We start from the raw sequence: 1,153,433 nt of genomic DNA, 5'->3' as shown, positions 1-1,153,433 counted from the left end.
ACCTTTGCAAAGAGCCGTGTGCTGAAATGCTGATTGACAACTATAACATAACGCTAAGAAGCTGTGACCTAAAGAAGCCCCGACAAGACATGCCGGCATTGGCGTACATCGCTGGCTACTGTGCCTATAGGCTGCTTTGAAGCACCAGCATTGCAATTACTGCTGCGATTTATTCACAGTTACTGAGAGAGAGCTTGAACGCAGTGGGCATGTGCTGATTCATAATATGAGCAGAAGCCGCTTGAAATTTCCACAGCTGTGTGTCGTTCATGTGGTGCTGTGCACCAAGATTGTGCTAGAACATATTACAGGCAAAGAATATGAGAATATGTTTCATGCAGAGAGTAATCAGAGAGTTGCACTTCTAGATGTGATGAAGTATTTGCTCTGTGACAGTGAAGACTGACACTAGTGCAACTGGTCACAGTCAAGAGTCATTGTTAAACAACTTCCTTAATCCAACAGTAAACACTCTGCTGAAGAATTGCGCAGCCTTCAAAAACGACGAGATAAACAAAGAAAAGAATAATGGGAAAAAGGGAAAGCTGATAACCCTCAAGTGAAAATGATGTGTGCTGTTTCCGCGAATTTGTATGCTACAATACATACAATATATAAACTGTGTGTTAAGTTGTCTTGACTTCTCTTGAAATTTTCAAAATTATTCAGCATTGTGAAGTTCAGCAGATTTTTCGTATTAAGCTAGTGAGATTGATTTATGTCATATTTTATTGATGTGAGTGTTGTGTGTCATTCTGTGATATCATTCTGTTATAGTGGAAACCAATGCCAAATAAAATTTGCGATATCAACTGTACAGCTGTCTGTGACAGACTGAAAAAAACTAAAATTTTTAACGGCGCATCGTCTTTCGAGACCCAAATTCTGTAGTGCATTCTGTCTTATGGGGGCCATTGTCAGCTTTGCTCCAAATTCCGAAGTTTACGGGGAAATGACTTGTCTTAGTTCTTTAAATAACGCCAGTGCTCCATTTATACTGCATGCAAATAAATTCCGGAGGCATACCCTCGAACGTACATGCTGCAGTATTGTGCTTTTTTATTTCTTTCGGTGGTACCTCAATTGGAGGCGGACGGGCTGAGTGTGGTGACGTCACGGGAGGAGTGCCTAGGCCTTCTCCTAGTCTAGGTGGTTCTGAGCCAGCACGGTTAACTGACCATGCACCTCCTTCGGAGAACCGCCGACGCCAGAAAGGTTAACTAACCATGCGCCTCCTTCGGAGAACCGGCGGCGCCAGCAAGGGTCAAACTCCTGTCTACGAAGACCCTCTCCACTTGGTGTGTGCTGTGAATCCAATGTGCAGATGTGAGTGTGGACCCTCCCCCTCAAAGGCGGATCGACTACGCCTCCAACCACTGTGGACGCTCCGATTAGACGGCAGTTTTCCCTCACCTAGGGATTTAAGGAGGACAGAGGGTTTTTGAGCAGCCGTTAATCGGCTGCTCGGTGTGCATCGTGCTTCGTCTCTCGTGCTTCGTCTCTCGTGCTCCATTTGCTAGAATGCTAGACTGTTGAAATGTACCTCCTGTCTTAATGTAAATATTGTAAATAAATCCCGTAGTCCTCGTTCTCGATGTCAACAAGTCCCTCCCTTCAACAACGTCCTTAGCGTGGATGAGTTGAACGATGGCATGGGCCAGCTATCACTTATTTCATACCCGACCCCTACTCTTACACCGAGCGCGAAAAAGGACCGTCGTAATAAGACAAACAGCTTCGTGCAACTTTTCTTTCCAGCAGATGGGCCATATGAGTAAGATAAACTCTCCTAACCGGAGCATCATGCACGCTCAGCGTGCTGACCTTGTCGGCAGCCGTGGATCTCTCGAGCCGGTAGGCCTGGGTCCCGATTGTCGAAGCAGCAGCCGACGACGCTTGAAATAAAAGCGCAGGGAGTCATAAAGCGTTTATATTCGTGAGAATTTAGCGTCTGGACCATTATGTCGTGGTTAAATGAAAACAGAGTTGGTTCTCTCTGTACTCTCTCGGCAGCAAAGATAAAAAGGCGAGCCGCCTTGCGCAATAGTCGCTGCGCGCGGCCAGTCTGCGAAACCAAGTGTGGACACTTGGCGACACATCGTCAGTGTGTTTCGATGAGGTGCACTCTGCTCTTTGTTGATCGAGTGCATGTCGCTCGCATCAGTCCCGTGCTGATATCAGCAGCCTCCCAATATACGATATTTTTAACGTAATCTTCCTTCAGTGCTGAACCTCGATGAGCCTAGCGAATAGTGGCAGTTATAGAAAGCAGACATTGCCCCACGTGATCCGTTTCAATGGTACGCTTCGAGAAGTCAGAGGTCCATGACATGTATGAAAACTGAAACGGAGTGATGGCGTCTGCAATTATATTTGACGCAGTGAACACATGTGGTTGCCGCGGCAGAGGCCGGGCAGCAGCCGAGAAAGGAAACTCGCTTTCCGACATCATACTCTCGCACACAGAGCGCTGCAGATTTGCCTGTTGTGCGCTAGATATCGCTCACTACTTTGCAAACCGTCCATTTCGGCCAGCGTGCCAAAGCAAGTCCGCTGTGGCTCTTAGGATAGGTGGGAGCAAACGCTGGCGCAGCGAGGAGAACCCTTTTCCATTACGGAAGCTTTCAGGTCGAAAACACCGGAGGAGACTGGGAGACTGAAAGGCGTGCCCCCTATTGAGTAGCGCTCAGAGGACCAAGGAACGATTCCCGAGGCAGCTGCGTGCAGTGACGAGTCAGACGTGTTAGTAACCGGAAGCAAGGAGAAGGCGGTAGAGATGGGCGGATTTCCCGCACAAGAAACGGAGGACCCGTTAGGCCAAGTGTGCAAGGAGGTTGTGTTAGGACTTTGCCACCGCTGCACCACTATTACGACTTTGTGGTCTCGTAGCGCTCGTCACCCGTTTCGTGACAGAGCGTTGGTAGCGAAGACTCCGAGCCAGGCGTCGATGAGAATAACAAAAGGGACTTTATACACTATATACAGGTCATTATACAGGATATGAACGGGTCGGCACTGGGGCCGAGATCTCACAGCAAACGCGACTGTTCCCGCACGGCGACGTCCGGCGAAAACGCGTGACACATCTCACCCCAGTCGAGAGCGGCACTGTCTCCCGGTGGGCCGGCGGATCCGGTTTTTCAGGCGGCGCGTCGCGTCTTTTATAATCCCCGAGGAACCATTGTCACTCAAACGGCCCAATACAAAGTCAGCACTCGGCGGTCGTCCGAGAGGTCCAACCAGCAACCGCGCTGGCCACCCGGTTCAAAGTTCGCGCGCGCGGTGACCTCCATGCAAAAGGAGGTGCGGCGCCGGGCTGTCTGGCACTCGCTGACACGTCTGAACATGCTGCTCGCCGAGGCTTCTCCCGCAGGACACCGCTGCCTGACGGCTCAGCATCTTGACTTTTCAAGGGAGATTTTGGGCGCTCGCAGGATAAATTCTGCATCTTGCAGATTCGGAATCCGGGCTTTTGGTAATGGCACAACAGCATCCCCGCCCTCAGATAAGGCGCCGGGAAAACGAGCTGCCTCCACGTGGCTCGGATGCCAGGCGCGCACGTTCGTCAGGCTCGTCCAAGTTCACGTCCAGTGTCGGGACGCCAGGTAACTTCACGTGCCCAGGTCCGACTCGCCAGGACAGGAGCTCTGCTTACCGCGTTGTCGCCAAGGCACCTCGACCAGCTCCGCTCGGGTCGTTCCTAAGCCCTTGCTTCTCGCCACTGGTCCCGGTTGGTCGTTCTGCAGCTTGCAAAACCGACCGGCAAAAGGCAACACCCAACACGAACAAGTGCCCTCTGTCTCCCGTCAAACACCAGACAAGGCCATAATTCAAATCAATCTAACTAAATTGCTATCCCTCTTTTTGCTCTCACTGCAACAAGAGGCAGGTGTACGATCTGGTACACAAGGCTCAAACAACCAGTTTTCAAATTAACAACACACCAAAATATCAGGAACAATTAATAATCAACAATAATAATGACAAATGGAATGGTCCCCTTGAAATCACTTGGACCGACAACATACTACTGAGGAAGCAAGTGAGGTCATTCATTTTTCCCGGTGATATTTTCGCAGAATCAGAAGCTGCTTATATTTGCGACCCTGCTTATCCGTATAGCGGCGGTACAATAAGCCAGATTCCTTGCAAAATGAAACCCTCTTTTTCTTCACTCCCCGTTTGACGCTCTTCCTCAGATCGGCTAATGAACAGTCTTCCTGTTGCTCGCGAATCAGACTTTCTCTTTCAATTGCAGCCAGCTTCTGCCAGCTGGCGGAAACCGGAGCGAGTGTGGAGCCCGCGTCGCCTAATTGCGGCGTCGCGTCTATATCGCGGCTAGCACTGCACGCGTCACTCCCACTCACTTCCAGGACCCGCTCGCCTAGGCCAGCCTCCGAGCTCTGCCTCTCCCGCGACTGCTCGCCGCTCAAGTTACCTTGATCGTTCCGTGTGCCGCACCGCCTTTCGCTCACCGACGCAAAGTTCCCTCGACAGCGGGCGCGCTTTGGATCGCGTGAGCGCCATGTACGCCACGTCGGCAAAGAATGATTTGCCCTGATCCTTCAGCAGCTGCTCCGAGTTATTTAAGAAGAGGTAGGAAAAGTGCTCCGGGAGGGTGGCTGACACAGCGGCTTCGGTGTTAAGTTTCCCAAACTCTCCTTCAATGATAACCGTTGCGATCGGTAAACAGACACTCTCCTCCTCGGCCACTTGCCGTATCCTAGCACACTCTCCCGTAAAATCACTCGAGGAGACGAAAGACGGGTGAACAACGTCCACAGTTGCTGCAGAGTCCCGAAGTGCACGGCACTTCTTACCGTTTACCTTAATTTCCTGCACATAGGGCTCCAATAGACGTATGTTTTTGTGAGTTTCCTGTATTGTTGCAAAAGCAATTCTCTCTGGGCAGCTCGCAGCGATGTGCCCTTGCTTTTTGCAATTGTAGCAGGTTAACGGTTTCCATTTTTCAAAAGAACGCATCGTATCGTTTCGCTGTTTCGGACCATCGTCATCATTCTGAGATGCATTCTGTCCTTCCCTTACAGTTTCTTTGGGAAGGGACTCGTCTTCCCGAAACTCGCGACGCGTGATTTGCTTCCGTTCGTCGGGCTTCCCGGAAAACCCATCTCTCCTATCTGCCTTTTCTACGCGCACTGCCTTGCTGTGCAAGCTGCGGCGGGTGTGATACTCTTCCGCTAACTCTGCTGCCTTGTTTAGCTTAACCTCCTTTAGCCTATCTTGCAAACAGAGCCTGACATCCTCATCAATGCAACGGTAGAACTGCTCCAACGCGATGCATTCGACAATTTTGTCGCGGTCGTCGTAAACCTCTTCGCCCTTCAGCCACACCAAGTCGGCTTTTAGACGAAACACGAAGTCAACATTCGACTCCTTGCCCTTTTTTGCATACCGGAACCTCTGCCGGAAAGCTACGGGCGACAATTTGTACTTCCGCAGTAGCGCTTCCTTCACATCACTGTAGCTCTCAAACGCCTCTTTCGATAAGCAAGTTATTACGTCTGATGCCTCCCCAGGAAGCAAGGCTAACAGATTCTGTGCCCAGAGGGATCGCTCAATGCTATTCCGTTCGCACACGTGCTCAAATTTCACGAGGTATTTGGCCATATCCTCTCCGACGACAAAGGGTGGAAGTTGATCGCGTATTCTTGGACCGTTAGAAGTGAGACTAGGCGCTGGCGAGCTATTTCGGGTCTCCAACTCTTTCATTTTAAGCTCGTGCTCACGAATCTTTCTCCTTTCCTCCTTTTCCTCCTCGCGACGTTCCTTTTCTTTCCTTTCCTCCTCGCAACGTTCCTTCTCCCTCTTTTCCTCCTCGCGACGTTCCTTTTCTTTCCTTTCCTCCCTTTCCCGACGTTCATTGATATCCGCCCAGGCCTCTGCGGCTTCCTCAGCCGTTACATCCCCAGTCCTCATGACCTCAAGGATCGCATTCTTTCTTTTGGTTGAGCCCAACTCAATGCCCAACTCCTCACAAATTTCGAGAAGTTCCTTCACCTTGTACTTCTCCATCGTTCACACTGTCCTCCTGATGTTTACCCTTTTTGAATATACCAGCCGTACGCTACTATAACACTACTAGTAAGGCATATGCAAGTATTTCACACACTGCCCCGTTTACCCCCTCAGCATCCCCTGGTTTTCAAAACACTCTTACTAGGCTTGAAACACACAAGGTTATCACAATGCAACACCAAATCCTTCCCTAAGCTACTATAACCTGTGTCAGAGAAAGTCTGGTGTTTGAGGTAAACTGCAGGCACTCACCGCGCCGAGGTAGCTGATGCCGGTCAATCCCGTAGCTGCCATCCACTGTTACGACTTTTCACCGCTGCACCACTATTACGACTTTGTGGTCCCGTAGCGCTCGTCACCCGTTTCGTGACAGAGCGTTGGTAGCGAAGACTCCGAGCCAGGCGTCGATGAGAATAACAAAAGGTACTTTATACACTATATACAGGTCATTACACAGGACATGAACGGGTCGGCACTGGGGCCGAGATCTCACAGCAAACGCGACTGTTCCCGCACGGCGACGTCCGGCGAAAACGCGTGACACATCTCACCCCAGTCGAGAGCGGCACTGTCTCCCGGTGGGTCGGCGGATCCGGTTTTTCAGGCGGCGCGTCGCGTCTTTTATGATCCCCGAGGAACCATTGTCACTCAAACGGCCCAATACAAAGTCAGCACTCGGCGGTCGTCCGAGAGGTCCAACCAGCGACCGCGCTGGCCACCCGGTTCAAAGTTCGCGCGCGCGGTGACCTCCATGCAAAAGGAGGTGCGGCGCCGGGCTGTCTGGCACTCGCTGACACGTCTGAACATGCTGCTCGCCGAGGCTTCTCCCGCAGGACACCGCTGCCTGACGGCTCAGCATCTTGACTTTTCAAGAGAGAATTTGGGCGCTCGCAGGATAAATTCTGCATCTTGCAGATTCGGGATCCGGGCTTGTGGTAACGGCACAACAGTGGCAAGTGCGGCCAGCCTGGCAAAACGAGCACAGGAAACAGAGAGCCCGTTAAGATAAGTTTGTACGGAAGCGGCAAGTTCGGCCGGCCTGGCGAAATATGTCACCTATGGCTGTTCGGATAGGTCAGAACAGATGGTGAAGAGAAGGCGTAGGCACAAGAGGAGAAAGGCGGACGCGGTCAAGGCGTCTAGAATCAAACGGGCGAAGCACCAGGGCGATAGAGGCAAATACTCGAAAGTCAAGATCAAGCCGCAGACTGTGAAAATGCGAAGGACGGTAAAGCTTAGGCGTTTGCAGAGATTGGTGATCGGCGTGACGCACGTCGCGAAAAAGAGAGTTTCGCCAAGATTCAGGTGTAGAAATCGTTGCCTAACCGCATGTAGGACGTCTCCTTGCAGGCAGAGGGACAATTGGAAGCGTCCTGTAGGCTGCTACAAGCGCTAGTCACTCGCGAGGGCAAAAAAAGGCAGCTGCCTGGCATCTAGGGGAACAGTGCGCGCGGGTCTGTGAATGTACCATTATAGTACGCGGAGGCTGTTATTCTAAAGTCGCAGCGTGTGAGGAATCAGCAGCTTTGACCTTCTTCGCGTCCACACTTTGCGAGAACCCCGGACGGTGCGACCCTCTCGAGCTCGTCTGAAAGGATTTGTTAAGGCCTGAAAAAGAAATAACGAAGAAGCGTTGCAAATTCTTTTGTTCCTTTGTATTCATTTTGAAGGAGATTAGAGAATGAGTAAGGAATACCACAATCTTTTTTAGGTTGTTAGCATTTTCGGCTGAGGTTAGTTCCGCAGTTTGAAGTGGAAAGTTTACGTCACGACACGTGTAGAACTGCAAGGCAAACAAGTTCAGTGTTGCATACAGTTTGGAAGGTCACGTGCAAGTTGTGCAAGTTGATAAGGTATGCTTTAGCGGGAGTTTATAATGAGTCATGTTTGATTTGGCACGAGTGCTTTTGGAGGCACGTTTTGTAGATTGTGTTCATGAGCTTTAATTTCGTTGATGTCAAAAATATTTAGGAACGTTTAAGTTTGGGGAACTTTTGTTAGAAGGCATCGTGGGTCTCTCCTGCTCGTGGTATGGCAATTTTTATTATTAGTTTGTTTACTTCCATGAAAATGTGACAGCTGAACGCTGGAGAAGGGAAAACGTCAGTGTTTATAGTTTCTTTTCTTACACGGAGATGAAGGCTCAAGATAAGGAGCCTAAATGTAAGTTTAGTTGCGACTTGTTTTGGATAATCCGCTCAAATGTTTTTGAAGTTTTCTTATTATTGGTTGGATTTAGTGATTTATTATAATCACGCTGCGTCGTATTAGCATCATTTAGAAGTGCGCTACAAGGAAAGCGGAAACAGTGAGGGCTTATGAGCCAATTTGGGAACGTGATAAGGTTTTCAGATGGTTTTCTCTTTTGTTGAGTGTACAATTTTACGTTATGTTCGTTATGTAATGATCATGTAGCTATCTGGGGCTAAGTGACGGACATAAGGTAATGTAGGTCAGTTCTCCCTTCGCCTTCCTGACTTGAGGAAGCTCTAAGTCATGATTACTTAGCTTGATTACATAAACCCGTTTGCGTCTATTTGAGAGGACACATAGTTGGTAGTTTCTGAGTGCTTGTCCAAATCATCGTGGACCTTGTCTTCCAGGATTTTCTTTTCGGTACATTCGTTCGGGACACACTCCTTGATAATATAATACTGCTACCGCCTTTGATTCTACCACGAAAGCGGCGGAAACGTAAAACGGCGAGTTTTACGCGATTTTTATTTTGCCCTTAATAACCCATACACTTCAAAATTTGCCTGTTCATCACCCCCAGCATGTCGTTTACTTCATTAAAATATCAAACCAGTGAATGGTCTAGTTTTCGGGGGCACCATAAATGTATGCATATGATATGCTCAAGCACTTCTAGTAGCACTAGAAGTTTCAGTTATTCCGCGATTACTGACATCTGCAACAGTGAAGAGCCTTTACGGGTGACTGCTCCTGGAGTTATCGGTCCGGCGATTGCCGAACAATCAGCTAGCGGCCCAGCGACTACTCCGCTATGCCTAACCCATATCGCGCAAAATCATTTTAGCAAACGAAGAAGCCGACGGCAACCGATGTCAATGACGTGACAAACAGCACCCAATAATTGTATTATACATGTTCGTGCGCTCATTGCGATCAAACAAGGAAGACACCCGTGACTACGTGAGGCATCTGTGCTCTTGTTACCGGTCCTTGGCGAGTCTTTCACTTTCGCTATATGAAAGTGCTCGCTTGAAGTGAAGAATTTTATTCTTTTTAGACTGCGCATTATTCAAAGCTCGCAGTTTTGAAATGCCCACGCGAAACCGTTGGCATGATGCACACATTCGATTCCAATCGATTACCATGCTTCGACGACATACCCACATCAGCGCGTCCGCAACCAATCACGGACGCGTTATGCGAACCACCCCCTCCCCCCCACCCCCCCCCCACCCCCACCGAAGAAATATTGCCCCGAGTTAGCAAAGGGGACTTTTTGCTGTTCAAAATTATGTTGCAGAGGAGAGCGTCGTGAAGAAGACATTTGTGACTTGGTTCTACACAAGGTAGGAGGCTACACAAGGCTCCGTCTGTGCTTGAGACGCCTCTCTTTTATGAGTTTCTGGACCGTATATTAATACCTTCTTTAGATACATACGTTCATTCACCGCATAGACTTTCATCACAGCATGCTTAAAGACTCACAGCCAACGGTGCCTCTCCACCGTATCGTAGATGCAGTGTCGGATGCTCCGCGTCAAGCTGTTTGTCTTGGAGCTGTCCAAGCGCTCGACGAGTGCGGCTGCAGCGTACCCGAGCCCAATTAAGTAGACGACGCCGGTGAGAACCACGAGGAATTTGACGTCGTGGCAGTAGTCCGGAGCACTGGCCCACCGCATTCTGACTCCCACCGCAAGGTAAACGTGGTAAAGCGCGGCGGCGGCCAGCTTGGCGAACAAGCACAGATACCTTCTCGTCCACGCAGGCTTTGCCTCAGCGCTGGCTGCTGTCGCGGCGGCACCATACTGCAATCCAGGTGGCAGCGGCATTAGCATCAACAGCTGACAACTCACACGCGGAATTGACAATCACAACTGCACGCAGCCAAATACGCCATAGAAAAGACACTTCTGGACAACCGAAAACATGCGTATACCACCAAAGTTCATTTTGCTCGCATTTACAGCAAAGCTGTATACCTCCAACCATCAAAAAGCCTTGAAAAAGACAAGTTCACTTGTCGAAACGCTGGCTCGTGCTTTTACCTTGTTCTCACTTTGCTCATCGTCTACATCCCAATATATTTGTCGCATCCGTGAACAAAAACTGAGCCAGTCACAGCGGGAGACGTGAGCCGCTTCCACCGCTAGCTTCGTTGCAGCACCACCAAGTGACGCTCACCACCACGCATCCTCTAGGGGGGCCCTCTGCCCCACTGCTGTTTATGATTTACATGGTAAGGATGAAAAGGCCGCTAAAACGACGCAATATTGGGTTTAATCTCTCATACAAACCGAGAGCTACAATACTAGAGCAGCAGCTTCCAGGTTTGTTTTATGCGGACGACTTTGTGCTGGTAGCCAACAAGCAAACTGATATGCAACTCTGGCTAATGTCTGTGGACAGGAAGGTGAGAATTTAGGTCTGAAATGTAGCGTTTTATGGTATTCGACGAAAACAGTGAACAGGCAGCGTCAATACAGGGCCAGCAAACAGGCTGGGTAAAATATAAATACCTTCCTATATGCTTAAACGAAGGCCTTAGATATATGGAAACACAGCAAAAAGAAACAGCAACAGCAAAGGGGAAGAGAGAGAGAAATAAACTTTATTGCTAGACCAGGCTTCTTGAGCCTAAAGGTGGCTGGCCTTCTCAGTCCAGGTAGCCATGGCTCGCTGCCGCCACCCGAACCCTGTTCACCAACTGTAGCTGGTTGTCAGGGTCTTGCGTCACCCGCAGAGCCGGTGACTCAAGACCCTGACCGGTGACTGGTCTTCCGATTCTTCCTCTGAATTCGCTTCTTCCTGAATGTTATCGCCTAGTGGTAATAATGACGGTGGTACTTCTCGGTTATTCCTGCACCCCAGCCCCATATGGTGCAAGGTGTTGGGCGTGTCCGGCGGGCAGAACTTGCAGTCTCGCCTGTAGGTGCCCGGATACATGGCGTGCCGCAGTGTTCCATGCGGGTAGGTTCGGGCCTGGAGTTCCACTTGTATACGTGGAGTTCCACGTTACCGCTTGTTCCCTACACATCGTCTTATGCGCGGGTGTGTAGCGACGCATCTGCTTCCTGTAGTGCGCCAAGATATCCGAGTACTTTTTGGATATCCGTTCATCCACTCTCCTCTTCAGCCAATCTGCTCTTTCCAATGTAACATCGGGAGTCCCTCAGGGCGCCGGCCTGTCACCACTACTATTCCTAATTTACATTGATGACCTCCCTTGCAATATAAAATCGGAATTACGGCTTTTTGCCGATGATTGCGTCATATACAGAGTGATTAGGGCAACCATCGATTCATCTTTTCTTCAGTCCGATCTTGACACTGCCTCCTCTTGGTGCGATAAATCCCTCCTCTCCTTAAACATTAACAAATGCAAATCCATGCCTTTCACCAGAAAACGCACCGTGAATCTGCACCAATACAGTATTGGCTCATTTTCCATTGATTCCGCATTATCCTACAGATATCTTGGCCTCCATCTAACGCCATCGCTATCATGGGTAACTCACGTTCAAAACATCTGCGCTACAGCCTCTCGCACACTCGGATACCTGCGCCGTAACTTGAAGGCCGCATCCCCCGACATAAAAAAGCTAGCATATATAACATTCATTCGCCCAAAACTAGAATATGCCTCATCCATTTGGCACCCATCACAAGTGTACAGTCGCCCAAATCTTTAGCTGGTGTGCGGGAGCGGCGACTTTTCCGGGCGTCAGCGCCGTATGACGCGGCGAGGCTGGAAACAGCCTAGTAGACGATGGGCCCAGCTGAGCGCGCTTTGTCCGCATGCGCTTAGCCTCAGACTGTTTCCAGCCTCGCCCCGTCAAACGGCGCTGACGCACGGAAAAGTCGTCGCTCCCGCACACCAGCTAAAGATTTGGGCGACTGTACCTCGCCGCTGACCTTGAAGCCGTGCAGAATCGCGCCGTCCGATTTATACCATCATACTATTCAAGAAAAACCAGTATTACCGTGCTGAAACACTCCCTGGCCATCCCACCACTCGAGTCACGCCGCATTATATCTCGCCTCTGTCTTCTTCATCATTTCTACTATCACCCACGCACGAGACACGAAAAGCTGCAAACCCCGCACAGGACGTCTAGCCGCCTAAGCCATGACCATAGCATCGCACGCATCAATTCCGGACGCGATAGCACTATGGAATGGCCTGCCAAATACCATCGCATCATGCTCTAACCGCAAATCATTCCGGGATAAACTAAATGACCATTTTTCATGAGGGCAAAAGGTTCCTGTCATATTCAATTCGGCACTCTGAACAGCTGATTATTTTTTATTTTTACTTGTTTCCCGTGTGATACCTTTTTCACTGTATTTTTCTCGTGTATTATTTGAGTGTTTCATATTTATATCTATATTTTTTTTTCTTTTTTTCTCGTGCTTCAATCCCGTGAATTTTGCTTTGCATTGTATACGCGTGACAAGAACATTTAACTGTTACATACTCTTTTTTTGTTATTGTTCTCTTTTGCCAATTTATTCTTTCTCTTTGACCTTGATTTTGCTCCCCCCTTATGTAATGCCTTCGGGCCTTTAAGGGAAAAATAAATAAATGAAAAAAATGAAATCATCCTCGTCAGAGTCGTTGGTCCGTGCTCTCTGCGTGTCGGAGATGGCTCGGCATGCATGATCTCGAGCCGTGGCGTGTGCCGCTTGGTTCCCCGCGAGAGACTCGTGTCACGGCGTCCAGAGGATTTGTGCTGCTTCTATCTCGGTGTTCTTCAAGACCTGAAGTGCTGCCTTTCCGATCCTTCCGCTCACATACCTTCTGCATGCTTCTTGCGATTCCGTCACCACGGTAACTAGGGTCTTCTTGCACGTTGCAATGACCAGGGCTATGCCCAGCTCTTCCGCTGTTCTCGCGTCCTTGGTACGTATGGATGTGGCTGTAAGTTGCTCGCCCTTCTCGTCGACCACGCTTAGTGTATCTCATTTTCTTTTTGCTGTTGGTACGTTCGAGTATGTGCTTGAGCGCTTGTATTCTCGCCTGTCTCCTTTCCTTGTCGTACTCGAGATGCATGTTTCTGGGAATGGTACTTATGTGCAGCTTGTCTCTGACCTCGTGTGGGATACGCTGAGGTAGGTGCCTCTCATCCTCAATTTGGTAGCCCAGATCTTGGAGCAGGGTTCTTCCCGTCTTTGTCAGCTTTAGTCTCTCCAGTTGGTTGACGTTATGCACTTCCACGAGCTCTACCCACGTGCTGTGGACTCCCACATTGAGTAGTTTCGCTATGGACATGGAGGGGGACAGGCCGAAGGCAATTTTGTAGAATTTTTTGATGAGGGCGTTTGCTCTGTCTCGCTGACTGCTCTTCGTGTCGACGTATGGGGTCCCGTACGTGACGATGCTCGTGAGCAGCGCTTGTATCATTCTCGTGCAGTCTTCTTCCTTGAGTCCGTGACTTTTGCTCGTTACTCTTTTGATAAGGTGTGTTATTTGGTACACTGTTCTCTGAATTTTTGAATCAGGAGTCCGAGGGTGCGGAGCATCGTAAGCTCTGAAATCAAGATGTCTCCCACCTTTACTTCCGGGTCCGGTATCTGCTGCGGTTGTGGGCCTCTTTTGCGCTTTCATAGCACCAAGAGCTCCTACTTTTCTGGTGCGCACGTCAATCCACATGCTTCCAAGTACTTTTCCGTTGTGTCAACCGCTTTTTGCAGAACGTCTTGCTGTTTACCTGTCGACCCTCCCGTAGTCCAGATGGTGAGGTCGTCAGCATATATTGCGGGACCAATTCCTTCCATTTGCTTCAGTTGTTTGGGTAGCGAGTTCATCGCCAGATTGAATAGCATCGGCGAAATGACGGAGCCTTGTGGCCTTCCCTTTCGCGGCATGTCAAATTTCGCAGAGCCTAAGTTGATTATCCCCACTGTGGCTGCCCGTTATTTCAGAAAAGCTTTGATGTAATTATATACATTTTTCACCGCAGTTATATAGGTTGAGGTGTTGCAGTATGGCTTCGTGTAACACGTTATCGAAAGCCCCTTTCACGTCAAGTACGAGGATGGCTCTTTTGCTGTGCGTGTCCAGTTTGTCGATGACTTTTTCTTTAATCTGCAGTAACATGCATTGCGTGGACAGGTGAGCTCTAAATCCGAACATGGTGTTTGGGACGTGTCCGGTGCCTCCGAGATGTTCGATCATGTGGTAGTGCACCATGTGCTCGTAGAGTTTTCCAGCACACGAGGTGAGGGATATAGGTCGAACGTTCTGCATGCAGATGGCCTTGTTGGGTTTAGGTATCACGGTTACCTCGGCATGTTCGCATTCCGGTGGTACTTGACCGCATTCCCACAAAGGGCGAGAGAAATGCGGTAATAATAAAACACAGCGCTATGAGGATACGATAGGTACGAGGTGCTCTGGGGTATGTGCAAAGGAGTAATGGTTCCAGGACCTAAACTTGGAAATGCAGTTTCCTTCAAATCAGGGTTACACTCAGGACTCGATGGCAACCAAAGGTCAGTGGGACGCCTTGTATTGTGCGCTCACGGGAAGACGACAAATGAAGCTGTGCAGGGTGTAAGGGTTGCACAAATATTGAAGTGAGGAAAGCTCAGAGTAAAATTAATTATAAAGAACGACTGGGGAATACGGAAAGTAAATGGGCTGCGAGAGCGTTCAGATATTTCTACAGGAAAAACATTGATTCACAGTGGAGGAAAAAAAGTAGGAAGCTTACCAGCAAGTTTGCGACCCGTATGATGAGTAACATGGCAACAAAGAGCGTCAAGCGCAATGTCAGAGAGGCTGCGAAAATCTTATGTGTGGCGCCAATGGAAAAGAAACCTGCTATGATTAACGACTTAAGAGGAAAAAAGCAAAATAAGGCAAGAAACAATTCACGACAACTAAAAGGGAAGCTGTTTACATTTTGAAGCGAGATCAGGATACCTCAGAAGACGCATTTATAAATCGAGATACAACGGTAAATATAGCGGTAAAGCTGGGGAAACGATGGAGTATGTTTTATTAGAATGTGAAGGTTTCTGCCCAGTGGTGGGTTTAGGTACTTCGAGCCTGCTTGAAGACCTTGGGTTCAGCAAGAGTTGCGCGAAAGCACACATATCCGCAATACAGATTAGTAAGAGGCGTTTGGAAGATTGGTGGAAGAAAAGTAGGGAAACGACAAACAACGAAGGCGTACAAAAACAAAGTTCTCAAAAAGGGTTTAGAAAGTTTGGTGACGGGAATTCTTCGTGTCTTCTTTTTAATATATGTAGTACATTAGGCAATATTGTCACGTGGTAGTGACGGCGAAGAAAGAAGCAGTACGGTGGAATACAAAATTAGCTTTTATTGGGCGAACCTGTGCCCACAAAACAGGCCACACTTATAGCACAACGAAAGCGGCGAACACAGTCGGCGATCGTCGAAAATCTGATCAGCGGGTCAAGCGCGTCGGCTTTTATAGATCAGTCGTCGAATGTTCCAGATTAACTGATGGGACCCGCGTGTCTTCCACAAAGTTCTACATCATTCGTGTCACGCGATGAAATCTGATAACACAAGGTTCGGCGACAACAGACACGCGGATAGAAGAGTCGATAAAGGTGCATTCACACGACCGGACGGAGGAGGAATTTTCGCAGCGGATGGCGCATCACGTGACGCGCGCGTCATCAAAACTTGCCGCCCTCGCCTTGTCCGGCCTCCTCCGCTCGCGGTCCGGATTGAAAATGCTCGCCGGTATTTCCATCCGTCCGTTTGGCGGTCGTCTGGCCTCAATTTAACGTAGTCAGCGTCAAATCTGCCAACATTGGACGGGTTGGCGTGGCTACGATGGCGTGTTGTCGGCTTGATGCATCCGTGGCTTGATGCCACGTGTGTTTTTGTTGTGCAGGAGTGACCGCATGTGCTTTTGTTGTGGTGCAGCGGGAAAGGCGAGTCGTGGTTGCGCGCGCATTTCTATTTAGACCGCGCAGCCTGCGCGACCTCAACATGAGTGAGGTGCACAAGAAAATGCAAAGTGACGAAGCAACCGGTACTTTTTTTGCTCTTGTTGATGGATTCGCAGCGCTATTGAATATAGAGCTCGCCGATTATGCAAGCGCGCAGCTGCGTAACAGGCTATGGCAAGAGATCGCTCTCGAAATGGCTCAGAGGCATGCAGAATCAGCGCCTTACTCTGTCGGTGTGTATTATTAGCTATAGCTTCATTTTTGGGATAATGACGTGCTGCGTAACTAAAAAATAAAGAAAGAGAGAGGGCAGGGCGCTGTCATTTCGGCGCTCAGCCCTGTCTCTCTTTTTTTTTTTCTTTCGTGCTCAGCAGCAGCTTACCAATTCAATATGAACCATGTAGCCGAAACATTTACTTCATTTTTGGGAATGCTCTTCTAGATTTGAACCATTTCGTTTTCTTCATCTGATTGAACCTCTGCAGAGTTTCTAAAAACGGTTTTCGTGAACAAACGCTGCACCTTCAGGAATTTTCACCCAGAGGAAAAGCATCATCTCCTACAATAACCGGGGGCATTTCAAGATCCGGCGAACCTGCCACTTTTACAGTTTTGGGCAGTCCCGCATTTTATTTCATCAATTGCTTTCGCAGAGGTGTTGACTGCCAAATTCCGCCATCACCTTGTGAACCAGGGGCACCAATGTCCAAATAGCGAAACCTATAGTTCGCATCAACAAGCTCAAATAGCACTATGCTGAAGGTTTTATTGTAGTGGAAATACAAAGAGCCTGAATATTTGGCTTGATGATGCACACATGCTTTCCATCTATCGCACCAATAGAATTGGGGAACTGCCATTTTTCTTTGATGTCTTGCATGGCTCTGGACCACTCTCCGTAAGTCTTGGGGGTCTTCAAGAATTCGTCTTTCAGCTCCAGGTAGATTGCCACACATGTCTCTTTTATGAGCTGGTTGACAGTTGAGTGTCCTCCCTGAACTGTCAGCTTAAGGAGTAGTGCGTTTCTCCTATTAAAAAAGGAAAAACAAGAAATTGTTGGTTACGCTAAAAATTAACAAAGAAAGACAGAACTCCGCATTCGAATAAAATATGCACATCTGATATTCACACTGGAATCTGTGTAAAGCGAATCTCTTATAAAGCGGCTATTTTCATGCTATGAAACTAAATTCCATACACACAGTTGTTTTTATTTCACCATATTTCCAACATTCTTATGCAACATGCGTATACGATGTTCATGCGCCGTGGCGGTCAAAACAATTTAGTACTGTTGATGCGCCGTAGCATTTGCTATATCTACACCGAAATACACGAACTGTTCATTGCGAGAGGTAAGGGCGGTCACGTCACAACGAAGATGTATTTGTCATTGTACACACTGCACAGAGATGTAGAACGCTAAAGAGTGGTTTGGTTCTTTTTTTTTCGTTCCATTCCTGCGTCCACGGGCTAACGGAAATAAGTGCACGCGCACATTACACGCGACGTGAAGCGCGCACTTCCCAAGAGAGCGGCAGCAGTCACAGTGGAGAAAGCTGGGGCATGCCTTCGCTTTAAAAGTCAGCGCGCCTCATGAAAAGTGACACTTGATACTTCAAATTGAAGCAAACGCTAGTGCTTACCTGCGGCGAGAAAGCGAAGAGTGATTTGAAGCCGTGTCTTCGCTGGCACAGATGGTCTCACGATGGTTTCTTGCCGCTCGATTATATGTTGAACGCGGGCGAGAAGTTCGAAAAACTGCGTGCTGCTGACGCGCAGTAGGCGCTTGTATTCGGCCGGATCACACTCGAGCAGATCTTCACAAAGCAAGCTCTGAACACAAAGCGTATTCTTCGACATCCGTGGTTTCTTCCAGCATAATCGAGTTGAACAGCCAACGCGGACAAACGCCGCCTCCGATAGCTGTCTATCTTGGAATGCGCACTCGTACCCAGCAATTTGGCAACGTGCGTGGCGTTGGCGTCGAGAGTAAGCACGCGGATTCCGCAAACGGCGCTCCGGCTGTGGGAATGCGACCTAACTCGGCTGCACGGATTCAAGTGATGACGTCACTATTTTGTCCGCGGAGCAGGCGGGATTTTGCCCTCGCGTGTGTATCCACCTTAAGGGTGCATTCACACGAACGGACGGAGGAGGAATTTTCGCAGCGGATGGCGCATCACGTGACGCGCGCGTCATCAAAACTTGCCGCCCTCGCCTTGTCCGGCCTCCTCCGCTCGCGGTCCGGATTGAAAATGCTCGCCGGTATTTCCATCCGTCCGTTTGGCGGTCGTCTGGCCTCAATTTAACGTAGTCAGCGTCAAATCTGCCAACATTAGACGGGTTGGCGTGGCTACGATGGCATGTTGTCGGCTTGATGCATCCGTGGCTTGATGCCACATGTGTTTTTGTTGTGCAGGAGTGACCGCATGTGCTTTTGTTGTGGTGCAGCGGGAAAGGCGAGTCGTGGTTGCACGCGCATTCCTATTTAGACCGCGTAGCCTGCGTGACCGGCACTTTTTTTGCTCTTGATGATGGATTCGAAGTGCTATTTAATATAGAGCACGCCGATTATGCAAGCGTGCAGCTGCGTTACAGGCTATGGCAAGAGATGGCTCTCGAAACGGCTCAGCGGCATGCAGAATCAGCGCCTTACTCTGTCGGTTTGTATTATTTGCTATAACTTCATTTTGGGGATAATGTCGTGCTGCGTAACCAAAAAAATAAAGAGAGAGGGCAGGCCGCTCAGCCCTGTCTCTCTTTTTCTGTTTTGTGGTCAGCAGCATGTTACCAGTTCAATATGAACCATGTAGCCGAAACATTTACTTCATTTTTGGGAATGCTCTTCTAGATTTGAACCATTATGTTTTCTTCATCTGATTGAACCTCTGCAGAGTTTCTAAAAACGGTTTTCCCGAACAAACGCCGCACCTTCAGGAATTTTCACCCAGAGGAAAAGCATCATCTCCTACAATAACCGGGGGCATTTCAAGATCCGGCGAACCTGCCACTTTTACAGTTTTGGGCAGTCCCGCATTTTATTTCATCAATTGCTTTTCGCAGAGGTGTTGACTGCCAAATTCCGCCATCACCTTGTGAACCAGGGGCACCAATGTCCAAATAGCGAAACCTATAGTTCGCATCAACAAGCTCAAATAGCACTATGCTGAAGGTTTTATTGTAGTGGAAATACAAAGAGCCTGAATATTTGGCTTGATGATGCACACATGCTTTCCATCTATCGCACCAATAGAATTGGGGAACTGCCATTTTTCTTTGATGTCTTGCATGGCTCTGGACCACTCTCCGTAAGTCTTGGGGGTCTTCAAGAATTCGTCTTTCAGCTCCAGGTAGATTGCCACACATGTCTCTTTTATGAGCTGGTTGACAGTTGAGTGTCCTCCCTGAACTGTCAGCTTAAGGAGTAGTGCGTTTCTCCTATTAAAAAAGGAAAAACAAGAAATTGTTGGTTACGCTAAAAATTAACAAAGAAAGACAGAACTCCGCATTCGAATAAAATATGCACATCTGATATTCACACTGGAATCTGTGTAAAGCGAATCTCTTATAAAGCGGCTATTTTCATGCTATGAAACTAAATTCCATACACACAGTTGTTTTTATTTCACCATATTTCCAACATTCTTATGCAACATGCGTATACGATGTTCATGAGCCGTGGCGGTCAAAACAATTTAGTACTGTTGATGCGCCGTAGCATTTGCTATATCTACACCGAAATACACGAACTGTTCATTGCGAGAGGTAAGGGCGGTCACGTCACAACGAAGATGTATTTGTCATTGTACACACTGCACAGAGATGTAGAACGCTAAAGAGTGGTTTGGTTCTTTTTTTTTCGTTCCATTCCTGCGTCCACGGGCTAACGGAAATAAGTGCACGCGCACATTACACGCGACGTGAAGCGCGCACTTCCCAAGAGAGCGGCAGCAGTCACAGTGGAGAAAGCTGGGGCATGCCTTCGCTTTAAAAGTCAGCGCGCCTCATGAAAAGTGACACTTGATACTTCAAATTGAAGCAAACGCTAGTGCTTACCTGCGGCGAGAAAGCGAAGAGTGATTTGAAGCCGTGTCTCCGCTGGCACAGATGGTCTCACGATGGTTTCTTGCCGCTCGATTATAATATAATCCGCGTTCAACATATTATGTTGAACGCGGGCGAGAAGTTCGAAAAACTGCGTGCTGCTGACGCGCAGTAGGCGCTTGTATTCGGCCGGATCACACTCGAGCAGATCTTCACAAAGCAAGCTCTGAACACAAAGCGTATTCTTCGATATCCGTGGTTTCCTCCAGCATAATCGTTCTCTTTTTACAGCCTTCACCTAGCCGTCGTCACTCACTTCGAGTAGAACAGCCAACGCGGACAAACGCCGCCTCTGATAGCTGTCTATCTTGGAATGCGCACTCGTACCCAGCAATTTGGCAACGTGCGTGGCGTTGGCGCCGAGAGTAAGCACGCGGATTCCGCTAACGGCGCTCCGGCTGTGGGAATTCGACCTAACTCGTCTGCGCCGGATTCAAGTGATGACGTCACTATTTTGTCCGCGGAGCAGGCGGGATTTTGCCCTCCCGTGTGTATCCACCTTAACTTTCCAGAAACTTCGGATACATGCAAGCGCGTCCCGCGCTGCGCGATAAGATTTGTTAGGCGGTGAAACCTGTTCGCCCGATAAATATAAATACACGTGTCAATACCCCCCTCTTAAAAAGCATCGTCCCGATGCTACAAAGAGAGCGAAACACAAAGGGACTCTTATTAAACATAAGTAACAAAACAACGAAAAGAAATAAAGTCCAAAGGTCAGTTACGCGAAGTCCCAAAGTTCGTCAACGCTGGTGGTACGGCTTGAGCCGCACAACGTGGACAATTTCAGGTCGTGAGCGGCGCCGCTGTGACAGCGAAATGCCGTCTGGCACGACCTCGTAGTCCAGTGCACCAATACGTCGGATGATCTTGTACGGTCCAAAATAGCGACGCAAAAGCTTCTCGCTCAGTCCTCGTCGGCGTATAGGGGTCCATACCCAAACACGGTCGCCGGGCTGGTACTCGACGAAGCGTCGTCGGAGATTGTAGTGTCGGCTGTCGGTCCTCTGCTGGTTCTTGATTCGCAGGCGGGCGAGCTGTCGGGCTTCTTCGGCGCGCTGGAGATAGGTAGCGACGTCAAGATTCTCTTCGTCCGTTACGTGCGGCAGCATGGCGTCGAGCGTCGTCGTCGGGTTCCTGCCGTAAACCAACTTGAACGGCGTGATCTGTGTTGTTTCTTGCACTGCCGTGTTATAAGCGAATGTTACGTACGGCAGGACGGCATCCCAGGTCTTGTGTTCGACGTCGACGTACATCGCTAGCATGTCGGCGAGGGTCTTATTCAGCCGCTCCGTAAGACCATTCGTCTGCGGGTGGTAAGCCGTTGTCCTCCTGTGCCTTGTCTGACTGTATTTCAGAATGGCTTGGGTGAGCTCCGCTGTAAAGGCCGTTCCTCGGTCGGTGATGAGGACTTCTGGGGCGCCATGTCGCAGCAGGATGTTTTCGACAAAGAATTTCGCCACTTCGGCTGCGCTACCTTTCGGCAGTGCTTTTGTTTCAGCGAAGCGGGTGAGGTAGTCCGCCGCCACGACGATCCACTTATTTCCGGTTATTGACGTCGGAAAGGGTCCCAGCAAGTCCATCCCGATCTGCTGGAATGGTCGGCAAGGAGGCTCGATTGGCTGTAGTAATCCGGCTGGCCTTGTCGGCGGTGTCTTGCGTCGCTGACAGTCTCGGCATGTTCTGACATAACGGGCGACGTCGGCGGTCCGGCGCGGCCAATAATACTTTTCTTGTATCCTCGATAGTGTCCGGGAAAATCCGAGGTGTCCAGCGGTCGGATCGTCATGTAGGGCATGCAATACTTCTGGACGAAGTCCTGACGGGACAACAAGAAGGTAATTGGCGCGGACTGGCGAGAAGTTCTTCTTCACGAGTAGACTGTCTTGAAGCGTGAAGGAAGATAATCCGCGCTTAAATGCCCTGGGGACAACGTCGGTGTGCCCTTCCAAATAATCGACGAGGCCTTTAAGTTCCGGGTCCGCTCGTTGTTGTTCGGCGAAGTCTTCCGCGCTTATTATTCCAAGGAAGGCGTCGTCATCCTCGTCATCTTGCGGCGGCGGGTCAATGGGGGCGCGGGATAGGCAATCGGCGTCTGAGTGTTTTCGTCCGGACTTGTATGTTACGGTGATGTCGTATTCTTGTAGTCTGAGGCTCCACCGTGCCAGCCGTCCTGAGGGATCCTTTAAATTCGCTAGCCAACACAAGGCGTGATGGTCGCTGACGACTTTGAATGGCCTGCCATATAGGTAAGGGCGAAACTTCGCTGTAGCCCAAACGATGGCGAGGCATTCCTTTTCGGTTGTAGAATAATTGCCTTCCGCTTTTGACAACGACCGGCTAGCGTAAGCTATCACGTGTTCATGTCCATCTTTTCTCTGGACCAGGACGGCGCCGAGGCCTAGGCTACTGGCGTCAGTGTGGATTTCGGTATCGGCGTGATCGTCGAAGTGCGCAAGTACGGGCGGCGACTGCATGCGTCGTTTGAGTTCTTGAAATGCCTCGGCCTGCTGCGTTTCCCACTTGAACTCGACGTCGCATTTAGTTAGCTGCGTCAGCGGCTCAGCGATGCGTGAAAAGTTATTGACAAATCGCCTGTAGTAGGCACACATGCCAAGAAATCTACGCACTGCCTTCTTGTCGATGGGCTGTGGGAACTTTGCTATGGCAGCTGTCTTCTGCGGGTCGGGGCGGACTCCAGATTTGCTGATGACGTGGCCTAAAAATAGAAGCTCCTCGTAAGCGAAGCGGCACTTTTCCGGCTTCAGAGTAAGTCCTGATGACCTGATGGCCTCTAGTACTGTTGCCAGCCGCCTAAGGTGAACGTCGAAATTTCCGGCGAAGACGACGACGTCATCCAAGTATACGAGACAGGTCTGCCACTTCAATCCTGCTAAAACCGTGTCCATCACGCACTGGAACGTTGCAGGTGCCGAGCATAGTCCGAATGGCATAACCTTGAACTCGTAGAGGCCGTCTGGGGTGATGAAGGCGGTCTTTTCGCGATCTCTTTCGTCGACTTCTATTTGCCAATAGCCAGACTTTAGGTCCATGGACGAGAAGTATTTAGCGTTGCAGAGTCGATCCAATGCGTCGTCTATCCGTGGGAGGGGGTATACGTCCTTCTTCGTGATCTTGTTCAGACGACGATAATCGACGCAGAAACGTAGGGTTCCGTCCTTTTTCTTTACCAGAACAACAGGGGATGCCCACGGGCTTTTCGACGGCTGGATGATGTCGTCGCGCAGCATTTCGTCGACTTGTTCTCTTATAGCTTCACGTTCTCGCGCCGAAACTCGGTAAGGGCTCTGACGGAGTGGGCGAGCGCATTCCTCGGTGATTATGCGATGCTTGGCGACTGGTGTTTGTCGAATCCTCGATGACGTCGAAAAGCAGCCTTTGTATCGTCGGAGCAGACTTCTGAGCTGCTGTTGCTTAATCATAGGGAGATTTGGATTAATGTCGTAGTCTGGTTCGGGAACCATGGTCGTCGGGGTAGATGCGGCGGAATCCGAGAGGACAAGCGCATTACTTGTTTCCAGAATTCCCTCGATGTACGCGATCGTCGTGCCCTTGTTGATGTGCTTGAACTCCTGGCTGAAGTTTGTCAGCAACACTTCAGTTTTCCCTCCATGCAGTCGAGCGATCCCTCTTGCGACGCAAATTTCATGGTCTAGCAGTAGACGTTGGTCGCCTTCAATGACGCCTTCTACGTCAGCGGGTGTTTCGGTGCTGACCGAAATAACGATGCTGCAGCGAGGCGGGACGCTCACTTGATCTTCGACCACACTCAAGGCGTGGTGACTACGAGGGCTCTCCGGCGCCATTGCTTTATCTTCCGACAGCGTTACTGACTTCGACTTCAGGTTGATGATTGCGCCGTGTTGGTCCAGGAAGTCCATACCGAGAATGACGTCTCGTGAACACTGTTGGAGGATAACGAAGGTGGCAGGGTAAGTCCGGTCATGAATGGTTATTCTTGCCGTGCAGATCCCAGTCGGCGTGATGAGGTGTCCTCCAGCGGTGCGAATCTGAGGGCCTTCCCATGCGGTCTTAACTTTCTTCAACTGGGTGGCGATGTGTCCACTCATTACGGAGTAATCGGCCCCTGTGTCGACTAAGGCAGTGACTGCGTGGCCGTCGAGAAGCACGTCGAGGTCGGTTGTTCTTTGTCTGGCATTGCAGTTAGGTCTTGGCGTTGGATCACGGCTGCGTCGTGTTGAACTGAGGTTGGAACGTCGCGTCGTCAAGTCGTCTTTCGTCGGTGTAGTTTTGGCTTCCAGAGTTCGTCGGGACGGCGGCGTGTCGTTATGTCGTCGAGATGGTCTCTTCGTCGTCTTCGTCGGCGGCGGAGGATCTTCGTCAGTTCGACGAACAGCAACCGCACCTCCATCGGTTGCTGCTTTTAGTTTTCCGGGTATGGGCTCGCAGAGCGGCCCCGGGCTGGGCCAGTGTATGGACGGCGCTGCGGCGACAGGTAGCGGCCTGGTGACGGCGAACGGGACGGTCGTCGAGAGTTCCACTGAGTGGCGGCTAGATAATCGGCAATGTCACGTGGGCGCTCCCCAAGCTGTGGACGCGGCGCGTTGACGGCGAACCCTCTCAGTCCCATGTCGCGGTATGGGCATCGGCGGTACACATGGCCGGCTTCTCCGCAGTGATAGCAGAGCGGGCGGTGGTCGGGGGCTCGCCAAATATCCGTCTTCCTCGTATAGGTGCGCTGGGCGACGGGTGGGCGCGCTGGCGGCGGCGGCGGTGGACGACGGAATTGCGGTGTTGCAGGACCTTGGCGCGGTCGCGCAGGGGGGCCTTGACGGCGGGCGACGGCGGCGGCGTAGGTCATTGCTTCCGGCTGCGGTGGTTCTGGTTGCACCTCAGGAACTCCAAGGGATCGGTGCACCTCTTCCTTCACGATGTCAGCGATAGAGGCCACTTGAGGCTGCGACGAAGGCAGGACCTTGCGCAGTTCTTCGCGCACAATGGCCCTGATGGTCTCTTGAAGGTCGTCCGAACCTAGTCCTTGGATGGCATACTGCGGCGTGTGCCCCTGGCGGTTATATTGCCGGGTGCGCATCTCCAGAGTTTTCTCGATCGTCGATGCCTCTGCAGAAAACTCAGCCACAGTTTTCGGTGGGCTACGAATAAGTCCGGCGAAAAGGTCTTGCTTGACGCCGCGCATCAGGAAGCGAACTTTTTTCTCCTCCGACATTTCCGGGTCGGTGTGCCGGAAAAGACGGGCCATCTCCTCCGTGAAGATTGCGATCGTCTCGTTTGGCAGCTGCACTCTGGTTTCTAGTAGAGCTTGGTCTCGCTCTTTACGCACGACGCTTGTAAACATGTGCAAGAAGCCGCTTCGGAAAAGGTCCCACGTCGTTAAGGTGGCTTCCCGATTCTCGAACCACGTCCTGGCGGCGTCTTCCAATGCGAAATAGACATGCCGCAGCTTGTCGTCGTTGTCCCAACTATTAAACTTAGCGACCCTCTCATACGTTTCGAGCCAGGTTTCCGGGTCCTCGAATGTTGATCCGCGGAACGTCGGAGGTTCCCTGGGCTGCTGCAGCACGATGGGGGATGCTGGGGCTGCCATTGGGGTTGCCTTGTCCACAATCTTCTTGGTCTTCTCAGGTAGAAGTCCGTGCTCCGGGGGCAGCTGTTGAAGACGGCGGCTTGCTCGATGTTCCGGGACGGCGCTGGTGTTGTCTTTGCGGTCCGGGCTTGTATTACGGCTTGTCGGGGGCGTCCGGTACATGGACGTAAAGCACCTCCACCAGATGTCACGTGGTAGTGACGGCGAAGAAAGAAGCAGTACGGTGGAATACAAAACTAGCTTTTATTGGGCGAACCTGTGCCCACAAAACAGGCCACACTTATAGCACAACGAAAGCGGCGAACACAGTCGGCGATCGTCGAAAATCTGATCAGCGGGTCAAGCGCGTCGGCTTTTATAGATCAGTCGTCGAATGTTCCAGATTAACTGATGGGACCCGCGTGTCTTCCACAAAGTTCTACATCATTCGTGTCACGCGATGAAATCTGATAACACAAGGTTCGGCGACAACAGACACGCGGATAGAAGCGTCGATAACTTTCCAGAAACTTCGGATACATGCAAGCGCGTCCCGCGCTGCGCGATAAGATTTGTTAGGCGGTGAAACCTGGTCGCCCGATAAATATAAATACACGTGTCAATATAATAGCAATACCTTAGTGGCGCATCCCACCGCCCCGGATGGATAGCTTCCATCCATCCATCAGCGGCAGAGGCTGCCGGCCATGTGGGGGTGAGACAAAAGTCGCACGAAAGCCGAATCATCGATAGCGATAGCAAATTACTCGACTGCTATACGAAGTAAGGGTAATAGTTTTATCGGTCATATAAACTTGGAGACATATACATGCTAACTAACTGGCATGGTGACAAGCGAACATGAACGCATCTAACTCGATGACCGCGTAAACTCACTTTCAAAACGCTCAATTGATGAAGCGCAGCAGCGAGCGAATTGGCCGTAGTGCTGCGTCTCGCGTCAACGCGAACTAAGCCGCGAAAACACAGCGGGCGGCGGACTCTGTTCCCGTCGCAGATTGCTTTCGAGATACAGCGGCCCTTGGCGTCCGAGATAGAACGCGCGCCCCCGCCCGGAGCTTTCGGCACGACGGAAGACGGCGCGCTTCCTCTCCGCTTTCCTCACCTAAGTGCGCTTGGTTGAGCCGCGATCACCGGTTCAAGCTCGCACGCTTTCATTCGCACATACAGCATGATACGCGCGACGATTTTATCGCCCTTGGACTTCATGCGGAAACTCACGGTGACGCTGTCAGCGAGGGCAGAGATGCACCTGAATGTCCATATAATTGCCATGGCAATAAAATAATCGGCAGCATGTTAGATTCCTGTAACACGTGATAGCGAAAGAATGCTGGATATGTGATAATGTATTAAGTTATTCGATTGAAGGGCACCCTTCCGAGGAAGGGCAGTTATCCGACTTGTTGCAAGGCATGACGAGCTGCAGGTTGATCTCGTCAACGACACATACGAGCACGAAATACACTATCTAAAGGTTTTTTTGTTCTTTCTGTCTTTCTTTCTTCCTTCCTTTCTTTCTTCGTTCTTTCTTTCCTTCATTCATATTCGGCCATTGCATCTTTGCTTGCCTACTGGTGTACGAGCAATTCATGTTGTGGGCTTGGAGGCACGACCAAGGATGGCATACTCACGCACACTCTTCTTCGTAATGCAGTTCCTATTAATGCGGCTGGGTCCCCCGGATGGCTCAGCTTTTCAGCAGACTGACGAGACAACCGCCTACTCCTCGGCTCTAGAAACGACTGCAGATCTTCCAGCCTATCCGTCCACCCACACAGATGAATTTGATTCAAGGCGAATGAAGCTGGCGAGCGGACTTATTTCCATACAACTACGCAAGCACGACTTTGAGTTATCGACATGATTGAAAAAGCTAAAAGCCGCGCTAAATTTCTTCAGTGGGCTTGGAGGCACGAAGAAGACGGGATACTCACACACTCTATTATTAGTGATGCAGTTAAATAATTTTAATAAATTGCCTCGTGAGTGTTTTAAATCAAGTAACCCCTGTATTATCGTGCTTCCGAGCCCCCGAGCGCTCTTTGCGCCATTTTATTCTTTGCTGTTAATGCTCTGCGGTGACGTCGAGATGAATTGCTGACCTAAGACTAATTAAAGACTGAGCAGCACACCATTAGTGATGTTGTAGCCAACATTAAGGAAAGGCTAGAGATGGGGGAAAGCTGCGCTCGATCAACGGTAAACAGGTGTTCGTGCGCTAGAACAGTCACTGAACTGTGCTGGAAAAGAAATAGCAATGCTTCATTCGAGACTAGATGACGCGGAGGACCGCGCTCATCGCAACAACCTCGTGTTCTTCGGCATATCTGATGTGGCAACAGAAAATCTCTAGTGCTGATAACTTTCAATAAACCAACATAACTTTAATATCTTAAAACTGATTTTCTACCAACAAATAGTTAGGGGGCGCTATAACGTAAAGCTGTTCCAAAGTGTTTCTATTCCATTTCTGTAATCAGCCCTCCACGATTGGTCAGATATTTTTCGGGCCACCTCGCTTTGATTGTCTGTCACGCAACGTCATAAAATCTGCTAAATCTACCCATCTGATATTGTCACGATAGCAAAGAAACAGAAAGAAGAAAAACGAATTAAGGGATACGAGCAGCAACCACGCTCCTGTTTGACAAAAAAGACGAAGTTGGGCCGTTATCTCTTGTGGCCTCTGAATACAGAGCTGTTTCTAGCATGCTCGTCCTGCGTCCTGTGTTTTTGACGTCGCGACACTGGTGAGGTGCTGTACTTCAACACCGCATGCTCCGGACTCCTCTGCGGAACGGTACATCCAGTTCGAACCCACAACCAGTTCCGGCCGTGGATACTCCTGTCCACCTCTACAGTCGCCGACAGCGAGGTCTTAGCCCTGAGGTAATTCCTTTGGAACTCCTCCAGCCAAGGAGTCCTCCGTCTGAAGGAATGGCAACGCCTGGCGCTCCACAGGTGACTGTTGAGCACTCTCGGATTCCCGAGACCTTCCACAGTGATGTTTTTGAGGTCGTCGAGGATTGGATCAAATAATATGAGAGAGTCGCCAAGGCGAATCGTTTGACCTCGGAACAGAAACTCTCGCACGTGTGCTTCGCCCTGGCGGACAGCGCTCGTACATGGTACGGGAAGGCACACTGTCTTCCTGGGATGAATTTCGGCAGTAACTTTTGGATACCTTCGTCAACAATGATCGTCGCGATTCGGCTCAGCAACTCATCGAATCGCGTGTACAAAAGCCGAATGAGAGCGCCGCCATGTCTGCGGAGGACATGACCCGCCTCTTTTGCCGAGCTGACCCCGCGATGCCTGAAATGAAGAAAATCCGACATTTCATGCGAGGCGTGAAGGAGCAACTGTTCGCCGGTCTTCTTCGCAGCCCGCCGACAACTGTTGCGGACTTCATCAAGGAGGATACTACGATCCAGCGAGCACTTCAACAACGGTGCCGCCAGTACGATCGACCGAGCAACGCCTCGATCAGCGCCTCTGCACTGGCTGCCGGCAGTGAGTGTTCCCTGCGTGAGTTCATCCGCAAGGTCCTTCGAGAGGAGTTTCGCAACCTTCCGGTGACGCTGCAAAAACCTGTGGTAGCTTCTTTTGTAGAAGTTATACAGCAGGAAATCAGGCAAGCGTTTTCCTTCCCCGAATTGCTACCAGACCAGCGGTGCATGAACTACACGTCGGCCGTCCACCATCCAACCCCCACGCCGCACAACTAGTCGTCCCTGCCTCTTCTTTACAACGAGTCGTTAACACCTCCGTACCCCACGCCGCCGTCGCCGACCCCGCAGCTTAATGTGCCCGTGGAAACGCCGTCCTAGTTCCTACGCCGACTACCCCTACTTCGTCGCAAAGGCCGCTCATCAATCGACTAGTTGTTCGCAAGATGGACTTGTGATGCTCCGTCGACCGACGCCCACTTTGCTTCCGTTGCGGAGAAGCCGGCCATATCTACCCTTTCTTCCAGTGTCATGATACCACACCTTTCCAAGCACCTTCCCTCGCGCTCGTTGGGACTAAGTATGGACAGCTGGACTAGTTGGTTGTGATTAGCATTATGAAACATCGTTCCAGCGCACAATTGAACACGGACGAGAAAAGAAAGACAACACGAACGCCGGACTTCAACTGAATTTTATTCGTGGAAAACAGGGCTTTATGTACACAGGGGGATGGGGGGGGGGGGGCTGTTAGTGCGCAGGACTACCCAAAAATATTTCCTTGGTCCAGGCAACAGTCCTCAGAAGTGTCAAACCAAAAGACGAAAGGAATAATAAAAAAAAGGTGAAAAACCATTCCCTCTCTTTTCTTCCCCTCCTTTTTGCATCACTCACCACAATCTTGTTCATCTCCCGCCCTACCTAGCTGATTCGACACACCCGTTTGCCCTGAGATAATCAAGTTCTTTTCTCCCGAGTACAACAGAAGGAGCACTGACACAGTAATCGTTTTTATTGGAGATACAAAATGCTTCAAAAAATTTCCCGGCTCCTCTAATTGCTATATTGGCCAAACCGGGCGCTGTCTGAATGAACGACTGCTAGAGCATTGCAGGAATGCTACTTCACAAAGTGGCGCTGGTCATTTAGCCGACCACATTCGTCGTTGCTCGCACAAGCCAGCGTGCAAGGCGTTTTTCGAACGAACACGTGTGTTGCGCAAATATAGCAATCAGAGAAGCTGGGAAATTTTTGAAGCATTTTATATCTCCAATGAAAACGATTACTGTGTCAGTGCTCCTTCTGTTGTACTCGGGAAAAAAGAACTTGATTATCTCAGGGCAAACAGGTGTGTAGAATCAGCTTGGTAGGGCGGGAGATGAGCAAGATTGTACTGAGTGATGTAAAAAAGAGGGGAAGAAAAGAGAGGGGACGGTTTTTCACCTCTTTTTTATTATTCCTTTCGTCTTTTGGTTTGACACTTTTGATGACGGTTGCCTGGACCAAGGAAATATTTTTGGGTGGTCCTACCCACTAGCAGCCCCGCCCCCTCCCCCTGTGTACATAAATCCCTGTTTTCCACGAATAAAATTCAGTTGATGTTCGGCGTTCGTGTTGTCTTTCTCTTGTCGGCCGTGTTCAATTGTGCGCTGGAACTATGTTTCATAATGCTCGTTGGGACAACCGACGCGACACCAGCGACGGTTGGTTACAACCGACGCGACGTCAGCACAGCCATTCGCTCCACCGTATCGCCGACCCCGCTCTCCGTCACCTACACCGACCACTTCATCGCACCGTCGAAGCTACGCGGATGTAGTCCGGGGCGCGCATTTACATTGGCTCTCCAGTGCAGCCGGTCGGCTGCAGCGCCGCCCCCGCGGCACCAACGGGAACCATATATCTAGGTAACTTTTCGCCCTAGGGGAGCGTAGGTCCCTAGGTGTCGTGTAAAAAACGCACCTAGCTCCTGAAACGCCCCAGTCCCCATGCGCGCGCGCGCGCGGGGCCCATAGAAATATACCATAGCGCAGATCAGTGGTAGAATTGTGTGTGCCAACTCGCCGGAGTAGCAGGGTAGGCGGATATTGTGCGTGCACGCAAGCAGCACGACCACGAACGAAGCGATACAAGGTGGAACAGCGCGTTTTACGGCAGTTGAAGTTGCGCGTGTGTGCGTGGCGCGTTTGTGGTGTGCAAAGAGCACGACGACGATCGTCTTCTAACTGCGCCAGAGCAAACCGATTGTTGGATTCTACATAGGTATTGAGCGGGCGTTAAACCTAGAGAAACACGGGATTGCGACGCAACTAGCCGCGATGTATAGCTCTGTACGTACGTAAGTTTACAGCACCGACTTTTAATTCGGAGTGAATAAGGGGCACGCCACGAGTGATTTGTATGTGGAGGTTAACTTATACGTGCATTAGTTGGCGGCAGTATAGAAAAAAAAAGGGGGACGGAGGGTGGCGGGGATTGCTGAGACAGGTGCTCGAAAGCGTTTCCACGCATGTTTTGTCGGTGTACTCGATGAACTAAATGCCGCTTTGAAGAAATTGTGACGAAATGTTGGCATGTGCGTAGTGGCACAGTTTGAAATGTGTCGCAGAGTAAAACCGAAAAGAACCGAAGCGTACCATGTCTCAAAAATGTGTGAAAACTACAGCTGCAAGCTTATGTTATGCAGCATTGACCGATATCGAGATATTGTTCTCATGAATGTAGCATCCACGACCTACTGGAACTCCAGACCTGCACAGATATCCGGCTTCTATGGGAGCAGCTTGCGCCCACTTTCGTTCAACCGACTGCCGTAGGTGGCGCTTTTTATAACCTGTTCGTCTGCTACGCGGTGGGCGGTTGTGCGGCGTTGTAAGTAGTACTGCAGCTGTTGTGTTACGATGAACTGCTTCTCTAGTTGACGATTTTTGCTAACACAGCGACAGAGATGTCACAAGGCTTTGATCGGTCACTTGGGTCCAAAAGTTGACTCCCCGAACCTAAAAAATGTCGGAGAGTGTAGTCCGCTGCTCTCTAAAATAGCGTTAAATAGCCGCTCCCATTGCCTTTTTCAAGAAGATTATTATAAATCACATTGTGTATAGAGTTCGCAAAGTACACAACAGTTTTATTCTGCACGTTGTAAAATTCGCTTCTGCGCTCTTTAGAAACTTGAAACCACCGTAATGTTCGACGACAGAATGATTACCACTCATTTTAACTCTTAGAAGTTGTCCGTGAATGCGTCGTGAGTTCAAAAAGTGAATTACGCACACAGCTTCACTGCGTACGTATCTTCAGCACCACCGTTATGCTGCCGCCGTACTACGCGGAAAAGCTAGCTTTACAGTTTGAAAAGAGTTCCGTGACACGATTTTTAAGGCCTGCACTGCAGCACGTTTTAAAGCACTGGGATCGCTTAATTTTTTGCAAGCTTTCTACTGAGCTAGACATCCAACGATATTAAAAACAAGATATACTCACCTTCCCTTGAAACAGAATCGATCAGACTATTGCACATATCGGGTGGAGGACTTACTAGTGAATACTTTTACTATACTTTTACCAGATCATCTTCCTTTCACTACGGCACACAGTAGTAAATCCTAATGTCATCTACGACATTAGGCTGTCTATAATCAACTAAAGAAACCTAGATTATCCTATGAATCTTTTTAAACAATTTTTCCAGTCTCTTAAGGAGGCTAGGAAAGGGAAATTTATGCCGTTGATCTAGCATTGCAGCGGCCACCTATGCTCGTTGATTACATTTCTTGCACCGCTCATCCTCTTCTAGTTTCGCTATTCAAACGCAAAGCATTCGCAAATATGTCTTCTTTTGTATATTTGTGAATTTATTCATTTACCGCCAAAACAAGCGCTTTGTGCCTGCCGAAATGGCAAGACCAGCGCTGAACAGATCGCAGAAGCAGACGACAGCGAACAGGTTATGACTAGCGCCACTCTGTTCGTACGTTCTTTCCCTAGCGGCAAAAGGGGCGAACTAGACCAGGCGTGCTGGAGGAGGGAGATCTGTGCAGGTCTGTAGTTCAGTAGGTCGTGGTAGCATCCATCGCCTTTGTACGCATGTGCTGGCTTCGGCGCACTATCATCGAGGCAGGAATTTTAGAATAGGGGCCCCTATAGTTTGGGGCCCCAAAGAGCTTTGCGGGTGTTAGCGTTGGGGCACGTAGGAGTGAAGAGTTTTAGAATATGGTTTTACGTTTGCGGATAGCGCCTTGCGTTGACAGCGCCACTACGGCGTCAAAGAAAAGCTATTAGAAATAATTAAATAAAGTATACCATTGTATGATAGGAATAATAATTTTGACTTGCGTGTATTCGCATTTAATTACAATTTAGAGGCTTTTCTGTAAGTAGCAAACAATTAGTTGCGTTTAGTTTTGAGCAAACCAACTTTACTAGCCTTCACCAGCCAAGCTTAGCCGTGTTAGGTCTACGAGCCATAAAATCCACAATCGAATTCAAAATCAGCGGCGTCTAATGAGTCAATCTTCATAACATACGCTAGTTGAGAGAAAGCGATAACCGCAGTCACTTCTCCTATCTTGCGAACTTGACGCGTTACCGCGAATCGAACCCAGTTTGGTGCTAGGTTAGAGCCGTCGCTTTGTTGGGTGCTGCCATGTTTGCCGACGCAAAACTTTTGGGGCCGCTATTTGGGCTCCCGCTAAATCGGGAAATAGCGTTCCCAACGCAAAACCCAAAGGCAGTTTGCGTCTAGCGCATGCGCAGTGACTTCGACGCTATTTCTTTGAGGCCCCAAAACGTTTGGGGCCCATATTCTAAAACTTTTCAAGGTTGATAAAATTGTACCCGCAACGAACCCGTCGTCCTGGTTTCGGTTTCGGTTCTCGCTGCTCTTTGTGATAATAAACAGTTTGTAAATTGTGCTTTTTGTTGGCGATTCTCTGGACAAGAAATGAAAACGAAAACTGGCAAGAAAAATAAGCATCACGTAGAATATTTTAAACGAAAAACTGTTTCGACATTCTTTAATGCTAAGCGCCACCTATTTCCGGTAGTCAAAATGTGCCATGGCGGCTTCCTGTCAATAGGATGTGTGCGTACCATGGGAGCTTCAATGGTACATCTCAGCTTTTTTGGTTATCCCCAGCTGTTCCTTATATTTCCGCGTAATCACTCTTTCTTGTACCCAATACAATACCGAATAGGGATCGTATTGAAGCTCAGAGGCTGCACCTGTCATTCACATAGACAGGTAAGGTAGCTGTTCGCGACCACTTTCAACTCGTCTGGGACGTACACAATTTTTTTGTGTAATTTATGCATGCTTAGGCATCATTTTTCACGCCGCCTGAAGTTCTCGCTAATGCACTGCACGCCTTAAATTGACACCCATCTGCAACGTGTTTGAGCCGTTATTTATAGCCCATATCTTGCGGACTACGATTTTAACCTCATGCGCACTACCGCCCGTTTGTTCTGTTGCGCTCGCGATATCAATGATTTTAGATACACAAAGCTGCTTCCGCATGAAAAAAGAGACTCGCCGTGTTAGATTGTACACATGGAAAGCGAACGCTGTGACACGTTCTTTAAATTGGCCCACTGTTGCAAGCGGTGGCATCATTGCCGTCGTCGAAGTGTATATACAGGCACACTATAATAGAGACATACGCATTTACAGTGCCAAATGAACAATTTGGTGTTTCGTCCCTTGGCGCTCTCCTGCTCGGCCTGATAGGCAGGTGTCACGCAGTGCGTTGCACTGAAAGCGCATGAGCATACCGCGAAATCTACGCGAGCGTTTTTATTGACAAATGCTCGAAGATTTCTATCACCAGCTGCCACTTGAAAGTGCGTTTAGCTAGCAAGCCAGCAGTAGTGTCTGCGCTTTCAAGCATACACTTGATCATACGAAGATAATGAGACAAAGTGTAAACACATGAATGACAGATTCAATATTTCTTGACACTCGTAAATCTTCAAACCTGCCAGTTGTTCGTTAGTGCGTGAAAAAGTGGAATTTTGTGATGTTTAAAAGCAGACATTGGTTCATCCAAACGTGGCTTTGCCTAGGCCGTCGCATTGTATGAATGAGTTATCAAATGCATGGGCATTGGAGCAATGAGGTGATGTAGCTGAAAAATGCACCTTTGTTCTCTTTTCACTTTGCCTCATGGTATTCTGTCTTAAGTTTAGCCATTGTCAAAGCAGCAATTTCGACTGGCACAGCAACGCTCATCTGAACGGCATCTGTCAATGTCGTAAGTTGTCATTGCTTCTTTCAGCACATATGTTACATGGTCTTTGATATCTTCAGTACGACCTAAATGTGTTTCACAGCTGTGATTGCCTCAGTGCATATAGAAGCAACGAAGTGATCCCAAATACTTTTGCAGAATAACTGAAATGTGGGCAAGTTCATTCGGATTCATGATTATGGCAGATTTGAACCCAACACTGTGTAACACTACTACACAGACTGGCGTTTCGGGTAGTCGAGACAATATTCTTATTAAAACCTCGTTGAGATTTGACAAACTGTTAGCTAGGTGGGATAAAGTAATTGTGATTCAGAATGGTAGCCTCAACATTGAGCACTAGGCAAGAGGTGAGTTTTTTATTGTGATAATTTTTTACAAGCATGCACATTAGCGTTACAGTAGTACGAGCATCTTTGTAGCACATCCTTCCCTGTATAAAAAGGGTCATGTTGCTTACTGCTTAGCTGGTGTTATGCATTGTCCACTTCTATGGTGTTGGTGCCCAGGATCTCTACAAAACGGAACCTCTTTGGTGCAGTCGTGTAGCTGCTTGTGTTCTTCTCCCCTAGCCAGAGGCATGAAGGGGGGTTCACGGTCACTGACCAAGTCTGATGTATAACCCGACGTTTCGGAACTACACATGGGTTCCTCGTTCACTGAGTTGGACAGGAAATTGTCGTCACCTATGTAGCCAGCATGTGACGTAATGAACATGCGTAAATGGCAGGCATAGTCCCTGGTGTCCGGTTCATCGTAGCTGGCGTCAATTGAACGATTAGCGATTCTAGCAGCCGCCGGGATGACATGTTCTTTTCTTTGGCAACAATAGTGGCATTGTCCCAGTCAATTTTGTGGCTATGTTCCTGCGCATGCTCGGCAAATAATAGTCGTGTGACTATTATTTCTTAGGTCACGTTTTTTTTTCGTTTCCATGCCTGACCAGCCGAACTTTCATCGAATCCTTGGTTATGCAGCCAGAGGCAGTGGCACTCGTTGTGTCCTGTTTGAGATGAATGGTCTTTTTGTCCGTGTCTATCCACTATCACCTGGGCTTATCTCCTGGCTGCTGAAGTGTGTCTGCATTTTCCAGGTCAACTACTCGGACATTAATGTCTGGATACAAATTGGGTAGATCTTGTATGCCATGCCCAACATCAGAGTAAGTTTTCTGTTTCTGCCAGCACTTTTGCTCATGCACTTTCATTTTCCTCCGGTCCGGGAGTTGTGGAAAGAAGCTGTCTGCAGTAGCTGGAAGTGTAGTCCCAAGCATTTGGCTCGTAAGCATTTGCACTAGCGAGGAGCTATTTTTCAGAAGGCTCAGTCTATAATCATGTGTCTTGTAGGCATCACCTGACGTCTCAAGGGAGTTCTTGGATAAGTTTACGGTGGCTTCTGTGAGATCATTGCGCTGTTGGTAGCGTGGACTGCACGCCATTTGTTGGAATTCTTATGAATTCTGCAAACAGCGAGCTGCGCCCTTTTGCAAGCTACAGTTTGTTGCGGTTCACGACCACTACACTATTGCACGCCTTGTGAAAATAAAGAGGCATTGAGTCACAACCACAGGTCCTGTCAAACTAGCCAGTACTAGCTCAGGATACCCTTACTAGTATTTTGTGACGAGCCGCCACACCCGTCCAATAGAAAATATGTCCATAGTGAACTTCTGTAACAGCTTTTCTCAGAATCCCAATTGCAGGAGTGTCACCCTTCTCTTAACCCTGTGGTGCTAGCATGTACGACATGACTTGAAGACATTTGCTGTTTGTATGTATTTATGATGCAGTACTTTGCCGTCTTGCTAGGCATTTATTGATTCCAAAGTGGCCTTCAAGTGAGAAGTGCTGGGTGGGTAAGCTCCTGTAGCTTCTTGGGCGCGATGGTTTTATTGCCAAAATATCAACATGTCTTGGACTACATTGTCCTTGTAAAGCCAGAATTCTCTCAGAGTTTGCAACACCTTGTCCAGCTCTTTCGAGTGAAAATGCAAAGTTGGCAGCAGCATTAATCTAGCACTTGTTCTTTCTTCAGTTTTTGTAAAGAAGGTGGGGAGAGGCAGCATGCATAGCCTTCAATCTTGGTAGGCCCTTGTGGTGCCTGTTATTCTTCACATGAGAACTTCACAGTGTATCAGCTGCAGGAAAGTCTTTGCCTAAGATGTACATTATGCCTCATAATGCATCAATCATGTGCACACTTTATAAATTGGGAAACAGATTGTTGCCCCATTTATAGAATTTATCTCGAGCTTGCAAGAAAGAAAGCACTTCTTTCTATATCTGGGCATAGCCAGGCATTCTGTCTCTGCAAAATATCTTGAGGCGTATCTAGTAACATGTTGCCCATCGTCTTGCTTTTGGCTGAGCACTGCAACTAGACCACAGCACAAAGCATCAGCTGTGATTAGCAGCTGGTCTCTCATTTTGAGGAGCACCAGCCAAGCACTGGATCTGAAGAAAGTATTTCTTTCCATTTTGAGAATTCTGGAACCTGTGTGGGTTCCAGACAAACCATGCTTTGAAAACAGCATGCTGAACAATGGGTGTAGTGTTTGTCATGTTAGGAGCGAATAAACCTAGATAGGTGGTCATGCCCATTAGTAGTAGTAGGTGTGGGGTACGTGCTACCACTCCCAGATCGAACACCGTCTACAAGCCGAGTACGAAGTCCGGTCAAGCTGACTCCTGTGCAGGTACGGAAAGCTGCCGACTTCAAGGACTGCTGCCTGAGCACGAGCCTCTACGCAATCAAGTCAGAAGGATGAATACATTGGTTCCACCTTCTTTCTCGACCGCCCTGACCGAGGTCGTCCTGAACCAGCCGCGAATCCCCACGTCCTTCCATGGGGACACCTTTGAGCATGTAGAGGACTGCCTCGATCACTTTGAGCGTGTCGCAGAATTCAACGGCTGGACTACAGAGCACAAGCTACGCAACGCCTACTTTGCCCTCAAGGACTATGCACGGACCTGGTTTGAGAACCGTGAGGCAGGGCCCTATCGACATGGGACGAATTTCGACGGCAGCTAATCGGCACATACGCCAGCCTCGATCACAAGGAGCGAGCTGAATCTGCAATTCAGGCGAGTGTACAGAGGCCGAATGAAAGCGTCGCAATGTTTCTCAAAGATATGTGCCGACTTTTCCGACGCGCGGATCCATCCATGCCGGAAGAAAAGAAGCTAAGGAATTTGATGCGCAGTGTCGAGCTAGAGTTATTCGGTGCCCTAATACGCAACCCACCAAATATTGTTGCAGAGTTTCTCGCGGAAGCCGTATAGATGGAAAAGGCACTGCAGCAGCGAACAAGGCAGAACCGCGACGTGTCGACCCTATCGCGTGACTCTCTCGCTATATCCCTGGACAATATCAATGCCTTGTGGGAGCTCATTAGGCTTATCGTTTGGGAAGAGCTTCAAAAGCTTCATGTGGCTCCAGCATCGGTACAGCGACCTGCTCTGGCTGAGGTCGTCCGAGAGGAAATCAGGCAGGCAGTCCAAGTCCCAGAGCGAAGCGAAACATCACAGCACAAGGTACGGCAGCCACAACCTCGCATGTCGTATACGGAAGCTGCACGAAGTTCGTTGTCCCCGATTTTTTGCGATGTGAGCAACGTCCTGGACCTTCTTGGTGTGCGCACCGTTGAACAAGCCACTCGCCTCGTTGCACGCCATTCATGGCTGAAACACACCCACCTCGCAAGAGCGACGTATGGCGCTCCGCAGACCGGAGGCCCTTGTGTTTTCATTCCGGTGAAGCCGATCACCTCTACAGGGCGTGTCCCGACCAACGAGCTGGGCTCCTTGAATTTTCACTGAATGCGCCGTGCCCGCGCAATGGTGAATGCGCCCTGGAGATTGAAGCATACCTCGCAGATGCCTGGACCTCGTTTGCCCCACGATTCCATGAACCCCGGTCACCGTCACCTGCCCGAAACAGGTCTTCCAGCCCCTATTCAAGCTGAGACCAACGAGACGTCGCTCACTCAGCCCAGCCTCCCGGGAAAACTGAGTCCAGCGACCTGTAGAGGTGAGGTCGCTGATGTTGCGAACGCTGAAGATCCTCCACTGCAACGACCGCTATATGACGTAATTTAGACGCAGAGAAAGCAGTGTAGTTCCGTGTCAGTATCCTGCGACGTACCACTTACCACAGATGACCATGAGGTCATGGCGTTAATCGACACGGGTGCGGACACGTCTGTTATGAGCCAGAATCTCGCGCGTATACTGAACAAAGTTTGAACGCAGTGGACCGAAACTCAGATTCGTACTGCAGGAGGGCATCTCATAACTCCAATGGGCCGGTGCACGGCACGAGTCAACATTCGGGGCTTCGCGTACATTGGCGACTTCGTCAGTCTTCCTGAATGTTCAAAGGACCTTATACTCGGCATGGATTTCCTTCAGGCGAACGGTGCCATTACCGACCTGCAAGAGTCTAGAGTCAGCTTCACTACTACGCAAGCCATAGTGAACAGTAATGACAAAGACCGTGACGTCGCGCTTCGCGTAACTGACGATCACATCATGTTGCCACCCAAGAGCAGCGTGCTTACCCTTGTCCAATGCGATATGGAGGACGCCGCCGAAGGAATTGCTGTGGCAAACATGCCCCTGCTTCTTGAGCACCACATTTGTATAGCCAGAGGGCTTCTTCAGGTGCAAAACAAATGTTCAGTTGTTTTGCTAACAAACTTTAGCAACAACTATTGGCATGTACCGCGAGGAACGACATAGGTGAACTGAGCTCATTTCTTCACGAAATCACTAACATTACTGACATTGCCACATTGGAAACCGCATCGTCTCAGCAATCTGGGTTCCCCAGCCTAAAAGCACGGATTCACGTTAACGCCGCTCTGCCAGACCATCAGAAAGACCGTCTACTGAGTCTCGCGAATGAATTTGTGGACCGTTTTTCAACGTCATCCAAAGTGCGGCGCAAGTCCATCACAAAGCACTGCATTATTACGGACGAGTCTGCAAGTCCTGTTCGTCAGCATCCTTACAGAGGGTCTCCAGTGGAAAGGGAAGCGATCAAGCATCAGGTGAAAGAGATGCTCCAAAACGACGTGATCTAGCCATCCGCCAGCCCGTGGGCCTCCCTTGTAGTGTTATAAAGAAAGACAACACACTATGCTTCTGTGGAGATTACAGAAAGTTGAACCGTGTCACCAAGCGTGATGTTTATTCATTGCCACGCATCGTTGACGCATTGGATCGTCTACAACATACCCAGTTTTTTTCTTCGTTGGATCTTAAATCAGGATATTGGCAAATTGAAGTTGATGAACAGGGTCGTGAAAAAACAGCATTTGTGACACCTGGTGGGCTTTATGAGTTCAAAGTTCTCCCCTTCGGTCTCTGTTTCGCACCTGCCACCTTTCAGCGGACGATGGATACCGTGCTTGCTGAACTCAAATGGCAAACCTGCCTCGCATACTTGGACGATGTCCTTGTGTTCTCGAGCACGTTTGACGAACATTTCGCATGACTCGAGGGTGTCCTCACTGCGATCCATACTGCCGGCCTCACCATCAAGCCTGAAAAATGCTACTTCGGGTTCCAAGAGCTCAAGTTAGCTGCCGTCGCTGAGTTTTCACCACCCACAGACAAGAAGGCTGTCCAACGCTTCCTTAGTTTGTGCGCACATTATGAGCGCTTTATCAAGGGCTTCTCGAGAATTGCTGAGCCTCTGACAGGGCTTACATGCGATGATGTGCCTTTCATTTGGGCAGACGAGCAGCAGCAGTCGTTCAATGAATTGCGCAAGCGTTTGCAAGAGGCCCCGATACTTGCTCATTTCAACGAAGACGCTGACACTGAAATCTATACTGATGCCAGCAATGCGAGTCTCGGCGCTTGTGCAGTGGCAAGCTGGTGCGGAATGCCCCGTTGCTTATGCAAACCGCAGTCTCACTCTCACCGAGGCTGAGAAAAACTACTCAACCACTGAAAAAGAATGCTTAGCGGTTGTGTGGGCAATTGGTAAATTCCTACCCTACTTGTACGGTAGACCCTCTAATGCTGTCAGCGATCAACCACGCCCTGTGCTGGCTTGCCAACCTCAAGGATCCTTCAGGCAAACTAGCCCATTGGAGCCTTCGCTTACAAGAGTATGATATTACAGTTGTCTACCGATCTGGCAGGAAGCACAGTGACGCTGACTGTTTGTCACGTGCACCACTCCCTACGACCTCGTTGGACCCTGACCATGACTTGCCATTTGTCGCCGCATTAGTTATTGACGCCATAAAGATGGCTGAGCACCAGCGCACTGACGCTGAGCTGCTGCCGCGGATCCAACACCTCCAAGGAGTTGAAGGTGTTTTACCCTGCTTGCTCATGCGCGGCTTATCATCATACTACTTGCACAACAACGTCCTTTACAGGAAAAATGGCGGAAGCGGCCCCAATACGTACCTCCTTGTCGTGCCATCGACGCTACGCCACAACATTTTGCGAGCCTGCCATCATGAGCCATGCGCGGCACACCTGGGATTCGCCAAGACTTTAGGCAAGGATACGACAGAAGTATTACTGGCCCCGGCTTTATTCTTCTGTGCAACGGTACATGAAGACCTGCCATGATTGTCAGCGCCGCAAGAAAGCACCAGTTAAACCGACTGGCTTTCTCCATCCTGTGGACCTTCCTCAAGCACTGTTCCAACAAATAGGAATTGATCTACTTGGGCCATTCCCAGTGACCTCTTCGCACAACAGATGGATAGTCGTCGCTACCGACTACTTAACCTGGTACACCGAAACCGAAGCTATTTCGCAAGTAAATTTATATGAAGTGGCCAAGTTCTTTGTACGCCACATCGTCCTACGACATAGTGCACCGTCTGTTCTCATCACTGACCGCGGTACAGAATTTACAGCGGAACTTATGCAGGATGTTCTGCAGCTGATGCATAGCTCTCACCGCAAGAACACTGCATATCACCCCCAAACCAATGGATTAATGGAACGTCTGAACAGAACACTGGCTGATATGCTCTCCACGTATATCGACGTAGAGCACAAGACGTGGGACGCGATCTTACCCTATGTGACTTTCGGGTATAACGCTGCTGTACAGGAGACTACACAGTTTACGCTGTTCGAACTTGTATATGGGCGCCACTTCAGGTCAACACTTGACGCCATGCTACCTATGGCTGATAATAGCCCGACCAGCGAACACGTAGAAGAATTCGTACAAAGAGCCGAAGAGGCACATCAGCTTGCTCGGCATCGTATCCGGAGCCAACAGCATACCGCCACCCTTCGATACAACCAAGGTCGACGCGACATCCATTAGAATACCGGCGGCTGTGTGTGGGTCTGGACGCCCGTCTGCCACCGTGGACTCTCAGAAAAGTTGATCCGCCGGTATTTTGGTCCCTACAAGGTTACACGCCGCCTCAGTGACGTGACCTATGAAGTGGTCCCCTGCAGTTCTGACCCCAGTTCACTCCGTCGTCGTCCTCCCGCTGAAGGTGTTCGTGTAGTGCGCATGAAACCATACTATGTGCATACCTGAATGCTGAGATGCACCTGAGGAGCTCCATTTCTTATGTAGCTGAAAGAACTTTTTGACGCAACTGAGACGGTCGCTCTTCTCACGAGAGGCAATTGACACAAAGATGTGGGGCTCCCGCACCGCAGGACGGCGCGTGCAAAGGTCGGTGCCACTAAAGACGGTGAAGTGCGTAAGCTGCACGCACTTGTTCTGGCCTGCCATTAAAGAGAAGCGTATATTTTGCAAGACTCTGTCTCCAATCTACGTTACAATGTAGTCGTTGTCGGGTGTACAATTAAGCTTTATATTGCATGTTTTACACATTACTCATCTGATGCCTTAGCAGCGAAGGTTTTTCCTCTGCCTTTATTGTAAAAAAATGTTTGGGAAGTGCCCACGTGCATCTGCTTTTTTTTTGTGCATGGCACATGTGCTGTTGGCCTGGAACTGATTCACAATAGTATTAACAGCCATAGCGTTCAGGGCCCCGTGTCGCTGAAAATCCAGCAGTGGTGTTGGTGACCTTTTCCATATGAGAAAATTAATTTCGAACCATGCATCCCGATTCTTGCAGGCCCTCCACGTGGCATATAGGCATTACTGAACTAATTAAAATTCTTAAAGTAGGATGTGTCAAAAATTCATAAAATGTGACTTGCACACAACTTTGAGACATGATAGCGTTGGATTGTAATTTGAATATGCGAGAAAACATAATTCTGTTGCGCGGAAACTCAAACACAAACCCCTTTTCCAGCTGCCATTTCAGGTCTGTCTTAGGAGTGCCACGCCCCAGAAAGCTCGCCTTCGTGCATAGCGTTTGTCACCAGCATTTCCAGGGAAACATTACAGAAGCATAAGCTGCAGCTGCCCGGAAGCGTGAGAAGCAGCCAGGGCTCTTTTAATGCTATCGTGTTCCACTCTTAAAGGCGCAGCCTAAGTGTCCTCCAACCTTTTTTTTTTCACTGTTTGGGGACTGCCTTCTTGAAGGTGTTGCTTCGTTTCCTTTCTACTGTAGGGCGAATGCAATATCTGCTTTGAACAACAGCAAAGCCGCGTTTTGATTGCACTTGATGCTGGCCGCACTAGCGCGGCATCTCTCCTGAACACTATCCAGCAGTTCCCTATGATGTTATCACCGAAATAGAATACACAGGACACCTTCGTGTACCACTTCATCTACCTCGAAGTAATATGCCACAGCTCTATGATCATATCCTTAACATCCACTACTTTCTTGGATTCATTTCAGATAGCTGGAATGTACAGACTAAAAAAGCTCGGAAGCGCTTGCACTCTTTGGAGAATTTTGTATGAGCATTTTTAGGCTGTTCAGGAGACACTAAAAAATACTGGCTCTCCTGTAATCGAGAGTAGATGTAAGCATGAAATGGCTGCCGACAAAGGAGATTGATTGTAGATGATACTAGCCACAATCTTAAAATGGGTGTAGCGCACATTCGCAACGGCACACCCCACCCCACTGCATCACGCAGCTGTACACTGGTCCATATGGAAGCAAGTTTCCTGTCCAAGACAGAACCCCACTGCAAGTCTCGTCTTGGTCCACCATATGTGCCGTGAACCTCACGGACTGCTGGCATTGAAAAGAGCACAAGCAACTGTGTCTCGGTGCGAAAAAATGACAATCAAGTGTACAGTGCCTTGTATCTGCCTTTGAACGTCGCTATTGGAAGTGACAACTTCAGCGTACTAGAAGTTACAGCTTGAGTGATATTGTGAGCAAATATTTAGAACTCAGAAGCAATATTTTTTGTAATATGTTTAGGAAGTAACTAGCATATGTATTGCAGTCTTGACTGTTTGCCCGGATGAGCTGGTTTGAGTGCCAGGATAATGGCTCTGGCTTTTGGTTCATTGAAGGTGGCTGACAACAGGAGCTAAAAGCATTTCGTGCTTAAAATGTCTGCAGCAGCGCCACTGTTCGGTTAGTCAAGGACCTCATTTCATGGCCCTCATTCTGACACCTTCGAACACTGTTTCTGCCTTTGTAACGCTTCCTAGAATTTATCCTTCAAATTCTTATGTGAAAGAACCATGCATCAATTTTGGTGTATTTCTCAAACTGTACGAGCAGAATTGCTGATTTCATAAATACAACCTGTAAATCAATGCAGCAGAATTGTTAGTTGAAATATGTAATCCAAATCAAGGAGCCATTCTCAAGACGATGTTCCCGCTGGCACTGATGCGTGTCATTCCTGGCATTGGTGAATCTTTATTCTACATTATAAAGCATGAAACATTCACACGTGCTCTTCTTTCCTTCTTTTTTGAGCTTTGCCCTTTGAGTGGCAGCAGCCTGATTGACATAACTTCTGACTCGCGTATTTAACATTTTCGCACAGATTGGTCAAGGAGTAGCCAGATTTTGAGAAGTACATCTTTAGCAGAGTTTATAGGTGCTGGCTTTTGGTGTGGAGAGACAAGCAGCTTCATAGCTTCCCTCCTGTCTCTTGTCATTGTGTCAGCAAACTGAAATGAAAACTCTCGAAACAGTATATTTGTTAATGAGGAATCTTTGCAAGGTACATTGTGAAGCACATGCCGATGAATTGCTTCAACCTTTTACATTAAACAAATTATGCCATGTGCTGTCGAGAGGCAAATAAAGCTGTTCGCTTTAAATATTAACAATAATGCATGTGAGCTTTGTCATCTTCATGGTGTAATGTAATCTTTTCAGGTAGGGGATAAAGAATGTGTGGCAACATGAAATGGCCTTTGACGACAGAGGCGAGTAGTGGATGCCACACTTCAGTTCTAAATAAAGTTACATCAGCACAGAGCATGTATGCTACGACCAAGTTGGGTCCATACTTTGGATTACCATGTACAGTGTCACTCTCTTCTGCATTCCAGAAGATGGAAGCCAGTGTTTCTTTGCTGTTGCCATTTCAATTTAGTATATTTTCATGTTTTCATGCTCTGCAAAATACAGCCAGAGGTTGCACGGTCTTGAAATGAAGACTACTTTTTGTGTTTTCAAGATAAAATTTTAGCTATAATAAACGGAATTTCCAAAAAAAAAACAAATTTTATGTTTGGCCTGCCTTCTTTTGGGTGATCAGACATGGGAGCTATTGAGGCATCATGGCTCATACGTGCTGCCTTTATGCTTGAGAGGTGTGTGCACAATGCTCCTTGCATGCTGAAAAAAAAAATGGAGACCATCCATAATTGGTCTTGGTTTGCTTTCTTAGCCACAAGTGTTATCTGAAAATATAGCTGCTTTTTGTTACTCTTTCTGGCAGTGCGTTTTAGATACATAAACATTATGATGGACGTGCATGTTCAGTGTGATTGCAGGAACGAGAAACTTTACTGGAAGATCCTTTGCAAGAGATGCAAGTGCTTGCCCATTTCATGAAAAAGAAAAGGCCTTGTTTTCATTGTATACAGTAATCTAAGGGTCAGGCAGACTTGATCACAAAAGCAAAGAGAGAAATTAGTTGACAGAGAAATCCAAAGCCTGCTGACCACATCGTAACTGTCTAGCGCTTAGACACCTGCACGTTGGCCAACAGCATGGGAAAGGAGAAGGGATGGAAAGATGAAAGAGATTGTCATGAAGCACATGTGGTGAAAAGGAGAATGAAGCAGAAATTGGTAGCATTCAGAAAAAGCTAGATATTCTTGATGAGAAAACTGAAACATTGGACAAATAATTAATAGCAACCTTTATCAAGTCTTACCGCCGTATTCAGCAATACATCTTGAAGCTCACGCTTGACTTGATATAAATGACGCATGGTGTGAACGCGCCCAAGATGCTCATTGCGTTTCTTTTGGTGTGTTCACGACAGGCATCATTTAAATCGAGTCAAGCATGGGCTTCAAGTTAAGATGCATTTATGAATACGGGGGTTCGTGTTATGGCATGGTGAGGCCTGGCTCTCTGGAATGAAGACTTCATGAACTAGAGAATAGATGGGCCCAAGAGAACCTACTTTTACGTCTTATCGCAGACATCTGAATCACAGGAGCAGTCTGAAGCATGTGGTAGGTTTGTGAAAACTTTCCGAGAAACCTGCATGGGTTTTCTCTGTAACAGTTTGCTACAGTCGGGTGTATGACTCATTTTACATTTCCTGATCACCTTGCATATTTCCGCACAATGCTTTCGTCATTACTGTTCAGTGGCCAGTATTGCCTTTTCAGTGGCACTGAAAAGGCAATACAGGCATGAATGTCAAAAGAGGCACTTGTAGGCAGGATAAATGCAAGATTACCTTGTTTACATGTCCATAGTTAGTGCTTACAAAGAAGGCAAAAGAAGGATGCCAGGAAAAAATAAGCATTTCGTCTGAGGTTCCTCTCATTATGAAGCTGTTTACAATGATGAAAGCTAAATACAAAAAGTGTGGTCCTAATGAATGGACATGTTCTCCCAGTTGCAATTCATAGTTTAAGATATTGAGGGACTTCAATCGCACCTCAAAAAGAAGTCCATGATCAATAAACAGTGCAGGAAGCCAGTATAACAGTTTTCATTGACAGTGAGTTGGCCCTAGGATATGATCCAGTTTGCATCTTCAATAAAATGGCTATTGATTGGCTACTATTGATCTTTACAATAAGCGCAGCACGCATACAGACCAGCACGCAGTCCCATTTATGCCTTGGGCCTCACTTATACCATGTTAAAATTGTGGAAATACAACAGATTCATAAAACCAGCTCTCTTTATCACCTTGTCTTAGGGAGGGACTTGTCAATGTTACAGTGCAGAGCACGAACATTTCCTTAGGAGAAGCCTTCCAGTTATTTATGAATTATGTGGTAGAGGTTCATTACCTCTTTAAAACTGTTCTGCATAACACTCGTGCTTCTTCACACATCTATCATGATCCGTCAAATACGGGATAAGTTGGGTGCTGCAGATAAATGGTTCCTGCAGAGCCTAAAGCTACAGCATCAATAGGTAGCTAAATTTTCATTCTAGATGTTTGGTCTAGTTCTCTGAAACATACGCATAGAACTGAAACTGTTCAATCTGAGTACCAATATTAAATGTGTTATTTTGGGGCTTCAATGATTTGCTGACCTTGATGGAAAGTGAAGGACTGTATAGAAAAAATGGCTGTAAGGTCAACTATCGTCTTCTGCGCATAACCTTTCAGATACTGCACTAAATATAATCTAAAACACATGAAAAGTTTTTATAGAACAATGTACAGCCACACTGGATCACACTAGCATCATTATCATATGTCACTGGTGTGGCACTTCAACACAACGTGGGAACTACCATGGCTCGTACAATGCTCCGAAGGATACATTGCATTAGCGCAACTATGCTCAATGGCATTTGAACTGTTTTTTGCAATTTACAACTTCTAGCCATGCACTTATTCATTTATGACTTGGATGGTCGTGAAGCCTAAGTGCTTTTCTACCTAGCAATACTGCAAGCTTGTCTGCTGACACTAGCTGCACAAAAGAGCAACAGTAGCTTGTGCTCCAGCAGAACTTGAGGGCGGATTACAAGTTCTTGCCACACTATAGATGAGAAATATGAACGTACTCCCAAGCTTCAATATCTTAGCCAGTGTAAAGCTGCAATACAGGTACTGCACTCCCTTAATTGCACTGCTTACAGCTGTCAAACTATACCTCTGGTGCTATGCACATTTTGGGGATGGCAAGAAGTTTCACTAGACAAGGTATCAACCATACAGGCATTTAAAACATTGAGTTAAGGGTGTTTAAGACTGACTAAACACAATTTGCCCCTTGGCTTGGTTCTCGATTCCTTTCCCCTCTAGTGTCATTGACTGTAGAGCCACAACAGGAGTAGAGTAGCAATGCTTTGTTGTCTTGCCTGTTTACTAATAGCAAGAAACTACGCTCTAGCACTGTAGCATAATCAAAGAACAAAAGGTCAAGTTTATTGAGCAAGCTTGATCAACCAGCTCTCCAGTAGTCTGGGCCCCACGTCAGAGGGTATCGTCGTATGGTGTCATGATTACAATAGTGCATGAAGAATACTAGAGGTTGCAGTTTCAGTAGAAGGTAGGGGATAACCCCTAATTAAGGGTAAGCCTTTGCTTTTGACAATGATCGGCCAAATTTAATCATGATTTCCCACTTCTCCGCCGGTGCATTACAAAAACGTACGTAGCGCACGTACAGTCCTATACACTGCGGCTGGTCGCGTCGCAATCCCGTGTTTCTCTAGTTTTACCGCCCGCGCAATACGTATGAAGTACTCGACAATCGGTTTGCTCTGGCGCAGTTTTAGAAGACTATCGTCGTCGTGCTGTTTGCGCATCACAAACGCGTCACACACGCACACACACAACTCGATTGTGCAACACGCGCTGTTCCACCTTGCATCGCTTCGTTCGTGGCCGTGCTGTTTGCTCGAAAAAACGCGTCGCACGCACAACTCGATTGCTCTGCGCACACCAAACGCCAAAATGCGATGTTCCACCTCCGTTCGTGGTCGTGCTATTTTGCGCATACGCATTCGTCACACACGCAACTAAATTGCTCTTTGCACACACCAAGCGCGTCACACACACACAACTTCAATTGCCGTAAAACGCGCTGTTCCACCTTGTATCGCTTCGTTCGTGGTCGTGCTGCTTGCGTGCACAATGAACCGCCTACCCTGCTACTCCGGCGAGTTGGCACACACAATTCTATGGGCCCCGCGCGCGCGCGCATGGGGACTAGGGCGTTTCAGGAGCTAGGTGCGTTTTTTACACGACACCTAGGGACCTACGCTCCCCTAGGGCGAAAAGTTACCTAGATATATAGTTCCCGTTGGTGCCGCGGGGGCGGCGCTGCAGTCGACTGGCTGCACTGGAGAGCGAATGTAAATGCGCGTCCGGGGCAGGTCCGCTAGGCCTTGTCAGGGAAACTAGAAGCAGCGACTGTTACGAACTTCCAACCGGTGCCACCAGTGTTACGAACTTGTACCGCTGCACCACGATTACGGCTTTGTGGTCCCGTAGCGCTCGTCACCCGTTTCGTGACAGAGCGTTGGTAGCGAAGACTCCGAGCCTGGCGTCGATGAGAATAACAAAAGGGACTTTATACATTATATACAGGTTATCATACAGGACATGAACGGGTCGGCACTGGGGCCGAGTGCTCACAACAAACGCGACTGTTCTCGCACGACGACGTCCGGCGAAAACGCGTGACACATCTCACCCCAGTCGGGAGCGACACTGTCTCCCGGTGGGTCGGCGGATCCTGTTTTTCAGGCAGCGCGTTGCTGCTTTTATAATCCCCGAGGATCCATTGTCACTCAAACGGCCCAATACAAAGTCAGCACACGACGGTCGTCCGAGGGGTCCAACCAGCGACCGCGCTGGCCACCCGGTTCAAAGTTCGCGCGCGCGGTGACCTCCAGGCAAAGGGAGGTGCGGCGCCGGGCTGTCTGGCACACGCGGACACGTCCAAACATGCGGCTCGCCGAGGCTTCTCCCGCAGCAGGACACCGCTGCCTGACGGCTCAGCATCTTGACTTGTGAAGGGAGAATTAGGGCGCTCGCAGGATAGATTCCGCATCTTGCAGATTCGGAATCCGGGCTTGTGGTAATGGCACAACAGCATCCCCGCCCTCAGATAAGGCGCCGGGAAGACGAGCTGCCTCCACGTGGCTCGGATGCCGGGCGCGCACGTTCGTCAGGCTCGTCCAAGTTCACGTTCAGTGTCGGGACGCCAGGTAACTTCACGTGCCCAGGTCCGACTCGCCAGGACAGGAGCTCTGCTCACCGCGTCGTCGCCAAGGCACCTTGACCAGCTCCGCTCGGGTCGTTCCTAAGACCTTGCTTCTCGCCACTGGTCCCGCTTGGTCGTTCTGCAGCTTGCAAAACCGACCGGCAAAAGGCAACACCCAACACGAACAAGTGCCCTCTGTCTCCCGTCAAACACCAGACAAGGCCATAATTCCAATCAACCTAACTAAATCGCTATCCCCTTTTGCTCCCGCTGCAACAAGAGGCAGGTGTACGATCTAGCACACAAGGCTCAAACAATCAGTGTTCAAATTAACAACACACCAAAATAGAAACAATTAATAATCAGCAATAATAATGACAAATAGAATGGTCCCCTTGAAATCGCTTGGACCGAAAACGTACTTCTGAGGAAGCAAATGATGTCATTCATTTTTCCCGGCGATATTTTCGCGGAATCCGAAGCTGCTTATATTTGCGACCCTGCTTATCCGTGTAGCGGCGGTACAATAAGCCAGATTCCTTGCCAAATGAAACCCTCTTTTTTTTCACTCCCCGTTTGACGCTCTTCCTCAGATCGGCTAATGAACAGCCTTCCTGTTGCTCGCGAATCAGACTTTCTCTTTCAACTGCAGCCTGCTCCTGCCGGCTGGCGGAAACCGGAGCGAGTGTGGAGCCCGCGTCGCCTAATTGCGGCGTCGAGTCTATATCGCGGCTAGCACTGCACGCGTCACTCCCACTCACTTCCAGGACCCGCTCGTCTAGGCCAGCCTCCGAGCTCTGCCTCTCCCGTGACTGCTCGCCACTCAAGTTACCGTGATCGGTCCGTGTGCCGCACCGCCTTTCGCTCACCGACGCTAAGTCAAGTTCCCTCGACAGCGGGCGCGCTTTGGATCGCGTGGGGGCCATGTACGCCACGTCGGCAAAGAATGATTTGCCCTGATCCCTCAGCAGCTGCTCCGAGCTATTTGAGAAGAGGTAGGAAAATTGCTCCGGGAGGGCGGCTGACACCGCGGCTTCGGTGTTAAGTTTCCCAAACTCTCCTTCAATGATAACCGTTGCGATCGGTAAACAGACACTCTCCTTCTCGGCCACTTGCCGTATCCTAACGCACTCTCCAGTAAAATCACTCGAGGAGACGAAAGACGGGTGAACAACGTCCATAGTTGCTGCAGAGTCCCGCAGTGCTCGGCACTTCTTGCCGTTTACCTTAATTTCCTGCACATAGGGCTCCAATAGACGTATGTTCTTGTGAGTTTCCTGTATCGTTGCAAAAGCAATTCTCTCTGGGCATCTTGCAGCGATGTGCCCTTGCTTTTTGCAATTGTAGCAGGTTAACGGTTTCCGTTTTTCAAAAGAACGCGTCATTTCGTTTCGCTGTTTCGGACCATCGTCATCATTCTGAGATGCATTCTGTCCTTCCCTTACAGTTTCTTTGGTAAGGGATTCGTCGTCCCGAAACTCGCGACGCGTGATTTGCTTCCGTTCGTCGGGCTTCCCGGAAAACCAATCTCTCCTATCAGCTTTTTCTACGCGCACTGCCTTGCTGTGCAAGCTGCGGCGGGTGTAATACTCTTCCGCTAACTCTGCTGCCTTGTTTAGCTTAACCTCCTTTAGCCTATCTTGCAGCCAGAGCCGGACATCCTCATCAATGCAACGGTAGAACTGCTCCAACGCGATGCATTCGACAATTTTGTCGCGGTCGTCGTAAACCTCTTCGCCCTTCAGCCATTCCACCAGGTCGGCTTTTAGACGAAACGCGAAGTCAACATTCGACTCCTTACCCTTTTTTGCATACCGGAACCTCTGCCGGAAAGCTTCGGGCGACAATTTGTACTTCCGCAGTAGCGCTTCCTTCACATCACTGTAGCTCTCAAACGCCTCTTTCGATAAGCAAGTTATTACGTCTGATGCCTCCCCAGGAAGCAAGGCTAACAGATTCTGTGCCCAAAGGGATCGCTCAATGCTATTCCGTTCACACACGTGCTCAAATTTCACGAGGTATTTGGCCATATCCTCTCCGACGACAAAGGGTGGAAGTTGATCGCGTATTCTGGGAACATTAGAAGTGAGACTAGGCGCCGGCGAGTTATTTCGGGTCTCCAACTCTTTCATTTTAAGCTCGTGCTCGCGTCGTTCCCTCTCTCTCCTTTCCTCCTTTTCCTCCTCGCGGCGTTCCTTTTCTCTCCTTTCCTCCCTTTCCCGACGTTCATTGATTTCCGCCCAGGCCTCTGCGGCTTCCTCAGCCGTTACGTCCCCAGTCCTCATGACCTCAAGGATCGCATTCTTTCTTTTGGTTGAGCCCAACTCAATGCCCAACTCCTCACAAATTTCGAGAAGTTCCTTCACCTTGTACTTCTCCATCGTTCACACTGTCCTCCTGCTGTTTACCCTTTTTGAATATACCTGCCGTACGCTACTATAACTCTACTAGTAAGACATATGCAAGTATTTCACACACTGCCCTGTTTACCCCCTCAGCATCCCCTGGTTTTCAAAACACTCTTACTAGGCTTGAAACACCCAAGGTTATCACAATGCAACACCAAATCCTTCCCTAAGCTACTATAACCTGTGTCAGAGAAAGTCTGGTGTTTGAGGTAAACTTCAGGCACTCACCGCGCCGAGGTAGCTGATGCCGGTCAATCCCGTAGCTGCCATCCAGTGTTACGAACTTCCAACCGGTGCCACCAGTGTTACGAACTTGTACCGCTGCACCACGATTACGGCTTTGTGGTCCCGTAGCGCTCGTCACCCGTTTCGTGACAGAGCGTTGGTAGCGAAGACTCCGAGCCTGGCGTCGATGAGAATAACAAAAGGGACTTTATACATTATATACAGGTTATCATACAGGACATGAACGGGTCGGCACTGGGGCCGAGTGCTCACAACAAACGCGACTGTTCTCGCACGACGACGTCCGGCGAAAACGCGTGACACATCTCACCCCAGTCGGGAGCGACACTGTCTCCCGGTGGGTCGGCGGATCCTGTTTTTCAGGCAGCGCGTTGCTGCTTTTATAATCCCCGAGGATCCATTGTCACTCAAACGGCCCAATACAAAGTCAGCACACGACGGTCGTCCGAGGGGTCCAACCAGCGACCGCGCTGGCCACCCGGTTCAAAGTTCGCGCGCGCGGTGACCTCCAGGCAAAGGGAGGTGCGGCGCCGGGCTGTCTGGCACACGCGGACACGTCCAAACATGCGGCTCGCCGAGGCTTCTCCCGCAGCAGGACACCGCTGCCTGACGGCTCAGCATCTTGACTTGTGAAGGGAGAATTAGGGCGCTCGCAGGATAGATTCCGCATCTTGCAGATTCGGAATCCGGGCTTGTGGTAATGGCACAACACGACCTCTGGGAAGAAGGTTGCAGCCGGTCGAGATGCTCCAATACACCCAACGTCATCAGTACAACCGGATGATACGACGTCACCGACTCCACTGGAAATTGTTAGCGCCGACTTCGCGGTTTACATAGATGGACGGCCAGTGGCAGCGCTGGTAGATACTGGCGCGGACTTCTCAATGATAAGCCAAAAACTCGCTGATTGCCTTAAGAAGGTCAAGGCTTCATGGACGGGTCCCCACATAAAAACTGCAGGAAGCCAGTTGAGGACGCCCGCAGGCAAAACTAGAAATAATATTGGTGCGTCGGTCGTCGTTGCTACTTTTGTTGTTTTGCCGGAGTGCTGCAAAGACCTGATCTTGGGTATGGATTTTCGGCGTGAATACAGCGCCGTTATAAACATTCCAAACCGGTCGGTCCCGTTTAGCATGGGCCCAGGTGCAGTTGTACTCTACAGATCAATGACCCAGAACTTTACGCGTCGCCGATGATGACGTGACTATCCCACCACACTCATGCTCCCTTCTGTAGGTGGCATGCGACATACCGAGCAACTCCGACGCTGTCGCCGAACAAATTCAGGCGCTGCTATTCAACCGTGGTATATCCATTGCAAGAGGCGCCGTCAACATTAATTGTGGACACACAGAAAGTCTCGTAACAAACTTTAGCTATGAGAGCCGGCATATTCCAAGAGGTATGACAGATGAGTACGTCGAAGAGTTCACTCAGGTCACCGAGTGTTTCACTGTAGATCAAGGAGGTTCCACCAGCCTGCTTCCCATGCCTCGAGATCTAACCATCGATGTTGGCCCGAGCTTACTCTCTGCACAGAAACAAAGCCTCGTGGAGCTTGTACATCAGATTCATGACTGCTTCTCGTCGACGTCGAGGGTTGGTTAAACGCCGTTGACCAAACATCGAATTATCACTGAGGATGCAGCCAGGCCCATACGGCAGAAACCGTATCGGGTGGCCCCACGGGAACGCGAAGCCATCGAAAGTCAGGTCAAAAGAATGTTGGAGGACAGCGTTATTCAGCCGTCGAAGAGTCCTTGGACGTCGCCAGTGGCATTATACAAAAAGTATGGCAGCTTACGTTTCTGGGTTGATTGCCGCAGCTCAATCCGGTCACAAAGAAAGACGTTTACCCGCTCTCTCGTATAGACGGTTCCATCGGTAGACTGTGACATCCCCGTTATTTCTCGTCAAGGTGTAAAAGAGTGGGTATTGGCAAACTAAAGTTGACGAGAGAGACCGAGAAAAAGCTGCATTCGTGACACCTGACGGCCTCTATGAATTTAAGATACTTTCCTTCGGCTTGTGCTCCGCGCCGGCAGTTTCAGCGGCTAAGGAACACAGTACTCACAGGGCTCAAATGCCAAACGTGTTTAGTATACTTAGAAGATGTGATTGTATTTTCTGCAACTTTTGACGAGCAACTGAGGCGACTACATGTGGTTTTTCAAGCCATCCGATCTGCCGGTCTCACGCTGAAGCCACAAAAATGCCACCTTGGCTTTGAAGAGCTTCTCTTCTTTGGTCAAGTGGTCAGCAATGAAGGTGTACGGCCTGATCCCGACAAATAGCTGCCGTCGCAAATTTTCCAGCGCCATTGGACAAAAAACGCAGTTAGACGATTTTTAAGACTGTACGCCTATTACTGACGCTTCATTCGAAACTTTTCACGCATTGCGTCACCGCTGACACGACTCACTAGGGAAGACGTCTCATTCGTATGGAGTGAAGAACAGCAACAAGCGTTCAACGAGCTGCGGCAGTGCCTCCAAAAGCCCCCAGTCCTCAGATTCTTTGACGAAGACGCCCTGACAGCAGTTCACACCGATACCAGCAATGTCAGCTTAGGAGCAGTACTCGTGCAATGGCAAGACGGCGCTGAACGAGTAACAGCTTATGCAAGCAGAACCCTTTCCCGAACGGAAGCGAATTATTCCACCATGTAAAAGAGTGCCTTGCGTTGATGTGGGCCGTTAGAAATTTCGCCCTTATTTGTACGGCCGCTGCTTCAATGCTGTCAGTGACCATGACTGCCTTTGTTGGCTAATGAACTTAAAGGATCCATCAGGACGATTGGCGCGCTGCAGCCCTAAGCTTCAAGAATTTGACATGGTTATTGTCTATAAATCGGGAAAGCGACATGCGGATGCTGATTTCCTTTCTCGCGTCCCATTCGAATCTGCCAATGAGGAAGAGGACGACGATGCAGCCTTTGTAGGAGTTGTCAACACAGGTACACTCGCACAACAGCAAAGCCACGAGCCGGAATTACAACCCATTATAAGTTTCTTGGAGGGTCACACTTCCGTTGTCCCAAGCCTTTTTGCGAGAGGACTACCATCATTTTTCTTGCGTACAGACGTCCTGTATAAGGCAAACTTCTCTCCGAACGGAAACACCTATTTACTCGTAGCCCCAACACCTTTCAGGAGTGAAGTATTACTAGCATGCCATGACGAAGCGACATCCGGTCATTTGGGCTACACACAAATGCTGTGTAGGGTGACGCAAAAATATTATTGGCCGAGACTCACGGCGACCCTTCAACAATACGTCCGGATATGCCTTGAATGCCCACGGAGAAATGTGCTAGCAGTCAGACCAGTGGCTTCCTCCATCCTGTTGAAGTGCCCGAAACTCCATTTGCTCAAGTCGGAAGGGCTCTTCTAGGCCCATTCGCAACTTCAGCTGTGGGTCACAGATGGATTATCGTATCAACAGACCACCTTACTCGCTACGCCGAAACTAAGGCTCTGGAGTGTAGCACGGCAAATGAAGTCAGTCAGTCAAGAACTTTATTGAAGTCCTGAGGAGTTTCAATCCGTTGGAGATCCCACGCGGGGAACTCCTCCGGCAGAAACCGTAGGCGACACCCAAGTCGGGACGGGAACGTGGTGACGCTCCGCCAGTTCTTGGGCCCTCTGGACGGCCTTGAGTTGGAGTTTGAGGTCCGGGCTTTTGAGGGCTTCTTCCCATTCGGGCTCACTGGAGAGAGGGCCCTTTGGTAACGCGGTACATTGCCATAGCATGTGCGAGAGTGAGCAATAAAGTTCTGGGCAGTCTGGGCAATTTGCCGGGATTTCTGAGTCATAGTGACTTAGAAGGCCTCGTGACGGATACGAGTCCGTTTGTAGCATTCGAAACGCGGCCGCCTGCGCGCGTTCGAGATTGGCGTGTGGGAGCGGGAATTTGGTTCTGCCTTTCCGATAGTGGGAGGTGATCTCTTGGTAAGTGAGCAGCGGGTCATTAAACTGAATGTCCAGCCCCTCGTAGGCCGTGGGACCGTCGCGGCGGGCAAGTTCTCGCGCACGGTCGTGGGCCGTTTCATTGAGGTTAGCTTTTTGCGGGTGAATGTTGTGGGCTCACAGTACGTCTCCGCGCACGGCGTCGCCAAGTGGCCCCCGAGAAGTGGAGCCTCACGACGCGGCACGACGGCGCACGGCGATAGACCCACCGCAGGTTCGAGCACCGAGCCGAAAGACCTGGACGGCTCTGGCTGTACGCATGGGCGCTCTCCCAGGAACACACGGCGTCCAGGACAGTTAAGGCGTTTATTGATCACCAATGGCCAACATGTACCAGACTGCACCCAAACACACGGAGTACACTCGGCGCCCGCGGTTCCCGATGGCGAGGAAGGCGGGTTACACGCCGCGTCGAACAATGGTTTACGCGCGCGGGCCGAAATGCGTTCGCAAACGCTACCTAGCGCTTCCCGTCACCGACAATGGTCTGCGACGGTTCGGACACGCAAAATGTGACACATTGAGCGCCTGCGACTACCGCAAGGGCGGAACGCAAAGCCACTCAGCAAGTCACACTTACGCAAGCTAACAAAGCACGTGAACGTCCCCAGGCCGGGGCGTTGGGGACACAAATAGCTGGTCGTTCACGTACCTTGCAGCTTGCCTCTCGTGACCGGCGCTCGTCCCTCTCGCAGCACGACTCCTCCGCGCACCGCGATCGTCCCCAGTCGGGGCTTCTTCCCTACGTCACGCCCCACGACCCAATCGCAGGGCCGCGTAGCATGACGTCGCGGGACGCGGCCGCGGCGCCCGGGGAAAACGGCGCGCGGGTCGAGGGGCAGGCATTTGGGAGAGGTTTTCCTCGCAATGGCGAATAAGTCCGGAGCCTTAGGCACAGCAACGACTGCGCCCCGGTAAACCGAAGGAACTCCCACAATGTCTTTCCCCATGTGAGCGGGGAACCAGGAGAGGCACCGTTTGCTCTCCTTTGAGCTCGCTAGTAGTATACGCGCTGCTTCTTTAGATACGTTGCCGCATTCGTAGGCCCGAATTGCGGCACGCGAGTCCGTGAAGACATAAGTAAATGTGGGGTCTGCCATGGCAATGGCTACGGCTATTTGTTCCGCTTTAGCGCTGGTGCTCGTTTTAACCGATGCGGATGATCGTAGCGTTCCGTTGCCGTCCACGACCGCAATTGCGAAAGTGGATGTGCTGCCGTACTGGGCCGCGTCCACAAATGCGGTGGCTTCACGATCCGCGTCGATGCGGTCGAGAATCGCGCGGGCGCGGGCCCGGCGCCTACCCACGTTGTGTTGTGGGTGGACGTTTCTGGGAAACGGTGAGACTTTGTATTTGTCTCTAATTTCGCTCGGTAGGGTAACCGCGTGCTCGAGATAGGGAGACGGGGAGACATTGGCGTCATTTAGGATTAGCCTACCGGCTTTGGACGAGGATAGGCGGAGTATTTGAGCCATAGTCTGAGCCTCGATCACTTCGTCGATGTTATTGTGCATACCTAGCTGGTCAACCTTTGCTGTACTTGCTCTTTGTGGAATTCCCAAGACCTGTTTGATGCTTTTGCGCATGAGTGTGTTTAGCTTCGTCTTTTCTAGTTTCGTCCAGTTGTGGGCAGAGGCGACGTAATTAATGTGACTCATAAGGAACGCGTGGTATACGCGCAGAAGGTTATCTTCGCGGAGACCCTTCCTGCGCCCCGAGACTCTGTGGATGAGTCTGATCATGTTTTCGGTTTTGGCGGTTAAGTGTTTGATCGTGAGTCCGTGGCATCCGGTGGATTCGATTAGGAGCCCAAGAATGCGTATGTGGTTGACTCGCGGAATCTGTTGTCCGTCTCTTGTGTGTAGTGCGAGCGGAAGTTCGTCTAGAGGTGTTAGGTGGCGGACTCCTTGGCAAGACTTGCGAAATAGTAATAGTTCCGATTTCTTTGAGGATAGTTTCATTCCTGTGTTTAGAAGGTACTCTTCCGTGGCATCAAGGGCAGACTGTAATGCCTGCTCCATGTCTCCCAGGGAGCCTCCCGGGCTCCAGATGGTAATGTCATCTGCGTATAGTGCGCAGTTTACGTTTGGGATGTGTCGTAGTTTGTCTGCAAGTCCCTTCATCACTATGTTAAATAGTAATGGAGAGATGACTGAGCCTTGTGGTGTTCCGACGGAGCCCAGCGCGTAGGGGTCCGACTTAAGGTGCGAGACTCGCAGTCGGGCTTCTCTGTCTTTTAGGAAGGAGCGTACGTACTCCTGAAATCTCTGGCCGAGGCCGAGGCCTGCCACAGACTCGAGTACGAAGCGGTGCGAGACGGTATCGAATGCTTTCGTGAGATCGAGGGCGAGGATGCCTCGAACGTCTCTTGTTTTAACGTCGAAGATCTGTCTCTTTAGGAGTAACATCACGTCTTGGGTGGATAGGTGGGGTCGAAACCCTACCATGTTGTGTGGTAGGAGTTCGTGTTCTTCAATGTAGCGTGACACTCGGTTTTGAATTACGTGCTCGGCTACTTTACCCACGCATGACGTAAGAGAGATGGGTCGTAAGTTGTCGAGGTTAAGTGGTTTGCCGGGTTTTGGTATGAGGACCACCGTGGCAGTGCGCCATTGCGTTGGTACCTCTCCTGTTTCCCACACGTGGTTGATGTCTTTCGTCAGTAATGTAACGGCTTGGTCGTCTAGGTTACGCAACAGTCGGTTGGTTACACCGTCGGGTCCTGAAGCAGACCTGCTGTTTAGATTGTGTAGCGCCTCTCGGACTTCTGCTTCCGTGAAGGCAGCGTCTAGTTCGGGAGTGGTTTCGCACTTTATGATCGGGTAATCATTGGGGTGAGCGACGCCTAGCGGAAGATACCGTTTGGCAATTTCTTCCAAGAAGGACTCTTCCGTTCCCCCTTTCCCTTTATGTGAGTGTAGAAGTCGGTCTAGCGCGTGACTTTGATTATCCTTCGTATGGCTGTCGTCTAACATGCGTTTCAGGAGGTTCCACTTACCTCCTGTCCGCATGCGGCCGTCTACTGCCGAACAGAGTTCGTGCCATTGGAGTCTTGTGAGCTCCGTAGAGTATTCGTCTATGTCTCGGTTGAGGATCGCGATGCGTTTGCGCAGGCGTCTGTTGAGACGCTGCTTTCTCCATCGCGCAAGTATCGAAGCCTTGGCCTCGAGTAAGTGTGCGAGGTGAGGGTCAACCCTTGGGACTTCCAGTTCCGTCTCTATGGTTTTCGTGGCTCTGGTAACGTCGCCCTTTATCGCAGAGAGGAGTTCCGCGAAGGAGTCATACGTATTCGTATCTTCCTTCCGTAACTTACGGAAGGTATCCCAGTCTGTGAGGGTGAAAGATCGGGGTGGGGCCGTCGTGTTCGGTATTTGTGTGCGTATGACGAAGTGATCGCTGCCCAGGTTCTCTTGCGTGTTCGTCCATATGTAGTTTGCAACATTTCGGAGTAACGTGAGGTCTGGCGTAGTATCGCGCTGCGTCGACGTACCCAATCTGGTGGGGAACCTGTGGTCCGTCACCAGGGTGAGGGACAGGTCGTCTATTGCGCGCGAGAGGTTGTTGCCGCTAGGCTTGATTATGGGGTAACCCCACGACGTGTGGGGGGCGTTGAAATAACCTGCTATAATGAGCGGTGAGTTTCGTGCCAATGACATGGCTTTAGTGAGGATCGCGTGGAAGGATTGGTTGTAGTGCGCGGGGGAACTATAGACGTTTAGTACAAAGACACTTTGTTTTAAGAATCGGTTAGGGACGAGCTCGATTAGGATCGCCTCGATGCGACTGTTTTTTGGTGGGACGTCGTGAACGATGTGCGCGAGCTTTCTACTAACGAGCGTGGCGATGCCTCTCCTGGCGTCCCCTTCTCTTTTTGAGACGGTGCAGCACCCTGAGAGCGTGAGGGTTTCGCATAGGGTTTCCTGTAATAGTATTACGTGCGGTCTTTGGGGTTGAATTTTGAGGTACTGTTGCAGCGAGGATTTGCGTTTCGCGTAGCTAGCGCAATTCCACTGCCAAATTTCTAAAGTATCCCGTGTCGTGTTAGCCATGATGGTTTTGTGAGGAATTTATTGGCGCCGAAGGCTGCGTAGTCGTGTCCATTTGTTGTGGCTGGCTAGCTTTGTTTTTAATTTTTATGGCGACTTTGTTTTCGACAACCTCTACACGATTTGCTAGGGTACGAATACTTTGTAGGTTCTCTCGCGTGAGGCGCAGAATTTCATCTAGGGTGTCTTGCGGTACATTACACTCTTCTTCCGTCTCTGGGAGCGGAGGTGGTTTGCGTTTCGCTGTGCTTACTTTTACATTTGTCTCCGGGGGTGGTGCTTGTTTGGGAGATTTAAGGTTTTGAATCTCCTGTTTCGCGTCATTAAGCTGCGCTGTAAGCACTTGTATGGTCGCTCGGAGACCCGCTAGTTCCTGTCGTAGGGCTGTGACTATTTCGCTCTCATGCTCGGGCAATGAAGACCGCGTTACCTGTTTCATAGATGAGGCGTCCTGTTGCTGCTGCTGCTGGTGTTTCCCTCGCACTGGGTCGGCACACGTCAGTTCGGTGTGGCCGGATGTAGGGCGCCCCCTGGAGCCGGAGCGGCTGTTGCGTCGTCCCCTGGAGCGGGAGCGGCTGCTGCGGAGGGCGCTGCGGCGCTCGGGTATCGACGTGACTGAGCGACTCCTTGTGGTCGCTACGGGAATTCCCGAGGTGGCGCTCGAATCGCGGTGACTGGCACCGCTCGGTCCTCGGGAGCCGTTGCGGCCGCGTTGGTTGCGTCTGCGGCGGCGTCTCTGTCGCACGATGTAAGGGACTTGAAACTTGCGTTTGCAGTCCTTGTCGGCGGTGGGGTGTGGTCCACCACACACGGCAAATGAAGCAGCCAGTTTTTTTATAGACAATGTTGTACTGAGGCACGGCGCTCCAGCAGTACTCTTAACCGACAGGGGAAGTGCATTTGCAGCCGAGTTGTTGGACACAGTATTAAGACTAAGTGGAACAACTCACCGGCGAACAATGGCGTACCACCCGCAAAGGAACGGACTGACAGACGCCTAAATAAGACGCTCGCTGATATGCTCTGAATGCACGTGGATGTGGAGCCCAAGAACTGGGATGAAATCTTGCCGTATGTCACCTTCGCGTGCAACACGGCTCAGCAAGAGACAACACGAATGACACCGTTCCGTCTCCTACATGGTCGTGAAGTCACAACTATGTTACATACGTTGCTGCCACATGAATGCGATGACATCGAAACGGATGCTGAAGACATCGCGCTTCTTCAGAACGCTGAGTGAAAATTTGCTTGCATACGTGTTCATAGGCAGCAGGATTAACACTCGAGACGCGATAACCTTTGTCACCGATCAATCTCCTACGAGCCCGGAGAGAGTTTGGGTTTGGACTGCCATTCACCGTCGCGGCTTTTCGCAGAAACTGTTAAAGCGCTACGTCTGGCAGTATAAAGTTATTCGGCGGCTGACTGATGTCAACTGTAAGGTTGCTCCCGCTAGTCCGCATTGCTCAAGGCGTCTACGGCACCTACCGGAGGTTGTGCTTGTGGTGCGGATGAAGCCCTATTTGTCCGAGTGAATTCAGCGCACCGCAAGCGTGTCCGAGTCCTGTTTTCTCGACGATAAAGCATCAGGAGGGTGCTTTCTAGGAAGAGAGGCTAATGTCACGATAGCAAAGAAACAGAAGAAAACGATGTGAGGGACACGAGCAGCAACCACGCTCCTTTTTTGGAAAGAAGACGAAGTTGGCGCGTTAGCGCTTGTCGTCTCTGAATACAGAGCTGGTTTTGTTTCCCGCATCCTCATCCTGCGCCCTGTGTTTTTGACGTCGTGAGAATATGACGCGTGCACACTGATTATGCATGACTATGCCGAACAAAACAAAAATAATTATTTCCGATTCTACAGCTTTCTTGTCATTAGCCCTCCGCTATTGGTCAAAAGTTTTCGGGCTGCACCCATTTCGCCTGTCTGTGGCGCGACATCACAAAACTGCACGAACTCATCCCGTCAAAGCGATGTGTGCGCATTAGAGGAGCAATAATGTGCCGAACAAAATTGATTTTATTTTAATAGCCGGAGAGTGCCCCGTTCCGAAAGGCATAGAAGATGTCTGCCTGCCGATCATTCGGACACTGGCTGCTCGGAGCTGTCGGGGTCCATGGATTTGTTTGCGTATGATAAATATTTTCGCTTGGCAGAATAATTTTGTCGGGCCCTTTCGTTACGTATGCGACATTGATCCGCCAACTCTTCTTCGCTGAGGATTACTTATAGGGCATTCTTAACCTTCCGTTGCCCCCCGTCGTGATTTTCGACCAGCCAATTCAAGCTAAGCAAGGGGAAGCGGCCAATCGCAGACGCCGGCAACACCCTCCTCTTCCGGTTATTTACTTGCACTGCTCTGGCTCCACCTTACTGAAACCCTCGCCACTGCTGCTTGGTCCTCGCCTCTTGTCAGTCAATTAGATAAGAAAAAACCTGTCAAGATAAGCAACGCTATTCGTTTTGAAAAGAGGCCAAAGCGACCTCCTATAAATGAGGAGAACGTGTGATTGGTTGGTTCAAACAATGCTACGGATTACCGCCCAATAGTTGCGGCAGCAGTTACGTAAATTTTACGGCAGGAGTTCGGAATAAAAACAGATTGGAATAAATTTGCTTTATAGGGCCCTTAGCCTCATTGCTACGGGTCGTTTGAAAATGTTGCCATTTCATGATGTCAAGATAACGTTTGGGACATGTCCAGTATTTTGAGGAGAGCTTTAGAATTAAATAAGGGCTGGGCGTCGAATAAGCAGTTTTACCCACCACCGACCCGAATTGTCGAATAATTTTAATCTAATAGATGTTGAATTATTTTGAGTTCAGAATACATGAACTTAGCCAAAAAGCAATAATAATGTCCCTTGATGCACATAAACTTTGCCAAAAATAGAAACCCTGCAATTTGAATAGAAAATTGCCTGTCTGCGACGCTTTTCCCGATAGGATATATGAAGCTTAACAAGTTCATTTGAATGCAATTGAACGTCCGGTTGCTAAGTTGAATAGCTTTCTTAACATCCCCTTGATGAGTTCCTACAGATATTAGCAATCATGCGTGCTACACTGAAGAGGAGATTCCATGGCGTCCGAATCTCCTTCATTTGAATGCGATGGGCAGCTCGCATGGGGGGATTTTTTCCGCGAAAACCCTCGGTGCCATTTTCGTCGCTGCACGAATGATCAACCTCTCGTTCTCTTTATTTCTGCTGATAAATCAAAGTTGGGGCTGCTGCAGCCATGCTTGCCTGATTTTCCTTGAGACATCAGCTGCTTAATCGCGTTGAACCAAATAATCGCAATGAGAGCATCATTCGTCATCGAATGGTTATTCGCTCCAGCCGTTTTTTTGTTTCTCAATCTACACAGTTGCTAGGGCTTCTCGTTTCACACCCAAGAAGCATTTTGTAACGTTTTTGCAATTCAGAACGTACGTGTCGGCACTCCTCAAAGATTCCCGCAAAGAAAAAAATGACAACCATTCCATTTTGTGACGATGGAATGGCAGCATCTTCACAGAGTGAAGATGCTGCCATTCACATCTGCGCCGCCGCAATTTACCCGTATGGGTTTGTTAGAAATCGCTAAGTCCGTCTCTGTTGCTGGACGCCGAAAAAACTACGACAGGTTCGACATATACAGCTTTCGCTGTGAAACACCCGAAATTGAATAACCTCCGGGAAAACCTGTCGGATTATTCAACTCGCCGCGGTGGTTTAGCGGCTATAGTGTTGCGCTGCTAATCACGAGGTCGCGCAATCAAATCCCGGCCGCAGCGGTGGTATTTCAGTGAGGGTGAAAGTCCAAAACGCCTGTGTCGCGTACATTCAAGCATGAACCAACTAGCCCAACCAAGAGTACACTGGGGGCGCGTTAATGATTCCCTGATGGTCAAAATTCGGAGTTGCCCACTGAGGCATGCCTGATAATCAAATAGTGGTTTGGGCACGTAAAACCCGAGAAATCAATTCAATCCTCGGAGTAGCCATTATTGAAAAAACATGCAGCACTCCCAGTTGCCAACTGTGCGTGGGAAAAAGTCTGCTTACGTTTTCAATGACGCAGGTACTCTGGACGTTTTCTTCTTTGTGGTCTGCCTGGAAGACGGGGTTCTCGGCGTTCGGAATCAGGGTGAGGGCTGTTGTCTTTATTTGTCTTGATGGCGATGACGAGAAAACTTGGTTAGGCGCTGGCCCCGAAGGCATCGTGGATTTCGTTGCTTGCATGGGGCTAACCATATGGCCGGACGCTTGTTTGTTCTTCGTGGAGTCTTGGCTGACCGAGCTGAGGTTCTCATGGGAAGACATTCTGATGATGCTGCTGTTGTTGACCTGAGTGGTTGTGGCGCATACCCACAGTGGGGGATTGGCCATAAATGATGATTCCCTCTCACCGAGCTGCAAAACGATGATGATGATTAAACACATACAAATTTGGACTCTGCCAAACCGACTATCACGATAGAACGTTCCAGCTCGGCCTCATCCTTACAGAATTTGTCGAGGGATCAAATACATGAATAATAACTGCATTCTCATTGCCAAAGATGCTGCAAACGATTTCTTCGGTGCTACGTACGCACTGTCCGAACAAGTAAAATATGTGTTTTCTCATAAAAGAATATATTCGTATGCCCCCAAAGTTTGCCAAAAATAAATTATATCAATGCTTCTGCATTTTTTTGCCTATTTCATAAATAAAGAACACATCACACGAACTTTAGGACTATATCAGATCGAAACCAGCAAAGCAGTGCATGCCACTGATATGAAACACGTAAAGGCCATGAAATGAACAAGTTCAACACAAATAATTTTAATGAAGCTGTGTCATTCAAAAACCCTTGTTTACATTTTTGTAATGGTCAGGGAGAAATCTCAATGACGCTCTCCTTCGTGTTTATATTTGAATTATCAACTGTACCCACCCCTTATGTAATACCCCTAGCAAAGGGGTCTTTAAGGAAATAAAACTGAACTGAACTTCGTTGCAGTGTATTGCGAAGGAACAGCTGTCACCAGTCGTGTGTTGTCAGCACTCACACGGAAATTATAGTCTCAACGGAGAGCACATATAAAAAGCAGCAGTTCTGCAAAATATACATTGGAAGTGCGAATATACAATGGAATATACAAATGCGAAGGTACAGCTTGATAAAGGGCAAAAAAGTGTCACTGGAAACAAAGTTCACTGTATGTATAGACAAAACCTCGCAACAAGATATTTAACTATACGTATAAGTCTCCAATAAATCAGCCTATCTAAGCAAAAGTCACTGTATATAATGCGTCCAATAAGGTAAATAAACATGTTGCGCAATCGCAGATTGACAGCTCCCACAATCCTGAAGCGCCCCCCCCCCCCTTCCCCCCTCGATGAATGGTGCGCGACGAAAGGCGGCGGGCACCTTGCGCACACAACACAGGGCTAGCATCTTCGGCTCACTCATTCCCGCCCCCCATTCCTACGCTTTCACTCGCACATAGAGCATGCCGCGCGCTGCGACGATGTTATCGCACTTGGAATATATACGGAACATGTTGCCGGCGGCGACGAAAGGAACGCTCCTGATGTGTCCGTATAGAGAGAGAGAAAGAAGTTTAATGACACGAAATGCCGAGAGGTCGGCCTGAGGTATATTCCTCTAGCCAGCTACTCGGCATTGCGGGAAGGGGAAGAGGGAAAGAAAGAGGGAAGAAAGAGGTGCATGATGGGTGACGATGACGATAGAAGGAAGATGTAGAACATGTGGCAAGCAATTTGGCATGCTCAAAGTCTGTAATCCAGGCCCGTAATTTTTAAAAAGTTCATTAATGCCTTGATGGCCTTGAAACTCGACTGAGCGTCTGGCCAAGGGCCTAAAATAACGTCCTCCGACAACGGTGCGCTGTCGAGACGCGTAAGGTCCTTGACCAACCTATCACGCTCTTCCACAAACTTACGGCAGTCACAAAGCACATGACCTATAGTCTCAGTCACATTGCACACCTCGCAGTGTGGAGACTCGGTGCGTTGCATGAGGTGCACGTATCCGCGCGTAAACGCTACCCCCAGCTTTAGTCTGTGCAGAAGACTGGCACAGCTTCATTGAATTTTCGGTGGTAGCCTAAAATTCATGGTGGGGTCCAATCTCTGGAGTCGTCTGTGGCGATTATCCGGATTGTCCCAGTGCTTTGCTGTCAATTTTCGGATGACACTGGAGAGGAGACAGTTGGCGTCCGCTCTTGAAAAAGGAATTGAAAGCAGTGACTCTCGTTCTTCGAGTGCTTTCTTCGCTTCGGCGTCGGCCAGTTCGTTGCCCTGTATACCACAGTGACTAGGAATCCACTGAAATGTGATCTGGTGGCCGTTTTCTTGCGCTAAAGTGTAGAGCTCGGCAGTTTGAAGAGCCAACACTCTGTAAGCGCTTTCTTTCAACACCACTCTAATTAGTTGAAGAGCCGATTTTGTGTCACTGAAAACTGCTGTCGCAACAATATAATAAGATGATCCGGCGACTGAAGCGTCCCGTAGCCTGTTACGGTTGGCGTGTACCACACCGGGCAATAAGGACGCTCGAAAGACCGTGTTCAACCAAAACGTAAGATGGATTCCTAATTTGCTCTAGTTGTCTCGTGAGGATGCCGGTCTGGCAGGCGCACCGCAGTGATGACAGCCCCTTTGTGTGTGCGACCAAGGGGAGAACGCTTTCCGCGAACCAACGCGGCCTACGATCCCCGACGCACGTGTAGCCTCCAGCGGAGGGAAGCACGTGCAAACGTCACCTTGGAAAAGGGCTCAGCCACCTACGATGCCCGACGCACGTGTGGCCGCCAGCGGAGAGACACACGTGTGAATATAGTGTACTAGAATAATGTACGTGTGAACGTCACCTGGGACATAGATCGCCAGCCCATCCACAACCAGCTCAGTGCCTGTCACGTGACGTTGATTTTACGATTTTAGGGGTCCTATTTAAGGGGTCCCGCAATGTACTTTTGAGTTCATTCATTTTCTTCATCTTATCCTTCACCAACCATTGAATAAACAGTGCAAGTTTCGCACTAGAAATCGTCTCGTCATTGCCTGGTCGCCATGATCTACTGCACGCCTGCAGCCTGCCGACAACGCCACGCTACCCAATAGTAACGTCAGTCGAGCTGCGAGAAACGGCGTCGCGACAAGTGCTCGGCTGCGGTGGGGTACGCTACCCTGGACAAAGCAACAACTGGTTTGCAGCGACGGGATACGCTACCCTGGAGACTCCAACTTTCGACAACATCGAAGAGTTCGTCTCCTCTCCGTCCTGGTGACAACGCTCGGAAGGAAGGTGTCAGGATTCATGACGGCATATAGTGAGTGCACGGTTTTTCTCCACTGAGATATCACTTGGCATTGCGTCTTTTTGGGGAAGTACAGAGCAGTGGTTTTTCTTTAACCGTTGACAGAAGTTTTGAGTACGTCGACGTTGTTATAGAGTGAAGATTGAGCAGCATTATGGGCAGCCATGAATTTGAAGGCGCTAAAGACGCCGGAATTGTTTAGCTTGGCCAGAAAGTTGGGCCCCCAAATTGCCGAATCAATGAGAAAGCCGGAGATCATTGAGGCGATCGAAGCAATCGAGGCAGAGGACAATGAATTCAAAGAATTGTTAGAAAGCGTTGCGGATAAGGAAGAAAAGAAAGAGCGCAAGCGCCTAGACACCAAAGAAGAGCGCGAACTCAAAATGAGGCGCCTAGGATAGGATAGGAATAACTTTAATAAAGTGCTCGCAACCGACGGTTTAACTCGTCGTGACGCTGGCCAAGTGTCCACCCGGGCTTATATCCTACTCTGCACTACCACAGTTGGGCCTGTTTGTAGGGGGTCATGAGGCTTGTGCTTTTCGAGCGCACCCCGGGCCTGCAGGACGGCCCATAGTTGTGTGTCCTTGTGTGCAGACTGCAGTGCACCTTGGAGATTTTTTTTTATTCAGATACCCTAAAGGCCCTTACGGGCATTACTTAAGGGGGGGGGGGGGGGGGGTGTTAACAACAGGCTATTTCAAACACAGGGGGGAAAGGCAATATAGAACACCGTACTAAAGATCACCATGGTGTTAGGAGTTCGGGTGGGTAAGTCGTGGAGGTAGCTGCCGTCGGGAATCTGGCACAGTCCGACATGATGTGACATTGGTCCACCGGACCCGCTGCACAAACACGGCACATCCCACTCGGATAGAGCTCTGGGTGAAGCACGTGCAGCATTGCGGAAGCGAGGAGTGACGCGGTCTGTATTTGCCTTAGGATTACGGCCTTTTCCCGACTGAGTGCCGGGTAGGGAGGCGGCATTGTCCGTCGAGCTAAGCGATAACACTTGGTTACTTCGGCATAATTGATCAGTCTGTCCTTGGTTTCGAACCACCACACGAAACGGTCACTCTCGGGGGCGCGGAAGATAAGCGCTCGCGCCGCCGAATGGGCCGTCTCGTTGTGGTTCGGTGAGGATGCACACTCGCTGGCGTGCGCCTAGATATCGAGTTTCTGAAAGCTCAATATACTGAAAGACCTAGCACAGTGGCACGAGAAAGCGAGCGCAGAATGACAATGACAGACTTGATAGTACTATACACAGTAGGAGGATACATAGGTCTTTTTCTGGTGCAGTTTGAGGGCGTGTGTGAGAAGGCAAAATTCGCAAGAGACACGTGATCGTAACGCTTGCTTACGTTACTGCCACGTGAGGTACCTGATACCATTCCGCGCATGGGGCAAGAAGAAGCAGAGGACTTCAATAAATTCAAAGTGAGACTGCTTAAAAAGTGTAGGTTATCAGCAGAAGCGTCCAGGCGAAAATTCAGGGAGGTCGAGAAGACCAAAAGTAAGTCATACTCAGGTTTCGCATACACCTTGGAGGTAAACCTGAAAGAATGGCTCAGAGAAGAGGGCGCACTCGGCGATACCGAAAAGACAATGCAGTACGTTGCTTTAGAACAGTTCTACCACCGCCTGCTAGAAAACATCAACTATTGGGTTCAGGATAGGCCATGCGTGGACACTATCAAGAGAGCGGCCGATCTCGCTGAGTACGTAACTCGCCGTGCGTTTAAGGCAACGAAGCTCTTAAGAAGGAGATCAATAAATACAGAGCCGGCAAGCCAGACCGGTGGTCAAAGTCGAGTCAGTATAAATCCAAGGAAAGGTCAGAGTCGGTGAAAATTGTGGACGAGAACAGCAAGGGAAAGGAGGAGCCACCCGAACAGGGGGCAGAAAGGCAAAAGAAAAAGGCTTTCGAGGCAAAGAAACGAGTAGTTTGCTATAACTGCCAGCAAACAGGGAATATAATAATATTTGGGGTTTTACGTGCCAAAGCCACTTTCTGATTATGAGGCACGCCGTAGTGGAGGACTCCGGAAATTTAGACCACCTGGGGTTCTTTAACATGCACCTAAATCTAAGCACACGGGTGTTTTCGCATTTCGCCCCCATCGAAATGCGGCCGCCGTGGCCGGGATTCGATCCCACGACCTCGTGCTCAGCAGCCCAACACCATAGCCACTGAGCAACCACGGCGGGTCAAACAGGGAATATCTCCGTGGCGTCAAAAAAAATCCCAAACTAGTGTTGACGTCACTAACTAGTAACGAGGAAAATCTGAAATTGCTAGAACCATACATTCGAGACCTCGTGGTAAACGGACAACCGTGTCAGGTGCTCCGCGACCCGGCAGCCACAATGGACGTGGTGCACCCGTCGTACGTAGTGGAAGGCCAGTTCACCGGAGAATGTGCTTGGATAAGGCAAGCCGTAGAGGCCTCCAGTGTTTGTCTCCCTGTTGCAAAGAATCGCGTCGAAGGCACTTTTGCAGTGCCGGACACTGAAGCCGCCGCCGTCTCGGCACATCTCCCGCCGCAGTATCCGTACTTATTTTCTGAAAAATCTGAGGATTTGCCGCGACGCAGCAGAATCTGGTTTGGTGAGGGAATAGTGCAAGCCCTAACTCGTTCCAAGGCAAGAGAGATCGCGGCCAAAGCAGTGTACAAATATCCAGTGGTGGAGCGAACAGGTTTGACGGAAGATTCGTCAACCAGCACCAAACAGGACAGCCCTATACGGAATATGGTGGAAAGTACGCTAGCTAAGGAAGAGGTTAGAAAAGCACCGGAGCCCGAAATATCTCCTGAGGCAGAATGCAGAAGAAAGATATTGAATGTAAGCCCTGCCACGTTGATTGCTGCACAGGGAAAAGATCCCAAACCTGCGTAGCCTAAGGCCAGACGCGAAAGAAGGTGTTACCAAACAGAATGTAAAATTCCTGAAGAGGGCAGGCGTCCCCTGTAGAAAGTACACCAGTCGAAATGGCGTGCAATTTGACCAACTCGTGGTGCCACATACCTATCGCGAGCAGCGCCTGCACCTGGTTCACGGGGGCTTTTGGACAGGGCATCTGGGCATTTGTTACACAACGGACCGCTTACTGCAGCAATTTTACTGGCCTGGCTGCTTTCGAGAAGTAGAAGCATTCGTAAGAAGCTGCGACACATGTCAACGCATAGGCAAACCCGGAGATAAGGCTAAAGCACCGATGAAGCTTGTTCCCATTATCATGGAGCCGTTTGGCAGGCTCATAATAAACACAGTGGGACCAATTCCTGCAACGCAGCCTGGCTATCGGCATATGCTCACTGTACTATGCCCCGCAACGAAATTCCCAGAGGCGGTGCCCCTCTAAGAACTAAGCTTGGTGGAGATCGTCAACGCGCTTTCGTTTATCTTCGCGCGAGTACGGTTTCTCGCAGAAATCCAGTCAGATCACTGATCCGTCTTTACGACCGCATTGAGCCCGACGTTTCTGGAAACATGCGGTATGAAGAGGAAGCTTTAGCTCGGGCCCAACTCAGACGCGGCCTATTCAAATACACGTAAAACGCAAAAAGGCTTTTCTGAAATAACCCCTGGACCGATTTTAATGAAATTTGCTGCACTTGAGAGGGAAAGTTAAATTCTAGTGACTGTTGGAAGTGGAACTTAGATTTAGAGCCCGAATCGTGCAGAAAGGATTTTAAAATCTTGAAAGCTTGAAAAATACAGATGCACGAAGTTTATAAATTAATAGCTCTGCATCAAGAACAGCTAGATATCGCAGTTCTGTAAACATCATTCATTAGATCATTCAAATCGGACAAATTCTATTTGTCAATTGTGTACAAAGGTTCTGCAAAATCTGTGTTTCCATATTACTCAACTTTTTGAGATTCATGTGTAACATATAAATTTTGTCCGCCTTAGATGTACTATCAGATGCAATTCACAGAATTGTAATATCATTTTTCCTTGGTGAGTACGAGAGTTGTAAACTTCATAATTTCTTTTTCTGATAATTATCGAAATTTGCCAATTTTTAATAAAAATTGACGACCCAGAATTGTCACTACATTTTCAGTTTTCCTTTAAATGCAACAAACCTCGCCAAATTTGGTGCAGTGGTCGCCGAGAAAAACAAATTCTCCTTTCACATCTATTTAGATAGGAGCACTTGAGCTAAAGCTTCCTCTTAAAGTCATTCATAGCTCAATGTGCCACTTGCAGTCAAACGCGGTAGAGAAAGTCCACTCAGTCATGAAACGGCTGTTGCGAACCCTTTGTTATGAGCACAAAGCCGATTGGGAGGTTTGCTTGCCTGCAGCAATGTTCGCCTTTGGAATAGCACAGCACGAGTGAACAGGGTTTTCACTTTCAGAGCTCATTTACGGTCGCTGCCTTTCGTACCCTCTTCGCAGTGTTCGAGGAGCCTGGGAAGGCCGGGTGGACGACCCTTCGTTTGTGCCTTATGTGCAAGGGCTGTTAGACCTACTGCACACACCTCAAGCATTATTAGGGCAGGAAATGCGTAAGGCACAAAGCAATGCTAAGCATTACTACGACAGGACGGTTCGAAATCGACGCTTTGAAGTTGAGGAGAACGTAATGATTCTGAAATTATCTCATCATCATCATTTATTTTTCCTTAAGGACCCCTGTCGGGGTATTACATAAGGGGGGAGGGTTACAGAAGATAAGGATAGAAACAAAGATATGGTTACAATTTCTTACAAGACTCAGCCTGTGGATTCGCATTAAAACAAACAAACAAAAAAAAGTCAAGAGGCACACTGAATAGAATGAAAACAAACTGAAACAAACTACGTAATCACGGTACCGGAAAAGCGTAGGACACCACAAGTGTACCACAGCAATATACTTAAACCCTACCGGCAGAGGGAGGCCATTGTGAACATATTCCTTAACCAACATGTGGAGAAGCCTGTCGACTTTCCGGAATTAACAACAATAACGGGGTCAAGAGACATTCAGAGACCATTGACAAGCTAGTAGATCAGGCGGAGTAGAATCCCAATTAAAGGCCGCCCTGAGGGAACTCATGTTTGAATTCAAAAACATATTTGCAGACACCTGGCAGAACCATTGCGATTGTTCACAATATCAAGTTAACCTTATCGGACCCAGTTCGTTCGAAAGCTTATCGCATTTCACCTCGTCAACGTCAAGTCATGGCCGTTGAAGTGAACACGATGTTAGAGCTAGGTGCAATCGAGCCAGGAGAGAGTGATTGTACCTCAGCTCTTATCTTGGTTAAGGTCCCAGAAAGGGAGCCGCGACCGTGTATCGACTACCATCGGCTAAACTTGATCACGAAGGACCAGACCTGCCCAATACCGCATATCGAGGAAAGGCTTGAGAAAGTGAGCAGTGCTAATTTTATCTCTACACTCGATTTAGTCAGAGGGTACTGGCAGGTTCCGTTGAACCACAGGGCAAGCAGGCTTGCGGCGTTTATTTCACCGATGGGAGCCATTCGGCCGAAGATCCTGAGCTTTGGATTGAAGAATGCTCCATATTGTTTCTCCAGCCTTATGTACCAGGTGCTACGGGGAATGGAGGACTTAGCACTTCCGTATCTCGATGACATAGCAATCTTTTCTTCATTATGGGCTGAGCATATGCAACACTTGCGAACCGTGTTCTGTCGTCTACGAGATGCCAACTTAACTGTCAAAGCTCCCAAATGCCAATTAGGACGCGCGGAGGTAGCTTATCTAGGTCACGTGATAGGACAAAGCCATCGTCGGCCTTCCGAGGTTAAACTGACCGCAATAGACAACTTCCCGCAACCACGGACGAAGCGGGACATCGGGTCATTCCTTGGCTTGGCGGGTTATTGCCAAAGATATATCCCGCGTTGTTCCGTGATTGCAAGTTCATTAACAGATGCTCTCCGAAAAACAACCGCAAACGGTAAAGTGGGATGATGCAAAAGAAAAGGCTTTTAGTATGCCGAAGAAAGCGCTAACGAGTCAGCCAGTGTTGAACGCGCCCAACTACTCTAAGCCATTCGTTCTTCAGTGTCGTGCCAGCGACATAGGTAGGGAGGTGGCGCTTTGACAAAAGAAAGATGACGAAAACGAACACCCCGTACTGTACGCAGGTAGAGGGCTTCCAAATCGGGCGGAAGCATATCGTGCATCAGAAAAGGAATGCGCCTGCGTAGTATGGGCGCTGTAGAACCTAGCTTTATTAGCGGCGAGAATTAGGAGTGGCGCCCTCTCGCGAGTGACGTCACGGCCAGGACTCGGCTCGCTCGGCTCGCTCAGCTGCCGCGCGCGCTCGTTCCCTTCGTGTATGCTTGGGGTATGGGTGGCTCGAGCCGTGCTTATTGAACGATATGTCGGCTTCTTTCTGCTGCCGTGGCTGAATCACAGTTCCTTCTCCTAAAGCGCGTAAGTCAATAAAATTTGCGGCCTGGATATCGCAAGCTAAGTAGCGTTGAAGGAGTCTACTGGCATTGCAATGAATATATGAGCCGTGTCTGTCCACAAACTTTGCGTAAAAGTAATGTCTGCAAATTCAACACGCGAAGTTGTGTATGATGCCTCGCTAAACACTTAACACTCCGTTAGTATTTAGCTATGAGAGACATTACATTTTACATGGAAGAAAAATCTTGGTAATTGGCGTCAGGATGTTATCCGTGTAAGAAAGACACTGCCCAGCGAAGCTGTCATCACGATTCTTATTACTTTGGGGTGTTGTTCCATTCAAATATGGCCTTTCATTAATGCGTAAAAAAATTGTTAGGCGCGCATTTCTTATGATAAAGTTTCCTGCTACATTCATCCCCCTCTGAAACAGGCCTCCAAAAAACGAATTTCTCATGGCTGCTAACACGACGGCGCGTCATGTAGAGTATTTACATAGTTAATTCACAAACACCATAGTAGCAATCACCTGAGAGAAGGTTTCGTTGTTAAGATCGAGAGCCAATCAATTTCAAGTGATGAATTGTTTCATAGTGGCCCTCAGTAGCCTTTATCGACAATATGGCACACCCCTGATCACGTAGCGGTAGCAACCGACTGTCGGTATTGCGAGGCACGCTATGTTCGCGAAACCCATCAGTTGACTATAACTTCGAATTGAAACCATAAAGGTTTTTTTTTTATTTTACAGCGCCAACTGGAATGACTAAAGTATTCTCGAGCTACTACAGCGCAGCTTAGATTGCCTAGAAAACGAAAATTCAAGCACCTCTGTCTCACCAGGTCTCGATCCAGCGTTTAATTGTACAAACGGATAACTATTCGCTTCGTCGGTACATAAAAGAGAACTTTGCCCAACTGCAGGCTAAATAAAGTTTGCTCCAATCCAATCGCAAACATTCATAGAGAAAGCACCGCAAGCCTTGCATATACTTTCGCTTGATTTCTGACCCTCCACCGGGGTGCATTTTGATATCTTCAATATGTCCCATACTACTAATGATTCACGCTTCGGCTTCTTTCTAGCTGCAGCCATGCGGTCCAACAGGCATATTTCACTAAAAAATTTGGTCCGAGCAGCCCGTGTCAGTTCGCCAAAAAGATTCCTCATGTATATTCCTCAAGCAACAAGCACCAGTAAATTTCTCAAGTGAGTTGAACGTATAGCACGGAAAAGGGAATATATATATATATATATATATATATATATATATATATATATATATATATATATATATATATATATATATATATATTGGTACATTCCTATTTGCAGTCTGTAAATAGCTGTAAACCTTCATTAATTTTACTTCAAATTTCCGCCGCTTAAAATAAACACGTGAAGAACCGCCTAATGTTGACAAGCAATTAAAGAAGAAAGTGGTGCTTGTAGAATCTGAACTGCAGTATTAGTTGAGCCCCGTGTTACTGCCGAGCGTTTCTGCGAAGAAATGCAAAAATTCGGTATTTTATCATGAACTACTCGTCGTGAGCAAACCTGTTTTAGCGGATTAAAATCAACGTAACTGTTGTAGAAGTCATATATAGCCAGCGTTTGTGACATACTTGTTGCACCGCGGCAGGTATGGTATCATAACTGGATTCTTATATGCTATGTTTTGCGATTGTCCATTTGGGCAAAAAAATCCCGCAATGGGCTGGTCTGCGCTCCTTCGGCTGGCACTGTAGCGTTGTCTTTGAGAGCTGCATTGTTGTCTAAGAAATTAGGTCTCTGAATAAATGTTCGCAAAGCAAGGCGTCGTAAAATATATATTTGAGACGACCACCATAAGTTTACAAGCAGAGAGAACGAGGGCGAACAAACGAAAACACCGCTGAAAGCGCCCGGACAACGGCCGAACTGTAGCAGACGACAGGCGCGAGTACTTGCCCTGACGTCACGCGAGCGGCGCTCGCAGCGCCTCTGTAGTTCGTTCTCGGGGCTAATAGCGCCAGCGCCCACCTCTGAGGCTTTGCGCGCGCTTTGATTGGTAAGCACGCACGTTGGCGGCACTGTAGCTTGTAATACACTTTCGAACCTCCAGAGCAGTGATCTCCGTCAGCCTTTGTACGTCATAGCTGATACGCCCCGCGAATTCACGTGCTAAGGGCGGCGCGGATCCTTTAGGCTGAGGGCTTGCTGGAAGCCACGAGGTTGTCATTCGATGGTAAACGTGTTATTTACAACCATTCGCAACAAGATCTTGCTACACGCCCTTGACAAATGTTGCGTACCTAACTGGAGGGCACGCGATACATTCGCAGTCGTCAACGCACAGCGTTAACACTTCTTCAAGTACCTTTTTAAGAAATAGTTATAAAAAAATGAAGCAAAAGCCGCCGTTACCGAATTTGCATAAGCATCCGACTAGAAATTCTATGCTGTACACGAAGTTACGCGAAGCTCGAAAGCCAACGTGAACGCTTAAAGAGCACTGCCTTGCTATGCGTGCATTCACTCTGCGAAAGGTCGTCTGCTGCGCTCGAGCATCGTAGGCGACGCCATGGTCGAGGAGGAAGCGTGAAAGAAAGGAGAAACGAGGAGTGAAGGCGGAGGAGGAGAGTGGCACTACTTTACGAATAGCGTCCTCGATCACCTGCACCGGGGCGCCTTGGTGCGCACTTTCATCCTCGATCAACTGCACCGGTGCGCACCGACCATCCTCGATCACGGGAAGCGCACCCTGTTGGAGCGGTTTTCCGTTGCCCCGTCTCGCACCGAGAAAATCGGCGGTGCGCCGGGGTGCAATCCCAGCAAGCACTGCGGGACGGGCGACGCGCGCGCGCACAGCTGACTGCAGAACCACAGACGCCCTGGCCCGATAGCTTGCTGCGGTTGCAACGGAGTTGGCGGAGTTAGCTAGTGGAGATGTCGGCAATGAGAAAGGAAGCGCCACTAGTTCCCGCAATGGATGAGCTTTCTTCAAGTTTGTCTGACAGCGAAGACGACGTACATGCTGATCGACCTCGTCCAAAAACAATGTGGTTCTGAAGAGCGACCGAAAGTGGACAGGTTCGTTGAACGGGTCGTCAGGATTAATTATAATATCCACTGGTGTTTGCTTGCAACCAGGTATGTCGGAGCACGCCGTTTGACAAAGTTCGAGCGCTTGCCGCGAATGCTCAGCACCTGCAAACAATATAATGTGCGCGCGCGCGTGTTCGCGCACGTTTTGCGCGCCAGGGGTAAAGTGGCGCTGCATGCAAGCACCCTGCACGGGGTGCAGTTTTGTCCTCGATGTTGACCCCCCGCAGTGCGCCACCACCGCGGTGCAAAGCACACCTTTTTGGTTTCGGGGCAATCCCGGGGCAAGGTGATCGAGGACGCTAGAAGTTTCAGGGGCTTTACTCTCCTGTTTCCTTCCTCCATGGTTGGAGCAATGGTTGGAGCCGAATGAGAGCAGCATTCCGGGCAAGTTGGTAATCCATTGCTTAAATGATATTGCGCGACATAAAAAACGACACGGACGTGAAAGAAGACGACACACCAAGCGCAAACTTTCAACTAAGTTTATTGTGCCACTGCGTCATTTTATACATGGCAGGCAACGTAGATCGCGCATGCGCTTACAAGGAAATGAAGTGCGAAATCATGTAACATGGTTACGTGTCGTGTGATGCCGCGTCCAAGTAACGTAATTCTTTTTCTGTGAGAGCCAGAGACGGGAAGCTGACACACGCATCACCCAATTTTGCGATCATCTGCGCTTCAGATATTTATTTATTTATTTATTTAAAAATACCTTACAGGCCTCAAAGTGAGGCATTGAGTAAGGGGGGCAGTACATAGAAAATACATTGAATACAAGGCATCTATAAACCGTGTCTTTTTACAACCTACAACCAAAGTACAACTGAGATGAAAAAAGAATTATTTAGATCACGATTCACAAGGGAAAAGAAGAAACATAAAAAAAACATAATATAATAACAAGGAATAAATCACACAGATTTTTCAGTGAAGTCGTGTAATTAATAACAACAGTAATGATGAAAAACAATGACAGAAAAGTTACGGACGCGACATTCCAACGAAACGGTACACATAGCGACATAACAGCAATAATGCGAAAATAAGCTGTAAATATAGTGCAAGTATAGAAAGCATTGTGCGACAAACGTAAAACTTCACTTTTCGTTAGTCATGTATTCAGTCAAGGCATCACGGAATGAATCGTGGTTAGATTGGCTTGCAATGCTGTCAGGGAGCGAATTCCATATTCTGATAGCACGAGGAAGAGCAGAGCAATGGAATGCCTTTGTAGACCCGTAAAGGCGGGCATAGCTGAAATGATTATGAAGCCTATGTGACGTGGAGTAGGGTCGTTTCAAGCATGCGGGTGTTCGAGTGGAGTGAAGGAATTTGTGGAACAGTGTTAAAAGGGCAATGTCTCGGCCAGTGCTCAAGGAGTGTAATGAAAGTTTAAGTTTTATTTGTGTAACACTAGACTGGTAGCTGTAATCGTTTATGATGAAGCGGCTTGCTCTATTCTGGATCCGTTCTAGCGTTTCAATTAGGTATTTCTGGTGAGGGGACCAAATGGGAGATGCATACTTGAGCTTGGGACGAACGAGAGTTAGGTAGGCTAGCTTGCGAACATTTGAAGGAACATTTCTTAAGTTGCGTCGCAAGTACCCCAACGATTGGGAGGCATTAGCTGAAATTGACGTGATATGGTCTGTCCAAGAAAGATTTGATGTGAATAGAACCCCTAGATACTTATATTGTGTAGCTGTTGTAACAGTGTAATTGTTAATATGGTAGGGATACTGTGAGGTTGCCGACTTCCGGGTAAAAGACATTACTTTGCATTTTGTAGTATTTAATGTCATTAGCCATTTATTGCACCAGTTATTGATTTGTTGAAGGTCTTGCTGAAGAATGAGATGATCATCTGAGTTTTTAATTGGGCGATAAATTATGCAGTCGTCGGCGAATATTCTGATGGTGGAGGACACATTTTGAGGTAAGTCGTTAATAAATATTAGAAAAAGCAAGGGACCGAGGACGCTACCCTGTGGTACACCAGAAGAAACGTCTGTTACGGAGGAAGAGTAGTTATTTGCAATAGTAAACTGCTGACGATTAGACAGGAAATTTCGGAGCCATGACAAGGTCAGACAGTCTAATTTAAGTGCGGAGAGTTTTGATATTAGGCGACAATGTGCTACACGGTCGAATGCCTTCGAAAAATCAAGGAACAAGCAATCAATTTGTAAGTTATAATTTAAGTTAGTGTGTAGGTCTGTTGTAAATTCAAATAATTGTGTATCGCACGAGAGGCCCTTCCTAAAGCCATGCTGATTATGAAAAAGGAAGTTGTTAGTCTCAAGATGTCTGTAAATATGCGAAGCGATAATGTGTTCAAGCAACTTGCAGGGAATGCATGTCAATGAAATGGGACGATAATTCTCACAGGAGTTCCTGTTGCCATTTTTAAATACAGGTATAACTTTCGCCATCTTCCAATCTGCGGGAAGGTGGCCTGTCGCAAGTGATTGTCTGAATATGTAAAAAAGAATTTTGCTAGATATTTCTACGGTATTCTTTAAAATCTTTGAGTTTATACCATCTATGCCACATGAAGAAGACATTTTAAGGTTATTTATGAGAGAAGAGAGGCCCTCCAAAGTGACTTCAATAGGTTCCATGTATTGGTAGCCTAATTCTGAAACAAAAGGTATATTTGAAGTGTTCTCTTGTGTAAATACAGAGCTGAAGAATGAATTAAAGACCTCCGAACATTCACTGGCTGGAATAGAAATATTGCTGCTGTTATGTAATGACAATTCATCTGATTCGTTCTTAGGCTTTATTATTTTCCAAAACTTGGCAGGATTGTTCTTAAGCAGCTCAGGAAGATCATTAGAAAAATATTTATCTTTAGCTTCGCCTAAAGCTGAGCAGTACGATTTCAGGTACGTTTTGTAATTCTGCCACGCTGCTGATGTGCGATCTCGATTAGCGATATTATACAAGCGTTTCTTCTTGTTCCTCATGCGATGAAGCTTTTTAGTAAACCAAGGGTGCAACTTATCGTTAGTTATATTAACGAGTGGAACATACTTGTCCACTAATGCGCACAGTGTATTTTTAAACATGAGCCAGTTTTCTTCAACGGATCTATCGTAAAATGATGGCCACATTGTGTTTTCAAAGAAAGTTTCAAATTCTGAGATTATTGTGTTATAATTGCCTTTATTGTAATCACGAATTTGTTTTGTCGTTTTGCCCGTAACCGGTGGCGTTGTGTTTATCGTTATTTGGAGCAAATGGTGGTCACTGAAACCATCCAAATATTCTATGTGACCTATTGTTTCAGGTGCTGTACTAAGAATGAGGTCTAGAACATTGGCACCACGTGTGGGTTTCGTGACAGCTTGAAATAGATTAAAGTCTAACGACAAGTTGATGAATTCAGACGATATATGACAAGGAGATGATAAATTCGTCCAATCGATTAGTGGATAATTGAAATCCCCAAGAAGATAAATTAAATCAGCCGGGAAGAGTTCAATGGCTTTGTTGATTGTGTCGCGGAGAGCATTAATGAAAGAATTGTTGGAATCTGGTGCACGGTAACAATTACCTATTAGTATTCTAGAAGATGACATCGTGCAGGCCACCCAAACAATCTCGAGATCAGAATTAGTGTTGACTAAAAATGACGTAATGGTTTTCTTTACACCAATCAAGACACCACCTCCTCTTTTAATAGTGCGGTCACACCTATATATGTCGTACATGTTTGAAGATGAAAAGATTTCATTATTTGTTATTGCAGAATGCAGCCATGTCTCTGTGAAAGCGATAATGTCCGATTTGCTGTCTTCCAAGAAGGAAGAGATGACATCGCGCATATCATCGCGCATATCTCACGGATGAGCTGCGTACTGCCACGGGAAACAATTGTACATTGATCCTCAAGAGGTTTGCACCCATGATCGCGACAGTGGATCGCCAAGAAACCGCCAGAGCCGTTTTTAACATTGTTGCTGTGCTCACGGAGCCGATCATTGAGGCAACGCCCAGTTTGTCCTATATATTTCTTCCCACATGAAAGCGGAAGGTTGTACACCACCCGGTGTACACACTCGACAAACTTTTTTCGGCTCCGTGAGCACAGCAACAATGTTAAAAACGGCTCTGGCGGTTTCTTGGCGATCCACTGTCGCGATCATGGGTGCAAACCTCTTGAGGATCAATGTACGATTGTTTCCCGTGGCAGTACGCAGCTCATCCGTGAGATATCTGAAGCGCAGATGATCGCAAAATTGGGTGATGCGTGTGTCAGCTTCCCGTCTCTGGCTCTCACAGAAAAAGAATTACGTTACTTGGACGCGGCATCACACGACACGTAACCATGTTACATGATTTCGCACTTCATTTCCTTGTAAGCGCATGCGCGATCTACACGTTGCCTGCCATGTATAAAATGACGCAGTGGCACAATAAACTTAGTTGAAAGTTTGCGCTTGGTGTGTCGTCTTCTTTCACGTCCGTGTCGTTTTTTATGTCGCGCAATATCATTTAAGCTAAGGTTGGAGCCGCGCTGCCGGGTTTTCCCGTCACCACGAGGGAAAGCCAACTTCTAGGGACACTTTTCCGCCGCTTGACATCCGATATATCGGGAGTCGCTGCTATTTCTGTTCGATGTAAGCGTAACTTTTGCTATATATACTCATTGTGACTACACCGTGTCCGCAAATTGTTTGATATATAGAATAATTCGATGTAAATGGGTTCGATATAGTCGGGTTCAACTGTAGAAATGATCGCCTGATAGAGCATGCTCTATCAATCAAGAATGGGACAGGCTCGCATTCGCCGTAACACTGCAAAAAGTGCACGTGGGAATCTTTGATGGAAAACACATGCATACTACGGAACAGTAAGGATACGTTGGCACGGGAAGTAGCAGAGGCAATATACATCAGAAAGTTTGGCGACAGGTGTATCAGCATTCGGTTGTCTCTTCACGAGAGTAAGTTTAGTTTTCTGGGATATGATTACAGTCGGATACAAATTTATAAAAAAGGGGAGGCCCCGCCTAAAGCCCCTCAAACTTCGTAAAGTAGTGCCACGCTTTGAAGAATGCCGCCTCCTCCTCCAGCGCTCTGGCCGAGGCCGACGCCGCGTCGCTATTGGCCTAATGGCATCACGTGGCCCCTTGCGCCGGCTTCGTTTGTTTACAGTCGCGCTTCAGTGCCATCTTTGCTCGAGACGCGGCGCTTGTTGGCGGCATTCCTTCCGTTCCTATTCTGTGTTTTGATCTTGCGAACGCCTTGAAGGATGTTTTGTGGCAAGTGCGACGTCGCTTCACGTAATTTTCTGTTACCATGACCTGCTGCGCGTTCGGATGCCAATATAGTTTTAGCAAAGGCAAGAATTTGTCCGCGATACCGTCCTGTAAGCGCAGCGGGTTAAGAAGAAAGACATGGCTTCACTAAATCGGGAGGGAGAACTTCCGACCAACTTCCTCCGCGCGACTATGTGATGTAAGTTGTGGCTCTCTCAGAATATTGTATGTGCCAGGCTTGCGTATTGTGCTGAGGGCAATAACGTAGTAGATATTGCACAGTTCACTGTGCATGTTGTCATTTGTACGCACGCTTTAACATGAATTTTACGCAACGTCTGCTTTGCTTATATGCGCACTGCGTGGTCGTGTTAGTCATATTTGGTGCGCTTAATCGTTTTGAACGCCAACCAGCGTGAGTTCGCGGGCACGCGACGTTGCGTCCGATAACGTGATTACGAAATTTTTAAGATTCAGCGCAGTCCTTTTGATAAAATTTCAGTCTCGATCATGAAAGCGCCTCAGGAGAGCGACTCTCTGCCTTTTGTGGTAACTTACTAGCCTTCTTTAGATAGACTAGCTTTGTTTGCCACATTTGTTCGTGTTCCTCGTTGGCGGTCGCCCGGTGGATTTGCGATACAGAGGCACCGATGAAAAGCGTGCGTGCTCTCCCGAAACCGTACGCGATGCGTTCATCGTCGAGCGACCGCATCATAGGTAATTGAGACGTATGTGCTAATTCGCGTGAGCTTTAAAGTGTGCGAGGCTTAAGATGCGGCGGTGGAGCACTCGCAAAGAAAACGTGCGGTCGCCCGCCCGTTCGCTGGCTGGATTAAGCCTGTTTCACATGATGCGATTTTCGTCGCACCGGAAGTGCGATTTCCGTCGTTTGCGATGAAAATCGCAGTCGCAGTGCCGACCCCCCGATTTTTGGCTGCGACCATAGAGTTTCTAAACAAATACCCTAGAGGGAAATGTGGCGCTAGTGTCTACGGGGGTTCTCATGAGCGTTGCCTCAACCTACATGGGAATGATGGGAAGTACAGGCTTCGGATTGACTTCGGTCTTTAGACTAGTGGCGTTTGCTTCTGGCGCAGTAAACAAAGCTATACTCAAATATTATCGCGTAAAATCTAATTCTATTTCTGCAGTATGTTATATAATGTACAACACGCTAGATAAACTTTGTATGACTTTGAGATGGAAGCATGGTTTACTGTGGTTTGTCATCAGGACACACCAGGGTATGCATACTTGTGTGATTCTGTTCCCAATTTAACGCCAAAGAATAATTATTTATTCATTTCTGCAACAGCAAAACAACCGTGCATGTACTTATATAAAAATACTCATCAAGTATTTCTGGAAATAAAAATGTTGTATTGTGACAAAGCGTTGCGCCCTTGATCGGAATGCTACAAGTGTCGTCTGCTACGACGCCTGCTCGCTGCAAACGCGAGACTTTTCTCGCAGACGATAGGCACTTGCGAACTCTCTCGCTATTTCGAAAGGTTGCGTCGGTTGTCACGATTGCTGAACGTCTTCAAGTACTTTTAAGCACATCTGCCGCAGTGCTAGCTAGGACGCTAGTGGCCTCCTACGAGTATGCTTCATCATATTTTATATTGGCGTACCGCTTCCGAAGCGTTACAGCGTGGCTTTGCGGGTGCCCATTGTGCGACACTAGACTACAGCTAGGAAGCAGCTATATTTTCTACCACAAGTAAGTTTGTGTTCTCAAAGTCCTAAAACACACATTTCGATGAGCACATACTGAAGCCCTCAATAAGATTTCATTGTCAAGCCACTAGAAGTACAACTGTATACGTCTTGTATGAGTAGTGCCTTCTTTGTCCTATTCTGAAGTTTCATAAAGCACGTAACGCTACAGTGCCAACCTAACAGACTTAACAAACAAAGGTGCAAACGCTCAAAACATGTTCTTTTAACGTTTACGATGCCGCCGCTTTCTCGTCACGGCTTCGACGCCACACCGCGACACAAGCATCGTCCCAGTCGCTGGCCCAGCGCGCTATGGCGCTATTGCCTCTCTGAGCAACATAAGAAAGGCAGAGAGCTTTTCGTTGCACTGTCCCACTGCAGGTTATAGCAATTGCGCTTGAAGCGAAACCAAAACTGCCAAAAAAATACTTGTAGGCTAGTTTGCCAGTCAATAGAATGCCAATCCGAAGCCTGTACTTCTCATCATTCCCATGATGGTTGAACGATCGCAGCGCCAGATTTGCCTCTAGGTATACTAATATGAAACTCTATGGCTGCGACCATAGAGTTTCTCGCTACATTACCTAGAGGGAAATCTGGCGCTGCTGCGCTGTGGTATGCATGGGAATGCCGGTATATTGTGGATTCGGATTGGCATCGTTCTCGTAGGGACAGGACACCTTGAAGACGCGCTTGGCAAGTACCGTTCCGTCTGTCACAATGATTCATTTTCTACTAGAACAGCACGCGAAAAGCTGTTTTAACTTTATTATTACGTGAAAACATGTTTTGTTTAACTATGAGAACTTGTTATTGTGTGTACGACTACATGTTACGTTAAAAGTGTCAGCGGGCCGCTAAAGTTGGAGGACAGACGACAAGGTTCGAGCTCGCTTTGAAACAGTTGGTCGTCTGTTCTTGCTTTTCTTCGCTTGGTCATGCATCGTGGGTGAGTAAAGATGTAATATGCGTGAATGGAAACATTTTATGAAGATTTTACTTTGAGAACGCGTTATTTGCGTAGCCATATCCACGTTTCAGACGAAGCCTCTTACAACACCAGCCAACACGAGCCTCGCAGACACATATACCGTCATTCCCATGCCGACACGGTGTCCCCTTAAGAAACTCCCATAGACGGTGGCGCCAGATTACCCTCTAGGTGTTATAGTGAGAAACTCTATGGCTGCGACCAACCGGTTGGTCGCACAGTCGCACCGATCGCTGCGATTTTCCGTCGAAATTGCGCGGAGAGCTGTCAACGGAGCTATTTCGCCGGTTTGTATGGGTTTGTTTTGGAAAATGGCGCTCACATGACAAGTGCAATGCGCGGAAACGTGGATCGTCGAATTCGGTACGTACAGTCGTGAGCACGCTTAGCGTAAACATGGGAGCGCGTGCCGCACGTAGAGTTACTGTATAGGCTATACCTGCGGTAGTATATACAGTAACTCTAGCCGCACGGTGCTATCAGCGACGCCTACCGATGCGAACGCGAAGTTCTGCACATATGCGCAGTACTTTTACGGCGTGGCTATTTTACCATGGCGCACATTGCGTCATCGGAGCGCACTGTCGTCGTCTGCTATGTTTTGCCTCTGCTGCTATCGTCGGACTTACAGCGATCTGCCAGTTAGCATCAATGAAACAAGAGCTGGCTAGGTCCGTGCGCCAGTACCGGCCTTCGATTTACTTTTAGCTTAGACTTTGCGTGTATGCAATACCAAAGAAACGCCCATTGAATGACGTTTTAAAACAATATTACTACGTTACTGCGTCTCTTACCTGCTTCTGAAGCTACTACCGTTCTTTCTTTTTCACTTTGTCCTTATTTCGGAGCGTTTGCTTGGGTTCCAGCTTTCGCCCTGCTTTGCGCAACGATTACTAACAACAAAACATGTAAATAGTAAAATATAGTCAGTACTAGTCTTCCAAATTACGTATCGTGTTATCGGATGTGACCGAAACATAATGCACGAGAATCTAGCCTTTTCATGTAAAAATTATAAAACGTTTATTTGCTTCAAACGCGCACGAGGAATTGCATGTCTCAACAACACCTCAAAAACACAATAAATAGTAGGTAAAGAAAGAGAAAACAGCAGCAGCACTTGAGTTTAGTAGCGAGTCATTTCACCATTCCCAGCAACGACAGCTGCCATTCGAGATGGTAGTGAGGCATACAGTGCTGGCACAAGTGATTGGTCAGCACGAAGGCACTCCCACTGCTGTCGAACTTCTTCCCACAAGACGTCTGCCGTTGTGGCGTAAAGAGGCTTCTTCGCAATGGCAGCTTTCATACGACCCCATACATTTTCTATTATATTCAGGTCGGCGCCTTTCGGACACCACTCTAGCACGGGGATCTGCTTCTCTGAGATATATTGTTTCACAATCCTGCCCGTGTGAACGGGTGCCTGGTCGTGCCGGAACAGAAAATTCCGGTCAGGAAACCAGTTTTTAATGTAAGGCAACAATACATCGTCCAGACTACAATACTTCACCGAGGTCAAAGTGCCGTGGATACGTTGCAATGGGCCGAGGCCATGTCGGGATATGAAGCCCCATATATTCACGCTTGTTCTTCTACTGGACAACACACTTCGCACGTTTTCAGCACCATATCTGAAACACAATGTCTTGTGAAAATTTACCTGGTAGATGATGAACAAACGTGCAAGTAAATCAGCCTTACCGGGTGCCTGAAAGTCGCCAAACACGCGCCCTCTGGTCCTGCCGCGTGGAAAAGGTAGACTCATCAGAAAAGATGACGTGACTCCAGTCCTCGCTTGTCCATGGAGCAAGCTGCAAAGCAAACTGCAGCCTTGCGTTCTTGTTCGCCGCTGTCAGTAATGGTTTCCGTGCTGCCACGCGACTGCGAAAACCTGCATCCTTCAGTCGACGGCGAACTGTAGAATCTGAAGCGTCGAGGTCTAAGGCTTCACGAATTGCTCTAGCGGAAAGGAAAGGATCCTGGACCACGGCTGCGATGATTAACGCATCTTCATCCTCCGTCGTAGATCTTGGTGGTGGCGCCCGGGGACATCACGGATGCGTCCTTCATGCTTAAAAGCCTGAATTATTCTATTCACGGTCTTCAATGGCCTGTTAACCAATACTGCGATTTGACGTTGGGTATACCCCTTATACGCAAGATGCACAATTTCACGCCTCTGCTCCTCGGGAACCCTGGTCATGGCAGTATGCCGTCACCTGTGGGACGTTCAGAAACAGCGTCTGTATTTATATATTTGCTCATGGTATGCTGGGTGGTGGCGTGATCTTTATAATAAAACGTGCGGCAGCCGGCGCGCAACATAGCAGACGATGAAGGCGCTTTCCGGTGACGCGATGCGTGCGGTGGTAAAATATTCAAGCCGCAAACGCACTGCGCATGTGCAGAACTTCGCGTTCGCACCGGCAGGATCGCTGACAGCACAGTGCGGCACGCGCTCCCGTGTTTACGCTAAGCGTGCTCACGACTGTACGCGAAGGGAGAATAAAAAACTTGTACTGCAGATTGCATTCTCCGATTGGTATGCGTTTGTTGACACGCTACACAGCAAATGAAGTGCATTTTCACGTTTGCTTCGTACGCCTTTGCGAGTTGTGAGTGCTAGGATGTGTTCGATCCCCAGCAGACGACGAGGTCGTCACAACTTTCTTTTGTTGAGTAGCATGCAAAAATCGCGCTTACGGAGCAGCTTGAATTATCTCAACCTCGGCAAGGGCAAATGACAAAACAGCAAAGTACCCGAAGTTTTAACGTTGCGCTGAACGCGGTACCGTTCAGTTGCATTTTCTTGTCGGTTTTCAAGCATGAATTTCCTGATGCATCTTGAAAGCTTATCTTGCCTCTTATTAAATTTGACACTGCAAAAGTGTAGGCTATCGTAATGAATTTGCTACGATAGCATTAAATCCGTGGCTTGAATAAAATATTACATGCACGTTAAGTTTCACCTCTTCTCTGGAGATTTTTTTTTTCTTGCACAGAAACCAATAAACATTGACTATGTTGCGGACTTTGTATCCTTACTGCATCTGTATGAACACTTGCTCTGCAAGGTAATTAACTGTACAGCTAGTAGATTAAATAAATTGCTTGCTATAGTGGCACAGTGACAACGTACCCTCCTGCACAATTATGTAGAACTCGTGCAACAATGCGAAAAGCAGGCAAACGGCCTGTTCTTGTGGGGATAAAACAATATAAAAGGACACGATGAAGAAAATTAAATCAAAACTGTGCAGTGAAGTCAGCCAGTACAAGCAGTTCTTGCACGTTCACAGCTGATCAAGTGTGCAGAAACATTCGTGCCTTACATGTTTCTAGCAAGTTTCTAATAAGCTTGCGATCACATATATTAGTGTGTAAACCCATATAACGATATCCGCTGCGATTACTATCCTTATAAGTAATGAATTACCATGCTACTTGCAAGAACATATCACCCGAGGATTTTAGAACAAATTTCTGCATTTCAACTATACACAATATGTGGTTTATTCAATCAAAGACCACAAACAGGGCTTTTTGCAATGACAAACTTATTCCAAACTTTACTTACATGCAGGCAAGAAAAAAAATTATAGACAGAAATATTGTTCTTCAATTTGTTCACCTGCCACTGTGGCTATAGCATTCTGCTGCTAACACAAGGCGAGGGGTTGATTTGCCAGCCATGGAAGTCGCATTTCGATGGGAGTTATAGGTGAGGAAGAAGCTCTTGCACTTAGATTTAGTTCATCACCTTTTATTGAACCCTTACACTTCAAAATACTATTGCATAGGGGGGCATGCTTATGCAAAATCTAACGCCAATAGAAAGCAAAGGGCAGAATTGTAAAACAACCATCTTTCATGATAATTTGAGTGTGTAAATATTCATTGCATCAATATGTATTGTTCAACAGCACTGCACAAATAAGCATGATCAGGTATAGCAAGTACTCTGTCAGGAAGCTGGTTCTACAGATGTATAAATGTCAAGGCATGAATGCTCATACTACGTCGCACACATAGCACAAACAAAACCTTTTTCAAGAGTTGTCCCTTCTGGCAGATATGAGTGGGCCATAAGCAGCAGAAACTTTATTGCAGGACATTATGTAATACTGCTTATGAAAAAATGAAGAGAGTGAAGAGGCTTTTAACAGCAGTACTGCCTCATGCTGCACTAATAGGAGGAACGATGAGCAAAAACATTTCTGGTAGAGCACTTAAACAGTAACTTTCTGAAAGACTGAAAATTCCAGGTGAGAGTTGCAGGTACATTTGGCCCACACACCAACAACACGGGCATACTACATGAAACACTACAGCCTATGGTGTATTACAGTCTATGGGAAAGCTATCTTATACAGAAATCAAGAATGATGCAACAAGCCCTCGACAACACTGCAGACTCTTTCTTGGCCAGTCTGGCCTATCGCTTTCTGATAAGTTAGCTCATATCAACGTCGGAAAAAAAAGAAAGACTAGAATCAAGAACTACCCCAGATTGCACATTGTGACCCACATAGCTGGACAAATATGCCCGCAAGTCAACATCCACAAATCCTCAGCTAGTGTAAGCCCATGACGGCAGAGCCAGCACGTGGGTGAAACAATTATGCAGTGCCTGGACGCAACTTCCACATCTGGTGAAAAGAATAATCTCGAAATTATGGGGGTGGACGAGTGGATACTATAGAAAATCGCAGATGCTGTGCTTGTGTCCAAGGTATCGTACGGTATGAATTACCAGCAGCACACAAAAAGACAACTCATCGAATACAGGCATCGGGTAGTAATAACAGGTCTTTCCAGCTATACCATGCTTGAAGACCTCTATGAGAAAGTAACGAACAAGCACCTAGACGGAGTAGAGTTGCAGCCTGCAGCACAAATTCTTTGTCTCAAGAGCTCAGAACCTCGTCCCAAGATACTATGCCAGCTAGCATATGAGATGCAAAGACGACTACCTCTCCCTTCAGAAACACAATGTCGGGAGTACCTGAACTTGAAACACAACAGGCCCATAGCGTGGAATATGGGGGCAAACAATTAGGCCAGAAGACTATATGCAACTGCAAAACACACAGAGGAGGTTGCTAATCATGAAGATGCAAGCAAACATAAGGCACATATAGTACACTGATCTGGCAATAGCAGTGTAACAGAAGTACGACACTACATAAACTAAACCCCATATAAGTGAGTACCATTCCAGGTCATCCTATACCTAGAAAAGCTGAACTGAAAGCAATCAAAGCAGCACTTGTAGTGCAGATTACACCCTGCACAACACCCTGCATGGATTCACCAGAAACTGTCTGTGCCTGCACATCACACAAGATTGTCAGGAAAATCAGGTGATTGACACGCGACTTGCAAGCACATGGCCAGAAATTAAATTACAGGATACGTAGCCATGCAGATATTCCAGGACACAAGCAGGCTTATAAGCCCGACATAATAACTGAAAACTAGATGAGTTTGTGTGTATTCATTATTAACTGAAGTGCAACAGATAGACAACAGACAAGAACGAAGCTCTCTGTGTGTTCATTTCGTTCCTGTCCATCACATTTCTGTTGCAATATAGTTAATGAATTCACGAGGCTAGTCTTTATCAGGTTTTATTGCATTACTACTTCGTGGTAACCTTTATAGATCACTGCATTTTCACAATAAACCTTTTAATCAGGAGTTAGCATACCCTGTTCTTACTGCTTCACACTGTACATTCTTGCTACATTGGCCAAATAAAAAATTTTGTAAGGTATCATGAGGGCCATTAAAGCGACTTGTTGCAGTCTAAAAAAAAACGAATAGCCTGGCTGCAAATGGCACCAGAGAACACATAGGACAAACAAGAAAACCGATATGATTTAACAACCAAAAGTTTAATGTACACACCGAGTAAATGCTCGCTGACAAGCAATAGACTGAACATACACAAAAAGGAGAAGCAAAAATTCAGGTGCGTTTCCTGACAGGAAATGCATCCATTTCTAACAGAGGCTGTGCTGACAAGATTAACCCAGCATTTTTAGATCTACAGCTTCCGTAACTTCTCTAGGCAGCCGATCTGCACAGAATGCTAGCCTCTTCCTCTACAATGCACGCTCAGATGTGGAGAGTGCATTGTAGAGGAAGAAGCTAGCATTCTGTGGAGATCGGCTGCCTAGAGAAATTATGGATGCTGTAGATGCAAATACAATGGAAGAATCTTGTGTCAGCATGGCCGCTGTTACACTTTCAGAGATGGATGCGTTTCCTGTTGGGATCTGTATTGACACGCATCAGATCTTGCTTCTGCTTTTTGTGTAAATTCGATTTATTGTTTGTCAAACAGCATTTACTCGACATGTTCAATAAACTTTCATTTGTTAATACACCTCATGATTGTCTCGGTCTCTAGCAGAAAGGTGTTCATTCTTTTTACAGTGAAGCTGTATATGCCTATGTGAAACACTCATGGTCCGATCCCAAAAACCTTAGTGTAGGGGTATGAGCCATTGTTTAAGGGGGTGTGAGCCATTGCATTCGTCTTGCATGATGGACGGAGACATTTCTTGTTGGGTAGACATAGAAATGCTTATGCATTTCAAACATACATTTATCTGCGTATTATTGCAGGGAAGGGACACAGAGGGGGATGGGGTTAAGACAAGATCATGATGTCATTATTATCTCGCAGCAAAGGTGTGGTGGGCCATTGGCTAGACTGATAGTGACGTCGTTTCTCTCTAGCAGCAGAGCACGCGTGCAGCAGTCTCTCTCAGACTTCCCAATAGGTTCGAAAATGTGTCCCTGTATTTAATTAAATGAAATGTGCAGCCCCGGTGTGTCACTTCATAACTACAGTGCATAACTAAGTCATAAACATTATGATTAACGCATTACAAAACACAAGTGCATAACAGCATTCAGAAAGACTTTGATGGACCCGCTGGATTAACACAATGAACCACTCATTGCACTTCCCATGATGGTGATCTTGCAAAGTGCAATGTGTGGCATTCCAAATAAACAATGTGATAAACCCAAGCCAAACATGTGCATAACCTCATTAAGAAACACAGACATAACCAATAATATAGAAAGACTTGAATAAACCATTGGAATTAACCCAGTGATAAACACTGGGGCTGCACATTTCAGCTTCGCTGGTTTACCGTCTGTACAGGGTGCATGGGCAGTAACTTTTTCTGTTATTGTTTGTTAAGCATTGTATAATGTTGTGCCAGTAAAATACGTTGGGCTAGTTGGTGTAATGTATTGGTACTGCTTTTTTTGCTGGTTTTTTTCTGAATGTTGTGCCCTTCTTCCTTATGTAACAACTTTTTTATTCCCCCTTGCATAATACTCCAACCTTGCAGCCTGCAAGGTATACAACTAAGTACATAAGCACGTCATTCATTCATCTGCATACACCTCGCACCATTCCTTGCTCAACAAACGTCACTGCATTGATGTCTCGCAGCGTGCATCTACATTAACTGCCATTTGCATTTCGGTATGGTTTGTGAACAGTGTAATGCATAAAGATTACATGACATTAAGGTTGTGACCTATGCGGTGCATAAGCAAACCTTGCAAAAGATGACATGTTGGATTGTTGAAAATAAGACAAATTGTATATATCGCAGTTACTTTAACAGCATTTAATTGACCACTTGACAGAAACTTCACTTCGCATAGATTCCAACACTTACACTGAATCTGCAGTTTTCTTTTTTGCTTATTAATGCAGTCGTTACTGCATGGCCACATGGTAGATTTGAAAACAAAGTGAAATAAATTAGTTTGTTGCAATATAACAATATGTGTAGATCACTGCGATTGTAACACGAGAACTTAATACAAACATGCACACTATAGTATGCAGACAAATGCTCAGGACAATCTCCAGAATGTTTGCATCCTGATACTTATGAAAGTGAACGGTTTCATTCCATGGCTGTCAATGAGAGCGAGAGAGAAAACTTTATTGTGTTCGTGGAACAAAAACGCATTGATAAACTTAGACATATAGTCATTGCTTAACACTTTCGAAATGAATAATTATAGCTTGCTATCGACATTGGAGCAGCCTTTCGACAGCAAGAAAAGGAATCAGTTTTTCCACCTCTGAACATTGAATTGCAGAAAATGCAAGCAGGCATAAAATTCTGCCAATATAATCTGTTTAGGAATACGAAATTGGAATAAATATTGAAGCTTGCATTTGTACTTTCTATGGCTGAGCAATCTAGTTTGAAATGACTCCCATAAGCATGTCATAACAATGTTGACCTAATACAGGTTAAATGCATGACTAGCTTAAGAAATCTGGATTGCTATAAATTACAGTGAAGAAACTATAATATCTAATAACATTAATAATGTAATAATAATATTTATTTCCACAAAACAGGCTAACCGTGAGAGGCGTGCGAGGCTGAGCAGAAAGCTGAAAAATTCTACGGCAAGTGCGCCTGCCGTGGGCCTACGATCCTGCATTATGAATAGCGCGTATTGATACGGTCTTCTTGTTAGAAGTTCCGCGTATACTACCAGCGCGAGACACGGGACAACAAAGTGGACGAGAAGCGTGTCTTTTAGAATGCTATATTACAACGTACAGGTTTCTACAAAAGCGACGGTAACTGCTCGAAACATTTGATGAGTCGGCTTTTGCGCCTTTAGAAATATTTAGAGAGGGCTCCCATATATGCATTCGCAGCGCAAGCACGGCGATGGACGAACCAGGCTAGCGCTAAGGTTGAATTTCACAACACAGTTTTCATTCCACGTCGTTATCACACTGATCGTTTGAGGCTTCGTTCAGGGGCACACGCGGGCGTTCGGGTTGGTGCTTCTTGTTGCGTTTGGCGTAAGAATATGGCTAGGAGCAGGCACCACATAAGCGCAATGACGGGCAATATACACGCATCGTTTCTCCAGAAGCTGACGCCGAGCACGGGTAGCGCGAGGATCTTGCTGGGCTGACACAACTTCGTGGCAGCCGAATTCCGAATACTGCATATACGGTGAGGGTAGCTATATGAACTTGTCGATAGGTCATATTGTAGATTGTTGTAGCGCAGGCAGAACGAAACGGTCATAGAATGTAGATAAGACAACACACAACGCTGAACCATAGAATAAAGAATCGCCTGAACATCGCCCCTGAGGGCTCCGCGGTCGCTACGCATGCGTGAGCTGAAAGAAGGTAAGAGAGGAGAACAAGGGCTCTATTCTGGACACGCATGGCGGCTGCACGGCCGCCATTAGCCGCCATGTTTACTCTCTGATTGGCTGTCGAAAGGTCACGTGTTTTGAAATTCGTGCCGGGAAGCGGAAGTATTGCAAAATGCAATTTTGCGTTTTCATCAAGATGACGAAACGTGACGTGGAGCTGCAAATATTATGGACTAATACATTTTTTTGGTCCTTGGCAGATATATTGTGATGTTAGCGCTTCAAAAAGAATGTGAGCGGTAGCGTGCAGAAGCCAGTGCAATGCATCTGCAATTGCGCGAATATGTGGTGGCGATTCAAGATATGCGCCATGCCAGCTTGCTGATTGGCTGAAGGAATATCTCATGAGGAGCGTCACAGGAAGGGCTGTTTCGTAAACGTCATTTTGACGATGCGTGACGTTGCGCAGGGCCGCCATTGCTGAGATTTTCCGCCATAATTTTTGCTGCGACGAGCCGCGCGAATTATGCTAATGGGCAGCCATATGCAATGGCAGCCGAGAGGAATGCGTATCGCCACATTTTCCCCGTCGTTTGGCGCCACGAAAATCTTTTGTTCATAACGCGTGCTCATAGTATTTGCATCGCTCTCGGGTGGTGTTGGCATTTGTGTTTTGGGCCATCGTTTTTTAAAAGAACGCGTAAATACGAAATAATATTGGTTGAATATAGCAAACTTTCAGCAATGTTGTCCACTTTTCACTGCTGCATTTGTATTGTAATCGAGATTAATGCCTTTTCGCACAATCAAAAGTTATGACAACGGCTTTTTTCTAACTTACAAAAAGAAATATACGCAAGGCGGCGCCTTGAAGTTTCCTCCCGCGGTGAGAGTAACCAGCGAAATGAACAAGAGATGGCAGCGCCGGCGCTTGCGTCGCTCTAGTGGATATCTCTGGCGCGCGCAACGCTATCGGTGATATTCGGCCGTTTCTAAGCCAGCCGAGTCGGGCTGAGTCACTTGCGTTTCACGAAATAGCGATAACGTGGCCTAGAACGTGCGCGCATCACCACTGGTAGTTCGCGTATGTTGTCTCAAGAAAGAAAACAAGCGCGTTGGCACGAACATGCGATGACTCATTCCATTTTCCAGGGACACGCATCCGAGCTACTGAAGCAGACGACGGCTTGTACGCAGCAGACGACGGAAGCGAGAAGCGTTTTCGACGGAATAATCATACGCTTTGAGATAGCTGCTTTATTTTTACTGCGGAGGAAAACTGTTTTGCTTTACCGATAACGCTACATTCAGTGCCTTCATTTCAGTTTCTTAGGCGAAACGTCAAGTTGGCGTCACGTTACGTAAGCAAAACCGGGCCACCAGCGCCATTTTGTTTGCGTCGCGCCTACGTCACGCTCCGAAGAAAATGGCGGAATGTCCAGAATAGCGCCCCAACTCTTTCTTGTAGGATGTGACGTCACATTGTTGCTTGTTTTTACTTTTTTGAAAAAGCTACTCTCGAACGTAGATTAGCCATTGCCGCCGTGTCGGCTGCAAGACGTTCTGCGCGCGCTTTTGTGCGTGTCGAAAGCGTATAACGTGCGCGATATTCGTGCGAGCGCAGTTTGACTTGAGCAATCGTGGGCTTGGACTCCGTGAGATTTGCTTTCGTCATATGCGAGTTAGGGGCTTGCCGACAGGTAAACCGCCGCTGTACTTAAGTGAATACCTTGTTTTTCGTGGTCCTGAAATAAATGGCGCGTCGCTGCGATGGCGACTTCAATCGAGTGCGGTAATTGCTGCGCATTACGGGCGATTTAATTGCACAATACGTTCTGCATTATCGGTGTAGGCAGAGAAAACTTATCCTGTGAGCCTTACTTCCGTCAGTCAGTCGGTTACATGTTTCGCTCTTTTCCAGCACGTGCACATTCCTTGATATCCACTAACGAGCTGCTTCAAATATCGAAGTGTCTATTCATCGTGCAGATGTTTTTTTATTACTATTATTAACACAACTGGCGACGAGCAGCAGAGTTACAGCCGTGAGTTTTCCTTTCGAGCAAACCTTTTCAAATTGAAGTTTTCGCTCATGTTCGCAAGATAGCAAATTTAAGTGTTATACTCGCCGCTGTATTTTTTGATTCCATGGGACCTAGATTTAAGCTGCCTCAGGTTGAGGTTGTATTAACGCGCACAGAGGCTTTTAGAAAAATAGTAATGCAGTGGGCCAGTTTATTTGAAATGGTGCTATTTGTGAAATTGATATTTCCCCTAGTCATGCTCAACAACTTACTGGTCAGATGCTTGAACTTCTGAAGAAGTATTTGCAATGTTTCCCTTCCAAATCAGCATTGTAACCAACGCTTTTCAGAAGTATGAGTGTGGTATTTGCCCCTGCAGCACTGCCATGAGTTCAAATTCAAATTGTGCCCACCGGCTGTCTATCCGTGTGCCACTAGAAAGTACAAAGAATTCATTTCTTAATTGTCGCAACATTTCTTTTTCATTCCATCTGTAAGGAATTTGTTTACTTCTTTTCCTGGTCATTGTGGACTTGCACACATTGAAGGTTGGGATAGTTTGGCAAAAGCATTGCATAGTGGGCCTGTAGGTTTTTTTTTTTTTGTATTTAGCGCATTGCCCTTCTGACTGGCCAAATTGTGACCCCTTCTGCCTGTTGGGCTTCAAATCTTGTAGAAAATGGTGTGAGCAGCCTGGAGTGCACCTGAAGAGTAATGCTAGTTTGTGCATGATCATGTTGTTGCTGCTGGGAAGATGACATCTTAGGCACATATTTTTCATACTATTAACACAAATGTTTCCATCTTAATTCCTTTGTGGCTCAATCGTAGTAGACCTGTACGTTTTTCAGTTACTTTGTTGTTTATTTTTGTTACATATCAGTATTATGTACTATCAAGTTAGTGGGAATATAAAGCTATTTGATGTTGTATTCATGGGGAATCCTAGCTGATCCCTCGTCATGGGTATGTGCCATATGTCACAGGCAACAGTCATTCTAGTCTCTGCTTGTGGTAAAAGTATCCCAAAGCCTATTTTGCACGCTTGCAGATGAGTTGAGATTTAGACATCAATGCCAGCTCACAAAGCATCTTATACGGCAATCAGCCAGCCACCTCCGCAGATGGAGAATTCTGCATTTTCCAATCGTATTGTTTCTGTTGTCCTTGGCAGAGATGTTGATTGTACACAGAGGGAATATCTTGTAGGACAATAAAAACTTGTGATTACAAGGGCCATATATGGTGGAAATTATAGTAGACTATGACCAGCATCAGTGCAAGCCCTGCGGTATCTAAAAAATTAGTAATGTGCTGGTTTTCATATGCTACAGCTGCTATGTGCATTAAGCTCACAACTCCCTTTTTGGCAACATCACCCAGGAATGCCCACTCCTAACACTGTCACATGCACTTTGACAGCATCTGCTTTGATCTACTTGATTGCATATCAGTAAAGATGGGTCTAGTTCACTAAAGACTGACAATGCTGCATTCGAATGGAACCAAACCGTTCTCAAAAAGTTCTTGAAACCAGCCAAACAGGTTTTCGAGAACTTTAATCTGGCAAAATGACAAAAAGAAAGTTATTTGAAATAAGTGATGCAATGCTGATGAAGTTTGGGCAAGCATTTCAAGGTGATTGGCCTTCATTATCTCTAGTAATAGTGAACCTGCCAAATTGGCAAAGATCTTGAATGAATTCTTCACAAGGCCCAACTATTTTGTTGCTGCCCTATATTGTCTCTATAGGAAGAGTGCATACCAAAAATCTTGTGGCTTCCTGTTATAACACCCTATAACTTCCTTAGATGTAGGGCCATTTGATATTCACCAATATATAATTACACAGGATTTAGATGATGCCTTTAAAGATGTGTCCCTCATGCTTACATGTAAAGGAGCACTGACATTAAACTTTTGGGCTGGACTTTTTTATATTAATCTGGTTCTACATAGCAACTTTTATGACCATACCATGCCACTGAAAGCTGCGTGTGCTTTGAGGGATTCTTAATGTGTGCTAAGACTTGCTTCACTAAATAAATTTTCTTATGACTCTTCTCAAACATCTAAATTAAAATTAATTTAATTCTAGTGTTCTATAAGTCACAACCACGATACGATTACGAGGCATGCCATAGTTGCGGACTCCGGCTTAACTTTAATCGCCTGAGGTTTTTAACATGCACCCACTCCACAGTGTGCACCAAGACAGAAAGGAAAGACCAATGTTGTGCTGCATAGTGGTCCTAACATGCTCAGTTTTCAATGACCTAATAATGGCATGGCTTACTTATGAACTGCAGCATGCATCATTTGTTTGTGACCTACCATGCAATGTTGTCACCAGGTTATGGGGCCACACTGCCTTTGGCACATGTTTAAATGTTTGCATTAAGGATATATTTGTTGCACATAGAAGGAATTTGAAGTTTCGTAGTGTAATTGACTGAATGACAGCTACACATGCATAAGAAAAAAAATTATGCCAGGACTAGTTAAACTCTGCAGTGTTTGAGCTTGACCAATTCTTGCGATTTTACACATTTTGGATGACTGCAGGTCATTCATTACAGTTATACCAGCTTTTGTACTTTCTAGACATGCTTTTTGCCCTGGTTTTATACAGTGATCATAGATAGCCACACCACACCATGTTGGTAGAAGAATTCAGAATTTTAGTAAAATGGGGTTGCTCCATGTTCAGGTGCACCAGCAAGCCAGAAGCAGCAGCATTTTAAGGTATTGTGCCGCACCATGTAAAGTCAGATTATTGTGCCCCACTTCACTCGCTGGCAGAACCTGCTGGTGAAGCATTCTGAGGAAGCTTTCGAGGTATGCTGCACTTTTTCCAAAACAGCGTCCGAGGCGGCCATCTATTTTGCCGACAGGACGAAAAGTCCCTGGCCAGGAGTGCATCAAAAATACGGAAATAGCTGTCAATTGCGCTGCTGAACTTCTAGATATTTATAGTTTTGCCCTCAGTTTGCAGAACACAGCAATGCTATAGCAAGCAGCGTGGAGAAAGCTGTTTCGGGGCTCAACCACGGCATAGCCAGCACTGCATGTGCATACTATACACAAACATGAGGTTTTAGCAGCAATACTTAAGAGGAAGCTTTAGCTCAGGTGCTCCTATCTAAATACATGTAAAAGGAGAATTGATTTTTCTCGGCAACCACTGCAATGAATTTGATGAGGTTTGTTGCATTTAAAAGAAAAGCTTGAAATCTAGTGAATGTTGGTTCCGAATTTTCGATATAGGTCATTAATTTTTTTATTAAATATTGGCAGAAATTGAAAATTTCCAAGATACGAAGCTATCAAGTTTACAACTCTAACTGACAATGATAAAGGATAATACAATTCTGTGAATTGCATCTAATAGTACATCTAAAGCGGACAAAATTGATGTACACATGAATATAAAAAATTTTAGTAATATGGAAATACAACTTTTGCAGAACCCTTGTAACCAACGTAACAAATTCACGTAAGATGTAAAATGACCTATCGAATTTGTCCGCTTTGAATGATCTAATGTATGCTGTTTACCGAACCGCGATGTCTGTTCTTGATGCAGACCTATGAATTTGTAAACATGCTTCTATTTTTTTTCAAACGGTCGAATATTTGAAAATCTTTTTAACAAAATTCAGGCCCTAAATCGAAATTCCACTTCCAACAGTCACTAGAATTTAACTTTCTTTCTCAAATGCAACAAATTTCATTAAAATCAGTCCAGGTGTAGTCTCAGAAAAATATTTTTGCGTTTTACATGTATTTGAATAGGCCGCGTCGGAGCTAAAGCTTCCTCTTAAAAGCAAATGGTATTTGTACTTCCCTCTGTCTAACATTGCCAGGCTTTAAAATAGATGAGGTCACTCTCTTTCATTTGATGTGTTTATACAAAAAAGTGTGTATGCATGGTAGGGGTTAAGGCTCCTTGGTCAAGCCAAAAAATCTTTCCTGACATGATGAAGTGAACCCTTGTGCATTTCAGTCTGCAGTCGCTCACTGCACTTTCAAAAGCGCAATCAGCGCAGAGAGCACAGGAAAACACACAAGCAATAGTTCAGCAATTTATTTGAAACAAATAAAACTTTCTTTTACAGAATGACCACATTCCAAAAAAGCAACCACATACTATGCAGATAATACAGCCAACTTATGTTAAGTAGACAGCTGTTAATGTGTCCTGCCTTTATATGTGCAAATGTTTCAAGTCTCAAAATGTGCCCCTACTTTGCAACTTGTCTTTGGAACGATGGATGATTTCAAATGCTAAATTTAGCACCATTGCCACACTGATAGAAGAAAACTACATATTAAAATGACAAGTCCTTGTAGAACAGAAAAGGGTGTACAGTAAACTTCCAATAATCCAACTCTCAATACTTTCATTTTTCAGTTAATTCAGTCCTGGCCGGTGCCCATGCATTTGTATGGGCCTAAACATTCAGTATTTTGATCCTAAAACTGGCATTCGCCATATAATGCGAACTTGACCAGACCCCAATAACGACCCCTTTTAGTGGCGTCTGCCTGAGCAGAGCTTAGGGGACAGTGAATGTGTTATACAAACGCTATCTCCTGCTTGAAATGCTTATTTTTGACCCAGCTGAGAAAGATTTTTAAGCTGTAACGGTAGCTGACAATGTCTGATTGTAGTACGTATCTGATTCTAACGAACAGTTTTTGTTTTCCAAGGACATTGAGCCGAAAATTGCCTAGCTGTACAATCAAGTGCGAAACTAAAACCATGTTTGCAGCATTCATATGCTTCACGTTAGAAGAGTTAACTGCTGGGCTAGTTGGTGATCTTGCATACTGAAATGATTTTGCGCCGAAAATCAACACACACATGAAAGACGACACCACAGGCGCCCATGGTGTCGTCTTTCTTGTGTGTGTTGTTCTTTGGCGCGAAATCTTTTCAGTATATGCTTTACCGCTTATCATGGCTGTAATACAGCGAAGCTGACTTTAGAAAGTTGGCTGGCATACTAAAAAATCAGGTATGCGTAGGTTTCCACTTTGGTTTGGAGTTGTCATTTCTACTTTAGTTTTATACTTTGGACAAATAGAAAGTTGATGCATGTTCGTTTCAGAGGCAAATTGCGCAAGCACATACTGCCAAATGAATCGACCGTGTTTCAGCAGGTTTTTGCATCTTAATTCGACCCGTCAGTCTCGTCAGGGTAGAATTAATGGAAGTTGACTGTAGAAATCGCGCGATGAAGCACAAAGAAAGTTACCTTACTCAGGTAGTGAAAAAGCAAAGAAAAAGTGCTTCACACAACATCCACCGATGTTCTGTTGCAGATGCAAAAGCTGCCTCCCTTATCTTGAACAGAATAAATTCCTTTCGAAGACAAAATATAGAAAACAGAAAGAGAAGTCATCAAGGCATTCCACATCTATCTTATTCAGTCTTTACAGTGTTGCTACATCACCATTTCCTGAGCCTCCTATGCCAAAAAAGGTTGTTGTCAAAAATAAAATGACCTGATTCCCATGTTTTTCAAAATCCAAGCAGTGTTTACTGTCAATTATTACTGCTTTTTGTAACCTCACCTGTGATTACTGTATGTTAACACTGAGCTATATGATAAGCTTAGTAAAAGTTGAAAAAGTATACTGAATGTTTATTTCTGTTTTTTAGACATAAGGAGGGGTGCTTAAAAGCGAGCCGCATTTGCAAAATGCTTGCGTAAACAGCAACTACCCCGGTCATGTCCTAATTGTGGCCATGTTGTCCCTGCAAACTTATTAATCTCATCCGCCCACCTAACTTGCTGCCGCCCCCTGCTACGCTTCCCCTCTCTTGGAATCCAGTCCATAAACCTTAATGACCATCGATTATCTTCCCTCCTCATTACGCGCCCTGCCCATTTTTCTTGATTTGAACTAAGATATCATTAACTCGCGTTTGTTCCCTCACCCAATCTGTTCTCATCTTATCCCCTTAATGTTACACCCATCATTCTTGTTCTTTCCATAGCTCGTTGCGCTGTCTTCAATTTAAGTAGAACCCGTTTCGTAAGCCTCCAGGTTTCTGCCCTGTACGTGAGTACTAGTAAGACACAGCTGTTTCACACTTTCCTCTTGAGGGATAATGGCAACCTGCTGTTCATGATCCGAGAATGCCTGCCAAACGCACCCCAGCCCATTCTTATTCTTCAAATTATTTCAGACTCATGATCCGGATCCGCAGTCACTACCTGCCCTAAGTAGATGTATTCCCCTTACCACTTCCAATGCCTCACTACCTATCGTAAACTGCTGTTCTCTTCCGAGACTGTTAAACATTATTTTAGTTTTCTGCAGACTAATTTTTAGACCCAACATTCTGCTTTGCCTCTCCAGGTCAGTGAGCATGCATTGCAATTGGTCCTCTGAGTTACTAAGCAAGGCAATATCATCAGCGAATCGCAAGTTACTAAGGTATTCTCCATTAACTCTTATCCCCAATTCTTCCCAATCCAGGTCTCTGAATACCTCCTGTAGACACGCCGTCAATAGCATAGGAGAGTTCGTATCTCCCTGCCTGACGCCCTTCTTTATTGGGATTTTGTTGCTTTCTTTATGGAGGACTATGGTGGCTGTGGAGCCGCTGTAGATATCTTGCAGTATTTTCACATAAGGCTCGTCTACACCCCGATTCCATAATGACTGCTGAGGTTTTTACTCAATCAAACGCTTTCTCGTAATCAATGAAAGCTATGTATAAGGGTTGGTTTCTTAATTAGGTCTTTCATCTCCTGCGATGACTTACCGGTATCCTGTCTAACGAAGTTACAACCGACTTCTATTGCACACTCCTTAATGATGCCCATAAGATTTTCGTTCATTGCTTCAACACTGAGGGTCTCTTCCCGAGTTAAAGCCCAATACCTCTTCCGCAGCCTGATCCGAAATTCCTCTACTTTCCCTCTTACCGCTAACTCATTGATCGGCTTCTTATGTACCAGTTTTTTCCATTCCCTCCTTTAGTCTAGGCTAATTCGAGATATTACTATCCTATGGTCACTGTAGCGCACCTTGCCGAGCACGTCCACATCTTGTATGATGCCAGGGTTAGCGCAGGGTATGAGGCCTACTTCATTTCTAGTCTCGCCATTCGGGCTCCTCCAAGTCCACTTTCGGTTATCCCACTTGCGGAAGAAGGTATTCATTGTCCGCAAATTATTCCATTCTGCAAACTCTACTATACTGATGGGCGACTTCAATGCCAGGGTAGGCAAGAAGCAGGCTGGAGAAAGGTATCTTGTTTTGACTTTATCCATCGCCGATTCCACGTCTTCATAGAAGCTTTCGACTTGCTGGTCACAGGATGTAGGCGGCTAGACATGTACGGCCTTCAATTTGTACCTCTTCTTAAGTTTTACAACAAGACCTGCTACCCTCTCGTTAATGCTATACAATTCCTGTATGTTACCAGCTATATCCTTATTAATCAGGAATCCAACTCCTGGTTCTCGTCTCTCCGCTAAGCCCCGGTGGCACAGGATGTGCCTGCTTTTTAGCGCTGTATATGCTTCATTTGTCCTCCCAACCTCACTGAGCTCTATTATATCCCGTTTAATGCCCGCTAATTCCTCCAATAGCACTGCTAGACTCGCCTCACTAGAGAACGTTTTAGCGTTAAACGTTGCCAGGTTCAGATTCCAATGGTGGCCTGTCCGGATCCAGAGATTATTAGCACCCTCTGCGGCGTCACAGGTCTGACCGCCGCTGTGGTCAGTTGCTTCGCAGCTGCTGGGGACCGAGGGCCGGGGTTTGATTGTTCTATTCATATAGGAGGTTGTGGCCAATCCTGCTCTGGTAAGGGAGTGCATTACCAGTTCTGGTCACTGGGGTCAGGCCACCAGGCCTGTTTATACAACTGTATCAACGTGGATTTTTTTTATCCGGTGGAAAATTGTGTGGCACCTGGAGAGAGAGAGAAAGAAGTTTAATGACATGAAATGCCGAGAGGTCGGCCTGAGGTATATTCCTCTAGCCAGCTACTCGGCATTGGGGGAAGGGGAAGAGGGAAAGAAAGAGGGAAGAAAGAGGTGCATGATGGGTGACGATGAGGATAGAAGGAAGATGTAGAACATATGGCAAGCAATTTGGCATGCTCAAAGTCTGCAATCCAGGCCCGTAATTTTTAAAAAGTTCAGTAATGCCTTGATCGCCTTGAAACTCGACTGAGCGTCTGGCCAAGGGCCTAAAATAACGTCCTCCGACAACGGTGCGCTGTCGAGACGCGTAAGGTCCTTGACCAACCTATCACGCTCTTCCACAAACTTAGGGCAGTCACAAAGCGCATGACCTATAGTCTCAGTCACATTGCACACCTCACAGTGTGGAGACTCGGTGCATCGCATGAGGTGCACGTATCCGCGCGTAAACGCTACCCCCAGCCTTAGTCTGTGCAGAAGACTGGCACAGCTTCGTTGAATTTTCGGTGGTAGCCTAAAATTCATGGTGGGGTCCAATCTCTGAAGTCGTCTGTGGCGATTATCCGGATTGTCCCAGTGCTTTGCTGTCAATTTTCGGATGACACTGGAGAGGAGACAGTTGGCGTCCGCTCTTGAAAAAGAAATTGAAAGCAGTGACTTTCGTTCTTCGAGTGCTTTCTTCGCTTCGGCGTCGGCCAGTTCGTTGCCCTGTATGCCGCAGCGACTAGGAATCCACTGAAATGTGATCTGGTGGCCGTTTTCTTGCGCTAAAGTGTAGAGCTCGGCAGTTTGAAGAGCCAACACTCTGTAAGCGCTTTCTTTCAACACCACTCTAAGTAGTTGAAGAGCCGATTTTGCGTCACTGAAAACTGTCCATATTTGAGGAGGCTGTCGTGCAATATATTGAACGGCCTCTCTTATTGCCACTAATTCCGTAGATGTTGTAGTCGTCTTGTTATGCAGACGAAACCGTCGAATGACTTGATGCGCAGGCACGACAAAAGCCGCACCAGACGCATACGACGAGACCGAGCCGTCTGTATACACGCTCACCGAGGAGTCATATTCTTTCGACATATATTCAAGTGTTAAATGTCTGAGGCCGACGGTAGGTATTCGCGATTTTTTAGAAATTTTGGGAATAGATAGACGTACCGGTATTTTGGACATTACCCATGGGGGCATATGTGGAAGGTCAGCCGGGGCAAAGTATGCTGGCACCTGGATTTGAACCACAGTCCTTCTGCACGTGAGGCGGATGCTCTACCTCTACGCTATCGCTGTATCGGGGCGCAAGTAGTAAGTAATTATACGGGAAGCGTTTTATTTACTGTAATTGGAGGATTGGAGTAGATTAGTTTGACCACTCAAACAGTGGGACTGGTCCAACTGTCAGAATTTTGACAAGTTATAACGACTGGAATCGCATAACCACAACTCTGAAGGAATGGAGTGGGAATAGAATGGAGCACCCCCACTCTGCAATTCTGCACCATGCCGTTAGATCCTGTTCTTGGGCAATGCCAGCACAGCTCTAGAATCACAAAGACGACCGCACTACCAGGGCGAAACACATAGAAGGCCCGTCAGCTGCCGCATGATCACGTGCTGCCAACGAGCAATCCTGCACATCCTATATATATATATATATATATATATATATATATATATACACAGTGCACAGACTGGTCCCCTGGGTAGGGGCTAGGACTCGCAAAAACTATAGTGTTCTCCACAACTGTGACGAGTACCAGGCCACCAAACTCCTTGCCCTGTACACGTTGCTGTCTATCTTCATGAGCCTAGATCCTGATGCAACCACTGGTGCCACACTGCTATTTTCAAAGGCCACCACTAGGTAAAGTGCCAGGGCCCGCCCAGGCCAGGGGTCATCAGCTTGGTCCAATACACAAAAGACAGTAAACTTCGAATTGACAGGACTACGAATTGGATTAGTAAATTTTTAACTAACGCGAACCAATTTGTAACTACTAATGAATTTTCTTCTCCATGATTGCTAGTAAGATCCGGTGTGCCACGAAGCTCTGTATTGGGACCAATTTTATTCCACCAAAAACATGGCTCCACACATTGTTTGAAAACATGTGAAGGCATATGCTTGTATCGGACAGCGAGAATAAGTAAGAGTCAGTAAGCAATGTCAAATACATGCAATCTGGCTTACAAAACAAAAGAAACTGGTCACTATTTAGTAATAGTTTTCTTTTGTGTGAAACAACTGCACCCTTGAAAAGTTCCTCATTCTACAAAAGTTTATATAGTGAAATATAGAAATATTTGGATGCATTTGAGTTGTCACCTGGCCCAGGGAACTTCTAGTGGCGGTCTGTCTCGATCTCTGAATTCCTGGCACTCCCCAATATTGTCACGTGGGCAGCAAAACTGTGATTAATGAAACGAGCGTTTTATTGGGCGAACTTGTGCCCTCAAAAACAGGCTACACTCAAAGAAGGAGGGTAGCGGCGAACACGATCGGCGGTCGTCGAAAATCTGATGAGCGGGTCAAGCGCGTCGGCTTTTATACATCTGTCGTCGCAGGTTCCAGAGCAATCGCTGGGACCCGCGTGCCTTTCACAAAGTTTCACATTATTCACGTCACGCACACATGCATTTAGATAACACAAGTTGCAGTGAAAGACAGTGGATGGAACCCATCGATAACTTCCAGAAACTTCTTTTACATGCAGGCACGTCCTGCGCAGCGCGATTACATTTGTTAGGTGGCGAGAAGTGGTCGCCCGATAAAGAAGTACACGTGTCAATATACAGCATGCCTGACTGCTGCAGTGGTCAAGTGCTCTGCAGCTGTAGGAAACCAAGGGATAAGGGTTGATTTCACAATTTATGGAATTTCCAGATTTTTTACTTAGTACGATCTCTACACTATGTCGACACTATGCCACTAGACCATTGCTGTGCTGCAGTCATCATAATATTAATTACTCATTGTATACACAAGCTATACAGCTGGTTAGGCAAAATTTTAAACTCCGCAAGGAAGACAGGACATGAACTGAAACATAGGCGCACACAAAGCACAGGCTTCACACTGGTTTTATTTCGTGAAAGCAGAGAATATATAAGGTATTTCAAATTAGCAAAACAAGGAGCAATTGCGAATAATTTGTGCATGAGGCAGTGATGAAAAATATCATGGCCATGTATGCATTAAGAGTGCAGGAGAGTCTTAATGTGCCCATCTGAGTAATTCTTTCCTTGAGAATCTCCTCTTGCAGTGCAGGAGCTGCGACAGCAAAAGCTGCCTGCCTCATCTGGAACAGAATAAATTCCTTTCGAAGGCAAGCTCAAAAGCAGAAAGAGAAGTCATCAAAGCATTCCACATCGCTAAAATTTGTGACAACTAAGTTAGCTCACCTTCTTGATACCTATCAAGGAAAGAAATAGAATTCTTAGATGGGCACCTTGGGACTCTACTGCACTCTTAATGCACAGGTGGCCTTGCTATTTTTCATATCTGCCTCTTGCACAATTTCTTTGCGAATGTTTTTTGTTTTGCCATTTTGAAGAACCTTATAAACCCTCTGCCTTCACCAAACAAAGCCAGTCGGAAGTCTATACTTTGCGCATGCATCTATGCTTTTGTTCATGTCCTGTCTTCCTCACACAGTTTAAAATTTTGCTGAAGCTACAAGCTGACTAGCCCAACAACATGCCTTACTTCAGTGTCCAGCTGGGCTTGTTGGTAAAGCTACACAATGCCAGCTCAAGTGACCACCATGTGTGTCTGCTCTTCCGTGTTCGCATGTGGCTCAGCCTTGATTGCATGTGTAGTTTCAATACTAGCTACTATATTTTAACTACTAATATAACTTCTATCTTCAACTTCCAGCTAGACAGAGTACCTCATACTACATTCTGAACATTGCTGCAGTCAAGAAGGATTTCTGTCTAATGCGCTGGCCTCTACCACCAAATGCCTGAAAAATTAAGAAACATTATGTAGATTCCAGACACAGTCGGGATTTATGTAGCAGGTAAATGGCTATGTAGCGTTGGTTTGGGTTCTTCCAAACATTGCAGTGTTGACCAATGTATTTGTGTATGGCGAGTGATTGCATATATGACACAAGCTTTGTGAGGAGAGTATGAATGCAAAGGCATGGTTTCTTTGCCTCTTTCCTAACACTGTGGTGGCAGCTGTTTTGATGAGTGGAAAACTTGGCTTATGTAGTATGCGCAAATGGGCACGTGCCTATTCTAGGCCCATCTCATAGAATGGGTATGTGTCCCTGCGACACAAGTATACAAGCCTTACATGTAGTATTAAGATAAGTGTCATATGTCTCTGTGCATACACCTCTTGTCAACGTTCTTCACTAAACAAGCACATGTCACCTTCATCCTCACTGCACAGAGAACAGCTATAGGTGATAAGGTGGCTTCCCTGCATAACATGCCTGTGACATCTGCTACTGCTAGCTTGCCAACGCAAATACGCTTTCCATCATTTGGATTGCAACAATGCATTAAATATGAATGTTTCATAGATTCTCATTAACCACTTTTAACATGTATGTTGGATCTACACAATTCCTTTTTGTACTCCAGTGAAGAAACATTACAGCATAAAGGTACAGTGTCCATGTTGTGCTAGCTGCTACAGTGAGGGGGACTTGGAAATGTGAGCGAATCCCGAAGGTGGTGCATTCTAACAAAGCACCTCGACGTCCAGCTACAAAGGAAGAATGGGAGAGACTGACATGCTCACAGTTTGATAAGCAACTTGTATATGCACACATGCTCTGACATGTATTATGCACTGTTATACATGTGCCACTATCCCATACACACAGCAATGCATTGGGGAGCAAGAAGTATGTGCACGACAGTGGTCAAATGGCTAGAGTGTCAGGTTGTTATGCTGGGAAACAGGTTCGGGGTCACTGTAACATATTTTTGTTTTCAATGCAGAAGACCGAAACGAGTCGGGACGTAAAATTGCCTACTGCAAAGTGCTTGGTATGAAAAAATAATTATTTGCATTAAAAATGCCCAAATCTAGCGCATGCAAGTGTGCATTCCCACATACCTGAAACGTTTTGAGGTGCAGCACATTGCAAGTGCAGTGGCTTTGCCACAAGGTTGACGTGTATAACAGTAAAGAGCATAGCAACAATGGTAGCTTTTCCACATAACCAAGGTGCATTGCGGTGCAGCACATTGCAACAGCTGTGGCTTCTACACAAAGCTAATGTGCATAATGCTACAGCATGATGGAGCATGTTTTTAACAGACACAACATAGAGGCTCTTTACATGTACATCAATGATTTTATGAGCAGCTAAAGTGGTTGTGAATGTTGCAACGATAATGTTTTTGTTTTCACTTTTCAGACTGCAGAATGCCGATTTCTACATTATACTAGGGCAAATAAGTAGCTTTTTTATTCTCAATGCCTTTTAAGCAGTGTGGTGTTATCGCGACCACAGTATATTAGAGAAAATATAAAAATTTAGTATAATACAACTAATAAGCTTTGCTTCTAGTATCACTGAAAATCATATCAAGAAGCTTGGAGAACTGTCTCCTACTGAGTGCACATAAAAAGCATTTCGAAATGGTGGGCTCAAAACACTGAAACTTCAGTCACAGGCTGCATTCTTAGTCTTCCCCCAAATATAGGTCATGACCCTGAGACAGCATACTTCAGATTCAGCTTGCAGTTGTGAAGTGGCTTGGGAAGTTCACAAATAGATCTGAAATTATTTTAAAGTTCAGGCTATAGCTTGTATGTGCAGTTGTGCCTGCTCATAGCACAACTGGTGCTGTATAGCATACTCGTGATAAAATCAGTTCCCCAACAGAAAGGCACTCCTTTTTGTGCAACTTCCGTGACTGTCTATTAGACAGTCACGAGAGCACGAAAAGGGTTTGAGACTTTTAAGACCAATTTCCTTGAGGCAAAGTTTAGCATGGAGCCAGTTTGGTCACAAGTTATTCCTACTCACACGTCTGTTTTCTTTTTTTTTTTCATTTAGTTTCAGGTCCACCTAAATTATTGCCGTCATGACAGTCTTCACATAATATGGTAGCATCAATTGTTGTATTAATCATTCGAGCATCGAAATCTAAAAGTTTGCAGCAGTGTAAAAGGACAGGAGGACAACGGAAAAGAGGAGAAGTATCACATTTTAACATTAGTGGGTTGCAGTGCAACAGAAATAGGCAAGCACTAATTGAGCAACGAGACCACTGGACACAGGAAATGCAGATTTAGTTGAAACACAGCAGCCTGTAAGGAAGAGATGGAACATTAATTCTTTGCGAAGCTTAGTCTGCATCACTATTTTGTATGCCATCGGTGATCATGAACATGCCAGAGGCAAAGCATACTGTTATGGGGATGTTGGAAGTATAGAAAGACTGTATTTACAATATAATGCCGCGAGAACTTGGTCACATTCACAACAGTGATGGAGAAAATCAACAACGTCTGTTGCACAACTATAGTCGGCAACACCTTTGTTATCGCGTAGCGTGTCGTGTAATCAGTAGCGACGGCAATCGACTTGTTAACTCTAGTCGTCGGAAAAGTGCCAGGCAAGTCAAGGCCTAAGCGAGACAACGGTTCGGAAGGAACTTCAACTGGATGGAGTCATCCGACATGTGGTCGGGGAGGTTTCTCTCGGTGCTGACACAATTCACAAGTTGCGACATAAGAGTGCAGTAAGCAGTAGAGACCCAGCCAGAAGAACCGGTGTCGTACGTGATTGTATGTACGCAAAACTCCAAGGTGTCCCGCCGTCGGTGCATCGTGACGTTCAAGAACAGATTGCAGATGACAAGGAGGGACAAGGAGCAACTCAGGGCCATCAGCGTTGATAGTGCGGTGGTAGAGGATGCCGTTGTGCGGCACGAACATGCGGCATGTGCCGTCAGTGCTGCTGGAGTGATTGTATTCCGGCGATGATGGGCTGTAAGGACTCGTCGCGTTGTTGTTCGCCGTGCATGTCAATCATGTCAGTGAACGCCATCACGCAGGTCATCGGATCATGCGTAGAAGGATTAAGTGGATCCACGGGGTGACGAGAGGCAGTCAGTGTCCTTTTGGAGGCATCCAGTCTTGTAAGCGACAATAAATGAAAATTCCTGGAGCCACAAAGCCCAGCGACCAAGCCGCCCTGTCGGGTCCCGGAGGGAAGACAGCTGGCAGAGTGCATGGTGGTCTGTAACGATCGAAAATGTGCAGCCGTACAAATATGGCCGGAACGTGACGATAGCCCAAACTAAAGCGAAGCACTCCCACTTGGTGATGGGGTAATTTCTCTCGGCAGGTGACAGCAGGCAGCTGGCATAAGCTATCACGCACTCGGTACCCTTGTGTTGTTGATCGAGAACAGCGCCGATGCCATGACCGCTTGCACCAGTGTGGACTTCGGTCAGTGCAGATGGATCAAAGTGGGCAAGTATGGGAGGGGTGGTCAGAAACCCGATGAGAGCGGCAAAAGCGTGAGCCTGCTCTGGGCCCCGTGAGAATGGCGTGTTCTCCTTTAGAAGATCTGTTAAAGGCTGAGCAATGTTGGCAAAGTTTTTGACGAAACGGCGAAAGTAAGAACACAGGCCGACGAAGCAGCGCACGTCAGAAGCAGAATGTGGCACAGGGAAACTGCGTATGGCACGAACTTTTTCCGAATCTGGTTGAACACCGGATGCGTCAATGAGGTGTGCCAACACTGTAATCTGACGACGCCCAGATTGACACTTCGTGGAATTCAGTTGGAAGTCTGCTTTTAAGAAGACCGCAATAATGGCAGCGAGTCGGGTAAGTCGGCTGCCGAACATGGGAGAAAAAACAACAGCTTCGTCAAGGTAACAAAGACAGGTGGTCCATATGTAGCCTCGCAGAAGAGAGTCCATCAGACGTTCAAATGTCGCTGGAGCATTGCATAGGCCAAAGGGCATGACTTTGAACTGATATAAGCCATCCGGCATGATGACGGCTGTCTTCTCCAACCATTTCATCAACTGAAATCTGCCAGTAGCTGGATCGAAGATCGATGGACGATAAGTATTTAGCACTGTGCAAGCAGTCCAAGGCGTCATCGATGCATGGTAGTGAGTAGACATCTTTTCGTGTGATCCCATTTAAGTGGCAATAATTGACGCAAAAATGCCAGGCACCATCTTTCTTTTTTCACACGGACGACAGGCGAAGCCCAAGGGCTGGCTGATGGCTCGATGACCCCCTTGCGGAGCGTTTTGCCCACCTCTGGTTGGATGACTCGATGTTCATGCGATGCACGATAGGGACGCCGACAAATAGGATTTGTGTCTCCAGTGTTTATACGATAGTGAACAACAGATATTCGGCCTAAAGGCCTGTAGCCGAAATCAAAGATGCCACTGTACAATTCAAGCAGGAGACGTATGTCTCCGGCCTGTGTAGAGGTGAGGTTAAGTGCAGTCATTTTTGCAAAGTCATCCGTTAAGGAACCAGAGCTGGGAGCTGCAACTGGCACTAATAAACCCTTCTCAGAATTCAGACTCTCGACATCAAATTCAGAACCACTAGAAACGCTGTCCAAGAAAATGCTGGCCGGAATCAGTTGAGGGCACAGGCTGAAATTCAGAAGAAGTAAAACGACGTCGTTATTAGTAACCGTGACTGATTCAAAGCACATCGATTACGGGGGCGAAGAACATATTCACCATCAGGAACCTGTGGCTGGGTGGTCAAAGTGACGTAAGTAACTGCATCGGGTGACAAACGCACATCGTGAAGTGAGCACAAGTGCGGGGAGGCGGTGCTTGGAGCATCGGCTAGTTGAGGCAGTTCTAACTGAAGAACGCCGGTCATTAAGTCGATGAGAGCAGAATGAGTGGATAAAAAGTCAAATCCAAGGATAACGTTATGAGGGAAGACGATCACAGCAAAGAGAACAGAACTAGGACGGCCAGCTATACTTGCAGTACACATTCCAAGAACAACCAGCATGCCACCGTCAGTCATATGAAGCACTCAGGCAGCTGCTGGGGTGAGGAACTTCTTTAAACGTCTACACGGGCTAGCACTCATCACAGATATGTGGGCTCCACTGTTGATGAGTGCTTGGACAGCTATGCTGTCTATTTTAACACCAATTACACTTATTCTTGTGGGCATAGACAGAGGATTTGCTGCAGCATTAGGCAATGCAGCACCACCTCCGAGGGCTGCATTTCTTAGTTTTATGAACGGGTGTGGCCAAATGCCACAGGGGACCAAAGGCGACATGGCTGCAGCGAACAGGAAGATGGGCAACATGTTTGCGGTGAACGAGACTGGTGTACGTGCGACGATGGTGAGCAACTGTACCACATGTTCCTAGCAGAGTTGGCGCTGTTAGATTCAGCGGTGGGCGAAACATTTTCATCAAAACGGCTCAGGTTGGTCGGCGTGCGAAGTGTTAAGGGTGACGAGCTGCGACAGTATCAGGCGACATGACCAATGCGGCGGCAGATGAAACATATCGGCTGGTCGTCTGCAGTTGTCCACTCAGTCGGGTTGCAATAACACGGAGAGAAGCGTCGGGATGGAGCAAAAATAGTAGAAGGGTATTTGTTAGCTCTGGTGTTGGCAAGAGCACAGACAGAACATAAACCAATGTTTTCAAGTTCCTGGTGAATGATAGCTTGTGAGAAGGGGACTGAAAATGTAGCATCAGGGATACGCGAACAGAAATGCAGGCGCCATCACATCCAGTTCATGTCAACGATTCACACCACGTCCTCCGATGGCGGTGCATGCTGCTGTGTGGGTTGATCTTCACACGTCTGCATTGCAGCAGTATTAGGAAGTCTGCAATACGCATCGGCTTTTGGCCTGCTGGAATTCTCAGCACTCTTTAAAGATAACATCAACTGTAGGGCAGCTTTTGCACATGAGCAGATTAAAGACGTCGTCAGCAATGCCCTTAAGCACATGCCCGACCTTCTCAGCTTCTGTTATGTTGTGATCGGGTTTGCTTTACGACAAAGTGCCAGCATGTCCTGGATGTACAAGAGACAGGACTCCATGGGGGATTGGGCACAGGAGGCCAGTTCCTGTTTTGCATCAATTTTATGGCCGGCTGGTTTGCCAAACAACTCTGTCAACTTCTCTTTGCATTGGTCCCAGCTTGTTAGCTCATCTTCGTGGTTTTCGTACCACACTTTTGCCATGCCTCTTAGGTAGAACAACAGGTTAACTAGCATATGCGTAGGGTCCCATCTGTTGATTCCACTCATGCGTTCGTACATAGCCACCGACTCTTGAACATCGGCGCCATCGGTACCGCAGAAAGTTCCAGGATCCTTATTTATCACCGCCGCTACTGCGTTGGGGTTATAAATAAGGATCCTGGAAGTTTCTGCGGTACCGATGGCGCCGATGTTGAAAAGTGGGTGGCTATGTACAAATGCATAAACTCGGACATGCGAGAAATCGTCAGCGCGTCTCTACGGGACTGCACGGTAGTCGAGGCTGAAGAAGCGGCCGTCGCTCTAGCGGCAGCGGAGGGCTATTGGACTAGGTGGTTTTTAACAATACTAACCAACTCCCAAACAGCATGCCGAAACTACATGTTAGGCAGAATAGGTCACAGAGCGCTCCACATACTTCGCTCTGAAGATCGCCACACACAAAACCCAGAAAAAGAACAACCAATTAGACACACAATAGTGTGGACGCCGGGTCACACGGACGTGGAAGGCAACCGTGAGGTTGACAGGGTAGCTCGAGAATACACAGCATACCGAGCACCCTCCACCAATGACCTCGAGGAAACTGAGCCAGTCCCCAGAGAATACTCGGCTATCCTAAACCACTATAAGGGCAGCAGGAAGCGGTACCCCCCACTGCATAGCTCTCTCACTAGAGAGGACTCCATAGCTTGGAGGCTGCTACAGACGGGTGCATATACGAACTTAAACACACTCAGTAAAATACAACCCACACAGTACACTGACAAATGCCCATGGTGCCAGGAAACACCCACGCTCTACCGTATAACGTGGGCCTGCCAGAAAACAAACGCGGCACCAAACCTGAGTGCGGAGCAATGGAAAGGAATGCTCTCTAGCGACTGTCAGGACATCCAACTAGGGCTGATCCGACGGGCCCAGCTGGCAGCGGCATTCAGCGGAGCCCTGGACTAGAGGCAGAGGGTTATTGCTAAAAAGATGGAAGACACCATCTGACTCCGCGAAATTCATTAAATTTTTCTAGAGCTCAATAAACGTTTTTGCTCCTTTTCCAGGATCCTTGGGTTGCACAACCACAACCTTGGCTATGCCCAATGACAAGGGACAGCAAGATGCTACTTTATGCCCAGATGTCACCTCTTATGACATTTCAAGGCAGCGAGGCTGAGACTGCACTGTATTCAGCGGCACTGACAACCATGATGTAGAGGGCTGACTTTCCCCCTATGTACAACACATCAGCAGAATAAGAACAAGGAAATGCCCCACACAGATGCGTGGCACTAAACTGGACGCACTACCTGCCGTATGCAAGAGAGAATTAGGAAGAATGAGCTTCCCATTACTCCTGAGCACCTACCTACAACTGTTTTTATGGGCACAGCATTGAAGCTGCAATTGAGGTAATGCCTAACACCACATGAAATACAAAGCACAATACGTCAACACAGAGAAACCAAAACAACTGCACACACAACTTCTCACCAAAATAGACACAACGTCTGCTTTATGTTGCATCTGAGCTGAAACGAGAGAATCCCAAACTCTGTGTCACATAACATCTGAAAGAATCAGCTGCTATGAGAGAACCAGTGAGATTAATCTGGCGCGCTATGCATGCATCTGTAGCCTAACGGGTAAAGAATTGGGCTGCTGCACTAAGGACCCAGACTAACGACCCACCATCAGGCACGTTACTATTATTGAGCCTATCTGACTGGATGTACGAAGAAGCCAGGAGACAGATCATGATAATGCTTTGCACAAGAGACAACGAAGCTGAACCCACGTTTTCTGCCTTGTGCTTGCAATGCTCTACCAAGTGAGCTTAAATGGCAGTTGTCCCGATGTCAATTTTCTTGAATAGCTGCGCATGTGTACTAAGCATAGCCCTAAGAGTGCTGGGCAGCAGCACTCACAGTCATGATGGCAGATGTTAAGCATCCTTTAAAACACCCATACTACAAAGTACATGATCTTAGAAGCTGGCAAGTGGCTAATAAACACTCGTTTTCTACCATGAGGAACCAAGGCAGCCGAAATCAAAACATTTGTAGCTTATGAGCGAGAAAAATCAGGGAAGTCACGCAGCTCAATTTTTTGTTTATAACAAGCATACGATGGCAACAGACTATGAAGCAACAATGACTATATAGAAAAATGGGTTAGGGCTGACGACAATCATTGGCAGCTCACACTATAATGCTTTCTCTACAATGTATTGTCTCAAGACATCTGGCAGCAAATCTTCTGGATTCTTCTGCTATGTCTTTTGCAACTGAAATTTTAAATGTGTGTAATACTTCACGGCAACTTAGAACACTTACATGGTTAAGCATCTCCATACCTTAAATTTGTGGACCACCTTTGTCACCTTTCTAGAACAATAACTCCCTGGTGTCATACATCACTCAAACCACTACTAATTAAATCTACCTTTAGATAAGCAGTACCTGCATTAGATGCAGCAGCATACCCTTTTAGCAAATGCATATACATACCACGCTCAGACTGAGCAAACCAAACAAACCAACAGCGACCAGTACTTGTGTCCATTTGTCTTCAACGAGGCAGAGACAGGCCAGGTCTCAATAAACACAACAAATATAAGGTGCAGGCAGAGGAAATAAGCAGAAGCTGTAAAGACAGCAGTAAAGCGAAACAAATTAGACAAATTTGCACACAGTCAGCGATCTGGGCCGAGGACAATTCACAACGTTACTGCCACAATTAGAAGCAAATGCTCCTCATGCAACAAGAAAAAACACGTTATCTGTAAACAGCACGAGTGCGTGGAGTTGGTTGATATTCTAAAAACAGCACAGACAACAATTAAAGCAGACACACTACTTGTGTCATCTGCCTTCTTGCTGTTTTTTAAATATCGGTCACAGTTGCAAAGCTACGCACATGATCTATGAACGAAAGCAACGGACGTGCATATAAAGCTTGGTGAGCCGATTCATACTCATATATGTTTAATTTTGAAAGTTCCAGTAAAAGCGATAGTAGCAGCAGCAGTAAAGTGGGTTCGTTTACCAGCTCGCTCACAACGTACGCATTGTATGATTTAACTCGACGGCTCGCAAAGGGGCTACTAAGAAGCTTTAAGTGAAGGAAATACGCTTTCGTTATCTCACTGCAACGAATGAAAGCCTCTGACGCCCATACCGCGGTCAGCAGTGAGAAAGTTAATGCAGCAATGCGCTGCATGGGTAAATAAGAAGGGCATAGCGTAGTCATCCTATAGAGATGGAGAAAAATAGACTTAAGAACGCGATAAACATCATAGGACGACATCCACGCTAGTCGAGTGCATGCATTTCTGGCGCGTGGAAGATGTCGCTGTTTTTTTGTTAATTTTTTTTACATCGGTGCAACGCGTAGGAACTGCAGTGTTGAAGGCACGAACGAATAAATTATACTGCGATCACTACGGGACCTGCGACAACCGTTTCGTGTTCCTTCGAATTTCGAGATCACATCGACCACAGCTCGAATGCGCAACCGGTTTTTTACGTGTCAGCAAGAGAACGGGTAATCGCACAACACTTACCGTTGCTCCAAGTACGTCGCGGTAGCACCAGCAGCTGGGCAACAAATGTCATCAAGCCCTGGCCCACCGCAGTGTCCGCAGCATTCGCCAAAAACTACCACAGCCATACGTACGCGCGCGAACGAGACGCAAGCCATGCGTCTGAGTTCGAGGGTAGTTATTTCGAAAAAGCAAAAACAAACAACAATGTGACGTCACATCCGGTAAAGTCAATTTGTCCTCCTTTCTCACCTTCTCTCAGCTAACGCATGCGCAGAGACCACGGAGCACTCGGGGGCGATGTTCCGGTGCTGTTTACGTGCGCGATGTCGCACTGAACTAACAAAACAGCAAACGAAAGGTGCCCGAAATGTCTACGTTCACCCATGACGTCACGTCCGCTATAACCCATGATGTCACATCCGTTCATTTTCGTGGCGTCCGTCTTACGGGACTGGTTGCGCTGCGAAGCGGTCCGTATTCCGTGCCCACTTACAGCGTGAGTAATTCATCTTTCCAAGCTATATGCGTGTAATAAAAGCGTGGGGCTGTGAGCTGTTTGATGCGCTACCGTTAGGTATCTTGCGCGCATATTTTGCCTCCTGGCCGCGTCAAATTGCAGCCGGCATGTGGAATGGGCCGTGGCATCTTACAAAGCTGCTATGTGAGTGGTATTGCCTCCGTCAGGATAGTCAGTGCGTGCACAGAACCATTCAGCAGTCTGATGCAGGGGAGGGTGCGCGTAAGAACGAGGACGCAAGAAAACACTGGCATGACGAGCTGTTCCGTCAGATCGCGTTACATCGCGCTTTTTTTCTAAGCTTATATAGACCATCTCGCTCGAGCGAGAGGATCTTAGAACACCATTACTACTGCTTTTTTACAGCTTTGCTGTGGCTCATTTAATCATCACCTGCATTCTTCTAATAATACAAATGGTATCGCTGCGCGGAAGAGCGTCTCTTGAAGTTTCCACACAAGAGCCAATGCCCCCGTGCCTGCTGCATACACGCTTACCTTTCCTAACGCAGCTACGACGCTGCACTAGCTCTGCTACTGCGTGATACAGGGTCACTGTGATAATAAAATTAAAAAGAACAAACGAAATTAATGCAGACAATGTCAAACGCTGCCAAGCGTGATAAACGGACCTGCCTCGCTAAATGAATTGAAGAAATCGGCGTCCTGAAGTCAGCTTCGCCGCAGTAGACCAGTGTTACGCGGTGAAGCATGTCAGAACTGTAGAGTGACCGCTTTCACCGACATATATAATACGTGTTCCTTAATGGTGTACGCGTGCACTTGCCGTCTCCTATTACATTACGCGCGCCGAGGCACCTAAGTGTACTGGCCGGCCTTCGGCGCTATTTCGGACGTGGCTGTGATGCTTTGAACCGTTGGTTTGTCGACCTCGTAAGCCAGTTAATGTTTACACGGCCATTTTTTTCTGAACTGTTGATTTCTTCCATCTTTGTTGTGTGTGAAAAGGTGACAGATACACAATATGGGGAGAACGCATGCACTTGCATATTTTCTCGCGCTCAAAAAAATCCGGAGGAATAAGGTTTCTTCACTGTGCCATAGAAACTATATGTTTGCTCTCAAAGGTAATTCTGATTCATTGGATATGTTCCTGTGCTGTGTTTATTTTCTTGAGTGTGCTTTAGTTTTTGCACGTTAATGTTTCAAACTCGTTTTTATTTTCACAGGCTGAACATCCCACGTCTTGGTTTGACTTCCTGGTACAGGATACTTGCACTTAGCATGGAGTGATGAAGCAGAGCAGTGTACTTTTATTAAATGTGCAGATTTTAGCAGTATAACAGCCGTTCATTAAAAAAACATGTGTGCTGAAAATAAAGTGTCCTTACCCACATTCCTCGTTGTATATCTATTTATTTATTAACACTGTCAACCCTCATAGAGGGTCATAACAGAGAGGAAAATACAATTACATAAATCAAATATGGACAATGTCAATGTATGTAAAGTTGCTTAACACTTGTCAATTCACAGTGAATAAGATGTTCACTTGAATGCTGTTCAGCACACTTCTGACATTTATCAAAATACGTACAATGAATATCAAGTAGCACATATCACTTGGCACTTCAAAACTAAATCGAAAACTCCCATAAATATGCCTCAGCAGCATTTTCAAAGTCGGTAACATCTTTTAGGCTAACAGTAGCGTTTGGCAAATGGTTCCACATTTCTATCGCATCCAGGAAAATTGAGTATCGATATGTATCACTGTTGGTATGGTCTGGCTTTATGACGAAGTCGTGGTTAGTTCGCGGGTATCTTTTGCCTGGAGCATGTAGATATTTGAGCTTATCAATCTAAAGTTGATCCTGCATTATTTGATAAAGCACCTTCAGCCTATATTTTTTCCTACGTACCTCAAGAAGATAGAAGTTGCAACGCTGTAACATAAGCGTGACCGATTCCTTCCTTCGGTATGTCGAACAAATAAAATGTGCTGCCAGACTCTGCATCCTTTCCAACTTCCTCTTAAGCGTCACTTGATGGGGACTCCAAACAACGGCTGAATATACTAGTATCATCCTAATGAAAGGCGGTGTATGCAATAAGTTTTACATTACGTGATGCATGTTCCAGCTTTTTTTTCTCAGATAATATAACTTTTGATAGGCAGTCATGCAGACGTTATCTATATGTTGGTTCCATGTCAATTTTGCTCGTAATCCTGTATTCTCATCAGCAAAACCACTTATATGGGGAACTGATCATGATAAGTGCTCATGAGCATTTTAAAGAACAGCCTTGAACCCTACTCATGCACTGGTAAAATGTATAGATGCAGTGAAATTGAAACAGAAGGCAAAATAGCAAACATGATGCAGTATTTGTCAGACAATTATGTCAGCAATTTTTGCATAAAACAATTTACTTAGAGCATACTAGCACTACAAAGTACCCATCTTTCTTGTTAGGCATACATTACCACAAGCTCTTTAAATGTGGTCACAAGAGAGATGCTGGCTTTAATGAGGAACTATAGAGGTTAAAGGCAGCCATGAAAATGTATTAAGAAATAATGCAATACATAGCATTTACTCAGTTCAGAGAGCTTCCAAGGTTGCCATAAGGCCTTGATAGCTGTGGGTGAGGGAACAGTTGTATTCCAATTGGAGTATGAGAAATGAACATTAAGATCGAAAGAAGTAACAACTCGTAATGCAATTAAAAAATCTTGCTATACCTTTAAAAAGACAGTGAAATGAAATTAGTGTGACAATTTCCTTTTCCTTTTACTTCATTTAGGTTCAACATACTTATTTTAGTAACACAAAAAAGCAGAGGCGTGAAGCACATAAGAAAGATGCTAGTCTGTGTTTATATTCTGCCTTCTCTAAATTCAAAGTTCAGTAAAGTTAACTTAGCAAGCTACAGTGAAGCCATTGCGTCTGCCTGTATGGTGCATAACAGCAGCAATTGCCAGCCTAACTGCTTGGATTTACAGTGCCTTATTTGTATTGTATACCTTTTAAGTGCTGATATTGGAAGGTTGATTAAGGTGGCCAACATGCTGAGCCAGTAGTTTACTGAGTAATATACATGGAGAAGGGTGGAAAGATAGGACAGAGCACAGGGGATGTATTCCGTATCCACCTAGTGGAAATGTCCATTTCATCCGCTGCTGAAGTTCTGATTTGCTGGGCTGGGGTATGCATGAGAAGGAGACATGCTCCCCCAGCTAATTCAACAGAAGAGGATATGGAAATGTCAACAAGATGAATACTTACAAAGCTATTTAATAAAGTGCTTCTGTAACCAATATGCCTGCTATGCCATCCTTGCTTTCAATGTCCGTCTTAGTAAAAGTGTGAAAGAACCAGGTTTGTACATGAAGTCTTCCTGAGGGTGTGTGCCTTGAAGCCCGTAGTGGTAATCACAGGAAACGGGGGTGGATCCAGAGTAGCACCAAAGGGCAAGCCTTCATCGAAACAAATATGGAGGGAAGTGACTGCATGCTCGAACTTGTCAGCTCACAAGTTTGCCAAGACAAGGTGATGTCAGAAGCTGATGAAGCCTACATGGTTAATGTATAACCGCTTAGGCCAAAATTATTTAGATACTTTTTATGAGGACTACATATTTACTGGAAATCTCAAAATAATTATGTTAGTGCAGAATACCTTCCACTAGGTGTGACGTCCTTGAAAGAATGAAAATGTTTGAGTTGTACTTGTGTGGTGCATGAAGTTAATTTTAAAAAAAAAACTCAGCAATGGAAACAAAATGCAAAGAGTAGTATTCGAAATAAATTGCCACCTCTTTAGGGCTAGATGAATTCAAATAATAATAATAATAATAATAAGCAAATGAAGATCGGGCATACAAGATAGATGCTTCGGCTCCCACTTGAAAGCTTTGTTTGCAAAGATTGTGAACAAAGCTCCAGTTGAACCAGTTCTTATTTTTCATTTTTATGGTTAGCATCTAATTTTAAACTACTTACTGTGCCTCTTTTGACCAAACCAGACAGGCTGCCGTCAAACTCTTCCCTACTTCAATGCAAATAATTGAAGGTTGGCAAATACATTTTTCTAATAGGAATAGTAGGTAACGAATAGTCAAACACTGATGCATACAGTAACAGCAGGCATATTTGTCATGGAATTAAGCACCATGCTTATATTGTCTAGTAAAAAAAGGACAGCTATCAAAGAAGATTAGGAATATTTTTAAGCAAAAGCAATTATCCCTCATATACTTGAAGCAGATGTAGTGCTTCTCAAGAATCACGTCCAAACTGCACACACTAAAACATTAAGCTGGGATATTCAAAAATACAAGTACATGTTTTGCTCGCCAAGTGACTTTTAATGTGCTCAATTATGTAAAGTGCTATTATATGATTAATATAATTTGCTAATGTAAAGAAAGAACAAGCCAAGATCTCTTGCTTCATATATATGTGCTGAATCAAGAAAGTAATTAAGGAAGAACACCAGAAATAAACACAAATATTTGTGTGCTTTCTGGCATAAAATAATTCTCATGTTAGCCACATAAAATGCTTTCCAAAGCATCCCCTACCTTAACTTACAGCTGCATCACATGAAGGTACTTTTTAAGAACACACATGCTTCAGTATCATTCACTGTGTTAGTGACTCCCACTGAAGTAGACTGAGAACATATCTGGGCATTACATTCAATAGCTGATGTAAAGTGAAAAGACTGCTGCTTGTAGGTATGAATGAACCAAGTGAATAAGAAATATAAGTTCTCAAACTTCTAGTACTAAGTGTGGCAGCACTTAAGAAGAACATATTGCAACTAAAAATTGCAACACATGATGAAATAACTGAAAGAGCTAGGGAGTGTTTAATAGACCAATAAACAGGAAACTGCAAATTCCTAACCACTGGCGTAGCAACAGGGGGGGCCGGGGGGCCGTGGGCCCCGGGTGCACGGGGCCAGCAGGGGGGGGTGTCATATACGTCTGAAGACACCCGAAAATTGTCGATATCCCCGCCTCCCTCGACTACACCCCGGGGGGGGGGAGGGGGGGAGGGGTGACAGAAGAGCTAAGGGCCCCGGGTGCCAGACGACCTAGCTACGCCACTGTTCCTAACATTTCTGAATACTTTTCTTCACATGTACTCACCTCATAAGTATGACTTCCCTTAATGCTCAAACCTCTGCCTTAATTTCATAATTCCCCATTCTCGCTGCTTTGCTCATGCTGATTGACATCTAACACAAAGGTTGGCAAAAGTAGCTGAGCATGTGCATGTGTTGTGAGGCAAGCTGCCCACATCTGGTAGCTGCATGCCAATTTCTCAGAGTAGATGAAAGGGAAGCCTTGAGGGTAAACCATAGAGAAGACGGATACCTTGGTTCAATGATAACTGAAAACACCAACATGGAAAATTTGGACAGCCCACAGAATCAGCAGAATTGACATAGTTTGGAAAAACTGAAAAGATGCATTATGATATCTATGTTACACAGGTTCCAGTCAAGTTGAAGATTTTCACTGTTTAATAAACTTATAAGAGAATACATGACCAGCAATACTGTATGGAACCTAAACAATTTTAATAAAGTCACCTAGAAATCAGGATGAAGATGTCACTGAATTGAGGATGCTAAAATGGTTGAGGTGGAGGCAGATTGTGAAGGCAGGTTTTAAAAAATTAACATTCAACACACACTTAAGTTGGCAAAGATTGGACTCAATGTTCAAGAAATTGACTAAGATAATTGATTGGTATACATACATGAGAGAGCAGCAACAATACAGCAGAGATAACTGTCATGCAAGAGGAAAGGATGTCAGTCTAAAAATTAACATTTGATCAGAAGAATGGTTATGCATGGGCTCAGGCTCCTGTACAATTCTGTATGGTACGCATGATGTCAGAGCTGCATTGCATAAGGAACTGTGGCCTTACATGCCTCGATTATGAAATGATGTGGGCCAATAGTGGAACAAGGATAGCATCAAGAGGGGGCTCCTCCAAAAGGAGAACGGTAGGGAAACAGGGCGAGAGAGATTTTCTACACAACAGATACAGAGTCATATGAGTCATAGTCATAGAAACCATGACCCAAGGAGCTGCACAACAAGGTATATAAATTCACATCTTCATACAGTTAAGCCTCAGTATAACGAAATTCTCGATATAGCGAAGTATTTAACTTTTCATAACCTCTTCTCCATTGAACACCATGCATTTAGAGCCTCAATGTAAAGAAGTGTGTATTGTGTGCAATTTCAATATAACGAAATTTCGCTTCTGCCGCAGAGGAGTGCCAAGACAATCAATGGTAACTTCCGCGGACGCAGATGGTCAAATGATTGTATTACAAGCTACTGCTTGCAAACGCACCTCTCAAACTGCGTGCAGCGCGACAAGAACAACAGCTTGGAGCCGCATCATGTTCCGTATAAATTAAGTCCAAGTGCGATCAGATCCTATCGCACCCCGCGCGTGCGAGTGAAAGTGTGCGAGGGTGAGATAAGAAAGATGGTGGCTTCATAAGTGCGGCCTTCCCACGCGAGCAATGGCAAAGTGGGGAAGGAAAGCGAGCTCGTGGTAACGCGATCAAGCGCGCGCGACGGGGCGGAGTAGGGGGGTAAGTTGGCGCGCGTCTCGGCCATGACTGCGCGCAGCTGTAAACGCGGCTGAGCGCATATGCAGCCGCGCACCCTGCTCTAGAGGTAATCTGCTGCGTGTGGAAAGAGCGGGCATGCCAAGACGGCGTGGCATCATGTAAGCTAGCTGTTTTCCCGCACGTTTAGTATTGAAGGTTGCGCAATCTCGAGTTTTGATGACCCGTTGGAACGAGAAGCAGACGAAGCATTCGCTCCTAGCTGCCGGCGCTTTTCATGATAGCGTCGTCGCAGTGCGACCGGGCGACGCTTTGGGGGCGGAGTGCACGCGAAAGCATATGGCGTCACTTAATTCGTGCCACTGATGTGAAGATATCAACGTGGCATGAAACCGCCGTATCATTCATCGCTGACACCTATATTCGTCAAAATAAAATGTTTTCTCATTCAAACTTGCTTTCTTTTATTGCCCAATAATTCAGAAAATTTGCATGGCCCCTTTCCGTGCAACGAAAAATTCGTCGGCGACTGTACTCATTTGCATAACAGATCGAATTTCAATACAAGGAAATTTCTATATAACGAAGCGAATTGCCGATTTTACCTACTTTGTTATATCAAAGTTTAAGTGTATAACGAAATTTCCTGTTCTCTACACGGGGGCGGCAATGTGGGCTTGTTCGTTGATCATCATGGAACAGCATGTAGTGTAGCACAGCAAAAACAAGAACACAAGAAGAAATGAAACACAGACACAAGCGCCTAATTATGTCTGTGTTTTGCTTTCTCTTGTGTCTTTGTTTTCGTTGCATTACACTACATGACGTTCAATATATACTTTCACTGTCACATTCATGAGCACTGAAAACCTAGAATCAACTATAATATCTTGCCTTATTTGCCATAATTAAAAAGAAAAATGTGGGTATAGTAGGCCTAATTGAGTTCTGGTGATTTTAGTATCACTGACATATAGCTTTTAAGAATGTTTAATCGTTTCTTCTGTTAAGGCAGAGTACATGCTCAACTGCTACAGCAAGTGTGAACGTAGGCAAAAACGACAATTTTGTCTCTTGCATCAATTTTATGGCATGTTGCGTGATCTAATCAAGTGGTTTCAATTTGACAAAGTTCTCGATTTAATAAAATAAAACCTCACATCCCAATAAAATTTATTAACTAGACTTACTGTACTTTATAACCAAAGTACTGTATAACTATAAGCAGCTACAGCTGCCATGAGTGGCGAGCAGAATTGAAATGAAATTGCTTTAGTCGAAACATGCCGAGCGCTGCTGCTAAAGTATGCGCCACATGCATTGGGCGACTGCGGGAACCGCGGTACCACACGCAGTTATTCAAAGCAGCACATAAAAGTGCCGCGGACTCAAATTGGTTAGTAAATGCATTCGGAACCAGTCTTTCGATTACTCAATTGATATATCAGCCACACACTCGCATAGCACGGCCACGTGGCAAACGCGGCCATGTGAACGCTTCACTATGCACGGATCGGCTGGTTGCAATATTGGGGCACTCTATGGGTGCATGTTTAAAGCACAGCGTTTTTTGCTTATCGCGTGATCGTTGCGGGTGCTCCATGGCTGAGTGTATTGCATGGTACAGAATTCACAGGTAGGGTGGTCCGTGTAGATGAAGCGTGAACGCGAGCTCAACATAACCACATCATCATTATTCTGTAGCGATTATTTATGCGAAAGCGTCAAATGGCCCATTGAGCAAAAAAGAAAAAAAGCCGGCGTCTGTCGTCTCAGCAAAACGGCACCTCAAATCCCAATGGCTGCGACCACGTCACGAGCGCACCTCGACGAAACAGAGCGGGTGAAAGGGTACACCTGCTGTCGCTATAGTGCACCATGCAGGTGTTGCATGAGGGGAGAGGGCGTCGCCGGGACGCCACGTCATCCTTGCTCTCGCAAGCCGCCGCCCGGTCCGTATCTCCCCCCTCCACTGGGCTTAACTGCTGCGTGTGCCTGCCGGCCTTGGTGGCCACTGCTGTTTCCTGGTCTCTGGTCATGCAGCACGTCGGTGGCATGTGGTGTTGGCACAGCAGGCTGCTGCTGCTTGCTAGCTCGGGCCCAATGTAGCTATAGGGTGCATCACTTGCAGCGTAGAACTCAGACTGCTCAGCGGCGTTCAATTGGGCATTAATGCTTTCGCAATCACAACTCAAACAAAACATGCTTAGCTGTTCTCGTATGTTTTTCTTTAGTTGCCAAGTGGACGCATCATTGTTCACCATTCACAGTCTTCAATCTGTCGTCATCATTGCATTGTCATTTCAAACTTGTTGTAATATCACGCCGTCAGATGCTGCCGCCTTCACGCTGTGTAGTAGATATGCAGTCATTGCCATGCATGCACTCATCATCCCAGAGTCGTTATGCCTCAATCGTGATGACTCTAGAATTGTCATCCCATCGTCGATCATGCCATCGTTGTCACCGCATCAGCATCATACTGTTGTCGGCATTCGACATATGCATTACACAGATTAGCATTACGTTTTCAGCTTCTAGAACAGAATGCACGTGGTGATCTACCGCAGTAATATTATGAGAGACACTTGGGCGGAACAATTGCTGGCCTCAATTGCCAAGCCTCCCTGTAGCATCATTTATTTCAATCTCCATAATAATCCTAAATTGTGTCCCAAAACTTCTACAACAAATGCCAACATGGTTTCCATAAGACCTTGTCTCTCATGAAAAACACAATTATATTGTCATGTTTACTAACTTGATCTCCTCCATTGAACTTAGTTCTTGCGTTGAATGGATGCTTTTAGCGTTTTAAATTCTGCTACTTTGTGCCACTGCCTCCTTCTCCTGAATAAGCTAACTTAATATTGATCCACATGCAATTACTAAAATTCACTGAATGCTTTCTTCATAACTAAACACAATTTTTATGTTAACAACTCCAATTCACAAATCTGTCTTTTGTCACTTCTGGCATGCCACAATGCTGAGTGTTTAGGCCCTTGATTTTTCTCATTTTAGATCTCGCAAAGAACTTAACGTAGAAAACTAAACTTTCTGTCGACTGTGTGTCTTGTCGTGAAACAACCAAACTCTGGCAGGTCCGTTTCTGTTCAAACAGACTAAACAAATGGCCCACTGAGTAAAAAAGGCAGCGTCTGTCGTCTCAGCGAAATGGAACCTCAAATACCATTGGTTGTGACCACATTGCGAGCGTGCCTCTACGGAGCAGAGCGGGTGAAAGGGTACATCTGCCGTCGCTCTAGCGCGCCAGGTGTTGCGTGAGGGGAGAGGGCGCCGCCGCAATGCCACGTCATCCTTGCTCTCGCAAGCGGGCGCAAAGTCCATATCTCACCCCCACTGGGCTTAGCTGCTGCACGTGCCCAGTGGGGCAATGTCTCCAGTAATGTCTCTCCGGAGTACCATCACTAGTTAAAAACCTAACATCAGTACCCTAGCGAAAAAAACTGATAGAAATTTCTATAGTCTCTTAGGAATATGTATAGGTTGTACGGGTCCTTCAAAGAGTGATATATATTCCTACCTGACCCATAGAACTCTTTACCAGACTGGCAGGCAGCAGATAGATCTCACTGTGCTGCCTACAAGCCCAAACAGCATGATGTACATATCAGTCTTTTAAACCCAGATAGAGATCATCATATGACATACAGAAATCTGATTGAGACACTGATAAAGCATGTTAGAAATAGCACACATGCCGGTGCCCACACGCCTGAAGAGACGTTTTTAAAATGAACTGAATATACAACCCTGAATGCATTGCCTGGCACGTGAACAGATTAACAAACACAGTTGGGATATTGGAGTATCAAATAAAAATTAAGTGTGTAAACTGTGCAATTATCAAAACTTTTTACAGCTTGTATGCAGATATATTATCCTAAACATGTTTCAACATAAATTAACGCACACATTTTCAAAGCACAGCAGTGTTACTTAGCCTATAAAACTACATTGGGGAAGTTGCATGAGAAAAGTATCAGTCCATCTTTGTAGCAGGCGTGCTCCAGTTCTTTTAATACAAAATTACATTTACAAATTTTGCGAGACGGATGTGCAACATTTAATGCATATCCAAAACAGGATTACTGTCATCATCATCATCTGCAGCAGCATCATTATTATATTTATGTCCACTGCAGGACGAAAGCCTCTCCCTGCAATCTCTAATTACCCCTGTCCTGCGCCAACCGATTCCAACTAGCACCCACAAATTTCCTAATTTTGGCGCACCACCTAGTCTTCTGCCATCCTCTACTGCACTTCCCTTCTCTTGGTACCCATTCTGTCACCCTAATGGTCCAACGGTTACCTAATCTGCGCATTACATGACCTGCCCAGCGCCATTTTTTTCTCTTAATGTCTATTAGAATATCATCTATACCCGTTTGCTCTCTTGTCCAAACTGCTCTCTTTCTGTCTCTTAATGTCATACTTAGCATTCTTCGTTCCATCCCTCTTTGCACGGCCCTTAACTTGTTCTCAAGCTTCTTTGTCAGTCTCCAAATCTCTGCGCCATATGTCAGCACCCATAAAATGCACTGATTGTATACTTTACTTTTCAATGATAATGGTAAGCTCCCAGTCAGGAGCTCACAATTTCTGCCTTATGCGATCCAGCCCATTTTTATTCTTCTGTGAATTTCCTTCTCATGGTCAGGGTTTCCTGTGATTAGTTGACCTGGGTAGACGTACACCTTCACAGACTCTAGAGGCTGACTAGCGATCTTGAACTCTTGTTCCTTTGCCCGGTTATTTATCATTATCTTTGTCTTCTGCATATTAATCTTCAGCCCCACTCTTACACTCTCCCTGTTAAGGTCCTCAATTATTTGTTGTAACTCGTCTGCAGTGTTCCTGAATAGAACAATGTCATCGGCAAACTGAATGTTGCTTAGGTGTTCGCCGTCGATCCCTACTCCTAAACCTTCCCAGTTTAATAGCTTGAATACTTCTTCCAAGCACGCAGTGAATAGCACTGCAGAGATTGTGTGTACTTGTCTGACTCCTTTCTTCATAGGTATCTTCCTACTTTTGTAATAAAGTTTATTTACAAAAGCAAAACAAAGCACTTTCAAGACTGTGGATACTAACTGTAGCTCTAACATGTCCGGCTGAGTTTGTGAATGCCATAAATTAGACACTACCAACGTGATTTCATTAAAGCTACTTTCTGGGCTAGTTAGTGCATACTTGATTTGAAAATTAAAACGACACTAATGCATCCATCCACAAAGGAACAAGGACAACACACAAGCAACGTGACTACAAACATGACTAGGGTTTATTTTACACTCCACTATCTAAAGAATAAGCAAGCAACTTTAGCCACATTTAAACAAACACATAAGAGGAAGAACACAGACTGAAGTACCAACTTCACCATGCCCATTTGTGCTCACAGATGCTGTATAGAACACCAGGTCTAATTGGCATATGCTTTTATAATATTACAACTTCATATGAAGCTATTTTCTCTAGACTATGCATTTTTGCATTCATCCCAAAAGTGTTGTGATATGTGACAGAACACAAGTTAGCTTGTGTAAAAAGAACAAACTGGCATGGCACACTGACAGGAAGCAAGGAAACAGGACAAGCATCGCTATTGGTACAAGATCTACAGCAATATATCAGAACATGACAATACAGCAATATTATTTAAGCAAAAGTGAGTGCAGATCTGAGAACTTATTCAAGTAAGAACATGGATTTACCATTTTTAAAACCACATAATCATGAACAAAAACAGCTAAACATCAGTGCACATATTGCAAAATCAGAAGACACAATTCTTCACTGGGTGCTAGTTCAACCACCGCACCTCGATAAGTGTAAAAGTAGTTTAACCTGTGTAGCCTTCAGCATGCGAAAGCAAAGAAGACTATCAGAACAGGCTTCATATATAGTGTTTGGAGTCTTTGATTCAAACCGTAATACATTGTTAAAATAAAATTTCAGAGTTTGCTTGTTTCATTCAGAAAAAAGATAGTGTCTTAGTCATGCTGCCACAGTTAACGGATAAACTTGCACCGGCTACATTGAGTCAAAGGAGTAATTAAAGTGAGGCAGACAGATGCATGGTGTGAAAATGATGCTGTTGTATCAAGTAGCATAACTGCTCACTTAACATTCAGCTGCTTTCCATGCCTCTGCATACAGACTGACAAGCTTTACCTCTTCACCATCTGCTAGTGAAGCACTGTTTGTTCACTGTGATCACCCACTCAAGGCAGTCACGTGGTTAAGTAGAGCCCTTCACTACATGTAAGGACACCGACCTGAAACTGTGCATAAGTCCTGTAAAATATTGTCATTTTTTGGCTACTGCAGCTGTTCATCAGCAGCTGCATCACTACTGCCAACATGCAGACCATGCAATTCCCCAAGCACTTAATCAACAAGAGTACAATAATGAAGAGTGGCAAATTGGGCTAGCTGGTTCATTAGGAAAACAAGAAGCTAGCACAAGAAAAAATAAACACTCTAGAATTTTGATGGCTCTGGCTTGGTTAATATATTCAAACTTCAAAAAGCTGATTATTACAGAATGCCATAAAGTGTGGTGCACTGTTACCAACTGTTTTTTTTTAAGCTATAACCTGTTATTACCAGACATTCATGTACCATGGCTGAAGACATACTGTTCATCGTTGCCATGTCTTGAGCATCGGAATTAGTCTCTTTCATAAAGGTTTCGTATTATCCATTTAAAGATATTGTTGTCTATTTCTATAAACACATAAAGGCGCATAACTTCGCTGGGTGTTACGTAAACTAGTGGCTCCTCTCTTCTGACGCAGACTGAAAGGTGCTTTGCATGGAGAATTTCAACAGGAAATAGTTTCTTGCATTTCAGAATTATACAAGAATTCACTCCAGTAAGAATTCTACAAATGAGAGAAAACGCACTTGAGAAGCTGACAAATGCACTGTTTTTAGTCTTTATAGTTCAAGTGTACTGGAGAGAGTGGAATGTTTGTTGGTTGATGACCATTCGTTAATATTCAGTGACACTTGTTGAGTCACAGCCACGGTTGTGGACTACAGCCTGTTTTTCACTTTCATCCAAGTTCAGGCACAGCTTTCCAGTGCTTAACAAAACTGTCTGCTGACCAGCTCTCCTCTCCTGTACACCAAAAAAACTCACTGCTTCTGGTGAAAGATTTAAACTAGCTTTAGCTGCCTGTAACTTTCGAGCAAGTACATAACATTCCAATATTTGTAAAGGAACATCATTAGCTCCGCTGACCAATTTCACAAGAAGTTCATTTATGCCTTCAAATACAAATGAAGAATGCGACCAATGAGGTCCTAGTTTAGCCTCACATTTAGGAAGATGCAGGATTTGGTGTACATTGTATGTCGTTGCACCCAATCCAAACAAAGACTGTGCTCTCACAACAAACTCGGAGAGAAGATCAGATGATCTCATCATGGTCATCTGAAGTGACGGTGTCTAGTAGAAGTATATAGACACTCTTCACAAGCAAACTGGAATGTCTGACATACTTATCTGGCAAAAAGCCATGAAGGCATGGTAATGAATAATGAAGAACCCACCACTTCCATTCACTAGCTCTCCAGATTGTGAAGTCTAACAATCTTTGTGGTGTACGTGTGAACCAATTCGGTGGCTTGATTGCCAATAACCTCTGGTTCAAAGAGGCTAAACTTTGTTGTGAACAAATCTAAACAGCTTTTCTCTTTTAAATGTGATCACATTTTTATTCTTTTTAAGCTGTTGTATGGTGTATATTTGTTCCAACAATCTTTCCTTTCTGAATCCTGGGCTTCATATTTGATTTATATGCATTGTCTTTTCTGATAATATAAATGCATTATTTATGACTCATTTTTTGGGCAAATGAGGAAGCTTGCTTCTCCTTGAAGCACATTACACCTATACAACACACATAGATACTGATAGACTATAGATCTGGCAAACTAATATGAATACACTATTACAATAATAAAAAGAATACACTAGTAGAGTTGTACAAGCAGAATAGCACAGATACGTCCAGAATAGAACTAAAAGTAATTTTATCAGTGTATCAGTTGTGTCGTTTCATAATGCAATAGAAACAAACTGATATAATTTTTATTAGGTTGCCCTATCAGATTTTTCGCTAGTGATCTTTCAGTGTAAATGCATATCAACTTTTTGACTAATGCTAATAACTGAACACATGGCTTTTTTTGCTGCAAGTTTTCTTGGACTCCTGCTTCCCTTAAACTTATGCTGTATAATATGCTTGCAAGATAAAAACTGGAGTATGCTTCATCAATCCGGGATACACCGACAAAACACACAACTCTCATATTTAGTTGAAGCCATACAAAACCAACCTGTACATTTTATTGTAGCTGCTTATTCCCATACCGCAAGCATATCAACAATTAAAACTTGCCTTGATTGGCCAGGCTTGTCAACAAAAAAACTTACCCATTTATTTCACAAATTCTCTATTGAAACATATGTTATTACCTCCTTGTATCTCATTGAGAATGAACTACAACCTCAAGGTACAGGAGCCAACTTGCCAAACCAATCTTTACTATTCCTGTAAAAGGCAGCCTCAGAACACACACACGCACATACATACACACACATATGTATCAATGAGCTACAAGGAGGTAATAAAAACATGTTTCAATTGAGAATTTGTGAAATAAACAGGCAAGTTTTCTTGTTGCCTAGCCAATCAAGGAAACTTTTAATTGTTAATATGCTTGTGGCATGGGAATAAGCAGCTACAATAAAATGTACAGGTTGGTTTTTTATGGCTTCAACTAAATATGAGAGCTGTGTTTTTCATAGGTATATCCCGGATTGATGAAGCATACTCCAGTTTTGATCTTACAAGCATATTACACAGTATAAGTTTAAAGGAAGCAGGAGTCCCAAGAAAACTGGCAGCACAAAAAGCCATGTGTTCAGTTATTAGCATTACTCAGAAAGTTGATATGCATTTGCATTGAAAGATTATTAGTAATATGATTACCTATGTACAAGGTGCTTAATAAGAACAGAGTGTTTAATTTTGTAGGTAAATGTGTTAAAAGGACTAGTCATGATGTGAAAATCTCATCAGTTTACTCTTACCACCTCACCTTACCACCACTTTACCTTTAAACACACACACACACATACATAAGATAGAAAATTGGGCAAGTTGTTGAAGCTTCATGGCAGCTACTGCATGACAGATGCCGTCAAAAGTAACAGAATGGGACAGGATACAGCACTATCAAATGAAGTTTATTGAAAGAAAACAACCAATATATAACACACATCACGTGACCAACACCCGGCCCCCTAGCATATGCAGATACATACCAAAACAACCTTCACATCACCGAATGCACATGTTTTGACGGCAACACACATGTCACGGCTGATTAATCAATGTAAAAAAACAATTACTAAGGCACAATGCAACTCAGTGGCTTTACTTAAGATCTAACACGGCAACCTCGCTATCTCACAGCGAGATGGATGGCTGGCTAACACATAGTGAGCCTTTCTTTCTAATGTGATAAGCCTCCATTAATTCATGTGAGAGCTTTTCACAGTGTGTGAACAGCAGAATAGTACTTTCAAAAACTGGATGATGCCCGATGCTGCAACAATGCACAGAAAGGTGTGGATGCGCAAAAACCCTTCAAAAAACTATGGTACTTCCTTAGTCGAATGTTTAAGCACCTTCCAGTCTGACTGATATATATTTTGTAGGCTTCAAGAAAAAGGAATCGAATAAACAACATTTCGTGTGCAAGAGACAAACTGTATGCTGTATTTCACTTTGCAGTCCTCCCTGCTCAGACACCCGTTGTGAAGAATGTGCTTGTTTATTGCTTCACATATTCCCTTCAGCTTATCTTTAAATTAAAACCCAATCCTCTCCTGGAACTTAGAAGCCACCTTTTTCTGCCTGTGCGACAATTAATAGAGGGGATAATGGCAACTTTGTTCCGCTCTTGCTCCTTAAGCTTCTACCATCCTGGTCGCACCTTAAGTTCCTTAATTAACGTGCTTCAAGATAAAAAACCACTGAAACTGAATAACCTGCCTCATTAAGCCTTGTCACCAGATTTCTTACACTTTCAAGGATAAGGTGAGGATAGCTCTTGGTTGAGGCATCTCCTATTGCGTGAGTGGCAATACTGTACTTAATAAGTTTTGAATGGCTAGACCTATAATCAAGAAGGAGCTTAGAAGTTCTCAACTGATATCCCCAGCATACGTGATCTCACATAAAAATAAGCCTGACATAAGAAGTTGCAGCACATTTTTTTTTTCTGGAACTTCTAAAGTGAAGTTGAAACCTTGCTATTGTTCTCTAAATAGCTTCAGTACTTCGATGACAGCTATGTGAAAGTTATCATTTGCTCATGAAAAACAAATAATCATCCACGTATCTGAAAAATTTTAAGAGCAAGCCCACTCAGGTTTTGATTATCTTCTGGTCAACATAACTTAAAATATTACTGAGCACTGGTGCAACACCGGAACCTATGCAGATGCCAGCATTCTGGACACATATTTTACTTTCCCACCAGACCAAAATTGACCTTAAATAGAAATCAAGAAGCTCCAGAAAGTTTGCAACAAGAATTTTACACCTTTCAGCAAATTCCAGCTAACCTGTTTGCTTGTGTATGCAGTCCTTAACAAACTGCAAGAGACGCGCCTGCGGTAAAGAATTGTATAAATCTTCTGCATCTATACTAAAGCCTGCCCATTTTCCCAGATTATGCTCCTGCAGGAAGTGTACAACAGTCCGAAAGCTGGCAGCAAGGAATTGGTCGTTGATTCCCAGCCTGTCAAGGTGTGTCTGCAGAAATTCTGAAACATGAAGCCATGATTTATATTCCGACACAATGGTTCTGAAATGGATTCCCTAAGCTTGTGTGTTTTGCACTGAAGAAGGCGCATAAAAGAAAACCTTTTTCCACCTTAACATAAATTGAGACTGTTGTCAAACCAAACTGATTCAACTTCGTGACAGCTCAACATTTTATGTCAGCTATATTGGTATAAATTTCATTAAAATTGATGTCAGTGGCTGACACACCCTCCTCCGGAAAAGTGCTTTCCAACATGACAACACAATGCCCTTTTTTGTCTCCAAGAAACCTCCAAGTTTCTGCCCCATACGTTAGCTCAGATAGAAGGCAATGATTCTATGCTTGATTGTACAAAATTATATATATATATATATATATATATATATATATATATATATATATATAACTTTGTATTCACCATCCAGGGCCAGGGAACAAGAGAAGCCAGACACCACTGACCAATTTCTGACTAAAAGAATTAATTTTTGACCTTATACATCTTGTTTTTACTGTACATGTCCCTCACCTCCATCCAGGTTCCCAACATTTATATCTAAAAAGCTTGTCTATCACCACATACAGGGTCTGTCCTGGAAGTAATGTCAGTAAACTTATTGTGATGTGACTGTATGTCAGAACGGTCTAACTGGTTGAAACTAGTAGTGACGGATTCTAGCTAAGCAGCGGTCCGTCAGTCAGTGTGCTCCGAACATCGGAGATTGTCGGACGGGCCCGTCCGTGAGCTGTTTTTTATTCTTGTGCAAGTGAAAATGCAGCGCTCATTAGAACAAAGATTTGCGATCAAGTTTTCTGTGAAACTTGGCAATACCGCTGCGGAAACTGTTACTATGCTCAAGACTGCTTATAAAGAACATGCCTGGTCAGATCGGCAAGTGTTTCGGTGGCACAAGGCCTTTTGGAAGGCCGGAAAGAGGGCGACGACAAGGACTGCGCTGGATGGCCATCCACGACCACTACGACTGACAATGTAACACGAGCGAGAGAACTGTTGAACTCAGACCAACAATTAAGTGTTCGTTTAATGGCCGACATGTTAAATGTTTCGAAAACTCAAGTTTACGAAATTCTTACAAACAATATCGGCATGCGGAAGGCGTGCACAAAAATGGTTCAAAAAGTGCTCACTGACAACGAAAAGTCACGCCGCATTGAAACATGCCAAGAAAATCTCAACATGTGCAAACATGAGCGAAAATTTTTTGACGTCATTGCAGAAGATGAGACTTGGGTATCTGAATATGACCTGGAGACCAAAAGGCAATCATCTGAGTGGCACACACACTCGTCCCCTCCCCAGAAGAAAGCCAGGATGAGCAAATCAAAGATCAAGATTATGCTCATTGTTTTTTTTTGACATCCACGGACTGGTTCATCATGAGTTTGAAGAACCTGGAACCACTGTGAACTCCAAATTTTATGTGGATGTCCTTGAAAGACTGAAACGCAGGGTTCAACATATCCGGCCGGACATTGCACACAACTGGAAGTTGCACCACAATAATGTGCTGGCCCACAGTGCCTTCATCGTCACCGACTACCTGGTTAATGCAGTGGGGCCAACGATTCCCCAGCTCCCGTACAGCTCGGGCTTGGCTCCCCCGTGACTTTTTTTCTGTTTCCATGCCTCAAAACACCCCTGAAAGGCAATCGTTTTGGGACAGCGGACGTGATTAAAGCAGCTAGCACCACAGCATTAAAGGCCATTCCGGAGGAGGACTACCACAACGCATTCGAGAGCTGGAAGTCTCGCTGGAGCCGATGTATTGACGCAAAAGGAGAGTATTTTGAAGATTTTAAAACTTTTTGTAACAACAAATTCAATAAATGATTTTTAATCGCCTTACTGACATTACTCTCAGGACAGACCCTGTACATGCACCTTGAAGGTATGTATGTGGAAAGCATTTCAACCTCTGCTTGCTTTTCTGGCATGGAATAAAACGGCCTTTGCCCCTAAACCACTTACTTTTAAACTATTCCGTTTGGTTCATTTTTCTAACTTCTGCAGAGTTGTATTCACAACTTTCATAGTTAACCGGCTCCGTTTTCATTCTTGCTTCCTAAAATATGCCCTCCTATCATGCATAATTTGGAAGGCCTTCTGTATTGTATTTCAAGACTATCAGTGCAATGTTGCATGAAGAAACCTATTCTTGGAGTGAATTATTGTTCAACTTGATATCATGATACTGCTGCATGGTCGTTATTTAACTCTGCAAGAGAATGGTCCTGCCATCCTACCAAGAGTGCATTTCATGGGTATCACTCTCTTTCTTTTGACATTAGTTTATGAGGCTCACAGATATGTATCTGTGTCAACAATAACAATTGACAACTAATTTTGTGCAACATGCACTACATTTAATCAGATAAAAGTTGCATGTTTTGTCTCTTGGACCAGTCTGCTCAGTGGTAGGAGGTCGAGACCACAAATGAGAATGGCTGGCCAAGATCTGTGGTGTATGTCCCGTGTTATGCATGTGACAAGATTTCATGGTGGCAAGAAGACATGTCGGACCTGATGTGATCTTTCTAATTAATGTGCACAGAGTTATCAGCATGATAATATCCTTAATGCTATAAAGAGTACCTCCAGCAAGCAGTCTATATGCTTATGCCTTTTTGTCGCTTATGGCAACAAAATCCAACATCCTTTGAAACATGCTCACTTGCTGTCTGATGCACAAAATGAAGATCGCTGCCTTCTCTAAATTTATTCGCAACAAGAAAGCCACTCTGGAAGCAATTATATACATACACAGCAACACACACTAAAACCTACAAAAGGGAGAAAAAGCACAAACTAGGCTAACAATAAAAGAAACCTGACACCCAACAAGTGTTACATGCATGTTACTCAAGTATGCACATTCAACCTGAGTTAGAGAGATAGATGGTCGACTCCCGCACTCCTATGCATGCATGTGGATATGTTAAGCCTCAGCTACTCTTTCTATATCATAACTGTCCCCATGTTTGTGAAATCTGGTGTACAACTGCAAGAACAATGATGGCTTGACAGGTGGTTTACCTTTCAGTGAGTTCTATAAGGAGGATGCATCAACTCTTCCAGCCAATGTACACATTACCACATGAAAGCAGCAGCTTATAAACAGCACAACACCATACAGCACAAATTATATATTCGCCACGTGTTATTAAACTTACATCACTAAAGTACATTAGAATTGGTGCGCTAAGGCTGGTGCACAATATATGCATATACTTTAAACAATCATAAATAATGCAGGAGCTTGGAATATGATTGGCTATTCTCGGAACTGCTTTGATAATACAAAAGTCAAGGCTTTGTTTTTGGCATCACCCACTCCAATTCGTTTTCTTTCTTTTTCCAATTGAAGCATTGGCAAGGTTTGTGCCATGCGCTTCGACCGTGATTTTTTCTTGTTCGCGCACGGCCATGACCATAATACAAGAAAATCGGCCCAACGCAGTGGTCCCTGCCTACTTTTTCATATACTTTACCGCAATACATTACGTATGCTTCACCGCATAACATGACTGTATTGCGGCAAAGCTGATTTTACGGAACTGACATTATGTAACGGACCTTTTGTTCTTCTGCTGCTCGCATGAGCATAAGCTCGAAAAACCACAAAATAAAGACTTGGCTTGCTGCTGGTTGATTTCTAGCTAACATTTCGAGACGTCCACGTTGTTAACAAAAACATCGGTGAAGTTTCTCGCGCTCGGACGCGCTTCAAAAGGCAGCGTGTGACCACCTATAATTAAGGCAGTCATAAGCGGCAACGAAATCCACACAAGGTACATCAACTTCCGCAAAGCTACTGGGCAACGCCATCAATAACTGGCACACGGGCCACCCAGGAGCTGGCAAACGCTGCGATGACATCCACACAAACCACGTCGGTTTTTCACAAAGCTATTGGGCAACACGATCAGTCACAGGCACAGGTGAAGTCCGCAAAACACTACATGAGCAGAACTACTACGGCCATACTCAATCACTTCGCCACAAGCTCTCACATACAACGACATCAAACAGCTACAATCACTTCTCCACAGCCACTGACCCAGGCGAAGACCGCACGGACGGAACGGAAGCACCGATTCTGGGCTCGATCGTCGCGTTCCACAAAGCTAGTAAAGCACACGAGCAGCCAGGGGCACGGCCGAAGTCCGCACGGGCAGAATGGAGCTCACGTCGCGTCCATCACTTTAGCAACACCTATTTAAAAATAATATACGGAGCCAAGCCAAATCATTATTTAGCGGCTATTTGGGTGAACCTAACGCTTTCGGGCCCCTAACCGTTCGTACGACCAGGGCACTATAACGGTTACCCCCCCCTTTCCACTCCTACGACCGGGTCGCAGGAGTGGCGGCCAATCTTAGCTAACGTTCTTAAATTAGTAAACGTACATATTATTTGCTTCTAATCAAGAGAAGTCAATAATATTATAGTGTAAACGTTTTATTCACTAAAATAAAAGAATTATGCACCGTGTGTCACGAAACTTGGCAGTAAGCAACCCTGGGCGTCGCACCAGTCGCATTGTTGAAATCATAGAGTTTCTCACTATGTAGTGAGAAACTCTATGGTTGAAATCATAGTTTCTCACTATATTAATATTATATTATATATATATATATATATATATATATATATATATATATATATATATATATATATATATATATATATATATATATATATATATTAAGTAATGTAGTGAGAAACTCTATGGTTGAAATCGCAATCATGTAAAATGAGCCCTCTAAAAATCGCATTGCGACGCGTGCGACAGCACCGATTTTCGTCGTTGCAGTCGCAGCATGTGAAACAGGCATTTAGTCGTCGTTCGTGCTTAGTCGTTTGCTCGTTCGTTCGCGCGCTCGTTTAGTCGTTTGCTCGCTCGTTTAGTTCGCGCGCTCATATAGTCGTTCGCTTGCTCGTCTATGCCACTATTAGTTTCTACAGTCACTATGCCTAATTGAGACGCGCTTGCTGTAGGACTCTTAGGGTGGTGCGTTTATTTCCGCAATGAGACAATAAATGGTGCACACGGACTTGTGACTGGAAAAGCAAATCTGTAATGCATCAATGCTGAAAATAAACTGTTAACTTGCAACTCGAATGCCGTTTCATATCATTTTAACCTATGGATAAAACATCATTTCACTTGTCGCAATTTCGGCCGCGTCATGGAGGGATTTCTCGCGCGATCATGACTTCACTAATAAAGTCATGTCTCGCAAATGTTACTTCGAAGGGAGTGCAACCGTCCTCAATGCATGCACCTCAGTGCAACTCGGTTCGCGACACTTACGTCACTTAGTAAACGGACGAACCAACCCACGATGAAGTGTTATTAGTGATAAGTCATTAACCTGAAAAAATTACTGAAGGCCACAGTGGTCTGGTTTGAGATTTAGCCAAGCATTGTTATCGCACTCCCGCTTCGCGCACGAATGCTAAAAACTCATTTTATTTTCTTGTGTACGCACAGTCCCGACTCGATGATCGGCACGCGGTATTTCTGTCGGCGTTGGGACACGAGAAACATAATAGCACCAGCGCCCACCTCTGGAGATTTGCGCGCGCTTAGATTGGCAAGCACGCACGTTGGCGGCACTGTAGCTTTTAATACACTTTCGAACCTCCAGAGCAGTGATCTCCGTCAGCCTTTGTACGTCATAGCTGATACGCGCCGCGAATTCACATGGTGAGGGCGGCGCGGATTCTTTAGGCTGAGGGCATGCTGGAAGCCAAGAGGTTGTCATTCGATGGTAAACGTGTTATTTACAACCATTCGCAACAACAACGTGCGACACGCCCTTGACAAATGCTGCGTACCTAATTGTATGGCACGCGATACATTCGCAGTCGTCAACGCACAGCGTGAACACTCCTTTAGGTACTTTTTAAAGAAATAGTTATCAAAAAATGAAACAAAAGCTGCCATTACCGAATTTGTATAAGCATCCGACTAGAAATTCTATGCTGTACACGAAGTTACGCGGAGCTGGAAAGCCAACGTGAACGCCTAAAGAGCACTGCCTTGCTATGCGTGCATTCACTGTGCCAAAGGTCGTCTGCTGCACTCGAGCATCGTATGCGGCGCCATGGTCGAGGAGGGATCGTGAAAGAGAGGAGAAACGAGGAGGAGTGAAGGCGGAGGAGGAGAGTGGCACTACTTTACGAAGTTTCAGGGGTTTTAGCCCCGCCCAGATGACCGAAGCACATCAGATTGCCTCCGCGACTAAAATAGTTCTGCTCGAAAAATCGTGCTCCTGAAACGCGCAATTCTCGGTATAAATAAAGACTTTTGTATTTTAATGACTGGTTTAGTAGAGCTCTCATGTGCTAAAGCACATGCCGGATAGCGACAGAAAGATAACCCCGTGCCTTCTACAACGCGGCCCGTCGTCTGCTCGTTAACTTCATTGCAAATGACAAAAGTAGAAAGAGCAGCTCTGCAAGGCTTTTGCGCTTGTTCACATGTACACTTCGTATCTACTACTCGTTTTCCAAGCTTAAAATGAATCAGTTGCTATTGAGACAGTACTTATATAAAACAATGCATTTATCGCAACCATTACAAACCTGGGGCGAGAATACGGTTGAGGCAGGAAGGTACAAAAATGCTTCATTCATCGTTTTAAATAGCCTAAAATTTATATTTTTTAGTTTTGTGCTTTCACAATTTTTTTTGCCTTTTTATGATTTTTTTTTTCAAGCCTGCAATCTTGCCAGTTGGCGCAAGGCATTGCGTGAGAGTTTTCCACCATGGAGCACAGCGAGCCGACTTCGGACTTTGCTGCCGAACGAGCCTTGTGTCACCTCGATGTCCACACCACCCAGGAGCCTTGACAAGAAGAACAAGAGTGGCCATATCTTGAATAGCGATTCACGCAACATGATCCTCCGCTGCTACATGTATTGGCATAACAGGGAGCCTGAATGCAGCGGGGAGGCCACGACCAAGTTTGTCGCCGAGATGCTCGGTGTCAGCGAAAGCATAGTGTTCCAAGGTGTGGAGGGAGGTCAAAGCGTCGCATATTTCGGGTGGCAAACTGTCGACGGCCTCGCGAAAGCGCTCACGAAATGCGGAGAAAAGAAGATGCAGGACGAAGTATGACAGCTTCCCGTTGTGCGCGCTGAGGTCATGTGTGCATGATTTCTTTCACCGCAACGATACCGACGGTCGAGCAGATAACTAACGAGTTCTCGAAGCGTATGGATCTCCCATCACTGAAGCGGTGTACTGTGCGTTGCCTGCTTGTCGAGATCGGATTCAAGCACGAAAAGAGCAGCCGCAAATTGCTTATCGACCGGGATGACATCGCTGAATGACGGAATCGCTATCTCCGCGACGTGGAGCGCTACCGAGCGGGAGGCCGAAAGATATTTCGCCTGGACGAGACATGGGTGACGGCGGGACACACACGGTCGTTCATGTGGACAGACACCGTGGTGCAGAAGCGCGGACGCCTGTACGCTCGAGCAAATGGCCTGTTGACGGGTCTGAAACAACCTTCTGAAAAAGGCCAGCGCCTGATTGTGAAGCACTTCGGCGGCGAGGATGGCTTCGTCGACGGCTGCTTAGGTGTATTCCGAGGCTAAAAAACACATGACTACCACAAAGAAATGGACAGCAATCGCTACAAGGGATGGTTCAATGACGTTCTGCAGAAGTTGCCAGCTGGTAGCGTTGTTGTTTTGGACAATGCACCTTACCATACCCGCGAGAGGAGAAATTGCCGACGACAGCTTGGAAGAAGGAAAAATACAGGAGTGGATCAAAAGCAAAAGCATCACCTACAGCAAAAAGATGGTGAAAAATCTGCTGTTTGAGTTGGCAGCACCTCTGTAAAGCCACACTTTCTGAGCTACATCGTACACAATGCAGCTGAAAGGGGGGGGGGGGGGTGCATTGTACTCAGGCTCCCACCGTACCACTGTGAATTTAATCCTATCAAGCTCGTGTGGGCAAAGGTGAAAATGGCATCGCTGCGGACAACAGAGACTTCAAGCTGTCCACGGTCGAACACGTCTTGAGGGGAAAATCAAACACTTGATGGCGGAAGACTGGAGAAAGAACATTCACCACGTGATGGTCCTGGAGGCAGAGTTCAGGCTTGACACGTGGAGTGACCACATCCAACCCATTGTCATCCAAGTGGGTGAAGATGACACTGAAAATAGTGACTCCAACTGCGAGCTGTCCAGCATTGAGCCACTTGACGAAGCATAACAGCTTCTTATTAACGAAATATCAGCCCTTATTAGGGCTACCAAAATTTTGCCAGTGGGTTCACAGCAGCCAACCATCCTCCCATGACCTCTCAAATAAATAAGCAGTTCATTTGGTGACATATTTCTTTTAATGGAAGCTCAATTCTGAAAAAGCAACGCCCTGCACAGATTGTGCTCAATATACGTAAGTACTGGCATGGAAACGTGTTCAATTGCAAATACAATTATTAACCCTGAATAACTATATGGGGCCCAAAATGCTCATTCGGGCAGCCACCGTCCAGCTTGACACGAAAAAGCAGTAGTCAAAGCGAAATTGACAACCACTGTTAGCAGCCTGCATGCAAAAGCCCATTCATGCGGTCGCGTTCTTTATTTTGGTTATCTGGCTCACGCAAGTAATGCAAATAAGAGAACAATTACCAAACATCATCAGCTTAGTGAGGCCCAAAATACTCATTCGGATAGCTATTAATAGCAGTAGCCGAGGGCATGCTTGAAAGGCACCAGTAGCAGTCCGTATGTCAAAGCGCAGTCAATGGCGTAGCCATTGTTGGTCAAACGGCAGTAATCAATGCGAAAATGACGGCCAGTGTTTGCAGCTTGCATGCAAAAGCACGTTCATGTTGTTGCATTGTTTATTTTGGTTATCTGGCCCAGGCAAGTAATGCAAATAAGAGAACAATTATCAAACATCATAAGCTAACTGAGGCCTCGAGAACTCATTTGGGTAGCTATTAATAGCAGTATTCAAGGACACACTTGAAAGGCACCGTTTGCAGTCCGCACTCCATATCACAGCTATGCCACAGCCATTGTTGTATTTGTTTATCTGACTGGGCAAAGTAACACGAATGCAAGCACAATTATTCACCCTGAATAGCTCTGCTAGCATTGTTTGAACCAGCAGAAGCTTGATGTGGGCGAGTTGGTTTTGCATACTTGAAGAGCGCTACGAAGACGCGGACTAAAAGAGGAACATGTATGACGGACAAGGCGACGGACGTGCTGTCCGTCGTACATGTTCCTCTTTTATTCTGCGTCTTCATAGCGCTCTTTTCTTCAACTAGCATTGTTTATATTAAAGAATGCTAAGTTGAATGTGTTTTATTGAGGCAATTTTTAATTCACAAGCCGTCGGCATAGCGACGACTTGTGTTCAGACAATGACATTGGTGAAGTAATAAATGGTGAAAGTTGCAAAAGCTCTCAGTGCACTGCTTTGCTGGGCTCCATTCACTGAAAAATGTCTTTGTAACGATGAAAGCGTCAGACAGGAAATGACACCACACTGCACAATGTTATTCGTGTTGAAAATTTGTACCAGCGTATATGATGGGCAGTGAAAATGTGTGTCTACTAAAACTGGAAGCGTGAAAAATGCAACAACATAGCAAGGTGCTGTTTCACAATATGGCAACCTTTCATGTGCACTTCTGGCGAGCTGCCGCATGCACTGATACATAAACATGAACAGAGGTAAGAGGCAAAGTTACTCTGCAACCCACATGACGCCTTTAAGAAAATGTATCTTTAAACCTTTCTGTCTTCATAAGTGATCAAAATCTGTTTTGAGTAAGTTGGTTAACCACATTGTGGCAACAACACAAAAAGCAAGGACAGAAAACACAGTGAGGAGGCAGATTGAGAACATGAGGTAGACCAGCGAGAAAGGCTTTAACGAGATGGAAGAGGCCAGCCCTGCAGTTTACAGGAGTTAGTGCTTTGAATGAGATGGGTTAATGAAAAAGTTAAAAACACTTTGCTGAAAGAAAACTAGCAAAAGCAAATGCTAATATAAAATAAAAGGAGAGAAATAGGAGTAAGTGCAACCATGCATGGAAGCAGGCGCATGTTAACACAAAACGAGTAAACTAAGAAAATCCCAAATATCAACAAATGTGGAAAATAAAAAAAAAATTAGACAAACACAATAAAACACACACGCATTTTCAAACAGACGTGGGCGCAGGTATTAGGAGCGGGTTCACAACCTGTTGTGCCTACCTTCTTGTACGCTTTTTTCTTTTTACCATTCTCTTAACACTGTCTTGGGAATATTTAATTGCAGCATATCACGAGAATCAAAAAGCAGCGTGGAGCTGTGTTGTGGGAAAGCTTATCAAGCGCTGGCAACACACCTTATGCTTGACTGTATCGCAGCACGCATTCTACAGCTTGCGCGTGCAGTGAGCACCTGGTGGACAGCAATCAATCGATGGTGCTACACAACGCTCGAACATTGTCGCTAGATGCTCGGCTATTTCACTGCTGACAATGATTGCTCACGCTAAGCTGACGGCAACAAATCTTTGTGTTGAAGGCTTCTTCTACAAATATTTTCTGTTGAGACACTCGTAGGTTTGTTTCATGCGCGCACACTTTTCTGATTTCTCCTGAGAATGATTTTGCTCCATCACTTCATCCCGTCGGACGAAAAATGCAGTGACACAGTACACGAACACACCCGCCGCTAACAGTAAGGCACCAGTCTTTGGAAAACTTTTCTCGTCGTAACTTCACTCGGGAGCGAAATAAAACAACATGGAACAAACACGCAGGATCCTGTTTTCAAGCAAAACATAGCGCAGCGCCAGCGATGCTCGCTGCAATGTCCCTTCGCCGGATCACGGCTCAGAATGAACGCACGTGGCACAAATACCGAATTGTAAGCGCAGTAATATTTCCGGCATGATAGACCACCACAAACAGTTCTGGAATTCACTCTGACGAGGGGCTGAAGCACACAGATGACGCGACCTCGCCCAGTTCGAAGCGCGGGCAGCCATCTTCTCCATCAGCGGGGTCACTGGCCGTCCGGCTCATGACGTTAGTCCAGAGTGCGAATGCTCGTGTGCCTCCGCCTCGGAGGAGTAAACGTCCCCTTTTTTCTAAAGTTGTATCCGACTATAGGTTTGGTTTCTATCTCATGTGAACTCACCTGTGTATGTTCCTGTTTGCATGCCTAAGGGTATGCATGCCTAAGGGTATATAAGTGAAGCATTAGGAAAAATAAAAATAAGTTGCAAGTGCGCGCCTGTCCATGTCTTTTATTTCGTTGTCTTATTCTCTGTGGCTAAAACCATTTCTAAAAGCCATGTACCAACTAGTCCGACAGCAGACGTTACTACGTGTAATGAGGATACGGCAGCCTACCAAGCTGTCATTCAATTAACCACCGGGATTAACCCAATGGTAAACACTGGGGCTGCACATTTCAGCTTCGCTGGTTATCCATCTGTACGGAGTGCTTGGGCGGTGATTTTTTTATTTCCTCCATGGCAGTAAGCACAATAATAACGGCTATAAAGGCAGAAATAGGCCCGAGTTGTTCTGGCATTTGTTGCTCGTGTACGGTTTCTGCTAATGACTGTCGGAAAGTGGACTCCGCCACTTCTTTTCGGAGGGACGCTAGCACCACATTCACTCTTTTGCATCGACCATTTCCAGTGCTCTGCCCTCATCACGTCCCAAGGGTTGTCTGAATTACTGTATCTTTCCACGTATAACCTGCATCCCCAATTACACCAGCTCTGAAATAAAAAAGAAAATGTGCACGTATAACCTGCAGGAATAAATGCAGACAATAGTGCTCACATCTTTGCAAAAACAACCTCCATTCGTGGATCCACGATCTGCCCATGTCGTAACTTCGGCCAAGGGCCTTGCTACAACCCCCCCCCCCTCCCCCTCTTTTTGGTGATGCTGGTAATCTACAGCTTCTGCTACGCTGTAAAGGATGGCCATTGATTGCAGCTCATCATAATATTAGTTCCAGCTCATATCACTGTGTGCACTTTGCAGAATACCAAACACAAAATTGTAACCTCTAAAGAGGAGGACAGTGGGCAACCATAAAAGTAAAGTCAACAGAGCTTCAAAAAGGGGGGGGTTCCCTAGCAAATAAAACTTTGAAGGGAGGAAATCATGCCTTGACGTTGGCTTCACAGCAGCGTGAACGATGCTGCCGTGAAGCCACACCTCAAAGCGAAATTCCCACATAACCCACAACCTGACTTTCAACACTCAGTTGTTAGTGTGCCTACGTGGTTGGCCCGTGTCGCCTTCCTTCGTCCATTGTTTTATATGGCACCTTCGTTGTAATCATGCATAACCAACTCACCGTCCAGCATGTGCTCACTGACTTTACAATTAAATATGTCAAACTTTTGGTGCAGCATATACAGGCAAAAATACGCTAACCAATTTGCGGCTAAATACGTCTAACTTAATGAGAGTTTGGTTCCATTAAATAATGCATACGCCTGCCAGGATCAGAGGATGCGTCTGTATTATCAGATTTCCCAAAGTAATGAGGCTCGAATTAACAAGGTTTTACTGTACTTGATACCACTAGGAAGAGCCAGGTTTTCAAATCTACTTTCCTGTAGCAATGCCAAATTCTGTATAGAACAGCAGCAACATTTAGGAATAATCAAAATGCAAGTGTTTTGCTCAAGGTGAGTGGCTTGGCTGCACGGTACAAATGCATCAAGTTCCTTGGCAAGAGAAGCCTCTGGCTCAGCTGCTCGCCAAAAGGGAAAGACTGGCCAAGCTTCTTATAACACTGTACAACCCTTTACATTCTACATTACAGAACTGTTTATTTGTGAAATTTGAGTTTAAAAGTCTAAAACATTACGCAATCACTGGCAGCATCACAGTTGGCACAGCGTTTTCAACATTTGTACTGAGTGCATAGAAAACAGGTCAATACAAAGAGATTTGCATCTTTCAAGGCAACATGTGACAACTATTCGTGCCTCAATCATTCCTTCAGTGGTGACACTACTGTGCACATGTGGCAATCAGAAAGAGAGCCTGACACACACAATGTTGCGAGCACTTCAGAGGCAATTCTGTGCAGATCTTGCTTATGGTTAGTCAACACACTTGCTGCTCAGGTGTCAGACGGTCTCCAGATGGCCTGAGCAGTGACGGCAACAAGTAATGGTGCTGCTTCGCAGGCCATTGGCCACGCATTCACTATTAGAGGTGATACTGGATTCCAGGGCACAGTGGGCGCTCGACGTGAATGAGCACTTCAGGGACTGCAAGAAAAACACAATTACTTGAAGCTCTCGATTATGTCTGCAAAAATGGTCAGATCACACCCATGTTCACCATCTCAACAATACAGTCAACAATCATTCAGGGGAGGTCCATCTCGATAAAATTCTGCAGGTAGTACTGCCAAAACAATGTGACAAGGCATCCCGTAAGGTTTCCTCAGGATGGAAACTACCTACACTGGGAACATTTCAATCAGCCATTCTCAGGTAACACTGACCAAAAGTCTGCTAAGGAATCTTACCATTGACAACAAATTTTCGGTTTATTTAACTTTGGTGCTTTGATGAGTTTATCTGTGTCTAATAATCACAGAATGAAACCATAAATGCTCATATGCAACGAAAAATTATTGTAATTGCTAATTGTAATGATCTCTGGGGCCACATCAATACGAGCACTAAAAACCACAGCAATTCGAGTGCCACACCTCTGCAGTCGCAAGTGACCGGACACGTGATGATGTGGTCTCACAAACTGGTGGTGTTTATAAGCGCACTTATTGAATCCCCAGCAGCAGAATTATTCCGCTAATCACTCACGCAGTAAACTATGTCATCACTGCCTAAATCGTGGTCATTCTCATCATAATGTGAGGCTGAAGATCTTGTGTGAGTCAGAATCGCTGCCATCGTGGATGTAACGAGCCACTTTCACATTGACGCCGTGCAGAGTAGCAGAATGCGAATTGAGAGGGCTGCAAGCAGCGATGAAGCTGATGTGGAAACGGGCACAGTGGCCACACTCAATGTTAGATTGTTCAATGCTTCTCTCCAAAATGTCATATTTACCCTCGTGACTTACCGTATTTGCTCGAATCTAACGTGCACCTTTTTTCCAATAAAATGGGTCCAAAAATGGCATGCACATTAGAATCCAGTGTGACCCTAAATCTGCATTACCATATCGCCATTGGCATTCGAAAAATGGCCGCCTCGTACGCGCTTCTAGCCTAGCTGCCGTAGCTTCCTTCATGTGCATACCTCCAGGCTGTACGTGTAACCAGGCACTGGTGTGACCTAGTCTACCACCTGTCTTCCCGTTTTCTGCATTTATTCAATCAGCATGGAAGCGCTGACTTTCAAAACACGCAGAGTACACCATGATGCCACATTTAAAAGGAAAGTTATGTGCAGAGACAGGCGAAAATTGGGCCGCATCACGGGCGTTCACAGTTCCCGAAACTTGCGTGCGGGACTAGTGCAAACAGAAGGAGAATATTTTCAACAAGGAAGGGTTTCAGCGGACCGAAGCGGGGCCGCTTCGCTGAAATAGAAGAGCTGCTCGCGGAATACGTGCAAGAGCAGTGAGCGGCACAGTGGCCTGTGACGACCCATATGCTCAAAGTACGGTGATGCAGTTAGCCCTACAGAAAGGGCTAATGCGAGTGACTTCAAAGAGAGCAGGTGCTGGCTATCAAATTTTATGAACAGAAGCTTTTCTCTTTGAAGGCGGACAGGGATATGCCAAAAATTGCCCGATGAATATGAAGAGAAATTGCACAGTTTTCAGCGGTACGTTTTTGAAGTTGCGCCATAGAAACGGCTACCACTTTGGACAGACTGGAAATGCCAATCAGACGCTACTCTACTTTGACATGCCTGCCATTACAACGATTGAAAAGAAGGGGGCAAAGCAAGTGCGCATTTTGTCTTCTGGCCACGAAAAAAATAGAGTCACTGCAATGCTTTGTTGCACTGCGGATGGGCACAAGCTGCCCCCATATCTTATCTTCAGACGGAAGAAGCTCCTGAAAGGAATTGAGTTTCCGAGTGACGTGATTGTGCGCGCAAATGAAAAAGGTTGGATGACCACGGACTTGGTCGCTGACTGGATTGATAACGTTTGACGGAAGAGACCCGGCGGCAGTTCGGGTCTGCGTGGGATGCTTGTGCTCGACCCGTTCAGGTGCCACCTTAACCAGCGCATCAAGGACAACCTGCCTGCATGCAATACCAACCTTGTCATGATACGCAGCGGCATAACATCGCAGCTCCAGCCACTCGATATTTGTTTGAACAAGCCACTGAAACATAGAATTCGGGTGCTCTACACCAAATGGCTTGTCAGTGGCTGCCATGAATTCACGCCCGCCAATAAAATGAAGCATGCCCTACTGCAGGACTTTGCTGGATGGGTGAAAGATGCATGGTGCACGATCCCGTCTGCCATGGTTAACAAGGCCTTTAAAAAGTGCGGGATTTCGAATGCCATGGATGGCACCGAGGATGAAATGCTTTGGTCTGTTGATAGCGATAAGGAGTTGTCTGATAGTGACAACGAGAGACATCTATTGCTCCACGTGACTCGTACCGGCGCAGTGAAAATCTTGGCGGCAAGGTATGCCGCTTCCATTTGTGTTTCTATTCATCGCAACTTTATTGTATTGGGAATAAATCTGTTTTTTCCAAATGAGAGAAAATAGTATTCCTATATAAAAGCACGAGGTGCTCTTCGTGCTCTTTTTTCTTCTTTTGGTCACAGAAAACGGGTGCTCATTACTATTGAGGGCGCTTTAAAATCGAGTAAATATGGTATGTATTTAAGGCGAAAGCCTTAGACGGCTCATGGGACAAAAAATCCGATGTCCAGCATTATGGCACCAAAATTCATAGGGAGTTGAACACTCAATCTTCGCTGGGAGTCGAACCCGCTACCTGTGGTGTTAAGGCAAATTTCATTAAGATACACAACCTTTGATGTTAATTAGGGCGAATTAAGCCATCAATTTCTTTGTAAGAAAGCGTGAAGCCAAGGCGAAGTGTCAGCACAACCTATGGTGTTGATTAAGATAGAGTTAATTAAGGCACTCAAACCCACGACCATTGGTGGGAGTCGAACCCACTTGGAGATATGGACATCCCAGCCATGTTTCTGATGGTCAAGAGGTCTGACGGTGAAGGTCAAGAGGTGAACCCACAACCTCTGGTGGGAGTCGAGCCCACAACCTTTGGTGTTAGTTAAGGCAGTTAATTAAGGCACTCGAACCCACGGCCATTAGTGGGAGTCAAACCCACTTGGAGATATGGACGAACCGGCCATATTTGTGAGACTGTGAAGGTAGAGAGGCAAACCCCCAACCTCTGGTGGGAGCCGAACTCTCGACCTATGGTGGGCGTTGAACCCACAACCTTTGGTGTTAAGGCAGTTAATTAAGGCATTGGAACCCACTACCTTTCGTGGGAGCCAAACCCACTCGGAGATACGGGCGAACCGGCGATATCTCCAAGTTCGATTCCAATTGCCATCGCAAATGTTGAGAGTTGAACCCACTTGACGATATGGACAAACCAGCCATATTTGTGACATTGTGAAGGTCAAGAGTCAAACCGACTACCTCTGGTGGGAGTCAAACCCACAACCTTAAGGCTTAGTTAAGGCATTTAATTAAGGCCCTCATACCCACAACCTTTGGTGGGAGCAAAACCCACTTGGAGATATTGGCGAACTGGCCATATCTCCAAGTTGGATTCCAAGGCACAGTTAATTAGGATAGAGTTACTTAAGACACTCGAACCCATGACCTTTGGTGGAAGTCTAACTTCCCTGGAGATATCGCTGGTTTACCCAAATCTCCAGGTTGGATTCCAGTTGACATCGTGAAGGTCAAGAGTCGAACCCACTACCTTTGGTGTTAAGGCGAAGTGGATTAAGGCACTCAAACCAATGACATTTGGTGGGAGTCGAACCCTCGACATTTGGTGGGAGTCAAATCCACTTGGAGATTTGGGCAAACCAGCAAAATGTCCAACTTGGATTTTAATTAACATTGTGATGTCGAGAGTTGAACCCACTACTTCGGTGTTAATTAGGGCATAGTTATAATTAATAATATTTGGGGTTTTACGTGCCAAAACCACTTTCTGATTATGAGGCACGCCGTAGTGGAGGACTCCGGAAATGTTGACCACCTGGGGTTCTTTAACGTGCGCCTAAATCTAAGCACACGGGTGTTTTCGCATTTCGCCCCCATCGAAACGCGGCCGCCGTGGCCGGGATTCGATCCCGTGACCTCGTGCTCAGCAGCCCAGCACCATAGCCACTGAGCAACCACGGCGGGTAGGGCATAGTTAGGATAGAGTTAAGGCAATCGAAGCCAAGACCTTTGGTGGGAGTCTAACCCTCTACCTTCGGTGAGAGTCAAACACACTTGGAGACATGGGCAAACCGGCCATATCTTTAAGTTGGATTCCAATTGACACCATGAGAGATGAGAGTCAAGCCTACAACTTTTGGTGTTAACTAAGGTCAAGTTATTTAAGGCACGGTTAGTTAAGATGGAGTTAAGGCACTTGAACCCACAACCTTTGGTGGGAGAAAACAAGCAATAAGATGTAACGATGCTTTAGAATGAAAATGTCAAGTAATGTAATGAATGTCTCATGAGTGGGCAAGCTTTAGTCTTCATCTTCTCTAGCGTATGCTAAAGTGATTGTCAACTTTGTCTTGATAGTGTCTGTTATTGTGCACTAAACATACGAACAAATTATTCTGCTTAGTGCTCGCCTTGTCATTATTATTGTCTCTGTTTTTCTTTCTAGCAGGTAAACATGTTTGTCACGTTACACCCTCTGTCTGGCAATTCGACATGCTAACACACCTTCGCTTCTTGCCGCACCCACCCGCCTTACACCCTTTCCCCTTTAGAATAACCCTACCTATATATACTGTGGCGAGGAAAGCATATGTCGCCTTGAAAAAGACAAGTCCACTTGTTGAAACGTTGGCTCCTGCTTTCACCTTGTTCTCGTTTTGCTCATCGTCTTGAATTTCCATCTCCCCCCTTCCCCGTGTTTACCCTCTGTCTTAGTGTGTTGTAAACATGGATGGGTACTCATGAACGGCATGCCAACACTAGATAATGCCACATTCTTTGTCTAGCAACAATGTTTGCATGCGTGGATGTTAGAGTGTGTTAGAATATTGTCATGTGTACTTGTTTATCTGTTTTTTGGGTGACCACTTTTTATCGTCTAACAAATTTTATCGCTCAGAGCAGGAAGCACCCGCATGTATCGGAAGTTTCTCAAATGTTATTGATGCTTCTAGCTGCTGGCTCTTGTCACCGAAGCTTGTGCAATCCGATGCATGTACGATGCGAATAGTGTAGAACTTTCTGGAAGACACGTGGGAAACAGCGATTACTCTGGAACCTTCGATGAATGACGTATTAAAGGCGACTGACACTTGACTGACAGGTTAGATTTACGCCAATCGCCGACTGTGTTCGCCACTGTTGTTCTTCAAGTGTAGTCTGTTTTTGAGGGCACAGGTTTGCCCAACAAAATGCTAGGTTCATCACTCACAGTTTTGTTGCTTGCTTCACTGTCACTACTACATGACAATATGGTCCAGTAAGCCGAATAGTGTTCACCCGCTGAGGCACTGCATAATGAATAATGGGCAGAGCACACAGGGTGTCTATCAAGTTGACATTTCAAAATTCCGTGAGTTTTCCAGGTTTTCCTTGAGTGCCTTTGCACAATTCCCTATGTGACCCAGAACTTTGTTTTATGTCAAGACGGGATGACACTATGTCGCCCAATGCTGTCACTCTTTAGCATGCATGTTAAAAAATAAAAAACTACGTAATCCAGTTTGAATAGTAATGAGTAGTGGTTATTTTATTCAAAAAGAGAACAGAAGGGGAGGGGTTAATAAAATGCAGAGGAGATAAAACTTCTTTGAGAAAAATAGTAAAAAAAAACATTGCAAATTGAGCGGAATAATTTCAAACACAAATAAAAAGGAGATGCATACAGAAGCAAATATTTTCGAATGTGAGCTATTCCTACCAACTGATTGCAAGCTCATTGGTATGAGGTCTGAACTTTGCCACCAGTGAGAGTCTGTCACCAGCTGGCGACTCAACATCAACTGTCCTGATATACTCTCAACCTGTGCACAATGCCTCAGTGTTGCTTTCCACTGCTTTAAAGAGCTTATTTTGGCTTGGATGAGGCACACCTGCACCTCGGCGTCTGCCAACACTGTTTTTTTAAGCTCAAGCTTCTTCAAAGACGGCACGCTTCCTTTTCTGTTCATTCCTTAATGTGCCTTAATTAATTAACATAATGCGCCTTAATTAACAACTTAATTGTTATGAAGAAAGTTTCCTGTATGCATTTTCATGACGCGGTCGAAGAAATTTTGAACCTGTTCATCAACTCATCGGGAGGACTTAAGTTCACGTATGAATTGCCAATTAACAACCATATTCAGTTTCTAGATATTAACCTCTGTTTTTCTTTGGACGAGCACGTATGCTGGGGATATCATCCCAGATCTAAGAAAACCTTGTTGCGTTACGACAGCGCACACTCTAAATTGATTAAGAGAGGCATAGCAACAACGTGCATTAAGGCAGCACTTAGTAAGTCATGTGAGCATGAGTGCGATTATAGTTTTTTAAATCAGATATCGCGACTACAGAACGCAGGCTTTCCCAGTTCTGTGATCACTTCAGTAAGCGAAGCCATTTTGCAGAAAGAGAAAAGAAGTTCCAATGCTTCCCAAGAAGAAAACAAAGACAAAAGACTAGCGCACGTGGTGCCATACCTACACAAGCTATCTCACAATCTGAAGAAAGTTTCCAATAGACATAATATTAATTTGGTTTTCAGTGCCCTGTGTAAGTTGTCCTCGATATGCAATCGCATGAACAAGCGCGAAAGGCACCTGTGCACCACTAATCATAAAACTCGTTTCACTGAGTGCAGGCGCAATGTCATCTATCAAATACCGCTAAGTTGTGGGAAATCTTATATAGGTCAAACGGGACAGTGCCTCAACGAAAGAGCTCGTCAGCACAGCACTAACCTAAAGAATGGCTATGGGAGTCATTTAGCTGGACACTGTAACAAGTGTCAATGCACCCCCATATTTGAAAAGGCTAAATTCATAGGGAAAGGAAAGAGTAAGAAGGAAAGGGAAATAGTAGAGGCCTTTCATATAAGAAAGGAAGGCGATAAATGCGTACGCACTCCCTCTCTTGCCTTGTCGGGAAAAGAAACAGCATTTTTGGAAGAAAGATTAAAATGATGATTTGCAGATGTTTTTGCGAATGATGTGCGCATGCCTATGCTGATGAAGGTATAAATGTCCGGTGATTTTCAAATAAACTTCCAGTTGGCAGTCAGCACTTGTCTGTGGTATTTGTTTCCTTGTGTCCTCGTCTTTTTCGCGCTGTTTCACCTCAGTTCCTGTTCTCGTCCTCCTTCCGCAGTTCGTACGCCCCACGGACCATTTGAAGCATCCTGTTGGTCAGCTGCACAGTCAACGTCCAATTTTTCGGACTTCCTAGAGGCTGCGAAAACGTCCAGAAAATCGGACAGTCCAAAAAATGAATGCCTGTTTTTTTGCTGCCTGCCAGCACACTAATTAGGCATATCGGTGCTCGTATGGTAACAAAAGCCAGCGGATGCACATGTGTATAATTAAGGAATATATTGTTATGCGCGAAAGAGACCGTTTATAACCCTTAGAAATGAAGGGGACCGTTTACTTTAGGTCGCAAAGGTGAGCGCAAGAGCGGCCAGCTGGTTGATCAACTCAGTGTCGTTCTCTTCTTCCTTCCTCCACCCGGGACCGCAAGAACGTTCATCGGTCTTCGTTTTCTTTATGTGTGACATTCCCCTCATCCCAGACGAAGCCCGCCGGGCGAGTCAATCCATTTGTCTTGATGTGAACAATTTCAAGCTGGTGACATGGACCACTTGTGTCTTGGCAGCTCTTCTCCCATTCGCCGTGAGGCGAGCTATGTTATACGTGACTTCTGTGAGTATGTTAATAATAACAAATGGTCCATCATAGGTGGCCAAAGGCTTTTGGCATAACCCACGTTTACTGGAGTCCACAGCCAGACTAAATCACCAGGGCGACAGGTTACCGGACGGTGGCGAATGTCGTAGTGTGCTTTTGATCTATCCTGCCATACCAAAGTGCGCAAACGAGCAATATGACGAGCTTCTTCGGCAAGGCAGAGAGTCTTGGCGACAGTGGGATTTTTGTGACTACAGAAAGGGAGAACAGTGTCGATTGTGTACCGGGGTGGCCATGCGTACAGAAGGAAAAAAGGGCTATAGCTGGTAGTCTCGTGCTTGGCGGTGTTGAACGCATACGTGATAAAAGGCAGTACGTCATCCCAGTTCTTGTGGTTGGATGAAAAATACATAGATAGCATGTTTACAATTGTTCGGTTGATGCGCTCCATAAGCCCATTTGTTTCTGGATGGTATGGTGTCGAGTGACGCAAGTGGGATTCACACAGACGAAGCAGCTCCTCAAAGACGTCCGCTGTGAATTGTCGTCCATGGTCGCTGATGATCACGCGAGGCGGACCATGTCGCAGGATCACATATTGCAGCAGGAATGTTGAAATGTCAGTGGCAGTTGCGGAGGGAACGGCCGCCATCTCGCAGTAGCGCGTGAGGTAGTCGACACAAACAACTATCCAATGGTTTCCCTTGGCTGATTTTGGAAATGGACCTACGAAATCAATGCCCACTTGTTGGAAAGGCGTGCTTAGAGGCGGGATCGGCTGCAGGAGACCAGCTGGAGCAGTAAATGGCCGTTTGTGGCGCTGACACTGCATGCAGCTGGCCACATACATCTCAACAGGCTGTCACATTCCAGGCCAATAAAAGCGTTCCTGAATCCGGTAGAGCGTCCTCGCCGAACCTAAATGGCCAGACGTAGGGTCGTCTTGCATAGCACTCAGAATCGCTGTGCGAAGGCTCTCCAGTACCACTAAGAGAAAACGTGCGCCAGTGCTGGAAAAGTTCTTCTTATACAGGGGTCCATCATGTACACAGAAATGATTTGCTGTCGTCGAGGCAGTCGTAGCGGTGAAGAGTGGTGTTAATTTATCGTCTTTTCGCTGTTCGGCTTTGAAGCAGTCGAAGTCTGGAAAACGCGGCGACACAGAAGCCACGAGGTGATCGAAGTCGTCGGCATCACAGTCCGTAGTGCTAACTGGCATACGTGAGAGGCAGTCCGCGACAGCGTGTTGTCGACCGCTCTTATAAGATATGCTGAAGCTGTATTCTTGCAGTCGGAGCGCCCAGCACACAAGGCGGCCACAAGGGTCACGAAGATTCACAAGCCAACAGAATGAGTGGTGGTCGGTGACCACTTTAGAGGGGCATCCATACAGGTAAGAACAAAACTGCTGAACCGCAAATATTACCGCGAGGCATTCTCGTTCCGTGACAGTGTAATTCTGCTCGGGCCTACTTAATGAGCGGCTTGCATATGTGATCACGTGTTCGCGGTCATTGTAGCGTTGAACTAGGACGGCACCAATACCTATGCCACTGGCATCCGTATGGAGTTCCGTCGGAGCTGAAGGACTGAAGTGTTGAAGAACCGGTCATGACGTCCGCAGAAGCTTCAACTGACGAAAAGAAGAGTCACACTCCAGGGTCCACTCAAAGGGGGTGTCCTTTCGTAGCAAGCATGCCAGCGGATACACGACGTCGGCGAATTTAGGAATAAATCGGCAGAAATAGGAACGAAGCCCCAGAAAACTACAGAGCTCCTTGACAGAGCGCGGTGCAGTGAACGCTTCAACGGCTGCTGTCTTCTGGGGATCAGGGCGGATGCCATCCTTGTCGATGAGGTGCCCAAGCACAAGGGTTTGGCGGTCACCGAAGTGGCATTTCTTAAGAGTTTAAAACTAGACCAGCGTTTCTGATGCAGTTCAGGACAATATCCAGACGCAAGTTGTGTTTTCTGAAGGTGCGGCCAAAGATGATGACATCGTCGAGGTAGAATATGCAGATGTTCCACTTCAAGCCGCACAGAACAGTATTCATAAATCTCTCGAAAGTTGTCGGAGCATTTCACAATCCAAATGGCATCACATTAAATTCTAAGAGCCCGTCAGGGGTTACAAAGGCAGTTTTCTCCTTGTCGTCAGGATGCATCGGAATTTGCCAATAGCCGGATCGTAAATCTACTGAGGAAAAGTCAGAGGCAGAATGAAGGCAGTCTATTGCGTCATCAATACGTGAGAGTGGGTACACGTCCTTTCTTGTTACAGCATTCAAACGGCGATAGTCGACACAAAATCTCCAAGATCCATCTTTTTTTTAACAAGAATCACTGGAGCTGCCCATGGACACGCTGGCTCTTGTATGACTCCTTTTTTCATCATTTCGTGCACTTGTTCGTTGATAATCTGGTGCTCCGATGGTGAAACACGATATGGCTTTTGTCTAATCGGATTTGCCGAACCCGTGTTGATGGTATGGCGCGTTCGAGATGCAGGGATTGCAGGTATTTTGTCCTTCTGCACAAAGTCGAATACCAAAACGTGCTTCGAAAGCACACCCTCTAACGTTCGGCATTCACTCGTTCTGAGCGATTTATTTACCACCGATAAAAGGGCAGTTTCCGAAATGTGGCCATCAGGTTCTTCCGGCACATCTGTAAGTTCAGCCACTGATAAGGACGCGTGTTCCCTGGCGAAGGCTAATTTCATCCCGTCTGGTAGTATAACGGGCTCCTTAGAACAGTTTACTGTCCATAAGCCAGTGCGTCCGCCTTTGATCGACACCACACAATGTGGCACCAACACATTCTTCTTCACACTGTTAAAGGGCATCGGTTCTACGGTAGCTTTGAAGCTGTCGGAATCGGCGCCGCAACAGACAACGGGAACGCAAACGGTAGATGATGCAGGTATCACCGTATCACCACAAACACACAGTGTAGTTTCCCGATCTCCAGGGTTCTCCAGGAGTCCTGATGGAATCCTACCACTTATGAATACCTTCCCTGTGCGGCAGTCGACTGTAGCACCACACTTCCGCAAAAAGTCCATGCCGAGAATAACATAATGGGTCGACCAAGGAATAATTACAAACTCTGTCGTAATAACATGGCCTCCCAAAAACACGTCAGCACTGCACATCCCAATAGGTCGCAACGGCTTGCCACTCACTCTACAGAACTTTCAATCTTCGTCCCATTTATACAAAACCTTTCGCCCAAACATGTGTGTAAAAGAGACTCATAACCGAAATTGTTGCACCTGTGTTCACCAGAGTCATCACAGGGACATTATCTACAAAAACACGCACTTTGTTTTTCAGCATCAACAAGGGAGGTATTTCTGTCAGTAGCACGTCTCCAGCGACCTCACCTCCATTGGCTGTGCTAGCTAGTTTTCCGGTGACAAAGGGGACGTGGTGCGACGCCGCGGTGAGGGAGAACGGGGAGTACGACGTTGCTGTGGGGGTGTCAAACTCCTGTCAGATGCCGGGGAGCGATTCCGGGAGCTGCTCAGCCAATACTCGTCACCAGATGATACGTGTGCTGGCCACTGGGCACCGTGTGGCCATTCAGAGGGCCGAGAAAACTCTGAGGGCTGGCCATACCACATGGTCATACGCTGGTTGCAGAACCGCGATATATGACCCAAACACTGCAGGAATAACACACCGAGAGAGGTCGAAACCTTGGTTGTTCGTCGATGAAGCGGATTTTATCATTTTCCCACGTATAGTGGGTTGGCTCGTGGCATGTGTCACGACAATACATCGGGCATCGAGAAGGCGTGCGCTGAGCGCGTTGCTCATAGTGTGGAGTCGGAGGGCGTGTTGTCATCCTCAACTGTGGGGCTGCGCCATACTCTACGGCCGCTGCGGTAACCATCGGTTGCCGAGAGGCCGAATGTGGCGCCTTCATAGCCTCACGAGACCTGTACACGCCATGATGATCAGCAGTTGTATGCAACAACTCCTCGCGGCGGGAAAGTTCCTTGCAGACAATCTGTCGGATGGTGGAAGGAAAGTCGAGGCAAAGACTCGTCTCCACACTGGCAACCGTTGTAACGTTTGCCAACCGACCAAACTTTGGTGCAATCTGACGCATCTTGAGGGTTTCAAAAGTTCTGCAGGGCCGAATGACGTCAGACACAGAACTGAGGCTCTCCTTTCCAATTAGGAAATTGTACACATCCTCAGCCACTCCTTTCAGCAAATGTCCAACTTTATCTTCTTCCGACATGCGAGCACTCACCACTTTGCACAGCTTTAACATTTCTTCGATATATGTTGTGCATGTCTCACCTGGTAGCTGTGCCCATTGTGACAGTGTCTGCTCCGCACGCTTCTTTTTGGCGACTGAGTCCCCAAAACACGCCTTTAGCTCGTCAACAAAAGGTTCCCACGTCGTAAGCACGTCCTCGTGGTTCTCGTACCACACGAGGGCAGTATCGGTCAGGGAGAACACCACATTGGTGAGCTGAGCGGTTGCATCCCACCCGTTGGACTTGCTACTCATCTGCATCTTCCCCTGCTTTACCTCCGAAGGTGGGTGGAACTCGGTAGTATGGCAGTGGACTGCTAGGCGCTGCCCTCGGAGCGGCTCCTTCTTCTGGCATATCGAAGGCGGTCACGGCTGATGGCGGGAGGCCGGAAAGTTGACGGCTTCGACGAAACTGCGGCAGTGACGGTTCCGTTGTTGTGAGCGGTACCCCGCACCTCCACCATTTTATTACGTGTGAAAGAGACCGTTTATAACCCTTACGAATGAAGGGGACCATTTACTTTAGGTCGCGAAGATGAGCGCAAGAGCGGACAGCTGGTTGATCAACTCAGCGTCGTTTTCTTCTTCCTTCCTCCAACCGGGACAGCAAGCACGTTCACCGGTCTTCATTTTCTTCATGCGTAACAATATGATGTGTCACGTGAAAGTTGCCCCCTTCCCACGCTTGTTAAGCTTAACCACAATACCTTGTATATGATTCACCTCATAACATTGCTGTATTGAGGCGATGCTGACTTTGGGAACTGCCATTATGCAATGCACAGTGCTTCCCGATCTTCGAAGCCAATTTCGAGGACTACAAAGGCGGAGCCATTGCTGTCAGCGGTGAATTCTTTCAATGAAACCACGGTGGCACTGAACGGCAAAAAGCTTAATAGCAAACATCGAAGCAGCTAGGCTTAGCGCTGAGGCCTACGCCTGCCAGCAGAGGGCGCCGTGCAAAATCACCGGTTCCAGGTGACAAGATAATCAAAATGGCAGCGGTGGTGGCTTTGATTAAAGGTACACTAAAAGCAAATAATAAGTCGTCGTGGACTGTTTAAATACCATTCCTGAAACCTGGAAAAGCTTGTTTCATGCCAAGATAGGACTTATTTTACAATGAAATTGCTTCTGAAGGGTCCAAATACTTTTTTCAAAATTCAAATCTCCCACCTCCCAACCGGGGGAGTGGTGACGTTGCATGCGCCATCAGCACCTTTTGCTGCCGTCGGTGAGTAAAACCCCCTTGACAGATGGCAGCACCGAGCCAAGTCAGAGCGGTGGATTCGCCACTGCAGTTGCTTTTTGGTCAAGTTGCGTAGACCGTTTAGGCATCCCGTGACATAGCATGGAAGTTGAATTCTCTGCTACATGCAGTTTGTCCCAAGTTTTGCGAGCCAGGAAAACCAGCGCAGCACTACGCGATTATGAAACTGCTGGAATGCGAAAGCGTGGGCAGCATGGAGTCGAGCGAAAACGAAACCTTTCGACCACCCGCATCTTGCCAAGAGTAACTTCAATGAGTTCTTTTTCTAAATATGAAATAGCACTGGATAAGTAGCATTTTATTTCGGCTTGTAATAAAACAATGTTATATTTTTTTGCAACTAGTGATTGAGTACTAATGACAGAATTTAACTGAGGACTGCTTTCGTCATCGGGCAGGTGCTTGAATATCCTGGGGGAGTCTAATCATGTCCTGCATTGACCTGTTTCTCGATTATTAAGACCTTGTTCGCGATAATATTGACAGCTCAGAGATTCTCAAGCGCTAATCTATCACTTTTGCTTGACTTAATATTTGCCTTTAGTGTCCCTTTAATGCTGTTTCGGACCTGTGGTCATGGAAGAAAGTCCAGGAAATAGACAACGAAGTGTTCTTGCGTACGAAATTTTAGATGTTCTATACATTGACTCCATAGGTTACGTGTTGGTGCCACGAAGTGGTCTGAATTATCAGGCATGGGTGAAAAATGGGGCGTTTAGAAAATCAGTCATTGACTGTACACTGGCATTTCCTCTAACCGACGACACGGCATCAAAGACCGTTAAGATTCCTTCCTGTTACTCGAGTCAGCATTAGCGCGACTTTCGTTCCCTTTCGATAAATTTAAAGCTAACTCTCCCTGATAGAAGCGCAAATTCCCTGAGTATTTCCAGACTATTGAAAATTCCTGAGAATTCCCGGTTTTCCCGGTAGGTAGACACTTGGAGGGTAGTGCAAGTGAACAGGACTGGGGTGGAGGCACATTCTGTGGCGTGATTAACATGCTTTAGGTTTGGCCGCCAAGTCCAATTGAGCTTGTATGCTCTTAATTTGGCATCTTACTCCAACAGAAAATTAATGCTGATGCCCCTTTTTGACACTGATATGCTTGAGACATCGATTACTCTGCACGACCTCTCAAAATTTTCTGCAAACGTAAGGAGCATTGTCTATAAGTAAGTGTAAGCCCATCGTGCAGACTCCTCATTAGCTTTCTATAAGCTAATTAGCGTACTTATTCGCATCTAGGCTGATAGTATTTTTTAAATAATCATATACCAAACTAGGGCGGCTTAGATTCGAGGATTTTTAAATAACTCGTCAGTGTTTAATTGAAATTGATAAATATGGTCCATGGCTACGCCATATAAACAAGTCAGTATCACAGCTGCTACTAGTTGCGCCAGTAAATACTTGAGCAACGTCCCCATTTTGACCTGTGTGCCTGTGTCATAACAGCGTGCGGCATGGTGTTATCGCAATGACACCAAACAGGCGATGCCACTGTAGTGCCGCTTTCAAATGACATTTGTGCTAGCCGCAGAGGCATCACCAAACATTCAAGCCGGCGTGGCGTTAATGGTACCAAACAGGCGGTGCCACTATAGTGCTGCTTTCAAATGACAGTTGTGCAAGCCGCAGATGCATCACCAAACGTTCAAGCCGGCATGCGTTTGTAGAGGTCACCACCTGTGTATATAAGGTGGCGCTACAATCTGAAAAAGACCTTGTATATAAGGGGCTTTGGGGAGTGGGAATAAAGATTGCTTTGGTTTCCGCCTTGCCGGTAGTTTGCCTCGTCCCTCGGCTCCTGTGCAGAACATGGTGTCAGAAGTGGGATTCCACCGTTAACGCTGACGTGCCTGACACGGAATCCACCCTCGCCGAGACCACCAAACCGAAAGTGCACATTGTTCCCACTGGTGCATCTGGTCTGCGCCCACCGGAGAACTTCACATTTTCAAACCCGGGAGAATGGCCAATGTGGATTTCCATGTTCAACGATTACGCTTTCGTGGCCGGCCTCCACAGTGTCAGGGACAAGGCCCAGGTACGGACACGTTACTGTATGGGACAGCAAGCCAGGACCATTCTTTCATCCTTGGGGGTGTCAACACCAGAAGCACTTTCTTTCATTGCCATCAAAGAAAAGTTGGATTCGCACTTCGTGCATCCAGTAAATGAGATATACAAAAGTCATCATTTCCACCGCCGCACTCAGCACCCGGGCGAATCTGTGGATGATTATTTTTCGCCATTATGCAACCTGGTAAAGCGCTGTAGCTGTAACAGCCCGCTCGTCGAAGACCGCCTTGTTTGCAACAGATTCGTCGTAGGCATACTTGACAAGAAACTGCCTGATCAATTGTGCCGTTGCACAAAACCTTCCCCTGAAGAAGCACTGTGCCAAGCCCGCATACACGAGGATGCAGAAAAAGAGCGGTTATCACACACTAGGTTGAATATGGATAACGTCTTGCTGAAACACTAAATATTGACTCGGCTCAGCGAAACGATACGCCCACCCCTTCGCTACGTTTCCGCGACCAGTCTGAGTACCCGGCTAGGTTATCGTGTGGCTTTTGTGGACAACAGCGTCACTCTCGAAAAGATTGCCCAGCCAGAAAATCAGTTTGCCACTACTGTAGAAAGCTAGGACATTTTGCCGAAGTGTGCATGAAGATGAACGCAAATGAGCGACTGGGTTCCATCGAACTTCACAACGTGGATTCACGACGAGCAAGGTACATAAACATACTAGTGAACGGGCACCCGGCCGAGTTTAAGATAGACTCTGGCGGGGAAGTCTCTGTTGTCTCGCCATCTTTCCAGGCCGACCGTAGTTGCTGGATGATGTTGAAAAAGAAGTCTTGGGCCCAGGAGAACAGAGTCTGCACCTTCTTGGTACCTTTAAAGCAACCTTACAGTGGGGTGATAAATGCAGACCTTGTACGTGGCTGAACACCAGCACACTCACCTGCTTGGGCTCCCTGCAATTGAAGCCCTTGGTGTTGTTCAGGTCCTGGATTCTGCCGAGTGCTTTCATTCCCCGCAGCCAAGATTTTTCAAGGGTTAGGAAAATTTCGGCAAGCAGAATATCGGATTTGCGTTAAACCCGGTGCTCGTCCATTTTCCCTGAGCGCTCCAAGGCAGATTCCAATTCCTTTAAATGACGTCAAGAAAGAGCTAGACGACCTGGAGTCGCAGGACGTCATAAGGAAGGTAGAGACCCCAACTGAGTGGTGCTTTGGGCTTGTAGTCGTGCCCAAATCATCAGGTAGCTACAGAATGTGCGTCGATCTGATGAAGCTGAATGAAGTCATCGAAAGGGGGTGCTTCATCTTGCCGACAGTGGAACAGATCATCAGCCAGTTGGGTGGAGTGTGAGTATTCTCCAAGTTGGATGCGCGGTCTAGTTTCCATCAGATGAAGCTTAGCGCCGACAGCCAGGAGCTCACGACATTTATAACGCCGTTCGGCCGGTACTGTTACAAGAGGCTCCCTTCTGGTGTAGCCACCGCACCAGAGTATTTGCAGCAGTTAATGTCGAGGGTTCTTGAGCGCTGGCCTGGAGTCGTGAACCTGATTGATGACATTCTAATCTTCGGGAAAGATCGTCAACAGCATGACGAGCATCTGGCTGCAGTCCTAGCTCGCCTTGAGGAGGAGGGTGTCACCCTTAAGGAAAAGAAGTGTGTTTCGGGTCAGTTCGGTCAAGTTCCTTGGAGTAGTGATTGGGGCGGATGGGATCTCACCAGACCCGGACAAGGTGAAAACTATCAGAGATCTGCCGCCACCGACCGACGTCAGCGGAGTACGACGATTGCTGGGAATGACGAATCACATCGCACGGTTCATACCTCACTTATCCGACGTTATGGAGCCCATTCGTTCCCTTCTAAACAACAACAGCACCTGGACTTGGGGTCCCAGTCAAGGAAAGGCCTTCTCGCGCCTCAAGTTGCTGTTGAGCTCTGACACGTGCATGGCAAAATACGATTCTTCCTACCACACTGTAGTATCCGCGGATGCAAGCTCCTATTGTCTGGGAGCTGTACTGCTACGGCACCACCCTGAAGGTACATGATAGGCTGTAGCGTATGGTTCGAGGGTGCTTACTCCGACGGAAGCACGTTATAGCCAAACAGAAAAGGAAGGTCTCAAGGTGACTTGGGCCATTTCACGGTAAGACCAGTTCCTTTGTGGCCTAAGCTTCGAGGTAGAGACAGATCACCTTCCTCCGGTCACCCTTTTGGGTAACAAGGACCTAGAACTCGTGCCGCCACGCATACAACGAATGCGGATAAAACTGATGCGATATCAGTATGTGGTGAAATATGTGCCTTCAAAGCACTTAGCTACAGCGGACACTTTGACACGAGCTCCCTCTGATTTGCCAGCTACTCGCATGGTAGACACCCTGGAGTTGTTTGTCAGTGAAGTGTTCAAGGAATTACTGCCTCTTGCAGCAAGACGGCTAGAAGATGTCCGCATACACCAAGCCCAAGATGGAGTCTGCTCTGCGGTCATAAAGTATCATGGTGTTTGCGCTGTAACGCTAAGTTCAGAATTATGTACCAACTAGGCCCAAATGAAGTTTTGCATGAAAGGATGGCCAGACAAAAACAAGGTGCCGCTGTAGATCGCTCCATTTTGGAAGGAGAGACAGATTGAGCATATACGATGGCATCCTTCTGCTGGACCGACGACTTGTCATTCCTTCAGCCTTGCGTCAGGACATTCTCGCCCTGTTACATGAAGGTCATCAAGGAGTGCGCCGCTGCCAAGAACGGACCAGGGAGTCTGTTTGGTGGCCTAACTGTAAAATGCATGTTGAGCATGTGGTGACCCAATGTGCCATATGTGCCGAAACTCGAGTTCCGCGTTCTGAGCCTATGTTGTCTACGGCGACACTCAACAGACCATGGCAGCACCTTGGCATCGATCTGTTTCAACTTAGAGGGCGCGATTACATCCTGATTGTTGAATATTATTCCAGGTTTCCTCAAGTAGTCTCCGTGGGGTCCACCACAGCACCAGCAGTCATCTCAGCGATCAAGAGCTGTATTGCCCGTTTTGGCATACCAGACATCGTCCGGACCGACAACGGACCGCAGTTTGTGCCCAACGAGTTCGCCGAGTTTGCATGGTCATACAGCTTCCGTCACGAGACCAGCAGCCCGAGGTACCCCCAGAGCAATGGAGAGGCAGAGCGCATGGTGCACACAGTGAAAGACTTGCTCTTCAAAGGTCCTGATCCCTACCTTGCCTTACTGTCGTACTAGGACACGCCCAGCCCCTACGGCATTTCCCCGGCTCAAGCACTAATGGGAAGGAAATTACAGGAGGAGAAACTTTATTATTGCAGAAACCGTTGCGCGGTTTATTCCTGGGTGGTTCCCTCTGACAGGGCTCCACTGGCGATCGCGGCTCGCCGGGCCTGGTCGAGGGTCACCTGTTCGCTTCTCAGGTCCAGTGTGGAGAGTCTCGCCTCCCAAGACCACGTAGTGAGTGTGTGTTGTGACTCGTGGCGAAATTGCGCCACCCGGACGGTCGGTGCATTCGTGTGTTATGTGCGCAAGTGTCGCTGTGTGAATGCTACACCAGGGACATGTCCAGGACGTATAACTGTCTGGGGAGATTGCGTGTAGACGAGACAAGTGTGGGTATGTGTTAGTTCGCAGGCGGCGCCAGTCCCTTGCCTGGAGTTTATTGAGAACTTTGTGTGGGGGAGCATATTGTGTTTTTCCGAGACGTTGGTCCTGTAGTATTTGTTGACTTGTCGTTAATAACTCGTGGGTCGCTTGTCGGTCTGTCGGGGGCTGAAGAACGGTGTGGTCTGCTGCTCGGCTAGTGAGACCTCGAGCTGCACAGTCTGCCTCTTCGTTGCCCCGCAGGCCTTCATGCCCGGGGCACCAGTTGATACCGTGGATCCATTCTAGTGAGCAAACCAGGATTCGAATGGCTTGTATAGGGAGTGTTCCATTCATGTATAAACAACACGCCGCTTGTGAGTCCGTAAGGATGTGGGCAGACTTTCCCTTGCTCTCGGCGTCACGAACTGCGAGAGCGATCGCTGCTGCTTCTGCTGCTGCACTGCATGTGGCGCAGATGGAGGCAAAGGCTACCAGGTTCCCCTGATTGACAACGGCGAGTGTGTATTTGGGCCCGCAACGTGGCGACGAGGGATACAGGCTAGCATCCGTGTAGTATGTATCTGGGTCTCTGAAACAGCGTTTGTGCAACACGCGGGCACACGCTGCTCTTCTCTCTTGATTGTGGGTGGGGTGCATGTTCTTGAGGATAGGCGAAATCCACGCTCCTCTGGCGATGAGTGATGCAATGCTTCTTATAACGTGATTTAATTTCTCTGAGGCAATCTTTATGCCGTTGTTACAATGTTCTCTCTAATGTGGTTAGGCAAGAGTTGTGTTTCTTCTTTGCAGTACTGAGGTGTCAGCGGGTACCCTAGCCGTTGAAGAAGGTGTCTTCCCTGTTGAGTCTTGTTGAGGCGCTCCCTCTGCGCTATGAGCGGGGCACTTGCTAGCTCCTCAGAGGTGTTGTATACGCCTAGCACTGGTAAGTTCTTTGTGCTTGTGCTTGACGGTAGCTGTAAGGCCGTTTTGTACGCCGTTCTTATAAGAGGGTCCATGCGCTCTGTCTCGCTTTTGCGCTTTACTTGATACGGGAGTGCGTACGTGACACGGCTGATGACGAGAGCTTGTACCAGTCTTAAGATTTCGTCCTCTGTGAAGCCATCTTTGCTGCGCGCTCCTCTGGCGATGAGTGATGCAATGCTTCTTATAACGTGATTTAATTTCTCTGAGGCAACCTTTATGCCGTTGTTCTCCTGGATGTGCATACCTAGTAAGCGTGCGGTCAGGACGCGCTTTATAGGTTGCTTGGCAATCTCGAGATGTATTGGCGGGGCTCAATGTTCCTTAGTTTGCTTGGGCCGGACTTGAAGGTATTCCAACTTGTGTGGGGCACACCTCATTCCTGCTGTGGTTAGGTATGACTCGATGTGTCCAATAGGTGTGAGTAATGTGTTTTCTCTGTCGCCGTATGAACCCTTGGTTGCCCATACGGTGATATCGTCGGCATAGAAGGCACCTCCGAGTTTTGGGATGTTTTCCAGTTGTAAAGCAAGTTTTCTAAGTTCGATGTTGAAGAGGAAAGGAGATATTATTGATCCTTGCAGAGTACCCTTCTGAGGTAGATCATACATGTCTGATTGTAGGCCTGCTATGCCGATGCGGGCTTTGCAGTGACTGAGAAAAGCCACGGTATAATGGTATACTCGCTCTCCGCATCCTATGGCGGCGAGGCCATCTAGGATGGTTTCGTGCGCTATATTATCAAATGCTTTTTCCACGTCGAGGGCTAGAAGTATGTTGTTGTTGCTGCCCGGTTGTAGGTTGAGGACCTCTTCCTTGAGGAGGAGGAAGACATCCTGTGCTGACATGCCTTTCTGAAGTTACAAACTCGTCTCCCGAAACTACCGGAACAACTAATGCCGTCGTTACCATGCCACACAAGTTTTAGGGAAAAGGACTCGTGGAACAAGGCGCGGCAAGCGATGAACTACAATCGCCGGCATGCTTCAAGTCAATTGGCCTCTCTGAGTCCTAGAGACTAGGTACGGGGTCACTGACACACGCTGCAATGATGATGTACTCTCGCAGGCTCAGCGTCCGCGGTCCTACCTTGTTCAGACCCCCAGAGGCATCTTTCAGCGAAGTCGTCGACACCTGGTGCTTCATTCATCGGAAGGGCTACCCCAGCACAACTGGCAGCGTCTCCGCCTGTCCCTCCCGAGATCATGCAGCCTGCAGCACCTCAAGAAAATCCAACGCCGCAGGAAACGGTGACACAAACTTGCAGCGGTCGTATAGTGAGACCACCGCGACGGTTGGACTTGTAGGGCTCTGTCTAATAAGAGGTGAAAAGGAGGGATGTAGAGGTCACCACCTGTGTATGTAAGGTGGCACTACAATCTGAAAAGACATTGTATATAAGGGGCTTTGGGGAGTGGGAATAAAGATTGCTTTGGTTTCCGCCTTGCCGGTAGTCCACCTCGTCCCTCGGCTCCTGTGCAGAGCAGCGTTATCGTAATGACACCGAACAGGCGATGCCACTATAGTGCCGCTTTCGAATGACAGTTGTGGAAGTTGCAGAGGCATCACCAAACATTCAAGCTAGCGTGGCATTATCATAATGGCACCAAATAGGCGATGCCACTATAGTGCCACTTTCAAATGAAACTTGTCCTAGCCGGCATGGTGTTATCGTAATGGCACCAAACAGGTGATGCCACTATAGTGCCGCTTTCAAATGAAAGTTAATTGTGCTAGCCGCAGAGGCATCATCAAATGTTCAAGCCATCGTGGCGTTATCATAATGGCACCACACAGGCAATGCCACTATAGCGCTGCTTCCAAATGAAAGTTGTGCTAGCAGCAGAGGCATTGCCAAACGTTCCTAGCTTTGTGGGACTCCAGCATCAATGAGAAAAGCATCAGTTGTTGGAGAAGGCCACGGGAGATGCTTCTCACATGCGCCGCATAGAGGATAGAATTCATCAGACCACAACAGCAATAATGACAAAGAATGAGCTCGCCATGTGGTTAAATAAATAAATAAGGTTTTCATTTTGTTAACGCTGTCCTCCCTTTTCTGTTCAGCCTACATTTAAGGCAAGGTTTGTTTTTTTCTGGCTTCAGACTTTCGTGTGTTGGCTTAGAATCAGGACTGGCCTAGATTTCGGTAAATATGGTATTTTGTTGCAAGAAAATCTGTACTGACATGTTAATATTAGGGGTAAGCGAATACCGACTAGTGGATTCCAAATCGAATATCATATCGAATGAAGAAAAAGAAATGTCGAATATCGAATTGAATATCAAATATCAGAAATTTTTTCACCAAATTTAATGCTTACCAGGGTGTCTTCCAAGCTGACATTTCCAAATTCCCTGAGTTTACCAGGTTTTCCCCGAGCACCTTTGCAAAATTCACTGAATGAGCCAGAACTTTGTTTTATGTCAAGACGGGCTGACACCATGTTGCCCGATGCTATCACTCTCTAGAAAGCATATTGAAACAAAAAATGATTTAATCCAGTTTGAATAGTAAGCAGTAATATCTATTTTATTCAAAAAGAGAACAGAAAGAAGGTGATAGTAAAATGCACAGCAGAAAAAATGGTAAAACCCATTCCGAATCGAGTTTAACATATTCAAATACGAATGAAAAGGAGATGCATACAGAAGTAAATATTTTCGAATATGAGCTATTTCTACCAACTGATAGGAAGATCATTGGTATGAGGCCTGAACTTTTGTCACAACTAAGATTCTCTCTCAGCAGCTGGGAAGTCAACCTCAACTGTCATGACATACTCTCAGCCCTCTGTACACAATATCTCAGTGTTGAGTTTCACTGCTTTAAAGAGTTTATTTTGGTTTGGATGAGGGACAGCTGCATCTTCGCGTCAGCCAACACTTTGTTTTCCTGAGCTCAAGCTCCTTCAAAGAGGCGGCAGCACGCTTCCTTTCTTGTTAATTCCTCAGTGCATCGGTCCTTTCTGTTTTCATCCTCCTTCCGCCACACATTTGCCCCATGGATCATTTGAAGCATCCTCTTCGTTAGTTGTACAGTCAACGTTTGATTTTTCGGACTACCTAGAGGCTGCGAAAACATAAGAAAAATCGGGCAGTCCGAAAAAAATTAATGCATGTCTTTAACTCTATTGCTACCACGCATATTAACATTGATCCCCAGTAATCAACACTTTAGATCACCGATTTTGAGATGTTGGAGCCGTTTTATCCACTTAAGGCCATCCAGTAGTTAGTACAGCCCTGAACTTTCAGAATCAGTTAAATTTTTCACGCTCCGATAATGCTGTGATTTTTGATGGACATTTTTGCGAATGAATGCGCATATGTTGTAGCGAAAAGTGACGCGGCTGTCATCTGCCGCGCTTAAAAAAAATTACATGTCGCTCGCGATTACACTGCACTAGCATCAAAGTTTTGTAATCAAATGGCTTCCAGTAAGTGCAGAATTAAATTATATCGCCGGCTTTACCGTCCGACAGTGCTGAGCAGTGATAATTAACCGAAAATGATGCCAGCTGTTCACTAATAAGCTTTGGTTTGGAGTCCGAGTAGTTTTATTCCATCAAAGTGTATTTCTGAAGGTCCGCCACATGTCTAGCATTTGGACCTGGCATTTTCAACCAGTTTCCAAGAGTATCAGTTTCGCTCCTGTCGTAAAATCCAGGCAAGGGGCGCTGCCGGTGTCACTGCACAGTTATTGAAAATGGCTCCCACGGCATCCTCCCACGCGGCTGCATCGCGCTTGTAACTATGCTGCACCCGCACTGCCATTTAATGATGAGGACTCGAGTTATGATTCCGAAGATGACAGAAAAGCTTATTCAAGCTCTGACGGCGACAATGTTTTGAGTCAGCATGGGACATTTACAACTGTTCACCGGTGAGTTTTCGTTATGGCCTTGAGCAGTCTCCCTACTTGTGCGCACTTATCTGCCAATCTTCTTGCACAACCTGAAAGCTCTCCTGATTATCTTCAAGGTGTATACTTTGCTTGGTTATGATGTGCTGCCATTGGCAGCAAAGAAACTTCCATTCATGCCAAGATGGCCACCCATAGCACATCTCGACCCAGCACTGCAGATCAGCGCAAGACATTTGCAACGGCGTGGGATTTCTTTCTACTCTTCTCTGCAGAAGTGATAAAGACAATCTGCAAAATATGCAAACAGATATGCTTGGATGCATAATCTTGTAGTTGCCCAGCTACACTGAGAGCGATTGGTTCTGAAAGAGGTGCATGACTCTAGACAAACTGGTGAAGTGCATTCCCTGGACTCCTCATCGGACCATCCTCAGAAGATGCCAAAAAGACGGAACTGCAAAATGTGTTACGAGAACCACAAAGATGAACAAATACCAGACATTTTATGGGGAAAATGCAGAGTGCACCTATGCTTCACAATATCCAGGAACTGCTTCATTGCATGCCATGAGCGATGAACTGGTCTTTGTCTTTTTTTTTTTGTATCCGAAGAATGGTGGTGTACTGAGCATTTATTTTTTCAGACACTATTCCTCGGTTATTTATCTTTGAAATGTATATTCGGAATTTCCTTTGATATTAATGTTTTAGCAGATATCGTTTTTTCATTGTTTTTATCAACTGGCAGCAAAAATGGTACCTAAAAATTTTTTGTTTGGCAATGTATGCTTTTGGGAAGAGAATTTCATTATGCCCTACACGCTATGTTGCAGGAATATTATTTGTAGTGGTAAATTTTTTTTTTCCCGAGACCTAAAAGAAACCACCATTTTCTCGCGGTAACAAAACAGTTAGGGGTTCAAATTGCCACAGGCACGTTCAAAAAAGCTCTTAAGGCCTGCCAGTACACTTATTGTGACCGGAGACGGGGGTGCACGTGTGTATAATTAAGGAATACATACTGTGTCCCGTGACAATTGCCCCTTCCTACACTTGTTATGCTTCACCGCGTAACATTTTTCTATTAAGACGAAGCTAACTTTCGGAGACTGGAATTGCGCAATGCACTGTACTTTGCAAGCTTCGAAGCCAATCGCAAGGATTACAAAGGCGGAGTCAGTGCCATTGCTGACTGCGGCGAATTCTTTCAATGAAAAACATGGCACCGCATGGCAAGAAGCTAGCGAATGTCGAAGCAGCTAGGCCTAACGTTGTGCGGTGGTGGCTACGGCTGCCAGCGGATCGGCGTGCGAGAGCACTGTTTCGAGGCGACAAGACAATCGAAATGCCGGCGGTGGTGGCTTTAATTCCATTTCAGACCTGCAGTCAGGGCAATATACATTGACTGTATGGAATACGTGGTGGTGCCACGAAGCCGTGCGAATTATCGGACATGTCCGAAAAATCAGGCTTCTGGAAAATTGGTCGTTAACGAGTCTGGCAACACATTGTGCCGATGGCACGGCATCAACGACGATTTGTTGCGATACATCTGTTACTGGAGCCAGCATTAACACAACCTTTCAATCAAAGTACAGCTAATTTTCCCTGATAGAAGCAAAAATTCCATGAGTTTTCCCTGAGTATTTCCAGACTATTCAAATTCCCTGAGAATTCCCGGTTTTCCCGTTTGGTAGACACCCTGCTTACAAATTTCGGGCGAGAAAATGCAGTGTTGCACATGCTCGGGAGTCCTCTAGCATTGCATAAGAACGTAACGAGCTATCAGTAATATAACTGCATAGAACTCAATATATATACAGTCGAATCTCGTTAATTTGAACACGCTTAATTTGAAAATTTGGTTTATTCGAACTGGCACCACGGTCCTGTCAAAGTTGCGTATTCCAAAGGGTGAAAACACCCAGAAATTCGAAAGCACAAGCATTTGCGACGGTTAATTTGAAGATACTGCCCTCCTACAATGCTCTCGGCAGCGCGCTAAATCACGCGGCGCCGCCTCCGACCAGCATTCCTCTGACCTCGCCATAGAGGAAGAGCTTAGGAGAGACTCCTCAAAGTCGCACGCAAAGAAAAAAAAAATGCCGTGGCGGACATTTGTGCACAAGCGTATGCAGGCGCACAACAACGATTACTTCTGTTAGTGATGGGTTAGTAACTTCTGTTAGTGTTGCGGCACCGCCATGTACCCCATAGTCAATGTATAAGAACGTCTGAAATTATGGATGCAAAAAACCTTCATCGTCCGACTTCCCCGACTTTCTTGCCATGACCGTAGGTCTGAAACGGCATTGCTTGAAGATAACACCACTGCCATATTGATTATCGCACAGCCTCGAGCCGGCACTCTCGCACACAGATCTGCTGGCAGCCATAGCCACACTGCGGCAACGCTAGGCCTAGCTACTTCGACATTCGCTACACTTCACTACCAAGCTTTTTGCTGTTCGGTGCCACATTTTTCATTGAAACAATTCACTGCTGTTAGCAATGACGCTGTGTCCACCTTTGTAATCCTCGTCAATGGTTTCGGAGCGAAGAAAGCGTGGCGCGTTGTATAATGTCGGTTCACACACACAAAAAAAACTTTGCCCCAATATAGCAGTCATAGGCGGTGAAGCATACCAGAAATTCGAAAGGGGCAATTGTCAAGGGACATGGTGTGTTTCCTTTGATTATACACACATGCAACCGCCATCTCCTATCACAATACGAGCAGCAATTCACCTAATCACTGACTGTAATTTGTAAATACGTGTGAATAAATCTTCTGGAGCTTCCCACTCAGGTGTTAGCTCAGTGCACGTGCGCCACTGCCCCCAGGTAAGTCCTCCATTCAATTACCTTTCTTTAATTCGAACTTCCTTTCAAACAAATTTTCGAGCCCCTTCGAGTTATCGAGATTCAGCTGTAGTACGTAGAGTCGGCTCTTATTAAAGGGAACACCAAATTAGTACGCCAGCACTGACTACAGCTCAGTTCTATAAGTGAAGGTCTGATAAATATTTTATTTTTATCAATAGAATTTCTGAATAGAATCAAGTGCCTTTTTTCCTCTTAATGAATTAGTGGCATTGTGTTGCATTGAATGCCAATTCATTTCTCGGCTTAATAGTGGACTGGTGTCTTGATGTAATGCTGTCCCCTTGTCATGCAACTATTTCATGCAATAATTACTAGAAGGCACTCTGGCGCTAGTGTCTACAAGCTGCAATGGTAGCGGTTGTACCAGCATGGGAATAATGGGAAGTACATGGATTTGCCTAAATTTCGTCCTTCTGGCTTCAAACGGCTTTGCGACTTTGTAAACTCATCATTTTCAACAACGCACTGTGTAATAAGTAATTACAGAAACATTAAAATTGTCCGACTTCAGGATTTGAACAAAGGAGCTCTAGCACAGAAGCTGGATATTGAAACCATTAAACCAATGTACCGACAAGCGATGTGACACGCCCTTATGAATTTATTGCGAGCATGAGACGCCTTGAGACACTTGGCGTGTTTCGATTTGGCCACCTCGATAAGCTCAATTGTTGCAATTAGTAGTGACTGTGCATGTTCAAGGCGTCATCTGCACCTCGAAGAGTATAGATTGCTCTGAAATTTACGACAATAAGATTTACATAGCGTAATATACAAAGCCACAAGAACGTCTGAATCCGCAAGCACGAAGATCAGACAAATCTATGTACTTCTCATCATTTGCATGGTAGGACAACGACTGGAGCATCAGTTCACTCTAGTATATTGTAGGAAACTCTATGCCCCTTGTCCTGTAAAACCAGGTCACATGCTCTCGCCTATCCTCTCGTCCCCTTCCTCTGCGTAGCGCCATTGCGGTGACTCTCGCCACTACCGTCCACTCCACCTTCACCACCCCTTCTCCCACTGTCACGGCTCAGCCGCAATGCCGGCAGCGGGCGCTCCTTGCCACCTCACACATGATTCACACGAGACATTCATATGAGGGATCGCCAGCCATTTGTGCGCAGGCGTAAGAGCGGGTGCGAGAGAAAAAATCTGCACGCTTTTGCTCCTTGAATGGATGACTCTGCCTAGGCACTACGTAAGAGGTTTCTTGTCGGCATTTGTCCCTAGGCATGCCGGCATTGCAGAGCGGGGTAAAGTTTGTTTACGCTCAAATGCTCACTGCCACTGCGGTAATATAGGTGAAGCAGCGGGCACTGATGCCCGATTTGGCCACCGCTGTGTCGGACAGACTGTCTTGCACTGTCCTATGTCCCCGTCTTTTTTGCGGTCAATATGATTTGTCTTGCACCTGCAGCGCTCGTGCTAAGTCAGTTGTGGCAGATCATAGCTTTCTCGCACCTTATGGCGATGTACCTTGTAAATGCATCACAGATGTTTCTGTGGGAGCAGTAACGACTGTAGTAGAGCCCGGGCTGCATATAGGGGAGAATCGCTGTGTGTGCTGCCCAATCCGAAACACAGAACCACCTCCGTTCGGCACTGCGTGTTCTGTATGTGGCTGCCTGTTGAAATAAGGCAGCAGCTGTGCTAAAAGATCGCATTACCAAGAAACGTAATTGTCAGCCAATTTTTTCAGAAATCTTTTACCGTATTTACTCGCATAATGATCGCACTTTTTTTGTCAGAAAAATTGAAGCAAATTCAGGGGTGCGATCATTACGCGGGTTAAATTTCCCGGGAAAAAAAAATTTTTTTTTTCGTCCGCGTTTGCTGCGGGATGCGAGATTGCGGGTGCGGGACACCAAAACAAAAATGGCGGCTAGCGGAGCGAGCCGAACGCGCCGAACGCGATTTTTTTTTTCTTCTCGTGAGTGCATTACGTGCATTGAAACAGTTTCTTCCGTATTAGTGATGAATAATATCGTTAATATCGGCAAGTTTGCGGCAATAACGTAGCCATGTCCACTTTGAGGGGACAGTAATAGGTGGGCGCGCTTAGCTGCCAGTGACAGAAACACATGACGGGCATGCTGCGGAAACTGCGGCATCTGTCTTCACTACTTTCCGCTAAGGGTGGGCGAATATCTTAGCTACAGTGTACTAGAATACTTTCCAGTGGCACGACCGCGCCTCTCCGCTGACGCGCGCGGTGGCACCTGCAGCGGCGGCGCTGCAATCGACCGCTCTTGAAAGCTCGTCCTGTTCCCCTCTGAAGCGTACGTGGCACACAAAAATAGAAAGCGTGTTTGGTTATGCACAGCCGCTGTTTTAACGCAATTCAGCTTGGGTTTTCAATTATTTTTTGGGTACTTTATGTGCGTAGAGGTGTTTGAGGTGGCCGTAAGATTTTGGGCGTGTCTTACTGAGCAAAGCCAGTAGCAGACGAAGGACAGTCGATGCGCTGCAATTTCTTTTTTCACGCTTAGTCGTCAACTCGGACTAGATGGCACTACCGGAATAATTTGCGAGTACCAAATTTTGCGAAGCAATTGTCATTTGCGGGACCAAATATTCGCATGATGTTCGCGATCGCAAAAGACACCTTACAGTGTCTGCTAGGGTGCACATGCACAGATATCCGTCAAATGAAGGCTACACGAGAAAGCACTTCATTTTTAAAGTACGTGCTGCACAAGACGAAATCTGACGCGCAGAAAAAAAGGGAGAACGACTTCGAAACTGATTTCTCTGTCCCATACGATTTTATTCCAGGCGCTCTGTAATAGCGCAAGAATCATCCCGAGAGCTTTATGTACTTAACAAGCAGCTTAGAAATTGGGCTAAGTCAGTCTGCTTAGCTTCAGGTGCTGTGCTGCCTTTCTTTTTGACAGCATATGTGCTTTATTCAAGCCTTTGATAAAAAAATGGAGCCGTGTGGTGACATAAAAGCTGACTATGCGAGGAGTCAGGCTTTCTGCATGATCTCTGCATCCCACCTTCAAGGGAGCGGCGCAATGAATCATATGCAGGATGTCCATTACGCTTTCCCGATGAACTTTTTGTGCACTAAAGCAATTAGTGAAAATGTCTTCAAGCCTTGTTATAAAGCGGAACAGTCCCACCGAGGGGTAGAGTAAACCTCCTTCATCATTATGGCGCACAAATTCTGCAGCATGCAAGCGGCGCCCTTCTTCTGTTGGAAGTAAGAGGCTGTCATTACACGCACAGCATTTGGTGGGCAGCACACACTTTTTGGCCACGTATCCGGAAATGTAATATATAAGCCTTGAGTCGCTCCTCTGGACATTGTACTCGTGTTCCACTGCTTCACTGCCATGTGAACTTGAAGGTACTGCTTGTTTTTCTGTGCAAAGCTTCATCTGGTCAATCAGCTGTTGCTTTGAAGTTTCTTCCCGGTCCCCAACATCAAGAAGAGAACTGATGACATCTCCCTCTGCATTCCCGCCTGCAACACTGTGCGCCAAGTTATAAAAAGAGAGACAGTTAACAGTTAGCAGAAACTGCTGTGGCGTTGGGTGTGAGTTGCAGCCAGATGAGAGTCTAACGATTCCAAAAAAGTTTTCCACTTTATCCTGGCTCAGCCGGGATGTCAACAAGTAGCTAAAGCCAACTTGGTGATGCAAATAGCGAAGAAGCTCAAGAGTACTTGTTAGAGTAACTCTTAAGCCTTCTGCAGTGGACTCGCTCAGAAATTTCTTCTTATCAGCATGGCGCTCCCAGACGTCCAGGAAACATAGCATTTCCTTAATGGTTTCTTCACCTGCAGAATGGAGTCTGAGAGCTTCGGCTGTGTACCTTGCAGTCATCACAGCAATCAGTGACTTCATTCTCATGAAGAACTTCTATGTCGCTTCAATTTTACCACAGCTCCTTTCCAACTGAGTACGGTAAAGAAAGAATGCCCTCAAAGGACCATGCCCAAACAACTGGAATGCATAACTTGCCCGCATTTTTTCGAAATTGTTGGGGAATACGTGGACGCTGGTTATTCCAGGCATTGCTTTCATAGTGACAGCATTGCTATCCAGTTTGAGAGCTTCTCTTGGAAACTGCATTGAAACTGCACCATCAGGGCTGTCAAAAGTCGTGGTGAGAAGCCTGTTTCGCACGTTTTTTACTAGGTGAGGAAAATCAGAGAGAAAATGTAAGAACCGACTGCTCTCAACAGGATGGGGCTTCTTGCAGACAACTTCCTTCAAAGATGCTCGAATGTTAAAGATGCGCCACATTTTCCTGTTCCAGGCCGCTGCATCGCAAGTTACGAAGTCCACAAACAGGCCAGCCCTTTCTGCTAAAATTGTGGACTCAAGCACAATTTTGGCCAACAGGTCCCCTTTCACATTCTCGTTGCTTCCGAAAACACCAATAACCTGAGTCCAGCTGCCAACCATTGGCACAAATATCACTACGAGGCCATGATTGCATGGCAATGTTTTTTCTTTTTCGGGTGTGTACGGGCCCAGGTCCACAAAACCTTCAATCTTCGCTCCTGTGGTCACTGACAAATGTTCAGCTAGCTTCATTTCATCCACGACTATTCCACCATGTCGGTGGAACACATCCAGGTGGGCAACCTTCTTTTCCAACACACTCAGCATTTTCTCATTGAACCCGTAGCCGCTTCTGTACTGAGCAGTGTATTTACGCAGGGTTGTTTCACTTGGGAGCACCAAAATGTTCTGCCTCCGCATATATCGATACAGCTTTGGGCTTCTCATTTTGAGCAAGATGCATTCGAGGATCCATTCTTTGTCGTACTTCATGCCCCGCGGACTCTTCCTTCTTGATGCCTCGAAGCACTGCCTGACAGCGAGCTGCTGCTTTGGTGACAAAAAGCTTAACTTTTCAGCAAGTACATCTTCAGCTGTTGCAGCACATTCGCTTTTGATTTTCTTGAGGTCCAAGGCGAGCTTGTCTACCTTCGATAAAAGCCGCTTGTTTTTACGGGTACATGCCTGCAGCTTCTTCGAAACACTGCCGTGCCACCGCGAGCTAGCATTATTGCAACTTTGGTTCTGACCTTGACGCCTTTCGAGGCGCCACTGCCGCCTAACAAGGGCTTTTCTGAGATACTTGCAAACGACGCAAGCTGTTCCTTCTTTTGTTGTCTTGCCTAGGCAGTTAGTGCTATAAGCTGCTCTTGCCTCGCGCCTAATTTGGCCTTGCAATCTCATTGTTAAGCTGGTAGTTAGGCAGCTTTCATTCCGTGACGCTGCGCCTTTGCAGAGGTGCATATCATGCGCTTCCAGCAGAGTGGTTATAGCATCTTGAATAGTTGCCACTGACGCGCCAGCCACCTGCTTACCCAGCACGAACGTCTTCGAGTTCATAGCACCGGCACTGTTTGCAGTGAAGAACACGGCCTTTTCCAGATTCACCTCACCTGAGAGCGAGTCGAGGGAACATGAAGTAAAACATACTCCGTCTGCGTCGTGAAGTTCATGTAGCGTCCAGCGCTTCCCAGGCACTTTTATTTTCGTCACCGCAGCGACAGTCGCGGCCACACAGACTTCGTTGTCAACCGTCGCACCCGTAGGTTCGTCAACCTCTGTCGTCTCTGCAAGCTGCCCTCGTGCCTTTTTTCGTGGTGGGACTTCGTCATCGCCTTTCCTTTTTCTTTCGTTCCTCTTGGGAGTAGGCTGCTTGCTCAGGTAAGCTGGCAGATTTGGCAAAATTGTGGGGACTGCGTCCGGAGTAAGCGTAGGCGTACCGCGTCGGATGCGAACTTCCTCCCCATTTATACGGTGCACATAGTCCCGAACAATGAAGCGCTGCTCAAAATGCAGCTCACATACCGCGCAGTCTGTGGTTAGCGGCTTGTCGGCTCTATGTAGGTTTCTCTCCCACGTGCACCTCCGTTCCGGGTCTGCAGGCGCCTTGAATAACGATAGCTTCTTCGCACTGTTAGTTCGGGCGTATCCTGTGCTACACCCTGGGGCGTAGCAATGGTTGAGACGTTGCTTTGCACTCATTGATGCAAGTGGCCGCATTCACAAGAGAACGCTTGCGACGCACAACCGCACAGAGCAAAAAGCCACCACCAAAACACACCGCTGAAATGCAATGGTATTGCGTGCCCAGACCTGTCGCCTTCAAGAGTGGTCGACGGCAGCGCCACCGCTTCGGGTGCCACCGCGGGTGACACACGCCGCAAGGCGCAGCCCCCTCCGCTCGTTGCACTGAATTGCTTCTAGTTCACTGTATCTTAGCTGTGTTACAAGCGTCGGCGTATGAATAGGGCACACTTTTAACGTATCAGAGTAAACGTGGCTACTATCATTGCCGTGCGCGATTTGTTGCGTGCTCACGAGTGCAAAAGCAGATGAAAAGAATCGAAATGCGCCTTTATTGTTTTTGTTGACATCAGCCATTATAAAGCCAACCCATAATAAAGGCAAGTTTGGTTGTACCTCATTTTGTCATGGAAGTGCGGAAAGTGATGAAAGTAATGAAATGAGGCATCTACTTAAGAATGTTTAGTGCGTGCAGGCCGCTTGGCTTGTCTTGAAGAGTCGTTCGCGTAGCATTCGACAGGTGGTAAGCGCGATCATTATTCGCTAGACTTAGCATACGACATATCGCTGCGGCAAGTTCGGGGTGCGATCATTACGCGGGAAATAAAAAAAATCGAATTTTGACGACAAATTTTAGGGGTGCGATCATTACGCGAGTGCGATCATTATGCGAGTAAATACGGTATTTACTGCACAGAAAGTTTTGCTTTCCCATTTTCCTCCAAAATGCAAAACAGTTATCCCAACTTTACGGCATGTGAGTTATCATAAGGGCAATCTGTGCGACGGATCTTTCGTCCATCATGCAGATTGTCGGTACTATCTACTGGGCAGACCGCGCGACCAGTGCTCTGTGCGTAGCTGGCGTTCGTCTCCACATTCAGTGCGGTTTGCCACCTATCCAAGAATCTGAAATCTGGAGGGTCATGGCAAGTATGCAACGCTCACTAGCCCCTCCTCCCCCTCCCCCCCAAGTCCTCGTTCAACCGCCCTCTCTCGCTTTCGTTTGCGAGACGGCTCATCAGCTTTCAGAGTGTTGCATGACTCCTGCAAACAGATATGCGTCGACTCGGCACCAAACCGTAACTTTAGTCACCAGCGGACGTGTATCCAACACGATCTGCGTGCCTATCGGCGGCTAACTGGCCCGATCTTTGCACATGCTTCTGCACCCTACAAAATATTAGCTGCTTTTGTCGCTGTTCCCTCTGTCCACGTCGCTTTATCATTTCGGTTCGTCCTATGGACCTGGACAAACCTTGTACCGACACAGCAGTCCCAGCCGACGTGGTGCCATTCTGCAAATTGCGGCGTTCGGGCGCTGTGTGCGCGATCACCACATCGGGTTGACGTTGGGGAGCGCTTGCATCGACAAAGTCCGGTTCCAGACGGTATGTATGCTGTGTGTGTCCCCGTTCAAATGGGGTGGTGGGTTGCGCTACTAAACTCTTGTTCTTATTTTGTCTAATGTCATACCTAGTTTTTTTTTTTAAAGCACACACACAAAGAATTCCCAGCATTAAGCTTTCTGAACCACTACTGCGAATTTTTTGTACGCCTCCATTGTTTGTGGTCTCCCTACTTTTCTGCCACCAAACCTCCAATCGCCTCTTGATAATCTTTATTGCGGACATATTTACTTTCCCCCTGCTATCCCTCAACCCAAGGGCTTCAAGAAGGCCAGAGGAGCCTAAGCCGCCAGCTGGGCAGATATCTTCACATTCCAACAAAACTTGTTCCACCATTTCCCTAGTTTTACCGCACCAAGCACATGCTTCTCCTTCCTTGCGGTGCCTGACTTTATAACTACGTGTTTTAAGGTATTCTGATGTCACTTCAAATAGTAAGGACCTTCCCTTTGAGCTATTTATACACATACCTCACAGGCTCCAAAATGGAGTATTGCATGAGGAGGGTAAGAGAAACATGTGGCGAAAACAGGAGAACGTAGCTAACAACAAATCAAACAATTGAAAAAAAAAGTGAATCGAAAGACGCCGATTAACATCAAGCAAACGAAGAACAACAACACTCTGTACGATCAGAAACGAACATGGCTCATCGAACTCCTGGCAAAGAACTGCAAACTCATGTATATTTATAAACTGCTTGCAAGGAGCGATAATGACGACCGCCAAGTCACATGGTACAAATGAAACGAACGTGTGTGCATAACTACAGAATCAATTTTTTAAATGTTTTTCTAAACAAGTCCAGATCATTCATTTCAACAATGTGGCTTGGAAGATCATTCCAAGCTGCTATTGCCAGAGGTAATGCAGATTTGTTAAATGCATTGGTGTGGCCAAATACACGTGTGAAACTGTGTGCATTATGTAAGCGGCGAGATGTGCGAAATGGGCAGGAAAGGGGTGATGTAGTTGCGTGTTGACTGTGAGTGATTTTGCGCAGTAAGCAAAGCAGAGCTATCGTCCTTCTAGATTCAAGAGATGGGAGTGATAGTGATTTCTTTATAGCAGTAACGCTAGAATGCCTACTGTAATCTTTCGCGATTAAACATGTGGCACGGTTTTGAACAGATTCGAGAGAATTTGTTAAATATTCCTGATGTGGCGACCAGAGGGCGGAAGCAAATTCGAGCTGAGGATGAACAAAGGTTCTGTACGCTATTTCATGAGTAGCTGAAGGGGCTTCACGTAGGTTTCGTTTTAGGCAACCAAGTGTGCTAGATGCTTTTGCTGTAACATGTTTTATATGCGCTTTCCATAATAAGTTTGTTGTAATATGAATACTGCAATATTTGTACAAGGGGGTGACAGTGACAGCACTGTTATTTAGCGAGTAAGTGTAAAGAGAGTTAGTTTTCTTGCGGCTGATGGTCATTAATTAGCATTTTTCTGTATTTAGTGACATTTGCCATAGCGTGCACCAGTTTGTAATTTTATCTACATCTTTTTGAAGAGCGATGTTGTCGTCGGGTGTCTTAATTTGGCGATAAACTATGCAATCGTCAGCAAATAATCTGACTGCTGATGTTATGTTGGATGGCAAATCATTTATGTAGATGAGAAACGATAGCGGACCCAGCACGCTACCTTGAGGTACACCAGATGACACATCGGCCAAGGAAGATGAATGATTGTCAGTAAATATAAACTGTTTGCAGGATGTGAGGAAGTTCCTTATCCATGATATTGTAAGGCTGTCTAAATGTAATGATGACAATTTGGCTATTTGTCTAGAGTGGGGAATGCGATGAAAGGCTTGGGCAAAGTCAATAAAGATACTATCAATCTGGAAACCATTGTCTATGTATGTGAATAGCTCGTTAGTGAATTCGATTAGTTGAGTCTCACAGGAAAGTCCTTTCCTAAAACCGTGTTGCTTTGGATAAAAAAAATTGTTAGCTTCTTTTCTAAGTGCTGCACAATATTAGATGCTATGACATGGTCTAGTAATTTACATGGAACGCTTGTTAATGATATGGGTCGGTGAATACTTATCTTACTTTTATCGCCAGACTTAAAGAAGGGAACGATTTTCTCGATTTTCCAGTCACATGGTAGTTCCCCTGTGGATAAGGATTGCTCAAAAATGTGTGATAGGATGGGGGCTGTACATGTGGATGTATGCTTTATAATTTTATTATTTATACCATCAACGCCGGCTGAGGTAGAGACCTTTAGTTTCTTAATTAGAGATGACATGCCGGAGGCATCAATGTTTATTGGTGCCATATACCTGTAGTTTACGTCTGCGATTGCAGGAATGGTAGAGTAATCCTCGCGTGTAAACACTGAGATAAAAAAATTATTAAAAGCAACTGAAGATTCTTCTGAAATAGGTGCTCCGGTATTGTCTTGGAGTGAAATTCGGCTCGAGTTTTTTGGAGGGGAAATCACTGCACAGAATTTTTGGGGGTTATCTTGTATCATGGATTGGTGGTCATGTGAAAAGAATTTGTGCTTAGCGCTACGAATGTTACAGCAATAATCTTTTTCGGACTCTTTATGTTTTAACCATGCCACTGCGATTCCTTGCCGCTTAGCAATTCTGAACAGGTGTTTCTTTTTATTTTTTATTGAGCGTAGCGTCCTGTGATACCATAGTTTTGAACAATTCACTCGGAAGTGAATTAGCGGAATATGAGCATGTGTAAGCTGCATTACTGTTTCCTTAAAGAGTTTCCAGTTTTCCTCAACAGGTCGGGAAACAAAATTATGTATGAACGAGCTGTAGAAATTCTCTAAACCTATGTTGATGGCAGTGAAATCAGCCTTTTTATAATTAAATGTGCACTTAGGTGTCGTAGTGCATTTGTATAAGGGTAGTTCTATTGTAAGGTTAACAAGTAGATGATCACTAAAACCAGGCATCAACAAAACTGATGCAACTGTATCAGGGATGGATGTGAAAACGAGGTCAAAAACATTATTGCCACAGGTGGGTTCCTGAATCATCTGCACTAGAGAAAAGTCTGGTGCAAGTGCTACGAAATCGTTGGAGTGTTGGCAGGGTGACGTTAGGTTAGCCCAGTCAATTTCGGGGCAATTAAGATCACCAAATAAGAATATGCTAGCTTTAGGAAATTTCGTAGTAATTTCGCAAAGATTTTCATACAGATAAGACGTGAACGTTTCTGTGCTGTCTGGTGGTTGATAACATATTCCAAATAGGTTCTTAGAATACGAAGATGGAACGCAGACCCAGGTTATTTCAAGTGGGCTTGCAATTTCAAGTGGAAAGGCACTAATGTTTTTTTTACGGTTATTAATACCCCACCGCCCCTTCTTGCGTCCCTGCCTTTACGATAGATGCTGTAGTCAACTGATGATTGTAGGACTTTGTCATCAGTGATACTGGAGTGGAGCCATGTTTCTGTGAGTAGTAGAATATTACAATTGTCGTTTTCTAGATGCAAGTAAACTTCGACACATTTTGGGAGTAAACTGCGCATATTCATGAAAGATATCAAAATCTGCGCTACAGCATTATGGACACTTGGATTACGAGGTGGATGACAATCTGATGAGACTGCTGGCCTTTGAAACTGCTATCTAGATGATTGAATAATGCTGTCAGTGTCAGCACAGTAAGTGAACACGGTATTCTTTATCTGCAGTTTATCAACGGCTAACTTAAACAACACATTTTTGGACTTTGCAAATTCTATTAACTTTCTTCTGGCTACTCGTGTTTGCAATGAAAAGTCTTTGCAAGAACAAAATTTGTATTTTTGAACTTATAACCTTATTCAATTACTCTTTGCTTATCCTTGAAGAAGGTGAATTTAGTAATAATCGGTGTACATTTACCCACTTGATATTTGCCAAGACGATTCGCACGGTCAACTTGCGAAGATTCAATTGCAATGCCAAGGTCTTTTGAACAAACATCAATGACTTCCGTCTTCTGACGCTGACCCTGTATCATTGGAATCATCGGGAATGCCAAAAAAGAGGAGATTACATCGCCTTATTCGATTTTCCATATCATCGCATCTTGATTCAATAGTTTTAATTTGCTCAGATATTGAATTAATAGCTTCAGACGAGCGGAGTGGCTTGCTTTTTTTTTCAGCGATGACGTGTCAACCTCAAGAACATGTCTTCTTGAAGATAGCTGTAGCAGTCCCACGTTCACAGATGCTTGCCAGTGCTTAAGTACATGTAAATCACTACGCATATCTGCCTGCCCGCTTTCAATCCTTGTTACGGTTTCTAAAACAGTAGTTAACAGTTCTTTGGTAGAAGGTCCTGGATTTGTCTCTACATCACCAGATAGAAGCAGAGCCATTATTTTAACACACATTGCTACACAGCTGCTACAATGCTTACATAAGTTAGAGAGCCCAGTGGGGCACAACACCACGAATAGGCAATTGTTGCTACTCCAAACGGAAAAACAATCAAGGTATCTAACCTGAAACATTATTAAGGGTGAGTGCACCATTCCTGCAGCAATATTGTGCCCCAGTGAAGTGCTTGCCAAGGAATCCTTATGCAGACTGCGGCCGAGGTTGATAGTGGAAGCGGTAGACGTAGTTCCAGGCGGCCAGCAAATGTGGGAAGTCCAGCCAAAAAGCACTGGTGGCGTCCAATAGTCGAATAGATCCGGGGGAGGCCAGCTGGTTGACGCGTCCACAGTGCATGCAGCAGCAGTCATTGAAGCTGCCGGGCACGCAGCCACGGGCAAGATCGTCAGCACGGCCACCTGAAACATTATTAAGGGCGAGTGCGCCATTCCTGCAGCGGTGTTGTGCCCCAGTGAAGTGCTTGCCGACGAATCTTTATGTAGACTGACGCCGAGATTGATAACAAAAGCGGTAGACATAGTTCCAGGTTGCCAGCAAATGTGGGAAGTCCAGCCAAAAAGCACTGGTGGCGTCCAATAGTCGAATAGATCCGGGGGAGGACAGCTTGTTGATGCATCCACAGTGCATGCAGCATCAGTCATTGAAGCTGCCGGGCATGCAGCCACGGGCACAATTGTCAGCACGGCCACCTGAAACATTATTAAGGGTGAGTGCGCCATTCCTGCAGTAGTGTTGTGCCCCAGTGAAGTGCTTGCCGAGGAATCCTTATGTAGACTGAGGCCGAGATTGATAACGGAAGCAATAGACGTAGTTCCAGGTTGCCAGCAAACATGGGAAGTCCAGCCAAAAAGCACTGGTGGCGTCCAATAGTCGAATAGATCCGGGGGAGGCCAGCTTGTTGACACATCCGCAGTGCATGCAGCAGCAGTCACTGAAGCTGCCAAGCACGCAGCCACGGGCACAATTGTTAGCATGGCTACCAGAAACATTACTCAGGGTGAGTGCACCATTCCTGTAGCGGTGTTGTGCCCCCTTCAAATTGTTTCTTTCCTGATTTCATTCTTTCTTTTCAGGTAGCTACTCATAGCAGGTTTTTTTCCATTAGCGCCACCCATGAGATTGTCTCAGCCTCATGGACATTGCGTTTGACATTCTCTGTTGCCATGTTGCTTACCATACCGGTCGCATACTTGCTGGTAAGCTTCCTAGTTCTTGTCCTCTACAATGAGTCAATCTTTTCATGCACAAATAACTGAACATGTTTGCAACACATTTACTTTCTTTCATATTCCCCAGTCGTTCAAAACCAATTTTACTCTGAGCTTCCCCGCCTTCAAAATTTGTCCAGCCCATATCACCCTGCACAACTTCACTTGTATTTTTCCTGTGAGCGCTCAATGCGAGGCATTCCACTGACCTTTGGTTGCCAACAAGTTCTGATTGTACCCCTGATTTCAAGCAAACAACTGCATTTCCAAATGTAAGTCCTGGAACCATTACACCTTTCCACATACTCCAGAGCAGTTCATACCTATTGTATCCCCATTGCGATCTGTGTTTCGTTATGGCTGCATTTCTCTTCCCCTTTGCCATTACTGTTTTTGCTATGTTTCCATATATCTATTGCCTTCACTTATTCATACACCAAGGAATTTGTATTTTTTCAACTAAGGTATTGCCTGGCCCTGTATTGGCACTGTCAACTGTTTTCATTGTATACCATAAAACCTTATCTTTTAACACTCAATTTTAATCTAAATTGTTACATTCCTGTTCAAAGACATTAGCCAGACATATCACTTTGCTAGTTAGCAACAAACACAATGTCGTCCGAACAAATAAAGTCTGGCAGCTGCTGCTCTATGACTGTGCCTGCCTGTTTGCATGAGAGATTAAACCCGATGATGATTCCTTCAAGCGCCCTTTTCATCTTTACCATGTACATCATAAACAGCAGCGAGGATAAAGGGCACCCCTGGCTCAGTCCCTTAGTGATATCAACTTTATCCTCGCTCCTGATGCCTTGCCATTCAACACAAATGGTATTTTCTAGGTAAATCTCCCTCAAAAGCTCTATTCAGTTGCTGCCTATGCCTTCCCCTTCCAGAATATCCTACAAAATGTTGAGGTCTATGTTGTCATACACTCCGGTAATGTCTAAAAAAAAAAGTCGCCTGTAATGGTCTCTTTTCTTCTCTGGCTTCTCTCACTTAGGAATTTTCCCTTCAGCTTTCTTCCAGTTCAAATTTCTCAGCACCAGCTCCTTTTCCATCTGGTTCTCGTTCATGCTTTTTTTCCCTCACCTCGCTATTGCCTTGAAATTATTTGGCTGTTATTTTTCAGATTTACTTTAATGCTGCATCTCCTTCCAGTTGGCTTCCATTTTCGTCTAGGATATGTTGTTCTATAGTTCCAGACTTCCTGCCTGCGTCCCATATGAGGCGCCCTCGACGATTCTTTTGTGCAGCAAATGAAGTGAAACGCTCGTTGGTTGGCATTGAGCACGACGGGAACCATAGCGCACGCAACATGTGGCACGGTGCGGGTCTCTACACCAAATATATTGAATATTCGAACAATCTAATAGCAGATATTCTATTCACGAATAAAATTATATGAACATTCACTATTCGATTAAGTGATATTCCATATTCACACACCCCTAGTTAATGTCTCTGATTAGCCTTACTGCATTTTTTATTCACTGCAGCATGCTCTGTACATGACTTCAGCGACACATAAGCTGATCAATATTTTTTTTACAATTCGACTCTGTAACAAGCTTTCTGGTGAGAAGATGTATTTCCTCATGGTATCTATAATGCTCTTTTTAAAAGCCAATATTGTTACGACACAACCAAGAGTGGTGCCAGTCATAAGGAGATTTGACGTGCAGAGGTGCAATCAGTCTCGACAGCCATCTTGTTTTTGCATTGTTGTCTCCCTTGTGAATATTGTAAATACATCTTTATATGTGCTGCAATGTAACAAATTGGCGGAGGTGCGAGGTACCAACAAGAAAAACAACAGAGCTCCGTAGTGGTCGTCACCTCTGACTGGACATAACGGATGAAACAGGACCCGACATGGCACAGCCCACATCAACGCCTACAACCCCGACAGTTGTGCTGGCTCTGCTGCAGGATCCAGGAACATTCTGCGGCACCGACCACCTTGACATGGAAGAGTGGATTGCCACGTATGAACGTGTAAGTGCCCACAACAAATGGGATCTAACCACGGCGAAGGTGTGATATGACAACCATGAGGAAGAGCTGAACTAGGACATGTGCAAACAGAATCTGAGGGATTTATTCAGGCGTCCCACCGGGCGGAGGAGTACCGCTAAGAAAGAACTAGAGACCCGTGCCCAGACGACCACAGAATGATACGTTTCTTACATTCAGGACATGCTGGCTCTGTGCCGTAAGGCCGACAGCGATATGGATGAGTCAGACAAGGTTGGGCATGTACTGAAGGGGATCGCTGATGATGCTTTCAACCTGCTCATGTGGAAAAGCTGTGAAATGGTACAGGACATCATAAAAGAGTATCAACGCTTTGAGCAGGCCAAGAGCTGCCGCGTTGCAATGCCATTCACACGTCTGCCGAACACATGTGCGACATCCACATCAGATGACCTGACACGGATAATGCGGTGACAACTTGAAGCCAGGGCTCCTGCAGCCCTCATTTTCCCATCCCACTGAACCGAACAATTTGCCTACAGAACCATTTGTGCAGGCAATAGGCCACGAAGAACTCACTAATCTTAGAGTTCATTCTGTATATGGCGCTGCCGCTTCACAGCTGTATCATGCTCCAGGTCTATCGACTGTTCTGCGGTGTCGTGCATACTACTGAAATCTAGCCGAGTGGCAAACCGCAACATCATCATCATCATCATAATCATCATCATCATCCTGGTTACGCCCACTGCAGGGCAAAGGCTTCTCCCATACTTCTCCAACAACCCCAGTCATGTACTAATTATGGCCATGTCATCCCTGCAAACTTCTTAATCTCATCTGCCCACCCAACTTTCTGCCGCCCTCTGCAATGCTTCCCTTCCCTTGGAATCCAGTCCGTAACCATTAATGACAATTGATTATCTTCCTTCCTCGTTACATGTCCTGCCCATGCCCATTTTTTTCTTTTTCTTGATTTCAACTAAGATGTCATTAACTCGCGTTTGTTCCCTCACCCAATCTGCTCTTTTCTTATCCCTTAACGTTACACCTATCATTTTTCTTTCCATAGCTCGTTGCGTCGTCCTCAATTTGAGTAGAACCCTTTTCGCAAGCCTCCAGGTTTCTGCCCCGTAGGTGAGTACTGGTAAGACACAGCTATTATACACTTTTCTCTTGAGGGATAATGGCAACCTGCTGTTCATGATCTGAGAATGCCTGCCAAACGCACCCCAGCCCATTTTTATTCTTCTGACTATTTCTGTCACATGATCCGGATCCGCAGTCACTACCTGCCCTAAGTAGATGTATTCCCTTACGACTTCCAGTGCCTCGCTGCCTATTGTAAACTGCTGTTCTCTTCAGAGACTGTTAAACATTACTTTAGTTTTCTGCAGATTAATTTTTAGACCCACTCTTCTGCTTTGCCTCTCCAGGTCAGTGAGCATGCATAGCAATTGGTCCCCTGAGTTACTAAGCAAGGCAATATCATCTGCGAATCGCAAGTTACTAAGGTGTTCTCCATGAACTTTTATCCCCAATTCTTACCAATCCAGTTCTCTGAATACCTCCTGTAAACACATTGTGAATAGCATTGGAGAGATCTATCTCCCTGCCTGACGCCTTTCTTTATTGAGATTTTGTTGCTTTCTTTATGGGGGACTACGGTGGCTGTGGAGCCACATAGATATCTCAGTATTTTTACATACGGCTCGTCTACACGCCGATTCCCTAACGCCCCCATGACTGCTGAGGTTTCGACAGAATCGAACGCTTTCTCGTAATCGATGAAAGCTATATATAAGGGTTGGTTATATTCTGCACATTTCTCTATCACCTGATTGATAGTGTGAATATGGTCTATTGTTGAGTAGCTTTTACGGAATCTTGCCTGGTCCTTTGCTTGACAGAAGACTAAGGTGTTCCTGATTCTATTTGCGATTACCTTAGTAAATAGTTTGTAGGCAACTGACAGTAAGCTAATCGGTCTATAATTTTTCAAGCCATTGGCGTCCCCTTTCTTATGGATTAAGATTATGTTAGCGTTCTTCCACGATTCCGGTACGCTCGAGGTCATGAAGCATTGCGTATACAGGGTGGCCAGTTTTTCTAGAACAATCTGCCCACCATCCTTCAACAATTCTGCTGTTACCTGATCCTCCCCAGCTGCCTTCCCCCTTTGCATAGCTCCCAAGGTTTTCTTTACTTCTTCCGGCATTACCTGTGGGATTTCGAATTCCTCTAGACTATTCTCTCTTCCATTATCGTCGTGTGCGCCACTGGCACTGTATAAATTTCTACAGAACTCCTCAGCCACTTGAACCATCTCATCCATATTAGTAATGATATTGCCAGCTTTGTCTCTTAACGCATACATCTGATTCTTGCCAATTCCTAGTTTCATCTTCACTGCTTTTAGGCTTCCTCTGTTCCTGAGAGCATGTTCAATTCTATCCATATTATACTTCCTTATGTCAGCTGTCTTATGCTTGTTGATTAACTTCGAAAGTTCTGCCAGTTCTATTCTAGCTGTAGGGTTAGAGGCTTTCATACATTGGCGTTTCTTGATCAGATCTTTCGTCTCCTGCGATAGCTTACTGGTATCCTGCCTAACGGAGTTATCACCGACTTCTATTGCACATTCCTTAATGATGCCCACAAGATTGTCGTTCATTGTTTCAACACTAAGGTCCTCTTCCTGAGTTAAAGCCGAATACCTGTTCTGTAGCTAGATCTGGAATTCCTCTATTTTCCCTCTTACCGCTTACTAATTGACCGGCTTCTTATGTACCAGTTTCTTCCGTTCCCTCCTCAGGTCTAGGCTGATTCGAGTTCTTACCATCCTATGGTCACTGCAGCGCACCTTGCTGGGCATGTCCACATCTTGTATGATGCCAGGGTTAGCGCAGAGTATGAGGTCTATTTTGTTTCTCGTCTCGCTGTTCGGGCTCCTCCACGTCCACTTTCGGCTATCCCACTTGCGGAAGAAGGTATTCATTATCCGCATATTATTCTGTTCCGCAAACTCTACTAATAACTCTCCCCTGCTATTCCTAGTGCCTATGCCATATTCCCCCACCGCCTTGTCTCCAGCCTGCTTCTTGCCTACCTTGGCATTGAAGTCACCCATCAGTACAGTGTATTTTGTTTTGACTTTACCCATCGCCGATTCCACATCTTCATAGAAGCTTTCAACTTCCTGATCATCATGACTGGATGTAGGGGCGTACGCCTGTACGACCTTCAATTTGTACCTCTTATTAAGTTTCACAAGAAGACCTGACACCCTCTCGTTAATGCTATAGAATTCCTGTATGTTACCAGCTATATTCTTATTAATCAGGAATCCGACTCCTAGTTCCCGTCTTTCCGCTAAGCCCCGGTAGCACAGGACGTGCCCGCTTTTTAGCACTGTATAAGCTTATTTTGGCCTCCTAACTTCACTGAGCCCTATTATATCCCATTTACTGCCCTCTAATTCCTCCAATAGCACTGCTAGACTCGCCTCACTAGATAACGTTCTAGCGTTAAACGTTCCCAGGTTCATATTCCAATGGCAGCCTGCCTGGAGCCAGGGATTCTTAGCACCTTCTTCTGCGTCACAGGTCTGCCCGCCGCTGTGGTCAGTTGCTTCACAGCTGCTGGGGACTGAGGGCCGGGGTTTGATTGATGTGTTCATATAGGAGGTTGTGGCCAAGTAATGCACCAGGGTGGCCAATCCTGCTCTGGTGAGGAAGTGCGTTACCAGTTCTGGTCACCGGGATCAGGCCACACTCCAGGCCTGTTTATGCAATTTTATCAACACGCAGATTTTTTTTTTTAAGTCCGGTGGAAAATTGCGCGGCCCCGGGATTCGAACCACGGACCTCTTGCACGCGGGGCGGGTGTTCTACCTCTATGCCACCGCTGTTCTACCTCTACATGAACTGCACACAATCAGCCAATCTATTTTCCCTACCGGCATAGTGTTCAAGTTGCTCAACATTGTAACAGCTGTACTGTTTCCTCCCTTCTGCGACTGCCATTTACACATTATCACCCCGAACAGAGCGAGCATCGTCACCAGCCTCCATTGGCACCGCAACAACCAAACAATGACACTCGTGCTCCTAGGAACAGTCTCTCAGCACCATTCCGATGCCACTAGCCCTGTTCACCACCAGCTCATCAACCATCGTCCCTATTGCCGCAAGCTTGTTGCCCACCGTCTTCAATACAGCCCTGACGCCCGTCTCTGGAAAACTAAAGCAATGCAGCTCCCCGAAGTGACGCTGCATTGATGACCCAACTGCAAATCACTTTGCCGACCAAACAGAACTTGATGGACATTTTAGTTGATAGTGTCAGTGCCTCAGCGCTCATTGACACTGGCGCGCATGTATCTGTTATGCGTGGCCAAGTGTGCCAATGCCTGAACAAAGTTCTCACACCTGCTGCATGACGCCCCTTCCACGTCGCAAAAGGAAGAAATCCCACCGTGCTTGGTATGTGCATCGCTTGCATTGGCATTGCGGGGCATGACTGTTTTGTTTGCATTTTGGAACAAAGCCCTTATGATGTTACACCGTATTTACTCATATAATGATCACACTTTTTTTTCTTTCTTTAAATTGACGCAAACTGAAGGGTGTGATTATTATGCAAGGTAAATTTTTTTTCATTCCACGTTTCCTGCGGGATGACAACAGGTCAACAAACAGGTGGCTGCCTCTGTAACAGTGCGGGACATCAAAACAAGAATGGCAGCCGGCAGAGCAAGCCGAACATGCCGAACGCTATTTCTTTTTCTTCTCCTGAACACATTACGTGCATTGAAACAGTTTCTTCAGGATCAGTAATGAATAACATCGTCAATATCGGCAAGTTTGCAGAACTAACGTAGCCATGGTCCACTTTGAGGGGACAGAAACAGTGATGGAAGCGCTCAGCTGCCAGTGACAGAAACACATGGCGGGCATGCTGCGAAAACTGTGGCGTTTGTCCTCACTACAATCCTAATACAGCACGTTTCCGCTAAGGGAGGGCGAATATCTTAGCTGTGTTACAAGCATCAGCATATGAATAGAGTACACTTCTAATGTATCAATGTAAGTGTGGATACTATCATTGCCACTCACGATTTGTTGTGTGCCCACGAGTGCAGACGAGAGACTTCTTCGACGAGAGTGCAGACGAGACTTCTTAATGAAGGGAAAGCCAACCAAGAATTACTTGAGAAACGTATTACAAGCATGAACGCCAGAGTAGCGTACGTAGAGCAGAAAATCGCTGCATTTGAAACTCAGCAAGAACCTGCTCATATCCGAGGCATTATTACCGAGGCCATGAAAAGTGAGAATGCATCGGTGCAATCTCGTCTGGACGATTTCGAGGACAGGTCAAGGAGAGATAACTTGATTTTCTATGGTGTCGCCAATGGTGCCTCTGAAACTTGGGCGGAAACAGAAAAAAAAGTTCGTGCACTCCTTGTGCAGTTTTTCGCGTTGCAATTAGCCAATGAAGGAATTGAGCATGCGCATCACTTAGGTTCCTTTATAAATAACAAATGTCGACCAGTGGTAGTGAAATTGGCATCATTTAAAGCAAAGGAAAACATATTAACACAAAAGAAGAAACTGAAAGGATCTGGGGTATCCATTCAAGAAGACTTCTGTCGGGCAACTAGAATGACCAGGAATAAGTTCATTGCATTTGGGAAGTCTTCCGATCAATTGTATCATCTCAGGTACAACAGACTGTTCATCAACAAAACGTGCTAGTACATGTATTGCTCTCAAACCGATACCGTTTATGAACTCCAGCAGAACAGTATTGCTACTGCCAGAAGTAATGTAGGCAGCAGCGGAATAAATTTCCCTGCGAATCCCCCGTCACCCGCTTCGAGTTAGCATCGCGCGGCCGTACAGAATAAGCATCGCAACAATTACTCTGTGCTGTTCACTAACATCCGCTCCATTATGAATAAGCGCGATGCCCTGTCTACGTTGATCGACACGTGTAATGCAGATGTTGTTTCAGTCGAGACCTGGCTTTCAGATAAAATTGAAAATTCAGAGCTTTTCGCCTGCAGTAAGGCTTACAATATTTATAGAAATGACCGAATCGGACGATGTGGCGGTGGGACCTTGATCGCTGTATCATCTGATATCACCTCTTTTGATATACACGTACCTTCGCAAATTGAGTTCTTGTGCTGTTGTGTTCACATAAATAACAAGGACGTGATATTTGCCGCTTGCTATCGACCACCCAATAGTACATCCACATTTTCCAATGATCTATTTGAGTGTCTTAACCAAATCGTTGTTAAATATCCAGCAGCACCAATATTCTTGCTCGGTGATTTCAATTTCACTGGCATTGACTGGGCTGTTGACTTCCCATCAGTGACTTTATCCTCATCCCAATGTTCAACCTTTCTTGATATATGTTCGACATTTGGCCTCACCCAGTTTGTTAAAGAGCCTACCCGTGTCACTGCAATTTCTGCCAACATCCTTGACCTTGTCTTTACCACATCCCCTGATTCAATTTCATCATTATCAATAATACCTGGTTTAAGCGATCATTGCGTGATTCATTTTGCAATCCCCTTACGCTTGCCACAGCGTCTAAAACGCCGCAAGAAAATTCATGACTACAGTCGAGCAGATTTTTTCTCGATCAATAACGAATTACAAAGTTTTGCCGATTTATTTTTTCCTAAGTTCTGGGAAAGAACTATTGCAGAAAACTGGCTCCTTTTCAAAAACAAGGTTCAAATGCTAACTGAAAAATATGTTCTAACTCGCCTATTATCTCCATGCAATCGGGCTTCTTGGTTTAACTTGAGTTTAAAACAGCTTCTTAACAAGAAAAAACGCATTTTTCGACGCTTCCAGCTATCTGGAAAAACCAAAACAAAAGCTGCCTACGCAGCTATCGCATCTGAATGTAAGATGGCCATTCGCTCAGCCAAGAATTACTTTTTTTCTGAAACACTACCTCATCTGCTCACAACTAATCCTAAGAAGTTTTGGAACATTATTAACTTACGCAAACCCACAGAAATCGTTCTGAAAACTGACGATGGATTTCCTGTTCCCTGTGAGCTTTGCTCAACGGTTTTTAACAACACATTCGCCAATCTTTTTCTGACCCTCTAATAGATACTTCACCGTCTGCACGTGCCTTTACGTACCCTGAGATGGAGCCGATTTCGATCGATTTAGATGGCATATACAATTTGATTAAGAAAGCTAAACTTTCTTCAACGGCAGGTGTTGATACCATAAATTACAAATTCCTTAAGAGTACAGTAGCGTATTCATCTGCTTTCTTGTCATATATTTTTACGCAGTCTTTGCAGAGTTCAACACTTCCGGACGACTGGAGGACGGCGAAGGTGATTCCAGTCCACAAATCCAGTGATACACATAACCCCTTAAACTACCGGCCAATCTCCTTAACTTCTATTCCATGCAAATTATTAGAGAACATAATCTACTGCAACCTGATTAGCTTTCCCAAGTCTAATAATTTTTTTGCGCCACAGCAGCATGGTTTTCGCAAAAATGATTCTTGTGAGACTCAACTATTAACCTTTAGTAATGATTTGTCTTCCACTTTAGATCAAGCTTCAGTTATTGACTGCATCTTCCTTGACTTCGCGAAAGCTTTCGATACCGTCTCACATCGACTACTATTACTGAAACTTAGCACACTCCATCTTGATTGTAACTTGCTTAAATGGATTGAATGTTTTTTGCAGAATAGAACACAGTACGTTTCTGTTAATGATCATGACTCTAAATCCCGCAATGTAACATCCGGTGTTCCTCAGGGGTCAGTCCTAGGGCCTCTTATTTTTTTTTCTAATATATATTAATGACCTGCCTGATTCTGTTACTTCTGACATAAGGCTCTTTGCAGACGACTGCGTTCTGTACCGCGTAATTTCTAATGAGTCTGACTTCTCTATTCTTCAATCTGACTTAAATAAAATTTCTTCTCGGTGTGATGCATGGCTTATGAAACTAAACGCTAACAAATGTAAAGCAATGAGGGTGTCTCGAAAGATTAACCAGTCCATTTCTCAGGGCTATGATCTTAACGGTTGCCCTCATCAGTTTGTCAACAGCTACAAGTATCTAGGCGTCTATATCACTAATACTCTATCATGGCAGAAGCATATCCACCATGTTATTAACAAAGCTAACAGTTCCCTTGGATTTCTTAGGCGGAATTTCCACCTTGCTCCTGTTCCGCTTAAACTACTACTATATAAAACACTCGTGCGTTCTAAACTCGAGTATGCTTCATCGATATGGGACCCGTACACTAGCTTGCTAACACAGTCCATAGAATCGGTTCAGAACCGCTCAGTTAGGTTTATCCTCTCTAACTACTATCGCTTAGCCAGCGCTTCTCACATGAAGCAAATGCTTGAACTACCTCTCCTTTCTACTAGACGTAGAATTTCCCGCTTCTGCCTGTTTCACAAAATATACTACACTAATAATAAGCTAAAAATGACACTTTTTTCACCACCGAGTCATTTATCTTTCCGTTTTGATCATCAAATGAAGGTTGGGGTGCCTCAGTGTAAAAGCAATGTATACCTCGAAGCCTTCATCCCGAAAACAAGTCAAGAATGGAATTGCCTTCCCACATTTATCGTCACTATCACAGACCATCATGTGTTCAAGTCGGCTATCTGTGACCATGTGCTGCCTCATTAGCTATTTTTTTTTTCTTTTTCTATTGCCACTCCTCTCTGTAATGCCTGTATGGCCTTGAGAGTAAATAAATGAAATGAAATGAAATGAGAGGAATCGAAAGGCATATATATTTTTTTTTGTTGTTGACCACAACCATTATAAAGCCTACATTTAATAAAGCCAAGGCAAGTTTGGTTGTCGATATTTTTTATAGGAAATGCAGAAAGTGATGAAAGGAATGAAACAGGGCATCTGCTTAAGAATCTGTTTTGTGCGTGCAGACTACTTGGTACGTCTTGAAAGGTCATTAGCGTAGCATTCGACGGATGGTAAGCACAACCATCCTCAGCTAGACTTGGCACACAACATATCGCTGCGCCAAGTTCAGGGTGTGATCACTACACGGGGGAAAAAAATCGAATTCTGACAACAAAATTCAAGAGTGCGATTGTTATGCAAGTGAATACGGTACTTGGCTTAGAGTTTTTTATTGTCTCATAGAGCCCTCTTTCGTCTAGTGCCATTCAGCTTGAACTGCCCTACAGCTGCTATAGTCCACCAGTCACACAACCACAATTATGCTCTCTCGAAGAGATCTACCTGTCACTTCAAGCCTCTACATACGTCACTCTACTGTCGTTTCCATCTGTTCCTGACGGCGTCCATGTACTATGTTTCACCACTGACATACTGCTTGAAAGAAATTTGGCTGTTCCCCATACCGTGCTCACTGTTACAGGTAATCAGACTTTGCTCCCTCTCCGTAATTTTAACTGCTCGACTCAGATTCTTCCCAGAGGCATGTCTTTGGGCAACATCTCGCCTGTTAAAGATTGCAAGATATCGGCTCTTGACGCCGAAATTCCGTCACCCTTTACAAGAACCTCCGATTCACCGACTCTCACAGACGAACTTAGCAAGATAATTGTACTTGATCTTCTTCCGGCACAAGCTGCTGACCTCTGCTGTCTCTTGGAAACTTACCACAACATTTTTTACCTGGACAACCACCCTTTAGCCCAGACATCGGTGCTCACCCATTGTATTTAAACCAGAGATGCCAATCAAATACACTGCCGGCCGTATCGTGTTTCCCATGCTGAACGACAAGTGATACAATGAGAAGTCAATAATATTGTTTTGTGGTGGGGGTCCTGGGTACTTCGACCAAGACGACGGAGCTGCTGCAGCAAGTGCCACGCCGGAGCCGACGAATCACTCGATTGCCTCCGACACCACTTGAGATACCAATGTCCCACGGCAGTGACCAACAGCCTTCTCTGGCTGCTCCAGTGCGAACAACTGGTGCCTGGATGCATCAGAGGGAGCCCTGCCCTTTCTCAAAAAAATTCGGCGAGGATGTGGAGGAATGGCTCACCCATTACAAGCGTGTGAGCAAGTACAATGGCTGGAACTCCATGGCTCATCTCGACAATGTTGTTCTGTTCCTCACAGACACTGCGCTAGTGTGGTCCAAGAACCATGAAGATACCTTCACAATGTGGGACAGCTTAGTTACTGACCTCACAGAGTGCTTCGGCGATTCCACCACGAAAAGGAAGCGGGCGGAGCAGAGATTGCTTCAGCGTACTCAAGTCCCAGGGGAGACCTGTACTACGTACATAGAGGAGATCCTGAAGCTTTGCAAAATGGTCAATCCTTGAATGTCCGAAGAGAACAAATTTGGACACCCTCTCAAAGGCATAGCCGAGGATGTTTACAATTATTTAATCGGAAAGGAGAGTCTCGCCTTGGTTGCCGACCTCATCAAGCATTGCCGCACATTTGAGGCCTTGAAGCTGGGCCGTATCACGCCAAAGTTTGGCAGGTTAACGAATGTCACAACGGTGGCAAGCGTCAATTTGACCTTGCAGCAACTATAAGGCAAATTGTCCGCGAAGAACTTCAACGACACACCAAAGGGGCAGATGTCGAACAGGTGGGTTGTGCTTTCAATCCATCTCAAGAACATGCATCTGCTGTGTCCGCATTGTCTGCCATGCCAGGCGCTGCAGGCTATCGAGTCGATCAGCTGCGACAGCACCGACGTTCCTTTCCTGACGACATGACACACGATCAACGCACTCATCGAGCTACCACCACGAATCGGAATTCAGAAGATTGCGTTTATTATTCGCAGCGTCCCGGGGTTGACGTTGACCCTGAGGCTTACAACGTCGGTTGCGCATCGCCTGTGTGTCACAACTGTGGCGCCTCAAGACACATTGCTCATTTTTGTCGCCGGCACCGACAGACAACATATGGTGCACCACCATCTTGGCCTAATTTTGAACGTGACAGTTATGACGACCGTTGGCCGACAAACCCTGATACTGCAAACACCAAAGTGCGCCACCCTGGAATACCTTCCGTCAATATAGTACAAGGAGTGGCTCGCCAGCTTCAGACCGTAGCCTGACGTCACCAATCAGTCGCCAACGCTGTTCGCCGTCACCATGGTGACGTGCTACGTCACCACCGCCATAGGGAAAGTGGCTGGCGCGGCCAATGGAGGTAAGGTCGCCAAACAGTCTGTGTCTGAGTGATACTCCTCTGCCTATATGATGGTGAAGAACAAAGTGCATGTGTTAATTGATAGTATACCTGCAACAGCATTAGTGGATACTGGTGCTACCGTTCCTGTCATGAGTGTGACTTTCAAAGAGAGGCTGGGTCGGAAAGTTATGCTCCTGTGGCATGATGGTGTGAGATTTTGTGGTGTCAGTGGAGAGCGCCTAGTTCCCCTTGGTATTTGTGTTGCAAGTGCTTTATTTGGAGGAGAAGATCTTAAAACAGAATTTCTCGTACTACTGCGGTGCACTCATGATGTGATTCTCAGGATTGACTTTCTTCGGGATTGCGACGCATCCGTTAACTGTGGCACAGGCAAAATTACTTTGAATAGCGTGCTTCTCGCCACCCTGGCCGACACATCCTTACCAGAGAACTATTGCGTTGTTTCGAATTATTTGCTGCTACCGCCTTGGTCGCTGTCACGCATCCCTGTCAATTTCGCTGCTGCCGACCTTTCATCGTTTGACACGCAAGTCCAGCCACTTACGTCGAGACTGTGCCAGCTAACGTCTTCCTCTTCTTCTCCTCGCCCGGCTCATGCCGTATCAATATGCTGACTACGGGCGTTATAGAGCCATCTGGCAGACCGTGGGTGTCCCCTGTTGTCCTTGTCGAGGATAAGGACGGCAGTTGGCACTTTTGTGCGGATTATAGACACCTTAACAAAATCACACGCAAGAATTTCTAGCCTTTGCCGCATATTGATGACGCCTTGGACTGCTTGCAAGGAGCCGAGTACTTTTCATCAATAGACCTCCGATCAGGCTATTGGCAAATCTTGGTAGATGACATGGACCGTGAGAAAACTGCCTTCGTAACACCTGACGGCCTCTACCAATTCAAGGTTATGCAGCTCAGCCTTTGTAATGCCTCGGCAACCTTCGAAAGAATGGTGGACTCCTTACTTCACCGCTGTAAATGGTCCACATGTCTGTGTTATCTAGATGATGTCATAGGCTTTTCACCAACTTTTACGACTCACATAACGCATCTACCGGCTATTGCTGTTTTCTGATGCGCCGGCCTGCAATCGAACTCATCCAAGTGCCACTTAGGATGTCGTCAAATAACCGTTCTTGGCCATCTTGTCAGTGCCGTTGGCGTTCAGTCCAACCCGGGCAAGGTTTACACCGTCCAGAACTTTCCTGTTCCGTCTTCCGCCGCAGACGTAAGACGCTTTGTTGGGCTATGCTCATACTTCTATCGTTTGATCAAGAATTTCGCCGAAACCACTCACCCACTCACCGACTCATTTAAAAAGGATGTTGCTTTCACATGGGGCCTTACACAAACCAAAGCCTTCTCTGCCCTCATACACTTCCTCACGGCTCCTCCATTGCTGGCTCATTATGATCCATCCGCCTCCACTGAACTTCACACGGATACAGGTGGCCATGGAATTGGGGCTGTACTTGTTCAATGGCAGCGTAATGCAGAGCACATAATAATTGCACACGCCCGTCACCTTCTGTCGCCCACTTAGAGGAATTTTTCAATTACCGAATGGGAGTGTCTGGCTTTAGTTTGGGCAGTTGCCAATTTCCGCCCCTACTTTTATGGCCACACATTTTCTGTGGTTACCAATCAATCCACCTTGAGCTGACTCTGCTCACTTAAAGATCCCGCTGGACTATTCATTATCATCATCATCATCATTTATTAGTCCTGTAAGGGCCCCATGTGGGATACTACATAAAGGGGGGGGGGGCAAAATAATAATACAAACACCGATGGAAAGGTCATGTACAAAGCAACAAAAAGCAACAACTGAAAAGACACTAAAAAAACAAAACAGGTTTTTGCATAATTACCTAGTTAAATTTCAAAGGGTTTCACTGTACAACAACGGATTCCGGGAGCGAGTTCCATTGTTCTATTGCAACGGGAAGGAAGGATTTGTTGAAAGCATTTGTAGAACCATGAAGGCGTTGGATACTTAAAGAATTGAATAGACGATGTGATGAGCGCATGGGTCGAAATAAAAGCGAGGAACGAAGGTCAGGAAAGTTATAGCACAATTTATGGAGAAGGCAGAGTTGCGAAATTATACGTCTTGATGCTAAAAGGGGTAGCCCAATAGATAATTTCAAGTTACTAACGCTGATAGTGTTGTCACAATTCGATAAGATAAAATGGGAGGCACGATTTTGAGTAGCTTCTAAAGTGCCAATCGTGTACTTTTGATGCGGATTCCAAATTGTAGGCGCATATTCTAATTTGGTACGGATGAAAATTTCATACGCTAGTTTACGAATCAACGGAGGAAACAAGTATAGGGATCTTTTAATATAGTTAAGGGATCTTGAGGCATTGGCTGTTATTTATAGACCATGGTTCGAACAATTTAGTTTGTTAGTGATAATAACGCCAAGGTAGTGGTAACTGTCGACCTCACATAAATTCCCAGAGCCTAAAGAGTATGGAAATTTGGATATAGAGCGTTTACGTGATACATGCATTAACTTGCATTTGCAGACATTTAGTTTCATCATCCAGGGTGAGCACCCCTTGTAAATAGAATTTAGATCATTTTGCAGAATTGATTGGTCAGTGTTAGTAGTGACACGACGGTAAATAACAGTTATCGGCGAATAGACGTAGATGATATGTCTTTAGGGAGGTCGTCAATGTATATTAGAAAAAGGAGTGGGCCGAGGAGGGATCCCTGTGGTACATCCGATATTACTTTGGTAGTATCTGAACAGCGACCGCCAACACAGGTGAACTAGAGGCGATCTGTCAGGAAGCAGACGATCCATGACAGGATTAGTGGGTCGAAGTGAAGGCATGAAAGTTTGGACACTAGTCGATGATGAGGGACGCGATCGAAAGCCTTTGAAAAATGGGTAAATGGCCACTACGGCTCCAAGAGTATTGATTTGATGTTTGATATAAGACAGGCCATTTGCACAAGGACGCTGACTGCCTTTCCTGTCATCCTGAATATGATGCCATTGACACCAACTTTTGCATCCTGGCCATTTCTGATCTGCACAACATCCGCATTGAATAATGACGTGATGACTGCTTACGTGTTCTCATCAATCATCTCAACTCTGAAAATTCAAAGCTCACACTGTGCATATTCATGCTTCGCGATGACGTTCGCTACGGTGGCAGCTTACGCCTTGAAGAACCAGAATTTTTACTCATTGTACCACGCCATCTCCGGATATCAGTTCTTGAGCAGTTGCATGACGACCCTACTGCAGGCCACCTCGGCGTTTTGCATACTTACACTCGCGTTCGGCGCTGCTTCTACTGGCCAGGCTTGTACTGCTCTGTGAACCGCAATGTTGTAGCATGTGTGCTCTGTCAGCGCTGCAAAAAAACCTGCTGTGCTGCCCGCTGGACGCCTTCACCCCTTCGATCTGCCCTCAGAACCATTCTTTCATGTCGGTCTTGATCTTCTTGGTCGTTTTCCTATGTCGAAATCTAGAAATAAGTGGGGCATAGTCGCGACTGATTACGGGACCCGGTATGCGATCACATGAGCTCTGCGCACAAGCTGTGCAACTAACGTGGCAGATTTCCTTTTACATGACATCATCCTCCATCCTGGTGCACCCCGGCAGCTCCTCACTGATCGCAGCACACCTTCTTGTCCTAAGTAGTTGAAGACCTACTTTGCTCCTGTTCTGCCAAGCAAAAGCTTTCCACTGCCTACCACCCACAGACAAACAGACTGACAGAGCAGTTTAATCGCACGTTGGTATAAATGCTGTCTATGTATGTTTCCGACAAACACAGTAACTGGGACAGCACGTTAGCCTTCGTGACCTTCGCCTATAATTCGTACCACCGCAAGATTACTGGCTTTTCACCTTTTTACCTTATGTACTGCCGCCATCCTTCTTTGTCCCTTTGACACACTGCTTCCTTCTTCGACGAATACTCCCACAGAGTACGCGCAAGATGTCTTCGTCTGGGTTTGCACGGCACACCAGATTGCCAGCTCCCGCTTCACTGATACTAAGGCCACGTAGAAGATCTGGTACGACAGCCAACATAGGAACGTTCGATTTCCTCCTGGATCCATTGTCCTCCTATGGACGCCATATCGCCTTGTCAGCTTGACTGAAAAGCTGCTGCCACGCTACACAGGGCCCTACATGATATTGCATCAGCTTGGTGGTGTTAACTATGAGACTGCTCCGCTGGACTCACGTGTACAGCCCTCTTGTTTATGCCTCGTTGTCTCTCTTGTAAATATTGTAAATACATTTTTTATGTGATTTCTGCAACGTCACAGTATAAAAGTACCCCAAGAATAGAACATGAATGAGTCGATATACAAGTATTTATCAGCAGTGGTACTTTAGGACTAAGGACCTTTTGTGTGGTAATTTACTCAGTTGTAATCATGCATTGCTATTGGTATTAGGCATGTAGTCATTAGGCAGTGTTATTTTATGCATCTATGTAACTTACACAGTACATGTACAACATAGTAGACGTGAACCTCAAAGTATTTGTGCATATTGGACACATGCTCTAGGTAGAATGCAGCAGAAGATAAGACAAGCAGTGGACACAAAGTTTATGACAACACCGACACTTGAGCAACGAGCTTCCACCTAAGAGCGGTAGAATGAGCAAGATTAATATCCATTGCAATGTACACATTAAGCAAATGCAGATGACAAGGAGGGCTGCTTGCCTCGTAGGCACGATCGGTGCGGCGGGCAAAGGTTTCGGCTGGCGTGGCACACACCACAGGTGATGGGCCTAGCCGCAGGTTGGCACTACCACCATGTGGTGCCGCCTGGTGACACAGGCTGCGTGCCATCCGCTGTGCCTGCGCACTCAGCTGCAGCACATCACAGGGTGCTGGCTCTTTGGGTGCCTCTCCTTGCAGCTTGGCCAACAGCCTGCAAACACAACATGAGGTATTGGCCACTGCAATAAGTACTCCCACTCACTTGTAAGAAAAAATTCAGAGCCCTTCCACCCTGTGAAGATGGAAGTACAGCAAAGCAGCACTATGGTTGGTTTGGTTGTTGCCTTGGCTCTCTCCCTTAGTAGATCGCTTGATTTCTCAACTCCTTGCGATTTTTGTTTCCAGTTGCCAATTTTGCATGAAAAGTGCTATAAATTAGGAAAAAACCAGACGAGGTAATGGGCGACAGTCATCTTGATTATGGGTTTGAGGGTTATTGCAGGTTTTCGTGATGGAGGCTGTTTCACATTATTTTATTTCTCACCTTATCTAATCCATATCACGTGTATATGATTCCGGGCATCTCCCAGCGTCGCGACGAGCTGTCATTCAAGGAAATAATGAATCAAAAGGAAAAGTTAAACGCAATTGGCGTTTTCTCCGACCGCACCTCGTTCCACGAGAGTACAGACCAGCTGACTAACAGCCGCATCCCTTTCCTGGTCCCAGGATGAGCCTAAACAAAGAAGGTTGAACTAACAAAAGCAACAGCTATGCGCGTGACAGTTGAATGGATGGTGATAAATGAACGCATCTCGAGTTAATCTCGCGGGCGCCGAATCTATGAGAAAACTGGCCTTCACATCCCAAGAGATGCTGATAACTACCGCCATCCAAAAGGAGTGAAAAGGGCAGCATAATGCTGACCGATGAATAGCTGCCAAGTCTCAACATTGATCTGGCAGCGCTTTAGGAATGTGTGAGGAGTGGTGGCGTTAGTGGGGAGGGGGGGGGAGGGGTATGCCATCTGATTTCGGGGGGGGGGGGGGCCGGGCCCCCCCGGCCCCCCCCCCCTGGGTACGTGCCTGCAACGATCAATGATTGAACGATAGTGGGCGCAAGTGGCTCCCACAGAAACCGGATATCTGTGCAGGTCTGGAGTTCCAGTAGGTCGTGGTTTCTGCCTGGCTCGATAGAGTGGCTCCACAGCAGTTCCGGTTTCAGCTTAGTAAGTCATGTCAAGACAATCCAGCAGCTGATTTGTTTCTTTGCACACGCTAGCCTAGCACGACGCTGCAAGTGGGCCACGTTTTTCGTTTGTGCGACTGGTGTCGGCATGGTGGTGTTTGCTTTGTGTGCTGTGTCGAGGTTCCGGTGATCCAGCGCGGCATACGGAAGCATCGCATCAAGTGTCTAATGGCGCCGAAAGTGCCTGCGCCGACTGCACTGGGGAATGCCGGAAAGCGGGTGCCGGGAGGCCTAAGATTTGTCGCCTTCTGATGTGCTCCCTACTGACGTGGAAAATGTTCTGCCGAGACCTGCGTAGTGATTGCATTGCGATTCCGGACACCGTCTCATTTGACAGTTTCACAGGTGCTGAAACTGCTGTACTGACATGCGCAGAACTCGACGAGGGCGAGATCATTTGTCAGGTTTCTGCTGTGACAGTCGATGACTCCGAGTCGGAAGATGATGCACCATGTGCTACGCTACCGTCGCATGTGGAGCGTGTACAAGCAGTGACTGCTTTCAGCCACCTATACTGACCGTACGACCCTCTCCGAGATTCAGGCTTATCTGACTGCGCGTAAACGGAACAGCGCGCAACGGCGCATTCACGATTTCCTCAAGCCCACTGCCGAGCCCGATAAGTGTGTGGAAATAAAGGATTTCATTTTTTTTCTTAATCTGCTTTTTCAGACACCTGTTTATTCGGACATTTCCGCAGTCCCCGTGAGGTCTGAATAAACGGTCGGCAATTGTAACTCCAAAAGTGAAAGCTGGGCAAAAAAGTGACAATTTCATAGGCGCCCGATATAGTTTATACGTTACTATAGTCAAGTGATCTCTATAGCGTTTTACTGCAGCAGCTCAATGTTCAGTGCAAGATGAAGAAAGTATTACAGTGAAACCTCATTAATTAACCTCTCACCGATTCGGAAGCTTGGATAATTCGAACTCGTCCTCTGTTGTCGCCAGACACCAGAGGACCAGGTATTATTTAAAGCAATCAAACTCTCATTAATTCGGACAACTCTCGGAGCTTGGCAAGCACAAAGTGGTGCAAAAGAGCTAAAACAAAGCTAGCATCCAACCAATATGAAGCAGTGGAGTCCACATTGCCATAGTCATCAGCGGAATCATACATGAACGACAGCAACGCTGGAATACTTCGTGCCTAATTGTGCCTTTAAAACTTTATTTTTGTGCGCACTGCCGAGGATAACACCGCATCGACCACGTGCCTTTGTAACTGCGTATTTACCACACATGATCGCGTCAATAGCGTCCATGATTTCATTCACAGCGGTTGCAGCAAACTAGTTTTATGTTTACTTGGTGTGCACGTCGGCCACGTGCTTTCAAAACAACATAGTTGACATCTATGATTGCGCCGATAGTGACTATATAGTGACTGCTGTTTCCCCAGCAGTTGTTGCAGTAAACGGTAGTTTCGTTTTGACTTGTTGCATGGGTCAGCCGCATGCCTTCAGAACTGCAAAGTCGGCGTCCATGATCACGTCAATAGCGGCCGTGGTTTTATCTGCAGCGATTGTAGCAAACAGTAGTTTCGTTTCGACTGAGTGCATGACGTGACGTGAACGTGAACACATGACGTGGACAGTTCAAGTAAATGAAACATTAAATAAACTTTCAAAAACTGTAGCGGTTTTGTGCAAATATCGCCACATCTTGCCTCAGAATATAAAATTGTTAATTTACAAATCCCTGTTTTTGTCGAAATTATCGTACTGCTATTTGGTCTGGGGCACGACAACACAAACAAACACTCAGAAACTACATAAACTCCAAAAGAAAGCCCTTCGCAACATCGTTAATGCTGCATACGACACACACACGGAACCAATCTTTAAGGCCCTAAATCTATCAGCAGTAAATGAGCTTTACGCTACAAATTGGAAGTGAAAAATAACAATTCATTTCTTACTGAATTGTCCGGACTACGCCGTCTTGAGCATGCCCGTACATTGAGAATGCGTGATCTTTGGAAGGTGCCTAGAACGCGTACAAAGTACAGCACTCATATGCTAAAATACCAGTTACCTGCGCTGCTTAACAATTCATAGTTTCAAATATAACACAATACCACACCTAATTGTCTTCTTTCCTTTACTGTGACGTTCTAATTATCGGTGCTTTTTGCTTTCGCAATAGAGTGTGTAATCTCATGCAGTATTCATGTACTCATGTTACCCTGTCGTGTGTTCAAGCGTCTTTCTTTCTTATTTTATTATTTGTTTCTACACAATGATTTGTTGTTATGCTTCTTTTACGAGTAATTCTGAAAATAGCAGCTGATTTAGGACCGTAAACGCACACACACCTGACTTCTCTACACTGTTCGGTTTCTTTATGTAGGCGTGCTGTATTTGTTACGCGCCTTGTCTGCCAATATTCGGGGGTGCAGACCTCTCAAGCCTGATGAATGACTTTTTGTCTGTACCCACCAAGTGTCTTTGACACTGAAATAAAATGATTGATTGATTGATTGATTGATTGATTGATTGATAGCTGTCGAGGATGAAGGGCCCCAGCTACATTGTGATGGACAGACAATCTGTTAGCCACCAGCTCACTGGTGAAAAAGTAATTGGGATGCATGCAGTAGCGAAAAGAGTGTCTGAGATGATACGCACCGCGACCAGGCTGTGAAGGAAGTCGCGAAGCCTTTAGTGCTACAAGATCTAACCAGTCAAGAGATGACGAGAATTGTAGCTCCACCTTGCTTTTGTGCAAAATAGAAACAAGGTTTGCCAATTCATTTAGTAAGTAAAAGTGGGTTGATGTAGTAAGCATTTGTTTATTATTTTCTTGATACCCTCGATAATTTGACATTCTGTTAATTCAAACATATTTCTTTTTTCAGTTCTGTGAAATCTAAATTAACGAAGTTTTACTATATTGCTATACAGAGGCGTGGGCTACCAAGTCCTTGATGTCAGGAAAGGCTGCGCGCAAAAAGCGAATTGTTACCACAAGCTGCTCCCTTCAGTTACTATCGCATCACAGCACAGTTGTTGGCAGTTTCAGCAGACAATCCCTCTCCACTTCCATGGTACTGCCATTGTGCAGGCCAGCAATGGGGAAATGGGACGATGCTCGACGTGGTATGCGACATGCAGGCCTTGGCAGTTTCAGAAGTGCTAGCGAAACCGCTGGTGGTTACAGTTCTCCACTTCTATCATAGCATCTTATGATAATGGCAATAAGTGCATGCTGCTTTGCATCACGTTTCAAAAATTAAATTGCGACTAGGCACACGAAATAACAAGAAGCATTTTGGTAGCTGAATATAAAAAAACCAGGGGTTACGCATGTCAAATTCAGGGAAATAAACATTGTATTATACTATATGCTGGCTTTTACGCTCCCTTTCAGCACATTTTGATGTCAGTAACACATAGCCCTGACACACAAATATGTTAAACCCTGGTGAAGTAGGCAAAGATGCGCACCGACAAGTGGCCGTCAGGTTCGCCTCCAGATGCTGGTGCTCGCTGACCATCCATTGCAATGCCTCCTGGAAGTCATCACACTGGCGCATGAGCCGGGCCTTGCAGCTAGCCAGCTCATCCACCAGCAGGCTGCAAGCATCAAGAGATAAAAGTGCATTTGCCTGTCATCCCCGTGTGCACATCCCTTTACATTTTTAAACAGACCAGGATACCTTGACAGATTTCCACTACACACATATGCGAGGATGATTGTGAAGAGGAAATTTATTCTGGGACACCGCATGTCTCAGCATTTGCAACATCAAATCTACACTATATTATAATGATTAAGCTGAAAATGTGCTCTAAGTGGCTAAAAAAAGGGCATTTTGTAAGCGTGTAAAATAAGAAAGGAGGCCTCAAGCAAAACCGAAGTTTATGAACCATCTCTCATCTTTACCACCACAAGAACTCTCAACGTTTTGCGACCCCTCATTTCTCAAAAATAAAGCACTGTCTTGCCTTTTGTGGTCTTCTGCAAAGGGGATTAAAACTTAGAATGTGATTTGCAGTGCAACATTTCAGTAATCTGTGCCAAGAGACATGGTCGCATTGCAATGAGCCCATGTCAGAGCTAATTAACCTAAACTTGGCAACTCAAATTACGAGTTCTAAGTTCCCCCCATCAGCAGTGATATGCATAATGGGAAAGTGATGTCGCACTAGTGCGTTGTCTGCAATGAATGGACCATCCGGCTACACTCAGCTGCTGACATGGCACACAAACATTTTTCCCGCTTCAGTACTGCTGCCGAGCATTACCAGCTGCAGGGCTCATAAAGAACATTTGACTCAAGATTAAAGGACAATTCAAGAATTTCAAGGATGTCGATGGCCGATTTTCAAGGAGAGGGAAAAAAAATCTCATTTGTACCAGAAGAACCAGAGTTTGGCCTAGTTGGTGTTTACTGCATATCACATTGACTGCTAATAAAGACGAGGACAGAGGAAGAGAACACAAAACGATGACATGGGTGGTAACTTTCCACTGATTTATTCCCAGCCACACGCAGCAATATATAGACAAATATAACATGCGCAGAACGCAGCAACAAGACCACTCATCAGCCTAGTGGGGCAACCACTAATAAATATCTCAGAGTGAAACAGCCTAATGGAAGTGCTATCACTGACAGTCTTGGCCTCTCTTTCTTATATGATATGCCTCTATCAGTTCATGTGCAGTCTGGTCCTGTCTTCTCCCTGGAATCTTTTATCTCCTTGAAACATAGTCTACAGGGGCAGGCATTACAGTACACAGGCAAGTGCACCAATTTGTCATAGGTTGTACCTTTCTCGACTGCATTTTGCTCAGTCGCATTCAAGACTTCTAGGAATTGCTCGAGGATCTGACAAAAAAGAAGTTTCAACAATTCACGATAATACAAAGCAAAACGACAGCATATGCAAGATCAAGCTTAGGCTCCAGGATGAGAGTTGGCCACATGCCTGTATCTCTTTGGAATGACGGCTGATTCCCCTGCATGGAAGCTTGATGTTGAGTGCATTAAAAACATTGTTCAGCATTCTTCTGAATGTCTCAAGTCCCTTCACTTTCAAGCAAGGGACATTTGCTTCCCTGTAAACATATATTCCAATTGATGTCCCACGGCTAAAAACCTGTCCAAAAGAAGAGAGAGAGAGAGAGAAATTGTATTTTTCAAATATACTGTTGCAGGAAGAAAGCAGGCCCACGAGTGTAAAATAACGTATATTTACAACTGGCGTATATGGCGTTCAGGCAACTGCCAGACTTCGTCGTCGTCTAGGCCAATCAAACTTCTTCGTTCCCTTCACCGTAACATCACCCTCTCGGTGGAGTAGCTCCGTCCTGGTGCAAATTATAGAGCCTCACTTAATGGGGGGACATAGGGCTTAAGCCTGGCGACGTGAACAACATCGCTGGTGACGTTGCGATGCACTGAAGGCTGACCGACTGGGGCGATCTCGTATGTCACGTCAGACAGTTGGCGTAAGATCTGGTAACGACCCGAATACCGGGAAAGTAGCTTTTCCGACAAGCCGACGCGACGTGAAGGCGTCCAGAGAAGGACAAGGGAACCAGGTGAAAAATGGTAGTCTTGGTGCCGAAGGTCGTAGCGTCGCTTTTGAGAAGCTTGCGAGACAGTGAGGCGATGACGGGCGACATCTCGGGCCTGGGCGGCTAAGTCAATAGCATCGCGAGCGTAACCAGTGCTGGGTGATTGTACTGCGGAAGGTAGCAACGTGTCAAAGGGCAAGGTGGGGTTGCGGCCATACAAAAGGTAAAATGGTGAAAATCCGGCAGTGTCGTGACGGGACGAGTTGTGTGCGAAAGTGATGTATGGTAAAGCGACGTCCCAGTCACGGTGATCGTCGGAAACGTACATGGCCAGCATTTCAGTTAGCGTGCGGTTGAGTCGCTCGGTGAGGCCGTTCGTTTGAGGATGGTATGCGGTAGCAACCTGGTGTTCTGTTGCACAGGAGCGGAGCAGGTCATCGACGACCTTCGATAAGAAGTAGCGGCCGCGATCCCTCAGCAACTGGCGAGGGGCGCCGTGGTACAGGATGACGTCGTATAGTAAGAAGTCGGCGACATCTGTAGCGCAGTTGGTTGGTAGCGCTCGCGCGATGGCATATCTCGTGGCATAATCGGTTGCTACAGCAATCCATTTGTTGGCTTTGATAGAAATTGGAAAAGGGCCCAGGAGGTCTAGGCCCACACGAAAGAAAGGCTCTGTGGGGATATCAATTGGTTGAAGCAAACCAGCGGGAGGCATAGCAGGCGTCTTCCGGCGCTGACACAGGTCGCAAGAAGTGACATAACGGCGCACAGAGCGATAAATGCCGGGCCAGAAGAAGCGGCGCCGCAGGCGGTCGTATGTACGAGTGATGCCCAGATGTCCAGCAGTAGGAGCGTCATGAAGTTGCTGGAGCTCGGCTAGTCGAAGGTGCTTGGGAACGACTAGGAGGAGCTCCGGGCTGTCAGGACGAATGCTACGACGGTATAAAGTTCCATCGCGCAAGGTGAACATGCGGAGGGACGGGTCATTGGGCGAGGAGCTTAGGCGTTCCATAAGTGTTCGAATAACAGGATCTTTGCGCTGCACGTCGCCAATATGGAGGAAGTCGGAGATGGATAGAACACTGATGTCTGAGTCTGCATCGGTATCGTCCGGATGATCCACGGGATTGCGGGACAGGCAGTCAGCGTCTTTATGCAGGCGCCCTGACTTATACATAATAGAAAATGTATATTCCTGTAGACGTAATGCCCAACGTGCAAGTCGTCCAGTTGGGTCCTTCAAAGAGGAGAGCCAGCAGAGGGCGTGATGATCGGTTACGACGCAGAAGCTCCGACCGAAAAGGTACGGCCGGAATTTTGCGACCGCCCATACGAGCGCGAGACATTCTCTCTCGGTAGTGGAGTAATTTCGCTCGGGTGTGGAAAGAAGGCGGCTAGCGTAAGCGATGACACGGTCTTGGCCCTGTTGACGCTGAGCGAGGACAGCGCCGATGCCATGACCACTCGCGTCAGTTCGTACTTCAGTGGGTGCAGAAGGGTCAAAATGTGACAGAATTGGGGAAGTTGTAAGCCGCTCAATCAGGGTAGAAAAGGCTTTCTCCTGCAAAAGTCCCCAAGAGAAAGAGACGTCTTTCTTAAGAAGGTCAGTGAGAGGGTGAGCGATGTCGGCAAAATTTCTCACAAATCGCCGGAAATAAGAGCATAAGCCCAGGAAACTACGGACACCGTTTGTTGAAGAATATACAGGAAAATTTCGCACGGCGTGAACTTTCTGTGGATCAGGTTGGATTCCGGCGGCGTTTACGAGATGGCCGAGCATGTTAATTTCACGGCGACCGAAATGGCACGTGGAGGAGTTTAGCTGAAGGCCAGCCCTGCGAAACACACGGAGAGTATGGTTGTGAGGCGCCGCAGGTGGTTCTCAAAGTTCGGCGAAAACACAAGCACATCGTCGAGGTAACAGAGGCATGTAGACCAGCCGCGCAAGAGAGAGTCCATCATGCGCTCGAATGTAGCTGGCGCATTGCATAATCCAAATGGCATGACTTTAAATTGGTATGGACCGTCCGGAGTGATGAAGGCTGTTTTCTCGCGGTCCATCTCATCGACGCTAATCTGCCAATAGCCGGAGCGGAGGTCACTTGATGAAAAGTATTGGGATCCGTGAAGGCAGTCAAGAGCATCATCAATGCGCGGCAGGGGATACACATCCTTCTTTGTTATCCTTTTGAGGTGACGGTAGTCAACGCAGAAGCGCCACGAGTTGTCTTTTTTCTTTACTAAGACAACCGGTGATGCCCACGGGCTACTGGAAGGTTCAATGATGTCCTTGTCCATCATCCTGTCTACTTCTTTCTGTATGATGGCCCTTTCTGTTGCGGAGACGCGATATGGCCGCCTATGAATGGGGCTGGCATCACCGGTGTTGATGCGATGCGTGACAACAGATGTCTGGCCAAGGGGACGGTCGTCCAAATCAAAGATGTCCCGAAAAGATGAAAGGAGCTGACGAAGAGCTGTTGTTTGTTCGGAAGGAAGGTCAGGGGTGATCATCTTAGAAACATCGTCCGCAGGCGTCAAGTACGGAGGAGTGGGTGACAAATGTCCGTTGGTACTGACGAAGGATTCAGATGTCAAAGAAGAAATCTCGCATTTTCCCAAAGGAGTGATATGCGCTATGGCGATACCGTGTGGCAGCACATGCGACGAAAATCCAAAATTGAGGATGGGCACGCGAGCGCAGTTTTCGCAGATCCGGATTAAGGTGCTCGGTAGGGCAATATTGCGCGACAAAACCACGTCAGTAAGCGGTGACACGACGTATTCGCCATCAGGTACGGGAGGACAGGACGTCAGGAGGACATTTGTAGCCGCTTGTGGAGACAGCCTTGCAAACTCAGCAGAACATAAGCGGTATGAAACACAAGTTGTTGCGTCGGCAGGAAGCGGGAGATCCAACTGTACAACACCTGCGCAGCAGTCAATTTGGGCAGAGTGTTTCGAAAGGAAGTCGAGGCCGAGAATTAGGTTGTGTGGACAGTGTTCAAGGACGATAAATAGAACAACGGTATAATGGCCCCCAATGGTCACATGTGCTGTGCACATTCCAAGGACAGGTGAAGTACTCCCATCGGCGACTCGCACAGTGCACGGTACGGCGGGTGTCAGAACCTTTTTGAGCCTTCGACAGAGAGCAGCGCTCATTACTGAAAGCTGCGCTCCTGTGTCAACGAGAGATCTAACAGGGACGCCATCAACTTCAATGTCCAGCAGGTTTCCACAGGTAGGCAGGGTCAACAGAGGATTTGTGGGCCGGGTCGGAGTTGCAGCATCACCTCCGGGAGTTGCACCGCCTAGTTTCCCGAAGCGAAGCAACCGGTTGCAGAAGGGGACGAAGAGCGGTGAACAAGAGGCGAACGGGACCTACGACCTTGCGGAGACGGGGAGCGGCTGGATCTTGGTGGAGCACTGTCGGCGTTGATGTTCCTAGACGGCGTATAGGGCGAGAAAGTACGATTCTCTGGTACTTGGCGGTAGTGACTCGGAGACGACCACCGAGGAGGCGACGACCAATGGTTACGGCAATGACGGGCGATGTGTCCAATACCGGAACAATTAAAGCAGATAGATGGGTTTATCATCCGCTGTGCGCCAGTCAGCTGGGTTGCGACGGCGTGGCAAAAAGCTTTGCGTCTGGGAGCGAGCGGCCAGAGAAATCTGGTAGGTGTTTGTATGGCGGACCGAGCAGAGAGATGGAATGCCCAAACTTGCTATTTCCTCCCGAACGACCGCTTGTATAAGGGAGATAGCGGGCACACTTTCCCAACAGTCGGGACGAACTGAAGCCGGAGTCAATTCATCGGCGGGGGCTGTCTGAGAAGCGCCTGCGAAGGTACTTCGGCCTGTATACAGTACTGCGCCGCATCAGCAATGTGAATTATGAAGTTGTCCCCCACAGCCATAACTGCTCCAAACGCTGGCAGCATCTGCCCGAGGTTGTGCACGTGCTTTGCATGAAGCCATAAATTTCCTCATGACCTCAACTTTGCACTGTCTGTGCACAGCCTTCGGACGTTCCTGCATCGGGACGATGCCTTCTTTTCAAAGGAGGGGCAAATGCCACATCCTCTATGGTCGCTGTGGGTATGTGCCAGGCGATGAAAACGAGGCTGAAGTAGCGCGCGAGTAGAAAAACAGAGACGACAACAACGCCACGCTGACTGCTCTGATAAAGTGCTTTTACACGTCCTCGACACCGGCTTTCCCATCTCCTGCTAGGCTGTGACAGTATGCACTTCACAATATGTGGAACATCACAAATGAAGGAGATAATCTGCGACGATTCCCAGAGATGCTCAATGAAGTGGCATGTCGCATCCATTTTTCCTAACACAACAAGCTGGCTCCACATAGATCTGTTGTTGCCAGCCCTATCACTGATCACAGTCAGCACTGAGCCATTGTTCTCATGCAGTTCCAGGATGCCACTTATTACCAGTTTTGCAAGAACTTTTCCAGGAGCTGTTCTTTTTGCAGTAAAGCTAACTATTGGCTGCACCCTGTCTTCAAACAATGGCACAAACATCAGCATCAATGCATGGTCAGCAAGATGAATTGCGTTTGGTGCCATGGCTTCACCATAGTTGATTGAGCCATCCATTTTGCATGAGGCCTTATTGAAGGAGACACCTTGCTTGAACTTTATCTCGTCAAGGAGCAATGCACCTAGCCATTGTAGGGTACTTTTGTTGCTGAAATGGCTTCTGATGCTGTACAATGCAACTTGGTTGAATCCATACTTGAATGGTATTCCTGCTATTATTCAGCGAAGCCGCGCCTTTTATGGCAGTGGTAGCAGCTGCAAATCAGCCATTAAAGTGTACTGTATTTACTCAATTCTAACGTGCCCTCGATTGCAACGCGCACTCTTTTACCGTGACCTAAAAAAAGAAAGAATAGTCCTTTACAGCACTGCACATCTCATTCTTTCATACAGAAATACAACTTCCTCTCATTTCCAAAATACAAGGATTCACTCCCAATGAACTGAAGTTGTGATAAAAGAAAAAGTCACAATTTCGCCCAAAAGGTGGAGCATCGATTACGAGAGCAAATTAGTAGACAACTATATGAAAAGTAAGGATAGCAGTTTTATCGGCCATATAAACTTTTAAACATTTGCTTACAAGCTAAGTTTACAAACATGGTGTCATGCATGCACAAGCAAACATGAACACGTCTCACTCAATGACCGCAGAAACTCTTTATCAAAACACTGGAGCGAGGAAGTGCGGCAGCAGGAGCGAAGGAATTGACTTTTATGCGGCCTCTCGCCCCAACGTGAACTAAGTGACAAGAACACAGCGCGGTGCGCCTAGATGCTTAGACTCTTCTCTCCGTCGCAGATCACTTTCAAGATAAAGGCCGCACGGCCACGCCGTATGCAGCAGCTGCCGGTGTGAAATGCCTGTCCTGTTTGCTCCATGCAAGTTTTGGGAACTCCAAAGGCCCTTGACACAGCACGATTTCCGTACGTCTCTGCATATGTGATCGCTTTTCTTTTAATTGTGGCATCGTGATGAACTCGGCATGTCTTTGCAGTCGGCACTTCCATGCTGGTAGAGCAAACGCACAAAACGGGAAGACGGACGGTGCACTAATCTAAGCCAAAGGAAGCATTGCCTAAGCACATGTACTGCAGCACACGAAGGAAGCTACGGCAGCTAGGCTCGAAGCGTGTACGAGGCGACCATTTTGAATTGCCAATGGCGATATGGTCACGCAGATTTAGGGTCATACTCGATTCTAACGCGCATCCAATTCTTGGACCCGCTTTATTGGAAAACAAGTTCGCATTAGATTCGAGTAAATAAGGTAAGCCTTAGGGCTTGAGATGTGCAGTAACAAAGATGTCCCAAGCTTTTCGTCATCTTATCGCCTCCGATTTTTTTACTTTGCTTTCGCAGCCATGAAAGCCATCTTGAAAGCTAGTTTCTGCCTGGCCAGAAGAATATGAAGTGAGCTGTGAATTGTCTCTTCTGTAATCGCAATAAGCTTTATCTTCATCAGAAGGACTTTTTCCTTCAGGTTTTCAAGCCTTGAGGTTGCATAAATGGCTTTAAAATGTAGCAACCTCAAGCGAGCAGCCTGGTTTTTCTCGCTATCCTTTTGCTGTTTCATTCAATGCAAGAAAAGCTTCTTGAGAGTCCGGCACTGAGCACATGTAGTATTAACACACAATAATGTGCATGTGCTGCGCCTCCACATTTCACCATGCTTTGATGCCACCACTGACAATATTTTGGGGTACTTCTTTGCAGGACAACCCTTACACAGCTTAAGCTTATAGCACAAACCATGTGAAGTCTTTCATATATTTCAACTCAGTGGCCTAACGTGCACACTGCACGGCACAATTCAACTATCTGTGCTGACAATTTAATTAAGGTTGTCTGACAATGCCACAGACATTTCTACAAGCAGGATATTTTTTCTTATTCCAAGCTCGTACAAAACGACTGTTGCATCAACAATGCCAAGAGACCAACCTCGAGTTTTTTGTGGTTTGTCCCCTTTCATCGTGCGACTGAACATGTGAAACATGTTCTCCACCGGCATGCTCTCATCTGTAGACAAGCTCGCTTCGTTGTAGGCAACTCCGACAGCAGCATTCACACACTCACCTTGTTTTTTCCGCCACTTTTGTTTTGCTGGTGATTGCCTGTAACCTGGTGCTTCGCGTTTCTGTGTGGGTTTCGAGAGGTAACTTGGGCAATTTGGAAACAGGCAAGACATGGTGTCTTCTTTCAGTGTTCATTTGTTGTATGGTATGACCAAAGTATCACCACAAATGTTGTATTCTAAGGCCTTGAAAATGTCATCATTGATGAAGTGGAGGTTGCAGACAGAACACAAGCTTGAAAGCTTTTCTTCCAGCATTTGTATGGCGAGCTCAAACTGTTTAAAATGCTCAGCATGCGAGGTGCCCTGAAAAAATGTCTCTCATCTTCCACAGATTGTACGGAGTTGTAGCCACTCTTACAGCCTGGCACGAAGCAGCGTGGCATAGCTCATGCAATTGGCAGCATGACACACAAACATGAGAAAATGATGACTACAGTGAAACCTCGTTACTACAAACACTACAATAACAAACTTTTCAGAAATCCCCTGCTGAATTCTTAGTTTCAATGCAAAAACATTTCAGTACTATGAACTTCAGTACACCGAACTGTTCAGAATAATGATTATTCAGTTTTTTTGTGACGTTAACAATGCCTCAGTACTATGAACTAATATTTCTAAGCCTGGGGGTTCTTATATTTCTGTGTATCTTTCACGGCAGCCAAAACAGTACACTCTAAAGAAAGTTGACACCCTTTGGAGTGTATATCTGCCACACAACAATAATCGTCATCTGCCTTGCTTGCGTTTCCTTTCTCAAAAACGCCTTGCCCGCTACTTTGCTGTTGGCAAAGTTATGTCATGCTGATAATGCGCATGCCGTTCGTCACTGGGAAGGCTAGGCTAGCAGACGACAAGGTGCAGAGGGCGGCCATCACGGCGCATGGGTTTGGAAAACCTGGGATGACGCCCAAGTAAAAAAAGAAAGTGGGCTAGTGGAGGCAACGATGCATGAGATTTTGTGAGCACATGCTCCGCCCAGAAAAGTGTCGCCTAGCAGCGGAGGCGCATCTCTTCTTCCTTTCACCCTTCTTTCTGCACACGCCTGTTTCGCATTGCTACGGCTGTACTAGCTGGTGCATGGTGAAATGTAACCTCCATACTTGTGGGGATGTCACACGGTTGCACTTTGCACTTTCCAGACGGTGTCGTTTGTGTGCGCCTGCGCTTTGACATAGTTCAGGTGTCAGCCTCCGGCAAGACATTAGCGGAATCCATGGCAAGAAATGTGAAAAACAAACGAAAAGCAAGAAACATTGCGCTTTAGAGGAGACATGGAGCTACATTTTTGTCGATAGTTTTCTCGGCGTCAGCAACTGTTTTGCAAACATCATTCTTACTATAAGGTGCTTAGGTGGTGCGCAGCGCAGAATCTATGCAAAATAGCAACAGCATGAGTGCTCTGAGCCAAAAGTGACATTTTCGTGAATAGCTCATATGGAATTGTTAATCTTGAGGCTTTGACTACAATTAAACCTGAATATAACAAAATTGACAAATGCTCTAAAATTTTTGTTACACAGATTTTTTCGTTATATGCAGTTTTAGCATGAAAATCCGGAAAAGAAATGCACAAATTAAGCAAACGGGGAACTGGAGATTGTGGGGAGCACTCGCCTCCATTTCCTCCCGCGTACCCGCGTCCTGTTCGCACGTGGCAGACCAGTCGAGCCGGCGTAGACAAGGGAGAGAGGCACTACGTGCCTTCCCTTTCTCCATCGCTCTTGTGACGCGCGTACCCCTCTCCCCCCCATGTGGCTCACGGGAAAGGGAAACGTATCTGGTGGGCGAGGAGGACTTCCCCTCCCAGAAAGGTAAAAAGGCATAAAAGCGCGCCACCGTGGGAGACTCTCTCTCTTGGGACGCCAACACCTAGACTGCCTGGACGAAAGCACCTGCCGCATCCCGTGAGTGATCTCGTTTGTCTGACCCACCCAGACAACGAGGCAAGCCTATTAACTACTATTACTGAGAGGACGTCCCTCTGCGAGTGTTCGCTATTGCTAATAGCAATAAACGTTATTACCGTTGACACCGCTGGTTGCCTTATTCGTTCGAACCCGGCGTTACCGCGATTCTCGCGCTACGGGTTGGGAGTACCACGAAGCGACTGCGTGGGGCTAGATCCGGAGCTTGCCTTCAGCCCTAGCCGCACGCAGAGTGGAACCCCCACAAGATACTCACCCAAAACACGGTTATTTAGCAGCAAAAAACTGTTATTTTGCTCTGTTGCTTGTTCGTGAGGGACGGCAACATTGAACGTTCATAAGACATCAAGGTCCACAACGCTGTTCCATCATCGTCTAGTGAGCTCGCGACGTGGTGCAAAACATCAATGGCACCCAGCACTTTTTTCGTGGAAGGCAAAGCACATGGTGAATCGACCTCCAAAGATCCGTCGTTGTCACTATGGTATTGGATACTTTCCACCAGTGCCTCATCCAAGATCTGTTCCGTAGTTACAGCGCAGTCATCCGCATACGAAAAAATCGCAAAGCTGCACGTCTTCCAGGGCTGCTCCATTCGAGCGAAGTGAAATCCAAGCTTCAGCAAGATTGGGTGGGTCTCAAAGCTTTTTCTCTCCTCGGTCAGTTTCTGCAGCCTGAACCTCTCTTGTGATCCGGGCCTTGCTGAAGCAGTTCATAATAATGTCTGCACTTGTTTCCTGCCAGGATGCTTCAAGCATGTGAACTGCTTGAAAAATGCCCACCTTTGTTTCCTGCTGAAGACGAATGCTTAGAAGCAGCCTTTGGATTAGTCTATAGCGGTAGGAACACTTCGCACCACAGGCGGAGAGTTTTCATTTTTCAAGGGTTGGGGGGGACCAGCTTTCCGAACCCCCCACACACACACATATATATATATAAAATTTCTTGTGCATGAAGAAACTTCGTGTGACCTCGGAGAGTTGTTCACTAAAGTGACGGCCTTATATGAAAATTTACAAGACCTCATAGTAGGAGACAGTTCAATTTCATAGCCTGAGTCCTCTCCCACCACCAAGAATCTGGCATGTCTCCATGGTGTACTCCTCCTTTGTGTAATTGTTGTATACTTCGTTATCACTAATAGAGCTTTGCCTTTCCGACGAAACTGCAGCCTCTCTCTGCCTTTCTTTTTTTTCTGTGAGTCCAAGTATAAGCGCTCCTGCGCATGACTGCTGTTGAGTCTGATTTCAAGTGAACCCGAATTGGCCTCACATCAGTTACTGAGTGAGTTATACAGGGTGCCCCAACTATTATGCACGAATACTTAAAAAAAAAGAGCAGTTGTGTTACTCAAAGAAAACCTAGTGCATAGTGTTTCCAGTCCACTGGAATAGCCGCCAGTAATTCTTTCGTTCCTGAAATTTAATTTGATAATTGCAATTAATTGTCTATTTCAAGAAGTACTATCCTAATTACCAAAGTGTCATTGAGGCATTTGTAGGCACACTCAAATGACATCTAACTGCTGTATTTTCAGCAACATACTAATTGCAATTTTTCCTGGCTGACAAACAAACCTAATTAAATATTAAAAATACCACGTGACTGCACCCAAACCCGCATCATAAAGCAGCGCCCTCAATAAGCTGATTGAAAGCAACTGCATTGCCTGTCGCAAACCCAAAGAGAAAGTGTGTCAGCTTCATAATGGTACAGAAGGAGCACCAACAGCAGGTTTCGCATGCTCTGCAGCTATTCTTTCCTCTCTACATCACACTTATTATTCGACTCTCAAGGCCGACTAATCCCACTGATAATAAAAGCCACTTGATAACGTGGCCGAAGCGCCAATCTGACCCCACACGAAAAGCGATGTAATAGGCATAGCATGTTTCAAAATCCCGGCTTTACCAATACCACATCGAAAGAGTGAGCACGCAGTTATATTTCATGCCAGAAACCCTAGAAACTTCCTTCGGGACCAAAGTCAAATTAAAGTGATGGTTTTCGTTTTCATGAAAGTATATATATACGTGCTGCAAAAACAGGTTCGTGCCATAAAATAAAAGCTAAATAAACAGATCAGGAAGCGACCCACGTGTTTCAAAAAGGTAAAACTGATGGGTTCAATAAAGTAAATAGCCACTTCTAAATGAGCCGAATTGGCATCGAAATGTCTGAACAAAAAAAAAAAAAACCTTCAGATCTCAGTGTGCCCTTATCTATGAATTCGTAAGCTCCGTTGAACACCAGCTGCTGCCTAGAGGCCATGTTTGAATAGATCTCCTTCTGCAGCTACGCAGTATTGAGTCTGCTTTATCACATCTTCAGTGGCTTTCTTACTGACCGACGTTCGAATTCTACAGCAGACATCCGTTATCATTGTCTTGAGCTAATCTGATGTCGGTCTTGATCATGTAACCATGATATTCCATATAACCCCAAAGAAAGAAATCGAGTGGAGAGAGGTCAGGTGAGCTAGCTGGCCAATTTACAGGCCCGTGCTTTCCAATCTATTGCGCATGAAAAGTAGCATCCAGCCAGTTTCGTGCTCGGCTGCTGCTGTCTGCTGGTGCTCCATCTTGCTGATACCATATAAGTGGAAGATCTAACAGCGGGAGTCCACTGAGAAACTCATCCACCACTCCTGCAAGGATTTTGTCCTCGTATTGCTGTCCAGTCAGTGTGTGATCAAAGAAGATGGGACAGATTATAGCACTGGAATAAACTCGCACCCCACATTGAACTATCCACTGGTACTGGTGCCAATTTCGCTTTGCCCAGTGTGCTTTGTAGTCACTCCAATAGTGTGCATTATGCAAATTTACCCAGGCATTTCTGTGAAAATTGGCTTCATCTGTGAACATGATGTTGCTCAAGAAGTCCGGTGACTCATTGGCTTTTGGTGCAGGATTGGTGCTGGTTAAAGTGGTACAAGTGAAATGTGGCCGTTTACAATCCTCCAAACTGATGACTTGCAAATTGGTATCAGAGCGGCCGTGCCCCTCACGTTAGCATGAGGGTTTGACGCCCTAAATGCTAGAACATCCTTGCATAGGCTAGGACTCAAGGATGGAGTCCTACGCCGCTGTTTCTTGAAGCTGCCAATTTGTCTGAGGTTTTTAGATGCACTTTCAAACATTTGCATTGATGTTGTGAATCCGAACGGGCCGCCACAGGAATATGAACCTGGCAACGTTTAACGCTAGAACATTATCTAGTGAGGTGAGTCTAGCAGTGCTATTGGAGGAACTAGAGGGCAGTAAATGGGATATAATAGAGCTCAGTGAAGTTAGGAGGCCAAAAGAAGCATATACAGTGCTAAAAAGCGGGCACGTCCTGTGCTACCGAGGCTTAGCGGAAAGACGGGAACTAGGAGTCGGATTCCTGATTAATAAGAATATAACTGGTAACATACAGGAATTCTATAGCATTAACGAGAGGGTGTCAGGTCTTCTTGTGAAACTTAATAGGAGGTCCAAATTGAAGGTCGTACAGGCTTACGCCCCTACATCCAGTCATGATGATCAGGAAGTTAAAAGCTTCTATGAAGACGTGGAATCGGTGATGGGTAAAGTCAAAACAAAACACACTGTAATGATGGGTGACTTCAATGCCAAGGTAGGCATAGGCACTAGGAATAGCAGGGGAGAGTTATTAGTAGAGTTTGCGGAACAGAGTAATATGCGGATAATGAATACCTTCTTCCGCAAGTGGGATAGCCAGAAGTGGACGTGGAGGAGCCCGAACAGCGAGACTAGAAATGAAATAGACTTCATACTCTGCGCTAACCCTGGCATCAACAAGATGTGGACATGCTCAGCAAGGTGCGCTGCAGTGACCATAGGATGGTAAGAACTCGAATCAGCCTAGACCTGAGGAGGGAACGGAAGAAACTGGTACATAAGAAGCCGGTCAATGAGTTAGTGGTAAGAGGGAAAATAGAGGAATTCCAGATCAAGCTACGGAACAGGTATTCGGCTTTAACTCAGGAAGAGGACCTTAGTGTTGAAGCAATGAATGACAATCTTGTGGGCATCATTAAGGAGTGTGCAATAGAAGTCGGTGGTAACTACGTTAGGCAGGATACCAGCAAACTATCGCAGGAGAGGAAAGATCTGATCAAGAAACGCCAATGTATGAAAGCCTCTAACCCTACAGCTAGAATAGAACTGGCAGAACTTTCGAAGTTGATCAACAAGTGTAAGACAGCTGACATAAGGAACTATAATATCGATAGAATTGAACATGCTCTCAGGAACAGAGGAAGCCTAAAAGCAGTGAAGAAGAAACTAGGAATTGGCAAGAATCAGATGTATGCGTTAAGAGACAAAGCCGGCAATATCATTACAAATATGGATGAGATGGTTCAAGTGGCTGAGGAGTTCTATAGAGACTTATACAGTACCAGTGGCACCCATGACGAATGATAGAGAGAATAGTCTAGAGGAATTTGAAATCCCACAGGTAACGCCAGAAGAAGTAAAGAAAACTTTGGGAGCTATGCAACGGGGGAAGGCAGCTGGGGAGGATCTGGTAACAGCAGATTTGTTGAAGGATGGTGGGCAGACTGTTCTAGAAAAACTGGCCACCCTGTATACGCAATGCCTCATGACCTCATGCGTACCAGAACCTTGGAAGAACGCTAACATAATCCTAATCCATAAGAAAGGGGACGCTAAAGACTTGAAAAATTATAGACCGATCAGCTTGCTGTCCGTTGCGTACAAAGTATTTACTAAGGTAATTGCAAATATGTAGAATCAGGAACACCTTAGACTTCTGTCAACCAAATGACCAGGCGGGATTCCGTAAAGGCCACTCAACAATAGACCATATTCACACTATCAATCAGGTGATAGAGAAACGTGCGGAATATAACCAACCCTTATATATAGCTTTCATTGATTACGAGAAAGCGTTTGATTCTGTCGAAACCTCAGCAGTCATGGAGGCATTATGGAATCAGGGTGTAGACGACCCGAATGTAAAAATACTGAAAGATATCTATAGCGGCTCTACAGCCACTGTAGTCCTCCATAAAGAAAGCAACAAAATCCCAATTAAGAAAGGCGTCAGGCAGGGAGATACGATCTATCCAACGTTATTCACAGTGTGTTTACAGGAGGTATTCAGAGACCTGGATTGGGAAGAATTGGGGATAAGAGTTAATGGAGAATACCTTAGTAACTTGTGACTCGCTGATGATATTGGCTTGCTTAGTAACTCAGGGGACCAACTGCAATGTATGCTCACTGACCTGGACAGGCAAAGCAGAAGGGAGGGTGAAAAAATTAATTTGCAGAAAACTAAAGTAATGTTTAACAGTCTCGGAAGAGAACAGCAGTTTACAATAGGTAGCGAGGCAATGGAAGTGGTAAGGGAATACATCTACTTAGGGCAGGTAGTGACCGCGAATCCGGATCATGAGACTGAAATAATCAGAAGAATAAGAATGGGCTGGGGTGCTTTTGGCAGACATTCTCAGATCATGAACAGCAGGTTACCATTATCCCTCAAGAGAAAAGTATATAACAGCTGTGTCTTACCAGTACTCACGTTCGGGGCAGAAACCTGGAGGCTTACGAAAAGGGTTCTACTTAAACTGAGGACGACGCAACGAGCTATGGAAAGAAGAATGATGGGTGTAACATTAAGGGATAAGAAAAGAGCAGATTGGGTGAGGGAACAAACGCGAGTTAATGACATCTTAGTTGAAATCAAGAAAAAGAAAAAATGGGCATGGGCAGGACATGTAATGAGGAAGGAAGATAATCGATGGTCATTAAGGGTTATGGACTGGATTCCAAGGGAAGGGAAGCGTAGCAGGGGGCGGCAGAAAGTTAGGTGGGCGGATGAGATTAGAAGTTTGCAAGGACGACATGGCCACAATTTGTACATGACCGAGGTAGTTGGAGAAGTATGGGAGAGGCCTTTGCCCTGCAGTGGGCTTAATGATGATGATGACAATCATGATGTGAATTCGCTTTTGTGGTGATAGGTTTTGCGGCAAAAGAAAAGCACCATCTGTGCACTTCACCTACGCTAAGAGAACAGCTATCACAGCTTGTTTGCAACTAATTCCAAACATGATGTGTTAATTCGGCCGAAGCGCAGCAGATAAGGCACTGGCTCGATCAAGATGTTTTACAACGAAGCTTTATATGGCTATCCGATTCGTCCGTCTGTCTGTCGCCTGTACGGCGAAACTACCCCCTGCCAACCCATGTGAATGCATGAAAAAAAGAAACGAAAGAGAGGCGCGCGATTGGCTGCGCCAGTAGTGATGTTGTTGCTTTCCATCACAGCCGAGCGGGCACCCAGCAGCTTCTTTCCAGCTCTGACACGAGTAGGAGCCGTGTCATACGTACTCCTGAGGAGCAGGCAGCTTTCAATCAGCAACGCCGCGAGCATAACTGTGAAGAAAGTCGTCTACGTCATCCTGATGCTGCAGCCCAGGCACAAGAACAAGCTCGTGCAGGCGAGCGCAAGCATCAACTGCGTACTGAGGATCCGGCAGCCTACTAAGCCGTCATTTAATGAACCGTCGGAATTACCCAGTGATAAACACCGGGGCCGCCCGTTTCCACTTCACTGGTTAACTATCTGTACGAAGTGCTTGGGCAGTGATTTTTGCTTTATTGCCTTCATTCTGTTCTAGCAAACTCAGAAGGAGCCGGTTCAAGGGCGCTGCTTTATGATGCGGGTGGGAGCACAGTCACGTGGTATTCACCACATTTCGCAGGGTTTATTTATCAATCAGAAAAAATTCTTAACAAAATAGTACGTTGCTCAAAATACTGCAGTTAGATGTCCCTTGCTTGTGCCTACAAATGCCTCACTGACACTTCGATAATTATGATAGTATGTCTTGAGTTAGATAATTACAATTACCTAACTAAATCTTCGCAACAAAAAATTACTGGCAGCTACACCAGTGTACTGGAAACAATATGCACTAGATTTTATTCGAGTAACTGATAGTTTTTCTTTTTTTTAATCTTGGAGAATGATAGTTAATTGGGACACGCTGTATATACTTATGACCTGTGCATGCAAGTGACAATGTTTCTATCCCTAATTACTGTTGTAAGTTATTAGAAGTGTTTTTTAATGAGTCCTTTGTTTTGCTTACTGGAAAGACAAGCAATACTGAGACACATATCATTCACATTCATTTAACACACTGTTGATAAAAGACTCTGCTGAAGGATTCACTAAAGTCTACAGGTTTTTGCAGGGTCAAAAAAGCACGCAAAGCATTTTGAAGCGAGTGAACATACAGCAACATATTCATTCTCTAGGCATAAGCTATCCATACCTTTAGAAATAATTGCTAATTGGCTGCCTCCTTTTCTTCAAAAATGTAATAAACTTTGTCCTGTCTATATAGTTAAATATATTATTTATGTGCATGGTGTTTACAGTGGAAATTTAAAACAATGTTGAAGTGAGAAAATACAGATGAGGCAGCCACTGCTGGTATTTCTAATGTGCTTGTTCACCTATGGTCCAGATTTGCAGAAATAAAGCAGAGTATTAATTAAAATCCGTGCACGTGCGCGCTAACAATGATGCAGTAAGCTATTAGCCACAATAAAATTTTAAGTGAAAAGGTCGAGGCAAGTCAAAAGAGATGTCAAATAATGTAGGTGACAAAACTATGGCAGTGACACGTTAGGTTTGGAGGGGGGGTAGCCTTCAGCATCGCCGAGGGCGGAGGCTCTGCACCCCCCCCCCCCCCCCCTCCGTATACCTCCAGAGAGGGCTCGGGCCCTGGAGCCCCCCGTAGTCGGTGCCTATGCTTCACACTGTTAATAATTACTCTCTCAAGGGGCTGAATGAGCGAGGTACAGTTCGCTGGTAAAAATTGGAGTTCAATGTTAGACAGCTCGAGGCCTTCAATATTCAACAGATGTCTACGAATACACAAATTCTGCGGTCTTGTTTCTTCATATCTTTGTTGAACTCTCTCAACCAGTCACTAAATACAGTCAAATCTCGTTACTACGAATCCCACATTAACAAATTTTTCAAATTTACGAATATCTTGAAAGATCCCTGCCAGATTCCCCATACTTTCAATGCAAAAATATTTCAGAACTATGACTTTCAATACAGTGCATATTTCAGTATAACGCACATAGTTTATTTTCCCCTTTATAACCGAGGAACATCAGTATTACGAATTTGACTAAAAATAACAGAGCCACAACTCTCGTGTGAAACAAACCGTGAGTTCAGTAGCTATCACCATCACCATGTCGTGGTAGCTATCATTATCACCAGGTCAAGTGCCAACTGCTTCACCACAAACTTCACCAAGAAGTTCATGACAAAGGCTTGGCGATGTTTGCACGAGATCCAACGATGAATGCAGCTAGCGACGGCGCTAAGAAGAAGTGAAAGCAGTTTTTGCTTCAGGACAAATTGGACGTATTGCAGGAAATTGACACAGGGAAAAAGCAAATCAACGTGTGCAGACCGCGTGGCATTGCCCCATTGATCGTTGCGACGGTTTTGAAAGACCCAGACAAGATTGTCAAGCTTCACTGGGAGTCGCAACTCGCTGCTAGACGAAACAGCTGCAACTGGGAAACTTTCAAAATGTGGACCAAGCTATTCTCACGTAGTTCAAAGACGCCAGACTGCAAAACGTTCCCATGTCTGGCTCAATGCTCCAAGAAAAAGCCCCTGAATTTGCCGATGCACTTGAAATAACTGGGTTCGAAGCCAGTGTGGGTTGGCTTTTTCGTTTCCGCCAAAGGAACGAAATATCTTGGCAGGTAGTCTCGGGCAAAGAAAAGGCTGCTGATAGAGAAGGTGCAGATTCCAGGCACAATGATCGTTTTCTAGTGGTGGCTGAATCGTACTATGACGATTATATTTTCAACGTGGATGAGACCGCATGTTTTTATCAGCTCCTTCCAGACCGAATGATGCACTTCATAGGGCAGCAGTGCAAAGGATGGAAGAAGTCGCATCTTCGCATGACAGTCCTGCTCTGCTGCATTGCAACAGGCACGAAGAAAATTAAACCACTATTTGACAAATCAATATTTGTCAGGCAGCGGAAATGCTCACAGGAGCTTGGTGGAACTTGAAGGCATCCCCCATTAGCAACTGTTGGCGAAAAGCAGAGCATGTAAAGTGCCTATGTAGCTTGAAGATGACCTGGAGGCAATCAACAACAACCCAGGAGACCTGTGGACCAAGGTTGTGGAACAGCTGCCCACCATCTCTTCCATTGACAACTATGTGGAGAGCGACAGCGCAGCACTAACGGCGGCGGACCTGGCAACTGAAGAGATTGTCAACTGCGTTCGCGACGTCTCAAATGACGATGACCTGAAGCAGGCACACACCCATGCGAGGGGGGGGGGGGGAACGAACCGCATACTCCTCCCATCCCCGCCCACACCATCCCTCCTCACACATTCCTAAAGCGCCGCCAAATCAATGCTTAGATTTGACAGCTACTCAGCGGTCAACATTGTGCTGACTTTTCCACTCCTTTTGGATGGCGGTAGTTATCGGCATCTCTTGGGGTGTGAAGGCCAGTTTTGTCATAGGTTCGGTGCCCGCGCGTTTAACTCGAGATGCGTTCAGTTGTCACCATCTATACAACGGTCGCACGAATTGCTCTTGCTTCATTAGTTCAACCTTCTTTGTTCGGACTGATCCAGGAACCAGGAAACGGATTCAGTTCTTAGTCAGCTGGTCTGTATGTTTGTAGAACGAGTTGCGGCCAGAGAAAACGCTACTTGCGTTTAACTTTTCCTTTTACTTCATTATTTCCTCGAGTGACGGCTCACCACTACGATGGTAGATGCCTGGAACCATATCCCCGCTATATGGGTTAGATAAGGTGGAAAATAAAACAATGCAAAACAGCGTTCATCATCAAACCTTGCACTATCCCTTAAACCCACAAACAATATGAACGCCACCTGTTACTTCGTCTGGTTTTTCCCTGATTGTACAGCACTTTTCGTGCAAAATTAGTCGCAAGGTGTTGAGAAATTAAGTGATCTACTATACGAGAGAGCCAAGGCAGTAGCCAAACACGAAGGAAAAGCGAAAATTAACAAACTTAACCATGGTTTATGAAAATGTTTATGGATTAACATCTTTTTGTTTAAATTAAAGAGCAAGTGGAGACAACGACGCTGGAAGTGGAGAACAATTCCATGTGTTTTGGATGAAGCTTCTACGTTTATTAGTCGAACCGCCTGACGTAGCCACTTCTCTGCTGTGCTTATGTGGGTGTTGTTCTAACCTTTCGCGGTGGGCGCAGTACATCTAGAACCGCAGCGCCTTGAGCTCTACCCAGCTGTACAGGACTGGCGTCCACGCATAGTTAAGCAACTTTCCAAGTAACAATACTAGTTGGTTTTGGCACTTGGTAGAGCAGTAAACGAGGGATCCAAAAGAACTGTGATTGTTCCGTGAATATATATTTCTCCGTAATTCTTCCAGAGCTAATTCTAAAAACACTGCTATAGTCGGATACAAACGACTTAATTCTGCAGTAAAGCTCTGCCCACACCCTCATAACCGCCAGCCACTGTTTTATGCAAAGCAAATTACTAGAGCTCAACCCAGCTCCTCAGGTGCGGCGGTGTCGCCTTCAATACCACGTGACACCGTGACGTCACGACAGAGGAGAAACGGGGCTCCAACTCGCGCTGTCGCTCGCGGCGTCACCTTCAAGGCTGACCACGTGACACCGTGACGTCACGACAGAGGAGAAACGGGGCTCCAACTCGCGCCGTCGCTCGCGGCGTCGCGGCGGTATATAAGCAGCTGCGCTTGCCTCTGCTAGACACTCACGAGGTGAGATGCCTCCTGGAGACAGAGCTGCTCGTTGGAATGAGAAGCGAGGGTTGCGGCGTGCTACAGAGACTGTTTCTAGGTGGCTTTGCTACGGCGCAGTGACTACGCGCCCTGCATCGGACGCGGTGAGCGTCGAGCAACGCAGCGTTCGGCGCGACAACAAAATGTTGCACCTGAGCAAGCGCCGCACACCTGAGCCGACGCCGACTACACCAGCTTTTCTGCGACACGAGCTCCTTAACGCTGTCGCGTTAAAATAAAGGCTAGTATGCTTCGCATCCTGGGCTTAAGCTCAGCTAAGCCACAGCCAGTTTTTTCCGCAAGGCTGCAAATAATTCATACTTCAAACTTTTCTTGTTACCCAAATAAGGCGGTAACCAAAAAAATAAAATTATTAGTGCGTAATTTTATACCCTTTCTTTCGCCTATTATAGTGGAATGGCGAAGGTATAATTCTTTATTGAACTGAAATAAAATGGTTCCTTCACTGAATCTATATATTGTCAATTTTTACTTCAGTTGGAAGTGCAGTTTCATAAGTAAAACGGGCTAAGCAGTTAAATGAACTGTACCGCAGACTTTTGAAGAGTGAAATGCTCAGACTCTAAACATTTCGACCATGTCTGCTGCACACCTCATTGCTTCCACCAATGAAAAAATTCTTCAAGAACAGCGGATGCTCCGGAGCTATCACGTACTACACCATTTTGAAAAAGCCGCATGACGATGATTTTGTTTGCTTCTGTGATTGGCTGGCGGAGTAACACAACCCCACACAGTCTGTCCGCACTTTCAACGCTCGGTGCAATGACATACGCGATGAGGTATTGCGCAAAGTGGAAGATGTAGGTAGATGCATTCCCAATCAGTCATGCATGCTGCACGCACCAGAAGAACATCACTGACTTTTTCAAATAAAGCGGCTTTGAAGTGACTGAAACATCTTTATTTGAGAGTATGCTTGTCTGCACATGCATCTACTACCAAGGCACGTCATTTTCATTTCTAGGTTTGCCCACTGGCTTATAACCTCAAGTTTTTTATTATAACGATATTTCAAAATAACGAACGATTTTTGGCAGTCCTGTGTGATTCGTTATATCGAGATTTGACTGTATGCCCTGTTTCATCCATGCTTTTGGATTTGCCACGTATTTCACAGGCATTCTGTGTGTCCGTTTAAAGCATCTGGGTTGCGCGCTTTTGCCGATAACCAGTGGGACTCACTTGTCACTTCAGTCCAAATTTACACAGAGCAAAACAGTCAAGCGACGTTTACTCTGCTTGCCGCTGTGGCAGACATCTTTTAGCGTAAGGGTGCGGTTTGGGATCAACTTGTAAAAAAGGGCCGTCTCGTCCTCGTTGTAGGTATCACACGCATTGTAACGCTCCAAAGTGCCTGGTAGCTTGTGCTCAATCGAAGAAATGGCACCATCGCAGTCCACCGACTCAATGCTGTTGTGCCATTACCACAAGCCCGGATTGCGAATCTGCAAGATGCAGAATCTATCCTGCGAGCGCCCTAATTCTCCCTTCACAAGTCAAGACGCTGAGCCGTCAGGCAGCGGTGTCCTGCGGGAGAAGCCTCGGCGAGCAGCATGTTTGGACGTGTCAGCGAGTACCAGACAGCCCGGCGCCGCACCTCCTCTTGCATGGAGGTCACCGCGCGCGCCAACTTTGAACCGGGTGGCCAGCGCGGTCGCTGGTTGGACCCCTCGGACGACCGTCGTGTGCTGACTTTGTATTGGGCCGTTTGAGTGACAATGGTTCCTCGGGGATTATAAAAGACGCGACACGCCGCCTGAAAAACAGGATCCGCCGACCCACAGGGAGGCAGTGTCGCTCCCGACTGGGGTGAGATGTGTCACGCGTTTTCGCCGGACGTCGCCGTGCGGGAACAGTCGCGTTCGTGTGAGCTCTTGGCCCCAGTGCCGATCCGATCTTGTCCTGTACAATGACCTGTATATAATGTATAAAATGCCTTTCGTTATTCTCATCGACGCCTGGCTCAGAGTCTTCGCTACCAACGCTCTGTCACGAAACGGGTGACGAGCGCTACGGGACCACAAAGCCGTAATCGTGGTGCAGCGGTGCAAAGTCCGTAACAGTGGATGGCAGCTACGGGATTGACCGGCATCAGCTACCTCGGCGCGGTGAGTGCCTGAAGTTTACCTCAAACACCAGACTTTCTCTGACACAGGTTATAGTAGCTTAGGGAAGGATTTGGTGTTGCATTGTGATAACCTTGTGTGTTTCAAGCCTAGTAAGAGTGTTTTGAAAACCAGGGGATGCTGAGGGGGTAAACAGGGCAGTGTGTGAAATACTTGCATATGTCTTACTAGTAGTGTTATAGTAGCGTACGGCAGGTATATTCAAAAAGGGTAAACAGCAGGAGGACAGTGTGAACGATGGAGAAGTGCAAGGTCAAGGAACTTCTCCAAATTTGTGAGGAGTTGAGCATTGAGTTGGGCTCAACCAAAAGAAAGAATGCGATCCTTGAGGTCATGAGGACTGAGCACGTAACGGCTGAGGAAGCCGAAGAGGCATTGGCGGGTATCAAGGAACGTCGCGAGGAGGAAACGGAGGAAATGAGAGAGAGACGTGAGCACGAGCTTAAAATGAAAGAGTTGGAGAACCGAAATAGCTCGCGGGCGCCTAGTCTCACTTCTAACGCTCCAAGAATACGCGATCAACTTCCACCCTTTGTCGTCGGAGAGGATATGGCCAAATACCTCGTGAAATTTGAGCACGTGTGCGAACGGAATAGCATTGAGCGATCCCTCTGGGCACAGAATCTGTTAGCCTTGCTTCCTGGGGAGGCATCAGACGTAATAACTTGCTTATCGAAAGAGGCGTTTGAGAGCTACAGTGATGTGAAGAAAGCGCTACTGCGGAAGTACAAATTGTCGCCCGAAGCTTTCCGGCAGAGGTTCCGGTATGCAAAAAAGGGCAAGGAGTCGAATCTTGACTTCGTGTTTCGTCTAAAAGCCGACCTGGAGGAATGGCTGAAGGGCGAAGAGGTTTACGACGACCGTGACAAAATCGTCGAATGCATCGCGTTGGAGCAGTTCTACCGTTGCATTGATGAGGATGTCAGGCTCTGGCTGCAAGATAGGCTAAAGGAGGTTAAGCTAAGCAAGGCAGCAGAGTTAGCGGAAGAGTATTACACCCGCCGCAGCTTGCACAGCAAGGCAGTGCGCGTAGAAAAAGCGGATAGGAGAGATTGGTTTTCCAGGGAGCCCGACGAACGGAAGGAAATCACGCGTCGCGAGTTTCGGGACGACGAATCCCTTACCAAAGAAACTGTAAGGGAAGGGCATTATGCATCTCAGAATGATAGCGATGGTCCCAAACAGCGAAACGATACGACGCGTTCTTTTGAAAAACGGAAACCATTAACCTGCTACAATTGCAAAAAGCAAGGGCACATCGCTGCAAGCTGCCTAGAGAGAATTGCTTTTGCAACGATACAGGAAACTCACAAAAACATACGTCTATTGGAGCCCTATGTGCAGGAAATTAAGGTAAACGGTAAGAAGTGCCGTGCACTTCGGGACTCTGCAGCAACTATGGACGTTGTTCACCCGTCTTTTGTCTCCTCGAGTGATTTTACGGGAGAGTGCGTTAGGATACGGCAAGTGGCCGTCGAGAGGAGTGTCTGTTTACCGATCGCAACGGTTGTCATTGAAGGAGAGTTTGGGAAACTTAACACAGAGGCCGCTGTGTCTGCCGCCCTCCCGGAGCACTTTTCCTACCTCTTCTCAAATAACTCTGAGCAGCTGCTGAAGGATCAGGGCAAATCATTCTTTGCCAACGGGGCGTACATGGCGCTCACGCGATCCAAAGCGCGCCCGCTGTCGAGGGAACTTGACTTTGCGTCGGTGAGCGAAAGGCGGTGCGGCACACGGAACGATCAAGGTAACTTGAGCGGCGAGCAGTCACGGGAGAGGCAGAGCTCGGAGGCTGGCCTAGACGAGCGGGTCCTGGAAGTGAGTGGGAGTGACGCGTGCAGTGCTAGCCGCGATATAGACGCAACGCCGCAATTAGGCAACGCGGGCTCCACACTCGCTCCGGTTTCCGCCAGCTGGCAGGAGCAGGCTGCAGTTGAAAGGGAAACTCGGATTCGCGAGCAACAGGAAGATTGTTCACTAGCCGATCTGAGGAAGAGCGTCAAACGGGGAGTGAAAAAAAAGAGGGTTTCATTTGGCAAAGAATCTGGCTTATTGTACCGCCGCTACACGGATAAGCAGGGTAGCAAATATAAGCAGCTTCGGATTCCGCGAAAATATCGCCGGGAAAAATGAATGACCTCATTTGCTTCCTCAGTAGTATGTTTTCGGTCCAAGTGATTCTAAGGGGACCATTCCATTTGTAATTATTATTGCTGATTAATAATTGTTTCTATTTTGTGTGTTGTTAATTTGAAAACTGGTTGTTTGATCCTTGTGTACCAGATCGTACACCTACCTCTTGTTACAGAGGGAGAAAAGGGGGGATAGCAATTTAGTTAGGTTGATTTGGATTATGGCCTTGTCTGGTGTTTGACGGGAGACAGAGGGCACTTGTTCGTGTTAGGTGTTGCCTTTTGCCGGTCGGTTGTGCAAGCTGCAGAACGACCAACCGGGACCAGTGGCGAGAAGCAAGGGCTTATGAACGACCCGAGCGGAGCTGGTCGAGGTGCCTTGGCGACAACGCGGTGAGCAGAGCTCCTGTCCTGGCGAGTCGGACCTGGGCACGTGAAGTTACCTGGCGTCCCGACACTGGACGTGAACTTGGACGAGCCTGACGAACGTGCGCGCCTGGCATCCGAGCCACGTGGAGGCAGCTCGTCTTCCCGGTGCCTTATCTGAGGGCGGGGATGCTGTTGTGCCATTACCACAAGCCCGGATTCCGAATCTGCAAGATGCAGAATCTATCCTGCGAGCGCCCTAATTCTCCCTTCACAAGTCAAGATGCTGAGCCGTCAGGCAGCAGTGTCCTGCGGGAGAAGCCTCGGCGAGCAGCATGTTTGGAGGTGTCAGCGAGTACCAGACAGCCCGGCGCCGCACCTCCTTTTGCATGGAGGTCACCGCGCGCGCGAACTTTGAACCGGGTGGCCAGCGCGGTCTCTGGTTGGACCCCTCGGACGACCGTCGTGTGCTGACTTTGTATTGGGCCGTTTGAGTGACAATGGTTCCTCGGGGATTATAAAAGACGCGACACGCCGCCTGAAAAACAGGATCCGCCGACCCACAGGGAGACAGTGTCGCTCCCGACTGGGGTGAGATGTGTCACGCGTTTTCGCTGGACGTCGCCGTGCGGGAACAGTCGCGTTCGTGTGAGCTCTCGGCCCCAGTGCCGATCCGATCTTGTTCTGTACAATGACCTGTATATAATGTACAAAATCCCTTTCGTTATTCTCATCGACGCCTGGCTCGGAGTCTTCGCTACCAACGCTCTGTCACGAAACGGGTGACGAGCGCTACGGGACCACAAAGCCGTAATCGTGGTGCAGCGGTGCAAAGTCGTAACACCGCTAATTAATTTGCTGACGATTCCATACCTGCTTTTGAAGCCCTGAAGCCACCTGTAACTTCCTTTTAAATAATTGCAGCTCAAGATACAAGCATAATGCCTTGCTTTTTGCTGCAAAACAGCACCCACTGATGGGAACATTTCGTGCTCTCATGTCCATGAACCAAGTAAACACTGCTTTGTTGACGTCGGCGTATGGTGTTGGCTTCAGCTTCTTCTTGCAGTCGGTACTTGATTCCACTGCACTGCAAATCGCATCTTTTGCGTTAAGAATTGCAGACAGAGAACCAGTTGGGTGCTAAATTTGGCAGCTACATCCTTTTTTTCGCCTCCAGAAACAGCGTCCAAGATGGCCATTTTGTCTTCAAGAGTCAATATTTTATGTTTCCTCATTTTGCCTGAAAGGCGAAGCATCGATTACGATAGCAAATTAGTAGGCAGTTTTACGAAAGGTAAGGACAGTAATTTTATCGGCCATATAAAATTCTAAACATTCACTTACTAGCTAAATTAACAAGCATGATGTCACATTGTGGGTTTCTCAACCGTGCTCTTGGGACAAAGGAACGACAACACAGTAGTGCAAACAATCACAAAGGCATTCATTGCACCTTTTATAGACTAATGCCTGCTAGCTGAGTTGCTATCCACAAAACATGCCGATGGACGCGTGAAAAATCATGAAAGTCCGACGTGAATGGTAGCGTGTTTGAACGATCATGTTCATCCATTCTGGGGAAGGCCTCGCGAGACAGTCTCGCAGAAGCATGGATCGGCACACGCGCAGAACGTCCGTGCCGCTTGCCAACCCCGAGCCAAAGGGGAAGAGCCTTCTCCTTTTTCCGCCCAAGTAACCCCGCCGTTACGTGGCGTTAGCAGAGCAACACTCGTGCCATCTCTTGTACTACCCTACAAACATATCGACCGCTGCAGTAAAGCTACGCGGCAAAGCCAGATTACAGGAGACGGGAGCTATGGGAAAAAACAACATATCAGAGTACGCGTGAGAGTCGCACATCCCCACAACGTGCACAAGCAAACATGAACATATCTCATCAATGACTGTGGAAACTCTTTATCAAAATTCTGGAGTGAGGAAATGCGGTAGCAGGAGCGAGGGAATTGACCTTTGTGCGGCTTCTCACTTCAATTCGAAATAAGTGACAAGAACACAGCACGGTGCGCCTAGATGCGTAGACTCTTGTCTCCGTCACAAACTTTCAAGATAGGGGCCGCACTGTACGTAGCAGCCGCCGGTATAGAACGCCTCTCCTGTTAGCGCCAGTCCCGCACATAAATTTGTGGAACTCGGAACGCCCGTGATGAGGCCCAATTTCCGTCCGTCTCTGCACATGTGATCGCTTTCCTTTTAATTGCGGCATCATGATGAACGCTGCATGTCTTTGCAGTCGGCACTTGCATGCTGATAGAGCAAACGCAGCAAACGGGAGGACAGATGGTGCACTAACCTAAGCCAAAGGAAGCAGTGCCTAAGCACTTGTATTGCAGCACATGGAGGAAGCTACGGCAGAGCATATGAGGCGGCCATTTTGAAATGCTGATGGCGATATGGTAACACAGATTTAGGGTCATACTCGATTCTAATGCGCACCCAATTTTTTGACCCATTTTATCAAAAAAAAGTACGCGTTAGATTTGAGTAAATATGGTATATGGTGAGGATGGCAAGGGAGCTAGAAGGAAATAATATCCAATTTAATCTCTCATGCAAACAGGCGGTTACAGTAGAAGAGCAGCAGCTTCCAGGTTTGTTTTATGTGAACGACACTGTGTTGCTAGCTAAATGGCAATGTGATATGCAACGTCTGGCTAATATCTGTAGACAGTTTAGTAACTTCTGTTGCCGAGCTAGTGGACACATGGCTTTTAGAAATGGTTTTAGGCACAGAAAATAGGACACGGACAACAGAATAAAAGACACAGACAGGTGCCTGTCCGTGTTTTTTATTCTGTTGTCCGTGTTTTATTTCTTGTGCCTAAAACCATTTATAAAAATCTGTGGACAGGAAGGCAAGAATTTAGGTCTGAAATTTAACGTTAATAAATCAGGTGTTACGGTATTCAATGAAAACAGTGAACAGACAATGTCAGTACTGGGCCAGAAAATACCTCGCGTAAAAGAATATACCGTATTTACTCACACAATGATCGCACTCGAGTAATAATCGCACCCCTGAATTTTGTCATTAAAATTCGATTTTTTAAATTTCCCGTGTAATGATCGCACCCCGAACTTGCAGCAGCGATATGTCATGTGCCAAGTCTAGCTAATAATGATTGCGCTTACCATCTGTGGAATGCTATGTGAACTACTCTTGAAGACAAACCAAGGGGTCTGCACGCATCAAACATTCTTAAGCAGATGCCCCATTTCATTCCTTTCATCATTTTCTGCACTTCCATGACAAAAAAAAAAGAAAAAGCTACAACCAAGCTTGCCTTTATTATGTGTAGGCTTTATAAGGGTTGTGGTCAACAACAACAAAAAAAGCTCCTTTCGATTCCTCTCGTCTGCACTCGTGGGCGCGCAACAAATCATAAGCGGCAACGATAGCAGCCACGTTTACACTGATACATTAGAAGTGTGCCCTATTCATATGCCGACGCTTGTAACACAGCTAAGATATTTGCCTACACTTAGCGGAAACGTGCCGTATTAGGATAGTAGTGAAGACAAATACCACAGTTTCCGCAGCATGCCCGCCATGTGTTTCTATGTCACTGGCAGCTAAGCGCACCCATCAGTTTCTGTCCCCTCAAAGTGGACATGGCTACATTATTGCCGCAAACTTGCCGATATTAACGACACTATTCATTACTGATACAGAAAAAACTGTTTCAATGCATGTAATGTGCTCACGAGAAGAAAAAAATCGCGTTCGGCACGTTTGGCTTGCTTCACCGGCCGCCATTTTTGTTTTGGTGTCCCGCACTACATAAGGCGGCAGCCACCTATTTGTTGACCTGTTGTCATCCCGCAGCAAACGCAGGATGAAAAAACTTTTCTTTTTGCGGGAAATTTAACCCACGTAATGATCGCACCCCTGAATTTGCATCAAGTTTTGGAGTAGGTTCTGTGGGGCCAGAGTAAAAGCAAACTTGCGAAATGCGTGTGGGGAATTTTAGAGATGCCTCCCATCTGCTCACTAATCCATTAGTCAATCACATACCTTGCAGCCAGGAACTTTGAGCGCCAAACGTCCGCATGGATGGCCAGCCGGTCAATCTCCTCCCGGCCCTGGCTCAATCGTTGTGCATAAGCTCGCACATCTGCAGCCAGCTGCGCCTTGTCCTCGCTGAGAAAGTGCACGCGTGCTTCTAGATCTTCCCCCACAGAAGCCACAAGAAGCTTTTTCAGCTCACGGTTCACCTGGTTGCAAGAGCACACAATCCCCGACTGGCGGTTGGATACCTTGCACTTGAGGCACACTCAACTTGGCCTAGGCAATACGCCCTTGGCTTTTTGTAATATTCAGCCACTTTCTGTAAACGCATTGCATGACTTCATTGCTGTATTAAGCTTTCTTGGAAGAGTAGCACGCAGCTACAACACAACAATGCTATTAGCACAGGAATGCACAGTCACGCAATGGGCCCATCCTGAAGCAGGCTCATGTGGTTAACAGCGCACACAGATGGCAACACAGAGAAGAATGGGACACAGTGCTAAACTGCAACTATGTAGTACCTTATTGGAAGAAGCAACACATATATAGGCTGAAACAGCCAATGAGAAGGCTAACAAAGCCAAACATAAAAAAGAAAAAAAAAAGAAATCGGACTCCCATCATATCGCCCTCTGCCCTTTACCAAAGCATCATCCAGATATTCAATTTCCTTTTTTGGGAGTGTCACTGCAGGTGTGCTTACACAATTCTGTTCATCACAATGGATTTCATATGCTTCGACCACTTCACGTGTCTGCTTGTCCTTCTCTTTCTTAATCCCTGTACACTCCCCGTAGATCTGATTACAAGTACAATTTATACAGTGTAGTAATGACAGGTGGCCCAGTATGAAAAGTCTTTCCAACCAGATTCTTGTGCTCCCTGAGCCTGTCGTTCACACACCTACCCAACTGGCCGATATGCCTTTTCCTGCAATTGCAAGGAACATGTAATTTACTCTCTCGAGGTCCAAACCCAAACACTGCTGCCAGGCTGCTATTCCACGTAGCGCCGTTGATGATTGTAGTGTCAGCTGTCGCTCCCTTGCTGGTTCTTGATGTCCAGGCAGGCGAGCTGTCGTCCTTCTTTTCCGCGTTGGAGATAGGCAGTGACGTCCACATTTTCTTTGTCGGTGACGTGCGGCAGCACGGTGTCCCATGTCTTGTGTTCGATGTCGACGTACATCGCTAACATGTTGGTGAGCAACTTGTTCAGTCATTCCGTTAGGTCATTCGTATGCGGGTGGTAGGCAGTGGTCCTGCGGTGACTTGTATGGCTGTACTGCAGGATGGCTTGAGAAAGCACCGGAGTAAAAGCCGTTCCTTTGTCAGTAATGAGGACTTCTGACGTACCATGTTGCAGCAGGATGCTCTTGATGATAAATTTGGCTACTATGGCCGCACTACCTTTAGGCAGAGCTTTCGTTTGGCGTAGCAGGTAAGGTAGTCTGTTGCCATGACAAACCACTTGTTTCCAGATGTAAATGTCGGAAAGGGCCCCAGGAAATCCATCCCGATCCGCTGAAATGGCCTGCAAGGAGGCTCGGTCGGCTGTAGTAATCCTGCCGGCTTTGTCGGTGGTGTCTTGAGTCGCTGGCAGTCTCAACATGTCTTGATGTGACGGGTGACGTCGGCGGTCAGGCGCAGCCAGTAATACCTTTCCTGTATCCTCGATAGCGGCCAGGAGAATCTGAAGTGCCCAGTGGCCGGATTGTCATGTAGGGCGTGCAGTACTTCTGGACGCAGTGCTGAGGGAACAACAAGGAGGTAGCTGGCATGGAGTGGTGCGAAGTTCTTTTTTACAGGTTGTTTTGAAGCAAAAACGAAGACAATCCTCGCTTAAACGGCCTAGGGACAACATCGGTGTTCCCTTCCAAATACTTGACCAGGCTTTTAGCTCCGAGTCTGCTCATTGTTGTTCAGTGAAATCTTCCAAGCTTATTACCGTATTTACACGATGATAAGTCTACCTATGTTTTTAAATTTGAAAATCTCAAGTTCGGGGGTCGACTTACAATCGAAACCAAAACATGGCACCGCAAAAAAAGCAAGACCAACGGGATATCAGAGGAGCTACAACGTAGTTACAATTTTATGTTTGCTCTACGGCCCCACCCGTAGCTTTCCGCTATCCCGCACATCTGCTCGCTTTTCGGAAGGGTTTTTCATTTTAGAGAGTTTTACAGTGCACACAGCTCCCATGGGGGAGTGTCGATAGTTCATGGAAGTGCCACTGTTCCATTTGCAGCGGCACCCTCAGAACAGCGGTGCTTGCGGGAAGTATCGATAGTTCATGGAAGAGCAGACACCGCTCGCATGCTTATCTTTCCCTGTAGCTATTTAGTTTCATGCATTCGATTTGACTGCCGGCCATGTGCTACTTCCGTGCTTCCTCGGTCGTCACGAGTACCCCGAGTCCACTAAACAGTCGGCTCTCGTTCACGGCAGTGTTGAAGGGGGCTGCCATCCTTTACACTGAAGAAACAAACTTGCGCAGCAGGCCGCAAGTTTGATGTTTCTTAATGGGTGGTGTGAGAATGGCTACGGCAGCGAAGCAAAATTTTCACCTGTGACGGCAAGCGAAAAGGTTTCCGCAAGCCGATGTCGGGACGTTTTCCGGAGCTGAAGGCCAAACATGCGGCGTATGTCGCCGAAATACATGATCAATCCCTGCCAGTGACGTGCGACATGGTCATGAGACAAGCCTGAATCTTTGCCTTTTAAGGACTTGCTCCGCCGAGAGTACGAGTGGCTGGCAGCAGAGTACCGCAAACTTACGCCAACCGGACATGTAAAAAGAACCTCCCTGACAGCTCTGTGTGGTTGGGTGCTTTCAGGGTGGACTTATGTATGCATGCAAATGCACTTATGTATGCAAGAAAATGTCAATTTCACTGGACGATGATGTGCTGTGGCACCGTAGCAGCAATGACGATGGCAGCACTAGTGAGGATGAGTAGTCGAGTGACCATTCCAGCTACTAATAAATTTTCATTATGGATTGCACCTGCGGGTCTGCTCTTTTTTTCTTTTTTTCTGTCACATGTGATATGAGGGGGGGGTCGACTTACAATCGTGTAAATACAGTATTCCAAGGAAGGCGTCGTCATCCTTGTTGTCTTGTGGCAGCGAGTCAATGGGGGCGCTTGATAGGCAGTCGGCATCAGAGTGTTTTTGTCCGGGCTTGCAGATTACAGTGATGTCATAATCTTACAGTCTGAGGCTCCACTGCGCCAGGCATCCTGAAGGGTCCTTGAAATTCCTTGGCTAACCCAACACGTGATGGTTGCTGATGACTTTGAATGGCCTGCCATGTAGGTAAGGGCGCAATTTCGCTGTAGCCCAAATGATGGCGAGGCATTCCTTCTCGGTCGTAGAACAATTGCCTTCCACTTTTGACGGCGACTGGCTATCACAAGCTATCACCCGTTCAAGTCCATCTTTCCTCTGGACTAGGGCGGCACCGAGGCCTAGGCTACTGGCGTTAGTGAGGATTTCTGTATCGGCGTCCTTGTCAAAGTGTGTAAGTACCGGTGGTGACTGCATACGTTGTTTGAGTTCTTAAAATGCGTCGGCCTGCGGCGTTTCCCACTTGAACTAGACATCACATTTAGACGTGTAAGTGGCTTGGCAATGCGTGAAAAGTCCTTGACAAAGCACCTGTGGTAGGAACACATGCTAAGGAATCTACACACTGCCTTCTTGTCGATGGGCTGCAATGACAGATGTCTTCTTCGGGTTGGGGCGGACTCCAGATTTGCTGATGATGTGGCCTAGGAACAGAAGCTTATCATTAGCGAAATGGCACTTTTCTGGCTTGAGAGTAAGCCCTGATAACTTGATGGCCTCCAGTACTGTCGTAAGGCGCCTGAGGTGATCGTCGAAATTTCCAGCGAAGACGACGACGTCATCCAAGACAACAAGACGGGTCTGCCACTTCAATCCTGCTAAAACCGTGTCCATCACACACTCAAACGTTGCAGGTGCCGAGCACAGTCCAAATGGCATGACCTTGAACTCATACAGGCCGTCTGGCGTGATGAAGGCGGTCTTTTCGTTATCTCTCTCGTCAATTTCTATTTTCCAGTAGCCAGACTTTAGATCCATCAACAAGTAGTAGTAAGTGTTGTAGAGCCGATCCAATGTGTCGTCTATTCATGGGAGGGGTATACGTCCTTCTTAGTGATCTTGTTCAGTCGACGATAATCAACACAGAAACGTAGAGTTCTGTCCTTTTTCTTCACCAAGACAACAGGAGAATTTGCCCACAGGCTTTTTGGCGGCTGGGTGATGTTGTCGTGCAGCATTTCAACTACTTGTTGTCTTATGGCTTGGTAAGTTGAAACTTGGTAAGGGCTCTGGTAGAGTGGTTGAGCATACTCTTCGATTATTATGCAATGCTTTGCAAATTGTGTTTGTCGAATCTTTGATGATGTCGAAAAGCAGTCTATTCCTGCTTGCCCATGGGAAGACTAGGATTTATGCCGAATTCTGCTTCGGGTACAATGGTCATCAGGGTAGATGCGGCAGAATCCAAGAGGACAAATGCATAGCTGGTATTTACCATTTCCTCGATATATGCGATCATCGTGTACTTCTTGACGTGCTTGAACTCCTGGCTGAAGTTGGTCAGCATCCCTTTCACTTTCCCTCCATTCAGTCTAGCAATCTCTCTTGAGACGCAAATTTCATGATCGAGCAGTAGACGCTTATCACCCTCGGTGACGCCTTCTACACCTACGGGTGTTTCGATGCCGGCAGGAATGCCAATGCTGGAACGAGGCGGGATGCTCACTTGATCTTTGAGCACATTCAAGGCTGGTGACTACAAGAGCTGTCCGGTGGTGTCTCTTGATCTTTCACAGGGTGTCTACCAAGTTGACATTTCCAAATTCCCCGAGTTTTCCAGGTTTTCCCTGAGTGCCATTGCAAATTTCCCTGAGTGATGCAGAACTATGTTTTATATCAACACGGGCTGAAACCATATCGCCTGATGCTGTCACTCTCTAGTAAGCACATGAAAAAAAAAAGCTACTTAATCCAATTTGAATACTAAGGAGCAGTGTTTATGTTATTCAAAAAGAGAATAGAAGGCAGGGGTTAGTAAAATGCACAGCAAATAAAGGGTCTTCGAAAACAATTGCAAATAGGGTCGGACATTATCAAATACGAATAAAAAGGAGATGCATACAAAGGCAAATATTTTCTAATATGAGCTATTTCTATCAACTGATAGCAACCTCAGTGGGATGAGACCTGAACTCTGTCACAATTGAGATTCTCTCTCAACAGCTCGTAAGTCAACCTCAACAGTCCTGACATACTCTCAGTCCGCGCACGACGCCCGAGTGTTGTGTTGCACTGCTTCAAAGAGTGTATTTTGGTTTGGATGAGGGACACCTGCATCTCGGCATCAGCCAAAACTTCACTTTTTGAGCTCAAGCTCTTTCAAAACGGCGGCAACAAGCTTCCTTTCTCGTTTATTCCTCAATGCATAGGTCACTTCTGTTCTTGTCCGCCTTCCGCCACTCGTTCGCCCCAAGGACCATTTGAAGCATCTTGATCAGTTGCACAGTCCACGACTGATTTTTCGAGCTCTCTAGGGGCCGCGAAAACGTCCGAAAAATCGGCCAGTTGGAAAAAAATAAATGCGTGTCATTTACTGCCCTTAGGGGCTCAAACCGCCACAGGCACGTTCGAAAACGCTCTGAAGGCCTGTCGGTACACATATTAGGCATACCTGTGCTCGTACTGTGACAGGAAATGCCGGGTGCCCGCGTGCATAATTAAGATATACATACTGTATTCCGTGGCAATAGCCCCTTCCCACCACGCTTGTTATGCTTTACTGCAATACTTTTCCATAAGCTTTACCGAGTAACATTTCTGTACAGAGGCGAAGCTGACTTTCACGAACCGGCATTATGCAACGCACCGTGTTTTCCAAGTTTTTAAGCCAATCGCGAGGACCACAAAGGTGGAGTCCGTGCCATTGCTGACAGCAGCGAATTATTTCAATAAAAAGTTCGGCACCCAATGGCAAGAAGCTTCATAGCGAACGTCGAAGCAGCTAGGCCTAGCGTTGCCGCAGTGGTGGCAACGGGTGCCAGAGGATCTGCCTGCGAGAGTGCCGGTTCGAGGCGGCGAAGTAATCAAAACGGCAGCAGTGGTGCTTTGATTAATGCAGTTTTGGAGCTGCGGTCGTGGCAAAACGTCCAGAAAATCGGACGGCAAGGAGTTCTTGTGTCGGAAATTTCACACATTCTGATACGTTGACACTATGGGGTACGAGGTGGCGCCGCGAAGCCGTCCAAATTATCGGGAATCCGGAAAGTCGCTCGTTGACTGTACACTGGCAACTCCTCCTGCCAACGACAAGGCGTCAAAGACGAGTCATTTCTGTCTTGAAATGTACGATTCCTGTCTGCTACTCGAGCCAGCATTACCACGACTTTCGACCCTTTCAATAATATTGCCGCTCATTTTCCCTGATAGAGGCCCAAATTCCCTGAGTTCTCCCTGACTTTTTCCAGACTACTCAAAATCCCTGAGAATTCCCGGTTTTCCCAGTTTTCCCGGTTGGTAGACACCCTGCTTTCAACAGTGTTATCAACTCTGACTTCAGATCAATGATTGCTCCGTGTTGGTTCAGGAAGTCCATGCTGAGAATGACCTCTCATGCACACTGTTGGAGGATAACAAAGGTTACAGGGTAAGTCTGGTCACGAACGCTGATCCTTGCCGTGCACATTCAAGTCGGCGTTATTAGGTGTCCTCCAGCGGTCTGAATCTGAAGGCCTTGCCATGCAGTCTTAACTTTTTTCAACTGGACGACAATGGGTCCACTCATGACGGTGTAGCCGTATCCTGTGTCCACTAAGGTGGTGACTGCGTGGCCGTCAAGGAGCCCATCGAGGTCGGTTGTTTTTTTTGCGAAAGCAATACTGCTCGCACTTTCGGCCCATCGGTGGTCGTGGCGCCTCCTTACACAGCTGCGCGTCACGTGACCGTGTGACGTCACGCCAGACCGAGAGACGGGGCCCCAGCTCGCGGCATCGATGGTGGAGGCGAAGCCTTGCACGCCGCTGCTGCGGTGCTACCGAGAGAGGGCGCTCGCTGGTGTGACGTCACGCCAGACCGAAAGACGGGGCCCCAGCTCGCGGCATCGATGGTGGAGCCGAAGCCTTGCACACCGCTACCGAGAGAGGGCGCTCGCTGGTGTGACGTCACGCTAGGAGGATAAATGGGGCTACAGCTCGGCTCCTCGCAGTGGTCGGCGTGCTGCCTTGCGCTATGTCGGATGATGTATAGCCATAAGTTTAATAAAGGGCAACCATGTCCACACCATCAGCCGAACCAAGGCGCAGCCAAGGCTATTGCTTACGCAATCTTTCATGCTTAACCAAGCTAAGCCTTCAGCCTTTTTTTTTTTTTTGCTTTCGACTCAGTTTTCTAGCAGACACGGGAGCCGATGTTAGCCTTGTTCCGCCCACGCCGGCATTCCCGAAGAATCGCCGATCTGCAGTTATGCTGCAAGCCGTCAACAAGACCTAAATTATGGCTTACATTAAACGCGGCCTCACACTAAACATCGGACTCTGCCGTCTTTTCCGATGGATTCTCGTAGCAGGTTCTCGACGCTTGTGGACGTGGCCCACAAGCATTTTGTCGATGCTACGGCACACCTAACGGTGCAAGGTATAGCATCAACAGCCGGCGTCAGCACAACCGGCGTCAGGCACCTCTATCGGTCTATGAGCACTTATTTGACGAGTTTCCACACTTGCTTCACCCGTCCAATTTCATGCGGCCTGTCAAGCACGATGTTTCCCACCATATTATCCCCACAGGGCCACCTGTGCAGAGTCTTTCACGACGCAACACACCCAATTAACTCAAGATTGCCAGAGCCGAATTCAACCATACGCTCAAGCGTCATCATCAAGTCCTGCAACATCTCCTATGCCCATAGTGTCCAAGTCCCCAGGTGACTGGCGGCCCTAGTAAGACTACTGCGCCTTGAACAACGCTACTATCCCGATCGCTACCCCCTGCCTAACATTGCGATTTTTCAGCACCACTACATGGAGAAACCATCTTTTGAAACAGAGTTCCCAAGACTGCCGTCATGACCCCTTTGGCCTCATTGAATACCTGGGCCTGCGCTTTAGTCTCTGCAATGCTCCTCACACCTTCCAGCGTGTGACGAACACAGTCACCCAATGTCTTCCCTTCTACTTTGCCAACATCGGTGACCTCTTCATCTTCAGCCATGATGCAGAGGATCACCTTTCACATGTTCGGCTACTTTTCCAACGCCTTGCCGACTACGGGCTAATTGTCAACAAAGTCAACAAAGCAACAAAGTCAGTGTATGTTCGGCGTGCCTAATCTTCTATTTCTTGGACACCACGTGGCCCGCCATGGCATTCGGCCGCTCCCTAACAAAGTGCAAGTTACTCGCAACTTTCTTCAGCCCACTTCCGTACGTAAACTACATGAGTTCCTGGGATTGGTAAATTTTTATCGGCCTTTCATCCCCCGCTGTGCTCACCTGATTTATCCACTTACTGATCTACTCCAAGGAAATAAGAACTGTGCTCCCATTACATGATCTTGGAATGCGCCCAGCTTTTTTGTCTTGCACTGCAGTTACGTCTTGCCGTCGGATCACGACTGCGTTGCGATGACCCAAAGTTGAAACATGTCGTCATCAGGTCACCTTTCATCGGCGTATTCTTTGCTTCCAGACTTTGTCGGGAAGGCGGCGTCTCACTGATATGTCGTCGAAACAGGTTTTCTAGCATCTTTGGCAGTGGCAGAGGATCTTCTTCAGTTCGTCAAACACCAACAGCACCTCCATTGGTTGCTGCTTTTAGTTTTCCGGGTATCGGCTTGCAGACCGGCCCCAGGCTGGGCCAGTGTATAGTTGGTGTTGCAGGGACAGGTAATGGCCGGGTGAAGGCGAACGGGACAGTTGTCATGGGCTCCACTGAGTGGCAGCTAGGTAGTTAGGGATATTGCGAAGCCGTTCACCTTGCTGTGGGCGTGACGTATTGACAACGAACCCTCGCAGTCCCAAGTCACTGTATGGGCATCGGCGGTAGACGTGGCCGACTTCTCCACAGTGATGGCACAGCAGGCAGTGGTAGAGGGTGCGCCATACATCTGTCTTCCTTGGGTAGTGGTGCATAGCGGCAGATGGGCGAGCTGGTGCTGGCAGCGGCCGACGACGGAATTGCGGTATTACAGGGTCCTGTCATGGGCACAAAGCGATGGAGGCGAGCGATGGAGGCGTAGGTCATCGCTTCCGGCACAGGAAGCAGCGATTCGGGTTGCACTTCGGAAATGCCCAGTGACTGTCGGGTGAAGATCGTCCTTGACCATGTCAATGACCGAAGACACCTGAAGTAGTGAAGAAGGTACTGTAACATCTTGCGCAGTTCTTCGTGTACAATGGCCCCGATGGTCTCATAGGGTAGTTTCCCTTGGGCTTCTAGCAGAACTATAGCCCTTTCTTTTCAGACAATGCTCGTTAAAGTCCTCGGAAAGTTACTGCGGAACACCCACATTGTGAGGGTGGACTCCTGGCTCTTGAACCATGTCCTCGCGGCATCTTTCAAGCAGAAGTGCACGTGGCGCTGGTTATCCTCAGAGGTCCAGTTGTTGAAGACTGAGAACCTTTCGAAAGTCTCAAGCCAGGTTTCGGGATCATACGACAAAGCTCCATCGAAGATGGGCAACTCCCTTGGTTGTTGAAGCGCAATGGGGCATGCTGGTGCTGCCATTGTGGTTGTTGACTTGGCAACGATTTTCCTGGTCACATCAGGCAAATGTCCTTGCTCCGGGGGTAGTTCTTGCAGCCTGCGGCTAGCTCGCTGGTCCTTGGCGACGTTCAAGTTGTGTTCGTGGTTCTGGCTTGGATCCCGGCTTTGCGGAGGCATTCGGTACATGAATACGCTAGCACCTCCACCAGATGTCACGTGGTAGTGACACTCAAGAAACACAGCAGCAAAACTGTCAATAGCTTGACTAACTTCTTATTGGGCGAACCTGTGCCCACAAAAGCAAGTTACACTCAAAGCACAACGATAGCGGCGAACACAGTTGGCGACCATCGAAAATTTCATCTGCTGGTCAAGCACATCGGCTTTTATACATGGGTCATCGAAGGTTCCAGAGTAATCGCTGGTGCCCGCATGTCTTCCAGAAAATTCTATGCACTTCTCGTCGCACATGCTATCAGATAACCCAAGCTTCTGTGACAACAGACAACGAGTAGAAACATCGATAACATTCAAGAAACTTCCGATACATGCGGGCGCGTTCTATGCTGAGCACTAACGTTTGTTAGACGGTGAAAAGCGGTCACCTAAAAAAGATGAACACTTACATGTGTCAATATGATGAGAGTCCGATTTCTTTTTTGTGTGTGTTTTGCTTTGTTAGCCTTTCCATTGGCTGTTTAAGCCTATATATGTGTTGCCTCTTCCAATAAAGTACCAGCTGTAGTTTAGCGCTGTGTCCTGATGTTCTCTCTCTGTTGCCGTCTGTGTGCGCTGCTAACCCTTTAAGATGCTTTACCAACTAACCCACCAAGCCTTCCTTGTGAACAAGCACAGCTGCCAGCCGAATTTTCTCGGCACTTCAACTTTGCTATAAATGGGTTCGAGTGTAATGGCCTTGGAGATTGCAGCAAAGCAGGCGTCTTCATTAACTTTTTTTTTCTTTTAATGGGGTTTTATGTGCCAAAACCACTTTCTGATTATGAGGCACGCCATAGTGGAGGACTCCGAAAATTTCGACCACCTGGGGTTCGGTAACGTGCACCTAAATCTGAGTACACGGGTGTTTTCGAATTTCGCCTCCATCGAAATGCGGCCGCCGTGGCCGGGATTCATTACCTCATTTTTCAGCGTGATAACCCAACAAGTTTCAAATGATGCCAATGCTTGTTCCATTCAGTATGACAGTCATTTTGAACATGCAGATGGCACCCTAAACCACAGTCTGGCTTGGTCTGTCTGGAATTAATGGGAGCTAATGGCCCATTCGTCTCGTCTTTTGAGACTGCTTTCAAAGTGCTCTGGTGGTAGAGTAAAATTACAAATAACCTGTATTACTGATACAAAAACTTGTATCATTGATAAAAAACACTTTAGTAGTATTATTCTGGATTTGTTAACGCTATAGGCACATGCTTATTGACATGATAAAGCTTAGTTACACTGTTAAACGACCTTTGAAGCTTCACAAAAATGCTCAGAAACGACTAGCCGAATGTGCCACAAGTTTTACACAAATCACAATGGGTGGGGTGCTTTTCTCAAAGCGGGACACTGCAGTGTGAACACGGTCTAATGGCAAATTCAGCTTATTCCTACTACGCTCCGAATCACTTTGCAACGATGCAGACGCCTCTCAGCATTGCAGCCAGAGAAAGCATGTTTGAGCTAATCGTTCAGTTGCTCCCAGAGCAATTGGAGAAGCCATGTACCATATAGACTCATGTAAGAGCCGCACCCAGGTAAGGGCCCCACCCCCAACTTGGCAGCTCAAAATCTTGAAAAAAAAAGATCCATTAGTGAAGCAATCACATTCTGTACCCCAATGCCGCACACATGCATCAGCAAATTTTCATGTGCTGTTCCCTTTCACATGCCTCTACTAGATGGTGAGAGCTGCATGTTACAGCTGCATGCAATGGTACATTCGGGGATCCAGGAGGTGCAGTGGTTGCCTGCTGCGCCGACACTATTTGGACCAAAAGGTTCGGTCCTGTGTAAAAGCTGCACCTCATTAAAACTGAGAAAAAAAGTGCGGCGCTTACACGAGTCTATACTGTAATACAAATTCTGTTGGATCTCAGTTGTGCTGCCAGCTCAAAGGGGAAGGCCCTCCTAGTGTTTCGAATGGATCAGTCTAATGTAAGCTGCACTGCTAAAGCACTTGAAAGTGAACAGTTCTATGTGCCTTTCTGGTGGATCCTCTGCAAATGTCATGGCTGTAACGCACCTCGACCTGGACACGCAGCTGCTCCTGCAGGTCCTGATTGCACTGGTGTGCCTCGCACAGCCGCTGCTCAAGGGGGGCCTCAGAAGGCGCCGGTGGCGTGCCCTCTGGCACCTCGCGTACCACTGCCAGCAGGGGTGGCTCCCCTGCCAGTGGATGGTGCAAGGGGAACGGGATCTCCAGTGCAGCCAGCTGGGTTCTGCACGGTGGTGTGCACACTGCAGTAGCATCTGTGCCAGCCTCACACACCACCTACCTGGGAGGCACCATGGGAGTTACCGCGGCCTTGTACGGCTCGTAGGGCACAAATTTTGGCTCGCGCCTCCTCACAGGGACTGGAATGTCTGGTGGCAGGGACTCCATGCCATCCCCCTCACAGCGAACACTCAGCTCTGCAGAAAATCACACACAACGGGCAAATATTCACTTGGTCAACATCGTATCATGTGCACCATCAGATCAACCTCACCACAATTTATTTGCTAGCACTCCAGCTTATTCTGCTAGACAGTTTTTAGCGCAAAAAATTTGACTCAGGCTAGTGTCAAGATTCTCAGAAATATACTAGCTTGCATGCCATACCACAGCAGACATCTATTCTGTGTGAATGATTAAAGTGTCTGAGTAGAATGCTCAATGTCCACCTGAGACTTCTTCCAGACCCTCATAGTAGCAGTGACTACCTTGAGCAAGTGCTCTCACAAGCACAACATATATTCCCTTACTGCAACTCACTGAGGAGGCCCACCACAAACTGCAAGAATTTTTCAGTCACCTTAAACACATAGATAAAAAATTTTACTTCGAAAGTTGAATTCCATTTCAGTCGAAATTTTCACAGCAGACTATCATTATTGCTCTCCGTTGCCAATGCTGCTGGCACCTACATGCACCTAATCAAAATTCAGAACAACATTCATTTGGGCTAGATGGTGCATAACCTAATCAAAAAATTTTGCTGACAGAAAAATACATAAAATTTAAATAATTCATTCTACAACAAGCACTGCGGGTACATTTGATGACCAGGCCAACCAAACATGCAACCATGACACAGATGCAACAGGAGCACCTTAGAAACACCTCCTGAATGCTTCATGTGTGCACCCAGTTCTTGGACAGGAAGTGACTGTAGTTTGCAAACGGACTATACTGCTGCATGCATGACACTTTTTGTGGCACAATCAAGAACTGATTTCATATTATTCAGAGCTCCTACAAACAATTACCACAAGTTTTTCACTTGCTTAATTTTTGAGTCGCACAACCAGTGCATTTGCTTGCAGGCACTCACATAGCATGCCTCACTTTCACTATGGCCAAACAAACTAACTGTTCCAAAACAATTTCAAATGTAAAAGTAAATTGTATACATTTTACTATATTTCCAACGAAAAACTATGTACTTCCACATGAAAATACATTAGCCCAAATAACCGTAAACCATTATTATTACATGATAACGACAATAACCGTATTCCCGACCCTAAAGTATCTGAAGTACTAAACTCTGTCTTCTCTTCCGTGTTCACTTCTGAATTTAACACTGACCTCCCTGACTGTGTTTACCTCAACAACCCAATGATGTCAGACATAACAATCGAGGCATATGGTATCAGAAAGCTAATTGAATCTCTCAAATTAACTTCCTCGGCCGGCATCGATGGAATCAATTACAATATGCTTAAGAACACTGCACACACCTCTAGTCTATTTTTGTGCCATACCTTTCAGCAATCATTTTCATCTGGAGTGGTGTCGCATGACTGGAAAATAGGTAAGATAATTCCAGTACTACCAAAAAAAGGATCATCGTCATCGTGCCACAATTACTGTCCAATTTCCCTCATCAGTGTTTGTTCCAAACTAATGGAGCATATAATTTACTCTCATATTGTAAACTATCTAACATCCGCTAATTTCTTTAATCCTAATCAACATAATTTTCAGAAAGGCATGTCCTGCGAGACTCAACTAACTCTTTTTGTTAATGACATCAGCTCATATTTTTATCAAAACATACCAATAGATGCCCTCTTCCTAGATTTCGAAAAGGCTTTCGACATGAAGGGCTCTTCCTAATACTATCGCGTCTTAATCTTAACCCTTGTGTTCTCCAATGGATAAGCAATTTCCTGACTAGCCATCAACAGTTCGTTTACACTAACCAATGCTCGTCTAATTTATCACCTGTTATCTCCAGCGTGCCACAAGGCACTCCTGGGGCCACTACTCTTCTTAAAATACATTAACGACTTACCGAGAGGTTGATCTTCCAAAATTTGTTTATTTGCTCATGATTGTGTAATATATCATCCTATTACTAATGACACTGATTCTCGTGCTCTCCAGTATGACCTTAACGTCATTGAGGCTTGGTGTAATAATTGGTTAATGTCCCTCAATGTAAAAAAAATGATGCTACCTACTTTCCATCGTCGCCAATCATTTATTTCAGCTAATTACGTTATCGCTGTTTCTGAAATATGTGCTGTGACTTCTGATAAGTACTTAGGTATTAACGTGTCCAATAACCTCAGTTGGTCCTCGCACATTTGCAGCATTAGCAATGATGCCAATCATGTACTATGCTACCTGCACCGTAATCTACGTCTTGTTCCACAAGAACTTCACTTTGGCCTAGTTGGTATTTACTACATATCATATTGACCACAAATAAAGACGGGGACAGAGGGAGACACACCCGTGCTGTTTATGTGTGTCTCCCTCTGTCCCCGTCTTTATTTGCGGTCAATATGATATGTACGTCTTGTTCCCCCCTCAGTCAAACTACTCGCATATTTAACAATCGTTCGACCCAACGCATGCTCAGTATGGGACCAACACTAATCTAACCTGGCAACAGCAGTGGAATCCATACAGAATCGTGCAGCAAGGTTCATTCATTCTGACTACTCTTACCACACTAGCGTTACTAAACTTAAGTCATCTCTGAACCTTCCAACCCTCGAGCACCGCCGCAAAACAGCAAGACTGTGCCTCTTTTACAAATTTTATCACTTGCTGCATCACCAGACCGACACATAGCACTTCATGCCGTCATAGCCATTCAAAGGCTGTTTATCCTCCTCCAGCTCGCACCACCACTCATCTTAGCTTTTTCTTCGTTCAAATGGCGAAAGACTGGAATCATTTACCTGCTGAAGCACTGCACCACTACAGTCATTCATCGTTCAAGGCATTCATTAAAAATATAATCTAAATATGTCCACACCTCATGTAAAAACCCAAATGGGGTATTTGAGGTACAAATGAATAAATAAACAAATAAACAAATACTGGTTACAACCAGAAGAAGCCAACAGACATTGAAGCCAGAGAAAGCATAGACAAAATTTACTCTGTCTTTTTTCCACTCAAACGTAGAAATGTTATGGTAACGGGAAATGAACGTGTACGAAATGATAACTTGCCATCATTGGGAGCTGAACCCAAATCTTTCGCATTACGTGTGTGACGCTCTACCAGCCACGGCAGCCATTTTTCCATCTGCTTTCTGGGGTATTTGTGCATGCATACAAGATTAGCCTTGCGGTTGTTAGCCAGCACCACCACTCATTCGCATGTCAAACATCATTTCGATGACATAGTATCCCAGCTTTGGAAAAGGTTTGGTTCCCATCAGTGGCAAGTTGTCTGTTTTTTGTTCACTTCTGCTTGTTTATCTTATGATTTCTACATTTCAATTAAAAAAACAGTTATTTCTCCTATGCTTTCCTTGAATTCATATGGTTGTGACTAAGAAAAATTGGGCCACTGGGTTTTCATTACTTCAATTGCTCAATATATATACTAAAAAATAATCCATGTCTCATACTCAAAAAAATTTGTTGGGTTAAATGTCACTTAGAAAAACTTTTCAAGCACTTATCTGCAATTTTAAAAATCTACATTTAAAATTGGGCTATGAAATAGATCGGTGCATTAGACAACAGTTTTCCTGTACAGAACGATCTTAACTGGACTGCACTTTTTAAGAGATGGAGACCTCAAAAGAGGTGCTACCCTTAGAATTTATGCTAAAAGCAATGCCAACGCATGGCCTAATGTGAAACATTTTAGAGGTAATTGTTATAATGACAGTAAAATGATAATTAACTATGATACAGGGAGCCAACATGGCTGCGCCCTGCTGCATCTCCCATGCCAAGCCCCCCAGCCGCCAGTGATGGTGCACTCTCTGAGAGTTCATCTGGTCTTCAGTGGTGGCATTAATTTCCGACACAACACCCCTTCTGTTCCAAGTTTGAGCTACAGTGAATACTTTTGCAGGGGTTGGCATGCCCTGGGCCTGTATTCTGAAATGTTTGCCTTCTGCAAAACTATCACCTTGACCACGCCTCCGCCAACGGCGAGCGCGGATTGGCTGTTTTAACAAAACCGGAAAATAAACTGCCATCTAGAGTGACTCACGGTTGGCCATTAGGGCACTTCAGTGTGGAGTGATCTCAGAACAGGCTTTTGGGCTGCTTCGTAAGGCAGGTCCGGATAGAATCAAGTATCACTTGCTTACTTGGTTCCCAGCCCACGTTGGGCACATGGCGGGTGTCCCCACGAACCTCAATGAGACGGCCCACGCTGCCGCGCGCGCACTGACTGACCGTGCTGGCGCTGTAACAGCCGAAGAGAGAGTTATGCATGGTAGGGACGCGCCTGCCACTTATAATGAACTTCTTAAACACTTCTATCTCTTGCGGCAACAATACCCTCCTCCTCACCCCAAGCTCACTAGGCCTCAGGCACTGACATTCAGACTGTTGCAGACAGAAACCTATCCCAACCTGTTCACGTTACATGCGATATATCCGGAGATTTACACTGATGACGCGTGCCCTGCTTGCGGGGATAGATCAACACTTTCGCACATGCTCTGGGGATGCATCTCTATAGCAAGCCCTGACCTCAGCTCAGCTAGGTGGGAGGCAGCCCTCCGCAACCCACTCCTGGCTGAGCAACGCTGGGCTGTCCAACAGGCCCACGATGCGGCTGGCAGGCTACGCCTGTCAGTCCCAACGTGGGAGCGGCCCGCGACGTGCTAATACGCGTTCTGCAGGACTGTAAAATAAAAGTTACTCAATCAATCAATCAATCTAGTAGTTCCAGCCTACATGATTTTAATGTCGTGGTGTCGATGGGTGCTCTCGACATGTATTGAATAGACGAACACGTCTTTTGGCATTCGGTTGGTGGTGGAGTGTAGTAGATATGAGAGGAGGTAGTTTATAGTAGTCTTTTTGGTGGCGTCTTACACGAGTTGTTCTGCGGCGATATTTGTTGATTCATTCAAAATAAAACATTTCACACTTCCTTTTGCAATTTATTTTATCTAAAGCGGCCGTAGCCAACCACAGTCAGTGCACAGAACCCGTACTGCGGCCACTGCACTCGAAAACAACACACCCTAGCCGCTCTGCACTCACACGGCACAGTCTCTCCTGTGATGTAAAGCATTCGAGAGTGCATGTTGGTAGTAAACGCTGACGTCACGGGTAAGCAGTCGCTTGATTTATTGAACGTGACTATCACGCCGGCGAAACTCTCGTGGAAGGCAAACATTTCAGAATACAGCCCCTGGTCGGCCGCCGAAGCAGCGGTGTCTAGGGAGCAGCTGGAATGCCAGCAGGACTGGTACTTCCATGGCCACTCTGTTGCGCCAGCCAGGGTGGCACACTTGTTTGCACGTCACATCTTAGAGCAGTGGAATGCACTGGCGTCGTCGCTTCTTTTTCGCCCAACAAGGCCTACGAGGCACTTGTGCCTACTGCTCGTTGCCGTTGTCCCCTAACGATGTGGGCCACTTTTCTGTGCCTCCGAAGTAGCACCGCAGGTGGTCTGCATGTCGGCTCCCCACTGTGCCATCTGCCAGCTGCACTTCAGTTGATGATGAACTGGTGGCCTATTTGACAACTGCAGGCACCCATCTGGGTCCTGACCTGAGGTTCCTTGCCCAGACAGTGTCACCAGCCTGGGGAACTGGTTCTCTTTTGGCTGCACAATCACTGCACACCTTCTGCTGTAGTTGTTGGAATCGGACCTGGCTTCAGCAAATCTAATGCTGTCTTCAGGCATCGACCCATCAATAGTTCGGCCTGGGAACGATTGGTGAGGGCATGAGGTGTGCTTCTGTATGCTAACAAGATTCTAGCAGCTCTACACTCAATATCCCCATGCTGCGTCTTGAGCTTGTCCTTTACAGTTTGTATGACTCTGTCAATGGCCCCGTTTGATGCAGGATGGTACGATGGAGTCAAGATAGGACGCACTCCACTATGAGCCAAGAATTACATGTAGGTAGCACTTGTAAAGGCAGGTCCATTGTTGCTCACTGTGACGTCTGGTAATTTATGGCTAGCAAAGATGATGCGGAGGTATGCAATTGTCACCTCTGCTGACGGTAATGCCACTCGGACCACTTCCACCCATTTAGAGTACGCATCCACAACTACTAATAAGTACACACCTTGAAACGGCCCACCGAAATCAATGTGTAGATGTGACCACGCTCTTTCTGGAAACGGCCATGGCACCTGCTGTATTGCCCTGGGAGCTTTCTGATGCATCTGGCAGAACGTGCACCTGCCACCTTCATAGCTATGGCCTCATCAGTGCCCAGCCACCACACGACTACGGGCCACCAACTTCATTTTTTCAACTCCAGGATGGCTCTTATGCAAAAAGTCCAACACTTTCACCCTTAGTGATACTGACAAAACCACCCAGCTCCCCTGTAGCACACACCCTTCCATCACCAAGAAATCCTCCATTCGCTTTGCAAAAGGCCACCACTCTTGCTCTGGTGGCAAGTGTTCTCCAGACCACAATGCCATACACAAGTACTTTGGCTTTGCTAGGCATGAGCCTGTGAGCGCCTAGAGCTGCACAGCCCACTTCACGCTGCCTGGTTTCGAGCGCTTGTCTTGTCGATGATGATGTACAGGTGATGGAGTTGCTGAAGGTGAGCCCAGGCACTGCCACTGCCTTGCAGAAAGTACGTATGGTCTCAAATCTGTTGCAAGACCATAAAGCCCGACTTCCCAGGAATAATGTTCTGCGGGTGGCACCTTTTGCTCGGAGTTCATATCTAAACAGGTAATTCTGCGTGGCTGCTATCTTTACTCCAAGGTACTTGTAGCTGTCGACCCATTCAACGGGGTCTCCCTGCAGATGGAGTGGTCCTGCGTGATTCTCATCTGCGCCAAAGCGCATTGCACCTGACTTCTGTGCATCAAAGCGTAGCCCGAGAAATTTGTCCCCTTCCAAGCAGACATCCAATATGGCTTGTAGGTCAGAGACACTACCTGCCAGTGCCACAATGTCATATGCGTACAACAGAGCTGGCATAATGCGTTTGTGATAGGTCCCTTCCTCCATGTAAGACAGGTCGAAGCCTCGGCTACATTCTGCCAGCCAACTCTCCATTTCAGAGATGGATAGCATGAAGAGCATTGGAGACACAGGGCAGCCGTCTCAGCCCCCTCCGTACCTCTATTGGCCATGTGTTGGGCAACGTTCTGACTGGTGTTGTATAGGTTGCGGGCCGCTTTTTTCATTGCGACAATATATTGGATTTTTTACAGGTACTGCTCCAGGAGGGCACATGCAACCGGCAAATGGAGGCCTCAGGAGAGAACCTGAGATTATAATAAAGGAAGCAGTGCAGGATCTCCAGGGCACCCAAGGGGTAGTGCAGGAATCAAAGGTGGAAGCTGGGTGGCCCGTGGGTTGGGGCCATGGAGGTTGAAGCATGCCAGGGGTGCTAGCACAAAAAATTGGCTGTCTGCTAATGCAGACAGCTGATCTTATACACCCCTGGCAAGCACAGGCCACAGCGAGCCCCAACCCACGGACGAGTCCGGGTTCTAGCTTTGATGTCCTCATTGCCGCTTTGGTGTCCTGGTGGAGCCACCAATAATGCGAAATAATGACACATTGTTACAACTAGTAAAAAACACGACTGAATAAATATAATTATGTCCAACCACTAACTTGAGACGCTAAGTTCAGCACTACCGCACCCCACGACTTCTGCAACATCAGTCAGAACTTTGCCATGCATTGACCCCTCCCCATTTATTACTGTGTGATTGTCTGTATATACAGCTTGCAGCATGTGGAGTATACTCCCAGGTATTGCTCATTCCTGTAGCTTCATCCATAGTACTTTGTGTTTAATGGAGTTGTATGCCCGAGCAGTGCACAGGAAGGCCATTACTATCTCTCTGCCCTCAGGTCTAGCAATCTCTATTAACTGATAAACAACGAAGAGGTTGTCCTCCAGACGTCAGCCAGACCTAAAACCATTCTGGAGTTCTCCTAGGACATTAGCCTCCTCAGCACTGCTGCAGACACGCACGGAGTAGGTGACCAAATAGCCTGTATGGAGCCGATGTCACTGTTAATGGGCTGTTACTCACGGGTAGGTCTTTGTCTGTGCCGTTCTTCAATACAAGTCTGATCCTGGATATTCTCCAGCTTTGTGGTATTGATCCACTGCACAGTATTGCATTAAATTCATCCTGTATTACTTGCCGCACCAGTTTTCCACATTTCTTCAACAGTAAGGGAGGTATGCCATTCAGTCTGGTGGCTGATTTTCCCACCATGCATTTCAGGGCTCTCCAGGTCCCCTTGCGGAATGGGCTCTAAAATCTCCTCTTTACCAAGTTGCGGTGAGGAGGCATCGAGCAAATAAGGGTGTGTGGGGGAGTGGGAGTTAAGCTTGTTAGTCATGAACTTTTCCAGAAAGTGCAGGCACTTGTCAACCTCAAAGTCAGTTGCAGTGGCTTTATCTCTACGCTTGTTTGTGTGTGAGCCAGCTGTAGGCTGAAGAAATTGAACATATCTCCAGAATTTCTTGCGTGCCTCTCTGCCTGCTGCCTTGAGTTCATTTAGGAACTTTTCATTGATCTCCCTCATCTTGAGTTGTACGAGCTGGGCCATTTGTTTCATTTTTCCCTGGTAATCGTTCCAAGAGTCAGAGATTTTCAGTGGGCCAGACCCTTCACGAATGGCCAGCTTGTGTTGACTGCACAGCTGTTTTCTTGCCTTTAAAGCTGTTGCAACCTCTATATTTCACCAACCCTTACATTTTCTGCTTCCATTTCCCATTGAGATCTGCAGGCAGGCTTGAAATCTCACAATGGCAGCCTGCCCAGGGAGGGAACCCAGGGTTGCCATGCTGCATGACAGCTGTATGACTTCTTTGTTTCCAATACTTCACGTTTTTTGCTTTGACTATGATATGCCCCGGTTGTTGTTCATTTTTGTTCTGCTTTGTTTAGTGTTCTGTTGTATAGCTTATCTACCTTATCCTTTGTATTTTGTTGAATATTGTTGCTTTTTTATTTTTGTGTAACTCGCAATGTATTTATGTCTGGAAAAGAAAGTGTTCATGCCCGTCTGCTAGGCTCTCGGCTGAGAGCGGCAGTATTGTAAAATAAAATAATAAAATAATTACATTTTCCACTGGTTGCATTGCATTCAGTGGCATACAGGATTGCGATACTGGGTCTGGGTCGCGTGCCGTGCCTTGTGAATTCTTCGAGGTAGGGTGGTGCTGGCCCTGGTTCTGCCACGATTCGGTGAGTCTCCTTCCAGGGGTGTTGTGGTCACGTTTACGCTTGTTTGCTTTCATCTTCAGTTCTAAAAAAGGGTGAACTAGTTCACCCACCCTTGCCGCGGCAATGTGCTGTCACAGCAAGAAAATGGATGTCATTGAGCGCTAGACTACCTTCTGCTTCCACCTTATCTCTCAAGTTGAGAAATTTCGTTTTCGGCATTGTGCTCAGCTTCTTCAGCTGAGCACAATGAGTGCTGGAGTGCTGCTCAAGCCTGTTTCTCTGTTCCTCTATTATGTCCCTCTGTCAGTGAGCACTTAACCAGGCCTTTCACACACTGTAGCACCTCTTGGTGAATGGTTTGCAATGAAGCATCTGGTTGGGCACCTTTGCTCCTGCCATTCAGTCCCCCATGAAATGGCACTAGTCGCCTGCAGTCATCGACGTTCTCCGCTGTCACAGTATCGTTGTAGCAGACACTGTGCCGAAGAGACTGTTGCTCCCTTCTTGAAGCGGGTTTTCACATTTACCTCGCCCTTCATTAAGTGTCTAGTGCTTTGGCAAAGTGCAGTGCAGTCTCATCACCACAGATGAGGATTTCTCTGTGGATGATGTGAAGCTTCTGTGACTTACGCTCCTTATAAGGATTCGTCTTGTTTATGGTGGCGTTACCTTAGAACTTGTTTTTGTGGCCATGTGCTGCATTCTGGGAGGTGCTCAGAGTTGAGACAGATTAAAGACAGTGCTATCTGTTGCAGGCTTCCTTTGCTTTAATTGCGTTTGAACAAGAAAAGAAGCAGGTGGTATAGTTGGCTCACATACATCTTTAATGCACACAGACCTGCTAGTAGACAACTAAGTTGCTGTGGCACATTAGCTAAATGTAGTAATGCACAAAATTTTGTCCGCCATCACAACTGCAATTCAAATTCGAGTCCCTGCAGCTTAGGATGCTAACCACTGTGCTATCGTGCAATCCTTGCGCCTGGTAATTTGTGTAAGGTATAGCGCTCCACACACACACTCCGAAAGTGGTGGTGTCTGCATTTCAAAGGTCACAACAGGCAATCCTGTAGCAGACAATAATGCATGCACTGCAAAAAAGTTCTTCTTGAGGCAGCAAATGTCTGCTGCCGTCATAGTTGGGAGGAACCATTGAAAACTGCTTATGTTCAACGAAACCCACAAGATGGAGGCACAAGTTAAGCATCATCAAAAAGAGAGTTGCTTTGTACTCATCAGAGCACAGAAATATAGGACGCTTTTATATAATTAAGAATGTATAAAAACTCTAAACACATTTTTAAATTTCTTTTTAGTTGTATTAGGTTTAACCGAACATTGGGAAAACCAAACATCTCATTAGCACTGTTCGCACACAGCTTCCTAATCTTGGTAAAATTTGTAGCATGTCCTTTGTGTTGGAAATTCATCATCACCCTAGGTAAAGGTGACAACAGGACAAAGACCTCCAATTGAAGACCCTAAGCAAGCGTATTGTGGGCACACTCACTCCATGCTATGTGAATGCATCCACCTAGTGAGTGCCACTCCACAGTGCACAAAGGGACGCCGTGGCTGCAACTGTCCGACTGAGAAGGGAGATCCCCAACAAATGCATTGACTCAAGACACGGTCACAAGCCCTCACAGGGACTGACCGAGTATGCACAGTCGCTGTGCTAGGTCCATTCTGCTTGATAAATCAGTGGGGCACCCCATGTTCTGCAGAACTCAGACTGATAAGCTCTGGGAGGCAGAAGCACAAGTTTCACCGGAAAGTGCACTAGCCAGGCTCCCAAAAACTGAGCTTCGCTGTCATGGGCTGAGGCCCTGCTCCCCAACCTGACCTGCCAAACTGCTACAGGCCAATCACAATATGCTCTGCAACCCCAATAACAAGCTTTACGTATTACGTATCATGTTGCCCATCCTAATGACCATATCTTGTAACACAGGGAAGCCACCATTTAGGGCACCAATAGAGAGTAACATTTCTTTTCCGCTCCTGCACTGCTTAGTTCCCGAGGAAATCTGCAAACAACGGGAGCCTCAGCCCAGGCTTTGGCAATGTTGGCCTCGTGCTTCTCTTTAATCTATGTGTAGGAGAAAAATGTGTGTAACCTTAGAAAGTAGCACAGGTGTGGCTGCACCCACTGTATAAAGTACAGCAATTACATCAGGTCCAGGTGTTCACAACGGTATTGCCTACCATGCCTATTTACATGGCCTCTTTAACAGCACACAATGCCCAGGCTGTGAGGTTTCTTGTTAATTCTTTTTTTTTTCGCGTCATAATTATAAAAATCACTTTTTTGTCAGGATAAAATCCATATTATAAAAGGTTCTTACATTTCCTTATCACCCCACAGTTCCTAAAGCAGAGGGTTTGACGAAAGGTTGTCTAGTCGTCATGGCAAAAGTGAAAAAACACAGAGCGCAGCAAAGGGTACTGTGGTGACTTGTGACAGTACAAACTTGCGTCAAATGCGTTTCTCAGCAACACTAACAAAATGGTCACTTATGAAGCACCCGCGTACTCATTTGTGGATACTCAAATGATCTCTTTAATGAAGCCTTCGTTTTGTAAAGGTCAGCTTGAATGCCCGGGAAACACAAAGTCCATGGAAAGAATGTAGGCGATTCCATCATTGTTCCACGCATACGGTGCAGCTACCGTGTCCAGAAATCGGGCTTGATGCATATGCCATCGACACAGCGTAGACTGCAGCTAACGTTAGCGACATATGGTAGGATATCACAAGACGAGTTATGAAGCCCAAGCAACTGCCATCAATGAACTGGTTCAGCGCTAAACGCTCTTGTCGCCTCAATTCTCATTGTTTGAGCTCGTGGCACTAAACTGTCATCCTTGACAAAATGACAAGCGTATAGCACAAGAACGTCATTAACCATGCACAGCCTACTCGCTCTCTGGACTCTACGCACCTGACTCCGACATCCAGGATCATCCAGGATTTCAACAGTTGCAAGCCTTTGTTAGCACGCCTCTAAGGCTGCTTCACTTTATATTTATTACATTCACTTTGTGCTCGTTTGCAAAAATTGTTGCCTTCCTTACAATGGCCTACTTCTTTTTCCGGGCATGCTGTATACGTCTGCTCTAAAGCAATGCCTCCTTTACTAGATGCCTGCCGCGTCGCTAGTCTTCCCATTGGAGCGGAGGTTCCCGTAGTTCAGGGTAGTCGCTGAGAGACGGCGCTCACAGCCGACCCACTTCCTGTTGCGGAGGAAATGACGATTACTAGGCTGGCGCGCGCTCGACCAATCGCTTGACGAGAGATTGTGGGTCCTGCCTCCGGGATCGCAACAGACGCCGCTAAAATCTCGGAGGCTGGGCTACATGATTTAGGTTTTCAGCGGCCACCGCAGCTAGCGCTCGCAGCCGACCCGGGTTAACCCGGGCGGGGAAGAGTAAAGAGGAGAGGGGCAGGAACCAGCTTCTCGGGTCACGCCATAGAGTTATGGGTCACGCGGCAGGCATCTAGTAAAGGAGGCATTGTCTAAAGTTAAAGGGTACGCCGCAGCGCCGTAGCTAAGATGACTAAGCGGCTAGCTTGATTAAAGCCAAAAAAAGCTAAAATACGTTCAAATAAAATAAAACTAGTATTTTTAAACTTAATTTTAGTGCATATTGTTGTACATTTTAGTACTTTGAGATGTTTATTTGTGTTAATTCAACACTTCGGCTAGATGTTGCGACGTCTATGTCGTTGTGTCGTTGCTGTTTACGTCAGTCGCGGTCATGATGGTCTGGTACTGGACTCCTTCGGCAACGGTGTGTAGTGGTATTTCAGAACGGCCGTGATTTATTTCGGTGCTACTGATACCACAGTGCTTGTTACCATCTGTCAAACGGTCACTCTTGATTGCAAAGGTGAGACACTTATTACTCACTGGTGCCTCCTTAGACGGGTAAAGGTCCCGCCTCACAACCTTCCCCGATGTCTTTCAAAGACTTTCTGTTGGTAAATACGCTTAGGCTTAGTATGTGCAGGAACCACAGGGAACTAGGCCTCAAGTGCACGCTCGAATCACGCCTAACAAAAGTACCAATGTCATTTTGTCGTGACCGGAGTTTGCAAAAGCGTCGCGCGGCTGCTGTCCCGAGCGGCTCCTGCACAGAGCTATTGTGTCCGGAATGCTGCAGCGGATCAGAACCGTCGGGAGGCCGCTCGACGGAGATAGGCCTTTCGGAAATCCGTCTCGTCTGCTACGAGCCGTTTCAGGGGCCATTCACGCGTTTCGTGCTGTGTGACGACGAAATTGGCCCGGCCTCAGGTCTTGTGCCTTTGCGGGGGGGAGGCTTTACGTTAACTTAGCATTATTTTTTTGACGCGCATCACAAGCCTCGCCTCTCAAACGGCAAAAGAAAAAAAACTTTACATCTGGACATCGCAGTTACTCGCTGTTTTCCACTGGTGTCAGTGCTGTACAGTCGCCCAAATCTTTAACTGGTGTGCGGGAGCGGCGACTTTTCCGGGCGTCAGCGCCGTATGACGCGGCGAGGCTGGAAACAGCCTAGTAGACGATGGGCCCAGCTGAGCGCGCTTTGTCCGCATGCGCTTAGCCTCAGACTGTTTCCAGCCTCGCCCCGTCAAACGGCGCTGACGCACGGAAAAGTCGCCGCTCCCGCACACCAGTTAAAGATTTGGGCGACTGTACATGCTTTAGTAAAGGATCTTGAATAGAATGGAGGCGTTTACGTGGAACGCGAGCCTCTATAAGCACAGGCTGATCGTTGAGCCAATATATATATATATATATATATATATATATATATATATATATATATATATATATATATATATATATATATATATATATATCTGCATGGATTCGCTTCGTCATGAGATAGAGGACGTTTAACGAGTGCCTCAAAAAACGTGCAAAAGACAGCTCTAAGTAAAAAATGCTCGATGACAACCATTATGCTACCAGATATTTATGTACATATACGTTAAAGTGCCTAGACAACAGGAGGGAAGATTTACAAACATAACTGACTCATCAGTGACTACTATGGAAGCTTAAAAAGAAATTAAACGACGACTTGCACAGGCTTTGGCCTTCTGAAGAACCAGTTGTACTCCCCATTTCATACCTTTGGCCTTTTTTATGATGAAGCATTGCTCGAATAGGAGTACAATCCATTTTCTGTGATGCCTTGCTGAGTGGCATGTGTGCTTCCACGTTTAAGCATCCCTTTAAAGTGAGTCTTTCTTTGCCCCTTCGTTCGATTTTCCCACTGCTGCTGCTGCGGCTGTCTTGCACTCGGCGTCGGGGGTGGTCCAGAGCGTATAGCGTATATATACATGGAAGGAGCGCGGCAGAGAAGAAAGGAGATATGAGAAAATTGTTTAGGCCTTTGCACCGCGTCACATATGCACAATGCCCCCTGGAACTCCCTCAGCGTCGCCACATTAGCCTCATGACGGCTGTAACTATCCTTGACCCCCCCTGCAAAAGCATTGCAGAAGCTGCTACCCTTACCTTTCCACTAACGTGGAAGTCCAGAGGGAGGCTAGATAGAATGGGAGAGGGGACAGAGAATTGGCAGAACTGCCGCACTTGAACCAAGAGAATACTAGCCTTGCCACTCTCACAGTTGTAGGGGGAGGGGGGTGTAGGGAAGAACTGATGAGAGAAGGCAAGGAAACAATACTACGGTATGCTTCTGCTATTTATTAAAAATAAACACCATGCAAATATGTCAAATGGACAACTCATGCAGGCATGCAGAAGCAGAGCTGCATTGAAGCACACCTGCAGAGGCTAGGGGACGTACTACGGAAGTAGTAGGGCACACGTCAAAGCAACATTTCTTTGCCCGCCGTGATAGCTTTGTACGTATGTCATTGCTCAAGTTCATGGATTTAATCCTCACCGCGGCAACCACATTTCAATGGTGCTGAAATCAAAACGCTCATGCACTTAGATTTAGGGACACATTAAATAATGCCACAGTATCAAAATTAATGTGGAGTGTGCACTACGCAAACAGCAGTGATGCACGCAAGGTAGCGTCAACATCAGTTCACCACTTGTGTTGGACTAGACGGTGAAGAAATTAAACATTCACTGTCAATATCACCACTAATTATTGCTAATAGAGGCAAGTAGCAATGATAGCTTTGCCTACATTGATACCCACAGTGTGTGGGATCCGCATAATTTTTTATTTCTTCTGTTTATCACAAACTTGCTATCCATAGTGCAAGATCATGCTGTGGTCGTGTGAAAAGGGCAGTGCAAGTAAACTGATACCCAGAAGTATGCTAAAACAGACGAGTACGGGTGTTGTAGCAATTGCATAGGTGTTAAGCATCCTGAGCCCTAGGAAATAATTCATTTGTCAACAGGTGTGCCTTCACATGTGTTGAATGATTCTTATGTTAAAATGTATTTTCGCGGGCAAATGAAATTCGCGAAGCATGTGCCTGAAGCATAACTGAAGGTACAGTGCACGCTGTCAGCCAGTCATCCTTGTCCATATGCACACACACGCACACGAGGTTTTCACGCAGTGTGTGGAGGTGGCTCTTTCTACTGCAATAATATAGCGTATAACAAGCACTGTACTTCGTTCAATACCCGCCGTGGTTGCTCAGTGGCTATGGTGTTGGGCTGCTGAGCACAAGGTCGCGGGATGGAATCCCGGCCACAGCGGCCGCATTTTGATGTGGGCGAAATGTGAAAACACCTGTGTGCTTAGATTTAGGTGCACGTTAAAGAACCCCAGGTGGTCGAAATTTCCGGAGTCCTCCACTACGGCGTGCCTCATAATCGGAAAGTGGTTTTGGCAGGTAAAACCCCATATTTTAATTTTTACTTCGTTCAATGCTTGTTCCCTCGCGACGCCAGCACTTGCCGCTCTAACGATACTGGCAATGTAGAAATGCCGCTGCAGCAGGCTGGGTGAGGCATAAAGCATGAAACAGTATTGGGGGCATGGACTTACGGAGTCGCCATCCGACGGAAGTGCTTCCCTTGCGTAATATGAGGGATCACGTGGCAAGCTCCTCATAGGTTTGACCTACGGCGCTTAGTAAAAACACCGTGCACCAGCCCTCCTGGACATTTCTGTAAGTACTCTCAAAATGGGGGAAGTTTCTTACTTTCGAAATAATAATCTTGGGCAAACTGAAAGCACAGAATCGTTTACAGAAGCTATCTCTTTGCCGAATACGTACAGTGAACGCCACTGCGCGCAATCGCTGCGATGGAGTCTCCCGAACCGGCTTCTTGCGTGAAAGGTTGGCACACGGTAAGAGCAAACAATGCGAAATATGTTCTTACAGTGGGCTGTCTGGATTACCAAATAGAGCATAACAGAATGAACCCTGAATGCAGCGATCGCACGGCTTCACAGTGACCGACTGGGCATCTGCATGCATGTCCGCGCAGAATATTTCGCTTTCGCTGCGAGTGCGTTGTCGCACCGTGCCGTGAGCTTTAGGCTGCAGAATATGAGCATTTGACAGTACACAAGCGACCATTTTTGAGTGGACGCTATTAAAGCTGTTAAAAATAATTTCGTTATAGAGACTTCGACGCCTACGGCGACTGTGATGTGCCATCGCGACGATTCAATCTTTTTTTTTTTTTCTAAATTCTTGCACGTTTCAATATTATTTCTCAAGTTGCGTCGCACTGAATATTTGCTGGTATTCTGCGGCGTGGGATTTCCCGCTGCGTCTGTATTGTAATCCAATGCATTAATTCATAGCACAAACATGACCACATGCCATGCTTCTTTTAGAGTGCTTCTTGCCGCACCTTTCCATTCCACTGAACATGCCAGTATCTAGCATCAACAAGTTCATAGACCAAACACCAAACTCTTACGAGATTAGCCGGGCAGTGAGCATGGGTGAGCGTTTTCTGCTGCTCACAGAACATGGCAGTCCAGGTGCCGTAGCAGAAATCTTCCTCGCGTCTGTGCTTGCTGCATGCCCAAGCTGTAGCCGATGGCTGTCTGCCGGTTCTAAGGTTCGCGAGCCAAGCTTCACTCAGCTTCTTGTCCTGCAGATACGTGTAAATAAGGCTGACACAAGGCTCTGTTGCGTACGTCTGGCACTGGGGCACCGAACAGTAGCCTACCATGCTGCACGGTTCGAAACGCAGCCACTACCAATTATAGTGCTTTCAAATGTTGTCAAGCAGACACTCAAGGCGGGAAAGCCTCACTACTTAATCAGAACTGCAGCGCAGGTGGGACTTTCGTTTTCAGCTTGCTTCGGCGCTTCTGAAGCAGGCGACGCGGCTGCTGTGCCCACGTGATCCCTCATGCCACGTCACGCCGATGGTGGCACCAGCTTTTCCAGTGGTGGAGCTCGCCCACAATAGTATAGGCAACATTATCACATTAGGTAAAGCAGCGTGAGAACCATATGTGTGTACACTGTACCTTATGCTTCAGGCACGCATTGTCCCCTGGTTTAGTCATGGACAAAATGAATGGATCCCTGCTAGCATGTGCCATCATCACGGCACCTATAGTGAGTGGCAACCTGAAGATTCAGTAGCAAGCACACCGCTGTCCATCTCGAGAGAAATTATTTAGATCCCACTCACGTTCGTTCATTTTCATGTCGTCACAGCAGCGGCAGACTTCAATTGTGGCTTCTCTTGGGAGTTGTGTTTCGGAGTTCAGAGCACAATATAGTTTTGTAGGTGCAGGTTGTACTGAAGTTTGCTGCGAAGTATAAAGCCATGACTTAAAGGGACACTAAAGCGAAACAATAAATCAGTTTAGACTAATGAAGCATTGTTTGAGAACCCTGTGGGCAGTCATTTCAAAAAAATAGTTTATTAGATGAGAAAATGAAGGTCCAAGTCACAGTATTTGAATTTCGCGCCAGTACATCAGCGTGACGTCAGGGATTCCAAAGTATGTTTTTGCATTTGGGCCGCATTGGCTGAGTAAAGGTTCCCGAAACTTGCCATGTTTAATATTTAGTTCCTTTAGAAAACAATGTAGTCAATCTGTACAGTTATATATAATTAGTAGGCCCTAAAAGATGCCATCAAAATCAAAGATGTCACAGCCCCCAGGTGCGGCAACTTAAGTAGGCGTCGCCACCTATATTTCGTTCTTGCGCTTTTTTTGGCTTACCAAACGTCTTATCGTTGCAAGAGTGGTGTTTTTGGTGTTGTAGAGCGGTAATTTACTGATGCAGAAGAAATCATTTTTCACTTTAGTGTCCCTTTAACTAGCATTGATAGCTGTGCGGTGCACATGACTTTGCTATATCAGTATTCGCATTGTTCAATTTTTTTTTTTTTGCTATCACCTCAAGTACTGTGTGAGCTGTTTTTTTTTTTTTTAATAATTGTGACATCTCTTGGGTCCAGCTTGAAATGATCAAGGCCATTGAACTAAACTGCATCTTAGCAAACGGCTGAGTACCAATTCACAGATGGCCAACATATGTTGTGAAGGTAAACAACGGCCTACACTTCAATTGTTGTGAACAGTAGTGCATACCTACCAATCTTTATATTTGTTATAGGGACACCAATAATTTTGTGATTTGTTTGCATCCAGTTTAGAACAAAGCTGATTTCAAAAGGAATATGAGTACAGTCATGTACCAAATTTTTAAGATGTGTTTTTTTGCCTTGTATTTGGCACCTGCTGCACCACCACCCACACAATGGAAACGTATTACAGTGAAGGAATTTCAGCCACCCTTACGTGAACATTTTATAAGCTTGAACATTTCGATTTTTCAGTGCCACAGATTATAGTAGCTGCAACTCCACAGCTTTGGTTGCACTCTGCTGCTGAGTACGAGGTTGTACGTTCAATTCCAAGTCTCATTTCGATTGGGGCAAAATGCAAGTACGCTCATGTGCCTCTTCAGGTTAATTTGAAAACATGCAACATAAAGGCAATGCACTCTAAAAAAGTTTACACCCATTGGGGCTTATCTTGTGTCCAAACAATAATCGTCATCTGCCTTGCTTGCGTTTCCTCTCTTGAAAACTTGGTGCTCACTACTTTCCTGTCGAGAATGCTGTGTCAAGCTGATAACACGCAAGCCGTCCATGACTAGAAAGTACTGGGCTTGCAGTGTTAAGAGAAAATAAATGTGGGCAAAACAGATTACAATTGTTTGGGGACAAAATTCAACCCAAAGGGTGTACACTTTTTTTAGAGTGTAGTACACATCATATTCAGGGGCGTGAAGGGGGGCACCCACGACAAGAGAGTTCCTTCAGGAGGGGGGGTGACTTATGCTTTGTTTTTTAACTGTTTAACTGGCCTAAAGGCCTTCTAACGCATCAGTGCGAATAAGCTATTCCAACATCGCAGTAAGATATAAATTAAACTTTAGCATATTTACACAGCAGTGCTTCTGCTAAGCAGCGCATACATAAAAACAGTATTAAAGGGACCCTGAAACGCTTTTGACGATTTTCTACAAACGTACTGAGTCATTAGAGCAGATCCTTCTGATCATTAATTGACATATCTAAGTGCCCCGCGTAAAGCGTGTAATTTATTATAAGGTTTTAAAAATGCACATAGCTGCCAATCGCAGCACACTGCTCAGCGGAATTTTAAGCCGCCCCTACCCATATGACCGAAATCACCCATACGACGTCAGTGGGGCGAGCTATCCGATTGGCTGACAAAGGCGCGTGATCGATAATTTTTCCAACTTTATGTAAACAAATGATCTTCGTAATAGTTGGAATGTTAGTTAATTTGTTTTTAAGAGAAGAAAATAACATAATGAGAATGCACAAGAATAATTTTTCAGTACACTTAAGCACTTCGGGCACACAGCAAGTGTGGTCTGCTTGTGTTACAACATACTCCATTTTGACGAGAGCTCCGCGGTCAGAGTCGGTCTGTCTTTTCGCGAGCACTATGACTCGACTTTGTTGCCTTGTGAACTGCAAACGTAGCGACTGGCAATATGTCTAGCTGCGACATCGTGTCCCTCTGCAAGGCAGCGTACGAGCGAACTGGCTGCTGCGCATCGGACTGCCGCTATCCGATCGGCACCAGGATTTGCGCGTTTGTAGCAGTCACTTTACACCGGAAGATTACTAACGCAATAGTGTTTCGCGGGTCCGGTATTAGGGCAAACGCAAGCGCAAGGGGACAGAGTCGGGCCGCTTAACTGTGCCATAACGGGATGAGCCATGAGATGAGCAAAAGGGCAAATGTGAATGGTCTGCACGGTGTAGCCACCTGGTGGCACAACGCTCAACCATACACAGTAGCAGCAACGAAATGTATTCTTCTTTGCTGCTGGTGTGTATTTTTCGCAGGAGTGTAATCATCAACACGTTGTTTTTATAAATGTTTAAAATGTTTTACAATTGGTTAGAGCATTATTAGTGCTTTGTTTGGCTGGTTAAGCGCTGCGCCAACCAGTGTATAGACCGTGCAGACCGATCAGGCCCCTCACGTACGTCTACGCTAAAGTTCCTTCATCAGCTTGAGTTTATGCCTCCAGTCATTTGCCGAAATGACCAGCTTGCCTGTGGTTACCGGAACACAAAACACGTTCGGCGCTACGACAGAATGCTCGCAACGCACGCTGCTTCGATAGCTCTCGCTTGGGGTCGACGGCCAAGCGGCTAGCGGAGAGGTCTCGCGCAGGCGGGGGCGGGCTCCAAAACAACCGGAAGTGGACGATGTGACGTCGCATCGTGACGCTAAACCAGTGAAGGGGGAGCTTAGCCTCGCTCGCTCGGCGAACGAGTTGAGAAGGAAAAGCATGGCTAGGGAGGAGGGTAACTTCTAATCGCTTGTAGCTCCATTAATACGTAACGCTTCACTTAAACTGTGGTGCGAATGGTCTACCTAAAGGGAAGCTGAAACACTTTTCGAAAAAAATGAGTTCTCTGCGGCATTCTACAGTTTTGAGTCCCCTGAACACGAATATCACGTTCAAAAAGGGCGGAAACAAGCGCAAGCGGCTGTTTTTTCATGAAAACGCGCACCAGCGCCTCAGGGTATCGCGCGAACGCCGCTGTTGCCCGTGATTAGTCGGAGCCGCTGTGACTTCAATGGCGGCAGTTGCCGGTCGGCGCCGCCGTTTCAGAGCGTAGCACGCTGTTCTGTTCTGGCTTCATAGCTGAGTTGTAAGCATTATGGAACGTTCTGGCTGTCTCGGACAGCTTGTATTTTCGCCGTACATGTTCGAACCGACAGCCGATACGGAAAACGATGGTGGCAACGACGATGTTGAGTGTGCCAAAAGCGAGAGCGATGTGTGCACCTTCTCGCGCATTGGAAATCTTAGCTGTTACGTATGCTTTTTTTTATGTAGCTGCACGTTCCAATGACGGGAGAAAAAATGCGCTAAAGTGTCACTGGGAACTTGCTGCTGGAAGAATGCCGAAGCACTAACTTCTCATTAGATTGTAAACACGGGTACAATTCCGCGATGTCAAGCACCTTGCCGCTGCTTGTCTAAAGTCCCGTGGTTTTCTGAGCGTTGATACACGATCGCGAACATAAGTGCCGCGTTTCAAATCGCGCACATGCAGTGCTGCGAGGTACAGTCATGGAAGTTGCTTATCATACACATCCAGATCGAGATGGCCAGGGGAATTATATGTGCAATATTCAGAATATGGTTCGACAACTTGGCGATTGTGGCTCGATCAAGAATCGGTATGCACGCTCCATGCTAGTGTTGTCATAAAGATATTAGGCAGTTTTAGCACCGCCGTGTGGTAAACATGATAACTGCAACCGTACGTCAAATACTCCATTTATACCTCAGGCCTTATTTATACCTCAGACCTTATGCCTATACTGCATTTCATACCTCAGGTGCAACGCTATGGAAGCTACGCACGAAGTCCGGTTACCAAAATGTATTACTGCGCGCGTTTCTGTCTATGCTTCGCAGCGTGCCAGCGGGCGTTTGCTCACGCGACTATGCACGTCAAGCTGCCGCGACGGGCTGCAGTTAAAGAATGCCGAAAAGAAAATTGATTTAAAAGAACGTGTTAGCAGCCGTATAAGTATACGGATTGTTTCTATGGGTAAATTCTTTTTTTTTCATTCAGAACTGAGCTTATATATGAAATGATTTCTCAAAACTCGGGTTAAGAAACACCGAACTTTTTCTAAGTGCGAATGCAGCCACTGTAAGAAGTATCTCAAGCCTCCACAGCGTTGCACCTGATGTATGAAACGGAGTATAGCAACGCTAGGAACAACGCGTTTCCGCATTTGTCGTAAGGCTATCCGGCTATCGCGGAAATGGTCCGAGCACAGCACAGTTGATTTCGTCGGCACGAACTTCTCTCCTCATTGCACTGCGCTGCAAGCTTCTTGTCCTTCGGGAACCTGTGAAACACCACATCGTCTCGCCCGCGTGTGTTCGCGCAGCCGAATGCTGCACAGAACGAGGGCATGTTGGGCGCCCTTGGCTGTAGGCACTCACGCAGCGCAGAAGGAAAGAACAGTTTACGAAAATCGTAAAACAAACGTGAGCGGCGGCGGCGGCAAATCTCTCGTAGCATCATTCAGTAAAGCGCAGGACAGAAAAAGGCATGCCAGCGCATGCCAGCACGCCGGTCCGGCAGCTCGGTCCCCGCCAGTGACGTCACTCTCGCCGGTTCTCTCCTCTGGCAACCACCTCACCCGGCGCTCTGGGAAGCGATGGGGGCATGTCCGCGGGGGTGATTTAGAAAGCGATTTCCGCCCCTTATATTAACAAAACGAAGAAAAAAGTTTCGGAACCGAAAATTATTAGGTCTGTTCATCCCAATCCCAGCAATTCACGGAAATTGAAAACCGTTTCAGCTTCCCTTTAAGCTGTACCCTACGTGTCTACAAAATTTGTCCGAACCGTTTCAGGGGCCCTTTAAATAAAGAAAAAAACAGGTACCCAGCATCAACAAAATAGCATTAGTTAAACAGATCACAGTATAGCTTCGAAAGAGTAATTTCACAACAGGAGAGAGCTAACACCACTACGAAATTTGAATATCAATTTTTATAAAGATGCACTAGACTACAAAAAAAATAAAAATTGATACACCCTTGTGGCACTGGCTGGTGATTTTAAATGTTAGAAATGGGAAAAAGAATAACAAATAAGTATATTGGAAAATAATAACAAAAAACAAATAGAAGAAAGGAAAGAACTGCAAAAATAGAGTACGGAATAGACAGTCAGTGTCGCATTTGGTCACACAGTACAGCAGGTTTCACAAGCTAGGCCACCGACATGGCTTCGGACAGCACCCTATATGGAGTCTCTTTCAAAGCAATGACAGGGGCAGAGGAGGAGGAGAAAAAACTTTATTTTGCCAAGGAATTTGGGACCTCCCAGGCCCTCTTGGTCCCCGCACAACCTCACTGCACTCAAACGTTCATGTTTAACATGTCCATGACGCTGGCAGCCCAGCTGGCGGCGATCTTCTGCCTTGCCGGGTCCATGGAGCGCAGTGAGATCTCCCAGTCCTCCCAGGTATGGAGGAAGGTTTCATCACAACCACAGATGCCAATGCCTGCGCTGAGACAGTACACGACAAAACACGGCCGGGATTTATTTGATGGTGAAGCAGGTGTTTCAATACCGGTATAGGTATCAGTTCTACGCCCGTGCCACACAATTTTTCCGTGAATGCACCACAGAGATACAATGGGATATCATTTTACTGGTATACTAGTGCAGACGTACATGTCAATCGCTGTGCGCAGCATCAAACGTGTCGACAACATGCTGAGGATCTATCTTATCGGCAAGAGATCACTCGACCACAAGTACGGCTAGGTCGCTCAGTCAGTTATTCGTCATCTTGCTGTGAAAAGTCTTCAATCTTCAGAGGCATGAAAACATGCGCTCGCAAAGTAATGACGACGTTGGTATCGTCATGGGGATACCAGTCACCAATTGACCGACGGTCACCAATTGACGAGATGGTCACCAATTGCAGCAGTGTCCCCATCTTGCACTTTCTTTCGGCTTCAGTGCACTGAAGAAGTTTTCTTATCACCTTCCACTCAACTTCAATGCTTTCAATGCCACCTGCACAGTGCTAGGCAAAAGGCTTGAGTAGGGAGATGTGCATAAAATTCTCCCTCCTGGGGTGGAGGGCGCTGACTCTGCAGAGTGCATCATTATTCTCCGCGAACCGCCTAGTCAGCTCCGCAATCGGGTGATCCAAAACGGGTAGAAAAACTTTGACTCTATATGTTTCCTTTGAATCTAGCGACTATTCTTCAATTGGCCGACCTTCGCTCGATACATACTATTCTAAATGAAGCGGAAGGCACGTCATTCTATGCTTTTCTCTTTGGGACACCCCGTTCTCAGAAATGCTGCAGGTTTGCACCCAGACAGTGTCAAATGTTTTCTGCGAATTTCTCATTTCGGAGAACTCTTCAATGGCTGTGCATGCCTGACTAATATTGCAGTCTCTACTTTGCAATAGGTCCAAAAGAACCTTAAGGTGGCTGAGTACCTTGGTAAAAAAGGCTTAAATGGAAAAGAAACGAGAAGTTCATTTGCTCAAGCAGACCCATAGCTTTGTTGCCCACCTGCTGTTTGTAGCGATAACTTCAGTGAGACATGCAAAGATCGCAGGAAAGCTTTTAATTGCCGCTGTGCAAACCGTTATCTGGCAGGCCCATCATGTATTGCTTAGACACTGCAGCTCTAACACTGGCAAAGACAACATTTTCTGCGTATCTACGTACAGAGAGTGGATTGCAGATCCACTCATGAAAACATAGAGGCATATTCTAAAAGAGAGAAAAAAATCTTTTATCGGTTTTATCACTTTGCAGACATCCACGATGACTAGATTGAGGGGGTGGTTCACGCAGTTGACGTGCACTGCCTGTGGCACTTCCTGCCTGAACAGTGCCTGGATGTCCCTTGAGGTGCTGCTCATGACACTCGCGCCATCATATGTTTGAGCAATGCACAGCTGAGCGTCAATGCCGCAGCTATTCAACGTTTCCCTTATGTAGCCCAGGAGTGACCTTGCAATCAAGTGCTCACCATTGTGGAATCCAAGAAACCGTTCAAAGGCAGTTCCACTAATGTAGTACCTTACTACAACTGATAATTGTTCGTTCTTGCTTAGGTCCTTGGTTTCATCGATCAAATGATGAACGTACTTTGCATTCCCCGTTCCACCATTCAGTTTCTTTCTGACAATATCGTCATATTTGCCAAACAAGTTCAAGAGCTCAAAGAAGTTTCCCTTGGAAAGCTTGTCGCACTCACTGTCCATTTGCACTGACGAGCATAGGCAAGCATCATCAGAAATGGTGCTGTACAGACTCTTCAAGCAGAATCAAAATGGTGCACTTAAAAGGGTTTTCTTGTTCATGGAGCGACTTCAAATGTCTCATTGTTGAAGCAGAAAGCTCCATGGGGATGCATTACTGCTTGGCCCGCTTGTTTGCAGTAAAAAAAGTCGGCAGGGGACCTTTTCTGCGGCATCCTGAGGCAACCTAAAGGTCCTGTGGCTTCTACCACGTTGGAGCCCCTTGCGGTGGCAAGATGGGTTGGCATTTCCTCTCCCCGACATGAGCACAGCTTGCAAAAGAGCAAACGAACTGACTGAAGTGGTTCGTGCCACCGCTACAGTAAACTAGAAGGCTAGAAGGGGTAAAGCAACAAGCGGAATGGCTGCGCCGCATCGCAAACGGTGTCCCCAGGGACGATCGTAGCTGCAGTGCTTTCGTCACTCACTACTGAAACTCCTTTACGTCTCAATACGGTGAAACCTCAGCAGTCATGGAGGCATTACGGAATCAGGGGGTAGATGAGCCATATGTAAAAATATTGGAAGATATCTATAGCGGCTCCACAGCCACCGTAGTCCTCCACAAAGAAAGCAACAAAATCCCAATAAAGAAAGGCGTCAGACAGGGAGATACGATCTCTCCAATGCTATTCACAGCATGTTTGCAGGAGGTATTCACAAACCTGGAGTGGGAAGAATTGGGGATAAAAGTTGATGGAGAATACTTTAGCAACTTGCGATTCGCTGATGATATTGCCTTGCTTAGTAACTCAGGAGACCAATTGCAATGCATGCTCACTGACCTGGAGAGGCAAAGCAGAAGGGTGGGTCTGAAAATTAATCTGCAGAAAACTAAAGCAATGTTTAACAGTCTCGGAAGAGTACAGCAGTTTATGATAGGTAGCGAGGCACCGGAAGTGGTAAGGGAATACATCTACTTAGGGCAGGTAGTGACCACGAATCCGGATCATGAGACTGAAATAACCAGAAGAATAAGAATGGGCTGGGGTGCGTTTGGCAGGCATTCTCAAATCATGAACAGCAGGTTGCCACTATCCCTCAAGAGGAAAGTGCATAACAGCTGTGTGTTACCAGTACTCACATATGGGGCAGAAACCTGGAGGCTTATGAAAAGGGTTCTGCTGAAATTGAGGATGACGCAATGAACTATGGAAAGAAGAATGATGGGTGTAACGTTAAGGGATAAGAAAAGAGCAGATTGGGTGAGGGAACAAACGCGGGTAAATGACATCTTAGTTGAAATCAAGAAAAAGAAATGGGCATGGGCCGGACATGTAATGAGGAGGGAAGATAACCGATGGTCATTAAGGGTTACGGACTGTATTGCAAGGGAAGGGAAGCGTAGCAGGGCGCGGCAGAAAGTTAGGTGGGCGGATGACATTAAGACGTTTGCAGGGACAACATGGCCACAATTAGTACATGCCGGGGTAGTTGGAGAAGTATGGGAGAGGCCTTTGCCCTGCAGTGGTCGTAACTAGACTGATGATGATGATGACGGTGAAGAGCATTTCTTAGACGTTTACCAGAGGCAGCCCGCCCCATTCATCAGTCTCCTGTCAAGAAGTCAACGCAGCTTTGATGCCGACTGTTGACGGGTCAAGAAAAGACCCTCCGGTACCTGAAAATGACAAGCTGAACTAATGGAGGAAAGGGGCCCAAGTTGACAACTACTGAAGAACAGCGCCGACCTTTAACCCTTTCGCTGTCGGACCTTTCTGGCCGTGACGCACCCCCAGTGTCGGCTTGGTTTCAGGGAACGAGCGTAACAGGGAATGAACATAGCAATTTATTTTTGATTATGATTGGTATACAAATAACATAGTCAATGCAATATGCACATTTCAGTGTTCTGCAGCTGTTGCTAGTAAACATCATCATCATCATCAGCCTGACTATAATATCCAGTCAACATCCGAATCTGACGATGCGGAACCCTCTTCCTCGCATGCGACTCCGTCCGAGTCCGAATCCGAGCTCAGCTCGTATTCTGAATCGGCATTCAGCCACCGCGGGACAAAGGTCCCGCGCACTCAGACATCCGAAAGTAACCGCGTGCAGGGAGGATGCGCTTTCAGTCGCCCGCACAACGGAGAGAAATGGGACGTTGCGTGATCAAGAAGACAGAGGGAGATGGAAAAAGGGCTTTACGTTTACTGCTGCAAGTCGGAAGCAAGGGTGCGGCGAGAGAGCGAAAGCAGCAATCGAGTCACCCTTTTCGGAGAGGCAACAGCACGGGCGCCTGAACTTGACGCGCCGTAGCAGGCACACCAACAGAATAAAAATAAAAACCTTAAGACCAGCGGAGATTGCAAAACAACCCTTAAACCTATAACCACAAGCGCGCGACGCATGATCCAGCGAACGCGGAGCCACCGCGCCAGTCAGCAAGGAGAAAGTGGGGAGTGGCAGTCGCACCGTACCCTTCAATACATTGACTAACACAGGTCGGGGCGAATATACGAACTTGTAGAAAGAGTCAACAGATTGCGTGGCCAATCCAGGAGCGCCAGCTTTGCGCTCAGGCGCGAAATTTTGAATGCACGATAGAGAATGTACCGGTGCGTCAGTGACACTGTGGGGGGGGGGGAGCGCGATGACGTACCGGTACGTCCGTGACAGCGAAAGGGTTAATTCATAGGTTGCTATACGGTCACATATTTCATACCATCAGAGGCAGAGTTCAGCAGAACTGCGTAATATTTTAGGCGCGGGATATTGCAACTGATTCAACGTTTAGGATTGGCTGCGTTAGAGTCATCAGATTCACTAGTGTAGTCGCCTAAGAAAGACAAGGGTATAAAAAGTGGAAACCTTTTGTTCAGAGAAACTGATGTGCCCTGATGAGGTGAGACGTTTAATATGCTCCTACATGGAGTGGGTATTTGTACCTGGAGCCAGCGTACATAATGTAAATCCTTTTAAAGTGAAGCTTTCCTTGCCTATTGCTTAGACTCCCAGTGCTGCTGCTGCTGCTGCTGTCTGGCACACCGTGTTGGGAGGTGGTTCAGAGCGTGTGTATACATGACAGGAGCGTGGCATAGAAAAATGACGACGCGAGAAAATCCGTGACCTCCACAAAAACTTTGCAGAAGCTGTACTGCTTATCTTTGTACTAATGTGCAAGACGAGAGGGTAGCTAGATAGAATGGTAGAAAGGAGGGGGAGAGGAAACAGAGATAGGGTAGAACAGATGCATTCGCTAAAGGAGTGGATAACAGCCCTGCCACTCTTCGCTCGCAGTTCCCATTTAACGGGAAGGGAGGAGGGGGACAGGGAAAAAGTGACACGAGAAGGCAACGAAACACTACTACTATAGATACGTTGCAGCTCGCCCTCCTCCTCATAGAATTTGTCGAGGAATCAAATGCATGAATAACTGCATTGCCATTACCAAAAATGCTGGAAACGAATTATTGAACGCTGCGCACTCTCACGACAAGGAAAATATGTATTTTTTTCATAAAAGAATATACTCGTATGTCTCAAAAGTTGTACCCAAAATAACTGATATTCATGCTTCCATATTTTTTTGTCTATTTAATAAGTAAAGAAAATATCACGCGAAATTTAGAACTACTATATATCAGTTCGAAACCAGCAAAGTAGTGCATGCTGCTGATATGAAAAATCTAAAGACCACGAAAGGAACAAGTTGAGGACAAATATTTTGATGAAACTTTGTCATTCAAGAAATTTCTTTACATTTTTGTACACATGCAACGGCCAGGAAGAATCTCAATGACACTCTACTTTATTACAGTGTATTGCACAGGAGCAGCTGTCACCAGTCGTGTATTGTGAGTTGCACCGAAATTAAAGTCACAACAGAGTGCACATATAAAAAGCAGGAGTTCTGCAACATATATGGGGGCAAGTCAAATGAAAGTGAGCCAATGCGAATATATGACAAACGGGGTACTTCATTTAAAAGTAGTCTCCATGAGCGTTTAGATGTTTCTCCCACTGACTAACGAGTTGCGTGGTTACAGTCTCACAAAACTCCTTAGGTTGCTGCTTTAAAAAGCCCGTAACTGACTCTCACGTTATCATCCGACAGGAATCTAGTTCCCTTGAGCTGCTGCTTTTTTTTTTTTTTTCTCTCTTAATTGCCCCTAAGTGAGGAAGTTGCAAGGCTACAGGTCTGGGCTTTATGGTAGATGTTGCAGCATTTTCCACTTGAACTTTTCCAGTTTTGTATTAACCACATCAGCGGCGTGGGCCCACTTGTCAAGATGACCCCACTTGTCAATTTTGCACGTCGTTTGTTCTTGATTGCGACATGCGGCCCATCCGGCGTTTCAAAATATCAAACGATTGATAGTCTCTTTAGGTTTAGTAAATTTGACTACCTAAAAAAAAAGTCAGCACCTTTCCCGCAGAAATGATGGCCTTTGCTTTCTTTGGGGGTGGTGAATTGGGATGTTTCCACTGTAAGCTTTGCTGTTGTGTTTCAGGCTCGTAGTAGTGGCACCATGATTCTTACCTGGTCAGAAGTCGTCAACCCTCATTGTGATACTGGATTAGATGAGTCAAGGCAGCGCCTAACTTCTCCATCTTCTGGCGGTGGTCCAAAATCTTGGGCAGCCATTGCACACACAAGAGCCCATAACCGAGATGTTCATGAATTATGGTGTGACCCGAACCGTGACTGATGCTCACACAACCTGCCAATTCATTGATGCTTATCCTGTGTTCTTGTCTAATCAGCTCATGAACCTTTGCAATTGTGTTGGGGGTGATTGCATAGTGGCTTTGGCCCAGTCTTGGATCATCTTTGCAGTCTTGGATCATCTTTGCAAATTTCACATCCTTCTTTAAACTGTTTGCTCCACCGCTTCACAGTGGCCAATAATATGCAATGTTCAACGTACACGGCAGCCATACGGCGGCTAATTTCTTTTTGCGAAACACCTTCAGCTGTCAAAAGCCTCACGACTCCATGCTGTTCAACCCAGTGTATGAGAGCAATAAAAACCTTTATCCTCACTCTTGCATGTGACTTTTGTAAATGAGAGATGTCTGTGTTCTACGCACATGCTTCGTACATAATGAACCGAACCATTATTGCGCGGCGTGGGTTAGCTCAATTTCTTTTGACTCGCCCTCGTACATTAGAAATTCTAGGATACAATGAAATATACAAATGCTAAGATACAGCTTGATAAAGGGTAAGAGTGTCACTGTAAACAAAGTTAACTTCACGTATACACAAAAACTCGCAGCAAGGTATTTAAATATACGTAAAGGTCTTCAATAATTCTACGTGTCTAAGAAAAAGTCGCCGTATATAATGTGTCAAACAAGGCAAATAAACATGTTGCACAACCACAGATTCACAGATCACAGCATCCCCTCTCTCCATTCCCTCTGATGTATCGCATGCGACCGGAGGCGGCGCGCTTCCTCCCTGCCTTTCTCCCTTGTGCACACAAAACTGAGCCACCATCGTCGGCTCACCCATGCCACCTCCCACCCGTGCCCCTTTACTTTCCGCAAAAGAAGTAACAAAATCGAATTTTCACCATGCAGCAATTTGCGGCACCGCAGCAATTTCTTTTTTTGTGAGGCGGGGGCACAAAAATAAACACGCAAAGGAAAGCATGTTGGCCACAATCAAATACCTGGTTGGGGCACCCAATGTGGCTACTGAAGAAATATAGAAAACGTGAGACACTTGGTCCACAGAGAACCATACGCATACTGCTCGTATCTTAAACTGATGAGACATTTTCCAGAGAGGTTGCGCTCAAGTGAACGCTTTGCAACCTGTCGACTCGCCGCAGTGATGGCGGCGAATGACCATTCTTTTCTTTTTCTCGTCTGCTTGCCAGAAAGTGTCCGAAACTATGCCAGGCGAAAATCCACTCGGCCTGAGAAAAATGAACGCGCATCGAAGTGCCCTGCGCAGTGGTCGGGACAACACGAGAAGAGCACATGTGCTCTGGCTGGCTCTGGCGGTCTGTGGGTAGTGAGAACAAAGTAATTGAAAAGGCTCAATGTGTCCTCGCAAATAAAAGTCAAAGAGGAAAATTAATAAAAATGCAGTTACCTTTCCTGGCTTTAGTGTCTTGACACGGATGCTTTGGCGCAGGTGAAAAATGAAGATGATCGTAATCTTTTCTGTGACATGACGACAAAAATCAACCACCGCATGTCTCATCGGACCTCGCTGTGTGCTTTATCAACTTGTCTGATAGTGTGTCCATATGGCTTGTCTAGTTGTATGGTCTGATGTACGATAAACAAGTCAATGTACCTTTGGCGTTAAATGTTTATAACAACATTAAACCCACAGAGTTCCGGAATTGAAAATATAAATAAAGCACGACTTTAGAAATGTCAGTGCCCCTTTCGCATCAAAAGTTTGAGAAATTTATACCCATAAAGTTTCGCAGTTGAAACCCATGTGCTCCGTTGATTTCGCGGCCTCCGCAAGATACTGCGACGAACCCACTCACCATCAAAAAACACCCTTGAAGTTTTGGTCAGGTGGGGCTCCTTGCATTATGTGAATCCCAGTGCATGGGCGCTGCTGTGAAATCCAGCCCGATTTTGTAATGTTCATGCTGAAATGTCTTTTCGAGCATGAACAAGACATTCTAGACAAAATCCAGCATGATTTCCAGCGCTGGGGGTTGTATTGGTCGGCGGTGAACGACAGCACAGAAAAATTTCAGGGGTGGGGGGCTGCTAAAGCCCCATAAGCCCCCCCCCCCCCCCCCCCCTTCCACTGGCTACACCCCTTGTACCATGTGAGGCAAGGACAATACTCAGCCCTCTCGGAGGCTATAAGATATGGTGTACAACAATGCCTCAAGCAAACATCTCTGCCTGTGTGTTCTGTGTATTACGCATGCAAGGAGCAGGAATGCATGCGAGGTATCGTTTGTGAACTCAGCAGGACGTTCGACTAAACATTGAAAAAATAAAACATTGGTTGTCAACATCACTGCTTATTATCGTCAATCAGAGCAAACAGCACAGAAAGCTACGCTTGCATCGATTCCCACAATGTGTGGGATCTGCATAACTTTTCCTTCATTCCTACTACCGGAGGTACTCGTCGGTGGGCTTGATGGATTCCGGGCCCAAACGCCACTTAGAGCTGCAACACCCCCAAGTGCGTCTGCATTACTTTACCGAGACTTTACCGACAGCCAATTAAGTTCGCGGAGCAGATGGCTTACTACAAGTGGTGGTGTCCTGCAAGGGTGGGTGGCTTACCAGGTCCTTTTAAGAGTAGGCAGTGTCGTCCTGACAGTTTTCTGTTAGAAAAGCTGCAGCTTAGAGGAGTCATGGCCTCTAAACTCGTTTGACCCCGCTTGCAATTGTGTGGCCGAGGCTGTTACTGTACATCCGAGGCACAAACTTGCTGGTTCACGCAAGCAGACTGAACAGCGAAGAAGTGTAGCCCATTTTAAATCAATTTAGAACGATTGGAACCGTATTTGTCATATTGCGGTAGCTCACATTGTATTTCAAGTGCCTATTCTGTCACAAATTGCTTGTGATCAGAAATTTTCTATAATAAATTGTTATGCTCAAACAAGGCCGTCCTTTGTAAGTGGTGCTGCACAGCATGGTGCCCAAAGCTTCGACAGACACGCCGGGGAAGATGCGCTTGAACAGTTTCCTGGCCATGACCAACACGCTGGCCCCTGTTCCAGCTACAAGGAAATGTGTTGCCCACAGACTTTGAGTCTGCATGTACAGCGGCACACACGACAGAACAAGGCCTGTGTGCCACATGTAGAAAATTGTTAGGTCCTCAGCCACAACATGGAGCCTGTCCGCGGGGGTACTTGAGCCTGCTGCTGCATGTTTCCACCGCGCACTCTTGCGACTGCTACCCTGTCTGCGGGCTTGAACCTGGACTTGATCCACGCTCCTGCTGCTGCTGTCCGCTCTTCATCCTCCCCTCTTGGCATACCATGCAAGGTGCCCAGTATTCTCACACATGAAACACTGTGAGGGGAAGTGTTCACCACCACAGCGACTGCAGCTACTGCCCTTTGTCACCATCTTTTTGACCGTTGCTTCCACCGACGGTGAGCCTGTCGCTCGTGCAATCTCGCTGGCGTCCTTGGCCCCAGTGTCCATCGCCAGCGCTGCCCTCACAGTGTTGTCCAGCGAGGGCTTGGGAAGCTCCAGGAGTCGTGTCTGCATGGCGGGGCTATTATACTGCAGATGAAACAGTCCCCGAGCAGCGAGTCCAGCTGCTCCCTGAAGGTGCAGGCACTGGCTAACCCTCGTAGTGCAGCGACGAAGTGCCAGGGGGTCTCTGCTTCCCGGCGGCTCCGGTTGTTGAAGTGGAACCGTTCCATTAATGTAGACAGTGCCGGGTTGAAATGCGAGCATAGTATGGTGAGCAGCTCACTCAGCGTCTTACCATGTGGTGTGGCCAGCTTGAGGAGGTCGAGCAGAAGACTGAAGACGTGAGTCCCTTAGCTGGCCAGGAAAACGTCCCACTGTTTGGCCTCAGGTGTGTCGCTTGCCCGAAAGAACATGTGGGCTTCCTTCTCATAGACTGGCTGTACGAACCCATATTCCTCAAACATGCTCGAGCCTTCTGTACAGCGACATGGTGGCAGGAACGGGGGGTGGGGGTCGCTGCTCACAGCGGCCTGGGTCGATACGTGGGCACTCATCTCCAGTGTCATGATCCGCCCAGGTTAGTGAACGAGGGGGGCTCAAGGCACCCTCCTTCAGAGTGACGCTTTGCAGTGTGGTGGTGGTGAACAATGACTGACCGCAAGCGGTTGTGCTCGTCAGTGTTTATTTGGTGCAGTGACCAAATGTAGCCCACAGAGCCTGGCAGGCGAAGAAGATTATGTCCATGGGGGCGTCACATGTTTGTCACAAACACCGTATGAATCAGTTGTTTCCTGGACAGTTAGGAAGATATCATCATGCGGTACAGAATAAAATAGTTCCTCAGTGTCCACAGATATTGCACAGTTTGCCCCCGGTACTCCCATCCTCAAAGTTTGCACAAGGCTGTCCAAATAATTGAGCACAAAGGGGTCCTTGGTTTGAGCATTTTGAGTTGACGCTGAAGAAAAACACTGACATTGCACTACCGACTATCTCTTTCTGTTATCATGGCTTGGATTTTTGTGGCAAACTATACCTTGAGGCCTTCGCCTTTGTATGTCTTGACCTGCTTGCACAGTGCATCCAGTTTCATGTCTTTCAGAAGAGTAGTTGCCCTAGCCTTGTCCTTCGCAGGTGTGATGTCCACTTCTTTGAATTTTTTTCTTATAGCTGCAGTGGCCTTCTCCTTGAACATATGCTTCGGGTGAACAACGAAACCTCCTTTCTTGTCGCTAAGCATTATTTCGAGGTCAGATTTCCTGAAAATAGTGTCGATGCGTCGTAGAACTGAAAGGCCATCTAAGGTGCCTAGCGGAGTGCATCGTAATATGTTAACGCTTTCGGAAAGACATTGATCCCTTTTGTCGCTGGGCGATTTGTTAGCAATCTTATGGACTGCCACCAGCAAATCCTGCTTGGGCATTGGCACCATCATGCAGATATATGTTGTCAGACCAACTAGCCCAACATCTTACTGTTCTAAAGCACATTTCTTTGTATGGCTAGCTTGCACTGTGCCAACATCTCGTGTACTGTGCCCTCTTGTTTACTCGTTTCGCACATGCTGGTTGCAAAGTACCAGAGTAACCGCATGTGCTGCATGGTCCATTGCAAATACCGAGTTGTCCAATACAAGGTAGGCCTCATTTTTTTCCTCCGTGATGCACAGCGAAAGAAGTAATAGGTGGTGAAGATTGGCACACCAATGCAGCAGTGCACATTGTGGGGGGGGCTTGACTGTGTCTATTCTTGGCGATCCAGTTCTATTTTTGGCAGTTATGAATAAGGTTTCTGTAACATGTTAAATGCTGAACACCTTCTTACCGTGCACCAGTCACCTATATTGAAGTGATAGATTATGTATCTCACTAAAAGTTTTAAATTTTTTTTATGACACCCTTGGAAGACCTTGAAGCAAAAGATTTTGACCAATACGGGACAGGTTTTTTTATTATTATTATTATTATTATTATTATTATTATTATTATTATTGTTATTATTATTATTATTAAATTTAGGACACACTGCTGTCGTGCACAGCACAATGCAAGCTATAGTGCTAAAAGCAAATGATATGGTGGGCATTTAATAGTACATCTTTGCCTTTTATTAAACAGTTTACTGTGTTCAGTTTCGATTTGGCCCATAATGTCACATAATGCAAATGGCTTCATGTATAACTCAAACGCATCTTTCATGAGCTTTCTCCTCCTTGCCATGCACCTTTGGACCTTGGTTTACTTCGTGTGCCACATATCAGTAGGTTCTGCATTTTCGGAGTTCTGCAAAAAATATAAGTTTGTCAGAGCTTACATTTATGGCACAATGAAATTTTGACACAGTTAGTCTTTTTGTGTTATTTACTGTTCAGCTTCTGTTATCCCCCCAAAACAGCCTTGATTGATAAAAAAAGAAGGTAGTCAAAATTTACAATAGCGGAAAGGTTAATCATTGTTAGAACCTTATTGCAATATATAAATACAAATTACTAACAATGAAGTTTGTCGTAGCAGCGGGTTCCATCTGGTTTACGAAACATTGAAAACGCCTTTTCAACGTGAATACAGGAAAAGCCTGTAGTTCCCCCAATGCATTATGTGAAATGATGTGCCAGTGCACCCTCCAGGAAACTAGGGGCTGAATGCTTTCTTCAGCTGCATTTGCCTGATATTTGCATTTAGGCGACTCGAAACAACACCCAAAGTACATTAACAAAATCACAGGAGGCAAGGAAAGCGACCCATGTAGGCTCTGTTCACGAACAGGGTCACTCACACGCATAATGTGGCAATACACCTCTCTCCCGTCTTCTCATCCTTCGGTCACCAGCGAGACTGACTAGACCACCTGGGTCAGGGCCGGGGACGTCGACCCACAGCCTGTACTGTTAGACTGGGCAGAGAAGGCCAAGCAGGCCCTGGGCACTACTTGAGCCCGATCCTTCAGCCACCTCCCCCTTCTCTCTCCCCCTTTCAATAAAGTTTATCACCACCACCACCTGAGAACTCCCTTCATGCCATAGTCATGAAAGGGCAGAAAACTGCTGCTCATATGTGTAAAATGCTGCTGTCAGTTCCACGTTTGCATTTGGGTTCAGTATCTGAGAACATGCATCAGGCAGCGTTGACTATCATGAAATTTCAAGCAGAATATTGAAGTGGGGAAGAGTTTGTCAATGATTGCCTTGCATCACCCTTGTTAAAAACAGCAGAGTTGCTTTCGGTCTTCACTTTCTAAGTTCCAAATTGTTTGAACATTTTAGTCCCCTCAGTGCCTGAAAATTGGTTGCCTATTTTATACATACACACTAAGTAAAGTTTGCACCCCTTGAAGTTTTTCTTGTGTTCAAACAATAATTGTTGTCTACCTTGCATGTCCCTCCCTTCTTTAACACCGTGTGCCCGGTACTTTTAAGGTCATGAATGACATGAATCCCCATATTCAGAGATGCGCCTTAACTTGAAGCTGCTTGACTTGGTCAAGATATTGTGTGGCGTGAATGTACGTAGTCAAGATGCTCATTCCCTTCCTTTGGGCATGTTCACGTCATGCGTTCACCAAGTCAAGCATGGGCTTCAAGTTAGGGTGCATTTCTGAATATGGTGGTAAATTACATTGTGATCTTGACAGAAAAGTAGCGAGTGCAGAATTTGAAATGAAATGCATGCAGTATTGATGATTATTGTTTGGAAACAAGGTAAGCCCCAAAGATTTGACTGTAGCAGTCTTGTGGCACTGTTCATGCTAGTTGTTCTTTTATTCTGTATTGCGGATTCCTTTAGCCTTGCTTCTTTCCTGCATCTAAATGAGGCATACATTTGGCCCATTGCTGACGCAGTAATTATACATTCAACTCGGTTTTCCTTGCTCCTTCTGCTAGGTGCAGTGCTGAATATTGTAGCATTCTGCTTTTTATATGGAAGGCACAGTTTTTAATGACAGTTTTGCTATGAGTGCAAGATATTTGTGTGCTAACCATTTTTTTTTTAATTATCAGTTCTGTGTTGAAATTATTGTTTTTCTAGCAGTGTAAGGGAGCCATGCTGTTGCATTAAAGTCAGTGTGCTAGAGATAATAGTTTGTGTTTGTTGTGTCTTGTTTGTTTTAGCATGTGACTGTTTTCTGCTCATGAAGTACTTATTCATGCAAGTCAGCATATAGTTTTGTTATGCAGTTTATGATTGCCCTTTCTGTGGCAATATTTGTAATTACCACACTAAGTTCAGGCTTTTTCTTGGGCTATGTTGTAAAAAAAAAAATGGAGGCAGCTGCCTAATCTAGGTCATTGCCACCACTCATTCATCATGTGGCACAGAATCAAGCAATACAGGCCCTGGTGCAGGTGGGCAGAGCAGGCACGTGCGGTGCCCGCTGCTGCCATGCCGCTGTTTGGCAAGTCCCAGAAGAGCCCCTACGAGCTGGTCAAGGTCCTGCGGGAGGCCGTGCTGGCATTGGAGCGGGGGGACAAGAAGGCCGAGAAGGTATGTCGCCACTGTTGTGCTGCTGCTGCCCCTCCCCCCCCCCTCCCCCTGCCCCTCTAATGATAACATGCTTTTCCTCTGCTTCTATGCAAGCTGCCCACAACTTTGGGAAAGGCGCTGCGTGTGAGTATGCCTGCAGTGGTCACCATAAGATCCATGGCTGCCGTCTTTGTCTAAATCTACTTTTAGGCTAGTCTGAGGACTATACAGGTTTAAAATAAGGGCCCTGCAATGCTTTTTGAACATGGTAAGTAAATAATATCAGACACAAGGTAATGCTGCCATGAACACTCCAAGCAAATATTACTTGCTCATAGCAGGGAGTGTATTACATTGCTTTGAATTATCTGCAGCTTTGTAATGCCCCCACCTTCTAAAATGCACATGACACAATGGTGCCCTCTTATGCTGAGTGGCTGGATTTTTAAAAACCTTGCGATCAGCCATGTCTTTTTGAAAGGCTAGATAATGTTATGACACCCAACCGGTGCCACCAGTGTTACGAACTTGCACCGCTGCACCACGAATACGGCTTTGTGGTCCCGTAGCGCTCGTCACCCGTTTCGTGACAGAGCGTTGGTAGCGAAGACTCCGAGCCTGGCGTCGATGAGAATAACAAAAGGGACTTTATACATTATATACAGGTTATCATACAGGACATGAACGGGTCGGCACTGGGGCCGAGTGCTCACAACAAACGCGACTGTGCTCGCACGACGACGTCCGGCGAAAACGCGTTACACATCTCACCCCAGTCGGGAGCGACACTCTCTCCCGGTGGGGTCGGCAGATCCTGTTTTCGAGCGGCGTGTCGCTGCTTTTATAATCCCCGAGGCCCATTGTCACTCAAACGGCCCAATACAAAGTCAGCACACGACGGTCGTCCGAGGGGTCCAACCAGCGACCGCGCTGGCCACCCGGTTCAAAGTTCGCGCGCGCGGTGACCTCCAGGCAAGGGAGGTGCGGCGCCGGGCCGTCTGGCACACGCGGACACGTCTAAACACGCTGCTCGCCGAGGCTTCTCCCGCACGACGGCGCAGCATCTTGTCTTGTGAAGGGAGAATTATGGCGCTCGCAGGATAGATTCCGCATCTTGCAGATTCGGAATCCGGGCTTGTGGTAATGGCACAACAGCATCCCCGCCCTCAGATAAGGCGCCGGGAAGACGAGCTGCCTCCACGTGGCTCGGATGCCAGGCGCGCACGTTCGTCAGGCTCGTCCAAGTTCACGTCCAGTGTCGGGACGCCAGGTAACATCACGTGCCCAGGTCCGACTCGCCAGGACAGGAGCTCTGCTCACCACGTCGTCGCCAAGGCACCTTGACCAGCTCCGCTCGGGTCGTTCCTAAGACCTTGCTTCTCGCCACTGGTCCCGCTTGGTCGTTCTGCAGCTTGCAAAACCGACCGGCAAAAGGCAACACCCAACACGAACAAGTGCCCTCTGTCTCCCGTCAAACACCAGACAAGGCCATAATTCAAATCAACCTAACTAAATAGCTATCCCCCTTTTGCTCCCGCTGCAACAGGAGGCAGGTGTACGATCCAGTACACAAGGCTCAAACAACCAGTTTTCAAATTATCAACGCAACAAAATAGAAACAATTATTAATCATCAATAATAATTACAAATAGAATGGTCCCCTTGAAATCACTTGGACCGAAAACATACTTCTGAGGAAGCAAATGAGGCCATTCATTTTTCCCGGCGATATTTTCGCGGAATCCGAAGCTGCTTATATTTGCGACCCTGCTTATCCGTGTAGCGGCGGTACAATAAGCCAGATTCCTTGCCAAATGAAACCTCCTTTTTTTTCACTCCCCGTTTGACGCTCTTCCTCAGATCGGCTAGTGAACAATCTTCCTGTTGTTCGCGAATCCGAGTTTCCCTTTCAACTGCAGCCTGCTCCTGCCAGCTGGCGGAAACCGGAGCGAGTGTGGAGCCCGCGTCGCCTAATTGCGGCGTCGAGTCTATATCGCGGCTAGCACTGCACGCGTCACTCCCACTCACTTCCAGGACCCGCTCGTCTAGGCCAGCCTCCGAGCTCTGCCTCTCCCGTGACTGCTCGCCACTCAAGTTACCCTGATCAGTCCGTGTGCCGCACCGCCTTTCGCTCACCGACGCTAAGTCAAGTTCCCTCGACAGCGGGCGCGCTTTGGATCGCGTGGGGGCCATGTACGCCACGTCGGCAAAGAATGATTTGCCCTGATCCCTCAGCAGCTGCTCCGAGCTATTTGAGAAGAGGTAGGAAAATTGCTCCGGGAGGGCGGCTGACACAGCGGCTTCGGTGTTAAGTTTCCCAAACTCTCCTTCAATGATAACCGTTGCGATCGGTAAACAGACACTCTTCTTCTCGGCCACTTGCCGTATCCTAACGCACTCTCCCGTAAAATCACTCGAGGAGACGAAAGACGGGTGAACAACGTCCATAGTTGCTGCAGAGTCCCGCAGTGCTCGGCACTTCTTGCCGTTTACCTTAATTTCCTGCACATAGGGCTCCAATAGACGTATGTTTTTGCGAGTTTCCTGTATCGTTGCAAAAGCAATTCTCTCTGGGCAGCTTGCAGCGATGTGCCCTTGCTTTTTGCAATTGTAGCAGGTTAACGGTTTCCGTTTTTTAAAAGAACGCGTCATTTCGTTTCGCTGTTTCGGACCATCGTCATCATTCTGAGATGCATTCTGTCCAACCCTTACAGTTTCTTTGGGAAGGGACTCGTCGTCCCGAAACTCGCCACGCGTGATTTCCTTCCGTTCGTCGGGCTTCCCGTAAAACCCATCTCTTCTATCTGCTTTTTCTATGCGCACTGCCTTGCTGTGCAAGCTGCGGCGGGTATAATACTCTTCCGCTAACTCTGCTGCCTTGTTTAGCTTAACCTCCTTTAGCCTATCTTGCAGCCAGAGCCGGACATCCTCATCAATGCAACGGTAGAACTGCTCCAACGCGATGCATTCGACAATTTTGTCGCGGTGGTCGAAAACCTCTTCGCCCTTCAGCCATTCCACCAGGTCGGCTTTTAGACGAAACGCGAAGTCAACATTCGACTCCTTACCCTTTTTTGCATACCGGAACCTCTGCCGGAAAGCTTCGGGCGACAATTTGTACTTCCGCAGTAGCGCTTCCTTCACATCACTGTAGCTCTCAAACGCCTCTTTCGATAAGCAAGTTATTACGTCTGATGCCTCCCCAGGAAGCAACGCTAACAGATTCTGTGCCCAGAGGGATCGCTCAATGCTATTCCGTTCGCACACGTGCTCAAATTTCACGAGGTATTTGGCCATATCCTCTCCGACGACAAAGGGTGGAAGTTGATCGCGTATTCTGGGAACATTAGAAGTGAGACTAGGCGCCGGCGAGTTATTTCGGTTCTCCAACTCTTTCATTTTAAGCTCGTGCTCACGAATCTCTCTCCTTTCCTCCTTTTCCTCCTCGCGACGTTGCTGTTCTCTCCTTTCCTGCTCGCAACGTTCCTTCTCCCTTTCCTCCCTTTCCCGACGTTCATTGATATCCGCCCAGGCCTCTGCGGCTTCCTCAGCCGTTACGTCCCCAGTCCTCATGACCTCAAGGATCGCATTCTTTCTTTTGGTTGAGCCCAACTCAATGCCCAACTCCTCACAAATTTCGAGAAGTTCCTTCACCTTGTACTTCTCCATCGTTCACACTGTCCTCCTGCTGTTTGCCCTTTTTGAATATACCTGCCGAACGCTACTATAATGCTACTAGTAAGACATATGCAAGTATTTCACACACTGCCCTGTTTACCCCCTCAGCATCCCCTGGTTTCCAAAACACTCTTACTAGGCTTGAAACACTCAAGGTTATCACAATGCAACACCAAATCCTTCCCTAAGCTACTATAACCTGTGTCAGAGAAAGTCTGGTGTTTGAGGTAAACTTCAGGCACTCACCGCGCCGAGGTAGCTGATGCCGGTCAATCCCGTAGCTGCCATCCAGTGTTATGACACCTAACCGGTGCCACCAGTGTTACGAACTTCCAACCGGTGCCACCAGTGTTACGGACATCCAACCGGTGCCAGCAGTGTTACGAACTTGCACCGCTGCACCACGAATACGGCTTTGTGGTCCCGTAGCGCTCGTCACCCGTTTCGTGACAGAGCGTTGGTAGCGAAGACTCCGAGCCTGGCGTCGATGAGAATAACAAAAGGGACTTTATACATTATATACAGGTTATCATACAGGACATGAACGGGTCGGCACTGGGGCCGAGTGCTCACAACAAACGCGACTGTGCTCGCACGACGACGTCCGGCGAAAACGCGTTGCACATCTCACCCCAGTCGGGAGCGACACTCTCTCCCGGTGGGGTCGGCAGATCCTGTTTTCGAGCGGCGTGTCGCTGCTTTTATAATCCCCGAGGCCCATTGTCACTCAAACGGCCCAATACAAAGTCAGCACACGACGGTCGTCCGAGGGGTCCAACCAGCGACCGCGCTGGCCACCCGGTTCAAAGTTCGCGCGCGCGGTGACCTCCAGGCAAGGGAGGTGCGGCGCCGGGCCGTCTGGCACACGCGGACACGTCTAAACACGCTGCTCGCCGAGGCTTCTCCCGCACGACGGCGCAGCATCTTGTCTTGTGAAGGGAGAATTATGGCGCTCGCAGGATAGATTCCGCATCTTGCAGATTCGGAATCCGGGCTTGTGGTAATGGCACAACAATAAGTGTCTCCAATGCTAACACTGTTCATATTACCAAGCATACTTAAGCGTTTCGAAATTCTACTGCATCCAAATCTTGAGATTAGAATTCTGTATCATCCTTCTGATATTCAGTGGCCATCATTTGCTTGAGTTATGCTGGCTCCTCCACACTGCAAAATCATGTCCTCGCTAAAGTTTAGCTGACCTCTATAGCAGTGGGTGACTTTGTGCTTAACAAAATCAGAAATCATTGCAAGGTTCGTAACAGTGCAACACAAAACACGGACAAAAGGAAGGTAAAAACTATGACATGGCACTGTGTCGTCATTTTTACCTTCCTTTTGTCGCTGTTTTGTGTTGCGTTGTTACGGACCTTACAATGAATCCTAACCAACTGGCCCAACTTGCCATCTTGATGCAAGCACAACGGTCATTATTCTTGAACTTCAGTCATTACAAGACGCAAAGCACCAGCGCTGAATCTCTAATGTTCACAATGCCTTTTAAAGTTGCGTGGAAGAGCTTCACAAAGCATGTTGCTCAAAATGAAAAGGAAACTGTGGCACCAATTGGCAGTTGGCTGGAAGAGGGGTACAGTGATATAAATTCACTGCATTAGTTAGCCCAAGATGCGCAGCTTCGATAGGCCTGTGTCGAGTGTGTCGGACTACTAACATCCCAGCAGAGAAAGGGCTTTGTGGTGGTGGTGGTGACTGAAGTGTTGTTCCGCAAAATGGTGCATTGACGTACAAGTTGAAGCCCTTGCCATCCATAAAGCTCTCTAGCAGTCATCTCAAAGCAGAGCTCGTCATCACAAAACTAAGACCAAGCCCATGCAGCCACTGGCATGACACAGTACATAAGTCAACCACAGAAAAAGGCCTACGCAGTTTCTTTGAGCACATACACACACCTAGAGCAATGACATAAACTCAACTGTAACTGGAGGGACAGTGTATGAATTTTGCGAGTCACACACCAAAACCAAAAGCAGTGATGTTCACATGAACGTCGAAAGTGAAAATTAAACTGCTCGCTATGGTGACCTGCAGTGGGTGGAGCATTAAGAATGCCATAGCCTCTGCCGTTGAAGGAGCACCGTAAAGGGAATGAAGGCAATCATTGATTCCTGACAACTCTACTTCTGTATAACACGTTAAAATAATGTTTTGCTATAAAATATTGAAAAGGGGCTGTGGAACACTTTTCTAAATAATCGAAGAAGAGTCTCGCTACCAAAGGACGTCGCCTCACGAATCTCCTGCTGTAAAAAATTTTCGTCCTTCCAGAATCGTTGCAGTTCCTTCATGACTTGCATGTTAACCTTGACAGTAACCTTCAGACTGATGCCATATTCCCGGATTTCGCAAAAGCATTTTACACAATTCCTTATAAACATTTGCTACTAAAATCATTTCAGTTAAATTTACACCCCAACATAGTAAAGTGAATTGAAGCATTCTTGACTACCTGCTGTGTTTGTTTTCGTTAATAACTATTACTCCAGCAGACTCCTTGTAACATCAGGCATCCTTCAGGAATCTGACACAGGGCTGTTTCTTTTTAAATTTATATTACCAATCTACCAACGCATGTGTCATTAACATTCGTGTGTTTGCAAATGATTGTGTAATCTACTGCCAAGTTACCAACACATTCGACCACACATTCATCCCGAATTACCTTAATAATGTACAAGAATAGTTTAATCGCTGGCTAATGAACCTAAAAACTAACAAATTTAAGCATGTGTCTTTCACTGTTCCAGTAGAATCAGTCCAGTCATTCGAATACCACGGTGTCACTGTATCTTGTGATCTGTCCTGGTGCTAGCACACTACTATCATCATCTCGGCTGCTAATGAATCACCGGGATTTCCTAGAAGACATCTACGTCATACTCCACAAGTAAAAGTGTTCGCCAATCAATCATTTTTAGTATGCAAATTTGAGTATGCATCTCCCATGAGAAACATACATATACTTGTATCATAAATGCACTCAAGTTGGTACAAAATCGTGCTACTAGGTTTGTACACTCTTCATATTCGTGCGATATCAGCATTTCATCATTGAAAGCAGAATCTGCAGGGTGTCTACCAACCAGGAAAACCAGGGATTCTCGGGGATTTTGAATAGTCTGGAAATACTCAGGGAAAACTCGGGGAATTTTTGCTTCAATCAGGGAAAATTGGCTGTCATTTTATTGAAAGGGAACGAAAGTCGCCCTACTGCTGGCTCGAGTGAGAGAGGAATCGTAACTAATTCTGTTTGATGCCGTGTTGTCGGCTGGAGGAGTAGCCAGTATACAGTCAACGACCAATTTGCCGGATGCCAGATTTTTGGAAAATGCACAATAATGCGAACGGCTTCGCAGCACCACTGCGTGCCCCATAAAGTCAGTGTATAAGAATGTCTGTAATTTCAGACGCAACAAGCCTTTGCCGTCCGATTTACTGGACTTTTTGCCGCGACTGCAGGTTCGAAACGGCATTAATCAAAGCCAACACGGCCTTTTTGATTATCTTGCCGCCTCGAACCGGCGCTCTTGCACGCAGATCCGCTGGCAGCTGTAGCCGCCACCGCGGCAACGCGAGGTCTAGCTGCTTCGATGTTCGCTGTTCAGGTTCTTGCCGTTCGGTGCCATGTCTCTCATTGAAAGAATTCGCCGCTCTCAGTAATGGCACCTACTCTGCCTCTAATCCTCGCGATTGACTTCGAAGCTTAGAAAGCATGGCGCGTTGCATAAAGCAGGTTCCCAAAAGTTGCCTTCGCCTCAATGCATAGATGTTACGCATTGAAATAATAATAATAATATTTGGGGTTTTACGTGCCAAAACCACTTTCTGATTATGAGGCACGCCGTAGTGGAGGACTCCGGAAATTTTGACCACCTGGGGTTCTTTAACGTGCACCTAAATCTAAGCACACGGGTGTTTTCGCATTTCGCCCCTATCGAAATGCGGCCGCCGTGGCCGGGATTCGATCCCGCGACCTCGTGCTCAGCAGCCGAACACCATAGCCACTGAGCAACCACGGCGGGTACGCATTGAAACTTGCGTAAAGTATTGCGGTGAAGCTTCACAAGCATGAGAAGGGGCAATTGTCACGGGACACAGTACACGTTCCATAATTATACACGTGTGCACCCGCCGTCTCCTGTCACAGTGCGAGCACTGATATGCCTAATAAGTGTACTAGCATGCCTTCAGAGCTTTTTCGGACGTGCCTGTGACGATCTAAGCCCTTAAGGGCAGTAAAAGACATGCATTCATTTTTTCTGACTGCCTGATTTGATATTGTGGACGTTTTCATGGCCCCTAGGAAGTCCGAAAAATCGGATGTTGACTGTACACGTGATCAAGAGGATGCTTCAAGTGGTCCACGGAGCAAACGCGCGTCGGACCGAAGACAAGCATTGAAATGACCGTTGCATTGAGGAATGATCGGGAAAGGAACCGTGCTGCCTCTTCTTTCAAGGAGCTTGTTAGCAAACAGGACGCTCGTCTGGTTGACCTCCCTGCCTTTCCTGTCTTTGCTGTCTCTCTCTCTCTCTCTCTCTCTCTTGAGCTAAAAAAGCAGTGTTGACTGCTGCCAAGATGAAGGTGTCCCTCAGCCAAACCAAAATATACTCTTTAAAGCAATGAAAGGCAACACTGAGACCTTGTGCGCGTGCTGAGAGTATGCGAGGACAGTTCAGGTTGACTTTCCAGTTGCTGAGAAAAGGTCACTTGTGACAAAGTTCGAACCTAATACCAATGACCTTGCTATCACTTCATATAAATAGCTCAGTTTCAAAAATATTTGTTTCTGTATGCATCTCCTTTTTATTCATATTTGAAAATGTTCGACTCGATTTGCAATGGGCTTTATAATATTTTTTCGCAGATATTCGCTGTGCATTTCACTGTCCCCTCACTTCAGCGTTATATTTTGAATAAAATAAACACTACTCCTTACCATTCAAACTGGATTAAGTTTTTTCTAATTTTTAAAAAAATGCTTACGACGTGGTGTCAGCATGTATTGACATAAAATAAAGTTCTGTCACTCGGGGAATACCTGGAAAACTCTGGGAATTCACGGACACAGCGCTGTGTCTGCGTCTTGCCTCTGTCTCTCGTCCCTTTTCGTGCACTAAAAACCTCAGTTATCTAAAAGGAAGAGACGTGTGAAACTGGTCAATCCTGGATATGCAGCAAAATCACAGTAATTTGATCTCAGTTTATTTAAAAATTTGGTTAATTCATATAATTTAGGCAGTTCGTAAGTTGCAATGCAAATTATACCGGATAACTTGAAAAACCCACCCACATCCATCTGGATAATTCTTAAGTTTGCAGTTGTGGCCTTTGAGATTGGCATGCTGCGACTTGCTTCCAGCTTTACATATCTTAGACAGAGTAAACTTTATTCATTTTCCTTTAAGGTTATCAAGTCATTTGAAGGTGATAATAGACGTTGATGAAGCGAGAGGCAAGGTGGAGGTAATAAATCTTGGAGATATATCACAGTGAAATATTTACGCAATCAAATGCAGAGTTTGCAGAAGAATGCTGATTAAGAAACACATAAGTAAACAGCGCCTTACTCTTCTACTTTTCCTTAGTTAGAGCCTAGGACAAATGTCTCTACACATGGCCAACCGAGGCTCACTGTTCGATCACGAAGTGGTTACAGCCCAGATTAGCGTTGGATCATATGGAGTCTTGCTGATCTATCAGTTTTGTGATTACAGCCTTGACTGAAAGAAATGACTTCCAGAAAGTCTTCGAATCCACTTCAGTAAACAATAAAAAGGGGAGGTGACAACTGCTGACCCGACTCAACATTACCCTGACCAATACAACAAAGTTGTTACACTTTAGGAAAGTGTTTGGCACTCCTTCCCATTTTGGCTCCCTCTCTCTCCTATTCCCATGCTCTTAGTGATTCCTCGATGCATCGGTGCCTCTAATTTCTTTGGTCCCATTTCGGCGTAATTTTTTTGCAGGCCCTCTCATAGAATACCAGAAGTGACATGCATACCGGCAGTTAATCACTTAAGCACCTCCAGGTAAAAGGCTGAGTTGACAGTTTCTCCCTGCAGTACAAATTCAAAATGGATGATTCCTTGGGTGTCAAAGAAGACAATGAGCACCATTTTGATGCGAGACTTGCTCATTCGCACTTTCTTGTGGCGGGGGGATGATTTTTTGTGCCAATTGCTGCTCTGCCTTTTCGATTCTGGGTCGTACTCGAACATCCATAATTCGTGTCCGGTTACAACAGAGTTAAGAAAGTCCGGCTCATATTAAATCAAATCCAACATCTCGACAGTGCAAAATTCGAAGTTCTTTCTAATCTTCCGTCAACACTTTCGGCACAAGCTTCGTGCAGACCTTGCGCATTTGCAGATCGTCGGTCACTAATGGTCACTCGGAGTAAACTGGCGACTGGCTGCGTTGACAGGGCAGAACCCTCGCCACATTTCCTGACCGGTTTTACCACACTGCCATAGATAGTTGCAGCATAATAAAATCGTGCGCATTACTTTCATAATGGATCCTGTATATGTCGAATTATTGACAATATTGAATACAGTCGAATAGATTTATAACGATCTCAGATATTACGAATTATTGGTTATAATGGCCACATTTCACTGCACTTGCGATTTTCCGACCCTGCCTGTAGAAACTGCGTCAAGATATAATGAACATTTTCAAAAGCGCAGTGCTGTTACAACTAACCCTTCAAACACCGGTCACGGTGAAAGGAGGACGCACCCTAAGTTGCAATGCACGGAAGCACGATTGAACTGGGCGCACGGCAGCGCGCCCCCCGCTCCATACTAATCACAATTAAGCTAAGACCAGTGAAATGAGTGCTACGTGCACATTTTAGAAATCGCTACGAATATCATTTCAACCACGCTAGGGTAACCCTACTTTCTAGGCACGTCTTCAGCGTGCTTCAGTGCAAGGCAGTACGGTGGACTCTGGAATAGCCTATGCAGTCTGCGAGGTCCACACGCTGACACTCTCGTTGCGCAGTTTTCTGTCTGGTATTGTGCGGTGCGGAAAATTTGGATCAACTGCCACTCGTGTGTTGCTATCTTAGCGTTACTGTCGATATTCATGCGAGCGTGAACACAACGCGACACGCCGCTGCCATGCAAAGTTTCAAATAGGCGGCAGTTACTATGCCATTATCGCGAGATCACGGTTCGCAAAAGCATTCTACCTTTTGAGCTTCATACTTTTTTGGCCAAAGTGGCTTGGAGAACGTAACTTCGCAGCTTTCGGCCTGCGTGTGTGGCTGGTGCTGTTGCAGTCATATTGGCAAGACCTCTGCAAAATACCAGCATGCCGCAGTAGCTTACGCTTCCAGCCAACTGAAATGCTTCAGTATCGTATGCAGAATCCACTTGTCTTCGAGAGCAAGCGATCGTCTCGCGGTGGTTTCGGAAGCCGCTGAGTAGGTCACGAGGGGTGGCGTGTTGTTAAGGCATGCATGCCACTTACAGCATAAACAGCATGGCGTGGGGCATGCGCCAGTGTTTGAGACTTTCGCAGAATAGCGGAATGCCGGCAGTAGTTTCCGAAGTTTACGTTTCCGGCCAACTAGAATGCTTCTCTCTTGTGCAGAATGCAGTCGTGTCCTCCTTGTAATAAAATATATCACAAGCTCTGGAATAAAAAGCGGCGGCTGCATTGCAGTTTCGAATTGACAGGTGATCGGAACTGGGTGCTGTTTTGAAAGAGCTATACAACACCGCATTCCATTCTGTGGATGAACGTTTCTAAGGGAAGCCTGCAGCTAGGTGTGGGAATGCACTGGGAACAAAAATGAGACCGGAAATCTGGTTTGCAGTGCAAAGTGCTGCCGAATTGTAACTGCTGAAGCCATCTTCAGTCCAGTTAATCTTTAAGCGTTTTGAGGGAGAGTCCATACAACTAACTACTGATATAACGACCACTTTTGACGTAACTATCGAGTTTCGTATAAGCAGGTTCAGCTGTATTGAACACTACAAGTGCATCTCTCCTGATGGGGACGCAATCACTTCTTGTGGCATTGGAAATATTTTATGCCAATGAATTCGAGATTGCGCTGTTTTTGGCAGCTATTGTCAACAGTGGTAAAACAACTGCACCCATTGTGTGAAGAGTCCTTTGTGCCAGATGAAGCAAAAGAATGCAAGCCTTGGTCCATTGCAGCTGCTTTGTTAGTAAAACTGAAAGCAAAACCCAAAACATCATTATCATTATTGTGCAAGTCAACGGAGCAGCTGCATTTATGGCTATACCAGGGTGTTTCATGTAGCTTGAGCCAAACTTTTAAAATATGCAAATGCCACATAGCTGGACCGAACCAAAGTATTTTTGTTTGCCGTCACTCGGAGATACTCAGATTTTTTTTGTTTTCTGCCTAATTATGTGATTAGTCTTATTTAATTAATCAGCTTCTCAATTGGATGAAAAGTCAATGAGAAAATTTAGAGCAGTATGAAAAACTCCCGATACTGCTTTCTGTTGCTCAATCTGTGCTACATAGGTGTTTCCAAGCATGAAAGAAGCCTGTGAATACGCGCAACATTGCCACGCGACTGGCTGCTCAAGGCACTTTGCATGTGTTCATGAACTTCTTTCACAAGGGCTTTCCACGAACATGATTTTATGGTTCCACGAGAAACAAATTTGACCCCAACCCACTTGTGAAGCCACTTGGACAGATTTTTTACATTACTGTTTGTATTTAACAAAACCAACACAAGCCTCATGCGCATTTGTGGAAAGACCATCGCGTGTGCCTTCCAGGCCCACAATCCATGCTAAACATGCTTAATTCGTTCTTGCTCGCAGGGTTACATGTGGGTGGTAATGTCGTGGGTGCTCTGCAAGCTGAAATGCACTTTAGTGGTGGCGTACACCAACACAGTCGCCGGTAGCTAAGGGTTGAGAATGAAGGAACCGGACTGTGGGGCAGCTGAGTGTCAAGTCTTGTTCATAATGTCTTACCTTTGGGGGCCAATTACGCCACAATCTGGCAGCATGTCATGCTGCTAGTAAACTCGTGTGATGCAGCTGTTGAAAGCTCCTGCGAGCTGTCGGTCATCTGGCTGCACTGCCAAGTTTCCACTGCTGCCATGTGTATATTCTGTGAACACAATAGTCTGCTCCTTGGTTGAAGGTCTTTATGCTGGTGGAAACACCATGGAAGGAAGGATGCACACCAGCAGGCCTCGGACCACGTTGTGTAACAATCCATCATCCATCGTGTTTTCTCTTTTTGTGTTTCCTTCATCAACAGCCCAGCTGTCACTTGGATCAGTCTCTCATAAGCATGACAAAGGATTATAATAAAGAAATGAATAGATCATTACAAAATTCAATCTCTCGTCCCCTGTTCATGGTGTCACTGGGCTTATCAGCGGTTCGTGAGTGTGCCGGTAGAGTGCCTGCAAGCGCTCTGAGCTTGTGAAGCACTGGCCGCCAGCTTAAAGAAATTAATTTAATTTTTCTGTTATTTTGAGGCATCCAGTTGTGTCCAGCAGCAAGCCAGAGGCTTGCTGCTGGACTGTTACAGGCTGTGACAGCACCCAAGGCTTGTAACAGTCTGCCAGCATGCTTGCAAAACATATTAAGGCCTAGGCAGCATGGAGTGAACTTGCACTTGGAAATTCGCGTGGCAGGTAAAGTCACACTGACATGACACGAATGTTCAGTGCCTTGCATTACACGGAGTGAAAAAGAGGCTGGCAGCATTAGACTTTGCTGCGAGTGTGACCTGCAAGTGTGATCTTAGGAGTTATCCAATCACAAAGCAGCTGTTCGTAGTATATTATATGGATGTGATAATAAGCCAGATAACATAAATATTTACCATGTATGTGTGCTTGTTTAAGGTTGTCTCTCTACATATCGCGTTCCCAACAGTATTGCTTGAAGCTGCTAGCTGAAAAAACAAGTGATGCCACCTCTACAGCTAACACACCTAGTTTGAAAGAATGGGATGAAAAATGCTGTTAACTTTTGTCCACTATAGCAGTGAAGGGAAGAGGGGCGAGGGGTAATTACAGGGGAAGGAAATTAAATTCACACTTTTCTCATGAGAAGCAAGGACTGTACTATTGCACTGAAGTCCACCGCAAGGTAACGTCTTCCTCACAGATTGTTTGACACGTGTAAATCATGTTCAATTATGTTTGCAACACCTTTTTTTGGATTTCAGCTTAAGATGTCTTTCTGCTGTCATTCCAAGCAAATTTGCATGCAAGGTTCATGCACCTCCTTGAAATCCTTGAAAACCTTTGAATTTGGAAAAAGAAATCCAAGGGCCCTTAAGATTGCTTGAAAATAAATTTGCTCCTTGAATTCCTTAAGTTGCGTTGGTGGGCGACAGCCCAACATTCAAAGTAACAAGCTCCACATAGGGGCTATGCCATGGACACTGTCTATCAGGAAACAATCCTAGATATAGTAGGCTTATGTTAATTCAACTTTGGTTACATTAATTTTTCAATCCTAAGCGAAGGTCTTCGACGACGCCCATACATTTCTATGGGACCAAGCTTTTATTTCAATCTTGAAATTAGCCTTTGCCGGTTGCTGGTCTTCACACACGTGGCTCCAACGGAGACCGCAGTGGTGACTCAACAGCGACAGTTAACCGTCTTGATGGTGCTTAGAGAAGCGTGAGTGCTCCAAACACATGTAATCTGCCGAAAACGGCCGTTTTCAGCCTGCCCCAGGAAGACATGAAAGTGAAAATGGTAGCCTACAGTGGAATATTACAGTATTTACCCGATTCTAATGCACACCTTTTTTTTTCCCCAAGAAAATCCCTCTAAAATTGCTTGGATAGTGCCATCCGATACGAAACCAAAACCGAAATTGCCTTCATAGCATTCGCAACAGCCTAACGCCAGAGCCAGCCTAACCAGTCTCATTGTCATTGCCATCAGTAGTGTGTCTGGTTTTTTTCTGCCTTTTATCTAATTTCGTCGGTCCCATTAGGGTTGAATTAATGGAGCTAAACTGTATTTTCTTTCGAGAGTATCAGTGTCCACAGCCACCAACTAGCTTGTTTAAATGACCGTTGCCATTGTGAAGCTAGACAAAGCCAGATTGAGTGACCAAGCTGTGCCAATATTTTGTTGTTTTGCTAGTTATTTCACATTGCAGCCAACATGGCTCCATTTTCGAGCCCTAGGCTCTAAACATGACTAGCAGAAAGTAAGTTTAAGCCATATGGCATTAACACAAGCATACTTGGCTGAAGTCGCACACTACTAACCATCATACCAGAAGGCAATTGACATCACTACAATGGGAAAATCGACTTATAAAGGCGACCTGAAATGCTTGAAGTGTGTGTCCAACTCAGCTGCTGCTTAGCTGCAAGAAATTACAGCTAAGGAAAAGGAGATATCGCAATTTTTCATTGTATGTGTATGAATAAGGTTTGTTTTTCCCTCCTTGAATTTGGGCTTCTGGCATACTTGAAATACTGGAATTGTCCTTGAATTTTCAGTTAAATGTTCCATACGAACTCTGTACACAGTACCCTGCTCTGACAAATGCAGTAACACAGGTACCATAAATGAGGTACGGCAACACAGGTACCGTAAATGATTGCTTCAGGGCATGACTGAATAAATTGTGATGGCCAATTTGCTGAGTAGTGTTAAAGTTGTCTGTACATTAGATGACTTTGTCTGTTTTTAATGTGTGCATCTATGCAGTATGCCAGTTACTTCACTCGAAGCTCTAGTTGCTGTAGTGTGGCACCCAGTACGTTTTTTTCTTCAGCCCAGCCTTAAGGCATGATCAGTGCTACTTGACAGCATTGACAGCTGTGCTAGAGAAAGCAGTCATGTCACTGATGAAAATTTACCAAAATATCTCTAGGTGCTCTGCGGTTGTGTAACGCAGGCTTTCCTACCAGCTTCTCTGCAGTCACCAAAATCTCACTGCAACACACCCAAATTCTGCAGGTTGTATCAGCTGCGAAGGCATCTTATAACGAATTTCATTTGCCCATTGAACTTCCTTATGGAGAGGTTTTACCATGCAGTTTGCACACTGGTGAGGTCTCGCAATTTGAGACTAGCTGTAAAAGTGGGTGCATTGCATGCAGGCCCAGGAAGATGTCTCCAAGCACCTGGTGATGATGAAGAACATGCTGTATGGCACGTGTGACACAGAGCCCCAGACAGACATTGTGGTGGCCCAGCTGGCACAGGAGCTGTACAACACCAACCTGCTGCTATTGCTGGTGCAGAACCTTTCCAAGATTGACTTCGAGGTACAGAAAATGTTGTACTCTCAGCTGCAGGGAGCCTTAAGAGCAAGGGTTTAATTGTGGAACTTTTCCGTAGCAGTACAAATGTTATTAAACTGGACTTCTCAGGGCTGGAAAGAATGTCTAAATAATTCAAGTTAAGTTATTCTAGTAAATTATATTAGTTAAAAATGTCATTTGTTTGCTGCCACATTGGATAATCTGATTACATTTGTTGAAGACATTTCTAACCTCGCAAGTTGCAGAACTTGCTTGCATTAATTTTCAGACAGAATGTATGTTGTATATCTTGATGGCAGGACTGATGGTAAGTGCATGGCAAACAAAAGAAATATCTGTGCTTCACAACTTCGAAACTTTCCTCGTAGTTTCTGGATGGCGGGTGCACAACATGACATCCACTTGCATGAGACTGCCATGATTTCTGGCAGGGCAATATTTGACAATGATGTAGGCAGAGTTCGTAAAGTCACGTTTTTGTGATGATGATGAATCTTACCATGGTACCGCTGAGTCATGAAACTATTTATTGTGTGAACTTGGGCCCAATAACTTGCGCTTGGGCAGAACGATAGTGGCGAGCATATGCATTTATCATCAAAAATCTTGTATGTGGTTCAAGCATTTCGGTGTTTACCATGGTACTGCTGAGTCATGAAACTATTTATTGTGCGAACTTGGTCCCAATAACTTGCGCTTGGGCAGAACGATAGTGACGAGCATATGCATTTATCGTCAAAAATCTTGTATGTGGTTCAAGCATTTTGGCTTTTTGTACTCGGCTTGTCAAAAATTCCAGCGTAATCGCTGGTGCTCGCATGCCTTCCAGAAGGTACAACATTATTCGTGTTGTGCATGCAATCTAATTACACAAGGTTTGGCTGTAACAATTGAGAATATTCTGATACATGCAGACGCATCTTGCGCTGGGCAGTAATGTTTAACATTTGTTGTCTCGTGATCGGATAAAGATAAGCAAGGACTTGCAGACTTGCCCTCTGTTGGACCTCGCTTGCGTAGATGAGAGATAATGCAGCACGCTCCTCATAGGTTTGGCTGTCAGGAACTCATAGGTTTGGCTGAAGGAACTTTTCAACTATCAAAATAATAATCTTGGGCGAACAGAAAACACAGAATGGTTTACAGGCAATATTTCTACAGTTGAGCCCGCTTATAACGAACCCGAGCGTCACGCGGAATTCATTTGTTCTATACAGAAGTTTGTGATATGTGGGCCACACACAAAAATTGACATCAATCAAAACAAAAATTTATTGAGAAAAAAAAAATCGGTGATCGTTGTCTGCCTCTTCAGAGCATATCCAATGACGGTGGTTTCAAGCTTGTTCAAAGCTGCGATGTGTTCGCCACCCAAGGCCTTAAAATAAACAAGATTTCTAAGCGCCTCGATATGATTCACTGCTGTGGTCGCGCTTATGGGTGCTGGCTCCAATGGATTGTTGTCGTCGTCCGTTGCTTCGGCGTCGCTTGATGCCCGCACTTCAAACCTACCGTCAAGCCCGAATAAGCGCGGGGAAATAAAGGATGTTCTTGTTTTAATCTGCTTTTTTGGACACCTGTTTATTTGGACATTTCCGCAGTCCCCGTGCGGTCTGAATAAACGATCGGCAACTGTATTGCTCTAACCAAGTGTAAAACGCTTTAAGGGGGGACATGGTGATTAAAAGTTATCATTATTTATTTATGAACCAAACTTGATAAAAATTGGCATGCTTATTTAGTTTCTTCTCCTGATTCTAAAAATGCAGCTATTTTTTCTGTAGGTTCATTATTTCATTACATAATTAAGAAAACAATGTATTTTACAATGTCTTTTTTCTTACTACAATAGAGAAATAACCGCTGCACAAAAATAGACAAATGACATATGGTCCAATAGAAGAAAGCACAAGCTTCCCAACATAGAAAGAACTTTTATGATTGGATCAATATTTCCTACCTTATAGTGCACTGAACTCCATTGTTCTGAACATGGCCATGCATTAGTCAGACAAAAGACAAATTTTAAAAACTTTAAACAAAGAAACTTGAAAAACTGCTTCCTATGTTTGGTGCTCCAAACATCTAGCTTCATGCTACAAAAAAAATTACTACTATATCTATGATAGCTACTGATATATCACAGTAAATGTCTTGCTGGGTGGGTAAAATTAGTATTTCGAGAAAATCAAGAAAACAAATAAATGTCACATTTAATTGTGAAGAGTCACAAATGTGTGCACATACACATTCCCAAAACATTAGTAGGCTCCTGGGGCATAGTCAGTTTGGGTATTTGTGCCTCTGTGGCGCTTTTTGAACAAGCACTGCACATTTTCTGCCGATGCACGCTTGTGTTCAGATGCGGCTGATCGGCGCCGGTCCTTTTCTTCCATGCGCTGCATACACTTTTCGCCAGGGTTCATTGAGAGTTCTTGCAAAATGCTTGCCGAGGTTCTCCTGCAGCCAGCATTGAACTTCATGACTGCTTCCGCCACTGCAGCCTCAACGCTGAAGAGTGATGCGTGCTGCTCCTTCGGTGCAAGAGCCCATATTAGCGAGTGCAGGCTTTCATTGTTCTGTGTTTTGCCTCGCTGGCAACGTTCAAGCAGCATCTTGTCAGAGAGCCGTTGGTAGATTGGCAGTAATGCCTTGCTTACATGAGCAGGTAAATTGTAGCGGTGCTTTGGCACAGGTTGGCCTTTGGCCTTTGCAGCATTTTGCCGGCACCAGGAATCAGGACCTTCTGGACAAAGGCTATGATTCGAGATGACGTCATTTGATGTTACGTGATAGTAGCTTGCCATCACGGCCTTCTCCATGGCTTCAATGTCACCAGTGTGGGACTTCAGAGCCCATCCATAATACGAGCTCAATTTGTTGACCAAATCTCCAGTCAACCTTCCTCTTCCACCAAGTGGCTCTGAGCCAGGCCCCTTGTGCTTTGACAGGGCATTACGTAGTGCTGTCCCCATCCTCTTATGGACATGGTTGACACAATCCTCTTTGTCAACTTCTATAAAGCCATATACTTTGGCCTCCTTTAGGGCCAAGAAAGTACGGCTGTCACCGTCCGACAGCACAGTTGTGTATCTTAGGCCGTACTTTTCCAGCGATCTTTTGAATAAAATGAGGCCAGCCTCCACCTCCATTTCACCAGCCTTCTTATCCGTATTTTTTTGACACTCATGACTGGCTTTCCATTCTTCGTATGAAGGGTCACCAACTTTAGGTCCACGCTGACAACCGGCACAAAAGTTGCTCAGCACTACGTAGTCCAGGACAAGTCCCGTAAAAAGTTCAATGACGGCGCCGACACCGATGTGCGAACTGTGCCCGCTAGTCATCCAAGACCTGTCGTACGATACAGCAACGTTGCCCGGATTGCCGAAGTTTAATTGGCTGTAAAGCTGCCGGACCGACTTCGCGCATTCTGTTGTAAGCGTCTCAGCTGCCCGGGTCGCGGCGGGCGTCAACTTCGTTTTGACGTACCCCTGCCACGTTTTCGTATGCAACCCGCGGTGCGATATATTCATTGTTGCGAAAATATCATTGAACGCAGTTTGCCGATTGCCGGTGCTTTGCATCGCGCGCGCAGCCAGAATATTGACGGTAAACGGATTCACTTTCTGAGTCCCATTCACACGCGGCGAGCTCCACGCTGACGCTTTGTCGCCGCATTTCGAGCATATGAGCACCAGACTTACTTCAAGGCCATATTCGCGCTCCTTCCGGATGATTTTCGCGCTACCGCCGCATGTATTACAGTTCATATGCTCCAGCAGTGCGTTCACCGATTCCAGGCACACCACGGTGAAAACTGTGTCGTCAAGCGGGCCGGCCGCGACATCGCCAGCGGACAAGATCTCCGACTTACGGCTCACTGCTGCGGTTGACGCGAGCTCTTGTAGTTTCTCGTCGGATCTCATGTCGATTACCTCTAAATCTGAAGGCGTCAGCATAACGGTGTCACGACGGACGCGGCTGGCGTTTTCGTCGCACCTACTCGTTGTCGCACCACCTAGGCCTAGCACTCGGTCGGCTCCATCAGTTCCGTCGCTTGACGCCGTTGGTGGCTCGTCCTCAACCACTTGCGACGCGGTAGGGCGTTTTTTGAAGTTGTTGAGCATGGACTTCTTCCTTTTCTTTCCATACTTGTGCTTGGAGTCAAACTTTCGGAGCGGAGGAGGCATCGTCGCGCGTACTCAAACAACGATCGTATCGAACATGGCGTCTCGCTTGCGCCTCTGCTGCGGCTAGCAGACAGCTCGGGAGTGCGCCCAGCCAATCACGTGGCGTTATCTCGTCACGTGCATGCGACAGCGAATGAGAACGCGCGTTTCACCTATTTTTGCCGCCGGTTTTTGTATTGAACCAGCAAGCCTAACGAAGCGGCAGCGCGCGATATTTGAAGCCGAAACCGCGTTCTTTCAAACGAGACCAAGATGGCTGCCCTCAAGGCACTAGTACGCGAGCGCGGCGTCATTGAATGTGTGTCGTTTTCGCGTCGACACACGCGAAAAATCAGGTGCCCTATCTGTTTTTAAATTGTTCGTATGGCTGAAATATGACCTTACGAGATTGGAAACTTGGCAGATAGGGAGAATAATAGATGTAGATTAGAGAAATGCTATTTTCCAAAATTCGTTTCTTTAATGATATTTTGGGTCTAAAGACCCGTGTCCCCCCTTAAACGTTTAGAAAAACGTGTTCAAGATTACGCTTCTGCCAAACATTTACACCAGCAGTAAGGTAGAGTACACTTCGTTACTGCTATATTAGTTCTGTGTTTGGTCGAGCTCTGTGCTACCAGGTAGCTGCACCGTGCGGACCGGTCATGTTTGTGCCTCTGCTCATCCCATAAAACGCCCAGGCCCAGTCCACAAGCAGGTGCATTTACTCGAATATCGGACACTCAAAACACTATTGGGGTAGTAATCCTCTGGCGTAAAGTGACGGCCACAAGCGTGCAAATCCTGGCACCGATCGGATATCGACAGTCCGATGTGCTGCAGCCACTCCATTTGTCTGCTGCCTTGCAGAGGAACACGATGTCGCAGCTTGGCATATTGCCAGTCACTACATTTGCAGCCCACAATGTAACAAGGGTTCACTAAGGTGGTTGCGAAAAGAAAGATTGAGACCAACACGGAGCATGTTGTAACACAAGCAGACGACACTTGCTTTGTACCGGAAGTCTTGAGTGCAGTGATAAGTTGTCCTTGTGTATTCTCTTTCTGTCACTTTCTTTTTAATAGAAACAAATCAACTAACATTCCATCTATTATGAACAACATTTGTAAGCCATAAAGCTGGAAACATTGATGCGCTCTGGGCAGCCAATTGGGATAGCTCACCCTTCTGGTGTCATATGGTCACCTCACATCACCTGGTCAGAAGCAGCATAGAACTCAGCCAAATGGCGTGCTGCAATCGATAGCAGTGTACACTTTTAAAACCTTATAATAAATTATATGCTTCACGCAGAGCACTTCGATGCCTCAATTAATGATCAAAAGGACCTACCCTTACAACTCGGTACGTTTGTTCAAAATCATTTTGGAGGCCCTTTAAAAATTTGGCCAGCTGTATGTATTCATCTTATTGAGGAGATGAAATGAGTAACGAAGTTAAGGACAGCTTGGCGGGAATTACCCCTTTATTAAAATGCAGAATTAACTGCAAATTAGGGTTAAGCATTTGTCTTCTTCTTGCATAATAATAATAGGAATAATAATAAAGAGGAAGCTAGCGGAAGGGCACAATGGCGATGCTATATCAAGCGGGTCCACGTCGTCTTCCTCCTCTTCAGTGCAGCCACACTGTGGTGGCTGTTTCGTAGCATCATTAATAATAATAAAATGGAACAATAAGTTGAAGAAAAATACTTTCATCTTAATATAATACAGATTGAATGCAATGTTTCAGAAAGTACTAACTTATAACCCATGTCACACGGTAAATCTAATGCCATTTCCAACGATTGACATTTCTTGCGGTTAATGTCATTATCACTGCACACTGACACATGGCGAAAACTAATGTAATTAAAAAATTATGACAATGATGATAGTAAAAAAAAACACGGGCAAGAATAGTGTCAAACCAACTTTATTATTAAGGATTATTTTCCTAGTATAGTAATTCCCATTGGAATACGTGATCCTACCTTTCACGCTATCCTTTTGGATCACTAACTTGTTGACACTGCCAACCAAGTTGTGTCAAGCCAAGCCAAAGATCAGACAAGCAACATGGTGGAAAGCACAAGAGGCACGCCTGCTACCTCTGCTGAAGAGGATCGAGAAAGGCAGTTGCTTGTGATCGTCATTCTGATGTACATGCGAGCTCCTAATATCATCGTCGGCGCATGCCTTAGAAAATTTGCTTGCATTTATTTATATAAGTGGGTAAATTTCTGCAGCCTGTTGCACTAAAGCAGCGAGAAGCTTGTGTTTGTCCTCTTGCAATCCTTTTTCCTTTGTCCTTTCTTTTACTTTTCTTTCCACACTTCAGTGCTTCACGCTGAAGAAATTTACACCATGGACTTAAGGCAACTCGCCCACATCACTATTCTTATTCATTTACGTCAAGTCAGTCGAAGTGGCTGCAGCCGTCCAGTGAGGACAAATGCGACTGCACAGCCAAAGCCATAGACGGTCGTCTAGTCACTGGATTGAGGATAGCTTTCTGTAGTTATGCGCTGTAATGCACTTAATGTCATTAAATGTAATAATTAGGTAATAAAATCAACAGAATAAGTTATTTTTTCTTTAACAACAAAGAAGCATGTACTGCTTGAGAGACTGATCAGCAGGCTCCAGGTGTCGAGGATACACATTTGGTGCCAAACAAATGCAAATGAGTTTGGCGAACTCCTTCGTTTGGAAATGCAAGCTTCAGCAAATATCATTACGTTTTACCGTGTGACAGCAAGCAAATGGCATTATGAGCGAATGTCATTCGTTGTAAATGACATTAGATTTGTCGTGTGACAGGGGTATTACACAGAGCTTCCTTTTTGCACCAGAGCAGTAAGTTGTTGCTCCATACAGTAAATTTTTGTGCTCCAAAAACTCGTCCCAAAGACCAAGTGCCACTTCCACGGCATTGTCTGTCAGCTGCTAATCAGCATAGTTTCTTGACATTCACACTTACCATGCAGGTCACTGATTGCATTGAAAAATCTCATGTTTGTTGCTGCTTTATTGCTTCTTAGGGCAAGAAAGATGTCGCCCAGATCTTCAACAACATCCTGCGACGGCAAATAGGCACACGGTCACCGACAGTAGACTACATTTGTACGAAGCCAGACATCCTCTTTACACTAATTCAAGGGTAAGTATGCGTGACGACATATGTGACGACATATGTCTTTTTGCAGGAAAATTAATTTTTAGGGGGTAGCTCAATTTGCGAATCTAATATCCTTCATTCATTGCATTCAGCAAAACACTTGTGCTCCATGAGGTACTTTGCACAGCATATAAACAGTAATCAGAGATTTATTTATTATGGAGATAGGACTGTGTGTTTTGCCTGCACTGCTCCAAAACACCAACTGCGACCATCCATGGCCTCCTTATTCCATTCATGTGTGATAGACCATATCCAGTATAGTTTCACAAACTCATGACCTATTAATCTTCATACTCATGCCATCAGATGCCAATGTGCTTTTAGTAGCATATGGCGTACAGTTCTGCGAATTCTGCCAATGGGGCAATTGACCTAACAAGCTCTCTTGAATCAGTCACACGGTGTCCAAAAATTAACTCTGTTCTTTAAAAATAGAGAGCTTTAGTTTAGGGGACGCAAGGCGTTAGGACCCCTAGCGCTTCGGTGCGTTTGCATAAGCAAGCGGAAACGCGTTATATGTTAGCGGCGCCAAATGCAAGCTGCACTGAGGTCGCATGCGCTCGCAGCGCCATCAGCGTCTGATGGTTGCTGCATTAGCATGTTCTTTTTTTTTTAATATCAAATCAAGCTTGGAAGTACAGTACCCATGGTAGAGTGTACAAGCGCGACTTGGACGAGGACGAAGAAAGAAACAGATACACAGACACAGCGCTTCACTTTCAACTATATATTTTATTTTCGCACGCATCGATAAATATATACCGTGCGAGCGGAAACAAACGTGACAGCAAAAAAGAACATTGAGTGGTACATTTCGTTGAACCGGACACGTGTGCAAGGCAAGGGAAAAAAAGGGGAAACAAACATCTACTACAATTGTCCCGAAGACAAGCAAAGGAATCGTATCTCCTTTTCCGAAAGTGATACCGAAGGTTTGCTTACGCACTTTTGCTGTAATTTTGCTATCTCGTGTGCCTCTACAATCTCCCTCGTCATCCTGCTATGAGCCTTATACAGAACGGAAGTGCTTTCAAACATGGGCTTGCAGGAACAATCTCGGCAATCTCATGTTTGAAAGCACTTCCGTTCTGTATAAGGCTCATAGCAGGATGACGAGGGAGATTGTAGAGGCACACGAGATAGCAAAATTACAGCAAAAGTGCGTAAGCAAACCTTCGGTATCACTTTCGGAAAAGGAGATACGATTCCTTTGCTTGTCTTCGGGACAATTGTAGTAGATGTTTGTTTCCCCTTTTTTTCCCTTGCCTTGCACACGTGTCCGGTTCAACGAAATGTACCACTCAATGTTCTTTTTTGCTGTCACGTTTGTTTCCGCTCGCACGGTATATATTTATCGATGCGTGCGAAAATAAAATATATAGTTGAAAGTGAAGCGCTGTGTCTGTGTATCTGTTTCTTTCTTCGTCCTCGTCCAAGTCGCGCTTGTACACTCTACCATGGATTCTAACCAACTAGCCCGCCAGCGTGTTTTAACCAAGTACAGTACATTAAACTGCTTTTATTAATCCTTTGAGGGTCTTTGTTTCTTTTTTTTTTCGCCATATGTGACCGCCCAGGGTCGATTTTTTTATTGCAGATTCCAATTCTTCTTGGGGACGTATTTCGAAAAAAAGAAAAGAACCGTAATTTTTCTAGGGTGGCCGTAAAGTGAGAAAAAAATATTTTGCGTTGGTATATAGGTACTCTTCATTCATGAATAACAACAATAAAATAGGAAATAAACTTATAAAAATTTAAAATTTAATGCATTGTTATACACATCGTTAAGGGGAGACGCGGGTCGAAAAACGGCGATTTTCGTCAAAAAAGTCAGTTTTATGTTTTTGACTGTTTCAGCAAGATTGATCGCTCCTCTTTCACATATAAAAAAAATCAGAGCCGTAAATGATTGGGAAATTATAAATAAACTCGGTGAAAGCACCCGAGGTGGCGAGAAAAGGTGCAAATCTGGCCCATTTTCCAGCGCGTGATGCGTCAAATCGCGGCGTCGCAAGCTATTGGGCTTGTGCAAGGCAGTAGGCCTACGCTTTTTCTCTCCGAGGTCGGCTTTCCCGCGTCACAGTCTCCCCGGGAAGTAATAATAAAAACATTTCACCGCCAAAACCGAGCGCTCTCGCTGGATTTCTAAATCACGTGGTGCGATTCCGGCCACGCCATTGGCTGTTAGCGCGCGCCGCGGCCATAGCTTGTCTGCTCTTCCTGCGACGCACAGCTCTCTCGACGCGTTCCCAGGCCTTCAAGCATTTTTTCTGCTCCTTGTTTCAATGGATCCCGTGAAGAAACGCGATTTTCGAGCTCGGGAGCATCGTTCGAGGCACAAGTTCAAGGGAACTCGCCGCAAAGTCAAGCGGCGTGCAACGGAGGCGTCTGCGGCAACTAAGCCTAACGTCGGTGACGGCGACGCTTTCGACGGTTCAGAGCCGGCCGGCCGCTCAAGATTCGTAGACAGCGTAGACGAATTTGTCAGCGCATCAGAGAAAAAGTTAAGGATCTTCGAGAATCAAGGTGGGAGCGGCGAGGAGACGGCAAGCACTTTTATCTGCGAGATAGGCGTCGTGAACACACTGGTGAGCGCCGCGGCATGTCCGGCGTGCGGACGGCGCGACCTTTTTGTCCATGAGTCGGCCAACAAACGGAAAGGACTCGCGTCGTTTTTGGAGTTGTGCTGTAATAATGCAGCGTGTAGCGCGTCCGTTATCTTGTCAACGTATTCGTCGCGGCATGCGTTTCCGGCAGACGACGCTAACGGTGGAGCGCGCCCTTCGGCCAGCCCAAGAGAGAGTTTCGCCGTGAATGTCAAGGCGGTGGTTGCGGCGCGCGCAATTGGAGTTGGGCACAATCAGCTTGTCCGCTTTTGTGCAATTCTTGGTTTGCCAAAACCGATGCACCATAAATCGTTCACCGCCATAACGAAGAAGGTGCACCTCGCTGCTACAAAAGCAGTGGCTGATAACTTGGAGTTGGCTAGGAATGCAACAGCACAGGAAGTGGGATCTGCCAATCTAGCTGTTATGTTTGATGGCACTTGGCAGAAAAGAGGCCACAAGAGCCATAATGATATGGCACAGCCATTTCTGTGGAAACGGGACTTTGCCTAGACTTTGAAGTTCTTTCCAACTATTGCCAGAGTTGCAGTACACGCAAGCCATTTGAAAGCGAAGAGGAGGAAGAAATATGGCAAGCTTTTCATATGCCAGTGTGCGAAAAAAATGCAGATTGCTCAGCACATGCCATGGAGACTAATGCTGCTTTGAGGATATGGAAGAGGACTGAGTCCTACACTACTCCACTGAGGTTTACAACCTTCCTCAGCGATGGCGGCAGCAAGGCTTATACAGCTGTGTCAGTGGCAAAAGTGTATGGAAGTGCGCCCATCACAAAAGAAGACTGCACCAACCATGTAGCCAAGCGGCTTGGGACTGCCCTGCGAAAACTGAAAATGCCACGAGGGCAGAAGCTTACAGATGCAGTCATTCAAAGCTACAGAGCTACTTTCAAGTAGCCATCACTGCCAACAGAGGAAGTGTGCGTGGAATGTATTGTGCAATCTGGGCATCATTCTTCCATTCATGCTCAACAGACACCGCCAAGAGCCACAAGTTTTGTCCAGAAGGAGAAGACTCCTGGTGCAAATTCAAGCGGGCAGAAGCATTGGGTCAGGCAGCCCCAACGCACACCCCTATTCTCACTAAGAGCCAAGGTGAGACAATGCTGCCTGTATACAAAAGGCTGACAGAAGAACAGCTACTCACTCGCTGTGTCAAGGGAAAAACTGAAAATGGAGCCGAATCGTTGAACAGCACGATTTGGCTGTTGTGCCCCAAGACAAGGTTTGCCTCGCGCACAGTCGTGGAGATGGCAACAGCACTTGCTGTCTTGTGGTATAACCAAGGGCACAAAAGCTATGAACAAGTTCTGCAGGAACTAGGAGTGCTTCCTTCCAGGGAACTAGTTGCGCTGAGCAAAGATTGTGACAGAAGAAGGATCTCCAGCATGTCGATGAAGCTGACAGCAGAGGCAAGGTCTCACCGTCGCCATCTGGCCATAAAAGGCTCGTCTTTAGCATGGTTCTTACAAGGACTCTGAGGGGACAACTTATGGCCCAGGTGAATTTTGAAGTTGTGCACTAGATCGAGATACCCTGGCCTGCATTGTGTGCAATTTTTATATAGATTTCAGTGCTACAACACAAATAAAGAACTTTTGTAACTTTCAATTGCGTTTTTCTAAGCTTCATATTTTTGGCCAAACATGGCTCTTGTGCATGACATTTGATGTACTTATTGTGGTCCAATCAAGACCAAATTTGGTGTGCATAATCTTTAAGATGTGTAGAATGCACCTGTATAGTATTTAATGCAATCCGTTTATTTCTAAGAATGGGAATGTTCAATACACTTGGGTACCAGCCATTGAAAATGAAGCACCAGATATGAAATTCTCTCAAAATGCTGCCTGTAAAGGAAAGTGCGTTATCTTGGTTATTAGCACTCACTGGAGTGTTAGGTACAAGAAAAGCCATTTTGCACTGCTATATCATGCCAACTGCTAGGTCCAGTAGCTGCACAAACATGCACTGTTTTTCACTTATACATGGCACTTAGGACATGAAAGCATCAAGCTATCCTAAATCTAAAAACAGATTTGGAATGTGAATATCAAGCTATATAAGTGGTACAATTTTTATTTGTCTAGCATTAATATTTTTAAAAAAATGTTTCTGAGAAGCGTCTCCCCTTAAAGGCTTTGAAAATGCGCACAGGAGAATATTTCGCAAGACTCGAATGTTCCGGCTCTTACACTAATATGTACGTCCATAGTGTAATAGAACTGCGTAGATGTGTGCACTCAAGAAAACTGTAGTTGTGTGCCCGTCAAAAAAGCAAGATGTGTGGAAACCTTCCGCTAATCTTCATCTTATCGCCTTCATCTTAAGCGTTTGATTGTGTAAGCCATGTAAAATTAGTTGCAAAACTGGAGGCTGCAATCGGAGGTGGTCAGATTACTGCATGGATAAAAAACTTCTTATCACATCGAACACAATATGTTATTATAGATAACACCCCTTCCAGGTCTGTAGCTGTCACCTCCGGTGTTCCCCAAGGGTCAGTACTGGGCCCATTGCTATTTTTGATCTTTATTAACGACATTGCTGCTAACATTGAATGTGACATTAAGCTCTTCGCGGACGATTGTATTATTTATAAAGAAATTCTCAGTTACGCAGACCACTTATTATTAAACAGGGCACTCGATTTGGTGTGCAATTGGTGTAAAGAGTGGCAAATGTCAATTAACACCACTAAATCTGTATGCATGTCCTTTACAACAAAAAAGAATCCTTCAGAATTTTCTTACGCCCTCGGTGGCACTTGCCTGAATAAAGCAAATAACCACAAATACCTAGGTTTGACATTCTCTTCTACCCTTTCTTGGAACTTACATATTGATAATATTACCTCAGTCGCACTACGCAAGCTTTTTTTCCTTAGACGATGTTTACGCCTTGCACCGAAACACACCAGACTACTAGCCTATACAACTTTTGTTCGCCCCGTCTTAGAATACGCTAACATCATCTGGTTTCCACACACATCAACTAACATATCAAAACTAGAAAAGGTGCAAAGAAAAGCTGTGAGGTTCATTTTTAACAAATACAGTCCCTATGACTCCCCTACAAGCCTCTTAGCTGATGCAGGTCTTAAAACACTATCTGTTAGGGCCAGACACGCCCGCTTAAAATTCATCTACCAACTAACGCACGACAGTTATAAGATAGACCGAACTAAGTACGTTACTTTGTCTACATCACGCCGGTCACGAAAAAATCACCCATTTACACTAAACCAGTACAGTATTCGCAATGACACGTTCAAGTTTTCACTTTTCCCACGTGCGATCCGAGAATGGAATCTCCTCCACTCAGACATAGTTTCCTCTCCGTCGCTTTCATCGTTCATCAACCTGCTGGAGACATCAAACAGAGAAGACGCCACTTAACAAACCCACATATCTTAATCTTAACCCACATATCTGTAATACTTATTTCTGTGCGTGAAATTTATGCATTTCAAACCCCAAACTCTCCGCTTCTGCGCGGTTGTCTGTTAGCTGTATAAGTTCTCTGATCTTACAAGTGTCATTCATTCGCTATTTTTTATATAAATTCTAGTAATACAATATTGTTATATTGTTATACTAACTACATTGTTATATTGTTATGGCCATATTGTTATACTAACCAAGAGTATTGTACTAATGGTGATTTCTGCAGTAGTTAAGGAAGTGTCTTTCCTTTTTTTTTCTTCTTTTATGTACCATGTAACATGACCTGTTTGTTTCTTTCTGTAAAATTGTGCCCACCTGCTTTGGTCTCAACTGAGACTGGCAGTATTACAAATAAATAAATAAATAAACCAGAGGGGATTAGTTCTTGCGAGTGTCAAAAAAAAAAGCAACGAAAACGCATGCACAGCGGCATCCTTTATATGCACACCCCTGTGAACACTGAACGAGCGAGAAACAAATGGTCGCCCTTTGAGCAATTAGTAACAAAATAGCCATCAGTTTTGCAAGTGCAACAAGCCGAAACCGCCTGCAGAACAAAACCTAAACCTCTGCCCGCCTGCGCGCGCGCCATTGCGCGAGCGGCAGTAGATAGACGCGCGGGAGCAAACTAGCTCTAAAACAAGCCATGCAACAAAAACCGAGGAAGGAAGGCACGTGAAAAAAATTCCTTGCATTCCCATATAGTGGCAGCACATGACAGAAAAGAAAAAGAAAAGGAAATTGGCACGCTTTTTAAACGTGGAGACGGCGCCGTAAATATGCAGCATTGACCATTTTTAGACTTGCTCACGGCACCGTATATTTGTCATTGACCCTCAAAGGGTTAAAAGCAGTTAATATCTATAAAAAATGTCTGTCGGCACTAGGCAAAAGATTTATAAGATTATCCTCGCAACTAGGTTACGACTGAGGCCGAGCCAAAGCAATCCAAACATATGTTTGGTAAACTGTACTTGGGCGTCTCGTGCAGCATAATCTGTTGTAGTCTTTGTTCTGCTTATTTAAAGCCTCTTGCAAATTTTTACATGTCGCCGTTGCGGCAACAGCGTGCCTGTGCACTCTGCGACTAGCTTCTTTACCACGTTGGCCGTGAAATGCACATGTGCACATATCCTCACCGGCGCAGCCATGTTCTCCGTCTGTGTGGCGCAGTGTGGCGGGAAGGGCGGCTTGTCTCAGCAGGTCTCACTTCTCATAAGTTCTCGTACACCGCGAGAGTCACGTGGGTAACACAACCTCTTAGAGGCAGTGATGTTTTCGGCCGCCCCAGCAACCCGAGGACGCAAGTAGACGTAGCGGTCTGGGCGTGCGCAGTACCGTCACCCCTAGTTCTTGCGTTCGCAAGCCACTTGCATCTCCTAAACTAAAACCCTCTAATAACTTTTCTTTCTTTCTTTATTCAATACTGCAAACCTTGTACAGGTCCAAGCAGGGTGGGTTAAATGGCAACAACAAACAATAATAACAAAGTTTTAAAAAAACATCAAAGTGTGGCGAAAGGCAAAAAGGAATCATTCCAGTCGGTTACAGTGCGAGGGAAAAATGAAAAGTTGAATAAATCTGTTCGCGCAAGATACGGCGTCAGGGAATTAGGATGATGGTAGCATGAATGCCTTGATGTTGAAAGTGACAGATATGGAGAAGGGTTAATAGCCAGATCTTGATTCCAAAGCAAGAAAAGAAATTGCAAACGTAAATTTTTTCTTCGTTGTTCAAGACATTCGATACCATTAATCTGCATTAATTTAGAGGGTGAGTCATACGGGGAAAATTTAGAGTGAATAAACCTTACAGCTTTTCTCTGTACCTTTTCTAGGCGGGTGATATTGTGTTTATTAACACTTTCCTGTCCGCGCCTATGCCCATCGACAGTATGTTGTCGATGGTTTCAACGTCGATTTTCTCCCGTTCGGAGCGCTTACGGACAGCTAGCGCCATCCAGAGCATAAAAGGACAACTATTTTTCAAGTTTCGCTTTTGTGTTTTCTTTTTTGGCCGCGGGAGGGATTTTTTAAAACGCCTTTTAATCACGCATGACGAGCGCGCTTAGTTTCGGATATGGCGTCGACGTCACGCGCAGCTGCTCCTCGGAAACGGCGAGTTTCGACGGATTCCGATGAGTCTGCATCAGAATTTTGTGATGGTGGTAGCAGCGGAGACTCGGGAGATGATTTTGACTCATCCGACTTCAGCACGGACGGTGAAAGTGCGTCAAGTAGCCCCGGAACGTCGACAGGTATCCGCCGGTAAGTTCCGTTTTCCACTCCGAGCCATTTTATCGTGGCCGCGATCAGATCTAAAGACATGCGGCGTGTTCTAAAGGCTACAGCTCTTATCTGCAGGGTGTCAACGTCGTTTGGACAGGACCACTTGTCGGTGGCGGCACAAAGAGTGGAGTTTTGCGCGTGAAGACGGCCGGGAGTCGACCTCGGCGCTGCGCTCCGCAGTGCCGCGCGGCGCTTCGCAAGAGCCGTCGACTTTTTCGCGCTGTTCTTCACGGCGGAAATAATCACCGAGATAGGCAACATGACAAATAAATATGCGTGGATGCATATTTTGGAGAAGCAATCATACAGTGAGAGAGACGGATCTTGGAAGGAAGTGACTCCCGATGAGATGAAGAAGTTTATCGGACTTCTCATTTACATGGGTATTGTACAAGTACCGCACTTGCACTGCTACTGGAACATGCGGAAATTATTTTCTGGTGTTCTTCCGCCTTCGGTAATGCCAAGAAATCGATTCAAAGCGTTGCTTGCATTCCTGAGTGTGTCCGACCCTGAGAAGACAACTGCCGCATCCCATGGCAAGCTGCATCGCGTAGCTTCGCTGCTGAAGCACATCAACGCCTCATCCGCCCAATTTTTCCAGCCTGATCGGAGCCTCTCCGTTGACGAGAGGATGGTAAAATCCAAAGGCAGATCCGGAATTAGACAGTACATGCGGGACAAAGTTAATAAATGGGGGTATAAATTGTGGGTTTTGGCGGACTCCAAATCTGGTTACACTGTTCAGTTCAGTATATTGGAGGTTGGAATGCGCAACAGTTTGACGATACACACAGAAGAGACACACACCACAGAGCGCTACTTGCAACTATCGTTTTATTCCCTTGTCAGTGGAATAAATACAGGAAGATACTCAGGGGGGAGGGCGGTAGCGACAAAACAAACAAACAAACAAAAAACTATTTACAAATATTGCCATCTACCAATGCCAAGCCGGCTTTGTCATGCGATCGTTTTTGCTGCACTCATCACAAAAAACCCCGGATACGAAATTTCCTATTAGCGCTTGAGGAAATCTAATTCCTTTGCACTTAGGGAAACTGAGGGCGTGCTCACGCACATACTACCCAAACGCGCAATCTCAGCAGCTTCGATTATCTCCCGCGTTATTTGGCTGCCATCTTTGCTCACAATCTTACAATTCTTGAATAATGGCCGACATCCGCAATCTCTACAATGTATCCCAAGGTGTCCGGTGACTGTTCTTGAAACGTTATAATCATGTTCCTTTAATCTTTCATTTAAACATCGTCCAGTCTGACCGATGTACTTTCTGCCGCACTGAAGTGGAATGGAATATACCACTCCCTCAGCGCAGTCAACGAACTTCTTTCTGTGTTGTGTTTCACAACCTCTTTCTGAGTGGCACCTGGGTTCACCTTTGCACACATGCTCAGCAATTTCTCCGGTGCGGAAAACACCACTTTTACCAAGGAAATCGGAACCAGGGCTCCGTTATCTGGGAAGGAGCCTTGCGGTCCAAGCACACGACAAAAAACAGTGGTGATGCCGTACATTCATTCGATCGCGCACCGAGTTAAGAAAATTGGTAAAAGATGCGAGGTAAAAGTGGTGTTTTCCTTCCATTGTAAATATAGTACGTCCTGGTCCCGTAGCCAGCGAACATCTCCTCTCTTTGCTTTTTTTTCCCATTGGGTGTCCTTTAGCTCGGCTGGAAAGCCCCGACGATCCTTGCGCGTTGTGCCACAAGCAAGTGTCTTGCGCTCCAACAAGTGTACGAACAAGGATGTCGACGTGTAAAAGTTGTCTAAATAAATGATGTACCCTTGATCTAGGTAGTCCTCTGCCAGTCGCGTCACAACATCGAATGCCAGCCCACGTGCGCTAGGTGCTTCACGCTTTCCTGTGTATACACTGAACTGAACTTGCCAAGGTTCACGACTGGGCTTGTTGGTATAGCATTGACGTTTTTGCGGAGTTTCCTCGTTTCTGTTACAAATTTTTTATTAAGTGATTTTTTTTTTTCAATTAATTGGTAATAAATGTTTGCTTTCAAACAACACCATTAAAAAGCACTTTCCCTCTTCTACAAATTGATACTAAACATTTTAATATCAAACAATTGGTGTAGCAGCAAAAAAAATGTTTACTAGACCACCCGAAAAGTGCTTATTTTCCCACGGACAGGAAAGTGTTAAATGGGTCCCAGACAATGCATGCATATTCAAGTTTTGGTCTAATTAGTGAATTGTAAGCAAGTAATTTTACGCTACGGGGAGAATTTCTAAGCTTATGTCTTAAAAAGTACAGTTTACGGAATGCGGAAGAACAGATGTTATCTATATGTAAATTCCATGATAAAGTATTAGTAAGTGTGACACCCAAATACTTATATTTAGTCTCTTCCAGCAAAGGTGGCGGACCTAGCCTGTAGTTAAAAGAAAGCGGAGCTTTTTTGCGAGAGAAGCGAAGAAAGACGGTCTTATCAGTGTTAAGTTTCATGTTCCACGTTTCACACCATTCAAATATCTTAGCAAGAGAGGAGTTAAGATGGATTTCGTCGTTTTTTTTTTTTTAAGTTATTTCTTGAAAAAGCACACAATCATCCACAAACAACCTGATTAGGACATTCGGATCAAGTTCAGCAGTAATGTCATTAATATATAATAAAAACAATAATGGCCCCAGCACACTTCCTTGGGGCACGCCAGAGCCGACCGGAAGGCAACCTGATTGCTGCTCATTAACTGCTACAAATTGGTAGCGACTGGTTAAATAGTTTGATATCCATATGATTAAAATTTCTGGGAGGCCAGTGCGTCTGAGTTTTAAAATTAGTTTGTCATGGGGAACTCTATCAGAAGCTTTACTGAAGTCAAGAAATATTGCATCAATCTGCCCGTTCTTATCGAGACATGAAGCGAGTGAATGTATTACTGTCACTAATTGTGTCATTGTTGAGTATCTGAGGTTTTTTAGCGCACGAAAAGGGACAAAGGACAGTGCTTCGCGGAATGAAACAATTGTTGGAAGTTAGCGCCGCTGTGTCCGCGTCTTGCCACTGTCCTTCGTCCCTTTTCGTGCGCTAAAAAACCTCAGTTATGAACCAACACGCCCTAACTTACGCTCTTTCATGTTGAGTATCCTTTTCTAAACCCGGGCTGAAAATTAGAGAGGATGGCATGTGCAAAATTCATTAATCTGGTTGGCAATAATATGTTCAATTAGTTTACAACATGATGATGTAAGTGATATCGGATGATAATTTTGTAATAATGTGCGGTCGCCTTTCCTGTGTATTGGCACAACCCTGGCTATCTTCCAGTCGCTCGGTAATTGTCCATAAAGTAAGGAAATACAAAATAAAATAACTAGAAACTTTGCAACAGATTCCGCATATCTCTTCAGAAACACGTTAGAAAGGTTGTCGGGACCACATGATGATATAGTGTTTAAATTTAGTAACATAGAAACTGTGCCAGGGTATGAAATAAAATTTACATCACAGGGGTGAAACACTGCGTCTTTGGATAGACAAGCAGCCTGCCCTACCGTGTCATCGCTGCCGTTTTCGCCGTCGTCATCTGATGCGAGCACATTCGCAATGATAATCTCATCGGTTAGAAGCACTTAGTTTCCAAATCCATGGCCGCGCACTTTCTTTTCACCGGCAACGGCGTGCATTGCCAATGATCAGGGGGCGGATCAGCCATCTTCCGTTTCGGCGGCGAGTGAAGCGAAGTTGAGAAACCGCATGGCCAGGAACGACTTCGACACAACCAATAAAAACGAGTGCGAGTGATTAAGCTGTTTGCAGAACTGCCCTGAATTAGAAGTCAGCGAGCAATCTGCTTGCGGCGCAGTTGGCATGGTCCATTTGTGTTTCGGGGGGTGGGGCGGCGTAGAGCTAAGGGCGCAGCCCTTTATTGTTCAGAGGGGTGGAAGGATGATGGGAGAAAGCCAGGCGACGGCTGTTGGAGCAGCAGCCCGCTGTGCAGCAGCTTGAATTTCTCTCTCTCTCTTTTTTTTTTGTTATTTTCAAGAAATTCGCATTTATTTGTTTGTTTACTGTACCTTCATGGCCTGAAGGCGTTATTAAAGGGAGTGGAACAAAATAAAGAGCATGAGCAGATAACAGGGTATAATAATTTTAAAAATTAGAAAGTGCAAATTAACAAAAGTACTCTTCAATAGTAGTTCTAAAAGTAGATCTATTGATTATGTTAACAATTGAGGCCGGCAGATGATTCCATACATTGGTAGTTTTAGGAATAAATGAATAAAAAGATAGGTTCGTGCAACAGTGTGGAACGCTCAATTTATGGCATTTCACTACCTTTTGGCTCGGGCATCGAGCAGCCAGACTTCATTGCTGTAACCAATAATGTTGCATCGTGTCATTGTAGTAAGCAGGTTATTTCACCATAGAAAACATACAAAAGTCGACGGTGCAGTAGCTTCTCATTGTTAAAACCGGTATCGTTATAAGTGGGTTCAACTGTGCTGTGTCTGAACAGGAAGCGCATAGCAAATGAAAGTGCAAAAGCCTTGAATGGGCTGCAAGCTACATGCAATGAAAATCATAGCTGTGCACGAATAATATTAATGTGATGCATTCTTCACCAACTCGAGGCACTTTGGATCTGTCTAGCCTCCTACGCTGCAGTGCTGGGGATGTCTGCCTACCAACTTCAGCAACTGTGTATATGCTCATGATCACGAAACTGTCATGGTCACGGCATTGTCTTCATTTGAGCTTCATCATCTCACTCTCACCTCTGCAGGGTGTCTACCAACCGGGAAAACCGGGAATTCTCAGGGATTTTGAGTACTCTGGAAAAACTCAGGGAAAACTCGGGGAATTTGTGCTTCTATCAGGGAAAATTAGCTGCAATTTTTTAGAGGGGCAAAAGTCGCGGTAATGCTGGCTCGAGAAACAGACAGGACTCGTAACGAATCGTCGTCGGCTGGAGGCCAGTGTACAGTCAACGACCGACTTTCCGGATTCCCGATAACTCGGACGGCTTCGCGGCACCACCACGTACCCCAAAGAGTCAATGTATCATAATGTCTGAAATTTCAGACGCAAGAACTCTTCGCCGTCCGATTTTCTAAACGTTTTGCGTGATTGCAGGTCCGAGACGGCATTAACGAAAAGCACCACCGCTGCTATTTTGATTACCTCGCCGCCTTGAACCGGTGCTCTCGCACGCAGATCCTCTGGCAGCCATAGCCACCACTGCGGCAACGCTAAGCCTAGCTGCTTCGACGTTCGCTGTTAAGCTTCGTGTCATTCGGTGCCGTGTTTCTTCATTTCTCCGCTGACAGCAATAATTTTGTCTTCGAAGCTCGGAAAGCACGGCGCATTGCATAATGCTCTTTCCCGAAAGTCTGCTTCGCCTCATTATAGTCGTGTAACGTGGTGAAGCGTAACAAACGTAGGAAGGAGCAATTGTCACGGGCACTGTATGTATTCCTTAATTTTACACGTGTGCATCCGCCCTCACCTGTCACAGTAGGAGCACCGATATGCCTAATAAGTGCACTGACAGGCATTCAGAGCTTTTTCAGACGTACATGTGTCGATTTTAGCCCTTAAGGGCAGTAAAAGGCATGAATTTATTTTTTCGGACTGCCTGGTTTTTCGGAAGTTTTCACGGCCCCTAGGGGGGTCCGAAAAATTGGACGTTGACTGTGAATTGACCAAGAGTATTCTTCAAATGGTCCGTGGCGCGAACGTGCGGCGAAAGGAGGACGAGAACAGAAAGGATCAACGCACTGAGGAATGAACCAGGGGATAAGTATGCGACCGCTTCTTTGAAGGAGCCTGCACTCAAAAAACAAATTGTTGGCTGATGCTGAGATGCAGGCGTCCCTCATCCAAACCAAAATAAACTCTTTAAAGCAGTGAAACACAACACTGAGGCGTCTTGCACGAGCTGAGTATGTCAGGACAGTTGCATGACACTGAGCATGCTATCAGTTGATAGAAATAGCTTATATTCGAAAATATTTGCTTCTGTATGCATCTCTTTTTTATTTGTACTAGAGAATGTCCAACTCGATTTGAAAATTTTTTCGGAGACATTTTATTTGCTGTGCATTTTAATAACCCCTGCCTTATAATCTTTTTTTTGAATAACATAAACACTACTGCTTAGTATTCAAATTGTATTAAGTTGGTTTTCTTTAAAAAATTTTTCATATGCTTACTAGAGAGTGACAGCATAGGGCGATATGGTTTCAGCGCGACTTTACATAAAACATAGTTCTGCATCACTCAGGGAATTTTGCAAAAGCACTCAGGGAAAACCTGGAAAACACGGGGAATTTAGAAATGTCAACTTGGTAGACACCCTGCTCTGATTCCCGTGTACTAGCTGTGCTTGAGCCTGGTGGCACATGTAAGAAAAACCAGGCATCTCGGCTGCAGAACACCGGGTAGTGGTTTCCTCCATATGAGTAGTGATTCATGTAGTATGTTTCCCACAAATGTTGATTTCCAATTGCTCTCTGCAGCAATTGCTTGCAGAGAGCAAGCAGCGTGCTGCCTTCTGCGTTTCTCTCCCCACACTCGCACCAAACTTTCTTGGCCCTTCACATCATACCAGGCAGCTTAATCATTAAGGCATGCTCAATTGTGCTGCACATGTAGTCCGAGTAATGACAATTCTGCATTGAACTCCAGCATGGCAGCAGGATCACATCGACTCAGACTGACTGACGGCCTGTGCACACCAACAGTCGCCCAACGCTCACAAAGAAGCTCTTGGAAAATCGCAGCTTCGCCCAAAAGTGCATCAACTTGGACTTTGTGTTCCTCAGGGGTTTACTTGAACAGCTCGAGGTGTACAATTGAGGTACTACTGGGCACAGAGGTAAAGAAACACGCTTGCAATGATGGATCAGCTAGACAAGCCCACACTCTTCCTGGCCCTCAACATGTCCAAGCTCCACAAGAAGCACCTGCTCAAACTTGTCGAGAGAATGAAAGAGCTGGTCGAGGGGTGCTGTAGCAGGGTTGACGTCAAAGTTGGCTGCCTGCAAAATGCTTTGCATAACTCTCAATTCCAATACTATGTAGCATTGGCGTATTTTCTTAGCCTACGGACAGTTGGGACAATGTTAATTGCACGTGCGGCAGATGGTTTGCACCAAGGCACCAGATTTAAGAGTGGTACATATGTTGTTGAGATAAATTTATTTCTTAATCAAATCTGATAAAACTGCTCATGCTCACTCAGTGCTTTGTGTTTATTTTAAATATCCAATATATTTTTCATATACATAGTAGTTTCCAAGATAATTAATAATTACCTTATATTGTTTGTTGAGGCAATTTCAATTTACCAGTTAAATGGAAAGTTGAAGATAACATATAGTTGGATACTACAGTGCACAAGGATAGCAACGTTGCAAGCAAATTCAAAATTGAACAATTATTTGCGACTTTACATTCCATTGAAGTTCTGTGTCCACAGGATCAACATAAGAGCAAATGTAAATAAAAATCTTGGAGCTGAAAATGAGAATATGTGCTCTCAGTGTTTCCTTCTGTGTCATATTCATGCTTTCATTTCATTTCATTTTCATTTTCATTTTATTTGTGCCCATTTACAAGCAAATGGAGGGGGCCAAGGTAAAAGCTGCTTATTGGCAGCTTGAGTGGTCCCTGGCCCCCCTTACATATTGGCAGAACGGTGGCAAAAAACACTTTCAGAAATGAAAAAAAAATAAAGAACAGTGGGTTACATCAAAATAGAAACATTTCTTTCATTGAATGCATATGGTTTTACGGAATCATGGCGATTTAAATGGTAGTTTTCACCAGACAGATGAGCTCCGATGCTGTCAAGGCATGGATGTCAATGCCGGCTTCTAGGTAATAATTTAATAGCCGTGGCAAGGTATTTGCGACCATTTGATGGCCGTAATTTGTCCTCGAGAAGGGTATGAGCCATTTTTCATGGCTGCGCGTCTCATATGTAGGTGTATTCTCTTTTAAGTTTGCTATATTTGTAATTAGGTTGCTTCTATTTTTTACCTGAAAGTAATAGGTGCGTAGGAGGGTTTGTTTGTAGAGATGATGACTTTTTGTTATGTTGTACTTGCTAAAAAGATTCTCGGTGTGTGAGTTGTATGGCACATTTGCGATAGCGCGTATTATCTTTTTTTGCATCAATAGTATTTTAGAGTGATTGGAAACTGATGTCGTGCCCCATACAAGATGGCAATAATTTACATGCGAGGCAAATAGTGCATTATAAATGATCAATTTAACTGACATTGGTAAAAGGTAGCGATTTCGATGTAGTAAACCTGTTACGCGGCTGAGTTTCTGCAGTACAAAATCCACGTGAGCGTCACAAACCACTTCATATGACACAAACCGTTACTAGGCTGGCGTCAGTGGCAGCAATTAAAATGGGAGGCAGGGCACAAAGGCGTCCAGCTGGCAAGCTCTCCCAAGTAACTAAGGACCTAATAAAGAAACAACGAATGAAAGTGTCCAACTCAAAAGATAAGATAAAATTCATGGAACCCTCAAAACTGGTCAACAAGGCGAAAAAAGTGATATTTGAAATTATAATTTGAGAAAGACTGATGAAGCCATTAAAATGGACACAGCCTGAAATCAGTGAGAAGGAAACTTCGGTATAGGACAAACCAAGATGTATGCCCTGAAAGATAAGCTGGCTAATATCATGAGCAATCTCGAAGATATGGTAAAAGCAGCAGAAGAATTCTATAATGACCTGTACAGTACCCAGAGGAGTGGGGATACCGCAATTGGAAACGGCAATGAAGAGGATACAGAAACTCCTCCAATAACTAGCGATGAGGTCAGAATGGCCTTGCAAGACATGAAGTGAGGTAGAGCAGCAAGAGAAGATGAAATAACAGTCGATTTAATCAAATATGGAGGAGACATAATGCTTGGAAAACTGGTGACTCTTTATACGAAGTGTCTAAACTGCAAGGGTCCCAGAAAACTGGAAGAATGCAAACATTATACTAATCCACAAAAAGGGAGAAGTTAAAGAATTGAAAAATTATAGGCCCATTAGCTTACTCCCAGTATTATACAAAATATTTACCAAAATAATCTCCCATAGAATAAGGGCAACACTGGACTTCAGTCAACCAAGTGGACAGGCTGGCTTCAGAAAGGGATACTCTAAAATGGATCGCATCCATGTCATTAATCAGGTTATCGAGAAATCCGCAGAGTACAATAAGCCTCTCTATATGGCTTTCACAGATTACGAAAGGCATTTGATTCAGTAGAGATACCAGCAGTCATAGAGGCAATACGTAATCAAGGAGTACAGATTGCTTACGTAAATACTTTGGAAGATATCTATAGAGGTTCCACAGCTACCTTAATTCTACACAAGCAGGAAGATACCTATAAAGAAAGGGGTCAGACAGAGAGAGACAATCTCTCCAATGGTATTCACTGCATGCTTGGAAGAAGTATTCAAGCTATTAAACTGGGTAGGCTTAGGTGTAAGGATCGACTGCGAATATCTCCGCAACCTTCGGTTTGCGGATAACATTGCTCTATTCAGCAGCAAATGCGGACTAATTATGACAAAAGATTGAGGCCCTTAACAGAGAGAGTGTGAGAGTGGGGTTGAAGATTAATATGCAGAAGACAAAGATAATGATGAATAGCCATGCAAGGGAACAAGAGTTCAAGATCGCCAGTCAGCCTCTAGAGTCTGTGAAGGATGTTTACCTAGGTCAATTACTCACAGGGAACCCTGATCATGAGGAGGATATTCATAAAAGAATAAAAATGGGTTGGATCGCGTACAGCAGACAGCAGACATACCATTATCATTGAAAGGGAAGGTGTACTACAATCAGTGCAGTTTACCAGTGCTGACATATGGAGCAGAGGCTTGGAGACTGACAAACAAGCTTGAGAACTAGTTAAATACCGTGCAAGGAGCGATAGAATGAAGATTGTTAGGCATAACGTTAAAAGACAGAAAGAGAGCAGTTTGGATCGGAGAGCAAATGGGTATAGCCAATATTCTAATTGACATTAAGATAAAGAAAATGGAGCTGAGCAAGTCATGTATGCGCAATTAAGATGACCGTTGGACCATTAGGGTTACAGAATGGGTACCGAGAGAAGGGAAACGCAGCCGAGGACGGCAGAAGACAAGTTGGAGCGACGAAATTAGGAAATTTGGGTGCGCTAGTTGGAATCAGTTGGCGCAGGACAGGGGTAATTGGAGATCGCAGGGAGAGGCCTTCGTCCTGCAGTGGGCATAAAATAGGCTGGTGGTGGTGGTGGTGGATGATAGTAACAATAGGGATGCACAGCTTTACCCTATTGTTGCGACATATTTCGTTAAAGAAATGAGTAGAGTCAAAAGCCGCCTTCTTTGCCTCGGGACAATCCAAGGAGAAGCAACGGGTCACAAGATTGCAAATCTGGTTCTGGACAAGATGAAGTCTCAGAATTTGCCTTTTGGAAACCTGTTGAGTATGTGTTCAGACAATGCCAATGTCATGATCGGCAAGAAAAAATGTTACTACTGTATCGAGAGAGGGTCAACCAGGTTGGATAGGGGTTGGTTGCCCGTGCCATCTCATCAACTTGGCCTCCCAAAAAGGAGCTTCATGTCTTCCTGTAAAGGTTGATGAGGCCTTGGTTGACTTTTTTTTTTAAACCTAGAGAAAAGCTCAAAATGGAAAGGTCGACTTAGAGTTCCAAAAAATGCATGACGCCGAGGTCAGAAATATGTTGAAGCATTCGCCGACACATTGGCTGTCATTGGGAAAGAGTTTGAAGAGGCTGCTCGACCAGTAGAAACCACTACTCAGCTTTTTTTTTTTTTATCTTAAACAAAGAAGTGCAACAACTAAGGTGGTTGCTTGGGCTAGTTGGTAATTCATAATAAAAAATGCCATACAGCACGAAGGACAAGGACTGCGAGAGGCGACATACACAGCGCTGTGTGTGTCGCTACACATCTTCACAAGACTCCTGCAGGCCCTGGGAAAAAAGGCACTGACAGCGATGAACTCTCGCTAAAGAGGAAAGGAGCTCATTCTGGACCTCAAGCAGAACTGAAAGGTCATACCAAGGATTCTGGGGAAGCCAGTTATGTGACCCATGAGGAGTGCCTGTGTTATTTTTTGTCATCGGAGCTAAACAGGGCATGCTAGCTTTTTCTGCAAAATGTTATATGGCTTTTTGGGAGGTAAACTGCCGTCTTCAGGGACAGGCTCTTCAGATTCATGTACTGAGAGACCTCTTGAACCGCCTTTTCGAGGATCTGCTGACTAGATTTGTGCGCCCAGGTGTTGTCAAGGCATGGCATTCATTGCTGGAAGTTAACTATGGAGCTGCAGAAAACCAGAAAGGTGATGAAGACATGGTCATTGGCAGCACAACCTACTTTGTGGTTGAGACACTGAGCTGCATTGAGAGAGAGCAGTTCTTCTTTGCTGTACATCTGTACTTAACGGTAGCATGCGATTACATTCACCACAAATTCCTGCTAGAAGACTTCACTCTCAAGATGGCTGAAGTTACTCAACTACAAGCTCTGGAAAGTGCTTCGTTCAACAGCATATGTCATTTTATTATGGCGTTCTCTGCTATCCTACCCCAGCAGACTGGCAAATCAAAAGAAGCAATCGACGCACTTGAAATCGAGTTTGTCGGCTTGCAATCATATCAAGTTCCAGCCGACATATTGAATGAGCCAAGGTGCGACTTGCTGTGGTCACAATTGAAAAGTGTCCGAAGTGTCGACGGATCACTCAGGTTCCACAGAATTTAAATGGTTATGCTAGGTATTCTCTCCGTTCCCCACAGCAGTGCTGAATGTGAGAGAATATTCAGCACTGTGAACAAAACTTGGAAGTTTTTGTCATCTCTGTGTGAGAAAACACTCGAAAGTCGGCTGATGGTCAAGGGGCACCAGAGTGGTACTTGCTTTGGGCAAACCTACACGGAGGAGTTTCTGAAGCAGGCAACTTCGGCAACAGCAAAATCATTGCAAAAATAAATTGTGCCCCAGTGGAGTGTTCACTCTTTGCTCTCCAAGACACGGATTTCACTTGCATTTGTGAAAACATGAGCAAGCGTATCGCAAAAGGTAAATTCCTTAAAGAAACAGTGCTGCCGTGCACCCCCCTTCCCTCCCCCCCCCCTCGCCACAATAGCTTTACGACTTTCCAAATCTTCAAGTTGGCAGGTATGCCTGAGATCATGCAGGAGCAGAAAAACAAATGCAGAAGTGGGACCTTTTGCCCTTTTTTTCTTTCTTACAGAGGTGATGACACATCGTTTTCTTGCTTGTTTTCTCAGTTCAAATGCTGTCAACTGTACCAGACATCTCCGTCTTGTTTATCTTTTGGTTTATTTTTTAAATGCATATTGGCATGCATGATTGCATCCATAGCAGCTGGGGTTCAATCCTGAGGTGACAAATTGCAGCATCTGCACTGCTTTTGTGCAAAACAGCAGGATTTGCTGATTCATTCAGTCAATAAAAGTGTGTTGACGTAGTAAGCATTTATTATTTTCTTGATAACCTCAATAATTCCACATACTATTAATATTTCCATATTTTTTTGGAACCCATGAAATCTGAATTTAAGAGGTTTTACTGCACATACATGTGTGTTTCTTTTGGACAATGTGCACAGGTGCCCCGACGAAGACGAACTGCTCCAGAGTTTCGAGCTGTCAGCTGAACTGGCCAACACTGCAGTTGTTTTTGTAAATATACATTGTAACTAGTGTTGTATTTAACCCTTTCGCTGTCGGACCTTTCTGACCGTGACGCACCCCCAGTGTCGGCTTGGTTTCAGGGAACGAGCATAACAGGGAATGAACATAGCAATTTATTTTTGATTATGATTGGTATACAAATAACATGGTCAATGCAATATACACATTTCAGTGTTCTGCAGCTGTTGTTAGTAAACATCATCATCAGCAGCAGCCTGACTACAAAATCCCTTCAACATCCGAATCTGACGATGCGGAACCCTCTTCCTCGCATGCGACTCTGTCCGAGTCCGAATCCGAGCTCGGCTCGTATTCTGAGTCCGAATTGAGCCACCGCTCCAATGAGCAGACGAAGGTCCCGCGCGCTGAGCCATCCGAAAGTAACCGCGGGCAGGGAGGATGCGCTTTCAGTGGCCCCCACAACGGAGATAAATGAGACGTTGTGTGATCAAGATGACAGAGAGAGATGGAAAAAGGCTAAACAAAGTTCGAAGGGCTTTACGTTTACTGCTGCAAGTTGAAAGCGAGGGTGCGGCGAGAGAGCGAAAGCAGCAACGAGTCACTCTTTTGGGAGAGGCAATGGCACGGGCACGCATGTGCGCCTGAACTTAACGCGCCGTAGCAGGCACACCAACAGAAGAAAAATGAAAACCTTCAAACCAGCGGAGATGGCAGAACAACCTTTGAACCCATAACCACACGCGCGCGACGCTTGATACAGCGAACACGGAGCCACTGCGCCACTCGGCAAAGAGAAAGTGGGGAGTGGCAGTCGCGCAGTACTCTTCAATACATGGAGTAACACAGGTCGGGGCGAATATACGAACTTGTAGAAAGGGTCAACAGATAGCGTGGCCAATCCAGGAGTGCCAGCTTTGCACTCTGGCGCGCAATTTTGAACGCACGATAGAGAACGTACCGGTACGTCAGTGACACTGTGGGGCGGGAGCGCGATGACGTACCGGTACATCCGTGACAGCGAAAGGGTTAATCCATCATTTGTGCAACATTTTGGTGGAGCAGTTATTTTTGTGAATATACATTGTAAATAGTCTTTTGTATTTAATTCATCATTCACATAATATTTTGGTGGAGGTTGGTGTTCCTTGTCCTCGCCAAGCAGCTCCACAGCGACCGCACCGTCGAGCTTTCCCACCATGGCTCCATGTGATGACACCTCACCTGCATCTACACCTGTGACTCAACAATGTACGTCATGGTTACCAATCCCTGCAACCTTGACATATTCTCCAAACTTGATATTGTTGACGTGGAGGACTGGCTCAGTGTGTATGATCATGTTAGCCAGAACAACCGCTGGGACCCTATTGTAATGCTAGCAAATGTAATATTTTCCTTGAGCGGAACACCACGTCTGGTTCCAGACTCACAAGGACGAGCTGTATCACTTGGATGCCTTCAAGGACAAGCTCCACAGCCTCTTTGGAAACCCGACTGTTCGCCAACTGGCTGCAAGAAAAGAGCTTGCTATCTGAGCACAGTCTTCCACTGAATCGTATGTCTCGCACATACAAGACATGCTCACTCTTTGTTGGAAAGTTGAGCAAATGGCCGAGGTTGACAAAGTAGCCCACATTCTCAAAGGGATCGCGGACGTGTTCAACTTGTTGATCTACAACAGTGTTTCCACCATCGACACCATTGTCAAGGAATGCCGCCGCTTCTAACTTGCCAAAAGCCACCGCGTCATTCTACAGTTCTCCCATCTCCTGAACACGACTGCGACATCATCCTTACCACTGCACTCCTTTCAAAGCAAATGCGACTTGTATCGTTCGCTGTCAGCTCGATGCTGCAAGTCCAGCCCTGTTCTATCCATGGCCACTTGACCACCCCACTGACCAATCAGCACCAGTGATCTCCCTCATTCAAGCAGCTCTGCGGCAAGAAATTTCCAACCTCTGTTTTCCTGCTGCCTGCTCTGTCTCCCGACCCGACACCAGACCGGTGCTGCCAGCTGTGCCTCACAGCGACCTGTATTTTTCTCCCAGATTTCTCAGCCCTACTAGTGAGGAACTCCGGATGACAAATCAATCTGTTTCCATTGCCACCAAACTGGCCATGTACAGTCGAACCTCGATATATCGAACAGCGCGGTGATCGCAAAATAATTCGATATATAAAATCTCGTAGAAAACGCGTCAAAAACTAGCACAAATCAATCTATGAACCAATCGTGGCGCAGTAGATACTCACATGAAGCTTCAAACAAAGTATTTATTTAGTTCGCTGAAAGTACTGAAGCAGCGTAGCCTGCTTCATATTGGCAACCGCGTGCTTGACCACGGCGTCCTCAACATAGTCCAAACAGTCCACAAGAGACGGTCCAGTGCCTTCTATTGCGCCGCAGTAGCGGCGTGCAACGGACAAACCAGCTACTGCCTCAGTTGCAGTCGGGAGCGGTGCAACATCAGCGCTTGCTGGATCAGCCTCGGCAGCGTCTTCGTTTGGCCGCTCAGCAGTCACTTCTGCCGCGATCTCAGGTCTGTTAACTCCGCCACTGTTTCGGTGCTGCCATCACCGCCAACGAAGTCCTCAATGCACATGCTGTGTGGCTCAGCACCGACAAAGCGCTCCAACTGGCTCCATGGCCGCCTCGATCACGCGCGCACGGCGGGGGCGCGGGCGCGCTTGATTGAGGCGGCCGTGCTGGCTCATGGCCGCCGGGTGTGTACGCCGCTACGTTCAAATGGCGCCCTCGGCACAACCGATGTGGGAGCTGTCGTACGCAGCAGTCTGGAATGCCCATCGCACCTCCGCTATCTTCGAGAGTGTTGCGGGAAAGCTCGCCTCCGGTCAACAGAGCGCACTTGGTCTGGGGCGGCGGAGTTCGATATATCCATTTTACATCCGGCCCCGTTCGAAATAAAAAATTAAAAATGCATGCGATTTTCCACGTGATATAGAAAGTGTTCGATATACGCAATAATTCGATATATCCGTGTTCGATATATCGAGGTTTGACTGTAGCTTGCCACTGCTGCACCTCCTGGACGTCCCCGGATTAGAGCTAATTTTCCCCGTCTTCTTGACCATATGCTGATCCTCGGCGCTGCTTGCCTCTCCGTATATTCTCTTACCTGTAACGTTCCTGTAGATGACACCCGTCCTGCTCACTCACTGTTACCTCAGCGCTGTTAGTGCCCATTGCCCTAGCCACGCTACTGTTCATCACTGACCAATTATGGACCCTCCCAGGCAGAAAACTAGACCGTGCAGCTCCTGGGGGTAAGGCTGCATTCATCATGTCGAAAGCTTCCATTGACGCTCTCAACTTATCAAGACTAACTTGATCTTCACGTCGACGGTGTCCCTACAATGGCAATAATTGATACTCGAGCCCAGATGTCTGTAGTGATTGCGAACTGAAAACTCTTGTCGCTAACCTGCGTCGTCGACTACACAAGCTGTACACGTCACCAATGGCAGCACTGTTCCAATTACTGGAATGTGTACTGCCCGTGCAAGCATCCCTGGCCGCCACTTTGCACTTCTTTAGAGTGCAGAATTTAATGGCCCATTCCAGCGGTGAGCGAAGGCGATGGAGTAACCGGGCAAATGAGCACAACAGCGAAAGATGAAAGAGCAAACACAGAGCTGCAAATAAAAAACGCAAGATGAAAATGGCGGAGACCAGTGAGAGTGGTCACTTCAGTGTTGTTTGCACGGTAAACCTAAAGCCCCTTAATCTCCCAAAGTAGCGCCAACCACTTCTCTCCTCCTCCGCTCAGCGCGGCATCGATGGTGGCACCGCCGATGCTGGACCTGATGTAGCAGACGACGGCTAACACGCTATGGGCGGAAATCCGCGGAAAAGTTCATTCAAGCCCTGCGGAGCAGTTTTTTCAATCGAGATATTGCATCATCAGTCTATAACTGGCCTTAAGAATGTAGTGTTTGAATTGCGGAAGAAATAGAGAAAAGGACCATTATTCAAGGCGTATTTAAGGCGTAAGGAGTGTGCACGTTGAGAGTTCGTGTTGCCGAAACACGACGCAAGCACGCGATGCGTTCAAATACACGCGTAATTACCAAAGTTTCAGGTTTTGACAGCGTGAAATTATGTGTAGGTGGTTTCGTAGGTTCATTTATGTACCTGCAGGATGCTTTTGTTCTGCCGGTGCATGAGAGATTCCGACTGTCTGCGATCAACAATGCCTGGCAACAGGGCCGCTTTTTTCATTGCGGGGTGCTTTGGTAATCGTGACACTAAATCATGACAATAGATTGCTTTTTTTTTTTTGCAAGTGCTGTTCCAGGAGGGCACATGTAACGGCTAACGGAGGCCTCTGAAGAACACGCAACATTACAATAAAGCAGGCAGCGCAGGGAGTGTTCGCATACAAAACTGGCTGTCCGCTATCGTGGACAGCCAATCTTATACCCCCTTGGCATGCACAGGCTTCAGCAAGCCCCATCCAGTCCTGGATCTAGCTTTGGTGCTCCCATTGCAGCTTTGGTGCCCTGGAGGCGCTGTCAATAATACGAAATAATGACGTTGTTACAACTAGTAAATACCGTATTTACTCGCATAGTGATCGCACTCGCGTAATTATCACACCCCTGAATTTTGTCGTCAAAATTAGATTTTTTTTATTTCCCGTGTAATGATCGCACCCTGAACTTGCCGCAGCGATATGTCGTGTGCCAAGACTAGATAATAATGATCACGCTTACCATCTGTCGAATGCTACGCGAACGACTCGTCTGCACGCACCAAACATTCTTAAGTAGATGCCTCATTTCATTACTTTCCGCACTTCCATGGCAAAAAGAGGTACACCCAAACTTGCCTTTATTATGGGTAGGCTTTATAATGGTTGTGGTCAACAAAAAAAAAAAGGCGCCTTTCGATTCTTTTCATCTGCACTCGTGAGCACGCAACAAATCGCGCGCGGCAATGATAGTAGCCACGTTTACACTGATACGTTAAAAGTGTACCCTATTCATACGCTGATGCTTGTAACACGGGATATTCGCCTACCCTTAGCGGAAGCGTTCCGTATTAGGATAGTAGTGAAGACAGATGCCGCAGTTTCTGCATCACGCCGGCCATGGGTTTCTGTCACTGGCAGCTAAGCGCACCCATCTGTTTCTGTCCCCTCAAATTGGACATGGCTACAATATTGCCGCAAACTTGCCGATAATAATGATATTATTCATCATTGATACGGAAGAAACTGTTTCAATGCACGTAATATACTCACGAGAAGAAAAAAAAAAGATCGCGTTCGGCTTGCTCCGCCGGCCACCATTTTTGTTTTGGTGTCTTGCACTCGCATCCCGCAGCAAACGCGGGACGAAAAACAAAATTTTTTTTTTCGCGGGAAATTTAACCCGCGTAAGGATCGCACCCCTGAATTTGCGTCAATTTTTCTGACAAAAAAGTGCGGTCATTATGCGAATAAATGCGGTAAAATCTATTGAAGAAATACAATCGCGCCGAGGCGCCAGCTAATAAAGCAGCGCTAGGGCGCCCGCGCGAAAATTATGAAACACCATCAAGGAATTTACCGGTCCACGTATGACTCTACGATCAAAGTGCACGTTAAACATCCCCTGGCGACCTAGATAAAGTTATCTGGAGCCATCCACTATGACCTCCATCATAGCTTTAGTCGCTTCGGGACGTTAAAAACGTTAATCACCACAAATCAAATCAATACATGCGGGTGTACATTCAAAGCTAAAGGCTGCATCCATAACTCACAGTGAGCCTCGCAAAAGCGTCGAGAATGTGCTAACTTCTGGTGGAGCTCAAAACACACCCTGAATGAAGTCGCTTCTATGTCACAGACCAGCTGCAGATGCTTGCACTTTCATCGCAAGACGAAACTACATGAGACAAAGAGAGCACATTCGGAAAAAGACAACTTCAACGCGCTAAAAACCACGCAGTGCATGAACGCATACACTTTTTCGAAGCGGAAGGCGTGAACAGGCTCAAAAGAAGAGGTTGTGAGGAGCTGTGGCACTTCACAAAGCCGTGCATTCCTTGCCACTTCCTCGAAGTCAATTCGCCCGATCCTGTGAATCCACACTTTTTCCTTTTGCGTTGCGCCCGCCGGATGGCAAAGCAAAAAGCTTTTTGCCATCATTGTGTCTGTTGCGGCAACCGAAGGCGCAGCAGCACGACATCCCAATTAAGTTCTCGGCCCTAACACTTATTCTATTGCGCTAATGCACTCCGTTAGTCCGCTGCCATACTTTTGTCGCACAGGCCGAACAGTGGAGGTCAGAGCACGCTAGAAAGAAACAATATACAAAAGCGCTGCGCCTGCTCCGCGCTGGAAAGAAAAAATATACAAAAGCGTGGCTCCTGCTTCCACGTGACGTAAATTGGCCAATGGGGGAGTGGAGGAGGCTGGGTTGTTAGGAATGGCCTGCCGAGGTGGCAACATGCAAGTTTTCTCAGCCAGCTGCAGCTACGAGCGTTGCGAGCTTCCCCGAAGAGAACCATGGAAGCCTACCACAATTGCTGCGGTGACTCATTTCATAGGGACCTCGAGGTGCCGCTTCAACACCCCTTCGGCGCCGTTATGGCTAAACACGATTGGCGGACCAACTATTGTGAATGAACCTGCCACTGCCAACCTGGTCTGCTGTGAGCAAGGGAGTTCCCGAAGGAATGTATCTGGCGGCAACATCGTACGCGCCTTTCTAGACGCAAGACAATGGAGAACCGGGGGCCACGCGGCGGGGTTCAGCTTGGTGAATAAGAGGTGCCTCCTTTAGTCAAGGAGTAAGCCCTCAATTCTGCGAAGCCCATCTGGCCTCGGTGGGGGCAGTGAAAGCTGTGCGTACGTGTGTGTGTAAGCCCTCCCGCTCAAGGGCTGCGATGACGTCGAACATTTTTGCCTCACCTAGGGATCTAGGAAACACGACGTGTTTATAAGGAGCTGTTTGTCGCTGCTTGTGTGTGCTCGTGCTCTGTGAGCGTACCCATGAGCTGTGTGCTCGTCAATATACTCGTCATCGTGCTCGTAAGCTGTGTGCTGTATGCTCGTCTTCCGTGCTCCATTTGGGAGCCACGCTAGACTGTCAAATGTATCTTTTGTTTAAAATGTAAATACTGTAAATAAACCCTGTACGCCCAGTCCCCCCAAGTTCCTCCCTACGACCTAAAACCCCTTCAGCTGCTGGCAGCAGCGAGATCAGCCGACAACTCTTACAGGGGCGACAGGAGGCTTGTTTAGAGGCGTGGAGGAGGAAGCGCCAGGCTGAATGAGGTGGCGGAAAGATCTAAGAACGGCGCTACTTTTGAAAAATTGAGGGGCTTTAGGTAAACCCGCCCAACTGCTCGATGCATGTTCGTATCTTGTCTCAGCCAAACCGCTCACTTCATACTACATGTATTGTCTTCTTGCGTCAGCTCTCGCTCGCGCTTGTTTGGTTTCGTCTCGTTCATTCTTCTTTCGATTGTCATGGTTTGTGATTGTCTTGTAATCTGATTGTATGCGCGACGGGGACTGTGTAGTGCCACGATCCACCCGGGTTTGTGAACAAGGGAGGACTCGAGGCACCCTCCGTTAGACGGACGCTCCGCAGCGTGGTGGTGCTGAAGGATGACTGACCGGCGAGCAGCCGTGCTCGTTAGTGTTCATTGCAGTGCGGTGACCAATGTTGCCTGCCGAGCTTCAGCAGGCCACCGAGCCTGGCAGCAAACGAATATTATGTCTGGGGGGCTTCACATGCTTGCTACACCCCCTTACCCCCAGCTTGTCTGTTAAAGAAAAAACAAACGTCCATGTTTTAAGTACGAGGCCCTGCCTCCATCCTAGCTGAGTCGACGCTGCCTGCTATCCAGATGAGTAACGGTCCGGTGGCCTCCGCCGTCGAGTACTCCACCTGAGCACCAGTGTTGATGGGTCAGGTGTGGCAACGCCGGATGCTGCCTGAGCCAGCCTCGCTCCAACCGGAGGGTCCTTAGTGGTCGGCCTCGTGAGTGATGCTGGGCTTGACACCGGTCCAACTGGTGCCGCACCACTGGCTACGGTTGCTGCCTCCGAGGTGGGTGGTGCTCCGCTGGAAGCGACTGGTGTTGCCGTTACTCCTCCTGCGGGCTGGAACTCAGTGGCAGTTGAGGGTGCTGGCCAGGTCCCGAGGCGAGGCATGACATGGTCGGGGTGTCTGTGCCAAATGGCCCCATCTGGCATGCGCACAAGCAGCGATGAGGCGCTGGCAGGAGACACCACCTGTCCGGCAGTCCAGGGTGGGTCAGGACGGAAGTTCCTGGCGAAAACTGGAGCTCCTGACTCTGGCAAAGGCTTGGGACGGCATCCTTGGTCAGCAGCCAGCTTCTGCTTCAGCTGCTTCAAGAGCACGGTGGATCAGAGGTCTGGATGCAAGACGTCCAAGGGTGTCGTCCAAGGGTGTCTGCTTCAGCAAGGCCAGGTACTCTGTGCTGGCGAAAGCAGGACCATTGTCGGACACGATGACATCCGGCAACCCCTGAGTGGCGAAGACCTGTCGTAGTGCTGCAATGGTCGCGCCTGCTGATGGAGTGGTGACAGGTAGAACCTCCACACACTTTGAAAAGGCATCGAGCACCGCCAGGAAGTAATGGCCCTTGAAGGGTCCCCCAAAATCCACATGTAGGCGGGACCAGGGGGTCTGTGGGAACGGCCAGGGGGTGATTTCCACATGACGCGAGACTCTGCCTCCGTCCTAGCCAGGTCGACAGTGCCTGCTACCCAGGCGAGTAACGGTCCGGTGGCCTCCGCCGATGCTCCTGGCAGATTTGGCAGCTCTGCACCAAGTGAGCGATGTCCTGGTCCAGGCCAGGCCACCAAACATGGGACCGGGCCACCATTTTGGTCTTTTCTATGCCAGGATGACCTGCGTGCAGCAACTGCAGAACCCTGGACCGAAGACTCTGTGGGATCACCACCCTCGAACCCCACAGTAGGCAGCCCTGCTGCAAGCTCAGCTCAGCAGCCTTGTGGCTATAGGCCTGCTGCACCAATTCCTCTCCACAGCCACCGCCTTGACCACCTGAGACAGGACTGGGTCCCGGCTGGTCGCTTGAGATACCCCAGATCTGGAGAGCACCTCCGGGTATGCCTGTTCCAGCATGAACACTTCAGCAGGTTCTGGAACAGCATCAGGCACCTCTGGCAGGGCCAGGCGGCTCAGGGCATCAGCAGGTCCCAGGTCCTTTCCCGGACGGTAAACCAGCTGGTAACTGTAAGCTGCCAGCCTCAAGGCCCAGCGTACCACTCGAGGTGATGCCTGCACAGGAACTGCCTTGTCAGGCTCCAGCAGCCCCAACAGCGGCCTGTGGTTCGTGACCGCCCCTAACTTCCGGCCCCACAGGTACTGGTGGAAGCGTTCGACACCGAACATGAGGGCCAAACCTTCCTTGTCCAGCTGGCTGTAACGTTGCTCTGCAGCATGAAGCCGTCGAGAAGCAAACGACACAGGGCATTCCTGGCCATCTTTGTCCCGGTATGCCAGGACGGCTCCCACACCGTACCGGCGACGCATCTACAGTAAGGACGGCAGGCTTGGCAGGATCGAAGTGCACCAGCACTGGAGCCTTGGTGATTAGGTCCTTGCTGCGCTGGAAGGCCCGGTCCTGCTCCTTCTTCCAGACCCATTGCTGACCATCTCGAAGCAGAAGATGGAGCGGCTGTAGATGCTGCGAAAGGTTCGGCAGAAAACTCCTGTAGAAGTTTATGAGGCCCAGGTAGCTCTGAAGCTCCTTCTTCTGGAGCTTAGGTGCTTTGAGCACCGCATCAACTTTGTGGGGAGCCGGGGCTAGGCCTGCTTGGGAAATGACATGTCCCAAGTACTCAACGCTGGGGCCTAGGAAAACACACTTTTCGAGCTTGAGCTTGAGGCCGGCGTCTTGTAGTCATGCCAAGACGTTGTGCAGGTTCTGCAGGTAGTCCCCGTCATCGCTGCCAGTAACCAGGGTGTCGTCCAAGTACACTGCCACGTGCCTCATGCCTCTGAAGAAGTTGTCCATCTCCCTCTGGAATATGGCTGGGGTCGAGGCCACGCCAAACGGTAAGCGCATGTACTGAAAGAGTCCCAAAGTTGTCGATATAGTGACATACTTCTGGGGGGCATCCTGGAGCACCAGCTGCTGGTAAGCATCTCTGAGGTCGAGCTTGGTAAACTTCTGTCCACAGGACAATGCTGACCACAGATCTTCAATCCAGGCAGCAGGCACTTCTCGACGGTACCGACGGGGTTGATGGTAACATTGAAATCCCCGCAGATCCTGACACTGCCATCTCGCTTGAGGACTGGCACGATGGGAGCGGCCCATTCAGATGTCTTGACAGGTACCAAGATGCCCTCTCGCTGTAACCGCTGCAGCTCCTGGGTGACCCCGTCCTTCTGGGCGAACGGCAGTGGGCGAGGTTTATTATGTACATGTGCATCGTCGGGCAGCCGGTGTTATTGCTGCAGTGGCTTGAAGAACTTGTTGATTGTTGTTTTGACGGCGTTCCGGTTCATATTCGCCTCGATCTGAGCAAGGGTCATGTCAGCACCGTACACCGATGAAAGAGTCAACAGTGCTCGCGTCAACTCGGCGCATGTAGGCAGCGCAGGCATTGGCTCCTCATTTTCAACATCGAAGTCTGCTGAATCCCCCACAACCTGACGGACTATTTCCTTGTCAGTCAGTTCTGCGCGGAAGTCGAGCTCGTTGTCAGCGTCAACAAACTGTTCAAAGTTATTTTCGTGGGTATGGAAACCCCAGCAGAGCGGAGGTCGTTGATCACGTCGTCCGACGGTACTGCTTTCCGCACTTCGATGCCATCGGCGAGGACGACGAAGGCGGAGTGGGCGCCGTCGAAGGCAAGCGAAATCCTCAAGTTGCGAACAGTGGAGTTCGCTGACGAGCATCGAAGCACCTAGGCCTAGCGTCGCAGAGCACACTTGACACAACAGCACAACCACACACCACGCTAGCCAAAACGTGGCCTGCGCAAACAAACAAAATGGTGCCGCTCCAGAAACTCCGCCGGAGTTTGATGTTTCGGTGTTTGATGGCTAGATTCGGCTAGTTGTGGTTCAAAGTGGTGATATGCTTCGGCTGCGAGTGGATTTCCTTCGCAAGGGCGCTGCGCGTGGAGCCAAAAGACCTTCCGTCCATCAAAAAGTCCGGAAAATTGGACGGCGGGGGGTTCGAACGTCCGAAACTTCAGATGTCCTTATACATTGAGTCTGTGGGGCTCGTGGCAGTGCCGCGAGGACGTCTGAAATATCAGGCATGTCCGAAAATTTGGGCGTCCGAAAATTCAGTCGTTGACTATATACGCAAACTAATAGTCTCACGGAGCATCTGAATTGAACACTGGCAGACATGCTTGCAAAGTATGTCCCGTCTGACCATACTGATGGGGACCCTCGCTTTACCCTGTCACATTTGCATATAATTCTTTGCGCCACGACACTGCCGATGTTCCCTGTTTTTTCTGTTCAGCTGAGAACCAACATTGCCACTAAACACATCTAATCGATCCGCTGCAGCAGAGGCCAGTGAATATGCTCTTGACGCCTTCACCAGGGCTGTGCAAGCATGACAAATTGCCCATGCTTACCTTCTGACTTCCCAGGGAAACCAACGGCGCTTGTACAATCAACAACACACAGATGTACACTTCTCGCCTGGATCTCTGGTACTGCTGTGGTCCCTGACCCGTCACATTGTGCTGTCAGAAGAGAATGCCCGTCTCGATTCACAGGCCCACACCGAGTGCTGCATGCCGCGACACCAGTTGCGTATGAAATTGCCCCAGTCAGTGCCAGTGCCTCTTCTGCATCGCATACCACTGATGTTGTGCATGTTGCAGGCCTCAAACTCTACTACTCTCCTGTCAACACCTATATGTAGGTGCACGGGATGGTGCTTCTACTGCCGAGGATAATGTTACCTACCGAGGATAATGTTACCTACATATGCATGTTTCTTTGGACAATGCACGCGGGCAACTGATGAAGAAGACAAACTGCTCCCAAGTCTTGGGCTGTCAGCTAAACTGGCCAGCACTGCAGTTGTTTTTGTTAATATACATTGTAAATAGCCTTTAGTGTTTGATCGATTGCTCGCGTAACGATATTGACACAGTGGCGCTAACTCGGTTTAAAGACAGGAGCTCAGAATGTGCCCTGTTGGGCCCATTGGAGCAAGAGCAGGCACAGCGGTTCACTCTCATTACTTAATAGGGCCATGGTCACTACTTGAAGTTTTGGCTCTGCTGTCACACAATACTTGTTGCAATATGCAAAATAGAAGTGAGGTGTGCAGACAGGACACAAGAGTAGAGAAGTGGACAACACGAACGCCGACTATCAACTGAAGGGGGCACTGAGGCGAAAAAAGAAAAGAGCGCCAGTTTTAATGCGCAGGTCCGGCGCCTATTAGAAGCAGGGTATCCTAGTGTAGCGGTGGCCACTATGGCTGAGCGCCTAAAGAAGTCGGTTTCGAGAGGGACGGAAATGATTACAGAAAGCAGTAATAGCAAAAAAAGAGTAGTGGCTATTCCGTATATTCATTTAATGTCGCACAGGCTTAAAAAAGTTGCTAGTAGATATGATGTTAATCTTGCTTTCACTGCTCCCAATAAGCTAGGTAAGATTTGCGCTGCCGTACAGAATAAAAAGGAGCGGGTAAAAGGCAAAAAACGAACAGATATTTGTCCAGTGAAGCACAATAAGAACAACTGTTTTACTGACTGTCGTGTGGGTGTGGTTTATAAAAATTCCCCTTAGCTGTGGCCAGTTCTACGTAGGACAAACGGGACGGTGTATCAATCAGAGGCTCATGGAACATAAAAGGTCGTTAACCGGTGGATCGCCATCTAATGTTTCGCTACATTGCCAAGATTGTAACTGCACGCCAGAGTTAGATGAATGTGCGATATTGTACAGGCATAAGAATGAAGATATGCGTCTTATGGTAGAGGCATGGCATATCTATGGTGGAAGTGCGTGCGTGAGTCAGCCTTCGATTACTTTACATAAGGAAGAGATTAAGTACCTTAACAGTTATCTCTCACGTAGGCCGGCACGTGTACCCGATTGACACGTGGTGTTACCATTCCTGAGCATGCGCAGATGAGTTTTGTGTCTTTTCTTTTTTCGCCTCAGTGCCCCCTTCAGTTGATAGTCGGCGTTCGTGTTGTCCACTTCTCTACTATTGTGTCTTGTCTGCACGCCTCACTTCTATTTTGCATAATGAATCCTTACCAATTAGCTCGGCTTTCTGTCGTTCTAAACTTGTTGCAATGCCCACCCAAATCGGAATACAATTGAAAGATTCCCAGTGGTTCAGCTCCAACAACCCAGAGAAATTGAAGCTTGATAAATCATACCACCAGAGCCAAATGCTTAACCATAGAAGCAGCATCATCACACCAAGTCTTCCACCATATCCATTCAGTTTCAAGCAGTAGTCATTCCCAAGTCGCCTCCGCCTGATTGGAGAAATAGTCCGTTGCCACATGGGAAGGTCTGTGAGGTCAATCCCACCGCTGCAGCCACCAGTTGTTGGATTTGGGAGTCATGGTCACACAGTCTGGCATCACACTGAGTGTGGCGCTCTAGCCTTCACCGCCGATATGTCTCAAAAAGATAGCTGACCTACGCCAGCAGGGTGTCACATGGAGGCTTAGCGGGCCCACGCCGTCATCTGTACTTTTCATGACTACAGTTGCTTACTTGTTGAGTATATGGTCGGGAGGTTGGAGGAAGAAAACAGGGGGTTTGTTCACATGGGAGAAATAGGACAAACTTATTTACAGCAAATTACGCTCATGCTGCCAGGAGCACGGAGTGCAGTACGTCAATCTAGGAGAGCACACACTGAGAAAGTCTCTTAGAAACTCTCCCTCTTCTCTAGATCACTTGCTAGGAAAACAGGTAATGTCCCAATCAACCAGTCTGGTGGTTCATATTGCCGCAACGCAGCAACTCTGACAGTCTTTCATTGACAACCAGGGAGACGTCAATCATTGAAGCTCGCCAGAAGGTGATGCCTCTCCTGGTGTTGGTGTCTTTCACTGAAGTTCTCGGAAGCCCTACATTGTTTTTTTCTCAGGCCGAACCCCACCAATAAATAGGCCATCACTGTCAGCATCCAAAGGTCCACGTTGACTCTCTGGAATTTCGTTTGACGTCAGTAGCACAGTGACGCCGACCTGCGCTCGTCGGCAGGTACACCAAAATTAACAGCCAGCAGGACGTCATGTGGCACGCCATTGCAGAAAGTATACTTGAACCTCATTATAATGAAGTTGAAGGGGGAGCCGAAATTACTTTGCTATATATGCGTTGCTTCGTTATATCCATTATTTTTCTGTTTTGATAGCCTTTCGCGTCCGCTTTCTGCTAAGCTCGTCGCGGTCTTGCAGCACGTGGCACACAACACAGTGCTTCACTGTGTGATCACGGAGGTAAGCGAACTTCGCCGTGCCAGCTTGGCTCGGCCGACTCCTGGCCTTCGAGATTACACTGATGCCAATGTGATCCCGGAGGCCTTGCCCTGCCCAGCTGACTGCCAGCTCATGCGGCACACCACCGTGAGAGGGAGCAGTGAATGGACGGCGTGGGCATGACCTCCGAGATTGCGCCAGGGAGATCGCTGAGGCCAGGCCCAGTAGAGAAAGAGAGAAGTGAATGCACTAATCTTTTGCACCATGTCACGTAGCTCTGCAGCATGGCACAATTCTCACAGGCTTGCGCGTGACCTCCGTGGTAGTCCCGCCGAGATCTCCGAGGCCAGCCCCAGCTGGACTTGCCTGCACGGCATGCCACGCAGAAGTGAATGCACTAATCTTTCACACTGCATCGTGTAACCGCGTGGCTCGCGCAGCCAGGCATGCGCAAGAGAGAGGCCAGTAGAAAAGTGCGATAGCGAGCTGCTCCTTGTGTACAGTTACGCCCAGTCATGAAAAAGACCAGTGTTGCTCAACGGCGTATTTGGTCCAGGGATGCAGGAGTTTTGAACTACCATGGCGAATGAGTGCTCAGCCCTGCGGGAAGCAATGTAATCAGCGCGCAATGGTTGGAAATGTTTTTTATTTCGGAGGCGAATCTAGTTCATTATATTCGTTACTACGACAATTTCACTTGATTAATATGAGGTTCTAAATATGTGGATCTCTAGGGGATCTCAAGGGGAATTTCATTTGCTTTATTATATTCATTATTTTGTTATATCCCATTTCATTATAACAAGGTTTGAGTGTAGGTTGTACTATACCAGCTAGACAAAATTTGCCCAAGAACTTGTCCATTGTGGCTGGTAGTCCATTAGAGCAGGGTCCATTAAAAGCACAAATGGTCACAATAATAGCATAGGCAGGCCAAACTAAGTGAGAAGAATGGTGAGAAAATGTGCTTTTTGCAGCATACGCCATATTTTTTTTTCTAAAGGAACTACTGCGCTCAATATTTTATGTAATACATAAATAAAAAGCAAAATGAATGCACTTTTCACTCATAAAAGTTTTATTAAGTAGATGTATGGCATAAAAAGATTTAAATTACCAGAATAGAGATTGTGGGATAAAATTAAACAAGGTTTGAAAAGACACGTTTATGTCTACTAAGAAAAAATATGTAACAAGTATTTTGATATGCAAAATGTATTGCCGTCTAATAGGCACTGTCTCCAAAAAATTCAGTTTTTCATTGAACAGGTATTCGACTTCAAAAATTTCAAATATTCCACATTTTCAAGCACTACACTTAGGTATGCTGGGCTGCAACAACAGATTTTCCGGGCTAGTTTGCGTCATCGTCACTCTCAGAGTCAAAACTCCAACGTAAAGGCAGCATCCTCAGATTCATTGCTGCTCAATCCACTGATTAAATCAGCCGCAGACGCAGCAGAGTCACGAGATCTGCTATCTTTATGAGTGCGTTCAAATATTACCGCCTGGCGAGAAAAAAAAATCTTAACTGCTTTGAAAACAAGAATATAGTTCTCATCCTTTATGTATGATGGTACAGTGTGTCCGTGGGCAGTGCGGAAGGTCTGAAAAGCGACGTTTCAAACCACTGGTAGAGAGTGGTCAGTTTTGCTTTGTACTTTGACGATTGCGAAACTTCAAATCGCATTCAAAAACCAAACCCTGGTGGGAAAAAAACCAACTGCTTAGAAAATAAAAATATAGTTCCTCTCCCTCACATCTGATAGCGTTACGTGTCTGTGAGCGGCACGGAAGGTGTCCAAAGCAGCGTTTCAAACCATTGTTAGCAGGCTAACCATGCCCAGTGGGCACAATACGGAGAGAGCTAAATGACCCTTTACTGCATAGTTAATAGAGTGTGGCAATTTTCAAATTCTCAAGTTAAATCACTTCAAATGCCTCACAAAACCAAGAAATTGATTTTTATTTGAAATTTCATTGCTTAACCCTTTAAGTGTTTTATTATTTCGACCAAAACTGACCTTGCCTTGCTTTTTTCTTTCTTTCCTTATTATTGTATAGCTTATTTTCAAACTTTACTCCATCGAAAACTTTTTAAAAGTTTTTTTAACCAATTCGCTTCATGTTTCAAGCGTGTAAATGTACAACTGTCGGGCCAAGTCAGTATCATCTTCATTTTCCAGATCATCACTTTGACAGTAATGATGAGAAAACTATCATCGTCCTCTTCGTTCAAAGGACAAAATTCTAGTGCGTCACTTTTATCGCACTTTCTCTGTCAGTTGAGCAACAGCTTTCTCTTGCACACGTGACTCGCCTGCAAACTCTGTTAGCTGACGCCATCGTTCCAAAGCTGCCAAAAAGTGCAACAAGCAGGGAATTTCAAGAAGGCAGTCTTTGAACACCGACTGAGTGCTGCTATCTATGCAGTACAAAACAAAAACTGCAATAAATGCACCCCTCCAGCATAGGCAAGATGGCTGCCGTCTGTGTTGTAGAACACAAAAGACTGAATCAACACAGCCTTGGAAACACTCATAACATGCTGACATCTATGTGGTAATTTAAAAAATGAGTGAAGTAACCACATAATTTAAACGCTAGCACTGTAGCCGTCTTTAAAGCAGAAGAACTAGATGAATGTGCCGAGTTCGTCCAAATCGCTTTACAACATGGGAGTATAGCCATTCAGTACACTTAAGGGATGAACTACTGCATATATCATTACGACTTTAGGATATTATAGACGTTATTAGGTCTAGTTTAATATTGTAGCAATAATTTGATAATATTGATTACTCTACTGCATTAGTTTGATAAATGCTGATAAGCAAAGCAATTGTTGAAAACATATGCGCTTTGTAATGATATTTTCATTGTCATTTGTCTTGCTAAGATGCTGTTTCAGGCAACAATGTCTGAACCTGTGTTGAAATGCAAAATTAATGAAAAACATCTCTTTGTTAAACAGTTCCTAGGTGCAATGAACTCTTACATATGCAGCTGTTCATTGTAACCACAATTAATGCAACACATAAGAAAGCATCCTTCCTACTACATGCCATGCACTCTTTTATATAGCATTGGTGATAGTGCACAAGCTTCGACGAGTGTGCACAGAGCATACAAAAGTACAGTACAGTATCTATCAAGGCAGCATGTTTAACAACAGCAGTTCACCAAGAGCTTTAGATGGTTTTGAACTGGTGCAGATACTGGAAGTGTCACATGCTGTCAGATTGTGGCCTAATTAGCACAAAACATGTTTATCATCTTTGATGTAGTGTTTTAGCACGGAACTTTTTCACATGGACACAGGAAGGGACACACACAGGTGCTAACTTTCAGCAGGATGTTTATTGGAAGCCAGATCACTATTTATATATGCTGTGCAACAACTGAGGCATGCACAAACAGAGATGCATCTAGATACAATTCTTTCCCTGTTAAAGATAGCAAAAGCGTGGTAACACTATTTTCCCCTAGCTCCTCAATAGTAGCAGTTTCAATTACCAATCTCGTTATTTCTTTTTGGTGGTTGCACACAGCAAAACATTCTTGGAAAACAGGCACGCAGCAACCACACATGCTGCAGTGGGCTGCTAATCAGCTATCACCACTTTTCTTTACATTGTTGTAGTGTTCTCTGAGCCTATAGTTTTGACATTGCCCAATTTGCTCGACTTGGTGTCTACCACACAATAGTGGTATCTTGTCTATGACTCCTTCTTTTGCAAGATACAAACTGTGTTCTTTGGTCTTTGTCACAGCCAACCCTTTAACAGCAACTGGGTTGTTGCTTTTGCATAGCTTTCTCAGCTTGTTCGAGGCCGTGAAAACCACACTAACGTTTGCCTGAGCACTCACCTTTTTTATGTTATGGGATATTTTGAGCAGCTATGACATAGTGGTAAACTTCCTTTGGCCATCGAAGACAGCTGTTTTGTAAAGCCTGACAGCTGGAAAGTCAGTAATTTCCTGAGTAGTACTTCCGCAACTGATACCAGAATGTAATTGGCATATCCCGCTTGCGTGACATGAGCCTTTTGGCTATCAAGGCTGATCCCTGCAATGAGGATAGCAATAGGGGCTTGTTGGTACGGCATATCTTATTTTGTTATAGCGCAAGCTTGACAAGGACAAAAGAAGGCACATCAGACACACACAGCGCTACTTTCAACAACAGGTTTATTTCTCGTTCTCGTCGCTATATATACACCCTCGACCCGTCATACACCACGTGTAACATTTTTGGAAAAATAAACAAAAGATATAAACTGGGAACCACACGTAGGCAGTTTTTTGATTCACATATTCAAAGACATGTACACATTCAACGCGAACAAAGATAATTTAGCTCTTTTGATGATAATGAAATGGAAGTTTTACTGACGCATGCATCGCCGAATGTTGCTATGTGTCTGGCTTCTATTATCAAGCGCGTCATTTCACACCTGCTTTTACTCATGATCACTGTTTCTTTAAATCTTGGTCTGCACTTGCATCTCTGGCAATGGATGGCAAGAAAGCCGTCAGCGGCCACGTTGTTAACTTTGTTACTATGTTCTCGTAGCCTGTTAACAATGTGGCCGCTGACGGCTTTCTTGCCATCCATTGCCAGAGATGCAAGTGCAGACCAAGATTTAAAGAAACAGTGATCATGAGTAAAAGCAGGTGTGAAATGACGTGCTTGATAATAGAAGCCAGACACATAGCAACATTCGGCAATGCATGCGTCAGTAAAACTTCCATTTCATTATCATCAAAAGAGCTGAATTATCTTTGTTCGTGTTGAACGTGTACATGTCTTTGAATATGTGAATCAAAAAACTGCCTACGTGTGGTTCCCAGTTTATATCTTTTGTTTATTTTTCCAAAAATGTTACACGTGGTGTATGACGGGTCGAGGGTGTATATATAGCGACGAGAACGAGAAATAAACCTGTTGTTGAAAGTAGCGCTGTGTGTGTCTGATGTGCCTTCTTTTGTCCTTGTCAAGCTTGCGCTATAACAAAATAAGGTGATCCCTGCAAGATGGGAACAGCATTCTTTAAGAGCATTATCAAGGCAGTGTCTGGTGATGCTCCTCTTAACCAACTTCAAGTGGAAGGAGCTAAATGGCAATAATTATTTCTTACCCCAAGGTTCATAAGACCAGCATGTGTGGCTTGCATGAGAATGAAACATATATCAAGGAACCTCATAGACCAATCGTCACCTCGAACTTCATGCGTGAGTTCCAGTGGCTGCAAACATTCTCAAACCAATGTTACAGTCAAACCCGGCTATATCGAACTCACAAAAAAACACCTGTCAGTTCGACATAGAGCATAATTCGATATAAGCCTGCTAAAGAATTGGATGTCATAAAAGCACATACCATTTATAAAATCACTTTATGATGAAACCAGATTAGTTTAGCATGAAATAGTCCTGTATTTTCTTCTGCTTGGGCAATTTCGCTGCCTGCAACGCACGCACTTCTCCACATTGTCTAAGAAGTCGGAGCAGCTGAGGCCGCAACCTTTCACATTAGCGCGGAAGCACCGGGCTAGTGCGAGTGCACCAATCACTTCGGAGGACGTGGGCAAAGGACCATCATGGCTTTCTGCATTGTGTGCACTTTCACTTGTGCTCGCTACGATGTCGGCAATGTAGTCTTAGTTTTAAAGAATACATCATTGCGCCAAAAAAGGAAAATAAAGACTTGGGAAGGAAGAGTACGAAATGACAGATTGAACGCTGAACTTCAACTGATTTTATTCTATTGCAGCAGGACAGGGAGAATGAACAAATGCGCATGCATACATCAGTGTTGCCTAGAGCAATTCCAGTGATGTTTTAACAGATGCAACTCGTTTTCAAACAGAAAAACAGACTTGTCACTAATACAACTCGTGCCTCTCTCTTTAATGTAATATGCCTCCAAAAGTTCTCTTGCTAACGTATCACCACTCCTCCCAAGTATCTTTATCTCACGCAGCAGTGGCTGGCATCTGCCTTTTAGGCAAACCGTGCAATGCGCAGGTAAATGCGCATTACCTTTATTGATTAGACAATTCATGCTCCCGGGCCCGGTCATTAGCACATCTCCCCGTTTGTCCAACGTAGGATTTCCCACATTTTAGCAGTATTTCATATATAACGCCCGTCACACATTTGACATACTGTCTAGTGTGCTTTTTCTGGCATCCTGACTTCTTGTCAACGCGGCTCATGTGCGGACACAGTCCAGCGCATAAGCCGCGTTGAGAAGAAGTCAGGATGCCAGAAAAAGCACACTAGACAGTACGTCAAATGTGTGACGGGCGTTCTGTGTCCGCGCATAAGCCGCGTTGACAAGAAGTCAGGATGCCAAAAAAAGCACACTAGACAGTACATCAAATGCGTGACGGGCGTTATATACGAAATACCGCTAAAATGTGGGAAATCCTACGTTGGACAAACGGGGAGATGTGTTAATGACCGGGCCCGGGAGCATGAATTGTCTGTAATCAATAAAGGTAATACACATTTACCTGCACATTGCACGGTTTGCCTAAAAGGCAGATGCCAGCCACTGCTGCGTGAGATAAAGATACTTGGCAGGAGTGGTGATACGTTAGCAAGAGAACTTTTGGAGGCATATTACATTAAAGAGAGAGGCACGAGTTGTATTAGTGACACGTCTGTTTTTCTGTTTGAAAACAAGTTGCAACTGCTAAAAACGTCACTGGAATCGCTCTAGGCAACTCTGATGTACGCATGCGCATTCGTTCATTCTCCCTGTCCTGCTGCAAGAATAAAAGCAGTTGAAGTACAGCACTCAATCTGTCGTTTCGTACTCTTCCTTCCCAAGTCTTTATTTTCCTTTTTTGGCGCAACGATGTATTCTTTAGATCCCAACCAACTCGCCTAGCAACAAGTTCTACTCAACTAGTCTTAGTTTTCTGGCTCTCTCGTGGTCGCGACACCATCATTTGCACTAATCATCTGACCTATTCATCAACAGCTTCTGGAAATTCTGACAGCTTGCTCCAAGCTTTCGGCAACACCAGCAACGGCTTCATTGCACTCGTCAGAATTTACAGTCATCACTGGGCATGTGGAAGTCGGCATGTCTGAAGCAATTTCGGGTGAACAGTTGTACACGGCTGTGCGTACGCCTTCGGTGCCACGGCCACCGGGTCGCATGTTTGTCAGCTTTAGTCGCTTTAGCCCTAATCTCCCCCTTATTCGCACTGAGATTGCCTCTTGGAATCTTGCACACTGCAGGGCATCCGACTTGTCACCGTGTTCGACCCGATTTGTGATTTTTAGCTTCACGGCAAAAGGCGAAATCTGCCGCTTCATCATGGCAACACTGCGGGAGAAGGCCCACAAGGCACAAACACGAACCCGATAAGCAGCGAGACAACTGACACTTAAGCCATCTTGCATGACTAGGGCACAAGAGCCTCTGATTGGCTCTCTGAGCAAGCACTGCGGTTGGGCCAGGATCTTTTTTGCTGGGCGGCGACGACGGCTTGCTTGACGCAGCACGGTCACGGTAGGGAGGGCGGTTTGATGGAGCCATGCCACCAAGTTTCCCTTCCACCGCAAGAGAAAGCCAACTTCTGGGGCCATTTTTCCGCAGCTTGACATTCTATATATCGGGAGTCGCTGCTATTTTTGTTTGGTGTAAGCGTAACTTTTGCTATATATACCCGTTGTAACTATACCGTGTTCAGAAATTGTTCGATATGAAGAATAATTCAATGTAAACGGGTTCGACTGTAGTAAGTTAGAGGCTTCAAATTCAAAGGAATCTTTCTTAAACTTGAGCAAAAGCAAGTAGTCATTCACGTATATGAAACACATGAAACCTTTTGTGCCCGTAATATTTTGTCAAAACTGGACAAAAACAATTTACTATGGATAGGCGCGATATAAGATCGAATTCAAATGCCTTTCTTCTAAATAAAGGGTTTCCTATCCCAATGGATATACATTGGGGTGAGGTACATGGTTAAATGTTCCAAGAGTATGCATTCAAGCAGTGCGTCATGGGCAAGTGAGTAGTAGAGGTCCTTTATATCCACAGAGAGGGCACAAAGACCTTTGTCAGACTGGGTGGACGTGATGTTCGACTTCTCGAGACTTTTTCACTAGGGAAGGGTCATCTACATCCAAAATATTTAGCTTATCTTGCAACAACGAGACCAGAAGTCAATCCTTGTTATGTTTATCGTGCATTAAATTGTCTATTCATCAAACTGAGAAGCAGTGTTTTACTAGCATTGAGTGTCCATTAAGGCGTACTATCTCTTGGACAGGTATGAGAAGCAGGACATTGCACTCAACTGTGGCACCATGCTGCGAGAGTGTGCCCGGTACGAAGCCCTGGCAAAGATCATCCTCTACTCGGACGAGTTCTACAACTTCTTCAAGTACGTCGAAGTGTCCACATTCGACATTGCCTCCGATGCATTTTCTACCTTCAAGGTCAGTCTGCCATTATTTTTTTGGCAAAGAATGCATGGGCAGACTAGCAGCCAGCTTGTGCACATTTGAATAGCAGAGCGTGTTTTCACTATTGAACTACAACATGAGTGATGGTTGCATGCCTAAGTGATTATGTGACTTCGCAATGCCACGATGTTAAAAGGGAGACATTAGTTTTGGTGATAAATTTATTTCTTGACCAAATTTGATAAACTGCACATACTCTTTTGTGTTTAATACAAATATTTTCAAGTTTTTCCTACATACCACATGTGACAATTGCTGCACGTTACTTTTTCTTCTTCCCCCCCTCCCCCCTCTTTATGTGGCTTACTTTACTGCTCGAGATGCACAGCATGTTCTTTTCGAGCATCCAGGTTGATTTTTTCGTTAGTGGTTTGTGCGTACACAACCACTCACGACCATTATCTTTCTTGAATATATTCACAATGATGTACAATGCTACAGTTAAACAGTATTTGACGGGCAGAAATTGTTCCCGGCCACGAACCATGCAGAATCATTATTGTTGACTGCTACAAAACCTACTCTAAATCTTTATTTTTGCTGCTAAAAAAAACCTGTTCCAAAATGCTCATAGTCATTCCCACCACTATATTATTGCTAATTTTGAGCTAAATCAATAAAAAATGAATAAACCTGCAATCTCATGTTATATTTAGCCGGTCCCTACCATGCTCTGACTGGGATTTCGATGATGACGTAGAGTGTGCTTCTGGTTGGAGCCAGAGGACACGACTGAAAGTGCAGCCTCTCGCCAGAGCACTCTGAAGCTGGGAAAGGAAACACGTCTGCATGTCTCCTCTTTTAAACAGGCAAGGCAAGCAGGCACTGACACCACCACAGCACATGCCATGCCAACAACGAAAGCTGCTGCAGCTACATGACTGGAACTCCTTAAGATCTCACTCACACTTCCAGGTCAAAGATGAAAGCACCTCCGAGCACTTGATTTCGACCAGCCGAGCCAAGTGTAATGCACGCCGCCAATGTGCTCTGGAATGCCCAAAAGTGACCAGTCGAATCTAATACTACAGTAAACCCTCGTTAACTCGAAGTTGTAAAATCCGGGAAAAATTTCGAGATAAGTAGAGTTTCGAGTTAAGCAAAATGCCGAAAATTTCAGTGACCGGGTCACTGAAAGAGCCAGTAACAACCAGCACTGCTAACAAACGCTCCACAGCACGAGGGGAGCTTTTGCAATAGACACAGAATTCCCAGGAAAAACTGAATTTTATTGTTTTGGAAAGAACTGGGTGATGCTTGCCTGCTTGGCGTTGGCATTCGGCGCGAGAAAAGCGTCCTCGAGCTGCTGAACGCACCGCATGAGCCGTTGTTCGCCGCCGCTGCATTCAACTTTGTTGCGGAGCAAACGTAGTAAGTTCCTTGTTTCTGCAGTTGTCGGCACTTCTCTGGGTGGTTCTTCGTCAGCGTGATCACCGTTGTTCACTGCCATTTCAACAATGTCGGCGTCGGACAACATTCCGGTAACGGGCACGTCCGACTCGTAGAGCGCGTACTCTTCAAAAGAGATTTCGCCGTCTTCGGCATCGCTGGCGCAGCCGGCAGCTTTGCGGTCTTCGTCGCAAAGTTCATCGCAATCACCGAACTCGTCAGTGTCTGGCTCGAGCGATTTCTCGGCGCGCGAAAATCCTGCGTGCGCGAAACAGTTGGCAATCGTCAATGGACGCACTTGTCGCCAGGCTTCGGCGATCAGGTGGACTGCACCCAGCAAATCTATTTCGTACTTCTTACCACTGTCGTAAGAGCACAAAATGCGGTGCAGGAGACTCTTCCTGTAAAACTTGCGAGCAACCTCAATGACTCCTTGGTCCATCGGCTGGAGCACGGACGTCATATTAGCAGGCAGGAACTCCAGCGTGACCGCCTCCAAGTTGTTGATTTTTCCGTGGCCGGGGCAGTTGTCCACGACGAACAACACTTTCTGGCCATCCCTTGCCATCTTGCGGTCAAGAGCACGTACATACTCTTCAAAGAGCGCTGCAGTCATCCAGGCCGTTTTATTGGCGCGGTAAGTCGCATCTCTCGGGAGCCGTGCATTTCGGAAGCACCTTGGATTGAGCGACTTACCGATAACAAGCAGCGGCAGTTTTTCATCGCCGGTGGAGTTGGCTCCGAAAAGTATCGTCACTCGGTCTTTGCGCTGCTTAGCGCCTGAGCACGCTTCTCCCTTCGGCGTGTATGTGCGGCTAGGCAGCATCTTATAGAACAGTGCTGCTTCGTCGAGGTTGAAAATGTCCTTGTCTGCGTAAGCCTTTTGCAGCTCAGCGAGGCGGTGGTTGCGCCAAGTGTCTGCAGCCCCTTCATCAACAGTGCCGCTTTCGCCGTGGATAGGCTTCGAGGCTACGTTATTTCTTTTTTTAAATCGTTCAAACCAGCCATTACTGCAACTGAAGTCTGTGTGGCCCATCTGCAACGCCAGAGCATCTGCCTTCTCCATCATCATTTGGGTTGTCACCGGAAGGTTGGCTGCCCTGATATTCCGGAGCCACAGCATGAGTGCTGCTTCGACGTCCGGGAATTTCGAGGCCCGAATCCGCTTCCGCTTGCTGGAAAAACTTTGCTCGAAGCCATCGAAGATCTTCTGCCGATTTTTTAAAACTGTCGATAGCGTCGACAAAGGGATGCCGAATTCTTTGGCGATGCTCGTTTTGGATCTTCCCGCTTTCTCCACTTCCTTGATTAACGCGACTTTTTTCTCCAGCGTCAGAGACTTGCACTGCTTGGGGCGGGACATCGTCGTCGTCGTCCGTTGACCACACACCACACACACATCAACACAAAAAATCGCAGTCAACGTATCGTGCGCACAGCGCGACGAAACAAAGAACAGAATCGCACACGCACAATTACGTCCGCACGTGCGAAATGCAGTGGCGCGACTACTCGATAAAACCCATGAGCCCCCGCGCGCAAGCGGCGCACACCACGTGACTGCTTCCAAGGTTACTTGACGTGGTTGACGGAAAACGGCTGCATCCGCGGGAATTTTGTATTCGCCCTTAGAACGCGACCGCGTTCGGCACTTAAGTAGGAACCAAGCGCTCGCTCGGAGCCTGTATAACCTTTTGGTAACGGCCTTTGCCTTCAGCTGTCCCGGTCGAAATTTCGAGATATCCGTATTACGCCCGAAAAATGCTTCGAGATAAACGGGTGCAAATACATAACACCTATGGGTGGGGAAGGCGCGGCGTGGAAAACTTTCGACTTAACCGATATTTCGAGATATGCGAGTTCGTGTTAACGAGGGTTTACTGTACCACATTGCTACTTTTGGTAGCAATGTCGGTTGTCTGCTCGAAGTTGTGCTTTCCCAGGCATTCCATGCTGTGTGGTAATCGTGAAGATTTTGGTGGTGTATGCTGTCGCATCAACTAGCTAAGCCCTTTTTCATTAACGACAGCTCCGACTGCATCGATTCAGCTGGCAAGACAAGTCGCCATCTGTATTCAGTTTCTCACACCCAAGATAAACCTGATGGCCCAATCTGATAATTGTGTGAGACGGCACCCGGCTGATGTGCACTTGCATGCTCTTTCACGCGGTACATGCTTCAGTCAAGACTCGGTACTGAGTGTAGGATCGTTACAACCCTATGACATTGTCAATTTGGAGATGTCTCCCTCCTGTGCCATTTTGCTGGGTGGTGAATCGACATAGGAATCAAAACCCATCTTGGCTGTCATTTGATCCACACAGAAAACTTAATATAATACATAATAAAATATAGAAGCTGTGGCCCATACGAGTACGGCATACCACAAATTTGCATTGAGCGATTGCCGTGTGCCAGAAGCAGCAATAGCGGCCAACACATCTTAAACAGAAGAAAAACATATACGTAAGCCTTTGACATGCAGCCGACTTTTGGGCAGAGCCTCGCGGCTGTTGCCCTCTTGTCATTCCATCATGTGTAGTTTCCAGTGAGCTAGTGGAAACAAGAGAGAAAGCCATGCAGCAATGTGAAGGCAACTTTGAACCATGTCTAACTCCAATGATACTTTAAGGATCTGAAAAATTCTGACAATTGGGGATTAACAAGGCAAAGCCTTCAGCAGTGAGGCGACATTATGATTTATTTATAAAGGTGTTTCATGTGCCCATTAGAAGTGGGCTATACTGTGCTTCGTGGCAATTGCTTAGCGAGTATTGCTTTCCAGGAAGGGTTTTCCCATTTTTATGGCAGGTGTGTGTCGTGGGTTATCAAAATATGGCATCACTGACAGATGTGAGTGCTTCTTTCGTATGATGCAGGAACTGCTGACACGCCACAAGATGGTCTGTGCGGAGTTTCTCGAGCAGAACTATGACAAGGTGTTCTCTCATTACCAGAACCTCCTCAACTCTGAAAATTACGTCACAAGGCGGCAATCCCTGAAGGTTGGAGCAGACTTTTTTCTTTTTCACTTTTTTTTCCCTTCATTTCCTTTTATGAAAATTGCGAAAGGTCATTTATTTAATAAATGCAGCATTAAGTTACAATTCTGCAACTGAGGAATCAATATCACAGTTCTGTAAATTGCTTCAATGTAGAGAAGACAGAACTCGTGTATTATGCACTGCTCTGAAATCACTTGTGAATGAAACTTTTGCTTAACTCACGTAAACAGCGTAATACATAAACTGTAATCTAATTTGCCCATGTTAAATGATCTAGTATAATGGTTCTCAAACTGGGTTCTACGTCCTGCACCTTAGGGTTTGAAACGAATCTGACCCCATCCTGTTTTTTCCCCATTCACTTGCACAATTTATTGATTTAGAGAAGTCATTTCGCATTGCATTTTGGGTTTAACAAAGCCGTCGTGCTAGATGCACTTTGGTAATCCACGAGCAGCAAGAGAACCACACGGCAGCATTGCACAATACTCATGTTGCAACTTGCAGGTTTTGCTAGTGACCGCTCTGAGCGCTTTTAATTCGTGCTCGTAAGCGCAGCGGGAATCAAACTAGTGGGAATCAACATGAAAGCCCTGCGAGCTGAGTCATATCATAAGAAGCCAACAAACACTGACATCAAGGACAACATGGGGAAATTACTTGTGCTTAATAAATTTATTTATTCATTTATTCAAAAATACCCCCAAAGGCCCTCATTACGGAGGTATTACATGGGGGGGGGATCACAGGGTCTGGTCATAGAATATACATCATGCTAAAAACGAGAATATAACAAAAGTAATAATAAAGGGAAACATAGGTTATGTACAAGAAAATTAAGTCACAATTACTACAGAGAACACATTAGTACATATTAGGAGAACATAAGGCAAGTGCAATGAAAAGCAAACAGCAACAAGCATTGAAAACACTGTTAAAATCCCAAAATTATAATGAGATTAGTTGACAAGTCGTGAGTGAATTAAATGTTGAAACTTAGTCAAGTCAGGTTCCATGGTAATGTCTGCAAAAAACAACTTGCTGCAGGCGGGGAACAATCCCACAACCTATGGTATGATATGACTAATAAAAATCGGACCGCTCAGTTGACCCTCTTCTAATTAATTACGTAACGAAGGTCTCGAATCCGGCAACATTGATGCCTTCAGGTAGCATGCGTGGGTTTATTGACAGGTTGCCTTCACCCAAAAAGATCATGTTCTCATGACGTCTGCGGCATAAAGGAGGTTCCACATCCGGCGCCAAGGTCTGTGAGTGGTGGCGCTGGCTAACACTCCCAGGGTTCTACCAGGAAACATAAATACCCAAGAAAGTGGATGGGGAAACAGTGCCGCGGTAACTTAATTGGTAGAGCATCGCACGCGAAATGCGAAGGTTGTGGGATCGTTCCCCACCTGCGGCAAGTTGTTTTTTCATCAACTTTCATTTCCAATAATTGATCATTTCTTTGTTTAATTTATTAAGCACAAGTAATTTCCCCTGTGTTGTCCTTAGTGTCGGTGCTTGTTTGCTTCTTATGATATGACTAATAAATATCAAGCCCCTTGGTTAACCCCTTTTCTTGTTCACTGCAAGCTGAGAGCCACTTGTCTGCCTGGTCGACTGTTGTTGCATACTATGACAATTTTCACTGTTGTCATATGTTGATATTGTCATACAGTGCAGTCCACTTAAAACAGTATCGAGAAAGACGAAAAATATGATCGTTATAACCGATGATCGCTATATCTGGACTGCAGTTATAAAAATTTTTTTTTAAATAAAAAATGCGGAACATATCTTTGCAGCTCCGAACTCGAATTCGCTACTTGCTCTAAGGAATAGATGATCTAGAAAGTTGGCTGTGAAAAACAAACTTTATTTCTAGCGCCAGTGACCATGTCAAGGGTTAGGCACGCCGAAATAGTCCGAAATCTTCACTTGTTTTTGCGGCAGCTTCAGCTTCACAACCGCGGTGTGCATGGATTCCAGCTGCTGCGCGAACACTGGCGGCAATCCTTTGGCATGCATAAAATCAATTAAGGAGTCGATCGACGACAGTGCACTTTGCGTGGACATCGTGGTCGGGGTCAAGGAGCCACTGCCAATCTCGTCACTGTCGCTGGTGCCGTCGCCACCGTCGCACAACTTTGCTGTCTGTCGAGACAGCACATCTTCGGCGATCACCTCGTCAGTGACCTCATCGCAGAGCGAGGCAGCACTGTCTGCAGTCAAAAACTCCTCCATCGACGCACCACCTGTGTCACCAGTAGGAACGAGCTCCCAGAGCACGGTTATGTCAGCGGCTTCCACCGTGTTGGTCTCAGTGGGTTGTGGAAGTTCGTCCTGATGCACAAAGCCCGCCTTTTTGAAGCAGTTGTATATGGTTGACTGCTTTACTTCATACCACACACCATAAACGAAGCGCACGGCTTTTAAAAGGCTGATCTTCAGGTCAGAGGGCCCGTCTGCATGACCGACGTGCCAGGAGCTGCGCGGTCAATGGCTAAAATTAGCCACTCCAGCATGCGCCGCCGATACAGGACTTTAACGTTGGCGATCACGCCGGCGTCCAACGGCTGAAGGCCTGCCCTAGTATTCGGAGGCAGAAACATCAATTCGACAGATGTTAGCTTCGGATTAACGCTGTGTGCGCTATAGTTGTCAAGTAGCAACACTACTTTTCTTCCTTGGCCTTCAATTAAACTGTCGAACTCGAGCAGCCATTCTTCGAACAGGTGGCGGGTCATCCGCGCCTTCTTGTTGCTGCGATAGCGAACCGGGATGTGCTGATTCTTAAAGCACGTTGGCTTCTTTGATCGCCCGATCATGAAAGGCTTGAAACGATGGCTCCCGTCCATGCTAACGCACAGCAACACGGTCACCCTAAGTTTCGAGTGCTTCCCGCCGAGGCATCGATCTCCTTTAAGAACGTGAGCCTGCGACAGCAACATTTGAAAAAACAGAGCACTTTCGTCGCAATTATATATGTCCTTCTCCGCGTAGCGCTCCAGCACGCCGGGCAGCTTTGTCTGCAGCCACTGCTGCTTTGCCTCTGTGTCTAAAGACACCGCTTCCCCTACCACGTTTTTGTAAACGATTCCGTGCCGCTCTTTAAAGCGCTGAATCCAGCCTCCCCCAGGCTCAAAATTTGGCAGTCCCAGAAGAAAAGCGAAGTTTTTCGCTTTGATGGCAAGTATTGGCCCACTAATAGGCACATTATGCACGCGGGTTGTGATGAACCACTGGTAAAGCGCCTCTTCAACATCGGCGTACAAAGGGTCTATAACCCTTTTCCACTGATCGGCATGGCCGCTGATAGCTCCTACCTTCACAATCGCGGTGCTTCCGGTTTTCAAGATGGTTGATATCGTAGACTGGGCGAGCTCATACTTCTTCACGAGGGCGCTCACCTTGAAGCCGCATCGAGAGTCCTGCAATACCGTATTTACTCGCATAATGATCGCACTCGCGTAATGATCGCACCCCTAAATTTTGTCGTCAAAATTCGATTTTTTTTATTCCCCGCGTAATGATCGCACCCCAAACTTGCCGCAGCGATACGTCGTGTGCTAAGTCTAGCTAATAATGATCGCGCTTACCATCTGTCGAATGCTACGCGAACGACTCTTCAAGACAAGCCAAGCGGCCTGCACGCACCAAACATTCTTAAGTAGATGCCTCATTTCATTACTTTCGTCACTTTCCGCACATCTATGACAAAATGAGGTACAACCAAACTTGCCTTTGTTATGGGTTGGCTTTATAGTGGTTGATCTCAACAAAAACAATAAAGGCGCATTTCGACTCTTTTCATCTGCTTTTGTACTCGTGAGCACGCAACAAATCGCGCGCGGCAATGATAGTAGCCACGTTTACTTGATACGATAAAAGTGCACCCTATTCATACGCCGACGCTTGTAACACAGCTAAGATATTCGCCCACCCTTAGCGGAAACGTGCCGTATTAGGATAGTAGTGAAGACAGATGTCGCAGTTTCCGCAGCACGTCACCCATGCATTTCTATGTCACTGGCAGCTAAGCGCGCCCACCTGTTTCTGTCCCCTCAAAGTGGACATGGCTACGTTACTGCCGCAAACTTGCCGATATTAACGATATTATTCATCACTGATACGGAAGAAACTGTTTCAATACACGTAATGTACTCACGAGAAGAAAAAAAAAATCGCGTTCGGCGCGCTCGGCTTGCTCCGCCGGCCGCCATTTTTGTTTTGGTGTCCCGCACCCGCAATCTCGCATCCCGCAGCAAACGCGGGGCGAAAAAAAAAAAATTTTTTTTCGCGGTAAATTTAACCCGCGTAATGATCGCACCCCTGAATTTGCGTCAATTTTTCTGACAAAAAAAGTGCGATCATTATGCGAGTAAATACGGTATATCCATCTTCGTGTCAAGCGACACAGCTTTACGCTTTGTCGGCGCCATCTTCGAACTGGGTTGTACTGTTGGTTGCACGCTGCTTCGGTGGCGTCGGCCTGCTATCGCGAGAGAGAGAGACTGGTTGCGGGACGGGCGCCACCGCGCCGCTTTGCTTGTTGCTTTTTATTTTTCTTTCTCTCTCTTTCGGACCGACTGTGGCCGACGCGCATGAAGCAGCTAGCGCCATCTTGTGGCGCGGGACGCGCAGCGTGGTAAGTGGCGGCAGATACGAACTTACGGAGGTAAACATCCCCTCGTCTCGACATCGTTCGTTTCAGGGAACTAAGCAATGCAAATGTTACGATTATTTTGCACGAAAAAAGCCATCTGGGCGGCAATATTTTGATCGTTATATCCGATATGCGGTGAATAACCTATCGTTGTAAATAGTTTTTTTTCCCCATAGACCTAATGCATAAAATGACACTCTCATGTCGACTCATCGTTATAACCGATATATCGTTATATGTGGTATCGTTATAAGTGGACTGCACTGTATTGGTTGATAGGCGCGGTTGTTGAAGAGCAGTCTCGCGGCAGCTTGGCTAACGTCGTTCTCTTCTTTCTTTCATCTGGTGTATGCGCGGCAGGCGTGGTTCTTGACAGCTTGTGACGTTTCCCCACTGGCAGACGAAGCCCGCCAGGCGAGTCAGTCATCTCGTGGGTTGTAACGCCTCAGACGCGCGATGTGTGTCACTTCAGCCTTGGCCGAGCGTCGTCCACTGCTCGTGAGGCGCGCAGTTCGGTAGTTTACTTCGCTGAGGCGCTCCAGAATAACGTAAGGGCCGACGTAGTGGGCAAGAAACTTCTGGCACAAGCCACGCTTCCGCAACAGCGTCCAGAGCCACACAAGGTCACCAGGATCGAAGTAAACGTGGCGGTGACGCCTGTCATAGCGTATCTTGGACTGGTCCTGCGATGCTACGGTGCGTAGCCTAGCGAGGCGTCGTGCTTCTTATGCTTGACATAGGATCTCATCAATTGATTCGTTGTCGTGAGCGAAGTAGGGAAGTATGGTGTCGAGGGTGTAGCACGGCGGACGAGCATACAGAAGGAAAAATGTTGAGTAACCAGTAGTCTCGTGTCTCGCAGTATTGAAGGCATACGTAATGAAAGGCAAGATACTGTCCCAATTCTTGTGTGCTGAATCGACGTACATGGACAGCATGTTGGCAAGTGTTCTGTTTGTGCGCTTGACCAGACCATTAGTTTGTGGATGGTAGAGCGTAGAATGGCGGAAGCTACATGAACACAGACGAAAGGTTTCTTCAACCACGTCCACGGTAACCTGTCACCCACGATCGCTGATTACTATGCGAGGAGGTCCATGTCGGAGTATAACGTTAGCCAGCAAAAAGATAGAAATTTCTGTAGCTGTGGCCGATGGCAATGCGGTGGTCTCACAATAGCGGGTAAGGGGATCTACGCAAACGATAACCCAACGATTACCCTTGGAGGATTGCGGGAAAGGGCCCAGAAGATCTATACCAACTTGCTCAAAGGGAACATAAGAAGGGGAAACTGGTTGAAGCAGGCCATGTGGCGCTTGTGGCGGACGCTTGTAGCGCTGGCATTGAGAGCAGCTGGCAACGTACCGTTCGATATCTTTCCACATCTTAGGCCAGTAAAAACATTCTTGAGCCCGGTAGAGTGTACGTGTGGAACCAAGATGACCGGAAGTTGGGTCATCGTGCATGGCGTGTAATACTTGGTGACGAAGGTTCTTGGGGACTACTAAAAGGTAGCGTGCACCGGTGGTCGAGTAGCTCTTCTTATACAGCGCGCCACCATCACGTAGGCGAAAGCGACTGCCTGCAGGTGACTCCTGTGCTGCCGCGAAGAGCGGTTGTAAGCTCTCGTCCTTGTGCTGCTCGGATATGACGGTACCCATATCCGGAAATTCCAGGGACACAAAAGCGATGTATTCATCAAAATTGACCGCATCACATTCAGTTCTTTGAAGTGGCATCCGAGAGAGACAATCAGCGTCAGCATGTCGCCGGCCACTTTTGTAGCAAATAAGGAAATCGTATTCCTGTAGACGGAGGGCCCAGCACGCTAATCGTCCTGAGGTATCCCGCAGATTCACAAGCCAGCATAGCGAATGATCTGTTATCACAGTGAAGGGGGTGCCCATAGAGATACGAACGGAACCGTTGCACGGCGAAGATGACTGCCAGACACTCTTGTTCCGTGACTGTGTAGTTGCGCTCGGAGCGGCTCAAGGACCGGCTAGCGTAAGAGATCACGTGCTCACTGTCGCCAACACGCTGAACTAGCACAGCACCGATGCCTACGCCGCTGGCATCGGTGTGAATCTCAGTTGGTGATGAAGGATCAAAGTGGCGAAGAATTGGTAGGGATGTCAACAGGAACTTGAGCTGGCGAAACGATGAGTCGCAATCTGCAGTCCACTCAAAGGGAACACCTTTTTGGAGAAGGCGTGTAGGGGATGAGCCATGTCAGCAAACCGGGGAATGAATCGGCGAAAATAGGAGCACAAGCCCAAGAAACTTCTTAAGGGGGGACGCGGGTCTTGAAATCGCGAAAAATGGTCAAAAATGGCAATTTTCAAAAATTGCGTTTTTGAAGTCTTTAATGTCCCAACTATGCCTCTACAAAATATTATGGCTCAATTCCTACTCGAAGTATAAAAAAAACGGCAATTTAGAAACGTCGGTGAGCCGAAATTGAACGCCAAGCGCGAAGATTTGCTTCATTTTCAAGCTGCCGTAGCTCCGCGCGACGCGAACCGATCGGCGCCATCTTGGTCTCGTTTGAAAGCTGGTTTCCCGCTCTCTATTCTGGCGCCCCTCGGCACGCTGTAGACCCTCGTGCAGCGGAGCGATCGGCACCCCAAGCACCCGTTCTCAAGAGCGAAATCGTCGCGAGACAGCCGCTGATTGGGTGAAGCGGGCGCCTCCCCGAGGCGCAGCCCTCTGATTGGCCGTGACGCATGCTTCGCCTGCCGCGGCCCCGCGGCCGCGTTGTTCGACTCCTTCGCGTCGTCTGCTTTCGCCGGCGCGCACGTCATTTTTCGCATTCCTCTTGTATTTTTCGTTCTGCCTTTTTCTTTATCGTTCTTGTAGATATTTTGGCTATTGAGTCGCCTCTTTTAACCACGAATTTCTTGCTTTTGCGTGCCTGGTGTCTTTGTTCCGCGTGTCACGATGGGGCGAGACGCGCGCTTGAAAGCAAGCACGCGAAAAGCAGTCAGCAAAAAGAGGCGCGCATGGAATAAGAGCGCTACATCGTCGAGAACTACAGCTTCGGTGATGCCGCAAGCTGCTGTGGCATAGAGATATGGCTGTGGCCTTGGTGGATGCGGCTGGAGTGAGCTCGCCAACAACAGCTTCGCCGGTGGACGCGGCCGGACAGTCCCGATCGGTGTCAACTTCGGTGTTACCGCAAGTCTCTGCAGTGCCGGTGGATGCGCCTGGACTAAGCCCGTCGAAAATGCTAACTTTTGAAACGCTGCAAGTCGCTTCGGATTCCGTGTCGTCGGAAGCGGCCGAGCCGGCTGACCTAAGCCTAACGTCGACTTCGGCGTTTCCGAACGCCGCTTCGGTGCCGACGGACGCGGCTGAACCGAGCTCGCGTGCTCAACGCTTCGACGCGGTGTTTTGCGCGGAGTGCGCGGGGCGTGAAAAGTACGCAGACAATAAAACTTCATTGGCGAAGAAGTCCGCGACTTCCCGCAAGTTCGAGCTAATGAACGTCGGCGCAGCAAGTAAAGACGACTTTCTGAGTTTTTTTTTTTTGCCAAGTACCAATGCAATACAGAGGTTTTCACAATCTTTACATGAACAGATTTCTTTGAGTTTGGTGTTATTGTGTTCAGTAATGACTGAGCTGCATGCTAAAGCATTAAATTTTTCCATGTGATAGGTAAACAAAAGTGGCAGAGTAAGCAAAACTTTGAATGCAATTTTCTCAGCTTTGCTTTTTCGATCAAATGCCTTTGCCTTACGGAACTTTTCATAATGTTTGCATCAACTGATTTTATTGAATTAGGTATCATTTTTTTCAGTAAAACCTCAACTACATCCTAAAGCTTTCCATTTTTCATTAAACCCATTAGACTAGCAATTAGGTCAGATGTAAGCTAATTACTCCCGCATTGTTTTTTTCTTCCTACTTTGTTATTCATTCATGACCTATATGATCACTTTTTAAAAATTTCTTTAGCTTTAGGATGTGCAATGGGCCCTTGGAAATGACAGCCATTCTTTGAAACTAGTTTTTCTAATTAAGAAATTATCATAACGGCCCGTAAGAAAAGACCTATGTGGGATGAATTATTTTGCAATATCTTCATTTATAGATGAGATATATAAAATCTGAATATATATTTGGGATCAGCATTCAAAGATATATCTGCATGCCAATTTTCAGGAAGATATGTTACGAAATAAAAAAAAAGTTTTCAAGACCCTCATCCCCCCTTAACTGCTTGACAGAGTTCGATACTCTAAATGCTTCTACGGCCGCAGTCTTTTGTGGATCTGGTCGGATGCCTTCTTTAGCGACCAGATGGCCTAGTGCAAAAGTTTGTCGTTCCCCAAAACGGCATTTTTTTTTAATTGAGCACGAGACCCGCTTTCTCCAAGCATTCAAGACCAAATCCAAATGTTTGTTGTGCTCACTAAACGTTCGCCCGAAGATCACAACGTCGTCTAAGTAGCACATGCAAACTTCCCATTTTAAGCCGCGTAATATCGTGTTCATGAACCTTTCGAACGTTGCGGGCGCGTTACACAATCCGAAAGGCATCACGTTAAACTCGAATAGTCCGTCGGGTGTTACAAATGCTGTCTTGCCTCTGTCGTCCTTGTGTATAGGAATTTGCCAGTAACCTGACCGTAAATCGATTGAGGAAAAGTAAGATGCCGCAAAGAGACAGGCGATGGCGTCGTGAATTCGGGGGAGTGGATATACATCTTTCTTAGTAACGGCGTTTAGGCGACGGTAATCAACACAGAACCGCCACATACCGTCTTTCTTCACCAATATCACGGGGGCTGCCCAAGGACTAGATGATTCTCGAATGACGCCTTTGCATAGCATTTCTCGGACCTGATCGCTGATTATCTTGCGTTCTGACGGGGATACACGTTAGGGTTTTTGTCGGATTGGCTGGGCGGCTCCTGTGTTGATGCGATGACGAGTTCTGGACGCAGGAATTGATGGCGGGCCATCGTGCTGCGCAAAGTCGAATACCGAGGTGTGTTTCGTAAACAGGGCCATCAAAACTTGACGCTCGTGATCGCTGAGTGACTTATCAATCATGGAAAGTATCTTCGAGCTCCCGAGGCTCGAGACACTGGTTGCTCCTCCATCGGGGAGCTCTGTAAGTACTGCCACCAATACGAGCGACTCTTCCTGAAACGTGGCAATCTTTAGGCCTTGAGGTAGCACTGCCGCTTCAGTGCAACAGTTTAGCGCCCACAGCCCCGCGCATCTATTGGTCACTGAGACCACACAGCACGGAACTAACACGTTTTTCATGAGGCAGTTGCAATGTACAGGTTCCACTGCAGCATCGAACGAGGTAGGAGTCGGAGGTGAACAGGCGACGGCAACACGCATCGCAGATAAGGCGGGCACAACTGTATCCTCAGACACGCACAACACACTCTCCGGGCAAGCTTCACCTTCAAAAAGCACAGGTGAAACACAGGTGTCGACACTGAGTTCTCCCGTCCAGCAGTCAACATTCGCACCACACAATTGCAAAAAGTCAATCCCCAGAATCACGTCATGCGAGGAGCGAGGAAGAACAGTAAACTCTGCATTAAAAACTTTCCCACCCAGAGACACATCCACGTTACACACACCAACCGGGTATAATGATTCACCACTGACTCCACGGAAACTTGTGCACTGGTCCCAACAAAACATAACCTTGCGTCCCAGAAGGCCTTTAAACCCCACACTCATGACCGAGACAGTTGCTCCTGTGTCGACTAAAGCCATTGTAGAGACCCCATCAATCAGTACATGAACCTTATTCTTTAGCATGAAAATGGAGGCAGTTGAGTCGGCAGCACACATTTTCCAGCTACTTCACCTCCATTGGCCGCGCTGGCTAATTTCCCGGCGGGGGCGACGCGGAACGGCGCCAAGGCGATAGTGACGTGAATCGCGGCCGAGGGGATGGTGATTGAGAGGCTCGGAAGGCTGGTGGTGGCGTCAGAGTACGGTCGGAGGCAGGGGAGCGGTAGCGGTTTCGTGTTCTTTCCTCTCCAAAGTAGGTCTCCTGGGCAGTGCATCGGTCCTCTTGAAAGTGGCTTCCTGAAGTGGAGTCTCCTGGCCACTGAGTGCGCAGTGTATGACCGCTAGACTGCATAGTCGGCGCTGACGATCCATAGTTTGATGCTCGGCGTTGGCTACAGTAGCTAGCTATATGGCCAGGCATGCCACAGCAGTAACACACTGGCGAAGGGCGAACTTCAGAATGTGGATTGAAGTATTCTGCTGAAGACATCGGTTGAGGGTAACGAGGCTCTTCCCCTTGAAAGCCGTAGGTAGCGGCGAGTCTTCGTGGACGAAAGTTGAGGGGGCGAATCATTGCATGGGGGTTCGGTCGTAATGTAATGCGGTTCGTCTCTGGAGCCGTTAAGATCCGCGACGTTCACCGAGTGGTTCCAAGTAGCCGAAGGGTGTTCCCAAAGAGTGTCTAGGAAAACGGAGGAGCTGCAACGTGGCGCCGCATAATGGGCCTGTTCGTCATGTTGCTGGAGCTCCTCGCGGACTATCTAGCGGATGGTGAACGAAAGGTCTGGGAGCAGAGGACTCGTGTCAACACTTGCTACAGTCGTTACATTGGCCAGCCATCCAAACTTTGGTGTAATTTGGCGAGTCTTCAGCGCCTCGAACTTACGGCAGTGCCATATCAGTTCTGATACAGTGTGCAAGTTCTCTTTACCAATGAGGAAGTTGTACACGTCTTCCGCTATTCCTTTTACCACGTGCCCCACTTTATCTTCCTTTGTCATTTGAGCGTTGACGGTTCGGCACAGCTTCAAAATTTCTTCGATATAGGCAGTGCAAGTCTCGCCGGGTACCTGAGCTCTCTGGGCTAATGCGAGTTCCGCACGTTTCCTCTTTGCGTCTGAGTCACCGAAACACTTTTTGATCTCCTCAACGAAGCGTGTCCATGTAGTTAGCATGTCCGCGTGGTTGTCATGCCATACCAACGCCGTGCCGGCCGAGAAGAAAACAATGTTCCTAAGCTGTATGGCAGCGTTCCAGTTATTGTATTGGCTTACCCTTTCGTAATGGGTTAGCCACTCATCCACATCTTCCTCTGCCTTCGCCGAGAACGTGCGTGGCTCTCGGTAGTGCTGGATAGGAACTGGGCTCGCCGAGGCACTGCTGCTGAGGGTAGTTTGCTCTGTGGCCATGATTGGGCGCGACAGCGAAAGTCTGGCGAAGCCACGGCTTCGGCGTAGCTATTGTGCTGGTGGCTTGGTTGTAGGCCATGGGAGTTACCCCGCACCTCCACCAAATGTTACACACGAGGTGTTTAATGCAGAACCAGATGAATCTGGTTGATAGGCGCGGTTGTTGAAGAGCGGTCTCGCGGCAGCTTGGCTAACGTCATTCTCTTCATTCTTTCATCTGGTTGTCTGCGCGGCAGGCATGGTTCATGACAGCTTGTGACAATATTTTTGCACATATAACCTGCGCCAAATTATCAAGAAGTTCAAAAATTTTGTCGGGACACTGAGGAGATGCCCATGTTGCTATGCCTTGGCACACCAAGCCCCGTGGTTGGCACATGCCTGCCCATCAACCGCAGCCTGGTACAAGCTCGAAGAAACAATAGACGACAATCGTGTATACACTCAAAAAGCATTTATTATGATTGCAACTAACACTTCGAACAGGCCAGCTAGGTATAGCTGACATCACTGAGGGTTCTCTCAAACAGATTAATATCTAGGTAAAGAAGAGCTTCCAACTTACCAAGTGGGGATATGGGCGGCTGCGGTGACTGTCATGGCAAAAACACAGTTGCCTAACCACGGGCGTGGCTGTGGAGAATTCCACACTCGCCACTTGCTGGTGACCGAATAGACTCAAGTGATGTTAGAGGGATCTCGCGTTACACAGCCGGTGGTGCTGACAGCGTTTGTGATTCCCTTGTGCCGCCTGCGAAAGGAATGTTTCCCTTCTCCCCAACCTGCTTGGCGTGTCTGTGCCCAACACGACGTTTGCTGCGCATGCGAAAGTCATGGGACCCAAGGATTCCCACATCTGGATAGTTAAAATCAAAGGAAAGAAAAGTGTTGTCATGTGGACAAGCGGTGCTGAGAACCAATGCTACACTGTTATGCTGTGCATCGCCACAGATGGGTGTAAGTTGCCTTCTTATGTTGTTGTCAAAAGGAAAAGAATACCTAATAAAGTTTCGCCCTAGGGAATTGTACTTCAAACCTAAGAAAAAGGCTGGGTGGTTGGTGAGCGTATGCTTGACTGGGTAAAAAACATTTGGCAGAATCGCCCAGGGGCCATGTTTGCCAAACGGTGGCTCCTTGTCTGGGACAGCTTCTGACCGCTGTGCTGTGTTCACGCAGAGGTAGCCATTATTCTGGGCAGCCTCACCGACATGCTGCAACCACTAGATGTCAGCGTGAATCGACCTATTATGTCACGCAGAGGTAGCCATTATTCTGGGCAGCCTCACCGACATGCTGCAACCACTGGATGTCAGTGTGAATCGGCCTACTATGGTTAAATTCTGAATTTGAAAAAATTTTAACACTTCAACCATTGTTTTTCTTTTTTCCGGTTCCCTGAAACATAGCTTCGTACTATTGTAATTACTGACAACCAATATTGAGACTTCAAGTAGATATCGGCATTCTACATACCTTCAAGAATATCTATACCAAATTTACTCAGTATGCACCAATTCTAAGTGTACAAAGGCTTCCCAGAAGACACGAAAATATCAAAAAATTTGAAAATGAGAAAAACAGGTTTGAAAGTTTCAAAACCTTCTATTCTTCAAAATGCAATTGTTTTTGCATGAATCTTGGTCACACTCAAGAGCAGCTTTACAGAAAGCGCACAAAGTTTCTAGAATGCTCCTGCGCTGTAGCTTGGCCCTTCCCAGCTCCTACGGTTGGTCTCCTCGGTGCGAGCCCTTTTCACTGCGCTCCGACAGTGCATCCTTGCCTCTGCGGTTCGCTTCAAGTTCATCTTCTTTATGCACATGTAATCAGAATGGCCGCTGCGTGTAACCAACTCTTTTGAGGGAAGTACTCCAATCTCTTGTAGGACTTCTTAGTTCGTCAAAGTCGGCGTAGCCTTTATTATACCACAGCACCATAAATAAATAAATAAATAAATAAAATATACCATATTATATTATTATTATTATATACCATATTTTACCAGGAATCTGGTGCATACATAGGCGTGCAGAACAGAAGAGATTCAGGGCAGTTAGGATTTTCGCAGTATAGCTCTAGGTACAACGAAAGTCCTTTGCGCTTCTCAGCAGCTTCTCGGACGGCGAGTTTCCGTTCGCGGCAAGTGGGGCATGCCGAACCTGCCACCAGTGCCGTCAATGTGCCGATCTCGCACAACACCGTGTTAGCAGCAGGGGCACCGTCCGACCTTGACTTAATTTGAAGAATTCCATCTTTTTCTGCGATGCACTGACAGAATCCACAACAGCGTCGATTTCACCACAGTCGCGGTGACCGGTGTCGGCAGTAGGCCTAACCGATGTCGGAGCATCGCGGGTGTCGTTCCCGGCTGTCTTTTTTTTTTTTCACTGTCTTACGCTGTTTCCCTCGGTACTTGTGCCGAGCTGGATACTTCCGGGCATGGAAACTCCACTTTTTCGGGCTAGTCTTCTCAAGAAAACGCGGAGAGAACACTGGAAACTGTGGGGCTAGCGAGAATGCGCAGTGGCGGTGGTTCGGCTTGACTACACAAAAGGAGCACCGCCGTCCAATGGCGGCGCCACACTGCAGGGCGCGCAATTCAAAACATGCGACAGTCTCGTCTTCTTTCTCGTTTTTCTTTTATTCTGCGTGAACACACAAGACTGAAAGCCATTGAACCTTGGAGGAAAGGGCTGATGCTGCAAGCCCCAATGATTGCAAATGGCAGGCGGTGAGGCTCGATTACCTGAGAAACCATGCAAACGGCGCAGACTTTCTAAACATTCGGTGGATTATAGAATTACCGCTGCTAACTTAGGTGCATTTTTTGATGGCTTCTCATGCGAATTTCCGCTTGATATTTACAGAAATAAAATTTTATGGACCAAAGATGACAATGCAACTTAAAACAAAAAAGTTATAATTTTTTTTAGAAAAACTGCCACTTTTCGACCCGAGTCTCCCCTTAAAATACTTCGATACATTTGCAAATTTCTTATTTTACATCTATATAATGTAGCAGCAAATGCGTATGCACAAAAAGGTTTGCTGGGAAATAGCTCAGCTCTGACCAACCTGGTTTCATTTGAATTAAATGCTTAAGAGCTTCCTTGCTCAAAGCATAATATTTTCATTCCAAAACAGTTTAGTGTGGTTGCTTTATTTATTTTCACATACTGTCAATCCCTCATGGGATTATAACAGGAAGGGCAAGTACATAGGGTAGTGTTTGCGAACAAAGAATATAAATAGATTATATAATCATAAGTGTGTTGTTGCAAAGGTTTTGGTTTCACTAAACAAAAGAAATAAGTAGTTCATCACAAATGCAATATTTGGGCACAATATACTATAACAAGGAAGAATCTGAGAAAACAAGAAACCAAACAAGAGAAAAAAAACACCTGAAAGCACATGTGATATACAATACCTAATGAACATGACAAACAGGATGCAGTCATGCGTATGATGCATCATACAAAAGGCACACTCATAGATTAAAGTGTTAGGCTATGAAGATCGGTAACAAACCTGGCTATGTGTCAGAGCTGTAAGCCAAGGAGGTGTTCTTCCACTGAATTAGCACATGTATCTAGTGAGGAGCTGTTACTAATGGATTCACTAAGTTTATTCCACTCTCTTATCGCTAAAGGAAAGAAGGAATTCTTAAAGCAATCGGTATGAAAAGAATGCTCATTGAGTGTTTGTGTGTTTTTATGCCGCGTCGGCCGTGTTTCATTTCTGGAGATATATCTAGAGGTATCGATATTAAGCTTCTTATGTAAAAGCTGGTACATAAGTTTAGAATGGGCTAGTACAGCTCGGTTTTGTACTGTTAGGATTCCGGCTTTGTTAAGTAGTTCGGTGGGCGAGTCTGTTAATTTATGTTTATTGTATATATACCGTAGAGCTTTCCTTTGTACACCTTCTAGTTTTTTAATTAGTTGTTTAGTGTGTGGAAACCAGATAACATTTGCGTACTCAAGGACTGACCTGACGAAAGTTTTGTAAGCCAGAAGTTTTGTATCGGGTGGTGCTAGTCTGAGGTGCCTTCCAAGAAAGAAAAGGCGTTTCATTGCAGTTGCTGTGACATTATTTATATGGGAGTTCCATCTGAAGTCATGTGTTAACGTTAATCCGAGGTACTTGTGTTCATGAACTCGTATTAGTGGCACGTCGTTAACGGTATACGTAAAGCTCGAGTTATTTTTTTATTTTTTTTTTCTGGTGATTGAAAGAACAGCAGATTTCTTAGTATTGATGGTCATCTGCCAGTGGGCACGCCAGTTAGACACAGCTTTCAAGTCGTTGTTTAATGTTATATGGTCATCATACGAGTTAATATGTCGATAAAGGATGCAGTCATCTGCAAACAGCCTAATGTTTCCTGTGATTTTTGCGGGTAGGTCATTAATAAAAATTAGAAATAAAACGGGAGCCAGAACGCTTCCTTGGGGGACTCCCGATGTTACCCGGGCTGTCTGGGAAATCTGTCCATTCACTTCCACAAACTGGGTACGGTTAGTAAGATAGTCGCAAATCCAGTCAGTTATGGGGCCTGTACCTAATGTAGCCTCAAGTTTCCTTATGAGCTTTTTGTGTGATACCCGATCAAACGCCTTCGAGAAATCGAGTAGGATGAGGTCTGTTTGTCTGTGTTGGTCGATATTAAATGATATGTCGTGGGTTAGTTCCAGTAGTTGAGTGATTGTAGAAAAGCTGCTTAACATGAAAGCTCTTTATATGCTGCACTTTCAGTGGTTTTTGCTTGTCGCTTTTGTAATTGATGGGAGTCGCTGCTTTGCATGTCAACCAGCCAGCGGGTCGCCATTTAATTACAAGAACATCAATCAGAAGTCTCTGCACGTTGGTGTAAATACCTCTGTGTAGTTTTAGCTTGCCTGTAAACATATTACCGGACAGGTGCACAGCAGCAAAAACTCTGGTAGCCATATTTTTGTGACGCATTGTGAATACAGAAAGCACATAAAGCTGCAATGACCTTTCATATTCTACTTATTAACTGTCATAAAGCTTTTGTTGGCGACATATTCATTAACATGCAATCCTGTTACTACTTTCCTTCTGCTAAAAAACTTCTGTAGCCCAAAAATGCTTCACATGCATTGTAGTTTTACGAAGTGTTGCAGGGTGCCGCTGCTATTCACACTACTGCCACTTATAACTCCGATTACCTGGTGATTTGTTACAGTAAGAAACTTAGAGTGAGCTTTAAAAAAAAGAAAAATGTCTAAGTAAAATAGAAAGGAAGTTCTGTATCACACAGTGATATAGGCAGCACCACTAGTAGCCATGACATTTAAGCAAGAAGTATTGTCAACTTTCCTGTTAAGGTCAGAGAATAGAAATTCAGTGCCTGTGGAAATTCAGGTGGCTTAGTGGCTGCAGTATCAGCTTGAGAAGCGGACTTCAGGAAAAGTTTACAGTGTTGCACAATAATGTTGGAACAGCAGTATCTTGTATCTTGAGACATGCGGTACGTTCTTCCATGTATCGGAAATACAGATACTGATACACGTGTGTATCTCCAGATGTAACATGACACAGATACAAAATAACCAAAGAGTAACCAAGACACATGTATCTTCAATACTGCCCAGCACTGTATGTAGGGAACAAAAGTGTGGCTCTTACACACATCTATGCGTTATTGTCGTAAAGCACAATGATATATGTAACATAGTAATGGGTCTAATGAAGTAATTTCAGCTCCCCTTTCCAACTTCGTTAAAATGAGGTTTTAGTGTAGCAGAAATTTAGCACTCCTTCACTCTGCATCCTCTTTTCTTTACTGTGTGCTGTGAGCACTATCAAGGTGCACTGTTAACAACTTTAGGGCACTGCACAGGCCTGATTTTTCAGCCCGGTCGTACGTCACCAAGCCCAGCCTGGGCCCGCCCCAGGCCCACGTTGCTAAGCTCTTGCCCAGCCCAGGCTCGTGTGTTCATTACTATGCTTAGCCAGGGCCTTCGTGTGCCTGACCAGGTCTGGCCTGTAAGTAAAATATATATATATATACCGTATTTGTTCGAATCTAATGTCCACTTTTTTTTCCTATAGAACAGGTTCAAAAATTTTATGCGCATTAGAATCGAGTATGGCCACAAATCTGCATTACAATACCACCATTGGCATTTCAATATGACCGCCTCATACGTGCTTCGAATCTAGCTGCCGTAGCTTCCGCCATGTGCTGCAGTACATTTGCTTAAGGGGGATGAGGGTCTTGAAAACTTTTTATTATTTCTTAGCATATCTTCCTGAAAATTGGCACGCAGATATATCTTTGAATGCTGGTCCCAAATATATATTCAGATTTTATATATCTCATCTAGAAATGAAGATATTGCAAAATAATTTATCCCACATAGGTCTTTTCTTACGGGCCCTTATGATAATTTCTTAATTAAAAAAAACTAGTTTCAAAGAATAGGTGTCATTTCCAAGCGCCCACTGCACATCCTAAAGCGAAAGAAATTTTTAAAAAGTGACCATATAGGTCATGAATGAATAACAAAGTAGGAAGAAAAAAACAATACAGGAGTAATTAGCTTACATCCGACCTAATTGCTAGTCTATTGGGTTTAATGAAAAATGGAAAGCTTTAGGATGTAGCTGAGGTTTTACTGAAAAAAATGATACCTAATTCAATAATACCAGTTGATGCAAACATTATGAAAAGGAGTAAAAAGCAGTTTCCCTTTATTCATTGCTTCTCTCCACCTTGCGGGTTTCCGCAGAACTACTACGTCAAACTCTTGCCTTTGCTTCGTGTTGTCGACAAATTCGACTTCGCCCTGCCATCTGCTAGCCGCCTGGTTAGCTCAGATGGTAGAGCGGCTGCCCCGGAAAGGCGGTGGTCCCGGGTTCGAGTCCCGGACCAGGACGAATTTTTCTTTAACTATGAGGCCTTTCTTTCGAGGAATCCGTATGGGTTCCCTTTGTAGCAATTGCATTGCTACGAACGGGTGGATGTCTGATTTTCATTATGAAAAGGTCTGTAAGGCAAAGGCATTTGATCGAAAAAGCAAAGCTGAGAAAATTGCATTCAAAGTTTTGCTTACTCTGCCACTTTTGTTTACCTATCACATGGAAAAATTTAATGCTTTAGCATGCGTGCATGCAGTCCTTACTGAACACAATAACACCAAACTCACAGAAATCATCTCATGTAAAGATTGCGAAAACATCTGTATTGCATTGGCACTCGACAAAACAAAACAAAAAAAAAAGCTCAGAAAGTCGTTTTCACTTGTTGTGCCGACGTTCATTAGCTCCAACTTGCGGGAAGTCGCGGACTTCTTCGCCAGTTAACTTTTAATGTTGTCTGCGTACTTTTCACGCCCCGCGCACTCCGCGCAAAACACCGTGTCGAAGCGTTGAGCACGCGAGCTCGCTTCAGCCGCGTCCGTCGGCACCGAAGCGGCATGCGGAAACGCCGAAGTCGATGTTAGGCTTAGGTCAGCCGGCTCGGCCGCTTCCGACGACACGGAATCCGAAGCGACTTGCAGCGTCTCAAAAGTTAGAATTTTCGACGGGCTTAGTCCAGGCGCATCCACCGGCACTGCAGAGACTTGCAGTAACACCGAAGTTCACACCGATCGGCACTGTCCAGCCGCATCCACCAAGGGCACAGCAGCTTGCGGCATCACCAAAGCTATAGTTCTCGACGATGTAGCGCTCTTATTCCATGCGCGCCTCTTTTTGCTGACTGCTTTTCACGTGCTTGCTTTCAAGTGCGCGTCTCGCGCCATCGTGACACGTGGAACAGCTACACCAGGCACGCAAAAGCAAGAAATTCGTGGTTAAAAGAAACGACTCAATAGCCAAAATATCTGCAAGAACGATAAAGAAAAAGGCAGAACGAAAAATACTAGGAGACAAAGAGGAATGCGAAAAATGACGTGCACGCCGGCGAAAGCAGACGACGTAAAGGAGTCGAATAACGCGGCCGCGGGGCCGCGGCAGGCGAAGCATGCGTCACGGCCAATCAGAGGGCTGTGCTTCGGGGAGGCGCCCGTTTCACCCAATCAGCGGCTGTCTCGCGGCAATTTCGCGTTTGAGAACGGGTGCCTGGGGTGCCGATTGCTCCTCTGCACGAGAGTCTACAACGTGCCGATAGGCGCAATAATGTAGAGCGGGAAACCAGCTTTCAAACGAGACCAAGATGGCGCCGATCGGTTCGCGTCGCGCGGAGCTACGGCAGCTTGAAAATGAGGCAAACCTTCGCGCTTGGCGTTCAATTTCGGCTCATCTACGTTTCTAAATTGCCGTTTTTTTTTTATACTTCGAGTAGGAATTGAGCCATAATATTTTGTAGAGGCATAGTTGGGACACTAAAGACTTCAAAAATGCATTTTTGAAAATTGCCATTTTTGACCATTTTTCGCGATTTCAAGACCCGCGTCCCCCCTTAAGCAATGCTTTTTTTGGATTAGGTTAGTGCACTGTCTCTCTTCTCGGTTTGTGCGTTTGCTCTATCAGCATGAAAGTGCTGACTGCAAAGGCATGCCGAATTCATCACGATGCCGCAAATAAAAGGAAAGCGATCACGCGTACGGAGACGGACAGAAATCAGGCCGCTCCCCATCACGGGCGTTTGTAATTCCCAAAACTAGCATGCGGGACTGGTGCAAACAGGGGAGGCATTCTACACTGGCGGCTGCTACGTACGGCATAGCCGTGCGGCCCTTATCTTGAAAGCGATCTGCAATGGAGACATGAGTCTACGCATTAGGCACACGGCGCCATGTTCTCGTCGCTTCATCATCATCATCATCAGACTATTTATGTCCACTGCAGGACGAAGGCCTCTTCCTGCGATCTCCAATTACCACTGTCCTGCACCAAGCGATTCCAAATAGCACCAGCAAATTTCCTAATTTCGTCACTCCATCTAGTCTTCTGCCGTCCTCTACTGCGCTTCCCTTCTCTTGGTACCAATTCTGTTACCTTAATGGTCCAACAGTTATCTCATAATGTCTATTAGAATATCGTCTATGCCTGTTTGCTCTCTGATCCAAACTGCTTTCTTTATGTCTCTTAAAATTATGCCTAGCATTCTTCGTTCCATCGCTCTTTGCGCGGTCCTTAACTTGTTCTCAAGCTTCTTTGTCAGCCACCAAGTCTGCGCCATATGTCAGCACTGGTAAAATTCACTGATTGTATACTTTCCTTTTCAATGATAACGGTAAGCTCCCATTCAGGAGCTCGCGACGTCTGCCATACGCGATCCAACCCATTTTTATTCTTCTGTGAAATCCCTTCTCATGTTCCACTTTCCCTGTGATTAGTTGACCTAGGTAGACGTACTCCTCCACAGTCTGTAGAGGCTGACTTGCGATCTTGAACTCCGGTGCCCTTGCCAGGTAATTTATCATTATCTTTGTCTTCTGCTTATTACTCTTCAGTCCCACTCTCCCTGTTAAGGTCCTGAATCATTTGTTGTAACTCGTCTGCATTGTTGCTGAATAGAACAATGTCATTGGCAAACCGAAGGTTGTTGAGGTATTCGCTGTTGATCTTTACTCCTAAGCCTTCCCAGTTTAATAGCTTGAATACTACTTTTAAGCATGCAGTGAATAGCATTGGAGAGATTGTCTCCTTGTCTGAACCCTTTCTTTATAGGTATCTCTCTACTTGTGTAGAATTAAGGTGGCTGTGGAATCCCTGTAGATATTTTCTAGGGTATTCACGTAAGCGGTCTGTACTCCTTGATTACGCAATGCCTCTATGACTGCTGGTGTCTCTATTGAATCAAATGCTTTTTCGTAGTCTATGAAAGCCATATAGAGAGGTCTATTGTACTCTGCGGATTTCTTGATAACCTGGTTAATGACATGGATGTGATCAATTGTAGAGTAACCTTTCCTGAAGCCAGCCTGCTCCCTTGGTTGACTAAATTCTAGTGTTGTCCTTTTTCTATTGTAGATTGTTTTGGTAAATATTTTATATAATACTGGGAGTAAGCTAATGGGCCTATAATTTTTTTAGTTCTTTAACGTCGCCCTTTTTGTGGATTATTATAATGTTTGCATTCTTTCAGTTTTCTGGGACCCTTGCAGTCGATAGACACTTCATATAGAGAGCCGCCAGTTTTCCTAGCATTATGTCTCCTCCTCCTTTGATTAAATCGACTGTTATTCCATCCTCTCCTGCTGCTTTTCCCCGTTTCATACCTTGCAACGCCTTTCTGAACTCATCTCTAGCTATAGGAGGAGTTTCTGTTTACTGTTCATTATTGTGTTGAATAGAGCGCTCCTGAGTCGTCTGAGTACTGTAAAGGTCAGTATAGAATTATTCTGCTGCTTTTACTGTATCTTCGAAATTGCTGATGATATTACCCTGCTTATCTTTTAGTGCATAGATCTTTGTTTGTCCTATGCAAAGTTTCCTTCTCACTGATTTCAGGCTGCGTCCATTTTTTACGGCCTCTTCAGTCTTTCTCACGTTATAGTTTCAAACGTCTCTTATTTTCGCCTTGTTGAACAGTTCCCGAATTCTATCTTACCTCTTAAGTTGGACACTTTCATTCTTTGTCATTTCTTTATTAGGTCCTTCGTTATTTGGGAGAGCTTGCCTACTGGTTGCCTTAGTGCCTTGCCTCCCACTTCAATTGCTGCCTCTGAAGCCAGCCTCGTTACGATTTCATTCATTACCTCTATGTCTTCATCATCATCATCTCTGTTCTAAGGCTGCATATTTGTTTGCAAGTACCAGCCTAAATGTGTCTGCCTTTACCCTTACTGCCTCTAAGTTGACCTTGAAGTAGTAAAGGCAAGGCGCAGAAGACCAGGACTTGGGAAGAACACAAACGACAGGACCGGCGCCACTCACAACTAAGTTTATTTTCGCAACAAGCCTGCCTTATGTAGGTCATTCACGCTGAGTCACACACAAAACTTTAGAAGTAAAAAACAGCAATCTATTGACCATTCAGGAATGTTATCTGGCACAGCTATCGAATGAGCAATTAAGAACCACACGTGGATCAGCACAGGAGGCAATTGATCTAGTATAGACTTTTTCCAAGCCAACGGGCACAAAAAACCAGACATAAAAAGTACCGTTTACACTTCACTACCAACCAATCTATCCACAACATAACACACTTCAAACGCCTAAGGCCCAGTCAGTGATAAAACCCGCATGACTATGGGAATAATGACCAACGAATAACACGGAAATAACATGAAAAATGCGTCTAAGTGCAGTGTCTGTGTCAAAACTAAAATCTCTCGTAGTCACTCACCTAAAAAACTGATTATATGTAACCGCGCGAAAAAAGAACCACGTGACAAACAATGAAATGGAAACAATGAAAGGAAATGAAATGAAACAATGAAATGGAAATGGAAACAATGAAAGTTGACCTGTTCTTTCTTGACCAATTTTACTGTTTCTCTGTTTAAATTGAGGTGGATCCTGGCCATCACTAACCTATGATCATTACATTTTACCCTACCTATTACTTGAACATCCTGCACTATGCTGGGATCGGCAGAAAGTACGAAATCAATTTAATTTCTTGTTTCACCATTTGGGCTTTTCCAGGTCCATTTTCTGTTGTTACGTTTCCTGAAAAAAGTGTTCATTATACTCAGCTGATTCCTTTCTGCGAATGCTACCAGCATCTCACATCTAGCGTTTCTAGTATTGACACTGTAGTTGCCAATTGCCTGTTCACCTGCCTGCTTTGTTCCCACTTTTGCATGGAAGTCTGCTGTATTTACTAGTGTATACCGCGCTTGCACTTTCCTTATCGCTACTTCAACATCTTCATAAAACTGATCTACTTCCTCATCGTTGTGACTGGACGTTGGAGCGTAGGTTTGTACTACCTTTAATCTATACCTTTTATTGAATTTGATTACGACTACTGCTACCCTCTCGTTGATGCTGTAGAATTCGTCAATGTTGCCCGCTATGTCTTTATGGATTACTAATCCTACCCCGTATTGCTTCTTATCCGGGAGACCTCTACAGCAGAGGACATGGCCGTTATTCAGCAATGTGTAAGCCTCACCAGGTCTTCTAATCTCACTAAGGCCGATAATATCCCAACCAATGTCTGATAGTTCTTCGAAGAGTCCTGCTAAGCTTGCCTCACTTGAGAGGGTTCGGGTGTTAAACGTTGCAAGGGTCAGTTTCCATTGGCGGCCTGTCTGGACCCAGATATTCTTAGCACCCTCTGCTGCGTTGCAAGTCGACCGCCGCCTTGGTCAGGTGCTCTGCAGCCACTGGGGACTGAGGGCCATGTCATTGAGATCATTTCATTAGGGAGGCTGTGGCCGAATACTGCACCAGGGAGGCCAGTTCCTGTTCTGGTGAGGGAGTGTCTTTGTTCAAGCTTAGCAGGCCTTCCTAGTTTGGTTGTACCTGGATTAGTATAGCCCCACTCGCTCTCGACATCTTCGCCAGTGTCAGACGCCACTCCAAGCCTGCAGATGTAGCGCACTGGGGGATGTCATTCGCAGGTACACCATTGTTTAAAAAAGAAGGAAAAGAAATGAGGAGGCGGATTTGAACTTCCGACTACCGCAACCGCGCATAAGACATAGCTCAGTAAAGGCGCGTCCACGTTACCGGCACGGCAAGTCGCCGGACGCCGTTTGCCGTTCGCGGTCCGCCGTGCGACGGCGGTTTTGCTCACGAACGGCGAGATTGTCTTGCCGTTCGGAGGATGGGACGAGGACCCATTTGTGCGGCTGCCGTACGGTGACGTGGCCAATCAGCGACCGAGGAGTGGTTGCCATGGCTACCGTCACCGCGCCGCCGCTTGAGTTCCCGCGCTTGGCACCGTCTGCTAGGGTCCATATTTGTGTGTGTGCGCTCACCGATCAACAGAAATGGAATTCCCGATCGAGAGATTTTTAGAAGTCGTGCGGCAGTACCCGTTTTTATATGATAAAACAAAGCCTGAATACAAAGACACGGAAGCAAAAATGAACAGGTGGCACCTAATCGGAAAGGAATTTGCTATAACAGGTAAGCATGCATGTAGCATCTCCTTCGCCCGCGCTGCGGAAGGACATACTGTGCGCGTGGGCTGAGACAATGCTACTATTTTCTTTAGGTCATCAGTTCGAGAGCAGTTTGCAAGCAGACGACAAACGACGGAGGTAAACTTCCGGGGAGGTGACCGCTTCCTGATTGGCTGCTCTCTCCGCCCCGCTCTCACAAATTTTGCATACTGCAACTTTGTGACGTGCCAGCAACTGAACAGAACCGGTTTGAACAAAATATCTCCGATCGCGCCCCAGCTGAGCAGCGCGCCGAACGCGCGAAAAGATGGGAAAGGCGCGCAATCTCGTCGGATCACGTTCGTGCTGCGAGCATCTGTGAGACTGGTTCGTGTCACGTGACTGCCGCACTGGCCAAACTGCCGTGCAGTTTGGACGACCCTTGCGCGGCCGACGTTCTACGGTGCCGGAAGCCGGCGCGCCGTTACGGCACGTTTGCCGGTAGCGTGGACGCGCCTTAAGATAATGCCGCAGGCGGCTAGGCTACCTTGTCGCCGACAAGTACGGCCCAGAGGGCCCTACATGCGGAAGAGATCTGCTAATTTGTCCTCCCTTTGCGGATTTTTGCTGATCGGTATAGGTTGCACGGCATACTGTCAATTCTCGGTTGCCCTAGCCTCTTGTTTCCTGCGTATTGCGCATGCACGCGGACTTGAGCGCGCCTAGGTACACGATACATTTTTGTTAAAATTTGAACAGCGCTTAACACTTGTGCGTAAAAATAAAAAGGGAAACGTTTTTCAGCACTTACCAAGAGGCCCCAATTGTCGTATGATCCGCTCATCATGTCTGCTTGTCTCTTGTCGTCCGAATGCTCGCGTTCCCATGAGCAGGCGACCTTGACGGCTCTCAGTGGTGTCTTCATGCTTTCTACAGCTTTGGACAGTGATTATACTAGAACTCTCGAGAAGAAGGGAATGGGGGACAAGGGGAGGTAATTGACCTCGTAGTTTTTCTGGGAACGCAGTCAGCCGAAGCACTAGGGAGATGGGAGTTGTATGCCTCATTTAGCTGTTGGTTTTCGCCATTTGGCAATGTCAGAAACTGAGCAGGGTGCCCTGGGAGATGTTGCAAAGGCTCTGGAAAAGCAACCTAGCACTATAAAAGAAGTTGTCAAGGTACTCACCGAGCTCGTAGTCAGGCTAGATGCATTCGCCACAGAAATAAAAAAAGATGTAGCGAAGGTTGATGCTTCAAGTACTGAAATCCACAATGAACTTGGTGGCATTCGTAGCTCCATTGGGTTTATGAATGATGGTTTTGAAGAATTTAAGAGGGATATTGAATGTTACAGGGAGGAACTTGCTGAAATGAAGGCTGAAGCTGCGGAATGCCGCGCGGCGAACGAAGAGCTGAGGGAGGAGCTTAAACAGGCAAGGAAGGAGATAATAGGGTTGAAACAATATAGTAGAAGCATGAACCTTGAAATTCAAGGACTTCCGGTTGCAGCTAATGAGGACCTAGGCAAGGCTGTTGCGGACATTGCAAAATGTCTCGGCACAAGTGTTACTGACGGTGACATTGATGTAGTTCATCGTGTGCCTTCGAAAGATGAGAAGAAACCTAATGTTGTGTTAACGTTCGTCTCAAGAACTGCTCGTGAAAAGTTGCTGTCAGCTGCTCGGAAGAAAACTCTCAAAGCAGATAGACTGGGATTTGACACAAGTGACCTTGTGTACATAAATGAGCATTTGTGTGTTGTGGGGATGTGCGACCCTCGCGCCTCCCCTGATGTTTTTCCCGCATAGCGCGTCTCCTGTAATCCCGCTTCGCCGCGTGGCCTGCGTGACGTCAGCGCGGTCGATGTGGTTGAAGCGCAGTCCGAGAGATGGCGCTAGTGTTGTGCTGCTGCGGGGTTACTTGGGTGCGGGAGAGACAAGGCGCTCCCTCTTGGGTTGGAGACAGCAAGCGGGACGGACGTGCCGGGCCGCACGTGCAGCGACCCTCTTTCCCGGCGGGTCGGCGCGCGGCATGGACGTCCCCCATGCTTCTGCGAGACCGCCTCGCGTGGCCGCCTTCGAACGCACCACGATTCGCGTGACCGTACACGCGAACGACCAGGCGCTGGGATCCAGCATGGGGCAAACATATTCGCTCGCGAGGTCGCGGTGAGTCGGACTTCTAGATTTGTCGCACGCCCATCGGCATGTTTTGTGGATAGCAACTCGGCTAGCTGGCACTGATCTATGAAAGGTGCAATAAATGCCCTTGTGATTGTTTGCACTACTGTGTCATCGTTCCTTTGTCTCAAGAGTACGGTGTGAGAATCCCACATCAGACCCCACAGTGTCGAGAACAAGATGCTGCTGGGTAAAGCTCAAAAGCTCAAAAAGAAGAAAAATTGGAAATACGTGTGGGTATCGAAAGGAAAGATTTTAATGCGCAAAAGTGAGAACTCTTCAGTCCTGCATGTTGCCTGTGAGGATGACCTGGCGAAGGTCGCTTAAGCGTTTTTCTTATCAGCACATGGACCACCAATATAGAATGGTACTTGGCAAGTATAACAACTGGAAACATATGAATATAACTTCTCTTGTTTGTGTACTTCGGTATAAATACTTTGACACTTTGCAATTTAAAACAGCTATTTACTGCTTCGTCATCTTAACCCTTGTTTCTGCCAGCGATGCTAGACTAACCAATACTGAGGTTTGTAAATACCTGTGTGATGACTGTACTAAAATAGTCTGTAGTGCCTTCTTCCTCGATGTAGATTTAAAATTTACTAACTCTTATGCCGTGCCCTGTAAAATGTACAACTTGTGCACAGACGTGGTGAAAAAAATTGTTTCTGTTACATGCTATAAGTATGCCCATTGCAGTTTACATTGGCACTTCTTTTTCAAAGCTTCGTTCCTTAAACTCTTTTGGCTTCTTCGTGTGGCCATCGTTAATAGACTGCAACATACCGCTTCTCCGAGATCATGGCTTCAGTGAACACTTCAAGTTATGATCTCTTGACACCTTACGAGTTGAGCACATGTTATCAGACAAAAAGCGGTAACATTTTGTTTCTGCATCTGAATGCTCGATCAGCGCGAAACAAAAGCGATGATATATGTGCCCTTCTTTCCAGCTTTAGCTTTACGTTTGACGTTGTCATGATCTCTGAGACATGGTACGAAAGCCACTCTGCTGTCCTTAATCTGCCTGAATACTCCACATTTTTCCTTAACCGGAGCTCTAAGAGAGGTGGGGGGGTTGCGATGCTGTCGAAAAAGTTTTTAAAATGCGAATTACTTGACAATTTCTGTGTTGTAACCGACGACTACGAGGTACTTACCCTAAAATCTAATTACTTGCTTTTTACTGTCACCTACCGCCCACCCAGGGGAAGCAGTAACAAATTTCTTCATTTTTTGGACGAGTACTTCAGCTGGGTAAATGATAATAAATACACACTCATATTAGGTGGCAACTTGAACATAAACTTGCTTGAAAAGTCAACACTTCAACAAGAGTTATATACTATACTAGAGACCAACGCATTTTTCAATATCATAAATCAACCAACACGCATTACACCCTAAATATCAACGTTACTAGACACCTTCATTACTAATGCATGTGATGAATTGTCAATATCCGGTGCACTGGCAGCTGATCTTAGTGATCACTTACCAATTTATTTAATTACAAATCACACAGTTCCCTCTAACAAACCTACAAGGTTTGCTATGCGTGTTCAAGACATAAACCAGACTACTTTACAAACGTTCTATGATAAACTGTCGCAAGTAAACTGGAGCAACGTCTATGGGGAAACCAATGTTGATGAAGCTTATGGTACTTTTATTTCCACCTACAAGCAGCTGTATTGTGAGACTTTTCCATACAAAACAAGAGTGCGAGCTTTGAAGGCGCGTAAGCCGTGGATAACCAAGGAATGCCTAAAGGCAGTACGAATTAAAAACATATTTTTTAAGCGCTTTCTAAAAACAAGATATTGACGATAGATATTGACGATTTGAAGAAGTTTAAGGCTGCGAGAAATAATGCTAACAGTATTAATCGGCAAGCCAAAAGGAACTATATGAGTAACCAATTTAACGACGAAGTAATAAAGCACTCCGATATTGTTTGGGGGAGGCTCAATAATTTGCTCAACTTAAAAAAGAAGACTGTAGTAGATGAAATAGTCACACATGGCACTCACTTATCCGGTTCTCAACTAGCAGATGCTTTCAATGATTTCTTCGTGTCCATCGCAGACGGCACGCAGCCCAACCAATACCTAAGCAGCATGAGTCAAAAGGTTAGCGAAACCGCGTTTTTAACCCCTGTTACAACTAACGAAGTTCTGTCGGTCCTACAATCGCTGAAAAACAATAAAAGTAAAGATATTGACGACCTCCAAATATTGCCAGTGAAGTACACATCGCACATGCACCGATATTAGAATACATAATCAACTTGGCATTTTCCTCAGGAACATTCCCGAAAAAGCTTCAGGTTGCCAAGATTACCATAATTTTTAAAGGAGGAGACGAAAATAATTTCTCCAACTACCGACCTATATCGATCTTACCAGTTTTTTCGAAATGTTTTGAAAAGCTTTTACTAGTGCGCATTACAAGCTTTATTAACAAACACAAAGTCATATCAGCTTCCCAGTTTGGTTTTGTCGCAGGAAAATCAACAGAAACAGCATTATTAACCATGAAGGAAATTATATTAGAGTCATTTGAAGGAAAAGAACTAACTCTCGGGGTTTTCGTGGATTTCTCCAAAGCATTCGACTCCATAAATCACAACGTATTATTCCTTAAACTTGAACACCATGGATTTCGCGGCACATTCCTTCAGCTTTTAATAACATATTTAGAGCACCGCCAGCAACAGGTTGTAATTAACAATTCTTCATCACACTTTAGATCCATTCATTCTGGGGTGCCACAAGGCAGTATTCTCGGACCTACACTCTTTAACATCTATATTAACGACATTGTGAATATTGACAACAGCGCTAAATGTATAATGTATGCAGGTGATGTCAGCATATTTTTTAGGGCTAAAACACTTAATGATTTGACATTAAACGCTAATGAAACTCTGCGCAAATTGGTCGAATGGAGTACTAAATCTTTATTGAAAATTAATGCTACCAAAACTAAAGCTGTACTTTTTAGACCTAAGAACAAACCACTAGAACACTTACCTACACTAACACTTGGTTTTCAAAGCATTGAAATACAGTCAAACCTCGATATGTCGAACACGGATATATCGAATTATTGCGTATATCGAACACTTTCTATATCACGTGGAAAATCGCATGCATTTTTAATTTTTTATTTCGAACGGGGCCGGATGTAAAATGGATATATCGAACTCTGCCGCCCCAGACCAAGTGCGCTCTGTTGACGGGAGGCGAGCTTTCCCGCAACACTCTCGAAGATAGCGGCGGCGCGATGGGCGTTCCGGACTGCTGCGTACGACAGCTGCCCACATCGGTTGCGCCGAGGGCGCCATTTGAACGTAGTGGCGTACACGCGCGGCGGCTTGGAGCCAGCACGGCCGCCTCCATAACGTCGATAACGCGCGCACGGCGGGGCTTGCCGTGCGTGCGTTATCGAGGCGGCCGTGGAGCCAGTTGGTGCGCTTTGTCGGTGCTGAGCCACACAGCATGTACATTGAGGACTTCGTTGGCGGCGACGGCAGCACCGGAACAGTGGCGGAGTTAAGGGCCGATTTGCTCGAGCCGCCCATCGCCGCAAGCCGCACCGCGCGCGTACGGTCGCGCGAAATATTGCACGTATCAAACACTTGTGCACAAATTTCGGTTTAAAATGTGTAAGGTATACATTGTGCACACAGTGTAAACCGAAATTTGTGCACAAGTGCTGGACACATGCAATCTTGCGCGCGACCGCAAGCGTGCGGTGCGGCTTGCGGCGATGGGCGGCTCGAGCGTAAATCGGCCCTAACAGACGTGAGATCGCGGCAGAAGTGACTGCTGAGCGACCAAACAAAGACGCTGCCGCGGCTGATCCAGCAAGCTCTGATGTTGCCCCGCTCCCGACTGCAACTCTTCTGGAATGTTTGGACTATGTTGAGGACGCCGTCGTCAAGCACGCGGTTGCCAATATGAAGCAGGCTACTCTGCTTCAGTACTTTGAGCGAACGAAATAAATACTTTGTTTGAAGCTTCATGTGAGTATCTATTGCGCCACGATTGGTTCATTGATTGATTTGTGCTAGTTTTTGACGCGTTTTCTACGTGATTTTATATATCGAATTCTGGCTATATCGAACTATTTTGCGATCACCGCGCTGTTCGATATATCGAGGTTCGACTGTAGCGGAGTCAGTAAAGTGTCTAGGTGTGACACTGCAGTGCAATCTTTCATGGGACATACACATCGACAATCTGGTTAAAAAACTTGCAAAATGCACAGGCATGTTATACAGAGTCCGCTCTCTACTACCTCTGAGTGTTAGACTTTTAGTTTATAATGCACTATTTTTATCTAACCTTTCATATTGTCATCTGGTGTGGGGTACAACAACATGGTCAAATACATATAGGTTACAGAAAATACAAAAAAAGGTCATTCGTATCATTGCGAATGCCCCGTTTACTGCTCACACTCAACCTCTTTTCGCATCATTAAAAGTAACGCCAATTAATGACCTATATAATTTATTGCTAAGTAAACGATATGAAAGAAAACGGAAAAATCATGACACATTCTTTGGTGACACAGCTAACTTACGGCCCAAAGCTAATTACTACACAACACGTAACAACGACGTCTGGCGTGTGCCATCCTTTCGTACTAATTACGGTCGTCAAATGCTCCTACATATAATTCCAACTCTTCTTAATCGGCGCAATGAGCACTGAAAACCTAACGATACGGGTGTTTTTTACTGCAAGTTTGCACCTCCTTCCTCTTTTTTTCTTCTCTTATTGTTATTCTTCGTTTTGCATTCTTTAGTGTTCCTGAGCGTTTCGTGTTAATTCTGCCGCCTTCATTTATTTGTTATTGCAAGAAGATGTTCACTAATATTTATTGAATATGATGTTTACCTATGCGTTGTAGTCTTTTTTATTACTATTGTTCTGTCCGTGTTCTGTTACTGCCGGTTTTTATGTACGGGGGTGCGCCCCTCTGTCAAGCCAGTCATAGGTTTTTTGGGGGCACCCCCTGTTGAAATAAAGGTATTTGTATTTGTACAGTGGTGCCTTCTTCAATTGGTCAAGGCCGACCAATCTGAGCTCGGTTAAACCGCACACATTGCACTCAACTGGAGAAACCAGGTAGTTTATAACCTGCACGCTAGTGGCCATTTTAAGAGGGTCCCCGTGTGGACGGTCGTGGCGAAGATATGTAATTGGCTGCTATAATGTATAATGATAAACTAGAAAAAAAGATACAAAAAATAAGGAAGAGAAAAGGAAGAAAATTGGGGATTTGAACTCGCGACCGCTGGATGTTGGCCGGAAAGATGGCTCAGTCAGTTGGTCTGCCAGGCCCCAGGTTACTTTGAAGCGGCATAGCTTCTGTCCAGATTTGAAGTAGTAGCTTAGCGCAAATAAAACCACAGACACAAGGAAGACAGACAAGGACAAGCGCTTGTCCGCTGTCCAGAGCCTCGTATTTACATGGAAAGAGCCTGATTTCGTCCGCGATGGTCGATTTTTGTTGATTCTCAGTGACTGGAAGGCATACTTTCTTGAAAAAATGGCCAGCCATCGATGAGAGGGAACTAGAGCGGCTCTAAAGACTAGGAAAAGCTTAAGCAGGTGCGAGGCGAGCGCCGCACGCTTAGCGCCTTAGCGTCGGAAACTCGCCCTAGTCACTATCCCAAGGAATGCTGTTCGCGAGAGCAAAATACCTTCGTCTAATTATGATAATCCTAACATGACTATTTTCGAAAAGAGAACGGCCCAGAGGGCTGTACTACGACTGTTATGACTGATAATTTCCTGTATTTTATAGCGACAGGCCGCACAAAGGTCAATTCCCTCACTCCTGCTACCGCACTTCCTCACTCCAGCATTTTGATAAAGAGTTTCCGCAGACATTGAGGGAAACGTATTCATGTTTGCTTGTGTGCGCCTGACACCATGCTTGTTAATTTAGCTAGTAAGCGAATGTTTAAAAGTTTATACAGCTGATAAAACTACTATCCTTACTTTTAGTATGGCTGTCTGCTAATTTGCTATTGTAATCTATGCTTCGCCTTTCGGGTGAAACTGCGACTTTTTTTATTTATTGCAACTTTACTGCATTGGAAGTAAATGTTAGTTTTTTTCCAAATGAGAGAAAGTTTTATTTCTGTATGAAAGAATGAGGTGCATGGTACTGTAAACTTTTCTTTCTTTAGGTCACAGCAAACAAGTGTGCGTTACAGTCGCGGGTGTTTCCCCCCCCCCCCCCCTTTTTTTCTATTTTGGTCATGGAAGACGGGTTCGTGTTACAATCGAGTGCACATTAGAATCAAGATTATTATTGTTTTTTTCTCCTTTTTTTACTTACAGGTTGTACCATATGCGTCAGCCTTACCTTCTCTGCGTCTAATCAACTGCAGTTTATAAGCAATAAAATATCGAAACCTTTGTTTCTCCCACGCGAACGTCAGGGATCTGGCCCATTGCCTGTGCTATTATTCTTCCGCTGGTGCGCATGCATTTATCTTGATCGTACTATTTGGTCCTAGGCGTTTAGTAAATATATATATTTATATGTATTACGTACACACAAACAGGCGAATTCACAAGCATACAGCATAAAATAAAGCACAAGTCAAAAGAGACCCCTTGTGTTAGTCTCGATAATCTCGATAATTCGAACTCGAAGGGGCTCGAAAATTTTGAAGTAAAAGGTACTTTGAAGTACTCCTGCACCATAGCACGATACACGAACGGTGCGAGTTGTGAAATATTGTCGTGCAAGCATACAGCGAGCAAGAACCATGAAACTGCCCGTACCGGCCCGCGCTCGCTTCCTGATAACGGCAGAAAACGAAACTTCAGTGAAATGGCTGAGCTGGTGCAAAGGTGAGCGCGCATGGAGACTATCCAAGGTGAGGGAGTTGAAAGGCTGGGTGAGGGGAGCGCAGTTGCAAAGACGGGCGGGGCGGAAGCGGATTTAGCTTTCCCACCAGCTTCCTGGATGGCGCTAATTATCTGTGCCACCTAAGCTCCCTTACTGCCACCTAACTGCCACGGCAGAGTTGCCGATGCTGGAATTTGCCTCCCTCGTTGCTTCCTTCTACGTGCTCACGTGCTTTTTCTTTCGTCTGCTGAGAGATTGGCGCTGTGTTTATGGTCTTCATCCTGCATTCTTAATGTGTCATGTCTTACGAAGATGACGAAGTCGTTGCCACTGATCATAAACATCTTAGTGTTCACTCTCCTGTTGCGGTGTCGCCACATGCAAATGATTAGGAGAATGAGGTACTGGGAGTCGCCTTCGTGTCCTTGTATTCAAGGTCCATCTCGTTCTGCAGAATCGGATGTGGCGCACTGTCTCCGGCAACCGTTCCATCGGGACGTCTTGGTTTAGGCACGTCATTGTAAAAAATAATGTCGCAGTTTCACTCGAAAGTCAAAGCATTGATTGCGATAGCAAATTATTGCACAGCTATACAAAGCAAAGATAGTAGTTTTATTGGCCGTATAAACTTGTAAACTGATATAAAAAGCATGGTGTGATGCGCACACAAGCAAACATGAACACAACTCACTCGATGACTGTGGAAACTCGCTTTGAAAATGCTGGCATGAGGAAATGTGGCAGCAGCAGCGAGCAAAGTGACATTCATGCTATCGCTTCAATGAAAAGTGAGTGCCGAGAACACTGTTGAATTCCAATGGCGGAGTCGGAGCAAGTTTTTCTGCTCGTTTCGGAGCAAGTTTGTTCCAATGACGGAGTGAGAGCGGGAGTAAGGTGTTCCAATGAAAGAGTCGGAGTGGATTCAGAGCGGGAGTCACTCCGTGGAGCAGAAAAAGATGCTCCGCCAAAATCGGCGGAGTGGACCGAAACTCTGCGTGACGTATTTCCTTTACCATGTTTGTCTTCTGGGAGGCGCCACCAGTCACGACTCGCGAATAAGCAAAAGCTGCTGCACGCTTGCCGAGATATCCATTCCGCACTTTTAAAAAAACGACAGGTTAACGGCGCTGAAGAGACAAGTGACCGGTGCGGCGGTGCTGGGAGCAAACAGCGGAAGGAAGTGACAACACGCAAGGTATCCTGGGTAACTCGGCGATACAAGTTCCGCTTCCGCCTTACTCCAGCGGCGCAGGTTGTGTTCCACTCGCGGATTTGGAGGCGTTGCTCTGCTCTAGAGTCGAGTGCTCGCTCGCGGAGTCCGTCGGCTGCTCCGACTCCGCCATTGGAATTCAACAAAAGCTATGAGCCGCTGACGCACCTAGACGTTGCCCCCCACGCAGATTGCTCTCAAGATACGGCCGTGCAACCGTGCTGTAGAACCCCCCACTTTACGCGAAAATAAGGTTCGTTTTTGTGGGAAAGAAAAAAAATTAAGACTTCAGCTGTTTTTCTATTTTCTTTGGTAATGTATACTAAGAGCCAGTTCTTTGCATGCATTAATTCAGCTTGGCACAGAATACCTTGGACAATGCATGCAACAAATAATGTTCGTGTGTGCTCGAAGGCACCACTTAGGCCCTTTAATGAGCAGACCCGAGTCCGGCTCGTGGCTTCAAGCCCGAGCATGGCTCGGGCCCACCAAAAAACGCTTCAGATGGCCTGGTCGGGCCCGGGCCTTTAGGTTGGCTCCAGCCTGTGCAGTGCTCTAACCAACTTACCTACGTTTCATCCCTAACATTTGACACCATTGTTCTGTTTGGTTACAGCTTCTAGGTGAGCTCCTGCTGGATAGGCACAACTTCAGCATTATGACACGCTACATCAGCAATCCAGAAAACCTGAAGCTCATGATGAACATGCTAAAGGAAAAGAGCCGCAACATTCAGTTTGAAGCGTTCCATGTATTCAAGGTGAGTGCACACTATAGTGCTATTTGATGTGCTTTCTGAGCTCAAATGGGGTTGCTTCCCATGCCCTAAACACCAGAAAGACTGGGAGGGGAGATGATGCCACGCCGTCTCAGCACGTCCACTCTTTGTACATGCACCACTTTAAAAGCATGGTGTGTGGCTGCGTATGCACTCAGCCGCGCTTACAGCTATGCGCAGCCACCGCCAAGACGCGTGCCATTAGCATGGCCCCTCCACCCCCTTGCGCACGCTTCATCGCGTTACCGCGAACTTGCTCCCCTCTCTCTCTTTATGCTCGCATGGGTAGGTGGCACTTATGAAGCCACCATCTTTCTTGTCTCACCCTCGCACACATTCTCTCGCACCTGAAGCACTTGGTACGTGGGGTGCTATAGGATCTTATCGCACTTGGACTTTATACGGAACATAATGCGGCTTCACTTCTGCAGCCGCTCTTGTTGCGCGGCGCATTGAGAGGTGCGTTTGCAAGCAACCACTTGTAAGTCAATCATTTGACTATCTGCATGTGCGGAAGTTTCCGTTTATTGCCTCGGCATTCCTTTGCAGTGACAGGGAAATTTCGTTGTATTGAAATTGCATACAAACACACTTAGTTACACAGTCGAACCAACTTATAACAATATTCAAGTGCCACGAAAATTCCATTGTAATAACCGATAATTTTTATAATCGGGTTGCAAGAAAAAGTCAAAATAGGGTAATGGCATAGTTGATGTGAGAAAACTAATGGTGGGGAGGCCAGTACCCCTCCCCAGCACCTTCCTCCATCTGACTGCTGATTGTGTTACTCGTTTAACTGTTTCCTGGACGCTAGAATCATGTCTAACAAGCCACAGCTGTCGGTGAAAGAATGGCACTGCTATAACAACTGCAAAGAAGGGTCACTAGTGGCAAGCGATATGCGAGCACCGCCGAGGCATCGCATTGGTGGTCCCAAAATGGGCCTTATAAAAATTGCAAGAAGGCTGCCGCGGTAATCTGTCAGCTTGAGAAATCCGGAAGAAACGATAAGGCAAGATTGTCACAAGCATCTCGACATGTGCTTCTCACTGGCTTGCACAAGAAAACTCTGTCTGTCAGCCTTCCATGCTTTAAGTGAAGCTTGCCGACATCCTTCTCCAAGGCATCCAGGTGCTCCACATAGTGCAGCGGAAAGTTCCTCGCGAGAACAAAGCTCCGAAGGGACTGAATCATCTGCCGGGCCTCCTGTGAGGACAACGTTGAGGCACCCTGCCCTACCGCGTCATCGCTGGTGGTGGCGCCACCGATATCTGATGCGAACATGTTCGCGACGGTCGCCTCGTCGGTTAAAAGCACTTAGTTCCCAAATCTATAGGCATGCACTTTCTTTTCCCCAGCAACGTCGTGCATTGCCAATGATCAGAACCAACTGTTGGTCAAACGAGGCTGAGAAACCGCGCGGCCATGAACAATTTCGACACAACCAACAAAGACGAACGCAAGTGATTACGCTGTTTGTAGATCTGCGCCATGACTACACTGAGCAATCTGCAAACAGCACAGTTGGCGTGGTCCATTCGTGTTTCGGAGGGTGTGGCGGCTTAGGGCTATGGGCATTCGTGTTCGGTGGTGGAAGGGCAACGGGAGAGAGGCGTGCCGAGAGGGCTGGAAAATGAGCGCATGGCGGCTGTTGGAGCAGTGGCCCATCATGCTGCGGCTCGAACTCCTCGTTTTCTTTTCTTTCTTTTTTTTTTTTTTTTTGATTTTGCATTTCACTAACTTTCGACTCGGACACCCAGCAGCCAGATTTTTTCGTTATAACCAACAATGCATTATCGGGGCATTGTAGTAAGCGGGTTATTTCACCATGGAAAACATACAGAAGTTGATGGTACAGCAGCTTCCCATTGTTATAACGAATATATTGTTAAAACCGGTATTGTTATAAGTGGGTTCGACTGTATTGAGGTTCTAAATACATGGTGTTCTATGGACAAGATGTTATGAAAAGTTAAATACCTCGTTGTATAAAAAATCTTGTTATATTGAAGTTTGTTATATTGAGGTTTAACTGCAGGTACTATTCGCAATGAGCTGAAAGAGGATGAAAGGGAAGGCGAGTCGTCATTCAACTCTTGCTGCACGTGCATCACTAACTTGAAACTGTACAAATCTAAAATGCATAATATAGACACAATACAAACTGATTAACTTCTAAGGAACTTAAGGGAGGACGCGGCAATGAAAACTTTTTTTTATTTGTGGGAATAAATTGGTGAAATGTAGCATGCAGGTGTGATTTGTTATGCTGATGCCATAATTGAAATTAGTTTTGTGCTATTATAGTTTTCGCGTTACAACAATTACTGCCTCTAATTGTCATCCCAAAATTAATTAATTTCACGTAAGTTCACCATGATTTTTGCATCCGCATATTCACAAAGGCCCATTCTGTGCAACAAAGCTATTGGTATATTTTTTAATTGCCAAAATGAACATAGCAACATTTTTTTAGCTTTCCCATGCATATTGTCTTACTAATGACCTTTGCAAAAAACCCATTATAAATTTTTTTGCGAGCTGCAGTTAAAAATGGAGAGCTTTATTGCACTTGTGGCGATGAGTGACCACGTAGACCGGTAAAGTCGCTGGCTCTCGCGGGAGAGGAAAAACCCGACACTCAATCTCTTAGCATAGCATTTTTTTTTTCCCCCTTTTGGAGCATGTCAGCCGCTCGTGTCTATGTAACCCTCATGAGACGCCGATGCTGCTGCCGCTAGATGTCTGTGAATAGACGTCTGTGAAGGGATGCCGGAATGTATGGTCTAGGTGTGTCGGTAGGAGTGTCGCAGACAACGGATGTACTATCTGGAGTCGCAAGGGCGTCCTCCAATTTCGGGGACGCTGACTCCGGAGTGTACGAAGTTTTTGACACCATTTCCTGGCGAGGTTCAGACGTCAATGTGGAAACGGCATTGACGCGACTCAGAATGTCGGCTGGAACATTGTCGGTGCCCTAGATGTGGCAGAACGTTGTTGCAAACTCTGAAATGTAGGAAAGGTGTCGAAACTTGCAGGGCGAGTAACAGGGCGCCGAATGGTTCGTTGCATGCGAAAGGGGCTTGTGGTCAGTCAAGACAGTAAATGCATCACCTTCTAGGAAATGGCGAAAATGTCTGATGGCCAGGTAAACGGCAAGTCATTCACGGCTGAGCATGGTGTAGTGGGACTGTGCAGGCTTCAGTTTCTTGGAGAAAAGGGCAAGTGGATGCCACGCATTGTCTATGAATCGCTGCAGAACAGCACCAACGGCAGTGCTGCTTGAAGCGTCTGTCATGATGGCAGTGGACGCGTCTGGCTTTGGGTGTCTAAGCAGTGTTGCGTCGGCAAGGGCAGACTTGACTCTTGTGAAAGGGTCAATGGCCTCTTCAGTCCACTGAAGCACTTGTTTACGTTATTTACCTGCAGAGTGTCTAGCAGAGCCATAAGTCGTACGCAATCGGGAATGAATTGGCGGTAGAAATTGACGAATCCGAAAAATTGGCAAAGCTTGGTGAGTGTGGTCGGTCAGGGAAGGTTTTCGATGACGCGAATCTTGGACGGCAGTGGTCAAAGGCTGTTAGCGTCGACTATATGATCGAGGAATTCGAGTTCAGGTTGACCGAATTCGCTCTTGGCGGCGTTCATGACAATTCCTTTACCGGCAAGGCATGAAAACAACAACCGCAAGTGGTAAAGATGTTCTTCTGCGAAAAGCTTGTGATGAGAAAGTCGTCAATGTATGCAAAAACGAAAGGCAAGCCTCTGGTGACGGAATTGATGAAGCGCTGAAAGGATTGACCCGTGTTCCGTAAGCCAAAAGGCATTCGGAGAAATTCAAAAAGACAGACTGAAGGGTGTGGTGATGGCAGTCTTGGGAATGTTTTCAGCGACTGGTAGTTGCGATGATAGGCGCAAATGAGATCGATCTTAGAAAAGATCATCGCACCGTCCAACGCTTCCATGAAGTCCTGAATGTTCAGTATAGGGTAGTGATCAGGAACTGTAATGTTGTTTAGTGTGCGGTAATCGCCACATGGGTGCCAGTCTCCCGTTTTCTTAGGCACCATGTGAAGTGGTGATGCCCAATTACTGTAGGAAGGGCAGATGATGCCAAGTTGCAGCATGTTTTCGAACTCCGTGCGAGCGATCTTGGGTTTCTCCGGGGACAAGTGCCGGGGTCAGAAATACACTGCTGGGCCGGAGGTGACAGTGTGATGGCACACGTCGTGTTGCACCGGTTGCGTCCATGACGGCAGGCGCGTCAAAGTGGGGAACTCTCGTAAGAGCGTGGTGAAAGGTTCGTCCAAGATGGCAGAAATTGGCGGGATCGGTGATGTGCCTGATGATGGGACACCGGGAACAGAAAGCTGGGTCACGGTGTCAATGAAACGGCGCCGTTGGACATCGACAAGAAGCCTGCTCCAATGACTGCACGACGGACATATGCAACCAGGAAAATCCAGCGGAACGCTCGTCGAAGGCCAAAGTTTAGGATGACGGAGCCTGGCAAGAAAACTGGAATCCTGGTGCCTTGACGGCTTGCAAAAAGACACAGGTGTTGCTTTTTGGTCGGAGTTGTGGGTGGGGAGAATGCTGACGTCGGCTCTTGTGTCAACTAAAAATCGTCCCGTAACTCTGTCCGTCACGTAGAAAAGGCGACTTGTGTGTTGGGCCAGACCACTCGTCGCCATTAGAGGTTGGCTAGCTTGTTTTCCTGCCAAGCACAGAGATGCCGACAGTGACGAGCGCTGCTTCCAAAACAATAGTGGTAGTAGCAAACGGCAGACGTAGTTGATGTTTCATTATGGGTACCCATTGTCTTGATTTGCTGAAACTACAGCTGTGTGGGCGACGAGATGACGTGTAGCGATGTTCCGCTCCACATGTGTTCCAGGCGCTCACACAAGGAGTTGAGCGGAGATTGCACTGCTGAAGAGCAGGGGAGGGTTTGCAGGGCAGTTGGACTGTCACCCGGAGACGATGCCGGGGCTGCGATGGTAGGGTGGCTACTTCCATGACTTTGTCGGCCAAAGTAGCAAGTCCGGTAAGGTCCATGGTAGAGGCTGTCGCCAGGACCATCTGCACATTAGCCAGGAGTTGCAAAAACAATTCACGCACCAGCACGTCCTTGATGGATCTCGCTTTGTTTCCGAGCAGCTGCCTCATTCAGCGAAGAAGTTGACTAGGGCATCAGTCACCGAGTTCTTCAGCTGACAGAAGCTGCTGGATGCGAGAACACTGTGAAGCTGCTGTGCGCTGTAGCAGGGCTGCCTTGAGACCGTCATAGGCGGCGGTAGACAATGGGGAGTTCAACAAATCTGCTACTTCGTCAGTGGCGGCGGGCAAGAGCGCTACAACGACATAACGAAACTTTGAGGCTTGAGAGCAGATATCAGCGACTTGAAATTGCGATGCAGCCTGAAGAAACCACGCCAAGGTCTGTTGGTCCCAGTACTGTGGGAGGTGGACAGCGATGGGCCAAACAGGAGGGCTCACTGTGTTTCTCGGAACGGTTCTGACCTTGAGTTTTCGTAGCGTTGGTCTGGGCCATGGTCGTCTCTTCCACAGGAGCGTATGGCAGTATCATGTCTGCGGTCGCTAAACTGCGGTGACGAGCGACCACGTAGGCCGGTAATGTTTCAGGCTCTTGTGGGAGAGGGAAAACCAACACTTGATCTCTTAGTATAGCATTTTTTCTTTTAATCCCTTTCGGAGCACTAGCCCGTGCCAGAGCGTGCCAGCCGCTCGTGTCTACGTAATTCTCATGCGACGCCGATGCTGCGGCCACTGCACGCATTGGCATTACCAGACTTCGTGACCAATGCGTTAGCATGCCGTCCTTGTTACTGACAAAAAAATAACTTGAGCTTTTGCATGTGCAACCACTAGCTTGAGTGCAAAAAAGAAAAAGTGCATGTTTCACATTATGTGCTATCACCTGACTGCGACACGTGGGGGCAATGGTTATAAGAAGCCGTGTTTCTTTCAAAATAAATGTTGAAAGTCGGCGCTTGTGGTGTGTTCTTGTCTTGTCTCTTGTCTACATTTTGCGCTGTTAACAGCAGGACATCGCAATGCAGCTGCTGACCGAGTGCGAACATCGCACCACGGCGATGATGACCAAAGGACAGAGGCAGACAAAGATGACCGACTTTTTTCAGAAATGAATGACGTTTTTGAATGTGTAGTCAAATCTGACAGTGTTTTGGGTCACATTTCGTCACAACGAAAACCGACCTTTGCCAAAAATACTGTAAAAACCGGAATATAGGTCGAACTTTTTTCAAAGACGGTTGCAAAAAGTCGACCCTCGTCTTATATACATTGGCGGAAAAACTACAGAAGTCTCGCAACAATGGGCGGATGAACTAAACAGCCGCCATCGCCATATATACATTGGCAGAAAAACTACGGAAGCCTCGCAACAATGGGCAGATGAACTAAACAGCCGCCATCGCCATCAGCAGCAGCGCGGCGTGGCGACATTGTAGCACCGCCATTTTGCGTTTCCAGTGTCACAAAGTTATATTAGTTATTGGCTGCTTTTTCACATTTTGTTTCAAAATGAGCGGAAACTGACTGCAATTCACCGTCGCCTTCAAGAAAAAGGCGACTGAGTACGTGGAAGCCCACGGAAACCTGGTGGCACAGCACGAATTTGGAGTATCCGAAAAGAGCATTCGGTACTGGCGGAAGCAGAAGCAGCGTATTAAAACTTGCAGCAACCAAAAGAAAATGTCATTTTGGGGCGGACTGCGGTGGACCGCAGGACTGGAAGACCAAGTGGCGGAGTTCGTCCAGGAGCTGCGTGTAAGATCGCTGCCTGTGACTGCCGAATGCATCCGTTTGAAAGCGGTCGAGATCGCGCGCCTCTGGACTGGGCAGCAAGAAGCACTCGTCATTCGACTCTAGTTCGGACGACTCTGATCCAAGGCGTTGCTCTGATTTGGAGTAGCGCTTGCACACTTCATGCCCTTCTGTGTACTGTACACCCAGCCAATTTTTAACAGTATCGCGCGCCCATCGACCCGCGTGTTTGTCAGCACCTTATCATCGCAGCACGGAGAGGTGAAATAGCGAAAGTAAGTGCATGTGTACACATGCGCATATCTCGTTTGTTTCACTGCTCAGCGCCGTAATAAGGTGCTGAAAAGCACGCGGGTCGACGGTCGCGCACTACTGTTAAAGAACTTGGCCAGGTGCACATGCAAGCAGCATTTAAATAAATACTGTCACTATTGTGCAACCGGCTAAGTCACATTTGTTTTAACCCTCTGAGGGTCGAATTATTTAGCAAAAAACTTTCCCAGGTGGTCAAATTGCTTTATTGCGGATCTTGAATGTACAAGATGTATAAAGTCAGGAATAAATAGTAAAAAATCATTAGGAACAGTATTTTGGTGTCGGCATCACTCAGAACTGCAAAATGTTGATTAGTATTTCTGAGCGTGGTACTCCTTGAAACACGGGTCTACGCACAGCGCCTTATCGCAATCTGCAAACCTAAAATGCGTGTCTGTTTGTTTGTTTGTTTGTTTGTTTGTTTGTTTATTTATTTATTTATTCAGTACCCACAGGCGCCAAAAGGCATTACAGTGGGGGGAAAGGTTTAACAGAACAGGTATAAACTTTCACAAAATATTTTTTTTTACCCGACGTGAGAAAAAACAACAAAAGTTCAACAGAACTTACAGAATTTTCAAAACACGGTAACTTATACATGGGCAAATTCAATCTAAAGGTAAAAAGAAATGGGCTAGTTGAGTCACTTCAACAGGGCAAAAAAATACATCATTTGACACGACGTTGACGACACTGGCAGGTAACCTATTCCATTCCTGTATAGTTCTTGGAAAAAATGTCTTCTTATACAGTTCTGTCTTGCATGGAACTTCTCGTACCTTTAGCGCATGATCCACGCGTCGTGATCGGTAATGAGGTGGCATTATGTATTTGTCCCTTTCTATACCAATTGTACCGTAGAATATGGCATGGAAAAGTTTCAGTCGCAGCCTTCTGCGTCGTACCTCCAAGGTATCCCATTTAAACTCTTCCTTAGCACTCGTAACGCTGAAATTAACTTTGTATCGACCTGACACATACCGCACACCTAAATTCTGTACCCTCTCAAGTTTATTAATGTCACGTGCCGTCGGAGGGTCCCAAACTACACAGCCGTACTCAAGGACGGACCTTACGTACGTCTTGTACAGCAGCTCTCGTGTAGACGTGCTGAATGCTCTGGAGGTCCTTTGAAGAAAACCTAACATTTTCCCTGCCTTAGCGGTTACATAGTTAACCTCTTTCTGCCATGATAATTCGGGGGTGTACCAAACACCTAGGTATTTAAACTGTGTTACTTTAGCTATTAAATTGTTATTCAAGGTGTAAGAGAAATTTATAGGGTTCTTCTTTCGAGTAAATGTCATGTTGACTGTTTTGGTTAGGTTTATCTGCATGCGCCACTTAATGCACCATTCACTAATTAGATTGAGGTCTTCCTGAATCAGACTGGCATCATCCATGTTGTTAGTCACCCTATATAACAAGCAGTCATCTGCAAAAAGCCTTAGCTGCGAAGTAAGGCCTTCGCCAATATCATTTATATACAATAAAAAAAGTAAAGGCCCCAGGACGGAGCCCTGGGGTACACCGGATGTAACTGCTTGCGGGCGCAACTGAACCCCGTTTACGACCACGACCTGCCGGCGCAGGGTACGATATTCTTTAACCCATGCGACAACCTGCGGGTGAATTTTATATTTATGCATTTTTTCTATGAGCAATGTATGGGGTACCGTGTCAAAAGCCTTTCTGAAATCGAGGAAGATACACTCAACTGAAAGCCTTTTATCCAAAGCAGAAGCAATATCATTTGTGAATTCTAACAACTGTGTAATACAAGAAAACCCCTTACGAAATCCGTGTTGGGAGGACGTAATCACAGAATTAGTATTCAAATGAGCTACAATGCTCGTGAATAGAATATGCTCTAGTATTTTACATGCGATGGATGTCAATGATATTGGACGATAGTTTGAAACGTCGCTTCTAGGGCCAGACTTATGAACAGGGACCACAATACCTGTTTTGCAGTCATCAGGCAGGGAGGCTTCGAGCAGCGACTTGTTAAAAATTAATTTCAAGTACAGTCGCCGACCGATTTTCCGGACTCCAAAAATTCGGACATGCCCGATTATTCGGTCAGCTTCGCGGCACCGCCATTCTCCCCATAGACCATAATGTATAACAACTGCCGAAAATTCGGACACCTTGCAACCTCTCGTCTGATTTTTCGGACACTCCTTGAGCCAACTCGGTCGAAAGCACCATGCACCGACTCTGACCGGGGGCGCTATTCTGAACATTCCGCCATTTTCTTCAGTGCGTGACGTAGGCGCGACGCAAACAAAATGGCGCTGGTGGCCCAGTTTTGCTTACGTAACGTGACGCCAACTTGACGTTTTGCCTAAGAAACTGAAATGAAGACACTGAATGTAGCGTTATCGGTAAAGCAAAACAGTTTTCCTCCGCAGTAAAAATAAAGCAGCTATCTCAAAGCGTATGATTGTTCCGTCGAAAACGCTTCGCGCTTCCGTCGTCTGCTGCGTACAAGCCGTCGTCTGCTTCAATAGCTAGGATGCGTGTCCCCGGAAAATGCAATGAGTCATCGCATGTTGGCGCCAACGCGCTTGTTTTCTTGCTTGAGACAACATACGCGACCTACCAGTGGTGATGCGCGCACGTTCTAGGCCACGTTATCGCTATTTCGTGAAACGTAAGTGACTCAGCCCGACTCGTCTGGCAGAGAAACGGCCGAATACCACTGATAGCGTTGCGGGCGCCAGAGGTAACCACTAGCGCGACGCAAGCGCCGGCGCTGCCATCTCTTGTTCATTTTGCTGGTTACTCGCACCGCGGGAGGAAACTTCAAGGCGCCGCCTTGCGTACATTTCTTTTTATAAATTAGAAAGAGGCGTTGTCATAACTTTTGATTGTGCGAAAAGGCATTAATGTTGATTACAATACAAATGCAGCAGTGAAAAGTGGACAATATAGCTGAAAGTTTGCTATGTTCAACCAATATTATTTTGTATAAACGCGTTCTTTAAAAAAATGATGGCCCCAAACACAAATGCCAACACCACCCGAGAGCGATGCAAATACTATGAGCACGCGTTATGAACAAAAGATTTTCGTGGCGCCAAACGATGGGGAAAATGTGGCGATACGCATTCCTCTCGGCTGCCATTGCATATGGCTGCTCATTAGCATAATTCGCGCGGCTCGTCGCAGCAAAAATTATGGCGGAAAATCTCGGCAATGGCGGCCCAGTGCAACGTCACGCATCGTCAAAATGACGATTACGAAACAGCCCTTCCTGTGACGCTCCTCACGAGGTATTCCTTCAGCCAATCAGCAAGCTGGCATGGCGCATATCTTGAATCGCCACCACATATTCGCGCAATCGCAGATGCATTGCACTGGCTTCTGCACGCTACCGCTCACATTCTTTTTGAAGCACTAACATCACAATATATCTGCCAAGGACCAAAAAAATGTATTAGTCCATAAAATTTGCAGCTCTACGTCACGTTTCGTCATCTTGATGAAAACGCAAAATGACATTTCGCAAAACTTCCGTTTCCCGGCAAAAATTTCTAGGCACGTGAGCTCGCCCAGCCAATAAGAGAGTAAACATGGCGGATAATGGCAGCTGTGCAGCCGCCATGCGTGTCCAGAATAGCGCCCTGGTGCATGGCTCGACTTGCTGAACGCCATTTTTGTTTTGAACTGAGCTTCCTTGCTGCCCCACGAAGTGGCGCTACTGGAAATCCCCGCTCATCATCATCGTTTCTGCCTGGTTAGATGGAGTGGCTCTGCAGCAGTTCCGGTTTCAGCTTAGTAAGCCATGTCAAGACAATCCAGCAGCTGATTTGTTTCTTCGCGCAAGACGCTGCGAGCAGACCGCGTTTTTCGTTTGTGCGACTGGTGTCGGCACGGTGGTGTTTGCTTTGTGTGCTGTGTCGAGGTTTCGGTGATCCAACGCGGCGTACGGAAACATCGCGTCAAGTGTCTAATGGCGCCGACAGTGCCCGCGCAGACTGCGCTGGGGAATGCCGGCAAGCGGGTGCCGGGAGGCCTAGAATTTGTCGCCTTCCGATGTGCTCCCTACTGACGCGGAAAATGTTCTGCAGAGACCTGCGCAGTGGTTGCATTGCGATTCCGGACACCGTCTCATTTGATAGTTTCATAGGTGCTGACACTGCTGTATTGACATGCGCAGATCTCGACGACGGCAAGATCATTCGTCAGGTTTCTGCTGCACCGCGGACGATGACTCTGAGTCGGAAGATGACGCACCATGTGCTGCGCTGCCGTCGCATGCAGAGCGTGTACAAGCAGTGACTGTGCTTTCAGCCTCTAATAGTGACCGTACGACCCTCTCCGAGATTCAGGCTTATCTGATTGCGCGTAAACGGAACAGCGTGCAACGGCGCACTCGCGATTTCTTCCAAGCCTACTGCCGAGCCCGAATAAGTGCGTGGAAATAAAGGATTTAATTTTTTTTTTTTCTTAATCTGCTTTTTCGGACACCTGTTTATTCGGACATTTTCGCAGTCCCCGTGAGGTCCGAATAAACGGTCGGCGACTGTACTTAGAAAGCGGTTCAGCGCATGATTTGAACAGGAAGTTTGGTAAGTCATCGGCACCACAGGCTTTAGAAGTGTCGAGCCCTCGAAGCAACGATTCGATGCCGCGCATATTGATTACAACATCATTCATGTCACTTGTTTCATGCAGCGTAAGCTCGTCCGCAGAAGGCATTGTTGCAGGAGTGAAAACGGAACAGAAGTAGGCGTTGAAGCATTCTGCTTTGTCAGTGTCGTCATGAACTGTGACATCACCGGACACGAGAGGGGGAATATTTACTACGTCCTTTCCGTTCTTTTTTACGTGTCTCCAAAATTCTTTTGGTTTATCTTTTAATCGTGATTGAATAGTTTTCGAATAACTGTCTTTAGCAGTGCGTGTTGCTTCTTTAACCTCTCGAGTTATTTCCTTCAGTTTTTCCTCCGTTTCTCTTGATGGTGTTCTGCAAAAGGCGCGATAAATTCTCTGCCTTTTTTGTGCAAGTTGGCGCAACCTTTTCGTAAACCAAGGTTTGTTTTTGCTTCTTCGCGTCGTCAGTACCCAAGATGGGACAAACCGCTCACGTAGTTCCAGTATCTTTTGCTTCAATAACCGCCACAACTGTTCCACATTCCTACAGTCGGCTTCTGTTTCAAATACAATAAAATAGGCGTCTAACGCTTGATTAATGCAATCTATATCTGCTTTTTTATAATTGTACACTCTTCTGTTAACATGGGTTGTATTTTTAACATAGGCTAGTGACATCGTCGACACGACAGCCTGGTGGTCACTTATACCAGGAATCACGAGTGTTGAATCCACAAGATCAGGTCGATTCGTTAGCAGCAGGTCCAGAATATTGTTTCCCCGCGTTGGCGAGAGGACCAGCTGGTGCAGTGCATACAGATTCACCATATCCATCATTTCTGTATTGCTTATTCCAGTAGCTGTGATAGTATTCAATGTATCCCATTTAATATCCAGTAAATTGAAGTCGCCCCCAATTACCATGGTATCCGTATGCACTGCATCAATTATGCCTTGAAAACACGTGAGAACGTCTGGTGATACATTTGGAGGACGATAAAAACTACATACTGTAATGATCATACAATTCGGAAGTTCAAGTGTACACAATATGGCTTTACATATGCCAACGTCCACTTGAATCTGAGAAGACTTTATACTGTTATCTATTAGTATAAATACACCTCCTCCATGATAATTTCTGTCCTTTCTGTAGCAGGTGTATCCTGTTGGAAACACCTCGTGATCACTAATGTGTGGTTCTAACCAGGATTCTGTGCCAAGAATGACTGAAGGCTTTACTGCGTCTATGAGTGCACATAGTTCATCTTTTTTATTTTTTATACTCCTACAGTTCAGTATAAGAAAAGTAAGGTTAACAGGGCTAGACCGGCGTCGTCACTTCTGTGAGGTTACCTGCATTGTTACATCATCGCAAACAAACTTCTGCCCGTTCAAAAGTAGGTAATCATACCTGAGGGTAGCCTTAACGCCGTCCCGTTTATGTACCTTTGCATAGTCCCATAAGATCTTTCTTTTCCTTCGCACTGCTTCCGAAAAGTCTTCAGAAATAGCAATAGCAGTACCCTTCAACTTTTTTGCGTTACTTAGCACGAGTTGTTTTTCTTTAAACGAGGCAAATTTTGCAATAATAGGTGTACTCTTCCCAGCGTGAAAGCGTCCTAACCGGTGAGCCCTTTCTATTTCAACAGTGGAAATTCCTAACTTCGAAGAACATATATCCAAGACCTGTCTCTCAGAGTCGACACTTGTCTCGTTAGCCTGCTGGTCGGGTATGCCATGAAAAATTAGATTGCCCCTTCTACTACGGTTCTCAAGATCGTCAACCTTTGACGTTAAGGATCTCAAAGCTCGACCCTGGGTCTCGTATTGTTGGGCACACTCCGTCACGGACGATTTTATTTCATCAACTTTGGTTAGCATTGCTTCAAGAGATTTGATACGACCAGCTAGTTCGTCTATAGCGAGCCTGTTTGCAGTCTGTGCAGATTCAATACTGTTTAATTTCTCCTTAAGGGGGGACGCGGGTCTTGAAACGGCAAAAAATCACAAAAAAGTCGATTTTCGGAAAAGTGCATTTTCGCTACGTTTATACATTCAAGAATCCCTCCGCGAAATCTAGAAGCTAAATTTAATCGGAAAATAATAAAAAATCGCGCTTAAAGGGGCCAGGGTGAACGCGAAATCAGCAAAATTTGGTCAAAAAATGTTCAAACTTCGCGCCGTCACCATTTGCGAACGCGGTGGCCGATGGCCGCCATCTTGCGCTTGTTTTGAAGCTGTTTTCTTTGTGCGCATTTTGCACCAATCCAAAATGGCGTCGGTGAAGGGAAACCGACGCTATCGCGTCATTTCTGGAGGATGCGTCCGTGCCGCCGATTGGCCAAAGCGAGCACACCCCCGCGCGCCTCGCTCCTATTGGTCCGGTGCTCGTCGGCGCGCGCTCGACCGCTCTCGCGTCTCGCTATGTTTGTTTATCTCTGGTTTCATCGCGCCGCTGTCTACGTTTGTTCAGCCGCTTGCTTCGCGACGTTTGATAAGATGCACATTTCGCTGCCCGGATGGCTGGAAAATATTGTCGTCTCAACGCTACTACCATACTACTACGCGTCAAGCGGCTGTGCAATGCGCGACGGAAGGCGGCTAGGCCTGTCATACTCGCGGAGTTGCCTGTTGCTGGTCTGCCTGGACATTCTACCGGATCGAGTTCCGAGCTGCAAAGTGGCGCGTCTAGCGTCAACACTTCGTCCGCCCACGCCACGCATGTTGGCACAGATCGTGCAGGCACCGTTTCCTTCACGACTGAAGAAAGTAGCGAGCGCCGGACCTTCGAAGTGCTAACTCCAGCAAGAAGCGAGAAGCCTCTGAGCGCAAGGAAGCTGGCCAAAAAGCGGCAAAAAGATGGGATGTATCGAGATTATGCCCCTAGTGAATTTCCTTGGTATGTTCTCAATAAAGATGTTGCAGAATGTTTTTTCTTGATTTCTCAAAACAACAATTCCGACAGACTTCCAATTTTGGAGGTAAAATAGCTTCTGTCCTATTTCAGCTATCAACATAATTTTTTTTTTGCCAGAAAGATAAATGTATGCAGTAAGCAATATGCACCTTTTCAAAGCAGCACTCTTCTCAAAAAGTTTTTGAAATGGGTCACATGCTTGACATGTCAAGATGGCATTTTTTTCTCACAACTTTGATGAGCTCTAACTCTTGCTCAGATTAGCCTAGAACATTGAAAAATACCTTATGGCACTCCCTGAACATCCTAGATAGTATTTATACTCAAATTACTGTGTTAGGGTTTTCTGTTTAGAAGCTAATTTTCCTCCAAACAAAGGACTCAGCGTATACAATGCTTTTGGAGTATATCAGAAACTACTTATCCTATGGCAAAATTAATTATATTTTTAGAATCTGCATATTAAAATACACAATGTGTGAAAGTTTCGTTGAGATCTGTCCACAAATAAAAAAGTTGTATTTCAAGTGTAGCCTCCCCCCTTAATCATATTCTGGCCTGCCAAGAGCTGCTGCAAGGTCCCATCAGATGAAGGTCCGGGATTCAGTTCAACGTCGCCACATAATATCAAAAGCAGCAAATAAAACGAGAAGCGGCGAAACAGGCGAAACTGTTTCCTTGAACGGTGTTGCGTACATGAGTGCGACAGAACACAGTGAAACAATTTCTGGGGTGAAACCGGCAAGCTAAACAACGGGAAAAAATAAGAGGATTCCTTATTACCAACCTGCATAAGCAGTAGAAACATCGTGAAGTGCACTGTTGCCGCCATGCCGGTTTCACGCCCCGTCAGTGCAATGAAGAGAGCTGCTTTATTTAGCAGACTGATACCGTCCAGCCGGTAATCACTCAATTGGTTGTTGGCAAGAATCGCACATGCGCCAAAATCCGGAACGTCAGGCGACGTCATCCCGCTGTCGTCATCAAGTGCCATTCCAGATTCAAGGGTTGTTGGCGCTCGTAGTCCTTGCAAAATGGCTCCCTCCAACGTTGGAAGAAACGCCGGTTTTTTCCTGGCACATTGTCGCGTAGAAGAAGCGCCAGCGACCTGCATAAGCAGTAGAAACATCGTGAAGTGCACTGTTGCCGCCATGCCAGTTTCACACCCCGTCGGTGCACTGAAGAGAGCTGCTTTATGTAGCAGACTGATACCGTCCAGCCGGTAATCACTCAATTGGTTGTTGGCAAGAATCGCACATGCGCCGAAATCCGGAACGTCAGGCGACGTCATCCCGCTGTCGTCATCAAGTGCCATTCCAGATTCAAGGGTTGTTGGCGCTCGTAGTCCTTGCGAAATGGCTCCCTCCAACGTTGGAAGAAACGCCAGTTTTTTCCTGGCACATTGTCGCGTAGAAGAAGCGCCAGCGACCTGCATAAGCAGTAGAAACATCGTGAAGTGCACTGTTGCCGCCATGCCGGTTTCACGCCCCGAGGAGTTGTGTTGGCACACACGACATCTCTGCATGTGTCTGCCTTGGGCAGAGGTCTGAGGCACTCTCTCGCGTAAACGCGTTGCCGCAGACAGCGAGAATACCTCGTGAGCGGTGGTGATAAACAACCTAAGAGCAGTGCCGATCAAGATAGAAATCAACTTCTGCCGCCCCTGCGAGTGCGTGCCGACAAAGAGAAAAACCACGTTTCGCGCGCCTCCGTTGCGATCACACGGCGGAACAGAAACCGCAAAAGCGCGTTGCCACTGAGAGCGAGAATACCTCGGGAATGGCGCTGATAAACACGCTAAGAGCAGCGACAATCAAGATAGAAATCAACTTCCACTGCCCTGCAAGAGAGTGTCGACAAAGAAAAAATTTACATTTCGCGTGCCTCCGTTGCGATCATGCGGCAAAACCGAAACCGCCAAAGGGGCGTTGTCGCAGTCTGAGCGACGCACTGAAACTAGCAATCAGCTCTGTCTATCTCCTTAAGAAGGTAGCACCAATTTCAAACGCATCTTGTAAGTGCTAAGAGGTGGCAGCACCTCCCGGTGAGCACATATATCATCATTATTGCGCGAAATTTCAAACAGAGGGTCGGAACCGTACCCGTACGGCAAGGACCTTGCGGGACAGAAAACTGCCGCCGTACATGTACGGCAAAAACCTTCAAAGGGTTAAGGTAAGGGTATCTTTCGGTACTTTTGCCATTGAAAAAGATTTTTTTTCATTTTTTCATTTTTAGAATTCTTTAGTTGGAGGATCGACCTATATTCCGGTCCGACCTATAGTCCGGTTTTTACAGTAAATGGTGTTTGTGAGCGTAGTCAAATTTGACAGTGTTCTGGGGCAAATTTTGCCACAACGAAATTTTCACTTCAACGAAATTTTTCGAGCATCCCGAGAGTTTCGTTGTAGCGAGGTTCGACTGTAGTTCAAGAAGCTCCATGCTGCCGAACACTCAAAAAAAGCCTGCAGGCCCGAAAAAGACCACGGGCACCACCGAGGCAGACGCAAGTGCTGTTAGTTGTAGCTACTTCAAGCCGACGTTGAAAGATGACAGCACACAAAAATGTTAACAACAAAGGTTGCACAGTTCCTGGCCACTGGCTTGCACTCTTATTCTATGGTTGAGGAACCAGGCTTTTTGTCTTTGATACACACCTCACTGCCAGAGTACAAGGTCCCATCGAGGACTACGTTTTCTCAGTCTCGTGCCAGAACTTAATGCCAAAGAAAAAGAAGGGGTCAAAAGCGAGCTGTGCAATCACTTCACCCACTGGATCCCATGCTACTCAGTGACGACCGACAGGTGGATGTCGAGGCCCGGGGATAGCTATAAGGGTGTCTACCAACCGGTAAGACTGGGAAGAATGGGAATACTCAGGGACTTTGAGTAGTCTGGAAAAAATCAGGGAATTTGTGCCTCTATCAGGGAAAATTTGCTGTAATTTTATTGAAAGGGTCGAAAGTCACGGTAATGCTGGCTCGAGTAAAAGACAGGAATCATAATGAATCGTCTTTGACACCCTGTCGTCGGCTGGAGGAGTTGCCAGTGTACAGTCAACGACCGAGTTTCCTGATGCCCCATAATTTGGACGACTTCACGGCACTACCACGTACCCCATAGAGTCAGTGTATCAGAACGTCTGAAATATCGAACGCAAGAACTCTTCGCCGACCGATATTTCGGACGTTTTGATGTGACTGCAGGTCTGAAATGGCATTAATCAAAGCCACCAGCGCTCTCACATGCAGATCTGCTGGCAGCCATAGCCACCACTGCGGCAACGCTAGACTTAGCTGCTTTGACGTTCGCTATTAAGCTTCTTGCCGTTGGCTGCCGTGCTTTTCATTAAAATAATTCGCTGCTGTCAGCAATGGCACCGATTCTGCCTTTGTGGTACTCACAATTGGTTTAGAAACTTGGAAAGTATGGTGCGTTGCATAATGGCCGGTTCCCGAAAGTCAGCTTCGCCTCTGTACAGAAATGTTACTTGGTGAAGCATATGCATAAGTACTGCAGTGAAGCATACCAACCATGGGAAGGGGCTATTGCCACGGGACACAGTATATATACCTTAATTATAGACGCGTGCACCCAGCATCTCCTGTCACAGTACGAGCAGCGATAATTCCACGCGCTTGGGCCACTTGCTCCCAGAAGGAGACGAGGACGGATTAGCTCACGATTTCGCGCTTTGTTCTTTTGGTCGGTGCGGTGCTGCCCCTTCAACGACTCGTACTTTAACAGCCTCTTTTAGAAGTCATCTATTAATTAAACATGACATTTTTCTGGTGGAGGTGCAGGGTAATCTCGACCCATGCAACAGACCCCTCTTGGCAGCAGGAACGCTAGAAAGATACTAGAGCTCACGCCAGTACACCGCGCCAGCCGAAGAATTCTACGATTGGCCCCCGAGTTTGGGCCTTTACCTGCGAGGACAACGGCCACGACGGCAGGTATGGATTCTACATCACCTACTACCACAACTAACCCTGTAACGGCTGCTCCGGTGCCACCTCATTACACGCTGAAAAAATCATGTGTGCCAAGTCCCTTCCATGGCGACCTTCTTGAAGACGTAGAAGATTGGCTGGCGGACTTTGAGTGCGTAGCGGAGTGGCATGGATGAGACGACGAATCGAAGCTCTGAAACGTCTACTTCAGCCTTTTGGATGGTGCTCGCACGTAGTTCCAGGACCGTGAATGTGTTTTGACATCATGGCGCGAGTTCTGTTGCAGCCTCTTGGACACCTATGCCAGCTCCGATCACCGGGAACGAGCAGAAGGGGCCTTCCAATCTCGCATTCAGAAACCCAGTGAGAGTGTGGCTGTGTACATGAAAGACATGGTGCGTCTCTTCAGATGAGCTAACCCTACCATGTCTGAAGGCAAGAAGCTGCGTCACTTTATGGGAGGTGCAAAAGAGTAGCTTTTTGGTGGACTCGTTCGTAGCTCGCCCAAAACGGTTGCAGAGTTTCTCACTGAAGCTGTCACCATGGAGAAGGCCCTGCACCAGGGCTCGCATCAGTACGATCGGCAAGTGAATCGCTCTTCTGCTACCAATGAATGGACTTACTAGGAGCCCTCACAACTGACATCGAGTCGCTACACGAGATTATTCGATCGATAGTCCGTGACGAGCTGCGACAGCTGCATCAGGTGCAGCAGCCTTCAGCCAACTTAGTAGCTAGTGTTGTGCGTGATGAAATGCAGCATGCGCTCGGCATACCATGTTATGAAGCATCACTTCAGGCAGCTCCACCACTTCAGGCGTTCATAACTTCAACTGAACCACGATGCACAACATACGCTGACGTTTTAAGAGGCACCGTCCTGTCGCCGGCAACACCACCTACCGTGATTGAATACCAGCATGAGACTTATGTTGACGCAGTCAAGCAGCCTATCCCTGCACCAGCGCCGCTATTTGCCGTCGCCCCTTATGCCATGCTTCAGTCAGCGCAGGCAGTTCCTTAATTTGGAGAGGTTTGATCAGCCATACTTAAATCGGACGTTTGGTGCATGCCCGACCGCCAACCGCTCTGTTACCACTGTGATGAAGTGGGTCATGTCTACCGAGAGGGCCAGTACCGCCGCCTTGGATTCCAGGGGTTTCCTGGTATTTCACCCAGACCCCATTTTGGACAACGGCCACCTGAGACAGAAGATTTTATCGGCCGACAGCGCGTGCCACCATCATTAAGGCGCCAGTCGGGATCGCTGTCACCACAACCATTCTATTTGAGAGATACAAGTCGGATGTCGCAAGGGCGATCTCCGAGCCCTCCCCTGGAAAACTAACGTCAGCGACATTCCGAGGTGAGGCCACTGACACTCGACATGGGCAAGACCTCCAAGCGACACGACCTCAGACCAATGGGAACTTGACACCGGTGTCTCAGGCTAGAGACAACTTTTCAATGGACGTACCTGTGCTGAAGAATGGCTGAAATTATACTGCTTTAATAGATACTTGCGCTGCCTACTCAATTATCAGCAGAAAACTGGCAAGCAGTTTAAAGAAAGTTGTTATCCCTTGGACAGGGGTGTATGTACGGACAGTTGGACAGCTGGCGGACATGTCATCAAACCACTTGGTGTGTGCACTTCTCGTGGACAAATTGTTCTCCTTGTTCTCCGAGAATGCTCCTGTGAATCAATATTTGGAATAGACTCTCTTCGAGAGTTTGGTGCCACCATCGACCTTCGCCTACGCTGTATATCGTTCTCGACAAAGAAAGCAACGACACGAGACGACAGCACCACAATACCAACTCGTGCTAATGTAATGATTCCGCTAACATCCGAGGCCACATGCGAAGGCGAAGTACTCGCAGAGTGCAACGTCTCCGTTCCTAGTTACTCTTGGAATTAGCATGGCTCGGGGAATCATTAACTTGGGGATGGCCAAGCTGACGTCTTGATCACCAACTTCACAAATGAACAGAGACAACTCTTCCGTGGCACTGCCATCACTTACACTGAAGCCTTGGAGGACATCATTGAGTGTTTCGCTTGTGAAAAAAACGGCAGCAATGAAGAAAGCGTTACAAATATCGACATCAACAACAAGCTGTCAGAAGACAATAAGTAGGCACTACGAGAAATGTGTGAATTTAAGGACTGCTTCGCTTGATCGTCTAAAGTCAGCAGGGTGTCTACCAACCGGAAAAACTGGGAATTCTCAGGGATTTTGAGTACTATAGAAAAACTCAGGGAAAACTCAGGGAATTTGTGCCTCTGTCAGGGAAAATTGGCTGTAATATTGTTGAAAGGGTCAAAAGTCGCGGTAATGCTGGCTTGAGTAACAGACAGGAATCGTAATGAATCGTCATTGATGCCTTGTCGTCGGCTGGAGGAGTTGCCAGTGTACATTCAATGACCGACTTTCCGGATTACCAATAATTTGGACGGCTTCGTGGCACCACCATGTACCTCATCGAGTAAATGTATCAGAACGTCAGAAATTCCGGACGCAAGAACTCTTCGCCATCCGATTTTCCCAAATTTTGCCAAGACCGCAGGTCCGAAATGACATTAATCGAAGCCACCACCATTGCCATTTTGATAATCTCGCCGCCTTGAACTGGTGCTCTCGCACGTAGATGCTCTGGCAGCCATAGCCACCACTGCGGCAACGCTAGGCCTAGCTGGTTCGACGTTCACTATGGAGCCTCTTGTCGTTGCGTGCCGTGTTTTTTATCTCCCGTCAGGAATGGCACGAACTCTGCCTTTGTGGTCCTCGCAATTGGCTTAAAAGCTTGGAAAGCACGGTGCACTGCATAATGCCGGTTCCCGAAAGTCAGCTTCGCCTCTGTACAGAAATGTTGCTTGGTGAAGCGTACGCAAAAGTATTGCAGTGAAACATGACAAGCATGGGAAGGGGCTATTGCTACGGGACACAGTATGTATTTCTTAATTATACACGCATGCACCCGGTATTTCCTGTCACAGTACGAGCACCAATATGCCTAATACCTGTACTGACAGGCCTTCGGAGCGTTTTCGAATGTGCCTGTGGCGGTTTGAGCCCTTAAGGGCAGTAAATGACTTGCATTATTTTTTCCAACTGGCCAATTTTTTTGAAGTTTTTGCGGCCCCTAGGGAGTTCAAAAAATGGACGGGGTCTGTGCAACTGACCAAGAAGATGCTTCAAATGGTCCATGGGGCGAATGAGTGGCGGAAGGAGGACAAGAACAGAAAGAACCTACGCATTGAAGAATGAGCGGGAAAGGAAGTGTGCTGCAGCCATTTTGAAGGAGCTTGAGCTCAAAAAACAATGTTGGCTGATGCTGAGGTGCAAATGTCCCCCATCCAAACCAAAATAAACCCTTTAAAGCAGTGAAACACGACACTGAGGCTTCGTGTGCGGGCTGAGAGTATGTCAGGACAGTTGTGGTTGACTTACGAGCTGTTGAGAGAGAATCTCAGTTGTGACCAAGTTCGGGCCTCATACCACTGAGCTGGCGATCAGTGAATAGAAATAGCTCACATTCGAAAATATTTGCTTCTGTATGCATCTCCTTTTTATTCGTATTTGAGAATGTTCAACTCCATTTGCAATTTTCCCGTAGACATTTTATTTGCTGTGCATTTTACTATCCCCTCCCTTCTACCGTATTTACTCGCATAATGATCGCACTCGCGTAATGATCGCACCCCTGAATTTTGTCGTCGAAATTCGATTTTTTTTATTTCCCGTGTAATGATCGCACCCCGAACTTGCCGCAGCGATATGTCGTGTGCCAAGTCTAGCTAATAATGATCGCGCTTACAATCTGTCGAATGCTACGCCAACAACTCGTCTGCACGCACCCAACATTCTTAAGCAGATGCCTCATTTCATTACTTTCATCACTTTCCGATCTTCCATGACAAAAAGAGGTACAACCAAACTTGCCTTTATTATGGGTAGGCTTTATAATGGTTGTGGTCAACAAAAGCAAAAGAGGCGCCTTTTGATTCTTTTCATCTGCACTCGTGAGCACGCAACAAATCGCACGCGGCAATGATAGTAGCCACGTTTACACGGATACGTTAAATGTGTACCCTATTCATACACCGACGCTTGTAACACAGCTAAGATATTCGCCCACCTTTAGCGGAAACGTGCCGTGTTAGGATAGTAGTGAAGACAGATGCCGCAGTTTCCGCAGCACACCGGCCATGCGTTTCTGTCACTGTCAGCTAAGTGCGCCCGTCTGTTTCTGTCCCCTCAAAGTAGACATGGCTACGTTATTGGCGCAGACTTGTTGATATTAACGATATTATTCATCACTGATACGGAAGAAACTGTTTCAAGGCACGTAATGTACTCACGAGAAGGGAAAAAAAATCGCGTTCGGCGCATTCGGCTTGCTCCGCCGGCCGCCATTTTTGTTTTGGTGTCCCGCACCCGCATCCCGCAGCAAACGCGGGACGAAAAAAAAATTTTTTTTTTTTTCGGGAAATTTAACCCGCGTAATGATCGCACCCCTGAATTTGCGTCAATTTTTCTGGCGAAAAAAGTGTGATCATTATGCGAGTAAATACGGTATTCTCTTTTTGAATAACATAAACACTACTCCTTAGAATTCAAATTGGATTGAGTCGTTCTTTTTTTTTTCTTCAAATTTTTTTTCATATGCTTACTAGAGAATAAGTAAGGGGCATGGGCAGGGCATGTAATGAGGAGGGAAGATAACCGATGGTCATTAAGGGTTACGGACTGGATTACAAGGGAAGGGAAGCAGCGTAGCAGGGGGCGGCAGAAAGTTAGGTGGGTGGATGAGATTAAGAAGTTTGCAGGCACGACATGGCCACAATTTGTACATGATCGGGGTAGTTGGAGAAGTATGGGAGAGGCCTTTGCCCTGCAGTGGGCTTAACCAGGCTGATGACGATGACTAGAGAGTGACAGCATCGGGCGATATGGTTTCAACCCGTCTTGACATAAAACATTGTTCTGCATCACTCAGGGAATTTTGCAAAGGCACTCAGGGAAGACCTGGAAAACTCAGGGAATTTGGAAATGTCAACTTGGTAGACACCCTGGTCAGTCAGGCGCCAATCACGCAGCACAGGATAATTACTTACAACAATGCACATCCTATTCACCAGCAGCCTTATCGTGTTTCGCAGAAAGAACGCAAAGCAATTCAACAACAAATCAAGGAGATGATTGACGATGGCGTCATCCAACCTTCAAACAGTCCGTGGTCGTCCCCGGTTGTCCTGGTAAAAGATGGCTCTCTCCGCTTCCATGTTGATTACAGAAAACTGAACGATGTTACAAGGAAAGACATCTATCCGTTGCTACGCAGGGATGACTCCCTCGACCGGCTAAGGCGAGCCAAGTATTTTTCTGCCCTTTACTTGAAAAGTGGGTACTGGCAGATTGAGGTAGACAAGCGCGACCAAGAGAAAACAGCCTTTGTCACCCTGGGTGGACTTTATAAGTTCCGAGTACTTCCGTTCGGGTTGTGCTCTGCTCCGGCAACTTTCCAACGGATGATGGACACTGTGCTAGCCGACCTAAAATGGCAAACCTGTCTCATCTACCTGGATGGTGCGGTCGTATTTTCAGACAGCTTCTCCGGGCATCTTAAAGGGAGGCTGAAACACTTTTCGAAAAAAATGAGTTCCCTGTGGCATTCTACAGTTTTGAGTCCACTGAACACGACGATCTCGTTTAAAAAGGGCAGAAACAAACGCAAGCGGCTGTTTTTGCAAGAAAATGCGCACCATCGCCTCAGGTAATCGCACGAACGCCGCTGTTGCCCTTGATTGGTCAGCGCCGCCCTTTCAGAGCATAGGGCGCTGTTCTGTTCTGGCTTCACAGCTGAGTTGTAAGCATTATGGAACATTCTCGCTGTCTCGGACAGCTTGTATTTTCGGCGTACATGTTCGCACCGACAGCCGATACAGAAAACGATGGCGGCAACGGGTACAACAACAATGTTGAATGTGCCAACAGCAAAAACGATGTGTGCACCTTCTCGCGCGTTGGAAATCTTAGCTGGTACATATGTCTTTTCGTGTAGCTGCACGTTCCAATGACGGGAGAAAAAACGCACTAAAGTGTCACTGGGAACTTGCTGCTGGAAGAATGCCGAAGCACTAACATCTCATTAGATTGTAAACACGGGTGCAATTCTGCGATATGTACCTTGCCGCTGCTTGTCTAAAGTTCCATGGTTTCTTGCGTGTTGATACACAATCGCGAACATAAGTGCCACGTTTGGCTACTTCAAGCTCTTCAACATTACGTGCCTTTGTCACACTGGCTGCTTCAAACTCTTCGATTGGTGATGGCAGTGGAACAGATTTATTAGGGGCTTGGTTCTCAAGGTACTCTGCTAGAATCTGAAAGAGTGCAAGGCACGGATGTCATGAATTTCAGCATATCATGCAGATCAGCAAACATGACAACAGTTTGATTACTTACAGTAACTGAAATACTTTTTCAGTTATTTATGCGATGGATTAGTTGTCTAGTGATTTAGTAATGTGAATTATTTGGTCTGTAATTTCATGGCTAAAGTAATTTATTAATTGCGTTAAATATGCACCAGTAAGCTGTGTACGGCGCCAGAACGTTGGTAGTGTCGTGGAGGCACATGGGGGGGAGGGCATGAAATGTTAGCAAGTGTATGCTATCTTGAAGAAAGGTTAGCGTCCCTTTATACTTTGCTTTTTGCTTCTTGTGTGCATGAAAGCCTTTTGGAAGCAATCGTAAAGTAATACCGTTACTTTCTTGAAAGCGGTAATTGGTACAGTAAAACCTCGTTAAACCGTACCCGCTTAAACAGTAGTTTCGGTTTAAAAGTAGTAAAGTCAATTCCCCGACTCAGCGGCCATTGAACATAATGTATTTTGTATCCGCATTAACCGTACCAGCTTATTGCATACGCATCGGTTAAAACGTAGCGTTTCCACTTTTCGTCGCGCAAACATGGCGGTGCGTCGTCTCCATCGGGCGGCCCGGCAGAACAACAAGCCTCAGAGATCGGTACAACGGCCTCCAAGCGCCCTGTGCGTTTGCATGTGAAGCCGCATCAACATCAACATCATTTCGACGCCGCATGGACGCCACGCCAGAGAGCGTTGTGGCGTCGTGCAAGCGGGGACTCGCGTCATGTCAAAGCTAGGATAAAAAAGACGCCGAGTGCTCAGCATAGAAGAAAAATTAGACATCGTCCGTGCTACCGAACGTGACACGAAGAAGCCGGCGCTGGCCTGCGATATGGATCTGCTGTTGACTACAGTGTGTGGCATTTGGAATGCGAAGTTGCTCGGCAGCGCTGCTGCGACCGCGAAGAGATGTCGGCTACGAGGTTCGACTTTTCACCATCGTTGCCGCTGTTGTTGCCGAAGTGTCAACTAGCGACAGTGATGAGGACGACACGGAAAGCGACAGCACGGGCTATTCAGGCCCGACAGTGGCAGAAGCTGCGCGTTACGGCAGCCTCGTGAATGCGATCGTCGCAAGAACAGGGGCGCGATAACGTAACTATTCCAAACGAAAAGTTTTCCGAACTCCGGCACCCGGCAATGAAAAAGGCGCCACGGGACTTATGCAGCACTACTGCGTGCGTGCACGGAGAATACGTAACGCCAACGAGGAATCTGTCGTGCCGTGCGAGTGTTTGCCGAGAAGAGGGGGCTGGCTGAGAAGCTGGCACGCAGCTTCAGTAAGTTTGAGGCCGCTGTCGTCGTGCTAGGCCGCCGCGACATCAAACGAAAATAACACTTACGTCCCGCGAAGTGAATAAATACTGCATGTTTTTTCCCCTTTCATTGCACTCTCTCTGAGTTCCGTTATCGACAGGCAAGTGGGCGATCTCATGTTATTTCGCTTAAACAGTACTACCGTTTAGTACGTACTTTTTCCGAGCTCCGGCCGACTACGGTTTAACGAGGTTTCACTGTAATGTAATTCAAATCAATGAGCATAGTAAGAAAGTAATGAGTAATGTATTATATTTACTTTCAAATAATAATTTTGCCATGTGTGATGCATAGCTTGTTAAAGGCAAGAAAACAGTTTTTGACCAACAGCGATGCCTGTATTGGGCTAGACCACGTCGAACGCTGACAAGTTCAGTACTTCACAACGTGACCTCATTATTTGAGCCCGTCAGCGATGCCTGTATTGGGCTAGACCACGTCGAACGCTGACAAGTTCAGTACTTCACAACGTGACCTCATTATTTGAGCCCGTTTGCTTGCCAGGGGCGCGGCTGTGCCGACACTCGTTTTTGCGGCATTTCGCTGCTGCTAGCAAGCTGTGCGTGCGAAATCTACGGAACAAAGTTTTTACACGACGAGTTCAACTACTCTAACGCGAGCATGAAAATATTACCGTATCAGCGATTTGAACCCAAATGCTGAGCAGCTAAACCTGCGGGCACCGCGTGGTAGGACGAATAGCAAATATCACTGAATGCGCAAGCGTACCTCCGGCCATTTATTTCACCGTACCAAAACAGCGCCGAACAAACAGCCGTAGTACAGTGTTCCGTGACAAAGCGCAGTGGAAAAACAGGATGAAAATGGCAAGCACTTTGCACGCATGTGCATATTTCCGGCTGTGCCTCCACCTCCCTTCATAGGCTGCTGTAAGGCGCTTTGTTCGACGCTCAGGTGTTCATCCGTTTAAAAAATTGCCCGTGTGCACATTAAAACTCTTACCTCACTCTTTCTCCTCTTGGCGAAGGCCGTCTTGGAAGTGGCGAGGTGTTTCTCTTGTGGGAGAATATAGACGGAACAGCGCCGGCCTTCAGTCGCGCCGATTTAATTGCAATACCGATTGCCCGCATCGTTGTCAAGCTCCGATGATAATCACTGTCGCGGAAATAGTCCGAACACAGCACAGTTGATTTTGTCGGCAAGAAATTATCTCTCCTCACTGCACGGACCCACTGCACTGCAAGTTTCTTGTCCTTCGGGAACATGTGAAACACCACATCGTCTCACCCGCCTGTGTTCGCACAGCAGTATGCTGCACAGAGCGAGGGCATGTTGGGTGCCCTTGGCTGTAGGCATTGACGCAGCACAGAAAGGAAGCACAGTTCATGAAAATCGCAAAAGAAAACAGATGTGAGCGGCGGCAGATCTTTCGTAGCGTCGTTTAGTAAAGCGCAGGACGGAAAGAAACATTCCAGCACATGCTGGCACACCGGTCCGGCAGTACGGTCTCTGGGAATGACTTCACTCTCGCCGGTTCTCTCCTCCTGCTGCCTCCTCACCCGGCGCTCCGGGAAGCAATGGGGACGTGTCCGCGAGGGGGAGGGGGGGATTTAGAAAGCGATTTCTGCCCCTTATATTGACAATACAAAGAAAAAATTTCAGAACCGTAAATTAATAGGTCTGTTCTTCCTAACCCCAGCAATTCATGGAAATTGAAAACCGTTTCAGCTTCCCTTTAAGGGGGACGCGGGGACCAGATTGCAAAAATTGAGAAAAAAAAGAATCTATTTTTGGCAACGACGTGTTCCGGTATCTGCAACGCCTAATCTATGTTGTATCAAAATGGTTGGACTGAAAGCGCATCAAAGGTGCCCGAAAAAAATTCATCAGCGTGGAGGGTGAGAAAACAGCTTTAAATCACGTAAAACCACGGCAGTTCGCGGAGCCCTAACTCGTCTTTCCCACCCCCGAACGCTGCCATCTTAGTATCGTTCGAAATCTCGAATTGTTTATTAATTCTTCGGTCGTCCCCATCTTGTAACAAACACAGAAGCGCGGGTCCGCTAGAGGTATTCACACGGGCCCTGCGATGAAAGCGGACCTCCAATTGGTTGCCGTGCTGAAAGGCGTCTCACCATTGGTTGCTGCTGCGGCAGTGGACCGCAGTTGTCTGCTTTGCAAACCACGCCAGCGTCTTTCTTCATTTGACACTCGCCGAATTCGGATTTCTGAAAGCTCCCAGGTCAGTGATGGATCATCGCTCTTACGAAAAAAAAATTTTCGACGAAGCAAGCCTTCAGAAAACAGAAGTGCAAGCCTCCTACGACGAGAAGACGGCAGCCAGTGGGAGAAGTGGAGCACCCAACTGAACATGCGGATAACTAGTCGCGTTATCTTGCACCGTGCGATTCCAGCAACAAAGCCGACAATCGCCTTATGCCATTGATACTGATAACCAAGCCCCCGGAAGACGTGCCAACGGAAGCTCTCATACCAGTGCGTAAGGCCGCGCAAGTCAGCAACCGTGATCACGTCGTTGGAGGCGACGTAGGTCGAAGGTCACCATTGCCGGCAGAGACGGTGTACCTTGTTTCCGACGCATCCTGCTACAGGGACACGCAGCCTGCAAGTGAGCCTCAACCGTCGACGAGCTACAGTAATGTGATTCAAGGTTCACTAGACGAATCGTCGCCCGAACGTCGCACAATTCAGATGCGCCTCGAGCCGCGTCTCGTGTCAGCGGTGACGGCAGAAGCGCAGGCATGCAGCGTTCGCGACTCCCTTCACACAGTGTCTGCAACTGAGCGGAAGTTCACTTTGATGGACCAGCAATGCCAAGAACAAATTTTGGCCCCTTGTGACAGTGAGTTCATTATTGTGCAGGTTTCCGCGACGAACTCTTTGATTGCTAAAACTCGGTGCCCAAGATGCCAACAGCATTCTGTATGTGTACACTGCAATACTAGGTTCGGTCTGGCAGTGAAAATGGTGCTGTCATGCATTACTTGTGGCCCTATTTAGTCCCAGTGGTCCTCTCAAAGGAAGGAAAGTGCAAGGGTGTTTGATGTGAACATTCGCTCAATGCAAGCTGTTCAAGCAATAAGGGAAGGGCAGACAGCTCTGAACGATTTCTAGGCCACAATGAATGTGTCCCATCGTGGTTTACACCACAAAACATTCCAGGACCACTTGAAGAGGCTGTTCAAGCCTGCTGCAAAGGAGGCTGCGAATAACGTCTTCATGGATGCTGTAGCTGCTGTGAAGGTGTACAGCAAGATGGAGGTTGGCTTCGCTAAAAATGTGACTGTTGTTTATAATGGCACTTCGCTCACGCTCAGTGATGGCTCCCACATTGGGGTTGGATGCATAACAGAATTCCACACAGGGCTTGTGCTGGACAGTCTTGTTCTGTCAAACTTCTGCCTTGGGTGTAGCCTAGGCCCAGCAGAGAGTGACCCCACACACCTTCAGTGGAGGCAGCAGCATCAGTGCCAAAGAAACACTGAAGTTGGCTCTGGGTGAATGGAAGTGGAGGCTGCATTGCAGCTTTTTGGCCACTAACTGGCCAAGAACGATTTGCGATATACTGCAATCGTCTCTGATGGAGACAGCCGTGTATTCCAGCCGTTGCGAGATGGGCAGCCATATGGGTTTATAGCAGTCACAAAAGAAGACTGTATATACCATGTGAAAAGAAGAATGAGCACTGGCCTTCACTCCATAGTGGGAGTACATACTAGTGTAGCGTCCCCTTGTTGGGCTTGGTGGTGGGCAGCTGGCATAGCTACCAAAATTGGTTACTTCTATGGCTTTATTGTCATCGAACATTGTTTAACTGCGCAAACAAACGGACCACAGAGACAGCATGGGACAAGGACGGGCGCAGTCCTCCTTGTTACCTCCGAGATGCCTTAGCAAAGATGAGGAACACCAAACCACAAGCTTTGGGTAATGTTATGCTGCTCGGAGAAGCTGCGGTGCCCGAAAGAATACTGTCCACCCTCAAGAAAGGGCCCAAGTACAGCATGGAAACTTCACTGGAAGCGCATGAATGGTATACCCTAAACCGGAGCCTGGCCAAGCAAGCGGAGGAAGAGGATCAAGAAAGGTGTTCATTGGATGGCGTGGACAGCCTAATCACCACAGTCAAGAAGAATGAAGAAAGGCCAAAGCGGAAGGACCCAACGTCAGGAATCGTCGGGTTTTTTTAGAAAGAATGACCTCAGACTGCTACAACAGGATAAAGAAGGAGGGTTTGTGGTAATGCCGTGGGGGCTTTTGTACGAGAAGGCAACGGCTGCTGTAAAAAAGAACTTCAAGCCTGTGCTAGTGAAAGCTGCAAGGAGAAAGCCGAAGGCCGTTTCTATGTGCAAGGAGATGGAACTGCACAAACTGGCTACCTCAGTCAACAAAAGCAAAGGTGATGGCTTGATCGTGTTTTTTATGGCCTAGACGCACAAAGAGGATATCCCTTTCCGGTCTATCGTGAGTGAAAGAGAAACTTGGCAGAACGAAGTAAGCAAGTTTTTGCAGAAATGCTTATCGCACCTGAAAGTGGACGACCCGTTTGAAACGAACTCGGAAGCTGTTACTAGGTTTTATAGGAAGCACATGCGCCCATCTTCCTCCGCGCCGTCGCGTCGAAAGCCAGCATAGACGGGAGAGGCGCACTATGCCCTCTCCTGATTTTCTCTCGCTCTCGCGACGCGTGCACGCCCTTCCTCCCCGACTCGCGGGCAGCTAGCTGACGGCCGAGGTGGACATTCCCCTTGCCCAGGTAAAAAGGTACAAAACAACGCGACCGGGGGAGACCCTCTCTCTCTGAGGCCGGACCCTTAACCTGCCGGACTGGAGTACCTGCCGCAACCCGTGAGCGACCACATTTGCCTGACTATCCTGGACAACGAGGCCAGCCTATTTATTACTATTACAGAGAGGACGTCCCTGTGCCAGTGTTATTTATTGTCAGTAGCAATAAACGTTTTTACAGTTGACGCCGCTGGTTGCCTTATTCGTTCGAACCCAACGTAGCTGCGATTCCCGAGCTACGGGTTGGGGAGTAACACAAAGCGACTGCGTGGGGCTAGATCCGGAGCTCGCCTTCAGCCCTAGCCACACGCAGAGTGGAACCCCCACAGTTTATAGAGTAGAATGACGAATATATATTGGCCATGCTTTTTCCATTGACATAGATTTGTTTTATTCTATCCCTCACGCTGCATTGTTTCAGGCTGTTCAGAAATGTATTGAAGTTAATGGCGAAGTGTCTTTTCAGAAATCTGCCAGGTTGACTGTTGATAGGTTTTTAGCGTTGCTTGAGTTTTACCTCAGCTCTACCTTCATCCAGTTTAATGAAGACTTTTACGTGTAGAAACAAGGTATATGTATAGGATCTTGCGTTGCTCCTGTCTTGTGCAATGTTTACTTATCGGAATTTGACAGAGTGGTAAACGAAAGGATCGATCGTGACCAGGTTGTTACTGTGTTTCGTTATGTTGACGATTTTCTTGTACTTTTAAAAAAGCAAGCCAGTTCCACGTATGACGACGCCATCACAGATGTACTACACATTTTTCAGCGCCTTGGCAAAGGTTTGACTTTCACCCATGAACTAACAAAGGACAATAATATTGTTTTTAGACAGCGCTATAAGCTTCTGTGACGACCATGTGTGCTGGAAATATAACGCAAGATCCGAAAAGAAATTGTTGCCCTACGATTCGGCTCATTCGAAAACGGTAAAGCGGGCAATAGCCACCCAGTGTATCATATCAGCCTTAAGAAAGTCCTGCACGCACAAAATACACGAAAACATTGACAAGCAGATTGTAAGGTTGGAAGAAGCAGGTTTGCCGCAATCAGTCATTTCAGCAGTAGTGGAGGCAGTGCTTAAGAAGATAAAGACGGAAGGCAATATTACTGAAGACGCAAGGGAGCCCAAAAATAAGAAACGTAAAGTTGTGCCTTATGTTCACAAGACTTCCCACAACTTAAGAAAGGTTGTGAAACAGTATGGAGTTGAGATAGCGTTCTCGGCTCCCGGCAAGCTCGCTGGGCTATGCTCGCGCATAGGAAGAAGTAAAGACAGCTTCCAAGGGTGCAGAACAAAGCACTACATTTTCCACGTAGATTGCAGTGTTGGAGTAGTTTATCAGATACCTCTATCATGCGGCAAAGTTTACATAGGCCAAACAGGAAGGTGTGTGAATATGCGCTTGCATAAGCATGAATTGTCAATTAGAAATAAAACGAATGGGCACCTGCCTGACCACTGCTTGGCGTGCACGTGCAAGCCGATCATGAAGGAAGTTAAGACTTTGTGCCGCTGCCGAGATAGCCGAGCCAGAGAGCTACTCGAGGCGTACCATATTAGAAAGAAGGGACAAGACTGTGTCAGTGACACCTCAGTTTATTTACACAACAGTGAGATGAGGTTTATTGATGAGCGTAGGTAGGTTGCATTTTACATATATAAGGTTTTTCTTTTATCTTTTCTTTTTTCGTGCATGCGCAGTGGTGTATGTCGGGGGTGTACTTATATGTGGTCGTTGTGGAATAAACATTAGTTGCAAGTCTGCACCCGTCGTTGCCCCATGCTGTCTCTGTGGTCCGTTTGTTCGTGCATTTAAACAATGTTCGTTAATATGTACCAACTCGCCCAACAACGTTTTTCTAAACTTTATTGTCATTCTCCGACTTTATGATCACCCTCAGAAAGCAGGGCGCAGCAAAAATGTTTTCCAATTTCTTGGCACCAAATCACAAAATTCCCTCCTATCACGTCATTCATTCTGAAAACCATGAAAAGACGATGAGGATGATCTCAGCCTTCCTTGTTTCAAAATGTCTCACCAGAGCTGTAGGTGAAGGATACAAAGCATTGAAAATGGCTAGTGGTGATCTCCTTTCGGAATTCTGCGACCCGAAAGAGCTTGAAAATCTTCTTAAAGTAGTGTCATTCGGACAAATCCCAGTGACAACATACCCACACTGAACTATGAACACCAGCCGTGGTGTTGTCTCCAACGATGACCTAATGGAGCTAATAGAAGCTGAACTGTTGGAAGGCTGGAGTGACCAAAACGTGATGATTGTTAAAAGAATTAGGCTAAGGCATGACGGCAAGGAGATAAAAACCAAGCATCTTGTACTCGCATTTTCCTCCAGCGTACTGCCTGAGACACTCAAGGCTGGCTATGTAAAGCTACGGGTCAGGCCGTATGTTCCAAATCGTCTTCAATGCTTCAAATGCCAGCGTTTCGGCCACAGTTCCCAGAACCGCCGCAGCCGGCAGACATGTGCAAAATGTAATTCCGGTGGCCATGCCTCTGAAACATGCGAAAATGCTCCACACTGCGTGAACTGTGATTATGAGCATGCCACGTACTTGCGGTCATGCCCGTCTTGGAAGAAAGAAAAAGAAATAGTCACAATCAAAGTAAAGGAAAATATAACGTTTAAAGAGGCTCGTAGGCGGCCATCATACCTGCCATCAACAGCTTTGCCGAAGTGGTGCTTCAAGGGGCGGTGCCACAATGGCTCCCAGTGGCTGTTCGGCGCACACACGTAGTGAGCCAATGAGGATGCCATGTGCCTCCTTGGCACCAGCAGCTAGCGCTGCTCCACCACCCTAGCAGAAGAGGCCATCGACCTGTGGGCTGGTCACCTCAAAGGTCTCTTCCAAAGTGTCGAGGCCCTCAGGTCAAACACAGCGCTCGCAAGAGCAGTGCGTGTCCAGTACCTTGCAAGACGCGATGGACACAACCACCAGCCAGACCGCATCACCTGCACCTAAAGAGTGGCGAGATTCTTACAATCACTCCAAAAAAGACAAAGCTCACGTCACGGCACCTGGAAAAGGCCCGCGAGCTAATCTCAGTCTCTTAAACACACAGCACAAGAATCTTTTATCATAATGGCGACACAAATACATCAACGGAATGTTAGAGGTCTCATTCCTAACCTCGATGATATTAGAGAACTCACACACATACATAATCCAGTGTTGCTGTGTGTTCTAGAGACGCATCTAAAATCTATGAACACAAATTTCCTTCAAAATTACACCATCTTCAGAAAAAAACTGCAATGAGGCTAACGCCTCCGGCAGTGTAGCAATAGTAGCCGACAAGTCTGAAGCTTGCAGACACGTCACCCTTCAGGCGCCCCTTGAGGCAGTGTTAGTTCGAGCCATTCTTTTTAAAAAGTTGGTCACTGTATGTTCCATTTATATACCGCCAACCATCATCGTGAAAGAACAGTCTTTTATAACCTCATTGATCAGCTTCCAGAGCCTTACATACTTGTGGGAGATTTTAACACTCATAACATTATGTGGGGAGACTCACGATGTGACGCGAGAGGTTCACTAATTGAAAACTTCCTTTTAAACTCCGGTGTGTACCTCTTCGATAAGAAGGAACCAACGTATTATAATCCTCACCATAATTCATACTCGTCATAGACCTGTCGATCGCATCCCGTTCTGTCTTCCCTGATTTACAATGGTGTGTAATTAAAAATCCATTTGGAAGTAATCACTTCCCAGTAAAGCTGAACTTAGTAACCCAACATGGTTCCCCTCCACATGTCCCATGCTGGAAACTGGCTTCAGCTGACAGGGGACCATTTAAGGAATCCACCTACTTGTGACCAGATTTTATAAGTAATTTTACTATAGATCATGCTGCATCATTCTTTACCGCTTTTATCATTGACATAGCCGAAAAGTGCATTCCTCAAACAAGTGGCACTTCAATCAAAAGACAGGTTCCCTGGTGGAATGGCGATTGCACACAGGCACGAAGGAGACAAAATAAAGCTTGGGGCAAACTATGTGAATGTCCTACAGCTGAAAATCTAATAGAATTTAAACAGGTTAAATCCCAGGGAGGAAGATCGCGATGACAGGCAAAGAGGGCAAGTTGGCAGAGGCTTCTTTCAGCTATAGATTCATATACTCAAGAGGGTAAAGTAGGGGAAGAGTTCAGAAGGCTAAAGGGACAGGAAATTAATCTATTGCCTCTAGTGAACATTGAAGGGAACAGCTTGGAAGATCAAGCTGACGCTCTTGGGGAACATTTCCAGTGCTAATCATTATTCCGAGGCATTCCTAAAGAATAAACAAATGACAGAACACGAGGTCATCAACCGCAAATGCAGACAGAATGAAGCCTATAACCTGCCGTTTAACATTGCCGAGTTGACAGCCTCTTTAGGTGCTTTCAGAACTGTGCACCTGGACCTGACAGGATCATGTATGACATGCTTAAACATCTTCACAGTGATACTCAAATAACGCTACTCGCACTTTTCAATGCTATATGGGCTGCCGGGTACCTTCCTACTGTATGGAAAGAATTCCTTGTCGTTTCAATTGTGAAACGACGCAAAGACCCTACATTAGTAACAATTACCACCCAATCTCCTTCACAAATTGCATTTGCTAACTTTTTGAAAAAATGATAAACCGTCGCCTTTTACACTTTGAGTCAAACAAACTTCTTGATCCATATCAGTGGGGTTTTAGATAAGGATGGTCTACAACTGACCATCTCGTGCGCATTGAAGCAGACATTCGCAGTTTGATCTTGACTTGGTGCATGCGACGGCCGCCTGCCTTCAGAACTACAAGGTCATCGTCCATGATCGCATTGATAGTGGCCGGTTTCACTGCAGATTTCACCTGCAGTGATTGCAGCAAAGTTTCGCTTCGACTCAAGGCGAAGCTGTCAAAGATGAAGAACACTTGCTATATCACGGTGGACGTACGATTTGTTGGTGACCAGCCCACTGGCAAAAAAATAATCGCTGTGCGCACCGTCTCCGATGAAGTTGTGAGGCCTTCACCCCTGTGAGCGCTATCAGTCGCAAGATGACACGAAGTGCAGCTGCTGCACTGCTCTTATGCAGAAAAGAAACATTATTTGCCAATTCATTCAACACGTAGAAGTTTGTTGACCTAGTAAGCATTTGTTCATTGTTTTCTTGATACCCTTGATAATTTGACATTTGGTTAATTCAGACATTCTTTTCTGGTCCTGCGAAACCCAAATTAACAAGGTTTCACTTGCTCAAGGTAGAGTCAGCACTAATGCTAAGACCTTCTGATTAAATAATATAAGTGTCCCCATGCGAAAAGCACTGCAAACTGTCATTCTTTCTCAGCATCCCATGGTTATGATGCTGTCTTTTCTTGGCTCATAATGATTGCACACTGTTTGGACCAGGTGGGTTGCACGTGGTCCTAACTCAACAGATAAGATAGAATTCGCGGAACTGTCAAAACTGATCAACAAGGCGAAAATAAGGGATATTCGAAATTATAACACCAGAAAGACTGAGGAAGCCGTAAAAAATAGACACAGCCTGAAATCGGTGAGAAGGAAACTCGGCATAGGACAAACCAAGATGTATGCGCTGTCCTTCACTTAATATTGTCAGTGTAAAACTACGTGCAATATAACCATGAACATTCACCAACTGGCCCCCTTCATTGCTTTACTAAACCTTTGGTTTGCCAATAACATTGTTCTATTCAGCAACAATGCAAAAGAGTGGCAACAAATGATTGAGGACCTTAACAGAAAGAGTGTAAGACTGAGGTTGAAGATTAATATGCAGAAGACAAAGATGATGAATAACCGGGCAAGGGAACAAGAATTCAAGATTACCTGTCAGCCTCTGGAGTTGGCTAAGGAGTATGTTTACCTATGTCAATTAATCACAGGGAACCCTGACCGTGAGAAGGAAATTCATAGAATAAAAATGGGTTGGATCGCATGCGGCAGACATTGTCCGCTCCTGGCTGGAAGCTTACCATTATCATAGGAAAGGAAGGTGTACAATCATTGCATTTTACCGGTGCTGATGTATGGGGCAGAGATGTAGAGGCTGACAAAGAAGCTTGAACAAGTTAAAGACGGCGCAAACAGCGATGGAATGAAGAATGCTAGGGATAACGTTAAGAGAAAGAAAGAGAGTGGTTTGGATCGGAGAGCAAATGGGTATAACCAATACTCTAATTGACATTAAGAAAAGAAAATAGCGCTGGGCCAATCATGTAATGCGCAGGTTTGATAACCGTTGGACCATTAGGGTTACAGAATGGGTACCAAGGGAAGGGAAGCGCAGTAATGGATGGTAGAAGACTAGGTGGAGCGATGACATTAGGAAATTTGCAGGCACTAGTTGGGATCAGTTGGTGCAGCACAGGGCTAATCGGAGATCGCAGGGTAAGGCCTTCGTCCTGCAGTGGGGCTAACATAAGCTGATGATGATTATGATTATGGTATATACTGGTTAGCTGGGGAACCAAGGGATAGGGCCTGCAGGAGTCTGTACTCAACTGTTTTTTTTATATTGTAGATCAGAACACGCATCTGCACGAGCCATTGCACAGTGACGGAACGGGTCATGTGCTCTGCCTCTTGCGCTGTAACATACCTGATGTATACAATGTACAATGAGTTGCAGCGGTGGCGTAGAGGTAGAACACCCGCCTCGCGTGCAAGAGGTCCGTGGTTCGAATCCCGGTGCCGGCAATTTTCCAGCGGATTAAAAAAAAAATCCGCGTGTTGATAAAATTGCATAAACAGGCCTGGAGTGTGGCCTGATCCCGGTGACCAGAACCGGTAACGCACTCCCTCACCAGAGCAGGATTGGCCACCCTGGTGCAGTACTTGGCCACAACCTCCTATATGAACAACACAATCAAACCCCGGCCCTCAGTCCCCAGCAGCTGCGAAGCAACTGACCACGGCGGCGGTCAGACCTGCGACGCTGCAGAGGGTGCTAAGAATAACTGGCTCCGGACAGGCCGCCATTGGAATTTGAACCTGGCAACGTTTAACGCTAGAACGTTATCAGTGAGGCGAGTCTAGCAGTGCTATTGGAGGAATTAGAGGGCAGTAAATGGGATATAATAGGGCTCAGCGAAGTTAGGAGGCCAAAAGAAGCATATACAGTGCTAAAAAGCGGGCACGTCCTGTGCTACCGGGGCTTAGAAGAGAGAAGGGAACTAGGCGTCGGATTCCTGATTAATAAGAATACAGCTGGTAACATACAGGAATTCTATAGCATTAACGAGAGGGTGGCAGGTCTTGTTGTGAAACTTAATAAGAGGTACAAAATGAAGATTGTACAGGTCTACGCCCCTACATCCAGTCATGATGACCAGGAAGTCGAAAGCTTCTACGAAGACGTGGAATCGGCGATGGGTAGAGTGAAAACTAAATACACTATACTAATGGGTGACTTTAATGCCAAGGTAGGCAAAAAGCAGGCTGGAGACAAGGCAGTGGGGGAATATGGCATAGGCACTAGGAATATCAGGGGGGAGTTATTGGTAGAGTTTGCGGAACAGAATAATATGAGGATAATGAATACCTTCTTCCGCAAACGGGATAGCCGAAAGTGGACGTGGAGGGGCCCGAACGGCGAGACTAGAAATGAAATAGACTTCATACTCTGCGCTAACTCTGGCATCATAAAAGATGTGGACGTGCTCGGCAAGGTGCGCTGCAGTGACCACAGGATGGCAAGAACTCGAATTAGCCTAGACCTGAGAAGGGAACGGAAGAAACTGGTACATAAGAAGCCGATCAATGAGTTAGCGGTAAGAGGGAACATAGAACAATTCCAGATTAAGCTACTGAACAGGTATTCGGCTTTAACTCAGGAAGAGGACCTTAGTGTTGAAGCAATGAACGACAATATTGTGGACATCATTAAGGAGTGTGCAATGGAAGTCGGTGGTAACTCCGTTAGGCAGGATACCAGTAAACTATCTCAGGAGACGAAAGATCTGATCAAGAAACGCCAATGTATGAAAGCCTCTAACCCTACAGCTAGAATAGAACTGGCAGAACTTTCGAAGTTAATCAACAAGCGTAAGACAGCTGACATAAGGAAGTATAATATGGATAGAATTGAATTCTCAGGAACGGAGGAAGCCTAAAAACAGTGAAGAAACTAGGAATTGGCAAGAATCAGATCTATGCGTTAAGAAACAAAGCCGGCAATATCATTACTAATATGGATGAGATAGTACAAGTGGCTGAGGAGTTCTATAGAGATTTGTACAGTACCAGTGCCACCCACGACGATAATGGAAGAGAAAATAGTCTAGAGGAATTCGAAATCCCACAGGTAACGCCGGAAGAAGTAAAGAAAGCCTTGGGAGATATGCAAAGGGGGAAGGCAGCTGGGGAGGATCAGGTAACAGCAGATTTGTTGAAGGATGGTGGGCAGATTGTTCTAGAGAAACTGGCCACCCTGTATACGCAATGCCTCATAACGTCGAGCGTACCGGAATCTTGGAAAAATGCTAACATAATCCTAATCCATAAGAAAGGGGACGCCAAAGACTTGAAAAATTATAGACCAATCAGCTTACAGTCCGTTGCCTACAAACTATTTACTAAGGTAATCGCAAATAGAATCAGGAACACCTTAGACTTCTGTCAAGCAAAGGACCAGGCAGGATTCCGTAAAGGCTACTCAACAATAGATCATATTCACACTATCAATCAGGTGATAGAGAAATGTGCGGAATATAACCAACCCTTATATATAGTTTTCATTGATTACGAGAAAGCATTTGATTCTGTCGAAACCTCGGCAGTCATGGAGGCATTACGGAATCAGGGTGTAGACGAGCCATATGTAAAAATACTGAAAAATATCTATAGCGGCTCCACAGCCACCATAGTCCTCCATAAAGAAAGCAACAAAATCCCAATAAAGAAAGGCGTCAGGCAGGGAGATACGATCTCTCCAATGCTATTCACAGCGTATTTACAGGAGGTATTCAGAGACCTGGATTGGGAAGAAATGGGGATAAAAGTTAATGGAGAATACCTTAGTAACTTGCGATTCGCTGATGATATTGCCTTGCTTAGTATAAACTCAGGGAACCAACTGCAATGCATGCTCACTGACCTGGAGAGGCAAAGCAGAAGAGTGGGTCTAAAAATTAATCTGCAGAAAACTAAAGTAATGTTTAACAGTCTCGGAAGAGAACAGCAGTTTACAATAGGCAGCGAGGCACTGGAAGTCGTAAGGGAATACATCTACTTAGGGCAGGTAGTGACTGCGGATCCGGATCATGAGACAGAAATAATCAGAAGAATAAAAATGGGCTGGGGTGCGTTTGGCAGGCATTCTCAGATCATGAACAGCAGGTTGCCATTATCCCTCAAGAGAAAAGTGTATAATAGCTGTGTCTTACCAGTACTCACCTACAGGGCAGAAACCTGGAGGCTTGCGAAAAGGGTTCTACTCAAATTGAGGACGACGCAACGAGCTATGGAAAGAAGAATGATAGGTGTAACGCTAAGGGATAAGAAAAGAGCAGATTGGGTGAGGGAACAAATGCGAGTTAATGACATCTTAGTTGAAATCAAGAAAACGAAATTGGCATGGGCAGGACATGTAATGAGGAGGGAAGATAACCGATGGTCATTAAGGGTTACGGACTGGATTCCAAGGGAAGGGAAGCGTAGCAGGGGACGGCAGAAAGTTAGGTGGGCCGATGAGATTAAGAAGTTTGCAGGGACGGCATGGCCACAATTAGTACATGACCGGGGTTGTTGGAGAAATATGGGAGAGGCCTTTGCCCTGCAGTGGGCGTAACCAGGCTGATGATGATGATGATGATGATGATACAATGTACAGGCGTTGCCAGGTTTTGGTGGCCACAATGTTGTTCTAGCAGATTTATTAGTTCTTTATTTGAAGGTTGGAAAAACACCTAGCTGACAGATTTATGCATGCAGCAGGGCCAACTGCAAGGTGTTTCGTGTCGCTTTCCGAGTCGTTTTCCCAACTTTTGGTGCACTCGCGAATAATCTAAATATCGAACAGTGAGTCAGTCAGTCAACAAACTTTATTAAGGTCCTAAGGAACTACTAAGTCGTTGTTGCGCGTTGCTCCCACGTTGGGGCCGGAAGACCATGGTCCTCCGCCCGTTTGCGGTCCCTTTGGACAGCCCTCAGTTTGTCCTGGGGATCGCCGCTTTTAAGGGCCTCTTCCCAGTCCTCTTGTTTATTAAAAAATGTTTTGTAACGCAGAGCATTGCCAGAGTATGTGTGCTAACAAGCAATACTCTTCATTGCACTCGGGGCAATGTGGGTCGACGTCCAGAGCAAAGCGGCTAAACCTTCCTCTCGAAGGGAAAGATCCCGTTTGTAACATTCTTAAAGGGACACTAAAGGTTACTATTAAGTCAACGTAGACTGTTGAAATACCATCACAGAAACCTCGAAACGCTTGTTTCGTGCCAAGGAGAGACTTATTTTAAGAGAAAATGCGTTCTGAAGCGTCCGCATACCTCTAGCGCAGTTCAAATCGCCCGCCCTCCGATCAAGGAGTACTGACATCATGGTCTCATAGTGACGTTGCGCCATCGGTGAGTTGAACGGCTTCCGCAGATGGCGCTATGGCTTTTCTGCGCAAAACGCAAACGCGCGGCCAGAAACAGAGCCAAGACATAGCCGACAGCAGAGCGAAAGCGGGAGTATGGTGGCTAGCGGAAGGAGAAACGAATTACGTCCCACATTATGTCCCACGGCACACAGAGAGTTCGTTTTTGTTAAACTATAGGCTGCGGCGAGCTCGCAGCGTGGTCGGCGTGGTCTGTGAGAAGTGACGAGCCTTTTCGCACTCACAACAGGGCATAAAAAAGTGCGAATCGACGCAAAACTCGGCCTAGAAACGTGCTTCGCCACAGCCAAGCTGGCATGACCCAGATGTCGTTTCCTGCACCGCCACCAGGTGCCGCTACTATACCTCAAACTCCAGCGCAAGACGCCCATAAGCTGGTACTTCATTCTATGACGCAAACTTCGACGCTCGTCGCAATGGACCCTGACACCGACAGATTGGCTCGCGATGGTGGGCTCAACTTCAGCGATTTGAGCACCGACGAGCGCGACCTGCTGCTGAGGGCTCGCACTGCCGGCGTCGTTGCGTACTACGACGGCGGCCTCGACACCGGCTCTCCGGAGCAGGAAAGCAACGAGGGCTTCCCACGACATCACATGGACGTGGCATTCTCGCTGCTTGTTCCAAATGAAAGTTTCGTGAGCCAGCAGAACCCTCACAGCACGACGCGATAACGAAAGTACTGAAACTCCAAAGCGTGCGCGGCGCAGAGTCGAGCGAAAACGAAACCTTTCGAACACCCATATTTCTGAAGGGTAACGTCAAAATGTTATTTTTTCTTAGAATCGAATAGACGTAGACAAGTAGCATTTTTTTCCGTCTTATAATCGAATGAAATGATATTTTTAATACGAGTAGTTGAGTATTAGTAACACAAATTATGAGGAGTCCTTTCGTCATCGGGCTAGTACCGGAATATCGCTGGGGGGTCTCAAATCGTGTCATGCATTTACCTCATTTTCTCGGTTACTAAAGCTCTGTTCGCGATTAAATTGACACCTTAGACGTTCTAGAACATTGCTCTACCACTTTAACTTGAATTTCTGGTAACCTTTAGTGTCCCTTTAATGTTGAAGATTGAGGTCTAGATAGCTGTGGGAATGGGAAGTGCCTGCGCCCAAGCTGATAGTGTTTAACTATTTCATTAAAAGAGAGTAGAGGGTCAGAGTTACTCACAATCGCGACTGCTTAGCGTATCAGGACCATTGCGGAATGTTAGACCTCGTGCCTGGTCATGCACTAGCTCATTCGGGTTGGGTTTGCTGGGATGTACATTGGTCCCCATGTGCGCCGGGAACCATGCGATAGCGTGAATAGCATCAGGCGGTCTTTGCTTGATTATAGCTGCCGCCTCTTTCGAGATTAGGCCAGATAGAAAGACTCGTATGGCTGATCTTGAGTCAGTGTAGATGCAAGGCCGCGAGGGGTCATTCATAGCTAGCATGATGGTAGCCTGTTCAGCTGCCACTACCTTGATGTGTCTTACTGAAGCTGCATTGAGGATTTTCCCTTGAGGATCAGCTGCAACAGCTACAAATGAATCTGTGCACCCATACTGGGCAGCATCTACAAAGGTAGTTAGTTGCAGGCTTTTGTGCGTAAAGTCAATGAGAGAGCGGGCTCGTGCCTTGCGTCTAGCTGCAATATATTGAGGGTGTACATTCCGAGGGAAAGGGCGAACTTGAAAGGTTGGCCTGATGGTGTGAGAGAGCATGATGGCATTGGCGTCGACGGCCAAGGGGGCCAGACCTGCGGACATTAATATGCTTCTGCCTGGCTTCGAAGACGAGAGACGGACGGTTTGTGCCGTTCTTTGTGCTTCGGTTACCTTCGTCAGGGTATTGTGAACCTCTAATTGTAGGAGCTTCTCCATGCTGGTGCTAGTGGGAATTCCCAGTATGCGTTTGATGCTTTTTCTCATCAGCACATCAATTTTGGCCTCCTCCGAGCAGGACCAGTTGAGCGCCAATGCTACATAGTTTATGTGACTCATGAGGAATGCATGATACAGCCTAACGAGATTGCTCTCACTGAGGTCACCTCTGCAGTTCGAGACTCTTAAGACTCTAGGGATCATCTGACCAGATTCTATGGATAGGTTAATAGGAATCTGGTCGAGAGGGGTAGAGTGTCTCTTGCCCCTGCGAATCGGTCTATAAAGCAGTCTTTGGTGGTGATAGACAGAGTCCAGTCTCTTTTAAGTACTCTTCCATAATATCCAAGGCCTCCTGAAGGGCACGCTCCACAGCCCCCTCGGACCCCCCACCGCTCCAAACGGTGATGTCGTCCACATAGAGCGCATGATTCACGCCCTCGACCTTAGCTAGCATTTCTGAGAGGCCTTTCATCACTATATTGAAAAGGAGGGGCAAGATTACTGCACCCTATGGAGTGCCCTTAGCCCCTAACTTGAACTCGTCAGATCTTAGTTGGCTGATTTTAATAGTGGCTTTACGCTCCCTTAAGAAAGAGCTGACGTAAGCATGAAAGCATTTCTCTAAGTTTAGGTGCGAGATGGATTCCAGAATGAATCTGTGTGTGATGGTGTCAAAGGCTTTGGCGAGATCTAACACTAAAATACATCTGCCATCCCTGGTCTTCACGTCGATTATCTGCCTTTTGATGAGAAGCATGACATCTTGGCCGGATAGAGAGGGCCTGAAGCCTACCATGTTATACGGGAACAGTTCTCGTTCCTCGATGTATCTCGTTACTCTGTCATGGAAGACGTGCTCAGCCGCGTTACCCACGCAGGACGTGAACGAGATTGGTCTAAGGTTCTCGGGTGTTAGTGTTTTAGCTGATTTCGGGATAAGGACCACTGAGGCCGTTTTCCAGTCCTCTGGGACCCAGCCAGTTTCCCACGTGCGGTTGATCTGCTCGGTAAGCTTCTCAATTGATTTCTCATCAAGGTTACGCATGAGTCTGTTGGAGATGCCATACGGCCCGGGTGCCGAGCGGCCATTTAGCTCATGTAGCACCTATCTGACTTCGCTTTAGTCACCGGGGCATCAAGCTCCTCTGTGGGTTCACCTGTATACTCTGGGCAGCCCTCATGCCCCGTGGGGCCTACGGGGAGGTACCTGTCTGCTAGGCTCTGAAGTATGTCTACATCTGTTAGCCCCTTTCCTTTAAGATCATGAATTATTCTATCAACAGGTAGGGCCTGATTGCTTTTCGATTGGGAGTCATCTAACAGTTGCTTCAGGAGGTTCCATTTGCCTCCTGTACGCATCTGACCATCAACTGCCGAGCAAACCTCGTTCCATTGCTGCTTGCTCAACTCTTGGTAATATGCTTCGATTTCACAATTTAACATGTCTACTTTCTTACGCAGCCTCCGATTGAGCCTCTGCGTTTGCCATCTGGCGAGTAAGGAGTAAGGAGTAAGGCGAGTAAGGCGCACCTGGCCTCTACCAGGTGCGCCAAGTGCACATCCATCCGGTTGGCTTTTAAGTCAGTTTCGACTGTTTTAGTAACAGCCTTGATGTCCTCTTTAAGTCTCTATAAGAGGTCTTCGAAGGACTCGTTCCAAGTTCTCTCCCCGGCGTTTACAGAAGGCATCCCAGTCTACTACGGTGAACGCCAAGGGGGGCTGCGGCATCTTCCAGTGAAATTTCCACAATAAAATGGTCACTTCTCAGGTTTTCTTGCTTATTGTGCCAACTAACAGAGGTGACATTCTTAACGAAGGCCAGGTACAACGTGGTGTCTTGTGAGACTGAATTGCCGATGTGTGTGGGAAACCGTGGGTCCGTAACTAGCTCTAATGAGCAGTTTGTAACCGCTTGAAGTAGATTATTCCTTTAGGGGAGCGTCTCACATAACCCCACGCCTTATGCGCTGTGTTAAAGTCTTCAGCTACCACAAGTGGAGCATCCCTTGCTTTTGCCGCTGCCTTGGCTATAATCGACAAGAATGCCTGGTGACAGTCTCTCGGGGAACTGTAAATGTTTAAAATGAAAACATTGTTTTTAAGCCAGCTGCTGGGAATGATTTCGATAAGCATTACCTCCGCCCTCGTGTTGCCCAACTGCAATTTGTGCTCTTGAAAGGAGCACTTCTTCTCAACTAGAACCACCAGACCGAGTCGATAGCTCGGTAACCAGGAAATGACGAAGTTTCAGTTCTAGTTTCCTGTAGTAAGATAACATGTGGTTTGTTCGACTGTGTCGCGATAAATTGCTGCAGTGCGGCCTTTCGCTTCTGAAAACTGGCGCAGTTCCACTGCCATATGATAAATTCTTTAGTGTGGCCAGCCATTGTTAAGGCTTGAGAGGGCCTCTAGGACGCTACCTGTAGTTTCCCTAGCTGCCGCTAGAGCGACTTCCATACTTACTGGTTCAGCGCGCTTAGTTTGCATGTTTTCTAGAACTTGGACTCTAAAGAGTAGCATTTGATTGCCCTTGATCAATTCATTCGTGGATTTTTGTAAACGGTCCAGTGAGCGTTGCATCGCTGCCTCCGTCATGGCAGTTTCTTCGGCTGCCTCCTGCGAGGACGTGGCCCTACATTTAGCAGTACGCGCCTGTGCTTCTCTGTTTGCCGAAGAGGACTCCTGCCTTTGTTGAAGGTTTGCTTGCCGAAACGCCTCGAAATCGGCCTTCGTCTTTTGGATTTCTGCCTTGAAGCTAGCATTTTCATGCAAGAGCTGTGTTACTCGGGGGTCTTCCCTATGCTCTGGCAATGTTACCTGCGTTACCTTTTATGGCGCCTTGTCCGTCTTGGGCTTGAATCGGTCCGCCCATAAGGGTCCTTCCTGGATGCGCGCCCGGGATTGGTGACGCTCCTTGGAGTGGGAAAGTCCTCTGGAGTGGGAAGGTCCTCTAGAGTGGGAGCAGCCCCTGAATCGAGACCGGGGGCACCCTCTGGAGAGGCTGCTTTGACGAGCCACTGGCATCAGCGAACATCCACGTCCAGGTGCGCTTGTCAGGCTGGAGTCACATGAACGAACGACCTGAGCAGCCTGTGACTTCTTGGCTCACCTGTGCCAGCGTCGTCTTTGTCTTACTATGTAGTGCAGCTGGAATCACTGCTTGCACTTGCGGTCCTCAGTGAGGTGAGGACCCCCGCAGATGGAACACTTTGGTGTGCACTGATGATCTTCGGCAGGGGAGGCTACACCGCATCCCCTGCATTTCTTCCTGCTTGAGTTTGGGCACACATCAGCTCGATGTCCCAAATTGCCACAGTTGTAACACACTTCCACTTTTCTTCTGCATAGCGTGCACGGCAGCATGCCCACGCCACACAACGTAGTTCGGCACTCTCGTACCTTTGAAGAGCACCACCACCTTCGTAGTAGTCTTGATGCGTCTCACCTCAAACGCTTTCAGGTTCCGTTGGCTAACAATCATTGTCCACAGCTGAGCATCGCTGAAGTCGGCGTCGACCCCACAAACGACTCCCTTGCATGTGTTGCCCGAGGCGGCTAAATAAGCTGCCACGTCGTACTTGCCTTCCCTGAGGTGTATCTGCTGAACGGACGCGTAGGCACACGTGTTCTTCCTCGCTGGCGTAGAAACGACGAGAATGTTTTAACAGCATTGGGGCAGATGATGTCTTCACCCACTTCATCTGGAGCAAAGGCCGCCGCCATGGCCAACGCTTGGCCTAGTCAAATTGTACTGACTTCCTTAACGTCGAGGCCTCCTCTTGGTCTGACGATGATGCGTATATAGTCCTGAGGCATTTTCGGGAGTCTTGAGACGTTCACGAGCTGCTTCGTCGTGCTCTGTCGGGTGGCCGTGCGGCGGCCACCTTTCCCGCCATTGTGCGTCTCCGTGCTGGTCGTCGACTTTGGAGTTCCCGGTCAAGCCTTCTTGTTTCTGCCTACTGCCGTGGTCCAGCCCAGGCAATTCACTTCGTCGGGGTCAATCTCGACCCCTTCCACCATCTCAACTTCAGGCGTTTCGCCCCACAACGCCAAGTAGGCCGTGGCTTACCACGGACGCCACGCCAACGCTACGCTGCGCCCGGTAGGGTGAGCCGACGAACACCGCGGGTCGGTAGTTCAAAGTCTCTCAAATTGTCGAAAAGCTCATCGATCGACAATAGTCCGGTATGGGCTGGTTTCTTGCTACATACTGCATCGAATGATGCACAGCTTTCCAGGATTTGGCAAAAAAAAATTCACCAAAATCATTTGAAGAAGCAGGAGCCGAAGTTTGCGCGTCCGCACTACTCGGCGCCCCCTGGCGTTCCGCCCCCCGAACAACTGTGGAATTCTTTTAAACTGAATATGTTTGAACTACGTGAAGCTTTTGTCCCATCACAAGTTATATCAAGTGGGATAGCTCGAGACAAACCATAGTTTGACAAAGTCACATTCCCTAATTCAAAGATGGCGATGAATCTATCAAAGGTACAAGGCGTCTAGTCTAATTCACCAGGGTGTTGGGCATTGCTGAAAGCAGTAAAAATTGAATTAGGCAAAAGTCTGACATCACTTGTATTTCTTTAATCTAGGACAAAGACTTGTCGGGTATACCGAAGAATTTTGGTGGTATGTGCAGCGTAATGGCAATGACAACCAGTTGATAGCTCTTTGAAAAATGATGAAACAGTCATTCATGATAACGAGTCTAAAGTTGAGATTTTTAGCCATTATGTCTCATCTGTGTTTTTACCATCTAGCTCACGTACTGTCTGTTTTTCATTACCTGTTGGGATAGACCGCTTGCTGCAAGTCACCTTTTGTGCCGATGGTATCCTTAAATTATTGAAAGATGTGAACCAGGCTAAGGCATATGGCCCTGATGACATCCCTGTCGCTATCATAAAAAATTGTACAGATGCATTATGCTTTTATTTCACCTAATTGTTCCAGAAGTCCCTCAATCAAATCTACATGCCTGCTGATTGGAAGTTAGTGCGAGTCCTGTCCATATGTAAGAGTGGCGTGCTAAACTCTGTTCAGAACTACAGACCCATCTCCTTAACTAGTACAACCTGTAAAATTATGGAGCATGTAATATATAGTTATGTTATGGCTTGTTTAACCAGACATGTAGTAAAACATCGTCAGTTTGAGTTTAACGGGACCCCAAAAATATAGCCAAATTAACTGAATGTCGAAATTATCAAGGGTATCAAGAAAACAAACAAATGCTTACTATGCCAAGAGACTTTTATTTACTGAATTAATCGGCAAATCCTGTTTCTATTTTGCACAAGAGCAGTTCAGAAGCTGCGATTCTCTTTATCTTGTGACTGATAAACGCTCGCTGTGGCAAAGGCATCGCGACTTCCTTCGCTGTGCGCATCTTCATTAGAGACGCACCATTCACTGCCTTTCACCATTCACCAATTATTTTTTTTTCGCTGTCGCCAGGTCGCTGTCCATCGCAATGTAGATGGTGTTCTTCATCCTCGACAGCTTTGCACAGAGTAAAAACGAAACTACTGCTTGCCACAGCCGTGGCTGCTGTGGACGGTATTATGAACAGCGACCTTGCGGTTACGAAGGCATGCAGTAAACGCGCATACTGAGTCAAAACAAAACTACTGTTTGCCGCGACCGCTGCAGACGAAACCGCAGCGGCTATTAACAAAATCTTGGATGACGACTATGCAGTCATGAAGGCACACAGCCGACGCGGTGCTATGTGCACCAGTAAATGAAAGAATAAATAAAGGCTTTGAAAGCACAAATAGGCACAAAGCGCTATGGCATTGCTCTCTTTCGCGTACGATCAGTACAATTTTCACTGATGACTATGGCAATGCAAACTCTGCTGCTTTGTTTCGGTGGTCGCGAACACCATTTTTTACTCTTTAGCATGGTGCATTTGCAGCGATCTGCGCTTGCTAAGCATAGAGAGTTGGCCGAAATGACCAACATGCGGCCAAATATGCCCGAATTGACGAGCGTTTCATTACGCTAAATAATGCATATGCCTGCCGAGACAAAAGGACGAGTCCGAATTATCCACTTTTTCGAATTAACGAGGGTCGAATTATAATCTATAAAGTGAACTATAATCTCCCGAGCCCCAGCCAACATGGTTCCAGGTGTGGTTTATCTTGCAACACATAGTTCGTAGAGTTTATTAACAATTTAGTCTGGGCAATTGAAAAGGTACAAGTTATGGGCTGCGTTGTCTTAGATTTCTGTAAAGCATTTGATGTAGCAAAGTCTCCTACTCTCCAAATTAAAAGCTTAAAACTTGGATAACTTATAACTTGCTTAAACGAAATAGCATGAGATTGCCCACTTACCTGTCAAAAACGACCTCAAAGAGAGTGCGATGAAAGAGGAGAAAAACAGGCCCTACTTATTCACGTCGCACAACAAAAGTGTTATTTTCATTGGATGTCACGGCGGCTTAGCAGCAACAGCAGCAGCCTGAAACAAACTAAAGCTGCGAGCCAGCTTCTTCGCCAGCCCCCTCCTCTTGGCAAACACACTCACGAGGCTGACGCAACGTGTAGCCTCAGCCACTGTAGGGCCTGAATCGCCTGTGTCATCACTTCTTGCGTCGGTCTCATCACTGTTGCTAGTAAACATTTAGGCGGTAACAGAGACAACGATGGCGAACAGTTGAACCTCAAAGTCAAACCTCGTAGCCAACATCTTTTCGCATTCGCAGCAGCACTGCTGCACAACTTCTTCACATTCCAAATGCCACACACAGTAGTCAGCAGTAGACCACTCTCGCATGCCAGCGCTGACTTCTTCATGCCATGTTCGATAGCACGAACAATGTCCAATTTTTCTTCTATGCTGAGCACCTGCTTTTTGTCCGATCTTTGGCATGACACGAGTCCTAGCTTGCATGACGCCACAACACCCTCTGGCATGGTGCCGAAGTTATGTTGACGCTGATGTAGCTTCACCTTTCCAAGCGTGCTCTGGGTTTGCGCTTGGAGGCCGTTTTGATCTCTGAGGCTTGTTGTTCTGTCAAGCTGACCTACCACCGTGATTGCGCAACAAAAAGTGAAAATATTATGTGTTAACTGATATGTACGCTATAACCTGACGTGGTTTATGCGGACCCGCCGTGGTTGCTCAGTGGCTATGGTGTTAGGCTGCTGAGCACGAGGTCGCGGGATCGAATCCTGGCCACGGCGGCCGCATTTCGATGGGGGCGAAATGCGAAAACACCCGTGTACTTAGATTTAGGTGCACATTAAAGAACCCCAGGTGGTCAAAATTTCTGGAGTCCCCCACTACGGCGTGCCTCATAATTAGAAAGTAGTTTTGGCATGTAAAACCCCATATATTAATTGGTTTATGCGGATACAAAGCGCATTATGTTCAATGGGCGCTGAGTGGGTGATTTGGCTTCACTACTTTTATTGAACGAAACTGCTCTTTAAGCAGATACGGTTTAATGAGAAATAGGGGGAAGCATTTCTAAAGTCCCCAACCAGAATGCCTCAAGACTTGCAGTAGCCATGCCTGCAAAGAAAAGGGGGGGGGGAGTCTTTTTCTTTCTTTTTTGTGGCTTTCATGGACCCCCATTTGAGAACCACTGTCCTAGTGGATCCTCCTTCTGGTGCCAAAGCTCCCTCTCCCCTCTTTCGTGGGTGCCCATTCTCATCCTCTTTTCAAATTGCGATTTTGCAGTTTCGCTGTGTTCGCAGTAGGCAAATAGGAAATAGGATAGAAATGTTGATAATACAATGGAAATATGTGCGCACGCTATCCTCGCCTCTAACATGGCTGCCGTTGCACATACACAGCCTGCGTGCACTGTCTTGAGGGTAATGCGGTGTCTTCCCACGTGTTAAGTGCTTGAGGTCACATTGAAGCAAGAGGCAGACTTAGTGTTCGCTCCCCTCTAGGCAACGCTTTTGATTATAGTGTTGTCCCACTGCGGGCAACACTATCAGTTGTGGCGGCGAAGTAGACAGAGAAGCTTTGCAGACTTAGCTTTGCATCGCCGATGTGACGTTATCATTGACACGGCATGAAATCGTATCCTTAATTGCCAACTCTCCAAATTCAGCAGAATTAACCTTTTTTTTTTTTCATTGAAATGTGTTTTTCTTTTCCCAGATTGCCCAATAATCCATAAGTTTTGACAACCTCTTTCATCTAAAAAAGTTCGGTCAGCAAATGTACTTATTTGCATAAAAGGTCAGATATTAATATAACAGTGTTGTAAAGTGCCTATTCTACCGACATCATTATATGTATGGAGGTTTAACTATCACAGGAGGGTGGCTTCGTGGCCCAAAGCGACTTCGTTATAACAAGGTTTAATTGTACGAGCAAAGTAAAATAAGACTGCATATGTGCTACTTATGGCACGCAAGCGAGCTAAGATGATGCTACATTCTGGTGCAGGTGTTTGTGGCGAACCCAAACAAGCCAAAGCCCATCCTGGACATCCTCCTGCGCAATAAGGACAAGCTGGTGGACTTCCTGAGCAAATTCCACACGGATCGGTCGGATGACGAGCAGTTCAATGACGAGAAGGCCTACCTCATCAAGCAGATTCGAGAGTTGAAGCCATTGGAAGGCGACCCTGTTACCACCACATGTCCCCAGGGGCACTGAGTCTCGGGGTTGTGTTGCTGCTTGCGCTGTGGGTTTACACCATTCCATGAACACGCCCCCACCCTCTCAAAAAAAAAAAGGAAGGAATTAACATTCGCTTGTAACTAGACTAGCTGCCGGTGCCATTGATGTTGTCAAGCCAACTGTGTGCAGAGGCACCTGAAAGCACACAGCAGCTTGGCCCGCCTGCTAGTGACCCTGTGCACTTTGGGCACCCCGTGTATCGTTTGTTGACGCTGCTGTTGTGCTCGGACTTGTGGTGCCTATGCATAGCCTTTATGCAAGCTGTCTGCCGTGGTGGAGGATGGCCTAATGTAATGCGGGCAGAATAAAAGGCTCGGGTTTCTCTCGCAGCATGCTTGGCACAAGTGTTTGGTGCCTACAGGAAAAAAAACATGTACAGGATTTTGTTGCCATATGGTCTGTTGTTGCTGGACTTCAGTAGACTGTGGCCACCTTTTCGTGCGGCATTTTTCAGAAGCTAGGAGAACGACAGTGAGACAATGCAGATTTTGAAGAAACTGCAAGTAATATTTATATCACTCATAGTTACAATATAAATAAAAGACCAAAACTGTGAGACCGTTCATTTTCGAGTCCTGCACGTGTTGTTACCAGCTCTGCAAAGCAATCAACTGGAACCGCAAAAGGATGGCACTTTTCACAAGGCATTTACGTAACGGTGCACTACACACAACAGAAGCTGAAATGCTTGCTTAACATGTGGGCATTCACAAATGTCTGATACCACCCATGAAACATGCTCTTGAGAACTTCTACTGTGGCTTAGTGTCAAACTGCTTCTGTTACTTCTCCAGTCATTTCCTCCTCCTCATTACTAAATGTGTTATTAGATACCCTGTCATACAGGAACAGCCATGCTGTTCAAGACTGTAATACATATTGTTATTGACAAAAGCTACGTGTTCCTTCAGGTGGATGGAAACCTGGTGTAATGATGATCCTCTGTCATGGCACAACAGGAGATTGGCCAATAATTAACCAGAAGCAGGGGGCTTCTTTTCTAAGAGATGCTGAAGAACAAAAATAGCGCTGAACTGATTGCTTAGACAGCGCAACAATTATACTTGTATCTATAGCCAAATGTTGAAGCACCACCCATAGTATACTTCAACAATACTTCATCCAAGTCTAATCTGGCAAAGTGGAGCTTCAAGTAACTTTATTCGCTTGATTTAATATCACAGCACGGTAAAAACAAGCCGGACCCGATCTATTTAAGCAAAAATTTTAATTGTTAGATGCAACTGTGCTTACCTGGTGTATGAAACGGAAAGGACACTATTGTTTATCCAGCTGAGGTGGATGTGTTGAAAATCTAAATTCAAGCAATAATTTCTTGTTACCACTTTGTAAAAAAAAAAAAAAAGTCACTCGCTTCACTTACAAAAGATGTATCAGCTAAAATAAAGATTGTAGGTTCTCTGAGAGATGTTCCAGCTATAAAATTTGTCTTTTGTTTATAAACCATGGCAGCCTGGTACCCACAGCAAATTAATATGTTGTGAACTTGCAGAGATTAAGTATTGGAACATGCTTAAGGGGGGGTGGTAGAGTAAGTGGGTCACTTTGGTTTCATCTTTCTATCTTAAACTACTGTGTATGTTAAGTGGAAGCTTTAGCTTGTGAGCTTCTATCTAAAACCATAGGAGCGGGGAAATCGTTCTCAGCATTCACTGCACCAAGTATGAAGAGGTTTGCCAAAATTAAAAATATTTTTTAAAGAAGTTCAAGTCTAGCAAGTGTAGAAAGCAGATATTAAACCATCAGTTATTGAACAAAAATTGGAAATTAAAGCAATAGTTTACAACTCTAACTCTGCAATTGAATGCGATATTGTTATTCTGTAAACTGAACCTATTGACATTTAGCGGAAACAAATGTATTTATATGCTACTCTAAAATACACCACTAACTCATGACTTCCTAAGTGACTTTTTAAATGGCCCTTCTAAATGTAACAAATTCAGATAAGCTGTGAACTTGTACAGAGTCGGTACCATTTCAGACTGCAGGTGTGAAATTGCATTAATTGAAGCCACCATTGTCATCGGCGTTCTCACATATCGAGTCGCTAGAACCTCTAGCCATTTGTGTTTGGTTACATGGTGCATTTGTTGTGTGGTTATTTTGTTTTGTCATGCACTCCACAACCAGTGTTGCTACAGCCATAGGTTGGCGAACCCACTCACGAGTCTACCCACCCAGACTTGGACCTATACATGAGCGAGTGCGAGTGAGCCAAGCTGAATATAATTCAGGTCAGTCTTGTCCTAGTGAACGCTAAGCAAGAAATATATTTTGTGAGTGATTCTGAGCGACTTCCATTTATTTTGCTGACCTCTGGCTACAGCTACTGATCTTTTCAAATTTTTACTGGTTCGGTGATGAGCCATCAAAACCTGCAGACTTCGGCATATTCTGGGACAGCAATAACGAAATCTACTGCTTCTACAATAATTTTCTAGTTTTCCTACTGCTGCATCAGTAGCCGATTGCTCAAGTGTGATCAACTTTTGCCCTGCCTTTTCCTTTCTTTTTTTCTCATTTATGGCCTTGAGCATATTCCAGTACACATTGAATGCCTCAGGCAGCAGATTTCCCCTGAGGCCCTTCCAAAACTAGGTTGAAGGTTGGCACAAGGCATCCATTTAATAGTTACGGTGTTAGAGCTTCCCCATGTACAGTGCTTTTTTCCAAACCAAGCACCATGCCAGGAATTTTGGCACTTATTGTGTTACTGTAAAACTACGGTAGAAGTAACTGAGCCAGGTGCACATTACTCTTCCAGCTAAACCACTGGCCAATCTCCGCTGAAATTTTGCACACAATTAACATTTTGTGTGAAGCTTAGTTTAATGCCACATTTTCAGGCGTTGCCAGTTTCAACCAAGATACCTGTACTCGCAGACAACTTTCTGTGGCAATGAAGGGAAAGGTACAGGGGCGAACTTTCTGCACATGGGTTAGCGCCCCAAATAGTCTGGCAGAGTTTGGTAGCACTATTGATTTCTCGGAACAGGCGTGGAAATGAGAAGCCACAAAGTAAGTCAACCTCAATGTTCAGTGGTGTGTTTTGGCTTGTCTGTTGTAAATAAGGAGTTTGTTTTTTCTACCCCAGCTTAAACCGATAATGGATGAAAAGGCGGGAATTATTTCGGAAGCGATTTCGCTTGTGCCCGCTATGTCTCCATAGCTTTCCTATGATTGCCACAGAAAGTTATTGCGAGTATAATGGTCCAAGCTAATGGACAACTCGGTTCACTGGGTATGTGCTTCGAGCAAAATATTTACTGCTACTGCCACTAGAGGGAGGAAATTTATAGGTAATGCGTAATTTAATGTGCTAGTTGCGAATGTGCAACAATTTTTTCTCTGCAGAATGAACATATTTTTTATAGAGCTTCTGTTCCAAATTTTTGTGATGACTGGAAGAAAATGTTTTGTAGTGAGCAAGCTAAAAGTTGTGTGAATATGTTCCTGAATACTCGGGAGTGCAATAGGCATTGTTTTATGTTTCCACCTCTATTCTATCAAAAGTTATGAAAGTTGTTATAACAACGTGTCAAGATGTGAACCAAAGTGAAAAAAACACCGACAGGAAAGAGTCACTTTGGTTCACATCTTACCTGCTGTGGTGGCTTAGTTGCTAAAGAGTCGCACTGCCAAGCACGCGCTCGCGGTATCAAATTCCGGGTGTGGTGGCCATACTTCAATGGTGGCAAAATGCAATAATGGCCATGTACTGTGCATTGGGTCCACATTAAAGAAGTTCAGGTGGTCAAAATGAATCCAGAGTCCCCCTTTATGGTGTGCATCACAATCGAATCAAGGTCTTGGCACGTAAATCCCCCGAATTTAATTTATTTGGTGTGCATCTTGACACGTTATAAAAGCTTGTAACTATTGATAGACGTAGAAACGTGAAATGATGCTTATTGCACTTCTCGAGTATTCAGAAACATGTTCACGCAACTTTTAGCTTTACGAACCAACTAACCCAGCAACAAGTAATGTTACGAAAGTTCGAAGTTGTAACTTGTTTTTATACCATCAAGATTTCATTAATGTTTCAGTTGTGAAAATGTTTCAGGGTGCAGAAGCATGGTACTACACAAGTACTCCTTGCAAGCCTAGCTGTCGCATAGAAAAGATTAAAATTGTACGATTAAAAGTGTCACTATATATATGAATATATATGTGTGTGTATGTATGTATGTATGTACCTTTCGTGAAATTGCAGACACACCATACAAAATTTTGAGAAAAGTAGCAAAAACTAATGACCATGTAAAAAAACATTCTATTCTGGATGCAGGAAATTCTGCAGGTGAGCAAGCCGGGAAGATGCACTTTCAAATAAAACCCGAGGCTCAATTCTCGACACGCATGGCGGCTGCATGGCCGCCATTATCCGCCATGTTGACTCTGGCTGTCGATAGCTTGCATGCCTTGAAATTTGTGCCGGGAAACGGAAGATTTGCAAAATTCAATTTTGCATTTTCATCAAGATGATGAAACGTGATGTAGGGCTACAAATTTTATCTACCTTTTTTTGTCCTTGCAGCCATATTGCGACAGCGCTTCAAAACGAAAGTGAGCGGTAGCGTACAGAAGCCATTGCAATGCATCTGAAATTTCGCGAATATGTGGTGGTGGTCAAAACTAGGCGCCATGTCGGCTTGCTGATTGGCTGAAGGAATATGCCGTGTGGAGCGTCACAGGAAGGGCGGTTCGTAAATGTCAATTTGACTTTGCGGGATGTTGCGCTGGGCCCTCATTGCGAAGATGTTCCGCCATAAATTGTGGTGCGACAAGCCGCGTGAATTATGCTAATGAGCAGCCATATTCAATGGCGGCTGAGAGGAATACGTATCGCCCAAGGAGGTTAAAGAATTGCTGAAGTGGAAACAATGTCCCGAAGGTGAAGCCGCAGAGGAGATCCTGCGCCGCCTGCTTTATTATTACCTCGGGTGATCTGCTGAGGCCTCCGTTTGCCAGTTACGTCTGCCCTCCTGGAACAGTGCTTGTAAAAAAAATCCAATCAATCATCACAACAACAAAAAAAAAACTCTATGCCCTTCCACTTTGTAAAGAAGGACGACCAACGAAGCTGTGTGTGTGGGCCCCTTAATGGCGAATGCACGTCCGCCGCGGGTGGGCCCGGCACTGCACTATTTTCGAGATCGGCCCACGTATGGGGAGTGTTTAATGCCTGCTTCACCTCCGCCTCGGGTCGGTCCGGCATTTCACTATCCGGGATCGGCCCATGTATGGGAATTCTTTTGCTTACCACAAGACACGAAAATTTCCTTGGACGGTAGAGGTATTCAAAGATGCGCATCGCAAGCTTTCGCTATGCTATAAAAGCCAGCCTTCGGTGTAGCGTCTGTTTTTCTTATTGTTGAATTTTGCGGCCAACATGCATTCTTTGATTGCTGCCATTTGACGTGCAAGGAGGTCCAACTTGCTCAATTTATGTTCAAGCGACTCGGTGCTTATGCTTTCCATTTGATTTCACGCTTGCCTAAGGCTTTCCATCACAGCTTTCAACCTCACTGTAAGACGATTTTTTTTTTTACCTTGTTAGAGCAGAGTTCACTCTTCTTAAATATAATAACTGCTGAGAATTTGGAACCAATGAAAACTGAGGCCTGCGTGTTCCAGCTGCGGATTTCCTGGCTAATAATCGGCTGTGAGAAGTCTCACTGTTTCAAGTAATGCAAGACACCTCGAACATGTCCCAGAATCAGGACGAACAACTAGCGGGCGCTGTTTGTGACGCCATCGAATCCCCCCAAGTCCATAAAGCCACTTGCGGACCCGCCCCTGAATAACATCAGCGTTTGGACCTCCTCGGCACAACGCTAACTCATCGACTCGTTTCAGCAAGGTAGTGATGTCTTCCACGCTCATGGTGTCACAAGGGAGTTGTAACCCAGGTAGCACAAAAGAGATACATAGTGTTTTTATATCATTTATCCGAGACGGAAGAAATGGTTTAAAGAAGAAGCGAGTAAGACAACTTCGTTAATAAAACGTATATGCCTACCAATGTCCGGCTTAATTACTTTTTTCAGACGATCTAGAACAGCTCTTCAAAACGTATTCGAAAAGCTGGTCTTGAAATAGGATTAGGAAAGACACAAATAATCCCTTTGCATGGGCTCTTCATATAAGATTTCTAAATGCTTTTAACACGTTATCTAAAAACTGGTCTAGAAGTAGTCTTGAAATGTTTGCGATAATCTGAAGCTCCTTTTCGCGGTTTCCAAATGAGCCGAAGCGACGGTGTCTGGTGCTACTGAGCTCCTGGCGCAGTGCCAAGCACTGTTGCCTATAGAGGCTGATGCATCCTCGACCAAGTCGCCTGAAAAGGCAACATGTCCACGAAAATGAATTCGCAATGCCGCCTTTGGTATACAGCTACAATGCTTATAACCAAAATGGGAATGACATCCCGCTAAGAAATGGGTGCGTTTGACGATCGGCCAGGCCAGGGCTCTTCTGCCAAGAGTACATGAAATGAGCATGTCGCAAAGCAACACTTTATTGCAAAAATAATACTTATAGGTTTGAGCAAAATATATGAGAAATTCAAAGTAAATTGAATTAAGAGCACATCAAGAATGAATAAAACTACCAGAAACAATTCTTAACTAGAAATTTATCACCAATGACTAGAACATGCATAAACGAAATTCGTAAGTATGCATACAATGGCGAACAGGAAGAACGCGAAGTGTGCTAAAGTTTTTATTTTACACAGTAAAGAGCTCATGCTATCAGATGAACAGACTAGAGTTATTTAGAAATTGATATTGCAGCAACTGCTAGAAGCAGAATGAAAATGCGACGTTTACTCGCATGGTATCTGCCTACAAGCTATGTTACCAATAATCTAGAAGCTTGAAAAGAACACAAAAAGGAATAACACATACCATCAAAAATCAATCCTTTAAAACAATCAAACAATGGAAACATGTTAAGCTCGAAAATATTGCCTGTACAGTACATCAAGTATAGAAATGGTGAGAGAACTAAAAGAACCATAAAACTAAAAAAACAATCTAGTGAATGATCCTAAAGAATACACAAACAAGGAAATCGCCGTAACAAGTGCGCGCTACTGTAATGCAGAGTACGATGACACAGTAACGCTATGCATAACTAAAACAGTCGTAGTACTCTAGTATGCGAGAAATGAATGTGCAAGCCTCATTATTAGGAAATTGTATAAACCTGGAAATTTGCTGGCCGTGGCGGCCGCGTTTCAATGGGGGCTAAATGAGAAAACACCCATGTACTTAGATTTAGGTGCACGTTACGGAGCCCCAGGTGGCCCAAATTATCGGAGCCCTCCACTAGTGGCTTTGGCACATAAAGCCCCATAATTGAATTTTTGAACCTGGAAATTGACTGCAATTCACAGGAAGATGCGCTTCGGTAACCAAGGAAGCAACAGTCATAATAATTCGAATCCGTTTATATAAGCAGCATTGTACAAAAGGCACATATGTACCACTTTTGCAAAAACAGACAAGGTCATAATGAATCATTTGCAAACCCACGAATACATTAGTGCACCTTGCACACATCTCCAGTCTCCTAAAGTAAATAACAGAAATTGGCTCTCCATGCCGGCCCTGCAAAAGTGGATGTCCAGCGAAGCTGTTTAATACCACCACAACTGCTGGGGGGGTATGCAGTGCTTTACTGCTTTAGAGTGATGGTAATTTTGACAGCACGCCGCCGCCCGTAGTGGGGCTGCAACAACACTAAAATCAGATGCTAGGCTGGTTATTCCATAAATGCAAGGCAAGGAACATCACTTCCCACGTCGCAAGTTGCCATTGCCGCAGCCGCTTGCGCAGCAATAATCGCTGTCGGGAAACGTATGCGGGAAGCGTTACGTGCTTCGCATTGTTACCAGGCGTACTTTATCAATTATGTCGCTCGGATACTTGTTTTGCACTTGTTCTTTATTGAAAGGTATGCTGTTCTATATGTTGCATCCATGCTTCCAAAATATGTATGCACTGTGCGCTTCGCTTTGCTGAAGCCTTTGTCTTACGGTGGTACGAACCATCGCTTCTGGCCCTGCACTGCCGCTGCGATCGGCCCACATTTTCGGTAACAGACACAAAAAAATGCCGAGCAACTAGAGGCTAACAGATTCGCTGTAAAAAGCACTCTTAATGACAAAAACCTTTCACACATATGTAGCCCCGAGCCAATGCTTTACCAGTTCACCCTCACTTTCACATCCAAAAATACTTGGCACAGATGCCAGGCAGAGTTCCATTGTTGAACAGCTTGGGAGCACACCATTTTGTACTCTACAGTTCTGCTGGCAATGGCACTGCCGTACATGCTGGTACTTGAAATGTTTTCAATGTAGACACACTTGCTACCCAGGACAGGCATGCCCAGATATTCGCACTGGTGCTCCATTTCGTCGAACTGGACACGACATTTTGCACTACGCTGGTAGTTGAAATGTTTTGAATGCAGATGCAGTGGCTTCACCAGGGCGACTTGCCCGCATACCATCTCTGACACATGTATGCGCTAACTCTTCACTTGGTGGCACTGAACTTTAAGTGTTCCCACTCAGTGTGCTTGCCAGATAAGTGGACAGGCCTCACACTCAAATTTTGCAGCTTCTAATGAAACATATAGCAGCACACTTAAGCTACAATGTGAAAGATATGCTAAATTTTATGACTTAAGAAAGTGGCATGAGCACGAAATATGGAACTACAACACTGTATCCAGACCATAAAAATGAACATGACCAATGCTAACTATAAAAATGTATTGCGGAAATTGTTTTGAACAGGCTGTTCAATGAAATGGGCACATAATATGTAGATTCCACATTACGTATACTAAGCATTTCAACTATGTAATGGCAATGTAAATTGCGTTGACATTGTAAATCGCCCTTCCTGTGCTAGCAATCTGATTGCTTGCATTTCTTAAACGATTTGGAGGACGTACTTAAAAGCAGATGAGGGAAGATGCCCCGATGTATATACACGTATTCTCCCGCCCTTTGACCAGGGGCCACTGTGTTGATGCCAGTGGTCTGAACGAGAACGATCAGTTGGCACATTGCAATGAAGCAAGAATTAAAGCCACTAGTATGTACGTAAGATACTATCACGTTTTATGTCACCTGTCATCTGCTTACTACCACTCGAGACACCACGCTAAATTACCAAGTGTTAGTCTCATATTGCTGCATTTATTGGCACACTGTCGCCTTGCAATCACATTTTCAACTAAGACCTCCAGGTAGGGACCAATTGATATATGCATTTAATTATGCACAAATCTATTCCGCAATATAAGGCTAAAATTGCTATGCAAATAACCCACATTGCCGAAGACTACTCTCCACGTACCAGTTACGAGCATTCTCGTGAGGTACCCTTCCAAGCGCCTCATCGCTAAAGCCCCTATAGGCACTGATCGCATCACCATTAGAAGAGCGCCAGCAACGGCTCGCGGATGGCGAGACAGCAGGTGTCTATTGTGCACGCGCACACGGCAGCACCCGAGTCCCCTCCCCCCCGTCCAATGAGAAGTCACGGCGTGGCTCCTGGTCTTCGGGGCGCGTGAAAGTGTCTTCGTTGTGGAGACGCGGTTCACTGTTGATAGGCCCCTGTTAACTCTGCTTGCAAATTGCGTGAAAATGCTTTAGGCTTGAGTTTTTGTGCACAAGCTTGCCAACAATAAACCAGTTTGTTTAGTGTGGTTCATTGAAGAGTGCTACAATTCTGGTGGAGGTGCGGGGTATGGTTTCAAGTCTCCAGTTCTTAAGAGAGCGGAGCACCGACCCTCGGTGATTGGAAGACAGAAAGGTCTGGGTCGTTGGAAGCTCCACTGTATCGCGAATGCAATCAGCACTCCTCGGAATAGTGCAGTATGACAGACGGGTGAAGGTCGAATGCATGCCAGGGGTGCGATTCGAAGCTGTGGCGGAGAGAGCCAAAAACAAACTGAATGAAAACAGGGAGGGAAAAAACCTGGTAATTTTGCACGCTGGGGTGAATGACGTCCTGCAGAATAGGGGGCGAATGCTGGACAGACAGATTCAACAGGGATTGGCGAAACTAAGGGCGACCTATGAGGCGGTGCACATTGCCCTGTGTACTGTCCCAGAGGTCAGGGGACAGGGCCCTTTCATTGAAGAACAGATAGTAGCGGCCGATGTAATGATTAGGGAGTTGGGGCGAGCCCTCAGGTGTGATGTGGTGGAGGTGAACAGAATGATCGGGGGAAAAAACTTCCCCCCTTTCGACCCGGATGGCATTCACTACACAACACCTGCGGGATGGCAGGTAGGAACGAGGGTGGGCCGTAGGGCTCAGGCTTTTTTGCAGGCACGCAGGGCAACCCTACATGCCAAAACATAAAAGATAAAAGGACAGGGGAGGGGGTGCAGGACAGGAGTACGGAGGCGGAAGAGGAAGAAGGCAGTAAATGTGGGGTTCATCAACATGCAGGGGGGAAGAAATCGCATCAAGTGGAACGAAATAGAACAAATACAAACGGAAAATTTTCAGGTATATGGAGTTGCCGAAACCCATTTAAGAGATGAGGAAGAGCCACCATTCATTGCAGGATACACCTGTGTAGGGTGCAACAGAAAAAGGAAAGAACGCTGACAGGACTGGGAAAAGGTAAAGGAGAGCTGCAGTGAGCACATGTTGCTCAAGGGCACATAGGGAATGTAGAGACAATCCTGGGAGTTGTGTATCTGAGAACGGGGAATGAGTCGAAAGAGGAGAATGCAAAACATTTCAAATGTATGGCCAAGGACATCAGGGAGATAGCTATGAAACGGGAGATAATCATCCTAGGGGACATGAATGCACATTTGGAATACTTTGACGGGGCGACAGATGCAACAGGGCAGATGGGTGTCGTAGATTTTTGTGAGGCCCATGATTTTGTAATAGTTAATACTGAAATTAAATGCGATGGGAAGATAACACGGGAAAGAAATAACTCTCACTCGACAATCGACTACTGCCTAATGTCCCACAAACTGTATGAACGGTTGGGAGGTATGGAAATTGATGAGGAAGGTACAAAAAGCCTGGGGAATGATCACAAATGAATCAAAATCAGTTTTGGAAGGACAGTACCACTGGTAGAAACTTAAGAAAGGAAAGGTAAGAGCAAACTGAATGACAGGCAGCTACAAGAAATGGCGAAAAACATTGAAAGCATGGTATCCAAGCAACCGCAAAGGGCATGGTCATACGACAAGTTCGTATTTTTAAACGAGAGCTAGAAAAGGGACAGATTAGGAAACTAGGAAGTAAGCAGGGAAAACAAACCTAAAAGCTGGTGGGACCGAGAAGTTAAGGAGGCCATAGAGCAACGCAAAGATGCATGCAGAAAACACAGAGCAGCAAATAAAGAGCGTAGCACTTCAGAAATTGGGTCTAGACATTTCAACTGCTGTAGACCTGCTAAGCTCTCTAGAAGGCTTTGTTAATTCTTTGCGACCTCTCTTTGATAGCTTTGAAGAGAGAGCACGCACGCTAAGTACCAATCAATGTTATCAGGATTCATTCATTCATTTATTGATACTGTCAGCCTTTCTCAGGCTATTACAGGAGTGGAAAACCTAATGAATTCACATTCTAAACAAGGTACATTTCACAACTGCGATATTGACACAAAAGACAAAGGAAAAATCAAACAGTAGATAAGAAAACGCATGCAAGTGCTGAGGCACAACTATTACATTGGTGTATTACGGTCCAGGTAAGATTTCAGGCATTCTAGAAAGGCATCGAGGGAGTTAATGTTTACAATGGAATCAGGCAGCATGTTCAATTCTTTAATAACACGAAAAAAACTACTTGAAACAATCGTTATAAGAACGCGGCACAGGAATGTACATGGAATGGCGATATGTCTCATTAGGGTGTATTGTAAAATATGGTGATGTGTTGATATTCAAGTGGCCATGAATTAAAAGGTAAAGAAACTTCAGCCTATCTACCTTAGTGCAGTATTCTAAACTTTTAAGGTTTGCTAATTTACATAATTCGTTTGGTGAATCAGTTCGGCGATATTTATTGAAAATAAAACGAGAAGCAAGTTTCTGAACTTTCTCATTAGACGCAGTGTAAGGATCCCAAACAATTTTGCCATATTCAATTACAGGTTTTACAAGGGTGTTATAAGTGAGTGTTTTTACATCGGGAGTTGCATTACGGATTTTGCGTCTTAGTGCCCAAATTGCTTTGCGTGCCTTGGAGCATACATTATCTAAGTGTGTATTCCAGTGTAGGTCAAAAGTGAAGGTTAAGCCGAGATACTTATGCTGATGGACTCTATTAACTGGTTTACCTGCAATGGAGTAAGGGTATATCATATTTTTTTTCTAGTAACAGACATAATTATGGATTAAGCACAATCTGCCACTTAGCGCACCAATGTTCTATTGCATGCAGATTAGCGTTCAGTTCTTCTTGATCAGTTGGGGCCCTAATTGTTTTGTATACGACACAGTCATCAGTGAAAAGTCTGATTGGGACCGTGATGGCTTTTGGGAGGTCATTTATGAAAACCAAAAATGAAAGGGGGCCCAAGACACTTCCCTGTGGAACACCTGAAACCACATGGGAAGAAGACGATTGAAAACCTTCGAGGTGTACAAACTGTTCACGGGAGGTGAGGTAGGAAGAAAACCAGTGTGTTATTTTGGAGTTCCTGAATATAGCAATAATCTTTAGCAGCAACTTTGGATGGGATACCTTATCGAATGCTTTTGAAAAGTCCAAGAATAATATGTCAGTTTGGCCACGGCTGTTTATTCCCTCGGAAAGACCGTGAACGGTTTCTATGAGCTGGGTAGAAAGGCCTTTTCGGAACCCATGTTGAGAAGGATGAAGTATGTTATTATTTTCAAGATATTCCATAAGGTGTTTAAATACAATATGCTCAAGCAATTTAGAACATGTACAAAGGAGAGAAATTGGTCGGAAATTGTTGACAACCGATGAAGAACCACTCTTATGGACCGGAATAACTTTGGCATATTTCCAAGCGGACGGGAAAGAACTCGAGGTAATGGATATTTGAAAAATTTTTGTGAGGTATTTGGCAACCCACTCTGCATATCTAAGCAGGAATTCATTGGGGATTCCATCAGGGCCTGGGCTTTTCTTTACAGACAATTGAAGCAGCAAGTTAAGCACTCCTTGTTCTGTGACTTCTAAGTCTTGAACTGGAGGGCAGCCAGGCGCGTCTGCTACTTTTGGTGACAAGCCGTCGTCAGAAGTGAAGACGGATGGAAAAAACGAGTTAAGGTTTTCAGCTCTTTCTGCATTATTTTTGTCTCCATTTTTTCGAGGCTTTGAAGGAATAACATAGCGCCAAAATTTGGTAGGTGCCTCTATTAAAAATTTTTTTAGTGTTACATTGTAGAACTTGTCCTTATAGCCACCTTGACAAGATGCTTGAGTTGCTTACTCATTTGGCTAATGGCACTGCTATCGCCAGGAACCGGCTTAATCCTGTTTGCCCTCCATTTTCTTTTTAATTTCCGTTTCATGTGTATGATTTCTCTTGTTATCCAGGGATTCTTCTACCTTGTACATTTTGAAAGCTTGGGAATAAAGTGCGTAATACAATGTTCCACCATGTTTAAAAAATAGGCCCATAATTTGTCTACGGTAGCACCATTATTGGCAAGATGCATAAAATCATCAAATGAACCCTCGAGGCATTCCAACACACCAACGTCGTCAGCGGCTGTAAAGTTTAGAAACGTCTTACGTTTACTATGCGAACGATCTGGCACCATATCTGAAACCAGTATTACAATTTTGGGATCAGATATACCTTCGCAGGGTTCGCAATCACAAAGATGTGGTAGCAGTTCTGAGAATATAAAGACTAAGTCTAGAAGTGATGATGTTGTTTCGCATACTCTGGTGTAACCTTCTACAACTTGAGTTAGGTTATAACAAGCTCAATTATTTCTTCACAGCTAGGCATATCCGTTGCACTAAAGGAGAGTGTATTCCAGTCAATTCCGGGCAAGTTAAAATCACCTAAAAGTAGGATTGAGTCGTCCTGTTTTAAATTCCTGTCCATGAAATTTCTTAAGCTAACAAGCATGTCTAAAGGGGAGTTTGGGGCTCTGTACACACCACCTACTATCACCGAGCGGTTATTTAACCTAACCTTTATCCATACTGATTCAATGTTACTTGGACCATCTAAAACAGAAAATACTATACCGCTTTTCACCGTTATTGCCACTCAACCCCCTCTTTCTATCCGATCTCTCCTTACTATTAAATAATTTGGCGGCGTGACTTCCTCGTCCGATACATCCTGATGAAGCCAAGTTTCAGTTATTACTAGTATATGTGGTTCGTGTTCCAAGATAATGCTTTCAATGGCGGTTGCTTTGCTTACAATGCTTCTGGCGTTTATATTTGTCACCTTAAAGCCTGCGTTGGGAGAATGATTGAGTCACACTTGATCGTTTTCTGCAGGGGTATGACACTTCACTCTCTGAGCGGTTACTTCATCCCAAATGTAAAGGTCGTCGCCAATTTTAATCTTATCGAAAAGTAATTTAACATTCAGGCCATTGCTCCTCTCCACATCTGACGAATTCCACAGCTTTTTGCGGATATCAACAACTCTTTTAGAATAGTCCTCTGATATGCTTGTTTGACTACCTTTGAGCTCGTGACAGTTCTGCATAATTTTCATCTTATCTCTAAAATTATTTAGCTTCAAAATAACAGGACGGTCCTTGCCCGGCGTTTTCTTTCCTATAGTTTATGAATTCTTTCGATAGAGTTAAGTTTGTGTCCGAGTTTTTCTCCAAATATATTGTCATTTACCTTCTTCAGCGAGATCTCGTCAGATTCGCGCCCTTCCTCTTTTACACCTCGAATTATGAGGTTGTTGCGACGAGATCGGTTTTCTAAATCGTCAAGCTGCCTGGAGATGAGGGCAAACGCATCGTTTTGAGTAAGCACCCGGACGGAAAACGCGATAGTGCGCTACAAAATCTAAAAAAGTTTTTCGTGGAGACCTACAATGTTGTACTGGACAGCCTAGGCTCTGCTTCGCGAGTGCGAAAGGCTGCCTACACTGAACTCTGCGAAAGGTTCGGATTCTTAAAATTGCTGACAGAAGTTGGGAGCGAGGCCTCTCTGGGACAGCAGGCTGAGAAGTTGGTGAAAATCTACAAAAATGATCTGGAGCTAGCATCTTGCGCTAAAATCATTCAGTTTGCGAACTTTCTGCACAACTATGTGTGCCAGGACACGAGTCCCCTGGGAATAATGAAGTTGCTGCACGAAAGAAACCTTATTGATGTGTTTCCGAACCTTTCTATTGCTTTGCGAATGCACTTAAGCATACGCGTGGCAAACTGTGAGACTGAACGATCGTTTTCCAAGTTGTCGCTGATAAAAGATGGCCTTCGTTCGAGCCTCCTTAACGACAAGGTGAACTCGCTTGCTATCGTGTCCATTGAAAGTGACCTCCTCCGCGATCTATCGTTCGAACAGACTATATCTGATTTCGCCAAAGCGAAGGCGCGAAAGATGCCATTTTAAAAGAGGACTGTTTGTGCTATACATGGATAGTTCCAATAAGTTTGTGCCGCCTCCCAGCCTCCACGTACGTTAAATGAAATGCTGAGCAGTGTAATTCAAGATATGCAAATCTTCGTTGTTCGTTTCTTGTTTGCTCTTGTGATATTTAGCATGCTTATAAAGAACTGTATTTTTGTTGTTTTTGCCACGTTTATTTGGTGTCGTCCTTGCTTGTCTTACCTTTAACGAAAATATTTTCAAATTATGTTTTGTAATTACAGTTGGCAATTTTCATCTGTATTCTAGTGCATTCTTATGGTGCATTTTCTGCTTAAGTATTGTATATATCTATTGCATATTTATGGAGTAACGTGTATAACTATTACTGCATTCTGAGATGCACGGGATTAAACTTAGTGATGCAAACAAAGCCTAGCTTCAGAAGGATCGACATTTGAGCAGTGTTGTCTTTTCTACGTTCTCGTTCGTCTTCAGGGCACTAAACTTTTCCTTAAAGCCTACCTTTTGCTGAAAACAGAATGCAGATTAATCACAAAGTGAACATATGTGTTGGTGTTTGCAACAGCACGCGTTTCAAGCATTTTTTGTTGTTTTCCTTATAATAATAACAATAATAATAACGCCGTTGATCGCACTTCGTTCTTTTTTAATTTGGTGGAATTAAAATGAAACATGGTTTATTTCCAGCAGCGTAGCAGGTGACAGGGGGAGGTTCAGTATAGGGAAAGGGGGCCTGCATGCGCATTAGCCCAGGGCCCCCATTTTTCTTAATCCGGCCCTGGAACTACCTGCTGCCCCGGATTGAAGATCTCTGGTCAGCGTTGTCCGGTGGACAGAAGTTTACCAAGCTTGACCTCAGAGATGCTTACCAGCAGCTGGTGCTCCAGGATGCCTCCCGGAAGTATGTCACAATATCGACAACTTTGGGGCTCTTCCGGTGCACGCGCTTACCGTTTGGCGTGTCCTCAGCCCCAGCCATATTTCAGAGGTAGATGGACAACCTCTTCAGGGGCATGAGGCACGTGCCGGTGTACTCGGATGACATCCTGGTTACTGGCAACGACGACGGGGACCACCTGCAGGACCTGCAAAATGTCCTGGCACGACTGCAGGACGCTGGCCTCAAGCTCAAGCTGGAAAAGTGCATTTTCCTGGCCCCCAGTGTTGAGTACTTGGGACATGTCATTTCCCAGCTCACCGCAGAGTTGATGCTGTGCTCAAGGCGCCTAAGCCCCAGGACAAGAAGGAGCTTCAGAGCTACCTCGGCCTCATCAACTTTACAGTAGTTTTCTGCCGAACTTGTCGCAGCATCTACAGCCGCTCCATCTTCTGCTTCGAGATGGTCAGCAATGGGTCTGGAAGAAGGAGCAGGACCGGGCCTTCCAAGGCTTCAATGCTGGTACATTTCAAACCTGCCAAGCCTGTCATTCTGACCGTAGATGCATCGCCGTACGGCGTGGGAGCCGTCCTGGCGCACCGGGCAAAGATGGCCAGGAACGCCCTGTGTCGTTTGCTTCTCGTCGGCTTCATGCTGCAGAGCAACGCTACAGCCAGCTGGACAACAAAGGCTTGGCCCTCATGTTCAGTGTCGAACGCTTCAACCAGTATCTGTGGGGCCGGAAGTTCGAGGCAGTCACGGACCACAAGCCGCTGTTGGGGCTGCTGGGGCCTGACAAGGCAGTTCCCGTGCAGGCATCACCTCGAGTGGTACGCTGGGCCTTGAGGCTGGCGAAGGTCAAAAGTGTGGCAGTTTGGGCGAGTTGGTATGTCATGACCGGTTTAGGCTTGTAGCGCAGCTCGGAAGAGCAAAAAAGGAAGGAGGTAGGGGTAATCAAAGGGAACGAAAAACAAAGTGAGCGCTCACTCTGTTTTCCGTTCCCTTTGATTACCCCTACCCAGTGGCGTAGCAACAGGGGGGGGCCGGGGGGCCGTGGGCCCCGGGTGCAAGGGTCCATAGGGGGGGGGGGGGGGTGTCATATACGTCTGAAGACACCCCTTTTTCCACCAGCTACACCCGGGGGGTGAAAGAAGACCTATGGGCCCCGGGTGCCAGACGAGCTATAGCTACGCCACTGCCCCTACCTCCTTCCTTTTTTGCTCTTCCGAGCTGCGCTACAAGCCTAAACCGGTCATGACATACCAACTCGCCCTAACTGCCACGTGTGTAGAGCTGCGATAGTATTTCATTCACGCGCATGAATGTTGACGGCCGAAGTTAGTGGAGATTATTGGTTTTAGTGCATTATGATCCAGTTGACTTATCAAGGGCAGCGACCTAGCATGCAAGTAAATAATGGGGCAAACTCGCTGACAAATATCCGCATTGCATTACGTGCGATAAAAAAATAAATTTCAGCAGCGAATTCTACTTCCACACTTTCCTGTGTTCGCGCGTTGTTAACTGCGCTTTACAATATGTCCAAAAAGTCATTTCCAACTGTGCATATCCTAATCGTGTTTTGTGCATTGCACATGTGAATAAATATATTCCTAAGTGCCTGCATTACTCTGCTTTTAAAAAAAATACTGCATAGCCAGTGCTACTGGCGATCAAATAATAAAGTGTGATAGTATAATACAATTTATCAAAGTACATTACATACAGCTGCGAGCTCGTTCCTTCCAAGTTTCTCTTACACTCGAAGAAGTTTCAGTAATCGGCGATGCCATTTTACTAATAAAAAACACACAACTGCAGATTAGCGTAAGAAAAACGCCAGAAGCGATACCCGGATCGCCAGCAAAACACAGTCAATCCGCGTGCGTTTCGTATAAGGGCGCTCTTACGGGGCTTTAGCGGTGCACGGAGGCGAAAAGGCATAAACAAAATAATAAGCGTCATGATTCAAGTTTACGTGGCGACGTCGCACGGTTCACGAGAACAGTCAACCGCATTCACACACGCGCACACACTACGATCTATGTTGGTGTGCCGCGACATTAGATCGCGCTGGCAGCCCGAACACGATCGAGCAGATTCGCCGACATGATCCATACCGCCGCTTTAGAATGTCACGACAGTTTGTAGTGCACACAAAAATGTCGCGGATAAGCCGCGGTGCTGCCAGCGCGGAACAGAGCCGACCGCAGTCGACCGTAGCCAGCCGACTTCCGATAGAGGGCCAGCGCACAAATAAAGACACGATAAAAATTAGTTGGCACCGAGACTCCAAGCCCCACGACTCGTCTCTGCTTTCCTCGCGCGTGCCAATAATTGGTGACCCGGACACTGACCCGGACGCGTATTTGGAATATCCAGAAAGTACAACGCATGGCAACCGCAGCACCACGCTATTGGCTTACGAGCCTGCGGGACACCGTGATGTCACTCCTAGTATGCTCCTAGCAACGGCGCCATGCGATTACTCTCGTTCCCAGTGCACTCCGTATAAAAATCCCTCACGTGACTTGATCATAGGTGTCTAGGACGAGACGGCTCGTGTGCCTAGGGACAGGATTATAGTGTACTAGAATAATGTCCTAGTGGCGCGAGCATGAGGGAGGGATAGCGTGCCGGCTGAAGCAAATGCCAGTAGCCGCCGTCGGTGGCGCTGCTGTGCTTTTTTCTAGCTGCTGGCGCGCGCATAGAGAAAGAAATTTCAATGGCGCGCGGTCGAGCCGGCTCAGACACGCTCTGCGGCTGTTTGCTCCGTGTGTTTTCCGAGCCGTGTTACGTTTAACGGGGCCATGCTTGTGAAAAACAGTGGATGATTTGAAAAAACAAGGCGTATCCCTGAATCTACTGCAGCACAGAAGGTTCGATGCGAAAAAGAAAGACGGACACCCATTGTTACGCTCCGGGCTGCCACAGCGATTAATCAGGGCGCTCCGAAAGCGTCGTTGTTTGCCGCACCAACGGAAAATGAATGTTGGAAAAAATGGGAGAGCGCAATCTACGAACAGCAGACAAGCATCTCAATGAACCTTCAGCGGTATTTCATAAAAACTTCTTTCTGGGCGAGTTGGTGCATACTTGACATAAAAATTGCATGCTTGTGTCTCGTCCTTGTTACTTTGTGGTTGCATGTGTTTGTGCTGTTAAAATTTTTCATGTTCAGTGGTATGTGAGCGCCACTTTGAGCCTCGATACATTTGGAGGGATTACGTCCTCATCATCAATAACACCGTAAGGCGACTTCCACGTGGGAAGCTGTCGCTGGCACCTGGCGCGGTGTCTACCCTTCTGCCCGACTGTACGTCCTATCTTTCTGTCGCACCTGTTGAAGAGAGGCCAGAAAGGAAGAGGCCAGCCGCAGAAAGTGCACCGATGGTAAGCACGAAGCCACGTAAGAGCGCACGGACCGCACAAAATGAAGAGCGGGAGATTGTCAGCTCCGCCGACCACTTCGCGCGATACTCGTCGAGGTTGCGTAAGATGAAAACGGACAGTTTGCGGAGAATGAACCATTCGCAATTACCTCGCTCCAAGTAATGAATGTTCTCCCCTCTGTACAAGTTTGTGATCAACTTGGACAAAGATTTCATGGTTTGTTTTAGTCTTCTTGAGTTGCAAGCAGACAGTGTTTTAGATGTTTTAGGTGCTGAGCCAGGCTGCAGCATCAACTTGGCTGTCCTGATCACTTCGAATCCCTCGCAGCAGAACTCACTGCTTTCTACATGACAACCAGGCTACATTTCTTCGCAAAAAGCGTGAATAAGTGTAATGAAAGAAGGCGCCAGGCATCGAAATATCTTAAGCTCAGTTGATGTTCCTAGAACTCCATGCCACATGGTGTTTTTGGTCATGTGCTTTAACAGTAATAGTTACATATAATGGGATTAGATGTTAGGGGTTTAGGGAAGGTACACTTTAGGGTTCCTTTATAGCTGTGCTAATTTCATTGTGAATAATTAAAAAGAAATACTAACCTGGATTTTTTTCGAGCGTCACTCTGACAGTATGTGCTGAAGACGCGGCGACTTTTTAGGAGCTAAAATTTCGGGAAAAATTGTGAGTTTGTATGTGCGCAATTGCATAGTCAAAAATGAATTCCTTCCGGGGTTTAATGTGTAAAACACACAAAGATCTAATTAGTAGGCACGCAGTAAAGTGTGGGAGGGACACTGAATAATTTTGACCAACTGGGGTTTTATGACCGGCAACACGGACATGTTTGCATTTTGGCACTATGCAAGTGCAGCCAACGAGTCCACTATTTAATCCTACGCCCTCGGGGTTAGCCGCGCAACGCCGAAGTCGCTACGCACTTTCCTGTCATTCGCGAGAAGCGCGAGATTTAAATGGAGTGGTAAATATACTAGTTCCATAGAAGCAACGCAGGCCCAGATATGTTGGCTTTAGAGCAGTAGATGAGCAACAAGAAGCTCGTTGAATATCCAGCTGGCACAGGCGATAATACGAGCGCAATAAAAGCGCCGGACTGTGCGAGAATACGCTAGCAGACGACATTGTCGATACTATAGTCTCGATGTGGCCTTCAAAATCTTCCTTTACACAATACTTTGTTAAATAAAATCCTTTTCTGTTATAATGAAAGAACCATGTCCGTAAAAAATGGCTGTGGCTTAGGTAAGGTTAAGCCCAGGATGCGAAGCATACTAGCCTTTATTTTAGTTGTTGAACCACTGTTTAGCCTGGTGAACTGCTGTTGCTTGGCAATATTTGGTTCGGCTAGACGAAGAAACAACTCATGCATTACTGCTTCGCCTTCAAGAGTGGAACGCGACAGCGTTCCCGTCGACCCGCCAAGGAAAAATTGTGTAGGGGCGTACCCTAAATCTAACTAAAACAATGGCAGACGCTATTAACCTCACCAGTCCGCTTCGTTTGGCGACATTAAACGTCAGAGGGTTGTCGCAGAGGCGAAGACAGTGTCAGATAAGTCGCATGTTACTAGAAAAAGACATTGATTTGATGGCTGTACAAGAAACAAAAATTGAATCTGAAGAAAAAACGGCTCGTTTGGTTGAAATTTTCAGAAATAAGTACAATGTATGCGTTTGCCACGCGAGTGGTACTTCTGGGGGCTGCCTTTTGTTTATTAGAAATAGCATTGGGATAATAGAGCAACAAGTTACTTCATGTGAAGGGGGGCGTTTGCTTATTTGTGATTTTTCTTTTTCTGGATTGCTGTGGCGGGCGGTTTGTGTATACGCCCCTAATAATGCTCGAGAACGTGAACAATTTTTCGTTTATCTGAGGTCTTTCTTGCGGTGTGAAAGACACGTCCTAATGTTTGGCGACTTCAATTGTGTATGCCGGCCGATAGATCGATCGAAAAAGCAACTTAGCCACGATAAAAGTGCCGCACTTCTGCATGAAATTTTGTGTGATGTTGATCTAGAGGATGTTGGGAGTGTTCTTGGTTCTTACAGTCATGTGCAATATACGCATTTTCAAGGAGACAGCCACTCAAGGTTAGACCGCATCTATGTTCCTGTTCACTTAGTTCCACTACTTTCTGAATATGGTGTGGAATGTGTCAGTTTCAGCGATCATTGTTTGGTAACGGTTACGATAGGTATGAAAAAGAAAGAACAGAAATTTAATTGGCACCTATGGAAACTTAATGACAACCTTATGCAAGATGAAGTATTTCTTAAAAGAATAAAAGAGAAATTAGACGCTGTTCTCCTTGAGGATGCAAAAAATGTTGTAGAAGCTTGGGAGATGTTCAAAACCGAAGCGAAAACAATTGCTTTAGAGAGAGCATGCGTGTTGCGGCAGAAACAAAAGCAAGAAGAAAAGCAACTGCAATGCACGTTGGCATACCTGTTGAACATGGAAAGCGGCGGGGCTGGTATATTTGCACATGATATTAAACAAATTAAAGCGAAACTTGAAGTGATTGATGAAGAGAGATATCGTGGCGCGGTTTTAAGAGCACGCGCTGAACGCGTATGGCTGGGTGAAACGCCCACCAAGCGAGCTTTAAGTGAAGAGAAGAGGTACGCTATGACCAAGGAAGTAAAAGAAATCGTTTTTCAAGGGCAGCTTACAAATGACGGGGAAATGATAGAACGTGCTTTCGTTGACTACTATAGCACGCTGCTAAGCAAGAGGACAAGCGAGATCTCTGCGTTTAAGAGTGAATATTTACCTCTTACGCCGAAAATTGATGGTCAACTCAGGGATGCCCTTGAGAGGCCGATTTCTGTAGCAGAAATTGAAAAGGCTATAGATGACCTTAGTGTAAGGAAATCGCCTGGACCGGATGGACTTGGGGCAGCGATATATAAAATTTTCAAGGTTGAAATGGCTGAGGCTCTGCACCGCGTCATAACCAAGTGTTACGAACAAAAATGGACGCCTCCTTCTTTCCGACAGACACACGTAGTACTGATACCTAAATCAACAGACCCCATTAAACTTCAATCCGTAGAGACCTACCGGCCAATAAGCTTAGCAAATATTGACTATAAAGTATTTATGAAGGTGCTCGCCCATCGCCTTCAAAGTGTAGTCAAATCCCTAGTAGGTACACATCAGACATGCGGTATAAAAGGCAGGACTATATTCACAAATATACATATAGCGCGAAGCATACTTGAATGTTGCGATACGATGGGAGATCATGTAGCTATGCTACAACTAGATTTGGCCAAAGCTTTTGACAGGGTGTCCCACGAAATCCTGTTTATACTTCTTGATTATGTTAATGTCGGATCAGTCATTTTGGACGGGGTAAAAATGATGTATGATGGTTGTACCACAAACTTAATCATTAACAACAAACTGAGCAGGCGGATTGCAGTAATGTCTAGCATAAAGCAAGGCTGTCCGACCTCAGCCTTGCTCTTTGCACTTTATTTAGAACCTTTCTGTTTAAAGTTACTACATAACCATAATATTCGCGGGTACACATTTTTTGGTAGAGAAATAAAAGTTTTAGCTTATGCCGACGACATAGCAGTGTTCTGTCGCGATAAACAGAGCATTGCAGAAGCTGTGAGGGAAGCCCAAGCTTTTTGCAAGGCTTCCGGTAGTGCCATAAGTTGGTCAAAATGTTTAGGGCTTTGGCACGGGAATTGGCCAGATGCACCAGAGGTCTTTTGCAAAATGCAATGGAGTGTATTACCCGGCACTTATCTTGGGGTTCCACTCAGTGCCTACCGTGAGCCAATCGAATACTGGACGAGCGAGAGAGACGGAATGAAAGAGCAAACTAACAAATGGGGAGGCCACAACTTTTCGATGTTTGCTAGGGCCAAAGTATGTAATATCTTTTTAGCAGCTAAAGTGTTCTACGTCCTGCAGGTGCTATGCATGAGCCGATCTTCAATTCAAAAAATACACAGAGTGTTTGCAGAGTTTATTTGGGGTTCGGTGTGGGAACGCACGAGCAGAAGTAATTTGTTTCACACATTGCGCAATGGGGGACTTGGTTTAACGCATTTGTTTTTCAAGCAACTTGTATCGAGGTTTGTTTTCTTCCGCGACCAAACCGATGGGTTTCTGCGGACGGTAATCCAAGTGAGATTGCGCGACGCTTTGCCCGATTTTGTTGTATCGTCGCACGCAATCAAACCGATGGCACTAAAGGGCTATCTGCGTGAAGTTTCCATGGCGATACGTCTTCTAAACGCTCGTTTTTCGAAAGACTACTTGTTTGCAGTGTCACGAAAACAGTTGTATAAGGATCTTGTTGAAGTGTTTATACCTACACCAGTGTATCGTTCTATGTATTACTTAGGGCCTGAACGAGATGTTTTCAAGCGAGTCAATAATATGCCTGTACGAGCTAACACAAAATCATTCTTTTTCAAACTGCATACCGGCACACTGCCTGTTAAGCCATGGCTAAGAAGCAAGGGCTTCTTTGTCCCAGGGTCAGACAACTGTCTTATATGTAACAAGGAAGAAACTGTCGAACATATTTTTCTTGACTGCCACGATGCCCGCTTTCTTTGGGACATCCTGCAAAGAACAATAAAAAAGGAGCTTCCTATCACTGCGTTCGGAATAAGGTTTTTGCCATGTGCTGAACCTGACGGTGTGCCGGTGGACATGTTGATGCTATTGTGTATGCAAAGTGTGTGGCGAACTCGTATGGCTGTACGCAATGCTGATGTTGATGCAAGGCCAGCAATGTATTATTTTACCGAGAATGTTAATTATACAAGCGAAGTGTTGAAACTGCTAAGTGATCCGCCAAATTGGCTTTCAGTGTTGGACAGTTTGGCTTCGATGAAGCCATTTTAACATGACACCTCAGTCTTAGTAAAGACTAGACGTTTTAACATTCGGATTCATTTGACAATATTTGTATGTACTTGCCAAGCCGGTAATAAAGAAAAAAAAATACTCGTGGCTCAGTGGTAGCGTCTCCGTCCCACACTCCGCAGACCCTGGTTCGATTCCCACCCAGCCCGTCTTGCAAGACTTTAGCCAAAGCCACTTCTCCTCTGTCGTGACGTCACGGTGTCACGTGATTTCATGGCGACACCGCCGCGCCTGAGGAGCTGGGTTGAGCTCTCGTAATATGCTTCGCATAAAAACACTTAGTAACACGGACCGCCTCAAAAGCAGCGAATATGAGAGCAGCCGGTCTGCTAGAAAAGGTCGCAGTGGCGACACCTGGTGGCGTCAACGGAAAGAGGCACGCGCGCCCCTTTCCGGTCGTGTCACTAGGACATTATTCTAGTACACTATAGACAGGATCGTTTAGGGATTTTTGAGAATGCATGATGGTAGCGCCGAGCAGCCGAGCGACCGTGGCGTCGCTTGGCGCCACCAACAGGGGATTTTGTGGCGGATGGACGTGCTTTTCGGGGCTCCGTGGCGACGATGAAATCATACGTTTTTGTGCATGCTTTGAGCTTGCTTCTGTTTTTATTTGGTGGTTTTTTTGCATTTAAATAGTAATTGGGCGTGCGGACGCTCCTGTGTCGAGGCTTGCAGCGACTTCGTTCGTAGCTAAGTAGTCTTTTTTCTTCTTATTAGCTGATTTTTTTTCAAGTGTTTTATTTTGCATGGAGCAAGAGCGCAAATTTTGAATTCGCGGTAAGCGTGGTAAACGTACCGGCTTTGTCTAGGTCTGGCGGTTTCCCTCGTTAGGCCTAGGTGCTGAGGCGGGACCTATTTGATAGGCCTATTTAACTATCTCAGCTAGCTCTTCGAAGTGATTTGGCGGACGTGCTTGTTGAGCCTAAGGACGTAGGCCTAGCGATGAAACCAAAGAAAGGGAAGGCCGCGGGGGACGCGGAGCAAGTGCAGTGCGACGAGTGCCTGCGCTGGTGCTCCCTCGACGAGACCAGTTTCCAGAGCTTAGCAGACGCGGAGGAGTCTAGCTTTACGTGCAGGCTGTGCGAAGGGGTCAGGGAAGCAGTCCAAAAACTGGAAGGAAATTGGACAGCCAAATTCGAGGAGCTGAAAGCAGACCTGAGGGAGGAGCGGGAGAGGCGGTTAGCTTTGCAGGCGAAAGTCGCCGAGTTGGTCAAGGTGGAAGCGGTGCAGGCCGCGCAATTAGTAAGAACCGTGGCCGAGCTTGGAGAAGAGAAGGAAAGGAGAGCAGAACTGCATAGGCGTCTCGATGCGCTTGAGACGCGCGCAGCGGAGAATGATGGGTCGGGACACCAAGCCGGGGGCAAAAGCACAGAAAGTAGGGTAGACCCTACATGCGAAGTCGGGGGCAGGGGGGCAGATCAAACGGTAGTCAGCTCGCCGCCGGTGAATCGGCGTAGTTATAGCGAAGCAGCGCAACACGCTCCGTGGGAGGCGACGCTGCAGCCACAGGGGCGCCAGCGAGCGCGAGGAGAGGAGGGGAACAAGCTAACCCCAAGAAATGCGCTCATAGCCAATGATAAGCACAACCTGGAAGTTAGGAGGGAGGGAAAGAATGCCCTAGTACTTATCGGTGGTGATTCAAATATGAGGAGGTGCAAAAGAGCTATAATGCAGCGTGCAAAGGGTGATAAGCGGGTAGCAGTCGGGACGTTCCCAGGCAGGACAATGGACGCAGTACTGAAAGAAACAAAAAGCGAGCTTTCTGAGAATGTTGCAGAGCGCAATTTGGTAGTGGTAGCGGCGGGGCTAAATGATGTGTTGAATGGTGAAGCTGCAAAAGTAGTGGAAAGATTAGCGGAGGGAGTTGACGATTTAAGGGCGATAGCACAGCAAGTCCAGATCGTGATATGCACAGTGCCGGAGGTGCAAGGAAGGGACGGAGCAATTGCCAAGGACGTTGTGGCTGTAAATTGTGAAATAAGAAAGCTAAGCCAGGATAAAGGATTTGAAGTGGCAGACATAAACAGAGAAGTGCATAGAGCAGGCTTTGGCGGAGGCTTTACACGAGATGGCATCCACTTTAATGGAAGGCTAGGAGCCGAGATCGGCTGGCGCCTGGCAGGTCGGGCAGTAGCTTTTTTAGGGGGTCCACTGCGCCTCAGGGCGTAGGGGTAGTTAGAAACAGTGTAGAAAGTGCAACAATAGAGGCTGACGCCAATAAAATGGCCACTAGGAGGTCCAGGAAGAAAACTACAAATAAATTTAACACCAGGATCAGGTACATAAACATGCAAGGCGGTAGAAAGAGAGCGAGATGGTTAGAAATAGAACAGCAGTTAAAGGACGAAGAAGTAGGTGTATACGCGCTATGCGAAACACACCTCAGGGATCTAGAAGACCCACCGCTTATTGAAGGCTACGTCTGGGAAGGGAGCAATAGAACAACAACGGAGAGGAAGGGAGGAGGAGTAGGTATGCTCATACACCAAGGAACAAATTGGCAAAGAATAAAGTTAACTTGCAAAGAACATGTCTGGGTATCAGGTACAATTGCCGGTAAAAAGGCATGGCTAGGAGTAGTTTATTTAGGGACAGGGGACAAATACAGGCAAGAGAACAAAGATCTAGTGAAGTGTCTCGATGACGATATAAAGCAGTTTGGAGAAGGTGCCGATATTTGTCTGATGGGTGACATGAATGGCCACATCGAGGATCTGGATGGATACACAGATTGTAATGGGAGGTTGATGCTAGACTTCTGTGAACGACACAACCTAGTTATAGTAAATAGAGAAACTAAGTGTGAGGGACAAATCACGTGGGAGTCCCGTAACAGACAAACGACCATTGACTACTGCTTAATGTCGCAGGGATTGTATAGCAAGCTAGCAATAATGGAAATAGCCGAAGAGGGGAAGTACAGCCACGGAAGTGATCATAAGCGTATTAGTCTACAGTTGGGAGCCCTACTCAAAAGAGAAATGCAGGGAAGCCAAAAAGAGTACGCAAAATTAAATGGCGCGCAAGTAGCGCAAATAGCGGCTGGCATAGAGGGAGCAATAAAGAAACATCCCATGGAAAGGTGGGTTTATAATCAGTTAGAAGTACTCATTAGTACAAAAATAAAAGGAGTAAAAGGAGTAAACCGCTGCAGAGGAAAGGGGAAGCCACGAAGTTCGTGAAATAAGGAAACGGTGGGCATCTCGGGAACACAGAGAAGCAAAGAGGGCGCAGTTATCTGAAGAGGAAATAGGCCAAAAATGGGAATATTATCGACTAAAGAAACAACAAGTGCAGGTCCTCGTCCAGGCTAAAATAAAGCAGTCCTCTGATCGCTGGCTGGCTGAAGTTCGCGATGCAACTAAAGGGGGGTCAAGAAAATTCTGGAACCATATAAGCTGGCTGGGTAAAGCTAATCATAGAAAAGAGGAACAGATTCACGATGTCGAAGGAAATTGTTTAGAGGGAGATGACGCTGTGAACTACATTGGTTCAGTTATAGCAGAGTCATTTAGGAAAGACAATAGGGTAATCGCCCCAAGTGAGGGAGCAACACAGAATAGCATAATAGAAAACAGCTTAGAATTGACCAATCTTAACTGGAAAAAGGCGGAAGCAAATGTTCCAAAATGCACGTCCGCGGGGATAGACGAAATTCCAATCAAGTTAATTAATGAACTTGGCCCAAGAAGCAAGGAAACGCTGATAAAAGCATTGGAGGCAGTCATAACAAATAAGCAAATTCCGCACAGCTGGAAACAGAGTAAAATGAATTTGATTTATAAAGGGAAAGGTGATAAGAACATAAAATCTTTCCGACCAGTTACGATAGCATCCGTTATAAATAGGCTGGCGATGCAGGCAGTGAAATTAAATATGCAGTCATGGGTAGAAAGGAACAGAATACTTGGAGAACTTCAGAACGGGTTCAGAAGTGGTAGGCGCTTAGATGGTAGCCTGTTCGTGCTTACCCAGTGCATAGAAATAGCTAAGGCGGAAAATAGACCTCTGTATTTGGCCTTCCTGGACATAAGTGGTGCATACGACAATGTGAACAGGGAACTCCTGTGGAACATATTAAAAGCTGAAGGTATCGGTAATGAGGTAATTGATTTTCTACAGGAACTATATCGAGAAAATAATGTTGAAATAACATGGGAAGGAATCAAGAGTACGACAACTGTCGAGGTTCACAAAGGATTAAGGCAAGGGTGTCCTCTATCACCGCTGCTGTTCTTGCTTTATATGATAAGCATGGAAAGAAGGTTACAACGAAGCAATCTAGGGTATAATCTGTCGTACAGATTAGGCGAAGAGGTTGTTGAGCAACGACTACCGGGTTTAATGTATGCGGACGATATTGTACAGTTAACAGATAGCCAGGAAGATTTGCAAACTCTGGTTAATTACTGTGGGGACGAAGGAGACAGTTTAGGTTTCAGGTTTAGTGCAGCTAAGTCCGGTGGGATGTTTTTCAACGATACAACTGATTAGGAGCTTACAATACAAGGCCACGAAATACCCCGAGTGGCCGAATACAAGTATCTCGGGGTATGGATAAACAAAGGGCAGATGTACACGGAAAAACACGAACAGTCTCTAATTGCAAAAGGGCGAAGAGATGCCGGGATAATGAAACATAAGGCATTGTGGGGTTACGACAGGTATGAGGTACTGAGAGGCATTTGGAAGGGAGTAATGGTGCCGGGGCTTACTTTCGGGAATGCGGTCCTGTGTTTAAGGGCACAGGTTCAGTCGAGACTAGAAGTAAATCAGAGAGCTGTGGGAAGGTTAGCAGTAGGTGCCCACGGGAAAACCACAAACGAAGCAGTACAGGGAGATATGGGCTGGGCATCATTCGAAGCACGGGAAGCTCAGAGTAAAATCCTATACGAAAAACGTCTGAGGAAATTGGATGATAACAGGTGGGAAGCTGAGGTGTTTAAATACCTATACAGAAAGAGCGTTGACTCACAATGGCGGAAAAGAACTAGGAAGCTAACCAGTAAGTATTCCAGACACGAGGACGAAAAAGGACAGAGCATTAAACGACAGGTTAAAAATGCGGAAGGCAAAAATTGGATAAATTCAATGGAAAAGAAGCATAGTGTAGAACTATATCGATACTGGAAACAGCAGATCAGGAAGGAAACGTTTTATGATAACTCAAGAGGCAGTGCCCTACTCTTTGAAGCTAGATCAGGTTGTCTTAGAACGAGGAGCTATAAAAAGAAATTTAACGAAGAAGAAGACACATGTACTGTGTGTGGTAAATATGTAGAAACAATGGAGCACCTCATACTAAAATGTGATGGTATCAATCCCGATGTCGATGCGGCCACAGTCACCCTTCCTGAGGCCCTAGGGTTCAGTGGTGGTGGTGGTGATAAACTTTATTGAAAGGGGGAAGGGTAAAGAGGGACGTGGCCGAGGGTTAGGGCTCAAGTAAGGCCCTGGACCTGCTTGGCCTTTTCCGCCCAGTCCACCAGTTCAAGTTGTCGGTCGACGTTCCCGGAATTGAGCCAGGCTGTCCAGTCAGTCTCGCTGCTGACGGGGGGATGAGAGAACGGGAGCGAGGTGCATTCCCACATTATGTGTGTGAGTGTTCCTGTTTCTGAACAGAGCCTACATTTGTCGCTTTCTCTGCCCCCTGTGATTTTGTTAATGTATTTTGGGTGTGGGTATGTATTTGTCTGAAGTCGCCGAAACGCGACCGCTTGCGTTTTGTCGAGTTGCTTGGCCGGTGGTGGGAGCGCGCGACGCCTCAAGCGATACCGATGGGCTATTTCATAATAAGTCTCGCAGGGTTCCTCGTGTCTCTCCTCCTCATTCACGCCGTCCGCATCCGCGGACGAGGCTCGGCGCACGAGATCTCGAGCCAAACTGTGAGCCGACGCGTTGCCGGCCACAGCCGCGTGAGCGGGGGTCCACACGAGGGTTGTCAAGCCGCTTAGGGGGCGTCGTGTGAGGACATGGTACGCCTGTTTGCAAATTCTACCACGGACGAAATTGCCGATGGCCTGCTTGCTGTCGCTGATGACGGTATTCGCTTCCGCATGCATGGCCATGGCAAGCGCAGTTTCCTCCGCTTCCACCACTCGGCCAGCCGTGATTGTTGTATGTTCTATCAGTCCTCCGTTGTAATCAGCTACCACCGCAGTCATGAGGTCGCCGCGAGAGTGTCTGGCTGCGTCTGTGTACACCACTCCATCTTGCGAGCCGTAGCGTCGCCAAATGGCTTGACTACGGGCCTGCCGATGGCCCTGATGGAACTCGGGGTCCATGTTTCGGGGTAGAGGTGGGGCATAAATATGCCCCCTGACCTTTCGCGGAATCGTAATGTACTCTGTAACCTCGGGGATAGCCTCGAGACTGAGCTTCCGGAAGACGGTGCGGCCAGCCGGGGTTAGCGAGAGACGACGGACTTGGGCTGTGTGGTGAGCGTCTAAGAGCTCCCCGATCGTGTTATGCATGCCTAAGGCCTCTAGCCTTGCGGTGGCCGCGTGGTCCGGAAGGCCCAAGGCTGCCTTTGTGCTTCGTCGGATCATGGTGTTTAATTTGGCTAAGTCCGTGGCTGCAAGTTTGACATATGGTGTCGAGTACATGGTTCTGCTAGTTATGTATGCTTGCACAAGTCGAAGCAGATCGCCCTCGCCCATGCCGTGGTGCCGATTAGCCACCCGGCGAATGAGCTGTAGTGTGTAGTTGGTCGCCCTCTGGAGTTTCTTTAACATGAGCCCGCAGCGCAGCGTGTTCTGAAAGTCTAGCCCCAATATTTTGATACTGGGGCGCTCCGGGATGGTAAGTTCTCCGACTTTAAGCTCAAGGAAGTGCCTTCTCCGTGGTAATCCCCTGGGACAGCTACTTCTGCCGGGCTTGATCAGGAGGTATTCGGATTTTTCCGGTGAGCACGTCAGGCCCCTTGACTCCGCATAAGCTTGTACGACGTCGATGCCGCGTTGCATGATCTCTTGAAGAGCTTGTGGATCATCCGCCGCTGCCCATAACGTCACGTCGTCAGTGTAGAGGCTGTGGTGAAGCCCAGGGATAGAGCACAGCAGTTGCGGGAGCCCGCGCATCGCCGCGTTAAAGAGAAAAGGGGAGATGACTGATCCCTGCGGCGTGCCTCGGCTCCCCAGCTCTATAAATTCAGTTTCATGTTCACCGACTTTGATCCGGCACTTCCGGTCGGTGAGAAAGTTTCGGACGTATTGGTACGCTCGGTTTCCGACACCCAATTGGGTCAGGCCCTCGAGCACCGCTGCGTGGGCGACATTGTCGAAGGCCTTCTTCAGGTCGAGGCCCAGGAGGCACTGGAATCGACGAGCGTCCGCCGGACTTTCGGGTTGCATCACCTGCCTTTTTACCTGAAGGAGCACATCTTGGGAGGACAGGTGTGGCCTGAAACCAAACATAGAGTGGGGGAACTCGTCCCCATCTTCTACGTGTTCATTGAGACGGTCTAGGACCACGTGCTCCATCAGTTTGCCGACGCATGATGTCAGTGAAATCGGCCTGAGGTTGTCCGCATTGAGGGGTTTGCCTGGTTTTGGTATGAAGACGATCGTTGACGTCTTCCACTCTTCCGGGATGGCGCGCGCCCGTCTTCCAACATTCGTTCATGACCTCTGTGAGCTGCTCCATTGCGGCCTCGTCCAGGTTGCGTAGAATCTTGTTGGTAACGCGGTCCGAACCCGGCGCCGAGTTCGTCCGCAGCTTGTAGGCGGCTGCCGACACCTCAGCGAACGCAATGTCTTCGTTTATGTGCGCGTTCGGCCGGCCCTGGTAGGCAGCAGGTAACGGTGTCTTGAGTTGCGGGCCGATGTATTTGTCGCGCATCTCTGCCAGGAACGTCCCCGGGTCCTGAGCATGCCTGTGGACTAACTTGGCCATGTTTCTTCTGCCTTCGACCCTGGTAGTGTCCGGGTCCAGGAGGTGGCGTAGGAGGTGCCACGTCCGGGCAGCGCTGAGGCGTCCCCTCATGCGATCACATATTTGGTACCATTGCTATCGGGTGACCTCGGTCGCGTGATCGGAGATCTCTGCGTCGAGTCGAGTGATTCTTTCTTTTAGGGCTTGGTTATCTTTCCCCTGCTGTTGCCAACGCCGGAGCATGCTCGATCTTGTCTGCCACATGTGGAGCAGACTGCTGTCGACGTTGGTGGTTTCCGGGGCGTGTTCCGGGTCAAGATGTTCCGTATGCTCTTCCACGTCGGCCAGGAGTTGGCTCGTCCAGGATGAGATATTGGCGATGGATCCCCCATTGGCTCGCATTCTTGTGGACTCGCGGAATTTGTCCCAGTTTGTAACCGAGAAGCGATGCTTCCGCCGACGCTTGCCGCGTGCATAGATTTCCGTGTGAAGGATGCAGTGGTCGCTTCCCAGAGTTTCGCCAGTGTTCGTCCAGGCGTAGTCTTGCGAGCGGACGACGAAAGTCAGGTCCGGGTTAGTGTCTACCTGACCTCGGCTGCCGATTCTGGTGCGGGTGGTAGTATCGTTGATTAGCGTGAGGCCCAGCTCTTGCGCGGCTTCTGCTAGATGTCTACCCTTGCGGGTGTCGCCCAGGTATCCCCACAGAGTATGACCGGCGTTGAAGTCCCCAACGATGAGCAGGGGGCAGTCGCGGCTGACTTTGAGGGCCGAGCGAAAAATCGCATCGAGCTTCGGGTCTGCATGCGGGGCGACGTATACGTTGAGGTTCAGAGATAATGATAGTCATGTAAATAAATGTGCGGTGGAAATTAGCAACAGGCGATTGGAGGATTGGTGGCTCAAAAGCAGAGGGGTGACATAAGGTTAAAAGGGTAGGAAGACGTTTTTAAAGAAAATCGAGAAATTCAATAACACACAACACAGATAAAAATAAAAGGCAAAATAAAAATCTGAGCATGGTGGCAACTGCCATCGCCCCGTTTCAAAGGGGACGCTCCTACCTTCCATCCATCCAGCGTGTTCGTTCTCGGCGTGATCGTTCTCCGGCTCGCGCGGACCGTGCGTTGTTCAACGTTGCTTATGTGATCGTGCTTGTGTTGCTTGTGTGTTGGTGTTAGGTTCTGTGTTACTTGGCGGAAAGCCGCGAGTAGTGGTGGTGCGGCAGTGTGACTTTCGCCTCGGTGAGCTCTGGCAGTACAGAATCTGCGTTGTGTGACCCGTGCTTCCTTGACAATTGAAATGTCGAACTGGCCTAGCGCCTCGGCAGCGAAGTTCTACGAACCGCGATGTGGCGTCGCCGTGTCCGACTTTGCTTAACGGACATCGAGGGATGTGCTGCTCGCTACATGTCATGTAAATGCGACTGCGTCGACCGCCCATGCACTGTTCAGCGCTGAATGTGTGTGAGGTGTGCTGTGCTTGAAACGAGTGGGGACGTTGCTCCCGGACACTCGTAGCGAGCGGTCGCATTCCCCCTCGCTCCGACGACCACGGCACCTGCTGCAGCCCTCGTTGTGAGAGTTTCTTTTTTTTTTAATCCCTAACCCTAGCTACTGGTTAACCTTCTCCCACGACAGCGCTCTTGAGCGTAGCCCTTTTTAGGGCTCCCAGGGGAGAAGGTATGAACCTGTAGCCGGCCGTTCCGGCCCTTGGTTGGACCCTGACATGGATGACACCCAGGTCACAGTGCCCGGGTTTCGTCTCGGCACGCCACAGCCTCGCTCGCGAGCACTGGGCTTACTACTTTTGGAGGCCCGCCGTATGCTAGGTTCGGAAGGGATGCCAAAGCGCCTGTCACCGACAACCCGTAAGAACGCCGGCCGCAAGAACGCCAGCCGCCACGCACGTGGCAACCGCCATCGCCGAGAAGCCGCCAACACCACTGCCGCCGCAGCATCTCTAGCCGAGATGGAAAGCGACAGCAATGCCTCAGCACCTACGTCTCCGAGTAGCAGCACGATCTCCTCCTCGCCGGCCACTAGCTCTGACAGCACGGAGTCGTCGCCATCGCTCAGCGCCTCGTGTAGCGGGTCACCAACCTCTAAATCCACGAGGTCTGATCGTTCGTCGTCTGCATCATTGCCCGCCTCACCGCCGACTCGCGTTGACAACGGAACTACGACCGCGGCCGCGACGGAAAGCAGCCCACCGCCATCTCTCGAAGCTCCGCAACATGGCGAACAACAGAAGCGTATCCCCGCAGGCCGGCTGTACCCGGTTTAGAGGCAAACCGGATGTGACGTGAACCAGTGCCGTACTCCTTGCCCCCAGATAGGTACTTGTACGCCTAGGGAAAGAAGCTACTAGGTGCTGCTGCTAAATCCCTGTGGTTTCTGCCGGCTCACGTAGGTTCGTTCGCGTGGTCCTGTTACGCCTCGCTGGATCGTGTTCAGTCATGCCGTCCTTGCGCGGCGTCATTGTCGGCGAGTCAGGTTAAATTCTTTAATAGGTCGCGCCTGCGCCTAATTGAGTCTATTAAAGACTGCACATTCAGTTTTGCTGGCTACAATTCAGTGTGGCTGGCGTGGGCTGTCTCCACGATGCGCTTCGAGCGTGTCGATTTCGCCGTTCTTTATGTTGGCGGAAATGACCGTGAAAGCAACATGGATCTACAAGAAATGTGCAACAACATCAAGGTAAGTCTACTGAAATCACAAAATTTGAAACAATAAGCGCTAATAGTTGTGTTTTCTTTTAAATTTTAGGCCTTGATTGTTCAGCGAGACGGCGCCCGTCGTGCTGGTATTCAAGGTGCTCTCTCGCTGGCTAGAAGATGCTGATGCGGAACAGAAAATGCAAAAACGTCGCTTGCTCAACCGCAAATTGACGGCTACGCCGTGTCTGCGGGATTTGAACCCCGAGGTATGGACCCCTTTTTTCCCGCGGCATGCCGTTTCATACCGTCAGGAACACGCTTGGCTTATTTCTGACTCGGTAAAAAAATGTTTCACTTTTTCTCGCTGCTCGCTGCTGAAGAAATGCAGACCGTTTGTCGTAGTTGTCTCCATTACAGGGTGGCATTACTGCGGCGAACAAAGCAAGTGTTGCCGTACATACTGTGCGCACTTCACCCTTTGTTGGGCGGTCGGAAAATATTCGTCCCACTATTCAGGGCAACTTCGCTACTCTGTAGCGGTGAAGTGTAATTTCTACCATTGAACGTTCCTGTGTAGACATGTTTCTGAATCACGTTAAGCACATTTTTTCGTCAATTTCTTTGTCAAACACGCGATAGAGCGGTTGCGCAGATTGTTTACTTCCCTTTCTACAATGTTTGGTTTATTCTGTCGCCGTCCTTCAAACCACCACAGCGGCAAATGGACTCTTTCGATCGAAATTCCGCGTTTTCATAATAGCTGAATTTTGGTGCGGTTAGGTGTCTAAATTTCTCGTGCCCACAGCTACCAAAACAGGTGATCAAATTATTAGCATCGCGAATAAGTCGCATTCCTACATATGCAAGCTGCTACATATTTTTGATTGATTGATTGAATAACTTTAATGAGCGGTTCTTAAAACGAAACCCTCTTTGCCTCTTCCTTCCTCAGTGGGTGGTGGCTGCTGCAGTCCTGCCAATATTGGTCACTGTGTATGGCACTGGATATGTGCTGCTTGGCATGTGTCCAAATGGCAACTTGGATTACCTGTTAAGTGCAGCTCAACATGTACCACTGGGTAGACACGTAGAACAAAAGGCAAGAAATTAAGTATACAACAGGAAATTTAAGAAGTCAGCCACAGAGAAGTCGGAAAGTCAGCATCGAAAGCAACCGAGTATGGACAAAAATGAACTAAACGAGACCAGGACATGCATTGTGTGGAGAGTTATAGAAGTGAACGAGTGGTTGCATTTTACTGAACATTACAAAGGCTTCACTTATAACCGATTTTCACATATGCATGGAATCTGCTAACTTTTCTGTGCAAAACTCTACCGGAAAGAATATATTGCATCCATCGGTGTTAGTATATTTCCTAGCATATTTTCTCTTTTTCAGCCAACATACACATCCCCGTTAAATCAAATAGATCACTGTAGATGGCTGCCACAAGCATATTACAAGAACTGTGAATTGGAAGCTGTTAGCTACCTGTGGCACGAAGTCATGCAAGGGTACATGTAGTCTTTGTGTGCACATTGACTTCATGTTTTACTCATTTGACTGGCTCCTATTGCACTCCGGCTGAATAGCAATAACACACAGGCCACTTTACGCTCGAGCTACTCGAAAGCCTGCGAAAGCTGCAGGTACATTCATAAAAGTTCATAAGTACATGGCATTAGTGAAAAAAATTAAAACCTTTTCTGGTACAGCCGTGCGTTGTCGGAAGTGTCTCAATGCATTGCAGTGATTAAACAGGCACATATTGGCTGTACCACTTGGATTTCAGCGTGCACGCGTTGGCTGGATAAAAAATTCTACCATATTTTAACTCCAAACATTTGCTCACGGGTGGAAAGCACTGTTTCTGTTGTAAATAGATGTGGCTTGCACACAAGGTATGCTGCATGAACAGAAGGTGCTGCAGCCACATAACCTGACCTTTGATCTTCATTATGCTCACAGACTGAAGGGATGGAACTAAGTGCGTGTGTTTTAAATGCTTGATTTCAGCCAGTTAAATTTGCCAACACGGGGGATTCAAGCCACTGGTGTCCATCTGCTGTTGGGCTGGATTCTCAATTTAGTGAGAATACTAACTACTGCGTTTATTGGTGCTGACAGATATCAAGTCAGTTGTAGCTCGGCATTTACTGTATTCCGTTTGTCACCAAAATGCTAGAGAACCACTCGAGATCCTTCGATGTCAGCATCCTCATAATCAGTGGGCGCCCCATAAGAAAAATAGGTCAATTTTGGATGGTATCCTTGCAAGTGTGAGAAGGCTAGGCCACAGAAACTCTCGTTTCTGATTTGTGCACTATTCAGCCACGTTAAAATGTGAGGAGCCTAGACATCTAAAAGACGAGGAGCAAGCAAATTGAATGTAGCTACCAAGCAAAAAAGTGGAAGCGTAAGCTGTTGATTTTTTACTCGAAAGGCACGTTCACACTGAAGACGGAGCGGCTAAACCGGGCAAAGCTCTTGGCCAGGCGGATAAAAGCAGGCGTTAAACGAGGCAGCAAGCCCGATCGCTCGCGGACCACTTTTTTTCCTGCCCGTCAGAGCTGTCCGCTTTGCTGCAGCCAATTGGAACACCAGACGACGCTGGCGTGTGCGTGATAAGGATGGACGACCGGTGCCACGAGACGGCGACAAGTGCACCACAAAAACGTAAGATACTCCGCCTCGGCGGTGCGGGCAGCCAGGCAAGCTGTCCAGTATACAGGGTGTTTTAGCTAACTTGTGCCGAGACTTTAAAAGAGAAAGACCGAAAGAAACTAGGCCTGCAGTACTCAAATGCAATCAATTCAGTAAACTACCCTTTTGAGCAACTTTAGTACTTACGGCTCATTGAGAGACATCTGCTTTATTTTTTCAAGACAAAAGAAAGTGCACAAAATCGAAAAAAAAGTACCATGCAACTATGCACTTTTTAGCAGTGATGAACAATGCGGCATGCAGACAGGATGTAAAAAATATGCAGTTCCGACACACTGTGAAAATTATGTAAGCAGCTTTCTTTGCTGCTTCTGTTCGTTGATGGCATTTGGCAGTGATGTTTTAAATGTTACCTTGCATGCACCACTTGTGTTTGTAGTACACAGAGCTCACAGGCAGACGTGCGCTCCGATGCTCAAGGTGGTGTTGTGCACCATCCATATCCTGTGAGAGTAGTGGCACTGTCATTCCCTCACATGGCGCATCGCATGGCGGGTGAGGTAGAGAAATCCGTTTATTGAATCCTTAGGAGAAATAGTTGCTGCCACGTCCTGTGCCCGACAGAGCAGTGCCTGCTGGCCACCCAGGCTTCTGTCACGCAGCATGGCCTCCCAGTGTTGCAGTGTAGGGACATTGAAGTTTTGATGCTGGACCACCACTTGCATACTGTCGTTTTGACGGCGTGGTGCTGTATTGCAGTTTTGCATCTGCTCATCCTGTGTCAATTGTTGGCATGGACACACTTGCCGTGTTTATTTTTTCAGAAATAGCATAAACATGCCATACCACACCTTGAACTATCATTATATTTTTAGTTTGCCCACAACTGTTACCATGTCTAGTTGTAGTGTTTTTCTTTTAAAGAGACTCCATACGAAAGATGCTTTCTGATGGCATCTTTACCTTCTCGTGTGATCATTCAGCGAGCACAAAGTACTGCAGCTTCTGCAATGCTTTTGTCTATTCCTTCCAGGCACACTACTCTCAATGTATCATTAGCGCTGAAATAGAATACCACCTGTTGCTCAAAGCAGCTTCAATATAGATTCTAATCGGAATAGGCAGACTTTTGGCAGTATAGAACTTTCTATAGCCATAAAAGGCAAGCTAGCATAGTGGGGCATCTCAATGCTCGTAAAAGCATTCAACTGCATGTATCTCCAAATAACTAAGCTCAAGCAGACACTGTCAAAATCTGTGCTTGTCACGGTGAGTTGGTGCGGGAACTTTAAGGTGTCGCTTTTCCTTCATTTTTTGTGTATCTTATGTTTTTGCTAAGGCTCTTGCCACAGCAAAGTTGCTCTTGTATTTTAGAAGGGTAATTTACTAATCACCTAGGCGATGTCATTTCCTACATTTGGTTGCACCGTGTGCATCAGTGCAATAAAATGGGTCAAACGGCTTAATACGAGATGTTGCCAGGCCTTTTTGGCACGACACTTGTGGATAACATTTTGGTGTGGCTTGGGCGAGACCGACAGAGAGAAATTTACACATACGAGCACAAAGGCCAGGCACTGTTCCCTTGTGGCCTGCACAACCACTAGAATAGCAGCTAGTCTTATCAATTCATACTGAGTATCACAAAGTGGAACATTGCAAGAACTGTAGCTTGGTTGAGACAAGGCACTTACAGCTGAAACATGTGGTGTGATCAACATGTACAAGGTTACATACTCTTCACCCTTTTTGTATTCAAGACTTTTTAAACTTTGCCCACAATTTGATTACAGCTTTCCAGAGTTCCTTGGAAAATCCTCCCATGCACCTGCCATGTACATTGCCCCCCCCCTCCTCGATGTGGCATGCAAGATGGCAGCAGCAGCTGTGGAACAGTTGAAGAGGCGAAGAAAGGTCCACATTATAATAGGTTGTATGTAAATAAAACTGATCGAACACAACCGATTCGGCTTCCACTTTTGTCAAGACAATTGTCAGCAAACAAATGGAGTAATTTCAGTAGGGCGATACTTATAGTGCATAGAAATTCTTGGAAGCCTCGTCAGCTTTCTTGCTGTTAACAGGCTGTGTTGGTGAGGTGGTTTAGGCAGGGAATGCCAATTCATGAGGGATGGTCATGGCCACCATGTTCAATGTATGTGCAGCATCAATCAGTTCTCTAGACCGAGTGCACTAATGTCATGGCAGGCCAGCACTTCGTCGCATGATATATTTTCAAACCTCGCATGCTTTCTTTGGGGCTCTGAGAAAATTAATGAAGCATGAAACTAAAATCGGCATGTTGCAGTTTTCAATACAGCCATCACTGCATTTGTCCATTCTTGAAACAAATTTTATTGTACCAAGTGCATACAGAATTGTGGAATATCTGAAGTACATTTTGCTTGTTTTGGTCAAGCAGCTGGCAGAACAAAACCACAAAGTTCCAAAGCAGGAAGGTAACATTTCTTTTGAAGTACACGAGTGCAACACTTGCCGCCAATTAAAAAAAAGAAGGGAGCTGCTACACACCATTTCTTGGTTCTTTGACCATTTATTTTTTCTTTTGTGGCTGATGTTTAAAAATCCTTGCTATAGCAAATGCAAAGACATCAAAAATCAACGCACGACAGATATTGGTACTATGGTGTAAAGTAATGAAGATATAATTTTGCATGCACATTATTTCGTCTGAAATAGAGGGATATAGCACAAACGTTGCTCTTCAATCCTAATAAAATATAAGGAACTCGTGGGCTACAAGAGGGCTACGGATGATTGTTGAGGGCCTCGGATTCTGTAATGTGCAGCTATACTTAAGTACACAAGCATTTTTGGAATCTGCCTCTACCTGGGTGCAGCTTTGTGACCTGGAATGAAAAGCCACAGCCATCGAGATCGAGCTGCTGCAGTGGCGACATCACAGTAAAAGGTAATAGCGAAAAATTAAAACAATAATATGGCCATGCAACTTGCAACAAATCAGATAGGTCACCTGAAGCTTCTATTTCCAATTTTTCTGGTGTTGCATAGAAGGGCAAAAATCTTGAAAAGTGACAGTGTACGACTTTCATGCATAAACAAGTGTGCATATCTACTTTTTTTTAACCATGCAGATATTTAGCAAAAAGTTTTGAGCACGGAGAGCCCGGCGTTTTTGCAAAGGAGTTTCTAGGTGAGGTGGACACACACACTGCTGCTAATAATGCGAGTTTCAGAAAATTAATTTTGAAAAATTCAGTCACTTTTTTATTAGTAACTTGGCGGCAGCCTTCTAAATGGCATATTTGGAGGCAGTCGCATGTGAACGCACACCCTTTCTTTTTCTAAATCTCGAAAATTGCACTTATTTTGAGATATTCATTATCGCGCTCAATTGAGTACAATCAAAACTTGGTGCATCCTCCTCCACATCAGGCGGCAGTGCCCTGTCAAGAAGTGTGGGACAAAGCTTAAATGATAGTCTGACATGGCACACTGACGCACATGCTTGCCAGGCAAAGTGTGTCATATCAGCAGCTACAATGACTGGCCAAGATGTTTCCATCTGATGAGATAGCGGGACCTTCTTTTCTGCACTCCCAGCACACTCAGTTCCAATATTGCCTCGATTTACCAGTGAAATTCAATGATGAATATCTTGAATTAGGTGCAACTTTCAAGATTTGTAAGAAATGAGAGTGCATTAGAGGAATTCCTCTGCAAGAATGCCACATTTTCCGCGCTCATAACTTGAAAACAAGAAAATCTGTATGGTAATAAAAGACCCTATACGTATACAGTGTGCATTGGAGCATTTCATGCAACCAATATTCAAGCACCTTCTGTCTACAAAGAATTCATAAAGCAAATTTATGCATTAATACTGGAATCAGTTACGAGCACTGGAAATGCAAACACTGTTACGAACCCTGGTCACATGCCAGGCATTGTGTTGCTGCTCTCTGCGTAGGGCCTATGAATAAAAACCACCTTCAACATCGCACAGTAAGCTACTAATTGCTATGTGTAGGAAGACTTACAGTTCTTCAAATGCAATTGTGACCTAGACATTCTAAAGCTTTTTAATAATGTACTTTTAGTGAACAAGTCCCCAAAACTTGGAACAACTCTGAAGCTATAATGCCATTATTATCTGAAAGGTGCACTACATTTTTTTAACGCAGTAAGGAAACATTCATAATCGACAATGCCACCATAGACATGAGTCATATAATATTGCACTGCGTGCAGCAAGGATAGCACAATCTCGCACAAAAGATTAGTCTCTCCCGCAGCCTTTGAGGCCCCCTTTATTATGTCTCGCTTATGATGCTGTAACATAGTACGAAACCATGATGACGTAACTTATGATCGTGAGTTACTCTTGAAAGAAAGCTTGTGCACACATGCATATTCCTGCATTGTAACTCTGGAGTGCACTTACAGTAAGGACACTGTAAAAAGAAGAAAAATAAGGCCAACAGCAAGAACCAGGCAGCGCAGTGCTATTTGCACCTTCTCGGCTGTTGTCGGTTTAAGTCACCTTTGCTGCAGCAGAGTCGTGTTATGCGGCGAAGCATATTTATCATCATGCAGTGAAGCATATCTGAAGTTAAAGGAGACACTGTCACGGGGCCCCTGCGGGTGCTTATGGTTACCCGACACTAGCTTAAATACCTATACTGTGACCTCTTCATGCATTTGGACAACACCAATCGCCATGTGAAAACCTCTGTGTTCACTGCTAATCTCGCCAAGAGCCTAAATTGTTCCAAACTACAAATTTCACCAAGTGGCAAACTTGGCAATGCTCTGGAACCTCATTCTAAAGTACTTTAATACTACCAGGATGCTTCAATGTCAAACTGGATTAACAACCTGGGATGAAATTGCGCCAGCTTCTAACTTTCTGAATGTTTGCTTCACCTCCTACATCGGTGAGTGGGCAGTGTTCAATTGGCGCTCCCGCTTCACCAAGCAGACGACCGCTGACGAAAGCACAGTGAAGGCGAATAATGAGAGCGCAAGCAAACATTCAGAATGCGAGATCTCGCCCTTGGATTTAGAGAAAGGAAGGGTAATTTCATCACCAAGGAACCGAAGTATGCATTCAACAACAAAAGCTTCTGAACGGGCCACTTCCACATCAGCACTGTGGAAAGACTCTGATGAGCTTATCAACCAGCAGAAATTTTCACTCGTGGCAGAAATTTTCACTACCACAATCGCAGGTTCAAAGATATTTGCATGATGACATTTTGGTCCAAAAAGAAGATCCGTTTGAGCGATGGTGTAAGCGTGGTGCCCACTGTTGGCTCGGCTTGCGAAGAGCGACCTGCTGATACCAGACACTTAAGCAGCTCTTTTTGATGTCTGAATCGATGGTGACATGCACTAGGTGTCACTGCTCTTCGAACATGTTGAGCTGTTGTCCTTGCTTCATGAAACATTAAGTAACTACAATTATGACATTGTCAAACAAAAGTGTTGTATTAGAGAATTTTGTTAACGACGAAGCATAATATCCCTGTACATTATTTGCTATGCAGTCTATGTAGTCTATGTATTTTGCACCTCTGGTTGGTGAAAAGAAAGATTTTTGCAATACCAATAGTATTCATATTCGAAAAATATTCGCTTCGCACTTAGGTTTCATTATTCGAATTAGCTTTGAAATTAAAAAATTGATATTTCCACACCCATAGTTTTTACTCAAATACCTGGAGCATAAGTCATTTGAGGACGTAACTTCAGGAATAGCAACAGTATGCCACCAAAGAGTCAACACAGTTCAAATTTTTTTTACATTCTTTTACAATTGTTTCCTAATGTACATTCATTAAAACCATCTTAAGCCTCAATAATTGACTAAACTAAGCTTTGATAACAGCTGCATGCTTGGAACGAACGGTGCCTGTTCCAGCCACTCTAAGGTAGCAGTTTAGGGTGAAAAATATCTGTTACTTAGGAATGCCACTTGGTGACCTTGTGCAGAGAAACCCCAGCTGGACTTTGCCATCTGAAGCTGCTGCGCACAATGGTTAATCACTGGCTTCTTTGGTCTTCTCGATGGCATCTACTTGCTTGAGAAGCTCGACCTCAATGACGTCTGACCACTGGCAGCACATATTTCTGTTTATCACAGATAAAAATTGCCTATGAGCTCTTATTTCGCCCAAAACACAGACTTTTGCCACATTTAAGAAAGTGGCACTCTCCAAGTCAGTGTGGTCAGCATGTCTGGCATGCACTTTCATCTCCTGCGTCAGAGTGGAGTTACTATCCTAAATTAATGTGCTACAGAGATGACAGAGAGGTTGGCAAAGAAGTTATGTGCCCATACAGAAAGAATGATAATATTTATGTCTACTGCAATTCAAAGCCATCTATTTGAGCACCTTGCACCACCAGAGAAATCCTAATGGCTTCCTTTTCTTCCATCTCATAATGTGGGCGGTAACACCCCATTAAATGGTCCCTAAGATGGTTTTTGTCAACCCTGAGGAAATCTCTCACAGAAAACTTGTAGACAGTCTTGATAAGTGTTGTCAGATTACTTTTCAATGTGTCCTTTATCATCACTGTGGTGATCGTAATTTCAATTCATATGCAGCACTCACACAGTGTGCACTCCTTGCAGACATCTGTAACTAGTGGCAGTTTACCAGCATACTTGAAGGGAGAAAAAAAGAGCATGGCCACACCAACCACATCACAGCATGCGCATACATCAGATGACATTGTGGAACCTAATTCTACGTCAGCAGGAAATGCATGGCTGCTGTCGCTATTTCGAGTGCAAATATTTGTCCCACGGGTACAGAGAAGTCATTATGGCAACCACATAATCCAGGCAGCTTAGTGCTGGGCAACTGCAATATTTATGAAGCAGCACACTGCATTCAAAGCCAGGCACTGTCACACTTGTCTGGGAAAATCGGTGCTTGTATACACAGGGGCTGGACCATTTCAAACCACAGTCACATTGGAACTCTGTCCACTCTCGTAGGGTGCATTTTCTGTGTAGTCACTGCCACTGCAGGAATAATTTTCTTCGAACTGCACAAACAGAAAATTGTAGCACTGTGCTCTGCAGTGCTTGGTGCAAAGGCAGAACAGCCATGAGCCTTCTCCCATCCACAATTCAGAAATCCGCCAATGCATAGATGGCTTACAGTGGCATCTCTACAGGCAGCACACACCACCTATATGCTGCCACTTAGATTGCAACACACTGAGGGTCTCCACGCCTTTATGTAAATGCTCAAATATACTACAGGACAGGATCTTTAGGGAATAAAGGTTGTTTCACGGTCCTCATATCTATGCTATGACAAAGCCAACTCCAACTGCACAGGTAGAAATTGCTGTGGAAAATTAAATTTTACAGTTCCATGTACCATATTTTCCATACAGTACTATAGTCTGCAGGATCTAATTTGGGCTGAAAAGCCCCTCTCATTAAGCATCATGGCAAATTTTAGTTATAGGTAGATTGGAAGTTGTAAGATGCCGTCAAGGGAGCATTTCCTCAAACAAATATTTCTAATTAGTTCATTATTAAAGGAAATGGAAGAAATTGAAATGTTGCATTTTCACGCTGCCAGGAGGCGAGTGCTAAAAGTGACGGCACTCAACCCCTTTGCCTCCAAGTGATCTTCCTTCTTCATCTTCCCCCATGACGGAGCCAAGGGTTCACGTCACACTCGCATGACGATCGTCTTTTCTTTCCTTTTTTTCTTCTCTTCCTTTTTTGCTGTGGGGCACACATCCAGGAATGGCATTTAACATTGGTTGGCTTACGAAAGTCACGTGCCATGGTTGGTGATATTGCAGGCAGCACGTTTTACATAGAGACATTTGTGCATGTAACCTTGACTCTGGCTGAAGCAGGGCTTCGTTGAGACCATGATGGCTTTTGTTTAAAATTTCAGTTGTTTTCCCACTGTGCATCATTTTGATAATTTGGAGACAGGATTGTTAGTGTGTGATCTATGCACTGCACTTGTCGGTTTGCAACTTCCAATCTTGGTGAGACGCCTTTCATATAACAAAGTACAACTGAACTTCCTGAAGGCATTTGCCTCCTATGTTCAAGGGAAGCAGCCCACATCCGCATACCTTATTCACAGATGTCAATTCTTTTTTTGCTGCTGCTCCATATTAAAGATGGGAACCCAAGACTGTGGAAGTAGCGTGGGCTTGGTGGTCTGGAGCTTACCATTGGTTGTCGGATCGTGCCGCTGACTGCACTTTGCAGCGGCTCATGAGTGCCGAGGGGGCCAGGCAGGAGATACGGCAACAATTCAACGAGTAGCAATGAATGTTTACTTCACATTGTTACGGAGTGGTCAACTCTGCAAGTTTCCCGATGGTGAGCGACAGACATGCTAGTTTGCTCAAAAACTGAAGGCTGAAGTCCATTAGCGAAGACGTCCTTTATAGTGTTTGGAATACCCTCGCTCAAGAAAAGGAGAGAGAAAACACTCTCCACTCTGGCGGCTGCCGCTCGATACATGGAAGTGTTCAACGAATTTTCTAACCCCCACTGGCTCAGTAGAAGGAAAGGCACTGACATGCGCATACACACACACACACGCACACAACGCTGGCATCTTCCCTGCCGAGGACGAAGAGAAAGAACGAATGCACACACGAAGCTTAATCGTCCCACTTGCTGAAGGGAGACAACACTGTGGAGACTAAGCAGACATCAGGGTGTTGTGCAAGCCATGGGTAAGAAGGCGAAAATGCCTGCACAAATGATAAGGTCTTATTGCTATTGGGGCCTCCTAGGCGTTTTCCAACGGTTGCAGGCGGCTCGGCGTATCTAAAGGGTCCAGCCTTTCGGTGTTGCTTTGGTGGCGCGACACAAATCGTTGACCACACAGGCCAGTCATAACATCAGTTAGACTAGTTCTTGTGCACGCTCAAGTACACTGAGCTTGAACGACGCCATGAATGCTCTGTCTTTTCAGTGCTATTAGAACTGTTCTTGTATTTTCTCTGTATACGAAGTCGATTATAAATCTCTTGTGCATTTTGCAACGTGGCCTTAAATATCCAAGCACTGAAACGCAGCCACCAGCATTCACTTGCATATCGTGAGTTGCCAGAATAAATTGAAAATATTGTGCTGCGACTATCATTACTGCATCATGAAGCAACCAGAAATGACAGTACCATGCTTCACAATGCGACTTTCATTTCTCCCCTGGTGCGCTTGTACTTCTCTGGTCCCCTTTCCACTGTGTAGAGCTCCCAGAAAAGCTTTTCTCAGGACAGGGGACCATACTGTGCGCTCAACCAGGTGGCACCCATCACCACAACATTGCCCCAATCAGTCTCACCTTGTCATCTCTTGTCCTGTCCAGTGACGTTCTTCACATTTCAAGGATGAAGGTTTAGCACTGTGCTTCCGATGACTCTTTAGAGCTCTGGGACAGTGCTTCCGCTGCCAGGGATAATGCTACAGAACAGCGAGTCTACTGACGCAGGTACGCGATGTTTGAAGAGAAAGATAAAACCTTGTGCAGGCTGTCCGACATGCATATACATCTTTTTCTGCGCCTCTTTCTAAGCAACAATGCTTTCACTGGTGAATAGGAAGGCAGCCTTTGTTTCTTTTTTTCATTATCGTTTCTCAGTTTTACAAGGCCATAAAAAAATAAGGAAAACAGAAAAGATTGCGAACCAGCCCTGCAATTTTCTTGAATTATTGGAAACGAATATGTGCGAACAGAGGATGCCAAATGAAATGAACAGCCAGGTGCAACAAGTGACATCATTCAGGTGGTGCAGGCGGTTTGGGAGGCCCATAAAATGCCTTAATAATGGGATTTATTTGAGCGTGAACATGGCGAGAAGGCTGCTTCTGCCTTGCAGTGTTGTAAAGACTGCTGCATGTCTGGAGGTTAAATGCTCATCATTCTATCATACATGGATGTATTCCGACTATTTAGTGGAGGCATGGGAAAGCCACTCAAGCCTACATTAGCAAAATGTGTGGTACTGATTACAGCGAACGCACTCCCTCCATGTTCATGCAACCGAATGTAAACATACTGAAAGCTGAGGTGTACCTAACGAGTGTAGCATTGTGATGCTTGCCAACAGCCCATAGGACAGGAAAGGCAAATCCCTGTGCACGCATAGTGAATTCGTCACTACTGTGCATGCTCATTTCGGCAAACTGGCATAACAGATGTATTGCGAGTGCAATATGTGACTGTAAAGCATGTGGCGCGTCTTTGTCACCATAGCTTGAGCTTGGTGAGAATCAAGTGGTTTGATAAATGTACAACAGAGTCAGCAATGGTGGGACAGTTCTTAGAAACTTCACAGCATGCCCGTCTGCCTCTACAATGTAAAAAAAAATGGCTTTGATCCAAGAGCCAGATCTTTCTGACTGGGCAACATTCATGCACCAGCTTTGTCAGTTTTTTTATGCTCCCACTACTTGTGCTGAGGTTGTGAGAAAGGCCTGGAGAGAGTATACAATTGGAGAATCATGTACCTCTTACATTGTGGATGTCCTGGAATTGTGCTAACGCATGAACACCACCACGTCTCAAAATGATCGAATGCGACATATTAAAGGCACAAGCACTGTTACCTTATACGCCCTTGGTATGCAGAACCCCAGCACCTTCACCACTTCTAAGGAACCGCTTTATTCTTGCCGAGCTAGAGCTATGGCGAGGAAGAAGCGACACACTACGTACGGATGAAGAAGATGAAGGAAAGCCACATTGCGCTCACAATATCGCTAACGTGGTAGTTTCCCAAAGGAAGCGGTCACACCACTGCGTATAAAGTGTATGCACAGGGATACTCATGTCTTCCCTGTCCAAGGGATTGGTGGCAAGCACCACAGAGCAGCACTGGTCAGGTGCATTCCAGTTAAATTCTTAAGAATTGAGAAAAGGCCGATTCCACACAAAGCAACGACCTGACACCCTTGCCAACAAATATGTTGAACTGGCATTGAGTTTCAGGTATTTGCGGCCACACATAGGTAAACCAATGGGCAAGATTCCGACTGTGTTGTAGAAGTCGCGGGGCGCTTTTTTCGTTGCGACGATAGATCGGATTCATTTACAAGTACTGCTCAAGGAGGGCACATGTAACCGGCAAACAGAGGCCTCAGGAGAGCATTAGATTATAATCAAGGAGGCGGCAGGGTACCCAAGGGGTAGCGGAGGGATCAAAACTGGAAGCAGGGCGGTCCCAAACTGGAAGCAGGTAATGTTGCCCCAACCCACGGACCACCCCGACTCCTGCTTTTTTTGTCCGCGAAAGCGGACAGCTGATCTTAAAATGCGTCAGAAAATTCGGGAAGTACGACTTACACACAGCCTACGGGCATCATAGATATACTACTATTACGCGCAGGCCTCGGCGAGCCCCAACCCATGGACCAGTCCGGGTTCTAGCTCTGGTGTCCCCGTTACCGATTTGGTGTCCTGGAAACGCCGCCAACAATATGAAATAGTGACACGTTGTTACTACTAAAAAAACACGATTTAAGCCGCTAACGCTACGTTCAGCACTGCCGCGCCCAACAACTTCTGCAACGCCTGTGAGAACTTCGCCAATCAATGGTTGTTCTTGGCAATACTTAGAACTTGTGAATTTTGTGTACCGTTCATGCTTAACTTTGTAGTGCACTGTGGCTTAATGAAGCACTACGCTTGCGTGTAGCATACGTACACATCTTACCTGATAGACGGTGAACGGGGTCTTGTACATATATCCGCTGAAGAAGAAAAGACTACACCTTCACATGTGTTAAAACACATGCCAAACTTGAAAAAACAGACGTACAATGAACCTCCACACGTTAAAATAGCAAAAGAATCACTTAAAAGGCGAAAACTATTGAAAACTTCGCAAGCGCCACGGCAAGCGCAAATCCGCCATTGCTGCTGATATTGATGTTGATCAGGCTGTCCCCTTGCGATCGAGTTGGCAAGCGCGCGGAAGCGCGTTTCTTTATTCTATGTAAAATAAGTAAAGAAAACTGTGCATCAACTCCAAATACACACACGCAAAAGAAAATAGTCGGGATTCTCTATAGCGATGTTTCCAACCCCTTGACTGATATTTCATACAGCTCGTTGCATTAATTAAAATACCTGCAGTGCATTGTTTTCATAACGCGCAAAAAAAAAAAATTCTGCGCTTAAGTTTACCCGCACAAACACGCGGCGCAAATTCGTAGAACGCCACCAGTGCAGCCCCCACCCTCCAAGAATATATATAAAAGACTAGTCAATAATAATAGCATATAATTATAACATGAGCGTCGGTGCAATCAATGGAGAATTCGATTTTATTTGTTATAGAAAATCAAATGCAATGCAGTAAACAATGGATAGAATTAAGCATACGGCTTCCTGGAGTCTAAAAAAAAATCTGCCTTGAAACTTGACATGGTGACGAGGCAAATTGTGGGTATACGATTGAAAATAATTGCTATAATGTGTTCGCGTATGAGTAAACTTCTCAAAAGGAGTTTCAAGTGTTTCCATGGTATGGCAAGCTTATATCTTGATTCATAAAGTTTTTTTTATTAATATTGGTCAATTATGTTTAAAAAGAGCATTGCAAATCCCAATGGTTTTGTCTTTTACCGGGGGAACACAGAGTTGAGCCACTGTTTTGAAACAAACTTTTATTTAAAGGCAGTTACAAGTAACGCCGACACCCTCACTCATGACAAAACAACTTTCACTTGCTGTGTCCAGACACTTGGTTCAAGTTGCATGTAATGCTTCATCTCCAAGCTTTGCGTGGTTTCTTAAAGGCATTGTGAAATCTACACGGTGTTTTTATTTTACACCTCCTCATCTCACAGCACAAGATCTGAAATGCGTGATTAAGAAGAATCAGGCCAGCACATATTCACAGAAACGAACTCTTCACAGTGGAGTTGACAAGTGCAAAAATTACAGCAGAAACTGTCAGTCACATGATATGAGCAAAACATAACTGTTCTTTTTGCGGGAAAGCCTCAGTCCCATGCCGACATTAACCCATATGGTGGTCATCACTGGCAATGTTTGAAAGATTTTCATAAATTAGAGACTGAATGTCTGGAGTATTTATCATAAGGGAAGTAGAAACTCACACGTCTTCTAAACAGCACTTTGCAGTGCTAAATGTATGCTGGCTATTGATAGTAATAAATAGTATGACTGTTACAACTGTTAAACAAGACAAAAGCTCACAGGAATATGAAGGCTTGAAGTGATAAACAGTGTTTGGAGGGGGAATGTAGCTGTAATGAACCTTTTGACAAAGATTTGTCTTCGTCAGTGCTGCAATTAAGTTCTGCACAGCAATCTTTATGCATGCTTACCTCACTTTCCCACACCATCAATGTAGGATGAAGAGGAGAATAAGATAGTGCGTAGAATGAAGTTGAAGTGTAGAAAAGAAATGGGGAGACAGTGAAAGAGAAGGTAGGAGCATTGTTGTAGATTATTCTTCCAAGGTTGCTCTTCCAAAAGAAAAAAAGAAAAATATTAAATGTGTAAGGAAGCATTGCCAATTATTATTCTGCCACCATAAGCACCATAAAGGATGGAATATAAAACTGATCTGATATGTAGAGTGGCCTAAAGCTTTCTGCATAGTCTTTACTATCATTATGACACTGTCTGCTGCAGCCAAATATGCAGAAGTTTTCATTGAGTGCTCATGACCAGAGCAACTTATCCAGACTGCACACAACACCACTGCATATACCCTCTATTTTGGTAATCTGAAAAATAAAAGTTTATTCAAATGGGCAATAAAGAACATCACATGGAACACAACATCTAGACTGAATTATGAGGCATGCCACAGTGCGGGACTCAGTATTATTTTGACCACCTTGGGTTCTGTGATACGCACTTGAATTCAACTACACCCCTTTTTTTTTCATTTCACCACCACTGAAATGCAGCCACCTTTGCTGGGATTGAACTCGCAGGCTTGAGCTCAGCAGTGCAACATCATGACTACTGCACTACTGAGTGTTTACACAAATTTATAAGTAGGAAAACACATTGGAGGCTTTTGCACACTGAAACACTACACACCGTCCAATGCGCTTCCTATGTACAGACATACTTACCAGCGGCTCATATGACAAGCATGGAGGCGTGCTCTAACACACTACTATCCAACAGCTGCCACATACCAGAGATAACCACTGGGTCTGTACCTATTTTCACAGAACACTTACCAGCAGCTCATACAACAAGCATGGAGGCATCTCTCGTGCTCTGACACACATACCATCCAGCTGTGACATATGGCTGCACACCACAGACAAAAACAGACGGGCTAATCATCAGAGACCACATGTCATGATTTGCTTCTATGCGAACCCTCAACCTGCTTCTATAAGGCACCACAGCACAGCACTACTGCACCACTTCTCTCTTCCTAACTGCACTGGAGGCTTGTTACCAGTAATCGTGCCCTGCTGATGTGGTTATCTCTTCAGTTTCTATGTTGCTGTCCCTAAGCTGTTATTTAAGGACTTCCTTTTGAGCTTCAGTGGGCCTTGAAAGGCTAGATGATGGCTGCGACAATCTAAGGTTTTTTGTAGAGTGAAATCTTCACAGGTGCACAACTTTTTTGTTGGTTGGTTCATTTGAATGGTCTGGCATCTTTCTTTTTGGGTCACTTTCACTTTCCACAAGCATGAAAACTGGCTAAAACAAATTGTTTGCCTTCTCAGCCACACCCTCAGAGACTTCACCATCTGATATTGCCTGTCTGACTGAGTCCATTTTTGCTCTTAAGAGTGTTGAGCTTGACACTGCTTTGGCTGCTTCCAGCTTTGTTATACTCTGTACAATGTGCAATGCCCGACTTGCCTCACATGCTTCTTTGGGTGAGCTCTCATGGGCCTTGTTGCTGCTAGTTGGATTAGCGATGACCACACAGTGACTGTGCTTGCACACACACTGCGCATTCCTTGCACCTCAAAGGACAGCAAGCACCATCTTTCACTTTTGACACTTTATATGAGAGCCCTTTAATAGACTGAAATGGCACAGTCCATATGCCATCTTCATTTATTTTGGCACAAGCTGCCATTTCACTGCCAGACCTGTGGTTCTTCTTAATTGTTCTCAGCTCCTTACCCTTTGCCCCTTTCATCATCTGGCTAGCCCTTTTCATTAAAAAATGATTTGTCAAGTCCATGAGGGCAGAAATTAGTCTGTCACCATGCTTATTCTGTTTTCTCTCCAGCATAGTATGCTTTAACGTCCTGTGCTTGCTCTCAAGGTGCATGTTAGTGTTGACAGCTGCTCTAGTCCTAAAGCGATAGGCCCACTCTTGCGGCCTAACTGCGTAGTGGTCTTTGAAGTACTTGAGGAAGTCCCTCAGTTTTTCTTCCTCACTAGAAAGGAATTGCTCAAAATATTCTTCAAATGCCTTTTCCGCGAGGAACTCTAAGAGTAGCCACACACTATGGTAAACATGTGGCCTTAGCTGTCTCTCTACACTCTCGAGTGTCTTCTTACGCCAATTGTTATCCACATGCCAGGCACAGAGAAGTTTCTGTTTTGCGGCACCCATGATCCTGGACCATGCTTTGTAGAATTGCGAGGCATCATCAGATATCAATGTACGTCTTAGCGGCCACTTTTTTGGCCATGGCCGACTCCAGATATTTGAAGAATGCTGTCAAAGTTTGCTCGTTCATCTGGTTGCAGATAAAATAAGCTATAGCTACAACTGATGCTACTTTATCTAGCACCAGAAGCGTGGTCAGCTCAAACAGGTACTCTATAGTTCCATGTGTGGAGTCAAGACATACAGTCCCTGCAGGGCCCAATTTTTCTAGTAGCTCCTTCTGAGGCTCTGTCATCAGAACAAGAGCAAAGTCTGCTGAAGAAAATGTACCACTTGGGTCCACTGCACCTTGTGCCTTGTACAGGCGGACAAGTGTTTCACCTTTTTCTTTCATCACAAGCACCCACATGTCTACACTGACAGCGTCATTAGTGTGACAACGTTCAGGAGCAGCAATGTTAAACTGCCGTATGATGTTATGCAGGGTTGAGCACTCTGCCAAGTGCACTGGCCTCAGCTTGGATGCCACAGATGTTCTTATTCGCTTTAGAATGGTTTTCATGGGCACACCCCTTTCTAGGTTCTCTGCTACGCTGGCCTTTTCCTTGTCACTCATTCCCAAGTGCTGAATTTCTGGTTTATGACCATAATGGTTTCTTTGATACCTGACTTTTATGGTGGTGCTTTCAGGTGTCGGACTCTGAGTGTTGTCCATTGTGATGGTAATAAATGAAAGACATATCTTACCAGACCTACAGCTCCCCTGACTTTTCTCCCGACGGTCACTATGACCTTCCTTTTTCCTTGCCTCGCCTGATCTATTACAGTAATAGTGGATCCTTGTCTCTCCACTGGCCAGCTTTTTGGGGTCCCTGGGCAAAATGAACCAGCAGTTTTGGCTACCCTCTTCTTCTGCTTTCCATTCATGAAATTCTGTAATGAAAGCACAAAATAGCATTAGATGGTGACAAGTACTTTGGGGAGAGAGATGCAAACAAAAATAATCACTTTGAAGGCTTTGGACACGGGCTAACGTAGCATTTATTTTACTCCCTCACCTTCAACTCGACTGTGTCATGAGGTCACCCTTGATATTGCTCAAATTTCTGTTAAAATTGAATTTCAAATATGCAATGCGCCATAACTTCAAAAAATTTATCATATTACTTTTGTTTTAATAAGAAACAAGTATGAAACTTAAGCATGATCTATGCTCACTCCTTCCTCAATATTGAATCAGACTGTACATTCACAGCAATGCTGTTACGATAAGACACAGACGAACTGAGAGCACATGGTGCGAGCTACGCCCCAGAACAGTGTGAATCCCTTCCCTCAGTTTCTTCTTGAAAAGCTCCTTCTTTTCAAGAAGAGGTTGAATTTTTACTGTAGATAGGGGCTTGGCGAGGGAGTGTTCCATGGTCACGCGGTTATGATGTGGCTTGGGCATGCGCCTGGTTTGAAGAGGCAGCATTATGTGTGATTTCAATAAACCAGTTGCTAGTCTGCGTTCGTCCTGTCTTCTTCCACGTTGGTGTCTTTTCCCAAGCGCAGTTTAAGTTCACAAAAAGATGTCTTACCAAGTAGCCTCCTAACACACTCTTCTTAAAGAAAAAAGGATTGCGCGTGCGTCAAATTTGGCTCTATTTTATGAAATCTACAACCAGAGTCCTTCAATTGAAGGACTGTGGTACTACTAAAGAATTTTCCCAAAGTACGCCGGGAGACCAAGCCGCTGACAGCCGCAATTGCAAGTGTATTGCGGTCGGCACTGAGGCGAAGACTGTACCACGCACGCAAGTAGCGCAAAGCAACGTGAGAACGCAGAGCAAATCCCTCCTCTCGTTTAAGAAAAAAAAAGAAGGGGGGGGGGGGGGGAGGGTGCGCGAGCGTCACATTTCGCTCTATTCTATGAAATGTACTACTAAAGAGTTTGCCAACAATACGCTGGGACACCATCCCGGCGACATCCGCAAATTCAAGTATGGTCCCGGTTCTGCGTCTCTGCCGCATTGCAACGTGCATTGAGGCGAAGACCAGGCCACGCACGCATGTGGCACAGAGCAACGTCAGAACGCAGAACAGCTTACTCCTGTCGCTTAAAAAAAAGAAAAAAAGATGTGCAAACGTCAAATTTCACTCCACTTGCTGGGCAGGAAAGCAGACCATGCCAAACGTATGTCATGTAGCGCATCGCTGGGAGCGCGCACACATGACTATACTATTATAGATGGATAAACAAACAAATTATATTTAACGAGGATACAAACTTCAACATACCCCAAGGAAATAAATTAGGCACGTGCGCAAAAGATACTCTTCGCGAAACAGATGGAGAAAGAAAAAACAAAGGCCCGCAAGGTATAAACAACTGCTTTTGGAAGCACACTGCGCAACAAGAAATTTAAAAAAGTCCGACATATAATATTGCGTTTAAACGTCATTTGCTTACGATGACTGAGAATAAACTTAATGAAACTGTTCCTCACCCTTATTGTTCCGGAACACAGGTGCACGTAGTCAGCCTCGAAGTTGTGCGCAGCGATCTGGTGCACCGAATACTTCTCCATTGTAGGCAGGGAAGTGCCACATACGTCGCATTTCATCAATTTCTTGACATCCACGGCCATTCTGTGAACGTTCCTGATGTGTTGCAGCATGTTCTTCCTCTGCATGAATAGTTGGCTGCAAAATTCGCAGCGACGATCGTCATCGCCGATGGCAGCTCGATCACAGACGTGCGCCATTCCGAAGAGGAGAGACGGCGTTTAGAAGCACGTGGTTTTGCGTCATTGCACGCGCTAGGATTGTTGTATATTCCGGCAGTAATACAGGGAAGAAACCTCCCCAATCACGTGACACACTAGGTATTCTGTGGCCTCATAGGGACATTTGGAAACCGACTTAGGGAACCAACATCCGGGAACGCAGGGTCACGTGGATGCTGCCTTCTATTGTTCACCGGCCTCAGCCGGCCTGCGGGGAAACGCATGTGCGAACAACAAGCGAACGACCCCCGCCGGCGCCATGACAGCCACCCGGCGTCACCTTCCCTAGCCCTCCACGTGGCAGCGGTTGCCGAGCATTCGCAGAACGGGCCAGCTCCCCAAGCAAGCGCCGACAAGTCGAACGTGGAACAACAAAAGCCCCCACCGGCCGAGCCACCCACTCGTCCGCGCCCGACAGAGCGAGAGAGAGAGGGTCAGTCTCCCTCTCCAATGACTCACGCCGGGGCCGCACCTGCGACAAGCTCGCAAGGTATGAGCAACGACAGCGCTGAAGTGAAAAAGGCAATGGGGGAAAAAGGAATGCATTCCTCAACCGACCCAGATAGCTCGGCGCACCCGCGCCCCAGCTGTGTTCTCGGGCCGCTCCAGCCGCTCGCTCCGCAAAGCAGCCAGCAGCAACAGCCCCACACCGAGACAGAACGTCGCCCAGCACTCATATCCGCCTCGGATTCAACCCAGCAGGCTAATCAACACAGCGCAAATGCCCCCTCACTACCCAAGAGGGCCGGGAAAAGGAGGCCGCGCTACAGGCCTCTCGAGATGATCCCACATACACCCTCGGTCGACGGCCCAGCTCCAGGAGAACGCGCTGACACGGTCCTGTTTCGTCCCAAGGGAAGAAAGGCAACTTCCTGAGACTGACGCAAGAATCTATCGCCGCACAGCTTTCAGCTATTCAGGGAGCACACCGCGTGCGGGTGAACTTTCGACGGAATGTCGTCGCTGTCGACGCGCTCCCGGGGGCAGAACTGTCACATCTCCTACAAGTCCGCACCGTCGGCGATGTGCCAGTGAGGGCGAAAGCTCTCACAAAAAACAGCTGTGCTGGCACCATCTTCGGTGTCGACCGCTCGTTCGACGCGGACACAATAAGAGACCACCTTGAAGCCTCCGTGACCGTCCTCTCATGCGAGCGCAGGGGCCACAACATAGCGGTGCGATTCGCCGGCAACGCCGTTCCAGCCGAAGTGCTCCTCTTCAAGCAGCGTCGCACGGTTCGTCCCAGACTCCCGCGGCCACTCCAGTGCGATCGATGCGGCTTGTTTGGTCACGCCGGCGCAACATGTTCGCGCGATGCCCGCTGCCTCCGTTGCGGAGAACCGCACGCCACCGCCGACTGCACCGCGCAGAGGCCGCGCTGTATTAACTGCAGCGGGAATCACGCAACCTCGGAGCCGCGCTGCCCCAACTGGCAAATGGAGAGGAAGGCTGCCGTACTGTTGTCACTGTCGCCCGAGCCTCTCACGCGACAGCAGGCGATCGCTAAAGCTCGCGCCTCATCAGACGCCATCCGACGGAAGCAAGGAGCAGCCACCCGTCCTTCCGCGGTCGTACAACCTGGGTTGTCATTCAGAGACGCGCTCAGCGGTCGCGGCGCCCAGCCAGCGGAGCAAGCGCAGACGCAACAGCCCACTACCTCCGCCACCTCCGATCCAAAGGATGCAGTTATTGCGGCCCTCGCAGCAGCACTGCGCGTCCTCATAGAGACAGCAGCGATGGACGACCCCACTCGGCAAATGTGCGTCGCGGCCCTTGCAGCCCAGCAAGCCCTGCCCCAGCATGGATAGGCGATCTCCGAAACGTCGGCCGCGCATCTTCCAGTGGAATGTCCGCTCGATGCGCTGCCGTCACGCTGAACTCGCCGAGCACCTCTCACTACACGAATACGACGTGCTCGCGCTACAAGAGACTTACGCGCGTCCCGGCGAGTTTAACCTCCCCGGATTTGAGGCCTATCACAGTGCCACCGAATGCCATGGAGTCGCAGACCTGCAACAAGACTCATTGCTGTGACCCGCTGCATTCGCCTGGACGGTCCCGCGCATCTCTGTATGTTCGCGCATGTCTCGCGCAAGCCGACGTAAATGTCACCGACATTGTGACCAGTGGAATCGAGTGCGTGGCCGTGACTGTGCGTGTTGGGGGTGCCGACACCTGTGTCGCCAGTGTTTATGTTCGGCCCGTGCGTCGGTGGGACAGCTCGTTCGTGGTTGCGCTTGTCGCTCGCATCGGAGGTGACTGTGTGGTGTTGGGTGACTTCAACAGTCACCACACAACATGGGGGTGCCCGCACACCGAGCCGCGAGGTAGGGACTTGCTGAACTCCATCCTCTCTGCGGGCCTCCTACTTCTCAACACCGGCAGTCCCACATTCGTGCGACGGGGTGCGCGGAAAAGCGCCATCGACTTGTCGCTTGTGAGCGAGGGTTGCCACTACGAGTGGCGACGCAGCCCCGACACTCAGGGCTCCGATCATTACCCGATCTCCCTCGAGCCGCACGCTACAGCCCATGGACCGCGCCGCTCCTACCGTGTTACCGACTGGACACAGTTTCGGAAACTCTGTGCCACGCCCCCTACTGCGAACATGGATTTCCTGACTCACGTGACACGTTGTGTCGATGCCGCCACGAAATGCTGTTCCGTGCCTGCGGGAACGCCGGTGCCCGACATCAAGCTGCTTAACCTTCGAGCTGTCCGGCGCCGCGCTGAACATCGAGCCATCAAGAGTGACAGGAGAGAGGATTGGACTCTCTACAATCGCCTTGATGCGGCGTGCCGCCGTCATGCCAGGCAGCGGCGCAATCAGAGCTGGAGCAGTTTGTGTGTGTCGCTCGACGATACGCGCAACAGATCGCGCCCATGGCGCATTCTCGGCGCTCTCCTTCGACCAAAGGTCCCTCGCTGTCCTGCGCTTTCCATCGCGGTCGCACAGGGCTTGAGCACAGAGCAGCTCGCGGACGCGTTCGCCGCCGCCGTCGCTTCCGCCGCCGCCGTCGCTTCCGCCGGATGGCCCAGTTTTTGAGCTTCCCGAGCTTCCTGAGCACAACAAAGCCGCTCTCCTCGCGCCGCTTCGCTACTTCCCGACGAACGGAATTCTCCAGCAGGTGAAGGCGCTGTGCACGGAGGACTTCACCTTGAGCGAGCTTCGCATCGTGCTCAACGCTCGTAGAGGACGTTCTGCGCCGGGCGCGGATGGAATCACCTACCAGACGTTGCGAAACATCGACGACGAGCAGCTCCCATCGCTGTTGGAGGTGTACAACCATGTCTGGCGCACCGGCGTCGTCCCTCCCGAGTGGAAAGAAGCAACCGTGGTACCTCTGCTCAAGAGTGGCAAACCGCGAAGCAGCGTGAGCTCCTACCGCCCAGTTTCACTCACGTCTGTCGCCGGTAAGACACTCGAAGCTATGGCACTTCGTCGTCTGGAGTGGATTGCGGCGGCACTCGACGCATTCGCTCCCGAGCAGAGCGGCTTCCGCCGGCTGCGCGCAACGGCTGACGCCCTGGCCGAGGTTGTCGCTACTCTCGAGCAGGCGGCGAGCCGTCACGAGGCCGGCTACCTCGTCCTGCTCGATGTACAGGGCGCCTTCGATGGGCTGCCGCATTCGACGATCGTCAGTGCGCTGCACGAGCTCGGCATCACCGACCGGCTACTCGACTACGTGCGAGCCTTCTTGTCTGATCGCACACTTCGGGTGCGGGTTGGAGGTGCACTCAGCCGGCCGCGCAGTGTGTTTTCTGGTGTTCCTCAGGGCAGTGTTTTGAGCCCCTTTTTGTTTAATCTTGCCCTGGCGCGACTTCCGGACTACATCCCAAAAGCGATGTCGCACGAAGTACGGGTGGCAATCTACGCCGACGACATCGCCCTCTTTGCGACTGGCCCTACTCAAGTCGGCTATCAGGTGCGTGCATCTGTCCAGACTGCAATTGACGCGGTGGACCAGTACATGGGAAGCATCGGCCTCCAGCTGTCGGTGACCAAAACAGAGGCACTGCTGGTGCACCCACGAGGCACGCGAGCACGTTCCGAAGCGCCACCGCTGACTCTGCGCCGTTGCCCTCTCCCGTGGCGCAAGAGCGTCCGTTACCTCGGCCTGCAGATCGACTGCCGCGTCAACTTCAATGCGGCCGTCTCCCACATCTGCAAGCAATCGAGGAAAGTCGCCAGCGCCGCGCGCTCTCTTCTCGCGCGTGGACACGGATGCACGCCGCAACTCGCACTGCGCGTTTACAACTCTGTGGCCACATCGAGGGCACTCTACGCCCTCCCCACCACCAACGCTCGATCGGCGAATTGGAATGCCATTGACATGGCGCACCGTACTGCGGTGCGAGAACTATACGGCCTCCCTCGCTCCTCCCAAGTAGGGGCGACACTCGCGGAAGTGGGCAACTGGCCGCCATCGCTTCGTGCACGAAAGCAGGCGCTCCACCACATTGAGCGCCTGCAGCGCTCACCACAGGGCCAGCGGCTCGTCTGCAGACTCCACTCCCTGCCGAACTCGGGAATGGGCAAGTGCGCCACCGAGTTCTCAAAGCTCATCGGGTCGTCTCCACAGTTCGTCTCCCTGCCGTACTACTCCAGTCTGCTCGACGTGAACATCGCGGTGCCTGGCGTCGCATCAAAGCGCCGAACTGCGGTGTGCGCCATGAGACAGGAGACCGCCTCCCTACTGCACGAGCGACTGGCAGGACGACTTCTCGTCTACACCGATGGCTCGGTGACGGCGGACGGGTCTGGTGCTGCGGCTTGCACGGCACCGGACATCTCGGAAACGCGCCAGTGCCGACTGTGCTTTGCCGCGTCATCGACAGTGGCCGAACTCGCCGCCATTGATCTCGCTGCCGACCTCCTATTGGAACATTCGAACATTGTGTCAGCGGCCATTCTCACTGACTCTCGTGCGGCGCTTTGCATGCTGGCCAGGGACTACGGCGGAGTGCCCCTTGTTGTTCGAGTTGGCTGCAAGCTGCGACATATCGTGAATCAAGGCTGCGACCTGGCGCTTCAGTGGATACCCGCTCATATCGGATTGCCAGGCAACGAGGAGGCTGACTCCCTCGCCAAGGCGGCGCACGGTGAGCGCTTTCCCCTCACCCACTTGGTGACCAGCTTCGACGTGGCCAAGACAGCTGTTCTGCGCAGCCTCACTGCGCAACATCCCGATCGGCGCGTCGCGGCGGGAACGCCCCCGCGCCTGCTCCCGCGTGCGGGCCTCTCTCGGGCTGACTGCGCCTTCCTTCTCCGCCTGCGTATCGGCTGCTACAAAACAGCGGCGCGCACACACAGGCTCACGGGAACCGGCAGCCCCGTGTGTGGTAACTGCGATGACGTGGAGACACTGGAACACCTTCTGCTTCACTGCCCGGCCTTCGGGACCGAGAGGGAGGCTCTGTACGCCTCCTACCGCCGATGTGGCTTGCCATCCACCACCCTGCAGAGCCTACTCTTCCCCAATGCTCACAGTTCCATTACTAAGCGTGCATTTTCGGCATTGATCGAATTCTGTGAAGCAACACACCTCAGAGCGCGGCTGTAGGCCCCGCAAACGCTTAGCTACATTGTCGTCTTTTCTTTTTTGCTATTCCGCTCTGTCTCTCCTTTTTACTTCCGGTCACTATCTCCATCTTTTTCTCCCCACACCCCTTTCCCCGTGCAGTGCTGTTGAGGTGTCCTCCTGTGAGAGACAGTTACGGCACTGCACTTATCTCTTCCATTTCTCTTTAAAAATCACTTCACACAAACGAGTGGTGCAGCCGTGCAGCGGGGGGTGGTGGAAGAGCAGAGTGGCTTAGGGGTCTCCATTTGCACGTTCACAGATATGTGCTCCCGTTTTGGTCTCATTAGCGGCTGTCGCGGGATTGTGGTGTGCTCCTTGCCTAGTATGAAGTTTACGATGCTAACACACAGCATGTTCACGTTTTTCCGTACTATATGTCATTTGCATGACGACCGAGTTGAAAACAAGGCATATGTCTGTATTGTTTTCATTTGTGTGTTGTAAATTACTTCCTACTGTGGAAGTTCTGGCAGTCTTATTACGCAAGGAGTACGAACGTAAACATATAAACATATTTCTGTGTGTCTGAAATTTTGAATTTCCCATAATAGCCTTTACGACTGATAAGCGGGCTACACAGCCTGTGTGAATCAGCTACCTTTTGTTGCGACCCTCTTCCATGTGGTAGACTGATGCATGGTGCGCGTTTATTTCTGTACTGTTGTAAAAACCATTTGTTTATTCTCCCAATACAAATGTACTGCTTCTTCGCCGCAGTACATTTTAGTTACGCGCTGAAGGATACTAAAAGTGGGAGGGGACCGCTATCACCCAGCATAGTATGTCCACTCAGGCGACCTGAGATGCGGCGGTTGCGCGAGTGTATAATTAAAAAACTCTTTTTATGTCCAATGCCAGTGGCCCCTTTCCACTTTTAGTATGCTTCACCGCAGTACATAGGTGTATCGCGAAAAAGGTAATCTTAAAAAGCTCAATTATGCAACGTTTCTTTCGTAGCTTGCTACACTGCAATACAGGGGTGTAGATCGTGCAGTAAAGCATACTAAGAGTGGGAAGGGCGCATAGGTTTACTCATTATTTTCAATTGTGATATAATTTGCAAGTGCATCTGTGCTCTTTGTAAGCTTTATTGACAATTCTTAGTACATTACAAATTCATATTGCCGGGAAGCTTACTAAGGCACATTCGCCATTTTGTAATGCATTATTCACCTTCAATGCAGGAGCACAATGCGAATTCATGCCTATGCTTCTGGCTGGACTGCACGTGCTCTTTGAGAATTGATTCGTTCATAAGTGCACTGGTACTTACTCTAAACTGGAGGGCTGAAGTTGATACGGAAGCACAATTTTTATTAAGGGGACAAGATGTTGCCAAGGTGGTTCTAGCACAGTTTTTTTTCTTCCAGGTACCTTTTCTACTAGAAGCTTCCATTTCAGTGTTTCGAGCCTCTTTGAGCTAGCACATAGTGTATATAAAAATCGGACACCGATTGGGAACATCACCTATGCTCTCTGCAGTAAGCTGCGCACAGGATAAGTTCATGCCTATCTATAGAAAACAATGTAGCATGACCAGACAAAATAAAAGGGGGTGGGCTTCAGCAATACTAAGTGTTAAATGGTGCCTTATCCTTTCTGTTGAGTTTTCTGTTTTGTGGTTTTTATTATGGATCCTCCACAGTAACCGTTAAATTGCCGAACGTGAGCTTGTTGGTCTCAGATCTCATGGTTGTTACTAACAAAACAGTGTGATAAATAAACAAGGGCTTCGAGGCATCCAGTCACCTTGCTTATCTCATGGTGTTGCTTCATGAGCACCGTGAGCCTCCAGACCAACTAGGAAGGGAAATTTGTTGCAATCACTTCAGAACTGTATTGCAACCAAACGAACAGTGCTCTCAATGACAACTTTTGGACAGTAGAATGCTTGCACCCAGCAAAGTCTAAGAAGGAAGCATTCAGGATGTGCAAGTGGGCCTTTTGAAGCTGGCATCATTGCTGAAGGGGCTTTGCCTGCTGCGCTCTCTATAGATACACAAAGATGATTTCTTCTTTGAGAGGGATTGTTTCAGATGTTAAATGCAACAGTGCTGGGTGTATTGTAGCAGAGAAACTTGTCTTTGCCCACTGTCAATAATATGTTCCTTTTCCAGTGCCCCTGTGCAAGTGCCTACTTTTTGGACACAAAGTGCTCTCCATGCATGCATGCATTTTTAGCTTGTAAAGATGTCTATTACCCTTTGCCTCAAGCTGGTCCTTGTTGATGTCACCCAAGAAGGCATTGCGGAGTATAGCGATGCGAACTTACATATCAGTGTTGATGCCAGTAAAACCAGATTAATAGAGCTGCCGTTTATTTCTGTCCACTCCATCTTCATCCAGTTACAATGAACAGTTCTTTGTCCAAACAGAAGGCATATGTAGTTGGTCTTGCATAGCCTGCGCACTAAGACTTGTTGGCGTGCCTGAGAACCTTAGCAGTGTCTATATGCAAAAACAGTCTGATGTGTTGATGACTTCCTTCTCTTTATCACACTTTGCCTGATGAAGCCAGCAACTTGGTCAATTATATGTTCAACAGGCTTCCCATTAGTTTTCCCAGCGTCTCCTTTACCAGGGTGCTGTTCATAGATATCTGTTTTCTTGACCTTGCACTGCACTTAAACCATGGCCACACCTGCTGAACATATAGTATGCGATCAGAAAAGTGCTATACATCACGTTGCTCCAAACTCATGACATCTGCTACAAGGCCTTGAGGAACACCCTCATTAATTTCCGCCTTCATCATACTGTATGAAGCTTCGCATGACAAGTGCGACAATTAACATCTGCTGGTTTTTCAGTGCTATTCCTGTCCAGCTTGCTGAAAGCTATCCCGAGTGTTTCAAAAGCAGGACTGCTGCCGGACAAGAAGTGCATAAAGCAAGGGCAGCTATAACCATATATGTCACACAAAATTAAGAAGGCCACTGAGTGTACAGGCGGTTTAATTCTTATCCAACAAGCTTGGTTCTCCCTTTGCAAGTGAGTAAACCTAACTTGCCCCAAAGACATGGCCTGTGACAAACTATGTGCCAGATGCTGTGTCCCCTGCAAAGCCGAAGATGTGTACAACATCCTGACACCCGCAGTGGCTTCTACACTGGGCAAACAGGCTACTATAAGAACGACCGCCTCTACTAATATGCTAATAACATGAAAATGTGCAGAAATTTGGCTATTCATTGGGCCCAACTGAAGGTGCAATCCACTCTTCCACCATATGTGTGTTGTTCACAGGAATTGGAGCTATACAAATGCAGACAAAAACAATGATGTTTGAAAGTAGTTGAGTTGAACTATATTCTGCACAAACAGTGCTACTTGCAGCGCTGGTACCTTGTAGCTACAATTCATGGCTGTTCCACCATGCAAAGGCACTATTCTTGAATTATTCACTTCTATTTATATTTATGGCGGCCATATATTGCAAGTACATATCCACATTGTGTGCAATATGGTTAAATGATGTCAACTATGATAGCCATTCCTAATTTGAGATGCAACAAAAGAACTAATATAGGCAACAAATTGTAATTCAAAAAGACAACCCGTGCACAGGATAAGTGACAGACTTCCTTTTATTGAACAAAAGTCACATGTGTCACACGTCACGAGCAGTGGGTAGCAAACTTGCAAGCTTGGGTGACAGAGGCAAAACTTAGCAAAATGCTACACTTATACTCAAATCTAAAACGGCCTATGACACAATAAACGACATTATATTGTACTGAATGAAAGGGCAAGACTCCATCCAAGAACATATTATGGCACTACATAATTGACATGGTGTAAAAGATGTTAACACGCCCTCCCCATAAAAAAGGAACACTGAAAACATGCCTTAAAAGGCAATGTGCAGCGTCTGAAAGCAAGAAAAAACAACCCAAAAAAGGTTTAGCTAAGTCTTTAAATGATTAAAATTGTCAAACTGTCTTGTCACTTCTTAATGAATCTGCATTGTGCACTAGGGTGTTCTGATAAGGCAGTTTCAGCAAGTGTATAGGAAAGCAGTGTTCCCAGTCTGTGTCCAATATTTCGAATTTAAAGAGGGTCAGGCTGCCTTTCAAAGATGTACATTTTAGTTTATAAAACAGGAAAAGGCAAGCAAAATTGCTGTGCTTTAGAAATTCACTTAAAGCAGTGCTCTTAAATTAAAGTATTAGCTTGCACAATGCCATTATAATAGCTTTCCACCTCTAACATTATTTATCCCAGTTGTAAAAAGATGGGAATTTCTTTTTGAACATAACTTTTTAAACTATATTTAACAGGCGAACCAAATACATCATAAAAGTGGCATTTCGCATCTGCAACAACTTCAATGTACTTGAAATTCAGCATATTGGGACATGGAGGAAGCCATAAAAATGCAATAACGGCCCGAGAGAGTTCTCTGCAATTAGGTGAAGAAATTGGCACATACCTGCAACATTCATTGATATCTAGAGTGAACTTTAACTTCCAACACAATATAGGCTCTTTCGGGACTGTTTATAACGTTTTATGCCAGCGCACATACGTTAAAAAACTATTCAGTGCTTTCACGCCGTGCCGATGTATGCAGAATTGCATTAACAGGATACCGAAGTTCGTCATTCGAGGCTCGACACCAATACCCTGCAGGATCTTTCAGCGTTCCTCATGGCCAGCGAATTGAGTTCACCGGCCATTCAGAACTTCCGCGGCGAGGACGAGCTGTTAGATGTGGCGCCGTTTCCTGAGGCTGCTTCGAGTTCCCCCGGACCACATCGAATCGCACCACATTCCAGAGGAGCGCTCGAGCCAACAAGTTCACGTGCAAACAAGTTCGTACGCCGCCGGTGGAGCTATTCAATGCTTGAGTTTTCCAGAAAACGAAGGGATAGCCCGGCATTGTTGCAAGGAAAGTGGGTCCCGAAACAAGACGGCTGCGATGTACCGGGAAGGCCTGGCAGCGTCGCCCCCACCTGGCTTTTGTGACGGCGATCAAGCAAGGGGGACCAAGCGGCGACTCTCCGCCTGGTGTGGTACCGCGGCACGGGCGCCAACCATTGGCCGAAAATGGCGTCATCTGAGCGGACTCTCCCATTGGTCAAACATGACGCGACTTCCAGTGCTCGAAGGGTTTATAAGAAGCATTCCAGGGAGACCAGAGCATTCCCTGATTCACCTCTCTCGAACTTCTTGCCACGGGCCGCAGCGTCCGAGTTGCTGCGGGCCCGTAATGACTGTACGACTGTTACTTGACTCTCACCTCTCTGTATATAATGTAAAATAAACCTCCCAAGTTTGGTTTTCATCCCGAAGTCCGTCCTCAACCCCTACATCTGGTTGGCAGCGGTGAGATCGCCTCCGAATGCATCAGCTGGTGGCAGCGCTACGGATCAACCTTCGTCGAGAGAGATCCTAAGGAACCGGGAAGAGCGAAGAAGAGAAAGCCTTCGTCGAAAGAGGTCCGAAGAAACTGGGAGTAGCGAAGAAGAGCGAGCCTTCGACCCAGGGAGGCCGGAAGAACCGGGAACAGCGGACAAATGAACCGGATGGCAGAGTGCTGCAACCGTAAGTGAGCGCGTGGTTTTTTCCTTTTGATTCGCCAGACTCAAATGTTGTGTGTTCATTTTGATAGTTCTGGGAATCGGGAGTTTGTTGCATTGTGTGTTTGCACAAATTAAAGAGAACAGTTCTAACCACCTGTCGGGGCAGCTGCCATGGATCTTAGAAGGTTGACGAGGTTAGACTTGTTGTTGGTGTGCGACGATTTGGGAGTTGAGGCGGACGAACGGATGAAAACGCCAGCTATCATAAAGGCGATTAACGATAGTGGCAATGATGAGAAAAACATTGAGCTTGCCTGGGAGGTGATACAGGAGCCACGGGAGCGTGAGCGTCGTGAACGTGTGTGACAGCGTCGTGAACGTGAGAGTGAGCGTAAGCGTCAAGAACGCGAGAATGAATGGAAGCATGAGCTTCAAGAACTCTTACTCTTAGGTGTGAGCGTCACGAACGTGAGAATAAACGCGAACGTGAGTATCAGGAACGTAAGCGTGAGCGTGAGCAAAAGTATGAGAGAGAGAAGGCAGCACTGATCAAAGAGATACAGCATTGTGATCAGTTATTGGCACAGAGACAACGGCTGTCTGAGAATTGTGTAAGTAGTACAGAGCGAAAGAATGGGGAAGTGTCTAGCGGATTTTCGCCAAAAGCCGACGAGAAGAGTAGTGCCTGTGAGATTGGCTGCCGATTCATAAGTGAAGGGAAATGGCTAGCCGCTAACGATGCCTTAGTGGCAACAGAGGCCGTTAAAGGCCGCAAGGAGAGCGACGAGGTGCTATGCCAACAGATGACTGTAGAGACAGCTAGGCCAGCTGCGAACAAATTGGCACAGTTACCGCGCGTGTGCGTCGCTGGTAATGTTAGCGAGGTTGCTAGCGAAGAAAAAGGGTACTGCTGATCCGACAGACGCGAGCACCCATGTAGAGCCAGATGTGCGTGCAGAAGTGAAGTGCGAACTGCACGATGCAGTTGAGAGTAGTTCTCGGAATGGCGAACTCCGTAGTCCACGTGAGAACAGCTGCATTGTCCAGGGATCGGTGCGGCTCTCCGCCAGTCTAGATAGCCTAGATAGGGATGGTTCAGTTATTAATCATTCGGGCTGTGCGCGTGAGACAGCGATCGATACCGACGGACTGTGTGTCGATGCACAGCGTGAGCTGGGCAATGTAGTAGAGGGCAGTTCGCAAGAGTGCGAGTTGTCTAACTCGAGTAAAGCCTGCTGCATTGTGCCAGAGTCGGTTGGGCTGTCCGCCAGTCGAGGCAGAGAGAATGTTGATTTAAATGAAAATCAATCAGACTGTGCGGGTAAGAGACCGATCTGGGCCGACGAGATGTGTAACGGCCAGCACGAGGCGCGAGATGACGGCATGAAAGAGAAGTCAAAGAGAAAGCGCCGCAGAAAGAAGTGCCAAAAAGTTCGGAATGCGGTGACTAATGTAGCGCCGCCAAAGACGGCGAGAGACCCAGAAGGGCAGGGTGCGGAGAAAAGACAGGTGCGGTCGTCACGGACGATGTTGACCCATCGAACAAGTTCGAGCCACCGGTCAAAGGGGGACCGAGAAGCATGTTCTGCACGGACGCGAACAAAGGGCACGGGGCGGTCGAATTCCTCGTCGTTCCGTCGTTCTCTTGGAAGCTCAGCCTGCAGTACAAAGAAGCGCAAGGTGGCAAGACGAGACCAGGTGGGGAGTAGCGACGCGGTCAGTCGAGGTCATGTTGAAAGCGGGGCGCGGGGACGCAAATTGGCAGGAGACCGTAACGTCTTGGGGGAGCTGATAGTGAGTCAGCCCTTTTGTTGTTCCTCCGTAGCCAGAGTAGCTTTTAAACCGTGACTACCTCGGGTCCGGCTGAAAGTATGAGTCAGTCGTAAGCAATAGGGAACGGGAAGCCAGGAGAGCTTCTGTAGAAGTGAAACGTGTTTTGTTTTATTTTTGAACATTTGCAAATTTTCGCGATTTGAGACTAGGATTTCTTTCAATATGTAAGATATGAGCTCTGTTTATGTTTTGTTTGAGAAGCTCGAGATTTGAAAGACGCGTTTAAAGTAAACCTGTAGTCTCGCGAGGTGTTCATTAATAAGTATATAGGCTTTCTTTTTTGTGTACGTGAGTAACCTGAACGTCAAGGTTATCGTTGAGAGGCCTATCGTAACGCGCGTGTGTGTTATTTAACCTTCTTTCTTTTTAAGTTTTTTTGAATTTTCTAAGGTTAAGCGCGTAGATTTTCAGTAAGTGCGTGATTTGCACTGAGAAGCGTTTTTAGTTCCATTAGCGCGTGTCCTGTGTGGACGGAAGGAAGCAGATTTATGACTGGGTTGCTCGTGTGTGTTGAGGGCAGCCATATTCTGACTTCTTTAATAAGTATGCGTGGAACTAGTTATTAAAAGACGCATTATTTTAAGGGTCCTGCGGTATGTGTAAATCCCGCAAGTTTAATTGTTCGTTTAAGTCACGTGTCCTGTAGGACTTTCAGGAAAGAAACGTGAGTAAGCGTAAATGAAAAGTTTGCCTACAACGCAAGTACGCGTTCTGTTTAGTGACCACAAGGCTAGTGCGCTTGTGATTACGTACTTGTGAGGTTGACCAGATTGTTCAGTGGCACCATTACGTGCGATAAGTACGCCACTGCGATAGATTGGAAACATGCTGTTCGTGTAGTTAAGCCACTTAAGGTATGTTCGGCTGTTTTCATTTGTTGTTTGCAACGTCAACGACCCTTTTGTTTTGCAACAACGATAGTATTCTGGTCTTGTCGGCATTCGGGGAGAAATGGATAGCTGTTTGGAAGGGTGGTTGGAACTGTTTAGTCAAAATTGGGGAAATAAAAGATCAGGGTTCATTTTGACTCAGTAATAGCCTGGCGAGTCAGGGGTGAAGAGCCTGCGCTGGCACGTGGTGCAGCGCTGCGTTGTTTTGTTTGTTTGACGTCTGTTCTCCAGGGCCCAGGATACCGAAGTTCGTCATTCGAGGCTCGACACCAATACCCTGCAGGATCTTTCAGCGTTCCTCATGGCCAGCGAATTGAGTTCACCGGCCATTCAGAACTTCCGGGGCGAGGACGAGCTGTGAGGTGTGGCGCCGTTTCCTGAGGCTACTTCGAGTTCCCCGGACCACATCGAATCGCAGCACATTCCAGAGGAGCGCTCGAGCCAACAAGTTCACGTGCAAACAAGTTCGTACGCCGCTGGTGGAGCTATTCAATGCTTGAGTTTTCCAGAAAACGAAGGGATAGCCCGGCATTGTTGCAAGGAAAGTGGGTCCCGAAACAAGACGGCTGCGATGTACCGGGAAGGCCTGGCAGCGTCGCCCCCACCTGGCTTTTGTGACGGCGATCAAGCAAGGGGGACCAAGCGGCGACTCTCTCCGCCTGGTGTGGCACCGCGGCACGGGCGCCAACCATTGGCCGAAAATGGCGTCATCTGAGCGGACTCTCCCATTGGTCAAACATGACGCGACTTCCAGTGCTCGAAGGGTTTATAAGAAGCATTCCAGAGAGACCAGAGCATTCCCTGATTCACCTCTCTCGAACTTCTTGCCACGGGCCGCAGCGTCCGAGTTGCTGCGGGCCCGTAATGACTGTACGACTGTTACTTGAGTCTCACCTTTCTGTATATAATGTAAAATAAACCTTCCCAAGTTTGGTTTTCATCCCGAAGTCCGTCCTTCAACCCCTACACCAGCCACGACAAAACGTTGGCCACGACCCACAACAAGCTATGCGAAACCGCTGGTGATGAGAGTACGTTGTTAGGCATGACGCCATGGCGCGTCCCCGCAGGCGACAGCCAATAGCGTGGCGCTGCGGTTGCCATGCGTTGTCCCTTCTGGATGTTCCAAATACGCGACCCGGACATGATCGCCATGAATCAGCCAAGCGACGCCGACAGCCCCACGGTAGCCGTACTTGATGTCAAGCTACCTCTGTTTTGGACTGGCGACCCGGAACTTTGGTTCGTGCAAGTTGAGTCGCAGTTCGCTACATGCCGCATCACTTCTGACAGCACCAAATACCACCACGTGGTGGACAACCTCCCGCCTGCGACGGCCAGCGAGGTGCGGGACCTACTGCTAACGCCACCCGCAGAGAACGCCTACCAGACGCTAAAAGAGACATTGATTCGCCGTGTCACACCGACAGAGCCCGAGCGTCTCCAACAGCTACTGCGGGAGGCCGAACTTGGCGACCACCGACCCAGCCAGTTGCTACGCCACATGCAACAACTGGCCGGCGACGCGACAGCAAGCGACGGTCGTTTGGTGCGGGAACTGTTCCTGCAAAGGCTTCCCACAAGTGTACGGATAGGCCTCACGGCGTCGGGCGAGACAGACCTTGCCAAGATGGCCGAGCTCGCCGACAAACTCATGGCGGTCGCCGTGCCCACAGTCGCGTCGGTGCACGCAGACGCACCGTCCGCCAATTCCTTGCAAGAGATGCGAGAGGAAATTTCTCGCCTCGCAGACACCGTCGCAGCGCTGCACCCTAGCGGAAACCAGCGACCACGACAGCGTACCGCATCACAACCACAACAACGTAGGGTGTGCTGGTACCACCGCAAATTCGGCAACGCTGCACGGAACTGTGTGTCACCCTGTGAAAATTCGGGAAACGCCCTGAGCCAGCACTGAGGGTGACCAATGCCCTCGCCCCGCCGGACAGTCGCCCATCGGTTTTCTTCCTGACCGATCGGGAAAGAGGTGCTCGTTTCCTAGTCGACACAGGGGCGGAAGTTAGTGTCGTGCCGGCGTCGCCAGCCGACCGCAAACGACCGTGCGCAGCACCGTTGCAAGCTGTCAACAATACGACGATACCGACGTACGGGCAACGCTCCCTCTCGCTGGACCTGGGCCTCAAGAGGACGTTACGGTGGATTTTCGTCGTGGCTGACGTAAAATTTGCCATCCTGGGTGCGGACGTTTTGCGCAACTTCGGACTGCTTGTCGATATCCGCAACCGGCGTTTACAGGACCCCATGTCACAAGCAGAAGTGCGCGGGAAGCCATCCAGGCATCCACCCCTCAGCCCCACGTTCGTAGCACCGCCTGGCGCTACACGATTCACCGGCATCCTCGGCGATTTCCCCGAACTGAGGCGGCCGCCACAGGCCAGCGCGGCCGTCAAGCACAATGTATGCCACCACATTGTCACCACAGGCCCACCAGTTTACGCACGCCCACGTCGCCTGTCCCCGCAAAAGCTGCAAGCAGCTCGACAGGAATTCGACCACATGCACGAGCTCGGCATAATCCGCCCGTCCGCTAGTTCGTGGGCGTCTCCACTGCACATGGTGCCGAAGTCTACACCAGGAGACTGGCGACCCTGCGGCGACTATCGAGCCCTCAATCAAGCAACCGTGCCCGACCGCTATCCGGTACCTCACATTCATGATGTCACATCCAGCCTACATGGTGCGGCGATTTTCTTCAAGGTCGACCTCGTGCGGGCGTACCATCAGATCCCCGTGGCTCCAGAGGATGTATCGAAGACGGCGATAACCACGCCCTTCGGCCTGTTCGAGTTGCTACGCATGCTGTTCGGCCTGCGAAACTCCGGACAGACATTCCAGCGTTTTATCAACGGCGTTTTGCATGGCCTCGACTTCTGCCATGCATACCTCGACGAGCTACTCATCGCAAGCACTTCACCGGACGAGCATGAGGTGCATCTGCGATCCGTGTTTCAGCGCCTGGCGGAGCATGGCATCCTGGTGAACACGGACAAGTGCGAGCTGGGTGCCGAGAAGCTGACTTTTCTTGGCCATGTTGTTTCAAGCTCTGGAATTTAACCTCATCCAGACAAGGTTAAAGCTGTCGAGAAGTTTACACGACCCACCACTAAACGCCAGCTCCGCGAGTTCCTTGGCCTTGTAAATTACTACCGACGTTTCGTACCTCGGTGCGCGGCCGTTGTTGTGCCATTACCACTGGCCCGGATTCCGAATCTGCAAGATGCAGAATTTATCCTGCGAGGGCCCAAATTCTCCCTTGACAAGTCAAGATGCTGAGCCGTCAGGCAGCGGTGCCCTGCGGAGGAGCATCGGCGGGCAACATGTTCGAACGTGTCACCGAGTGCCAGACAGCCCGGCGCCGCACCTCCTTTTGCCTGGAGGTCACCGCGCGCGCGAACTTTGAACCGGGTGGCCAGCGCGGTCGCTGGTTGGACCTCTCGGACGACCGTCGAGTGCTGACTTTATATTGGGCCGTTTGAGTGACAATGGTTCTCGGGGAGTATAAAGCTGCGAGGCGGCCGCCTCGAAAACCGGATCCGCCGACCCACCGGGAGCCAGTGCCGCTCTCGACTGGAATGAGATGTGTCACGCGTTTTCGCCGGACGTCGCCGTGCGGGAACAGTCGCGTTTGCTGTGAGCACTCGGCCCCAGTGCCGACCCGTTCATGTCCTGTATAATGACCTGTATATAGTGTATAAAGTCCCTTTTGTTATTCTCATCGACGCCTGGCTCGGAGTCTTCGCTACCAACGCTCTGTCACGAAACGGGTGACGAGCGCTACGGGACCACAAAGTCGTAATAGTGGTGCAGCGGTGCAAAGTCGTAACACCGTTCTACACCCTCTCCACCTCCTGCTGTCGACACACGAAGGTGCTGCTAGGGAGCTGCTCTGGACGGACGACGCCGAAGCGGCTTTTCAAGAGATCAAGAGACACCTCGCCGACGCCACACTTCTCGCCTACCCGCAACCGGGAGTCCCACAGTGCGTCATGGTCGACGCCTCGGGCGCAGCTGTGGGTGCTGTCCTTCAACAACTCAACAAAAGAGTATGGCAACCGATCGCTTTCTTTTCTCGGAAATTTACACCCACCGAGCAGCGTTACAGCACTTTCGGACGCGAGCTGTTGGCCGTCTACGCAGCAATCCGGCACTTTCGTCATTACTTAGAAGGGACGGAATTCTTTGTAATTACTGACTACAAGCCTCTCACCTACGCCTTACGCTCCCTCAAATCTGATGGCGGCACGCACACAGCCCGCGAGCTGCGGCAGATGTCCTACATATCGGAATTCACCACGGACATTCGCCACATAAAAGGAGTAGACAAAGCTGTCGCCGATGCTCTGTCGCGCAACCCAGTAAATGCCATCACTCACACGGGAATAGACCTCGCAAAAGTGGCGGCCGCTCAACGCGACGATGACGAACTGCGCCGTTTGCAGAAAACATCGACGTCACTCATCCTACAGTGGTTTCCTTTGCCCGGAGCAGGAGACATTTGTTGCGATACATCTACAAGTAGCCCTCGACCATTCGTGCCTGCTTGCCTCCGTCGGGAGGTATACGCTTCGTTACACGAGCTTTCACACCCAGGAATCCGGGCGACCCAGAAGCTGCTCACGGCACGTTTCGTATGACCTGGCATCAACCGCAATTCCTGACAGTGGACTCGCGAGTGTCTTAAGTGTCAACGGTCCAAGGTTCAGCGTCACACGGTGACACCGTTTGAGACTTTTCCAAGGCCAGATGCTCGATTCGACCACATCCATATGGACATAGTCGGATATTGACACCTTGCCAGGGCCAAACGTACTTGCTCACTTTGGTCGACCGTTTCACGCGGTGGGCAGGAGCTATCCCGATTCTCGACATGACAGCCGAAACTGTTGCTCGCGCTTTTATCAACCACTGGCTATGTCGTTTTGGTGCACCTTCCTCCATTACAACGGACAGAGGAAGCCAATTTGAGTCTGCGTTGTTCGCCAGTCTGACGAAACTCATCGGCGCCTCACGCATCAGGACTACGGCCTACCACCCGATGAGCAATGGAATGGTCGAGAGGTTTCACCGGCAGCTGAAAGCAGCACTTATGGCAAGTGAACATGACTCTTGGGTGGAAGCATATTGCCTATCGTGCTCTTGGGCATACGCACAGCGTGCAAGGCAGATATCGGCTGCAGCGCTGCGGAACTTGTCTACGGCACGACGCTACATCTGCTCGGTGATTTCGTCGCATCTGGCCAACAGCAAGCTCGCATTTCCGCCAGCGACTACGCATCTCGCCTCCGTGACATCATGAACAAGCTTCGAGCTACACCTCCGCGACAGCCCACAGAGCGGAGGATACACGTGAGCAACGAGCTTGAGTCATGTAGTCACGTCTTTCTGCGGAACGACGCTGTACGACGACCACTACAAGCACCGTACGATGGGCCATTCAAGGTTCTCCGTCGTGGGCGGAAGACGTTCACTATCGAAATGCGGGGGCGGCGGGAAGTTGTCTCGTTGGACAGACTTAAACCTGCGTACATGGAAACGCAGTCCATGACACCCACCTCCACCCCGTCGCCTGGGACCCATACAAAAGTGCCTCGTCCCAGGGCAGCGGTTTCCACCAGGGCGCAAAACGCAGCCACGCCCGATACTCGCACCTACCACACGCGCAGTGGCAGACGTCTAAATGCGCCGAATCGCCTCAACCTCTAATCACACGAGTGTTTTGTCATGTTGGTTCCATTCGTGTTCTCACTAGGGGGGGAGTGCTGTAGTGAACACAAAAATGCCGCGGATAAGCCGCGGTGCTGCCAGCGCGGAACAGAGCCGACCGCAGTCGACCGTAGCCAGCCGGCCGCTGATAGAGGGCCGGCGCACAAAGAATAAAGATCAGTTGGCGCCGAGACTCTGAGCGCCACGCCTAGTCTCTGCTTTCCTCGCGTGTGCCAATAAGTTGTACTGGCTCGTAGCACTGAACCACAAAACAGTCGTCGTGTAATCGCTACACGACAAACACACTCAGCGGCAAGAAGACTGTTGGCGCACTCGTTTCCACCCACATACAGGATGTTGTTTAGTTGCCGTGAGGGTCGCACGTTTCACCGACGTTATGTCTAAATTATTCGGTCCAAGCCACTGTCAGCCTTCTTTTTTTAGCCGAATTCTTCGTTCAAAGTAACCGCTATGTGTACGCAGCACACTTACGAGCAAAAAAATTCACAGAGCAAACAGGATTAAGCGCAAGCAATCACCAAGGCTCGCGCGGTGGTTGAGCGCAAACGAACGAAAGGTAAACATGCGGAATCGCGAGGCGATCAAGCACTCATTCCGCTCTCTTGAGCGTTTTGCTTTCAGCGCTCATTTGAAATTAAAGGACTAGATTTAGCAGTTCGGGCCCTTCTTTCGTTTTTCACCACAGTCAGGCACCAGTAGAGTTTTATTTCTGCGCGTGTGCAGATATTTTTTCACCTCACGAATGCCGCGGTTTAGCTTGGGCGCCGTCTGCTACAGGAACTTCCTAGGTGGCGCGCGCGGCAGATGTCGCTGCCTTGTTATAATAGAGTTAGTATAGTAACTCTATGCTTGTTATAGAGGGACCTTATTTTCACGAAACCTACAGCGCCGCCCTGGCGGTCAGGACGTTCACAACTCAGCCGCTCCCGCGGACGAAAATTGCTACTGGTAGTGGCGTTGCATGCGCTGAAAGTCGAAGGAAAACAAAAGGATGCCGACGGTACTGTTGCGTATACAAGTGCCACAACTACGTCAGGATGAGGGAGGATGTGTCCTTCTGCGTCTTTCCATCTAAACCCTACGAACAAGCAGTCAGGCGAGTGGAGTAAGTTCCTGTCTTGTCGCCCTGTCAAGCGGTGTCGGGCTGGTTTCTAAACCGAATTTCGCGCGTGTGCTTGGTTTATTCGATAGTGAAGACGGTCAGCTGTGGCAGCCAGTACCAAACAGCAGAATGTGCAGTCGGCATTTGGTCGGAAAGAAAATGAGCAATAGCATGCACCATCCGGCATATGTACCAACCATTTTTCCCTCGCAATACCACCGCCAAGCCCCTTCCAATGCCACCGCACGAAGCGAACGATACGAAAAGTAAATATTAGCCATTCATTGCCAAGAGTTATGTGGGAGGGAAGCTGCCTTGTAATACGAGTTGTGTGCGCATACTGCCGGCGCACGCGCGACTAAGCCGCCTATGTGTGTGTGTTTTTTTTAATGCGCATGCGGATGAGGACTCGGCGCTGAGATGCATCCGGTAAATTTATCTAATTAGTGCTAAATGTAGCCAGCGTTGTTACGGATCCCGCCGCGGAGCACTCAAACCCTTGCTTGCGCGAGTCAGCTGATGCGATAAAGCTTTTCTCCATTGGCTGCTGTGGCGAAGTAACATCAGGATTTTTTATGTCTAGCCAGAGAAATATGGAAAGTCTTCAGGCCAACTAATACTTCCGAAACCATAGCGCAGCACGACCGGAGCCATAGCTGCTATATTTGCGAGGCAGGCTGCCCCGCACGCATGGCAACGGCACACGCGCAACCATTAAAGAAATACACGTGCTCGTCGCGACACACTGTGAAAAATATATAAAGCTTAAAAAGCTTCTTTCGTCATTTCTTCACTTGATGGCGCTAGATTCTATTACGAAAACTGTCCACTTGAAGCGGCGCGAAAACACACGTACGGACTATACACCAGAACACCGTGAATTCAAAGGGCGCCGCCATATTGATGAGCGCCGGTCGCGCCATCTATCCCAAGCGCCGCGAAGTAGCAGGCCTGGGCTGCCACGCCGGGAGATGCGACCCGGCGCGAAAGCGAAACTTGGGCTTTTTAGCTGGGCGGAAGGCGTGTTTCGCGTTTTTTCTAACCTGTCATTTTCGCTTTCTGGATTCAATCAAACTTCAAGACCTCATGCAAGTCCGCAATGGCCACACTGCGTGCTGTGCAGACTGCAGAAGCGAATACATCGGGTAGGTACGCTATTACGTTTGTACAAACCGCGCGCTATATGCTAGAATACGTGTGAGCTTTTTGGCACGTAACCTGTGAAGGAATTTACAGCACTGTGTTGGTGCCATATATTATGAAAGCACACAGAACACTGTCATCTGCACTTTCAGTTTGGTCTTGTTTGTCATGGTCTCTACTGGGTTGGCCGCGTTTGGCAACCAAATGGCGAGGTCGTTTGACTGCCTGGTTAGCAGACGCCTGCCCTTCACCACCTGCACATTGAAAACAAAATAGATGTTATAGTAAGAACGGCTGTAGTTCTTTCCCATGCCATCACTGTTGCGAAGATATAAAGTCCTCTCAAAATGAAATAGAAAATACACCAGTCCAATTGTATCCTGCAACCACTTAAGAGTACAGCATTCAAAACAAAAGCCTACAGCACTCGAACAAGCAGCATATGATGCTAAACCTGCACTCATTGGAAAATGAGGTACTACAGTAATTATAATGTTCAACTACATGTGCATTCAGAGCCCGTATAACAGGGCGTGCATGACAGATGCAGGTGTTGTACAGTTGCACAAAGCATGACAGGGCACGTAAAATTACCATCCCTACTTAAAGCTGCATCATCAGGACCCCTTTGGTACAAGACAACAACCGCACCTGTATTCCAAGAAATTAGCCCCACCAACTGCAGCTACCTGGTACCAGACCTGTTTCGCTTGTGCGAGGCCATCGGATTGTTGGCGCTCCCTTAGAAAAGACAACAGTAAAAAAAAAAAAACTAGTGAGAACGATCAAAATTTTGTTACAAAATACAAGAATAATTAAGCACCTTATTTTCCTCGCCATATGAACGGAAATATTTTGCGCTTTGCCCCGCATAACAGCCCGCACGCAGTTTAAAGCTCAGGAGGCTCAAATGAATTCGTTACGAATGACACCTGCAACACCAGCTCGTAAAGGTAGGTGCGCTGCGAGAACACCTTCGGCGACGAGTAGTCGTCGTTTACGTTTTTGTGGACGCATGCTACGTGACGAGCAGACTTCGGTTTACTTTCATTAGCAATAACGCTCACCAGCAAGGCCTACAACTTGTCGTTCACGCTTAATGGTCATTCCGTGCACCAGCTGCAAGTATCCCTAACCGCAAACTCAACTGTTCCGCTTAACCGTCGGGAGCTCTGCCTGAATGAAAACACGAAAAGGCTTGCCTTTTTGTTATAGCCAAGGCGAAGCACCGGCGCGGGTTTCTGCTCTGTAGGCTTGTTGCCCAGAAAGTGCTCGGAGCAAACCTGCGTGTTACACGTATTACGTTCGTAGGGCGCAAAGTTGAACGTGGCACCAAAATATACACAGATCGAATACTCACTCGTGCATTTTCACTGGGTTGGTAGTTCTTCCTATTCACTGCAGCTATCCACCGGTGGCGCAGCTTGGCATTCTTCGTTGCGGATGGAAATCGGCGCAGGCTGAAAACACCGCACCGGCACGATTCCCTACGTGTGTTGTGCTCTTCGCAAACAGTGCTAAGCGACCTGCTCCTTTTCCGCTGGTTGTTTTGGCATCCAAACACGACGCAATGATGCCCAGATGACTTCTTCTACTTTGGATCCGTGTGAACGGGCACATTTCCGCACTTTGGAGCTCTAGAGCTGGCGCTTGCCATGACTACTGGTCGCCGGCGAACACACTTTGGCAGCCCAGTACAAAACGGCGCCGGTCGACCGGGCAACCCGGGTGCGAGAGTATGCGTTCGGTTAGTCTGGGTGCGAGACTAGCGTGTTCTGGTCTATAATACGGCCGCAAACGTGTGTGTCGTCTGGTCGAGCGGCTGGGATATGCCGCGTTTCGTCGCCAGGGCGGCGTGCAACGCACTCTTTTCGACGCGCCGCCTATGCAGCGCTGGTTCCCCATAGAGCACCATAGAGTGCGTGCGTCTAATAGCGTCTTCGATCACCTGCACCGGTGCGCACTTTCATCCTCGATCAACCGCACCGGTGCGCACCGACCATCCTCGATCACCGGAAGCGCACCCTGTTGGAGCGGTTTTCTGTTGCCCCGTCTCGCACCGAGAAAATCGGCGGTGCGCCGGGGTGCAATCCCAGCAAGCACTGCGGGACGCGCGACGCGCGTGCGCACAGCCGGCTGCAGAACCGCAGACGCTCTAGCCCGATAGCTGTGGTTGCAACGGAGTTAGTTGAGACGTCGGCAATGAGAAAGGAAGCGCTAGTAGTTGCGGCAATCGATGAGCTTTCTTCAAGTTCGTCTGACAGCGAAGACGACGTACATGCTGATCGACCTCGTCCAAAAACAATGTGCTGAAGAGCGACCGAAACTGGACAGTTTCGTTGAACGGGTCATCAGAAACGGGTCGTCAGGATTAATTATAATATCCGTTGGTGTTTGCTTGCAACCAGGTATGTCGGAGCACACCGTTTCACAAGGTTCGAGCGCTTGCCGCGGATGCTCAGCACCTGCAAACAATAAAATGTGCGCGCGTGCGTGTTCGCGCACGTTTTGCGCGCCAGGGGTAAAATGGCGCTGCATGCAAGCACCCTCTTTGATCGAGGTCATCTTTGCTCGCGAAGCGGCGCCTGTTGGCGGCACTCCTTCGGTCTTGTTGGCGGCGCTTGTTGGCGGACGCTCCTGTGTCGAGGCTTCAGCGACTTCGTTCGTAGCTAAGTACTCTTTTTTCTTCTTATTAGCTGATGTTTTTGAAGTGTTTTATTTTGCATGGAGCAGGAGCGCAAATTTTGAGTTCGTGGTAAGCGTGGTAAACGTACCGGCTTTGTCTAGGTCTGGCGGTTTCCTTCGTAAGGCCTAGGTGCTAGGCGGGACCTATTTGATAGGCCTATTTAACTATCTCAGCTAGCTCTTCGAAGTGATTTGGCGGACGCGCTCGTTGAGCCTAAGGACGTAGGCCTAGCGATGAAACCAAAGAAAGGGAAGGCCGCGGGGGACGCGGAGCAAGTGCAATGCGACGAGTGCCTGCGCTGGCGCTCTCTCGACGAGACCAGTTTCCAGAGCTTAGCAGACACGGAGGAGTCAAGCTTTACGTGCAGGCTGTGCGAAGGGGTCAGGGAAGCAGTCCAAAAACTGGAAGGAAATTGGACAGCCAAGTTCGAAGCTCTAGCTGAAAGCAGACCTGAGGGAGGAGCGGGAGAAGCGGGTAGCTTTGCAGGCGAAAGTCGCCGAGTTGGTCAAGGTGGAAGCGGTGCAGGCCGCGCAATTAGTAAGAACCGTGGCCGAGCTTGGAGAAGAGAAGGAAAGGAGAGCAGAACTGCATAGGCGTCTCGATGCGCTTGAGACGCGCGCAGCGGAGAATGATGGGTCGGGACACCAAGCCGGGGCCAAAAGCACAGAAAGTAGGGTAGACCCTACATGCGAAGTCGGGGGCAGGGTGGCAGAGCAAGCGGTAGTCGGCTCGCCGCCGGTGAATCGGCGTAGTTATAGCGAAGCAACGCAACACGCCCCGAGGGAGGCGACGCTGCAGCCACAGGGGCGCCAGCGAGCGCGAGGAGGGGAGGGGAACAAGCTAACCCCAAGGAATGAGCTCGTAGCCAATGATAAGCATAACCTGGAAGTTAGGAGGGAGGGAAAGAATGCCCTAGTATTTATCGGTGGTGATTCAAATTTGAGGAGGTGCAAAAGAGCTATAATGGAGCGTGCAAAGGGTGATAAGCGGGAAGCAGTCGGGACGTTCCCAGGCAGGACAATGGACGCAGTACTGAGAGAAACAAAAAGCGAGCTTTCTAAGAATGTTGCAGAGCGCAATTTAGTAGTGGTAGCGGCGGGGCTAAATGATGTGTTGAATGGTGAAGCTGCAAAAGTAGTGGAAAGATTAGCGGAGGCAGTTGACGATTTAAGGGCGATAGCACAGCAAGTCCAGATCGTGATATGCACAGTGCCGGAGGTGCAAGGAAGGAACGGAGAAATTGGCAAGGACGTTGTGGCTGTTAATTGTGAAATAAGAAAGCTAAGCCAGCAGAAAGGATTTGAAGTGGCAGACATAAACAGAGAAGTGCATAGAGCAGGCTTTGGGGCAGGCTTTACACGAGATGGCATCCATTTTAATGGAAGGCTAGAAGCCGCGATCGGCTGGCGCCTGGCAGGACGGGCAGTAGCTTTTTTAGGGGGTCCACTGCGCCTCAGGGCGTAGGGGTAGGTAGAAACAGTGAAGAAAGTGCATCAATAGAGGCTGACGCCAATAAAATGGCCACTAGGAGGTCCAGGAAGAAAACTACAAAGAAATTTAACACCAGGATCAGGTACATAAACATGCAAGGCGGTAGAAAGAGAGCGAGGCGGTTAGAAATAGAACAGCAGTTAAAGGACGAAGAAGTAGGTGTATACGCGCTATGCGAAACTCATCTCAGGGATCTAGAAGACCCAGCGTTTATTGAAGGCTGCGCCTGGGAAGGGAGCAATAGAACAACGGAGAGGAAGGGAGGAGGAGTAGGTATGCTCATACACCAAGGAACAAATTGGCAAATAATAAAGTTAACTTGCAAAGAACATGTCTGGGTATCAGGTACAATTGCCGGTAAAAAGGCATGGCTAGGAGTAGTTTATTTAGAGACAGGGGACAAATGCAGGCAAGAGAACAAAGATCTAGTGAAGTGTTTTGATGACGATATAAAGGAGTTTGGAGAAGGTGCCGAAATTTGTCTGCTGGGTGACATGAATGGCCACATCGAGAATCTGGATGGATACACAGATTGTAATGGGAAGTTGATGCTAGACTTCTGTGAGCGACACAACCTAGTTATAGTAAATAGAGAAACTAAGTGTGAGGGACAAATCACGTGGGAGTCCCGTGACAGACAAACGACCATTCACTACTGCTTAATGTCGCAGGGGTTGTATAACAAGCTCGCAATAATGGAAATAGACGAAGAGGGGAAGTACAGCCACGGAAGTGATCATAAGCGTATTAGTCTACAGTTGGGAGCCCTACTCAAAAGAGAAATGCAGGGAAGCCAAAAAGAGTACGCAAAATTAAATGGCGCGCAAGTAGCGCAAATAGTGGCTGGCATAGAGGGAGCAATAAAGAAACATCCCATGGAAAGGTGGGTTTATAATCAGTTAGAAGTACTCATTAGTACAAAAATAAAAGAAGTAAAAGGAGTAAACCGCTGCAGAGGAAAGGGGAAGCCACGAAGTTGGTGGAATAAGGAAATTAGAGTGGCCATCGAACAACGACGGTGGGCATCTCGGGAACACAGAGAAGCAAAGAGCGCGTAGTTATCTGAAGAGGAAATAGGCCAAAAATGGCAATATTATCGACAAAAGAAACATCAAGTGCAGGTCCTCGTCCAGGCTAAAGTAAAGCAGTCCTCTCATCGCTGGCTGGCTGAAGTTCGCGATGCAACTAAAAGGGGGTCAAGAAAATTCTGCAACCATATAAGCTGGCTGGGTAAAGCTAATCACGGAAAAGAGGAAAAGATTCACAATGCCGAGGGAAATCGTTTAGAGAGAGATGACGCTGTGAACTACATTGGTTCAGTTATATGCAGAGTCATTTAAGAAAGACGATAGGGTAATCGCCCCAAGTGAGGGAGAAACACAGAATAGCATAATAGAAAACAGCTTAGAACTTACCAATCTTAACTGGAAAAACGTGGAAGCAAATGTTCCAAAATGCACGTCCGCGGGAATAGACGAAATTCCAATCAAGTGAATTAATGAACTTGGCCCAAGAAGTAAGGAAACGCTGATAAAAGCATTGGAGGCAGTCATAACAAATAAGCAAATTCCGCACAGCTGGAAACAGAATAAAATGAATTTGATTTATAAAGGGAAAGGTGATAAGAACATAAAATCCTTCTGACCAATTACAATAACATCAATTATATATAGGCTGGCGATGCAGGCGGTGAAATTAAAGATGCAGTCATGGGTAGAAAGTAATAGCATACTCGGAGAACTTCATAACAGGTTCAGAAGTGGTAGGCGCTTAGATGATAGCCTGTTCGTGCTTACCCAGTGCATAGAAATAGCTAAGGCGGAAAATAGACCTCTGTATTTAGCCTTCCTAGACATAAGTGGTGCATACGACAATGCGAACAGGGAACTCCTGTGGAACCTATCAAAAGCTGAAGGTATCGGTAATAAAGAGTTTTAGAATAGGGGCCCCAAACGTTTTGGGGCCCCAAAGAAATAGCGTCGAAGCCACTGCGCATGCGCGAGACGCAAACTGCGTTTGGGTTTTGCGTTGGGAACGCTATTTCACCGATTTAGCGGGAGCTCAAATAGCGTTCCCAAAAGCTTTGCGTCAACAAACATGGCGGCACCCATCAAAGCGACGGCTCTGACCTAGCACCAAACTGGGTTCGATTCGCGGTAACGCGTGAAGTTCGCAAGCTAGGAGAAGTGACTGAAGTTATCGCTTTCTCTCAACTAGCGTATGTTATGAAGATTGATTCATTAGACGCCGCTGATTCCGAACTCGAGTGTGGATTTTATGGCTCGTAGGCCTAACACGGCTAAGCTTCGCTGGTGAAGGCACGTAAAGTTGGTTTTGTTGCTCAAAACTAAGCACAACTAATTGTTTGCTGCTTGAATAATAGCCTCTAAATTGTAATTAAACGCAAATACACGCAAGTCAAAATTACTATTCATATCATAAAATGGAATATTTTATTTAATTATTTTTAATCGTTTTTCTTAGACGCCGTAGCCGTAGTGGCGCTGTCAGCGCAAGACGCTATCCGCAAGCGCAAAGCCCTATTCTAAAGCTCTTCACTCCTGCGTGCCCCAACGCTAACACCCGCAAAGCTGTTAGGGGCCCCAAAATATTGGGGCCCCTATTCTAAAACTCCCTAATGAGGTAATAGATTTTCTACAGGAACTACATCGTGAAAATAATGTTGAAATAACATGGGAAGGAATTAAGAGTACGACAACTGTCGAGGTTCACAAAGGATTAAGGCAAGGTTGTCCTCTATCACCGCTGCTGTTCATGCTTTATATGATAAGCATGGAAAGAAGGTTACAACGAAGCAATCTAGGGTATAATCTGTTGTACAGATTAGGTGGAAAGGTTGTTGAGCAACGACTACCGGGTTTAATGTATGTGAACGATATTGTACTGTTAGCAGATAGCCAGGAAGATTTGCAAACTCTGGTTAATTACTGTGATGACAAAGGAGACAGTCTAGGTTTCAGTTTTAGTGCAGCTAAGTCCGGTGGGATGTTTTTCAACGATACAACTGATCAGGAGCTTATAATACAAGGCCATGAAATACCCCGAGTGGCCGAATACAAATATCTCGGGGTATGGATAAACAAAGGGCAGATGTACACGGAAAAGCACAGTCTCTCATAGCAAAAGGGCGAAGAGATGCCGGGATAATGAAACATAAGGCATTGTGGGGGTACAACAGGTATGAGCTCGTACTGAGAGGCATTTGGAAGGGAGTAATGGTGCCGGGGCTTACTTTCGGGAATGCGGTCCTGTGTTTAAGAGCAGAGGTTCAGTCGAAACTAGAAGTAAATCAGAGAGCTGTGGGAAGGTTAGCACTAGGCGCCCATGGGAAAACCACAAACGAAGCAGTACAGGGAGATATGGGCTGGGCATCGTTCGAAGCACGGGAAGCTCAGAGTAAAATCCTATACGAAAAACGTCTGAGGAAATTGGACGATAACAGGTGGGCAGCTAAGGTGTTTAAATACCTATACAGAAAGAGCGTTGACTCACAATGGCGGAAAAGAACTAGAAAGCTAACCAGTAAGTATGCCAGACACGAGGACGAAGAAAGACAGAGCATTAAACGACAGGTTAAAAATGCGGAAGGTAAAAATTGGATAAATTAAATGGAAAAGAAGCATAGTGTGGAACTATATCGATACTGGAAACGGCAGATCAGGAAGGAAGCGTTTTATGATAATTTAAAAGGCAGTGCCCTACTCTTTGAAGCTAGATCAGTATGTCTTAGAACGCGGAGCTATAAAAAGAAATTTAACGAAGAAGAAGACACATGTACTGTGTGTGGTAAATATGTAGAAACAATGGAACACCTCATACTAAAATGTGATGGTATCAATCCCAATGTCGATGCGGCCACAGTCACCCTTCCTGAGGCCCTAGGGTTCAGAGATAATGATAGTCATGTAAATAAATATGCGGTGGAAATTAGCAAAAGGCGATTGGAGGATTGTTGGCTCAAAAGCAGAGAAGTGACATAAGGTTAAAAGGGAAGGAAGACGTATTTAAAGAAAATCGAGAAATTCAATAACACACAACACAGATAAAAATAAAAGGCAAATAAAAATCTGAGCATGGTGGTAACTGCCATCGCTCCGTTTCAAAGGGGACGCTCCTACCTTCCATCCATCCATCCTGCACGGGGTGCAGTTTTGTTCTCGATGTGGTTGGATGGATGGATGTTATGAGCGTCCCCTTTGGAACGGGGTGGTGGGTTGCGTCACCAAGCTCTTGCTACTATGCTGCCTAATATCCTACCTAGGTCAACCAATGAAAAAAGAAAAGAAAAAAAAACACTATGAACTACCACGTCCAAATTTTCTGATCCCCTTTTGCGAACTGTGTTTTTGTACGTCTCCGTCTTTTGTCGTTTCCCGACTTTTCTTCCATTAATCCTCCAATCGCCTCTTACTAATGTCTATTGCGGACCTGTTTGCTTTACCACTGCTCCCGCTGAACCCAAGGGCTTCAAGGAGGCCAGTGGTGCCTAAAACGACCGCTGGGTAGACGTCTTCACATTCTAATAAAATATGCTCCGTCGTTTCCCTAGCTTTACCGCAGCAAGCACATGCTTCTTCTTCCTTCTTATATCTCGCTTTATAGGTGCGTGTTCTAAGGCATCCCGATCTCGCTTCGAGAAGTAATGAGCTTCCCTTTGAGTTATGATGAATGGTTTCTTTCTCGATTTCGTTTTTTCCTCTTAAGTAGTTACTCATAGCAGGTTTCTTTTCCATTGCCGCCACCCATGAGATTAATTCAGCCTCTCTGACTTTCCGCTTGACCTTCTTTGTTGCTGTGTTGCACACCCCATATGCCGCATACTTGCTGGTAAGCTTCCTAGTTCTTTTCCTCCACTGTGAATCAATGTTTTGCCTGTACAGTATAGGGGTATTACTCAGGCTCGCGCGTGCGCACCTGACCCTTCTCTGGATCGCACAGCGCCGGCAGAGCGGCAGTCGCTCCCTAGCACTTTCGCAGCAGCCCTAGCAGTCAGAGCTGTGACCCCTAACCCGCGGTTCGCAGTGAGTTGCGACCACGGTGGGTTCAGGCCAGTGGGGACAGGGTGAGTCTCGACCTAAGGTGTTTATTCACCTTAGAGTACAAGTATTCCAACAGACCACAACAGCCACAACACATACAAATACAACACAACACAAAACCTCAGCGGCGGAGCATTCCGCACGTCTGGGGTGAAACAAACCGCACAATGTGGTAACCACAAAAGAGGCTGATAAGAGTTCAGCTCACCCAAAGTGGATCCGCGCTCGGGCCCTGGGGCGGTGAGTCGCACACAAAGGCCGGGCGCAACAGGGGGACGGCGTGCGGCGGTCTCAGCGGCTGATTTGAGATGCGGCCTCTCGCAAGCTCTTCCGCCGTGAGACAAAGATGCATCGGGGGAATAGCGCTTCTCCCCGAGCGGCGGAGAGGAGTCTCCCCGGTTCCAAGAAAGGGAAAGGAGGGAACGGGGTGCCTTGGCTGCAGCGTCGCGGCCAGGCGCGAAGAGCAGCGGGAGCGGCGAAGGTGCCCTCTCCCCGCTTCCCTCCGCGAGCGAGCACGTGATTATCGCGTGATAACCGCGTGGCCGCTCCGGAGATATCGGGATGCGCGTGCGATCCCCACATCCCCCCCTCCTTAAAATAACCCTTTAGCCGCTAAGAGGCCGCCGTCACCTGAGGCTTTCCTGCGAGAGGGACATGCTACTCCGACAGCAACACGGTTTGAGTCCATGTTGCTGAGGGAGCAGCTGTGTAGGTGGTCACGAGCCAGGCCGGAACGTTGAAGGATGTCACGGAGCAGCTTGACAGTAACGGGACGCAGCAGGAGGCAAGAAGGCTGCTGGGTCCGGGTCACCTTGCGTCTCGGCGGCGTCACGTGCCCAGTCAGACGTGCCGGGTCCGTGGTGGCGAAAGGGTCCCTGGATTTCTTTTGGCTGCCTCGACCACACTGACGCGATCCCCGAACCAGCCTCGATATGGCGCAGGACAGCTCTTTTGATGTTCTCGGAGGTCGTTGCCCTTTGGTATGGTCGAACGCGTTTCTTCCGGTTCGTTCCGACACAGCTCTCTCTGTCATTGCGCACCCTCGCGGGTGTCGGCACGCAAGATCGGCAAAGGCGCGCCGACCCACCCCGACGATGGCTTGCACCTCGCTGCGCAGCAGGGGGTCCACTCTGTCCTTGCGGGAGAAGTCTACGCTCGGCCTTGAGGCTGGATGCTCGGTTGATGGGGCTCGCAACTCGGTCGCGGAGCTGTGCGGTTCGGCGAATTCTGCGCCGCTGCGACCATTCCGGACCGGAAGTCGCCCGCTGCACCTCTCACCTCGCTGTTAGCCGCCGGAGGATCTTTTCTCGCCGCCTGTTGCCTGCACTGCGCTGCTGACTGCTTGCGGCCTGCTCGTCCCCACCGGCAGTGGAGATGGTCTTTCCTTTTTGCTTGGTGGTTGTTTCACGGCTCCCGACGGGCGGTCTGCTGCTGCGACAATTCTGTTAGCCCCTCTCGCTTCTTCCATTGAGAAAGCGCGTGCTCGCTCTGGAAGCCTGCATGCTAGACATCGGAGGAGCATTCCGTCCGATATCACGCACAATAAGATAGCCTCCGCGAACCGGACAGAGTTAGTTCTGCTGAGATCGCAAGTTATAATGCCGCACCGGGCTCGAACGTCGAGCCGTGCCACCCGATGCCGCTGCCTGCGGGCGCGGGAGAGCATTCTCCTCGGGCCACTCGTTCCCTCTGTCATAGTAGGGTTTGAGATCGCAGACATGCACCGGTCGGCTGATCGGTCTTAGCTTCAAGTCCGCCAGCCTGTACACGAGCGAAGAGACAGTCTCTCGCACCCGGTACGGTCCTGTCCATTTCGGCGCCAGAGAAGCTGAGAATTTCTTACTGGCGTCGCTCAGGACGTGATTCCGTCTCAACACCAGGTCGCCCACTTTGTAGTGAACTTCCCGATGAGAGCGGTCGTACTGCGCTTTCTGCTCGGCACGTGCAGTGCTCAGGTTCCGTCGCGCTTTTCGTAAAGCCTCCGTTACCTTCGCGCGCAGCCCAGTCGCATAATCGGCGCGTGCCGACGAAACAACCAGTTCCGTGCTGCTTCGTTCCTGTAGAGTAAGTTCTACCGGATTCAACAGCTCCCTCCCAAGGTTGAGGGTGGCGGGTGCATACCCAGTCGATCGGTTCACTGTCGACCTGATCGCAAATCCAATTTCAGGAAGACAAGCGTCCCACTCATTGTGCGTCCCCGCAAATGCAACTAGCATGTGCTTGATGTTGCGGTTCACACGCTCAGTGGGATTCGCCTGGGCATGGTACGTGGTTGTTCTCCTGTGCTTAATGCCGAGAGCTGCACAAGAGTTCACGAAGAGTTTGGCAGTGAAGTAGGACGCATTGTCCGTTATCAGCTGCTCAGGATAGCCGAATCGTGTAAACACCTCGATCAGCTTTCCCATGATTACGCGTGCCGTCAGCTTTCGTAGGGGGAACAGTTCCACCCACTTGCTGAAATGGTCTGTGACTACGAGAAGGAATCGGTTCCCGCTCGGTGTCCTGGGGTAAGGCCCCATGACGTCACATGCCGCAATTTGCCACGGTGTTCGGCTATTGATCGGCTACATGAGCCCGGGTGGGCGTCCACCACGCGGCTTCACGCTTTGGCACACGTTGCAAGAGCGGGCGTAGCGCATCACATCCCGCTTCATTCCAGGCCAGGTAGCAAAGCGGCACAACTTCAGATAAGTCTTAGGGCCACTTGCATGCCCGGCGATGCACGTATCGTGAAAGTAGCGTAAAAGTGCTCCTCTCAGCGTGCGTGGAATCACCGCTTTGAAGAACTCGTGTGTATCCTTCTCCGCGGGAATGTATCTCAGCAGGACGCCGTCAGAGTCTAGCAGGTAGGAATCCAACGCGCTCACAGCATTACCAGCTGTTTCGGAGCGCCGCGCACCCACAGCAATACCAGCTGCGTCCATGTGCGCCGCGGCCGCGCCGCCGGGCTCCCGGAGCCCCTCAAACACTTTCTTACAAAATGGATCCTCCCGCTGTGCCTCTAACAGCTCCTTTCTGCCGAACACGCTCCCCACTGAACTGCCGCAGTCCAAGTGGTTCACGCTTTCGTCCTGAGAAGGGAGTTCTTCCGCCCTTCCTTCGGGACCAGCGCCGTCGAGCATTGTAGCAGTTACTCTGCTCTTAGGCTGAGTCACTGAGGAGTCACGATGGGTATTAATGTTACCCCTCCTGACAACCTCGATCGTCGCAGCGGTTAGTCCGCTCTCAAGCTCAGTTTTGGGCGAGGTGAGTTGAGTAGTAATATTACTCTTCTCACAGTCAACGGGAACGCGCGAAAGTGCGTCCGCCACAACGTTGTTCTTTCCTCTCCTGTAGCGAACGGTAAAATCGTATCGCTGCAGGAGAAGTGCCCATCGCGCGAGCCGGCCGCTCGGCTCTCCTAAGCGCCTAAGCCAAGTTAATGCCATATGATCGGTCTCAATTATGAATGGGACTCCATCAATATAGTAGTCAAACTTTTTGAGAGCGAAAATGATCGCCAGACATTCTTTTTCTGTCACGGAGCAATTTTTCTCTGCGGGAGTCAAAGAGCGGCTGGCAAAAGCTACCGGGCGCAAGCTACCTTCGTGCTATTGGAGCAAAACCGCTCCTACTAAGCCGAAAACGGGGAAAAGGGGACTAACGGCAGTCGTTGGACCATTGGATCAAGGGTTAATCCACCGTGCGTGCCGTGTGCAGAGGCAAAGTGTCGTGCGCAAATTTGTGGGACTAAATGTTCGTCCTTGCAAGGTAACGGTCGACGGTGGGCATCAACGGCACAATTTAGTCCTCTGACTTTAGTCCCTTTAGAGAGGGGGGCTCCGTGTCCTCCCTCTCCTCCCTGCCTGGACGGGGTGGCAGCGGGTCATAAAACACTGTCGCTCTGCTGTCATCCCGCCCACACGAAGGTCAACAGGCTTTCGCCGTTGGCTAACATTTTGGCGGGAATCGGGCCCTGCTTGCGTGCACTCCGGGTAAGCGCGCGCAAGTCGGGCCCCGGGGAGACCACATCGGGGCGTCTGAAGGTGCGTACGTGTTCCTCTCTGCCGGCGGCGGCCCCCTTTGTCCGCCGCCGGCCGATGGCTACTTCGGCTCCTCGGGGTCCCGGCGGGCGCGCGCGCACTCTTCCGTCGTCTCGATATCCTGAGGCAGCGTCTGCCGATCATGTCCCCGTCTGTTCATCTGTCATTTCTTTCTCGGCTTTTGTTCTCGATTGCCGCCAGGCGTTCATGCGCCGTCTGGGTCGGCAACCGGATACAAGAGGCCGAGACGAGGCATACGGTCGGTTTCTGAGGGAGCTCGCGCGTCCCTTTTCGCCTATAGGCATTCCAGGAGGAAGGCGACGGCATGTGTTCTGCTCGGGCTACGTGACCCTTTGAAGAAAAAGCCAACCTATTCGAACGCACTAGGCCGGAGTCACAAACAAGAAAAAAAACTGCAACATGTGCTGTGAACAAAGAGTACCGAGCGCCGTTCAGTCCCCTGCCCGGACCCATATGGGTGACAACACCCGATAGAAAACAAAATAAATAAATAAAATGACACGTGCAAACGATTTGCCTGCTTCGCATGGAGGGTTTGTCGAGAACAACGAGAGGGAGAGTGCGGCACCGTCGTAGACATCGCAAATTGTCAGTGCGTGTCGCCTGCTAGGAAAGTGTCGTCTGTTAGGAAAACAAGTTGTGGGGCTCGCGCGACGGCCGCGCGCCGCATTTGGTACGAAATTGCTGTTCTGTCAACAGGCTTTGACGCTGAAATGTCGCACTCACGTACGGTCTCCTCCCAAGAGAATGCACCGCAACGCAACACGGCAGCCCGTTTTAAAGAAGACGAAAGGAGCCTGCCGACGACACTCCTGAACGGCTACAAGCATATTGTGGAATGCAAGAAAACTTACGTCGCGTCGTTGACCAAGAAGAATCAGACATGGAAAGAAATAGCAAAACATTTGAATGCCAACCACGGGATTACGCGGCGCGATCACCTGCAACTGAAAAAATGCTGGACCAACCTGAAGCAAAAGCGGAAAGAGGAAGCTGCGGAAGAAAAGGGAAAGCGCCACAAAACTGGTAAGCGCACATGTTCTGCATGACTGACTTATTTGGGCTACTTTTTATTATGTGTGGTCACAGGAGATAAGAAAATACGCTCGCAATCAATCTTTCCGCGACTGCGGGAAGCGCACCAGTACCAGCGCGGGTGCTTCGCGATGAGCAGAGTCACCTTTCCTACTGCGCGGCACACTGTTGACTGAGGAATGCGGACCGGACCTCCGGTGACTGTTTGAAACGTGCCAGCGCCGTAAAACATCACAGCCATCAGCAACTGCAGCATAGGAGGCACACAGTCGGTCCTCTATTGTCCCAGCTTACCCGGATAGGCAACGTAGCGAGAAGTCGCACGGCGTTCTTCGTGAATCTGTAGCGACCGAGGAATTGTTCGTCGTCGTACAGCTCCATCGAATTCCCTCGGTCACGTAGGGTGGGTCGCGGAATTTTCGGCAAGGGCTGCGCCTCTGAAAATGCTGTATCCATGGCGTAGCAAGCAAACTCGAAAGCAGCTAACCTCCGCGCGACGTCCGTTCGGGAGGCTGCCATGTTGGAATAACACACGAAGTCAGTTTCAAGCTAGCCCGGGAGCAGACTTCAAACTTGAGCGGACTTCGACGCAGCCAAGTCGTTCCCAAGTCGTCCGCAAGATCAAGCACGATTTACGACGCACGGCGAAGCTGTCTTGAGACTGCCAGAAGTCAAGTTCGAGCCAAGTTAGATCTCTGCATTCGGGGGTTGTAGAGTGCTTCTAACTTATATTTGACTGTGACTGCTCCTGACTTAATTTCATTTTCATGATTTTACTCTGGCTATGACACGTTTCATCTGCTGTATACTTTGGAGTTGTTTTATTTTGTTTGAACTGCTGCATATTTTCAGTCAATTTTTTTATCTTCTGTATCTATATGTCATTACTGTATACCAAGGACTTGGCATTTGTATGCTAGTATTCCTTTTTTTGTTTTGTTAATTGTGGCTCAAGATGATGGTGGCAATATGTAATCAAAAATAAACATGGGTTACTTGAGTTCGATCATTGTTTTTGCTTGAAAAGCTATGGCAACCTGGAATAATTGGAAAAGTGATTTCGGACTAACTGGGAAGGACTAAAAGTTGCTCCTGCAGTTACTCCCTGTGGACTAACCTTAACAGACTAACTGTTGGTCCTCTAGGGACTAACTGGGAAGGACTAAAAGTTGCTCCTGTAGTTACTCCCTGTGGACTAACCTTAACAGACTAACTGTTGGTCCTCTAGGGACTAACTGGGAGGGACTAAAAGTTGCTCCTGCAGTTACTCCTGTAGGCTAACTTTAACAGACTAACCGTTGATCCTCTAGGGACTAACTGGGAGGGTCTAAAAGTTGCCCTCACTTTTAGTCTGCAGTAGTTGCTCCCCCAGTTAGGCCGCTGCATTTGCTCCCGCAGTTAGTCCAAAATTGGTTCAAAATCTGTGGCAGGTCATTTAGTCCCCCAAGAGACTAACAGCCATACCCGTTTTAGTCCTTTTTGGCTTAGAGTGTACGCCAAGGTCGCTGGCGTCCGTATGAATGACAAATTCTTTGTTGAAATCTGGTAGCCTTAACTCGGTGGTTTCCACGAGCGCGTTTACGATGTTGCGCAGTGCCTCCTCTTGCTCGGGACCCCACCTCCACTGCTCACCTTTCCTCAACAGCATTGTCAAGGGGGCTTGCAGTGCAGCGCAGTTTGGGATGAACTGTCGATAGAAGTTCGCCAGCCCCAAAAAGCGTCTCAGTCCGCCTATGTCTTCCGGTGACGGGTAGTTCAATAATGCCTGAACCTTGTCATCACACGGTAGAACGCGTCCGTTATCCAGTTCAAACCCCAGTAGCGTTACTCGGGTTGCTGCGATCTGGGTCTTGGTCGGGTTTAGCGTTATCCCCGCAGACCTCAGAGGCTCCAACACGTCCCTGAGATGGCGTATCATCATCATCATCATCATCAGCCTGGTTACGCCCACTGCAGGGCAAAGGCCTCTCCCATACTTCTCCAACAACCCCGGTCATGTACTAATTGTGGCCATGCCGTCCCTGCAAACTTCTTAATCTCATCCGCCCACCTAACTTTCTGCCGCCCCCTGCTACACTTCCCTTCCCTTGGGATCCAGTCCGTAACCCTTAATGACCATCGGTTATCCTCCCTCCTCATTACATGTCCTGCCCATGCCCATTTCTTTTTCTTGATTTCAACTAAGATGTCATTAACTCGCGTTTGTTCCCTCACCCAATCTGCTCTTTTCTTATCCCTTAACGTTACACCTATCATTCTTCTTTCCATAGCTCGTTGCGTCGTCCTCAATTTGAGTAGAACCCTTTTCGTAAGCCGCCAGGTTTCTGCCCCGTAGGTGAGTACTGGTAAGACGCAGCTATTATACACTTTCCTCTTGAGGGATAATGGCAACCTGCTGTTCATGATCTGAGAATGCCTGCCAAACGCACCCCAGCCCATTCTTATTCTTCTGATTATTTCTGTCTCATGATCCGGATCTGCCGTCACTACCTGCCCTAAGTAGATGTATTCCCTTACTACTTCCAGTGCCTCGCTGCCTATTGTAAATTGCTGTTCTTTTCCGAGACTGTTAAACATTACTTTAGTTTTCTGCAGATTAATTTTTAAACCCACTCTTCTGCTTTGCCTCTCCAGGTGAGTGAGCATGCATTGCAGTTGGTCCCCTGAGTTACTAAGCAAGGCAATATCATCAGCGAATCGCAAGTTACTAAGGTATTCTCCATCAACTTTTATCCCCAATTCTTCCCAATCCAGGTCTCTGAATACCTCCTGTAAGCACGCTGTGAATAGCATTGGAGAGATCGTATCTCCCTGTCTGACGCCTTTCTTTATTGGGATTTTGTTGCTTTCTTTATGGAGGACTACGGTGGCTGTGGAGCCGCTATAGCTATCTTTCAGTATTTTTACATACGGCTCGTCTACACCCTGATTCCGTAATGCCTCCATGACTGCTGAGGTTTCGACAGAATCAAACGCTTTCTCGTAATCAATGAAAGCTATATATAAGGGTTGGTTATATTCCGCACATTTCTCTATCACCTGATTGATAGTGTGAATATGATCTATTGTTGAGTAGCCTTTACGGAATCCTGCCTGGTCCTTTGCTTGACAGAAGTCTAAGGTGTTCCTGATTCTATTTGCGATTACCTTAGTGAATAGTTTGTAGGCAACGGACAGTAAGCTGATCGGTCTATAATTTTTCAAGTCTTTGGCGTCCCCTTTCTTATGGATTAGGATTATGTTAGCGTTCTTCCAAGATTCCGGTACGCTCGAGGTCATGAGGCATTGCGTATACAGGGTGGCCAGTTTCTCTAGAACAATCTGCCCACCATCCTTCAACAAATCTGCTGTTACCTGATCCTCCCCAGCTGCCTTCCCCCTCTGCATATCTCCTGAGGCTTTCTTTACTTCTTCCGGCGTTACCTTTGGAATTTCGAATTCCTCTAGACTACTTTCTCTTCCATTATCGTCGTGGGTGCCACTGGTACTGTATAAATCTCTATAGAACTCCTCAGCCACTTGAACTATCTCATCCATATTAGTTATGATATTGCCGGCTTTGTCTCTTAACGCATACATCTGATTATTGCCAATTCCTAGTTTCTTCTTCACTGTTTTTAGGCTTCCTCCTTTCCTGAGAGCATGTTCAATTCTATCCATATTATACTTCCTGATGTCAGCTTTCTTACGCTTGTTGATTAACTTCGAAAGTTCTGCCAGTTCTATTCTAGCTGTAGGGTTAGAGGCTTTCATACATTGGCGTTTCTTGATCAGATCTTTCGTCTCCTGTGATAGTTTACTGGTATCCTGCCTAACGGAGCTGCCACCGACTTCCATTGCACACTCCTTAATGATGCCCACAAGATTGTCGTTCATTGCTTCAACACTAAGGTCCTCTTCCTGAGTTAAAGCCGAGTACCTGTTCTGTAGCTTGATCTGGAATTCCTCTATTTTCCCTCTTACCGCTAACTCATTGATCGGCTTCTTATGTACCAGTTTCTTCCGTTCCCTTCTCAGGTCTAGGCTAATTCGAGTTCTTACCATCCTGTGGTCACTGCAGCGCACCTTGCCGAGCACATCCACATCTTGTATGATGCCAGGGTTAGCGCAGAGTATAAGGTCTATTTCATTTCTAGTCTCGCCGTTTGGGCTCCTCCACGTCCACTTTCGGCTATCCCGCTTGCGGAAGAAGGTATTCATTATCCTCATATTATTCTGTTCCGCAAACTCTACTAATAACTCTCCCCTGCTATTCCTAGTGCCTATGCCATATTCCCCCACTGCTTTGTCTCCAGCCTGCTTCTTGCCTACCTTGGCATTAAAGTCGCCCATTAGTATAGTGTATTTGGTTTTTACTCTACCCATCGCCGATTCCACGTCTCCATAGAAGCTTTCGACTTCATGGTCATCATGACTGGATGTAGGGGCGTAGACCTGTACAATCTTCATTTTGTACCTCTTATTAAGTTTCACAACAAGACCTGCCACCCTCTCGTTAATGCTATAGAATTCCTGTATGTTACCAGCTATATTCTTATTAATCAGGAATCCGACTCCTAGTTCTCTTCTCTCCGCTAAGCCCCGGTAGCACAGGACGTGCCCGCTTTTTAGCACTGTATATGCTTCTTTTGGCCTCCTAACTTCACTGAGCCCTATTATATCCCATTTACTGCCCTCTAATTCCTCCAATAGCACTGCTAGACTTGCTTCACTAGATAACGTTCTAGCGTTACACGTTGCCAGGTTCATATTCGAATGGCGGCCTGTCCGGAGCCAGTGATTCTTAGCAGCCTCTGCTGCGTCGCAGGTCTGACCGCCGCCGTGGTCAGTTGCTGCGCAGCCGCTGGGGACTGAGGGCCGGGGTTTGATTGTTGTGTTCATATAGGAGGTTGTGGCCAAGTACTGCACCAGGGTGGCCAATCCTGCTCTGGTGAGGGAGTGCGTTACCGGTTCTGGTCACCGGGATCAGGCCACACTCCAGGCCTGTTTGTGGAATTTTACCAACACGCGGATTTTTTTTTTTTAACCCGGTGGAAAATTGCCGGCACCGGGATTCGAACCACGGACCTCTTGCATGCGAGGCGGGTGTTCTACCTCTACGCCACCGCTGCAACTCGAGAGACCATGGCGTAAGTGCCCATCAAAGGTACGCGAGTATACCACAACATCGTCCAGGTAAGCAAGAGCGTGGTGCCACCTTGCGTCACCCAAGACACGGTCCATCAGGCGCTGGTAAGTCGCAGGCGCACCGACAAGTCCGAATGGCATACGGGTAAACTGGAAAAGTCCCCTGTGACAAGTGAAGGCAGTCTTCTCTCGGTCACAGGGATCTACCTCCACCTGAAAGTATCCTCTGCTTGCATCGAGCGTAGTGAAGTACTTCGCTCCGCCAACGTTGGATACGATCGAGGGAATGCTAGGAAGCGGATATGCGTCCTTGCGTGTCACCTCGTTCAGGCGGTGATAGTCAACACAAAGGCGGGGCGTCCCATCCTTTTTAGGAACCAACACCACAGGAAAACCCCACGGGCTGTCCGACCTTTCAACAACGCCTGTATCGAGCAGTTCGTCCAGAGCGCTGTCTAGTGCTTTCCTCTTAGCCAAACTCACCGGCCGAGGATTACACTTCCACGAAGAGGCGTCGCCTGTCTCAATTTTGTGCCTGTATTGGCGGCGAGGAGTTACGGAGTCGCCATCTAGCGGAAGCGCCTCGCTGGGGTAGTATGAGGGATCACGCGGCGCGCTCCTCATATAGGTTTTGCTGTCAGCGCTGACTGAAAACACCACGCGCGAGCTCTCCCGGACATTTCTGTAAACACTTTCGAAACGAGAGAAGTTTTTTACTGTCTAAATAATAATCTTGGGCAAACTGAAAGCACACAATCGTTTACAGACGCTATCTCTTTACCAGTGAACGCCACTGCGCGCGGTAGCTGCGATGGAGTCTCCCGAACCGGCTTCTTGCGTGAAAGGTAGGTAAACGCTGAGAGCAAGCTATGTGAATTAAGGTCTTATAGTGTTTGTATAACTAAATGACAGAAACGAAGCCTCAATGCAGTGATCACGTAGATTCGCAGCGACCCACTGCGCGTCCACATGCTTGTCCGCGCACTGTTTCGCTTTCTCCGCGCGCGCGTTTTCGCACCGTGCCATGAGCTTTAGGCCGCAGAATATGAGCATTTGACAGTAAACAAGCAACCATTGTTGCGTGGGCGCTATCAGAGCTGTTCAAAAATAATTTCATTGTAGAGACTTCGACGCCTACGGGGACTGTGATGTGCCGTCACGACGATTAAATCTTTTTTTTTTCTTCTAAATTCTTTGAACTTTCAATATTATTTCTCGAGTTGCGTCGCACTGTATGTTTATCGCTGTTCTCAGCGTGCAATTTCCCGCTGCTCCTTTTATGTAATCCAGTGCATTAATTCATAACACAAACATGACCATATGCCATGCTTTTTTTAAATGTGCTTCTTAACGTTGCCTTTCCACTCCACTGAACTTGCCAGTATCTATAGCATCGAGAAGTTCATAGACCAAACCGTCATGACATTAGTCGGGCAGCGGTCTCGGGCGAGCGTCTCAGTGCGCGTTTTCCGAACATTGCAGACCCGGCGCCGTAGCAGAAATCTTCCTCGCGTCTGTGCTTGCTGCATACCCGAGTTGTAGCCGATGACTGTTTGCCGGTTTTATGTTTCGCGAGCCAAGCTTCACGCAGCTTCTTGTCCTGCGGCTACGTGTGAATAAGGCTGACACCGGCCTCCGTTGCGTGCGTTCGGCCCTGCGGCACCGAGCAGTAGCCTACCATGTTGCGAGCCTTCAAAGGCAGCCACTACCTATTGTAGTGCTTTCAAGCGTTGTAAAGGGGACACTCGAAGCGGGAAAGTTTCGCCACTAAATGAGGACCGCAGCGTACGAGGGACAATCGGCCTCTGACTCGCATACACACACGATCCATTGGCCACCTTAGAGAGTCGAGTATGATAGAAAATAGCCCATCAGCTACGAGTGCAAGCTCTTCGTGCAGACATGTAGCGTATGTCGACGCTAGTGTGAGTGATGATCACGTCACCACGGCTATCGCTTGTCCTGAAATATTGTCAGACATCGCAACCTGCTCGTATGCTTGCTCCCCTGCCTGGCCGTCGACACAGGCGGAGCTCTTGGCAATCCGAGACGCAGTATCCATCCTCTGTCCGCTGCTTCCGCCGTCTAGGAGACACATTGATATCTTCACCGATTCCTCAGCTGCCATCCGTTGTCTGCGGCGTGTTCTGAATTCCGGCGTTTTGGCACAGGAGATTCAGGACACAGTGGAGAAATTGTCCGTTACAGTACGTGTACAATGGATACGTCGCAATGCGCATCCCACACAAGCCTTAGTGGATGCAGCGAGCCACAGCAAACCTTCGCGTCCACTTCAACTGGCCCCCATCTCTCCGGAGACAAAGCTCCTCGCAGAAAAAGAACACCTTCGGCGCGCCACGCGAGCACTTCTCCCACCGTGTGGCACCGACCTCCCTGGCGGCCTAGCGCGCTGGGAAGAGGTCTTGTTACGAAGGTTACGCCTCCGTGTCGCCCTCACCCCTGCGATAACCTGGTCGTGGTCGGCACAGTACCGTGCCTCCATGAGCGATTCCTGCCCCTTCTGTCCCGCTCCTGTCTGCGAGGTGGACACTGGGCACCTCCTCTGGACTTGCCCTTCTCTACATGCCCTCCGCCAGAAACACCTGCTTCGCTGTGGACCACCCCCAGGTCGGCCACCAGACGTAGAAAGTTGGATCTTGGGGCCCCACCACCGGACATTGCTGGACTTCCTCCACGAATCCGGAGTGTATTTACATGTTTAAACATTTCTTTATGCCACAAGGCACGCTGTCGCAATAAAAAAAAAAATTAAACTCGTTTTCAGCTCGCTTCGGCACTCCCGAAGCAGCCGACGCGGCCGCTATGTCCACGTGATCCCTCCTAGCACGTCACGCCGACGGTGGCGCCAGCTTTTCCAGTGGTGGAGCTCGAGGCCAATAGCGTAGTGCAACCAGGCCGCTCTGTGAATACGGCGTCATATTCAGTCAGAAGCGAGGAGAGGCGAGCCTTTTCTTCCCCCCGACAAACTGCTTGAGTCGTCCAGCAGCGGGTGGTATCGTTCGCCCCTCACTGCGGCACAGTCTGCCACCGCAGCGGGGGTTATGGGCTTTGCGGGAGGGGAGCAGTTCCCCTCCGCGCCTCTTTTCTCAGCGCGGTTGGCCGGACAACGTTGGGCCGGACGGCATTTCGACCCGGCCGCACCCGTTCTGAGGGACCTTTTCGGGCAATCGTTTGGTCGGTCTGCGCGCGAAGCATCATCGAACGAAGTTGTCTCTGACGCTTTTTGAAATGAAACGAAAGGTTTCAGGGTGCCACATGCTCGCTCCCTATATCCTCCGTTGCAGACGTCAATAACAATGCCCGTCTTGGCGAGGAAGTCTCTACCAAGAATTATAGGAACCGACAGGCCGGGAAGGTGAGCGAGGCGCTGTCGCCTCACCCGTTTCTCCCACCGCACCACAAGCCTAGCAGCACAGCTCGCGTGTGCCGTGCCGCTGGCCAGTCGGAAGGTCACATTACTCTCTCTCAGTCGGATAGCGTTCCGACGGAGATGTTCACCCACCTCGTCGCCAAATAGTGAAGCGCTTGCTCCTGTGTCTAACAGCGCAAAAATCCTGCGTCTATGAGCGGCGCTGGCGTGTCGCTGGGTAATCCAAAACGACAAGCCAGCGGGGCAAGGAGTTCATGTGTCTCACTTCGCACCGCTGTAAACGCCGCCGGCCATGCAGCATTGCTCACCGGCGGCCCCGCTCGTTTCCCGAAAGCGCGTGCTCTCGGTTCGCAGGCTGTCTGCAATCCCGGGCGAAGTGCCCTGGCTGGTTGCACCGATAACAGAGGAGAGCCGGCCTTTGCCGGGCTTGGCGTCCAGTGCCTCGCGCCGTTTGACCGTTGTTCCTCTGTATCGACTGCTCCCTTGCAGGCACGCTCTGCTCTCGCATCATCGAGCCGGCATGTCGACCACGATTCTGCATACCTCGGCCATCGGCTGCGCATGCTGCACGCATGGCATAAGTGTGCGGGTCGAGAGCCCGGTCAGATAAGCCCCAACCGTTTCTCAGTTGCCCGTCACTGAAAGCAACCGCACCACCTCCACCGGCACGAGTGCGAAAAGTGTCCCCGTTCCACGCGCATCGCGGCTCAAGTGCCCTCGACGCTGGGGGTGGAGGTCGGTATGAGCGCAAGGCGAGTATGTCCGCCTGTATGCGCTTTGCCTCCGAGGCCAGCTCATCCAAATCCCTGAACTTGCTGCCTCTTAGGTACGCTGCGAAGGTTGGATGAGCTTGTCGCGTGACTCTCTCCACCTTATCGCAGTTCGGAGCAGAAGGGTCAGCGGTACGATAAAGTTCGTCCATCGCCCTGACGTACTCGAGAAAGGATTCGTCCGGATGCTGAGTACGTAGCTCCAACTCGCGCCGCAGACGACGCTCGTAATCTGCGGGCAGGAATTCCTCGCGTAAGGCCGCTCGGAACTCGGCCAGCGTGCTAGACCGGTAGCCAGTAAGCCGGAACCAGCGGGCAGCGTGATCAGTCAACGACACTGGTACGACGCGTTCCAGCATCTCGTCATCGGACAGCCCCGTTGCGCGCTGGTAAGTCAGCACGCGATCGAGGTATTCGTTGACGCTAACTGAATCATGATACCCGCTGTAGGTGGGTAGGTCCACCCTCACTCTCGGTCTAGCAGCGGCGGCAGATGTCAGCAGTGTTCTGCACGGCACCTGTCAACCTCTCAATCAAGCGCATCGCATCCTGCAACAGCGCCTGTTGAGGCTCGCTCTGGCCAGTAATGCCTGGCACAGGAGCAGAACGCGTCGAGCAAGTATGCCGCAGTGGCTCCATGCTCTCCGCCAGGGGCGTAGCCAGGGGGGGGGGGGGGGGCTTATGGGGCTTGAGCCCCCCCCCCCCCGAAACTTTTCGCGCTGTCCATGCACCGCCGACCAAAGCAACCCCCGGCGCAGAAAATCATTCTGGATTTTGTCTAGAACGTATTTTTCATGCTCGAAAAGCCATCTCACCGCAAAAATTGCGAACTCGGGCTGGATTTCGCGGCAACGCCCATGCACCGGGAGTCACATAACGCAAGCAGCCCCATCCGCGCACTAAGTTTCAAGGACGTTTTGATGGCGAACTAAAGCCCCTTGATAATTTGAAAGTAGCGACACTCTCCTCCACTCCCGCGCTTTCCTCCTCGATTCTCCTCGCCCGCCGGCTGTGCGCGCTGCGCACGGCACGCTTCGCAGGCCATCGCGCGCTCGCCGGCCCGATGCATTAGCTGGCACCCGTGATCGCACCTAACTTCGGGATTTTTTTCTCGCTCTATTATTAAACGAAAGCACTAGAAAGGGATGCAGTGTGCTTGACTCTACCATGACCCACATTTATCACCTTCTCGTTTGAACAATGAGAGCGCTAAACGTGCGCGTTTGCGGCATGAATTAACAATCGCAGCGTCCTGTATATAGCCCACACTGGCTTTGATATCTTTATACTGGTCACTTCAACAGGGCAGAGCTTTAATTAGCACAGTATTTAATTTAAATTTGTACATTCTTTAATATTTTTCGACGCAGTGATGCTCCGTTAAATCCAATTTCAACTAGCGCTGCATTTTCGCGGAAGTACTTTTTATGACACTATCTTTTTGCAGTCGAGCCAGGCAGAGATTACGGTAATTTAGTAGGACGTCATTGCGTGCGTGAAGCTGCAGAAGCAGGGCAGTGGCCGCAAAAATGATGCGAAATTTGCTTTAACGTGATTATGGATTTTTTTAGGGGGGGGCATGGGGGGAGGGGTTCAGTCCTAAAAGGCTTGGGGCCTCGGTGTAATGCATATGCCGCGCATTTAATACCTGGGCTATAGAAATTTCATTCCTGCTTGAAAGAGAACAATTTTTTTCTAGTTTTTCGTGCTCTCAAGAGATATATATTTTTATTGACTACTGTAGAAGTGAGCGTAGCCAAGGGTTGGCTTGAAATTTATGAATGATTGCTGACGGCAACGGACGACTAGATTAAGAGATGGGAAGGTGATGCTGTCTTTGTGACTTATTCAGTGTAGCCCATCGAATGCATTCAATTAGTGCCTCAGACGCCCGTGGTGATGCAATATTCAGCGCTGTAAAGGACGATAAGAAAGGATTTAGCCATTCTGTGGCTGGGTCGGTTTCAAGGAAACAATTCGTACTATTTTAGAAACACAGAGCTTAAGAATCTGACGTTATTTTGATAGCATAACTAAATATAAATTGTAAAGATTGCACCTATGGCGAATGAAAGTCAGCCTTAAAAGGCATATCTGCTGACTCGCTCCTCACGTGCCGCTAGACCTCGGTATCGCGGTAGACTTTCACAGTCGCGGCGGTCACACGAAGCCCTTCAACGCTCTAAAGATCCATAGCAGGCAAGAAGATGCTCAAAGCTTATTTGCGCGAAGTTTTGGTCCTCCTTTGCACATTATTCTTCCAATCTGTGGCATTAATGACTCTCCCAGATGTCATTCCTTTTGCAATTTGCCAATAAAGCTGTTTCGTAAGAGCTGGAAAAGCTGCCAGCCGCAGCCATTACCATAGATGTGAGAGGGGGGCAGGGTTTTGCCAGTTTTTTCAGCTACTTACTGAAAACATCGCGCCACAACACAAACAACACAAATTTCAGACGCAGAGTACAGGTCTGGAGCATAGAATACACAGCCGCTGTGACACACCAGCACATATCTGGCGAGATGCAATTTTTATTGCAGGTGACTCTTGAAACGTTACACGGAAAACGCACAAAACATCCAGGATAGCACACACTTCGGAAAATATAAATATTATTATAAACCGCCGGTTACAAGTAGCATAAGCTCGAACCCAGTAACATGAAACATTGCATGGTGTTAGCCTCCAGACGATATGCGTGAAAAAGGAACAAATATTATTCAGAGTAGCGCACCAGATGCAACTAAAATTTTACAACATAACATAACTGAACGAAACGAAGCAGCTGGTTTGTATGGTATGGTATGGTATGGTAAAACTTTATTAATTAAAGTCCTGCAGATCGTATGCTCACAAAGTTTTGGGCAGGTGGTACAACAAAAAGCCGCGCGATAACACTCATGTACAGGAAATGAAATAAACAAGATTATCACGCAAAGAATTAGAATATATATACAAATGTACGACATATATTACTAGAATACATTCAGGCAACACAGAAAAGCATTCAAGTCTGTGAAGAAATGAAAGCGTCATATTAGAACTTGAGACTGACTCCAACCAAATAACTGAATTTTATTAGCCCGACGTTTCGGAGCCCATTCGGCTCCTTCTTCAGGGGGTTGTTCTTCGGGGGGTGGCGTTGTGCCTCTTTTAAAGCGTCTTTTTTGAAGAAAGGAGGGGGGGGAACACGGGAGGTGGGGAGACACTCCACAGACGGAAAGGTGGGGGGGGAACAAAAGGAAAGGGGGGTTTGTGTTGTTGACCGCTTCCAAGGAGCTGCGATGACCGGTGCTGGGTGGAGTGCTCACGAGGGTGCCCTTGATGGGCCGCGGGGGGGGGGGGGGGGAGGTTACAGGGTCGCGCCGACGTTCTGTGTTGGTGAAACGAGCGGGAGTCTATCTGGCTGTGCGTCCTTTTCTTCTTTTCGTCATGTCGCCAAGGCCATGGACATAGACCGAGGGTAGGTTGCCCTTCACACGGTTTATGTTATTCTCCGTATTCTGAATGTGCCATGACTCCAGTAGTAGTCTCTTTCGCCAGTTCGTTTCTGTTTGAAGGATTTCAGTTTCCTTGAAAGCAATTTTGTGGTCGGCGACTTCAGAGTGTTCCGCGACGGCGCTGCGAATACGGTTGAATGTCCTGACGTCGTTCTCGTGTTGTCTGATCCTTTCTTTTAGATTTTTGGTTTCCCCGATGTACGACGCCGGACAGTCAGCACAACTGATTTTGTAGACGACGCCTTGAGCTTTTTCTTTTGGTGGACGATCTTTTGGTTTAGGGAGGAGGATATTGAAAGTGTTTATTGGTTTGTGCGCCACTTTGAGGCCTTCTTTTTTTAATATTCGGCTGAGCGCTTCGCTGGTACCTCTGATGTACGGGATGGACACTCGCTTCTGGGGTTGGGGAGAAGTAAACGGCTGAAGGTCCCGCATTTTGTTTCTTCTTTTTTGTTGTCTGGTTGTCTTTCGAATGAAGTCATCTGTGTAGCAATTCCTCTTAAGTTCGTTGAGAACCGTTCTCTTTTCTTTCTTTAGATCCGATTCCGATGAGGAATGAGTTTCGGCTCGTTTGAATAAAGAATTTACAACAGACGCCTTGTGGTTTGCCGGATGGTCGGATTGGAAATGAAGATAGCGGCCTGTGTGGGTTGGTTTTCGGTAGACTGAAAATTTTAGAAGGCCGTCTTTTCGTGTAACTTGTACATCTAAGAATGGGAGTGATCCGTTCTGTTCGCGCTCATATGTGAACTGTATATCCGGGTCTATGGAGTTCAAGTGTTTCTGCAAGTTTTCGACTTGGCTCGTCTTCACGATGCAAAAACAATCATCCACGTACCTGAGGAAGACTTTTGGTTTCGGGAAAAAAGTATTTAAAGCTCTCTCCTCGATGCTCTCCATAGTCAAGTTAGCCATGGCAACGGAAATTGAGGCCCCCATAGGAGTTCCTTTGACCTGTTTGTAGTAGCTGCCTCGGAAGGTGAAATAGGTATTGGACAGGCACAGTTCGAGAAGGCGGCAGATCTCGTCTACACTCAAAGGGGTTCTCTCACTGAGCGTATCGTCACGTTCCAGTGCATCTCTAGTTGCGGAAACAGCCAACTTAATGGGTACTCTTGTGAACAGAGAGATTACATCAAAAGAGACCAGACATTCATCATCTTCGATACGGATTTTTGATGTGAGTTTGATGAAATTCTCGGAGTCGCGCACGTGCGATGCTGTCCTTCCGGTGAGTGGTGACAGCATCGCACGTGCGCGACTCCGAGAATTTCATCAAACTCACATCAAAAATCCGTATCGAAGATGATGAATGTCTGGTCTCTTTTGATGTAATCTCTCTGTTCACAAGAGTACCCATTAAGTTGGCTGTTTCCGCAACTAGAGATGCACTGGAACGTGACGATACGCTCAGTGAGAGAACCCCTTTGAGTGTAGACGAGATCTGCCGCCTTCTCGAACTGTGCCTGTCCAATACCTATTTCACCTTCCGAGGCAGCTACTACAAACAGGTCAAAGGAACTCCTATGGGGGCCTCAATTTCCGTTGCCATGGCTAACTTGACTATGGAGAGCATCGAGGAGAGAGCTTTAAATACTTTTTTCCCGAAACCAAAAGTCTTCCTCAGGTACGTGGATGATTGTTTTTGCATCGTGAAGACGAGCCAAGTCGAAAACTTGCAGAAACACTTGAACTCCATAGACCCGGATATACAGTTCACATATGAGCGCGAACAGAACGGATCACTCCCATTCTTAGATGTACAAGTTACACGAAAAGACGGCATTCTAAAATTTTCAGTCTACCGAAAACCAACCCACACAGGCCGCTATCTTCATTTCCAATCCGACCATCCGGCAAACCACAAGGCGTCTGTTGTAAATTCTTTATTCAAACGAGCCGAAACTCATTCCTCATCGGAATCGGATCTAAAGAAAGAAAAGAGAACGGTTCTCAACGAACTTAAGAGGAATGGCTACACAGATGACTTCATTCGAAAGACAACCAGACAACAAAAAAGAAGAAACAAAATGCGGGACCTTCAGCCGTTTACTTCTCCCCAACCCCAGAAGCGAGTGTCCATCCCGTACATCAGAGGTACCAGCGAAGCGCTCAGCCGAATATTAAAAAAAGAAGGCCTCAAAGTGGCGCACAAACCAATAAACACTTTCAATATCCTCCTCCCTAAACCAAAAGATCGTCCACCAAAAGAAAAAGCTCAAGGCGTCGTCTACAAAATCAGTTGTGCTGACTGTCCGGCGTCGTACATCGGGGAAACCAAAAATCTAAAAGAAAGGATCAGACAACACGAGAACGACGTCAGGACATTCAACCGTATTCGCAGCGCCGTCGCGGAACACTCTGAAGTCGCCGACCACAAAATTGCTTTCAAGGAAACTGAAATCCTTCAAACAGAAACGAACTGGCGAAAGAGACTACTACTGGAGTCATGGCACATTCAGAATACGGAGAATAACATAAACCGTGTGAAGGGCAACCTACCCTCGGTCTATGTCCATGGCCTTGGCGACATGACGAAAAGAAGAAAAGGACGCACAGCCAGATAGACTCCCGCTCGTTTCACCAACACAGAACGTCGGCGCGACCCTGTAACCTCCCCCCCCCCCCCCCCGCGGCCCATCAAGGGCACCCTCGTGAGCACTCCACCCAGCACCGGTCATCGCAGCTCCTTGGAAGCGGTCAACAACACAAACCCCCCTTTCCTTTTGTTCCCCCCCACCTTTCCGTCTGTGGAGTGTCTCCCCACCTCCCGTGTTCCCCCCCCCTCCTTTCTTCAAAAAAGACGCTTTAAAAGAGGCACAACGCCACCCCCCGAAGAACAACCCCCTGAAGAAGGAGCCGAATGGGCTCCGAAACGTCGGGCTAATAAAATTCAGTTATTTGGTTGGAGTCAGTCTCAAGTTCTAATCAATTTCCCAACCAGACAGGCAATTCTGTCGAAATGTTTAGCTTCAAAGCGTCATATGAATATAATATTAGGTCCCATAAAGTAGAAATGCTCGACCCGCGACAGAGGAACACGGCCTGCCCATGGCGCGGAAGAAAAACAACAACACAAGCAAAGCGACGCTTTCGCGCGCGTTTCCAAGGCGACGGCTGGGGCCGGCCGCAGCGGCCAATCATCGGCCAGAAAAGCGCCGAGTGGAGAGGCGGGCAAGGAGGATGTGCGAGGGTTGGCGGCGCGGCGGCAAAGTTCACAGAATGGCGCTACTTTCAAATTATCAAGGGGCTTTATGGCGAACAGGCTCGCCGCGGCATCTCGCGGAGGCTGCGGAATCTACACTCATAAGTTCTCAAATCAAAAGGTCTCATAAACTTTTGATCTGAAAGGTGCATTGACATTTCCAAACGTGTGCTTTAGATTTTCAATTGCGTAACTTTGTAAGTTTAATGTTCCCATAAATATTTGACGCCAAAGGCGCATTAACTTTTCCAAAGTCGCACATCGGACCATACAACGAGACTAGCCAAATCAACGCGCTATCAGACAAGTTGACATAGCCCGCAGCGAGGCCCGATGAGACGAAGCGTTGTGGTGGTTCATCCGTGCCGTCATGTCACATAAAAAACATCAATGTTTTTTTCACCGGAGTCAAAGCATCCAGTGAAGACACTAAGGCCAGCCAAGGTAACTACGTTCTTATTTATTTTTTCTACCATGACTTTTAAGCGCGAAGACCACGTTGAGCCTTTTCAATTTTGTTGTTCTCGCTCCCCTACCCGGGGGCTGCCAGAGCCAGCCAGAGCGCATGCGTTTTTCTCGTGTTGCCCCGACCACCACGCGGTGCACTTCTGTACGCCTTCGGTTTTCTCTGGCCGAGTGCATTTTCGCCTGGCAGAGTTTTTGGACGCTTTCTAGCTAGCAGACGAGAAAAATAAACAATGGTCGCTCGCCGGCATCAATGTGGGGACTCGACGGATTGCACCGCGTTCGCTTGAGCGCAACCTCTCCAGGAAGACTTGTCTCGCCAGTGGAGGATACTGAGCAGTATTCACATGGTTCTTGGTGAACCAAGCGTCTCGTGTTTTCTTCGATATTCCTTTAATAGCCACATTAGTTGCCCAAAGTAGGCATTCAATTGTCACCAACATACTTTCCTTTGCGCATTGTTTTTCGTTGCGGTTCCCCCGCCCCACAAAAGGAAAAAAAATGTTGCGGTGCAGCGAATTGTCGCATGGTGAAAGTTCTATTTCGTTACCTATTTTGTTACTTCTTTTGCGGAAAGTTATGGACCATGGGACGCTTCAGCTGCCGGATGCTGATTATATTATTGCGATAGCAATTATATGGAGACTCTAGGTGCATTCCTGCCGTCGCCGTCACCCTCACATTCCGCATAAAGTCTAAGGGTGATAACATCGTGACCGCGCGCCGCATGCTGTATGTGCGAGTGAAAGCCTGTGTGTGTGTGGGGGGGGAAATGGGTGAGCCGATGATGGTGGCTCAGTCTTGTGTGCGCAAAGAAGAAAAGCGGGGAGCAAGCGCGCCGCGCCTTCCGTCGCGCGTGATACATCGGGGGGAGTGGATGGAATTGGGGCGAGATCTAGGATTCTGTGAATCTGTGATTGCGCAACATGTTTATTTGCCTTGTTTGACCCATTATATACCATGACTTTTTCTTAGATACGTAGATTTATTGGAAACTTATACGTATGTTTAGATATCTTGTTGCGAGGTTTTGTTTATACGTGCAGTGAACTTTGTTTCCAGTAGCAATTTTTTGCCCTTTATCAAGCTGTATCTTAGCATTTGTATATTCCATTGTATCTTCGCATTTTTTAATGTACGAGGGCGAGTCAAGTGAAAGTGAGCCTACCCACCCCGCGCAATGATGGTTCTGTTCATTATCTGCAAGGCCTTCGCGTACCACGCAGGCATCTCTCATTTACAAAAGTGGTACGCAGGTGTGAGCACAAATGCTCTTTAATGCACTCATAAACTTGGTTGAACATGGTTGCGTGACGTAATGGACGTTCCAGAAGTTGAGCAGCGTGGTGCCGTGAGCTTTTTGACAGCTGAAGGTGTTTCCCGAAAAGAAATTACTCATCGTATGGCTGCGGTGTAGATTGAACATTGCATTTCATTGGCCACTGTGAAGCGTTAGAACAAATGGTTCAAAGAAGGACGTGAAAGTTGCAAAGACGATGCCAGACTGGGACAAAGCCATAGTGCAATCACCCCTAACAAAATTGCAGAGGTTGATGAGCTGATGACACAAGAACGGAGGATAAGCATCGATGAACTGACAGAGCGTGTGAACATCAGTCACGGTTCGGTTCACCGTCACCGTTGACGCCATAATTCATGAACATCTCGGTTATCGGCTCTTGTGTGCGCAATGGATGCCCAAGATTTTGAATCTTCACCAGAATACGGAGAAGTTCGGCGCTGCCTTTACTCATCTGATCCGGTATTACAATAAGGGTGACGATTTCTTGTCTGCAAGTGTGATCGAGGACGAACCATGGCGCCACGACTACGAGCCTGAAACACGACGGCAAAGCTTACAATGGAAACACTTGAATTCACCACCCCCCAAAGAAAGCAAAGGCCGCCATTTCCGCCGGAAAGGTGTTGTTGACTTTTATTTTTCTATCGTCAGGGGCCATTACTGATAGAATTTACTGAATCTTGAGAGTCTATCACTTGTTTACGATATTGTGAAACGCCGGATCGCTTGCGTGTCGCAGTCAAGAACAAACTACGTGAAAAATTGACGAATGGGTTCATCTTGTTCTACGACAATGCCCATCTCTAAGCCGCTGATGTGGTTAATATAAAACTGACGAAGTTCAAGTGGGAAATGCTGCAATATCCGCCATACAACTCAGATCTGTCGCCTTGCGACTTCCACATTTTGGGGCAACCGAAAAAACAGCTCATGGGAACCAGATTCGTCTCGGACGATGACGTGAAAGTCAGTTGCAGACGTTTATTTTGAAGCAGCAACCCAAGGAGCTTTATGAGACGGGAATTACGCGACTCGTTAGTCAATGAGAGAAATGTCTAAATGTCTAAATGCTCATGGAGGCTACTTTAAATAAAGTACCCCGTTTGTCATATATTTGCATGGGCTGACTTTCATTTGACTCGCCCTCGTATACTCCGCAGAACTCCTGCTTCTGATACGTGCTCTCTGCTGCTAGTATAATTTCGGTGCAATTACTCACGATACACGACCGGTGATAGATGTTTCTGCGTAATACATTGGAACAAATGGCAGCGTCATTGAGATTTTTTACTGGCCGTTGCATATGTACAAGGATGTAAACAAGGACCTTGAATGACAAAGTTTAATTAACATATTTGTCCTCAACTTCTTCATTTCATGGCCTTTACATTTTTCATATCAGCGACATGCACTGCTTTGCTGATTTCGAACTGATGTAGCTGTAAAGTTCATGTGATATTTTGTTTATTATTAAATAGACAAAAACATGGAAGCATTGACATCAGCTATGTTGGGCACGATTTTTGGCACATACGAATATAATATTTTATGACAAAATACGTATTTTACTGGTATTGACGGTGCGTAGCGTTGAAGAATTCGTTTGCAGCATCTTTGGCAATGGCAATGAGGTTATTATTCATGTATTTGATCCCTAGGCAAATTATTTAAGAGGAAGCTTAGCTTGGGCGCAACTCCGACGCGGCCTATTCAGATACATGTAAAACGCAGAAACGCCTTTCTGAGATAACTCCTGAATCGCTTTTAATGAAATTTGTTGCATTTGAGAGAGGAAGGTAAATTCTAGTGTCTGTTGGAAGCGGAATTTCGATTTAGGGCCGGAACTTTGTTTAAAATATTTTGAAAACTTCGAAAAAAATATAGGACGAAGTTTACAAATTAAGAGCTCTGCGTCAAGAACAGATATCGCGGTTCTGTACACGGCACCCACTACACCATTCAAAGCGGACAATTAGGATATGTCTATTTGTATCTTACATGAATTGGTTGGGTTATGTACAAGGGTTCTGCAAGAGCCGTATTTCCGTAATACTTAATTTTTTGAGACTCATGCGTAACATATCAATTTTGTCCGCTGTAGACGTGCTATTATATGTGCAATTCACGGCATTGTGATATCAATTTTCACTGCTGATTTACAGATTTAAAAACTTAATTGTTTCGTTTTCTGAAACTTTCCGATTTGTGCCACTTTTCAATAAAATATTGACGACATAAATCGAAAATTCGAAACAAACAGGTACTAGAATTTAAGTTTTTCTTTTAAATGCAACAAATATAATCAAATTTGGTGTAGTGGTTGCCGAGAAAAACGAATTTTCCTTCTACGTGTATTTAGATAGGAGCATCCGACCTTATTTTTCCTCTTAGGAGGAGGCCGAGCTGCAATGTGAGCCCCCCCCCCCCCCCCCCCCCCGAACGAAATTTCTGGCTACGCCACGGCTCTCCGCAAACACTGGCGAAGGGTTCGGCGTAATGTGCCTCACGCCTTCAAGGGTAAATCCTGCCGGAGAGAGCGCCTCGTGTGTAGCGCTACCCTCTTCGAAGCTTATCAAATTCCCAGGGCTAATGTTCGCCGCAGGGCATGACTGAGCGGTAGCAGTTACCGCCGCTTCGAATTGTTGCCGGTTGGTAGCAACCTGCGACAGCGTATACAACGGCTGTAAATCAGCCCAGTATGCTGCCATGGTTCGTTCGTGCAGTGGCAGTCACTCACACAAACAGACTCAACCTGTCACACCTCTGGCCCCACGTTGGGCGCCAAATATAGGGGTATTACTCAGGCTCGCGCGTGCGCACCTGACCCTTCTCTGGATCGCACAGCGCCGGCAGAGCGGCAGTATAGCACTTTCGCAACAGCCCTAGCAGTCAGAGCTGTGACCCCTAACCCGCGGTTCGCAGTGAGTTGCGACAACGGCGGGTTCAGGCCAGTGGGGACAGGGTGAGTCTCGACCTAAGGTGTTTATTCACCTTAGAGTACAAGTATTCCAACAGACCACAACACCCACAACACATACAAATACAACACAACACAAAACCTCAGCGGCGGAGCATTCCGCACGTCTGGGGTGAAACAAACCGCACAATGTGGGAACCACAAAAGAGGCTGATAAGTGTTCAGCTCACCCAAAGTGGATCCGCGCTCGGGCCCTGGGGCGATGAGTCGCACACAAAGGCCGGGCGCAACAGGGGGACGGCGTGCGGTGGTCTCAGCGGCTGATTTGAGATGCGGCCTCTTGCAAGCTCTTCCGCCGTGAGACAAAGATGCATCGGGGGAATAGCGCTTCTCCCCGAGCGGCGGAGAGGAGTCTCCCCGGTTCCAAGAAAGGGAAAGGCGGGAACGGGGTGCCTTGGCTGCAGCGTCGCGGCCAGGCGCGAAGAGCAGCGGGAGCGGCGAAGGTGCCCTCTCCCCGCTACCCTCCGCGAGCGAGCACGTGATTATCGCGTGATAACCGCGTGGCCGCTCCGGAGATATCGGGATGCGCGTGCGATCCCCACAACAGATACCTGAACACTCTCCCATCCCATTTACTTTCTTCCATATTCCTCAACCGTTCTTCATACTCAATTTTACGGCGAGCTTCCCTCACTTCAAAACTAGTCCAGCCCATATCCCCCTGCACAGCTTCATTTGTAGTCTTCCCATGAGCGCCCAATGCGAGGCGACCCACTGACCTTTGGTTCCCGTCGAGCCCTGATTTAAAGCAAACAACCGCATTTCCAAAAGTAAGTCCTGGAACCATTACCCCTTTCCACATACCTCGGAGGACCTCGTACCTATTGTATCCCCATAGCGCTCTGTGCTTCATTATGGCTGCATTTCTCTTCCCCTTGACTGTTATGGTTTTTTCCCGTGTTTCCATATATATCCATTGCCTTCGTTTATCCATATACCAAGGTATTTATATTCTGTTACCCGAGGTATTTCTTGGTTCTGTATCTCCACTGTCTGTTCACTGTTTGCATTGAATACCATAACACCTGATTTTGTAACACTAAATTTCAAACCTAAATTGTTGCCTTCCTGTCCACAGATATTAGCCAAACGTTGCAAATCACTTTGCTTGTTAGCGAGCAACACAATGTCGTCCGCATAAAATAAACCTGGGAGTTACTGCTCTATTACTGTACCTGCCTGTTTGTATGAGAGATTAAACCCGATATTACTTCCTTCTAGCGCCCTCTCCATCCTCACCATGTACATCATAAACAGCAGCGGGGATAAAGGGCACCCCTGCCTCAGTCCCTTGTTGATTTGAACTTTCTCCGCGCTTCTCATCCCTTCCCATTCAACGCAAACGGTATTTTCTAGGTAAATCTCTCTCAAAAGCTGTATACAATCGTTACCTAAGCCTTCCCCTTCCAGAATATCCCACAAAATGTTGCGGTCTACGTTGTCGTATGCTCCTGTAATGTCCAAAAAGGCCACATACAACGGTCTGCTTTCTGCTTTTGATATTTCGACACACTGAGTAAGAACAAACAAGTTATCATCCAAACGCCTACCTATTCTAAAGCCATACTGAAGCTCTCCCAAAATGCCATTATTCTCTGCCCATGCTTGAAGCTTTAATTTGATTGCCTGCATTGCTAGCCTGTACATTACCGATGTAATGGTCAACGGTCTATACGAGTGAATTCTGTCTTTCTCCCCCTTACCTTTATAAATTAAATTCATTCTACTTTGTCGCCAACTGTCTGGTATTCGTCTCTCTTTTAAAGTTTTTTCCACTGCTTTCACCAGAGCTTCCTTACTTTTTGGTCCCAGATCATTTATCAGCCTAACGGGAATCTCGTCTAGCCCTGTGGATGTGCGCTTAGGAATTTTCTCTTCCGCTTTCTTCCAGTTTAAATTTGTCAGCACCAGCTCCTTTTCCACTTCGGTCTTTTTCATGATCTTTTTTTTCATCAAGTACAACCTCGTCTTTGCCATGGAAGGTTTCAGCTGTTGCTTTTCGGGTGTAATTTATTGTCGCTTCTCCTTCGAGTCTGTTTTCATCTTCGTCTAGGATATGTTGTTGTATTGTTGTTGACTTCCTGCCTAATAATTTTATGTGATTGCAAAATATTCTAGGTGCGGCTTTCTTTTTCTCACGTATTTCTGACAACCAACGTTCACTTTCACCTTTTAATATTGCTTGCACCAGAATTTGAACCATAGACTTTTTCTCCCGGTATATTTCCCATTTACTGGTTACTTCATCCTGTGGCAACTGGGTCTTCTTTTCCTGCCTGTGTTCTCGAGATGCTTTCTGTCGTTCGGTGATCGCTTCTCGTATCTCCTTGTTCCACCAGCTTTTCGGTTTCTTTTTTCCTTTGCAACGAACATGTTGTTTCTCTTTCCGTATTTCTGTCGTTATTACACTTAGAAGCTCACCATATTCCCACTCCTTACTTGGCCACTTGCCAAGTTCTTCTTCAACTCTAGTGACTATATTTGCTATTTGTTCGGCGATTAAATTTGGACTGGCCATTGTGCTTTCCTTGCTCTCTTTCCCAACTGCATATCCCATTTTCAAAATGATGCGTTTATGGTCACCCCCTATGCTGCTAAACCCTTCCTCATCGATGACCATTTCTCTCAACTTATCATGAATTCCTTCTGTCATCAGACAGTTATCAATGGTCGATTGTCGGTTTCCCACTTCCCACGTGATCTGTCCTTCACACTTAGGCCCTGTATTCACGATCACGAGGTTATGTTGCTCGCAAAGGTCTAGCATTGACTTCCCATTATTGTCGGTATAGCCATCTAAATCCTGTATGTGGGCATTCATGTCACCTAATAGGACAACCTCAGCACCATTCCCGAAACCCTTAATATCAGCGCTTATGCATTCCACTAATTCTTTATTCTTCTCTGTGCAATTTTTTCCGGTCCACAAATACGTAACTCCCAGCCAAGTTTCTTTCCCACTTATTGTGCCTGATAACCAAAGATGCTCTTGACATTGTGAATTTACTGTTTTCCATTCGGCTCCCTGATGGATGAGCATTCCGACTCCCCCTCCCTTTCTTTCCGACTTAGCCCTGTTGCACCCTTCCCATACATAATTCTCAATAACTGGCGGCTCTTCTGAGTCTCTAAGGTGCGTTTCTGTAACCGCATACACCCCTATTTGTTCTCTATGCAACTGCTCCTCAATCTCTGCCCACTTTTCCTTTCTTCTGCCGCTCTGCATGTTTATGTAGCCTATTGCATGGCGAGCTCTTGTTCTTGCTTTCCTCCTTTTTCTGTTATCGACGGCGATGCTCTGCTGATGTTCCCCTAGGGGACCTTCTTCATTACTACCTACTCTGACCTCCTGAGCGCCCGCGGGCCCCCTAAAAAAGCAACAGCGCGACCCCCCAGTCGCCAGCCCACTTCCCGTGCTAGCCTGTAATTGAAGTGGATCCCATCTCGTTTAAAACCACCACAACTTCTCACTTCTCTGTTTACTTCGACAACCTCGAAGCACTTCTCTCGGCTCATTTTCCACATTGCCTCATTGGCAGCCATTGCGGCTCTTTGTACGTGACTGTCACGCACAGGCACCTCCGGCACCGTGCACACCACGATCTGCACTTGAGGGGATAGCTCGCGCAAATCGTCCACCCCCTTCGCCAAGCGCTGGGCTAGTCCTGGCCCTTTCCTGTTTAGGACGTCATTTAGCCCACCTGCAACCACGACAAGGTTGCGAGCGTGGGCATTTTCCGTGAGCTTTTCTTTTGCTCGCTCCATGACAGAACTCAGTGTCCGCCCTGGAAATGTGCCTACCGCCACTCTTTTGTCGCCTTTCGCCCTCTCCACAATTGCTTTTGAGCACCCAGCCATGTTTGAGTCGCCAGCGATAATCACCCTTTCACTTTCTCCTACCTCTCCCTGCTTCCCTGTGTCCTTTTCCCCGTGATTCTGACTCGACAAAGGGCATTGTCCCCTGGGCTCCTGCTTTTTCCGCGTGGCCTCAAGGTAGGTGCCGCTCTTTCCAGCTTCCTGTGGCTGCAGCGTCGTCTCACTCGGGGCGTGTTGCGCTGTTTCACTATAGCTAAGTCGATTCACCGGCGGCGAGCTGGCGACCGCTTGCTTTGGCTCCCTGCCTCCCACTTCGCCTGTAGGGTCTACCCTTCTTTCTGAGTCTTTGCCACCGCTTTGGTGTCCTGACCCGACATTCTCCGCTGCCCGCGTCTCAAGTGCGTCGAGCCGCTTTTTCAGTTCGGCGCTCCTTTCTTTCTCTTCGTCAAGCTCGGCCACAGACCTTACCAACTGCGCGGCCTGGGCTGCCTCCACCTTGACGAAATTTTCAAGTTTCGCCTGCAGCGCTACCCGCTTCTCCTGCTCCTCCCTCAGGTTTGCCTTAAGAGGAAGCTTTAGCTCGGGCCCAACTCCGACGCGGCCTATTCAAATACATGTAAAAACGCAAAAACGTTTTTCTGAGATAACCCCTGGACCGATTTTGATGAAATTTGTTGCATTTGAGAGAGTAAGATAAATTCTAGTGACTGTTGGAAGCAGAATTTTGATTTAGGGCTTGAATTTTGTTAGAAAGATTTTCAAAAATTCAGAAATTTGAAAAAAATAGAAGCATGAAGTTTACAAACTAATAGCTCTGCATCAAGAACAGATATCGTGTTCTGTAAACGGCATCCATTAGATCATTCAAAGCGGACAAATATTATATGTCATTTTACATCTTACGTGAATTTGTTACATTGTTTACGAGGGTTCTGAAAAAGTTGTAATTACATATTAATGCATTTTTTGAGGTTCATGTGTAACATATCAATTTTGTCCGCTTTAGATGTGCTATCAGATACAATTCACAGAATTGCGATATCATTTTTTCTCATTGAGTTACAGAGTTGTAAATTTCATAGTTTCGTTTTCTGAAAATTTGCAATTTTTGACAATTTTTTATAAAAAATTGACGACCTAACTTAAAAATTCGAAACCAACAGTCACTAGATTTTAAGTTTTTCTTTTAAATGCAGCAAACCCTGTCAAATTTGGTGCAGTGGTTGCCGAGAAAAACGAATTCTCCTTTTACATGTATTTAGATAGGAGCACCCGAGCTAAAGCTTCCTCTTAAGAGGAAGCTTTAGCTCGGGTTCTCCTATCTAAATACATGTAAAAGGAGAATTCGTTTTTCTCGGCAACCACTGCACCAAATTTAATGGGGTTTGTGGCATTTAAAAGAAAAACTTAAAGTCTAGTGACTGTTGGTTTCGAATTTTCGATTTAGGTCGTCAATTTTTTATTAAAAATTGGCAAAAATTGCAAATTTTGAGAAAACTAAACTATCAAGTTTACAACTCTGTAACTCAGTAAGAAAAAATTATATCGCAATTCTGTGAATTGTACCTAATAGCACATCTAAAGCGGACAAATTTGACATCTTACACATGAATCTCAAAAAATTTATTATTATGTAGTTACAACTTTTGCAGAACCCTCGAAAACAACGTAACAAATTCACGTAAGATGTAAAATAACATATGAAATTTGTCCGCTTTCAGTGATCTAATGGATGCCGTTTATAGAACCGCGATATCTGTTCTTGATGCAGAGCTATTAGTTTGTAAACTTCGTGCTTCTATTTTTTTCAAGCTTTTGAATTTTTGAAAATCTTTTTAACAAAATTCAAACCCTAAATCAAAATTCCGCTACCAACAGTCACTAGAATTTAACTTTATCTTCCAAATGCAACAAATTTCATTAAAATCGGTCCAGGGGTTATCTCAGAAAAACGTTTTTTTGCGTTTTTACGTGTATTTGAATAGGCCGCGTCGGAGTTGGGCCCGAGCTAAAGCTTCCTCTTAATTAGCCGCCCAATTCCCTTCCAGTTTTTGGACGGCTTCCCTGACGCCATCGCACGACCTGCACGTGAAACTAGACCCCTCCGCGTCTGCTAAATTCTGGAATTCAGTCTCGTCGAGGAAGCACCATCGCAGGCACTCATCGCACTGCACTTGCTCCCCGTCCCCCGCGGCCTTCACGTTCTTCGATTTCATCGCTAGGCCTACGTCCCTAGGCCCAACGAGCAAGTTCGCCAAATCACTCACGCAAAACCGACCGCGACCACTATCACAAACAAAAATGGCTGTGGCTTAGCTAAGGTTAAGCCCAGGATGCGAAGCATACTAGCCTTTATTTTAGTTCTTGAACTACTGTTTAGCCTGGTGAACTGCTGTTGCTTGGCTATATTTGGTTCGGCTAGACGAAGAAACAACTCATGCGTTACTCTGCTTCGCCTTCAAGAGTGGAACGCGACAGCGTTCCCGTCGATCCGTCAAGGGGTGTAAAGGGCTACGGCGCAGCGACTACGCGCCCCGCATTGGACGCGGTGAGCGTCGAGCAACGCAGCGTTCGGCGCGGCAACGAAATGTGCGCCTGAGCAAGCGACGCACGCCTGAGCCTTAGAAACAGCTCGTTTCTAAGGCAACACCGCATTCACTAGAGGCGCTTTTGTACCGCTTTGAAGCATCGTACTCGTGACTCAGTGGTAGCGTCTCCGTCTCACACTCCGGTTACCCTGGTTCGATTCCCACCCAGCCCATCTTGCAAGAGTTGAGCCAAAGCCACCTAGAAACAAGCGCAGCTGCTCATATACCGCCGCGACGCCGCGAGCGACGGCGCGAGTTGGAGCCAGGGTTGCCGTTGGGAATTTTTCAAAAAGAGCCAGAACTGAGGCTAAATGTAGCCAAAAGTAGCCACGCCACCTAGTCTTGGCGCCAAATTTGTAGCCAAGTAGAAAAGTACCATTATTATAAGCAACTTTTATTAATGAACAATAAATAATATCATTTTGAATCAACACAAGAACACAGAGTAAATAAAGAGCAAGGAAATTTGGTTCTCTTGCTTGGCCTTCAAGCATCAGGTACGTTGCAAATAAATAAAAGTTCAGTCCGCGTAGTTTATCTAGAGTAGATAGTGTTCATGCCGGAGTAATTTTGGCACATTCTATTCAACAACTCAGCAGGAACGTCAAACGATGATGCTGTTTTTTCTTGAAGTCGTAGCCCAAATTTGATTCGCATAATCGCCATGAGCAAGTCCAGCTTCATTTTGTTACGGATCTCTGTTTTCGTCAAGTTCACGCAAGAGAACACGCGCTCTGCATCAGCGTTAGAAATTGGAAGGGTCAAAATTTTCAGTGCTCCTTGCGCCAGGTGTTGAAAAGGGCATTCGCCGCAAGGGTCCTTGTACGATGCCGCTGCGTGCCAGAAAGTCAAACATGATGCGCGATCAAGTGCACCGCTAACACTCTGCAGCTGGCGTATTTCAGACTCCAGTTCGATTGAGGAACATCCAAAAAAAATGCAGCGGTAGCTTCATTATGCATTCACGGCTCTTAGCACTTTCTATGCCATCGGGATTTATGGCACACAGTCTTCGAAATGCAGAGGAGGCATTTGGAAGTCGCTGCTGCAGTCCCATCGCCATTTGCCTCAAGAATTGGAAACAGCGCTCCCTCACGGCCCGTTGGTCTTCAATAGGGACTAGTGAAATCTTCTCTCTGAAGACGTCACCTAGGTCCACTACCTCTGGTTGCAGGAAAATCGACTTCATTTTTGCCAGGTCTAGCGACAGCAGACTTGCCGTTGTGTTGTGCCTCAAAACTGATGGATTCAAAATCCGCCTAAGAATTTCCAAATACAAATTTTCTAGCTCTTGGAAGACAACCAGTGGGTCAGTTGTGTTTGTTTGGAACATTTTGTTCACTCGCCTAACGTTACGGAGAACTGAGGCAAGAAACACGAGGTAAACATAATTTTTTCTGTCTCGATACATCTCTCGTAAAATGCGCACGTTGTAGCTGCGATCTTCTGCTTTCTCAAAAAACGCTTCGAGAGACTGGTACTGCGCCAAAATTCTTTCTATAGAGTCTGCAATAGCAAGCCATCTCGTCTGCGAAAGCGACAGAATCTTGGGCGGTGGATTTGCACTTTCATCTTCCACTGTCATACTGGCATACAGTCTCTTATAAGCATCTTGCCGGCAGCTGCTGTGTGCAAAGTAGTTGTAGGTTTCTCGCACTAAGTGCTCAACCGCAGAAGGAATCGCCTCCATCGACTTGGATGCCACAAGGTCCAGGCTGTGGCAAGAGCATTTGATCAGAATCAAGTCTTTGTTGTCCTCACTAAGACGACTGAACAGAGAATTGTGTTTGCCGCACATGGCATTTGCACCATCGGTGCAGAGTCCGAGACAGTTCTTGATCGATAGGCCGTGCTTGTCCAACGTCTTCAATACCGTGTCGTGAAGCGTTTCTGCCGTTCCATCAGACAGCTCTACGAGATCAAGAAGGGTGGTTGCAATCCTGTTTTCTTCTAAACTCAGAAACCGCACAACCATGCAAAGTTGCTTTGTCGTGGATACATCGGTTGATTCATCCACCATTAGAGAATAGCTGGAGCCGTTCAGCTGTTTGTCCATGTTTTCCGTGAAGTACGGGAAGAGAACATTCGTAATTATAGCCGTGCACTTCGTTCTGTGCAGATCAAAATCATTGAATTCGGAATGCAGAATCTCACCAAGTTCGTCGACAGCATTTATGGAAGTGTGCACTGCAGTGTACAAGGCGATCCTTAACTCTCGGCGAGCCTTTTCATAGTACGTTCGACTCGAAGACGCTAGAAGCTGCGGCAGTTTTTGTTGCGAACTTGGGATTACTGCGCACTCGCGGTGCTTTTTGGTTTCTGCGTGCTTCAACAGATCACTGTAGTGGGGTCGAATGTTGCAATTGCAGTACTTGCAGTGAGCAGTCGTTCCGCCGTCACGTGACGAAATCCATCCTGTAACGCATGGTAATATGCATATTAGATACTAAGCGGCATGCGACTAAACGCCTAAAGAATAGTTTCCGTTTTTCTTACCGCTCAGTTTCTTGTCCTTTCTCCATTCTTCTCGAAACGTGCGCTTTGCTCTTGCGTCTTTTCCCATGGTAGACGCCGGTGTCGGCAAGCCGAAGGCACAAAAACAGAAGCTTTGTCGCCTTGGGGTACACAAGTGTTATTTCACCTGTACTGCTCGTTCCTCTCTGGTGTCATGCCGTGCACACGGCTGCACCTCTAAACGCATGGTTTCGGATGCATGACCCTAACGGAGAAAGTGCTCTAGATTAGTGTTATTTTCTCCAGATGGAGCGCAGCGTCCTTGCGGCCCTTGCTTCGCCGTGCGCTAGAATTAGCGTTATTTTCTCCAGATGGCGGGCAACGTCCTCACGGGCTTTGCTTCGACGTGCGCCCATCACCCAGAGTCCGTGCGTCTGCGCATCCGCGTCTGCTAGTTGGTCTCTATGTGCGCACCGCCGGCGGAGAGAATATATGCGTACAGGACGCGCGCGCGCGTCAAGGCGACCGGAACAGCCATGAGGAGAGCAAAGCCTTAAAAATAATTGTTCTTCTTTGTTCTTGCTTGCTATTGTATATGCAATTGCAAAAAAAATGGCTAGTGAATGCGCCAAAATAGAAGTTCAAAGTAGCCAGAAAGTAGCCAAGGAGCCAACGTGAAATTTTCATCGCCAGACGGGGTCGAAAAGTAGCCAATTTGGCGCAAAGTAGCCACCAACGGCAACCCTGGTTGGAGCATCGTTTCTCCTCTGTCATGACGTCACAGTGTCACGTGGTCAGCCTTGAAGGCGACACCGCGAGCGACGGCGCGAGTTGGAGCCCCGTTTCTCCTCTGTCATGATGTCACGGTGTCACGTGGTATGGCATGGGGTCAAAGGTCATTGAAGGCGACACCGCCGCGCCTGAGGAGCTGGGTTGAGCTCTTGTAACATGCTTCGCATAAAAAAAAAGAATTATCACTCCCTACTCCATGTAAGAATTATCAAATAGGTCCCTCCTACCACCTAGGCCTAACGGGGGAGCCGCCAGACCTTGACAAAGCCGGTACGTACTCACGCGTTTACTACTCCTACCAAGAATTCAAAATTTGCGCCCCTACCCCATGCAAAAGAAAACACTTCAAAACACTAGCTAATAAAGATAAAAGAGTACTTAGCTACGAACGAAGTCGCTGAAGCCTCATGCACAGGAGCGCCCGCGAGCCACTCGTCAACCACACCAGCCACCCTCCGCAGTGCACCACCACCGCGGTGCAAAGCGCACCCGCGCACCTTTTTGGTTTCTGGGCAATCCCGGGGCAAGGTGAACGAGGACGCTATAACAAAAATCCCTCACGTGACCTGATCCTAGGTGCCTAGGGACAGGATCGTTTAGGGACTTTTGAGAAGGCATGATGGTGGCGCCGAGCGACGCCATGGCGTGTTCTTTCTCGGCGTGATCGTTCACCGGCTCGCGCGGACCGCGCGTTGTTCAACATTGCTTATGTGATTGTGCTTGCGTTGCTTGTGTGTTGGTTGTAGGTTCTGTGTTACTTGGTGGAAAGCCGCGAGTAGTGGTGATGCGGCAGTGCGGCTTTCGCCTCGGTGAGCTCTGGCAGTACAGAATCTGCGTTGTGTGACCCGTGCTTCCTTGACAATTAAAATGTCGAAGTGGCCTAGCGCCTCGGCAGCGAAGTTCTGCGAACCGCGATGCCGTGGCGTGCGTTGAATCTCCGGCCCACGCCGACCGCTGGTCGTGTGTCTCCGCAGTGGGTTCAGTATTTGTTGGCTAAAAGTCGTGCAGTAGTAGTGGTGTGGCATGTCGGCTTTAAGTCTCGGTGAACTCTGGTGGTGCGAGATACGTATTTCTGAAGAATTCAGTGGTGCTGACGATTGAAATATTCAAGTGGCGTAGCGCCTCGGCAATGCAATTTGCGAACCGGCTCTGTGCAGCAGCTTCGTCGTGTTCGCCCCTTTTCGGCAGCGTCATCACATCGCACATGCACCTTTACTTGACGGGACTCGTAGGCGGAGGTATTGCACGTGTTTTTCGCCACGACTTACGTAAGTAATATAGTGCTGAAGGTGGTGTTTGCTTACAACTGTTCACGCGTCCTTGAAATAGGGCAGCGGATGTTTTCAATCGTGTTCAGCGCTAGTGCACTATCCGTGACTTCATGTGATTTACTTTTATCGTGGGCTTTACGACAATTATCGCGTAGTGCTGTGATCGTATCACTCCCATTTACAGATCAGGTGACCGATCAGTGCCCTCAAACTATAGACCTATATCCTTGACTAGTATTCCATGTAAATTACTTGAGCATATCATATCTTCCGCAGTTATGAAATATTTATCTGAACATAACTTTTTTTCTAACAATCAACATGGTTTTCAGAAAGGACGCTCTTGTGAAACACAGCTTTTTGAACTTATAACTGATCTTCATCAAGCTGTTCACGATTCCATAAAAATCGATGCCATATTTATTGACTTCAAGAAAGCATTCGACAAAGTTCCCCATTCTCGCTTAGTAATGAAACTTAGCCGGCTTAACATACATGGTAAAATTGTTAATTGGATCTCAAGTTTTTTCACCAATCGCTACCAATTTGTTTCCGTAAATGATCACTTTTCCGCTTTAGCACAAGTTAAATCTGGCGTACCTCAGGGATCCGTACTTGGCCCAATCTTATTCTTAATTTACATTAATGACATCAGTAACAACCTGACCTCAACAGTTCGATTGTTTGCAGATGACTGCGTTCTTTACAGAGAAATTATCACCTCTGAAGACACTAATATTTTACAGGCCGACCTAAACAAAATTTCACTTTGGTGCGAGCAATGGCAAATGGAAATTAATGTTTCTAAAACAAAAACAATGACATTTACCAGAGCCAGTAACGTTCACTTAAGTTCATATTTTATGAACAGCATATGCATAGAGAATGTGTCTACATTAAAATATTTGGGAGTCCATTTAACTTCTAACCTTACATGGAATGATCACATTGATGAAATAATTTCGAAAGCAAATAAAACACTTGGATTCATTAGGCGAAATTTGTATTTAGCAAATCAGTCAACTAAATTATTAGCTTACACAGCCCTAGTTCGCTCAAAGATTGAATACGCTTCCATAATATGGAATCCAAATCAGACTTAACTAATAAACAAGCTGGAATCTTTACAAAATAAAGCAGCACGCTTCATCACTAAAACATACTCTAGAACATCCAGCATCACGGCTATCAAAGAGTCCCTCCAATTACCGTCTCTAGAAACACGACGACTGTTAGCACTACTTTCCCACTTCCACAGATTGTATCATACCCCGTCATCCTTTACAGCATCCCATATCAAACCCCCACAAAAGATTTTCGCCCGCCTCGACCATCCCTTCAAAGTGCGTCCCATGTTTGCGCGTACGAATCTCCTGCGACAATCACCGCTCTTTCTAGCTATTCATCACTGGAATAAGCTGCCAAAAGAAATTGCTTCTATACGTGATCATGACTCATTTGTAAGTAATTTGAAGCGCAGTTTTACGTATGTTGGGTAAAAGCAGAATTTTATGCCTTTGATGCATTGTAAGTGTATCTACATGCTTTGTACGGAGTGTTGTTGTTTTTTTTTTTCAACAATGTATGCAATTCTCTCCTTTTTTTTCTTTTTATATTTTCTTGTTGTATTCGGTGATCTTTACCACGTTGTTCTATATTGCCTCCTCCCCCCCCCTAATTGTGTTTGAAATGTCCTGTTGTTACCCCCCCCCCTATGTAATGCCCATAAGGGCCTTTGGGGTATCTGAATAAGAACATAACGGAGCTTTGGTGACGTCACATGATCTGCCAAAATTTCACGAAATGCAGAGTAGATTTTAATATTATTGGTACTAAGGGCGCGATAAGCACAGTGAGGTGGAGCTTAATACTGTGCCCTGTGATGTTCAGCTGCATTTCTGCCCGTTTTTCGCGCTCTTAGTTTTAGCAACGGGACGCAGGGTTCGGTGCAAAGTTGGGACGAATGAATGTGTATGTACGTCTGCAATAACTTCACCGCAACACATTTGTTACCCTGAATTTTTTTAGGATGCCACGCATGTGCTTTAGGTAAGTGTGGACATCATCATCATCAGTCTGATTACGCCCACTGCAGCGCAAAGGCCTCTCCCATACTTCTCCAACTACCCCGGTCATGTACTAATTGTGGCCATGTTGTCCCTGCAAATTTCTTAATCTCATCCGCCCACCTAACTTTCTGCCGCCCTCTGCTACGCTTCCCTTCCTAGCAGTGTGGACAGGATTATACAAAGTGGCATAGGCAGAATGATACAACTAGATACAGCTGTTAAGCGTAATATATTTTTCTGGGCTAAATTCTTGCTCCTTGAACTCATTCGAGATCATTAACTGTAGCACCAAAGTAGTGGAACACTACCGAACAAAGGCATGTAGCGTGCACATCTCAATTCTTCTTATGCCAGTCTTCTTTTTTACACCAATAGCTGCTATGGGCCAACTCCCCTGGTTCTGATGTCTACTGCTGTTGTCACTCTAATTCCCAAATTTATTGCTAGAATATTGCAGATAAAGTTCTCATTGTGATGCGTGGATTCAAACATATGATCAAAAGATTGGCAGTCCGCAATTCTACATTTCAGCCACTCTGCTGAAGGTACAGTCGTGGCGAATACTGATCCTGGAGAGTGCGATCTAGCCAACAGGTGCCATGATTGGCTAACACCTGCTCAATGTATGCGTACTGTATATAGAGCTGGCATCCACGCCTTCAAGTTCTGACACATCACCTTCCCACTTGTGAAGGCATTCCTATGTTAAATTTTCTTACATGTAATGAGAGTGAGTGGGAGCATCTCTTTCATTAATATTCTAGTGCTTGGCTTCTCAGATTTACTGGATGGGGCTGTTGGTGTCTTGTTTTCCTCAAGCATAGTGCGAGACCTAGCAATGAGCAGCCTAAATATAGATTTGAGAAAACCAAAAACAAATTCAGCAGTAAGAAGCTAAAGGGTTGTTTTGGTGGAGACCAGTGGCCAAGTCCAGATATGAAAAAGGAGGGAGATAAGTCTACGTCTTTCCACTTCAACACTGGGAGGCACAACTCCCACAAATAAATACGACTCGCACTTATTTTACTTCTTTAAAGAAGATTACTGACTTGGATTGACAAGTGTTCACTTCAACAAACATTGCATGAACCAAGCTTGCTGCGCATATTTCACCAGCTACTGCATCATTGTTTTGCATTATGAGTGCAACTGTAATTTTCTTTATGCCACAACTTGCCCAATTTTGTATTTTCCATTAGGATGTTAGCAGTGCTATTAAGGGACTTAAATACTCGTGAATAGTAGTAGAGAAAAAATGAAAGAAGGCAGTGGCTTTTTGTGCATAGACTATGCATACACCTGATGCTCTTATCGTCATTTTTTCCCTATCTGCTAAACCATTCTAAACAAGAAAAGCTTATGCACAATCATAGTGCAAAGTAAAAACACAACTAAACCAGAGGTATCCTTGGCAAGCAAAGTATATTTATTTGGTGACATTTTCTGCAGCCCTGCTATTGGGATTTCTTCCGTTCCTTTTCAGGTGTGCAGGTTCATTAAGAAGCGACAAGACAGTTTGACAATTTTAATCATTGAAAGACTTAGCGATACCTTTTTGGGGTTGTTTTTTCTTAGGTTCACACTCTGCACATTGCATATTAAGGCATGTTTTCAGTTTCTTTTTAATGGGTAGGGCATGTTAAAATTTTTTACACCATGTCAGGTATGGGGTGCCGTAGTGTTCTTGGATGGAGTCTTACCCTTTCATTCTGTACAATATGATGTTTTTTTTGTGTCCAAGGTCGTTTTACATTTGAGTGTGATTGTAGCATTTTTCTAAGTTTTGCCTCTGTCACCCAAGCTTGAAATATTGCTACCCACTGCTGGTGGCATGACACATGTGACATTTTTTTTTTTTTGCAATAAAAGGAAGCCTCTCACTTATCCTGTCTTTTTTAATGACAATTTGTTGCCTGTATTTGCTCTTTTGTTGCATTTCAGATTAGGAATGGCTATCATAGTTGACATCATTTAACCATATTGCACACAATGTGGATATGTACTTGCAATATATGCCCACCATAAATAGAACTTAATAATTCAAGAATAGTGCCTTTGCATGGTGGTGCAGCCATGAATTGTGGTTGTAAGGTACCAGCGCTGCAGGTAGCACTGCTTGTGCAGAATATAGTTCTACTACTTTCAAAGATTGTTTTTATCTGCATTTGTGTAGCTCCAGTACCTGTGAACAACACACATCTGGTGGAAGAGTGGCTTGCACCTGCAGTTGGGCCCAATGAATAGCCAAACTTCTGCTAGTTTTCATGGTATTAGCATATTAGTAAAGGCAGTAGTTTTTATAGTAGCCCGTTTGCCCTGTGTAGAACCCGATGTGGGGTGCCAGGATCCCGTACATATTATTACTATATTATCAGTAGATACCCGAGAGACGGGCCGCCGCGAGGACGACGACGAAGTGGGTCTGCGCCTTTTGCCGCGAGCGAGTGTCGGCCTGGCGATCTGGCTCCAGTGTAAATAACCTGTATATAGCTTCTTTATTCTTTGTCTTTCCACACGTAACATTCTGGTGGAGGTCGACGATCCCCGTCCTCGCCTCGGAACTCCGGAGTGGTCGGTACATCGAGCTTGTCACCATCCCTCCCGTTGACGAGACCGCCTCGGCCACGGCTTCGGCTTGTCCGACTGCTCCAATTATCACGGTTGCCCAACATCACGACCCTGGTGTGTTCTCTGGCCTAGAGGGAGAGGACGTGAACGAATGGATCAAGCTCTATGAACACGCCAGTGCTAATAACAGGTGGGACCCAACGATCATGCTCGCCAATGTCATCTTTTATCTCGGCGGCACCCCACGCGTGTGGCACCAAACGCATGACGACGAGATAAACAGCTGGGGCAGTTTCAGACAAGCTCAGGGAACTGTTCGGCGACCCCATTGGGCGCGAGGCTGCCGCGAGAAAGGCTCTTGCGTCTCGTGTTCAGACATCTACAGAGCCGTACGTTTCATACATCCTCGACGTCTTGGCTCTCTGCCGCAAAGCTGACGATACTATGTCTGAGGCAGATAAAGTGTCGCATGTGCTAAAAGGCAGGTGGTGGTGGTGGTATCACCGACGATGCTTTCAATTTGCTTGTTTTCGGCCACGTCTCTACTATCGACGCCATCATCAAAGAATGCCGTCGCCTTGAACAAGCTAAGAGCCGCCGTATCACACATCACATCACGCGGCTCCCCAACACTGCCGCTACGTCGACATGTGAGGGTCGACCGCGTCAAACCGCCCCCTGTGACGATGTAACTCGTATTGTTCGCCGCGAGCTCGAGGCCGCCTGTTTGCCAGCTTTTTCCGCGACGCCTCCCGATCCACCAGCAACCACGATTGCGCTGATTCAGGCCGTCGTCAGAAAGGAATTTGAGAACATGGGTCTCAACTCTGTGTGTCCATCGTCTACACCAACGGTTCCCCACTTCTCTAGCAGCCCTCCTCGTCCCCGGCAGCCTTTCTCTCCCACACCGCGCCGCAACCCGTCCGAATGGCGTACCCCTGATGACAGGCCGATCTGCTTTCACTGCTGTCGCATCGGCCACGTCGCTCGTCACTGCCGCAACCGATGGCCACCACCTCCTCGGACATACACCACTGCTCATTCTCACCCCTTTGGACCTTCTGTTCCCTATGCCACCCGCCATGACCCCATTGCCGCTGATGCTCCTGCCCCGAACCTTCGCTACAGCCGCTCGCCCTCACCTCGAAGCCATCAGTCTCGTTCGCCCCAACCCCGTCGCTTCTCTCCGTCGCCTATCGCCTCCCGGATCCAGCCGGAAAACTAGGCACTGCAGCTTCTGGAGGTGAAGCTGCGTTGTCCACCCTGCCCTCTAATCCTCTGCTCACTTACACACGAACCAAAACCTTGACGTTGACGGCTATTGGCAGCACTCGTCGATGCAGGTGCGCATATTTCTATTATTTGTGCTGTATTCCGACGTCGACTGAAGAAGCTCCTCACCCCAGTGTCGGCACGCGTCCTCCGTGTTGCGGATGGCGGTACTGTGCCTGTCATCGGCATGTGTACGGCATGTGTCGGCATCGCCGGCCGCCACACTCCTGTCCTCTTCACGGTGATTGCTCATTGCCCCCACGACCTCATTCTCGGCCTCGATTTTCTCTCCGCGCATTCTGCTCTTATTGACTGCTCTGCCAGTACCCTTCGCCTTGAGTTGCCGATTCTCACAGAACCTTGTGACGCACCCCAGTGCCGCCTACGCCTCACCGGCTTTATTCGCCTGCCTCCAAAATCAATAGCCTATATTGAACTCTTGTCTTCCCCACCAGTCCCTGATGGCGAGTACCTTGTCACTCCTCTGCCCGACATTCCGCTACAGTATGACATTACCGTACCTCACAGTATACTTACTATTACGGCGAACCGCACTTTCCTACCTATCTGTAACTTTGGATTGGCAAAGCAAATTCTACCGCAAGGTATTTGCCTTGCCAACATTGATTGTCTCGGCGACCCTCACGTGGCAACATTATCGACCGATGCTTCTTGCGAGCTTATGGGGCCCATCATGCCAGCCTCGGCCGCCGACCCCAAGATACAGAAAATGATTGCGACGGACCTGTCTTCTGCCCAGGCTGAAGACCTTTACCAAGTGTTATCGTCCTACAGAGATATTTTCGACTTGGCCGATCGCCCTTTAGGCCAGACGCTCGCGGTCAAGCATCGGATTCTTACTGGCGATGCTACTCCTATTCACCGACGACCATATCGAGTTTCTGCGTCTGAACGCCGAGTAATTCAAAGTGAAGTCAACAAGATGCTAGACAAAAACATCATTGAGCCGTCTTCCTGTCCCTGGGCGTCACCTGTAGTGTTGGTTAAGAAGGATGGCACGTGGCGCTTCTGTGTAGACTACCGCCATCTGAACAACATTACTAAGAAGGACGTCTACCCGCTCCCACGTATAGATGACGCCCTTGACTGCCTCCACGGTTCCAGCTATTTCTCTTCCATTGATCTTCGTTCCGGATACTGGCAGATTGCTGTTGACGATATGGACAGAGAAAAAACCGCGTTCATCACACCTGATGGCCTATACGAATTTAAAGTCATGCCGTTTGGATTATGCAACGCCCCTGCCACCTTTGAGCGTATGATGGACTCCTTGCTCCGTGGTTTCAAATGGTCCACCTGTCTATGCTACCTCGACGACGTCATCGTCTTCTCGCCCACGTTCGACACTCACCTTGAGCGTCTAACAGCTATACTTAACGTATTTCGCAAGGCGAACCTGCAACTTAACTCGTCCAAAGGTCGTTTCGGCCGTCGCCAAATTACTGTTCTGGGCCACCTCGTTGACGCTTCCGGAGTACAGCCTGATCCCGACAAAACTCGCGCTGTCCGAGACTTTCCGGTTCCGAAGACAGCCGCAGACGTTCGCAGTTTTGTCGGGCTATGCTCGTACTTGCGTCGTTTTCTTCAATATTTTGCGGCAATTGCCAGACCCCTGACTAATCTCTTGAAGAAAGGCGTACAATTCTCGTGGGGCACTGCAGAAGCCGCCGCTTTCTATCGTCTCGTCACTCTTCTCTCCTCACCACCCATTCTCGCCCACTTCGACCCTGATGCCCCTACAGAATTGCGTACAGATGCCCGTGGTCATGGCGTAGGTGCCGTCTTAGCCCAGCGTCAGCGTGGCCAGGATCGCGTTATTGCTTATGCAAGCCGCCGCCTCACACCATCGGCGCGCAACTATTCCATTACGGAACGAGAATGCCTTGCTGTAGTCTGGGCGGTTGCGAAGTTCCGTCCTTACCTCTACGGTCACCCTTTTTCCGTAGTCACGGACCATCATGCTCTCTGCTGGCTCTCATGGCTAAAGGACCCTACAGGCCGGCTTGGTCGATGGGCTTTGAGGCTACAAGCATTTTCGTATTCTGTGGTCTACAAGTCTGGCCGCCTGCACCAAGACGCTGACAGCCTGTCGCGTTACCCTGTTGACGACCCTGACTCCTCCAATATTACCAGTGCTGCTTGCGTATTCTCTGTGTCGCAGCTGCTTCATTTCGCCGACGAGTAACGTCGTGACGCCAACATCAGAGGACTCATCGACCGTTTTGAACACTCTCCGGCCGACGCCACTCTACGCCTCTTCGTCCTCTGCGACGGTGCTCTGTACCGTCGTAACCTTCATCCGGACGGCTCCGAGTTCCTATTTGTCGTACCTAAACGCCTCCGCTCAACCGTTCTAGAAGAGCTCCACGACGCACCAACGGCAGGACACCTCGGCGTATCTCGAACCTATGACCGTGTACGTCGCCGTTTTTTCTGGCCGGGTCTTGCCCGTTCCGTACGACGTTACGTCGCCGCTTGTGAAGTTTGCCAACGCCGCAAGAAGCCTACCCAGCTCCCCGCTGGTTACCTGCAGCCGCTCGACATTCCTGCCGAGCCCTTTCATCGTGTCGGCTTAGGCCTTCTCGGCCCATTTCCGGAATCTACATCAGGGAACAAGTGGGTTGCAGTCGCGGCTGACTACGCGACCCGCTACGCTGTAACCCGCGCTCTTCCGACCAGTTGCGTAACTGACGTTGCGGACTTCCTTCTACATGATATCATTTTGATGCATGGTGCTCCGCAACAATTGCTAACAGACCGTGGCCGTACGTTTTTGGCGAAAGTCATTGACGACATCCTGCGGGCCTGCTCCATTCAGCATAAATTTACTACCTCCTACCACCCTCAAACGAACGGCCTCACTGAGCGTTTGAACCACACCCTTACAGACATGATATCCAAATACGTTTCAGACGACCACCGTGACTGGGACCTGGCTCTACCCTACATTACCTTTGCGTACAACTCTTCCCGTCTCGAAACTGCCGGCTTTTCCCCGTTTTACCTCTTGTATGGCCGAGAACCGACGCTACTACCAGACACCGTGCTTCCGTCCACCACAGCTTCAACTAGCGCTTATGCCCGTGATGCAATCGCCCGTGCTGTCCATGCTCGTCAACTTGCGCGCGTTCGTCTGCAAGCCTCTCAAGACAAACAGAAGCGACGCTACGACCTCCGTCACCGTGATGTCCATTTTGCGCCCGGCACCCTCGTGTTGCTTTGGTCACCATCGCGTAAAGTTGGCCTTTGTGAGAAACTGCTTTCCTGTTATACCGGCCCATATCGCGTGCTCCGCCAAGTGACCGATGTCACCTATCAAATTGTTCTAGACACGCCCACTACATCCTCCGGTGTGACAACCAATGACATTGTCCACGTCACCCGACTCAAGCCCTACAACTCTCCACGTGCCTTGGATATTTAAAAGCACCGTGACGGCGCTTTTGCCGCCGGGGGGTAGTATTACGATATTATCGGTAGATACCCCAGAGACGAGCCGCCGCGAGGACGACGACGAAGTGGGTCTGTGCCTTTTGCCGTGAGCGAGTGTCGGCCTGGCGATCTGGCTCCAGTGTAAATAACCTGTATTTTATTAACCTGTTTTAATAACCTGTTCTTTATTCTGTGTATTTCCACACGTAACAATATCTTCAGCTTTGCAGGGGTCACAGCATGTGGCACATAGTTTGTCACAGGCCGTGTTTTCGGGGCAAGTTGAGTTTACTCAGTGGCCTTCTACATATTGTGCGACATATGTGGTTCTAGCGACCCTTACTTTATGCACTTCTTGCGTGGCAGCAGTCTTTTGCTTTTGAAATACTCAGGATAGCTTTCAGGAAGCTGGACAGGAATAACACTGAAAAACCAACAGATGTTAATTGTCGCACTTTGCAAAGCTTCATATGGCATGATGAGGGCGTAAATAAATGAGGGTGTTCCTCAAGGCCTTGTAGCACGTGTCATGAGTTTGGAGCAACATGTATAACACTTTTTTGATGACATGCTATAGGTTCAGCAGATGTGGCCATGGTTGAACTGCAGCGCAAGATCAAGAAAACATATCTATGACCAGCACCCTGGTACAGGAGACGCTGGGATAACTAGTGGGAAGCCTGTTGAACATCTGGTTGACCCAGTTGCTGGCTTCATCATGCAAAGTGTGATAAAGAGAAGGAAGTCATCAACATATCAGAAGCTTTTTACATATAGACAATGTGCTAAGGTTCTCAGACAGGTCTCTGTCATAACATGCCAACAAGTGTTAGTGCGTAGGCTATGCATGACCGACTACATAAGCCTTCTGTTCAGACAAAGAACTGGTCATTATAACTAACAAGGATGGAGTGCACAAAAAAAAAACAGCAGCTCCATTAATCTGGTTTTCACTGGTATCAACAGTGTTTTGTAAGTGTGCATTGACATGCTCCCCATTGCCTTCTTGGGTGACATCAGCAAGGACCAGCTTGAGGCAAGGGGTAATAGACGTCTTTACAAGCTAAAAGCGTGCATGCATGGAGAGCACATTGCGTCCGAAAAGTAGGCACTTCACAGGGGCACTGGAGAAGGAACAGGTGGGCAAAGACAAGCTTCTCTGCTGCTAAACACCCAGCACTGTTGCCATGTAACGAACTCTGAAACAATTCCTCTCAAAGAGGAAATAATCTTTGTGTATCCTTTAAAGGGCAGACAGGCAAAAAACCCCTTCAACAATGCTGCCAGCTTCAAAAGTGCCACTTTGCACCCCCATCCTGAATGCTTCCTTCTTAAGACTTTGCTGGCTGCAAGCATTCTACTGTCCAAAAGTTGTCATTGAGAGCACTGATGGTTTGGTGGCAATGCAGTTCAAAAGTGATTGCAACAAACCTCCCTTCCTAGTTGGTCTGGAGGCTCATGGTGCTCATGAAGTGGCACCATGAGACAAGCAAGGCGACTGGATGCCTCCAAACCCTTGTTCGTTTATTACACTGTTCTATTAGTAACAAACATGAGACCTGAAACCAACAAGCTCAAGTTTAGCACTCGCGTGGTTTCTGTGGAGGATTTATAATAAAAAGCACAAAACCAGAAAACTCAAGGGAAAGGATAAAGCACCATTTAACACTTAGTATTGCTGCAGCCCATCCCCTTCCTTTATTTTGTCTGGTCGTGCTACATCTTTTTTACTATAGGTAGGCATGAACTTCTCCAGTGCACAGGTTACTGCGGAGTGTATTCGGTGATGTTCCCAATGATGTGTCCGATTTTTATATACACTATGTACTCGCACAAAGAGGCTCGAACACTGCAATGGAAGCTTCTAGAAGAAAAGGTGCCTGGAAGAAAGAAAAGAATTAAACTGTGCTGCAACCATCTTGGCAACATCTTGTGCCCTTAATAAATGTTGTGCTTCCCCATCACCTTCACCCCTCCATTTTAGAGTACCAGTGCACTTATGAACAATGAATCAATTGTCAAAGAGCATATGCAGTCCAGCCAAAAGCATGGGCATGACTCTGCATCGTGCTTCTGCATTGAATGTGAATAACGCGCTCCATAATGGAAAATATGCTTTAGTAAGCTTGCCTGCAATAGGAATTTGTAATGTACAAAGAATTGTCAATGAAGTTTACCACGAGCAGATGCACTTTGTGGGGTTCTCCTCCGTGCTCTTGGGACAAAGGAACGACAACAGAGTAGTGAAAACAATCACAAGGGCATTTATTGCACCTTTCATAGATCAATGCCTGCTAGCCGAGTTGCTATCCACAAAACATGCCGATGGGCGCGCGGCAAATCTAGAAGTTCGACTCACCGACTCCCAGATAGCGAGCGAATATGTTCGCCCCATGCTGGATCCCAACGCCTGGTCATTCGCGTGTACGGTCACGCGAACGGTGGCGCGTTCGAAGGCGGCCACGCGAGACGGTCTCGCCGAAGCATGGGTCGGCGCACGCGCGGCACGTCCGTCCCGCTTGCTGTCCCGTCCTAAAGACAGTGCGCCTTGTCTTGCCCGAACCCAAGTACCCGCGCAGCGGTGCGACACTCGCGCCATCTCTCGCACCGCGCTTGTACCACTCCGACCGCCGCGGGCGCCAGGCCACGCGAGCCGTGCGGGAAAACAGCATATCAGGGGATGCGTGAGAGTCGCGCATCCCCACATCCCTCCAACCTTAAATCACTTCTTATTCCGGCGAAACAGGTCACACGGTCTAACATTCACCCGTGCTTCGCGAACAAGACAGATGACCGCGCCGAGGAAATGTCCACACGCTGTCCATAGCATGCGAGCCGACTGTCCTTGGGTACGCCGCTGGCGTCCGCCGGTCACAGCAGCAGCTTTGCAGACTCGACGGCGCGATTCCAGGCCAGGACTCCGGAAACGACGACGCAGTAGTCGGTACGAGCAAGCGTCGCTCGCGCCGACGCGCCCTGCTGGCAAGAGCCGCCGTAGCTGTCGGTGACCGCCGGCTCTTTTGTCCGCCGCCGAGGTTGTGAGCTCGATACAGGAGGCCGTGAAGTCGCTGCGCCGAACTGGCCACAGCATCACCAATGCTCGGGGTGGCTCGATCGTAGTCCGGAGCACCAGCGCAGACGATGTGCGATCGGGCAGTTGCTCAGATGCTAAGTTCACGTGAACGAAGCTCGCTTCCTTGAGCCGAGCGAGTAATTTCAGTTCGTGCGAGGCTATAGAATGAGGGAAGCAAATTGCAACATCTCAACGCCACGGTCCACCAGGCTGCGTCCCTCCACGTGCGACAGGCAGCTTCGTAAAGCCTTAGGCCTAAAGCGTCGCTACCCTGACAACAACCGGCATCCAAAAAACAACACCCAAAATGAGTGCAAAACAGGCAGCCGCGAGGAGACGTCAGCTCTGTGAGGTGGTCCTACTCCGCTCGGTGCACACAGCATCCGAGTTGACGGCGCCCACCGTCCCAGACGGGCCTCTTCGATTTTCGGAGTTCTGGCCGCCCGCTGGCAGCCAGCTAGTTCCGGTTCTGACAGGAAGTCACCTGGGCTGGGATCCCAAGACAACCCGAACCTGCCCGAAGTTTGCAAAATCGAACGCCGGTACAGCTGCAGCCAAATGTAAACATGCTACCAGCATGGCAGCGCCCGGCGAGGCCGGCGCGCGCTCGGCGTAGTCGGCCCATTTATGCGTTACCAGGGTGTCTACCAACCGGGAAAACCGGGAAAACCGGGAATTCTCAGGGAATTTGAACAGTCTGGAAAAACTCAGGGAAAACTCAGGGGATTTGTGCTTCCATCAGGGAAAATTAGCTGCAACTTTATTGAAAGGGAACGAAAGTCGTGTTAATGCTGGCTCCAGTAACAGAGGAATCGCAACGAATCGTCATTGACGCCGTGTCATCGGCACGATGTATTGCCAGAGTAGTTAACGACCGATTTTCTAGACGCCCGATTTTTCGGACATGCCCGATAATTTGCACGGTTTTGCGGCACCACCACGTACTCCATATAGTCAATGTATACTGCCCTGACTGCAGGTCTGAAATGGCATTAATCAAAGCCGCCACCGCCGCTATTTTGATTATCTCGTCGCCTCGAACCGGCACTGTCGCAGGCAGATCCGCTGGCAGCCGTAACCACCACCGCGGCAACGTTAGGCCTAGCTGCTTCTATGTTCGCTATTAAGCTTCTTGCCGTGCGGTGCCGTGTTTTTCATTGAAAGAATTCGCCGCTATCACCAATGGCACTGACTCCGCCTTTGTAATCCTCGCGATTGGCTTTGAAACTCGCAGAGCACAGCGCGTTGCGTAATGCCAGTCTCCGAAAGTTAGCTTCGCCTCAGTACACTAGTGTTAGGCGGTGAAGCATAACAAGCGTGGGAAGGGGGCAATTGTCACGGGACATAGTATGTATTCCTTAATTACACATGCGTGCACCCCGTCTCCTGTCACAGTACAAGCCCTGGTATGCCTAATAAGCGTACTGGCAGGCCTTCAAAGCTTTTTCAGACTTGCCTGTGGTAATTTTAGCCCTTAAAGGCAGTTAAAGACATGCATTAATTTTTTTCAGACTGCCCGTTTTTTTTCGTTTTTTTTTGCGGCCCCTCGGAAATCCGAAAAATCAAATGTTGACTGTACAACTGACCAAGAGGATGCTTCAGATGATCCATGTGGTGAAAGCGTGGTAGAAGGAGAATGAGAACAGAAAGGACCAACACACTGAGGAATTAACGGGAAAGGAATTGCCGGCGCCTTTTTGAAGGAGCTTGAGCTAAAATAACTAAGTGTTGGCTGACGCTGAGACACAGGTGACCTTCATCCAAACCAAAATAAATTGTTTAAGCAGTGAAACCCAACACTGAGATGTTGTGTACGGGCTGAGAGTATGTCAGGACAGTTGAGGTTGACTTTCCAGCTGCTGAGAGAGAACCTTAATAATTAGTTGTGACAAAGTTCAGGACCTCATACAGATGAGCTTGCTATCAGTTGATGGAAATAGCTGATATTAAAAAAATATTTACTTATGTATGCATCTCCTTTTCATTCGTATTTGAAAATGTTCGACTCAATTTGGAATGGGCTTTACCATTTCTTTCTCTGTGCATTTTACACCTTCCTTCTGTTTTCATTTTAAATAAAATAGATATTACTCCTTACTATTCAAACTGGATTAAGTCTTTTTTTTTTCAGTATGCTTACTAGAGAGTGACAGCATCGGGCAACGTGGTGTCGGCCTGTCTTGACATAAAACAAAGTTCTGGCTCATTCAGGGAATTTCGCAAAGGTACTCAGGGAAAACCTGGAAAACTCAGGGAATTTGGAAATGTCAACTTGGTAGACACCCTGGCGTTGCCAGCTTGAAAATATATAATTGCATTCAGGGATACGATCACTTTCGCGCGACTCGGCGCAGGACGCGTACTCGGCCAACCTCGCCTTGCGCAGCGCAACAGATGGCCTCCGACGCGGCGGATGACAAGACGCGAAATCGTGATTGTATACTCGAAAGCGATGGCTGGAGGATCCCTGCTCGCAGCGATCACGTCGACCACCGGCGACATTGATGAGTTAGCTTGTGTCATCACAAGACATGAAAAAGCAGGTTATCGGGTACGTCTCATACGCATAAGATTTCGCGCCGACCTGCTTGGGTTTCGATTTCAGAAAGTTTGTTGCGGCTGGTGGTGCTTCTCATTTAAGGAGCTGGGGACGCGGCTGGAGCGTGAAAATGCACGTCGCCTGTGACCAGCGAAACGTTCCACACGAAAAACAACATTGGTCGCAATCACGAGAGCAATAAGCCAATGTACGCGTGTCTAAATGTACAGAGTGCAATCAGTGTATTCTTAGATCAACGGCCTGCAGTTCAAACACATATCGGTTTCGAGCTGCCACCTAAGCATAGGACGGAGAGACGGAGCGAACACGGGCTAGCTGCAAAGCCTTCGCTAACTGCAAAGTAAGGAGAGATATATGTCAAAAGGAACGCCACCAGAGAAATACGAACCCAAAATGTACCGCAATGTGTGAATGAGCGTGTACGACTTGCGTGGAACACGATGCAGATAACATGCACGCATGAGAGCGCGGCGCGCTGTTCACCGCCGCGAAGAAGCAATCAGGGGACGCACACACAAAAGCTTCAAACGGTTCACCACGGCTCATATCACACCGCTTCGCGACGCGGAGCGTTAGCACCTAAGAAGATACCGCTAGAAGTAAGGAAATCCGAAGATGACCGTAGACAGTTATCTGAGCGAGGTAAATTTATGTCCTCAAGCGCCCGCGTTGCAATCTGTGAAGTCCCCGTAAAGATGGCGGCGAGCGACCATCGCCTCTTTTAGTCGTCTGCTAGCCAGAGAACTTCCAGAGAGCAGCCAGACCAAAATCGTCATGGCAGGTTCTGGCAGCCCGCGGGTAGCCAGAACCGTCCAGCGCGAGCAAAACGAACGCCCGGCAGAAGTGCGGTAGCGCGGTGGGCGGAGCAACCCGAGAAAAACGAAGACGCCATGGCTGGCTCTGGCAGCCCGCGGGTAGCCAGAAGTGGAAAATCGAAGAAGCCCGGTGCCAGGCCGCAATACCAGTCAGCCCGTAGTGGGACCCGTGGCCACCCGGCTCCCAGAGCCGCGACTTCATCCGAGTCAAAGAGATAGAAGTTATTTACATAAGAAATTCGGACCACCCACGAGGCTTCCGTACTCACTCGCTTCAGGCTTGCCAATATGATCCGCGGGCGCTATGCCTCGCTCTCCAAGGATGCAGACCACGTGGCTCTCGTACCGACGAATGTCATTAAAAAAAACTTGCGAAAAGGCTTAGCATGTTGACATGTTCAAACACACTACAGCCACCGTCGCCTCACTCAAGAAAGCACGCCGCCGACGCTAGCGATCGAAATTCACGCTAGGCCTACGCTTCGGTTCAAACAAAGGTCTCGAACGAAGCTAAACTGTTAAAACTGTCGTCCGATGCCCCAAGAGTCCCACGTTGGGCAGCCACATGTGTGGTGCTCCTCCGCGCTCTTGGGACAAAGGAACGACAACACAGTAGTGCAAACAATCACAAGGTCATTTATTGCACCTTCCATAGATCAATGCCTGCTAACCAAGCTGCTATCCACAAAACATGCCGATGGGCGCGCGACAAATCTAGAAGTTCGACTCACCGACTCCCAGATAGCGAGCGAATATGTTCGCCCCATGCTGGATCCCAACGCCTGGTCATTCGCGTGTACGGTCACGCGAACGGTGGCGCGTTCGAAGGCGGCCACGCGAGACGGTCTCTCCGAAGCATGGGTCGGCGCACGCGCGGCACGACACGTCCGTCCCGCCTGCTGTCCCGTCCTAAAGAGAGTGCGCCTTGTCTTGCCCGAACCCAAGTAACCGCGCAGCGGCGCGACACTCGCGCCATATCTCGCACCGCGCTTGTACCACTCCGACCGCCGCGGGCGCCAGGCCACGCGAGCCGTGCGGGAAAACAGCATATCAGGGGATGCGTGAGAGTCGCGCATCCCCACATCCCTCCAACCTTAAATCACTTCTTATTCCGGCGAAACAGGTCACACGGTCTAACATTCACCCGTGCTTCGCGAACAAGACAGATGACCGCGCCGAGGAAATGTCCACACGCTGTCCATAGCATGCGAGCCGACTGTCCTTGGGTACGCCGCTGGCGTCCGCCGGTCACAGCAGCAGCTTTGCAGACTCGACGGCGCGATTCCAGGCCAGGACTCCGGAAACGACGACGCAGTAGTCGGTACGAGCAAGCGTCGCTCGCGCCGACGCGCCCTGCTGGCAAGAGCCGCCGTAGCTGTCGGTGACCGCCGGCTCTTTTGTCCGCCGCCGAGGTTGTGAGCTCGATACAGGAGGCCGTGAAGTCGCTGCGCCGAACTGGCCACAGCATCACCAATGCTCGGGGTGGCTCGATCGTAGTCCGGAGCACCAGCGCAGACGATGTGCGATCGGGCAGTTGCTCAGATGCTAAGTTCACGTGAACGAAGCTCGCTTCCTTGAGCCGAGCGAGTAATTTCAGTTCGTGCGAGGCTATAGAATGAGGGAAGCAAATTGCAACATCTCAACGCCACGGTCCACCAGGCTGCGTCCCTCCACGTGCGACAGGCAGCTTCGTAAAGCCTTAGGCCTAAAGCGTCGCTACCCTGACAACAACCGGCATCCAAAAAACAACACCCAAAATGAGTGCAAAACAGGCAGCCGCGAGGAGACGTCAGCTCTGTGAGGTGGTCCTACTCCGCTCGGTGCACACAGCATCCGAGTTGACGGCGCCCACCGTCCCAGACGGGCCTCTTCGATTTTCGGAGTTCTGGCCGCCCGCTGGCAGCCAGCTAGTTCCGGTTCTGACAGGAAGTCACCTGGGCTGGGATCCCAAGACAACCCGAACCTGCCCGAAGTTTGCAAAATCGAACGCCGGTACAGCTGCAGCCAAATGTAAACATGCTACCAGCATGGCAGCGCCCGGCGAGGCCGGCGCGCGCTCGGCGTAGTCGGCCCATTTATGCGTTACCAGGGTGTCTACCAACCGGGAAAACCGGGAAAACCGGGAATTCTCAGGGAATTTGAACAGTCTGGAAAAACTCAGGGAAAACTCAGGGGATTTGTGCTTCCATCAGGGAAAATTAGCTGCAACTTTATTGAAAGGGAACGAAAGTCGTGTTAATGCTGGCTCCAGTAACAGAGGAATCGCAACGAATCGTCATTGACGCCGTGTCATCGGCACGATGTATTGCCAGAGTAGTTAACGACCGATTTTCTAGACGCCCGATTTTTCGGACATGCCCGATAATTTGCACGGTTTTGCGGCACCACCACGTACTCCATATAGTCAATGTATACTGCCCTGACTGCAGGTCTGAAATGGCATTAATCAAAGCCGCCACCGCCGCTATTTTGATTATCTCGTCGCCTCGAACCGGCACTGTCGCAGGCAGATCCGCTGGCAGCCGTAACCACCACCGCGGCAACGTTAGGCCTAGCTGCTTCTATGTTCGCTATTAAGCTTCTTGCCGTGCGGTGCCGTGTTTTTCATTGAAAGAATTCGCCGCTATCACCAATGGCACTGACTCCGCCTTTGTAATCCTCGCGATTGGCTTTGAAACTCGCAGAGCACAGCGCGTTGCGTAATGCCAGTCTCCGAAAGTTAGCTTCGCCTCAGTACACTAGTGTTAGGCGGTGAAGCATAACAAGCGTGGGAAGGGGGCAATTGTCACGGGACATAGTATGTATTCCTTAATTACACATGCGTGCACCCCGTCTCCTGTCACAGTACAAGCCCTGGTATGCCTAATAAGCGTACTGGCAGGCCTTCAAAGCTTTTTCAGACTTGCCTGTGGTAATTTTAGCCCTTAAAGGCAGTTAAAGACATGCATTAATTTTTTTCAGACTGCCCGTTTTTTTTTCGTTTTTTTTTGCGGCCCCTCGGAAATCCGAAAAATCAAATGTTGACTGTACAACTGACCAAGAGGATGCTTCAGATGATCCATGTGGTGAAAGCGTGGTAGAAGGAGAATGAGAACAGAAAGGACCAACACACTGAGGAATTAACGGGAAAGGAATTGCCGGCGCCTTTTTGAAGGAGCTTGAGCTAAAATAACTAAGTGTTGGCTGACGCTGAGACACAGGTGACCTTCATCCAAACCAAAATAAATTGTTTAAGCAGTGAAACCCAACACTGAGATGTTGTGTACGGGCTGAGAGTATGTCAGGACAGTTGAGGTTGACTTTCCAGCTGCTGAGAGAGAACCTTAATAATTAGTTGTGACAAAGTTCAGGACCTCATACAGATGAGCTTGCTATCAGTTGATGGAAATAGCTGATATTAAAAAAATATTTACTTATGTATGCATCTCCTTTTCATTCGTATTTGAAAATGTTCGACTCAATTTGGAATGGGCTTTACCATTTCTTTCTCTGTGCATTTTACACCTTCCTTCTGTTTTCATTTTAAATAAAATAGATATTACTCCTTACTATTCAAACTGGATTAAGTCTTTTTTTTTTCAGTATGCTTACTAGAGAGTGACAGCATCGGGCAACGTGGTGTCGGCCTGTCTTGACATAAAACAAAGTTCTGGCTCATTCAGGGAATTTCGCAAAGGTACTCAGGGAAAACCTGGAAAACTCAGGGAATTTGGAAATGTCAACTTGGTAGACACCCTGGCGTTGCCAGCTTGAAAATATATAATTGCATTCAGGGATACGATCACTTTCGCGCGACTCGGCGCAGGACGCGTACTCGGCCAACCTCGCCTTGCGCAGCGCAACAGATGGCCTCCGACGCGGCGGATGACAAGACGCGAAATCGTGATTGTATACTCGAAAGCGATGGCTGGAGGATCCCTGCTCGCAGCGATCACGTCGACCACCGGCGACATTGATGAGTTAGCTTGTGTCATCACAAGACATGAAAAAGCAGGTTATCGGGTACGTCTCATACGCATAAGATTTCGCGCCGACCTGCTTGGGTTTCGATTTCAGAAAGTTTGTTGCGGCTGGTGGTGCTTCTCATTTAAGGAGCTGGGGACGCGGCTGGAGCGTGAAAATGCACGTCGCCTGTGACCAGCGAAACGTTCCACACGAAAAACAACATTGGTCGCAATCACGAGAGCAATAAGCCAATGTACGCGTGTCTAAATGTACAGAGTGCAATCAGTGTATTCTTAGATCAACGGCCTGCAGTTCAAACACATATCGGTTTCGAGCTGCCACCTAAGCATAGGACGGAGAGACGGAGCGAACACGGGCTAGCTGCAAAGCCTTCGCTAACTGCAAAGTAAGGAGAGATATATGTCAAAAGGAACGCCACCAGAGAAATACGAACCCAAAATGTACCGCAATGTGTGAATGAGCGTGTACGACTTGCGTGGAACACGATGCAGATAACATGCACGCATGAGAGCGCGGCGCGCTGTTCACCGCCGCGAAGAAGCAATCAGGGGACGCACACACAAAAGCTTCAAACGGTTCACCACGGCTCATATCACACCGCTTCGCGACGCGGAGCGTTAGCACCTAAGAAGATACCGCTAGAAGTAAGGAAATCCGAAGATGACCGTAGACAGTTATCTGAGCGAGGTAAATTTATGTCCTCAAGCGCCCGCGTTGCAATCTGTGAAGTCCCCGTAAAGATGGCGGCGAGCGACCATCGCCTCTTTTAGTCGTCTGCTAGCCAGAGAACTTCCAGAGAGCAGCCAGACCAAAATCGTCATGGCAGGTTCTGGCAGCCCGCGGGTAGCCAGAACCGTCCAGCGCGAGCAAAACGAACGCCCGGCAGAAGTGCGGTAGCGCGGTGGGCGGAGCAACCCGAGAAAAACGAAGACGCCATGGCTGGCTCTGGCAGCCCGCGGGTAGCCAGAAGTGGAAAATCGAAGAAGCCCGGTGCCAGGCCGCAATACCAGTCAGCCCGTAGTGGGACCCGTGGCCACCCGGCTCCCAGAGCCGCGACTTCATCCGAGTCAAAGAGATAGAAGTTATTTACATAAGAAATTCGGACCACCCACGAGGCTTCCGTACTCACTCGCTTCAGGCTTGCCAATATGATCCGCGGGCGCTATGCCTCGCTCTCCAAGGATGCAGACCACGTGGCTCTCGTACCGACGAATGTCATTAAAAAAAACTTGCGAAAAGGCTTAGCATGTTGACATGTTCAAACACACTACAGCCACCGTCGCCTCACTCAAGAAAGCACGCCGCCGACGCTAGCGATCGAAATTCACGCTAGGCCTACGCTTCGGTTCAAACAAAGGTCTCGAACGAAGCTAAACTGTTAAAACTGTCGTCCGATGCCCCAAGAGTCCCACGTTGGGCAGCCACATGTGTGGTGCTCCTCCGCGCTCTTGGGACAAAGGAACGACAACACAGTAGTGCAAACAATCACAAGGTCATTTATTGCACCTTCCATAGATCAATGCCTGCTAACCAAGCTGCTATCCACAAAACATGCCGATGGGCGCGCGACAAATCTAGAAGTTCGACTCACCGACTCCCAGATAGCGAGCGAATATGTTCGCCCCATGCTGGATCCCAACGCCTGGTCATTCGCGTGTACGGTCACGCGAACGGTGGCGCGTTCGAAGGCGGCCACGCGAGACGGTCTCTCCGAAGCATGGGTCGGCGCACGCGCGGCACGACACGTCCGTCCCGCCTGCTGTCCCGTCCTAAAGAGAGTGCGCCTTGTCTTGCCCGAACCCAAGTAACCGCGCAGCGGCGCGACACTCGCGCCATATCTCGCACCGCGCTTGTACCACTCCGACCGCCGCGGGCGCCAGGCCACGCGAGCCGTGCGGGAAAACAGCATATCAGGGGATGCGTGAGAGTCGCGCATCCCCACAACTTGCAAATTATATCACAATTGGAAAAAATGAGCACAGTGTAAACCTATGTTCCCTTTCTACTCTTAGCATGTTTTACTGCATGATGCTTATTTCCACCGCTGTATGGCGGTGTAGCAAGCTACAAAATAAACGTTGCATAATTTGACTTTTTAAGATTACCTTTCTTGCAATACAGTAATGTTTCGCGCTGAAGCCTATGCAAAGTACTGCGGTGAAGCATACCAAAAGTGGAAAGGGGCCACTGTCGCTGCACTTAATAAGAGTTCTCTAATTGTAGACTCGCGCACCCTGCCCCTCTCAGGTCGCTTAAGTGGATACTATGCTGGGTGATAGCGGCCCCCTCCCACTTTTAGTATACTTCACCGCGTAACTCAAATGTACTGTGGCGAAGAAGCAGTACATTTGTATTGAGTTAATAAACAAATGGTTTTTACAACAGTACAGAAATAAACGCGCACCATGCATCAGTCTACCAAATGGGAAGAGTGTCGCAACAAACGGTAGCTGATTCACACAGGCCGTGTATCTCACTTACCAGTCGTAAATGGTATTATGGGTAATTCGAAATTTCAGACACACAGAAATATGTTTACGTTCCTACTCCTTGCGTAATAAGACTGCCAGAAATTCCACAATAGAAAGTAATTTACAACACACAAGCGCAAAAACCAGAGAGACATGCCTTGTTTTCAACTTGGTTGTCATGCAAATGGCATATAGCACGGAAAAACGTGAACATGCACGTGCGCTGACGGCACGGCGCCCCTTAAGAAACTCCCATAGACGGTGGCGCCAGATTTTCTTCTAGATGTTATAGTGAGAAACTCTATGGCAGCGACAAGCGATTGTATTAAAGCCTACTGCTTTTATGTGAGCCACTTATAATATGAGCCACTATTTGAAGTGAAAGTTGAAGAAAAAGATGAAGAATCTGATTACTACTAAAACTTCCGACATTGAGGGATTCACTTTCCGTAAAGCTAATGTAACTGCCAGAAACGCTGCTAAAAATGCTGGTATGTAGTCAGGAAGTCTTATTAAAGTCTACTGCTTGCTCTATTACAATATCAAGGACATATTTTAAAAGCCGCAGAAGTGTCATTTTATATTCAACGAATTTTTAAAAAATGGTTTACTCCTCATTTTGGGCAATATTTGGGCCGCTATTCTATAATGACGCCTTGTTTGATGCTAATGCCTTTCCATGCTTTTCACATTGACCGCTCTGACCACTCACAAGTGTGAAAAGTGTGGAAAGGCATTAGCATTGAAAAAGGCATCACTACAACATGGCAGGCCTGGTGCCAATTTGTAGTGACTACGTACAATATTTATTTATTTATTCAAAATACTCACAGGCTCCAAACAGGAGTATTGTGTGAGGGGGGCATGTACAGAAAATGAAGGACACAAAAAAAAAGCAGCTCATGCATCATTATACAATGGGCAACAGTTTCACAGGACGCAGAGAAGTAATGACATGTATAAGGCTACAAATATAAGGCCAGAAAAATATTGCGCAGTATATGCAATCTCTGAAGGAACATTTAAATGGCAGCTAAAGGGGCGACTAACAAAGTACAAGGCAGTGAATAAAACAGCTAAGAAAACCAGAGCAATACTTGGTCTTTGAAGACTGCAGAGTCATGAATGGCAACGATGCGATCAGGAAGATCATTCTAGTAGCTTATGGCACGCGGAAGTGCTGATGAATTAAAAGCCGTGGTTCAGCCAAATATGCACCTAAAGCTGTGGCTATTACAAAGACGACGGGATGTACGATGTTGTTCGGTAAGGGGAAGGGTAGTAGGATGCTGACTATGAATTATGTTGTGGAAAAGACAGAGCAAAGCGACCTTCCTTTGCAGCTCAAAGCGACCTTCCTTTGCAGCTCTAGTGTCGGGAGTGATAGCGATAACTTCAGATTAGTAACGCCAGTCTGTCGGTCATATTTCCTGGTTATAAAACGTACCGCACGGTTCTGAATTCATTCTAGTGATTGTTTAGATAAGCCTGATGTGGTGACCATATGGGCAAGGCAAATTCAAGTTGAGGACGAACAAAAGTCTGATAGGCTAGTTTTCGAGTGGTTAATGGGGCATCTCGAACATTACGTCTCAGATAGCCAAGAGTATGCGATGCTTTGGTGGTCATGTTATTAATGTGAGCCTTCCAGCAAAGATTGACAATGAGATATATGCCAAGGTACTTGTATGAAGTCGTATGCGCACGAGGGTTAGAATTTAGTGAGTATGGGAAGGCTGAAGGAGTCTTTCTGCGGGTAAAAGTCACAGTTCTGCATTCGTCAGGATTCAGCGTCATTTGCCACGATGTGCACCAGTTAGTGATTTGATCTAAGTCGTTCTGAAGTTCAAGGTGTTCAGAGGGTGAGCTAATTTTCTGATATATTATGCAGTCGTCTGCGAAAAGTCTAATGATTGAAGTAATGTTAGGCAGTAGGTCATTCATGTAGATTAAAAACAGTAATGGACCCAAGACGCTGCCCTGGGAAACACCGGAGGAGACGTCAGTTAAATCGGATGAATATCCGTCAACAACGGTGAACTGCTTACGAAATGACAGGAAATTACGCAACCATGAGATCGTTGAAGAATGTAAGTGCAACGACGATAGTTTAGCTATTAAGCGGGAGTGTGGAACACGATCAAACGCCTTGGAGTAGGCCACAAAAATGCAGTCAGTCTGGAAACCTTCATCCATGTTAGAAAAAAAGTTCACTGGTAAATTCTGTTAACTGCATGTCACACAAATATCCCTCCCTAAATCCATGCTGGTTTGGGAAAAAGAAGTTATTGCATTCAAGGTAATGTGCGATGCCTGATGCGACGATGTGCTCAAGAAGTTTGCATGCGATACAGGTTAGAGATATCGGGCGATAGTTACTGACATGATTTCTATCACCAGCTTTAAACTTTAGCGATTTTCCAATCATCAGGTATTTCCCCGGTAGACAATGATTGCTCGAATATGTTACAGAGGATAACGCTGGAATGATTTACGGTGTTCTTAAGTATTTTAGAATTTATGCTGTGAATGCCACAGCAAGTTGATAAGTTTAGGTTATTGATTAAAGATGCAATACCAGTAGCAGTTAGGTTTATAGGTTCCATGTACTGACAGAGGACATCGGTTAGCTGTGGGATACTGGAATGGTCTTCATGAGTAAAGACAGATCTAAAGAAAGTGTTAAAAACAAATGGACACTCTTGTTTGCTTATGGGTGCCCCGATGTCGTCTTGAAGTAATATATTAGCATCCCTGTTTTTCGGTGATATGGTCTTCCAGAATTTTGACGGGTTATTCTTGATAACAGATTGAAGATCACGTAAATAGAACGTGCGTTTAGCTTTGCGTACAGCATGACAGTATTTTTGATCAGCTGCTTTATGGTTAAGCCGCGATTGTGGGGTTCTTAATTGTTTATTGTTTAGCTTCATTAAATAACCATTTATTATTGTTCTTTAGCTTGCGCAAAGACCTGTGAAACAAAGGCTTCGATATATTAACCCGGAAGGAAATTCGCGGTATGTAAGAATGAACAAGCTCTGTTAATTTTTCTTTAAGTCCAGTTTTCATTGAACAGTCTGCAAGAAAAAGTAGGAATATATGTGTGGCAAAAGCTTTCTAAACCAAGGTAAATGGCATCATAGTCTTCCTTTTTATAATCTAAGATTTGTTTGGGCCTTGTGGTATGCTGATAAAAAGACAGTAATTGTGAATTCGAGAAGCAGATGGTCACTAAATCCTTCATTAAAAGGCACTGGGCTGACAAACTCGGGAGCAGTCGTAAGAATGAAATCCAAGTTATCACCGCGGGTAGGTTGATTTACTATCTGGAAAAATGAGAAATCTAGACTAAGCTCTATGAATTCATCAGAGTCGGTAGAATGGGACGTCGGGTTTTTCCAGTCGATGTCAGGATAGTTGAAGTCACCCAAAAGGAAGATATGAGCTGTTTGGAATTTCCGTTTAATTGCACTAAGGTTATCGGTCAAGTCTGAAATGAACGAGCTCGTATGATCTGGCGCTTTGTAACATACCCCAAGTAGGCACTAGTGCGCCTGTGAAGGAGTACAAACCCACAAGATTTCCAGTGGGGAGGAAACATTAGCATGAAAATGTTCTATTAGTTTTGTAATGGCGACTAGGACACCACCACCCCTTCTATTGGTCCGATCATTCCGGTAAATCTTCAGTGTCAAATATAACTTCATGATCAGCACCGTCTGAATTAAGCCAACTTTCTGTTAATAATAGGATGTCAGTACCATTGCTTTCCAAGTGAGAGCACAGTTCAGTGCGCTTGGCGAGAATGCTACGAATATTAGTGAATGACACTTCTCCTGCAAGCATTTGAAGCTTGTGTACTAATATCCTGTGGACGTGTTGCCGGGGGGCAGTTGAGCTATCTGGAAGACTGTGTCACAGTGTTTGAAGCAGAATCATACATGTATACCTGTTTAACAATCCTCAACTTATCAACGTTAAGCTTGAATGGCATCTTTTTAGATTTAGCATAGTCAAGATTTTTTCTGGCAATGCGTGTTTGAAGTGAAAAATCTTCACGCACGGCAAAACCAGTTTCCTTGAATTTATAGTCCTCTTCGAAAACACGTTGCCTGTCTTTAAAGGAGGTAAATTTAGCTTTGATAGGCCTACGTTTTTCATAATGATACTGGCCGAGGCAGTGGGCACGTTCAATTTGTGAAGATTGCGGGTTGATACCAAGATGATTCGTGCAGAGTGCTATAACCTTTTCCTCAGCAGAAGACCGTGACTCTGAAGCATCATCAGAAATACCGACGAAAACCAAATTTGATCTTCGCATTCGGTTTTCGGTGTCTTCACAGTGGGAGTGTAGTATCCTTAGTTTGTCTCGTAAATTGCTTGCAAGGCAGGTAACTGCTTGCAAGGCAGGTAGAATTTTAAAGGCAACTAACCTGAAATAACATGAGTGGTAAGTGCTCCATCCTTGATGCAGTGTCATGCCCCAACAGGAAGCCTCCGGACGTCAGCTTATATCTGTCTCGTTCCGTGATAGTGACAGGCCATGTGACCGTTGCTTGTCTAAGTTGCCAATCGAAGCTGTGGATGCGTTCTAAAGGTGGTGGATTTGTCGGTGCTTTGGATGTGTTCAGTGGCGGGAGATGAATAGGTGTACCAGTGCTGAACGTGGCAGCTGATGCATGCAGGGAAAGGGTGACCTGAAATAGCTTGAGCGGTAAGTGCTCCATCCTTGATGCAGTGTCGTGCCCCAACAGGAAGCTTCCGGACGCCAGCTTATATTTGTCTCGTTCCGCGATAGTGACAGGCCATGTGACTGTTGCTTGTCTAGCTGCCAATCGAAGCTGTGGATGATACGTTATACCACACTCTCACGCATACATACCATGTCAACAAGCTATTAGAGGAGACTGGTGCGTGCGTCACACTGCATAACGAGAACATGTGCACGGCAGTTTCCTTTAGGCCACAAACACAGGACTGGAACGTGCAAATAGCCAACCTTACCACTACCCTGACGGCACATAGCAACAAGTTGCTTATAAAAGCGAGAGCGTGCTTGTTTCTCCAAATCTTCCCTCGTGGCAGCTAGCACTTCAAGAAGCTATGTTCACACTGCACTGTCTTTGTGATTTCCCTAGTTCTTTCCTCGCTGTACCTGGGACTACGTTGATGTTGTGAGACATTGTACTGCCTTCAGAATCTGTCAAGGTAATCCAAGTAGGCAAGGATCGGTTCAGGTAATGTTCGGAATGATCTTGGCAGCTTTGCTTTCTGAGGATATATCTGTGTAGCGACCTGAACTATATCCTGCGGCCGGGGGAAGCTTTCAGGGCGGAACTGAGAGACGTAATCATAAGACATGATCTTCCGAAGTGTGGGCATGATGGCTAGATCAGTAGGTGTGCCGACAGACCTGTCTGGAGCGCAGTTCACCACTTCTTCACATCATGATGCAAAACAAGCGCTGCACCCAGCACAACTGTGAGACATGTCATCTGGTACTTGTGGCAGATGGCACACAATAAATAAAGCTTGCAGAGTGAAAAACTGTCCTCTGTAGCCATCAGTTTGAGGAAATGAGGAGATACGGGTCTCTATTATTGAGTGTCTGAAAGTAGCTAAAGGATGTCGAGTCCTCTACGACGAAAAGGTGAGCAGCATGGTTAGCGGAAACTCATCCCCGAGACCGAATAAGAGGAGTTCGCACAAAATAGTGGCAGCATTTCTGCCTCAAAGAATATCAGCATGCACACTTATTTCTTCGCTCTGAACTTCAGGTTAGGGGAGCCTAAAACAGTATTGTTCTCAGCACCAACCGCTTGTGGGTGAAGGACACTTTTAGGAACAGTTTCCTAAATGCGATTTCACCTATGTAAGTTTACCTAGGAGGCAATAATATGATGCCCTAGAAAAGAAGAGCAAAGATTATTTGGGACTGTAATCACACTAGGAGAAATACAGCAACAAGCTGCAAATTAACTCTGCACAAATTGCAATGTCAAGACTTCTTTGCCAGCGCTTGCGGAGCTTGTCATCGCGTATGTGTTGCCTCATGCTCAGCCACTGGATCTGCTAGTGGGATGTTCCATAGCTGCTGCATTTTTTCTGCACGAGATTAGTTTCTAACAACACCCTCAATAAAGTTCAATTGGAAACGTGTGAATTTACATTTGAGGAATTGGCCGCACCCCACAACTCTGCAGGACAGGCAAGTTCGATTGTTGCTGAAATAGACAAAATGTTGCCAGCTATGGCATAAATGGTTGTAAAAATATTTCACTAAGCTTTCGGACAGGCAAATGACAACAAGACTTCATTACTAGTGAGCTGTAAATTCTGCACAAAGTGTGACATCCTAGCTCCAAACGGAATTCTTACCCACCAGGATTCATGGATTGGAAGTTATTGTGTTGCTTAAGGCCGTGGGCTTGTTTACCTGCCATAACGGCTGCATTGATTGGTTCGGAATGAAAAATGCTTGTGTGCTTAGGTTTAGGCCAGCGATCAAGATCCTCAAGTGGTCAAAAAGTAATGTGGAGTCCCCCACTGTGGCGTCTCTCATAGCCCTTGTGTTAATTGCTTCTGGTCGCTGAACCTCATAATTTATTTGATTCAGACAATACTTTGATGCATCATCTACACAAAAAAGCTAGCTTTCATTCACAGTTTAAAACTTCAAAATAACTCCGCACTTGTTCAAAACCACTAAAACTGCAGTGAGAGATTCTTGCAGAGCATGTTGCAGAGAACCTAGAAAAATAATTCAGCACTTCATGTTCTCTAAAGATAGCAGAATTTCCCATACAACTCTGCATGCACTTCTCATAACGGTATTTGATGCGCAGATTAAAGCTGAAATCAGTGGCAGCGATATCCTCAAACACACGTATTGTCGACATTGTACTCTTCCCTGCATATGGACGACGACGCGTGCAGGAGCACCGTTCTACTTACAGGAGCACCATTTTTGCGTCATGATGTGGAGAACTGGTGAACTACGCTCAGTCGGGCATCGCCTGGGTGGCACAGCTGCTCCTCAAGCCACCATAGCTTGGGTGTTTCAAAGGCCACAGCAGACACAGTGGCAACGTCGTATCACATAGTACTTAGAAGATGGCAGCAATTCTTTAAACACACTTCTCGAATATATGACAAATTTTTCAATGCAGCTCTAAACAGAAGCAAACATGTATTAAAATTACTAGGGAAATCACATGAGCTCAGCCTGGCATGCTACTGTTCAAAACCCATCGATTGGACATGAGCGCTGCATGCCGACTGCATATGCTTCTGCATATGCAGTCGGCATATGCAGAAGCATATGCTTGGGAGCATATACAGAAACACTAACTTTGAAGGGCGCCATTAAGACTGGAGCAACTCCTGCTTAATCCGGCAGCCGCGCCCGTAGGTGACGCGCTGATCAGGTTTTGTTACACTTAAGGTGAACACATTCCGATGTCCTGCAAAGTGGAGCGATCAGTTCCCATGCAGTAAAGCCACACCGTGTCGACACCAGTGCCGTAAGCGTCGTCTGGCTTGAGAGTTGGCAAAGGAAATCTGCATGCCAGCACCCAGCTTCCAGGCCTGAGTTGGTGCACAAGTTTTCGCTCCAGCGGGGCCATCATCTGTTCAACACCGAAAATAACGACGTTGTCGAACGGCGTCAGGGTGAAGTCCCACAGGTCGGCTCGCACAAAGCGCGCGCTCGTTGTTCCGAGCGCTCGCACCCTCGAGTACGCAACAAGCCAGGGGTTCAACTCCACACCGACGCAAGGTGCGAATCCCAGCTTGGCGGCCTCGAGGACGATCCTGCCGTCGCCACTCCCCAGGTCGATCAGGGCGGAGGTACGCCGCCTGCGCTGCAGCAGGAACGATAGGTTGCGCACTTGAGCGTCGGTAGCCGGCACGTACGGCAGGCAGATTTTGCGAAATGCAGGATATAAAAATGGCGCGGCGACTGCGAGGATGCCCACGGCGCTGCAGCCAGTCACTGCGATTGCCACTTTGCCAAGCAGCCCGACATCACGCTGCGTCTGTGGAACGGGTGGCACAGGGTCCATTGCTGCGGCCATGGCTGCGGCATATAATAAAGCATAGAGTTTCGTACAATACTACGGAATAAAGATGGCTGCGGCGTGTTTGAACCAACGCCTCCTTTAAAAAGATGCCTGCTGCGTGCCCCGAAAACCTGCTGCCATGGCCCCTGCCTCCTTGACTAGATGCCAGCCGCGTTGTCCGTAAACTCGGTTCCTGGCCCTCTCCCTTTTCTCTCCTCCGCGAAAAGGCAACGAGCGCCGCTTGTGGCAGACGTCTGCAACCTAGATCACGTGCTGCGGCCTTCGAGATTACCATGGTGTCGCCATCTCGGAGGCCCGCAATAACGCTCGCTAACAGACGCCCGCGCACATAAAGCGCCCGCGGAGCATTCAGCCGCCGCTGCCACATCCGCCGAAAGTTGAAAAGGCAACGAGCGCCGCCTCACGGAATTTATGCTGAACTAACTTCAACTAAAGGAACCGCCGCCACAATGGGAAAGCGAGCAACGCGGCTGGCATCTAGTCATCGAGTTTCCTACAATTTTGTAGGAAACTCTATGCATCTAGTAAAGGAGGCATTGCCTTAGGAAACTTCATAGAGTTTCTCACTATAACACCTAGAGGGTAATCTGGCGCCACCGTCTATGGGAGTTTCTTAAGGGGGCACCGTGCCGTCATGGGAATGACGGGATATGTGTCTGCGAGGCTCGTGTTGGCTGGTGTTGTAAGAGGCTTCGTCTAAAACGTGGATATGGCTACGCAAATAGCACGTTCTCAAAGTAATATCTCCATAAAATGTTTCCATTCACGCATATTACATCTTTACTCACCCACGAGGCATGACCAAGCGAAGAAAAGCAAGAACAGACGACCAACTGTTTCAAAGCGAGCGCGAACCTTGTCGTCTGTCCTCCAACTTTAGCGGCTCGCTGATACTTTTTACGTATTATATAATCGTACACGTAATAACAAGTTCTCATAGTTAAACAAAACATGTTTTCGTGTAATAATAAAGCTAAAACAGGTTTTCACTTGCTGTTCTAGCAGAAAATGAATCATTGTGACAGACGGAACGGTACTTGCCAAGCGCGTCTTCAAGGTGTCCTGTCTCTACGAGAACGATGCCAATCCGAATCCACAATATACCAGCATTCCCATGCATACCACAGCGCAGCAGCGCCAGATTTCCCTCTAGGTAATGTAGTGAGAAACTCTATGGGAAACTTTTATAGGATAAGTGGATGGATGTTATGAGCGTTTTCTTTGAAGCGGGGCGGTGGGTTGCGCTACTAAGCCCTTGCTATTCAGTATACTGCCTAATGCCCTACCTAGGTTAAACAATAAAAAAGAGAAAAAAAACACTATGAACTACCCCACCAAAATTTTCTGATCCCCTATTTCGAACTGTGCTTTTGTACGACTCCGTTTTTTGTTGTTTCCCTACTTTTCTTCCACCAAACCTCTAATCGCCTATTACTAGAGTGTACTAGATTGGGGAAGTGGGTCCAGCCAACGTTTATAGATCTATAAACCGCTATAAACGTTGGGTCCAGCGGAGTCCCTGACAAGCGGCGAGAGTGAAGCAAAAAACATTGAAATTTGCGGCGGCGCTGCAGTCGCCTTCTGACGTTCCGGTCAATCCGGTGCCTCGATGGCCCGGCGGAACCACGCCTACCTATGGTGGTTACGGTGTGGTTACCAACATCTTGTAACGTTGGTGGTTACGGTGGCGCCCAGGTGTCGTCTGCTCGACGCGCCGCCGTCTCCTGAACACGCCGTCGTGCTTGTGTTTATTTCGTAATTTTCTCTCTAATTGATTTTTGTACCAGGTAGGTAAAAAACGAATACAATATAATTACTGCTTTGCCATGAATTGCGGTTCCTCCCTTCCGTCAAACGATGCCGTCTGCACGATATCTACGCGTGCAGACGGCCCTCGCATATGTGTAATGGTTTGTCTCGTAACTCGGCGACTTGGCACAGGATGAGCACACTTCGGCGAAAGAACTACTGTTGTATAGTGGGTTGCATAACCGTATACAGTAGATTGAAATGTCAGACCACGCTCTCGCTCTTCGGAGTCCCTAAATATGAAGAACGGCGACGCGTGCAGGAGCTCATTCTTCACCGCACCGACACCATTCGTGAGCTGCACTTTGATGCAAAGTACATACTGAGGCATTATGTGTATATCATTGAAGGCCAGGAAGTGTCTACACAGCGTGGCCACCCTGCGCTTCGGTCTGTTGCGGTACCCACAATCCTTTGCCGTATTTTCAGGATTATCTCTACGAGCAGCCTACACCCGAGCAGCCCACGCGAAAGAGAACGACCTCATACGCAACAGATGAAGGCCGGTCAACAAAGAGAACGCTCCCGCTCTCAGTTGAACGGTCATTCAGATTGGAGGCATGTGTCAATGGGAACCTGCGCGAGCTCGAAGACATAGACAACCGATAACATGCTTCCTATATAAACAATGTGTTTTGCTTTATTCACCATGCAGGGGGTCTGGAAAACCAACTACATCTCAGGCGTATATGACGCACGAAAATACGGAAGAAAAAAGCTATTCCGTAAATATTTTCAAAACCCACAGTTAACCTACAAAAAAATATGCTGCACGTAAAGAATAATGTGATCCATATAGGCTCCCTAAATCTCAAATCGCTGCCGTTATTAGGGCATCGGCAAAATTTTGTTAGCATTCAATATATCGCCTTGAGAAAGGAAGAAAACAAAGGTTTACCAATTTTGATTTAACACCTAATTATGCCACATGTGCACAGTTCATTAATTCCTGTAACTCATCCTATTACGGCACATGGTCTCCATTTCTTCGGAATATCAGCTATGAATTTCGTTTTCTCATGACACAGTGAAACACGCACATAAGGTAAGGAAAGCAAACTGCAAACGCGATCAATCTGACTGCGTGACTCCAGCTAATCCAGGCACGGTCATCCTCGAACGCAACTACTACGCTGCGCTCGACCGCGGCCGTGCTTTCTCTTTCTTTGGGGGGGGGGGGGGAGGGGGGCACGCTCTCTGACTGGCGCCGCCGCGGCCTCCGCCACGCGTGGGAGCGTGGCCTCCGGAAGAAGGCGATGGTGGCGCCGTCTGGATTTTCAATAAAAAATGCCTCAGCGCGGAGCCCTCGTTACCCTAGCAGGGAAGAAGTTTGGGCGTGTTGGTGGTATGCATTCAGACTGGGATACATAGCGCAAAAAAAAAATTACACAGGGACAAGCAGAACACAGGACGAGCGCTAACTTTCAACAAATGATTTATTGCAGCTGGTGAGTATATATATACTCACTGGGACGCCACTACAATAGAGCAGACTGAAGGGAAGGAGGAAAAGACAGTCATGTGACTACTATGCCCAAAAATTCAAGCTCTTTCCTTGATAAAAATATAGACGGCGTGCTAATAATAATAATAATATTTGGGGTTTTACGTGCCAAAACCACTTTCTGATTATGAGGCACGCCGTAGTGGAGGACTCCGGAAATTTTGACCACCTGGGGTTCTTTAACGTGCACCTAAATCTAAGCACACGGGTGTTTTCGCATTTCGCCCCCATCGAAATGCGGCCGCCGTGGCCGGGATTCGATCCCGCGACCTCGTGCTCAGCAGCCCAACACCATAGCCACTGAGCAACCACGGCGGGTGAGACGGCGTGCTAACGCACTCTTCACCTGCTCTGGCTATCTCAGCTGCTTCCACAATTTCCCTCGTAATCTTATTCCTGTGGCGATAGACAACAACGGTTCGTTCGAAAAGCGGGAAGCAAGTAGTGGCGTCCCAGTGAGTATATATATACTCACCAGCTGCAATAAATCATTTGTTGAAAGTTAGCGCTCGTCCTGTGTTCTGCTTGTCCCTGTGTAATTTTTTTTGCGCTATGTATCCCAGTCTGAATGCATACCACCAACACGCCCAAACTTCTTCCCTGCTAAAGTGCATTTCTAGTACCTTGGGCCTTCCCTATGCTGTTCCTCCTGATCTTTGTTCTTTGGTTACTCGTGCGGCCTATGCCGAGGTTCAAGCTCGTGCCCTCTCGTTCTGCGTTCGGTCCAGGATTTTACCTCCTGCAATTCTGGCTATGCTTGGGGGGTTCCCTCCGTCTTTTAACCATGGCAGAAAGTTGTGCAAGATTTTCCGTGCTGAGTGGCATAGACAGGCTGGCTTCTACCGTGACTGGTTGTACGCAAGCATCTTTTGTGACGACGACGTGAGGCGAGCACGCCGAAGATGGTGGGAACACTCAAGGCTGTTGACACACTCCACTGAAACCTTCTGGCACAGCGTTTTGGACGCCCTTCGTCCCTTGGCTTCCCGCAAGGTCGCGCATAGTGAGGACAGGCTCCACGCTATTGGTGACGCCGACGTTCCTGAGGATGTTCACCGAATTCTGTGCCTCGGTCCGAAATTCGCCGTTCAGCCTCGGAAGGATCCCGCTGAGCTTCTGACTTGCGTCCGTGATGTGGCTCAGATGGCGCCTGTGGAGGAACGTGAGGCCTGTGTTTCTCAGGGAGTCAAGGTGCTCTCTTGTGGCGGACATGAGCGCACGGGTGACCGCATCGGCCGAGTGGCGGCTTCACTTCGGGAACGCAGGCTATGTGTCCTGCCTGCGGACAAGGAAGGGGGTTTCGTGGTGCTTTCACAGGGTGTTTACCGTGATAAAGCCTGTGCTGCGGTATGTGCTGTCTTTAATCCTATTCGACGTGTTTCGCTGAAGAAAGTAAAGTTGCGAGCTAAGCAGATGTGTAAAGACCTTAATTTGGAAAACGTTGCAAAGAAAATCAATGGCGCTGACGGTGACTGCCTAGAAATGTTTTTCACCGCGAAGACACATAAGGATGATTGTCCTTTTCGTGTCATTGTTTCTGAATCCGGGACGTGGCAGAAGTGCGTCGCAGAATTCCTGCAAAATAGCCTGAGACTCCTCAACGTGGCGGATCCGTTTCTTACCAAAGATTCTTCAGATGTGATCAACTTTTTAAATGGAGCTGACGGCCAGTGTTTAACTGCATTTTCTGTGGACATAAAGGATTTGTTTTATTCATTGCCACATGAGGGTTTGCTGCGCAGTGTTGAGGCGGCAATAGATGAGCACGGCACTGTCCTTTTTTCTAACGCTTGTGGTGTTAGTGTGGCAAGGTTTTTAGAGCTTTTATCATTTTATTTGAGGTCTACCTTTGTTCAATTTGACAATAACATTTACCTGCAAAAGCAGGGTGTTTGCATAGGCTCTTGCATAGCGCCCATATTAAGTGACCTGTTTTTAGCTCGTTGTGACAAGGCTTTTGCCGCGCGGGTGGGTGATTTGGGAGTTTTGAAGGTTTTTAGATATGTAGACGATTTTTTGGTATTTTTAGATAGATCACTACTTGTTCCGGCTGCCAGTTCTCAGGTAGATTGCCGTTTTGACTGTTCAAACCCTGCTGTTAGCTGTATTCTTGCCTCTTTCAATGAGTATTATAGGCCACTTACTTTCACTACTGAATTTCCAGCGCAAGGCAATATCAGATTTTTAGACTTGCGTTTGCATTTCAAAGCCGAACACGTGTGTTGGGTATATGAGCCCAGAGCTAACAAGCCGCCCTTGAGGTACAGTTCTGCACACTCTAAACTCGTAAAAAGAAGCATTGTACGTTCTTTCCTCTCATGCGCTCTATCTAAGTCATGTGCTCACTTACTAGATGAAGGCCTTAGTAAGCAGGTGGCTCGTCTGGAAGCAGCGAACTATCCGAAACATATCATTATCTCGGTTGCTGAAGGCCTGCATCGTCAAAAGAAACTAACTTCACGCATGAGCGATGAGCAGAGAGCGGACTACGTAAGAGAAAGGAAAGAAGAAAGGGAAAAACGTAAAGTGGCGGTAATTCCCTACTTTCATAAGGTTTCCCACAACCTAAAAAAGGTCGGGCAACGTTCTGGTGTAAACGTTGTGTTTACAGCACCTAACAAACTCTTGAGGTTGAGTGTGATGAGCTGTCCCATGAGGAAACCAAAGCCTGGTTGCGCTACCGCGCACAAAGATCCTTTTGTTGCATGCACCCGCAATGTTGTGTATAAGATCCCACTCTCGTGTGGGAAGTACTACGTGGGCCAGACGGGCAGATGTTTAAACGTGCGTCTGGCGGAGCATAGCAACAAAGTGGAGAGCATTGCAATAGATGGGCATCTAGCTGCCCATTGTAGAAAGTGTGACGCGAACGCTCCTTGCTTCCCGCTTTTCGAACGAACCGTTGTTGTCTATCGCCACAGGAATAAGATTACGAGGGAAATTGTGGAAGCAGCTGAGATAGCCAGAGCAGGTGAAGAGTGCGTTAGCACGCCGTCTATATTTTTATCAAGGAAAGAGCTTGAATTTTTGGGCATAGTAGTCACATGACTGTCTTTTCCTCCTTCCCTTCAGTCTGCTCTATTGTAGTGGCGTCCCAGTGAGTATATATATACTCACCAGCTGCAATAAATCATTTGTTGAAAGTTAGCGCTCGTCCTGTGTTCTGCTTGTCCCTGTGTAATTTTTTTGCGCTATGTAACTCGTTACCCTACACTCTTAAAACGGTTGCACCCTTTGGGGTGTGTATTTGTCCCACAGCAATAATCGTCATCTGCCGTGCTGGCGTTTCCTTTCTTGAAAAGTCGGCTCTGGCTACTTTCCTGTCGAGAATGCTGCGTCACACAGATAACGCGCATGCCGTTCGTGACTGGGAAGTACCGGGCTCGCAGCGTTAAAGAAAGGAAACGCGAGCAAGGCAGATGACGATTATTGTTGTGGGACAAGATACGCCCCAAAGGGTGTAAAATTGTCTAAGAGTGTACACTCTTAGAAAATTCCACGCTCCTCTCCCACTCACCCCCTTAGCTTCCGGTGCCAAGCAGAACATACGTAGCTGCAGCTTCCTGTTCCGAGTGGAGGTGCCGTTTTGTTTTTTAGCGTTGTTTACTTTCGCGTCGCTGGAGAAGCTTTAATTGCACCAGCTGCGGTTGAAACTGTGAATGCGATTCCATCCAAGAACCACCGCCTATCGTAACCAGCGATCTGCTCGTGTTCGCTGCTTCGCGTCAACCTGCGACCCGTTGTGGCAAGAGCGACAACGTACAGTGGAATGTAGTACCTGGGCGCTTGCACACCACTGCCGTTTTTCGTGCATTTGGAAAAGAGTGACCGCGAACTACTACAGCGCAATACAACAGCTTGTCCCCTTTTTCGCATTCTTCTTATGGTGACTACCACAGCTCTGCTAAGCACGCGCGGGCGTCTCACCATCGTCTAACAGCAGTCAAAGCGGAAATTCCAGCAGCGCAACTCCAGGCATAGAGTTACTATACTGACTAGAGGACAAGCTACCCATATATGGCCCATGCATTAAAATCGGGAACCGCATGAGCGCCGCCATGTTGCTACGCGCCGAGGTTGCCAGCTCCTGAGACGTTTGCTAGACTTGGTGACAGTAATCAGTTTTAATCCGGCAACAGTAGCAGCGTAGCAGCATGGCGTCTCGCTTGTAGTGTTGTGATGTGCGCGTGCAGCCGTGTGTTTGGGCTTTATAAGTCGGTTCTTTATTTTATGTTGCGGGATGGTGTGGGTGTGGTCCATGTTGGCCGTACAGCTGGCAGTTATGCAACCGAGGGATGGTCCTGTTCAAGTTTCCGGTGGTATACGGTTTTCAGCGGTCACGCCTGTTGCAGGAGTGTCACTCGACGACGTTACGAGCTCGAAGCTGTGGTCAGATTCCTCGTTGGCGTTCCGTAATTCTCTTCGCACAGGCGCGGTATGTTGCAAAAGCCGCTTTCGCGATCCATCGTCGTGATGATAGATCGGGTTTTTTATTATTATAAGTAATGGTCCAGCTGTAGGGCACATGTAACCGACAAACGGAAGTCTCAGGAGAGCACCTAAGATGATAGTAGAGCAGGCGGCGCAGGAACTCCAGGGCACCCGAGGGACAGTGGGGGGATCAAAGCTCGAAGCAGAACGGTACGTAGGTTGGGGCCGCCGAGGCAGGTGTGTGCCAGGGAGTGTTCGCACGGACAGCTCCCCTGGCACGCGCAGCCGTGCCTCGCAAGGTCGAAATACTTTAAAGGCACCTGCGCCCATGATCTTTCTTTTGCCTCGGCGCAGTGAGCACGATTAACGAGAATAATGTGGAGGGCATCCGGTGCAGTCGCGAATGCATCATGACAAATGTAGCTCGCGTCGCCTGGCGTCTGTAGTAATATCAGAGTTGGTTGTATGAACTTTATGCATAACACGCTTTGTTACGGTACCTTAACGGAATGGGTCTAGAGGACGGTGTTGGTACATTTTTTCGTACCGCCCTAATCCTATACCCCCACTACAAACACACACATACACCCTTTTTTTATGTATACGCCATGACGGATCATAGCCTCCTTTATTTTTGAAAAATAGAGGCGGCTATGGACCGATTGACCAGTTCAAGTTGTCAACTTGTCAGTAACTGTCGTAGGAATCACTGTAATAAACACAATTCCACGATCGGATTGTTTACTTTCATTTTTTGTTGTAACACTGAGGACTACATAGAACTTTATTTTGTATATGTGAGAGAAGTATGTGGATATCATGAGCTTAAGCCAATGTGCGATACACAGACAAAGCACCTGCTACAACATGAACTGCATTGAGGGCCACACAACACACACGTAATTAAAGGTGCAAAATATAGGGGGAAGCTTCAAAATACGCTCTGTAGCACTGCAAAGTATAACATACATTGTATGTGTACAATAAATGTTCAAAAATACAATGCATCAATGTCCCATTTACCTTCAAGTTTATTATGAAGTTCAAGTTTACTGAAGTTTATTATGAGCATATGTACAACAGGAATCTACTAACACACCTGCAGTCAAGGTGGCTGTTCGAGGTGTGCTGGCTGCCTCAGTGTAAGAAAAAGAAATTGAGTAAATGTCGACACCAGTGCCACTACTTCTTGCCTCTGACCTGCACGTGCCTCTGCGGCATCTTTGTGCACAAGTGTGCTGGCGTGGCGAGGCAAAGGAGTCATCCGAGAGAAAGAGTATTGTTTACATGGAGAAGTGGCTGTTCACATTGCCTGTCACTTTCCCTCAAATGTTTCCTTGGCGACTAGGGTGACACACCCCCAATCAAGGTGGCTGTTCGAGGTGTGCTGGCTGCCTAAACGAAATAAAAAGAAATTAGATGAATGTCGATACCAGTGCTATTGCTTATTGCCTCTTACCTGCATTTGCCTCCACGGCCTCTTGGCTTGCGGAGTCTGTATGTGGGAGCTGCTGTGGCTAGGCGTAGGCATTGTCTAAGCAAAAAGAAAAGGCCATTTCAATGGGGAATTATGGAAATAAATGTAGTTGTTATGTCTGCTTCTTGCACTGTTCTTGCCTAAAAGTTTTCAAACATAGTGTCCAGAACACACCAGCACTTTGACTGCTTCTGCTTTTTACCTGCAGGTGTTGCTGCGAGATCCTTAGTATGGCTGCGTGCAGCATTGTAACACTTGGTGGAGGCATTTGAAGTGGTAGCCAAAAATATAAAGAATCATCCTTGTCTGCACGAATGCTTTCAATTTCTAAATGTAGTGGTAACTATCACTATTGGTGCAAGGCCCCCCCACATCTATGCGGCAAGTGCCATAACTCGAAACTGAATTGTTCCTTTAGTGTTTCACAAGGCATCTGATAGGTCCACATTAGATGTGATGTGTTTGTTTTTATTTATCCCAGTGTGGAGAGAGCATCATTAAATGGCTGAAGTACTATAGCGCCAAACAGACGACACAAGAAGAAGAGACACGGACGAGCGCTTATGTCCGTGTCTCTTCTTCTTGTGTCGTCTGCTTGGCGCTATAGTACTTCAGTAATATGCACCAACTAGCTCAACAAAAAGTTCTGCTGGAATATCATTAAATGTTTTTTTTTATTTTTGCGTGTCTTGTTTTTTGGTTTATTTCTGAATTTATCTTGATGCTAAAGTGACTTATGTAATGGCAATCAGCTTTTGTTTTGCAGAAAAACAATGCATTTCCTGACCAATTCTTTGACATCCCCTCACTCGCATAATTTTGCAGAGTATTCTACCTATATTGACTTGCTTGACCTCCACTAAAGAGTCTTGCATTTTCAAATACGACTCTTTCCTTAAAATCATTCGACACTTCTCATAATTTCTGTACCTTGGGCTTCTGATACTCTGCAGTCACCATTTTTGCTTGTTTCTGACTAGAAATATCTTCTTTAATTTAGAGCTTAAATTTTACTTTTGGAACACATGGAAGGGCTTGCCATTGCATATCTGCATAAAAGGGAAACATGTTTCATTAAACATTTGCAAAATCCAATTGAAGATTGATGAATGCAGCTTGCAGTGTGATATGACTGAATGAGTCATAAAAGTAACTCATCTCACTTGGTAAATGAAAGCACATATTAGTGTGATGCACAAGATATGTTACACTAATGTGGTGGGTTCTCTTGCTTCTACAGCAAAATAATCGGTGCGCGAGAAAAAAAATTATTTTTGCATAACCGTTGTACACACTGACTTAAGGAAAATGAGCTGGAGCTGTCCACATGATGTACTTATTTTACCTGCGAGTATGGTCAACAAAAATGTGTCCCAGCTGCTTAGTGGTATTCGGGATTATGTCAGTATTGCAAATGTGCCTGTTGTCGAAAATAACTGAATTTTGAAAATGCAGGGATCTGATGTGCATATCTGCAGTTTATGGATACATGTAAAAGACTCAGCATCAAGTGCAAGTGAATGGTCCCACAGGCCCGGAGTCGATCATGCAAATAGATTCGCTGCACAAATTTGTGACCAGAAAAGATATTCCACATGAAATGGCATGCAAGGAAGTGTTGAAAATATTGTACAGTTAATAAAACGCCTAAGCTATTAATGTGTGGGTTGATGCACTCGTTATGCAAAACGGAGGTGAGGCGTGCAGACAGGACACAAGAGTAGAGTATTTACAAGCAAACAACACGAGCGCCGCCCACTTCTCTACTCTTGTGTCCTGTCTGCACGCCTCACCTGTTTTGCATAATGAATCCTTACCAACTAGCTCAGCTTTCTGTCGTTCTAAGTCTCAATGCACTCGATTTCGTCCGCATTAGGCACTCGCCTCTTGATTACTTCGTGGCACAGAAATACTCGGCATCAGGCTGTTTTTCTGCTGTGGCCTTTGTAGAAGCATGATTGTTCAAAGTGCAACAATTAAACAGATTCTTTGAGTTGCTTGTGGCTTCGCCAGTACAATTCCGGTGCGCTGGTCCGCCTGTCCAGCAATTTTCTACTGAAGGGAAACCTGCAAATAAAAACACCGCTCCGCATGCAGAAAAATGCTCTACTGTGACGCTTCTCAAACGATTGTGATGTACCACAAGAGCTGCCTACTCGCGTGATATTCTCAACAAGGAGATACATTCGTTTACTTACACGTGAAGGTATATGCCAGACCACTTCGGGGCTTCGGTGGCACATAAGGCACGAGTGTGCCATAGCGTCCGATGTCGACGCGCGATCGCATGTCAAACCTAAACGAAACTACTACGCATGCAAAAAACAGATTCGAAACCGAAATTCGCGTCATCCTTTATTGCATGAATGCGTACATCGTGATTTCCATAAGTCACGGACTTAGCGATCGCTTTCTGTAAACTTAATATTAACGTACCACCTTCATACAGCCATCAGGTATGCGTTTTTAGATGACAAAGCATAAGGTTACCTGTACTTGTTCTCAGCTCTTTCAATAGTAATTGCGCTGGCCACATTGACCAGTAGCAACAGGGCGGCGCCCTAGAGGTTCCCACTTTTCCGGCCCAGCTTTTCCTCTAGAGTTGTTCTACTAACTCTATGGGCGCGTTAAGTTAGCGCGCTCCGAACTCCAAAGGAGCACGCTCGAGTGCGCTCGAGTGCGACGCCTTCGGAGCTTAACTTAACGGCGATTTTCGCCGACTGCTTTCGGGTAGAGTCTGCTGGCAGTAATGCAAGCCGAAAAAAAAAAAATGCGTTCCTGTTTTTATTTAACTCCAGAAAATAACTGGTTTAATTAATAAAAATCTTAAATGGTGCTGTCCACAATGCGCTTTAGCATTTTCAGCTTCATTCTTTGCATCTTTAGTTGCTGCTTGTAGCGTTGGCGTTCTTCATCCTGCCATGCCTCCATGTTGCTCAGGATGTCTTGCAACAGAGTTGCTGGCGTTTTACGGCGTTTTGCCTTGGCAGCAACTTGTGCCGCATTGTGTTGGGAGCAACGCTCATCAGAAAAACCATCAGTGTTCTCACCAGTGGCTCCATGAGTTTCCTGAGCCGGTCCCAAGAGCTGTACACCAACAGGTGACGTGGCTGATGTGGAGGGCTGCGTAGGCATGCTAGATGAAATGGGTGCTTGGTACTCTGCACTTGAAGACAACAGGTTCTCCATGTCCCTGTAGAAGGGCCACTCCTTCCTATCCCTTCCGCTCTTCCGCTTGTGTTGCCGATGTTTATCATAGGTTCTTTTTAGACCTTTAAATTTCGTCTCGCAATCGGAGGCTGTTCTCAAATAGCCGCGCTCCCTCATTTCTGTGCTTATTTGCATCCAAATATGTTTTCTCTTTTTCTTCCTGTCATGAAAATCTAGTATGTGACGCTGGTAGCTTGCAATCAAAAGAAGAACCTCAGCATGGGACCAGTTTGTGGCATCCCTTGCTGTACCAGCTTCAGCACGATGAAAGCTGGAGCCTTCATTAGGGTCACCTGCAGAAATTAAAGTTTTAATGTCAGTATTTGTGACGAGAACTGAAGAGAAAACAGCCCATAACAAGCCTGCACACAAAGTTCAATGTGGGCAATACTTCATATATTTTTCATCAGCAGTGACAATGCTCCAACAAGCGTCCAACATCTTCATGGCTCTACACCTGTACTTAACAAATCTTGCCTCCAGTCAGCTATTCGAGAGTGGAACAGTGTACCCGCAGCTGTCATTCTCGAGCATGACGCAGCTAAATTTAGAGTGTCCTTATCATCAGCTTTTGTTTGATCCTCATACTATGTAGACTTTCAATAAAAGCTTGTACGCCTCTCACTTTTATTTTGATAACATGTATACAGTGTCAGGTTTAAAGAATGATTGTAATTTTGTTCCTCACTGTGCATGCTTTGCATCTCATTGCCTGTAATATCGTCGATACATCTATTATTCAACATTACTTTTATTCTTCTCAGTATCTGATTCCTTAATATCTTCTATAAATGTTATTACTACCCGTGATACCATTGACAGCAACTATATTATCTTGTTTCACATTAATTTGTTCAGCTGTTCTGTCAAATATTACATGCATGTTATGACGTGTCCTTTGGTATCTCTTAACCCTCCTATGTAATGCCTTGTAAAAGACCCTTTTTTAAGGGTACAATAAATGATGACGATAATGATGATGAGGTACACTGTTTAAAAATTATGTGTGGAATTACTGTTGTAATTGTGGTCACCCGCCAGGTCCCAGTCGGTACTATCATCGGCCACGCAGAGGTCATACTCATTCATGTGGTCACCTGGGAAATAAAAAAAATAAGGAACATATGCTGCATGACTGATAGCTTACCATTTTACGAAGTGGCACTACTTAATGCTACATTAACAGAAATAACAAATACAAATAACTGAAAAAAGATATGCATTTAGTTTATCAATGCTGGGTGCAATATCTGCACACAGTCTGTAAAATGATAAAGGAATAAACTTAGGTTAAAATGTTCATATTTGATTTACTATAACAATGCTGGATTTAACAGCGAAATCTACCTCAGGAAACCTCCTTACAACTCAAGGCACACTGATCATGATTGCAAAATCCTGGAGTGCTCTGCCACTTAGACGAACATGTATGCTAACTCATTTTTGTCCGACCAGTTAACCATTGGAACAGGCTGAATCAAAAGCAAGTGCACAGGGCAAGTGAAAATGTATTTTATTCCATGTTGTAACCCCCCTGCTCTAACGCCCAAACTATGGGCGCTGCAGGGTAATTTGTGAATAAATAAATAATAAAAGCATACAATCCGCCAAAAGGCAGAAAAAGTGAGTGACAAGGCGGCCAATAAATTTAATGCGTCGTCAGCAATCAGCCCGACGCAGCGTGTTGATCAACTTTACTAAAGCTTGCAGAAAAAAAGGTGCGTGTCGGTTTGTGGGAAGGTTTGGCAGCACACACAGCTTCACACGGATGCTATATTATAGTCACAATGTACTACACGTACAACAAATCATGTATATTAGGTGGACACGATGCCTTCATGGAAAATTACGTGCTTACAGTGAAATGTGAAATGACAGTGCGAAAGCTGGGATATCGTGACCCCCAAAACAAGGCATACTCACAGCCTTCGTTTCCTGGCTCTGCAAGTGGCATTGAAGGACCGTTAGCATCTGGAAACAAAAAAAAAAAGGAAAACATATTTAGAGGACATCAGAATGTAAAAAGCAGACAAAGACGGTGCGATTACGTGCAGCGGTTAACTAATTGCGCAGACCGGGTGAACGATAACACAAAGCACTTCAACTGTCTTCGGGTTTATCCTAGTGAGTTATCCTTTACGTAGCTTGCGCCATTTGTCAACAACCGTCACAATGCACCGACTGGCCCTTGAAGATGTTTATTAGTACTCACCGTCACCGAATATGTGCACTACGCCATCCAAGGGCGAAGACGCTTCCACCGACGTCACTTCAACTGCCCCAACCTCTTGCATGATAACATGAGGACCTGAAGAAGTCGTACACATGATTGTAGCGACGAGAAGGTGCCAAACTGCGACTATTCGGTTACGTACCTGTGCGTCTGGCAAGTAATGAACGTGCCGTCATTTTCGGTTCGCGCCAAGCTCAAACCGCGCCAACACAAGTTCCCGATCACGCCTGCTTCAGAACATCGTCTGCTTCAGGCGCCCGGCTGCGCGGCGGCGGGAGACACGGGTGGGCAAGGAGAACGGAGTTCCATCAGTGGAAAGGGTAGGAAACACGTCATTTTTCCGGAAGCCGTAGCAGGCGCGCGCTCTCGCGCACCGTTTCCAGGATGGTGCGCGTAGAGCGCGCTCCGTAATCACGCACCAGAAGTCGCTTTTTAGCCGTTAAGTTCATAGAGTTAGTAGAACAACTCTAGAGGAAAAGCTGGGCCGGAAAAGTGGGAACCTCTAGGGCGCCGCCCTGTTGCTACTGGTCAATGTGGCCAGCGCAATTACTATTGAAAGAGCTGAGAACACGTACAGGTCACCTTATGCTTTGTCACCTAAAAACGCATACCTGATGGCTTTATGAAGGTGGTACGTTAATATTAAGTTTACAGAAAGCGATCGCTAAGTCCGTGACTTATGTAAATTACGATGTACGCATTCATGCAATAAAGGATAACGCGAATTTCGGTTTCGAATCTGTTTTTTGGATGCGTAGTAGTTTCGTTTGACATGCGATCGCGCGTCGACATCGGACGCTATGACACACTCGTGCCTTATGTGCCACCGAAGCCCCGAAGTGGTCTGGCATATACCTTCACATGTAAGTAAACGAATTTATCTCCTTGTTGAGAATATCACGCGAGTAGGCAGCTCTTGTGGTACATCACAATCGTTCGAGAAGCGTCACAGTAGAGCATTTTTCTGCATGCGGAGCGGTGTTTTTATTTGCAGGTTTCCCTTCAGTAGGAAATTGCTGGACAGGCGGACCAGCGCACCGGAATTGTACTGGCGAAGCCACAAGCAACTCAAAGAATCTGTTTAATTGTTGCACGTTGAACAATCATGATTCTACAAAGGCCACAGCAGAAAAACAGCCTGATGACCGAGTATTTCTGTGCCACGAAGTAATCAAGAGGCGAGTGCCTAATGCGGACGAAATAGAGTGCATCGAGACTTAGAACGACAGAAAGCTGAGCTAGTTCGTAAGGATTCATTATGCAAAACAGAGGTGAGGCGTGCAGACAGGACACAAGAGTAGAGAAGTGGGCGGCGCGCGTGTTGTTTGCTTGTAAATACTCTACTCTTGTTTCCTGTCTGCACGCCTCACCTCCGTTTTGCATAACGAGTGCATCAAGCCACATATTAATAGCTTAGGCGTTTTATTAACTGTGCAATATTTTCAATAACACTTCCTTGCATGCCATTTCATGTGGCATATCTTTTCTGGTCACAAATTTGTGCAGCGAATCTATTTGCATGATCGACTCCGGGCCTGTGGGACCGTTCACTTGCACTTGATGCTGAGTCTTTTACATGTACCCATAAACTGCAGATATGCACATCAGATCCCTGCGAGCACTTTCAAAATTCAATTATTTTCGACAACAGGCGCATATGCAATACTGACATAATCCGGAATACCACTAAGCAGCTGGGACACATTTTTGTTGACCATACTCGCAGGTAAAATAAGTACATCATGTGGACAGCTCCAGCTCATTTTCCTTAAGTCAGTGTGTACAAGGGTTATGCAAAAATAATTTTTTTCTCGCGCACCGATTATTTTGCTTTATAAGCAAGAGAACCCACCACGTTAGTGTAACGTATCTTGTGCATCACACTAATATGTGCTTTCATTTACCAAGTGAGATGAGTTACTTTTATGGCTCATTCAGTCATATCACACTGCAAGCTGCATTCATCAATCTTCAATGGGATTTTGCAAATGTTTAATGAAACATGTTTCCCAAATTTTATGCAGATATGCAATGGCAAGCCCTTCCGTGTGTTCCAAAGGTAAAATTTAAGCTCTAAATTAAAGAAGACATTTCTAGTCAGAAACAAGCAAAAATAGTGAATGCAGAGCATCAGAAGCCCAAGGTACAGAAATTATGAGAAGTGTCGAATGATTTTAAGCAAAGAGTCGTATTTAAAAATGCAAGACCCTTTAGTGGAGGTCAAGCAAGTCAATATAGGTAGAATACTCTGCAAAATTATGCGAGTGAGGGGATGTCAAACAATGGGTCAGGAAATGCATTGTTTTTCTGCAAAACAAAAGCTGATTGCCATTACATAAGTCACTTTAGCATCATGATAAATTCAGAAATAAACCAAAAACAAGACACGCAAAAATAAACAAAACATTTAATGATATTTCAGCAGAAGTTTTTGTTGGGCTAGTTGGTGCATATTACTGAAGTACTATAGCGCCAAACAGACGACACAAGAAGAAGAGACACGGACATAAGCGCTCGTCTCTTCTTGTGTCGTCTGTTAGGCGCTATAGTACTTCAGCCATTTAATGATGCTCTCTCCACACTGGGATAAATAAAAACAAACACATCACATCTAATGTGGACATATCAGATGCCTTGTGAAACATAAAGGAACAATTCAGTTTTGAGCTATGGCACTTGCCGCATAGATGTGGGGGGGCCTTGCACCAATAGTGATAGTTACCACTGCATTTAGAAATTGAAAGCATTCGTGCAGACAAGGATGATTCTTTATATTTTTGGCTACCACTTCAAATGCCTCCACCAAGTGTTACAATGCTGCACGCAGCCATACTAAGGATCTCGCAACAACACCTGCAGGTAAAAAGCAGAAGCAATCAAAGTGCTGGTGTGTTCTGGACACTATGTTTGAAAACTTTTAGGCAAGAAGAGTGCAAGAAGCAGACATAACTGCATTTATTTCCATAATTCCCCATTTAAATGGCCTTTTCTTTTTGCTTAGACAATGCCTACGCCTAGCCACAGCAGCTCCCTCATACAGACTCCGCAAACCAAGAGGCCGTGGAGGCAAATGCAGGTAAGAGGCAATAAGCAATAGCACTGGTATCGACATTCATCTAATTTCTTTTTATTTCGTTTAGGCAGCCAGCACACCTCGAACAGCCACCTTGACTGCGGGTGTGTCACCCTAGTCGCCAAGGAAACATTTGAGGGAAAGTGACAGGCAATGTGAACAGCCACTCCTCCATGTAAACAATACTCTTTCTCTCGGATGACTCCTACGCCTCACCACGCCAGCACACTTGTGCACAAAGATGCCGCAGAGGCACGTGCAGGTCAGAGGCAAGAAGCAGTGGCACTGGTGTCGACATTTACCCAATTTCTTTTTCTTACACTGAGGCAGCCAGCACACCTCGAACAGCCACCTCGACTGCGGGTGTGTTAGTTGATCCCTGTTGTACATGTGCTCATAATAAACTTCAGTAAACTTGAACTTCATAATAAACGTGAAGGCAAATGGTACATTGATGCATTGTATTTTTGAACATTTATTGTACACATACAATATATGTTATACTTTGCAGTGCTACAGAGCGTATTTTGAAGCTTCCCCCTATATTTTGCACCTTTAATTACGTATGTGTTGTGTGGCCCTCAATGCAGTTCATGTTGTAGCAGCTGCTTTGTCTGTGTATCGCACATTGGCTTAAGCTCGTGATATCCACATACTTCTCTCACATATACAAAATAAAGTTCTATGTAGTCCTCAGTGTTACAACAAAAAATGAAAGTAAACAATCCGATCGTGGAATTATGTTTATTACAGTGATTCCTACGACAGTTACTGACAAGTTGACAACTTGAACTGGTCAATCGGTCCACAGCCTCCTCTATTTTTCAAAAATAAAGGAGGCTATGATCCGTCATGGCAAGGAATTGTATGTATACATAAAAAAAAGGGGGTATGTGTGTGTTTGTAGTGGGGGTATAGGATTAGGGCGGTACGAAAAAATGTACCAACACCGTCCTCTAGACCCATTCCGTTGAGGTACCGTAATAAAACGTATTATGCATAAAGTTCATACAACCAACTCTGATATTACTACAGACGCCAGGCGACGCGAGCTACATTTGTCATGATGCATTCGCGACTGCACCGGATGCCCTCCACATTATTCTCGTTAATCGTGCTCACTGCGCCGAGGCAAAAGAAAGACCATGGGCGCAGGTGCCTTTAAAGTATCTCGACCTTGCGAGGCACGGCTGCGCGTGCCAGGGGAGCTGTCCGTGCGAACACTCCCTGGCACACACCTGCCTCGGCGGCCCCAACCTACGTACCGTTCTGCTTCGAGCTTTGATCCCCCCACTGTCCCTCGGGTGCCCTGGAGTTCCTGCGCCGCCTGCTCTACTACCATCTCAGGTGCTCTCCTGAGACTTCCGTTTGTCGGTTACATGTGCCCTACAGCTGGATCATTACTTATAATAATAAAAAACCCGATCTATCGTCACGACGATAGATCGCGAAAGCGGCTTTTGCAACATACCGCGCCCGTGCGAAGATAATTACGGAACGCCAACGAGGAATCTGACCACAGCTTCGAGCTCGTAACGTCGTCGAGTGACACTCCTGCAACAGGCGTGACCGCTGAAAACCGCATACCGCCAGAAGCTTGAACAGGATCATCCCTCGGTTGCATAACTGCCAGCTCTACGGCCAACATGGACCACACCCACACCATCCCGCAACATAGAATAAAGAACCGACTTATGAAGCCCAAACACACGGCTGCACGCACACATCACAACACTTCAAGCGAGACGCCATGCTGCCTGCTACGCTGCTACTGTTGTCGGATTAAAACTGACTACTGTCACCAAGTCTAGCAAGCGTCTCAGGAGCTGGCAACCTCGGCGCGTAGCAACATGGCGGCGTTCTTGAGGTTCCCGATTTTAATGCATGGGCCCTATGGGTAGCTTGTCCTCTAGAGTCAGTATAGTAACTCTATGGTTAAGTTTAAAAGAGCGCACTCTGCTGGCTAGAGCGCGCTCGAGCGCCTTAACTTAACGCGCCCTATGACTCCAGAAAGCGAAAACGCCGGAACCGGAAATGCCGGAACCGGAAATACCGGAACCGGATTTGGTGTGAGGGGAATAGGTGGTGCACAACCACGGAGGAAAGAAACTAAGGAGAGGCCCTGACGTCACTCTTTGTGAAGCAAAAGTGAAGCCGGAAGTTGGCGTTGCTCATGGCGATGCTCCGCCTTTTGTGCCACCCTCCTCTCTTGTTTACATCTTTCGCGAAACCACGCCGCGCTGCGCGCGGTTTCGCGCGCGGAGCGCTCGCGCAACATCCGGCAGAGCACGGTGCAGGTAACACAGCGCAACAAGACACGGTGACTAACGCAAACCCGCCCACCCAGCGCCTTTGCCACGGCACGAAACCTACCAGAGGAACACGTGTGAGCGCTCAAAATCAGAACAACGCCACCATTGTGGCCCAAAAGGCGTGACCATACAACAAAAAAATAAAAAAGCAGCAAAAAATGAGAACCTACTACGTCACTTCCGCCACACTTTTCTCCTATCGCGCGGAGGGGGTAGGGCCTCTTTTGCTGGTTTCCGTGCGCACAACAAAGGTTGTTATAAGAAAGCGGCGGTGGCGCGTGGATGCTGGGGCTTTACCACCACCGATCCTCACATCTCGTGGCGCTGCTGTCGCACTTTGCTCGGTCAGCACCAACGTTGGTCAGCACGGCGCGGACGGGGCGACGAAGCACTGTCCGTTGTTCATCTGTTTTGGCGCGTTGTATACATGCGTGTTTTGCTGCAGTCTCGGTGCATTTTTGCGACACTCTTGTGCGTTTTAAATGCCGTGTGCGTGTTGAAGAGTTTACGGGTCGTATCATTCAATTTTATTTAGTGACGCGAATACATATTTATGCTCCGTTCCTGCAGCCATAACCTACTTTGAATGTGCAAGTCTGCTCGCAAGGGAGCAAAGCTCACGTAGGTTTCAACATTTCTCTGTTGAAAGAAATATTGTTAGCTTCATTCCTTTTCATCCCGAAATGAAGTGCTGAGAGTGCGTATATACCGTGTGTCCCAACTAACCTCAGGCAGAGCTTTAAAATATGCGAATGCCGCGTAGCTGGTCACAACCAAGGTAATGTTGTTTGCCGTAGCATATATATATATATATATATATATATATATATATATATATATATATATATATATATATATATATATATATATATATATTCAATTGATTGTTAGTGAATTAACTAATTTAATCATTAATTGTTTAATTCACCTAGTCAGGTAATTAATTGCCACCACCAATGGTCGAGGCTTCAACTCTCATCAACGGTCGCGGGTTCGAGTGCCTTTACTCTATTTTAATTAACTGTGCCTTAATTAACTCCGCCTTAATCCACGCTGCCTTACCTGGCGTCGTGAACTGCCTCGATTGGTTCGCTTGGGCTCCCGTGACTTTTTTGGACCATCGTGTGGTCGCGCTAACATCGCCTCATGAGTCATACCATGCGTTCGCATGAATAATTAATTAGTACTAAGCAGCAACAGCTGATTACAACTACTAATCAGCTACTTATAGCTACTCATCAGCAACAGCTCATTAATAGAGCGCAGTGGACGGCCGGGGCTGCTGCGGCCTTCGACTAAGGACTCCACAGCGCATTCTGGGGTAGCGCAGCAGCATTTTCACAGCTACGTAAAATTTTTTAATCAATCTACTAAACGCGAGACTAAACAAACATTTAAAGACGCATCGGTGAAAACACTTGCTGAGTACGTAAGTTGCGATGTTGGAGGACCCGAACCCCTTCGCAAACGCAGAGTTGCGCCCGCGTAGAGCTACCTGCGGTGCTTCCGCCCTCTGGCGGCGAACTATGAAACGGGGGCACTCGGGATGTACGGCGCCTACAGAGAGTTTGACAACTGAACCTAGTCTAGTAACGTTGGCTCTAACCTAGCACGAAACAGCTTAATTCGCTGTAATGCGTGAAGTTCGCAAGCTAGGAGAAGTGGCTGCAGTTACTGCTTTCTCTCAACTAGCGTGTGTTACGAAGATTGATTCATTAGATGCCGCTGATTCCGAATTCGATTGTGGATTTTATGGCTCGTAGGCCTAAAACGGCTAAGCTTGGCTGGTGATGGTGAAGGCACGTAAAGTTGGTTTGCTCAAAACTAATCGCAACTAATTATTCGCTGCTTACAGAATAACCTCTAAATTGTAATTAAACGCGAATACACGCAAGTCAAAATTACTATTCCTATCGTAAAATGGTAAAAGAACGCTGAAATTTGGGGCGGCGCTGCAGTCGCCTTCTTCTTACTCAGTGTATTACTCAGTACTTTACTCAGTGTATTGAAATATCAAAAGCAGAAAGCAGACCGTTGTATGTGGCCTTTTTGGACATTACAGGAGCATATGACAACGTAGACCGCAGCATTTTGTGGGATATTCTGGAAGGTGAAGGCTTAGGTAACGATTGTATACAGCTTTTGAGAGAGATTTACCTAGAAAATACTGTTTGCGTTGAATGGGAAGGGATGAGGAGCGCGGAGAAAGTTCATATCAACAAGGGACTGATGCAGGGGTGCCCTTTATCCCCGCTGCTGTTTATGATGTACATGGTGAGGATGGAGAGGGCGCTAGAAGGAAGTAATATCGGGTTTAATCTCTCATACAAACAGGCAGGTACAGTAATAGAGCAGCAACTCCCAGGTTTATCTTATGCGGACGACATTGTGTTGCTCGCAAACAAGCAAAGTGATTTGCAACGTCTGGCTAATATCTGTGGACAGGAAGGCAACAATTTAGGTTTGAAATTTAGTGTTAGAAAATCAGGTGTTATTGTATTCAATGAAAACAGTGAACAGACAGTCAGATAGGGGCCAAGAAATACCTCGGGTAACAGAATATAAATACCTTGGTATATGGATAAACGAAGGCAACGGATATATGGAAACACAGGAAAAAACCATAACAGTCAGGGGAAGAGAAATGCAGCCATAATGAAGCACAGAGCGCTATGGGGATACAATAGGTACGAGGTCCTCCGAGGTATGTGGAAATGGGTAATGGTTCCAGGACTTACTTTTGGAAATGCGGTTGTTTGCTTTAAATCAGGGGTACAATCAGGACTCGATGTGAACCAAAGGTCAGTGCGTCGCCTCGCATTGGGCGCTCACGGGAAGACTACAAATGAAGCTGTGCAGGGGGATATGGGCTGGACTACTTTTGAAGTGAGGGAAACTCGCAGTAAAATTGAGTATGAAGAACGGCTGAGGAATATGGAGGAAAGTAAATGGGCTGGGAGAGTGTTCAGGTATCTGTACAGGCAAAACATTGATTCACAGTGGAGGAAAAGAACTAGGAAGCTTACCAGCAAGTATGCGGCCTGTGGGGTGGGCAACACAGCAACAAAGAAGGTCAAGCGGAAAGTCAGAGAGGCTGAATTAATCTCATGGGTGGCGGCAATGGAAAAGAAACCTGCCATGAGTAACTACTTAAGGGGAAAAAACGAAATTAGGAAAGAAACCATTTATGATAACTCAAAGGGAAGCTCATTACTTTTCGAAGCGAGATCGGGATGCCTTAGAACACGCACGTATAAAGCGAGATATAAGAAGGAAGAAGAAGCATGTGCTTGCTGCGGTAAAGCTAGGGAAACGACAGAGCATATTTTATTAGAATGTGAAGACGTCTATCCAGCGGTCGATTTAGGCACCACTGGCCTCCTTGAAGCCCTTGGGTTCAGCGGGAGCAGTGGTAAAGCAAACAGGTCCGCAATAGACATCAGTAAGAGGCGATTGGAGGATTGGTGGAAGAAAAGTAGGGAAACGACAAAGGACGGAGACGTACAAAAGCACAGTTCGCAATAGGGTATCAGAAAATTTGGACGTGGTAGTTCATAGTGTTTTTTTTTTTCATTGGTTAACCTAGGTAGGATATTAGGCAGCATAGTAGCAAGAGCTTGGTGGCGCAAGCCACCGTTCCGTTCCAAAGGGGACGCTCATAACATCCATCCATCCATCCATCCTAAAGCTTCTCCTTTTTTGACGTTCTGGCCAATCCGGTGCCTCGGCGGCCCGGCGGAACCACGCCTGCCGCCGGTGGTTGGCGGCGCCGAGCTGTCGTCTGCTCCGACGCGCCGCCGTCTACTGAACTTCTTGGCGCAACTTTGCATTGTCTACTTTTTTGGCGCAACAATGTATTCTTTAGATCCCAACCAACTCGCCCAGCAACAAGTTCTACTCTGCTGAACACAGCGTCGCGCTTGTGTATGTTTCGTCAATTTTTGTGCTTAGTATGTGCGAAAAAAAATTACCGACGATTACGTTACTTCCTAATGCGAAATTTGAGCGCAGCAAATAAGCTGTTTCACCTTTTCGATAGATTGAGGCAAAGAAATCGAGCAACACATGTATGCGCTATCACCGATCTGGCTCTCTGATTGCCACCGCACAGGGCGAACGGCAGCGGCAATTTCGGCTCGGGCGGTGCACATATACAGATCCGCCGCCACCGATCTGGCTCTCTGATTGCCACCGCACAGGGGTTGCATTGGAGGAGGAGCGAAGAAAGGAATTAAGTTCGAGCCGGCGCTTTGACAACCGGAGACTCGCAGGAAGAGGGGGGAGGGGGGCGGCGTGTACACCCAGCGGCAAACGATGGGGGCAGAAGCGCGCGCAGCAAGCGGACAACACGATAAAGGGAGGAGGGAAGAGATAGCAGCGACTGACTGATGCCGCTGACGCCGATAGTGAGTCAACCCCAGCTGCGGAGTTGGTTTCAGGGACAACGCCGCCGATGCCGACACAAACAATATGATACCCTCGCTTCCGCAGCGCTAAGAACCAGGTCTAGCCGTGGGAAGGTGGTCACGTATTCGTCGACGTGCCGGGGCCTACGTGAAATAACCGGCGCGTCGGCAACTGAAGAGCACCCTATCCGCCACACGTACAAGAACAGGGGGGGGGGGGGGACCCTTTCCTTTTCTTTCTGCATGGCGGCGACGGTGTTCTATGCAGTCACGTTATCTTGACTCTCTAGTGGCGTCAGCGGCATCCAGCGGTATCAGTCGGTCGCTGCTAGCGCTGGGGGGATGAAAGGGGGGGCGGAGCTGGTTACGAGGCCGACGACAACGCCGACGACGACGCGAAACCCAGGAACGGACGCCAAAGAGCTGCGCTCTAAAAGAATACAATAAAATTGCTGCTTTGCCATGAATTGAGGTTTCCTCACTTCCGTCAAACGATGCCGCATGCACGATGTTTACGCGTGGAGACGGTCCTCGCATATGTCTATGTACGCTTTTGTCTCGTAACTCGGCGACATTGCAGGGTGTTCGAAGAATGAGAGGATGAGCACAACTCGGCGAAAGAACTACGGTTGTGTAGTGGGTTGCAAAACCGTATACAGTAGATTAAAAGGTCAGGCCACGCCCTTCGGAGTCCCTAAAGATGAAAGGCGACGCGTGCGGGAGATCTTCACCGCACCGATCGGCCCTTTGGAAGTCACCAACTCCTTTTGTGAGCTGCAGCACTTTGGTGCAAAGTACATACTGAGGCATTATGTGCATATCATCGAAGGCCAGGAAGTATCTACACAGCGTGGAAAGCCTGCGCTTCGGTCTGATGCGGCATCCACAATATTTTGCCGTATTTTCCGCAGTATCTCTACGAGCCTACACCCGAGCTAGCAGGCCACGCGAAAGAGAGCGGCCTCATATGCAACAGATATGAAGGTCGGTCATGAAAGAGGACGCTCCCGCTCTCAGTTGAACCGTCATTCAGATTGGCGGTATGTGAAAATGGAAACCTGCGCGAGCTCGAAGACATAGACAACCGATAACAGGCTTCATAATCCAATCAAACATAAACAATGTGTTTTGCTTGATTCACCCAGGGGATCTGGAAAACCAACTACATATCTCAGGCGTATGACGCATAAAAGTAAAAGAAAATGGCTATTCCGTAAATATCTTCAAAACACACAATTAACCTAAAATATTTGCTGGGCGTAACGAGTAATGTGACCCGCATTCTCCCTAAATGTCAAATTGCTGCCGTTATTAGGGCATCGGGGAAATTTTTGTTAGCATACAATATATCGTCTTGAGAAAGGAAGAAAACGAAGGCTTACCAATTTTTATTTAACCCCTACTTATGCCACACAGTTCATTTATTCCTGTACCTCGTCCGGACTAAAGAGAGCGGCGGTGGCGCGTAGATGCAGGGGCTTTAGTCCGGACCATTCCCGTACATGAACCCCATTTCTTCGCAATATGAGCTCTGAATTTCGTTCCCTCACGACACAGTGAAAACACGCACATAAGGTTGAAAAAGGAAAGCAAACTGCAAACGCGATCCATCTGACTGCGTGGCTCCGGCTAATCCAGGCACGGTCATCCTCGAACGCAACTACAACACGTACTGCACTCGGCCGCGGCCGTGCTCGGCACTGCCGACCGGCGCCTCCGCGGCCTCCGCCGCGCGCGGGGTCGGACGGCCAGATGGATGGATGGATGGATGGATGTTATGAGCGTCCCCTTTGGAACGGGGCGGTGGCTTGCGCCACCAAGCTCTTGCTACTATGCTGTCTAATATCCTACCTAGGTTAACCAATGAAAAAAAAATAAAAAAAATAAAATAAACGCTATGAACTACCACGTCCAAATTTTCTGATACCCTATTGCGAACTGTGCTTTTGTACGTCTCCGTCCTTTGTCGTTTCCCTACTTTTCTTCCACCAATCCTCCAATCGCCTCTTACTGATGTCTATTGCGGACCTGTTTGCTTTACCACTGCTCCCGCTGAAGGGCTTCAAGGAGGCCAGTGGTGCCTAAATCGACCGCTGGATAGACGTCTTCACATTCTAATAAAATATGCTCCGTCGTCTAGAAAAAAGCGACGGTGGCGCCATCTGGATTTTCAATAAAAAAATGTCTCAGCGCGGACACGTGAGCGCGGAGCCCTCGTTGGACCCACTCTCCCAATCTAGTACACTCTAGCCGCGCGTCGCACGAGACGCTGTCTCCTTTTCGGAAGCCTGGGGGGGCGTACGAAGTCAAAGTCGGCAGAGCAAAATTGCATGTGTTTTATTGCAGGCATATTACAGGGTACAGCTAGAGTGTGACACGGTGACGCTCAGTGCAGCTGTTGTGAGTGCAGTGGATATTTGCGCGTCTGTGAATGGAGTCATATCGCACATACCTTGATCCAGCACGGGGCTCCCATTGCGACTGCTTTTGGACGAACCGATACAATTGCTGTCACGTGCTATGACCGACGCCCACACAGGCAGTCCGGTGCCTTATCGTGAGAAATAAATGACCTGTCAGGTGCAGCAATGGGAAGTGCGGTTGCGCCGGCGAGGCGCCTCCTGTGCGCCTTGCACGTGAGCAAACTACTTCGCAGTGGTGAGACGCAGGTATGGCAGCACTGGACCAAAGCATGACTGCTTCGCGGGCTCGCAGAGCTCACCACGTTCGTTCGCGATCGGACCTTGTCGGCCTGGTGCCACCTGCCGCACAGATGCGCACCTCCACCTCCTACCCGGCACAGCTGATGACGACCGGACGCAGGAGCTTTCTGGATGAAGGTTCATTCTTCCTTACACTACATGTGCTTCTGTTGACTCGGTGGTACCGCATGGCCACACGTCCGCATGGTAGTCAGTATAAAAAATAATGAAGGCATTTACGGATGCTTTCAAGATGGTACTGACACATATGTCACCAACAAATATAATTATCTATGTGAAGCAGTCTTGATATAATGATGCTTTCAGAAAGCACCGACACATTCTGCAATGCACTGAAAGCCGACCTTCGTGTGTTTTTGTTCCATTGCAGTTATGTTCTCTGACCCGATTGTTCATTGCATGAGACGAGATGCAATAGCGTTGGCATTGTTCATGGCGCTGTTGTGAGTAGGATGTAATATTTCAGTAGTATAAGAGGACATTAGTATGAGACAGTTAAACACGTACTAATATAACACTTACATATATTAGTAATTAGTCATTTTTTTCTTTTCTGTTGATTAATTTGGAGTTTAGTGCAGCAGGCACTGCCGCCAGCTACGTTGGTTGAATGTGTTCCGTCATTCGTTCTGTTTTGCACTGCCAATATACCATATGGAACCGAGTCTGAACAAACGTGTTGCATTTTTGGGTATATGAATAGTTATTGAAGCATAACTGAAGCTGGTGAGGTTATTCAGTTCAGTCGGTTTTCATTGTGGTCTTACCAGACGGAACATCGAAAAGCCTGGATAGGTGCAGTCTGTAAGGAACGGTCTGTAGGCTGAGCACTGTACATTTCCCATGATGCTTTGCTTTTGTGTAGTTATTATAACATTAACAAAAGAGCCGTTCATATGCAGGAGCTTTGTGTTCCACGTGAATTGTGTCTTCGCCATGGCAGGTGCAATGGCTCTGAAGCTTGGGCACCGAAGGCGAACAATCAGCTTTGTAGTCATTATTTTGCTGTCCTCTCAGTGGCTTAGCTTTTTTCTTTAAGGGTATATTTTCCTTCCTTGTGCTTTTCTACTCTGGTTACGTGTGGTGCATGACTGTTCCATGTGCATCGATGACAAATGCAGTGGCACGTTCAGTCACCATCAATGCTGGCCTTACGCATGCACCTGCTGCCACCGACGGCTCTTGTCGCTCCAAGTTGTGTAGAATAGACCAAGATTGAAGATTGGGCTAGATTCTAAGACATTAAAATCGGCAAAGCATCACAAAGAAAAAATCCGTTTCCAATCCACCCTATCAAAATAAATGTACAGCGAAGCTATTGCAGACATTAGACAAGTACCACCACCCTAACTGATGTTAGATGCCCGGCCTCTTGTGCATGAAGTTCCTCAAGTTTGGCAGCATGCCGCTGCTGGTTGTACTGCTGTTTCTTTTCCCTCTACCCTTCGTGTTCACGCTGTTCTTCGGCAGACCTACATATACATGGCCTACCCGTAGTGCAGCTGCAACGACACTGAAATCCGTTGCTAGGCTACCTCTCCTTTAAAAGGCCCTCACTGTCTGCCATTGGGTTGCGCTGATTGACGTCAATCCACATGCCACCGACTGCAGGCGTGCTCTATCTATTGGCATCAGTCCATGCCCCGTTTTCCAGCTGCTGTTTGAAGTTTGTTTGAGTAGCTGTGGCTGCTAGGTGGCGGCCGGTTTAGGTTTAGGCCGGTGCTAGGTTTGCCATAATGTCGATTACGGTCACAGCACACACTGTGCAACAGATGCAATGGGCAGAGTGGCCACACATTAAGGACAGACACACTGTGTGCACATGTACGTCACGCATGCATGCACGTGTGCGGAAGTTGTTCAGCATGCATCCTCATTCTTATAGCCCCTCTGCCAAACGCAAGTGCCTTGTTGAACTGATTGAATTTTTCAAAGTAAATTGCATTAGAAAATTAGTACGGCTGACACACAAGCTGCAGACATAATAGCTTCAGATTTTAATTCGCATATACGAGAAAACATAATTGTGTTATGCGGAAACTTGGAGACAAAGCCCTTTTCCAGCTCCCGTTTGAGGTCTACTGGGGAGCCTCAGCCGCTAGGTGGCAGTACTGTTTTGGGGTGAGCTAGAGCCGATGAAAAATCTCTGCCAACTAAAGGCTAACAGCTTTGCTGTAAATAAGAATCGCAATGGACAGAGCTCCGGAACCTACTGACACATCTGCAGTCAGCTAAGCAGTGCAAGAAACAAACAAGGGAGACGTACGTCTGCCTTTTTTCCCCGCAATTGCTGTGTTAGTTTAATTTCAGTGATTAAATATGTGGTAATGTGAATGCCCTGCGTTAAGAGGGACTAGGAACTCCTTTCTTACCTCCATTTGATTCCATTTATCTATTTCTCCTTAAGGGTCTGAAGGCATTACATAAGGGGGGACGTCAATACACGGTAAACTTCAATTATTTGAACAAAAATGCAAAAAGAAGAAGCTCGTGATGTCAGTCAAGTAAAAAATACAATTGAGAATGTATTAAAAATATAAAAGGTAAACAGCAGAAAAAAAGAAGTCGGAGCAAGTAGATATTAAAGTGTGTTAGTGTAGGGAACATTGGTCATCTGAGGCTGTGTAGTGGATTCCTAGTTTTTTGTGGAATTATTTGCGATCGGTGTATGCCACTATGTGTTTGAAGTTTATTCCTTTCTTTGTTACGGAAAGAGGAAACAAGAGCTAAAGGCCATATAGCCTGACAGGGGCTCTTGCTCCTAAGCGCGTTCGGCTTAAATGATAATTCAATGTACGAAAGAAGCACATATAACACGGGAAGAAGCAAGTGCGATGTAGAAAATACAAATAAAAAGATAGTTTGTACATTATACAATGACTATGGGAAAAGACATGTTATGCTTCAATTTTTGTTTGTACATTCACATTACAGCGCAGATTAAAGCATACATATATACTGCATAAAAAAATTTTAGTGTGATTTCATTTTACGTATAAGTAATTTGATAATGTATGAGAAGGTTTTTTATACATTGCCAAAAATGAGGTGCATAAAAATTAATTTTTTGCTCAACGATGTTTAGTAGCCTTGGTATTTGATAGTTTATATCCTGACGTCTGTAGTTATATGCGTAAATGGTATTTTTCTGATTTGATTATGTAATGGGTATCAAGGAGAAGCGGGTGTGCTGACGACATGGAGTCTGTGATTTTTATATGTAAGAGTAAGCTGTAATAAAAAACTTAATTTGCTCGGATCAGTAAATGTTTGACAAAGAGATTTTGTGTGGCTAAGTCACGCGGCCTACCATGGTAGTTTTCAAAAATTCGGACTACTCGTTTTTGCAAGCTTAATTACTTCTCATAGTTTTTTGCTGTTGTTCCCCAAATGAAGATACAATAAGATAGCTTCGAGTAAAAAAGGGCGTAGTATATTGCTTTCGTTAGCCATAATGGTATTAGATCACCAATTTTATATGTACAGCCTACTACTTTGCTAAGATCATTGCTAAGCTTATTGACATGATTGTCCCAGGAGAAGTTCTCTTGAAACCGTACCCCGCAAAACTTTTGTGTTTTTACTTTTTCTAGCCTCTTTGCTTGAAATAGAACAGTTATATTGCTACGGCACAATATGTGCGATCACGAAAGGCCAGCAGTGTGAAGACGACGACGACGGTTAGAAGCTTGCGCGGGCTGTTGCCTCTTGGCCAAGCGCAGCGTATTTTCCTTTTAAATATATTTGTACATAGCTTTTCGTCTGCGTCTTCATAACTTAACAATATTAACAGGCAATGGCTTATTTATCGGTTTAAATATTATATATTTGGTTTTGTTAACATTCAATTGTAGTTTGTTTATGTACAGCCATTCAGATAATAAATTCAGTAATCATTTATTTCTTTTTCTAAGCATTGCAGGGGAGAATTTGCAAAGAAAAGATTGGTATCATCCGTGTACATGATATAGGTGAGGAAGAAATGTTAGGAAAGTCATTAATATAAAGATTAAATAATACAGGACCAAGTATGGATCCCTGTGGCACGCCAATCTGTATTTTGAGAAGTGAGTAAGTTGCTTGATTATATGAAACAAACTGGTAACGATCCATTCAGTAATTTCTCATTAAATCTAATGCTGTACCATGTATACCGTAGTCATAAAGTTTTCACAGAAGTATAATATGATTTACACTATCAAACGCCTTACACAGGTCCAGAAATAGGCCTACTGTGCATAAACGGTTTTCCATATTTTGCAGTATTCGATATTTAATATTTAGGAGCACATCCTCACATGATTTATTTTTTTTGAAATCCATGCTGTGCCATACTTATAATAGCATATTTCCTTAAGAAACCCTCTAGTCGAGCGTTTAGAGCAGTTTCATAAAGTTTTGAAAAAAGAGTATTGATATAGGTCAGAAGTTGTTTACACTATGGTCAGTGCCACCTTTATGAACTGGGCAAACTCTGGCTATTATAAGTTTGCAAGGAAAAATTCCGGACTCAAACATTTTATTAATAATATGAGCTAACACATTAGAGATGATGTCAGACATATTTTATAGGAGATGCCATGATACCGTCGAAACCTGCAGCACTGTTTGATTTAGTTATTTGTCGAGCTTTCTACTTCACTTGGTGTCGCTGGAAATAACATTACAGAATTTTGCACAGTCGGTTTCACAACATTATGCCCTATCTCTTCTGGATCAGCTGTAGAAATGTTGCTGCAGCATTGAACAAAGTGAGTGTTTAGGATAGAGACGGCTTCTTCACCTGCAAGAGTACTGTTAACCGAAGCTATTCGTAGGTCTTGAGGGCTAGCCTTTCCTCCAGATATCTTCTTAATTTCCAGCCAAACTTTTCTTGGATTTGCATATATGCATGAGAACACGTTCTCATATTTTTCTTTTGCCTTTTTTAATTCTGAATTTACTTTGTTACGGTACTACTTGAATTTGGCTAATTGATTCATGTCTCGTGTTTTAAGAAATGTATGGCTTATTTTATTTTTATTTTTGATTTTTGTAAAAAGCACATCTATCCATGGCTTTCTAATTTTTTTCAGTCGTTTTGTAGCACTATGTTGTGGGAAGGCTATGTCGTTGAAAGCGATTTATTTATTGAAAAATAAATTGTATGCCTTATTTGGGTCACTTTCGGGTAGTTCAAATTCCCAGTTTTTTTCACGAATAAGAGAGTGAAAATAGGCTAGCGTTGTTGTATCGATGAGGCGGTAGGAGTATACAGGCGCATTTTGCTTGTATTTCTGGGTACAAGGCAGAAAACAAAAGATTGGAAGATGATTGCTTATATCAGAGGACATAACGCCAGCAGTCACAGAGGAAATATGTACATTAGTGATACAGACATCTAATAAGGTTTCTCTGTGTGCTGTTACTTGTGTTGCAAGGTTAAAATATTCGAGCATGCGTAAGAGTACAGCAGCTGATTATATTCTCGTGATATAGTATTTTCAACCATCATATTGACACGCGTACTTATCTTTATCGGGCGACCACGTTTCACAACTGTAATCGCACAGCGAGGCACGCGCCTGCATGTATCCAACGTTTCTGGAAAGTTATCGATGCTTCTACCCGGCTCTCTGTTGTCGCCGAACCTTGTGTTATCTGATTTCATTGCGTAACGCGAATGGTGTAGAACTTTGTGGAAGGCACGCGGGTCCGAACGATTAGTCTGGAACATTCAATGACTGCTCTATAAAAGCCGACGCGCTTGACCCGCTGATCAGATTTTCGACGATCGCCGAGCGTGTTCGCCGCTATCGTTGCGCTATAAGTGTAGCCTGTTTTGTGGGCACAGGTTCACCCAATAAAAGTTAGTTTTCTTGTTCACAGTATTGCTACTGTCTTATTCAACGTCACCACCACGTGACATCTGGTGGGGGTGCTTGTGCGTTCATGTACCGAACGCCCCCGCGAAGCCGCGACCCAAGCCCGAAGCCCGAGGACAGAACCAACATCGCCGAAGACCAGCGTGCTAGCCGCAGACTGCAAGGACTGCCCCCAGAGCACGGACTTCTACCTGAGACGACAAAGAAGATCGTGGTCAAGACAACCCCAATGGCTGCCCCAGCGTCCCCTGTTATCCTACAACAACCTCGGGGCCCACCAACCTTCCATGGAGCAGCGACTGAAGACCCGGAATCATGGCTGGAGACCTACGAACGAATCGCAACATTCAACAACTGGGACTCCGACGAGAAGCTGTGGCATGTCTACTTCGCCTTAGAAGACACCGCCAGAACTTGGTTTGAGAACAGGGAATCGACCTTGACAACGTGGGACCTGTTCCGTAGCGGCTTCCTACGCACCTTTACAAGCGTCGTGCGCAAGGAAAGGGCTGGAGCTATGCTGGACGCCCGAGTGCAGCTACCAAACGAGAACGTTGCCATTTTTACGGAAGAAATGAGCCGTTTGTTCCGCCACGCCGACCTGGATATGGCCGAGGAGAAGAAAGTCCGCCTACTGATGCGTGGGGTAAAGGAGGAACTTTTCGCCGGGATGGTAAGAAGCCCACCGAAGACCGTCGAAGAGTTTCTTTGTGAGGCGACGAACATCGAGAAGACACTCGAAATGCGGAACCGGCAATTCAACCGCCGTACAAGCTCTACCCACTACGCAGGAATTCAATCACTGGCCACGGACAATCTGCGCGAGACCATCAGAGCCATTGTGCGCGAAGAACTGCGGAAGGTCTTGCCTTCGTCACAGCCTCAAGTGGCCTCGATCGCCGACATCGTAAAAGAAGAGGTGCACCGCTCTTGCAGTTACTCAAGTGCAACCAGAACCGCCGCAGTCTCAGCCGCAAGCGATGAGCTACGCCGCCGTCGCCCGCCGTCAAGGTCCCCTTCCACGACCACGCCAGGACCCCGTAACGCCGCAATTCCGTCGACCACCACCGCCGCCGGCAGCACGCCCACCCGTCGCCCAGCGCAGCTACCCGAGGAAGACAGACGTTTGGCGTGCTCCGGACCACCGCCCGCTCTGCTACCACTGCGGAGAAGCAGGGGACGTATTCTGAAACGTTTGCCGCGGCGAACTTTTCGCACTGGCCACGCCTCCGCCGTAGCGGCGCGCGCTGAATGGCTGCTTTGACAAAACCGGAAATGCACTTGCGCCACCTGAATTTCCGGTTTTGTCAAAGCAGCCATTCAGAGCGCGCCGCTACGGCGGAGGCGTTGCCAGTGCGAAAAGTTCGCCGCGGCGAACGTTTCAGAATACGTCCCCTGGTCACGTCTACCGACGATGCCCGTACCGAGAGATGGGACTGCGAGGTTTCGCCGTCAACGCGCCGCGTCCACAGCTTGAAGAGCGCCCACGTGACATCGCCGATTACCTCGCCGCCACTCAGTGGAGCCCTCGACGACCGTCCCGTTCGCCGTCACCAGGCCGCTACCTGTCGCCGCAGCGCCGACCGTACACCGGCCCAGCCCGGGGCCGCTCTGCGAGCCCATATCCGGAAAACTAAAAGCAGCAACCGATGGAGGTGCGGTTGCTGTTCGTCGAACTGACAAAGATCCTCCGCCGCCGACGAAGACGACGAAGAAACCATCTCGACGACCTAATGACGACACGCCGCCGTCCCGAAGAAGTCAGGAAGCCAAGACTACACAGACGACTTGACGACGCAACGCTCCAGCTTCAGTTCAACACGACACAGCCGTGATCCGACGCCAAGACCCAACTGCAACGCCAGACAAAGAACAACCGACCTCGACGTGCTTCTCGACGGCCACGCAGTCACTGCCTTAGTCGACACAGGGGCCGATTACTCCGTAATGAGTGGACACATCGCCGCCCAGTTGAAGAAAGTTAAGACCGCATGGGAAGGCCCTCAGATTCGCACCGCTGGAGGACACCTCATCACGCCGACTGGGATCTGCACGGCAAGAATAACCATTCATGACCGGACTTACCCTGCCACCTTCGTTATCCTCCAACAGTGTTCACGAGACGTCATTCTCGGTATGGACTTCCTCAACCAACACGGCGCAGTCATCGACCTGAAGTCGAAGTCAATAACACTGTCGGAAGATCATGCGATACCGCCGGAGAGCCCTCGTAGTCACCACGCCGCTATCGTTGCGCTATAAGTGTAGCCTGTTTTGTGGGCACAGGTTCGCCCAATAAAAGTTAGTTTTCTTGTTCACAGTATTGCTACTGTCTTATTCAACGTCACCACCACGTGACAGTATTTATGTTCGAATCACCTAGTATGGCAAACATTTTGCCAGTGACGGTGAGATAAGCTAGCAGCTTATCCGCAAAGGAAAGGAATTCTTTTTTCTTGCCACAGGGTTGTCTGTAGACTACTGAAAATGTACCTGCTTGAAGACGAAGAGTGAGGCATTCAACATTGTGATTAATTAGGGAGAAATCTGCAGTTTTATCCAAGTTTGTCATTTCGTACATAGGCTGTTAGACCGCCACCTTTTGCATAGATACGGTTTAGTACATGATGCGTGTAGTTTTTGAGACGTATGGGGTAGTCCTTATTAGATAACCGTGTCTCAGTAAAAAGAATGTCGGGACTAGTGTTGGTATGTTGGAGCAATTCTTCAATTTTATCTTGCTTGTTTTTTATGCTTTGGACGTTTAAATGAAAGACTGAAAGATGTTTTTGTAAACCCGCAGATACATTTCCTGGGAGGAAATTGTGCAACACTATTGCTTTAGGAAAAAAAGATGAGTTCATAGATGCTGTGCGATCGTTTACATGCGCTATTGCCTTGGTATGGCTGAGTCGAGAGGGCACACGAGATTGTGGTTTTAGTAGCACATGGCGTGATTTCAGGTGATACAAGGAAGTGGAGCAGGCAAAGGCGACATATGACACAGCGTAGCGTGAGCGATGACAGACGAAGGGATTTCTTGAGTAGTTTGAGGTGACGAAGGAAATGGATCGGTTCTGAATTGATTCCAAATGTGTGATTAGATATGCTTGTGAGGGATGCCAAATGGACGATACATATTCTAGTTTTGGATGGACGAATGTTAGGTATGCCAGTTTTTTAACTTCTGGTGATGCATTGCTGAACTTACAATGTAAATAGCCCGGTGTTCATGAAGCATTCGAACAAATAATTTCTATGTGGCTTTTCCATGATAGCGAATAATGTCATATGTATTCTGAGGTATTTGTATGCTGATGTGGCTTCAGTAGAGGCATTATTAATCATGTAGGTGTTGGTAATGAGGTTGCACTTGTGAGCAAATGTCATTGATTTGCACTTTGAGATTTAGTGGCATATGCCATTTGTGGATTTCCTCCGCAAGGGGGCCAACTCAGCGGACTTGTTCCACATGAGCTCCCGATTCAATGCGTACTTCCTGCGGACTGCAACCCGGAAGCGCCAGAACGTCTGCATTATTCGACGCAGCTCGAAAAGCGGCATTCAGAGAGACCATCCACAGCGCTGTGAGTTTCTTTTTCACATATTTACACGCTTTGACAGCAGCAAGGCGGCGGCCGCCAAGCTAAGCCTACGGACGAGTGCCAAGCTTTGCTCCCCGAGGCCACGCGCCTCGCGCCTCGGCCACGAGCCTCCTGCCCGTGCCCGAGCTTTGAGACCGAGCTTTTCGCTTCGTGAACCATCTGCCCGCCGCGTACTGGCCCTTTGAAGGCGGGGTACGCTTCATACTCAAGATGGAGTATCAAGTGCCGGGGGAGCATATCTCCCCGGACGAGGTTACCCAAGATCAAGGCTGGCAGTCTGCGGGGGCCAGAAGAGTTGGCGCCAAAACACGCACGGCTGACACTAATGCGCTATCGCCCCAGCCGGGAGCGCGACGTGGCAAATCAGGCGGTGCTGCGCTAAAATCCAGAGTGATACGAGCGGGACGAATGCCCTCACTTCCTCCAGATGATATCAAGATTGTGATCAGGCCGCGAGGTGGACTCAATATCTCCAAGATTGGCATTGTTACGATGGCTGACGCAATACTCGCCGCCGCTGGCATCAGTCAGGAAGATCTATGCCAAGATACTCTATGCCCGAATCTACAGCAAAATATTATGGTTGCTAGTACTCCCAAGCGCGAGAATGCGAACCGCTACGTCCGGATGAAGCAGATGCTCATCTCGGGCAAGGTATATGAGCTCAGTGCCTACGAGACCGCCCCGCACTCCACGTGCAAGGGAGTGATCCGCAACATCCCTCTTCAAGACGGCCCTGACATCATCGATGCCAAGATTGTCAACACCAATAATCCACTCGCCTTAGCAGCGAAGAGAATAGCTCAAACCGGCACGGTCATCGTCGCGTTCGACGGGCATCGTGTACCGAACTTTGTCAGGTATGGACCGTTACTCATGCAGTGCTCACTCTACCGCAAGCAACTCGACGTGTGCTATACGTGCGGCCGCCTCGGTCATCGCGCCGACGTGTGTCCCAATCCAGCTGACGCTATTTGCCGTGGCTGTGGTGCCCTAGTCCCGATGAGCAGCATCAGTGCACCCCCAAGTGTAAGCTCTGTGGTGGCCAGCATCTCACGGCTAATAAGGACTGTGCTCAAAGATTCAAGATCCCATACATCGTGCGTTGTCGTCGCAGTGAGCGCGCCAAGATGGCCGGTGCCGTGTCACCGTCCTCTCATCAGCGCTCGGACACTGCGGAACTCGTCCAGGCTTCGTCCACTCCGGGTGCTCAGCGCAGAGGACGCTCCCGTTCCAGGGGCCGCTCGAGAGTCCGTTCCGTATCCAGGGGCCACTCCGCCTCCAGGGCACGTTCCGGCTCCCGCCGTGGGTCCAGAGGACGGGCCTGTTCTCGGGGACGCTCCGGTTCTCGGCCTCGCTCCAGCTCCAGGCCGGGGCGCGACACGTCGAGGCAGACCAGGTCCCGCTCCCGCACGCCCACCGCCCTTAGAAGCAAGTTCACGCTCTCCTGGGCCGACAAGGTTCGAGGGGGACGTGAGGGTCCAAGAGGTGACGACCCGCCTCGCGATTCGCACCACGCACACGAGCTCGAGGAGTTGCGACGAGTTAACGAGCAGTTGAGGAAAGAAAACGCGCAGGTAAGACAAGAAATGTGCAAGCTAGCTGCGGAGATGGCGGAGATTAGGAAACTCGCGCTTTCACCCTCCTCGCCGCAACCCCCTTTGGCCCCGGTCGCCATGGATACATCCGAGACATCCCACATGGTGCGCGCGCCCAAGCGTCGAGCGGTAGAAAACAGAGAGGAAGACGAGACCATAAAATTGCTCTCAGAACTCAAGAATGCTTTCGCCAGCATGCAGGCTAGCTTAGCAAAGGTCCAGGAAGCTATATCGCACCAAAAAATGGGGTTAGGTGCACTCAGTGAACGGATAGGCAAATTAGAGGAGGTCGATGCCAGGAGAGAACCCAGCCCCGCTCCTTCGCAAGTCGCAGCACGACGTCATGTACTAGCACCACCGACGGAGGGCGCGATTCTCAGGGCCGTTCAAGCCTCCTCTCAGCCTAGCCATGGATAGTGCGGACGAGAACTTTAGTATTTGGCAATGGAACTGCGGAGGGTTTCCCAACAAGAAGCCGCTTCTGCAGCAATATTTAAGAACTCTCACGGTTAAGCCCCAAATCATCGCTATTCAGGAAGTTGCAACTAGTACTTCTATCAAACTCGCAGGTTATCTGGTAGTATCCTCACATTCAGGAGGCAGGGGAGTTGCTACCCTTGTCAGCAAAACGTACAATTGCCTCTCTCGCGACCTCGGCCCAGTGTGTGATGGCATCGAGTACGTCATGACTGAAATCCTCATGAACCCACCCAGAAAGGGCCTCAGAAGAAACAGCCTTTATATCCTCAACGTATACTGCAGCCCCAGCTACCGCAGGGCGAGGGCGAACTCTCTCCTCAAGAGGGCCGTCAGCCTTGCCGGTGGGCACCCCCCTTGTCATCGTCGGGGATTTCAACGCTCCACATAGAGTGTGGGGGTACACCCATGACACGCCCAAGGGACGCGAACTGTGGCAGACTGCGATGGAACTGGACTTGACCCTTATCACCGATAAGGACTTCCCCACTAGGAGAGGCAACTCCGCATGCCGGGACACTACCCCAGACCTCTCTTTTGTCTAGAACGTAGGGGAGGTCAAGTGGGTCAACACGGCTCTAGACCTCGGAAGTGACCACTACGTCATCGAAGTCTCCCTCCCGATAGCCCGCTATAAGACGAGGAAATTCAAGCTGATCGACTGGGACGTTTTCCGCAAGATCAGAGCCGAGCGCGCACCGATGGCGGAGACAGATTTTGAAGGTTGGTGCACAGGGATAAGGGATGACGCCGCGGCGGCAACCAAGGAGGTCGTCACTGAGCTCGACGTTGACAAGATGGATAGCAGATTGGCGCACCTGCTGGAAGCCAAGCAAGCCCTCCTCACGAGATGGAAGGGGCAGAAGCATAACAGGCGGCTCCGCAAGAAGGTTTCGGAAGTTAACAGGGAGATCGAACATCACTGCAAGAACCTGTGTAAGCAACAATGGGATGAGCTCTGCGAATCCGTCGAGGGTCAGCTCAGATCAGGCAAGAGCTGGGGTCTGCTCAAACACCTTCTCGATGAGGGCAGCACCAGATCCAGCCAGAGACGATCCCTCGCGCGAGCCATCCACCTCGCTATGGACTCTACCCCGGACGTGTCTATTGTCGACAGGCTCATAGAGAAGTACCTGCCGGTCGCGGATAGCTCTGCCCCTACCCAGTTCCCGGACTACGCGGGGTGTGCTGTGCCGGAGTTGGACCAGGACTTTACCGCGGCCGAGATCCGAGATGTCCTCTTCTCACTCAACGTCAAATCTGCCCCTGGTCCAGATGGCATCACTAACAGGATGCTGAGGAATCTCGATGATGAGTCGATAGACTTCCTCACTGAAAGGATTAATGAAGTCTGGCGCAGTGGACAGGTCCCCACACAGTGGAAGGCGGCATGCACGGTACTCATCCCCAAACCCGGTAAAGCACCAGGAATAGAGAATCTACGACCAATTTCCCTGACGTCCTGCGTTGGTAAGGTTGCAGAGCATGCCCTGCTCAACCGGCTCAAGGTGCACATCGAGGCCAATGACATGTACACCCACAATATGATTGGTTTCAGAGCCGGCCTCTCGACACAGTACGCCATGAAGCTGATAAAGCATCAGATCATCGACCGGAGCACGGGAGATACCAGAGCCATCCTTGGACTAGACCTGCAGAAGGCATTCGACAATATTTCACACGAGTTCAATCTCCAGTCTATTGCCGGCCTCGGGCTCGGGAAGAGGGTCTACGACTTCGTCCGATCCTTCCTTAGCCAGAGAACTGCCAAGCTCAAGATCGAAGGATACCTTTCGCAAGAGATCACCCTCGGTTCACGCGGCACACCTCAGGGCTCAGTCATCTCGCCAACATTATTCAACATCGCAATGATCGGGCTTTCTAAGGAGCTCGCGAAGATTCAAGGAATCAACCACACTATCTACGCAGATGACATCACCATCTGGTGCGTCGGCGGGAGCGACGGCCAAGTTGAAGCCGCCATGCAGAGCGCCATCGATGCGACCGAGCGCTTCCTCCGCCCCACTGGGCTCAGATGTTCTCCATCAAAATCTGAGCTACTTCTCTACAAGAAAAGACCCAGAGGTGGCGGCCATCATGATTGGAAACCGGCGTCCGAAAGCGAAATACGGCTTTTCACTGGTGACGGGTCTCCGGTGCCTAGAGTGGACTCACTCCGAATATTGGGGATGTATATCGATTCTAACGGTTCTAATGGAACCGCACTCAGAAAGATCACCGTCAAGACGGAGAGTGCTCTCGGCCTCATTCGGAGGATCGCCAACAGGCACCGGGGAATCAAGGAAGAAAATCTCATCCGCATTATACATGCTTTTGTTCTCTGCCACCTTTCATACTCGGCGGCCATGCATAATTGGCATGTGGCTGAGAGGAACAAGCTCAATTCAATCATCAGAAAAAGTTTTTAAGCTTGCCCTCGGCTTGCCTGCAAGCACCCAAACCGAAAACCTGTTGAAGCTCGGAGTCCACAACACGCTCGAAGAGATTATCGAGGCACAAGAGCACTCACAGCTGCTCAGGCTATCCGGCACCCCGACGGGCCGCAAGATACTCGACGAGATGGGCCTCAATCCTGTCTACCAGTGCCCTGACGCCATGCGGATTCCCAGTGACATCAGGTCTCAACTGCACATCGCGCCCCTGCCTCGCAATATGCACCCCGCAAACAACGTCGGCAGACGTCGGGCCAGGGGTAGAGCTCTACTCGAGCATGTCCGCAATAACCACATTGAGGCAAGCTTCGTGGATGCCGCGGCATATGTCCAACAAGAGGCATTCGCCGTCTCCATCGTAGACTCCAATTCAAGGCTCACTTGCTGCGCTACGGTACGCACTTCAAGGCCCGTGGTAGCCGAACAGGTTGCAATCGCGCTGGCTGTGCTCGATGGTTGCAGAGAGGCAATATATAATGATTCCAAGGCAGCCATTAAGGCCTACCAAACCGGTATGGTCTCCCCCCAGGCCCTCCGCATTCTCCAAAGCGCCAAAAGTATCTCTCCGCATTCTCTATTTTGGTTTCCCGCTCACTTGGGGTTGATTGAGGGTTCTCCCTCTAACCCTAACGAGGGCGCACACGAGGCCGCGCGAGGACTCACTGACCGCGCCGCCTCAGCAGTCCCTCAGCCCCGCGGTGAACCCTTGCTTACGTTTAACGAGATCACCACGCACTACTATCTGTCAAGACGGGTCTTCCCCCTCCCGCACCCCGCCTATGTAGGGCGCGGGCGGTTACCCTTCGACTTTTACAAGCCCGTGCGTACCCTAACCTCGCGGTTTTTCATGCCATATACCCCGAAAGATACCCCAGTGCGGACTGTTCTGCCTGTGGACTAAGGGCAACATTGGACCATCTGTTGTGGGGGTGTGAAGCCATCGGCTCCTCCTTCAGCGAGGATAGGTGGGCTGCGCTCTTGGGCAGCCCCGAACTCAGCGACCAAACCCTGGCCGTCCAGAGTGCCCGCGACCGGGCCGTCAAGCTCGGCTTGGCGGTCCCTACGGGGGACTAGCCGGGTGGCGCGGGGTCTCCCCTGCGTCTTCTCTGGACCAAAATAAAGTTACTTCATTCATTCATTCATATGCCATTTGTTGCACCAGTCGTCAATGATATGTAAGCCAAGTTGTAATTGCAAGGAGTCTTCATAGAAGTTGATTGGATTGTAAATGACACACTCATCAGCAAATAGCCATAGTTTTGTAGTAACGTCATTAATATATATAAAAAAAAACAATGGTGATAATGCAGCACCCTGGGGTACTCCTGAAGTGACGTCGGTTAGTGGCGAGCGATTGCTGTTAGCTGAAGTGCTTGCACCCATTGAGAAAGTGCTTAATCCATGAAATTAGGTTCTGTGTTAAGCCAAAGTTAGAGAGTTTACTAAGCAATAGAGGATGAATTACACAATAGAAAATTACACTCCTTCGAAAAGCCTAAAAATATGTTGTCTACTTGTATGTGATGGTGCGTATAATCCAGGAGAGCATGTTGTTGGGCGAGTCGGTCGTACATACTTAAAGAAGGGAATTGCGTTAAAAAAGACACGGACGAGTAAGGACATGGACGGGCGCAATCCATCGCAGAGGCTTTTTACATTGATAAGTCAGGTGATAAATGCATAAGCGATTCTAGTATCAATTTGTATAAGAAAGAGAAAACGTTCTTGGCATGTGCGCTTAGGCAATGATTGAATAAAAATTTAGGTATATATATATGTATGTTCTTTCTGAATAAAATCAGTCGCGAGTTTGCACCCGTCAAAAAAAAAAAAGCGCCCGTCCATGTCCTTACTCGTCCGTGTCTTTTTTAGCGCAATTCCCTTCTTTAAGTTCGTATAATAAGCTCACGAGTGGACTTGGCGAGCTGACTTTCGCATGATAAAAACTTTGTAAAGCCATGCTGGTTGGAGTAAAAGAAATTGGTTCTTGGTGAGTCATTAAACTGGAATCTATTATGTGTTCCAATAATTTGGATGAAATGCTTGTCAGGGAAATTGGGCAGTAATTACTAACATTAGTGCGGTCTCCTGTTTTGAAAATAGGGATTATTTCCGCTTTTGTCTAGTCGTTTGGGACGTTACCTGAGTTTAAAGATTGCATAAATAATAAGTTCAAGATTTGGCTGATGGGAAAATAGTATTTTTAAGAAGCTTGCTGTTAATTTGGTCGCAACCAGCAGACGAAGATAGCGTGAGTCTATTAATTAGGTTATGTATACCCTGTATGGTAATGGTTACTTCAGGCATTTCGTTTGGGGGCGGTTTCAATGGGAAAGCTCTCAAGCTACAAAACACTGATGAAAAATAATTATGGAGGGCAGTAATGCACTGTCCACTTTTAATTGGCTCACTGTCCGCACTAACAAGATCTATGGTGTTGGTGCGTGATCTAGTGGACAGTAAACGTCAGAATTTGTTAGGGTTTCATTGAATTATTGGAAGAAGCTCGGATGGGTAAAACTTGTCCTTTGTGTCCATTCATTAAGATAGATGGTAACACTCCACCAGGACTTTTTCTACATTTGTAGACTGTTATTGCATGGTGCCATTCTATATAAACGTTTTTTCCTGTTCAAGAGAGATTTGAGACGTTTGGAAAACCAGGGCTTGTTGGATCGGAATTGGATTTAACAATTGCAGTTGGAATGTATTTATTTTTTAAGTTGAGAACCCTGTCCTTGAATAACTTCCAGTTAGTATTTACAGTTCAAGTCAGATAAGAGTGTTCAGAACTGTCTAGAAGAATTGCAAGTTTATGGTTAACAGTGTCAAAATTTTCTCTCTTGTATTCAAGAATTGGTTTACTCATAGGCGATTGCTTCCTGATTAGGAGCAAAATACAGATGTGCAGGAGATTATAGTCACTAATAGCTGCTAATGTGCTTATTTTGGTAACATCACCAGGATTGGACATTAATAAAGGTCCAGGCTATTTTCGCCTCTAGTAGGGTGTGTTATAACTTGCTGCAGATTGAAGTCTTGTACTAGGTCAAGGAATTGTTGCACTTCGTTAGACAGTGAACTGTATGGGATTGAGAGCAAGGTCCAGTTGATGCCAGGATAATTAAAGTCATCAAAGAGGTTGATTGATGCATTGGGAAACAGTGTTTTAATTCTAGCTAGGCTGTTGGAAAGGTTACTTGAAAGGGCTGTTGCCTATCAGGGTGCTGATAGCATATACAAAAGGCCAATTTCAACAATGTGCTGTGTACACATACAAATGAAAGTTCAAGATAATCGTCATGGAAGATAAGTAAAGATGAAAATGTGCTTCTTACAGCTATGAGGACCCCTCCTGCCCTACCACTCCTGTCATCGCAATATAGGGTGAACTTACTTTCTTACTTATCTTACTTTCACATAAAATGCTATAATTAAATTTTTTTAACTTATCTATATTTGCAAAGAGCATTTTCAAAACAAATGTATCATATAGCTCATGCTGGTTGGGCCCATTCACGCATGCAAACTGAACAGCAGAAGAGCAGCAGCAAAGCCTGTCACTTTTAACATTATTGTGTTGTGCAAAAGGATTGTCTTAACTGTGTGTGTGTTCGCTGTGGACACTAGTAGCATCCATGCAAAAAAAAAAGAAAAAAAAGTACTGCCCTCTGTTAATGGATATTCAATGTTGCCAAAACTATGCGGTGCACATGAGTAGCAGAGACGTGTAGAAGTACCAATTTCGACGATGTGCTGTGTACACATACAAATGAAAGTTCAAGATAATCGTCATGGAAGATAAGTGAAGATGACTGCGTGCTTTATTCAGCAATGAGGACCCCTCCTCTCCTACCACGATATAGGATGAACTTGCTTACCTTACTTTGGCATATAAAGCCCCATAATTTAATTTCTTTTTAACTTACCTATACTTGCAAAGAGCATTTTAAAAACAAATGTATCATATAGCTCAAGCAAGGAATACAAGGTGTGCGAGGCTCCTAACTGCAACAAACGTGGTGGTCTGTAACACATAAGCCAATTTATCTTTAACATGTTGAGTGGCGTAGGATACCGTTTAGCAGTGCTGATTATATTTAGGCTCCTGTGTGGTACAGTCAGTAAAGGCATTGAAGTCATTGAAATTAATAGTCATTGAAGTTAAGTACTTTATGAGTACTCTGACCTTTGTTCCTCCTAACTTCACCGAAGGTTCAGTAAAAATGAAATTACTGAGTACAGGTGCTACGCTTGAACTGATGCATGGAGCAATGTTCTGAATATAAGGGTGCTCATATCATGCAGTAAGAATAGATTTTAGATAAATTGTAACAAATAGGTGAATTCATTGAACCAAGACAACTAATGCTGGTGACATTTTTTGTTGCTTTAGTTGAGCCTAATAATTGCTCTGACTGACGTCCTTTTCAAGCAACTGCTCATGTGCAGTGTGCTTTGCTTGTGTCAGTAAAGCATTGCAGCACATGTGTACAGTCAAGAAATGCAGCTCACACCTACAAAGTTGACCCATTCGTATTTATTTTCTCAATCAATATTGAAAGAAATACAAGCACTTGTGGCCAGTATGCCATTTCACATTGGCCATAGTGGACAAAGCTGGCGGTATCGTTGTAAGCCTCGTGCACTGGTATGGTGTTGCCACTGCTCCATGACAACCAGTGCCATGTGCAATGGATTTTGGCAGATTCCAGTTGGGCCCTTTCAGGCATGCAAACTGAACAGCAGCATAGCAGCAGCAAAGCCTGTTGCTTTAACATTGTGTTGGGCAAAAGGACCATCTTAACTGTGTGTGTTGCCGGTTGCGGTGAATTCTAGTAGCATCCATGAAGAAGAAGAAAAAATAAAAGGTGAACAATGCCAATGTACATCTGATGTCGCCAAAAACTGTGCGGCGCACATGAATAGCGGAGACACATGTAGAAGTGCCTTTTTTTTACTGCTATTAATATTATTCTAAATGCCTGCTTTCTAAGCCTTTGTTCTATTTTAGTTACCATTGCAAAACAGCTCGGCATAGTGCAAGCTGCAGACAAAATGTTGCACATTGTGCAAATGTGCTGCAGTGACTCCAGTTTGCGTTAGCCCCCACATGTCATGCAGAAGGTCACTGTGTGTTTGGTGTTTGGGCAGGCAAAATGCATGTCGCAGGAAAAATGGGGCCACGGTAACTTAATTGGTGAGAGCATTGCACGCATTATGTGAAGATGTGGGTTTGTGTGCTGCCTGCGGCCAATTGTTTTTTTCATCCACTTTAATTTTCCATTAATTTATCATTTGATTCAGTTAATGAGTACATGTAATTTCTCCTATGCTGTCCTTGGTGTCTTTGTTTGTTGGCTTCTTATGATGTGTCTATTAGAAGTAGGTCATCCTCGCATTGCAGTAGCCACTGTTGCTGAATGCTTAAAAAAGTTTGTAATTTCATCAAGTTCAAACATGTCTGCAAAGAACAGGAGAGGTATTCTGTAAGAGTCCACCTAGTGGACATGTCCATTTCATCTGCTGTTGAAGTTCTGATTGGCTGGGCTGGGCTGCGCATCTGCGACAGCGAGGTACCACAGCGAATTAGCACTTCAGCAGCACACGAAATGGACATGTCCACTAGATGAGTTCTTACGGAATACCTCCCCAGTAATAACAAGAAAAGAGTCGTAGGTATCCCATACATCCATTCCTTATCGCACAGGCTAAAGGAAGTGAGAAGTAGATACGGTGTTAAACATTGTTTTTGTGGCTGCCAATAAGCTAGGTAAGATTTATGCAGCCGTGCAAAGAAAGAATGAGCAGCTAAAAGACAAAAGGCGGACAGACATTTGCTTCGTAAAACACACGGAACAAATTCACGGACTGCCTTACTGGTGTGGTATAGTGTTCCTTTCAGCTGTGCCCACTTTAATGTAGGGCAGACAGGCCATTGTATTAATCGGAGATTAATGGAGCATGAAAGGTTAACCAGAGGATCGCCGTCTAATCTTTCTTTGCACTGTCAAGATTGTAAATGCATGCAAAAATTTGATGAATCTGTTGTATACAGGCACAAAAATGAAGAAACGCTTCTAATGGTCGAAGCCTGGCACATCAATAATAGTGGAAGTGCTTGGGTGGGCCAGCCTTCGATTAGCTTGCACAAAGAAGAAATGAAATGCCTAAACAGTTATGTCTCGTGTAGGCCTGCACGTGTGCCTTATTGACAGCTGGCGCTACCATACCTGGGCATTCGCAGATAAATTTTGTGTGTATTCTCTTTTCCGCCACAATGAACCCTTCATTTGATAGTAGGCATTTGTGTTATCTGGTTTTCTTGTCGTGTCTGTATCTGTACGCCTTGCCTTCTTTCACAATGAATTCCTACCAACTAGCTCAAGGTTCTGTAGTTCTAAGTCATCATGTCAATGTCGTACCATTGTCGTCATACAGTTGCTATGAAATCGTTCTCAAACATTTGTCTTCATCTTATTGTCCTCATGCCATTGTTGTGACATCATCATAATTGCATTGTAGTCATGTATTCGTCGTGTACATTCCATCGTCATGCCATCATCGTCATACAGTCATTGTCATGCCACCATCATTATATGCTCATCGCCATTTCATTGTCCTTACACCGTTATTGTCATGCTGTCATTGTTATAACATTGTCATCTTTTCAGAATATTCATCCCACTGTCGTCATGCCATCGTCGTCATACTGCCTTAGTTGTTCCATTTACGTCATTCCCTCTTCATTACTGCGTTGTTGTCATGCAGTTGTCATGTGATCATGCTCGTGACCGACCCTGGCATTTGAGTGTCATGATAAGGGGTTCCAATCCTGAAGATAGGGTGTCGCATTTAACCCAAGCAATGAATATGTCAAATTGACCACTACAGCTCCTAAATAAAGGTGCCTTCAGCAAGATGGTACATTGCTTGAATGCTAATTGCAATAATGTCGACAGTTGGGTTCTGCTGGAATTTTCTTGAGGCAGTGGTGTTTTACCTTTCCTTACAGGGCAAACTAACATGAAATAACATTCCTCAACAAAACTTGGGTTGGGGCTTGTTGGTACATAGTATATTGAAGGTGGCAAATTCAGCACAAACATCCTGGACAACCCACAAAGAAGAGACGAGACAAGCACTGGTGCTGACTAACAACTGATTAATTCTTCTTGTGACAAAGCATATATATACACCCTTAGCCACTCAACAATGCATGCATACGCAGCAAAAGACAGAAATACTCATGTCACACTAGAGCCAGTTACCGAAGACATGCGCACAAGAAATTATATTCGGCTGAGTGCAGGGACAAGGAGGTATCACTGATACAATTGTCTGCCTTTTTTTTATGTGGAAAGCCTCCAAGGCCAGCCGCGCATGTTAATTTGGGGTTCTGCCGAGAATCGACGTCTCATTAAATTGCGGTTTACAATTACGGCAAGAATTAAGATGGGCAACAAGATGTGCACCTTTGTCTGCATTATTCTTTACTTTTTGCTTATGTTCCCTAAGTCACTCATTGATTCATCGCCCTGTCTGCCCAATGTAAGTCTTTCCACATGGGAGAGAGAAAGCATAAACCACACCGGTGGAACATGGCATGTGGGACATATTGTACTTGGTTTGGTATCCTCGCTTGTTGTCACCGCAAGTATGGGAGCACAGCTTAGCAAGCTTCTCAGCGCAGAGAACGCCAAGGGGACACAATGCCTGCTAGCAACTCTCTTGAGTTGATGAGCGACGTTATGAAGATAAGGCACCACCACAAGCCTCAACGTGTCACGATTAGCAACTGTGCTCTTTCCGATTTTTCTTTTCTGAAGCAACTGCAGTCAGGAGTGACATAGGGAAACCTGCTGCCAAATGTCGGCGCACCTGATCACCAATTCTGTGCTACATTTTATGCACATACAAGTTTTTGAGAGCCGATTTCATACATGAGAAGGCAATTCCTTTTTTTACAACTTTGGAATGAGTCGACTTAAACACCAAGAGCTCCTTTTGTGCCATGGTTGATAAGCCAAACACACATGTCGTTCGTGTACCTCAAGCCTTAGGTCCAAAAACTCCAAAACATTATTATGGGGTAGCTCCTGAGTAAAAACAAGACCTTGTCCGTGTTGCTTCAAATCATTAACACCTTATTAACCATATCTTGGTAGGATGAGTCAAACGTTAAAAACACTGAAAAGTTATCAACGTACTTGAAAACGTAAAAAAAAAAACATTCCTCTTCCTAAAAACTTGGTCTAAAGATCAGTCTACACTAGCTGGGTTGTCCTGGGTGTTTGCACGTAATTTGTCACCTTGAAGATAACATTCCTCAGTTTTCTTTTTCTTACTGCGTTGAATTGGGAGCTGCTGTAGTGTGCCATATGGTTCACATGACAATCTATAGCTTAAAAAGTTTTCTTACACGCTGAATTTTTCTATTGCCCTGTTCACTGCTCAACATCACCATATTACAGGTTAAAGAAAAGCATGAAACAGGTACAATTTCTTGTTGCAAAAAACATTCAAATGCCTTTATGATGAACACCTTTACAGTGAAATGACGTGCATAACTGAGGGTTCGTGTCCTGGCTAAATTCCAACTTTTAATATGCATTGTGAATGCTTCTACAATGAAGATCACTGCAATGAATTTACCTATACCACGAAGGAATTTAGGCATCCGCGTTAGCTCATTCGTTGCCTTACAGCGAACTCCACATAGTGGTGCTGCCACTTATCTCCGCAGACATCACCAAGGGGCGCTGGTGGTAATGGCAGTGCCAGCAATGTTCCTTTTTTTTTTAAGAGTGTGCTGATGTCAGTAGTCCAGCTGCACTTCTCCAAAATTTGCTTGTGTTGTATGCTGCTTGTCTTAACTCATCAACAGTTAATGACAACTTGGCTTAATTAATCGTAACTGACGACCAATGATGTCGTCAAATAAACCTAAGGCAGAAAGGATGGGACTGTCAATAAAAGCAACAGTGATGAATGTCCTGTAAATAAACCAAGAATTTCGACAGCAAGGGAGGTGATAGTGGCATTCAATGATCTGAAGATTTACTTTGCGTAGCTCCTGTGTTTCGCCCAGCTTAGACTGCGAAATTCGGTGCAATATGATTACCTGCAGTCACACATTCTGCCAGACTAAGATCGCACAAAAATATTAGCGACTCGTTTCTCTAAGTATCTCTTGAATTCATGCTAAATAAAGGCTTTCATTTGTAGAATGTGCTTAGCCTACTCCATTGGCAATGTTGTGGTGCATGACCTTTACAGTGAAATTACCTCTATGATGGAAGATTCTGGAGGGCTCTGTCACTTGGTTATAAAAGTGTTCAACTGTACTGCAAAAATGCAACACTTAATAAAGGGAGAAAAAAAGAAGGGGTCCTTAGACGACCCCACTGGTTACCGTGTTTGCATGTAAATAATGTTACCATGAATATAACCAGAGGAGGGACTTTCAGATTCGTAGAAAAAGAAAAAAACATATTATTATTATAATGTGAAGTCATGTCGCATAATAAACGAGAAGCAACGCATAAAAGTGGATGCCTACAGGGCTTTATTTATTGTCGCGTGGTAGTGACGGTTGAGGACACAACAGCAAAACTGAATGGCGAAACTAACTTTATTGGGCGAACCTGTGCCCAGAAAAACAGGCTACACGCAATGCTCAACGAAAACGGCGAACCCATTTGGCGATCGGCGAAAATCTGATCATTGGGTCAAGCACGTCGGCATTCATACATCAGTTGTCGAATGCCCCAGAGTAATCACTGGGACCCGCACGTCTTACACAGAGTTCTACACTATTCGTGTCACGCATACATGCAATCAGATTACACAAGGTTCAATGACAGACTTTGGATGGAACCATCGATAACATTCCAGAAACTTCCAATACATGCAGGAGCGTCCTGCGCTGTGCGATAACATTTGTTAGGCGGGGAAATGTGGTTGCCCAATAAAGATAAACAAGTACACGTGTCAATACCCCCCTCTTAAAAAGCATTGACCCGATGCTGCAAACAAATGAAAGTAATAAAGAAAAACACTCATAGCAAAGAAACAACAAAATAAGGAAGTTCGTCAGCATGCGTAAAAGGGTTTGAGACGCACCACGTAAACCAATTCAAATCGTGCGTGGCGCCGCTGTGAATGCGAAATGCCGTCTAGCACGACCTCATAGTCCAGTGCACCAATATGTCGGATGACCTTGTACGGTCCAAAATAGCGACACAATAGTTTGTCACTGAGTCCTCATCGGCGTATCGGGCTCCAAACCCAAACACGGTTGCCGGGCTGGTACTTGACGTAGTGTCGTTGGAGGTTGTGTTGTCGGCTGTCGGTACGCTGCTAGTTCTTGATCCGTAGGCAGGCGAGCTGTCGGGCTTCTTTGGCGCACTGGAGATAGGTAGCGACGTCAAGGTTTTCTTCGAACGTCGTCGTCAGGTTCCTGCCGTAAACCAGCTGAAACGGCATGATCTGTGTTGTTTCTTGCACCGCCGTGTTGTAAGCGAAGGTTACGTAGGGCAGAACGGCATCCCAGGTCTTGTGTTCGACGTCAATGTACATTGCTAGCATGTCGGCGAGGGTCTTATTCAGGCGCTCCGTAAGACCATTAGTCTGTGGGTGGTAGGCAGTTGTCATCCTGTGGTTTGTCTGACTGTACTGCAGAATGGCTTGGGTGAGCTCCGCTGTAAAGGCTGTTCCTCTGTCGGTAATGAGGACTTCTGGGGCACCATGTCGCAGCAGGATGTTCTTGACAAAGAATTTTGCCGCTTCGGCTGCGCTACCTTTCGGCAGAGCTTTCATTTCAGCAAAGCGGGTGAGGTAGTCCGTCGCCACGACGATCCACTTATTTCCGGTTGTTGACGTCGAAAAGGGTCCCAACAAGTCCACTTCGACCTGCTGAAATGGTTGGCAAGGAGGCTCTATTGGCTGTAGCAATCCTGCTGGCCTTATCAGTGCTGTCTTGCGTTGCTGACAGTCTTGGCATGTCCTGACGTAACGGGCGACGTCAGTGGTCAGGCGCTGCTAATAATACCTTTCCTGTATCCTCGATAGTGTCCGCGAAAATCCGAGGTGTCCAGTGGTCGGATCGTCATGTAGGGCATGCAGTACTTCTGGATGCAGCCCTGACGGAACAACAAGAAGGTAGTTGGCGCGGACTGGTGAGAAGTTCTTTACGACTAGGTTGTTTTGAAACGCGAACGAAGACAATGCTCGCTTAACCCATTGGCTTCTGCAGCTGGCGGATCACCGGCCGCGTCACAAAAGGCCAAAGTCGCTATGGGCGGCGATTGGCGCTATGGGCTGCTCAGGAAATGGTTGCTTGTGACTTTATTCAGTAGATGGCAGCACAAAACAAGGTGTTTTCGTTTTGCTTCATATGTTTTCCACTACATGAACCTAGTTGTCCACTGTTTGAGCTTGATTTTTGTTTTTTAGGAGGCAAAAAGCTCGCGTCCCAGTGTCGTGCAAACATGGTCTCACGGAAAAAACATTCTTTAGCACAAGAGGAAACTCTTGAACTTGTGTTCAACAGTGAGGCCGAGAGCGACGTCAGCGATGATGAGGATGTTCAGCTAGAGGATGCCGAGTGCCAATGTGATCACGGCAGTGCCAGTGATGATGAATGGCATCTGTGTTCAGATGAAGATCCCATGGATTCTTCTCCACCGTCTCCAAAGGTGCAAAAACTAGAAGAGTGGGAATGGGAAGAAGACGACAGTACTGAAAACATGGTCAAGCACCCTTTCAGTGGTCAACCAGACATCAAGAGAGGCATTCAACTTCAAATAGGTGCGCGTCCCAGTGCTCTTGGTATGTTCAATTCCCTCCTCGGAGATGAGATTTGGAGCATGGTTGCTCGAAGAAAGCCGCTTGTCGCCGTGACATCAATGCGGTTGCAGGCAACCGAGTGGGCCCATTTCCCTCGCCAGATACCACCAAACAAGGTGAAGCAAAATCCATCCAGGCTGTGCTTCGTCTGGAAAGCGCAAGCGAAAAATTCTGAGAGCACATGGGAGTGCGAAAAGTACGAAGCTTGCCTTCACATGCTGGTGTATTTCAAGGCATTTCACACATGTAAGTCATTTTCAGTGTTTTGGTGCACTGAGAAATTACACATCCAATAAATAAAGTTTGTTGCGGTGCCACGTGTTTAGCAGAATTTATCGCAATTTTTATACAGCGCTGCAAGCGGTCCACCGGCGGAAAGATTTTGGCACGGAGTACCAGGCAGGAACGGCCGCGGAGTGCGCGGAAGCCAAGGGGTTAAATGCCCTAGGGACAGCTTTGGTAGGCCCTTCCAAATATTTGACCAGCTTTTTCAGCTCCAAGTCTGCTCGTTGATGTTCAACGAAGTCTTCCATGCTTAATATTCCAAAGAAGGCGTTGTCATTATCATCAGCTTGTGGCGGCGAGTCAATGGGGGCGTGCCAGAGGCAATCAGCATCAGAGTGTTTCCGTCTGGACTTGTACGTTACACTGATATCATATTCTTGCAGTCTTAGGCTCCACCGTGCCAGCCGTCCTGAAGGGTCCTTTAAATTCGCTAGCCAACACAAGGCGTGATGGTCGCTAATGACTTTGAATGGCTTGCCATATAGGTAAGGGTGAAATTTTGCTGTAGCCCAAACAATGGCGAGGCATTCCTTTTTGGTTGTAGAATAATTGCCTTCTGCTTTTGACAACAACTGGCTAGCATAACCTATCACGCATTCAAGTCCGTCTTTTCTCTGGACTAGGACGGCACCGAGGCCTAGGCTACTGGCGTCAGTGTGGATTTCGGTATCGGCGTGCTCGTCGAAGTGCGCAAGTACGGGCGGCGACTGCATGCGTCGTTTGAGTTCTTGAAATGCGTCGGCCTGCGGTTTTTCCCACTTGAACTCGACGTCACATTTAGTTAGCTGCGTCAGCGGCTCAGCGATGCGTGAAAAGTTCTTGACAAATCGCCTGTAGTAGGCACACATGCCAAGAAATCTACGCACTGCCTTCTTGTCGATGGGCTGCGGGAACTTTGCTATGGCAGCTGTCTTCTGCGGGTCGGGGCGGACTCCAGATTTGCTGATGACGTGGCCTAAAAATAGAAGCTCCTCGTAAGCGAAGCGGCACTTTTCCGGCTTCAGAGTAAGTCCTGATGACCTGATGGCCTCCAGTACTGTTGCAAGCCGCCTAAGGCGAACGTCGAAATTTCCGGCGAAGACGACGACGTCATCCAAGTATACGAGACAGGTCTGCCACTTCAATCCTGCTAAAACCGTGTCCATCACGCTCTGGAACGTTGCAGGCGCCGAGCACAGTCCAAATGGCATAACCTTGAACTCGTAGAGGCCGTCTGGGGTGATGAAGGCGGTCTTTTCGCGATCTCTTTCGTCGACTTCTATTTGCCAATAGCCAGACTTGAGGTCCATGGACGAGAAGTATTTGGCGTTGCAGAGCCGATCCAATGCGTCGTCTATCCGTGGGAGGGGGTATACGTCCTTCTTTGTGATCTTGTTCAGCGACGATAGCACGGCACCAACGCCTAGGCTACTGGCGTCAGTATGGATTTCTGTATCGGCGTAGTCTTTGAAGTGCGCAAGTACTGGTGGCTACTGCATGCGTTGTTTGAGTTCTCCAAATGCATCGGCCTGCAGCGTTTCCGACTTGAACTCAACATCACATTTAGCTAGATGTGTCAGCAGTTCAGCAATGCGTGAAAAGTCCTTGACAAAGCGCCTGTAGTAGGCACGCATGCCAAGGAATTGACGCACTGCCTTCTTGTCGATAGGCTGTGGGAACTTTGCGATGGTAGCAGTCTTCTGTGGGTTGGGGCGGACTCCAGACTTGCTGATGACGTGGCTTAGGAACAGAAGCTCATCGTAAGCGAAGCAGCACTCTTCTGACTTCAGAGTGAGCCCTGATGACTTGATAGCCTCTAGTACTGTAAGTAAGTAAGCCACCTAAGGTGATCGTCGAAATTTCCGGCGAAGATGACAACGTCATCCAAGTAAACAAGACAGGTCTGCCACTTCAATCCTGCTAACACCGTGTCCATGACGCGCTGGAACGTTGCAGGCGCCGAGCACAGTCCGAATGGTATGACCTTGAACTCGTAGAGGCCATCTGGCATCATGAAGGCAATCTTTTCACGATCTCTCTCATAGACTACTATTTGCCAGTAGCCAGACTTGTGATCCATCGACGAGAAGTATTTAGCGTTGCAGAGCCAGTCTAATTCGCCGTCTATCTGTGGTAGGGGGTACACATCCTTCTTTGTGATTTTGTTTAGTCGACGATAATTGACGCAGAAACATAAGGTTCCGGCCTTTTTCTTCACCCAGACAACAGGGTTGCCCACAGGTTTTTCAATGGCTGGATGATGTCGTCGCGCAGCATTTCGTCGACTTGTTCTCTTATAGCTTAACATTTTCGCCTCGGAACTTGGTAAGGTCTCTGGCAGAGTGGTAGAGCACATTCTTCGGTTATTATGCGATGCTTTGCGACAGGTGCTTGTCGAATCCTCAATGACATCAAAAAGCAGTACATGAACGAACCAGCACCTTCACCAGATGTCACATGGTAGTGACGGTTGAGGACACAGCAACAAAACTGTGAATGATGAAACTAACGTTATTGGGTGTACCTGTGCCCAAAAAAACAGGCTACACTCAATGCTCAATGAAAACAACGTACACATTCAGTGATTGTCGAAAATCTGATGCATGGGTCAAGCGCGTTTGCTTTTATACATCAGTCGTCGAATGTTCCAGAGTAATCACTAGGACCCGCGTGTCTTCCACAAAATTCTACACTATTTGCGTCACGTATACATGCAATCAGATTACACAAGGTTCGGTGACAGACATCGGATAGAGCCATAAATAACATTTCAGAAACTTCCGATACATGCAGGCACGGCCTGTAATGCGCAATAACATTTGTTAGATGGAGAAATGTGGTTGCCCAATAAAGATAAACAAGTACATGTGTCATTATTGTTATTTCAAAGTGTCATTGCAAAATAAAGGGAAAGAACATGTGCTGACCTCTTTGTGACTGTCCGCAAGAACGGTGTCATCCTCCAAGACACCATCCAAAGTTATTGGACAAACAGCACTTTGGAAATGTCTGTGACACAATCGAACATTGCAAAACGTTTCACAGATTGCATGGTGATGCATTGCATGACATCAAAGACTCCTCGCTTGACGCACCTACACAACAACGCAGATTGTCTTCCTCAAGGTTGTGATTAATATTCCGTAACCACATTGATCTGGCACTAACTGCGTTCTAAATCAAAAGAAAGACCGCAAAAAATACACACTGGCAACTCGGCTTACTGCTGTTGAGCAAGTTGAAGTGGCAGCAGGCACACAGAGCAACACAAGCATTTGAAAATAAAAGGTAACAAAGAATCCCGTTATATTGGCAGGATGAACCTAAATATAATGTAAGGGACACTCTGGGACCAGGAAAATAAAATTTAAAGTAAAATTTCATGTTCGTGTGATGAACCCAGATGAATGAACATGTTTATTTGGAAGAAAAACGATACAAAATTTTTTCTTGTGGGAGGCAAAAAGCCTGATGAGGTCTTTGCCCCTGATCAAGAATACAGTCTGCAACAGTTAACGTGATATAATATACATTTCACCAGGAACATAGAATTTTTTTTTCATGTGTTCGCATGCATATTTTATACATGTGCATTTAACATGCTCAACATAAATTATACATAGAAAAACATGCATTGGAATGAAATCGACAATTTTGTAAAATTTATTGTTATTTCCCGCAAAAATTCAACCAGAACAAGTTTCTTTCTACTAGAAATACGCAAACATAATTCGACAACATTTATGGATTGACTATGAGACTAGTAGTGAGAAGGAATGATTGATAATGACGTTGGAATTGCTTGGTCTGTAATGTAAGGTCAATATTCGATTAATGGAGGTTTAATAATTGCACTATTCTATATTCAATGGCCTGCTTGCCATAGTTTGTGCATACCTTTTTATTTTTTCGGCTAGAACTTCTGAAGCCATATTTTGTGGATACAGTGCTTGGGAAAGCATCCTGTAATTTGTGTTTGTGTATGTGTTGCACCAGTTTTAGATTACATGCTTTTTTTAACAGATAGGATTTCATGTTGAAGAAAAAGTGGTTCACTGGCCAGATTCTTGGCATGCCCTTTATATTTTTCTAAGATACGAAGCACGCGCTTTTGTAAAATTAATAACCTATCATAATTGGTTTTAGTTGTTGTTCCCCACGCCAGTATTCCGTATAGTAGTTTGGAACAGAATAATGTGTAGTACAGGGATTTAGTTAACCATGAAGGGAAAAGAGAAGCGATCCTACTCGGACATCCTACAGAACTAGCTAGATTGATCAAGAGATGACTCACGTGCGGTGTCCATAACAGATATTCATGGAACCATACCCCTTGGAATTTCTGTGCGCTTATTTGTTCGAGGTGTTGATCCTTATAAGCAATTAGGATATTATCGCTGATGTCCTTGTTAATAGGCCTGAATACAATAAATTTAGTTTTTTGTATGTTTAGTTTTAGTTTGTTTTTTGTTAGCCAACCTGAGAGTTTAGAGAGGTATAGATTTGTTGAAGCTTCTACTTCATGAATTGTGGATCCCGTGAAGAACAGGCTAGTGTCATCAGGAAACATTGTAATTGCAGGTGCATCTTGAACCTTTGTAATAGCATATATATATAGAAGGAAAAGCATGGGACCTTATATAGATCCCTGCGGAACTCCTTTTTTTACGCTTAGGTACTGGGACACTTCATTGTCTATGCCAACAAATTGATATCTTGATGATAAGTAGCTTCTAAATAAGTCCAGGACAACACCACGAATTCCGTAGCGGCTTAATTTCAGGAATAGGATATCATGGTCAACGGAGTCAAAAGCTTTACGCAAGTCAAGGAACGCACCTAACATGAACTTTTTATTTTCAGTATTTTTTAAAGTGGTTTTTAACGCTTATTAGAGCGTCTTCCGTAGTTTTATTTTCTTAAAAACCATATTGATATGGCGACAATAGATTTAATTTGTCGAGATATTTCATGAGACGCTGATTTATACATTTTTCATATATTTTTGAAAATACAGGTAGCACAGATATCGGTCGATAATTTGTCAATTCACAAGCATTGCCACCTTTATGGATGTTATATCATGAGAAGCCAACAAACACTGACACCAAGGACAACATAAGGGAAATTACTTGTGCTTAATAAGTGAAGTAAAGAAACGATACATTAATGGAAATCAAAGTGGATGAAAAAACAACTTGCTGCAGGTGGGAACCAAACCCACAACCTTCACATTTCGCGTGCGATGATCTACCAATTGAGCTACGGCGGGGCTGTTTCACCATCCACTTTTCTTGGGTATTTATGTCTCCTAGTAGAACCCTAGGAGTGTTAGCCAGCGCCACCACTCACAGACCTTGGCAGCGGACGTGGAACGTCCTTTTTGCCGCAGGCGTCACGAGAACGTGATCCTTTTGGGTGAAGGCAACTAGTCAATAAACCCACGCATGCTACCTGAAGGCATCAATGTTGTCCTTGGTGTCAGTGTTTGTTGGCTTCTCATGATATGACTAACGAAAATGGGGCCCCTTGGTTAACCCTCTTTCTTCTCGTTCTTTATGGATGTTAGTAACTTTTGCGACTTTTAGTTTTGTCTGGAAAGTTCCTATCAGAAATGAGACATTTATAAGATATGCTAATACTGGGCTAAGTATAGATGCGACAGCGTTAACTGGTGCCACTTTTACATCATCGTAACCACTTGAAACGTTGTTCCTCTATGTATCTGTAGACCTCTTCTGATGATACTTCGTGTAACACAAAAGAATTCAGCTGGTTACCTAATTTTACTTCATGTTGCATTGTATCCTCATCATCGACAGCCACGTTCAGAAAGTACTGATTAATTGCATTTGCAAGCTCTCTACGCTTTAGAATAATATCGTTAACTTTTACTTGTTTAGGTTCATTGCAAGGTACTGTTCTTCCAGTTAAAGAATTAACTTTCTTCCATATCTTCGTAATAGGCTATTTTTGCTTTTCTAGTATTGCTGTTTAACCTGTTTCAGAACTGCTTGAACTCTTGCAGTATTGTAATATCTCTGCTAGCAAGAAATCTGTGAAAAAGTATGTTTTTCTGCTTGATTCTCTTCAAAAGGTTGCTATTTATCCATGAATTTCTATTTTGACTCTTCCTGATCTTGAACGGTTGTAGCAGAACAGCAGTGTTGTAGCATTGAACGAAGATCTCTAGAAAAATGTCATATGTTTTATATGGATTTTTTTTTCAGATACACACGTGACCAGTCAGCTCGTTTAATTAATTCGCTAAACTTAAGTAGTGGTTTTTCATTGAAACTTCTATATCACGAGTGGGTTGGATGTTTATCGTTAAGGAACACGTTTTGCATACAAATATAAATAGGTAGGTGGTCACTAAGGCCTGAGCCCAATATGCCTGCATTGTAGTCGTATTTGTTTAGGCTTGTTATACAGACGTCAATAGATGTGAAACTGTTGTGAGTAACACGGGTAGGCTCTAAGATAGCATTTAGATAGAGATTTAGATAGCTGTATAGTGAGGTGCATTCTGGGGCCAAAAATGTTGAATAGAAGACTTGCGTTGTATTTGTGCAGATATGGTGTATTAAATGGTTGTTGTTTGTTGCTATAGTTATGATAATGTCAATTATGTATCCCCGCAGGGGCGTCTGCCTCAGCGGGCATTTAATCTGTTGTGACACCATGACCCTGAGCACACGAGGGTCAGACCCTTCCTCGTGTAGTCGTACTTTGATTAGCAGGGTCTGGGGAAAAGGGGATCCTGGAGGTTGAGCTGATGCTGACTGTCTGGACCTTTAAGGCCCCCCTATTCGGCCTCTGCTTCACATAGACGGCACCCCCGGACTGACCCATCCGGGGGAAATCGGCAGTCGCCTTTTCCTGTCCCCCTTTTAAAATTTTACTTTCTCTCTCACTTTCAATCTTTCCTGTCTTCTCTTCCCTTCTTATTACTTCCATATTTCCTGGTGGCAAGGGTTAACCGTGTGTAATATATCCATTCTTGGGTATATATATACATTAAATTATAGCGGCGATGCATGGCTGGCGTTTGCAGGTATTATTCCCAACCTAGTAGCGTCCCTTTATTGGGCTCAGTGGTGGGTGGCCACCATCGCCGACAAATTTACCAAGGCTTACATGGCAAATGCTTCCCCCCCCCCTCCAAGATCACGCCCTAAATAAACGGTGCACCGAAGCAACTTTCTAGTTCTTTTTCAAACCAAACAAAGACATATTTCTAAGGTACCATGTTTTTCACAGTGAAGGCAACACAACCGTACGAAAACTATCGCCATTCCTAGTTTCTAAATGCCTAGCAAACATGATTGGACCTGGCTACAGAGTCTCAAAGATGGCTAGTGGAGACCTCCTCCTTGAACTGACCAAGAAAGATCAACTTGAAAAGTATACTGCACTCACCAGTATTGGTGACATTAAAATGACAATCTCTCCACATCGCTCACTCAACACAAGCAGGGAGATATATCAGAAGAAGACTTGCTGAATCTCAGCGACAAAGAGCTCCTTGAAGGATTTCAAGATCAAAATGTAATTAAGGTAAAAGAATAACATTCCGACGAAACAACCAACAAATCCCCATGAAACACGTCATACTCACATTTGGTACCCGTACTGTGCCCAGTTCACTTGATGCAGGCTATTTGAAAATCAATTTCAAACCATACATACTGAACCCAAGGTGGTGTTTCAAGTGCCAGAGGTTCGGACATGCATCGCAAACATGCAGAGGCAAAGAAACATGCGTGAAGTGTAGTGCCAATGACCATCCATCTGATAACTGCAATGCTCCTGCACAATTGCAAGGGCAACCATCCAGCTTACTCATGGAGCTGCCCTCGCTGGAAGAGAGAAAAAGAAATCATTGCAGTCTCCCGAAAAGAAAATATCTCATTTTATGAAGTGAGGAAAAGGCTAGGGCACTTATCTCAAGTGAGCTGTGCCGGCGTGGCAGGGGGCAGCACCACACCGGATCCTGTAGAAAATCCACCCGCCCCCTCCAACATCAACAACATTAAAGATGGGCCAGCAGACCGTAGTGGCACAGGGTCCAAAGAAAGGGCCCGCGAGCTAATCTCAGTCTCTTAAACACACAGCACAAAACTCTTTTATCATAATGGAGACACAAATAGATCAAAGGAATGTTAGAGGTCTCATTCATAACCTCGATGATATTAGAGAACTCACACACATACATAATCCAAAGTTGCTGTGTGTTCAAGACACACATCTAAAACCTATGAACACAAATTTTCTTCGAAATTACACCATCTTCAGAAAAAACTGGGATGAGGCTAATGCTTCCGGCGGTGTAGCAATAGTAGCCGACAAGTCTGAAGCTTGCCGACACGTCACCCTTCAGGCGCCCCTTGAGGCAGTGTTAGTTCGAGCCATTCTTTTTAATCAGTTGGTCACTGTATGTTCCATTTATATACCCCCGAACCATCATCGCGAAAGAACAGTCTTTTATAACCTCATTGATCAGCTTCCAGAGCCTTACATACTTGTGGGAGACTTTAACACTCATAACATTATGTGGGGAGACTCACGATGTGACGCGAGAGGTTCACTAATTGAAAACCTCATTTTAAACTCCGGAGTGTGCCACTTCGATAAGAAGGAACCAACGTATTATAATCCTCACCATAATTCATACTCATCATAGACCTGTCGATCGCATCCCGTTCTGTCTTCCCTGATTTACAATGGTGTGTAATTAAAAATTCATTTGGAAGTAATCACTTCCTAGTAAAGCTGAACTTAGTAACCCAACATGGTTCCCCTCCACATGTACCATGCTGGAAACTGGCTTCAGCTGACAGGGAACCATTTAAGGAATCCACCTACTTGTCACCAGATTTTATTTATTTATTTATTTAGAAAATACTGCAGGCCTTGTAGTGGCCCTTGCAGGAGGGGCAGAAATACAGAAAAAGACAACAACAAGGAAATGCAAGAATACATGAGTAGCAACAATTAATTACATTGGAATGATTGCAGGGAAAAAAAGAATTAAACAATTTCAGAAACACTGCAACAAAACAAGATAAAAAGGAGCAAACAACACTTTTCAACTGTCGCATGTTCAGCTATCAACGCATTCAATGCTGTCAGTGTCAATAAGAAGCGATATGGGCAAGTTATTCCATTCGGTTATTGTGCGAGGAAACAAGGAATATTTAAAGGTGTTGGTCCTGGCAAAATACGGAGTTAATGACTTGGCGTGCCGGTGCCTTGTTAATCGCCCTGTTAGTGGTTGTATGTATTGCTGCGGATTAAGAGATAGCCGATTATTCTGAAGCAGATAGAGGAACTTAATCCTTTCAATCTTCCTCCGCAATTTTAGTGTTTGTATATTATTCATTTTCATTAAGTTTGAGGGAGAGTCTGTTGAACGGTATTTAGAAAATATAAAGCGCACAGCTTTTCGCTGAATTTTTTCTAATGCATCGATGTTGCATTTCGTGTGCGGGTCCCAAACAATTGCCGCATATTCTAGTGTAGGCCTTATAATGGTGTTGTAAGCCAACAGCTTGGTTTCCGGAGGTGCCATTTTTAATTTATGCCTGAGCAGACCAAGTTTTCTTAAAGCTGAAGCACATGTAGTAGAGATATGTTTATTCCAGGAAAGATCGTGCGTTATGATAACCCCCAGGTACCTATATTCCTCGACTTTGGATAAGGGTTGAGATGCAAGATCGTAAGTAAACAGTAAAGGGTACTTTTTTTTAGTAATTTTCATAGAAACTGTTTTATTAATGTTGAGCTCCATGTTCCACTGCTGGCACCAGGAATTAATGCTCTGAAGGGTAGAATTTAAGAGGACTTGGTCTTCGTGGCATTTAATTTCATTAAATAAAACACAATCATCAGCAAACAATCTTAATTGAACGGGTTGAGCGATTACTTCTACAATATCATTAATATATATTAAAAATAACAAAGGGCCAAGCACGCTTCCTTGAGGAACACCAGAAGTAACTGGCACTTCTTCTGAAGAGCAGTCGCTTATGCTGACGAATTGTGTGCGCTTAGTTAAGTATGCAGAAATCCAGCTAATTAAGTATCGCGGCAGTTTTATTATTTCGAGCTTCTCAATTAGCTTATGGTGACAAACAAGATCAAATGCTTTTCTGAAATCCAGAAATACAACATCAATCTGACCAGGTTTATCAAGAACGCTAGCAAAGCTGTGGATGACTGAAGCTAACTGAGTGACGGTGGAAAACCCCTTCCTAAAGCCATGCTGTACCGGTGTGAGGATGCTGTTGTCACTTAAGAATTCTTTTATCTTGTTAGCTATAATATGTTCCAATAGTTTGCAGCAAGATGAAGTAAGGGAAATCGGTCGATAGTTCGTTATTAATGTCGCTTCGCCTTTCTTAAGCACCGGTACAACCCGAGCCGATCGCCAATCTTTGGGAAGGGCGGCTGAAGATAATGATACACCAAAAATGCGCACTAGAAAACGTGCAACCATTTCTGCATAGCGGCACAAAAAGGCATTTGGGATGTTATCCGGTCCTGGTGATGATTTCGTTTTTAAATTTAACAGCATAGAAACCACACCGCTCGTCGATATAACAGCAGGATCAACATAATAAGGGGTACAGCTGAAGGGTACATGGTTCGAGGCACTTGAAAATACGCTGTGAAAAAATTGATTATAATGTTCTGCTATACATCGCTTCTCAGTAACCGTTACACCATTGTGTACAATGCAGTCAATGGGTTTCTTTGTGCTAGCTAGATGGTTCCAGAATTTTCCCGGTGCACTGCGCATAAAGCTAGGCAGGGTATATTGAAAATACCGTTGCTTAGCCTTGAGTACAGCCTGATTCAGGGCCTCTTGAATGTTCTGGATCTCAGTGCAAAGTGCATGCCGTTGCCTTAGCCTTTTTAGTTTTCGCTTAAGTTGCAGTACCTTTCGTGTAATCCACGGATTACGTTTGGACTTCTTTTTAACTTTGTTTGGAATAAAGTTTTCGAGACAGAAATGGCACATTTCTTTGAACTTATTCCAGAGCACCACGACGTCATTCCCATCAAATTCACTCAGCCTGTGATCTAAGTAGTCCAAAACACTTTCATCTCTGGCACGGGAAAAATCCTTTACAATCACTGTCTTATCAAGGGCAATATCGCAACGGTCCATGGGACACGAAAAGTATACAAGTTCATGATCCGAAATACCTTTTTCTACAGAGGTGACAAAATTTTCAATAGAGCGACTAATAAAAATGAGATCAAGCATAGTTTCACTATCTTCTTGTAAGCACGTCGGCTGTGTCACAATTTGTTGCAAGTTATTAGTTAGCATAATATCAATCAAGTAATCGACATTCTGATCGTAACTGTAAGCAGAATAATCCCAGTTAACGCCAGGCAGATTGAAGTCACCAACGAGAAGTATTTTATCCTGAGAAAAAGTCGACATATGCGCATAAAGGTCATTTAGGAACTGCGTAGGTGACTGAGGTGCACGATAAACCGCGAATAATAAAAAGGATTGTCCCCAACAGCGAAAATTTAGGCTGATACTTTCGTGATTTTCAATCTGCCGAAGTAGAAAAGCAGGTATGCTATGTTTGACTAATACAGCTACACCGCCTCCTCTGGAAGGCCTGTCACGTCGAAATACTTGATAAGAAGGTGGAAAAACGCTTGTGCTATCAATGTCATCGCGCAGCCAAGTCTCAGTAATCACAACAACATGTGGATCGTAATTTAAAAGGGTAGCCTCAAGCAGGGCACTTTTGTTCACTACGCTGCGCGCGTTTATGTTTAAAACCCGTAGATTCCTAGTAGTCGAACTAATTCATTGAGGGGCGGATGAGCTTTGACGAGTATTTAATTCTATTCTGGAGTTTGTGTTTTCGTCCCACATAAACAATTGTCCATCCACTCGTAGCTTATCATTGATAAGTTTTACTTTCTTGCCCAGTTCTTTCTTGCTTTTTGCACTCTCCCACAAAAGTTTCCGCTTTCTGCGCGTGTCCGGAGAAAAATCGCTTTGAACTGACGTTCTCGATCCTTTAAGCTTGTATGCGTTTTTCAATACTTCCTGTTTCTCGTTATAATCTTGAAAGTATATTATAACTGGCCTATTTTTGCTAGGTTTGCCCAACCGATGAATTCTCCCTACCGAGTTGCAGGTAACATTAAGTTTCTGTAAAAAGATGTCCCTCAAGACTTTACTATAGTAATTTACTAATTTACTATACTATTTACTAATTTACTAATTTACTAATTAATATACTATTTACTAATTTACTATAGTAATATACTATAGTAATACTATAGTAATTTTACTATAGATCATGCTGCATCATTCTTTACCGCTTTTATCATTGACATAGCTGAAAAGTGCATTCCTCAAACAAGTGGCATTTCAATCAAAAGACGGGTTCCCTGGTGGAATGGCGATTGCACACAGGCACGAAGGAGACAAAATAAAGCTTGGGGCAAACTATGTGAATGTCCTACGGCTGAAAATCTAATAGAATTTAAACAGGTTAAATCTCAGGGAGGAAGAACGCGATGACAGGCAAAGAGGGCATTCATAGTAAAATATTTTGCGCGCACAATTGACAAGGACACAGTGAAGGGGGACACACGAGCGCTTTCTCACAACTCTTTTATTTTCGGAAAGATACAGAACATATATACCCCAGCTATCAGCGCTGACCATGTAATTCGTACCAACTCGCCCAACTATCACTTCTGCTGCAAAGACGACAAGTTGGCAGAGGTTTCTTTCAGCTATAAATTTATATACTCAAGAGGGTAAAGTAGGGGACAAGTTCAGAAGGCTAAAGGGACAGGAAATTAATCTATTGCCCCTAGTGAACATCGAAGGGAACAGCTTGGAAGATCAAGCTGACGCTCTTGGGGAACATTTCCAGTGCTAATCATTATTCCGAGGCATTCATAAAGAATAAACAAATAGCAGAACACGAGGTAATCAACCGCAAATGCAGACAGAATGAAGCCTATAACCTGCCGTTTCACATTGCCGAGTTGACAGCCTCTTTAGGTGCATGTCAGAACTGTGCGCCTGGACCTGACAGGATCATGTATGACATGCTTACACATCTTCACAGTGATACTCAAATAACACTACTCGCACTTTTCAATGCTATATGGGCTGCCGGGTACCTTCCTACCGCATGGAAAGAATTCCTTGTCGTTTCAATTGTGAAACGACACAAAGACCCTACATTACTAACAAGTTACCACCCAATCTCCCTCACAAATTGCATTTGCTAACTTTTTGAAAAACTGATAAACCGTCGCCTTTTGCACTTTGAGTCGAACAAACTTCTTGATCCATATCAGTGGAGTTTTAGATAAGGATGGTCTACAACTGACCATCTCGTGCGCAAGATGGTCAGTTTCGTCCAGGTTCGTCCCGGAAGAAGAAGGCTCGCGCTGTATTTCAGATTGCATTGGTAGCATTAAACAATCAAAGTCTCATTTTAAGACGTCTGACCCTGTCCGACCGTTAGTTAATTACCTTGTGGAGCATAAACTTAGACCAGTAATATCTGACAAGGAAGGTTATTTCGTAATTATGCCAGATGACATGTTTTCAGAAAAAGTGATTTCAGCCATAGAAAAGAATTTAAAGCCAGTAAAACTCAAGCCATCAGCAGTTAAGCAACGTGCGCTTGACCTCCTGTCAAGACATAATCATGTCAAGAAAGCTACATCCCTCACCTGAGAACTGTTTTTCTTGGCGAAGACCCATAAGCAAGAAATTCCTTTTCGTGCTACAGTGTCAGAGAAAGAAACGTGGCAGGTCTGTGTCGCTAGTTACCTACAGAACTGCTTAGCTTCATTAGTTTTTTCAGACCCCTTTTGCTTGCGTAATTCTCAGGCACTAGTTCAGTATTTGAGAGAGGAAAATCCTGGTGATTGTACAGCTTTTAGTATGGATATCGAAGACCTGTATTATTCCTTGCCACATGTCGGGTTGCTAAATTCCGTAAATGAGTGCGTTAAAGAACAAGTGTAAGAGTTGGCTTTTATTGACAGATGCGGTGTTTCCACGGGAGCTTTTCCAGAAATTCTTTCAATGTACTTGAAGTCGACGCTGATTGGGTGGAGAGATGGCATCCTGCAGAAATCAGGCATTTCTATTGGCTCAAAGGTTGCCCCTATTCTTAGCAATATTTACCCGAGTAATGTTCACAGTTGCTTAGAGAAAGCCTTACTTGATAGTGTTATCAAGATATTTAATTACGTTGATGATTACCTGATTTTCTGCAATAGGGAAGAATTCGATTCCGCTGCTACCTCAGTAAGTGAGCAATTTAAACTTTATGGAGGAGGATTAAAGTTTACCAAGGAGTTTCCTCAGTGACGCGTAATTCAGTTTCTTGACGTTTCCTTGGTGTTCGAACAAAATCATGTTTGTTGGCAGTACTCCCCAAGATCTTCGAAGCCGTTGCTAAACTATCAATCCAAGCATTCCAAAGTAGTAAAAAACGGAATTTTCATGTCGTGCCTTAAGTCTTCTCTCACCAGATCCTGCATGCACAAAATGAGCGCCAGTTTTAATGTGCAGGTCCGGCGCCTATTAGAAGCAGGTTATCCTAGTGTAGCAGTGGCCACTGTGGTTGAGCGCCTAAAGAAGTCGGTTTCGAGGGGGACGGATATGCACCAGAGCTTGAAATTCGAATGCGTTTCCATGAACTCCAATCGAAGTACTCTTGTCCTGAATTCTACACCAATGCATCAAAGTCGCATGCTTGTGTGTCTTACGCGGCTGTTAGTCCCTCTTTTTCTGAATCAGGTATATTGAACCCCCATAGAAGTACCCTTACTGCAGAAGCTATGCACTACTGTCTGCGGTTAAACACATGAAGAAATTAAAACTAGAGAAAGCAATAATATTCATGGACTTGTTAAGCGTTGTAAAAGCACTAATGTCCTTAAGAAAATACAACAATCCTATTTTTATTGAGCTTTACTCATACTTGTGCAATACTGTAGTTATTCATCTCGTAGACATGTGACAATATGCTGGATTCCTGGCCATAGATGCATTGAGAGTAATGTGCTAGCAGACGAAATGGCGACATCAGTTACATCGCAAACTATTAATCCTATCACTGTTATTCCTGCCACAGATCTTAAGCCTTTTTTGCGAATGAAACTTCAAATCCACTGGCAATGCTTGTGGGACATTGAAATAAATAATAAGCTACACTTGATTAAGCTGAAATTAGGTTGCTGGCCCTCCATTACAAAAAGACGACGAACTGATATCCTATTCTGTCGTATCAGAATAGGACACACATATGGTACTCGCAATTTTCTATTGACTGGAAATGAACCTCCAACCAGTGGTAGATATGGTGACTGGCTTCCACCCCGCTATGTTTCTTGGTAAAGAACCACTTTTTACAACCAAAGCTGTCCTAGGTTTCTTTAATGATGTGGTCTTGCATGTAGCCCAATAGTTTCGTAATGCATCCTTTCTCCAGACGATGCCGCTGTGATAGTTCTTGCATAACACACACCTTCAGGTCCTTGTGCTTAGAGGGCTCTGTTAAGGCAGCAGTGCGTCTTGGAATTTTTTTTTGCCTATGACACATTTTAGTACATTGTAATTCTTTAACAATGCATCTTTCGTGTCTGTGGCACGCTTCATAGTCATTGCCATAGTTTTATTATATGTAGCTTTTACGCACTTTACAGCAATCGTCCTTTAGACCCCTTTACAGCCCTGTCACATCCATTGCTCATAGTTTATTGCTTCACTTTGAACTCATTACCACTGGCCTGGCACTCTGTGGTCAAACTTGGCGCTTGCGCCACAAAACACTATATTCGTCATCATCAATGAAAAGTTTACTGAGTGTATCATTGCCGCAGCTTAAAAGTATATTCCTCAGTCTTCTGGCATTGTTCGAAAAAAGCTGAATGCTTGGTGGACACCTAAATGCACGAAAGCAAAAGAACAGCAAAATAAGGCCTTGGGGATTTTGCGTAGGTACCCAGCATATGGCAATTTCCTGAAATACAAACAAGCCAAAGTGAGGGCTCTATCTAAAGAATACATTGTTGCACCAAAAAAGGAAAATAAAGACTTGGGAAGGAAGAGTACGAAACAACAGATTGGGCGCTGAACTTCAACTGATTTTATTTTTACAGCAGGACAGGGGGAATGAACAAATGCGCATGCGCGATGTAGCTGGAGACAAGCCAAATAATTATCATGCCATAAATATGTATCCTCAGTGAATAGCACCGTCACATCCAAAAGAATATGGGAACAGGTTAGGAAGTTTAGGGTAGACTACTCATCATGTATGATACCCTTACTAACAATTACAGGCACCCACACAACGTTACAGGAACAAGCAAATATACTTAAGGAGCACTTTTATAAGATCTCCAGCTTGGCAAACTATTCATACATGTTCCAAAATACAAACAATCAGCAGAAAAGGAGAAACTACGAATTGCTTATACGTCTAGGGAAGAATATAACGCTCTGCTTACTCTGCACGAACTAAATAGTGTTCTTTCTTCTGTTAAAAAAACCGCAGTAGGCTCTGACTGCATCCACTGTTCAATGCTCGTACACCTGTCCAAAGCATCGGTGGAGGCTCTCCTTGAATATTTCAATAAAATATGGAAATCTGGAAAAATACCAAAAAATTTGAAGAACACATAGTAGTGCTGTTCCTAAAAGTAGGTAAACCCTGTAGATGCCCCAGCAACTACAGACCCATTGCCTTGACAAGCTGCATGGCTAAATCATACAAAAGCGTTGTAAATGCGACATTAACTTTCACTCTTGACATACGGAACTTAATTGATTTTCGTCAGTGCAGTTATAAAAAAGACTGTTCAACGACTGACCACCTTGTCTGACTTGAACGTGAAATACTTGAAGCATTCTTGCGCAAACAGCACTTCCTGATGGATTCCTTCGATTTAGAAAAAGCTTATGATGCCATTTGGAGATTTGAAATCTTATGTGACCTCGCGTCTTTAGGCATCCGCGGCGAAATGCTGAACTTTCTCGCTCATTTCATGTCCAACCGAACATTTCAAATATGTCTCGGCACCGTGCTCTCGCACACATTTATTCAGGAGAACAGTGTGCCACAGGGTTACATGGTAACACAGGAAACACTGGGAAAACTCTTCATAGTAAAAATTAACTCTATTAACAAAGTCATTCCCCATTTTATTATGCACTCCACATATGTCGACGACTTGCAAATAGCTTGCCCTGCTTCAAATTTACCAACATATGGAAGGCTGCTCCAGATCACTCTAAATAAGCTAATACAATGGGCTGACAAAAATGCTTTCCGCTTCTCAACTCAAATAACAGTTACAGTGCTATTTTCGCAAAAACGATGATTGTACTTGGACCAGGTTCTAAAATTGAATGACGTGGCACTGCTGGTAAAACAAGAATATAAATTAATGGGAATGATTTTCGATAAATAACTGAACTTCTTGGCTCACATAAAGACAACAAAAATCAGTGCAAATAAAGCGTTGAATATTCTCAGTGTTATCCCATAAGCATGGGGTTCTGACCAAATGTGCCTCCTATGCATTTACTGGTCTGTTGTGCGTAGCCTTCTGACTGCAGCTGCATAGTTTATGACTCAACCAGAAAGTCTTACATTCGATGACTCAATCCAATACATAACCTTGGACTACGACTGGCAAGTGGTATCCAAAGTTTATATGTTGACTGCAATGAGCCTCTCTTACCACAGCGCAGAGCATTAGTTACTATTTCCTACATACTCAGAATCCAATCATCAGCACAACACATATGCTACAACATAGTCACACAGTGCAACTCATGCTTACGCTATACAAATAAACCAAACATGATTGAGCCTTTTGTCCTATGATATGAGGAATATTGGGACCCTGGCATACCTGATGAGATCCTCCAGGTTTTTAAAAAGCCACAGTGATTGCCCCTGTGGTACGACTTCACAAAGTTATGGGACTTGACATTAACACATCTGAAGAAAAGAGACACCCCACACGAATACACTATACAAGATGTCTGCTATCATCATCATCATCATCATCATCAGTCTGGTTACGCCCACTGCAGGGCAAAGGCTGCTCCCATACTTCTCCAACTACCCCGGTCATGTACTAATTTTGGTCATGTTGTCCCTGCAAACTTCTTAATCTCATCCGCCCTCCTAACTTTCTGCCGCCCTCTGCTACGCTTCCCTTCCCTTGGAATCCATTCCGTAACTCTTAATGACCATCGATTATCTTCCCTCCTCATTACGTGTCCTACCCTTTATATTTGCTATCTTCATAGCAAATATAAAGATTGCATAGAATTTTACACGGATGGTTCTAAAACACATGAACATGCCGGTGTAGGGGCTGTAACAAAAAATTGGGAAACAAGTATTTGAATACCACAATATGCCTCCGTTTTCATTGCTCAAGTTTATGCTGTATGGACTGTGGTGGTGGTAACAACTTTATTGAAAATCCGGCAAATTCGTGGCCTGTGCCTAGGCTGCCCCCGAGGAGGTCTGGAGAGCCTGTCTCCTCGCCGCCTCACGGGCTTGTTGGATGGCCCATAGTTGATCTTGGAGGTTTGAGCTGCGCAGCGGGGCCATCTACCACACCGTAGCTTAATCTGGGGAGACTGCATTTTCTGTATATATAAATTCACATTCCCAAAGAATGTGTCCAAGAGATGCGTGACCCTTGCCGCATAGTTTGCAGTTATTGTCTGAATAGATGACTGGATATATCCTCCTGAGATGGACGGGGTTGGGGAAGGTCTTGGTTTGTAACTGCCTCCTGTGTACTGCTTGGGCCCTGTCAAGTTTTGATAAAATTTTGTTATGTCACAGTGCGTGGTCATTCTGTCCCTCTCTGTCCATGCCTCCGTTGGATTTCCAACCCCTGAGAAGATCCTTCCACGTCGGCGTAGAATGCGAGACCCTGCGCTACGTGGTGGACCTCCTAGTTGAGGTTGGGTACGGGGGTGTCGGGGGACTTGTGAGCCGGGAACCATATAATGTGTCATTCCTCCTTCTCCTCGGAGGTGACATAGTTCGCGTTGGCTTTGAGTATAACCTCGGCTTTCGGTGAAATTCTGTTTTGTGCTTTCGGACTGCCGTCTGCAAGTCACTAGATCTACAATCTACATAGGGGGTTAACGATGGCTAGGGCTATCGCCACCTCTTCCACTACCTCGGGGTTTTTGCTGCTTATACTACACAAGCTGACCAATTGTTTGTCGGTATTGAGGACTGCCACTGCGAAGGCACATCGATCCTTGTATTCTGCTGTGTCTACAAACAGTGCTTCCTTGTCCCTACTGAAGGCTTGTAGTAAAGCTTTGGCTGTACTCTCTCTTTGACCCTGATTGAATTCAGAGTCCATGTTCTTGGGTAGATTAGCCACCTAGAGCTTTTCCCTGATCATGCTTGGGAGAGATATCTTGTTGCCGTGCTGCTTGTGATAGGTTATCCAGAGTTTGTCCAGGATGCACCTGCCCGTTCATGTCCTCGTTAGTCTCTCGAGATGCGAGATTTGATGTGCCTCTATTAACTCTTCGAGCGTGTTGCGGATGCCCAGCTGTAGCAGAAGTTTTGTTCCAGTGCTGTCTGGAACGCCCAGTGCCATCTTGTGTGTTCTTCTAATGAGGGTGTTCAGTTTGACCTTTTTGGTCATGTACCAGTTGTAGTAGGTGGCCACGTAGGTGATCTAGCTAATAATGAAGGAGTGTATGAGTCTGACAACGCTGGCCTCCTTTATACCCTGGTGTCTCTAGGTGATTCTTTTGATGAGCCTCATCGTGTTTGTGATCTTAGTCACCAAATTCATGACCATTTCTTCGTTGGTGCCCTTGGATTCTATGATGAGTCCAAGCATCCTGACCATTTCTTCGTTGGTGTCGTTGGATTCTATGATGACTCTGAGCATCTTAACCTGCTTTATCCTGAATATTTCTTTGGTGCTTACGCAAATTTCTTCGTATGCAGCATGCTGGATATAACCATTGGGGGGTCTTCCCCTAAGTGTGGGGTGGTAGAGGAGAAGTTTCAATTTTTCTGGCAAGCAGATGAGACCAGTTCCGACACGGTACTCTTTCATCACCTTGACTGCAGTCTGTAACCGCTGCTCAATTTCTCCGTCGCTTCCCTTGCACACCCAAATCGAATGTTCTCTGCATATATGGTGTGATGCACTCCCTCGATGGCATTGAGGCACTCAGGGAGGCTGATCATAATGAGATTAAAGAGCATCAGTGAGATGACCAAGCCTTGTGGGGTGCCAACGCTGCCCATGTTCCTGCCTTCGGATGCGAGTTTGCCCGATGTTACGGAGACTTTTCTGTTTGTGAGGAAATCCTCAACATATCTGTTGGCTCAGTTCCCTAGATTGAGTGCGGCAACGCTGCGTAGTAGGGCTGCGTGAGCCGCGTTGTCGAAGGCTTTCTTGAGGTCTAATCTTAGAATGGTTCTGGTACCTCTCGTCTTGTTGTTGAGTTCCTGGTGTTTGATTTGGAACATTGCATCCTGCGTGGAGAGATGAGCTTGAAACCTGAGCATGGTGTCCGGATACGCATCGACATCATCCAAGTGTGCGTTAATCCGGGTGAGGAATGCGTGCTCCATCAACTTGCCGACGCACGACATAAGAGATATTGGTCGAAGCTTGGCGAGATCTGGGGGTTTCGCTGGTTTAGGATTGAGCACTATTTTTGCTCTTTTCCACTGGTCGGGAATGGATCCTCGGGTCCAGAAGTCGTTAATGTACTTGGTCAGTTCGGAGATGGTCTTGTTATCTAAGTTACGAACGGTCTTATTAGTTACGCCGTCCGGTCTCGGGGCCGACTTGCTGTTGAGCTTTTGCAAAGTGGCGCAGATTTTCTCCTCGTCAAAGTCTCTGTTCAGAGAGAAGTGGAATAGTTGGGTTCTGTGTGGCGTATGTGTCGCAGAGTTTGGAAAGGATTTCTTCCTCTTCCTTGGCGTATGTGTGTATTATCTTGTGCATGGTTTCCCTATGTATTGCACTGTAGTAGGATGTTCTCGCGGACTATTTGGTTCATAGCTTTAGATGGTTCTTATAACTGCGAAAAAAAAAATGAGTACGCAAAAAAAAAAACGCACACCACACCACGAGTGCAGTTTTCTGCCTATCTAAAGCTATGTATTGCCTTGGTCTTGGGCAGGGTCTAGCAGGTGTCTGAGCAGGCGCCACGTCTGACCGATGCAAATTCGTCTGTCCATCTCGTTGCAGATCTCATCCAATTTCTGTTTACTAAGAGTTCTGCAGTGTTCTTCTATTTGTTTGTTGAGTAACGCTATCCATTTCCTCAACTTCCTATGGTGTCTTTGTCTTTTCCACCTGGCCCGTAGCGATCGTTTGGCCTCCCACATGTGCACCAGGCGGCTGTCGATCTTCTCGATGGAGAGTTCTGGCGTCACGGTCTTTGTTACTTCATTGACGTTAGCCATCACTTTTTCGACCCATTGTTGAATGTCTGTAATGGGCACGTGCGTCATTCCGGTTCGATTCTTAGGGAACTGGTCCCAGTCCATCCATTTGAAGGTTATGTTGGGTTCAATCTTTAAATTCTCCATTAATTTCGTTTAGAGAATTCTGTGGTCACTACCAAGGTCTTCAAACGTGTTTTTCCAACTGGCTCCTCTCGTGTTCTTGACTAATGTTAAGTTGGGCATGGTGTCTCTTGTCAGTCCGATTCCAATTTTGGTGTGGGAGCTGGGGTCGGTGATGAGTGCCAGGCCTGTCTGCTGTATGTGCTGCTATAAAGCACATACAGCACACAAGGTGGAGGGAAGTGTCTCCTGGTATCTCTGTAATATTGTAGAGTTTCAGTGTAGTTCAGTGGTTCTGTTGGTGCGTCGTCTGGGTTGGACAGCTCTTCGAATGGCACCCGGTTAGCGAGCTCTCGGGCTACCGCATTAGCACATTCATTACTATGGAGAGAGGCGTGTCCAGGTGTCCAGACAATACGCACCCTGTGTAAAGCCTTGCCTTGGCATTCATGTAGGCGTAGCCCCATGCTACGGGCAGGGCGTTATAATCTCCCCTGATTAGTAGGGGTAGGGAGCCCGCAATGTCGGTGGCCCTCCTAAAATGGGTTAGGAAGTGCTGTCGCTTGTGCGCGGGGTTGCTGTATAGATTTAGTATAAACGTGCTGGATTGGTTCTTGCTTTTGGGTATGATTTCTACGAATACTTGTTCCATCTGCGTTACCTCAATGGTGGGACAAACAACCACTAAGCCTTTCCTGACCAAAGTAGTTACCACGTGGTTCTCCCCGGATGGGGGACCGATGGCTTGGTAACCGGGTATTTTTGCTAATTCGTGTTTGTCTGCTAATTCGTGTGTGTCTTGTAAAATTATTACATCAGGTTTCAATTTGATTTTAAGGTGTTGTTGAACTGACAAGCGAGAAAATACAGTAATATACAGTAGAACCTCGTTGATATGTTCCTGTTATGTGCTTTTTCCCGGTGCCAAATGTTCGCAATCGAGAACACAAAAAATGACCCAGTAGAGTTACACTAATTTTTTATCAGTTCATACGTTCCCGGAAAGCACGATTTTCGGCACCAACGTTCAGCACGTCGCCAAACTGCGATTGTATGATACGTTTTCCGGCCGCTAGATCCCATGTAAACAAGAAAATGCGCGAGGCACGCTTGATTGAGAACTGTATATGACTGTCCGCCGCCGCAGCTTCACCGCAATACTCGCCTGCCCGTCTGACGTGAAAATGCTGACGTGCACTTTTGATGCCAGCAGATCTTCTCTGGAGTCGTCGCACGCGGCATTCACATATATCACCGCCAATCCCATTGCGATCCTAGTGCTGTCGGACGCATAGAGCATGCATTTAATAGGCGATGACCTAAACGCCCCCCGCCATTCCCTGCTGCAGACTGTGACCGTATACGTTTTCCATCTGCTCTATGTTTATCCATACCCCGAGATATTTGTATTCAGCCACTCGGGGTATTTCATGGCCTTGTATTGTAAGCTCCTGATCAGTTGTATCGTTGAAAAGCATCCCACCGGACTTAGCTGCACTAAAACTGAAACCTAGACTGTCTCCTTTGTCATCACAGTAATTAACCAGAGTTTGCAAATCTTCCTGGCTATCTGCTAACAGTACAATATCGTTCACATACATTAAACCCGGTAGTCGTTGCTCAACAACCTTTCCACCTAATCTGTACAACAGATTATACCCTAGAGAGAGAGAGAGAAAACATTTATTTATTATGAGTTTGGGCGACTTCCTCGCAGGGTGGAGCCCTTAGTTCAGGGCCCGATTGGCTCGCGCCATTCCACGTGCCTGCCGGATCAGCCGTCGCTGCTCTTGCAGGTCTGAGCTGGTCAGCGCAGTCTCCCAGGAGGAAGGGGAAGGTGAAGGGATAGGGGAGTAGCCCGGAGGGTGTGGGCACTCCAAGGTGCAATGATATACTGTGGGCTTTGCTGCACAATAGGGACAGTATGAGGGATATTGTGTGGGGTGGAAGAGGTGAAGATAAAAGAGGCAGGGAAATGAAGTAGTTTGAAGCTGTCGCCACGCGACGGCATCTTCTCGATTAAGGGAATTATGTGGCGGAGGGAAGTGTCTCCTGGTATCTCTGTAATATTGTAGAGTTTCAGTGTAGTTCAGTGGTTCTGTTGGTGCGCCGTCTGGGTTGAACAGCTCTTCGAATGGTGCCCGGTTAGCGAGCTCTCGGGCTACCGCATTAGCACATTCATTACTATGGAGATAGGCGTGTCCAGGTGTCCAGACAATATGCACCCTGTGTAACGCTGTGGGGTGTAATGATGTAAGGATGCGGTGTGTGTAGGGTGCCACCCTCCCTTGTGCCAAAGTCCTGCAGGCGGTCTGAGAATCGGTGACCACTGTGATAGGTTCATCCGGCGCCGGCATGGTTGAAGCGTGTACGATGGCTAGGGCAATAGCAGCCTCTTCCGCCGTGCCACTGTCCACAGTGTTGAGCGTGGCCAAAGCTTTCAGAATGTCTGCACTATTTAGTACGACTAGACATAGGGCACGTTTCTGTGGGTAGCGGGCAACGTCGGTGTATAGGACTGGAGTGTTTGATTTGTCATCGCCAAATAGGCGAGCCAGGGCTTGTGCTCTTGCCTTTCGTCGACCTTTATGACGGTCAGGGTGCATATTACGGGGAATTGGGGCCACGTGAATTTTGTTGCAAATGCTAAGCAGTAGAAGTGTGCGGTTTTCCTGTTGTGGTTTTCTTGGTATTTGGTATCCTAGCCGGGATAGAATGTGGCACCCTTGCATTGTTCGTTGCAGATGTTGCAATTGGCTGTTAAGATGACCTTCAACTAGTTCGCGGATGGTGTTGTGCACCCCCAGTCGTAGTAGGAGCTGCGTAGACGCATGTTGGGGTAGTCCCAGCGCTGCCTTTAGTGCCGTACGGAGGAGGGTGTCCATCTGGTGCATCTCAGTCTGAGTCAGATTATGATAGGGTAGGTGATAGGTTTATTGGCTAATTATGAGGGCTTGCACGATTCGGAGTACATCTTTTTCTTTCAGTCCTTGTCGGCGGTTTGTAATGCACTTTATCATGTGCGTTATTTGGGTAAGTTGTTGGCGGAGCACGTGTAGGGTATGTGTGGCCTTCCCGTTGTGTTGTATGTGAAGTCCTAGTACACATAGTCTGTCTACCCTTGGAATAACGTTGCCATTGAGATGCAATGTTATGGCTGGTGGAATATCGGCCTTGTTCCGTTTTTTGAATACAAGCAGGAGCTCCGACTTCTCAGCTGCGCATGAGTCCTCCGGCTGTTGCATACTCTTGAACTATATATACGGCTTCCTGTAGTGAGTCTTGAATGGCGCCGTCTGACCCTGTGGTCACCCAGATTGTAATATCATCGGCGTACAGGGCGTGCTGCATGTTTGGAAGTTTGTCGAGGAGCAGTGGTAGCTATGCCATCGCCACGTTGAACAGGGTGGGTGAGAGAACCGAACCCTGGGGAGTCCCTCTTACTTTCTACCCATGACTGCATTTTTAATTTCACCGCCTGCATCGCCAGCCTATATATAACTGATGTTATTGTAATTGGTCGGAAGGATTTTATGTTCTTCTTATCGCCTTTCCCTTTATAAATCAAATTCATTTTACTCTGTTTCCAGCTGTGCGTAGTTTGCTTATTTGTTATGACTGCCTCCAATGCTTTTATCAGTGTTTCCTTGCTTCTTGGGCCAAGTTCATTAATTAACTTGATTGGAATTTTGTCTATCCCTGCGGACGTGCATTTTGGAACATTTGCTTCCGCCTTTTTCCGGTTAAGATTGGTCAGTTCTAAGCTGTTTTCTTTTGTGCTATACTGTGTTGCTCCCTCATTAGGGGCGATTATCCTACCATCTTTCCTAAATGACTCTGCTATAACTGAACCAATGTAGTTCACAGCATCATCTCCCTCTAAACAATTTCCCTCGGCATCGTAAATCTGTTCCTGCTTTCTGTGATTCGCTTTACCCAGCCAGCTTATATGGTTCCAGTATTTTCTTGACCCCCCTTTAGTTGCACCGCCAACTTCAGCCAGCCAGCGATCAGAGGACTGCTTTATTTTAGCCTGGACGAGGACCTGCACTTGTTGTTTCTTTTGTCGATAATATTGTCATTTTTGGCCTATTTCCTCTTCAGATAAATGCGCCCTCTTTGCTTCACTGTGTTCCCAAGATGCCCACCGTCGTTGTTCGATGGCCTCTCTAATTTTTTTATTCCACCAACTTTGTGGCTTCCTCTTTCCTATCCAGCGGTTTACACCTTTTACTACCTTTATTTTAACGCGATAGCGTTAAGGAGCTCGTGTCGCAGAAAAGCCGGTGTCGTCGGCGTCGGTGTCGGCGTCCGCGGCGTTGACCGTGAGCGATAAATCACGGCAGGCACTCCATGAATAAAAAGCAACTTCCAAGATGGGCTGGGTGGGAATCGAACCAGGGTCTCCGGAGTATGAGACGGAGACGCTATCACTCAGCCACGAGTTCGATGCTTCCAAGAGGTACAAACGCGCCTCTAGTGAATGCGGTGTTGCCTTTGAAATGAGCCGTGGAAAGTTATACTGCGGTGTATATCGGTAATTATGAACATGTAACTTACAGAAGTCGCAATTACACGAGTAGCGAAGTGCGTTTCGCTGCATTTCTTCTGCGCTTTCCGCACACGCAGATCCATCTTGCGGCAAACACAGAAGACCCCCTCCTCTCCATGTACGGCACTGCCCCGACAGATGGCGCGCCACGCGCGCATTGGAGCTGTCGCGGCTCGGACTCTCCCCCCTCACAACGCTTCGCCTTGCTCCTCACAACGCTTCGCCTTGCCCCTTCTTTAGATAACTATCTGTCTATCTCTCTGCCCGTGTCGATCACGATGTTTGGCTGGCGTGCATCATTTCCCCCTCCGGGATACCGAGTTCTTTGGTTCGCTCCGCTTGCTCAGGCGCACGTTTCGTTGCTGCGCCGAACGCCGCGTTGCTCGACCATATGGCTCGATGCTCACCGCGTCCAATGCGGGGCGCCTCGTAAGTGATGGCTGCCCTGTAGCCCATTGTCTTACACCCCTTGGCGGGTTGACGGGAACGCTCTCGCGTTCCACTCTTGAAGGCGAAGCTTAAGTGTCCTCCAATTTTTTTTTACTAATGAGTAGTTCTAACTGATTATAATCCCACCTTTCCATGGGATGTTTCTCTATTGCTTCCTCTATGCTGGCCGCTATTTGTGCTATTTGTTCGTCATTTAATTTTGCGTACTCTTTTTGACTTCCCTGCATTTCTCTTTTGAGCAGGGCTCCCAACTGTAGACTAATACGCTTATGATCACTTCCGAGGCTGTACTTCCCCTCTTCGTCTATTTCCATTATTGCGAGCTTGCTATATATCCCCTGTGACACTAAGCAGTAGTCAATGGTCGTTTGTCTGTTACGGGATTCCCACGTGATTTGTCCCTCAGACTTAGTTTCTCTATTTACTATAATTAGGTTGTGTCGCTCGCAGCAGTCTAGCATCAACTTCCCATTACAATCTATGTATCAATCCAAATCCTCGATGTGGCCATTCATGTCATTCAGCAGACAAATATCAGCACCTTCTCCAAACTGCTTTATATTGTCATCGAGCCACTTCACTAGTCCCTTGTTCTGTTACCTGTATTTGTCCCCTCTCCCTAAATAAACGACTCCTAGCCATGCCTTTTTACCGGCAATTGTACCTGATACCCAGACATGTTCTTTGCAAGTTAACTTTATTCTTTGCCAATTTGTTCCTTGGTGTATGAGCATGCCTACTCCTCCTCCCTTCCTCTCCGTTGTTGTTCTATTGCTCCCTTCCCAGACGTAGCCTTCAATAAACGGTGGGTCTTCTAGATCCCTGAGATGAGTTTCACATAGCGCGTATACACCTACTTGTTCGTCCTTTAACTGCTGTTCTAGTTGTAACCACTTCGCTCTCTTTCTACCGCCTTGCATATTTATGTACCTGATCCTGGTGTTAAATTTCTTAGAACGACAGAAAGCTGATCTCGTTGGTAAGGATTCATTATGCAAAAAAGAGGTGGGGCGTCCTCTCCAGCAGTTTACTCCTTTTACGCGTAATTCAGTTTCCTGACATTTCCTTGGTCTTCGAACAAAATCACGTTTGTTGGCAGTAGTCCCCAAGATCTTCAAAGCCGTTGCTAAACTATCAATCCAAGCATTCCAAAGTAGTAAAAAAACTGAATTTCCATGTCGTGCCTTAAGTCTTCTCTCACCAGATCCTGCATGCACAAAATGAGCGCCAGTTTTAATGCGCAGATCCGGCGCCTGTTAGAAGCAGGTTATCCTAGTGTAGCAGTGGCCACTATGGCTGAGCGCCTAAAGAAGTTGGTTTCGAGGTGGACGGACGGGATTACAGAAAGCAGTAATAGCAAAAAAAGAGTAGTGGCTATTCCGTACATTCATTCAGTGTCGCACAGGCTTAAAAAAGTTGCAAGTAGATATGATGTTCAGGTTGCTTTCACTGCTCCCAATAAGCTAGGTAAGACATGCGCTGCCATGCAGAGGAAAAAGGAGCAGGTAACAGGCAAAAAAAGAACAGATGTTTGTCCAGTGAAGCACAATAAGAACAACAGGTTTACTGACTGTCATATAGGTGTGGTTTATAAAATTCCCCTTAGCTGTGGCCAGTTCTACGTAGGGCAAACGGGGCGGTGTATCAATCAGAGGCTAATTGAACATAAAATGTCGTTGACCGGTGGATCGCCTTCTAATCTTTCCTTACATTGCCAAAATTGTAACTGCATGCCAGAGTTAGATGAATGCACAATATTGTACAGGCATAAGAATGAAGATACGTGTCTTGTGGTAGAGGCATGGCATATCTACAACAGTGGAAGTGCGTGCGTGAGTCAGGCTTCAATTACTTTACGTAAGGAAGAGATTAAGTGTCTTAACAGTTATCTCTTACGTAGGTCGGCCTGTGTACCTGACTGACACATGGTGTTACCATTCCTGAGCTTGCGCTTATGAGTTTTGTCTTCTTTATTTTTCGCCTCAGTGCTCCCTTCAGTTGATAGTCGGCATTCGTATTGTCCACTTCTCTTCTCTTGTGTCCTGTCTGCACGCCTCACCTCTTTTTTGCATAATGTTAAATTTCTTTTTGTAGTTTTCTTCCTGAACCTCCTAGTGGTCATTTTATTGGCGTCTGCCCTATTGTTACACTTTCTACATTGTTTCTACCTACCCTTACGCCCCGAGACGCAGTGGACCCCCCAAAAAAAAACTACTGCCTGGCCTGCCAGGCGCCAGCCGATCTCGGCTTCTCGCCTTCCATTAAAGTGGATGCCATTTCGTGTAAAGCCTCCGCTAAAGCCGGTCCATGCACTTCTATGTTTATGTCTGCCACTTCAAAGCCTTTCTCCTGGCTTAGCTTTCTTATCTCTCGATTAACAGCCACAACGTCCTTGGTAACTTCTCCGTTCCGTCCTTGCACCTCCGGCACTGTGCATACCATGATCTGTACTTGCTGTGCTATCGCCCTTAAATCATCAACTCCCTCTGCTGATCTTTCTACTACTTTTGCGGCTTCAGCATTCAGGACATCATTTAGCCCCCCCCTGCTACCACTACCAAATTGCGCTCTGAAACATTCTTAGAAAGCTCGCTTTTTGTCTCCCTCAGTGCTGCGTCCATTGTCCTGTCTGGGAACACCCCGACTGCTACCCGCTTATCACCCTTTGCACACTCCATTATAGCTCTCTTGCACCTCCTCATATTTGAATCACCACCGATAAGTACCAGGGCATTCCCTCCTCACTTCCAGGTTATGCTGCCTCTTATCATTGGCTATGAGCTCATTCCTTGGGGTTAGCTTGTTCCCCTGCTCTCTTTGCGCTCGCTGGCACCCCTGTGGCTGTAGCGTCGCCTCACTCGCTGCATGTTGCGCTGCTTCACTATAACTATGCCAATTCACCAGCGGCGAGCCGACGACCGCTTGCTCTGCCACCCTGCCTCCCACTTCGCCTGTAGGGTGTACCCTACTTTCTGTGCTTTTGCCACCGGCTGGATTTCCCAACCCACCATTCTCCGCTGCCCGCGTCTCAAGCGCATCGAGTCATCTTTCCAGTTCTCTCGAAATCTATGAACAAGGTACTGCTGTACACTGATTCGTTAAGTACCCTGAAGGCTCCAAATCTGAAATTCGAGTGTGAACCGCTGGTAGGGGATATCTTAAACATGATGACTTTCAAGAAATAGGGCAGAGCAATTCATTTCTGCTGGGTCCCAAGCCATGTTGGGATACTAGGTAATGAAGCAGCAGATAGATGCGCATCCATGCAGCATACAAAGGCACAATGAACACTACACTTGCTTACAAACATAGTATCTGAGCGATTTGGAAGGCCTTGACATTAAAATGGCAACACGAATAGGGCTCTTGCACAAACAGGCTACATCTTAGGAAACTTGTGCTTGGCGAGTGGAGGTCTTGTAATCACCAGAAGCGGTTTACTGAAATAATTTTATGCCGACTGTGGAGTAGGCACACACACCTTACACACAATTTTTTACTTACAAAAGATGACCCACCAACATGCTAGAAGAACCAAGAACCGCTGACAATTATGCATATATTACTGAAATGTACACATATTGAAACACACAGACGAAAACTGTTGCACAATTTATATAAACTGCACGTGCCTTTACACCTAGCCTTAGATTTAGGAGATGGTAAACTAGTGCCATTACCTGACCTGCTCAAATTTCTTCATGACACCAGCTATTTACACAAGCTATAGAAGAACACAGCTTTTGCTGTTTTTCAATTTGATTTTATAACACTTCATGTTTGGTGCAATATAGCCTTGGTCGCTTTTGCATCACTTAACCACATTTACTTACTTACTTACTCAATTATATATTGTAACGTGACATTGAGGCTGACTGTTAATATTATACTAAGAAAGGGCATAAATATATGTATGTTTGCATTGAATGTAGCATTAGTGATTCTAGTACAGTGAGATGCGTTGTCATCAATAGCAGGGTGTTTACCAGGGAGGAAGGAACAAACTAGGAAGGAATGTCGTGTGACAACCTTGAAGCCTAGTTCAAAAAATAAGAGGATTCATACCAAAAGCACCCAAGTATGTGCCACCAAGCAGTTGTTATTAGTCACTCAGTGCATCTGTGCAGGGTTTGTCATCTGCTTTTGTAAGCTAACTGTATGGATGACTCAATGAAGCTGCTGCCGTTGCAGTGGTTCCCAGGCATAGGCGGAAAGTTGGAGGGTGGGGGTGGGGAGGGGGGTCCAGTTTCTGAACCCCTATGTATATACATATATATATTTCTTGCATTTGAAGGAACTTCGTGCGACCTCGAAGAATAGTTCACTTAAGTGTCGGCCTTTTTATTTATTCTTTATTTATTCAGTACCTGCATTGTCAATAAGGCATTATAGCAGGGGGGATTTCATTCGAAATACAATAGTTTGTAGAAGCGTATTTATACACTCAAAGCATAGTAAAAAGCATCAACAGACGTAATTAGTACAACATCAGGCGGAAGAAGATTCCTGGCGCATGCTGTCTTGAGAAAAAGGAATACCGTAAAATGTCACCTTTAAAAGCAAGTTCCTTGACTTTCAAACAGTGATCCTTTCTTTGGGATATGTACAAAGGTGGTTTCATCTATTTCTCTCGACTAATGCTAGTATAGGAACGATATATGCTATAAAAGAATTCCAAACGCAGGTTCCTCCTACGAGTCTTTGGGTCTGACCATTGAAGAGTATGTTTAGCTTCTGTCATGCTGAATTTTCTGTCATAGTTTCCTAGGACAAATCTGGCAGCCTTGTTTTGTATTTTCTTCAAGTTTGATAATTATTTCCGAGGTGTATTTGAGTGTATGCGTATTTGAGCATTGGTCATACATGTGTGAAATACAATTGTTGTTTCATACCTTTGGGTAGGGGACTGAAATTCCGCCTAAGTATACTGAGCACTGACGTGGCTTTATTTGTTAAATAATTTATGTGCCTAGTGCATCGCAAGTCCGAGGTGAAAAAAACACCTAAATATTTGAATTTCTTCGCAGTACTAAACTAACCTCATAGATTCTATATGTGTGCTCTTGGTAGGAGCACTTCCTTGTAAAGGTGACGTGCATACATTTGCTCACATATAGCGACATTTTCCAACGTGCACATCATGTTGCCACAATGTCGAAATAATTCAGCAAAGCTACATAGTCACTGTGATCGTTAATGACTGTATAACATACAGTCATCGGTAAACGTTCAAAACAATGACGTGATATCATCTGTAATGTCATTAACGAACAGTAGGAATAAGAGCAGCCCCATTACTGATCCCTGGGGTGCCCCGGAAGCGACTGGGGCTTTTACTGATGAAAAACCGTTCAGAACAACAGACTGCTGCTGGAAAGAGAGGTATTCAGCAATTCATTTGAGCACATTTTCATGCAGATATAAGCTGTAAGTGTTGATACAAGGAAGCCATGCGCAGCAACATCAAACGCCTTATGAAAATCTAGGAAAACACAGTCAACAACTAGCCGTCTGTCAATAGCCAGAGCCAAATCATTGTGAATTGTGTGTGAAAATCCGTAACAAAATCCATGCTGTCTGTCATTTAGAAGATTATGCTTTTCAAGATGCAACATTATGCTCCATTATTTAACACGGGATACTTGTTAACGACACGGGCCTGCAGTTCTGAACGTTCTTGCTTGGCCCACTCTTATGTACAGACACTGCCCACTCTTATGTACAGACACTACATGTGCCAACTTCCAGTCACGGGTTAAATCAGCATGGTTTCAGGAACATTGAAATAACCCAGAACGATACAAACTTAATACCCCTGAACAGTGCTTGAGAATAGCAGCTCGGATATCATCAGGACTGCTGGCTTTGCTCTCTTTTATATAATTTAGCAATCGATGAACACACGTTATTGAAGAAAACACGGCGGACATGCAATCTACTTTAATCCGATGCAAAACTTCGATATCTTGTGTATTTGTAGGGGCAAATATGAAATTATATGAGAATTTACAAAGCCTCATAGGAGGCAGTTTAATTTCATAGCCTGAATTCTCTCTAACCACCAAGAATCAGGCGTCCCTCGGTGATGTCATCTACCTTCGTGTAATTTTCGTATACTTCACTATCACTAATACTGCTTTGCCTTGCCGCCGAAATTGCAGCCTCTGTCTTTTTTTTTTCTTTTTCTGTGAGTCCGAGTATAAGCACTTCTGCACATGACTGCTGTTGATTCTGATTTCAAGTGAATCTGGCTTGGGCTCATTTCGTTACTGAGTGAATTATACAGGGTGCCCCACAATCATGCACCAAGACTTTAACAAAAGTGCAGTTGCGTTACTCGAAGAAAGCTTAGTGCATGTTGTTTCCAATGCAGTGGAGTAGCTGCCAGTAATTGTTTCGTTCCTGAAATTTAATTCAACACTTGCGATTAACTATCTAGTCTGAGAAGTACGATCCTAATTATCAAAGTGTCAATGAGGCATATGTAGGCACCCCTAAACATCCCCAGGCACTGCCAGGCACCCCTAGGCATCCCCAGGCACCCCCAAATGACATCTAACTGCTGTGTTTTCAGCGACGTATTAATTGCAAGTAATTTTTTCTGACTGGCAAACAAACCTCACGAAATATGAAAAATACCACGGGACAGCGCTCCCACGAGCATCATAAAGCAGCGCACCCTCAAGTAAGCTGATTGAAAGCAACTCCATTGCCTGTCGCAAACCCGAAGAGACAGCACATTACCTTGATCATGGTACGGAAGGAGCACCAACAGCAGGTTTCGTGACTTTGCAGCTAGTTCTTCCTCTCTATGTCACACTTACTATCCATCTCTCAAGGCTGACTGATGACATTGAAAATAAAAGCCCCTTAAAAATGCTGCTGAAACACTGCTCTGACCATGCACGAAACGCGAAAAGCAATGTAATAAGCATAGCATGTTTCAAAATTCTGGCTTTGCTCACACCGCATGGACAGGGTGTGCGCACAGCTATATTTTGTGCCTGAAACTTGCTTCGGACTAAAGCCAAATTAAGATGATGGTTTTAGTTTTCATGAGAGTGTATACGGGCTGCAAAAACAGGTTCATGGCATAAAATATGAGCGAAATAAACAGACCGTGAAGTGACCCACATGTTGAGAAAAGTCAAAACCAATGCATTCAATAAAGTAAATAATAACTTCTAAATGAGCAGAATTGGCAGTCGGCATGCCTGCACAAAAAAAAAAAGTCACATTTCAGTGTGCCCTTATTATCTATGAATTCATAAGCACCATTGAATATCAGCTGCTGATACAGAGGACGTGTTCGAATAGGTCTCCTTCTGCAGCTACGCAGTACTGAGTCCGCTTTATCACATCTTCAGTGGCTTTCTTGATGACCGACACTCAAATTCTACCGCAGACATCCCTTATCCTTGTCTTGAGCTAATCTCACATTCGTCTCGATCATGTAAGGGCAATCTTTCACATAACCCCAAAGAAAAATCAAATGGGGAGAGGTCAGGTGACCTAGCCGACCAATTTGCAGGCCTGTGCCTTCCAACATATTGCGCATGAAAAGTTGCACCCAACCAGTTTCGTGCTCGGCCGCTGCTGTGTGCTGGTGCTCCATCTTGCTGATACCACAGAAGCAGAAGACTTGACAGTGGGAGTTCACTGAGAGACTAATCCACTGCTCCTTCAAGGATTTCGCTTATGTAACACTGTCCAGTCAGTGTGTGATCGAAGAAGATGGGACTGATTATAGCACTGGCATAAATTCTGCACCCCACATTGAACAACCACTGGCATTGGTGCTGATTGCAGTTTACCCGGTGTGCTTTGTAGTCACTCCAATAGCGTGCATTATGCAAATTTACCTGGAAATTTCTGTGAAAATTGGCTTCATCTGTGCACATGACGTTGCTCAAAAAGTCCGATGACTCATCGGCTATTCATCATCATCATCATCATCATCATCATCAGCCTGGTTACACCCACTGCAAGGCAAAGGCCTCTCTCATACTTCTCCAACAGCCCCGGTCATGTACTAATTATGGCCATGCCGTCCCTGCAAACTTCTTAATCTCATCCGCCCACCTAACTTTCTTCCGCCCCCTGCTATGCTTCCCTTCCCTTGGGATCCAGTCCGTAACCCTTAATGACCATCGGTTATCTTCCCTCCTCATTACATGTCCTGCCCATGCCCATTTCTTTTTCTTGATTTCAACTAAGATGTCATTAACTCGCATTTGTTCCCTTACCCAATCTGCTCTTTTCTCATCACCTGAACGTTACACCTACCATTCTTCTTTCCATAGTTCGTTGCGTTATCCTCAATTTGAGCAGAACCCTTTTCATAAGCCTCCAGGTTTCTGCCCCGTAGGTGAGTACTGGTAAGACACAGCTATTATTAGCTGTGTCTATTAGCAACCTGCTGTTCATGATCTGAGAATGCCTGCCAAATGTACCCCAGCCCATTCTTATTCTTCTGATTATTTCCGTCTCATGATCCAGATCCGCCGTCACTACCTGCCCTAAATAGGTGTATTCCCTTACGACTTCCAGTGCCTCGCTGCCGATTGTAAATTGCTGTTCCCTTCCGAGACTATTAAACATTACTTTAGTTTTCTGCAGATTGATTTTTAGACCCACTCTTCTGCTTTGCCTCTCCAGGTCAGTGAGCATGCATTGCAATTGGTCCCCTGAGTTACTAAGCAAGGCAAATATCATCAGCGAATCGCAAGTTACTAAGGTATTCTCCATTAACTTTTATCCCCAATTCTTCCCAATCTATGTCTCTGAATACCTCCTGTAAACACGCTGTGAATAGCATTGGAGAGATCGTATCTCCCTGCCTGACGCCTTTCTTTATTGGGATTTTGTTGCTTGCTTTATGGAGGACTACGGTGGCTGTGCAGCTGCTATAGATATCTTTCAGTATTTCTACATACGGCTCGTCTACACCCCGATTCCGTAATGCCTCCATGACTGCTGAGGTTTCGGCAGAATCAAACGCTTTCTTGTAATCAATGAAAGCTATATATAAGGGTTGGTTATATTCCGCACATTTCTCTATCACCTGATTGATAGTGTGAATATGATCTATTGTTGAGTAGCCTTTACGGAATCCTGCCTGGTCCTTTGCTTGACAGAAGTCTAAGGTGTCCCTGATTCTATTTGCGATTACCTTAGTAAATAGTTTGTAGGCAACGGACAGTAAGCTGATCGGTCTATAATTTTTCAAGTCTTTGGCGTCTCCTTTCTTATGAATCAAGATTATGTTAGCGTTCTTCCAAGATTCCAGTACGCTCGAGGTTATGAGGCATTGCGTATACAGGGTGGCCAGTTTCTCTAGAACAATCTGACCACCATCCTTCAACAAATCTGCTGTTACCTGACCCTCCCCAGCTGTCTTCCCCCTTTGCATAGCTCCTAAGGCTTTTTTTACTTCTTCTGGCGTTACCTGCGGGATTTCGAATTCCTCTAGGCTATTCTCTCCTCCACGATCGTCGTGGGTGCCACTGGTACTATATAAATCTCTCTAGAACTCCTCAGCCACTTCAACTATCTCATCCGTATTAGTAACTATATTGCCGGCTTTGTCTCTCAACGCACACATCTGATTCTTGCCTATTCCTAGTTTCTTCTTCACTGTTTTTAGGCTTCCTCCGTTCCTGAGAGCCTGTTCAATCCTATCCATATTATACTTCCTTACGTCAGCTGTCTTACGCTTGTTGATTAACATTGAAAGTTCTGCCAGTTCTATTCTAGCTGTAGGGTTAGAGGCTTTCATACATTGGCGTTTCTTGATCAGATCTTTCGTCTCCTGCGATAATTTGCTGGTATCCCGCCTAATGGAGTTACCACCGACTTCCATTGCACACTCCTTAATGATGCCCACAAGATTGTCGTTCATTGTTTCAACACTAAGGTCCTCTTCCTGAGTTGATGCCGAATACCTGTTCTGTAGCTTGACCTGGAATTCCTCTATTTTCCCTCTTACTGCTAACTCATTAATTGGCTTCTTATATACCAGTTTCTTCCGTTCCCTCCTCAGGTCTAGGCTAATTCGAGTTCTTACCAACCTGTGGCCACTGCAGCGCACCTTGCCGAGCACGTCCGCATCTTGTATGATGCCAGGGTTAGCGCAGAGTATGAAGTCTATTTCATTTCTAGTCTCGCCGTTCGGGCTCCTCCACGTCCACTTTCGGCTATCCTGCTTGCGGAAGAAGGTATTCATTATCCTCATATTATTCTGTCCCGCAAACTCTACTTATAACTCTCCCCTGCTATTCCTAGTGCCTATGCCATATTCCCCCACTGCCTTGTCTCCAGCCTGCTTCCTGCCTACCTTGGCATTAATGTCGCCCATTAATATAGTGTATTTAGTTTTCACTCTACCCATCACTGATTCCACGTCTTCATAGAAGCTTTCGACTTCCTGGTCATCATTACTGGATGTAGGGGCGTAGACCTGTACAATCTTCATTTTGTACCTCTTATTAAGTTTCACAACAAGACCTGCCACCCTCTCGTAATGCTATAGAATTCCTGTATGTTACCAGCTATATTCTTATTAATCAGGAATCCGACTCCTAGTTCTCTTCTCTCCGCTAAGCCCCGGTAGCACAGGACGTGCCCGCTTTTCAGCACTGTATATGCTTCTTTTGGCTTCCTAACTTCACTGAGCCCTATTATATCCCATTTACTGCCCTCTAATTCCTCCAATAGCACTGCTAGACTCGCTTCACTAGATAACGTTCTAGCGTTAAACATTGCCAGGTTCATATTCCAAAGGCGGCCTGTCCGGAGCCAGTGATTCTTAGCACCCTCTGCTGCGTCGCAGGTCTGACCGCCGCTGTGGTCAGTTGCTTCGCAGCTGCTGGGGACTGAGGGCCGGGGTTTGATTGTTGTGTTCATATAGGAGGTTGTGGCCAAGTACTGCACCAGGGTGGCCAATCCTGCTCTTGAGGGAGTGCGTTACCGGTTCTGGTCACCGGGATCAGGCCACACTCCAGGCCTGTTTGTGCAATTTTATCAACAATCGGATTTTATTTTTTATCTGATGGAAAATTTCCGGCACTGGGATTCGAACCACGGACCTCTTGCACGCAAGGCGGGTGTTCTACCTCTACGCCACCGCTGCACTCTCATCGGCTATTGTGAGGACCCAATTCAAGAAGTCTAGACGAGCAGAAGAGAGGCGCACAATTGGCTGCGCCAGTAGAGACGTCGTCGCAGCCTAGTGTGTGCGCAGCAGTTCCCGGCTCCGAAATAGGTAGGCCACGTGTCATACACACTCCTTAGGAGCAGGCAGCTTTCGATCAGGAACGCCGTGAGCAGAACCGGGAACGAGCTCATCTACGCCTTCCTGATGCTGCAGCCTGGGCACAAGAACAGGCTCGTGCAGCCAAGCACAAACAGCAACTGCGTATCGAGGATCTGGAAGCCTACCATGCTGTCGTTTAATGAACTGTAAGGATTAACGCAGTGATAAACACCAGGGCCGCACGTTCCAGCTTCGCTGGTTAACCATATGTACGGAGTGCTTGAGCGGTGATTTTTTTGTTTATTTCCTTGATTTCATTCTGACTAACTCAGAAGGAGCCTGTTCAAGGGCACTGCTTTATGATGTGGGTGGGAGAGCAGTCATGTGATATACGCCATATTTTGCAACGTTCATTTATCAGTCAGAAAAAATTTGTACACAATTAGTACATCACTGAAAATACCACAGTTAGATGTCCATTGACTGTGCCTACAAATGCCTCATTGACACTTTTATAATTAGGATAGTACCTTTCGAGTTAGATAATTATTTACAATTACCTAAATAAATCTTAGTAACAAAAAAATTACTGGCGGCTATTACACTGTGCTGGAGACGATATTCACTTGGTTTTCTTTGAGTAATGCAATTGCACTTTTTGTAAAAATCTTGACGCATCATAGTTAATTGGGACAACCTGTATATATTTTTGATCTCTGCATGCATGTGACAATGTTTCTATCCATAATAAATGTTGTAAATTATTAAAAGTATTCTTTAATGAGTCATTAGCTTTGCTTACTGGAAAGAGAAGCGAAACTGAGACACATGTCATTCATATGCATTTCACACACCGCTGACGAAAGACTCTGCCGAATGGGTCACTGAATTCTACAGGATTTTTTTCAGGGTCAGAAAAAGCATGCAAGCATTTTGAAGTGAGGTGAACATACAGCAACATATTCATTCTCTGGGTGTAAGCCATTCATAACTTTAGAAATAATTGTTAATTGGCTACCTCTTTCTCTTTAAAAATATAATAAGCTTTGTCCTGTGTATATATTTAAATATATTATGTACTTATGTGCGGGGTGTTTACAGTAGAAATTGAAAACAATGTTGAAGTGAGAAAATACGGATGAGGCACCCGCCGCTGGTACTTCTAATGCGCTTATGCTCCCATTGTCAAGATTTGCAGAAATAAAGCTAAGTATGAATTAAAATCCGTGCACGTCTGCACCAACAGTGATGCAGTAAGCTATTAGCCACAATAAAATTTTAAGTGAAAAGGTCGAGGCAAGTAAAAAGAAACCTCAAATGTTGTGCGTGACAAAACTCTGGCAGTGACACATTAGGTGGGGGGGCGTAGGAGATGGGCTTCTGCATCACTGGGGGTGGGGGGTCTCAGCCCCCCCCCCCCCAAAAAAAAAACTTCAGAGGGGGCTCAGGCACCGAAGCCCCCCTGTAGTTGGTACCTACGTTCTTATGTATTGAGGCCAAACATTGAAGGACTCAATAGCAACATGAAGAAAGAAAGCTGCATGCGCTAGACAAAGTGCAGCAACTGTAGTGGCAAGTGCTACTCAAGTTTGCCACATACCCAGCTACATATGGCATGCAGTTTCCATGTGTTGAGCGAAAGCAGGGAGATCTGAAAAGGTTGCCTATTGAGGACTTGAGACATCATTGACTAGGTCAAAAAGGACGTTGGACTGACAGCAAGAAACCCACAGGGTAGAATGCTAGCATTTTGTCCTGTGTTTTTCACTATCGTTCGATCACAGGACAGAACACACACAGGCAAAATGCACACAGGACAGAATGCTAGCGTTCTGTCCAGTGTACTTTTCACTGTCATCCAATGTCTTTTTTGCACTAGTCAATGCTGTCTCAAGTCTGTAATAAGCAATAACTAGCCCAACTGTCTTCTCTAGTGGCCTGACGTCAGGCTCCCCTTGACGTTCTTTCTTTCCTCCATGGCCTCCATGACTCCCTTACACATGTGAACGTAAGTCGTTTAGGATATTGGCAAGGATTACCAGGTGGGAGTACCGGCTAAGTCACAAACTACCTGTGGCTTGTTCCTGCTGATTAGAGCACAGACAGGCTCGGCACTTAGCCCAACAGTGCAGTAGCTGTATTTTGGCCAAAGGGACTGATTTTTTTCCTTATGGATGGTGTGGTGAACCTCTGGTTGGATGCATTCTGAGCAGAGCATGTGACTTGCAGGCCGACGTCTGGTGCCTGCTACCGAGTGCTTCTTCCCCACACCACGCAGAGGCCAGAGCCTGACCAGCTTTCTCTCATCGGCTGACTTTGGCACTTGTGGAGAACTGGACAGGGTGAGTACAGTGTATGCACACTTCCTTGCTTGTAAAATAAGATACAACTGTATATGGGATCAATGCAGCAAAAGGGCCTTGTTATGGTGGCAGCAGGGCAAAGTTGCTGATTGGCTGTAACATGACGACTGTAAAGGTTTCAGCCTATTGCTCATGATAAGATAACAAAATGGGGATTATACATACAAAGGGAGGTCCCAGGGTCAACAAACTGTAAAAGGGATCCCTTGTTAGTATCGTCTAGGATACCTAAATACACTGCAGCTATACATAATCTTAAAGAAAATCCGTTTTGTGAAAGCTACTACTTACAAAAAAGCAAACTATTTTTAATAACACAGAACAATTATTGTCAACAATGTTAACCTGTTTAAGCATTGATAGAAGCACTCAGTCTTCTGCTGCATTGTGCACTTCCATAATAGGTGTCGGCTCATTAATTTCACTTGAGAAATAAATTCAGAATTGGGCTTCAGATTGCTCAGACTTCTGCACTTGTGGCCATTACGTGCACAAAAGAAGAAAATATCGGCAGGTCTAACGTTTTTGTGGAAATTCTAAGCAAAGCTTTCCCTGATGTTTGCGCAAATGTTGATTCAAATGTTTTGCAAACATAATGTTGTAGTGCATGAAAGGAAAAACGATATGTAAACATCGGAGCTGATACTGGAGCCTACACCCCGCTACCATCCTTATTTTCTTCGTTGGTCTTGCTGTAAGCGCCCTCTGGCACCATAGCCGATGCAGGCGCTACAGGGACCCCCGACTAGATTGCAAGCATGAAATGGACGCGATGTGGGCATCCTTGAGTTTGTGAGAAAAGGTAAGACTCTGAGGAATTCGTGCTCTGGAGAGGCAGATGGGTGATTGGTATCCCCATGTAGGCTGGCTTGATGTGCTCTATAGAGACTGTCTCCTCACGTCACGGCTACAGAATATATTATTTTATTTTATTTGATAAGTACTGCAATCACCATGTGGTCCTTTGAGCAGTGTGGTACAAGCTTAATTAATGCAGTGGTATATACAGAAAATGCACTGGTTAATAAATACTATTATTTTAATAAATACAAAGCATACAGGTTGAGCACACACAAGGTTACACCAAAGAAGTAAAACATTGTTCATTCAATCATTTTTATTTCCTTAAAGACACACGGGGGGGGGGGGGGGGTATTATATAAGGGGTTTTACATAAGGGTATTATATAAAGTGTTTTTTTTATTGTTACGCACAATATTGTTGACACAGCGATCAGTGCGATGTTATATTTGATATGCTATGCATGAAGCTTGATGGGCAGGTGATAGTGCCGATGTTGCAAGAAAGGCCATTACTGTCTTTTGCTGCTCTGGGAAAAAATGAAGCAGAAAATGTTTTAGTGCAGGCACATTGGGTGAGAAACTTGTAACGCAGGACCAGTGCGATAAGATATGTGAGCTGCAGGAATTATGTAAGGAGTGCAATTAAGTGGTGAGTGAAAGAACTTGTGAAACAGAGAGAGGGTTGCAATGCGTCGGTGACAAGACAAAGGTGATGAGTTACACTTGGCTTTGAGAGATGAAGCACTGATTTCATATGAATACAAAGCATGAATGAATCTAGCAGCACAATTTTGAACGGATTCTAGGGTATTAGTGAGACCTACTTCAGGTGGGTTCCAGATGGGAGATGCGTACTCTAACTTAGCCCTCACTAGTGATTTGTAAGCAAGTAGTTTTACATGTCTCGGAGCGTTATGTAAATGACATTTTAAGAAACACAAAGTTCTGTTGGCTGATGACTTGACTTTAGCAATGTGCGTGTTCCAAGACATATTGTTAGATAAGGTAATGCCAAGGTATTTATAAGTGGCTACTTATTCAGCAGGGACGTTAACCATGTTGTAAGTGAAGTGGAGGGGAATTTTATGATGAGTAAAGGAAATGAGCTTGCATTTAGTAGGGTTTAGGGACATTAGCCAGTCATCACACCATTGTACCATGTGGTCGAGATCTTGTAGAATCATATGGTCACACGGACTAGTAATGGTTCGGTAAATGACGCAGTTGTCAGCAAACATGCGGATATTAAAAGATACATGCAAATGTAGGTCGTTAATGTATATTAGGAACAAAAGAGGGCTAAGGACAAAGTTTTGAGGCACCACCAATGACACTGGAAGTGGGCTGGATAAATTGTTGTTTGTAAACACTGCTTGTGAATGGTTAGTCAAGAATTCTTTTGTCCAATTTAGTACACTCAGGCGCAAGTTTAAGAAGGAGAATTTTGAAATTAGGCGTTTGTGGCGTACTTTATCAAAGGCTTTCGTGAAGTCAAGAAACAAGGAGTTGGTTTGTATGTTGACATCAAGGTTAGCATGAACGTCATGAACAAAGACGGCAAGTTGGGTTTCGCAAGAGAGACCCCTACGAAACCCATGTTGAGAACGGTGAAAGAAGCTATGAGAGTTGAGGAAATTCATGATGTAAGAGTAAATGACGTGTTCCATGGGTTTTCAAGGTACACTGGTCAAGGAAATTGATCGGTAGTCCAGATGTGAGATTTTGTTACCAGATTTGAAGATGAGAACAACCTTTCTCACTTTCCAGTCATCTGGAATGGTACCTGTTGAAAGAGATTGCGAAAGTAATACAACAAAATAAGCCGAAGCAATGTGACCTATATTTTTCAACAGTTTCGCGTTAATCTCGTCCAGTCCAGATGCCAATGACAACTTGGTCTTTTCGATGAGGGATGAGATGCCATCAACAGAAAAGCTGATTTCAGGCATGAAAGACTACTTCTATTTCTACTTCTTTAGTGAAGACAGATGAAAAGGCCTTGTTAAAAGCATCGGCACATTCAGCATCTGAAATAACCTCTCCAGAGTCATTAGTAAGAGTGGTAGAAGCTACTGCTTGGGGGCTAATTATCTGCCAAAACTTGTGGGGTTATTAGTTAACATATTAGGCAACTTGTTAAAAAAAGCAACTTTGGCATTATGGATTCCTGTGAGATAAGCTTCTTCAGCTGCATAATACTTGCCCCAGTTTTGGGTGCCCCCTTTAAGTTTGGCATACCGGAATAAACGTTTCTTCTTGTTATCTAGGCGGTGCAAAATTTTGTTAAAGCATGGTTTTTGGCTATTTACGCGGATAGTAGTTTTAGGGATGAACATGTGTATTAGTTCGGTTAGTTTGTGCTTAAAAGTGAGCCAATTTTCTTGAACAGAACAATGGTAAAAATTGGCCTCATATGTCGGTAAAATGGTGCAAAGTTCATTATTTATGGCATCATAATTACCCTCATTGTATAAAATTATAGTTTTCTTGTGCGAGGGATTGGCAGTAGTGCAAAAACTGTAATCTACATGAATAACTTTATGGTCACTAATTTCACGGAGATAGTGAATCGAAGACAGGCTATCGGGATGGGTTGTCAGTATTAAATCCAAAATGTTAGAGGAATCACAAGTGACACACGTTGCCTGAGTTGCTAACTGGGCTAGGTTATAGTCAAGGCAAACATCAAGAAAATCTCTAGCTTCAGTTGTGCTAGCCGTTGCAGTTTCTTCGCTCCAATTTATACCAGGAAAATTAAAATTGCCAAAAAGAATGAGATCGGCTTTAGGATATGTCAAAGTAAGCTGGTTTAGAATATTATTAAATGCACGACAAAAGTTAGAATTGTTATATGGGAGCCTATAGCAAACACCCAATAATACAGATTGTGGTAAAGCTTGAAATAATACCCATAAAATTTCAGTCAGTGTCAATGTTAACTACAAAACATGGTAATTGTTTACTGGCTACAATGAGAACACCGCCCCAGCCTTTGCGGTCTTTCCGATAGACATTGAAATTCTGTAAATCGGTAAGTACTTCTGCGTCAGCAACATCACTTGATAGCCATGATTTGGTTAGTATCGGAATACTGCTATCTGAAGACTTGACAAGATGACACAGGTAATCACGTTTGGGTATGAAACTTCGAATGTTAGTGAAGATTATGGAAAAATAAAGGTTAGCTTTTGGTCCAGGGTGAAAACTGGTGATAACTGCTTGACACCGATATGGTTTCTACTGGATTTCTTGCACTGTTTTTGAGGTTTCATTGAATAGATAGCGTTTCGAGCCGATGTGCAGTGTTTTATAGCATAGGGAAAATGGAACAAATTTCTGTCTTGCAAATTTGACCAAGTGACTTCTGGCATTCTGAACCCTGCGTGAGAAATCCTCACCTATGCTATAGGGCCTTCCTTTCAACTTGCATCCATTTGAAAGGATCCCGCCTTTTATTTTGTGGAACGTGAATTTTGCTATTATCGGCCTACATCTCTCGCTTGTGTGGCAGCCTAAGCGATGCACACAGTCAATTTCTTTAGGGTTAATATCTATACCTAAGTGGTCACGGCAATGGCAAATGATTATTTGCTCAGATTTGGCATATGATTCAGATGGCTTCTCGTCTGGAAGGCCGTAGAAAATTAGATTGTTACGTCGCGACCTGTTTTCGGCATCATCCAAACGTGCCTCAGTATCATCTGTTAGGCGTGCTGCATGAATGGTGTTATTTTTGATAAGTTGTAGTTTAGCTTGGAGGGATGGTAGAAAATGGTAATGTTTTTCAATATTGGCCATTCTCTTAATTAGGTCAGATAGGGTTTGCTCTGTTGTTAATAGTTGGTTCTTTAGTCCCTGCACTTTGCTTATTAGCATTGACTGGTCTGCGGAAAGTTTTTGTAGTTCTACGAGAATAGGATCGGAGCCGGGATTTCACTCTACGTCACCCGATAATAAAACTAACAACAACTGAACAACATGAGCACACTCAACAACGATCGCACAGCAGCAACGTGGGCTCAGTAGCTGCAGCAAGAAGTAATTACTAGTCTTCTTAGCAAAGAGGGATTGTGATACACCAACCTGGATAGCAAAAAGTAGCAAGTTTGCAGGTGACGACACGAAGCAGCCACCACACGCACGAAGCGCGGCTGACAGTTGCAGCTTATTTATAGTTGGCAGCATAGCTGATGTTAGTGATGATGGCGCTGTCCATCCAATATCCTGGGTCAGGCTCAGCGGCAGTGATGACAGGAAGGCAGACAGTGGTGTGTTGAAGCTTGACACATTGACGGTTGTTAACCGATAGTGGGCGGAGAAAAGTCGCAGCACAGCAATCCACAGGCCGGCGATGTGTCAGCAGAAGCAGTCACACCAGCAGCAGGGAGCAGATGAGCGAGGGTGGCAGATAGCATCTGCATAGCAAGAAGTAGCGGGTTTGTAGGTGATGACACAAAACAGCCACCAAGCCCACGAAGCATCGCTGACAGTTGCAGCTTATTTATAGTTGGCAGCTTAGCTGATGTTGGTGACGATGGTGCTGTCCATCCACCATCCAGGGCTAGGCTCAGCGGCAGTGGCGTCGGGAAGGCAGACATCGGCGAGTTGAAGCTTGACATGTTAACGGTTGTCAGCCAGATAGTGGGTGGAGCAAAGTCGTAGCACAGCAATCCACAGGCTGGCGATGTGTCAGCAGAAGCAGTCACACCGGCAGCAAGGAGCAGATGAGCGAGAACGGCAGATAGCATCTGCATAGCAAGAAGTAGCGGGTATTTAGGTGACGACACGATGCAGTCACCAAGCCGACCTCATCGTCACTGCAAACATGATCCAAACAAAACAGTGTCACTGTAAACATGATGAGAAAGAAGTTAATGTTGGTGCAAAGACAACATTACTTTCTAGCCGTTTTTTTTTTCCGCAATGACAGAAGTATTGGCAGAACTGGAAAGGGCACATCGTAGGCTAGCATAATAGGTGCCCGGTTACCGTCTCGCCTAAGAAAAATGTGTGGTGGTCGTGAGGTTCGGGTATTCGAATATGTGTTACTTGGCTGACCCATGCTGAACGGGCTGGAGGTCATGGAAGCAGACGTGGGGGTGTTGAACATAGGGTTGCTGTTAAGAAGTTGTCTTTTAAAGCGAAGCTTTCTTTGCCTCTTCCTTCGACTTTCCCAGTGCTGCTGCTGCTGCTGCTGCAGCTGTAACACCGGCCACGTCGGGTTGAGATGTGGCCATGTCACAACAACATAAAGGACATGCGCTGTTGGTGTTTTGTTTCATGATATTTGTTTATGAGCTGTCATTCTCAAAATTGCGAGGAATAGCTTTGTAAAGAACCTAAGACAATGCATGCACCACTTGGTGGGCCTGCACGGTTGTGGTTAAGAATGATTATTGCAACGCCTGGGGTGTCGACACCGGATTGTCTGTGACATTGTTGGTTGGAGAAGCTCGTGTCAAGGTTTACGCCGCGTCGCATCTGCATAACACCCTCTGGACGCCGTAACTAGGCGTGACTCCTCACAAACGCAATGCAGGAGTTGCCGCACTTGTCTCCATGCTCGTCCGCAACAGCAACGACAGTAGAGGGAGATGGTGGGGAGAATATAGCGAGGGAATAGAGAGAGAGAGGAGGCGGTGTTGTGAGTAATGATGCTACAACCCAGAATGGCGCCGAAGCGTGCACTTAGTGCCGATGAGACAAAGGCTCGCATAAAGCGTCGAGCGCAGTAGGCAAGGCAACATCTCACATCTCGTCGTGACTGTCGTATGCCGTCAATATATCACCGCCAAATAACGTCAATGAACGCAAACAGCAGACAAAGCTTCGCTTACATCGATTCCTACAGTGCATAGGATCTGCATATATTTCTGTGGTGAAAAGTTTGTTGGGAAGATGTAGAGGAGCACCATGAACCAATTCAGCCATAGAGCACCCAAGGTCTCAGCGGAAGATGGCTGAAGGCCAAGTATTACCAACGGCAAATGCTCGGTCCAGTGCTCGCGATTACAACATGCTGTGAGAGCCGTCTTGAGCTGTCAGTAAAGACGCTCGACCATGCCGTTAGTGGACAGATGGTAAGCAGTAGTGTGGCAGTGCTTCACACCTAGAATGCGGCAAGTGCAGCAAATAGGGAAGTTTCAAACTGCCATCCCCGGCCTGTCATTGCTGAACAGCCGAAACATGAAACCCATGAAGAAACTAGAGTGCGTGCCACTGTCTATGTGGTGATGTCGATGATGGGGACTGCCTAGACACCGTCTTAAATGATCTAGTATAGTCAAAATTGGACGATAGTCGCGTAAAAGAGGAAATCGACAACTATGTCGATGTGGAAGCACTGGTCATGTCACATGGTCAAAGCACTGGTCAGGAGGCAGGAACTGTTGGTGCGGTGCAATAGTGTGATGGGTCACCTTAGTTTTTTTGACACGCAATACAGAAACTGGACCACGTTCAAACATCCGCATTGACACAAGGCCACACATATCGCTGCGTGACAAGGTGTTAAGTGGCCCTTATGCCAGTATGAGCAATGTCATTCAGAGAGTGAAAAATGGCCCGCCGCAATGTTACTGGAATGAAAGAGCGTGGAAGAGGCCCAGACACGTTGCACCACAGATCACACGATGCGGATAGATGGGAAACAAGCTCGAGGCGAAGGAAGGAGGGATGTTCCCATAATGCTTGTAGTTAAGGGTCACTGTGCTGTGCCTCCGGTAGTGCGTGCCATTCGACAGCAATAGAAGCGGAGCTGATTGCTGCAACTCAAGAGAGGGTATTGGCAGCTGTATCATCAGCTCTGTTGACATATCGTATGTCTGTGGTGGACTTGGAGATGTATGCAAGATGCCGTATCTCCAGTGTGACATAATTTGAGGAGTTTGGGGTGAATACATAAGTCAGAGGGTTATGGTTGGTCATCACGTGGAACTCGCATCCTTCCAGTAAGTGGCGGAAGTGTTGAATGATGGTGCAGATAGCTAGCAGCTCTCAACCGAAGATACTGTAGGGTGTCTTGGTGAATTGCAGTTTCTGAGAGAAATAACCTGTGGGGCACCATTCAGAGTCAATATATTGTTGCAACACTGCTCTGATGGCCACAGTGGAGGCATCTACCATTACTCTAGTCGGTACGTCAGAACAGGGATGTACCAGCAGAGTTGCTTCAGCTATGGCTTGCTTAGCTGCCAAAAAGGTAGCCTGAGGTGGCCATAGCATTGTCGAAGATGGGCTCCATGTCTATCAATAGGTCAGTGATTGGCTGCAGTAAGGCTGCGCAGTATGGAGTAAAACGTCGTGAAAAACTGACGAAGCCCACGAACTCGCAAAGCTGGCAAAGAGTGTTGGGTACGAGGAAGTTCCTGAGAGCCCTAATGTGAGATGGCAATGGAACGATCATCATTGTCGGCGTCATCCTATTTTATGTCCACTGCAGCACGAAGGCCTCTCCCTGCGGTCACCAATTACCCCTGTCCTGCGCCAACCGATTCCAACTAGCGCCTGCACATTTCTTAATTTCATCACCCCACCTAGTCTTCTGCCGTCCTCGACCGCATTTCCCTTTTCTTGGCAGTCATTATGTAACCTTAATGGTCCAACGATTATCTAACCTACGCATTACATGGCCTGCCCAGCTCCATTTTTTTCTCTTAATGTCAATTAGAATATTGGCTGTTTCCATTTGCTCTCTGATCCACACCCCTCTCTTCCTGTCTCTTAATTCTATGTCTAACATTTTCATTCCATTGCTCTTTGCACAGTCCTTAACACTTGTCTTTGGGCTTCTTTGTCAGTCTCCAAGTCTCTGCCCCATATGACAGCACAGGGTAGAATGTACTGATTGTATACCTTCCTTTTCAATGATAACGGTAAGCTCCCAGTCAGGAGCCATATGCAATCCAACCCAATTTTATTCTATGAATTTTTTTCCCATGATCAGGGTCCCCTGTGAGTAATTGACCTAGGTAAACATGCTCCTTCACAGACTCTAGAGACTGACTGGTGATGTTGAACTCTTGCTCCCTTGTCTGGCTATTGATCATTACCTTTGTCTTCTTCATATTATTCTTCAACCCTACTCTGTTAGGTCTTGTTGTTAAGGTCCTCAATCATTTGTTGTAACTCGTCCCCAGTGTTGATGAAAAGAACAATGTCATCTGCAAAACAGATATTCGCCATTGACCCTTACTCCTAAGCCTTCCCAGTTTAATTTAACATTATAGTTTTGAATATCCCTTATTTTCTCTTTGTTGATCAGTTTTGACAGTTCCGCAAATTCTATCTGATCTCTTTAGTCGGACACTTTCATTCTTGGTTGTTTCTTTATTAGGTCCTTCATTACTTGGCACAGCTTACGTACTGGTTGCCTTGGTGCCCTACCTCGCACTTCGATTGCTGCTTTTGAAGCCAGCTTAGTTACGGTTTCATTCATTACCTCTATGTCATCTTCATCTCTCTGTTCTAATGCTGCATATTTGTTTGTAAGTACCAGCCTTAACTGGTCTGCTTTTACCCTTACTGCGTCTAAGTCGACCTGCTTTTTCTTGACCAATTTTACTCTTTCTCAGTTCAAATTGAGGTGAATCCCAGCCCTCACTAACCCATGATCACTGCATTTTACCCTACCTATCACTTCTACATCCTGCACTATGCTTGGATCAGCAGAAAGTATGATATCAATTTCATTTCTTGTTTCACCATTAGGGATTTTCCAGGTCCACTTTCTGTTGCTATGCTTCCTGTAAAAGGTGTTCATTATTCGAAGCTTATTCCTTTCTGCAAATTCTACCAGCCTCTCTCCTCTAGCATTTCTAGAATTGACACCGTAGTTGCCAATAGCTTGTTCACCCGCCTGCTTTTTCGCCACTTTTGCATTGAAGCCACCCATTACTACAGTATACTAAGTTTGAACTCTTCTCATCGCTAATTCAACATCTTTGTAAAGCTGATCTACTTCCTCATCATTGTGACTGAATGTTGGAGCGTAGTCTTGTACTACCTTTAATCTATACCTCTTATTAAGTTTGATTATGACTACTGCTACCCTCTCATTAATGCTGTAGAATTCGTCAATGTTGCCCACTATGTCCTTATGGATTACGAATCCTACCCCGTATTGCTTCTTATCTGGGAGACCTCTATAGCAGAGGACATGGCTGTTATTCAGCAATTTATAAGTCTCACCAGTTTTTCTAATCTCACTAAGGCTGATAGTATCTCAAACAATGTCTGATATTTCCTCAGGGAGTCCGGCTAAGCTAGCGTCACTTGACCGAGTTCAGGTGTTAAAGGTTCACAGGGTCAGTTTTCATTGGTGGCCTGTCCGGACCCAGAGATTCTTAGCACCCTCTGCTGCGTTACAGGTCTGACTGCCGCCTTAGTGAGGTGTTCCGCAGCTGCTGTGGATTGAAGGCCATTGGGTAATTGAATGAGCCATTTGGGGAGGGAGCGGCCGAATACTGCACCAGGGAGGCCAATTCCTGTTCTGGTGCGGGAGTGTCTTTTGTTGAAGCTTAGTGGTTCTGCCTAATTTGGTTGTACCTGGATAAGCATTGCCCCCCTGGCTCTTGGCGTTTTTGCCAATGTCAGACACCACTCCAAGCTGGAAGGATGCCGAGTGGTAAAACATGATGGCCCATGATATCTAGCTCTTAGCTTCCAAAAACGCATTTCTGTGGGTTCGTGACGTGGCCATACTGTTGCAGACGTAAATGTTCATGCAAGTGACGCTCATGGCCTTGCGGAGTGGAGCTGGCGATTCGTATATCATTGATGCACGCGAAGAGGGCGTGTAAACCTCAAGTTAGCCAGTGATAAAGTGGGGGAATGTTTGTCCGGCATTGCGCAATCTGAAAGGCATGCTCACAAACTCGAATAAACCAAAGGGGGCCCCGTCGTGATGGCAGTTTTGGAATGTCGTTGGGTTCATTATGGTAGTATGCCTTGACTAGATCCACTTTGCTGAAGATTTACCCATCCAGATTAGATGTGAAATATTGAATATGGTGAAGTGGGTAGTCTCTTGCGCTGCCAATGCCTTTACCATAGTGATATATGGGTTTTGTTCACTTACCATTGACTTTGGATTACGATACACGTTCTTCTGGATTTTTATCATTACTGACGTGGTCCACCCCTGATCAGTTCAGATTTCCTGTCTTTCTACAACCTTGACATAAGCATGTGGCAGCAACAGCTCATTGACGGCACCACTCATTTGTCGATCGTTGGACTTCTATCGAGAGCTGATTGCCTCAGTGGCATTTACACACTTGTACCATCAAATCCTTACCAGAGAATCTTGGCCGAGTTCCCCGAGGTCACAAAACCTTGCAATTTGAACAAGCCTCTTAACCACACGGTTACTCACTACATCATCACACGTGGCCCCCAGTTTCTTCCTGTCTTCGCCCCTTGTTTGGCGAGCGTCTTGCCATCACTAAACAGGAGTTTGTGCACATGCTGCAACTCGGCATTATTTATCCATCATCCAGTGCTTGGGCTTTACTGCTGCACTTGGAACCAAGGTAGGATCCGAATGATTGCTGTCTGTGTGGAGACTACCGCGTTTGCACTGCTTCGAATCCACGAGGCTTTGAATGGCGATAATTTCTAGATGGGAGTGCTATACTAACCTGTGTCAATAAGGAGACGTATGCCCTCAATCTTGTCCGTGATTGTGAGCAGGCGGCCAGCTCGAGGAAAGGGGTCACGTGCAGCCATCAGTGATCCCTCCTGTCGTTTCCTGATCAGGTACAAGGTGGCATGCACTTCCTAGCACAATGTGCAAAATGCAGGTGATACCAGAGGTCCGCTGGAACTGAGGGGTTCTTGCCCGCATGTTGTGAGAAGACAAGGAAGCATGTGGGCTTGAAGAGCACTGGCATCGTCTGGGCTTGTGAAGTGAAGCAATGACAGCCGTGAGGTTATCAATGCCTGCTTTGAGCTGGGCGACCGCTGAGAGCTCAGGCGTAGTCATGATGACAGAAAGTTCAGAAGAACTTTTTGCTGGGCAAGTTGGTGCATGGCTATGTTTTAGGAATAGTTGTGCCTAAGAAAGAACAAACACAGAAAAAAACGAGGTAGACGAAAAGAGCGCAACCTATCAACTGGGTCATTTGGGCTGGATATTTGATTGGATTATTTGAGCGGCAGCCTCATGGATCTAATTGGCGAGCTCAGCCAGGTGGTCTAGTGTGATGTCATCAGCAGCAGCAAGGACAAGGTGAAGAGTTTGAGAAAGTCACTGCAGAAAAAGTTCCTTGAGTAGAGCACTGTGGGTGTTGATGTTACTTTCGCCCAAGAGCTGCCACATTCGTTGCAGCATTTGGGAGGGGCATCTGTCACCAAGTTCTTCTCTGATCAAGAGTTGTTGCAGGTGAGTGTGTTCCGAAAGTACAATACGCATCAGGATTTTGGCCTTGAGGTACTTACTCATACAGGTTTTCCCCCAGAGGCTGAGCGAGGACATCAGTGAGGTCAGTGACTACTTCAGGTGATATTGGCGAGATCACTTTGTAGTAGTGCGTCTTCTAGGAAGTGATTCGTTTCAGGTGGAATTGTGCCTCAGCCTGTAGAAAGCACACCTGGGGATTATGTGTCCAAAAGGGTGGCAGCTGAAATTGCACCTCTGCGATATCGGGGAGACGAGGGCTTGACTTGGTAGCCGCGCTTGATGCAGCGAGGGCTTGATGTGCAGTATTGTTGCTAGGTTTGCTCATGTTTTAGTTCGAGGCTGCCACTGTACAGCGTGAAAGGAAAAAAAACCGACACATAGGCATCGGAGCTGATACTGGAGCCTGGCACCCCACTACCACCTTTATTTCCTTCATTGTTCTTGCTGTGAGCACCCCTTGGTGTCATAGTAGATGCAGGCGCTACAGGGTTAACGACAGAAATGCTTTTACAAAATGATGAAAATGACAATTATTTTACACAAATGTAACACGAATGACACAAATAGGTCATTCCATGCCAAATGTCCCAAAAAGCTACGCTCGACCCTCTCCGATTAAATCAAATGAATTGTGGTTGATCACTTTGCTACACTATTTGTACGCATCAAATATTTAAAAGAAAAAGTTGGAAGGCGATTCTACCTCTAGTTAAGTTGATCAAAGACGATGTCCTCCTTGTCAGTGGTGAGAATGCGGCGAATTCACTCTGCATGACACTATATCGTGTCACTCTTCTCATGAGAAGAATAGAAGAAGGGTCGGATGGCTTAAATTTTTTTATTGCGCTATATGAGGATCGGTCCACATTTTTACACTGCACATACTCACAGGAATGGCCCACAGTTTTAGACTGCAAAACCTTCAGAATCGGACTACTTTTCTGGCTGCCCTATTTTTGGAATCAGCATACGACTATTAACCTGTGTACCCTATACAGAAAAGTAGCGTTAGTTCACTAAAGAAGACAGTCTTACAAAAATTGTTTAAGTCTCTTACAGCGATTTGAATATTGCAGTGTTGGCCAAAACCTATGTTGGAGGGAAAATAATGGGCAAGAAAACAATACTATGCAGAATGCCTTCAAAATCTGCTAGTTGGTAGTAAAAAAATTTCACTTTCTTATTCCAGCTCCTTGGCGGCAGCTACTTTGCCTCACGAGATGCTTTGTGGTGAAGCACTACGACGATCCTGAATTGTTTGTCAATTTTTTTACAAAAGTGTACAAGTTCTACAAAGCCAATAATACTACTGCATCATTTGGTTGGACAGTTGGCGACAAGTATGTCAAAAATGTATTGAAGTTGATGGGCGACTAGTTTTGAAGCGGTAGAGGGCTTGAAATTGGAAAATGTGTGAAATGCCTCATGTTTAGGCATATTAGCTGATGCAGTCCAAGTAAAAATGCATGCTTCATTTGGAAGGGTGTAGAAAAAGGATTTATTTATGAAAGTTTAATCATAGTACTTGCTGTTTTAGGAAAGAAAAAATTTCTGTTGAGATCCACTTTGTCACTAGGCATCGAGCCATAAGTCATGCCTCCAGTGCAGAGGGAAAATGCAATGGGTGGCAAGGCTGCATTCTGTTTTATGTTCTCACATTTCTTTACTGCCGTTGCCAACATATGGGTTTTGACACTTGAAATGTCTGTGCGGCTGAGTAGTAGATGAGTCCAGCATTGAAAGTCATCAGCGATGATGGCACGGAATGGTGAAAGGTGCACTGCTAGTATCTTTGAGGAAAACTGTAGTCTCCAGCCTTGCTGAGAGTTCTACTATCAAATTCAATTAGCATTCCTCGGGAACTTCATGCACTTTCAAGGGACTATCTATGTGACCGTTTTCCTGCCTTCTTGGGTTTCTGGTACGCGTAGTCGGAAACTTCAGTAACTACAATGAGCGAGTCGTCGGAAGAATTTGCCAGGGACTCTTAGAGTGGGGCCAAACACCATTTTATGGAATAAACAAAGCAGTGTAACCGTTCGACCTGATTCTATAGATAGTGTCATCTTGATGTTAGTCACTCTAGAATGTCAGCTATAATGGTGTTGGGCTGCTAAGCACGAAGTCGTCGGGTCGAATCCCAGCCATGACGGCAGCATTTCGATGGGGGCAGCATTTCAATCCTCCCACTATGGCATGCCTCATAACCAGAAAGTGGTTTTGGCATGTAAAACCCCATAGTTTTAATGTCTGCTATAATCGTGAGCTGTGTAGTATGCAGCACGGTATTGAACGGATTCGAGGGAGTGTGCCAAGTATGCTTGGTAGAGTGACCAGAAAGGCAATGCAAATTCAAGTTGTGGGCGAACGTTAGCATTAAGTAAGCAAGCTAGTTTTCGGGTCTCAGGTGGTGCACCATGAAGAGTACATTTTAGTATCCGAGAGTATATGAAGCCGTAGCTACAATTTTATTTGTGTGTGTCGTCCAGGAAAGGTTAGGAGTAAAGTGGATACCGAGGTATTTCTATAAAGATGCTGCTGAGACTGGGTGATTGAGTGGACGTGGAGTTTGATAGTTTTCGGCTGAAAGTTACTAATTTACATTTGTCAGTGTTTACTGCCATTAGCCATTTGGCGCAACATTTTGTTACTCTCTGGATCCCTCTGTAGTGCAAGATGATCAGTTGGATTAGAAATTTTATGGTAAATAACACAATCATATGCAAACAAACGAATGGTAGAGGTAATATCTGTAGGTAGGTCGTTAATATTTATTAGAAATAGCAATGGGCCCAAGACACTGCCCTGGGGAACATGAGACGATACCTTGGGGGGTTCTCACCCATCCTCTTGGGACAAAGGAACAACAACACAGTATTGCAAACAATCACAAGGGCATTTATTGCAACTTTCAAAGACTAATGCCTGCTAGCCGAGTTGCTATCCACAAACCATTCCGATGGGCACGCAATAAATCGTGGAAGTCCGACTCACCACGACCGAATAACGAGCGAATATGTTTGCTCCATGCTGAACACCAACGCCTGGTTGTTCGCGTGTACTTTCATGCAAATGGTGGCGCGTTTGAACAATCGTGTTCGTCCATTCCAGAGTAGGCCTCACGAGACAGTCTTGCAGAAGCATTGGCGCACATGCAGAACGTCTGCGCCGCTTGCCAATCCTTAGCCAAAGAGGAAGAATTTTCTCGTTTTTGCGCCCAAGTAATCCCGCCGTTAGGTGGCGTTAGCAAAGCAACACTCGCACCATCTCTCATACTGCCCTGCAAGCATACCGACCACACCGCAGTGAACCCACGCGTCGAAGTCGGATTGCACGAGACAGAAGCTATGTGAGAAAACATATCAGGGGGCGCGTGAGAGTCGCGCATCCCCATAACCTCAGAGAGGTTAATAAAGGGGAAATCAGACATCCACCCGTTTGTAGCAATTGCTACAAATTATTTTGTAGCAATCTATTATTGTTACTTAAGGTTTATTAATTACTTCTCTCCACCTTGTGGGTTTCCGCAGAACTACTACGTCAACCTCGGAGAGGGATGATGAGCAATCATTTATGCAAGTGAATTTTTTGCGAATGACAAAAATGTATGATCCATGATAGCGTTAAATAATATGTTTAATGCGGAGAGTTTGTAAATTAAACGACAATGTGTTATGCCCTTGAAAAGTCGAATGAAAACACAATCTGTCTGATGGTTATTGTTCATATTAGTTAAACTTTATGAGTAAATTCCAAGAGTTGCGTATCGCACGACAGCCCTTTCCTAAAACCATGTTGATGAGGGTAAAAAAGGCTGTTTTCTTCAAGATGCTATGCGACGTTTAATGCAATGATATGTTCTAGTAGCTTACATGCAATACTTGTTAGAGATATGGCCTGGTGGTTACTGATATTAATTTTGTCGCCAGATTTGAACACTGGGATGACTTTGCCAATTTTCCAATTGAATGAAAGTTCGCCTGTAGACAGAGACTGCTGCAAAATGTGATAGAGGATTAAGCTACTTCAGATTATCGTGAGCTTAAGAATATTGGCGTTAATTCTGTCAGTTCCAGGGCTAGTGGAGATGTTAATGTTATTGAATAAAAACATGTTGCCGTCAACAGTTCATCATCAGAATCAGAATCAGTTTTTAACGCGACAGCGTTAAGGAGCTCGTGTAGTAGAAAAGCCGGTGTCGTCGGCGTCGGTGTCCGCGGCGTTGGCCGTGAGCGATAAATCCCAGCGGGCACTTCATGAATAAAAAACAACTTGCAAGATGGGCTTGGTGGGAATCGAACCAGGGTCTCCGGAGTGTGAGACGGAGACGTTACCACTGGGCCACGAGTTCGATGCTTCAAAGCAGTACAAATGCGCCTCTTGAACGCGGTGTTGCCTTAGAAACGAGCTGTTTCTAAGGCTCAGGCGTGCGTCGCTTGCTCAGGCGCACATTTCGTTGTCACGGCGAACGCTGCGTTGCTCGACGCTCACCGCGTCCTATGCGGGGCGCGTAGTCGCTGCGCCGTAGCCCATAGTCTTACACCCCTTGGCGGGTCGACACTGCTGGTGTCGACCCGCCAAGAGTCGGTGTCGACCCGCCAAGAGTTCAAGAGTGGAACGCTGTCGCGTTCCACTCTTGAAGGCGAAGCTTAAGCGTCCTCAAATATTTTATTCATGACAAAATGAGGATAATTACAACATATGTATATACAGAAGGAGGTCCCGTAGTTAGAAACTGAAATGGGACCTCCTGTACATGATGACTAGAATTAATAATACATACAACAATGGCAACACGAAAAATTTACGAATAAAGGTTTTAAGAGACAAGGCATAAATGAACAGAAAAGCAGCATATGTACGTATTAAACAAAAAACAAGGCTTCGACTTATTCAACGATAGGTGAAACTACAAAAAATAGATAAAAGAAAGAAAGTAATATATATACATATATATCACATCATCATCATCATCATCATCATCATTTATTCCCTTTAGGGACATTACATAAGGGGGGGGGGGACACAGCGATGGGAAAGTGCCATACATCAGCTCAAAAAAAAAAAGCAAACAAAAGTATCAGAAAAATAAATAATAAACTGCGTAGAAAACATCAGGTATAAACAGAACCATGAAAATATCTCAGACTGAGTAGCAATAAATTAAAAGAAAACTGTACACGTAAATGTGAAAAACGCTAAACAAAAGTGGCAAAAAAGAAGAGAAGGAAAAATAGGCGATGACACAAGCAAGTCAGATTGCTGGGAGAGGAAACGTGAGGAAAAGTGGCTATTTTGGTTCAAATGGTCTGATAAATAACTGCCTAAATTTGGAGGGAGTTGACTCTGAAACTACTGCTTCAGGAAGATTGTTCCATTCTTCTGTGGCGATGGGGAGAAAGGATTTGTTGAAGGTGTTAGAAGAACCATGCAAACGCTGTATGCTAAGGGATTTAAACAAATGGTGAGATGAGCGTAACGGAGCATGTAATAAGTTCTCGCGCAGTGCAGGAAAGTTTAACTATAATTTATGAAAAAAACAGAGCATTGCAAGTTTCCAGCGGAGTGCTAGGGGTTCAAGTCCGAGAGACAATTTTATGTCAGTAACGCTGTGCCAAGGTAAGTACTAAGAAGCTGTGAAGTGGGCTGCGCGGTTCTGAATGGCTTCGAGCGACTGAATCAAGTAAACCTGGTGAGGGTTCTATATGGCTGAGGCATACTCAATTTTAGAGCAGTCGTATGTCTCGTATGCTAGTTGCCTGATGGATGGAGGGGACATAGCCGGCGATCATCATCATCATCATTATCAGCCTGGTTACGCCCACTGCAGGGCAAAGGCCTCTCCCATACTTCTCCAACAACCCCGGTCTTGTGGCCATGCCGTCCCTGCAAACTTCTTAATCTCATCCGCCCACCTAACTTTCTGCCGCCCACCTAACTTTCTTTCGCCCCCTGCTATGCTTCCCTTCCCTTGGGATCCAGTCCGTAACCCTTAATGACCATCGGTTATCTTCCCTCCTCATTACATGTCCTGCCCATGCCCATTTCTTTTTCTTGATTTCAACTAAGATGTCATTAACTCGCGTTTGTTCCCTCACCCAATCTGCTCTTTTCTTATCCCTTAACGTTACACCTATCATTCTTCTTTCCATAGCTCGTTGCGTTATCCTCAATTTGAGCAGAACCCTTTTCATAAGCCTCCAGGTTTTTGCCCCGTAGGTGAGTACTGGTAAGACACAGCTATTATTAGCTGTGTCTATTAGCAACCTGCTGTTCATGATCTGAGAATACCTGCCAAACGCACCCCAGCCCATTCTTATTCTTCTGATTATTTCCGTCTCATGATCCGGATCCGCCGTCACTACCTGCCCGAAGTAGATGTATTCCCTTACGACTTCCAGTGCCTCACTGCCTATTGTAAATTGCTGTTCTCTTCCGAGACTGTTAAACATTACTTTAGTTTTCTGCAGATTAATTTTTAGACCCACTCTTCTGCTTTGCCTCTCCAGGTCAGTGAGCATGCATTGCAACTGGTCCCCTGAGTTACTAAGCAAGGCAACATCATCAGCGAATCGCAAGTTACTAAGGTATTCTCCATTAACTTTTATCACCAATTCTTCCCAATCCAGGTCTCTGAATACCACTGTGAATAGCATTGGAGAGATCGTATCTCCCTGCCTGACGCCTTTCTTTATTGGGATGTTGTTGCTTGCTTTATGGAGGACTACGGTGACTGTGGAGCCGCTATAGATATCTTTCAGTATTTTTACATACGGCTCGTCTACACCCTGATTCCGTAATGCCTCCATGACTGCTGAGGTTTCGACAGAATCAAACGCTTTCTCATAATAAATGAAAGCTATATATAAGGGTTGGTTATATTCCGGACATTTCTCTATCACCTGATTGATAGCGTGAATGTGATCTATTGTTGAGTAGCCTTTACGGAATCCTGCCTGGTCCTTTGCTTAAAGGGAAGCTGAAGCGGTTTTCAATTTCCATGAATTGCTGGGATTGGGAAGAACAGACCTAATAATTTACGGTTCCGAAATTTTTTTCTTCGTTTTGTTAATATAAGGGGCGGAAATCGCTTTCTAAATCACCCCCGCGGACACGCCCCCATCGCTTCCCGGAGCGCCGGGTGAGGAGGTTACCAGAGGAGAGAACCGGCGAGAGTGACGTCACTGGCGGGGACCGAGCTGCCGGACCGGCGTGCTGGCATGCGCTGGCATGCCTCTTTCCGTCCTGCGCTTTACTGAACGACGCTACGAGAGATTTGCCGCCTCCACCGCTCACGTTTGTTTTGCGATTTTCGTAAACTGTTCTTTCCTTCTGTGCTGCGTGAGTGCCTACAGCCAAGGGCGCCCAACATGCCCTCGTTCTGTGCAGCAATCGGCTGCGCGAACACACGCGGGCGAGACGATGTGGTGTTTCACAGGTTCCCGAAGGACAAGAAGCTTGCAGCGCAGTGCGGTGAGGAGAGATAAGTTCGTGCCAACGAAATCAGCTGTGCTGTGCTCGGACCATTTCCGCGATAGCCGGATAGCCTTACGACAAATGCGGAAACGCGTTGTTGCTAGCGTTGCTATACTCCGTTTCATACATCAGGTGCAACGCTGTGGAGGCTTGAGATACTTCTTGCAGTGGCTGCGTTCGCACTTAGAAAAAGTTCGGTGTTTCTTGACCCGATTTTTGAGAAAACTTTTCATATAGAAGCTCAGTTCTGAATAAAAAAAAAAGAATTTACCCATAGAAACAATCCGTGTACTTATACGGCTGCTAACACGTTCTTTTAAATCAATTTTCTTTTCGGCATTCTTTAATTACAGCCCGTCGCGGCAGCTTCACGTGCATGCTCGCGCGAGCAAATGCCGCTGGCACGCTGCGAACCATAGACGGAAACGCGCGCAGTAATAAATTTTGGTAACCGGACTTCGTGCGTAGCTTCCACAGCGTTGCACCTGAGGTATAAATTGGAGTATAGGCTTGCCTAGTGACATTCGACGTACGGTTGCAGTTATCATGTTTACCACACGGCGGTGCTAAAACTGCCTAATATCTTTATGTCAACACTAGGATGGAGCGCGCATACCGATTCTTGATCGAGGCACAATCGCAAAGTCGTCGAACCATATTCTGAATATTGCACATATAATCCCCCTGACCATCTCGATCTGGATGTGTATGATAAGCAACTTCCATGACTGTACCTCGCAGCACTGCATGTGCGCGCTTTGAAACGCGGCACTTATGTTCGCGATCGTGTATCAACGCTCAGAAAACCACGGGACTTCAGACAAGCAGCGGCAAGGTGCTTGACATCGCGGAATTGTACCCGTGTTTACAATCTAATGAGAAGTTAGTGCTTCGGCATTCTTCCAGCAGCAAGTTCCCAGTGACACTTTAGCGCATTTTTTCTCCCGTCATTGGAACGTGCAGCTACATGAAAAAAAAAAAAGCATACGTAACAGCTAAGATTTCCAGCGCGCGACAAGGTGTACACATCGCTCTCGCTTTTGGCACACTCAACATCGTCGTTGCCGCCATCGTTTTCCGTATCGGCTGTCGGTTCGAACATGTACGGCGAAAATACAAGCTGTCCGAGACAGCGAGAACGTTCCATAATGCTTACAACTCAGCTATGCAGCCAGAACAGAACAGCGTGCTACGCTCTCAAACGGCGGCGCCGACCGGCGACTGCCGCCACTGACGTCACAGCTGCTCCGACCAATCACGGGCAACAGCGGCGTTCGCGCGATACCCTGAGGCGCTGGTGCGCGTTTTCATGAAAAAACAGCCGCTTGCGCTGGTTTCCGCCCTTTTTGAACGAGATATTCGTGTTCAGGGGACTCAAAACTGTAGAATGCCGCAGATAACTCATTTTTTTCGAAAAGTGTTTCAGCTTCCCTTTAACAGAAGTCTAAGGTGTTCCTGATTCTATTTGCGATTACCTTAGTAAATAGTTTGTAGGCAACGGACAGTAAGCTGTTCGGTCTATAATTTTTTTAAGTCTTTGGCGTCCCCTTTCTTATGTATTAGGATTATGTTAGCGTTTTTCCAAGATTCCGGCACGCTCGAGGTCATGAGGCATTGCGTATACAGGGTGGCCAGTTTCTCTAGAACAATCTGTCTACCATCCTTCAACAAATCTGCTGTTACCTGATTCTCCCCAGCTGTCTTCCCCCTTTGCATATCTCCCAAGGCTTTCTTTACTTCTTCCGGCGTTACCTTTGGGATTTCGAATTCCTCTAGATTATTTTCTCTTCCATTATCGTTGTGGGTGCCACTGGTACTGTATAAATCTCTATAGAACTCTTCAGCCACTTGAACTATCTCATCCATATTAGTAAAGATATTGCCGGCTTTGTCTCTTAACGCATACATCTGATTCTTGCCAATTCCTAGTTTCTTCTTCACTGTTTTTAGGCTTCCTCCGTTCCTGAGAGCATGTTCAATTCTATCAATATTATACTTCCTTATGTCAGCTGTCTTACACTTGTTGATCAACTTCGAAAGTTCTGCCAGTTCTATTCTAGCTGTAGGGTTAGAGGCTTTCATACATTGGTGTTTCTTGATCAGATCTTTCCTCTCCTGCGATAGTTTGCTGGTATCCTGCCTAACGTAGTTACCACCGACTTCTATTGCACACTCCTTAATGATGCCCACAAGATTGTCGTTCATTGCTTCAACACTAAGGTCCTCTTCCTGAGTTAAAGCCGAAAACCTGTTCTGTAGCTTGATCTGGAATTCCTCTATTTTCCCTCTTACCGCTAACTCATTAATAGGCTTCTTATGTACCAGTTTCTTCCTTTCCCTCCTCAGGTCTAGGCTAATTCGAATTCTTACCATCCTGTGGTCACTGCAGCGCACCTTGCCGATCACGTCCACATCTTGTATGATGCCAGGGTTAGCGCAGAGTATGAAGTCTATTTCATTTCTAGTCTCGCCGTTCGGGCTCCTCCACAGCAATCTTCGAATGAAACCAAATGTTCTGGAAGTGTTAGCACAAAGTTTTGTGATATGATCCACCCAAGTTAACTTGTTAGTTATTTCGACTCCCAGGTACCTGTATGAGTTCGTTACTGATAGCACCGTGGAGTTCAGCGAGTACGGGAAAAGGGTAGCGGATCGTTTACGTGAGATGTGCATGCATTTACATTTCGAAATACTAAGCTGCATAAGCCAGTCAGACCACCATTTCTGGATTTCGTTTAGGTCGTCTTGTAATGATTCCTGGTCGGTATTATCGGAGATGCAGCGATAAATGATGCAATTGTCCGCAAAAAGACGGACGGATGACGAAATCCCAGATGGCAGGTTGTTGATGAAAATTAGGAAGAGAAGCGGAGCAAGAATGGAACCCTGGGGAACTCCAGAGATAACTTCAGTAGTTTCAGACACATGACTGGTGATGACGGTGAACTGTGAGCGGTTAGTTAAAAAGCAGCGAATCCAGGATAAGATAAGAGGGTCGAGTGATAAGCATGCAAGTTTACAAGATCTCTTCTCATGTAAGCGTTTACAATGAGAAAAGTTGGTGCATGCACAATTACGCCAAGGCTGATATCCAAGCAATCAATACTTCACTGCAAGCATATTTCGTTGTGTTCAAAACACTTGTAGATGAGTAGTCTGTGGAAAACCTATGAGTTATATATAAAAAAAAAATATTTGAACTGCGAAACCGGTTTGTTCCATCATGGGTATTGACTAGAAGGCGTAATTGAAGTAAGCCAAGGTACACTAATGAACTGGATGTTTTAGTGAAGCGTAGGATAAATAATTTATCATTCATTCAAATGATACCCTTCTAAAGAGAATTTATATAAACTAAAACTGGCAATTCGGGAAGTGAACAATGCTACAGTCCAAACAAAATCAGCCTACTTTAAAACAATAGAAAGTAAAATAAAGCAAAGTCCGAAGGGACTTTGGAAACATATAGAACGAAATAAAAAAAAGACAACATTTCTATCCTCGTTTTGACCTATGGCGATGTTACAATTTGTGACGCCACATAAAGGGCCAAGTTGTTCAATCTTTATTTTACATTAGTGTTCTCTGCCCCAACAGACCCCCGGAAAGATCTGAAATTGTTGAAACACGAATCCGCACCCATGCCTAAAATAGTGATCGAAGCTTGGGGCATTGAATTACTGCTTCATGATTTAAATTGTGCAAATGCTGTGGGACCTGACTGTTTTCCCAATTTTATGTTGAAGTCTTGCTCTCATATAGTGTCAATGTACTTGAAAATTATTTTTGAGAAGTCCTTGGAATACAGTTCACTTCCGGCTAATTGGAAAATGGCATCGGTTGCTCCTATACATAAAACTGGCCCGCAGAACGTTATAATAACTACCGCCCATTTCACTGTCTTCTGTGTGCAGTAAAGTTCTAGAGCATGTTTTATATACTGCAGTAGTCAAACATGTAGATAGTAATTCTTTATTTAACTCAAATCATAATAGATTTAGACGAGGATTACCATGCGACACACAACTAGTAGAGTTGACACATGTCTTAGCGGCAGCCCTGGACGACAAATCATTGGTTGACTATTTTTTTTTTACTTTCAAAAAGCATTCAACACCGTTTCACATTACCTGTTACTGCAAAAACTAACCAGTTTTAATATTGAAAAAAGGGCATCTGTATAATGAGTTGCAATGCGGTGGCGTGCCCCCATGCCCCCATGCGGTGGCGGCATTGGTTCGATTGGGGTTGTATATCTGTAGCCAATTTCTACGGTGGAAGGAATACTAGAATGATCTTCGTGGGGGAACACTGAAGTGAAATAATCATTAAAAATGGTAGCACATTTTTCATCGGATATTAAATTTCCCGCGTCATGCTGTAGAGCTATACTGGCCCTGCGAGTTATGTGGGGAGATTGTGCGCCAGAATATTTTTGGGTTGTTATGTATAAGAGATTGAAGGTCATGAATTAAAAACTGATGCTTCACTTTAGAAATGGCGCCGCGGTCCAGAGTAGCCAAACAGAGGGTGATGAGGGCTCGAGCTATCGACTCCGCCATTATGTCCAGGAGGGGCATGCTTCGGGCCATCTGGTGAACCTGTCAATGTAGGTTAACGGGTAGCAATGGTTGCGAGGTAGTGATGGTAGCAATGGTAGGGAGGGAGAAAGTGTGCCAACAATATTGACGTGCAGATGGCTGAAGCGAGTGTCCGGGAATGGGAATGTGCCAAGAGGAGTTGCAGTGTGGCGATGCACTTTAGACTGTTGGCAGTTGAGGCATGCGCGTGACCAGCAACGAACGTCTATGTTGTACTGGGCCACGCACAACGAGAAGTGATGAGTTGCTGTGTTGCCCAAATGCCCGGATGGGCCAAAGAATGGAGGGTATCAAAGGCAGCTCGGCGGTATGAGTGAGGAAAGTAAGGACGAGGACGTCCGGTCGACGTATCACAAATGAGGGGCACGTCGCAGTGAGGAAGCAAGATATCTTCAAACACCAGAGAGGTACCACTTGTGCAAAGCAGCTGGAGTTCGGCATCGAAACTCTGAGCGGTAGCCAGGGCTGTGAAGTAGATGACCGGTCGGCCATGGTCTGTTGCATAGATGGCGGCGCGAGCAAGTGGGTCTGCAACAATGTTGTATTTTCCACTGACATGACGAATGTCACTAGTATATTCAGAAATGTAGGCGTGCTGTCTTATTTCGTGGGGAGCATAGGCGGTGCTGCTGGACGCTAAGGCAGAAGTCAGTGGTTTATGGTCAGTAAGGACATGGAAGGAGCGTCCCTCAAGAAATTGTCTAAAGTGCTTCACATCCAAATATATGGTGCGCAGCACTCGGCTGGACATGCTGTAGTGGTGCTCAGGGGGTGCAAGCTTCTTAGGAAAGAAGGTTATGGGCTGCCAACCACCATCACTGAACTGCTGCAAGATTGCACCAACAGCAGTGTCCAATTCGTCGACCATAACAGATGTCAGCATGTCGCATGTGGGGTGGACAAGGAGCGTCACGCCGGCCATGGTTTCTTGATGCCTCTAAATGCGCGGTCAGCGGTGTTGTTCCAGGCCACGGGAGTATTCGGTGTCTTGAGGCCTGAGAAAAGGTTGTGCAGAGGCTGCAGTATATTGGCGCAGCGAGGAATGAAACAGCGGTAATAATTGGTGAGGCTGAGAAGTTTGCGCAGTTGCCTGGTGGTGGATGGCTGAGGAAACTCACGGTTGGCTGTGACACGGGTCAGGAGTGGGCGATTGCCATGTGCATTGATGCGATGGCTGACGAAGTCCAACTCCGTAACGCTGAACTCGCTTTTCGGACCATGAACGACTAGGCCAAACTTGCTGAGTCTTGCGAACACTTGACGTAGATGTGGCTTGTGAGCTTTGGCAGTGGTGCTGTAGACGAGGATGTCAAGATAGGCAAAGCAGCACATCAAGCCATGTAATACCTGGTCAACGAAACGCTGAAAGGTCTGGGCCGCATTACGAAGACTGAAAGGCATGCGCAGATATTCAAACAGGGTGAAGGGTATTGTAATGGTGGTCGGGAATATCTGAGGGCTCCACATGAACCTTGTGGTAGGCTTTTACCAGGTAGACCTTGCTAAAAGAGATGGTGCAGCTGTGCAGTGCCGATGTTAAGTCCTGAATGTGAGGTGTTAGGTACCGGTCCAGGATAGTGGCCTTGTTGAGAGCACGGTATTTGCAGCAGGGGCGCCAGTTACTGGTCTACTTGGGCACCATATGGAGTGGTGAGGCCCAAGGACTGGAGGAGGGACGAATGAAGCCAAGGTCGAGCATGTGTTCAAACTCCTCTTTCGCGACAGCTAGACGATCCGGCGCTAGGAAACGAGCCTGAGCAAACACGGGAGGGCCAGTCGTGACGATATGATGTGTCACGCTGTGAGTGACCAAGGACTGAAAGGAAGGGTGTCAGAAGACGTCTGAAAAGTCGGCAAGGATGGCTGGCCAAGATTCGGGAACAGCCATGTGTGCCTGGAGAAGCTGAAGCAGTGGAGCACAACAGGAAACTCCTTGGGCAGTTAAACTTATTTTGGAGTTCAAGGTGTGGCTGTGCCGCAGGTCGATGACGAGCTTGTAGTGCCCAAGATAGTCGGCCCCAATGATGGGCTGTGGCAGGGCTGTGATGACATAGATCCAGCGAAAGGTACATCTGAGGCCGATGTCAAGAGTCGCCAACTTTTGTCCGTTAGTTCTGTAGGGGTATTACTCAAGTTTGCGCATGCGCACCTGACCCTTCTCTGGATGGCACAGCGCCGGCGGAGCGGCGGTCGCTCGCTAGCACTTTCGCAGCAGCCCTAACAGTCAGAGCTGTGACCCCTAACCCGCGGTTCACAGTGAGTTGTGCCCATGGCGGGTTCAGGCAAGGAGGACAGGGTGAGTCTTGGCTTAAGGTGTTTATTCTCCTTGAGATACAAGTACCAACAGAACAGCAACAGCAAACACAAATACAAAACAATATCACAGCGGCGGAGCGTTCCACTCTTTTGAGGTGAAAGAAACCGCGCAATGTTGGAAACCACAAAAGAGGCTGAAAAGGGTTCCGTTCATCCAGAGTGGATCTGCGCTCGGGCACTGGGGCGGTCACTCGCTCATGAAGGCTGAGTACTGCAGAGGGATGGATTGCGGTGGTCTCAGCGGCTGAATTCAGATGCGGCCAGTCGCAAGCTCCTCAGCCAAAAGACCAAGATGCATCGGGAGAATAGCGCTTCTCCTCGAGCGGCGGAGAGGGAGTCTCCCCAGTTCCAAGAAAGGGAAAGGAGGGAACCGAGTGCCTTCGCTGCGGCGTTGCGGCCAGGCCCGAAGAGCAGCGAGAGCAGCCAACGTGCCCTCTCCCCGCTACTCTCCGCGAGCGAGCATGTGATTATCGCATGATAACCACATGGCCACATCAGAGATATCGGGATGTGTGTGTGATCCCACAGTCCAGATGGTCGATTCATTGACCACGGTGAGAGGAGGCAAGTTGGGAGGATGGCGGTGCTCAGCCAACGTAGGAGGAAGGATACAAATCACGGTGCCAGTGTTGGTGAGATAGCGAGCTTTGGTGACACGACTGGTGATGTGGGAAAGGCAACTGGATCTGGGGCTGGGAACAGAAGTCGCCTTCAGTGTTCGGCCCAACCATTTCTCGCGTAGGAGCAGGGCTGGTGGCACTGGTTTGCGCGACAGCCATGAAGAATGCAGCCAGCATGTTCGGATGGCAGTGACCTCAGCTGTCAGTTAAGGTACTTGTTGTGTGACCTCCTCGTTAGCCTCGAGGAGACGTGCATAGCTGTCACCAGCGGCTGTGCTGTGGGGCAGAGGGTCAGGAGGGCGATGAACTGTGGCCACAGAGGGAAAACTGACATCCATAATCTTGTTGGCCAACTGGGCCAGTAATTCCGATGTCAAGAATGAAGATGCGGTCAGGATCATGCGCACTTTTGGTGCGCATGATCCTGACCAAGTGCGCTGTCAGTTAAAGGAGCCAAGTCCTCAACTCAGGCTTGCATGCAACGCAGTAAGTCTGTAGGTTTGTGGTTGCCAAGCTCGTCCAATGTAAGAAGTTGTTGTAATTGGTGTTGCTCCATTTCAGTGGTGCACTGGATAAGCGTCATGTTAAAGTGGTTATGGGGCGGTCAATGGGTGGGGAGTGCAGAACATCATGAAGAATCGCAGCAGTAGTAGGTGGACCTGCTCCAACGACCTGGTGAAACATGGTCAACTGTGAATTGAGGCGGTGACGATGGAACAACAATTCGATGATGGTAATGAACTGAAGTTCCGAGTCCGACGACCAGCACTCCGGTAGCTTGAGAGTGGAGACCTCAGGATCGCGGGATAGTGATGCTGACGCAGTACTTGATTGAGAGAATCCGAGGCCATGGCTGACTGCATAGAAGGCAATTTGCGAAGACAGCGGGGCTTGATCTCCTTTTAGCAGTGGGCCTAGCGAAGAGGCTGAGGCACCCAGAGCTGAAAACAATGACGCAAAGCCTGGAGTCACCAGTTTGTGAGAGAAAAAAAAACCAGATGGATGCTGGTGCCACATGTCCACAAATTATATTTTAGCTGAGCCTGCTCAACCTTCCTGCCTATCTACCTTTGTTGAATGGGGAATGGGTAGCGCATGGGCTGCTGTGCTGAGCGAATAGGGTTTGAAACCAACCGTCGAACCAACCTTGAGTCACGGAGAATGTGGCACTATGTACCTGTGTGCTGTTCTTCATTAAACCTCTTTGACTCTGACTTGGGTCACTGGGGATGCAGGACTGGGTATGTGGCACTGGATATGTACCGCACTTCAAGTAATCACTTTGACACCGACTTGGGGCACTGTGTATATGCCAGTTAGTCTGCTGCTCTTCAATAAATCTCTTTGATATCAACTCGAGTCATTAAGTGTGTGCCAGTAGGTATATGCCGCTCTTCACTGAACGTCTTTGACACCAACTTGAGTGACTACATTTGTGCCACTAGGAGCGTGCAGCTCTAAATGACAATACGAATCCTTTAAATTTCTGTTTGCTCGGAGGAATCGAACTCGCGCCAAGCACGAACCTGAAAGTGCCACTAGATTTTGCAGTGTGTGCAGTGAGAAGCATGGAAGTGGAGCCTGGCTGAATTCCAACCAGCCAATTTCGTGATGAGCGATTTTGACCAGCCAAATGTATCATTGAAATCCTTTAAAATTTGTCCCGTGCTGGGCAGAATTGAGCACACACCACTCTGGTTCCTCAAGGACAGAAGCTCGATGTTTTAGCAAGGTGCGCCACAAATGCACTGGGTATGGGCCACTGTTAGGCTACACATGGACTCCTCGGCATTGCCACTAGATGGCACAGCATGTCAAAAAGCGTGAGAGAGGAGCCTGGCTGCCGCATGATACGTTTCTCAGTGTTCATATGCTCTGATACATTATGCATTTCGAAGGGCATGCGCAGGCCTTGCCACGTGTATCAGATGTGAGATGATGGGGAGTCAGCAACAAAGAACCTTTATTAAAAAGACGAGGTGGGTATATATAGTACCCTGCATGATAAGCATGTGTAGTCTTTATCTGTAGCTTGTTCGCATGGTGGTGGCGCGTGCGCTCGCATGGCAGGTGAACCTTGCACGATACATCTCCCTATGAGCACATAACTGTTTAAGGTACTTGATTAAAGTTACTATCTCAGCGTAGTCAATCAGAAGGTCGTGTCTGCCACGCTGATCTGCGTAGGACTGGATGAGGAATAGAATCCTGAGGACCACCCTGGCTCTGGGGGTCCTGGCTCTCAGCCTGCGCACTCTGCTCCAAAGCTGATGTGTGATTTTGATTTTCCTCATTGTGTACACACTGGGGAAATTCTGGCTCGGTGGCATCATCACTATTGTCACTCGGTAAGAGCTCACTTTCCAATGGTTCTTTACGATACTTCTCGCACGTCCTCAGCAGGTGTCGCCGGTTGCATCGTAACCTTCTGCTATCTTCCTTAGTTACCTCATATGACCTTGGTACGGCTGGCTCTAGCAGCTGTGCCTTGCGGGTCCAGGACTTGACCTTGATTCTTAAGACATCGCCTTTCTTGAGTGCTGGTAGGCATCGGCCTCGAACTTCGGGTTGCTTGTGTTTAGTCACGTGAATACTTGAGTGTTGGCTGAAGTCCGGAAGTCTCGTGCATAGGCGTCTTCCCTGTAGGAGTTCACTCGGTAAGCGACCGTCTTCAAGAGGGCGCGAAGGGTAGCTTAGTAGCCCAAGCCAAAAGTCCTGTTTCGTTTCCATAGTCTTTTTCATAATTCGTTTTACAATTTGAACGCCTTTCTCGGTGAGGCCGTTGAACTGGGGGAAACGTGGGCTTGAAGTCACATGATGGAAGTCGTATCTAAAAGCAAAAAGTGCGAATTCATGAGACGGAAACTGAGGACCATTGTCGCTACAAACTTTTACTGGGATACTATATCTGGAAAAAATGGCACTCAGTATTTCGATGACAGATTTGGTGGAAGAGTCGATCAGTTTTTCGACTTCTGGAAAATTGGACAAGGCGTCAAACACGCATAAGTATGAACTTCCACCCTGCTGGAAGATGTTGACTCCCACTCTGTACCATGCATACAATGGTGGAGGCCTTAACACTAGAGGTTCACTTTGCTATGTGTAAGCATACTTGCGGCAAACTGCACAGCTTTGTATCATCCTTTTGATGTCAGTGTTAAGTCCTGGCCAGAAAACCAAACGTCGAGCTTTTGCCTTGGAATTGTTTACACCCAAGTGCACTTCATGAATGCATTCGAGCATTTCTGTCCTCAATGACTTTGGAATTACTACCCTGCATCCTTTAAACAGAATGCCTTCGACAAGAGTCAACTCAGATGCGAATGGTTTCAATTTGCCTTCAAGTCTTCCCTTGCCGTCTAGGTAGTTGATAACAGCTTTCAACTCTGGATCGGCTGCGGTTTCTTTCGCTAGGCGATCTATTGTCTTTTTGCCTATCAAATCTGAGACGATGCTTGTTGCGTGGACATCTACATCCTCGCTGTATCCAGTGGTCTCCCCAGCTGCAGTGGGGACGATCTTGACATCATGTCGGCTCGGAGCAGCTTCTTGCCTGGTACAAAATGAAGGTCATGGTCATATGTAAACAAGCGCAGAAAAAAACGTTGAAGTCGTGGCGGCATGTTACCAATCGCTTCTGAAGCAATAGCGATTAACAGGCGGTGGTCGGTCTCATTAAGAATCTTGCGACCATATACCAACTGGTGAAATTTTTCGGAGCCAAATGCAATGCCCATTGCTTCTTTCTCTATCTGGGAATATCTTTGTTCTGCGGCAGTCATATCATGAGATGCGTAGGCAACTGACCACCAGTCGTCGCGACCCGCCGCGGTTGCTCAGTGGCTATGGTGTTAGGCTGCTGAGCACGAGGTCGCGGGATCGAATCCCGGCCACGGCGGCCGCATTTCGATGGGGGCGAAATGCGAAAACACCCGTGTACTTAGATTTAGGTGCACGTTAAAGAACCCCAGGTGGTCAAAATTTCCGGAGTCCCCCACTACGGCGTGCCTCATAATCAGAAAGTGGTTTTGGCACGTAAAACCCCATATATTATTATTTATTACCAGTCGTCGCTTTAACGCTGCAAAAGCACAGCTCCTAGCCCGCATTTTGAGGCATCCGCAGAGGTTTTTGTTTCTCTGGACAAGTCAAAGATAGCAAGCAACGGTGGTTTGCTTAAATGCTCGCAAATAACTGCTCATTCGTGCTGCTGAGTCCATTCAGAAATAGTGCCTTTTTTTAAGAGACTGCGTAGAACGTTAATTTTATCAGACAGCTGAGGTATGAACTTTCCGAAGTAATTTGCCACTCTTAGCATCCGGTGCACTCCGGCCTTGTCTGCCGGGTGAGGCATTTCGCCCAGTAATGTGCTCAGTGAAGGCTTTGGCTTTATGCCGTCTTGCGATACGACGTCACCCAAGAAATCAATTTCAGTCTGTCTGAACTTGCATTTATCAGCATTGAACGTCAGTCCAGCCTTTGTGGCCAACTGCAAAGCTTGGTGGAGGTGCACATCAAGCTCAATATCAGTAGCTCCCCAGATTAAAATGTCATCTATGTACACGTGCACTTCACTGCGCCCGTTAAAAATTTCGCTCATTGCCTTCTGCTATGCTTCTGGCGCTGAAGCTATTCTGAACGTGAGCCATAGGAAGCAGTAACACCCAAATGGTGTGCCGAACGTTCAGATATTTTACATTGCATTGCCTAGAGGGATATAGTAGAAGCCAGAGTTTGCATCAAGGCGTGAGAAGTATTTAGCCCCTGCTGACTGTGCCTCCACGTCTTCTCGTTTCGGCATTTGATAATGCTCTCGCTTTAGACAGTCATTGATGTTTCGGGGATCCAGGCACATGCGCAGCTTTTGTTGATTTTTTCTTATGATGACTAGAGGATGCACCCAATCTGTCAGTCTGTTTACCTTCTCGATGATGCCGCTGCTTCCCATCCAATCTAGCTCATCCCAGAGTGGTTCTCTCAGTGCCAGTGGTACCCGTCGTACTGGCATTACTACTGGTGTTGCATCCTTGTGCAAGAACATGTAGTACTCTTGTTGCAAGCAGCCGGTTCCCTGAAATAAATCTGGAAATTTCTTCAGGATGTCAGTGGTGCCGACTTCTCTGACAGTGTCCACTCTGCATGATACCAGTCCCAGCATTTCGCTTGCGATTAGTCCGAGGATTGCCGGGTTACTCTCCTTTACAATGAAAAAGGAAACGCTGCTGGACCGATGATTCACAGCAACTTGTAGAGTCGCTGTGCAGATGTGCTTGATGACACCACCACCATATGATTGAAGGACTGAACTACTTAGCTGTAGCCTCAGGTATCCCTTAAATTTTCTGTAGATAGGGTAGGGCAACAAATTGGCTTGGGAACCTATGTCAACTTGGAGCGCTACCATTTCACCCGCAACTTCTGCCTTAACCCTCCAGTCTTCTCTGCTGCTGAAGTTGCAGATTTTTATATCCAGAATGCTGAATCATCACGATCTTCGTGTACTTCATCTACTTGTTCATGGCAGCACAGAGTAAAATGATTCTTTCGTTTACGTACAAAGCACGTCTTTTGAAATGCCGAGCACCTTGCGTGTGCATGAGACCGATTGCGTTCGGTGCAACTGTACTTTTGCGATCTTTTTACCACCGCAACTTAGCTGTCTGCTTGCGACCACATTTCATTCTGTATGGCAGGTACTTCTGCTGCACAGCATGTCTGTAGAGCTTTCAGGAGCATGAGGTCCTTTTCTTTGAGCATCTTTTCGCACAGCTTGGCATTTTACCAAAGACAATCTGGTTGTGGATTAAGGATTCAGTCAAGGGCTCGAAGTTACAGCTGCGTGCCTGTCTTTTAAGGTCACGCACGAAATGCTCGAAATGTTCGCCTTCTGCTTGTGTTCTCGAGCGGTACAAGTATCTCTCAAAAACTTCATTCTGCTGCTCTTGGCAGTATTCAGCGAACTTCTTTGCTACGGTCTCATAATGTTGCTTGCTTTCATCCGCGAAAAAAGACAAATGTTTGAATACCTCGAGCGCGTAATCTCCTGCAAAGCTCAGCAGAAGTGCGGTCTTTACGACTGGAGTCCTCGGTTCCTTCGCTGCTGCTGTTGTCTCTAAGAACAGCTCAAACTTCTGGTTGAATTGCTCCCAATTCTTTGCGATGTTTCCGGATAGCAGCAAGGAATCAGGTGCCTTAGGTAGTCCCATCCTTGGCGAGCAATTGATCTGTCCTGCCTGAACCTTGCTTCCCTATGTCTTATCCATGTCTCTTCTTGCGTCGTCTGTTTGGCGCTTTAGTACTTCAGTAACATGCACCAACTAGCCCAACAAAAAGTTCTGCTGGAAGCTCAAACACAATTACACCATGACTGAACAAGAAGGCTAGCAGTCATTTTTGCTGTGCAGCATTACCGCTTATATATGTATAGCTGTCCATTTCCAGTTGTCACGGATCATCATTCATTGTGCTCATCAGCCCTCATGATCCCTCTGGTCATCTCACATGCTGGCCCCTACATGTTGTGGGGGTTCCACTCTGCTTGCGGCTAGGGCTGAAGGCGAGCTCTAGCCCCACGCAGTCGCTTTGTGTAACTCCCTAACTCGTAGCGCGGGAATCGCCGCTACGTCGGGTTCGAATAAGGCAACCAGCAGCGTCAACTGTAAGAACGTTTATTGCTACCGGCAATAAAGAACTGGCAGAGTGACGTCCTCTCTGTAATAGTGATAAATAGGCTGGCCTCGTTGCCCGGGATAGTCAGGCCAACAAGGTCACTCACGGGTTGCGGCAGGTACTCCAGTCCGGCAGGTTAGGGATCTGGCGTCAGAGAGAGAGGGTCTCCCCCGGTCGCACTGTTTTGTACCTTTTTACCTGGCCGAGGGGAATGTCCTCCTCACCCGTCAGCTACCTGCCCGCAAGTCGGGGAGGAAGGGTGCGTGCGCGTCGCGAGAGTAAGGGAGAATCGAAAGTGCACCTCTCCCGTGTCTATGCCGGCTCTCGACGCGACGACGCGAGGGAAGGTGGGCGCGTGTGCTCCCCACAATCTCCAGGACCAACTCCACAGTTTCATACAAGAGTGGTAGCAGACACGTTGACGCAGACTGCCTTTCGTGAATGCTGTTAAACACGCCCGTTTGTGATGTGGATAACAACTGCATTGCTTCTTTGGCACCAGCATTTCCTGACAAGCAGACCTTTAAGAAGGAGCAGCGAGAGGACCTCTGCTTAGAGCCACTTTTCAATTCCGCTCATTACCCCAAAACATCCAGGCGTTTTTGTGTTCGTTATGGGCTCCTCTACAAGAGGAGCTTTACGACTGGTGCCTGCTTCCTTCTTGTAGTTCTGGAAAAGCTAAGCTCCACTATTCTGCTGGCCATGCATGACGATCCTACCTCTAGACATCTAGGAGTTGCGTGTATACTCCGTTGTGCTCAAGAACGGTTTTCATCATCATCATCATCAGCCTGGTTATGCCCACTGCAGGGCAAAGGCCTCTCCCATATTTCTCCAACAACCCCGGTCATGTACTAATTGTGGCCATGCCGTCCCTGCAAATTTCTTAATCTCATCCGCCCACCTAACTTTCTGCCGTCCCCTGCTACGCTTCCCTTCCCTTGGAATCCAGTCCGTAACCCTTAATGACCATCGGTTATCTTCCTTCCTCATTACATGTCCTGCCCATGCCCATTTCTTTTTCTTGATTTCAACTAAGATGTCATTAACTCGCGTTTGTTCCCTCACCCAATCTGCTCTTTTCTTATCCCTTAACGTTACACCTATCATTCTTCTTTCCATAGCTCGTTGCGTCGTCCTCAATTTGAGTAGAACCCTTTTCGTAAGCCTCCAGGTTTCTGCCCCGTAGGTGAGTACTGGTAAGACACAGCTGTTATACACTTTTCTTTTGAGGGATAATGGCAACCTGCTGTTCATGATCTGAGAATGCCTGCCAAACGCACCCCAGCCCATTCTTATTCTTCTGATTATTTCTGTCTCATGATCCGGATCCGCAGTCACTACCTGCCCTAAGTAGATGTATTCCCTTACGACTTCCAGTGCCTCGCTGCCTATTGCAAACTGCTGTTCTCTTCCGAGACTGTTAAACATTACTTTAGTTTACATTACTTTAGAACGGTTTTACTGGCCCTGAGTGTGGGGGTTGACTGTATTGTAGGTGGCTAGTTTCACTCAGTGTCAGTCCCACAAGCATCTAACTTCAATGCCAGCTGACAACCACTGACAACCACTGACCAATGACAACCACTCACACCTCTTGATTCTCCTTTTGAGTAAGTTGGATTGATGTCATGGGTCCCTTTTCCTGCTTGTGGAACCGTTCATTGGATCGACTGGGCTGACCATCTGACCGGCACTGCAAGACGGCCGCTTGACCATCTGCCACCACCAGCCAAGTTTCCCTCTTCCTGCCCTGCTGGACTCAGTCATTCTCGGTCACAGCCCTCCTTGAGCTATAATCAGCTTCTGTGGCTTCCAGTTTACTGCAGATGTTGCAGAAGAGCTTCTTCGTTTGTGCACCTCAAGTTTTTGCCACTCGACACAGTATCACCCGCAAACAAATAGGCTGTCTGAGCATACCTACTGCATGCTGGCGAACATATTGTTCATGTACACGTCACATTGGGTTTTAAAAACTGCAATGACATTTTGCCCTTTATTACATATGCCTTCAATACTGCAAAGCGCAAAACTACTGGCTCCGGCCTGTTTTTCCTCTTTGACACCCATTTTCTGCTTCATACACTGGATGCTATATTTGATTTCATTACTCGTGATGATCCCTCCATCGCTGAGACTCTGTGTCTTGCTGAAGAAGCTTGACGCTTGGCCCGCATGCATACTCTGGCTTCTCAAGACCATTAAAAAGCATGATACAACAGGCACCATCGGGATGCCACCTATTCTTCAGTGGATCTAGTCTGCTTCTTGCCAGGTACTCTGACTCGTATTAATGTTGTTGTTGACCATCTCAGTGATGTAAAGTATTGACTAGTGCATCCATTGCAGCCGGATGACACTCTGCCAAAGCTGAGGTGGCTCATGTCCCTCATCTGAAGCCCTTCAATCAGAGGACTTAAGGGACTCTCCCAGCGGGCTTTGTCTGGGAGAGGAGAAATATTACAGTAAATGCGTCCACACCAGCAGCGGTGTGATTAGATTGAACGAGAAAGAAGAGAGGGACGTTTGCCCACACTCCTTTTGAGGTTCACCTTGAAACTTAATAAAATAGTAAACCCCATTTCTCTTGCCCCGTACCGATATTTACCCAGTGATAGCATTGGGCAGCATCTTGAGTGAGAAAGTTATAATTCTCTGTGAAATCCAATTGGAGAATCAACTTGTCACTTCATTTTGAGCTCTCCTAAATACTTTGATTGCTGCTTGCTCACGAAGTGGCACAACTTGAGTTCTTGTAGCATGTCTAAAAGCTCATAAAATGAATGCGGAGCTTAAGACTATAGTCTGCAGTGGACACCACTTACTTAATGCTGCATGTGGAGGTAGTGATGGTGTGCACTCCAACATCCTCTGAAGGGCATTGCTGCTTGGGCAGACATGCAGTCTTTGTTATTGATTTGGCATATGCTTGTTCCCATAAATTCTGTCATTTGCTTGAAGCCTGTGGCATTGAGCATTGAGCATGAGTGTGAAGTTCTCATGTGCCATGCGCATGCAGACTATGCGGTTGCCACTTTCTCCGGCCAACACAGTGTGGCAGGCGCAGGCCTGCAAATTTAGAGAATACACATTTAAGAGTGCAGCTTTTTTTCCCACTCCTTGTGACCTTCTCACAAATTTAGCAAAAGTAGTCGTTTTTATCCACATGATGTCTTTTCTCCCAGGTATACAGTATGAAATTGAGTCATATTCAAAAGTCTTTCTTACTGAACATTTCATTTCTTCGCTATGGTGTGCCCTGTTTTTCTTGAAGGTGTGCTAAGAACTCTGGTGCTTTGATACAAATAGCTTTGTGCACCTGTCGCTTTGACATGATTCATAATTTTTTAATGTTACCTGCAGTGGCAGCTTAGTGGCTGTTTCATTGCATTGCTGAGCTTGAGATGGTGGTTTTGATCCTGGCCCTGGTGGCTGCTTTACAGTGAGGGTGAAATGCAAAAATGCTTTAGTACCATGCATTGGTTGTACGTTAAAGGATCCCATATGGTTAAAATTGGTCTGGAGCTTCCGCTACCGTGTGATTCATAATGAAATTGTGGTTTTGGCTTGTAAAACCTCAGAACATAATTGTTCTAGGGTTTTACACTCGGAAGTCTGGCTCACTCAGAATATAATTGTTCCAAGTGAGCCAGACTTAGTGCCAAAATGTCGCAATGTCGTACTCCTGTGCGACTACTGTCTGCATTGTGACGTCACAACGTCACTGGAAGAAGTAAAGAAAGCCTTGGGAGATATGCAAAGGGGGAAGGCAGTTGGGGAAGATCAGGTAACAGCAGATTTGTTGAAGGATGGTGGGCAGATTGTTCTAGAGAAACTGGCCACCCTGTATACGCAATGCCTCATAACGTCGAGCGTACCGGAATCTTGGAAAAACGCTAACATAATCCTAATCCATAAGAAAGGGTATGCCAAAGACTTGAAAAATTATAGACCGATCAGCTTACTGTCCGTTGCCTACAAACTATTTACTAAGGTACTCGTAAATAGAATCAGGAACACCTTAGACTTCTGTCAAGCAAAGGACCAGGCAGGATTCCGTAAAGGCTACTCAACAATAGATCATATTCACACTATCAATCAGGTGATAGAGAAATGTGCGGAATATAACCAACCCTTATATATAGCTTTCATTGATTACGAGAAAGCATTTGATTCTGTCGAAACCTCAGCAGTCATGGAGGCATTATGGAATCAGGGTGTAGACGAGCCGTATGTAAAAATACTGAAAAATATCTATAGCGGCTCCACAGCCACCGTAGTCCTCCATAAAGAAAGCAACAAAATCCCAATAAAGAAAGGCGTCAGGCAGGGACATACGATCTCTCCAATGCTATTCACAGCGTGTTTACAGGAGGTATTCAGAGACCTGGATTGGGAAGAAATGGGGATAAAAGTTAATAGAGAATACCTTAGTAACTTGCGATTCGCTGATGATATTGCCTTGCTTAGTAACTCAGGGGACCAACTGCAATGCATGCTCACTGACCTAGAGAGGCAAAGCAGAAGAGTGGATCTAAAAATTAATCTGCAGAAAACTAAAGTAATGTTTAACAGTCTCGGAAGAGAACAGCAATTTACAATCGGCAGCGAGGCACTGGAAGTCGTAAGGGAATACATCTGCTTAGGGCAGGTAGTGACTGCGGATCCGGATCATGAGACAGAAATAATCAGAAGAATAAGAATGGGCTGGGGTGCGTTTGGCAGGCATTCTCAGATCATGAACAGCAGGTTGCCATTATCCCTCAAAAGAAAAGTGTATAACAGCTGTGTCTTACCAGTACTCACCTACGGGGCAGAAACCTGGAGGCTTACGAAAAGGGTTCTACTCAAATTGAGGACGACGCAACGAGCTATGGAAAGAAGAATGATAGGTGTAACGCTAAGGGATAAGAAAAGAGCAGATTGGGTGAGGGAACAAATGTGAGCTAATGACATCTTAGTTGAAATCAAGAAAAAGAAATGGGCATGGGCAGGACATGTAATGAAGAGGGAAGATAACCGATGGTCATTAAAGGTTACGGACTGGATTCCAAGGGAAGGGAAGTGTAGCAGGGTACAGCAGAAAGTTAGGTGGGCGGATGAGATTAAGAAGTTTGCAGGGACGGCATGGCCACAATTAGTACATGACCGGGGTTGTTGGAGAAATATGGGAAAGGCCTTTGCCCTGCTGTGGGCGTAACCAGGCTGATGATGATGATGAGGCTTGCCAGTGCTTTTTCTAGGGTTTAGAGGTTCCAGTACTTCATCAAAAAAAAAAAGAGTTGGAAATATTGCCAGTACTCTTTTGACGCACAAGCATCAAATGGCCCATCGAGTGAGAAAGCCAGCGTCTGTCATCTGGACAAGCGAAAAACGGCGTCTAAATTCCCATTGACTGTGATGCCACAGCACAAGTGCACTTCGACGGAGCAGAACAGGCGAAGAGAAACACCTGCTCCCGCGGTAGCATGCCAGGTGTTGCGTGAAGGAAGAAGGTATTGCTGTGCCACCACGTCATGCTCGTTCTCGCTCTCGGAAGCCTGTGTTATTCGTGATTTTATTGTCCATGCAAGCTCTCGCCTGAATTATAACTGTGTTTTGGTGATCGCTATGAATAAATTAACGTATAAAGAAATATAATGCAAAAGGATAGAAAGCTGGGCGAGTTGGTACGGTAACATGATCTTGGATTGTAGCGCTCGTCCTGTCTGCTTCTAGTCTCTGTCCTTGTCACTTCGCGCTACGATCCAAAGAAATCCCAATAAATTTGAAAGAAAAAAACCTTCGTGGTTGTGAGTTTCAAACCTAGAGCCCCAAGCTCAGAAGCCAAGCGTCTTAACCACTGGACTAAACCAGTGCCTCCTAGATAGCACTTCTATGCACTCTGCCTTGTGATGCCTTACTTAGACCAGTCACGAAACTCCGCCGTCACGCTATGGGAGAGGTTCATATGCTGCCCAAAGGTGCCACGACGCGGCGCCACTGTGCCACAGAGGGCATCGTTAGCGTACCAAAATGCGTGCGCAGCGCGAGGCGAGCTGAGTGAACGGGTGCGTTCTGTGCATGTGCTGCGCTATTTTTCGAGTGCTGGGATCTTTAGTTGAAGTGGCGGGGTGGGACAACGATGCCGAACACGTGTTACAAGTAACAGGTGAAGAAGTAGAATGGTGGTATCACTAACAAGCCATTAAAAAAATTGCTGTATTTGTGATGTGGCTACTTGTGTTCGTTCGAGAGTTGTTTAGCCATGTGTTATGAAATGCTTATGCTTTACACTTTCTTGGTTATAGAAACAATCGATGATGCATTCTGTATTTATTGCCATTCGTTTGCTGGTATTTGTTTCCTGCCCCCCAATGCATATCTATCACGTTTGATGTTATTTCTTTATGCTTAATGTATCAGTGTCATGCTTTTAACAAACTTCTTGCATTGTGAATGCTGGACTATTCGTGACCGGATGCTGTCTGTATTTCGCTCCGCTCATTTTACATGATGAATAAATGATCGTGCTTGTATGTTGTTTTTGCACCAACACGTTTTATTTCATTTCCTTATCGAATTATAAAGTTTTCTTTTCATTTTTCGACCATGGTAAGAGTATCAGGACCGGTGATTGCAGCATTTTAACATATTGTAAATAGTTGCGCATTAGGAATCAAAGTACCTAGTCTCGTCGTTTGTGCGTCGAAACCACGAGCAGCGTGAATAAGTGCTAGGCTTACTAACGGTTCTAAACGACTGCTTGCTAAGGCAATTGCCTAATTACAATAAAACTAGTTTCAACTGTGCAGGTCCTAACACTTCACGTTCGCCTTAATCGGTTGGTAAAAGCCGCACCGAAGACATTTAGTAGCGAAGTTTGTCTTGCATTAATCCTACCTAAATCTCATTCAGAAATGGCATCGCTTTGCAGAGAAATCTTAAGCGCACGAAGCAGCTCAATTTCTTTTTCTTTGTCATTAAGTATTCTACAGTAGCAACCCTTTGCAATAACAATTTCATTCTTTGGATTTCCTTATAAGATACTGCCCACAGTCAGAGTCCTTCTCTGCCACAGTTTAACAGAAAGTGAACAGCTGTGCTCGGCGAACAATCTGGCGCTATGCGCAGCGGAGAGTTGGAGCTTACTTACGGGTAAGCGGGGGTGCAACAGCCCATATGTCTGCATCTGGTGATAAGTGGGACCACTGGCGCTTTGTTGCCAATGCGCGGTGTTTCATTTCAGGCAAATATTAAAAAGCGGAGCCCACCGAAGTGTTGAGGCGAACGGCGATGATGAAGAAATCTGGACCGAGACCGCCCGGCCATGTACAGCGGACGCATTTCGACGGGGGCGAAATGCAAAACACTCATTTATTTAAATTTAGGTGCACTTTAAAGGATCCCAGGAGGTCAGAATTAATCGTGAGTCCCCCACTACGGCGTGCCTCATAATCGTGTAGTGGTTTTGGCTCTTAAAATGCCAGATTTGTTTTTCTTTTTTTTTGGTCTGAGACCGCCGCAAGCTCCATGTTATGAGCTGCTTCTTTTTCTTCCCGAGCGCTCATGTCATGGCAGAAGACGCGCTCAGGCAGTAATTTAAACATATTCAATGTTAAAAATAGTTGCGTGAAACTAAAGTGACGGTTGAAGAAGTTGAGAAAGCTAGAATACCGAGGCTGCCCCACACACAACCACAGCGGTAGTGGCGTTCGCATGCCCTCTCACGCACGGTTGCGCCTCTAGCGGCGGGCGCTGGCTCTATATGAAACTGAGGCGGCAGTTTCGTGACCAGAAAAAAAATAGAAGGACTCTGCTTAGACTGAAATTTCCATTGCCAAGCCCGACGTGATGAAAGCAATGACATCAAAATCACTGTGGCTTACTTGGGAGTGTCCCCATTAGCTTCTATGGCAGTTGGGCAAGGTAGCATGACGTCGGGGATCGAAGTGCACTGGCATTAGGCTATCTAGGAGACGTTGGCCAAGCTTGCCCGCAAGGAGTTCATAATTCGAAGGACCACTCAGCAATGTTCAATTGGACATTAATGCATTCCCATTCACAACTTATAAGAAGTAACGTAGAGTGTGGGTGTAGGCCAGTTGGTGATTCATGACTTTGGGTAGTTACTGCAAGCAAAACACGAGACTTGAAGGAAGGGACAACTTCCCAAAATCATAAGAAGTGCTTAGGTGTGGTCATATTTTTTACAAGAACAACTGTTGAGGCATGTTTCAGTAAAACAGAATGGCTCTGCTATGACTGGGGATGTGTTTGTCACGTTTGCTGCAACATGTGTGTCCCTTGTATGCATGGTACTTCGAAGTTTTTACTTCTGGCTTTGTTAAAAGGATACCAAAAGAAAAACAATAGATCAGTTTAGACTGAAAGTATTCTTTCAAAACTCTATTTTTCTTTCTGTGGTTACAAGTTGATTTCTAGAAGAGAAAGTGAAGGCGAAACTTTATTTTTCAAATTATGTTCCGGAATCTCTTTGTTGGTATGTCAGTGTGACATCATGCATTTCAATGCATAATTTCGTATTTAGGCCATAGTGGCTCCTCCAAACTTGCTAAGTACAGTTCTGAACTACCTATATTAGAATACAATATAGTCCATTATTACTGTTAAAAATTAACTAGGCCCAAACAGAAGCTGTGAAAATTCATTGCGACCTGGTGTGAGAACTTTAAGATGGCATCACCACCCATATTTTGTGTTCACATCTTTTCTGACTTATCAAGGTGAGAGTGGTGTTCTTCTAAAAGTCTACTTTACTAATAGTACAGCTAAAACAATTTTGCGCAATAGCATCTCTTTAATATAGGCATTGGATTTTCTGTCTCTACAACAACCATTTACAGTACTTCATGTATTTTGTTTTGCAGGAGAATGCACACATATATGTGTCGGAGGCCCTGATTGCTGCATTTGAGCAGATGCGATGCAGTCGAGCAGTGAGGGTGGCCGAGGACGACGACCAGGACGACAGCGATGAGGAGATTGCTTGCTTGCGGCAGCGGATACGAATTCGCCGGAAAGAGCGCCTCCGTGAGGTGGATGTTGCATTTGCTGTTAAACAATTCCCTGGCAGTGGCCAGGGTCACTTTTCTTTTTTTATTTTTGGTCTTAACACTTCCTCTGAGATTTCACACAGGGCAAGAAGGTGCCACTGAAAGTGTTAGGAAAGGTATGACAATTGTTGGCATGTCCATTATGAATGGTAAAGCAGTGCAAAAGATTTGAACAGGAAGAGAGACATAAGCCATGATGCTACCTCTAATGTTAAATGTAATTTCGTTATTGAAAGAGTAAGGTTATTTTTATTTACTTGTTTATTTACAAACATATTGCAGTCTACCTAAAGACCTAGAAGGTGTTACAAACAACTCATAGCATGTTGAAGCATTTATAAAAAAAGAAATGTGTCTTATGCAATGTGAGAAATGGTGTTACACTTTGAGGAAAAAAAAAGAATAACAAATGGTAGGTACTTAAAAATGTAAAAACGGGCATGCACTCGACAACTTATGTGCTCCCAAAAGTATACAGTTAAACATCGATATAAAGAACTTCAATAAAACAAGATTCTCTATATAATGAAGTATTGAACTTTTCATAACCTCTTGTTCACAGAATACCATGTATTTAGAACCTCAATATAACTAACTGTTAGTATACGATTTCAATACAACGAAATTTCACTGCTACCGCAAAGGAATGCCGAGATAATAAATTCAAACTTCCGCAGACGCACGTCATCAGATGATTGAATTACAAGCGGCTGCTTGCAAACACACCTCTCAAATCGTGTGCCACGCAACAAGAGTGACCATCAAAGTGGAGCCGCACCATGTTCTGTATAAAGTCCAAGTGTGATAAGGCCCTATCGTGCCCCGCGCACTGTGTGCTTAAGGTGCGTGTGAAAGTGTGCGAGGGATAGACAAGAAAGATGGTGGCTTCACGTGTGCTGCCTTCCCGCGCGAGCATAGGGAAAGAGGGGGAGGGGAGCAAGCTCACGGTAACGCGATCAAGCACGTGCAAAAAGGTGGAGTGGTGAGGGAAATGGTGCGCGTCTCAGCTGGGGCTGCGCATGGCTGTAAGCGCGGCTGAGTGCATATGCAGCTGCGCACCATGCTTTAGAGGTAAAGTTCCGCATGTGCAAAGAGTGGGCGTGCTGAGACGGCGTGGCATCATGCAAGCTGTCTTCTCGCACGTTTAGCATTGGATGTTGCGTAATTTTGAGTTTCGGTGACCCGTTGTAGCGAGAGGCAGACGAATCAGTCGCTCTCCGTTGCCGCCACTTTTCATGATAGCGTCGTCCCAGCGTGGGTGACGCTATCAGCCACGGTATTGGTGGTTTTGGTGGCATTTGGTCTTGGTGGCATTTGTAGTTCTGCCGTGGCAGCACGCTAAATTTTGCACTGTTCATAAGACACCCTTATAACACTCCAGAGTGCTTCCATATGTAATTTATTGATGAGGTGGCACATAACCTGCTCACCTTTAACAGGTATCTGATAAAAATGGCCTCAGATACACGACCATTCTTTCAGATGGTGACAGCTGCACCTTCCATGCTTTGCAAAAAGCAGATACTGTAGCTTCACCAAAATCCAAAAAGTGGATTGTGTGAACCACGTTAAGAGAGCATGAGAACTTCCTTGGGCAATTTGTTTGCAAGGCACATGGGAGGTGGCTCTGAAACACTCGGAGCAAGGGGAAGGCTTGCTGGTGACCTCATAACAAAATTGAGCTCATATTATGACTAAGCCCCCAAATCTCACAAGAGAGATGCTGAGGCCATGCAAAGGGCTGTGATGGTGACATATAATCATGTAACTTCAAATGACAATGTGTGAAATCACAACCTGTGCTCGGCAGGCCCAGGATTTTGGTGCCGCCAAAATGCAGCAGTAGCATCGGGGGAACCTGCTCCAAGCCACCATTTTAATTTGCCACCCCATGTGTCCAAAGCTCTGCTATCGATTTATGAGTGCCTGTTGTAAAGAAAGCTATTAGAAAGATGCCAATGGGGTAAATCCCAAAACACTAATAAAAAAACTTCGTTCACTTATCTGGGCACCGGCATCTAACGAACACCATGCTTCACTGTTTACAGTTGAAGCTGCTGTTGCCGAGGCAGTGATGAAGTTCAACTGTGGCAATTTGAAAGCCTTGTTAGGTATCCTGGAGGAGCTCAATCTGAACCCCAGCCTCCCAAGCACCAGACGGATGACTAAGGAAGACAGGCACTGAGTGGCCGAGTCTATTTGCAAGTGTGTTTCAAACGAGTGTGTCCAGCAGGCACTAAAGAAGTGCTACTACAATGCTAAGCATCAGTCAGATTATATTCCTAGTGGCTATTAGCACCTGCATTGCAAAATATGCAAATTCTACCCGTTTTTAAAATAAACTGTGTGCTATTTCTTCTTGCATTTTTATCAAAATGTAACTTTGTGACATAAAATTTGTAACAGTGCAAACACATGCAACTACAAAGTAACAAGGACGAGACACAAGCACTGTGGTTGGTTACTTTGTGGTTGCATGTGTTTGCGCTGTTACAATTTTTATGTCAAGTATGCACCAACTCACCCAGAAAGATGTTTTAATGAAGTAAATTTATGACTCTCTTCAGTTTTGAAGCCTAGATATCTCGGCACCTAGGGCAGATACAATAATAATTCTCTTTGTAATGGAAACCTAAATGTGTAGAGAATCCAAGTATGGGAGCAGATTGTAAATAATTAACTTTGTAATGAATCATTAAAATTATAACTGCATGGCAGGAGCTTTTCGAAGTGTAAAGTTTATTCTGCTCTAAAGTAAATAGTACAAATGGCCAAATAAAAAAAAAAGTGTTTGTAATAATTCAAGCTCTAGTCATTAGTTTATTTAGCCATATCTTAAATATCATATTTAATTAAACACTTTTCTTCCTATTGTACCCTTAAACAATGGAGGGCAAGCTTTAGTTATCTCAGGAACAAAATACCTTACAGGAAAAGCAATGAAATATTTGAAGTCAGCGAGAAAAACTGTACTAACATGTGTAGTTGCATTAATATTGATGCAGAAATAGAAGCAAAATGTCTAAAATGAGTCTCTGCCCTTAATTTCGCCAACACATCACTGCACACTTGCCACGCCTACCTACACCTGGCCATTTCTGTCGCCAAACGTAAAGAAATTGTCTCATTTATGCCACAGAAGATGCCAGGCGAACATCACGTCACGCATGGAAAGTAAGACATCATGCGACGATTTAATCAAATTTTGTCACGGCAACACTGCCTTGGCTGTTGGCCTTATCAGCGCTGCTTCGCCATGTGCTGGTGACAAAAGTTTCAGTTTGGTCGCCGAGAAACAGCATCGCCAAGGAAAGCGATACAAGGGACAATCTGAATGGCACCACTGTGGTATCACTGAGGGGATGTTGTCATGGGCTGGGACAGACACATCTGCAGTGAAGGTGACATTGTCCAGGTGGCCAAACTTTGGTAAAATCCTTCTCATTTGAGCACTTCAAATGCTCGGCAGTATTTCCTCAAATCAGATGGAGTACTAAGGTCCTCTTTCATTATAAGAAAATTATACACATCTCTAGCAATTCCTTTAGGAGACGCCCTTCTTTGTTTTTTTTGGACATGGTGGCGCTCATGATTCTGCAGTTTCGAAACAGCCTCTATGTAAGTTGTACAAGTTTTGCAAAGTGAGCTCTACAGAAAAGCATGTGCTCAGCCTTATTAATGCGACAGCGTTAAGGAGCTCGTGTTGCAGAAAAGCCGGTGTCATCAGCGTCCGCGGCGTTGGCCGTGAGTGAAGAAATGGCGGAAGGCAATTCATAAATAAAAACAACCTGCAAGATAGGCTGGGTTGGAATCGAACCAGGGTCTCTGGAGTGTGAGATGGAGACGCTACCACTCAGCCATCAGTTCGATGGTCCAAAGCGGGACAAAAGTGCCTCTAGTGAATGCGGTGTTGCCTTAGAAACGTGCCGTAGAAAGTTATACTGCGGTGTATATTGGTAATTATGAGCATGTAAATTACAGAAGTCGCAGTTAAACGCGTAGTGAAGTACGTTTCCGCTACATTTATCCTGCGCTTGGCGCACACACAGAGCCATCTTGCGGCAAACACAGAAGACCCCCTCCTCGCAATGTACGGCACTGCCCTGACAGGTGGCGCGCCACTCGCCCGCTTCTCCCCTTCATCTTGTTTGAGCACATTGGGGCCATGCGGGGACCGGTGCAAGGATGCCCCAATACCCTTGCGTTTAATAACTTTTCTCGCTCTCTCCCCTTCCAACTTCCAGTGTGTGTCACTCAAACCCTTTTGTTTAGGCGACGCAGCTCCTCTCTCCGCTCACAGTGCAATTCCTAGGTGCAGCGTCCGATACCGGACGCCTCTGACGTGATCGCTGCATGGTAGCGCGTCTGCTGGGAAAGCGTCCCCTGCAATGTGTGCCGTGCTGCTGGCGAGAAGTCATGCGCCTGCGTGGTGCTCCCAAGCGAGATAGAGGACAATCCCATCAAGGCGTCAGCCCCATGATTGCGTCCAACTTCATGGCGCATCGTGGCCCGGCTGTCCGTGTCGATCACAACGTTTGGCTCGCGCAGATTGTTTCTCCCTCTGAGACACCAAGTTCTTTGGTTCGTTCTGCTTGCTCAGGCACACGTTTCGTCTTTGCGTGACTCAAGAACATGCCAAGCGAATGAGTGGGAGGTGTGAACGGGGGGTGATAACGTTATCGCATTCCACTCTTGAAGGCAAAGCTTAAGCGTCCTCTAAGTTTTTTTTTCTTAGAGGTCGGGTCCCTGAACCACTTTGTGAATTCTTTAACAAAGTTCTCCTAGTTTGTCAGCATCTTCTCATGGTTCTCAAGCTGAAGAGGCGTGGTTCCATTGAGAAAAAGAAAACATGTTCGCGAGCTGCTTTGCAGTACTCCTGTAGTTGTGGTGACTCAATCGTTGGTAGTGCTTCAGCTAGTGTTTACCTTCCTCGAAAAGGAGGGTGGTTCTTCTAACTACAGTGTCTGGTGGCCAGCCTGCCCCGCATGATGGCTGTCTGGCGAGGTTGTCATTTCATTCTCCAGAATTGTCCGTGTTTGCTGCTTGTGGTGGTAAGCCACTGAAGCATTCACTTCATCATAAAAGAGCTAGGTTGTCCAGGCGAATTTACCCAGCGCCTTCACCAAAGATGCTATGAAGGTATGGGTTTATTTTCACAATGAAATGAGGAAGCGACAGGGAAGGCCCAGCAGGCACGGAATACAGCCGAGTTCAAGCATCTCTCGCTACTTCTTCCTCTGGCTCTGCCACGCAGAGCCAGAGTGGAGCCAGAGTGGTTGAAATGGTTGAAGTTAATGCAGTTACTCAGCCTGTTAGCGTTAACCCGCGAAAGTTTTCTAGGTACACTTTATTGTGGTGTGAAATACATTTCACAGAAAAGGGGACAGCAAGAAGAGGACAGTGGAGTGCCAATTTGATGCTTCACTGTCCTCTTTTTTTCTGTCCCCTTTTTCACTAAATGTATTTCACGCCACAATCAAGTATAGCTAAGAGGTCTAAGCACCAACTTGCCCAAGAAGAAGTCTTCTTAGAACCCAAAAGTTTGTCAGTGTTGGTAGAACAACCGGTTTATTTTTTGGTTGCAGAAGGCCCTCATTGAACGGCGGCTGAGCGAGGATGGCAAGCACAACTCCGGGTGGTGCTGCGTGGACATTGCAGTGAACACAGTAGCCACCACGAACACATCGCCCCTGAGCTCAGCCTACTCATCGCCCTGCTTCCAAGGTGTGAGACAGTGTCCTTGTATTTCTTCTTCATGTACACCAAACTCGCCCAACTCTGCAGGTTTACTTGCACCTCATCTCATGTGTGTAAATGACAGCAAAGTTTTGCACTTTGGACAAGCTTCTTTGAGAACCTCCTGCAAAGGAGCTTCTGCAATGTAAACCGTTTTATTTTATTTATTTCAGTACTGTAAGGGCCCTCTTGGGCATTACAAGTGAATGCATGCAAAGGATTTAAAACATGAGTAACTTGAGACAAAAAGAAACACATTAGGTTATAAGCAGGATATCGAACGAAAAAGTATACCAGTTTGGTTCCAAGTCAAGTTCCAAGTTTCTTATAGCTTGTCAAAATGAAAAAAAATGCAGGTAAGCTGTATCAGAGACGCAACTGCAGTGGGGTACATGAAACGTCCCAAGTCGCACACTAGCATTTATTTGCCAAACGCAGCATATGGGTAAAGTGCAGCCCAAATCAATGCTGGCTCAGAGTTAGAGGGAGGGTTGGGTTAACATCATGCCAATGCAGCAGCTAGCATAGGGCCATTGCTCGGCCATGTCATTACCATTATCAGTGTCAGCTTTGGGCCAATGCCCGCTGTATGACAAGTACTGTAAATATGTATGGCTTGTGAGTATGCATCCATTATTACCGTGAGTTTTTTGCCAGCGGCACTTGTGATAGCAGTTGTCTCCAATATTGTCTACATCTATTAGTACCTAAGAAAACATGGTAGAAAAATATGAGTACTGGAAGCAAAAGTCCTACACACATGCAAATGATAACTGAAGAGAATACTGAAAGACATTTTAAAACAGTTTATTTACGAATAAATAAGTACCAAACAGGCATTTTCTATGGAGCTAGGTGGGTGACGGTTGGCTAGACAGAGCCCCTAGGATAGTAATTGGGCAAAGGACTAAGGACGGTGTGCTGGCCAGTTCTTTGAGGGCAGGGAGCTGATAATCAGAGGGCAAGTCAGTGCCCTAGTCAGTGCCCTAATCACGATGAGCTGGTCACGGCAGGGATTTGTTTCCACCTCATGCAGTGGCTTCTCTTATTAGGAGGAGATGCTTATGCTGGAAAATAAACAAACGTTATCATAGATGTGAGCATGAAAAATATATCTGGCAATGTTTTCTTCTTGAGAAATCGCTATATACTGCAAGAATAAAACTTTGAGCCAAGAGTGCAAAGGTGTGAAGCAATAAATTTTGCTGCAAGGGATTTGTGAGACAATGCTTGTGAGGCAATATAAAAACATATGTCACATATTTATTAGAAGGTGCTGCAGAGTACATTTAAAACATAAACACGAAATTTACAGGATCCGTCCATCTTGTTTATGCCACAGTTTTACACCATACACCTAGTTGTCAGAATTAAAGGCCAACTGCAACAAAACTTTGGACAACATAAAAAGTTGTTTCAATAGTGTAGATATAGAGCAGTCTGCATGCAAAATGTTACATGTGAAATTCGAGTGGTTTTGTCAGAAAGATCTAGCAAGAATAGGCATTTTATACTGAAAAATAAAATAAATGCTTCTGCTTGCTGGAAATTATGACCTAGAACAGTGAGAGGAAGTGCAGTTCCTCGGCATGACTTGCAATATCAGGCAGCATCCATGGCTTAATCAACATATAAGTCGGCTGGAATTTATGTCACATTCTATAGCCGTCATTTGCATGTGTCTTACGCTAAGGCATTATTGAAAGGCTGGTAAAAAAGATTAGGCAATTACTAGCCCTATAGCTTAGCTACGGTTGCTTCCATAGAACACACATAGGGTCCATTGTTTCGGGGTTTTATATTTATTGAAATTTGGGTGATAAAAAATGGGTGTTATATTTTTTAAATAAAAATTGGGGAAAAATCAGGGATTTCGTTGTTTGGCAGCCCAATCTTTGGGATTTAGCTGGTAACTTTTACAGACGATTAGCAGAAGAAATGGTCTCTGTTTGGACAAAGACATTCTACAGTCATGCTTCAAAAACAATTGCTGACGATTGAAAAATGCATCGTTTTGAAAATGTTTCATTTCTCATGGCATCAATTTGCTCAAGAAAAGAAGGTAGACTGTTATTCGTGGCATCTAGGCTTGAAGCACATGATATGGTCGAACCGTCTCGCATGCAGTGCAGCAGCAGCTGAAAGCATGCTGCGAGTTGAACTCGCCTTGTATCGCAGCTCTCATTCATGCTACGGATTTGACAGTGGTTGTCGCTTGTCGCGGGAGATAAAATTAAGACATTGGTTTATTCTTCCGAGCGCTGTTTTGTGTGAAAAACAAACTGTAACTGACGTTTGTGCCACTGGTGGCGGCAACACGCTCGAGCTGGGTGGCTGGTTCCCTACTGTTGTAGTGGCTGTGAATATTGCTGTTGTGTCGGTGCTTGTGTACTCTAGTGTGGAGAAACTGCGATATTTTGGCAACCAGCAACAGGAAAATAGCAGACAGCAGGGCGCCTTGCTGCATGGGTAAACCATTACTGTGTGTAAACCCGTTTATCTATTATGTACAGTAAAACCTCATTAAACCGTACCCGCTTAAGCAGTAGTTTCGTTTTAAAAGTAAAGTCAAATCCCCGACTTGGCAGTTGTTGAACATAATGTGTTTTGCATCCGCATAAACCATACCAGCTTATTGCGTACGCATTGGTTAAAACATAGCGTTTGCACTTTTCGTCACGCAAACACGGTGGTTCGTTGTCTCCATCAGGCGGCCCGGCAGAACAAGCCTCAGAGATCGGAACAATGGCCTCCAAATGCCCTGTGTGTTTGCGTGTAAAGCCACATCAACATCATTTCGACGCTGTGCCAGAGAGCGTTATGGCATTGTGCAAGCGAGGAGTCGCGTCATGCCGAAGCTTGGATAAAAAAGACGCCGGGTGCTCATCATAGAAGAAAAATTAGACATTGTCTGTGCTGTCGAACATGACACGAAGAATTCGGCGCTAGCACGCGACAGGGATCTGCTGTTGACTACAGTGTGTGGCATTTGGGATGCGAAGAAGTTGCTCGGCAGCGCTGCTGCGACCGCGAAGACATGTCGGCTACGAGGTTCGACTTTTCGCCATTGTTGCCTCTGTTATTGCCGAAGTGTCGACTAGCGACAGTGATGAGGACGACACGGAAAGCGACAGCACGGGCGATTCAGGCTCGACAGTGGCAGAAGTTGCGCGTTAAGTCAGCCTCATGAATGCAATCGTCGCGACAAGAACAGGGGCGCGATAACGTAACTCTATTCCAAATGAAAAGTATTCCAAACTCCGGCACCCGGCAATGAAAAAGGCGCCCCGGGACTTCCGCAGCACTACTGCGCGCGTGCACGGAGGGTACGTTACGCCAACGAGGAATCTGCCATGCGAGTGTTTACCGAGAAAAGGGGGCTGGCTGAAAAGTTGGCACGCAGCTTCAGTAAGTTTGAGGCCGCTGTTGTCGGGCTTGGCCGCCGCAGCATCAAATGAAAATAACACTTTTGTCGCGTGAAGTGAATAAATACTGCATGTTCTTTTTTTCCCTTTCATTGCACTCTCTCACAGTTCCATTTTCGACAGGTAAGTGGGCGATCTCATGCTATTTCAGTTAAACAGTACTACCGTTTATTATGTACTTTTTCCGAGCTCCGGCCAACTACAGTTTAACCAGGTTTCACTGTATTTTAATTTGTCTTTTTATTGCTTTTGTGATCGCCTTCGGGTTGGACAGTGGTAAATGTGAAGTTGCACCATTTCACGAAACACCACTACCATAATTTCTGATAGAATGGACTTCAGACATAACGGACCTTTTTTGATGAAATATTACAGTCTTGAAGAACTTGAAGAAAAAAACAAGACAAGGACTAAAAGAAGAACATGTACAATGGACAGCGTCTGTTCGTTGTACATGTTCTTTTATTCCTCATCTTTTTAGGGCTGTTCTTTTTCAAGTATGTTACACCAACTTGCCCACATCAAGCCCTTGTTTCTTATTATAGTCTGTTGTAAAGAGCGTTTACTGCATTTAAAAGGCAGAATAATTCATAGAAACATGTAATGGCAAAGAGAGTTGCTTGCATATCGTGACGAACTCATCTCTACAAATCCACATTGTCAGACATTATTAATAGATTTAAATGAAACCACATTAACATAAAACAACAGAAATGTGTTTGGTAATTCTTTCTTTGCTTTGTTGTCTGCACCTTTTAACTAATAAATTAAGTACCCCTCCTTCCCCACAAAAAGAAATTGCTTTGTGCAGTATCGTGCAAATTGTAGACCGTTTTCAAACACCTTGCAACTTTATAGGGAGCCAGCAATCATGTGCGGCCCAGTCTTGCCGCATCAGCAGGATCAACAGCATTCACTTCCATGGGTAGCCTTATCTCTGTATTCCACGCCTTCTGTGGTGCCCGATGACAATGTAAAACTTTCCTACATTTTCACCCATCAGATCGCATGATGCAATGAAACCTCATTAAACTGTAGTTGGACAGAGCTCGGAAGAAGTGCATACAAAACAGTAGTACTGCTTAACCGAAATTGCGTGAGACCACCCACTTCCCTGTCAAAAACGGAATAACGAGAGAGTGCGATGAAAGGGCAGAAAACATACAGTATTTATTCATTTTGCATGACAAAAGTTTGTTATTTTTGTTTGATGCCGTGGCGGGCTAGCAGCGACGACGGTGGCCTCAAACTCACTTAAGCTACGAGCCAGCTTTTCCACCAGCCCTCTCTCCAGGGCAAACACTCGCATGAGGCTGACATAACCTGCAGCATCTGCCACTGTCAGGCCTGAATTCCCCCTACTTTCACTTTCCAAGTTGTCCTCGTCAATGTTGTTAGGTGACACTTCAGCAATTCCAGAAGCAACAATGGTGAAAAGTTTAACCTTGAAAAGTTGAACTTGTAGCTGATATATTTTCGCGGTCACAGCAGCATTGCAAAGCAACTCTCTTTCGCCCTCCAAATGCCACACACCGTAGTCAATGGTATATCCCTCTCGCGTGCCAGCGCCGGCTTCTTCGTGCCACGTTTGTATTTTTTTCTTGGCCGCAAGGGGGTCAACTTAGCCTTAGATTCAACCTGAACTTCCGGCGGACTGCCACCTGGAAGCACCAGAACGTCTGCATCATTCGACACAGCTCGAAAAACGGCATTCAGAGTGCATCTGCAGTGCTGTGAGTTCATTTTTCACAGATTTACACACTTTGACAGTAGCAAGGTGGTGGCCGCCCAGCTAAGCCTACGGAGGATTGCCAAGCTTTGCTCCCTGAGGCCACGTGCCTCCTGCTTGTGCCCGAGCTTTGAGACAGAGTTTCACGCCTCGTGAACCGCCTGCCCGCCGCGTACCAACCCTTTGAAGGTGAGGTATGATTAATTTCTTACTCAAGACGGAGTATCAAGTGGAGGGGGAGGATATCTCGCTGGAAATGGTTACTCAAGAGCAATGTTGGCAGTCCGTGGGGGCCAGAAGAGTTGGCGCCAAAATGCGCATGGCTGTCACTAATGCGCCATTGCCACAGCTGGCAGCGCACCACGGCAAATCAGGCGGTGCTGCGCTAAAATCCAAGGTGCTACGAGTGGGAAGGATGCCCTCACTTCCTCAAGATGATATCAAGATTGTTATCAGGCCGCGAGGTGGACTCAATATCTCCAAGCTTGGCGCTGTTACGGTGGCTGATGCAATACTCGCCGCCGCTAGCATCAGTCAGGAAGATCTATGCCAAGATACTCTATGCCCGAATCTACAGTAAAATATTGTGGTCGCCAGTACTCCGAAGCACGAGAATGTGAGCCGCTGTGTTCGGATGAGGCAGATACTCATCTCGGGCAAGGTATATGAGCCCAGTGCCTACGAGATGGCCCCGCACTCCACATGCAAGGGGGTGATCCGCAACATTCACCTTCAAGACTGCCTTGACGTCATCGATGCCAAGATTGTCAACACCAATAATCCACTTGTTTTAGCAGTGAAGAGAATAGCCCAAACCGGCACGGTCATCGTCACGTTCGACGAGCATCGTGTACCGAACTTTGTTAGGTATGGACTGTTACTCATGCAGTGCTCGCTCTACCGCAAACAAATCGACGTGTGCTATACATGCGGCCGCCTCGGCGAACATGCCGACATGTGCCCCACTCCCGGTGACGCGATTTGCTGTGGCTGTGGTGCCCCTAGTCCCAATGAGCAGCATCAGTGTACCCCCAAGTGTAAACTCTGTGGAAGCCAGCATCTCACGGCTAGTAAGGACTGCGCTCAAAGGTTCAAGATCCCATACATTGTGCGTCGTTGTTGCAGTGAGCGCACCAAGATGGCCGGTGCTGCATCACCATCCCCTCAGCAGCACTTCGACACTGCGAACGAGTTCCAGGCCTCATCCACCCCGGGTGCTCAGTGCAGAGGACGCTCAAGAGGCCGTTCCACATTCAGGGGCCACTCTGCCTCCAGGGCACATTCCGGCTCCTGTCGTGGATCCAGAGGATGGGCCTGCTCCCAGGGACACTCCGGTTCTCAGCCTAGCTCCAGCTCCAGGCCAAGGCACGACATGTCGAGGGGGACCAGGTCCCACTCCCGCATGCCCACTGCCCTCAGAAGCAAGAAGTTGACGCTCTCCTGGACCGACAAGGTTCGAGGGGGATGTGAGGCTCCAAAAGGTGACGACCTACCTCACGATTCACACCACGTGAATGAGCTCGAGGAGTTGCAACGAGTTAACAAGCAGTTGAGGAAAGAAAACGCGCAGGTTAAGCAAGAAATGAGCAGGCTAGCTGCGGAGATTAGGAAGCTCGCGCTTTCACCCTCCTCGCCGCAACCTGCCTTGGCACCGGTCACCATGGATACATCCGAGACATCCCATGGGTATCGCGCACCCAAGCGTCGAGCGGTAGAAAACAGATAGGAATACGAGACTGTAATATTACTCTCGGAACTCAAGAATGCCTTTGCCAGCATGCAGGCTAGCTTAGTAACGGTTCAGGAAGTTATAGCGCACCCAAAAATGTGCTTAGGTACACTCAGTGAACGCATAAGCAAACTGGAGGAGGCTGATCCCAGGAGAGAACCCAGCCCGGCTCCTTCACAGATCGCAGCACGACGTCATGTACTAGCACCACCGATGGAGGGCACGATTCTCAGGGCCGCTCAACCCTCCTCTCAGCCTAGATATGAATAGTGCGGACAAGAACTTTAGTACCTGGCAATGGAACTGCAGAGGGTTTCCCTACAAGAAGCCGCTTCTGCAGCGATATTTAACAACTCTTGCAGCTAAGTCCCAAATCATCGCTATGCAGGAAGTTGCAACTAGTACCCCTATCAAACTCGCGGGCTATCTGGTAGTATTATCAGATTCAGGAGGTAGGGGAGTTGCTACCCTCGTCAAGAAAAGGTACAGTTGCCTCTCTCGCGACGTCGGCGCAGTTGGTGATGGCATCAAGTACGTCATGACTGGAATCCTCTTGAACCCACCCAGAAAGGGCCTCAGAAGAAACAGCCTCTTTATCCTCAACGTATACTGCAGCCCCAGCTATCGCATGACGAGGGCAAATTCTCTCCTCAAGAGGGCTGTCAGCCTGGCGGTGAGTACCCCCTTGTCATTGTCGGGGTTTTCAATGCCTCAGAAAGGGTTTGGGGGCACACCAGTGACACGCCCAAGGGATGCGAGCTGTTGCAGACTACGATGCAAGTGGACTTGACCCTTATCACGGATAAGGATTTCCCCACTAGGAGAGGCAACTCCACATGCCGGGACACTACCCCAGACCTCCCTTTTGTCAAGAACATAAGGGAGGTCAAGTGGGTCAACACGGCTCTAGACCTCAGAAATGACCACTACGTCATCGAAGTCTCCCTCGTGATTGCCCGCTATAGGACGAGAAAATTCAAGTTGATCGACTGGGATGTTTTCCGCAAGATCAGAGTCGAGTGCGCACCGACGGCCTACCTGTAAGCACCCCCACCAAAAACCTGCTCAAGCGAGAGTCCACAACACGCTTGAAGAAATAATCGAGGTAAAAGAGCGCTCACAGCTGCTCAGGCTATACGGCACCCTGGCGGGCCACAAGATACTCGCCAAGATTGGGCCTGAACGCTGTCAACCAGTGCCCCGATGCTGTGCGGATTCCCAGTAAGATCAGGTCTCAACTGCACATTGCGCCCATTCCCCGTAATATTGCCGCAGAGAGCTCTCCAGATGCCAGTTACGAGCACTCTTGTGAGGCACCTTTGTCAACTAATGCACTCAATTCATGGCCGTCTATTGTAATGTGCAAGTCTGAAGAAATTCTCTGTTCACTTATCTTATTCATCCGCTTCTGTTTGTCGCGGCTGCTCGGTAAACTTGACGGAGGATCTTGGCTTTTTCGAACGTCAGCGGCCTCGCCTCCACAGGTCGCTCGCTTCAGTTTTCCGGACGTGGGCTCAGTGAACGACGCCTTGGTGAAATCGAGGATGGCCGTGGACTTGGTGATCGGTAACGTGCAGACGTTGATGATCGGGGCTGCTGTTGGTATCTAGCAGCCGGATCCTGTTGTTGGGTCAAGTAGTCCTGAATTTCGGTGGTCTTTCGCCATTACGGGGGCAAGGCGCATTTATCGTAAAGCCGCAAAGACCTGCTCTGCGATATGGGCACATTCTGTATAGGTGTCCAGCTTCCCCGCAGTGGAAACAGAGTGGTTTCCGGTCGGGTGCACGCCACGCGTCACTTTTTCGTGGCCTCAGTTCTGCTAGAAGGGGTCCACTGTGCAGAGTCGGCTGGCGGCTGCTGGGAGTCACGAATGGAGAACAATGCTCGGCCGGTTGGCTTAACACATCAGCGTATGTCGGCACGCGACGTACGGGTGGTGGTTGGTCATGATGAACAGGCGGTTCCTCACGTCCTGGCTGCAGAATGGCGTGGCGAACTTCATCTCGAATGACGGTGGCGAAAGTTGAGACTGTCGGCGTGGCTTCCGGTAGCTGCAGCTTTCGAAGCTCCTCCTTTACGATTGATCTCACCAGTTCTCTTAGTGCTTTGGAGTTACTGCCTGGGCCTGCTGACAGGATATCGGCCGGTGCGCTGGTGACATCACGAGTGTAGTGGTGGGCACGCTGCTGCAGCGCCTTCTCTATGGTCGTCGCTTCGGTGCGAAACTCAGCAACACTGTGTGGTGGTTGCGGACGAGTCCTGCAAACAGCTCCTGCTTAACGCCTCGCATCAGATGGCGTAATTTCTTCTCTTCGGTCATGTTTGGATCCACGCGTGTGAAGAGACGGGACATGTCCTCGATATACATGCCGACACTTTCGTTAGTGCGCTGGTTTCTGGCTTGTAGAGCGTGCTCTGCCTTCTCTCGCCGATCGGTGCTGGCATACGTGGCAAGCAGCTGTCGCCGAAATTCTTCCCGCGAAGATAGTGTCGCTTCATGATTGACGTACCACGTCCTCGCTGACTCTGCTAACGCGAAGTACACGTTGCGAAGCTTCCGTGTCTCGTTCCAGCCGTTGAAATCTGCCACTCGCTCGAACTGCTCTAACCAGTCTTCCACATCTTCGAATGTATCGCCGTGGAAGGACTCGGGCGTGCGTGGTGGGTACACGATGAGCTGGGATGATGCCACTGGGCTGGTCATGATTGCACCGTCGCTGGTAACTGTTGCCCGCACTGCTGCAGCAACAGGAAGCGGTCCGAACTCGGGTGGGTCTCCTCGGATGCGGCGGCTTGTGCGCTGGTGTACTGGAGTCAGTTCCCTGGGTTCCAATCGCTGAGGGTCGGGGCTCCGTTCTCTTACGAACTGGGGACTTCCAATCATACCCCGCACCTCCACCAGAAATGTAGCACTCTTCAATGAAGCACACTAAACACACTGGTTTATTGTGGGCGAACTTGTGCCCGGAAAGTCAATATTAAACATTCACACACTTTAAAAGAAGAGTTGAAAGCAGCCTATTCCACAGTCAACTGCGTCTCTCCGCCGAACGCACTTTTCACGCGCCCCGAAGGCCAAGAGCCATGCCGTGGCTTCTCATTGGACGGCAGACTTGGGCGCTGCCGTGAGCGCGTGCTGGCGCTCTTCTAATGGCGATGCGACGAGTAATGGGTTTTAGCAATGAGACGCTTGGAAAGGTGCCTCACGAGAGTGCTCGTAACTGGCATCTGGAGAGCTCTCTGTGGCAATATGCACCCTACAAACAACGTCGGCAGACGTCGGGCCAGGGGTGCAGCTCTACTCGAGCATGTCCACAACAACTACATTGAGGCAACTTCGTGGGTGCCGCGGCATATGTCCAACAAGAGGCATTTAGCTTCTCCATTGTTGACTCCAATTCCAGGCTCACTTGCTGCACTACATATGCACTTCGAGGCCCGTGGTAGCCGAACTGGTTGCAATTGCGCTGGCTGTGCTCTATGGTTGCAGGGAGGCAATATACAGCGATTCCAAGGCAGCCATTAAGGCCTACCAAACCGAGATGGTCGCCCCCGAGGCCTTCCGCATTCTCGAAAGTGGCAAAAGTATCTCTTCGCATTCGCTCACTTGGTTTTCCGCTCATTTGGGGTCGACTGAGGGCTCTCCCTCTAACCATAATGAGGGCGCGCACGAGGCCACGCGAGGACTTGCTGACCGCGCCGCCTTCGCAGTCCTCCTGCCCCGCAGGGAACCCTTGCTCACGTTCAAGAAGGTTACCACACACTACTATCTGTCAAGACAGGTATTCACCCTCTAGCACCCCCCCTTATGCAGGGCACGGGCAGTAACTCTTCGACTTTTACAAGCCCATGCGTATCCTAACCTTGCAAATATACCCTGACAGGTATCCCAGTACGGACTGCCCTCTCTGTGGACTAAGGGCAAGATTGGATCATGTGTTGTGGGAGTGTTATGCTAGGAGAATGCCAGCAAACTTTAGAGCAGGAAAAAATCGAGAGGCAGACATAGACAAAGAAAGGTGGCTGGACTAACAACTGAACTTTATTCATGAAAACAACGTCCCCCAAGTCCGTACTGAACATGCGCAGGCACAACAAAACAAAAACACGGTCAACACCTTATCTATACACGTCTACAATTATCAAGAAATAAAAGCTCTTTCTTGGTTAGGAACATAGATGGGGCGCTTACACACTTCTCGGGGCCAAGTTTATAGATGCGATAGGCTTCAATCAGTTCTCTGATTGAGAACTGATTGAAGCCTATCGAGAACTGATTGAAGCCTATCGAGAACTGAACAGAGAACTGATTGAAGCCTATCGCATCTATAAACTTGGCCCCGAGAAGTGTGTAAGCGCCCCATCTGTGTTCCTAACCAAGAAAGAGCTTTTATTTCTTGATAATTGTAGACGTGTATAGATAAGGTGTTGACCGTGTTTTTGTTTTGTTGTGCCTGCGCATGTTCAGTACGGACTTGGGGGACGTTGTTTTCATGAATAAAGTTCAGTTGTTAGTCCAGCCACCTTCCTGTATCTTTGTCTATGTCTGCCTCTCGATTTTTTCCTGCTCTAAAGTTTGCTGGCATTCTCCTAGCATAACCATGTACCAACTAGCCCAACAAGCCACTCTCTTGTGGGAGTGTAAAGCCATCGGCTCCTCCTTCAGCGAGGATAGGTGGGCTACGCTCTTGGGCAGCCCCAAACTCAACTACCAAACCCTGGCCGTCCAGAGTGCCCGCGATCGGGTCATCAAGCTCGGCTTGGCGGTCCCTACGTGGGACTAGCTGGGTGGCGCGGGGTCTCCCCTTCGTCTTCTCTGGACCTAATAAAGTTATTTCACTCACGTTCGACAACGCAAACAATGTTGAATTTTTCTTCTGTGCTGAGCACCTAGTTTTTGTCCTAGCTTGCACGATGTCACAACACGGACCACAATGCTCTTCCACTCTAGCAAGGTGCCGAAATGATGTTGATGTGGCTTCACCCTTCCAAGCACCCTCTGCATTTGCACTTGGAGGCCGTTTCGATCTCTGAGACTCGTTGTTCTGCCGGGCCGACATACTGCCGTGATTTCGTGACAAAAAGTGGAAACGCTACATGTTAACCAATACGTACGCAATAAGCTGGTATGGTTTATGCGGGTACAAAACACATTATGTTCAATAGCTGCTGAGTTGGAGACCTGATTCACATTCAGATTTTTAGATTTATTAAAAAAAAAAAAATTATACAAGTGGTTGCAATATCACAAATACACAGATGGGGGTCCCAAAATGAAAGAACAGTAGTGGCACCCTCAGTTAATAATAACTTTGATGGTGATACATATAGACAGCAAATGAGCGTTATTATCAAATAACATCGACAGATCGATGCACGGACAGATTAATGCACGGATGCTAAATGCAGTCTTCTGCTTGAGATGTTGGAAGTGACAGCAAAATGCAAGGTTAGGGTCAAGATGTATGCCAAGAAAAGTAACATCATTGCAAATGGGAATTGAAGGAATTCCAAGCTTTAGTTCAGGAATAAAAGTTAAGGGCCTATGAGCACTATTAAGCAACATAAATTTAGTTTATAGAAAATTACAAACTATATAATTGTTGCTACACCATTTTATAATGTTACTCACTGCAATATTTAACTTTGAAGTAAGAGCAGCAATAGATTAATCAGATGAAGATATAGTTGTGTCATCTGCGTATAAAACACGATAAACGTTGTTGGAGGAGTTAAGGGGATCTGGAAGATAATTTATATGTTGAAGGAAAAGCAAAGGACCTTGAACTGATCCATGTGGTACACCCTGGTTGATATATTTTGTTACAGAGAAAGTATTTGCTACATGTACTATGTATGGCCGGTCAAGTAAGTAATTTTTTAAGAATGTTAGCGCAGGATTGGTTATGCCATAAGAGTCAAGTTTATTAAACAGGACTTGATTGTTAACCATGTTATAAGCTTTACTGAAGCCTGAAAAAAAAAAAACAGATCCGACTAACTTTCCCGAATCAATACATTATTTATGCCGTCAGTTACAGAAAGCACAGCTAGATAAGTGGAACTTCCAGGCCGGAAACGGAATTGGTTGTTTTTTAGCACCTTAAGCTTTGTTACATAGTTATTAAGATGTTTAACAAATAATTTCTCAACGAGTTTCCTAAGGCAGGAAAGAATTGCAATTGGTCAGTAATTATTAACTGTTTGTTTGTCGCCTTTCTTAAAAACGGGCATAATCTTAGCGTTCTTTAAAAATGAAGGGAATGCACCTTGTTTAAACATAAGGTTGATAATATTACAGAGCGTGTCGGAAACTAAATGTGCAACCAGTTTTAAATTCCTGACACAAATTTTATCGAAGCCAGGCCCTGTATTTTCAAGATTAGCTATTGCGGAACACACTTCATTTGGTATAGCTGGTAACAAGAAGAATGATTGTGTTGTATGGCCTAGAATATTATGCAACTGCACATGTAGGTCATTATTAGTGTAAACAGAAGAAAAGTAGTCCGACAAAACATTAGCAATTTTGTTGGGCTCTGAAATAGTGAGACCATCGTAATTTATTTTGGTTATAGAGGCATCAACATATGACTTAAGAAAAGAGTTCAGTAACTGCCACTGCTTTTTGGGGTTATTCTTATTCTGTTCAAATTTATTTTCGTAGTACCCTTCTTTTCAGTACTAACTTACAGTACCTACTATATTGTCTAGCCAGTCCAATATTAAATGGCTGATGTTTAGTTTCCTTGTACATGTTTTCCTTCTTCCTTAAGCTTTCTAAAAGACCATCCATCATCCATGGGTTGTTCAGATATATATATCTTTTCCTACATCTTACAGTGCGTGGGTTAGTCAAGATGGCCAATAAAAATAAAGAGCAAGAATTGTTCAGAGCTTCTTCGGGATTAAACATAATATTAATTGGCGACCAATCAGTTTTACTGATGGCCTCAACAAAGGTAGCTTCACTAAATGCCGAAGTGAAGTAGCTATTATAATTCTTGTGTATTTCATTGTTAAATGTAAGAAAAATTGGAAAATTATCGGTTGTCAGTATCAACAACATTGGGGCAAGGCGATGGTGATATGTTAGATTACATTTGATCAATAAGTGTACCGCTCCCACAAGAGGCTTAATTGGATAGTCAACGAGTGATTCAAGACCAAATCCAGTAAAACAGTGTGTAAGTTGTGTACAACGTAGCATCAGTGCCAAGTAAGTTAATATTAACATCACCTACAATCAGTACGTCCTTATTTTCAAAAGTTAGCTTCGACAATACGGCATCAAGGCTACTTTTTAAAACTGCTTTAAAAATTTTACTACTTCTACTACTTTTTAAAAATGTTTACTACTTTGTTTAAGTGGGTACGGTTTAATGAGGTTTTACTGTACATAGTAGTTTCGCTGCTGCCAAAAAAAGTAAACAGATTTCTTTATCTTGTGCAAATAATGTTCTTATCACAATCAGGCAGCAGCTAGGGTGCAGCAAAGAAAGGAACTTGAGATAACCAGGCAGATATTGAAAAGTCTGCCTTGAAACATGAAAAGTGTGCATCTTGCTGCTGCCGAAATATGTGTAAAACACATGGAAGAAGGAAACAAGAGGAGGGAACATACTGCAACGTGATGGAAGCCAAAATCTGCTGGGCCAGTGGTGGCCCAACACGTGATCGCACGTCAAAGTGCGCGGTTGATTTTATCATAAGATGCCAACAAACACCGACACCAAGGACAACATAGGGGAAATTACTTGGGCTTAATAAATGAAATAAAGAAATGATAAATTATTGGAAACGAAAGTGGACGAAAAACAACTTGCCGCAGTTGGGGAACGATCCTACAACCTTCGCATTTCACGTGCGATGCTCTACCAATTGAGCTACCATGGCTCCGTTTCCCTGTCCACTCTCTTGGGTATTTATGTTTCCTTGTAGAACCCTGGGAGTGTTAGCCAGTGCCACCATTCACAGACCTTGGCGGCGTACATGGAACATCCTTTCTGCCGCAGGTGTCACGAGAATGTGATCTTTTTGGGTGAAGGCAATCGGTCAATAAACCCAACCCGCACATGCTACCTGACGGTATCAATGTTGCAGGATTCAAGACCCTCATTATGTAATAAGCGAGAAGAAAGGAGGTCAACTGAGGGGCCAGATTTTTATTAGTCATATCAAAAGATGCCAACAAACACTGACACCAAGGACAACATAGGGGAAATGACTTATGCTTAATAAATGAAACAAATAAACGATAAGTTATTGGAAATGAAAGCGGATGAAAAAACAACTTGTCGCAGGAGGGGAGCGATCCCACAACCTTCGCATTTCAAGAAGGTTGTGTGGGTCTACAAGGAAACATAAATAGCTAAGAAAATGGACGAGGAAATGGCGCCGCGGTAGCTCAATTGGTAGAGCATCGCATGCGAAATGCAAAGGTTGTGGGATCATTCCCCACCTGCAGCAAGTTGCTTTTTCATCCACTTTCATTTCCAATAATTTATCGTTTCTTTCTTTCATTTATTAAAGGGACCCTGAAACGCTTTTGACGATTTTCTACAAACGTACTGAGTCGTTAGAGTAGGTCCTTCTGATCATTAATTGACACATCTAAGTGCTCTGCGTAAAGCGTGTAATTTATTATAAGGTTTTAAAAATGCACATCGCTGCCGATCGCAGCGCACTGCTCGGCGGAATTTTAAGCCGCCCCTACCCATATGACTGAAATCACCCATATGACGTCAGTGGGGCGAGCTATCCGATTGGCTGACCAGGGCACGTGATCGATAATTTTTCCAACTTTATGGTAAACAAATGATCTTCGTAATAGTTGGAATGTTAGTTAATTTGTTTTTATAAAGAGAAAGTAGCAGAAAGAGAATGCACAAGAACAATTTTTCAGTACACACAGCAAGTGTCGTCTGCTTGTGTTACAACATACTCCATTTTGATGAGAGCTCCGCGGTCAGAGTTGGTCTCAGTCTTTTCGCTTTGTTGCAGTCCACAAGGCAACTTTGTTGCCTTGTGGACTGCAAACGTAGCGACTGGCTATATGTCAAGCTGCGACATCGTGTCCCTCTGCAGGGCAGCGTGCAAGCGAATTGGCTGCTGCGCATCGGACTGCCGCTATCCGATCGGCGCCAGGATTTGCGCGTTTGTGGCCGTCACTTTACGCCGGAAGATTACTAACGCACTAGCGTTTCGCGAGTGCCGTATTAGGGCAAACATAAGCGCAAGGGGACAGGGTCTGGCCGCTTGACTGTGCCGTAACGGGATGAGCCGAGATGAGCAGAAGGGCAAATGTGAATGGTCTGCATGGTGCAGCCACCTGGTGGCATAGAGCTCAACCATACACAGTAGCAGCTACGAAGCGTATTCTTTTTTGCTGCTGGTGCGTATTTTTCGCAGGAGTGTAATCATCAACACATTGTTTTTATAAATGTTTAAAATGTTTTACACTTTGTTAGAGCAATATTAGTGCTTTGTTTGGCTGGTTAAGCGCTGCGCCAACAAGTGTCTGGACCGTGCAGACCGATCAGGCCGCTCACGTACGTCTCCGCCAAAGTTCCTTCATCATCTTGAGTTTATGCCTCCAGTCATTTGCTGATATGACCAGCTTGCCTGTGGTTAACGGAATACCAGACACGTTCGGCGCTACGACAGAATGCTCGCAACGCACGCTGCTTCGATAGCTCTCGCTTGGGGTTGACAGCCAAGCGGCTAGCGGAGAGGTTTCGTGCGGGCGGGGGCGGGCTTCAAAACAACCGAAGTGGACGATGTGACGTTGCATCGTGACGCAGGACCAGTGAAGGCGGAGCTTAGCCCCGCTCGCTCGGCGAACGAGTTGAGGAGGAAAAACATGGCTGGGGAGGAGGGTAACTTCTAATCGCTTGTAGCTCCATTAATACGTAACGCTTCACTTAAATTGTGGTGCGAATGTTCTACTTAAGCTGTACCCTACGCGTCTACAAAATTTGTCCGAACCGTTTCAGGAGCCCTTTAAGCACAAATAATTTCCCCTATGTTGTCCTTGGTGTCAGTGTTCGTTGGCATCTTATGATATGACTAATAAAAATCGGGCCCCTCGGTTTACTCCCATTCTTTGCGATTGGTTTTAGTATTTTCATTATACAGGCAAAGCCACGGTAGGGCAACTGAACAAGCGTGCACTGAATAAAAACTACTTGCATAGCTACTGGGAACCAAATGTCTCGGCAAATCTCGATTTTTGCTCCGTGATCTCGACGCAAGAGGTCACGTGTTGGGTCACCACTGTGGCTTCACGGAGCTTTACTTGCCAAGGCTGGCTGCATGACGTAGTGCTCCCTCCTATAGTTATTTTTCTTATATGGCAAAACAAGCATGCCAGCAATTCAAGTTCATGTCAGCCAATAGGAGCACTCCCTGCGTGCTACATGACTGTAGTAACTGTAGTAACAAAGTGCAACACTGGTTTTCCCTCTGCGCTCTTGCTTTTGTTGGTTTTATTTCTGCGTGGAGAAATACAGTGCTGCAGCTATCTGGACCTCTGATTGCTTGTGTTTATAAAAATACCAAGATATGTGAAGGACCCGCATTTGCTCCAGAGAGGTTTTAGAGACCACAGGCCAAGTACCATATACTCCAGACTATCTTCTGTGGACTATACAAGTTTGAAGATTAAAATTTTGCAGATTGTGGACAATACATAATTTTATTTCTTAAGATCGTAGGTGCACTTGAAGAAAGCGTGGCCAGAGTGCACGTGTGAACATTTCTCGTGCTAAATTGCATAGCCAAATGAGCTCCACAGTGGTCGTCGCTGCACACAAGCAATATTTCCAGCTCATACTGGCAGCCCGGGATATAGTTAGGGTGTACAAAATATACACCGTAAAATTTGCAGTACTGCGACAATATGCGAGCTAATGCTGCTCGGTGGCTTCAGTGCTTGGATTTGTGAGCACATGCACAGCACCTCATTGCAAAATGCGCTATGCAATTATATATGTGACTTCATATATGCGCAAAGTACAAGAACAGTTGTAATGGCACCTTCACAACATTGTTAAAGCTCATTGTAGTCTAGCACACACTTGAACTAAAGAATCTGAAGGCAATGAAGACATCGAGGAACTGTTTGTCAAATCAGACATGCTTGACTTCTTTGGTTGTGGCAGCCCCAATGAGAATGATCTAGACGTCTTTTAGTATTGACTTCTGTATGCAGTCTAATAAAGCATCCAAGCATTGTGGGGTTCTCCTCCGTACTCTTGGGACAAAGGAACGACAACACACAGTACTGCAAACAATCACAAGGGCATTTATTGCACCTTTCATAGACCAATGCCTGCTGGCCGAGTTGCTATCCACAAAACATGCCGATGGGCGCGCGACAAATCTAGAAGTCTGACTCACCGCGACCGGAAAACGAGCGAATATGTTCGCCCCATGCTGGATCCCAAGGCCTGGTCGTTCGCGTGTACGGTCACGCCAACGGTGGCGCGTTCGAAGGCGTCCACGCGAGACGGTCTCGCAGAAGCATGAATTGGCGCACGCACGGCACGGCACGTCCACACCGCTTGCTGTACCGAACCCAAGAGGCAGCCTGTTCTCCCCTGCGCCCCCAAGTAACCCTGCCGTGAGGCGGCGTTAGCAGCGCAACACTCGCGCCATCTCTCACACTGCGCCCCAACCACATCGACCGTCGTAGGCATCACGCAGGCCACGCAGCGAAGCCGGATTACAGGAAACACGCTATGCGAATAAAACATCAGGGGACGCGCGAGAGTCGCGCATCCCCAGATCCCTCCAACCTTAAATCACTTCTTATTCCGGCGAAACATGTGACACGGTCTAACATTAACCCGTGCTTCGCGAACAAGATAGTACATGCAACAGTGGCCGCGCTGAGGAAATGTCCACATGCTGTCCGTAGCATGCGAGCGGACATTGTCCCTGGGTACACCGCTGACGTCCGCCGGTCACAGCAGCAGCTTTGCAGACTCGACGGCACGATTCCAGGCCAAGACTCCGGCGACGACAACGCAGTAGTCGGAATGAGCAAGCGTCGCTCGCGCCGACGCGCCCTGCTGGCAAGAGCCGCCATAGCTGTCGGTGACCAGCCGGCTCTTTTGTCCGCCGCCGAGGGTTGTTAGCTGGATACAGGAGGCCGCCGAAGTCGCTGCGCCGAACTGGCCACAGCATCCCCATCGCCCGGGGTGGCTTGATAGTAGTCCGGGGCAGCAGCGCAGACGATGTGCAGGTGACGGCAAACCAGGGGTGACTCTGGAGAGCATGTTGTTGGGCGAGTCGGTCGTACATACTTAAAGAAGGGAATTGCGCTAAAAAAGACACGGACGAGTAAGGACATGGACGGGCGCACGTCCATGTCCTTAATCGTCCGTGTCTTTTTTAGCGCCATTCCCTTCTTCACGGGTGACTCCAATCACGCTGCGTACACTCGACAAACACTAAAGTAGTGCAAGGGAGAGGAATTCTGCATGCGCATCGCCCACGTGGTACGATGTTCAACTCGGTTAGCAAAATATCGGGCAGCCACTCAGATGCTAAGTTCATGTGAATGAAGCTCGCTTTCTTGAGTCGAACGAGTAATTTCAATTCGTGCGAGGCTAACTAGAATGAGGGACGCAGAATGCAACACCTCAACGCCATGGTCCACCGAGTTGTGTCCCTCCACGTGCGACAGGCCGCTTCGTCATAGAGTTTCTCACTATAACACCTAGAGGGTAATCTGGCGCCACTGTCTATGGGAGTTTCTTAAGCGGGCACCGTGCCGTCATGGGAATGACGGTATATGTATAGTGCCTAGAATGTACTGGCTAGTGTACCGTGCACCAGCTCTTTTCAATGGACGAGCGTGGCGCCGCCTGCAATGAATGGCCGGCAGAGGTCGCTGCCACACGGGTGGGTGCAGACTGCGCGTGTCATCTGCTTCGCATATCAGTTTCGCAGTTGTTGCGTCGGTTTCTGTGTTTGCGTTTTCAGTGTTATTACAGCGTTGCGTGTTTGTGCTTGGTGTTGTCAAAGAGTGAGTGCGTGGCTGTTATGTTCGTGTGCCTGTCATTGCGAGAACTATGCGGCGGCGGTGAAAAAATGCCGAAGCTGAGACAGTGCAAGGAGAGGACCTGCTTTGTGCCGTTGTGTGGAAGCGGTTACCGCTCGAACAAAGGGCGTGTATCCTTGTTCACTCTACCATCTGATACGAAGCGGCAGCAGAATGGGCAAGAATGATCAGGAGAACGGACAGAAGGCCGGCACCAACTGCTGCGGTTTGTGAAAAACAGTTCGAAAACAGCTTAGTCGAGCGCGCGTTCTCTATCACCGTGAATGATGTTGTCCACGAGATACCCCGCGATAAAACACGCCCACGGTGGAAGTATTCTTCCATCGTGATCACGCCTGAAACCCTAAGCTATACCCACGATATTTCCTGAGTTTGCTAAGCATTCAGCTTACTTTTCCTGAGTACCAGGGAAAAAAAAAAAGAAAACGAGCAGTAGTGCTTTGATCCACTATACTGCAGGTTATGTTGCACGATAGATTACTGCCCAAAGTTCTTGACCACATTGTGCAGGCTTCCTTTGCGTAAGTAAAGCTGAAGCTAGTACAGACGCTGCTTCATTATTGCACTTTCCATTTTGACAATGGAGGCCTTGCTTGTCTATCTTAGCCAGACATCAACCGCTGTGAAGGCCGGGGAAGATGCTTTTACTGTGTTCTTCAGCAAAAACAAGTTGCATGTAGCAAGTATAGCTGATTTTTCAGGTCAGCTGCAGACAGCTGGCCTTTCCTCAACCAGGGTGCCCAGAGCATGAAAAACCAGCTTTTGACAGCAGTTGCAAAGTTCTTTGTTTTCTTGAGGTTTCGTTTTTTTTTTTTGTAAAAGGCATCAACAAAGAGAGGGAAGTGCAAAGGCAACTGCAGAAGCTCCTGAAACTGCGTCACTGCACGATCTATTCATGTATGCGTGCATTATCTCATCTAGGGCTGTCTTATATGCGTGCGATTGACTGTTGTTACGCATGAATAAAATCTTTGTTACGCTTAAATGAAATATTTGTTTCCTATTTTTGTTCACATATATCAGACATAAAAAGAAATCTGCACGTATTTACCAGGTATAAAAAAAATGTATAGTACACGGAACACCACGTGCAGTCCATTTTACAAGCATTTTTTTTTGCTTATTATCCTATCCTCGGGGCCCAATGGGAATTATGAAGAGATTGGTACATGGTTTACAAACCATCAAAAACATTCAAACCTATGAGGGCAACAATAAGATAGTAGGCAGAAATAGCAGCAAATAAAATAAAAAAGAACATAGAAATTCAAGTCATTTCAAAAGATGATAGGTTACAGCGGTTTTGAATGGTTATGCATTAATATAACATCAATAGAACAGTAACGTAACCTTAGAATTCCTTTACTTTATTAGAATGAAAAATGTAACCTGAAACGTACCCTTAAAAAATTACGCTGCCATCATTGCTAGAATAAAAAAACAAGTGTCCTTAGCTATCGCCGAAGATATACATGTACGAAGGCGAAAGCCTTGTAAAGCCTACTCTAATTCACTCTAATCCTTAATTAATACACCTTAATCCCTCTAATTCAGCCTTATCCCCTTAATCCAATCACTATAATGAATAATTAAATTTGCTAATCATTTAGCATCTCCTATACATGGCTGGACATGCTTTGGTTCGTTTCTGGCCTTCCTTGGATCGTGTGATATGTTCTGTACCTCGCAACACGGCCTTGGAACATGGAGATCAAGGCATTTGCCTTAGAAATTACGTTTTCTCATCGCCAGCATAGAAACACATCAGGTTCCCCGCTCGAAGCCCAGCTGAGCTAGCACACGCTTTTCACGCAAGCGACAAGCGCTAGAGAAGCCTGTTGTAATCGAAACACACCCTGATTTATAAATCAGCTGCCCACATTTGAACTGTGCTGCTGCTACTGCTTAATAAAAACAAAAAGCGCAGCAGCCCGCTTGCCGATGCTGTGGAAACACGGCGGGCTACGAAGACCGGATGGTGCCGCGGCACGGATGGATGGATCTTATGAGCGTCCCCTTTGGAACGGGGCGGTGGGTTGCGCCACCAAGCTCTTGCTACTATGCTGCCTGATATTCTACCTAGGTTAACCAATGAAAAAAAGAAAAAAGACACTATGAACTAACACGTCCAAATTTTCTGATCCCCTATTTCGAACTGTGTTTTTGCACGTATCCGTCTTTTGTCGTTTCCCTACTTTTCTTCCACCAATCCTCCAATCGCCTCTTACTAATGTCTATTGCGGACCTGTTTGCTTTACCACTGCTCCCGCTGAACCCAACGGCTTCAAGGAGGCCAGTGGTGCCTAAATCGACCGCTGGGTAGACGTCTTCACATTCTAATAAAATATGCTTCGTCGTTTCCCTAGCTTTACTGCAGCAAGCACATGCTTCTTCTTCCTTCTTATATCTCGCTTTATAGGTGCGTGTTCTAAGGCATCCCGATCTCGCATCGAAAAGTAATGAGCTTCCCTTTGAGTTATCATAAATGGTTTCTTTCCTGATTTTGTTTTTTTCTCTTAAGTAGTTACTCATGGCAGGTTTCTTTTCCATTGCCGCCACCCATGAGATTAATTCAGCCTCTCTAACTTTCCACTTGACCTTCTTTGTTGCTGTGTTGCCCACCCCACAGGCCGCATACTTGCTGGTAAGCTTCCTAGTTCTTTTCCTCCACTGTGAATCAATGTTTTGCCTGTACAGATACCTGAACACTCTCCTAGCCCGTTTACTTTCGTCCATATTCCTCAGCCATTCTTCATACTCAATTTTACTGCGAGCTTCCCTCACTTCAAAACTAGTCCAGCCCATATCCCCCTGCACAGCTTCATTTGTAGTCTTCCCGTGAGCGCCCAATGCGAGGCGACCCACTGACCTTTGGTTCCCGTCGAGCCCTGATTTTACCCCTGATTTAAAGCAAACAACCGCATTTCCAAAAGTAAGTCCTGGAACCATTACCCCTTTCCACATACCTCGTAGGACCTCGTACCTATTGTATCCCCATAGCGCTCTGTGCTTCATTATGGCTGCATTTCTCTTCCCCTTGACTGTTATGGTTTTTTCCCGTGTTTCCATATATATCCATTGCCTTCGTTTATCCATATACCAAGGTATTTATATTCTGTTACCCGAGGTATTTCTTGGTTCTGTATCTCCACTGTCTGTTCACTGTTTTCATTGAATACCATAACACCCGATTTTCTAACACTAAATTTCAAACCTAAGTTGTTGCCTTCCTGTCCACAGATATTAGCCAGACGTTGCAAATCACTTTGCTTGTTAGCGAGCAACACAATGTCGTCCGCATAAAATAAACCTGGGAGTTGCTGCTCTATTACTGTACCTGCCTGTTTGTATGAGAGATTAAACCCGATATTACTTCCTTCTAGCTCCCTCTCCATCCTCACCATGTACATCATAAACAGCAGCGGGGATAAAGGGCACCCCTGCCTCAGTCCCTTGTTGATTTGAACTTTCTCCGTGCATCTCATCCCTTTCCATTCAACGCAAACGGTATTTTCTAAGTAAATCTCTCTCAAAAGCTGTAGACAATCGTTACCTAAGCCTTTCCCTTCCAGAATATCCCACAAAATGTTGCGGTCTACGTTGTCGTATGCTCCTGTAATGTCCAAAAAGGCCACATACAACAGTCTGCTTTCTGCTTTTGATATTTCGATACACTGAGTAAGAACAAACAAGTTATCATCCAAACGCCTACCTATTCTAAAGCCATTCTGAAGCTCTCCCAAGATGCCATTATTCTCTGCCCATGCTTGAAGCTTTAATTTGATTGCCTGCATTGCTAGCCTGTATATTACCGATGTAATGGTCAACGGTCTATACGGGTGAATTCTGTCTTTCTCCCCCTTACCTTTATAAACTAAATTCATTCTACTTTGTCGCCAACTGTCTGGTATTCGTCTCTCTTTTAAAGTTTTTTCCACTGCTTTCACCAGAGCTTCCTTACTTTTTGTTCCCAGTTCATTTATCAGCCTAAAGGGGACCTCGTCTAGCCCTGTGGCTCTGCGCTTAGGAATTTTCTCTTCCGCTTTCTTCCAGTTTAAATTTGTCAGCACCAGCTCCTTTTCCACTTCGGTCTCTTTCATGCTATTTTTTTCCTCAAGTACAACCTCGTCATTGCCTTGGAAGGATTCGGCTGTTGCGTTTCGGATGTAATTTATTGCCGCTTCTCCTTCCAGTCTGTTTTCATCTTTGTCTAGGATATGTTGTTGTATTGTTGCTGACTTCCTGCCTAATAATTTTATGCGATTCCAGAATATTCTAGGTGCGGCCTTCTTTTTCTCACGTATTTCTGACAACCAACGTTCACTTTCACCTTTTAATTTTGCTTGCACCAGTATTTGAACCATAGACTTTTTCTCCCGGTATATTTCCCATTTATTGGTTACTTCATCCTGTGGCAACTGCGCTTTCTTTGCCTGCCTGTGTTCTCGAGATGCTTTCTGTCGTTCGGCGATCGCTTCTCGTATCTCCTTGTTCCACCAGCTTTTCGGTTTCTTTTTTCCTTTCCAACGAACATGTTTCTCTTTCCGTATTTCTGTCAATATTACACTTAGAAGCTCACCATATTCCCACTCCTTACTTGGCCACTTGCCAAGTTCTTCTTCAACTCTAGTGACTATATTTGCTATTTGTTCAGCGTTCAAATTTGGACTGGCCATTGTGCTTTCCTTGCTCTCTTTCCCAGCTACATATCCCATTTTCAAAATGATGCGTTTATGGTCACTCCCTATGCTGCTAAACCCTTCCTCATCGATGACCATTTCTCTCAACTTATCATGAATTCCTTCTGTCATCAGACAGTAATCAATGGTCGATTGCCGGTTTCCCACTTCCCACGTGATCTGTCCTTCACACTTAGGCCCTGTATTCACGATCACGAGGTTATGTTGCTCGCAAAGGTCTAGCATTGACTTCCCGTTATTGTCGGTATAGCCATCTAAATCCTGTATGTGGGCATTCATGTCACCTAATAGGACAATCTCAGCACCATTCCCGAAACCCCTAATATCTGCGCTTATGCATTCCACTAACTCTTTATTCCTCTCTGTGCAATCCCTTCCGGTCCACAAATATGTAACTCCCAGCCAAGTTTCTTTCCCACTCATTGTACCTGATAACCAAAGATTCTCTTGACATTGCGAATTTACTCTTTTCCATTTGGCTCCCTGATGGATGAGCATTCCGACTCCCCCTCCCTTTCTTTCTGACTTAGCCCTGTTGCACCCTTCCCATACATAATTCTCAATAACTGGCGGCTCTTCTGAGTCTCTAAGGTGCGTTTCTGTAACCGCATACACCCCTATTTGTTCTCTATGCAACTGCTCCTCAATCTCTGCCCACTTTTCCTTTCTTCTGCCGCTCTGCATGTTTATGTAGCCTATTGCATGGCGAGCTCTTGTTCTTGCTTTCCTCCTTTTTCTGTTATCGACGGCGATGCTCTGCTGATGTTCCCGTAGGGGACCTTCTTCATTACTACCTACTCTGACCTCCTGAGCGCCCGCGGGCCCCCTAAAAAAGCAACAGCGCGACCCCCCAGTCGCCAGCCCACTTCTCGTGCTAGCCTGTAATTGAAGTGGATCCCATCTCGTTTAAAACCACCACACCTTCTCACTTTATGGGAACAAAGAAAAACTGCGCAAAAAAAGGACAAGACAGAGAAAGAACCACACGATCTGCGCCTGTGTCGTGTGGTTCTTTCTCTGTCTTGTCCTTTTTTTGCGCAGTTTTTCTTTGTTCCCATAATGTCATACCAACTAGCCCCTCACCGTACGCTTCTAGCCTTCTCACTTACCTGTTTACTTCGACAACCTCGAAGCCCTTCTCTCGGCTCATTTTCCGTATTTCCTCATTGGCAGCCATTATGGCTCTTTGTACGTGACTGTCACGCACAGGCACCTCCGGCACCGTGCACACCACGATCTGCACTTGAGGGGATAGCTCGCGCAAGTCGTCCACCCCCTTCGCCAAGCGCTGGGCTAGTCCTGGCCCTTTCCTGTTTAGGACGTCATTTAGCCCACCTGCTACTACGACAAGGTTGCGTACGTGGGCATTTTCCGTGAGCTTTTCTTTTGCTCGCTCCATGACAGCACTCAGTGTCCGCCCTGGAAATGTGCCCACCGCCACTCTTTTGTCGCCCTTCACCCTCTCCACAATTGCTTTTGAGCACCCAGCCATGTTTGAGTCGCCAGCGATAACCACCCTTTCACTCTCTCCTACCTCTCCCGGCTTCCCTGTGTCCTTTTCCGCGTGATTCTGACTTGACAAAGGGCATTGTCCCCTGAGCTCCTGCTTTTTCCGCGTGGCCTCAAGGTAGGTGCCGCTCTTTCTAGCTTCCTGTAGCTGCAGCGTCGCCTCACTCGGGGCGTGTTGCGCTGCTTCACTATAGCTACGCCGATTCACCGGCGGCGAGCGTGCGACCGCTTGCTTTGGCTCCCTGCCTCCCACTTCGCCTGTAGGGTCTACCCTACTTTCTGAGTCTTTGCCACCGCTTTGGTGTCCTGACCCAACATTCTCCGCTGCATGCGTCTCAAGTGCGTCGAGCCGCTTTTTCAGTTCGACGCTCCTTTCTTTCTCTTCGTCAAGCTCGGTCACGGTCCTTACTAACTGCGCGGCCTGCGCCGCTTCCACCTTGACCAACTCGGCGACTTTCGCCTGCAAAGCTACCCGCTTCTTCCGCTCCTCCCTCAGGTCTGCTTTCAGCTCTTCGAACTTGGCTGTCCAATTTCCTTCCAGTTTTTGGACTGCTTCCCTGACCCCTTCGCACAGCCTGCACGTAAAGCTAGACTCCTCCGCGTCTGCTAAGCTCTGGAAACTGGTCTCGTTGAGGGAGCACCAGCGCAGGCACTCGTCGCACTGCACTTGCTCCGCGTCCCCCGCGGCCTTCCCTTTCTTCGGTTTCATCGCTAGGCCTACATCCTTAGGCTCAACGAGCACGTCCGCCAAATCACTCACGCAAAGCTGACCTCTACCACTATCCCAAACAAAACTAAAGAATTATCACTCCCTACTCCATGTAAGCATCCGAAGAGCTAGCTGAAAGAATTAAATAAGCCTATCAAATAGGTCCCTCCTACCACCTAGGCCTAACGGGGGAGCCGCCAGACCTAGACAAAGCCGGTACGTTTACTCACGCGTTTACTACTCCTACCAAGAATTCAAAATTTGCGCCCCTACTCCATGCAAAAGAAAACACTTCAAAACACTAGCTAATAAAGATAAAAGAGTACTTAGCTACGAACGAAGCTGCTGAAGCCTCGTGCACAGGAGCGTCCGCGAGCCACTTCCGCCACGTCCGGCTGTCGACGGCAAAAAAAAAAACACCTGCACTGCAGCGCCCCTAGTGGCAGCCGCCGGCATTCATTGCATTTGGTGCCATCCAAGAGGCCGCGGGCAGCACACTAGCCAGTATATTCTAGGCACTATAGTATATGTGTTTGCGAGGCTCGTGTTGGCTGGTGTTGTAAGATGCTTCGTCTAAAACGTGGATATGGCTACGCAAATAACGCGTTCTCAAAGTAAAATCTTCATAAAATGATTCCATTCACGCACATTACATCTTTACTCGCCCACAATGCATGACCGAGCAAAGAAAAGCAAGAACAGACGACCAACTGTTTCAAAGCGAGCGCTAACCTTGTCGTCTGTCCTCCAACTTTAGTGGCCCGCTGATACTTTTTATGTAACATGTCGTACAGACAATAACAAGTTCTCATAGTTAAACAAAACATGTTCTTGCGTAATAATAAAACTAAAACAGCTTTTCACGTGCCGTTTTAGTAGAAAATGAATCATTGTGACAGACGGAACGGTACTTGCCAAGCGCGTCTTCAAGGTGTCCTGTGTCTACGAGAACGATGCCAATCCGAAGTCACAATATACCGGCATTCCCATGCATGGATGGATGGATGGAAGGTAGGAGCGTCCCCTTTGAAACGGGGCGATGGCAGTTGCCACCATGCTCAGATTTTTGTTTTGCCTTTTATTTTTATCTGTGTTGTGTGTTATTGAATTTCTCGATTTTCTTTAAATACGTCTTCCTACCCTTTTAACCTTATGTCACCTCTCTGCTTTTGAGCCACCAATCCTCCAATCGCCTTTTGCTAATTTCCACCGCACATTTATTTACATGACTATCATTATCTCTGAACCCTAGGGCCTCAGGAAGGGTGACTGTGGCCGCATCGACATCGGGATTGATACCATCACATTTTAGTATGAGGTGTTCCATTGTTTCTACATATTTACCACACACAGTACATGTGTCTTCTTCTTCGCTAAATTTCTTTTTATAGCTCCGTGTTCTAAGACATCCTGATCTAGCTTTAAAGAGTAGGGCACTGCCTCTTGAGTTATCATAAAACGCTTCCTTCCTGATCTGCTGTTTCCAGTATCGATATAGTTCTACACTATGCTTCTTTTCCATTGAATTTATCCAATTTTTACATTCCGCATTTTTAACCTGTCGTTTAATGCTCTGTCCTTTTTCGTCCTCGTGTCTGGCATACTTACTGGTTAGCTTCCTAGTTCTTTTCCGCCATTGTGAGTCAACGCTCTTTCTGTATAGGTATTTAAACACCTTAGCTGCCCACCTGTTATCATCCAATTTCCTCAGACGTTTTTCATATAGGATTTTACTCTGAGCTTCCCTTGCTTCGAATGATGCCCAGCCCATATCTCCCTGTACTGCTTCGTTTGTGGTTTTCCCGTGGGCACCTAGTGCTAACCTTCCCACAGCTCTCTGATTTACTTCTAGTCTCGACTGAACCTCCGCCCTTAAACACAGGACCGCATTCCCGAAAGTAAGCCCCGGCACCATTACTCCCTTCCAAATGCCTCTCAGTACCTCATACCTGTTGTAACCCCACAATGCCTTATGTTTCATTATCCCGGCATCTCTTCGCCCTTTTGCTGTGAGAGACTGTTCGTGCTTTTCCGTGTACATCTGCCCTTTGTTTATCCATACCCCGAGATACTTGTATTCGGCCACTCGGGGTATTTCGTGGCCTTGTACTGTAAGCTCCTGATCAGTTGTATCGTTGAAAAACATCCCACCGGACTTAGCTGCACTAAAACTGAAACCTAAACTGTCTCCTTCGTCCCCACAGTAATTTACCAGAGTTTGCAAATCTTCCTGGCTATCTGCTAACAGTACAATATCGTCCGCATACATTAAATCCGGTAGTCGTTGCTCAACAACCTTTTCGCCTAATCTATACGACATATTATACCCTAGATTGCTTCGTTGTAACCTTCTTTCCATGCTTATCATATAAAGCATGAACAGCAGCGGTGATAGAGGACAACCTTGCCTTAATCATTTGTGAACCTCGACAGTTGTCGTACTCTTGATGCCTTCCCATGTTATTTCAACATTATTTTCTCGATATAGTTCCTGTAGAAAATCAATTACCTAATTACCGATACCTTCAGCTTTTAATATGTTCCACAGGAGTTCCCTGTTCACATTGTCGTATGCACCACTTATGTCCAGGAAGGCTAAATACAGAGGTCTATTTTCCGCCTTAGCTATTTCTATGCACTGGGTAAGCACGAACAGGCTATCATCTAAGCGCCTACCACTTCTGAACCCGTTCTGAAGTTCTCCAAGTATTCCATTACTTTCTACCCATGACTGCATTTTTAATTTCACCGCCTGCATCGCCAGCCTATATATAATAACTGATGTTATCATAATTGGTCGGAAAGATTTTATGTTCTTCTTATCACCTCTCCCTTTATAAATCAAATTCATTTTACTCTGTTTCCAGCTGTGTGGAATTTGCTTATTTGTTATGACTGCCTCCAATGCTTTTATCAGCGTTTCCTTGCTTCTTGGGCCAAGTTCATTAATTAACTTGATTGGAATTTCGTCTATCCCCGCGGACGTGCATTTTGGAACATTTGCTTCTGCCTTTTTCCAGTTAAGATTGGTCAATTCTAAGCTGTTTTCTATTATGCTATTCTGTGTTGCTCCCTCACTTAGGGCGATTACCCTATCGTCTTTTCTAAATGACTCTGCTATAACTGAACCAATGTAGTTCACAGCGTCATCTCCCTCTAAACAATTTCCTTCGGCATCGTGAATCTGTTCCTCTTTTCTGTGATTAGCTTTACCCAGCCAGCTTATATGGTTCCAGAATTTTCTTGACCCCCCTTTAGTTGCATCGCGAACTTCAGCCAGCCAGCGATCAGAGGACTGCTTTATTATTGCCTGGACGAGGACCTGCACTTGTTGTTTCTTTTGTCGATAATATTCCCATTTTTGGCCTATTTCCTCTTCAGATAACTGCGCCCTCTTTGCTTCTCTGTGTTCCCGAGATGCCCACCGTCGTTGTTCGATGGCCTCTCTAATTTCCTTATTCCACCAACTTCGTGGCTTCCCCTTTCCTCTCCAGCGGTTTACTCCTTTTACCTCTTTTATTTTTGTACTAATGAGTAGTTCTAACTGATTATAATCCCACCTTTCCATGGGATATTTCTTTATTGCTTCCTCTATGCCAGCCGCTATTTGCGCTATTTGCGCGTCATTTAATTTTGCGTACTCTTTTTGGCTTCCCTGTATTTCTCTTTTGAGCAGGGCTCCCAACTGTAGACTAATACGTTTATGATCACTTCCGATCACTTTCCATTATTGCTAGCTTGCTATACAATCCCTGCGACATTAAGCAGTAGTCAATGGTCGTTTGTCTTTTACGGGACTCCCACGTGATTTGTCCCTCACACTTAGATTCTCTATTTACTATAACTAGGTTGTGTCGTTCACAGAAGTCTAGCATCAACTTCCCATTACAATCTGTGTATCCATCCAGATCCTCGATGTGGCCATTCATGTCACCCAGCAGACAAATATCGGCACCTTCTCCAAACTGCTTTATATCGTCATCGAGACACTTCACTAGATCTTTGTTCTCTTGCCTGTATTTATCCCCTGTCCCTAAATAAACTACTCCTAGCCATGCCTTTTTACCGGCAATTGTACCTGATACCCAGACATTTTCTTTGCAAGTTAACTTTATTCTTTGCCAATTTGTTCCTTGGTGTATGAGCATACCTACTCCTCCTCCCTTCCTCTCCGTTGTTGTTCTATTGCTCCCTTCCCAGACGTAGCCTTCAATAAGCTGTGGGTCTTCTAGATATCTGAGGTGTGTTTCGCATAGCGCGTATACACCTACTTCTTCATCCCTTAACTGCTGTTCTATTTCTAACCACCTCGCTCTCTTTCTACCGCCTTGCATGTTTATGTACCTGATCCTGGTGTTAAATTTATTTGTAGTTTTCTTCCTGGACCTCCTAGTGGCCATTTTATTGGCGTCAGCCTCTATTGTTGAAGTTTCTACACTGTTTCTACCTACCCCTACGCCCTGAGGCGCAGTGGACCCCCTAAAAAAGCTACTGCCCGACCTGCCGGGCGCCAGCCGATCTCGGCTCCTAGCCTTCCATTAAAGTGGATGCCATCTCGTGTAAAGCCTCCGCCAAAGCCTGCTCTATGCACTTCTCTGTTTATGTCTGCCACTTCAAATCCTTTCTCCTGGCTTAGCTTTCTTATTTCACAATTTACAGCCACAACGTCCTTGGCAATTGCTCCGTTCCTTCCTTGCACCTCCGGCACTGTGCATACCACAACCTGGACTTGCTGTGCTATCACCCTTAAATCGTCAACTCCCTCCGCTGATCTTTCCACTACTTTTGCAGCTTCACCATTCAATACATCATTTAACCCCGCCGCTACCACTACCAAATTGCGCTCTGCAACATTCTCAGAAAGCTCGCTTTTTGTTTCTTTCAGTACTGCGTCCATTGTCCTGCCTGGGAACGTCCCGACTGCTACCCGCTTATCACCTTTTGCACGCTCCATTATAGCTCTTTTGCACCTCCTCATATTTGAATCACCACCGATAAGTACTAGGGCATTCTTTCCCTCCCTCCTAACTTCCAGTTTGTGCTTATCATTGGCTATGAGCGCATTTCTTGGGGTTAGCTTGTTCCCCTCCTCTCCTCGCGCTCGCTGGCGCCCCTGTGGCTGCAGCGTCGCCTCCCACGGAGCGTGTTGCGCTGCTTCGCTATAACTACGCCGATTCACCGGCGGCGAGCTGACTACCGTTTGATCTGCCCCCCTGCCCCCGACTTCGTATGTAGGGTCTACCCTACTTTCTGTGCTTTTGCCCCCGGCTTGGTGTCCCGACCCATAATTCTCCGCTGCGCGCGTCTCAAGCGCATCGAGACGCCTATGCAGTTCTGCTCTCATTTCCTTCTCTTCTCCAAGCTCGGCCACGGTTCTTACTAATTGCGCGGCCTGCACCGCTTCCACCTTGACCAACTCGGCGACTTTCGCCTGCAAAGCTAACCGCCTCTCCCGCTCCTCCTTCAGGTCTGCTTTCAGCTCCTCGAACTTGGCTGTCCTATTTCCTTCCAGTTTTTGGACTGCTTCCCTGACCCCTTCGCACAGCCTGCACGTAAAGCTAGACTCCTCCGCCTTTGCTAAGCTCTGGAAACTGGTTTCGTCGAGGGAGCACCAGCACAGGCACTCGTCGCACTGCACTTGCTCCGCATCCCCCGCGGCCTTCCCTTTGTTGGTTTCATCGCTAGGCCTACTTCCTCAGGCTCAACGTGCACGTCCGCCAAATCACTTCGATGAGCTAGCTGAGATAGTTAAATAGGCCTATCAAACAGGTCCCGCCTAGCACCCAGGCCCAACGAGGGAAACCGCCAGACCCAGACAAAGCCGGCACGTTTACTACGCTTACCACGAATTCAAAATTTGCGCCCCCGCTCCATGCAAAACAAAACTCTTCAAAAACATCAGCCAAGAAGAAGAAAAAAGACCACCTAGCCACGAACGAAGTCGCTGAAGCCTCGACACAGGAGCGTCCGCACGCCCAATTACTATTTAAATGCAAAAAACAGCAAATAAAAACAGAAGCAAGCTCAAAGCATGCACAAAAACTTATGATTTCGTCGTCGCCACGGATCCCCGAAAAGCACGTCCATCCGCCACAAATCCAAATCCAAACCATATGGGCACGTCAACGTTTATAGATACTTTTGAAGTACCTATAAACGTTGGGGCACGTTGCAAGTGCTAGGCGGCGCCCTGTCTTTCCGACTTTCCGACAGGAAGGCAACAATTTAGGTTTGAAATTTAGTGTTAGAAAATCAGGTGTTATTGTGTTCAATGAAAACAGTGAACAGACAGTGGAGATACAGAACCAAGAAATACCTCGGGTAACAGAATATAAATACCTTGGTATATGGATAAACGAAGGCAACGGATATATGGAAACACAGGAAAAAACCATAACAGTCAAGGGGAAGAGAAATGCAGCCATAATGAAGCACAGAGCGCTATGGGGATACAATAGGTACGAGGTCCTCCGAGGTATGTGGAAAGGAGTAATGGTTCCAGGACTTACTTTTGGAAATGCGGTTGTTTGCTTTAAATCAGGGGTACAATCAGGACTCGACGGGAACCAAAGGTCAGTGGGTCGCCTCGCATTGGGCGCTCACGGGAAGACTACAAATGAAGCTGTGCAAGGGGATATGGGCTGGACTAGTTTTGAAGTGAGGGAAGCTCGCAGTAAAATTGAGTATGAAGAACGGCTGAAGAATATGGAGGAAAGTAAATGGGCTGGGAGAGTGTTCAGGTATCTGTACAGGCAAAACATTGATTCACAGTGGAGGAAAAGAACTAGGAAGCTTACCAGCAAGTATGCGGCCTGTGGGGTGGGCAACACAGCAACAAAGAAGGTCAAGCGGAAAGTCAGAGAGGCTGAATTAATCTCATGGGTGGCGGCAATGGAAAAGAAACCTGCCATGAGTAACTACTTAAGGGGAAAAAACGAAATTAGGAAAGAAACCATTTATGATAACTCAAAGGGAAGCTCATTACTTTTCGAAGCGAGATCGGGATGCCTTAGAACACGCACCTATAAAGCGAGATATAGGAAGGAAGAAGAAGCATGTGCTTGCTGCGGTAAAGCTAGGGAAACGACGGAGCATATTTTATTAGAATGTGAAGACGTCTATCCAGCGGTCGATCTAGGCACCACTGGCCTCCTTGAAGCCCTTGGGTTCAGCGGGAGCAGTGGTAAAGCAAACAGGTCCGCAATAGACATCAGTAAGAGGCGATTGGAGGATTGGTGGAAGAAAAGTAGGGAAACGACAAAGGACGGAGACGTACAAAAGCACAGTTCACAATAGGGTATCAGAAAATTTGGATGTGGTAGTTCATAGTGTTTTTTTTTTTTTTTCATTGGTTAACCTAGGTAGGATATTAGACAGCATAGTAGCAAGAGCTTGATGGCGCAAGCCACCGCCCCGTTCCAAAGGGGACGCTCATAACATCCATCCATCCATCTGCTTTAAATCAGGGTACAGTCATAGAGTTTCATATTAGTATACCTAGAGGCAAATCTGGCGCTGCGATCGTTCAACCTACATGGGAATGATGGGAAGTACAGGCTTCGGATTGGCATTCTGTTGACTGGCGAACTAGTGTACAAGTATTTTTTTTTTAAAGTTTCGCTTTCGCTCCAAGCGCAATTGCTATAACCTGCAGTGTGACAGTGCAACGCAAAGCTCTCTGCGTTTGTTATGTTGCTCGGAGTGGCGATAGCGCGCTGGGCCAGCGACTGGGACGATGCTTGTGTCGCGGTGTGGCGTCGAAGCCGTGACGAGAAAGCGACGGCATCGTAAACGTTGAAAGAACATGTTTTGAGCGTTTAGACCTTTGTTTGTTAAGTGTGTTAGGCTGGCACTGTAGCGTTACGTGCTTTATGAAACTTCAGAATAGAACAAAGAAGGCACTACTGATACAAGACATATACAATTGTACTTGTAGTGGCTTGACAATCAAATTTTATTGAGGGCTTCATTATGTGCTCGTTTATGTGCTCATTGAAATGCGTGTTTTAGGACTTTGAGAACACAAACTTACTTGTGGTAGGAAAGATAGCTGTTTCCTAGCTGTAGTCTAGTGTTGCACAATGGGTACCCGCAAAGCCACGCTGTAACGCTTCGGAAGCGGTACGCCAATATAAAGTATGATGGAGCATACTCGTAGGAGGCCACTAGCGTCCTAGCTAGCACTGCAGCAGATGTGCTTAAAAGTACTTGAAGACGTTCACCAATTGTGACAGCCGACGCAACCTTTCGCAAGAGCGAGAGAGTTCGCAAGTGCCTGTCGTCTGCGAGAAAAGTCTCGCGTTTGCAGCGAGCAGGCGTCGTAGCAGACGACACTTGTAGCATTCCTCTCAAGGGTGCAACGCTTTGTCACAATACAACATTTTCATTTCCAGAAGTACTTGAGTATTTTTATATAAGTACATGCACGGTTGTTTTGCTGTTGCAAAAATGAATAAATAATTATTCTTTGGCGTTAAATTGGGAACAGAATCACACAAGTATGCATACCCTGGTGTGTCCTGCTGACAAACGATAGTAAACCATGCTTCCATCTCAAAGTCATGCAAAGTTTATGTAGCGTGTTGTGCATTGTATAACATACTGCGGAAATAGAATTCGATTTTACGCGATAATATTTGAGTATAGCGTTGTTTACTGCGCCAGAAGCAAACGCCACTAGTCTAAAGACCGAAGTCAATCCGAAGCCTGTACTTCCCATCATTCCCATGTAGGTTGAGGCGACGCTCATGAGAACCGCCGTAGACGCTAGCGCCACATTTCCCTCTAGGGTATTTTTAGAAACTCTATGGGGTACAGTGAACTAGAATACATTATAGACAAGAACGGCACCGAGAGCGGCGCTGCTGCGCCGGCGTTGAGAGCGCCGCATGCGGAGCAAAATTCTATTAGCGGGTGGTACCCCTCTCCCATCTCGTTCGCGCCGCCTTGATTGCCTCCTGCACTGCGCGTGTTTGGGCACGTTTCGCGCCGCGCGCGATGTGTGCGCGTGGACATTTCCTTCGAAGGGCGGTGTACAGTCTCTCTCACATTTAGGGGAAAACTCGAAGCGCATTGCATCGCGATGCGGCGAGCGCTTCAGTCAGGCGGCGGCAGCAGCTCGCGCAGATGCTCGAGGGGCGGGATCTTGAACGGCGTCGTCTGCTACGGCGGCGCACGCTGGCCGCATTGTCGAGAAACGTTCTACTGTCAGGTGCAGGGCGCTGATCACATCGTTACTGCGTGAAAGGAGCCGGTATTCTTTGCTAAGCGTTGCGCGACGCCCACTGATACGCCTCGAATGTAAGTTCATCGCTGCATGGCAGTCATAGACGACGTACTGATTCCATACATTCTTGACGGCCCGTTTCTGGAAGGCGACTATATATTCTAACGCGATAGGACGCCGATCCACACTGCTCGTGCTGTGCAAGAACTGCTAGAAGAGCGCGCAGTCACTCTCTTGGAGCGGCCGGCTCAATCCCCGGGCGCCAACATCATTTAAAATGTCTGGGGCTCGTTGAAAGTATCGCTGGCGCGTTATTTTTTATTTATTTATTTATTTATTTATTTGAACCTCAAGGGTCCCTGGCGGGACATTACATGAGGGGTGGGCGCAAGAACGGCGGTTAACAATGAATGTTACATGAGAATCATGACGATGACATGGCTTCCTCGATGGCAGTCTTGAAATGGGCTGGATCAGGGATTTGTGCTAAGTGACAGGGAAGGTCATTCCAGTCGCGAGCTGTGTGGACAAAAAATGATTTCTGAAATGTAGTTGTTCGGGAACGATGCGGGATGACGCTGTTTGGATGGCCTGTGCGGGGTGTTCGACGTACTGGTAGGATGAGGTTGCTGTCACGGGGCGAGCAATGGAAAAACCTGTGATAAAGGCAGAGACGTGAAATTCGGCGACGGGAAGCGAGAGAAGGAAGTTTTAGTTGCAATTTCAAGGCGGATATGCTAGAGTATCGAGAGTAGTTTGAAAGAATAAAGCGAGTGGCACGATTCTGAACAGATTCAAGGGCTGAGACAAGGTTAGACTGATGGGGGTCAAATATTGCGCAAGCGTATTCAAGTTTAGGTCGTACAAATGTTTTATAAGCTAGTAATTTTAAGGAAGGAGGTGTCATGCGCAGGTTACGTCGGAGATACCCAACTGCTCGATTAGATGAATTTATTATGTGGTTAATGTGGCAAGACCATGTTAAGTCACTAGCAAGGTTAATGCCAAGATACTTAAAAGAGTTAGTGGAAATAATAGTAGTATCGTTAATTTTATAAGTAGGTGGAGTATAATTTCGGCGGCGGTGAAAAGAAATTTGTGCGGTCTTTGTAGTATTTAGGGACATTAGCCATTTAGTGCACCACCGCTGTATGTTATCCAGGTCATTTTGGAGGATGTAAGCATCCTCGGCGTTAGTTATGGGGCGGTAGAGTACGCAGTCATCCGCGAATAGGCGGATACTAGATGTTACTGTGGAAGGCAAGTCGTTAATGTATATTAGAAAGAGCAAGGGGCCAAGAACCGTGCCTTGAGGTACTCCTGAAAGAACGTGTGAGTAGGATGATGAGAAGCCATTAGCGGAGACAAATTGCATGCGGTCAGTCAAAAAGCTTCGAATCCAGTTCAAGACACTAGGATGAATGTTTAACAAGGACATTTTAAGCAAAAGGCGGGAATGGGGTACTTTATCGAAAGCTTTCTCGAAATCTAGAAATAGCGCATCAATTGGGATATTGCGGTCAAGATAGGAATGAATGTCATGCAGGAACAAAGCTAATTGGGTTTCGCATGAGTGGTCTTTCCGGAATCCGTGTTGGTTTGGATGAAAAAAGTCGGCCGATGTTAGGAATGTGGCAACATTAGAGTAAATGACGTGTTCCATGATCTTAGAGCATACACTGGTTAACGAAATGGGTCGGTAATTACGTGGGGATGATCTGTCACCTTTCTTGAAAACCGGAATGACCTTCCCAATTCGCCAGTCGTGTGGGACTGTGCCTGTATCAAGCGACTGTTGAAAAATGAGGGAAAGAATGAGACTACAAACATGTTTAGTATTCTTTAAGACTTTCGAATTAATTCCATCGATACCGCAGGAAGATGAAAATTTTAGTGAGTCGATAATATTAACAATACCATGTGCGTTGAAGGTGATGCCATCCATTGGTGGATGCGGCAAAGGCGCAGGATCAGTGAAATCACGAGTTGTTTCCTTAGTAAAGACTGATGAGAATGCATGGTTCAAGACATGGGGTACGTCGGATACGCCTACTGGTGAGCCAGTGCTGTCAATGAGAGAAATAGTAGTATCAACATCAGGGATGATTGTTTTCCAGAAGCGCTTAGGGTTGCTTTGTAGCATTTCAGGGAGGGTAGTAGAAAAAAAACGGAGCTTAGTTTGGGTAGTGAGATCGGAATATTGCTTGGCAGTGGTGTGGTATTTGGTCCAGGCACATTTGGTGTTAGATAACTTGGCAGAACGGAAGAGGCGCTTTTTCTTGTTATTAAACGCTTTAGTTTTACATTAAACCACGGAGAACGTTTTCGCTCTGTTATGCTGATGGTAGGGATGTAAAGTCGAATCAAACGCAGCATTTCCGACTTGAAGAGAGACCAGTTCGACTCGGCAGAACGTATAAGTGGTAGGTAGAAGCAAAATGGTTATGGAAAACAAGAAGGTCACGATTCATGCTAGTGTAGTCTCCTTTGTCGTACAGCGTTAGTACTTTTTTGGATTTAGGACTTTTGGTAACGCTGGTAGAAAAGGTAGTGTGAAGTACAACGTGGTCACTAAGGCCCGTAATGTACGAAGGAGCACAGAACTCGTCAGGGTGAGTGGTTAAAATGAGGTCAAGAATGTTTGATGTATGGTCAGTCGTGCGGGTGGGCTCAGAAACAATTTGAGACAGGCCGATAGTTAAGCATGTGTTTAGGAATTCACTAGATGCCTGACATTTTGTTAGGGTGCGGGACATATCATTCCAGTCTATGGACGGAAAGTTGAAATCACCGAAAAGCAAAATTGGGGTGCGTGGGTAAGATGAGATTAGGGAATCGAGCATGTCGTGAAAGAGCGTTATGAAGGAACTGTCCGTATCAGGCGGTCGATAGCATACACCGATGAGTACGCGAGGGGATGAAGCATGACAGCACACCCAAATCGTTTCCAACGAGGTTACTACGTTAACAGCTGAACAATTTAGAAGGCGCTTGGTAGCGATAAGAACACCACCGCCACGGCAGCCGTCAGGTCTGTCTTTTCGGAATATATCGAAGTCAGGAAGTTCGGGCAGGATTTCGGAATCTAAGATTGATGAATTTAACCATGTTTCAGTCAGCAGAACGACGTTACTGGATGATGAGCTGATAAGACTGCATACGGAATCACGCTTCGGTATTATACTGCGAATGTTAGTGTAAAGAAGGGACAGATGATCGTTTTTGGGCCGTACGTTACTGCTTGGGGGAAGTGGTGGCTGCTATGATTTACGTTCGAGCACTTTCTCAGTGGTGTGATCAAAGATGTACGTTTTACCATTAGAGATTAGCCTGTTGTGACGGAGTTTGTAGGGGATGTGGTTAGTTTTCGCAAATTCAATGAGGCGTTTACGGGCGAGTCGGGTGTTAGGGCAGAAGTCTTCGCTGATTGCGTAATCAGACGATTTAAGCTTATAAGCTGATGATAAAACGCGTTCTTTGTCCTTGAACTGCAGAAACTTGACTATGATTGGGCGGCGCTTTCTACTTTTGAATGTTCCTAGACGATGCGCTCGCTCGATGTTATTGCTTTCGATGGTTATATTCAGGTTCTTCTGGCAGTGATCAATTATAAGTTTTTCAGAATCACTCCAGCTTTCGTTTTCCGCATCTTTGAGCCCATAGAACACCAAATTGCTTCGGCGAGACATGTTTTCAAGGTCATCCATTCGGGTAGTCAAAATAGATACTTGAGCTGAGCAGTTGGCGGTAATGATTTGTATACTGTCAATTTGAGGTCTTATATTAGAAATAGACTTGAAATCTGTCTCAATCTTCGTAAGCCTAGTGTTTAGGTGCGCAAATGCTTTCTCATGCTCCTCAAGGGTGGACTTGATAGAGCCTAGCTGCTCAAGGATTGTTGACTGCCCGGATTGTAAAGCTGTAAGCGCGGTAAGTATATCTTTGGAATTGTCAGCAGTAGAGGAAGGGAGAGGACCGGGATTAGTTTCCACATCCCCGGCCAGCAATAGCAGTTTCAACAACATGTGGGAACACTCGTAAAACATAGCTATAGATCGCTGTGGGCCCGGCAGCACAAACAGACAATGGTTACTGGAGCGCTTGGCGTAATGGCTGTGATAATTCATTACCTGCGTAACGAAGAAGCGAAGGCAGTTAGGGCGATCCATTTCAGTAGCACCGCCGAGCCCACTAAGCGCTACGATGGTTTGGTCGGGCCTTATGTAGCCGAATCCAGGGGAGGGTACGGCGATTGTCGCAGATAGCGTTGACGGTTTCCAGGGGTTATGCAGATGATGCAGCGGAAGCAAGGTATCCGTAGTTGCAGGCGGAGGCTCGCACGTGGCTGTCCAAGCTTGATCTTGCGGCGGTTGTTCCATGTCGGTATGAGCATGCGCAGAAGGAAGCACAGGCAACGGCACGACTGTCGATGATGTGCAGGCGGACAGCACTCCGAGAACAGCGAGCAGATGGGGCCAGGAAAGTGGGGTGAACTGCGTAACGAAGAAGCGAAGGCAGTTAGGGCGATCCATTTCAGTAGCACCGCCGAGCCCACTAACCCCCCTCTATCCCCTCTATCAGTCGCCCGAGGATAGGCTTCGATCCACCATCGTCAGTGACTGAGACGTGCAGCGAATGAACACATCCCTGATCAAGTCATTCTACACTTCACTGCCTTCCAGAATGAGCGCTGTCATCGCTGCCGCTGGGGACATGACGAGATACTAACTGAAGTTCCGAGCGTGACGTGTCCAATTCCCCACCGGCGGGCAGGGTCTGTCTGGTGTAGCGAATGATTATCGAGAAAAATCACTTCCAGCTCAGTGTCTGAACCTAAAACGTTCATTTAATCGTGTCCGTTTGTTTCACCGTGGTCGACTCCCATTGTTGAGTGCTTTGTTTTCCTTTCGAGTCAAACAAAGACTGAGCACGTTGCGCGCACATCTTGGTGCGTTTTGTCGCTGCTCATTACGGTAGCACACACAGTGAAGAAATATACGTGCACACGCTCAGTACTCCGGCCTTTCGAAAGAACAAATGAACCATGTTGTCAAAAGAAGTTTGTGGAATTCCATTATCGCCAATGAAGTATCAGAGTGTGGCGACGCACAACGTTTAGTAAAGAATATCAGCTCAGTTCCCGCAGTACCGATGAAATCGGTGCACTGCCCCTGACAGTACCACGCTTCCCGAAAATGCGGCCAGCGCGCGCCGCCGTAGCAGACGACGCAGATCACGACACTGCCCCTCAAGCGTGTGCGCCTGCTCGAGCTGCTGCCGCCTCACGACTCCATTGCTTGCCGCATCGCGACGCAATACGTTCCGAGTTTTCCCCTTAGTGTGAAACAAACTGCACGTGCTATATTTGCCTTTAAGAAGATCGGTACGCTTGACGATTATTTTTATGGCTGCAATGCGGCGAAAGGGCAGCGTCTGCTTAACCATGTAAGGGACGCTGAGCAGGTAATTGGAAACGACATCGTATGTGCCGCTGGAAAAATCGTCAGCACATATGATGCGGCACATACATACGGCACCTACGAGCTAAAGTCATTTTTGCAGTTTCTCACATTATGTTTGCTACAAATTCGTGTTGTCTCTGATGGCGACAACGGACTTCTATCGACACTGTGCGGAAATAAACAACATATATCGCTGCATAGCACAAGTACGACATGCGCACACAACTTTTACTAGTACGTCCCCTACAATATGGAATCGAGGCAGCAATGTAGACAGCTTGGTCATTTTTTAACAGTACTCAAGAGACGGAAGTTGAAAGTATTATTAATCATTCCTGCTTCAGCAATGCCAGCGCGACCAAGACGCGGGTGTGTATCGTCCAGTAACCCGATCGATCGGTGCGGCGGTGAAGCGGGAATGAACTCCGGTCATGTTCAATGCATCATGCACATATTCAATTTCTCGGCACGCGTGAACTTCGGCCACTGCTAGCGCATACAACAGACGTGGTTTCCATTCTTAGACAGCGCACACACAAACGAAACACGAGAAAGAAGACAGGACAAGCGCTCGTTGAACTTAAAGGTTTTATATGAATAAAAGGATTATGTACCGAGTAATTATTAATTTCACGTGGGTTACATATAGAAACCGTCATACACTCAGGAGTGATCAATAAACGAGCTCGCTTCGTTTCCCAGATGTTTACTTCGCTCGGCGCACCGCAGTAATCCATGTCTGTCGTCTGCTTCTTTCGTAACATTTTCTTGTGAATCGGCAGAATTTCACTGGTGGCATCAACCTTTTCATGTTCACATTGCTGTCGTGACAGTTAACAACACAATAATAATTTGCGGTCATCCGAAGAGGCGCCGTCGCAAACAAGAGACGTTTCGCGCGCAGCGCGAACTGAACGCGGGCGCGACCGCGAAGGGAAGCGGCGACGGAAACCTACACCCGTTGGAGATGAAATCGCTCCGCCAGGGGAGAAACGAGCGCTGGGGTCTAGGATGAAACTTGGCGTGCGGTCGGAATGGCGCGCCTGCTTTTCCCGCGGCCCGTTACGCTCCTGAAAGCCGCTTGAGGCGCTGCCGCTCTCTTTCATATTGCGGCGCGGACGGCTGGGCTTGCGTGGGGCACGGATAGGCATTCGTCAGCCTGCCTCCCCTGCGTTTCGCAAGACTGTTGAGAGTGGTGTGCATACGGTTGGCCTTGTGTTTCGTGCGAAGGGCCTTCTCGTGCGGACCGTGTGCCCTGTGCGTCTTCGCCGCGTGCAGCCCGCGGCATGGCGAAGAGGCAGACAGATTCACACTGCTTCGCTCCGGGCTGCCGCACGGGCTACCCAAGCGGACCCAAAGCGTCGTTGTTCGCGGCACCGAAAGACGACGAACTCCGCAAAAAGTGGGAGCGCAACCTTCACAGGAAGGATAAAGTTCTCACCGTAGACCAGCTCTCACCGGAGACCAGCGTCTGCCTGCAGACGCTGGTCTCCAAGCAAGTCCAAGCACTAAGCAACAACTTGTTGACAAACTGCTTGACTCGGGAAACTTGATTGTAGCAGAAGACCTGCTTTGGACAATGCCCCAGACCATTCATCCTGTGTTGTTACTTCCAGTGACAACAGGCTTATTTTCTACATTGCCGGGTATGTTGCCCGAAAGTGCATCGTGAAATCAGGGTGTGAGGCTTGCCTCACTCGTCTCTTGATGACTAAAGAGGCTGCAGAATGCTTGAACTTGGCTTCATTCACACGAATGAGAGATAATGGCGGCCTCCTCAACCCATCAAGTGTGCTTTATACGTTTGTTGTAAATTTGGAGAATGCCTTTACTGAATGCTTTAGTCTTTTGGAATTACATTCTGACAGTGTAATTGATGTTCTGGACCACATCAAGCGAAAGCAGAAGATTCAGCTTGGATGTCAAGATCATTGTGAGCAAGTTGCAGCTGAGGTTACAGCATTTTATATCACAACACCCCTACATTTTTTCACAAAGAGCCTAAACCAGGCTAGCATAAAAAGGCGTGAAGGTGCGAAGCACCTTAAATTGAGCAGGTGCTAAACATTACTCGGTGCTCTTTGAATAAATCATACTTCAGCCCTGCCTTTATCGCTTTGATTTCTTCAGCATGCAGCTGCCTACCACGTGTAGAGCGTTGCGTTTATACTGAACTGCATGCGAAAAATTTACTGGGCGATCAAGAATTTATCTGGAGGGTGAAGGTGGGCGTAAGTGAGTCGAGGGTGGGCAACCCACTAGCTAGGGTCTCCAGACCACCCTTGGAGCAGCTCAACACTGAATGAATTTGCGTGCCATTAAGAGTGTTGAGAAACTGCCCATCAAGAATGTTTGCTGCTTTTCGCTACGACGTCGTTACAAGGACGAAGATGTAAGTTTCGCAAAATCGATCATTCAGTGCCCGATCATGTCTGTGGACAGCTTGTATTAGTTCAGCACAGTGTAATTGTGTCCAATTCGCACAGATGTGGAAAGGCGATCGAATGAAACTTTTTCTACCCGCAGCCGGCGATTGCCTTGTACTCGGTTGAAAATGCGGAACGCGATGTTCGGGCTTAAATTATTTATCGGCATTTCACTAACTGAAATGTGCAAATAATAAGTAATCGCACGTGTAAGATGAGTGTGTTTAGGTAACAGCACCGATCATTTCGAAATCTGCAATTATTGCGTGCGGAAAAGCCCCAGAAACCGTAGGGCGCCGCGCCAAAGCAGTATGGATGGATGGCTGGATGGATGTTATGAGCGTCCCCTTTGGAACGGGGCGGTGGCTTGCGCCACCAAGCTCTTGCTACTATGCTGCCTAATATCCTACCTAGGTTAACCCATGAGAAAAAAAAACACACACTATGAACTACCACGTCCAAATTTTCTGATACCCTATTGCGACCTGTGCTTTTGTACGTCTCCGTCCTTTGTCGTTTCCCTACTTTTCTTCCACCAATCCTCCAATCGCCTCTTACTGATGTCTATTGCGGACCTGTTTGCTTTACCACTGCTCCCGCTGAACCCAAGGGCTTCAAGGAGGCCAGTGGTGCCTAAATCGACCGCTGGATAGATGTCTTCACATTCTAATAAAATATGCTCCGTCGTTTCCCTAGCTTTACCGCAGCAAGCACATGCTTCTTCCTTCTTATATCTCGCTTTATACGTGCGTGTTCTAAGGCATCCCGATCTCGCTTCGAAAAGTAATGAGCTTCCCTTTGAGTTATCATAAATGGTTTCTTTCCTAATTTCGTTTTTTCCCCTTAAGTAGTTACTCATGGCAGGTTTCTTTTCCATTGCCGCCACCCATGAGATTAATTCAGCCTCTCTGACTTTCCGCTTGACCTTCTTTGTTGCTGTGTTGCCCACCCCACAGGCCGCATACTTGCTGGTAAGCTTCCTAGTTCTTTTCCTCCACTGTGAATCAATGTTTTGCCTGTACAGATACCTGAACACTCTCCCAGCCCATTTACTTTCCTCCATATTCCTCAGCCGTTCTTCATACTCAATTTTACTGCGAGCTTCCCTCACTTCAAAACTAGTCCAGCCCATATCCCCTTGCACAGCTTCATTTGTAGTCTTCCCGTGAGCGCCCAATGCGAGGCGACCCACTGACCTTTGGTTCCCGTCGAGTCCTGATTGTACCCCTGATTTAAAGCAAACAACCGCATTTCCAAAAGTAAGTCCTGGAACCATTACCCCTTTCCACATACCTCGGAGGACCTCGTACCTATTGTATCCCCATAGCGCTCTGTGCTTCATTATGGCTGCATTTCTCTTCCCCTTGACTGTTATGGTTTTTTCCTGTGTTTCCATATATCCGTTGCCTTCGTTTATCCATATACCAAGGTATTTATATTCTGTTACCCGAGGTATTTCTTGGCCCTGTATCTCCACTGTCTGTTCACTGTTTTCATTGAATACAAGAACACCTGATTTTCTAACACTAAATTTCAAACCTAAATTGTTGCCTTCCTGTCCACAGATATTAGCCAGACGTTGCAAATCACTTTGCTTGTTTGCGAGCAACACAATGTCGTCCGCATAAAATAAACCTGGGAGTTGCTGCTCTATTACTGTACCTGCCTGTTTGTATGAGAGATTAAACCCGATATTACTTCCTTCTAGCGCCCTCTCCATCCTCACCATGTACATCATAAACAGCAGCGGGGATAAAGGGCACCCCTGCCTCAGTCCCTTGTTGATATGAACTTTCTCCGCGCTCCTCATCCCTTCCCATTCAACGCAAACAGTATTTTCTAGGTAAATCTCTCTCAAAAGCTGTATACAATCGTTACCTAAGCCTTCCCCTTCCAGAATATCCCACAAAATGCTGCGGTCTACGTTGTCGTATGCTCCTGTAATGTCCAAAAAGGCCACATACAACGGTCTGCTTTCTGCTTTTGATATTTCAATACACTGAGTAAGAACAAACAAGTTATCATCCAAACGCCTACCTATTCTAAAGCCATTCTGAAGCTCTCCCAAAATGTCATTATTTTCTGCCCATGCTTGAAGCTTTAATTTGATTGCCTGCATTGCTAGCCTGTATATTACCGATGTAATGGTCAACGGTCTATACGAGTGAATTCTGTCTTTCTCCCCCTTACCTTTATAAATTAAATTCATTCTACTTTGTCGCCAACTGTCTGGTATTCGTCTATCTTTTAAAGTTTTTTCCACTGCTTTCACGAGAGCTTCCTTACTTTTTGGTCCCAGTTCATTTATCAGCCTAACGGGAACCTCGTCTAGCCCTGTGGCTGTGCGCTTAGGAATTTTCTCTTCCGCTTTCTTCCAGTTTAAATTTGTAAGCACTAGCTCCTTTCCCCCTTGGGTCTCTTTCATGCTCTTTTTTTCTTCAAATACAACCTCGTCCTTGCTTTGGAAAGATTCGGCTGTTACTTTTTGGATGTAATTTATTGCTGCTTCTCCTTCCAGTCTGTTTTCATCTTCGTCTAGGATATGTTGTTGTATTGTTGTTGATTTCCTGCCTAATAATTTTATGTGATTCCAAAATATTCTAGGTGCGGCCTTCTTTTTCTCACGTATTTCTGACAACCAACTTTCACTTTCACCTTTTAATTTTGCTTGCACCAGTATTTGAACCATAGACTTTTTCTCCCGGTATATTTCCCATTTACCGGTTACTTCATCCTGTGGCAACTGCGCCTTCTTTGCCTGCCTGTGCTCTCGAGATGCTTTCTGTCTTTCGGCGATCGCTTCTCGTATCTCCTTGTTCCACCAGCTTTTCGGTTTCTTTTTTCCTTTCCAATGAACGTGTTGTTTCTCTTTCCGTATGAAAAGTTGCAGTGGCGCCGTCTCGTGGCATCAATGCGAAAACGGGCCGCCTGCGCGGAGCCGTTCGCGCCACTAGAATATATTCTAGTTCACTGTAAATCAGGGGTACAATCAGGACTCGACGGGAACCAAAGGTCAGTGGGTCGCCTCGCATTGGGCGCTCACGGGAAGACTACAAATGAAGCTGTGCAAGGGGATATGGGCTGGACTAGTTTTGAAGTGAGGGAAGCTCGCAGTAAAATTGAGTATGAAGAACGGCTGAGGAATATGGAGGAAAGTAAATGGGCTGGGAGAGTGTTCAGGTATCTGTACAGGCAAAACATTGATTCACAGTGTAGGAAAAGAACTAGGAAGCTTACCAGCAAGTATGCGGCCTGTGGGGTGGACAACACAACAACAAAGAAGGTCAAGCGGAAAGTCAGAGAGGCTGAATTAATCTCATGGGTGGCGGCAATGGAAAAGAAACCTGCTATGAGTAACTACTTAAGAGGAAAAAACGAAATCAGGAAAGAGACCATTTATGATAACTCAAAGGGAAGCTCATTACATAAGGCACCCTGCAATGCAGTTTGCCTGTACATGTCGCGCCACCTGGCAGCGGCGGTGAGCACCCGCGGGTAGGCCCTCACCGTCATTTCACCATTGCCCGTGGTGCGCTCAGGCCCGCCTGCAAGCCTGCTTTTCCAATTTTCCAATGGATTCCCCGCGGCCTCTTCGCAGCTCCTTCGGGAGAAGCGTGAACAAAAAGAACAAGCGCAGATACTGCTGCGTTAAGGACTGTCACAACCGCGAAGGGGATGTCGGCATCAAATTGTACCGCTTAATTCCCTTCAAAACCAGGGGAAGCAACCCGGTGGCTGAAGTGGATCGTCGCAGTTCGTGTCGGTCTTGCGAATTTCTGTTAAATGAACGAAGACGTAAGTGCAACAACAAGAAAAAGAAATGAAAAAGAGCCAGCAGCAGCATCTATAAAAACACGCAATAAAGCGTCAGCTGCATGAAAACGCGTGAATTGATTCCGGCTGTTGTAAATCAGTTTTGATCGTTGTTTAGCTCGTCTTGCTCCAAAACAAGCGCGCAGTGGTTGTTAGGTGTCAAATCTAGCTTCGTAAGCGCTCCGTGCTGGAGCTTTGCATGCGCTGTGCTTCTTCCTGCGCCAAGATCAAGACGCAAATGCTGGAACCGAGCTCATTCGTGCCGATGTTTACTCGCGCTTAGAACAACTGAACTAAGGTTGGAGTACACTGCAGAACACGTCGAATATTCGAAAAATAGCATTTCCCTCGCACACACAGGCGCATATTTGTTAAGTCTTTACGTTGTTTAATCTCAGCTGATTGATATCTATGATGCTTCAGCGGTAATGCCTGTCTCTCACATTCGAGCCCGAACGACAACACCAGAATATGCTCGAGGCACTTTGTCAACGGAGAAAAAAGCACTTACCGGCCAATTCGCCAGAACCTCTACAATGTGAGGTGCAAGGCACGCTCCAAGTAAGGAAGCGACAAATTACAGTTCAACGACGTCCACGGCCGTATCTGCTCACTTAAGTGGCATAAAATAATGATTTGTTAACGCACTTTGAGATCGACGTCGTAAGCATACTTACTTTGTTCTGATAAATACTTCGCGAATTGCGGCGGTTGCGTAGTGGCTACGGTGTTGGGCTGCTGAGCGCGAGGTCGCGGGAGTAAATCCCGGCCGCGGCGGCCGAATTTCGATGGGGTCGAAATACCAAAACACCCCTGTAATTAGATTTAGGTCCACGTTAAAGAACCCCAGGTGGTCCAAATTATTCCGGAGTCTCCCGCCACGGCGTGCCTCCTAATCAGATCGTGGATTTGGCACCTAAAACACAATTTGATTTAAGCACCTCACTGTAATGTCCGTGCTGTTTACTTCTTTGACACGGTATACGTGGTTGCAGTCGTAAATTTGACGTCCTTTCTCAAGAGTCGGTGGTAAAAAATGGGCCTCGACGTTTTCGATTGCCTTAAAACCGGAATTTAAAACGTTCGAAATGCTTCAAACGAGCGCCGCAAAAGCATGCCTCCGCAGCAGCGGCCGCCTCAGTGTTTCGCGCAACTGACACGGTGGCGCTGACGGCTGAGCCGATCTAGAGTTACTGTATATGCTACCGCAGGTAGCATAACCTGTGGTAGCATATACAGTAACTCTAAGCCGATCGATCGATTAATGGCTGACAATGCAGAAGATCTGCAGGAATTAATGGACATATGTGGTACAGAAGGAGACAGATTAGGCTTGAAGTTTAGCAAAGAAAAATCAGCAGTCATGATTTTTAATGATAACAGTTGCGGCGAGCATAAGATACAGGAGGCCACGCTGGAGATAGTCGATAAATACAAATACCTTGGGGTGTGGATAAATAATGGCATTGAGTATCTGACAGAGTACGAAAAATATCTAACGACTAAAGGTAACAGAAGTGCAGCGAGTATGAAGAGTAGGGCACTGTGGAACTACAATAGGTACGAGGTAGTACGAGGGATATGGAAGGGGGCATAGAGTTTCTAAATAAATACCCTAGAGGGAAATGTGGCGCTAGTGTCTATGGGGGTTCTCATGAGCGTTGCCTCAACCTACATGGGAATGATGGGAAGTACAGGCTTCGGATTGACTTCGGTCTTTAGACTAGTGGCGTTTGCTTCTGGCGCAGTAAACAAAGCTATGCTCAAATATTATCGCGTAAAATCTAATTCTATTCCTGCAGTATGGTATGTAATGTACAACACGCTACCTAAACTTTGTATGAATTTGAGTTGGAAGCATGGTTTACTTTGGTTTTTCACCAGGACACACCAGGGTATCCATACTTGTGCGATTCTGTTCCCAATTTAACGCCAAAGAATAATTGTTTATTCATTTTTGCAACAGTAAAACAACCGTGCATGTACTTATATAAAAATACTCACCAAGTATTCCTGGAAATAAAAATGTTGTATTGTGACAAAGCGTTGCGCCCTTGAGCGGAATGCTAAAAGTGTCGTCTGCTACGACGCCTGCTCGCTGCAAACGCGAGACTTTTCTCGCAGACGACAGGCACTTGCGAACTCTTGCTCTTTCGAAAAGGTTGCGTCGGCTGTCACGATTGCTGAACGTCTTCAAGTACTTTTAAGCACATCTGCTGCAGTGCTAGCTAGGACGCTAGTGGCCTCCTACGAGTATGCTTCATCATATTTTATATTGGCGTACCACTAGACTACAGCTCGGAAGCAGCTATCTTTCCTACCACAAGTAAGTTTGTGTTCTCAAAGTCCTAAAACACGCGTGTCAATGAGCACATAAACGAGCACATAATGAAGCCCTCAATAAAATTTGATTTTCAAGCCACTAGAAGTACAACTGTATATGTCTTGTATCAGTAGTGCCTTCTTTTTCCTATTCTGAAGTTTCATAAAGAACGTAACGCTACAGTGTCAACCTAACACACTTAACCAACCAAGGTCCAAACGCTCAAAACATGTTATTTCAACGTTTACGATGGCGCAGCTTCCTCGTCACGGCTTCGACGCCACACCGCGTCACAAGCATCGTCCCAGTCGCTGGCCCAGCGCGCTATCGCCACTCCGAGAATGCCAATCCGAAGCCTGTACTTCCCATCATTCCCATGATGGTTGAACGATCGCAGCGCCAGATTTGCCTCTAGGTATACTAGTATGAAACTCTATGGAAGGGGGTAATGGTACCAGGCCTGACTTTTGCCAATGCGGTTCTATGTATTAGAACAGAGACCCGGCAACAGTTGGAAATTAGGCAACGTGGGGTGGGTAGGCTCGCTCTGGGAGCACATGGCAAGACACCAAATCTTGGAGTGCAGGGGGATCTGGGATGGTCTTCTTTCGAGGGCAGAGAGGCTAGTAGCAAGATAGCCTTTGAGGAGCGATTGAGAAAAATGGGGGAAATTCGGTGGGCTAGGAAGGTTTTCAGTTACTTATACACGAGGAATGTTGACACGAGGTGGAGGAAGCGAACTAGAAAATTGACAAGCAAATACTTGGGCAGTAGCGGGGGAACAAGTAAGGAATCATCTGTCAAGAAAAAGGTTAAGGAGGCAGAGAGGGGTATGTGGAGCACAGAGATGCAAACCAAATCGGCATTGGAGACATACAGGACGTTTAAGCAAGAAATAGCCAAAGAAAATATTTACGATAACTCTAAGGGAAGCTCATTGTTGTTCGTAGCCAGGACAGGTGTACTGAGGACTAAAACGTACCGAGCCAGATACCAGGAGATAGATTTGGTATGCGAGGCGTGTAGAGAGGAGGAGGAAACGGCGGAACACCTGATACTTGCTTGTAAACAACTTCGCCCTGCAGTTGAATCTAACGGGGAACTATTCAAAGCCTTGGGTTTCAAAGACATTGAAAGTAGAATAGACTTTGAACAGGTAGAAATAACTAAACGGAGGCTATCTGATTGGTGGACAATATCAACGCAAAAGTAAAGGAGTAAATACATAGGTATGCATGCATATAGAACGATTAAAGGCTAGGTGGCGCGCGTCGCCGCCGCCCGATTCAAAGGGTTGAGCCACAATCATCCATCCATCCATCCATCGCCGCGCCGCCTGACCATTGCAGGGAGCCCTACGAGATATAAGAAGGAAGAAGAAGCATGTGCTTGCTGCGGTAAAGCTAGGGAAACGACGGAGCATATTTTATTAGAATGTGAAGACGTCTATCCAGCGGTCGATTTAGGCACCGCTGGCCTCCTTGAAGCCCTTGGGTTCAGCGGGAGCAGTGGTAAAGCAAACAGGTCCGCAATAGACATCAGTAAGAGGCGATTGGAGGATTGGTGGAAGAAAAGTAGGGAAACGACAAAGGACGGAGACGTACAAAAGCACAGTTCGCAATAGAGTATCAGAAAATTTGGACGTGGTAGTTCATAGTGTTTTTTTTTTTCATTGGTTAACCTAGGTAGGATATTAGACAGCATAGTAGCAAGAGCTTGGTGGCGCAAGCCACCGCCCCGTTCCAAAGGGGACGCTCATAACATCCATCCATCCCTAGCGCCATCTGACGAATAGTTGCGCGAATGTGGTAGGATTACTCACGGCGTCAGCAGCCCGCACTGCGTGTTTGGCGTCCTGTCAAACGGTAGCGATGGCGCGAAACAGCGTGCCGATATTAATTTTTTAACCGGGTTTAATTTTTTAACCGGTTTTAACCAGCGTGCCGATATTAATTAATTTTAACCGGGTTTCGGGGAATTGCAAGATCTTCATAGCTTTTTTCGTGAAAAGAATTTAGAGAAAGGAAGTCGTCTATTTGAAGTGGGGCACGTCTACGACGTGAGGGAAGTGTTGAACTCGCACTGATCGGAAGTGACTGCTAGGTTTATTCCGCAAACCAAAAATAATGCACCAGCGAGATGCGTGAAGCTCAGTATAATTTACTTCGTTATCTACGGTGTGGACGCATGAAATTGTAGGCAAAATTGATTCTTGAAGATCGACGACAGCAGACAAATCCTAGCGGGGAGCTGCGATTGCCGTGCTGGCATCGCAGGGAAATGCAAGGACGCCGCGGTAGTTTCCCTGTACATACATGACGGCAAATACGAATCCAAAACATCTCATCCAAGAACGTGGGGCGTACGAACGACTCGTAAGACCTCCCAGAGGTATTCTAACGTTGCTCTCCCCAAACAAAAAAAAAGGGGGGGGGGATTAACTTACCAGTTGTGTTAGACTACGCTGCGAAAATATTTTCGCCAAAGTTACTGGAAGTGCGTTACTTTTATGTTGCGATTTTTCAGTACGTGCAAAGGAGGTTCCAAGAAACCACGTTGTCAAAAATTTTGGTGATCTCATCTGCACCTTCGTTGTTATGCTGGGCGCAGAAGAGTGTATGCCAGCTCAGCCGGCTGCAACCCCTCCTCAAATCTCTCGGCAAGCCCTAGCGCTGTTTGAATGGGAGAGGATTGGGAAAGAGTTCCACGGCTTTACTGCGGTACAGTGTAGGAAAAAACTACTTTGTTTGATGCATATCCTCGTACGCGCTGCAGGCAGTGGCGTAGCAGGGGGGGGGGGGTCATATACCTCTGGAGACACACGGAAATTGTTGATATCCTCGCCTTCCTCCAATAAACCCGGGGGAGGGGACAGAAGACCTATGGGCCCTGGGTGCCAGACGACCTAGCTACGCCACTGACTGTAGGTGTCCCGTTGCTGCCATAATTGCTGTAAAAGCAAAGAATTCAGCGTTATAACGCACTTGGCATAACGCCGGAACATAAAACAGCTTATGCCGTCGGACGAGCGCTATCCAGTGTTGACGCCGTTCTGCTTCATACGGTCGGCTTGGAAACCTGTAAAACTTTGTTCCTCGTGAGTTGGTGTACGTGCTGTTGCAGCCCACTACTCAACAGCTCGGTTTGCACATCGGCATTGCTCAGAAAAGGCAACAGCTACGCGCGAAACAGTGCACATACAGGCTTTCCGAACGCAAGCGGGCCGGTCGTATCCTGCCGGTTCCGCGCTCGCCGCCGCGAGGGGCGCCCTAGTAGGCGCGGGAACTACGTTCGCAACCTGCCTATACAGCGGCATACCACAGCGCAGCAGCGCCAAATTTCCCTCTAGGTAATGTAGTGAGAAACTCTATGCGCTTGGTAAAGCCTTAGGCCTAAAGCGTCGCTACTCTGACAACAACCGGCATCCAAAAAAAAAAACACCCAAAATGGGCGCAAAATATGCAGCCGCGAGGAGACGTCAGCTTTGTGAGGTGGTCCTACTCCGCTCGATGCACACAGCATCCGAGTTGACGGCGCCCACCGTCCCAGACGGTGTCGGAGCGCTCAGTGCCAGGCCGCAATACCAGTCAGCCCGTAGTGGCACCCGTGGCCCGCGGCCACCCGGCTCCCAGAGCCGCGACTTCATCCGTGTCAAAGAGATAGAAGAAGCTATTTACATGAGAAATTCGGACCACCCACGAGGCTTCCGTACTCACTCACTTCAGGCTTGCCAATATGCGCCGCGGGCGCTATGCTTCGCTCTCCCAGGATGCAGACCACGTGGCTCTCGTACCAACGAATGCCATTAAAAAAAAAGCACTTGCGAAAAGGCTTAGCATGTTGACATGTTCAAACACACTACAGCCACCGTCGCCTCGCTCAAGAAAGCACGCCGCCAACGCTAGCGAACAAAATCCACGCTAGCCCTACGCTTCGGTTCAAACAAACGTCTCGAACGAAGCAAAACTGTTAAAACTATCGTCCGATGCCCCAAGAGTCCCACGTTGGGCAGCCAGATGTGGGTGACTCCTCCGAGCTCTTGGGACAAAGGAACGACAACACACAGTAGTGCAAACAATCACAAGGGCATTTATTGCACCTTTCATAGATCAATGCCTGCTGCTGTTGCTATCCACAAAACATACCGATGGGCGCGCGACAAATCTAGAAGTCCGACTCACCGCGACCGGAAAACGAGCGAATATGTTCGCCCCATGCTGGATCCCAACGCCTGGTCGTTCGCGTGTTCGGTCACGCCAACGGTGGCGCGTTCCAAGCCGGCCACGCGAGGCGGTCTCGCTAAAGCCCCTCAATCTCCCAAAGTAGCGCCATTCACTTCTCTCCTCCTCCGCTCGGCGCGGCCTCGACGGTGGCGCCGCCGGCAGTGGGCCTGCCGTAGCAGACGACGGCTAACACGCTACGGGAGGAAATCCGCGGAAAAGTTCGTTCGAGTCCTGCGGAGCAGTTTTTTCAATCTAGATCTTGCTTTGTCAGTCGGTAACTGGCCTTAAGAATGTCGTGTCGGATTTGCGGAAGAAATAGAGAAAAGCACCATTATTCAAGGCGTATTTAAGGCGTAAAGCGCGCGCACGTTGAAAGTTCGTGTTGCTGAAACACGACACAAGCACGCGGTGTGCTCAGACACGCGAGTAATTACCAGAGTTTCAGGTTTTGACAGCGCGAAAGTATGTGCACGTGGTTTCGTAGGTTAATTTACGTACCTGCAGGATGCTTTTGTTCGGCCGGCGCGTGAGAGATTCCGACTGTCTGCGGTCAGCAATGCCTGGCAGCAGGGCCGTTTCTGTTCCGCGCCTTTTACAGATGTACGTAGCTCATGCACAGGTTGTGGTGGCCATGAGCAACGTTTTCACACATAGGCGGTATAGATAATTTTAACAACTTACCAGCATATGAAATCGTTATTTATTTATTACAGTGCAAATGGTTAGAATTTGATAGAAAAGAAAGAAGGAACTTGATGGGACAACTGGAAAGAGGTTCAGAAAATAATTATCCCCCTCCCTCATTGGCACCAGCAACACTTTTGTTGAAGTGCTAATTTTATCTCTGTATACTACGTGCGTCTGTATTCTTTTGCGTTGTAAGTTTTCACAAGGAAGCAGTGTTGCGTTAACTGGAACAGTCAAGGCACACAAGACAGAAGAAAAGTTGATTCTTGGGTTTTACATCCCAACACCACGATCTCATAAGGCACGCCATAATGGGGGCTCTAGATTAATTTTTTTTGCAGCTGGGGTTCTTTAACGCACCCCCAATGCACTGGACACGGGCCCGTTTTGACACGGGCGTCAAAAGAAGAGGTTGGAGGAGCCGTGTCACTTAACAAAGCCGCGCGTTCTTTGCCACTTGCTCGAAGTCAGCCCGCCCGATCTTGTGAATCCACACTTTTCTTCGTTTTGCGTTGCGCCCGGCGGATGGTAAAACAAAAAGCTTTTTGCCGTCACTGGGTCTGTTGTGGCAACCGTAGGCGCAGCAGCACGGCATCGCAATTAAGCACTCGGCCCTAACACATTGTATAAAACTACCGCGCTCCTTCAAACCGCCTGCCGTACTTCGTCGCGGAGGCCCAAAAATGGGGGTCGCAGGCCCAAGATTGGGGGTCGCAGCGCGCTGGAAAGAAAAGATATACAAAAGCGCGGCGCCTGCTCTGCGCCGGAAAGAAAAAAATATACAAAAGCGCGGGGCCCGCTTTCACGTGACACAGATTGGCCAATGGGGGAGCGGAGGAGGCTGGGGCGACAGGAGGAGTGGAGGAGGAAGCGCCTGGGTGAGCGGGGTGGCGGAAAGATCTAAGAATGGCGCTACTTTTGGAAAATTGAGGGGCTTTAGGTCTCGCAGAAGCATGGGTCGGCGCGCACGCGGGACGTCCACGCCGTTCCCCGACCCGCCGGGAAAAAGCCAGCCTGTCCTCCCCTGCGCCCCCAAGTAACCCTGCCGTGAGGCGGCGTTAGCAGCGCAACACTCGCGCCATCTCTCGCACTGCGCCCCAACCACATCGACCGCCGCGGGCATCACGCAGGCAACGCGGCGAAGCCGGATTACAGGAGACGCGCTATGCGGGAAAAACATCAGGGGACGTGCGAGAGTCGCGCATCCCCACAGCATTTAGGGGGTGGTAATAAGAGTTTGCTTACCTACCGTTCACAGGTTGCAGACAAGCTAAACACACATTTTCTGTCAAAGTTTATCTTTGCGAACTGTCTAAGAAAAACTTTTTAAAGATTTAAGCCCAAATTGGCCCCTGCAGACTATACATTGTGTGCAGTCTATAGTCCAGAAAATTGGGTATAAATAAAACAGTACGATTTTGAATCTTAGAAGGCATTTACTTCTTTTTATACATTTTCAGCCATGTCTCAATTTTTGAAAGCTATCATTTCCACATTACTTTATACAGACTTAGTTTTACAAAGCTTTTTTTCTGTTAAACGTTATGCAGAATGCTAATGTGGGCTTAGATTTTTCACTTTTATCTTCCACCCTATAATAAAGTGTAAATTTTGGACACCAGGTGGAAGAGCAGTGTTAGCAGTGCCCAATTTGTATGTTTCTATGAAAACTATTGAAATATAGAATTGGCTATAGTTTAGGCTTTCCTAATATACAAGGCACAAAAATGCTTTATCTTCATTTCGGAACAGTAGTTTTGTGACTAACCGTAGCCACTTTAACTTTTTATGAGCCAGAACTCTTTTACAAAATACTCCTAATGACAAAATTTTTCATCCAGCCCTATACTATTGCTCTTAACATGCCTTCCACTTTGTCTTGAAATGAGCCATTGGTTTGAAAGTTCATATCATGAGCCGTGTCCTCCCTTGAAAGACAAGATGCCAGTGAGCAACGCAATAAAACTGCATTTCTTACTTTTCTTTTTTTAAATGAATTCTTTTTCTTGTCAAAGAAATTAGTTGTCAACTGTAAGCTACTCACGGTGCTGATGCTTTTCTTTTTTGCTGCCAGCGGACCTCAGTGACAACGATGGCGATGTTGATGAGTACGAGTTGTCAGGTGAGTTCAAGTTCTTTTCATTTGCCGTAATCGTTACCTCGCTAATGTTGAGTGGGAGCTTTGTGATTAGATAATTAGAGAGTATTATGTCATGGGGGTGAGCGGAGGGGCAGGTTGCTGTGCGTTTGCAGCCGTGGCTTCGAATACCTGTCAGCACAGGTGAGCCAATACACAGTCCACGTGCTCTGTTTTAGACAGACTGTGCAAAGAGTGGCCTTGCTGAGATGGCGTGGCATCATGTGTGCTGCCTTCCTGTGCATTTAGCACCGGAGGTAGCATAATCTCGAGTTTCGGAGACGTGTTCACAAAGAATTTGCACCCCGCTACCGGCACTTTTCGTGATAGCGTTGTCCCATTGTGGGTGACAGTATCAGCCGCAGAGGCGGAGTGAATGCGAAAGCGTGGCTGGCTTTGTTTCATGCTGTCATTGGGAAGATAACGTCTATGCAGCATGAAACGGTATCTTTCTTCGCCTACTCTCAAGTTTGACACAATGAATTTCTTTCTCATTCAAAATTATTTTTTTGATTGCCTGAAAATTAGAAGAATATTGTGGCCCCTTCCGTGACTGTACTAAAGGTTGAATTTCACTATAACAAAATTAATTTTACTATAACAAAGCAAATTGCAGATTTTACTGACTTCGTTATAATGAGGTTTAACTGTATACCGAAGATGAAGCCAACAGTTTTCATGCAATTTCGAAGCAAGCGTTCTAACCACTGTGCATCACTTGCCTTTTCAAGTGAACAGGTTGTACTGCTACATTGAGGCCCCACATCCAGAATGAACAAAATTCGTATGGAATGTGTTTCACACGTATGTATGAGATACAGCAAAGAATCCTTCTCAACTGTAGCAAAAAAGTGCATCAGGCATAATGTAGGGTAAAACATGATTTAACAAGCAGGTGAGATTGTCTGAAAGGGGTTGAAATCTGGGCATACCAGTTGCATTGAGGGTCATTTGACAAGCTTGATCTTCGCAACAGGGTGGGCATGTGTACAAGCTGTGCTTCCTTCTACATTTTAGTCTCCATGATTGCTTAATCCCTGAGCTGCAGCTGCAAGTGGATGACTGGTCTGTAGTCCAAAGTTGGATGAAAACTTCTCACTCATGTAAGGTTTGAAAGAAAACATGATGATTCAGCAGCACCAGAACGACGTCCGGAAAGAAATGCAAGCTAAAACGCCTTGGCAGATCATCACATTTCTACTAACTACATCACTGATTGGGATGCTCTGGTGCAATCGCAACAGAGAAGTGCTTATCCTTAGGGTTGCTCTTAGAATGTTTACATAGTCTGTCGTTAAAAGGCACGGTTAATCGGATGCAGGGTAGTCTCCCTGAGATATATACGTGCGCTCTGCACCACCTACCCCATTAATATAATTGCCCGTTCTTGTGCTTGTCTTCATTTATTTATTTATTTTGTTTATTTTTGATACCCTCAATTGCCAAGGCATTGCAGAGGAGAGTGGGTGACGACATATAAACAAAGAAAAGAACAGAATGAAATGTGCAGCATTATACAGTATTAGCGACAAATCGTAAAAATTAAATGAAATATAACAGAATGGTACTAAAACAAATATAACTGAATTGAACAGAAAGAAACACAGCTTGTTATACAATACTAGTGGCAAATTATGAGCATAAGAGAAATTTGGGTAAGGGAGAAGAAAAGGGAGAAAGAAAAAAAAACATGAAAAAGCAAAAGAAATTGCAGGCATCGCGACACATGAAAAAAGAAGAAGAAAGGAGTGGGGAGGAGAGATACACAAGATGATTAAGCAGGGCTATCAGAATGCAGGTGCGCAGATAAAGAATGGGTAAAAAGAAAATGATCAGAAATGGGAACAATGTCATCAGGTAGGTGGTTCCAATTGTTTGATGTGTGCAGTATGAAGGAAAAATAAAATGTGTTTGTGTTGCAAAAAATGCCCTTAACTTTGTGTTTACGGTCAATCGGTGATGAGCGATAACTGGGGGGTGGGGGTGGGGGGGGGGGTGATAAGCTTGGTACACAGTGATGAATGATGGAAGACCTTATGAAAGAGGCAAAGGCGGAAATACTTATGATGCAGTGACAGAAATGGCAGTGATAGAGCTTGTTTCATTGCTGTTATAAATGTTCTACTATGGTAACTAGAAAGAATGAAACGTGTGGTGTTCTTCTGAAATAATTCTAGAGACCTAATTAAATTTGTGTGATGAGGGTTTCAGATTGCAGCGGCGTATTCTAACTTTGAACGCACAAGAGTTTTGTATAGAAGCATTTTGAGGGGAGGTGGGGCTTTATTGAAGTTATGTCGTAAGTATCCTAATGTGGCGTTTGCACTGTTACTGATCATAATAATGTGAGTATTCCATGTTATGTTGTAGGTAATAGTAACCCCGAAGTACCAATATGATGATACATGGTCGAGTTCGATGTCACTTAGTTTGTACGTTGAGGAGCTATCGTGCTGCTGAGAAACAGTCATTAGTTTGCATTTGTTAGGATTTGTATTCATGAGCCAGTTATCGCACCAACTTGCAATGTTATTTAAGTCTGTTCTTGCGAACAAGGGACCTGTAGCTGCCCGAAATGTCAGTATGTATTTGTTTTCTGTACCTAGATGACTTCTTGTTTTATTTTGGCTGACTAGTCTGCGAAGCTGTGGTTTTGGTGACGCCATGTGAGTTAAAGGACTCAGCGTCATGTGGGAGACAGTTGAGGGCACATAACTGCAGCTCACAAGAGTTGACATTTGACCTTATTGGTATTGCAATCATCATCAGCAGCCTACTTTATCTCCACTGCAGGACGAAGGCCTCTCCCTGCGATCTCCAATTACTTCTGTCCTACGCCAACCGATTCCAACTTAAGCCTGCAAATTTGCCAATTTCATCACCCCACCTAGTCTTCTGCCGTCCCAGACTGCGCTTCCCTTCTCTCGGCACCCATTCTTTAACTCTAGTTGTCCACTGGTTATGCGTGGTGGCCAGCCCAGCTCCAGTTTTTTTCTCTTAATGTCAATTAGAGTATCGGCTATCCCTGTTTGCTCTCTGATCCACACCGCTCTCCTCCTGTCTCTTAACATTATGCCTAACTTTCTTCATTTGATTGCTCTTTGCACGGTCCTTAGCTAGTTGTCGAGATCTTTTGTCAACCTCCAAGTTTCTGCCCCATCAGTTAGGACCGGTAGAATGCATTGATTGTACACCTTTCTTTTCACTGGTAATGGTAGGTAAGCTTCCACTGAGGATCTGACAATGTCTGCCATATGCACTTTGTCCCAATTTTATTCTTCTGTAAGTTTCCTTCTCATGATCACGGTCCCTTGTGAGTAATTGACCTAGGTAAACATATTTCTTCACAGACTAGAGGTTGAATGGCGATCTTGAACTCTTGTTTCCTTGCCAGGCTATTTATCAATCATTATTTTTGTTTTCAGCATATTAATCTTCAACCCCACCCTTACACTTTCTCTGTTGAGGTCCTCAATCATTTGTTGTAACTCATCCCCAGTGTTGCTGAACAGGACAATGTCATATTTGGTGTTGATCCTCACTTCTAAGCCTTTCCTGTTTAATAGCTTGAATGCTTCTTCCAAACATGCAGTGAATAGCATTGAAGGGATTGTGTCTCCTTGCTTGACCCCTTTCTCTATAGTTATCTTTCTACTTTTCTTGTGGAGAATCAAGGTAGCTGTAGAATCCTTGTAGATATTTTCGAAGATACTTACGTAAGCGTCCTGTACTCCTTGATTATGTAATGCCTCTATGACTGTTGGTATATCTACTAAATCAAATGCCTTTCTGTAATCTATGAAAGCCATATAGAGAGGCTGATTGTACTCTGCAGATTTCTCAGCTGATTGATGACCTGTGTGTGATCCATTGTAGACTATCCCTTCCTGAAACCAGCCTGTTCCCTTGGTTGACTGAAGTCAAGTGTTGCCCTTATTCTAATATAAATTATCTTGGTGAATATTTTATGCAATACTGGAAGTAAGGTAATGGGCCTATAATTTTTCAATTATTTAACGTGTCCCTTCTTGTGGATTAGTATAATGTGGCATTCTTCCATTTCTGTGGGACCATTGAAGTCGATAGACAGTTCATATAAAGGGCCGCTAGTTTTTCAAGCATTATGTATCCTCCATTTTTTATCATATCGACTGTTATTTCATATTCTCCTGCTGCTTTTCCCCATTTCATGTCTTGCAAGGCCCTTCTAACTTCATTGCTAGTTATAAAAGTGGCCTCTGTAACCAGTTCATTACTACTTCGAATGTAGGTATCTTGGCTACTCTGGGTACTGTACAGGTTATTATAAAATTATTCCGTTATCTGTACCTGTATCTGTATCTGTACCTGTATCTGGGAATGCTATCTTGTACGCTAATCTTATGCGATTGTCACATGGTGCATATTTGGCGATCGAGCCAGATCAGCATCGAATTTATTGACGATTTATTGCACCATGCCACAAAAGAAACAAATGTTATGCTGGTGATTTGCAGCCAACGAACATTGTCCAGCGATTTAAATGCGATACTAGGAGTGCATGGCTGCCAGCACTTCTTGCACCGACAAGAAGTGCCGTGCTGGCAGCCACGTCAGTCATCACACCAATTCATCCAATCATCAAAACGATTGCAGCACTCACATCTCCAGTGGTGGGCCTTGTGCCCAATATACGGAGCTTTGGATTAGTGGTTCCACGCATTTCATCCCAGCTACAACTATGGGAAGACCACGAGTAGTGCGTACTCTTGAGGAAGAAGCTGCCCACCGCCAAACCTCGCTCTCATTGCTGGCGTGCAAAAAAGGGGCAGAGCAACTCGCATGCAAAAAAAAAAAAGCATGTCAAAACACAGACAAAAACCCCACGGGCAAAAAAAAAAAGAAATAAAGACCTCTGGGAGAACTGCAAAAATAAAGCACTCTTAAAGCATACTCACCACGTAAAGCACGCAAAAGTGGAAATAAGCTGAAAGAGTCGTGAAACAAAAGATTTACGATATAAACTGCTTGTGAAGTTTGACTTGCATGGCGTAACACTCAGTGTATATAACAGAGCTTTGCTGTTCAACCATCTTCACGGACTGGAAGGGGCAATGATTTGTTTCTTCGATTTTTTTCCTTGTTCTTTCGGTTTTTCCCATTCCCTCCACCTAGTTGATTCTTATTGTTTATATGATACATCACAAGCTATAAATAAAGCAGTTAAAAAGGGAAACTGAGGAGGCTTCATGTAGGTTAATCATGGCCATACAAAGCCAACAGACAATGAAACCAAGGAAAGCATCTGGGAAACTAGATGTGCTTGAAATTTAAATGTAAAAATATAATAAAGGACAAGGGAAATGAAAGTAGATTAAAAGATAACTTGCTGCCGGTGGGAGCCGAACCCACAATATCTGCATTATTTGTGCGTTACATTACCAGTCGTGCTGTGGTGATGACTATCAATCCATCCACTGATTTGGTTATTTATGTTTACCAGCTCTAGCCCTAGGAGTGTTAGCCAGTGCCACTCAAAATCATGGTGGGCAGATTTGGAACATCCTTTTTTCTCCGATGGCATTATCTAATATGTGAACTTAGGAGAGCAGGCATGTGGTTAATAAACCCTCGCATGCTACCCAATGACATCAAGGCTGCCAGATCCTAGACCCTTGCTATGAATAAATGAGAGAAGGGAAACTGAGGGGGCTTGATGTATGTTAAGCATGACCATATTGCTATGTGCTATTTAAAGATGATGTGGACACTTGGATTTAGTGGGACATACCCATAAGCGGGCTCTGATTGATCTGAGGACGACTATGTGCATTGCTGGATGTTGGCTCGCTTTCATGTTGGCCAGTGCTTTTACCTCTTGTAAATACACCGTGTAAATAGTTTACCTATTGTGCTTTCACGTAACATTTATTTTATGGAGGTGCTCGGTACTTCTGACGATGGAGCAGTGGATGCCACCTTGAATCTACCACCATACCACCAGGTGATGACATGCCAACTCCAGCTACGCCTGTGACCACCACCCAGTTTATTGCCCTCTCACAGCCCCACAATGTCGAGACCTTTTCTGGGGCAAACATCATTGACCTGGATAAGTGGCTCAGCATGTACAAGTGTGTCAGTGAACAGAATGGCTGGGATCCAACTATAATGCTGCCCAACGTCATATTTTACTTCAGCAGAACCCTTTGCCTGTGGTTTGAGACCCACGTGGATGATGTCACCAGCTGGGACACGTTAAAGTAGCAGCTCTGCGACCTTTTCAGCAACTCGTTTGGTCGACAGCTTGCTGCCAAGAAACAACTAGTGGCAAGTACCCAGACGTCAAGTGAACTTTACTTGTTGTACATACTGGACATGCTGGCCTTGTATCGACAAGCTGGCCAGTCGATGTCCAAGGCTGACAGGATCGCCCATATTTTGAAGGCTATCGCAGACTGCACATTCAATCTGCTCATCTTCACCAACGTGACTACCATTAACAGTATTATCAAGCAGTGCCGTCGTCTAGAGCAAGCAAAATCCCAGCTCATCTTGCCTCAGTTCGAGCATCTACTGAATACCATTGCAGCCTTCTCTTGTGAAGCAACTTCTTGTCAACTATCCTCATCGGACGATGCGACGCACATCGTCTGTCAAGAACTCTAGGCCACATATCCGGCTTCTTATAAACCCACTGTATCTGAGACCTTGATGCCAGCTGTTTCTTAGATCCACGCCATTGTTTGCCAGGAATATGCAATCCTTGGCTTCCTTTCTATGTCTGCACCTAGAACACCCCTGATGCTGGCCTAGTCTCCACAGACAGGCCTCGTCGCAGACTGTATGCCCTTCATTGATCCAGAAACAAATCAGAATGGAGAACAGCCGATGACAAGCCTATCTATTTCCGCTGCAGCCCAGCTGGAAACATTGCTCACTATTGCTGCAGCAAGGGGCCCTCTCAGTTGCACAGCCCATTTCCCACTTACTCTGGTCCTTTCTGTACTGCAAGCCGCTATCGGTCCTGCATCGAATCCTCTGCACCCAATGTTCTGAGGAAAGTAGCCTTTACGCCCAGTCGCCATCGCTGCTTCACCGTCCATCTCATTCACTGACTCGCTGCTGCTCTCCTTCGCCCTCCTTTAGCTGTAGCTTTTCACCTGAAAACTAGTCTGCGCAGCTTCTGGAGGTAAAGCTGTACTGTCAGCCCTGACCCAAAAATCCCCTGTTACCCTAATGTGCCCACCGGAATGCTCTTAAATGTCCACGTCGATGGCATCACTGTCAGAGCTTTGGTTCATTTCATTTCATTTCATTTTATTACCTTAAAGACCCCTTGCGGGGTATTACATAAGGGGTGGGTGGTACAAAAATACAGGAGGTTGCCCACTATCTTATTTTGAAGACAGAATACTCGTTACTTCATCCACGAAGGCAGATGAGGTAATGATGGCAGCGACGTGGTGGGGAAGGCCGTTCCAGTCTTTAGCTGTACGATGAAAAAATGATGACGAACAGGTGACAGTGCGCGAGCTAGGGCGAGCAGCATTTAGTGGGTGGCCTGTGCGCAGCGATATGCGTGAAGGTGGTACAATGTAAGGTGCGTGGTGAAGCGAGCTGGTGAAGAATTTATGGAATAATGATAATAAGCTCGCGATACGGCGACGGTGCGCTAATGTGTCCAAACCAGACTCTACTTTTAATGGTGATACGCTGATATCATATGAGTATGTCGAGTGAATGTATCTTACGGCGCGGTTCTGTATGGATTCTAATGCGTTGCTGAGGTAAATCTGGTGAGGATGCCATATGGGTGATGCGTATTCGAGTTTTCGCCTAACCAGTGTTTTATATGCTAGTAGTTTTACTTGTTGAGGAGCGTTGCGGAGATTGCGCTTCAGAAATCCCAAGGTTTTGTTAGTAGATGATATGATGTTAGTTATATGCGAGCACCAGTTTAAATCATGAACAAGAGTGCTCTCTTGTTCGGTCATTAAGGCATCACCACTATCAGGGACACCTGGCAGCAATCTAGCCTTGCACTGCATACGTTACAAAATGAACAAGAAGGGAAAAGATAGCCAAGTAGGCATGTGCACCCTCAAATTTCATGATGTGCAAGTCCATGATGTGCAAGTGCAAGGAACGATGATAGGCTAACTCCGGAGATTCTTGAGGCATATGAGATAAGTCAAACAGGAGCGCAATATGTAGCCACACCGTCAGTGGCCTTGACAAGAAAAGAAGTCACCTTTTTGAGAGAAGCCTCAGGTAGATAAAAGAGACGAGATGTGGCAATGAAATAAAAAGAGTGGGAATTTCAATAAAGAAATCGGTTGGCAGTGCAGCTGTGTCCACATCTATTCGTTCTTTCTGTGTCTGCGTTCCATAAGTTACGCTGCTACAATTCTCAATGCATTACCATCGACAGTGATCGTGAGATGGGTTCTGCCATAATTTCGGGGAAAAGTATGCATGTGTCCAAAGCAAAAGATGGCGATATCTCTGTGCATGGCATTTTTTATGGCATGTGGACATCATCAATGTATACGCTAAACCCTCGTTTACTAGTACTCTGATATATCGAAAGACCAGTTAAGTCGAAATTGTTTTCCAGCCGTGGTCTCAGCCAATATGTTTTTCACCTCTCATCTCAAAAAGCTTTTGTGCTGGACTTTGAATATCTCAAAATCTTTACTCTGAAAATAATAGGGGAAAAAGCAACGTTGCAGCTTCGGCAGCGTCACTGGCCCTCACTTTTTACTCGGTGGCAGCTCGCTAGCCGAGCTAGATGCCACACCGGGCTACGCTCTGCAGTTATCTTCCCCCTTCTTTCTATCCCCATTCACGTGCACTTGCTCGGCCGCCACCTGTGGCGTCACGTGGCAGCAGTGAGCTGGGAGTCATTTCCCCCCTCCTCCCCCTTCTGATTTAGAACACTGTCAGTTATGCATCAATTTGGTCACAGTGTATTAATCGTAACCTTGGGCGTCTTGCGTCTTTTGCACAGGCACTGCACTACACCCAAAAGAATAAAGGCAGCATGCGAGCCTCCAGCATTTTAGTGAGATCATGACCCGATAAGGACGCTCGATTCATGCTGGTGCGACGGTGAGGCATAAATGTCATTTCACTCGTGGACATCTGCTAAAGGCATGGCAATTACGCTGTTCCGTTGTTTCGGTTCTTGAAGTTAAATTGTCCGAAATTCATTGCGATGCAGAAAGTATCAGCATCAGCTTTTTGGATGCTGGCTTTAAATATATATCATTAAGATATATATTTGCCAAGATGCCAAGCATGCTGTGTTGGCATAGTGCCAGTAATGCCGTTGTACCTGTAGATTCCAAAGGCTCCAGTGCTGATGCACCTAAAGGTGACAAACTATTACCATCGGCATTTTGGAAAGGCTCCATGTGTTCTTTGCTCGACCAGAGGGCTTCTATTTTCTGCTTTCGCTTATCTACATATTTTTTTTTACAGCTTTGAGTCAATGGAAATTTACTGTATATATGTTCCTTGGTTTAAAATAAACCATTTGTTGAAAGTTAACGCTCATGTTGTGTCCCCCTTTTTCGTCCTCATTTTTTCTAGCACTTTAGACCTGTTACAATGCAGTTTACAATTCAGAAAGAGTCTCTATACCGAAGTAGCTTTTTTTTTTTTTGCTCTGCCCACTTGCTTTTGTTTTGTGCTTCAGTGGTGCTTCATTTTTCACTGCCCACTGGCAACACTTTGGTTGATGGGGGAAAAAAAAACAATGGCTGTGGAAGCACTATTCCTCAACTAATGTCAAGAGCCAGTGTTAGCTGCATGTCTTAGCCACTACACACATGCCGTTGGAACTGTGCATCCACTTGTTGCAGCAGACGACCTTGAGTCCAGCCTGTCTGGAGTGCGTGAATGTGGCCTGTCCCTCTCCCTGGCCTCGCTCTATTCAGGTGAGTTGTCCATGACCATACGAAGTAGTAGCACGCAGTATACTTCTCTGCTAAGCTTTTCATACTACATGGTTTTTAAGAATTAAAATTTGTGGAATACGAAATCTTTTTGTAGTATGTAACAAAGAGATGCTGTTTACTCCAGAATAACAGGATGGGATGTGATGAAATAATGGATAAGGTCGAGCAACTCAGCTTTATTGGATCTAATCAGATTTCAGTTGCATCATTATACGATGAAATTAAATTGAACTTCCGCCTATTGCAAACAGTTTATCAACACGTAAAAAGTTTTGCAAAGTATTCATGCGAGAGCTGTGCACTTATAACGATCCAGTGCTCTGCTCAGTTTGGTTACAGTGAATGGATTGAACCATACTGTGGTGTGGCCAGTCTTGATTAGCCAGGGGGCAGTCAGACAGCTGGACTGTACATGCTACACCACACAGCCAATCAACATGGTGCCTTACTTTCTAATGCGACAGCATTAAAGGGAAGCTGAAGAGTCTGTCGAATTCAATAAGACGCTCATATACGGATGCAGGAACCTTATAAACCATGTAGGTAAAATTTCGGGGTTTTTTTTTCAATTAGGAGCGACGTAATCGTCGGTTGAAATTGCGCTGTAGCTCCGCCCCCCGTTGAGTGAGCAAGCGGAGCGGAGACCGGAAACTGCGGTGTTGTGACGTCAACTCTAGTGTTTCGTTCCTTCGCAGCGTCCGCGACCGTGCCTGACCGCGCTTGTTTCTGCGTGCGTGCCATCGTAATCTGCTTCGATCGACCCTGCATTTCTTTGTTGGTGCGTCTGCGTGTATGTAGAGTGGTAGTCAACGTGCGTGGTAGTCAACGTGAGTGGTAATCAACGTGAGTGGTAGTCAACATGAGTGGTAGTCAACAGATGAAGGCCACTACATGTACTGCATGAACCAGGAAGCTTTTCACGCGTTTAAACTGTCTTTGTAGATTGCCGACAGCTTTGGACAGCGCGCAAATGCCGACGATCGCATCCCCGCTTATGTTCCACGAGGAGGCATGCAGGAACACAACACTACAGTTGTTTGACCGGGAACGAGCTCACTAGATCGGCGAAAGATCGGCAAGATCACTAGATTGCTTTGCGAAAAACATACTCACCAAAGAGCATTTCCAACACGAGGAGATCCCAAGACTTTGCTTTCGTTCGCGTCGAAAGCACTGCTCGCACCAGCATGCTTTGCTTCTTCGAGAGGCCGGTTCTTCGCAATCGGCTCGTACATGTAGGGAGTAAAGCCGAACTCCTCAGAAAAACGCAGTCTCTCTAAATTTTCCATTACCGTCTCAGAAAACAGCACCAAACTACCTGGCACCGCGCTTCATGTGTAGCGGCAGCGGTCGGTTACTAGAGTTGACGTCACGAGGCGCACCGACCAATTACAGGTGGAAACGAGACGCGCGAGCTGGGCGTGTCCGCTGCTGCACTTTTCGTCAAAATACAATATATTTGCGCTTTCTTTCGCTCAATTTCGATACGATATCCGAATTCGGAGGGTTGAAAACCATTATGTACAGATGTTCACTCATTTTTTATGGAAAACCTTTCAGCTTCCCTTTAAGTGCCCCGTGTCGCAGGAAATCCAGCATCTGACGTCATTTTGGCAAGAGATTTTCGAACCACCAATACCCAGGTGCTCCAGTGGCACAAGAAAGCTACTGAACTAATAGAATTTCTTAAGCTAAACTACGTATAAATATCGTAAACTACGAGTTACACACATCCTACAGACATGATAACGTCGGATTGTTATTTGACTATCCGAGAAAACAATTCTGTTACGCAAAAACCCGGAAACCCCACTTCCAGCGTTTCTACCGTTCATAGACCGGCCACGGCATTTGCCATTTGCACACACCGGCACATGAGTATCTTGGAGGCCACGGAGCAGGGCGTTCAGTTCCTTACAATACCTCCAGATGGCGCTCACCTCCGCCGCATCACGGCCCACGCAAGTGGCCATGTTTCTACCAGAAAGCCCACCTTCGTGCGTAGCGTTTGCGGCTAGCGTTTCCCGGTAAACATTATGGTTACATACGCTCCAGTTGCCAGGAAGCCTGAGGAGCAGTCAGGGATCTTTGAACGCTATCGCGTTCCACTGTTAAAGGTGAAGGTTAAACATCCTCCATATTTTTTCTTTAGCTTTATTTTTTCTTTATTGCTCACGTGTGCACTGCCCCTGTAGTTAGATAACACAAGCAACCACGGGTGTGCATCACCTAGCAAGGTCAACGACCTTGACTGTTTTGAAGTAGAAAGAGCTGCTCAACAAGAGAAAAGGTCAATTGCAAACTTTGGAAGCGGTTAACTTCAGGCCACCTAATGTTGAACACATCCTCTTGAAATGGCTTGTGAGCGCTAGGATGTTGAATGTCCTGGCACAATGGTACCGCAGTGTTTGCTAAAGGATCTTGCATATGCCCAGAGCCTTGACCTACGAAGATGTCAACAGCTTGAAAAACTTATGTTATGTTAAGTGCCATTATCAAATTGGCACTAAACAGATGTTAACCATGGATTTCCACCAATAATAGCAGTGTGCATCATTTTCGGGTGTAATGCGTTCCTATACTGAACCTTGTTCAGTTCTTTATTGCTAGATTTTAGAACAAGTCAGCTTTTAATGACCTGTTGATATAGCGAATGCATTTTTATGCAATGAAGATGCCCGCTATATCCAGCCTTGACTATGAGAGAAAAAAACAATTTCTTCAAGTTGCTGTGGGAATGCATACACATATGTTATCTCCCAGCAGCGCGGCTATCGCCTTCAAAACAGGCAAAGAAGAGGATGAGCTAACGTGTAGGTAGCACGAGATGAGAACATGCTAGCACGCTCGACCTAGGTAGCGGCGGTGTCGGCCACTTCCAAGATGCCGCGGCACTATGGCTGAGCTTCCTAAATGAACCGTGGCTACGGCAGCTACCTCTTCACGCCTCCTCCCACAAATCGGTGACCTGAACGACTGAACCCAGCCTTCCCACAAATTGGTGACCCGGACGACCGAGCCCAACCAATGCCAGCGTTAACACGCCGACTCTGCCAAGGCGAGCGTGACGTGGCCTCACATGGTCTGGCAGATGTCCTGTGTTTGTAGGGTGCCCGGTAATTTTACATCTACACGCTGGACATTTGCGTCATGCCTCAGGACAGCCACTTCTGTATCGTCAAGGTTCCAGGCTCTGGCTGCGTTCCACACTCCGGCTACCAAATCCTGGCCCCAACTTCTACGATGGGCAGCCGTCCTTGCTACACCACCTCGAGTGCTCAGTCACGACAGCTCTCGCCATTTGAACCATCGCATCATTCCGTGTCTTGTCCCACATCCCCTGCTTCCACCCTAGCCGATGGTCAGCACATGTCGGCCCCAGCACAAAACCTCTACTCACGTTACAAGGCGAGGGTTCAACGGCTGCTTCGCCGACGCTTGGTTGCTCAGTCTCACCATGGATGGCACGCCAGCTGGGCTGTCTGTGCGTACACTTCAGTGCGAATGACATGCTGAAACCAATCATCCAGTAGATATAGCTAAACAGCAGGCTGCAAAATCTCAAGAAAGGCAAAGTTGCTTGCTGAAACACCGGAGCAAAGGCAGGCCAGATTAGCACGTTATAGAGACAGTTACCAAGCGCGGAAGCATGCCGAGATCAAAGCTACTGCAACCACCGCCATTGTTCAGCAGCATGAACAACAACAAGGAGGAAGAGACGAAGCCATGCATACAAGCAACAGCACCCACAAAGAACATTTGACGAAGCACATCATTTGACTGAAGGTGAGCTCGGCTAGGACGGCCAGGTTTCACCGCGCGACTTCATAGACAACCCGTTTGGCAGTGTGTGTAACATGTGTGAAAGACTGTGGCCTAACTTTAATGAAACGCTGTGTGCGTAGTCTTTACAGAACCAAAACAAACAGACCTTTCGCTCGTGATAACTTGGTTTACAAGAATTAAACCTCATTCAATTTTCTTTTATGTTTGCTCTTCTATGTTACAAGATACGTAAAAAGTCGCTGTTTCACCCAAAAGGCAAAGCATCAATTGCTATAGCAAACTAGTAGACAGCTATACGAAGTAATGATAGTAGTTTTATCGGCCGTATAAACGTGGTAACATTAATTTACTAACTTTATATGGTGACAGCGCGCACAGGCAAACCTGAGCACATCATACTCAATGACCACGAATGCTCGCTGTCTATCGCTTCAATGCTAACGAAGCAGCGAGAACACAGCATACAAATTGATATGAGCCATCTGCAGATCACTTTCAAGATAGGTGCGCATGACCACACACTGCCGCGCAATGTGGTCGCAGAGCAACTGTGCAGAGTGCACAGTTGCTGGCAGATCAGAGGCTGCCGCCCTCCCTCCCACGCTGCCTCCCCGCTTTCCTCCCTTTCACATGCATGATTGAGCTGCGATCGTCGGCTCCCCTCGCTTGCGTTCACTCGCACATACAGCACATGGCATGCGGCAAAGGTGTTATCGCCCTTGGAATTTATTCGCCTTGCGCAAGATGCTGACAACGCCGCCTGTCGCCAAGGCTGCGAAGCATAGGCGAGCTTGGGCGAGCACTGTTCCCATTAGTGCCTATGTGCGTGCTGTCATGTTTGCATTCTTGATCGAAATTTAACATTTCTGTCGGCCTTCAGTGATGTTTTTAAGCAACTGTTGCGTGGTTAGGCGCTTGAACACGTGCGAAAAGTGGTCAGACACACACTGTTTCCAGTGCTGCTATAGAGCAAGAGCGACAGCGGCGATGGATTGCGGCTGTTCGACAGAGAAGATAAGCAATCGCGCTTTGTTTACTGCAGCTTTAGAGCGATCACTGTGTTTTTATTTTTTCCTTGATGTCACTTCGCCTTTAGTGAGCGCTTCCCCGTTTAAACTTCGATGAGATGCCAAAACTGTGATCTGATTGTGAGGCATGCCGAAGTGGGGGACTCCAGAAATTTTGACGGCCTGGGGTTCTTTAACGTGCACCTAAATCTAATTACACAGGTGTTTTTGAATTTTGCCCCCATCGAAATGCGGACACCATGGCCGGGATTCTATCCTATGACCTCGTGCTTAGCAGCCCAACACCATAGGCACTAAGCAACCGCAGCGGGTCGTTTAAACTCGGTCGCCTCATTTACAGTCAAATAAAGATACAATATACATTAGGTTGTTGTTACTGATGTGACGGTACCAGTGGCACCCACGACGATAATGCAAGAGAGAATAGTCTAGAGGAATTTGAAATCCCACAGGTAACGCCGGAAGAAGTAAAGAAAGCCTTGGGAGCTATGCAAAGGGGGAAGGCAGCTGGGGAGGATCAGGTAACAGCAGATTTGTTGAAGGATGGTGGGCAGATTGTTCAAGAAAAACTGGCCACCCTGTATACGCAATGCCTCATAACTTCGAGCATACCAGAATCCCGGAAAAACGCTAACATAATACTAATCCATAAGAAAGGGGACACCAAAGACTTCAAATTATAGACCGATCAGCTTACTGTCCGTTGCCTACAAAATATTTACTAAGATAATTGCAAATAGAATCAGGAACACCTTAGGCTTCCGTCAACCAAAGGACCAGGCAGGATTCCGTAAAGGCTACTCAACATACTGAAAAGATTTTGTGCCAAAAAAACAACACACACAAGAAAGACGACGACACCACGGGCGCTACTTCAACTGTATATATGTCGAGTGCTTTGACCCTCATTAAACAGTTGAAGTAGCGCCCGTGGTGTCGTCGTCTTTCTTGTGTGGGTTGTCTCTTTGGCGCAAAATCTTTTCAGTATGCAAGATCACCAACTAGCCCAGCAGTTAACTCTTCTAAGCTACTCAACAATAGACCATATTCACACTATCAATCAGGTGATAGAGAAATGTGCGGAATAAGCCAACCCTTATATATAGCTTTCATTGATTACGAGAAAGTGTTTGATTCTGTCGAAACCTCAGCAGTCATGGAGGCATTACGGAATCAGGGTGTAGACGAGCCGTATGTAAAAATACTGAAAGATATCTATAGTGGCTCCACAGCCACCGTAGTCCTCCATAAAGAAAGCAACAAAATCCCAATAAAGAAAGGCGTCAGGCAGGGAGATACGATCTCTCCCATGCTATTCACAGCGTGATTACAGGAGGTATTCAGAGACCTGGATTGGGAAGAATTGGGGATAAGAGTTAATGGAGAATACCTTAGTAACTTGCGATTCGCTGATGATATTGCCTTGCTTAGTAACTCAGGGGACCAACTGTAATTGTAATGCATGCTCTCTGACCTGGAGAGGCAAAGCCAAAGGGTGGGTATAAAAATTAATCTGCAGAAAACTAAAGTAATGTTTAACAGTCTCGGAAGAGAACGATACGATAGGTAGTGAGGCACTGGAAGTGGTAAGGGAATACATCTACTTAGGACAGGTAGTGACTGCAGATCCGGATCATGAAACTGAAATAATCAGAAGAATAAGAATGGGCTGGGGTGTGTTTGGCAGGCATTCTCAGATCATGAACAGCAGGTTGCCACTATCCCTCAAGAGAAAAGTATATAACAGCTGTGTCTTACCAGTACTCATGTACGGGGCAGAAACCTGGAGGCTTAGCGCTCACTCTGTTTTCCGTTCCCTTTGATTACCCCTACCTCCTTCCTTTTTTGCTCTTCCGAGCTGCGCTACAAGCCTGAAACAGTCATGACATACCAACTCGCCCAAACTTCCACGCTTACGAAAAGGGTTCTGCTTAAATTGAGGAAGACGCAACGAGCTGTGGAAAGAAGAATTATAGGTGTAACGTTAAGGGATAAGAAAAGAGCAGATTGGGTGAGGGAACAAATGCGAGTTAATGACATCTTAGTTGAAATCAAGAAAAAGAAATGGGCGTGGGCAGGACATGTAATGAGGAGGGAAGATAACCGATGGTCATTAAGGGTTACGGAGTGGATTCCAAGGGAAGGGAAGTGTAGCAGAGGGCGGAAGAAAGGTAAGTGGGCGGATGAGATTAACAAGTTTGCAGGGATAACATGGCCACAGTTAGTACATGACCGGGGTAGCTGGAGAAGTATGGGAGAGGCCTTTGCCCTGCAGTGGGCGTAACCAGGCTGGTGATGATGATGACTGATGAGACGCTATGGCCCCATATAAAAAAAAAGAAAAAAAGATGCGTAAAGCTAAGCCAGAGAATGCGGAGCTAAGCTATTAAGTGCTCGCTGTGTTTTGACGTTGTGAACAAAGGGCTCCGAGTTAAAAATCGGGTGACTGCTCCTTCCAAAACACGTCAGGCAATCACCCATGCATCGCACGAAATCTGCTGTTGCTCTACCTATTGATGGCAATGAAATGCGACCTGCGGCGTATAACATTCGACCTAGGCTCGCCTTATCTATCTGAATGTTGTCTGTACAACCTGGCGTCTGTGAACATATTCACTTTACTCCAGCTGTGTCATGCATTGTGGTCAGTTCTGCAACCATCAGGGTTTTTTTTTTTTTGCTAGTGGTGGTAGCGAGTGCCCATTCTCTATTTCTTCCTTTGCATAAAATGGGTCAATATATGCTCATGTTGCTTCACTGTAGTTGTCTCTGCTTTGAAAATGATTTCAATGTAGCATGTTTTTTTACCATAATTATTTTCTGCCATGCTTTTTATTTGCTTTCAAACTGTAATTATTGTGTCAATGTACTCTCATAACTAATTAAAAAGCGCTGCATTAGCTATTCAGACTCGGGGCACTACAACAAGTGATGGAACATGTGGTCATTATAATTCTGCATTTGGGTGCAAGGGTCATAGTAGTAAAAATGGTGGTGACACTAAAAGATAACATAAGATATAAAAGCAATATGCTCTGGACTGACCAGGGAGGCAAATTTTCAGCTCTTGTGTCTTCCGATATCTCACTCTCGTGCTTCCGTGATACCATCGAAACGCTGTTTGTTTAACGATGGAACATGTGAAATCCATGCTGTGCAGACAGTGGTAACACGCAAGCATAAACACAAAACCCTTAAAGGGCCCCTCACCAGGCCCCATAGCAAATTTTGGTTATATGCTGAAAGCTGTTACGTGTCCTCTAGAGAGCGTTCTGCCACAAAAATTTTCCAAGTCGGCTCATTAATAGCCGAGATAGAAATATTTCAGTGCCGCAAACCCATGATTTCAGCATGTGGGCTCCACTGCATAGCGAGACTCCCTCTCCAATCGCCCCGTCTAGTCTTCGCAAGCGAAATTCGTTCCCTGCGTTCTCCCATGCAGGACCTCGACGGTCATGGGACACGTACATCGCGGGCCCCGCCTTCACTTTTTTTTGCTCCTGTCTTTTTTTCTGGTGATGTGCATTTCCTCTGGTAGCATTGCACGCGAGTTGTTATCACTTTGCGCAGTGCACGATCTTGTGCGCTGTGCACAAGGACACATGACTAGCGGTATAATTCAGTGCTACACGAATTATAGTACAGTACTGAGGCAGTACAAGCGGATAGCAGAGCATGATCACGCGCCAGAACACAGTAGAAAATGGCATAGTTTCGGTACCTGCGCACGTGACCGCACGACATAGAGAACACTCAGATGAAGCGGAAGTACCTCTCTCTTGCTTTGGTGCAAAGTAAAGCAAAAGAACATGCAGACATTCCATTTGTGTGTTTTATTATTTCTCTGAAGTTCAATCTGTCAATTCAAGCAACAGATCACACAAATAACAGATGATGCCTTGAATAATTCTCGAAGTCACGTGTCACCATGAGCTACGTCACACTGCGCACTCGAGTATGCAGGCGCAGGGACGCGACTACGTCATCCTCCGACTTGGAGCGTGGCTGCCGCAAGAAGGAATGTTCAGTTTGAAAATTTCATATCTTTCCGCGGCGCGTAGCGATGTAATACTTTGCACACAAGATTGTTATCATGCAATGTATGATCTGCGCTCTTCAGCTCAATATGGCCAGACCTCCTGGTGAGGGGCCCTTTAATTATTGCCGGAGTTCTATATGTGCTATTTTAAAGTGAAGCTTTCTTTGCCTCTTCTTTCAACTTTCCTACTGCTGCTGCTGCTGCGTCCGCCGCCGTCGCCGCTCGCCGTTCGCCGCTTGACAGCTGTAATATTAAAGCTCACCGCATGGTCTACAAGACACTATGAAAGCAGTCGACCATCAAATCAACACTTCTGTGCCCGCCACGTCAGCTTTGCGACTATGGCATTGCTAGAGGTCGTGGATTTGATCCCAAATGCGGCAGCCGCATTTCGACGGGGGCAAAATAGAAAACGCACGTGCACTTAGATTTTGGGACACGTTAAAGACATCACAGTGTCAAAATTAATCCGGAGTCTGCCACTACAGCGTTCCTCATTATCCAAGTGTGGTTTTGGCACGTACAGCCCCATAAACCAGTTCAACTGTAATACTTCTGCCACAATGCGATCTGCCATGTGAAGTAATGACAATGCTTCACCCTCTCAGAGGTTATAAAATATGGCGCACAGCAGCAGCTCCAGCAAACACCTCTCCCTGTGTGTTCTGTGTACTATGCAGACAAACAGCAGTGGTGCACGCAACGTAATATTTAACATCAACTCACCGCTCTTGTGTTAGCCTAAACATTGAAGAAACTAAGCTTTAGACGTCAACATCACCACTAATTATCGTCAATCAAAGCATCCAGCACGGAAAGCTTCGCTTACGTCGATTCCACATTGCGTGGGATCTGCATAATTTTTTCTCAAGCTCGTCGTGCTGGTTTGAAAGCTTTGTCGTCGCTGGCTTCTCACATGACCGTATCTGTACGAACTATTCGCAGGCGCGACGGCGCTCCCTCAACCTACTATAAAGGAACATGGCATGTAAACAAAGCAAGTGTGCATAAAGAATGTTGGTTCACGGCCCAACAAATGAAACCTTTAGCGGCCAGGGCACCATAGTGAAAGCGGCATACCAGCGATGAGTTCCACTGCATAGGCAAGCTTGTTGATGCTCATCTGCGGCAAGCAGTTGGCGCTTAAGGAGACAATGTCATCCCAGACAGCCATGAATGGGACACATGTCCCCTATTATACAGTGTGATTTCCTTGCGCATACTGACACCACAGAAGTAACCATCTTGGATGCGCGCAAGCGGCAAATCGTACGCACACAGTTCAATCATGCCTGCAGTGGAAGCAGGCATCTCCAGCGTGAGGCCCACCTGTGGTTCCAATGGCCACCGCTACGTGGCTTTCAGTGGCACCCCTATAGGCACCGCACGTGGCCTACACAGAACATCACGGCAATGCCAACGGTAAAAATGCACCTGGAGTGTCCATGTGATCACTATCACAATAAAAAGCGATTGTTTCAGTCCAAGAACTTCGAGCCGCCACCTGAGGCCACTGCCAGACTGCCGGACCAACTTTTAAGACTGCCGGACCATTCTTTTTAATAAGTTTATTTTCTTCTTCATTGCACGCTATTTGGCCAGCAAGTAGAAGGATTGCTGCTGCACAGTGTTGCATGGTTTTCCGTTGGGTAGTCACACAATGCATCATCACAATGTCCATACTGTGATATGACAACATGCAGCGGTCATGTGGGCTTTATGTTGCCAGCAGCCCAGACGCAGTAGGTTATGGCCACATGAGAGCTTTTCCTTCATAGCACTATTTACTGGTTGCGTTATACTCCATTTTTTACATTGCAGGCAACATTACGACGGCAAGGAAGACATCTCTTACCATCAGTATTTGCAGTTGAAAAATAGTGCATCACATATGAAAGAAGGTTATAGCTATGGGTCAAATAATTACAAAAACAACATAATACAATTAGGAGGGCATAACGCGAATGTTTTAGGTGTTAGCTGCGGTGCGGTAAGCGTTTTCACTCTGGATCTTGAGCTAGCCGAATTGCTTGGAGGTCTGAAGGTCCTGCTTCCTCCATGACATTTCATTGTAAAGGACGTTTTTATTACTATGCTCCTCGAGCACTTCCAGCTTCCAAAGCATACCCTGGCGCTGAGCGAGGCACCGCCGCTGGCACTGCCGACACCACTCTCTCGTAGTGCATACTGTCACGTGGTGGTGACGTTAAGAACACAGTAGCAATACTGTGATAGACAAAACTAACTTTTATTGGGCGAACCTGTGCCCACAAAACAGGCTACACTTATAGCACAACGATAGCGGCGAACACGGTCGGCGATCGTCGAAAATCTGATCAGCGGTTCAAGCGCGTCGGCTTTTATACACAATCGTCGAATGTTCCAGACTAATCGTTGGGACCCGCGTGCCTTCCATAAAGTTCTACATCATTTGCGTCAGACGAATAAATCAGATAACACAAGGTTCGGCGACAACAGACTGCGGATAGAAGCATCGATAACTTTCCAGAAACTTCGGATACATGCAAGCGCGGCCCGCGCTGTGCGATAAGATTTGTTAGGCGGCGAAACCTGGTCGCCCGATAAATATAAATACACGTGTCAATACGCCCCTCTTAAAAAGCATCGTCCCGATGCTACAAAGAGAGCGAAACACAAAGGGACACTTATTAAACATAAGTAACAAAACAACGAAAAGAGATAAAGTCCAAAGGTCAGTTACGCGAAGTCCCAAAGTTCGTCAACGCTGGTGGTACGGCTTGAGCCGCACAACGTGGACAATTTCAGGTCGTGAGCGGCGCCGCTGTGACAGCGAAATGCCGTCTGGCATGACCTCGTAGTCCAGTGCACCAATACGTCGGATGATCTTGTACGGTCCAAAATAGCGACGCAAAAGCTTCTCGCTCAGTCCTCGTCGGCGTATAGGGGTCCAAACCCAAACACGGTCACCGGGCTGGTACTCGACAAAGCGTCGTCGGTGGTTGTAGTGTTGGCTGTCGGTCCTCTGCTGGTTCTTGATCCGCAGGCGGGCGAGCTGTCGGGCTTCTTCGGCGCGCTGGAGATAGCTAGCGACGTCAAGATTTTTCTCGTCAGTGACGTGGGGCAGCATGGCGTCGAGCGTCGTCGTCGGATTCCTGCCGTAAACCAGCTTAAACGGCGTGATCTGTGTTGTTTCTTGCACTGCCGTGTTGTAAGCGAATGTTACGTACGGCAGGACGGCATCCCACGTCTTGTGTTCGACGTCCACGTACATCGCTAGCATGTCGGCGAGGGTCTTATTCAGCCGCTCCGTAAGACCATTCGTCTGCGGGTGGTAGGCCGTTGTCCTCCTGTGCCTTGTCTGACTGTAGTTCAGAATGGCTTGGGTGAGCTCCGCAGTAAAGGCCGTTCCTCTGTCGGTGATGAGTACTTCTGGGGTGCCATGTCGCAGCAGGATGTTTTCGACAAAGAATTTCGCCACTTCGGCTGCGCTACCTTTCGGCAGTGCTTTAGTTTCAGCGAAGCGGGTGAGGTAGTCCGTCGCCACGACGATCCACTTATTTCCGGTTGTTGACGTTGGAAAGGGTCCCAACAAGTCCATCCCGATCTGCTGGAATGGTCGGCAAGGAGGCTCGATTGGCTGAAGTAATCCGGCTGGCCTTGTCGGCGGTGTCTTGCGTTGCTGACAGTCTCGGCATGTTCTGACATAACGGGCGACGTCGGCGGTCAGGTGCGGCCAATAATACTTTTCTTGTATCATTGATAGTGTCCGGGAAAATCCTAGGTGTCCAGCGGTCGGATCGTCATGTAGGGTGTGCAATACTTCTGGACGAAGTCCTGACGGGACAACAAGAAGGTAGTTGGCGCGGACTGGGGAGAAGTTCTTCTTCACGAGTAGATTGTTTTGAAGCGTGAAGGAAGGTAATCCGCGCTTATATGCCCTGGGGACAACGTCGGTGTGCCCTTCCAAATATTCGACGAGGCCTTTTAGCTCCGCGTCTGCCCGTTGCTGTGCAGCGAAGTCTTCCGCGCTTATCATTCCAAGGAAGGCGTCGTCATTCTCGTCGTCTTGCGGCGGCGGGTCAATGGGGGCGCGTGATCGGCAATCGGCATCGCAGTGTTTTCGTCCGGACTTGTAGGCGACAGTGATGTCGTATTCTTGTAGTCTGAGGCTCCACCGCGCGAGTCGTCCTGAAGGATCCTTTATATTCACTAGCCAACACAACGCGTGATGGTCACTGACGACTTTGAATGGCCTGCCATAAAGATAAGGGCGAAATTTAGCTGTAGCCCAAACGATGGCGAGGCATTCCTTTTCGGTCGTAGAATAGTTATCTTCCGCTTTTGACAGCGACCGGCTAGCGTAAGCTATCACCTGTTCGACTCCATTTCTCCTCTGGACTAGAACGGCACCGAGGCCTAGGCTACTGGCGTCAGTATGGATTTCTGTATCGGCGTACTCGTCGAAGTGCGCAAGTACCGGCGGCGACTGCATGCACCGTTTGAGTTCTTCAAATGCGTCGGCCTGCGGTGTTTCCCACTTGAACTCGACATCACATTTCGTTAGATGTGTTAGCGGTTCCGCGATGCGTGAAAAGTCCTTGACAAAGCGCCTATAGTAGGCACACATGCCAAGGAACCTACGCACTGCCTTCTTGTTGATGGGTTGCGGGAACTGTGCGATTGCAGCTGTCTTTTGCGGGTCTGGACGGACACCAGATTTGCTGATTACGTGGCCTAGGAACAGAAGCTCATCGTAAGCGAAGCGGCATTTTTCCGGCTTCAGAGTAAGCCCTGACGACTTGATGGCTTCTAGTACTGTCGCAAGCCGCTTGAGGTGATCGTCAAAATTCCCGGCGAAGACGACGACGTCATCCAAGTAAACGAGACAGGTCTGCCACTTCAGTCCTGCTAATACTGTGTCCATGACGCGCTGGAACGTTGCAGGCGCCGAACACAGTCCGAATGGCATAACTTTGAACTCGTAGAGGCCGTCTGGCGTGATGAAGGCGGTCTTTTCGCGATCCCTTTCGTCGACCTCTATTTGCCAGTAGCCAGACTTGAGGTCCATCGATGAGAAGTATTTAGCATTGCAGAGCCGATCCAATGCGTCGTCTATCCGTGGGAGAGGGTATACGTCTTTCTTCGTGACTTTGTTCAATCGACGATAATCGACGCAGAAACGTAGGGTTCCGTCCTTTTTCTTCACTAAAACAACTGGAGATGCCCACGGGCTTTTCGACGGCTGGATGATGTCGTCGTGCAGCATTTCGTCGACTTGGTGTCTTATAGCTTCGCGTTCTCGCGTCGAAACTCGGTAAGGGCTCTGGCGGAGTGGTCGAGCGCACTCTTCGGTTATTATGCGATGCTTTGCGACTGGGGTTTGTCGAATCCTCGATGACGTCGAAAAGCAGTCTTTGTATCGTCGAAGCAGACTTCTGAGCTGTTGCTTCTTAATCACGGGGAGACTTGGATTTATGTCGATGTCTGGCTCGGGAACTACGGTCATCGGGGTAGATGCAACAGAATCCGAGAGGACAAACGCATCGCTGGTTTTCTGAAATTCCTCGATGTATGCGATCGCCGTGCCCTTGTTGATGTGCTTGAACTCCTGGCTGAAGTTTGTCAGCAACACCTTCGTGTTTCCTCCGTGCAGTCGAGCGATCCCTCTTGCGACGCAAATTTCACGGTCGAGCAGTAGACGTTGGTCGCCTTTGATGACGCCTTGTACGTCAACGGGTGTTTCGGGGCCGACCGAAATGACAATGCTGGAGCAAGGCGGGATGCTCACTTGATCTTCGAGCACCCTCAAGGCGTGGTGACTACGAGGGCTCTCCGGCGGTATCGCTTGATCTTCCGACAGCGTTATTGACTTTGACTTCAGGTCGATGATTGCGCCGTGTTGGTTGAGGAAGTCCATGCCGAGAATGATGTCTCGTGAACACTGTTGGAGGATAACGAAGGTGGCAGGGTAAGTCCGGTCATGAACGGTAATTCTTGCCGTGCAGACGCCAGACGGCGTAATGAGGTGCATGTCCTCCAGCGGTTCGAATTTGAGGGCCTTCCCATGCAGTTTTAACTTTCTTCAAATGGGCGGCGATGTGTCCACTCATTACGGAGTAATTGGCCCCTGTGTCCACTAAAGCGGTAACTGCGTGGCCGTCGAGAAACACGTCAAGGTCGGTGGTCCTTTGTCTGGCGTTGCAGTTAGGTCTTGGCGTCGGATCACGGCTGCGTCGTGTTAAACTGAAGCTGGAACGTCGCGTCGTCAGGTTGTCTTTCATCGTCGAATTCGTTACTTCCAGACTTCGTCGGGACGGTGGCGTGTCGTTATGTCGTCGACGTAGTTTCTTCGGCGTCTTCGGCGGCGGCGGAGGATCTTCGCCAGTTCGACGAACAGCAACCGCACCTCCATCGGTTGCAGCTTTTAGTTTTCCGGATATGGGCTCGTAGAGCAGCCACGGGCTGGGCCGGTGTATGGTTGGCGCTGCGGCGACAGGTAGCGTCCTGGTGACGGCGAACGGGACGGCCGTCGAGGGCTCCGCTCAGTAGCGGCGAGGTAATCGGCGATGTCACGTGGGCGCTCGCCAAGCTGTGGACGCGGCGCGTTGACGGCGAAACCTCGCAGTCCCATCTCCCGGTACGGACATCGTCGGTAGACACGTGACCCGCTTCTCCGCAGTGGTAGCAGAGCGGGCGGTGGTCAGGAGCACGCCAAATGTCCGTCTTTCTTGCGTAGGTGCGCTGGGCGACGGGTGGTCGTGCTGGCGGCGGCGGCGGACGACGACGAAACTGCGGCGTGACAGGGCCCTGGCGCGGTCGCGGAGGGGGTCCTTGACGGCGTGCGACGGCGGCGTAGGTCATCGCTTGCGGCTCAGGCTGCGGCGATTCAGGGGCTACTCCAAGTTGTTGTTGGAGTTCCTCACGCACGGCATCGGCAATCGAAGCCACTTGAGGCTGTGATGATGGGAACACCTTTTGTAGCTCCTCCCGCACGACAGCTCGGATAGTCTCGCGTAGGTCGGCGGCGGCCAGTGACTGAACTCCGGCGTAGTTTGTCGAGGTCGTGCGGCGGTCGAATTGCCGGTTTCGCATCTCGAGTGTCTTCTCGATGCTGGTGGCCTCGCGAAGAAACTCGTCGACGGTCTTCGGTGGGCTTCATACCATTCCGGCAAAAAGTTCCTCCTTCACACCACGCATCAGCAGGCGGACTTTCTTGTCCTCGGGCATTTCAGGGTCGGCGTGGCGGAAGAGACGGCTCATTTCTTCCGTGTAGATCGCGGTCTTCTCATTAGGTAGCTGCACCCGGGTTTCTAATAGCGCTTGGGCTCGTTCTCGGCATACGACGCTTGCGAACGTCTGCAGGAAGCCGCTTCGGAAAAGTTCCCAGGTCGTTAAGGTGGCTTCTCGGTTCTCGAACCACGTCCTGGCCGCGTCTTCCAATGCGAAGAAGACATATCGCAGTTTGTCGTCGCTGTTCCAGTTGTTAAACGTAGCGACTCTCGTACGTCTCAAGCCAGCTTTCCGGGTCCTCGAAAGTTGAACCACGGAACGTCGGAGGCTTCCTGGGCTGCTGCAGCATGATGGGCGATGCCGGGGCTGCCATTGGGCTGGACTTGGTGGCGATCTTCCTGGTCGTCTCAGGCAAAAGTGCGTGCTCCGGGGGCAGTTGTTGAAGACGGCGGCTTGCTCGATGGTCCGGGACTGCGTTGGTGTTGTCTTTGCGTTCCGGGCTTGGATCACGGCTTGTCGGGGGCGTCCGGTACATGGACCAAAAGCACCTCCACCAGATGTCACGTGATGGTGACGTTAAGAACACAGTAGCAATACTGTGATAGACAAAACTAACTTTTATTGGGCGAACCTGTGCCCACAAAACAGGCTACACTTATAGCTCAACGATAGCGGCGAACACGGTCGGCGATCGTCGAAAATCTGATCAGCGGTTCAAGCGCGTCGGCTTTTATACACAATCGTCGAATGTTCCAGACTAATCGTTGGGACCCGCGTGCCTTCCATAAAGTTCTACATCATTCGCGTCAGACGAATAAATCAGATAACACAAGGTTCGGCGACAACAGACTGCGGATAGAAGCATTGATAACTTTCCAGAAACTTCGGATACATGCAAGCGCGTCCCGCGCTGTGCGATAAGATTTGTTAGGCAGCGAAACCTGGTCGCCCGATAAATATAAATACACGTGTCAATACGAACCCCATTGCAGATGACACCAACAGCACAGAACTGAGCAACGAGCAAAAAAAAAAGAAAAAAAAGGCAAATGCTTTAAACGGGTCATGAACCACCTTTTATCGATGTTGAGAAATGCAAAAGTACTTAGATGTGTTTCGCAGAAGCGGAGTTATTGGCCTGTGTCGCTAGTTATCTACAGAACTGCTTAGTTTCACTAGATTTTTCAGACCCCTTTTGCTTACGTAATTCTTAGGCACTAGTTCAATATTTGAGAGAGGAAAATCCTGGTGATTGTACAGCTTTTAGTATGGATATTGAAGACCTGTATTATTCCTTGCCGCATGACGGGTTGCTAAATTCCGTAAATGAGTGCATTAAAGAACAAGTACAAGAGTCGGCTTTTATTAACAGATGCGGTGTTTCCACGGGAGCCTTTCTAGAAATTCTTTCAATGTACTTGAAGTCGACACTGATTGGGTGGAGAGATGGCGTTTTTCTGCAGAAATCAGGCATTTGTATTGGCTCAAAGGTTGCCCCTATTCTTGGCAACATTTACCTGAGTAAGGTTGACAACTGCTTAGAGAAAGCCTTAGGTGATAGCGTTATCAAGATATTTCATTACGTTGATGATTACCTGATTTTCTGCAATAGGGAAGAATTAGATTCCGCTGCTACCTCAGTAAGTGAGCAATAGAACTTTTATGGGGGAGGATTAAAGTTTACGAAGGAATTTCCTCAGCGACGCGTAATTCAGTTTCTTGACATTTCCTTGCTCTTCGAACAAAATCATGTTTGTTGGCAGTACTCACCAAGATCTTCGAAGCCGTTGCTAAACTTTCAATCCAAGCATTCTAAATTAGTAAAAAACGGAATTGCCATGTCGTGCCTTAAGTCTTCCCTCACCAGATCCTGCATGCACAAAATGAGCGCCAGTTTTAATGCGCAGGTCCGGCGCCTATTAGAAGCAGGTTATCCTAGTGTAGCAGTGGCCACTGTGGCTTAGCGCCTAAAGAAGTCGGTTTCGAGGGGGACGGACGTGATTATAGAAAGTAGGAATAGCAAAAAAATAGTAGTGGCTATTCCGTATATTCATTCAGTGTCGCACAGGCTTAAAAAAGTTGCAAGTAAATATGATGTTAATGTTGTTTTCACTGCTCCCAATAAGCTAGGTAAGATATGCGCTGCCATACAGAATAAAAAGGAGCGGGTAAAAGGCAAAAAATGAACAGATATTTGTCCAGTGAAGCACAATAAGAACAACAGTTTTACTGACTGTCGTATGGGTATGGTTTATAATATTCCCCTTAGCAGTGGCCAGTTCTACGTAGGGCAAACGGGACGGTGTATCAATCAGAGGCTAATGGAACATAAAAGGTTGTTAACCGGTGGATCGCCTTCTAATGTTTCGCTACATTGCCGAGATTGTAACTGCACGCCAGAGTTAGATGAATGTGCGATATTGTACAGGCATAAGAATGAAGATATGCGTCTTGTGGTAGAGGCATGGCATATCTATAATGGTGGAAGTGCGTGCGTGAGTCAGCCTTCGATTACTTTACATAAGGAAGAGATTAAGTGCCTTAACAGTTATCTCTCACGTAGACCGGCACATGTACCCGACTGACACGTGGTGTTACCATTCCTGAGCATGCGTAGATGAGTTTTGTCTTCTTTCTTCTTTCGCCTCAGTGCTCCTTTCAGTTGATAGTCGGCATTCGTGTTGTCCACTTCTCTACTCTTGTGTCCTGTCTGCACGCATCACTCTTTTTGGCATAATGAATCCTTACCAACTAGCTCAGCTTTCTGTCGTTCTAGGCAATGAAAGGTTGTGTAATCCCATTTGCAGTCCTTCCACTTCTTCAATGACTTGCTCTGCAGCGGAGCGGGGCATCCCCACAATGCTCCGCCTACTGGATGTCACCGTGACACGCAGTTCATATTTTATTTTGCATTTCATGTAGACACCACTATTTCCGATTTTGGTGCCTACGATGCGCCAAACATGGTTGTCCTAGGTTGTCATCAGCAAGCTACAGTGCCGCTCAGCCAGCAGACTCATCGCGCCACCTTGCGGTGGTTGCGGTATCTAAGCTATGTAGCAGACCGCAGCTACAGGCAACTGTAGTACATATGTGCAGCATTTGCTTTGTACATGACAGGGCCTGAGAATGCACCCACGCTCATATGTTCCAGTCTGGCCATGCTACGTGGTGCGTACCGGCCTTCTCCTGCCCCAGCTTGACCGATGGATAGTAGCCACATCCAAATTGCACATTTTGAAGCGCTATCAAATCTCAGCACAAAGTGAATGTGGATGAGGATGAAAAGGAAATAAGGAAAAGTAGGGAATTCAATTAGATGCACGTCTGGTTTGGTACCCTACACAGGGGAAGGGGGTTAAGGGAAGGAAAGAAAGGAGAGGGAGGGAAGAAGGCACTTCAGTGTGAGTACATGCAGACGTCCATAACTTCATGCCTATAATTGGTCACTGAGGCCAATCGCTTTTATGAAATATAGCAGTGCCAGCATCACTTTGTAAGCCTGCGACACATGGGGCCATGGTCCGAGAATCTTAGTCTCTGAAAATGGTCTGTTATCTAATCGGTTTAACAACCTCTGAAGAACGTCGCATTCATTGTCATAGAGATCACAAAAACATGTGCTCAATCATCTCTTCACAGTTGCACGAGTCACAGATCGGTGTGCTGGACATTCCAATGAGGAATGAGTAGGCTTTCGTAAAAGCCACCCCTAACCAGAGGCAGCACAGTAAGGTTGCATCACGGCGGGAGAAGTTCGATAAAATCTGCAGCTTCAATGTAGGATCCAACCGGTGAAGACGGCAGTTGGAGAAAATCGGGGTGTTCCACAAAGCTTCAGCCTTGGTTTGAGCAAGTAAGCGAAGACCCCTCTCAGCATCTGTCCTTGATAAGGGTATAGGAAGTATCAGGGTTTCTTTATGGGCTGACCGGATGGCATTGTCAGCAAGGTCACTTCCGATGATGCCACAGTGCCCCGGAAGCCATTGGAAGATGACGTCATGTCCGTTTATGAAGGCTTGATAAGTGATAACTGGTGTTTGAGACCAGAGAGGTCTCAAACACGGGTCATGGGTCATGTGTCATAAGGCTAACGCAGACTCTGAAGGGCTGCGTTGGAGTAAAAAAAACCACCCACTTTCGAGATTTGGCTTGTGTGATGTAATTAACAGCGGCACGTAGAGTGGCAAGTTCTGTTGCTGTAGAGGTCATTATATGGGACACTCTAAAAGTAATTGTAATTTGTTAGGCCGGGATGATAACAGCACTTGTGGATCCAGTGGCTGAGACAGATCCATCGGTGTAAATGTGCGTTCTTTGTTCATATGACTCGTTCAGTAATGACAGTGTGAACTGACGTAGAGCCACTGTTGAATGATGGATCTTCTTCGTTATTCCCGGAATTGTGAGGTGTACTTGTGGTTGTCATAGGAACCACAGGGGAAACAGTGGTCTTGCTGCTGGTGTGAAGCCCGACGGAAGGTAGCCTTGATGTGTCAGTACGAAGCGAAGTCTGCCAAGGTGTCTAACCTGGAGTGGCCAGGAGAGAGCGTGCACTGGCAAGTGTGCATATGGCCTGACCTTAAGCTTCGCGAGGTTCGAGGCTAGTTGAGTGTTAAAAAGTCGGAATAAGCGAGACCCAACGGCTACGACACCGATAAGCAGGTTGGCCAAAGTTTAGTTCCTACATGGATGGCCGTGGCTGAGCGTGAGCAGAGGTAGCTTCTTCCAGAAGTACGTAATTATTATCAAAATTGGAAACTGAATTTTCGCTTACTTGAGCCTGTTTATTAAACTGCACCAATAAATATACACAGTAACAGTAGGAAGAAGCGCACTGACCCAAACACCCTTCTTGATTGATGTCAGCCAATAGCAGCTACATATGGGAATCCGCTATATTACGAAATAAAGTGTCCTCTAAAGAGCGAGAAGCAGGCTTCTGTTGAAAAGAGCGTTTGAAAAAAAGGTGAGTTTGCATTCCGCTTGCAAGCTCCACGTGCAGCACACAACTGCAAAATTTTGCTGAAATGTTCGTAGCAGTGTATGCTGTCGGCAGACTGTTTATTTTTTTTTCACCAAGTCCGAAGGAACTTGGTGGGTTGAGGACCCCTCTAAAACACTTGTAAAACTGCTTGTTTCTTGTCTAGTCTCTCGTGGGGGGTATAAGACCTGCAGCAGACAGTGCCGACGGGATGAAACTGATCAACAAGCTAAGAAAAGTGAACGCATTAATTATGACAAAATTATATAAATTATTACATGTGCACCATTACAGATGTTAGCCTGTTTTCTATCGAACGAGAGGAGGGGCACGTTTTTCCAACCACACCACAGTGCACCACTTACGCTCATGACCGAAACATAGTGCATGGCATATTTGAAGCAAAAGATACACAGATATTCAATAAGGAAACCGAGGGCCCCTTTTTTATTAGTCATGTCGTAATAAGCCAACAAACAAAGACACCAAGGACAGCATAGGGGAAAAAACTTGGACCTACTATTTGAATTAAAGAAATGATAAATTAATGAAAAATAGAGTGGATGAATAAAAAATCGGCCGCAGGTGGGGCACGAACCCACGTCATCGCATTATGTGCGCAATTATCTTACCAATTGAGCTACCACGGTGCCATTTTTCCATTCTCTTTGCCGCAGTAGCTCACTTGGTTAGCGCATTGCACGCATAATGCAAGGACATGGGTTCGTGCCCCACATGTGTAGCCAGTTCTTTCATTCAATTAATAAGTACAAGTAATTTCCCCTGTGCTGTCCTTGGTGTATTTGTTTGTTGGCTTTTTATGATGTGACCAATAAATATTGTACTCTCGGTTTACTTTCTTCTTGTTCATTATATAGCGAGGCCTCGAATCCAGCAGCATTGATGCCTTCAGGTAGTTTGTGTGGGTTTATTAACCAGTTGCTGTCACCCAAAAAGATATCTACACATGATGCCTGTGACAAAAAGGATGCCCCACATCCGCCGTCAAGGCTGTGAGTGGTGGCGCTGGCTAACACTTCCAGGTTTAGTTCTAGCAGATAAACATAAATACAGTCGAACCCACATATAACAAAATTCAAGTGCCACGAAAATTTCATTGTTATAGCTGATAATTGTTATAACCGGGTTGCATAAAAAAAATCAATATGAAAGATCGCATAGCTGTTCCGAGAAAACTATATGGCGGGAAGGCCAGTTCTCCCCACCACCTTCCTCCATCCGGCTTCTGATTGTGTTGACTCATTTAACTGTTTAACTCTGCTTCCTGCACACTCCCATAACGTGTTGTTAACAAGCCGCGGCTGTTGGCATTCAAGAATGGCACTGCTATAACAACTGCAAAGAGGGGTCACAGGCAGCGAGTAACATATGAACTCCGTCGAGGCATCGCTTTGGTGGCTCCGAAAGGCGCCTTTTAAAGAATGCGGGATAGTCGCCGCAGCAGCATCTCAGTTTGACAAATCGAAAAGAAACGCTGGGATGTGATGGCCATCTTGCCACGTACTTCCCACTGGCTTGCACGAGAAAACCACATGTCCGACAGCCTTGCTTGCTTTACGTGAAGCTTACCCACATCCTTCTCCAAGGCATCCAGGTGCTCCATGTAGGGAAGCGAAAGCCATGTCGTGAAAACAAGCCCATGAGGGACTGAATCATCAACAGGACCTCCTGCGGGGACAATGTTGAAGCAGCCTGCCCTACAGCGCCAGCGCTACTGTCGTGGCCGTCACTGTCGCTATTCGATGCAAGCATGTAAGTGACGATCGCCTCATCCACCACTTCCGATCGCCCATCGGAAGTGGTCGTGAAGGGGGCCCAAGGACATCCGCTTGTCCAGATGGAAGGCCAGCAGATAGCGTCGCAGCCTGTGGCTTGTGAAGTCACTGGCTGTCACTGCCAGGCTGGGCGAGTCCACGCAGTGGTGGGCACGCTTTGCCAGTGCATCAGCTTCCTCATTGCCCGGTATCCCTACATGGGCTGGAAGCCAGTGCAGGAACACCGAGCAGCCTGCCTGCTGGAGTGCCATCAGCCTGCCTCCTGGAGTGCCATCAGCCTAGTCGAGAGCAAGGCAACCCCAAGACTGGCCCTTTTTTGGCCTCAGAAGTGCTCAGAAGTGCCATCTTGGAGTCACAGTAGATGGTCACTTTGGTCACTGGCTGCTCCTCCGCGGGTATGTCCACAGCCAGGTGGAGGCTTGCTACCTCTGCTGTTGTTGACGTCGCATGGTCGGGGAGGCGACACTGCCTGCTCTTCTGCAGGGCTGGCACCACCAGACCGCAGTCGACGAGCCCGCGTCCGGCATCACCGAGCAGTCAACGTCACCTGCAGGTGCCCTCTGTTGTCCTCATGCAGGAGGGAGGCAGCCGTCTGCTGAAGGGCACAAGTCAGAAGCGCCGTTTGCAAACGCCGGGTAGCTCTGTGGTGATGGGTATGGGCGGTCTCTAGAGAGGAAGCAGCTGTGCGTTGTTCACTGGAGGCCTCCCAATCACCTCGTACAGCCCACAGAGTCTCTCCATCTGTGAGTGGGGCCACGAGCGCAGTCGGGACAGCAGGGCACTGCCGTCTGGGGCATGGTGGAGGTGGTCAACATGGCGTAGCCCCTGTTACAGAAAGAGGAGTGACATAGACCATGCTCCCACCTTGGCCAAGGTCGCAGTGGCTTGAGAGCTGGCAGAGCCTAATCACGGGGCGATGCTGCAGCTCCAGCTTCTTGAGACGGGCAGGCAGGTGGTAGTGGCCTGAGTGGGAGGGTGTACCGCAGGCGTGAGGTGGCTGCTGCATTGTACAGCCACAGAGCCCACCTGGTGGTACAGCCCTGTCCACAGGCAATAAGCTGGGAGAATGCCTTGTGGATCCGGAAGACCTTGACTTGCAGGGTCTTGAAGGACAGTCGGTGATCAGTGCACAGCCCCAGGTGCAGCCGGACAGCTGTGCAGCGTGCGGCCACTCTTGGGTGGAACAGCATGGCTTCTGTCTTCCTTGCTGCGATGGCAAGGCCAATGCTGCTCAAATAAGCACCGGCGGTGTCGAGGGCCTTTTGCAGGGCCGAGCGCGCACTGTGGGGGGTCTGCGGTGGACTTCGCACCCACAGGGCAATGTCGTCTGCGTAGATGGAGGCATTCATGGGGTAGTGGGGGTGGATTGGCAGTGCAGCAGGCAGCCAGGCCAGGTTGAACGGGAAAGGGCTCAGCACTGACCCTTGTGGGATGCCCGCTGCCACCAGTCGAGGGGAGCTCCTCGATAGGCCCACTCGTACCCTGAGGGTGCGTTCCTCCAGAAACAACGCGATGAACCGCCGCAGCTTCCCGTTGATGCCAAGGAGGTCCAGGGCCTGCTGAACGACTAGATGGGCCAGGTCATCGAAGGCCCCCTTGATGTCGATAAGCACCAGGAGTACGGCGTCACCGCAGGCCTTGGCCTCTTCCAGCGTGGAGACCACGTCCAAGATGGAGTCCACGGTGTATTGGCACCGCCGGAACCCGCCCCCCCCTGTATTTTTGTCTGCCAGGAAGCCATTGGTACGGGCTACCCAGTCCAGTCGGACCAGAACAAAGGCCTCCATCACCTTGCAAGTGGTGGAGGTGAGGGAGACCGGCCAGTGGGAACTCAGGTTTTCAGCCAGCTCTCTGGCCTTCAGGATGGGGGCCACGATAGCTGTGCGCCATGACTCCGGCAAATGCCCTGACCGCTGGATGTCATTGCAGCAGTCGAGCAGGCGCTGCTGCTCACTGGCGGCCAGGTTGCGGAGCATTTGGGTCGTCACTCTGTTGGCTCCTGGTGCGCTGCATTGCTTTCCCCTCTTCAGGGCCACTTGGAGCTCATGCAGCGTCAGCGGGTCCTGGCAGATAGCCGTCACCTGGCTCGATATCTACCCTGAGCGTTGGTTATGCAGGCAGCTAAACAGGCTGACAAAAGGCTGTACTACCGGCAGGGTGGCTGCAATGCGTGGTACAGCCGGCACAAACTGGTCGGCCAGGAGTTCCACAAGAGCCTCTTCGCTGAAGCCCAGCGTGATGGCCACAGCGAGGACAGGTTGTAGGCTTGCTCTCCAGCCGGTGAGTGATTTGAGCAGTCTCCAAGCCAGGGGTCCCCTGGACCTCTCCTCAATGGCAGAGCAGAGTCCCATCCAGCTCTGGCTCCTCCTGCACCGGGCCTGGCATATGCAGCGGGCATCCATGCATCTGTACTTAGTCCAGTGCTCTGCCTTGCCCATCCGGATTGCTCTGCACTCCATATGGTGCCTGGAGGCACGGAGGTTGAGCAGGTGGAGGCCCAGAGTTGGGGTATCTGGTTGGGCAGAGCACTGAATGGTGGCAGCCTGAGCACAATCAGCGATGGTGCTCAGGAGGTCATGGCAATCATCCAGCTTGCTGCAGTGCTTCTGCAACAGGGAACAGTCTGTGACGTGGTATGTTCTTCTGTGGTATGGTATGCCTTCTCCCAGACCCGGGGCTGATCACGATAGTGAAGTGATCAGACCCCCATGTGTCCAAAGTTGCGGCCCAGGAGTAGGAGCACCGCTCAGTGGTGAGGGAGAGGTCGATGGCCGTGTGAGCTCCGCGGCGGACGGAGTGCTGCGGATGTAGATTGCCGTGCGTGGCTTCCCTGGCTTGTGGGCTCCATCTAGGCAGGGTGCCACAGTGCAACTGCGTGCAGCACAGGTGGTGGCGCCTGAGTAGCCCGTGTAGCCAAGGAGCTGTAAGTTCTTGACCATGGAATATACCTCCTGCAGTGCAAGTACATCGAAGTAGCACTGCAGGAGGTACTCACATAGCTCTCTGTGCCTCTGCCACAGCGAGTTTACATTCCACTGTAGCACTCTCGTGCGGCGGCAGCAGAACCTCGATGGGTTGCTAGCCGTGCTGGTGTTAGGCTGATGGCATGCCTCCTGCCTGAAGGCAGAGGGCTCGGAGTGGGCTATCAGCAGGCAGCATCTCTCTGATGGCCTTCAGTGTTGGCTGCAGACTCGCGATCAGCTGGTCACGGGGGTCTGGACAGGCCTGCGGTGGTGGTGTGGCTGGTGCCTCCGTGGTGCTGGTGGCGGCAGCAGATGGTCCGGCTCGGAGGGTCTGTGGGGCTGCTCTGGGTAGCTGACCACAAGGGAGCATCACTGATTGGTTCACTAGTGGCTTGTTAGGGCCTGCGCATACGAGACCTGTGTAGAGCTCTTCGCCTGCTGGGTCTCTTCCCGCACAGAGGCCTGGACGGCACAACAAGAGAGGAGAGTAGGGGCAGCTGCCATGATGTTTGCCGCCCTGCGTTCCTCCAGCCAGCTGGGGCAGGCAGGAGTTTTAGCAGGGTGATTGCCACCACAATTGTTGCAGCGGGCGGCATTTGGGCAGCTTTCTCCTCGCTTGTGTGACCTTCCACAGTGCAGGCAGCTGGTAGGTCTGTCGCAGGTTGCAGCCACGTGCTCGTAGCGGTCACGTTGGTGGCACTGCAGTAGACACGGTCTTCCAGGCATCACCTGGAACTGGAGCTTGTAGATGGACACATGCTCGGGAGGAACTGGGCTGCTTAAGCGGAGTGTCGCCATTTTGCCGAAGCGGGTCGCAGACAGGATAGGAACACTGGACTTGATCGCCCCAGCCAGCTCTGCATTGGTAGTTTCGCCGTCAATGCCGTGTATAAACCCATGCTGTTTTCACGGACAGCTGGTGGACGAGCAGCAACAGGAATGCCTCAGTGCTCGGTGGTCACGAACAGCTCCTCCAAGGAGGCCTGAAAGGTCGTGTCCGCTTCCACAACGTTTCTTTTTGTGTTAACACGGACTGTGGACACACCTGGCTGCGCAGAGAGCACAGCGGCAATCGCAAAGCAGGATCCTCATTCGAAGGCCCCTCCCAGGACAAAAGGGCGGAACAGGGCCGTCCTGACCGTTGCTGGGTTAACTGGTATGGTGGCGGCTTGTTGTAGAGCCCTGGCGCGACACTGGGCACTCCTAGAGAGGACCATGGTGAACGCGTCCAGGGCTGGTTCACCGCTCTCGGGTGCCGGAGAGAGTGCGATCTGGGGGCTGGTGGCAGAGTCCTTCAGTGGCGCCTGTTGCTGCCGAGAAGCCACTGGGCCCGAGGTGGTAACAGTCGCTGGAGGTTGCAGGTTACCTGGTGTTCTCCTTCGCTTCCCCTTGCCCTTATTCGTTTTCGAGGCAAGGTGCTTTGTCGGAGGATCTGGCGGATCTTCAAGGAAGGCAGCTGCGCTCTGTGGCTTGCCGCTTGTCACCTACGCAGCTGGTGTCCTTCCAAGGGCAACCTGTAGTGAAGGTTTCTGGGGAGCCTCCGAGATTGCCTTGGCCTCTGTGGCAGACTTGGCAGGATATCTACAAGTGAATCCATTGTCTGGGCAGTCACAGCTTCTCTGGGGGGTGCAGTCTCTGTCAGAAATGGCAGGATCGGGCACCGCAGTACTGGTTGCGGATGCGGTCGAAGCGGCAGCCCAGTCGTCAGCTGTGGAACAAGGAGGGACAGGCACCGACTTCTTGCTCTCTAGGAGGGCACTGCAACCCGACTGCTCTGGGGCATCACCCTCATAATCGCTGTTGCGGCTGCGTTTTTGAGAGGCAGACAAATCCATATCTTCCCTATCGGAGCTCACGGGGATTTCCACGGAAGTTGGTTCGGGGGGAACCAGCAGGCCGAGCCGACGGGAAGTGAGGAGGGTGAATATTGCGGGAGCAGCGCCGGCAGCATTGTCAGTGCAGTTGGCTTTGGTCCATTTGTATTTTGGAAGGTGGTCGGGCGATCGGGCAGCGGCTCGCATTTCACGTTATTTTCTTAATGCGATAGTGTTAAGTAGCCCGTGTCGCAGGAAATCCAGCATCGGACGCCGTTTCAGCAAAAAACGTTTTTGAACCATGCATACCCAGGCAATTCATGTGACGCAAGAAATTCACTGAACTAATTGAATTTCTCAAGCTCAAATACGTGGCAAAATCGTAAACTACAACTTACACGCAACCTACAACATGATGGCTCTCAGGTTGTAATTTGAATGTATCAGAAAACATAATTCTATTACATGAAAACTCAAACAAACCCCTTTTCCAGCGTTTCTACAATGCACAGACAGGAAACTGTATCCGCCATTTGTGCATGTTGGCATGTAAATATCTTGGGAGTCCACAGAGCAGTGTGCCTGCTTCTTCGAAACACTTCCAGATGGTGTGCGCCTCCGCTGTATCAGACCAGTAAGCCCACCTTCGTGCACAGCGTTCGCCATGAGCGTTTCCTGGTAAACATTGTGGTTACGTATGCTGCAGTTGCCAGGAAGCGTGAGAAGCAGTCAGGGATCTTTGAATGTTATTGCACTCCACTCTTTAAGGCGAAGCTTAAGGGTCCTCCAAATTTCTTTTCAAGGATTTCGCATTCCATTACCTTTCGATACAGACACCCAGCAGCCAGGCTTCATCGTTAAAACCGATAATGCGGCAAGGGAACACTGTAGTAAGCAGGTTATTTCCTCATAAAAAACATACAAAAGTTGACGGTGCAGTGGCTTTTCATTGTTATAACCAATATACTGTTAAAAGTGGTATCATTATACGTGGGTTCGACTGTACCTCACAAAGTGGATGGGAAAACGGTGCCACGATAGCTCAATTGGTAAGGGCATCGCACACATACTACGAAGACGTGGGTTCGTACCCCACCTGTGGCCAGTTATTCTTTATACACTTAATTTTCATTAATTTATCGTTTCTTTCACTTTAATAAGTATAAGTAATTCCTCACATGCTGTCCTTGGTGTCTTTGTTGGCTTCTTATGATATGACAGATATGCAATGTGACATAACCTTATGTCCTCGAGTGTAATCAAAATGTCGAATAGGTAATCTGTAAAATGCATCGAATATAGAAAAAAAGAAGTGCATTATGGAATGCGTGGAGTGAAGGTAGCATATGACTGACAATTCAGAAGGGCCTTTTAAACAAGCAAAGAAAGCTGCAAGTGAGCTAGTGTCTCAAACTATGCAGTTTGGCAACTGTGCACTAATATAAATTTTAATGCCATATGCTTGCAAACTTATTGGTGACTACTTTCACTGTTCCAGTGGTGCTCAACAGCGTCAGCTCCTGGGGCCACTGAGCACTGAGTACAGTTGAACCTCATTATGATAGAGTTGCATCGGCCACGAAAATACCTTCGTTATATCCGATATTCACCATAAGCACACACACAAATATCTCCGAAAAAACATTGTGATCATGTTTATGCAAAAAAAAACTGATGCGAGGTGCTTCTGATGTGCCAGCAAAAGGTCTCCTGCAGATTTCGATGGCCCATCAGCATCTTGTCTTGCCGATACAAGGCACGGGAGCAGCAGTAAATACCATGTGTTTCCACATATAACATGTGTCCTTGTATAACCCACACCCTAGATTACAAGTTTACAACATCCGAAAATGAAATGAAGAAAGGGTCAACTGAGTGTCAGCACTGAAAAAAAAAAAAAAACAATGTGACATATATGGTTGTTCAGTTGATTTGATGACTAAATGTTGATGATATCTCTCTATTCTGTATCTTTTTCACATTCATTATTCGGTCATGTTGTATGTTATTCATAGCGTCTTTCATGTGCAATTACGTCGACCTTGGCATCTTTAGCACTGATACTTGGTTGAACCCCCCCCTTTTTTTACCAGAAGGCCAGGAGGGTCGATTCCGGAAATAGTGAAGTCTGTGGTGCAGTGTGGGTAATTTTCTGCTATATTGGTGATAATTATACTTGTAATGTTAATTTTACTTATTGTCTAATTCTCGCTTCTTGCTGCCTTGCAGAAACCGTGCCTTGCATGAGCCCTATTTAGTGGAAGCGAACTCGCTCCATTTCCCAAAAATATGTTGTATGGCGGCTTTGCATCCTTTACAGGGGTACAGTTCAATGCTGTTAATTTTCAACTGAATTGGTGCAATTACACCTGTACTGTTAATTTTACCTGCTATGACTAGTTCTGCTTGACTCGTTTATACCTACGTTTAGTATCTTTTGCAACTCACTACGATGCTCTCGAGGCACGATGAAAGTGGTTACAAGATACGCACATCCCAGATAAGCCAAACCAGTGTGGCATCAGCTGAGACCTTGTCTTCAAAAGTAAGCACTTATAGCCCACACAAATAACTGCCACAACAACACTCAAATACTTATAAAAACAGTCTTGCAGATGCACGACTCTTCCATCAGTGGCTCTGTTCCCTGTCTCTTCAGCGACGCTGATAATCTTCTGCTGCGCTGTAAATGACGACCATTGAGCACAGCTCTTGTGATCCAAGTTCTGGACCACCATGTTACATGCACTACTATGCACAATAAAATGCTGTTAATTTCGGATTTCACGGGACTGGAGAAAATGTCCGAATTAACTGAATGTCAAATTAACGAGGTTTAGACAATAATAACTCAAAAAATGCCTAAAACGTCAATATACCTTTACTTCATGAAATAACTTGTTATTATTACTTATTGCACAAGAGAAGTTTGCGCGGAAAGCAAAATTTTTCGGTGTTCTTCTAGGTGGTGCAGTCTGCACAGACTGTCGGGAGAAACGACACAGATGTCCTCCAAAACTTCGGTTTCTTTAGCAGTGCGGCGTGGCACTTCACACACATCCATGACGGGCGTATTTTCACTATCACAGTCGGGCTCTTCATCGCCTAATACATCCAGTATTTCCGGTCGTTGAGGCAACCGGCGACGGCAACGTCCCTATCGATGGGGATGTATTCGTCCAGCGGGATGTCCAGAGGCAAAAGTCTGTCGAAGGGACCGTCATCTTCCTCGGCGTTTAGTTAACAACCGCATTCCCACCTTCCAAAGAATCACCGTCATGGACAAAGCCGCTGTGTCGGAAGCAGTTTGCAATTACTGCGGGCGGCATGTTGCTCCACACATGTGCCACCATGTGCACTGCAGTGTGTAGAGTTACATCATATTTTTTCTTTGTCTCCATACAGAGCAGCATGCGCTTAAGCACTTGCCTTCTGTATCGGCCTTTCACATACTGAATAATTCCCTGATCCAGAGGCTGCAGGGAAGCCATTGTGTTAGGCGGCAAGAAAAGCAGCTGTATGTTTGTCAGCCCTGACACATTGTTGTGCACACTACAGTTATCTAGAACAATTAGTGCTTTGTGAGATTTTGCACAACAGCGACAGCCCAGTTCGCGCAGGCAGGCCTGAAATATCACTGAGGTCATCCAGGCCTTTAGATTCGAGCGATAGTCTACGGGAAGTTTCTTTATGTTTTTAAAGCAACTCAGCTTTTCTGCTTTGCCGATTATCTATAGCAGTAGCCACTCCGTGCTAGTCATGTTGGCAGCCAGCAAAACTGTTATTCTGTCCTTGCTTCGTTAACCGCCAATGCAAGGGTCCCCCTTAAATGTGATGGTTTCATCCGGCAGGGCTTTGTAAAAGAGGGCCGTCTAATCTGCATTAAAAATGCTGCAGCCATCATAATCGGCTAGGCGTGCGGGTAATCCGGCCCTCCTACGGCTTCATTCACAGCCCCTTTCTCGCCACACACGCTTCGGAAGACCAGGCCGTGTCTTTTCTTGAATCAATCGATCCAGCCTTCCGATGCCTTGAAGTCTTCGATGCTGAGCTTCAGCGCATACTTTTCAGCCTGTGCACAGATAAGGGGGCCACTCAAAGGCACCTGTGCATCGTGCGAATTGGCAGTCCGTCTTACCAATTTTTCTTCAAGTTTCAGGTGCGCTGCCATTCGTAGCCTCTTCCTGTTGTCAGCGAACTTGTCGCTGTCGTACGCCTGAAGAATCTCCGCTTCATTTTTCACCTACGTGCTGAGCCAAGTCTGCTGAGCCAAGCCAATATGTGCTGAGTCAAGAAAAAAACAAAGTATAAATGAAAAAAAGAAAAGCGCAAACAAAATTTAACACACAAAAAAGAAAGTTCCGTCGTTCTCGCACACGCACCTGACGCAAACCGATAAACACAATAAAAACTACAGCGAAAAAAAAAACTGCACAACTCCGCAACCACACAACTGCACAAGCAAAAGACAATGTCAGAAATGGCAGACAGCAATACAAAGAAAATAACATGTATCTATAACATTAGGATGGATAATTGGGCGTGTTGGTTAAGCATGATATGAAGTGAAGGCACGACAACGATGGTGGATGAAAAGAGAACACACACAGAGCGCTTGTGTGTATGTATCCACGAGAGATATACAAGATGAAGGCGTTGGAAGCCTTAAGTTCTGTTTTTCATTGTCACCATAATGTATTGCTCAATAAGTTTAAATGTAAAGTGAAGAAGCTGTGCAAAAAAATGAACCTGTCAAAATTAGCGAGGGACATTAGAAATAGTAAAGTGCGAACTCTCAAAGTCTTCTTCAGTGCCAAGACCCATAAGACAGCTGCCCTTTAAGAGTGATTGTGTCGGAGCGCAATACGTGGCAGAAGTGTTTAGTGGCTTTTCTGTTAGAAAGGCTGAAGCTTCTAACAATAGATGACCCTTACCTGGTGAAGGATTCTGCACAACTAGTTGATTACTTGCCAAGGCAGCCAGTAACAGAATTAGAGGCCTTTTCTGTAGATCTGAAAGATCTATATTATAGCATGCCAAAAGCAGAATTGCTTCAGTGCATCCAGGAAAGCATTGACAGTTACGGCTCCCTGTCATTTCAGAATAAAGCAGGTATTCCGGAAGACAAATTCTTGGTTATGCTCGAACTTTACCTGGCTTCCACCTAAATTGAATAAGGCAGTCATTTGTACCTGCAAAAGAGCAGCGTTTATATAGGTTCGTGTTTAGCTCCAATGTTGAGTGACTTATTTTCAGCTTGTGCTGGCAGAACCATGCCTAGCAGTCTCAAGGGTAGCGGCATAGTCAAACTTTTTAGATTCGTTGACGACTTCCTAATTTTCTTAGATAAGACTCAGTGACGTTGACTTGGTCATTAGTCAAACTTTGACAATCTTCAGGCAGATTCTATCTCTCATAGAAGTGACCCACAGACGTTCGGTAGATTCCTCCATCAGGTTTTTAGATCTTAGATTGTTTTTAGCAAGTAACCACGTCTGTTGGCAGTATAAACCTCGGGCTAGTAAACCTTCGCTACCTTTTAGTTCCTCTCACTCTAAGCTAGTTAAACGCAGCATTGCTAGCATGTGCCTGCTGAATGTTTTTAAGAAGTCCTGTCCACATCGAGCAGCGGCGAGTTTTCTTAAGCAGATTGACCAACTGGAAGAGGCAGGCTACTCGCGCAACCTGTTCTAGTTTCCGCAGCGGAAACTATCCTGAAGAAGTTGCGAACTCCTCAACTGGACCAGAAGCCACGTCGTGACAAAGAAAAGGTAGCCGCCATACCCTACATACACCGCATGTCGCCCAATTTGAAAAAGATTGCCAAGCGAGCTAACGTAAATGTCGTGTTTTCTGCCCCATGCAGGCTCTCTAAGCTCTACAGAATGACCAACCCTTTTTTCCGCAAGGCACCGGCCTGTGTTACAAAACACGATAACAAATACGTAGATTGTCAGGCAGGAGTTGTTTATGAGATTCCTTTAGATTGTGGTAGAAAGTACATCGGCCAAACAGAGCAGTGCCTGAATGACAGGCTGAGGCAACATAACAACAAATAACAAAGTCAACATTGGGAGGGAGGGCGACCTGGAAATTCATTGTAGAAATTGCAAATGTGAGGCAGACTTCTACGCTTGCGCTGTGGTTGCCAGAAGTCATGACAAATGGGTTTGAATAATAATTGAGGCAAAAAGGATCATTGAGGCAGGTGATAAGTGCGTAAGTGTCACATCAATATCACTATCACGCAAAGAACTGCTTTACCTGAACACGAATGCTGACTGAGAAACTGTAATTGTGCTCCCTGTATAAAATAATGGCGTTTTTTCCTGATTAAACATTGCTAAAAGAGGCGCCCTGTGTGTGTGTTCTCCCTTCATCCATCGTCGTCGTCACGCCTTCACTTCAGATCATGTATGTATAGATTAGGGTTGCTAGCATAGACCAATAACTACCGTGCCGATAACCATAGCGATGCAGAGGTAGTGCCAAGTGCCAAAAGCGACTGCAAAGCCAGAAGTACGTCATTGCCACCATGTCTTTTGAGACGTAAGTTTGTCTATTATGTAGCAGTAAAATAAACATGGTGGCCTTGACGTACTCCCAGCGCATGCAAGCCTGGCCTTTAATATCCGCGCACGCTAATCGGAGACGCCATCGCTGGCAGTGCGATTTGAATACCCCCTAGTGCCACCTGATCCTATATGTCTCACGTGCTTCTGAGCTCTGCGAACTGTCGGAATTAACCGAAGTACGACCAAATATGTCCGAATTAACAGGAGTTTTGTGCTATAGGGTTATGTACATGTTTGACGGAACCGAATTTCTGAATTAACAGGGGCTGAATTAACGAGGTTTTACTGTACTACTATTTGTCAAATGCTAACACAGCCAAAATGCAAAATGACGGTCCAAAAGGAGATGAATGGGTGACCATAAAAGGGCAAGAGAGAGTAAAACTTAAAGCAGTGCGAAGAAGACGAGGACAACAATGGAAAACACACACACAACAGAATGAGCACTGTGAGAGAGCTCCAACACGCTGGGTGTAGGTTTCTTAGGAAATAATGACACCTTATATGATAAAGAAATTTGCCTTGAGGTGTAGCTTCATGTCACTGCCATGTGTGCTGCCACGACTCCACACCTCAAGGCTATATTTGCATATTGTAACATAGGTTGAAGACGGAGTCTTACAAAATAGATGCTTCTCTTTAATGGCGGGTCAGAAGAAGAGCATGCAGCTTACGCGCTTCGTTGTCTTTCATGGCGCCGGCCTTTGCGCACGCCGTCCCGCGGTGCGGGAACCCCACATCATTGTGTCAATTGTCTCCCATGCGAAAAGCAACCGTCCCGGTCGCATAAAAAGTTCTTTCAGCGACGACAAGAAATGGAGCTCTTCGGGTGCATCTCAGCGTTCAAGTACGCGCATAGTATGGTTTCATGCACATTACATGAACAACTTCAGCGCAAGGACGACGATGGGACGAACTGGGGTCAGAACTGCAGGGGATGACTGCGTAGGTCACGTCACTGAGGCGGCGTGTAACCTTGTAGGGACCAAAATACCGGTAGAGCAACTTTTCCGAGAGTCCATGACGACGGATGGGCGTCCAGACCCACACGAAGGTGCCGGTATTGTAATGGACGTCGCGTCGACCCTGATTGTATTGAAAGGGTGTCGGTATGCTGTTGGCTCCAGATACGATGCCAAGCAAGCTGGCATGCTTCTTCAGCTCTTTGTATGAACTCTTCTACGTGTTCACTGGTCGGGCTATTATCAGCCAGAGGTAGCATGGAGTCAAGTGTGGACGTGACGTGGTGCCCGTATACAAGTTCGAACTGCGGAAACTGCGTAGTCTCCTGTACAGCAGTGTTATATGCGAAGGTCACATAGGGTAAAATCTCGTCCCACGTCTTGTGCTCTACATCGATATACATAGAGAGCATATCAGCCAGCATTTTGTTCAGATGTTTCATTAATTCATCGGTTTAAGGGTGATAGGCAGTGCTCTTGCAGTGAGAGCAATGCGTCAGCTGGAGAACGTCCTGCATAAGTTTGGCTTTAAATGCTGTACCGCAGTCGGTGATGGCAACAGACGGCGCACCGTGTCGTAGGACGATGTGGCCTACAAAGAACTTGGCCACTCTCTATAATCTGCACCCTGACATCACCACTAATGTTTTCAAATTTCGGTGCGACTTATACATGCAAAAACACATTCAGTGCGAGCACTTTGAATCACCGTGAATACAGAATTATGTGTTTGGTGTCGTGCAGGATCGGTATATTGGCTTGCCGACTATGGTTTAACCAGCCAAACCACTGGCCAAAACATGTATGCACATTCACTATGTGTCATCCCAAGTTGCTGCTGCTTAATTTCACCGCCGGCAGACTTTTCGGACATGGAGGAAACTGCACTTGGATCCTTGCTCCATGTCTGAATGCATGCTCGTCAGTCTAGCCTATGTGTATTATATATCTTATGCTCAATCAGCAATAAGGTCTACAAGTGCGAACATATTGACGACAAGCTTGCCACGATGGCTTTTCACTAGCCACTCTACCAGCAGCACTTATTAGGTTGGTACGCCTAACCAGCGCCATTTCCTCAGGATTCAGCAGCCAAAATTGCGCTTTCATGCCGGTTAGCATGTGACAGCAACTTTGTTGATGATGGCCGTGCTTGCGACACCGCACCCGCGTCTCACGCCCAAAACGCGGCATCCAAAGTTTTGGTTATTATTATTCTAGTGCTAGGGGCAGTGGGTGGTGCTGCAGGAATTTGGCAGGTACAAAACGTCGCATACTAAGAAATCATTTCGTGACTGTATTTACATTCTTGCAGCCATAATACATTTTGAGGCTTCCTGCAAAAAAAAGAAAATTGCTTCACTATAACTGATACTGAGTTGTGTACCGCATTTTCGCTTTCGATATAGCAGTAGGACACTCCGCTGAAGTAATTCATAGACAAACACTTTTTATATTTCATTATATCTAATAATTAATTATACCCATGTTTGTTATATCGAGGTTAAACTATATAAACTTAGTTGTACGCCATGGCACCATAGTATAACTGCTGTGGCTGCTAAGTACAACCGAAGTGGTTTATATTTTCATTCAGAAATCAAACAGCCCTGAATTTTTTTAGCCTTATGTATGAAAAAGCTTTCTTTTAAAGCACGCTGTAATTTGCTTGCCTTTCACACCTTCCAGATGCAGATTTGCAGAAAACATCCTCGGTGTGTTGGCCTCAGGAGGACACCACTCAAACGTAAGCTTTAAGAAGAGTTGACTGTTGGGCTAGTTGGTCGTCCATATTTGAACTAGTAGCTTAGCGCGAATAAAACCATGTACACAAGGAAGTCCTTGTCTGTCTTCCTTGTGTCCGTGGTTTTTTCGCGCTAAGCTACTACTTCAAGTAAGCTTTAAGGATTGAAAAAATGCTAGCATTATGTCTCACCATGTTTTATGCTAAACCATTTGATGCCAGTGGAGTGCAAATGAATACATTGTTGCACCAAAAGGAAAATAAAGACTTAGGAGAGAGAGTAAGTGGAGGGGAGTTGTGCATTACCAGGCTTTATCTGCATTGTTATTTAAGTGTTCCTGCTGAGTCCTGCTCTGTCAGCTGCACTGCAAATCATGTAGAGCTTTGTGCTAAGATGATTTGCTTCTTCAGCTGTTCGGTTTCAGGTGTGGTCACTGAAATTCACAAGCAGTGCAAATGAAAGGAAAATTAAATTTGCTTAGGATGCAAGCATTTAAGCAAAATCTCAGGCACTTTTAAGCTAGTGTATGTGAGAAGACATTGCCACTTCTGTGCACTGAAGCGTCAATATTTACTGAAGCTTTTATTTTATTTTATTTTATTTTATTTCTTTAATATACTGCAGGCCTTTCACGACCCTTGCAGGGGTGGTACAGAAATGTAATGAAAAAAACAATAAAAAACATGGTGAAAAGTCAATACACTGAATGCGGTTAATAAGAGAGTCGATGTTATTGCAACACACAATATTGTTAGTTAACTTATTCCACTGGGAAATGGCCAACGGAAAAAGGGAATGTTTGTGAATATTAACATGACTTGGGGGAGGATAGGTTCTTTTGGAATGATTTAGTCTGGTTGAGCGTTTTCGAGGATCTTGCAGGTAATTAGTGGTCATAAGTGGAAATTCTTAAATTATGCTTTCTCCAAAATTCAGCTTCCTTTAGCAAATAGTTGCTGGACTGTTTACAATGCAAATTTCTATGTTTGGCTATATTCAAATGCCAAATAGCAAGAAAGGAATAATTCAACGTTCTTGAGCCAAGTCTAGGAAATAGAGATGTCCTGAAGTTAAAGCACAAATCACAACGTTGTAACTGCAGTAGGTTTTTCAAAATGTGGTCACAACAAAGACCCATTTAGCAAAAACCATGTATCTTTACTTCTTCTTGGGCATATAATTTTAAAGCTTACATACCCACTTGTATATAATATATATTGTACTGAAGGCACTGGCGACGGTGCTGGTGAAAGTAGAATAAGACAACAAGAAGTGTTTGCTTGCCCACTTCTCCATAGTTCTGACTGACTTGTTTGAACCTACAGCTGCAAAGCTACGTCACGTGCTGCTATGCAAGCACCTCCATTGCATATGGTGGAAGCGCTGGGTTTCTCTTCAGCATCCTGGAACTCCACAGCCGGAGGCTACCACCAGCTCATGCAATGAATGATTCGGGACCATCCCACGCTGCTACTCCCGCACCCACGGGCACCGTGCCCCCTGGCATCATCCGGCAACGCGATCCTGCTATTATTTAGTGGAACAGATGACCATGACATGGAGGACTGGCTTGCCATTCACCGGCTTCGTGCTGAGCAGCACTTGTGTGGTTGAGCGCAACACAAGGACAAAAACTTTAGAAGTTACATTGAAGACGTGCTCTCGCTCTGCAAGTACATCAACTGATCTGTGGACGAAGCTGACAAAATTAAGCACATCATGAAAGGCATTGATAACCATGCATTCCAGATGCTCGTTACCAAGAGTGCCCAGATAGTTGTTCAGGTAATTCAGCACTGCCAGCAGTACAACAAGCTGCAAAAGTAGCTTGCCTCAATACCATGTTATGCAGCTTAGCAAGACACAGCAGGGCTATCTTCCTTGGATTTCAGCCACGATGCCACCAACATTTCCACTTTAATGCTGCAGATAAAGCAGTTCATCTGCCATAAAGTCGCATGTCAACTATCTCTGGTGACTAGCGTATTCGAGACGTTGACATGTTTGGCTCCTTCACTTCATCATCTAGGAGGGGGATCAGAAAGTCATTGCCCCTATTTTTTTTTTAGCCAGATAATGGCTGTAAATTATGGCTGTGTGAAGTCAACATATCCATTCCCAACGGTGGACCTTTCTTGGACCGGCCTGTCCTTACCTGCCGAAAGCTTTGTGGAACGGTGGTGTTGTCAGTTGAGTAAGATGGTGATTGTGCTTCACATATCCACGGCGTATGAGCAAAAAAGTGTGATTCATTTTCTATGGAGCAAGGGACAAATGCCGATCAAAATGCAGAGGAAAATGCTGAGGAAAATGCAGCCCACGTATGGGGAAAGGTTTCTCGCTTTGAGAAGTGTGAGGAGTGTTCGCAAGAGGACGTGAAGACTTGCATGACAATGAGCGTTTAGTGCTGCAATGGGACAAATATCTGAACCGGCACGAGGGCTATGTGGAAAAATAGTGTAAGGTATGTAGAATAGTACGTATATTTGTAATACCTGTATGTACCGTATTTTGGCTAATAAAAGGGGGGCAACAACTTTCTTATTTGCCCTCATAATTCAAATGCAAGTTGCCAAGGTGCTGCCAGTTGCCCCTCCTCAGCAGCTAGTTGCTGGACCACTGACTTACACTAACGCTGTCGCCCCGCCATATGCTCCTCCAGCTCCTGATGCCTACCATACCACCGCACCTTCCATGTGCTGCTGCCACCTTCACGTCAGGTTCTCGTCCCTTACTCAGCCGCTGGAGCCCCTGTCGTCAACCTGTGGCATACACATTATAACCGGCCAACATGCTATACAAGTGGCTTCCTGGGTCATGCAGCACGATTCTGCCGCCATCAGAGCTTCTGTTTTCCTGACAGTGGAGGTGCGTCAAGCTACACGCCTATTCAACTCCTACGTCATGATTCATCCACTCTTCCTCCGAACTCGTCCTCCAGCTGCTGCCACTTCTATTCAAGCCTGTCACTTTCCCCACATTGTTGATCCATTTCCCCAAAGGTTCGCCAAAGCAGCCCAGCCCAAGGGGAAAACTAACAAAGGCGAGAACTGCATTTTGGTTGAACATTTCAGCACCACATTTTTGTCCTGTGAACAAAATTGAACTGTCTGTAGATGGCGTCACCTTACATACATTCGTTGACACCAGAGCTGCCATTTCTATTATTACTAAAAAGCTTTGCCATAACTTAAACAAAGTGATCAGTCCACTTGCCTATCTGTCTTTGTGTTCGGCAACCTCACATAGTATTCAGCCTTCTGCATGATGCACAGCTCAGGTTGTCATTGAAAGCATTATGTATGTTGTCAAATTTGTCGTCTTATCTCATTCTTTGCACAACGTCATTCTTGGATGGAATTTCTTATCTGTCAGTCAAACTCTTGTCAACTGCGCTCGTGCCAAACTTGCGCTATCGGTGCCATGCTTTGACCCTGACAACCACCATTCTCCTAAAGTTGTTGCTGCCTCTGACATTGACATAGTGCCTTCTTCAGCTGCTCTGGTCCATGTGTAGTATAACTATGTTGCAATCTCATCTGTTTTGTTTACACTGCTGGCCATCGTGTGCACCATCGGAGCTTTCTGCTTCTGCTTGCCATTGTCACTTTTCCCATGGTTCTGCTGCCCTTTATGTGTGGAATCCCTCCACTTGCCCATGATTCCTACTCCGCAGCAAGTGCACGGGGAGCTCCGTATCTTTCGATTGCATTCTCCTGTCTACCATGCTTGGTGATGCAGCATCACTTCTGGTTTGTGCCGTCATTCCTCTCACCACAACCGATGTAGATATCTTCACTCATGTCACTGACTTAAAGCTCACACCTGTTCAGCAGATGGAAATTATCAAGCTCCTCCAGCGTTTTCGCGCCTCATTCAACATTGACCGACTGTCTTTGGGCTGAGTGTCAGCAGTCGGTCACCGTAATGACACTGATCAATAAATCCGATTGCGCCAGCATCCGTATCGTGTGTCGGCCACTGTACGCCGGATCATCGACTAACAGGTTGGCAACATGCTGGAGCATGGCATCATCCAGCCCTCTACCAGGCCTTGGGCATCTCTAATTGTCCTCGTTAAAAAAGGAAAAAAGAGATGTCTCCATAAGGTTCTGCATCAACTATCGCTACCTTAACCGAATAATGCATCAAGATCCTCTGCCATGCATTGATCATGCCTTGGACAGCCTACAGGGAGTGGAATTACTTTCCTCACTGGATCTATACTTTAGGTACTGGCAAGTGGCGATGACAGAGGGTAATCAGCAAAAGAAACTTTGTGACACCTGGTGGGCAATAAGAGTTCACTGCCATGCCCTTCAGCATCTGCAACACGCCTGCCACTTTCCAGCAAATGACAGGCACCATTCTTCTAGGCCTGAAGTGAAACAAGTGCTTTTGTTACCTAGCTGACGTTGCGATTTTTTTCTGCCGACTGTGTTGCACCTCAGCCGCCTCGAGCAAGATCTTGCGTGCCTCTCCATATCAGGACTGCAACTGAAATTGAAGAAATGCTGTTCGGTGCTCACAAACATACTATTCTTGGTCATGTGGTTTCAAAAGGTAGTATCTTCTCGGACCCTACGAAACTTAGTGCCATATCCGCATTCCCCAAACCAGCTACCATGAAGGAGCTTTGCAGCTTCATCGGCCTATGCTCATATTTCCAATGCTTCGTCCACAATTTTGCCTCCATCATCTCCCCCTTGACCAAGCTTCTTACCGGCCGTTCTAACCTATCGGCATGGTCCCCGGCGTGGGACCATGCATTCCAAGAACTCACCTTCTCACTTCCCGCAATGCCTTCTCATTTTGCCTCCAGCACTGCGACACTTCAATGCCTCTGCTCCAACTGAGATCCCCACAGACGCTAGTGGTGTTGGGCTAGGTGCTGTTCTTGCTCAACGCAAGAATGGCTTTGAAGACTACGTCATAGCATATGCCAACCGCATCCTTACCAAAGCCAAGGTGAACTACTCTATTGCTGAAAAGAAATGTCTGGCCACTATTCGGGGGATCAGGAAATTTCACCCTTATGTGTATGGGTGTCCATTTGACATCATGACCGACCATCATGCCCTATTCTGGTTACTTTTACTAAAATATCCAACTGGTCGGCTCACTTGTTCGGCATTGTGCCTAGAAGAATACAGCATCCATATTGTTTATCGCTCATTCCTAAAGCATTCAGACACAGACATTCTGTTCCGGTCGCCCCTGCCTTCTGATCCTGTCCTCTCGTGTATTTCCACCTGTGGTGCCTTCACCCTCAACATTTTGACATGCCGTCAGAGCAGCAGAAGGACCCTTTGATTTCTTCTCTTATAGACTTCTGTTTAGCCAGTCGCCAGCTTCGATGTCTTGAACACTATGTCGCCAAGCCATGCACTTCATCATTTGGAATAACCTGCTGTGCTGCCGCAATTACAACATTAGCAATCGCAAGTGGTTGCTTGTTATTCCGTGAGACCTCTGCTCTGACATGTCCGCCACTTTCCACAATGACCCACAATATGGCCACGCTGGTGTAATAAATACATACTCTCACCTACAGCTTCTGTACTACTGGCGTGGTATGTACGTTTCGTTTCCGGTCATACCCCATGCACCGACAATTCAAGATGCCACCTCAAGATGCCGCCGGCGCCTTGCAACCTTTGCCATGCCCCACTCGAGTGTTCAGCCACGTTGGCATTAACCTATATGGTCTGCTTCCTAGCACTTCAAGCAGCAACTGCTGGGTTATTGTTGCCATCGACCACCTCACGTGGTAAACTGACGCTTTATGTCTGTTATCTGCTACAGCAAAAGACATCAGTTTTATCCTTCAAAACCTGATCTTAATGCATTGAGCGCCTCGAGAATTACTTAGTGACCACTGTCGCGTTTTTCTCTCTGACGTCATTACAGTATTGCTAAAGAAGTGTCACATCATTCCCTGCACTACCACGGCATATCATCCGCAAATGAATAGGATGACAGAGTGTTCTAATCATACCCTTGGTGACATGTTGGCCATGTTTGTTTCATCTGACCACTCGAACTGGGGTCGGATTCCGCCAATACTGCCACAAAAAGCACTGCTCGGTTCTGACCTTTCTCCTTTACAGACATGAACCTTCATGCAACATGGACACAATTCTACTTTACGGGCCGGATGCTTCACAGTCAACGACTGTTTCCCAAGCAGCTGCATGTGCCGAAGAATGTCGTCAGATCGCTCGCTCAATCTTTCGTTCACATCCCAGGACCAGTGGTGCCAAAAGCATCACCACGATGCATCTACTATGGCTACATGCTTTGATCCCGACTCGCTGACCTGGTTGTGGGTCCCGTATACTCCTCCGGGCCTTTCCACCAAGCTGCTCTCCAAGCACCACGGTCGCTATCGGGTACTGCAACAAGCGTCAGCAGTTAATTACTTCATTGAGCCTATGGAAATGACTTCAGGCCAGCGACATGGCCATGAAATCGTCCACGGCTCCCTGCTCAAGCAGTATCACGACCATCCTGCCCCTAGGTTGCCAGGCGGCTCCTGTTTTGGTGGGGAGTGATTGTGCTGAAGGCACTGGCCACAGTGCTGGTGAAAGTATAAGAAGATGACAAGAAGCGCTTGCTCACCTGCTTTGCCATAGCTCCGACTGATTTGTTTAGACCTACCGCTGAAAAGCTACATCAAGTGCTACTAGGCAAATACCCCCATTGCAATTTGTTGAGAATCTACAAGAACTAACCTTTTCAGATGCAAAAACTTTGTACGATAAGCACAGGAGCCACTGCGGCTGCTAGAAAAAGAACTGAGAACATAGTTTTCATGTTGCTGGATTGGGATCACCATCCTAAGCGACATAATTGTTTGAAGTAGGCTGTGGAATGAAGTTCAGGTTGTGGAGCTGCTAGCGTTTACAAAACCAGAAGCTTTTTGCTTAAAGAAAAAATTGTGGCCACTGACCAAGTCAAGGTGAAAAAACAACACACAGAGACGTTTCGGGACCCGTACGGGTTCCTTGATCACACTAAAAGCGGGCAAGAGCCGCAAGTCATTTTTATGCCAAAATGTGACGTAGGGAACCGGTGTAGTTAGAAGGAAGATTTCCATCAGTCCTGTTGATACTGTTGTCAGTAGTTTGAATAAATAAAGATTCTAACAAGAGTCGCATCATCGAATTCTTTTCCTTAGCTATTATAGCAGCGTTTTCCCAATCGATGCGGTGACTGCGATTATCGGCGTGTTCGGCAAGGGCGTTCGTAACTTTTTTCTTGTTGGAAAGGTCCCTTTGGTGCTCTTTTAATCTTCTCATGAACTGACTTAAACTTCAATTCATGTCACCCGGCTTGCCATAAGCAATCCATTGTCTCATCTCTCGTGACACGGGCCACATGCATCTGCTCAAGTGACCACGAAATGCAGAACGAACTGAAGAAAATTCGCCACGAATTATCCAGGAATGGGTACCCCAAGAACTTTATTAACAAAATGGAAGCCCGCGTCCTCCATCCAAAGCCGTCTCAAGGCAAGTTGTTCTAGAAACGCGCTGGCGTCCCATATGTTCCTGGCATCAGCGAAGCTCTAAGCCGCATATTCTCAAGATATGATCTCAGAATAGCCCACATGCCATCCAGCAAGCTGAGAAATCAGCTTGTTAACGTAAAGAATCGTCTTGAAAGCAAGAATTATCCCGGTGTCATATACAAGGTACCATGCGCAGACTGCAGCTGCAGCTACATCGGTGAAGCCGGCAAATTCACGAGAAGATTAAAAGAGCTTCAAAGGGACGTTTCCAACAAGCAAAAAGTCTCGAACGCCTTTGCCGAACACGCCGATAATCGCAGTCACTGCATCGATTGGGAAAACGCTGCTATAATAGCTAAGGAAAAGAATTCGATGACGTGACTCTTGTTAGAATCTTTATTTATTCAAACTACTGACAACAGTATCAACAGGACTGATGGAAATCTTCCTTCTAACTACACCCGTTCCCTACGCCACATTTTGGCATAAAAACGACTTGCGGCTCTTGCCCACTTTTAGTGTGATCAAGGAACCTGTACGGGTCCCGAAACGTCTCTGTGTGTTGTTTTTTCACCTTGACTTGGTCAGTGGCCACAATTTCTTCTTCATCATGTTACCTGACCAGACGAACTTTCGTCGAACTCTTGACTACTAAGCTTTTTGCTTGTCACTGCCAAAACTATAAATACGTTGTAGCTGCATTAGTAATTGATACTTAGTTCTACTGTTGAAAAATGGTCACGATAAGTGTTAAATAAAACACCTAGTCCAATAGGGCATATTTGAGGCGTATTTCTGAATTTGTAGACTTTGCATACTCTAATGGCTTCAATTTTGCATTATAACGTGCGTCCAGAATTGTTGCTTCCAAGCTTCATTAGTGAATTTTAGTTAATTGCGTGTTTAATGAAGGGAATTGTTCCTGTACCTAATGTCCACGTAGCATAAAACAAGCAGCACTTGCATAACTCACATATACCTCTGTATCTAAGTGACGACATTCTCATCCCTGATATGTGTAGTGTAGATAATTAAACAGTTACTTTGTGAGCCATTACCATTGCCTACTTTAAAAAGATGAAATGATATTGAGACTTGAACATTCACGCCTGTTTTACATGTAGTTGAAAACAACTTCGCCGTAGAAATTACTTAAGTCTGCAGGTTTTCCCACAAGCTAAAGACAGACAGCAGACTTCTGTGACTTTGCAGAATAATAGCCCAATTTCCAGCGAACCTGTCTTGTGTTATGAACTTAAAACATACTAAGCCCAGTTTAAAATGCTGCCCACATATAATGCTTTCAAGCACTCAAATGACCTTGTTTCTTCTCATTACATTAGTCTTTAAGCTGTTTCTTCATGTTACTGCATCAACTCGCCCATTTTTTCTTATTTATGCTTAAGGAAATTTTTGTTAAGGCTGTACTTCACCCATGCACATTTAACTTTGTGTGCACATCACCATAATGTTTCCCCTTCCAACCGAATTTGATTTCGTTTCCTTAGAGTTCTTGTAGGATGATAGGCTAAAACTCTACGCTATAAAAGAACAACACATTTAGAACTTTGCCTACACATCACCCATATTGTTCCCCCATATGCACGAAATATAGACAAGGTGACTCGTTTAGTTTGAGGCCACCAAAGGAGTCGCACATAACTCATGATAATAGGGAGAAAATGACAGTTTGGCGAAGTATGGGAGGGGCCTTTACCCTGCAGTAGGCGTAACCAGGCTGATGATGATGACAGTTCAATAATTATTTGCGAAACTCCTAATTATTCCAGAAACGTTAATATTTTGCTACACATTGCACATAACATGCCCCCAATTTGCACCAAATGTGAATACGATGTGATGTGAAGCCTTCTCAGGCCATTGGGAAGCGAAGCAAATAACAGCCACACGACGCATTTGAGTGCTCGATGAATTACATCGGCTGTTGTTACGAAGGCTGTAATTTATGAACACATATTTAACTATGCATCGCTCATGCACGGAAACTTCTACCAATCCATTTCTACTGATCCTAATGCACCTGCACGAGAGTTTTTGGACTATGGAAGCATCACTGACATGGAAGACAAGTTCAGTTTGTCAGATTTCTGGAGTTTTGCTTTCTTTGCTGAACTGCTTCAAGACTGCCGTGCGCCGCTATAAGGATATCCAGAATGTTCTAAAGGTCACAGTTCTTACCTGCAGGGTGTTGAAACCCTTTGGTTGGGATCGATTGCTGGTGGCCCTGCAGCAAGTCAAGTTTCATCCGAAAAGATGGCTTGAAGTCGGCCTTGGCATTGCTCTAGGGCTAGTTACTAGGATTAACATTTTATTTTATATCTCAAGAAATTTTTCACAGAAAATTTATATTTGCTGCAGTGTTGCATAGGTCCTATGCATTAAAAAGGTATATTTTGAAATGTTTTAAAGGTTTTTCTGTGCGAAGCAACAATGACATTTTTAAATACCTTTTCTTTATTTCTCCAAATGCTTGTTCAAGTATTTTCTTTTCAACTTCTTTTAATAAACATGTTGTTTTGAAATAGTATTGTTGGAAAGAAACTTTTTTCAATTGACAGTTTGAAAAAACCTCTAAGGTGGCTTTATTGCAAGGATATTTTCCAACCGAAAACTTTTGTTCACAGACTGCTTTTCCCGCTCTGAGTGCTTTCTGCTCATTCCAGCGAAGGCATACGAGCACCACAAAGGCTTTTCAAAAAATGTCTGCAGGAAAGTCCCACCGCATTATAAGCTCTGCGGTGTACAAAGAAAAAGGGAGAAATGAAATAAAGGAAAAGCAGGGAGGAGTGTTGAATGATAGGAATAGTTAATTCTGTGGCCAAGGTTATTTGGCTGGAAAATATACTTGCTCGTGCATGCATAGTAACATTTTTGCAAAGTGTCAATTTGATGGTATAGTACACTTTAGTATGAAGCATGCTCCGTCATAGAAAAGAAAATAATTACTAGACTACAGTCTCCGGACCTCCTCGGGGGTGGCCTAAGCTCAGGCCATGAATTTGCCAATTTTTTAAATAAAGTTATTACCACCACTATTCAAAACCTGCTGCTTTTCCCGCAGGCACGAAAGTGTTAACGGCTTTTTCGCAAATGCTGTAATTAACTGACACTATTTTAACCTTGCCGACACATCATGCATTATCTCTCCAATGCTAGTCATTGCTTGCTTGAAAGAAGTATTCAAGCTATTGAACTAGGAAGGCTTAGTAAGGATCAATAGCAAATATCTCAGCAACCTTAGATTTGCAGATGACATTGTCCTTTTCAGCAGCACTGGGGACGAGTTACAACAAATTATTGAGGACCTTAACAGAGAGAGTATAAGAGTGGTGTTGGAAAATTAATATGCAGAAGACAGATAGTGATCAATAGCTGGGCAAGAGAACAAGAACTCAGAATTGCCAGTCAGCCTCTACAGTCTGTGAAGGTGTACGTTTACCTAAGTCAATTACTCACAGGGGACCCTGATCATGAGAAGGAAATTTAGCGAAGAATAAAATTGTGGTTGGAGTGCATTCGACAAACAGTGTCAGATCCTGACTGGAAGCTTACCATTATCATTCAAAAGAAAGGTGTACAATCAAGGCATCCTACCAGTGCTGACATATGGGGCAGAAACTTGGAGACTAACAAAGAAGCTTGAAAACAAGTTAAGGACTGTGCAAAGAGCGATGGAACGAAGAAAGTTAGGTATAACGTTAAGAGACCAGAAGAGAGCGGCGTGGATTGGAGAGAAAACAGGGATAGCCGATATTCTAATTGTCATTAAGAGAAAGAAATGGAGCTGGGTAGGTTATGTAATGCATAGGTGAGATAGCTGGTAGAGCATGAAGGTTACAGAATGGGTGCCGAGAGAGGGGAAGTGCAGTCAAGGACAGCAGAAGACTAGGCAGGTGCTGAAATTCAAAAATTCACAGGCGCTAGTTGGAATCAGTTGGCGCAGGACAGGGGTAATTGGAGATTTCAGGGGGAGGCCTTCGTCATACAGTGGACATAAAATATGATGATGATGGTGGTTGTGGTAGTGGTGTGATGATGATGATGATGGTGGTGGTGGTGGTGGTTGTGGTGGTGGTGGTGTGATGATGATGATGATGATGATGATGATGATGATGATGATGATGCGTAATATGCCTTTCATTGCCTCAGAATGTCAACATTGAATTGAATTCTGGGACTTTATGTGCCAAAACCCCAATTTGATTATGAGGCATGCCATAAAATCCAGATTAATTTTCATGACCAGAGGATCTTTAACATGCCCCCAATGCACGGGACACAGGGGTTATTGCATTTTGACCCCAATTGAATGTAGCCGCTGCATATGGGATTTGATATCACAACTTCGGGCTTAGCAGTGTTACACCACGGCTGCTAGTCCACTACAGTGGGTAATGTCAATTTTGTGGCATGTTGAGTTCTTTCAGGACATCTTGCAAACTTCCTATGTGGTTTGTAAAATACACTTGTGAAACTTTAGGTAGGCTTCACACATAACATGGCCTCCAGTCTCTGCAAATATATAATTGCTGTAACCTTGGGTACTTTCTAGGCAACAGAGACACATGGTGAGAGTTTTATTTACGTCTCTACCCAAGCAAAAAGTGAATGTTTAGTAATTGTTTAGCCCAGGGCTCTAGCTCTCCGTTCAGTGAAGAGGGGGGGGTGAGGCCTCATAGGGCACTGAACAGTATAGCGCGCACACACTCACATGTGCTCACATATATATATTGCTACAGAATATGTAGAATATATTTTCAATGACGAAGAGCCAAACAGTGAGATGGTGACGACGACGATTGGAGGCTAGCACGGGCTGTTGCCTCTTGGCCAAGTGCAGTGTATTACGTTGTAAATATACTTGTATATAGCTTTACATCTGCGTCTTCTTATGTAATATATCTGGTGGAGATGGACGTTCTCTGTACCTCGTCATGGAGCTTCGCAGTGGACGATACATCGAGCCTTCCTTCATGGCTCTCGGTGATGACAACTCAACTCAGCCACTCCCGACACATGCTGCCACTTCGACGACCTACATCACTCTCCCTGCTCCTCGTGATCCTGGCGTATTCTCGGGCAAAAGTGGGGAAACGTCGAGGACTGGATCAGCCTGTACGAACACGTCAGCCGCAATAACCGATGGGACCCTACTATCATGTTCACCAACGGTCTTTTACCTCCCGGTCTTTTGATCCGGTCTTTTACCTCGGTGGCACACCTCGAGTTTGGTTTCAGACGTATGAAGATAAGCTCACCAGTTGGGATTCGCTTAACCAAAAGCTCAGAGACTTGCTCGGCAATCCCTACGGTCACCAACTTGCCGCGCAGAAGGCGCTTTCCAGCCTTGTGCAGACGTCAACAGAGCCCTATGTCGCGTACATTCAGGACATCTTGGCTCTGTGCCACGAAGTTGACGCACAGATGACTGAGTCAGACAATGCATCCCACATCCTCAAAGGCATTGCCGATGATGCCTACAACTTGCTCGTATTCAACAACGTGGTGACAGTGGATGCAGTTATAAAAGAAGTGCCGCCGCCTGGAACTCGCTAAAAGCCGACGTATCGACCAGCAATTTGCCCATTTGCCCAACACCCCAGCGACATCTTCCTATGCCGATGCTCCTCGTCCCAACAACACTGGCAATTGTACCAGGATCGTCCGGCATGAGATCGAGGCCTCCTATCTGGCTGCCTTCGACTCTAGCCCCACCAGCGCACCTGCAGTCACCGTTTCCCTGATCCAGGCAGTTGCCTGCCAGGAGTTCGCAAACATGGGTCTTCACACCATCTGCTCGGCCCATCGTCCTGACACCCACCCGGCTTCTTCGATTCCGCCCCGTTTTGGATCTTATTACCCACCAGATTTCCGCAACCCATCCGAATGGCGCACTGCTGACGACAAGCCCATTTGTTTTTACTGCTGTTGAATCGGGCACATTTCTTGGCACTGTCGCAGTTGCTGGAGTTCCCCGATCCGGTCTACTTATATACTTGCGACGCCCAGGTGGCCCTTCTCCTCCCTCTGCCGCACGCTCCGATAATGCCGCCACTGATTCTCCTGCGCTGAACCGTCCCTATTCTCATTCGCCTTCAGCCCAACGACGGCAATCTCGCTCTCCCCAGCCCCATCGCTCCTATTCGCCGACTCTCTTCAGACGCCGCTCCCAGCCGGAAAACTAGACGATGCAGCGCCTCGAGGTGACGCTGCATTGCTCCGTACGCCACCAAATCCTCAACTGACGTTGCCCACTCATCTGAACCTACTTGACATGCAAGTCGACGGTGTTTCTGTATCTGCTCTTATAGACACTGGGGCGCATTTGTCGATAATGAGAGCTGACTTTTGTAACTGCCTGAAGAAAATAATCACGCCCGCCACGACGCCTGTTGTCCGTGTTGCTGATGGTGGAACAGCCCCCGTAATTGATATGTGTGCCGCCCGTGTCTCCTTCGCCAATCGCTCCACAATCATGCTATTCAAAGTCATCGCCCACTGTCCCCACGACATCATCCTTGGCTTGGACTTCCTCTCTGCATATTCTGCTCTCATCGATTGTTCCGCCAGTACTCTCCGCCTTGACCTGCTTGTTCTGGATCCCGCTGAACCACACCCCAGTCGCCTCAGTTCCGTCGACTTCGTTCGCTTGCCACCTTCGGCACTGACTTACGTTGACTTAGTGTCTCCCCACCAGTGCCCGATGGTCACTACATCGCGGCTCCCATGCAAGACATTCTACTTACACAAGGGATCACAGTATACCTCATACCGTTTTATCTATTATGGCGAATTGCGTCTGCCTGCCAGTGGTCAATTTTGTCTTGACGACACAAGTGCTGTCACACTGGATGTCTCTGGCCCAGCTTTGCTCAGTCGAGGATCACTCAATAGCATCTATTGCAGTAGATGACAATTCAGACAATGCTCCTCTACCGTCGCAGTCAGCAACTTGTACGATCGCCGACTTACAGAAAATGATTGCGCCCGACATGCTGTCCAAGCACGTTCGTGCGCTCTACTGCGTTCTGTTTTCCTACCACGATATTTTTTACTTTAATGATCGTCCTTTGGCCCAAACTACAGCTGTTAAACATCGCATTAATACTGGCGATGACCCTAGTATTCATCGCTGCCCGTATCGAGTGTCACCTGCTGAGCATCAAGTTATTCACGTAGAAGTTCGCAAAATGCTTGCCAAGAACATTATAGAACTGTCATGTAATCCATGGGCATCACCTGTTGTACTGGTAAAAAAGAAGGATGGCTCATGGCACTTTTGCGTGGATTACCGGCACCTTAACAGGGTTACCAAAAAGGACGTGTATCCCCTACCTTGGATTGATGATGCCCTTGACTGCCTCCACGGTTCTCACTACTTCTCCTTTATTGACCTTCACTCCAGCTACTGGCAGATTGCCGTGGACGATCTCGACTGCTAGAAGACTGCTTTTGTAACACCGGACGGTCTTTATCAATTCAAAGTGATGCTGTTCGGTCTATGTAAGGCTCCTGCCACTTTTGAACGCATGATGGACTCCCTTCTTCATGTTTCATACGGTCGACGTGCCTGTGCTACTTGGACAACGTTATAGTATTCTCCGCAACGTTCGCTACGCACCTTGAGCGCCTCTCGGCAGTCCTGGATGTTTTTCGTCAAGCCGGTTTGCAACTTAACGCATCGAAGTGCCCATTCAACCGTCACCAGATTACCGTCCTTGGGCGTCTCACTGACACGAACGGAGTGCAACCGGACCCAGGCAAGATCCATGCTGTTACGCACTTCCCTGTTCTGCAGTGTGTCAAGGATGTGCGCAGCTTCATCGGCCTTTGTTCGCACTTCCGCCATCTCGTGAAAAATTTCGCGGCCATAGCACGACCACAAACCGAGCTTTTGTAGAAAGACGCCCCTTTCCAGTCGGGCGATGACGAGGCCTCTGCATTCACGCATCTAATCGACCTTCTCGCAATGCCTCCCGTTCTGGCCCATTTCGATCCTCTAAGAATATTCGTATACTGTCACCTACAAATCTGGCCTACTACACAAGGACACTGACTGCCTGTCTCGCTACCCGGTAAACGAGCCTGATGACGCCAACAGTAGTACTGCCAACGGCATTTTCTCTGTGTCTGCCTTTGCTAACATCTCCGATCAGCAGTACCGAGACCTATCGCTGCGAGCACTCATCGAGTGTTTGCGCTCTACACCTACCGACGCATCCGTTCGCCGATATGTCCTCCAGGGCGGCATTTGTACCGAAGGAACTTCCTCCCTGATGGATCTGATCTTCTTCTTGTCGTGCCAAAACATCTACGACAGACTGTGCTCTTTGAGATGCATGACGCACCCACTGCAGGACATCTTGGGGTAACCCGCACGTACGACCGCGTCCGCCGCCACCTCTATTGGCCTGGTCTCGCTCGCTCCGTCCGACGCTATGTTGCTGCCTGTGATCCCTGCCAGCATCGGAAAAGACCTCAGGTGCTACCTGCCGGTCATCTCCAGCCGATCACCGTCCCTGTGGAACCATTCTTTTGTGTTGAATTAGACCTCCTCGGTCCCTTTCCCACGTCATTCTCTGGGAACAAATGGGTAACCATCGCAACTGATTACGCCACTGCTACGCTATCATGCGGGCTCTCTCTACAGGTTGCGCCACTGACGTCGCGGACTTTCTCTTGCGTGACATTATCTTACTTCATGGTGCCCTGCGACAGCTGCTTACTGACCGTGGTCGTAACTTCCTCTCGAAAGTTATTGGCGACATTGTGCGTTCCTGCTCCACTCCACAAGCTGACTACCTCATACCATCCTCAAACCAGTGGCCTGACAGAGCGGTTAAACCGTACTCTTACCGATATGCTGTCCAAGTACATTTCCAAGGACCACCACAACTGGGACATTGCCCTTCCTTATGTCACATTTGCTTATAATTCTTCCCGGCATGACATCGCTGGATTTTCTCCATTTTATCACTCTACAGTCGCGAACCGACCTTGCCCCTTGACATGGCACTTCGTCCCGCTGCGATCTCAACAAGCGAGTATGCGTGTGACGCCATCGCCCTCGCCAACCATGCACACCAGCTTGCGCGTGCTTGACTGACGGACTCACAAACCACTCAGCAGTGTCAGTACAACGCCCGCCACCGTGACTTACAGTTTTCGCCTGGTGCGCTCATGCTCCTGTGGTCACCCTCTCGTCACGTCAGGCTTTCAGAATAGCTCCTTTCGCGATACACAGGGCCCTACCGCGTTGCTGCGCCAGGTGACGTCTGTGTCGTACGAAATTGCTCCTGTGAGCTCAACCTCATCATCTACTCTGGCATCTAGTGATTTCGTGCACATCATTAGGCTCAAGGCCTACTGCACTGCTTCCAAGTTCGGCCTTTAGTCACTCCAGGACGGCGCTTTTGTCGCCGGGGGTAGTGCTACGGAATAGTATTTCCAATGACGAAGAGGCGAGCAGTGAGAAGACGACGACGACGATTGGAGGCTAGCGCGGGCTGTCGCCTCTTGACCGAGTGCGGCGTATTACGTTGTAAATATACTTGTATATAGCTTTTCATCTGCGTCTTCTTACGTAACAATGTAATCAACCGATTAATTGTGACTAAATGTTTGTTTGAAAAATTGTAGCATAATAATTGCCCCGCAAAAGGCACTACTGGTAATAAAGTAACTTCCAGCACTTGTCGAGTGGGTGCTGCAGTACTACAGTTGACATGCCAAAGGGGGGCCGGGTACCGCCGTGCCTTGCCTCACTTTAAGCACTGGTTTAGCCCTTAATGACCCAACTGACTTTAAAATTTCCTGCTATTATCAGCATTTGCAGAAATTAAGTGAAAATATTAATTAATAAAAAGCAGAGCACATGTGCGCTAACAATACTAGAGCAAGCTCTTAGCTAATTGAAATAATTAACAAGTGAGAAGTTAAGGACAACATAAAAGAAACCTCAGATGTGGGTGACAGAAGTCTTGCAGTGACAAATTGAGGGGCAGGGGAGAGCGGGGTGGCACCACAGAGAAGGTACAATGCAGGGGGGAGGGGGCGGGGGGCTCTCGGCTCCCAAGCCCTTCTGCAGTCGGCACCTATGCCGTGAAAGTATATGATGATGGCACTTCGAAAAAGGCAAAAACGAACTCTCTGGTAGCTATGTTGTCAACCATTGTCATGGATACTGAGGTAGTATTGGCTCATGTCATCCTGTGCCTTTGAACATGCACTGGTACATTGCAGTGTCTCATAACACTCTAACACACATGATCCAAGAGACAGTAATTCTTTGTTGTCACCACATCCACTCATCTTCCAGTTGTGTAGCTTGCTCTGTGCATACTTTCATGCCTTGTGTAGAGTTTGCTGTGGTGTGTAGTATCTGACATGGATGGTGCTTGGCCAGACTCTGCTAGACATAGGAAGTCAATGCCTGGTAGCTTTCCAACCATTTCAGTTAGAGTTTGCAGTGTGCTCTCAGCTAAATAGTTTGTTATATTTGTTGGTAAGTAAGTTTTGCATTGTTGAAATGTGGTGTATGTATGGCACATCAACTATAATTTGGTTTATAAGTGACCTGTGGTTCTGATGTGGCAGGTGCTCCTCAGCCGAGGCAGTGGCCCTGAACCTGCTCAAACGCTTCTCAGAAAAGCAGCTACCCAAGGCCTCAGACCTGCAGTGGCTGGTGTCAGAGCAAGATGCGGCCCAGTCGGTATGTGCTCCTTTATTGAAACAGTTCAACACTGTACCGCATGTCCCAGTTAATGTTAGCCGAGCTATTTAAAGGAAATATGCTAAATAAACATGGTGCAAGATACGGTTCTAAGACCTATGGTGCTCCGTCGTCAAAGATGTGACGACCAAATGCTGTAGGTCTTGTAATCTTATATTGTACCGTGTATCTTAAATCTTGTTCTTTTTTTTTGATAGCTTGGCTAACGTTAGCTGGCACACCCAATATATTGATATAAGAAAGCTGAAGGAGGAGCTAAAATTATATTGTAGCTAAGCATGTACAAATTACACATACGCAGTAGCCGCCACAGACAGCCCTCTGCTCATGCAGCGCTTTATTTTCATATATGGTATTAGTGACGTCTGGTGAATGAGGACACACGCTACTCTGGTGCCATCTCGCAGCCATCGTCACCGCAAAGCCTCTCTTATGCAGCACTACGGTCTTCACCTCACGCTTTCGTCATAGCCTCCTCCTCTGCTTTCCGCCTCATAGTTCCACTGCACCCTCCTCCCCCGCTTCCCTCCTCGCACTCTCTTTGTTATCACCATCTTTCATCTTTGCTCCATGTTCACTCTTTCATCCTTCGCTGTGCTCGTTCACTTGGTTGCAAGGGCCAACGCCGACGCTCATCATTGGAACAGGTACCTAACAACTGCACTCTGAAAGACTGCAGCCATTGAGATTCCGCATATCGTGTGATGGTGCCTCCCGCACAGTTTCTCGTAATTTTCGCATTTACAACACTGGACTTTTCAGCACTTCTGGCAAGTAGCCAGCGCACGTGCAGCCACTCTTGGCTGTTGCCACTGCTGTCAGATCGGCCAGGGCGCCTGTATTTAAAGTGTACTAGAATACGGTTGAGTGGGCGAAGTGGCGTGGCGCACCCTAGCTGAGGCGTAAAACAATTAAAATTAGACTGAGAGTGCTGTGAGCAAACTAGATATTGGGGGTGTGTGCAATGTAGCAGCTTAAATGGGTGGGCACCTCTCTTCCAGGGCCGGTATAGCGTAAAACTATTCCAATCTGTTTTTGTGCCCACTTGGGCAAGGCTTGAGCCTTTTGACCTATCACGAAGTGCTAAGGGCAGATTTGGAATGAAAACAGATAAAAGTAGTTTTACGTTACACTGGCCCAGGGTCGATTGCAGCTCTCTTGGTCTGTGGTCACATATCATCATCATCATCATCATCATCATCATCATCAGCCTGTTTTATATCACCTGCAGGATGAAGGCCTCTCTCTGCAATCTCCAATTACTCCTGTCCTGCACCAATCAATTCCAACTAGCGCCCGCGAATTTCCTAATTTCATTGCTCCACCTTATCTCCTGCCATCCTCAACTGCATTTCCCTTTTCTTGGTACCCATTCCATAACCCTAATGGTCCAATAATTATCTAACTGGCGCATTACATTACCTGCCCAGCTCCATTTATTTCTGTTAATGTCAATTAAAAAATCGCTATACCCGTTTGCTTTCTGATCCAAACTTCCCTCTTTCTGTCTCTTAACGTTATGACTAGCAATCTTCGTTCCATCGCTCTTTGCATGGTCCTTAACATGTTCTTAAGCTTCTTTGTCAGTCTCCAAGTCTCTGCCCCATATGTCAGCACCAGTAAAATGCACTGATTGTACACCTTCCTTTTCAATGATAATGGTAAGCTTCCAGTCAGGAGCTGACAATGTCTGCCGTATGTGATCCAACCCACTTTTATTGTTCTATGAATTTTCTTCTCATGAGCAGGGTTCCCTGTGATTAATTGACTAAAGTAACCATACTCCTTCACAGACTCTAAAGGCTGACTGGCGATCCTGAACTCTTGTCCCCTGTCCTTGCTATTCATCATTATCTTTGTCTTCTGCATATTAATCTTCAACCCCACTCTTACACTCTCTCTGTTGAGGTCCTCAATAATTTGTTTTAACTCGCCTGCAGTGTTGCTGAATAGAACAATGAAATTGGCACACCGAAGGTTGCCGAGATATTTGCCGTCAATCCTTATTCCTAAGCCTTCCCAGTTTAATAGCTTGAATACTTCTTCCAAGCACACAGTGAATAGCATTGGAAAGATTGTGTCTCCCTGTCTGACCCCTCTCTTTATAGATATCTTCCTGCTTTTCTTGTGTAGAGTTAAGGTAGCTGTAGAGCCTCTGTAGATATTTCCCAAGTTATTTATGTAAGCAGTCTGTACTTTTTGATTATGTAATGCCTCTACGACTGCTGGTATCTCTACTGAATCAAATGCCTTTTCGTAATCTATGAGAGACATACAGAGAGGCTTATTGTACTCTGCCGATTTCTTGATAACCTGATTAATGACATGGATGTGATCCATTGTAGAGTATCCCTTCCTGAAACTAGTCTGTTCCCTTGGTTGACTAAAGTCCAGTGTTGCCCTTATTCTATTGGAAATTATCTTGGTGAATATTTTATATGATACTGGGAGTAAGCTAATGGGCCTATAATTTTTTTATTCTTTAACGTCTCACTTCTTGTGGATTAGTATAATGTTTGCCAGCTTATGGCTTACGTATATACCTTGGAAAATATCTACAGAGATTCCACAGCCACCTTAATTCTGCACAAGAAAACTAGGTAGATACCTATAAAGAAAGAGGTCAGACAAGGAGACACAATCTCTCCAATGCTATTCACGGCGTGCTTAGAAGAAGTATTCAAGCTATTAAACTAGGAAGGCTTAGGAGTAAGGATTGATGGCGAATACCTCAACAACCTTCGGTTTGCTGATGACATTGTTCTATTCAGCAACAATGCAGACAAGTTGCAACAAATGATCGATGACCTTAACAGGGAGAGCGTAAGAGTGGGGCTGAAGATTAATATCCAGAAGACAGAAGACAAAGATAATGATAAATAACCTGGCAAGGGAACAAGAGTTCAAGATCGCAAGTCAGCCTTTAGAGTCTGTGGAGGAGTACATTTACCTAGGTCAACTAATCACAGGGAACCCGGACCATGAGAAGGAAATTCACACAAGAATAAAAATGGGTTGGATCGCATATGGCAGACATTGTCAGCTCCTGACTGGGAGCTTACCGTTATCATTGAAAAGGAAAGTATACAATCAGTGCATTTTACCGGTGCTGACATATGGCGCAGAGACTTGGAGGCTCACATAGAAGCTTGAGAACAAGTTAAGGACCGCACAAAGAGCGATTGAACGAAGAATGCTAGGCAAAGCTTTAAGAGACAGAAAGAAAGCGGTTTAGATCAGACAGCAAATGGGTATAGACGATATTCTAATAGACATTAAGAGAAAAAAAATGGCGCTGGGCAGGTCATGTAATGCGCAGACTAGATAACCATTGGACCATTAGGGTGACAGAACGGGTACCAAGAGAAGGGAAGCGCAGTAGAGGACGGCAGAAGACTAGATGGTGCGACGAAATTAAGAAATTTGCGGGTGCTAGTTGGAATCGGTTGGCACAGGACAGGGGTAATTGGAGATCGCAGGGAGAGGCCTTCGTCCTGCAGTGGACGTAAATATGATGAAGATAATGATGATTATGATTGCACTCTCAAGTTCTCTGGCACCCTTGAAGTTGATAGACACTTCGTATAATGAGCCGCCACTTTTCCAGGCATTATGTCTCCTTCATCTTCGATTAAATCGACTGTTATTCCATCTTCTCCTGCCGCTTTTCCTCGTTTCATGTCTTGCAAGGCCCTTCTGACCTCATCGCTAGTTATAGGTGGAGTTTCTGTATCCTGTTCCTTGCTGGTTCTAATTGGGGTATCCTGACTCCTCTGCATACTCTACAGGTCAGCATATAATTATTCCACTGCTTTTACTATATCTTCGAGATTGCTGATGATATTACCCTGCTTATGTTTCAGTGCATACATCTTGGTTTGTCCTATGCCAAGTTTCTTTCTCGCTGATTTCAGGCTGCGTTCATTTTTTATGGCTTCTTCAGTCTTTCTCATGTTATAGTTTCGAGTATCACTTATTTTCACCTTCTTGATCAGCTTTGACAGTTCCGCGAATTCTAGCTTATGTCGAGTTAGACACTTTCATTCTTTGTCGTTTCTTTATTGGGTCCTTTGTCACTTCGGCAAGCTTGCCTACTGGTTGCCTTGGTGCCTTGCCTCCCACTTCAATTGCTGCCTCTGAAGCCAGCCTAGTTATGGTTTCATTCATTTCCTCTATGTCATCTTCATCTCTCTAAGGCTGGATATTTGTTTGCAAGTGCCAACCTGAATTGGTCTGCTTTTACCCTTACTGTCTCTGGGTTGACCTGTTTCTTCGTGACAAATTTTACTCTTTCTCTGTTCAAATTGAGGTGAATCCTAACCCTCACTAACCAATGATCACTGCACTTTACCCTATCTATCACTTCTACATCCTGCACTACGCTGGGATCAGCAGAAAGTATAAAATCAATTTCATTTCTTGTTTCACCATTAGGGCTTTCCAGGTCCACTTTCTGTTGCTACGCTTCTTGAAAAAGGTGTTCATTATTCTCAGCTTAATCCTTTCTGCGAATTCTACCAGCGTCTCTCCTCTAGTGTTCCTATTATCGACGTCGTAGTTGCCAATTGCTTGTTCACCAGCCTGCTTTTTTCCTACTTTTGCATTGAAGTCGCCCATTACTACAGCATACAGAGTTTGCACTTTTCTCATCGCTAATTGAACATCTTCATAAATCTGATCTACTTTATCATCATTGTGACTGAATGTTGGAGTGTGGGCTTGTACTACCTTTAAGCTATACCTCTTATTAAGTTTGATTATCGCTACTGCTATCCTCTCATTAATCCTTTAGAACTTGTCAATGTTGCCCGCTATGTCCTTATGCATTAGGAATCCAATCCTGTATCGCTTCTTATCTGGGAGACCTCTATAGCTGAGGACATGGCCGTTAATCAGCACTGTATAAGCTTCACCAGTTCTTCTAATCTCACTAGAGCCAACGATATCCCAAACAATGTCTGATAGTTCCTCAAGGAGTCCTGCTAAGCTAGCCTCACTTGAAAAAGTTCGGCTGTTAAAGGTTGCCAGGGTCAGTTTCCATTGGCGGCCTGTCCGGGTCCAGAGATTCTTAGCATCCTCTGCTGCATTACGGGTCTCACCACCGCCTTAGTCAGGTACTCCACAGCTGCTGGGGACTGAGAGCCATGGGTTAATTGTAGGAATCATGAAGGAAAGGGTGGCCGAATACCGCACCAGGGAGGCCAATTTCTGTTCTGGTGAGGTAGTGGCTTTGTTGAACTTTAGTGAATCTTCCTAATTTGGTTGCACCTGGATTAGTATAGCCCACTCGCTCTCGGCATCTTTTGCTGGGGAAAAAAAAAATCTTGTTATAAAAAAAATATCTTGGGCTATTTCAAAAGCTCGGACTCACTAATACAGGATGCATGTTTTTTGTTATTGCTACCACTAATTAAAAAATTACCTCGCCACCCCCCACCCTGCAAAAATGTATGTCCAGCAAAGCTGTTGAAAACCACTGCTACAACTGCTGACAGGGGCAGAGTGATTCAGAGGCTAGTAATTCAGAGTGATGGGAGTAATGGTGATTTTCGCAGCAAGCTGCCACTGGCCGTAAGGCCATTTCTTGCTGTTCCTCGTATTCATGCTGCTCCTTGGGAGTCCTAACTATATGTTGCCTACCCATAGCAGTGCAGCAAATGAAATCAGTTGCTGGGATGGTTCTTTTATATATGAAAGGCTAGTGATGTCATGTCGCAGGTTGCCGTCACCTCAGCGGCTTGCACAACAGTATCTTTACCAGGAAACGTATGCAGGGAGTGCTATGTGCTTCACATTGTTAGTAGGAGCGCCTTATTATCAATGATGTTTGAAAGTTGGGATGCATGTTTTGTTCTTGTTCTTTATTAAAACGAATGCTGTGCTGCGTGTTGTACACGTGATACCAAAGAATGTATGCATTCTTCGCTTCAGTCACTGAAGATTCTCTTGTTCATGAGGATGCGCCTTGAAAAATCCCGACCAACTAGAAGCCAACAGCTTCGCTGTAACATCTACAAACACTATTACCAAAATTTGCATGCATTGGACGGTTTCAGTATCAGTGTAATCTGCTTCAAAATTCACCTTAAGGCATTGCTTAAGACAGAACCAGCACAGTGCTCGTGTTGGTTTATTCTGTGTTCCGACATGGTTTCGAGTAGTGCTGCCATATTCCATTATTCCACCAAAATTCGTATTGTTCTGCTACAAACAGCTTCAAAATGAAATTTTGTCTGCTCTAAATTGTTTCAAAATTAAATTTAGTTCGTTAGGATTAGCCTGCTCTAAACTGCTTCAAAATGAAGTTTCGTCTGCTCCAAGCTACTCCAAACTATTCTAATACACAATTATATTTGCTGCAAAATTACTCCAAAATGACTTCGGGCAGCCCCACCCCTGGGCGAGTGATGACAGTATGCTAAAGTGGTAATAGCACGACAGCTCATTATGGTTCCATAGAGATGTGATGCATGCGCTTTGAGCCTTATGTATCATGCAAAGTTAGGCTCAGTTTTTGTGGTACGAGTAATCATGATGGCTAGTGATGCATTGGATTTTAGCCTTTAGCTTGGGTTTGTTTAAAAGGAGAGAGTGAGAAATTTTGTTCCAAGATAACTGTTTTGCATTTCCAGGAGTTCAATTTGGAGGAGTTTCTCCCTAGTCAAATGCATGTGGCTCTGCCGGCACTAACGTGTCAGTTCAAATTATCCTTCACTTTGAATTATGGGGTTTCGAATTCCTGGGATTTCAGTGTACTTGGCCTGTCTCACCATTTATTGTTCTTGCTCTATGTACAACATACACTAATGGAGACAAAAGAAACGCTCATTAGGAAGGAAGACATGAACTGACACGAAGAAGTGCAATGAACAAGGAACACACACCAAGTAGCCCATTTCATTACTCTGTTAACTGTCTCACCATGTTTGCAATCCATTAAAACAGTGTGTGGCGATCTAGTTTGCCACTTGCCTCCTCTCTCTCATTTTCTTACTGTTAATTCCGTAGTGCAGCATATAATTAAAAGCAGCTGTTTATTACAGTAGAATCTTGTTAATTCAAACTCCAAGGGGACTGGAAGTTTGTTAGAATAAAATGAAATGAAATTCAAACTATGGCGAGCCTCTTTAAATATTTATTTATTTATATTTATTTATACATACTGCAGCCCCTTTATGGGGCTGTTGCAGGAGTGGGTTAGACAAAAATAAGTCATACAAAAAAACAAGTAAACAATAACATATTAAAAATTCACAAGAACAAGGAACATGACCCAAATGAAACTCAAAATAACAGCAACACTGAGAGTCAGTACAAAAACGAGAATGAGTCAATACACTGTAACAACAAGAAAATACATAAAATCAGGTGTGGTTAACTTTTAACAGGAAATTGTTTAATGCCAGTGACGTAATTGTTCCGGGAATTAAGTTCCAGCATTCAATCGTACGTGGGAAAAAGCTGTATTTAAATTTATTAGATCGAGCAAAGTAAGGCTTAATATTAAGGTTGTAGTGACTCCTACTTGACCGAGGAATGTCTGAAGGAATATATATGGGATGTGAGACACGATAAGAAAAATTGACGATGCCATGCAGAAACTTCAATGACTCAATGTGACGGCCTATGGATAAAGGGGTTAGGTTCAAAGAAGATAAGGCACGAGAGGGTGAAAAATAGTGATCATAGCGACCATATATGAACCGAATAGATTTTCATTGTATGCTCTCAATGGAGTTAATGTCGCACTGCTTATGAGGGTTCCAGACAAGAGAAGCATAATCTAGGATTGGGCGAATTAAAGTTTTATACCTTAGTAACTTAGTTTCCTTTATAGAATTGTTAAAATTGCGCCTCAAATACCCGAGCTTCCGGAGTGCTTTAGTACAAATGAAATTAATGTGTTTTGATCAGGACATGTTAATGGTAAAGATGACGCCAAGATACTTGTATTCTGAGACCCTGTGCAAGGATAAGTCATTGAAAGTGTAATTTGTCAATGAATGAGAGGCACTATTAGGAAATGACATTATCACAGTTTTAGTAAAATTTATTTTCATTTGCCAAGTGTTGCACCAGGTACAGAAGCTGACAAATGAGGAATTTAGTTCAAGATGATCTTCTGGTGTGTTAATCACGCGACACAAAACACAGTCATCCGCATAAAGGCGTATGTGTGAAGTGACGTTTCAAGGTAAGTCATTAATGTATATTAGAAATAGTAAAGGACCAAGAACCGACCCTTGGGGTACACCCGACGACATGCCAACAGAAGAAGAATTAGTTGAATTATAACATACGAATTGTGACCGATGAGAAAAGAAACTGGCAATCCAACTAACCAAGTGAGAATTTTTCAATATCATGTTAAGCTTTATTAAAAGATTAGAATGCAGTACAGAATCGAAAGCCTTGGAAAAATCTATAAATATAGTGTCGACCTGGGTGCCGATATCAAGGGTGCACAGGACTAGTTGTGTTAAGGTGCTGAAACCTTTCCTAAAACCATGCGGAAAGTTAGAAAGCATGTTATTAGATTCCAGAAATTCCACTATATGTTTGTGAATTATGTGCTCCAGCATCTTAAATGAATATGATGTTAATGAAATAGGTCTATAATTAGGTAAGAGCTGCTTATTACCAGATTTGAATAAAGAATGGACACTGACCAGCTTCCATGAGGATGGAACAATGCCTGTATTGAGGGACTTTTGAAAGATGGTTAGGTAGCGAGCAGACCACAATGAATAACGAACGAGAAAAGAATTGGGTATACCATCAGGACCAGTTGATTTTTTAGTGTCTAACTGTAGTATTAGGTTTAGTACACCATGCTCATTAATCATGATATCAGTAATCGGAGTTGTCACTTTAGGAGGGTCAAAGGATGGAACTTCGTGGGTATCTGATGAAAACACAGATTTAAAGTAGGCATTAAAAGCATCAGCTATTATTAACGGATCATTAGTTGTTTCATCATTGACGATTATGGATGCCGATGTAGACTCTGTTGGCAAGAGAGAGCGCCAAAATTTGCGAGGATTAGTTTTTAGAATATTTCCTAACTGGACATTGAAAAAACGATCTTTTGCCAATTTCGTAATTACTTGCAGTTCTTCCTTTGCCCTACAAAACCTGATGGCACTATCAGGGTCTGATAAACACATCACGCGCCTGAGGCTTCCAACGCGGCGTGATACGTGAAGGATATCACGTGTCATCCAGGGTACTTTGAGGTTCTTTTACTTTGTTTTTAGTGGAACAAAACGTTGCATGCAGTCACACGAGAATCGAGATGTTGAAAACGCTGATCGACAGTTTTCTGGAATGACTTTATGTCGGCTATGTCACGAGCTAATCGCTTCTGCCCATCTAACAGTTCAGACAACATTTTGGCAATCATCGCGTCATTAGCATCAACGGCCGTACCGTCGGTGTGTGACATGGAAGCAGCGGTTGCCGCGGTTCTCGTAAGGCTACTTGAAGCCGTTTGAATTTTGGGGGAAGGTAACTCAAGCAATACATCATTTGTGAAGAACAGGAAACAACATCATGTGGGCATAGGAACAGCAGTAGAAACCTATCGTCGGATCTAATACAATGAGCACCTTTGCGGGAACATACCTGCACGAAGAAAAATATTCGGGTGAGCATCTTGCCAGTACTGCACCTAGCCCACTGAAGAAGGGCGCTGGGGGCAACGTTTTCATATCCTCGGTAGATGACGTAATAGCAGCGTGGACACCACTGATAGCTGGCTGATCCAGTGAGGCGTAGGCAAAGGCGTGCAGGGGGTCGCCAGATACGCCGATGAACGGGCCAGGGCTATCACACAAGGTGATAGGGCAGTTCAGACGCGCATCGTCAGTGCACTGCACGTGTCGACCTTGTGAGGAGAGGCCAGCTGGACACGAAGAAATGTTGCAGCCAAAGGGAGCAGCACAGCATTCAACGGGAACAGCCAGGCAATCGAGAAGCTGCACTAAGAAAAATATTTGGGTGAGCATCTTGCCGGTACTGCTGTCACATAGCCCACTGAAGAAGGGCGCTGGGGGCAACGCTTTCATATCCTCGGTAGATGACGTAATAGCAGCGCGGACACCGCTGATAGCCGGCTGATCCAGCGAGGCGTAGGCAAAGGCATGCAGGGGATCGCCAGATACGCTGATGAACGGGCCAGGGCTATCACACAAGGTGATAGGGCAGTTCAGACGCGCATCGTCAGTGCACTGCACGTGCCGACCTTGAGAGCAGAGGCCAGCTGGACACGAAGAAATGTTGCAGCCAAAGGGAGTAGCACAGCACTTAACAGGAACAGCCAGGCAATCGAGAAGCTGCACGAAGAAAAATATTCGGGTGAGCATCTTGCCGGTACTGCTGTCACCTAGCACCCGATCAATTATGCAGTACAATGCACAAAACAAAAACTGTCACAGAGCTCACGTTAAAAGAGTCTTGTCTTTCCTCCATCAGTGCGTCAGAAATGTGATGCGTCAGAAGAAGCCTAGGTCTCGTATAAAATTTTGCGCCAAAAAACACAACACACACAAGAAAGACGACAACACCACGGGCGCTACTTCAACTGTTTAATGAGGGTGAAAGCACTCGACATATATAGCCTTCCAAAACACCGCGCATGCGTACAAGGCAACATGGAGTACATAGTTTTATCAAAGTAGGCGGGATAGAAACTTCAGCTCAGCCTCGTAAAGAAAAAACGATGTATCACTAACACAGTTAGGACCCGCTTTCTTGATGTAGAAGGCTTCCAATGTTTCACGTGATGTCTGATGTTTGCCTCTACCCAAAATCCTCGCTTCGCGGAACCGTGGAACACAATCGGTGCAAGCCCTGCAGTGATCCACAAGTCGCTCACCTTCATTATTTTTTATACCTTATTATTATTTATATTTTATATATTTATATTATATATATTATATTATATTATATTATATTATATATATATTATATATAATATAATGTTATATTATATATATTATATTATATTATTATATTTATATTATTTTTTATGTATATAAATACATCGTTTTTTTTACGAGGCTGAGCTGAAGTTTCTATCACGCCTACTTTGATAAAACTATGTACTCCATGTTGCCTTGTACGCACGCGCGGTGTTTTGGAAGGCTATATATGTCGAGTGCTTTCACCCTCATTAAACAGTTGAAGTAGCGCCTGTGGTGTTGTCGTCTTTCTTGTGTGTGTTGTGTTTTTTGGCGCAAAATCTTTTCAGTATGCAAGATCACCAACTAGCCCAGCAGTTAACTCTTCTAAAGTACGTCTCGTATAAAGTCCAAGTACGATAAGATCACGCCTAGCACGCTATGTGCTGGGGGTGTGAGGGAAATGTGCAAGGGAAACGTGCAAGGTTGAGCTGATAAGAATGGTGGCTGAATGTGTGCCACCCTCCTGTGTGCCCAATGTTAATGACACACGTGGTAATGCAATGAAGCGCGTGCAAAGAGAGAGGTGGGAGGAGGGGTCAGGTGTGCACGCAGTAACGTGAATCGAGTGCTGGGGGCCCTTTCCTGAATACTTTGTTTAGTGCAAAACGACAGACACAAGAAAGACGACAGGACAAGGCTCTACTCTCAACTCGTTGAGAGTAGCGCCTTGTCCTGTTGTCTTTCTTGTGTCTGTCGTTTTGCGCTAAACAAAGTATTCATGGATTCGCACCAATTAGCCTGCCAACGCATTGGGCCCTTTCCTGTTCCTTTTAAGCTGAATGGGAAAGGAGTGTGCTTATGGCTCTGCTTGCTTTGGTTTGGTCTCTGCTTATTACATGTCTTTCCTCATCATTTTTACAGACGGTAACTACCAATGCATCGAACCATTGCCTTTGGCACGGTTTTGTCCAGACAGCGGTCCATGGGAGTGAGAAATCTTGTTAGAAATAATCATTGCACATTATTCTTTAGTTCGAAATATCAAGAGTTCTTCTCAATTCAAGTACATAGGAATTTGCCAGGACCAACATAGCAGTTCAAATTATCTGTCAACTCAAATTAAGTATGAAGAGGTTTATTGGCTGTGGACTGAGAGCGGCTAATGCAGCGGTCAAATAGCAGCAACAGTGCCAGCACGAGCGGCAAACACCATGCCCAGTACTGGTGATGATGATTGGCCAGCGTTCATTGTCTTCACTACGATTAACCCTGGAAGCAGAAAGGAGCCGTCTCTGCAACCTAAGAGTTCACCACGAGGAATGGGTCATAGTACGTCTTTAGGCGCGGCACATGGACAATATCTCGTCCCCAGCGGCGCAAGTCTGAGGACTGCATGACTAGTTCGATGACATATTTCACGGGAGATGTGCACTTTGATGATGTGGTAAGGGCCTTCGTACTTGGGCAGTAGTTTCGAAGAGAAACCAGCTGCATTGGCAGGAACTGATAGCCACACGAGCGCACCAGGAAGAAAAGTGGGCGCATCGGTGTCATAGGGGCGGCTGCTCTTTGGGTGTTCCTGGCCAAATTAAGTTAAGGCCCACGCGAGTTCACGGCACTCCTCAGCATGTCTCACAGCAGCAGAAATGGGCTCACACTCGGATGCATCAGGCCAACACAGGAGAATTGTGTCAATTGTGACAGATGGCGGCCGTACAATAAGAAAAATGGTAAAAAAGCAGTAGTGCTCTGTATCGCGGTGTTGTATGTGTAAATGACAAAAGGTAGACAGAGGTCCCAATTTGCGTGGTCAGAGGCGACATACATTACAAGCATGTCACCAAGTGTACGGTTGAAGCATTCAGTGAGCCGTTGGTTTTAGGGTGATAAGCAGTAGTTGTCCAATGAACAACATGGCACTGATCGACGATGGCCTCAATGACTTCAGACAAAAGGGTGTAGCCACGATCACTGAGCAGTTCCTGGGGTAGACTGCGTTGTATCAGATGCGGCACAATGGAAAGTCAGGAACAAAGAACATTTATTAACAAGATGAAGTGGGTATGTATAGTACCTCGCATACTAGAGGTTCACTTTGCTGTGCGTAAGCATACTTGCAGCAAGCATCACAGCTTTGTAGCCTCCTTTCGATGTCAGTGTTAAGTCCTGGCCAGAAAACCAAACGTCGAGCTTTTGCTTTGGACTTGTTTACACCCAAGTGCACTTCGTGAATGCGTTCGAGCATTTCTGTCCTTAATGACTTTGGAATTACTACCTTGCTTCCTTTAAACAGAATGCCTTCGACAAGAGTTAACTCGGATGCGGATGGTTTCAAATTGCCTTCTAGTCTTCCCTTGCCGTTTAGGTAGTTGATAACAGCTTTCAACTCGAGATTGGCTGCGGTTTCTTTCACTAGGCGATCCATTCTCTTTTTGCCTACCAAATTCGAAACGATGCTTGTTGAGTGGACATCTATATCCTCGCTGGATCCAGTGGTATCCCCAGCTGCAGTTGGGGATGATCTTGACAGCATGTCGGCCAGGAGCAGCTTCTTGCCTGGCACAAAATGAAGATCATAGTCATATGTAAACAAGCACAGAAAAAAATGTTGAAGTCGTGGCAGCATGTTACCAATCGCTTTTGAAGCAATAGTGATTAACAGGTGGGGGTCGGTCTCAATAAGAATCTTGCATACTCAATGAGAATCTATATGGTACGTGGTCTCGATAAGAATCGTCCACATACCAACTGGTGAAATTTTTTGCAGCCATCGTTTCTTTCTTTATCTGGGAATATCTTTGTTCTGCGGCAGTCATATCATGAGATGCGTAGGCAACTGGCCACCAGTCGTCGCTGTAACGCTGCAAAAGCGCAGCTCCCAGCCCGCATTTTGAGGCATCTGTAGAGGTTCTGTTCCGTTTAAATGCTCGCAAATAACTGCCCATTCGTGCTGCTGAGTCCATTCAGAAATAGTGCCTTTCTTTAAAAGCCTGCGTAGAATGTTCATTTTATCAGACAGCTTAGGTATGAACTTGCCGAAGGAATTTGCCACTCTTAGCATCTGGTGCACTGCGGCCTTGTCTGCCAGGTGAGGTATTTCGCCCAGTAATGTGCTCAATGAAATGTTTGGCTTTATGCCGTCTTGAGATATGACGTCACCCAAGAAATCAATTTCAGTCAGCCTGAACTTGCATTTATCAGCATTGAACGTCAATCCAGCCTGTTGGGCTGGAATCTTGCCAAGTTGGGCTGGCAAGAGGCAGAGCGGAAGGAAACGGGGCCGTTACCCAGGTTGTGGGCGCATAAAATCCACAGTAAGCCACTGCCTAGAAACATGAGGTCGGGTCGTAACGACGGGCGCAGAGCGGCTCGTATAGCGGCCTTGACGGAGACTTTGGGTCAAATAGTAGAAGAGGAAGAGGGGGTCCCTCTCTTCACAGACGCTTCGTTACCCAAGTTTTCATCGAAAGCAACACTGGCAGTTACGACACGGGATGTGCTCGTAACCTGCGCCTCCATCAAGACGTCTTTTCCAGAGGTGGCAGAAGAGGCCGCGATAGCCCTAGCACTCGCGCAGCCCAAGGTGGGAAGAATTGTCACTGACTCCCAAAAGGCGTATAACAACTACAGGAAGGGGTGGGTGTCTCTTGCGGCACTAGATATTCTCCAAAGTAAACGCGATGTACCTGAAAGGAAAGTTGAGTTAGTATGGACACCGGCTCACTCTGGGCTGGAGGGCAACGAACTTGCCCACCAGTTCGCCCGAGAGATGGAACACCGGGTTGAGGAAGGTGAGCCACAGTCCATATTTAGTTACAGAGACATTACGAACCATTATAAGACGGAGAGGCGCCGTTACCTCGATCCTCACAAATCGCTTAGCAGAGAACAGCAAGCGATCTACAGGCAAATACAGGCAGGATCCTTCCCGCACCCTTACCTTCAAAACAAGATGTACCCGGAAATGTACGAGGAGGATTGTAACTTCTGCAAAACTCAGTTAGGCACGCTCCAACACGTCATTGGAGTATGCGATTTCATCAAGGCGATCCCCCCACCACTTAACTGCCCCGCTACCCTACCCCATCCCTCATCCACCCTTACCGAGCGATGGGAGACCTTGCTAACCAGTACCGCCCTGGAAGACCAGCTCGTCCTGATCTCCAGGGGCCAGGCGGCTAGGGAAGCATATGGGTCACGTGAAGAGGGAACCACTTCCATCGACGGCGTCTAAGAAGATGTCGAGCTCGGCGCAATAAAGTTGTTTCTCTCTTTCTCTCTCTGGCCAACTGCAAAGCGTGGTGGAGGTGCACATCGTGCTCAATATCAGTAGCTCCCCTGATTAAAATGTCATCTATGTACATGTGCACTCCAGTGGCTCGGTCAAAGATTTCGCTCATTGCCTTCTGCAATGCTTCTGGCGCTGAAGCTATTCTGAACGTGAGCCATAGGAAGCAGTAACGCCCAAATGGTGTGCTGAACATGCAGACATTTGATGTTGCATTGTCTAGAGGGATTTAGTGGAAGCTGTAGTTTGCGTTAAGACGCGAGAAGTATTTGGGCCCTGCTAACTGTACCTCTATATCTTCTCGTTTTGGCATTTGATAATACTCCTGCTTTAGACAGTCCTTGATGTTTCAGGGATACAGGCACAAGCGCAGCTTTCCATTTTTTTTTTCTCTAGGTGACTAGAGGGCTCACCTAGTCTGTTGGTCCATTGATCTTCTTGATGATGCCACTGGTTCCCATCCGATCTAGCTCATCCCAGAGTGGTTCTCTCAATGCCAGTGGTACCCGTCGCGCTGGCATTACTACTGGTGTTGCATCCTTGCGCAAGCCCATGTGGTACTCTTGTTGCAAGCAGCCCGTTCCCCGAAATAAATGTGGAAATTCCTTCAGGATGTCAGCGGTGCCGTCCTTGCTGACAGTGTCCACTGTGTCTGACACCAGTCCCAGCATTTCGCTTGCGATTAGTCCGAGGATTGCCGGGTTGCTCTTCTTTACAATGAAAAAGGAAATGCTGCTGGACCTATGATTCACAGTAACTTGCAGAGTCGCTACACTGATGTGCTTGATGACACCCCCACTATGTGACCGAAGGACTGCACTACTTGGCTTTAGCTTTAGGTCTCCCTTGCATCTTCTGTAGATAGAGTAGGGCAACAAATTGTCTTGGGAACCTCTGTCAACATTGAAGTGGCCCATACAAATCAATGCTGACACATCCAAATGGCTGCACAGGGCAAGGTAGAGGCTGTGGAGCACTTGGTGACTGGGGGGGGCAGACGATTTGCAGCATTGGCAATCGGGGCAAAGCAAACAAACTTTCAAACGTAGCTGAATATCCCTCACCAGTAGTACCGCTGTTGAAGACATTGGTAAGTTCTGAAAACTTCCGAGTAACCCGCACTACGGATCAGCATGGAGGCAATGGTAGATATCGCAGCGCATGCTTCAAGGCATTACCAATGGCCACTGGGGGCCATCTGAGAAATAATTAAGTCGGTGAAGCAAATCATTGCAAATGGCAAAATGGTGAGCTTGACGACGCAGCATGCAAGTTGCTGGTTGTGTTGACAAATCAGAGAGAAAGCCTGTAAGGGAGGCAATCCAGTGGTCCCTGCACTGCTTGGAAGCGATGGTACCAATGTCAGCGGGTGAAATAGTAGACTCAGACGCTGAGGAGCAGGAAATGTTGTCGGGCAAGGGAGAGCATGACAGGGCGTCGGCGTCAGAATGCTGGCATCCATTTCGGTACATGACACGGATGTCAAACTCTTGTAGCCAAAGTGCCCTGCGAGCAAGGCGGCCTGATGGATCTTTCAATGATGAGAGCTAACAGAGTGCATGATAGTCTGTGATGACATTGAATGGACACCCATACAAATAAGGATGGAACTTAGTAATGGCCCGGACAATGGCTAAACATTCTTTCTCTGTCACACTGTAATTGGTATCAGCTTTTTTCAATGTTTGACTTGCATATGCAACGACATATTCACCAAATGCGGGTTTACGTTGCGCAAGGACAGCGTCGAGGCAGACACTGCTGGCGTCCGTGTCCACTTGCTTAGGGGCTGTTGGGTCGTAATGGTGCAAAATTGGGGATGAAGACGGCGCAGATTTGTGAAAGCGTCCTCGCATTCTGATGACCATGAGGAGAGAGTGCCATTACTTCCAAGCAGCTTCGTCAGGGGTGATATGATGGTGTCAAAATTTCGAATGAACCATCTGAAGTAGGAGCAGGATCCAACGAAATTATGTAGTTCTTTTATTGAAAGCATATTTAGCGCCAGCAAACAAGGACGTAAGGGAGACGACAACACAATGCGCTAAAAGTCTTGTCAAAAGTAGCGCATTGTGTTGTCGTCTCCCTTACGTCCTTGTTTGCTGGCGCTAAATATGCTTTCAATTTACCAACACGCCCAACAAATGGCAATGCTACAATTTATTTCTTTTATTGACATTGGTTTGGGGAATTCAGTGGTGGCGCAAGATTTGGTCCCACTTGGGAGAACGCCATCCTTGGATACAACATGACAGAGTATTGTAAGCTGTCTTGCACTTTTTCAAGTTAAGCTGTTGGCTTGCATTCGTTAAGTGTCTCAGGACACATTTGAGCTGCTGAAGGTGCGTGGTGAAGTTTGGAGCAATGACAACAACATCGAGATAGCACAGGCACGTTACCACTTCAAGCCACACAAAACTGTGTCCAATATGTGCTCAAATGTTGCGGGCGCATTACAAAGTCCAGAAGGCATTACATTAAATTTGTATAAACTATCAGGCATAACAAATGCCGTCTTCGGCCGCTCAACTTCTGTTTCTGGCACTTGCCAATATCCTGACCGCAAATCTAATGAAGAAAAGAATTCCATTCCTTGCAGACAGTCAGTGGCATCATGGCATCATCTATGTGTGGTAGGGGATAGACATCCTTGCAAGATATCTTGTTAAGGCATCAGTTATCTACACAGAAACGAACAGAGCCATCCTTCTTCGTAACAAGGACAAGAGGAGATGCCGACAGACTATATGAAGGTCGAATCATCTGGCGGTGAAGCTTGTCATCGGCTTGCTCGTTGATGACGTGATGCTCTAAAACAGATACGCAATAAGGGCATTGTCACAATGGTGGGTGGGAGCCAGTGTCAATGGCATGGATAACAGTGGATGTGCGGTCCAAAAAAGTTCGCATGGCGTTGAAAGAAAAACGAATTTCATTTAAGTCATCAGCAATGGAGGGACCAGACACATCTGTGCGCACTGCTGTAGATGTAGATAAAGCACTCAGGGTAAAGTGGCTGGCAGAGGCTGGGTCATCCAATGGGTCAATGACTTGCTTGTCATCAGTAACTTCCACATTGCCCAGGCATTCTCCTTGAAGCAGTGTCACAGGATATGGAAGCAGGTTCAAAATAAACAGATTACTGCTGCATTGCATAATGTCAACAGCAGTTAAAGGTAGCACAAAAGCTTTTTGTTTAAGGAACAGGGCAGATGGAGCGAACAATGCAACTGCGTCGGAGAAGCTGCTGCAGCACACAGGCAGAAGCGCCAATGCATTGGGGGGAGGGGGATGTTTGTATCTTCCTTCACTAGCAGTTTACAGGGAATTGGCAGAACGTCGGCTAAGGTCACATTTACCATCAGTGATGGTCCAACTTCAGCACGTGCCCATTGAATGACTGTGTTATGGTGCAAAATAAAGTCCTAACCTAGGATAACGTCATGAGAGCACGAAGAAATAACAAGAAACTCAATGGTATGTAGGACATCCTCAATAACCACACAAGCCGTGCACGCCGTGAGAGGGTGAACAAGCTGAACGCTTGCTGTGCAAAGAGAGAACCTTGAAAGTGACGTCCTAACTTTCCAAAGTGAGTAACAGGGCTTTGCATCCATAACAGAGATGGCGGCTCCAGTGTCCACGAGAGCAAATGCACATACACCTTTAACAAAAACATCTATAACATTTGATGGGTGACAGTGAGGACTTTTGTAGTTCGACAGTACCCCAGTCCTTGCCTAGTGGACTGTGACTATTGGTTTTCCTCTTCTCGAGCCACAGAACGAGGTTGCCTTGGTGACAGTGAGCGGCAACATGGAGAAGGTGAATGGCAAGGATTGGGCTTCAGGTCGAAAAGCTGACAGGGCCGAAAATGAGTCATAAGAGCATTTTTTATGGTTCCTTGTAACCCATGTTTTTGGTATTTTGACTTGCAGTGCCGACTTTGTACACACTCACTCCTGCCTGGATTGCCAAGGGGCAGTTGGCAGTATCTAATAAATAAATAAATAAATAAATAAATAAATAAATAAATAATATATATGGCCTTGGCACTCCTGTGTCATGAGACATCACGGGTGATGCGGCACCAGTTGATACAGTGCATCGACAAAAGCGGGCGATATGACCAGCGTAGCCACAGGCAAAACTTACTGGCCACGAGTTTGCAATGCCGAGTCCAGTGCAGGTCATAGGACGCGGTGGATGTGGTGTCTGGTGAAACAACGGGACGGCGACTTGTGGTTGGGGCCTAGGTATTACGTTGGCATAACTGAGAGGCAGAGCTGTAGCTGCAGGGGATGGTCAAGGCCTTGTGACGACTTTACCATAACTGAGAGGTGCCATTGCAGGTATCTGTTGGCTATGTAGACCCTGGCAATTTTTTACTCAATCGCGTGGCAAAGTGAGGGCCCAAAATCTCAAGCAGGCTGTTGAATGTGCTGCAGCTGAGGTAACGGCACTAAGGAGATCTGGCGGGCACAAACGCCTTTGTTTCAGCTAGCAACGTTGACTGGTCGGAAATGGCAGCCAATCCAGCCAGATGTCGGTCATGCGAAGGTCAGCGGGTCAACGACCGCTGCCTTCACAGCTCCTTGTAGCTTTGGCACAGAGTAATTATTTCTGCTACACTGCACAGATTCTTTGCAAGCAGCATGTTGAAAACATTGTCCTCTATTCCCTTTGTAATATTCTTGATTTGGTCTGACTCTGACATGGTCACGTTGACTCTCTTGCACAAGTCTAGAATGTCTTAGATGTAGCTCATGAATGATTCACCCAGTTGCTGAGCATGTTCCTACAAAAGCTGCTCTGCACGCAGCTTGCGAACAGCAGGGTGGCCAAGCACTCCTACAAAAGAAGTCTCAAATGCTGACCACGTCTGAAAATCCCTCTCATGATTCTTGTACCAGGAGTTGGCCACCCGTGTAGTAGAAAATCACATTGTTCAGTTTTGCGGCATCACTCCATTTGTGGAGCACAATTACCCTCTCATATGACGAGAGCCAATCTTCCACCTCGTTGTCATCCGCACCGCTGAAAAAAGCGGGGTCCCTTAGATGGACCACACGACTGATGGAAGAGGAGATGCCTGTGGGGATGCATCGTCAGACATGGTAGATGGTAGCGTGTGGGATCATAGTTCTAGTGTGGGTGTTTTCAAAATACCCTGCACCTCCACCAATTGTGAAGAGGTTTATTGGCCACGGACTGAGAGCAGCTAATACAGCAGTTGAGCAGCAGCAAGAATCCCAGCACGAGTGGTGAACCTCGTGCCCAGTGCCGGTGATGATGATTGGCCAGCACTTGTCGTCTTCACTACGTAAGAGGTTTCTAATTATTGGGATTTCACTGCACTTGCAAGCCTCTCGGTTGACCAAACGTCCAGTTATGAGCAGCAATACGTGTTTGTTTCAAATTATTTAAATAAGCCTTTTTTTTAAACTGAACTGGCCCCACGGAAACATTATATTTATACTTTAGACATGACCAGATATTCAGGACCCAATTTGGAATTTCCGCTATTCTGACAAACATAGTTGTAACCGCTATTGCCTGCTGAGGAGGTTGGGGTCTTGAGTGTAGTGGGGAAGTTAACACTGGGTAAGCCGAAGCCTAAGCAAAGGCCTGCCATGTACCACAGAAGGATGGCAAGAAATTGCTTTCTGTCAAGTCGTCAGTCTGATAATACAGCTGTGAGCTATGATTCATGTTTTCAGCAATTTTGCACCGCATGTTGCACTGTCAATTGCTGCTTCGATAAACCACTATACATGTGCAGTCAAGTTAAGATGTTTGTCCCCTGCTCTTATGTCCTTAGCAATTTCTTGGCTTATGAGTGTGTTTCATGAGGCTGCTGAAGTACTGCAAGCCTTCTATTTGACATGCCACTCATCACTGTTTAGAAGGGGAACCTGCTAAACAAGAGCAAAGAAGCGTGTTTCTTATGCTGTCTTCGAATGTTGCAGTTGTGCGAAATCAGAGGTTTGCAGTTCACCACTGGTGCACCATCACAAAGTGAAATCTCCTTGACTGGACTGTGTTGGTAGTCATGTGCTCTACTGTTATTCCTCAGTGTGCAACACTCAACCAACATGTAGTGTGTCGTGCACAAAGCTGGGGTGTGATAGTTCAGTGGCAAGGCGCTAATGCTAGAAAGCAGGATTTTCTATCTTTAGTGACTGTGCAAGTGGCTGCTGACATGGCAGTGTGAGTGGTTTGATATGTTGCCAGGTGGCCAAACAGTTTGCGGAAGTCATTAACTGTCACAAGAGCCATGTTACTAGCAGTGTTTTATGCCTTCAGATTTCAGCCAAGTTAGCTTCAGATAATCAGTAAACCTTCAGTATGAACTGAAAAACGTTTGCATTTCCTCTTTTAGGAAATTTTCGCTGTTAAACTTAGATGTAATTAAGCCAGTGAAATCAGCACTTTACTTCATTATATATTGTGAAATTTCGTTATATTGAAGTTCGACCCTCTTTGACCTGACCTTTTACTCAGACTTGGCCCATTGGTTGGGTGAAGTTCTAGTGCGATCTGGCACAATGTTTGAAAGGCATCTGAAATTTCAATCGCTGTTATGTATTTGTTCCACAGAATAGCTGTAAGTTGGTTCTATGAAATAGGTAGTGAATGCTTCAGTTGAATAATCAAACAGCTCGAAAAGATCAGTTAGCTACTTATATCCAAAACTTGTTGCAGGTGTAGTTCACTCACGTAAAACACTTATTTGCAGTAAAACTGGTCTGCTAATTTCAATATTGTAATCAGTTTTGCTGGGAATTTGTCTCTTCATAGAGTCAAGGATATCTTCTTTGCCTTAAGATCACATAGAGCGAGCCCTGTGGTATCCTGAAATGTGCGGCGACATCTGTTGGTCATGCTGGTTAGCTGTTTTAGCTCGCAGTTTAAAAAGGTTATCAAATCCCACTGGAAAATAAATTTTATTGTCAAGTTATGATTTGTGTAAAGCTGCTGCTTGAACATTGGAGGCAGAGCTCAGATGGCTTGACATGCAGTGACAAATGAAAGGACCTTGCAGTTGCTGCCCCTGCCTGATGCCTGGCCTGTTTCCCCTGATGAAGTAGAGGAGGAGTACTACAGTACGCACAAGGTGAGCTTGCAGCTGTGGCTGCAATTGCATTGCCTGTGTGAATATACAAGGCAATGATGAAGATGCTAGCCAAAGTTAAAGCAATAAAGAATGTTGGTGGCTTTAGTTGAGTGCCTGTTGGCAACTTTGACTGGTCTGTTCAGAGTGCTTCTAAGACAGTGGCTAAACTTTGCTGCACGGCCCGAATGATAAAAACTAATCTTGAATAGTATTGTTTATTCTTGTGGTAGAGCTTGAATGTTGCAAATCAGTTCTGTGGGAGCCCCCAAGGTGAAGGCAGGCTCACAAGAAAAATGTGATTCACCCGACAGTAGCTTAAGCTATACATGTAAAGGAAGTCCATATGGGTTTCTTAGAAAATAGAGCTTCAGAGTTGAAGAAAAATCAATCGTGGTCCCAGGTTGGTCTCGGGTACGATCCTCGGAATGTTGATCCCCCGAGGCACTGGTTCCAGGCTCAATCACTGAACCAGGAAGCCCACAAAGCATTCTTTTGACAAACTTCTCTTTCAAGCTTGAACCTTTGTAGCAGGAGAGCATGTTGTTGGGCGAGTCGGTCGTACATACTTAAAGAAGGGAATTGCGCTAAAAAAAAGACACGGATGAGTAAGGACATGGACGGGCGCAAACTCGCGACTGATTTTATTCAGAAAGAACACAAATATATATACCTAGATTCTTATTGCCTAATCATTGCCTAAGCGCACATGCCAAGAACGTTTTCTCTTTCTTATACAAATTGATACTAGAATCGCTTACGCAATCATCACCTGACTTATCAATGTAAAAAGCTTCTGCGAGTTCACGTGCTACCTGGTTACGACTGCGCCTTAAGATTTTGGTTCTAGCCAGCAAAGGCTGGCATGCTTTATCAGGTGTAGCCAAAGGGCATGCGCCGCAATGTAAGGGCAAATTTGACCCTTTTTCGTTAACCATAGAAAGCTTATGTTCCCTTAGTCGTTCATTTATACAATGGCCTGTCTGGCCAATGTAAACTTTTCCACATGTCAGGGGAATTTCATACACAGCCCCGACCGAGCACCTGACAAACTGGGTGGCGTGACGTTTCGTGCAGTCTCGCTCGCATTCCTCGCCGGAGACAATCCGGGGGCACAAAGAGGCCAACTTGCGCGGGGCAGAAAATACCACCGGCACACCGTAGCGATTGGCTACATTCTTTAGGTTGTGGGACACCCTATGAATATAGGGTAGAACCGCCGGTCTGGTCTTTGGTTGACTGCCACCATCTTGAGGTGTTCTAGGTTTCAAGCTTTGCAGAAGCTTCTCTGCCACTGCAGCCACGACGGAAACGGGAAAACCAGCCTTCTGTAACCTGCCAATCTGATTGCTGAGGCTGTCCTTTACCAGGTGAACACATGATTTCTGCAGGGCTTCCTTCAGGCACAGCATAACAATGGCGCGTTTTACCGTCTTAGAATGAGCGGACTCAAAAGGCAACAGGTCTTTCCGGGCTCGTGGTGAGTACATCCAACACGTGTGATCTGGTGTTAAAGTGATGTTAATATCTAAAAACTGCAATCTATCTTGTTCAGGTAATTAGTCAGTGAAGGTTAGACCCCACCCGTGTCGTTTAAAGACAGATAAGGTCTCTTGCACGGTAACCGTGTGCGTCAAACCGGGTTGCTTCTTAAAAATCACCAAATAATCGTCCACGTATCTAAAAACTCTCAGAACCATCTTGTCGTCCAAATAACACACCAGATCACGATCAATGCTGGCCAGGAAAATGTTAGCCAGTACCGGTGCCACACAAGACCCGATGCAAATGCCCTGACGTTGGACATGAAAATGGTTGTCAAAAGTTACAAAAGTGGACTCAAGATAAAATTCTAGTAGCTTCATGAAATTGTCCACGGTTAGGCCGCTAGTATTCTGAAAATCTACTACACCATTTTCGTCGATGCAAGACCTAACTGCACAAAATAGGTCATCATGCGGTATAGAAAAGAACAGGTTTTTTATGTCAAAAGAGACAGCGTAACCTATAGATGAGGAACCCTGTAGGAAAGAGACCACATCACCTGAATTCTTCACAACAAAAGGGTCTTGTATAACTAAATTCCTTAAACACTTTTGGAGAAAAGAGCTAATCTCTCGTTGCCATGTATCCTTTTCACTCACAATACACCGGAACGGCTTGTCATCTTTGTGCGTCTTAACGGTAAAAAACAGTTCTAGGCTATTGCGCTTACAGTTGTTAACAGCTCTTGAAAGTCTATCTATAGCCAAGTCCTTGCACAGTTCTATGGCTTGAGCCTTTACCTTGGAAGTCTTCATGTTTTTGGTGACAAAGTTCCTTCCGACGGCCTCAACGGCTTTGTCGTGAAACATCCCCTTTGGTAGCACGGCAAATCCTCCCTCCTTGTCCGCCTGTAGAAGCATCAGCTGATGTTCTTTGAAGAAAGAGACGACTTCTTCGGCGTCCCTTTTCACAGTTGACTGTCTTAGGCACGCAGACACTTGAGGCTTGGTGGCCGTACGCAGCAGGCACTCGACCCCATCAAGAAGACACCTTTCACGGTCCTCTTCACCAGTTTTGCGCGCCACTTGTCGATTCAATGACAGCAACTCGTGCGCTGGCACCTTAGGCTCCATGCTGAACTTAGGTCCTTTCTTTAGCACATCGGCTCATCGGCACATCGTTGGTAGTACCGTGTCGGCCAGCAGGGAAATCGCCCAGCCAAGACTTTTTTCCCTAGGCCTGCCTTTTGGAAGCCGCAGCAAAAGGCACCCCCACCAAAATTCGACCGCTTGGGAAGTCTGTCGCCGATAGGACTGTAACCTGCCTTCACCTATCCACTCGGAGTCTGTGCTATAGGCGAGCACACGCAGCCAGTGATATAAAAGTCTGATTTGGCGCCATAGCTCCGATCTCAAAATTTTGCAGAGGCGCTTTAAATGACCAACAGATGGTAACACGTGGCCAAAAAGAGCTGCGAATTCTATCGGTACTAAATTCTTCTTGAGGCAATAGCCGAAAAAACAGGCACGGCAGGTCGCAGACACAATGGAGCTTATCAAAGTAGGTATATTACAGTTTGACGGGGAAACACAGAAGAAAGGGCCCACTGCAGAAGAAACGTAATTCAGGAGAGCACGTTGTTGGGCGACTCGGTCGTACATACTTAAAGAAGGGAATTGCGCTAAAAAAAGACACGGACGAGTAAGGACATGGACGGGCGCAAACGAAAATGGTGTAGTAGATTTTCAGAATACTAGCGGCCTAACTGTGGACAATTTCATGAAGCTACTAGAATTTTATCTTGAGTCCATTTTTGTACCTTTTGACAACCATTTTCATGTTCAACGTCAGGGCATTTGCATCGGGTCTTGTGTGACACCGGCACTGGCTAACATTTTCCTGGCCAGCATTGATCGTGATCTGGTGTGTTATTTGGACGACAAGATGGTTCTGAGAGTTTTTAGATACGTGGAAGATTATTTGGTGATTTTTAAGAAGCAACCCGGTTTGACGCACACAGTTACTGTGCAAGAGACCTTATCTGTCTTTAAACGACACGGGAGGGGTCTAACCTTCACCCACGAATTACCTGAACAAGATAGATTGCAGTTTTTTATGCGAAGCATATTACGAGGGCTCAACCCAGCTCCTCAGGCGCGGCGGTGACCATGAAATCACGTGACACCGTGACGTCACGACAGAGGAGAAGTGGCTTTGGCTCAACTCTTGCAAGACGGGCTGGGTGGGAATCGAACCAGGGTCTCCGGAGTGTGGGACGGAGACGCTACCACTGAGCCACGAGTACAACGCTTCAAAGCGGTACAAAAGCGCCTCTAGTGAATGCGGTGTTGCCTTAGAAACGCGCTGTTTCTAAGGCGTGCGTCTCTTGCTCAGGCGCACATTTCGTTGCCGCGCCGAACGCTGCTTTGCTCGACGCTCACCGCGTCCAATGCGGGGCGCGTAGTCGCTGCCCTGTAGCCCATTGTCTTACACCCCTTGGCGGGTCGACGGGAACGCTGTCGCGTTCCACTCTTGAAGGCGAAGAAGTAATGCATGAGTTGTTTCTTCGTCTAGCCGAACCAAATATAGCCAAGCAACAGCAGTTCACCAGGCTAAACAGTGGTTCAACAACTAAAATAAAGGCTAGTATGCTTCGCATCCTGGGCTTAACCTTACCTAAGCCACAGCCATTTTTTATATTAACATCACTTTAACACCAGATCACACATGTTGGATGTACTCACCACGAGCCCAGAAAGACCTGTTGCCTTTTGAGTCCGCTCATTCTAAGACGGTAAAACGCGCCATTGTTATGCTGTGCCTGAAGGAAGCCCTGCAGAAATCATGTGTTCACCTGGTAAAGGACAGCCTCAACAATCAGATTGGCAGGTTACAGAAGGCTGGTTTTCCCGTTTCCGTCATGGCTGCTGTGGCAGAGAAGCTTCTGCAAAGCCTGAAACCTAGAACACCTCAAGATGGTGGCGGTCAACCGAAGACCAGACCGGCGGTTCTCCCCTATATTCATAGGGTCTCCCACAACCTAAAGAATGTAGCCAATCGCTACGGTGTGCCGGTGGTATTTTCTGCCCCGCGCAAGTTGGCCTTTTTGTGCCCCTGGATTGTCTCCGGCGAGGAATGCATGCGAGACTGCACGAAACGTCACGCCACCCAGTTTGTCAGGTGTTCGGTCGGGGCTGTGTATGAAATTCCCCTGACGTGTGGAAAAGCTTACATTGGCCAGACGGGCCGTTGTATAAATGAACGACTAAGGGAACATAATCTTTCTATGGTTAACGAAAAAGGGTCAAATTTGCCCTTACATTGCGGCGCATGTCCTTTGGCTACGCCTGATAAAGCATGCCAGCCTTTGCTGGCTCGAACCAAAATCTTAAGGCGCAGTTGTAACCAGGTAGCACGTGAACTCGCAGAAGCTTTTTACATTGATAAGTCAGGTGATGATTGCGTAAGCGATTCTAGTATCAATTTGTATAAGAAAGAGAAAACGTTCTTGGCATGTGCGCTTAGGCAATGATTAGGCAATAAGAATCTAGGTATATATATTTGTGTTCTTCTGAATAAAATCAGTCGCGAGTTTGTGCCCGTCCATGTCCTTACTCGTCCATGTCTTTTTAGCGCAATTCCCTTCTTGAAGTATGTACGACCGACTCGCCCAACAACGTGCTCTCCTGAAAATTATGGGGTTTTACGTGACAAAACCACTTTCTGATTATGAGGCACGCCGTAGTGGAGGACTCCGGAAATTTCGACCACGGGTGTTTTCGCATTTCGCCCCCATCGAAATGCGGCCGCCGTGGCCGGGATCTGATCTCGCGACCTCGTGCTCAGCAGTCTAACACCATAGCCACTGAGCAACCACGGCGGGTCCCGCAGGAGTTGTACGCCTCATTTAACTTACAGTGGTGCCCTATTTGATCCCGTGTCAAGCCTCGTATAATACCAATAATGCTTAATGCTCCGTGTACTGCCACACATGGTCGTTTGTGTGCAGTATGGTCACTGTGTGTGGTTGGTGCTAGGGTACGTCAACTGTGTCTGTGGCGATCAGACCATTTGCTTTGCCTGCCCGCTAAGATGCTGCCTCCAGCCAAAAAGCGGAAATTTATGACGCTGCAGGATAAGGCTGCAATTCTTTCCTGCACTCATTTCCTGCTCTCTTTATGAAGAAACCCTCAATTATCTCTCATTCAGTGCGGTTTCTTGCTTTCCTTAGAAAGGTCATTTTGTTTAGGAGTGACGTAAGCTGTCCCACAATATAAAGAAGGTCGCAGTCAGATACGGTGTGTGCATTGTGTTTTCCGTCCCATGCAAATTGGCCAAAATTTGCCCTTCGATGACAAATAAGCTGCCGGCTACATGCTCCAAGAAGGACGACACACTCTACACCGATTGTGTTAGCGATGTTATTTACAATATTCTCTTAAAGTGTGGCAAGGTGTATATTGGACAAATGGGATAATGCTTCAATGATCGATCGAGAGAGCACCGGTTGGTGGTCAACAGCAACATCGAAGGCCACTTGGCATACCACTGCAAATGCTGTGGTTGTGTGCCACTCCTCGACAAAACTACCTTTCTAAGGAAAGCAAGAAATCGCACTGAAAGGGAGATAATCTAGGCTTTCTTCATGAATTGAGTAGGAAATAAGTGCGTTAGCATGCCACCACTAGCGTTAAGTGACAAAGAAATGTCATTCATAAATGATAGCCTGTAACCACCGCAAAGACTAGAACGTGCAGCTGCCACACTTGGTTGGATGCTTGGATTATGCCTATAATGCATGCGTACTCATATGTACCTGCCATGATAATTCAGTTCAGATCACTGGCCTATGAGCAATGGTAATTTCTATCACCCCTGCCCATCACTACTGTGATTACTTTTCACTTTGGTAGCTTGTTCGCATAAATTTGCATGGGTTCTGGTAAATAAACAGTTGGAAGTTGGCACCCGTATCTGTCATTTGTCACCCATGTGTGTCATTCCATCCTCGTTTGCTTAGTGCTGTAGCAATTGTTTTCAAGCCGTGGCTGTTTCAGCCGTTTCAAAGCCCTCCATGATATGGTGTCCAAAGTCATTTCCGGGAAGGCAGCAGCCGTCGACCCTGTGGCAACGTCGTCATGGCTGCTGACCAACAAAGAAGTACTGGATCAGTACAAGCCCTCAGCTATTTAAAACTTGGATGAGATGGCCTTATTCTATGAGATGCTTCCATCAAAGACCCTGGACTTAAAAGGCCAGAAATGCTATGGGGGAAAACACAGCAAGCGGCTTGTAACAATTTTGTTGTGTGCTAACATGGACAGCACAGACTAACAGCCACTGGTTGTAATTAGCAGAAGCAAGAAGCCCCACTGCTTCAAGGGAAATTGTAGGCTGCCTGTACAATACACTGCAAACCTGAAGTCATGGATGACCAGGGCCATATTTGGCAGCTGGCTCGAGGCGTTCGATAGCGACATGCGGAAGGCAGGCAGGTCGGTCTGCCTTTTTTTTTTTGGTTAAAAACAGTACCCTTCATGTTAAAGGCCAACTGCAACGAAATTTTCAGCCACATAAAAAGCCCAGTTTCAGATAATTTAGACATGCAGTAGCCTTCACCGGCCCCTGCCTCACACGCTGAAAGCACCGGTCTTGTCGACTGTTCAGACAGTTATCGCCATCTGTAGTAAAGGATGATAAGTAGCCGAGACTTGTAACGGCCGGACTAGAGGGGCTCGGTGCTAGGTGCACGTGAACTCACTGCCACACAGGCCGGACTGCAGCTATCATGAAGCTGTCTCCATATTGTTCTGGTGGCATTGCCAGTTGGTTCTTTATTCTATGGCATTGCATTCTTGCATGGCTTGCCTCCGCATCTACACCATGGCCACTGCGTCATGTTCTTCTTCGGGGCAGATGCAGCATGCGATTCCTGCTCGTTTCTGGCGCTGTGTCAGAAAAAGCTTTCGTTCGTCTACTTCGACGCATCCGACGTAGAGAAGCGCAAAGTGTCTTGAAAATGATTCACCACTGGGAATGATCGCTCGAGAATACCGACCCTGAATACAACTTACCTTTGGTTTTCATGTGCCATCGCAGCTTATAGTACTTATAGTCATCTTGAGAAAGCGTTTGCCAAGCAGATCTTGGTGGGTAAGTGACTATGCTGTTGAAATTTAGCTTGTGCATCTTCGTCAACTGCAGTTTATATACTTTGTGCACGTAGCTGGTCTGCATTGCGCCTGCCTGCTGTACTGCAGTGCATACCTTTGCTCCGAAGTCACGCCTTTGCATGCGTTTGCTCCCAGGTCCCCAGGCGTCACTACATTAGCCTCTTGACAGCTGTAATTATCCGTGACCCCCCCCCCCCCCCCCCCCCCCCCCGCAAAGGTATTGCAGAAATTGCCGTGCTTACCTTCCTACTAACATGCAAGTCCAGAGGGAAGCTAGATAGAATGGTAGAGAGGAGGGGAGAGAGGGGGCATGGAATCGGTAGACCCTAAAGCCCCTCTAGTAGAACCAGTGCAGTCATGAAACGAGTGAATAACAGCCTTGTCACTCTTCGCTCGCTGTTTCCATATCAGGGAGGTCGGTGGCGGGGAAAGGATAGGAAGAAGGTGATGTGAAAAGTCAAGAAAACACTATAGATATGACAGCGGTTGTGGGCAGACGGGATAAATTGAAGTTCAAGGTACGGCGCAGTACATTTCTGCTATTTTTTAAAAATAAACACCATGCAAATTTGTCAAGTGGACAACTTACGCAGGGCGTGCAGAAGCAAAGCCACATTAAAGTGCACCTTGGGTCTAGGCAACACTACAGAAGCAGGCACATGTCAAATAAACAGTTCTCTGCCTGCCGCAGTAGCTTCGTGGCTGTGACATTGCTCAAGGTCGTGGGTTTGATCCCAATCACAGCAGCTGTGTTTTGACGGGGTCTAAATAAAAAGATGCTTGTGTACTTACATTTAGGGACACGTTAAAGAACACTAAGATGTCAAAATTAATACGGAGTCCACCACTACGGCATGCCTCATAATCCAATTGTGGTTGTGGTATGTGCAACCCCACAATTCAATTAAAGGTTAGTATTCAAGAAAAAAAAAAGAGCCAAGAAAGACGCACACAGGAAACGTACATCCTGTGTACGTCTTCTTTTGGCTGTTTTTTTCTTAAATACAATGCACCAACTAGCCCAACAACTTGTTTTACTATAAAGTTTAATACTTCTGCCACAATGCAATTTGCCATGTGAGGCAATGAATATGGTCAACCCTTTCAAGAGGTTATGAATTATGGTGCACAACAACGCCTCAAGCAAACACCTGCTCTGTGTGTTCTGTGTGCTATGCAGACAAACAGCAGTGGTACATGCAAGGTAACGTTCAACTCACCACTCTTGTGTTGGACTAAACGTTGAATAAATAAATAATCTGCCCTCAACATCACCGCTAATTATCGTCAATAAAGGTAAACAGCATAGAAAGCTTAGCTTACATGGGTTCCCACAGTGCATGGGATCTGCACATTCTTTTTTTTTCTCGTTCTTGTGCTAACAAAATTCACACAAGGTGAAATTTAATGAACTTGCGAGAGAGCAAGAAGCAATGAAGATCAAGACGAGCGGCAGTCACATGATTCCAGATGTCAAGAAGATCCAAGTGCTGGTGATGCTGATTGAGCGCAAACGAATGAACGGCGAGACGGTCAACCGTCTCGCGGTGAAAGTCACCACAGGCATTCACCTCATTAAGAGGGTGTCACACAGAACAGCAGGCATGAAGGAAAAAAACCTCACTCGACTAGTGGAATCCTTCACTATAAGCCACATTGCATACATTACTGCTTTCCACAAGTGGAGGCAGTGCGAGCGAAATAAGATCAATGCGCTCATATGCAAAGCATACAAGGCAGCACTCAGACTTCTTGACTGCACAATCACCGACAAGTTACTGGCCCTGGGAGTGCGCAACACCCTGGAAGAAATCGTAGAGGCGCAGAGGGCCACCCAGCTCGCACGGCTATCGGAAACAAGAACGGGCGGACAAGTGCTACGTGACATAGGCCTGGGGCCAAAGGAAAGGGGACCCAAAAATACAGAAGTGCGTGTACCGGACGCAACTAATAGACGAGAACAGGTATGTCCGGTGCCAAGAAACATGAACCCTGAGTTCCACAAAGAGTCAAGAATTCGCACGAAGATACAACGATGACAACAATCCCGCCGTGGCTTGAGGCTGCAACGAGGTGCTATGATCAAGGGGTCCAAGCCCAGGTCGTTCAGCAGATCTCGGCGCCCCTCGAAAGAGTGGCAGGCGCGGTCGACCAAAGGGAGTAGTGCAGCCACGGCCAGAGTAGAGGTCCCACACGCTGGGAAGACGTCATGGCCGCGTCTTGGTTACGCCTCCCTTGCAGGGGAAGGCTAATCGTTCTGCAGGCATTCCTAATAAAGTTGCTTTGCACGCTCCCTTACTCTCTTTGCCCAGTGATTTCACTGTTGCAGGTTTAAATTGTAGTATGTTGCCTGGCACTTCTCGACATCCATGGAGCGTTTAACATCAGCCGCACGGCAACATTTGGAGCGCTTGATAAGCTGACATCACTGGGCGCTTGTGTACTTTTATTGAAGGTTTTCTGCACGACTATACTGTATGAACTTGCATAAAGCAGCACTTATTGACACCCTCCTCAGTTGCAGCCGAGCATTCTCAGGGTGATGTCTTGTCACCCATACTCTTCACTATGGTGATGGCAACATTGGCCAAGTGCCTGCCCCAGGGCAGGTATCGGGTGCACTTCGCCATCTATACGTATGACGTTGTGCTGCTGTGCTATGACCACTCTGGCAGTGCAGTGGTGGTACATGGCGCAGCGCAGAGAGCCCTCAAGGTGGTGAGGACTTGCCTACAGCTCATGGGGTTAGTTTTCTGCGGAGAAAACGCAAGCCTTGCTGGTCGGTTCATGAGCCTCTGCTCGGTATACGTTTGGCCGCTTGCAGCTGGGTGGTGCGCAACTGCCATGACACCGACACATAACATGACTTGGGCTCAAAGTGGACCATAGCATCAAATTTCACCCAGTGGCAATTTATCTGAGGCCCATGCTTTGCAGTCAGTCACTGCTTGTTCGTTCTCGTTTGCTACAACAAAATCCATGGCCCATGCCTTGCAGTCAGTCGCTGCTCGTTCGATCTTGTCTGTCATGACAGATGCCGAAATAGCGGCATCTGAGGCAAGTGCCAAATAACTGAATGTGCTGTTCAGCAGCTGACGCAAGCTGTCCTACTGGAGGAACTTAAGAGGAAGCTTTAGCTCAGGCCCAACTCTGACACGGCCTATTCAAATGCATGTAAAAACGCAAAAACTTTTTCTGAGATAACCCCTGGACCGATTTTAATGAGATTTGTTGCATTTGAGAAAACTAAGTTCTAGTGACTGTTGAAAGGGAATTTTCATTTAGGGCTTCAATTTTGTTAAAAAGATCATCAAAAATTCAGAAGTTTGAAAAATTTAGAAGCACGAAGTTTACAAACTAATAGATCTGCATCAAGAACCGATATCGCGATTCTGTAAACGGCATCCATTAGATAATTCAAAGCAGACAAATTTGATATGTCATTTTACATCTTACGGGAATTTGTTACGTTGTTTACGAGGATTCTGCAAAAGTTGTAATTACATATTAATAAATTTTTTGAGATTCATGTGTAAAATGTCAAATTTGTCCGCTTTAGATGTGCTATCAGACACAATTCACAAAATTGCGATATCATTTTTTCTTGCTGAGTTACTGAGTTGTAAACTTGATAGTTTCGTTTTGTGAAAATTTGCAATTTTTGCCAATTTTTTTAAAAATTGACGACCTAAATTGAAAATTCAAAACCAACAGTCACTAGATTTTAAGTTTTTCTTTTAAATGCGACAAACCTTATCAAATTTGGTGCAGTGGTTGCAGAGAAAAATGAATTCTCCTTTTACATGTATTTAGATAGGAGCACCCGAGCTAAAGCTTCCTCTTAAAGACCACCTCCAAGTATTCATGGATGGTTCAGTCCTATAAGACCACAATAGCCCCAGCACTGTGGCCACGACGATACCAGCGCTTCAAACCTGAAGCTGGAGACTCGAGTGATGAACCTCCTCTACCACAGCTGAGCTTGTGGCTATGAGGGCGGGCTTGGACCTGAACTTAGTTCATGTGATGCAGGTTCTTTTTAGTTTTGCTGCAGGTCACTGAGGCATCACATTAGAGCACCCAAAAGAGGAAAAAGCCGTTTGCGGTGGCACACAAAATGTTTAATCCATATAAGATGAGAAAAAGACAGGATGATGGTAACTAACAAATTAATATTTAACTGTGACAGCTAACATCAACAGCGTACACTACATAAGTTGCAGCATGCACTACAGATAATGTGAACAACACGGTACAGTCCTTCAAGGCAATTCAGCACTACTTAATGCGAGGGTGAGGCGTGGTGATAGGGGAAGTGACGCTGAGTTCACGAAAACATGGGTCGGGTTGCTTTACACATTGTAGACATTCTGGAAAGTAGCTGTGCCCAGTTGACCAGGAGGAAGTGGAAACCACACCAGGATCCTTGAGCATGAAGCAGCAGGGGAACCAAGACATACTGGCCAGGCAGTCGTACATAAGCCACTCAACCACTCGCATTCTGCCAACGGGCGCAAGCATCCACAGGCCTGTGTAGAACACGGGGGATCTGGCTAAGTCATGAAGTGCAGGAGAGTGCAGATCAGCCCTTGTCAGGTAGCTCCGGATGGGTGAAGTTTTCGTGGCTCGGGTCCAGAACTTGAGGGAAAGGACCTGTGCTCTCGGACAAGTGAGCTGTGAGTTATCGCTTCGTGTTGTCTCTTCCTTTAAGTCCCCTGTTTTGCTTGCGGCAACTTCCAAAAATCAAATTGCGAAAAGGGGGGGGGGGGGGGGGGCATCATGTGTGAGCTCTAGCTGTGGCAGGTCACGGGAAAGAGAGGGGGAGGAGAGGTGCACTGTCGCTCATTAGCTCTCTCGCTCACTCATTGTGGGAAGGTGAGGGAAAGGCCGCATGCTCTTTGGCAAGCAAGTGGCGGGGAGGAACCAGAGAGATGAAGAGAGGAGCGGTCACCCGCTCATTTGTTACACATCTTGCTGGTCGCCCTACGGTGGCAAGCCCATTGTGGACGATGCGGCGGACAACAATCCATAGGAGATTCTTGTTCACGAAAAATATACCCCAGGCACAGGAAAGTGTTCCGTCGAACGCTGTCAGTGTTGACACCAATACACCAAAGAGAGCATTACGTGGACCCGTTTGCTCTTCATCGTTGTCATGAAAGAACTCTGGGAAGGCAAGAGAGGGTGCCGAGAGAAAGGGCGCATGTTTTCAGGCAATCCATTTGTACAGATGGGCAGCAAGGAGCGAGGAAGGGTGACTGGCGCTTGCTTGCTTGTTCGTACTTTAGTTTGTTCAGGCTATTTGCTTACATTTAAAATCATCATTGATATTTTCTGCATTCCTTTTCGTTCTCTTTATGGCTTTGTGGTTCTGCATTATTGGTCCCCTTTGAAGCTCTGTGCTTTTCAGCAATTAGCTGTTTCGTTCTCCATGGACTGCTGCGAACTTCTTACTCATGGCGTGTGTCCTCGTGCTTCACTCTTTGTCATCGTCATCTCTTCAGCACAGCACGTACATCTGCACACGCAGTCTTTGTTGTCAGCTTTGTCATCTTCACTCCACGACTTATCCGACGACAACTTTCTGTGGTAGCACAGCCAATACTACGCTCATGTGCTCGCATGTGCAGAGCTTCTGCTCTTATATTGCTATACCAAGAAGTGCCAAAGTTGGCAGTTTCTGTTTCAGTTTTACCAGTGCAATCAGCACATGAATGTTTTCTTTAAATGTTTCCATGTGAGCTTGTTCGGTGTATTATTACTATCTGTGAAATAGTGACAAGGTAAATTGGATTATCCTCGTCATCATTAGCCCATTTTATGTGCACTGCAACATGAAGGCCTCTCCCTGCGATCTCAGATTACCCCTGTCCTGCGCCAACCGATTCCAACTAGTGCCCACAAATTTAACCTTAATTTCATCGTCCCACCTAGTCTTCTACCGTCTTCGACTGCGCTTCCCTTCTCTTGGTACCCATTCTGTAACCCTAATGGTCTAGCGGTTATCTAACCTGCGCATTACATGACCTGCCTAGCTCCATTTTTTTTTTTCTTAATATCAATTAGAATATCGGCTATACCCGTTTGCTCTCTGATCCAAACTGCCCTCTTTCTGCCTCTTAAAGTTATGCCTAGAATTCTTCGTTCCATTGCTCTTTGCATGGTCCTTAACTTGTTCTGAAGCTTCTTCATCAGTCTCCAAGTCTCTGCCCTATATGTCAGCACTGGTAAAATGCACTGATTGTGCACCTTCCTTTTCAATGATAATGGTAAGCTTCCAGTCATGAGCTGATAATGTCTGATAATGTCTTTCTGATAATGTCGATCCAACCCATTTTTATTCTTCTATAAGTTTCCTCCCTGGATCAGAGTTCACTGTGATTAATTGACCTAGGTAAATGTACTCCCTCACACTCTAGAGGCTGACTGGCGATCCTGAACTCTTGTTCCTTTGCCTGGCTATTCATGATTATCTTTGTCTTCTGCATATTAATCTTCAACCCTACTCTTACACTCTCTCTGTTAAGGTCCTCAATCATTTGTTGTAACTCGTCTGCATTGTTGCTGAATAAAACAATGTCATTGGCAAACCGAAGGTTGCTGAGATATTCGCCATCGATCCTTACTCCTGAGCCTTCCCTGTTTAATAGCTTGAATGCTTCTTCCAAGCATGCAGTAAATAGCATTGGAGAGATTGTGTCTTCCTAGCTGTCTGCACCCCTTCTTTATAGGTATCTTCCTGCTTTTCTTGTGTAGAATTAAGGTAGCTTTAGAACCTCTGTAGATATTTTCCAAGATATTTACGTAACCAGTCTGTACTCCTTGATTACGTAATGCCTCTATGACTGCTGGTATCTCTACTGAATCAAATGCCTTTTTGTAATCTATGAAAGCCATATAGAGAGGCTGATTGTACTCTGCGGATTTCTCGATTACCTGATTAATAACATGGATGTGATCCATTGTAGAGCATCCCTTCCTGAAGCCAGCCTGTTTCCTTGGTTGGCTAATGTCCAATGTTGCCCTTATTCAATTGCAAATTATTTTGGTGACTATTTTATATAATACTGGGAGTAAGCTAATGGGCCTATAATTTTTCAATTCCTTGAAGTCTCCCTTTTTGTGGATTAGTATAATGTTTGCATTCTTCCAGTTTTCTGGGACCCTTGCAGTCAATAGACACTTCGTATAGAGAACTGCCAGTTTTCCAAGCATTATGTCTCCTCCATCTTTGATTAAATCGACTGTTATTCCATATTCTCCTGCCGCTCTTCCCCATTACACGTCTTGCTAGGCCCTTCTGGCCTCATTGCTTGCTATAGGAGAAGTTTCTGTATCCTGTTCATTACTGGTTCGATTGGAGGCATTCTGACTCTTCTATACTGACCTGTACAGTACCCAGAATTCTTCCACTGCTGTTACTATACCTTCGAGGTTGCTGATGATATTACCTGCTTATCTTTCAGTACATACATCTTTGTTTATACTATGCCAAGCTTCCTTCTCAGTGATTTCAGGCTGCTTCCATTTTTATGGCTTCTTCAGTCTTTCTCATGTTATACTTTCGAATATCACTTATTTTCGCCTTGTTGATCAGTTTTGACAGCTCTGCAAATTCTATTTTATCTCTTCAACCGGACACTTTCATTCTTTGTCGTTTTTTTATTAGGTTCTTTGTTACTTGGGAGAGCTTGCCTACTGATTGCCTTGGTGCCTTGCCTCCCACTTCAATTGCTGCCTCTGAAGCCAGCCAAGTTATGGTTTCATTCATTACCTCTATGTCATCTTCATCTCTCTGTTCTAAGGCTGCATATTTGTTAGCGAGTGCCAACCTGAATTGGTCTGCTTTTACCCTTACTGTCTCTAGGTTGACGTGTGTCTTCTTGACCAATTTTACTCTTTCTCTGTTCAAATTGAGGTGAACCCTAGCCTTCACTAACCTATGATCACTGCACTTTACCCTACCTGTCACTTCTACATCCTTCACTGTTTATTGTCATACTCTCAAGGCCCGGAGGCATTACAGAGAGGAGTGGTGATTACTGCAAACAAATTCATTAACAATATTCTTTAAGTTGGTGGCTTCAGAAATGGCAGTGATGGAGGCAGGGAGGCGGTTCCAGTCATTCGTCGTTCTTGGTATAAAGGAATCAAAATAAACGTTGGTGCGACAAGTTGGAACTTCAACCTTAAAACGATGATCCGTGCGTGACGATATGTATGATGGCGGGGAGATTAGTTCATCCTTAAGTGTTTCGTTAGAGTAATAAATCTTGTGAAAAAGGCATAGGCGAAAGTATTTACGACGTAACTCTAGGTTAGGCAAGTCAAGGGTTAGTTTCATTGATGAGACACTTGCATGACAAGAATAATTCGAAAGAATAAAACGAGCAGCTCGGTTTTGAATGGATTCGATGGTGTTTTTTAGCTTTAGAGTAGAAGGGTCAAAAATGGAGCATGCATATTCAAGTTTAGGCCTCACTAAAGATTTGTACAGAAATGACTTGACAGCTGCAGTTGCCGATGAAAAATTACGCCGTAAAAACCCAAGCATGCGATTACCGTTACCGTAAATGTAATTTATATGAATGTTCCATGTAAGATTGTGTGTAATGTAGACACCAAGATATTTATATGATGATACATTTTCTATAGGTATGTTGTTAATATTGTACGTAGGAAGGGTGGTATTTCTTACAACACAGGACACACGCATCGCCTTACATTTATTAGAATTGAGCTTCATTTGGGATCTAGCACACCATGATGTTACTATGCCAATGTCTGATTGAAGAGTATCGCAGTCGCCAGGGTTAGAAATGACACGATAGAGAACACAGTCATCGGCAAATAACTTAATTGATGATTTAATTTGGTCGGGGAGGTCATTAATATAAATTAAAAATAATAATGGTCCTAGAACCGAGCCTTGCGGTACACCGGAGGTTACTCGACCAGTGGAAGAGAAGTATTCGTTAGCATAAACGAATTGGGAACGGTTAGACAAAAAACACTTGATCCAAGCAAGCACGTTAGGATCAATGTTGAGGTTACTTAATTTAGTTAGAAGTAATTCGTGTGAAACAGTATCGAAGGCTTTGGCGAAGTCTAAAAAAATGCAGTCAATAATAAAGTTAGCATCCATCACCTGGAATAAATCATTAGTGAATGACAAAAGCTGTGTTTCGCAGGAATAATGTTTTCTAAATCCGTCTTGGTAGGGGGTGAAAAATAAGTTTGACTCGAGAAATGAAACCAGGTGTGAGTAAACTATGTGCTCCATTAATTTGCAGGGAATGCTAGTTAGGGATATAGGTCTGTAATTAAGTGGGGAGTACCGACTGCCAGACTTATGTACGGGAATCACCATCCCTGCCTTCCAATCATTCGGAAGGATGGTAGTTTGAAGTGACTGAGCAAAGATTTCGGTAAGAATTATAGATGAATAAGTAATAGTTCCCTTAAGAAATTTCGTGTTGATACCATCTACTCCACTGCATGCAGAAACTTTTGAGGTCTGTATCAACTTTACAACACCATCAAGGTCAATGGTAATGGGGAGCATGGGAAAATAATGCACATCAGATCAGAAAAAACAGCGCTTACGCACAGCACAGAATCCGAAAATACATTATGAACGCGTCATTCAATACTTCACAACAGACACTCCGATCGACAGGTTCGTTGTTAGGATCACACAGTTCAATGGCACTAGATTTTTTACCGTTGACCACACTCCAAAATTTCTGTGGGTTGTCTTTCAAAAAAGAAGGCAACGTGTGCTCATAAAATGTTGTTTTGGACTGTGCTACAGCATTCTTGTAGTCACTCAGTGCTATTGTGTAAGCATTCCAACGATCATGATTGCCAGTTAATTTTGCTTTGTCGGAAAAGCCTTTTCTTTTTGTTCAGTAAACGTTTAAGACGCGAGTTGAACCAGGGTGCACGAGAATTAGAATAAATACGTTTTTGCGGGATGTACCGGTTAATTAAGGAGTTGGCTTTTTCTTTGAATAATGACCAGTTTTCTTCAACCGATCGAGTGTGGAAACTTGGAATGTAGTCAGTGATGAAAGTTTCTAGTTCGTTATTAATTGCGGCAAAATCAGCATTTTTTTAATCACGTATAACTTTCGACGAGGTAACAGATGGCATGGTTAACTGCAAATTACACTGGATTATACAATGGTTGCTAATACACTATGCTGAGATTCTCACAAAGTATGAAATCGATCACATTTCTTGTTTCACCATTAGAGCTTTTCCAGGTCCACTTTCTGTTGCTGTGGTTCCTGAAAAAGGTGTTCATTATTCGCATCTTATTCCTTTCTGTGAATTCTACCAGCATCTCTCCTCTAGCATTCCTAGAATCAACGCGTAATTGCCAATTGTTTGTTCACCAACTTGCTTTTTCCCCACTTTTGCATTGAAGTCAGCCATGACTACTGTATACTGAGTTCTCACTTTTCTCATCGCTGATTCAACATCTTCATACAACTGATCTACTTCCTCATCATCATGACTGGATGTTAGAGCATAGGCTTGTACTACCTCTAATTTATACCTCTTATTAAATTTGATTACGACTACTGCTACCCTCTCATTAATGCTGTAGAATTCATCAATGTTGCCCACTAGGTCCTTATGGATTATGAATCCTACCCCGTATTGCTTCTTTTCTGGGAGACCTCTATAGCAGAGGACATGGCCGTTAGTTAGCACTGTAAAAGCTTCACCAGTTGTTCTAATCTCTCTAGAGCCAATGATATTGACACGTGTACTTTTTTATCTTTATTGGGTGACCACGTTTCACCACCTAACAAATGTTATCGCTCAGCGCAGGACGCGCCTACATGTATTGGAAGTTTCTAGAATGTTATCGATGCTTGTATCTGCTGTCTGTTGTCGCCAAACTTTATGTAATCTGATTTCGTGTATGCGCGACTTGAATGGTGTAGAACTTTGTGGAAGGCACGCGGGTCCCAGCGATTACTCTGGAACATTCGACGACTGATGTATAAAAGACAATGCGCTTGACCCGCTGATCAGATTTCGACGACCGCCGATCGTGTTCACCGCTATTGTTCCCAGCGAGTGTCGTCTATTCCTGCTTGTTTTCACTGTGTCCGTGTTTGTGCGCTGCTTCACCAGCAAGGTACTATGATTGTTCCCCATTGAGTGTAACTTGCTTTTGTGGGCACAAGTTCGCCCAATAATACACTGTAGTTGGGTACGACTTTAGAAAAAAGGGGAGGCCCCGCCCAGATGACCAAAGCGCGACAGCTGAATGCCTTCGCGACTAAAATAGTCCTGCTCAAAATGTCGCACTTCTCAAACGCACAATTCTCGGTATAAATAAGGGCTTTTGTATTTTGATGATTGGTTTAATACAGTCCCTAGGTGCTACAGCACCTGCTGGATCGCAAGAAAAAAATAACTCCATGCCTTCTACAGCGCTGCCCGTCCTCTGCTCTTCAGCTTCATTGCAAGTGACAAAAGTCATTTGTGGAGCTGTATTGTGGGGAAGCATATCGAGCGCTGGCAGCACACCCTTATACGTGATTGTGTCACAGCACACATCCTACAGCATGCGCGTGCAGTGAGCACTAGTGGACAGCAATCAATCGACGGTGCTACACAACGCTTGAACACCGCTGCTAGACACTCAACTGTCTCAGTGCTGACAATGATTGTTCAAGCTAAATTCAGTTCTCGGGAGCGAAAGAAAACAACATGTAACAAACACGCAGGATGTATGTTTGTAGCGATGTGTCGCCGCGGGATCCTGTTTTCAGGCAAAGTGTAGTGCAGCGTTAGCAACGCTCGCTGCAATATTTCTTCGCCGGATCACGGCTCAGAATAAATGCAAGCGGCAGAAAGGTGCATCGTAAGCTCGCAGTAATATTTCCAGCATCATAGGCCATCACAAACAGTTCGGGAATTCACTCTGACAAGGTGCTGGCACACACAGCTGACCCCACTTGGCCCAGTTCAACGTGTGGGCAGCCATCTTCTCCGTTGGCGGGGTGACCGGCTGTTCGGCTCATGACGTCAGTCCAGAGTGCGCGCCCATTGGTGGGTGCTCGTGTGCATTCGCCTCAGAGGAGTAAATGCCTCCTTTTTTCTAAAGTTGCAGCTGACTATAGTTTCGCCATTCACCGTTATGCTTTCTTCACCATCACTACCACGTGACATAGAGGAGGTGCTTTACGTTCATGTACCGGACGCCCCCGACAAGCCGTAATCCAAGCCCGCACCGCAAGGACAACACCTATGTTGTCCCAGAACATTGAGCAAGCTGCCGGCTAAAGCAGCTGCCCTCGGAACATGAACTTCTACCAAACACAACAAGCAGATCGTCCAGAGACGACCAAGAAGACAGCCCCAATGGCAGCCGCAGCGGCCCCAATAGTTCTGCAGCAGCCTAGGGAGCCACCGACGTTCTGCGGTTTCACATTTGAAGACCCGGAAAGCTAGCTGGAGACGTATGAGAGGGTTGCTACGATTAAGAGCTGGAACAGCGACAACAAACTGCAACTTGTCTATTTCACAATGGAAGATGTGGCCAGGATGTGACAGCTGCCATTGCAGAGTTCCCACAGCCCATCGACAAGAAGGCAGTGCGCAGAGTTCTTGGCATGTGTGCCTACTATAGGCGCTTCATCAAAAATTTTCCTCGCATCGTGGAACCACTAACACATCTAACCAAATGCGATGTCGAGTTCGAGTGGGAAACGCCGCATGCCGACGCATTTCAAGAACTCAAATGATGCATGTGGTCGGCACCCATACTTGCATACTTCGACAAGGACGCCGATACCGAAATCCACACTGATGCCAGTAGCCTAGTCCTCGGTGCTGTCCTAGTCCATAGGAAAGACGGACTTGAGCGGGCGATATGCTAGCTGGTCGCTGTCAAAAGCGGAAGGCAATTATCCTACGACTGAAAAGGAATGCCTCGCCATCATTTGGGCTACAGCAAAATTCTGTTCGTACCTATATGGCAGGCCATTCAAAGTCATCAGTGACCACCATGCATTGTGTTGGCTAGCTAACTTAAAGGACCCTTCAGGACGGCTGGCGCGGTGTAGCATCAGACTGGAAGAATACAACGTCATGGTAATCTACAAGTCCGGTCTAAAACACTCTGACACCGACTGCCTATCACGCGCCCCCATCGATTCCCCGCCGCAAGACGACGAAGACAACGACGCCTTCCTTGAAATAATAAGCGCGGAAAACTTCACTAAACAGCAATGAGCAGACCTGGAGCTAGAAAGCCTCGCCGAGTATTTATAAGGGAACACCGACATTGTCCCTAGGTGCGGATTGTCTTTGTTCATGCTACAAAACGACCTGCTCTTGAAAAAGAACTTCTCACCAGTCCACGCCAACTACCTTCTTGTTCCGTCAATGCTGCGTCCAGAAGTACTGCATGCCCTACATGATGATCTAATCGCTGGGCACCTCGAATTCTTCCGGACGCTGTCGAGGATACAGGAAAGGTATTACTGGCCACGTCTGACCGCCGACGTCGCCCGGTACGTCAAGACATGCTGAGACTTTCAGCGATGCAAGACACCACTGGCAAGGCCAGCAGGATTACTACAGCCAATCGAACCTTTTTGCCGACCATCTCAGCAGATCGGGATGGACTTGTTGCAAACGTTTCCGACATCAACATCCGGAACTAAGTGGATCGTCGTGGTGGCAGACTATCTGACCCGCTTCGCAAAAACTAATGCTCTATCAGAAGGCAGTGCAGCCGAAGTGGCGAAATTTTACGTCAAGAACATTGTGCTGCACCATGGTATCCCAGAAGTCCTCATCACCGACAGAGGAAGGGCCTTTACAGCAGAGCTCACCGAAGCCGTTCTGCAATACAGCCAGACAAGCCACAGGAGGACAACTGCCTACCACCCGCAGATGAATGGTCTCACGGAGTGCCTGAACAAGACCCTTGCCGACATGCTAGCAATGTACGTCGACGTCAAGCACAAGACGTAGGACGTGGTGCTGCAGTACGTAACCTTTGCTTACAAAACGGCAGTGCAAGAAACAACACAGATCATGCCGTTCGAGCTGGTTTACGGCAGGAACACAACGACGACTCTCAATGCCATGCTGCTGCATGTCACTGACGAAGAGAATCTTGACGTCGCCACCTATTTCCAGCGCGTCAAAGGAGCCCGACAGCTCGCCCGCCTATGGACCAAGAACCAGCAGCCTACTGACAGCCGACACTACAACCTCTGACAACGCTACGTCCAGTAGCAGCTTGGCAACCGTGTTTGGGTTTGGACCCTAATACGTCAACGAGGACTCAGCGAGAAACTATTGCGATGCTATTTCAGGCCCTACAAGATCATCCGACGTGTTGGCGAACTGGACTATGAGGTTGTGCCAGACGGCATTTCGCATTCACAGTGGCACCGCGCACAATCTAAAGTGGTCCACGTGGTGTGTCTCAAGACCTTTTACGCACGCTGATGAACTCCCTTAGATTGTTGTTTCGTTGCTATGGGTGTTTTTGTTTATTACTTTCATTTGTTTGCAGCATTGGGTCGATGCTTTTCAAGAGGATGGTATTGACACGTGTACTTTTTTATCTTTATCGGGTGACCACGTTTCACCACCTAACAAATGCTATCGTATTGGAAGTTTCAAGAATGTTATCGATGCTTCTATCCACTGTCTGTTGTCGCCGAACCTTGTGTAGTCTGATTCCATGCATGCGCAATGCGAATGGTGTAGAACTTTGTGGAAGGCACGCTGGTCCCAGTGATTACTCTGGAACATTCGACGACTGATGTATAAAAGACGACGCGCTTGACCCGCTGATCAGATTTCAACGACCGCCGATCGTGTTCGCCGCTATCGCTCTCCATTGAGTGCTTTTGTGGGCACAAGTTCGCCCAATGAAATGCTAGTTTTGCCATTCACCGTTTTGCTTTCTTCACCGTCACTACCACGTGACAATATCCCAAACGATGTCTGATAGTTCCTCAAAGAGTCCTGCTAAGCTAGCCTCACTCGACAAAGTTCAGCTTTTAAAGGTTGCCAGGGTCAGTTTCCATTGGCAGCCTGTCTAGGTCCAGATATTCTTAGCGCCCTCTGCTACAATACAGGTCTGACCGTCGCTTTGGATATGTGTATAGTTTTCCAAAAGCGAACATAAATATTGATATAATTTATGAATGCCACACTGAAGGAACAAATAGCTAAGCCCTTTTCTTATACACATTACCTTAAGGTCGCTTCTTATTTTATGCTAAACCATGCACTATTGACCTACATGTCCAGGTGCTGAAAATGCGCTGCAGTAATGTTGTACATGCACCAAGCGATGCAATATTTGGTATTTCAAAGGAGCATACCAAGTGCCCTTATTGAAGCAATCCTTTTTATTGTAAAAAACTATGGACCATACAGGAACTGAGCAATCATAAATTCCACAAAAGGAAATAACCCATTTCAAAAATTCCATGACACAAAGCGTCGGTGTTCTTGGTTATTCACTTTAGAAGATGGAATAACTCTCACGAGGCCTCATGCATCGGGCAAGAAACACGTTAGTGTCTATGTGCAGCAGCATTCCTCATGCAATAGACATTGACGCATCTGTTGCTACAGGTGGAACTTTGTGAGGGTGACTGTATACCAGAAGTTGAACGCTATCATCACGAAGTGCCAGTAGCACTTTCACCCATAGATGTTGGTGCCTCCAGTACTACAATGCTACACACAAAGTCTTTGAAAAGTAATTATATCCATGGCAGTGAAAAATCTATAATGCTGACCGTGTATGCCATCGGATTATTGAAATGCAAATTTTTTTTTATCCGCTACTTTGAATTTCACAGTTGTATTTCCACACTTGTACTTTAAATTTCTCTGGCTGACAACTTAGGCTCGTGTGCACTAATTACTGCACTTTCTGGACTTTAAGTCGCGCCTTTCTATATGTTGCTTCCCAAGTTTTAAAAAAAACAAAAATTGTGTATAAGTTGCACCAGTGTATAAGACGCACCTACTTTTACTTGTCGGCATAATGAAACGTACTTAAATTGCAAAGTGCCGTATTTGCCGATTTCAGAGCACTAAATTTCCATAAACAACATATTTACTAACTGCAATTTCTAGCGGAATAAAAGCTTCAGCCAACACTCCTCTGTGGTCCAGAAAACCAACATTTATTGCACCTCGCTCAAAGCCTTTGTAGGCCTTGACCTCCGACGCAGTGAAAAAGTTCAGCCACTTCATCAGACAGCATCGCTTGGTCACCATTGTCAGCCTCTAAATAACTTTTGCGAGATGTTGTAGGCACGTCGCTGGCACTTCTATGGCATGGCATGCTCAAGAAAGAAAGAACACTCATGTTGGTCGTGCCAGCATGCATAGTTTTATGCATAAATAAGTCACGCCATTGTATAAAATGCACCAGCCAAGAATTTTTGAGAAAAAAACTACTTATTATCTGGAAAATATGGTATTTTAATTCCTTTGGCTTTTTGTCCCTTGACATCCTGAGAATAGATATAGAGCAAATATGGTAGCCTGAAAAAAAATATTGCAGGGCCCCTCACCAGACCCCCCAGCAAATTTTGGTTATATGCTGGAAGTTGTTACATGTCCTCTGGGGGGAGTGTTCTGCCATAAACATGTTTCAAATCGGCTCATTAATAGCCGAGATAGAAATATTTCAGTGCCGCGAACCCGTGATATCAACAGGTGGGCTCCACTGCCAAGCAAGACGCTCTCTCCACTCGCCCCGTCTAGCCTCTGCAAGCGAAATTCCCTCCCTGTGTTCTCCCATACCGGACCTCGAGGATTGCATGACACATACGTCATAGGGCCCTGCCTTCATTTCTTTTTTTCTCCTCGCTTTATTTTTTTTATTTTTTTCAGTGGTGTGCATGAGTTGTTTTGATTGGTTTTTGATTGTCTGGTTTCACACAGCGCACGATTTTGCTTGCTGCATAGAAGGACACATGACTAGCAGTATAATTCAGTGCTGCATGAATACTGAGGCAGAACAAGCGGATCACAGAGCATGATCATGCGCTGTAACACGGTAGAAAATGGCATAGTTTCGGTACCTGCGCACAGGACTTCGCAATCGTGCGAACAAGCAGACGAAGCGGAAGTACATCTCTCTTGCTTCGGTGCAAAGTAAAACAAAAAACACGCAGACATTCCATTTGTGTGCTTTATTATTTCTCCAAACTTCAATTTGTCAATTCAAGCAACAGATCACACAAATAACAGATGGTGCCTTGAATAATTCTCGAAGTCACATGTCACCATGAGCTATGTCACACTGCAGACTTGAGTACGTAGGCACAGGGACGCGAGTACGTCACTGTCCAGCTTGGAGCACAGCAGCTGCAAGAAGGAAAAATGGCGTTCAGATTGAAATTTCAGACCTTTCCGCAGCCCGTAGCAATGTAATTCTTTACAAACACGTTCGTCGGCACGCATTGTATGCTCTGCACTTGTCAGCTCAAAATGGCCAGACCTGGTGAGGGGCGCTTTAAGGCATTTTTACTAAGTTGAGCCACTGTTGATGTTGCAGTTTAGATTCACAAGGCACACAAGCAGTCAGTACGCTTCTAGGAAGCTGGACTCAACGTGCAAAGAGTGATCAACTCTTTAGTTGCTGAGTGCATGGCTTCCATGTTTCATGATGGCCCTGGTGTACTTCCCCTACCCCAGTGCAGTGTTCCACTTGAAGCTTCACTTTCACAGATGCGTCTCCGAGGGAACTCCGAGTGGGCACCACCAAGGGCGCAAATCATCTTCAACATGCAACCAGAACTGAAGTAAGTGCTGTGGAATGGTATTTTAAACACTTGTCATGCTGCGAATATGCCAAAATGTTTTGTTGCCACTGCTGTGGTGTTAGTGACACCAGTACGAAAGATGGCTCACCAAATGTTTTTAAACAGCTAAGTTGCCTTTTAACATTGTGGACAATGCATGTGACCAAGTCTCACAATTACTTTTTATGATAAATTTAATAGCACATATTGCAATTAGGGAATGCCTGTCCACTCTCAAATGCTTACTCTAGCAACTGTCTACAAACTTGAAGCAATATGCATTCCTAGAAAGCCTTCTTTACGCATTGCATGACAAAACCATATGAAACAACCAGTGTGTTATCGCACAATTCCTGGTGTAGCCACCGCAAAGAATCTTGGTCAGTAGAAATTATCTATTTGTCTCAAATTCTGTTTCTAATAATCAGACAGTTGTTGAAACAAGTATATGAAGAATCGTGTTTTCAGCTACATAGTTTGTCACGTTGGAGGGGGAACAACTGGTGCAAAATGATGATAAGAATGTAAAGGGACTGTACATGTGCCAACTACTAATTGAAGTTTATCCATAGAAAACATTCACTTTTAAGAGCAGCGTAGCATCACACAATTTAAAGAATATGCAAGAAAAACAAAACAAACCCAATAAAATTATAAACAAACAGTATATCTGATTGCTGATATGCAGCACTATAGATGGTGAGATTAACATAAATCAAAACAGTCCGAGGACCAAGCAGGTGGTGTTACAACAAAAATACAAGACCACAGAGCAAGAACACAATCTAAAAACATAAAAAAATGAAATAAAAATGAGACAAAAATAGAAATGAATAGGTATGTCACATATTAAAAAAAATATAGCACTTTTTTTATTTAGCTGAAACCCACCTTTTAGGGTCTTGTGATGCCTTTGGCCCTTACAAGACTTGCTCTTGTACCTACGTTGGTGCTTCATCCACTGCAAGCATATTCAAATTCACAGATATGAATCACAAGTGCATTGCTTGTCATGACAGTTGCTGTACAGGTTTTCCTTTCTCGAAAAAATAATAACAATGTTTAAGTGCCAAAGGAAGCAGCCTTGAGGCTTTTGTACTGGCTTGCTTATATTACGATATTGTGGTGCATGAAAATTGGTTATATGACACAAATGTCATGTATAAGTAAAGACCAAACGAATAAAAACTGCAGATCGTTCATTTTACCATGATGGGAAAAGTTAGTTCCTGCAGTGCGTCTGCTGGTGGCAGGCCAAATGATGAACATACATTTAGATACTGTTAGAGTCGAGTCGAGTTAGAGTCGAGGAAAATTAAACCATCTTAAGTAAAAAGAATTCATTGAAATGTTTAATTCAAGCTAGAGTTAGACTTTGGAGTCAGGAAAAAATTGTGTGTTCATAATAGGATAGAAATTGTGTCGTGGCCACTTAGAAAGAAATCACAAATTTAGCTAGGTGTACATTGCAAGTAAAATTCGGCATAGTAGTTTAATGTAGCCACCACTTCAATGAAGCTAGGACAGCAAGAGAAGCCACTGATGAACAGCCACTTTGTGCAGGCGCAAGGATCAACTTGCCAAGCAGAACTACCGCTGTGCTGGCTGTGGGCTGCGGGTGAACCAAGGTGCGCTTACTGAAGTAGTGACATTGGATTCCAACTAACATGGTTCTAAATTATTCTCACTAAGATTCAGCACATTTTGAAACCTCTGCTGGTGTTTTCTCTCCTTCTTTCAAGTACTGTCATAGAGAGCACCTCAGGATGAAAATAAACAGCTTATAACTTATTTTTGCCAGCACGTTTGCTTTGTACAATCCAGCACTTGTGCAGGTCTCCAATTGAGTTAAAAACACAGTGTGAATATGTGAAACACTGTACCACTTCAATGCTATATAAGTAACTTTTTTCACCTGTGCTCTGAGCGGGAAAAAAAAGAAGATGCATGCACTGCATGTACTCTGATTTAGGTGCTGTGCACTAAAGATTCCATTGATCTTGCAAAATTTATCTGCATCTTAGTGTCCGTAGGCAGGGCATTATGCTTTGCATTTATGGGTTGTAATTGTGCTGTGTCTTAGTTTTTACTTCCTGTCATGATCTGCCCGGGTTCGTGAACGAGGGAGGGCTCGAAGCACCCTCCGTTAGAAAGACGCTCCGCAGCGTGGTGATGAACGATGACTGACCGCCAAGCAGCTGTGCTCGTCGGTGTTTATTGCGGTGCGGTGACCAATGTTACCTACCGAGCCTGGCAGGCCAACAAAGATTATGCCCGAGATATGCTTGTTACACTTCCATGTACGAAGCTCATGCAAGATTGGCTGACCATTATGGATACATATATACAAAAGGTGCTGCTTCACAATGATCAGTGGCACTGTTCACCAAGAAACATGATGTTAGAAATAGTCCAAATTTTCAGAACACAAACATCCTCAATGGTTCAGCTACACTAGACCTTTACTGATTCAACTTTGGCTAATTCAATTTGCCGGATAATTTCATCTTTTTGAAGGTTCCATACATTTCTGTGGGCCAGAACTCATTATTTTGATCATGAACTTGGCACTCACTAGATAACTTTAACTTTGACTGGTCGGCACAAATGTGCCTGACCTAAACAGTGACACCAATAGCTGCAGTTTCTGTAGAAGAGACAGACAGTGAATGCAGCAAACACGTTATCGCCACTCGTCAGTGCCTATTTTCAGCCTGCACTAGGAATATATGTTCAAGCGAAAGCAGTAGCTTTCAATGAATTATTGCCATATTTATCTGTTTCTTACATGCACATTTTAAAGCGAAGCTTTCTTTGGCTCTTCCACCCATTCTTCGACAGCTGTCAGCTGCTGTTTTGCCGATTACATAACATGGGCCTCTGGTTATGTATCAGGTGTTGCCTGCTGTCTTGCACAGTTGACGTCCCAGGTCTAGTGCAAACAAGTACTAGATACATGGGTAAACCTTGATATAATGAAGTTGGTAAAAATAGCACCTTACTTTATTACAGTATCAAAATTTTATTACCTTGAAATTTGACCTTTTATACAGATAAGTACAGGCGTCTAAAGATATTTCTTACATGGAAGGGGCTGTAAAATTTTCTGAATTATCAGGAAACAGGAACTTTCAACGACGAAAAAAACATTTCAATAAGAAACGAAATCATTTAGTTGAATTTGAGTGTCAGTGACCAAAGATACTGTGTCATGCCTTGTCGACGATATCAGAGCCCTTTGATATTTTTTTACTGGTGACAAAGCTTTTTGGTCACTCTGCGGAAGAGCTTCATACACTGCCAACAGTGACTGTGTGACGGTGCCACCAGTTCAGAGGGGACATATTGAAGGGACACTTGGTAAGCAATGCAGCAGCTGGCTGGTGTGTTCGTCCGATTTTCGTAGCAACTTTACTCGTTCTTTCTACCTTTTAACTTATGCAGAGAAGCTTGAATGGTCCTCAGTAGCTTGAACAACAATGCCAAGGACCTGTTGTGTGCAGCAGTGTTGTTCCAACTACAGATTGACGCACGAGACAAACTGCCAGCTTTCGTGAAATCAACCAGTGAGAGAAAACATTGCATAGACAGTGTGATTGCCACAGTATTTGTCTCTGCTTACATACTGAGTGTTCTAGCTAACATTAGCCAATCTGTTGAACGAAAGAGAAAAGGAAAACAATGTGAAAAATGTGGTTATGAGACCTACTGTGTTTTGCAAGAAGAGTGGGACGACCATGTTGTTAGCTTGGCTAATGTTAGTCAGGACACCCCATAATTATTTACACTTCAAATAAGTATAAACATGCTTCTGAAGTCGAAATGCACTATTGTCAGCCCTTGCCAGCTGTTCGAATTGAGTTTGAGGCTACGTTGACCTTGTTCAGAGAATGTTAGCCTTAGCTCGGCAGATGTGTTTGTCAGTGGCGTCTCCAAAAATTTCGTTCAGGGGGGCTCACATTGGCGTATCGGCAACCTCCTTATAGAATTTGTCAAGGGATCAAATACGTGAATAATAACTGCATTGTCATTGCCAGATGTGCTGCAAACAAATTCTTGAACGCTATGCACTGTCAAGACAAGTAAAAGATGTATTTTTTCATAAAAGAATGTACTCGTATGTTTTAAAAGTTGTGCCTGAATTAACTAATATTCCATATTATCTGTCTATTTAATAAGTAAATAAAATATCACAAGAATTTTAGAAATATATCAATTTGAAACTAGCAACGCAGTGCATTCCGCTGATATGAAAAATGTAAAGGCCATGAAATGAACAAGTTGAGGACAAATATTTTAACGAAACTTTGTCATTCAAGAATCTTGTTTACATCTTCGTACATTTGCAATGGCCAGGGATAAATCTCAATGACGTTTTCCTTTGTAACAATGTATTGTGCAGGAGCAGCTGTCACTGGTCGTGTATTGTGAGTAATTGCACCGAAATTATAGTCGCAACAGAGAACACATAAAAAGCAGGCATTCTGCAACATATACAAGGGTGAGTCAAATGAAAGTGAGCCAATGCGAATATGCGACAAACGGGGTACTTTATTTAAAAGCAGTCTCCATGAGACATTGGTCCCACTGACAAACGAGTCGCGTGATTCCTGTCTCGAAAAGCTCCTTGGGTTGCTGCTTCAAAAATTTTCTGTAACTGACCCTTTCAAGTCATCGTCCAACACGAATCTGGTTTCCTTGAGTTGTTTTTTTCAAATGCCTCAATATTTGGAAGTCGCAAGGCGACAGGTCTGGGCTGTATGGCAGATGTTGCAGCTTTTCACTCTTGAACTTTGCCAGTTTTGTGCTAACAGCATCAGTGACATGGGGACGGGCATTGTTGTGGAGCAAGATGACCTCATTCCTCAATTTTCCACGTCGTTTGTTCTTGATTGCAACACGGAGCCGATCCGCCATTTCACAATATTGGAAACGATTGATAGTCTCTCCAGGTTTAGCAAATTCGATGAATGGATGGATACAACATTATTGAATGGCCCCTGATAATTGAAAGGAAGTCAACAACACTTTTCCGGCAAAAACGACAGTCTTTGCTTCCTTTGGGGGTGGTGAATTGGAACGTTTCCACTGTAAGCTTTGCCGTACGTGTGGGTATGCGGTACTCTCATGCATTCCCTGATATGTTGTTTTCCTGCATAGCTCCCGTCTCCTGTAATCCGGCTTCGCCGCGTGGCTTGGTGCCAGCGGCAATCGGTCTGGTTGAAGTGCATTGCAAGAGATAGCGCGAGTGTGGCTCTGCTAACGCCACCTAACAACCGGGTTACTTGGGCGCAAAAAGGAGAAGACTCTTCCTCTTTGGCTCAGGATCGGAAAGCAGCGCGGACGTTCTGCGCGTGCGCCGATCCATGCTTCTGCGAGACCGTCTCGTGAGGCCTACCCTGAGATGGATGAACACCACCGTTCGAACGCGCCACCGTTCGCGTGACCATACGCGCGAACGATCAGGCGTTGGTGTCCAGCATGGGGCGAACATATTCGCTCGTTATTCGGTCTCGGTGAGTCGGACTTCCGCGATTTGTCGCGCGTCCACTGCATATGTGTTGTGGATAGCAACTCAGCTAGCAGGCATTAGTCTATGAAAGCTGCAATAAATGCCCTTGTGATTGTTTGCACTACTGTGTTGTTCCTTTGTCCCAAGAGCACGGGTGAGAACCCCACAGCCGTTGTGTTTCAGGCTCGTACTGGGGGAACTATGATTCGTCCCTGGTCCCAATTGCAGACAAGTCATCATCCTTATTGTGATACCGGATTAGATATGAGTCAAGGCAGCACTGAACCTCTGTCTCTGGCGGTTGTTCAATATCTTGGGCATCCATTGCACATATGCAAGAGTCCATAACCGAGGTGTTCATGAATTATGGTGTAAACTGAACCATGACTGACGTTCACACGCTCTGACAGTTCGTCAGTGCTTATCCTCCATTCCTGTCTAATTGGATCAACCTTTGATATTGTGTTGGGGGTGATTGCACGATGGCTTCAGCCCGGTCTTGAATCGTCTTTGCAACTTTCACGTCCTTCTTTGAACCGTTTGCTCCAACACTTCACAATGGCCAGTCAAGTGCGATGTTCAACATAAAAGGCATAAAAGGTAGCTGTATGGCTACTAAATCATTTTTGGGAAACACCTTCAGCTGTCGGAAAGCTCACGACACCACGCTGTTCAACTTTTGGAGCTTCCATTATGTCACGCAACCCTGTTCAACCCAGTGTATAAGAGTGTGGCGACGAGCGACCACGTAGACCAGTAAAGTCTCGGGCTCTAGCAGGAGAGGAAGAACCGACACTCGATCTCTTAGCGTAGCATTCTTTTAAATCATCTCCTTCGGAACGCTAGCCCGTGCCGGAGCGTGCCAGCCGCTCGTGCCTCGTGTAGACGCGCGCGTCTACGTCATCTCTCATGCGACGCCGATGCTGCTGGCTCCCCCCCTAGAGAGGAGGAAAGCTCGACGAACGATGCAAAGTCAACGTGACGCGACGTGTCTTGGTGTTGGTCTTGGGTGTCACGTGCGCAGGCGGCGACGAAGGATGCAGCAGGGTCGCGTCGCATACTGGTGGAGCTGATGGCGCAGGTGCTTCGATGTAGGCGGGTTTGAGACATTCCAGGGCAATCGTGTCTGATCGGCCGTTGACATTCACAACAAACGTCGTCGGACGACACTCTAGAACACAATACGGCCCGGAGTAGCGTGGTTGCAAAGGCTTCCGCATGGCACAGTTACGCACGAAAACGTGGGTAGCAGAGGTGAGTGCAGGAGAAACGTATGGAGACCTTGCTTCTTGCGAACATGTAGGTGTGGGTGGTATCTCGCTGAAGAAAGCTTGCAGTTCAGCATCGTAGTTGGCAGGTGATGGCATAGGTGTTTTGGTGGTGGCTGCAAAGGAATCGCATGGATGGCTTAGGTAAGTGCCGTAAACTAGCTCAGGACAGTAGCAACCTAGGTCGCTCTTGAGTGTGGCTCTGATGCTAAGTAAGACAAGGGGCAAATGCAGGACCCACTTCTCTGGTGATTCATGTGCCATAAGGGAGGCCTCGAGATGCCGGTGAAAACGTTCAACTAGTCCATTGGTCTGCGGGTGGTAAGCAGTTGTGCGAAAACGTGTCGTTCCGAGTATTTTGAGTAGCTCGTTGAAGAGTGCTGAGTCAAACTGTCAACCACGATCTGTGATTATTGTGGATGGGCAGCCAAACCTTGCGATCTAGGTAGACACGAAAGCTGCTGCAACAGTGGGCGCTGAGATGTCAGATATAGGTGTAGCTTCTGGCCACCGTGTATAACGGTCGATGCATGTCAGTATGTAGCAGTAACCTTTCGAAGGTGGGAGAGGGCCGACGAGGTCCAAGTGTACGGTGTCAAAACGATCATCCAGTGGAAGAAAAGACTTGGCAGGCGGAATGGGGTAACGCTGGATCTTCGAACGTTGACACGACAAACAGCAGCGAACCCAATCGCGAACTTGCGCGTTTAGCCGAGGCCAAACGAAACGACTGGAAAGAAGCTTCTGTGTCGCGCGTATGCCAGGGTGCTACAGGTTGTGCACGGTTTCGAATAGACGTCTGCGAAGGGATGCCGGAATGTATGGTCTAGGTGTGTCGTTAGAAGTGTCGCAGACGACGGACGTACCATCTGGGGTCACAACGACGTCTTCCAATTTCAGGGACGTTGACGAATTCCGGAGTTTACGAAGTTCAGTGTCGTCACGCTGTTGACTGGCGAGTAAGTCGGCCTCGATGATGAAAGGTTCCGATGTCAACGTAGAAACATCGACCAGACTCAGAACATCGGCTGGAACGTTGTCGGTGCCCTTGATGTGGCGGAACGTTGTTGTAAACTCGGAGATGTAGGAAAGGTGTCGAATCTTGCGGGGCGAGTAACAGGACGCCGAACGATTCGTTGCGTGCACAAGGGGCTTGTGGTCAGTCAAGACAGTGAGTGCACGGCCTTCTAGGAAATGGCGAAAATGCTTCATAGCCAGGTAAACAGCGAGTAATTCACGGCCGAACGCGCTGTAGCGGGACTGCGCAGGCTTCAGTTTCTTGGAGAAAAAAAAATGGCTGTGGCTTAGCTAAGGTTAAGCCCAGGATGCGAAGCATACTAGCCTTTATTTTAGTTGTTGAACCACTGTTTAGCCTGGTGAACTGCTGTTGCTTGGCTATATTTGGTTCGGCTAGACGAAGAAACAACTCATACGTTACTCTGCTTCGCCTTCAAGAGTGGAACGCGACAGCGTTCCCGTCGACCCGCCAAGGGGTGTAAGACAGTGGGCTACGGCGCAGCGACTACGCGCCCCTCATTGGAAGCGGTGAGCGTCGAGCAACGCAGCGTTCGGCGCGGCAACGAAATGTGCCCCTGCGCAAGCGACGCATGCCTGAGCCTTAGAAACAGCTCGTTTCTAAGGCAACACCGTATTCACTAGAGGCGCTTTTGGTGCCGCTTTGAAGCATCGTACTCGTGGCTCAGTGGTAGCGTCTCCGTCTCACACACTGGAGACCCTGGTTCGATTCCCACCCAGCCCATCTAGCAAGAGTTGAGCCAAAGCCACCTAGAAACAAGCGCAGCTGCTTATATACCGCCGCGAGCGACGGCGCGAGTTGGAGCCCCGTTTCTCCTGTCGTGACGTCACGGTGTCACGTGGTATCGAAGGCGACACCGCCGCGCCTGAGGAGCTGGGTTGAGCTCTCGTAATATGCTTCGCATAAAAAGCGAGTGGATGCCACGCATCGTCGATGAATTGCTGCAGAACGGCGCCAACGGCGGTGTTTGAAGCGTCGGTCATGATGGCAGTGGGTGCGTCTGGCTTTGAGTGGCAGCGTGGCGTCGGCGAGGGCAGACTTGACTCTTGTGAAAGCGTCGGTGGCCTCTTCAGTCCACTGAAGCACTTGTTTGCGTTTGTTTACCAGGAGAGCGTCTAGCGGAGCCATAAGTCGTGCGCACTCGGGAATGAATCAGCGGTAGAAATTGACAAATCCAATAAATTGGCGAAGCTTGGTGAGTGTGATCGGCCGGGGAAGGTTTTCGATGACGCGAATCTTGGACGGCAGAGGTCGAATGCCGTTAGCGTTGACGATATGACCAAGGAACTCGCGTTCGGGTTGACCGAATTCACTCTTGGCGGCGTTGATGACAATTCCTTTACTGGCAAGGCGTGAAAACAACAACCGCAAGTGGTGAAGATGTTCTTCTGCCGAAGAGCTTGCGACGAGAAGATCGTCAATGTATCCAAAAACGAAAGGCAAACCTCGATGAAACGCTGAAAGGATTGGCCCGCGTTCCGTAAACCGAAAGGCATGCGGAGAAATTCGAAAAGACCGAAGGGTGTGGCATATCTTATTTTGTTATAGCGCAAGCTTGACAAGGACAAAAGAAGACACATCAGACACACACGCGGTATGTGTGTGTCTGATGGGTCTTCCTTTGTCCTTGTCAAGCTTGCGCTATAACAAAATAAGATATGCCGTACCAACAAGCCGCTATTGCTATCCTCATCGAAGGGTGTGGTGATCGTGGTCTTGGGAATGTCTTCTTCAGCGACCGGTAGTTGGTGGTAGGCAAGAACGAGATCGATCTTAGAAAAGATCGTCGCACCGTGCAACGCTACCGTGAAATCCTGAATGTTCGGTAGAGGGTAGCGATCAGGAACTGTGACGTTGTTTAGTGCCCGGTAATCGCCGCATGGGCGCCAGTCTCCCGTCTTCTTAGGCACCATGTGAAGTGGTGATGCCCAGTTACTGGAGGAAGGGCGGATGATGCCATTGCAGCATGTGTTCGAACTCCGCGCGAGCGATCTTGAGTTTCTCCGGGGACAAACGCCGGGGTCGAAAATAGACCGGTGGGCCGGAGGTGACGATGCGATGGCACACGTCATGTTGCACCGGTTGCGTCCAGTCCGGCTGGCGCGTCAAAGTGGGAAACTGCGTAGGAGCGCGGCGAAAGGTTCGCCCAACATGGTAGAAATAGGCGCTATGGGTGATGTGCCTGATGATGGGACGCCAGGAACGGATAGCTGGGTCACGGAGTCGATGAGACGGCGTCGTTGGATGTCCACAAGGAGTCTGTAGTTATGCAAGAAGTCTGCTCCAATGACTGCATGACGGACGTCTGCAACCAGGAAAATCCAGCGGAACGCTCGTCGAGGGCCATTAAGGTTTAGCATGACGGAGCGTGACGAGAAAACTGGAATCTGTAGTGTCCATGTATGGCACTCTTTGGAATGAAGGAAGGCAACCCTGGGGTTCAAGGGGGCTTCCAAGATGGCTGCAGTTTCGTTGAAATAAATTTGTGTGTGTTCCCAACAGAATCGGCCGTAATCAGTCTCAATACTCAAACTACTATACGTTACAATGGCGACGAGGATGCGTCTGAACTTCGCAAAGGCTGCCAAGCAACGATTTTAAGCAGAACGAAGATACCAACACACATTGTCGAAGCTTCTACTTTGCGGTATGGCGCACAACATGCTTCCATCGTTCCCTTTCTTCGACGCGCGTGCCACTGATGCCAACAACGTCGGCACCGAGTGGTTGAAGTGGGTGAAACGCTTCGAAAACTTCATCGTAGCCTGCGGTATCACAGCCGATGCCCGGAAGACGGCCATACTACTACACTACGTGGGGGAAGAAGTGTATGACATAAACTGTGCACTACCCGATCCTCCCGCAGCTGCGTCTACCATTTCAAGCACCGGTGGCTCCAGTAACGCAACCCCTCTCTACACCGCAGCACGTAGGAAGCTCGATGACTATTTCGCACCCCGAGTAAACACTACCTTCGAGGTTTACCGCTTCCGTCAAGCCAAGCAAATGGAAAACGAGTCGCTCGACGCATTTTACGCCAGGCTACGACAGCTTGTTAGGCACTGTGCTTTCGCCGATGACGACACCGAAATCAAGAATCAAATATTGCTGTCTACAACGTCGACACGTCTACGCCGGTATGCCATGCAGCATGACCTCGACTTGCAAGGAATTCTCAAACAAGGCAGGTTATTTGAAGAGGTCGAGCACGACATCTCCGTGATCGAGCAAGAAAGCCGGCAGTGTAAGGAAAACTCGGCGTCAGCGTCTACACTTGCAGTAAACTCCGAACGCACCTCGCGACCTCATCAGCCGAAGCACCATGGGAAAGAGCCATCACGGACTCGTGAGCCTCCGCGCCATCAACGGGCAAACGCGACATGCTACAACTGCGGAAAACCATGGCCTCACAATAAGGGACGCTCTAGTTGCCCCACTCTCGGCAAACGGTGTACTGCGTGTCACAAAACTGGACACTTTGCTAGTGTGTGTCGTTCAGCACACAAAGCCGTATACGCAGTCGTGCGCGACAGCAGCCCTGACAGTGATGAACACGTTTTCATGACCTCCTCTCACTGTCACGCAGTCACGGGATCTCCACAGGTGGACGTCAAACTTTATAGCAAGGACGTCCGTTTTACAATTGATACTGGCGCTACCGTGTCTGTCGTCGGTTCGAACAGTTTAAAAAATCGTTTAAGCAAGGAAACGCTGTCCAAGACATCTAAGAAAGTATTTGCTTATGGGGCAAGTTCTCCTTTACCACTACTTGGAAAGCTTGATGTTGTCATGACCTACAAGGAGAGCAGCAGCCATGAAACTCTCTACGTTGTGTCTGGAGACTGTGCACCACTGCTCAGTTTCTCTGCAGCTTCCCGTCTAGGACTAGTCCAGATCACGTATAGTGTGGGAGACGTTACCAACAGACTGGATCCGAGGATGGCCTACCCAGACCTCTTCAAGGGAGTGGGCTGTCTAAAGGACTTCCAGGTGCACCTCCATGTTGACCCCAGTGTCCAACCAGTAGCCCAACCTCACAGACGCATTCCCTTCTCTATGCGAAAGCCACTGGAAAAAGAGCTCGAAAGGCTACAGTCCCTTGGCATAATCGAAAAGACTGAAGGACCAACCCCCTGGGTATCGCCAATTGTCGCAGTACCGAAGCCGCATGACCCCGAGCACATTCGAATGTGTGTTGACATGCGCTGTGCCAACCAAGCTATCCAGCGTGAGAGACACGTCACACCCACAGTGGACGACATCTTTGTTGCTTTGAACGGCTCCATCTTATTCTCTAAACTCGATCTGAAAGATGGGTACCACCAACTAGAACTTGACGCATCATCCCGTGTGATCACCACTTTCTCCACACATGCTGGGCTCTTCCGATACAAGAGACTCAACTTCGGAATCAACTCGGCAGCCGAAGTGTTTCAGGACACCATCCGTCAGGTTCTAACTAACATCCCCAACGTGCTCAACGTAAGCGATGACATATTGGTGTATGGAAAGACTGAGAAAGAACATGATAAGGCTTTGAAGGCCACATTGGAATGCCTACTTGCAAGTGGTCTCACACTGAACGTCAAGAAATGCAAGTTCTACCAACGGGAACTTACATTTTTCGGGCATGTTCTCCAGCAACGGTGTGCAACCGGACCCCACTAAGGTGTCTGCGATCTTAGGTGCAACACCACCTTCCAGCGCCACTGAAGTGAAGAGTCTCCTCGGGCTCATTAACTACTGTGGTCGGTTCATACCCAACTTGGCCCACCTCACCCAACCACTCAGGAAACTCACGGCCAAAGGAGAGGACTGGTGTTGGACAGACATACAGCAAGACGCCCTGGACGAACTGAAGAGAAAGCTTTCCGAGGCCACAACTCTCGCCTACTTCGATCCAGGAAGGAACATCACACTCATTGTAGATGCTGCTCCTCATGGCCTTGGTGCCATTCTCACGCGGACATCCGGAAGCGAAACCAGAGTGGTAGCATATGGGAGTCGTGCTCTTTCTCCTGTGGAGGCACGTTACTCTCAAATTGAACGGGAAATGCTGGCCGTGGTGTGGGGAATTGAGCATTTTCACATCTATTTGTATGGGACAGCATTCCGCCTACTGACAGACCACAAGCCATTGGTCAGCATTCTCAGCAACCCTCGCTCCCTGCCTTCAGCACGACTGGAGCGTTTGGCACTTCGAATTCAACAATACACCTATGAAGTGCAACACACTAGTGGTCCAAGTAACCCATCTGACTACTTGTCCCGACACCCAGTAAACTCCACGTCACCATATCGGTGCATGGAGTCTGTCGCCGAACAGTATGTGAACTTCATTGTGTCTCATAGCCTGCCTCGTGCCATGACCAGAGAGGAGGTAACCGAAGCAACGCTTGCTGACCCGGTGATGAACTCACTCAAGAAAGCCCTAAAGCAACCCCAGCAAAGCAAAGATTGGAAGACCACAACTCTGATGCCCTTCTCTCGCGTTGCGACAGAACTGTCAGTTTCCAAAGAAGGCCTTGTGTTAAGAGGCACGCGGATAGTACTGCCAGCACAACTTCACACTAAGGCAGTGCATCTTGCACATCGAGGACACCAAGGCATTGTCAAGACAAAACAGCTGTTGCGTGAGAAAGTGTGGTTTCCAGGGATAGACTCTTTGGTGGACCAGACAGTTAAGAGTTGCCTGGCATGCCAAGCAAACACACCAGTACACCATCGAGATCCCTTGCCAATCCAGGAGCTGCCTCGAGGCCCGTGGACTGAACTGTCGTTAGATTTTGCTGGCCCTTTCCCTGATGGCAAGTATGCCATGGCAGTGGTGGATGATTTCTCCAAGTACCCAGTTGTTAGCATCCTACACACTCTTGCAGCACCTACAGTCATCAAGCAACTGCGCACTGTTTTCGCTCAGTTCGGCTGTCCAGAAGTTGTAAAGTCAGACAATGGCTCACCATTTCAGAGTGAGAGTTTTGCAGAGTTCGCCAGTGAGCTCGGGTTCAAGCATCACCGCATCACTCCACGGTGGCCAGAGGCTAATGGGGAAGCAGAAAGATTCATGCGCACCCTCAAGAAGTCTATACTTGCAAGTCGTGTCAGCCACTTGGATTGGACTAATGAGCTTCAGTCGTTCCTCCTGGCTTATAGGTCCACACCCCATAGTTCCACAGGAAAATCTCCGTTTGAACTTCTGTTTGGGAGACCCATGAAGAATCTTCTACCGACACTTGTCGCTGGTACTCACATATGGCTCAGTATGAGGCCAGACAGAATGACACTAAAAGAAAAGCATACAACAAGTGGTACGTCGACACTCGGAGGCATACAAGTAACAACCAGCTGTGTGTGGGACAACAAGTCCTCTGTAAACAGGACAGGTCAAACAAGTTTTCGCCTTACTATGACCCACACCCATACACAATCACCAAAGTCAATGGCTCCAGAATCACAGCATCCAGAGATGGAGTGTCGATTTGTCACAACTCAAGTTTCTTCAAAGATGCAAGCACAGTTCAAGTGGAACGACATCAGGACCCGACCGACATGCCATATCTGGATGATGAAGCTGTGCCGAGTAACAGTGACCTCCCAACCCCCAGCATAGCTACTCCTAGCCAAGCCATATCAGCAGCTCCCAAGACCATCTCACAGCGGTACCCCCAACGATCCAGGCAACGACCTAGGCACCTGAAAGACTTCGTGTTTAAGCAAAACTGATTTTTCCTTCCTTGAGGGGATGATGTAGTGTCCATGTATGGCACTCTTTGGAATGAAGGAAGGCAACCCTGGGGTTCAAGGGGGCTTCCAAGATGGCTGCAGTTTCGTTGAAATAAATGTGTGTGTGTTCCCAACAGAATCGGCCGTAATCAGTCTCAATACTCGAACTACTATACGTTACAGAATCCTGGTGCCGTTGACGGCTTGCAAACATGAGACAGGTGTCGCTTTTCTGTCGGAGTGCTTTGCGGGAAGAATGCTGACGTCAGCACCTGTGTCGATTAAGAATCGTTGTCCCGGAACTCTGTCCGTCACGTAGAAAAGGCGACTTGTGTGCTGGGCCGGACCACTCGTCGCCGTTAGAGGTCGGCCGGCCTGTTTCCCTGCTAAGCGCATGGACGCCGACAGTGACGAGCGTCGTTTCCAAAACGGCGGTGGTAGTAGCGCAAACGCCAGGCGTTGTAGTTGAGGTTTCATTGCGGGTGCCCGTGCGTCTTGATCTGCTGGAACTACGGCTGCGTGGGTGACGAGACGTGCGGCGATGTTCCGCTCCACAGATGATGCGTTCCAGGCCCTCACACAAGGAGTCGAGCGGAGACATGCACTGCGGAAGAGCAGGGAAGAGTTTGCAGGACGGTTGTATTGTCATCTGGAGACGGTGCCGTGGCTGCGATGGTTGGGGTGGCTACTTCCATGAATTTGTCGGCCAAAGCGGCAAGTCCGGTAAGGTCCATGGTAGAGGCTGACGCCAGGACCATCTGCACGTTAGCCGGGAGTCGTTGCAAAAACAATTCGTGCAACATCGTGTCGTCGATGGATCTCGGGTTGTTTCCGAGCAGCTGGCTCATTCGGCGAAGAAGTTGACTAGGGCGTCGGTCGCCGAGTTCTTCAGTGGACAGAAGCTGCTGGATGCGAGAACGTTGTGAAGCTGCTGTGCGCTGCAGCAGTGCTGCCTTGAGATCGTCATAGGCGGTGGCAGACAATGAGGAGTTCAACAAATCTACCTCGTCAATGGCGGCGGGCGAGAGCGCTGCGACGGCGTAATGGAATTTCGAGGCTTGAGAGCGGATACCAGCGACTTGAAATTGCGCTTCGGCCTGAAGAAACCACGCCGAAGGATGCTGGTCCCAGTACTGTACTGCCAGCGATGGCAGGGGGGCTCACCGCGTTCCTCGGAAGCGTTCTGGCCTTGAGCTCTCGTAGCGTTGGTATGAGCGTATGGCAGTATCACGTCCGGAGTCACCAAACTGTGGCGACGAACGACCACGTAGACCGGTAAAGTCTCGGGCTCTCGCAAGAGAGGAAGAACCGACACTCGATCTCTTAGCGTAGCATTCTTTTAAATCATGGAACGCTATAGCCCGTGCCGGAGCGTGCCAGCCGCTCGTGCCTCGTGTAGGCGCGAGTGTCTACGTCATCTCTCGTGCGACGCCGATGCTGCTGCCGCTACAAGAGCATTAAAGAACATTTATCCTCCAGGCTGTCTACCAATCGGGAAAACCGGGAATTCTCAGGGAATTTGGCTAATCTGAAAATATTCAGGGAAAACTCAGGGAATTTGTGTTTCTATCAGGAAAAACTAGCTATAATTTTATTGAAAGGGAACGAAAGTCGTGTTAATGCTGGCTCCAGTGGGCTCCAGTAATAGACGAATCGCAACGAATCGTCATTAACGTGTGTCATCGGCACACGGTATTGCCAGAGGAAGTAACGACCGTTTTTCCAGACGCCTGATTTTTCGGACATGCCCGATAATTCGCTCGGCTTCGCGGCACCACCGCTTACTCCATAGAGTCAATGTATATTGCGCTGACTGCAGGTCTGAAATGGCATTAATCAAAGCCACCACCGCCGCCATTTCGATTATCTCGCCGCCTCGAACCGGTGTTCTCGCACGCAGATCCGCTGGCAGCCGTAGTCACCACCGCACAACGTTAGGCCTAGCTGCTTCTACATTCGCTAGCTTCTTGCCCTGCGGTGCCGTGTTTTTAATTGAAAGAATTCGCCGCTGTCAGCAATGGCACCGACTCCGCCTTTGTAATCTTCGCGATTGGCTTCGGAGCTCGCAAAGCTCAGCGTTGGGTAATGCTAGTCTTCGAAAGTTAGCTTCGCCTCAATACAGGAATGCTACGCGGTGAAGCATAACAAGCGTGGGAAGGGGCAATTGTCACGGGAGTGAGTGAGTGAAGAAACTTTTATTGCAGGTCCGGCGAGGACGCGAACTCGTCGCGCACCCGGCTAGTCCCACGTCGGGACCGGCAGGTCTAGCCCACCGGCCCGGTCGCGGGCACATCGGACAGCCAGGATTTGCTTTTCTAGAGCGGGGCTACGCAGAAGCGAGTCCCACTCCTCCTTGATGAACTTGGGGTATGTCGACCCGCACTCCCACAGCATGTGCGCTAGAGTGGAGGTCTGCCCGCAGGAGGGGCAGGCGTCGTCGCGATACACGTCCGGGTAAGCCTCATGGAGAACGAACAGACACGGATACGTACTGGTCTGCAGAAGCCTAAGCGAAACGGCTTGCGCCCCTATTCAACTTGGGGTGAGGGGGCGGAAAGACCTTTCTAGACATGTAGAAGAATTTAATAATGTCGTTGTGAGTAGCGGGAGCGTCCCTGTGGCCGTAGGGAGGAGGGGAGTCGGTGAGGTCACGCGCAGCCTCGTGAGCAGACTCATTTAGGTTCGGGGGAGCACCCTCGACCGACCCTACGTGAGCTGGAAACCAGTGGATTGAATGATGCGTGAGAGCATATCAACTCGAACTGCTAAGAAGACGAGCAGCTTGCTTGGCGATGCAACCCTTCTGAAAAGCCCTAACTGCCGTTTTGGAATCGCTATATATCTCGGACCCACGACCATCTATCAGGGCGAGGGCGATGGCGGCTTGCTTGGCGACTCTGGGGTCTGAAGTGCGAATGGAGGCGCAATTGGAAATCTTGCCGCTGGAGTCAACCACAACGATGGCAAACGTCTTCCCATCGCTGTACTCCGCGGCGTCGACGAAGCTTGCTCTAATGTCTCGTTGCTTGATCTGTTTGAGGATGGCTGCTGCTCTGGCCTTGTGTCTGCCCTCGTTATGAACTGGATGGACTTTTCGGGGCACAGGCGCCACTTCGAACTTGTTTCGAATGCACCTAGGGATCGGGGTACTGACCATCGGGAATCCCGTAGGTTGGTAACCCAGCTCTTCGAGGATGTGTTTACCTGCCGCTGTGGTGTTCAGGTGAGTGAGTTGCGCGCGTTCTTGGGCTTCGGCAATCTCCTCGGCCGTGTTATGCACCCCCAGCTTGAGGAGATCCTCGGTATGGGTCCTGATGGGTAGCCCGAGAGCCCTCTTGACCACTTTGCGGATGAGAGCATTGAGCTTGTCTCGCTCCGCTCTGAGCCAGTTGTGCATAGAAATTGTGTACGTAAAGTGACATAGTACGAAGGCATTGATAAGCCTGAGGAGATTGTTTTTCTTCATTCCTCGGTGCTGGTTTGCTATTCTGCGAACGAGGCGGAAAGAGTTGTCCGTCTTTGCGATGATCTTGCGCAGAGCCGTTCTGTTCCCGCCGTTGAATTCGACAAACATGCCCAGGACCCGAATAACGTCGACCCTGGGTATCACCCCCCCCGTCACAAGTGCGAAGACTGATGCTGCTTTCGGAGACTGGCTTCCAATCTTTGGGTCTGCCTCCCTTCTCTTCTCTGTAAAGCAGAAGCTCCGACTTGGCGGGGGAGCATCGAAGTCCGTTGGGGCGGAGATACTCCTCGATCACGTCGATCGCCTCCTGCATGGATTCTTCGACTCTGCCCTCGCAGCCGCCAGAGCACCATAAGGTGATGTCGTCGGCGTATATGGTGTGCTTGACGCTCTCTACACGTGCCAACCTCTCGGAAAGACCAATCATACAGATGTTGAAGAGGGTGAGTGAGATGACGGCGCCCTGAGGAGTGCCCCGCCCTCCGAGGGGCACATCGTTGGAGCGGAAGTCCCCAATGCGAAGCTTGGCCTTCCTGTCCGTTAGGAAAGAGCTGACGTAGTTATGAAATCTGGAACCGAGACCCAAGTCTGAAATGGTCTTTACGATGAAGCTGTGGAGCACGTTGTCAAAAGCTTTCTCGAGGTCCAGACCGAGCAAAGCCTTGACATCTCTGGAACAGCCATCCACAGTCTGATGCTTTATTAGCTTCATTGCATCCTGCGTCGAGAGTCCGGTGCGGAAGCCGATCATGTTGTACGTGTAAACCTCGTTGTCTTCGAGGTACCCGTTGACCCTGTTGAGGATGACGCGCTCCATGACCTTGCCGACGCAGGATGTTAGAGAAATCGGCCTGAGGTTCTCGATGTTCGGGGCCTTGCCGGGCTTGGGAATGAGCACCGTGCAGGCCATCTTTCATTCTGCAGGAACAACGCCGCTATTCCAGGACTCGTTGATTTTGTCGGTCAGAAAGACGATCGACGTGTCCTCGAGGTTTCTCAACATTCTGTTGGTGACTCCGTCTGGACCCAGCGCAGACTTGCGGTTGAGCGCGAAGATGGCCTGTCTGACCTCGGCAACGGAGAAGTCTTCGTCGAGCTCGGGGCGTGGAGGGCCTCGGTAGTCCGGGTGTTGGGTCACTGGATCTTCGTCGCGACGGACGGGCAAGTACTTCTGTACGAGTTTTGAGACGAGCTCATCGACCGTGTGAGACCTGGTGGCTTCGTGAAGGGCCCGGGCCAACGTATGCCTCTGATTTGACTTTGAGCCACTTTTGTCGAGAAGGTGCTTAGCATACCCCAGAATTTGCCGTTGCGCATCTGTCCATCTATGGATTCGCAGAGCTCGTCCCCCTGCTGCTGGCATAGCGCTTTGCAGTGGTCATCGATGACCTTGTTGAGCTCCGAGATCTTTTTTCGGAGTTTGCGATTGAGCCTTTGATCCTTCCATTGGCGGAGCAGGGCGTTTTTGGCCTCGATCAGGTGGGCAAGTGTGCTGTCCATCCGCTCGGCGTCGAGATCGGTTTCCACTTTCTTGGTAGCCGCGGAAGCGTCGTTCCGGATGCCTTCGCACCATTCTTCGAGGGTGGCGGGGGTGCCCTGGCTCTGCCGGGTTCTTCGCGAATCTTGCGAAAGCGGTCCCAATCGATGAACGTGAATTCCTTGATCCTACTCCGAGACACCTTGAAGTTGGTCTCGAGAATGTAGTGGTCGCTGCCCCACACCATGGTGGTGTTCTTCCAGCCAACGTCCTTAATGTTCCTGACGAACGCGAGGTCGGGTGTCGAGTCCCGGGTGACGTAGTTGCCGATGCGCGTAGGAAAATTCTTGTCAGTGACCAGAGTGAGATCCATCTCGTTGGCGTCTTGCCACAGGTTGCGCCCCTTGGTAGTGTCGTAGACGTAACCCCAGATGCCGTACGGTGCGTTGAAGTCACCGACGACGACCAAGGGTCGAGGGCCGGCCAAGTCGGTCGCTTTCTTGAGGATGGTCTTGAACTGCTGGCGCGAGTCCCTGGGGTTGCTGTAGATATTGAGGACGAACACGCTGTTTCTGCGCTGATTCTGCTGTGGTACGTCGAGCAGGATCTCAACCATGACATATTCAATTCTACCACTCGCCAGCTTGAGGTCGTGGGTGAGATGAGTCAGCCTTTCATCAATCAAGGTGCAAATCCCCCGCCCCCCAGGCAGGCCCGACACGGCCCTGTAGCCCTGGAGCGAGGCGGCGGAGACTAATGTTTCCTGGAGAGCAATGACTTGAGGTTTGACAGTGAAAGACCTGAAGAACTGCTGCAGAGGGGCTTTTTTGTTAGAATACCCCCTGCAGTTCCATTGCCAAATGCGAAAACTCTCTTTGGACCTATCCATTATGGCGGACCGGATGGACTGCCACCTAACAGGCAGTGAGGGCTGTGCAAAGACTGGGACCTCCTGTCGCCGCCCTGATTGGATATTGAAGTCTAGCTTCCTTTAGTACGACGGGAACGGTGAGCGGTTGTACGACGGAGGCGGATGAAGCCATTCGCGCCTCAATGGCGTCTATGCGATCAGCGAGAGCTCCGAGGCACGATCAAGAGGCTAGTTCACGAAATGACAGAGATGTGGAAACTCCTTTCGAATGCGTCGGATAACGGTGCGCCAGGCAGGGCCACAGAGACTCCAATTCCAGCCCCTGTAGACGGTACTGCGACGTCTTCCAAACGCAGAGCAGTAGTAAAACAAACAAGTGAATCGGGAGCGTTGTCCGCAGAAGTCAGCGAGATTAAGCAAACTCTCATTGGGCTGGCAGATGGCCTCAAACAGGTCACTACTAGCATCAGTTGTCTCACCGGTAACGTTCGTCAAATTCACGGGACACAGTACGTATTCCTTAATTATACACACGTGCACCCCCATCTCCTGCCATAGTAGGTGCACCGATATACCTAATAAGTGTACTCGCAGGCCTCGAGAGCTTTTTCGGACGTGCCTGTGGCAATTTGAGCCCATTACTCTTTTGTTACCGTGAGAAAATGGTACTTTTTTATAGGCCTTGAAAAATAAAAAATATTTACCACTACAAATAATATTCCAGCACACATTGTAGCATAGCATGTTGTGCATAATGAAATTCTCTTTCCAAAAACATATTTTGCCAAACAAAATATTTTTTAGGTAAAACAATAATTCTAGAAAGCGCCATTTTTGCTGCCAGTTGATAAAAACAATAAAAAACGATATCTGCTAAAAGATTAATATCAAAGGAAATTCAGAATATTCATATCAAAAATAACCCAGGAATAGTGTTTGAAAAAATAAATGCTCACTACACCGCCGTTCTTTGGATACAAAAGAGAAACGAAGACCTGTTTATCGCTCATGCCATGCAGTGAAGCAGTTCCTGGATTTTGCAAAGCATAGGTGCACTCCGTACTTTTCCCACAAAATGTCTGGTATTTCTTCGTCTTTGTGGTCCTCGTAACACGTTTTGCAGTTCTGTCTTTTCGGCACCTTCCAAGGATGGCCCGATGAGAAGTCCAGGGAACGTACTTTATCAGTTCATCTAGAGTCATGCACCTCTTCCAGGACCAATCGCTTTCAGCGTAGCTGGGCAGCTACAAGATTATTCATCCAAGCATATCTGTTTGCATTTTTGCAGATTGTCTTTATCACTTCTGCAGAGAAGAAGAGCAGAAAGAAATCCCACGCCGTTGCAAACTGTCTTGCGGTGATCTGCAGTGCTGGGCCGAGATGTGCTATGGGTGGCCTTCTTGGCATGAACCGAAGTTTCTTTGCTGCCGATGGAAGCACATCATAACCAAGCGAAGTATACACCGTGAAAATAATAAGGAGAGCTCTCAGGTTGTGCAAAAAGATTGGCAAATAAGTGCACACAAGAAAGGAGACCGCTCAAGGCTGTAACGGAAACTTGCCAGTGAACAGTTGCGGATATCCCATGCTGACTCAAAACATCTTCGCCATCAGAGCTTGAATCTGCTTTGCTGTCATCTTCGGAATCATAACTCGAGTGCTCATTACTAAATTGAAGTGCGGATGCAGCATAGTTTCGAGCACGACGCTTTTCTCGTGGCGCAGCCACACGGGATGACGCCATGGCAGCCACTTTAAGTAACTGTGCAGTAACACCGGCAGCGCCCCTTGCCTGGATTTTACGAGAGAATTGAAACCGATACTCTTGGAAATTGGTTGAAAATGCCAGGTCCACATGCTAGACATGCGGCGGACCTTCACAAATACACTTCGGTTGAATAAAACGACTCGGAATCCAAGCTAAAGCTCACTAGTGAACAGCTGGCGTCATTTTCGGTTATTTATCACCGTTCCGCACTGCCGAACGGCAAAGCCGGTGGTATAATTTAATTCTTGACTTACTGGGAGTCATTTGATGACAAAATTTTGATGCTAGTGCAGCGTAATCGTGAGCGACATGCTTTTTTCTCAAGCACGGCAGAAGGTGATGGCCACGGCTCTTTTCGCTACCACATACATGCATTCGTTCACAAAAAGGTCCATCAAAAATCACAACATCACCAGAGCGCGAAAATTGTAACTGATTCTGAAAGTTCAGTCAATCTACTAAGTTCTGGATGGCCTTAAATGGGTATGAAATGGCTCCAACATGTCGAAATCAGCTATCTAAAGTATAGATCACCGTGGTCGGTTTTAATATGCGTGGTAACAAAAAAGTTAAGGGCAGTTAAAGACACGCATTCATTTTTTTCAGACTGCCCGATTTTTCAGACGTTTTCGCAACCCCTACGGGTCCAAAAATCGGACGCTGACTGTACAACTGACCAAGAGGATGCTTCAAATGATCGATGGGCGAATGCGTGGTGGAAGGAGGATGAGAACAGAAAGCACCGACATACTGAGGAATTAAGAAAAAAGGAAGCGTGCCTTCACCTCTTTGAAGGAGCTTGTGCTCAAGAAAACAAAGTGTTGGCTGACACCAAAATGGAGGTGTCCCTCATCCAAACCAAACTCTTTAAAGCAGTGAAACCCAACACTGAGATGTGGACGGGCTGATAGTATGTCAGGACAGTTGAGGTTGACTTCCCAGCTGCTGAGAGAGAATCTTAGTTGTGACAAAAGTTCAGGCCTCATAACGACGAGCTTGCTATCAGTTAATGGAAATAGCTCTTATTCGAAAATGTTTACTTCTGTATGCATCTCCTTTTCATTTGTATTTGAAAATGTTCTGCTCGATTTGGAATGGGTTTGGCCATTTTTTCCGATGTGCATGTTACTATCACCTTCTTTCTATTTTCTTTTTGAATAAAATCGATATTACTCCTTACAATTCAAATTGGATTAAATAATATTTTTTGTTTCAACATGCTTACTAGAAAGTGACAGCATCGGGCAACATGGTATCAGCCCGTCTTGACATAAAACAAAGTTCTGGCTCATTCAGGGAATTTTGCAAAGGTGCTCAGGGAAAACCTGGAAAACTCGGGGAATTTGGAAATGTCAACTTGGTAGACATTCTGAATCCTCACACCTGCGTATTACTCTTGTAAATGAGAGATGCCTGTGTGCAGCGTGTGTGCCTCGCACATAATGAACTGAACCATTACTGCGCGGGGTGGTTTGGCTCACTTTCATTTGAATCGCCCTCGTACATTAGAAATGCAAGAATATAATGGAATATACAAATGAGAAGCTACAGCTCAATAAAAGGCAAGAAAGTGTCACTAGAAACAAAGGTCACTGCACGTATACAGAAAACCTTGCAACAGGATATTTAAATACATGTATAAGTCTCCAATAAATCTACGTATCTAAGAAAAAGTCGCTATATAGAGCATGTCAAACAAGGCAAATAAACATGTTGTGCAACCACAAATTCACAGATCACAGCCCCTCCCCCCCCCCCCTTCCCTCCACTCCACCTGATATATTGCGTGCAACAGGAGGCGGCACCCTTTCTCCCCGCTTTTCTCTGTTGCGCACAGAAGACAAAGCCACCATCGTCGGCTCACCCATGGCACCTCCCCCCCCCACCACCTACACTTTCACTCGCACAAAGAGCATGCGGCGCACGGTCACAATGTTATCACCTTGGACTTTATGCAGAACATGCGGGTGACAGCGACGGCAGGAATACACCCCGAGTGTCCATATAATTGCTATCGCAGTAATATAATAAGATTATCCGGCAACTCAAGCGTCCTGTGGCCCATTACTTTCCACAAAAGGAGAAGTAACAAACTCAAACTTTCATCATGCAACAATTCACTGCGCCACAACAATGTCTTTTGTTTTAGTTTTTGTTTTTCTTTCATTTGTGATGAGGGGGGAGGAGGTGAAAAAAAATGCAAAGGAAAGCATGTTGGCCGCAATCGAATGCCTACTTTGGGCACCTAATGTGGCTACCGAAGGAATATCGAAGAAAACGCATGGCGCTTGGTCCACAGAGAACTATACGCACACTGCTCGGTATCCTCCACCGGTGAGACAAAATTTTCCGGAGAGGTTGCACTCAAGCGAACGCATTGCAAGCCGTCGAGTTCCCACAATGATGCCGGCGAGTGACCATTGTTTCTTTTTCTCATCTGCTAGCCAGAAAGAGTCTAAAACTCTGCAATACAAAATTCTACTCGGCCAGAGAAAAATGAACATGCATCGAAGTGCGCCGCGCGGTGGCTGGGGCAACACAAGGAAAATTGTGCACTCTGGCAGGGGGGCGGCAGCGCGCAGGTAGCGAGAAAAAAAATTGAAGAGGCTCAATGTGTCCTCACAAATAAAAGTCAAAGTAGAAAAATAAATAAGGATGTAGTTACCTTTGCTGGCTTTAGTGTCTTGACATGGATGCTCTGGCACAGGTAAAAAAATAAAAAAAAGATGTTGATATTCTTTTCTGTGACATGACGGCAAAAATGAACCACCACAACGCTTCGTCTCATCAGACCTCACTGCTTTCTTTGTCAACTTGTCTGATAGTGTGTTGATTCGGCTTGTCACTTTGTATGGTCCAATGTATGGCAATGTCAATGCACCTTTGGCGTCAAATGTTTATAACAACATTAAACCCTCAAAGTTCTGGAATTGAAAATCTAAAGCATGAGTTTGGAGATATCAATGCACCTTTCGCATCAAAAGTTTGTGAGAACTTTACGCCTGTAAAGTTTCAGAATTGAAATCCATGCACTCCGTAGATGCTGCGGCCTCCCTGAGATGCCACGACGAGCCCGTTCAGCATCAAAACTCTCTTGAAACTTTGTGCTGGGATGGGGCTCCTTGCGTTATGTGATTCCCAGTGCATGGGCATTGCTGCAAAATCCAGCCCGATTTCGCAATGTTCACGCTGAAATGTCTTTTCGAGTGTGAAAAAGACATTCTAGACAAAATCCACAATGATTTCCGGTGCCTGGAGTTGTTTTGGCTGGCGCTGCATGACAGTACAAAAAAGTTTCGGGGGAAGGGGGGGGGGTGAAGCCCCATAAGCCTCCCCCCCCCCCGGCTAAACCCCTAGTGTTTGTGCACCCACTACTGATTGGCCTGAACTAAAAGATAAGCACTTAGGACTAAGGAAGCTGCTTTTGTAGTTCAGTTCTGGCCATAGTGATTTGAAGTGTTGTATGGTGTGTGCAGAAGAAGGCGGGAAGAGGCGACACGGCGCAGGGCCAACATCGGTATGTCCAATCAAAGGCTGCTGGTCACACTTGCCAGTGCTTTCATGAAATAAATGCGACTATACATGTAGTGGTAGCTCTGTATGTATAGCTCATGACCTACAGAAAAGTTTGTGATTTATGCTGGCACATATGTTAGCCTCTTATGTCAAACAGGCAACAAATCACAGCCCCCACAATACTGCAGTGTGCCTTGCTCAGAGACATGAATATACAGCAGGCTTTGATGTTTTCAGAAAAAGTTACATGCTCTCTAACTGAGTGCTTATACGTGCAGAGTTTTCTTTAACAATGTTTCATCGAGTACACTGCATGCATGATGAAAGGTTCTAAAGAAAATATGAAAACCAGCTATTCATCGAGCACACTGCATTCATAATGCATAGTTCTAAAGAAAAAGCGAGAACCAGCAATCATTAACAGTCCTTTATATCCTAGTGCTGTCGCTCATATCATGTCGTATCATATTGCCGCAGAGAGCTCTCCACATGCCAGGTACGAGCACTCTCGTGAGGCACCTTTGCAAGCGTCTCATCGCTAAAGCCCATTACTCGTCGCATCGCCATTAGAAGAGCGCCAGCAACGCCTCGCGCATGGCGATACAGCGCGTGTCTCCCGTGCACGCGCTCACGGCAGCGCCCGAGTCTGCCGTCCAATGAGAAGCTACGGCGTGGCTCTTGGCCTTCGGGGCGCGTGAGAAGTGCTTTCGGTGGAGAGACGCGGTTGACTGTGGAATAGGCTGCTGTTAACTCCTCTTTTAAAAAGTGTGTGAATGCTTAATATTGAGTTTCCGGGCACAAGTTCGCCCACAATAAACCAGTGTGTTTAGTGTGCTTCATTGAAGAGTGTTACATTTCTGGTGGAGGTGCGGGGTATGATTGGAAGTCCCCAGTTCGTAAGAGAACGGAGCCCCGACCCTCAGCGATTGGAACCCAGGGAACTGACTCCAGTACACCAGCGCACAAGCCGCCGCATCCGAGGAGACCCACCCGAGTTCGGACCGCTTCCTGTTGCTGCAGCAGTGCGGGCAGCAGTTACCAGCGACGGTGCAACCATGACCAGCCCAGTGGCATCATCCCAGCTCATCGTGTACCCACCACGCACGCCCGAGTCCTTCCACGGCGATACGTTCGAAGATGTGGAAGACTGGTTAGAGCAGTTCGAGCGAGTGGCAGATTTCAACGGCTGGGACGAGACACGGAAGCTTCGCAACGTGTACTTCGCGTTAGAAGAGTCAGCGAGGACGTGGTACGTCAATCATGAAGCGACGCTATCTTCGTGGGAAGAATTTCGGCGACAGCTGCTTGCCACGTATGCCAGCACCGATCGGCGAGAAAAGGCAGAGCACGCTCTGCAAGCCAGAAACCAGCGCACTAACGAAAGTGTCGGCATGTATATCGAGGATATGTCCCGTCTCTTCACGCGCGCGGATCCAAACATGACCGAAGAGAAGAAATTACGCCATCTGATGCGTGGCATTAAGCAGGAGCTGTTTGCAGGACTCGTCCGCAACCCACCACACAGTGTTGCTGAGTTTCGCACCGAAGCGACGACCATAGAGAAGGCGCTACAGCAGCGTTCCCATCACTACAATCGTGATGTCACCAGCGCACCGGCCGATATCCTGTCAGCAGGCCCAGGCAGTAACACCGAAGCACTAAGAGAACTGGCGAGATCAATCGTAAAGGAGGAGCTTCGAAAGCTGCAGCTACCGGAAGCCACGCCGACAGTCTCAACTCTCGCCGCCGTCATTCGCGATGAAGTTCGCCACGCCATTCTGCAGCCAGAACGTGAGGAACCGCCTGTTCATCATGACCAACCACTACCCGTACGTCGCGTGCCAACGTACGCTGATGTGTTATGCCAACCGACCGGGCATTGTTCTCCATTCGTGACTCCCAGCAGCCGCCAGCCGACTCTGCGCAGTGGACCCCTTCTAGCAGAGCTGAGGCCACGAAAAAGTGACGTGTGGCGTGCACCCGACCGGACACCACTCTGTTTCCACTGTTGGGAAGCCGGACACCTATACAGAATGTGCCCATATCGCAGAGCAGGTCTTCGCGGCTTTACGATAAATGCGCCTTGCCCCCGTAATGGCGAAAGACCCACCGAAATTCAGGACTACTTGACACGACAACAAGATCCGGCTGCTAGATACCAACACCAGCCCCGATCATCAACGTCTGCACGCTACCGATCACCAAGTCCACGGCCATCCTCGATTTCACCAAGGCGTCGTTCACTGAGCCCACGTCCGGAAAACTGAAGCGAGCGACCTGTGGAGGCGAGGCCGCTGACGTTCGAAAAAGCCAAGATCCTCCGTCAAGTTTACCGAGCAGCCGCGACAAACAGAAGCGGATGAATAAGATAAGTGAACAGAGAATTTCTTCAGACTTGCGCATTACAATAGACGGTCATGAATTGAGTGCATTAGTTGACACAGGTGCCGATTATTCCGTCGTAAGATATGCACTCACCAAGGAATTGAAAAAAGTTTTGATGCCATGGAGTGGACGCCAGATACGTACGGCTGGTGGGCACCTCATTACGCCCCTGGGTAGATGTACAGCGAGAATCGGAATTCGGGGTTTTTCTTACGTCGCTGATTTTGTCGTGCTGCCAGAATGTTCGAAAGATGTAATACTCGGAATGGACTTTCTCCTAACAAATGGTGCCATAATCAACCTGCAGAATTCTAGCGTGTCATTTTCTACGAAGCAGGCTATAGACATGCGAGAGTCGGAGGAGCTAGAACACGTTGCCTTGCGGATTACCGACGATGACATAACCGTGCCACCACGATGCAGCATGCTGGTTCGCGTAAGAAATGAAGCATTCGACGACTCGGAAGGTATAGCAGAGGCCAACGTCGAGCTACTGTTGAAAAAAGGCATTTGCGTAGCACGAGGAATTGTTCAACTACGCGATGGGTGTGCTGATGTATTGCTGACGAACTTCGGAAGTGAATTTCAGCACGTCGCAAAGAACACAGCCATCGCCTTCCTGCACAGCGCTACTGCGGTCACAGATGTATGTAGCTTAGCGTCAAAGCCACCTGCTGTCCAAACTATGCATGACGCCGTAGCATCAGTTGCGATCAACCAAAGTCTGACGCCAGCCCAGAAAGAAATGATCGAGGACCTTATAAATGAATTCGCAGAATGTTTCTCCACCTCGTCAAAGGTACGGCGCACACCAATTGTTAAACACCGTATAATAACAGACGAAGCGACCAGACCAGTATACCAACATCCGTACCGAGTGTCACCGGTTGAACGAGAGATCATAAAGAGTCAGGTGCAAGAGATGCTTGAGGACGATGTCATTCAGCCATCAAACAGCCCATGGGCGTCGCCGGTAGTCCTTGTGAGAAAGAAGGACAATACATTGAGATTCTGTGTTGATTATCGGAAATTGAACAGTGTGACCAGGCGGGATGTATACCCCCTTCCCCGCATTGATGACACGTTGGATCGCCTACGACATGCAAAATTTTTCTCTTCATTAGATCTCAAGAGCGGATATTGGCAAATTGAAGTAGACGAAAGAGACCGTGAAAAAACTGCTTTCGTAACCCCAGATGGCCTGTATGAGTTCAAAGCGCTTCCATTCGGCCTCTGCTGTGCGCCGGCGACATTCCAGCGCATGATGGACAGTGTCCTCTCGGGTCTTAAATGGCAGTCATGCTTAGTTTACCTAGACGACGTAGTGGTATTTTCTGCAACATTCGACCAGCATGTCCAGAGGCTACGTTTAGTGCTTCAAGCCATCCGCTCGGCAGGCCTAACCATTAAACCGGAAAAGTGCCAGTTTGGATTCCAAGAACTTCGTTTCCTGGGTCACATAATTAGCGCGCAAGGTACTGCTCCGGATCCCGACAAGACTGCTGCCGTTGCACGATTTCCAAAGCCTACAAACAAGAAGACGGTACGGCAATTTTTGGGACTATGCGCTTATTACAGGCGATTTGTAGAAAACTTCTCGAAAATTGCCGAACCTCTGACGAAACTGACTAAAGAAGATGTACCCTTCATGTGGCATGCTGAACAAGAGGTTGCTTTCAACGAACTAAAGGAACGATTGCAAGCCCCACCGATCCTCGCCCACTTCGACGAGACAGCGGACACAGAAGTCCACACAGATGCAAGCAATCTCGGTCTCGGCGCGGTTTTAGTTCAGTGGCAAAATGGGGAAGAGAAAGTCATAGCGTATGCTAGCCGCACTCTCTCGAAAGCTGAAACAAATTACTCTGCGACGGAAAAGGAGTGTTTGGCTGTCATATGGGCCATCAGCAAGTTCCGACCATACCTGTACGGCAGGCCGTTCCGTGCAGTCAGCGATCACCATTCTCTTTGCTGGCTGGCAAACCTAAAAGACCCATCTGGACGACTTGCGAGGTGGAGCCTCAGGCTCCAAGAATACGACATTACTGTCGTGTACAGGTCTGGAAGAAAACATAACAATGCTGACTGCTTGTCCCGCTCACCAGTGGAGTCGACTCCTTCAGAAGAAGATTTCCCGTTTCTTACAGCGATGACAGCTTCGGAAATCGCCGAGCGTCAACGGGCCGACACAGAATTGCTCCCACTCATCAAACACCTCGAAGGATACGACGTCCAAGTCCCACGCATGTTTATGAGAGGTTTATCGTCATTTTGTCTCCGAGATAATGCGCTCTACAAGAGAAACTTTGAACGCAACCAGGAAAAATTCTTACTCGTCGTACCGTCAGCCATGCGACCAGAAATTTTGGAAGCTTGCCATGATGAACCATCGTCGGGTCACTTAGGTGTCAGCCGGACGTTCGCCAGAATTCGTCTCAGATACTTCTGGCCTAAATTGTTAGCGTCGGTGCAGCATTACGTGAAGACATGTCGCGAATGTCAAAGGCGCAAAACACCACCCGTGAAACCGGCCGGACTTCTTAAGCCCATAGACCCACCAAAGACTCCATTTCAACAAGTTGGAATGGATCTTCTTGGCCCGTTCCCAACATCATCGTCAGGGAAGAGATGGATCGTAGTAGCGACGGACTATTTAACACGATATGCTGAAACTGGCTGCCTTGAGCGAGGAACGGCAGTTGAAGTTGCAAATTTCTTCGTTTGTAACATAGTACTGCGCCATGGTGCACCAATGGTCGTGATTACCGATCGAGGAGCGGCCTTCACAGCTGATTTGATGCAATGTTTGATGAAGATGACTCACACCAGTCACAGAAAAAGTACTGCATACCATCCCCAAACAAACGGCCTGACGGAACGTCTAAACCGAAGCCTGGCCGATATGTTGTCCATGTATGTCGACCTCGAACATAAGACATGGGACGCAATCTTGCCTTACGCCACTTTCGCCTATAATACGGCAGTACAGGAGACAACCCAGGTCACTCCATTTCAACTGGTCTATGGCCGCACAGTAACAACCACACTGGATGCTATGTTGCCGGTAGATGATGAAAACAACAACCCGTACGACGTCGACGACTTCCTACGAGCTGAAGAAGCCCGGCAGTTGGCACGGTTCCGTATCCGCCAGCAACAACGTAGGGACGCAAGCTATTACAACCTGCGACGCAGAGAAGTTCAGTACCACCCGGGCGATAAAGTGTGGGTATGGACACCAGTGCGTCGTCGCGGACTAAGTGAAAAACTCCTTCGCCGATACTTTGGACCTTACGAAGTTATTCGCCGAGTAGGTGACCTGAATTACGAAGTCATCCCTCATGAGCAAGAGCGATCAAAGCGGCACATCCATGCGGAGGTCGTACACGTAGTCCGCATGAAGCCTTACTACGACAGGCAATGAAAACACATCTATCGATAAATTTGTTCCATACGCATCGGGACGATGCGTTTTCAGAGGGGGACTAATGCCGCAGAGAGCTCTCCACATGCCAGGTACGAGCACTCTCGTGAGGCACCTTTGCAAGCGTCTCATCGCTAAAGCCCATTACTCGTCGCATCGCCATTAGAAGAGCGCCAGCAATGCCTCGCGCGTGGCGATACAGCGCGTGTCTCCCGTGCACGCGCTCACAGCAGCGCCCGAGTCTGCCGTCCAATGAGAAGCTACGGCGTGGCTCTTGGCCTTCGGGGCGCGTGAGAAGTGCGTTCGGTGGAGAGACGCGGTTGACTGTGGAATAGGCTGCTGTTAACTCCTCTTTTAAAAAGTGTGTGAATGCTTAATATTGAGTTTCTGGGCACAAGTTCGCCCACAATAAACTAGTGTGTTTAGTGTGCTTCATTGAAGAGTGTTACAATATCATACCATGTCCTGGTATCGCTCATATCATGCAGTTCGTCGAGCTAGAGTGATGCGACGATTCCCATACTTGCAAATCAATATTTCATCATTGTTTCATGCCAGTGCAGTGCAGTTTACACGGCTCTTGAAGCAAACGACCAACTGTGGCCATATTTCCCAGTGTGAACAAATACACCGCTTGAATAAATTGGTATTCAAATGCAGAAAGTTGCGCACTGTAAGTATTTCTTGCTGCCAGATATGCTAGAAGTCTTGTTAAGCATAAGTAAAAAATAAAATGTGAGCATCAGTGGCGAAAATGTCACAACAGCCATGTCGGTGTGGGGGGCCATCGTGCCATTGCAGTATGGCAGCATAACTGTCTGACTTGTCTGCCAATAATTCCATTCCTGCCTGCACAGCCATCGGCATAACACAGTTGTCGTGGGAAGTCGGCAGACCAAAATCGGCATTGTGTTGGCCTAGTGTGATCGTGCCTAAACTCATCTAAACTATTCTATAGTGCCAAAGCCAGCCAACAACACCAGCGATCATAGCCTCCTCATCTGCAGTAGCGCCCCTAGCGGCAGCTGCGGTCCGTATAGCAAACTTGGCCTGAAGTTTCATGACCAGTAGAAAAGTTTTGAAGGACTCTGATATTTTCACATTGGTGGTTTGAAGTGAAGCCTGTGAAGCTTTTGTGTCCACTTCACCGCCGTAGCTGATAGTGTCACCCACAGCGCGATGATGCTATCATGAAGACTACAGGTAGAGGGGATCGAAAGCTTCGGCTGCCTCTCGCTTCAACACATCTTCGACACTCGAGATTACACGGCCTCCTCACTAAACGCACAGGAAGACAGTTCACATGAAGCCGCGGCCATCTAGGCTCGCCATGCAATTGCACCCACTGCAAATTATCTCCAACATAGGGTGCACGGTCCACATATGTAGTCAGCCACATGGCCAGGCTAGCAGATGAGGCACACGCTCACCTATCTCCCTCCGCCGCTCATGTAGGAAGACACTGCATCAAGGGACCATCCTTTTTGGCTCACCCTTTCAAGCTTTACCCTCACATACACAGTGCACAGCATGCTAGGCACAACAGTGTCTTATCACATGTGAAATTTATATACAACATGATGTTAGAGGGCCTTGCTGCTATGCTGCTACATTGCTCCACTTTGGTGGCCACTCTCTATCACGGCAACTTGAGAGGTGCGTTTGCAAGCAGCTGCATGGCATGTAATTCAATCACTTGACCATCTGCGTCTGCGGCAGTTTCCATTTATTGCCTAGGTATTCAATCACATAGGCAGTGAAATTTTGTTATATTGAAATTGTGTATAACACACTTTGCTATATTAAACTTCAAAATGCATGGTGTTCTATGACATGAAGTTATAAAAATTTAAACACTTCGTTATATAGAGCACTTTGTTGCGTAGAAGTTCATTATATTGAGCTTTAACTGTAGTGCAAATCACGGAGGCCTGGGGTGCCAGATGATCTATGCAAGTGCAGACGTGAGCTCCAACACACACATACTTTCGTTGTCACATTGTAGCTGTCATTTATTTGTCGTCTGGGTGTAGCACAGGCCAGTATGGAATATAGTGCAAAGCGAGGCGGCCCAGTACAGCAGATGATCTATGCAAGTGCACACATGAGCTCCAGTACAAATACCCTTTGGTTGTCATGGCATTTTCGTCATTCCTTCATCGTAAGTTTGTCACCTTCATTTATACCATCATCATTCTGTTGTTGACATGCTTTCACTGCTGCCATTGTTCCGTGTGCTGCTGCCATTGTTCCGTTACCACCAAGGGGTCATCGTCATTTCACCTTCATTATTTTTTTGTTTTTGTCATGCCATAATTCTCATTCTATCGTCATGTAGTTATCATGCTATCATAATTATACAGTCATTTGGATGCCATCGTCATGCAGCTGTCACCATACTGTCATCGTCACACCGTGGTCCCCAGGAACGTACCACTGTCCTCCCACTGGTATTGTTATCATTCTATCTTTGTAATCTTTTCGCTGTCATTCATTCGTCACATGCTGTCGTCGTCATGTCATTGTGATCATTTTGTCATCTTAGCGTTGTCGGGCAGTTATCGTGCCATCATAATTGCGCTGTTGTTGGCATGCTGTCATCGTCATGTAGGTGTCGTCATTCCATTTTTGTCATACTTAGGTCGTCAGGCCACCGTCTTCTCTGTTGTTGTCGCTCCATCATTGTTATTCCATTATTGTCTTTTCTTTGTCATCATTTGTTCGTCACATGTCTTTGCCATCCTGTTATCATTATCATTATGTCATCTTCCCTGTGTCTTTATCATGGAGTTGTGATGCCTTTGTAACATGCAGTCATCACTCGTCGTGCTGCAGTTGTCAGGCTGTTGTCCTATCGTGATTATTATCCATTGTCATAATTAGCATTTCCACCTTATTTGCTATCATGCTGTTGTCGTCATGCTGTCATTGTAATACTGTCGGCATGGGTGAAAATATTTCCCACTTAGCTGTATGCTTTGGGTACTGGCATCTTGATGAGTTAACGCAAGCCCATTACCCACTACCTATTACTAGAGGCAAGCAAAGAAAAAATTGCTAACATTTGCACCATTATGCTACACTTGCCTGACTGTGCTATGTTTGATTAAACATAGCATTGCTTTTGGGTCATTAACATTTTATTTGCATGAAGTAAAATTTCATCTGCGTCATTTTGTGCAACCATTGCAGTCATTAGCATTCTGTTTGCATAGCATTTGCTTTAACATTTGCATGTACATCAAGCAAAGCTTCGCTTAACACTGATCCCCATATAAGCGTGAGTTCTGCTGACGTAAAAAAAAAATTGTCTGTAAATTGCCTGCACAGTGCAAATAGATATGAAACCAGATTCACAATAGCCTACTGCCAGAGTTAGTTTCATCACCATTGTTATCACAAGGTGGCGACAGAACAAGTTCTCACATAGGACGGCGACAACAATGTGCCATTCTCAGTTTGATTACGAAGGTAATTCAGAAGATCAGTTCTTTTACATGATAATCTATTGGCAACAAAGTCGTGTTAGAAGTTTTTGGCAATCACAAGAATTGCATACATTACAGAATGAACTAGTGAAGCCCCACAAGGGTGTCAGCATAAGCAGGCAGGCGTTTGGTGTGTTGCGACACCATGTACCCGAACACACAAGAGTTGGACACTCCCGCATGTAGCTGTGCACGGCTTAGCCGTGTCCAGGGAAAGGGGGATCCTGGGGTTGAGCCGATGCCGGGTGTTCGGACCGTTAAGGCCCCCCGGTGGAGGCAACACACCTCTTTGGCCGCTGCTTCATGTAGACGGCACCTCCAGGCTGACCCACCTGGGGGAGATCGGCAGTTGCCTTTTCCTGTCTCTGTCTCCTTGAATCTTCATTTTTCTCTCTCACTTTCTGGCCTTTACTGTCTTTTTCTCTCTTCTATTTACTTCCTTTCTCCTTGGTGGCAAGGGTTAACCTTGTGTGGCTATCCTACCTTGGGTACACCACTGGCGTTGTGCAGACTTGTACGCAAGCTCTGCCACGTCCCCTCGTTGGGCTCCGTGGTGGCGGACGGCGCTGTTGCCAAGCAAAAATATTTCCTTATGGCAGCGCAAACTTCTGTCTATGATCAACATCTGAAAAGATGCCGCACCGAAGCACCAGTTCAATTCTTTCGGAGCAATGCCCCATCATTTCCGAAATATTGTGTAGTGCGCAGTGAAAACAACATACCGGTAAGGAAGCTCTCTCCATTCCTGGTGGCCAAGTGTCTGGAAGACAAAATCAGACCGACATACAAAGCATCAAAAATATCTAGCGGGGACCTCCTCCTATAACTAAATGGCAAAGATAAAGTGCAAAAGCTCTCCGAACTTACCAGCATTGGCAACGCAACAGTGACGATTTCACCACACAGAAGACTAAACACAAGCTGGGGTGTGATATCAGAGGAAGATCTTATTGGCCTGAGTGATGGGAACTCTTGAGGGTTTCCACGAACAAAACGTGACAAAAGTACGAAGTTTTGTACAATTGTACAAAACATGTCATACTTACCTTTGCAACAAGCATAATGCCTACCTCACTGAATGCAGGGTATGTAAAAGTAAACGTCAGACCATATATCCCGAACCCAAGACGGTGTTTAAAGTGCCAAAGGTTTGGACATGCTTCACATGCATGGTGAGGCCAAAGAACCTGTGCTATATGCAGCTCCAATGATCATCAATCTGACAACTGCACTTCTTCCCCACATTGCATTAACTGCAAAGGAGACCATCCAGCTTACTCGTGGTCTTGCCCTTGCTGGAAAAAGGAAAAAGAAGTAATTGCACTAACTGTGAAATAAAAAATCTCATTCTATGAAGCCAGAAAGCGACTATCGCACCTTCCACGAAGAAGTTATGCTCATGTGACGCAGATGGGGGCAGTGTCACAGAAGTCTCGGGAGTCCTCCGAGCCCACGCGCAGTGGTGCCGCAGTGACCCCTCCCGCCTCCACCAGTGGAAGCAGCCAGTGCTGCTCCATCCTCTTCAAAGGGCCTGCAGACACCAATTACACAGGGCCCTAAAATCAAATGAACCCCAAAGTCCGAGACACATGTCTCGCGCCCAACTCTTGGTCCTCCAGCACTTCAGAGAGAGCAATGGAGGTCGACCCAAGAACCCTGGTGTCATTGACGCCGAAGGACCAGCGCTCTCTCGAGCATGGAAAGAGGGACAAAGTCCCAATAACCTCTCTAAATAAGAAAGCGATAACCTGAAGGTTATCGCTCCTTTGTATCAGCCTTCTTTAGATCCATGTCACCTAACATCTTCCTTATCTCCTATTCACTTGTAATGCCATTTATTACCTTACAATTTCATTCTGGCTTTTATTATCCATTGGAATTGTAGAGGTCTCTTACATAACTTAGGTGACATCAAAGACCTGTTATTTATCTTCTCTCCTGTGGCCTTATCCCTACAGGATACAAACTTAGGCAAAAAACACAAAAATATTTTAAAAGGTTTCACTGTTGTACGGCGCGACCATACTCAGACAAACTGGCTTTCGGGTGGTGTAGCCATTGTTGCGCAAGGCAGTATTGCAGCTAGAGAAGTTCCCATTACCAGTCATATACAGTAAAAGCTCGTTAATTCGAACCGCATGGGGAAGCCGCTTCAGATCAAATTAACGAAAGTTCTAACTAACGAAAGTGAAGGAGAGCAACAGTACACTGCGATTTGGAAGCAGTAGGGCATGTCAGAAATTCGGCGAGTCAAAAAGTGATGGCGTGTGCCGCAGGCACACGCCATCTTCGAGTCGAAGCTCTGGGTCCGACTGTGCCACACCACCGATGTCCAATGAAACGAACGTTAGCCGAGGCTTAACACCATCACAATGAATCGCGACGGCCGATGCCTCCTAAGCTGAAAACAGAGGTGCACAACCGATGAAGAGTGCCGAGACAAAGTCGCTGAACATGTGAAGGTGGCGAAGGCCCTGATTCGTTGGCTCTTGATTGCAAGCGCAGCTGCGACGTACTTGATTCGCTGTGTTTTGGCGCTTGCCGTGCCATCTCCGCACAGCATTAGCAGCTGTACAAGATTTGCGAAGCCTCCGAGATTCGCAGCGGGCAAGAAGTCACGGAGGTTACGTAGAACGGAGAGGCGGCAGCCGCCGCTGCCTTCTGGCTGACCCCGCGTCGGTTAGATTTTTTTCCGATTTTGCCTTCTCTCGCCGTTCTCTCCGTTTTGGAGGCAATACAGCCTTGTGTGTAGGCAGTAGGCGCGTTTCTCTGGCCGTGTGCCAGGCGAGCGTAGTTCGAATTATCCGTGAAAGAACCTTCTCGTGTTCGAATTAACGGACTTCTTTATACATAGACGTCTGTGGAGCTTGGCCGGACCAAATTGTACAGTTCGAATTATCCATAAATTTGAATTATTGAAGTTCGAATTAACGGGCTTTCACTGTATAAGCTGTTGCTGTCACCGTTATAGCTCACAAAACCATCACCATTTGCTTGCTGTATATCCCACCCCACACCCATTTTACTACTAAACACTTAGAAAATATAACAGGTTGATTACTGGAGCCATTTGTTCTAGTGGGGGATTTTAATGCTCACTGTACTCTTTGGGGCAGTATCAAAACTGACCAATGAGGGCAACTGGTTGAAGATGTTATTCTATCAATGATATATGCCTTTCTTTTGTTGATTTATTTACAAATACTGCAGGCCCTATTTGGGCCCAAGCAGGAGTGGGTACATACAGCAACGTAAATTACAACTGTCAATTAGCAATTAAAGACACAACAAAAACATGTACATACATCATTTTAACACTATACATAACAGAAATAAACATGAACATACAACAGTGCAATACATAAACAAAATAACAATAAAAAAGCGTAACGCAAAAGCAACTGCTTTTCATTGCGGCAATTTAGAGGTCAAAGAAAAAGTTATTTGAAAGCTGAACGAACGATTCTGTTGTATTTGTGTTAACTACTTCTTCGGGTAATTTATTTCATAGTGAAATTGCATGGGGAAAAAGAGAATATTGATGGATGTTAAGATTACTAAATGGTTGCCTAATTGTTTTGTTGTGGTTTGTACGAGCAGACCGCATGGGGGGCTCAGGTAAATAACATTCACGCGGTATTTTGTAGTGACCATGGTACAGCTGATATAAAAATTTGATGCTAGATACAATTCTGCGATGAGCTAGTTTTTTCAATTTCGCCCTGTCGCGAAGAACGGACACGCTAGAAAAACGCAAGTATGTGGAGTATATAAACCGCAAAGCTAAATTTTGCACTCTTTCTATTTTCTTGATTAAATATTTTTGATGAGGGCTCCAGATCAAATCCGCAAATTCGAACGGTCGATGAGGTATGACGCAATTTCCGTTTAAAAAATGCCAGCTTTTTTTGCGCATTGCTGCAGACGTTTTTTATATGGGGTTCCCAACTTAAATTGCTTGCGAGTGTAACACCTAAATACTTCACTAGCTGGGTTTTATGTATATAAGAATTATTAATAATATAAGCAAAAGCTAAGGGTTCTTTCTTGTTGGTAAATGTAATAGCTGCCGTCTTCAAAGTATTTAGCTTTAATCCCCATGTTTCACACCATACGCTAATTGAGTGCAACACCTCATTAAGTCTTATTTGGTTGGAGTGATGATTTACATTAGTATAAACAACACAATCGTCCGCAAACAACCGGATCCTCACAGGCGATTGAACAGATAAATAGATGTCATTAATATAAACTAAGAACAACAAAGGACCGAGAACTGACCCCTGCGGCACCCCTGAGTGCACTTCCAATGTACCAGAAATGCAGTCTTTAACAGCAACGTATTGTTTTCTTGAGGACAAATAAGATTCTATCCAACGGATGATATTGCATTCAATGCCCATAGAGAGCAGTTTAGTTACTAAATCGGCATGCGGAACTACATCGAACGCTTTGGAAAAGTCCAAAAGCACTGCATCAATTTGACCCCTCATATTCAATGCATTCATAAAATCATCCGTTATCTCAGCTAACTGTGTTATTGTGGATAAACCAGCCCTAAATCCACGTTGATTTGCATGAAGTAAATGATTATTCTCTAAATGTGTTATAATCACTTTAAATAAAATTTGTTCTAGCAGTTTACAAGTTGTGGATGTTAAGGAAACTGGTCTATAATTATTTAGTTCTAAAGGGGATCCAGATTTGTGAATCGGAACTATCCTTGCAAAGCACCAATCATCCGGTATCACACAGAATTCTAAAAATGTTTTGTATATTACATATAAGTACTCTGCTACCCAGATTGCGTATCTGTTGAGGAAAACATTAGATATTTTGTCCGGACCTGATTACTTTTTTATGTCTAGATTACGCAAAAGACTAAAAATGCCGTTTTTGCTTAAATCTACTTCAGGCATCGGATTACGAAGCGTGTAAGGTTGCAAGTGCACGTGCGATGCATTGATAGTAAACACCGATTGAAAAAACACGTTAAATTCATTAGCAATGGTCAAAGGATCATCAATGCTTATGCCAGATGTTCTGATCTCTGTGATGCCGCTTTTCATAATTTTTTTCAATTCAGGTGCACCGACATACTTTTCACCGACCTCCCGCACTTTTAGTTGTTTAGATTTAGCTTTTTGCTCACCATTTATTTTTAATGATTTTAAATGGGAAGCCATCGACAGGTAATATGGTAGTGATCACTTGCCCGCAATCATCAAACTTTTATCATCACCACCAACCTTAGTCACTAGTTAAAGTAGTCACTTAACGCGATAAAACACGGAAACAAGAAAGGTGGACAAGGACAAGTGCTACTCACAACTGTTCAACGGACGGAAGGATAGTATATATATATCCTCTTGCCACGCATGCACATACCAAGCAGAAGAGAACAGGCACATGCACATCAAAGGTGGTTGTGCAAGAAGTCAAATTTGGCGTCTAGTAATGAGATAGAAGACTCACTTATACACTTATCTCTATTCTTCTTGATATAGAAGGCCTCAAGAGCGAGCCTGGAAGAGGCGTTGTCACTCCTGCCCAGAATAGTAGTCACAGAAAATTGAGCATCACAACCACACGCGCTGACATGAGCCATCAAATGTGCACCCTTATTCTCTTTTTTCTTTAGTTTTTGCACATGTTCCCTTAAACGGTGATTCACGCAATGCTTATTAGGCATTGCAAACTTATTAGGCGAACACTTTTACAAGGTCTCCAGCTCGGCAAACTACTCAAATGCCTTCTTAAAATATAAAGAGTCAGCAGAGAAACAGAGACTGCCCACTACTGTGGCTTCAAATGAACCTTATGATAACGTCCTCACAATGCAAGAATTGAACAGAGTTTTCTCTGTCGATAAAAAAAATGGCAACAGGCCAGGCCTTGACCGTGTCTACTACACAATGCTGGCGCACCTATCTCAAGCATCAGTAGAAACACTTCTTGAATTTTTCAACGAGATATGGGAATCTGGAGTAATGCCTGCAGACTGGAAAAATGCAGCAGTAGTTCCTTTTTTCTAAATCAGGTAAACCCGCAACCTCCCCAATCAGCTACAGGCCCATTGCATTAACAAGCTGTCTAGCCAAATCCTACAAGAGTATCATAAACATAAAGCTCACATTCATCCTTGAATCAAGGAGCCTAATAGACATGCACCAGTGTGGATACAGAAAGAGCTGCTTGACAACTGACCACCTCATACGACTAGAACATGAAATACGTCACGCATTTCTACACAAACAACACTGTTTTGCAGTTTTCTTCGATTTAGGAAAAGCATATGAGACCACGCAGGGTATGAAATTTTAAGAGACCTGGCTGACATGGGTGTGTGTGACAGAATGCTAAAGTGTCTATCTGATTTTATGGCAAATAGAACATTTTAGGTGCGTCTCAGCACAATACTTTCTCGCACATTTACACAGGAAAATGGCGTTCCACAGGGTTGCATTCTGAGCACGACACTCTTCATAGTCAAAATGAACTCTGTTAATAAGATCATCCTATTCTGTGTTATGCACTCAATGTATGACGACGATTTGCAAGTGGCTTGCCGCGCCTCAAATCTGCCCACTTGCAAAAGACAACTACAAATAACCATTAATAATCTTACACAATGGGCTGACAAAAATGGATTCCATTTTCAACAGACAGAACTGTTACAGTTCTCTACTCCCAGAAACGAGAGTTACACTGCAATCCAGTTCTCACATTGGGTGGTACAATGTTGCCGGTCAAAGACAACCAGAAGTTTTTAGGTGTGACATTTGACACAAAGCTGAACTTCCTGGCCTACATTAACACAACTAAAATTAGAGCAAATAAAGCATTAAATATCCTCAAGCTGTTATCGTACAAGTACTGGGGATCTGAACGGACTTGTTTACTACGTATGTACCGGTCCCTTGTACATAGCATCCTTGACTACGGTAGTGTAGTTTATGGTGCAGCTAGGCAGTCATACGTCAAGCGACTTGATCCAGTTCATAATCTTGGCCTACGACTGGCGAGCGGTGCCTACAGAACATCGCCTGTCCAAAGTTTATATGTTGACTGCAATGAGCCTTCCGTACAGCACTGCAGAGCACTACTTACATTTTCCTATGTACTAAGAATTCGGTCATCACTACGACATATATGCAACAGCATCGTAACGTAATGCAAATCACAGGGACACTACACAAACAAACCGAACATGATTTGGCCGCTAATCTTACAACACAAAGAATACTGTCAGACTTATGTTCCTCATGAGGCCCTGCAGGTTGCTGAAAGGCCACCAAGATTGTCACTATGGTACAACCTTTCACAGCTGTGTGACAGGACAATAACACATCTAAAGAAAAAAGAAATTCCACAAGAATGCATAATACAAGAGTTCCAAGCTATTCAAGAAAAGTATAAAAACTACGCAGAATTTTACACTGACGGCTCTAAAACACAACAATACATAGGTGTCGGGATCATAACGAAAAATAGGGAATATAACATTCGGATAAATAATCTTTCTTCAGTCTTTACCACCGAAGTTTATGCAATATGGACAGCAGTAAAAAAAAAATCACCACCTACAAGCAGATGAATGCTACCATATGTACCAATTCATTGAGCACAGTCAGAGCTCTAAACCTTAACTCAGCATCTGAACCCCGGCTTGGCAATATCCTAAACATGGTGGCTTATAATAAATACGGGAGAACCATACAATTCTGCTGGGTCCCAAGCCATGTTTGGATACCAGGGAATGAAGCAGCAGATAAATGCGCGTTCATGGCAGCGCACGAAGGCATAACACAAACAACACTTCCATACAGAGGCAGTATCCGAGCGATTCATAAGGCCCTGGCATCAAAGTGGCAACTAGAATGGGACTCTTGCATAAATAACAAGTTATACACAATAAAACCCCTGCTGAGCGAGTGGAAGTCGTGCAGTCACCAGCCACGCTTGTATGAGGTGATCCTATGTAGACTCCGAATCGGGCATACACACCTGACACACAATTTTCTACTTCAAAAGGAGAACCCGCCAACTTGCGAGAAGTGCCATGAACCACTCACAGTAATGCACATTATTATAACATGTCCACATACTGAAACACAGAGACAAAAGCTTTTACAGAATCTCTATAACTTACACATACCTTTACACCCCGTCTCAATACTCGGAGATGAACTGCTAGTGCCCTTCACGGACTTGTTGAGCTTTCTAGAAGAAACCGGTTTTTTGCACAGGCCAGTGGCGTAGCTAGGTCGTCTGGCACCCGGGGCCCTTCGCTCTTCTGTCACCCCCCCCCCCCCCCAGGTGTAGTCGAGGAAGGCGAGGATATCGACAATTTTCGGGTGTCTTCAGACGTATATGACACCCCCCCCCCTACTGGCCCCGTGCACCAGGGGCCCCCGGCCCCCCCTGTTGCTACGCCACTGGCACAGGCTCTAAAGTAACGCAGCTTTCGCTGCTTTAACATTTGATTTCTTAATATCTTGTGGCTGGCGTAGCATGGCCTTAGTCGCTTTTGCGCCATTAAACCCGAATTAACTAACTAGTGAAGTGGTTAGCCTAGGTGTGGGCCACCACCTCAGTTGCAGTTGTTGCAGAGTTGTTCGATAAATGTCAAATATTAAGCGTGCCATAAACTGTATCGAGGACAACATGCTGTGGTCCATAGATAGCGATAAAACACTGCCTGAGAGTGACAACGATGGACATTAAGTGTAAATAAATTTATATTCTGTGTAGGTAAACTTTACTGCTATCATCTTATTGCCAGAATCGAAGGCATGCTCCTCCTCCTTTTTTTTTAATGGGTGTGTGAACTTTCTACATAATTTAGTGGTTCTAATATCACTTGCATGTTAGTTTTACTTTGAGCTCATAAGGACTGGGTGCTTGTTAGATTTGGCTGTGTTCTAGAATTGGGCATACTGCCAACAAGCAAAGGTGTATTGGGCATTTTTTCTATGTCATATTTTGTTTCACCCACTGGATAATTCGATCAATTTTGTTGGTCCCATGAAGGTGGAACTAAGGCCATCTAAATCAAATATAGTTTTGCCTAAATTGGTTATAAATGAGCAATATGTACAGTTGGAGCAATCCTGGTAAAGTTGCAGGCCTTGTAACTGTATTATTTTCTGATTAGCAGCCTTTAAATAGCACCTAAGCAGATGACGCATGCACCTGCTGTTAGCAGATATGACTTATAGGGGTCCTGAACCACTTTTTATCGAAGTGGAGAAAGGCATTTGAAGTGAAAATAAGCTACTTCAGAAATACTTTGCTGCAAAAAGTACTTCAATGCATTCAGCAGAAGCGGAGTTACTGGCAACCAAATACGCCCTCCGCTGTGCTTCTGTTCCTTCTTCAATGCTTTGCACTGCGAAGGCTACAGCACAGTGGGGCGTGCCCGCAGCGCTCTGCCTTCTAAATGTCTTAGTGACGCGCAGTTCAAATTTCATTTTGGATGTTAACGTAGACGGCGCAACTGTCACCTTTGGTGTCTACGACAAGCTATACATAAGCCAAATGTGGTTGTCCTCAGTGAGCCGCAGTGCCCTTAGCCAGTGGACTCATGACGGCACCCCGCGGCGGCTGCGGTATCCACACCATGTATCTGACCGCAGCTTGATGTCAGCTATCAGCCAATAGCAGCCATCTAAGGGCATAACGAAATAGTGTGTCCGATGACGAAATAGTTTGTCTTTAAGAGAGTGAAGACAGGAGGGCCTTCTGTCGAAAAGAGAGCATTTCAGAGAAAGGTGACTTAACGATCCACTTGCAAGCTCCACGCACCCCGTACGATAGCAAAACTTGGCTGAGATATTCACAGCAATGTATGCTACCCATGGACTATGTTATTTCACCAAGTCTCTGTACCACCAAGGTGGTTCAGGGCTCCTTTAAGTCCCAGCACATTACCTCCAAGATGGTTCAGCAAGGCTGCAGGCATAGAGTTTCTCACTATATTACCTAGAGGGAAATCTGGCGCTGCTGCGCTATGGTATGCATGGGAATGCCGGTATATTGTGACTTTGGATTGGCATCGTTCTCTGGGCGCCAGGACACCTTGAAGATGCGCCTGGCGAGCACCGTTCCGTCTGTCACAATGATTCATTTTCTACTAAAACAGCACGTAATAAGCTGTTTTAGCTTTGCTATAACACAAAAACATGTTTTGTTTAAATATGAGAACTTGTTATTGCATGTACAATTATGCTATACATAAAAAGTATGAGCGGGCCGCTAAAGTTGGAGGACAGACGACAAGATTCACGCTCACTTTCAAACAGTTTGTCATCTGTCCTTGCTTTTCTTCACTTCTTCATGCATTGTAGGTGAGTAAAGACGGAATATGCATGAATGGAAACATTTTATAAAGATTTTACGTTAAGAATTCGTTATTTGTGTAGCCATATCCACATTTTAGACGAAGCCTCTTACAACATCAGCCAACACAAGCCTCGCAGACACATATGCCGTCATTCCCATGATGGCACAGCGTCCCTTAGGAAACTCCCATAGACGATGGCGCCAGATTTCCCTCTAGGTGTTATAGTGAGAAACTTTATGGCTGCAGGTGTCACTTAATCTCGGAGGTCATGCTGAGGAACCAGGCATTCTTGGTCAAGTGGCATTGTTTAGGAGTGATAATCGCACCGTTAAAAAAATGTGTCAATTTTCATTAGCTTTTTGCGATTTCACATGTAAAATTTCGCATGGAGCCTCCTTTAATCTACACTATCTGTGAGCTGTCTTGTGAATCCTCACAAGTCCGCTTAAATTTAAATTGGATGGCTGCAGAGAGTGGAGAATGTTTTCTTTAAGACTGCTAGACATTTTCAGAGTCATTGACTGCATTGTGTGCTCTCCGTGCCTAGTTTGGCAGAAATTTGGGCTCAAGTCTAATCTCAGAAAGAGGTGAGAAGCTCCCCCTCGCCATGGCAAAAGGCATGACAGGCCTTATAATTGGTGGAATTTATCAAATTTCATTGAGAGTAGAAACATTCAATTGACGAGTCTGGCAGATGCTTCAGTGACCGAGCACAAGAACATGAATCACAATTGCTATGTCACATTTAACGGCACACTGTAGAGCCTGCATGGTTGCTTTAGTGACAAGCAGGAAATAACATCCTTTTGAATAGCATCCCTGTTAGACATACGTGACATTGCTTTTCTTGCTTATGTTCTCATTATCTCCCTTTTTTTTGCAGTTATTGTACATTGTCTTCGCATATATATATGCATATATGTCCACAAAGTAAGTGGTCAGATTACTGACCAACGAGAAGCCATGGTGGACATGGCAAAGAAAGTTTGCTTTAATAAAACAATTTAGCATACTGACCTTGAGTCACAATGGTTCTTTTTTCACTGAAAGCTAAAGCCATGTGTTGCTTGATGTGGTAACTAGCCTGTAGTTTCATTTGTGCAGACATAGCATTTCTGGAAGCAATTAGAATGCAACTGACACAATGCGAGCTTTGGCTAATTATATCTTTCTCTGTAACGCTTGACAATAACTTGCTGTTTAATATGCTTTTTAAATTTTTATAGCTTTTTTTGTGCCTATTGTGCACCTTTGTGGGTGCACGTGGTTGTCTACCATCGGGTCATAGTTAAGAGCTCCTTTTACAACCCTTTTGTAATTCTTTTTCCATTTGCCATCTGCTATGCAAAGTAACGAGCTGTACTTTTCAAGTTTGGCAGAATGCATCCACAAATTTAAATATGTAGTCATGGACAAGAAGATTAAGGGTAACTGAGCCACTCTATTTTAGTAAAAACCTTCTTAAGCTAACAGATAATGAAGCCAAGAAAATCACTAGAGGGATTCACTGTTGTCAATCCAAGTGTAATGCAAGTATGCAATAAATACAAATGTGCGAGGGACATTCTGAAAGTAAGTTTTGTCATTTTTTTTTTTGAAGAGAAGATGGTACACCAGCTGAAACAAACAATCGCCATAAGGAATCCATGGCCGTTGCTGGTTCAACAATGGAAGGAGCATCAGCAGAGGAGGAATGACGCATGCGCAGAGTGCCCAAAAAGAGAGAGTAGCAGCAGACCAGCATGCCCGAGGTTATTAGAGTACAAATTACGATGGCAGACAGACGTGTGCTGACATCGTGGTAACCAATGGAACTGCGTGCTGTTGTCCTGTATGAATGGGCAGCTGTTCCCTGCATTGAAAGCCGCACTCTCGGGACGATGCTTCCAAAACAATGCTGAGGTGGAGTAGGCTGTGCAATAATTTCTTGCATTGCTGAGCAATGAGTTTTACCAGAGTGGTTTCTTCAAACTGATCGCACGCTATGACAAATGTCTCAATGTCAGTAGCGACTATGTGGAAAAATAGTGCAAGGTGTATAATTCATGATGCATTCATTGAGGTCAACGCGCCTGATACATACGGACTAGAAAGATGTCAGGACGTATGCTAAAGATTTTTGGGCTAATTGGTTTGTGCCATTAATTGAGGTCGTAGCACTGGATTCACATGGACAAGAAAGACCGTCTTTCTTGTCCGTGTGAATCCAGCGCTATGACCTGAAATAATGCAACAAACCAACTAGTCCAAAAATCTGCTTTCCTGGATTTCAGTTCATGATGCCATGGTGTACTCTTCTTTTGGCAATAAAGTTTGTGTATGGAAATAAATGACAAAACTTACTTTCCAATGCCCCTTGTACAGTAACGAATGCGATTTTTCATTTCATTTATTGAAGCCTTAAAGGCCCGGAGGCATTACATAAAGCGGGGGCAAACAAAGTGTGAGGAACTCTTCATAACGCAAAGGAGAGAAAAGAGGAAGAAGAGATAGACGAAGAATAGAAAAGGAAACAATGCTCAAGAAGGAATTGAGCAAGCAGCACTATCATCAATATCACTGTGTAAAAAAAAAAACTACCAAAGACAACTAAACACATACTATGCATGAGAATGAATCACTAACAATTAATTACATAACAGGGATCAAGTAGCAAATGCATTTTTAACAAAACATTCTTGGTGAGGTGGACAGTTAGTTTCTCACAGAAAGTCGTGTGGTCGGCGGAAGAAACAATACAGTCAGGAAGAGTGCTCCACTGCGCTATTGGATTTGGAAAAAAAGAATCCTTCATTGAAAATGTGCGGCACTAAATGTGTGCGATGGGACAGCTGTGGTTGAGGCGGGGAGAGATTCTAGGCAAGGGTTGTAGTCGAGGGTGTCTGGCTATTGGGTAATAGTAGAAAGAGTGAAGCATGCAGAGATGCAAGATGATACAATGTGATTGGAGACTGGGAAAATAAGAGTGTGTGTTCTAGTTCAGTTATGCTGGTTTTACTTGAGTAGTTTGATATGATAAAGTGTGCAGCGCAATTCTGAATGGCTTCTAATTCGTAGGTGAGATATGCTTGTGAGGTGTGCCAGATAGATGATGTGTACTCCAGTTTCAGCCGAATGTATGTCTGATATGCAAGTTTTTTAATAGCGGGCAATGCAGATTTCAGATTGCGACGCAGAAAACCAAGTGTGCACGAGGCGTTTGCGCATATTGTTTCAATGTGAGTAACCCATGATAATGATGATGTCAAGTGAAGACCTACTTACTTATACCTAGCTACTTATACCTAGATACCTAGGTACACCTAGATACGTCTGTTCATGGTATTGTCACGTGGTAGTGACGTTAAAGAACACAGTAGCAGTACTGTGAAAGACAAAACTAGCTTTTATTGGGCGAACCTGTGCCCACAAAACAGGCTACACCTAAAGCGCAACGATAGCGGCGAACACAGTCGGCAATCATCGAAAATCTGATCAGCGGGTCAAGCGCGTCGGCTTTTATAGATCAGTCGTGGAATGTTCCAGATTAACCGATGGGACCCGCGTGCCTTCCACAAAGTTCTACACTATTCGCGTCGCGCGTACATGCAATCAGATTACACAAGTTGCGGTGAAAGACAGTGGAGGGAACCATCGATAACATTCCAGAAACTTCTTTTACATGCAGGCGCGTCCTGCGCTGCACGATAACATTTGTTAGGCGGCCAAACGTGGTCGCTTGATAAAGATAAGTGCACGTGTCAGTATTTTAGTTGAGCTTATATGGTACATGTAATTTAAGATGCTGCACTTATGGGAAAAGGACATACATTGGCACTTATTAAGGTTATGAGGCATGAACCATTTTTCACACCATGAAATGTGTGGGGGTTCCACTCTGCGTGTGGCTAGGGCTGGAGGCGAGCTCCGGATCTAGCCCCACGCAGTCACTTTGTGTAAAGGCGCGCTCACACTAGCGGGAAAGCGCGCAACGCAGAACGTTTCCCGCACGCCGCTTCCCGCACAAACCGGTTTTTCTCCCGCAGACAGGCTGCTCTGCCGTCCCGCAGAGCGATGGGTCGGGTACCTATTTTTGCCGTGCCGCTGACGAGAACAGCCAATGGGGGCCGACCGTGAACCGTGACGTCGGTCCCTGTTCAGTGACCCCGTCGGCGGAGGCAGGAGGCTGCGCGCGTGCTGCGGGACACTCGGTTGTTGCTCGGCGCGCTGTCCTGTGTGTTCCTGCCTCGTTAGGGTCCTCCCTCAACGCCTCCTCTCTCTACATCCCAAGAACCGCAGCGAGAAAACGCGCGCAGTGTGATCGTCATTCCGAGCAGCTGCGACGCAGCGGCGTCGTTTACGCTGTGCCGCTGCGGGAAGTCTCCCGCTAGTGTGAGCGCGCCTTTACTACCCAACCCATAGCGCGGGAGTCGCGGCTACGTCGAGTTCGAACGAATGAGGCAACCAGCGGCGTCAACTGTAAGAACGTTTATTGCTACCGGCAATAAATAACACTGGCAGAGGGACGTCCTCTCTGTAATAGTAATAAATAGGCTGGCCTCGTTGCCCGGGCTAGTCAGGCCAAACGTGGTCACTCACGGGTTGCGGCAGGTACTTCACTCCGGCAGGTTAAGGGTCCGGCCTCAGAGATAGAGGGCCTCCCTCGGTCGCGCTGTTTTGTACCTTTTTACCTGGGCGAGGGGAATGTCCTCCTCGCCTGTCAGCTACCTGCCCACGAGTCGGGGTGGAAGGGCGCGCACGCATCGCGAGAGCGAGAGAGAATCAGAAGAGGGCATAGTGCGTCTCTCCCGTCTATGCCGGCTCTCGACGCGACGGCGCGGGGGAAGATGGGCGCGTGTGCTCCCCACAAACGATAGTGTCTATGTCTTTTTGTAGGTCAATCTAATCACCAGGGTTATGAATGGCGTTGTAGATGACGCAGTCAATCAATCAATCAACTTTATTTCCTTGGAATAGGAGGAGTACAAGACTAAAAGCTTGAGCAGCTTGATGAGGACCCGACCCCTTTACAGTTGGCAAAACAGCAGTATGACAGTCAGTCATGCACAAAGAGTTCAAATAAATCAACGAATATTACCTAACATCGAGCAACACAAAATTTTGTAATGAAGCACAAAACAATACAACCCATTTGCATAGGCTTGAAATGGCATGAACATGAAAAGCAGCGATCGACAATAGAGGGTCAGAAAGATTCAAAAGGATGTACTATTCCTGAAAACCAATGGACTGGGTGAAAAGTTTAATAATGAGACAATTTTGATTACACGAAGGATCAAAATCTTCATGGTTTAATAAGTTTAGAAGGGAAGGTAGCTTGTAGGGCAAAGATTGTTCATCATAAGACGTTCTAGGGGTGGGTACAGTCCACATTTCTTTGTGCATGGTTGAACGAACACTTGCGTTTGCTTTTAAGTTAGCAAGATTAATTATGGTATCGGTACCATACTTAACAAGAGCTTCATAACAACATCAGCCTATAATTATGTAAACAGAACACTGCAAGAATTTCATACTTCGTAAAAAGAAGTTTTGTAGAAGAAGCATAATGTTCAGCAGCAATATTTCATATCGCTCTTTTCTGCAGCAAATACAGCTTGCACAAATTTGTTACACCAGTAGTACATACTATTCTGCAGTACTGCAATAGAGAGGACATTAATGCATTGTAAATCATAATCTTCACCTTTGTAGGAAAAATACATCTCGTACGCGTAAGGACACCAATGGCAGATGACATCTTTGAATGGAGGTTTCAACATGTACATTCGATGCAAGGTGCTTTGAAAAAATGTATTCCAAGGCTTTTAACAGAATCCACCAGCTCTAACTGCTGAGAGCCCTAAAATCAATTCAACTTCTTTGTCCGTGTTTTTCCTTTAGGTGTGTACAAAATAACAGTGTTTCTGAAGGATTTATTTTTAAAGAATTCACCGTGGCCCAGGCATCTAGGTCAGACAGCATTTTCTTAGCCATCGCTTCTATCTCTGTTTCCAAGTTCCCTGTAATAAAAACTGTCGTGTCATCAGCATACGAGACGAATGTTGCGTTGTCTGTGCAGTGTACAATATCATTTATGTAAATCAAAAATAAGAGTGGCCCTACAATGCTTCCCTGTGGCACACCAACAACGACCGGCTTCCTTGCAGATGTTTCATTGTTTGTATCAACGAATTGTGTCCTGTTTGAAAGATAGGATTCTAAAAGTGCATGCACTGTTCCATGCGCACCAGAGTTTTCTAACTTGCTAAGAAGAAAAATCGATGTATATGCAATGCCATTTGATTACACGTCAGTCATCAGCAATAAGTCGAAGTCTGGTTTTTGTGTTACATGGCAGGTCATTGATATAGATAAAAAATAACAGGGGGGATAAGCATGCTCCCTGGGGGACACCGGATGTAACATCAGAAAGGTGTGAGTCATGAGAGTTAGCGGATGTGTATTGTACACATCCTTTTAAGAAATGTTCCATCCAAGTCACGGCAGTGGTAGGGGGATTCCAAGAATAGATAATTTGGCAAGTAGGTGATTGTGGGGGACGTGGTCGAAGGCCTTCGAAAAGTCTAAGAGGATGGCGTCAATTTGTGGGTGATCATCCGTGTGTTGCAAGATTTCATCGGTGAATTCAGAGAGCTGAGTTTCGCAGGATAATAGTTTTCTAAAACCATGCTGGTATGAATAGAAGTGGTTAATTGATTCAAGGTAGTTCATTAAATTGGTTGCGATGATATTGTCGCAGCACTGCGTGACTGAGGCAGAGAAAGAAGAAGCAGAATGCGCGCACGTGATCTCGGGATACTCTGCGCCAGCTGGGCCTGGCCTGTGGCTTCCTCTTGGATCTCGGTTCACCCTGTAAATAAACATCTTTCATAACATCTTTGGTGGACGTGCAAGGCAAACCTTGGACAATCCTGGACGACCCAGCTCTACCAACGGTCCGACGTAGTAGATGCTTGGCCGGTTTACGACCACAAACAGCGGACATGGCCGATTTTGGAGAAGGCAATGATGACCCCATCTGGGGCGAACCAAAGGGCAATCACGTGGGTCAGGCTGGCTACTGGACACTGCTGCGAGAGCCACACACCTTTTCGGGGAAGGTGAACGAAGATGTCAACAACTGGCTTAAACACTACAACAGACTGAGTAGCCACAACTACTGGAGGGAGTTTAGTAGAACTTGTTGTTGGGCGAGTTGGTAGGTATTAGCGAACATTGTTTAACTGCGCGAGCAAATGAACCACAAAGACAGCGAGGGACAAGGACGGGCGCAGACTTGCAACTAAAGTTTATTCCACAAGGTACACATTAAATACACACCCGACATACACCACTGCGCTTGCGCGAAAAAAAGAAAGGTAAAAGAAAAGTAAAACCTTGTATATGCGAAACGCGACCTCAGTTTGTTTACATACCAGTGAGATTAGGTTTATTGACGAGCGTAGGTAGGTCGCGTTTCGCATATACAAGGTTTTACTTTTCTTTTACCTTTCTTTTTTTCGCGCACGCGCAGTGGTGTATGTCGGGTGTGTATTTATATGTGTACCTTGTGGAATAAACTTTAGTTGCAAGTCTGCGCCCGTCCTTGTCCCTCGCTGTCTTTGTGGTTCGTTTGCTCGCGCAGTTAAACAATGTTCGCTACTGGAGGGAGCACTACAAAGTAGCTCGATAACACAGTTTTTTTTTTCTCACTGGAACCGCGTTCCTCTGGTTTGAAAACCACGAGAATGTTCTGACAAGCTGGAATAATTTTGTAGAAGAATTCGCCAAGTGCTTCAGGGACCCGTTCTAAGAAAAAGAAGGCTGGGCAGGCGCTATCCTGACGAGCTTAATTACCTGACGAAACTTGTACAACGTACATAGAGGCTGTTTTGAAATTATGTGGAATTGTCAGCGCCACCATGACAGACGAAGGAAAAGTAGGACATCTGCTTAAAGAAATTGTTGAAGATGTTTATAATTTTCTTATAACGAAGGAAGATCTTAGTACTCCATCTAATCTGAAGAAACACTGCCGGACGTTTGAAGCACCGAAAATGCAAAGGATGGGACCAAAGTTCGGACGCTTGGACGATGTCACTATTGCAATTGTGTCCGTCCCAACCCATGACGAGATCTCCTCAGTAATTTGGCAAGTGGTTAACGAAGAGCTTGAACGCCTTAAAGTTGCTGACAGCGCTCATGTGTGCCATTAGTGTGCATTTGACGATTGCTCTCATGTGCCACCGGCCACATGGGCACACCAGAGTTACCGAGAGCCTCGCAGGACCTATGCTGAACGTCCGGAGAGCAGCAACTTTCCACCGTAACCGACAAGCCTGGGACACCGGCAGGATGCACCACGATTTGCTTCACGGGCTCTTCCCTCCTACAACCAGCCTGAGAGTTCGTTTCTAGACCTGACAACCATGACACCGGTGTCACCCACGACAAGTCGCGACGCTCGCATTTGCTGCAGCTGCGGTGTGTCTGGACACATTGCTAGGTATTGCCACCACCACCAGCAGCATGCTCCACTGTTTAATTCCTATACATCCCGCGTGCCCACTGACGAGCCCTGGCCGTATCCCAGTTCCTTCCAACGGCTGCAGCAGGGACGCGCAAACCGCAGTGACTCCCTCGTTTCCGAGCGCAGCCTCACACCACCATCAACACAACAACGGTGCTCTCCATCACCTCGTCATCGCTCGTTGCCACTGGGAAACTAGCTGGTGTGACCGACGGGGGTGAGGTCGCAATATATTCATCTTCATTAAGACCCCCTTGTGCAAAATTGTTTAAAAACAAAGTGTATGTTTTAGTTGACAATGTGAGTGCTTTTGCTTTACTTGATACTGGGGCGGCAGTTTCTGTTATGAGCCTGTCCTTCAAAAAACGTCTTGGACAAAAAGTTGTTTTCTTGGGATCGGAACGCTAACTTTCGTAGAGTTGGCGGGGAAATGTTACATCCACTTGGGGTCTGTTTTGTCTCAATTATGATAGGAGGGGGGATCAGACATTTAGAAGTGAATTTACTGTGCTTGCACGTACAACGCATGACGTTATTGTAGGAATTGATTTCTTGGGTGAGTGGGGGGCAACTTTGGATTGTGGAAGTGGCGAAATTTCGCTTCGCCGTGACGCACGAACTTCAATGACAGATAACACCAGTGATGCCGCCGACGTTCTCTCCTTGTCGCAAGATGTGTGTCTGCCCCCTCAGACTGCAATGTTTGTACCTGTCAATACTTCTTGCCCTCGTACGGGTTCTTGTTGTAGTTCAGCCGAGCCCGATTATAAGAACGCGCTCAAGAAAAATGTGATAGTCCCTCGCTCCCTCGTTGTCACCACTGATGGTTGTACTCGTTTGTGGACCGTGAACATTTCAACCCAATCCATAACATGGCCGCTAGAACTTAAACTGGCAAGTTTTGATGAACAAGCCATTGCCAGCGTCGAAGCGGTCGAAATGTCAACTGCCGGGAAAAAAATCCAACCCCGATTCCAGGCATGATAATTCTGCCTGGAATCGGGGCAGAATTATCAGTCACTGTATTCTAGTGAGTAGTGTCTGCTTCAAGGAGTGCTCACTCGCTACGCCACAGTGTTTGATTTTGCTCAAGGTAAACGACCGTCCCATACACCACCGGCGTCTCGTATGCAACACCGCATCCATAGAGGGAAAGCGACGCCAATTTGTCAGAAGCCTTATCGCGTTTTACCTTCAGAGAGAAAAAATGGCTGTGGCTTAGGTAAGGTTAAGCCCAGGATGCGAAGCATACTAGCCTTTATTTTAGTTGTTGAACCACTGTTTAGCCTGGTGAACTGCTGTTGCTTGGCTATATTTGGTTCGGCTAGACGAAGAAACAACTCATGCATTACTTCTTCGCCTTCAAGAGTGGAACGCGACAGCGTTCCCGTCGACCCGCCAAGGGGTGTAAGACAATGGGCTACAGGGCAGCGACTACGCGCCCCGCATTGGACGCGGTGAGCGTCGAGCAAAGCAGCGTTCGGCGCGGCAACGAAATGTGCGCCTGAGCAAGAGACGCACGCCTTAGAAACAGCGCGTTTCTAAGGCAACACCGCATTCACTAGAGGCGCTTTTGTACCGCTTTGAAGCGTTGTACTCGTGGCTCAGTGGTAGCGTCTCCGTCCCACACTCCGGAGACCCTGGTTCGATTCCCACCCAGCCCGTCTTGCAAGAGTTGAGCCAAAGCCACTTCTCCTCTGTCGTGACGTCACGGTGTCACGTGATTTCATGGTCACCGCCGCGCCTGAGGAGCTGGGTCGAGCCTTCGTAATATGCTTCGCATAAAAACATAGCCGATCAGGTCGAAGAAATGTTACAGAAAGGAGTGAACAAGGAATCATGTAGCCCCTGGGCTGCTCCTGTGATCCTAGTCAAGAAGAAAGACAACACATGCAGTTTGTGTGTGGACTATCGCCGCCTAAACACTGTCACAAAAAAAGATGTGTACCCCCTACCACGAATAGACAACGTCATCGACTGCCTCCACTCCACGTCGTATTTCTCTTCTGTGGATTTACGGTCAGGATATTGGCAAATTCCCATGCGCCCCTCAGACAAGGAGAAGACAGCGTTCGTGACACCTGATAGTCTCTTTGAGTTCAAAGTTATGCCCTTTGGCTTATGCAACACTCCAGCAACATTCGAGCGATTTATGGATACCGTGCTCCACAGACTGAAATGGGAAATTTACATGTGCTATTTAGACGATGTCGTTATCTACGGCCGGACATTTCACGAGCACAATCAGCGCCTGTCGGTCATTCTTGACTGTATCCAGCACGCTGGCCTTATCTTAAACTCGAAGAAATGTCATTTTGGTGAGCGTCAAGCCCTTGTACTAGGCTTTCTGGTCGACAAAGACGGCATACGACCGGACCCTGAAAAGATAACAGTGGTTCGCAACTTCCAACAGCCACATACAGTGAAACCCCTGCAAAGCTTTTAGGGGCCTTTGCTCATATTTCCGGCGCTTTATCAAGAATTTCGCACAGCTTGCATCTCCCCTCACGTCTCTCCTTCACAAATTCACCCCATACTTGTGGACTGCTGACTGCAAGTCGGTGTTCCAACAGCTGAAATTTTTGTTGACTTCTGGACCGGTTCTGCAGCATTTTGATCTGGAGGCATCAACTGAGCTGCATACTGATGCTAGTGGTGTAGGTGTTGGTGCTGTGCTTGTTCAGCTCTGCGGTGGCCATCAGCATGTCATTGCCTGCACTAGTCTGACACTTACAAAAGCGGAGGGAGAAAAACTACACCGTTACTGAACTCGAGTGTCTAGCAGTCGTCTTCGCCATTCAGAAGTTCCGTCCGTATTTACACGACCGCGCATTCACGATAGTGACTGACCATCATTCACTCTATTGGCTCGTTGGGCTGCGTGATTTGTCTGGCCGGTTGGCCCGCTGGGCTGTGCACCTTCAAGAGTACAGCTTTTCCGTTAACTACAAGAGTGGACGCTGTGACACGGATGCTGATTGCCTATCCCGTCTCCCTTCGGTGCACACTAAGGCTGACAATGATGACTTCGATGACTACCTAGTTTCCATCTCTCCCGACTTTCCAGACCTGAGTACCTTTGAGAGAGAGTAACATTGTGACCCTACCTTGAAATCCCTACGGGCAGCTGCATGTGAGCCAGCAGGAACAACACCGTTTACTTTTCGAAATGGTTTGCTGCACACAAAAAAATTACTCGGCTGATGGTCCTCCATTGCTTCTAGTTGTGCCTGAAAATCTGCGCCCTGCTGTCCTTCGTTCTATGCATGACGATATCACGTCCGGGCACCTTGGCTTTGCACACACACTACACCGACTTCGACAGAGATTTTTTTGTTTGTCGCCAGCTGTTCTGTTTGCCAGCGCCACAAGCAAACGACGGCTCCAGCAGGCTATTTGCAACCAGTTAGACCACCAACGTTACCCTTTGAAAAAGTTGGCATTGACTTGCTCAGCCCGCTCCCAAAGACGTCAGCTGGCTACTGCTGGATCATACTATGCGTAGATTACCTTACTCGCTACACGGAAACGGCGGCACTTCCGTCTGCCACTGCAGCAGATGTCTCCATTTTTGTTGCATCACATCATATTTCATCACGGCGCTCCCCGTGTTGTCATCAGTGACCGTGGACGGCAATTCACCGCCAACGTCGTTGAAGAATGTTACGGCTTTGTGGTTCTGCTTATCGTCATTCCACTCCTTACCACCCACAAACCAATGGCCTCATGGAGCGGACGAATAGAACCCTTACCAACATGTTATCAATAGCGTGGCAGCTTGGGCGAGTTGGTATGTCATGACTTTTTTAGGCTTGTAGCGCAGCTCAGAAAGAGCAAAAAGGAAGGTGGAAGGGGTAATGAAAGGGAATGGAGGACAGAGTGAGCGCTCACTCTGTTCTTCGTTCCCTTTCATGACCCCTTCCACCTCCCTTTTTGCTCTTTCTGAGCTGCGCTACAAGCCTAAAAAAAAGTTATCAGTGTATGTTACTGCTGACCACAAAAATTGGGACGACATCTTACCTTTTGTAACGTACGTGTACAACAGTGCCAAGCACGAAGTTACTGGATATGCTCCATTATTATTGCTGTACGCACACGGTTCGTCCGTGGTAGAATTTGCAAACAGGTGTACCATGTCCTCACACGACGCCCCCTAAGCGGCTTGAAAACCCTCGTGTGGACCCCCGCTCACGCGGCTGTGCCCGGCAATGCGTCGACTCACAGTCTGGCTCGAGATCTCACACGCCGAGCCTCGTCCGCGGATGCGGACGGCGTGAATGAGGAGGAGAGACACGAGGAACCCTGCGAGACTTATTATGAAATAGCCCATTGGTATCACTTGAGGCGTCGCACGCTCCCACCACCGGCCAAGCAACTTGACAAAATGCAAGCGGTCGCGTTTCGGCGACTTCAGACAAACACATACCCACACCCAAAATACATTAACAAAATCACAGGGGGCAGGGAAAGCGACAAATGTAGGCTCTGTTCAGAAACAGGAACACTCACACACATATAATGTGGGAATGCACCTCGCTCCCATTCTCTCATGCCCCCGTCAGCAGCGAGACTGACTGGACAGCCTGGCTCAGTTTCGGGGACGTCGACCGACAACTTGAACTGGTGGACTGGGCGGAAAAGGCCAAGCAGGCCCAGGGCCTTACTTGCGCCATAACCCTCAGCCACCAGGGGCGTAGCCAGGGGGGGGGGGGCTATGGGGCTTCAGCCCCCCCCCCCCGAAATTTTTTCGCACTATCCATGCACCGCCGACCAAAGCAACCGCCGGCGCAGAAAATAATTCTGGATTTTGTCTAGAACGTATTTTTCATGCTCGAAAAGCCATCTCACCGCAAAAATTGCGAACTCGGGCTGGATTTCGCGGCAACGCCCATGCACCGGGAGTCACATAACGTAAGCAGCCCCATTCGAGCACTAAGTTTCAGGGCCGTTTTGATGGCGAACGAGCTCGCCGCGGCATCTCGCGGAGGCTGCGGAATTTACGCTCTATCATGGAATCTACGGAGCACGTGGATGTCCATTCTGAAACTTTATGGGTATAAAGTTCTCATTAACTTTTGATCTGAAATTTGCATTGACATTTCCAAACGTGTGCTTTAGATTTTCAATTGCGTAACTTTGTAATTTTAATGTTCCCATAAATATTTGACGCCAAAGGTGCATTAACTTTTCCAAAGTCGCACATCGGGCCATACAACGAGACTCGCCAAATCAACGCACTATCAGACAAGTTTACAAAGCCCGCAGTGAGGCCCGATGAGACGTAGCGTTGTGGTGGTTCATTGGTGCCGTCATGTCACATAAAAAAATATCAATTTTTTTTTCACCTGCGACAAAGCATCCAGTGAAGACACTAAAGCCAGCCAAGGTAACTACGTTCTTATTTATTTTTTCTACTATGACTTTTAATCGCGAAGACCACGTTGAGCCTCTTCAATTTTGTTGTTCTCGCTCCCCTACCCAGGGGCTGCCAGAGCCAGCCAGAGCGCATGCGTTTTTCTCGTGTTGCCCCGACCACCGCTCGGCGCACTTCTGTGCGCCTTCGGTTTTCTCTGGCCGAGTGCATTTTTGCCTGGCAGAGTTTTTGGACACTTTCTAGCTAGCAGACGAGAAAAATAAACAATGGTCGCTCGCTGCCATCAATGTGGGGACTCGACGGATTGCACCGCGTTCGCTTGAGCGCAACCTCTCCAGAAAGTCTTGTCTCGCCAGTGTAGGATACCGAGTAGTATTAACATGGTTCTTGGTGAACCAAGCGTCTCGTGTTTTCTTCGATATTCCTTTAATAGCCACATTAGTTGCCCAAAGTAGGCATTCAATTGTCACCAACATACTTTCCTTTGCGTATTTTTTTTCGTTACGGTTCCCCCGCCCCACAAAAGGAAAAAAAAAAAATGTTGCGGCGCAGCGAATTGTGGCATGGTGAAAGTTCTATTTTGTTACTTCTTTTGTGGAAAGTAATGGACCATGGGACGCTTCAGCTGCCGGATGCTCATTATATTATTGCGATAGCAATTATACGGAGACACTAGGCGCATTCCTGCCGTCGCCCTCATATTCCGCATAAAGTCTGTGCGCGCCGCATGCTCTATGTGCGAGTGAAAGCGTGTGTGTGTGTGGAGGGGGGGGGTGAATGGGTGAGCCGATGATGGTGGCTCATTCTTGTGTGCGCAAAGAAGAAAAGTGGGGAGCAAGCGTGCCGCGCCTTCCGTCGCGCGTGATGCATCGGGGGAAGTTGATGGAATTGGGATGGGATCTAGGATTCTGTGAATCTGTGATTGCGCAACATGTTTATTTGCCTTGTTTGACCCATTATATACCATGACTTTTTCTTAGATACGTAGATTTATTGGAAACTTTACGTATGTTTAGATATCTTGTTGCGAGGTTTTGTGTTTACGTGCAGTGAACTTTGTTTCCAGTGGCAATTTTTTGCCCTTTATCAAGCTGTATCTTAGCATTTGTATATTCCATTGTATCTTCGCATTTCTAATGTACGAGGGCGAGTCAAATGAAAGTGAGCCTACCCACCCCGCGCAATGATGGTTCTGTTCATTATCTGCAAGGCCTGCGCGTAGCACGCAGGCATCTCTCATTTACAAAAGTGGCACGCAGGTGTGAGCGTAAATGATCTTTAATGCGCTCATAGACTTGGTTGAACATAGTTGCGGGACGTAATGGACGCTCCAGAAGTTGAGCAGTGTGGTGCCGTGAGCTTTTTGACAGCTGAAAGTGTTTCCCGAAAAGAAATTACTCATCGTATGGCTGCCGTGTAGATTGAACATTGCATTTCATTGGCCACTGTGAAGCGTTAGAACAAACGGTTCAAAGAAGGACGTGAAAGTTGCAAAGACGATCTCAGACTGGGACAAAGTGATCGTGCAATCACCCCTAACAAAATTTCAAAGGTTGATGAGCTGATGACACAAGTACGGAGGATAAGCATCGATGAACTGGCAGAGCGTGTGAACATCAGTCACGGTTCGGTTCACTGTCACCGTTGACGCCATAATTCATGAACATCTCGGTTATCGGCTCTTGTGTGCGCTATGGATGGCCAAGGTTTTGAATCTCTGCCAGAATATGGAGAAGTTCGGCGCTGCCTTTACTCATCTGATCCGGTATTACAATAAGGGTGACGATTTCTTGTCTGCAAGTGTGATCGAGGACGATTCATGGTACCAATACTACGAGCCTGAAACACGACGGCAAAGCTTACAATGGAAACACTTGAATTCACCACCCCCCAAAGAAAGCAAAGGCCACCATTTCCGCCGGAAAGGTGTTGTTGACTTTTATTTTTCGATCGTCAGGGGCCATTACTGATAGAATTTACTGAATCTTGAGAGACTATCACTTGTTTACGATATTGTGAAACGCCGGATCGCCTGCGTGTCGCAGTCAAGAACAAACTACATGAAAAATTGACGAATGGGTTCATCTTGTTCCTCGACAATGCCCATCTCCAAGTCGCTGATGTGGTTAATATAAAACTGGTGAAGTTCAAGTGGGAAATGCTGCAATATCCGCCATACAACTCAGATCTGTCGCCTTGCGACTTCCACATTTTGGGGCAACCGAAAAAACAGCTCATGGGAACCATATTCGTCTCGGACGATGACGTGAAAGTCAGTTGCAGACGTTTTGAAGCAGCAACCCAAGGAGCTTTATGAGACGGGAATTACGCGACTCGTTAGTCAATGAGAGAAATGTCTAAATGCTCATGGAGGCTATTTTAAATAAAGTACCCCGTTTGTCATATATTTGCATTGGCTCACTTTCATTTGACTCGCCCTCGTATACTCTGCAGAACTCCTGCTTCTGATACGTGCTCTCTGCTGCCAGTATAATTTTGGTGCAATTACTCACGATACACGACCGGTGATGGATGTTTTTGCGTAATACATTGGCACAAACGACAGCGTCATTGAGATTTTTTACTGGCCGTTGCATATGTACAAGGATGTAAACAAGGACCTTGAATGACAAAGTTTCATTAACATATTTGTCCTCAACTTGTTCATTTCATGGCCTTTACATTTTTCATAACAGCGACATGCACTGCTTTGCTGATATCGAACTGATGTAGTTCTGAAGTTCATGTGATATTTCCTTTATTATTAAATAGACAAAAACATGGAAGCATTGACATCAGTTACGTTGGGCACGATTTTTGGCACATACGAATATAATATTTTATGAAAAAATACGTATTTTACTTGTATTGACAGTGCGTAGCATTCAAGAATTTGTTTGCAGCATCTTTGGCAATGGCAATGAGGTTATTATTCTTGTATTTGATCCCTAGGCAAATTATTTAAGAGGAAGCTTAGCTTGAGCGCAACTCCGACGCGGCCTATTCAGATACATGTAAAACGCAGAAACGCTTTTCTGAGATAACTCCTGAATCGCTCTTAATGAAATTTGTTGCATTTGAGAGAGTAAGTTAAATTCTAGTGTCTGTTGGAAGCGGAATTTCGATTTATGGCCGGAACTTTGTTTAAAATGTTTTGAAAAACTCGAAACTTCGAAAAAAAATAGGACGAAGTTTACAAATTAAGAGCTCTGCATCAAGAACAGATATCGCGGTTCTGTACACGGCACCCACTACACCATTCAAAGCGGACAAATAGGATATGTCTATTTGTATCTTACATGAATTGGTTATGTTATGTACAAGGGTTCTGCAAGAGCCGTATTTCCATAATACTTAATTTTTTGAGACTCATGTGTAACATATCAATTTTGTCCGCTGTAGACGTACTATTACGTGCAATTCACGGAATTGTGATATCAATTTTCATTGCTGATTTACAGATTTATAAACTTAACTGTTTCGTTTTCTGAAACTTTTCGATTTGTGCCACTTTTCAATAAAATATTGACGACATAAATCGAAAATTCGAAACAAACAGGCACTAGAATTTAAGTGTTTCTCTTAAATGCAACAAATATAATCAAATTTGGTGCTGTGGTTGCCGAGAAAAACGAATTTTCCTTCTACGTGTATTTAGATAGGAGCATCCGACCTAATTTGTCCTCTTAGGAGGAGGCCGAGCTGCAATGTGAGCCCCCCCCGAACGAAATTTCTGGCTACGCCACTGTCAGCCACGTCTCTCTTTACCCTTCCCCCTTTCAATAAAGTTTATCACTACCACCCCAGAGCTTTCTGGACACTATTCTACCTTTATCATGTTAAGATCCTTCAATCGCCCAAACTCTGTGTCGTGCTGAAGAAGCACGTCGACTGGCGCATCTTAGAATCCTCACAAGGCAACAGCAAGATTCGCTATAATGTGTGGCATATCCCCGTCAGCTTTACTTCCAGTGACTATGTTTGGTTGTGGACACCTGTTCGCAAAAAGGAATTGTACCGCAAGTTTCTCGCCACTTACACAGGACCATTCGTTATGCTCAATCGCTTGAGTGATGTGAAATATGTCATTGCCAAAGTGACGGCAAGTAATCGGCGTTCGCGTTCGACGCAAGTTGTTCACGTGGCCAGACTCAAGCAGTACTATCACAGGTCCCTTTAACTCGCTCAGCGAGCTTCGTCTGTCTCCAGGGAAAATGTCACAGCGCTGCGCAACCGAGGCACAGAAAGAAGAAGTAGAGTGTGTGCACGTGATCTCGGGGTACTCTGCACCAGCTGGGCCTGGCCTGTGGCTTCCTCTTAAACCTCGTTTCACCCTGTAAATAAACATCTTTTGTAACAATATGGTCCAGCAGTTTAGACGAGATACTGGTTAGAGAAATTGGATGATAGTTCTGATTATTACTGATTGATTCTTGGAAAAGTAAGCTAAGTATTGCGCTTGACAGGGAAATGGTGTTTTTTAAATAATTTGCTGCTGGTTTGATCGCAACCAGTCAAGGAGGATAATTTTAGAGCGTGTATTAGCCCAGAAGAACTTCACTTTGTCCTAATTGGTGTTTACTCCATATCATATTGACCGCAAATAAAGACAGGGACAGAGGAAGAGAACACATAACACAAACCACAAACCGCCTGTGCTGTTTATGTGTTCTCTCCCCCTGTCCCCGTCTTTATTTGCGCTCAATATGATATGTAGTGTTAGCCCAGCTATTCCATCAGTGTTAATTTGGATATCGGGTATTCAGGTCGGTGAGTGGTGTGGTAATTTGGTAGAACTAAAATTTATAGCAGGAGAAAATACTGATGTGAAGAAGTTGTTAAGGGATGTAGCACATTTTTCAGTTTCAATTAGTATGTTGTCGTTGTCTGATAGCTGGAGCTGAGTTTGGTGCTTAGGCGGGAAGATAATCTGAAAGAATTTATGAGGGTTAGACTGATGGATCGATAAGAGGTCAGTTGAAAAAAAATTGTTTTTAGAAGCTTTCAATTCCTTAAGGTATTTTTTGGCACTTAGTTCGTACCTATCCCAAGCTCTGCGGTTATTAGTTAACATTGCTTTCCGATAATGGCATTTTTTCTTATTAAGCAGACGTTTCAGGTGCTGCATAAACCACTGGTTATTTTTGGCGGTATCTATAAAGCTAGTAGGTATATATATGTTTTTTAAGTTTAGCATAGTGTTTTTATATAATTCCCAATTGGCGTTGACCGAGCGAGCAGAGTATGATTGTCAAAAATCTTCGTAGAAGAGTGTAAGTTCGCAGTTAAATGCTTCAAAGTTAGCTTTCTTGTAATCAGTAATTAATTTTGGCGTGGGGGCTTTTCTTTTTAACAGTAATGAAATGCCGATATGAAGTACGCTGTGGTTGATAAAGCCAGGGAGCGAAGTTGATGTACAAAGCTTTACATCATCTCTTATAAAGTGCATGTAATGTTTGCAACAGAGCAATAAGTAACTGCTGCTAACTGCAAAGCTGTTCCAAAAGGTTGTTAGACAGTTGTCAACACTTATTGTAGTTACCTTTTGTGTCGATGGTATCCGCAAATTATTAAAAGATGTGAACCAGGCTAAGGCATGCGGCCCTGATGACATTCCTGCCGCTATCATACGGAACTGTGCGGACGCGTTATGCTTTTATTTCGTCCGGATGTTTCAGAAGTCCCTCAATGAAACTGATATGCCAGATGATTGGAAGTTAGTGCGAGTCGTGCCCATACATAAGAGTGGGGTGCGTAACTCCGTTCAGAACTACAGGCCCGTTTCCTTAACTAGTATAACCTGCAAAATTATGGAGCATGTAATATACAGTTGTGTTATGGCCCACTTAACTAAGCATAATCTCCTAAGTCCCTGCCAACATGGTTTCAGGCGTGGTTTATCGTGCAATACACAGTTGGTAGAGTTTATTCATGATTTAGCCTCGGCAGTTGATAAGCAACAAGTTGTGGATTGCGTTTTCTTGGATTTCAGTAAAGCGTTTGATGTAGTCGCACACAGTCTCCTACTCTCCAAATTAAAAGCTTATAACTTGGATGTTAAAATAATAGCGTGGATTGCCGAATATTTGTCATTGCGGAAACAGGCTGTGGTTCTGAACGGTATATCTTCGCAATATGCATCAGTTACGTCGGGAGTTCCCCAAGGCTCAGTGTTGGGGCCACTATTGTTTTTGTTGTACATTAATGATATTTCAGCTGGTATACAGTCTTCATTCAGGATGTTTGCTGATGATTGTGTTGTTTATAGAGTCGTAGATGCCATTTCCGATTCACAAATCCTGCAAGTTGACCTAAACACTATCGCAGACTGGTGTGTGCGTTGGGATATGTCATTAAATATAAATAAGACTGTTCACGTCACCTTTACAAGAAAACGCGCTAATCATCCCTATAGGTATAGAATTCATGATTCAACTCTAAAAGTAAGCAAGGAATTTAAATATCTAGGTGTGTTTTTTACTTCTGATTTACGATGGAACAAGCATGTTAACTATATTGGAAATAAGGCAGCATCAGTTTTGGGATTCTTGCGGCGCAATTTTAGTCATTTACCGAGTAACTTGAAGAAGCAGTTGTACTTTAGTCATGTACGTTCAATACTTGAATATGGATGTGTTTGTTGGGACCCACACACATCTGAGCTTATAAACAAATTAGAAAAAATCCAGAATAGGGCAGTTAGATTTGTTCTTGGTAATTATAGCCGGCAGCTTAGCATGACAGAAAGCAAACTTAAACTTAAATGGCAAGAGCTGAAGGATCGTAGAAAGCATATTAGATTAAAATTTTTCCACGATATTTATTATTCTAAAACAGGCATAAACCGCGAAAAATACATCCAGGCACCACACTATATATCTAGGCGACTTGACCACTGTCTGAAGGTCAGGGAATTTTCTTGTAGGGGTGACGTCTTTCGTTATTCTTTTTTTGTTAGAACTGTTCGAGATTGGAACAGTTTGCCATCGACCATTGTATATATTACAGAAAATGATGCTTTTTACCACGCATTGAACTAATTTATTGATGTATTGTTTCAAGTTTGTAACCTCCCTGCTGTAATGCCCTACGGGGCGATGCAGGTAACTAATAAATAAATAAATAAAAATTAGTATAAATAAGGATCAGCATTGCCAAGTTGTTTGGAGGTGTGTCTGTCGTGTAGAATGACAAGTGCATGCCACTTGTCCTGAAAGGGGACAGGCTGATTCAAGAATCTTTAAAGGGACTGTGAACAACTTTTTATCAAAGAAATGCATTTGAAGTTAAAATAGGCTATTTCAGAAATAATTTGCTGCAAAATGTACTTGGTTGCATTGAGTAAAAGTAGAGTGTATGATCCTATTCGTGGTGCTTCCACTCCTTCAACGACTTGCACTGTCAAGGCAACGGCAGAGCAGGGCAGCCCCACAAGGCTCCGCTTACTGGACGTCACCGTGGCACTCGGTTAAAATTTGATTTTGGATGTTTACATAGATGGCACTACTTCCGATTTTGGCACCTACGACATGCCAGACATAAAGCTTTTGCCAAATTCAGTTGTCCTCGATGAGCTACAGTGCTCTCAGCCACCGCACTCGTCGTGACACCCCGCGGTGGTCGCAGTATCTATGCTATGTAGCAGACCACAGCTGCATGCAACTAGTATGTATGTGCAGTGTTTGCTTTGTGCTTAATGGGGCTTGAGTGCACACATGCGCTCATATGCTCCAATCAGGCCATGCTGCATGGTGCATACCTGCTTTGTCCTGCACCAGCTTGGCCAACGGCTAGTAGCCACATCCAACTTGCACATTTTGAAGGGCTACCAATAGCTTAATACAAAGCGAAGTCTGCTAAGGCATCTAACCAGGAGTGGCCAGACCTTAGTTTGGCGTGGTTTGAGGCTAGTTGAGTGTTCAAAACTAGTTGAAACTCATGAGACCGAACGGTTACAACACCAATAAGCAGGGTGGCCTAAGTTTAATTCCTATGCGGGCGGCCGCGGCTGAGCATGAGCAAACAATAGTGGGTTTCTTCCGGAAGTACAAGTATGTAGCGCTCATTCATTCATTCATTCATTCATTCATTCATTCATTCATTCATTCATTCGTTCATTCATTATCACCCTCAGGGCTCACAAGAAGCATTATGGAGAGGAGGGGCTTTAGTGTATCAGTACATATAAAATAAAAACAAGAAGTAGTGAAGAACATAATTATATCGCAAAGAAAATACAGCAACTACAGGTAAATGAGCACAGAAGTAACACAGCAAGAAGAAACACTTAAAATCAAGTAACAAGAATAGGAAACACGGAATAAAAGCAATGAAAGAAACGATAGCAATAGATGACAATGCGGTAGTGACGCAGTTTTGAAGTAGGTTTATAATTCGTTTGTTAGTGCTCTGTGAAAATGATCTGTATCTGTGATAGCGACTAGTGATGCAGGCAGGCGGTTCCACTCGAGACATATTCTCGGCAAAAATGAGTATGAGTAGGTGACTGTGCATTGCACAGGTACATGAACTTTGAAGCGATGATTGACACGTGCGGAGATATAAGATACTGGTGTAATGTACCGGGACTTGAGCTCGTGGTTATGATAGTAGATTTTGTGAAAGAGGGAGAGACGAGATAATTTTCTTTGGGAAGAGAGAAGAAGAATGCTAAGAGCAAGTTTCATGTTAGTAATCTTAGCAGTACGATGATAATTGTTAAAAATGAATCGGACCGATCGATTTTGCACACTTTCAAGGATATTTATTAGAGTAGCATGCCCAGGATCCCATATCAAGCATGCATATTCGAGGTTAGGTCTGACATAAGTGACGTAGAGTTGCTGTTTTATTTTCGCTGGAGCTAAAGAAAAGTTACGTCTCAGATAGCCAAACATGCGGTTAGCTTTCGACGTAATGTATTCAATGTGTCTTTTCCATGAAAGATTGCTAGTAGTATGCACACCGAGATATTTGTAAAAGACTGTTAGGTCAAGGGGAGTATTATTAAGTACATAAGCGGGGCAAGCTGACTGGTTACGGGAAATTCTCATTGTTTTGCATTTAGAAGTGTTTAGTTCCATTAGCCAAAGTGTGCACCATGCAGTAGTGTTATTGAGATCATACTGGAGTGTTAAAGTATCATTAGTGCTTTCAATCTTGTGGTATATAACACAGTCGTCAGCAAATAGACAAATGGAACTCGCGATTTGGTTAGGAAGATCATTGACATAAATTAAAATTCAAATTTGAAAGCAGATTTTCACCTACTTCAGCCTGTTTATTAAACTGGGTCAATGAATATACACAGTAACAGTAGGAAGAAGTGCACTGATCTAAACGTCCTTCTTGATTGATGTCAGCTAATTGGCCAATAGCAGCCACATATGGGAATTTGCTACATTACGAAATAAAGAGTCCAGAAAGAGTGAGGCGCAGGCTTCTGTTGAAAAGAGAGGGTTTGAGAAAAAGGTGTCGTTGCACTCTGCTTGCAAGCTCCATGCGCCACGCAAGACTACAAAATTTAGTTGAGATGCTCACAGCAATGTATGCTATCCATGGACTGCGTCTATTTCACCAAACCCAAGGGGTGGACGCCTTTAATATTTGTTGAACTAAATCTGTGCAGCTCAGCTGGGTCGCCTGCGCTACTGTGAGTACCTGGGCAAGCTGTTCTGCCATTGTTGCCATAGAAACAGCCGGGCAGTGATCCCTGGGCGTGTGCTGCAGCGCTGGGACTTCTCACCTCACCCAGTGTCCAACTTTGCTCGCGACTTGCTTGACCGTATGGCTGCCGACCCTCTTTTCAATGTGCACGACCTGAACCCAAGCCTCTTCCGGAGGGTCAAGGCATTGGACCGGATACGGCAGTGTCGCATTGCACTACACTATCTGCAGCAATACATCCACTGCTGCCGGCATGCCACACGGTGAGCCTCGTCTCGTTTGTAATAGTTTTACAGACAATCTTTACGGACACTCTGGAAAACTTTTGACGCAGCATAAGTAATGTCTGACCATTTCTGCTGGGAATTAATGGCATGAGCTGTGTTTCGAATTGGAGCACAAGAGGAAGAAAAGCCACAGTACTAAAATTTATAATTAAAAATATTTCTCATAGACGCAACTGTATTTTTCGTAGCCCTTTTCTAAAGCAAAGTTAATATAACTTTATTGAATTTTACATTGCTTTAGCACATGAAACAAACCTTGTTGCAAGCTTTGAAATAGTGTATACTTGATGTCAAAGATGGTTTCATGGCCAATAACATAACTTTCCATCACACAAACATAGGCGGACTGCACTTCCTATCTTGGAGGTAATCTGTGGTGGGTGCAAAGTTTGGGCGATCCAAGATGACTGGTGGCTTCATGTGCACGGTGTTCCCATGCACCTTTTCAAGTTTTGGAGATGCATTGAAGCGAGAGGTAGATGAAGCATTTGATTCTGTATGCCTGTGCTCTTCATCACGGCAGCGTTGTGGTAGCGAGCGATTGCGATCAAGTGAGATATGTTCATGTTTGCCTGTGCATGCGTGATACCTTGCTTGTTAATTTAATTAGTAAGAGTCTTTACAGCAGTTCATACAGCCGATAAAACTACAAGCCTTCGTGTAGTTGTCTAATACTTTGCTGTTGCTATCAATGCTTTTTGGCCTTTCGGGCGAAAGTGCAACTTTATTTTTTTGTTACAATACCCTGAGGGCTCACTGGCAATTGTTGAATTGATGAATATGAACCACTCCTGTCTGCGGTTACTGTCAGCTGTAACGTTCTGCATGCCTCGCCCTAACTTGCGTAATCCTAGCATTTTCTACGTGAATTCCTGTTGCACCTCTAATGCTATAACACATCTTGTAACGCAACAAAACACCGTGCGTCATAATATAGACGTATTCAGCTATACTATTTGCTCATTATTGGACTTGTATATTTGATTACCGTGTTTACTCAAATCTAACATGCACTTATCGCCATATCCAATGTCGCCATCGGCATTTCAAAATGGCTGCCTCGCACAGCCTTCGAGCCTAGCTGCCGTAGCTATCTCCATGGTGCTGTAGTAGTACACCGCCTGTCTTCCCGTTTTCTGCGTTTGCTCTATCAGCATGAAAGTGCCGTCTGCGAAGACACACAATGCCTTAATTAAAAGGAAAGTGATCAAGTGGGCTGAGATGGACGGAAAGCGGGCCACATCACGGGCATTCGGAGCTCCTGAAACTTGTATGCGAGACTGGCGCGAACAAAAGAGGCGTTCTACTCCAGTAGCTGCTGCGTACGGCATGGCCGCAGCCCTTATCTTCAAAGTGTTCTGCATCTGAAAGTGATCTAGGCACACCACGCTGTGTTCTCGTTGTTTAGTTCGCCTTGAAGCAGCAGGCCGCACAAAGGTCAATTTGCTCACTCCTGTTACCGCACTTCCTCACTCCAGCGTCTTGATAGAGTTTCCGCAGTCATTTAGTGAGACGTGTTCTAGTTTGCTTGTGCCTGCGTGACACCATGTTTGTTAATTTAGTTAGTAAGCCAATGTTTAGAAGTTTATACAGCCGATCAAACTACTATCCTTACTTTTCATATAGCTTTCTACTAATTTGCTATTGCAATCAATGCTTCGCCTTTCAGGCGAAACTGCGACTTCTATTTATCGCAACGGCAAACGAGTGCGCGTTACAATCGAGGGCATTAGGGAAGGGGGGGCGGGCTCGGAAAACGGGTATGCATTAGAATCGAATAAATACGGTAATTAATGGTTTTTTGCACCTTGTACCACTGTTGTTTAAGATAGTCTGTTTTGTTTTTAGGTTTTATGTTCTTTATGTAACACAAGTGCATCAATATTAGGGCGTAAAGCTGTTCTTGGGCACTTTCAGAAAATAAATAAATGAAATGAAATAATATATTTATTCATAGATCCAATACTACAAACAATCCATAATGCCTACTGAAATTTCGGATGCCATACCGGATCTTGCTTGATTTCTTGGACATATGCCCGTGCAACGTCCAAGTTTACAGTAAACTTGGCACATTAAATAAGCAATAGACAGCAGTATGCTGGTTGGACCTGTATTCGTTGACTTTGTTAAGGCATTTGATTACATTAACCATCGAAGCTGGCCTACCATTACATTTAATTAGCAATTGCATTAATAATTAGTCACAAATTGTTGAAATTAACAATTATTGATCTTCAGCAAAAATAATTAACTGAGCGTTACCATAGAGGTCTATACCTGGATTTGTACTCTTCCTTTTATTCATTAATGATCTACGCACAGTATTTTTAAGGTGAAAAAATACTCAGCACAAACACCCAGGACAACCCATAAAAAAGAGATGAGACAAGCACTGGCGCTGACTAACAACTGCTTTATTCTTTTTACGATCTTACGACAATGCATATATATATATATTGCAATTCGTCCACCTGCACATTTTTTATTTTATTTATTTACAAATACTGCAGCCCAGAAGGGCTATTGCAGGAGTGGGTGAATACAAATGCGAGAAAGAAAATCACTATACAAAAGAAGCATACGTGAGTAACATGACTAAGGGGAGCATTCAATGGCATCCCCAAATTCTCTATGTGGTAAAGAACGGATGGAACCAGGCAGGTCATTCCAGAGTTCAATTGTCCGAGGAAAAAAACTATATTTAAAAGTGTTGGTGCGAGCAAAAAAGACGGATAAGTTTAAGTCATTGCTGTTTCTCGTGATTAGGGGCTTTGCACGGGCCAGATATGTGTTAGGGGAAGCATAATGTGGAGAGTAAAATAGAGAGTGTAAAAGTTTCAGAGAATTAATGTGACGACGGTGGGAAAGAGGGGTTAAACCAAGCATATTCAGATGAGATGACGGTGAAAACATTCTATCATAACGGCGGTATATGAAACGAACCGCCTTTTTCTGAACAGATTCAATTTTGTGGACGTCCGAAATTTTGTAAGGGTTCCATATGGTAGACGCATATTCAAGAATAGGTCTTACAAGTGTTTTGTATGTAATGAGTTTAGTTTCTTTGGGGGCAGCACGTAGAGTTCGGGTTAGATAACCAAGTTTTTTTAGTCCTTTGTTGCAAGTTGTTAGAATATGTTCTGACCAGGATAATCTTGGAGTGAAAAGGAGGCCTAAATACTTATATTCATATGCGCGCTGCAGAAAAGTAGATTTATAGGAGTAGTTGAAATATGAGCAATCAGCATGCTTGTGAAAGGACATGGCGACTGTTTTCTTGAAGTTAATGTTCATTTGCCAGAGTTCGCACTATTCACAAAAACTTATAAAAGATTGATTCAGAGTGTTATGATCGTTAGGTGAAGAAATGACATTGTAGAGAACGCAGTCGTCAGCGTAAAGCCGAATTTTTACTGAAACAGAGCTTGGAATGTCGTTAATGTAAAGCAAAAAAAGCAATGGCCCTAAAATAGAACCTTGGGGCACACCGGAAGATACTGATGCGTCAGGAGAGTTGAATGAATTAAAAGAAACATACTGTGAACGATCATAAAGAAAACTACGGATCCAGTCAACGAGAAGAGGGTTATTAAGGATAGAGCTTAGTTTATGTAATAGTTTAGGATGTGGTACAGTATCAAATGCTTTGGAGAAATCAATGAAGAGTGCATCTAATTGATGACCTAAATCAAGAGCAGAAGCGATGTCATGTGTAAATTCAGTTAATTGAGTCACTGTGCTAAAACCACTACGAAATCCATGCTGAGCGCTGCATAAAATATTATTAGACTCGAGAAAAGTGATAATGTGTTTATAAATTATGTGTTCAAGGAGTTTGCATGCATGAGAAGTTAACGAAATGGGTCTATAATTTAGTAGAGATTGTTTCTGCCCAGATTTGAACAATGGAATGACTCTAGCCCGTTTCCATGAACAAGGAACTGTACAAGTGGATACAGATTTCTCAAAAATCAATGTGAGGTATTGACACGTCCAGAGCGCATAACGATGAAGGAACACATTGTTGACATTGTCTGGACTGCAGCCTTTTTTGGTGTCAAGATTTAAAATAAGGTTCAGGACTCCTTGCTTACATATTGTAACATTGTTAATTGCACGGGACGTGTTAGTTGTCGTGGAGTAGGGAGGAATTACGCCATTGTCCTGTGTGAATACAGACTGAAAATATTCATTGAATGCTTTAGCAATAGGTCCAGGATCACTTACTTCGGAATCATCTAATAGAAATGTCTGGGTGGTGTTCTTTATTGGCGAAATTGAGCTCCAAAATTTTCGTGGGTTACTTTTAACTAAGTTAGGTAGAGTGAACTGATAATAAAAGTTCTTAGCTGCGTCCATTTTTTGACGGAGTTCTTCCTTCATAAAGCGGAACTGGACATTTGTTTCGGCATTCATGTGACGCTTCCGACGTGCTCTGGCTACTCGACGCTTCAAATGCAGTATTTCCCTTGTCATCCAAGGAAGGTCTAGATTTTTCTTTTTTGTTTTCAATGGCACATAGCGCTCTATGCAAGTATGAACAATGTTTTCAAAATGGGATACTATAGCATTGATATCACTGGTAGTGCATAACTGGAAGAATCTGTCGAATGAAATGCTTAATGTATCAAGTATGGACGTATCATCTGCATGATTATAATCGTAAAAACTGGTATATTCATAGTGGCGCCTTGAAACTGAAAGATTAATAGTAGTAATAACAGCCTTGTGATCGGAAATACCGTCCGTAATCTCACACTCAAAGCCACTCTACTCATCATCATCAGCCACTCTACTACATCATCTCTACTCCGCGGCTAGTGCCTGGGTACCTCTGAAGCTTTCGATTGCGTTCTCCCGGTTACCATGTTTGGTGATACGGCATTCAGAAATTGCCAATCAGAAATTGTCAAGCTCCTTTAGTGTTTTTGTGCCTCATTTGACTTTGCCCAACCATCATTGGGCCGAGCGTCCGCAGTCGTTCACCGTATCGACACCAGCCAACAAACATCATTGCGCCAGCATCCGTATCGTGTGTTGGCCACTGAACGCCAGATCATCGACCAGCAGGTTGACGTCATGCTGGAGCGTGGCATCATCCAGCCCTCTAACAGTCCCTGGGCATCTCCGGTTGTCCGCGTTAAAAAAAAAAAGATGGCTCCATATGGTTCTGCGTCGACCATCGCTGCCTTAACCGAATAACGCACAAAGATGTCTATCCTCTGCCGCACATCAACAATGCCTTGGACAGTCTGCAAGGAGCGGAATTCTTTTCCGCGCTGGATCTGTGCTTCGGGTACTCTAAAGTGCCAATGACAGAGTTTGATCGCCAAAAGACAGCCTTTGTAACACCTGATGGGTATATGAATTTACCGTCATGCCGTTCGGCCTCTGCAACGCGCCTGCCACATTCGAGCACATGATGGACACCATTCTTCGAGGGCTGAAGTGGAAAACGTGCCTGTGTTATTTAGATAACATTGTGGTTTTTTCCACCGACTTTGCATTGCACCTCAGCCACCTCGAACCAGTCCTTGCGTGCCTCTCCACTGCAGGACTGCAACTAAATTTGAAGAAATGCTACTTCGGTGCTCACACGCTTACTATTCTCGGCCATGTAGGTTAAAAAAACAGTATCCTCCCGGACTCCATAAAACTTTGCGCTGTATCCGAGTTCCCTAAACCAACCACCATGAAAGAGCTTTGCAGCTTCATCTGCCTATGCTCATATTTCCGATGCTTCGTCCGTAACTTTGCCTCTATTATCACCCCCTTCACACAGCTTCTCACCGGCAGTTCTGACCTGTCATCTATATATCGCTATATCATCTATATATCGCTATATCATCTATATATCGCCTGGTCCCTGGCATGCCAAGACGCATTCCAAGAACAACGCATTCTCACCTCGCCTCGAGTACTGCGACACTTCGATCCCTCAGCTCCAACTGAGATCCGTATGGACGCTAGTGGTGTCGGGCTCAGTGCTGTTCTTGCACAATGCAAGGATGGCTTTGAAGAGTATGTCATCGTGTATGCCAGTCACACCCTTACTAATACTAAGAAAAAATGTCTGGCTACCATTTGGGCTATTGGAAAATTTCATCCTTATGTGTATGGGCATCCATTTGACATCGTGACCGACCATCATGCCCTATGCTGGTTATCTTCACTAAAAGATTCAACTGGTCAGCTCGCCCGTTGGGCATTGCGCCTATAAGAGTATGACATCCGCATTATCGCTCAGGCCATAAGCATTCAGAGGCAGGTGCTCTATCCTGGTCAACCCTCCCTTCTGGTCCTGTCCACTCGTCTATTTCCACCTGCAGTGCCTTCACCCTCAACAGTGAAGTGTCGCCAGCGCCGATCTCTCGGATGCTCCATCACCAAGCCGCGCACTTCATCATTCGGGATAACCTGCTGTACCGCCACAACTACAATTTCAGTGGCCACAAGTGGTTGCTTGTTATACCTTGACAACTCTGCTCCGATATCTGCACCACATTCCGCAATGACCCACAATGCGGCCATGCTGGTGTATTAAAGACATATACTCTCGCCTCCAGCTTCAGTACTACTGGCGCAGTATGTACTGTTTCATTCGCCAGTATGCTCGGTCATGCCACATACGCCAACCATGCAAAACATCACCTCAACATGCCGCCGGCAACTTGCAACCTCTACCACGTCTCGCGTGAGCGTTCGAACATGTCAGCATTGACCTGTGCGGTCCGCTTCCCAGCACTCCAAGCGGCAACCTCTGGGTTAATGCTGTTATCAACCACATCACGCGGTATGATGAAATTTCAGCCCTAGCTTCTGCCTCAGTGACAGACTTCACCAGTTTTATCCTTCAAAACTTGATTTTATGCCGTGGAGCACCTCAAGAATCACTGAGCGACTGCGATCGCTTTTTCCTCTCCGACATCATTTCAGCATTGCTTAAAGGGACACTAAAGCGAAACAACAAATCAGTTTAGGCTAATAAAACATTGTTTGAGAACACTGCAGGCAGTCATTTCAAAATAATAGTTTGATTATTAGATGAGAAAATGAAGGTCGAAGTATCAGTATTTGAATTTCGCGCCGAAACCTCGATGCCGCTACGTCAGTGTGACGTCAGGGATTCCATAGTATGTTTTCGCATTTGGGCTGCGTTGGCTGAGTAAAGGTTCCCGAAACTTGCCATGTTTAATGTTTGGTTCCTTTAGAATACAATGTAGTCAATCTGTACACTCATATAGTTAAGTAGGCCCTGGAAGATGCCATTAAAATTAAAAGGGGGCACAACACCGCTGCAGGAATGGTGCACTCACTCTTAATAATGTTTCAGGTGGCCGTGCTGATGATTGTGCCCGTGGCTGCGTGCCTGGCAGCTTCAATGACTGCTACTGCATGCACTGCGGACGCACAACAAGCTGGCCTCCCCCGGATCTTTTCGACTATTGGATGCCACCAGTGCTTTTTGGCTAGACTTCCCATGTTAGCTGGCAACCTGTATCTACATCTACCGCTTCCGCTATCAGTCGTGGCCTCAGTTTACATAAGGATTCCTCGGCAAGCACTTCACTGGGGCACAACACCGCTGCAGGAATGGCACACTCACCCTTAATAATGTTTCAGGTGGCCGTGCTGACGATTGCGCCCGTGGCTGCGTGCCCAGCAGCTTCAATGACTGCTACTGCATGCACTGCGGATGCGTCAACAAGCTAGCCTCCCCCGAATCTTTTCGACTATTGGACGCCACCAGTGCTTTTTGGCTAGACTTCCCATGTTAGCTGGCAACCTGTATCTACATCTACCGCTTCCGCTATCAATCGTGGCCTCAGCCTACATAAGGATTCTTTGGCAAGCACTGCACTGGGGCACAACACCGCTGCAGGAATGGCGCATTCACCCTTAATAATGTTTCAGGTTAGATACCTTGATTGTTTTTCCGTTCGGAGTAGCAACCATTGCCTATTCGTGGTGTTGTGCCCCACTGAACTCTCTAACTTGTGTAAGCGTTGTAGCAGCTGTGTAGCAATGTGTGTTAAAATAATGGCTCTGGTTCTATCTGCTGATGTCGAGACAAATCCAGGACCTTCTAACGAAGAATTGTTAACTACTGTTTTGGAAACCGTGACAAGGATTGAAAGCAGGCAGGCAGATATGCGTAGTGATTTACATGTACTTAAGCACTGGCAAGCATCTGTGAACGTGGGACTGCAACAGCTATCTTCAAGAAGACGTGTTCTTGAGGTTGACACGTCATCGCTGAAAAAAAAAGCAAGGTGCATTGCCACCCCGCCCGCCTGAAGCTATTAATTCAATATCTGAGCAAATTAAGACTATTGAATCAAGATGTGATGATGCGGAAAATCGGCTAAGGCGATGTAATCTCCTCTTTTTTGGCATCCCCAACGATTCCAATGAAACATAGTCAGCGTCAGAAGGCAGAGTCATTGATATTTGTTCAAAAGAGCTTGGCGTTACAATCGAATCTTGACAAGTCGACCGTGTGCATCGTCCTGGCAAATATCAAGTGGGTAAATGCAGACCGATTATTACTAAATTCATCTTCTTCAAGGATAAGAAAAAAGTAATAGAAAAAGGTTATAAGTTCAAAAATACAAATTTTGCTGTGCGCGAAGACTTTTCATTGCAAACACGAGTAGCCAGAAGAAAGTTAATAGAATTTGCGAAGTCCAAAAATGTGCCGTTTAAACTAGTCGTCAATAAACTGCGCATAGAGAATACCGTGTTCACTTACTGTGCTGACACTGACAGTGTTATTCAATCACCTAGATAGCAGTTTCAAAGGCCGGCAGTCTAATCTGATTGTGATCCACTTCGTAATCCAAGTGTCCATAATGATGTAGCGCAGATTTCGATATCTTTCACGAATATGCGCAGTTTACTCCCAAAACATGTCGAAGTTTGCTCGCATCTACAAAACAGCAATTGTGATATCCTACTAGTCACAGAAACATGGCTCCACTCCGATATCACTGATGACGAAGTCTTACAACCATCAGTTGAACTGCAGCATCTATCTTAAAGACAGGGATAGAAGAAGGGGCGGCGGGGTATTGATAGCCGTAAAAAAAGACATTACTGCCTTTCTACGCTTGGTGTGTCTTCTTCTCTCACGTCCGTGTCGTTGTTTTTTTTTTTTTGTCGTGCAATATCTTAAGCAATAGATTACCAACTTCCCCGGAATGCTGCTCTCATCTACTGCCATTCCACTTGAAATTTAAAGCCCACTTGAAATAACCTGGGTCTGCATTCCATCTTCGCATTCAAAGAACGTATTTGGAATATGTTATCAACCACCAGACAATACAGAAACGTTCACGTCTTATTTGTATGAAAATCTTTGTGAAATTACTACGAAATTTCCTGAAGCTAACATATTCTTATTTGGTGATTTTAATTACCCAGAAATTGACTGGGCTAACCTAACGTCACCCTGCCAACACTCCAACGATTTCGTAGTGCTTGCACTACACTTTTCTGTAGTGCAAATGATTCAGAAACCCACCCGTGGCAATAATGTTCTTGACCTCGTTTTCACATCCATCCCTGAAACAGTTGCATCAGTTTCTTTGATGCCTAGTTTTAGTAATCATCTACTCGTTAACCGCACAATAGAACTACCCTTATACAAATGCACTACGACACCTAAGTGCATATTTAATTATAAGAAGGGTGATTTCACTGCCATCATCATCATCATCATCAGCCTGGTTATGCCCACTGCAGGGCAAAGGCCTCTCACATACTTCTCCAACAACCCCGGTCACGTACTAACTGTGGCCATGTCGTCCCTGCAAACTTCTTAATCTCATCCACCCACCTAACTTTCTGCCACCCCCTGCTACGCATCCCTTCCCTTGGAATCCAGTCCGTAACCCTTAATGACCATCGGTTATCTTCCCTCCTCATTACATGTCCTGCCCATGCCCATTTCTTTTTCTTGATTTCAACTAAGATGTCATTAACTCGTGTTTGTTCCCTAACCCAATCTGCTCTTTTCTTATCCCTTAATGTTACACCCATCATTCTTCTTTCAATAGCTCGTTGCGTCGTCCTCAATTTAAGTAGAACCCTTTTCGTAAGCATCCAGGTTCCTGCCCCGTAGGTGAGTACTGGTAAGACACACCTATTATATACTTTTCTCTTGAGGGATAATGGCAACCTGCAGTTCATGATCTGAGAATGCCTGCCAAACGCACCTCAGCCCATTCTTATTATTCTGATTATTTCCGTCTCGTGATCCGGATCTGCAGTCACTACCTGTCCTAAGTAGATGTATTCCCTTACCACTTCCAGTGCCTTGCTACCTATTGCAAATTGCTGTTCTTTTCCGAGACTGTTAAACATTACTTTAGTTTTCTGCAGAATAACTTTTAGACCCACTCTTCTCCTTTGCCTCTCCAGGTCAGTGAGCATGCATTGCAATTGGTCCCCTGAGTTACTAAGCAAGGCAATATCATCAGCAAATCGCAAGTTACTAAGCTATTCTCCATTAACTTTTATCCCCAATTCTTCCCAATCCAGGTCTCTGAATACCTCCTGTAAAAAGCTGTGAATAGCATTGGACAGATCGTATCTCCCTGCCTGACACCTTTCTTTATTGGGATTTTGTTGCTTTTTTTTATGGAGGACTATGGTGGCTGTGGAGCCACTATAGATATCTTTCAGTATTTTTACATACGGCTCGTCTGCACCCTGATTCCATAAGGCCTCCATGACTGCTGAGGTTTCGATAGAATCAAACGCTTTCTCGTAATCAATGAAAGCGATATATAAGGGTTGGTCATATTCAGCACATTTCTCTATCCCTGATTGATAGTGTGAATATGGTCTATTGTTGAGTAGCCTTTACGGAATCCTGCCTGGTCCATTCCTCGACAGAAGTCTAAGGTGTTCCTGATTCTATTTGCGATTACCTTAGTAAATGGTTTGTAAGCAACTGACAGTAAGCTGATCGGTCTATAATTTTTCAAGTCTTTGGCGTCCCCTTTCTTATGGATTAGGATTATGTTAGCGTTCCTCCAAGATTCCGGTACGCTCGAGGTCATGACGTAATGCGTATACGGAGTGGCCAGTTTCTCTAGAACAATCTGACCACCATCATTCAACAAATCTGCTGTTACCTGATCCTTCCCAGCTGTCTTTCCCCTTTGCATAGCTCCCAAGGCTTTCTTTACTTCTTCCGGCGTTACCTGTGGGATTTCAAATTTCTCTAGACTATTCTCTCTTCCATTATTGTCGTGGGTGCCACTGGTACTGTATAAATCTTTGTAGAACTCCTCAGCCACTTGAACTATCTCATCCACATTAGTAATGATATTGCCGACTTTGTCTCTTAACGCATACATCTGATTCTTGCCAATTCCTAGTTTCTTCTTCACTGCTTTTAGGCTTCCTCTGTTCCTGAGAGAATGTTGAATTCTATCCATATTATACTTCCTTATGTCAGCTGTCTTACGCTTGTTGATTAACTTCGAAAGTTCTGCCAGTTCTATTCTAGCTGTAGGGTTAGAGGCTTTCATACATTGGCGTTTCTTGATCAGATCTTTCGTCTCCTGCGATAGCTTACTGGTATCCTGTCTAATGGAGTTACCACTGACGTCCATTGCACACTCCCTAATGATGCCCACAAGATTGTCGTTCATTGCTTCGACACTAAGGTCCTCTTCCTGAGTTAAAGCCGAATTGAACAGGCTCTCAGGAACAGGGGAAGCCTAAAAACAGTGAAGAAGAAACTAGGAATAGGCAAGAATCAGATGTGTGCGTTGAGAGACAAAGCCGGCAATATCGTTACTAATATGGATGATATAGTTCAAGTGGCTGATGAGTTCTATAGAGATTTATACAATACCAGTGGCACCCACGACGATAGTAGAAGAGAGAATAGCCTAGAGGAAATCGACATCCCACAGGTAACACCAGAAGAAGTAAAAAAAGCCTTAGGAGCTATGCAAAGGGGGAAGGCAGCTGGGGAGGATCAGGTAACAGCAGATTTGTTGAAGGATGGTGGTCAGATTGTTCTAGAGAAACTGGCCACCCTGTATACACAATGCCTCATAACCTCGAGCGTACCGGAATCTTGGAAGAACGCTAACATAATCCTAATCCATAAGAAAGGGGACGCCAAAGACTTGAAAAATTATAGACCGATCAGCTTACTGTCCATTGCCTACAAAGTATTTACTAAGGTAATCGCAAATAGAATCAGGAACACCTTAGACTTCTGTCAACCAAAGGACCAGGCAGGATTTCGTAAAGGCTACTCAACAATAATAGACCATATTCACACTATCAATCAAGTGATAGAGAAATGTGCAGAATATAACCAACCCTTATATATAGCTTTCATTGATTACGAGAAAGCGTTTGATTCAGTCGAAACCTCAGCAGTCATGGAGGCATTACGGAATCAGGGTGTAGATGAGCCATATGTAAAAATACTGGAAGATATCTATAGCGGCTCCACAGCCACCGTAGTCCTCCACAAAGAAAGCAACAAAATCCCTATAAAGAAAGGCGTCTCCAATGCTATTCACAGCATGTTTACAGGAGGTATTCAGAGGCCTGGATTGGGAAGAATTGGGGATAAAAGTTGATGGAGAATACCTTAGCAACTTGCGATTCGCTGATGATATTGCCTTGCTTAGTAACTCAGGAGACCAATTGCAATGCATGCTCGCTGACCTGGAGAGGCAGAGCAGAAGGGTGGGTCTGAAAATTAATCTGCAGAAAACTAAAGTAATGTTAAACAGTCTCGGAAGAGAACAGCAGTTTACGATAGGTAGCGAGGCACTGGAAGTGGTAAGGGAATACATCTACTTAGGGCAGGTAGTGACCGCGGATCCGGATCATGAGTCGGAAATAATCGGAAGAATAAGAATGGGCTGGGGTGCGTTTGGCAGGCATTCTCAAATCATGAACAGCAGGTTGCCACTATCCCTCAAAAGGAAAGTGTATAACAGCTGTGTGTTACCAGTACTCACATATGGGGCAGAAACCTGGAGGCTTACGAAAAGGGTTCTGCTGAAATTGAGGACGACGCAACGAGCTATGGAAATAATGATGGGTGTAACGTTAAGGGTTAAGAAAAGAGCAGATTGGGTGAGGCAACAAACGCGGGTAAACGACATCTTAGTTGAAATCAAGAAAAAGAAATGGGCATGGGCCGGACATGTAATGAGGAGGGAAGATAACCGATGGTCACTAAGGGTTACGGACTGGATTCCAAGGGAAGGGAAGCGTAGCAGGGGGCGGCAGAAAGTTAGGTGGGCGGATGACATTAAGACGTTTGCAGGGACAACATGGCCACAATTAGTACATGACCGGGGTAGTTGGAGAAGTATGGGAGAGGCCTTTGCCCTGCAGTGGGCGTAACTAGGCTGATGATGATGACCTGTTCTGTAGCTTGATCTGGAATTCCTCTATTTTCCCTCTTACCGCTAACTCATTGATCGGCTTCTTATGTACCAGTTTCTTCCGTTCCCTCCTCAGGTCTAGGCTAATTCGAGTTCTTACCATCATATGGTCACTGCAGCGCACCTTGCTGAGCACGTCCATATCTTGTATGATGCCAGGGTTAGCGCAGAGTATGAAGTCTATTTCATTTCTAGTCTCGCCGTTCGGGCTCCTCCATGTCCACTTTCGGCTATCCCGCTTGCGGAAGATGGTATTCATTATCCGCATATTATTCTGTTCCGCAAACTCTAGTAATAACTCTCCGCTGCTATTCCTAGTGCCTATGCCATATTCCCCCACTGCCTTGTCTCCAGCCTGCTTCTTGCCTACCTTGGCATTGAAGTCGCCCATCAGTATAGTGTATTTTGTTTTCACTCTACCCATTGCCGATTCCACGTCTTCATGGAAGCTTGCGAATTCCTGGTCATCATGACTGGATGTAGAGGCGTAGACCTGTACAACCTTCATTTTGTACCTCTTATTAAGTTTCACAACAAGACAGGCACGTACCCAGGATTTTTTTTCGGGGGGGGCCCACCACCTCCATCATCATCATCATCATCATCATCATCATCACCAGCCTGTTTTATGTCCACTGCAGGACGAAGGCCTCTCCCTGCGATCTCCAATTACCCCTGTACTGCGCCAACCGATTCCATCTAGCGCCCGCGAATTTCCTAATTTCATCGCTCCACCTAGTGTTTTGTCGTCCTCGATTGCGTTTCCCTTCTCTTGGTACCCAACTACCCATTCTGTAACCCTTATGGTCCAACGGTTATCTAACCGGCGCTATACATGACCTGCCCAGCTACATTTTTTCCTCTTGATGTCAATTAGAATATCGTCTATACCCGTTCGCTCTCTGATCCAAACCACTCTCTTTCTCTCTTAACGTTATGCCTAGCAATCTTCGTTCGATCGCTCTTTGCGTGGTCCTGTCTGCCCCATATGCACTGGCAAAATGCACTGGGAAATGCACTGGCAAATGCATTGGCACTGGACATATTGCACTGGCAAAATGCATTGATTGCAGACCTTACTTTTCAATAATAATGGTAAACTTCCAGTCAGGAGCTCGCAATGTCTGCCGTATGCGATCCAACCTATTTTTATTGTTCTGTGAATTTCCTTCTCATGATCAGGGTTCCCTCTGATTAATTGACCTAGGTAAACGTACTCCTTAAAAGTCTCTAGTGGCCGACTGGCCATCCTGATCTCTTGTTCCTTTGCCCGGCTAATTATCATTATCTTCATCTTCTGCATAATAATATTCAACCCCACTCTTACACTCTCTCTGTTAAGGTCTCCAATCATTTGTTGTAACTCATCTGCATTGTTGTTGAGAGAACAATGTCATCGGCAAACCAAAGGTTGCTGAGATATTTGCCGTCGATCTTTACTCCTAAGCCTTCCCAGTTTAATAGCTTGAATTCTTCTAAGCACGTAGAAAATAGCTTTGGAGAAATTGTGTCTCCCTGTTTGAGATAGGTATCTCCCTGCTTTTCTTGTGTAGAATTAAGGTAGCTGTAGATCGATATTCTAACGCGAAAGACGAGTCAGTCAGATGAAAAACTATTCACAGATTATATTTACAACGGTTGATGCGCTGACCAGTTAGATTCACAGCGCGAGCCCAGTTCGTTCTTCCTCCTCTTTTCTGGAATGATGGCGCCCACGCGCCTCGTTCAAACAAACAGATACCTCACGCATGTAGCAATATTTTCCAAGCTTTTTACGTAAGCGTTCTGTACTCCATGATTACGTAGTGCCTCTACGATTGCTGGTATCTCTGCTGAATCAAATGCCTTTTCGTAATCTATATAAGCCACATAGATAGGCTTATTGTACTCTGCAGATTTCGCGATAAACTGATTGATGACATGGATGTGATCCATTGTAAAGTATCTCTTCCTGAAGCCTGCCTGTTCCCTTGATTGACAAAATCCAGTGTTGCCCTTATTGTATTGGATATTATTTTGGTAAATATTTTATATAATACTGGGAGCAAGCGTGCTGGTCCTATAATTTTTCAATTATTTAACGTCTCTTTCTTTGTGGAATAGTATAATGTCTGCATTCTTCCAGTTTTCTGGGACCCTTGCAGTCGATAGACACTTCGTATAAAGAGCCGCCAGTTTTCCAAGCATTATGTCTCCTCCATCTTTCATTAAATCGACTGTTATCCCACCTTATCCTCCCGCTCTTCATCGTTTCATGTCTTGCAGGGCCCTTCTGACCTCATCGCTAGTTATAGGAGAGTTTCTGTATCCTGTTCATTACTGTTTCTATGTGACCTATCGTGACTCCTCTGGGTACTGTATACAGGTCAGCTTAGAATTTTTCCGCTGCTTTTACTGTATCTTCGAGATTGCTGATGATATTATCCTTCTTATCTTTTAGTGCATACATCATGGTTTGTCCTGTGCCAGGTTTCTTTTTTACTGATTTCAGGCTGCGTTCATTTTTTACGGCTTCTTCAGTCTTTGTCATGTTATAGTTTCGAATATCACTTATTTTCGCCTTGTTGATCAGTTTTGACAGTTCCGCGAATTGCGTAACGCTGTGCGGCCGCCAGTCCCATACAACCGCGTAGAGCGCAGGACTCTGCGATTCTAGACGTACTGCGCTCACCGCGAAAGGTTAGAAAAACACCCACATAAGCACAGGAGAGAAGTGGCTACGTGAGGCAGATCGACCGATAACTGCAGAAGCGTCATTCAAAACAATTGTTCTCCACTTCCGGCGGCGTTTTTCCTCTACTTCCTTTTTAAATAAAAAGATGTTGATCCATAAATATTCTCATAAACATCGGTTAACTTTTTTTATTATTCGCTTTTGCTTGCAGTTTGGTTGTTGCCTTGGCTCTCTCCCTTAGTAGATCGCTTAATTTCTCAACTCCTTGCGATTTTTGTTTCCAGTTGCCAATTTTGCAGGAAAAGTGCTATACAGTTAGGGAAAAACAGACGAGGTAACGGGCGACAGTCTTCTTGCTTATGGGTTCAAGGGTTATTGCAGGGTTCCATGATGGACGCTTTTTCACATTATTTTATTTCCCACCTTATCTAACCCATATCACGTCTGTATGGTTCCGGACATCTGCCAGCGTCGCGGCGAGCCGTAACTCAAGGAAATAATGAAGGAAAGGGATAAGTTAAACAAAATTGGCGTTTTCTCCAGCCGCAACTCGTTCCATGAGAGTGCAGGCCAGCTGAGTAACAGCCGCATCCTTCTCCTGGTCCCAGGATCAGCCTAAACAAGGAAGGTTGAACTAACAAAAGCAACAGCTATGCGCGTGGCGGTTGAATAGATGGGGACAACTGAACGCATCTCGCGTTTATCACGCGGGTGCGGAATCTACGAGAAAACTGTCCTTCACGTTACAAGAGATGGCGATACCTACCGCCATCTAAAACGAGTGAAAAAGGCAGCATAATGCTCACCGATAATCAGCTGCGAAGTCTCAACATTGATCTGGCGGCGCTTTAGGAATGTGTGAGGAGTGGTGGCGTGGGTGGGGAGGGGGGGGGGGGGGGGTATGCCACTTCATTTCGGGGGGGGCCCGGGCCCCCCCGGGCCCCCCCCTGGGTACGTGCCTGCAACAAGACCTGCCACCCTCTCGTTAATGCTATAGAATTCCTGTATGTTACCAGCTATATTCTTATTAATCAGGAATCCAACGCCTAGTTCTCGTCTCTCCGCTAAGCCCCGGTAGCACAGGACGTGCCCGCTTTTTAGCACTGTATATGCTTGTTTTGGCCTCCTAACTTCACTGAGCCCTATTATATCCCATTTACTGCCCTCTAATCCCTCCAATAGCAGTGCTAGACTCGCCTCACTAGATAACGTTCTAGTGTTAAACGTTGCCAGGTTCATCAACATAGGTTTGGAGAATTTCTACAGCTCGTTCAGATGTAATTTTGTTTCCCGACCTGTTGAGGAAAACTGGAAGCTCTTTAAGGAAACACTAATGCAGCTTACACATGCTCATATTCCACTAGTCCACTTCTGCGTAAACACTTCGAAACCATGGTATCACAGGACGCTACGCTCATTAAAAAATAAAAAGAAACGCCTGTTCAAGATGGCTAAGCGGCAAGGAACCACGTGGTTAAAACATAAGGAGTCCAAAAAAGATTATTGCTGTAACATTCGTAGTGCTAAGCACAAATTCTTTTCACATGACCTCCAATCCATGATGCAAAATAACCCTAAAAAATTCTGAGCAGTGATTTCCCCTCGAAAAGGCTCAAGCCGAATTTCACTCCAAGACAATACCGGAGCACCTATTTCAGAAGAATCCTCAGTTGCTTTTAATAATTTTTTTATCTTGATGTTTACACGCGAGGATTACTCTGCCATTCCCACAATCGCAGATGTAAACTACAGGTATATAGGTAGCACCAATAAAGATTGATGTCTCCGGCATCCCATCCCTAATTAAGAAACTAAAGGTCTCTACCTCAGCCAGCGTTGATTTGAAAGCATACATCCACATATACAGCCCCCATTCTATCACGCGTTTTTGAGCAATCCTTATCCACAGGGGAACTACCGTGTGACTGGAAAATAGGGAAAATCATTTCCATCTTTAAGTTGGGCGATAAAAGTAAGATAAGTAATTACTGACCCATATCATTAACAAGCATTCCATGTAAATTACTAGAGCATGTGATAGCATCTAATATTGTGCAGCACTTAGAAGCTAACAATTTCTTCTATCCGAAGCAACACGGTTTTAGGAAAGGACTTTCCTGTTAGGCTCAACTAATCGAATTCACTAACGAGCTATTCACATACATAGACAATGGTTCCCAGATTGATAGTATCTTTGACTTTGCCAAAGCCTTTGATCGCGTTCCCTACTCTAGATTAATAGCCAAATTATCATCATTATATTTAGACAGCCTTACAATATCGTGGATAAGGAACTTCCTCACATCCCACAAACAGTTTACGTTTACTGACAATCATTCTTCTTCCTTGGCCGATGTGTCATCGGTGTACCTCAATGTAGCGTGCTGGGTCCGCTATTGTTTCTCATCTACATAAATGATTTGCCATCCAACATAACATCAGCAATCAGATTATTTGCTGATGATTGCGTAGTTTATCGCCAAATTAAGACACCCGACGACCACATCGCTCTTCAAAAAGATCTAGATAAGATTACAAACTGGTTCACGCTATGGCAAATGTCACTAAATACAAATAAATACAAATCAATGACTGTCAGCCGAAAGAAAACTAACTCTCTTTACACTTACTCGCTTAATAACAGTGCTGTTACTGTCACCCCGTTGTACAAATATCTCGGTATTCATATTACAACAAACTTATCATAGAAGGCGCATATAAAACACGTTACAGCAAAAGCATATAGCATACTTGGTTACCTAAAACGAAACCTACGTGAAGCCCCTTCAGCCACTTGTGAAATAGCGTACAGAACCTTTGTTCGTCCTCAGCTCGAATTCGCTTCCGCCATCTGGTCGCCACATCGGGAATATTGAATAAATTCTCTCGAATCTGTTCAAAACCGTGCCGCGTGTTTCATCGCGAAAGATTGCAGTAGGCATTCTAGCGTATCTGCTACAAAGAAATCACTGTCACTCCCATCTCTTGAATCTAGAAGGACGATAGCTGTGCTTTGCTTACTGCACAAAATCACTCACAGTCAACACGCAACTACATTACCCCTTTCCCGCCCATTTTGCACATCTCGCCGCTTATATAACGCACACAGTTTCACACGTGTTTTTGGCCACACAAATGCATTTAATAAATCTGCATTGCCTCTGGCAATAGCAGCTTGGAAGGATCTTCCAAGCCACATTGTTAAAATTAATAATCTGGACACGTTTAGAGAAACATTTAAAAAATTGATTCTGTGAACTAGGGTGGTTGCTTAGGCTAGTTGGTAATTCATGATCAAAAATAACGTACGGTGCGAAGAACAAGGACAGCGATAGATGACATACACAGTGCTGACTTCCAACAATACTTCGTTGCATTGCCACATCGTGTGTATATATACAAGAAAGGACATGCGCAGAAAATGTAAGACAGTCACATGGGGTGTTCTAACAGCAAGTCACTGAACTGAGAGCATTGCCGGGACTGCGGCTGCGTGCCATTCTTTGAAGATACTGAAGTTTTAGCGAGACACAGCTCACAGCTCACCCGGGAAATTGTGGAAGCTGATTTCATCAGAAAACTTGGTAGTATTTGCGTTAGTGCCCCCTCTATCGCGCTGACCCCTAGTGAAGTCATGTATCTAAACAGATAGAAATCGTTACGCTTAATTTTTAAATTTTTTTTTATTTTTTCAGGTGACCATGCTCTTAGTTCAGTGACTTGCTGTTTGAACACCCCATGTGACTGTCTTACATTTTCTGCACATGCCCTTTCTTGTATATATACACACGATGTGGCAACGCAATAAAATATTGCTGTAAGTCAGCGCTATGTATGTCGTCTATCGCTGTCCTTGTTCTCCGCGCTGTACATTATTTTTGATTCCGTAGTTATGTGCACACGTTTCATTTGTACCATGTGACTTGACTGTCATTCTCTATCCTTGCAAGCAGTTTATAAATATACATGCATTTGCAGTTCTTTGCAGGAGTTCGATGAGCCATGCGCGTTTGTGATCATCCAGAGATTTGTTGTTGTTCTTCGTTTGCTTGATGTTTGTTGTGACGCGAAGCGCCAACTGATAAGACAAGACTATACATTGACGGGGAACCACGGAACTGCCCCTTATTCTGATGGCAATCGCTTATATACACGTGATATAATTGACAGCGCCCCCTATACACAACACATTCCCCCTCATTAAAAAAAAAAAATAAAGGAAAGAAAGAAAATCAATCCACTTTCGTGCACTCACTTCACATCACATGACACGAACGACGTTCTTACTGTCAGGTAAACTCGTAGTCTTGATATCGCACTGGCACTCTTCTTGTTCGTTCCGGCCTGGTGCGAGATGGTGCTGTGGTTGTGGCCAATTGCGATCGAGAATTGTCCTGCTGATGGGGAATCTCTAGAATAGACTCCGTTACTGTGGGCTGTGCACCGTCAGAATGGCTGGCACTTCTCTGGATGTCTTCTGATGGCACCATTTCAGATCGATTCTCGACGGTAGTAGGGGTATTTTGCTCCACCATCTTCCCTATGTTAAAGGGACCCTGAAACGCTTTTGACGATTTTCTACAAACGTACTGAGTCGTTAGAGTAGGTCCTTCTGATCATTAATTGACACGTCTAAGTGCTCTGCGTAAAGCGTGCAATTTATTATAAGGTTTTAGAAATGCACATCGCTGCCGATCGCAGCGCACTGCTCGGCGGAATTTTAAGCCGCCCCTACCCATATGACTAAAATAACCCATATGACCGTCAGTGGGGCGAGCTATCCGATTGGCTGACCAGGGCGCGTGATCGATAATTTTTCTAACTTTATGGTAAACAAATGATCTTCGTAATAGTTGGAATGTTAGTTAATTTGTTTTTATAAAAAGAAAGTAGCATAAAGAGAATGCACAAGAACAATTTTTCAGTACACTTAAGCACATCCGGCACACAGCAAGTGTCGTCTGCTTGTGTTACAACGTACTCCATTTTGACGAGAGCTCCGCGGTCAGAGTTGGTGTCAGTCTTTTCGCGAGCACTATGATTCGACTTTGTTGCCTTGTGGGCTGCAAACGAAGCGACTGGCAATATGTCAAGCTGCGACATCGTGTCCCTCTGCAAGGCAGCGTACGAGCGAACTGGCTGCTGCGCAGGATTTGCGCGTTTGTGGCCGTCACTTTACACCGGAAGATTACTAACGCAATAGCGTTTCGCGAGTCCCGTATTAGGGCAAACGTAAGCGCAAGGGGACAGGATCTGGCCGCTTGACTGTGCCGTAACGGGATGAGCCGAAATGAGCAGAAGGGCAAATGTGAATGGTCTGCACGGTGCAGCCACCTGGTGGCATAGAGCTCAACCATACACAGTAGCAGCAACGAAGCGTTTCCTTCTTTGCTGCTGGTGCGTACTTTTCGCAGGAGTGTAATCATCAACACGTTGTTTTTATAAATGTTTAAAATGTTTTACACTTCGTTAGAGCAATATTAGCGCTTTGTTTGACTGGTTAAGCGCTGCGCCAACAAGTGTCTGGACCATGCAGACCGATCAGGCCGCTCACGTACGTCTACGCCAAAGTTCCGTCATCAGCTTGAGTTTATGCCTCCAGTCATTTGCCGAAATGACTAGCTTGCCTGTGGTTAACGGAATAAGACACGTTCGGCGCTACGACAGAATGCTCGCAACGCACGCTGCTTCGATAGCTCTCGCTTGGGGTCGACAGCCAAGCAGCTAGCGGAGAGGTTTCGCGCGGGCAGGGGCGGGCTCCAAAACACCCGGAAGTGGACGATGTGACGTCGCATCGTGACGCAGGACCAGTGAAGGCGGAGCTTAGCCCCGCTCGCTCGGCGGACGAGTTGAGGAGGAAAAGCATGGCTGGGGAGGAGGGTAACTTATAATCGCTTGTAGCTCCATTAATACGTAACGCTTCACTTAAATTGCGGTGCGAATGTTCTACTTAAGCTGTACCCTACGCGTCTACAAAATTTGTCCGAACCGTTTCAGGGGCCCTTGAAGATCCAGGTCGCAGGAAAACCCCAAGGCCGCACTGAGTTGCGCTGTAACCGCGTCAGCTAGTGCTTGTGCCTGTCCTGTCCCAACTTTACCAATTACTGTTAATTTTGATGCGTTCCATTTCGTACCGTTTGCCAGCAAAAACGAATTCATGCCCACTCGTCTCTTCACCTGGATCGGCAAAGAAAACTTGTGTTTCGTCTTTTGTCCGCCTTGCTTTATTTTTACGAAATCTCCTGGCTCAATGGTAGACGCTCTGGCACCTCGTTTTTCATTGGTGTACTTTTTTGTTCGTTGTTGCTGCTCCTTAACGCGCTGTTTCAACTTTTCCATGGCGGCACGTGGCTCCTCGAAAAATTCCCTTTCTGGGAGGCCAACAACATCCAATCTTGTTCTGGGTCTTCTTCCATGCAGTAGGTAAGCCGGTGACGCTCCTGTAATTGCATGTGGGGTGGCCCTGTAAACACCCAGGTAGTCCCAGATTGCTTCCTTCAGTGGTCTTCGTTCCAATGCCGCAACCTGAATATATTCCTTGAGAATGCGGTTGAACCTCTCAATCTGACCATTGCATTGCGGGTAATACAATGTTGTAACGCAATGCTGGATTCCCCGATCTCGTAAAAACTGCTGAAAACATGTCGACATAAACCGACGCCCATTGTCAGTCACAATGCTTTTCGAGTACCCTTCTCTCACAAAAAGTTCCAAAAGCACTTTCACTACTGCCTGTGCAGTGATTGTGGACACAAATGCCACCTCAGGCCACTTGCTGTGGTAATCAATAATAGTGATTGCAAACCTGCACTCCGGAGGGGCTCGCTCCATCGGCCCAATGATGTCGATTCCCAGCTTTTCCCACGGCTTCTCGGGCCATTTTACTGACATACGGCATACGGAACATCTTGACCTGGAAGACGCCCCGGAAACCACCAACGTCGACAGCAGGCTGCTCCACATGTGGCAGGCAAGATCGAGCATGCTCCTGCGTTGGCAACAGCAGGGGAAAGATAACCAAGCCCTAAAAGAAAGAATCACTCGACTCGACGCAGAGATCTCCGATCACGCGACCGAGGTCACCCGACAGCAATGGTACCAAATATGTGATCGCATGAGGGGACGCCTCAGCGCAGCCCGGACGTGGCACCTCCTACGCCACCTCCTGGACCCAGACACCACCAGGGTCGAAGGCAGAAGAAACATGGCCAAATTAATCCACAGGCATGCTCAGGACCCGGGGACGTTCCTGGCAGAGATGCGCGACAAGTACATCGGCCCGCAACTCAAGACACCGTTACCTGCGGCCTACCAGGGCCGGCTGAACGTGCACATAGACGAAGACATTACATTCACTGAGGTGTCGGCAGCCGCCTACAAGCTGCGGACGAACTCAGCGCCGGGTTCGGACCGCGTTACCAACAAGATCCTACGCAACCTAGACGAGGCCGCAATGGTGCAGCTCACAGAGTTCATGAACGAATGCTGGAAGACGGGGGCCATCCCGGAAGAGTGGAAGACGTCAACGATCGTCTTCATACCAAAACCAGGCAAACCCCTCAATGCGGACAACCTCAGGCTGATTTCACTGACATCATGCGTCGGCAAACTGATGGAGCACGTGGTCCTAGACCGTCTCAATGAACACGTAGAAGATGGGGACGAGTTCCCCACTCTATGTTTGGTTTCAGGCTACACCTATCCTCCTAAGATGTGCTCCTTCAGGTAAAAAGGCAGGTGATGCAACCCGAAAGTCCGGTGGACGCTCGCCGATTCCGGTGCCTCCTGGGCCTCGACCTGAAGAAGGCCTTCGACAATGTCGCCCACGCAGCGGTGCTCGAGGGCCTGACCCAACTGGGTGTCGGAAACCGAGCGTACCAAGACGTCCGAAACTTTCTCACCGACCGGAAGTGCCGGATCAAAGTCGGCGAACATGAAACTGAATTTATAGAGCTGGGGAGCCGAGGCACGCCGCAGGGATCAGTCATCTCCCCTTTTCTCTTTAACGCGGCGATGCGTGGGCTCCCGGAACTGCTGTGCTCTATCCCTGGGCTTCACCACAGCCTCTACACTGACGACGTGACGTTATGGGCAGCGGCGGATCTCTTGAAGAGCTTGTGGATGATCCACAAGCTCTTCAAGAGATCATGCAACGCGGCATCGACGTCGAACAAGCTTATGTGGAGTCAAGGGGCCTGACATGCTCACCGGAAAAATCTGAATACCTCCTGATCAAGCCCGGCAGAAGTAGCTGTCCCAGGGGATTACCACCGAGAAGGCGCTTCCTTGAGCTTAAAGTCGGAGAACTTTAAGCTCAAGGGGGGCACGACGCTCTTTTCGGCATAGACTCACGCTTCTTCATGTACCAGGTGCTGCTCGGATTCTTCGCTGTCGTGGCGAACGCCGACTTCACGGTGGAACATGGCTTCACCGAACCTTGACCAGATGCTGCTACAACGGATCTGCAATCATCTGCTCATGTCTTACACGGTCCGCAAGATTATTTGCTGGAAATCGTGTACGATCTCCGACGCACCGAAGTGGAATCTGCGCATCGGGGAACCTTTCCGGTTCCGCTGCGCGCTGGCCATATAAAGGACCAGCCAAGCCTAGAGCGACTGGGGCACGACGCTCTTTTCGGCACAAACTCACGCTTCTTCATGTACCAGGTCAGTTACCTAAATGGAACTAAGTGTTATCGCTCTAGCAATGTTATGCTTTTAAGAGTGTCGTGCCCCATTAGCAAGCGACAAATGATTGAGTGTCTTGAACATGCCAGCCTGTGCTTCGTTGATGCTCTACTATTCTCTCTCTACGACGGCTGCCTGACGCTTTCCCAAATCTTACTGCTCCTATCGGGGGATGTAGAACTAAATCCAGGGCCCATGAATGCAGTTGAACGTGACCAAATGACAAACATTGAAAGGATTCTCTTAGAAATGAAAACAGGCCAGGAAACTGTGCTTGCGAAGTTAACGGAAATTACAACAAGACAATGTGAACTAGAATCCAAAATTACGGGCTTAATAGAGAAGACAAACAATGTAGAAAGTCGTATTGCTCGGGTGGAAAAAATGGAAGATAAATTTATGGCTAAACTAGACGACTTGGAAAATAGAAGCCGTAGACAGAATCTGGTCTTTTTCGGGTTGCCTGACAGGGAGCATAACGAGATGTGGGAGGCGTCTGAAAAACTAATAAGTGGAATATGCAAAGATGTGATGAAACTTGATGATATTTCGGTTGAACGAGCCCATCGCGTAGGCGTTTTCAGAGAAGGCAAAAACCGGCCCATAGTAGCATGCTTTTCAAGGTGGAAGGCTAGAGAAAATGTCTTTAAAAATGCTTACAGACTAAAAGGCACTTCGTACAGCATCTCTGAAGATTTCAGCCGAGCCGTACAAGAAAAAAGACGTCAGCTTTGGAATTATGCGAAAGAAAAAAAGAGAGAACAAAGAAAATCGTGTTCGCTTGAGTTATGATAAATTGATCATCAATGGGCAAACGTTTGTTTGGGATAGCGATATGCGGATGCCAGTTCCACTTCAGGCGCATGCGCGACTGGACAGAGGCAAATGACGCATTCTGAATTCCGTTCCTCCGAAAGATAACTGAGCACGTTGCTCGCAGCCTGAACGGCTCTCTGTCCTGCTTGTAAATTGTCGCAGCATAAAGAACAAAGTCGATAACTTGATGTCTTTAGTAGCCACTGTTAAACCTCAGATTGTGATGGGCACCGAATCATGGTTAGACAAGGATATACCTGATGTAGAAATCTTTCCGCCTGGTTTTACTGTCTATCGGAAAGATAGGCATGGACAAGGCGGGGGAGTATTCCTTTTGATATCAAATGCATTGTCAAGTACACAAATTTTATTTGAAAACGATTCTGAGTCTGTCTGGTGCCTTGTGAAATTGCCTAACGGAAACAATGTAGTCTACGGGACATTCTACCGCCCACCCGGCAGCAGCGACTCATTCGGATTGCTGTCTGAGATGCTATCTCTGCTGCCTAATAGCGTACTTCTAGGGGGGGATTTCAATTTGCCTGACTTCAACTGGAATGCCGGATGTGTGGCTGACAATAGGTCCCGTATTTACACAGAGTTCGAAGAACTGCTCGGATTAAATGGATTGCAGCAGTACCTACTGGAACCTACGCGAGAAAATGCAATTCTAGACTTAGTACTTTGCAATGAGCCAAACATAATATCAAAAGTTACTGTTTGCCCAGGTATTAGTGACCACAGGGCAGTTGTCATAGAGCTTAACATACAGCAAGTACGGATGGCGCAAATTCCGCAAAGAAAAGTGTACAGCTACGACAGAGGAGACTATGCTGCTATCAGGACTGAACTTGAAAATTTCTTTCCTACTTTCCAATATATGTCAAATGCACGCTGTCCGTTAACTTTGTGGTCAGCATTTCGGGACAAAATACTTGAACTAGTCGAAAGTCATGTTCCATGCAGGTACCTGCGGCAACGAAAAAAACAAAAACCTTGGTTGAACGTAGAAATACGTAAACTTATAAGGAAAGCAAGACAAACGTATAAAACACTTTCTGCCGACACCAGTCTGGCAAATCAGAAACGCTTGCAAGAGATAAATAAGCTATTGAGAGCAACAATTAAAGCTGCCAAAGATACCTTCTTTGTTAAATTAAACAAGGACTTGAGAGAAAACCCAAAATCTTTTTGGAAATATGTAAAACAAAATCGAAAAGAAGACATATCGATACCATCTTTAACTGTTGATGGCAAAACCGTGACGTCGGACTATCAGAGGGCGGAATGCTTCAACAAGTACTTCCAATCTGTGTTTTCGCTATTACCTGCTGGGGAGACTTCACTTTTGAACAACGCCAATCAAGGCGATATGATGCCAGATATTGAATTTGATGTTAGTGGCGTCGACTCTTTATTACGGCATTTAGATGACACAAAAGCAATTGGACCTGATGGAATATCGCCAGTAGTCCTTAAAGAGTGTCATGGTATCATTTCTCCGTATTTAACGATCATTTATAAGCTTTCCCTTGAAACAGGCCTCATTCCACAAGATGAGAAAACGGCAAGCGTGACACCTGTTTTTAAATCAGGCGACAGAGAGAGAGAGAGAGAGAATGAAGAGGAAAGGCAGGGAGGTTAACCAGATATGAGTCTCCGGTTTGCTACCCTACCAGGCGACAGAAAACTCACAGAAAACTATAGGCCGATTTCACTATTGTCAATATGTTGCAAAATATTCGAACACATTTTATATAGTAACATATCTGCATTCCTTGACTCAAACGCTTTTTTTACACCTTTTTTACACCTTTTACACGGATTCCGAAAAGGTTATTCCTGCAATACACAACTAATAGAATTCCAGCACTTCTTATCTAAAACCATTGATAACAATAGTCAGGTAGACACCGTTTTTATTGATTTTCAAAAAGCTTTCGATATTGTGTCCCATAAGCTCCTAGATGTAAAGCTTGCTGCATTAAATATAAACGAAAACGTTAAAAATTGGATACGCAACTACCTAAACGGAAGAACCCAGTCTGTTGTCTTAAACAACGTTGCATCTTCACCAATAAGTGTTTGTTCGGGCGTTCCTCAGGGAAGCGTACTGGGGCCCTTGCTATTTTTAATCTACATAAATGACATTGTCGAACTAATTACATCACCCATAAAACTATTTTCTGATGACTGTGTGATTTACAGAGAAATTACCACTGAAGATGACATAGATACATTGCAAACAGATTTAGATAAGGTAGCGATCTGGTGTAAAAAATGGAACATGAACTTAAATATAAAAAAGTGCAGTAGCGTAAGTTTTTCCAGAAAATTATCCAAATTTCAGCACCGATATAACATCAATGGCACGCTTATCGACGTACAGTCAGAATATAAGTATTTAGGAGTCTATTTTACCGAATCACTCACTTGGCATAAACAGATTGACACTGTCATAGCAAAAGCTAGCAGGATGTTACATTTTATTCGCAGAAATTTTAAACAGGCAACACGCGAAGTTAAAGAAACTTTATACTTCTTACATGTTAGAACAATACTTGATTATGCTTGTGTAATATGGGATCCCTATCAAGATTACCTCATCAATAGACTGGAAAAACTACAGAACCAAGCAGCAAGGTTTGTTTGCAATAATTACAGCCCGTACTCTAGCATTTCGGAAATGAAGGCCACTTTAGGATGGGATCTACTACATATGCGTAGGCAGAAGTTAAGGCTTAAACTATTGCACCGAATATATAATAATCAGACAGGTATTAATCGCTATAACTATCTCCTGGAACCAGATTATATATCGTCTCGCTGTGATAACAACAAAAAGATCTCAGCCTATAACTGCAGAACAAACACTTTTTACTACTCTTTTTTCCCCAAAACAATTAGACAATGGAACAGTTTATCAAATGATATAGTAAATGTGTCAAATAACGAACTATTGTATTCAATGCTGTGATGGCGCTCTTGTAAAACAAATGTATGTGTTATATATCTTGGAACCTGCTTGTTTCACGTTACTTGTACGCCTTTCTCTAACAGTTATTGTAGTGATTCTGTTTGTCAATATATCTGTCCGAAAGCTTCTCTGTATTACTGGTTGTATTTTGTTCCCCCCTACGTAATGCCTTTGTGGCGATGTAGGTACTTTGTAAATAAATAAATAAATAACTTACCATCCCGGAGCGCCCCAGTATCAAAATATTGGGGCTAGACTTTCAGAACACGCTGCGCTGCGGGCTCATGTTAAAGAAACTCCAGAGGGCGACCAAACTACTCACTACAGCTCATTCACCAGGTGGCTAATCGGCACCACGGCATGGGCGAGGGCGATCTGCTTCGACTTGTGCAGGCATACATAACAAGCAGAACCATGTACTCGACACCATATGTCAAACTCGCAGCCACGGACTTGGCCAAATTAAGCACCATGATCTGACGAAGCACAAAGGCAGCCTTGGGCCTTCCGGACCACGTGGCCACCGCAAGGCTAGAGGCCTTAGGCATGCATAACACGATCGAGGAGCTCTTAGACGCTCACCACACAGCCCAAGTCCGTCGTCTCTCGCTAACCCCGGCTGGCCGCACCGTCCTCCGGAAGCTCAGTCTCGAGGCTATCCCCGAGGTTACGGAGTACATTACGATTCCACGAAAGGTCAGAGGGCATATTTATGCCCCACCTCTACCCCGCAACATGGACCCCGAGTTCCATCAGGGCCGTCGGCAGGCCCGTAGTGAAGCCATTTGGTGACGCTACGGCTCGCAAGATGGAGTGGTCTACACAGACGCAGCCAGACACCCTCGCGGCGACCTCATGACTGCGGTGGTAGCTGATCACAACGGAGGACTGATAGAACATACAACAATCACGGCTGGCCGAGTGGTGGAAGCGGAGGAAACTGCGATTGCCATGGCCATGCATGCGGAAGCGAATACCGTCATCAGCGACAGCAAGCAGGCCATCGGCAATTTCTTCCGTGGTAGAATTTACAAACAGGCGTACCATGTCCTCACACGACGCCCCCTAAGCGGCTTGACAACCCTCGTGTGGACCCCCGCTCACGCGGCTGTGCCTGGCAACGTGTCGGCTCACAGTTTGGCTCGATATCTCGTGCGCCGAGCCTCGTCCTCGGATGCGGACGGCGTGAATGAGGAGGAGAGACACGAGGAACCCTGCGAGACTTATTATGAAATAGCCCATTGGTATCGCTTGAGGCGTCGCGCGCTCCCACCACCGGCCAAGCAACTTGACAAAACGCAAGCGGTCGCGTTTCGGCAACTTCAGACAAATACATACCCACACCCAAAATACATCAACAAAATCACAGGGGGCAGAGAAAGCGACAAATGTAGGCTCTGTTCAGAAACAGGAACACTCACACACATAATGTAGGAATGCACCTCGCTCCCATTCTCTCATCCCCCCGTCAGCAGCGAGACTGACTGGACAGCCTGGCTCAGTTCCGGGGACGTCGACCGACAACTTGAACTGGTGGACTGGGCGGAAAAGGCCAAGCAGGCCCAGGGCCTTACTTGAGCCCTAACCCTCAGCCACGTCCCTCTTTACCCTTCCCCCTTTCAATAAAGTTTATCACCACCACCACCACTGGCTCCAATGGGGCCATTACGGTTTTTGCAGATTTATCTGATGCCTTGCAGATAGCACAATTCCTAACCAGCGATTCAACGTCCCTGTCCATTCCGGGCCACCAGTACTGTTCCCTTAACCGTTGTTTGGTCCTTACAATGCCTGGATGCGATTCATGTGCCATCATGACCAGCCTGGAAGTGAGTGTCGATGGGGCAACGACCCGTTTCGCGTGAAACAGTAGCCCGTCTATCACCGACAGCCCTTCTTTTATACGAAAAAACAACCTTAATTTTCCAGCTAAACAGCCCTTTTCCGGCCATCTGGACATAACATGCTGCGCCTCCTCATTCAGTAATGAATCCTCAGCTGTTCCTGCTTGCAACTCACTCTTAGTGATCATGCTGGAAACCACAGCAACTACTTCCTCCACCGGTTCGTCCTCTGCAGAGGTCAAAGGTAACCTAGAAAGTGCATCCGCAACGACATTGGTGTTCCCCTTTGTGTACTGCACAGTGAAGTTGTATCTCAAAAGTCTAGCACACCAGCGTTCAATACGCAGTGGGCGTCTTCCAACCCCATTTTTGGACAGCAGTGTCACCAAAGCCTGATGATCAGTTCGTAAGACAAACCTGCGGCCCCACAGATAAACGTGCCAATGTTCGCAAGCCCATAAACATGCCAGCACCTCTCGTTCCCCGGTAGAGTACTTGCGTTCTGTAGGAGTTAGTGTCCTTGAAGCGAATGCCACTGTACGTACTTCTCCGTCGACTACCTGCTGTAGCACAGCTCCCAGTCCATATGCTGAGGCGTCAATGGTCACTTGTACAGGCAAAGACTCATTGAACATAGCCACCACCCCGCATGATGACAGCATCTCCTTGATCCTGCAAAAGCTCTCCTCAGTGCTCTGATCCCACACGAACTTCTGTCCTTTACGAAGAAGTCGTCACAGTGGCTCCACCACCTCTGCATAATCGGGAAGAAAATGTGAGTAATAGCCTACGAGCCCAGGGAAAGACCGCAGTGAGACTACATCGGCAGGCGTTTGTGCTTTAATCACAGCATCCACCTTTGACTTGAGTGGGGCAAGACCACTTGCACTCACACGATGACCCAAAAAGGAGAGTTCCTTGACAGCGAACAAGCATTTCTGATTTAGCTGCAGCCCCGCCTCAGCGATCCGATGCAATACCTCGCGAAGTTTACGGTTGTGCTCGTTCTTAATCTTTCCAAAGACCATGATGTCGTCGATATAGAACAAGACACCCTTGCAGCCTTTCAAGATTTCTTGCATCATTCGCTGAAACGCGGCTGGTGCCGATGCGAGGCCAAAACACACTCTGCGGAACCTAAATAAGCCTTTGTGTGTAATAAACGTCGTTAATTCGCGACTCTCTTCGGCTAATTCCACTTGATAGTAGGCTGCAGCAAGATCCAGTTTCGAGAACCATGCTGCTCCGCTCAGCGCATGCAACAGTTCCTTCGAGTGCGGCAAAGGGAATCTATCAATGACTACTGCTTTGTTCGGCTCGCGCAAATCGACGCATAGAGGAATAGTTCCATTGTTCTTGTGCACAACCACTATAGGAGACACCCATTCCGCAGCACTGACCTTTTCTATAATCCCTGCATCCAATAATCTTGCCAGTTCAGCCGCTACCTTCCCTTGCAGCGTCAGGGGCAAACGTCGAACCTTCGCTGCTACTGGTTTTACATCTGCACGCCACTTCACAGAATGTAGCAAGTTTTTCGCTAATCCCAACTTATCAGCGAAAAGAAAGGAAAACTCACATAATTCAGGAGGAAGCGACTGGGGGCTGACCGTGATTTGCAAACACTCCAGTGTCGGACCGATGATGTGCAACTGTAGCTGGTGAACCCCATCCAGTCCTAGCAATGCCATGCCTTGGGGAACAACGTAAAATGGAAGGCAAGCCGAGTTGTTCCCGCGTACAACTCTGGCCGTGAACCATCCCAAGACCGGAATTTTCTTCTGTGAAAAATTCCGCAGCATCGCTGAAGCCGCAGTCAAAGGAAAGCTGTTGGCGAACTTGGCTCGATAAGCGTGGTCTGGCAAAATAGACACCGACGACCCAGTATCTACCAGCAACTGAAGTAGCTCGTTCTCAATAACGACGTCAATGACCAAAGTCCTTCGTTCCACTTGTCTGACCGCCAGCACAGTGAGCACGTCCTCCTCGCTAGCGCCGTCGTTTCGGACCGTCCGCACATCCCGCTCTGCCGACCTGCCACAGACCGCTAAAAAATGTCCCATTCTGTGGCACTGGGAGCAACGTTTTTCTCGTGCTTTGCATTCCTGTGAATTAGCTAGGCGCCTTGTAGAGCCGCATCGGTAACACTTGCGCACCGGCGTCATTGCCGCGTCACTGTCTGGGCTTCTGCCTTGAGATACATGCTGCACTCTGTCCGTTTGTGATGACCCTTGGTCATAGATCACAGCCCCCTCCACTGCCTGCTTGTACGTTTGTAGCATTTCCACTGCCTCTGCGAGCGTAAGTTGTGACCCCATCACGAGCAATTTCTGTCGCAACTCAGTACTCCATGCTCCGTCAACAACCCTGTCTCGTAGAGCCGCTTCCAAGAATTGCCCGAAGTCACACATCTTTGCTAACTGTCGGAGAGCACTGACGTACTCTCATATCGGCTCGTTCGGCAGTTGCCGACGTAACGTGAATCGACATCGTTTGACCAGTACGTTGACGGTGCTTGAGAACTGCCGCTCCAATAGGCCCAACGCCTCCGTGTAACAATCCCTTTCACTTGCCTCTGTCCCGTCTTTTCCTGCTGGTTTGCTTGTCTCCGGCCCGGCTTTTGTCATGTCTTACGTTCGTGACAGCTCTGGGCCCAATGTGTGAAAAACACGGCGTCCCTCGACCCCAACTAATGCAGCAGAATGGCCTTTTTCCGTAGTGGCGGTTGCGCGTCCATCCCTGTTGCTTCAAGAAAATTTGTGAAATCATCACGCCACTGCTCCCATGGAATTTTCGCATCTCCAGGAGTCTCCAGGAAAGGCAGTAATGGCGGTAGTCCGTACGCTGCCATCTCGTAGGTGACACCCCTTGGAACAGCACGGAGCCAGGTAAGGAAATACAGTTCGTCGCTAGCTCGCTAGCTTCACCGACTGCGCCAGATTGTTGTGACGCGAAGCGCCAACTTATAAGACAAGACTATGCATTGACGGGGAACCACGGAACTGCCCTTTATTCTGATGGCAATCGCTTATATACATTTGATATAATCGACAGCGCCCCCTATACACAACAATGTTGTTCGGCGTCTTTCGATTCAATTCTCTTTTTTTTTTTTCAGTTGTTTGATTTGTTGTTAGCTATGTTTTTTGCTCCTGTTTTCGCTACATGTTATTTCTCTTACCTCCCTCACGCAACACTCCAGTTGGAGCCTGTGAGGTATGTGTATGTATGTGACAGCGTGATGGCGCGACAGAAAATCCCAACCGAGAATTACATTGTGGGAGCAACAAGTTAACACAAAGAAATCAATGGAATACCAAATGTCTCGAATCAGCACCCTGGCAGTGCACATAGCGACTGGCTGAACTTGTTGTGCACTGGCTGTTCTAAGCAATAGTACCGAAGGCATCATGGTCACTTTCCGTAATTCACAGCAAGGTTTCTCACTAATCACGGATACAGCAGCACCTGTATCGATGAGCGCAAGACATTTGATGCCATCAATGGACACTTCAATAACGTTAGCGGGGGGAAAACGAGGACTTTGATGTTCCGACGATGACGCAGTTCGTGCCTCGGGAACTGCGGAAATCAGTTTTCCGCCTCAGTAGTACTGGTACTGGGCCTACGATGCATCGGTGAGAGTGAGCGCCGTCGAGGGGAAGGCGAGTCACGAGTACTGTAGAGCTGTGACTGCGGTGCTGGTATGTCATCAGCAGTGTAGACTACTGGTGGTGGTCGCTGAGGCATACGGAATGGTCGTAAGCCGGAGCTGGCTGGTCACGCGGTGCCCACGAAGGCCGGCAAGCGCCGGCAGCAGAAGCGCGCTACATGTCCCAGTGTACCGCAGGCATAGCATATTGGGCAGTTGTCAGCAGTGCTCCAAGGATTTGTACCTTGCTGCTGTGCGCTGAAAAAGGGAGCCACTGGCTGGCGAGGCGAAGGCGGAGGAGAAAACACCGGCTGGAGAGACGCTAAGGCGGAGGAGAGAATCCCAGCAGACGAGGTGCCCGTGCAGCCGCTTCAGCATACGTCAGAGGCGCGGCCACGGGAGCCGGCTGACACGGAGGTGGAAGAGCTTCGGTCACTTGCTCTTGAATTACTTGTTGGATTGCTGGAGCCAAATATTGAGAAGGCTTCTCCATGGTTGGCAAAATCGAGAGCTGTCGCGCGACCTCCTCGCGCACAAATTCTTTTATTTGCGTCAGCAAAGTTGTGTGGTTGTCGCCAATAACCAATGCGGCTAATGAATCTTACGTAGGCGGTGGGCGCCGAGCTAAGATGCGTTGTTTCCGTAGCTCATAAAAACTTTGGCACAAATTGATAACTTCGGCCACGGTACGCGGATCCTTTGCTAACAACATTTGAAATGCGTCCTCATCAATGCCTTTCGTAAAGTGTTTTATCTTTTCCTGTTCCACCATTGACGGATTCACGCGCTTACACAGGTCAATGACATCTTCGATGTAACTTGTGAAAGTTTCACCGTGATGTTGCGCACACCCTCGTAAGTGTTGTTCTGCGCGAAGCTTGCGCACAACGGGGCACCCGAACACTTCTGTGAAACTTGTCTTGAATGTGCTCCACGTTGTGAAATCATGTTCGTGGTTTCGGAACCAGAGGTTTGCGACGCCGGTTAAGTAAAACAGCACGTTGTGCAACTTGGTGACATCGTCCCACTTGTTATGCTGGCGCACCCGTTCGTAAGATGACAACCAATCCTCCACGTCATGATCATCGGTGCCGCTAAAGATGGCAGGATCACGCTGGCGCAATGCACCAGAAACGATGATGGTCGGAGGCTGTGGTGCATCTTCCTGGGTGGTTTCGTCAGGCATGGTCACAGCAGTCGGTAGCGTCCGGCTTCGGAGTTCCAGTTTTCAAGGTTACCCCGCACCTCCACCAAATGAAATGGGGTTTATTGCAGCTCGTTTGAGGGATCGCAGGTAGCTCTATATCACAAGTCCTAGCGCTTCGCATCAACAACCCGAGCTCGGGTCTCGCACCGCAGTGGTGGCAGTTCGCACTGTGCCACATGCATATTACCCACTACATAACAACTTTGTTATATTGACGTTTAACTATATATTTGTTCACTGCACCAGTGCTAGTAAACATACCAGACTTAACGAAATAATACTTATGGTCACTGACCTAGTCAAAAGTATTATAGTACTAAACTTAAGGATAGCGCACTTTAATGTGTACTCTTTAGGTCTGATTATGAAAATTCTGTCAGAGTAAATTTTGGTTCAGACAATAGAAAAATTATGCAGCAACCATCAAAGTTGATTATCTAAGTAAGCAATGGTGTAAATTTTCTGCTTCACGAAGCACTGAAGTACAGGAAGAAAGGTAAAAAAGGACAAAAGAAGAAGAGCTGCCAGAGTAGAGAAACAAAATTTGCACCATGGACTTAAGCCACCTTGCCACATTGCTATTCTTACTATGTAAGCTAATAGCTTTCTGAGCTTGCTAAAATACCTATGAAACTTTGTGGATCACTGTAGTGCATCGGATGAACCAAAAAGGCTATGAAGATAGCGTGCTGAAGGCTTTAATGGTGTTTTGATGCTTAAAGCATGATACTGAAGTACTATAGCGCCAAACAGACGACACAAGAAGAAGAGACACAGACGAGCGCTCGTCCGTGTCTCTTCTTTTTGTGTCGTCTGTTTGGCGCTATAGTACTTCAGTAATATGCACCAATTAGCCCAACAAAAAGTTCTGCTTAAAGCATGATGTATGATGATTTATGATCTGTGATGATTTCTGTTTGATGTTTTTACCAGTGCTTGTGTAAACCTTTTTGCTACCCCTCTTGCATGGGCCCTAGCTTGGGCCTGCTGTATTTTGTAAGTAAGTAAGTAGGTAGTGGTATGTGATGCTTTTGGACAAACAAATGCAAGTATTTTTGGCATGTCAATCAAGGACTTCATTTTTTTTTATCTAAACATAAACTTCTCCTGCACTGTTTGTAATGTTAATGCGAAGCATTCTTTGCGAATTTTAGGCGCTTTGAGTGTATCCATCTACGCGTATCTATATAGCCTCCTACGTCATGATGCCGTCGTGGTCATTTCTTCAACTGGGTTTATATCGAAATAGGCATGGGGGCATGGCGTGCATGCATACATAACATGAATGACATGTCATGGCATCAGTGACATGTGTGTCATGACATAAATCATATGTATGACATGATGCTATCGCTGTCATTTCTTTAACTTGATATATATCAGGATATGAATGACTTGCATGCATGCTTGACCTGACATGGATGTCATGAGATGAATGAGATGGATTGCATGACATATTATACCATCATGGTCATTTCTTTAACTCAATATATATATGTATATGAATGATAAATGTCATCACATGAATGGCTTCATGTTGTGACCTGAGTGTCATGCAATTCATGACATGTATGTCATGTCACGACATGGCATGTATGTCGACATGACATTAATGACAAAACATGCATGAGCATGTCATTCTTGTTATGCTATGCATGTATGTCTCGTCACGATATCCTGTTAAAGAATCACGTTATGTTGGTAGTCACCTTATGACATGCATGTAATTTCATCATGTTATGGATATCCTAATGCATAACTTGTTAAAGAATGTGTCTGACATGAATAACATGCATGTCCTGACATGAATGTCCTAAGTCAGATTAGATAACATTAATAGAATGAGTGACTTTCATTTCTTTAACTGGATATATTATGAATATGCGTGTCATGACATGTATGCCTGACGTGAATGACATAACATGATTGGCATGAATGCCATGAATGCATATGTCTGTATTTCATGCCACCACATGATTTCATGAATGATCACATGATTTCACATGAATTTTATGACAAGAATGACCAATTCATGACATGCAAGCATGGCATGACATTATTACTATGAGAAGAACTTGTGCTGACCCAGTGAGCCAAACTACCTACAAACTTGGGCCGATAGCTGTGTGCTCGTGTTTGTGATGCTGTGGTTGTTGCATCATCATTCCAGCTTTGTAATCTGGCTCTCGTTTCTAACTCTCATGTGCTGCCTGCATTCGAGCCAGGTAACACATGTAAGATCCCAGCATCTCAGCAGCAGAACACCTGGTGATGGTTTGCATCTGTTGATTGAAAAGCAAGTTTCTCATGAGCATTGATTTTTAAATGCCACACAGCACTGTGCCGCCTCGTCGTACCTGACTTTCCTGGCCCTTCTCAGCATTACCAGGCCACTTAATCAAACATTGCAGCCTGCTTTTTTCTGGTGCACCAAATTTCACTAAAGTCATCACGGTTCGTCCAAGGAAAGCAGTGCACCACGCAATGGCTATAAAAGAACATTCTTTCTTTGCTACCTTATTTTTTTATACAGGTACATGCAGCACCAAAAAAGCATTATTGCAAGGGAGACATTGTTAGAAAAAAAAAACATATTAAAAAAAATGAGCTGGTTTCAGATAAATATGCATACAGCAAAGCACTAACACAACATTAAACAGTAAACATGGTGTTGTGACTAACGTTAACCCTTTGAGGGTAGATTTTTTTCGCCATATGTGACCGCCCAGGATTGATTTTTTTTATTGCTGATTCCAATTCTTCTTAAGGACTTATTTCGGAAAGAATTTATCGTAATTTTTCTAGGGTGACTGTAAAGCGAGAAAAAAATATTTTGCATTACTATATATGTACTCTTCATTCATGAATAACAACAATCAAAAAGGAAATAAACTTATAAGAATAAAAAATTTGATGCCTTGGTATAGTCCAAGGCTTTGAAAATGCACACACGAGAATATTTCGCAAGACTCAAATGGTCCTGCTCTTACACTAATATGTACATCCATAGCGTAATCGAACTGCGCAGGTGCGTGCACTCAAGAAAACTGTGCGGTTGTGTGCCCGTCAAAAAAGCTAGATGTGTGACAAACTTCCGCTAATCTTCATCTTATTGCCAACCAGATGCAATAATTTTTCGCCAGTCCCCCCTCCCTCCCCCCAAAAAAAGAAGCAACGGAAACGCATGCACGGTGGCATCCTTCCTATGTGCACCCCTGTGAGCACTAAACAAGTGAGAAACAAGCGGTCGCCCTTTGAGCAATTAGTAACGAGATAGCCATCAGTTTTGCAAGCGCAAGAAGCCAAAACCGCCCACGAAAACAAAATCCATACCGCCGCCCGCCCGCACCAATGCACAAGTGGTAGTACATAGATGCACGGAAGTGAACTAGCGCTAAAAGAAACCATGCAACAAAAACCGTGAGGGCAGTGTGCAAAAAAAATTCCTTGTATTCCCACATAGTGGCAGCACATGACAGAAAAGAAAAAGTTAGGGAATCAGCGCGCTTTTTAAACGTACAGATGGCGCCGTAAATATACGGCATCAACCATTTTTGGACTTGTTCGCGGCGCCGTATATTTACATCATTGACCTTGAAAGGGTTGAAAAGGTTAGTCACAACACCGGGCTCACAGGCACATTCATGTCAGAAAACAGAACAAAAGAAAGAAAAAAAGAGAGAGAAATGCTCGTTCCATATCAGAAAGAACAAAGTAAGGCACAAATGCTGCATCACAAATGTCAGTGCATTAACAGGCTCACAGGTGCAGTAACATCACAGAAAGAGGAAAGGTAGGTTCATCACATGAAGCACAATGATATGCACTCATGACAGGTTGGATGATAAAAACAACTGAAACTCGGAGCAAGTTTTACATTGAACGATGCTCTTAGGAAGCCTATTTCAGCGTGTAGAAGTATGCTGGAAAAATGAATTGCAGAAGAAGTCAGTATGACAGCGCACTTCAAGTTCTTCAAACTCATGATGGGGTGAAATGGGGTGGAAAAATACACAAGTTCTTGTTTATTCCTGTGAAACCAAAGTAAATTTGGAAAGAAAGTTCTAATTTCATTGCTATACAGCAGTCTACTAGTGTTTGCCACCCAAGGCTTTCCCTAATTAATATAATATTGCTGTGGTAGTTGTAATTGCCAGAAACAAACCTGGCAGTGTAGTTCTGGATACATTCAAGTTTATAAGTTTGAGCTTAAGCATTCAAAATCACTTTAAGGTCAGATATTCAAAGTGTTTATTCCATGTGAGATATTCTGAAACATAGACCCCTAGATATTTGTAAGGTTGAACCTGTTGAAGAAGGAGTGTTGTCCAAATTGTTAACTGGTCTCACCAGAAGACGTTTACGGGTAAATCATACCAGTTGACATTTTAGAATTGTTAAGAAACTGCAAAAGCCACACAATGCCTTGCTCTATACCTGACATGAAGCGAGCACTGACGACAGTGCAGACTGAACATAAGAAAGGGTGCTGTCGCCTTCGTAGTGACAAACAGTTCGACGCACCTGTACCCATCACAGAGGCTACCCAAGCATGTGATGCGTCCTCGCTGCCCCTCATGAAGCCATGCAGCCAGCCAGCCACAAACAAATGGAAATCCCCCTTTTCTCCTTAAGTCGAAGCTTTAGCTCAGGTGCTCCTATCTAAATACATGTAAAATGAGAATTCATTTTTCTTGGGAACCACTGCACCAAATTTGACGAGGTTTGTTGCATATAAAAGAAAAACTTGAAATCTAGTGAGTGTTAGTCTCGAATATTTTATTTAGGTTGTAAATATTTTATAAAGAAGTGGCTAAGATAGAAAATCTTCATAAAACGAAACTATCAAGTTTACAACTCTGTAATTCAGCAATGAAAATGTTATCACAATTGCATTATTTTCATCTAGTAGTACATCTAAAGTGGACAAAATTGATATGTTACATATGAATCTTAAAATATTTGGTCTAGTCGAACCCACTTTTAACGATGCTGGTTTTGATAATATATAGGTTTTAACAATGACAAGCTGCTGCATCGTCAACTTTTGTATGTTTTCCATAGTGAAATAACCCACTTAGTACAATGTTGCGATGCCGCATTATCGGTATAACCATGAAGTCTGGCTGCTGGTTGTCTGAGCCTAGAGGTAGTGAAATGTGAAATTCTTGTAAAGAAAAAAACAAAACAAGAAGTTCGATCCGCTGCACGATGGGCCGCTGCTCCAACAGCCACCACGCGCTAATTTTCCAGCCATCTCCGCGCACCTCTCTCCTGTCGCCCTTCCACCCATCCAAACACGAATGGGCTTATGCCTAGAGCTCTACACTGCACCACCCTCCGAAACACGAATGGACTGTGCCAATTGCACTGCTGTGTGAAGTGATTTTTAAAGAGAAATGGAAGAGATAAGTGCAGTACCGTAACTGTCTCTCAGATTTCTTGCATGTTGCTCGCTGGCTCCTCATTCAGCTCAGTTCTGTAAACATCTTATTGGCCCATGTTCATCTTTGGTGGTTTCGTTGAAATCGTTCCTGGCCACGCGGTTTCTCAGCCTCGTTTGACTCGCCACCGAAACAGAAGATGGCTGATCCACCCGCTAATCATCGGCAATGCACAACGTTGCTGGTGAAAAGAAAGTGCATGACTATAGATTTGGAAGCTAAGTGCTTATAACCGACATGGTGATCTTCGCGAGTGTGCTTGTATCACATAGCAACGGCGACAACGGCAGCGATAACGTGGTAGGGCAGGCTGCCTCAACGTTGTCTTCCCAGGAGGCCTGGCAGATGATTTAGTCCTTTTGGGGCTTTGTTTTCATGAGGAACCTTCCACTGTACTACCTGGAGCACCTCGGCAAGCATGCAAGGCTCACGACCATAGGGTTTTCTCGTGCAAGCCAGTAGGAAGTGTGTGACGAGATGCTTTAGCCGATCTCGCCTCACCATTTGTTCTGTATTTCTCAAGCTGACAGGCTGCTGCAGCAGGCTTCTCGCAATGTTTAAAAGGCCCCTTTTGGGGTCGCAAAAGCGGCGCCTTGGCGGTGCTTGCATATCATCTGCCACCCGTACCCCTCTTTGCATGATAAAAAATGACTTACAGCGTCAAGGACAAGGACTGCGAGAGACGCCTTGCGTCTCTCACAGTCCTACAACATTTTATTGTGTTGCTGCATCGTGTGTACGTATACAAGAGGGGCCATGCGCAGAAAATGAAAGGCAGTCACAAGGGGTGTTCTAACAGCAAGTCATTGTAATAAGAACATGGTCTCCTGAAAAAAAAAAAAAAAACATTACGATTTCTATCTGCTGAGATACATGACTTCACTAGGGGTTAGCGCGATAGAGGGGGCACTAATGCACACACTGCCCAGTTTTCTGATGAAATCAGCTTCTATAGTTTCCTGGGTGAGCTGTGAGCTGTCTTGCTAAATCTCCTGTATCTTCAAAGAGGGGCACACAACCGCAGTTCCGGCAATGAATGCCCAAGTGGCCTTGAACAGTGTTATGGGCATTGTTATAGTGCTCTCTTAAACGATTGTTTAAGCACCTGCCTGTCTGTCCAACATATTTACTGCCGCAAAACAGGGGAGTTTGTTTAACCACATTCATTCATTCACATTGGAATCTGAACCTGGCAACGTTTAACGTTCGAACGTTATCTAGTGAGGCGAGTCTAGCAGTGTTATTGGAGGAATTGGAGGGTAGTAAACGGGATATAATAGGGCTCAGTGAGGTTAGGAGGACAAAAGAAGAATATACAGGGCTAAAAGGGGGCACGTACTGTGCTACCGGGGCTTAGCGGAGAGACGAGAACTCGCAGTCGGATTCCGGATTAATAAGGAAATAGCTGGTAACATACAGGAATTCTATAGCATTAACGAGAGGGTGGCAGGTCTTGTTGTGAAACTTAATAAGAGGTACAAATTGAAGGTGGTACAAGTCTATGCCCCTACATGCAGTCATGATGACCAGGAAGTCGAAAGCTTTTATGAAGACGTGGAATCGGCGATGGGTAAAGTCAAAACAAAATACACTATACTGATGGGCGACTTCAATGCCAAGGTAGGCAAGAAGCAGGCTGGAGACAAGTCAGTGGGGGAATATGGCATAGGCTCTAGGAATAGCAGAGGAGAGTTATTAGTAGAGTTTGCAGAACAGAATAATATGCGGATAATGAATACCTTTTTCCGCAAGCGGGTTAGCCGAAAGTGGACGTGGAGGAGCCCGAATGGTGAGACTAGAAATGAAATCGACTTCATACTCTGTGCGAAACCTGGCATCATACAAGATGTAGACGTGCTCGGCAAGGTACGCTGCAGTGACCATAGGATGGTAAGAACTCGAATTAGCCTAGACTTGAGGAGGGAACGGAAGAAACTGGTACACAAGAAGCCAATCAGTGAGTTAGCGGTAAGAGGGAAACTAGAGGAATTCCGGATCAAACTACAGAACAGGTATTCGGCTTTGACTCAGGAAAAGGACCTTAGTGTTCCAGATATGAACGATAATCTTATGGACATCATTAAGGAGTGTGCAATGGAAGTTGGCGGTAACTCTGTTGGACAGGATACCAGTAAGCTATCGCAGGAGACGAAAGATCTGATCAAGAAACGCCAATGTATGAAAGCCTCTAACTCTACAGCCAGTATAGAACTGGCAGAACTTTCGAAGTTAATCAACAAGCATAAGACAGCGGACATCAGGAACTGTAATATGGATAAAATTGAACAAGCTCTCAGGAATGGAGGAAGCCTAAAAACAGTGACGACGAAACTAGGAATTGGCAAGAATCGTATGTATGCGTTAAGAGACAAAGCCGGCAATATCGTTACTAATATGGATGAGATAGTTCAAGTGGCTGAGGAGTTCTATAGAGATTTATACAGTACCAGTGGCACCCACGACGATAGTGGAAGAGAGAATAGCCTAGAGGAATTCGAAATCCCACAGGTAACGCCAGACGAAGTAAAGAAAGCCTTAGGAGCTATGCAAAGGGGGAAGGCAGCTGGGGAGGATCAGGTAACAGCAGATTTGTTGAAGGATGGTGGTCAGATTGTTCTAGAGAAACTGGCCACCCTGTATACGCAATGCCTCATAACCTCGAGCGTACCGGAATCTTGGAAGAACGCTAACATAATCCTAATCCATAAGAAAGGGGACACCAAAGACTTGAAAAATTATAGACCGATCAGCTTACTGTCTGTTGCCTACAAAGTATTTACTAAGGTAATCGCAAATAGAATCAGGGACACCTTAGACCTCTGTCAACCAAAGGGACCAGGCAGGATTCCGTAAAGGCTTCTCAACAATAGACCATATTCACACTATCAATGAAATGATAGAGAAATGTGCAGAATATAACCAGCCCTTATATATAGCTTTCATTGATTACGAGAAAGCGTTTGATTCAGTCGAAACCTCAGCAGTTATGGAGGCATTACGGAATCAGGGTGTAGATGAGCCATATGTAAAAATACTGGAAGATATCTATAGCGGCTCCACAGCCACTGTAGTCCTCCACAAAGAAAGCAACAAAATCCCAATAAAGAAAGGCGTCAGACAGGGAGATACGATCTCTCCAATGCTATTCACAGCATGTTTACAGGAGGTATTCAGAGACCTGGAGTGGGAAGAATTGGGGATAAAAGTTGATGGAGAATACCTTAGCAACTTGCGATTCGCTGATGATATCGCCTTGCTTAGTAACTCAGGAGACCAATTGCAATGCATGCTCACTGACCTGGAGAGGCAGAGCAGAAGGGTGGGTCTGAAAATAATTCTGCAGAAAACTAAAGTACTGTTTAACAGTCTCGGAAGAGAACAGCAGTTTACGATAGGTAGCGAGGCACTGGAAGTGGTAAGGGAATACATCTACTTAGGGCAGGTAGTGACCACGGATCCGGATCATGAGACTGAAATAACCAGTCGAATAAGAATGGGCTGGGGTGCGTTTGGCAGGCATTGTCAAATCATGAACAGCAGGTTGCCACTATCCCTCAAAAGGCAAGTGTATAACAGCTGTGTGTTACCAGTACTCACATATGGGGCAGAAACCTGGAGGCTTATGAAAAGGGTTCTGCTGAAATTGAGGACGACGCAACGAGCTATGGAAAGAAGAATGATGGGTGTAACGTTAAGGGATAAGAAAAGAGCAGATTGGGTGAGGCAACAAACGCGGGTAAACGACATCTTAGTTGAAATCAAGAAAAAGAAATGGGCATGGGCCGGACATGTAATGAGGAGGGAAGATAACCGATGGTCACTAAGGGTTACGGACTGGATTCCAAGGGAAGGGAAGCGTAGCAGGGGGCGGCAGAAAGTTAGGTGGGCGGATGACATTAAGACGTTTGCAGGGACAACATGGCCACAATTAGTACATGACCGGGGTAGTTGGAGAAGTATGGGAGAGGCCTTTGCCCTGCAGTGGGCGTAACTAGGCTGATGATGATGACCTGTTCTGTAGCTTGATCTGGAATTCCTCTATTTTCCCTCTTACCGCTAACTCATTGATCGGCTTCTTATGTACCAGTTTCTTCCGTTCCCTCCTCAGGTCTAGGCTAATTCGAGTTCTTACCATCATATGGTCACTGCAGCGCACCTTGCTGAGCACGTCCATATCTTGTATGATGCCAGGGTTAGCGCAGAGTATGAAGTCTATTTCATTTCTAGTCTCGCCGTTCGGGCTCCTCCATGTCCACTTTCGGCTATCCCGCTTGCGGAAGATGGTATTCATTATCCGCATATTATTCTGTTCCACAAACTCTAGTAATAACTCTCCGCTGCTATTCCTAGTGCCTATGCCATATTCCCCCACTGCCTTGTCTCCAGCCTGCTTCTTGCCTACCTTGGCATTGAAGTCGCCCATCAGTATAGTGTATTTTGTTTTCACTCTACCCATTGCCGATTCCACGTCTTCATGGAAGCTTGCGAATTCCTGGTCATCATGACTGGATGTAGAGGCGTAGACCTGTACAACCTTCATTTTGTACCTCTTATTAAGTTTCACAACAAGACAGGCACGTACCCAGGATTTTTTTTCGGTAGTGACCGCGGATCCGGATCATGAGTCGGAAATAATCGGAAGAATAAGAATGGGCTGGGGTGCGTTTGGCAGGCATTCTCAAATCATGAACAGCAGGTTGCCACTATCCCTCAAAAGGAAAGTGTATAACAGCTGTGTGTTACCAGTACTCACATATGGGGCAGAAACCTGGAGGCTTACGAAAAGGGTTCTGCTGAAATTGAGGACGACGCAACGAGCTATGGAAATAATGATGGGTGTAACGTTAAGGGTTAAGAAAAGAGCAGATTGGGTGAGGCAACAAACGCGGGTAAACGACATCTTAGTTGAAATCAAGAAAAAGAAATGGGCATGGACCGGACATGTAATGAGGAGGGAAGATAACCGATGGTCATTAAGGGTTACGGACTGGATTCCAAGGGAAGGGAAGCATAGCATGGGGCGGCAGAAAGTTAGGTGGGCAAATTACATTAAGACGTTTGCAGGGACAACATGGCCACAATTAGTACATGACCGGGGTAGTTGGAGAAATATGGGAGAGGCCTTTGCCCTGCAGTGGGCGTAACTAGGCTGATGATGATGATGATGATGATGATGATGATGATTGCGCGTGTCACAAAACGTTTTCTGTGCCTGACACAGCGACAACTCTGACATGATTTAGGCGTGTTTACACACTTACAGAGCCTTGCCAGCTTTTCCAGGGCTGAGAAAACAACTGTGATTACTACGCGCTGCCCAATCTTCTTTAGCCTATGGGAGGCATCATGCACATACGGTAGCACTGCAAACCTGCATCATTCAACTGGCTGGTCTTCTTTAGCCTATGGGAGGCATCATGCACATACGGTAGCACATACCCGCGTCATTCAATTGGCTGGTTCCTTGACTGAACGAGCTCATCACGTTTTGTGCACCTCAGAAGCTGTTCCGATATGGCTGAAATTAAGGCCAAAGGGTAGCCAGCCCAAGAAAGGCGATCAGCCTGTGCAGCAAGACTATATTGCATCTCATGTGAGCAAGATTTATTGAGGCTGTTAACAAGGCATAAATTTATAATACCTCGTTTAACGAGCTTTGAGTGTGCAGAGGTAAAGGGCAAGAGTGGCTTCTTACTTCTCGGTTCGAAGCACTAGCACACATGTTTGTTAGCAAAGCACAGCCTGAGATCTAGAAAGCGCAAGGAATCATCAATGGGAACTTCATGCGTAAATTCTAGAGGCGGGAGCTCTTTCTTAATGATCTCCAAGACTTTCAAAGCAGCAGGCTCGAAAGCGTAATCAGTTCAATCAGTAAATAACACATAGTCGTCCACAAACCTGCACACTTTGACGACAGGGGATGCGTATAGATGACCTTGAATATTTCGATCATGATGAGCTAGATAAATATAACTTAGTGCTGGCACCAGGCATGATCCTATACAAACATCATTACTTTGTGTTAATTTCGTTCATTCCATGAGGTGAAAGTTGATTTCAAATAGAAGGTCGGCAATTCAAGAAAGCCACTAACAGAAACACCTGCAGCATTCCGAAAGCCAACTGATCCAAAGTTGTCAATGCATTCTTCAACGAACAGTAGCAACTTGTCATGCAGAAGTGACTAGTACAGATCCTTGAACAGTGTTATGGACGTTTTTACCGTGCTCTCTTAAGCAGTCGTTTAAGAACCTGTCTTATAACCCCTTGAGTCTGCCGGGGCCATGTCATTTTCAGCCAGTTGTCGAGCCCGTGCAGCTGTCATAATTTTTGTCCAATCATAGGGCCCGTGCAAATGGCACCATGTATGGCCAATAGCGACACACCATGGGCTCTACTCTTTGGTGGCTGCCTCCATCCGGCGTTGCTTCCTCACCTGGTATGTGCTCAGCAGAAGGGGACTGGTTGTCCTTGAATGACCTTCCAGTGCTGCAAAAGCAGCTTTTCTCGGAACTAGGGTGAACTGCTATGAACCTTGCCGGGTTGCACTTTCGGGAAGCATCACACAGGGGGGAGACAAAAGCTCTACATGCGGCACACAAGGGCGCAATAGCCAACTTGTCTGACGGGCACGATAGCATGGTTAACTCACACCTGCACACCATAATTGGAATGGGATGGCAAGTGGTGGCATTTGGAGACCTTGAGCGATGATAGTTAATGGTTCGTATGTAATAGTGTCCACATTTCCAAACTTGGATCAGTTTCACATGCTGTAGAAAAGGAGGCATCTGCAGTACGTGAAAGGCGAGGGGCCTCAATGGTTGGTTGAAGGAAAGTGCTTGCCACCACATAGATGGATCCAGGTACTTTGCAGACTCCCAAACTCTTTCATTTGATCAAACATTTAGATACATCGAAAGGAATCACATCACAACTGAAGAATTCTGCAGGGAAGCTCTGTTTCTTTTTTCCTTTTTCAATTTTATTCTGGTTGAAAAGAAAATTTTCTTTTCGTAATTTCCTGCGTTTTCTTTTTTCCAACCGCTCACATTTCTAGTTTCTCCCCATGCACTTATGCACGCAGACACACTGTCCACAGAATCATTGGCGAGCAGGACACATGCGAGGGGATCTATGTAATGTCTTTTACTGCATTTGCTTCATGAACTTTGTAGAAACCACGACACAAGCGCTGGTATGGTCAAGTACATGTGCATCATCTGCGATCAATGTATGGTGCCTGACATGAGGATGATAGAAAACCACTAGTCTCACACACCATTTTCATCTCTAGGTTGCAAAGCAGGTGTAGTACTGTATAGCTGCAACATGCCTGAACCAAAGCATGACCAGCAATCAAATATCTCTGTAAGAAAAAAATATGTGTGGCAAGATTTTTGAGCATTTAAACCCGTAGTACAGACTGCAAAAGACTCGCAACTCTGCTTGCTTCAATATGGCAATGTTTAACGCCAAGAGCCATGGCAAGCCATGGCTCTTGGCGTTAAGGAATGGCACTGCTATAACAACTGCAAAGAGGGTAGTTGCTAGGGCTAGTTGGTAATTCATGATAAAAAATGACGTACAGCGCGACGAACAAGGACTGCGAGAGACGACATACACTGCGCCGACTTCCAACAATATTTTATTGCGTTGCCACATTGTGTGTATATATACAAGATGAGGCATGTGCAGAAAATGAAAGGCAGTCACAAGGGGTGTTCTAACAATAAGTCATTGTACTAAGAACATGGTCACCTGAAAAAAAAAAAAAAAACAGTGTGCTGCAGGCCACAGTGTCAAATTTGCTGCCGGTTGTCCACGACCATTTGCTGTTATTTTGGTTTGTTCTCTTCCTGTAAATAATGTAAATCGACCTTCATTTCTTCAAGTCCTCCTCAACTTCGGTCAACTCCCACACTCAGTGGCAAGACCAAATAACACCTAGCTACACAACAGACTTGCAGGGGATCGTGTGCAAGAACTTGTGCATGTGCTCTTAAACCTCAATGTCCAAAAGGCTTCATCCGCTGCACAGAGAAGCATTGATGCGGCAAGCGGAAATGAATTGGACACAGATTCATACAAATGTTGGTCTTGACGCTTTGATGTGAAATCAATGCCTTTCTATCTAGGCACATGAAATCAAGCCTAGATATTGAACCCGGAAGCTCTGCTGAGACTTTTTTAATGTAATAATGTAACAATTATATTCCTTTTTAATGTAATAAATGTGTCAGGTTTTTCATAGCCCTGTACACAATCGTCTTTTTTTTTTCCCCGATTTTTCCTATTTTTCTGAAAAAGAAGACGAAAGAAACAGTTTCATCATGCCCCTCAAAACTTTTTAAAATTTTACATCTCTATAGGGGAAACCTCTTGTCCAGGAGTCATTCAGGTGGTACACTCTCCACCAAGAGTGCTTCTACTTGTGGGAGTGTGCTGAAGAGTCACTTGACATCTTTTGTAGGGTTCACAGCATTCGGACAATGTGGTCACTAGCCTTTGCGAAGCTCAACATTGATGGCTTGCAGGCTACAGGACTCCCTGGGGGCGCTGCGGCCACATCTGCTAGCCGCTGAGCCACACCTGTACTCCCTGGAGGAGCTGGAGCAGGCACGCCAGGGCACCCTGCTGGCCCAACTGCGAGGCCTGCAGGAAGACTGTGAGCGACACTGCCTTAGCTGCCCCATCTGCACAGGCCGCGGTTTCATCTGCGAGATCTGCAACAATGGAGACCAGCTTGTTTTCCCTTTCCAGCTGACCTTGGCTGCACAATGCACAGGTATTGGCTTAGTGGCATGCCCTCTTTTAATCCACAGTTCAGGGGTGACCCACCAGTATCAGAAAACACTGTAACTTGCCACTGTATGGGAACTGGCTTTCAATTACTATACCACCAGGGCAATGTTCCTTCAGATTGACGTAGCCTCTGAGGGTGACCCAGCACACTATGACCACACACATGAAGTGAGCCGCATCACTGGCGTAGCCTCCAGAATAGCATTGTGAAACATAGTTCCAGCGCACAATTGAACAAGGACGAGGAGAGAAAGACAACACGAACGCCGGACTTCAACTGAGTTTTATTCATGGGAAACAGGGCTTTATGTACACAGGGGGAGGGGGTGGGGGACTGCTAGTGCGCAGGACCACTCAAAAATATTTCCTTGGTCTAGGCAAAGGTCATCAGAGGTGTCAAAACAAAAATAAAAAGTCATCACTCAGTACAATTAGTAGAACTTGTTGTTGGGCGAGTTGGTAGATATTGGCGAACATTGTTTAACTGCGCGAACAAACGAACCACAAAGGCAGAGAGGGACAAGGACTGCACCCGTCCTTGTCCCTCTCTGCCTTTGTGGTTCGTTTGTTCGCGCAGTTAAACAATGTTCGACTCAGTACAATCTTGTTTATGTCCCGCCCTACCGGCGTTCGTGTTGTCTTTCTCTCCTCGTCCTTGTCCCCATCAACACAAGCGGCCGCAACGATGTTCCGATGTTCCATTAGTTCCTGCAAGACAAGAAGCTTTCAGCTAAGTGGGAGGCTGCTGTGAAGCGAAACAACTTCAAGCGCTCAAGAACAAGTGTTGTGCTCTAACCACTTCCGTGACGATTACTACTGCAGTTTATCAATAATGCGTGCTTTGAGTTCTCCTAAAAAAAATTGTTAGCACGCTGAACGGAAGGTGCATGTTTATCGCCCACCCTTGACGCAGGTTTCATCGCCAAGCGCCACGAATTTTCTATTCGCACGTGTGTTGTGAAACAGCCTGCACGCAGCTACCATAACGCAGTGCAAGTGTAAAGTTTGCATGTGTTGGAAAGCCTGCTCACGCCAAGATGCTGCACTCCCCCTTCTCTCGCACACATAAGAAACCGACCATCTCACGTAGCCGGCGGAATTCGCCAATTACGAGTAGCGTGCGGATGGCGCGCTGATGAAGGTTCTATAATACACGTGCTACAACAGCCGGTAAACTTTTGCCGCGTTTAAATTGTCTGTGTAGATTGCCGACAGCTTTGGGGCAGTGCACAAATGCTGAAGATCGCATCACCGCTTACGTTCTACGAGGAGGCATGCAGGAACATAACACTACAGTTGTTTTCCCGGAAACGTACTCACTGGAACGCTGAATGCAGCTTAGCAAAAATCATACTCGCCAAAGAACATTTCCAACACAAGGAGATACTAACACTTCGCCTTCGTTCGCCTGGAAAGCAGTGCTTCCACCAGCATTTTTTGCTTCTTGGAGAGGCCGGCTCTTCACAATCGGCTCGTACATGTAGTATGTACAAGTATAAACCCCTTACAAGTGATCTTGCACGCGACAGCGACAGCGCTGCAAGCGAGGCGATAGCTGTTGCGTTCACTTGTCGTCTGCAAGCAGAACCATTGTTGACATCAGGAGGCTCCCGGCCAATCACAGGCGGAAACGAGGCACGCGAGCTGGGCGTCTGCTGCTGCACTTTTCGTTGAAATAAAATATGTTTGCACTTTCTTTCACTCAATTTCGATGCGATATTCGAGTTCAGAGGGTTGAAAACCACGCCGTACTGCTCTTCACTCATTTTTTCTGAAAAACCTTTCAGCTTCCCTTTAATACAGTAGAAACGTTCTAAACACCCGCAACTATAATTTTAATGCATGAGAGTACTCCCTTCAGTTGCCGAGGGAGATCGGCGATCTTCATTGAACAAAAGCTCCATTAAACTCCCTTAGTGGAAGCGCAACCATGTGCATTGAGTGCATCTCCCTCAAGGTAAAGATGATTGTGTTAAAGGAGACTGTGGGTGCCTGTGTGACAGGGGCATGTTCCATTGTTTGTGATGTTATTTCTTTCTTTCAAGTGTGTAATTTATTATAAGGCTTTAAAAATGTACATTGCAACCCATCGCAGTGACTCCGCTCCCCTGAGTTTTCATCTGCCCCCTCCCAATTGATCTAGTTAGCCCAATTGACTTCAGTTAGGCAAGCTATCTGATTGGCTGCCCAGATTGCGTCATAGATAATTTTTCCAACTTTATAGGGAACAAATGTTGTTTGTAACAATTGGAATGCTGGTTAATTTGTTTATATAAAACATCTAACAGAGTAACAGAAACAGAATACACAATGACAGTTTATCACTGCACTCAAGCACTTTCAGCACACAGCAAGTGTCGTCTGCTTGTGTTACAGTGTTCTCCATGTTGACGCGAACTGCGAAGTCAATGTTGGTCTCAAGCTTTCTTTTCGTGAGCACCATGGATTTCCCTTGTTACGTTGTGGGCTGCAAATCTAGTGATCGGCGAGATGTCAAGCTACAACACCGTGTCCAGGCTTCTGCAAGGCCCATGCGAGTGGAGTGGCTGCAGCTTGCAGCGCATCGAGCTGTCGGTATCTGATTGGTGCCAGCTTCTAGCAATTTGCCGCTGTCACTTCGTGCCGAAGTATTACTACCACAACACACTCTTCTGCAAAATTACAGCCTTTGGGTCGTATCTTGCCACACAACAATAATTGTCATCTGCGTTGTCCGCATTTTCTTTCTTTAATGCTGCAAGTGCGGTACTTCCAAGTCATGAACGGCATGCACATTATCAGCATGACAGAGCATTCTCGACAGGAAAGTAGCGAGTGCACCGTTTTCAAGAAAGGAAACACAAGCAAGACAAATGACAATTATTGTTGTTTGGCAAGATATGACCCAAAGGGTGTACATTTGTTTAAGAGTGTAGAGAGCTTTAGCATGTCATGTCCAGCATTTGCATAAACGCAGGCGGACTGGGTGTTTTACCGGATGAGTGGAAGCCACAGGCGAAACGTTTTCATTTTTCTAGGAGGCTGTGGCCCGTCCATCTTTGCAAAGACCATACATCCGTATATATTGATCTGCGTAATGAACGCAGTTGTTTTCCCAATCACCGAAGCAAAGTTGGGGATGCGTTCATTATGGGGAGTAAGTTTCATGGAGACATTTTCAAAACAGTAAAAATTGAAAAGACAGTAATGATTTGGAACATGCATATAACTTTGCAGTAAAAATGCACGTATACCAATTGCAAACCGTAACTTCACTCCGCATCAGAACCGCCAGACCTGCTGTTCATGTCACTGGCCTCTTCATGTACCTCATCATGGTTCCACCATAGAATAAAGAACCAACACGTCAGCCACGCGAAGTTGGCGCAACCTGGGCCAATCGCGCTCGGCGAAACTGAACGCACGCTCTGAACAGTGATCTCCGATCAATCGCACCCCACCTATTGGGTGACCAATGTCCTACAGATCTCCAGAAGAGATCCGAAGCAGCATATTCGAATGTCCTTGGGACATATGTAAGGAGCCTGTGGATCATTCTTGGATGTCCATGGGATTGTCCCATGCACGTGAATTGACGTTCATAGAAACATCCGATGAACATCATAATGGGATATTCAGACATCCAAGAGATGCCTAAAAATGGATTATTCTCATTGCATAATCCCAAATACATTCTAAGGACATTTTGGTCAGTATGTAGGACGCTTCTGGGACATGTTATGTTACCTATCGCCCAAAGGATGTTTGTGGGACACTTGCTTGTGGATTTGGGATATCCACAAGACGTGCATACTGATTTTAAATTAACATAATAGGGACGTTCCTCATAATACGCCCTAGCAGGGCAGCAGGCTTGCGGCATTTTACATACTATTAACAAAGCTTGGCCTGGTTTTGTGTTGGCGTGTGGGGCAATGATGAAAAGGAACTGCATGGCTCTTGAAGATCCATCTCAGTGGAACATTTTTGTCATGCAGAAGCTTAAGTACCAGGAGGCAGGCCAGGAATACAGCCTGTCGCATCTCAAAGCATGCTAAAGAAGGCTGCAGTGCAGCTAAGCACTGTGCACATGATTCCCTGCTACGGTAAGCTAATACATTGTATACAACTTGATAAAATTGCATTAGATCAAAACATACAGACATGCTCTACTTTTTTGGGCTAACAGGGACGAAGCTACAGAACGAAGTTCTGCAGGCTGCTGAATCATTTGTCAATCTCAGTAAATATACAGCATTTATATTCAATAAAACAATTGCATGAAGATCATAGGTCCAGCTCTCAAATGCACTCAGCAGTTTTCAGTAAAGCACATCAGTGCAAACAAATAAAATGCAATAATTTCATCATACAAGCTCAGCCATTAGGAGTTACTTATATTGCACCATGGGTAGTAAAAGTGTGCATGAATTAAACTGTTTACAAATGCACTTTCGGTAAGGAAATTTAAGAAATCGCAGTGGGGCCACTACAGAAGTTACCAAGAGGCTTGCTGTGGGCTCACTTTCGTGGTTGCAAGCACATCAATGCAAAATTTGCGGTACATTTCAAATATGTTAGCCACATTAAGTTACCAAAGCCTTTCTTTAGGCCATATTTACTAGTTACACACACTAACACGAGTTATGCTAAAGACGTCAAAACTACATTAGGCATTAACGAAATTATTTGAGACTAGTTCAGTGGTCATATATAGACATAAACAGCTGCTGTATGATCATCCATTTATATAGCAAATGCACTCTGCATCCACAATAAATTCTGGGAAAGGTCACCAGAGCAAACATTGACACTTTCGTGTACAGTCGAACCCAACTATATCAAACCCGTTTACATTGAATTATTCTGTATATCGAACAATTTCTGAATCAGTATAGTGACATTGAGTATATGTAGCAAAAATTACACTTACATCGAACAAAAATAGCAGCGACTCCTGATACATCGAACGTCAAGCGATGCAAAAGTGCCTCCAGAAGTTGGCTTTCCCTCACGGTGGCGGGGAAACCTGGCAGCGTGACTCCATTCAGTCGCTCTCCCTACCGTAACCGCGCTGCTTCGGGCGAGCCGTCGACACCCCACTGCAAAAATTATCTTGGCTCGCCCACAGCGCTTGTTCGGACAGCCAATCGGAGGCTCTTGTGCCTTCGTCATGCAAGATGGCACAAGTGCGAGTTGTCTCGCTGCTTTTCTGGTTCATTGTGTTTGTGCCTTGTGGGCCTTCTCTCGCCGTGTTGCTGTGATGAAGTGGCAGAATTTGCCTTTCGCCATGAAGCTTGAAATCATAAGCCGGGTCGAATGCGGTGACAAGTCGGATGTCCGCTCAGCATGCAAGATTCTGAGGAGCACTCTCAGCACAACCTTGAAGAATAATGAGGAGATTAGGACTAAAGCAGACAAACTCGCGACACGGTGCCCATGGCACCTGATGCGCACGCACGGCCGTGTACAAGTGGTTCATCTGAAATTGCTTCAGACGTGCCAGCTTCCGCGTGCCCGGTGATGACCGTAAATTCTAATGTGTGCAACGAAGCCGTTGCCGGTGTTGCCGAAGTTTGAAGCGGGCTCTCGGAATTTCCGGAAGCCGTTGACAAATCGGCAGTCGACAAGTTTGTGAGTACAGATGATGGTCTTGCGACCACGGGAGAGCCTGAAAACAAAGACTACATTGCCAACATCGTACTACGCACAAGTGAAAGTGGGCACAATGAGGAAAGCAACAACAGTCCTTTACCCACATCCTCCAAAGTGATTGGTGTGCATGCACTAGTCCGGTGCTTCTGCACAAATGTGGAACGTTGCAGCCTTACCTGCTCCGACTGCTTAGACAATGTGGAGATGTGCCTGTGTTGCAGGCAGCGAAATTTCCCAAGCAGAAGAAAAATCAAGACTATTTCATGTGAAACTAAGCTAGTTTCATTAATAAAGTGATTTTTATAAATGGTATGTGCTTTTATGACATCCAATTCTTTAGCAGACTTATATAGAATTATGCTCTATATCGAACTAATAGCCGTTTTTGTGAGTTCTATATAGCCCAGGTTCGACTGAAGTGACGAGACCACTTCAGTGGAGCTAACATTTTGCAGATGCATTTCTGCTAGTAAAAAAATTTTAAAAGCCCTCTGCGAGGATGGGGGTACAAAGGAAGTTAGTAGGAGGCCTACTGCAGGCTGACTCACTTCAGCGGTCACAGCACATAAATGCAGTATGTGCTGGAAAGTTCACAGGTGCCTTAGCCATGAAGGAAGCCTACTCCAGACATCCTGCAGGCCTGCTCCAGTGGTGGCACACAGTAAAATTACTAGAGATTTGATACACACACTGGGCATTAATAAAATTACTAAACAATCCAATCACATAAACAGTTGCAGACACTTGCAGACAGTGTCTCAGGGCTCTGTGCTTGGGCCACTTTTGTTCCTTGTTTAAATTAATGATTTAGTAGTAGGCCTTAAATCAACCCTTAGACTGTACGCCGACGACTGTGTCATGTATCGTACAGTGAAATGCCATGCCGTCTGTCTTACAGGACGACCTTGAAAAACTGTCTATCTGGTGCAACCGGCGGCAGATGACTCTGTATACCGGTAAAAGCTACCATGTGCAGTTTACAAAGCAAAAGAAAAGATTCCCCAGTTTGTATTGCGTAAATAATATTGCACTCAGTACCACTGAGCATGTTAAATACCTCGGAGTTACGTTTTCTGAAACACTTGACTGGACTAATCATGTTAATTCGATCAACGCGAAAACTTACCGTCTTCTTCACTTTTTCCAACGAAATTTTAAGCATTCTCCTTCATCACTGAAGGAAACCTTGTATTTAACAGACGTTAGGCCTATTCTAGAATATGCACGCGTTACCTGTGATCCGTACACTGAAAACCTCACAGACAAAATAGAATGCGTCCAGAAGCAAACAGCACGCTTCGTAACATGAAATTATAATTTTACTATCAGAGGATCCGGAATACGGGAAGGGTTGGGTTGGAAAACTCTCTCTTCATGCAGGAAAATCCTAAGATTGAAATTCCTTTACAGTATGTACAAAAGTAAAACTGGTATCAACAAAACACTGTTCACTAAGGAGCCACATTACGTTTCATCTAGGAGAGACCACGCTAACAAAATTAGAGCTTATCAGTGCCATACCAATGTTTTCAAGTATTCATGTTTTCCTAACACGATTAACGATTGGAATGAGCTCCCTAATGAAGTGATGGCAGCGTCTAGTATTGAAAATGCTATTGAGAGCCATATTCTTTTAATGTTCTGTTATTCATCTCTGCACATACACTACTGTTTTTTTTAGTTACTTTGTTACTTACTTTGTTTGGTACTTTGTTAGTTTGTCTGCCGCTTTTGCAAATTTCACGGCTTAAACGATGTTGCATTTACTGATGTATTCTTTTGATCTTGCTGAATGTTTTTCCATTGTGACCACCTGTATTTTAACCCCCTACGATAATGCTGTGCAGGCGATGTAGGTGTACCAAATAAATAAATAAACGTTACTGAAGAGTTCACAGGTACAAAAGCAGTTACAAGACACTTGCTTTAGCACAAAACCAAACTGATTTCACAGGTACAGAAGTTACAAGATACTCGCTGTACTTGAGTGGTCACAGGTACAAATGCATCCTAAGTGTTCACAGGCTCGAAGATCTCTAATCAAGTAAACAGAAGCTGAATGCGCAGCCAGATATTGCTGAAGCCATTACAGGTACCTTGGCAACTGCACAATTAACTAAAGGCTTGCAGCATGCTCGCTTCAGCAGTCATAGACACAGAAGTGCATTGTACGATTTCACCTGTACCAAAAGTTAACAGAGGATTTTCGTGGGCTTGCTTCAGCGGTCACACATACACACAAGTTCACCCTAAAAATTCATGGGTATTGGACAGCCTTGATGGAAGAGACCCGAGGCAGAGCGTGGCTGTTCTTCCATGGCAGAAGATACAAATACCTGTGAAAAAATCACAGGTATCTTGGCGACTAAACATTTTACTAAGGCTTGCTGCAGGCTAGCGTCAGCAGTCGCAGACAACTCTGCCAAAGGGGTCATTGAAGTCTGCCCCCTTTTTTTTTAGAGGATAAATAAAGCACGCAACATACCATTAGAAATAATTGTTGGCTACCTCTTCTCTTGAAAAAATATTATGAAGTTTTTCCTGTGTATATATTTAAATATAACGCGTTTGTGCATGGTATTCACAGTGGAAATTTTAAAGAAACATTGGAGTTAAAAAATACAGATGACGTAGCCGCCGCTGGTGCTCCTAATGCACTTGTCCTCTTATTGTCAGGATTTGCAGAAATAAAGGGAAAGTATGAATTAAAAGCTGTGTACGCCTGCATCAACAATCATGCTGTAAGCTTTTAGCCACAATAAAATGATAAGTGAAACATTACAGGCAGGCAACTGAAAGAACTTTGGTAATGACATTTCAAGGAGGGTGGGAGTGGTGGGGGTTGTGGGTTTCGGCATTGCCAAGGGTGGCTCTGCCCTCCCTCCCTCCCCCCCCCCCCCCCCAGCAGAAAATTTCGGAGGGGGGCTCAGGTCCTGCAGCCCCCTGTAGTCGGAGTCTATGGCGGAGGCGCAAACGTGAACGACCTGCATGGTGCAGCCACCTGGTGTGATGCGTCCTCGCTGCCCCTCATGAAGCCATGCTGCCAGCCCACCACGCACAAATGGAAATTCCCCTTTTATCTTTAAGTGAGGATTTTCTATCGGCAAAGGTTGTGAGGTCAGCGATCCCTAGCAAGTTTCTCTGGTGGCAGTGGTGCCTGCTCTGGTCGAAAAAATGACATCACCACCGGCAGAGACCAATTGACGAGTCACTCGATCATATTTGGCCAGATACGGAAAAATGTGTGTGGCTCCAAAAGAAAGCTATTTGATTTCGGGAGATAGATTCGGTTGAGACAAATTTTGTAGACGCGTAGCGTATAGCTACACTAAAACATTCATGCCACAATTTAAGTGAAGCAGCTCATATTAAGAGAGCTATAGATGATTACAAGTGTGGCAACGAGCGACCGCATAAACCGGTGGAGTCTCGGCCTTCCGAGAGAGAGGGAGCAAACTGACACAACCAATAGCTTAGCGTAGCATTTTTTAAATACCCTCGAACACTAGCCTGTGCCAGTGCGTGCCAGCACATGCCAGCGGCACATGCCTCCTGTAGACATGAGCATCTGTGTAATTCTGATGCGACGCCGATGCTGCTACTGCTACAGAGGGCGCGCCCCCCTTAGAAAGGAGGAAAATGCAACGAACGATAGAAAAGCCATGTGACACGGCGTGTCTTGGGAGTCGCATATAGAGGCAGCGTCGAGAGATGCAGCAGGGTTTTGTCACACACTGGTGGTGTCGACGGCGAGGGTGCTTCAATGTAGGCAGACTTGAGACATTCCAGGGCAGTTGTGTCTGGTCGGCCATTCACGTTCACGACAAAAGTCAGCAGACGGTGCTTGAGAACAGATTATGGGCCGGTGTAGTGCAGCTGCAAAGGCTTGCGCATGGCACAGTTACGCACAAAAATGTGGGTAGAAAAAGTGAGTGCAGGAGAAACGTATGGAGACCTTAATATATTTAGAAGTTTCGACCACGGTCAGTAAGCAGCTGTTGCGGAGCGCCATGAAGCAAGATAATGTCACCCAAGAGAAACTCCGCGACATCAGTGGCGCAACTGGTAGGGAGAGCCCGCGTGATAGCATATCGGGTGGCGTAATCAGTTGCGACGGCTACCCATTTGTTCCCATCCAACACGCACAGGCAGCAACATAGCGTCGGACGGAGCGAGCGAGACCAGGCCAATAGAAGCGGCAGCGGACGCGATCGTACGTGCGGGTTACCCCAAGATGTCCTGCAGTGGGTGCATCATGCATCTCAAATAGCAGTCTGTCGTAGATGTTTTGGCGCGACAAGAAGAAGATCAGAGCCGTCAGGGAGGAAGTTCCTTCGATACAGAATGCTGCCAGCTGGAGGACATATCGGCGAATGGATGCGTCAGTAGGTGTAGAGCGCAGATGCTCGATGAGGGCTCGCAGCGATAGGTCTCTGTACCGCTCGTCGGCGATGTTAGCGAAGGCAGACACAGAGAAAATGCCGTTGGCGGTACTACTGTCGGCATCGTCAGGCTCGTCTACCGGGTAGCGAGACAGGCAGTCAGCATCCTTGTGTAGTCGGCCAGATTTGTAGGTGACAGTATACGAATATTCTTGGAAGCGTAATGCCCAGCGACCAACTCTTCATGTAGGATCTTTCAGTGAGCATAACCAGCAAAGCGTGTGATGGTCTGTGACAACGGAAAAGGGTCGGCCATATAAGTATGGGCGACACTTCGCAACCGCCCAAACTAGGGCCAGACACTCACGCTCAGTGATGGAATAGTTGCGCTCGGAGGGTGAACGGAGCCTGCTGGCGTAAGCGATAACACGGTCATTGCCGTGCCAGCTGCGCTGACGTTGTGTCAGTACTGTGCCGATTCCGTGATTGCCGGCATCAGTACGGACTTCGGTAGGCGCAGTAGGATCGAAATGGGCCAGAACGGGAGGCGTTGTGAGAAGGTAGATTAGATGCGAGAATCCAGAGGCCTCGTGATCACCCCACTGGAAAAGGGCGTTATCACCCCACGAAAAGGACAGCCACAGAGACTGTCTCGAGTCAGGCTCAGGGCGAATGAGCCACCCATCAGTGCTGTCCCAGGGGGCACACAGATGGTTGTTACTGTATACTTATGTACTTTGTGAATTTTCTATGTGTTATCTGTCTGTGCAAGGCTGCATCTCATCGTCCTCCCAAGACGGGTACTGGAACTGCAGATCTGGAGTGCAATAACTCATATTCAGTGTCCATGTGCGTTTTTTTTTTTTTTTTATTGGGGAAGCCAGAGATCATTTTCTATTGTGTAAAGATGTATCACTAAGCATGTGTGTTACAGTACTAACATGTGTTCTTTGACTCGTGACTTTTGTTGCGAGGAGAGCGAGTAGATCATTTTTTTCCTTTCAAGGGAGAGGTGATGTGGTATCCGTAACTTCTGGTTTCGGTTTTGGGTCTTTACATCAGGGCGCCACTCAGCGCCAAACGCTGTAAGTGCCTCCTCAGAAATAAAGATTCATTCTTCGTCTGGTCCCCGACTGGAGTGTTACTTTCATCACTGCGTAACGCGGTGATGAAAGTAACACTACTTCTTCACGCTGGGATGCTGTCCTACACAGCCCCAACCTCGAAGAACAGTTATGGGCTGTCCAACGGGCCCGCGACGCAGCGGAGAGGCTCGGCCTCTCTGTCCCGACGTGGGAGCGGCCCGCTGCGCGCTAGGGCGCGCCCTAAAGGACCCTAATAAAGTTTTTCGTCCATCCATCCATCCCCGACTGGAGCAGTCTGGCTCTTATCTTGAGGCGCTGCGCGCCCCGGCCGTTTCAGCTTCACGCCGTAAACCTTTCGTCCGGCCGCCCCGTCAAAGCTACAACAAAAAGCTATATGCAAGTATATTTACAAGAAAATACGCCGCAGAATAATATGTGGATAACGAATACCTTCTTCCGCAAGTGGGATAGCCGAAAGTGGACGTGGAGGAGCCAGCACGGCGAGAGTAAAAATGAAATAGGCTTCATACTCTGCGCTAACCCTGGCATCATACAAGATGTGGACGTGCTCGGCAAGGTGCGCTGTAGTGACCATAGAATGGTAAGAACTCGAATTAGCCTAGACCTTAGGAGGGAACGGAAGAAACTGGTACATAAGAAGCCCATCAATGAGTTAGCGGTAAGAGGGAAAATAGAGGAATTCCTGATCAAGCTACAGAACAGGTATTCGGCTATAACTGGGGAAGAGGACCATAGTGTTGAAGCAATGAACGACAATCTTATGGGCATCATTAAGGAGTGTGCAATAGAAGTCGGGGGTAACTCCATTAGGCAGGATACCAGCAAACTATCGCAGGAGACGAACGATCTGATCAAGAAACGCCACTGTATGAAAGCCTCTAACCCTACAGCTAGAATAGAACTGGCCGAACTTTCAAAGTTAATCAACAAGCGTAAGACAGCTGACATAAGGAAGTATAATATGGATAGAATTCAACATGCTCTCAGGAACAGAGGAAGCCTAAAAGCAGTGAAGAAAAAAACTAGGAATTGGCAAGAATCGGATGTATGCGTCAAGAGACAAAGCCGGCAATATCATTACTAATGTGGATGAGATAGTTCAAGTGGCTGAGGAGTTCCAGAGAGATTTATACAGTACCACTGGCACCCACAACGATAATAGAAGAGAGAATAGTCTAGACAAATTCGAAATCCCACAGGTAACACCGGAAGAAGTAAAGAAAGCCTTGGGAGCTATGCAAAGGGGGAAGGCAGCTGGGGAGGATCAGGTAACAGCAGATTTGTTGAAGGATGGTGGGCAGATTGTTCTAGAGAAACTGGCCACCCTGTATACGCAATGCCTCATGACCTCGAGCGTACCGGACTCTTGGAAGAACGCTAACATAATTCTAATCCATAAGAAAGGGGACGCCAAAGACTTGAAAAATTATAGACCGATCAGCTTACTGTCAGTTGCCTACAAACTATTTACTTAGGTAATCGCAAATAGAATCAGGAACACCTTAGACTTCTGTCAAGCAAAGGACCAGGCAGGATTTCGTAAAGGCTACGCAACAATAGACCATATTCACACTATCAATCAGGTGATAGAGAAATGTGCAGAATATAACCAACCTTTATATTGCTACAGAGCAGCCGCCACAGTGTGGCTGCACTGAGGAGAAAGAAGACGACGTGGCCCCGCTTGATATAGCGTCGCCATCTTTGCCACCGTTGGTCTACGTGTAAATATATTGTAAATAGACTTATACATCACCTACACGTAACAATAATTTGGTGGAGGTGGACGTTCCCCGTACCCGTCGTGGAGCTTCGCAGCGGTCGCAACGGCGACAGTGCAACTTCGGCTCCTGCTGGCGGCACTTCATCTATGCAACCGTCTCCGCCTGCAGCCCCGACCTACGTCGCCGTTTCTCCCCTCGGGATCCTGGTGTTTTCAACGGCGTCGGCAGTCCTGGTGTTGATGACTGGCTCCGCTTATACGAACGTGTCAGCACCAGTCACGGGTGGGATTCGACTATTATGCTTGTGAACGTTCTTTTCTACCTCGACGGAGCTCCACTTGCATGGTTCCAGACTCACGAAGAGGAGATCTCGAGCTGGGATCTCTTCAAAGAGAAGTCCCGCGACCTTTTTGGCAATCCCTTCGGTCGTCAAGTCAATGCCAAGAAAGCCCTTGCCACACGTGTACAGACGTCGACTGAGTCCTACGTGTCCTACATTCTCGACGTCTTGGCCCTTTGTGCCAAGGCTGATCAGACCATGTCTGAGGACGATAAGGTAAATCACGTCCTCAAAGGCATTGCTGACGACGCCTTCAATTTACTGGTGTTTACCAACGTCACCAGCATCGATGCGATCCTCAAGGAGTGCCGCCGTCTTGAGCATGCTAAAAGCCGCCGGGTATCCCAGCACATCACACGACTTCCCAACACAGCTGCTGCGTCATCCTGTGACGACCTCTTCCACCAGCCGTCGCGATGTGACAACTTGACCCGCATCATTCGTCGTGAGGTCGAAGCGGCACAACCGGTGGCCCCTCCATTCCCGTCACCTGATCATTCTCTGGTGACAATCTCCTTGATCCAGGCCGTCGTCCGTCAAGAGTTGTCCAACGTCGGCCTGCAATCCATTTGTTCCATACGCTCGGAAGCTCTTTCTCCCCGCACGTCCCCACCGCGCTCTTCTTACTCCTCTTACGGACAGCGCAACCCCTCCGAATGGTGAACAGTGGACGACAGGCCGATCTGTTTTAATTGCCGACGCATTGGACATGTCGCTCGCCACTGCCGCGGTCGCTGGACTTCTCCGATGCGTTATTCTCCTGATTACCACCCTCGCCCCTCTGGCGCGTCCTTTTCCTTCGCCCCTTCTATGCCCGCTCCATCATCTGACCCTGCAACACCTACGACACGACCCCGCTACTCCCGCTCGCCTTCTCCCTCCCGTCGTCAATCTCGTTTGCCCCCGTCACGCTGTGCTCCTTCTCCGACCTACTCGCCGCACTCCCGACCGGAAAACTAGACAGTGCAGCTTCTGGAGGTGAAGCTGCAAAGACGACATTGGCACGATATCCTCGCTTCACCTTACCCACGAACAAGAATCTTTTGGACGTTCTCGTCGACAATGTTCCTGTGTGCACGTTGATTAACACTGGGGCGCATGTGTCCATTGTGAGTGCTGCTCTTAGCCGTCGGCTCTAGAAAGTTCTGACGCCCGCCCCGAACCGATTTGTACAAGTCGCCGACGGAGGGACTGTCGCTATTGTTGGCATGTGCTCTGCCCGAGTCACCATTGCTGAGAGACAAACCGTCGTTCTCTTCACCGTCATCGAGCATTGCCCTCACGACCTCATTCTCGGTCTGGATTTCCTTGCCAATCATTCGGCCCTCATTGACTGTTCGGCTTCCTCACTTCGCCTTAACTTGCCTCTTCTTGCTGACCCTGTGGACCCGCCTCCAAGCCGTTTGAGCTGCATGGATTTTATTCGCCTACCGCCTCAATCTGTGACACACGTCGACTTGTCCTCACCAGCTGTACCTGACGGTAATTACGTGGTCGCACCAATTCGGGCAGTTATACTTACACATGGTGTTACCGTGCCGCACACTGTGCTGACAATTACTGGCAACCGCACCTGCCTTCCCCTTGTCAATTTCGCGCTAACCGCGCAAGTTCTGCCTCAGGGGATTTTATTGGCTATAATTAGCGCTTTGCAGGATGATGAGATCGAGCCATTCACAGTGGAAGATCGTCACAGCTCAGCCCATACCATGACGTCATCTCACGGTACTGACGTCGACATTGAGATGGTTTCCTCTGACCTTACACTTGTTCAAGCTGAATCCCTTTGCCGCGTTCTTGACGGCTATCGCGACATTTTTTACTTTGACAATCGACCCTTAGGTCAAACGTCTGCCGTGACCCATGCATCGCATAAACACTGGCGATGCGAACTCTATTCACCGACGTCCATATCGTGTTTCTGCGTCCGAACGAGCTGTTATCCAACAGGAAGTCAAAAAGATGCTTGCAAAGGACATTATCGAGCCTTTCTGTGGTCCCTGGGTTTCTCCCCTCGTACTTGTCAAAAAGAAGGATGGAACGTGGCGTTTTTGTGTAGATTATCGCCACCTGAACAAAATCACAAGAAAGGACGTGTACCCTTTGCCACGTATTGATGACACTCTGGACTGCTTGTACGGTGTCACCTATTCTTCTTCTATCGACTTGCGGTCCGGCTACTGGCAGATATCCGTCGATGACATCGACCGAGAGAAGACTGCATTTATTACCCCTGACGGCCTTTATCAGTTCAAGGTGATGCCTTTCGGTCTCTGTAACGCGCTCGCCACCTTCGAACGAATGATGGACTCTTTGCTTCAGGGGTTCAAGTGGTCCACCTGTTTGTGCTATCTGGACGACGTCATCGTTTATTCGCTCACATTTGACACGCATCTAGCCCGTCTTTCAGCGATTCTTGACGTGTTTCGCCGCGCTGATCTCCAGTTGAACTCGTCAAAATGTCATTTCGCTCGCCGCCAAATCACCGTCCTTGGACACCTCGTGGACTCCAGGGGCGTGCGACCTGATCCGGACAAAATTCGCGCCGTTACGAACTTTCCCGTTCCGAAGTCTACCAAGGACATTCGTTGTTTCGTGGGGCTGTGCTCCTATTTCCGACGCTTTATGAAGGATTTTGCGACCATCGCACGTCCCCTTACCAACCTCTTGAAGAAAGACGCCCCATTTTCTTGGTGACCTGACCATGCTGCATCTTTTTCGCAGCTCACTACTCTCCTTACCACACCTCCAATTTTGGCCCACTTTGACCCGTCTGCCTCAACGGAAGTTCGAAATGATGCCAGTGGTCACGGCATAGGAGCAGTGTTAGCACAATGCCAGCGTGGACATGACCGCGTTATAGCCTATGCCAACCGACTTCTATCACCCGCTGAGCGCAATTATTCAATCACAGAACGCGACTGCCTCGCTCTTGTGTGGGCTGTTGCGAAGTTTCGTCCATACTTGTACGGATGCCCCTTCTGTGTGATCACTGATCACCACGCGCTCTGCTGGCTATCCTCACTCAAGGACCCCATGGGACGACTCGCTCGCTGGGCATTACGCCTCCAAGAATATACCTTCTCCGTGGTATATAAGACAGGACGCTTGCACCAGGTTGCGGTTTGTTTGTCCCGCTACCCCGTCGACGAACCGGCTGATGCGGACGCCATCGCTTGCATTTTCTCTTTCTCCCAGTTGCTTGAAATCGGCATTGAGCAACACTGCGATCCTTCATTACGAGTTCTCATCAACCATCTGGAGTCAACGCCTGGCGACGCCTCTCTGCGGATGTTTTTCCTTAAGGAGGGGACATTATACCGCCGCAATCTCGATCCACACGGCCTTGACTTTCTGCTCGTTATTCCATCGCACCTGCGTTCGACTGACCTCCAACAACTTCACGACGCTCCCTTGGCTGGACACTTGGGCGTCTCGCGCACATACGACCGTGTACGCCGTCGATTCTTTTGGCCGGGTCCCGCCCGCTCCGTGCAGCGCTACGTTGCCGCTTGTGAACTCTGTCAGCGCCGGAAGAAGCCCTCCACACCTCCAGCTGGATGTCTCCAGCCGATCGACATCCCACCTGAACCCTTTTTCCGTGTTAGTCTAGACCTTCTTCGACCGGTTCCTCTCTCGGGCTCCGGAAATAAATGGGTCGCCATCGCTACTGATTATGCCACGCTGTACGCAATCACCAGAGCCCTTCCGACAAGTTGTGCTACTGACGTTGCTGACTTTCTGCTCTATGACATCATTTTAGTGCATGGTGCTCCGCGCCAATTGCTCACTGACCGTGGCCGCAGCTTTCTGTCGGCAGTCGTCGAGGACATCCTCCGCTCCTGCTCGACAAAGCACAAGTTCACCACGTCCTACCACCCACAGACCAACGGCCTCACGGAGCGCCTCAACCAGACCATCACCGACATGCTTTCAGAGTACGTTGCGACCGACTACCACGACTGGGATCTTCACTTACCATATGTAACGTTCGCGTATAATTCATCGCGTCACGACACCGCCGGCTATTCACCATTCTGTCTCCTATACGCCGAGAACCCGCGTTGCCCTTGGACACTTTGTTGCCCTCGGCCACACGTTCAACCACTTGTAAGGATGTTTATTGAGCGAGTCCAACAAACGGGCGGTAGCTCGGAACAGTGAGCGCGGAGAGCAAGATGGTGGTGTTCGAACGCCGGTCTCGTGCCCTCTGTTCTTGATGATCATCGGTATGCCATTCTCCTCCTTTCTTCATTACAATTGCCCCCGTCGAGAAAGGTGGAGCCATCCTGGCGATCTAACAGGTGGGTACAAGAGGGTCGAAGTACGGCTTGAGGCGGTTTACGTGAACAACATCACGTCCACGTCGACGACGGTCGCCTTGCAGCGTAAGAGGCTCAATGACATAGTTTACGGGGGAAGTACGCTCGACGATGCGGTAGGGACCATGATAATTTGGGAGCAGTTTGGACGACAAGCCAGGGGCGCAGGGTGGTACAAGCAGCCACACAAGTGCTCCAGGAGCGAATGTTGTGGCCGGAGAGTGATCATCATCGCGGGCGTTTTTCTGGCGTTGTTGGTCGGCTGTAGTAAGGCGCTTGGCTAGTTGTCGGCAATCTTGAGCGTAACGGGCCGCTGCTGACACGGGCGTGCACTCTGAGGTATCTGGTGCGTATGGCAGCAACGTGTCGATAGTGTGCGTCGGCTGGCGACCGTACAAAAGGAAGAAGGGGGAAAACCCGGTTGTGACTTGCGTAGCGGTGTTATACGCGTATGTCGCAAATGGGAGAACCAGGTCCCAGTTTGATTGATCAGATGCAACATGTGTCGCAAGCATGTCGCCCAGAGTCCGATTAAACCGCTCAGTGAGACCGTTCGTCTGAGGGTGGTAGGCAGTACACGTCCGATGTACAATTTTGCACTGGTGGAGAAGTGCTTGAATTGCATCGGAGAGAAATACGCGGCCACGGTCACTGAGGAGTTCGCGAGGAGGACCATGCCGAAGCACAAAACGCCTCAGGATGAAAGAGGCGACGTCCTGTGCTGTCGCCGTGGGAAGAGCAGCGGTTTCGGCGTATCGTGTAAGGTGGTCGACAGCAATGATAGCCCATCGGTTTCCGGCCGTGGTCAAAGGTAAAGGTCCATAAAGGTCAATTCCAACGCGGTCGAATGGGCGTTCTGGGCATGGAAGGGGCTGCAATGAACCTGCGGCAGGATGCGGTGGTTTTTTTCGTCGCTGACACTCGTGGCAGCCGCGAATGAACTTGCGGACAAAGCGAAACATTCCGCGCCAGTAGTACCTTTTCCGTAAGCGTTCATAGGTCTTGAAGACACCACCGTGAGCACACTGCGGGTCGGAGTGAAAGGAAGCGCAGATTGTAGAGCGAAGCGTTCGAGGGATAACTAGGAGCCACTTCCTACCATCTGGCGAGTAGTTGCGCCGGTACAAGAGGCCATCACGGATGCTGAAGTGCGAAGCTTGGCGTCGCAGAGTTCGAGTGGTCGAAAGAGTGGGTGCCCCGGATAAAATGTCAAGAAGCGAAGCGATCCAGGGATCGTGGCGCTGTGCAGAGGAGACGGTGGCGACGTCAAGAGCTGACAATGGAAGGGCTATAGTGGATATGGACGCAGTTTCGGTGGATAGTGGTGACCGCGACAGTGCATCAGCATCGGCATGCTTGCGTCCGGAACGATATATAACGCGGATGTCAAACTCTTGAAGTCGAAGAGCCCAGCGGGCAAGGCGACCTGACGGATCCTTCAACGAAGACAACCAACATAATGCATGATGGTCCGTAACTACATCAAACGTGCGGCCATATAAGTAAGGGCGGAACTTGACAAGCGCCCAGACTATTGCCAAGCATTCTTTCTCGGTGACGCTATAGTTTGATTCAGCCTTGGTGAGCGTTCTGCTGGCGTATGCGACGACATACTCTGCGAACCCAGGCTTTCGTTGCGCGAGAACAGCACCGAGGCCGACACCGCTGGCGTCTGTGTGCACCTCAGTTGCGGCCGTAGGATCGTAGTGGCGCAGTATAGGTGGTGACGTCAGGAGACGGCGAAGAGTGGAGAAGGCTTGGTCACACTCAGAAGACCATGACGAGATATTGGAGGCGCTGCTTAGTAGTTGGGTCAAAGGCGCAATTATAGAGGCGAAGTTGCGCACAAACCGACGAAAGTAGGAACATAACCCGATGAAGCTGCGTAACTGCTTTAGAGTCGTCGGTTTGGGGAAGTCAGTCACGGCACGTAATTTAGCTGGGTCCGGAAGCACACCATCCTTTGATACAACGTGACCAAGAATTGTAAGTTTTCGTGCAGCAAAACGGCACTTCTTGAGATTTAGTTGCAGCTGAGCGGTTGTCAGACACGTCAGGACATGGTTGAGGCGTTCTAGATGGGTTGCGAAATCTGGCGCAAAGACAACAATGTCGTCGAGATAGCAGAGACACATGTGCCACTTCAAACCCCGCAGAACCGAGTCCATCATGCGTTCGAAGGTGGCAGGCGCATTGCAGAGGCCGAAGGGCATGACATTGAATTCATATAGACCGTCAGGCGTGACGAAGGCTGTCTTTGAACGGTCGGCCTCTGCTAAAGGTACCTGCCAATACCCGGAACGCAAATCTAACGACGAAAAAAACTCGGCACCTTCTAGGCAATCACCTTGTAGGCCGCTGCCTTCTCAACTCGTCGTAGCTGTGGCACAGAGTTACCACTTCAGACACTGTGCCAGGAGACTTCGCAAGAAGCATCTGAAAGACATCGTCGTCGACGCCCTTCATGATGTGCTGTATTTTGGCACTTTCGCTCATTGAGGCATCGGCGCGCCTGCAGAGATCGAGTACGTCCTCAATATAGGCGGTAAATGTTTCATTCGGTTCCTGTGCCCGTGTGCGCAGCCGTTGCTCGGCGCGTAACTTCCGCACGGCAGGGCGACCGAAAACGGCAGATATTGCCTCCTTGAAAGCAGACCAGTTTTCAAATTCCGATTCGTGGTTCGTATACCACAGCTTCGCCACGCCAGCCAAGTAAAAGTTCGCGGTACTCAACTTAGTAGCGTCATCTCACTTGTTGGGTCCACTAACTTTTTCGTAGGACGACAGCCAGTCCTCGACGTCCTGGTCTTCCGTACCCGAAAATACCGGGGGGTCTCGCTGGCGAGCGGGGCTGGGACAAACGGCGGCCGGGAGAGGTGGCGGCTGTTGGGCTGCGTCAGCTTGCATGGTCGAGTGCAACGTGCGGGATCGGAGTTCCAGGGTGCCGACGATGTGCGTACCCAGCACGATCCACCAAATGTAAGGATGTTTATTGAGCGAGTCCAACAAACGGGCGGTAGCTCGGAACAGTGAGCGCGGAGAGCAAGATGGTGGTGTTCGAACGCCGGTCTCGTGCCCTCTGTTCTTGATGATCATCGGTATGCCATTCTCCTCCTTTCTTCATTACACACTGAATACGCCCGCGACAAGATCGCACATGCCGACCACGCGCGCCAGCTCGCCCGCACCTGTCTCGAGGCCTCACAGGAGCATCAGAGACACCTCTATGATTGCCACCATCGCGACGTGCACTTTACTCCAGGTTCTCTGGTGCTTCTCTGGTCACCCATTCGACGTGTGGGCCTTTCCGAAAAGCTGCTGTCGCGCTACACTGGCCCATACTGTGTGGTGCGACAAGTGACTGATGTCACGTATGAAGTCATCCCTGCCAACCTCTCGGCGTCATCGTCGGCTGCAAATGACATCGTTCATGTGGCGAGACTAAAGCCATACCACACACCTTTCGCCGCGGATGTGTAGATTAAGCACCGGGACGGTGCTTCTACTGCCAGGGGCGATGCTACGGAGCAGCCGCCATTGTGTGGCTGCACCGAGGAGAAAGAAGATGACGTGGCCCCGCTTGATATAGCGTCGCCATCTTTGCCACCGTTGGTCTACGTGTAAATATATTGACACGTGTACTTATATTTATCGGGCGACCAGGTTTCGCCGCCTAACAAATCTTATCGCACAGCGCGGGACGCGCTTGCATGTATCCGAAGTTTCTGGAAAGTTATCGATACTTCTATCCGCAGTCTGTTATCGCCGAACCTTGTGTTATCTGATTTATTCGCCTGACGCGAATGATGTAGAATTTTATGGAAGGCACGCGGGTCCCAACGATTAGTCTGGAACATTCGACGACTCTGTATAAAAGCCGACGCGCTTGACCCGCTGATCAGATTTTCGACGATCGCCGACTGTGTTCGCCGCTATCGTTGTGCTCTAAGTGTAGCCTGTTTTGTGGGCACAGGTTCGCCCAATAAAAGCCAGTTTTGTCTTTCACAGTACTGCTACTGTGTCATTTAACGTCACTACCACGTGACAATATTGTAAATAGACTTGTACATCAGCTACACGTAACAATATATAGCTTTTATTGATTACGAGAAAGCGTTTGATTCAGTCGAAACCTCAGCAGTCATGGAGGCATTACGGAATCGGGGTGTAGACGAGCCATATGTAAAAATACTGAAAGATATCTATAGCGGCTCCACAGCCATCGTAGTTCTCCATAAAGAAAGCAACAAAATCCCAATAAAAAAGGCGTCAGGCAGGGAGATACGATATCTCCAATGCTATTCACAGCATGTTTACAGGAGGTATTCAGAGACCTAGATTGGGAAGAATTGGGGATAAAAGTTAATGGAGAATACCTAAGTAACTTGCGATTCGCTGATGATATGGCCAGCGTCACGACACGTTAAATCGTCGTTTGCCGGCACTTCATTAAAGTTATTCCTATCCTATCCTTGCCTTGCTTAGTAACTAAGGGGACCAATTGTAATGCATGCTCACTGACTTGGAGAGGCAAAGCAGAAGAGTGGGTCTAAAAATTTATCTGCAGAAAACTAAAGTAATGTTTAACAGCCTCGGAAGAGAACAGCAATTTACAATAGGCAACGAGGCACTGGAAATGGCAAGAGAATACATCTACTTAGGGCAGGTAGTGACGGCGGATCCGGATCATGAGTCGGAAATAATCAGAAGAATAAGAATGGGCTGGGGTTCGTTTGGCAGGCATTGTCAGATCATGAACAGCAGGTTGCCATTATGCCTCAAGAGAAAAGTGTATAATAGCTGTGTCTTACCAGTACTCACCTACGGGGCAGAAACCTGGAGGCTTACGAAAAGGGTTGAGGACAACGCAACAAGCAATGGAAAGAAGAATGATGGGTGTAGCGTTAAGGGATAAGGAAAGAGCAGATTGGTGAGGGAACAAACGCGAGTTAATGACATCTTAGTTGAAATCAAGAAAAAGAAATGGGCATGGGCAGGACATGTATTGAGGAGGGAAGAGAACCGATGGTCATTAAGGGTTACGGACTGGATTCCAAGCGAAGGGAAGCGTAGCAGGGGGCAGCAGAAAATTAGGTGGGCGGATGGGATTAAGAAGTTTGCAGGGACGACATGGCCACAATTAGTACATGACCGGGGTTGATGGAGAAGTATGGGAGAGGCCTTTGCCCTGCAGTCGGGGTAACTAGGCTGATGATGATGATGATGATGACACCGCACTGGGCCCAGAGGCAACAGCCCGCGCTAGCCTCTAATCATCGTCGTCATCTTCACGCTGCTCACCTCTTCGTGATCGCAAATACTGTTCTGTAGCATTTTGACGGTGTGTTGTTGTAAACTCTGAGATGTAGGAAAGGTGCCTGCTCTTGCGGTGCAAGCAACAGGACACCATATGGTTCATTGCATGCACAAGGGGCTTGTGGTCTGTCAAGACAGTAAATGCATGTCCTTCGAGGAAATGGCAAAAATGTCTGATAGCCAGGCAAGCAATTCACAGCCAAACACGCTGTAGGGAGACTGTGCAGGCTTCAGTTTATTGAAAAAAAAATGCGAGTGGTTGCCACACAGTGTTGATTGATTGCTGCAGAGTGTCACCATCAGTGGCACCAACAGCAGTGCGCGCGTCTGGCTTTGGGTGTCTGAGCAGCATGGCACTGACAAGGGCAGACTTGACTCTTGAAAAAGCATCCATGGCGTCTTCAGTCCACTGAAGCACTTGGCTACACTTGTTTCCCAGCATAGCATCTAGCGGAGCCACAAGTCATGCACAGTTGGGAATGAATCGGTGGTAGAAATTGACAAATTTGAGAAATTGGCGAAGCTTATTCAGTGTGGTTGGTCCTGGAACATCTTTGATGACGCAAATCTTGGATGGCAGTGGTCGAATACTGTTTGCATCGACGATATGCTTGATGAACTCCAGTTCCAGTCAACTGAATTCACTTTTGACAGCGTTGATGGTAATTTCTTTACTGGCAAGGTGTGAAAATAACAATGGCTAGTGTTGATGTTCCTCTGTGGAAGAGCTTGTGACGATGTGGTGATGGTGGTCTTAGAAATGACTTCTGCAGCGACTGGTACTTGATGATAGGTGCTGATACGATCTTGACTGGATGAGGAGGGTCTTCACCGCAAGAATCGGGAAACGACGATGAAGGTGGCAATCGTGATGATGAAAAAATCAAAAAGAATGTATTCACTTTATTGGTACATGATTGTGACTCTGAGTCTCGAGCAGTTCTGCCTAAGACGAAGGCCAGGACGGCCTTAAGTAACCCCTTGCAGTCTTGTGGTCGTCAATGTCTTCTTGGAAAACTCAAGAAACTTGTGGAAGTATAAGTGCCTTTATCAGGTTGTGAAGTCGATGAGCTCTTCCCTTTTGTGTCTCCTCCTTCGGGTCCTCCCCTTTGTGTCTGCTCAGGGCGTCGAAGGGTGACGCTTTTTCGGGGAAGAGGGCAATTATCTGAACATGGGAACGCCCGCTTGAATCTTTCCTACACTGGTGAGATCAAAGTCCAGGCTAATCCTAACAGCCTTTTCTGGGACGGCGCAAATCATCTTCACATTGAAACACCCGCTTGAATCTTTCCCACACTGGTGAGGCCGAAATCCGGGCTGATCCTAACAGCCTTTTCTGGGACAAGCCAAATCATCTCATCATGGGAACGCCCGCTTGAATCTTTCCCACACTTGAGAGGCCGATCATAACAGCCCCCTCCACCGCCATAGGAGGTCTCAAAGGGGTTGCAGTATCCAAGCACCTCAAAGAGACCGGTAAACCACGTGCATCTGCTTCATTTTGCCGATCGTTCCAAGGCATGCCAGGTGAATAAACCACGACAGGCCCAGGGCACAACAAGCAGAGAGCACCTCACTAATCATGAGAACTGCCAGGTTCACACTTTCTTCACATAAAACTTTATTAGAATCGTACCTGCAGCCCTCGTTCAAGATTCCCTGAATATTAACAAAAGAGAAGAACCAGACTTCTGTGCATATTTCAACCAACCTAATGCCTAATGTATTTTCTTGTTTCCCTTTCCCGAGAAAGCCACAGTTATCAAGAGACTGATAGTGCATTGAAAATGATCAAACAGATAAAAGCCGCATAGTGAGACTCGTTCGGTCAATGCTACCTTCCAGTACCAGTGCCTCTAATGCAAAACGTACTGGGCTTTGCTCACCACTTCAACTCTGAATTATGATTAATTAAATGGCATTTAAAACATTTAGATATAAGCACTATGTACGTGCAAAAAAAATATTTGCTGCTACAAACGCGCTTCAGCAAATCAAATTTCTACAATGGTGACTGATAAATGCACCTACTCTGCTGTGTAACCATTGAATTACCCAAGATGGTTTGTTTCTACAAACCTCCAATATAAATCGAGGGTTCAACGGAAGCCCGTCTGATCGGGATGAAGCATTGAAGCAATAAAACGAAGGACACCGACCAACAGAAGTGCTAAAAAATGAATAAATCTAAAAGACGTTTCGGCTTCGCTACATAAGCCTTGTTCACAATGGGATGACGGAAGGTTCATGGAAGCTTATGTATGCTACAGAACGTGACGTAAGCAGCGCGTGTATGACGGGGGCAGGGTTCCCTCATTTGGATTGAGCGTGTGACGTGTTTTTTGTATCTCCAGTGATTCCAGATACAGCCGCGATTTTAGGTTTCTTTCTTGGCCGATAATTCTCGAGCGATCCCAGTCGATCTTGTGGCCCGTTGCATCCGTGTGCTCGGCAACGGCATTCGACACTGTGCGTTTCTTTTCGACATCCTTCTGATGCTGCCTCAGTCTCTGTTTGAAGTTGCCCGATTCACCGATGTATGCGTAGTCGCAATCTGCGCAGGGTATCTTATAGGCCACGCCGGGAAACTATTCTTTCGGAAGCCTGTCCTTGCCGTTGACGAGCGCTTGCCTCAGCTTACACACGGGCACGTGCGGCACCTCAACGTCATAACTTCGTAGAACGCGAGACAAGGTTTCGCTTATCCCTGGAACGTAAGGTATGGCAGCATGCTTTCTTGGTCGTCGGGGATTGACCGGACGAGCTGGATTGAACAGACGGCGTTCCACAGCACTCAAAAAGGACGTGGGATAGCCTCTTGCCGAGAGATCACCTCGCACGTGGTCCAAGTCAGTGGAACGACTTTCTGCTGTGGTGCAAATGCAGTTCGTACGGTTTAGCAGTGAGGCAGCAACCGACCTTTTGTGAGCGTCTGGATGAACGGATTGAAAGTTCAGGTAGCGGCCAGTGTGTGTGTCCTTACAGTATTGGCGGCGAGGAGTTACAGAGTCGCCATCTAGCGGAAGCGCCTCGCTGGCGTAGTATGAGGGATCAGGCGGCGCGCTCCTCATAGGTTTTTCTGTCAGCGCTCACTGAAAACACCACGCGCGAGCTCTCCCGGACATTTCTGTAAGTACTTTCGAAACGAGAGAAGTGTTTTACTGTCTAAATAATAATCTTGGGCAAACTGAAAGCACACAATCGTTTACAGACGCTATCTCTTTACCGAATACGTACAGTGAACGCCACTGCGCGCGGTCGCCGCGATGGAGTCTCCCGAACCGGCTTCTTGCGTGAAAGCTAGGTAAACGCTGAGAGCAAGCTATGTGAAATATGTTCTTATAGTGTTTGTATAACTAAATCGAGCGTAATAGAATGAAGCCTCAATGCAGCGATCGCAGATTCCCAGCGACCGGCGCGTCTAGATGCTTGTCCGCGCACTGTTTCGCTTTCTCCGCGCGCGCGTTTCCGCACCGTGCCATGAGCTTTATGCCGCAGAATATGAGCATTTGACAGTATACAAGCAACCATTCTTGCGTGGGTGTTATCAGAGCTGTTCAAAAATAACTTCATTGTAGACACTTCGACGCCTACGGGGACTGTGATGTGCCGTCGCGACGATTCAATCTTATTTTTTTCTTCTAAATTCTTTGACTTTTCAATATTATTTGTCGAGTTGCGTCGCACTGTATGTTTATCGGTGTTCTCTGCGTGCAATTTCCCGCTGCTCCTTTTTTGTAATCCAGTGCATGCATTAATTCATAACACAAACATGACCATATGCCATGTTTTTTAAAATGTGCTTCTTACCGCTGCCTTTCCACTCCACTGAACTTGCCAGTATCTATAGCATCGACAAGTTCATAGACCAAACCGTCATGACATTAGTCGGGCAGTGGACTCGGGCGAGCGTCTCAGTGCGCGTTTTCAGAGCATCGCAGACCGGGCGCCATAGCAGAAATCTTCCTCGCGTCTGTGCTTGCTGCATACCCGAGTTGTAGCCGATGTTTGCCGCTTTTATGTTTCGCGAGCCAAACTTCACGCAGCTTGTCCTGCGGCTATGTGTGAATAAGGCTGACTGCGGGCTCCGTTGCGTACATTCGGCATTGTGGCACCGAGCAGCAGCCTACCATGTTGCGCGCCTTCAAAGGCAGCCACTACCTATTGTAGTGCTTTTAAGCGTTGTAAAGGAGACACTCGAAGCGGGAAAATTTCGCCACTAAATGAGGACCCCAGCGTACGCGGGAATAGAAACTCTCGTTTTCAGCTCGCTTCGGCGCTCCCGAAGCAGCCGACATGTCCACGTGATCCCTCCTAGCACGTCACGCCGACGGTGGCGCCAACTTTTCCAGTGGTGGAGCTCGAGGCCAATACGCTGAACGAGAGCCGTCCATCGCACCTGGTGGCAAGTACATCTAAAAAAGGTAGTCTGCTGTCGACCTCTGTCTCAACTGTGAATTGGATGGCCTTTTCCTGACTGTTTAGGTGCGCAGTGAACGAATCCAAAGCGCTGCGCCGAATCAGACAGAAACAGTCGTCCACATCGCGCAGAAAAACTTTTGGCCTAGGACTGAAGGACATGAGAACACGCCTTTCCAAACATTCCATCGTAAGATTGGCAGCAGTAACAGAGACGGATGCACCCATTGCCGTACCGTGGACTTGCCTGTAGAAGACCTTGTCGAAACAGAAGTACGTGTTTCCAAGGCAAAAACAGAGGAGCCTCTTGAGGTCGGGAACGTCAATGGGCGACCTGTCGGGCAAGGTCCTGTCAGATTCCAGAGCAGAAGTGCATGCTTCCACAGCCAAGTCAGTCGGAATTGAGGTAAACTGCGACACCACGTCGAACGAAACCATCACCTCGTCGTCGTCTAGAGACACGTCACGAACTTTTTCAATAAAGTCACAGGAGTTGCTCACGTGCGTGGAGCTCTTCCCGATGAGTGGAGCCAGAAGCTGGTGCAAGTATGCGGACAATTTGTAGAGACGGGAGCGAGTCCAGGGATAAGCGAAACCTTGTCTCGCGTTCTACGAAGTTATGATGTTGAGGTGGCGCACGTGCCCGTGTGTAAACTGAGGCAAGCGCTCGGCGGCGGCAAGGACAGGCTTCCGAAAGAATCGTTTCCCGGCATGGTCTATAAGATACCCTGCGCAGATTGTGACTACGCATACATCGGTGAATCGGGCAACTTCAAACAGAGACTGAGGCAGCATCAGAAAGATGTCGAAAAGAAACGTACAGTGTCGAATGCTCTTGCTGAGCACACGGATGCAACGGGCCACAAGATCGACTGGGATCGCTCGAGAATTATCGGCCAAGAAAGAAACCTAAAATCGCGGCTGTATCTGGAATCACTGGAGATAAAAAAAACACGCCACACGCTCAATCAAAATGAGGGAACCCTCCCCCCATCATACACGCGCTGCTTACGTCACGTTCTGTAGCATACATAAGCTTCCATGAACCTTCCGTCATCCCATTGTGAACAAGGCTTCCGTAGCGAAGCCGAAACGTCTTATAGATTTATTCATTTTTTAGCACTTCTGTTGGTCCTGCAATAAATCAGCACGGCCACGAGCCACATCATCACAACACCGGCTGCGCATTTTTTGTAACTGCCTCATACAACAAACGATATAAAGAAATTCTGAATACGAACTAATCAGCTCTTAACAACTAACAAACGAAAGAAAATTTGCATTGCGCTCTATTTACAAACAAGAAACTTATGGATGCACCCAATTCGACAACTACCACGTCTTAATGCGCACTAGATTGGATCGCTGTCTGAAGGCCTTAGGGCCTCGCCAAGGGAAACAAAGGGCAGCAGGCATACGCTGCCCTCTGTCGTGGCCTGCCACTTTGTGTGCCCACAATATGCCTTCTCGTCCCTGAAAAGGAGGCCGTAAACACAGGAAGAAACGCCAGTCTCCCTTTGTCCTCACTCTCGTGGTGCATTCTACTGCAGTGACTGTCTGATTGGCCCTGTTCTTACAGGCATATCTCAGCCCGGTTGAACCTCTCAGCTGCATCCCTACTCACAGAGACGTGTTAGGCGATGCCTCCATTTTCTCAACTCCACAACGAACCTTTTGAAGTTCTGCGTAATGGCCGGTTTCCTTGTCTTATGGGTTGCAGTGTGGCGTTTTCCTCGATTTCTCACTGCGCCGAATACTTTGCTCATTTTAACTTGTGCCGTCTGAAACATTTTTGCCATGCCAGGCAATCACCAAAAGTGCCTTTGAAATCCTTGAGTGTTGGGTTCTTACCCTGCTTGGCTACTCTGTCATTATCATTTCCTTTTGACGATTCTGGAAAGTCGCCCAAGTACGGAGGTACAAGATAGTTTTTCAGCACCTTCTTGAACCTTTTGGGACTGTTTAAACTGGTCTCATCTCCGCAAGGAACGTCCTCTGGGATAGTCCTTGTTTCTACTTTCGCGACACAATTGCTCCCTTCTTCCATCGCGATTCCTACAGCCATCTTCAGTAAGTCTGAAGAGCTTTTCGAATGAGTTGGTGCCAAATTAGTCTCTAATTCCTCTGCTAGCCCTTCCTGTGGTATTTCTACTGACCCGGATGCCTCCTCACTAGCGCCTTTTTCTCTGATTTCACTAGCTATGGGCTGTGCTTCTTGAGTGTCACTGTCACGAGGCATATTTTTGGCTTCGTTGCCTTGATTTATCTCCGCCACAGCCTCTCGAATCTTGGAACGTGGGAGAGCTTGGACCATATGGTCGCCAAAACTCAGGCCATTTTTCTTCAGCAGCATTTCCGAGGGATTTGAAAATAAGCAGGGATAATGTTTTGGCAGATTTGGCGATACGGTTGCTTCAGTCAGCAACAGTCCAAACGGCTCTTCAATCTTGACGCTGGCTATGGGCGAGCAAACACTTTTCTCCTCGATTACTTGCCAGATCCACGCACATTCCCCGGGGAAACCCTCAGGTTTCACAAACGCAGGGTGGACAATGTCCATTGTCGCAGCTGAGTCCCTAACCAGCATTACACAGAGACCTTACACAGTATTCTACTCACTGCTAGGTCGCGAAGGTAGGGTACTAAAAAGGCCAAGTTGTCATTGTCGCCATTAATAAAAAAAATTCTAGGCTTCCAACAGGCGACTGCAAGTTGTTCAGGCTCCTAGGTCCTCCCCTTTGTGTTGGCCCAGGGCATAGAAGGATGACGCTTTTTCGGGGAAGAGGGCAATTATCTCGACATGGGCACGCCCACTTGAATCTTTCCTACAGCGGTGAGGTCAAAGTCTAGGCTGATCCTAGCAGCATTTTCTGGGACAAGGCAAATCATCTCAACATGGGAACGCCCGCTTGAATCTTTCCTACACTGATGAAGTCAAAGTTCAGACTCATGCGAGCAGCCTATTTTGGGACGAGGCAAATCATCTCCACATGGGAACGCCCGCTTGAATATTTCCCACAGTTGAGAGGTTAATCATAACAGCGCGAACGAGATCAATCTTGGAAAAGATCGTCGCACTGTGCAATGCTATCATGAAGTCCTGAATGGTCAGGAGAGGGAAGCAGTCAGGAACTTTAATGTTGTTTATCGCCCTGTAATTGCCGCATGGGCACCAATCTCCAGTCTTCTTAGGCACCATGTGATGTGGTGGTTCCCAATTACTGGAGGAAGGGCGGATGATGCCAAGTTCCAGCATGTGTTCGAACTCCACGCGAATGATCTTGAGTTTCTCTGGGGACAAACTCCGGGGTCGGAAATAGACTGGTGGGCCAGCAGTTACGATGTGATGGCACAAGTCATGTTGGACCAGTTGCGTCCAGTCCGGCAGGCGCCTTGAAGTGGAAAACGCGGAGCTCGGCGAACGGTTCGTCAAACATGGCAGAAGTAGGCGCGATCAGCAATGTGCTTGGTGATGGGACACAGGGAATGGACAGCTGAGTTAGAGCTAATGAAACAGCGTCATTGAATGTTGACAAGTCTGTAGTTGAGTAAGACGTCTGCTCGAATGAGTGCACTATGGATGTCTGCAAACCAGGAAAGTGCAATGGAACGCTTGTCGAAGACCAAAGTTTTTAGCATGACGGAGTGTGACGAAAAAAACTGGATCACAACGCAGGTGTCACTTTTCACTTGGAGCGTTGGGAGGGAATAATGCTTCCGTCAGCTCCTGTGTTGACTAAGAACTGTTGTCCCATAACTATGTCCATCACGTAGAAAAGGCGACGTGTTTTGGGCTGGATTGCTCATCACCATTAGAGGTCAGCCAGCCTGTTTCCTTGCCAACCTCAAGAACGCTGACAGTGATGAGCATTGTTTCCAAAATGGTGGTGGTAGCAGCAAACGCCAGGCATTGTAGGTGATGTTTCATGCTGAGTGCCTGTGTATCTTGATTTGCTGGAACTACTGCTTTGTGGGTGACGATATGACGCACGGCAATGTTCAACGGCACAGATTATGTGTTCCAGGCACTCACACAAGGGGTCAAGGGGAGATTGCACAGCTGGAGAGCAGGGAAAGAGGGATTAAGGGTGTGCAGGGCGGCTGTATTGTCATCCAGAGACGATGCCATGGCTGCGATTGTTGGGGTGGCTACTTCCATGACTGTTGGCCAACGTGGAAAGTCCGGTAAAGTCCATGGCAGAAGCTGTCGCCAGGATCACCTGCACGTTAGCCGGGAGTCATTGCAAAAACAGTTTGCGCAACAGCGTGTTGTCGATGGATCTCATGCTGTCTCCAAGCAGCTGCCTCATTCTGGAAGAAGTTGACTAGGGTGTCAGTCACTGAGTTCTTCAGTGGACAAACGCTACTGGATGCGAGAACGCTGTAAAGCTGCTGTGCGCTGTAGCAAGGCTGCCTTGAGATCGTCATATACGGCGGTAGACAGTGGGGCATCTAACAAATCTTCTACTTTGACAATGGCGGCAGGTCAGAGTGCTGCAACGGTGTAATGAAACTTTGAGGCTTGAGAGCGTATACCAGCCACGTGGAATTGCGATTTGACCTGAAGAAACCACGCCGAGGGATGCTGATCCCAGTATTGTGGGAGGTGGATGGCGAGGGGGGGGGGGGTGCTAAGAGGAGGGCTCACTGCATTCCTCGGTAGGGTTCTGGCTTTGAGCACTCGTAGCGTTGGTCTGGTCCATAGCCGTCTCTACCACAGTAGCATATGGCAGGATCATGTCTGATTTCACCAAACTGTGGCGATAAGCGACAACATAAACCGGTGGAGTCTCGGTCTTCTAAATGAGAGAGCAAATCGATAGGACCAAACACTTAGCATAGCATTTCTTAATGGAGTGTTTTAGTTTGTCGTTTTTACGCCCCACTCAGCAGATGAGCAGAGCGGAAGCATGAATGCACATGCGCCCTCTGCATAGCCGCAAGTGCGATAGTGGAGCGAGAAACACAGTCTGCTTACAAACTGCCTTAGCGAAGTGCAGAGCATTGCTGTCGGCTTTCACTAGCGAGGGTGGTCAAGGCGCGCGCCCTCTCTCATGCGTGCATCGAGGCACCCCTCTTGGCTTACTCTTTCCAAGATGGCTGCCTCCAGTGATATGTTCTCGACCATGCCACATACTTCAACCACGCCTTTATGTTCGTCTGCGCAGTACAAGCCACAAAAGCGATTTCATCATACCTTGATGGTGAAGCAGCGCATTGACATGGACACAGTGAAGACACACAAGACAACACTCGCTGCAGTTGCGAGTGCAGCGAGTGTCGTCTTTTCTTGTGTTTCTTCACTGTGTCCGTGTCAGTGCGCTGCTTCACCAGCAAGGTATGATGATTTGAATTAGGAAGGAACAGCGCCAACTAAGACGATCACAAGAGGGGAGAACGACACAGGACAAGCGCCATCCTGTGTCGTCACCTCTTGTGATCGTCTTAGTTGGCGCTGTTCCTTCCTAATTCAAGTATGCACCATCTAGCCCAAATGAATGTTCTCCTGAAGTATGATGATTACTCACCAACTGGCATGGCATGGCAAGAACTTTATTTTAGTCCAGAGAAACTAGGGTCCGAGGGCACAAGCCCCCGGGCTATGTCGGTGGCTCCGCCCACGTAGGCACCGGTAGGCCAAAGGCTTTCCCGATGTCGTGAGCTCTCCGGACGGCCAGGAGTTGATCTTGGAGGACATCGCTGGATATGCGCCGACTCCAGTCCTCCTCACTGTTGAGATCCGAAGCCCTTTGGTTGGGGCACAGCCAGAACATATGATCAAATAGACACGGAGTGTGTCCACAACTTTTACATTCCGCGGGAAAGTCCCGGTCAATTTTGTTAAGCACAAAAGGTGTGGGATAAGATTTAGTTTGAATCATTCTTAATGTGACTGCCTGAGCTCGGTTGAGCTTCTGATGGGGGGAGGAAAAAACCTCCTGCCGTCCCTATAGTGTGAGATGATCTCGCGAAAAGTAGTAAGTGGGTCTTTGTAGGAGCCGCAGTCATCCTGGAGCAGTTCCTGATCTGATGCGCGGCATGTGAGATCTCGCACAGCAGAGTGAGCTTGCTCGTTAGGATTGCAGCCACTGAGGCTGACCGAGTGGCCCTGATGAGCCGGAAACCAGACTAGGTGTGAGCTATCCAGGTCGTAATTATGAGAATTAATACTGTGTTTAAGTAACTTGTGTGCTTCCGCTGAGACGAAGCCGGCTGAGTAATTCCTAATAGCTGTACGGGAATCGGAGAAAATTGTGGAGCCTCTCCTCATTGTAATTGCAAGTGCTATGCTTGCTTCTTCGGCGGCATGAATGGAGCTCGTTCTTAGTGACGCCGCACTTATTAATTTACCGCTCTCATCGACCACGGCAATAGCGTAGCGGTTGCCCGATCCATAACGAGTTGCATCGACAAAAAGAGCTGAGCTGTGTTGTTGGTGCAGTTTACCCAGAATGCATTTGGCCCTGGCGTCCCTTCTGCCTTTGTTGTACACAGGATGAATATGTCTAGGTATGGGGTCCACAACTAATTGTGTCTCTACCTCCTTGGGTATTTTGAACTTAGAGACGTCTCCTCCTCGAGGCAGTATTCCGACTTCATCTAGAATTTTACACCCTGACTTAGTGTTGGAGAGTCTTGCAATTTGTGACATCGAATGTGCCTCAATGAGCTCATCTATAGTGTTATGTAGTCCTAACTTGTTGAGGAGTTCGGTACTCGTTCCGTGCGGGAGTCCCAGAGCCCTTTTGAGTCCGGAGCGTATAAGTGCGTTTAGCTTAGCCTTCTCTCCTTTCCCCCAGTTCAGGTATGATGCAATGTACGTCACATGACTGATGAAAAATGCATGATATGCTCTGATGAGATTGTCCTCCTTGAGGCCTGCATTTCGGTTTGAAACCCTGCCCAGGAGCTTTAAAGTACTGTTGGCCTGACCTGTGAGACGGTTCAGGGCTGTAGCGTTGCAGCTCCTTGCGTCAATGAGAAGACCCAGAATTTTTATTTGCTCTACTCTGGGTATGACCCGTCCTGTGTTGTCTGTGATTTTATTGGCAGAGTTTCTAAAGGCACAAGGTTTCTAACGCCTTGTCTCCCCTGTCTAAAAAGCAGCAGCTCAGATTTACTAGGTGATAGCCTGAGTCCGGTGCCCTTAAGGAAGGATTCTGTGGTGTCTACCGCTGCCTGTAGTGTCTGCTCTAGTGCTGCGAGTGACCCCCTTGGGACCCACACTGTGATATCGTCAGCGTATATGACGTGCCCCAAGCTCGGGATTTTGGACAATTCCTCCGAGAGCCTGTGCATGGCAATGTTAAAGAGGAGTGGGGACAATACTGAACCTTGTGGTGTGCCGTTGTTGCCTAAATTGTATGGACCGCCTGTGACTATCCCGAGTTTGACCCGAGCTGTCCGATTAGCTAGAAAGAACCTCACATAATTGTAAAAATTGCTTCCCAGGTTCAAGGTTGAGATTTCATGTAGGATATGTTTATGTGCAACCGTATCAAATGCTTTGTTAAGATCTAGACCCAGGATGCCCTTTACGTCCCTGCTAGGGTCGTCAATAATAGCCCGTTTGATCATGAGCATGGCGTCCTGTGTGGATAATGCCTTCCGAAAGCCTATGAGATTCTGCCTGAAAAGCTCCTGGTTTTCTATGTGTTCTATTATCCTGTTATGAATAGCATGTTCGGCTACTTTGCCAATACAGGATGTAAGTGATATGGGCCTGAGGTTCTCCTTTGTTAGTGATTTCCCGGGTTTCGGTATAAACGTCACCTTGGCCTCCCTCCATTCCGGTGGGACAGTGCCGGATCTCCAGTGACTATTAATTTTGACCGTGATTATGTCTATGGCATCATCATCCAGGTTTCGCAAAAGTTTATTTGTGATGCCATCCAGACCCGGGGCAGATCTCCAACTAGCCCAACTTTCCACTTTACTGAAAAGTGATTTCGCATAGACGAAGATTTATGTTTGCTAAAAGAAGTCGCAAGTGCTGACCCATTTGAAAACCCCGCAGCATGGGAGGATGTGGTGCGCACTGTAGCGCTGTGCAGCGTGTTGGCATCAGAAAGGATTGAATTGGATGCATAATGCAAGCTTGCTGGCTATCACATGGTGTGCCCGAAGAGGAGGCTTTATTTTCCACTGGATAAACTGGACCGGTAATGCTTTAAAAGCACATGTTTAGATACTTCATGGACAAATAAGTTATATCTATTCGTTTTGCTTTATGAAAGTGACAAATGGGTGTTTTTATTGTGTTTCATTACCTTGAATTCAGCCAGAGGGCACTGCAACTACGAAAGTTCTGCTACGCTACGCTAAACGCATAACTGAAACGTGAAAATCACACGCCGCTCCGCTGTGGTTTAGCGGGCAACTCTGATCAGAGCGGACCTTAAAGGTGCTCAACTAAAACACTCTAATATCCTCGAATGCTAGCCTGTGCCAGCACACACCAGCAGCACTTGTCTCGTGTAGACATGAGCATCTGCGTCATTCTGATGCGACGCCGATGCTGCTGCCGCTGCTGCTGCTAGACAAGTTACCATTTTCCCGAGCCATGATTTTTTTCCTTAACTCGTTTGCCGACTGATTGGAGCTAAGCTCCAACTTCACCGACTCTGCGACAGGATGTGACGTCGTGACATCTACTTCCGGTTGTCTTGGAGCCAGCACCCAAAGTCCTTCCAACCTCTTTGTTAGCTGCCTGGCCATCAATCCGCAGCGAGAGCTATCCTAGTAGTGTGTGTTGCGAGCATTCTGTCGTAGCGCCGAGCGTGTCTAGTATTCTAGTAACCACAGGCGAGCTGCACATTTTTATGGATAGGTGGAGGCATAAACTAAGGTGCCTCTACACTACTACCGCTGTGCTCAAGGAGCTTCAGCGTAGATGTAAGTGAGCGGCCTGCACAGTCCAGCCACTTGGTGGCACAGAGCTTAACCAGCCAAACACAGAGTTAATATTACTGTAACCAAGTGTAAGACAACCTAACATTTAAAAATACACGTGTTCACGACTAGGCTTCTGCCACAAATTTACACCAGCAGCAAAGTAGAACACACTTGGTTACTGCTATATTAGCTCTATGTTTGGTTGAGCTCTGTCCCACGAGGTGGCTGCACCATGCAGGCCATTCATGTTTGCACCTCCACTTATCCTGTAAAATTCCCAATCCACTTGCGCTTGTGTTTACCCGAATAATGGACACACTAAACTCTATTGTGGTAGAATCGTTCTGCATGAAGTGCTGGCCGCAAGCATGTAGAGATGCTGTTGCAGATCGGATAGCGACAGTTCAATGCACTGCAGCCACTCCGCTTGTCTGCTGCTTTGCAGAAGTGCTTGGTGTTTCAACTTGACACATCGCCGATCGCTATGTTTGCAGCTCACAATGCAATAAGGGCGAGCCATGCTGCTCAAAAAAAGAGAAAGAAAGAAAGATCGATACCCACTGACTGCGCAGCTTGCGTCAACACAGAGCACGTTGTAACACAAGCAGACGACATTTGCTGTATGCTAAAAGTACTTGAGTGTAGTGCTAGGCTGTCATAGTGTATTCTCTTTCCATTACTTTTTTTTATAGAAACAAATTGACGAACATTCCAACTATTACGAACAACATTTGTTCACCATAAAGTTAGAAAAATTATAAATGATGCGACCTGGGGAGCCAATCAGATAGCTCGCGCCACTGACATCAGATGGGCAACATGCGTCAATTGGGGTGGGGCGGCTGATAACTCAGGGGAGCAGTGCTGCTGCGATCGGTAGCGATGTACAGTGCTCAGTGGTTGAAACATGATACTGAGAGCGTGGCAGCCGGCACTTTTTGTACCACCGGTGATCACTGAGGTGGCCGAATACAGTTCCGATACATCAGAAAGATTCTCACTTTCATGTGACACAAAAATGCATTATCTCAGTGTCACCAGCGCCCACCAGTGGCACAAGAGAGTACCGGCCGCCATGTTGTCCAAGTATCGCGTTTCAGTCGCTGAGCCACTGTACATTTTGAAAACTTTATAATAAATTACAAGATTTACACAGAGTGCCTAAATGCATCACTTATTGATCAGAAGGAGCTGCCCTAGTGACCCACTATGTTTGTACAATATCTTCAAAATCGTTTCAGAGTCCCTTTAAGAAGGGCCCAAGTATGAAAATCTTTTCAAAAATAAATTTCTTATGCTCAGATTTTCTCTTTTGTGCGCTGTCTTTGCCGTATGGTAATGCCGTTATTTTTTTTTTTTTGACACTGAGATGGACAGCAAACGAGGTGCATTGAAAAATAGTTTTTCATAGGTTCTTGCATCCATGTTTTGCTGCTTTCAAGTGGTGCTTTATTCTACATAGGCTGCAAGGCATCCTTCCACAGGACCTGTTTTGTACCTGGCGCTTGTCCGAAGTGCAGACGTCTGGAAACCAGGTACAGTACTTGCTGTTTTACATCTTCTGGTAAAATATATGTCAAGTTAGTCAAAATCGTTTAGTTAGTCTAAATCATTTAGTGCTGTTCGCCGATTGTCAGTGCTCTGCATTTCGTGCGCGCTGAGAATGTTTACGAGGAACGGACTGCATGTTTTGGTGCTTCTCACGTGTGGAAAATACTGTGCCGACAAGGCATCACTGCTGATCATGCACAAGATCGTTATTTTTATGGCGAGACCATAGTCCCGTCCACTGTTGTCCTCTATCACATCGCCACCACACAACTTGCGCTTTACATAAGACAGCAGACCATTTATAGAATCGAAGCTTATGATAGCAAAGTGTGTCGCCATCATATGCCATCAGCGCGAGCAAGAAAATCTGATTTTTGCTTGGTAGCCAGCTTTAACGCAAGGTCATGCAGTTTTTCTTCAACCTCCTTCACCTTGAGCAAATCCGCAGCTGCGCCAGAAAGTTTGCCGTACACGGCTGTTGTCAAAACTGCTTCCGCCTCCTAAGCCTATTTCACAGTCGCAGCTGAGAAGCTTTGGCAGCACTCGGCTGGACAACTTTATCGGGACAACTTTATCCAATGTGTTTACATGAGCCAAAAACCCGCTGTTCTTCCCTTTCCTTTTTCATCCTTTCCACTTGACATGGTCACTACAGAGCCCGTTGCGGTGTATGCTTGCAACACATCCAGCAGCTGCGCTGCCGTCACTGCTGGTAAAACTCGAGCAGACGACCACACGTTGTAATCTATGCATAAGCATATGATATTCATGCTATTTCCTTGTTCGTAGGGTTTACCACCGTACGTTTTGATGTGCAAAAATGATACTATAAAAAATAAAGGGCCCAGCGTGGTGGAAAGTGCCAAATAATTTCACCTAGCTTGCCGATGGTGTGCTTATTGTCTGCCAGAAATGGCAAGTTTATTCACCTGTGAGATTGGTGCTTACTGTTGTGTCCATGTTTCAGAGTCTTTCGCCTTGTTTTTGTGCTTTCCTGCATGAGTAGGTTTTGTTGAACAATATGCCATATTAATTACTCAGTAGTGAACCATTGCTGCATGTCATAATGCTCTAGTCAGAAAAAAAGAGACTAGGGCGTGTCTTTTTACAAAATACCTTCCGACAGCAGTTAGCATGACCAGTGGCTAAGGCCACATCGAATAAGGATTAATTGCCACCAAGTTACCATGTCGTGCTCTGTAGTGTGCAGTCAGCACTTCTGTGGACTTCAGGTAAGACTTACAAAGCGGCTGGTGAAGCCAGTTGTCGTGCCCAGTGTTTTCTATCAACTCATGCCTCACTAGACCGCGGCTGGCACAGGAGGCTGCGAGCGCTGAAGCTACTGACCCGAACTGCCGGCAGCAAGCTGCGCCAACGAGAGTCATGTGACTCCAGGATGGATGGATGGATAAAGCTGAACCCTTTAAATCGGGTAGCAACACACATTACTTAACCGCGACTAGTAATATATCTTGTACTTAGTGGAGGATGAAATTTCACTCTTGCCTTGATTTTAGCCACGAATCAGATAAGCTCTCTTTGATTATTTCTGGCCACTTCATCTGTTTTGCCTCCGCTGTCACCGAACCTCAATGCTCTGAAAAAATCAGCCCCGCGGTGTTCAACTGTTGGGTGAAGCCCTTTACAGAAAAGTGTCGGGTGTTCAGCCGTTTCCTCCTCCTCTCCACATGCACTGCATAATGTGCCTATTCCTTGGTGCTTGACTCAGTATGTCCCAGTCCGCAATACAGTCGAACCTGACTATATCGAACCCGTTTACATAGAATTATTCTGTATATAAAACAATTTCGGAACACGGTATAGTTGCAATGAGCATATATAGCAAAAATTATGCTTACATCGAACAAAAATAGCAGTGGCTACCGATATATCGAATGCCAAGCGGCGCAAAAGTGCCTCCAGAAGTTGGCTTTCCCTCATGGTGGCGGGGAAACTACAATTCCCCCGGCCCTGTCGACCTCTATCTAGAGGGCCAGAAGATCACGGAAAGCAATAAGACTAGGATTCTGGGTTTTTGGATCCAGAGCAACCTGAAAACCTCCCACACCATCCAAACCCTAAGGTCTGCCACCAACCATATCTCGTGGATTATCAAACGAATAACAAGAAGCCACAAGGGCATGTCAAAAGAGGACACGCTTCGCTTTGTCCAGGCTATGGTGATCAGCAGAGTAACGTATAGCATGCCGTATCACTACCACTCGCTAAACAAACACGACCAAGAACAAGTCGATGCATCATCAGATGCGCGTACAAAACGGCCCTGGATCTCCCTTTCACCACCTCAAACGAGAAGTTAGCGGCCCTCAGGATCCACAACACCTTCGCTGAGCTGTTGGATGCGGTTATGGCTTCGCAAAAAGCCAGACTACAAAACACGGCGGCGGGCAGAGCCATCCTCCACCGGACCGGAACGGCAACGGAGCTCCGTGCCCTCGATGGGCAATGATCATTCCCGCCTGAGGTCAGAGGCAGGATCAAGGTGAACCCCATACCGAAGCTCATAAGTCATGAACTCCATGAAGGAAAACGTGAGGTTCGTGTCTACAGACAGCGCCGACAATTCAAAGGCGATCCGTACGTAACGTACGTGGACGTGGCAGCATACGCTGTAGGGGGCCTCTTCGCAGTAGCCGCCGTGAACGGTAGAGACAACTCTTTGACCCTCGCAGCCTCCGTCAGAGCACAGACCATAGCCGTGGCGCTGGTAATAAAGCAACAAGACAGGGTAGGCAGGGAAGTTCATGTTCTGTGGGCTTCTCCTCCGGTACTCTTGGGACAAAGGAACGACAACACAGTAGTGCAAACAGTCACAAGGGCATTTATTGCACCTTTCATAGATCAATGCCTGCTAGCCGAGTTGCTAACCACAAAACTGGCCGATGGGCGCGCGACAAATCTAGAAGTCCGACTCACCGCGACCGGATAGCGAGTGAATATGTTCGCCCCATGCTGGATCCCAACGCCTGGTCGTTCGCGCGTACTGTCACGCGAACGGTGGCGCATTACAAGGCGGCCACGCGAGACGGTCTCGCAGAAGCATGGGTCGGCGCACGCCGGTGCGGCAAGTCCGTACCGCTTGCTGTCCCGTCCCAAAGAGGAAGCGCCTTCCGCTCCCGAACCCAAGTAACCCCGACGGTAGCAGCGCAACACTCGCGCCATCTCTCGCACTGCGCTTCAACCACAGCGACCGCCGCGGGCGTCACGCAGGCCACGCGGTGAAGCGGGATTGCAGGAGATGGGGGAAAACAAGATATCTGGGGACGCGCGAGAGTCGCGCATCCCCACATCCCCCCAACCTTAAATCAGTACATATTCCGGCGAAACATGTCACACGCTCTAACATCAACGCGTGCTTGGCGAACAAGGTAGTACGTGCAACATTGGCCGTGCCGAGGAAATGTCCACACGCTGTCCATAACATGCGAGCCGACTGTCCTTGGGTACACCGCTGGCGTCCGCCGGTCACAGCAGCAGCTTTGCAGACTCGACGGCACGATTCCAGGCCAGGATTCCGGAAACGACAACGCAGTAGTCGGAACGAGCAAGCGTCGCTCGCGTCGACGCGCCGTGCTGGCAAGAGCCGCCGTAGCTATCGGTGACCGCCGGCTCTTTTGTCCGCCGCCGAGGGTTGTGAGCTGGATGCAGGAGGCCGCCGAAGTCGCTGTGCCGAACTGGCCACAGCATCACCATCGCCCGGGGTGACTCGATCGTAGTCCGGGGCAGCAGCGCAGACGATGTTCATGTGACAGCAAGCCAGGGGTGACTCCAATCACGCTGCGTACACTCAACACACTCGGCAAACACTAAAGTAGTGCAAGGGAGAGGAATTATGCATGCGCATCTCCCACGTGGTACGATGTTCAACTCGGCTAGCAAAAGATCGGGCAGCTACTCAGATGCTAAGTTCATGTGAACGAAGCTCGCTTCCTTGAGTCGAACGAGTAATTTCAATTCGTGCGAGGCTAAATAGAATGAGGGAAGCAAATTGCAACACCTCAACGCCACGGTCCACCAGGTTGTGTCCCTCCACGTGCGACAGGCAGCTTCGTAAAGCCTTAGGCCTAAAGCGTCGCTACCCTGACAACAACCGGCATCCAAAAACAGCACCCAAAATGAGCGCAAAACAGGCAGCCGCGAGGAGACGTCAGCTCTGTGAGGTGGTCCTACTCCGCTCGGTGCACACAGCATCCGAGTTGACGGCGCCCACCGTCCCAGACGGTGTCGGAGCGCCCGGTGCCAGGCCGCAATACCAGTCAGCCCATAGTGGCACCCGTGGCCCGCGACCACCCGGCTCCCAGAGCCGCGACTTCATCAGAGTCAAAGAGAGGAGAAGCTATTTACATGAGAAATTCGGACCACCCACAAGGCTTTTGTACTCGCTCGCTTCAGGCTTGCCAATGCTCCGCGGGCGCTAAGGCTCGCTCTCCCAGGATGCAGACCACGTGGCTCTCGTACCGACGAATGCCATTAAAAAAACACTTGCGGCATCGGATGACACCTGCAAGGGAGTGGTGCGGGGGGTGGACCCCGAGATCAGCGACGCCGATCTAAAGGCGCTCATTGTGAACCACCGAAACCCCGAGGCATTAGAAGTACGAAGAATCAAGAAGACCCCCACGATCGTTGTGCTCTTTGAAGGACAACGGGTGCCGAATCACGTGGTCTGCGGGACGGTCATGTTGCCTTGCGCCCTGTATCGCAGGCAAGTAGACGTTTGCTACACGTGTGGAGAGCTCGGCCATAGAGCAGACGTCTGCCCTAACGGCGAGGACAAAAGGAAATGCCGCGGTTGTGCCTTGGTTTCCCCACCAGAAGATCATCAGTGCGACCCAAAGTGCGCCATCTGTGGAGGCGCGCACCCGACGGCCGACCGCAGGTGCAGCCAGCGCTTCCAGGTGCCGTACATCGTGCGTCGGAGGCAGCAGCGCCGGCGGCGCGCCCGGGAGGCGCAAGTGGCTGCAGGATCACGTGATGCCAGCGTGGCAGGCGCGGTCCCTTCCCGCGGCCTTTCGGCAACGAGAGGGCGCTCCCGATCCAGGGAGCACGCCGACAGCAGAGCGCGCTCCCGATCCAGCGGGCGTCCCGTCAGCAGAGCGCGCTCCCGTTCTAGGGGACGCTCGCGCTCCAGTGTTCGCATCCAGGAGGGGCCTATCTGGGTGGACAAGGTCACGGAGACGACGACTGGAAAGAAGGTAACGCACAGTACACTGCCAGAGCAGATGGAGGATCCGCGTCTTGTGGCTTTAAAGCAGGAAAACGCGCAGCTCAAGGCGGAAATGCGTAAGTTGAGGGCAGACCTCGAATCGATTCGTAAAGCACAGCACGGTCATGGCAGCACGTCGCCCGCACCAGCGCAAAAGCCAGTGCTGGGTCAGGCAAAGCGTAAGGCGCCCCCTCCGTATCGGCTTCCATGCCCGCCGCGACCATCGCGAAAGGATCGCTTGCAGAACTCCTCGATCGATTAGCGGAGGCGATTAAGACACAGTCCGGAGCTATCGAGCAGCAATCCGAGACCATTAAGAAACAGTGTGAGGCCATTGCTACCCTCAACCGCAGAATGGGGATAATGGAGGCTAAGCTTGTTGACGTAAGCAGACTGAAGGTGGCCGGTAAAGTTAAGAAAGCACATCAGGATTCCGAGGCGTCGGGCAAGTGCACCGCGCTCAAGGGGATGCTAACTATATAGAGACACAATGGCGGACAACACAGGCAAATTATTTGTGTGGCAATGGAACTGTGCCAGCTTCAAGAGGCGCAAGGCCTCGCTACAACAGTTCGTGAAAGCACAAGCGGACAAACCGCATGTCCTGCTCCTACAGGAGACCCTTTGTGAGGAAGTGCCCTTCTCGGGTTACCGCGTTGTCTCGACGAGAGGGGACGGTAGGAGAGGGGTGATCACTATGGTTAAGAAGGCAATTTCCTTCCAGGAGCACGATATCACAATAGGCAGAGCTGATGCTAGCACTAGATTGGAGGCGCAGCTGGTTGAGATAATCCCTAGTGGCAGGATCAAACAGAGCATATTCGTCCTCAATGTGTACAGCCCTCCGACAGATCAGAGGCAGAGTTTTCGCGGACTCCTAGGCAGGGCAGTCGCCATAGCGGGTGACAGCCCTCTGATAGTGGCAGGGGACTTCAATGCCCCGCACATGGCCTGGGGTTATAATAGACAAACGGCGAAGGGAGTGAACTTAGTGAGCACGGCAGAAGACTGCGCATTGACCCTAGTGGCGGACCCCCGCTTTCCCACGAGGATAGGCACCTCGGTCTCGAGGGACACGATGCCAGATCTGGCTTTTGTTAGAAACACTGACGCAGCCTGGACTAACTTGCAAGAAAATTTAGGGAGCGACCATCACATTGTGGCGTTATCAATCAGGATCAGAGCGGCCCCGCTTAGGATATTTAAGTACGTTGATTGGGATCTCTTCCGAAAGATACGGGACGAAGGTGAGTCGGAGTACGGTGCACTGGAGGATCTACTCGCGCAGGTCAAGATAGACGTTGAAAGGGCCACCAAGGAAATATCCACGGACCTTAAGACCCCCAGGATGGACGCGCGCCTGGCGCATCTCCTGGAGGCCAAGAGGTCTGTGCTGGAGAGGTGGAAAACGCAAAGGCTAAATCGCAGGCTGAGAAAGAAGATCGCGGAGCTTAATCGCAGCATAGAGGCACACTGTCTGGAGCTCAACAGGCAACAATGGAACGAAGCCTGCTCTGCAGCAGACGGGCGAATGCGCACGGGGGGAAAATGGAACCTTCTTAAGCACCTGCTCGATGATAAACAGACCAAGGGTAATCAGAGACTCTCCGTAGATAGACTTGTGCATAAGCAAAAACAGGAAGGTCATTCCGATACGTCCCTTCTCCGAGACCTGGCAAGAAAGTATCTTCCGGTAGGAAAGGATGAACTACAGGAATGCCCTCAATACGTGGGGGAGGACGCCCCAAAGCTCGATGATCCGTTTTCTGAGGCAGATATCAGGGAGGTGCTCTACAATCTCAATGGTAGGTCGGCCCCTGGGCCGGATGGCTTAACCAACCGGGTTTTGAGGAACCTGGACGACCGGTCCATTAGCACCATTACAAAGGAAATCAACAAGGTATGGGAGGAAGGTAGTGTTCCGGACTCGTGGAAGCAGGCGACGGTGGTACTGATTCCTAAGCCTGGAAAGCCCCCAAGCCTGGACAACCTCCGGCCCATTTCGCTAACGTCATGTTTAGGTAAGGTTGCCGAACACGTTATACATAGCAGGATTTCAAAACACATAGAGCGGGAGGGGTTGTTCTCGTACAATATGGTAGGGTTTAGACCATCTCTTTCCACGCAGGACGTCATGCTACTACTAAAAAGACAGGTTATTGACAACAGGACTAGAGACGTCAGGGGCATTCTTACACTAGACTTGTCCAAAGCCTTCGACACCGTGTCGCACGACTTCATCTTAAATGAGATTTCGGCATTGAACTTGGGAGGTAGATTTTTCGCGTTTGTGGAGTCCTTCCTGAGGGGCAGGACAGCGGTCGTCAATGTGGGGCAGAACAAATCAGAACCATTCCCGCTAGGAAACAGAGGCACGCCACAAGGGGCGGTGATCTCCCCCCTCCTATTTAACATTGCAATGCACGGACTCTCGAAGCGGCTGGCCGCCGTGCCAAACGTGGGACACGCGCTGTACGCCGATGACATTACGATCTGGTGTCCGGGAGGCTCGGAGGCGGCCATGGAACAGGCACTCCAGGAGGCCTTGGACGTGACCCAGTCCTTCCTGGAGGGCACGGGTCTCCAACTCTCCCCGTCCAAGTCAGAGCTTATGTTATACAGACCGGCAAGGCAAGGGGTTCGGGGGCTCGTGCCGCTCGAGCAAATCCCCATAGATGTATACACGCGGGACGGCCAGAAGATCCCCAGCGTGAATTCGATTAGAGTTCTAGGATTGTTGCTCGATGCCAGGGGCTGTAATGCCAAAACCATTGCGCACCTGACCGCCAAAACCGAGAATATTCTCAGATTAATCATGAGAGTCTCCAATAAGAAGGGGGGCCTAGGCGAGGACAACCTACTTAGGGTGCATCACGCTTTTCTTATGAGCCACATCAACTATGTGGTCTCGGCCCTGCAGTGGACAAAGACTGAAAGGGACAAGCTTGACACGTTGATGCGGAAAAGCGTCAAGAAGGTACTGGGTATTCCGATCATGGTGAGCACGGACAGGCTAATGCAGCTCGGCATTCATAACACGACCCTCGAACTCACAGAGGCGCAACGAGCGGCGCAGATCACGAGGCTTTCGGGCTCCAGCGCCGGTAGGCGCCTCTTGGAGGCTGCGGGCTTGCAGCCACGTTTCAATCACAGCGAGGTGGTTCAGCTGGACGAGAACTCCAGAGGGACCTACGTCGTCAGTCCCTTCCCTAGAAACGTTCATCCGCAACATAATGCAGGCAGGCGAGCAGCTCGTGCCAGGGCGATATTGAAGAAAACGGTCGGCATGGAAGCCTTCGTGGACGCAGCTCAATATGGGCGCTCCGGTAAATTCACGGTCACGGCGGTCAGGGAAAAGGGCGAGCTCCTATCTGCGGCCTCGGTAGGCGCTGTGACGGCCGACGTGGCAGAACAGGTGGCGGTGGCGCTCGCGATGCAGGATTCAAAAAGGCCGTATATCTACACTGACTCACGCGCGGCCGTCAGGGCTTTCGCTTCGGGAATGGTTGCGAGACAGGTGGAGGTGATTCTGAAAAAGAAGTCCGGTACTAATTGTGACCCCGTGCATTATATTACATGGTTCCCAGCTCACATGGGCGACAACGTGCTGCCGGGCCGTCCGAACCCCAATGAAATTGCTCACCGCCGTACGCGAGAATTAACGCGCCGTGACGGCGATGGGGCTACATTGGATCCGGAGGAGCTCGGCCACAGCGACCCGTTATTAACATTTCACGAGATTGTCTCCCATTATAAAGAGGAACGCAGGCACTTCCCGCCTCCACATCCAAATCTATGCAGATCACAATCGATCACGCTTAGGATGCTTCAGACGAGGTCATATCCCTCGCGAAGTTTCTTAAGCAGGATTTATCCAGAAATTGACCCACAGTGCCCGGATTGTGGGGAGGTTAGCACTCTACCTCATATACTCTGGCAGTGTCCTGCGTTACGGGATACGTCCCTCACCAGCGAACGGGACTGGGACGAGGCCATATCTAGTACGCAACTCAAGTTCCAGTCCATGGCCGTCCAGAGGGCCCGTGAAAGAGCGGAGAGGCTTGGCCTCCCAATTCCGACATGGGAGCAGCCAGCGGCGAGCCGGGGGCCCCAACGGGTCTCCACCAGCTAGTCCCTCAGGACCTCATTAAAGTTCATTGTCTGTCTGTCTGTCTGCGAAAAAGCTTAGCATGTTGACATGTTCACACTACAGCCACCGGCCTCGCTCAAGAAAGCACGCCGCCAACGCTAGCGAACAAAATCCACGCTAGCCCTACGCTTCAGTTCAAACAAAGGTCTCGAACGAAGCAAAACTGTTAAAACTATCGTCCGATGCCCCAAGAGCCCCACATTGGGCGCCGAATGTGGGGGTTGCACTCTGCGTGCGGCTAGGGCTGAAGGAGAGCTCCGGATCTAGCCCCACGCAGTCGCTTTGTGTTACTCCCCAACCCGTAGCGCGGGAATCGCGGCTACGTCGGGTTCGAACGAATAAGGCAACCAGCGGCGTCAACTGTAGGAACGTTTATTGCTACCGGCAATAAAGAACACTGGCTGAGGGATGTCCTCTCTGTAATAGTAATAAATAGGCTGGCCTCGTTGCTCGGTATAGTCAGATAACGTGATCACTCACGGGTTGTGGCAGGTACTCCAGTCCAGCAGGTTAGGGGTCCGGCCTCAGAGAGAGAGGGTCTCCCTCGGTCGCACTGTTTTGTACCTTTTTACCTGGGCGAGGGGAATGTCCTCCTCGCCCGTCAGCTACCTGCCCGCGAGTCGGGGAGGAAGGAGCGTGCGCGCGTCGCGAGAGCGAGGGAGAATCGGTAGAGGGCATAGTGCGCCTCTCCCCTGTCTATGCCGGCTCTCGACGAGACGGCGCGTGGGAAGATAGGCGCGTGTGCTCCCCACAGTTGTTATTGACTCGCAACAGGCCTGCCGTAACTTTACCAATGGACGAACACCACTGCTGGCGGCTCAGATTCTAGGCCCGAGGCTGCAAGAATCCCATCAAATCACGTGGACGCCAGGCCACGCGGGACTGGAGGGGAACGAAAGGGCAAACGCCTTAGCTCGAGCACTAACCAACTAAGCGGGGCAAAACCAATTGTCTCATCAATCCCCACCCTTTACCTTAGTGCCCCTGCCATCCAATTACTGCGGCCGACTCGAGATCAAGCGACTCAACCGCTGGATTTATCCTCCCCCTCACAGAAAGCTCAGCACTGAAGAGGCAGTAGCTCTCAGACTTAAGACCAACACTTTCCCAAGCCTACACAGATACAGCAAAATGTACCCACATACATATCGCAGCATCTGCCCCTGGTGCTGCGACACACGCCCTACGCTCTTTCACATCTCTTGAGGGTGCGGGAGCAAACCTCAACACTTAAAGACGCCTAGCACGTAAGTTGAGCGGTGGGAAGTACAGCTGACCGGCGATATCCTGGCGGGACAAGAAGCTTTCGTCCAGCAAGTACGTTGAGCAGCCATGGCCAGTAGAGTCCTGGAATGAGGTCACCACCCACTCTACCTCAAGAGCAATGACCTCGATGGTCCAAATAAATGTTTTCTCTCTCTCTCTCTCTCTTACTGTGACTGCTCAGCATCGGGCGAGCCGTTGACACCCCACTGAAAAAAGTTATGTTGGCTCACCCGCAGCGCTTGTTCGAACAGCCAAACGGAGGCTCTTGCGCCTTCGTCGTGCAAGATGGCACAAGTGCGAGTTGTCTCGCTGTCTCGCGGTAAAGCTTGAAATCATAAATTGGGTCGAACGCGGTGAGAAGTCGGATGTCCCCGCAGTGTGCAAGATTCCGAGAAGCACTCTCAGCATGATCTTGAAGAATAAGGGGGAGATTAGGGCTAAAGCGCACAAACTCGCGACCCCGTGCCCGTGGCACCCAACATGTACACACGGCTGTGTACAAGTGGTTCATCCGAAATTGTTTCAGACCTGCTGGCTTCCGCATGCCCATTGATGACTGTAAATTCTGATGATCGCGATGAAGCCGTTGCCAGTGTCGCCGAAGTTTGGAGCGAGCTGTCAGTATTTCCGGAAGCCATCGACAAATTAACAGTTGACGAGTTTGTGAGCGCAGATGATGTGGTCGCAACCACGGGAGAGCCCAAAGACGAAGACTACATTGCCGACATCGTACCGAGCACAAGTGAAAGTGGGCACAATGAGGAAAGCAACAATGGTCTTTTGCCCGCATCCTCCGAGGTGATTGGTGCACTCGCACTAGTCCAGTGCTTCTGCGTGAATGCGGAAGGTTGCGGCCTCAGCTGCTCCAACTCTTTAGACAATTTGGCGAAATGCGTGCGTCGCAGGTAGTGAAATTGCCCAAGCAGAAGGAAATACAGGACTATTTTATGCAAAGCTAAGCTAGTTTCATCAATAAAGTGACTTTATAAATGCTGTGCTTTTATGACATCCAATTTTTTGAAGGCTTATATCGAATTATGCCCTATATTGAACTAATAGGCATTTTTTTGCAAGTTCGATATAACCGAGTTCGACTGTACTCCCATCTGGCTTAAAAGAGCAAAGAGCTACCCCTAGCATTATCGTAGGTATTTTTGGGGGCAATTTCCTGCTTGAAAGTTCTGTATGTTCCAAGTGCTGATTTCGTTTGCATTCCTATTTTCCACGGACCCCTCTCTGTTTCTTTAACCTTTTTCTCAATTGATGTTTCTTGGTTTGACCCCCCCCCCCCCCCAACCCCCTATGCTGTCCAAATATTTACTTGACAATTTTCTGGTTCACTCCCACCCTTTTGTGTCAACATTGCTCATGTACTAAATGAAAACTGTCCTAGCCCACTTCTTTCCCGCCATTTCTTTTTATCACTCCTGGTATCCTATCTTCCTGATAGTTTCCCCTTGCCCTCGAATTACGTCCATTACGTGCCGCCCTGTACCCCCTGATTTGGTGTATTTTCGTGTGCTCCCAAAACAAGTCTACCTACCCCACGTTGCTTAATGTCCAACCGTGCTTGAACCTCTGATCTCATGCACAAGATTTCATTGGCGAAAGTCAGAGTTAAGAACCATCACCCCTTTCCAAATCCCTCTCACCACTTTGTACCTATTGTAATTCCACAGTGCCCTATTGGTGATGCGGCTGTGCCGCAAGACGCGTCTTCTTCTTCACAATCCTTTCCGGACAAAAAGAGCCATCCTGGCGCCTTAAGAATCGGGAGGCAGAGGGTCGTGGTAGGGCTTGAGACGTGGACAATTTCACGTCCACGCCGGCGCAAGTCTTTAAGTGGTGACAGTGGCTCAATGAGAAAATTCAGCGGGGATGTTTGCTCCAAGACTCGCTCAGGCCCTTCGAATTTTGGGACGAGTTTCGAGGAAAGCCCCGGCGTTTGGACAGGGACAGACAACCACACAAGAACGCCTGGAGTGTAGGTGGTGTTTGGAAACGTGCCGGTGCGGTTTTCCTTCTGGCGCTGCTGTTGCTCTGCCGTAAAGGAGCGTGCTAGCTGGCGGCATTCTTCGGCTTGTTAGGCGATGTCGAACACAGGTAGACACTCGGAGGCGTCAGGACGGTATGGAAGGAGCGTGTTGATGGTATGCGTTGGCTCGCGGCCATGCAGGAGGAAGAAAGGTGAAAATCCCGTAGTGGCTTCTATCGCGGTATTGTACACGAACGTGATAAATGAAAGGATGCGGTCCCAGTTACCATGATCAGATGCCACGTACATCAAGAGCATGTCACCAAGTGTGCGGTTAAATCGCTCTGTGAGCTCGTTAGTCTGGGGATGGTATAATATGGCATGAATAATATATGGCATTCTGAAAGCAAAATTTCAACAACTTCGGAGAGGAAGACCGGCCTCGATCGCTGAGGAGTTCTCGAGGTGCGCCGTGTCGAAGCACGAAGCAATGCAGGACGAAAGAGGCTACGTCCCTCGCTGTAGCACTTGGTAAACCAGCAGTTTCGGTGTAACGTGTCAAATGGTCAACAGCAACTACGATCCACCGATTACCATCTGGGGTCAGAAGAAGCGGGCTGTATAGGTCGATGCCGACACAATCGAAGTGTGTGGCAGGGCACGGGAGTGGCTGCAAGGCACCAGACGGGCATAAAGGAGGTGATTTGCGGCGTTGACAGTCAAGACAGCCCCGAACAAACTTTTTTACAAAATTGTGCATGCCATGCCAGTAGTAACAGTGGCGAATTCGTTCGTACGTCTTGAAGACTCCGGCATGGCCACACTGTGGATCATTGTGGAAAGAGGCACATATTTGTGACCTTAAGCTACGGGGAATCACCAGACGCCACCGACGACCTTCAGGAGTGTGATTGCATTGGTGGAGCAGCTGGTCACGAATGGCGAAATGAACTGCTTGGCGTTGGAGGGTTCGGGATACAGGGATGGTTGATGATCCAGATAGATAGTCTAAAAGAGAAGCGATCCACGGGTCACGACATTGTGCGGTGGCAAAGGAGTCTTATGTCGAGAAATGACACGGAGTGTGTGGAAGTTGTTCCACAGGCCGAGTCTGGAGGTAAAGGTGAACGAGACATAACATCTGCGTTTGAGTGCGTGCATCCGCTGCGGTAGACGACGCGAATATCGTACTCCTGGATGTGCAGTGCCCAACGGGCTTGGCGGCCAGTGGGACCTTTCAAGTTTGCGAGCCAACAAAGCGCGTGGTGCTTTGTAACCAAGTCGAATGGGTGCCTGTACAAGTATGGTCTGAAGTTTCCAATTGCCCATACTAAGGCCAAGCACTCTTTTTGGCCTCAGGCTTCGTCAGCGTGTGACTCGCATAGGCGACTACGTATTCCAGGTAGCCGGGCTTTCATTGGGCGAGGACGGCACCGAGACCGACCCCGGTGGCATCTGTATGTACCTCAATTGTAGCTGACGGGTCGAAATGGTGAAGAATAGGTTGGGAGGTGAGAAGACGCAGCGTAGCAAAGGCGGAGTCACATGCAGGGGACCAGGAGAAGAGGGCGGCGTCCCCGCGTAGATGCTGAGTCAATGACACCATGATAGATGCGAAATTCCGAACAAAGCACCAGAAATATGAACGTAGGCCCACAAAGCTTCGAAGTTCTGTGATGGTCTGAGGCTTCGGAAACTCAGCGACTGCTCGAAGTTTTGCAGGATTGGGTAGAACGCCATGCTTGGACACAACGCGGCCTAAAATGGTGAGCTCTCGCGCGGCGAAGCAGCGCTTGTTGAGGTTGACTTGGAGGCCAGCATTCGTTAGACAGGTCAAAACATGTCTGAGGCAGAGCAGGTGGGTCGGAAAATCAGGCAAGAAAACCACGACATCGTCGAGGTAACACAGACATACAGACCACTCGTGGCTACGCAGCGTGTTGTCCATGAGTTGTTCAAAGGTGGCAGATGCGTTAAAAAGCCCGGAAGGCACCACGTTAAATTCATATAAGCCGTCAGGCGTAATGAATGTGGTTTTCTGGTGATTGGCCGCAGCCATCGGGACCTGCCAGTACCCTGAACGCAAGTCAAGGGACGAGAAGAATTCTGCTCCCTGAAGACTGTCAAGGGTGTCGTTGCACAGCAAATGATAGATGTCTTTGTGTGTTACCTTATTTAACCGACAGCAGTCGACACAAAAGCGAATAGACCCGTCCTTCCTGAAAAGGAGAACGACAGGAGATGCCCAGAGACTGTGCGAAGGTCGAATAACGTCACGGCTCAGCATATCTTCGACTTGAGTCGTAATCACACGACGCTCTTCGGAAGAGATGCGGTACAGTCGTTGACGTAATGGCTGATGTGAACCGGTGTCAATGTAGTGCTGCACTTCCGACGTGCGGCCCAGGTGAGGTTGTGAAACGTCGAATGAACTTCTAAAGTGGTGCAGGAGATCAAGAAGGTCGGCGTGTTCGGCAGGTGTGAGGCTATCGGCGATGGCACTCGAGAAAGCATCCCTGGACGTCTCCTCAAGCACCGAAATCGAAGATGGTTAGCCGGAGCCGACATCAAAAGGGTCTCCGGGGACGTCAACCAAAGACGTGAAGAGTCGAGGAGTTCCACGAAGCCAAGGCATTCACCAACGAGCAATGTAATAGGTGCACAGACGGGATTGTAAAAGTATATATTGCTGCAGCTGCCGGCCATGTCAGGCGTTGCGATGGGTAGTGGGAGAGATTAACGGCTCATGAAGATGTCGGACGGTGTGTTGCATCAGTGATGGCATCGCAAGAGACGGGTATGCGGGCGATGGAGCCAGGTGGAATATCTGTGTCCTCACACACGGTAGGTTTAGAAGTGCTGTCACAATTTTCGGCCAAGGGTGCATCACAAGGGGAAAATTCAACTTCGGCGCACGCGTAGTCGATCACGGCTTTATGACGGAATATGAAGTCCCATCCAAGGATGACGTCATGCGAGCAGGTGGGAAGAACAATACACTCAACGATGTAAACAATACCGTGAATAAGCACACGTACCTCACATACACACGTACACTTCACACGTACACGAATCTACTTTGATCTCACAGGAATAAACAAGAACTTGTACATTTTCCCTCCCCACTTAATCTCTAAACGATGTGATCACGAGCTGAAAGTCCTTGAAATGCGCTGTCGTACTGATGTCTACCGTAATTCCCTTTTTCCGCATGTTTCCACACACTGGAATAGGCTTCCCAGAAGCATTGGTGAATGTAAAACGTGTTCAGAGTTTCTGTCTTTATTGTCACGCAGTCGTAGTATATTATGCCGTTTTCTTTATATCATTTGGCTGGCATTGCACTTCATGCGATAGTGTACCCTTTCCATTTCTGTCTTGCAAATTTGCACCCCATTTCACTGAAGACCGTTTTGCCGTCGAGATGACTCATCGATGTTACGTATTTTGTTACTTTTACCACCTGTGCTCTGCTTTATCAAGTTTTTGTCACATGTTCAGTTTTCTTCAATTTGTCCCCCCCCCCCCCCCTGCAACAATGCCCTTGTGGCGCTGCAGGTACTTGTATAAATAAAAAAAATACAGTACAGGCTGGGTGCGGAGTGACGTGCTGCACACTTGCCGTACGAAGCAACAGTCCAGAAAGCGGCGTGGTCACCTTGCACAGTGAACGGCACAGTTTGGCGGCTAGCAACTGCGACATTCAGTTTTCCTGGTCAGGTGGTGCGGGTCGCCGACGCATTGGGGAGAGCGAGCGTTGGCGAGGGGTTGGGGAGCGACGCGAAGGAAATTCTGGGAGGTCAGCACGAGTATACGGCTGGGGAGGAAAGAGTGGCTTATTGGCAAAAGGTCTGGCTGCCACACTGGAAGGGTCAAGAGGCGTTGACGAAGGCTTGAGGGCAACAGCGGCAATATCGGGCGACATGTCCGGGAGTGCAGCAAGAATAACAGATGGGACGATTGTCATGCGTCCTCCAAGGATTAGCTCTCGGTGCGGTCCAAGATGCAGCATGGGCTTCCGGTGGCACCGGTTGGGACTGGGTCACGATAGACGCCGGCGGAGGCCTGCGTACTGCCTGCGCATATGTAAGAGGCGCGGCCACAGGCAGGACTGGCTACGCATAGGTGAGAGGCATGGCGACAGGCTGCACTGCCAGCGCAGAGTCGAGATTCGCGGCTGCAGGCGGCTGATGGTGTGCGGAAGGGACAACTTGAGCGACCTCTTTGGAAATGAGCGTGCGGAGCGCGTTTGGAAGACAGGAGGTGGGCTCCTGAGTGAAGGGGACTAAAGAAAGTTGGCGGGCAACTTCCTCACGCACGAAGTCCTTGACCCGCTGAAACAATGAGGATGGGTCGTACATGCTGTCAAGGCTCGCCAAGGAGTCGTCGCTTCCCAGAGCATGCCGAGTCAAAGCGCATTGCTTCCTTAACTCATCATAACTTTGGCAAAGGCTGACGACTTTGGACACAGTGCGTGGATTCCTGGCTAGGAGCATCTGGAATGCGCCGTCATCTATGCCTTTCAGTATATGGAGAATTCGCTCAGCTTCGGGCATTGTGGCATTGACTCGTTTACAAAGGTCCAAGACGTTGTCAATGTAGCTCGTGAACGTTTCTGCCGTATGCTGTGCTCGGGCGCGCAAGTGTTCAGCGCGCAGCTTGCAAAGAGCGGGTCGGCTGAACACTTCCGTAAAGGTTGTCTTTAAGACTGACCATGTGAGTACGTCACTTTCATGGTTGTGAAACCAGAGTTGGGCAACACCAGCCAGATAAATGATGACGTGGGTCAACTTCGCTGGATCATCCCACTTGTTGTGCGTGCTTACCTGTTCATATGACGCAAACCAGTCTTCTATGAATTCGTCGTCTGCACCGCTAAAGATCTTGGGGTCTTGTTGTCATGGAACGCCAGTGCAGGTGACAAACTGTGGCGTCGGCGCCCTTTGGGATGAGCTGTCGGTCATGGCAGGCGGTAGCATTCATGATCGCAGCTCCAGGGTTTCAAGTGACGGTGTTTGAGTCCCCACACTTCCACCAATTGAGAAGCTTATTGGCAGCTCCTAATGCAAAGGCACAGCGACCAGGAATGGCGAGACAGCCCAAAGCACTGTCCAAAAAGATGCGAGCAATCAACAGCGCGAGCCAAGCCGGGCGTTGATTATGCGGCTGTGCCGCGAGACACGTCTTCTTCACAGGTACTCCACCCCATTGTTTGTACACGTGCCAAAATATTTGAACTTATCCACTACCTCCAGCGTAACCTGCTGCATCCTATGCTCGCTGCCCTTATTATCATTAAAAATGATAATCAGTAGTACAGTTGCGACCACTAATTCGTAGGTCTGGCTCGCAAGGCGTGGCAAAGCACCTCCAATGGGAAAGGAAGCGACGTCCCAGGCATCTTGTTAGAGGAGGCGCTGCTTTATCATGGGCTTTTTCTTTATAGCCATTCAGCGCACGGATTAGCAGTGGTGCAAAAGCTAAAGAAGGGTGGCTATTTCAAACTAACGCCTTCCATCCACGTGCCAAGACGTGTATGGAGAGGCTTTATTTCAAGTGAGACCCAACAATTGTAAACGCAGAAAGCCAGCCACGCTTCATGGAAAAAGGCCCCTTTTTTTCTTTTATCGATAAAATGTAATACAAAACACCATTACGACTAAAATAGTGATCCAAGATGCGTGAAAATTTTCAAGATCTTGCATCAGTAACTGTAAAATCCAAAAATAACATTTTCAAAAAATTGATTATTCCTCTATTTCTTTCTGTCTCTTAAGACCGTGTCCCCCCTTAAGATTTTATGGGATGCTCACCTTGGTCATTTCGAGTGAAGCATTGTCCCATAAATTTATTTTTCAACACAACACATATGAGCTTGATTTAGATGCCGAGTTGACGCAGAGGACATGCCTCACATGCTGCCCTTTTTCCGGTGGCCCCCGTTAAACATGGCGAATTCGCCCAAACTGCCAATGGATGGCAGCAGTTTTTGCGTAAGGTCCATAGCAGCAGCTGAACATTCTGAAATCCTATCATTTGTGTTTTGCTTTTTGATGTTTCTTGTATTGCTCTACTTTGTTTCGCATGAGTTATATTGTAAGCGGTGAAAGACCATGCGCTCCTGCTGCTGAACAAAAAAAATGGGACTGCAGCTTCGTCAACAGCTTTTTTTCTGTAGCTCCTCTACATTTACACAAAGAATAGAAATAAAATATTTGATTTGTTTTGGGCTAAGTCAAGCAGTAGTGGGATTGTATTTCGTGGAAATTAGTTGCTGCTTGTGCTTTAGCTATATTACATGCTAACTTATGCCAAGTATGAAAAGTTTCTGATTTGTAATGTGTTAGCCCTAACATTGCTGGACACATTTTCTTCTTTTACAGGAGGCAAAGCATGTTGGAAGCAGATGCAGCATTGGCGTGAAAGCTCACCTGGTCCATGCTTCATGTCTTTTTTAGCGGCAGCCTTATTATTCATGTTTTTAAGCAAAGTTTTATTTACTTAGACAATGTGACTGTCAGTTTCTATGACTGTGCCCATTTGTTAATGGCAGTGATGGCTATCAGTGAATTACATCAGTTCTGAATTCTTGAATGAGACCACATTCAGATTTCACAAAGTCAACTCTGTCACAAGTGTGCTTTCCGGTCGATCAGGAAAGCCTGAACTCTATTTTTGGTGGCCTTTCAAGTTGAGCCTTGATGTGCATCTCAAGCACCAAGATTAGGTTGCAGGCAGAGTAGAACTCTCATCTAGTTTGCCACATGTTCCTTACTTTGTTTTTTCTGTTAATTGTTACTGCTAATGGTCTCTTATGTTGGTGCGCTCTGTTCCACTTTGGCATATTGCACAAGTTGTGGAAATGCACAAAGACACTTATCTGACCAGAAATCTGTTTTGTTTGATACGGTGAGTGATAAGCATTGCAGCGGCTGAAAGAAAGTGACAATTTTTGCACAGCCTCATGAATCTTTTAAATATGGCTGACATTGTTTATTTTAAAGCCGTGCTGAAGCAACGCCAAAGATTTCTTGAATTTACTTCATGATAGCACCTTTCAGTAGGGCTAAAGCTTGATTACTTATGAAAAGAGGCTGCAGATTTTTTATTGCATTTCCTCGTGCTATGGGTGGGATAACATATATTAAAGTGTATCAAGCTTTGTGAAGCCTGTGCTACCATGCACAAACTATTTAGAAATGGCAGCTGGGCCTAACAGTGTGATATGGGGACAGCAAGTCTAATATATAAGAGCCATATTTTTTCATGTTGCATAATTGAACATTCAGAAGAGCAATAAAAGGCTATGTATCTGCATGCACATCCTGTGTGCTGCTATAATTTATCTTTTTCCAAGGAAAGAACAGGAAGGTGCCTAGCCATTGTTGAGTATAATTAGTCGTAGCATGGTTACCAGCCAGGAAGTACACCCACCTGACTTAACAAAGCTGGATTTCCACAAGGTACAGGCTGTATGTTCAATGACACGCATCAGTTTGTAAGGTTTCTACAAGAGTGACATTTTCACTGAATGATCACATTCTGCATGAATTCCTTTTCATCATGTGGGATAAATTGTTATTTTAAGTGTTTTCGCCGACCTCCTGGCACACATGAGGCACACATAGAAACATAGTATTAAATAAAGAAAAAATCACATCTAAACCAATTGAACTGATAACGAGGCTATGTTGGTAATGATTCATTATGAGTCCAGTAGCACAAGACAAGGATAAAGAAAGAAACGAAACAGAAAGTTATTCACTCGTACTTGCAAAAAGAAAACAAGCACATCTACAAGAATAATTGCATCTGTGTGATGGTACACCTGTGACAGATCACTATGAGTTATGTATGGACTTCGGGTAGGTTAGAATCTGCACATTATCTGCCTTTACCAAGGCGAAGCTTTGGGTAGCCATCGATCTTATCCTTTCCACTCTTCATGCGCATTGTAAGGCTGCATTGTATGTAGACGATTGTGAGTAGCACCTGTCATGTTTTATTCCTTGTCCTCATCTTGTGCTACTGCACTCGTGACGCAACATCTTAACCAAAACTGAACAAGGCAGCCGTAAGACCTGCTTTACATAAACAAGACATAATTAATGACTTTTGACCAGGCACACCAGCAAAAAATGAACTAGTACCGACATCTTGGGACTGTGTGCTTAACTCAGGGATGGAAGCGGCCAAGGAAGTTTTGGAGCAGTTCTGGGAGAAGCAAATTTGTCACTTTGGAGCAGCTTTGGAGCATGAATTGTCTGTTTCGGAGCAGGAAATACGCGTCTTGGAGCAGCTTGGTAAAGTTGAATATGAGTGAAAGACAGGAAGATTAAGAAAAGGTGTTCTTTATTTGACTTTACAGAAGACTATTAGGCTGCAGCAAATCAGTTCTGCTGAAGCTAGGCGAGCAAAATTCATGTTGGGAAAAATTTGTCATCTATTCGACTGCAGCATGAAGCTACAAAGGAAACCGATATGGGTTTGTCAGAAACCACCATTAAGTTACATACTGGATGTACCAACTAAATGTGGCCAAGAAAAAAGTAACCGAAGGCTTTACGCGAACAGCGCCCACTCTAGGTTGATAGCTATGCTTTTGATAACGCTAGCAGTTTTCTTTCTCATTGTGAACAAGCAACTAATAGTTAAGGTTAATGAGCTAAGATTTATTACCTTACTTATTCGATAAGGTGCCAATGCAAATGGATAGAGAAATTACCTATAACAGCGCTTGTACCAGCCTAGGTCTTGTGTGGTCCTTTTTTCCAACAGAAACAAAAAGCAAAAAAAAAAATCTCGCACTCGGTCGCGCGAGGTTTGCAACAGCGAAGCTGGTCAATTAGGGGCTATTCTGGCCATTGCTAGGTTGTAACTTGGCTGCTGTTAGACTGAAACTTGGCTTCAAGTAGTTTTCACCAATTATTAGCCCCTAGCCCCTACGATCGACCAGCTCATGTGACCGAGGGCAAGCTTGCCCGTTTATTGAGCGACATAGACTCATCAATGTGAATGCCAGAAGCCTTTTATTCAGCCAAACCAGAAGGGTCTAGTAGAAGTCGTCGTTACACCCCGCTTCGGATACATTCCGAGGCAGCAACTCCAGTGTTTCTTGGACGTCTATGGGAACGTTTATCACCTGTCCCCGTATGCCATATTGACCATAGCCATGCATTAGTCGTCGAATGTTCATGAACAGTATTCGAGGGGATACCATTCATTCCTCCACCTCATTCAAACGCTCTTGTCCCGCTGGCTTGGGTGGATACCTGAAGCCTTTTGTCAGGCTGAACTGCAGCACCTTCCTGCGTAAAACCATTTCTCGACAGGTCCTGCACAGCAACATCTCGTCGTGGTGGCTGGCTTCCGGGAAGGTGTCTCGCAGCACACACATGCCTTGTGCACATTTCTCGACAGACCGAACCGTGTCGAGCGTCGATAGGTTCGAGTCAAACTACAGGTCGATCGCACACTTGGCAGGTATGTCCAAACTCCAACGAGAGGAACTCGCATTGAAACCGAGCATTCGCACCCCATGTTGAAGCGTGAGCTCGGCGTCGCTCATACTTGGCCGCCCGCATGAGTCTTGGCGTAATTGTCGATGTTTCACAGCAATCCTGGCTCTCTCTTGACTGGCATATTCTGGGTCTTCGCGTAGTCGCCACCTCTTGGCTTCGGCCTCTCTGTCCAAGTAGGTCAGATCGGCCCGTTGTTGCCATTGTTTCTCCCACATCGCAGCAAGTCTAGCTGGTCTAGCTTCACGATGCGCAGCCTCTTCTTTGGCAGTATGGATGGATTTTATGAGCGTCCCCTTTGGAATAGGGCGGTGGGTTGCGCCAGCAAGCTCTTGCTATTATACTGCTTAATGTCCTACCTTGGTTAAAAAAGAAAAAAAAAACACTGAACTCCCAAAACCAAATTTTCTGACCCCGTATTGTGAACGTTGCTTTTGTAAGTCTCCGTTTTTTTGTCATTTCCCTACTTCCACCAATCTTCCAATCGCCTCTCACTAATCTTTATTGCGGTCATGTTTACTTTTCCACTGCTCTCGCTGAACCCAAGGGTGTCAAGAAGGCCAGTGGTGCCTCAATCGACCGCTGGCCAGATTTTTTCACACTCTAACAAAACATGCTCCGTCGTTTCCCTAGCTTTACCGCAGCAAGCACATGCTTCTTGTTCCTTCTTATATCTCGCTTTATAGGTGCGTATTGTAAAGCATCCTGATCTCGCTTCGAAAAGTAATGAGCTTCCCTTTGAGTTATCATAAGTTGTTTCTTTCCTTATTTCGTTTTTTCCTCTTAAGTAGTTACTCATGGCAAGTTTCTTTTCCATTGCCGCCACCCATGAGATTATTTCAGCCTCTCTGACTTTCCGCTTGACGTTCTTTGTTGCTGTGTTGCTCACCCTACAGGCTCCATACTTGCTGGTAAGCTTCCTAGTTCTTTTCCTCCACTGTCAATCAATGTTTGCTGTACAGATACCTCAACACTCTCGCAGCCTATTTACTTTCTTCCATATTCTTCAGTTGTTCTTCATAATCAATTTTACTGTGAGCTTCCCTCACTTCAAAACTTGTCCAGCCCATATCACCCTGCACAGCTCCATTTGTAATCTTGCCGTGAGCGCCCAATGCGAGAATTTGACCATGACAATGTTCCTGTGCACCAAGCATTGCATCAGTCTTTACGCAAACCTTGTGAAATACGGGCACTTGGAACAAGCGTTTGCGCTTTTCTGCTCGACGCTTCAGATGCAACTCTTAGCGTGCATCTTTGGTCCTTATCAAACGTGAGGTAGTGAGATCTTGTAATGGTTCACTTTCCGAACCGTTGCAAGACCGAGGCCCAGTTTTGCACATTCATAACATACACAATGTACTATCAGCGTCAAATGAAACTTGAACAGCAGAGCGCGTGGCCCAAGCATTAGTGAAGGTGTAGTGCGCGCTGTCCAGTCATCACCATTGGCAGGCGCGCACATCCGGTTTGGCCGCACTGCGCGATCCCCCTCTAGTGAGATAATTTCGCTTCTTTTCTGGTTCTTACACTTGAAAGGGAGAAAATGAAAAGATTGCCTGTGGTTTAGCTCTGATTAACCCTAGTTGAATTGCGAAAGCAAGAGCTGCATGGCTACGCTTATGGTCTGAGCTTCAAGGTTCTTCGGTTGCCGCAGACTGCAGGCGAGCTCGTTTAGCTACATCGGCGAGCCGCAGTGTCTCAAGTCTTCTTGCGCGTTCTTCCTCCGTTTTCTCGGCACATCGTCCACGCAGCGTCTCATTTCTACGCTCTCGAGAACTCAAAGCAGAGCGCGTGGCCCAAGCATTAGTGAAGGTGTAGTGTGCGCTGTCCAGTCATCACCATTGGCAGGCGCGCACATCCGGTTTGGCCGCACTGCGCGATCCCCCTCTAGTGAGATAATTTCGCTTCTTTTCTGGTTCTTACACTTGAAAGGGAGAAAATGAAAAGATTGCCTGTGGTTTAGCTCTGATTAACCCTAGTTGAATTGCGAAAGCAAGAGCTGCATGGCTACGCTTATGGTCTGAGCTTCAAGGTTCTTCTTCGTTTGCAGTAGACTGCAGGCGAGCTCGTTTAGCTGTATCGGCGAGCCGCAGTGTCTCAAGTCTTCTTGCGCGTTCTTCCTCCGTTTCCTCGGCACGTCGTCTACGCAGCGTCTCATTTCGACGCTCTCGAGAACTCAAAGCGGTCTCTTCCGCAGATGAAGATGAAGAGTCACTCCCGGACGTGGCACGACTTCTTCTAGCCACATCTTCGTTAGAATGATTCTCGAGTCGTGCAGCGCGTTATTCTGGTGCCTCTTGGTCGCGTTGTCTGTTCCTCGCTTCGTTCTGTCATTGTTGCGTCTCTTTCGCGCCTCCATAACGACTAAATACACTGAGGAGAAGCACATATATAATATACCCCCCCCCCCCCCCCCCGCAAGGCGACACATCCTCTCCCTCTACCCCAGCGAAGCACATCTGTTGTGAGACTTTAATTGCACTAGCTGCGGTTTAAACTGTGAATGCTATTCTATCCAAGAACCACCGCCTATTGTAATCAGTGATCTGATCGTGTTCGCTGCTTCGCGTCAACCTGCGACACGAGAGCCAACGTACAGTGGAATGTAGTGCCTGGGCGCTTGGAGACCACTGCCATTTTTCGTGCATTTGGAAAACAGCGACTGCGAACTGCTACTTCAGCGGAAACAGCTTGTCCCCTTTGCATTCTTCTTATGGTCACTGCCACAGGTCTGCTAAGCACACGCGGGCGTCTCACCATCGTCTCACAGCAGTCAAAGCGGAAACTCCCGCAGCGCAATTCCAGGAAGCGGAAACGCCGGAACCGGAAATTTCGAAACCGGAAATACCGGAACCGGATTTGGCGTGACGGGAAAAGGCGGCGCACAACAAAGGTTGTCGCTACATAAGAAAGCGGTGGTGGCGCGTGGATGGAGAGGCTTTAAACTGGTGGAGCGAGCGGCGACGGCAGTGGCATCGATGGCGGCGCCATCTGTTGGAACAGGTAGTGGCGGCCAATATAATGATTAGGGAGTTGGGGCGAGCCCTCAGGTGTGATGTGGTGGAGGTGAACAGAATGATCGGTGGGAAAAACTCCCCTTTCGACCCGGATGGCATTCACTACACTACACCTGCGGGATGGCAGGTAGGAACGAGGGTGGGTCGTAGGGCTCAGGCTTTTTTGCAGGCACAGAGGGCAACCCTGCATGTCAAAACATAAAAGATAAAGGGGAGGGGGGGGGGGCAGGACAGGAGCATGGAAGAGGAAGAAGGTAGTGAACGTGGGGTTCATCAACATGCAGGGGGGAAGAAATTGCATTTAGTGGGACGAAATAGAAGAACAATTACAAACGGAAAATTTTCAGGTATATGGAGTTGGCGAAACCCATTTAAGAGATGAGGAAAAGCCACCATTCATTGCAGGATACACCTGGGTAGGGTGCAACAGAAAAAGGAAAGAATGCAGAGGAGGAGGCCTTGGGGTGCTAGTGAATGTACAGGACTGGGAAAGGCTAAGGGAGAGCTGCAGTGAGCACATGTGGCTCAAGGGCACCGTAGGGAATGTAGAGACAATCCTGGGAGTTGTGTATCTGAAAACGGGGAATGAGTCGAAAGATGAGAATGCAAAACATTTCAAATGTATGGCCAAGGACATCAGGGAGTTAGCTATGAAACGGGAGATAATCATCCAAGGGGACATGAATGCACATTTGGATTACTTTGACGGGGCGACAGATGCAACAGGGCAGATGTTAGATTTTTGCGAGGCCCATGATTTTGTAATAGTTAATACTGAAATTAAATGCGATGGGAAGATAACATGGGAAAGAAATATCTCCCACTCGACAATCGACTACTGCCTAATGTCCCACAAGCTCTATGAACGGTTGGCAGGTATGGAAATTGATGAAGAAGGCACAAAAAGCCTGGGGAGTGATCACAAACGAATCAAAATCAGTTTTGGAAAGACAGTACCACTGATAGAAACTAAAGAAAGTAAAAGTATGAGGAAACTGAATGATAGGCAGCTACAAGAAGTGGCGAAAAACATTGAAAACATATCGCCAATCCAAGCAACCGCAAAGGGCATGAACATACGACGAGTTAATAGGTCTTTTTGAACGAGAGCTAGAGAAGGGACAGATTAGGAAGCTAGGAAGTAAGCAGGGAAAACATAAACCGAAATGCTAGTGGGACCGAGAAGTTAAGGAGGCCATAGAGCAACGCAAAGATGCGTGCAGAAAACACAGAGCAGCAAAGAAAAGGAGAGCCCCACCAGAAGAGGTGGAGACAAAATGGGAGAATTACCTTGCAATGAAAAGAGAATCATCGGCATTAATTCAAGCCAAGATAGCAAAAGTTGGGGTACAGTGGTTGTTAGAGATACGAAAGAAGGACAGAAATGCCTCTAAGAAGTTTTGGGAACACATAAGGCAACAGAGTAAGAAGATAGAGGTGGTTCAGCACTCAATGACCACACCAGAAGGAGCAAAGGTAGAGGGAGAGGAAGCTCAGGAATATATTAGGTTAACAATAGAGGCAGCATTTGCAGAGCCAGAGGGTAGAGAAATCGAGAACAATAACAACAGCAGGACAGAATTAGAGGAGGAGAACAGAGGGATGACAAGTAAGGAATGGGACAGAATGGAACACAAGGTCCCCGTGGGAACAGCGACAGGACCTGATGACATACCTATGAAATCGATATACATATTAGGCCAGAAAAGTAAATTAAAATTGCGACAACTTATTGAACAAATAGTTGTAGGGGGAGATGTTCCACAGGACTGGAAATCAAGCAGAATGATATTAGTTTACAAAGCTAAGGGAAGCAAAGGACAAGATTAAATCCTACAGGCCGATAACTGTCACATCAGTCATATACAGAGTAGCAATGCAGATGGTGAAAATGAGAATGGAGGAATGGGCAGAACGTGAAGAGATCTTGGGAGAGCTGCAGAATGGATTTCGAAGGAACAGAAGGCGAGATGATAATTTATTTGTTATAACACAGCTAGTGCATAGAGATAGCGGCAGCCAGGCAGAAACCACTATGGATAGCTTTTTTAAACATGAGAGGAGCCTATGATAATGTAAACCGTGAAAAGTTATGGAGCCAGTTGAAGGAATATGGTCTAGATAGAAAGGCGATTGGATTCTTACAACAAGTTTATACAGATAATGAGGTGTAGATAACATGGGAGGGGGAAACTACAAAGCCAGCTAAAATAAGAAGAGGTCTCAGGCAGGGCTGTCCATTGTCGCCCCTGCTTTTTATGATTTACATGAGCCAAATGGAAAAGAGGCTAGAACAGAGCACAATAGGAGCCGACATAAGCTATATGCTGGAAGGGCAAAAGGTAGCTCAAGTACTAGCCGGACTGATGTATGCAGATAATATTGTACTGCTTGCTGACACCCGAGTAGGGTTACAGGAACTAATGAGCATATGTGGAGAGGAGGGAGAAAATTTGGACTGCAATTCAGTAGAGAGAAGTCTGGGCTAATAGTATACAATGAAGAAAGGGGGGAACCATTGGAAATACAAGGCACTAAGATTTATCATGTTGAAAAATACAAGTATTTGGGCATATGGCTAAACGAGAGCAAAAAGCACTTGGAAGAACAGGAAAAGGTAATGATTGCAAAAGTTAAAAGGAACTCAGCTGTAATGAAACACAAGGCACTATGGAACTATAATAGGTACGAGGTGGTTAGAGGGGTATGGAATGGGTTTATGGTACCTGGCCTCACATTCGGAAATTCAGTACTGTGCATGAAATCGGAAGTTCAGGCATGCATGGAAACAAGGCACAGAAGTGTAGGCAGGTTGGCCTTAGGAGCGCACGGGAACACCCCTAATGAGGGAGTGCAGGGGGACATTGGATGGACGTCATTTGAAGGTAGAGAGGCAATAAGTAAGCTAAAATATGAACAGAAACTGCCAGCACGTTGGGGAAAAAATGTGGGCGGAAAAGTGTACAAATATCTATACATGAAAGTTCGAACACAAAGTGGACACTCAAAACTAGGAAGCTGAGGATTAGATACCTACAGCTGAGGGAGGGAGTCCAACGTGGTTCTAGTGTGGGAAAGGAGGTGAAGGAGACGGAAAGAAAAATGTGGGAAGGAAGAATGCTCGGAAAGCCAGTGCTATCTATGTATAGGACACAAAGCAGATAAAGAGAGAGTTCTTATTTGATAACTCGCGGGGCAGCTCACTATTATTCGAAGCTAGGACGGGGGTTTTGATAATGAAAACATACAAGACTAAATTTGAAGACGTGGACCTTTTGTGCACAACTTGTGGAGCCGAAATTGCGACCACAGAGCATATAGTGCTGAGATGCACAGACCTTCGCCTGACTCTGGCTGAGGGAACAGTGGCAGATATGGAAGGGGCAATTAGGTTTTCCCGGGGAACGAAGGTAAATAGACGAGAAAAGAGTGGCAGTAACGAAGGGGAGGCTAGAGGATTGGTGGAGGAAGTCAAAGGAGAGGTAATACCATAAATCGAGTAAGCGAGTACATGACACACGGAGGCTTTTATGGGAGGGTTCTAAGGAAGAAAGGCAGAAAAACATGAAAGTGAAGCTGCATTACGATAAGTTGAGCATCTACGGGACTTTGTTTGGTTGGGATGCTGAAGAAAGATGCTGTTATAAGCTGAAGAAATCAGGTCCTCAAAATTGACAGACTAAGTGCAAGCGTGGTTCTTTAGGAATACTTAACGTAAATTGTAGGAGCGTTATAAACAAGCTTACAGAGTTAGAGGGAATTCTTTCGTCGTATAACCCAGGTATCGTTGTCTTGACGGAGACATGGTTAAATTAAGAAATATATGATAGCGAGTTCATTCCATTTGGGTATAGCGCATTCAGAAAAGACAGAGGTAGCAGGGGCGGAAGTGTAGCCAACCTTTTCAAGGATAACATTAGGCTCTTAAAAATGCCTTATTTGTTAGATGTTGAATGCATTTTTTGCAAGGCCTACCATGAAAATATTCGATATGTCATGGCTGCTCTGTACAGACCTCCTAATTCTGGTGCTGAAGATTTGGACTCGTTGAAGCTATACATGAGCGAGCATGTGAAATCCGCTAACCGCATTATTCTCTCGGGAGATTTTAACTTGCCAAGCATTGATTGGGAAACGATGTCGGTCAAAAGTGACAACGACAGCTTAGGGGAGGCCATGCTGGACATTGCCTTTTCTTTTAATTTATTACAGTTAGTGGATACCTGTACTAGAATACAGGCTAATTCTGAAACAATCCTGGACCTCTTTTTTGTAAGTGGCACCATAAGTAGTCATATAAGTGCAATGTATTTCCCGGTATATCAGATCACGAGGCTGTGTTACTAACAATAAATAATATGAATTGGAAAGACAGCTCTAGCGCTGTCTGATTCCGCAATTTCTCCCGATCTGATGATGTCTCGATTATAGATGCACTTTCGTTTTACTTAGATTCATTTTCAGAGAATATTGTGGACGTGCAGGAACTATGGGGACGCTTTAAGAGTATTGTTAATGAATGCATTGAAAAATATGTACCAACTATTGTTAAGAAAAGAAAAAAAGAATCCCTGGATTTCTCGGGAGACGCTGAGATTGAAAAGGAAGCCAAGAGGTTAAAAAATAAAATGAAAAAATCAAGCAGTGGTTCACCAGATCCACGGCAGAAATTTATCTCTCTTTCATCTAAACTTCGGATCCAACTATCTACTGAGAAACAACGTTACTATGAAGAATCATTGCCTAAATTCATTTTGGCGGGAGGTGTCACCGAAACATTACCAATGTGATGTATTTGAAGTTTATGGTATTCGCTTGAATGATGAAGAAAAAATTTAATGAGCATTTCCACTCCGTTCTTACATGTGATGATGGTGTCTTACCTATGTTTGAGAATTTTTTGCCCCTATTTCTGATGTATCAATAAGCGAACAGGGTATATTCCACATGCTTTTAAAACTTGATGAAAAGAAAAGTTCAGGCTCAGATGATATACCCAACACTTCCCTAAAAAGGTATGCTGAAAGAGTTTCGAAATACTTGTACATTGTGTTTTTACGTTCCTTAGAAGAAGGTCAACTCCCGAATGACTGAAAAACAGCCCGAGTAATACCACTTCATAAACACGGCGCCAAACAGTCTATAAAGAATTACCGTCCGGTCTTTTTAACCTCTAACACTTGCAATTATTAGAGCACATAATACATAAACATATCGTGGATTTCTTAGATACACATAACATCTTAACAAAATGCCAGCATGGATTTCGGAAAGGGTACCCAACTTGTACACAGCTAGTTGCAACCATCCATGATTTTGCCGTATCTGTAAATAACGTAAAACAAATTGATGCAATTTTTATGGACTTCTCGAAAGCTTTTGAAAAAGTATCACACAGTAAATTGTTATTTAAATTAAATAGTCTGCTTAGAAACTCTCAACTTGTCAATTGGATATCAGCGTATTAGAACAATCGCCACCAGTCTGTTGCATTCAAAGGCCGTCAATCTAACCAGTTACCAGTGAAATCAGGTGTTCCGCAGGGCTCGGTCCTAGGGCCACTCCTTTTTCTTATGTATATAAACGACATGGTAGAAGACATCTCTGTCAAAATAAAATTGTACGCGGATGACTGTGTTCCATATACGGAGGTTAATGATCAGTCTGATCAGGCATTGTTAAACAATGATTTTCAGCGTGTTGCTTCTTGGTGTAAGCGGTGGCAGATGTGTATAAACTTCGACAAGACCGTTTTCATGCGGATCACTCGAAAGAAGAGGCCCTTATCTTTTCCATATAATTTTGACAATGTGCTTTTTTCTGAAGTGTCTGAATACAAATATCTTGGGCTATAGATTTCAAACAATCTTAGATGGAATAAACATATTCATTACGTTACAGCGGATGCTTATAGAAAGTTATTCTTTTTATGAAGAACGTTAAGTTTGGCTACCCCTGCTGTAAGAAGATTAGCACACACATCCATTGTCCTCCCAGTCTTAGACTATGCTGCTATAATATGGGACCCCTATACAAAAGGTAATAATCTGAAACTAGAGAATGTCCAAAAAAAAGCCGTACAGTTCACTTATAACAATTTTCGACGCAGCTCAGTCACTGAACTACAAGCTCGCGCTAACCTAATCCCATTATCCGATAGAAACCGCTCATCACGACTAAAATTTTTGTATCAATTAGTTAAGGGGCACTATAAAGTCGACGTTAGCGAATGGATTACATTTTCTTCCGGTTATTCAACACGCCAAAGACATGAACTAACAATAACACCTTTTTGTTCTTATAATGACTCTTTCAAGTATTCATTTTTTCCACGAACAGTCAGAGACTAGAATAACCTCAGCAGCTGTATCGTTCTAGCAGACTCTTTGTCAGCTTTCGCATCCCTTCTTGATGGCTGAAGCATAATTGGTTATTTTATAGTGACTGTCTATATGATATATGCGTTGAGTGTTCCTCTGTTTCATTTGCACATTTGGTAAATGCTTTGCTTAAATTTTTTCGTGTTCTTTCTTGACTGTGACCTAAGCATGTACATATATTTTGTTTGCCATTAGGTGGTATTTTCCCTTACGTATTGTATCCCACCCTGCTTAAATCCCGGTGGGGATAGCAGTATCAATAAATTTAAAAAAATAATATAGTATAGTGCTGAGATGCACAGACCTTCGCCCGACTCTGGATGAGGGAACAGTGACAGATATGGAAGGGGCATTAGGTTTTCCCGGGGAACGAGGGCAAATAGACGAGAAAAGAGTGGCAGTAACGAAGGGGAGGCTAGTGGATTGGTGGAGGAAGTCAAGGGAGAGATAATACCATAAATCGGGGAGCTAATGTTTTCTATACTATTTTAGATAACTATTTTGGGGGGAGGAGGGGAGTGAAAACTAGTTTAAGGAGAAGGGGATATGAAGGGGGAAAAATAGGAGGGGGAGCAAAAGGCTAGGTGGCGCCAGCCGCCGCACGTTACAAAGGGTGTAGCCGCCATCCATCCATGGAGCGCGGCTGCGGCGTTGCTAGACAACGGCGGCTCAAGGTCGTTCGTCGGCCACGGCTACAGTACTGTACCACGGCATATGGCATACGGCGCGACGAGCCGAAATGGCTCGCTGGCTGGCATAGTAAAGCTTTCGCTCTAAAATTAGACATTGCGCTTCATCTCATGGATGGGAGCCCCATACCCGTAGTCACCAATATCCGTGTGCTCGGCTTGCTCATAGAGGCGAACGGAGCGAATGGCATAGCCCTCGCCAAAATCAAGATGAATACAGCCAACACCATAAGACTTTTGAAGCGGGTCTCCAACCGCCGTGGGGGTATGAAAGAATAGAATCTGCTCCGATTAATCCAGTCATTCATAATTTGCCACATCACCTACGTTGCTGCGTATCTAAACTGGTACAAGGCTGAACACACCAAGATCAACATACTTATACGCGGTGTCTATAAACAAGCCCTCGGCCTCCCCGGTTGCACCAGCACTGACCTCCTCCTTCGACTAGGCGTCCACAACACACTGGACAGCTCATCGAGGCCCAACGTCGCTCTCAGCTGGAGAGACTCACTCTCACAGCGACGGGTCGCCATATCCTCACCTCGCACGGTATCACCTACCACCATCAACACGGCCATAAGCACCAGATCCCCTCCACCATACGAGCTTGGATTCATGCCGATCCTATCCCCAGAAATATGCACCCCGAATACAACCACGCACGTCGCACAGCACGTGCCACGGTTCTCACCAAATCCCTTACTCGCCACGACGGTGCGAGTTTCGTCGACGCGGCCGAGTATCCCCACGGTACCCGCTTTGCAGCCGTCACCACGCGTGAAGGCTCTCTCCACCATGCTATCAGCCTAGTAACCCCACGCGCTGAGGAAGCTGAAGAAGTGGCCATCGCGCTAGCCACACTAGACCCAACATGCCATACCATCGTCTCTGACTCCCGTTCCGCCGTTATCAACTATATCAACGGCCGTATTTCACACCAAGCCTTGCGCATCTTGCAACAAGCGCCCCGCTCAACCGACCATCAGGTTACCCTCGTCTGGTTCCGGGCTCATGTAGGCACCGTCCACCCGCACCTCCCAACCTCAACGAGGTTACCCACTCCCTAGCGCGAGGCCTAGTTAACCGCGCGGGAGAAGTGGAGGCTGCCCCCACCGGTAGGGATCGCCTGACACGCTACAATGATCTTGTGAAGTCCTTCTACTTAGAGCGTAGAACCTTCCCCGGCCCACACAACAAACTATCCAGAGCGCAGGCTACAACTTTCCGCCTGCTAAAAACAAATACTTACCCCTCGTTACAACTTTACAAAAAGATCTACCCAGACATTTACCCCAATCCCACGTGCCATATCTGCAAGACACAGCCAGCCACACTTCCACACATGCTTTGGGACTGTACACACCAATACCCCGACACTAACCCCACGACCCTCTCGTCGAGATGGCACGCTGCCCTGCGTAGCCCCAACCTTGACGACCAACTCTGGGCGACGTCAGCAGGCCTGCGAGGCGGCGAAGAGGCAACACCTCGACGTCCCCACGTGGGAGGCCTAGTCCCAGCCACCATCTCTTACTGGTTTCAATAAAGTTTATTCACTCAGTCAAAATAAAAATGAGGCGCGGGCGAATCTAGCCACCTCGCGCACCGCTGTTCGCGCCGACAGCACTTGTGGTTTCGGCGATCTGTGCGACAAGACTCGCTGTAAGCTGCGATATTTTAGGTTCATTTTCTCCCTTTCAAATGTAAGAACCAGAACAGAAGCGAAATTATTTCACTAGAGGGGGATCGCGCAGTTCTACCAAACCGCATGTGCGCGCCTGTCAATGGTGATGATTGGACGGCGCGCGCTTTATCTTCACTTATGCTTGGGCCACGCGCTCCGCTGTTCAAGTTTCATTTGACGCTGATAGTACTGGACGTTTCCGTTCGAGACCGCTTTTATACTGGTGCGGGGAAGTATGAAGTTTCCTAGGCCGGCCCTATGGCGTTAACTGACCAAGCGCCGCCGAGCACACGCTTTCATATCCTTTTCCAAGGTCAAGCGCATGTGCATTCCTAGCCATTGTCACGGTGCTTGCGCAGATCTCGGCGCGGCGGCGAAACCGGCGGCGCGCAGTGTCTCCGTCGGTAGGCGTCGGTGGAGTTTTGTGATACACTCTAAGAACAGTTTACACCCTTTGGCTTGCCCCTTCTGCCACACAAAAATAATCATCTGCCTTGATGCGTTTCCTTTCTTTATCGCTGCAAGCCCGGAACTTTCCAGTGACGAACACTCTAAGAACAGTTTACACCTTTTGGCTTGCCCCTTCTGCCACACAAAAATAATCGTCATCTGCCTTGATGCGTTTCCTTTCTTTATCGCTGCAAGCCCGGAACTTTCCAGTGACGAACGGCACGCGCGTTATCAGAAGGGGCACTCCAAAGGGTGTAAACTGTTCTATGCTGATAACGCGCGTGCCGTTCGTTACTGGAAAGTTCCGGGCTCGCAGCGTTAAAGAAAGGAAACGCATCAAGGCAGATGGCGATTATCGTTGTGTGGCAGAAGCGGCACGCCAAAGGGTGTAAACTGTTCTTAGAGTGTACGCGGTCCATCTTACGCCGAGCTTGAACAGCTTCGCTGTTAAAAAGTCAATAACAAAAAAAGCCCACGAAATTAAGAAATAAGTCCACGTGACAACGCGTCCCCGCACCAGTATAAAAGTTGTCTCACACGGAAACGTCATCTAGTACATTGCGTATGTTACGAACGCGCAAAGCTGGGCCGTGGTCTTGCAACGGTGCGGAAAGTGAATCGTTACAAGATCGCACGATCGCAGTACCTCGCATTTGATAAGGACCGAAGATGCACGCCAAAAGTTGCAGCTGAAGCGTCAAGCAGAAAAGCGCAAACGCTCGTTGCCAGTGCCCCTATTTCACAAGGTTTGCGTAAATATTGATGCTATGGTTGGTGCGTAGAAGAATTGTCACGGTCATAGTGGGGTTTTCCTTTCATTTTTTTTTTCAGAGGCTTTTTCTTTCGTTATAAAGAAAGGTCTCCACGAATCCTAGGTTGCTTTGAATGCTGCTGTGGTAGGCGGGGCGAAGAGGTAGCCGCCGTTGCCATGGTTTATTTCGGCCGGCCAGCCATTTGATAGCGCAGCTGCCTTTAAGAAGGGGAGGAGGCCCACGAACCGAGTAGAGGTATGGTGCTGGGGCCGGCACGTGCTGACGATCGGCACGGGTGGGCGCAGGCAAAGTGGGACGACAAGACCCGGAATGACGCGGCGGTTCAAATGGCGGGAGCTAGTGTGACTGAGCGCTCGAGGTGACGGTAGTGAGCAAGTACGGCTGCCTGCAAGTCATCGTGGAAGTCGCACCGGGGGTGGCAACTAGAGCCTATAAACTTGTTGAGAAGCAAGTGGCTGTCCAGCTGGATGAACCGGGTGTCCGGCATGTCGATGTAGAATTCCTTGACACCCTGCAACCGCGGGACGTCTGACGGACTGTGTGAGGCCAATTTTATTTTATAAATAAATTATGGCGTACGTTTTACGTTCCAAAACCACAATCTGATTATGAGACACAACGTAGTGGGCGACTCTGGAAATTTTGACTACATGGTGTTCTTTAACGTGCACTTAAATTGTGCGAGGCCACGTCGCTCTTGGTAGAGTCTGTGCGCTGACGCTGGCATGGATGGGCTGGTCTTCCGGGTCACCAATTTGTTGGAGGCGACACGAAGTTGTAGCTGCCGAAGCCATGGTTTGTTAGGCTGGCCAGTCATGGTGCCGCGTGTCTTGAGAGCGGCCGGACACCGCCGCCGCTCTGGTCGAGCACGCTAGCATGTTCAATTCTCGCGCTACCTGCACGCGAGCCCCCTTCTTCGCCGGCTTCGGAGGAAATAGTCGTGCTGCTACACTGTTATCGGTCATTTCTCAACGTCGTCCACAATTTTTTCCATTGGCATCTCATTCCTTAGCTAAATCTATATATGAAGTTAGCTAGTTAAACATACTCGCGTGCAATGAATGAGAAATATTCACAGTGGCCACCATGAACAGCACCCATCAAATTACAGAGAGCACCGTTCGCGTAGTGCACTCTGTTAATTTTTCATTCTTGGCGATATTTTGTAAGAATAGCAGAATACCGCAGAATAAATGTACAGTGCCATACTGGCCATTGCACATTGCCAGTATTTCCAATCGCTTGCCGAGAGAAATACTCCCAAGATATTTTCGAAAAACAATTAATAAAGGGATAAAACAGTTCACTGGCTTTCCAGTCTGCTTCGTCGACCAGTATAGAATAATCTCGATTATTTGGGCTTATTCGCGGTTCTGCCACATGCATCAGCCCATTTCTTTTGACATTACGTACTTGCATCACTTCGCTATTACATCAGGCCACTGTGTCACATTTCAGTGGATACCGGCTCATTGTGGTACTCTGGCCAACGAAAAAGCAGATGAAGCGGCGCACGAAGATCTTCTACACCAAAATTATAAGTGGATTAATTTATTTCACTAGATCTGATGCTTCCCGACTAGCTAAAAGATTTGCTTTTAAAAAGGAGAAAAGGATCGCCTCTGGTGCTTGCCGACTCACCATTACCCCTTTCCAGGCACGTACCCAAGGTGGGCCTGAGGGGCCCGCCCCCCCCCTCCCCCCCTATATTAAGACGCATATCCCCCCCTCCCCGCACACGCCACCACTTCTCACACACATTCATAAAGCGCCGCCAAAACAATGTTGAGACTTGACAGCTATTCGGCGGTTCACATTTTGCTGCCTTTTTTACTCCTTTTCGATGGCGGTAGTTATCGGCGTCTCCTGGGATGTGAAGGCCAGTTTCCTCATCAGTTCGGTGCCCGCGCGATTAATTCGAGATGCATTCAGTTGTCGCCGTTGTGGTCTTCACCCGCGACGCTCACGGCGCGCACGCTCCGATTCCGCGCGAGCCGGACGACCACCGCGGGTTCGAGCACTCCGAGCCGCCGCGCGCGCAGGGCACCGCGCGTCCGCGCCTGCTCCGGCCCGCTCCGTGTGCCGGCGCGCAGCTGCGCGCGTACGCGCCCCGCCAGCCCCACAGCTTAGGGGAAGGCGAGACCGCGCGCGCGCAGCAAGGGAGACCCTAGGCAAAGCTCTCGAGAAGACAGAAAGTACATTTATTACACTGGGAGTCAATACAAACACACGTTTAACATCACGTCCGAATATGAATCTGATTAGACAAAACATGGCCGAATGGTCGCCGGTGGCCGCTAGAATGACGCGCCGCGACAGAAAGAGAACAAAGAACCCCCAGCAGTAAGAATTTGCCTAGCCTTCGGTCAGCGCCTGCCATCGTGCTCCCCACAGCAGAGAAAAGGGAAATAGAGAGAAACGACAGACGAACAGACGGGGGCACGATCGGCAGACGCTGCCTCGGGACATCGAGACGACGGAAGAGTGCGCGCACGCCCGCCGAGGCTGGGACCCCGACGAGCCGGAGTAACCATCGGCCGGCGGCGGACAAAGGGGGCCACCGCCGGCAGAGAGGAACACGTACGCACCTTCCGACGGCCCGATGTGGTCTCCTCCGGGACCCTTCTTGCGCGCGCGTACCCAGAGTGCACGCAAGCCGGGCCCGAATCCCGCCAAAATCTTAGCCAATGGCGAAAGCCTGTTGACCTTCGCGTGGGCGGGATGACAGCAGAGCGACAGTGTTTTATGACCCGCTGCCACCCCGTCCAGGCAAGGAGGAGAGGGACACGGAGCCCCCGGCAACACAACACAATGGCTCCACACAACCACTGCGAGAGCCGGAAACCCCACACCGTCTATTCAACAGTCACGCGCATCGTTGTTGCTTCTTAGTTCGACCTTCTTCGTTTAGACTGGTCCAGGGACCAGGAAAGGTATTCAGTTCGTGGTCAGCTGGTTGGTATGCAAGTGGAACGAGTTGCGGCCAGAGAAAACGCCAACTGCGTTTAACTTTTCCTTTTGCTTCATTATTTCCTCGAGTAACGGCTCGCCGCGACGCTGAGAGATTCTCATAACCATATAACCAATACACTTATGCGAGACAGCGTCCGTTATCAAACCCTGCAATAATCGTTACACCCTGAAGCAATATGTCTGTCACCTGTTACCTCGTCTGGTTTTTCCCTAATTGTACAGCATTTTCGTGCAAAATGGGCAACTGGAAACAAGAATGGCAAGGAGCTGACAAGTTAAGCAATCTACTAAGGGAGAAAGTCAAGGCAACAGCCAAACAGGAAAGAAAAACGAAAATTACCAAATTTAACCGTTGTTTGTGAAAACATTTATGAATCAACATATTTTATTTAAAGAGGAAGCAGTGATAACGCCGTCGGAAGTGGAGGACAATTCAGTGTGTTAATGACGCTTATACAGTTATCATTCGAGCCGCCTAATGTAGCCGCTTCTCTGCCGTGCTTATGTAGGCGTTTTTCTAACCTTCCGCGGTGGGCGCAGTACGTGTAGAATCGCAGCTTCCTGCGCCATATGCGATTGTACGTGAATGGCGGCCACGCATCGTTACGTAACTTCCCAAATAACAATACGAGTCGGTTGTGGCGCTTCTGTCAGAGCACTAAACGAGGGATCCAAAAGAACTGTGATTCCACGAATATATATTTCTGTATAATTCTTCCTGAGCTAATTCAAAAAACGCTACTATAGTCGGATACAACTTAAGTTTGCAATGAAGCCCCGCCCACGCCCTCATAGCCACCAGTCACTGTTCCTCCGCGAGGCCGCATAATAATTCGTACTTCAAACTTTTTCTGTTACCCAAATAAGGTGGTAACTATAACAATGAAATTATTAGCGCGTAATTTTATACCTTTCCCCTCGCCTATTGTAGTGGAATGACGAATGCCTAAGTCTTTGCTGAACTGAAATAACATGCTTGCTTCGCTACAGCTATATATTCTGAAGTTTCACTTCAGTTGCCAGTGAAGTTTCATGAGTAAAAAAGGGTTCAGCAGTGAAATGAACTGCACCGCAGACTTTTGAAGAGTGAAATGCTGAGACTCCTTACATTTTGTCCATGTCTGGTGCACATCTCATTGCTTCCGCTGATGAAAAGACTCTTCAAGATAAGCAGACGCTCTGGAGGTATCCAGTACGACGCCATTTTGAAAAGGCTGTATGACGACGATTTTGTTTGCTGCTGTGATTGGCTGGTGGAGTAACACAACTCCGGGCAGTCCGTGTGCCTTTGTTGTCAACTGCTGTTTTTTTAAGTTCTATTCTACTGAAGTTTTACTTTATTTACACTCTTTATTTATCTTTATTTTACACTCTTGGGGCTTCTTTACTTGTTCTTGGCAGTGTTCTTCCTGCGCGAGTTCATTTGACGTGGTTCTTTGTTTGCCAAGTAAAGGAGAGGTGTATCGCACAGGCGTACCTGTAAAATACACCTTATTTCATTTCTGTTTTGTGGGTTTATGCGTTTTTATGGCGAATGGTGGGCGTTATTCACATTTGTACTAGTAAAGGTACCCCCTCATTTGCATATAAAATTTGCCTTGTGTTCCTGGGTACGTGCCTGCCCCTTTCCTTTACTCAACCAACCCACATCTCAGGTCCAGATTCCCATCCAGCATTCCTCGCCATCTGGAAGCTCTGTATCATCGCCTTCGCCTGAACACCGCCTATGGAAACGGCTTACGGTACCGCTTCGGTCAAGTGACAAGTCCACACTTCCAACAACTGTGGTTCAATTGAAACCGTGGAGCATATCTGTTTGAGCGTCGAGCGTATGCCGACGAGTGTGCGTTCTATCAACATTGCATGCATTCACTTGCACAGAGACCTTTATCACTTGACTGTCTTGGGCCTTTTAGCCTTCTTTTTATTTACAACGAAGTCGCCAATAGAACGATGGACGAAGGAAGACGGCACGGGATATTTTCTTCGTCCGTCATTTTATTTGGCGCCTTCGTTGTAAATATGTACGTATATATAACCAACTCCCCCAAGAGCACGTGCTCAGTGCCTTTTAGCCTGCCTCACTCAACAGAAGCGTGCGATGAACTTTTGATTTACATACTTAGAAAACATTGGTCAGCTCGACGAACTTTAGTTCTGCTCTGTCACCCTCATGCACCTTTCACGTGGAGAGTTCTGTCACCTCATTGTAGGACAGTGCATATGCTGAAGAACTTTACGACTGCAGGCCGTTGTCCATGAGTCGGACAACTCGGTGCCCAATTTTTTTAAAAGGGACACAAAAGGCAAATACTAATTCGACGTGGACTCTTTGTATACCGTTCCAGAATCCTCGCAACGCTTCTTTCGCATCAAGAAACGACTTAGTTTACGAGAAAATTGCATCTGAAGGGTCCGAATGCCTTTTTCAAATTCAAATCTCCCGCCATCCAACCGGGGGAGTGATGACGTAACATACGACATCACTACCCTTTGCTACCGTCGGTGAGTAAAACTCATGCAGAAAATTACTTCATGGTAAAACCCCACGCGACAGGAGGCGCTACCGAACCAAGACAAAGTTTGGAAATGCGGTTGTTTGCCAGTTTGCTTGAAATCGGGGGTACAAGGACCCCATGGCAAGCAGAGGTCAATGGTGGGACGCCTCGCATTGGGTGCTCACGGGAAGACTACAAATGGAAATGTACAGGGTGATATTAGCTGGACAAGTTTTGAAGTGAGGGAAGCTCACAGTAAAATTAATTATGAAGAACGACTGAGGAATATGGAAGAAAGTAAATGAGCTAAGAGAGTGAGTGTTCAGGCATTTATTTGTACAGGAATAACATTGATTCACAGTGGAGGAAAAGAACTATAGGAAGCTTACCAGCAACTATGCGGCCTGTATGGTGAGCAACACAGCCACAAATACCATCAAGCGGAAAGTCGGAGAAGCTGACATAATCTTATGGGTGGCGGCAATGGAAAAAAAACCTGCCATGGGCAACTGCTTAAGAGGGAAAAAAACTAAATCAAGAAAGAAACAATTTATGATAACTCAAAGGGAAGCTCGCTACTTTAAGAAACGAGATCAGGATGCCTTAGAACACGCACTTATAAAATGAGATATAAGGAAGAAGCATGTGCCTGTGGCGGCAAAGCTATGGAAACGATGGAGCATGTTTTATTAGAATGTGAAGATATCTGCCCAGCTGTCAATTTAGGAATCGCTGGCCTCCTTGAAGCCCTTGGATTCAGCGAGAGCAGGGGAAAGTAAACATGTCTGCAATAGAGATTAGTGAGAGGCGATTGGAAGATTGGTGAAAGAAAAGTAGGGAAACGACAAACAACGGAGGCGTTCCAAAAACAAATATCACAACAGGGGTTCAGAAATTGGTTATGAAAATTCATCGCGGTGTTTTTTTTTTTTTACTTAGGTAGGACATTAAGCAATAAAATCAGGGCTTGGTGGTGCAACCAACCACTCCGTTCCACAGGGGGCTCTCGTAACATCCATTAATCCAGAGTGCAGGCACGTACCCAGGATTTTTTTTCCGGGGGGGGGGGCACCACCTCCATCATCATCATCATCATGATCATCATCATCAGCCTGTTTTACGTCCACTACAGGACGAAGGCCTCTCCCTGGGATCTCCAATTACCCCTGTCCTGCCGCCAACCGATTCCAACTAGCACCCGCGAATTTCCTAATTTCATCGCACCATCTATTGCTTTCTGCCGTCTTCTACTGCACTTCCCTTCCCTTGGCACCCATTCTGTAACCCTAATGGTCCAACGCTTATCTAATCTGCGCATTACATGACCTGCCCAGCTACATTTTTTCCTCTTGATGTCAATCAGAATATCGTCTATACCCGTTCGCTCTCTGATCCAAACCGCTCTCTTTCTCTCTCTTAACATTATGCCTAGCAATCTTCGTCAGATCGCTAGCAATCTTCGTCAGATCGCTCTTTGCGCGTTTCTTAACTTGATCTCAAGTCTCTGCCCCATATGTCAGCACTGGCAAAATGCACTGAGTGCACACCTTACTTTTCAATAATAATGGTAAGCTTCCAGTCAGGAGCTGGCAATGTCTGCCGTATGCGATCCAACCTATTTTTATTCTTCTGTGAATTTCCTTCTCATGATCAGGGTTCTCTGTGATTAACTGACCTAGGTAAACGAGCTCCTTCACAGTCTCTAGTGGCCGACTGGCGATCCTGATGTCTTGTTCCTTTGCCCGACTATTTATCATTATCTTCACCTTCTGCATATTAATATTCAACCCCACTGTTACACTCTCAGTTAAGGTCTCCAATCATTTGTTGTAACTCGTCTGCATTGTTGTTGAATAGAACAATGTCATCGGCAAACCGAAGGTTGCTGAGATATTTGCCGTCGACCTTTACTCCTAAGCCTTCCCAGTTTAATAGCTTGAATTATTCTAAGCACGCAGTGAACAGCTTTGGAGAAATCGTGTCTCCCTGTATGGCCCCTTTCTCTATAGGTATCTCCCTGCTTTTATTGTGTAGAATTAAGGTAGCTGTAGAACCTCTGTAGATATTCTTACGCGAAGGACGAGTCAGTAAGACGAGAAACTATTTACAGTTTATATTTACAACAACGGTTGCAGCACTGACCGGTTAGATTCACACCGCGAGCCCAGTTCGTTCTTCCTCCTCTTTTATGGAGTTATGGCGCCCATGCGCCTCATTCAAACAAACAAATACCACACGCATGTAGCAATATTTTCCAAGCTTTTTACGTGAGCGTTCTGTACTCCTTGATTGCATAGTGCCTATGACTGCTGGTATCTCTACTGAATCAAATGCCTTTTCGTAATCTATATAAGCCACGTAGAGAGGCTTTAGTACTCTGCGGATTTCGCGATAACCTGAGTGATGACATGGATGTGATCCATTGTAAAGTATCTCTTCCTGAAGCCAGCCTGTTCCCTTGGTTGACAAAATACAGTGTTGCCCTTATTCTATTGGAGATTGTTTTGGTAAATATTTTATATAATACTGGGAGCAAGCTGATGGTCCTATACTTTTTCAATTCTTCGTCTCCTTTTTTGTGGATTAGTATAATGTCTGCATTCTTCCAGTTTTCTGGGACCATTGCAGTCGATAGACACTTCGTATAAAGAGCCGCCAGTTTTCCAAGCATTATGTCTCCTCCATCCTTGATTAAATCGACTGTTATTCCACCTTCTCCTCCCGCGCTCTTCATCGTTTCATTTCTTCCAGGGCCCTTCTGACCTCATCGCTAGTTATAGGAGAGTTTCTGTATCCTGTTCATTACCGTTTCTAAGTGAGGTATCGCGACTCCTCTGAGTACTGTATACAGGTCAGCTTAGAATTTTTCCGCTTCTTTTAGTATATCTTCGAGATTGCTGATGACATTATCTTTTAGTGTATACATCATGGTTTGTCCCAAGACGGGTTTCTTTTTTACTGATTTCTGGCTGCGTTCATTTTTTGCAGCTTCTTCAGTCTTTCTCATGTTATAGTTTCGAATATCAGTTATTTTCGCCTTGTTGATCAGTTTTGACAGTTCCGCGATTTGCGTAACGCTGTGCGGCTGCCAGTCCCACACAACCGCGTAGAGCGCAGGACTCTGCGATTCTAGACTTACTGCGCTCACCGCGAAAGGTTAGAAATACACCCACATGAGCACAGCAGAGAAGTGGCTACGTGAGGCGGTTCGACCGATAACTGTAGAAGCGTCATTCAAAGCAAGTAATTGTTCTCCACTTCCGGCAGCGTTTTCTCTACTTCCTTTTTAAATAAAAATATGTTGATCCATAAATATTCTCATAAACAACGGTTAACTTTTTTTTATTTTTCGCTTTTCCTTGCAGTTTGGTTGTTGCCTTGGCTCTCTCCCTTATAGATTGCTTAATTTCTCATCTTCTTGCGATTTTTGTTTCCACTTGCCTATTTTGTACGAAAAGTGCTATACAATTAGGGAAAAACAGACGAGGTAAGGGCCGATAGTCATCTTGCTTATAGGTTTAAGAATTTTGCAGGATTTCATGATGGACACACTTTACCATTATATTATTTCCCACCTTATCTAACCCATATCACGTGTATATGGTTGCGGGCATCTGCCAGCCTCGCGGTGAGCCGTAACTCAATGAAATAATGAAGCAAAGGGATAAGTTAAACGCAACTGGCGTTTTCTCCGGCCGCAACTCGTTCCACGAGAGTACAGACCAGCTCAGTAACAGCCGCATCCCATTCCTGGTCCCAGGATCAGGCTAAACAATGAAGGTTGAACTAACAAAAGCAACAGCTATGCGCGTGACGGTTGAATAGATGGTGACAACTGAACGCATCTCGAGTTATTCGCACGGGTGCGGAATCTATGAGAAAACTGTCCTTCACATTACAACAGATGTCGATAACTATACCGCCATCTAAAAGGAGTGAAAAAGGCAGCATAATTCTGACCGATTAATAGCTGCCAAGTCTCAACATTGATCTGGCGGCGCTTCAGAAATATGTGAGGAGTGGTGGCGTGGGTGGGGAGGGGGGGGGGGTGTATGCCACTTGATTTCGGGGGGAGGGGGCGGGCCCCCCCCTGGGTACGTGCCTGCCAGAGTGGCAGATTCGTCGCTGCAGCTGTCTTTTGGTCAAGTGGCGTAGACCGTTCGGGCATCCCGCGACATAGCATGTAAGTTGAATTCTCTGCTACATAAAGTTACTATACTGACTCTAGAGGAGAAGCTACCCATAGGGCCTATGCTAGCCACCATACCTATGCATTTAAATCGGGAACCGCAAGAGCACCGCCATGTTGCTATGCGCTGAGGTTGCCAGCTCCTGAGGCGCTTGCTAGACTTGGTGAGAGTAATCAGTTTTAATCTGACAACCGTAGCAGCATGGCGTCTCGCATGTAGTGTGCAGATGTGTCGTGTATGCAACCGTGTATTTGGGTTTTATGAGTTGGTTCTTTATTCTATGTTGCGGGATGGTGTGGGTGTGGTCCACGTTGGCCGCGTGCAGGTGGAAGTTATGCAACTGAAGGATGATCCTGTTGAAGTTTCCGGCAGTATGCGGTTTTTAGCGGTCACGCCTGTTGCAGGAGTGTCACTCGACGAGGTTACAAGTTAGGAGCTCGAAGCTGCGGTCAGATTCCTCGTTGGCGTTCCATAATTCTCTTCGCAGGGGCGCGGCACCTATGCTGCAGAAGCCGCTGTCGCAATCTATCGTCGCGACGATAGATCCTTTTTTTTTTTTAACAAGTAGTGATCCAGCTGTAGGGCACATGTAACCGACAAACGGAAGTCTCAGGAGAGCACCTGAAATTGTAATAAAGCAGGCGGCGCAGTAACTCCCGGGCACCCAAGGGACAGTGGGGATCAAAGCTCGATTCCTTCCATGACGGATTGACCAGTTCAAGTTGTCAACTTGTCAATAACTGACATAGGAATTACTGTAATAAACATGATTCCACGATCTGATTGTGTACTTTCATTTTTATTGTAACACTGAGGACTACGTAGAACCTTATTTTGTATATGTGAGAGAAGTATAGGCCTTTTGCCCGTGGATATCACAAGCTTAATCCAATGTGCGATACACAGACAAAGCAGCTGCTACAAGAACTGCATTGAGGGCCACACAACACATACGTAATTAAAGGTGCAAAATATAGAGGGAAGCTTCAAAATACGCTCTGTAGCACTGCAAAGTATAACACATATTGTAAAGGAGATTTATTAGGGTTCGTAGCGACCGCCGGTTCTACGATGCACCGAGGAGTTCCCGAGCTCGAGCTTCTGCTGCGCGCTTGATGCTGCCGATGCTGCTGACCCAGTGCGAACGTTCGTTATCTTCCTTACAATGACCCCGCGGAAATAAAGGAGCCATCCTGGCGACTTAGGTTTCTGGAGGGACGGCAGAATGGTGATACGGCTTGAGACGCTGAACGTGAACGACTTCGCGGTTACGACGTCGCATGTCGGACGGCGGCGTTAGCGGCTCAATCAGGTAATTCACGAGTGATGTTCTCTCGAGAACGCGGTATGGCCCGTCGTACTTCGGAAGGAGTTTTGAAGGGAGCCCAGGCGTGCGGTGTGGCACTAACAAACAGACGAGAGCGCCCGGGAGAAAAGTGGAAGTCGAGTTCTTTTTGACGGTTCTGGTCGTCCGAGGTGAATCGGCGGGCCAGCTGGCGGCATTCCTCGGCGTGTCTGGCGGCTTCCGAGATCGGCAGGCATTCGCATGAGTCTGGCCGGTAGGGCAGAATGGTGTCGATTGTGTGCGAAGGATGACGGCCGTAAAGAAGGTAAAAGGGTGAGAATCCGGTAGTGGCCTGAGTCGCGGTGTTGTAGGCATAGGTGACAAACGGAAGAACGAGGTCCCAATTAGAGTGATCAGGTGAAACATACATGGCGAGCATGTCACCAAGAGTTCGATTAAAGCATTCCGTGGTACCGTTAGTCTGTGGGTGATAAGCAGTGCATTTACGATGAACAATAGCGCATTCAGCAAGCAGTTGTTCAATGACTTCAGATAAGAAGGCGCGGACTCTGTCACTTAAAAGTTCACGTGGACCTCCATGACGAAGGAGAAAACGGTGAAGTATGAAATTGGCGACCTCCTGCGCTGTAGCATTTGGTAGAGCAGCGGTCTCCGCATAACGGGTTAAGTGGTCTACCGCAACGATTATCCACCTGTTGCCGGTAGGAGCCAACGGAAGTGGCCCGTAGAGATCTAGGCCCACGCGATCAAAGGGTCGGGATGGGCATTGCAGAGGCTGGAGTTCACCGGCGGAGTTGTGCGGTGGCGCTTTACGGCGTTGGCACTCACGGCAAGAGCGGACGAACGTTCGAACGAAATTGTACATTCCCCGCCAGTAATAGCGGTGTCGAAGTCTTTCGTAGGTTTTGAAGACTCCCGCGTGGCCACACTGAGGGTCGACGTGGAACGAGGAGCAGAGCTCTGATCGCAAGGTTCTCGGAATGACGAGTAACCAGGTGCGTCCCTCTGGGGCATAGTTGCGTCGATATAGTAGCTGGTCTCGAATCGCAAAATGAGGAACTTGGCGCCGAAGCGTACGTGACGCTGGAACTTTCGACGTATCGGAGAGAAGGTCGAGCAGAGATGCAGTCCAGGGATCATTACGCTGTGCAGCAGCGATAATGTCAACCAGTGGCGTAGCCAGAAATTTTGTTCGGGGGGGGGGGGGGGGGGGGCTACGCCACTGGCCGCATGTGTATATATATATATATATATATATATATATATATATATATATATATATATATATATATATATATATATATATATATATATATATGTAGCTGCACGTTGCAGCTCAGCCTCCTCCTTAAGAGGAAGCTTTAGCTCGGGTGCTCCTATTTAAGTACATGTTGAAAGCGAATTCGTTTTTCCCTGCAACCACTTCACCAAATTTGAGGAGGTTTGTTGCATTTAACAGAAAAAGTTTAATTCTAGTTACTACTGGCTTCGAATTTTTTATTTAGGTGGTCAATTATTTATTCAAAATTGGCCAAAATTGAAAATTTTCGGAAAACGAAACTATCAAGTTAAAAACTCCGTGACTCAACAATGAAAAATGATATCACAATTCTGTGAATTGCATCTAATAGTACATCTATAGCGGACAAAATAGATATGTTACACATGAATCTCAAAAAAATATAGTATTGTGGAAATACGGCTTTTGCAGAACCCTCGTACACAACGTAACCAATTCACGTAAGATACAAATTGACACAGCAAACTTGTGCGCTTTGACTGTTATAATATATGCCGTTTACAGAACCACAATATCTGTTCTTCATGCATAGCTATTAGTTTGTAAACGTCGTGCTTCTATTTTTTTCAATCTTTCGAATTTTCCAAAATATATTAAACAAAATTCAGGCCCTAAATCGAAGTTCTGTTTCCAACAGACACTAGGATATAACTTTCTCTCTCAAATGCAACCAATTTCAATAAAAGCGATTAGCAGGATTATCTCAGAAAAGCGTTTCTGCATTTTACAAGTATTTGAATAGGCCGCGTTGGATTGGGACCGAGCTAAAGCTTCCTCTTAAACAATTTATCGAGGGATCAAATGCATGAATAATAACTGCATTGTCATTGCCAAAGATGCTGCAAACGAATTCTTGAAAGCTACGCTCTGTAAATACAAGTAAAATATGTATTTTTCCATAAAATATTATACTCGTATGTGCCAAAAATTGTGCGCAACATAACTGATGTCAATGCTTCCATGTTTTTGTCTATTTATTAGGTAAAGAAAATATCACACGAACTTTAGAACTATATCAGTTCGGAACCAGGAAAGCAGTGCATGCCGCTGATATGAAAGTTAAAAGGCAATGAACTGAACAAGTTGAAGACAAATATGTTAATGAAACTTTGTCATTCAAGAACCGTGCTTACATTCTCGTATATATGCAATGGCCATTGAAAAATCTCAATGACGCTGTCGTTTGTTCCAATGTATTACGCAGGAGTAGCTGTCCCTTGTCGTGTATCGTGAGTAATTGCACCGAAGTTATAGTCGCGACAGAGAGCACGTATAAAAAGCAGGAGTTCTGCAAGATATATGAGGGCAAGTCAAATGAATGAGCCAACAAGGGGGTACTTTATTTAAAAGTAGTCTTCATGAGAATTTAGACATTTCTCCTATTGACTAACGAGTTGCGTGATTCCCGTCTTATAAAACTCCTTGGGTTGCTGCTTCAAAAAGTCTGTATCTGGTTCCCTTGAGCTGTTTTTTCGGTTGCCCCAAAATGTAGAAGTCGCAAGGTGACAGGTCCGAGCTGTATGGCGGATGTTGCAGCGTATCCCACTTGAACTTTGCCAGTTTTGTATTAACCACATAAGCGACGTGGGGACAGGCATTGTCGTGGAACAAGATAACCCCATTCGTCAATTTTCCACGTTGTTCGTTCTTGATTGCGACACGCTGCCGTTCTGGCGTTTCACAATATCGGAAACAAATGATAGCCTCTCAAGATTTAGCAAATTCTATCAGTAATGGACCCTGTCGATCGAAAAAAAAAGTCAACAACACCTTTCCAGCGGAAATGATGGCCTTTACGTTCTTTGGGCATGGTAAATTCGAATGTTTCCACTGTAAGCTTTGCCGTCATGTTTCAGGCTCGTAGTAGTGGCACCAAGGTTCGGCCCCGATCACAGTTGCAAACAAGAAGTCGTCATGCTCATTGTGATACCCGATCAGATGAGTCAGGGCAACGCGAAACTTCTCCGTCTTCTCGCGATGGATAAAAATCTTGGGGATCCATTGCGCATCAAAGAGCCGATAACCGAGAAGCTCATGAATTATGGCGTGAACCGAACCGTGACTGATGTTCAGACGGTCTGCCAGTTCATCGATGCTTATCCTCCGTTCTTGTTTCAGCAGCTCATGAACCTTTGAAATTGTGTGGGGGAGTGATTGCACGATGGGTTTGGCCCAGTCTTGGAATGTCTTTGCAACGTCCTTTGAACCGTTTGCTCCAACGCTTCACAGTGGTCAATGAAATGCAGTGTTCAACGTACACGGCAGTCATATGGCGATTAATTTCTGTTTTGGAAACACCTTCAACTGTCAAAAACTTCGCGACACCGAGCTGTTCAACTTTTGAAGTGTCAATTATGTGACGCAACCATATTCAACCCAGTGTATGAGAACATTAAAGAACATTTATCTTCACACCTGCGCGTCACTTTTGTAAATGAGACATGCCGTTCTCCTACGCGCATGCCTCGCAGATTATGAACCGAACCATTATTGCGCGGTTAGGGTAGGCTCACTTTCATTTGACTCGCCCTCGTACATTAAAAATGCAAAGATACAATGGGATATGCAAATGCGAAAATACGGCTTGATAAAGGACAAAAAAGTGTCCCTGGAAACAGTTCACTGCATGTATACACAAAACCTCGCAACAAGATATTCAAGTATGCGCATAAGTCTCTAATGAGTGTATGTAAGTAAGAAGAAGTAACTCTATATAATGCGCCAAACAAGCCAAATAAACATGTTGCACAATCATAGATTCCCAGAATCCTAGATTCCGCGCCCATTCCATCCACTCCCCCCGATGAATTGCGCGCGACGGAAGGCGGCGCGCTTGCTCCCAGCTTTTCTCCTTTGCGCACATAAGACTGAGCCACCATCGTCGGCTCACCCATTCCACCTCCCCTCCTACGCTTTCACTCGCACATACAGCATGCGGCGCGTGGTCACGATGTTATCACCCTTGGACTTTATACGAAACATGAGGGCGATGGCAGGAATGCGCCTGGAGTGTCCGTATAATTGCTTTCGCAATAATATAATAAACGTATCCGGCAACTGAAGCGTCGCGTCGCCCATTACTTTCCGCAAAAGAAGTATCAAAATCGAACTTTCGCCATGCGACAATTCGCTGCGCCGCAACAATGTCTTTTTTTTTTTCTGTGAGGCGGAGGCACCGAAATGAAAAAAAAAAGCGCATAGGAAAGTATGTTGGCCAGAATCTAATGCCTACTTCGGGCACCTAATGGGGCTACGGAAGGAATACCGAAGAAAACATGAGACGCTTGGTCCACTGAGAACCACACGCATACTGCTCAGTATCCTACAGCGGCGAAACAAGACTTTCCGGAAAGGTTCCGCTAAAGGAATGCGGTGCAATCCTTCGAGTCCCCACAGTTATGGCGGCGAGCGACCATTGTTTTTTTTTCTCATCTGCTAGCCAGAAAGCGTCCAAAACTTTGTCCGGTGAAAATCCACTCGGCCAGAGCAAACCGAACGCGCACCGAAGTGCACCGCACGGTGGTCGGGGCCATACGAGAAAAACGTATGCGCTCTGGCTGGCTCTGGCAGCCCGCGGGTAGGGTAGCGAGAACAAAAAAAAATTGAAAAGGCTCAATGTGTCCTCGCGAATAAAAGTCAAAGTAGAAAAAATAAATAAGAACGTAGTTACTTTAGCTGGCTTTAGTGTCTTGACATGGATGTTCTGGCGTAGGTTAAAAAAAATGTTGATATTTTTTTATGTGACATGACGGCAGAAATGAACCACCCTAACGCTTCGTCTCATTGGACCTCGCTGCCTGCTTTGTCAACTCGTCTGCTAGTGTGTTCATTTGGCTTGTCTCGTTGTATGTTCTGATGTAAGACTTTAGAAAAGTCAATAGACCTTTGGCGTCAAATGTTCATAGCAACATTAAACCCACAAAGTTCCGCAACTGAAAATCTAAAGCACAACTTTGGAAATGTCAATGCACCTTTCACATCAAGAGCTTATGAGATATATACCCATAAAGTTTCGCAATTGATATCGATGCGCTCCATAGATTCTGTGGCCTCACTGAGATGCCGCGGCGAGCCCGCTCACCATCAAAGCGCCCTTGAAACTTTGCTCGGATGGGGCTGCTTGGCGTTATGTGACTCCCGGTGTATGGGCATTGCCACGAAATCCAGCCCGAGTTTGCAATCTTCGTGGTTAAATGTCTTTTCGAGCGTCAAAAAGACATTCTAGACAAAATCCAGAGTGATTTCCAGCGCCGGGGGTCGCTTTGGTCGGCGGTGCATGGACAGCACGAAAAAATTTCGGGGGGGGGGGGGGCTGAAGCCCCATAAGCCCCCCCCCCCCCCCCCCCCCCCTGGCTACGCCCCTGGTGTCAACGTCCAGAGAGGATAATGTATGCTCGCAGGCGGAGTCGTCACTGGCCTTCGGGGGAAGCGGCGATCGGGATAGCGCGTCAGCATCGGAGTGCTTTCGCCCGGAACGGTAATCCACGCGGATGTCATATTCTTGGATTCGCAATGCCCAGCGGACAAGGCGGCCGGATGGATCTTTGAGCGTCGACAGCCAACATAGTGCGTGGTGGTCGGTCACTACGTCAAACGATCCGCCGTATAAATATGGGCGAAACTTGCCGAGCGCTCACACAATGGCCAAACACTCCTTTTCTGTAACGCTGTAATTGGTTTCCGCCTTGGTTAACATGCGACTCGCGTATGCGACGACGTATTCTGTGTGGCCAGGTTGACGCTGTGCCAACACAGCGCCAAGGCCTACACCGCTTGCATCGGTATGGATTTCGGTTGGCGCTTGAGGTTCAAAAATGGCGAAGAATGGGTGGCGTCGTGAGAAGACGGCGCAAGGTTGTGAAGGCGTCGTCACACTCTGGAGACCATAATGAGAGATATCTAGCGCCACCAAGGATCTGCGTGAGAGGCGATATAATTGACGCAAAGTTTCGAACGAATCGTCGGAAGTAAGAGCAGAGGCCGATAAAACTGCGTAGCTCTTTCATAGTGGTAGGTTTAGGGAACGCAGTAACAGCACGTAGCTTCTCGGGATCCGGGCGAATGCCCTCCTTTGACACCACATGGCCTAAAATTGTGAGCTGACGAACAGCAAATCTACACTTCTTCAGGTTAAGTTGCAACCCGGCGTTGGTCAAGCAAGTGAGCGTATCCAGCTTTTCTGGACACGAGGGTTTAGTTCGCGTGAATGCCACCACGTGGCGTACTCACCTTAAACTTTTCAAACTTCCCGCGGTGACGCGTGATGACGTCAACCAAACAAAAATAAAAAAAGTAAAAGCTATCCCTGTGCATTGAACTTCGCCACAATGCTTGTCCCGCCGGCGTTATCAGTGTTCTTGATCAAGCGTATTCGCTCGTCGCCTGGAAATTGCTCGTCATCCAGCGTTTACTCGCGACGAGCAATTGTTGATTCTGGGCTTTTGATTCGGTTCTTTTTTTTTCTCTTTTCCTTTTCTTTTTCTTTTTTTTCATTCTACGGAGTAAAGAAGATAGCCTAACCGTCAGAAGCACTTCGGGGCAGCCTTTCTTCAATCGGCATACATTGTTAACGTCCGAACATCGCACCGCGCCTACTAGAGACGCCGTCGTGGATGGATTTTGATTTTCCCTTATCGAATTCGTTAAGGTGCACACAATTATTTCACTAGCGACTTTGCAATGCGCACTCATGGGCTATCGACGCAGCTGCAAATCTAGATGTGCTTAAGTATCAGGACATATACATGGATATGTCGGTTTTTCACCTTGACACAAAAGTCACGAAACAAGAGTTGAGCAAACTGTCCCTGTGTCGTCGCAGGGTGTGAGAGGGGGCTAGTTGGTATTCCATGCTAAAGTGACTAGCGCAAGAGTGGACACGGGACACTAAAGAGGCGACAAGGATAAGCGCAAACTTCCAACTGGGCGCTTGTCCTTGTAGCGTCTCTCTATTGTCCACTCTTGCGCTAGTCACTTCAGTCTGTGTCGTCATCCGTTAGCATGCTATGGCCGAAGCTGCTCGCAATATTACGTCACATTTACTGGCCACCAGGCCAGGTACACCCTTGGGTACGACATATACAGTACTTGCAGTTAGTTTCCAAAGTAGTCTCCTATGGCGGCTATCCACGTGTGTGAAGCAAGAACGCTATTTAAAATTATTGTGGAATAATATATGCGGGATTTGTATGTTCTCCACATTTTCTACCATGTTGCCGTTCCACCTTTATTATATAGCCGCAATGTAGACTAGCAGCTATCGAACGCCATAAAGGCTATCCACATATTCAACCCTTAATGAGCATCGGTTATCTTCCCTCCTCATTACATGTCCTGCCCATGCCAATTTCTTTTTCTTGATTTCAACTAAGATGTCATTAACTCGCGTTTGTTCCCTCACCCAATCTGCTCTTTTCTTATCCCTTAACGTTACACCCATCATTCTTCTTTCAATAGCTCGTTGCCTCGTCCATAATTTAAGTAGAATCCTTTTCGTAAGCCTCCAAGTTTCTGCCCCGTAGGTGAGTACTGGTAAGACACAGCTATTATACACAGACTGGATTCCAAGGGAAGGGAAGTGTAGCAGGGGGAGGCAGAAAGTTAGGTGGGCGGATGAGATTAAGAAGTTTGCAGGGATGACATGGCCACAATTAGTAGGTGACCGGGGTTGTTGGAGAAGTATGGGAGAGGTCTTTGCCCTGCAGTGGGCGTAACCAGGCTGATGATGATGATGATGCTGCTGCTGCTGATGATGATGATGACATATTCAAGGACCTCACGTGCAACTCCTGACACTTAATTGTATTCAAATTCAAGAGTTGTGCGACTGCCCAGGACATCCTCAACGAATGTTACATAACGTATTATACGGTTTTACTTGCCAAAACCACGATTTCATTATGAGGCACGCCGTAGTGGAGGATTCGGGAATAATTTAGACCACTTGGGATTTTTAACGTGCGCCTAACCCTAAGTACGCGGGTTTTCGCATTTCACACCCATTGAAATACGGCTGCCGTGGATGGAATTCGATCCCGAGACCTCGTGATTAGCAGCCGAACCCAATAAAAGCTAAGCAACTATGGAGGGAAAGGAATGTTGGCAGTAGGAGGAAGGTGACGGCCGGCCCGTGAGACAATTTGTTCCCATCCTCATTGCTGGAGAATGGGTACCATCTGTCCAAGAATGACACCGTAGAATGCACTGTATTCAATGTGATGGAGTCCGCGTCCAATATTTCAGACCTGAATCATACTGTAATTACTGACGACCAGGCATCTCGCTAACACGTGCAGTCGTTTGACAGCTGCCGAGCGCTGGCGTCGGCCACAGGACCTACTTGACCTTTTTTTAACACTTGCCGACATTCTCGCCTTATTTCGCACTTTTGCGTTTCAGCTTAACTGCTTCAACAGCCGATTTATTTGTGCCAGAATTTGGCCACCCTGTCAACGTTATGGTTCCTTATGTTAAGTCATCTTTTATATTGACACGTATACTTATCTTTATCGGGCAACCACGTTTCGCAGCCTAAAAAACGTAATCGCACAGCGTGGGACGCGCCTGTATGTATCCGAAGTTTCTGGAACGTTATCGATGCTTCTATCCGCTGTCTGTTGTCGCCGAACGTTATGTTATCTGATTTCATCATCTGACGCGAATGGTGCAGAACTTTGTGGAAGGCACGCGGGTCCGAACGATTAGTCTGGAACATTCGATGACTGCTCTAAAGAAGCCGACGCGCTTGACCCGCTGATCATATTTTCGACGATCGCCGAGCGTGTTCGCCGCTATCGTTGTGCTATAAGTGTAGCCTGTTTTGTGGGCACAGGTTCGCCCAATAAAAGTTAGTTTTGTCGTTCACAGTACTGCTACTGTGTTATTCAACGTCACGACCACGTGACAATATTTAGGCTAAGGCTGTCGTGAAATTTCCAGCGGTTTCACCTTTCCCAAAATGCCCGCATTTTCGTCGGCCTCTTAATATTTTGGAGGATTTTTAATAGACGTGGAAACCATTGCATGGCCCCCTGGCCAAGCTGCTCAAAAAGTCATTTTATATCCCTGAGGTCATGCGCAAGCTTCCGCCTTCGTGCCGTTCCTCAACCTCCTGATTTCCCTGTCACCTGTATTCCATTTTGACGACTCCATTCCCACGGAAGTTGGCGAAGATATGTCCATGGGATTAAAGCCATTTAAATCAATTCTACTGTGGATACGACAGCCGCTTATGCTCACTGTGGATGGAAATGTTGCGCTAATGAGCGCCATTCTGAGGAACCTAAATTGATAGTCACAAAATTATGCGGATCCCACGTATGTGCGAATCGATGTAAGCAAAGCTTTCTGTGTTTGTTGTCATTGTTAAACGTAATCTCCACAGAGTAGTCAGGCACCCTCTAATGAAATGCTGTCAATGTTTGCCTGATGACGCCCACCATTGTGATGCAAATAAACGTAACTCCAACTCATTTTCTCAGAAATAAACGCTGAATGAAACGCTTACGTCATCCTGAACAAGATCAACAAGCGCCCTAGTGCTCGATCTTATGATGCCCCTATTCGTAAGCTTATATTCGTGATTTAGTTACTTGGGGGGGGGGGGGGGGGGCGAGAGCGATGTGTTCTTATACCGTAGAAACATCCCTCGGACCTCTCTGATGTGCTCGTTTTTATTCTCAAGTACCCAATGAAAACTGTAATCGCTGCAACTTCATGATGTCCTGGTGGCAGGCCACCATGGCATGTCGCGCAAGTATGACCGCGCTGATTCATTTGGGTTGGCCTATACTATTTGGTGCGTCATACTTCGCCACATGCATTTTTCAAGCAGAGCTTGAAAAGGGCGGCCAACTCACTACGTCCCTTTCCTCTGTTTACTTCCGCAAAGTGTGTGTCTATCGCTGTGGTTACCAAATACGCCCAGCGGTATGCTACCACTCAAGCCTTTCTGTCGGCTGAGCAACTGAAGTCGCAGGCTTTCTTCAACACGGCGTCGACGTTCAATACGGCTACCCTCAATTACTTTTCGCGGACTTCGCTCACCGCCTTCCCTCCAGTGTCATCTCTTACACTACTCGCTCCTGCTAGACACAACACAAACACGCAACGACCTTAATGAAGTATCTATAACACGCTAGTTGACATGCTGTCGACGTATATTTCCGCTGAGCACCGGGATTGGAGCGTGGTCATGTCTATGGTGACATTATCGGTCTACAGCTTCGCTCAACAACACCGCTCGTTACTCATCACTTTTTTTTTGCCGACAAGAGTATAGCGTATCTCCTCTGAATGTACTGCCGCTTCAAGTGGGACCTTGCACGCCCGCTTATTCTGTTGCGTTGACGGCGACCGTTGTCGTCAGGCTGCCGCCTAATTCTGAGCGTCGCAGTCACCAGAGTGCACAGAAAGCTGTCTTCCCAAACAAACCACCAGGATTCGAGCCCATCTCCCAAATGCAGCATCTTGCATTTGGGAGATGGGCACTCTAACCATTACGCTACCACCTGCCTCCACCAATTTCCGTTTATCTGCCTTCCCACTTCTCGTTTTTGCCGCAGACGCAGGAATAACGGATGCAGAAACGAAAAAAAGAAGTAAAGATTGCTTGAGCCGCCAGTGACGCATGACTTTAACTTTGGCAGGTTACCTTCATTGGATCGCATGTAGGCTTGCGGCTTCGTGCAGATTGTGGGTCGCCTTAGCTTTAATGTAAATTTGCTTTCACCAACTCTTTTCAGCTAGAACTGAAACGCCAGACAAAAATGAGACCTATCGTTGAATATTTTTCTTGTTTTCAAGGTTTAAAGCAAAAATGCTCATTAACACAAATAGTGATTTGTTTAAGAAATGGCATAAGGATACTGTATTTCAAGGTCATGTTTTGTCAATACGGCCCGGCACCACGTATCGACGAAAGGGCATCACAGTGCCGATGCACGCGGCAGGTTACTGAATGAAGAAAACAGGAAACGACTGTTTTTCAGTTCTCGCAACACATTGTACACAGAACACAAGGCACCCACCATCATGACATTCTTTTTTTTTTACAACAGCGACACACAATGCCGGACTGATATACTTCCTAAAAGGGTCTCATTTGATTTTTCATCGCAGAACTGCAAGCACAGTTGCGTCGCGCGTGCTTGCAGCCACGTACTGTAGCCAAATTCCTTTTCCTCTAACAATATGGCCGCCGGCGGCTTCAAGCGCTCCCGTAGGTGGCCGATTGGACTGTCACTCGAGAAGTTTAAATACATAACCTCTTTGCATAGAAATGACGGCATGATTGTTAACATCATTGCTCTCCAGACTGATCTTGATGAGCTAACTCATTGGTGCGGTAGGGCAGATGGTAATTAACGCAGACACAACTATACATCTCAAGTTTACTTCCGCTGCTAAGACGATTCCTAATGCCCACACAGTTAATAATACTATCATTGAAACTTCAGCGGCGGTAAAATACCTCGGTGTAAATTTTAGCTCTTATTTATCCTGGAGCACTCATATTGAACTGATTACTACCAAAGACTTAAAAAAACTTTGTCTTCTTAAACGCCGACTACGCCAAGCCAACCAGGATACAAAACTACACGCATACAACGCGCTAATCAAGCCTGTGATGGAATACGCACCCGTGATCTGAAACCCTCATTATATCTATCTTGTTAACATGTTGAAATCTATACAAAACAAGGCTGCTCGATTCATCCTTTTCCGTTACTCTCGGTATCAAAGTGTAACGGTACTGAAAATATCGCTCCGTCTCCCGCCTCTGGTCATGCGCAGAAAACTCAGCCGTTTATCTTTTTTCCATACTCTCTACCACAGCAACACACCATTCGCAAGTTCACATCTTCTCCCGGTGCCGCACACACCGGCTCGTCTAGATCACATGAAGAAGACTAAACCCATTTTCGCTCGGACAGGACGACACAAATACTCACCTCTGGTCCTGGCTATTGAAGAGTGGGATTCGCTTCCTTCTAGCATTGCGGCTATCGCTGGAACATCATCATTTCAAACAGCTCTTTGGTACCCCCCCCCCCCCCCCCATACTTAGAACATTCCACTGTGCAATGATGTGCGTTTTTTTTTCGTTTTTTTTGCAGTGTGTGCGTGTGGGCCGTAACGTTCCGTGGAATGTTAGATGGCATGTTTTGTAACTTCTGAAGGTGCGATTTTTGTTTTGTTTTGTGGGATTTGCTACATGTGCATTTTTTCAGCACCTGTTCCTAACCACTTCTTCCCCTGTCAACTTGTACCTGGCTTATTAACTTGTTTATTCCTGTCTTCAGCCATTTATATTCTGTGTTGTATATTGTTAAGTTTCTTTGATGAATCCCCCCCTACGTAACGCCCGCATTGGGCCTTTAGGGTATTGAAATCAAATAAATATTGTTGGCTTGGATATGTTTGGCACGAGGCCCAAGTCGGTACCCTGTCTTCTAACGCGTTCTTTTATTTTTGTCTCTGTCTTGAAGGGACGCGCACCGTAACATGCTGCAATGGTGATTGCGTTGCGCGTATGTAAGGTGAGAAACGCGGTTCTAAAATGTCTGTTCACTAACTTGTGTAGTAAACCCATGTTTATAGTATTCGCGCAATAGTAAGAGTCACGAGTATGGCAACCGTAACCGCAAGCGCCACGTTATAGTCGTAACTTGTCGTGACAGCGTAGTTGAAATCCACTGACCCTGCCACTAAGAAATACGTGGCGAGGTATGGCTGATGAATAATTAATTGCGAAGATTGGTTTTCAGTAAACGTTTGTTACCAAGAACGGCGGGTGCTTATACTACCGCAAATGACGGATGCTTGGCGGTGACTCCAATCATTTACTCGCCACATCACAGATCTACACTAGAATTCAACTGGTTTCACCAACTCTTGCTTATATTCTCTCGCCCCTAAACTGCGACTTCGCCTACCACCCGGCCTCCAGCTTTTCCTCTTTGTCCCCCGCTTCTTTCCCAATCTGCTGAGACGTGCTTCCACTGATGCTTGGTCTTATTTTTTCTCAATAAATGAAGGCATTCATTCATGCTTTCATCTGTTACTGCAAAAAATAGCGTGTCTTTATCTACATAACCACCCTGCCTCTCACCTGGACTCTCCAATCGCGAAACAAAGTTGCGGTGTTGCAAATGACTGGGCGTCACATATACAATTTTCTAGGAATGGCCAGTAGCACGGCGGGCAATTTTCGGTGGGTGACGAGACAGTATATAGAACACTTTCTCTGCAATATCCACACTCAGTGCTCTGCTTCGTGAGCTACTATTAGCCGCTACTACGAAGTACGAAATGAAAGAAACCTAGCTGGGCTGGTCACGGACAGCTCTTTTTGGATTCGTGATGCGTCAATATAAAATATATATATTTCGTATATAATCCTAAATGACAGCGATATAAGCGAGGTGAGTTACGCTAGCTCGTTGGTTTTGACTAACGACACTCTTCATGCAGCACTTTCGTCTTATGCGTGTTTGCGAACGGGAATGAAAGGCAGGAGGGTAACACGCCTTCCTGAAATTAAACATTCGGAATAACTCTTTGTTTGACGGTTAGACATATGTTGAGGGCCCCGATACGAACCACCTGCAAGTCTGTATCAGCTTGCAAAGAGGAACTCAGATTAAACGTTGTCAAGAGGATAGGCTTTTAATTACCATAAAGATATCTTTATTGAAATTCCTTACCATGAGGTGAAAGCCGACTAATAAGCATTCATATTTTCTGTGTTATTAAAACGTCCTGTTAATAAAAGGTTGCTGTGTTCTACAGCCTCCTAAATTAGGGCATAAAAAATAAATTGATGCGGGAAGTGTGTAAACGCAGACGCAAGAAAAGGCCGTGTCCGTTTCCAAGTATTCACTCAATGAAGAAGGAGCGCCTCTATACTCTCACATTGTAGGGATGTCAAGAACAAAACACTTCCAAAGAGTGAGTCACGAATATAAGTCATTATAAGGTGAGCTTGCGCGGGAAAAGAAAACGCTCAAAGCGCAACGATGGCTGCGCGCAAAGTGCTTGCTCTGATTCCGATCTACGGATCAAGGCGTCAGTTCGTCAGACTGAAATGGTCGTACATTACAGCGCAATCTCGGGTCCTCAGATGTGACGGCGAATGTAGGCCCGTATTCGCTTCACGCGCGCAATCTGATAAGATAACGCTCTTTCGCTATTGAATCCGTGACAACATACTGGATGTTAGAAACACATGCAGGCGCATCTTGAGCTAACTGATAACTCTGGAACTGTGGTTAGACGCTAAAAAAAAGCCTCCCCCCTAAAAAAAGAATACAGTTGCTTTCAATATTAGCTGAAAAATAGTGCTTGTCGTTTAAAAAGGGCCTCCAACACTGCACAGCGGCACTGACATACAGGAAATTCAAGCGCGAACTATCAAACCAGCGTATCGTGGTTCAATGTATCCCAATAGTTCAGGGGCCAGTTCCACCACGGGTACTGTGTCGGAGCTCATATTTCATGTCAGCATTAATTGTCACAAAATCACAGTATTTTTTCTTTAGGTCTTATCATTACACAGCTAAAATACATCCAGCGAAATCCTCATCTTAATATTTCAGTACTTTTCGTTCTAACGTACACATCCGTGCTGATTCATATGTTACAAAGTACTGAAAATGTACCCTATGCTTTCCTCCAGGCAGCAGTTTTTATTCCATATGATGCCAGGAAACCGAGCCTGATGCCACCAACACTCAGGAACCTAATCGGGAGCGCGCACAATGTTCTCGCACACCTTGTGGGATGTACCGTAACGCTGAGGTGCGTCTTGTATAATATATGAGAATCGGCTGTAAAGGCAGTCGTGCAAGGTTTGACATATGCGCTTAAGCTCATGAAGTTGATTTGTGTCAAGATAACCTGTCCAAGCTTTCACACTTACTTTATAAGAAGTCTACAACACCATCAATATGCCGGCTGCTTTTAACTGCACGAAACAAAACTATTGAAATGATACAAACAATGTTAACATCATTTTATCATTCGAGTGTTCAGATTGGTAATCTCTAGATGCGGAGTAAGTTGAGAAGTTGTTTGCGTAATTAACAAAGCTACGTTAATTAAATTTTCAGTAATGGTTCTTACGTGGCTAAAGAAAGTGAGCAGTTTGGAGCCCGTCCACGAGATTATGCAGCCAATCGAAAAACTTTCGACTAAACATGCTTCTGTAAGAGCCATGCGAACAAAAATTTTCCAAGTAAACACTCTTGGAAGGCGTAACTGACACAGAAAAGGAACATCTGTAAAGCGACAGAAAGAACAGCAGTTCACGACGGGATACAAAAGAGGAACCACACACAAACTGCGCTAACCTTAAGCGCTGTTCTTTATGTGATAATGAAGCAACTAGACCGTCAGTCATTCCTTCCAAACCTGTAAAGTCAACCTGACCACATCTAGCCTTTCGGGATGCTGTCATCAATAGTATTGCCCCGCGAACATATTCCCCGTGGCCTTATAGTCACGTTCCATTTTTATTCATGCTGTTTTCTCGAAAGCAAGCAGTTTAAAGTTTTGGTGTCAATGCGGCATTGTACGTGTGCCGCAGGAAGCTTGCTTGGTCGCAGGAGTGATGCATGACGCAATGATGGTGCAGATTTAGCGCGTCGCTGGCATCAAGACAATGCGCTGCCGCCGAGGGAAGGAAGATAACGAAAGTGAACAGCTTGGTAGCTGCTCACGGAGCCGTGCCGATGGGGACGGTGCCATCATGACGAAATCTGAGCCGGCGATATTGATGGCTGCAGCGTTCTTGTTTTCTTTTATTCTTTTATGCTCTTTTTTTACAGCGAAGTCGTTAAGAGGAAGCTTTAACACGGGCCCTACTCCGACTCGGCCTATTCAAATAGATGTAAAACGCCGAAACGCTTTTCTTAGATAACCCCTGGACCGATTTTAATGAAATTTGTTGGATTCGGGAGAGAAACGTAAATTCTAGTGACTATTGGAAGCGGAATTTCTATTTAGGGCCTGAATTTTGGTAAAAGATATTCAACAATTCGAAAGTGCGAAAAGTACACAAGCACGAAGTTTACAAATTATTAACTCCACATCAAGAACTGATATCGCGGTTCTGTAAACAGCATCCATTAGACAATTCCAATATGCCGAGTTATATCTTACGTGAAGTCGTTACGTTGTGAACAAGGGTTGTGGAAAAGCTGTATTTCCATATTACTAAATTTTTTGAGATTCATGCGTAATATATCAATTTTGTCTGCTTTAGATGTGCTGTTAGATCCAATGTACATAATTTTGATATCAGTTTTCATTGCCGAAAGAGAGTTGTAAACTTGATGGTTTCGTTTTCTGAAAATGTGCAATTTTTGACAATTTTGAATAAACAAATGATGACCTAATTCAAGAATTCGAAACGAACAGACACTAGATTTTAAGTTTTCGTTTTAAATGCAACAAAGCTTGTCAAATTAGATGCAGTGGCTTTCGAGAAAAAAGAATTCTCCTTTTACATTTATTTAGACAGGACCACCAGAGCTAAAGCTTCCTCTTAAAGGCTACTTTCCCCACTATCGCGTCCGCGTGTAGAGCCAAATCCCGAAGATAGCGTAATACCGGCCCGACCCGCAGTGGTGGTGAAGCATGCGTTCAGCGCTCCTCATATGTGGGCTGATCCCGAATGTAACGCCATGCCGGGGTGACCCGCGGCGGAGATGAAGCAGGCGTTAAGCACTCCCCATACGTGGGCCGATCCCGAAGACAGTGCAATGCGGGGCCGACATACGGTGGAGGTGCAGTTCGCCATTAAGGGACCCACATACACAGCTTTGCAGGTCATGTTTCTCCACAGAGTGGAAGGGCACTGAGATTTTTTAGTTATCCGCGTTTACCCTGCATGCGTCTGCGATGAAAATAAGAAGCAGGTATGCCTGGAAAATCTAAGGAGGTGGAAGCAGGTGGTAGCGGAGAGGTTAGCATACTCAGCCCCTGCACGTACTTATATCTGCATTGACATGGGTTCATGGTAGTGATAGCGACCAACGCTCTACTTTTTCTTCGTACTCTAGTCATTGTGAAAATAAGGATGTGCTTAGCATCCTTACGAGTGGTGAAATGTGAGTGGCATCCTTACGAGTTACGAGTGGTGAAATCCCACTGGGGCTGATTGTGAAGAAAGCTTCCTTCCTCTGTCCACTCTCGCGATGGTGAAGCTAAAAATGAGGAGGAGGCCTGACGGACACAACGTTGATCGTCACCATAACAGAATGGATGGACGACCTGCGGAAAGGACAAGGCACACCAAGTTTTTAGCACTTAATTTGTCCTACAGTAAAGCGCTACAATGGCTAGTATGCCCTCATGGGAATGGTAGACCGAACTGCTGCTCACTGCTAACACTGGACTGATACTAAGAAAATACTCCGTCCGCAGGCACCACGCTACACTGAAACTAGTAAAACAATGTCAGTTTATAAACTGATATTGCCAATTATCTGGTGTCCTTCTTGTGTGTGTGGAGGGCATAGAGGTCCTGGCAATGAAATGGTATTATTTTCGTTTTTGCTGCAGTTGCACACAAACAAAATTCTTTGAAGTTATCCGACAGCGATCTACCGGTGGAGAAGACCAACCCACAAATTAAAAATAATTGCTGGTTTCAGATCTTCCAATTTACTTCGCGCTTAACTACCATCTGTTATATTCTTCTTTTTGTGCTCTTATAAAGAAGAAAACTCCACATTACTACAATATCAACAACCGTACACAAAATAGACTGGCTTTGAAGCTGTGACCACGCACCGCACTTTTCTACATTTAGCACATGTAGTATTGGGGCAACACGTTTGAGCAAAATGATTAGGTTTTCGGTCAAAGCACTGTGACAGGCGGGAAAAACTCGTTGTCATGCCCGGTCGAAACAATACCATCTGAAATCTTATTTATTTATATTGATTTTTGAAAAATCACTATAACCGTTTATACATTTGCTTCGTATGAGTTATATACTAGCTTGCCTCGTCAATCTCAAAAATGTATTCTCTTTTCGGGAGACGGCCTTCGTGAAAAACGACGCAACACGACAGTAAAACATCCAGCAAGGCTCTATCCAATGATTGGCGAAATAGTGCACTGAGAGCGTGTCGACTAGCGTGCAATGGAAAGTTGAATTATGATCGTTTTAGGCTTGTGTTACGTCTAGCACGCGCGAGTAGTGTTAACAATGACATTGGTGTGAAAATGGTCAGCTCTATCTGCGATTTGTTCTTGTGGATCTCCACATTGAACGTCGCAGTCGTCACGATGAGAGCACTCCTGTGACATTATTAGCTCAGTGGGCTGGGAAGGCTCGAGTGGTAGCTCACTTTGAGGGGTATTGGCTAACAATTATTAATGTACGTACTTTGCGATGATGAAAAAGATGCAGAAACACCAGTGGTGTTGTCTAACTATTCGTAAACAGGCCCCCAAATTTCAATTGGCCCACCCCAAACATTAAGTAGGCTCACCCCCGAATTTCAAGTTGGCACACCCTCAAATTTAAATTGGCCCACCCCCCTCAAATTTAAATTCGGCCACGCCCGATTTCCTTTTCGCCCAGCCTTAGAGGAAGCTTTAGCTCGAGTGCTCCTATCTAAATACATGTATAAGGAGAATTCGTTTTTTTCGGCAACCACTGCACCAAATTTGACGAGGTTTGTTGCATTTAAAAGAAAAACTTAAAATCTAGTGACTGTTGGTTTCGAATTCTTGAGTTAGGTTGTCAATTTTTCGTTAAAAATTGCCGAAAATCGAAAATTTTCAAAAAACGAAACTATGAACTTTACAACTCTGTAACTCAACCACTAAATATGATAATACAATTCTGTGAATTGCATCTAGTAGTACATCCAAAGCGGACAAAATTGATATGTTACACATGAATATAAAAAAAAATTTAATCATAGGGAAATACAACTTTTGCAAAACCGTCGTAACCAACGTAACAAATTCATGTAAGATGTAAAATGACATATTGAATTTGTCCGCTTTGAATGATCTAATGGATGCCGTTTACAGAACCGCGATATGAATTCTTTATGCAGAGCTATGAATTTGTAAACTTCGTGCTTCTATTTTTTTCAAACGGTAAAATATTTGAAAATCGTTTCAAGAAAATTCAAGCCCTAAATAGAAATTCCGCTACAACAGTCACTAGAATTTAACTTTCTCTTTCAAATGCAACAAATTTCATCAAAATCGGTCCAGGGGTTATCTCATAAAAACGTTTTTGCGTTTTACATGTATTTGAATACGCCGCGTCGGAGTTGGGCCCGAGCTAAAGCTTCCTCTTAAACTCAAATCGCAATCCCAAATTTCAATTGGGCCACCTCTAATTTTCAAGTTGGTGCATGCACGCACGAATTTCCGTAAATCGACGTCCAAATTTCGAGTCGGCGCACCCCAAAATTTAGGCTTGTCCACCCCCATATCGCCCCCAAATTCAGATTGGCCGACCTCGAGATTGCCCCCACATTTAGGTAGGACCAACCCCATATCACCCCCGAATACAAATTGTGCTGCCTCCACAACACCACCAAATTTAGGTTGGCCCACTCCAATACCACCTGCAAATCGAGGTCGGCCCACCCCCATATCCGCCCCAAACTAGCGCTGGCCCACCCCTCGATCACCTCAAATTTATGATGGCCCACTGCAAATCACACACCAATTAAGGTTAGTCCACCCATATATCACCCCCCAATTCAGCTTGGCGCCGCCGCACATCACCGCCGTGGTCAGGTTAGCCGGTCCCAATGTCACCCCAAATTTAGGTTGGCCCACCCCCATATTATCCCCGAATCCAGGTTGGCCCACCCCCACATCAGCCCCAAACTTAGCCTGGCCCACCCCTCTATCACCTCAAATTTAGGATGGCCCACCGCAAATCAATCCCACATTTAGGTTAGCCCATCCCCATTACACCCCCGATTCAGCTTCGCCCAGCCCCATGTCACCCCCATGGTTAAGGTGTCCCACTACCCATATCCCACCAAATTTAGGTTCTCCCACCCCCGTATCATCCCCAAATCCAGGCTGGCCCACCCCCCATATTCCCCCAAACTTAGGCTTACCCACCCATATATCACCTCAAATTTAGGTTGGGCCGCCCCCATATCAGGCTCAAATTCAGTTTGACTCATTACCATTTCACCCCAAATTTAGGTTGGGCCACTCCCATATCACTACCAAATTCAGCTTGGCCCATCCCTGTATCACGCCCAAATTGATGCTGATGGCACTTCCAATTTCAAGTTGGCCACCCCAACCCTTTTTATGAAGACCTATGTATTCATATGGGAAATGCGTCAAGTTTTTTGGCGTTACAGACACGATTTTGCACGATTTTGCTACCAAATTGCTGGGGTACTCGCCAACGAATGCTGCGCATTAAAAGCAACTGCACCGAACGAGCGACGCCATGTGTTGATCCTAAATACTGACGGCTAGCCAAGCTAGCTTCTCTGTAGAGCGACCGGGGCAGCCACAACACGGGACATTTATTCAAATGGATTTTTTACGGGCACACCTACACATTCATACCACTTGGCTGTAGGCAACACATTAACAGTAGCTATTAATCCACACGCTGCACGTCTTCTCCTAGTTGGCGCATTTTTTATTTGAATGAATCTTTAGAAATAGTTAACGTTCGGGCAGCGACTCAGCTTAGCAGACCCTTTGTTCCGCACGAATGTTGCATAGGAATGGCACTGGCCACCGGGTGGCATTGTGGCCCAGGTGGACCTAATTCGCTCGGAGTATGTGCCATTAAGGACAGGCGAAAGTCGTGAAAACGGACCTTCCAGAAGAACGCAATAAGAATAGCCATTTTGTTCTCCCAGGTTCCACGCTACAAAGCACTAAAGTGTTTTTTTTTTGCATAACACAAAGCTATGCGCAAGCTTCTAGTTATGATGTCCAATGAATAAAATATTCATAAATGCGGTGACCTAACTTATGAACACAACACTGCTATGTTTTAGGAAGGAAAATAGAAAACATAATATTTCAAGAGAACCACTGGAAAACTAGAACCGAAAGCAAACCATGAGCTTTGTGTTTCTGCCATCTGTTGGGAGACTGTAAAACTAAGTCCTATGCGGCTTCTAAAAAAAAAAAAGAAACTGCAACGCTGCAAAACCAGAACCGAAAGCAAATATTGGATTTTGTGTTTCTGCCATCTAGTGACAGACTATAAAACTAGGCCCTATGCGGCTTAAAAAAAAAGTGCGAAGCGGGAATCGAACCGCGGCTACCGCGAAGGGAGACGAAAGGTGCGCGCGATTCTACCGCTCGGCCACGGCTTCCGAGGCTTCGCCCAGTGTTACGCTTATGTTTTTATAGATACCACGTGAATTTTCACGACAGTGTTTCAAAAAACGCTTTTGGGAACAATGTTGCGCCATGTGTGGAGAGTCGAGATAGGCATCAATCGAAAGCTGAGTCTCCGGACTACATACGCTGCACTGCGTATTACGATAGACGTCGTAGGTTAATTACAGGCACCGTTCGTGCCTCGAAAATCGAGTACAAATTTTCGTCGTTTCCATAGGCTCCCATTGCTAAACCTTTAACCGCTGTGGGAACAAAATTCTTACGTGCCATAGCGTGATCACTGCATTTGGCTCGTGTGGATTGTCTTCCAGAACACGTCTGTCGCCTGCGTTTTTCAATAATCGACCTGAAGCTTTTGTTATTCGCGAAAAACCCGCTCGTTCCATTGAAAACGCGCTAGCTTCGTGCCGGGGCCGCTTGGGGCGCTAGTTGGTACGTGTCCAGAAAAGCTGGATATGTACGTGCTGGAGGCGGAGCAGGTGCGTTGCGAAATCAGGGACGAACACCACAATATCGTCAAGATAGCAAAGACAGATTTTCCATTTGAGGCCACGCAGAACATTATCCATCATCCTTTCGAACGTAGCAGGAGCGTTGCAAAGTCCGAAAGGCATGACGGTGAATTCATACAAGCCGTCTGGTGTAACAAAGGCAGTTTTCGGGCGATCGGCCTCTGCCATCGGAACCTGCCAGTAGCCTGACCGCAAATCCAGCGCAAAAAAGAACTCGGCTCCCTGTAAACAGTCCAGAGCATCATCGATGCGTGGTAATGGGTAGACGTCCTTCAGCTTGATCTTGTTCAAACGTCGAAAATCAACACAGAAGCGGATGGAACCGTCTTCTTTTTGGGACGAGGACCACGAGAGAGGCCCATGGGCTTTGGGAAGGTTGAATGACGCCTCGACGGAGCATGTCATCGACCTGGTCTGCAATGACGCGACGTTCCGTAGCGGACACGCGATATGGTCTTTGTCGCAGCGATGAGTGAGAGCCAGTGTCGATGTAATGCTCGACCGTCGATGCGCGGCCAGGTTGCGCAACGTCGAAAGAACGGCGGAAGTGCTGAAGGAGTGCGAGAAGTTGAGATCGCTGCGAATGCGTCAGATCTTCGGCGACGAAAGGGCTGAACACACCAGTGCATGTTGAGTCGGGTACGGAGAGGGCACTCAGTTCATGGACGGCAGTAGAAGGCACTTCGTCGAGGACGGAGACAATTCGTGTTGATTCGACCGACTCGACGTAACCAAGGCATTCGCGGCGGAGCAGTGATAGCGGCGATGAAAGATGATTGTAAATGGGCATCGTGCTGACACCGGCGGCAAGGTCAAGAACTGCAAAGGGCAAAGGAAGCGCTTTCGGGTAACAAAGTGATGAGAGGGCATGAAGAAGACCGTCCCGTTGGATATGATACTACAGAAGACTGGTGCGTATGCTGAAGAGCGCGGAGGAATACAGGTGTCTTCTTTCACGACAATTTTAGCGGCAGGATGAGCATCGACGGAGGCCAGGTCACCAAGGTGGAAAAGTTCAATCTCAGCCCGAGCGCAACTGATGATGGCATTGTGGCGTGAGATAAAATCCCATCCTGGAATAACGGCGTGGGAGCACGATGAAAGAACTATGAATTCAATCGTGTACAAAACGTCCTGTATGGTCACACGGCAGTACAAGCAGCGGTAGGGCGAATGGGTTGAGCACTCGCCGTTCGGAGCGACAATCCAGACAGAGGCGTCGTCACTTTACGAAGCGAACGGCAAAATCTTGCATCCATAACTGAAATAGCGGCACCGGTATCGACGAGGGTGACTGTAGCGACATCTTCGATAAACACATCAATGACATTGGCAGGTAAAGGAGGAGGTCTTCGGCATGTCGACACTTGCGCAGTTCTTGCCTCAGGAACTGCGTCGTCTAGTTTCCCTCTTCGTTAGAGACGGGCCGTCGACGCATAGGGGAAAGCGATCGGCGACGTGGGGAGGGTGACCGGAGGCGTTCGAAGCGAGGACGGCGATCAGTCTGGGAGCGAGCTGGTGATGGGTCGAAGGATCCGTAAGGCGCAGTTGGATCAGGCAGCACATAGGGCGCGCGGCGATCGCCATCGAACTAAGGTCCCTCTATAATTTCCAAGGTAGCGCCATCTGCCGCGCGCGTCACCTAGGAAGTTCCTGTAGCAGACGGCGCCCACGCTAAACCGCGGCGCCCCGGCATTCGTGAGGTGAACAAATATCTGCAAACGCGCGGAAATAAAACCTTCTGGTGCCTGACTGTGGCGAAAAACGAAAGGACCCGAACTGCTAAATTTAGTCCTTTAATTTCAAATAGGTGCTCCAAGAAAATAGCTCAAGACAGCGTAATGAGGGCTTGATCGCCTCGATTCCGCGTGTTTACATTTCGTTCGTTTGCGCTCAATCGCCGCGCGAGCCTCGGTCATTGCTTACGCTTAATCCCGTATGCTCTGTGAAATCTTTTGCATGTAAGTGTGCTGCGTACACATAGCGGTTGCATTGAACGAAGAAGTCGTGCAAAATTAAGGCTGACAGTCGCTTGGACCGGAAAACTTTCGACATAACGTCGCTCAAACGTGCGATTCTCAAAGCGCGCGACCCTCACGGCAACTAAACAACATCCTGTGTGTTTGTGGAAACGAGTGCGCCAACAGTCTTCTTGTCGCTGAGTGTGTCTGTCGTGTAGCGATTACACGACGACTGCTGTGTCTTGTGGTTCAATGCTACGAGCCAGTGCAACTTTCGTGACATGATGAAGAGGTGGTATGGATCGTGTCAGCGTGTCTCCTCGATCGTGTTCGGGCTGCCAGCGCGATCTGATCTCGCGGCACACCAACATCGAGCGTAGTGTGTGCGCGTGTGTGAATGTGGTTGACTGTTCTCGTGAACCGTGCGACGTCGCCGCGTAAACTCGAATCATGACGCGCATTGTTGTGTTTATCCCTTTTCGCCTCCGTGCACCGCTAAATCCCAGTAAGAATTAGAGGGCCCTTATACGAAACGCACGCGGATTGACCCAGCTATTACTGCACTGTGTTTTGCTGGCAATCCGCGTATCGCTTGTGGCGTTTTTCTTATGGTCATTTGCAGTTGTGTGTTTTTCATCAGTAAAATGGCATTGCCGATTACTGAAACATCTTCGAGTGTAAGGGAAACTTGGAAGGAACGAGCTCGCAGCTGTACGTAATGTACTTTGATATACTGTATTACGCTTTATTATTTGACGGCCAGTAGCTGTGGCTATGCAGTATTCGTTTTAAAAAACAGAGTAATGCAGGCACTTAGCAATATATTTATTCACATATGCAATGCACAAAATATGATTAGGATATAGGAAATTACATTTTGGACATAATGTAAAGCGCAGTTAACAACGCGCGCACAAACACAGGAAAGTGTAAAAGAAGAATTCGCTGCTGAAGTTTATTTTTTATCGCACGTAACGCAATGCGGATATTTGTCAGCGAGTTAATGCGCTTCTGCCCCACTATTTACTTGCATGCTAGGTCATACTGCACTTGCTTAGTCAACGGGCTCGTAATGCACTAAAATCAGTAATCTCCACAAACTTCGGCCGTCAACATTCATGCGCGCGAATGAAATAATACTGCAGCTCTGCACACACAGGTGTATACTTTATCTCGCACCTTCGTATCGCTCTACGTTACTTTCCTCTCATAGTCGTGCAGTTACCGACGGTTCAGTCTTTCCGTCCATTTCTATGCAACCAGAATTACCTTCTGGTTAGGTTTTGTTTGCTGCGCGGGATGCAAAATAACTTCTTGTCGTCCTCCGTCTGATCTCGGCACCCATCCGCACAGCAACAAGGCATTTCGGTCCTTCGCATCCTAGGTCATGCCGATCTATTCAGCGGGCTCACAGCGAACTAAAATAAATAATCTCCACAAACTTCAGCCCTCAACATTCATGCACGCGAGTGAAATACTATCACCGCTCGACACACGCACGTGTATACTTTCTATGGCGCCTTTGTATCGTTTTATGTTACTTGCCTCGCATAGTCGTGCTGTTACCGACGGTTCAAAGTCCGTCCGTGCAATTCTGTGTAACCCTACTTTTCGTCTGGTTAGGTTCTGGTTGCCGCGCGCGATGCAAAATAACTTCTTGCCATCCTTCGTCCGGTTTCGGCACCCAACCGCACAGCAACAAGGCATTTCGGACCTCCCGGAACGAAATTATCGCAGCGATGTGCAAAGCACAACAGCCAAAACGCGCGCTCTTCGCCCGGCGCGCAGGAACTTTCATGGCGACAAAGAGGCGGAGCAAGGTCACATGTCACCGATCAGCCTATCGCAGGCGTTGTCGGCTGGATCAAAGCCTGGCGGTACTTTTAAATGATTGAGGGACTTTACATCGAACGCCTGCGATCGGCGGCGGCAGAACCTCGCGACATGACCGGGATACCTACAGGCGAAGCATATAGGGCGATTGTCCGGCGTACGCCACGGGTTAGTGACGGCAGTGGTGGTCCAGGGGACGGGAGTGGGAGGGCGGTGCACAGGCTGCTGGAAGCGACGCACGGACACAGTGCTAGGGGCCATTGCAGCAACCGTAGCATAAGTGAGTGGTGTAGTCACGACATCTTGCTGGTGAACAGCCGGCAGCGCTTCCGCGACCTCTTCATGGATCACGTTACGGAGATGAGACGGCAAAGTGCTGGCAGACTCCTGAGTAACGGACACCAGAGATAGCTGTCGTGCAACTTCTTCGCGGACGAAATCCTTGATTTGGGTTATCAGGGAGGCTTGTGCTGGGCCGGTGGTCAGGCTGCACAGTGACGTCGCATTTGGTGTGGGATGTCGCCTTGTCAGAGCTCGCTGCTTACGCAACTCATCATAGCTCTGGCACAAGCTGATGACGTCGCCAACAGTGCGTGGGTCCTTGGCCAGAAGCATCTGGAACGCGTCATCATCGATTCCCTTCATGACGTGCTTGATCTTTTCTGCTTCCGTCATGGCAGCGTTCACGCGCCTGCACAAATCTAGAACGTCTTTTATATAGCTGGTGAATGTCTCACCCGTGTCCTGTGCGCGTGTACGCAAACGCTGCTCGGCTCGGAGTTTCCTGACGGCGGGTCGGTCAGATACTTCGGTAATCGAAGTCTTGAACACCGACCACGTTCGGATATCCCTCATGATTTCTGAACCAGAGATTGGCCACGCCCGCGAGATAGAATGATACGTAAGCCAGTTTATCTGAGTCATTCCATTTGTTATGAACGCTCACCCGCTCGTAGGACCGACCCGCTCACCCGCTCACCCGCTCGTAGAACCGATGACAACGTCGTTGTCATCGGTTCCGCTGAAGATGGGAGGCTCCCGTTGGCGAACGGTACCAGGGCAAGGGACGGGTGGCGGTGGAAGAGTCTGCTGGTTGGCGTCCGGTATGGCAGAGGGTAGCGTCCGAGAACGGAGTTCCAGGATGGTAGAGTGGAACGTTACCCAGCACCTCCACCACTTGTAAAGGAGATTTATTAGGGTTCGTAGCGACCGCCGGTTGTACGATGCACCGAGCAGTTCCCGAGCTCGAGCTTCTGCTGCGCGCTTGATGCTGCCGGTGCTGCTGACCCAGTGCGAACGTTCGTTATCTCCCTTACAATATTGTATGTGTACACTACATGTTCAAAAAAGCAATGCATCAATGTCCCATTTGCCTTCAAGTTTATTATCAAGTTCAAGTTTACTGAAGTTTATTATGAGCATATGTACAACAGGAATCTACTGACACACCCGCAGTCAAGGTGGCTGTTCGAGATGTGCTGGTCGCCTAAACGAAAGAAAAAGAAAGAAATTAGATTAATGTCGATACCAGTGCTATTGCTTCTTGCCTTTTACCTGCATTTGCCTCCACAGCCTCTTGCCTTGCGGAGTCCTCATGAGGGAGCTGCTGTGGCTAGGCATAGGCATTGTCTAGGCAAAAAGAAAAAGCCATTGAAATGGAGAACTATGGAAATAAATGCAGTTCTTATATCTGCTTCTCGCACTCTTCTTGCCTAAAAGTTTTCTAACATAGTGTCCACAATACACCAGCACTTTGACTGCTTTTGCTTTTTACCTGCAGTTGTAGCTGTCAGATCCTTAGATGGCTGCGTACAGCATTGTAACACTTGGTGGAGGCATTGGAAGTGATAGCCAAAAATATAATCAGCCTTGTCTGCATGAATGCTTTCAATTTCTAAATGCAGTGGTAATTATCACTATTAGTGCAAGGCCCCCACATCTATGCGGCAAGTGCCATAGCTCGAAACTGAATTTTTCCTTTAGTATTTCACAAGGCGTCTGATATGTCCACATCAGATGTTAACCGTTTCTTTTTTATTTATCCCAGTGTGGAGAGAGCATCATTAAATTGATTTTTAGTTTTGCGTGTCTTGTCTTTTGGTTTATTTCTGAATTTATCAAGTAGCAGCCTCATGATGCTAAAGTGACTTATGTAATTACAATCATCAGCTTTTGTTTTGCAGAAGAGCAACGCATTTCCTGGCCCATTGTTTGCCATCCCATCACTCGCACAATTTTGCAGAGTATTCTACCTATATTGACTTGCTTGACCTCCACTAAAGAGGCTTGCGTTTTCAAATACCATTCTTTCCTTAAAATCATTCGACACTTCTCATAATTTCTGTACCTTGGGCTTCTGATACTATGCATTCACCGTTTTTGCTTGTTGTTTCTGACTAGAAATGTCTTCTTTAATTTAAAGCTTAAATTTTATCTTTGGAACTCACAGAAGGGCTTGCAATTGCATATCTGCGTAACAGGGAAACATGTTTCATTAAACATTTGCAAAATCCTATTGAAGATTGATGGATGTAGCTTGCAGTGTGGTTTGACTCAATGAGCCATAAAAGTAACTAATCTCACTTGGTAAATTAAAGCACATATTAGAGTGATGTACAAGATAACATGGTGGACTCTCTTGCTTATACAGCAAAATAATCGGTGCGCGAGAAAAAATTTAGTCTTGCATACCCCTTGTACACACTGATTTAAGAAAAATGAGCTGGAGCTGTCCACATGATCTACTTAATTTACCTGCGAGTATACTCAACAAAGATGTGTCCCAGCTCGCAGAGATCTGATGTGCATACCTGCAGTTTATGGATGCATGTAAATGACTCAGCATCAAGCATGTCCAGGAATTCTGGACATTCTCCTTCGGAACTTCACAGCAACGCACAAGTGTAACTCAATGGGAAATTTTTTTTCTACATTATATTTCAGAATATCGGCCGAGGGTCAAAATGTTTCAATTGACTAAAACAAGAGGGTAGTCCCTTCTAGCAACATGTGCATTTTGGCACTTACTCGGAACATTGATGGTGCGTTAAAGAAGTTAAATCCAGTCCGAGAGGGCCGGTGAAATTCCACGACAGGAGGAAATCGTTTTACACCCTCCCGCCAGAGGGCACATTGGCTTGAAGAAGCGCCAAATTTAATCCGTAAAGCGATTTATTACAGTTCGCATTGACAAGCTAATGGTAGAGGGAGTGGTATGCAGCCGGTTGGCACGCGCAGGTTTTTGAGAAGCAGCCCGCCCGATCTGCACATGAAAGTGGTCAACGAGTCTTCATTCCGCTTTCGCGAACAGACGCTGCGGCTGAGCTGCGATTGATGTCCCGTGAGCTTACTTTGCCCCTGTGGGACTCAAATGTTTTCACCATGTGTAGGTTGCGTTCGTTGTCTCCAGACATACGGATGCACCTCCCGCCTGGATTACCACGACGTGAATAGACCATGCTCTACCGTCTGTGGCTAGGCGTTGCCTTTACAAACGCCTATGCTTTCCTCATAGGAATGGCCGACAGCCCCACGTGCGACACATGTAACATCGACGAGACGCTGGCACACATTATTTGTGTCTGCCCGCGATACAGTGCTGAGAGACAAGTGATGTGCAGAGTTCTGGACCAGCTGGACAATCGTCCACTTTCAGAACTAAAAGCTTTAGGCCAATGCTCCGAAAGAACATCTGCGTTGAAGGCCCTACTCGCGCTATTAAGGTTCTTGCGGTCTACGGGGCTTCACGACAGACTCTAAGAATGCCGCCCCCTACCGCTCTGTAGTGTACGCGCTTTGTTCGTGCTTGTCTCCCTTTCTTTCTATCTCCCCCTTCCACTCTGTTTCTCCTTTTATCCCTCTTAACCCTTCCCCCTGTGCAGGGTAGCCAACCGGAACTACCTCTGGTTAACCTCCCTGCCTTTCTCTGCATTATTTTCTCTCTCTCTCTCGAGAAGCAGCCGAGATGGTAAATAGTGATTATGCGTGTGCATGTCTTGAGCATGCCTGGGTATGGTTCTATGCGCGTGTTCACTCTGTGTATGAGTGTGCAGGCGGGAGCCTCCGTATCTGCGTTTGCATGCGCGCGAGTGCGTGTATGCGTGTGTGAGCGTTCGCTACGTGCGTGAGCGTTGGCGGCGTATGTGCGTGCCTGCGTGTGTGTGCGCGTGTGCGCGCCCTTACATGCGTGGGCGCGTGTGAACGTGTACGCGTGCCAACGTGTGTTTTTCGAGTTTCAGCATGCACGATTGCGAACAAATGTGTGCATGTTTGTGTGCGCAAGGATGTCTGTGCGTGCGTATAGTGTGTGTATGTATGCGTGTGCGTGTGTGTACTTATGACGGATGGAGAGAGTACGTGCGTGTGAGGGAGAGTGCGTTTGTGTGCGAGGGAGACATAGAGAGTGTGTGTGCGAGGGAAAGAGAGCGTGTGTATGCGCGAGGGAGAGAGATAGTGTGCGTGTGTGTGTGCGTGCCGGGGGAGAGTGTGCGCGTGCTAGTGCCTCCATATTTGCATATGCTTGCACGCGAGTGTGTGTATATGTGTGTGAGCTTTCGCAGCGTGTGTGCATGCCTACATCTGCGTGTTAGTGCATGTGTGTGTGCGCTTGCCTGCCTACGGACATAAGTGTGCGTGTTTGTGTGCGCATGGATATCTGTGCGTGCAATGTGCGCGATGAAGAGAGCGTGTGAATGCGTGTGAGGAAAAGAGTGTGTGCTCGTGCGAGGGAGAGATGGTGCGTGTGCGTGCGTGCGAGGGTGTTTGTGTGTTTGCAGGTGTGAGCGAACATTTTCCTGTTTACACCTACTTTTGGAAACGAACGCGTTGTGGAGATGATTAAAACCTGTGCTTAAATCCACGAGACAAGAACGAATGACACTGCATTGTAGTATTGTCTCTTTCTGAAAGCGAAACCGACAAAAAAAGCTGCTGCGACGTCAGTATTGCAGCCCTCGGCTGTCACAACCCGTAAGAGGCTGCCAAGCAGTTCAACTTCCTTGTC

At 46.8% G+C, this 1,153,433-nt stretch overlaps 10 protein-coding genes, 2 long non-coding RNA genes and 3 pseudogenes across 25 annotated transcripts in view; 7 read left to right on the top strand and 8 right to left on the bottom strand.

Annotated features, from left to right (window-relative positions):
• LOC135916819 (uncharacterized transporter YutK-like) overlaps window positions 1-65,843 on the bottom strand; it is a 511,079-nt gene extending 445,236 nt beyond the window's left edge. For 3 of the 5 annotated variants that reach the window (XM_070531469.1, XM_070531470.1, XM_070531473.1), the window contains exons 1-3: window positions 65,496-65,843; window positions 61,873-62,178; window positions 9,718-10,037 (exon numbers count right to left, since the gene is read on the bottom strand). In XM_070531469.1, coding sequence (XP_070387570.1) covers window positions 9,718-10,037; window positions 61,873-62,178; window positions 65,496-65,819 — 950 coding nt within the window. In that variant the 5' untranslated portion in view covers window positions 65,820-65,843. Of the gene's footprint in view, window positions 1-9,717; window positions 10,038-61,872; window positions 62,179-62,933; window positions 63,071-65,495 lie in introns of those variants that run through there. The other 2 variants (XM_070531471.1, XM_070531472.1) reach the window with 2 other exon arrangements.
• A 35,668-nt stretch (window positions 65,844-101,511) lies between these two features.
• Window positions 101,512-119,378, bottom strand: LOC139054470 (uncharacterized). 2 transcript variants are annotated; one of them, XR_011511257.1, is made up of 3 exons: window positions 119,152-119,377; window positions 118,097-118,232; window positions 101,512-105,378 (listed from the first exon to the last, which is right to left on the bottom strand). It is a non-coding gene; the product is annotated as an uncharacterized lncRNA (long non-coding RNA). The 2 variants fall into 2 exon arrangements; XR_011511258.1 differs by lacking the exon at window positions 101,512-105,378 and adding an exon at window positions 108,472-108,685 and having other exon boundaries at window positions 119,152-119,378.
• A 30,565-nt stretch (window positions 119,379-149,943) lies between these two features.
• On the bottom strand, window positions 149,944-267,703 carry LOC139054469 (golgin-45). 3 transcript variants are annotated; one of them, XM_070531466.1, is made up of 8 exons: window positions 267,479-267,703; window positions 259,487-259,584; window positions 255,209-255,344; window positions 254,956-255,151; window positions 242,945-243,144; window positions 212,748-212,876; window positions 208,051-208,261; window positions 149,944-150,416 (listed from the first exon to the last, which is right to left on the bottom strand). In XM_070531466.1, the coding sequence occupies exons 1-8, from the start codon at window positions 267,499-267,501 to the stop codon at window positions 150,273-150,275; spliced, it is 1,137 nt and encodes a 378-aa protein (XP_070387567.1). In that variant the 5' UTR covers window positions 267,502-267,703; the 3' UTR covers window positions 149,944-150,272. The 3 variants fall into 3 exon arrangements, with proteins under 3 accessions (XP_070387567.1, XP_070387568.1, XP_070387569.1); XM_070531467.1 differs by lacking the exon at window positions 259,487-259,584 and having other exon boundaries at window positions 267,479-267,701; XM_070531468.1 differs by lacking the exon at window positions 267,479-267,703 and having other exon boundaries at window positions 259,387-259,526.
• On the bottom strand, window positions 218,831-221,858 carry LOC139054972 (uncharacterized; annotated as a pseudogene).
• A 563-nt stretch (window positions 267,704-268,266) lies between the features above and the next one.
• Window positions 268,267-453,838, top strand: Mo25 (calcium binding protein Mo25). 3 transcript variants are annotated; one of them, XM_070531465.1, is made up of 8 exons: window positions 268,267-268,427; window positions 293,244-293,394; window positions 309,173-309,340; window positions 316,557-316,675; window positions 360,510-360,678; window positions 364,975-365,100; window positions 400,817-400,960; window positions 453,037-453,838. In XM_070531465.1, the coding sequence occupies exons 2-8, from the start codon at window positions 293,293-293,295 to the stop codon at window positions 453,247-453,249; spliced, it is 1,041 nt and encodes a 346-aa protein (XP_070387566.1). In that variant the 5' UTR covers window positions 268,267-268,427; window positions 293,244-293,292; the 3' UTR covers window positions 453,250-453,838. The 3 variants fall into 3 exon arrangements, with proteins under 3 accessions (XP_070387566.1, XP_070387565.1, XP_070387564.1); XM_070531464.1 differs by having other exon boundaries at window positions 293,229-293,394; XM_070531463.1 differs by having other exon boundaries at window positions 268,268-268,427; window positions 293,256-293,394.
• Window positions 319,510-320,930, top strand: LOC139057264 (uncharacterized; annotated as a pseudogene).
• On the bottom strand, window positions 367,003-376,945 carry LOC139054971 (tigger transposable element-derived protein 4-like). Its single transcript, XM_070532680.1, has 3 exons — window positions 376,811-376,945; window positions 367,946-368,522; window positions 367,003-367,358 (listed from the first exon to the last, which is right to left on the bottom strand). The coding sequence occupies exons 1-3, from the start codon at window positions 376,943-376,945 to the stop codon at window positions 367,003-367,005; spliced, it is 1,068 nt and encodes a 355-aa protein (XP_070388781.1).
• Window positions 453,839-487,671: 33,833 nt separating the features above from the next.
• Window positions 487,672-488,229, top strand: LOC139050550 (uncharacterized). The gene has a single exon (XM_070527101.1). It carries the CDS (start codon window positions 487,672-487,674, stop codon window positions 488,227-488,229), a length of 558 nt encoding a protein of 185 aa, XP_070383202.1.
• Window positions 488,230-488,854: 625 nt separating this feature from the next.
• LOC139054467 (uncharacterized) lies at window positions 488,855-493,233 on the top strand. Its single transcript, XR_011511256.1, has 3 exons — window positions 488,855-488,868; window positions 491,050-491,282; window positions 493,064-493,233. It is a non-coding gene; the product is annotated as an uncharacterized lncRNA (long non-coding RNA).
• A 31,304-nt stretch (window positions 493,234-524,537) lies between these two features.
• Window positions 524,538-525,353, top strand: LOC139050506 (uncharacterized). Its single transcript, XM_070526979.1, has one exon. It carries the CDS (start codon window positions 524,538-524,540, stop codon window positions 525,351-525,353), a length of 816 nt encoding a protein of 271 aa, XP_070383080.1.
• A 48,297-nt stretch (window positions 525,354-573,650) lies between these two features.
• On the bottom strand, window positions 573,651-575,503 carry LOC139050452 (zinc finger protein 862-like). Its single transcript, XM_070526869.1, has 3 exons — window positions 575,377-575,503; window positions 574,310-575,295; window positions 573,651-573,713 (listed from the first exon to the last, which is right to left on the bottom strand). Exons 1-3 carry the CDS (start codon window positions 575,441-575,443, stop codon window positions 573,651-573,653), a joined length of 1,116 nt encoding a protein of 371 aa, XP_070382970.1. The 5' UTR covers window positions 575,444-575,503.
• Window positions 575,504-600,438: 24,935 nt separating this feature from the next.
• On the bottom strand, window positions 600,439-607,882 carry LOC139054466 (ATP synthase subunit C lysine N-methyltransferase). Its single transcript, XM_070531462.1, has one exon. It carries the CDS (start codon window positions 607,720-607,722, stop codon window positions 607,087-607,089), a length of 636 nt encoding a protein of 211 aa, XP_070387563.1. The 5' UTR covers window positions 607,723-607,882; the 3' UTR covers window positions 600,439-607,086.
• An 11,813-nt stretch (window positions 607,883-619,695) lies between these two features.
• Window positions 619,696-622,634, bottom strand: LOC139057263 (zinc finger protein with KRAB and SCAN domains 2-like). Its single transcript, XM_070535147.1, has 5 exons — window positions 622,535-622,634; window positions 622,372-622,467; window positions 622,083-622,130; window positions 621,176-621,256; window positions 619,696-620,452 (listed from the first exon to the last, which is right to left on the bottom strand). The coding sequence occupies exons 1-5, from the start codon at window positions 622,566-622,568 to the stop codon at window positions 619,776-619,778; spliced, it is 936 nt and encodes a 311-aa protein (XP_070391248.1). The 5' UTR covers window positions 622,569-622,634; the 3' UTR covers window positions 619,696-619,775.
• An 11,766-nt stretch (window positions 622,635-634,400) lies between these two features.
• Rubicon (run domain Beclin-1-interacting and cysteine-rich domain-containing protein rubicon) lies at window positions 634,401-1,096,289 on the top strand. Of its 5 annotated transcripts, XM_070531461.1 has the most exons (16): window positions 634,884-635,023; window positions 652,244-652,290; window positions 701,117-701,229; window positions 744,010-744,177; window positions 749,781-749,919; window positions 807,036-807,083; window positions 816,947-817,021; window positions 853,891-853,948; window positions 872,077-872,191; window positions 894,450-894,521; window positions 919,925-919,998; window positions 921,562-921,626; window positions 988,792-989,092; window positions 1,038,394-1,038,644; window positions 1,076,262-1,076,334; window positions 1,095,352-1,096,289. In XM_070531461.1, the coding sequence occupies exons 4-16, from the start codon at window positions 744,061-744,063 to the stop codon at window positions 1,095,389-1,095,391; spliced, it is 1,428 nt and encodes a 475-aa protein (XP_070387562.1). In that variant the 5' UTR covers window positions 634,884-635,023; window positions 652,244-652,290; window positions 701,117-701,229; window positions 744,010-744,060; the 3' UTR covers window positions 1,095,392-1,096,289. The 5 variants fall into 5 exon arrangements, with proteins under 5 accessions (XP_070387559.1, XP_070387558.1, XP_070387561.1 ...); XM_070531458.1 differs by lacking the exon at window positions 652,244-652,290 and having other exon boundaries at window positions 634,401-635,023; window positions 816,950-817,021; XM_070531457.1 differs by lacking the exon at window positions 652,244-652,290 and having other exon boundaries at window positions 634,401-635,023.
• LOC139054970 (uncharacterized) lies at window positions 1,012,341-1,020,252 on the top strand (annotated as a pseudogene).
• Window positions 1,096,290-1,153,433: the final 57,144 nt, after the last annotated feature.

The sequence above is a fragment of the Dermacentor albipictus genome, chromosome 1 (assembly GCF_038994185.2).
Source record: "Dermacentor albipictus isolate Rhodes 1998 colony chromosome 1, USDA_Dalb.pri_finalv2, whole genome shotgun sequence".
Taxonomy (NCBI): domain Eukaryota; kingdom Metazoa; phylum Arthropoda; class Arachnida; order Ixodida; family Ixodidae; genus Dermacentor; species Dermacentor albipictus.
This window is presented reverse-complemented; position numbering and strand designations above follow the sequence as displayed.

Excerpts from the sequence above, each read along its gene's own strand:
- LOC139054469 (XM_070531466.1), bottom strand. The coding sequence starts at position 267,501 with ATGATCCTGGATGTCGGAGTCAG. Across the intron at positions 255,345-259,486 it reads CAACGTGGGCTGGGAACCAA|AGCTGAGTGTTCGCTGTGAG; the intron begins GTAAGCAAGTGA and ends GATTTTCTGCAG. Across the intron at positions 208,262-212,747 it reads AACCTGACGGCCACTTGTCG|GCTGTTGGCCAAGCTGCAAG; the intron begins GTGCGCATCTTT and ends TTGTGTTTGCAG.
- Mo25 (XM_070531465.1), top strand. The coding sequence starts at position 293,293 with ATGCCGCTGTTTGGCAAGTCCCAGAAGAGCCCCTACGAGCTGGTCAAG. Across the intron at positions 316,676-360,509 it reads CTCTTTACACTAATTCAAGG|GTATGAGAAGCAGGACATTG; the intron begins GTAAGTATGCGT and ends TCTCTTGGACAG. Across the intron at positions 365,101-400,816 it reads CAAGGCGGCAATCCCTGAAG|CTTCTAGGTGAGCTCCTGCT; the intron begins GTTGGAGCAGAC and ends GTTTGGTTACAG.
- LOC139054971 (XM_070532680.1), bottom strand. The coding sequence starts at position 376,945 with ATGGCCACAGAGCAAACTACCCTCAGCAGCAGTGCCTCGGCGAGCCCA. Across the intron at positions 368,523-376,810 it reads GGCTAACCCATTACGAAAGG|GGCTTCAAGGTGAGCGCCCT; the intron begins GTAAGCCAATAC and ends GACTCTCGATGC. Across the intron at positions 367,359-367,945 it reads TAGCATGGACGGGAGCCATC|GTGGTGCGTCGATGGAGGAG; the intron begins GTTTCAAGCCTT and ends CTGGTGACACAG.
- LOC139050550 (XM_070527101.1), top strand. The coding sequence starts at position 487,672 with ATGGATGACACCCAGGTCACAGTGCCCGGGTTTCGTCTCGGCACGCCA.
- LOC139050506 (XM_070526979.1), top strand. The coding sequence starts at position 524,538 with ATGCGTTGTCCCTTCTGGATGTTCCAAATACGCGACCCGGACATGATC.
- LOC139050452 (XM_070526869.1), bottom strand. The coding sequence starts at position 575,443 with ATGGGAAAAGACGCAAGAGCAAAGCGCACGTTTCGAGAAGAATGGAGA. Across the intron at positions 575,296-575,376 it reads AAAGGACAAGAAACTGAGCG|GATGGATTTCGTCACGTGAC; the intron begins GTAAGAAAAACG and ends CATGCGTTACAG. Across the intron at positions 573,714-574,309 it reads CAGAAGATCGCAGCTACAAC|CGGCATCGTACAAGGACCCT; the intron begins GTGCGCATTTTA and ends TCTGGCACGCAG.
- LOC139054466 (XM_070531462.1), bottom strand. The coding sequence starts at position 607,722 with ATGGCCGCAGCAATGGACCCTGTGCCACCCGTTCCACAGACGCAGCGT.
- LOC139057263 (XM_070535147.1), bottom strand. The coding sequence starts at position 622,568 with ATGACGGCACGTTCATTACTTGCCAGACGCACAG. Across the intron at positions 622,468-622,534 it reads ATTACTTGCCAGACGCACAG|GTCCTCATGTTATCATGCAA; the intron begins GTACGTAACCGA and ends CGACTTCTTCAG. Across the intron at positions 620,453-621,175 it reads GGGTGACCACAATTACAACA|GTGACCCTAATGAAGGCTCC; the intron begins GTAATTCCACAC and ends TAATTTCTGCAG.
- Rubicon (XM_070531457.1), top strand. The coding sequence starts at position 634,855 with ATGGCAGCACTGGACCAAAGCATGACTGCTTCGCGGGCTCGCAGAGCT. Across the intron at positions 749,920-807,035 it reads CTCATCGCCCTGCTTCCAAG|CGGACCTCAGTGACAACGAT; the intron begins GTGTGAGACAGT and ends TTTTGCTGCCAG. Across the intron at positions 989,093-1,038,393 it reads TGCTGCCGGCATGCCACACG|GCTACAGGACTCCCTGGGGG; the intron begins GTGAGCCTCGTC and ends GATGGCTTGCAG.